Source organism: Marmota monax, unplaced genomic scaffold, assembly GCF_021218885.2.
Source record: "Marmota monax isolate L192 unplaced genomic scaffold, Marmota_monax_Labrador192_F-V1.1 WCK01_AAM20220418_F8-fsc00029, whole genome shotgun sequence".
Lineage (NCBI taxonomy): Eukaryota > Metazoa > Chordata > Mammalia > Rodentia > Sciuridae > Marmota > Marmota monax.
The window spans coordinates 1,576,437-2,729,869 of NW_026693024.1; the positions used below are offsets into that span (position 1 = coordinate 1,576,437).

Sequence of the window (1,153,433 nt, forward strand, 5' to 3'; positions counted from 1 at the left end):
CAAATAAATGATCTCATACTTCATCTCAAAATCCTTGAAAAAGAAGAGCAAAACAACAGCAAAAGAAGTAGAAGGCAAGAAATAATTAAAATCAGAGCTGAAATTAATGAAATCGAAATAAAAGAAACAATTGAAAAAATTGACAAAACTAAAAGTTGGTTCTTTGAAAAAATAAACAAAATCGACAGACCCTTAGCGATGCTAGCGAAGAGAAGAAGAGAGAGAACTCAAATTACTAGCATACGGGATGAAAAAGGCAATATCACAACAGACACTTCAGAAATACAGAAGATAATCAAAAACTATTTTGAATCCCTATACTCCAATAAATTAGAAGATAGTGAAGGCATAGATAAATTTCTTAAGTCATATGATCTGCCCAGATTGAGTCAGGAGGATATAGACAACCTAAACAGACCAATATCAATTGAGGAAATAGAAGAAACCATAAAAAGACTACCAACTAAGAAAAGCCCAGGACCGGATGGGTATACAGCAGAATTTTACAAAACCTTTAAAGAAGAACTAATACCAATACTTTTCAAGCTACTTCAGGAAATAGAAAAAGAGGGAGAACTTCCAAATTCATTCTATGAGGCCAACATCACCCTGATACCTAAACCAGACAAAGACACTTCAAAGAAAGAAAACTACAGACCAATATCTCTAATGAACCTAGATGCAAAAATCCTCAATAAAATTCTGGCAAATCGGATACAAAAACATATCAGAAAAATTGTGCACCATGATCAAGTAGGATTCATCCCTGGGATGCAAGGCTGGTTCAATATATGGAAATCAATAAATGTTATTCACCACATCAATAGACTTAAAAATAAGAACCATATGATCATCTCGATAGATGCGGAAAAAGCATTCGACAAAGTACAGCATCCCTTTATGTTCAAAACTCTAGAAAAACTAGGGATAACAGGAACATACCTCAATATTGTAAAAGCAATCTATGCTAAGCCTCAGGCTAGCATCATTCTGAATGGAGAAAAACTGAAGGCATTCCCTCTAAAATCTGGAACAAGACAGGGATGCCCTCTCTCTCCACTTCTGTTCAACATAGTTCTCGAAACACTGGCCAGAGCAATTAGACAGACAAAAGAAATTAAAAGCATAAAAATAGGAAAAGAAGAACTTAAATTATCACTATTTGCAGATGATATGATTCTATACCTAGCAGACCCAAAAGGCTCTACAAAGAAACTATTAGAGCTAATAAATGAATTCAGCAAAGTGGCAGGATATAAAATCAACACGCATAAATCAAAGGCATTCCTGTATATCAGCGACAAATCCTCTGAAATGGAAATGAGGACAACCACTCCATTCACAATATCTTCAAAAATAAAATAAAATACTTGGGAATCAACCTAACAAAAGAGGTGAAAGACTTATACAATGAAAACTACAGAACCCTAAAGAGAGAAATAGAAGAAGATCTTAGAAGATGGAAAAATATACCCTGTTCATGGATAGGCAGAACTAACATCATCAAAATGGCGATATTACCAAAAGTTCTCTATAGGTTTAATGCAATGCCAATCAAAATCCCAATGGCATTTCTTGTAGAAATAGAGAAAGCAATCATGAAATTCATATGGAAAAACAAAAGACCCAGAATAGCAAAAACAATGCTAAGCAGGAAGTGTGAATCAGGCGGTATAGCGATACCAGACTTCAAACTATACTACAGAGCAATAGTAACAAAAACAGCATGGTACTGGTACCAAAACAGGCGGGTGGACCAATGGTACAGAATAGAGGACACAGAAACCAATCCACAAAACTACAACTATCTTATATTTGATAAAGGGGCTAAAAGCATGCAATGGAGGAAGGATAGCATCTTCAACAAATGGTGCTGGGAAAACTGGAAATCCATATGCAACAAAATGAAACTGAATCCCTTTCTCTCGCCATGCACAAAAGTGAATTCAAAATGGATCAAGGAGCTTGATATCAAATCAGAGACACGCCGTCTGATAGAAGAAAAAGTTGGCTACGATCTACATTCGGTGGGGTCGGGCTCCAAATTCCTCAATAGGACACCCATAGCACAAAAGTTAATAACTAGAATCAACAAATGGGACCTACTCAAACTAAAAAGTTTTTTCTCAGCAAAAGAAACAATAAGAGAGGTAAATAGGGAGCCTACACCCTGGGAACAAATCTTTACTCCTCACACTTCAGATAGAGCCCTAATATCCAGAGTATACAAAGAACTCAAAAAATTAGACAATAAGAGAACAAACAACCCAATCAACAAATGGGCCAAGGACCTGAACAGACACTTCTCAGAGGAGGACATACAGTCAATCAACAAGTACATGAAAAAATGCTCACCATCTCTTGCTGTCAGAGAAATGCAAATCAAAACCACCCTAAGATACCATCTCACTCCAGTAAGATTGGCAGCCATTATGAAGTCAAACAACAACAAGTGCTGGCGAGGATGTGGGGAAAAGGGTACACTTGTACATTGCTGGTGGGACTGCAGATTGGTGCAGCCAATTTGGAAAGCAGTATGGAGATTTCTTGGAAAGCTGGGAATGGAGCCACCATTTGACCCAGCTATTCCCCTTCTTGGTCTATTCCCTAAAGACCTAAAAAGAGCATGCTACAGGGACACTGCTACATCGATGTTCATAGCAGCACAATTCACAATAGCAAGACTGTGGAACCAACCTAGATGCCCTTCAATAGACGAATGGATTAAAAAAATGTGGCATTTATACACAATGGAGTATTACTCTGCATTAAAAAATGACAAAATCATAGAATTTGCAGGGAAATGGATGGCATTAGAGCAGATTATGCTAAGTGAAGCTAGCCAATCCCTAAAAAACAAATGCCAAATGTCTTCTTTGATATAAGGAGAGTAACTAAGATCAGAGTAGGGACGAAGAACAGGAGAAGAAGATTAACATTTAACAGGGATGAGAGGTGGGAGGGAAAGGGAGAGAGAAGGGAAATTGCATGGAAATGGAAGGAGACCCTCAGGGTTATACAGTGGAGGGGGTAGAGAGAGAGGAGGGGAGGGGAGGGGAGAGGTGGGGAGGGGGGAGGGTGGAGGATGGGAAAGGCAGCGGAGCACAACAGACACTAGTATGGCAATATGTAAATCAATGGATGTGTAACTGATGTGACTCTGCAATCTGTGTATGGGGTGAAGGTGGGAGTTCATAACCCACTTGAATCAAAGTGTGGAATATGATATGTCAAGAAATTTGTAATGTTTTGAACAACCAACAATAAAAAATTTAAAAAAAGAAGTAAAAAAAAATGTACTTATTTTAGCAATTGAAAAAAAAAAAAGGGCTCAATCCCTCGTACCAAAACAAAGTAAAACAAAACAAAAAAACCATGGGGCATGATAATTTTCCTATGAAAAATCCCTTGGTTTGGGGGGCTTCAACATCATTATCTTCTGACATTCCCCACAGATATTTTCACTCTCATACCTGTTTTTCTGTGACCAATAAATCTTTATTTACTAAGTATATATGTATAGTTTACATAATATACCTAAAATGTATATATATACCAGTCTATGTTCATTATACTCTGTTCTTTCAGTACTATGTTTGTGAGATTTATTTATCTTGACATGTACATAATTCATTTATTTTACTACTCTGATACTATTAAATGAATACATTACGATTTATTAGAATACAATTGAAATTTTAAATTATTTCCTATTTTATCTTCTAAAAACAATGCTTCTATGGATATTTTTAATAGACCTTTTTTTTTTTTTTGTAGTGTTCTCTTTTCCAGGCCACCGAGTGGGTAGGTGAGCTCTGGTCCCAGCAGGATCAAGAGAGCGGCAGGCTGCGTTTGCAGTTAGTAGGAGTGCCCGCTCAGCCAGTTTCTTTACTTCCACACTGACAGAGCCTCTGGGCTCTCCCAGCTCAGTGGCTGAATCCCTGCTAGCACAACCATCACTGCTGTGGGGCTTTGTCATTGTGGCTTTGGTAGGAACTCTTATTTAGTCAACCATAATTTACCTGGTTAAAGAGCTTTTATACTGCCTTCACCTTTTCAATTCATTGAATCCTGATTGATATCCAGCAAAGTTCAAGTTAAAAGCATAATGCTATACTGTTTTTATTATCTAGTTGACATTTAAAAATTTGAAGATCTGAAGATGTAAGTAGTTGGCAAGAATATGGAGAAAATGGTAACAATCACACATCATCAAGTGGGACAGGAATTTCAACAAAAAATTGGGAAAAGAAATCAGGAATGTACTATAGGAAATGTGGATGTATTTATACCCTGGATCTCATTCATTCCACGCCTGGTTATATTTCTAAAGAAATGCAATGCATCTTAAAGGTTTGAAGTTATGCAGACAATTAAGTTAGAAATTAATAACTACATAGTTAGAAAAATCCCCACATATTTATCATTTTTAAAATTTATAATTAAAAATTTTAAATATATGTATTAACACAGAGTAAAATCCCCCCAAATTTATAAAGTAATCAATACCACTTTTAAATAACTATAGGTCAGTGAGGTCATACACAGGAAATTAGACAATATGCTAAAGTAAATGACAATGGAAACACAAATGACCACAGTTGTGTAGATGCAGTGATTGACTCCTACTCACCAGGCCCTCATGCCCCGACTACACAGGGGTGTAGTTACTTCCCCCACATCTACTACACTGTCTTGCTTGATTTCTCTTATTTTTCAACATATTTGTATTTTTGATCTGGTCAAGAGTTCAGACAAGGGCATGAGACTCCATTTGAGCCAATGAATAGGAAATTCAAAATGATGTCAACAATAAGGAAACTCATTATACCTCACACCACAGATCTTAAGAGTTGTTCAATTCTGCACCCCAGTGAACATTATCAAGAACCCTATTTCCTCTCAACTTTCACTTTTATCATCTTCATCGTGTTCTTACCAAGTTGTAGTGTATCCTATGCAGACGACACCCAAGATAAAGAAAAAAAATCATTTCTTCCTTGGGTGCCTTCTTTTAAGAGTGAAGAACGTTTTCTTTGAACCGCCCCCCACCCCCTGCAGATTCCTGCTGACTCTGCATTGGCCAGGATTGCATGGGAAGCCCATGTTTAATTCATGCCTTGTGCCAATGGTGATTTTCCTTGTGGAACTGATTCTTAGGAGCACATAAATTATGGCAAACTGAGCCAGATCAAAATATTTTAGCAAGGATGAAAAGGGAAATTAATTTCAGGGTAAGAGCAACAATGCCTGCTACTCTGTGTGATGCCATAAAATATAGCTTCAGACTGACATAGGTAAGAAATGGTACCTTCAAATCACTTCATATAATTGCATTGACTACTATGTAATAAAGCTTCCATGAGTTAATGTGTGTATATTATGGTTTAGATATGAGGTGTCCCCCCAAAAGCTCATGTGTGAGACAATGTAAGAACGTTTACAGGTGAAATGATTGGGTTATGAGAGACTTAACCTAATCATCTCATTAATCCTCTGACACAGAGTAACTGGTGGCAACTGTAGGCAAGAAAGGTGTGGCTGAAGGAGGTAGATCATTGGGGGTGTGACTTTGTGGTTTATATTTTGTCCACGGTGAGGGGACGTCTCTCTCTCCTTCCTGATTGTCATTTCCTGTGCCAATTTCCTCCTCCACTCCCTTCTTCCTTGATGTTCTACCTCACCTTGGGCCCATTGCAATGGAGCTGGCCATCTATGGACTGAGACCTTCATTACCATGAGCCCCAAATAAGCATTTTCTCTTTATAAGTTAATTATCTTACATATGATATTATACTAATGGAAAGACAACTATTAACCAAGTCTGTCTTCTCAGGACCCTTGATAGCTTGTCTGCAAAGACAGCAGACAAGATTCCACCTGTCTCTGAATGCATGCCACTGCTCCCACCATGAAGTGGAGTCCATTCCTCTCCTCTGGCATGATGACACCATGACTTGCTATCACCAATACAATCTGCAGAAGTATTCTGTGAGAATTCTGTGGTCAAGACCTTAAGATGCTTTGCAATTTCCACATTAGTTCCTTTGAAGTCCTGAGCTGCCGCAGTCCGGGGGGTGACGAACAACTTGTGTAGATTGATACAGCAGGAGTAGGAGCCGTTTATTGCAGGACAGGAGCAGTATTTATACATTCCACACAGCTTATCTAATTAGCATAAACTAGATACATCAGTCAACCAATAAGGAATATCCACACTTAATGGCTCACTTTTGTTACTTCTCAAACCACTCCCTCTGGCATTTTGCCAGGCACCATCCAAACTTGTTTACGAACTCTAACATTCCCCTGGCAAAATGCCAGGTGTTATTTTGACTTGTTTACAGACTCTAACACTGAGCTATTGTATAAAGAAGTTTGGGAACTCTATGGAGAGATTCTGCTGCAGACATGTCTAGCTGTCATCTGAGGTGCCAGCCACGTAGCCAGGCTAACCTTGATTATTCAGCCTCAGTCAAGCCTCCACATTGAACACTTCCCAACTGTCCCAGGGCCATATTACAAATTTTTAGGCAAATAAATGGTTATTACATTATTTTGGAATGGTTTATTTTGCAGTGATAAATGATAAAAGAAGTAAATAACATTGATTTTAAATGTACTAAAGCTAACATTTTAAGTACTAAATGCAGACCCTGTTACCTTTTCTCTTAAATTAGAAATTGGAAAGAAGGCACAATACCCATTACAACGAATTGGTCCTACTTAGTTGTACTTAGTACCAACTGTATACCAAGCATATTGTCGTCACTCTAGAAAACAAAAAGCATAAGGCATGGAGTTTGCAAGTTAGTGAAGGAGACCATTTTATACCAGAAGGTACACAATATAATAATTTGGAATAGTGAAATCTAGGCAAGTTAATGTGGTATGCACTGCAGGTAGATATTCACATTTAACATGTAAGTAATTTTAGAAAAGACTCTAACCTATCAGAGAGTAAAAAGAGCTTTCTAGGTCCTATTTATTTAAACCACACAGTAAGAGGATCTGGACTCAGTCACCTATTGTAAATGGAACCACAGTGGACACTGATTTCAATAGGTGTGACCAGGATGCAGAACATGGAAAGTCCTTGGCATTTTTCTTTTTTAATTGATTTTTTTAAATTACATGACAGCAGAATGCATTACAATTCTAATTACATATATAGAGCACAATTTTTCATATCTTTGTATATAAAGAATGTTCATGCCAATTCATGTCTTCATACATGTACTTTTTTTGCATTACAATTCTTAATACACATATAGACCACAATTTTTCATATCTCTGTTTGTATATAAAGTATGTTGACACCCAATTCAAGTCTTCATACATGTACTTTGGATAATGATGTCCATCACATTCCACCATCCTTGCTAATCTCCTGCCCCCTCCTTTTCCCTCCCACTCCTCTGCCCTATCTAGAATTCATCTATTCCTCCCATGCTCCTGCTCCCTACCCCACTACGAGTCAGCCTCCTTATATCAGAGAAAACATTCGGCATTTGTTTTGGGGGGATTGACTAACTTCACTTAGCATTATCTTCTCCAACTCCATCCATTTACCTGAAAATGCCATGATTTTATTCTCTTTTATTGCTGAGTAAAATTCCATTGTGTATATATGTCAGGTTTTTTTTTTTAATCCGTTCATCCACTGAAGGACATCTAGGTTGGCTCCACAGTTTCACTATTGTGAATTGTGCTGCTATAAACATTGATGTGGCTGTGTCCCTGTAATATCCTGTTTTTAAGTCCTTTGGGTATAGTTCAAGGAGAGGGTCAGCTAGGTCAAATGGTGGTTCCATTTCAAGTTTTCCAAGGAATCTCCATACTGCTTTCCGTATTGGCTGCACCAATTTGCAGTCCCACCAGCAATTTATGAGTTTACCTTTCCCCCCACATCCTCGCCAACACATGTTTGTCTTCATAATAGCTGCATCCTTGGCATTTTTCCCTGACAAATTTCTTCTTCCACAGGTAAGTTTAAGATTTATGATATCTAGAAAAAAATTTTAAAGTTCAAAGTAAATAGGTTCATCAGTAAAATTGTAGATAGACTCTAAGTTCCAGAAAGGAAGTCAAGGATTATGAACAGATGTGTTTTGTCAAAGAGATTCTACCCGAGTTTAAAATTTACCATAAAGCTACAGTGATCGATACCACATGGAATTGATGTAAAGATCCACGTGGAACAATGTGACAGAACAAGAGGTCAAGAAATAAACCCCTACAGTTTCTACAGTTTTCCCAAAGTCATTCAATGATGAGGGATAGTGTTTTAGCAAATGATGCTGGGACAATTAGATATCCATATTCAAGCAAATAAAAAAAAATCAATAACCTTACACCCTTATAAAATTCAACTCAAAATGGACTGTCAACCTAAATGTACAAGAAAAACGTACAGTCTAAATGTACAGGATGAATGGATAAAGAAAATGTGACACACACACACACACAGAGTTTTATTCACTTACTAAGAAGAACAAAGTTATGTCACTTGTAGAGAAATGGATGAAACTGGAGAGCATCCTGTGGAGCAAAATAAGCCACACTCAGAAATCCAAGGTCATACATTTTGTTTTCTTTCATATGTGGAAGCTACAGAGAAAAAAAAATAGGCGGGGGGATATCATGAAAACAGAAGAAAGATCATATAATAGAGGAAGGGAACTAGAAAGAGGAGGGGAGGGAAAGGGGAGGCACTGGAGAATGTAAGTGATCAAATTATGTGCAGGTACAAATATGTTACAATGATCCCATTATCATGTATAATTAGAATGCACCCATAAAAATTTGTTTAAAGTTAAAACTACAAAATTTCTGCAAGAAAACTAGGAGGAAATCTTTGCTACCTACGCTTAGGGAAATTTAACTTCCATACGACACAAAAACTACAATCAAAAGTTTTCTTGATAAATTGGACTATATAAAAATTAGTATGTCTCACTTTCTAAAAGACTCCATTAAGAAAATAAAATGAGTGTGCCTTTTCCCCCACATCCTCACCAACATTTATTGTTGTCTGTATTTTGATAACTGCCATTCTGACTGGCATGAGATGAATCTTAGAGTAGTTTTGATTTGCATTTCTCTAATTACTAGAAATGTTGAACATTTTTTCATATATTTGTTGATGAAATGTATATCTTCTGAGAAGTATTTGTTCAGCTCCTTAGTCCATTTATTGATTGGGTTCTTTGTATTTTATTTATTTTTTTTTTTTTTTGGTGTTAAGTTTTTTGAGTTCTTTAGATATCCTGGAGATTAGTGTTCTATCTGATGTGTGTGTGGCAAAAATTTGCTCCCAAAATACAGGCACTCTATTCACCTCACTGATGTTTCTTTTGCTGAGAAGATGATTTTTTAGTTTAAATCCATCCATTTATTAATTCTTGATTTTATTTCTTGAACTTTAAGAGTTTTGTTAAGGAAGTTGGGGCTTAATCCAACGTGATAAGATTTGGGCCTACTTTTTTGCTGGTGGGACTGCAAATTGGTGTCACCAATCTGAAAAGCAGTATGGAGATTCCTTAGAAAACTTGGAATGGAACCACCATTTGATCCAGCTACCCCACTCTTCAGTCTATACAAAAAGGACATAAAGTCAGCATACTATAGTTACATAGCCACATCAATGTTTATAGCAGCTTGATTCACAATAGCTCAACTGTGGAAGCAACCTAGATGCCCTTCAATAGATGAATGGATAAAGACACTGTGGTATAATACACAATGGAATATTACTCAGCATTAAAAGAGAATAAAAGTATGGCATTTGCAGGTAAATGGATGGAGTTGAAGAATATCATGCTAAGTAAAGTAAGCCAATTTCAAAAAAACAAAGGCTGAATGTTCTCTCTGATAAGTGTGGATGCCGATCCATAATGAGAGGGACATGGGAAAAATGGTGGAACTTTGATGGGACAAAGGAGAGGGAGGGGTAGGGAGGAGGCATGAGGAGGAAAGATGGTGGAATGAGATGGACATCATTACCCTAGGTACGTGTATGACGGCACATATGGTGCAATGATACATCATGTACAACCATAGGAATGTAAAGTTGTGCTGCAATTGTGTACAACAAATCAAAATGCATTCTGCTGTAATATATACCTAATTAAAATAAGTTTAAAAGAATAAAAAAGAAAAAGATAATGGAATGATAACAAGATGAGCAGAAAAATTTTGCATGTATCTAATAAAGGATTTCTCTCCAGGGTATAGAAAGGACTCTTACAATTCAATAGCAACCAACTTCAAAAAGGGCAAAATTATTTCAATAGATTTTTCATCAATATACACTAATTTTATAAAACTATCAATCAATAGAATAAAGATTAGTAGAGTAAAGGAAAGGGAACAGGAAGAGGGAGGAAGAAATGGAGAGGAGAAAAACTGGGGACTGAATTGGAGCAAATTATGGACCATGCTTATAAAATTATGTCAAAATGAACCCAAATATTAAGTATAACTAAAATAAATTAATAAAATAAAGAAATATAAATGACTATTAATATTAAAAGCAAGGCAAGCCCACTAGAATATTTATAATAGTATTATTGGAGAGAAAAGCCAAATATCATGGTTTCACACTATTATATAGAAAAGTCTCTGAAACATGCTAAATCAAAAAAAGCCAGAAAAGGCCACCTACTGCATGGTCATATGCTATGTTTGTATGTTAAGTGTCCCCCAAAGCCCCATGTGTTAAAATTTCAGTCCCCAGTGTGGCTGTATGAAACTTTAAGAAGTGGGCTTTTGGGGAGACCTTTAAGTCAATGGAGATGCACACTTGAAGAGGATTATAGGGCCATCATCTCCTTCTCTTTCTCTCTTTTTCTTCCTAGTCCTGAGGTAAGCTATCTTGCTCCATCACATGCTCCCACCACCATGTGCTACCTTGCCCAACAAAAATGGATCCAACCAATCATGGACTGGAGCCTCTAAAACTGTAAGCCAAAATAAACCTTTTCTCTCTATAAGCTTATTATCTCAGAAATTTGTTTTAGTAACAGAAAGCTGAATAATGCATTCTATTTAAAGTGTCCAGAAATGGCGATCTATAGTCAGAAAGATTAACACTTGCTTATAGTTTATAGTGTAAAATCAAGAATGAAATGCAAATGGGCACAGGGGAACTTACTGGAGTGATGGAAACATTCTGAAACTGGATTATGGGGATAGTAAGATTATGGGGATTATACGATTCCTAAAATTATCATTAATTGTATATTTACAATGGGTAAATTTTGTGGTATGTACATTATGTCTCAATAAAGTTGCTTTTTAAAATATGAAGAACAGGGCTGGGGTTGTGGCTTAGAGGTAGAGCGTCCACCTAGCTGGCGTGGAGTACTGGGTTCAATCTTCAGCACCATATGAAAATAAAATAAAGATAATATGTCCACCTATAACTAAAAATATTTTTTTTTGAAAAAAAATAGGAAGAATAATAAGTAATAAGAGAAAAGGAAACTGATGAACAGGTACATGAAATTTAGTGAGATAGCTCATGTGAAGAGCACACTGTGAAGTTTTAACCCAGTATGAATTGTAGTGATGCTGCTGCTACTGATATGATGATATGAGATATTGTGTTTGCAGGGGGAAAAAATAAAGAATGTATTAATTTAAGGTGTATTTGGAGGAATTTGAGGTTATACATAAAGGACACAAAGCTTTTTAAAATGTTAACAATTGTTAAGTCCTACAATGTTTTTAAATTCTCCCAATTACTGGGTAGTGAAGTTTAAACTTCCTCATGACTTCCTGGCTTCCAGAGAGGACAGAAGAAGACAGAGTAGACCATATCAGCCACTGATAGCAACTATTCTTTTGCTTTATGGTTTTAGGATTCCCAACTCTCATTAGAAAAATTCTACAAACAAATGGCTTTTGGATATTTATTGATTTCACCACCCAGCATCCAATTTCTTCCTTTTTGTATTTATTTCCATTTCTCAGACTTCTATGTTTCTAGTGATATTTGAAACTTTTTTTCCACATAGAAAAGCTCATCTGGAGCCCAGTTTCAACCCTAGGTCCCTGAGGAGCTTTGCTTAGGACAGTGGGCATTCAGGACAGCAGGAGGGCACCGTACTGGGTGGGGGAAGGGGAGGGATATTCCCAAACCCAACCTTTATCTTTTCATCGTGGGCCTAACCACTGTCCTTTCCCTCAGGGCTCTTGTTTGTTTTCCCAGGACAAATCATTTCTTTTAAGGCCTGATGCCTCCTTCCCTAGGAAATTGACTTTTTTTTTTTTTTTTTTAGCCAAGACTTCCTCCCTCAGTCACAGGACCTGGAGAAACTCAGAGATGAGAGACTGAGGGACCTCAGGTTGAATCCTCCTGCCTTCCTCAAATAGAATAAGCATCTGAGGACATCTCAGTGTTTTATGTGGTGGCATAAAACACTTTTACAAATAAAATAGTAGACTATGTGGCCCCAACTCTGTGACATTCTGCAAAAGGCAAAACCAGTCGTTGGTGGGGATAAGAGGGGAAGCAGGGTGAACAGGCCATAAAACCTTCTGTATGACACGAGAAAGTGGATACTTGTCGTCATACATTTGTCCAAACCCAGAGAAAGTCCAACTCCAAGACCAAACCCTAAGGTAAACTACGAACTTTGGGTGATAATGACATGACATTGATTGCAACAAATGTACCACTCGGGTGGGGAATGTCGATACTAAGGGAGGCTTGCATATGACAGGGAAGGAGGCAATGGGAAATCTCTAACCTCAAACTGCTCTAAAACAAATGAAGCCTACTGAAAATTATAATCATCAGCTGGATGGATATAATCAATGCCCAAATCCTGATGGTGTTGTTCTGTTCCTGATCAAATTATGATCTGAGAGGATGCATGAGATTGTATCAGTTTTTTTGGTATTTGCTAAGACTTGCATTGTGACTTAGAATATGGTCTATTTTGGAGGTTATTGTCACAACAGCAACCTTTGAAGCACCTTTGGATCATTGATTAGAATAGAAAATCATTTTTTTTGAAACCCAGAAAATAGCAAGCGTCAGCAAAGTATGAAAAAAATAGAACTTTCGTGTAGTGCTGCTAGAAATACGAAATGATGCAGCCATTATGAAAAACCACACAGAGGTTCCTCAAAATTAAACATAAAATTACTATAAAATCCAACAATTCCACCCCTGAGTATATTCACAAATTATTCAAAGCAGGAATTCAAATAGATATTTTTCACATCTATGTTCATAGCAGCATTATTTATAATAACCAAATTGTAGAAGCAACTCAAGTGCCCATATATGGACTAGTAGACAAACAAAATGTGGTCCTTATAAGATGGAATATTATTCATCCTTTAAAAGGAAGGAAATTCTGATACAACATGAATGAAACTTGAGGACGCTATGCTAAGTAAAATAGCCTGTTGCAAAAGGTCCAATTATGTGTGGTACCCAGAGAAGTCAAAATTCATAGAGACAGGAAGTGGAATGCCTGTTTCCAGGGATCAGGAGGAGAAAGTAAGGGGGAATTAATGTTTACTGGGTGTAGATTTTCAGTTTTACAAAATACAAAACATTACAAAGATGGATGGTGGTGATGGTCGCACACCATCTTGGATGTATTTAACACCAAACTGCATTTGAAACAAATGGACCTAAGAGACATCTACAGAATATTTCACCCAAAAAGCTGAATTTACTTTCTTCTTAGCAGCTCATGGAAACTTTTCAAAAATAGACCATATTCTACGTCACAATGCAAGTCTTAGCAAATACCAAAAAAATTGATACATCCTCTCAGGTCATAATGAAATGAAACTAGAAATCAACAGCAATAAAAATGATAAATTCCACATAAACATATAGAAATTGAACAATACTCTTCTAAATGATAATTGTCTCAAATAAGAAACTAAAAAAAATTAAAAATTATTAGAAACAAATGAGAATAGAGATACAACCTATCTTTTTTTTTTCAAATTTGGAATCAAATTTATTTATTTATTTATTTATTTATTTATTTATTATTAGTTGCTCATGACAATACAATGATCTTGACATATCATACATTTGAACCAAATGGGGTATGATTTCTCATTTTTCCAAGTGTACAGGTTGCAGAATCACATTGGTTATACGGACAGCATGAAGATAGTTCTAAATCTATATTAACAAACCCAAAGCCAATCATATTAAATGAAGAAAAACTGAAAGCATTTCCTCTAAAATCAGGAAAAGACAAGGATGTCCACTCTCACCACTTCTATTCAATACAGCCCTTGAAATTATAGCCAAAACAATCAGGTAAAAGCAGAAAATTAAAGGGATATAAATAGGGAAGGAAGAAGTCAACTTCTGTGTTTGCTGTGTTTGCTGATAACACCATCCTATATCTAGAAGACCCCAAAAACTCCACCAGAAGACTTATAAAACTGATAAACAAATTCAACAAAGTAGCATAATACAAGATCAACATTCTCAAATCAATAGCTTTCCTATGCTCCAATAATCTTTCCCAATAGAAAGAAATCACAAAACTATCCCATTCACAAAAACATTCAAAAATACTTAGGAATTAATCCAACCCATGAGGTAAATGATCTCTAAAATGAAAACTATAGAACACTGAAGAAAGAAATTGAAGAAGACTTTAGAAGGTGGAAAGACCTCCCATATTCTTAAATACGCAAAATTAATATTGTCAAAATGGCCATACCACCAAAAGTGTTACACACAGATTCAATAAAATCCCCATCAAAACAGAAATGACATCTTTCACAGAACTGAAAAAAACAGTTCTAAAATTCATTCGGAAGAATAAAATACCCAGAATAGTTAAAGCAATCTTGAGAAAGAAGAGTAATATGAGGCATCATAATACCCAATCTTAAATTATGTTATGGAGCTATAGTAATAGAAACAACATGGTAATGGCATCAAAATAGACATGAAGACCAATGGAACAGAATAGAAGACTCAGAGACATACCCACATAGTTCCATCATCTGGTGTTTGGTAAAGGTGCCAAAAATATGCATTGGAGAAAAGATAACCTTTTAAACAAATGGTGCTGGGAAAACAGGATACCCATATGTGGAAGAATGAAACTAGATCCCTGCCTCTCACCCTGCACAAAAGGTAAGTCAAAGTAGATCAAAGACTTAGGAATTAGACCAGAAACTCTGCAACTGCTAGAAGAAAACAGGCTCAAAACTCCAACATTTTGGCACAGGCACTGACTTCCTTACCAACATGCCAAAGACACAAGAAATAAAACCAAGAGTCAATAAGTGGGATTGCATCAAACTAAAAATATTCACAGCAAAGGAAATGATAAAGAATGTGTGAAGAGCAAGCCTACAAAATGGGAGAAAATATTTGCCAGCTACTCCTCTGGTAAGGGATTAATGCCCAGAATATAGAAAGAACCCTGAAAAAACTTAGCACCAAAAAAAAAACACCCCACAAATAACCCAATTAATAAATTGACAAAAGAAATAAAAACAGATATTTTTCAAAAGAAGAAACACCAATGACCAATAATACATGAAAAAAGTTTGAACATCCCTAGCAACGTAGGAAAATGCAAATGAAAACTACACTGAAATTCTAATCTCACTCCAGTCAGGATGATAATTATCAAAAATACAAATAATAATAAACGTTGGCAAAGATGTCGGGGGAAAGTACATTGTGGTGGGACTGCAAATTAGCACAACTACTATGAAAAGCAGTATGGATATTCCTCAAAAATCTAGGAATGGAGCCTCCACATGATCCAGTTATCCCACTCCTTGGTATCTATCCCAAAGATCTAAAATCAGCATGCTATAGTTATACAGCCGAATCAGTATTTATATAGGCAAAACTCACAATAAATCACAAGATATGAAACCAGCCCAGGGGCCTAACAATAGATAAATGAAACAAGAAATTTTATATATATATATATATATATATATATATATATATATATATATATAAAATTTTTTAAAGAGAGAGGAGAGAGAGAATTTTAATATTTATTTTATTTTTAGTTTTCGGCATACACAACATCTTTGTTTGTATGTGGTATCGAACCCGGGCCGCATGCATGCCAGGCGAGTGCGCTACCGCTTGAGCCACATCCCCAGCCCTATATATATAATTTTCAATGGAGTTTTACAGAGCCATAAAGAAGAATGAAACTATGGCATTTGCTGGTAAATGGATGGAACTGGCAAACATCATGCTAAATAAAATAGCCAGATTCACAAAATCAAAGGTCAAATGTTCTGTCCCATATGAGGAAGCTAGAGCAAAGTACAGGGAAAGAGAGGGCAGGTGTTGGATATCACTGAGACAGATGGAAGATCAGTGGAGAAGGACATTGAGAGGGAGGGAGGAGGGACAGGAAAGGGTTGGAAATGTGGAATAAATTTGACAACATTACCCTATGTGCATGTATAAACATACCACAGTGAATTCACCTTTATGTATGTCTATAAAGCACTGATTGAAATATATATATATTTGCAAGGTGGACCAGTGAAGTGGAGGAGGGGAAGTAGGCAGAGGACTGGGGACTGAAATGTAGTAGATTAGATTCCATACATGTGTGATTGTGTCAGGATGAACCTAACTATTATGTACAACTATAATGCACCAAAAAATAAAAAAGCATAAATAAATAAATAATAAAGCTTCATGAGATACCACCTCACACCCATTAGGATAGCTATTATCAAAAAGACAAAAGATAACAAGTATAAATGAGAATATGGAGAAAAGGGAACACTTGAATATTGCTGGTGAGACTATAGATTGGTGAAGCCATTGTGGAAATCAATATGGGGATTCCTCAAAAAATTATACATAGAACTGCCATATGATCCAGCAATTCCTTTTGCGAGTATAGTATATATCCAAAAGAGAAGAAATCATCACCTCCTTAAAACAGCTCTACCGCCATCTTCATTGCAGTTTTATTCACACCAACCAAGTATGGAATCTATCTGGTATCCATTGGATGAAGGAATGAAGAAAATGTAAGATAGATAGACAGAGATAGAGCCAATGGCACATCACTCCACCTTAAAAAGGGAGGAGATCCTGACAATTGCTACAATATGGATGAACCTAAAGAACATTATGTTAAGTGAAATAAGTCAGCACAGAAAGCTGGTCTCACATATGTGAAATAATGTTTTTTTAAAGTCAAAGTCAAATATACAAAGATAGAGAACAGAGGAGTAGTTGTGACAGGATGGACTCTAGGGAGCTGTAGGTCCAAGGATAAAAAGTAGCAGATGTGTAGGATGAACAAGTCTAGAGATCTAACATACAAGTCTAGAGATCTAACGTACAATAGTAAGTGAAGGTGTATTTTTTATTTCTATGATTCTTCCTTGTGTTTCTTTGGTGTGTTGTGGTGTACATAATATTGGGACTCGTTTTGATGGAACAACACATGCATGGGATGCGGTTTGCTCCACTTTGGTTTCTAGTGCTTCCTCTTTCCATCCTCTCCACACCACCCCTGCTCCCTCTTCCCTACTCTACTCTACTTATTTAAAGTTTATTTTCATGGATGCTTTGTGGATATGCATGAAGTTGAAATTCACTAGAAATAAATGGTTAAGACAGTCACTTTTGTGTTATACATATTTTGCTGTAATTGAGCACATTTAACATATATTAAATTTTATACATTAAATTATATATTAAAAGTTTGATCATAGCTCCACTAATGACTGGGATGGATTTCCCACCAGCTCAGCAGGATAATGGCCAAGAGTTAGATTTAATTTGATTTGGGAACAGTAATACAACCTTTCTTTCCAGAGTTTGTATGGTCAGGCTCATATTTATTACAAAGGTAACAAATAGACATGCCTGATCTTGTTCCCCTCTCTACCCACACCCTTACCTCATACCTGAGCCTGCTCTCATCCTTGTTCTCTAGGTGCAGAAGCAGGTGGGGGTGAGAGGCAGTCAGAGAGGAAGAATGTCTTTTTCACTTGCTACATTTTAATAATAATAATAATAATAATAATAATAATACTTATCATCACCATCATCATCATCATCATTTAGTGCTGGGGATGAAACCCACGGCCTCCCATATGCTAAGTACAGACTGTACCCAGCTCCTAATTAATTTTCAAGCTGAAAACTTGGTTTTCTAGACCACTTCAAAATGTCCCCAAGACATTGCTAGAACTGCCTAATAGGGGTCATTCTTCAAGAAAAAGTCTATTAGTCCACCAGGGCTGTTATACAAAATACAACAGACTGGGTGGCTTACCACAGGCATTTATTTTCTCACAGTTCTGGAGGCTGGAAATCCAAGACCAAGGTGTGGGCAGGGTTGGCTTGTCCTGAGGCCTCTCCTTGGCTTTGCAGATGGCATCTTCTCCCTGTGGCCTTACATGGTCTCCCTTCTTTCTATGCCTGTGTCCTCAGATAAGGATACCAGTTAACTTATTAGTTTGATTGGATCAGAGTCCAACATAATGACCTTATTTAACCTTAATTACCTCTTTTAAGGCCGTGTCTCCAAAGTCAGTCACATTCTGAGGCAATGGGGTTTGGTACCCCAAGATAGGAATTTGGAGGGGATACAATTGAGCCCATAACAGAGAGAATAGTAGCTTCACCCAGAACCCTGGAAGTCTGCCCCTCCATTTAATCCAATCTACTAAATCTTTCACATCTTGGGGTTCCAAAGTATGCTTCCTTCTTTAGATATGGAAGAAAATTTGCGAGGTTTGTCTCTTTGAACATTCTCATTGCCTGACAGCCTTACTTGTGTACAATGGCGGAAACTCTTCAACACTTACGGCATATTCAAATCATAACTCTCCCTTGTTTTCCCACTGAAGTTTTCATAGCCACTTCTAAGGCTGATCTTATCAAAAGGCTTTGTCAGCACAAAGCCTCTGGATTTACATAGAGGCCTCTTGAGAAAGCCATGTGGTGTCAAGGAGAAGCTGGACTCTAGCCTCTTTTTTGGTAACCAGATTGATATATAATACCCTTCATAGTCTTGTTTTTCAGCTTAAATTGTATATTCCCCAAGTCCCTGGCTGAATAAATAAATTGAATTAAGCACGGGGGTGTTCCACTTTAAATAATGTTGGCTCTGGTCTGTGAAACTCGAGATGGCTTTGTCTGGGACCTAGACCAGTCTTGTTTGGCAATAATGGTTGGATTCTCACATTTAACTCATTAGTTTGATAAAGGTCCAAGAAATGCAGACCTAAGAATCTGAAGTGACCTATTTCCCAGTGAGGTGCTGGCAAAGCCAACTATCTAGAGGAGATGGGAAAGGGTCCTCGCTTCTATTTTTGCCGTCTCCCCAAGGAGTGATGTTTCTTTCATGTACACTTTGATGTAGAAATAAAAGGGTACTCACATGTCACTGATGCTTTAGCATGAACAGATTACAGGGTGCTCTCTGCCCAGGTACTCCCAAACTTTGATGCCATCACAAGCCAGGGAGAAAAAGATCAGATAAGCAAGCCAAGGAGCACAACTGAGAACACCAAGCCCTGCCTTCCTCCCCAGTCCAATGCCTGGAGACCACTCCACCAACCCCAAGGAGAGCGGCTTGGCAGCCAAATCTCACCCTAGACAAAACTAACTCATTAGGCATCTTCATTGCAGGCCGAGTCTTATGAGGGAGAATTTCCAAGAAAACAGGAAGGAAGTCTTTCCTGTGAGCTGCAGGACCAAGAGTCCCCTCTAATGCTTTTCTGTGAATTAAAGTGGGACCTCAGGGAATCAATAGAAAGACGGCCCCAGCCAAGGGCCAAGATGGAAGACAGACTTTGTGTTTGCAAGCAGAACAGGGCCTGTGTCCAGAGGCACATGAGCAATCCCGAATTTGCTTACTTGACCTGCCCCAAATGAGGGTTGTATTAGCCACTGCAGTCTGGGATCACAGACATTAGCATCCTCAAGGACTGATCATTTACTAGCGATAACATCTTAGACAATACAGTTGTCCCTTGGTATCCACAGGAAAGTGGTTTCAGGATCCCTAAATTTCGCAGGTGCTCTAGTCTCTGATATAAACTATTGTACATTGCCATACAGCTTACACATATCTTCCCATATATTTAAATCATCTCTAGACTATAATTCCTCATACAATGTAAATGCTATGTACATACTTGTTATGCTGCATTTTTTTTAGGGAATAATGACAAGAAAAATAGTTTGTGCTCATTTAGTACAGATCTGACTTTTTAAAAATATTTTCCATTCATGGTTGGTTGAATCCAAAAATATGTGATCCACAGATACAGGAGTCGACTGTATTAACTATAATTCAATTTGTTGATCATTAAATTGGGGCTTGTCACCCCTTCTTTGAGACACTGTGAGAATTGCATAAAGTAACAACAAAGCATGGTAACTAGCATTATTACTGCTATACTTTCTGAGGTTCTGGGTTTTGCTCCTCACATGATGAGCTCATTGGATGAGAACCAAAGTCTTTTATCTGGCTGTCCTTGAATGGCTTCCAAACCATACAGTGTGGGAGCACACCCTGTTGGTCATTCCTCACTGTCACTTCATGCCCAAAGGCTTGTCACCCCCCTCCTTGTCAGAAAAGGAGATATGATGAGGCCATTGGCCTGCATCTGAGCACAAGAGACACCAAATCAGGGGACTATGGCAGAGGGAGAGGAAGCCACCCTCTTCTTGAATTGTGCTTTTTTCCCCTATAATACTGAGGATGAGACTAGAATTCTAAATGCAGTAGTACCAAAATTGGATATTGTCTTAACTCATTTTGTGTTGCTATAACAGAATAAATGAATCCAGGTAACTTATAAAGAGTAGAGATTTATTTCTTAGAGTTCTGCAGAATGAGAAGTCCAAGACTAAGTGGCTAGTCTGGTAATGAGGGTCTTCTCGCTGTGTCACAACTTGGTGGAAGGCATGACGTCGGTCACATGTCCCAACATTGTTGCGTGGGGATGAGGCTTCCAACAAATGAACTCTGGGGAACATATTCAAACCATAGTAGATGTTCTTTATTTTATGGAAACACAGGCAAAGGCAATATACACTAACTTAGCAAAATCCAACTTCCTTGATTCATAAGTGAAGGTCAGCTTTCCCAAGTTAATACTCAGGAAGCCTAAGGGAAAAGCTTAATCTTGAATTTTTTCTTATCCCCCAGACTGTGAGCTCATTGAGGAGTGATACTATGGTCTATAATTAATTTTTTTTATCCATTCAATAGCAATATCTGGCACATACTAATGTTACAATAAATACTAAATGAATAAATGAATGGATGCATGCCTACATAAGTCTCAGCTTTTTGGGTGTCATTTCTCCATGCAATGTTGACAATCTTGATAGCTTTTTACAAACTGATTAAAAGCAAAGCCTTCAACCTGACAAATAAGAAGTTATGCTCCATTATGTATGATGTGTCAAAATGCATTCTACTGTCATGCATAATTAATTGGAATATATATATATATATTTTTTAAATAAGTCAAAGCCTTCATTTTCTGATCCAGAAAACGGTGCTAATGCATCTAAATTTTAGGAATAACTTCAGAATTCAATCTACTCCAGAATTTCAAACTAAGGGTCTCACTCCATTAGTACATCACAAAATTAATTTAGTAGGCTATGACCAATATTTTTAATAATGTGGAAAATAAAGACAGTAATAATTGAAACAATAATTTTCTTAAAAGATAACATGATCTGAAATATCAGAGTAGATCATAAAGAACAAATTATTTTGTGAAACTTTTGATTTGCTTGCATATATGGTTAAGTGTTGACTTAGAATATTAAATGTATTACTTGCAATAAAAAAAGTTTCAGAAGTCACCATATTCCAGTCAGGTGTCACAGCTCTGAGAGAACAGAGTACCATGACACATATTGCATTGTGGGGCCTGGTTGTGCCTTGGGGTGAGATTTTTTTTTTAATTTTTTAAATTTCATTTTATTTATTTATTTATGGTGCTTGGGATTGAACCCAGGGCCTTGTGCATGCAAGGCCAGCACTCTACCAGCTGAACTATATTTCCAGTCCCTGGGGTGAGACTTTTTTCCTAGGTCTGTGGCATGTCCACTGTAGGTTGCAACATCCTCTGGGATACCTGTGCTTTATCACACTGCAAAAGTTTCACTTAAAAAAAAACAAGTTCCTGAGTGAAAAACCCAGACCCAAGCAAGTCTGACATTTATTATTTGAAGGTAAAGAAACCACAATTAGGACTAATTTATTCTCTTCTCAGGGGATGCATAAAAACATACCCCAGAAACTTTTGGAAGAAATTGCAGGCAGGGTCTCTTATTTCCATGTGAAGACCTGGGATCCAAAAGCTTATCTTTGGAGGAGAAAACCTGAAGCTTAGAATTATGGAATCACGGACTCTTGGAGTAAGAAAGAACCAGCCCTATGTACAAGTCCTCTTGGCCAGGTCCCTCCAAGACCCGGGGAATCTTGCTTCCCCTCACAAATGCCCACTCTGTTCTGACCAGCTTTCATTGTTCACATTTTTATTTGAACAATTTTTATATTTTGCATTTTATTCTATATGTACTCCACTTCTGTCACTTTCAATCCTAAAAGTCAAAGAGAAAGAGTTCTGTGCCTATATAAAGTCCCTCCAAATGATCAATTCTAAAGAGTTTCTGATTTTTAAAAGTTCAGTAGCCCTGTGGTTCAACTCTGCTTGAATCATCTTGAGGGACCTGATCATAACTCAGGTTCTCCTTTTAGTCCAGCTTATTTCTGTCATTGGCTGTGGTTTGACAAAAAATCACAATGATGGTGGAATGTGATGATCATTATTATCCAAAGTACATATATGAAGACACAAATTGGTGTGAATATACTTGTATACAGCCAGAGATATGAAAAATTGTGCTCTATATGTGTAATAAGAATTGTAATGCATTCTGCTGTCATACATAAATTTAAAAAAACATAAAAAATAAAATAAACCAGGTGCAGAAATACAAAAAAAAAAGAAATGAATTACAAATTGGAGAGATCTGACATTTGACTGTAAACCAGATACCCACAAAGAGGAACTTCACCCACGTTACCAAGTCTCCCTTATGAAGAACTCAAGTGCCAAGGTCTGAGCAGAGAAGGACTTGGGCAAGTGAACATATCTTCAGGTGGGCAGGGGACCTGGTGAGGTGGCACAAGACTGTGTGTGTGTCCTCCTTCCTTTGGGGGGATCTATGTTGACCTTTTGCTGGTCTCCATTAACGTATCACTCCTCCATTATGATTCCTAAGCATGCTCCATTGATTCCTAAGCATCTCTTTCCTTGGGTTCTCTGAGCACAGCTCAGTACACTGGAATTTGCAGTAAAAAGTTCACCTGTGCAAGGAAGAAAAGGACATGGACTTGAGCATTAGCATTGGCATCATGGAGTGTTCTCAAGCCTGTCTGGAACCCCGCTCCTGGTCTCTCTAACATGTCACCATCAGCTCACGCCCTGTCTGGAGCTCTGGAATTCTCTCCCAGATCCAAGTTTTCCCATCCCAGCCCTGATTTGTCTTCCCTCACTGGGTAGCTGAGTATACTGGTTAGTGGCTACCAACTAGCTGGCTCTACCTTTAACTCTTCCTACCAGCCAGGCAGGATGTGGATCTTTTTCACTTGATCACTGAGCCACATCCAAAGCTCTATTTTGTATTTTATTTAGAGACAGGGTCTCACTGAGTTTCTTAGTGCTTCGCTTTTGCTGAGGCTGGCTTTGAAACTTGTGATCCTCCTGCATCAGCCTCCCGAGCCGCTGGGATTACAGGTATGCACCACCACATCCAGCTAAGATATGTATCTTAGTGCATTGGCAATCATGACATCCCTGTGGATGACCCAACACTGTAATCCCACAGCCTTGTCACTTCACGTCTGTGATCCACTATAGAAAGTGGAAGATTGGGCAGGCGCTTCATGCATGTCTGTAATCACAGCAACTCAAGAAGCTGAAAGGAGAATTGCAAGTTCAAGGCCAGCCTTAGCAACTGAGTGAGGCCCTAAGCAAGAACTTGTCTCAAAATAAAAAAATAAAAAAGATCTGGGGATGTGGCTCAGTGTTAAAGTGTCCTTGGGTTCAATTCCTGGTAATAAAAAAAAAGAAAAAAAGTGGAAGATTGCCTTCTCCAAGTTAAGAAAACTCCCACTCAGAAGGATTGAATCACGAAGCTTGTTGTTACCATAACAAAATACTTGAGACAAGCTACTTTATAAAGAGAACAGATTTATTTAGCTAACTGCTTTTGAGGTCCAAGGGCATAGCACCTTCTTTGGCTCAGTTGTGGTGAGGACCTCATGGCAAAAAGTATGGGTGGAGTTCAGGTTGGGGCAATTGGTCACCTATTAAGCCAGAAAGCAGTGAAGGGGAAGGACAGGAAGGGTCAGGCTTGTTCTTTTATAATAACCCTCTTGTGAGGGCTCAAAGGGTCCCACAAGAGCTACCTCCCAAGGGCATAACCGAGGCACCTGAGAACTTCCCACTAGGCCCCACCTCTTACAGGTTCGACTGCACTTCCCAATATTGCCACTAGGGGACCAAACTTTTGACACCTGGACATTTGGGGGACACTCAAGCCACACCCAAACTGTATCGAGGATCCTAACAGACACTCAGTTATTGTGCAAAGTTGAGCTAAATCAATAAATACAAAGCACAGTTAAGAACCATATCCTTCTTTGCTCAGAGACCACCCGCCTCCACTCAGGTGTCCCAGGGACCACTCCAGAACTTCCCACCTCACCCCACCAGCCTCAAGGTCGTTAGTTCAACACCTTGTTCTGGGTTTCACATTTGCCCCCTGGGCAGTGCCCCAGAGCCCAGACATTCTGGGGTGTCTCTTTTCTACCTAGGACTTCCCTGTCTTCCTCTCAATTATCCCCCAGATCTAGAGAAAACCACCCACAGAACCTGCCACCCATCTCGGAGACCCCACCCAAGACTCCCAGAGATGGTGCACACTTGACATGCCATCCACACAACACTGTCCTAGATGTACACCCCATCCCTGGAATTTTAGTGCTGGAAAGCTCCCTGGGACTGTTCAATCCAGTGCTTTTTTACAGGGTGGGGACTAAGCCTGAGTGCTTTGCCCAACCCCATTCAGCTTGTCACCAAGGTAGAAAGGGCTGGTACACTAACATGCATGAGGTGGTGGGGCAATCTGGCACAGATTCTTTGTCCTTCCTCCTACTGAGAGGTAGTAGTTAACTCCTCATCATTTTTTTTTTTTTTTTGGTAGTGCTAGGGATTGAACCCAGGGCCTTGTGTTTGTGAGGCAAGCACTCTACCATCTGAGCTACATATCCATTCCTGAACTCCTCACTCTTAAAAACCGGGTAGGCTTGTGGCTCCTCTGACCAGTTAAGTATGGTGCACGTGAGTCTCTGGTGGTGCAGAGCAGACTACTCACCAGCTGAATGCCACCAAGTGACCTTAGTCAATTCCACGTGGAATGGAAGGATTGCCCAGCTGAGCCCAGGCTGAATTCCTGACCCACAAAGTCATGGGCAAAAAAAAAAAAAAAAAAAACTGTTATTGCTGTAAGCCAGCAGGGTTTAGAGTCCAGTCACCCGTCAGTGTTAGTGGGGGATTGATTCCAGTCCCTCACCTCTGGTGAGTATCAAAATCCACAGATGCTCAAGAGACCTCCTACATTGATTTGCTAAACCTGGCATTAAAAAGAATCGTAAGTATCACTGGGAAACTTAAACCACAGAGGTTTCTTTTCTCATAGTTCTGGAAGCTGAAGTCCAAGGTCAAGGTGAGAGCAGCGTGGGTTTCTCCTGAGGCTTGCAGATGGCCATGTTTCCCCTGTGTCCTCACGCGACTTCCCTCTGTGTGTGTCTGTGTCCTGATGTCCTCCTCTTATAAGGACACCAGTCACATTAGATTAGGGCCCAGCCTAGTGACCTCATTTTTGTCTAATTACCTCTTTAAAGACCCTAAGGTATAAGGGGTTCAGATTTCAACATAGGAATTGGATTAGGGACATAATTCAACCCTGGCACTTCCTTAAAAGGAAGAATGGCCTGCCCATAATTCACATCCCCAAGTATTAGCTTTCACTGTCCTGTAACAACACCAACTCACTCCATAATCTCACTGAAATCATTCAGTAATAACTCGAAGTAATATACAGGGATCAAAACAAAAGTCAATGGTGATTGTGTGAATTCTTCCCTTGGGTACAATGAGAATACTAATGCCCCTCTCCTGTGGTGTTGAGAATAAGAAAAGCCCCAGGGGTGCCATGGGGCTGGAGTCCTGGAGCTATTTCTGCAGGCACTGTAGGGAGGGGAGCCCCAGCCTGTGGGGCTCTCCTGCTCCAGGGATCAGGCTGTTAGGTTAGGCACAAGTCCCACCTGCTGAACACAGGGACAAACAGGACATTCAGTGTTCCGCTAAGGAGCTCCTATTTCATTCAGCGGCTCTGCAAGCTCTCTCGTCATGAGTCATGTGTGTGACACTGGGCTGGCCGGGGGTGGCAGCAGATTGCCATGCAACTTACCTTCACCTCTCCAGAGCTGCATTCAAGCCTCAGCCCCCAGCTTTGCACGCAACAGTGAGCCTGGCAAGCAGAGCCCATGTCTGGTTAATGTAGAACAAGAAAACACTGGCAAACAGTCTTGGCTAGAGCTGCAGACACAGCCCAGCCCTGCATTGCAGGGGTTGCTGGGATGAGCCACGAGCTTCTTCCACCAGACCTCTATCTGTCCTTGGAGAAGAGTGCAGACCAGTGTTGTTGTCAAGGGAACTGGATTCCTCCGCTGGAACTCAGGCCCCTGCTCTTCTACGTAAAAGCTCTGCTTCTGCTGTCAGGCCACCTTACTGCCTCCTGCATATCCACATGGCTGTTTTCAGTAACCAGCCTTCCCCAGGAGGTCCCGCCACCTCTGCATCTCAGGTTCTCCTTCACCATGCAACCAGATCATTCAAGAAGGGGACTCGCCTGCTCTAACCTCATCTCCACTCTCTATCATATGGGCTTAGGCTTCTGCCCCACCCACCCAAGGGATGCCTCAGATGTCACAGCTGCCCTTGGAACAGCACTTCACTCCCTGACAAGGTCTCCAGGGTTTTGTCTTTCAAGGTAGGAGAGATCTTGGCTAGATGGCTCTGCTCTTTCTCAGCCCCACATCACTCACTGACAGCAATCGGTAAGGCATTCAGCAGGCGTGCTTTGGTGTAACTGTGCAATTGGGGGCATACTGTGACTTAGTGAGGCAATGGCCAAATAGATCTAACTCATTCTGCTTTAGTTAATACATGAGGGGTGTTTTTCCCCACCATAGGCTCTTCCTCAGAAATAAGAAGCCATTAACAAAGGTCACCCTCAAAAGCTAAGTTTACTAGTACAGCCAGCCTTCTGTATCCTCAGACTGAACCAACCATGGCTCGAGAGTATTTGACGGAAAAGAAATGCATCTGTATTGAACACGAACAGACCTTTTTGTTGTAATTATTCCCTAAATAATACAGTGTAACAAATACTTACATAACATTTTCACTATGTTCAATACTTCATCTAGAGGTGATTTAAAGTATATGAGAGAATGTGGGTAGGTTCTAGGCAAATACGACATCAATTTATATAAGGGACTTGAACATACACAGATTTGATATACTAGGTGTAGGGAATATTGGAATCAATTCTTCCCAGGTACCAAGGAACAACTGTGTTACTAGAGACAAAAATCAGGCTAGCATCTCACACCTGCACAGTACTCTTACCCTCTCATTTGGACCTTATGTATCTTGGACTTAGGCAGAATTAAAACTTCTACTCATTTTATAGACATCAACATCTGGCTACCGCAAAGTCATCAAGCTGGGTGCGAAGCAGGCAGGGTGAGGAGAGGGAGAGATGTAGGTCTGGACTCTTTCCCCTGACATCTGCCACCTGAGGATTTTGAGTCACTTGGCACTCAGCCTGCTAAGCCCCCTGGGCAGCTACTTCTGTGTCCCTTCACCATAAGGACATGTGCACCCTCTTGGCCCAAGTGATTTAACAGAGATGCAGGACAAACTCAGAGGCATGACCCGAAGCCACCTGACCATCACCTGCACTCAGTACCAGTTCATCAACAGCTCCAAATTCACCCTTCATGGCCTGTCTGTGAAAATAGAGCTGGACCTGTTAAATAGGTTTCCTTTGCCAGACGGCACAATGTTGAACTCAAGAGAGATGGAGGAAGGGGTTGTCTTCCTTGAGTCCAGTGTGCCCTCTTCTCAAGCTCTGGTAGCTCCCATGGCTAGGAGCCCTTCTGTAGACTCCCACCTTGGGTTTCAGCCCTCGGGAGAGACGCCTTCTTGCAAACAGCTTTCTCTGGCTGCTAGAGGGAAGATTTCCATATAGTTCTACCCATGTAGCACCAGAGCCATTTCTCTGCCACTCAGGAAGCCATAACGGTGATCTTTCCAATCAGGGCAAGACCTCTGGTTGGGGATTAGGGTTCCTTCCTTCAGTACTCCATCTCAGCTCAAAGGGTAATGGCCACTCCTTATGTATCAGTTATCTCATCATTCTTTAGGGTCGTCTTCACTTCTAATTCCCTGTTAGTGGTTATTTCTATTAAACGTTCCCTGTTCAAACTGATTAGATGGTTTCTGTCTCTGGATTGGGTCCGGCCTGATACATTGCCTAAGTGGCTCTCACTCCCCGCTGGGAAAATAGGTTTCCTTGTCCAAATGCAGAGCAGGGGAGACCAGGCCAGTGAAGACTGTAGACAGGGAGCCATGCGGGGTAGAACTGATTAGATTCAAGGGTAAATGAAGGACTTTCCAGCAGATGTGATCTTCTGCCTTTAAACCCCTCATGAACTGGGTGGTGGGAACAGGCTCGTTTTGTCCAATTGGACTGAAAATTTGGATCGAGTGCCAAGAAGCAAAAGCTATGGGGGAGGTGGGATGAATCCAACTCAACATAACCACAGACTTTCTCATTGATAAAGCTATTTTGGGCATGAAATGCATTGGTTTAGCCAAGTATATCCTGGCACGCAGGCCAGACAGGAGAGGTAACAAGCAGGGCTCTTACTGAGGAGAATTTTATGAGGGATTAGAATATGATGAACAAAATTTCTAAGAATCCATTCTTCTGAGAAACAAATACAATACAGGGTAGGCATTGTAAAGTCAAAACTATGAAGAAGCTTATAATAATGTTAGATATCTTTGACCTAAAATCTGGGTCACTACGTCATTGTAATATGATTGCAATTAATACAGTCAATATGAAAAAAAAAAGTTGTCTCTAGCTTTTAAGTTTTTACTCAACTGGCACAAAGCACATTAAAAACATAGTTATGCTAGTGATCTACATATATCAAACCACATGAGAAAGAGACATTTTCAACTAAGGTTAAAAAAAAAAAAAGCATTGCCAGAATTTATATATTCAATTTAATTTTCAATTTGGTCCTGAAATCTCATTTGCTATTTTTTATCTTAGGAGCCCTAGGGCAGCTTAATGTAGACATTTATGACGTACTAAAGTTACTATGAGACAATTTAAATAGTTAGCATTAAGTGCACATGAATTTATGGCTCCATAAATGTCCCCTGGAACTGTGTAAGACAGAGTATTCCTGGAAACCCAGCTGACAAATTCAACCCAGTTTCACACTGACAAATAATTTTTTTTCCGCCAAGAAGCAATGATTTTTGTCTCCACTGATTTAAGTTAATGAACTTGAACATTATACAGAAAAAAGTTTGATCAATATAGTGGTGGGAAAGACAAATATGGCCCCTGCTCTCATAGACCAAAAAAATCAGGTTTCAATGTGTAAGTGATACATAGTACTGTGAAAGTTAGTGGGGGTAAGATGGGGGTAACCCGAGATAAAGCCTGGAGAGGGTGGGAGTGCCAGACAGAAGGGTTACTTAGGATGAATGTTAAAGGTTGAGGTGAAAGAAGTGAGAGGAAAGTTTGGAAGAGAATAGGTATTATTGAGGGTAAAGGAAACACCATATCCCACCATTAAGAATATAGAACATCCAAGGATCTGAAGACACTCCAGACCTGCAGTAAGAAGATGCCAGAGCAGGTGAGGAGGGCAAGAACTGATGAGAAATGAGCTTTAGTTTTTACTTATATATTGGCCTACTTTCTCTTGTGATAACAAACTACCTGAGGCCATCTATTTTACAAAGAAAAGAGGTTTATTTAGCTGACAGTTTGGGAGGCTGAAAGTCCAAAATTGAATTCTTCTGCTTCTGTGAGGAGCCCCACTGGCTGTATCACAATATGCAAATAAATGGAAATGGCTGCAGGTGGATGAAACCAAGAGCCTGATGGCCTTATTTTTTAACAAGGCACTCTTGCAAGAACTTACTCACTCTTAGACCAGCCTTAATCCCAAGGGCACACCCCAGAAATCAAAGCACCTCACACTGTTGAGAGTCACAACCAAGTCAAGATGGCGCCTGGCATTTTGCCAGAAGGAGTGGTTGAGAAGGAACCCCAGTGAGCCATTAAGATGATGATAATTAAGTTAAGCTGTGTATAATTATTAAGATAATGACTGACTGCTGTAACTGGATGATGCTAAATTGAAACAAGCTGTGTATTCAGTTGTGTATATAAACCTCTGCTGTCCGGCAATAAGGCGGCTCCTGCTACCTCCGGTGCCCTCTACTTTTGAGTTCTCGCGGAGTTCCCGTTGGTTCTCGCGGAGTTTCGGGGGAGTTCTAGAGAGTTCCCATTGGGTTCGGGCAATAAAGGAGTTTCTGTTTGAACCTACAAGTGGCTCATGACCGCCCGGTTATTTGTGCCCAGCCAGACCTCTTTAAGGTTCCATCACCTCTTAATACTGCCACACTGGGCCCAAGCCTCCAGTATATGAACCTTTGGGGGAACAGGCTGTATCAAAACCACAATATTGGGCTTATTGATCTTTACCTTACTCATAGTTATTCTTTTTATCTGTGTGGTGCTAGGGAGCAAATTAAGGGCCTACATCCCCAGTTTTCTTCTTAATTCTTTATATTAGTATCATAACTCTTTAAAGTGTGTGTGTGTGTGTGTGTACATGTATGTCCACATCTACTCATATATGGGTGTATTATTGGTCTAGATGAAAGAAGTATCCCTTACCTTTCATCCCAGTCAAAACCAGAAAATATCACTTTATCCTCAGTCAACTTGGGAACACTTAAGGTTTTTAAGTCACAATGATGACCAGATTACATTTTTTAAAATCCCATCTCAGTTTCAGAGCAGATAATGAATGGATTGTGAGGAGTAATTCTAGAAGTAAGAGGCTGTGAAAAGATGGATTGTTTTGCATCTAGGTGGTACTAATGGGAATGGAAAAGATTGGACAAATTTAAGAAATGCTTAGGGAAAAGAACACTAAGATTTGGAAGTAGATTGAATATGTCAAGTGTCTTAGTTTTTTTTCACTGCTGTGACTAAAAGACCCAATAAGAACAATTTAGAGGAGAAAAAGTCTGGCTCACAGTTTCAGAGGTCTCAGTCCATAGACAGCCAAGTCCTTGCTGCAGGTCTGAGATGAGGCAGAACATTGTGGCATAAAGGCATGGTGAAAGAAAGCGGATCAGAACATGAGAAAGAGGAGGGGGGAGAGAGGGAGAGAGAGAGAGAGAGAGAGAGAGAGAGAGAGAGAGAGAGAGAGAGAGAGAGAGAGAGAATGCTCCTCTCATCAGAAATAAAATATACTGGGGGCTGTCATGCCCCCAGTAACCTACCATCTCCAGCCTCACCCTAACTCCCTACAGTTACCACCCAGTTAATCCATTCACGTGGAGTAATGTACTGCTTAGGTGAAGGTTCTCATAACCCAATCATTTCACCTCTGAACATCCTTGCAGTATCTCACACATGAGCTTTTGGGGGATACCTCATATCTAACAATAACATCAAGTGAGGGAGAGTTGAGTCTGCCTTCTAGGATGCTGACTTGAACAACAGCTTATATTGTGGGACATTTTGTTAAAAAGGGAATCATAAGAGGAAGCATGGTGGTCAGGGGAATGAGATGCTCAGAGCGGGAAATGTCAAGTTTAAACGTTCTATGAGACATCAACTTGCAGGCATTGAACAAGCAGCTGGATACATGCGTCTGAAGCTTAGGAAGAAGAGGCAATACTAGAAATGATGATCATGGGGCAGTTATTTTTAAGCTCTTACCTTGCACCAGGCACTGCACATTGTGGATTAGACATACAACAGAAAACAAATGGACGTTGTCACTGCCCCTTTGGGACTTAGAGCAACTGGCATTTGAGTGAAAATTGAATTTATAGGCATGGATACATTTACCTAGGGTAATGAGTTTAGAATTCCTACATCTAAGTTGGAAGTATAAGAGAAGTCAGCAGGAAATCAAGACAGAGGAAAGCTAGGACATACTGCCGCCCAGGAGCCAATGAGACAAAGCTTTGTTCATAGGAGAACTGTTCATAAGAACCAAGATCTGGAGTCAACCCAGGTCCATCCACAGATGAAGGAATTTTTTTAAGTGGGTATATATACACAAGGAAACGTTATTTGTCACTTGTAACAACGTACATGGAACTGCAGGACATTACGTTAAGTGAGAAGAGCCAAAGACAAAAGAGTGCATGCTTTCTCTCATAGGTGGTAGCTAAACAAGTTGATCTCAAGGTGGAAGAAAGTAGAACAGCGACTTGCAGAGACTGGCAAAGGGAAGGAGGACTCAGGGAGGCTGGATAACATACCAAAAGCAGGAGGCTTGAGAGGGAAAAAGCTCCAAAGGGGAGGTGATGGAGTCCATTTGTTTGTTGTTGTGTGTCTAAACCATAATGCGCATGCCTGGTGCAGGGCAGGAGCTAAAAATGTCTGCCCTGCAGGACTTGTTTCCAGTACTGCCTCTGCTTCTTCAGCTTCCGAGGAAAAATCTACTGCTTGAGATAGGGGGAGAAGTTCTAGCGCTGAACAGCACGGTAGGCGACTGTAGCACAACCTAATATTTGTTTCATGAGGAACTCAGAGAGGAGCTCAAAGGTTCCAAACGTGAAGGAAATGACAAGGAGATGGGAATGCTAATTACCCTGGTTTGATCCAGACATGCTATATTACATGCATCTATGTATCACAGTGTGCCCCACAAATATGCATGATTATCATGTGTTTTTCTTCATTAAAAAGAAAATGATAATTGAAAAAGGAACTTGCAAAAAAAAAAAGAGAGAATGTGGTTATCAGAGTCAATGAAAATCAAATTGAAATGAAACAAAGATGTCTCTTCCTCAACAGAGGTGATAACACTTTCTCTTTCCTACTTCCTAGATGTTCTCTTAGGATGAATTTTAAATGATATTAGGATGATTTTAAAACTCTATGAATTTCTTATAAAATATCCATTTTCATCATCCTCAGTATTATCATTATAACAGTAATGCAAAAAGTCAGTGCTAGAAACCACAGTTCCAAAAGTTAAAGTTTCACCTTCCAAGATTACTTTTGTTTCTGAGATTAGACATATACAAAGGGCTATACACACAGATAAAACATAAACGATGGTAAAATTGCAGAAAAAAAAGGAAACAAAAATCAAATTGTACTTCCTGAGCCTCATAGTAAAGTGTAGTTACTTATCTGCTGATGGGTTTACATATTTGTTAATCTCTGTATGAAGATATATAAAATGCGACTAGTGTTATTCTGATATTGAATGGCCTCACAAATTGGAGAACTCGTGTTATCTTATGTTAGAGTCTGTAAACAAGTCAAAATAACACCTGGCATTTTGCCAGGGGAATGTTAGAGTTCGTAAACAAGTCTGGATGGTGCCTGGCAAAATGCCAGAGGGAGTGGTTTGAGAAGTAACAAAAGCGAGCCATTAAGTGTGGAGATTCCTTATTGGTTGACTGATGTATCTAGTTTATGCTAATTAGATAAGCTGTGTGGAATGTATAAATACTGCTCCTGTCCTGCAATAAACGGCTCCTACTCCTGCTGTATCAACGTACACAAGTTATTCGTCACCCCCCCCACCCCCCACCCCCCGGTTATTTTGCTGCAGCCGTACTGCGGCAATCTTACTCCATTTTTCTGTTACTATAACAAAATACCTGACACTGGATAACACATAAAGAAAAGGGGATTATTTAGGTCACAGTTTTGGAGGTCTAAGAGTGTGACACTGGGATCTACTTGGTTCTGGCAAGGACCTTATGGCTACATCACAATATGTCAGATGGCATCATGGTGGGTACACATGTGAAAGAGAACAATTACATGGCTTGCCAGAGTGCTCCTAAGTCCTTTCACTGGAAGTGAAAGGCTGGGGAAGGACTTAGGAGCACTCATTTTATACAACCCATTCTTGTGGAAATCAACTCACTTGTGTGAGACCTAACCTATTTCTTGAGACCAGCATTAATTCATCCTCTGCAGAGGCTTCAAAGATCTAATTATGTTCTTCTAAACCCCACCTCTTAAATGATCCACTACCTCTGCACCACCACACTGGAACCAAGCTTTCAGCACACACAAGCCATACCCAGAACACAGGACCCACTCTTTCCTGGTAGCTGACAAGTCTCATGAACTCAGGGAAGCTATCAGAGGTCTCCAGGCCAAAGAAGCTACCTCCAGAGTTTGGCCACTAAGATGAAGCACGGTGGGATAGAATCCTACATTTCTGGGGGTGACCTTCCAAAGCACAGTGGAAATGTAAAGTGTGATGACTGTCATTGTCATTATGAAGCACCTCTGCAATAATTGCAGAAGATTTGGGATACATGATAACTAACTGCATCGTGGGGACTTGGATTTCATTCTGGGACAGGGAAAAAAGGGGGTATCAAGAGAAGACCATGTAAGTCCTGTGCTTCAGTTAATAGTATGGAACCGATGTTAATTTCCTTGTTTTGGTCACTGTGATACAGACATGTCAGATGTTAACATCAGGATAAGCTGGATGAAGGTGATACAGGAAGTTTCTCCACTTTTTTATTTTTTATTTTTTTGCAACTTTTCTCTAAGACTAAAATTATTTTAAAATGAAGATCTTTGCCCACATTCAAAGAAAGAGCTTTAAAAACTCAATTATAACATAATTAATGGAGACTTGAAATCCTCAAAGCAAGTCTCAGAGTCTGAATTTCTTCAAACTATTTCCTGATGGGTTTTCTTTGTTGGGGTCTCTGAGATCAGGTTCGGTGATAACAATTGCATATCTTTGACATCAGAGTAAGTCTTCAGAATGTTTTGACATCTCAGCTGGCTTTGGCTATTTCTTTAAGCTTTTCTGCCCCTTTGCATAGCAAATCACCTCATTTGAACCCACTGCTTAGAGGAAAGCTGGATTCTACACAATGTTATTTTACCAGTAACAAGTAAAATAGCCTCACTTCCTTCTAAAAAAAATGCTTCTATGCTTTTTATTTTGTTGTCTTAAAATTCACTGCCCTTTACTTCAATACTTACTTTGCTTTATCTACTTCCTACCTGGGTCTCATCTCTGTATTTGGCCACTTTCTTTGTATGAACTGAAAACAGTCTGGTTTAGTGTTTAAATCATCTCAACTCATGAAGAATATGTCCATGCATAGGCCCCCACCCACAAAACACCCATCTCCATATGAAACTGATTCATTCAGTTGAAAACATGTTATTGAAACAATGCATGGTGTGCAAAACATTGGATTGCCTCTTGTGGTGATAGCATCAACAATGAAATCTGACGGTATCATCAGGAAACACTCGCTCTACCATCCCAATTCACTCTATTATTTGCAAATGCACTAAGTGTTAGAAGAAGAAGAGTTTGCCAAAGTCAGCAAAGTCCGTTTTTTTAAAACGTCTCAACATTTGGCTCTGAAAATCTTCTCTGGCCAGATCCTTCAGTCTTTTTCCCATCTTAGGACTTGCATGATAATCACAAGAGGATCCGGGTTGCAGCCTGTGGGCTGGAAATCCCAGAAGCAGCCACAGCAGACTAACAGGGGACCCTTCACAGCAGGGAGGCCCCTTTATCTAATCCCTTTTAATGTAAATGCATTTCATCCTTATATAATGGACTTCATCATCTCATTTAGATACAGAAAAATGAATGCCACAGGAAAAAGTATAATCCAGGATAGCCTTGATCAAACAAGAATGATGTCATGGAACAAGCATTGACCCATCCATTTAAAGGACAATTTGTTCAAATAAACCACCAATAAAAGACTGCTCCAATCAAAACAGGAGCAAAGTAAGAGAGGGGCCTGTATGGTTTGGGATTATGAATGTGTAGAGCACTAAGACCAGGCGGGGGCTCAGGGGAGACCACGCCTTCCATTTGAATCCCCACCGGCAGCGCTGATGGATGTGGCATTGATGGATCAGCAGGTCCAAGCCAGAACTGAAGATGGCCTCCAGGGAGGATCCCAACTGACCTGTAAACTGGAACATGTGGTTTTCTTTACCAGGTCTTCCACTGCTGGATTCTCAGTTTTCTACTTAGCAGAAAGGGTCCATCCTGCACATTTTACAGGGCACACAGGGTGGCCTAATCCCATTCAGTCACCGAAAAGCATGCAATTTGTTTTTCACAGAGACTTACAGGAGAGACTCCCCAGCAAGACTATCTTTAACCATGTGGCATCCCTCCATGGACAGGAAAAGCATTTAAGGATGCATCAATGAAGAAAGTGTTGCAAACCGAAAGCTGGAATTCTGTTTAAGCATGTCATGGAGAAACTATTAGAGCTAATAATTCATGTTTGAATCCCTGAAAGGACTCATTTAGTTCTGCTGGCTCTATAAAGGTGGTCCCTTCAGAGCATAAATGCATAGCATGTGTCAAAAGTATCAATGAAACTAGACTGTCAGGATTTTAAAAAAAAATCAGGGACTGAGTTCATTGTATCCCCTCCCAGACATCCAGCCTCACTGAGTTAGAAAGAATTAAGGTTACCTGTCTTTCAGGGATCAGCCTGGAGCCTCCAAGGGCTGGAAAGGGCCCAGGCAGCACTCGGACAGCAGGGGGCGATGTCAGCACACGCTGGTGGGCTGCCCCAGACACCTGTCCGTGGCTGAGGAGAGCTGTTTGATCCTCAGCCATTCCCATGGCGCAGAAATGAACACAGAGCAGAAGGCAGTGACCAAGTCAGGGGAGACCTTCCCTCTGTTCAGAAACTAGCAGGGCACAAACGGGTCTGGTTCTCCCTGATTTGTTTACACTTGCTCAGATTAAATGAAGAAGAAAGATGGAAGCCACATTTATTCAGAACATAAACAGGTGGCTCAAGAGTCCAAGGTCACAAGAAGAGAGTATTAGAGTAGTCAGCACTGTGACATTTGGGGGCAGATAAGGGCACTGGAGCAGAGCTCCTTCCTCGGCATCCACTCCAAATCTCTCTCCTGCCAGATTTTGTGGCTTGTTCTGACTTCCTTCTTTCTTTCAATGGATCCAAGATCTCCACATTCAGGCATTTTCTGTTCTAGTGTAAATCTCGCTCTCAGCCTCTACTAGCTGAAATTATGTTCAATATAATGCTGCTCAGAATGAGCACCTCAGTGTTCAAGGAAGGTTCCAGTCCTCTCCTTGGCCATGACCCCTGTCTCTTGTATTCCACATTCAATCCCCAAGCATCAATCCAAATGCAGCCACTCACGAGTCCGCCTGCCACCTCCCTGGCCTGGCTACTGCCACCTCCTCTTACCTGGCCTATACACACCTTTCCAGGCGGTGTCCCCAGATCTGTCTTCGCTCCTTTCGGTCTAAGCGCCACACGGCAGCTAAAGCGGTCCTGATAAAATGTGAGTCAAGTCAGGACACTTCACTGCTCAGAACTCCAATGCCTTCTCCCCTTCCCACAGCAAACACCACAGTCTTACAATGAGCAAGAAGACTCTGTATATTCGGACACTGTGGTCTCTCTACCTCCTCTCTTACTGTTGCTCCTCCTACTCTATCCATCCCAGCCCCTCGGTCCTTGCTATCCCCTGAGTTTTCAGGCATGGCCACATCTCAGGGCCCTCCCACATGCTGATCCCTTTGCCTATAATGCTCTCCCCACAGCATTTCCAGGATTCATTCCTCACCTCTTCCAGCTCTTTACTCAAGTACATACCCACAAGCCCCTACCCACCATTTCCTGGCTGTATTTTACTTCATAGCCTGTATCATCATATAACAAGCTAGGTATTTCACTTATTTACCTTGTTTAACATGTTTCCTTTAATGAGAATGTGAGGACCGAGAGCGCAGACATTTGCTTGTTTTATTCCATGATGAATCCCCAGAGCCTAGTATACAGTCAGTGCTCAACAACTTACTGATTGATTCAGTGGTGGGATTAATGACAACTGAATGGACCACATAGATCAGGTAGGGTAACAGGGAATCAAAGGAAGAGATAAGAGATGCTTCGAACCCATAGGGCTGGGCAGAGCAGGGCAGGCTGTCTCTTAATCTATTGCTAAAAGGTGAGCAGAAGTGTTCTCTAGCACAGGGGTTACATCCAGCAAGGTACCCATCAGAAGGGTCATGAGATCACTCCAGTGGACTGTGACCATGAATATAAATGAAATGTGCATTTGATGTGGTGACACACACCTGTAATCCCAGAGGCTCAGGAGACTGAGGCAGGAAGATTGCATGCTCAAAGTTAGCCTCGGCAACTTAGTGAGGCCCTAAGAAACTGAGAGAGCTTCTGACTCAAAGTGAAAAATTAAAAGGGCTGGGGATGTGGCTCAGTGGTTGAGTGCTTCTGGGTTTAACCCCCAGGATGAAGAAAGAAAGAAAGAAAGAAAGAAAGAAAGAAAGAAGAGAAAGAAATAAAGAAAGAAGAAAGAAGGAGGGAGGGAGGGAAATCAAAGTAATAGAATTTTAAAAATCAAAATGTTTGACATAGTAAAAATAAGCATATTTTCATGAAAATCCTGTTTCCAGTGTGCATATACACATGTGCCAGATTATTATAATATAAAATGCATCAATTGTTGTAATTCAAAAGAGTTTGAAAGCCTATTACAGATAAGAACTCCTAGAGTAGCTAAAATAATCTCATTTTAGCTGTTCCATGGAGAAAGATTTTCCACAGCCTTTTTGATACTCTCATGCCAAGTCTGAGAGTGTGCTTTTGTTCAACAGTTCTCTGAGGCTCTTTTTTCATTTTCTTTATTCTTTTTTCCTGTGTGTTCTTCAGGTTGCATAGTCTCCATAAATGTTCAAAGTGGGCTGATTTTTTTTTCTTTCCATCAGCTCATGTCAACTTTGAGCCTCTCTAGTGAATTTTTTATTTTTATCCTTGTGCTTTCCAACTTCAGAATCTCCATCTGTCTTTTAAATTGTTGCTTTATCTCTTGTATTTCTTATTTATGAGTCACTGCTATTATCAAGCTCTCCTTTAATTCTTTCAGCATAGTTTCCTTAGTTCTTTAAATACATTTATAACCCCTAGTTTGAATTATTTGTCTGCTTAGTCTGATATCAGGGGCCCCTCAAAGGCAGTTTCTAGTGCCTGGTTTTTCCCTATGTGTTGGCCACACTTTCCTGGTTTTGTTTGTTGAAAGCTGAACATATTAGATACTAGATTAGAGCAATTCTGGATACTAATCTCCCATTAGGTGGCTTGACCTTCGTATTAACTTGTTGTTGTTTGTTTTTTTTTTTTTTAATTCGGTTAGTGACTTGGTGAGACTAAATCCATGAAGTATTATTTCCCTTGTAGAGGGATGTCCCTCCTCAGATATTTCTCCCCCACATCTCTCTTTTAGCCTGGCTTCTTAGGGATTCACCCTAGGTGTGCATAAACCCCTTATTGGTCAAGGGTCTGCTAACCCTTTAGCTAGAATTTCACCATTTCCCACTGGATCTCTGTGGGTAGCTCAAAGACGGCTTTCATGGTTTGGGGAGTCTATGATTGTGCCTTAACTTTATCACACAGAGGCTGTCTTTCATGAAAAGGGATATCCCTGGGACATGACTGTTCCCAGACAACCAAAAATAAGTGGGATTTTTCTTTTTAGACTTGGCTTCCTAGGAGCTTCCCACGGGTCAGAGTAACTTTCATTTAGCCAATATTTGGTCACAGGTTGTGCTTTAGGCCCCTTGAACATTCTCTGGTCTTTGTTGGGTCTCCATGTGAATGTGTGAATGCTTTCAAGCTTCCCACATACGGGAGTGACACCCTACTCTGTGAGCGTGCACCATGAGGCATGGTGATGACTAGTGTCCCTAGCTTGCCCCTTTCCTGTGTGGAATCTCTGCCCTAAAACACAAACTGGAACAGGGCATTGGGGCCTCAGTATTCTCAATATATGGCCCCTGGGCAGAGGCCCCTCCCTACGAGTGGAGGCTCTGTGGGGAAGGGAACCCCAGTCCTTTAAGCTGTGCATACCTGGAGTAGCACTTCCATAGCACAAGTCTGAGAAGATTGAGAGGCGCAGGTGACCTCCCCCTACTGGGGTAGAGCTGCAGCCCTGGACTGAGAGCTGAAGCAAGACTGAGTCCCATCTTTGCTCCACTAGCCCAGGAAAAGCTCTGATCACTCAGAGCTGGAAGGAAAGAGGTGAGGGCAAGCATTGGCTCGAGTGCCACAGACTCTTGCTATTCTTTCTCAGATTTAATGGATTTTCTTGAATAATGGCTCTGCCATTACTATTGACTTTTGGATTAGAAGACAACTTTTTTTTATTAGAGTATTGTATGTATTATATTTATACACAGTATCTGTGTTCCCTCTTTTTTTTTTAAGTGGCGATTGAGCCCAGGGGTGCTTAATCACTAAACCACATCCCCAGCCCTTTTCTATATTTTATTTAGAGACAGGTTCTCACTAAGTGACTTAGGGTCTTGCTAAGTTGTCGAGGCTGGCTTTGAACTCAGGATCCTCCTTCTTCAGCCTCCTGAGCCACTGGGATTACAGGTGTTCGTCACCATATTCACCTGGGTTCCTTTCAACATAAACAAACCTACAAGGAATTTGATTTCAATCCCCGTTCCTCCTCCCCCGTTTTCTCTCTCCTCTATTGATTTTTACTTTCACACCTTTTAATTTTACTTTTAATTAGTACTTTCTACATATCTTTACAGGGGCTATTCCCTTTGGTACATTTATGTGTGGATAGAACATAATTCTGTTAGATTCCTTCTGTACTTCTTTCCCTATCCCTTTCTTCCTCCCTCTCATCCTCCTACATCCACTCCAGTGATCTTGCCTCTCTGTGATCCGATCCCCTCCCCCACTGCCCTATTTCCGTTATTTTGCTTTAGTGGAGAACTTTTTTAAATGACACTTAATAATTTTACATATTTATGGGATAAAGTATGATGATTCAATGTGTGTAAACAAAGTGGAATGATACAATCAGGGCAATTAGCATTTCCATCTCCTTAAATATTTCTGAGTGTTAGAAGCCTTCTCAAATTCCTTTCATGGAGTTCCTTATAAAATACATAATAAATTCTTGTGAACTACAGTCACCCGACAGTAGAACACTGGAACGTTTTCCTTCTATCTAATTAGATTCTGGTTCCTGTTATCCAGCCTCCCTGTATGCCCCCCTTCTCCTTAGTGACCTCCTTCCCTTCCTAGTCTAGCAATCTTCATTCTACTCTTTCCTGAATAGAGACTTTAAGTGGTTGTCGGTTTGCATTTTTTTTTTCCTTTTTGTTGTCTACATTCCCCAGGCTAACCTCGAACTCACAACCCTCCTGCCTGTCCCCCACCTAATAACTACAGGCATGTACCTCTGCACCCAGTTTTGGATGTTTCCTTTTAAATATTTTCACCAGTTAAATGGTTGTTTCCTGAGGATAGAGTCTGTCTGCCTCCTCCCTCTGCCTTTCTGGAAGTGCTGCCTCCTGGCCTTCTGTGCAATCCACACTAAGGTCTTCTTCCCAGAAGTGACTCAATGGACGGAATTCCAGGCTGATGTTTCTGGGGCCATCTTGGGGCTACTTTTCAGCAGACACCTATGCAAATGGGGTCCTCCCCATCTGAAATCTCTCAGGCCCGACCTAAAGAGGAGCCAGAAGGAGATGAGGATGAATGCAGTAGAGTGCTTCAACTCAGGGATGGTAGGGTCCAGTCATAAACAATTTAGTCTCAAATAAATAATATTGACTGTTGAGTTCTGCTTTGTCTTGATGTATTATCTGTTCCCTTCCACCTTCCTTGAATGTGAGGATTAAGGGGCAGATTTTAGTTGCCCAACACTGGATCCCCAGAGCCAGTGCCTGTTACACAATAGGATGCCCATTAAGTGGGTACAGCTCCTGGCCACTCCCCCTAGCTATCTTCAGTTGGTCACATGATGGTAACAATGCCAGGATTTTTCAAGAAGACCTTAAACATCCTCACACACAACTGTTCAGCTTGCTCTCATTTATAAGAAGCCCTGCTCCAACCAGGAGAGCTCCCACCTGGCTCCCACCTAGCTCATATCTGGCTCCATGGTAAGAGGAACAGGGCACCAGAGTTGTTACCACGTGTATCACCAAAACACCTGCAGAGCTGCTTCTTAGATGGATGTCTCTTGTTTAAGCATGGTGGCGTATGACTGTAATCCCAGCTACTTGGGAGGCTGAGGCAGGAGGATGGCAAGGTTGAGACCAGCCTGGGCAACTTAGTGAGACCCTGTCTCAAAAAAAAAAAAAAATTAAAGGACTAGGGGTAAAAAAAAGATGCTTCTTTCTCTACTATATCTCTCTTTTTTTCATATGCAGGAAGGGGAGATTCAGGTACAAGAAAAGGTTCTACCTCTATCCAAGGAGATGGCATAAAAGAACATAACCATTGTATTCTTTTAAAGTAATCACTGGGAAATATATTTTGTGTCACATGCAATGGATTAATTGAAGAAAAAAATTCTTTATGTGTTAGTTCACTTAAGCCTCACTAAGGTAAGGAAGAGGAGATCATTTTTGAATCAGGAGAGAAGATTTAGAGATGAAGTAATTTTAAGGTCACATGACCATAAATTTAACAGACCCAGGATTAGAATCCAAGTACGGCTTCTTCCAAAGCTCATGTTTGTCCCGCTATATATGCTGTATCTTCCAAAAAAAAGAAAGTATTTAGAGTGTCCTAAAGGTTCTCATAGCTGTAAAGGACCTTCTGGATAATTTAGGCAAAAGTCTCTTTTTTTTTTTTTTTGCATTAAACTCTATAAAGCCTTGATTTAAAATAAACTAAAGCTCAATTGCATGGACTTAAAAAAAAGTTGTCCATTGCAGGACCCAAGATGATCTTGGTGACCCTTATAACTTGTTTGGCTCTGCAGCAGTCTTTTACCAGCCTGTCTCCATCCCAAACCCACCTTCAATCACCACATGTCCCTTTGGTATCCTATGAACTTCATTTTTAACAAACTTTAACCATATAGATCTCTTCCTCTGATTGATGTTCAAAAGTCATCATTGGAAGCCGTTGACATTCATTATAATCATTGAAGACTATTTCTAGAAAAGTTGAAAGCATTTAATGTAGGTGATTGGAGTCTAAATTCCAGAGTGTCCTTTTTTCTGAGGAAGCAAAGGACATGCAGGTTCTTCCTAATCCCCACACCCAAAATTGTAAAGACCCAACACTTTTTGAGCATCAAACTGACGCTCCAAGTGGAAAATTCCACATCATGAAACTTTTCTTTTCATGCGCAACATTATTAAAAACATTATAGAAACTCACCTTCGGGCTATATGCATAAGGTGTACATAAAATATAAATGAATTTCTGTGTTTAAGCTTGAGTCTCATTGCCAATAAATCTCACCATATATATGCAAATATTTCAAAAATCCTCTCCAAAAAAAAAAAAAATCAAAATCCAAAACACTTCCAGTCCCAAGCATTTGGGATAAGGGATACTCAATATGTGTTAAATAGTATTTCCAAATGACTGCTCAACAGGCATGTTCCTGATGACTTTTGTTATTTATTTTCAATCATGTAACATCTATAAAACACAATTTGTCAAAAACAAACACTTCAGAGCCCTCTGAGCCCTGGGTTCTGACTGCACAGGAGGGTCTCTCTAATGATGTTAAACCTTTTCCTTGATTCCAGAGAACTGCCTGTCAGCATGGCAAAGGGATCCTCCCTGTGCAGCAGTGCAAGGGGCCCACCAGTCTGGGGTCACAGACTCAAGGAGAGCACATCGGTGCACTCAGGTCTGGTGCTGTGGCCAGAAGCAGAGGCTGCCAATTGTACTGTGCCGTACTTAATTAAGTAATAGTTTTATGAGGTGAACGGCAATACCCTGGAGGCCAACTCAAGGCCCCAGGATTTATTGAGCTCTAACTGCAAACTGACAGTCCCCAGCATGCACACAACAGAGCCTGTGTTACAAGAAGGTTAATGTTGCAAGAGAATTCTTTCAAGGGAAAGTGAATCATCCATTCTTGAGCTGGGATTTCTGGCCGTGCGACACCAGTATATCCAACAGGAGCACAGGTGACGCCAGCAGGTGACATGAAGAAAGAAGGATGGGGGCAATGACCCAAAAGGATGTCTAAGGTGAAGACAGGAAGTGGCAAGATCCTGAAAGAAACTACCTTGTTCTGGAATGCCAAGAGAAGGGGATTATGGTAGTCAGGAGATGAGGAGCAAGACAGGCCAGGCGGCTGTGTAATAAAGTTTGGTTTCGAGAAAAAGAGGACCAGAGACAATCGTGTCTCTGACCAGAGACGGTCATCTATCTCTGAAGGACATGGCATCTCCACCTCTCTATCAAGCTAGATACATGAAAGGAAGGAAGAATAATGCTGATGAGAGGCAGCTTACCCTGGGCTCCCTGTGTCTAGCTGTAGGGAACATTTTATATTGTGGATTTTGACCCACAAAGTGCTCTGCTGAAAAATCCAAAGAAACACATCTGTAAACAAGTATAGAAGGCCAGGCCCATGCATGGGGCAGAAAGTCCACCAGGATTGGGGCTCTGTCTTTTGTTATTTTCTACTTCATTTCTCACGTATCATACCAGTTTGTTCTCTCAACAAGACCTCAGGAAGGAAAAACAAACTGAAACAAAGTGTTTCTTTCCCAGGAACAAGTAGAAAAATGAAGGCTTTGTGTATTATTTTTTATTAATCTAGAACATTGCAACCTGATTCAAAGCAAATACATAAAAAAACACAAGGCAGATGTTTAAGGTCAGGACTTTGAGATGCTCATGTACTTAAAGTCAACGTATCAAGGATGAAACTCTTGCAGGCCTTTGTAGGAACCAGGGAATGCTGAGGAGAGTCACACCCATCCTGGCTTACTCAAGGCAGTATCATTCTATCCTGTTTTCCCAGGGTCATTATTAATACCTTACACTTTCATTTTGAAGGACATTTCAATTTGGGCAATAAGTTATGCAGTGACCTACAGCTGGGAATCAATCCTATCCATCTGAATGCTCTCCCACCCTTCGGGCCTACTGCTGGCCTAGCAACCTGCAATGGCCATGAATCCAAAGTGGGCAGGGAAGACCCATAACCCAAGATTCTCCTGGGGCCTGAAGTCATGTCAGCCATGATGCTTACTAATGGCCAGAGGCAGCCATATGGCCACTCTGCCATCTGCCCCAGGCTCATCTCTTTGGGTGGATGGCATCATGCTGACAAGAGAAAGCTTTTCCCCAGGTTTATGAGATGGCTCTCTCCCAGCCCAGCTAAGGAGTCCTTTTTAAAATATGCAACATTTCCCAGCCTCTCAATTTGGTTGTCACAGAAACCAAAACCAAAAAAACCCCTTTCTCATCAGGATCCTATAAAAGACATCTTGAAAATACACTTTGGGGCTAGTTTCCGAGAAATTCTGAAGAAGTGAGCCTGGCTCACGTGAAAGATGGAAAAATCTCACTCTCTGTGACCCATAAAGGGCACATATGTATGCAGGCACAAAATAACACACTGCCTTCATGGTTATGAGGAAGACCTCCAAACCCACTGCAATGTTTCTCTGGGGCATGAGCTGCACAAACCATGCCTTAGTCAGTTCTCCATCACTGTGACAAAATACCTGAAAGAATCAACTTATGAGGAGGAAAGATTGATTTTGGCTCATGGTTCAAAGGTTTCAGTCCATAATTGCTTGATCTTATGGCAGCACAGTACATCATGGCAGGACTGTGTGACACAGGAGGCTGGTCACCTCATGGCACCTGGAAAGCAGAGGGAAAGAAGAAACCAGGTTCTCAATATCCCTTTCAAGGACATGCCCCTAACTCCCTCCCATTAAGCCCCGCCTCCTAAGGTTCCACCACCTCCCAACAGCACCACAGCTTGGGGACCAATCCTTCATCACATGAGCTTTTGAGGGACATTCCAGGTTTAAACTACAGCAAACCATGTGTTCTTTGATTATCTTCAACAAATAGCAGGATTTGCTCCTCACCATGTTCAATCTACTACCAGGCTGGCTCAGAATTGGGGTTTATATACTCCCAAGCTCCACATATTCTCAATCTTTGTTAGTCGCACACAACGGATAGGTCAAGGTTTTAAAATGAGATGGACTAATATCTGGAGCCAACTGTATGACCTGGGGTATCTTAACTTCTCCAAACAGTCATACAAGGGTAATACTAGAGATAGCAGAATAAACTGCTGTGACAAAGAGACCAACAAAAATTCAGGAACTTAAAGAACAAAGGAATTTATTGCTTTCTCACATAATAGTCCAAAGTGAGTGTTCCATTTTGGGAGGTGCCTCTGCTCCATGCCGTCATTCAGGGCCCCAGGCTGAGAGCATATCTACCATCCTTGGCCTATGGCTTCCAAGGCAGCTGTGGCCATTGCCATTTTTGTCATTAAGAAATGAGTAGCATGTGTAAATACCACACTCCCATGGTCTTATGGGCCCTGATCTGAAAGTGGCCCATATTATTTCTATTCACACTCATAGGAAGAACTTGGCTCTGTTGGCGCAAGTACTACGTGGAAGCTTGGGATAGGTCATGCCCAGCTGGTATCCAAATTCAAGGTAAAATTTATTTCTATAAATGAAGCAAAGAATGGATTTTGGCTTACAACTAGCATTTTTTTTTATCACAGTGGTAAACCGCATCCCCTTAGTGTGCAAAAATTAAGTTTAATTAAAGGTGACCAGCACATGCTGCCTGAAGGAAATGGGAACTCTTCCTACTTCTAACATGCTCTTGTCTGGTCTTAAGTCTGTAAGTATGATCTATAGTACTGGTTACTTGAACATTTACTCTACCAGCCCCAATGTCTCCCCTCGGCTCCAGATTCAAATATCCAATTGCCCTCTTGTCATAGCCACATGAATATTCAGTAGACATCTCAAATTCAGTGTGTGCATAACATCAAAACTTATCAAATCACACACTTTAAATATATAGTTTATTGTATATCCATTATACCTCAATGAAGTGGTTCTTAAACTGTTAGTATGCACAATAAAAGAACACTGACTTTTCTCCCTGACTATGTTCCTTCCTAGGGTGCCCCCATTTCAATGACTGGTGCCATATGGTTACCATACTGAGGCCTCACCCTTGGCCATTCCTCACATCCACATTCTCTCCTTGGGCAATCTGTCCCCTCTGCGTCTCAAGTCCATGAGCTTCTCTCTTTATCCTCTGTCATCTCCCTGGCTTGGGCCATTGTCATGGTGCACCTCAGTTCCTCCAACCATTGGTCCCCTGTCTCCCCGTCACTACACTTCAATCCCATCTGTGTGTGGGGGGGGTAAGATATGCATACCATAAAATTTACTAACTTAACCTTTCTTAGTTCGTCCCTGGGGATTTAACCCAGGGCCTTGCACATGCTAAGCACACACTCCATTGCTGCGCCACACCCCTATTCTCTATCTTAACCACAGCTCAGTGACATTAAGAGAATTCACATTGTAGTGTGACCATTATCACCATCTATCCCCAGAACTTTTCCATCGTTCCAAACCGAAACTGCGCTCATTAAACAATAACTCCCCATGTCCTCCACCCCCAACTCCAGGTCACCCCATTCTACTTTCTGTCTCTGTAGATTTGTCTCCTCTAAGTACTTCATATAACTAAAATCATATATTTTTTTGTCCTTTGGTGTCTGGGTTATTTCACTTAAGCATAATGTCCTTGAGGGTTCTCCATGTTGTACTAGGTGTCAGAACTCCCTTCCTTTTAAAAGACTGGAGAATGTTCCATGGCATGGATAGACCACATTTTGTTTGTCCATCTGTGAATGGACATTTTTGTATCCACCTTTTTGGCTATTGTGAATAACACCACTATGAACATGAATGTACAAATATTTCTCTGAGTCCCCATTTTCAATTTTGGGGGGGGGGGTGTTTTAGTCAGCTTTTTCGCTGCTGTGATTAAAGGATCTGACCAGAACAACTGTAGAGGAGGAAAAATTTATTTTTCTCACAGTTTCAGAGGTCTTAGTCCATAGAAGGCCAGCTCCATTCCTCAGGGCCCCAGGTGAGGCTGAACATCATGGCGGGAGAGTGTGGCGGAGGAAAGCAGCTCGCATCATGGTGATCAGGAAGCAGAGAGAGAGAGACTCCAGCTCCAGATGCAAAATATATACCCCATAGCCATGCCCCCAATTAGCCACTTCCTATGGCCACACCACCCCCCCACCCCCACCGCCTCTAGTTACCAGGTGATTAATCCCACTAGGGATTAATTCATTGATAGGGTTAAAACTCTCACAATCCAATCACTTCTCCTCTAAAACTTCCTGCACTGTCTCACACGTGAGCTTCTGGGGAGCACCTCATATCCAAACCATAACAGGGGGTATATACTTTCAAATAGAACTGCTGAATCATATGATAATTCTAGGTTCAATTTTTTGATGAGCTCCCATACAGCTTTCCAGAATAGCTGTCTCGTTTTACATTCTCACCAATAATACCCAAGAGTTTCAAAATCTCTACACCCTCACTAATATCTATTATTTTCTGGTTTTTTGATAGTAGCCATCCAAATGGGTGTGGAGTGCTATTTCATTGTAGTTTTGATCTTCATTTCCCTAAGAATTAGTGATGCTGAGCATGTGTTCATATGAGCTTATTTACCATCTGAATATTTTCTTTGGAGAAGTGTCTCTTCGGTCCTTTGCCCATCTTTAAACTGGATCATTTCTCTCTTATTGAGTTTTAGGCTATTTTTTTAAAAGCATAAATTTGATCATGTCCACTTTACCCCTTTATAATGGATTTCCACTGCATTTAAAATATATATGAGCCAAGTGCTTTCTCTGGTTGCTAACTACTTCCAACCCTCCTCTCACCACTTTCCTACTGGCCAGCTAAGCAATCCCCTGGGGCTTCCCTTCTCTTCCTCAGACACATCAACCTCTTTCCCAGATCTTTTCTTGGCAGTCTCCCCCTGCCTTCCCATCACAGTTCAGAGGAGCCTTCTTCAACGGCCTAAGATAAGCTGTTTAGGTAATAACTGGTTTGCTCTCAGTGTATGATCTTGTTCATTACAACCTTACAATCTTGCTGATTCATATAGTTTTGCTTTTTCATACCCTCTCTCTCTTCACATAGCTCTTCAATGCAGGCATCTCACTCATAATATCTTTAAAAGCCAGCCTGGTACCTGACTCACAAGTTGCAATAAACATTTCTTAATGAACAAATGCATTTTCTGTGACTCTGCTGTTACTGTGACCACTATATCTGCCTCTACCATTTCTCTTATTTATTGAGACTCTACTATATGCCAGGTGTTATATTAAGTACTGAAAATATATGGATGCTCTTAGAAATCTGAAAATTAGGTATGAGAATGTCCATTCCCCGGATAAGGAAATCATGTCTCAAGTTATCAAGAAATGTGCTCAAGGTTATCCATTATGAAGTAGTTGAACTGGGAATGAAATCCAGATCTTTCCAGCTTCTTGATACAGGAGTTCAAAGTTAACTTTCTGCTGTTCTATGCAAACTGATCAGTGAGATTTCAGAAAGTTACTTTTCAACTTTGGAAAGGTCTGAGAAACAAACGCTCACCGTCTGCCAGGATAGTCTGTTGCTGACCTCTGCTGCTTTGACCCTGCTGTGTCCTCTGCCCCCTACCAGCTCTTCTCACCCTCTCCCTTTCAGCTCAAGCCTTTCATCCCCCTCTGAGAAGCCCACCTGGCCCATGGGTTCTTTCTCAGCCCAAAGCAGGGAGGCCCTGAAGCCCCAGCAGCCTGTAGAGCTGGTCGGGCAGGTCAGAGCACCCTCTGGTCCTGTTGACTGGCCAGGAGGCTTGGCCCTGCTCCCTCACTAGACTACAGACCTGAGAAGAGGGAAACCCCTTGAAACAAAGCCAAGCACAGAAGGAAAAGCAGAAGGACTGGAGACAAGATTTGCCTGGCTGACTTCTCCCCCAGGCCCACAGAGTGTTAAAGCTTCCGCAGGGGCCGGCGCACTATGGAAAGTCATTGAGACATGAAACTGAAGAAAATCCTATCACGAGCTACAGTGTGGATGAACCTTGAAGACTTTTTGCTAGGAGAGACCCTCTGTCTCAGAAGGACCAATATCGAATGATCGCACCTATGTGAAGTGCCCAGAGTTGTCAAGTTTGGAGCTAGGATGACAGTCATTGCCGGGGGCTGAGGAGAGGAAAGAGTGGGGGTACAGAGTTTAATGGGTACAGAGTTTCAGTTGGGAAAATGAAAAAGTGCTGGAGGTAATAGTGGTGCTCAGTGGAGATGTACTTAATGCTGCTGATCTTCACGCTTTAAAATGGTTAAGATGCATATTTTAACCACACAAACGTATATTTTTCTTATTTCTTTTTAAATCTCCCTCAGTGGTGCAGGGCTGCTGGCTGAGATAACCTGTCTCTCTGCCTGTGACTGCAGGGTCTGAGCCAGCACTAAAATGGCCTCCAGGATTCCTTAGAAAACTTGGAATGGAACCACCATTTGACCCAGCTATTCCACTCCTCTGTCTATACCCAAAGACCTTAAAAATCAAAGGACTTTAAAACAACATACTATAGTAGTGCAGCCACATCAATGTTTATAGCAGCCCAATTCACAATAGCCAAACTGTGGAAGGAAACTAGATGCCCTTCAGTAGATGAATGGATAAAGAAACTGGGGTATATATACACAATGGAATATTACTCAGCATTAAAAAAGAATAAAATATGGCATTTGCAGGTAAATGGATGGAGTTGGAGAATATCATGCTAAACAAAGTAGGCCAATCCCAAAAAACAAAGGCTGAATGTTCTCTCTGATAAGTGGATGCTAACCCATAATGGGGGTGAGGGGGGGCACGGGAAAAATAGAGGAACTGTGATTGGGCAAAGGAGAGGGAGAGAAGGGGAGGGGATATGGGGGCAGGAAAGATGGTGGAATGAGATGGGCATCATTACCCTAGGTACATGTATGACTGCACATGTAGTATGACATTATGTTGGGTATAACCAGAGAAATGAAAAGTTGTGTTGCAATTGTGTACAATGAATCAAAATGCATTCTGCTGCCATATATACTTAATTAGAATAAGTTAATAAATAACTTTAAAAAAAGACCTCCAAGGTCAGGCACACACAACCCCATGCTTGGGTCCTGGCCCACCAAGTTCTCCCCTCCTGCAAGGTAACCCCACACATGCTCTCAGGGGAGGAACCCACCCCAGCAGGAATCTCACAGCCTCGGCTCCACTCTGGGTCTCCAGGGAAGGGCTCTCTCCCAAACACCACGTGCTGTTCCAGTCTTTCCAGCCTCCTCTTTTCCTGGTGGCTTCTGTGCACAAATTCTACCCCCAGAGTCTGGGATGGATGTGGGAAACAAAATCCCAACAACAATCTGGGTCTCTAAGTCTTTCTCGCCCCATTCCCACCCTGACAGAACTCTGCCCTGGTCCTTCTCGGCATCTCCAAGGATGTCTTGTGTGAATCTGAGAGAAGGAATCTCCTAGGCACCAGTCCTGGGTGCCCCAAGGAGGCACCTGCTGGCCTCACAGAGGGGCCCTCCTTCTACAGACAGGCCTCAGGCCTCCAGCTGTTGTTGCATTGGCTCAAAGAAAGTGTCATCGTGGTCCTCAGGGAGGTAGGAATGTCTAACAGACACAAACAGTTCCAAGGTCTGGCATTAAGTCAGTCCTATAAAACCATTTTTCTCTAAAATACTTAATATTGTCTTATGAAAAAAAACCAGAAAATATGTTCAAGCTGCACCAATGTCCTGAATCTTACAAAAGGCTATAGAAATCCCTGCCATCAGTAGCTTTCTCCTGTCACACACCCAGAGTCCAAATTCCTCCTGTGTGAACACAGCAAAAATAAGAAAACCACAGAGGTTTTCCCAAAAGCCACGAAAAGGGAGGGGCCAAGAGCTCCAGAAACCTGAGGCTGTGCCATGGCCTGCCCAGTTCCCCAACGCTGGAGGACAGCAGTACCAAGCCACCCCTCACCCCAGGCCAGCCTGCTACCAGATGGTCCGAACTAAAGGTGGAGGGGAGAAGAGCCTTCAAAACCGACAGAGTTTGAAGTCCAAGGTGGCTGGGCTGCAGTGCAGATGAGCCCTAAGAACACAGACTCAGCCAAAGGAGTCGATCACAAAAGAGCCAGTTATGGTTTGGACGTGAGGTGTCCCCCAAAAGCTCATGTGTGAGACAGTGCAAGAGAGTTCAGATTATGAAAGCCTTAATCCAATAAGTGATGGATCCACATGAATGGACGAACTGGGTGGTGACTGAGGGGAGATAGGCTGTGGCTAGAGGAGATGGGACACTGCGGGCATGGCCTTGGGGCTAATAGTTTGTCCCCGATGAAAAGAGCTTTCTGTACCTCCTGAGTGCAATGTCCTGAGCTGCTTTCCTCCTCCACACCCTTTCACCATGATGTTACCAGATCAGTGGAATTGGCCACGTATGGACTGAGAACTCTGAACCTGTGTGCATCAGATAAACTTCTCCCCACTCTAAAATTGTTCTTGTCGGTTGTTTGGTCATAGCAACTAAAAAGTTGACTAAAATAGCTCGTTTTATAGGATTCTGCTTATAAGAGGTACCTAGCTATCACTCTGTTTCGGGCTGCTATAACAAAAACACCATAGGCTGGATGGCTTATAAACAACAGAAATTTAATTCTCACAGTTCGGGAGGCTGGGAAGTTCCAAACCAGCGGAGTCGATGCCTGGTTCAAAGATGACTAATTTTTCACTGTAATTTACATGGTGAAAAGGACAAAGGAGCTCTCTGGAGTCCCTAAAGTTGCTTTTATAAGGGCACTAGTTCCACGTATGAGGGTTCTGTCCCCATAACCTAATAACCTCCCCAAAGCCTCATCTCTTGGGTGTCAGGACTTCAACATAGATATTTGGGGTGACATGAACCTTTAGACCATTGCACAAACGTAACCAAACTCAGAGCCGCAGAAAGTAGAACTGTGGTCATCCGGGATCAGGGAAGGGAAAGGGGGAGTTGTTTGTTGGGTATGGAGTCTCAGTTTTGCAAAATGAAATAAGTTCTGGAGGTGCACGGTGGTGATGTTTGTGTGATCATGTGAACATAGTGAGTGCTACCTAATAGCACTCTTGAAAATGGTTAAGGGGGTGAATTTTATGTTATCTATACCTTGATACAACAACAAAAAATCAAAGGAGGCTAATTCTCACCTACCCCAATGTTAGAAAAACACAGAGAGAGTCAAAGAGGAGTGGCTGGCTATGCTATCTGGCTCCTGATACATACCAGACCCTAACCCTAACACCTGGTTCTTTTTCTGGCTCCTTCTCCCAGAAGAGAGCATCATTGACCTGCAGAGGGTCCCTCCTGATCCCAACAGGAATGCAATCAGGGTGCTGAGTGTGGAGGGGCTGGCTCTGTGGCAGGCAGTGGGCAGCACACCCCTTCCCCGTTGACCTGCAGCTTATCACCCACTGTTACCAACCCAGAGTGAGCATTTCCATACTTTAATATTGACACATGATAGAGTGCCTCACCAAACTCCTCAGTCTTCAGGACCACCCTGTCCTCAGGACAGGGGTGTGCAAAGTAACAGAGACTGCAAGGCACCTTTTGGGGACACCAGGCCCCTGGGCCTGCTCTTTGGTCCCTGTGTTGCTTTAGGGAGTCCTGCAACTCCTTGGAGCCCCAGGCCCTTCTTTGGTAAAATGAGAGGGTTAGACATAATGACCCTAAGAGCCCTTCAAGTACCACCTTCCTGAGAAACAACCTGGCTTGACTTGGCCCCTAGCACACTCCAAACTAAGAGAGGGAAAGAGGTAGTGTAAGACCAGCCCAGAGTGGCTTCTTAGGTTGGACACCCTCAGAGGCAGGGGTACCCCAAACCCTCAAAGTGCAGGAAGGGCACAGGGTTTTATAATTCCATGTTGCTTCCCCTGCAGAGCATCCTATTCTACCCTGGGAGAAGATTCTACCTACCTCCTTGGCTCCTGTCTGATTCCAGAGGGTCTGCTCATAGCAGATGTGAGGACCTGCCCTAGTTCAGGGGTGGGTACCCCAGCCTGTCCCACCTGCATGTTCTTCAGAGAGATCCCCGGGTCCCCAACCCTACCCTCTTCTCTTCAGCTGGGCAGGGGAACTGAGCACGCACACCCCCCACAGCACCCTCTGTAGGCAGTCCTGCCTGCCCTGGAACTGCACTGACGTTCATTAGGCTGCTTTATGAGAGGGACGAAATCTTTGAGGGGCTGATGTGAAAATGACCAATACATGGATCCATCCCTCTGACCCAGGGCCAACTGGCTTTTCTAGGGGGTGCCCCAGTGGGGCAGATGGGCACCCCACCACGTTTTCCTGCCCAGCTTTATCTCTCTGAGCCCACTCATGTGGGAGGTAATAATCCCCAACTATGGAGGAGGGAACTGTTAGGTTGGGAGAAGACCCTTCACTGGGACTTCCAAACCCCACGACTCCAGAATGTCTCTTTCTCCATTGTGGCTTAGAAGTGGGAAGCCTGAGCTGGGGGGTGTGGCTCAGTGATGGAGCCCTTTCTAGCATGCCCTAGGCCCAGGGTTCTGTTCCCAGTATGGCGAAATAAGAAGAAAAACCAAATTGGAAAGCAGTGAGCTCATTAATTCTGTCATGGAACCCAGAGGACTCTATCTTGGCTAGGCCCATAGCACGGTTTCTAAATGAACAATGGCCGTCTTCATTTACCAACAGGATAAAAAAGAGAATTTGTTTTCTTTGAAGATGCCAGCCTGTCACCCTGCTCAGAACCAGTCTAAGCAGCCGCACCCAATGCAGCCTTCAGCCCACGCCACACTGAGACTAAATGCGGCCTCGGAGCTTTCTGAGCAGAGGACAGAAATCGGGTGGCACTTCTGGCATGCATGCCCTCGTGTTTGGTATGTGGGCATTTATACACACCCCAAGGTGGGCATGCACACACATTTACCTGTGCACCCACGCAAAAAGTTTCGGGAGGTGACTGGTGTTCCATGCGCACATGGAAACCTCGTCACATTTATTGTCTGTCCTTGTGCGGTATTTAAAATACAACTTTGAATGTGTGCAGATTTTTAAATGTTATTGGACCACTTGGGTTTTTTGGAAGCCAGGCTGACTCAGAGACAGACCGCATCTGTCTGTGTTGAAAGGGACCATTCTTTCTCTCCCACTCTAGCCCTGCCCCCTCCACACACACCCTCCTTCCAGTGAAACCTGAGTGTTTCCTTTCCCGTAAGGTTTCTTCTAGAGCCTGTGCAGCAGGGCCAAGCCCTGCGGCTCAGACAGGCCCACGTGACTCTTGAACTGCAGACCCAGGTCCCAAGGTGGGAAACCGTTTGTCAACAGCTCCCATATTTATGACCACAGGGCCCGGCTGGTCGGGGGTGCAAAGCTATTGTTCAAATAGTGCAAGGAGTTCCAGGGAAGCACTCTCCGGTTCTAAAGAAATGCTGCTCTCTCCCCTGGTTTCCTCTGCCCCAATATCATTCTGATTTGGGGGCTCAATTAAGATGCTGACCACAGCACACGTTCTCTCTGCAGAAGACAACCCGACAAGAAGCTCGCTTGTTGATGCCTGGGTTTTTCACAGTTCTTGTCACCATGATCTCAAGCTGAAGAGCTCTCTGGTTGATGGGCCAGTCTCTCCACTCTTTCCATTAGACACCTTGGACTGTATTTCTTGGATATCCTTCCAGTTGTCCCTCAGTATCTGCATGGGCATTGATTCAAGGCACCACCCCACCCCAGATAGACAGAAACTCAAGTTCTGTATGTGACATGGTGCAGTAACTGCATAGAACCTAATGTATCCTTCCGTACACTTCAAATCATCTCTAGAAGACTTATGATACCTCGCACAATGTAAATGCTACACCAGTAGCTGTTAAAACTGTAGCATTTAGGCAATAATGATGAGGAAAACTCTGTACATGTCGAGCACAGATGCAATAGATTTAAATTTTTTTTAATGCACAGTTGGTTTAATCTATAGATGAAAAACCCATAGATGTAGATGGCTGACCATCTATTTATAAATGTTTTCTATTTATTGTAAAATAATCTCACATCTTTAAAGAATTTTTGAAAAAAGGAAATGTGGAATCCACAATACCACTGTGTAACTCCATAATGTTCCTATGTTTAATTGTTCTGATCCTGATAATATGAAAGCATAGTTTTAACTGGAAGTTCAGGATTTTCACATGACTTAATATTATATTAACATAATTTTAATTATACAGCATTAGCATTATTTATCATGTTTAAAGCCACCTCCATTTCCAATGCAGTATGCACTATTATAATTTCTAATGCTCTGTTACTGTTCCAGTCAGAAAAAGTGCCAGGATTTATTTTACCATTCCCTTTTTTGCTGGGTATTTGGGTGCAATGCAACGCAAGCAGACAGGTTGTTTTGTTTCTGTTGAATTATGTCCTTAAGAAGAGTGAGATGATTGGATCAACTGGTGTAATCATTTTCAGGACTTGTATTCCAACTTGCTTTCTAAAAGCTTTTAACCACTTACAATGCCACCAAGAGCTAGCATAATATTTTTTTAACTGCAAACTTGCCAGGAATAAATTAGTTTTTGCTGACTTAGTAGATACAATTTGATAACCTTAAAAGGCTATTTTAATTTTCATTTCTTTGATGAGTAGGGAAGGGTTTGTTTGGTTTTTTTCTTTTTTTCTTTTCTCCTAAACTCCATGCATTTTTAAAATAGCCTGTGGCAACACCTTCATCCTACCTCTCTAGATTCTGGCTTCAAAGCAGAGGATTCAGATGAGGCCTGAAGATCTAAAGGGCACCCAAATCACCACAATAGTCTGTGAACTGACGTTTCTCTATAAATTACATAGCTGGCCCTTCCCAGCTATGAGTAAGGGACAGATTGAGCCAGGAGCTGGAGCAGGAGAGCAAAGAAATAATTTCCAGGGAGAGGGGGCTAGTCTGTGACCAAAATGCCTGACCAGAACAACTTAGAGGCAGAAAGGTTTCTTTTGGCTCACAGTTTTAGAGGTTCATTTCATGGAGGCCACCTCCATTGCTGTGGGTCCTGGGTGAGGTGGAACCTCATGGCGGGAAGGCATGGAAGGGGAAGGCAGCTCAGCTCATGGTGGCTAGGAAGCAGAAGGCCACAGTGAAGATGCACCTTCCTGGGCACACCCCCGGGGACCCCAGCCACGCCCCACCTGCCTACGTTATCACCCTTTAGTGCATTTAAGCTAAGATGGACTGATTGGGTCACAGCTCCCACAATGTAATCATTTCACCTCTGAATATTCTGCATTAACATGGGAGCTTTGGGGGAACACCTCATATCCAAACCATAACAGAGAGCAATGGTTGTGTCCATGTTCCTCCCTTTCCTGGAGAGAAGATGGGACGTTCTGTGCTGACATCTGCTTTGTCCTGAGGCTGAGTCCCTTCTATAAGGGCTCTTGCATGCTGATGGCTTAGTTTTCTCTCTAACTACGTGACTAACACAAGCTCATTCTCTATAGCTTCTTTATATTCAAAAACATTAAGCTTCCCCTCATCTACCTCCAGACTGCAGATGGAACTCAGGGTCTCAGGCTTGCTAAGCAACCACTATACCACTGAGCTATACTCCTAGCCCCAAGGGGTACTTTTTTTTTTTTGGTTGTGGTGCTGGGGATTGAACCCAGAGCTTTACGCATGCAAAGCAAGCAGTCTACCAACTGAGCTATATCCCCAGCTCTTCAAAGAGTACTTCTAACAAAGTCTCCACTTTCTTTTGAGTAAAGGTGACAGATTTGCAAAGGGAGCTTCAGGATGCAGCCACGCTTATATTTGTTCTTTGCTCGAAAAATCCTATGTCTCCCCCAAGCTCGCAGCCCTCATTACTCATTTAAACTAGTAGTACAAGATTATTGACTTACCCAAAATGTCCCTAATCTCTCTCCTCTCCCTTCAAGAGTGATGTAAACCCATAGATTACCAGCTACCAGGTTTCCTCAAATCATTTCCTACTAAATATAAAAAGAGCTTAGAACAGATGTTAAGCTGATCTTTCTGGACTCTTCTCAGTCTTGCTGGCTTACCAAATAAATCTCTTTCCTGCCCCAAGAATTTGTCCTCCATTCAGTGGACCTTTCTTTGCACAGCAAGGAAATGGACTTGAGTTAGGGAACCCCCTCTAGGGATTCTGCTTTGAGAATCTTGCAAAAACCAGAACTCCAGTTGCTCAAAGTTATGACATAGACATACCACATCAGAGGTCCCAGGGCTCCCGTGGCCACCAGGGGCTCTGAGGAACTGGTTCCATCTTGCTCTGGTGAAGATATTGATGCCTAACCATCAGCTCCTCATGGGGCCATCCATGACAGTGTTGTCTTTTGAGGAAGTCAAGGGACAGTGGAGGGTGGTGAGGAAGAGAAACAGGGTAAGAAATGACAGGCGAGGTGTTTACCATGGTCTGGGCATGCAAGATTTCCACTTGGGAGAATCTTGATTCCGATATTCTGGAGTCTTTATTCTGACATTAAACCATTCTCCCAGAAAAGCTTTCCTGGTGTCCTAGGAAGATCTTTCCCCCTGCACATCATCAGACGTGGTCCTGGGGACAATCTCATTCACAGGCTCTTTGAAGCTCCTATGCGATGCCAGGTTTTCCCCTCTGGAGGGCAAGAACCACCCACATCACACAGGTCTGCTCACTGTTGAGTTCCAGGGGCGGGGGAAAAGCAACTCTTACTTCACTTATTCCCAGCACACGGCATGCCATGGCAGGAGTGCTGGATGAATGAAAGCCTTTGAGACGACCCGCCAACCACGGGGCCGTCCCTTGAGTGAGTAAGCACATAACTGCGGATCTGGGACAGCAACCTGGGAACAGAGAGAGCAGCAGCACCGAGACCTTTCATCATCATCCACTCCAAAGAGCTTCCGTGCCTGGCATCCCAAAACTCAGAGGGCTCCCAGGAGCCCCAGACAAGCCCCTGGGGCTAAGACCCTGAACATCAGCGTCTTGAGGACCAGCCTGCCATCTCCAGCAGCCACCTGCAGGGCAGAGAAGCTTTAGCACCAGGAGAGCTTGTGGTTGGCTATCTGTTCACAAAACTCTGGATACTTTTGTGGTTTTTTTTTTTTTTTTGTTTGCAGTGCTGGAGATAAAACCCAGGGCCTCATGCATACTAGACAGTCATGCTACCACTGAGTGTGTACACCCCCCAGCCCTCTTTCTATTCATTTGGAGAAAGGGTCTCACTAACTTGCCCAGGACAGCTTCGAACTTGGGTCCTCCTGCCTCAGTCTCCCATGTAGCTGGGACTACAGTCAGGTTCATCACCACGCCTGACTCCAATAGTTGATGATAGAGACATTTCTATAGCTTCTATTGTTTGTGTATAGTTGCAAGATTACTCATTCTTTTCACTTAGCATTTATGTCTTAGAGTTCACTCAATATCAGTACATTTAGAACTTCCCTCTGCCTTTTCATGGTGGCATAGTATTCCATTGTGTATGTTTACCATAATGTATTTAACATCCCCCACTGATGAAGATGTTTACAATCTTCTGCTATTATACATAATGTTTCATATTCTTGTGAAATTGTGTCTTTAGGAGATATCTAAAGTGTGATTGCAGGATCAAAGTGCATCGGTTAGGAATTGCCCAAATGCTTTCCATGCATGTTATAGCAGATCGCCCTTATGATAGTCAATCGCCTGTTGAATCTTTGTTAATCTGATAAACAGAGAATGTTTTATTGAGTTTTTGGATTGCATTTCTTTCTTAAAAATTTTTTTATTTGTTTTAATTACTTATACATGATCATAGAATGCATTTATGCACTTTGATATATCATACATAGATGGGGTATAATTTCTCATTTTTCTGATTGTACATGTTGCAAAATCACATCAGTCATGCAGTCATAAATATACATAATGTAATAATAATAATGTTTCTTTCTACTATCCTGGAATGCATTTCTTATGAGGTTGAAAGGCTTTCCCTAGTCTTGACAGCTTTTAGCTTCCTTATCTTTGAACTTTCCTGTTCTTTGCCAGAGTTCTTACTGGGTACTACTCGTATGGATATGTATACCAAATCAATATTATTCTTATACATCAAATCAGTCATATTCTTGTGTATCATGGACATTAGGTCTTTATATGGTGTGAGTTCAAGCATTTTTTTTCAACTTATAATTTACCTTTGACTCCTAGATATTTGAGGGAATTTGCTGCTTTGATGGTTTGTTTTCTGCTGTGCCGAAGGGATTTCTTTTTCTTTTACACATTTATTTTAATTTTAGTTTTTCTGGTTTTTGCCCCTACTCAAATATTACTTTTATAACGGTCTTGCATTAATTTTAACATTAAGAATATATAGTTTTATAGTTTTGTTTTTCCTGTTTAAATCTTCAAACTATCTAAAATTGATTTGCATCTTATGTATAATTTGGAGCCTACCTTTACTTTTTCCAGATACCACATTTCCTCCCTAATTTGAAATGCCACTTCCAGCACATGTGCTAAGTCCTTGTGTGTAACCAGATAGTTCTAAACTCTTTAGACTTCCATCGAGCTATCTCTTTAATCATTCATCAGAAAAACTTTTCATTACTATCACTTTATATGTGCTCAATATCTGACACAAATAGCCCACTCCCCATTATTTCTTTTTTCCTAGAATTTTTCGGACTATGAAAAATCGCTCATTCATCCCTCCATATGGGCTTCTGCATGAGTGTTACGTGATAACAAAGTATGTGGGGGTTTTGGTTTTCGGTTTAGGAGTTTTGTTTGGTTGGTTAATTGATTGGTTGGTTGGTTTCTTGTTATTATTGGGTTATGGCTAAGTCCTTCTGTAGTATGTTGATGTGTTGTCTATAGATTTTTTGATTTTGCACATTTCTGATTAGTTTTGTGTGGGTTTTGCTACTGTACCTGGAATGTTTATTTCATTATGTTATAACTAACAGATTTCCATTTGCCCGTATGAAAGTTAATGACTGCTGTATATAACTTTTGAATACAGTAGCCTCACCAAAATATTTCACTTTTTGTAAATCCCAAGAAAAACTAAGAAAATCTGCTGTAAATAAAACTGTCATGGAAGCTGCAAACTAGTAATATATAATATATTATATACATATATATATATAATATATATATAATGCATATATATCCCTATATTTAAATATAGGAAGAAATATGTTTTTCTTGTGTGTTATATAGACCAATTTTTAGAGAAGTTATGTCAGTCAGCGTTCCATTATGGTGACAAAATACCTAACACAAACAACTTAAAGAAAGTTTTATTTTGGCTCATGGTTTCAGAGGTTTCATCCCATGGTTGCTTGCTTGGTCACATTGCTTTGAGCCTGTGGCAGTGCACTATGTCATGGTAAGAGCTTATGGAGGAGGAGGATGCTGCTCACCTCATGCTTGCCAGGAAGCAAAGAGAGAGAGGGGAATGGGCTGGGGTTCCCCTGTTCACAACTAGAGTGCACCCCAAACAACCTAACTTCCTCACATCAGGCTTTACCTCCTAAAGGATCCCCTACCTCCTAATAGTGCCACAGGCTAGAAACCAAGCCTTTAGCCTTTGGGGATATTTAAGGTCCAAACCACAATCTCAGTGTTAAATTTATTTTACTCCTTTTCTTTGAAGTCAATGCTTCAAATGTTTCTTCGTTTTTAAGCATGATACTGTGTTTATGATTAAAATATGCTTTTATATCATGTTAAGGAAGTATCTATCTCTACTGAAAGTGAATTTTATATCCAGAATAAATATTGGTAATGAATTCATGGAGCTAAGTATTTTTAATGCTTAAAAATTACATTGTTAGCCATTAAATTTAATGATTCAAAGAAAGTGTGTATTTTGGCAGTGTGTACTTCCTGATGGAAAAACATACACCACCTATAAAGTAGTTTTGCCTTTAAAAATATCAAAGGTCGATCTGATCACACTTCTTGATAGTTCTACAGGCAGAGGGTCCCTAATCCAAATACACACACAATTTGAAATCCAAAACTTCTTGCGTGTTCACAAGATGTCACAAGTGGAAAGTTCCATACCTGACCTCATCTGATGAGTCACAGTCAAAGCATAAGCACATTAAAGATATTGTGTAAAATTACTTTGGGGCTAAGTATATAAGGTGTGTATGAAATGTAAATGAATTTTGCATCTACTTGGGTCCATACCCAAGATATATCTTCATGCATAAGCAAATATTCCAAAATCCAAAAATATCCCAAATCCAAAACACTTCTAGTCTTAGCATTTTGGATAAAGCAAAATCAATGTGACCAACTTACAGAAATTCAGAGACCAGGAATACCCTATACCAGACCACAGAGAAGCACTTATCAGAACCCAGGCTGTGGGAGACTGCAGAACACACAGCCCAGGTCTTTCAAAAGTTAACTTCCAAGTTAGGGTCGGAGAGAGAAAGAGGGAGGTAGACATCACCAGGTTAAAGACTTAGAACCCATCCACTCAGTGCCATGTGTGGGCTTATTTTGATACTGATTCAAGTAAATAAGATGTCAAAAATTATTCATAACCAGAAATTGGTTATCTCTTGCTGAATATTTGATGACATTAAGGAAGTACACACAATAACTATGGAACCAAACTAGGTGCCCTTCAGCAGATGAATGGATAAAAAAAAATTGTGGTATATGGAATATTACTCAGACATAAAAAATGACTGTGATTTTTGCCAGTAAATGGATGAAACTGAAGACTATCATGCTAAGTGAAATAAGCCAATCACCAAAAAAAGAAAAACAAAGTCCAAATGTTCCCTTTGATATGTGAATGCTGGCACACAATAAAAAATGCCGGTGGGGAATAAAGGGAACTCCACCCCAAGTCAAGTAGCACCCGGGGGCTGGGGGAGTGGCTCAGTGGAAGAGCGCCTGCCTAGCATGTGAGAGGCCCTGGGTTCGATTCTCAGCACCACATACAAAGAAATAAAATAAAGGTCCATCAACAACTATTTATAAAAAAAAATCATTTTATAAAAAGAAGAAGCACCTGTATATTTTTTGGTGTGATATAGCATTGTGGTTGTTTTATAAAATCCTCGTCCTTCAGAGGTGTGTATGGAAATATCAATGGAGAAGATGATGTGATGTCTGGGATTTGGTGCAAGATTGTATACGGGGAAGAATGTGAATGGGGCACAGATGGACGAAGAGTGGTCACAGCTGAACTATGTAGTGGGTGCCTGGGGGGTCATTGTACTAGGCAGGCTTGTCCTTTCTTCTGACTGCTCACCAGGAGATGTTTTCAAGACCCCTACCCAAATAAAAAGCAAAGCTACTTGGGAACTGTGGGAGCAGCCAGGAAGAAAGACCTGTCGCCTTTATCCCTCATCACAGGCGGCCAGCTGCCCAGCCCTCACTGAGACCTCTGGGTTCCCTTAGTCTTCACGTCCCCCTTAGTCCTACATTCCCAGCAGCCATCCCCCACTCTGTGATCTTTCAAGACTCCATTCTTGCAACCCACTGCCCCCCCCCCCCGTTTCCAAAATGCACACTTTAGGCAGAAACTGCAATCACACCCTAGTGCTGCTTGGAAACTCTGGGACAGATGGGCACAGGACACAGCTTTGTCACACTGGTGAACATGAATAATTGATGAAATAGCGCCCCACGTTTGCAGAGAGACCTACTTTCTCTCCACCCTGAACAGACCCAGCACGTATCAACCATAAGGAAGGGCTCCTCGGCTTATTTCCTACATATGCTTTTGTTAAACTTGCAGACTCTTTCCCCCAAAGGCACCTCAAATGGATTGGGTCAGCCATTGTTTCAGCAACAGTGGAGTCGTGTTCAAGGCCCCAAACCACCAGCGGACCCAAAGAGAGCCCACACCTTCAAAACCAGGGGAAGCTGGCCTATATAGACCCACTTACACACCACTTAAAGATAGACAAGCTAAGGGCTGGGGTTGTGGCTCAGGGGTCGAGCACTCACCTAGCACAGGTCAGGCACTGGGTGCGATCCTCAGCACCACATAAAGACAAATAAATAAAGGGATTGTGTCCATCTACAACCAAAAATATTTTTAAAAAAGAAATAGGCAAACCGACCTCTAACCAACACTGCCAATAAATAACCCTCTTTTAAAGAATGACTTTTGGTGGTCTGGAAGAAATGAACATTTGCCTTGAAGAAATGAAATAATTTGGCTCTCCTCTCAGTACCAACTGTGCCATTTGTAAAAATAACAGAGACCTCAAAATTGTTCTAAGTTCCTTCCTCTGCCACAGCTGGCTTCCAGGCACTTGGGTGGTCAACAACACACAAACCAGACCAAGGCAAACTGTGGGAGGAAGTGCTTCCTACAGACCAGGGAGAGTCACGGGGAGTGTTACTAGAATTCTGTGGTGATAATAGGTTACATTTAAGCCAGGTTACGGGAGATCAAGAATCCCCTCCAGAAACTCTCGAGCTTTCTATAGGAAGAATATATTTTTGGACCAATCTTATAGTAGCCGTAGTGCATTTTACTGTTGTCTTCAGAGCACAGAGTAAGGTTGGTGAATATCTGTTTTACTAGATCAGTCCATAGTCAGTTGCAAGACTGTCCACTTGGACCAAATCTATTTTGAAAGCTAATAGATCCAAGCAGGTGATGGATTAGGATCAAAATAACTTGGTAATCAACCACGACCACATTTTGGATGGTTTATTTTGTGATCTTTTTGTTGATGTTGTTGTTTGTTATTTTAATTATGCTCAGTCACCATGCATGGCTTTGGAGATTTGGTTCATTTATGTCTAGTCAGTAATATGCAAGAAATTTTGAGAGAGAGAGAGAGAGAGAGACCCATCCCTTGGTAATAGTCTTAATTTATAAAATCAACAAGAAATAGCCAAAGACCCAAGGCCATCCTGGGGCTGGGTAACCAGGAAGTTACCCTTGTCTTCCTTGTGGGTAGATCTCAACTTCTCATCACACTCTCATGTCTCGGGGGGCAGGGCTGCTGTAGGATAGCATGTGTGGAAGCTTCTGGTATCAGATGAAGCAGCAGCAAAGCTTATGTGACTAATTTCCTAGAGTGAGTTTTATTTTGTTGCTCAAACACTCTCCTTGGAGCCTCCATGGGTCACATCCATGTCACAGCCTTTAATAATCCAGTCTGAACAGTCTATCAAAGGTGCATGGACTTCAAGCATCTTTCTTAAACTTACTGACGCAGGTTCTTTCTGGGATAGGAAGAATGAACCTCCCACTGTTGGTGCTGTGAGGACCACAGGCAGGAACTGCTGTGTTCACAGGCTCCAGCTCTTCCGGGACCCTCCCCATTGCCATCAAGCCTTGCTCAAGGCTCCTTCAGGTCAAAGAGAGTGGAGAGAGTGTTCCTGGATAGACAGAATTAATACTGTCAAGATGGCCATCTCACCCAAAGTGATATACAGTTCCATGCAATCCCTATCAAAATACCAATGATATTCTTCACCAAACTAGAAAAACATTCATAAAATTCATGGAAGAATAAAAAACCCAGAACACCCAAAGCCATCCTGAACAACAAGAATGATGCTGAAGGCATTGCAATACTTGATTTCAAACTATCCTAAAGAGCTATCCCAACAAAAAGAGCATGGTGTTGGCATCAAAACAGACATCAAGACCAATGGAATAGAATTGAAGACAGAGATAATCCACATAGATACATTCATCTGATTTTTGGCAAAGGTACCAAAAATGTATGTGGGAGTAAAGACATCATTATTAATAAATGGTGTTAGAAAAGTGGATATCCATATGTAAAAAAAAAAAAGATGACTAGATCTCTATCTCTTGCCTTCCTCATAAGACATCTCAAAGTGAATCAAAACCTAGGAATTAAGCCAGAAACACTGCAAGTGATAGAAGAAAACACAGGGTCAACACTCCAACATATTAGTATAGGCATCAATTTCCTTGATAAGACATCTAAAGCTCAAGAAATACACCAAGGATCAAAAAAAGTGGGATGGCATCAAGTTAAAAACTTCTGCACAGGCAAGGAAATAAGAGCATGAAGAGAGAGCCTGCAGAATGAGAGAAGATCTTTGCCAGCTAGTGTTCCAACAGGGATTAATATCCAGAATACACAAAGAAATAAAAATTCCTAATACCGGAGAAAACAAAGAGCCCAATTAATAAATGGGCAAATGATCTCAACAGACGTTTGTCAAAAGAAGAAATACAAATGACCAACAAATACATGAAAAAAATGTTCAACACCCTTAGCAATCAGGGAAATGCCAATCAAAACTATACTGAGATTTTATCTCACTTTGATTAGAATGTCAATCATCAGGAATACAAATAATAATAAATGTTGATGAGGATGTGGGGAAAATGTATAATTATACATTGTTGGCGGGATGGCAAATTAGTACACCCACTCTGGAAAGTGGTATGAAGATTTCTCAAAAAACTAGGCATGGAACCTTCACGTGACCCAGCTATCCCACTCTTCGGTATTTATTGGAAGGATCTAGAATCAGCAGAGTCTAGTGATACACACCTACCAATGTTTATAGCAGTGCAATTCACAATAGCCAAGATACGGAACTGGCCTAAGTGTTCATTGACAGATGAATAGGTAGAGAAAATGTGGTATATATGGAGTGTGGTATATAATGGAGTCTTAGCCAGTCATAAAGAAGAACAAAAATGTGTCATTTGCTGGTAAAAGGATGGAACTGGAAAGGTGAAATAAGTCAGACCAGGGCTGGGGCTGGGGCTCAGAGGTAGAGCGCTCACCTAGCATGCGTGAGGCACTGGGTTCGATCCTCGGCACCACATAAAGACATGGTGTCCACCTCTAACTAAAAAATAAATATTTTTTAAAAAAGAAATAAGTCACCAGAAAACCAAGGGTCAGATGTTTTCTCTCCTATGTGAGAGGGAAAGGGGGAAAGAAAGGATTAAAAAAAAATGAATCTCACAAAAACAGAAGGGAGAGCAATTAAACAGAGCAAAGGGACTGAGACTCATCTCTCCTCATTATTCTAGGGTCCTGGAGTAAAATCCCTAGAAGAGCCAGAGTGTGACAACCAGGCAGCCAAAAAGCCTGTGGATCCTCTGCCAGAGCCCCAGGCTGGGCTCCAGCAAGGCCGTCCTAAGCCCAGAACGCTTCTCCTTATGTGAGGCCGAGGGGTCCCAGGCTGCTCCCAGGTCTCAGCTTCCTGGCTGGCGTCCACAAGCCAGAAAGAGCGCCAGAAAAGAGCTCTAATGGGTCAGCAGAGAAAGCAACTTTGCTTTCGATGCCGAAACCATCTGCACTGCACAGTTTCCAGGGCTCCTCTGCAGCCCAGTGAAGGACAGGGCGGCGTCACCGTGCCCTCTCCTCGGCCTGTGCACACAAGGCAGAAGACCTCCCATGGCCTGTCCTCTCCACACCAGGGACCTCAGAGGAGGACAGAGAATGCCCCTGTGTTGTCACACTGGAGCAGACACAGCCATCCAACGTCAGGGCTGTTGTCACGCAGAGCTCTCTTTACTATGTGACCCAAAAGACTTCACTTAACCTCCCCAAGTTGAGCCTGGATAATATGAAACTCTCCAGATGTTCCCAAGTGGAAGGATTCAGAGCAGGTCGACACAAAGTACTCTCCAGATCCAGAGGCTTTGCTGGTTGAAAATAGTGTTGATAATACAACGTACAATGTGTTTCAATTGTTTCAGGTGCCATTGGCTGAGGACCTACTACGTTCTAAGAACTATATTGGGTTCTTAAGTATTATTTCCAATTTTGGGTGGGGGGAAGGGTACGGGAGATTGAACTTGAGACGCATCCCCAGCCCTTTTTATTTTTTGAGATGAAAGTGGCTCGCTAAGTTGCTTAGGGCCTTGCTAAGTTGCTGAGGCTAGCCTCAAACTTGCAATCCTCCTGTCTCAGCCTCCTGAGTCGCTGTGATTACAGGCATGTGCCACCGTGCCCAGTTTGTTTCTAATCTTTACAACAACCTCGCAAGACAAATATGATTACCTCCACTGCATTTGTTATTTTCCTTACCTCAGTCCTGCTGAGGGTGTCTGTCATTTAATGCGGACAAAACTAAAGTCAGGAGGTTCCATGACTGACTCCTGGTCACAGGTCGAGTCATTGACAAGACAGGAATTGGAAAGTGGATCCGCTCAGCTCCACATTCCACTCTGCCTTCTGCCCTCCGAACTTGTGAGTACCATGGGGTTAGTCCCACCTTTGCGTGATTGTTAAGAAAATAAGGTAAGACACATCAACCAGGAGGTCACACACTCAAGAGCTCTCTGGCCAATTGAGCAGGGATGGTTGCTTGGTTCCCCTGTCCGGGTGTGGGTAGCACAGTCCATCAGGGTGGAAATGTACAGAGAAAGAAGTTGTTTCACCTTGTGGCAACTGGAAAGCAAAGAGAGGGACAGAAAGAGTCTAGGGTCCCAATATCCCCTTCAAGAGCACGCCACCAATGACCTAACTTCCTCCCACTAGGCCCCGCCCCCTTGAGGTTCCACCACCTCCCAGTAGCACCATGGGTTGGGGACCAAGCCTTCAACACATGGGCCTTTGGGGAACATCTCATACCCAAGCTATGGCAGGCTCCTTCCCCGAGAATGTGCTAGAGTTTACAACGGCTCTCACCTCCTTTACAAAAGAGAATAATCCTTTTTGTTTATCTTTTTATTGTAATAAAATATGCATCTATAAATATTTACCATCATAACCATCGTTAAGCATAGGGTTCACTGACATTAATTAGATTCACATTATTGTACAGCCGTCACCACAGTCGTCTCCAGAACGTTTCAACCTCCCACACCGAGACTCTGAGCCCGAGAGCCTCTGACTCCCACCCCCCTCCTGGCCCTTGGTGACCACCTTTCTACTCTCTTTCCAAAAGAGTCCCCTTCCTCTCCTTCCCCAAACCAGGAACGCCTTCCTTAGCAATTAAACTGGCCCTGGACTCCCTTCCCACCCTGTCTTGTACTGATTCTGAGGCTGGTTTGACAAACAGAGCTTTGGGGCCCACGTGGGGCTGTTCTGAACTCAGCCGGATGATAGAGTGAGATGAGAGCTTTACTAACTTTACCTATTATAGTCCTTCCCCCCGACAGAGAACACACCAGTCACCCTGGAGGAAGCCCCCCAGGACCGAACAGGAAAGACAGAGGACAACTAAGCCCCAGATGGGAAAGAGAGGGGACCGGTAGCAGAAGACCCTTCTCCATCACGCAGGATCAATCTGTATTTTTGTTTTGTTTTGTTCTGTTTTGGTGCTGGGAATTGAACCCTGGGGTGCTGAGCCACATCCTCAGCACCCCCGCAACACACACTTTTTTTTTTTGCTTAAATTTTTAGATGTTATTTATTATTTTTTAAAATTTGTTCTAGTTAGTTACACGTGACAATGGGATGCTTTTTGACACATTGTACACAAACGGAGCTCAACTTCTCCTTCCTCTGGTTGTACATGGTGCAGTCACACCAGTCACGTAATATGACATGTACACAGGGTAATTATGTCGGTCTCATTCAACTGTCCTTCCCATCCCCACACCCCCTCTCCTCCCCTCACTCCCCTCTGCCAAGTCCAAAGTTCCTTCATTCTTACCTACCCACCCACCCCCATAATGGATTCATAATAGCTAAACTATGGAGCCCTTTTTATTTTTCATTTTGAGACAGGGTCTCACTAAGTTGCTCAGGGCCTCGCTAGTTGCTGAGGCTGGCCTCAAACTTGTGATCCTCCTGCCTCAGCCTCCCAAACTGCTGGGATGACAGGTATATGTCATTGCCCTGGGTGGGATCAAATCTGTCTTTGATCCTGGGGGGAGAATTCTCTTCAGATACCCTGCTAAAGAATCATCATCACCCAGTTAATCAAGCAGCAAATATATTGGGATTGCTTACAACATACTAGAAATATTCTTCAGAAACTTATCATCTCTCCTTCCCTATCCTGTCCTGGAAGGCAAACTTTGAGACTCCCCCACCCCATCCCCAGGGTGTGTAATCAATGCAGTCAGATCCTAAAGTGTGTTCCATACAGTGGTCATACCAGGAAATACTCTAAATACTGTTTCTGGAGAATTTCAAATCATATTAGTGTATTAAAGTCCTGGGGAATATCAGTTTAAATGTATGTGTCACCGGAGTTGTTTTCTTTTTTAATTTTTTAATTTGCATCATTGATGGCTACAGGCAGCCCAAGAAACCAGGCATCATCAGAACCAGCTGCAACCACTGGCCTGTGTTGAACAACTGTGTAAAAACTCGTCCTAGCCAGGCAGGATGGCAATGGCTCAGGAGGCTGAGTCAGGAGGATCACAAGTTCAAAGCCAGCCTCAGAAACTTAGCAAGGCCCTAAGTAACTTAGTGAGACCCTGTCTCTAAATAAAATATTAAAAAGGGCTGGAGATGTGGCTCAGTGGTGAAGTGCCCCGGGGTTCAATCCCCAAAGGAAAAAATAAAACCAGGCCTTATGTATGTTATATAAGAAATTTAAGAATTTGCAACCAATGCACCATTTTGTCTACTGGTAATTTAGTATGCTCTATATTCCTGGAATGTATAATTGAGTTCATTATCCATCATGTGGACAAAAGGTAGGAAAAATAATGTGCCAAAAGCTGTTAGTTACCTCATAATGTCATTTATTCTCTTTTTATCTATTGACAGAACCCTGATTTTATTTGAGACTGGCAACATGCCCAACCAAAAAGTACATTTTCCAATCTCCTTTATGGCTGGCTATTACTGATCTAACCAATCAGGCAGTGCTGGTAGGACTTCTGGAAAGATTTCTTTTAAAAAGCTAATTAATTTGGGTAACGAACCTATTCTTCCCTCTATGGCTCCTTTATTCTGCTGTCTGAGATGCCGATCTGATGGTAGGAGCTCCATCAGCCACTTTGAACCATGAGGTTACCCTGAAATTGGAAGCAATACATTGAGGATGGACAATCAGAAAGCCATCTGGGTCTCTATGACATCATGAGGTTGCCATACCATCCAAGAACTACCTGCATCCAGGCCTGCCAGCAAAAGAAACACTTGTATGTTTAAGTTGCTATTTCTGGGGGTTTTTCTCTTATATGCAGTGGAGACAAAATCTTAACCAAAGAAAAAAGAGTGACTAGTGGAGAGTTCGTTAATGTTTCTGGTACAGGGGATCTGGCCAGCTTTCCAATAAACCTCCATCTTCCCAGCTGTTGCTCCAAGTGAAACATGATCTACTACCTGATAACAAACAGCCAAATTCCCCTACTGTCTGGGGATTCCTCCTCACCCCAGAATCCTAGCCTGTGGCCCTCTGTCCTTCCTTGGGGACAGGAGTTCTGTTTCCTTGCCAGATTCCTTACAGAGCTCCAGCCATGTGTCCCCGCTGCTCTTTGCTTTCACGATGTGAGTTTCCCCTATAAATCTCATCCTGGCCTCCTTGCGGGGCGTCTCCCTTCTGGATGGAGCCCCCCACCACGAGGTTGCCATGTCATGGGGTCGTGATATTTTCTGCAGGTTTCTACAAACTCTCTCCCCATTTGTCAGGAATCGTGTTTCCAGGAAGAGGAAGTTTCTTTCTGATTCAGTAAATTGGCGTAAGAAGAGGAGCAGAATGATCTTGATGAGACTATATCGGCTTCCATACCTTTTCCCACTGTCTGACCCAAATCTGAGAGCTCCTGATTTTGTTCTTTCTGCACGAAACAAAGCAATGGAGCACGCACGGCCCTCTGTCGAAACAAAAGCGTTTTTTCAGAGTGAAAATGTTTGCCGCTGCTTCATCTCGGCAGCAATGTCACCCGAGGAAAAGTGAGTGACAACCTTGTATATAAGCTAACTCCCATTTACAATAGTGAGGGAAACAAAAGGCTGAGTGTTGGGAGATGTTGTGGTTTTACTTAGTCATTTGCTTTGGTCTCTGGAATAAGAGTGGACGGTGTTTCAGTTGACTTTTGCATCACTGTGACCAAAACACCCAACAGGAACGGCTTAGAGGAGGAAGAGTGCATTTAAGGCTCACGGTTTCAGAGGTCTTAGTCCATAAATGGTAACTCCATTGCTCTGCGCCCCAAATAAGTGGCACATCCTGCAGGAAGGACCCAGAGGAGGAAAGCTGCAGAGAGAGAGAAGGAGAGCAGAAGGGGCCACAGCGAATATGCAGCCTTCCAGGGCATGTCCCAGTGACCTCCTCCTCCAGGCAAAGCCCACCTGCCCACAGTTACCACCCGTCAGTCCAGTCCAACTAGGAGGGACTCACTGGGGGACAGCTCTCATAACCCAATCACTTCACCTCTGGATATTTCTGCATTAACAGGAGCTTTGGGGGACACCTCGTATCCAGACCATAACCATAGAGACAGGGGTTAGATGGATTTGGGGGGGCGTTGAACAGGTGGATGGGTGAATGGGTGGATAGGTGGGGGCGCTTGGATGGATGGATGGATAAACCAGGGAGGGTAGAGACAACTGTTAAAATCATAAGACAACAGAGAGAAAACCCAGTTTAATGCCCTTCAACTAATGATGAGAAAACTGAAATCCAGAGAGACCAAGAACCGGTTTCCCTCAATGACACCTAAAATCCTAGACTTCTGAAGCCCATTCCAGAGCTCTATTATTGCTCCCGTGCCTCATTCTCAGTGGAATTAATGAAGTTTAAACTAATTTATTCTGCAATGGGAAGCGACCCCCCAATCTCTATGGCTCAAAATAGTGACAGTTAATTTCTTGCCTGCACTTCAGGTCCAGAGCAGGCGATGGACGCTCCTCCCAGCCACCATCTGAGGTCAGGGCTGCCTCCGCCCCATCTCCACCCCAGTCTTTCATCCACAGCGGCTCTTGGGTGCCTCCACCCAAAAACTCCCTGGGTCACTCTCCTTTGGGCAGAAGCAGGTCTCTGGAGGCTGGGAAAGGCAGTGCTCCCCCACATTCAAGAAACACAGAATGAGCCCGGCACCGTGGTGCACGCCTGTAATCCCTCTGGCTCAGGAGGCTGAGGCAGGAGGATCACCAGCTCAAAGCCAGCCTCAGCAATGGTGAGGCACTAAGCAACTCATGGAGTCCCTGTCTCTAAATAAAATACAAAACAGAGCTGTGGATGTGGCTCAGTGGTCAACTATCCCTGAATTCAATCCCTGGTACTACTACTACTACTACTACTAATAATAATAATAATAATAATAATGATTGCAGAATGGAAACGTAGGGGAGGACCAGAAGTGTCACCCACCCCAGCCTGGTAGGCAGGGTTTACTATCCCTCAGGACAATGTACAGATGTTCTACACCTGCTGTGTTGGGGACCTCAAAGGCAGGAAGGGACAAAGCCTAGATCCCCCTTTCAAACCATTCAACTTCTCTAAAACCCATGTCGAATCCGTCTGATGGAGGCTTGGAAAATTACAACCCAAAGACACGAGGAGCCCTTGGCATCTCTGACCCTAGTTCTTTGTCATGGAATCTGCAAGCGTAGACTTCAGGACCTTAGGCATACGACGTTATGGCCGTGAAGGAGACTATTTAAGAGCGTGCCAAATCACTAAGCCAGACTGTCTTCGGAGAATGTTCTTCCTGAAGGAACTGCTTCTGTCTTTATCTCCTTTAACCATCCCCATACAGCTGACCTGGAGGACAATGCCATCATTTTGCAGATGATAAAATGAAGACTTGGGGGATTAAAGAGAGCTGGCTGAGTGCATCAGTCCAAATCCACTGGGCATTCCACAGTGACCGACACTTAGGCTCCAGGGGCCGAGCACCATGGAGTACGGGGGTTGCTCCTGCTCACACTGTGTCCGACACGGTGGTCAGGGAGTCCTGCTCCACTCTGTCACCTGGGATCCAGGATGATGTCGGATCCCCATCTTGTGGCTGCAGCTCTGGGAGTGCACAATTTTCTCAACAGGAGGAGAGACAGCAAAGTGCTCCCTGCACACACCAGTCATTCCCACCCACTGCCCATTGGGCAGGATTGACCCTGTGGCTCCTCCCACCTGCAGTGGCTGGGAAGGACAGTCCCCCTATGTGCAGGATAGCAAATAGCCTGGTGATGTCCACCAAGCCAGGGCATTCCAGAGCAGAGCAGGGTTCAGAACCCAGATGGTCTGCATTTCCTGTTAGTGCCCCATTCTGTAGTAAGAATAAGAGGCTTAAAGATAAAAAATTCAACTGGGGTCTAGGGCCACTACCTTGGGTTAGTCGTTTTACCAAACTGAGACTCAGATTGCTCATTTACAAGTTGGAGTAATGAGCCCCACCACAGGCCTGTTGTATGGATTACAAGGGATAGTGGACATGAAGTGCTTACCATGGTATGTAGGACACAGTGGGCATTCACGGAATGAACTGGAAGCTCTCTGGGAAGCCTTGCTGTCATGTTCCATATCCATGCACAGAGCGTGGGTTTATGCAGGATGGCGTCACCTCTATGGGCAATAATGGGCCCATGGAGCTGAGTCTCGTGGATTACACCTGTAATCCCAGTGGTTCCGGAGGCCAAGGCAGGAGGATCACGAGTTCAAAGCCTGAGGAAGGTGTACACACTCTTCCTTGGATTTAGCTTTACCCCCTTCTTTGACTCCTTGCTATTTATTGCATTCACTTGATTTGATAAGTCTCAGAGCAGTCTCAAAAGCTTCAGGGAGCCATGCTCCCCACCACCTGCCAGGTGACCCTCCACCTCAGCCTCTCTCATCCCTTTTTTTAGTGTGCCTTTCTTTATACAATGGCCAGAATTATAAACACACACCCCTTGGCTGGTGGCAATGGCAGTACAGTCAGAAGCCACAGCTGCGGGGCAGCTTCCCAAAGGACCAGGCTGTTCAGACCAGAGACAGCCCACCGGGCCCCTCCACGCTGCAGACTCCAGGCCTCACTTGGGGGAGCTCGGGACTGTGTCTGCTTGTTCTCCTTCCCCAGTGATTCCACGAGCCGTTCAATATCCTGTGACAAATCCCTTTCTGCTCAAACTACCCAGGGTGGCCTCTGCTGTGTAACAGAGCCCTGACATGTCCAGGGGCTGGGGTCAGGAGACCTGCAGGGCCAACCTCAGGAGGGGAAATCTAAGATCCTTCAGCTCAGTGGCTTCAAACTCCTGGGTCCCAATGGTACACAGATCATTTTAAAAAGAAATCTATCTCCCCATTCTCACTTACACAGAATCTTGCCTTTCTTTATAAAGAAAGCAGTAGCCCTCCGCTTTCCCCAACTCAACCAGTGGTTGAAGTTTCCAAGTGCCATCAAAACCCTCCTGCGTTTCCATCTTTTCCTGTCCACTGGGACCTTCTGCTATGGAATCAGCCTGGCATTAGTAACAGTCTCTCGACTGTGTTGAGAAGTTCTGAATCCAGATAGAGGATAAGCGAGGTGGTGAGAGTAATGTTATTTAAATCACTTCGTCTCTGACATCCTTTAAGATGCAAAGAACGCATCATTTTGGAGGGGGAGTCATGGGAGAGCTTGGCTAAGAAATGCTTTGTGATTTGGGGAGCAGAACAAGGAAAGAATTGGAAGAATTGACTGATCTTTTCTGTCTCCATTGGTTTAATTTTGTGATCAGGATTTTTCAGGTGTTATAGCTACCAAACACCAAAAAATAGGAAAAGAGTTGACACAGAACTGTGTCCTATTCTGGCAGGGCTTTATTCATCCTGTTACATTTTAAAAATGAGAAAAATTTATCCTATCAGTGATGCATTTCCAATAAAAATTTTACTGCTTGTAAAATTGTGTTTTATCGATATTTACCACAGATTTATGTTGTTTGTGTTCGTTGCGTATGGCAACAACGATCCTAGGGATGATTCAACCTAGAAAATATTTTAAACTCCTAAAATCTTTTTGGTGAGAGTTCAATGAAGAACATTTTAAAATTTCAATGCACATACATGTTGTAGTGATAGGAAAGAGGGACGAATACATTTTTCAAGCATAACCGTGGGGTGAACCTTGAAAATATTATGATAACTGAGGAAAGTCAGTCAAAGGGTCACGTGTTATACAACTCTATTCATATGGAATTTCCAGAATGGGTCACTCTAAATGGACCGGGAGGAAGTAAGTTAGTGGTTGACTATAACTGGAAGAGGGAATTTGGAGGGAATGTAGAGCAATGGCCAAGAGCTGTGATCCTTCTTTTGAAATGGAAACATTCTAGAATGTACTGTGGTTTGGGATACACAACTCCTCTGGGACTACACTAGAAACCATAGAATTGTACATTTTAACTGGGTGAATCGTACTGTAGGAGAATGCTATCTCAATAAAACTGCTAAGAAATACCCCCCAAATATACATTAGGTTATGATAGGGCCGGGGTTTAGGCCAGGGGTAGAATAAGTGCTGAGCACAGGTAAGGAGGCCCTGGGTTCAATCCCCAGCACCAAAACTAAGTAAATAAAAAAATACTGTGATATAATTCAGAGGAGAAGGTAGAATGGAAATATAGGTTCAAAGGGTAAAAAGAAAAGCATAAACATTTTTAAATGTTAAAAAATAGATTGTTCAACTATTTTTAAAGTGAATAATAGTCAATAGCATGTTATTATCATATTTTGGTTCCATAATTTTTTTAAGTTACATAACAATTTTATCATAAGGCCAGTGTTTACAGTTTCTGGCAGATTAATCACGAAATTAATGAAAATTGATTGTCGGAGATTTTCTTTAGCCACTTCTGAAGCCTGGAAATGGTCCTTCTAGGGCATGTATTTTAGTAAAATTTGCAAGAGACCTTTTTACCTGCATTTTTATCTCAGTCCTTTCATATGCAATGGCATCCACAGTGGTCACAGGCACTGTTGAAATTCCACCAATTGAATCAGGATGAATAATTTAGTTTGGGTTTAACAGTATATAATTACTGATGTACAATCACTTCCATATACAGTTATTTCTAGCCACTCTAGTGGACAAAGGATTTTTTAGAACTATTCCTTCTGCCCAAGGTGCTGAAAGGGGGAAGTCATACCCATGAGACTCATTTTCTGGGTTGCCCAACACCATGAATATGTGGACAGCAGAACAGAAACAAGTCTGGACGTGACCAAAATACGAAGCCAGTCTGGACCAAAAAGGAGTATTGAGCTGTGTCTGGCAGAACATGAATAAAAATAAATCTTTCTCGAATTTTGTCATACAAGCTTCTGAAATTTCTGATGTTCTGCGATCCATTTTAACTCTTTAGCCCTATCAGAAGAATGTCTGCTGTTACATTTAAAAGTGTGTAAAAGGTAACTTATTTTCCAAAATTATTTCAAGGAGTAGATGAGGAAAAAAATAACTGAGACCATTAAGTCATCTGCGTTGACTAGGTTTGAAGCACTGAAGGTTCTACTCACAACAGCAGATGGTCGCTGACGCTCCGTGGCATGAAGTGACACAACAGTTCCCTGAACTCGGCTTCAGAAGTGGCATTTCAAGAGTTGAGGGATAAATGGAATCTTGAGCTCCAGACCTTCTCATCATGAACTTTGTGGGTCTATACACTTACCCTGTGGTTCGGAATGCAGGACATTTTTCTATACATTCAGTTTTCTGTGCATAGAGAAATAACTCAACTACCGAACACCCACACTCATCCATGACCCAAGAAGTGAGCACTATTAGGGTAAAAATAACCAGTGGAGGACCCTGTAACTGCTTCCCCCTACTAAAAAAAGTCAAAGACAACATCACATCCCTGGATAAAACACTAAAGATTAGGAATACAGAGACAGTGATACTTCATACAGCCACTTAATTCCCTTGCTCGCTCTGTGTAGAATAAAAACGTTTGTTGGAGCATAACAGTGGTTTTGTTGATTTAATCAATGGATGACTCCAATTACAGCTGTGGCTCTAGATGTACTTTTCGTGACTCCAGCAAATCAGTGCAGCCCCTGCTTCTCATTATGTAGCTAACAATTTGACAAATGCCTTTTCTACTCCCCGATCAGTCTACAAGGAGAAATAATCTTTTACCTGGTAGGGACAGCAATGTCGCTTCCCAGTCTGACTCTGTGTCAGGCTCATCTTCTCTCCCAATTTCATCTGCAGGGGACCATGTTCATGTTGACCTGACACATTGGTGCTCCCACTCTCACTGAACTTAATCACGAGGTACAAGTACATTAGGTGACCAGATGTGCCAAAGAGAGGAATGTTACACTATGAGAATTCAAGTAACTGTTGAGCATAACTGCTGTGCCCAGAGATCTGGAGAGTGATGGGATCTCTCTGCATCTTGTACCTCTTTCTGCTAATAAAGACCCATAGCACTTAATGAGGCTATTTGAATTAGTGAACTAATATATAGCCTGAGTGTTTGTGCAGCTCTGAAACATATTCTGAATCATCCATCAGAGTACCATTTTCTGAAGTATCCATTAGAGCTTTGAGGGGACCCAGGACACACTGTTCAGACCAAATGCAAGCAGCTTGGTCCAAGCGTGGACCTACAACAGGCTTCATCATGCTTGAAGTGACGGTGGCAGACCAGGATAGTGAGGTTTGACTGTAGGAGCTGAGGCTGCATATTCAATCACAGAAGTTAAGACTAGAGCATTTCAATCCAAGAAAGACCATCCAGAAACAGGACTTGCAGGAATTAAGACTTCTACCACACTGCTGGATAGACAGTGTTAACCAGCAGAAGCCCTGAATGAGAGGAAAGGAAACACATCATAAGGAAAAAGGAAGGATTTGCAGTCGGAGGTATAGCCTAGCATGCACAAGGCTCTAGGTTTGATCTCCAGCCCAAAAAAGAAAAAGATGTTGAAGAGTCCAACCTCAGAACACAGAGCATAGACTAGAATGTAGAACCTCTGTGAGAAAATGATGCTCCCATGGTGGGAGCATGTGGCAAAGGAATTTACTCATGGATAGGGCATGAAAAACAGGAAGGGGTGGGGTCCGGCTCTTCCCCTTGAGGGCACACCCCCAATGACCAAAAGACCTCCCATTAGGCCCCACCTCCTAAAGTTTCTACCACCTCCCAATCACACAGAGCTGGAGACTAAATTTTTAACACATGGACATTTTGGGGCCCAAACTCTAGCAAGCATTAATAAAAGATCAGAACAGTGTGTTTCTAATATTCTGCTGGCAGGCACCATAAGGGAGGCATCTGGTTTCTCCATGAAAGCATGAGGAGAGGTCTCAGTGTCCGTTTATTGGCGGTGTAGGGTATTAAAAAGCACTGCCCGGCAAGCCTGTTTTGCTGGTGTGGATCGCATCAGGCAGGACATGGCTTTGGAGCCAGCTGCTGTCTACCCTTGGACGCTTCCTGATGATGCCAATGACCTGTCACGTAGCTTCCTCAGGATGGCAGGTGACAAGATTCTGGAGCTAGAAGTGGTGGCCACCATTTCCTGACGTGGTTGCTGTCTGTGGAACTGGAGAAGAAGTAACAGTTTCTTCAGTTCTTCAGGGTGGCTTCGGGTAGTGTTCTTAAAAGATCAGTCTGGAATCTGATTCTTTAATATCCTGCCATAAATCCCTTTCTGCTTAAACTAAGTAGATTGAATTCTGTTCTGTGCAAGCAAACCTGGGCAACAGACCATGTAACCCTCTTTGTATTTCTGTCCCTGTGTGTCCTTTTCTCCCTCCTAAGCCAAGTTACGACACATGGCTCTAGAATATATTATCCATGCCTCCTGGCCAAACCACAGGCTTTCCCTTAAAAATGTCAGCTTGAGATTGACCCTCCATGAAGACATTTTAGATGGGTTCAAAAAACGCATCCCATTTCCTCTGAAACTGCAACCCAGACACTTAGTAATGGCTCTTCAGGGGCTCTAAGGACATTAATCAGTTTCAGCACCAGAGTCAGCGAGCTTCCCTTGGGAAGCATTTTTCACATAAAGTAAAAAGTACTTTGACCTTCGCCGGGTAGACAAGGGCTTAAAAACTCAAGTTTAAGACTGAGATGACAAAAGGTATGAATACTCATCCCTCTCCTCTTTCAAACTATTTCTTCCCCTTTCCTTCTTTTTCTCTCTCCTTCCCAGAATACTTGGCAGCAAAGCGGGATAGTAGTGTATCACACCCACTGAGAAGATTCACTCAGAAACAAACATCCTCATCTGTCAACAAAGCATCTTCACCTTTCAGGAGACCAGAGCCAGGATCCTTGGGTATGCTGGGTCTTCTCCAACATGCAAGCGCCCAAGTGCTGAATGGTGCCAGAGCCCTGCACCCCTGCAAGTAGCACACACTGCCCCCTATGGGTGGATCCCAGCACTGCTTCCTGCATTCCCACAGGTGTCTGGTTCCATTTCGCAGCTGTAGACCTCTGTTCCTGCCCAGAGCCACTGAAGATAACAACATAGAAACAAACTCACTGACAGTTTTGCAAGAAAAACTTTACAAAGGAACACTAGATGGGGAGTGGTCATTCCAATAAATATCCTTACGATGACTTAAATATGTAAATAATCATTAGGGAAAAAATGTATAAAATGTGCTGGGCATGGTGGCCTATGCCTATAATCAGAGCAACTCTGGAGGCTGAGGCAGGAGGAGCTCAAGTTTGAGGCCATCCTTAGCAACTTACCAAGACCCTTGGCAGCTTAGAGAGACCTTGTCTCAAAATGAAAAACAAAAAGGACTGGGGATGTAGCTCAGTGGTAAAATGCCCCTGGGTTCAATCCTCTGTATCAAAAGGAAAACAAAGAAACAAAAAATGCATAAAATGTATTTCCCTTTACCCAGCATTTTCATTCTTTTTGCCTTAAAAAAAAACCTGTTTCTATCTTATTCAGAAGTGGTGTAATAATGACCCCTTCGATGATGAATGATATCACCTGGCTTTGATAGCAACACCAAGCACTTTAGAAAATTCGAAGAGGTAATACTTGGTAATTAACAACATCATATACATTCTGATATATTTTGCTAAACAAAAGAAAAATGCCAGGCAATCTAGTTGATCAACTTCATGTATCAATGTGTCACTTCTAAAAATGAATGTTCTCTGAATTATAAGACCAACTTTCTCCAGCAACTTGTGTGACATGTCCCTAAATCGGTGTTTAGGATTTGGAAATAAAACATAATTTGAAGAAATTCCTTAATTGGAAAGTTGACTTCCTTGCTAAGGACATAAACCTGTTTCTACTTTAGAAACAGGTTTAATTATTTAATTATTAGATTCTGTTACATAACTTCGTCAGTCAGCTTTCTGACACTGTGATCAGTATACCTGATAACCACCTTATAAGGATGAAAAGAAGAATTGAGGTCACAGCCTCCGAAATTTCAGTCCATGGGTTGCTTGACTCTATGGAGTGGATGGTAGAGGAAACTGCTCAGTTTGTGTCATCAGGGAGGCTAAGAGAGGGAAAGGGCTTGGGTCCCAATATCGTCTTCTAGGGCACAGCCCCAGTGACCTAATGTCCTCCCAATAGGACCCACTACCTACTAACAGCAACACAGACTGGACAGCAGGTGTTTAACACACAGGCCTTTCGGGGCTAACTATCCAAACCATAGCCACCTTTTTGGTTTAATTTTGTGTATAAAATATTTATCTCACCATCAATCAACCAGATATTAAGAGAAGGCAAAATCTTCTGGCCATAGTTACAGAAGTTGTACTGGTAAACATGCAGTCTGCGGCCAACACCCTGGTGTTTAATCATCACATTGTGTCTTTTTCTCCCCCTCTGGTAGAAACTGAACTCAGGGTGCTCTGTTATTGAGCCAATACCCCCAGCCCTTTTTTGAGACAAAGCCTCACTAAGTTGCCGAGTCTGGACCGGCTCTTGCAACCCTGCCCCAGTCTCCCAAGTAGCTGGGATGACAGGTGTACAACACCACGTCCAGCTATTGTTGCCTTTTAACAACTGTCTTTAATTGATTAGTTGGGACATTTTCCTTCTATGAGGCCTCTATGCAGTCAGCATTCAGATTAAAATGATGGTAATAAAATACAACAACGTGGTGAAAGGCAACTGTGTTTTTGCAGTAATAGGGATTAAATCCAAGGCCTCCTGCATACCAAGCAAGAGCCCTACCACTTTGCTACACTGCCAGCCCTTTTTACTATACTTTGAGACAGGTCTTGCTAAATTGCCCAGGCTGGCCTCCACTTGTGCTCCTCCTGTCACAGCCTCCCAAGTAGCTGGGATTATGAGTCTGCACCACTGTGCCCCCCTAAAATAAAAGTGTTTACAATTTAGTTCATACCTCAGGATTTTCTGCAGTGATTTATCTCTAAAGAGCTCTATGATCAACTTTGAAGTTAAGACTATCAAACGAACTTGTAATCAAGATTGCAGCATTTATTTTAAATATCAATGTATTATGAAACAGTCACACTTCTCCTGAAAATGAAAAATGGGACTACGTAATTTTTAACCTTGAAAGATTGAAACTTTACGAAGACATTATAACAAGATTCCCCCTCCCAAGACAATACTATGAAGAAAATTGAATTTCCTTCTCTACTTAATGGTTTAATTTCAAAAAAAAAAATACTAAAATTCAAGGTTTAAAAATAGAAGAAGGAATGAGTTCACATCTTTGTGTAACTGACATTCCATGGAGGGACTTCAAGCATTTGCAAGAGAATGAAACAAGGTAATTTTTATGGCTTCCCCATCTCTCCTGGCTTTTTTATTTTAAAACATTTTAAATATACACACAAAGTAGACAGAATATTATAATAATCCTTCCATACCCTTCATTTAATTCAACATTTATTAGTACATATCTTATTTTTATGTACCCTTACCAAATATCTCTGAAGTAGATACAAGATAAATCATTTCATATAAAATAGTTCAGTAGATATTTCTAAATGTAATGACTCTTTAAAAAAAATCTATCCTAAAATTATTACACCACAAAAAAAGCAGCAGCAATTCCTTAACATCATCCATTATCCAATCATTTCATTTATTTTTAGGATCTATTTAAATCAGATCCAAAGTCCACGTTGTAGCTGGTTGCTAGGTCTCTTGGGTCATTTTTAACAAATTGGTTTTCCCCCAATTCTTTTCCCTTGAAATGCACTTGTTGAGGAAGCTGGGTCATTTTTCCTGTAGTATTTTCCACAATCTGAATCTGCTGATCGTATGCTAGTGGTGTTATTAAAACGTCCCCTGTAGTTTGTGTAAATTGACAGTCAGATCTGGATTCTTGGCGGGATTCACTGTGATCTCTTCTGAGGTTGTTTGGCTTTATGATCTACCCCTCCCCTTGAATAGCTGCCACAGTCTGGCTGGGCACAAATCACAAGCCACTGAAGCAGGAACAAACTTTATTTCTGAACTCCACCAGCACACTCCACACACGCTCCCCGGGAACTCTCCCGAAGGCCACGCAGCTCCTCCAGGAACCAACAACCGGAAATCCCTCCTCCCGCACTTCCCCAACCAATGGGAACTCTCCAGGAATCCCCAAGAGAACTCCAAAGTAGCGTGAGAACTCCAAAGTAGCAGGCCGAGGTGGACAGTAAAGGTCTAATATACAACCGAATCAATCCAGCATCATCTTAATGGCTTGCCTCTCAACCAATACTATTGGCAAAATGCCAGGGGCCATTCCAACTCGGCTGTGGCTCTCAGCAAATAGCTACCTCAGTGCTATGCCATGTATAACTACTATGGATTAGGATGTGTTTTGTGTGTAATTCTTTGGTGGGGCAGATATATAAGGTCTTCACGGTCTAGTGGAAAGAACAGAAAAATTTAAAATCCAGCAAAGCTCAATTCGAGACCCACTGCCTCTGAGCTATAGGACACTGAGCAAGTTATTGAAACCTCAGGTATTTCATTTATAAAATGGGAACATGAATACCTGACTTATGAGGTTGTAGAGATCAATGTGAACAACACGTTCAAAAGCACTGAGCACACCGTGAGTTTTCAACAGTCGTTCTTACCATCCTGATACTCCAGAGTTACCAGTGATGACTCTGCTCTCTCCCGGGAACATTCTGCCCTCACCTGTCCTGCTAACTCCACATTGCTTTCCCGCATCCTAACCAACCTTTCTCTCTTCCTAGAAGTCTTCTTGAACCCTCAGGTGGAGCTATCTGTCTTGTGTGTTAACAGCATTTATCAAACCACTATGAGTTTGCTTGTTTCTCTTCCTTACTAAAATTATCTGTAAGCTAATGCCTCTGTATGTTTTATTTAAGTGTTCTTTTAATTATAAATCATTTCATATGTAACAAAATACTCATAGATATCTAAGTACCCACCACCAAAATTAAGCAAGTTATGAGTATTTTGTCTGATGACTTCATCTTTCTCTTTAAAACAATAAAAGGTTACTGACCTGATAAATCTCTGTTTCTATAGTTCCTTCATTCTTCCCTTCCGAGAGGAACTGCCCATTTTAAAGTATGTTTGTGTACTTTTACTTTGTATATATGAATTGCTGATCAAGACATAGTATCACATATATTGAATCTTCAATGTTTACCTAAATGGTATCAGGCTGTCTCCATCCTTTTGCTATTTTCCTTGCTGATATGTTTTTGGGATCTATGCATGGTATAATACATAAATATCATTTATTTTAATTGTCATAGATAATTATATGAATAAATAAGCTTTTTTCTTAGCCATTTCTTAGAGAAAGGGATAGTTAGGTTGGTTCCCCCTTCTGCCATGCTAGAGAGACTCCAGTGAATAAATGCAAGCATTTGTCCCTGTGAACAAAGGCTTGTGAGTCAATACTTGTTAGTTTTTCTCTGGGGGAGAAGGTATAGATGAGGGTCTTGTCTCCACACCCCAGACTCCCAACACAGAGCCTGAAATATCAAGTTTTCAATCAACACTTGTTGAGAGAAGGAATGTACATATGAAACATTTCATTCATTCAGGAATGAAATACTGATGGGCATAAAAACTAAAACATCACTAGGGCCCAATGATTAAAGATATAAAGCTACCCAGGAGCATTTGTACATGTGAATGGGCTGCTGTGTCTTGGCATAAGCTGCCGAAATTCAAATGAATTATGGGGGAAATGAAGATATAATGCCAGAGAAAAGCAATCACTCCCCCGGGTTGACTTTAGCTACGTACCCAAGTGGCTCCCAAAGACAGAGCTTCATTTGTTACCTTGGATGAAACTGAAGAACCAAGTTAAACACAGGCCTCTAAGGCAGGGCACCAAGTTGCAAAGGGATCTAATACCCCACATCACAATGAGGTCTTATAAACTTTCATGAGAATGACCTCAGTTGGGTCATATATAAACAGATACCCTTTGCCCTAAGAAGCTACCAGGGGCATATTGTATGCCACATGCTAAAAGCCAACTTTGATATCACTGAACTGCTTTTTAGAAAACACTATTCAACTACTGATATTAAATCAGAAACTAAATCAAGAAACCACATAACTTGGCCATTTTCCAACTTTCCCAGCTATGAAACTCCCACATGCAAAGGTGGTATGAAGAATCCAGCCATCTCAAGTCATGGAACCACCTATGATGTCTTCCTTAATCAGATCACTGGCGATAGGGATGACATCTTACTTCGACCAATTAGATCTACTCCCTGGAGCTACACAGGGAATTTGCCTTCCCTAAGGCATATAATTGTACATGGAAAGGTGGGTTCCTGAACAGATTTAAACTCCCGTGAAGAGAAAAGAAACAGGGGATAAATCCTGAATAGACAACCAGCCATGTCTGCTACAGTCCACCCCTTTAACTTCCCAGTGTCTATACAGACTTCTCTTGATGTGCATTAAGGTGACTACATCTTTACGAAATGCACTCGCCCTTTGTGATATGCAATCTTCTTCATCAAGTAGCTCCTCATGTTCACACAACAACACAGGGAGAAAAACCAAGAGAATTGCAACAGAAACAAAAAGCACTTAATATAGGAGGTCAAGACAGGCTAACACTTCTGTTGCAATTTGAAAAACTTAATTGCAATGATCATATTTTTTAAAAGACATTGGAAAGTTCTAAAAGCAACAAGAACTGAATGAACTATTTTTTTTTAGAGGAAAGAAGCCTTTTCAAATTAAGCCAATGATCACTGGCCATTTTCATTCCTGAGAACATTTTTCAACTCTAGATCCAAACAGAGAGACTGAGCTAGATTAAAGAGAAGTCATCAAAGTTTTGGACAGTTGCATAAAACCAACCCAAAGGATTATATATGAAAGAAAAAAAACAAAAACAAGCCTGGATTTATTGACTAGTCATCTACAGAGTGCTGGATGGTATAGAAGATTAAGGTATAGAAAGGCAGAATAAAATCTCCCACAGTCTCATGGTGCTTTGAAAATAAAGTCCTACTAAAGAGAAGGAACCTAAATCAAAGGAGCAAAAGGTCTCCACCTCAGGATATTTATTAGATTTTGAAGGTGCATATAACAGCACAAGAAATGAAACAAAGCTCCAACCTCTGAATAACAAAATTTCCAAGGCTTGAAGAGACAGAGAATCACTGGTTCAATTCAAAGTCTAAAAGGATCGCACCCAAGGAACAGGGTTCAGCCAGAGTTGAACAAAGTTTAGCTGAAATTGCAACTCAGCCCCAACCAAATCTAATCCCTGCCTTCATTAATGTGATCATCCCTTCATCCAGGATGCTAACATAGAAGGAAATAAAGATCTTTGCTGATAAAAGAGAAGTCCTAGGGAGCCACTAGAGTTTTTTGTATTTAGTGCTATGTCTCCAACCCCAGGTCCCATACAGGCTTGGCAAGTGCTCTACCACTCAGCAATGTCCCCAGCCTATGAGAGCCTCTACAGTGTGAATATACACAGTGTTAGTCATAATAAGAACAAAGAGGCAGGAAGGTGTGGCCAGCAACGAGGATGAAAATCAACACTAGAATCAGACTAACCAAATATTCATACTTTGGAATTATAAGGATTTTAAAGTAAGTTGCATTATATTAAAGAAAGTAGAATACCACAGTGAATCTCACCATCATGTACATCCACAAGACAATAATTTAAAATATATATATTATATATATATATATATATGTGTGTGTGTGTGTGTGTGTGTGTGTGTGTGTGTGTAAATAGTAGAAAGATTAGGGATTGGATGGAAGGGATAGGGGTTGGGAGGAAAAGAAGGGAAGAGGAAAAACTAGGGACTGAATTAGAACAAATTATATTCTGTGCTTTTATGATTATGTCAAAATGAAGCCTATTGTCATATATAACTAAAAGGGACCAATTAAAAACAAAAATAAATCAAGGAGTAAAAGGAGAATCAGTAGAGTAGAAAAGACAGAAAAGAAGGAGGGAGGAGGGAAGGAAAGGGGGAGGAAAGGAGGTTGAAATCAAATTTCTTGTATGTATAATAATGTCACAAAATACTATGTATAATGCTCTAATAAAAATGCATTTGAAATCGTGAGAAAAAAGTAAAATAAGAAATAGAGAGAAATTTTAAAAATATACTTAGTTAATCAAATAATAATTGTACAAAATATTCAAGTGTTGGGATGGAAATATAGTACAGGAAGAGAGTGCTTGCTTAACACTCATGAGGCCCTGGGTTTGATCTGCAGCATTACACACACACACACACACACACACACACTCATGGAAATCAGAGTGACAACATTAAAGTGTTGACAGAAAAAAAAAATTCCCATTTTCCATTTTATACCCAGCAAAAATGTTCTTTGAAAATTAAGGTGAAATAAAAAAAAAAGAAAGAAAATTAAGGTGAAATAAAGACTTTACTGACAAGTGAAAACTTCATAACAAGTATAATGTCTCCTATTTTTAAATAATAGTAAATGTGGTTATGGTGGTGCACACTCGTAATCCCAGCAACTCAGGAGGCTGAGGCAAGATTGCCAATTTGAGGCTAGTCTCAACAACTTGTTGAGACCCTGTCTCAAAATAAAATTCAAAAGGGTTAGGGATGTGGCTCCCAATATCACAAAACAATAAATGTAAAAAGAAAAAATCAATCTTTATCTAACCCAAGGTCATTAAGATACACCCCTATGTTTTCTTCTAACAGTTTTATAGTTTTAGATCTTATATTTAGGCCTATGATATATTATGACTTAATTTTTTTGTGAATGTGTAAAGAGAAGGTCCAATTTCATTCTTTTTTCTGTAGCTATCCAATAATCCCAGCATCATGTGTTGAAAGAATTATTCTTTCCCCTCTAAACTGTCTTAACACTCTTACTGAAAAAAAATCAATAAATTAGAACTGTGATGGTTTATTTCTGCTTTCTCAATCTTGCTCTTTGATTTGTTTAGCCTTATGTCAATACCACAACTCTCTCGATTATTGTAGATTTGTAGTAAGGTTTGAAATCATGAAATGTGAATACTCCAACTTAGTTCTTCTTTTTGAAGAACTCTTTGGTTATTCTAGATCCTTTGAATTTCCATTTGAATTTGAGAATCAGTATGTTAATTTCTATAAACAAGTCAGCTTGAGTTTTTAAATGAATTTGCTCTGATAATATAGTTCAATTTGGGAGGTAATGCCATTTTAAAAATTAAATTATCTGATCCATAAAAATTGGATGCCATTCCATTTATTCAGGTCTTCTTTAAATTTTTCACAACATGTTGAGTTTCATTATATAATTTTCATTTCATGTGTAAATTTATTCACAAATATTTTATTCTTTTTAATATTATTTTAAGTAGAACTGTTTTCTTGAATTTACTTTTGAATTGTTCATTCCTAGTGTACAAAAATATTAATTTTGTATATTGATCTTATATTTCTGCAGCCTTGATTAACTGCTTCATTATTTATGATAGTTTTTAGTGGAGCCCTTAGGATTTTCTATATATATAATCCTGTCATCTGTATACTTTCACTTCTTCCTTTACAACATGAGTCTTTTCTTCTTTCTCTTAATCACCCTAGTTAGCACCTCCAGGATAATGCTAACTAGAAGTGGCAATGGTGGACATTTTTGCCTTGTTCTTAAAATTAGGAGGAAAGCATTCAGCCTTTCACCATTAAGTATAATGTTAGATGTGCATTTATCATAGGTGTCCTCTAAAGTTTTTTCTATTCCAATTTTTAGTGCTTTTCTTATGAAGGAGTATTGGATTTTGTCAAGTGCTCCTTGTGTAACTATTGAGATGATCATGCAGTTTTTTTGGATCCTCACTGCATTGACATAGCATATATATTTAATAAAATTTTAAAATGTTGAGCCAATATTCCCAGAAGCAATCTCACTTGGTCATTTTATATCATGTTATTTTTTTGTGAATTCAGAGTATATTCTACTATGCATTTTGCATCTAGATTCATAAACGATATCAGATTATAGTTTTGAATGTCTTCGTCTGCTTTGCTATCAGGATAATGCTGACCTCATAGAATAATTTGTTACTATTAATTATTGACTGATGGATTTTAGAAGAATTTATATTAATCTGTTTTAAATATTTGAAGAATTTTAAGAAGTGAAGCCTCTGAACCTCAGTTTTTAATTTTTGGAAGTTTTTAAATTACTAACTCAACCTTTTTACTTTTTATAGGTCCATGTAAATTGTCTGTTTCTTCTTGAGTCAGTTTCAGCAGTTTGCGCTTCCTAGAAATAACGTCCATTCAAGAAAGTTTGTACCATGTTTTGGCATCCAGTTGTTCATATTAATCCCACATAATCCTTTTTATTTCTCTCATATCAGTAGCATTGCTCCACTTTTCATCCTGATTTTAGCAGTTTGAGTCTTCTTTCTTTTTCTTGGTCAGCCTAGCTATTGTTGGTCAATTTTGTTAAACTTTATGAAGAAAAAACTTTTGGTTTTGCTCAGTTTCCCTATTGTTCTGCTATTTTTCTATTTAAATAATATATGACCTAGCCTGTATTATTTTATTCTTTCTGCTAGCTTTAGGTTTAGTTTATTCTTTTTAACCAGTGTCCTAAGGTGGAATGTGAGGCTATTGATTTGAGATTTGTCTTCTTTGTTAACAGAGTTATAAACAACTATTCAATGACCTCTAAACACTGCTTTAGCTGAATCTCATATATTTTGAAATGCTGTGGCTTTATTCTAATTTACTTCTGTTATTTTGAAGTTTTTCTTGTGACTTCCTCATTGACCTATCGAAGGTCAATTCAATTGGGGCTATTGAAGTTCCCAACTATTATTTTTTAATTGTCTATTTCTCCTTTCCCCTTTCAATTCTCATTTTTAAAAATTTTATTATTTGCCTGATATATATTTTTCAGCTTTTTTCTTTTCAACCTACTTGTGTCTTTGATTCTAAAGTATGCCTCTTGTTCACTGTGCACAAGACTCAACTCAATGTGGATTAAACACTCAGGCATTAGACCAGAGACCCTGCCCCGTCTAGGAAAAAGGGTAGGCCCAACCCTCCATCACGTAGGCACAGGAAACGATTTCTTCAATGAGACTCCTAAAGTGCAAGAAGTAAGCCCAAAGATCGATAAATGGATTGTATCAAACTAAAAAGCTTCTTCACAGCAAAGGAAACAATCAAGAACATGAAGAGAGATCCTACAGAATGGGAGAAATATTTGCCACCTGCAACTCAGATAGAGCATTGATCTCCAGGATATACAAAGAATTCAAAAAACTTAACACCCCCCCCAAAAAAAAAATCCAAATAGCCCTTCAATAAATGGGCAAAGGAATGGAATAGACACTTCACAGAAAAAAATATAATCAGTCAACAAATATATGAAAAAATGTTCAACATCTCTAGCAATTAGAGAAATGCAAATTAAAATTACACTGAAATTCCATCTCATTCCAGTCAGAATGGCAATTATCAAAAATACAAGTATCAATAAATATTGGCGGGGTGTGGGGAAAATGGTACATCCATATATTGCTGGTGGGACTGCAAATTGGTGCAACCACTATGGAAAGCAGTATGGAGATTTCTCAGAAAACTTGGATTGGAACCACCCTCTCCTTGGTTAATACCTACAGGACTTAAAATCCACATACTATAGTGACACAGCCACATCAATGTTTATAGCAGCTCAATTCACAATAGCAAAGTTATGGAACCTATCTAGGTGCCCTTCAACAAATGAATGAATAAAGGAAATGGAATATTACTCAGCCATAAAGAAGAATGAAATTATCAGCATTTGCCAGCAAATAGATGGAACTGGAGATTATTATGCTAAGTGAAATAAATCAATTCCAAAAAACAAAAGGCCAAATGACACGCAGATGCTAGCTCACAATGGGACAGGAGGAATGGAGGTTCACCAATTGGACAGGAGGGAGTGGGGGGGGGAGGGAAGAGGGATGGGAATAGGAAAGACAGTAAAATGAATCAGACATAACTTTCCTTTGCTCATATACAGATACACCACCAGTGTAACTCCACATCATGGGATCTTAATTGGCATGGGTTGTACTGCACACATGTAAAATATGTCAAAATATACTCTACTGTCTAAAAACAACAAAAAGAAAATATTTTGTAAATAAATAAAGTATGCTTCCTGTAGACAGCACTTGGATCTTGTTTTTTAATCCAGTCTGACACACCACACTTCATTAAATTGTTTAATCTATTCATATTTTATGCTATTATTAACATTGGACTTACATATGACATTTTGCTTTTTGTTTTCTATACATCTCATGTCTTTTTTCCTCTATTCCTTTTTTACTTCTCTCTCTTGCATTGAATGAATATTTTCTGTGTAGGATTTTAATTTCTTTAATCATTTATTTCACCATATTTTTTATTATTTTCTTAGAGGTTTCTCTAGGATTTATCATACACAATTTATCAGAATCTACTTTATATCTACATAAGTTTAATTTCAGGGAAATATTAAAATGTTACTTTTACATAGTTCTAATTCTAATTCCTTCCCCCATTTGTATGTAATTGCTGTATATAAATCATAATCTCAATGATATTTTGAATATGTCATTCCATTGCCTTCTGGCCTCTATTGCTTCTAGTGAGAAGTCAACTGTTAATCCGGTGTGGGGGGGTGACATTTTTAATATTGTGTCTGGGTATGCATTTATTCTATCTGGAGTTTGTCAAGATTCTTGAATATGGATATTAATGTTTTTCATCATATTTGGTGAATTTCAGCTATTATTTCTTTTTTATTTTTTTAGTTGTAGTTGGACATAATACCTTTCTTTCTTTCTTTCTTTCTTTCTTTATTTATTTCTATGTGGTGCTGAGCTTCACACAAGCTAGGTAGGCGCTCTACCTCTGAGCCACAACCCCAGTCCCTTATTTGTTTTTATTTTTATGTGTTGCTGGGGGCTGAACCCAGTGCCTCAGGCATGCTAGGCAAGTGCTCTCCCACTGATCCACAATCCCGGCCCCTTCAGCTATTATTTCTTTGTATTTTTTCTACTCCTTTCTCTCCTTGTACAATCACAATGTTTATTGGTGCACCTTATGGGTTCCCACATTTTTTTGAGTCTCTATTCATTTTTTTACTGTTTTTTAGATTATATAATCTTTAGTAATCTGTCTTCAAGTTTGTTGATTCTTTTTTTTTTTTCTTTTTCTGGTAGTTCAAATCTATTGTTGGGACTCTCCAGTGAATTTTTCATTTTAGTTGTTATATTTTTCAGCTCCTAAATTTCCATTTGAATCTTTTTATAGCTCCTAGTTCTTAATTGATATTCTCTGTTTGATGAGACAGCACCTTTCTTTACTTCCTTAAGCATAGTTTCTATTAGTTCCTTATATTTGTATTGTAATGCTGTAATGTATTGTAATTTGTATTGTAATGCTGCTTTGAAGGTTTTATCTATTGGACTCTCAGGTTTGAGCCCGTTAACAGGCAGTTTGTGTTATGAGGTCATCCCACCCTGTATATGGGTCATATTGTCCTGTTTATTTGCATGTCTCATAATTGCTCATTTAAAACTGAACACTTTAGATAATATATTATGGCAACTCAGGATCCTGATTTTTCCCTTCCTTCTAGAGTTGTTGTAATTGTTTCCTTGTTTCTCTGTTCAGTTATTTGGCTGGACTACTTGAGTGAAATCTACCTCCTCTGCAGTATAGAGCCTTTAATGTCAATTCTCAAAAAGTACAGTCTTGAACGTATGCACAGTCAACCTGGCATAAGTGTGGTTTTAGCAAAACTCTCTTTCACTGTTTCTTCACCAAATCTATCTCTAAGCTGTCTCCCTCTTTTGGCATCACACCCAGTTGTTAGGCTCTACAAATTGCCTGCTGATTGCTCTGGAGTTTTTATAATGATATGATGCATAAATTGCTCCACAAACTGAATCAAATTTGGGCCCCATTTGTAGGAACCGTTTTTGAAGCTAGTCTTTGAGATTTGCTTTTATTCCAAGAAAGACCTTAACTATACTTTTCTCTTGTTCTCTCTCATAAACTAGTGGTCTTACAACTTAACTTTTTGCTCTCAAGGTGCTACCAACCCCCTCTTAATTGCAAAATCTCCTTTGTTTTTGAGAGTTCCCTTAAGCATGAGCATCCCAACACTCTATGCTTAATAAAGCCAACTCATTTGAGGAGACCGTCAGAGATCTCTAGAGATGCACTTTCCCATTAGGCAAAATCTCTACCTACTGTTCTGGAGCTTGGAGCAAGAATAGTGGCTTGTTTCTCTCTGGGCAATACCCCATGTTTATGAGCACTGTGCTGAGTAGTAGCCTTTGGCCTTCTCATCTGACCTCTCCCAGCCTGTAACTCCCCAGCATGTGTGAAGCAGGGTAAAAGCAATTGGGGCCCCAGTGTCCTAGCCCACCATACCTGAGGGTTATACTCACCATACTCTCTGAATGGGAGCTGAATGGAAGAAGGAGCCCTTGACCTCAGCCACACTCATCTGGAATTTAGCCTATTCAACACAGCACTGGGGAAGATGAGAAATGCTGACAGTCTGCCCATTTTAGAGAGACACTGTAGCCCTTGATGGAGAGGTGATGATCATACCCACCATCACACTGAGCTCAGAGGGGAGCAGGTTGTGTCTCAAATGCCACAGATTTTTGCTCCTCTTACTAAGATTTAGTATAGTACAGAAATACAGAAGATAATGAGAAATTATTTTGAAACCTTATATTCCAATAAAATAGAAGACATTGAAGGCATCGACAAATTTCTTAAGTCATATGATCTGCCCAGATTGAGTCAGGAGGATACACACAACTTAAACAGACTAATATCGAGTGAGGGAATAGAAGAAGCCATCAAAAGATTATCAACGAAGAAAAGCCCAGGACTGGATGGATACACAGCTGAGTGCTACAAAACCTTTAAAAAATAACTAATATCAATACTCCTCAATTTGTTTCAGGAAATAGAAAAAAAAAGGAGCACTTTCAAACTCATTCTATGAGGCCAATATCACCCTGATTCCAAAACCAGACAAAGATACTTCAAGAAAGAAAACTTCAGACCAATATCTCTAATGAACATAGATGCAAAAATTCTAGCAAATCGAATGCAAAAACACATCAAAAAGGTAGTGCGCCATGATCAAGTGGGATTCATCCCAGGGATGCAAGGTTGGTTCAACATACGGAAATCAATAAATGTAATTCATCACATCAATAGACTTAAAGATAAGAACCATATGATCATCTCAAGAAGTAGAAAAAGCACTTGACAAAATTCAGCACCTCTTTATGCTCAAAACACTAGAAAAACTAGGGATAACAGGAACATACCTCAACATCATAAAGGCTATCTACAGTAAGCTTCAGGCCAACATCATTCTAAACAGAGAAAAACCGAAGGCATTCCCTCTAAAAACTGGAGCAATTCAGGGATGCCCTCTTTTACCACTTCTATTCAACTTAGTTCTTGAAACACTGGCCAGAGAGCAGTTAGACAGACAAAAGAAATTAAAGAGATATGCATAGGAAAAGAAGAACTTAAATTAGCTCTATTTGTTGATGATATCATTCTATACCTAGAAGACCCCACCAGAAAACTTCTAGAACTAGTAAATGAATTCAGCAAAGTATCAGGATATAAAATCAAAACCCATAAATCAAAGGCATTTCTGTATATCAGTGACAAATCATCTGTGAAGGAAATGAGGAAAACTACCCCATTCACAATATCCTCAAAAAAATAATAAGATACTTGGGAATCAACAAAAGAGGTGAAAGATGAAAACTACAGAACCCTAAAGAAAGAAATCAAAGAAGACCTTAGAAGATGGAAAGGTCTACCTTGCTCTTGGATAGGCAGAATTAATATTATCAAAATGACCATACTACCAAAAGCACTATACAGGTTTAATTCAATGCCAATCAAAATCCTAATGGCATTCCTCATAAAAATAGAAAAAGCAATCATGAAATTCATCTGGAAAAATAAGAGACCCAGAATAGCTAAAGCAATCCTAAGCAGGAAGAGTGAAACAGGTGGCATCGCTATACCAGACCTTAAACTATACTTCAGAGCAGTAGTAACAAAAACAGCATGGTATTGGCACCAAAACAGGCTGGTAAACCAATGGTACAGAATAGAGAACACAGAGACTAACCCACAAAATTACAATAGACAAAGTTAACAAAAACATGCACTGGAGACAAGATAGCCTCTTGAACAAATGGTGCTGGGAAAACTTGAAATCCATATGCAACAAAATGAAATTAAACCCCTATCTCTCACCATACACAAAACTTAACTCAAAATGGATCAAGGACCTAGGAATTAAAACAGAGACTCTGCATCTAATAGAAGAAAAAGTAAGCCTTAATCTTCATCATGTGGGATTAGACTTCAGCTTCCTTAATAAGACTCCTATAGCTCAAGAATTAAAACCAAAAATGAGCTTTGTAATGTTTTGAACAACCAATAAAAAAAATCAATAAATGGGATGGAATCAAACTAAAAAGCATCTTCTGAGCAAAAGAAACAATCTGTGAGGTGAACAGAGCCTACATCCTGGGAGCAAATCTTTACTCCTCACACATCAGATAGAGCACTAATCTCTAAGGTATATAAAGAACTCAAAAAGCTAAACACCAAAAAAACAAAAACAAAAACAAATAACCCAACAACAAATGGGCCAAGGACCTGAGCAGGCACTTCTCAGAAGAGGATATACAATCAATCAACAAATATATGAAAAAATGTTCATCATCTCTAGCAATTACAGAAATGCAAATCAAAACCACTCTAAGATATCATCTCACTCCAGTCAGAATGGCAGCTATTATGAAGACAAACAACCATAGTGTTGGCGAGGATATGGGGGAAAAGGCACACTCATACATTGCTGGTGGGACTGCAAACTGGTGCAGCCAATTTGGAAAGCAGTATGGAGATTCCTTGGAAAACTGGGTATGGAACCACCATTTGACACAGCCTATCCCTCTCCTCAGTCTATACACAAAGGACTTAAAAACAGCATACTACAGGGACACAGCCACATCAATATTTATAGCAGCACAATTCACAATAGCTAAACTGTGGAGCCAACCTAGATGCCCTTCAATAGATGAATGGATTAAAAAAATGAGGCATTTATACATAATGGAATTTTATTAATCATTAAAAAAGAACAAAGCCATGGCATTTGCAGGTAAATGGATGGCACTGGAGAAGATAATGCTAAGTGAAGTCAGCCAATCCCCAAAAAGCAAATACTGAATGTTTTCTTTGATATAGGGAGGTTGACTCATAGTGGATTAGGGAGAGAAAGCATGGGAGGAATAGAGGAATTCTAGATAAGGAAGAGGGGTGGGAGGGAAATGGAGGGGGTAGGGGAGTAAAAAAGATGGTGGAATGTGATGGTTGTCATTATACAAAGTACATGTATGAAGATTTGAATTGGGTGTCAACCTACTTTATATACAAACAGAGATATAAAAAGCATAGTATTTATGTGTATTAAGAATTGAAATGCAAAAAAAAAAAATGATGTTACCTTAGATTAGTTAGAGGGAAGTGAAAGGAGGGGAAGGAAGGGGATGTGGGAATAAGAAAAATAGTAGAATGAAACAGACATTATTACTGTATGTATGTGTGTGACTGTATGACCAATGTGATTCTACAATATGTACACTCAGAAAAATGAGAAATTATACCCCATCTTTGTATGATACACTAAAGTTTATAAGTACATTCTACTGTCATGTATAACTAATTAAAACAAATTTTAAAATTTCAACAAAAAAAAGAACACCATGAAAAAAAATTGCCACAGATTCTTGTTCCTCTAAGATTTAGTAGAGTTTCCTGAATAAACACCTAGTAATGTATTATGTGCTCCTAACACAATGTCCACAATTTCCAGAGATTTTAAATGTTTGGGTTTTTAAAAAATAATAATAATAATTTTCGCTAGAGCTGGAAGTGTAGCTTAGTGGTAAAGCACAGGGTTAGCATGTGTGAGGTCCTTAGTTTAATCACAGCACCAAATTTTTTTTGTACCAGGAATTGAACCCAGGGGAGCTGGACCTCTGAGACACATCCCCAGTATATTTCATATATTTTATTTAGAGACAGGATCTCACTAAGTTGCTTAGGACCTAAGTTGCTGAGGCTGGACTTGAACTTGTGATCCTCCTGTATGGTTGTTTTGCTAAAGAGCGAATCCAGGGAGTTCCTCACATGCCACTCCAGAAGCAAACTAATCAATTTGGCACAAAATGATGAAGGGAGAGATAAAATTGATTTAATACCAATATGTATTCAAATATGCTTTTTCTTTTAAAAATAAATAATAAAAATAAACAATGTCAAAACTAGACCTCTCATTCCCTGACAACTTCAGAATTCTAGGAGTCCTCAGCCATATTGTAAGAAGTCTGACTGTCCTGAGGCCGCCAAGCTGTGAGGAAGCCCAAGCTACACAGAGACCCAGCTGACCCCAGTCAGGTGCCAGCCCCAAACCTTCAAATCGTCCCCAGGTGTCCCATCAAGGCACCAGCTGGTTGTACAACAGACACAAGCTGTTCCACTGTGCCCCATCCAGAATCTGACCCACCGAACCTGTCAGCATAATAAAATGGCTGTCTCATGACATGAAGTGCGGGGTGGTTCTTTAAAGAGCAAAAGATAACTGAAACAAGGGGGAAATATTCAAGATATGCTCCAACAATAGTGCTTGTCTTGCTCCATTTTTTTGTTGCTATAACCACTTTCCATTGTGCAGGGGAATCCCCCATCCCAGGGAGCTCCAATGAGTTACAGCAGTTGTTTCAAGTGGCCTTAGGCCAGACCCTTGCATCCCAGAACCGATGCTAGTCCCAACAGCTATAGATGCTGAAAGGAAGGGAACCATGAGTGAGGAGCTGAGGAGTTTTACAAGGTGGCATTTACCTAGTTATATTCATCACAATCCAGAGATCTGGTGCTCAGCCTTGAGGTCCACAAACCTCACCTGGTCATTACTCAGGGAACCCCAGAGACACATGAGTGACCAAGGAGCAGTTTATTGATTAATGATAGTGCTCCCACTGTAGGCCTTCTTCAAGGTGGTGCAGTGTTGAAGCTTGTTCTGTGAGCCTATGTTCAAGCAAACAAGGGAGTATTTTATAAACACGCAGGGCAGGAAGGGTAGCCCAGTGGTGCAGCACTTGCCTAGCATGTGCAAGGCCCTGGGTCCATCCCCAGCACCACAAGGAAACAAAAGCAAATATTTAATGGGGATTTGATTCAAATATGCAGGCAGATCCAGCTCCACACTGAGGTAAAGGTAAGCAGAGCAGGGACAGGCATTTCTGTATCCTGCCATCTCTCACTCACCCTCTGCCTGGCTGACTGTAATCTGCAGATGCCTCTCACGGTGATGCTAGGGGCTTCCCACCACTGACGGTCATGTGCAACACAGGTGCAGCATTGCCAGATCTTCTGACTTTGGGAGCAAAATGTTGAAATCCTAGCTTTAATTTTTAAATCCCTGATTTTTTAAAATAATAGCTCAAATGTTTAGAAATGCTAGATTAATCCAACTAAACCTCAGCAGCATGAATCCAACTTTCAGGCTGCCAGGTTGCAACCTCTGAAATGTCAGCTCTCCTTTCCGGGGAGGGCATGGCCAGGCCTGCTCTTGGAAAGCCCCTAGAAGACTTCAGAGGGAAACTCTCAGGCCCAGATAAAGGGTGGCAGCCCAGCAATGGGCTCTGTGGCTCCATATGCAGAAACTTCAGCAGCCCTTGCAGCAGGCTTAGGAGACATGGCTCACTGAAGAGCAGAAGTGTCGCCTCCTATGGTTGTATCTGCTACTTCTGGTGCTGATGTGGCTAGAAATATAAAAAGCAGTGAGCACAGTTCAGCGCTACTCCACCAACAGACTATCCACACTGTGCAGCCTGCCAACATCAGGGAGCTCTGGCAGGGTGCACCAGGAGTCACAGCCCCCATCGGCACCCCATCTTGTTTATATTTTTTGCACGGAGTCAAGAGCAAGCCAAAGTAAGGCAGCACTGTACCAAGTACCTTAGGCTCTCCCCCTTATCCTCAGGTAGTATAGTCCAAGATCCCACCCAGAGGATTCCTGAAACTGCAGATGTAACTAAAACTTACAGATGCTATGGTTTTTTCTATACACACATACCTATAATAAAGTTTGATCTATAAATTAGGCACAGTAAGACATTAACAATACTAATGAAATAAAAAAATTACGACAACCATACCATAACAAAAATTATGTGACTGCGGTCTCTCTCTCTCTCTCTCTCTCTCTCTCTCTCTCTCTCTCTCTCTCTCAAAATATTTTATTGTACTTTAGCCTTTTCATTTGAAGAACTTGATGACATCTCCTTGGCATATCCAAATTGCCAGCATCACTATTTTTGTGCTTTGGGGTCATTACTAGGTGTCATTTGAATAAGAGCACTATAATAAAGCAACTAATACCCAAGATGATCATTAAGTAGTTAACGTGTGGGTAGTGTACACAACGTGGAAACAGTAGACACAGACAGGAAGATACATGTCCTAGGAGATATGGCGTCCTAGAATGGAATTACATCACAATATTTAGAACATCGATTTAAAGTTTATGAATTGTTTCCTTCTGAAAATTTCCATTTAAATTCTTCGGACCTCAGTTGACCACAGCTAAGTGAAGCCAAGAAAAGGAAAATAGCAGATAAAGTCCCTGGTTTTTTGCCCATTTTCTATCCTGGGTAACTCTGAATAATCCTTACTGAGATATTTCCTTCCCATCTGCCCCCAAGACATCCAATCTCAGCTGGACCTGCTGCAGCCGTTGCACCTTCTATGGTGCCCGCAACCTGACCAGCCACCCTGGCAGATGAAGCAGGCCCTACCTTTTTCCATGGTGGTCCTGATTTTCTCAAACAGTTTCAATAACGAATGGCGTGTTCCTCTGTCAGACTATCATCAGATTTGGGAGTTTAAAATATCTCTTTGATGGCTCCAGAAAGGCAGTTCCCATTAAGAAAAATACAGTGAACTGGAGCCAAGTCCCAATCTTTCCCAAACACTTATCCTGGAACCTGGCTGGAACCCCCCTGAAGCCCAGGTTTCTCACCTGTAAGAAGACACAGGAGCACCTCCCTGAAACATTGTTCTGAGTCGTTAACGTATTTGGAAAATGCAAAGGACAACTTCACATGTGCGCTCACTAGTCCACGGGTCTCTCCTTCCAGTGTTAATCACGGTCCCTGGTCAGCAACTCAATAAACCTCAGCTCCCTTGTTCCTAATCCCCCTCCCAGATCGTGTCTCAACAGGAACCCCAGCCAGCTTCGTAGGGCAGAGCTGTGTTAAGGCCTTGTGCTTCCCCGGGGTTGGAGACATGACCACCCACCTGCACAGGAGCCTGCAGTCCTGCAAGGACCTCTGGGGCTACACACACCCGTCAGGGCCCCTTCTCTTAAGCCCCCTCTGTAGGTGTGGGTAGGTGTGGGGACCCAGGTCTTAACAGCCCCAGAGGGCTTCACTTGATGGAGTCAAGTTGGGACTATAAAACTCACAGCCTCCCAGTTCCCAGGCTCTTTGTCAACCCACCAAGCCATGTCACCTCACAGCTCATGCAGACTGTGGCCCCGTGCTCCCCTGGGAAAGGTTTAAAAGCACAAGTCTGGTTTTTAGAAAACACCAGCCGCTGACAGTTCCCCCGCAGTTCCAAACCGTAAGCAGCAAAGCGAAAGGAAAGAGGAGAAACTCCTGAGTGGGGCTCTCTCAGGAAATATCATTTCTACCTGGGAAACTAGAAGATTCGGGCAATAATTCTGCTCCATCAGGGAGAGAGCCAGAATCCCCACAGCATCCTGGGTGGGGAGCCAGACGCACTCTGGCCAAACCCAGTCAAAACACCGACACCCCCACAGCCCACGGTGGCCACAGTCTGAAGGTTTCTGTCTCCATTTGCTCCTTTGCACAAAGCAACGGATTCCAGAAAGTTCTCTTTCCCAAAACAGTGAGCCTGGATGATCTTTTTTTTTTTTTTCTTCCACACCCAGACCTCAGCTGATGCAGGGAAAGAGGGCACTGTCTCTGCTCACCTCCCTGTTGGGAATGAAAGGCTGCCCTTGTTCCGATGGGAAAACAGGGTTGCGGCTCCCCACAATCCGAGCGCCGTTTTGATGATTAAAGCGAGCATTTCAACGAGCTTTGTGAGAGACCTTCCGGGTGGGCGAGGTCAGAGAAGAGGACGCTGCCTGCCAGTCTTGTTTTCTCTGAACTTCTGGCCCCAGTGGGAAAGGAAATTAAAACTTTGTTTTTAATTTTTAGTATGACCCACGGTGCAGAGGGGTCACCGCATGGGGACTGGAAAACCCAGCCCTGAAAATGATTTGAAATGCTCTACTGGAGGTCAGTTCACCACCGAGGGTCCCTTCTAGCATGAAAGAATCAAAGGCCCAATTAGGGACGGTGAAATCATTGTGTAGAACAGACACCTCGTGTGATTGAATAATAGCATAAACATTCCTAAAGTCACGAATGCAGCAATACTTACATCTGCAATTTAACTAATTTCTTCAGTACAGATCTGGGCGTAGGGGAGTTTCAGTCAACCACAGGCTGCGTATAACAATAGTGGTCCCATGTGATATAGTGAAGCTGAAGCATTCTTATCTCCTGGTATATTTCCTATGTTTAGCTACACAAATACTTAACTCTGTGTTACAGTTGCCCGCAGTATTCAGCACAGAAACATGTTGCACAGGTTTGTAGCCGAGGAGCAATATACCACGAAGCCAAGGTGTGTATTAGGTTGTCCCATTTGAGTTTGTGTAAGCAACTCACACATGTTCACACAATGATGAAATCGATCAGCAACACAGTTCCCAGAACATAGCCTACCATTAAGCCACACACAGGACTGCATAGATACTTACATTGGTAATTTCCATAATGATTTCTAAGTCCTTTTGCACATGGACTTGCTGGACCCTCCACTCTCAGATTCTAATATGCTGTCATTTTAAGAGCAAGTTTGGGGCTTTTAGTGTGTATTTTTTTTAAGCTCGGTTTATGAAATGATTTATGGACCGGTTCAGGCAATAAATGCAAGAGAAGTTGAAGAACGTTAGCCAGACTCAGACCCCATCATGGCTCAGTGGATAACTTAGTGTAATAGGTAACTTAACTCCCAGTAACTTGGACAAGGTGAAGTTCACTAACAGAACACTTGCCTAGCACGTGTGAGGTTTTTGGGTTTTTTTCCAACCTCAGCATCACAAAAAGAAAAGAAAAACTCCTAGTAATTTAAGAAGACAAAGCTCTCAAGAGTGACCAGCCAATAAAGTGCCTGTCATTGGCCCAATGGAAAGATTCTAAGGAAAACTAAGAATGAAGAGATTCTAGGGAAAACTAGTGACCACAAAGAAGATCCCAAATGGTCTCCTTTGGTTCTCAGAGGATTTTTTTTCTTTTTATTTTCATTTTTTCATTTATTTATGCTGGGGATTGAACTCAGACAAATGCTAGACAAATGCTCTACCCTCTAAGCTACATCCCCAGCCCCATTTTCTCTAATTTTTATTTTGAGACAGAGTCTTGCTAGGGTACCCAAGCTGGCCTTGAACTTTTAATCATCCTGCTTCATCTTCCTGAGCAACTGGGATCACAGGTGTAATCATTCCCAGTTTGGTTTTTTATTATTTTTTAGAACTATTAATTAGTTATCACCACTCCAAAGACATCACACCTAAAAATCTCAGTTTCTGGCTCCTCTCCAGCAATTGGAAGATGAGACTATGTAGGACGCAACCATCCCATATGGCAAGACCCTGCTGGAGCCAAGAGCACCTGCCCTCTAGATAAGTTGTCCCCTCACCACTCATCACAACTGCCATGCTATGCCATCAGAAGCTTCTGAGCTTTGGAACTCTGCTCTGGAACAAATGGAGCACATTGTACATACTTGGACCAGAGCGACTGAGATGCAAATCTTTTAAATAGACTACATAGCCCTAGGACAAAATTCTTCAGAAATGCAAAATTCTTGTAGCTATGCTTAGGAAATAAATAGGCAGAGCTGGGGGTGGAGCTCAATGGTAGAGCACTAGCTTACCATTTCCAAGATCCTGGAGAGAGAAAGGAAGGATAAAAGGAAGGAATGAATGAATGAACAAAGAGCAAATGGAAAAGACCACAGTAGTCATCCAAACCTACATTTGGTGGCACCCTTTTGCATCACCACATTGACTTCCTCTGGCTCTGACACTGATCTGACAATGATGCCCAAATCTTGGAAGCACTAGTTCTGGCACTTTCCACTTCTGCCAGTGAACCCTTCTAGAGGGACAAAGGGAACTCATTCTTCTCTCAGGACACTTGCTTTCAGACCTCTGGTGGCCTGCAGCCAGAGCCCTGAATTACGGCAGTGTGAGTACCAGCGTCCACAGGTCTGTTCCAGGCTGCAGGAGTCCCCATCGCCCACTAGTCAAATTTAGGAAAGATTTGTTACGTGAAGCAAAGTGGAGCCCTCTGGCTGGTTGTTTGCCATCCATCATGGGCAGCTATGCAGTCTTGGGCAGTGCCAGCAACCTGAGGCTGCCCGCCCCACCCATGGCAGCTGCACAAGCAATGACCTCTACCCAGTCTGCAGCCCTCCTTCCAGACCTGCACAGGTCAAAATTTCCCCAGTAAGGAAGAAAATCTAGAAATAGGCACCAAGCGGAATACATAGTTAGAAAATTGAGTTTGGCCGTCAGACCATTTGGAAACATGATCTGTAGTCTCAAAGCCCAACACTATTTTTTTTTTCATATCGAGGTCTTTAAAGCATAAGAAAAACTGTACTAAGAAGGACAAAGAGAACCTTAGATACCATTCATGTCAAGATGTCCCTGGAAAGAAGGAACAGTGAGTCCTGAGGACAGAGGCAGGAATAAGCAGAGAGAGACTTGCTGCCCTGAGAAGTCATGCAGCGTTGGACAATGATGCCCAAATCTTGGAAGCAAAGCCCAAGTTTGGGTACAGGTCAAGGTGACTTCAAAAGCCACCGATGGGATTTACTTTTGACATGCGTATTTTATTATTTGTTGTAGAAAATCCTGATTTTAACAACGAAGAAAAAGAAAGGGAACCACAAGACGAAACTGGTGAGACATGGGGAGGGCTGGGAGGAACCAAGGGCAGCATTCAACATTTTCAGGAGGAAGTCTACCATTCTGTTTTCTGCATTTCTTTTCTGGAATTTACTACTCTTCCAAACACAACTGATAATTGAGTGGGGTATTCCACCATCCCTCCAAAAACAATAATGCCACACGGCCAAAATTCCACGGTTGCAAAAACTTTGTATCCAAAAGAGTTGTAAAGAGTCCCTCTATGGTAACCATCTCGTACCAAATAAATCCTGCCGTTGTCACAGACTGGCCATGGTCTTTCCATTTCTGACGTGGGCTTTGAACAGAACATAAATCCATTGATGAATGAGTCAGATTTTGACCACAATCCTTTCCACAAAGACTAGGCTAGGTATGATGAATTTAAGCTCAGTGGCTATCCAGAGGAAAAATCATATGAATTCCCTTTTCATGAATTGTTGATGAGATGTTGGGAAAAGACGTCCAGCGAGTTCTCATATCCAGATTCATTGATCATTTATTAGCTGTTTGGACACATGGCTGGGAAGGCTCATCCTTGATGGATTCTGATCTAGTCTATCAGCAACCAACCATGACTGTGGTCAGCTCACACCTTCACTGGACTCAGCTGCCAGGTCCCTAAAATTAGTCCCTAATGAGCTTCCAGCTCTGAGATTACATGACTTTACTTTGAAATAAGCAAGAGGCAGAAAGAAATGTCATATATACCTTGGAAAAAATAAGCAGAAAGACTGAAGAGAAATTGATGATGGGAATAGCAGACAGTCCTGCCTCTAGTGACTGTAGGGAAGAAAGAGCCTCTGAATTCAGAAATCAGAAGTTGGCCTTCACAGGCTGAGTTTAGCAGCTCCAATAGACAAAAAGATCTTGGCCTGAAAAACAGACCAGTGGTAGACATGTCTTTGCCTGGGACACAGGTACCACCACATCAAAGCCTCAGGAAAAGAGAAAAGTCACATGATTATAGGTTAATTTCTGTGGCTGATACAAGAAACAATGGGAAGAAGATGGGGGACAAGGAACAGTTCCAGGAAAAGTCTAGGTGTCTCAGTAGACAGAAAAGTCCTTGTAAATATATGATGTAATGTAGTCACTAATAGGAACTATTTTTTTTTTTTTAGATATGATACACTGAGCGCACACAGAGAGGTGAAACACTGTGAGCCTGAGAGGCAACAAGGCTTTCTTTATTCGGAAGTTTGCAACCACAGTTCAGCCCCTCAAGCAGACCGCAGACAGTTTGGAGCACCCCAAGTTCAGAGGAACACTGAGACATTGGAAGCCTTCCAGAGGAGAACCGCAAAGTTGAGTTACAGGCTGCGAGGGCTTGAGCAATGAGAGAGGTCATGACGTTAAACACCAAGTGAGGGCAGTGGCTCTAAGTCAACCAGGGCAAGAGTGACCTAAAAATAATCTCCAGGCCTCCCCCGTGAAGAAGGTTCCTATTCTGCCTGGGTTGAGGACCTGGGCAGCCACAGACCACACCCAGGCTCCTGGCCAAAGAGCCAACAATATATTTATAATCTAAAGCTTTCAGAACCCTCTGTGGCTGGCCCACCTGCACTGGGATTAGCAAAGTCAACTGTCAGAGACATGGTGCCACAGAGAGGTGACCAGCACAGACAGACACAGTCCCAAGGGACAGGGGAGAGACCTCAGTAGTGATGGGTGTGCCCATCCCTCTCTTCCTCTCTTTTCCTGTCCTTCCTCTTCCTCTCTACACTGTGGCTACCCTAGTGATCCACTGTTCAATCATCTTCCCTGGTCCAAGAGGACAAAGATGATAAAACAGGTGACCCTGGAGGTGTGGGCAGCTCTGCAGATGAGCCTCCAAGACCGCAGCATCTGTAGACAGGGAGAGCCCAGGAGACTGGGATGGCTGCCGAAGCTGTCACGAAAGTCACTGCAGATCTTCTGGACCCTGATCTCCACTACTCAAGCTCCTCTGCAACCCAGAAGGACTACGGCAGCACAGGTTGGGTACCGAGGACAGCACTCATTGTGGACTTCGCCACACAAGTTCCTCTCTGTGCATCCAACCCTCACCCATCTATTGCTGAAACTCTCAACCCCTGACTAAATTTGAAAAGTAAAACCAAATAAAGCAGAAAGATGAGGAAGAGTCACTTGCCATTTTCTGCCTTTGACATCCATGCTCTGAGTGACCAAAGAGTGTGGCCACTATTTGGAGAAGTTTATGGATGCATGACTCACGATTCGGCTGAGGAAGTCTCTTATGAGTCTCCTTTCTTTTTCTTTCTTTCTTTTTTTTTTAGTTATACAATCATTCCTCCGTATACAGCTTCCTCATCCATGGATTCCACCAACCATGGATTAAAACAACCACAGATCGAAGATACTGGGGAACAAAATTGCATTTGTTTTACACATTTTTCTTGTCATTATTCCCTAAACAATACAGTGTAATGACTACTTACATGACATTTACACTCAGAGATGATTTGAAGTACACAGGAGGATGTGTGTAGGTGATATAAAAATGTCGTCCTTTATGTAAGGGACGGAGTATCTGCAGATATGGGGATCCAGGGGGAAAGGATCTGCAGATTAATCTGTTCTGATTGAAAACAACAAGCTACACTTCTATATCAAATGATAGAACCAACACAGAGAGAACTCCATTAGCCAGCACAGCTGGAGGAAAAGACAAACAGTGATTTAGTGGATAAGTGGGACCCCAGTGTGAAGCGTTGCCCTGTAAACACCCCCGCACAGTTCTGCTGTTAAACTGGGGACCACCAAAGGAGCCTCACACCCTAGGAGCCAGGATTCTATCAGAATCTTCCAAAACGGAATCCACTCCTCTGCCTTTGAAAAGTGTCTTCACAAACTCAAGAATTCGAATTCAGATTTGGTCAGGGATGCAGGTCCCTTGCATTGTGGTCATCTGTGAGGCAAGGACACAAGCAGAACTTCTGCTGGCCCAACACAGGGGGCAGCATGAGTAGAGGAATCAGCAATACAGCCGGAGGCAAAACCTCATTTGGTTGAGCAAGCGTGTCTTAGCCAGCTTGAGCCTGCTCTGATCTTCCTGTCCACAGTGCCCAGGGGCCTTGCTCTCCTTCTGTCACCTGAGCCCTTGTCTTGCCACTGCAGGATGATCATGAGCATCTGCACTGGGGCCTCCTGCTCTCCTTTGCATTACAGGAAGAGTTGAACAATAAAGCCTGAGAAGCTGCAGGGAGGATTCAGGCAGGGGCTGGACTAGTGTCCTGGGAGACAAGGGTAAGGAGGAAAAGGTCCCCAAGGACTTAGGAAGGACCTCATCTCCCTGGGGTTCCCTGGGACACTTTAAAAGGTGAGGCTTGGACAGCTCATAAGGGCTGAACTCCAAGGACCCCAAACAGATGTCTGTGGGCAGAAAACCTCCAAAGCCACTTCTCAGTTGGGGCTGATTCACCACAGGACGGGCGGTTGGCCAGCCACAGTGAGTTCAGCCTGACCCAGGAAATCCTTGAAGACCGTTGTCTCCAGCCCATCACAGCTCTCCACATGTGTCGTCCCCCTCTGTCTTCTCAGGAAGTCCCACTCATGGGCTGTCACCCTTGTTGTGTGGCTGGGTACCTAGGACACCGGCTCATGATGATGGGGCTTTTAGTCTGATAGAAAGCGTGAGGGAGACTAGAACTCCAAACTGGCTGAGGCACTATCCAGAGAGGGGGAAAGAACACAGGAAACAAGCTGCGGACAGCCTCTGAGTCAAGGTGTGTGAGAAAGGAAGTCGGGGCTGCATGGAGCCACCACTGTGGGAGGATGTGGACCATCAGGAGCTCAACTACATTCCTCAGAGTATAAATCATTAGTAATATCTATGACAATGCATACACCCAGGACTCACTAGTTCCACATCACGGTGTACATCTTACACAAATAGATGCACATGTACATCAGGATTCATGTACAAGAGTTTTGTAGAAGACTATTCATAACATCCCCAAGTTGAAAACAACCCAAGTATATAGCAGTGATAAATAATTAGTGCAAAGGGATATTATAAGCACTGAAAATAAAAAACTTCAGCTACATACACAATAGAAGGATCAATCTCACAAGCATAATGTTGGAGAAGACTGTAGTCAATAAGACTCCACTTATATAAAACTATAAAATTCAAAATCAGGCAAAAAAGAATATATGTTGCTTAGGGGTTATATTTAGGTGGTAAAGCTACACACACAACTAAAGTAATAATCTCCAGAGAAGGGGTATAAAGATACCACTGTCAATGATCCATGACACCCCCCCTTCCAGAGGTGGGAGAAGGTATTTCAATATTTGAAAGGGAACCTGGACTCCATCAACCCATGAATGGATAAACAAAATGTGGAATGTACATACAATGGAATATTAATTGGCCTTAAAAGGAAGAAAATTGTGACACATGCTACAACATAGATGAATCTCGGCAACAGTATGCTAAATAAAATTAGCCAATCATGAAGGGAAAAATGCTGTCTTATTCCACTCATGAGGTACCTAGAGTAGTCACATTCATAGAGGCAGGAAGTATTTGAATGGGGGTTTCCAGGAGCTGGGGGAAGGGGCACATGGAGTCAGTGTTTACTGGGTGCAATTTCAACTTGGCAGAATGAAAATTCCTAAAGACAGATGATGATGATGGTGACATGATAATGTGAATGTGTTTCCTGCTGTAGAACTGTGCACCTAAAAATGGCTAGGGTGGCAGGTTTATGTTATGTGTATTTTACCATGATTTTGAAAATAGTTAAGATGATTTTGAAAATTTAAACAGGGGTATTCTTGCTAATGTCAGCAACAAAACAACAATATGCATCATCATTGATACAGCCCTACACTGTAGTGGAGGAGGCAGCCAAAGCAACTAGATACGAAAATGAAATGGGATGTGTCAAAATGAGAGGGAGATGAGGCTGAAGGAAATGGAAGCAGAATAAACATTAGCCTCTACCACATCTTTATTCACTTTGTCAAAGTTTCCCTTGTGGGTAGGTGCTTAGAAAAGTTATCCCATTCTGGGGTTTGGTATTTAGCTCAGTGGCAGAGTGCTTGCCTAGCACATGCAAGGCCCTGAGTTCAGTGCTCAGTCCTGGAGGAAAAAAAAAGACTAAAAAACAAAAAGGATTAGATAAAGCACTAATCTCTAGGGTATATAAAGAACTCAAAAAGCTAAGCACCAAAAAAAAAAACCCAATTAATAAATGGGCCAAGGACCTGAACAGACACTTCTCAGAAGATGATATACAATCAAGAAATATATTTTAAAAAGTTCATCATCACTAGCAATTACAGAAATGCAAATCAAAACTACTCTAAGATTTCATCTCCCTCCAGTCAGAATGGCAGCTATTATGAAGACAAACAACCATAAGTGTTGGTGGGGATATGGAGAAAAAGGCACAGTCATACACTGCCGGTGGGACTGCAAATTGGTACAGCCCATACGGAAAGCAGTACGGAGATTTCTTGGAAAATTGGGAATGGAACCACCATTTGACCAAAGGACTTTAAAACAGCATACTACAGGGACACAGCCACATCAATGTTCATAGCAGCACAATTCACAATAGCTAAATGTGGAACCAACCTAGATGCCCTTCAGTAGATGAATGGATAAAAAAATGTAGCATATATACACAATGGAACATTACTCAAATGATGGCATTTGCAGGTAAATGGATGGAGTTAGAGAAGACAATGCTAAGTGAAGATAGCCAATCCCCAAAAACCAAATGTCCAATGTTTTCTTTGATATAAGGAGGCTGATTCATAGTGGGATAGGGAGAGGGAGCATGGGAGGAATAGACGAACTCTAGATAGGGCAGAGGGGTGAGAGGGAAAAGGAGTGGGCATGGGGTTAGAAATGATGGTGGAATGTGATGATCATTATTATCCTATGTACATGTATGAAGACACGAACTGGTGTGAATATACTTTGTTTACAACCAGAGATATGAAAAATTGTGCTCTATATGTGTAATATGAATTGTAATGCATTCTGCTGTCATATATAAATTTAAAAAATACATGAAAAAAAAGGAGAAAAGGTATCCCTTCCCCCAGCAAGCTGCCCTGGGCAGTGACATAAGTACACAAATGCAGGATCTCAGTAGTAAGAGACAAAATTAACATACAGAAACCAACAACTTCTAATATACTGTGAAAAAGGCAAAAGTTGTCAGAATCAAAATAAATTTGCTTGTGTTAAACAAAAGTTTTAAAAAAGCAATAAATAAGCCAGAAGGTTATAAAAAAGTGTTCTTATCCATGATTTCCTGATTGCATTATTACAAAAGACTCTTCCCAGACCACAATCTTGCATAAAGGCCACCACAGCCTCATACTTCTCTAAGGAATTGTCCATCCACTGTCTGCTCAACCTCAGACTGGTGCCAGTCATTGTAGCTCATGGGCTGGGGCTGGGGCTTAGTGGTAGAGCACTCACCTAGCATGTGTGAGGCCATGGGTTCGATCCTCAGCACCACATAAAAATAAATAAATAAAGATATTGAGTCCAACTACAACTAAAAAATAAATTTTAAAAAAATCATTGTAGCTCAGGATGAATGTTTCAAAATATTTGATGAAATCCTCATCGTTTTTGTTTTTAAAAACTTCCCCGTGACTCAACCTCCTTGAATTTCTTACTCTAGCCTCTTACTCCATTTCTTATTCTGGCCCATTGCAATGCCCTGCTATTCCGATTGCAATGCTATTCCCAAATAAATATCATTATACTTTAAAGACTCTCTCTCTCTCTCTCTCTCTGATTTTTCTCTTCCAATTGCTTATGTAAACGATGCTCCTTTAAATGACCTTTAAAAGGTGGTGGAGGGCTAAGGGCATAGCTCAGTGGTAGAGTACATACTTAGGGTACATAAGGCTCTGGGTTCCACCCTCAGCATCAGACACACACACACACAAAAAGATAGTGACAAATGCTATGAGAGCAATACTTCTTAAAAAATATATTAGGAAAAATGATGGAATGACACGGACATTAAGACCCTAGGTACATGTATGATTGCAAGAATGGTGTGACTCTGCATAGTGTACAACCAGAGAAATGAAAAGTTGTGCTCCATTTGTGTTTCATAAGTTGAAATGCATTCTGCCGTCATGTATAACTAATTAGAACAAATAATTTTAAAAAGCATCTTAGGAAAAACTTAACAGTAAATGTATCACCCTTTAGAATAAAACTTCAAAGAGCTCTTGAAGAACATAAAGGTAGAACTTTTTAAATAGAACCGTATAGTTTCCTAACATTCTTGTTAGAATTTTCGATATTAAAAGATGTCAAGTGTCTCTAGTTTGTTTAGATATGATTATCATCTCAGTTTTAGAGAACAGTTTTTTTTTTTAGTATGTGGCAAATAATCCTTAAGTTTATTAAGCCCCTAAATAAAATATTTTTAAAGGGTTGGGGATATGATTCAGTGGTTTAATCCCCAATATCCACCCCCTGACACACACACACAAAAAAAAGGGCTGGGGTTGTGGCTAGTGGTAGCATGATGCCTCACAGATATGAGGCACTGGATTCAATCCTTAGCACCACATAAAAAAAAATTAAAAATAATGACAAAAAGTGTATATCTTAGTTCTATGGTAATAAAAATAGAGCTTACATCTTTAGTTTTAATTGACACATAATAATTGTATATATTTATGTAGTATAGAATTTTTATTTGATACATGTATACAGTGGGTAATGATCAAATCAGGGTAATTAGTATTCCCCTCTAAGAAGGACTTTGTTTTTTGAGGTAGGGCCTGACTATGTTGCCTATGCTGGCTTTGAACTCCTCAACTCAAGTAATGCCCCAGCCTCATTCTCCCAACTCGCTGGTACTGCAGGCACACATCACCACACCCAGCTTTAAGACGGACTTTTAAATAACAGGTTGTTATAACCAGGAAGCCATTTAGAAAAAAAAAAAAACTGAATCTAACCCTCACAGAATATGCCAGAATCAACACAAAAGTTATCACAGATTTAAATATAAGAAAATGAAAGCATAAAACATCCTAGAAAAAAATCAAGGGCAGATACCTCTGTAACCTTGAATAGGGAGATCTTTCTAATGAGGACTCAAAATTTCAGTAGCCAATTAGGAAAAAAAAAAGACTGAAAGATTGGTTAATCTAAACATAAAAAATTTAAAATAAATATTCATCTGGCAAAAATTAAAAAAGGAATTACTGTGAATTTTCTTGGTGTGATAATAATATGATGATTATATGAGAAAATGTCCTCATTTTTAGAAGATACATGCTGAAGTCCTTGGATTAAAAGAAACTTTATCTTGTGTCTATATATGCACACACCCACAAGTGCACACACAGATAAGGCAAACAGAGTTGTTGAATTTAGGGAGAAGATATAGAACTGATAGTTGCACTGTTCTTTCAATGATTTATTTATTCAAAATAGAAAGCTGAAAAATAACGCCATCGACAAAGTCAGAAGATAAATGACAGACGGCAGAAAATATTTGTAACTCATAATAGACAAAGGTTAATCTTCCTAATACATAAAGAACTTCTACAGGTCCAAAATAAACAGTCCCCATAATTCAATAGAAAAGTGAGACAAGTAAGAAATTATTCACAGAAAAAAAGAAATACAAATATATGAAAAAAATAATAATAATTGCACTCAGAGGAAATCTATATTAAACTATACCTAGATAACTACAACTGCTCAAAAGCCGTCAACATGGTTAGCAAGGCTGCGGGAAACATTCCTGGTAAAATGGTGAAACACCAATGGAAAGGGATTTTATAACTATCCAAATTCATGAATATATCTACCCTTTGACCCCACATTCTGACTTCTGAGAATTTATCTTATGGAAACAGTTGCATTTTTATAAGATGACATATGCCCAGTGAAATTTATTGAATCATGGTTGTATTTTGCCAGTTCGAATAACATAATTTGCAAAAAAAAAAAATCCTCAAGAGTATCATCTAATTTGTAAGTAAAGATTTTTTTAAATGTTGGTGATACTTAAAGTTATTTTATATGTTGCCTGATCAAAATTTTGATTCTGAATGTTCTGTGTAACCCTAGTCCCCTCTTTTAAGTTGTGCAAAATAATGAGCCAATGGTTTTCCTCATGAATTTGGTCCATGTAGAAAACCTAACCTCAGCAATTTAGGGCGAAAAGTCCTTTTCTTCAGTAACTAGGAATAGGGCATTTTTCTCTAAGTTATTCCTTTATCTCTCCCACATGGGTTTGCTTGTAGAGGCAGCTCCCTGATTTCTCCCAGCTGCCTCTGGGTACTCTCTGTCTAAGCTCATATAAACACCATTGCAGATAATTCATAACAAATATGGAGGCGAGAAAAATCAACAGTGCCAGAGTGTTGGTTATTGTTCAATAAGGGAGGGGATAGATATTGCTCCATGGGTCTCGTCCAAAAAAACCAACCCAAACACACCAACACCCTCTCAGCCATCCAGATGCCAGCAGGCCACACATGCTGACTCTATTAATTCTAGTTTTTATCCTCAAGAGAGAAAAGCCAAAGTATCTCGAATGCGTACAAGATGTACAGGGAACTCCAGGACCCATGTGAAACCCAATACCCTCTCCCAGGAGCTCCTTTTGGGCAGGAAAACAGATACTCTACAGAAAGCAGAGATGATGTTTGTGGACTCCTCTACTCCCCAGGGAGTTGAAGTTGTAGAGACAGAACCCAGGCAACTCACTGAGTGCCTTCATACAACCAGATGCCCTACTGTGTGCTTTCATGCAGACAAAATCAGGTTAAAAGACCAGTTTGGGAGAGAAAAAAATTCACTAAATAACACTTGCAGACTGAAGGGAAGAGTCTGTAGGCAGGAGGAGGTGCATTTTTGCAGGGCGCTGTGGGCTATCTATGGGAGAAAGAGTTCTTGATTGCAGCCATGGCAAAGCCAGCACTGTATCCCTGGCAATCCGCCTCGGGCTGCTGCTCAATTCTGGCAGAGCAGGGCCTTCCAAGCCTGAAGTTTGACATTCCCCAGTCAAGTAATTTTCTGCATTGTCCATTACCATCCAGAGCATAGATCAAGTACCAGTCCCTGAAGGGGCAGAGCTATCTCTGAACTCCTGGTGAATGCTGCTGAATCCTGGTGAGCTCCCGCTCTTGTTCCAACCAAGAGCCCCTGGAACAACTAACTTGAAAAAATTGTATTTTCTTCTTCAATTTAACTTCCTAAATTCTTCTGCATTTTCCCTCTCTGAATTTCGTGTTTCTGTTGTCCTTTTGCAAAATAAAAGTGTGCAGGTTAATCAAAGACTTCAATGTAAAAAATTAGAGACTTTTTCCCAAATCAGATACTGTTACTGTTCAGCTATTGTTCAATGCCCTCAAGAAGAGAACTTTGGATTATAAAAATGACTATGAAATAAGAGAAGAAAAGTAAGAAAAGAAAGAGCTGTTAGTTCTGGTGGGAGGTCTCCCAGGACCAAAGCTCTGACTAACTAGAAATTGATTAATTCTCATGGGCCAGTACTTGGTTTTTTTTAGAAAACTGGAAATAACAATCACCACTATTGACCAGTAGCATCCAGCATTCAAGGTGTGGAGGAAGCTGAGGGTGATTCCTAGGCAGCTGTCCCTCACCTTCAAGTCTTTGCTCCAGCTGCAAATGCCTTCCTCCCTCCTCGGGCTCCCAGTATGATTATTTCCTACAAATGTAAAAAATGCAGGTCCTTCACAATGAGACCAGGAGGGACAAAGATTGAGGTAGGTGAGAACTGACTTAGATTCCTCACCACCAGAGTCCAGCCTCTACTTACTCCTGGGTTATGTTAACCCCATGCCCCTTGAGTTCCCTTCCCAATCAGACCTCACACTCTTGATTGTCAAGTTGGGCACACGGGCACATTTATTTGAGCTGAAAAATTATACCAGGCTGAGAAGACTGTGTGCTGCTCAAGTTTCCCTCTTTTTCTGTTACACAGAACCATGCAGGGAGAGACTTTATTCCCCAAGGGAAAAAATGACACTTGAACAAGTGGGTTTGCATGGGGGACTGAGAGTATAGGTCCTAGGAGAGCAGGCGTGTCCACATGCATTTGTGTGACAGTGTGTGTTGGTGTGTCTGTGTGTTTGGTGTGTATGCTGAGTTGCGAGAGTGTGTGTGTATGAAATGAGTTGTGTTAATATGTGCATGCATACTTCTATGTGTGTTTGTATGTGTGTCTGAGTGTGCACATGTGTAAGTTGTGTGAGTGTGTACTGAATGTGTGAGTATGGGTGTGCATATGTGTTCAAGGGTTGGTGTGTGTGTTGGGTATATGTGAGTGTTTATATAAGTTACATGAGTGTGTGCATTGTGTGCATGATAGAATCTGAATATGAGAGTGCATGTTGGGTGTGAGCATATGCTCAAGCATTTGTGTGAATGTTGCTGTGTGCGAGAGAGAACATCCTAGTAACTGAACTAAGGTTTGATCTACTGGCCAACTGAAGCCAACTAATTTAAATAAAGAATTTCTTTTTTTCATTGACTTAAGAAATGCTTCTGAGTTCTGGCAGAAACACTCCAGAAAAATTCACCTTTGGGCAGACATGGCCCAGCACCAGGCAAGAAAGGTTTCAGGACCAGAGAATTTGGCAGAAATCACGAGCAAGTGACTAAAGGAGTTGGGAAATGAGGCTCCATAGATCACTGGAACGAATCGGTTTGTTCCTGCTGACAGCAGGGACTGTTGGCGCAGTCTCCTAGGCAGTGGGACTTGGCTCCCCAGGTGTGGCGACTGCAGGATTATTTCCCAGGAGCTCATGTTAAGTGACCTTTATGAAAACATCATCTACTGTAGATTTCACAGAAAAGCCTGCACACATATCCTAAAGCCATTTCCCAAATAGAGTCTTACCTGCTCAGAATACCATGATCATCTTACCTACAAAACATGAACACAGGATCTGTGTGTTTGTCATGAAGTTTATGGCAAGAGTTTGCAGTGTTCCAGAAGGTGGGCCAATTCACAGTGTGAAATGGAGAAGTGAGGTCATTTTCCAGATAAGACATGACCCCAAGATAATTATGCCAGAATTATCTGGAAAAAGCATGGAAATATATGCTGCTGGCTTGATTGATATGACAAACTGACCCATGTCAATTTGCACAAATCCTTAGTTCCCCAAATGAGCAAGAAGAAAAATCCTCTTAAGAACTAAGAAGACAAACGTGACCTCATATCTACTATTCTGCTGAGTAGACAAATGTTGTTTCTTCTTTAAGTCATCCTTGTTTGTTTAATAAACATTTATTGAGAGTCTGCTCTGGGCCATGTATGAGAAGACACAGGTGGATAAGAAACAGATGTCATCTAATATTATGATTAACAATGGGCATAAAGGCTGTTTTCTGTGCTTCTACCTTAAGGCAGATACTTTCATTTAATCCTCAACAGTTACAGCCAATTCCATTCAAACATCTGCCAGCAATCTCAAAATTACTGTTCAGAGTGATTCTGCAAAGTCCAGGCACAGAGTGGACATTTGAAAAATGGTAGCTGTAATTGTTACCACCTAACTGTAAATCCAAGTCCTTTTATCAATTAGAACAGTAACCAAATTTCATTCATGGCATCTTCTGGTACCTAGTGCAGCATCTGGTACATAACAGATGTTTGATAACAATGTCATCATCTTTTCCTCATGTACAGAGCTGACTGACACCAAATTTCAAATTGCACAAAGTAAAAGAAGGGATAATAAGAATCCTGTGACCAACTGATTGACTGTCTCGCCAAAAGGCCGCTTTGGGACAATTTTAAAACATATTATAATTATGTGTTCTGCAGGTGATGCTGTCTCCATGAGAAATGTGAGAAGAGACAGAAAAGCCACAATATTTCAACAACCATCATTACAACAGTGGCAGTCTCAGTTGGGCTCAATGGGGTTCAAAGAGCAGTGATTTTCTGCCTAGGTGCCTCCTGAAATATTTGTATTTGGTAACTGAGGTTGAGATGATTATCAATGCTCCATGAAAAACAAGATCAAAGGGAAATCACTAGGAGCTTCTTTTTTCTCTTGGCAGCTCAGACTCTCACTCATCTTGGCATTACCCACCCCAAGCACAGCGTCTGTTCATTGTCAGTAGTTAACAAATGTTTCTTGCAAAATCACCTTGGAGAGGGCAGTGTGTCTGTTTTAGAACCTAAAACAACAGGAAGCGATCCTTCAATATGTACTGGAAGAGAAAAAAGGGGGTGTTTAAGTTCATGTACCCAAGACAATGGGAGACGGGGCTTTAATTTCCATTGGGATCTATCTCCCAAATGTTCCCTCCACCCAAGCCCACACCTCAGCCACAGACTCCCAATGCTGTACCTTGGATCTGAAATGTCCACCAAAGTCCCATGTGCTGACTGGTCCCCAGCAAGGTGCTATTGATAGGTGATGGGACCTTTAAGAGGTGGGACCTCATGGAAGGTTTTTAAGTCATGGGGCTTGTCCTTGAAGTTTGTGGAACCCTGGCCCCTTCCTTTTCCTCTTTTGCTTCCTGGTTATGAAGTGAATGGCTTTGCTCCACCACATTCTTCCTGCCATGAGGTGCTGCTCCACTACTGTCCCAAAAGCAGCAAGGTCAACTGACCATGGACTGAAACCTCCAAAACCTCTTTGAGCTAAAGCAAACCTTTCTTCTTTTTTTTTTATTGGTTGTTCAAAACATTACAAAGCTCTTGACATATCATATTTCATACATTTGATTCAAGTGGGTTATGAACTCCCATTTTTACCCCGTATACAGATTGCAGAATCACATCCATTACAATCCACTGTTTTACATATTGCCATACTAGTGACTGTTGTATTCTGCTGCCTTTCCTATCCCCTACTATCCCCCCTCCTCTCCCCTCCCATCTTCTCTCTCTACCCCATCTACTGTAATTCATTTCTCTCCCTTGATTTTTTCCCTTTCCCCTCACATCCTCTTATATGTAATTTTGTATAACAATGAGGGTCTCCTTCCATTTCCATGCAATTTCCCTTCTCTCTCCCTTTTCCTCCCACCTCTCGTCCGTGTTTAATGTTAATCTTTTTCTCATGCTCTTCCTCCCTGCTCTGTTTTTAGTTGCTCTCCTTATATCAAAGAAGACATTTGGCATTTGTTTTTAGGGATTGGCTAGCTTCACTTAGCATAATCTGCTCTAATGCCATCCATTTCCCTGCAAATTCCATGATTTTGTCATTTTTTAGTGCTGAGTAATAAATGCCCACATTTATTACTGTGTATAAATGCCACATTTTTTAATCCATTCATCTATTGAAGGGCATCTAAGTTGGTTCCACAGTCTAGCTATTGTGAATTGTGCTGCTATGAACATCGATGTAGTAGTATCCCTATAGTACGCTCTTTTAAGGTCTTCACAAACCTTTCTTCTTTATATGTTGATTATCTCAGGTGTTGTTATAGGGATGGAAGGCTGATGGACACATCCTATTATGTCCTAGGCACTGGCCATTCCTTATCTGGGGCTTCCTAAAGGGAACACAGAGAACACTGTTCTAGGACATTCCATGGTTAACTCTGTGGGACACACTGGGCACCTCATTGGATTTTAAAATGTATATTAGGGGTTAAAAATCTCTAAGAAAGTCTGCAGTTGAGAAATAAGTTTGACTTTGCTCATAATTTATCAAATTTATCTAGTTGCATAGCCTCCATTAATTGTCCTATAAAATTCACTTTAGGGAATGGTGACATGTAGGGATAGCTCTATAATTCCACTTTTAAAAAATTTAATAAACCTTCTTTGTCATGAAAATGACACCTGAAAGCTGTCTTTCACTTGAACTATTTTTTCCAGTATAGCCCAAAAAAGCAAAAAAACAACATCCCAAAGGGAAATTATTTACTCTTTTTAATATGTTGAACACATATTTAGAGCTCAAATATAATGAAATTCTTATTTTTAAGACAACCCAAAACTATGTCATTGTTGATTGGTTAATGAGGCTTTAAAATCAGGGCCTGTCACACCCAGAAACAGGGAAGGTGTTTGGTGAGTGATTTTTGGATGAGTGTAGAAAGTCAAGCCAGAGAGAGATCACTGACTTCAATGGGAGAAAAAGGTGAAGATCTATTTTAAAAAGGCACATTCACTAGCAAAATACCATATAAAAGCAATTAATTTTTAAAACATTTTGGTATTGGATAAAACCTAAAATTAAAGTACTAGGAGATGAGCATTATCCCAAATCAACAGATCTTAAAACTGCATGTTGGCTTTATCAACATATTGTTCTATATTTGCAAATTCACTTACTCGCTAAAAATCACCCACAAATCAGTGCTTGCACAGTTTTCACAGTCCTTTGTTAACATGTGATAACCAGCAAAATGTTCAAGTTGCCAGGTGAGCGTGACCTGGCTGGACAAGGCCATTCCTGCCTCTTTTTCCAACTTCCAGACGGCAGCAGGTACCTGTTTTGCCGTCTATTCATTTTCACCTTCTTGAGCTTGTCAGTGGTGGTTCCACTGTTTAAAATGCCCCCTGTGCCCAGTGCTGATGTGTGTCTAGGGTTTCGAAGCACATATGATTGCATGCGCATTTGGAGAAAATCAGTGTGTTGGATAAATTCCATTCAAGGGGCTGCAGGCAGAGCTCAGTGCTAGAGCCTGTGCTTAGTACACAAGAAATGGGGATTCAATCCCCAGCTCTACAAACAGGTAACCATTTCAGCATGAGTGACAATGCTTCTAAAGCTGTGAGTTCAGAGTTAATGAGTCAACAACAAATATTAAATAAAGGGCCTCTAAACAAAAACACAAAACAAGGTTATGTATTGATCATTTGAAAATGTGACCAGAGGCTTGAAGAAAACTAATCCTTTCCTTCCTGGGTAACAAGTTCAGCAAAGAAGAAGGGTGGGCTGTGTTCCCAGACGTTCCTGGGTGCCTGAAATCACAGATGATATCAAAACTTACATACAATGGCTCTTCCTAAATATGTAACAATAGTAAAGTTTAATTTATAAATTAGATGCAGTCAGAGATGGACAAGTGTTAATAATAAAATAGAGCAATTATAACAGCATATCATAATGAAAGTAGAAGTTGTTTACTTCTGGAATATTATGCGTGGTATTCTCAGGCAATAAATTGACCCAGGGTAACTGAAAAAGAGGAAAGTAAAGCCCTGCCTAGGAGTGACCACTGTATCCAGTAACTCTGAGTTTGCAGTGACTTTCTAGATCATGAGATAGAATCAAGGGTTATATTTGGATAGCAGTGACCAAAGTTTCCTTTCAAGAAAAGTCTTGCCATGGGGCTGGGTTGTGGCTCAGTGGTAGAGAGCGCTTGCCTAGCACGTGCGAGGCCCTGGTTCGATCCTCAACACCACATAAAAATAAATAAATAAAGGTATTGTGTCCAACTAAAAAATAAATATTAAAAAGAAAAGTCTCGCCATGCTTCATGGTGAACACCTCTAAGGAGGATCAGCAATGAGTGAGACCCTGTCTCAAATTAAAAGTAAAAAGGGTTGGGAATGTTGCTCACGGGTAGAGCATCCTGGGTTCAATCCTTAGCACACACACATACACAAAAAAAAAAAAAAGAAAGAAAAGAACAAAAGAAATCTTAGTGAAGTTGAACAGGACAATTTCTGGAAGGTGAACTATCAGTGAGGATTAGCTTGCAACCTGCGAAACCTCTGGATGTAAACACAGCAGTCCTCCAGGGTTCTTCTGCTTGGTCTTCCGATGCAGCACGTGAGGCAAAGGTACTGTGTGCATTCTGTCTGCAGCCAGTTTCTATCTGGCCCAGCACTACATGTGACTGTCTGCTTTCCTCTCCTACTTCAGCCAAGTTTTACATTCAATTCCTAGTGAGAACAGTCAAAGCATGCTCTGAAAGGTGCGGTTTCATTCACACTGAGGAATCTGGAACTCTAAAATAGGGTTCTTTTCTTGGTTCATATTTTAATTCAAAATCTACTGTGTTTAAATCATCAAGATTGGGCCAGGTATGGTGTCAGGAGGACCAGGACCCAGCCTCTGCAACTTACCTAAGCAACTCAGGGAGACCCTGTCTTTGTTTTTTTAAATTTTTTTTTAATTGTAGATGGACACAATACCTTTATTTTTTTATTTATTTTTATGTGGTGCTGAGGATTGAACCAGTGTCTCACACGTGCTAGGCAAGTGCTATATCACTGAGCCACAAGACCCTGTCTCTAAATAAAAATATTAAAAAGGGCTGTGGATGTGGCTCAGTGGTTAAATATCCCTGGGTTCAATCACTGGTATAAAAATAAAATTTAAAGAAAAAAACAAAAATTAAAAAAATCACTACTGGAGCTTGTGCTTAGCAGGCAGGCCCTGGGTTCAATCCCTAGTACCCCCCAAATAATAATGATAATAAAATACAGTGGTTTCCCCCTACTTATCTATGGATTCACCTTCTGCAGTTTCAGTTACCCATAGTTATGCACAGTTTTAAAATAATAAATAGAAAATTCCAGAAAAAAACAGTTCATACACTTTAAATAAGATTTACATTAAAAGTTATATTAATAGTATATTGTTATAAATGTTCTATTTTAGCTATTATTGTCAATCTCTTACTGAGCCTAATTTATAAATTAAACTTTATATAAGTATGCATGCACAGGAAAAAACAGCCCACACAGGGCTCAGTACTGTCCTTATTTTGAGGCATCCGTGGAATATCTTGGATGATACCCCCACAATATGACTAAAGAGGACTGCAACTTCAAACAACCTTATAAAGGTCTGCCGGCATCATCGGATATTTTCTTCACACTGTAAAGCATCTAGACCATTCTTTAACGAGGCCCACATTAATAAAACATCTGCTCTTTGTCCCCAGCCATATCACCCACAGCTGTGTGCTGGGCCAGGCCACACAGCCCCCACTGACCTCACAGAGGACTTGCTAACACAAAGGAGCCCTTTGGTCCATGAGGACAAGGCTCGAGAACAAGCCACGGCAGTTCAGCCATCTCAGAGTCCCACAGCCACCACAGTGGGCCATGTTCAGTGCTGACGGAATGAAAGTTCAGAATCGATGTTTCTACTTCCTTCTAGCACATTCCCTCTGCCTCTCCCTCCCCTTTCCCCCACCACAAGACAAAAAATCTGCAGCTACGTTGATCTTCTTCTTCAATCTTAAATACACACACACACACACACATACACACACACACACATACACACATATACACACACACGTATGTTTCTAGACATGGCCAAATCAGTGTGATTTTAAAGTGAATTTTGTAAAAAATACACTACAAAAGAAAAAAAAAACTACTTCATGCTCTCGCCCCCACCCCCCAGGTGCAGCATGCATATTACATGACGTGATAATTCTACAGCTATAAAGAGATACGTTCGAAGATTGAAATAGCACATTTTTCCTTTGAACTGATGAAAAGATCCTTGGGCGATTTTGAAGGCTGTGCCGAACGTTTGCGAGGAGTGAAGTAATTCACTGGGGGTTTTGCTTGGCTTGTACAAACACACACCATGGACTCCAGGAAAACAGACACAAAATCAGTTTCCTTGACTTCTTCAGTCTAGGAGGAGCTTTTGCTCCTGTGGCATGTTTTCTGGAAGTCCTGACCAAGTTACTTCTTCCCCAAGAACGCATCTGACACGTCTGTCCTAAGCTGCTGGTTTACATACAGCTTTTTACCAAAGCAAAGGAAGCCAGACCCTGCCATCTTTATCCAGGAGGGCCAGCCTCAGAGGGGACAGAGGAGACTCCACGTCCTGCTTCCCGGGAAGGAAGTCACAGGTAAGTGCCTCATTGAGTCCCCACCTGCCCACCTGCTGGCAAAGGAAATTGCCCTGGACATTTCTCCAAAAATGGGGACCGACTTTCCCTCGTATGGGAAACAAATAAGGAGGTGTACTAGAGGGTTTCTTCCTTCCTTTGGAGTTTTAACAAAAGCAAATTCCTGGGATGGGGTTGTTGGTAAAGAAGGGGCTCCCAACCTTGACTGCTAAGTGATCCTCCTTTCCCTATGCAGGAATCTGCTGGGCAGCTTAAGGTGGCAATGTTTGTGTGACTCCCAGGGGGGACCTAGAGGGGTGTGTGTGTGTGTGTGTGTGTGTGTGTGTGTGTGTGAGAGAGAGAGAGAGAGAGAGAGAGAGAGAGAGAGAGAGAGAGAGAATACTTTTTGAAAAAAGTTATTTTCATTTTGCTATCCTCAGGGAAAAATGCTAGATAGAAGACACTAATCAAGAAGGAAATCACTTGCAAGTGGACATTAGCCCAGTGACCAGCTTTCTTTTGCAACTACTTACCTTAACTCCAGAGCCCTTAGAGTCAAATTTGCTTTCTTTCTGGGGACTCCCTCCCTGTTAAGATGTCGGTGGAGTGAGCTCTGATCTTTCCCTGCAAGTCTCAAGGCTGTCAAGGTAAAAAAAATCAAAAGTTGAGAAAGTACCTGCCTTTCAAGTTTCTATTTGAGTATGACCAAGCCCTTCTGGTTAAAACATAAATGTTCAGGTTGTGTTATGAATTACATGTGATTCGAAATGCAGTGGCGAGCCGGGGGTGTAACTCAGCCTATAGCACTTTCCTGGCTTGTGCAAGGCCCTGGGTTCCATCCCCAGCACCACAAAAAAAAAAAAAAAAAAACACAAACAGACTAGGAAACAGGAATTGGTCTTCAATTAAAATCCCTTTCTAAAGGGCTAGAACTCTGGTGTCTTGAACACAGCCTAAAGGGCTAGAACTCTGGTGTCTTGAACACAGCCTCTTGGAAGCCCGTGGAACATTTGCCTGTGGAAAGGAGACAGGCAGTGAGCATTCATAATAGATTGAGCTGAGAGGAAGCCACAGCCGACGGGAAACAATGAACTTTATGTTCTTCAGAACAGATTACACACTCTCTCCAGCTCATAAAGGCTTTTTATATAATTCCACTCATGCAATACCTGGGCAGCGAGCAGCTACAGGAGGTCTCACATCCTGGGGTGGCAGATGCCCATTGACAGCACCTCCCACAGCCAGAGCCCTCTAGCCTGGCCAGCTGTGCTCTTCATCAGGCCTCCCCAGGCGAGGCCTGCCGTCCCAGCAGATTCATCTCACTGGCTCATGCCCTCATCTGGGATTCAGATTTTTTTTAATTTTAAAATTTATTTATTTATTCTAATTTGTTATACATGACAGCAGACTGCATTTCAATCCATAGTACACAGATAGAGCACAATTTTTCATGTCTCTGGTTGTTCACAAAGTAGAGTCACACCATTCGTGTCTTCATATGTGTACTTAGGGTAATGATGTCCATCTCATTCCACCGTCTTTCCTACCCCCATGCCCCCTCCCTTACCCTCCCGCCCCTTTACCCTATCTAAAGTTCCTCCATTCCTCCCATGCTCCCCGCTCCACCATCCCCATTATGGATCAGCCTCCACATGTCAGAGAAAACTGGGACTCAGACTTTTAATGCTGACTGGAGTCCATGGGGCCACAGGTGAAGGGAGGAAAAAGGGGTGACACCTCCTGAAAAGTTGGCCCCTCAACTTTCAGAGCAAGCAAGATACTTCATGAGATGACAGCTCGGTCCTCATGAGCCCTTTCATGACTGCAAATAATGCAGACCCTGTGCCAATGCCCTGACCAACTACAGACTCTGAAGCAAGCCACCACCCCAGGATGTGAGACCTCCTGTAGCTGCTCCCTGGGGCTTAGCAGCTACAACTCAGAATGGGCACCCTGAAAATCTTCCAACAGAAGTCAGTCCTTCTGGACTGAGGATATAATTCAGTAGTAAAGTGCTTACCTACCATGTGTGAGGACCTGGGTTCTATCCCGAACACTACTGAAAAGGAAAGATGGGGGGGGGGGGAGAAAGAGAGGGGAGGAAGGGGAGGAAAGAAAGAGGGAGGGAAGGCAAGGCCCTGGGTTTAATCCCCAGTGACAAAATTTTTAAAAGGAAGGAAGAAGGAAAAATTAATCCATGCACTCATAGATGAAGGTGGCCTTTCCAGATCTCCCAGGCATTGTTTGGGGCAGTTATGAATGTTTTGTTTTAATGGTCAATGTGGCCACTCATGGCCCCCCATGGGAACCATAGTGGAGGTCTCTCTGTTCGAGCTGCATTTTTAAGTGACACATCCAAATCTAAGACTTCCAGGATGATCAGAAAACCTCAGCCAGCAGGTGGGGGGTTTCCAAGGAGCACCTGTCAGTCGTGGCTCCCTCTCAGGATGACTTTTGGGACAGCCCATGCTGGGGCACAGCCCAGCCAAGGCGAATGTCTCCCTCTGCCCCTGTTTTCCTGAGCCCCAGGCCTACCTGAAGTTGAGAACGGCTCTGTATTTGGTGTGGTGATAACAGCCCTTCCTCTCTCATGTGCTCTCTCTAATCTCTGTACCTTGGGGTCAGCATGCTCCATGAGGATTTCCCAGCAGGTGCCTGGATAAAAACATTTTTACAAAACACAATTCTAACTCCCTAGCATACTCTTCCCCAAGATGCATCTGCCTGGAGGTGCTCCTCAGTGCCTGATTCCCTGCCTCCCTGCCATAGCTGGCCTACACCTTCAAACAGGGGTTCCTCCTTCCCTGCCCTCCACCATATCCTCCTCCTTATTCTTTTCTCCATCCACCACACATTGATGGTCACCATGGAGCACCAAAGGGACAGCTTGCTTTTTTTTTGGTACCAGGGATTGAACTCAAGGGCACGCAATCACTGAGCCACATCCCCAGCCCTATTTTGTATTTTATTGAGAGACAGGGTCTCACTGAATTGCTTAGTGCCTCGCCATAGCTGAGGCTGGCTTTGATCAACCATCCTCCTGTCTCAGTCTCCCGAGCTGCTGAGATTACAGGTGTGAGCCACCCTGCTAACCTGGCGGGGCGGGGGGCTTCATTCAGGAGAGTAACAAGTGTTCAAAGTTAGGTAGGAAATATGGTGTGGGCCCAAGTTATGAAACACACCCTCAAATCTGTTTGCAGAGCCCTGTGACCACATGCACAGTTTGGACATTTCCGGGGCTTGTTGTCTCTCAGGGTACGTTTGGACTTAAAGATGGAGAGGATCAAAGTCCCAAACAGGGAACCCAAGTTCCTTTGGGACTTTTTCCCCCACTGTGGGGAAACTCAGGCCACTGGATAGCATAACATTCAGCTTCACTCTCTCCCTAATGAGGTGGAGTCATTCTAAGAGCCCAGTAGTAAAGCCCACGTGGCATCCTGCCACCAAAACTTAGTGGGAAAGCTCTTGGTTTACAAACAGTCCTAAAGTGCAAGGATTTTTACCTGGCAAACACAATCTCTTCACCTCACTGGTCTGAAACCGCCCGGCCGTCTCAGAAGCTTCCAAGTGCACTTCTCCTTTTGTCACTAGATGGCGCCAGAGCACCATCTTAGTCGCAGTCTCCCCGAAAAGGACCCACAACCTGGATTCCTAAGAGGAAAAAAAAAAAAACTAAAAGAAAAAGAAAAATGAATGGGAGAGGTCGGAAATAACTCTATTAGTACATTCCTAGTCCGTGAACAATTGAGTAACACCGCGGGCTCCAGTCTTCAAAACCAAGGTCCAATTTTTTTTTAAACATTTATGTATTTTTATGCGGTGCTGAGGATCAAACCCAGTGCCTCACACATGCGAGGATGGCACTGTACCACTGAGCTACAGCCCCAGCCCCCAAACCAAGGTCCAATTTATCGAGAATCACAAGAAAAATCACAATACAGAAAACTCCAATTTGTAAGCCCTAATAAAACACCACTAATTGCAAAAGTATGTTTAAAATGAGTTGATTATAGAGGTTTGGGGGGAGAGGGGCTTCTTTTCTGTAAATGATAATTGACACTTGGCTGTGGTTGAACCACGCTTCTTGGTTCTTCGCCGCCTTTCCTAGTCTCAGAACATGTCTTCTGTTTAAAACTGACACCCCTTTAGAACCCAGGCTCTCCCCACCTGGGAACAGCACAGAGCCCAGAGACAAGTCCTCATGAAAATTCTCTCAGTGGGAAGCCAGAGCATTTTTGCCCTGGAGGTGCGCGCGCGCACACACACACACACACACACACACCCACACACACACACCCAGAAAAACCAGAAGAACAGCCCACAGCACTCAGCCCGCTCCCTGCCGGCCCCCTCTCCTTCCGCAGCTCCAGCTGCCCCTGCCCTGCCTCCACTCTTCCTAGTCCACTCCCCAGGAGATAAGATTCCTGCAAAATGATGGGGGAGATCAACACTCCCTGTAGCTTGTGCCCCTGAGCCCCACCCACCGCATCCTCACAGCACCTTCGTTTTGTAAATCAGCAAATGTTATATAAACGATTTATCATTTTCAAGCCCAGATAACATCAGTCCTAGGGGGAGATAAAGGGCTTTGCGTGAAATCTAATGCCTTGGCTATTGGGAGTAACAGGCTTTCCTTCTGGCCTTCCCAGGGGCTAAAGGCCCCTTGTTTATCTCTTCCTCTCACCAAATTACTTCAGGGCCATTCACACCTCTCCTTCCCCCACATCAGCTTCTTTTTCTTCTCATGCCCCCTCCCCACCTTTGTTCATGCAGGACTTTCTGAAAGACTTCTGGATGTTATCTTGTCTCTCAAATGCATTTTTTTTTCCAAATCCCATTGCCTTACCTTGAAATTTAGAAACCTACATTATCAAGCTATAGAGCAGGGCTTTGATGGAAGAAAGCACCAACCTAAAGATCCTTGAGGTTTTTTGTTTTTTTTTTAAGTCTTCATCCAAATGTATACATTTCTGTTCCACGTTTGGCAAAGTGCTCCTCATTCTTTTTTGTGATCCTAGGAAATTGGTATTTTTACTAATGACCTTCTAGTTGACTTCAAATATGTTGCCATTCAAAAATCTCACTCTGAAAATAAATAAATTAATTAAAATCCCACTTTGAGGCTTGAGGGTGTAGCTCAGTGGTAGAGCACTTGCCTAGCATGATCTTGCGAAGGAAGGAAGGAAGGAAGGAAGGAAGGAAGGAAGGAAGGAAGGAAGGAAGGAAGGGAGGAAGGGAGGAAAGAAAAAGAAATCCCAGTTGGCTTCAACCCTAATCCATATCAGGGTAGATTTGGATATTGTGTATATTTGTAGTTACTGCATTCTTACAACTCTAGGAATCTGTTGCAAGATGTAAAGGACTATTTTCCCTACTGTAACACTGTTTCTTCTAAAGCTTGATGGGATGATTTATATACAAAATATTATAAATAAGGAGGTAGGGACAGGTGTTTTTTGGGTTGCTGGCATCTGACCCTTTCTATGCCCCCCTGTTGGCTTTTTTCTTGCAGCTTCATTTCTAAGCAGAATCCTTGAACACACACCTTCTGTCAGTCTGGGCTTGACAAGGTAGTATGTGGCCATTAAATTCCAGGGATGTTAACTAGAACTTCAGAGAACTACTCCCTCATTTACTATTTTATAATCCTCGTTTTTTTAATTTCCTTTATTTACACCGTTTCTCTTTTCAAAGGCATTCCAAAGATTTTCCATTGAGATCATCTCATAAAAGTAACTCTTTTCATGTTTAAGTGAAGTAAGAGACAGATATTAACCTCTCAAAAAAGGTAAACCGAGGCATAGTGAGGCACCTCAGGCTGGGCCCTGTGCTGCCTGGAATGGCAAGGCCCTGCATGCAGCATGGCCACCAGCAAGCCAGCTGGACCCCCCAGTGGTCCCCCTCTGCGGCTAACGCCTTGACCTTAAGTGAGGAAGATTTCATTTCTCTGTCAGATTTTTGCTTGGAGAGCCCAACCATTTTGTTCCATTGAAATAATTGGGAGAAGTTATTTTTTTCCACAGGCATCTTGCCTGCACTTCATCATGTGTATTATTGGATCTGCTTCAAAAAGAAAAATGGCCTTTCATGGTGCGTACTGCATGTGGGCAGAAGTTTGACCAGGCAGACATAGAGTTACACGTGGAGATGGAAACTATTCATGAAGAACACCCACACTCTCCAGTCCTGGGCCCTGTAAATGGGGCCACAAAGTCATGGTGCTAGAAGTGGCCCCGTGCCCCTTACACTTTCCCCACTAGCCCATGGCCCAGCGGAGGGTGAGGTTGCTCTTTCCCAGACTGCCTTCCCCAAATGCTTTAACCCTCCTTCAGTGGGGGAAGCAATAAGAAGGCCCCAGAAGTTTCCCACACATTTACACAAATACCGCTGTCTGCCAGGCACATTTTCCCAGTGTGTTCTGTGACAGGTAGGGAGACAGACCTGCTGTCCCTCTGATTCACCACTGACTGCCAAAGAAAAGGATGTATCTGTTGCCTTAAGAGAAACTTCCCTGCCACTCCACTTGGGACAACACTCAGATTGCACTTGGCCACAGCAGGGCACAGATCTTGCTGGGATTCCCCCAAGCATGGCCAGCTGGTCAACCAACCCTGGGAAAGGTGGGAAGGGGTGGCCACCCCCAAGCTCCAGCCCTTCTCCTCCCCAGGGATAAGTGTGTCTAACGAAGGAGAAGGATGATATAAAAACCATTTGCAGAGAAGTGTCAGAGAGTTCATGTGAAAGAAAGAAAGAAAGAAAGAAAGAGAGAGAGAGAGAAAGAAAGAGAGAGAGAGAAAGAAAGAAAGAGAGAGAAAGAAGGAAGTCTGAAAGTGTGGTTCATTGATAGAGAATAGGCGCTGGGTTTAATCCCTAGCATTACAAATGCACACAAAAAAGAAAGGAAGGAAAGACGAAAGAGAAAAGAAAATGAAAAGAACAAAGGGGAAAAAAGAAGAGGAGACAAGCTTGAACCATAATAATAAGCCCACTCTACCACCAGGAAGAAAAAAATCCAGCAAACAGAGGGACCACCCTGTATCTCCCTGTGAACAGCACTGGGGACTCCCACCAAAGGGGAAGGATTCTAGAAGGACAAGTGAGGATCCCCACCTGCAACACCCCTTTCAGACGTTTTCCCCATATGATCACTAGTAAACCCTTTAAAATAGGAGAGAATTAATAACCACAGCTGTTACGCTTTTTAAGAGAAAGTGCTATCAATAAAAGACCATCACAGGTTTTCTTCAAAATTTTGGACTTCATTTTTAAAAATCCAATTGATTTTGTAACTGATACATAAATTATAAAAATCGTTCATATTAGTAGATATCCCTGTGATAGTCTGACACATTCATACATTGTTTGAACCTTGTTTTATCTCTCCTCAGAGTTCATCTTCCTTCCCTCCACCCATCCCACTAACTTTGAATTTTTTAAATTATATTAAATGGTTATAAACGGGGCAGAGTGCAGGAGGGTAAATTGAATCCATCAAGCCATGTTAGATTGAATGATTCAAAATTCATAAACTTTTCCTAAGAGAAAGAACAAATAATACATCCATCATTTTCATTTTCCACTAAATGTAGACACTTACAATATTTGTTTGCTGATGGATAAAACTGAAAGTTATGCTAATATTAGAAAAGCAGATCTGGGCCTATCAGAGAAATTTGTTTTTAAAGGGTCATTGCCAAGAACTTTTGAGTCCAGCACTTGACCTGTATTTAATATTACTTCGATCTGCTTCAGGACACTTTCAGAGTTCTAAATACCTACTTAGAAAATGTCTGGCACAGTCAGAAAATAAAGTACAATCCTCCTTTTATGAGATTTACAACAGACTGTCAACACCATCTGATAATTGAATCTCTTGGAAATCGGCAGCGCTATATAGATATCATCAGGAAAGCTGATGTACAAACCAGCAAGAAGAGGGGGGGAAAAGTAAGAAAATGTGTTTATTTTACCCCATTTAATGCATCTTTAAGGGAAATTTGAAATTTGCCAAACTCAAGAAATACGAGATACGGATTTTTTTTTTCCAAACTTCACTTAAAAATAAAAGGAAATGTTAGTGCAATGCATTATGTCTCTCTTTTTTCTAATTTCTATTTATTTGTTTTTGCAGTGCTGAGGATGAAACCCACAGACTCCTGCGTACTAGCAAGTGCTCTAACTCTGAGCTGTGCCCTCGGCCCAGTCCTGTCTTTTAAAATATCCAAAGACGAACTGAAAACTGAAATGAATGAAGAGGAGGCAAGGAGCCGGACTGGTTCTGAGCCCAGTCCAGAAAAAACAGTTGGCATCAATGACAGTGATGTTTACTAGAAAACTAACCTGCTTCCAACAGACAGTAGACAATGTGAGTGATATTAAACAAAATATGCGAATGTGTTTGCCCTGATGTTCAGAGGGTGGAGCCCTGTGTGTTTTCCCCTGCCCACTCCTGCCCCAACATTTTCCCAGCGACACGTCTGCCTGCCTTTGGACACGTTCCCTACTAAAACAAATAGGCCTAACAAATAAGCTTTGATAGCAAATATTCATAAAGGCACACAATGAAAACTACTATGGTGTGTTTCTAAAGATGGCACCGGTACTGTATGGAATTACCACACACAAAAGAAAAACAGTCGAGCCTTGCTGGCTGGGCCTAACTCCCGGAAGTCAGCAGCTGTCAGCAACTGGCTCTTTCTTGGACAGTAACTAATTTCCCCAGCTCTGAGTCCTATGTGGTCCTCTCCCAAATAAGTCATAGTATGTCTATTTGGTGTCCATTTGGGAAGTGAGAACTATAGAGAAACAAACTATGATCATAAGTGCACACTGTCCCGAATCAAAGGAGCATGTCTTGTGGGCCATCCTGGCACCTTATAAAAGTGTGATTTAACCTTATCTAATCTAGTGCCTGTTTCATCATAGGAGCTATCCAATAATGTAAACCTTTGTGTCAAAGGAAGAAGGAAAAGCGCACACAGGGCGGGTGTGACCGACTCTGCCTGACCCAGCCGGGACTCTCTTGGACTCTGCAGCCATCCAGGGAATGAATGCTCTGCCGTCCTGAGGGTGATAGGTGAGAAAATGATGGATGGGCTGGGGTACGGTGAAGGCAAAAATGGCTGAGAAAATCGTTTCCTCTTCCCATCTGTTCAGGAAGGACGTCAGTGAGCTAGACTAAACACAGGCCCTGCTCAGGATTACGTGTGCACGCCTGTGTGCACACAGCACTAGGCCTGGAAATGGACCTTCTTCCTTGTGCTGAGGCAGACAAAGGCAGGCCAGACACTCAACCTGGCTGGTCTTGAAGAGAAGCAGGCCAGTCCCAGACTGTGACCGTGGCTGGCAGGGGCCGAGGGGCTCCCTGAGGAGTCTGGCCTGGTAGTGCTCAATGCCTGTGCCCTAGCTCAGGGGATGCAATCCTGCCAGGGCAGAGCACCTAGCTGCTGGCTCACACCTTGCAGGCTTCCACACAGGCCTGGCTGAGGTCTCCTATGGCTCTGTGCTCCAGGGCACCCTCACACCACAAATGTTGGCCCTTGGGTTAATCTTCCAGACCCAGGCCAACTCCTGATTGGGTAGGGGAGGAATTCCCAGGAAAGAAAAAAGGCTCCGCTGCCTTTGGCTCATATTGGCTCCTACAAACCTCTCTCCTCTTCTCTGCCCCTACTCCCCTCCAAATACCTCCCATATCCTCTCCACAGGTCAACCTGACCAAAGGTTTCTATGGGCCTCAGACATATGTGCTGTGGGATTTAAGGTCAAGGAGCCAGAATGATACGCTGGGGGAAGGCTGAACTAGACTTTGCCAGTCCTGCATAGAAGCTCTACCCTACCTTGGGCCAACACTGTCCTGAGAGCCTCAGTTTCCCTTCCTGTGACTCTAGCTGCCTGACTTTGATGACTTCCAGACAGTCTCATTAAGGGTTCCTGGGGTTCGCCACAACTTGAAACCTACCTTCTGCAGCCCTGTTCCTCCTCCAGACTCTTTTGCCCAAATTTTGTGATGGCAACTGAAAGCGATGCCCCTGCCTGCTGACTGGGTCCTGATCTTTCCTAGCCTGCAAGGATCTGGCTGGTTCCTCTGAAAGCAGGAGCTGGAGTGGAGTGTAAAGGCAGGGCCACCAGGGAGGAAAGAGTAGGAAAGATCCTCTCTACTTCATTTGCTATCCTTCCTGTAGAAACTTCCTTGGAAAAACTAAATGGAGGGGAAAACAGGAGAGGAGCCCCCAGGTAGCATCCAGGAAGAGAGAAAATGCAATAAACAGTGGGATCTTTATTCATATTCGTAGAAGGCTCATGCCCAAATATATAGCATATTATGTGCATGTAAATGTCATTTCACACTCATGTGTGTCTCTGGAATCAAATATAAGTGTGCAGATAAACCATCCCAATGCAAGTCCAATGTATTTACACATGTATAATAGATTCAATCATCGGAGTCTATAAACATTCTTCCCATAGTTATTAGCATTGATCTTCACATACACGTCCATCAAAGGGATCCCAGCTGTTATATACCCAGCTATTAGAATAATGCCAGACACAGAGAGGTCCCTGTGTATGTGTTGATTAAATGGATCCGTAAACATATCATTGATCTGAAATGCACTTTCTTGCTTTACATTTTAACATCTGAAATGGAGATGAGAGTTGCCATTGATGTTTAATTGTTTTCCTTTTCCCTCTCTTTGTGATACCTTATTGTAAATGGCATCTTAGATCCAATAAGACACAGTAAAGGAAAATAGTGAGGGGAGCGTAGCCTTGGGCAGGTTATTTATTCCAAGCTTTCTTTTCTTTTTTTTTTTTTTTCAGGAATAAGATGGAGACAGCATCCATGTCAGGGTCCTTGAGAGGATTAATCAGAATGATTATTTATAGCACCCTTGTTATGAAACATGACAATGCTCCAAGCACCTTAAGTATCATTATCATGGTTACTAGCATCTGTGCTTAAGAACAGAGAAGTAGCACATCAAACAAATTCACATTTCATTAGTATTCATACTCTGCCCCAAATCAAGCCTTGAGGAAGAAAAAAAGCTGCTGCTGTTGGTGAATGGAGAGTTTTTCTAATTGAAAAACTTGAAAAAAATTAATTCTGAGGGGTTGGGGTACAGCTCAGTAGTGGCATGCGCTTGGCATGTGTGAGGTGCTGTAAAGAATAACATATACTGGGACTACCACAGCTAAATACTACAGAGCAAATTCCTCCGTTCTTTACATACATTTACTTCTATTTAATATGCTGTGGACCTTTGCCTCTCTATTTGCTGTAGTTTGTCTTTTCTTATAGCTTCAGTTCCAAACTAAATAGCACTAATCCGAATGCATACCTCCTTGGATGCCAGCGTTTAGCCCTGTGTCTGCGACTGCCGTGTATGTAAATACTGGCGCGTCTCTCCGTGGGTAAAGCTGTAGGTGTGCATAGTCTGTTCTCACAGTGTCTTGGGGTGTGTAAATGCATGTGGGGGTGTGAGATCTCACTAGCAGCCACCATCAGTGCCACTCACTGGTCCTGTTCTCTAAACTGGTTCTTTGGAGGTTTGGCTTTTGGTAATTAAGACTGAATGGTTAAAACACAGAAGCACATTTTCCTGGAAACCAGCAGTCTTCATTTGCGACTTTTATTGGCAGACCTGGCTCCCAGTAAATGCATTCCTTGGCATCTCCCAGAATGTAATTCACTTGATGAAGCGGCTTTGCTTTTTCTGTAACGTGTACATCAATTAAAGGGGGCCGCCTAGAAGGAATGTGTAGTTGGTGGCTGAGCGTCCCAATCCCAAGTCCCTCTCCAGAGACAAAACACATCCCTCTGGTCTGTGCCTGGGAGTCTGAGATAGTCTCTAAGATGGACCTAGCCTCACAGGGCCCCAGAGGCTGTGAGAGTTGCAGTGTGTGAAAACAAGGAGCCGGGCCCCAGCGGCGTGTTTTTTCCCCCAAGACCCTCTTCCCTGAGGAAGCTGGGCCTGAATGATAGGCCTGAAGGGGCGGATGAAGTCCTGGCAGCTGCAGAGGCTCCGTGGAGATGAGACCACGGACTGCAGGGGGCGCTCGGAGCACGCGCAGTGCCCAGTGCCGGCCTCTGAGCCGCAGGCTGTGCTTGGCTTCCGAGGCTCGGGGACTAGCCCAGGGATCTACGTCCCCCAGCCGGGGATCCCCAGCCCCGGACGGTCCCACGGCCTAGGGTCTTGCACATTTTCCTTTATTTTTTTTGCCTCCCCTTGCTGGGAAGAGATAGAAAGCCTACAAAGGGAGGATGGGGCTCCGCACCACTATTTCCAGTTCCAGACAGCCCCCAGCGGCGTCGCCCCCAGGCGCTCGCGGGAGGCCTTTTGCACGAACTCAGGTGCTGGCATTGTCCCAGCACTGAGAGGTGCCAACGCACGGCTCCGGCCCAGGGCTCCCTACCGCTCTCCACAGGTGCGGGGTCCGAGGAGGTCTGCTCTTTGAGCACACAGGCCCAGCCACGCAGCGGAACGCGCGGTTATAGGACTAGGGACTTCGGGAGGAAAGTCCCAGAGTTCGGGCGGGCAGAGCACGCGGAGGGGCCGAGGGTCCCGAAGCTCGGGTTCTGGGAAGGAAGGTTCGGGGCAGCTCTGGTGCCTGGGTCCGCCACAGCGCGGGGCTGGTGGCCGGGCAAGAGCTCTCCTTCTACAAAGGTGCAGCTGACTTCAGCCTGCATGGGGTTCCGGAGTCTTTTGTGGGTCTGTTCGGCTGATCAAAGCCTTTCCTCCAACACCCTTTGCCAAGGCGCGACTGTGCAGGAGCGCGCGCTTTCCGCTCCAGCCCGGGAAGGCGCCTTCGCCACGCCATTCTCCGACGGCCGGCTCCCGCCCGCACCCCGCAGGCTCTGAAGCCGGGGACCCGCCAGCACTTCCCACAGAGTTTGGAAGGTGGTGGGGCCTCTCGTGCCCTTTCAGACCCTCAAGTGCGGCAGCCGCTTAAGTTCTGTTGGGGACCTGAATGGGGAAAAACCGAGGCGCGGGCAGACCCACTCACAAGCAACTCGTTTCTGATCATCCTCTCCTTTACAAGTTTTATTCTAATTTCAGATTATGAAAGGTGCCAGTTTGACTCTCCAGCTACCTCTGCCTAGACAAAGAATGCCCTGAACCTTTTGTGGCCAGGCATCAAAGTTAAAGATTCACTTGCCAGAAGCCCTGTGACCCCTGTTTACTGCTCAGCTCAGAGCCCCGAAAACGCTCTCCTCCGAGACTGAGGTTTTCCTACAAAGGAGTGACAAAAGGAACTCATTCCTAATCTCTCTCTCTCTCTCTCTCTCTCTCTCTCTCTCTCTCTCCCTCCCTCTCGTCTTTTTCTCCCTCCCTCCCCCCTTCCTTCCCCCTCTCTCAATAAGGAGGTGGGGACACTTTGGGAAGATGACATTAAATTATCCTATCATACGAACCTCCCCTACTGGGCCGTGTCTAAGACGGCCACTATCCGATTAATTCAATCATGTAGATAGGTAACACAGATCACTTTACCTTGGAAACAATCGAAAAACAAACTCTTTTCGTTTATATTGTAGGAATTTTTTTTTTCAACTAAGGAGAAGCTGAAATAGAGGGACCGAATTAACCAAACCTCTATTCCGCGAACTCTCCGAGAGAGAAGGAGGAAGTCGATCCGTCCCAGTCGCGCGGCCACCCAGACGTTTGGTCCCCTCCTCCTCCCTCGGCCGAAAAGTCACACCGATGACAAACGCAACCTGCCTGATGGTTTGATAACGAATAACGGGTATTGACACCTGGGTCTCCTCCCTTACCCCTGGGCTTCGCAAACGAGGCCAAATGGAGAACTAAGACAATTATCTAAATAGTTCAAAGACACCCCCAAAAGGCCTTGGCTCCAGTTGTTTCTGATGGCAGCCTAGTGGGAAGTTTTCAAGTCGCATTGTCGCGATAATTGCCTTAATCCTCCACGTCTCCCACAGCGAAGTGGGAGATGCTGCGAACGTGCAGCCTTTCTCCAGGGTGTGCAAAGCCCCCAGGAATCCCTGGGGCCTGTTGAGCCGTCCCTTCCCTCATCTCAGCCTGCCTTTCTCAAGTCTGGTAGCTCTTGTCCCTTCGGGGGCCCCGAGGGCCAGCAAGCGGACGTCCTAGCACCTCGACGTTTCCACTTCTAGGGCTAAACTCATCCAAAAGCGTGGGCAAAACTTTTTTAAAAATGGGGTGGAGGCTTGGACACCCCCCGGCGGTCGACACAGCAGCCCAGGGCTGACTGAGGACGCAGGAAGGCTGAGGAGCAAGGGGTCTCCCAGGGTGGGCAATGGAAGCAGCTTGGGCCCAGCTTGCACCCCTTGGTAGTGATTTTCTGCGCTCCGGGGGGTCCCTGCCCAACCCCGATTCTCGCTCTTTTACTCCAAAAAGGAGAGGGATTTCTGGCTCCTGGTGACTCGCGTTAGAACACGGTCCCTTCGCCCCCAACTCTCCATACCACGTCCCCTACCTAACCGGGCATTTCCTGGAATGCGTGCCACCTCCCCCTTCCTGGTGCTTTTGCGTAGGAGGGGCCCAGAGGGATCTAGTTTTAAAGGTTGCTGTGACGTCACGCCCCCTACTCAGAGCAAGAACCCTCAGGTGGGCCCGGAAAATTGCCACCGGGCCTGGAGGGTCAGGGAGGGGAATGAGGTGGGGTGCGCGGAGCGACGCTTCCACTACACATCCATTACTGCTGTCGCCTGCGGGGCCTTCAGGCTGCAAGTACTCGAAGCCGAAAGGGTTCTGCGGGGGCATTTCTGCCAATTAGGTCAGGGTTCTAGGGGAGACGGACGACTGAACTACCCTTGTAGCAACAGAAAAAAGAGTATCAAAAACCTTAGCCTGAAAATAAAAACTTTAACCTGTTTCCCAAAAGACTTCATGTCTGCGTCTTAATGTTCAAACAACCCTAGTAACAATAATAAAATAAGTAAAGTGCTTGAAATACAATCAAACCGTTTACTGGAGGTTTGCTTCCGAATAAGCTTATAAAACACAAATGCAAATATCTTTTCCTGGCGAATATCCAGAGCTAAACCAGTGGAAAGTTGATCTTTATAAAACTGCGCCCCTCCATTCTCCCCTCCACCCCGACCCCGCATGCCAGATACTAATTTCACAACGGCAATTTCTGTACCCAAAGCGGGGAACTGAGAGCGTCGGAGCAGTTCGATTTGCAATTTACATAACAAGCTGTTTACACTTTCCTGGGCTGGAGGGAAGCTGGAGACTGTGGATTGGAGGGAGGGGGGAGGTAGCGGAGTACACTGTCTGTTGCAAAACCCGGCCGGCCTGCTGGTGTTTCCCACGTTCGGAAAACATCTAGATGAGTTGCTAAACTCTGCGTTTCTCTCCAAGTACTAGGAGCAGTGCAAACGCGAAGACTCAATTCACCAAAAGCTAAGGTGTTTAGGGAGTTCACTTTCTTATTGTCCTCCAGGTTGAAGCCAGACCCCCCCAACACACTTAAAGTCTCCTCCAAAGGAGCTGAAACGACCTTCAGGTTCAGGGATAGGGTTAGACACCAAATCATGGGGCTTAACCACACCCCTACCATACCCAAATGTCTTTAGAATCACCAGCTAGATGATTCTGTTAGAAAATTTAGTGTTTCTTCCAACCCAGGACTGCAAATAACCCCAGACAGGGAGCTCAAGTGACCCAAACATACTGCAGGCCAGGAGGCAACTGCCTCTGGATTCCTAACTTCCGGGCAACCCTACCCCTTCACACGCCAAAAAAAAAAAAAAAAAAAGGAATTCTCGAAACAGCAAATCTTTCTCTTCCCTTGAAGTAAATATCCATTTTAGGTGTGTGTGTGCGCGTGCGTGTGTGTTTTCAAGTGACTCAGAGCTGTTCCAGCTACATAAGTTAGCATCCTCAACATTTAACAACCGAAGCTGCAATTAGTATTTTTGGGGAAAAAAAGCGAGGAAGGCAGGATTCAAGCTGGGAAGCCAAAGGGGGCTCCCAACAAGTCCTTGAGTTAAAGAACGTCAGAAATTGGAGAAGCGGAGGTGTAAAATGCACCATGCATACTTCTTCACAGTCTCTTAAACTAGCTATTTCTCCTGGCTTCTAGTAAAGGACCTCTTGTCCAGCCTCGGAAGGGTATTTATTAAAAAGTTGCTGAAAAGTAGAATCGCACCCAAGGCGGAGAAAGGCCGGTCCCTTTCCTGCTCCTTCGTTTCGTTCCCTCTCATTTCTTTTCTTCCTATCCCATTCCAGTCACCCAGAGGCTGCAAGCACCCAGGCGTAAGTAAGCACAGGACGCGGGGGAGGCAGCGGAAGGGGCGTTCTGCGCTCCTACCCCCAGAATCTTTGAGCCGCTGTACAGGTGGGATTCTGAACATCTCCCAAACACATCCTTTATCTCTGGGAGACGTGTGGAGATAGAGATTGGCCTGGGGAAAGCATTGAGCTCTTAGACGTGCTTCTTTGCTTTTTGTCATCACACCTGCTGATGTCACTGAGCGCACAGCTTGACCAGAAACGTGAGGGGTAGGAAGAGACATTAGGTGAGCGGCGAGCTGGTGGGACCCTTCCCGGAGGACGAGTGGGGAAGAACGTGGGGAAGTTGCCGGCTCCTACGGCACGCGCCGCCGGTACCCTCGGGCAGCCAAGGGCCCTGGGGCGCCTAGGAGTAAGGCGACCTGTAGTGAAGAGGGCACAGTCTACGGGGACAAACTAAGGTCCCAAACTCCTAGCAGGGACATGTATCCCCTTTCCTTATTTCGACTAGAAAAAGGGTAATGTAAGGAGTCTAGGTGTGGCGACAACACTTTCCCCACTGAAAACTGTAGGAATGTGACTGAGCCCTCAAAATAGTGCCCTTTGGGACTGAGTTCAGGACCGGAAGAGACCTCCAGGTGTGTGTGTTTGGGGGAGGGGGGATTAGAGACATCAGGGTACCGAGTGAGAGTGGCGATTGGAGGGAGAGGAAAGGGGGTGGTGCGGGGAGAAAAGGTGGGCAGAGAGGCCCGGGAAACCCCGGCGCTGGAGCCAGGTGTATCAGCGAAGGAATGGGAGAGAGCCAGAGCGAGGCGGGGCCCGAGGACTCAGGGGGCATTTGGGAGTGGTGGACCGAAGAGGGTCTGCTTGAGGCCCTAGGAAGGACATAAAGTCTGCGGGAACAATGAGCATTCGTGCGGATGGCCCAGAATGAGAGGTAGTGCCGGGCGACAGAGGTGAGCTGGTGGGTCTCGGGGGGTGAACTGACCACCGTCTCTTGACCCGCGCGGGTAGGGGCACGGGCGCGAGGCCCGGGTGGCCGGCGCGCGTGTGGTCAGCCCCGCGGTCCTCCGGCCGCGGGGCGCGGGCCGGTCGGGCTCGGCCTTCGGCTCATTCAGAGGCGGTTCTCGCCTCCCATTGGCTGCCGCCGCCGTAGCGGGGCGGGGCTCCGCTGCCCGGAAAAAAATGTAACTGCGTAAAAAAGTCCTCGCCTGGGTGACGGATGCTCAAAAGTTCAGAAGTTTTCCCAATGCTTCCTTAAGCGGCCGGCGCGCGAGAGACTGAAAAAAGGTGACGCGGGGCCCGGGAAGGCGGCCGGCGCGCTGCCCCCCCGCCCCTGGTTATTTGGCCGCCTTCGCCGGCAGTTCGGGGCAGTCTCCTGGAAGGCGCAGGCAGTGTGGCGAGAAGGGCGCCTTCTTGTTTTTTATTTTTGGCTCTTTTTTTCCGTTTGTGCCTGGAAGTTGTTCTGCGAGTTCCTCCAAGGCGGTTAGCCGCATCCTCGTGTGGCCCTCTCCCCTCTCAGCGACCCTCCCTCGCGGCTGCTGCGGGTCCCGAGGTGGCCGGAGGCGCCCAAAGAGCCCAAGCGAGCGCAGGGAGAGGCCGCGCAACCGAAGGCGCTGGGAGGCGGCGGCGGCCGAGCCAGACGCAGCGCGCCGGGCCAGCACCAGCTCGGCGGGGCCGGGACTCGGACTCGGACTCAGCGGCCGGCGCGGCGCGGCCGGGCCGGAGCGAGGGTGGGGGGCGGCGGGCGGCGCGGGGCGGCGGCGGCGGCGGCGGCGAGCCGGGGCCATGCAGGCGCGCTACTCCGTGTCCAGCCCCAACTCCCTGGGAGTGGTGCCCTACCTCGGCGGCGAGCAGAGCTACTACCGCGCGGCGGCGGCAGCGGCCGGGGGCGGCTACACAGCCATGCCGGCCCCCATGAGCGTGTACTCGCACCCGGCACACGCCGAGCAATACCCGGGCGGCATGGCGCGCGCCTACGGGCCCTACACGCCCCAGCCACAGCCCAAGGATATGGTGAAGCCGCCCTACAGCTACATCGCGCTCATCACCATGGCCATCCAGAATGCCCCGGACAAGAAGATCACCCTCAACGGCATCTACCAGTTCATCATGGACCGTTTCCCCTTCTACCGGGACAATAAGCAGGGCTGGCAGAACAGCATCCGCCACAACCTCTCGCTCAACGAGTGCTTCGTGAAGGTGCCCCGCGACGACAAGAAGCCGGGCAAGGGCAGCTACTGGACGCTGGACCCGGACTCGTACAACATGTTCGAGAACGGCAGCTTCCTGCGGCGGCGACGGCGCTTCAAGAAGAAGGACGCGGTGAAGGACAAGGAGGAGAAGGACCGGCTGCACCTCAAAGAGCCTCCGCCACCGCCGCCAGGCCGCCAGCCTCCGCCCGCGCCGCCGGAGCAGGCAGACGGCGCCGCGCCCGGACCTCAGCCGCCGCCGGTGCGCATCCAGGACATCAAGACTGAGAACGGTACGTGCCCCTCGCCGCCCCAGCCCCTGTCCCCGGCCGCCGCCCTGGGTAGCGGCAGCGCCGCCACGGTGCCCAAAATTGAGAGCCCCGACAGCAGCAGCAGCAGTCTGTCGAGCGGGAGCAGCCCTCCGGGCAGCCTGCCTTCGGCGCGACCGCTGAGCCTGGACGGTGCGGATCCCGCACCGCCTCCGCAGTCCGCGCAACCTGCGCCGCCGCCACACCACAGCCAGGGCTTCAGCGTGGACAACATCATGACTTCACTCCGGGGGTCGCCTCAGGGCACAGCCGCGGAGCTCAGCTCTGGCCTCCTGGCCTCGGCGGCCGCGTCCTCGCGCGCGGGCATCGCACCCCCGCTGACGCTCGGAGCCTACTCGCCTGGCCAGAGCTCCCTCTACAGCTCCCCCTGCAGCCAGAGCTCCAGCGCCGGCAGCTCCGGCGGGGGCGGCGGCGGCGGCGGCGGGGGTGGCGCTGGGGGCGCTGGGGGCGCCGGGACCTACCACTGCAACCTGCAGGCCATGAGTCTGTATGCCGCCGGCGAACGCGGCGGCCACTTGCAGGGCGCACCCGGGGGCGCGGGCGGCTCAGCAGTGGAAGACTCCCTGCCTGACTACTCTTTGCCTCCAGTCACCAGCAGCAGCTCATCGTCCCTGAGTCACGGCGGGGGCGGCCAGGAGACCGGCCACCACCCTGCAGCCCACCAAGGCCGGCTCACCTCATGGTACCTGAACCAGGCGGGCGGTGACCTGGGCCATTTGGCGAGCGCGGCGGCGGCAGCGGCGGCCGCGGGCTACCCCGGGCAGCAGCAGAACTTCCACTCGGTGCGGGAGATGTTTGAGTCGCAGCGGATCGGCTTGAACAACTCTCCGGTGAATGGGAATAGTAGCTGTCAGATGGCCTTCCCTGCCAGCCAGTCTCTGTATCGCACGTCCGGGGCTTTTGTCTATGACTGTAGCAAGTTTTGACCCCCTTCCTTGTCCTGGCACCGTCAAAGTCGAACTGAATAGAATCCCAAAGCAGGAACAGCCGAAAGAATCCATCAATGCAAAATCGAAACTAAAAAATATGCAATTTAAAATACGAGAGATATTCAGCACACCAGCAAACAGATTCCCTTCCCAAACTCAACTCACCAGCACCAGCTCAAAGAAAACTATTTTCTTAAAAGATTAATCCAGAGCCACGTCCACTTTGCCTTATCTAAATAAACAAAAACGTAAACTATTTTGTACAGAGACAGCAAAATCATGGTTTATTAAAGGACAGTGTTACTCCAGATAACACGTAAGTTTCTTCTTGCTTTTCAGAGACTCGCTTTCCTGCTCCTCTCCTCTCCCTTCCCCTGCCTTCTTCCTTGCCTCTCACCTGTAAGATATTATTTTATCCTATGTTGAAAGGAGGGAGAAAGTCCCCGTATATGAAAATCGCTTTCTTTTTATTCATGGACTTGTTTTAAAATGTAAATTGCAACATAGTAATTTATTTTTAATTTGTAGTTGGATGTCGTGGACCAAACGCCAGAAAGTGTTTCCAAAACCTGACGTTAAATTGTCTGAAACTTTAAATTGTGCTTTTTTTCCTCATTATAAAAAGGGAAACTGTATTAATCTTATTCTATCATCTTTTCTTTCTTTTTTTGTTGAACATATTCATTGTTTGTTTATTAATAAATTGCCATTCAGTTTGAATGAGACCTATGTCTGGATACTTTAATACAGCTTTAATATAAAGAAAGATTTCAGAGATAAAACACACTAGGAGTTATCTGCTCTCCGCCTAAATCTCTGAAAAAGAGAAACTCTCTGAGTAGTCCATGTAAAATTTCACTGAAATTCTTTTTGTTTAGATCTTTTTTTTTTTTCCTGCAGCATCTTCTGCAAAATGTACTGTGCAGTCAACTTGCTTTGTGGCTAGTAAAAAAGATAATTTCCTAAACAGATTTGAATTGGCATATAAACAAATACTTTTTTCTCAGTAATGACAGAACATGATTTGGAAATCTTAAGCCCATGAATCAGCAGCAGTCTTACTACAGTGATACCTGTGTGTAGAGAGATGCAAATGTGCCTGAAGATATACACAGATGGATATTTGGCTCATGTTTCCCATATAAAATTGCATTGCATATTATACATCCCTGTGAGCCAGATGCTGAATAGATTTTTTTCCTATTAATTTCAGTCTTTTGTAAGAGGAAAAATAAACCAGTTTTTAAGTATATGTATATAACTCATCCACATTTACAATCCTTCGTGTGTTATGTAGAAGGGTTGATTTTTTTTTTAAAGATACAAATATACTGCGGGTTGGAAAGGGATAGTTAATCTTTGGGTAACTATTTTAGAAGATATGTTTGTAGAACAATTATTTTCGAAAAAAAGATTTAAAGTAATAACAAGAAGGAAGGCGACAAGGGCAGAACATTTAGTCTGGGGTGGTTTCTTTTCAAACCAATTTTTCTTGTTAATTTACAGTTAAACCTAGGGGGGCAATTCGGATTGCCCCCTCCCCCCCTTTTGTAAATAACCCAGGAAATGTAATAAATTCATTATCTTAGGGTGATCTGCCCTGTCAATCAGACTTTGGGGAGATGGCGATTTGATTACAGACATTCAGGGCCTTTCAGTTTGTTTTCGAGATAATGCAGTTTCCTATCTGCCGCTCCTATCTAGAGACAACACTTAAGCAGTAATTGCAGTTGCTTGTTGTCAAAATTTGATCATTGTTAAAGGATTGCTGCAAATAAATACACTCTAATTTCAGTCAAAAACTTCTCTACGTGGCCTCTGATTCGCTCGGTCCCCTCCCCCAGAGCCGTAACCTAATAGCCGGGGAAGATCGCAGCGGTGCTGGCGCGGTGTCTCTCCGTTCGGGTCAGGCCGGCTCTGGCTGGCGTTTTTAAATCTTCCTTTGGGCTGTCGCAGCCCTAGGACCTAGGACCTAGGGCTGCTTGGAGTTTCTTAGAATGACCCTTTCCTGGGGGATAAGATGGGGAGGGGGGTGAAAGGAAAGAATCCAGCGACCAATCTAGTGGAGTTGGTGCTTTGCTCCACTTTGGGGAACCCAAGGTGGAGCTGGGATCTGCGTGTAAAGGGTCTGGCGGCCGGAGCTGGGTTGTCTAGGCCCGGATGGGGAGCGGCAGCAGGTGACCCTACAGCCCTGTCGGGTTGACAGGCTTCGAGGCTGAGTAGCTGGAGAGCGTACAGTTCTCGGTATACCTGGTGCAACTCTTTGCAGAGGGGAGTGGGGGTGGCTAGTGGAGCCCCGTGGCCCACCGCTGGCTTTCCAGCTGGGGCCCCGAAATCTTGCGAGTAGCGTCGGACCCCGACGCCGGCTTCTGGGACGCCGCTCCCGGATGGGAACGCTCTTCAGCTAATTAGCTGTAATTACCCACTGCGGCTCGGGGCCGGCTTCTGTTTGCGTTTGGAGCTCTTTCCTCCTCCCACGCCCGCCCCCGCCCCGCCGCCTCCCTCCACGGATTCCCGACCTCGCCTCCGCGGCCTCCTCCCGAAATAAGTTGTTTGGGGGAGAAAATAGAGTCAAAGGAGACCTCTGTTAGGTCTGATGGGTTAATCACAGGTTGCGTCGGGATGCCGGGAAGACCGCGCGGAGCGGAAGGTGGCCAGGAGCAGGCGTGTGTGAGTGCAGAGGACCAGGGTCGCCGGCACAGAAGACGCACCTTGGGGCCCTGGCGATCGCGCCTGGGGCAGCCGCCGAGGAGTTCGCTCCCCTCCTCTCCCCGCGACTCTGACCGGCGTTGCCCGGCCCCACAAGTGCTCCCATTTCCTTCTTGCTCGTCACCTTCGTTTTGGAGACACACGTGTGTTTAGGAGCCCAGCCGGGTTGGAAAGGTCAGAGGCACTTCATTGCTCACGGGTGACAGCGCGCCCCACAGCCTCGGCAAGCACAGGGCCCGGGACCACTGGTTTGCACGACCACCTCCCAAGTCCTACAGGGTCTCCAATCGGCCAACCTTGGCCTGGCCGTGCCGGACCTGTCCGGGCTAGCGCTGTGGCCCCAGGCAGCCTCCAACGCAGGGCTGCGTCCTTGTGCAGTGTGTGAGGTCGGTTTACAGACGCCACAAATCACTTGGCAGTGGCCATGCAGGAAGTCGCTGGGCCTAATGAACGCGAGAGGCCTGTGTACGTGAGGCCGGCTCCGCGTGTTTGGGGTCCACGTGCCCGCAGCCCTCGCCATCTCCGTGGGCCTCGGCTTTGAAGCCCTAGGCACGTCGCGGCCTCAGCCGGCCGTGGGCCTCACCCCAGCCTGGCCCCGAAGAGCTAGGTGGGCTTCTTGCTAGGCCGCACTGCTCCGAGGGGTGGCCTGCGGGACAGCTAGGTCTGCGCCCCGCACGCCTCCCGGGAGTGTACTTGGCCTGCCCAGAATCCGGCAGCTGGGGAGAGCTTGGCAAAGCGAAGAGCAGGCAGGTTCCCAGCAGGGCCCTTCCCCAGCACGCCAGAGTGTGGAGTGGGCTCCTTGTAGTCCTTCCTATTTGGACCCTGCAGTTGGTGAGAAACCGGCTGTGCGTTTGGAGTTGTGACTTCTGTGACCAACGGGGCCCCTCACCACAGCTCCTGGGAATGTTTCCCTGCGTGCCAGAGGAGAGTTTCTCAACTATTTTCATCCTCTTCGATTTGAAATTTGAAAAATTAGGCATGGAAGACATATGTGTCTATGAAGGTGTTTGTATTTATTTCTGCACGATTTGCCTACATAATAGTTTAGAAACTAATTGTGAGTGGGAGAAGAGAAGGTCTGCTCCTTATTCTTTTTTAAAATCACAAATGTATAATTTTTCTACCATCAATACGATAACTTTTGAATTTTCATATCCAAATTCAAGAAAAAACAATTTGTGACATTATTTAACCTGGAACTTCTTACTCTGGTGGCTCACATGTTTGAGTTTTACTCTTTTTTTTTTAATTATAAGGATTTTTTTTCTGTAAAATGTTCTGAGAAAAATTTCTTGATATTTTAACTGCTAGTCAGTTCATTTTGAAATTAGTCTGCTGATGGCAGGCAGGGTCCAGTGAAGAATCAACTAATTTTGTAAACCGCCTCTGTAGAAAACTTTAGATAATAAGTATTTTGTCCTTTATGCGCAAGTGGGGTATGTTTATTTTCTTAGCAATATATACTATGAGTGCACGAATGCTAGCATGCTGTATGCCACATAAAATCTTGCATTTGGCATAATGCATGTGTGGTAGGAACACGTGCTGTTTTGTAGGGTTATGTAGTTAGCAGGCCTTTTTCACCAGGCTGCATGCAAACAAGCATGCATTTTACAATCTATCATTCCACACAGTTTGTGTCATTAATAATCGATGTTTGCAGAAGAATAAGGCTCAATTGTACTGGTTGCCTGTAAGCTCTTGGCTGTTTCCTGTCGGGTCAGAAACAAGGGTCAGGAAACAAGAGTGCCTTATAGCCCTTTTGGGCTCTCCCTAACTTTGATAGGTGAAGAAAGTCATGACACTTTTTCTCTTTCACCCTGTTCACTTGGGGGCCGGGGAGTCTTGGGTTTTACGGTGGAAAGCCATTAGTTTTGTTCTTAATGGTGTAAAAGTGGAGAGACCCTGACTATGCATGTTCAGGCAGCCTGGTCTGACAGCCCAGGAGGGACAAGAGGCATCCATACTTTATCCAAGCCTTAGGCAACCAAATCCATTTTCTCCCAGGCTGTTAGTGTTACTAGAAGCAAGCAGGGTTGTAATGACAGTTTTTTTCTACCCGCATCTCACATCTTAGATCTCTAGGAGAGGGGCCCCTTTTGCTTTTGAGTGGACCACTGGGTCCTGCCTGGTGTTTCAGAGCCTTCTTTTTTGACTCTTCTCTACTCATTTCATGGCTGGTTCATGAAACCATTAGCCCTTCCCATCTATTCATAAACAAATGTCGTGTTAGGGGTAAGACTGATGGTGGTCTAGTAATAAAACTGGCCGGCAGGACAGAATATGATTTGATGTGGGCAGGGACACCCCGCCCAGCAGAAAGATTAGGGTGTGGGGAGTAAAGGGACCAAGAGGGGTCCGGGAGCGCAGGAGAACTCCCAACAAGGGATGTTTGATTTATTCAGACAGTGACCACTTGGCAGGAAGGTAAATCCACAGAGATTGGCCAGGGGACCCAAATGCCAGCCTTAGACACCCTACTTCTCTGAAATTTCTTATTTGAATTTATAACCCAGCCAAAAGTTTCCTGGTAAAGAGACTTTATTAATGACATTTTCACTCCCACTTTCCTATTTGGGCCCTACCTATATAGCTGGAAATTTCGTGGGCCTAATTTTCCTTCCTTCTTTATTCCAGCTCCCACTTTCTGAGTGTGTATCCAACATAACCATTAAGTTGTGTGTATCTCTGTTTCTTCTTCTTTCTCTTTTCCCCATCCTTGCCCTGAGGCCCCTGGAGTTTCTCCCGGATGTCCCCCGCTCCCAGTTTGCACTGCCTCTGGTGGCCTCAAGACCCACCCTGTGCGGAGCCTTCTGGGGGATGGGCTGGATGCAGCCTGAGGGAGCTTTCACTGAGGCCTTGAATAGACCTGGGGCCACACAGGAGCAGAACTGTCAGGTTCCAGGTCCAAGTTTGGTTGGGAAAGGAACAATACTTAATTAAATGAGTTCCAGCTCCAAAACCCATTCAGAAGGAGAGTGAAAGCCACTTCTCCACCAACGTTCTCAACGTGATTAGGAGTGGAAAATTGAGCAAAATGTACCATGTCTGCCTTATTGGAAACCAAAATAAGGTACAGAGAGCATAAGGCTCGACAGACCTTTTTTGCCTCCTTTCCCATCTTACCTTGGCTCCTAAGAAACTCTGTTTTATATTAGTTTTTTTTTTTATTGTTTACTTGATTTTTTCCCTCACTGATTTTAAATTTGTAGCATATTGAGCGTATTATAGGAGATGCAGTAGGATCTGGAATTTCCTTGCATGTAGGCCCCAGTCTGTCTTGGAGAAGAACAGAGCTCCCTCTCCAAGGAGAGGCCAGGATTTGAGGATAGGCTGGGTCAGCTGGACCTGAGAAAGGGCCAGGCATTGCTTCCAGCTCAGAATCTCCCAGCCTGGGGTCAGGAGGTAAATTGGAAAGCCTCCATGTCACTTCCCAAGGCCCCTTGCCCTAAGGATGTGTCTCTCCCAAAGAGCATGTTTCTTCCAGTCTACCCACAGGCCCCTTCAAACCTGATGGTTTTGGAAGGCCTTGTTCCACTAGACTTCCTACCCTCTTCTCTCAGCTGCCCCTACAGGTTGCTCTCAGGAAGGGGACTGGGTAGGCTGCCTGTTTGCCCTTAAATCAAAATAGCTTGGTGCTACTTGGGTGGGCATGGGAGAGCAATTTGTGTGTCCAGTGGGAGCAGCAGTAGGGTGGTCAGGGCTGGGCAGCTGAGGTTTCTTTCCTGACCTGGGTGGTAGGACCCCCTGGCAGGGTAGAGAGGTGAGGAAGGCTCAACCCAGGGGCTGGGGAACTAGAATTTGGGGGGAATGAGAGGGTCTGCTGAAAGGCTTTCGGGACGAAATGGAGGGAAAGACAGTGGCGAATGGGGTGGTGGGACAGAAAGGGAGGGAGGAAGGGGGGAGGGGAGAGAGAGAGAGAGAGAGAGAGAGAGAGAGAGAGAATGGGAATGAATATGAATCCCCCCTCCCATACCTTCTCCAGGGAAAAAGCAGGAAAACCAACACATTTAGCGCCATTAACTCTTAAAGGCCTCGGCATTTCCTTCAGTATAAAAGCAGGTCATTGGTCCCGGAGGCTTGTTAATGGCTACAGACGTGCAAACCGGACAGGGCTGAGGAACACATGTTTCAGTCGAGATTGGATTCTTAAAAAATCTGCTGGTAGGGGAAAAACGAAAACTGTTCTCTGAGTCGAGCGAAATCGGCATTTCCGCTGGTGCAGAAAGGAGCCTTTAGTATAGTCCCAGGAGACCGACGTGCGGGAGGGAAGGGGACAGGGAGGTGGCCCAACCGGGTCCGCAGCCTGCGCGGGGTCTGCAGCCAGGGCTCGCCCGCCGGTGGGGTCGGGCCTGAGGCCTTTCCAGAATCTAGGTACCCAGGACAGCCCTGGCTACTGAGCCCGAGGCTTCTTTTCAATTCCAAAGATCAGTTTTGTTACTGTGGCCGGGCACGCTAGTTTGGGCAAGAGACTGTGGGCTAGCCGGGGGCGAGGGGCGCAACCCCCAGAGACACCGGGCTAAGTTGCTGGGGAGAGCTCTGGAGAGGAGGTCCATGTGGCTTCCCCAGTCAAGGGAGGTGTGGGTGTTAGCTATTCCCAGAGAGCGCCCAGGGGTTGGTGTCCCCGATCACCGGTCCCGGGTCTCTGCGGGACTCCGCGGGCACCTTAGCCCCCCCCCCGCCCCCCGCCCCGCTTTACGTCAATAGACTATCCGGGAGGTGCAGGGCAGGACTTACAGTGTGTTTGGTGCCAAAACAATAATGTGACATGTTCCTCCAGCATTTGTCCGCTGGCTCCAGGGAAGGCCTACCCGGCAGCCCCTACCGGGAGTCGTGTCCTCAGAGCCGAGGAGAAAAGGCCATCCTCTCCCTGGTGCAGCCGCGCGCTTCCCGCGCCGGGCGCTGCTGGGCACAGAGGCACAACAGGAAGGCTTCGCCAGAGGGCCCTTCCCAGGCAGTTTCCTCGCCATAAAAAGCCAGACTCCAGCCGAGGGCCTGACCCCTTCCAAATATACATTCTCTCGCCCGCGGCCCGTCACTCCAGCCCGGCCTTCGGGCTGTGCGGCTTCTTCTCAGGCCAGCAGGGACCCAGTGCCGCCCCGAAGCATCGGGAGTCCGAGGAGCCCCATTTTGTTGCCTTCCCTTGTTCACCAGCTCCCTTGCCCTCGTGCTGTTGGCCTGAAGGCTGCCGCGCACCAGTGAGCCCAGGGCCACAGATGTGAGGGTTTTCTTTTTATGAATGACAATGCTTTCTCACCTCAACTCTGCTCTGGGGACCCCCGAGTTGGGAAGCGCGAGGCTACAGGCCACTGTACACGTGCAGGGTCCCAGCCCGCTGGGGCCTGAGTTAAGGGACTCCTGGCCTGCGCATGCGCACGCGCGGCGCCTCCGGGTCCGTAGCGGTCAGCGGGCCCATTTAGCCTCTCCTTCGAGGCCAAAGCTTGGACACCCAGAGATTTAGAGCCTCGCAGAAGGTCGAGGTGCTAGTGAGCTGGCCCAGGCCTCCGCATCGGCCGTCGGGGATCTTTGCAGCCACCTCGGCAGCGCACCCAGGCGGGCACCTTGGCCCCCAAATTCAGAGATCAAAGGGGCAGCATAAACTTGGGCGTCTGCTGTGTGTGACCCTGACCCTGGAGGAAGGGCGGGAACCTGGGAGTGGGCGGTGGGGCCGGAGGTCAGGCCTCGATCCAGGGCCCCCAACAGTCATTCTTGCCCAGGACTCGTTTGAGGATGTGGTGGGGGGCCCTGCCATCATATTCTTTCTTAACTAGGACCTTGGGAAGATCTCTGGCGGTTCTGGTCACTTCCGGTGAGAGTCGCAGGAGAAGCCCACTACATGGAACTCTGCAGATTGCTGGGCAGCCTCGAAGGCCAGGGTCACCGAAACGGTGGTGGTCCAGTAGCAGGCCTTATCCCCAATGGCATGCTACCTGAAAATGTGTTCCACCAACCCCAGGTTATGTGCGGGGACAGGGACACGGTGGAACTAGGGGTGAAGGAGCAAGGGACTGCTGGGCACAGGGCAGCAGTGTCTCACCCTACTTCCAAAAAAGACTCAGGCTCTGTGTTTTCAAAGGATACTGAGAACCATGGGAAGCCAGGACTGTAGGGTGTGAGCCACCTCTCAGAACTGCCTTGTGTCCCAGTTGTCCGCTGCTGTTTGTGAAAATTCTCAGAACCCCCAATTGTGAAATATCCCAGTGTTTGGGGAGGTGCAGATGGCATGCTGGGACTTTCTGATCTGTCTGTAACACACACACACACACACACACACAATCTTTGTGTGACACCCGCATGGGAGCTCCCCTACTCATGACATCCTCTGAGTAATTAAGGCTACAGTGCCAGGATTGATCGGAAAATATTCCATGTATGAATTGGATTCTTTGGGATACTCTTTAAAACAGAATGCCAAATACAAATACCTTTTGCTTTGAGGTGTTTTGGGGGGAGGGCTTAGAAAGTTATTTATAAGTGATGCACTTGTTTGTTTAGTTGCTGGGGATGTATCTGGGGCCTCATGCATTTGCCTAGGTTAGGCAAATGCTCTACCCCTGAGCTACACCACCAACGCCAAGGTTATTATTTTAAAATAAAAACTTTTAAATGTTGCCTCTTGCTCCTAGTTTTAATAGCATAGAAAAAGTAGTATTCACCAGCAGCCCACCAACTTCTTGGCTGCCAGGGATATGAGGTTTGGTGGTTGGTGTTGGCAAGGCCATTAAAAGGGAATAAAAGAAGCCTGAAACGATTTCTATCGGTTCACAGCACTGGATCTGCCCCTTACCTGGCACACAATTCAGACAGGCAATCTAGCTTCCTAAGGAGCCATCTTGTGCAGAACATTATCTGTGGAAGCACTTTAGCACTTTCCTTAAGGTGATGCAGCCCCACAGCCAGCCCTGGGCCCCTACACAGCTGCAGAGGTGTGACAGGTTTATTATGTTGGGGCCTAGCTCACTTGCTGGCTCATAATTCCTTCAAGAGCCGGCAGATAAAGCCCACAACTGGGGCTGGCAGGCAGGTCAGTTGGAAAGTAAGGCCACTGGGCAGCCCAAGTATCTATACTTGTCTTTCCTCTAATGAACAAATATGGGTTTGACTGCTTTGCCATAATAGTTGGGCATACTGAAAGTTTAACACTTAGTTTTTACCCACCCCCCAAAAAATCAAGGTGGGAGATGTTTTATAATATTTAAAATTAACAGCCCAAATTTACAAAGCAGGAAAAAGAGAATGCTTACAGGACAAAAGAAAAAACATTGAAATGAAATTGAGATTTAAGATCAAAGAATCCCTTTAATATGGATTGTCTTGAAGGATGGCCACAGGAAAGAAAAATACAGAAACAAATCTGTTCTTTTTTTTCTGCTTTTAAACATACATCCCATCAGGAGAACAAATGAACCCCCCTCCACCCTGCCATCAACTGAGGGGTCAGGAAGAATGAGAAGGTTGCAATTAACAATAACTTGTTCCTTCAAAAACTGATGCTCCAGTCTATGTTGAGAAGTATAATTTAACAATGGCTGCACTGGAGTTGTATTAAACTCCTGCCTAGAATCTCTCCTACTCCTCCCTGACCAGCTTATGATGGCTTTGGGCTAAAAAGCCACAAAACATTGTATTAAATGGGGTTACTGTCAGCCTGAAGTCGCCTGAAATATTCTCTTCTGGGTGTGAGATGAAGGGCTAAGGTGGTCAGAGAAGAGGTGCCTGTCAGGGTCAAGGCAAAGAGGAGAGTGATTATTTCTGAGATTTGTATGTATATAATTGTGTTTGTGACAGCAGGTTTTTGAGTTGTGTTTGCAAGTGTTTGTGTGATAGTGTGTAAGATGTTATGTTGGTGAGTATATTTGTGAATGGATGTGTTTTGTGTGTGACAGTGTATGCTTTTGTGAGTGTGTATATGTTTGTGTGTGCTTACCAGCCCACCTAGTCCTGGAGGCTGGGTCTCTGAGGGACCATCTGCTTCCAATTAGCAGCATCCAGCTTGGGAGTTGGGAGAAGTCTCCTCCTGGGGCAGCTTCTGAGAACCGGGTGGGCCAGCTCAGGCTGCCCTAGTTCTGCTCCATGGAAGCTGAGGCCGCCCAGGCCAGCATGCTTTCACAGGGACTGGGGCAGCCACACAAAGAGCCCTCTCTCCTACACCAGCCTTGGAGCCCTGATCCTCCCCCAGATCATAAACCTGCCTGAGAAGACATTCAGAAATAGTTCACCCGTACTCACACACGCATGTGCAAAGGCTAGAATTCCATTTGCTGTAAAGTTTTATTTTATTTTGCTTGGAAGAGAAGTGTGTAGGGGGGAAGAGTCCTGACCTAATTTGTTCTAGGGGAAAATACTGTATTTCATGCGGGGGTATACACCTGTACACAACTCTTTGCTTGCTGCCTGGAGGTATTCTGTACATATTTCTGTCAACCTACTTGTAGCTGTACACTGTACATACACAGTTCAGGAGAATTTGCCTGTGGTCACACCCAGGACACCTAAATGATGCACTCAGTGAAACTGGATCCAGTGATCTGAGGCTGGGCCTTAAATGTCTTTATTATAAATTCTAATTAACACTGACGTAGTTCAAGTGTGTAGCACAATGTCTGACACATATTAGGCACAATATAAGTGGGTTGAATGAATAAACCAAAATTCAGTTTAAAAAAGTGATCTAGTACTGATGAGAAGAGGTTGTAAATAAGCATTGTGTGAAAGAGTCTAGACCCCAAAGAAAGGAAGGAGTGAAGACCTCTGGGTAACCCAGGGGCATGGAATGCTGCAACAATATTTACTTACCTTCAAGTTTCTTCTTGTAACCCCATTTCTCAAGCTTTCTTTTGAGATGGTGGAAGCCCAGTGGTTTCTAATTATAGTCAGCAGAGACCAGAGAGGGTGTGAATGCCTCACTTCTACTGGAAATCAGTTTCCAGAGTAACATTGTTACCAAGAAGGGAAAGGAATGTCTCAGGACTCTCTGGAAGCCTACAGGGTCTTGGGAGCCCTGGCTTGAAGGGAGCACAGCCTGGGGGAAACATTTCATTCCAAGGCATGGGTTTTGGCATTTTTGTTTGGGGCCCTTATAACTGTTTTTTATAACTTTGGAAAAACATAGTGACTCTGTTAATGCTAGTTCATAAAAAGATCGTATTTAATAAGAAAAAACAATTTAAAGGCCCCAGAATTTAAGTTGTCTAAGTGACATAATTTCAAGTAAATATGTGAATATGTGATTAAAACATCTTGATTTCACAAAACCATTCAGAGGAGGCTTCGACAAAAGCAAAGCGGCCAAATCCCGGAGTGTCACGTCCCGGTTGCTACAAACCTGGCGGCCCTCGCTCCCGCCAGCGGGGACAAGGCAGTGGCGGCGAGGGTCACAGGGTACCGACTGGATTTGCCTGCCCCTCCCGGGTACATCCCAGCGCGTGTCTCCGCCTGTAACCCCGCACCAGCCGGCGCCAAGCGGGACGACAGGTCGGAGGGCGCCGGGGCTCTGAGGCCGCGCTCAGGCATTGGGGTTGGTCCTCATGAGCTCCACGTCGGCGTGCACCATCTCCCTCACCAGCTCCTGCGACCGGAGACACAGGGTGGGCGGTGAGGGAGGAGCTTCTGCCACTCTCTCTGGGTGACACCCTCACCCCGGGTGGCGGCCCCAGAGAGGCCTCCCGCACCCCGCCCGCTGCCCCGGGCCGCCTCCGCCAGGCCCAGCCCTCCCTCCTCCCCAACCCGGCCCTCCCCGCCTCCCCGCCTTGGGCACCGCAGACGCCGGGCGAGGCCTTACCCAGAGCTGCTGCCCCAAGCCCCGGCCGACCTGCCCCGCAGCCGGCGACTCTGAGGATTCCGCCCGTGAAGGCGACACTTACATCAAAAGCGACCCGAGGCTTCCAGTTCAGCTTCTGTTTCGCTTTGGTGCAGTCTCCTTGCAGAAAGTCCTAGGGGAAGAGATGGATAAAGCGGGCGTGCGTGGGTCGCGCTGCGCGGACACCCAACGTCGCATTGCCGTCGGCCCGCGCGCTCCCTCCCAGCGCACAAGGCTCCCCCTGTCCCTTCTTACAGTCCCCTCCGGGCGCCTTCCGTTGCGGCTCTCGGGAGCGGTAAATCCCAAGAAGGTGCTGCTCAAGCCAGCTAGGTCCGCGACAGCGATCAGTCCCAGCTCGCTCCAGCCACCTCCTCCGGCCCACCCCCTTCGCCCCACCGCGCCCCATTGACTCTTAATGGCTTTTTTTTTTTTTAAACATTAAGTTGTCAGGGATGCTACTGTGAGAACTGTTTCGAATTACTGTACTTTTCAGACAAGAGGAGGAGTAAATCATCCCGAGCCCCCTCCCCGCCCCCTCGGCGATGCTGGGCTCGGGTGGTGGCGCGGGCACTGAGCGCCTGACCTCGGGTGCTCTTATTCCACCCAAAGCCACCAGCCACGCGGGGGCGGGACTCCTCTAGTAGAGGCGCAAGGTCCGGGGACCGGGTTCTGGGCGGCAGAAAGCAGCAGGCTCCTCTTTAATGGACCCGTTGAGTGTCGATTCCCAGCCGGCAGCCTGGAGCAATTCTTCTCAGGCGGCAGCTCGGGATTTTCTGGCCAAGGTAAAGTCAGCTCATGTTGCCTGCAGCACACTCACATGTTTATAAACCGAAACTGAAGTTTTATGAAGCAATATTTACCCTTACCATCCAGGGGCACTAGGTCTACTATTCTACTATTCTGTTTTATTCTACTCCCTAGAAAATGCTGATCTCGATCCACTGCATTTCATACCCACTAACTAGTTGCAACCAGCAGTCTGAAAACATTGCTTTCCGAGGCCCTGAAGCTTCCTTAGCTTCGGTCCTTTCCATCAGCTTCCTTTTTCTCCCAATGCTCCCAAGCAACTCGGTGGAAGATCTAGCTAACTTTTCAAAGAACCTTCAGCTCTACACAAGAGGCGGGGGCTGCCATGTTCTTGATACTAGAGTTTCTCATCCCAGCCAAGAGGACCTTATCAAAATATATTTTAATAGGAGGCCAGTGGCTCTTGATCTGCCTGCTCAGCTTCTACCTTACAGGGAGGGAAACACAAACACGCCAGGATTTCATCGAGAGTTCTAGAGGAACAAGGGAAGTTCATTTCCACCCATTTAAGAGTCTTCCTTGGAAAGAAGACTGGTAAAAGGAAAGGGGTAGAGAAGAAATTAATCCTGCATCTCAGCCCTCTCTTACCAATTTGTTTATTACAAGTCTCTGAAGACTGATTTAGTTGAAGATTATGGACAGAATTTCAAGATGAGGTGCAAGAAGAAGGAAAGGAAAGGAAGGGTGAATGAAGGAAGAAAGGAATAATCAGACAACAAAGACTCTGAGCTACATCATTTTTAGAAGAGATGAACACTGAGCTCTTTCATACTCTTATGTTTTCATCAAATAATACAGAATATATGAATCTTCAAATAGGCAGCAGAACATGCAGGTGGTATGAAAAGAGGCAATTTTTAAGGTGAGCAATACTCAAGATGCACACAGAAAGAAAATGTCTAAAACCAGTTACATCAAGTGAAAGTAACAGATAACCAAGCTGCAGTTGGAAGCCTTTCCTGCTTACTTGCTTCAGATTCCCCTGAACTTGGCAGGCATGGGGACTTTGTTCTAGATTTATGCTGGGGTGGGGCCTGTTGGCACTGCCCACTGGGTGCTCACCTTCTCTGCTCAGCCTTCTCCAATGGAAGCATGTCTGAAACCATGCTCTGGCAGAGGACATTTAGCCATCTCACTCCCAATCATCCATCACTGTGTTTTAGGCTTGAATAAATCAAACTCCCAAAGGCTTTGCATTTCACAATACACTGAAGTACCCATTTCCTCCCGAGAGTGTTAACAAGTTTTTTTTTTTTTCCCCCCTTGCTGGCCTATATACAGATTCCTCAGGAAAGGTAGGATACAAAAATTAGTAATTAGCAATTTAACACAGTGCTACATGAGCTACCAATGTAAGTGGAAAACAAACCAAATAATTTATTTCTCTTTCCTTCCCCTAAATAAATGTGTATATATACTTATACAATGCTTCTCTTTTACTATAAGAGCCACACAAAGATATTCATTCTTTTTCCCCAAAGGAAGCTGTGCAGTGTGCAGTCCTGAAGCAACCAACAGGGCCAGTCCCTCCCCTCCCTCCATCCTATAGCAGCTACACAGCTCAGAGAAACATGCTTATTGTTTAATCACATAACACTGGCTGTAAATCAACCAGCACTGCATAGGATGCAATTCATGGCTGTGAACTTATAGTTAGCAAAACCCTAAAACCCAGTTTGGCTTCAAATGATCTCAGTAGGCTTGGGAAAGGGAGCTTTGTATTGTAATTATGTTTCCTGTATTTTTCTACAAGTAGCTCATAATATAAAAACAACCAGGGAACTACAATTAAGGAAAAAGAAAAATGGTTTTCAAAAGCTTAGAAACAGACATTGCTACCATACACTGTGAAAGTATTTCATTGAAACCAGAGACGAGCCCAGTTAAACTTCCCAATTTAGTTTGAGCACAGCTTTTACACTGCAGGCTAGCTGCTCCCTTCAACCTTCTGCCAAGGCTCTGTCTCCCTGAAATCTAATTAGACCAAGAACCCTTGAGAAAGAAGAGGATGAGGTCCCATCAGAACAAAACAGTGGCCTTCCATGCCAGCACCACTAAGCTGACATCTGCTTGTGCCCAGTCAATATGCTTATCTCCAATCAGCTTTTTTAATCCCAGAGCTAGGATGGAACCCAGAGCCTTGCACATGCTAGACAAATGAGCTGCACCCCTGGATCTCCAACCAACTTATAAAGAAAGATTAAGGACTTCCTATCTTGTTTTGTACTTAACTGTTCCTGAAGAAATTTAAGAAATTTCTTTTTCCTGTGGTATCTTCTATAGTAAAGATCCAGTCATGGTTCATTTTGCAAGGTTTGGGGCACAGGCACAGTGACAGGGTCTAGGTGGTAGAGTGCACAAAGCTCTGGATGAGAGGTAGACACGGAGACATTTCTTTAAACTTGGCTGCCCCTGGCCTGTGGAGAAGTCATGTGGCAGAAACTGTATTTTTACAAGGCATTCAAGTGCTAGATGCTCCTTTTATATTTAACTGTTCTTACAACTTTGGAACTTTTACAGACCCCCTCCACTAGGGCATGACCAACTCCTGAGGACAAGTGAGAGGGATGAGTTTATCTATTTTGCTCTTTTTTTTTTTTTTTTAAATTTCATTTGCTTCTTTAATTACAGGCTTAAAGATGTAGTATGACAACAGGGGCAAAAGCTGAACTAAAGTGATGATTTTATGTATAGTTTCCAGAAAGGACTCTGTGCACTGGGTGGTCTGGAGCTTTTCTGGAAGACAGAGAGAGAGAATGAACAAAGCTCTGAGAAAAATTTAAAGCATTTCTATGTGAATATGACATTTCCTGAACTCTGGCTTCTGGTGTCTTCACTGTTTTCATTGCTATTCCTTAGGTGAACTCTACAGTTTCAATATGTAATTTATTATTGTCAAATTCAATTAGGTTTAACTGAGCATTTTACAGCAGCCAACACGAGCAAAGGGAAACAAAAAAAAAAAAAAAAAAAGCCTCTGTCCAGACACCCCTTCCTTTCCCTCAGACTCCCTGACTGTTTTTTATTCATTTGACCTTTAGGAATTGTCCTCTAGCTACAGCGTGACCCTGAAGGCTCCGCACCCATGGTCAGAGCTGCACACAGCAGCCTGGCAGAAGGGCATGTTTTCTGCAGCAATTTTTCAGGCTTTCCTGGCTCATGTTCTTGTCATAGTGAACTGATAAAGTGCCAGACCAAATCCTGGAAAAGTCATTAAGCCAGTTCCTGAGGCCACAGTAGTTAACGGAAAATCCAGAAAAGGAGTGCCCACACTGCCATTATCTTCTCCCCTAACTATAGGTCCCTTTCCTCAAATATCTAGGGTCATCCCTTCTCATCTCAAGATAACAACACACCTTTAAATTACACTGGTTACTTTTTTTCCTTCCCCTAATCTTATTTTCATCATTCTTTACACGTTAAGTCCGTTTCCCACCACCCTACCTAAAATCACTGTAGGCAATGCTATTATGTAGATAGCACATGTATCCTATGAAGCACATAGGATATATTTTCTTTATTCTTTTCTTGTCTTTTTGAGGTACTGGGGATTGAACTCAGGGGCACTTCATCACTGAATTATATCCCCGAACCTTTTTATTTATTTATTATTTATTAAAATTTGAAAAAGAGTCTCACTAAGTTGCTGAGGTTAAGCCTCAAACTTGGCAATCCTTCTGCTTCAGCCTCCTGAGTAACTGGGATTGCAGGTATGTGCCACCACTCCTGGCAGGATAATGTTTCTAAGCCAGCAATCTCATTTCTTTTTTTCCCTTTTTCACTGACTTTGTTTTGGGAAAATTTATTATTAGTCAAAATTACGTGTTGGATACCACATTTCCTCAATAGGTCTGCTGGTAAGGTTTGCAGAGAACATCTGTTGAGGTGGAGAGAAATTTTAAGAGTGTGAGTTCTCTTGGCAGGATGTTGTTAAATTTCTAATGTACATATTGAAAGAAATTGACTCTTGAGTGCTATAAATAAGAAGAAGGTGTATAGACAGAGGATGTTACTAAGGAAAACCAAGGCTGATGGAAACCAAGGTTAAACATCTTTAGGAATTTAAGACATGGAGCTGTTAGTGGCACAAAAATATATTCATTTTTTCCTCCTATTTTTCTTAGAAAAGCAAAACGAGGAATAGCTCAGGTTCTAAGGGAATAAAAGAATGCCAATGAGGGGCTGGGGTTGTGGCTCAGTGGCAGAGTGCTTGTGAGGCACTGGGTTTGATTCTCAGCACCACATATAAATGAGTAAAACAAAGGTCCATTGACAACTAAGAAAAAAAATTAACAAAAAAGAATGCCAATGAATTAGGCTCTAGATCTAACTTTATGCTAATGTACAATGAGTAAGAAAGTTTTGCTCTTGGAGGTAATGCTTCTTTTGGAAAAGCCAGAACCATTAAAAACAATCCAAAACAACAAAACCCCAGGAAAAAGCTTTGAAATCACACGGCACAGCATATCCTAGTCAAGATTCAAGACAGGCAGCAGAGAGCAAGACGGGAAAAAGTGAAAAATGACGTCTGCACTGTACTTTCTTACTGGGTGCAGATTCAGCTCTTGTATCCCTCGGTTTAATCCTTCCCCTTTAATCCTTCCCAAGGAGAGTGAATCTCACAGCCCTAAGAAAGGCAAAGGCGGTGTTAAGACCGGTAATGAACATTTCCCCTCTCCTCTTGACTGCTGTATATCAGCACAAATTGAAGTTGAAGCCAGGCCTCTCCTTTAATGACAAGGGGTGATAAGAGACAAGAAGAAAACAGCAGGCCATCTCGTCTGCTCAGGAAGCGGGGCTCAGGGGGACTGTCCATCAGAAGGGGCTGACAGAGGGCCGTCAGAACTCCAACAATGCTCAGTCAGCCTCAGGGAAATCGAGTCAGTCAGCACTGGCTCCAGTGAGCCCACCGTGCACTGAGAGTGGAGCTAGAGCCCGGCAGGCAGGCCCTGCACAGAGGCCTGTCCTCAGCCACTGCAAAGAGGCTGCTGTATGGTCATGGCTGGGGGCAGCTCCTGCACAAGTGTCTTGGACTAAAACCACCATTGTGGCTGGGTACTCTCACTGTCACCTCCATTGGTGGGTTTACCTAAGCCCCCTTAAAAATGAGTCAGACATGCTAGAGGATGGTGCCTGGAGATAAAGATCCCAAGCCCCTTTTTTGAAGGAAGGGGTTACTTATTCTCAACTGGTTGAATTTGTCATTTGGGATCAGAAGCTATTCAGAGTCACTAAACAAAGAGAAAAACACATCCATCTACACGTATGCCCCAGACAACTCATGAAAAGATCTAGCTAGTGAGGCGGCAGACCTTTCCTGGAAGGCGAACGAGGACATTTTCTTCATTAGGTGTCTACCTGTCAATATAGCACAGGTGTGGTTAAAAAAAGGTATTCATTTCATAAAAGGAGAACTTAATTAATAGCACTAGTAGTGCAGCTTATATATGGATTCATCTTTTCATTTATATTTAAAAATATGGTTAGCATAAAAAGAAACGTAGATGGGCAAAATGTAAACAGCCCTTTTTTCTTTCCTAAGCAATACAGTATAACAACTTTTGATAGAGCATTTAGATAATATTAGGTATTATAAGTCACCTAGAGATGACTGAATATATACAGAAGGGTGTGTGTAAATTATAGGCCATTTCATATAGGGAGCTTGAGCAGCTGTGGATTTTGGTATTGGTGGAGGTGGTCATAGAACCATTCCACCAGGGATAATGAGGGGTCACTATATTTAGGGGAAACACAGAAGTTAGGCCTATTAGTTTCCTTTTAAAATAGTTTAACAAAACATTCTAGAGAAATCCCTTTCAGGCTGACAGGCTTGAGACATGAGCAGCAGTTCACTCTCCTCTGTGTAGTGGAATATATTCCCCTCACCATTCATGCCAAGTGACTTATAGCCTCTCTCCTTCAGACAGCAGCCTAGAGATTTCCTCACAGACACCGGCTGGCTGTCCAGCCTTTGGGGCAGAGAGGTGGGGACACCCTAGAAAAGCTCCATCTACCCTGTCCATCCCTGTAGGATGATGGTAGTGGGGATTCCTGCTTGCAGCTGAGCAGAAGAAAGCATTTCTCAGAAGCTGTCCCTTTAAGCTTTTGGGAAGCAGCCTACTCATAGGTAGGTGTCTAATAGGTTACTTTAGACAATAAGCACATGAGATTTTGGGAAGTCGTCTTGCATCATACATGTTTATGTGATACTATGTGTCTTTGTTCTACATCTATAAGTTCAACAGCAGAATTAACTTTTTTGTTAACTTGACTTCTTGATTCTGGTACTTACAGTGGCATCAGCCTGGGGAAAGTGAGTTGAATTTCTGTAACTAGAGCCCTCTCTGGATTTCTTCACTGAACTTCATTCAGACCAGCTGATGGGGGTGGTGGCTGACTCACAGTTGTAATGCAGGGACCATTTAATGAACTGGAGATAAGATTGTTAGTGACCTCAGCATTCCAGGCTTCAAAGTCAGCACCATCTTCCTAGGAAATTACTGGTTACTGTTAATAACTGGATCTAGGGTGTAAAGATTTACCATGCTGGTAGGAGGTGGCACAAACCCAGAGGAAAGGAGATAAAGCACTTTTAAGTGGACCGATTAGGGACTGTTGTGACATAATTGGCAAGTGGCATTCTGGACATAAGACGAAGGCTGCTTTTCTTTTGCCACTTAGTACTTTCTGCCCTCAAAGCACTTTAGAGACTTCAGTTAATTAAACTTGAAGACAATCACATTCAAGATGCAACTCAGGAGATCTTGTATCTATTTCAGGTACCTCTTTCCTAGAGATGAAAGTTCTGACAAAGTGTCTTGGAACTAAAAGCCAGATTCATCCAGCTTATCTTTAGCCTGCACCTTCTCATCCAGGAAGGGAGGCTTAGGCCACAGGGCATCCCGAATTGCACAAGACAAAGGGAATGTTCCTTAAGCTTGTTTCCTTCTCATTTGTTAGAAAATCTACCCGACTTCTTAGAAAATACCTCCTCCCCTGTTTTGTACATTAGTACTAAAGCACATTGTAAACAACATGAATTTCTCTACAATATAGATAGGACATTTTCTCCTTTGGGGATTTTCTCAGTTTATATAAGCATACTAAGGTCTTCCAACTGGAGAATTCTTGCTTCAATAATTTATCCATCCACCCATCTGTCCCTCCCTCCTTTTCTTCAAACAGAAATGACACAACAGGGTCCTTTGAATAGTCACATTCCCTCAGTAACTTCTTCACTTCTAGGGCTAATAAGGCAACTGATATCAATGAACTTCTTGCTTTTTGGCTGTTTATTTCTGGGGACTTTTTGAGGAAAAGACCACTATTTTGACATCTGTTAGCAAGCTTCTAGAGAGACACAGAGAAAAGATGAGCAGTAAGATGGATGTATATGTTTCCCATGATGTCATTTATCTTCAGCTTGCTTCCTATTATCCTGGCTATCGGTGAGCTTCAACTGCCTGCCTGGGACCTATACAACATGGTTACCTAGCACTCTCTGTTTCATGTCTTCATAAAAAGAAACTGCATCTGTGGAGATATTTAATCTAAACCAATTAATTAATGTCATGAAGTTATCTAGTGGTGGGGTTTTGGACTATGAAGGCGGGGTTTCTGATTCTTAGACCAGCAGTTAACAATACTCAAAGGACAAAACCTTCTGTAGAAGACAGTGTAAACTATAAACTTTATGTTATGTTAATTTGAGTGGCAAAGAGGTCTCTAGATAATACTGTGCCAGTATATGAGACTGTCTGAACACCCCAATGCTGGCTGAAGGAGCCAATACAGAAGAGCATGAGTCATGGGATTCATTATATGATCTGGAATAGTCAAATTCATCTATGGAGATAGGAATCATATCAGTGGCACAGGGGAGAGTGTAGGCTAGGAAGGTGTGGGAGGAGACTTTGGGGGTAATGGAATGTACTTTATATGGACAGGAGTGTCAGTTACAAAGTACATGCATTTGTCAGAATTAATCAACCGGCATCATTAACATCCATACATTTCACTGTATGCAAATTGCATCTCAATAAAAATACCTTAGTCATCACCAACAACACAGAGACATCACCAGAGAGACCTGGATTCACATCATGGCTCATCTACTTAGCTGTTTCCTAACGTCTCTGCACTTTGCGTTTTAAATCTATAAGTTAGGGGAAACACTGATTACCCTGTAGCAATTTGGTGAGAATTCAAGATTACACATGAAAAATAGTTAGCACCACTTCTTGACGTTCGTCCCTCCCCCTCTTTTTGAGGTGCTGGGGATGGAACCCAGTGCCTCGAGCAAGTGCTCTCCCCCACTGAGCTACATTTCTAATTCATCCTACACAGGTTTTCTGTTAAGGCTAGCTTACTCCTTTAATTACTGAAATATAGGAAAAACTTGTTTTCATGCAGTGACATCATGGATGAAGACATAAATTTTTTAGGTGGATCATCCTTTGGTTTTTCTTTGACAGTCATATGCTACTTCTATCCTGCACTCCAACTGTGTGTGTGTGTGTGTGTGTGTGTGTGTGTGTGGGTGCTGGGGATTGATTGAACCAAGGGCCTTGCACATGCTAGGCAACAGCTCTAAGCTACATCCCCAGTCTCAGTTTTCTTTTTAGATCATTTTCTGAATAGTCATTACCAGAGTATAGAGAATTTTGTATTCTGCTTTTCTGCAATTATTGCACACATTTCACAACTCTTGATTGTCATCAGACACTGACTGCTTCAGGTACTGGGGAAGCACCTGTGGACAAGGCAAGGCCTTGGCTGTCATGGTGCTTATGTTCCACTGGGGAGAGATGGCAAAGGAGGGAACAGAGACATGAGTGAGAGGAGGGAACATGTGGAGAGCTGAAGGGCAACACTGATCAGGTGGGGAAGACATCTGACACAGGTAGCATCTCTGCTCAGAGATCTGAATGATGAGAAGAAGACCATCACATGGAGATTTGGATAAGGAGGTCTCTTAGGAGACATCTCAGGTGGGAAGTCCTTGAGGGAGCAGAGCCCCAGTGGCCATGTCTGCACCTCTGAGTGAGGGAGAGAAGCCCATATGAGGTTGGATAGAGACAAAAAGACAGATCATGGGGGCCTGGTTAGTCCCTGTTATAGGGCCCATGCCTTTCTTTGCAGAGACCTTGTTGTCACAAGACTTTACCCTTTGAGTCACACCGTATTGTCACTTAGAGTATTTGTAGCCTGTGGACCACAGTTAAAAAGCTGGTTGACTCAGTTGGATATAGACAGATGTTTGAGTTTCTGAGAAATGTGATTTTGTGTGTATGTGTGCATGTGTATGTGTGGTACTGGGGATTGAACCCAAGGCCTTGTTCATGCTAGCCAACAGCTCTACCATTGAGCTACCTCCCCAGCCCTTTTAATTTTAAAAATTGAGACAGGGTCTTGCTAAGTTGCCCAGGATAGCCTTGAACTTGTGATCCTCCTATTTCAGCCCCACCACATCTTGCCTAATTTGATTTTCGAAAAGTATGGGATTTACTTCTAGCTGTAAGTATACACTATTTTTTTTTTTGTATTGGGGATTGAACCCAGGGATTCCTAACTACTGAGCCACATCCCCAGCCCTTTTTATATTTTATTTTGAGACAGGGTCTTGGTAAATTACCAAGGGCCTCACTAAGTTGCTGAGGCTGGCTGAACTTGCAATCCTTCTGCTTTAGCCTCCTGAAGACATGTGCCACCACACTGGGTATGTATATATTATTTTGTCCTCATGGCCCACTCTAATACATGACCCTTCTCCATCCTAAAAAATTCTGTTAGTTTTTGATGTGTTTGGGCCACACAGCCTATAAATACCTGGTCACTCCTGTAGGAATTAAATCTGCATTACTGCAGTGGACAATCAGAATGATACACAGCTGCTCTGGAGGACCAGGGACTAAGGACCTGGATGTGCTACTCTGGCACCCACAGTAGTATGTGGTGGAAGGGCTGTCTTTTTTCTGGCCAGATAAGGACACAGTCAGCTTCTGAGGGCTACTGGATGCTGACATACCTTCACTTCCTCCCAGCTGGAATGAAGTTGGAACTCTGAGTTCCCCTGCCTGGCTGAGAAACCTCCTCCTCCTTCCTTACCAGCTCTCAAGAGGATGAGATACAGCACTGAAACTTGAGTTTAATTCTTTTTCTTTTTTTTTTTTTAAACCATGCTCTGTATGTGTATGTGTGTGTGTGTGTGTGTGTGTGTGTGTGTGTGTGTGTGTGTGAAGTTCCACTCATCTACAGAGGAAGAATCTGCTTTTCTTTAAAACTGATCCTTTACATCCTGGCACCGAAAGCATGGAGTCTGGGCTTCCTCTGGGTCACTGGAGAGTTTGAACATAGGCGGCAAATGCTCTGATGGAAGTTTTCAAAGATGGCTACAGATGCTGCACCTGGACTAGAGGGGGCAGGGCAGGAAAGGAGGCTAGATAAGAGACCCTAGATGGTGGTGGCTGGATCAGAGGACTGCTGTGGGGGAATGCGGTTATGGAACGATGTGGGTGAACTCTGGACCTTTTCTAGAGGTACAGCAAAAGATATATGTATAGACTACATGTGGGAGTAAGGGAAAGAGGATTCCCTCTCTCTCTTTTCTTTCAAAGGCACTGTATAAGTGTATAATGCTATAAGCAAAGTAGGAATGTACAGGGTATGAGTGTGACATTTTAGTACAATCATACCAGCATTATTATTATCATCACATTATCTCTTTTTCAAGGAAAACTCTTACTTCCAAGATTATAAAACAGGATTCTTAGCCAGGTATGATGGTGCACGTCTATAATCTGATCCTGGGAAGGCTGAGGCAGGAGGACTTCAAATCCAAGACCAGCTTCAGCAACCTAATAAGACCCTGTCTCAAAATAAAAATAAATAAATAAATAAAAAGGGCTGGGGATGTAGCTCTGTGACAGAGCACCCCAAGTTCAATCCCTAGTACTGCAAAAAAATATAACCAAATAAAAAGAAAACCCTAAACACAACTACAGGGATTCTTTTAAAAGATTACTTCTGTGAAATAACTGAGGACCTCTTATATTGTTCCATGGAACACACTTTCACATTTGGGACCTTGATTTGATGCCAAAGCCTCTCAGCTGAGGAAGTCTGTTTAACTCTGAGAAAGTAGCTCAGTTTCCACATGTCCTGGCTATGTTCATGTGAACGGAAGGTGGAGGGGCCTGGCTCACCTTCTTCCATGACCCCAGCTGACATACAGCTTCACCCAGGTCCCAGGACAAGTGAGGAAAGGGTTAAGTGAAGCTGTGTCCCCTGCACCCTACCAACACGTCCCACTTTTATCCTCCAGCTTGCAGCAGGAGGAAGTCCGAGAGGTGGCCTTTCACATGACATCATAAAAACCTGATTTATCACCAGCCACCAAACATCTAGAAAATCATAACATCCTTTCAGGAAAATGCAGTGGAAAATAATCAGGTTGACTTTGATGAAAGCTTTGGTGGGGACTCCATGTGTGACATTCTGTACAGTAACCCTTGGCAGGTGCTTTGTTTGCCTTCAGCGCCAGCCTCACTGACAAGGCCCAGTGTCCAAGCCACACAGCGGCCCATGATGGAGCATGGCTTTATTGTCCACAGATAAAACAAGTCTGGATCAATCACACTCTGCCAGCTTGCCTAAAACAACACCTCAGTGAATGTGAACACACTCTGAAAGTGATGGTCTGTCCAGATGTGAGAGATTATTGATTATGGGATCATAAAAAGTCATGCCTTGTTATATAACCCTCTGAGATACCATAGGAGCCAGGCCACAGCATCTTCTGTATGAGCTAATGACCTACTTTGAACTAAGCCTGTTTTTATTTACTTATTTGCAGCATGGGGAATTGAACCCAGGGCCTCATGCATGCTAGGTAAGCAGTCTACCACTGAGCTACACCCCTATCCCTAAGCCTGTCTTTAGGACCTACCCCTTGCCTCACGTTTTCTACACAGTATTTCCAGAGTAGTGCACCACTATAGCATTGTTCCAAATAAGAAAAGGGGGCTAAGAGATTACAGGGCAGGGGCACTGTGAAATGTTAGGAAATAAAGGGATGAGTTCCTCATGCCACAAGGAACCTTCCCCAGGAATGTCTGTATCTCCCTATTGCTTCTCTTGCTCAGTAAGTTGGTAAACCACCAAGCAGGAACCTCTTCTTTGATGTACACAATGTGCTCTGCAAATAAACACAGGAAAGAGGGACTGAGTGGCCTGCAGACTAAGATGGCTCTAGAATTCTGGCCAAGTCAATTCTATAAAAGCCTGCTGGCACAGAAAGTAGACCTATCTTTGCAGAGTGAGGTCAGTTTTGAAGGGCTTGGGATTCTTGAGTCTTGGGGAATAAAGATGCTGCAAAGCTTAAGCCATAGCTGAAAACAGACTAATCTGGGTTTTTAGGTTGCCAGAAATGAAACTTGGGCCCAAAGTTACTTTCTCTTCATTTTACAGTTACCCCAACCACTTTGGGGCACAGCACCAAAGGGTTGAGTGAGCAGACATAGTCTCCAGCACTTCCCTGGCCACCCTGAAGATTCCCAGAAGATTGGTGCAGGTGTGGCCCCCAATAGGTATGTGTCTGCCATGGCTGAGTAGCTCAGAGCCTGGCCTGATACCATCAGCCTAGGAGAGGGGACACCCATGGCCACTCAGGCAGTTTTTACTACGATTCCATAAATCCATGCAGGTCTGATTTCTTAACTGCCTTATCTTCCCAAGGAACTGGAACTGCACCTTCTCTGAACTTACTCCCATGCCCAGGACCATCTTCTGGCCTATCACTAGTCCTCTTTCCATAGTGGCTGTGGTGGCCTAACAGCAGGACTCAAGTTCTCCTCTAGATGTGCACAGTCTGGCTTATTCTTAGCACTGAGTATGTCAAGCTGGGTAGCCAGGGGAGCCAGGTGACTTACTATACAGTCTGGTGGTAGAAAGTGGTGACAGGCTTCTCCTGGCCTGACCCCCTGCACCTCAGCCCAGTAAGGCCTTCTCAGGCATCTTATATATCCTGTGGGAAGTTTGGAGTACTAGTTTCCTCAGGGTCTTGTTCAACACACTAATACCAAACCCAGGCCTATTCCACATAGATAGCACCAGGACACAGGCCTGAGTTTGGTATAGTGTGTTGAACAAGGCCTGGAGGGGACTGGTGCTCCACACTCTTCCCATGAAAGCATGCCTGGACAATTTGGGAATTATTCCCTATGACACTTGGAGTGCTTCTGCTAAACTGTGGTTGTAAAATGGATGCTCTTGGAACCTTACTGCCTTGAATGATGCATGTCACTGATATACTCATATAGTAAAAGTAAGTGGCCTGTCCTGCTGGAGACTGTGGCTGTGCCCCTGTCTTTGTTCAGGGGCTTGTGCATGAGGTTTCTTCTACAGCAGGCCAGTACGCCCACCCCCAGATATTCAGAACGGGTTCTCTACTGGTTCAGTGGTGGAACTGGGGATCCTTTAGAGCCAACGATAGGAACACCTTTTTATTGAACTTCTCTTTTGTGTTATGTACAAAATAATTGCACACCCCACAATGTTCAACTGCCAATAGTTCTACATGGCAGATAAGGAAACTGAGGCTCTGATAAATTAGGTGACTTGTCCACTGCCACTCTGTGGTGGAGTGTGGACTCAAACCCAGACTTGTCTTACTCCAAAGACTAGGTTACTAGCCCATTAATCTAGACTGCTTCCCTCAGAGGTCTTCTCTCTTTAAAGTGGGCTAATAGTTGAGAAGAGCAACATGCAAAGCCATGCATTCACCCCAAACAGAAGCTCTGGGGAAGGATGAAGTGTGTTTCCCAGAAAAGAACTTGTTAAAGACAGAGACTGAAAAAGGAAATTCAGTTTTCCTCCACAGAGGTCCAGAAACAAGAAGGCTGATGGTTAGATTACTTGTATAGATTTGATTAGGGTAGATAAGGGTAGGAGCCAAGAATCAAAAAACAAAAAGGGCCCCATCAAGAGATTCTAGCCTGAAATAAGCATAGGACTTCCTCAAAGCAGTGTACTGTGAAAAAGCTTCCTACAGTCCTGTTTTTTTTTTTTTTTTGTTTTTTTGTTTTTTTTTTTTGATACCAGGGATTGAGTTCAGGAGCACTCAATTATTAAGCCACATCCCCAGTCCAATTTTGTATTTTATTTAGAGACAGGTTCTCACTGACTTGCTTAGTGCCTCACTGTTGCTGAAGCTGGTTTTGAACTCGTGATCCTCCTGCCTCAGCCTCCCAAACTGCTGGGATTACAGATTTGCACTACCGTGCCTGGCTAGTGTTGGGTTTTAAGCACAAAAATAACTTCATTGTTTGTTTTCCAACTAGAGATGAATGCTTTTACAGAGGCATTCTTGGTGGAAGAGAAAGCAACTTTGATTGTTTAAAATGGTTAATGTAACTTTGTCAAAAACAATTCTCAAGCTGGGCATGGTGGCACATACTTGTAATCCCAGCAGTTTAGGAGGCTGAGGCAGGAGGATTACAAGTCCAAAGCCAGCCTCAGCAATTTAGTGAAGCCCTAGATAATTTAGCAAGCCCCTGCCTCACAATAAAAAAGTTAAAAGGGCTGGGGATGTAGTTCAGTTGTAAAGCACCCCTGGGTTTAATCCCCAGGATCCAAACAAAAAACAAAACAAAACAACAACAATAAAATGCCCAGGAAAAAAAAAGAACCAAAAAAACAACAATTCTTCAAGTGCCATCAGGAATGATCTTGATCCTGGATTTTGTATTTATGAGTAGAGAGACACCACACCATCTAGCTGTGGAAGGATTTTTTCTATGTGCCCCTGACAGTACAAGGCCATGACTTTCCCAGTGGAGTTAGCTGGCAGAATTAGGTTTTGTGGCAGATTCTTCAAGGAACTGCTGCTTTCCAGGACCACAAGGAATACTAAGAACTGCCTGGCATGGGAGCGCTGGAGCTTGGGAAACTTCCAAAGGGCTTTGCTTGGAATCTGATCCCATCAGAACACCCTTTTCTATGAAAAGACTTCAATGCACAGAACTGAAATGTAGAGTCGGCCACCACCATGACTGCTGCAAACGGAAACCTGCTTCTCCTTCAGGGGAGGAACTCTTCTGTTGTCAGGGTCTGCAGCGTAAAGGATCCATTAGCAGAGCCTGTGCACCTGGATACAAAGGAGTAGGATGAGTCTGAAGACCACGAAGTAGTGAAAGACTCTGTCAAAACCTACTTACTTCTTGAGTTTGAGTAGTCAAAGTTCAGGAAGAAAGGGATCCTCAAATCATCACCGCCACAGTAACAGAAGTAATGATAGTAAAAGTTATCACAAAGGACCTTCCAATCTATTTTCTCATGGAATCCTGGCAACATTCATTCACTCATACACTCAACAGTCATACATACCTGGCCTGCAGGAGCTCAAGGTCAGTGATGGAGACTTAACAAACAGATGGTGACAGCAGACATATGCCATGTGTGGGGTAAGTGACAGAGAGCAGGGGACAGACTTGGAGTGAGTAGAAGGCACAGGGATAGCACTGAGACTTGAAAATGGACACAGGAGGTTGGAGAATAAGCTGCTGTGTTAATTAGCCTCTGAAGCAACTGCAGAAATAAATAATGGGATGACTTGTCTAACACTTCCCCCTGGGAAAAGTGCCAGGACTAAGCTGCCGTCACAGAGCGACAGAGGGGGTGGTTTGCTGCCTAGTGAGGCAAGGGGGTTCAGAAATGCTTCCCAGAATAGATGTCCTCTGAATTGGGCCATGAGGACTGAGCAGGAGGCAGGAAGGCCAAGAGCGAGGGTGAGGCTGCCTGGGTATAGGAACAGGAGTTCTAGGGCCCAGATGGGTTTGAGAGCCTCCCAGGAATTGCCATGAGCTGGGTATGGCATGGGAGTGGAGTGGGCTCTCCTCTTCTGCTGGGTGTAGCCCCAGGTGTACTCAGTCAGCACTAGCTTAATATGAACTTTGGTATCATATCTAGGCTGAATCCCATTTTGCCATGAATACAAACCTCACTTGGCCTCACTTACAACCTGTTACACTACACCTATCAACGATGAAGAGGAGGGACAAGTGGCTGATGTTGAGCAAATACTCAAAAAATAGCAGCTACCGTCAGCATAGAACTTTATGGCTCTGTCAAGGTCTAGGAAATCAAGTTATGTCTCTTGGATGGATACTTGGGTCCTCCACACTAGTTCTGCAAACTTAGTGCCAGTAGTCCCCTATGTGAACCTTCAACCTGAAGTCCCCTTTCCTCATGCAGATAATTCCCGAGAGCCTAAAACATTCTCTGTCCTCATTTATTTAAGCCCATGAAAAAGCACATGGGATTTAGAGTCAGAGACTTAGGTTAAAATTCCAGATCCATCAGCATTTACTGGGTGAGTCTCAGCTCCTCACTTGTGCCACCACCTGTAGAGTGGTACAGATGTGATGTGCCCAGTGCCTGTCACACAGCCTCACACTTGCTCACTCTCCTTCCCTTCACATTCCTCTATCTTCAGCCTCAACCATATCCTCCTACTTCACACTCATTCCTACCTCCTTCTCTGTTGGCCACCCCCGGCATGAGGCACATGTCAGTAGGGCCACCCACGCATAGGTCAGATAAGGCCACAGCTCTGGGTGACAGTTTAGGAGTTAATAACATTTCTTATGAACTGCAGGGTGGGTTGACTCAGGGTGTGGTCTCAGATGACCTTGAATACACGGAGGCATCTGCATAGCACTGCTGCAGGGATGCTGACCCAGCAGCCAACATGACCAACAGATGTCTCATGCTCCATTATGGCAGTGCTGGATATACAAATAAGCAAGGAAAAACCATTGGGAATGGAGTCAGGAATGCTGCCAAGGTGAAGTTCAGGCAGAACACTGATGGGCAGCTATGGGAAACCTGTGGATAGGCATTCCAGGTGGAGGAAGCCTTTTGGGCTGGACCTTAAGTGACTGGGTGGTCAGAGACCCTGAATTTCAGAGTGACTTCTGAGGAAGAGGTGAGGGAAGTTGTTACAGGTGGAGAGAACTTCAGGGTGTGATAATGATCCATGATTTTGTTAAGGAAGAGCCCTGTATAATTTCTTTCTCTAGGCACTTGTCAAACCCTCTGCTTGCAGGCGAATTTGGGGGATCCCCTTGGAGAATGCTGGTAATCAGTCTGGACTCATTTTAGATGTCCTGGATCATCCTGTCTCTGTCAGGAGTTTCAAAGCCTGGAAGGCTTAAGAGGATCCACAGGGCTCACTCAGTCTTCATCTTTTTGTGTGCACCAGAGTTACTGGGGGACATGAGTCAGGGCTGATTGTTTTATGTTCCTCAGGGACAACCTATGTCACTATCACCATGCTAGAAAGAGAAATGGGGGTAAATATCCTCTGCCAATTGATGGCATGCAGAAAGTGCCTAGGGGAGATCCTAACTAGGTCACAGATGGAGTCTGACTTTCAGGAGAAAAGATTTATCTTCTACCAAGGAGAAAAGGTCAGGGTGCAGTACAGCTCAGTAAGTGTCTTCCTGACCCTTGACCCCTCAAAACTGGGCAAGAATAGAGTTTCACAACTGGCACGGAAAAGGCCCATTGCCGTCTGGGCAGGTGCGCAGTTCCGAGCATCATGCTTCAGCAAGCCACTTGCTTGTGGCTCATTTCTCTTGGTTGAAATTTTAGAAGGTGAAATTCATGTTGAGAGTCTGTTGATGTCTCTGAGCATCTCTTGGATGGTACCTGGAGTTGGCCCCTCCTATAGGCTACTTCTTAATCCCCGTGAGCCTTATTTAGGACACCTGGGGTACCACAGGTATGGTGGGGAGGGACTCAGAGGACCTGGAAGGTTTGCTGGTGACCACAGAGCCAGGGCTTGAATAAACCAAAGCACTCTGCTGCCTTGTGCTGCCTCTCTGTGACAGTTTGCTGGGGGCCTGGAAATTACATGTGGCATGGCCACCAGCATAGCCACTACCACTGCCATTTCTGCGCCTGCACCTTGTGCTCTGTGTCCCTCACATCAGCTGTCTTCTTCTAGCTGTCTGCAGCAAAGGCTGTCACCTCCATTGTTGCAGGCGAGGAAGCTGAGGCTTAGGGAATGACTTGTCATAGTCTGTGAGTGGGGATGGGCCGATGACTTTCATTCTACTTTACTCCTCCACCTTTGTTATTAACCCCTGTACTCCTTCTTCCAAAGCCAACAAAAGCTCCCACAGGCAGAGACTGTGTGGTCTTCATTTTTAATGACCACCTCTAGTGCCTGGCTTGGCCTCCCTCGAGTAGCAGCTCTGAAAATCACCTATGGAAGCTGTCTTGATGGCAGAGAGAGAGAGAGAGAGAGAGAGAGAGAGAGAGAGAGAGAGAGAGAGAGAAAGTTTCAACCACTCTGCAAGTGGGTGTCTTTTATTTCCCATGCTGCCTTGTGCATGGTGTCTTAAGTCCCATGTGGCAGGGCCATTCTACCCCTCTCCTCTAGGTCCCTGAGCTCTCTGCCCTCCCCAGATTTCTTTCTAAAGCTTCCTGTGCCTAGTGTTCCCACACTATCCTCACTCATCTCTCTTCCCCTTCCCTTCTCCCCAAGCCATAGTTTCTGCTCCTGGCTTCCTGCAGGTTCTCAGGGGTGGCTCTTTTCTGCCCTTGATTTCAGCTGTCACACTGCACAAGGACACTATGACCATGATCTCCATCTTCAGTGTTCTCTCTCCCATGCCAGTTCTGCACTTTTTCTTCCTTGCTCTACAGCTGCAGTTCAAAGCCCCTGTGTCTCAGACAGCCCTTTTGGTAAGAAGTCTCTCTACACACAACCCTGCTTCACATTCTCACAGTGGCCTCTTCATTTCCTGGAAGGCTTTTCCATAGTCTGTTTTGTCAGTTAACACGATGTCCTGCCTTTGTTCACCCTAGAATGTAAGCCCTGCGAGGCCAGGGCTGTATTTGTCTTATGTCCTCTATCATCAGGGTCTGATCTCTAGGAAACACTCGACTGTATTTGCTGAATGGAAAAAAGGGATGTTTAAAACCGATGTCAAGCGGGGCACAGTGGAACACACTTGTAATCCCAGTGACTCAGGAGGCTGAGAAAGGAGGATCACAAGTTTGAGGATTGCCTCAGCAATTTAGCAAGCTAACCCTTATCCTAAAATAATCAAAAGGGCTGGAAATGTAGCTCAGTGTTAAATCATCACTGGGTTCAACCCTTAGTACCAAGAAAACACAACAAAAAAACCCCAAACACAAACCAACAACAACAACAAAAAATTGATGTCAATATATTTTCCCCCAAGCAAATAATTCGTACTGCATTGTTACCATTCCTGCCCTCTCCCTCACTCAGGCTTAAAACGTTGATCACCTTCAGTCCCTTCTCTTGTATTCTGCCCACGTGTTTCACTCCCGAATTTTTTCCAGCATCACCATGTTGACCCAAGCATCAGTGACCGATATCTGCACAATGACAGCATTTTCTCCCTCACAGACCAGTCCTTCCCCTGTTCTGGGGTCCCCAACTCTCAGTGGGACCCTATCCATGCCTCCTGTAGCTGTTCTGTGACATCCCCCAGTCGAGATAATTACTTGCCAAATAAAATTCCAACTTTTACCTTGGCTTTCAATATCTTTGACAATTGATTCCAACCTCCTTTTCCAGGTTCATTTCCCCTTCCTTTCAAAAGACATCCTGCATTCTGGACAAGTCAGATTAACCAGGAACTCAGCACATGCTGAGGACATCCCCTGTGCCTAGTGGTCCCACACTTTCCTCTGCACTCTGCTGCATATTGAGACACTTGCTGAAGTAGCATCGATGAAATACATGCCACTTTCCAGGTCTGGGTGTGAACAGTCAGCGAACTGTGGTGGGGAAGACACTTTTGAAAGCCAGATCTGAGGAGCTTATCAACCCCAATCAGTTTTTCTCAAGCAGACCACCTTGACAGCTCCCTTGGGCATGGGAGTTTGGGCCACCTGCCCTTCTCTGGCCTTGCTGAGCTGGAGCCAAGGAAGAAAGCTCTGACTGCTTTGCATAAAGGTGACATAAGCTGGTTAGGAAGCTGTGTGGGTGGCAGAGGGAGAGGTCCAATTTTATATAAAATTTCTCTCTCTCTATATATATGTACTTATACACACACACACACACACACACACATATATATATATATATATACATTTTTTAGTTGTTGATAGACATTTATTTAATTAATTTATTTATATGCAGTGCTGAGAATTGAACCTAGTGCTAAGAACTGAACATAGGTTAGGAAAGCACTCTATACCACTGAGCCACAACCCCAGCCCATCAAGTGGTTTTAATGTGGTTTATTAGCTTAGACCTAATCCCTTTACTGCTCTCTGACATGGAAAATGGAAGATGTGGGAGATGGAGAGTGAGGGTTAGGACACCACTGGAACCAGGTAATTCTTAGAGGTCCTGGAAGGACACAGGGTTTCCTGATGTACACAGCACAGGAATTCAAACAGTTTTTCTTAAGCTTTACAAATGGACTGTCCTCAGCAGTCTGAAGGGTCTAAAAGCATCCACGTGTCTGATGCTTTGGTTACTTAAATAAACCATAGACATCACACCTTCAGCTGCTTACAGAGTAGGGGACAAGAACACAGAAGCCAATAACTGCAATTCAGTGTGATGAGACACTGACAGCGACAGTGACTGATACAGTAGGAGGGAAAAAGGAGCGGGACAAGCTATTCCCTCTTGTTGGAACACCTTCTCTCCATCTGGACCTACCAACACTGCGCTCCCCAATGAGGGCCAGCCTAATGCTGGCTCCTCCCAGAGTGTACTGCTCCTAAGTGATCTGGTCTTCAGGAACTCTGGGTGGTTCTCAGCTCATCTCGCCAAAGAGCACAGATCCCGTATCCCTAAGGCTCAAGTATTCTCCCTACTTGCAGGGTCTTCCATGTGGTGGGGGACCTCCATCTTAGGCATTATCCACCCATTAGAGCCCAGGACCTATTCTGGCCACAGTGAGTGCTCCAAGGGCATCTCCCAAAAGAGTGGCCACACTGTTTGCTTAAAGCTCCTTCTCCAGGTTAGGTGAGACAGGCCTGGGGTTCCATAATTTGGGCAATGGCTCATCATATCCTATTTTCTCAGGATATCCCCACTGTTGTTCTGTAGGAGTGACAATATAAGCAGTGTGGTGTTTCCATGTGGCAAAACTTCCCCTGAGCAGTTTTGCTGGATGGAATTCCATGTCTCTGACACATCTAAACATTTCGGCTTCTACCTTGTTTGGAAGGAAACTTCCTTTCTAGTGTTAGGCTACTTGAATTGCCAACTTTTTTGCAGCAGCTGGAGGAGCTGTGTTCAGTAGCACAGAAGGCTCTAAAGATTATTTTTACATCACTGTTTAGGGCCGCTCCATAAGGTATGAATTAATTTCACCACTAGCAACACAATGTTACCGTAATTTATGTGAAGAAAACACAGAGCAAGCATTAGTTCTGCCAAACCCTCATTCTTTGCTATCATAGTAAGGAATGGTTTTGAACACATGTTAAGAATTTGCAGTTCAATTTTTCTGCACACAAGAAAAAGCATGGCTCCTCCCATTGTAATAAACATGCAAAGTGGTTTTGCATAGATAGCTATCAGATCTGTTCAGTTTTGTAATACTTTAGTTCATAGTTCATTTAGCTAATTATCACTCCCAAATAATGAAACATTGTAACTATCAACAATTTTTGATGAAATAGTTTTTGTAAAATGATATTTTTATTGGTCTAAGTGTAAAAATATTGTGGTGATCACAGCCTGCTATGTCTCTGTTTGATTTTGACAATAAGAATCTAAGACATGAACAACTTCCTTGGAGCTCATATTTGAATTTGTTGCTCTAAATTCCTGATATAATGGTTGCAAAGTCAATGTTCCACACAGAATCAGAAATAAAGAAAAGTATAAACTTATTTTTAAGGTGAACTTTAAAAATACACAAATGTAATTATAATTCTTATTTTTTAAAAAGTGTTAACTTATGATACTTACCTCAAAGTATTATTTACAAGTGAGGCTTTGGATTCTGTTGCACATTGATGGCCTTAGAAGCCTAGGGTTCATGATGTCTGTGTGTGTGTGTGTGTGTGTGTGTGTGTGTGTGTGTGTGTGTGAGAGAGAGAGAGAGAGAGAGAGAGAGAGAGAGAGAGAGAGAGAGAGAGATTAACTCTCTAATAAGGTCCTAGCTTTTAGGGTCCTACTTTCGACTAATATTGTGATATACACTCAGGAAATAAACTTGGGTACTAGGAAGAAATAATCCTATTATTCTTTAAGAGTTTTTTTTTAATATTTATTTTTTAGTTTTCAGCGGACACAACATCTTTGTTTATATGTGGTGCTGAGGATTGAACCCGGGCCGCACGCATGCCAGGCAAGCACGCTACTGCTTGAGTTTTATATGGTCTTGCTATGACTTAATCAACCAATGTTTCAAGTACACATCAAAACTCTTCTTAACACATGGGGAAACTCAATCCTGAGAGGTTAGTGACTTGCCTGTTGTTCAAATCCAGGAAGTGAGAATATCTGATAATTTCTTAATCTCTAAATTTAACACATTATACTTATGCCAAGAGCATTAAAAACATTACTACTGTGTATCTAGCCTCTTTCAGAGTATATTAAATTAAACACTTTATTTTTCCTAATAATATACTCATTAAACTAGGATCCTGCAAATTGAGATCTTCTCTTATTGCACCTGGTAACATGAAATCATGTTATACAATATACAAATGCAATAGAGCCAAACGTCTTGCCCTAATTACCACATCTTCTTTATGTGCAGGCCAAAGGGCATTTTCCCTTTTGCTACATTCTTACTCATTCTTAAACACAAGTCAATTAACCCAGATTCTTTCCAACCCATCTTGACTTTATTTCTGAAGAGAAGTTTATTGCACCCTTACCCACTAAAGACATTTTAACTGTGCTTCAGAGATATCCCCTTGATATCACTCCCAGCACTTATTTAAGAAAATAGTGCTAACATTTCTTGTTCCTTTGTCTTGGTGACCATTGCCTGGTGACAGTTTTCCAAACCCATCCGTCAGAGAGTCCAGAAAAATCAGAATGGAACTTTCTAGCAAGTCTCCTGGATAGTGAATCTTTTCCTCGCTTTTGCAAGTAACTTCCTAAGTGACTGCCTAGCTCTCTGACCTGGGATAAATAACAACTTCTGTGGGTCTCAGTTTCTTCAGCAGAAAAGTGGAAAAGTTGGACTAATTGCTGTGCTCTCTCCCAGCAACACAGTTCTCAGACAAGACCCTTTTCCTTTCCTCATCCATCTCTGGAGACTGGGGTCAGCAACGCCAATGACACGCTTTGGGAGCATGGGGAGTCTTAATCGTCCAGGCAGCCAGGAGCCTGGCAGAGACTGAGAGCATTCACTTCTACATGTGGCTCCACCAGCTCTGCTCTGATTCAACTCCATGCCAACAAGAGAACAAGCCAGCAAGTATATTCTGATTTTTAAATTTTAAAACTAAGAGGTTCCCTTATGTACTTCTAAAATATCCCATCAGGTGGCCTGTCATATGGCAGCCATCTAAAGACAATGCATGGACATGTCACAGTCCATTACTAACTGGGCATAACTAGTAACACTCCAAGTATTCTCCCATCAATTCTTATCATTCTGATAAGAATTAACATCACTCTGTTGTTATCATTCTGATTAACAAGCACAGGGGAAAACCCCTTCTAACTCTGACTATTCATTAAATGCTTTAATTGAAAAGCAAATGAACAGATGAATGAAACAGAAAAATACAAGACCCTACTATAACCCCAGGGCCAGCTCTATCATGAAGACATGTGAGTAGTTTTCTTGGTCCTTTCATGGGATAAAAACTGGCTTTGACATTTGGCAGGTGTAACTTCTGCTCTGAGCAGCACATTTGAACAATGGCAGCCATTTGGGATCTCATGGCCACTAAGAGTACAGTGCAGGGCAATGATCTGATCAGATCTAATCGGCTAGTTCCCAGATAGTACCAGCACACACTCTCACTGCTCCTTGTCACTATGTCTTCAGCCTACACCTGTCCCACAAGGTAGGAGCACACAATGAACAGCTAAAATGTCAGTCTGGCATGGCTCATGAGGGCCCAGTGCAGCTTTTCCCACAGGTGTCCTGTGCATATGCTCCTGGGTTGGCAGTTCAGGGCCTTTAAGGCGAGGGACAGAGAGGGAGACGGTTGCTCTCCTGTACTCCTTCTCAGACTCTCCATGAGCCTCAGTTTTTGGTCCTCTATCACCATGCCTTTGACCATGTGGTATGAACACTCCTTGAAGTAGAGCAGCAGTTCTGGGGATCTGTGTAAGGCCTGGGACACACTTGGTGTGGTGTCTAAAGCTATGAATTTAGCCAATGTCAGACTTGCCTTCTTCCATCTATAGCCTGGGAGAAAATAGAGGCAGAGGTGGGTCTATAGTTGGTGTTTAATTTAGTTTAGTTCCTTGTTTGATGTTCTCAGGCATGAGGCAGAGATCAGAAATGTCAGTCTGAGCTTTGTCTTGGTGGAATCAGGAGATCTGAGATCAGTAGAAAGCTTCTAGGAAGACTGTCCTTACTAAATAGGACTCCTGGCCAGCTCTGACATTCTGCTGCATGTCCTTCCTCTGCTGTCAGATATACACAGGTTGCAGCACACATGCTGCAGCCCTGATCTTCTTCTCCCTGGGTTACTGTGTCTGCTGTGTGTATGTCACCTTCCAAACCACCTTCAGTCATCTGTGTCACATCCCCATTACACCTGATTTGTGCCCCTCCTTCAGATTCCCAGGGGTTCCAACACTGGGCAGCCTTATGAAGGGCAGAGACGCACCTCTTGCCTTGGACTCCCATGACATGGCCCCAAGGCACCGGTATCACTTCCCATCCATGCTCTTGACTCATTCCTATGATTTGCCTTATTGTTTAAACTGGGCAGTAGGCTGCTTCAGAAAAAAAATTAAATTTTTACTTTTCCATGACCAGAGATGATGTGATGCTTGCGCCAGGCCTCAAAAACAAGTGCAAAAGACACGAATAAATGGAAAGACATTCCGTGTTCATGGACTGAAAGGCTTACTATTGTTGGGGTAGTGAAGATACCCAGAGTGATCTATAGACTCAAGGCAGCCCTATCCAAATCCCCATAGGTTTAAAACAAACAAACAAACAACAAACAAAAACAAAACCAGAAATACATCCTAAAGTTTATATGGAATATCAAGGGAATCCAAATAGCCAAAACAGTCTTGAAAAAGAAGAACAAAGTTGGAGGTCTCAAAATTCCCAATTTCAAGTTACTACAAAGACAAAGTAATGAAAACAGTGAGGTACTGGCATAAGGATGGTTACATAGATCAATGGAAACAAAACCTCACAAATAGGGTTAATTGATTTTTGACAAAATTGTGCAAGAACAATGGGGGAAAGGTCAATGTTTCTAACAAATGGTGCTGGGAAAACTGGACATCCACATGCAAAAGAATGAACTTGGACCCTCAGTTTGTACCATATACAAACTCAAAATGTATTGAAGGCCTAAACATAGGACCTAAAATTATAAAACTTTTAGAAATAAACATGTGGGAAAATCTTTATGACACTGAATTCAGCAATCATTTCTTGTTTATGATACCAAAAGCACAGGTAGCAGTAGTAAAAACAGTTATACTGAAATACAACAAACTTAAAAACTTCTGTGCATCAAAGGACAAAGAACTACTAAAACTCAATAACAACACACAGTAAACTGATGTTCAAAAATGAGCAAAGGACTGCAGTAAACACATCTCCAGAGAAGATGCATAGATGGCCAAAATGTACAACATTGCTGTTTGTTAGGGAAGTACAGACCAAATCCACAAGAAGACACCATCTCACAATTAATAGGATGGCTACTATTAAAAAAATAACAAGCATTTTCAAAGATGTAGAGAAATTGGAATCCTTGTGTACTGCTGGTAGGAATGCAAAATTGTGCAGCCACTATGGACAACAGTATGGCAGTTCTTCAAAAAACTCAAAGTGGAGTTATCCATGAATCTAGCAATTCTGCTTCTGGATTTATAAACAGAGGAACTGAAAGCAGAGTTTGAACAGATATTTGCATATTCACATTGAGAGCAATATTATTCAATATAGCCAAAATATGGCAGCAACTCAAGTGTCCATCAATGATTGAACACATGTGATACATACCTACAATGGAATACAATTAAGCTTTAAAATGAAAGTAATTCTGACATGCTGCAACATGCATGATCTTTGAGGGCATTATGCTAAATGACATAAATCAGTCACAAATGGATACAATATATGAGACCACTTACAAGGTTTCTAGAGCAAATTCACAGAGACAAAAGGTAGGATGGTGATTATTAGGGGCCATCACAGTTAGTGGGGTGCTCTCTGGCAATCCCAAGAGCCTCTTTGAGGTTTGGGGTAGGGAGGATGGGGATTTATTACTTAATGGGTACAGAGCTTAGTTTTGCAAGATAAAAGAGTTCTGGAGGTGGATTGTGGTAATGGCTGCACAGCAATGTGAATGTAATTAATTCTACCGAACTGAATACTTGAAGATGGTTAAAATAATTAATTTCATGCTATGTGTATTTTACTACAATCATTACATAGCTAGTTACATCATGGGAACTCATAAAATAAAAAAAAATTAAAGTATAGGAATGATTACATGGATTCTGATCATTTCTAAAATTTCTAAGGTTACTCATTAAATTATTTCATGCTGTATTATTTTTTTAAATGAAAAATTTCCTATGTATGTACAATGTTTATATTTTATTTAAAGAAAAAAAGCCTTTAACATTTTTTAATACAAAACTAGGAAGAAGAACATAATAATCTCCTTATATGTCCTCAGAGACAACAACTCAAGGCAGTTTGATATTTTACTGCATTGTGTTAGTCCTCTGTGTCAGGGTCAGATCTTCATGTCATGTGCAACCCTCTGTCCAGTGTACAGATGAGGATGTTGAGATGCAGAAGGTCAATCACTTGACCTGGCTCCCCAAGATAGTAGTGGAGGGGCTGGCTGCTAAACACATTAGGTTGACTCTCTTCTTTTTTTCATTTATTTATTCAAGTTAATTATCTTAACTGATAAAATTAGTTTTCTAGGACAAATTGGTCAACTTCTTAGATAAGGTTAATTAAAATTTTTTATAATAGAAAACACATGGCTTAGTTCATGGTGTCCTGTTATTGGGGCTTGAGCTCTTGAGCTCTGAGCTCTGGTCACTTATGTCTCTAGGAACTCTGTTTTGCTTCTAGAGCCCTGACTTACTGCAGGCATGTACTGAGGCATGCTTCCAGGAGGTCTGATGGCAACAAGGCTGCACAACTCTGCACGCTGGAAGAACTGCTACCTCTACAGTCAGTTACAACTTACGTTGCTAAATTAGACCCAGATTTATCTTTTTTTTCCCTTTGTCAATCAGAAGGCAATTTATTCATTTTGGAAAAATGTTTAGTATCCTACTCTTTTCTTCCATTCTGTTCCCCAGTCAGATTTACCACAACAAATCACAAACTCAGGCTCAAATGAGGTAGCATCTGCAAAGAACTTTGCAAATGGTGAGTCAGTACTGGTGCTGAGGTAGGGCTGAGGTAGGGCTGAGCTGACGGTAGGTTTGCTCCAGACTGAACACCTGCCATAAATCAGATAACACTTGGGCAAAGGACTGAAGGTCCACAACATACACTCTGTTGGAGAAGGGCTGGCATCCTTTTGAGTAACCCCTTGCAGGAAATAATCTTTACAATGACTTACAGGAATCACAAAGAGACTGAAGTCTGGCCTCCCAGAACCCCATGCTGGAGGCTTTGTAAGTGTGTGTGCGCGTGCACACATGCACACATAGCAGGGGTGGGGGTGTCAATAGGCACAGGTGCAGGATCTCCCAGGTTCCTCCACCTTATCCAGTTGCAGAAGGGTCTCTTGGTGAGGGGGACACCTGAGAGGGCTTGCTTTCCAACAGGATGGCCCTGGGAGAGTAGGTCTGGTGTCTGACCAGGAAAACCTCCTCGGAGATCTTTGATGCTGCCAGATGCCTGCAGAGCATGAAGCATGTCATGCTGGGTACCATGGCATTGCACAGTCTCTGCTTCACGGATGTCTTCCCCAAGAGCTGAGAGTGAATTATGAAGGGAGAAGGAGACAGTGCAGGTGGGCGTGTGGGACAGGACTGTGGACAGAGCCTGTTAGCTTCGCCACTTATGCACTTAGGCAGGTGCTGAAATGAGAGAGGCTGAGCTTGAGGACGGCTAGTGGAGGCTCTATATGTCAGCTACCTTGAGGATCATAAAAACCAGATGAGCCAGCAGATAACTGCTGTATGGTAACTCGTGTCACAATAAAAATGTCAGCTTTCTGTATTATTTTACAACATCGACTAGCTGAGGAATGCTTTCAAGCAGGACACTGATACCCTCCATTGTTAAACATAGACTTAGGCATTTATTAACTGGTATTCACACGGCTCTTCACTACCCAGGTTTGTGAAGCGAGACCAGATTTCCTGTCCTTAGTATTCCTTCAGGGGTAGCTACCATGTGGGCGTGGTAAAATGCTTCCATCCAAAATGACAGCCAGGGCAGGCGCCTCACGCTCCCACATTCCTATCCCTCTCCCTCTCTCTCCCTGGAGAGTTAAGCAAAATTGTCTTTATTAATTTTGTTCTTTATTACTAAAACAAAAACAAAACAAAAAAACAAACAATGCTTTGTAACAAAGAACTCCAGAAAAAAAAATCACTAAATTTCCCCTCCTTTTTTAAAAGGTGAGTTCTCTGTGCAGTAGAGTCCTGGCAGGACCTGGAGGTGGGGCCTCTTCTCAGTCCTGCCTTGCATAGCACTGGGGTCATCATTTCTCCTCTGTTCTCATGAAACCACTCAGAGGCTAAAATTGCAAGTGGTGTGCATTAGCAAATAGATTCCTAAATGATTATCCAGAAAACGTGCCTTTGAATTCTAAATGAAAGACATTATTTTTGAGGACTATTTGTCTTCTCTTTGATTTGTAAGGCCCATTATGAACAAGCACCATAAAAATTACTATCCTTCATGGCAAAGGTAAATACGACACTATCTCCTTTTATGGGCATTTAGGTGAAAATACTGATTTTCGTTGGGCAGTTGCCTCTTTCATGATGACCCCTGAACTTGCTCATTGTTTCCAAGATGAAGCCACCATTATCAAGTCTCATTTTACTTCACTTTTCTATCTGGAGTCCACTGAAGAACAAACAGATAGTCCTGCTGACTATTAGCCTTTCAGGCTCCCCAGCAGGATCCAGGGTTACACTATGCAATGGTGAGAACACAGCTGAGGCATCACGGGACAGGGAAGACAAGCTCTCCATTTTTACCTAATGCTCCATCTACTCTACGATACATGTTTTTTTTTTTTTTTTTTTGGTGCTGGGGATTGAATCCAGAGCTTTGTGCATGCGAGGCAAGCACTCTACCAACTAAGCTATATCCCTAGCCCCAGTCCCTCTATGATATACTTAATCACATGAACACTACTGATCTTAAACAATAAAAGTGATTTTTCTGAATTGTGTGTGTGTGTATACATATGAATATACTAGAGATTGATCCCAGGAACATCTTTCCACTGAGCTTTAGCCCCAGTACTTTTTAGTTTTGATTTTGGAGATAGGGTCTTGCTAAGTTGCAGAGGCTGGCCTTGAACTTAAATCCCCCTGCGTTAGCCTCCCACGTAGCTGGGATTCTTAGAGTATACACATACATACACACATATATGTGTATATTCATGCATGTATGTGTATATATCTCTCTATGTGTATGTATATATACATACATGTAAAATACAACATTATATATGTAATAAAAGTTTTTATTACATACAAAATATTGAGAATGTAGCCCAGTGGCAAATCACTTGTCTAGTATCCATGAGGCCCTGGGCTCCTTCTCTAGCACTGCCAAAAAAAAAATGAGTAAAATTTTAATAAATGATTTTAGAGTAAAATAACAAAATCAACATACACTGACAATGCTTTGTCTCAAACCACTAACTCTGGGGACTGGGTGTAGCTCAATGGTAAACAGTATACTCAGCATGCATAAGGGCCTGGGTTCCATCTCCAGCATCACAAAACAAAAACAAAACAAAACACAAAAATAAATAAAAAATACCTGAGAGATTATCTAGTTTAGCTTTCCTCTTGGAGATGAGGAACCAATATACCAGGCTCAGGGAGCCAATGTTACCCTGCTAGGGTGGTGTTGTCAACACCACCAAGCTACTGGCTGAAAACACTCTGGGAGTGGAGAGGGGAATTACAGTTTGCTTGCTGAAGAGTGGCCTAGGTGGGGGACACCTGGGAGCTGTCCTTGAATATCTGAAGGGATCTCACAAGGATGAGGAGATAGGATTTCTTGGGGCAGTTAAATGTAGCAGTTACATGGAGGCAGGTTTTAGTTTAATAGGAAAAAGCAAAATGACTAATATAATAAGCCATCTGAGAGTACAAAGGACCACCTCTGAGTAGAGAGGAACTCCTCATTACTGGGGGCTTCTGCAGGGTGGACCCATCTGCAGGGCACCTCTGATTCCCTGCATCAGTAGAGAGAGGTTGGAGGGAAGAGAGAGTTGGGATAGCCCCCAGCTGGGGTGGCAACACTATGGGAGAACTGATGCTGGGGGTACTTTAGGATAGAAGTTTTTTACGACTTTATTGTTGTATGCTTCACACATCGTATAATGCCTCCACTTCAGCTTGCAATGCCATGGTCTTTAGTAACTTTACCAAGTTGTACAACTATCATCATAATTACTTTTAGAACATTCCACCCCAATAAGACCCTGGGGACAGCCATTTTAACTACTGCTGGTCTCTCAGGCATGGCTATCTTGCAAGGGGCACATCTCACAAGAATCATATTGTGATGATCCTTCCCATCACAGCCTGGGTAACTTGCTCGGGTGTGATTAGGTGTGGTTCCCATGAATGACATTCAGAATGGTTCCCAGACAGGCTAAGGGGCTGGATGGAGAGGAAGAGACTGGTAGAGAGGTAACAGAACCATGTGTGACAGAAGGGCAGGTGCCACTGAGGTAGTGACAAGGTAAGAGTAGATTCCTCTTTCCCTGGTCCTCCCCCAACCCCATACAAGGTTCTAATTATAGTAAGTCCGAATAAGGTAGTGGAAGCTTTTCACTCTGACAGTTTATCACAATAAACTTTAAACAATAAAGACTGAATCACTTGAAAACCCTTAAGTTCATAATAAAACAGATGCTCATAATTGTTATATAACATCCATTCTCTTTAAGCAATAGCGTACATTTTAAACCAATTTATTTCCCTGAAAAGCTAATCTAATACCAAGAAAAATGGATTCCTCTTTAAGTTGGGGTCATCTATGGTATGCCCTGAAAGGAAGACTCAATGGCCCGGACTCAGCCATTTTATAAGGGTTGGCTGGGCTGCAAATGCTAACTGTGTGTCACATCTCTCCCCATGCCAGAGGAACGGCTTGTATGCTCAAAACAGGTGCTTAAGTAGCACCTTGAAGAAAATGACGTGCTTGCTGGTTTATGTACGTGCACACACTACTCGCTGGAGTGTGCCTGGAAAGCCAGGCTCTGCTAATCATATCTAGGTGATAATCACAGGATGGGCAAGGCAAAGCCACCAACCCACGTGCCAATTAAATGTTAAGGGGCCTTAATGGGACTAGAATAACTCTTTTAAGGTAAAGCCTAAGATTCTGGCTATTAAATGATCTGATAATTCTGAGAGTTCATTCTTTGCATGAAGCTTTGAAGAAGTGGGCTCATAGTGTATTTAGGGTAAAAGTGCCAGAAATCCAAAAGCAACAAAACAACATGAAGTTCACAGAAAAACCGAGAAAGACATTTTAGTTTTCTTTTTAAATTTCTTTATTTGTTTCTTTTAAAATTTTTTTATTCTTATTTTTATTTTATTCATTTATTTATATGCAGTGCTGAGAATTGAACCCTGTGCCCTCACATGCCAGGTAGGTGCTCTACCACTGAGCCACAATCCTAGCCTGACATTTTAGTTTTCTATTTAGTTTTTTTTTTTTTTTAGTTAGTGTTGTGGACACAGTCTGATCCAAGTTGCAAAATGTTGGGATGCATTAAATGTTGTTCACCTCCTAGATCAAATGAAAAAGAATGAAAACTCTCACAGGGTTTGTGAATGCGTTCTTTCTATTCTTATGATTCTATTCTGATTCGTACTCAAAAGTAACCCAACTATTTGGCCAGTGAGATGCAGGCAATACAACATGACAGAAGATATTGCTGGCACATCTAAAATCCAAATTCTGCTCTGAAGTCTTTTTAAAATAGACATGGCCACACAAGAGGGGTGGTAGGGAATATTCACTCACAACACCTGGAATCTTTCAGAGAACTGCCCAGAAGACAAGCACATTAGGAACTCTCATTCTTTCCAGCATAGTTCCATGGATTTGTAAATAAATCAGTGTTGGTCACACCATATGGCCTCCATTTTCCCCCATCTTGACCTTGAGATATGGCCCGAGGAGACCACAAGTCCCAGCAAGCAGTTTTCAATCTATATCTGAGTAGCGCCACATAAAAGATGAAAGCAATTACAACGAGCACCATTTGCAGCCAATACCTCGATGCAGTCCTCCTGGCTTCTGGAAAATTGCAAGGGAGCCCTGTAACTGGCCCAGAGTTCGGGCACAGGCTTCACTGACATCTTTTTCAAATTATAAATCCATTTGGGTTAAATTCTCATGGGTAGTGCCTTAGATCCTCGCGTGGATTGCACAGCAGGCACTATTAGATCCTAGCTGTAATCAGTGAGTGATGGTCCAGGAACCTGGGAAGGTTCTAATAACAAGCAACACTATCATCAGAACACTTAAACACTTAGGCAGCTTCGCATCTTCAAAGCACTTTACAAACATTAATTAATTCATATACACTACACCCCTGTGATGTCGTTAAGTATTATTATCTCCATTTGACATATAAGGAAGTAGACAGGTTAAGTAGCTTGCTTGAGGCCACACAACAAGCCCAGAGTAGGTCTGGGAATGTAAATTAGAAGCACCTGATCCAATGCACACACAAGTCTGCTATGGCAGGGTCAGCAGGCTCACCTGTTCTCAGTCCTCCATGCCCCAAACAAGTGGGCCTGGGGCTGCAAGATAGCTGCTGACACCCTGTCAGAGGGAGGAAGCCCCCAGGGTGTTGCCCAGGTTCTGTTACACAACTCCTGGATCATGTTACAACCCAGAATGGTTAGCAGGAGTTTCATGCACCCACTCTAGTGAATCTGCTGCTAGATTCACACTATGGTTTGAATGGTGTCCCTAGGAATTCCTGTTGAAACTTAATCTGGAAGTCATATGTTAATAGTATTTAGAAGTGGGAATCTTCGGGAGGTGATTGGATGTAAAAGAGTCCCAAGAAGGGATTAGTATGCTATGGAGGAAGTGGCTTTGTTATGAAGGTGAGCTCTCTTTGGCATATTTGCTATCTCGCCATGTGATGCCCTGTGCCACCCTTCAGAGTCCCACCAGCAGGAAGTCCTCACCAGATACAGCCTCTCAACCTTGAACTTTCCAATAGTAAGAAACCAATCTCTTTTCTTTATAGATGACTCAGGTATTCTGCTATAGCAGCACAAAACAGAGTGCAACAGTCCAGTTGCAATGACGGGGAGGGGAGGGCCCTTTGCTTTAGCATTCCCTGCTGCCTGGGGAAGCCACCAATGTGGCTGGAAGGGAAGGCCCTGGATGTCAGAAGTCATGGCTACAGGATGTGTGATTGACAGAGGAGAAAATGGAGGACAAGTGGAAACTCGGGCAGGAGGAGTCTATGATCTGTGAGTTATCAAAAAACAAACCTAAACAATAACAAAATACCAGGAACCTATGCTGGGGAAATGGAAGAGGTCACAGAAAACCACATGAGATAAACAGCAGGGGCACTGTGAGATGGAATGAAGACTTGCCCTGGCACTGAAGGTGCTGAAAGGAGGAAGAACAGGGTGGCTGGAAGAGATCAGAAGACAGAAAAAGGGGAGAAGCAAACCAGTACTTCTCAAGTGCCTTCTGCATACTGGGAGTGTAACAATCTACTCCACCAGGTAAATATCACATCTACTCTTGATCTTCATCTTGGGAAGGGGAAACAGATAACAGTGGTCCACGTTCAGGCAGTGTTAGATTCAAACTCAGATCTGGATGGTGATGAACACATGGACACCTGAGACAGGTGAGAGCTCTGGGCGTTGCATAAATGACACAGCCGAAAGGCCTCTGGGAAGAGCAGGAGATGTAGATGTGGGAATGGCCATGAAAATGATAGCAGCACCGTGTATACTAGGGATTTGACTTTGAATACTGGCACCTGTGGCTGTGGGTGACTGGGAACTTGGCATCCAAGGATTAAAGCTCAGTTGATTTGAGGACAGAGCTCCATGGGAGGGAGAAGGGCCATCCAGTCCTGCCTGCATATCTGGCAAGCACATTCTTAGGAACCTAGTCGGACACTCTCAGGGTAATTCACTGTGACATCCAAGGAGAAGCTCCAAATGCATCATAGATGTCACAGCAACTGGTTTATGTTAATGAACATAGGCCTGCGAGCCAAGGGCAGTGGCTTGTTCTTTTTAAAAAAGATGAACTGAGGGGGTTGGGGCTGGGGATATGGCTCAATTGGTAGAGTGTTTGCCTCATGTGCATAGGGCCCTGGGTTCAACCCCCACCACCACCAAAAAAAAAAAAAAGATGAACTGAAAGAAATCACCCCCATACTTCCCAGATTATCTGATAGAAACCCAAGTTTGGGGTTCAGTTCTGCCTAGTGTTTTGCATTCCCTCCTGCTAACATGCTGAGGCAGTTGGCTTAGGTTATGTGTGGAAACGTGTTGAATGAATGGCTGAGGACTCAGAAGCAAAACTTCTATGAATGCTCACCTTAGTACTCTCAGAATGAGGATATAGGTTTACATTGACTAATTTTACTGAAAACTTCCTACTTTCTCCCTTTCTTGATTTTGTTAGAAATGTTTGATTCTTTCCTTTCTCTGATCTGCTTTAGGTAGATTTCAAAGCTAAAATAGAAATTCTTATTTTCAAAGGATTCAATGCTCACATATGATGTTTATGACCACACAGTAGCTTTTCTTAGCATTGGGTAGCTTTTCTAGAGCATGCATTGGGAAAGAAAAGAAAGGGAGAGAAATTCAACTTGGGACCTCTTTGAAGACCTTGTTAGGGAAGGATGCTGTGGGACTCTGGGGAAGGCAGAGGGCATGGGAACATATGCAGGTGGAACACTGGGAAGGAGGCCTGAGCTGCTGGCTTAGAAAAAGCAGCCACCACTTTCCTTTCTGATCTCCGCTCAGCCTAATCGTGGGACCTCCTCCACCAAAGCACACCAAACCTGCCTCTTGTTTTGACCCATTCAACTGAAACCCAAAATTCCCTAGAAGAGATTTTAGGTAGCATCTTATTCCAGAACAGTGGGATACCAAGTTCCTTTCCTTTCTCCCCACTTCCACTGTTGCCCCTGCAGAGCCCTTCCCACAGCACCACAGTGATGCTTTTAGGAATGCAAATCACACTGGTGCTCCTTCTATGACTTGCATTCCTAAAAGCATCACTCTGAGGCTCCTCTGATCACAGACACTGGGACTCCAAACCCTGACATGGGCCCACAATGCCTTATGTGACAGGCCTGTGACTATTCTTTTTCCTTCCCCTCCCTTCCTTGCTCACTCTGTCCAAGGCATACTGATCCCATTGCTGTTCCTTCAAATGGCAAAGAAATCACCCACTTGCTGCAGAGCCTTTGCACTGTGTCCCCTGTGCCTGAAATACCTTCCACTGAAGATCAGGGAGGCCTGCTCCCTTACTCCCCCAGCTCTGCTGTGGTGTCCCATTGCCTTCCCGCATCACTGTTTACCCTGCTCTGTTTTACTTCATAGTGCATGACATGTTACTCATGTATTCATGGTCTGTGCCCTCCCCTGAGACTGTAAGCATCTTAAGGATACACGTCTTTGCACCCCAGGGCCTGCAGCAGTGCTGACACATAGCAAGGCCTTGGTAAAAATGCATTGGATAAATGCTTCAAAAGAATAAATTATATGCACCACTTATTTTAGTTTTTTTAAAACATTAATTGGGCTAAAAGCTGTTTACAAAATAAATAGCATCCTGATCAAATTTCACTTTGATAATTGTTTCTGATCACATTCATGCTGAAAGTTACCCATTCTTACTCCAGAACCTCTTTTATAATTTCTCTTTAAGATGAAAATTGTTCTTTGCTACTTGAATCTTGTATCAGCCTATGGTCAAAACATTAAGGCTGGGCATCCCTCTTCACCCCAAGATTTCGGGTCATCTAGGTGTCACCTTTATCCCTGGGACTTGGGCCTCATCTGCCTGCTCTCCTCTGACCCACTGTCTGTATCACCCACAGGGAGGATGGGGGTGTTTACTCATGTGGGAGACAGAGTTTTCTCCTCACTGGGAGGGACTCGTTTCTCCTCAGGGGAAATGAGGTGAATGAGTGTCCTTTTTTCCACAGTCCTCCATCCTCTGTGCACCATGTGCTTCTCTCTGACCATCTGACCAGTGCCACACTCCATCTACTGTGTCCAGAGGCACTATGTCCCCGAGTGTCAGCAAGATCGAAAAGAAGTTATTTATAGCGTGATTCTGACATTCTGAAGTGTTTGAACTTTATGTAAACTGTTCCCTGATCAGGCTTGGTTCTGACCTCATAATTAGGGGGAAATGCTAATATTTAATATTTAAGCATAATATTTAATTTGGAAAATCCTAGTGATTTTATAGTAGTAAAAAGTCTACACAAACAGGTAGAGATTTTTATAATCTCATTGATATTGGGGGTATAGGGCAGTAAAAACATTTTGAAACCAAAGTTAAAGTCGTCCTAAGTGTAGAATTAACATATTTTACTTCGGTAGTGCTCATCGGGATAACTTATCCATGACACATGTGCTGTGTAAACATATGTATATCCTTTTGCATATACAGTTGGCTTTGCACGTCTCTAACACTCCTGGACAGGGCATGATTCATGGAATTGGCAGCTGGCAGTTTATCTTTGACTGACTGCTGCATTCAAAGTTGGCTTATGCATTTATGGGCACAAAATATAAAACCACTATGACATTAAAAGATTTCAATTCCATGTGGGAGAACAGGTAACAGGCCAGTCTAGGAATTGAAAGTGATAGTGAAATGTGAATGTAACAAGAGAGGGGGAGACAGACCCTTACTAGTGCAACAGAGAATAAAGATCTAGGTTTGTTTTATGCATTACTTTCTCATTTTTCTTCTAAGGCAGAAATGATTATCTGACAAAAATATATTTAGGGCAAGTTTTGCTGTTTTTGTTGGTATCTTGGTTTGCCTCTTTTAGGATCAGAGAGCTCCCTTCTCTCTTTGGTGGCCACATATTCCTGCTGTGACAGAGAAAGATGGGATGGAGGAGGGGGATGCACATGTGCCTTGCTTCATACAATGGTCACAGCCCTAGGAAAACAGAATTTGAGTACATGTGATCATATCTTCAATGTGGTAAGGAGTCTGGCTTTGAAAAAGACCCTGCTGAGCTTAAGTGAGGATGAAACAGCATATTAATAGATCTGTTTAGTATGTTTGGTTTTAGCATAATAAATTGAGTTCCATAATAGACACAATATTTCCTTTTGTGGACTATATTTCTAATTTTATCAACCTCTGACCCATTAGCAGAGTTCAGTCAAGTGAATTGTCAATGGAGGAGACATAATGACATTTCCATCCAGATAGGGCTTGGAGTCTACAGAGGAGCTTTCACATACATCACTTTGGTCTCTCCTTTGTCACAGGATAAGTATGCAGCAGATAGGTAGATTAGGTATCTGCCCCAAGGGTCGAACCGCTGGGGGCTCCTAGAAATGGGATCCAATTCTTAGGTGGAGGTAACTGCCACACAATGCCTGTCTCTCCCCCTTTTCTGCACCTTATATTTTACACTGTGGATCTGGTGAGCCAGGGGTCCTCTTCTATCATCCTGCACCAACACCAAGAACATCCTCATACCTGAGGAGCAAATATGGTAATGAATGAGAGAACCAACACTTCTCTCTCCCAGGAGCGTTGTACAGGGAGGTGAATCCCTGCCCAAGACTTTATCTAACTATCTGCCTATATAACAAAGGAAATTCTTGCAACTTAAAAAGTTATACAAACATTCAAAGATCCAAAGGTAAAGTCAGGAAGATTTTTAAATACTTAAGCAATGTGGAATTCTATGGAATGCAAAGAACCCATGGAATCCTGGTGTAGGATCTGACTTTGCCCCTCACTGGAGGAGTGATACAGTGGGCATTTCCTAGAATGTCTACCATTGACTTATGACAGTTACATTTTTGGTTCTCAAGGTCATAGTGTACTTGTGACCCTGGCACTAAGTAAGCTAACTGGAATAATAGTGGCGATCTGGAGGACACTTTTTAAACTCTCTTTTTTGAACATGAACTCAGCTGGAAACCAGCATTCCATTCACCTTCTGTCTAGCAGCGATATGATCAACTCTCCCAGCTGTTCCACAGATCTTTATGAAGCACTTCCAGGGAAGGGTGCTGTACTTCCTGCAGAACACAAGTACCCTGAGAGTCCTTAGAGAACAAGAATTCTGTCAGAGTTCAGCCACAGGACCAACCCCTTAGGAGGACACCCTGAGTAAGACTAGCAGGAGCCTGGTCACAGCTGTGCCCACACTAGCCCTTGCCATTGACCCAGCAGGGATGGCTGCCTTTGAGGGTGGTGGGAGTAGGGATGAAAGAAGCGAGTCTGCTCAGCAAACTGTGAGACAAACAGACCCAGATGGATCAAAGTCTGCCACTTTGCCTTATCTATCTGGAACCATAATTCAAGAATGAAATTGCCCTAGGTTTCCCCCTCCTCACCATTAAATTCCATTCAATCATGGTAGGCAAAATGCAGTTACGCTCAAGCATCCAGATGTTATCATTACAGACCTCTCTTTATAAACCCATGCTGAAACCTGAGTGGTTGATGAGCCCAGCTAAGCAGTTGTACCTTTGACCTGATTGCATTAAACTTGCCCTATCAATTTGAGCTTAGTATAAACACCATTTCCCAGAGCCCCTCATGAAGTCAGTGGTGAGAAGAAGCTGACTAAGCCTAAACATTTTTTAACAGCAATCTTGTCTTACAACACCAAGGGGATTTGCTGGGCATCTGGGGCTTTATAAAACCATATGAACATGCTGAAAGAATTAAAATCCTTTAAAAATGAAAAATTGATGGTGACAGTCCTTTCTGAAGACTAGTTGGTATAATGGCAACGTAGGAATGGGTAGGAGGTGGTCTAAAACACTTTTGAATTTTTTAAAGTGACATATTTTTATTAGTATTTTTTCTTCTTTCTCAAATGTTTACAGTGGCCATTCCAATAAAAAAAATGAAAGAAAGTGACACTTACCAGTGACCTGGACATTTTAAGGGGAATTGAACATATTTACTATCCTGTTTAAGTTCTTTCTAATGAAGACTGGAACACCCTACCCCACTCAAACATCTTAGATAAAGCTATTATAATTATTTCCACACTGCATGCAGTAATGTATGGTCCATATACACGCCCCAGGATGAATGAAGGTAGTGATCATGACTTGTTATTAATTTGTTAATATTTCAAATACATGAAACTTTGGTGTTTTATAAAATCTAAGATTATATTTAAATTTTATAAGTAAATATACTTCAATGTAAGGCTATTTCAAAAGAGAAAACCAAACTTGGAAGTGTTTGTTTATTTTTTGTATTTGCTTTATATAAAAATATTATTCAGTCACCTTGTGGCTTAGTTTCCAAATATGTAGGATACTGTGTCTGCTAAAATAGGACATTGGTGAGCAAATAAATGTGTGAGTATAAGATTCATAAAATTTTATAGCAACTACTTTAAAAAAAAGTCTTATTAGTAAGAACAAAAAAATCTACAAATTATAAATTATAAACTAAAAAAAATAGCTAAACAAGGTATGATGATGTGATGTGCTCTTATAATCCCAGCTACTTTGGGAGGATGAGGCAGGAAGATTTCTTGAGCTCAGGAGTTCAAGTCCAGCCTTAGTGAGACCCTGACTTAAAGAAAAAAAAAAGAATAAGTCTAGTATATAAATATTTTAAGAGATGGGGGGAAAAGAATCTAAACATTGAAAAAGAACATTCTTCTATTGAGAAGAAAAAATGCCATGAATTTAGAAATAGTTTCTTGGAATACATGTGAAGATGTGTAATTAGATAAGTCAACACATCATCTGATTTTTGCCAAATCAAACAAGCACCAAGATATCAGTTCAGGAAAACAAAGCCAGGGAATTGCCAAAAGAGATTTTATGGCTGAATCTGAAATAGACTGGAATTAGTGAAAGGTTGTAGACTTGAATGGAATATACTTCTAATTTAAATCAGTATTATTTTAACTAGTGAAGAACTCTCTGCACTAAAATCGAATACTGAGGTTCAGGAAAACTCTGTCAAGTGTTTTGCTAATGTAAACTAAAAGAATTATTCTAATCCTTCTCTTTAGCAGGAGGAGCCATTCATTTAAGGGGCAACAGAGAGAAGGCTGAGAAAGTTGCAAGTACCGGGGAGGCTGAGCAGGGCATGCCACATAGTCAAGAGGGGGATTTTTGGCAATCCCATGAACCTTTTGGGGCCTGGGCCTTCTGGCCCCAATGTGAGCTTCAGAGGAAATGGTTTCTCAGGTTCTTCAGGCTCCATGATTCTGATTCTACACCTTAAACACTTGCATTTAACAAACAATAATATTTAAGGTTCCTTCTATCTGAAGGATTCAAAAAGTATCTGAAAAATTTGTTTAGAGAGAAATGCACTCTGAGAATAACACCTTCCTCTGTCACAGAAATAAAACGAACCAACAAGCCTTGTGTATATCATTGTTAACAATGGGATATCGGAAACAAAGTCATCACATTCCACATTACTTGCAGGGGGTTCTGGATCCTGCCTCCAAAGCTGTCAATGCCTGTCCCTGATGGCTGTGATTATAAAGACCGCAGAAACCTCCCAGGCAATGAATATGAGCAAGGGAGTTTGGAGGGCTTCCTAGGAACACACCCTTGCGTCACAAGAGGGAAGAGATCTTGAACAATGATTTTAGACACACCAAGTCTCTGGAGAGGATCAAGGAAGGGCTGTGCAAATGCACGTCACACTCCAGTGTCATTCAACTTTGGACTGGAACAGGGTAGCCTCCCCAGGTGGACGGGACTCCTGCCAGCTGGCCTTTGGGGGATCACAAGGTGACAGGGCACCAGAAGCAAGAAGGGACACTCTGTTTGTAGGTTTTGTCCACACTTTCAGAAGTAACTTCTGAAAAATCCAGTGTTTCTGTTGGTTTCACATAAACTAAAAATGAGAAGAGAAGCTTTTAGAAACTTTTGGTTAATTAGATAATACTTTTTTTTTTTTTTAATGGATGTAGCACCTGCTGAAAGTGTGTTTCTGAGCTGTGGGGACTGGTAACAGAAGCTTAGTCTTTCTTAATTAATGATAAGTTTAGATATGTACATGAAATTGGCTTCTCTACACTGTGATAAGATAGAGAAAAATATGTTAATAAAAAGCTAGAATATTTCCTATGTGGTTTTATAATTAAAAATGACATTTAAAATGAGGAAAAGTTAATAGACTTATCCTGTGAGCAGATTCTTCCTAAGGGTACAGTTCAGTAGTACTCGGGAGATAATCATCTCCTTGTGTCTTTTGTCTTCAGCTATATTTTTAGTTTTCATTCTGCATTCCATGGATCCAAAAGCTGAAGTCATCTGCAGGTCAAACCATGGCCTGGGGTAAGTACCTAGTACATCTTAAAAAAATGCATCTTCATTTTGAAAACATGAAGACTCTTGCTCTGAGGCGGGATGCAACGAGCCACGCCTATTACAAGTTGTTCATCTGTCCCTGCTCACTAGCCTGGGGGGACTTTTGCTCAGAATTTTGCTGTCACCACACAGCTGTAGGGCTTTTCAAATTCTAGACAATGAAGCTCATTTCCATGTTGCTCACCTCTCAGCAACCATGGGGGCCTTCAGGAGGCTCGAGTTTTCAGACTCAGGCATAGATCTGATGGCAGCTCTCCTGTAAATCATAGGAATCTGCAAAGGCCCCAGAACAGCATAACTGCTCCAAGATGTCAATCAACCCCACTGAGCTTACCTTTCCCAACAACCTGTGACCCACAAAGATGCCAGCCTGTCGGAGCCTAGTGGCAGGCTTATCACTGTCAACTTGGGGTTTACAGACGTATGCATGTTGGTGCATGTGTTTAAAAGGCTTCTCAAACTCAGTGCCCTGATCAGACTATGCAAGCAACTGCAGACAACTTTCCTGTGAGCTGTGCTTCTAAGAAGCACCACAATGACCAGGAAGTGAATGGGCCGCCTGTGGAATCAGGCCCAAAACAATACCACCAGCACCCCACACCACCACAAAAGGCTACTCCTAATAAAGGGCATTATTATTTTCTGGGTATATAGTCACACAAGTATATAAATATAAACCGCAAAGTAAACTAAATAAACCAAAGCACTGAATTAATGACAACATTCTGTGATTTGAGAGACATTTTGTACATCCCTAAATATGTATAAAATAAATTTAACATGTGCAAAATTGCAGATCCAACATCACCACACACTTCCTTATTGTATTTCTACAAAAAGAGAATTTTGTTCTGGATTAAACAGTGGCCAGTAGTCCACCAGATTACATATCCTGGTTTTACTATGATGGTTATGGAGTAATCTGATTAGCTAACTTGAAGTCATTGCTGTATTGTTTTCCAAATGATAAAGGTGACCTGGTATCCATGTCATAACGCATAAATGAGAGGCTGGGTAAGATGGCAAAAGAATTGGAGAGAACTGGAGGGCAAGGGATAAAATGGAGTAGAAAAGAAGGGGAGGGAAGAGGGAAGAGGGAAGATAAAGTGGGGTGGCTGTATAATTCTAGGCAGTTCATGAGTATTGGATTTGGTGGCCCATGTGTGGCATACATGCACACAAACAGGCCAGACAGTCTCTCAGAAATTCCCAGTTTCATATCTAACATTCTCTGTACAATTTACATGCTAAAGATTGTGTAGTTCTTGCAGAAAAGTGATAATTATTGGAAACAAAGGTCTCAGAAATTTCCAGTTTCATGTCTGATTGTGTCTTTGTCACAATTTACATCTTAAACATTTGTATTAAGAAAGGCATTTTTAACAATGGCCAATTTCCTTAATAAGTGAAATCTAATACTGGGAGATAATTCTAAGATCACTTATGAGGATCCCAAGAAATGAAAGACTGAAGAGGGTTCCCACCTCTGTGTAGAGAGATGATTGAGATGTGCACTTTCCCAAAGGTGAAACCCCTGCTATTGAAATGGGGCCTGTGGAGAATCTGAACACCTCACAGGCAATGCAGGGAGGGGTGATGATGCATATTTCTGGGGTTCATTTCTTTCTTCCCTTTTTTTTGTTTTTTTTGAAGAGGGGTAGAATTAGGGATTAAACCTGGGGCCTCACACATTCTAGGCAAGCACTTGACCACTGAGTTACATCCCTGGCCCTTTCTATTTTGAGACAGGTCTCACTGAGTTTCCCAGGCTGGCCTTGAATTTACAATCCTCCTCCTCAATCTCCCCATTAGCTGGGATTACAGATGTGTGGCCTTAAATTCTTTTGTTTTCTTTTTGGTTTTTGTGTTCCTATGTCACACTGCAATCTTCTGACCATTTCTTAGGAAACTGCCCAAAGGTGCTTTTTGAGCCCTGATCAGAACTACAGATGTCACAGAGCTGTGTCCTTCTGGATGTGTCAGGAAAGACAACTTACTGCTGGTTCTACACTCCTCAGCACCATTTCAGCAGGGATTTAGAAAGTACCACCCAATTCCTAATTCCATATTTTCAAACACAGCATGAAACGAACCATCGATCAGCCAACAGCAGCTGGCACACGATCAAGCAGGCCCTGCAGTGGCTTGAACTCTGGTGAAAACAGATGAAGCTCGGGATTTCAGAGGCTTCTCCAGTTTCAGGCCATCACTAATACCGACTGTATTTTCTCTCTCCCAGGCTGTTCAGCCAGCTCCCCTTCAGCAGACTGATGGCAGACCTGCACTACAAAGTTCCCAGAAATGATAGGGCCAAGTGATCAGGGCATCACCAGACCTCATTTCCCCTTCCTAATACTTTTTTTTTTTTAAGACTCTTTCTTATTCTGAATTCTCCTCAGATAGGGTATTAAAGGTCTTACTTTTTATTTAATAGACTTCAACTTCTACATTACAACCCTACATCTGTACAGAAAGTACAGAGTTCTTGTGCACCTCTTCCTTTTTGCACCCTACACAATTTCCCCTATTATCAACACCTTGCTTTAGAGTGGTAGGTTTGTTATAATTAGTGAACCAACACTGCATTCTTATTAACTAAAGCCAATAGCGTACATTAGGGTTCACTCTTTGGATTGGATACTTTTGGGTTTTGATATATGACACTATGTATCCACCATCATAGGGTCATACAGAACAGTTTCACTGCTTGAAATTCCCCGTGTTTTGCCTACTCATCTTTCCCTACCTCCCCCTGTATGCTGGGCAACCACTAACAGTTTTACCCTCTCCACAGTTCTGTCTTTCCCAGAATGCCATATAGATGGCATTAAACAGTACACAGCCTTCTCAGATTGACTTATTTCAATTAGTGATGTGCAATTAAGGTTCCTCCATGAGTTTTTTTGTGACTTACCAAAAATCATGTCTTTTTAAAAATCAGTGAATAATATCCCATTGTATGCATGTACCACAGTTTGTACCACAGTTTATCCACTCACTCATTCACAGAAGGATATCTTGCTTGCTTCCAGTATTTGTCAATTATCAATATCTCTGTGTAGATTTTTTAAAAAATATTTTTAGTTGTAGATGGGCATATTATCTTTGTTTATTTTTATGTGGTGCTAAGAATCAAACCCAGTGCCTCACACATGCAAGGCAAGCGCTCTACCACTGATCCACAACCCCAGCTCTGTGCAGATTTAATGTGGGCATTAAGTTTTAACTTGATTAGGCAAACACCCAGCAGACCAAGTGCTGGATCACACGGTAAAACACTTTCAAGAAAGTGGCTGTGCCATTTTCATTTCTCACCCAGTGAGTGAGATTCCTATTGTTCCACATCCTTTTCAGCATTTGGTGGTATCAATGCTCTGGATTTTCCTCATTCTAGGTCTGTAATTGTTTCTCATTGTTGTTTTAACTTGTAATTTTCTAGTGACATATCATGCACAGTACATTTTCATATGATTAGTTGCCATCTGTCCATCTTCTTTGTAGCAGTGTCTGTTAAGAATTTTAGTCCATTTTAAAATTGGTTTGTTCTTTTGTTAAATTTCAAAGTTCCTTGCACATTTTGGATACCAGTCCTTTACTAGATAGGTATTGTGCAAAGACTTTTCTCCCAGTCTGTATTTTCTCTAGTCATTTACTTAATACTGCTTTTCAAGAGAAATTTTAAATTTTACTTACTTTTTTTTTTTTTAGTGGATCATGCTTTTGGTGTTATAAAAACTCAACACCTAGATTTTCTCCTACATTATTTTCCAGAAGTTTCATAGTTTTACATTTAGGGTCTGTGATACATTTTAAATTAATTTTTGTGAATAGTATAAGGACTGTGTGTAGATTAATTTTTTGCATATGGATGGTCAGTTGGTCCGGTACCACTCATTCAAAAGATTGCCCTTTTCAATAGCTTTTGCTAAGTCAAAAACTGTATTTGTGAGTCTATTTCTGGGCCCTCTATTCTGTTCCATTGATTTATTTGTCTATTCTTTTTAAAAAAATATTTACTTTTTAGTTGTAGATGGATACAATATCTTTATTTATTTTTATGTGGTACTGAGGATCAAACCCAGGGTCTCGGACGTGCTAGGTAAGCACTCTACCCCTGAGCCACAACCTCAGCCCCTGTCTATTCTTTTACTAATACCACCATGTCATGATCATTTTTGTTTTATCAGTGTCGGTGTCCTGAGAGACTTTGTTCTTCTTTAGTACTGTGTTGGCTATTCTGGGGCTTTTGCCTTTCTAAATCAACTTTGATATCAGTTTGTTCATATCCACAAATTAGCTTACTGGGCTTCTGCCTGGGATTGCATTAAATCTATAGATCAAGGTGGGAAATACAGATTCATAGCTAAGAACTCACACTTTAACAATAGGGGTTTTCTATCCATTAACATGGGATATCTCTCCATCTATTTAGGTTTTTTAACATTTCTTTCATCAGAGCTTTGTGTTTTTCTTATATAGATATTGTACATATTTTGTTACACTTATACCTAAGTATTGCCCTCCCCTTTTTTTGGGGGGGATTGTTAATATAAATGATATGTTTTTAATTTCAAGTTACACTTGTTCATTGGTGGTATATGTAGAAAAATGTTCAACTTCTACATTATAACCCTACATCCTACAACCTTGATATAACTGGATATTTATTCCAGGAATTTTGTTTTTGTATTTGATTCTTTCATATTTTCCACACAGACCATCAAGGTCATCTGTGAACAAAGACAGTGTTATTTCTTCCTTCCCAATCTATAAACACATTATTCCTTTTCTTATGTTATTGCATGAGCAAGATCTTCTAGTACAAGACTGAATAGTAATGATGAGGAATGACATCCTTGTCTTTTTCCTGACCTTAGGTGCAAAAGTACCTAGGTTTTCACCATTAAGTATGATGTTAGCTGTAGGTTTTTTGTCAATGTTCTTTATCAGTTAAGGAAGATATCCTTTGTTCTTTAAGTTTTTTTTTTTTTCTTGTACTGGGGATTGAACCTAGGGATACTTTACCACTCAGTTACATCCACAGCCCTTTTATTATTTATTATTTAATTTTTAGTTGCAAACGAACATAATACCTTTATTTATTTATTTTTATGTGGTGCCAAGGATCAAACCCATTGCCTCACACATACTAAGCAAGCACTCTACTACTGAGCTACAACCTCAGCCGGATTATTTATTTATTCATTTTGAGAAAGTGTCCTTAAATTTCTGAGGGTCTCACCAAGTTGTTGAGGCTGGCCTTGAATTTGTGATCCTCCTGCCTTAGCCTCCCAAGTCACTGGCATATGCTAGCATACCCAGCTTCTCTGTTCTTAATTTGCTGAGAATTCTTTAAAAAATCATGAGTAGGTGCTTTATTTTTGTCAAATGCTTTTAAAAAATATGTATTACATGCTCATATGTTAGATTTCCTAATAATGAAACAGTTTACGTATCTAGAAAAATAGATTTGGTTTTGGTACTAAGGATAAAATAAGTGAAGAAGTTTCCCCTTTACTTCTATTATTTCCTGAGAGAGATTGTAAAGAATACTATAATATTTCTTAAATATTTGTTAAAGTTCACCAGTGAAATCAGCTAGCTGGTACTTTCTGCTTTGGAAGATGATTGATTCTTCATTTAATTTCTTTGACAGACACAGGCCTATTCAGAGTACCTATTTCAACTTGTGTGAGTTTTGATAGATTGTGTCTGCTGCCTTCCCAGGATTCCTATCCAGGGCTGCTCCAGCAGCAGTTTCTGTTCCTAAGAGCTGATTCTTGGTATTTCTTCAATTTTGGAGGCAACAGGTAGCCCTGTGATCTTGATTCTCTAGTGGATTCAGGAAGAGATGCTGCTCTCCAGTTTGTTCAGCTTTTTTTTTTTTTTTTAATTGTGAGGATAGAGCAATGACTTCTTTTTCCTTACATGTTGGACTGAACTGCAAGTGACTTTGGTTGTCTTTTGATTAAATTTTCTTCTCAATAATTGTAACTTAACCTAAGTATGAAAAGGTAACACATAAGACAGGAACAGAAACAAAAAGTAGACAGGATCCAGGTAGAACATTTTAACTTAAGTCAGAGTTAAAAATTAAATTTTGTAACTACCTTTCTATATGACACATTTGAACCTTCCTATAAGGAGGGATGTCCCTGTGTCAAACTATGTTTTCATACATCTCTTTTGATCATTTAAACATCAAAAATGACTAAATATTTTCATTTATACAGCAGTGGAACATGGCACAGTCAGCTATGTGGCTAAACATGGCAAAGGTATCATTATTTGTTTTTAAAGAAGCACCTGCCACAGCACATTCTTATACATGGAATATGAATCTGATAGCAAAGAAAAATACTGATTAAATAGTGCTAGTTACTCAAACAACCTTAGAAAAAAGTGCTTCTCAAATTTACATGACCTTAATGCACATGCACGCACGCGCACACACACACACACACACCCCACAGTATTCTCTGTCATGCACACACTGTGCTGAAAAAGGAAGATATCATTTCACTTGTGTAACCCATGTTGAGAGCATTTAGATGGTGGTTACCAAATACTTCTGCACAGATGTACTACAGACAGCTATATCTAAGAGGAGCAGTATCATGTGTGAAGCCAAACTTTGGCTCTGCCTCCAAACTTGTGCAAATAGCCCTGTGACGCCCTCTCCTACTGAAGCATATGGATTGTTCCAGGCCATGGGGGTGGGTGGGAAAGAGTTTTAGAATATAAATAGAGACCAGAACAATGACTATATTTATTTAGAGGTGACAACATCATTAAATAATTTAGGTCAGCTGATGCAAGAGCTGAGAATCTGAACCTTTACAACAACTGGCATGGTGCTCTATCTTAATTACCAGGCCAGGCAAGTGTGCCTGGCTAATATCACTGTTAAGATTTGCTCTCTGCTCCCCATACTTAATGGTATCGACTTTGTGAAGAGGTTTAGATCCATGAGTCGCTCATGAAGTAATGACTGAACACAAAATGAATACAGAGAAAAACTCATCTGTGTGTGCTCTGTGCTCTTCTCAGGAAGGGCACTTTCAAGGGGGAGATTGGTCACTGCAAGTTGTTACAGTTCAATGTGCACCATATTTTGATAATACACAGAGAGTGTTTTATTGCAGTCAAATAATATCTTGAGCTCTCACAACAGCAAACTGCAGGAACTTCAAAGGGATTCCAGTCCAACTGGAACCGTCATTACAAAACAAATTTTAGCTTTATTGTTAGCCAGACCACAAAGGGGTAGAGACAGTGCCAAAGTAAATGTTCTTGAAATCTCCTCTATATATTACCTTTGAACAATTAATTGGTCTCCTGGAGACAAGAGAAGAAAAAAAAAAAGAAAACAAAATAAAAGATTGACAATGGAATATATTGTTCTTGGATGTCACAGCATGGACAATCCATAGCTATATTGCACAAATCCCTGCCAAATTGATCATTAATTTCAACTAGTCTATAATTTCACACATTAGACTTGGAGTTGTAAGCTGAAATTATTCTCTCTTTGCAGATTATGTTTTTAATTGGTCACAAAGAGGAGATTCTACTGCCTAGGAGAATATACCGTATTCAACATCCAGATACTCAACAGGTCACCAGGCCTCAAAGATGAATTCAACTTATTAGGCATTTCTCCGTGGCTAGCAGGTCTTGTGCCCTTCATCAACCTGCTTCCTTCTACCATCTTCCAAAGGAACAAGACATGGTTCTGGGTTAATGAACTTAACAGTCAGGAAGATTAGTGAATGAATGTGAGCCTGATTTAAATGCCTGAGTTCTATCCCTGAGTATCAGAACCCCTTTGCCTAATCGTTATTGTCCTCTTACACCTGTTGCCTTCTAAAATATTGTGCAACCTAAGGCTCAGGTCAGACTTTAGTTCTGACTCTGTCCTGTGGTTCTACTTCTCCAGTGGGCATGGTACCACCCTCTGGTCTTCCTCACATGGGAGCTGAACCAGCATAATCAATGTCTCATAGATCAGGCCCTTTGAGAATCTTGTGATGAAGGGGCTTATAATGGCAAAGCATCATTGATTATGAACATTCTAGGGACATTACTGGAGCCACACAATGTTTTCCATGATTACTACTTTGCGCTTGGATATCAGGCAAACTACAGAAGAGTCTGCAGGGATGTCTTCCTTTAACAGGGCCTGGTGCCTGGTGGGTGCTCAGGAGTGCTTGTTGCTTCTGAAACTGATCTGAGTGACACAAGAGGCTGCTTTCCATGACAAATTACTCTGCATGAAGTTTCCTAAACAAAAGTCACATGTGTGGGCCAGAGACAATTTAGATCTTGGTTTTTTCTCTCTGATACTCCACATTTACTGCTGCCTTCTTAGAAGAGCAACAAAGAAGCAACAAACACGCTTACATGCACACACACGTGCAAACACTCATACATACACATGCACATCTATACACATACACACTCACACTCATGTGCATGTACATATTACACACCCACAGAAAAGTACACAGGGTATGTGTCAATGCAGGAGAGGAATGTGTCTATGCCTCTGCCTCTTGGCAGTGTCCTGCTATCTGGCCACCCAGACACGCTGATACTTGTCTGACTGTGGCAAAAGCTTCCGCTTGACTGACATGTGTGACATCACACTGCAAATCCTGTCACATGGTTGGATAAGTCACTTATTTTTCAGCTTGCTGAGTTCTAGCATGCAGGTCCCAGAAAGCACAGGAAGAAAGTAGCTCTACAGTGTTCAGAACTGGAAGTTGTGAGAAATTGGAAAGTTTTGTGTTCAGGATGAAGATGGAAACCAGAGTGTGGCTCCAGGTAAAGAAGTCTACGTGGTAGGCCAGGGCACATATGAGAGAGGCCTACATGTGCCAGAGGGGCTGTCAGCAGACAGCAGGTGGCATTGGGACCCAGGGCAGGTCAGGATATGGATGGGACATCAATCTCACCAGCCCTTCTGATCTGAACCACCACAATAAAGAGCTTGTAGGTGAATGAGAAGAATGCTGTGAATTTTAAAAATCAACAAAAACATTTATTATGTATATGTGGAAATTTCTCTTTTAAAAAATTATGGAAAAATTACTGGACTTAGAAGCTCTGGCTCCAAGTTATGGCCCTTTCACTTCTAAGCCTTTGTATTTTGTATGTCTAGGTTTCTAGAATGTTCTTTTCTTCCAAAACTTTGATGTTTGCTAAAGGTCTATATCTTTCCTTCCCAACCAGATGCAATTCAGAGGAATTTGATGGGATCCATTTATTTTATTCTACAATGTATCCTAAGAAAAATATGAAGAAAGAGAAAAAAAAGTCTGTGTCTCAAAACACTTTCTCACACCTTTGGGGAGAAAAAAGCTGGCAGAGCTGAAGCCCAAATAAGTTCACACCCCTGCCTGCTCTGCCCCAGCCTTCCACCCCACCTAACTGGTGGCCAATGGCAGAAAAGCTGGTGGCATTTCTGGTCAGGCTCACAAAGACTCTCACATTAAAGGGATTCAGGTGTGCAACTTTGACAACTCTGGTATCTTGTCCAATTGTGAGGACCAAGATCACGATATACCCATGAGCCACTCTGGGGGAAAATTCGGCAAGGGAATGTGTCTCCAGTGTTGATGGGCTTCAGTTTTTTTTTTTTCAGTTATACATGGGCACAATATCTTTATTTGGTTTATTTATTTTTAGGTGGTGCTGAGGATTGAACCGTGTGTCTCACATATGCGAGGCAAGCGCTCTGTCACTGAGCCACAACCCCAGGGCTTTAGTTTTTTCAGGAACAAATCTAGTGCATATGTGTGTGCACGGGCATGCAGAATACATGCATGTGTGAAATCTGTGGCTATTTAAGTTCAGTTAAAGGAAGTACCTCTGTTGGCTGAGTAGGTCCTAGAGGCCTCCAATTTGAGAGCTCTCAGGAAGAGCAGGGCAAATCTACACCCGCGTGCAAGTGAGTGCCCACAGTGCCTATGCTGCCGCATCTGCTTCTGGCCTCTTTGAGACTGTGCCCACAGCACACATTTTACCTCACTGGGGCTCTAGTTTTAAAGGTCTTAGGATATCTGTCTTAAGCCTGTCACAAAGAAAAACTTATTTTAACTGAGGAAACTGGCAGGAAGACTGGTGCCAAAAGCCCAGGAGTTCTGGTCTGGTGCTGAATTTTCTCCCCAGTTCAGCACATTGGATTTGACCATTTACCCTCATGTCTTTCAGTGATGGGGTCAACTGTCCCCTAGAAGTGACATGATGTTCAGATTTGAGAAAAAAGCTTTAGACATGAAAACCATTTTCTCTCATTTATGTTTTCTCTAAATTTGTTTTTCAGTTAATTATAAAAAGTTCCTTTGTATATGTTCATCTTTGTATAACTTATGAGACGAAGTGGGTGGTTCTTGGCTTTAGAGATGTAACTATTACATTTTACCTGTTCTAAAATGCTCTAGATTATCAACAAAAGTTTCTCAAAACTTTAAGTACAGTAAGTTTTACAATAGTAAGAGAGGGTTTTTGACATTAATAGGCCTGAATTTGTCATCTATTGGCTAGGTAGTATATACAAGTCACTTATTCTCATTAGGCCTTAGTTTCCTCATCTGTAAAATGAGAATAACAACAATACTGCCTAACTTCATACTCTTTTTGTGAGGATTAATGGAGTAATATGTAAATACCAGGATGTGGGACAACTAGAAGTCTCATGTGTTGCTGGTGGGAATACAAAACAATAGACCAGCTTTGGGAAACAGTTCGGCAGAATTTTACAAAGTTAAAATATATTTTCCATACAAACCAGCAATCCCATTCAAAAGTGTTTACATGAAAGAAATGAAAACACGAGTGTTCACAGTTCACATCATCCCAAAAGGAAACAAGCCTAAGGACTTTCAGGTGTGAAGAGGATGAAGGGTGTTCTACCCCTACAGTGGGCTACAGCTCAGCAGTAAGAAGGAATGGACACTGATACGCCTAAAAATGCGCGTGAATCTCAAAGATATCATGCTCCGTGAAAGTCCAAATACACAAGGCATGAAATGAATGAGTTCATTCATGTGATATTCTAGAAAAGGCAAATTTATAGTGACAAAAAGAAAGGGGGTTGTGACTGCAAAGGGGGAGGAGAGGGCTTTTTGGGGTGCAGGAAATGTTCTACATCTTAGTGGTGGTGATGGTCATGCAACTGTATGTATTGCTAAAACTCATCAATTTGTATGCTGAAAGTGGGTGATTTTTATTTTAAGGGAATCGTATTTCAGCAAAGCTGGGAGTAAAACCAAGCACAGTACCTGTCACCAAGTAAATATACACTGTAGTTGTCAGCGAGATCTATAAGCTGGTGCCTGTCTGTGCTAATGTTACCTGTCACTGAAGCCTCACTGATCTCAGGCCTAAGTGTGGCTTTTCGCCTTCAAGCCCTTCTGACACAAAACTGCCTTTTAAGAAAAATTACTTACCTACTTAAAAAAAAAAAAAAGAGTAATGAGACCTAATTAACGTTTGTAAAGCCCCTTGAGACACTTGGATAAAGAGTGATAGAGGAGTGCCAAGCGCTGTTATTACTCTTTTGTTTTCGACTACACAAATAGTGCAGTTCTTTGTTTGCTCAGTGACTTTAGCAATAAAGAAAAAAAAAAATCCCTGTTTAATCTTAAAATGTAATTAAAAGGCCATGTGACAATATATTCTTAATCTTTCTTTGTGCCGACAGATTACCACACTGATATTTCCAGGCTCAAGCCTCTAACAATCTACTAAATTCCTAAATTTGGAGTCTCAGTCCAGCATCTACCCTCCTTGACCCCCAGTTCTAAGCTCAGCCCCAGCCGTGGGCTGAGCACGATGGGGTAGGTGGGCAGCGGCAGGTATGGGCTGTGTGGACTGAAGGAGATGAAAATGGGTCGGGTAAAACGGCAGGGGTAGAAATTTCAGACTCAAGACGAAGGGAAAGAGTATGGCTGTTTCTCTGAACTTTTCTTGGCTTCACTAATTAGTAATGTTTTTCAGCTTTTAAGAGCTCTCAATTTGCAACACCCTTCTTAAGCTTATCAGCACATTCTTGAATACCACATACTGAAGCCTGCTTTTGGCACAGAGGGGCATACTCAAATTTAAATGTCTCTTCCATTCCTGGTGATTGTACCATGAAGCAGAGGATGTGGACTCATTTTTTGAGACACAAGGTCACTCCATACTGGGGACTGTTTGGCGGGTTCTTGTTGGCCTTGGGTCTTATACGGAGGTGGTGGGGGAAGAGAAGTCTGTAACCCTCATTACAAACCCTTTCCAGGCTGCAGGCACATGGCTGCAAGCGGAGGGAGAACTGAAGCAGTTTCTCATGCCCTGCACTCTGAAACCCGAGATGACGCAGCCTCCTTCCTGCACAACAGTGTGGAGTGTTCAGTTGGTGTTATGACTTGTCTGGTTCCCACAGAGGGAGGAATCCTGCCAAATATTTGTAATCTGTGCTTAAGTATGCAATCAGGGAAGCCACACCCAGAAGCAAGTGCATGGCTGCATAATTACAACAATCATGCTGGAGGACCAGCTGGAACGTTGGTCAGGGGTGGAAGAGGCTGATGAGTGAGCGTCAACGGGATCTCTGACACCTTGGCTCTGGTTTTCGGCAAAACATTCTCCTTAGCCTCTGGAAGGCATGCATCTTTCTCCAGGCCCACAGATGAATCACAACGTTTCTCTCTGTATGTGAAGCCACTTATCTGTGTAAAGGTTCTAGATAAGTAGAATTCTCAGGTTGGTTTGTATTAACATCATAAGACAAATCAGACTGTGTGTATATTCAAATGATGCTCTCTTGTAAGCAAAGCACGGTGGCACCGTTGCCATGACAGCACTGGGTAAAAGTACACCTTATATTCCTGCAGGCTGTGTTGACATTGAGCTGTTCCATTTTTCAGGGTTGGCCCTGCTATGCAAAAGGGTTAAAAGCATTTGCTCTGAGGTACTGGTAAGATGAAGGGATAAACACATAAGTTGATCATCCAAGGACACAAAATAAACATTTTTTGATAGGAAGTTACTGAAATTAGTAGAGCTTAATTTTTTTTAATAGTCAGATAATAGCTATCAGCAGCGCCATCTGTTGAGATATAAAGAAACTTCATTTCCTCCATCCCAAATTATTTTAAATAAAGAAAGACAAAAAACATTTAGAATCAAAGGTGGGACCGGATCTCAATCCCCACCTTGAGGCAACATCATGACAATATTTTCTAGGACAAGAAGGGCTGCACCATCTGCAAAGCCCCAGAGCAGTGACCTTACCTACATCACTCACCTCCCCACTGACAGAAAATTCCTCCCCTAACAGAAACTAAACTGCTCATGCTTCAACTCCTTTCCACTCCCCCAAGCCTCAACCTCGGGAGGGCGGTGCACAGCTGGCTAGCACATGCGACACAGACTCTCCTGTGCTTCACTGGTTTGTTGCATTTCAGTGCTGGAAGTGGCCCAGGCTCCTTGCTCCAGGGAAGGAGAACAAGGCCCACACTCTAGGTCTTGGTTTTGCCCAAGGTCAGGCAGGTGCTAAGTATTCAGGTCAGAACTTGAATTCAGGCCCCAGGTGTTCTGAATTCCAATCTGGGACTCTTTCCACTGCCTCCTAGTCATCTCAGTGGTGTGTAGGGTCAGTGATGATTGGTCCACTAGACAGTCAGAGAGCATAGGTGCTGTCCCAGACACTGGAAACACAGGAGACCGTGAATGGCACAGGTGATACAGGACAGTGGGAATAAGGGGTCACATGGGGGTGCTGTCCCATTGAAGCTTCTGACAGACTGAAGGGATGAAGGAGTGGCCCTGCCTTCCTGCTTTCTGGGGGAGGAACAGGTTTTGGTCCCCGAGGTGAGTGGAAGGGTCAGTGTTGTTGGACAGAGACCAGCTGGGGTGAGAGGGTTGGAGCTGAGCCTGAGCCCAGAGGGGGCAGGGGACAGGCCATGTCAACACTATTGACTGAGGGAAGGACTTCAGATTTCATTCTGAGTGAGATGGAAAGCCAGGTTAGGGTTTTGAGGGAAGGCTAATGTGGTCTCCCTTTGTTTTAAAAGATACTCTGGCTGCGTGATGAGATTGGACTGTAGCAGGCCAGGAGGGCAGCAGAAAATGCTACTGGGAATCTATGGAGAGGGGATGGCGCTGCACTCTAGAAGGGGCTGGAAGAACCCTCAAGACATGGCTAGGTTCTGGATTTATTTCCAAAGAAAGGCAGGCAAAGTTTTCTGATGGACTTGTGGGACGTGAAAGAGAGGAGTCATCAAAGTTGGTTTTGAGGTTCAGCAGAAAATAATCACAATATGTGCTGGCTACCTACTATGAGTCAGATCTCTCTCTAATAGTCTTGGGAACTCTGCAAAGTGGGTATAAATCATTCTCATCACAAAGATGAAGAAAACTCAGTAGCTTGCTGCCCACAAGGTGGAAAGTGCTGAGTGGACTCAAGTGTCTCCAAAGCTCTTGTCCTACTCAGATTGTCTCCAGCAATCAAAAGATTCCTGTTCCCTCTAGAGCCTAAAGTTTGTGTGTGTTTCTGCTTTGTGCCTGTGAATCTTTGCTGAAAACGGCCATTGTTCTTCCAAAGCACATATAGAGCTACTGAGCCACAGACCCACTGCAGGTCTCAGAAGATCTCAATCTTAAATACTAGCCAGAAAAGGAGAACTAGCCTGGGGACTTTATACTCTACACATAGCTTGTTGGCTTTAAAGACTTCACTGTAATAGTCTTATTAGGTACCAAATAAAGTAGAAGTTCTACAAAGTGACAGTAGCATTTCTGAGGTGTGCACAGGTTTCTGATGTGGCATCTTTTGCAAATTTTACCTCTGTTCAAGAAATATGAGTTTAAAGGAAAAAAAAAAAAACCTCAGTTTTCTACATCCACACATAGATATGGAGGGAAATAAAGGATAAGAATTTAAAATAAAGTCATATTCCTTAGAGACCACCTGCAGCTTACATTAGAGGGTGAATATTTGTATAGTTGACGTAACTGTCATTATAATGTTTGGCTGTGAGGGTTGCATTTGTAACTTCTGTGCCTTCATTGGCTTTAGTAGCCCATTACATGGACAGGTATGTATCTGGTCACTTGTCCAACTGAGCTGTCGATGTTTCAGACAATTATTTTTTAACCACTGAAGAGATGCAGGAGGAATGGCCTGTGTGGGATCCCATATTTCATACGTGGTTGGACATAGTCACGGAAGGATTCATCAGCGGCTTTCCTCTTCCTCTTCATTTTACTTTGCCCCACACCCAATACTGCAAACATGAGCCAAGACAGCCCATAAAATTACTTAAGTGTAGGCCTTTAAAACTTCCTCCCAGTGAACACTTGAAAGCTTTCACTAGCTATTATAAAGTAAGTTTTTATTCTCTGAACAACCTGTCTCATGACTAATGGAGCAATCGAGGGACACTCCCCCTGAATCATAACCAGTGTAGAATTGAAATTGAGATATAATGTTAAAAAAGACATCTACTTCTTTGAATCAGACATGTCTGTACCTTCTAATATAAGACCTTGGATATTAGGGTGAATCTGCCTCTGGCCCCCCTGTGCTGACATCCCTGAAACTCCAGCATGAAGCTTTTGCTCATAGACACAAACATCTCCTTCCAACTCTTGTGTCCCAGAATGATGAACTTTCCAGGGTTTTTATCACATGGACTTACTGTTGTGTGTAAGTGTGATTTGAGGGCTTTTTTTGGTCTGCAAGCTCCTACAGCACAAGATCTACCCACTGTATTATCACACACTGGGCACTAAACAACATCTACAGAAAAACCATAAGAGAGAAGAGCCATGATTTCCTTAGGTCAAGTGCCCATGGTTGGCTTAATCCTAAACAAATGTTCAAACTGGCTTTTCACAGCACAGAAACCAGGTTGAAGTACCTGTAGTAATGTATAAAGCTTGACCACAAAGTGGTAAATTCTTTTTTAACAAAATAAAACAGGCTACACATTTACGTATACAAATGAACTAAGAGTCTAACATTTGTTTCCTTTTTGGTACTGGGAATTGAATGCAGGGACTCTTTATCATTGATACATATCCCCAGCCCTTTTCATTTTAATTTATTTTATTTTGAGAAAGGTCTCGGTAAGTTGCTTACAGCTTCACTAAGTTGCTTACACTGGCCTCGAATTTGTGATCTTCCTGCCTCATCCTTCAGAGTTCCTGGGATTGTAGGCATGTGACATTGTGCCTGGCTTCTGTTTCTTATACCAGGTGTGGTTCAAAATACTTCTGAAAATCTCTTTGGGAAATGCCTCAACAGTGAATGAGTCTACACATCACACTGAAAACCAGTTTTAGGGTTGGGGTACACAGTAGCTCAGTGGTTGAGTGTTTGCATTGAATGCATGAGACCCTGGATGTTATTCCTAACCCTGCACAAAAATAAGAAAAAGAAGTTTTAGATGGTATAGTTATTATATTTAAAATTTCTTTTGCTTTAACTGTTTTATTGTGGTATATAATTAAAAAACCATAAAGAGCGATCCTTACTCCAATGTTAAGTACTGTGTCCTTTTTCTCTGGTTGCCTTTAGCATTTTCTCTTTATCACTCATGTTGTTTGATTATGAGGTATCTCAGTGTTGTCTTCTTCATGTTTCTTGGGCTTGGGGTTTGTTGAGCATCTTGGATCTTTGTGTTAATAGTTTTCATAAAATTTATAAAAACTATCATTATTTCTTCAATATATCTTTTCTGTCCTCCTATCTTTTTCAGAGATTCCAATTCCATTTCCAGTAGGGCACCTGGAATTGTCCCCCAAAACTGATTCTCTGTTAATTTTTTTAATATTCTTTTTTTAAAACAATTTGTGATTTACTTGGAATAGTTTCCATTGATGTATCTTCAAATTCACTAATCTTTTCTTTCACAATGTCTAATATGCCATTAATTCCATCCAAAATAATTTTTATGTTATATATCAAGTTCACTTTTATCTTCTAACATATGCAATAGGGTTCTAAAAATTGGTTTAATATTCCTACTGTTAATTCTAACATGTATTAATTCTGGGTTGGGTTCAATCTGTTCTTTTCCCATTCACTAGGAGACATGCTTTCTTTCTTCTTTGCAAGGTTAGTAATTTTTGATTGGATGTCATAAATTGTAGATTTTATCTTATGTGGTGACAGGTATTTTTCCATTCCTCTGAATACTCTTGAACTTTGTTCTAGGACACAGTGCAGTTACTTGGAATTATTGTCCTTTTGGGTCTTCCCTTCAGGATTTGTGCAGTAATATCCAAGATAGGGCTCCTAAGTGTTCATTATGGAGGCAAGACCCTTCTCCACACCTTAACCAATCCCCCATGGACTTTGAACTTTTCCAGTCTGGCTAGTAGGAACAGGCAGCATACCCAGCCCTGTATGAACACTTCGTACCCTTCTCTTTAATCCCTTTGGGTGGTTCTGCCCCAGCCTTAGCTAGTTTCCTTGTACTGATCAGCATGCTCCTGCATAAATGAGGGAGCTTCTGCAGATCTCTGCAAATCCATTTAATGCTCTCGGCCTGTCTCCTGCCTTCTCTTGCCTGTCTAACCTCACTAAGCCCTCACCTCTGAGGAAGTTCCTGGACTCCCTGGCTCTTGTCCCCATGTTTCATCTTGTTAACCATCTCAGTGGTGAGCAGTGGCAAATGAAGGGCTCACCTCGTTTATTTCCCATTTCTCAGATTACTGTCCTCTGCTGCCTGATATGCACTGTACTCAAAATCACTTTCTCATTTATTTTATATTTTTTCTTTTGTGTACTTTTAAGCAGGATATAAATTAAGTCCCTGTCACCCCATCTTGGCTTATAACCTTTTGAACACTCGATGTGGCTATCAACTTGGCTAGGGTTGACTTTGGATCACTTTTGCTTCTTTCAAATTAAATGGCAAAGAATAAAATTTCTGTTATGAGCAAGCAAGCATGCTTACTAGTTTATTTTCTCCTTATCACATACAGAACATGTAAATACCATTCAAGGATACTGTGTTTTATGTACGTTATCTCATTCTAGTCTTTAGAACAACTTTATAAAGTAAATACTTGAGACTCAGAGTTAAGTCATTTGCCAAAGATTACTTAGCTAGCAAGTAACAGGGCTGAGAGTTGAAATCAAGTCTATCAGATTTCAAAATCTGTGTTCTTAATCATTTCATTTCTGAATGCACCAAAGAAAAGATCTTGGGCTACAAAAAAATGTGTTGGAATAATGGCAGCATTATTAAAACATGTAAGTGTACAGCACCTTCTCTCATGATGTGACAGAGCATGATGATAACAATCTATTTCACTGATTCCACATGCCACCAATGGTCAGAGGTACTCTTATTTTATCTACCTCGTAAGAAAAATCCTGCTCCAGTATACTACAACATAGTGTTTAAAATATCATCAGTTTTAGGATGGATCTCAGTTTGAGAGTTGTTAAAACTGAAAAGTTTGCAGGTTGAAGTCAATAAATTTTGGCACAATGCTACTTACTAGATATTGTAATTGTGCTATTATTATAACTGTTACAATGACCCTCCAAGATAGGTATTATTGTCTACTGTGTGTGTGTGTGTGTGTCTGTGTATTAGTAGGGACTGAACCCAGGGTCTTGTGAATGCTTGACAAGCACTCTAGCACTGACACATACCCTTAGCCCTATGGTCTGCATTTTATAGAAGTAGAAACTGAGGCTCAGAGTGAGAGAGGATATGTTTCAGTTCACACAGTTAATAAATGTCAGTTTTAGACATTCCTTATTTCATATATGCTTATTTCAAAAATCAGTCTTATCTTATATTAAAATAAAAATATGTTGCTAATGCCATGTTAATCCTATGCGTATGTATATGCAAATGCATCTGCACATGTGTGCTCCTAAGAGTGCCCTGGGAGTTAGACTTCTTTAGCAGAATAGTGACAGGTGGAAGTGCAACCAGTAAATGTTGGCAGCAGGAAATTTCTCATGTGCCCACAATCTAGTGAATGAACAACTATGCCATAAATGTTCCAAGAACTTAGGAAAAGTTTAAAGACTTTTAAAGCTTAGAGTTACTGCAGAAATAAATCAGTCTTACATTGGGACATATATATATATATATATATATATATATATATATATATATATATATATATTCAAATGCAAAATAGCTATTGTTTTCTGAGATTTTCCTACCTAGTTTGAGTACATCAAGATTCAAGGCAGTTGGGTATGGTGGTGCACGCCTGTAATCCCAGCATTCAGGAGGCTGAGGCAGGAGGATCGAAAGTTCAAAGTCTGCCTCAGCAATTTAGCGAGGCCTTAAGCAACTCAGTAAGATCCTGTCTCAGAATAAAATATAAAAATGGCTAGGGATATGGCTCAGGGGTTAAGTTCCCCTGGGTTCAATACCAGGTACCAAAAAAAAAAAAAAAAAAAAGACTCAAGACTCAAGGAAAACTCTAAAATCTACTTTGAGAGTTTAATTTTTTAAAACATTAATCCTGTAATAAAGAATAATTCTTTACAATACTGTGGAGGAAAATGCTGCTTCAAGTAGAACTTGCTTAGTTATTCTGTTAATTCTGTCTCTTTGTAGAAAAAAAGAGAACAGATTCGTATTTATTTTAAAGAACAAATTTTTACAAAATCAAACCTTCCTGAGGTCAAGTGAGAGGCTCATCTTGTGAGACTGACAATTGCTTGTCATTATGAAACTTCTCAGACAGCTCATCTCCCCAAAATCATCAGTACTGTCAGGGTGCATACTGAAGACTTAAGCTACTGTTTACCATCCTCATTTCTGAAAAGGGTTATAAATTTACACAAAGGGTTAATGTTAGAAATAAATAGATTTCTAAGGCTTCTGTAAAAACTCTGAACCAATGAATAGCTTTGAAATGGTGAAGTGAAATGTAACTCTCTTTGAGGCCTCATGTCAGTAAATACCCTCTATAGAATTATAGGTATCTTAATGTAAAGACTGCTATAATCCTGGTCTAGCAAGGCAATATTTTTAATATGAAGGCTCAATTATATGTCCTCTTTCAGAAGAGTAAGGAGTGACAATGACATATAGGGAACAGATTTTTCAGAGTATTAGAGGATGGTAATTACAGAGGGTTCTGTCATGCAGTAGGCAATGTCTAACATGCCTGTCTTTTCTTGACATAGACTTAGACACACATGGCCATGACAAATGGAGTCTGAAAGCAGCTCTTGGCAGAATCCCCAAGAGACCTTGCCCTGTCACTTGGAGACTGGTACCTCCTCTCCGGAGTCCTGTGTATTCTTCTTCTGGCTCCTATTTAGAGTCTGGAATCCAGTGAATTAGCTCTGAGGACACACAGTACTGAGAGAAAGCCTGTGAGCAGGCTGAACCTGACCAGAAAACAATCACATCAGTATTTTCTTTTTCATACAATATTTCCTTTTTCTTTTCTTGTCTTTTTTTTTTTTTAAATTGGAACTTTGATGAGAAAAAAAATACTGAAGGGAAATGAGAGGGCCTGGTTTAACCCATGTGTAAGAGCTTTAATGATGGAGATGGAGGCAGAGAAAATGGAAGAACAGAAAATCGGCGGGGCAGAAACAGAAACATGTAGAGGGGCGTGATTATAGCTGGTGATCTTGGTCCAGTGGTCTAGGGTTCCTAAGGTTTTCAGCAGGAAGAAAATAACTGTAATGAAATGTAATGAGACCCTTTGACACTGAGGAAGTGACAGCTCAGGCCTGGCCTTTCACCACACACCTGTAATCTGTGTCTTGCAAAAGAATGTTTCTGAAGAGAGCAATCCTCCCTGAGTATGGCTCAGGCCTGATTTGCTGCTCTGGGAAGGGTCACACAAGTTGCTAATCCTTGTAAAACCAGCTGAAGGACCATTTCTCCCCCTGAGAATTTTCTTCTGTTCTTTGCTAATTTTGGCTCTTCTAGTGGCATTGTTTCCCCTCCATTTAAGTAAATATTCCTCAAGTTGATGTGCCAAATCTTTCCTTGGGAATAACAGAAGATTCACTAAGTATGTACACTTTGGACAGCACTTGGCAGGTTACTGACAGTGTCACATGTGTCATTTTTATTCCTCCCCGGGACAAGATAAGGCAGAAGGCAGTGCCCATTTCAGAGATGAGGAAAGTGAGGCTCAGAGGAGTTAAAAGGTGACTTAGGGTGCAGCTCAGTGGTAGAGTGCATGCTTAGTATGTGCCAATCCCTGAGTTCAATCCCTACCACCAAAAAATGTTAATAATCTTAAGTGCCACACCTCATAGACCAAAGTTCAGCAGAACTGAAATCCAGCAGGATTAAAGTCCAGGTTCTGATGCTAAGTCCGCTACCTTCTACTCTATAACAGCTTTCTCTTATTATAGTAAGAAATGAGTGTTTGGAAGGATGAGCACTTAAAAATAAAAGACTCATATTTAACATTTGGCATCTTTAAGCACCCCGTTTTGAAAGGTGGAAATGTTGACGATTACTGGGAGGAGCTGCAGAAACAAATAGTGCTTCTAGTGCACAGAAGATTCAGAGCAGTGTGTCTGCCACACAGCAGGCACTCGACAACACAAGTGTCACACAAGACAGTGGCAGCTGTTAGGCTGTATGAGCCTAAATGCCACAGCTCAGAAAATTAAGGGGATTGTGATGCCTACACACTCCTCAAGGTAGAGACTTAACATCTCCAAAGACTATTCCTGTGCTTAATGGCAGGTGTCACTCAAACTCTTAAGTGTCCCATGAAACCCAAGGGTAGCCCACTCACAACTCTTTCAGTAGGGTCCATTTGGAAAGGACTTGCTGTGTGAGTTCCTGAGCTGAGCCAGACACTTGTAATGAGGGAGGGAAAACATTTTGGGATGCAAGATCAATAATCAAGGAAGCTGCCCTGGTTTGCCAGGACTTTCCTGGCTTTAGCAATGCAAGTCCTGTGTCCTGAGAACCCCTTCAGTCTTTGGCATACAGGGGTGGCTAGTGACCCTATCAATCATAGAGACTGAAGCAGCAATAAAACAAACAAACAAACAAACAAACACCCCAAATCTATTTCTTATGAGGAATTCCTCAATAGAAAACAATGCTAAAGTCTTGGATGGCTGTCACTCCATGTTTTAAACCAGTGGTTCTCATAGTGTGGTCCACAACAGCATCACCTGAGAAGTTATTAGAAAAACAAATTGGGAGACACCATTCCATACTCATGAGTCAGAAGCCATGGGAATATGGCCCAGGAATCTGCATGATTCTGAGGCTAGTTGATGTTTAGAACTGATGACATCAGCAGAAGTCAGACCAGAGGCCAAGTAGAATGGAAACCATGACAATTCATGGGGTAACATTTTCCTTCATCTATTATCTCTGCTTCCGTTTCTGATTGCTCAAACTGAACTGAGGAAATAACCGTAGGTGTACATCCAGCACCCTGTTCTCCAGGAATCCAGTATGACTTGGAGGTTGCAAGGGTAAAGAACCTCCAGAAAGCAACACACTGACAAGAAAGGCATCTTTGGCGCCATTATACATATTAAATAATTTGTGGCCACATGTGAATGCTCTTTATGCATGTGTTCTGAAAAGAAGAGGGGTGACAAAGAGGATCTCCTCCCAGCCTCTCATACCAGAATCTGGTTTCCTCCCCTCAGCTGGGGCTCTCTGGAGCTTGGCTGCAGTAATAACAGCCTCCTGGGGAGATTAAAGCCCTGGCAAACACAGTTTATCTTGGTTAATGTATACTTTAGCTTTGTGTGTGTGTGTGTGTATATATATGTATATATACATACATATACATACACTGCAGTATTTATATAGGATATATATGTGAAATATTACTGGAAATGAGGCCTGGAATGGGCCAGTGATACCTATAGAGCTGGAACTGAGGTCCTTTAAATGCAAACCTGGCCCTGTGCACTACAAACACATGTGTACATATCAGGAAGGATACCCTCTCTTTCTGCCAACAAATTCAGCAGGGTCTTTCTTCTGTTTCCAGAAAGACTAGAGCATTCTGTGGTGGGTTCTCTCTTTCTTTCTTTCTCTCTCTCTCTCTCTCTTTCTTTCTCTCTTTCTTAATCTCTGGGGACTTTGCTTATTAGACAAGACAGCAATCACCAATCTCTTGAATAAGGAAATGAGAAGGTCAGGAGATGAGCTGACTCAGGGCAGCTTCTTTAAGTCAGGTTGACAGAGATGGAAGGGGAAGAGTACTCAGTGTGACAGAGCCTGGCACTGAGGAGGGTGGGGCTGGCACTTCCAGGCTGCAGCAACCCACGTGTGTGACCCAGACACCCAGACAGAGGGCAGGGTTAGCTAGAGGTGCTGCCACTGTGGCACTCTGGGCCTGGTTTCCTTTTTTTTTTTGGTGGGGGTGCATATTTCCTCAGGAAGGAGCAGAGAAGTTCCTCCTTAGAACTGTGAATGCTTTCTTGTCACTTGGCCAAATGGAAATTCCAAAAGTATTCTGAACAGGCAGCACTTGCTCACAACAGTGCAGAACCACAGTGGGATCAAATCTCCCAATCTGCCTTCATGAAAATCTGAATGGGTAGCTCGGACCTTTAGAAAACGCTACAGAGTACAATACTCTATGGGCTCTAGCTCTCTAGACAGACCTACCTGGTCTCCATGTGTGAGTAACAGCACTGCCCAGCCTAGGTTCAACAGAAGGAGCTGAAGTGCAACATTCTGCATCCCAAGTCCCTCAAGGGAGGGGCCGGCCAGGGGAGAAATAGAAGAGAGAAGAGGAAGGTACATGTAGGCTGGAAAGTGAGGCTGGGAGAGGAAAGGGAAGAAGAGACCCAAAGAAAGTGGGGCAGAAGACCTGGCCTTTCCTAGGGCTGCCTGCCCTACCAAATTACTGCAGATTTAGGGGTTTAAACAACACGGTTTATCCTCTTAGAAGCTGTGGGTGTGGGCAGGGCTGGTTCCTGCTGGAGGCTCTAGGAAGAATCTGTTCTCTTGCCTTCTCTGCCTTGGGAGGCTTTCTGGTCACAGCTCCTTCCTCACATCACTCCCACCTCTGCTTCCCCTCTCTCCTCCTCCTCCACTCTCTTGTCCTCCCTGTGATTATAGCAATCACCCCTGATGCATAGCAGTGTGTCTGCCACATAGCAGGCACCCAACAACACATGTGTCACAGAAGACAGTGGCAGCTGTTAGGCTCTGTAAGCCTAAATGCCACAGCTCAGCATGTTAAGACCAAGATCCAAGACTCCGAGTGGATAACACAAACTGAATGGTAGCAAACCCTACGTATATTGTTTTTTATATTCATACATATCTATGACAAAGTTTAATTTATATGTTAAGGACATAGAAATTTTTAAAATAACTAATAATATAACAATATGCTGTAATGAAACTTGTGTGTGGTAGATTTCTGAAATTTTTCACTTAATATTTCTGGACTATGTGTAACTGATACCTTAGAAGGCAAAACTGTGGATAAAAGGGCTACTGGACAACTAAGCCCCACCTGGATAATCCATTATTATCTACCATTTCAGGATCCTTAACTTGATCCTATGTGGGAAGTGTCTTTGCCATGTAAGGTGACATAGTCACAGGTTCTGACATTAGGAAGGAGAGAACCTTAGGGGTGGGAGAACATGGTTATCAGAGTCTCCTTTTCCTGGTGCAGCTAAGGACCACACCCACTTCCTCACTGAGACAGCAGCCTATGGCCACCAGGCTTCGGTCCCTCACCACACTTCTCAGGCCCAGATGAGGGCCTCATAGTGGCTTTGCAAAAAATCCATGACAGTTAGATATTTCTGTATTCAGTTTATATAGGGAGCCCCCCAAATATATGAGCTGGATTTGCCTCCACTTGCCCATGTTGTCCCTGTATTCAAAGACCTTCAGGGGCAGCTACTGTTTAATCTGAAATTCCTGTACTTAAAAATATCAAAGTGTGTAGAAGTATAGGAAAAGAAGCATTTCTTTAAGGAAAAATTTTCATATGCCTTCTAATTTATTAGATATGATAATTTTTAAAGTTACCTTTCAAGAAAACATCTCATTTTTATTCTCAACTACTTTTTGAAAGGTTTTATTTTTGTTCTGAATTTTATTATTGTGCTGGCTGAAAAAATGTCAATCCTTTAATTGTCTTCATATAGTCAATAAAGCATCAGAAGAAAACTGAATTTTAGGTTCAGCTCCAAGGGAACACCTCAATACCACTTAAGCATGAGGGCAGTGGGAGCTGGCAGCAAGCTTCAGGAACTCCAAATTATTAGTTTCTCCCTTGTGGGGGTAAAAGCAGACCTACGGTCTTTTGGCTCCCAGTTGCTCTGAACAGAGTCAGATGCTGCACAAGAAGGATCCACATCTCATTTTAAATTCTTGTGAGGAACTAAAAAAAAAAAGTTAAAGACTACGTGGGTGTCAGGGCCTTTGAGGGGGAAGATGACCACATAGGACGGCACCTAATTTTGGCGTTCTGCAGACTTGAGCGCTGTAGTGTGATGAAGGCACAATAAGATGGACAAAGATAGCAAGGCACAAAGTACTACACAACCCTTCTCTTGCCTGGCACTGTGACATTAGGCTGAGCACTGGTTCACCCAGCAGAGATGCCTGGGGTCAAAACATCCATCCTAGCCCCTGTTCTGGAAATCTGAGACTCCAACTATAGTACACTTTAGAAGTACACTTTACAGTGCCCTTTAGAAGATAACCGATGATGCATCAGAACTCAAGGAGACAGGTCAGTTGTAACTTATCCTATTCATAAATCAGAATGACAAAGTAAAAAACCCTGGCTGAGGCTGGGGACAGGGCCAGGGGGACAAACTCTTGAGAAGTCAGTGCTGAGGAAGCTTCAGGTGATCACGTGTATAATGCCTGGAGCCCCTCCTGCATCTACAGTCCATTTCTCTATTAGCCCATTTTCCCTCCTTCTCACCCTCCCTCCTGCTCCCTCCATCCCTTCTCTTATAATGGAGTACATCATTCTGTTCAAAAGGGTAGATTGAACTTGTGACAAGATCTGATTTATAATTAGCCCAATGACCTTGATTCCTCTATAAACTGTATATTATTTAAAAAATAGGTTACCTTTCTTTCATTGATAATTCTTCTCTATTTATACACAATGTTGTCTTCAAATAGAAAGTGAAATGGACGTGATGGAAGCTCTGTCCTTTAACCCTGTGTCTATCACACTCCCTTTTCCAGCCTGGTCACATACTGCTTGCCAACACACTTCATGAGCAGAAGACTAGCCTATTCTGATAATCTCTCCCATTCATCCATGGAGTTGAACTTAAAGACAGTTCTGCACAATTTTAAAGGATACATTCAAATTTTTGAGAAGTGAATATCTTGGTCTATGAGCATTAAGTTAAAAATAAAATAATTTATTCTATTTTATTTTTATAACTTAGGCCATAAAATCTAAGATCCTTAGGGCAAAGGTCTTAGTTTAAAATTATATGTAAATATTAATTATAAGTAATAAATAATCTTTGCAGTGCTGGAGATGACTACCACCCAGCCCCTAAATAAATTTATTTATAAATAAATTTCATCTTTTCCATACCACTATAAATGTGTCTTCCGTTTCTGTAAGCTTAGAGGAAATCCCTTAGAACTTTTTTTTTTTTTTTTAACGGTGCTGGGGATGATGTAACCCAGGGCCTCATGTGCTCTAGGCAAGTGCTCTACCACTGAGCTACAACCCAGTCCATTTTTATTTTTTATTTAGAGATAGGGTCTTGCTAAGTAGCCCAGGTGGGCCTTGAATTTTCATTCCTCCTGTCTCAGCTCCCTATGTAGCTGATATCAGACCTAATTATTTTTGTTTGCTGATGATAGGTAATACAAATAATTTTATTTGGAGCAAAACATGTTCTGATTGAAAGAAGAACAGATCTTCCAAAGTAGCTAAAAGCTGATTCACGACAGAGGAGGTTGCCTTTTACGGGCAAACTTGATGTTAAGAAAGGTCAGATGTCCACGCTTTCTGAGCTGAGGGTGCAAGAGATTCCTCTGAAGTGACGCGTGTCTCTCTAGGGTATTACTGGACTTGAAGCTGGAATGCCCCCTTGCAGACCAGACAGATTCCGAGGGCACTACAACACCACATGGACAGAGCTGTTTTTGGAGCAGGGCCTGACACAATCTCAGGTTGTTTTTTTTTTTTTTTATTTTCTTCTTTTTTGTGGTACTAGCAATTAAATCTAGGGCCTTGCACATGCTAGGCAAGTACTCAACCACTGAGCTGTATCTCTGGTCCTTTTCATTTTTAAATTTTGAGACAGGGTCTTGCTAAGTTTCCCAGGCTGGCCTTGAACTTGTGCTCCTCCTGCCTCAGCCTTCAAGTAGCTGGGATTACAGGTGTGCCCATTGCACCCTGCCAATCTCAGGTTTTAAAGAGAAGAGCCTCTCTGAATTTCCACAAAGGGGCAGCTCACCTGTAGCCCCACTAGAAAATTAAAGTTGATAGGGACAAGGACTCCCAGATAGTTCCATGTTTTATGTTAGAGCCAGATTAAAGAAACATATATTTCAATTGTGGCAGAGCCAGGACTGAAACATTAAAGTGGATTTACCTAAAATCCAATTGATTTTAAACCCTCTGCTTACTCAGGAATTTATGTGCTGCACCCCTTCTACTACCACTGATGCTCATAATGTTTCATAGTTTCACTGTGTGTAGGGTGGGAGAGATAAGAGGGAGGGGGAGAGAGGGGAGAGAGAGAGAGAGGGAGGGAGGGAAGGGGAGGGGAGGGGAGGGGGAGAGAGAGAGAGAGAGAGAGAGAGAGAGAGAGCCAGCGAGAGCCAGCGAGCGCACTAAATGCTATTGAATTTTGCTCCTTAGGGAAGCAGACAAAGGTGTCTTTGAGGCAAGCCACAACATGCACTGATTCTTTGTGCTCCCCCATGGTGGCATTGACTGTACTATCAATCAGGGTGGTGCCCACCACTGGCAAATGCTGGGTAAGCTTTCTGCAGGTTTGCAGGCTGATGCATTTAAGCCATAGGTACTCAGGGTCTTAGAGTTCCAAAACACTGATTATAGAAAACCAAACAGCCTCACTGCCCTACTAATGACCCTAACCTCAATCTGGGGAAGCGGCTTCCCTATGAAAGATAACTTCATCTTTGTGACAACTCCGCCTCAGTCCATGCTAAGAAGAGACATCAATTGTGTTGACTTATGACTGCAGGTTTTTGTGTTCCAGATTGCTATCCGCAGAGGATTTCCTAATGCAGTTGGACTGAAGCCCATATATGCAAAGATGAACTGAAGTGCTAACCAAAACGCATGCCCAAGTTCCAGCTGCAGCTGTGCATTCCGGTGAAGGGAGCTGAAATCTTTCTTAAGCACAATGAGCCTAGTGCGAGTGCAGTGGTTTCCTCCGGTGGTGGAAACTCTTCTGTGAATGACATCGGTGGCCAAACAGGACACAGTCATAGTGGGGGAAAATGAACTGGTACAGAATCTCCTTCATTTTGTTTCTTCTCTGCCTCTGCCTCACCCCTTCACCCTGGAAAAGCAGATGTTTTAACTGATGATTTGTAAATATTCTTAAGGCAGGCAATTGCTACCTTAGTTCCCCTTTCTTATCTCCAGTTCCACCTGAAAGTGATAACACAACACATCCAAACATGTCTTGTCATTCTAAAGAGGGCTCTGTAGCTCATGTAGACTTTCATTCAAAAAAAAATTTTTTTTTAAGTTGTTTTTGTGAGTAGCCTTTCCTGTGCTGGGTGAAAGTCCATTCAAAATTCTTTTGTGGGCTGGGGTAGAGTGTATGTTTTCATGCACGAGGTTTTGGGTTCAATCCTTACCCCAAAACCTATTTTAGACAAATACAGAAATATATTTATCTTCTTCACCCCCCAATAGTGCTGTGGGGCAACATGCCAGCCATTGTCCTTGACCCCTGACATGACCATGACTGCGGCAACTGGGGAGGAGTTCTGTCCAGTAATCATCAGGTGCACTGCTCCCCTCCTGAGCACCTTGACACCACTAAAGCAGCCTAAGACTGAAGTGAGATGCCAGCATGCATTCTTGGTTTACACTGAGCTTACAGATGGCCACAGTGCCAAGGCTTTTCTCACATGCACTGCTGGGAGGTTGTACCTCTTGCACAATTTGATATTTAGAGCCACCTTCTCTTTTCCTTTTCTTTACCCCTGACACAGGCCTGTTGTAAACATAAATTTAAGAACATGGTCCTTATGTGCCAGATATGTGTTTTTGAAAGTCTGTGCATGCTGAATTTCCTTTTCTCTCTCCCAACATTTTATTTTTCCCCCCAATACTGCCCTACTGGTGACCTAACCTCAGTCTGGGGAAGCGGAGAGAGGAGTTCTGTCCAGGGGATTGAACCTAGGGCCTTGTGCACTAAGCTACACCCCAGTCCTTTTTATTCTAATTTGAGACAGGGTCTCACTAAATTGCTGAGAATGGCCTCAAATTTGTGATCCTCCTGCCTCAGCATTTTGAGTAGCTGAGATTATAGGCATACTCATCATGCCTGGCTTGTTCACCCTAACTTTCTAAAGCTTGTCACTCACCTAATATATAACCTGTCATTTGTCTGCCACAATGACAAGTACTGTGAAAGATACAACAAGACAAGACATGGCTCTTGACTCCTATAAGTTAACATTTTGCTAAGGGGACAAGATTAACACTGATGATACAATTGTCAGTAACACAAGGTAGTCTGCGAGGATAGAACTCAGTGATGCTAGTTGTAAATATAGTAGAGTTATCCAAAGAAGAATGAACATTCCTAGAAGTGGGATCAGCCTGAGTAAGGGCAAAGAAGATCCAAGTGGTGTCAAGGAATAGCCCCTGCCTGGTACAGAGAATGTATATATCAAGAGAGAAACCAGATTCTGGAAAGCTCTGAAGGCTAGCAGAGTAAATACAGGCTCCATGGGACAGACAATAGGGAGCCACAAAAAGGTACTTGGGTAAGAACATGGCTGTGAGGGAGGAGTGTCTGTACTGTCCTACTTGAGATGGTTTATAGGAGGAAGAGGATGAAGGCAGCATGACTAACTAGGAAGAAACTTCAGGAAATCAGAGGCACACTTTAGAAAGGACAGGTGAATGGGGATGACAAAATATCAGCCTTGTGATATCACTGAAAAGAGGAAATGAGAACATACACTTGGAGTGTACTGAGTGCCTAGGATGAAATACGTGCTTCATAAATGGAACCTAGTGGAACTTTTATAGTTGTTGCTACTGTTATTTCCATGTGTGAGAAGAAATGTAAACCAACAAAAAGTAAATAAGCTAAACATAGGGCCTGCCTGCATGGTGTGTGTTTTGTGGACTAATATCAGGGCTACCTAGTTATGACAGCCCTTGTTCTATTGTTTGAGAATGAGGACCGATTACTCTCTTGTTGACCTAAAAAGTGCCTTTTGATCTGGATCATTGAGCAATTTTAGAATTATTAAGGACTTTAATAATACTCATGGTTAAAATGCTGAACAAAGCCCATCCAGAAGCTTCCTACATCCACAACTCTGTGACTGGATCTGCAAGATCTATGAACAGTTACTAATAGTACAACAGTCCTAATAAAGGACAAAGTGATTAGTACTGAAGTTCAGTTTCACCAGGAGGTACTGGTAGGTTACCATAGGCCAGGAGATACACTGGGGACACAAGTGGAACAAAACACACTCTATTCCTACAGAACTTAAAATACATGGTTGACATAGATACATGAATTAGCAATTAGAAAACAGGTGTAGAGTCCCTGAGATGCTGTGGCCTATAGAAAGACCAGGTGGCTGGTGCAGATCATGCAGGTAGATGTCTGCTCTGATCTGTAGGGACAGTCCTGGACCACAGGAATCCTAATGCTGCATCTGTTCAGTGCCTCCTTTTACTTTTGATATTTGGATGATTACTTTGTGGTCAACCTAATTCCATCTGTCTGAACACCCCAGTAACATAAATATTCCTTTGACAAAATGTATTATATTCACAGTCAGTGATAAAATCAGAGCATAAATAGTCTTGCTTCAGTTCAGGCCACATTTTGTAACCAGATGGGTTATAAGAAGTTCTGGCTCTCGCTGACCTCTCTGGATCTTAGTCATGGATAAGGGGCTGCAGATGACATGGGGTGGAAAATGCAGCTGTCACAGGGACAGAAGAAGGACCACCTAATGGATGGAGGTTGGAGGAGTTTCTAGGGGAAGCACCAGTAAACCTGGGCCCCTAGAGAGGAGAGTGTAGGGATAGGCAGGAGGGAATGGCAGTCCAGGGGAAGTCTTGGAGGTGATAGGCACCCAGTCATCCAAGGCTGGAGTCACACAGTGACATGAAGGGCAGGTAATACGGTGGGAAGGCATCATAGAACACGTGTGTTGGGGGGTATTAGGTTGGGAAGAACAGGGTCAGATCTTGGGGTGTTCTGGAGTCATTGGGCTGATGAATCCAAGGAGGAGACTGGTGCAGAGGCCCAAATAGGAGGCTGAGGCAGGAATGCAAGTCAGAAGTGAGGGGGATGCATTTGACAGGTGCTGAGGGGATAGAAGCAGGGCTTGCTGACTGACCAGAGGTAGAGGGAGGGGGAAGGCAAGGGAGGTATCCAGGGTTTTTGCCTTGTTGTTCTAACCTGAGACTTGTGAACAGGACTTGTCTTTCTCCTCACACTTCTTTATTCTGATGAGAATAACACTGAGGCCTTTTCATTTTAAAGTCATATGTACTAATCTGTGAGCACTAGGCAGACACAAACTGTGTGTGTGTGTGTGTGTGTGTGTGTGTGAGCCCCCTCGCAGGCCCATCACCATAACACTGTCAACCCTGAAAGTCCAGTGTGAATAAGGCTCAGAGCCACAGGGATGTCTGAAGAATGTGCCTGATGATGATCTTCTAGCTTTTTCCTTACCTGTGTGTAAGCTTTCTTATATGGTTCTGATCATTCTATTTATACATTTTTTATACTTCTTTTTTTCAGCTCTGGCATTTTCCTCAGTTATCCATACCCTGAATGAAAGGGGTTTTTGATGGCTTTGCTGCTTTATGCCAATTTGAAACATAGTGCTCAATTATCCCCTATGTTTGGACATTATGCTGTCTAACAGATCTCTAAATTCAAAGGAAATTATTTTAAAGGCAAACCTTCATGCCAATACTTCAGGGAAGGCGAGGAAGCATTTGGCATCTCTCACTGGTTCCTAGCTTGTAACTTTCCAAATTCTCTTGCTGTCAACTGAACTGGGCATGGAAACATTTATAACTGGTGGTTTGTGGATAACAGAGTAGTATTTTAGCAGTTAAGTGGATCTCAAGTTTCAGTACCTCTCAAATGTTGTTTACTCAAAATTTCAATATTATTATTGGTTGGGAATAGAAGGAATTAAAATTACATCTCCATCGTGCCCACCAGAACCACGTCTCTGCTGCTAACCATACTTTTTATGTGACTTTAAGAAAGCAAAATCAAGTCATAAGGTTTTGAGGTCAAAACATGGACTGAAAAGATTCGGATTTTTAAAAAATACTTATCTGTCCATCCATCTACCTATATGTTACTTAAAACAACTTCTCAGTCTCCCCGAAGGAGGAGGGAAGGTTTTAATGAGAGACTGAACAGCCACATAGCTGAGAGAAGAAATGAAAGGGCAGCTTTCTCAAAGTCCCTGCTGCAGAGCCCCATTACCCACAGCAGTGTCTGGGGAGGCACAGGAAAGAGAAGGACCACTCCCCTTCATCTCCCCCAGGACAGACCTGGTATAGGCAGACCAGACAAAGGGTAGGAGCAGAAGCTCTGCTGGCCTTTGGTTCTCTTTCAGAGTAATCTTCCCAAGAAACACATTATTAGCACCCAGATTTGGAACTCAGAATGGGTGCCTGTATAGAAAATAATTTTATATATGCTAACAGGTCCAGTTAAAATATTTTTAACAGCATTTTAGATACCTAATTGGGAAATAAATTTTTGTTGGCAGTGCTAGGACCCTAATGCCACTGAAAACATGCTTTCTAAAAGAAGAAAGTTTTCAAGCACCAAATCTGTTACTACACTAAAGACTGTAAAATAAGCTGCACCCTTATTAGCCACATGGAAAATTAAATGTTCTTAAACATTTTCTGGAATCAGGCAAGGCATACATAAGTGAAATAAGAATAAACAAATGCATTTCTCATTTAATTTTAATGGAATAAAGAGGAAATATCCAGAAGTATCAAGTGCGAAAGGAGCCCATCCATACCCTCCTAGGGACCGGAGGATCATAAGGAACAAGCCATTTGTTCACATCCATGGAAAAGTGTGAGAACCAAGACGTGGCATCTTTATATATCTCAAAGGTAGGAAGGGAAACAAGTTTAGGCTATAACTTTTCCGACACTTGAAGCGTCACTTCTCCGCAAAGCAGCATTCCCCACAAGCAGCGAAGCGTGTTCAGGGAAGCTAAAGGGCAGATGAGGGGCACAGGGAGGGACTAGCAGGGTGGGCTTGCGGTCAAAACCCTCCCCGGGGCATTGTCAAGATAGTAACAGCAATGCAGATAAACATGCCACATGGGTGGGTCCAAGCCTGAACTGCACAGGGATAAATAAGTCATTGTGCAATGAAGGAGGATATTAATAATACAGTTTAGTCTGGGAGACAGTGTCAAGAGAAAGCCCTGACATCAGATCACTGGTGAACAACATGGTTTAGATCTTTGGAAAGTACACTTGGGTTTTCTTCAAACCCTGTGTATCACAAACTCATTAGTGGAATGTTTCCCTCCTCCCACCCACTTTTTTTTCCCCCCAGTGCTGGGGATTGAACCCAGGACCTTGAGTAAGTTAGGGAAATGCTCTATTACTGAGCTAAACATTCCAGCCCTAGAATATTCCTTTTTAAATTAAAATCTCACAGTCTATTCTAAGAATTCCAAGGATACGTTAAAGAAATGACAGTAACTTCCAGGAGGGTCTGTGGGCCTGGACCATACTCCCTTGGGCACTATTACCTGAAAAATCAAAGAGCCAGTGGGGGTCACATCTCCATATGCTGCATCTCACACATTGGTCTTTCTTTTAAATGTAAACCAGAAGCAGCAGCTTTGCATAGTAAGGGAATATATACCATTCACACATGGAACTACAAAGAGCCATTGTTGGGCCATGACCCATCCTACTCCCAGAAAATTCTTCAGAGGCTTCACACTTGGTGCCTGAATTGCTGGGGGAGAGGGCACAGCTGTCTGGGTGATGTCCCGATTGCCTGAGAACCTTTCACATTGCCTCAACAATGCAGGTAGGCATGACAGGTTTATGTCCCCTGAATGTAGGAGCAGGTCTCTGAGTACTGGTTTATAGTTTCAGGCCATTAAGTAGGTATAGACATGTCCATTGTGACAAAGACCAGCTGCACTGAGAAAGGCAGGGGAAAATGTGCATAGAATCAGAGTGCCAGCTGCCCACCTGCTTAGTGCTACAGCTAAGACACCTAACTAGAAGTCACCAAGAACAGGTGTCTCTGAAGACCAATGGGCAGAAGGGCCAAGAAAGCGCACATGATCCAGGAGGAAAGGAGGGAGTTTTCACTGTGAAGGACAACCTGCAATCCAGCTGCGCCACAGCATAGCCTTAGGCAAGTCACTTGGCCCCTTAGCAGCCCAGTTTCTTCATCTGAAATGGAGATAGTAAAGATAATGCTCCCTGGGCAGCCAAAGGAAATGACAATGGGGCTCTGTACCATGAAGTCACAGAGAGGAGTGGCAGTAAAATCCCCATAGCTCCAAAATGGCTACATAGTCAATACCTCTGCAGGTTCTTTGCTGCCTGTCCTCAAGGACTAAGGAGATGTCTTTAGCTGGTCATCACAGAAGCACAGAGAGGCAAGCAAGAGATGTGAGTCAAGGCCTTGGCTTCTCTCTCCTTTCCAAGGCAAGAACTTGATTTTCTGGCTGTCCATTCACAGCTAGTGAGATGAGCGCTTGTAACAGAGAAAGGAAAGAAGAGGAATTCATCAAGAATTAATATATATTATATATTATATTATATATAATATATATATTAATTCTAGATAGGGCAGAGAGGTAGGAGGGAAAGGAAGGGGGCAGGGGATTAGCAAGGATGGTGGAATGTGATAGACATCATCATCCAAAGTACATGTATGAAGACACGAATTGGTGTCAACATACTTTATATACAACCAGAGAGATGAAAGAATGTGCTGTATCCATTTAATAAGAATTATAATGCATTCCACTGTCATTTATTTTTTAAAAAAATCAATAAAAAAAGAATAAATATAGTAACTAAGATTTATAGTTGGGGTGCAGAACAATGTTTCAAAATAAGATCTTGAATTTTGGGGAGAAAGAAAATATCTCTTCTCTCAATGAATGGGAACTTTTGGCTGGAAACCTGCCTGGCTCAACTGCAGCAGAGTGCCCAAGAAGGGTGAGTTTGCACCTCATGTAGCAGCTTTGGCTTAACTACAGAATTATTTCTGGAAACAGTCAATAAAAATTACATATGTATATAAAAGGATAACATAAAACCCCAAACCGTACAAATATATTTAATGTAAATGACTTCAGATCTTAAAAAATTGTTTTTATATTGCTGGAGTCCCTGAAGCCAGAGTCCTTGCTACAGCTGGACCCATTCCAAGAATCACTGCTTGTCAACACTGCTCCTGCAGGAGGAGGGCTGTTTACCTCCACTCTGCCTGTCAAGCTGGCTTTGTGTCCAAATGCTCTGCTTTCTATTACCACCCTCCACCAGACCAGGAGGGACATGTGTTTATATGTATATTTCCAGGAAGCTTAAAGACGTGACCACTGAAGACACACTTGGTTAAAAAAAAATCCACTTGGTTAAAAAAAAATCAGTCTCACTTATTGATCAGATGCTTAAAACAGCTGATTCCTGATTTTCTTCTCCATGCATATCTATGGCATTTGTTTAACTTTCAAATACTCAGGGCCCGCTTGCTTTGCACCTGGAGTGGTGTAAACCTAGCTGTGGAGTCAAATCTGATGGAGCTGTGGTTCATCAGAGAACTATGTGGGACCATAAGTGGCTTCACCACAAAGGAGCCAAAACACATATCTACACAGATATGGCCAGGTCACCTCTGAGATTTTCCTTCCATGTGGTCCCCTATGGCCCAGAGCTCCCTGCAGGTGGCAATATGAAAGCCAAGACTGTCCAGGCACAAAAGCTGGATTGCTACATTTATAACACCAATTTAGCCTTAGTTGTAAATGATCCAATGACAGATGCAATGTTGTGAAGGGTCTAACTGGTCATTTGTGAGGGGCTGAGTACACAGGATCAGAAATTTCACAAAGGAAAGCTGGATCACCCCTAAAGGAACATTTTGAAAACAAATAAGCAAATGTTAAACAAATATTAAATAATCATCAAAAAAGTAAAAACGAAGGACTGGAAAAGAAAGGGGCAAGATGTGGTTCTGCAGTTTGTGTTTCTCAGCATAGGTCACTGGAAAGAGATGAGGACTCCCTAAAATTAAGCACAGTGTTGTATCCTGAGCATTTTCCTCTTGGGCACAATCAGCTTTTATCTGATTCTCAGTGACGTTAATGAAACCAAAGGTCAGGAACATCTGAACTGACTGCATCACTCCCTGACTGTGGCCAAGGGCACAGCTCCCCGCAACCAGATAACTCTGCAGGGCTCAAAACTGGCTGCAAAGGGTCCCCACAAGAGTCCCAGAGGCCACTGCTTAATAGGTGTGAAGATGAGTCCTCTAAAACTCTTTTTAACAGTTTCCTGGCTGAGTTGGAGACACCACACCTAAGAACCACAGACCAGGGTGGCCACCATTAACAAAATATGCCCACAATTCTGCTTTAGTGGTATTGCTTGTAAGGAAATGGGTCTATGGCCATTTGCTAAGAACACCTGGGAAAACACCGGGAATGTATCTATAATGACTCTGACTTTTACAGTCAAAATGAAACACATTGGCGGGAAATACATGGAGAAACCCATTTCATCAGTGTTTACATTAAACCTGTTGTGTATGTGGCCTGTGGTTCAGTGGTACTTACTCATCTGCATATTTCACACACATTAAGGTATGTTTTTTGATCCACCTTGCTTATCTCTGTGTTATTAGTCTGTCTTTGCTTCTGAGGCCTCTGGATACCTGCACACCCCTTCCTCACCCTTTAAGTGACTTAGGAAATTTTAGAAAAGCCATCTTTCCAATCCAGATTCTATGCACTGTGGATGAAAGTCCTGGATAGCCATATGGAATGAGTTGCGCTGAAGGATTCTTTTTCTGGCACAGTAAATGCTACCACAAGCATTCTGGGCAGACATACTTACATGTTTGTCAACTGGCGCCTGCTGGAGCTTTGAAGCAGTCACCAGCGGAATGTGCCCTGCAAACCTACTCCAAGCTCTCACCTGAGCTTTAACTAATGCCTTTCACATTTCTCTCTTTATGCATCTATGACTGCAACTTACTCTCTAATCCTCTCCAACAAGACTTGGAAACAGACTTCAGGATCAAGAGAGAAAACTGCAATAGATTATAGGTTTGGGGCTTTCTAGCAGATATAGAAGATGCTGGATAATTCAGTCAGATTATTCCAGAGTCCTTTGAGGAGTTCTTTTCTTTGATAATAATCGCATCAGTTTGCAATAATGTCTTATCTTTAATCATAAGATCTCAACACATTTCACAAATGCTAATTTACCCTCCCACTACTTTTGTGAAGTTTAGCATAATCATCCTTCATTTAGATGATGGGGAAACTGAGATGATGTATAAAGTTGAAGATGTAGATAACTAAATGTGGAACTTTCAAATGCTGCCTTCTATCTTAACCCCTAATTATTCTGACCAAAGTGTTTTCCCTTGTTTCCTTCAAATGAATAAACTAATATTATTGCAATGGCTTACATAAATAACAGTAGATGCAAAAACCACATTCCTAACATATCCCCTCCAGCTAAAGTTGGGGTGCAAAATGTCACTCATCTGGAGAGTAGATGCAGAAGAAATGGTGACTTATCATCAACTCATGGTTTAAACAAATACATGTTTTACTTTGAAGTCTCTGATGTTGACCACAAAAGATGAGGATTTCAGAAATAAAGTTCAACTGTCTGAACAAGTTATAAAGATGGAGAGAGGAAAATAAGAAAAAAAAATTGAATTCTTTAAAAAAAAAAAGCCACCATGACAAAGACAGAAAACGAAAAACTTTTCTAGTAAGCAGCAATGGGTTAAGTTTGGATTTTAGCAAGAGTCTGTAATAGAATAGTATAAATATTATTCATTTTGGGGAAGACTGAAGAGAGAGTGATGTGACATGGCCATCAGTGAACGGTGATGTGAGTAGACTGTAGAGCTGTTTCTGCTGTAGAAAGGTAGAAAGTCAAAGCCATCATTCTATTTTTATCCAAAAGTGGTAATTCCGTAAACATGTACTCCATAGAACCCAGTTACTGATTTGGGACTGATAAGTCAGAAGAACCATGGTGGATCCATGGTGATCACTCTCAATGGACAAGCAACTAACTGTGTTTTATGTTTTTCCAGATAAAGCTGAACAACAGGAGGTAAACACTAGCTTTTTCATAAATAAGTTAAATAGAACCACAATTAAAGCCATCCCCTTAGCCACCATTCTCCCTGTGGGATGGCATGTCCTAATTCTCTAATGGACTCCATTGTGTTATCTTTTTACCTCGTTTCTGGGATCACTTGGTGGTTGCTCAGCACCACTTGTGACGACTGGGCACAAGCCCTGGCCGCTCCCAGCACCCACCACCCGCCCACACTGGGATCCGGTGCTCGGGGTGTTTGTTCAGCGTCTCCTCCCTGTGGCTGCCTCCCACTACCCTCCTTGCCAGCTGAAAGAGGAGACAATGCACTGGCATCAACAGCCATCCCACCTTTAGGACAAGTGGGAGGTGCTGATGCATGAAGATAATTCATCTCACCAATAGAAAAACAGGTTTGGACCAGTGGAATTCCTACCCCCCATACACTCACACATGTATGCTACATTGTACAGGTGGGCCAGTCTCTGAAAATGGCTTCTGTCTCATCTCAATTGGGCAGCACAAAGCATTGGAAACTCAAAGGAACATCAACAACTGTTTTGATCCAGATTCTATCTTTTTCCCCCATACATCTGAGCTGTAGATGGAGATCTTATTTCTTCACATCCTCTTTATAAGTTAACATTTTAAGCAAGAGACCTACACTCAATCAGACTATTTCTCTTCCTGTGGGAAATCTAATACTAAAGAAAACTATACTTTAGACACTTGTTTTAGAAAGTATATTAAAAGCTTATTCCAGTGCATTTGACTGAATTTTTCACCAAAATGGGTGAGGACAGAGGAATCTATCTCAAGTCTTACTAGAAAAAAATCTCTGCCAGCCTAACATTTGTTTCAGAAATTAAAAAAAAAATTCTAAATAATTATCACTTATCTTATACAGCCATATACTGTTATTCTTTGAATTTTTTTAAAGAAGAAAAACACTGAAGACTCTAAGCAAGGAAAGGAAAGGATAACATGCCATTAGGCCTCCAATAGACTTTGGCTCTTCAGTAAAAAATATTAGCCATAATAGCTATTTGCTGATTGATACTTCTCATATTTTTATTCAGAAAGTTTCAGAGACAGAATAGCAGAGGCATGTGTGAAACTGATAAGGCCCAAGGCATGAATAAGGGTCTCTAACACTGCATGATCCTCAGCTCCACAAATATAGTCTATGAATGGAATAAGAAAGATGGTAGCTGCCCACGGACTTTTTCAAGGTTCAGAACTGGAGAAGCCTCCACATGGCAGGTGAACTCTGTTTAGATAGAAGCAACGTAGGATGCCTTCCATATATGCATTGTTATTGGTACAGCCCCGAAGACTTCAAAGATGCCATCAGACTGTTCATAGTGCAGACAGAGCATGATGTGGATGCTAGAGGCACCTTGCTCTGGAGGGTCTGAAGGGTAGAGCTGGCTTCAATATCACCAAAACTAGATCTTCCCATAAAGAGGAACCAGGAATTAGCTCTGGTGCATTAAGCTTGTGTAAGATGATTGGGATAGATGAAAAGGAAAGTTGCACACATAGAAGAGGGGAAACAAACTTATGAAGCCAAAAGTTTAAGAAAAGATGAAAAAAGGAAGGGAACATCAGCAAAATCACAAAGAGATAAGACAGGAGTATAAGATGAAAGAACTAATGAAAAGGGATATGGAGAAAAAGGAAGAGAACTAGAACAAGAATTTTTAAGGGTCGGATGTACTCAGTAAGCTATGAATGAACTTTAACATTCAAGTTGCCATGGAATCTCAAGCAGAAAGAAAAAGAGGAAAATTATTATTTAAAAGATTTCTGCTGCTTAAAATGTAATTACAGTTTAATACACTGGATAGAGTAGTTTTGGTTGCCAGAGCTGGGTGGAAACCAGGAGAATGATTCTTTGGTGATGTGTACACATGCTCATTCATTCACCCCACACTGCCTGTGCCAGGTTCTACCTAAAGTCATCACATGTCATTCCTACCCTCAAGCTCCCAGGTGGGAATGAGACATCACAACACAATGGGGCCAGTGCTTCAAAGAGCTGAGTGCTGACTCTGCCTAGGGAAGCAGGAGTAGGCTTCACAGAGGGGCCGACGTTTGTGCAGTCCCTTGAAACTAGACATTCATTTCTTCATCATGTCCCCTGAGATCAGTAGGAAAACACTCATTGCTATATTCATGTGGGAAAAGCAGAAGTAAAGGCTAGGAGCTTTAAGAAGATTTTAAAAAGTCTGAAAGCAGAGGAAAAAAGGTATTGAGATTTAAATATGTTACATTAATAACGTAAGAAAGTCAGACATATTCAAATTATCACTATATTTTCTGTTAAACAGAAAAATTTTGGTAAGAGAATATAGTATCTTCTAATCTTTCAAAACTAAAATTGATACAGAAACAAATACATCTGATTAACTTGTCTTAGAGATAACTTGGCATATTTCCTGAAGTTCAAAGAACTGGTTTTAGATGATGATGTCACACACACTTTCTCTGCTACCCTGTATTTGAAAACTAATGGAAACACCTGAATTTAAAATACGTAGTGTCTTTCTAATACCACTGAGAAACACTTTCCCATTAGAATTCATTTCATTCTCAACAAAATTCCTGTAAGATAAGGAAACATTTCATTAGAAAGCTGAAGAATATGTACAAGAAATAAAAAGCATCCTTAGTTTGGTCTTCTTGCAAGGACTGTTAGGGAACACCCTTCCTGAATTTGATGCATCAGGGGTTAGATGGCAGATATCAAAACACAGGTTAGAGGCTGGGATATAGCTCAGGGATAGAGCGCTTCTCGAGCATGTGCAGGGCCCTGGCTTTGATCCTCAGCATTGCAACAAACAAGCAAACAGAAGACAGGTTAGTGGTCTCGGAAAGGAGTGGCTTCAGGGATTTTAAGGAGGATACATGACTGGTTTTGATTCATGACAGCGAGAAAAGAGAAGGGAGGAAAAGGGCGGTAAAAATAAAGGGAAGAAAATACAAAAGAGTAAAACTATATGAAGAAAAAAAAGATACAAATGAAAAGGGAGAAGCAGCAAGTGGCTGCAGAGGCAGGCGCAGTGCAGAGAGGGGAGCTTGCCTTGCAGGCATCTGGGCAGAAGGCCGGACTCAGCAAAGGCGTCTCCACCCTTCTCAGGGTTCCTCTACAGAGTCCCAGCCCTAAATCTCTGCACGTGCTGCTGGTTCATTCTCACAGTACCTCCTGCTCAACTGGGAATACCCTCCATCTCCCTGCCTGCCCCCAAACTCTTTTTCCTTAGCACAGTTCCTTCCCAAACTGCTCTGAAACTCCCTTTCATTAGGAAGTCGGTCTCATCCCTCTGCTTGTTATCTCCTTGGACTTCAGCATGGCCAATCGGTGTAATGTGAGTGGTATTTTTGAGTGTGTACATTCTGAAGCTTTCATTGGGCAATGAGCAGGGTCTTCATTTCTTTTCTCTCCTCAAAGTGATTAATAGCAGTCTTCCTGAACAACAGAACACACTGTGGTCCAACGATGGCTCAAAGTAATTAATTTGAAAGTTTCTGCCAATAGAAAACCTTCAGTCCCTTGAGGCTCCAGTAGGAACACAGCTCTGTCAACACCTTAACTTTAGCCCAGTGGAACCCACTTCCAACATCTAATCTTGAGAACTGCAAGATGATACATCTGGGTGGTTTTAAGCTGTTGAAGTTAAAAGTTTGTGATAATTTGTTTGGGGTAATTTGTTATAAGCATTAGGAAACCAACACAGATTTTAGGCTATAGAAGTAACAACCGGCTGGCTTGATGTAATAAACCCAAAGATGGATTTCTGTAGGACGATTTTTTTTTACCCCATAATTATTTTTATTCGTTTTATCTTTGCATCCTCATTGTTAGCAGAGTTCCTGTTGTTTAACAAACATTTGGTTGGATAAAATAAGAGGAAAAAAACTGCCATTTGCTTATCTGAGTCACAATTTCCTGGGACAATCTTGCCTCTGTTTGAACATATGTATCTAAATTAAACCTTGCCTAAATTCTGGCCTACAACAAAGCCAGGAAGAGTATGATTTCATGTAAAGTTGGCCAAAACAGGACTCAGAGGGAGCAAGTTCCACATCAGTGATGAGAGAATCCAACAGGTAATCCCATCGGAAGTTTGGCTTCAGGACTTGGAGTAGAATGGGTACTCCTCCAGCTGAGACTGACTGGTTGACCATGACACAGGTCTTCAATGTCTGTTGAAGCTGAATGTGACTGTCATCTTCTCATCATTCAGTTTGAAGTAAAAAACCTGAAGGTTCTCTACAATGCACACTAGTGTCACAGACTAAGGGATCACCATCACATTCCTCTGGGTATGGAACTGGGCTGGGGTGTGAGTGTGAGTATTTGTGTGTGTGCACATGGAATGCATATCCATGTTATTTGCAGCCATCTCCTTATTCTTGGGATCTTCCAGCAGTGAAGCCTCCTCTAGCTTCTCTGTGACAATGATGCCCTTGGAGGGGCAGCACTAGATCAGTTTCTCTTGGGAGGGTACGGGTGACACTTGACTTGAGTAGTTACTGGTTTATATTTCAGGCCAGTATTATTCAAGACCCTTTCAATCTGGAAGTGGTTGAAGTTGGAGACACCAAGGGCTTTTTACCAACCCCCCATCTACCAGCTCCTCCATGATCTCTGGGCTTCCAGGAATGTTAATTTATTGGCCTTTATTGTCTTTGGGGAATAAGTCCTTCTTAGCCTGAAATCCCTGTGGCCAAAGAATAAGAAAGGTGTTCAGACAGTCCAGTTTCAGACACTGAAGGTCTTCCCACAGACTTCCTTCAGGAACTTCCTCTCAAAGGTTTCCTGTGGGGCTGGGGCTGTGGTTCAGTGGTAAAATTTTTGCCTAGCATGTGTGAGGCCCTGAGTTCAATCCCAGCACTGCCCCCGCACAAAAAAAGAGTATTTTTTTTTTTTTAAAAAAAGGCTTACTGAAACTTACTAACAATAAACAGGTCCTTCTGCTTTACCACCCACTCTTGGATTTTCTCTTGGATGGCTTCTGCACCTCTTTCTCATTCTGATAGACCTAGGCACAGCCTATATGATGATATCCTGCATCAGTGGCTGCCTTCACAGTTTCTTTGACTTTGCCTGGGGGAGAATTCGAGGTGCCCAGTCCCACAGTGCGCATCCTGGTTTTGGTGCCAGGCTCTTCAAAGGTGGCCATGGATGGAGCAGAAATGGTTCTCAGAGAGCAGATAGATGTCTAGACATAGGAAGATTTCTGAGGGAAGAGTAAAAAGGGTGGTTGGCAGATAAATAGTAAAGCAGATGAGTCGGGTGCAAGGGTGCACACCTGTAATCCCAGCAACTCAGGAGGCTGAGGTAGGAGGATTGCAAGTTTGAGGCCAGACTCAGCAATTTAGTGAGGCCCTAAGCAAGTGATTGAGAAGTGGTCTCAAAATAAAAAAACCAAAAAAACAAAAAAGAGAAGGGATGTAGGTCAGTGGTAAAGCACTTCTGGGTTCAATCCCCAGTATAAATAATGAAATTAATTGGTCAATAATAAAATAAAGCAGATAATGGCTAAATGTCTTCTCCTTGGTTACTGCACTCAAGCCTGCTCAGGATTCTGAAGTTCCAGGAGTCGCCACAGATCTCAGGGCCTCTTGCAAAGCCTAGGAATGTATAGTTTAGAAAGAATGAGAAGGGACCATCAATTCAACACATTTTTACTTTCCACCAAAAGCACTGTTTCTAATACTGGATCAAGAAGTACAAGCCTATTTTGTAATTACCAAATAACAAAGAAGTAATAGGGAGTTTTGTAAATTATTATGTAAGTATAACAGGAAGCAATATTGTGAGGACTATTCCTCACCCTGCAAAGAGAATCTTTCCCCAACCAAGACCTCTCTTTGTCAACCAAGGCGATGGAATGTGCTCATACCTTCCGTCACCCAGCCTGTGGCTCTGCCCAAATGCTTACCCTTCTATTCTGTTCAAATCCTGCCATTTTCCAACATCCTAATCAATTTCTACTGAGTCCAGGAAAACAATTCCTGCTCAGTCTAGTTGTCAGTGATTTCTTTTTTCTCTAAATTTATCTAGCACCTATGACAGATGATAAAGAATGTACAAATTAAAAAAAAAGTACAAGGCTGGAAGTTCTAAGGAGCAAATAATTTCCTCCATGAAGTTGTCTAGGTACAAAATGAAACAAATATTTTAATAAAGGAAAACATCAGGAGTGAAAGAGCTCAAAGAAAATGTCTCTTGCTAACTAATGAGTTCACAGGGGTAAATGATGATGATGATAATTAATAATGAAGACAGTAATAAAAATGATAATATGCAGCACAAAGTAGCTTATACTTACATAAGCTCTTTCATCTTTAAGAATTTTAAAATGCTCTGCAACCTGACTTCTAGGACATATCAATTTGCCATTGGGTCTCTGCTTGCCTCTGGTCCTCAGTTTTGCCTAGGATGAGATGTGGTAATCATCTGCCAGTTAATGGAAACACTTTGGTACTAGCCCTTAAATCCCAAAGGAGCCTGAAGGTAGAGAATAATTATCCAGGGTGGGAGACAGTTTAGTCCACCCTATGGCTTTGGGATGCAAGAGCTTAGTGTATGAATTCTGTGAATTCTTAACCCATTTTTTCAACATGTGTTTTTCAGACACGGCTCCTGAAACTCAGATTTGCCTAGCTTCAAGTTTAGCTCCCTGTGCATGCTTTTCTTCTCCACCTAGAGATGTTCTTTGGGGGGAATTCATCTTGCAGCTTCATCTCTTACCCTCTTGCACATGTGACCCTGACTTCTTTCCTCTACCCAGGCTTTCAACTCTCACTGCCTCCTTGATATTGCTGTATTGATGTCCCCAAAGCACTGTGATTGTAACAGGGCTCCTCAACACCTCCCCTGCAAACCCATCCCTCTCCTGATCTCTGATCTGGGTTCAAGCATCATCACTGATCAGCCTTTGATCCTGGTGTCACCCTCAGTTCTGGATTTTCTTCCACATGTGGCTGTCCAGTCTGATTCCTGATTCTGTGGTCTCCACCTCAGCAGTATTCTGGTTTTCTTGTCTTCACCATCTTGTGAAGTTAGGGTCTTGTTCCACCTCTGCTGGAGCTTCACAGCTGCCCCTCCATTTGGCTGAGAATTGCTCATCTCATCCATCTTTATATTTCTTGGTGTTGGGCTGGGACTAACACCATGGTGGAAATTCAATAAAAATCCTTTTTGACCTGAATCTTTAAGACTTCAATCATATGTTTTTTGATTTATATATATTAATATGTGTCTGAGAAATTAAAGGTAAGTCAGGATGATATTTTATTTTTTTATTTTGGTTGTGCTGGAGATTGAACCCAGAGCCTTGAGCACACTAAGCAAGTGTTCTACCACTAAGCTGCATCCCCAACCCTTTTTATTTTTGTAATAGAGTCTCACTCAGTTGGTGAGGCTGACGTTAAACTTGTGATCCTCCCACCTCAGCCTTCAAGAAGCTGAGATTATCATTCCATGAAACGGAAAAGCAGGGAACCCTTCCAAACTCATTCTATGAGGCTAGTATCATCCTGATGCCAAAACCAGACAAAGACACATCCAGAGAAGAAAACTTCAGACCAAAATCCCTATAATGAACATAGATGCAAAAATTCTCAATAAAATTCTGGAAAATCACATACAAAAACATACTAAAAAGATACTACACCACTACAAAGGGGTTGGTTCAACATATGGAAATCAATAAATGTAATACATCATATCAATAGACTTAAAGACAATAATCATGTGATTATCCCAAAAGAAGATCTCAAACTATCACCTTCATGTTCAAAACACTAGAAAAACTAGGGATAGTAGAAATATACCTCAATATTGTAAAGGCTATCTATGCTAAGCCCAAGGCCAACATTCTAAATGGAGAAAAATTGAAAGCATTCCCTCTGAAAACTGGAACAAGACAGGGATGCCCTCTTTCCCCATTTCTATTCAACATAACCAGAATAATCAGAGAGATGAAAGAAATTAAAGGGATAAAAATAGGAAAAGAAGATCTCAAACTATCACTATTTACTGATGACATGATTCTATAATTAGAAGATCCAAAAAAATTCCACTGGAAATCTTCTAGAACTAATAAATGAATTTATCAAAGTTGCAGGCTAAAAATCAATACCCATAAATCAAATGTATTTTTATAAATAAGTGATGAAGCCATTGCAGGAGAAATTAGGAAAACTATCCTTTCATTATAGCTTCAAAAAAAAAAAAAAAAAACTTGGGAATCAAGTTAACAAAAGATGTGAAAGATGTGAAAAACCTCTACAATGAAAACTACAGAGCACTAAAAAAAGAAATTGAAGAAGACCTTAGAAGATGGAAAGATCTCCCATGCTCTTGGAATAGCAGAATTAATACTGTCAAAATGGCCATACTACCAAAACTGTTGTAAGATTTAATGAAATTCCTATTAAAATCCCAATGACATTCTTCACAGAACCAGTTAAAACAATAAAAAATTCATTTGGAAATATAAGAGACCCAGAATAGCCAAAGCAGTCCTTAGTAAGAAGAGTGAAGAGGAAGCACCATAATACCAGACCTTACATACACTACAGAGCTATAGTAACAAAAATGGCATGGTATTGCCACCAAAGTAAAAATGTAAACCAATGGCACAAAACAGAAGACACAGAGACACAACCACATAAATACAGTTATCTCATACTAGTCAAAGGCATAAAAAACATGCACTGGAGAAAAGACAGCATATTCAACAAATGGTGTTGGAAAAACTGGAGATCTATACATAACAAAATAAAATTAAACCTCTATCTCTCACGCTGCACAAAAGTCAACTCAAAGTGGATAAAAGTCTTAGGCACTAGAATAGAGACCATGAAACTAATAGGAAAAAAAAGTAGGCCCAAATCTTCATCATGTTGGCTTAGAGCCTGCTTTAACAAGACTCCTAAAACACAAGAAGTAAAGTCAAAAATTAACAAATGGGATGATTTCAAACTAAGAAGCTTCTTCTCAGAAAAGGAAACAATTAATAATGTGAAGAGAGAATCTACAGAATGGGAGAAAATCTTTACCACACGTACCTTATATAGAGCACTAATCTCCAAGATATATAAAAAACTCAAAAAACCTAACACCAAAAAACAAATAACCCATTCAATAAATGGGCTAAGGAACTGAACAGACACTTCACAAAAGAAGAAATACAATTGATCAATAAACATATGAAAAAATGTTCATCATCTCTAACAATTAGAGAAATGTAAATCAAAACTACTCTAAGATTTCATCTCACACCAGTCAGAATGGCGATTATTAAGAATATAAGCAATAATAAGTATTGGCAAGGATATGGGGGAAAAAGGTTACCCTTATACATTGCTGATGGGATTGCAAATTGGTGCAACAACTATGGAAAGCAGTGTTGAGATTCCTCAGAAAACTTGGAATGGAACCACCATTTGACCCAGCTATCCCACTCCTTGGTTAATACCTAAAGGATTTAAAATCAGCATACTACAGTGACACAGCCACATCAATGTTTATAGCAGCTCAATTCACAATAGCTAAATGGTGGAACCAACCTAGATGCTCTTCAACAGATGAATGGATAAAGATAATGTGGCACATACACATAATGGAATATTACTTAGCCTTAAATAAGAATGAAATTATGGCATTTGCAGGTAAATGGTCGGAGCTGGAGGATATCATGCTAAGTTAAATAAGCCAATCCTAAAAAAACATAGGCTGAATGTTTCTCTGGTAAGTGGATGCTGATCCATAGTGGGGGTGGGGTAGGGAAGAATGAAGGAACTTTGAATTGTGCAGAGGGGAGTGAGGGGAAGGGTGGGGTGGTGGGGATGGGAAAGACAGTAGAATGAGACAGATATTATTACCCTATATACAGGTATATATCCTATACACCCTATATACAGTACTGGTGTGACTCAGCACCAAGTACAGCCAGAGGAATGAGAAGTTATGCTCCATTGTGTACAATGTGTCAAAATGCATTCTACTGGGTCTGGGGCTGTAGCTCAGTGGCAGAGAGCTTGCCTTGCAAGTGTGAGGCACTGGGTTCAATCCTCAGCACCACATAATAAATAAATAAATAAAGAAAGAAAGAAAGAAAGAAAGAAAGAAAGAAAGAAAGAAAGAAAGATATTGTATCCATCTATAACTAAAAAAAATTTAAAAAATGCCTTCAACTCAATGCTAAAAGGGGAAGAACAAGCAAGAGGATAGAAAGCTGTATTGTGGGGTGTGATTCCTCATTGTGGACTGTTGAAATTGTGGAAAAGAAGCATTGGGGCAAAGAATCAAGAAAACAAAATGAAATAGAAAAACGAGCAGAACATGCTGACATGAATTAGAAACTTTCTAAAAAAAACCCACAAAATACTTAAAAGCACAAATCATTTTTAAATTAGCTTCTATTAAAGGTACAAAGTTTGACTTTATTATCTCTCCTCAGTCCATATTATCTAACTCATCTGTCCAGTGCATGTAAACAAAAATAAGGCCCATTGTACTTACCATTAAAATAAAAAAATATGGGTTGGAGATAAAAAAATGCCTTCTACTGTCACATATATCTAATTAGAACAAATAAAAACAATAACAACAACAACAACAAAGGAAGCTGAGATTACAAGTGTTCTCCACCATGTCTGGCTCAGAATGGTATTTTAAATGTACATGGTAAATGTCATAACTAAGGGATTCCTGTAATGAATACTAAAAACTAAAGGATCTTTTAGTTTGTACACATACTTGTTTTTCAGTTACATATTCTCATAGCAGGTGTTTATGAAGCAGGGCATACCTGACTTATCCAGGAAATGAGTGATTTATCCAGTATTACAAAATATCCAAATTGAATTTTGCTATTAAGGACAGTTCCTATCCATGAACAACTGCTGAATGGAACCGGGTATTTACTAGTGGCAAAGTACTTTAAGCATCATTGTTGGAGCTACAATTTCAGGAATACCATTGGCTGCAAATATGTCATCTGGGAAGTTTATGACAAGTAGCCAGATGGATTCTCAACTTTGCTAGTGGATGTAACAGTAAATGAAGAAATCAGTCTGGCATGATCCAAGGGTGTGGGGAGTGAGGCAAGAGGAGGTATTTAGGGTGAGAGAAGAGCACAGAGGAGAAATACCTGCACTACATTTTAGTAGACTAGAATACTTGGTGTCTGGAGAGTAATTGCTTCCAAGGGAAGATTGTGCTAGGGAAAAAAAGTCAAAAGAATAATTAATTTTACTGGGGTCAAAATGTTAGGATAGGGTGCAGGAAGGAAGGCACAGACAGTATTCTTTATGAAATCTCCATGAATATAGAGATTGTTGAGTTATAGTTATTTTAGAAAGTACACATGACTTACTAGAACATGAAGAACATTGTTGCTTTGTAAAACAAGATAAAAATTTAAAATTTAAAAATGGGGATATGCAAAATTTCGGAGTACTGATGAGTATGAAAAGAAAAATGGAACCAGTGATCACATTAATGAATGGATCACTCATATGTAATTCAATACCGTGAGGGAGCTACATCAGAGCTAGCTATGAAAGAAGCTGAACTCAACTACTAATTGTTCTTCCTAAGAAAAGCCATTGTGGATGCTAAAACACATTTCTGAGATGATAAAAAGATTTTGAAGATTATATTTTATAGATATCAAGAGGTCTATACTGTGCTTATAAATAAGGATAGTCAGTACCTGGATAGTTTTTGGGAAAAAAAGGTAAAAATTCTATGAGAAACCTCTACTGGTGCACTCAAAGAACACATCTACATTAAGGATACCAGACAGTCTTAAGGATAAACACAAAAACTATCTTTCAATAAGAGAAGGTACCTAGTTATGCAGATGGATTTTGAGTCTTTAACAACAACACTTAAATCCAAACTTGACCATAAAAAAGGGACCTCCAAGAGAGATAAAGAAAACAAGAGGAAGCTGAGGACATTATAATCAGTACACAACTACTATTTCATTAAGTATGAAATGCTTTTGAGTGGGGACAGTAGCTGAAGAAGGATCACAGGCTTTGGGAGGAAAGTCAAATGCTCCTGGGATCCTGTGAAGTATGGGGAACACACAGTGGAACATTTGAGAAGCAATTGGAGAGACTGAAACCTAAAGCTCTCGCAGTTAAGTCCAAGGAAGGAAAAGGGCAGGAAAGGCCAATGTGATTAAGGAAGGATATAAAGATTAGTATGAGGAGCCTAAGAGGGAGGCTTAAAATATATAAACAGTGATTTAGAGATATAAACTATTTATAAAATACAAGTAGTAAGAAGTCTAGAGAATAATTACAAAAGAGGAAGCATTATGATTGGGCATTATTGACAGCATTCCACACCACTGTGGTCTGAAGGTGCCAGGACATTAAAACTGGAAGGGGCCTTTCAGAAGGAATAGTCTAGCTTCTCCTTTTACAGAGCCAGGAGTGCCGGAAGAGTGGCGCTGGCCCTAATCTGCTCTCTGCATCCTCTGACCCTGGCTTCCACCAGTCAGAGAAAGGAACAAAGAAGAGCAGGAGTGGAGGGGAGAAGGAGAGCCTTCGGAGGTCAGAAGATCAGGACGGAGAGACGGAATGCCTCTATCAGAGCTGCAGCAGATAGAGTGGGGGATCTCATTTCCTGCTTTGGGAGGGCAAGTGTGCAGTAGTGAGAGCAGCTACCGGAGGAAAAGGGGACAAGTTTCAGGACAAAAGTCTACCCTGGTGAACACGTCCAGGGATTTTCACCCCCAAATACAGAGGGAAGCTCTAACTGGTATTTATTCAAGTCCTCTGATGACAGATCAGATTCCTGAGGTCTGGAAAGTGTTACATATCATTATTCCAAACAGGGCTGTGAGATAGAGCAAGCAATTACAGGCCATTTAACTTAACATAGTTTACGGAAAAATATTAGGAAAAGTTTGTGGTGGGGGACAGCGGGAGGGACAACTCGACAAGCATATGGTGATCTGATTAGAAACAGTCCACAGGTTTTCACTGGGGGAGGGAATCACTTGAGCTTGCTGGTCAGACTTCTTTGAAGTAATTGCTTTCCTAGTCCTAGATTTTAACCCATGATTTTTTTTTTTTTTTGCTAATATCATGGGTTAAAATCTAGAACTAGATTTTAAAGATTAGGAATAAATATAAGGTTTCTACGTAAATAAAACAAAAACCAAGCACAACTTAGAACACTGGAAATACAACAGGGAGAAAAGTAAATTTTAAAGACAAATGGTATAGCAATGAAAAACAAGTTAGTAAATATCACCTAGTAGAGTTTTTTTTAAAATATTTATTTTTTAGTTTTCGGCAGACACAACATCTTTGTTTGCATGTGGTGCTGAGGATCGAACCTGGGCCGCACGCATGCCAGGTGAGTGCGCTACCGCTTGAGCCACATCCCCAGCCCACCTAGTAGAGTTTAAACCGAAATATATTTTGAGGAAAATAATTGATTTGGGCCTGTGAATGTATCCATCACCCCAATTCCTACAAGTGCTCTGTAGACAAAAAGGATTTTGTTTATTTCAATGAAAAAGTCTTATTATTTTTTATTTTTTAGTGAACCAACCATATGATGTGGTTAAAAATCTGGCACATGTAAGATGAATATTCCACTAATCCTTCCTTTGAGAATTTTCCAAGTTAAAGTTCTCAAAGAAAAAGAGGATATCTTTGTGGTTATTTTAAACTACACAATAGGTCAGTACCAATTTTCTCATATTTTTATATTTTCATATCACTGAATAGCTACTGAACCTTCAGAAAGATTCCAAAAGAATGAGAACCAAGACAGAACAAGTACATATTAATGTTTGCTAGAAGTCTCCATCAGCCTTTGTTATCCACTTATCACTGGTTAACCTGCACAATTCATTAATGATGTCCTACGTTTCCAAAGGTTCTGGACTCTAGGAACTGATATCATCCTTACCTCTACAAGGGAAGGAGCCACATGTGTCTTGTTCACACTTGTATTCCCAGGGTCTAGCACAGTGTTTATTAAATATTCAGTGAGTGAATAAATAAATAACAACAGAAACAATATTAGGTATTTACTGTGTGCCAGACACTGTATAATGGACTCTGTCAAATCTCCAGCAATTCTTTGAAAGAAGTTTTATTATTAACCTTACTTTTAACAATGAGAAAACAGATGCACTGAGAAGTTAAGTAACTTGCCTAAGGTCACACAGCTAGGCAAAAACAGGTTTTGAATTTAGGTAGTCTGGCTCAAAGTCCTACATTTTTTGAGGGGAGGTGTTCTCAGGACACAATGTTACTACTTCTCCAGAAATGAGTATATTCTGTAATAAATATGTGGGATAAACCTATGTATGTACAAGTAACCATATACAAGGAAGGAATCTTTTTGTTTTGTGTTGCAATGCTGGGGATGGAATCCAGGGCTTCATGCATGCTAAGGCACTCCCAGGCCAAGGCACAAGTCTTAGGTCGTACAGAATTCCAAGTATTAAGATTGCCTTCAGCAAATACTGGAATTCAGAGTCAATGAGAATTTAAAGTCTAATTTCTAAGATTAAGCTATCTGAAGCAGCAAAACTCCTAAACATCTAAAGGAAACCCCAAAGGCTTATAGGTTAAGAACCATTAAATGGGGCTCCATTCAGTTCTAATTGGATGCTGAAGTCCTTGGTCCAGAATAAAAACATTCCAAGTTGGAACAAGAACAAGATTTAATGGTTAGCATTGGATAAATCAATGAGGAAAAAAATTATCAGCACATGCAGAACCATGTTCTACATGGTCTCACTGGTGGCCTCTTTTGGATGAGTAACCGACTTTGCTGAGCAAAGGGACTTACTTAAGACTAGGCTGAGCTTATTAAAAAAAATAACATAAAGCTCTAATTCCTATTAATTTTGCTTTAGGATATTCATGTTATGAGACCTGATGTTCTCATCATATTTTATTGTTTTCAAATTTTCTTCTTGGTAGTTTTTTTCTATCAGTCATTCTGGAATCATTTAACTGTAAGAAAACCTAGTTTATGCTTTTTAAAATTTGTTTTCTATTTTTTGGCCTGGCGATGGAACCAGGGCTTTCAGCATACTGAAACGTGCTCTACCCATGAACCATTCCCCTTGGGCCAAGTTTATGCTTTTAGCTTCGAGTGCCTCTATATACTGAAGATCTTGGGGGATAGATGACCAAAGTTGATCAGGAGAACAACTTTCTATGAAAGGAGAACAAACTTTCATAGAATCAATCCCAGGAAGAATGAAAAGAAATCTCTGGCTTGTGCAGAATAGACTGTTCTAGATGCCTTTGATAGGAAGAATGGTCATCCCAGAGGAAAACTCCACAGAAGACATCATGTTGTTCCAGTTTTAGGGGAATTTCCTTCTGAGGAATTAGGTTAAAATTTGTAATATCACTATACAAGAAAAGTACACCCAGTGGAATACCAAGTTGAAGTGGAGTGAAAGTAATTAATGCAGCCTAGAGGCCTAGAAAGATAAAACATAGTTTAAGATCCAAAATCAGGAGGGAAATGGAATCTCAGAGGAGAGCTAGATGGGTTGTTAAAAAAAAAAAAAAAAACAGGCATATGAAATTAGACACCACTCTTATGTTCAAACAATGCTAGTGTCAACAGAGTTGCAGAACAGGTATGATGATAGTGCTTGAATGAACAAAAGAAATGGAGGAGGGGCATAGTGTTGCTGCAGGAAAGAGGGTCCATGGGGATTCAAGAACAAGTCTTGTTAGTCTTAGGGTCCCTTTCCTGTTCAGCAAATTCTTTTGTTCAGTGTCCTTATCAATCCCACACCTTGCCTAAGTGAGAATGACAGACAAGCCATTCTTAATGACTTCCTAGCTTTTGAAACTATTTTGGGGTCAAGTGAGAGAAAGAGCCACATTTGAGCTCTTGTAAGCACTCGGGTTTCTTTTGGCTTCGTTAATTTTCCACTCTGAGATGACTATTTTTGTTTGTGAGCAGAAAAACGAATTTGCACATATATGTTATCTGTGCAATGTTCCAGAAAAATGATGCCCTTGTGGCACCTCATGGGGACAGGGGAAACAAACAGCAGTGTGGCTTGGGACTCTAGACAGGCAGTCGGTGCTGTGTCAGCAGCAATGTGGCTGGTATCTTCCTCCTCCAGGGACAGGGCACATCCTCTCTAGGCACACCCACTCACCATTAGCACCAGGAACAATTGTTGGCTATGTCAAAGCCTGGGCCACGCCCTGTGCCGGGACAATGCAGGACCACACAGCCCTGCCTCTCCCAAGCACTGGCTGCTTCCTTTGCCTTTTCTCCCCTCCTGTGTGTACCAGAGCACAAACTACAGATTTTTTTTTTCTGTTTGAAACAACAATTTTAAAGGGTATTTAATGACTACATATTCACATTTGATTCTTCTTTTCTCTGGCAGTTTCTTAATCGCTGAAAGGCTGTATAACCAGAAAGAAAATTGGTTCAAAAACAGGAAAGGAATTCAAAAGGATTCTACCTTCACAGTTAATGTGCACTTCATTTGGTGATCATCACATTACAATGCTGCAGTCTCAAGATGCGGCTTCCAGTTATCTTTGTATATTTCTATTATATTTAAGATCTTGTATTTTGTCACCATAGTGAGAATAGACCACATTAAAGTAACAACACTAAGCTACATGTTTTCATAAATTCAGGAAAAGAAGATATTACGCACTAATAATATATACTATTGATACTAATGATCTATGGGTTATTTCTTAATAAAGAAACTTCTGTACTTATAAATTTATTCATCCATCAACCCATCAGTCAGTATTTATTAAACACCTACATTGTTATACTCTTTTTTAAAAAAGTCCCTATCTTTAAGTAATTCAGAGTTTGATAAAGGAAGAAAGACATGAAAACAAGTGATTATAATAAGTACTATAATAGAATCATGCACATCAGACAATGTGGATACATAGGAAAGGGGAGAAATTACAGTGGTAATGGAGTATTGGTCAGAAAAGGCTTCATAGACTGGGTGGTACTTGAGGTGAGTCTTTAGTCTGTTTATCACTTAGGTATGTCTGTGAATATGTCTTGTATGGGTATGCATGAATGTGAGTGTATGTGTGCATATGTGCAAGGGTGCAGAGGCTCAGCTGGAGCATCAAGTGATCCTCCAGATCCCACAGACCCTGAAGGTCCAGAGCACCTGACTTATAAAGTTAGCATTGGAGATCAGCCATCAGAACAGACTAATGTGATGGGATGTGCCCATGCTATCAGCCTCCATTTCTGAGATCAACTATTTCCTTGGGTGTGTTTTACTCTTGTTTTTCTTAATAGAGTCATGGATTTTTGTGGTGATAATGATATCACAAATTTAATTCCCGTGTTCTGGTTTGGGAAATGCCTGCAGAAGGATACCAGAGAGGTGCACAAATGGCTTTGAAAGTTGGCAATAGGCATTCAATGAGAGTATTTTCCCAGTTAGTGGCCAAATGTGACCACACACTGGGCGATGAGGGAGACCTTACCACTTCAGTTGGTCTGTAGTATTTGAGATCCACAGTCACGTGAACTTTGCCGGTCTCTTTACATCTGCCCACTTCGTTTTCATTCTTTCCTTCCCACCTGTAAAGAAGATAAACACTTAATCAGCTCCTAATTGCTTGGGAGCATCTGGCCACAGTGCAGACCTTGAGATGGCTGCTTTCTCCCTGCAGGAGGGGAGAAGCTCATTAACTGTAGGAGGACAGGCCCGTCTAACCCTGTCATTAGAGCAACAGTGCTTTTCAAAGCTTTTCTAGGTCTACTTTGAAAGGGAAGTTTTCCCACTTTTTAAAAAAATGTCATCAATTCAGTAGTGAGGCTATAGAAATGAACAGATTAGTTAATAAAAGGAACTTGGTAACTTTTAGGGATTTCAAACATTTTGCTCTTTTTCAGCCCCCTCTTAATAAAGACAGTTATTTGGAATTAATATCTTTTGTCCTCCTGCCTTTATTTTTCCCTTCCTTTTGTACTTTTTGAGATATTTAGTGTCAACTCAATGTATTCCGTTTGAGGATAAGTTCCATATCCTAAATGATGACTCAATTCATTTCTGTATTATGTACAAGTGCCCCTGCCCTCCTCAGTCAGCAGTGGGCCTTGTTAATAAATCTCAGATGATTAAAACTCTAAAAAGTGCACAACTAATTGTTTGTTTCCTGCTGAGACAGGGTGCATCAGCATCTCCCTACCATGTGCTCCGCTGACTTGACTATTAAGAGTCATATTGTTAAGAGTCCCGTTTCCTTCCCTAAATACCCACAGTTGACAACAGTATAGATCCATCACGATTCCTCAAGTGCACATTTTTCCAGGACACGCTCATTTACTTCAAGACCAGCTTCTCACTGAAATCTACTTTTCTGTTTTCTCATTTTTTAAAAATAAACAATGCCAATGGCTTAATGTTGACCTATGGATTTCTACAATCTGCCATCCCAACAACAGAATATACTTGTTTATGTTTAAAAATGATTTTTTTTTCTGCAAGGAAAGATGTAAAAGTTTACTTTTGATGTCAGTGCTCATCCTTAGAATGAATTTGATTTATCAGCTGGAGATGAATTCTATGAACATAGGACAAGTCTGTGTGTTCCCTGGACCAGTCACAGAGGAATAAAAGAGCATTAAGTTAGCTAATTGACTATGCAAGTCCCAGGTACCATTTAAGATAAGCATTAAAGATTGATGAGGGATACATATATATATTTGTTTTATAATCCAGGCTCAAAAGGTTATAATGAATAATGATAAGACATCAAAATGAAAGTATTCTATAAACTGGAAAGTTCCATGTTAATAATGGATATTAAAGGAGGGTTAAATTTTAAAATAGGTTGTGTACTGGAGCTCTGACCTCACAAAGCTTTATTTTTATTTTTTATGATGATGGAGCTTGAACCCTCTAGCACCTCTAACACTGAGTGAAACTCCCAATCCTTTTTTAAAAATTTGAGACAGGGTCTTGTGAAGTGGTACAGGCTGGCCTTGAACTTGTGATCCTCCTGCCTTAGCTTCCTGGATCACTGGGATTACAGGTGTGCACTATTGTGCCAGGCACAAACATTCTTTTGGATCAATCATCTGAATATGCTATGAAATCACCTATTGATAGCAAAGAGAAATACTTGACGACTGGAGGAATCTTCAGTTTATCAGTGTGCCAACTCTGTCAAGAAAATCAAGGCAAATGTGAAAAAAGTCCCACAACAGTGAGAGAATTATAACACAATATGTAGAATAATATAAACTGTACAACTGTTTACTTTTCAATGACTTTCATATTGATTAATGTGAAAGGGAATGTTTGATAATACACTTATTTGTTTTAACTTCTTAATGTTGAGTGGATCAATCTGACAAGTTATGTAGAGCTGAGAGTTACAAAGCAAGGAATGATAGGATCAGAGCTGTTTTTGGAACATTCACCTAGAAATAGGATGTTCTGGAGTATGGAGAATGGAAATGTTTTATAATGTGATAACCGAGTAATGATAGCCCTCAGAATTTCTTATGGATAAAGACCAAAGGAGGAAAACTGCTTAAGTCATGATTTTTTAAAAAATATCACTTATTTTTTTTAAAGTGAGAGAGAGAGAGAGAGAGAGAGAGAGAGAGAGAGAGAGAGAGAGAGAAAGAGAGAATTTAAAAAAAATATTTATTTATTTTTTTTAGTTTTCGGCGGACACAACATCTTTGTTTGTATGTGGTGCTGAGGATCGAACCTGGGCCGCACGCATGCCAGGCGAGCACGCTACCGCTTGAGCCACATCCCCAGCCCAAATATCACTTATTCTAAAGTTAATTGGTTAATTGAAAACTTTTCTTTGGTTAGGTTTTCAGTAAATGAAAGAATATTTGTATTTCATAGGCAGGCATTAACTTTACTTTTGTCTACATTTCATACTTTACGAAGAGACACAGTTCAGCATGACATGTCATTTTTCATGACAGTCGCTCCACCTAAAGCCAACACTGTTCATAATATTGTGTTTTTTACAATGTGTGGCTAAGGATTTAGTCTACGCTGACCTATGTACACATACATATTCCAATATGTCCTTTGTATTGGTAAATAATCTCAGATATTATGATCTGGAAAATTGGTGATTCAAATCTATTTATAATTATATATTTTTTGAACTTGCACAAACACATATACATATTTAAATTGATAAAGTCACAGTAAAGACTTGGGACAATTTCCCTGATTTGAGAAGGAGCATGTGATTCAGGAAAAGAATGAGGCCAAGGAAGACGGGTCTTTGGACCCTAGGTCTGCAAACCTGTTCATAAAGACCCAGGCAGTATGGATCACATAGTTTCTGTTGGGTATTTCCCATTTCACTCTTCTTTTGCTTCTTTCCCCCTCTCCTCCTTCTCTTTTTCACCTTAATTTTTCATAGTGCCACCCTTTAAAACTGCAAAACCCATTCTTACTTCTAGGATAGTAGCAAGCAGGCCTTAGCAGGGCTTTGGCCTGCGGGTCAGAATTGCCCCCCATGTTACCTCCTCACCTGGACTAAGGGAAAGCATTTATATCAAGAGGCTGCATGGCTGGACCACTTGATTTTTAGTGTCTGCTACTGATCCTCTTTGATTGCTTTGCTAGTCACAGCACATATTTGGGATTTGTTATACTAGTTGAGGTGAGAAAGGCTAAAGGAAGGACACACTCCCTTTTAGAAGCTTATTAAATACAACCTGAAAGTCAGATTTGGGTTTAATATTACTTTGACACCTAGAGGTCAGAGCTCCCAGTAAAGCTTTTTTTGTTGCCATTTGACCACTGTCTGTTGGGCTTCCATCTTGCAAAGTCAAAACAGTCTCTAAGGCTCTTAGAGGGCATTGCTTTCTACAATTAATATAGCTACAATGAATAATCAAATGGAACTAGGAAATGGCTCAAAGCGGAACTGGGTTGGCAAAAACCACTTTCTAATTTGCACCAGGTCTGCATAAGGGCAGTAAGCAAAAGTTTGGGCAAAGAGCCAAAAATCATTGTCACAACAATACACAAAACACTTGTATTAACAAGCAAAAGGTAACAGCTAACTAGTCCTAACAAGTAATATTATGACTCAAAGAAGAGTTGCAGTGTCAATGAAATGATGGTGGCTTTTCAGGGAATAGAGGATTGAGCCAATTAATTGGAATTACTACCCACTAATTTGGATCAGCGATTTACCAGGAAGGGATTCTATATAATCCAACTTTTAAAAGAAACCATTGGCTCCTAATAAGTATTAAATAGCAATAGAATAACAGGATCATGCCCAATAAGGCAAGATGAGATCCTATTAAAATCTACTCAATTGTGGGTCTTTAAAAGAATAACAGACAAAATCAGTCAGGTAAGTTGGACCTGCATGGGAGGGAGCAATGCACTGCTCAGAGTAACTGAAATATTGTAAAATCCTTCAGGAATTATTTTCAAGAAAGGCTATTTTATGAAGGTTGGAGGCTGCAGTGGCTAGGGTTTGGTAACACAAAGCAGTCACAGTCCTGGAAGACTTATTGGTTTCTGAAGAGATGGATGGTTTGTACACACTTCTGCTTCTTCTCCAGTCCACTTTAAAAAAATGGAGTAAATTCATGAAGGCTAAAATAACAGGAAAGAGGTGAGAAGGAGCAAATTCTGGAAGGCAGATAGAACAGTGTTAAAACTTACCAGAAGCCCTAGTCAGAGAGCTGAGAATGAAACAAATTAACACTTGCAGAAGCCTCCACCAGGAACCAAAGTGTGGGTTGATTATCCTCTGCCTGGGAGGCAGGCTGGTGCTCCACCCTTTCCCATTCCTCAGCATTTGGCAACTGCCCCACCCAGCCTGGAGAAGAAGGTCGCTGGACTGAAGGTCATAGGCCCAGTGAAGGGTGGGTCAAGATGCTGCAAACCAAATGTATGCACAATGAACCTGGGGACCCCTGCCCTGCCCTTACTGTGTGGGCAGTCAATCCTGTTTTCTCCCAGTGATGAGAGTGAGGAGTTTCCTCTGTGCATCAGAGATTTTCCAGCTAAAAGGCCTTGTCAGGTCAGCCCATAGTGATACAGGCAACTATGGTTAAGCTCCAACTGTGCTCTCAAAACTCCCACTTTGCTGTTTAGGCCCCCACTTTTAAACAGAAGCAAAACCCAAGAATTATCAGACAGATATGTGAGGAAAATCACATACAGAAAAGGTCAAAATCAGAACAAATAGAAAAAAAAGGCAACTTGAAACAGAACAAGCCAAGATGAAAGAATTTTAAAAACAAAACTGTCAGTAAGATTGGCAGCCATTATGAAGTCAAACAACAACAAGTGCTGGAGAGGATGTGGGGAAAAGGGTACACTTGTACATTGCTGGTGGGACTGCAAACTGGTGCGGCCAATCTGGAAAACAGTATGGAGACTCCTGGGAAAGCTGGGAATGGAACCACCATTTGACCCAGCTATTGCCCTTCTTGGACTTTTCCCTGAAGACCTTAAAAGAGCGTACTACAGGGATACTGCTACATCGATGTTCATAGCAGCACAATTCACAATTGCTAGACTGTGGAACCAACCCAGATGCCCTTCAATAGATGAATGGATAAAAAAAATGTGGCATTTATACACCATGGAGTATTATGCAGCACTAAAAATGACAAAATCATAGAATTTGCAGGGAAATGGATGGCATTAGAGCAGATTATGCTTAGTGAAGCTAGCCAATCCCTAAAAAACAAATACCAAATGTCTTCTTTGATACAATGAGAGCAACTAAGAACAGAGCAGGGAGGAAGAGCAGGAAGAAAAGATTAACATTAAACAGATACATGAGGTGGGATGGAAAGGGAGAGAAAAGGGAAATTGCATGGTAATGGAGGGAGACCCTCATTGTTATACAAAATTACATATAAGAGGTTGTGAGGGGAATGGGAAAATAAACAAGGAGAGATATGAATTACAGTGGATGGGGTAGAGAGAGAAGATGGGAGGGGAGGGAGGGGGGATGGTAGAGGATAGGAAAGGTAGCAGAATACAACAGTTACTAATAGGGCATTATGTAAAAATGTGGATGTGTAACCGATGTGATTCTGCAATCTGTATTTGGGGTAAAATTGGGAGTTCATAACCAACTTGAATCTAATGTATGAAATATGATATGTCAAGAGCTTTATAATGTTTTGAACAACCAATAAAAAAAATTAAAAAAAAAAAAACAAACACTTTCACATATACAAACTTTAATATCCTTAGATACAGAGCTAAGGAATGATACCAAGGAAAAGACAACTGGATACTATATATAAAAAAAAAAGGACACTTTGAAAAATCAAGAGATCATAAAAATGGAAAAAGTAAAATGGCTCAAAATTCAAGAGAAGATTTATTATTATTATTATTATTATTATTATTTCGGGATGGAGTCTTGCTCATTGCCTAGGTTGGTCCTGAGTAGCTGGGATTACAGGTATGTACTACTGTACCCAGCTAAAAGATGATTTTAAGACTGCATTGAAATGTGCATTGAAAGTTGAGAAAAAATATGTAGGCATGCAAACAAAACACAACAAACAAACAAACTAGAAGGCAGTTGAGAAAATGAGAAGACTGCTCAGGAGATCATTATACCAGATTTCCAAAAAAAGAGTACATAGAAAAATGGAGAAGAACAAATAATTACCTTAAAATAAATCAGGAAAATTATCAGAGTAGAAGCAAATGCATTTCCTAACTAGAAGGGTACTCTATATAATGGATCAGTCTAAATCCATTGTGTTACTATGCTTTCCATTGCCATAAAAAAATGCCTGGGAAAATAAACACATATGGAGGAAAGGTTGTTTATTTTAGGTCACAGTTTCAGAGGCTTCTGTCAATGATCACTTGACCTCGTTGCTTTGGACCTTACAGTAGAAGAGGCTGATGACCTCATGGTGGTTGGGAAGCAAAGAGAGACGAAGGGGCCCAATATTCCCTTCAAAGGCATGTCTCCAGTGACACAACTTTCTCCCACCAGACCACACCTCATTAAATTCCCACACCTCCTACCAATAGGTGGGTGTTTTGGAGACACTTATCCAAACTACTGCATCTACCTTACATGTTTCAGACCATTGGGATCAAAGGAAGGCAAGAGCTACTTCCCAGACAGAACAAACACAACTGGAAGTCAGATAAGCTCTTGGTTTCTCATATAACATTGTAAATCTTCAAAATTCCTTGTACGTTTTGTTGTGTGTGTGTGTGTGTGTGTGTGTGTGTGTGTCTATGAATTAAATGAATTGAACCCAGAGTCTTGTGCATGCTGGGCAAGTGATATACCACTGAGCTATATCACCAGCCCACACCTTCAACATACTGAAGGAAAATTATTTCCAATCTAGAAAGATGTATTGGCTACAATATTAAAGACAGACTAAAGATATTTTCAGATATGCTTGGCTACAAAATACTTGTTTCTAGACATCCTTCTCAGGAAACGAACTAAAATTTTGCTTCACCCATCCAGGAGTGGTGGCAAGTACCTGTAGTCCAATTACTCAGGAAGCTGAGGCAGGAGAGAGAATCCCTTGAGCCCAGGAGCTTAAGGCCAACCTGGGCAACATAGGAGGACCCTGTCTCTAAACAAACAAACAAACAAATATTCTGCTTCATCAAACAAAAAGTTTTACAAAAGGTGTCAAAAATGGGATCTAATATAGGAGATTGGCTAAGAGAATCCTCCAAATGAGTGTGAAGGGAGACCTTGGGTGCTGACCCTCCTACTTACCCAGACTAGATCAGGCCAGAAGCTTCTAGAGAGATGCTTTAGTAAGACATGACTGCTTGACTAATTTCGGGGGGGGGGTGGAATGGAGAGGATCTGAAAGCCTTCAGAAGCAATTTAGACAACTGGGGCAGAGTTAAGGGTAAATTTAGTAATAAATACATAGAAAATTAAGCAAAAGGAGAAAGAATGCATTTAATAAGACTACGATCAACAAATGATAATGGTACAGAAAACCAAAAATAATCGTGGTTTAATGGAATGAAAACCAATCAGTCATAAAAATGTAATGCTGAATACTGAGCTAATCAAAAATTAAAATTTAACAATAGAGTATTAAGAGAATAGAGGACTGGGTAGAAAAAGAGAACAAAGTACTCATTTTGAATAAGAGACCAGAGAAAGCTAACAGATAACGTCTAGAAGAGAAATAAAAAATAAAAAAACAATAATCACAACAATTTATTTGGAAACATGAAAGTAAAAGCCAAAATAATCAGCTAAAAGAGTGTAGTAAAGGACAATAGGATTTCTATCTAGAAAGAACAGAGAAAAAATAAGAGTGAAACAAATAATGATCATGAAACAAATCAAGACAATTTACCAGAGAAGAACTATATACCTTTTCAGATGGAAAGGGCCCACAGAATATGCCAAATAACAAGCGGAGCTGGCTGGGGAGATAAGCTTTATATGAAATCAGTCAGGACTGATGAAGCCCTTTCTTTCTTTTCATTTTTATTTTTTGGTACTGGAGAGGATTGTACTCAGGAGCACTCAACCACTGAGCCACATCCCCAGCCCTATTTTATATTTTATTTAGAGACAGGGTCTCACTGAGTTGCTTAGCACCTTGCCATTGCAGAGGCTGGCTTTGAACTTGTGAGCCTCCTGTCTCAGCCTCCTGAGCCACTGGGATTATAGGCCGCTGATGAAGCCCTTTCTAGAGCCCCCTGTGTGTGGCAGAGATTGGGATTCTGGAATGACTGCAGCCAGACTCCACTGGGCTCAGTCAGAGCTCTGCTCTGGGGACAGGCTTTCTGTCCTACCTTTTTCCCTATAAACCCAACACTTCCTTCCAGGTCTCCTCCTGCCATTCTTCCTCTGGGTAAGGGCAGGGGCTGGCATCTTTGGAACCACTAACATGCCAGCTCCTGCACCAAGGACATCTCCTACAAGGTGGTCAGAAGAGTCTGCACAGAAGACGGGAAGAAGCAATTTGGAAGAGGCAGGTCAACTTGGAGGGCTTGGCCTCAGAAACTGAAGGCACAGGGGTGTCTGTCCAGGGCATGATCAATAATGTCAAATGCTAATGATGAGACACAGGAAGATACGGGATTTGAATGGGTCCCCAAAAGTGCTAGAAAATACTGGTATGTTGGAGTGTCAAGAGCAGGAGACTGGTGTTAGCTGGAAAGAGAAGGGGACAGTAAGGAGGGGCAACTCTCAGATTCCTTTTGTCAAAGCAGGGGAAAGGAGAGGAAGGCAGTGGCTGGATCTGAAGGAGGGAGGAATGGCAGGCCTGGAATCCTGAGAAGGCAGGAGGGCATGAGTCAAAGGCCAGGAGGACAGACTGTTTCCAAAGGGCCTAGGGAGGGGGACCTGCTGGTGGAACAGGAGAGATGAGAACTGGTGTTTAAATCACAACCCCTGCCCTAATGATGGAAGATAACACCAGTCTCCTGGGCACCATGCGATCTGAGAACCTCAGCTGCCTACAGCTCTCTAGCATTGCTGTTGAAAAGAAGACTCGTCTGCCTCCATCCCTGCCCAGAATTCTTCCATTTTATTTATATTAATGATGCTAACTGTTCTTAAATGAGGGGTTTCTGGCAGCAAAAAGCCCAGCTGTTATCTCTGTAGTTATTGAACTACAACAAAAAATGTAAAATTTAAATTCATTCTCTAGCTGTTCATGTAGAAGGCACTTCTCAGGATTAACACCTACATTTATTCTGTGCTTTCTATATCAGAGGGCCCTTAGGAATGTTAACTGCTGAATCCTGCCAAGAGTCAGACAGGTAGTGTAATCTGCAGTTTATAAACGGGAAAAAAAGATCAGAGGGCTGAACGATTTACAGAAGGCCATACGGGGAAGAGGATTTGGAGCCAAGATTGCAGAGCTAGGCTTCTTGGCTCCACCATCCTTGGCTCAGGTCATGACTATTTCACATGGCTAGAAAAAGCTGATGGGTGGGGCGGCCTCTTAAGAGGGTACTATCATTTTTATGGGGCGCCCTTCCCAAACATTTTTCCATGACAGTTGTCATCTGTCACCTCACTTTCTTCTTTTTATCAGCATCACTGAGAAGCTTTTCATTAGAGAAGCTCTACTTTCAAATTGTCTTTTCTTACGCTTTATCTCTAGGAAATCAGACTGGCATGATGAATCCAATGGGAAAAGTCTTATGTGGTGGTGCTTACCCGGGGGAGGGAACCCAAGAGATCAAAAATAAATAAATGCATAAGCAAATAAAGAAATAAGTAAAACAGACCAGCAATGCTCCTCCTCAGCTGTCAAAATGGCAGTGGAAGAATTTTCAAATGCACAGCCAGCATTTAAGTGAGTCTTGGTGTTTCCATGCTATCTTTATATGGATTGCTAAACATTATCTGGCTGTCTTATTTATTTTAACTCGGTAGGAACATTACTATCTACCCCCAAAGGATACAGGTGGAAATTTTCCTGTTTTACAAGAGAAAGCAAAAGGATTAGAGGTCTTTTACAGGGCCATGGAGAAGGCTGGTGTTCGGGCTCCATGTGAAATCTCAGTCACAGTTCTGGGCCTGTGCTCACCTCTTCTACCTATACAACCACATCTATCCATCTCCTTTTCTTCCATCCCCGACAAATCTGCACTGAATACCCCTGAGTGCCAGCAGCTATACCAAGTCAGGCGCTAGACCTGTTCTCCATCTTTCAGGAACCTGGAATCTGGTGACTACCATACCACATGGAGACAGACAGGATGTTGTCACAGCCCAGGGGAAGACACCTGGCACAGACCTGGTTGGAGGAGAGTATCAGCCCCAGGGAGGATGTCTGAGCTAAGGCCACAAGGACGCGTGGGAAGTGGTCAGGGGAAGCAGAAGGAATCGTAGGAGCAGGTAGCTCTTGGTATGCCCTGAAGTGGTCAAGCTGGTCCACCCAGCTTATTGGTTTGCCTGGCACCAGCACCCACGTACAATTCACTGCCTTCTGCCTCCATGCCTTTGTCATGCCATCCCACCCACCTGGCCGCTTTCCCTCTTCTTAACTACTCTCTGCATTTCCCACTTGGACAAAGGCTGGCTTCAATCTTTTCTTTAGATATCTCTCAACCTTGATATGGTGCCACTACTTCAGTATTGATGTGATACATTTGTACACTGCCATCATCTTATGTATATATCTTTGTGAATGATGTGTTCTTATTAACTATTGCCCTGGTAGAGTCTATAGTTCTCAAGGGCAGAGAAATATCTTTTGATTCTCTTCAATGAGAGAAAACGAGGTGGGCAGAGGGTACATGTACTATACATCTATGTGCTTAGATACTGTGCTGGATGTTTACTTAGGTTATTATAAAGACCCCAGTTTCAGGATCTACGCGATCCATGGTTAAGAACTATGATTGACCTTCTACCTAATCAACTGCATATGAAATAGAATGAGAGTTGTCTCATGCCACCACATCACATCATACCAGGGTTCAAATTAGCTTTCATCATGCTAATGACTCAACGCCTGTTGCTTTGACAAAAGCACACATCAGTTTAGGCTGTAGCATTTGGGTTTTTATGGGTTAAAAATCCAAGTACCTAAGAAGTTTATAAAAATAAATGATGATAGGGCTTAGATTGCTCAGTGGTTGAAGGGAGGGAGAAAAGGACAAAACAAGAAGACAGAGAGGAAGGATAAAAAGAAATCTCTTTTATTCTTTATGTTTTGTAATGTTGGGGATCAAACCCAGGGCCTCATACATGCTAGACAAGCTTTATACCTACCATTAAGCTATGTCCCCATCTCCACAATTTATTTTTTTTTATTGGTTGTTCAAAACATTACAAAGCTCATGACATATCATCTTCCATACATTTGATTCAAGTGGGTTATGAACTCCCATTTTTTACCCCAAATACAAGTTGCAGAATCACATCGGTTACACATCCACATTTTTACATAATACCATATTAATGACTGTTGTATTCTGCTACCTTTCCTATCCCCTACTATCCCCCCTCCCCTTCCCTCTCAACCCCATCTGCTGTTGTTTAATTCTCTCCCTTGTTTTTTTTCCCCTTTCCCCTCACAAACTCTTATATGTAATTTTGTGTAACAATGAGGGTCTCCTTCCATTTCCATAGTTTCCCTTCTCTCTCCCCCCACTCGTCTCTGTTTAATGTTAACCTTTTCCTCATGCTCTTCTTCCCTGTTCTGATCTTAGTTGCTCTCTTTATATCAAAGAAGACATTTGGCATTTGTTTTTTAAGGATTGGCTAGCTTCACTTAGCATAATCTGCTCTAATGCCATCCATTTCCCTGCAAAATCCATGATTTTGTCATTTTTTAGTGCTGCGTAATACTCCATTGTGTATAAATGCCACAGTTTTTTAATCCATTCATCTATTGAAGGGCATCTAGGTTGATTCCAAAGTCTAGCTATTGTGAATTGTGCTGCTATGATCATTGATGTGGCAGTATCCCTATAGTATGCTCTTTTAAGGTCCTCAGGGAATACACCGAGAAGGGCGATAGCTGGGTCAAATGGTGGTTCCATTCCCAGCTTTCCTAGGAATCTCCATACTGCTTTCCATATTGGCCACACCAATTTGCAGTTCCACCAGCAATGTACAAGTGTACCCTTTTCCCCACATCCTCGCCAGCACTTATTGTTGCTTGACTTCATAATGGCTGCCAATCTTACTGGAGTGCCATCTCCACAATTTAGAGTTCGCATGAAATAATCTATTATGATGAAACAGACTGTGAATATTTTTGAAGGCCCAAGTCCATTTAGAGACTTTCCAGAATTTTTTTTATGATACATGCACTTGAGAGTACATAGTTCTATGAAGGTTTGCTTGCAGTGATCAATTTTTCTAGCTCTAATGGCAAATTCTGAGTGATGACAGATGAGATGAGTTATATTTCTAGAAGTCAGTCTCACAGACTTCACTCAATTCAGCTGGACAGTATGTTTACCAAAGAAAAATTTAGCAAGCTGTTGAGGTAGGAATCAAAACTACCAGGGACTCCAAGATGGCTGGCTTAAAGGCAGTGTATTTAATAGTATGAAGGGAAAGGCAGAGCCATAGTAGTTTTTCTTCTCCTGACTGCCCCCCTGCAGAAAACTCTTAGAAGTGTGTCACCTGAGAATTCTACTCATCAACAACTACAGACTGGATTTGATTTTCCATACAGTAAGCTCTGGAAGAATGCCTCATGGGAACAATATTGGACACAGGGACATTTGATTCATACCCTAGAACCTGTTTCCACTGGCCCTTCTTCTTACCTGTCCTCATCAGGGTCCTCCTTCAAAGCCCAGGGCCCAGGGTCCAGAAGTTCCCCCTACCAGGAAATTAGGGGAGAAATGTGGGCCAGCACAAATGACTTGCCATCCCAGCTGGGAGGATTTTAGACAGGGGTTTCTTTTTAAAAGTATACTAATTTTGCCCTTGTTTTTTACTGAAAATGTAAAGAAAGCACCACAAACTATGATAAATCCTTCCATTGCCTGAAACATCTTTTCCCCAGCAGCAGGTATTGGTTCTCTTGTGGTTGCAGGCCATTCTTACAACTTTCTTCTTGCAATCTAACAAGATTCATCACAGAAAATTAGTCAAGACAGGTATTTGCCTGTTTGGTTTATCCTACCATCATCTTAGTTGTAGGAGAAAGGTGTTTCTTTTTTGTATTACTTAGTATGAAGTGGACAGAAAGTGAAAACCAAAACATAACACTAAAAAGAGCCCTGATAAAGCATCCTCCTGCCCCTCCTCCAAACAAATACCCTATAGAACTGTTCGAAGGAAATAGCTGTTGTCATATGGCTGGCATCCCTTTACGAATGTCTGCATGTCTCATCTTTTATCAGGATGGCCTGTGGTACTGATCTGCTTCCCTAAATATATTCTACTAACCCAAAGTCAAATTAATGTGCTATTTTCTAATAATGCAAAGCTAAATCACTCAAATGATATAAAAATACTCAAGAGGGAATAGCTCTTTCAATTTTAAATGTACAGATGGCAATTCAGGTGTCAAGTCTTTTCAGTGTATATAAACATTTCCCAAAACAGAGGCAGAAATGGGAAGAGAACACAGATTTTAATACAACTAAAGTAAGAATGTTCTGATCAATATGAAGAGGAACTAACATGTATGATGAGGCTGTAGAGAAAGTCTAGAACCAAGGGAAGATATCTCTGACCTTCCTTTAAGCACAGATAATACAGGAGGTAAGAGTTACGAGTGGCAGAATGCTATCTGCATTACTAGTAGTGCCAAAAATGAAGTTAGAAACTTTGGCTTCACCAAATCTTGCTGATTCTGTCTATCATGAATCAATCTCTCCCTCCCTCTTCAGGCCATCAGTTCCTCACAGCCCCTTCCCTGCAAGGCAGCTTCAACAGCCCTCTGGGGGGAAGCATGGCCTGTTGCAGGCAGCTGTTTGTGAGCATTGATACTACCCTGGGAAAGAGACAGATGCTAGTGCTGTCTCAATCACTTAACAGCTGCTGACCTAGAGGGCAGCAGGTACTTATACAACTTGTTGGGAGAGGTGCTGTGGTTTGGGGAGAATTTGCTTCTAGTGATAGAGCTTAAGACCCAAATTGCATGCAGTGAAAATTGTCCTTGAAAACTCCATCATATCTAACTTTATTCAATCAGAATTTGGGCTCTTGAAAGCTCAAAAGCCAAGCCTCATCTTTGTTCTTTTGGCATTTGGTTGGGGCTTCTCTTTCCCAGAGGTTTGCAGGCCTGGATCTCTTTTTCATGCAAATATTACATCACAAAGTTTTTTTTTTTTTTTTTTTTTTGAAAGAATGTCAACAAGAAGGATGCAAAATAAAGGAAAGTGGCAACTCTTTCTTTTTCTTCCTTCTTTATTGTGTCCAACTACAACTAAAATTTTTTTTAAAAAATGTTCAGATCCGACTCTGCCACTCCCTTGCAGGGTGACCTAGGGAGGGTACTGAACCACACTGGGCCTCAGTTTCCTCCTCAGTGAAATAGTACCCAATCCCTGGAATGAAGATGCCTAAGTGTGCAGCTCATGGCATGCTTTCTGACACACACTAGATGCCCACCACACATGATACTGAGCACATGCTGTTTCTCTCTGCCTGTGTCCCCTTTCTCTAGTAATAGCACCCTAATGTTGGGGAAGACCCAGATCCTCTCCTATTCAAACTGTGGACTTCCAGTGGAGCTGCCTATCATGTACTTCTCTCTCATGGACCACAGGAAAAGGCCTGGGATCCAATTCCATTGTGGCTACAATGACTGGTCTTGAGATGATCACAAAGCCCAACTGTCTTTTTCTGTCATCACCTAGTCACTCGTAGCAAATGCTTACACAGAGCTCAGACTCAGGCAGGTGCTGTTCATATACCTAATAACCTGCTCACTCTGCTCTATACCTGTGGGGCTGGGACTCTTACTATCCCTACTTTATAGTTAGGGGAACAGAGACAAATACAAGATAAATAACTGTCCTAGGAACTCACAGAGTTGGGATTCCAGCCCAGGAATGTGATGATGGGTCTTTGCTTTTAATCATATTACACCACACTGGGTGCAGATGAAGATGAATGACTTTGGGATGAAATTGACTAAATCGGTTAGTTCATAACCCACTTGAATCAAATGTATGAAAGACGATATGTCATGAGCTTTGTAATGTTTTGAACAACCAATAAAAAAAAATTAAAAAAATTAAAAAAAAGAAATTGACTAAATCATGAAATAAAATAATTAGGTAGGATTCTTGGAAGAAGCATGTTCATGTATAGTAGTCCTCTGTTATATGCAGGGGATATGTTCCAAGACCAAGGGTAGTACCAATGGAGTGTGTGTGTGTGTATGTGTGCTGTTTTTTCTACATATGTTATTATTATGATGATTTAGTTGTAGTTCTGAAATGTTTCCCAAAGTATCATGCATACAGAGGTGGGGCTTCAGGGCAATGATTGATGAGAGCTCTGACCTATTCAGTGAATTAATCAGTAAGAGTGAACAATTACTAATAAAATAGAACAAGTATACCAATATACTGTAATATAATTGCCAGCATCACCACTCTTGATACTTTGAAGCTATAAATAAGGAAAATAGGCATTATTTGAACACAAAGGCACTGGGATACCATGACAATTGACCTACTAATCAAGATATCTACTAAATGTCTCCTGGGCAGGTGGCATATATGGTGTGGATGTGCTGGACAGACAGACAATTCACAACATGTATGGGAAAGATGGTGTGAGATTTCATCATGCTATTCAGAATGGTGCACAATTTAAAACTTATGAATTGTTTATTTCTGGAAATTTCCATGTAATATTTTGAATTGCTGCTGACTGCCAGTAACTGACACCTCCAAGTGAAGCCACAGATAAGGAGGGATTACTGTACTCTTGAAGTCCTATAAAAGCAGGTTTCCCAAATTGGGCACAACATTGTTCTTAGTCTCTTAAGAATCTTTCAGATCCTATGTGCTGCCTTCATTTCTGTCTGGTTTCTAACTGTGAGGGCTCTGCTCCCAAGAAACCAAGAAAGGCTCAATGGCCCTCTCAGAAGCTCACAGCTGCAGCAGAAGAGAAGCCAGGGCCCAGGCATGGGACACTGCCTGTGGCTTTCCTCTTCCTCTTCCAGCTGAGATTGGTATGCTGACCTGAAGGCTCTAGAAGACCCAAAGAAAGGAGATTGAAAAAAAAAAAAAACAAACTGTAAAACATAAATGGTAGACACATTCACAAAGCTGTCATGATTTTATTATTTGGCCTGGTGAAGTAAGTTGACATTATTAGATAAATTACACTTTAAGTATCACTAGAAGACTTTAGCACCAGAATTTTTATTTTCTTTTCATTTTGGAATATTCACATATGCAAAATAAGATATCTTTGAGATAGAACCAAAATCTAAACTGGAAATTCATCTATATTTCATATATACCTTATACACAGCCCAAAAGTTAAGTTTGCACAATATTATAGTGTGCTTGAGTTCTTTCTTTCTTTTTTTTAAAAAAGACAACAATTTGTGACAGTTCTTATGGTTCCCCAGGTTGACTGGGCTCACTTGAGATGTCTTTACTTGGGGTTTCTCCTGGGGTCAGATACTTGGGACTGCAGACATCTGAAGGCCTGATTGTGTTGACCACTCAGGATGCTTTGCCTGTGTGGCTAGCAGTTTGATGTTGACTAGGGTCTCAGCTGATGCTGTCCAGGTATGAATGTCCTCTGCATGTGGTGTGGCTGTGACCCATCAAAGGAAGTCGGATGTGGAATTTTGTGCTTGTGGTGTTCTATCAGTGCTCAAAGTTTCAGATTCTGGAGTATTTTGAATTTTGGGTTAGGAATATTCAACCTGTATAGAATAAATATGATGAATGTTCTACAAACTCGACTCCACTGATAAGAGGTAGAAAGAACTGAAATAGTTACTGGTACACAAGAGAGTACCATTTTGTCTAGGTGACAAGAAGTGTGATAGCCTGCCACTCAGAAGACTATTATTAAAAGCACGAAGTAAGGTCTTTCATTCATCTAGAATGCTGAACCATCACATCTCTCTTTCTGGGAAGAAGGTGAAAAAAATTTATCGGTAAGGCATTTTGCCTATAATCCCAGCAACTAGAGAGGCTGAGGCAGGAAGATTGCAAGTTCAAAGCCAGCCTCAGCTACTTAGTGAGACCCTGTCTCAAAATAAAAAGGGCAGGGGATGTTTCTCAGTGGTTAGAGTTAACTAGTTGGTACCACCACAACAAACAAACAAAAATACAAAAGCAAACAAACAAACCAAAAACCCCTTATGGTTTCATCAAAATGTTCTGTGTCTACCATTCAAAGACATTTTTGAATAAATCATGAAAAGCATGTGTAATTTTAGTCTGTCATTGGAAACAAAATGAAGATGACAAGATTTTCAGAAGAGGTCACAGCTTGAAATTTCAAATGGACTTTAGCAAAAATGGTGTAGCTATTTAGTAGGGATTTTCTGCTGAGGGAAAAAACAGCAATGAAAAGGCCTATCTTAGGGACAGAAAGGAGTCAGATATACTGTCTGCTGCTCAGTTCTGAATGAGAGAGAAATATTTCCAAGCTAGTGATCCAGAGGATACTGTTGCTGGTGCAGGACTTAAATATAGATCTCAAAATTAAGCTTGGACTGGTGTAGCTCAGTGGTAGAGCATGTGCAAGGCCCCAGCATAAAAAAGTCTAAAAATAAATAAATAAAAATAAGCTTAGAAGCCTGGCATGCTGGCATCTGCCTATAATTCCAGTAGCTTGGGAGGCTGAGGCAGGAGGATCTCAAATTCAAAGCAGCCAGCCTCAGCAAAAATGAGATGCTAAGCAACTCAGTGAGACCCTGTCTCTAAATAAAATATACAATCGGGCTAGGGATGTGGCTCAGTGATTGAGTGCCCCTGAGTTCAATCCCTGGTACTAAAAAAATAAAAAAAAAAAATTAAGCTTAGAAAATGTTGTGTTAAAACTAAGTTAAATAGTTCCTTTACTGTATATAGCTCTTTTAACATGCTATGGTGGTTATTGGTTCTCCAAGAGAAAGTTAAGGTATATAATATTTTCTAAATAGGCTAGGCATGGAATGCCATTTTCAAACAGTATCTCCAGTTTGGGAAAGACTACTCGAGTATGTATAAATAAATAAATAAATAAACAAACAAACAAATAACATTTAGCCCATAGGATTATAGGACCAAAGGACATTGTGATGACTGCATTCAGGACATTATCTCCAAGATGGAAGAAGAACAAGGTCTCATATTCACTTTTCAGAAGAGTGTCTGACATGAGAAATCATTTGTAAGACAATACCAAATGTTTAGAATTGTGTTTAAAGTGAATTTTTTTAAATTGCAAAAGCACCCAAGTTCATTATAGAATTGGGAAATAGAGAAAAGTATAGGATAGAAAACTAAATAATAATACTATACCCCCCGCCCCCACCCCTTCCCCTTTTTTAAATTTTGAGACAGGTTGCCCTGGCTGGCTTTAATTTGCAATCCACTTCCATAGCCTCCCAAGCAACTTGGATTACCACTATACCCAGCTGCTTCGGCAATCACTAACTGGCTTTCTATCCCTACAAATTAATCTTTCTTGGAATTTAATTTAAACAGAATCATACATATATATTCTTCTGTGTGTGATATTTTTTTCACCAAGTATAAGTAAAATTTTAATATTTATCTATGTTGCAATTTATCTATGTTGCCAAAGTTTATGCATTTTTATCACTGAGTAACATTCCATTGTGTGGATATAGTACATTTGATTATATAATCAGGAAGAAATGTTTTATTAGAAATAAAACTGACTTCCTTAACAAGACTCCTAAAACACAAGAAGTAAAATCAAGAATCAATAAATGGGATGGATTCAAACTAAAAAGTTTCTTCTCAGCAAAATAAACAATCAATAATGTGAAGAGAGAGCCTATAGAAGGAGAGAAAATCTTTACCACACGCACATGAGATAGAGCACCAATCTCCAAGATATATAAAGAACTCAAAAAACTTAACACTAGAAAACAAATAACCCAATCAATAAACGGGCTAAGAAACTGAACAGACACTTCACACAAGGAGTTCCAGTTGCTTCACCTCTTCATCAACACTCAGCACTGGGTCATTTTTCATTGTAGCCATTCTAAAGAGAGTGTTACGGCCTCACTTTGTGGCTTCAATGTAGCTTTCTGGGGCGGGGCTGGGGCTCAGCAGTAGAGCACTTGCCTCTCACATGTGAGGCCCTGGGTTTGATCCTCAGCACCACATAAAAGTAAATAAATAATAAAATAAAGGTATTGTGTCCATTCATAACTAAAAAATAAATATTAAAAATATATAGCTTTCTCAGGTAATGAAGCATGTTGAGCATATTTTCATGTGCTCAATGGCTATTTGTATATTTTCTTGTATGAAGTATTCAAATTTTTTTATTGAGTCGTGTTAATGTTGAATTATGTTTTATATTCTACATATAGGAATTGTGTCCATATATACATATTACAATTATTTTGTTCCCAGACTCTGGCTTGACTCATTGTTTTCATAATGGTCACTTTTAAAGAGCAGAGATTTTGAAGTGTTATTCATTTTATCATTTTTTTTTTCTGGTTTTGGGGATTGAACCCAGAGCCTTGCACATGGTAGGCAAAGGCTCTACCACTGTGCTACATTCCTACCCCCCATTAAAAAAAATGTTTCTTGCTTCTGGTGTCCTAAGAAATCCTTGCCTTTTTTTTCAAACTGACCTATATATATATTGAAAACACATACAACACAAGAAACTAAAAAGTCATAAACTATATGATTACAAAGAGATGAACTATATAAAAATTTAAAATATTTGCTATTTGTAAAGCACTGCTAAGAACCTGAAAAGATAAGCCATAGATGAGGAAACTATATTTATGTAAAAATTTAATAACAACAATCTAGAAAATCTTTGACTACCCCAAAGTTGCAAAGCTATTCTAATTTTTATCTAGCAGTATGTTAATTTTAGCCCTTACATTTAAATCTATAATCCATTTTTGTGTGTGCGTGTGCAGTATGAGGTATCTGCTGAATTTTACTCCCCAACCCACATCATTATTTAGTGTGCCAGTATCATTTGTTGAAAAGACTAGTCTTTTCTAACTGAATTATCTTTGTAGAAATTCAGTTGCCCATATAAGTTTGGGTTCATTTCTGAAAAGTTTTATTCTTTTCTATTTATCTTTATGTCTAACCTTATGTCAATACCATGTTTAAACTTTAAAAATGTTAAATGAGGCAGTAAACATTCTCCACCTTTTTTTTCAGAAACTCTAAATCCTCTGCATTTCTGCACAAATTTTGTCAATCTCTATTAAAAAAAAAGTGTGATCTTGATTAGAATTATACTCAATTTATAGATCAGTTTGAAGAAAATCAACATCTTATTAACATATGTCCTTCAGTCCAAGAATATGGTGTATTTCCCCTTTATTTAGGGCTAGGTCAATATCTTCTAGATTTTAGTGTATGAATCTTTCATATATTTTATTAAATTCATCTCTGAGAATTTCATGTTTTTCTGATTCTACAATATGAGGTATTTTTCATTTCTTTTTTTTTAATTTTTTTTATTGGTTGTTCAAAACATTACAAAGCTCATGACATATCATCTTCCATACATTTGATTCAAGTGGGTTATGAACTCCCATTTTTTACCCCAAATACAAGTTGCAGAATCACATTGGTTACACATCCACATTTTTACATAATACCATATTAATGACTGCTGTATTCTGCTACCTTTCCTATCCCCTACTATCCCCCCTCCCCTTCCCTCTCAACCCCATCTGCTGTTGTTTAATTCTCTCCCTTGTTTTTTTTCCCCTTTCCCCTCACAAACTCTTATATGTAATTTTGTGTAACAATGAGGGTCTCCTTCCATTTCCATAGTTTCCCTTCTCTCTCCCTTTCTCTCCCCCCACTCGTCTCTGTTTAATGTTAACCTTTTCCTCATGCTCTTCTTCCCTGTTCTGATCTTAGTTGCTCTCTTTATATCAAAGAAGACATTTGGCATTTGTTTTTTAAGGATTGGCTAGCTTCACTTAGCATAATCTGCTCTAATGCCATCCATTTCCCTGCAAAATCCATGATTTTGTCATTTTTTAGTGCTGCGTAATACTCCATTGTGTATAAATGCCACAGTTTTTAATCCATTCATCTATTGAAGGGCATCTAGGTTGATTCCAAAGTCTAGCTATTGTGAATTGTGCTGCTATGATCATTGATGTGGCAGTATCCCTATAGTATGCTCTTTTAAGGTCCTCAGGGAATAGACCGAGAAGGGCGATAGCTGGGTCAAATGGTGGTTCCATTCCCAGCTTTCCTAGGAATCTCCATACTGCTTTCCATATTGGCCGCACCAATTTGCAGTTCCACCAGCAATGTACAAGTGTACCCTTTTCCCCACATCCTCGCCAGCACTTATTGTTGCTTGACTTCATAATGGCTGCCAATCTTACTGGAGTGAGATGGTATCTTAGGGTGGTTTTGATTTGCATTTCTCTGACTGCTAGAGATGGTGAGCATTTTTTCATGTACTTATTGATTGATTGTATGTCCTCCTCTGAGAAGTGTCTGTTCAGGTCCTTGGCTCATTTGTTGATAGGGTTGTTTGCTATCTTATTGTTTAATTTTTTGAGTTCTTTGTATATTCTGGATATTAGGGCTCTATCTGAAGTGTGAGGAGTAAAAATTTGTTCCCAGGATGTAGGTTCCCTATTTACCTCTCTTATTGTTTCTCTTGCTGAGAAAAAACTTTTTAGAAGATGGAAAAATGCACCCTGTTCATGGATAGGCAGAACCAACATCATCAAAATGGCGATATTACCCAAAGTTCTCTACAGGTTCAACGCAATGCCAATCAAAATCCCAACGGCATTTCTGGTAGAAATAGATAAAGCTATCATGAAATTCATATGGAAAAACAAAAGACCCAGAATAGCAAAAGCAATTCTAAGCAGGAAGTGTGAATCGGGAGGTATAGCGATACCAGATTTCAAACTGTACTACAGAGCAATAGTAACAAAAACAGCATGGTACTGGTACCAAAACAGGCAGGTGGACCAATGGTACAGAATAGAGGACACAGAGACCAATCCACAAAATTACAACTTTCTTATATTTGATAAAGGCGCTAAAAGAATGCAATGGAGAAAGGATAGCATCTTCAACAAATGGTGCTGGGAAAACTGGAAATCCATATGCAACAAAATGAAGCTGAACCCCTTTCTCTCGCCATGCACAAAAGTTAATTCAAAATGGATCAAGGAGCTAGATATCAAATCAGAGACTCTGCACCTGATAGAAGAAAAAGTTGGTTCCGATCTACATATTGTGGGGTCGGGCTCCAAATTCCTTAATAGGACGCCCATAGCCCAAGAGTTAAACACAAGAATAAACAAATGGGACTTACTTAAACTAAAAAGGTATTTTTCATTTCAATTTTCAATTGTTTATTGGTAGTACACAGAACTACAACTGATTTTATGTATAGAGTTTGCACTGATAGATACACTTGCTTAGCTCTAGTTGTTGTTTTTGTAGATTACTTAGGTTTTCTATGTTTGTAATCATGTTACCTGTGAATAAAGGTAAATATTCTTCCTTTAATTTCCTTTTGAATAGGATTTCCAAGACAAAGTTAAAAATGATTTCTAGGGCCAAAGCAACTTTGGCCCTTACTTTAGGAGAAAAGTATTCAGTCTGTCATCATGAAGTATGATAACTGTGTTCTTCTTAGATGCCATTTAACAGCTTAAGGAAATTTCCTTTCAATTTCTACCTTGTTGAATTCTTTTTTATTGTTTATAATAAATAGTCATTGAGTTTTTCAAGTGCTTTTTCTGCATGTGTTTTTTAAAAAAGTCACATTTCTCTCTTTTTTGCCCAGGCTAGCCTTGAACTTGAAAACATATTGCCTCAGCCTTCCAAGTAGGTGGGATTACAGGTGTATGTCACAATATTTGGCTCCTTTGTATACTTAATATGGTGAATTACATTCATTTTCATATGTTAAACCAACCTTGCCTTCTTTGGATAAATTCCACTTTATCACAGTGTGTGAACATTATATATTTGGAGATTCAACTTGCTTATATTTTATTAGTAATTTTTTGTTTCTAAGATTATGTGGAATACTAGTCTATATAGATTTCTTTCTTTACAATGTTTTTATTCTTAGTACCAGGGTAATGCTGTCCCTGTAAAATGAGTTGGAAAGTGTTCATTCTTCAAAATAAATAAAGCAAGATTATTACTTTCTTTCTTAAATTCTTGCTAAAATTCACCAGTGAAAATCAGTTTCTTTAACAGATATAGAATTATTAAGATTTCTATTTGTTCTTGAGTCAGTTTTGGCAACTGGTGTCTTTTATAAAACAACACCATTTCCTTTAATTTGACAAATTGGCAAAAAAATTCTTCATAACATTCCCTTATTAGTCTATTAATGTTTGTAGGAGATGTAGTGATGACTCTTTTATTTCTACTATTTATAATTTTTCTCTTTTCTTTTTCTCCTCATCAATATGGACAGAGATCTATCCAAGTTTTGGATACATTTACTTTTTCTGTAGTGTTTTTGTTTTTCTATTTCATCAATCTCCATTTTTACTTTATAATAGAAATATCCTTCCTTCTGAATGCTTCGGTTTAATTTACTCTTTTTTTCCCTAGCAAGCAGAAAACAAGGCAGCTGTTCAAGGAGCTTTCCTTTTTTTTTCAATATTAATATACAAAGGCATAAACTACTCTTTAAGCATTGTGTTAGCTGTATCCTATAAATTTTAATTTTCTGCTCTTACTTTCATTCAGTTCAAAATATTTTCTAATTTTTCTTGAGATATCCACTTTGACCTGTGAATTAGAAGTTTGTGGATTTTTAAATATTTTTCTGTTTTTTAATTCTAAATTAATTTCATTTTGGTCAGAAAGCATAATTTCAATTCTTTAAAATTTATGGAGACTACTTTCATGGCACAGAATATGGTCTGCTTTGGGTGACTGTTGCAGGTACTCTTAAAAAGAATGTAAATGCTGCTGTTTTGGTTAATGGATGATATATTTTATAACACTAATTAGGTCAAGCAGTTTATTATGTTGTTCATGTCTTCTATGTCCTTTTTTGTCTACTTGTTTGTTAGTTATAGAGAAAGGAATGTAAAAATATGCAAGCACAAAGTTTGTCTGTTTCTCTCAGTTCTATCAGTATTTTAAAGTAGGTATAAATGTGTGTATTTTAAACTGCTGTATCTTCATCATGAATTGATCCCTTAACATTGTGAAATCACTCTTTTTATTCATTGTAAATTGTGAAGTCTAATTTTTCTCATACAATATAACTCTTTCAGATTTCTTATGATTAGTGTTTGTATACTGTAATTTTTTATCTTATTACTTTAAATCTGTGTTTTTATTTAAAAGAGTCTCTTGTAGATAGGACTTTGCTTTTCAAGTCTGACAATATCTCCCTTTTAACTGGAGTATTTAAATAACTTACAATTGACATAATTACCAATATAGTACCATTTCTATTTGTTCAATCTGCTATTTGTTCTCATTTTCTCTTTTCCTGCTCTCTTTTGGTTAAGTATTTAGAATTGCAACTAACTCCATTATTGGCTTGTTGTTGGTCTTTGTTTTGTTTTAGTAAAGCTATAGAATTTATAGTATGAACTTTAACTTACTGTAATCTATCTTCAAACAATTTATACCAGTTCACCTTTAATGTAAAACCCTTATAACAATGTAATATTTAAATATTTCCATCTCCCCCCTGCAACTCTGTGCTACTGTTGTTACACAACACACACACACACACACACACACAGTATTAGAAACCCCATGGTAAATTATTTTGAATTTAAACATCATTTTAAAAGATATTTAGGAACAGGGGGCATTAATATTTTTCCCACATATTTACTATTTATTTTGCTGTTCATTTCTTTATAGATCCAGGTTTCAAATTAGTATCATTTTTCTTTTGCCTCAATGTTTGCTGGCAATGAATCATCTCAACTTCTATTTGAAAAAGGAAATCTTGAATTAATGACTGTTTAAAAAATATTTTACCTAGGCATAGGATTCTAGGTTCTAGGTTTTTGTTAGCAGCTTAAACCTATTGTATTCTGCCTTGCATATTTTTTTGGGGGGAAAAGGGGTCTTTTTTTTTCCTATTTGTTCTTCTGTAAGTAGCGATCTTTCTTCTTTAGCTATCTTAAGATTTTCTCTTTAGTATTTATTTATTTAATTATTTTATATTTTTTAGTTGTCGATTGGTCCTTTATTTTTTATTTGCTTGTGGTTGAGAATCAAACCCAGTGCCTCACACACGCCAAGCAAGCGCTCTACCACTGAGCTACAACCCAGCCCTAGCATTTATTTTTGGTATTTTGATTATGAAGTGTGACTTTCTTTGTGCTTATTCTTCTTGGGGTTTATTATGCCTCTTGGATCTGTGGTTTTATTGTTTTCATGAAATTTCGGGGAATGGTCATTATTTAATTCTTTTTCTGTGGTTCTCCCCCTTTTTCTCCCTTGGACTTCCATGGCATGTCAGGTTGCTTAATAATTGTCCCCAAGTTCCTGAAACTATTCTCTCTCTTTTTTCTCCCACTAGTCTTTTTTTCCTTCTGTGCTTTCTCTTGGATCATTTCTATTATTATGTCTCCATACACACTGTCATTTTCTGTAGTATCTAATATGCTCTTTTTTAAAAAAATTTTTTTAGTTGTAGATGGACACAATACCTTTGTTTTATTTATTTATTTTTATGTGTTACTGAGGATCGAACCCAGTGCCTCATTCTTGCAAGGCAAGTGCTCTGCCACTGAGCCACAATCCCAGCCCTCTAATCTGCTCTTAATGCCAACAATGAATTTTTAAGATTTCAGATATTTAGTTTTTTATCTCTAGAAGTTCCAATGGTTTTTTTTTTTAAAGTTTTGCTATTTACCACTCTGTCTGCAATGTGCTCCTGTCTTTCTTAGAAAACCTGAACATCATTATAATAGTTATTTAAACATCTTTGTGTGTTCATACCAATACCTTTATTAATCCTTAGTCTGTTTTTATTGCTTGATTTTTATCCTGGCTATAGGTCATGTTTTCCTTCTTCTTGACATGACTACTAAGTTTTGATTGAAAGCTGAACATAATGAATTCTGTGTAGTTGAGTGTCAAGATTTACTGTTTTCCTGTAAAGAATGTGGGGCTTTGTAATGGCAGGAAGCTAGGTTATTTGTGTCCAGTTCCATCCTTTTTAGAGCTGTGTTTAAACCTGGTTAGCCTAAGTCTAGAGTAGACTTTGCTCTACGGAACAGCTTATTGCTGAGGCAGAGCCCTTCTGGAATCTGCACTGTACTCTCTGAAGGATCCACAGGTTGCCCCATCATGTATGGCTGAGTCTTCAAAGCCTTCTAGTCTTGGATGAACTGGAAGAAACATTCACCTTCCGCTTCCCAGGTAGTTCTGTGTCTTAATTCTTGTGGCATTTCTTACACACATGGCTCTTATTATTATTAAGTGAAGACGTAAGAGGACCTCTATGTAGATTTCTGGAGCTCTGTTCCATATAGATCCCCTCTCTCTAGAATTCTGTCCTATAAAGTCCAGGTCACTCTGACTATGAATTATGATATCTGCCTCCTCAATTCAGCAGGACAGTTGTTCTAAGCTTGGGGTTCTCCTTGCTTGCTCCTTGTACTCCCAGACAGAAAGCAGGACAGGGTGATTACAGAGCTCCTCTAATTCATTTCTTTTCTATCAGAGATCTCAATCCCATACGGCTTGCCATCCAGTATCTAAAACAATTATTTCATGTATTTTGTCTAGTTTCCTAGGTTTTTAAAGATAAAAGGCTAAATCTAGTTTCTTTTATTCCATTATAGCTAGAAGTGGAAATCCTTTCTTATGGTTCAAAAATGAATCTTAGAAAATAGTTTAGTGGTTCCTCAAAAACTTAAACACAGAATTACCATATGACTCAGAAATTCTACTCCTAAACCCAGATCCAAAAGAATCAAAAGCAGAGACTCAAATAGATATTCATGAACACATATTCACAGCAGCATTTTTCACAGAAGCCAAAAGTATCCACTAACAGATGAATGAACCAATAAAATGGGGTATACACACAAAATAATATTATTCAGTCTTTAAAAAGATGTTAAATGTTACAGTGTGTATGAACTTTGAAGACATTATGCTAAGTGAAATAAGACAGTCATAAAAGGACAACTACTGTTGGTTCCACTCATATGAGGTACCTAGAATAGACAAATTCATAGAGATACAAAGTAGAACAGAGGTTATCAGAACTAGGGAAAGAGGAATTACTATTTAATGGTTATCAAATTTCTCTTTTTAGGATGATGAAATAATTCTGAAAATGGATAGTGGTGATGGTTAAACAACAATGTAAAGGTAATTAATACCACTAAACTGTATATTCAAAAATGATTAAAATGACAGAGATATGAAAAATTGTGGTATATATGTGTATTAAGAATTGTAATGCAAAAAAAGTACATGTATAATGTCATAAATTGACATGAACATACTTTATATACAGAGATACAAAAATTGTGCTCTATATGTGTAATAAGGGTTGTAATGCAACAAAATGATTGAAATGATGAATTCTATGTTACCAATATTTTACCACAATTAAAAAATCATTAAAAATAAAAATTTCATCTGTAATGATTTCCCACACATCTTTAAAATATTCAACTAATAAAATATGACTTAAACATTTGTATAATGTAATATGTAGATGTAGTACATGATTATAAACTGAATTGGTTTGGTATAAAGTAGAGCATCAGCCAAACTGCCAAAACTCAAATGTGATCTGATGATTAGATGGGAGTAATTCATCACTGTGAATTTCCTGAGTTTGATGGTTGTATTGTGTTTATGCAGAAGAATATCTTGTTTTAGGAAATGCACATATCAGTTCAGGATCGTGGGGCACCAGATCACAACTTACCCTCAACGGTTTAGAGAAAAGGAGACTATAATGTATTTGAAGCCTTTCTGTAAGCTTTTGATGGTTTCAAATTTAAAAAGTATATGATGGAAGTAGTAAAATGTGGGGAATTATTAACACATTGGTCTAGAAAGAGTACAATTAGACCCAGTAGAATCATATTAAAAGATGGTATTTACACTGTGATAAAAATTTTAAAATTAAAATTAAAATTAAAAATTAAAAACATTTAAAAATAAGAGAGATAAAAAAAATTAGGAAAAGACTAGGTTTAAATGCTGACAAGCAGCTGACATTCAATGTAAATGGGGTTGCATGCAATGCCCTACATGGAAACCTTCTGTTCTGATTTTATGAGAGTGAAAGGGAAGATAAGAAAACAAAACCACAGTGAAGAGCAGACTTGTGTGCACACCTACCAGAAAATGTCTCTGAACAAGCAGCAATCAACCTCAGGTGTACTTACACAATGGTTTTTCCAATGTGCAAAAATGATTTCTCAACAAATTCACGGACACTATGGACCTCTCCAGTCGCTATGACAAAGTCTTCTGGCTCATCGTTCTGCAACATCAGCCACATAGCCTAGAGAGAGAGAGGCAAGTTCACCTGAAGGTCATACTCAATGGCCACTTTGGGAATACAATGTTGTCAAATGCATATAATCAGATATGGCCTTGTGCAGTTAGAAAAGGAGTGCAAATTTACTACAATAGTCTAACCACTACAATGATTGTTCTTACAATTTAATGCGCATCAGAAATATTTGGGGAACATCTTGGTATGAATGCCTGGGTCTAGTCACAGAGGCATGGACTCAGAAGGAATCTTTAATCTTAAACATTGTAGAAGATTTTCATGTAGCAGTTCTTTGAACTCAACTTAAAGGAACATGATATCTAATAATATCTGTGAAAATAACCTTTTTTATAGTATGTGTATGAAGAAACAGTTCCAAAAGCCTTGTCTAATTTTCTTGCATGTCAGAAAGGGCAGACAAGAAAAAGTATTTAAACCCAGATTATAAACAAAATCCATTAAATCATCAAAAATAGAGACTCATTTCTTAACAATAAATTTTGAAAATTTAGCCATCAAAAAAGCAATATAAACAAGGACCATTAATGAAGAAACAATCAACAATAGAGAATACTACTGTTTTAAAAAGTTGTCTGACAAGCAACAAAAACCAGAATAAGGGGGTTCAGGTTCATAGTCAGGTGCTCAATTTCCACATTGTGATCAATATGAAGGTATTATTGAGGTATAATTTCTTAGAGGAACAAAGAATCTGGTTGGGCAAAAATACAGTAGCATTCTGAGATACTGATTGGTGGCAACTGTCATAGGCCACCACAATGGAATGAAATTAGAAATCAATGTTAGATAAAAAATAGAAAGCTACTGTGACAAATGGAGACTACATAATACACAGTTGAATGATGAATGGGGCTGGGGTTGTAGCTCAGCGGTGGAGCGCTCGTCTAGCATGTGTGAGGCCCTGGGTTCGATCCTCAGCACCACATAAAAATAATAAACAGAATAAAGGTATTGTGCCCAACTAAAGAAAAGAGAATGAAATAAAAAAAAATTCTTAGAGGCAAATAAAAACACTGATAGAAAATATCAAAATCTCTGGGACACAATGAAGGCAGTACTAAGAGGAAAGTTTATTGCATTGAGTGCATTTATTAAAAGAATAAAAAGTCAACAAATAAATGACTTAACACTACATCTCAAAGCCCTAGAAAAAGAAGAACAAATCAACACCAAAAGCAGAAGACAGGAAATAATTAAAATCAGAGCTGAAATCAATGAAATTGAAACACAAGAAAAAACTGGCAAAACAAAAGTTGGTTCTTTGAAAAAATAAAATAAAATAGATAAACCCCTGGCCATGTTAATGAAGAGAAAAAGAAAGAAAACTCAAATTATTAAAATACAAGATGAAGAAGGAAATATCACAATGGACACATCTGAAATACAGAAGATAATTAGAACCTATTTTGAAAATTTATACTCTAATAAAATAGAAAATATTGAAGACATCAACAGATTTCAACAGACATATGATCTGCTTAAACAGAATGAGGAGGTCAGAAATTATTTAAATAGATCAATTTCAGGTAACGAAATAGAAAATACCATCAAAAGCCTACCAACCAAGAAAAGCCCAGGACCAGGTGGATTCTCAGCTTAGTTCTACAAGACTTTCAAAGAAGAATTAACACCAATACTCCTCAAAGTATTCCATGAAATAGAAAAGAAGGGAACCCTTCCAAACTCATCTTATGTATGTAGCAAAATGAAATCAAACCTCTGTCTCTTACCCTGCACAAAAATCAACTCAAAGTGGATCAAAGACTTAGGCACTAGAACAGAGACCCTGTGCCTCATAGAAGAAAAAATAGGCCCAAATCTTCACCACGTTGACCTAGGATCTGACTTCCTTAACAAGACTCCTAAAGTGCAAGAAGTCACATCAAGAATCAATAAATGGGATGGATTCAAATTAAAAAGCTTTTTCTCAGGAAAAGAAACAATTAATAAAGTGAGAAGAGAGCCTACAGATTGGGAGAAAATTTTTACCACATCCACCTCCATTAAAGCATTAATCTCTAGGATATATAAAGAACTTAAAAAACTTAACACCAAAACAACAACAGCAACAACAACAAAAACCCCACCAAAACAAATAACCCAATCAATAAATGGGCTAAGGAACTGAACAGACACTTCACAGAAGAAGAAATACAATTGATCAACAAATATATGAAAAAGTGTTCAACATCTCTAGCAATTAGAAAAAATGCAAATCAAAACTACTCTAAGATTTCATATCACTCCTGTCAGAATGGCAATCATCAAGAATACAGGCAACAATCAATATTGGCGAGGATGTGGTAAAAAAGGTACACTCATACATTGCTGATGGGACTGCAAATTGGTGCAGCCAATATGGAAAGTAGTATGGAGATTCCTCAGAAAACTGGGAATGGAGCCACCATTTGACCCAGCCATCCCACCTTGGTTTATACCCAAAGGGCTTAAAATCAACATACTATAGTGATGCAGCCACATCAATGTTTATAGCAGCTTAATTCAGAATTGCTAGACTATGGAACCAACATAGGTATCCCTCAGTAGATGAATGAATAAAGAGAATGTGGTATATATACTCAATGGAATATTACTCAACTTTAAAGAGTAAAATTATGGCATTTGCCAGTAAATGGTTGGAGTTGGAGAACATCATGCTAAGTGAAATAAGTCAATCCCACAAAACCAAAGGCTGAATGTTTTCTCTAATATGCGGATGCTAATTCACAATAAGTCAGGGGGCACTAGGGAAGAATAGCATTACCTTAGATTAGGTAGAGGGAAGTGATAGGAGGGGAGTGGAAGGGATGTGGGGACAGGAAAGATAGTTGAATAAAACAGACATTATTACTGTATGTATGTATGTGATTGCATGACCAATATGATTCTGCAACATGTACACTCAGAAAAATGAGAAATTATATCCCATCTATATATGATATATCAAAGTGCATAAATGAATTCTACTGTCATGTATAACTAATTAAAACAAATTTTAAAAATTATAAAAAAAGAATATGTGCTTCTTCCAACATAGTCCCCAGTGATATGTGCATTGAACTCTTGTTCTAACATTTAGTGAATACCATTTTGATTGGTGTCTCCCTATCTGGTGTTGGAAAAGCTTAGAAAATAGGTTGCTAAAATAACCCAACCTAATTTCTCTTGGAAAATGCTACCAAAAAAGTCTAATCCTTCTTTATTCATTCATATTTGTAAATTTGTAGCAACCTTCTAAAAATAAAATGAATTTATTTCCCATTTTACTTGAAGTTATTTCTTACGGGTATTTTCATGTTTTTGGAGTATTATCAGATCATTTAAAATGAAACTTCTGTTCTTTGAAGATGAGAGTTTGTGCAATTTTCCATGATATGGAGATGCAGCATGCTTAATGGAACAATATCAATTCCTTTTGAGTGAGTGATCTACTATATAGTAACTAGCAAAAGAAATAATCTTGGTGAATAGACAGATTTGGTCACATTAATGAAATATTTGCAGTTTCATTTTGCATTAAGAGACCATAGTTGATGAACTTAGATACAACACTTTTTGAATGTTAATTAATTAATGTTAATGTTTGATAAGGCTTGATCAGTTTGCAAAGGCACAAAATATAAGCTTTCCTTTTTAAGGGGACAGTTCATGCAACAGATGTAGTCGACATGGCTTGGTGGCCCATGTACACTGTTAAGTGCTGGGGGCTGAGAGGAGGAGAAACAGAGAGGTGCTCTCTGGAATAGGCACCAAGGTCCACAGGCACTGGCAGAGGGCTGGATGCTCCTTGTAGGTCTGTGCCTGCATGTGGAGTCACCACAGCCTGGTATTTGCTCTTTCCTCACATCTGGAAATGCTAATTTGGCCTTCCAGATCCTGGACCAGGGTCCCAAGTCTAGCCACTGGAATAAGTTCCTGTTGCCTCATTGGGTTTCCCTGTGATCAAACTGCACATGGCACAGTGGCTTCCCTGGGCCTTTGGTGCCCTTTGGTCGCCCTTCCCAACAAGGTCAACCTGCCCACCTCTCCCACCCAGGCACAAGCATGTACCTGTGCCCAGGCATACACCTACACACAGGCACGCACATACAAACTTGTTTTGGCTTTCATCAAAATACATTAAGAAAAATTAAATACTTCAGGAAAAATTAAATTATGCTTCTGGGTAGAATTTCTGTTTGAATATTTTTCTGAGGAATTAGATATAAAAGGGTAAATTCATTTAAATGTATTTGACTCAAATTTCCATTCTAAAAATAACATTTCAAATAGGTCTTTCAGGACTACTCAACTGATTTTATTTCCTTAGGAACACTTTGTTGTAGAGTAGTCACAGAAAAATCTTGTTTTTAGTCATGTGAAACAAAAGAAGGGCTTGGTAAAAATGAGAGGAGGAAACACGGGTACCATCAGTGATGGATCACTCTAAATGTGGGACCCAGTCCCTGGCAGGAATCTGAAGATTAGTAGGAGCCTCTGTTGCACAAGAGCAAGAGCCAAGAATCCGCCCTTTTCTTTTCCATCAGACTATCTGTGGCCTCTGACCTATCAATTTCTAGGCATTTCCTCTGGGGTTCATATTGTACCAGACTCCAGTCTGGGAATGGGAAGAGAAAGGATATACAATTCCAGATTTATTTGTTATTACTGAATAGTTTACTGGTTTTAACAGAGGGAAAGGGCTTTGTTTAAATTTCCACTGAGCATAATTAATGGTTATTGACTGGTAAATGAAGAACAGGTGACACTCTGGGTTAGAAGATAAATGATCCTATGTTCTGGTGTGATAATGGGTTAGTAATTTGCCACAGAGCTGAGGGTGAATGTGTCCCCATCATAATGCCAGATCATGTTCAGGAGACAAAGGCCCCTTGTGAGGAGGACTCGGCCACTCGCCTCAGTGTACAGCTGCATACGTTGATCTGCTCCATTTATTCTCTGATGGATGGCACAACTGAGGCAAAAGTTCACCCATTCTCACCTTCCTGTTCACATGCTGGACCACATGACCCATGACATAGCCGGGCCACAGTCTGACCAAATCGCCACCCAGCTTTGGCTTCTGACTGGAGAAGCGGTTTTGTGGTTACATCTTTTAGATGTCAGTCTTCTCTCTTTGTCTCTCAAGGAATCAAGGAGGAAAAGGACGGAGTCTTCCCACATTCTTTTGGTGCCCTTTAAGGATGTGACTGACTTATCCACTTCCTCAGATACTTATTTACTTTTAGTCCTGACCTGATTACCAGTGTGCATGAAAAAAATCCCAGGCCTTTTTATCCATCCCACAGGGAGGGAAGCAAATCAGTTAAGGAATGTACCAGAGCTTCAGATTCTTCAACATAAAAATGTCTCTCAATGGCAAATGAACAATGCAGTTTTCAAATCACATTGTACTTTTAAGACACATGAGGATTAAGGGAAATCTGACTCCATGCGATTGACATTGGATGACCAGGTTGAGATAGATATAAATGTTAGTTAGATTTGTACACATGCTCTCTTGTAACTACATAATTAATCCATTTTGTTCTACAAATCTAATAGAGATCAAAATAGAACTTTAATGTGAGAACTTAAAAATACAAACGCCCTTCTCACATTCTCCTACTCATAGGATTCAAATGATGAATGCGGAAGTGGCTCTGGAGGCCCCTGGTGATAAGTCGCCAGCTCTGGTGGCTGTTCACAGCTGGACCACTGAAGGAGAACACCCAAAGTACATCACCACAGCCGACTGACTACACCTGATTCCATGCATGCCTTTTGGGGTGTGATGTGTGTTTGTCTTAAAAGTCTAGATTCTACAATTGCTTCTACCTTGCCATTAACCTGCAGTTCAGTATCCAAACCACAAACACTTATTAACTGAGCTGGCATCCATGAATAACAAGATTTGTTAATCAAGGTTATGTTTAACTATGTGTATTTGATTGCTGCTTTTTTAGCCTTGTGCTTTCGTGCTTTATATGCTTCTGTCATAAAAACAAATTTTAAAATACAACTATATATACACATATATGTATATGTAAATGTTTTATTTTTCAGAGGGGAAAGTCTATGAAATAATTCTGACAAAAATCATGGGGTCTAGGGTTATAGCTCAGTGGTGGAATGCTTGCCTAGCATGCACAAGGTCCTAGGTACCACAAACAAACAAACAAAAAAGTGAATTTGAACCCATGGAAATGAAAGTTCCAGATAAAGGATGCCAAGTGTGTCCACTCACACACACTGCATTGTTAAACAGTATCCAGTCACTATTTTCATGATGTTGGCCTGCAATATATAGTTTAGGTCAGCACCTCAAAGGGGTATTGTGGAAGGCCAGGCCTTAGACTTGGTGGGACCCATGTAGATGGGTCTCAGGATCAGCCTGAGAGAGTACTTCTACTCTGACATTTTTGGGAAATAAGAATCAAATGATCTTATCAAAACAAATAAAATGACATTGATAAAATCAAACAGCACAGAATCAGAGTCTGGACTTACGGAGCCCTCCATCTGTTTGCTTTCTTCATGGACAAAAACACTGTGACGTGTGGATTCCTTTCATTAAAGGTCTTCCAGACATTTTAAAGATAAAAAGTTACTGAATAGGCAAAGCTGATAGATAAATTAATAAAAGCATCAAAAAAACACAATACAATTTAGAAAGCTATATAGCCCTTGCTGCTTGTATTTTTGCTGTTAGTGTATCATTCCACATTGATATCACACATACTGAAAGAAAGAGGCTACATAAAAACTGACCCTGACCTTTATCCTTATTCTAGCCAGCCATACCAATCCAAAATCCAAAGTTGGGTTTCATTTTTTCTTTCCTGAAAACAATATGAAACCCAAAAGCTCCTAGTTATATGTTAATTATTCTAAACAATTTTTTTTTTCTGGGATATCTGCTCTTTCAGAAGGCAGATCCTAGTTATTTTAGTTAACAGAACAGTTAGTATAATATAATCTAGTTACTTTTTTTTTTAACTCTGAGTATATTTATCTCTTTTATTTGTTCTATTTCTTTTCAGGCACACCAATTATGCATATGTTGTATCTCTGTTGTTGTGTCTTCTATATCTATCATCTCCTATCTAGTCATTTTAATGTTTTTTTCCTCATATTATTTTATGTGAGTTCCTCAAGGCTGTTTTCACACGATTGTTTCAAAAACATTTATTTTAAATTTTGCAGCTAATACAATATCATTTCCTTTTTCTCTTCTGTATCATTCCTGATCAATACCAGATTGCTTTATATCTCTTTACATAATTTTATTTAATCCAGGGAACATCAACATTTTTTCTTGAAGGGTCAGATAGTAAACATTCTGGGCTCATGGGCACATGTTCTCTCCTAAGTATTCAGCTCTGATGATACAGCACAAAGCAGTCATAGACAGGATAGAAACAAATGAATCCAATAAAACACTATTTACAAAGCCCATAGACTGTAATTTCCCCACCTTGGCTCTAGGTAAACTTATCAAAAACATGTTAGCTATAATTTCCTTGAGTCTATATGGAATAATGACCTGAGCTCAGGGACGTAAGTGTTTTGTTGTTACTGTTGTTTTGGTACTAAGGTTTAAACCCAGGGGTTTAAACTACTGAGCACATCCCAGCCCTTTAAATTTTGTTTTTGTTTTTGTACCAGGAATTCAACCCAGGGGAGATTTACCACTGAGACACATCCCCAGCACCACCCCCAACTTTAAAAAAAAAAAAATTTACTTAGAGACAGGGTCTCGCTGAGTTGCTTAGGGCCTTGATGAGTTGCTGAGGTTGGCTTTGAACTTGTGATCCTCCTGTCTCTTCCTCCTGAGCTGCAGTGATTACAGGTATACACCACTTCCTTGGCTATGTATTCCTCTTTGAATAATGCCTCTTGATGGGTGTTGCTCCTCTGCTTCAATGATGTTTCTTCTCTTCTTACAGTTCTCTCTTCACTCCCTCACCCTCTTTGCCATAAGGTATAAATACTTGGGTGGCACCTTCCTAATTATTACTACACTTGAACAAGGCTGGCTGTGCTGAAAATTTTATCAGAAGGAACAGGAAAGTGCACTGAGGCCACTTGTGGCTTCACTGTAGACTGCTCCCAAGACCTCTTACCAAACTCATTCCAACCTTGGCCCAGGACATGGCTGCCAAAGTTTCTCAGCATTTTGCTGGGTAGTGTGGCTTACAGAATGGCCCATAAATCACAGGACTGCTGCAGTAATATCTGGCAATTAGCAATTGCTCCACCTTCACCCAGGACCCATGATCTGCAGTGTCCCTCTGCTAGAAGGTTGTGCCATAGACAATAATACTGGGGTTTAGCAACTCTCTTGCCACTCTGCAGTGCAGCAGCAGGTATTGATAAGGGTATTCCCTGCCTTTTTCTATGTCAGTATTTTGTGGGCAAAATTTAAAGGCTATATGAATAGTTCTTAGCATCTTTCATTATTTTTCTACAAATTTGTAGCATCTGTCTCAAATTCTTAATATCTTAGAATTCAAGTATGGCACATCTTACTGTTATAATGAAAATATAATTTCCTTTTTGCTATTTTATCCTTTTTCTTGATTTCACAGAGTTTCAAGGAAAGAGTGTTGAATGACAATACCCTCGGTTCAATATTTTAAAACCAATATTTCTCTATACATTCACTTTTACAGGACAATATCTTAAAGGATTAAACCTGTATAATTTAGTGAATATAGTGCTTGGCATAATATATTGTGAGGTTTTTAAAATTGATCTTATTAGTGCATTATAATTATACATATAGTGGGGTTCATTGTGATATATTCACATATGCAAAAAACACAATTTCCTTCCCTGCCTCGCTTCCCCTTTCTCCATCCTCTTATTCTTCTAGTCTTCTACTTATTTACACATACGTTTTCATTTCATTGTCTCATTACAATATTACATAAAAGTGGGCTTCACTGTGGTATATTGAGCAAGTACATAAAGAGTTATGCCATCACATGCACCCCCAGGGTACATGTGTGAAAGAGCCTTAATGAAAAATGCACAAAGAAAGGTTGATACTCTTCTCTATTGTGACTTGATAAATCATGTCAAAACATAGTTGTGGCAATCTTTCTGTTGCTCATGATTCTAGAGTCAGGAGTTCAGGAGGGCTCAGGATACATGGCCTATCTTAGCTCCTGGTGGGTACGGATGGGTACTGTGAGACCATGAGGGCCTCTCTATGGCTGTGGGGGTACGGATGGTCTGTGAGACCATGAGGGCCTCTCTCCCAGGCCTGGCTGCCTCAGTTCTCTTCCACATGGCCGTCCTCCCCCAGACCCCACGTGGTGTCTCACCATTCTTTAAATTAGTGCAAGCTTCTTTACATGGTGTCACCTCTCAAGAAGGCAAGCAGAAGCTGCAAGGCCTTACAAACACCTGGTCTAGAAGTCAACCATGGTCACTTCCTCTGCATACTACTGGTCACAGGGTTGAGTCTGAATTCAACAAAGGGGAAATAGAGTCTCCCCCATGACAAGAGGAGCAGTAAAAACACATTGCAAAAGACCTGCAGGATGGGTGGGATTGTTTCAGCCATCTCTAGGAAGAGTCTACCACAAAGGGCTATCTCCTAAAGACTATAATGTCAGTGGAATGATTTAATACAGCAGCAAGATTACTACATTTGTCTTTAATATAAGCATTATTGCTTTGACTTGCAGATTCTATGGAAAGGTCCATCTGTATTTAACAATGCTCAATGATAGGTTTCTATGAGGGTGAAAATAATTCACAGTATGGCACCTAGAATATGGAAGCACGCTTTCAGGTCACTGTAATTTGACAAATATTTTAACTTGGCTCAAACATTACTACTGTCACAACATACTTCCCAGAAGTGGTTGATTGTTTCCTGGAGCGCACCCAGCCACCTACCTCAGCCAGGTGTTTCCAATTACCTGCTCCCACTCGAATACCCAGGTAAGCCATACTAGAATTGGTTCCTGGCTCAACAGGAACAATATAAAAGCCCTGGATATGCTGGAGGAAGTTTCTTTACACTCATGACCACCTGATTGTCCATCTCTGTGCTCTTGGTTCCTGGCAATGCTGCCTAAACCTGTTCCTAGGAGGCCAGCTCTGACCTGGCCATGTTCTTATCCTGCAAGCCTGTCCTGACCACCTGATACTGACTCTGACCTTGGGAATTCAACTTCTGGGATGGTTCTAGGCCCTTGAATAGTGGGTCTCTAGGCCTTGCTGTGGGTCTCTTCTTTCCAGTGTTGGCAATCATTGTTACCAGTAAATTATTATTTTTTATTTATTTTTTAAAATTTTTTATTGTTGGTTGTTCAAAACATTACATAGTTCTTGATATATCATATTTCACACTTTGATTCAAGGGGGTTATGAACTCCCATTTTTACCCCGTATACAAATTGCAGAATCACATCAGTTACACATCCATTGATTTATCTATTGTCATACTAGTGTCTGTCGTGTTCTGCTGCCTTTCCTATCCTCTACTATCCCCCCTCCTCTCCCCTCCCCTCCCCTCTTCTCTCTCTACCCCCTCTACTATCATTCATTTCTCCCCCTTGTATTATTTTCCCCTTTCCCCTCACTTCCTCTTGTATGAAATTTTGTACAACCCTGAGGGTCTCCTTCCATTTCCATGCAATTTCCCTTCTCTCTCCCTTTCCCTCCCACCTCTCATCCCTGTTTAATGTTAATCTTCTTCTCATGCTCTTTGTCCCTACTCTGTTCTTAGTTACTCTCCTTATATCAAAGAAGACATTTAGCATTTGTTTTTTAGGGCTTGGCTAGCTTCACTTAGCATAATCTGCTCTAATGCCATCCATTTCCCTGTAAATTCTATGATTTTGTCATTTTTTAATGCAGAGTAATACTCCATTGTGTATAAATGCCACATTTTTTTTTATCCATTCATCTATTGAAGGGCATCTAGGTTGGTTCCACAGTCTTGCTATTGTGAATTGTGCTGCTATGAACATCAATGTAGCAGTGTCCCTGTAGCATGCTCTTTTTAGGTCTTTAGGGAATAGACCTAGAAGGGAAATAGCTGGGTCAAATGGTGGTTCCATTCCCAGCTTTCCAAGAAATCTCCATACTGCTTTCCAAATTGGCTGCACCAATCTGCAGTCCCACCAGCAATGTACAAGTGTACCCTTTTCCCCACATCCTCGCCAGCACTTGTTGTTTGACTTCATAATGGCTGCCAATCTTACTGGAGTAAGATGGTATCTTAGGGTGGTTTTGATTTGCATTTCTCTGAGTGCTAGAGATGGTGAGCATTTTTTCATGTACTTGTTGATTGATTGTATGTCCCCCTCTGAGAAGTGTCTGTTCAGGTCCTTGGCCCATTTGTTGATTGGGTTATTTGTTATCTTATTGTCTAATTTTTTGAGTTCTTTGTATACTCTAGATATTAGGGCTCTATCTGAAGTGTGAGGAGTAAATATTTGTTCCCAGGATGTAGGCTCCCTATTTACCTCTCTTATTGTTTCTTTAGCTGAGAAAAAACTTTTTAGTTTGAGTAAGTCCCATTTGTTGATTCTAGTTATTAACTTTTGTGCTATGGGTGTCCTATTGAGGAATTTGGAGCCCGACCCCACAGTATGTAGATCGTAGCCAACTTTTTCTTTATCAGACGGCGTGTCTCTGATTTGATATCAAGCTCCTTGATCCATTTTGAATTCACTTTTGTGCATGGCGAGAGAAAGGGATTCAGTTTCATTTTGTTGCATATGGATTTCCAGTTTTCCCAGCACCATTTGTTGAAGATGCTATCCTTCCTCCATTGCATGCTTTTAGCCCCTTTATCAAATATAAGATAGTTGTAGTTTTGTGGATTGGTTTCTGTGTCCTCTATTCTGTACCATTGGTCCACCCGCCTGTTTTGGTACCAGTACCATGCTGTTTTTGTTACTATTGCTCTGTAGTATAGTTTGAAGTCTGGTATCGCTATACCGCCTGATTCACACTTCCTGCTTAGCATTGTTTTTGCTATTCTGGGTCTTTTATTTTTCCATATGAATTTCATGATTGCTTTCTCTATTTCTACAAGAAATGCCGTTGGGATTTTGATTGGGATTGCATTAAACCTATAGAGCACTTTTGGTAATATTGGCATTTTGATGATGTTAGTTCTGCCTATCCATGAACAGGGTATATTTTTCCATCTTCTAAGATCTTCTTCTATTTCTCTCTTTAGGGTTCTGTAGTTTTCATTGTATACGTCTTTCACCTCTTTTGTTAGGTTGATTCCCAAGTATTTTAGTTTTTTTTTTTTGAGGATATTGTGAATGGAGTGGTTATCCTCATTTCCATTTCAGAGGATTTGTCGCTGATATACAGGAATGCCTTTGATTTATGCGTGTTGATTTTATATCCTGCCACTTTGCTGAATTCATTTATTAGCTCTAATAGTTTCTTTGTAGACCCTTTTGGTTACCAGTAAATTAAAACTATATACAAGCTGGGTGTGGTAGCTCACCCAGCCAGTCCCAGCAACTTGGGAGGTTGAGACAGGAGGATCATAAGTTCGAGGTCAGTCTCAGCAATTTAGTGATACCCTGTCTCAAAATAAAAAAATAAAAATGGCTGGGGGTGTAGCTCAGGGATAGAACATACGTGGGTTCAATCCCCAGTGCCGTAATACATATATCATGTACTAACAGATACAACTTCATAAGGTTAGTGTACAATAGCACTGTCCAGTAGAAATATAAAGTGGGCCACATATATGTAATTTAAAATTTTCTATTAGTCACATGAAAAAAGTAAAAAGAATGGTGCAGTGGATTTAAATGGTTTATTTGACCCAATATATTGAGTATGTTATTCTTTCAATATAATACACTATTGAGAAACTTGACACACCTTTACTAAATACTTAGTCTTCGAAGTTCAATGTGTATTTTGCACTCAATAGTACATCTCAGTTCAGAAGAGTGACAGTCTGAGTGTAGCACAGGAGGCTGGTGGCTGCCCCAGTGGACAGTGCAGGGCTAGAGAAGCTGCTTCATTTTAAGGAAGGAGGGGAAACTCAACTATGTGATGTGATACCTAATCCTACCTGCTCAACCTGCCGAGACACTGCCAGGAGATGCCTTCTCACCTTCCCCAGCACACAACTGGAGGAATAAGCCCCTCTCCTCCCTCCTTTGTAACTGTTTCCACCCCCTGGCTCCTATAGCTATTTCACTGGTAACTAGGAAAGAAAGCAAACTTCAAAAGCAGTACAAGTAGCTCCTAGTTCACGGGCACTGGCATTTGAGTACCTGCCTCATTCATCCACAGATGGGCAGTCATATCACACTCCCCCCTCCAGCTGGGGTACCTGGGAGTTAACACCTAAGGAGCATTTATAGGTCTGGTAAAAAGTAGTGTTGAAGAAAGGAAGCAGGAGTACTCAAATTTAACAGGCATTAGGATCATCTGGAAAGTTAAAACACAGATTGCTGGTCCTCTCAAGCCCCAGAGTTTCCGATTCAGGCCTGGGATTGAAACAGAGAGCATACATTTGTAACAGGTTGCAAGGGGAAGCCAGGGCAGCTACTCTAGGAACCACACTGAGAGTTTGGGCAGTGGCAGACTTGGAATCAGACCACTGCTTCAACTCCAGGCTGCTACTTAATGGGCAACTTCTGGGGAGTTACTTAATCTTCCGGTGCTTTGGTAAAATGAGACTCCTACCTCATGGGGTTGATTTTAGGATTAAATTAGCTAACATATGTAAAGTGCCTGGAACTGTGCCGGGGACATAGGAAGTGCTAAAGAACTACTATTTATCACCAGGATGATGATGACAACAATGATTACGTAGTTTGAGGGAGCTATTAGTGCCTGGGAGAATCAAATTCATCTCCATGACCAAATTCTTGCACCCATAAATGGCAAGGGGAGGGAAGGATATAGGGTGGGGTAAATTAAATCCCAAGTCTGTTAGTCAGAGCCACAGAATTTTATAGCTGGAAGGGGCCTCAGAGATGTTCTCATTTAGTTCAACTCATTCTAAAGATGAAGCAACTGAAACCAGAGAGATTAAGTGGCTCGCCTAAAGTCACATACCTACTTGTGCCAGAGCTGGGACTACAGTCTCGACTCACCTTCTATTCTTTCTACTGCATTATGCTCATGTGCATTTTCCTGCAGAGACTCTGATTCAAAAGCTGGCTAGGAACTGCTATACACTAACCTGGGGACCAACCAGGCAGTCAGTAAATATTTATGGAGTGCCTGGCAGGTACCAGGCACTATGCTAGAGTATGGATATACACTAGACAGTGACAGACAAGGCAGATACTGTGCTGGGCCTGAGGACTTCCAATATTTATATAGGAAAAAGATTTTACCATCCAGCATCTTATTTAAGGAAAGACTTGTGGGACACAGGCTCCAGGTAGTACCTGGGAGCCAGCAGGTATAGGTCCTTTCTAAGCCCTCCATCTGATAAGTAAGACTGTCCCTACCCACTGCTCTAGACAAAGGGGTGAACCAGTAATCTGTCCCTGTGCCTCCTGCCCTACCAACCCCCTTATTGTATAGGGGGACTTAGCATATTCTGGGCCAATCAGAGTCTCAGAGACATCTGTAGGAAGAGATACAAAGTCTAAAATAGCAAGACAGCATCAAGCACTGGAGTTGTGTGAGACCTGCCTGGCCCCGAGCTGGTCCTAAAGATTTCCTAGATGCTGGCCTGCAATCAACATGAATGAAAAAGGAAGCCAGTTACATTTAAGAAAATATTGATTGTCACAGTTATATATGAACATATTGCTATGGGAGGAAAGAAATTACACAGTATGTGCATGTATACACAGCCATACGCAGCAAAAATACACATCGATACACAAAGAATAATTTAGGGAAATCCCTTCCTCTCAGTAAGGGCCTGTCTTCATTACTGAAAACTAAACAACAAAAACAACAACAAAATCCCTTTTGTTCCCCATGATTTAAAATAAAGATCAAGAGTGTGTCCACAAATTTGATTAAGAAGTAAACAGATGATCAAGGGAGATTTAAAAAAAAACTTAAGTCTACACAATTCTAGATAAAATCAAGATAAGGTAGAAAAGCAAGTTAATGACAAATTAACATTTGCAAAATATTAAACTTATGAAGTATTTGAAAATTCTGAACTATCCAAAAATATTAAAAAAATCTTTATAGAGAAACTGAAATTATCAAACACTGGCAAGTGAGCTTTTTTTTTTTTTTTTTTTTCAGTAACAAACATTTTCAGTAGTTTGACAAGTATCAATGACTGTTCAAGGCTGTTAACCCAAAGAAACTTCTCTATTACCATACAACACCATAAGCAGCATTTCAGAGGCAAACGCTAAAGGCTAAGCTCTGAGAAGTACCCTTTTCTGTTAATATAACACAACATTTTTCACATTCATTTCATGTGAATGAACAATGTCTTCATTGTTTTCCTGAACACTAATTTAGTGTTGTATTTTTTTTGCTTGTGTCAATGAGTGTCAAAATATTGTTCTTTTAATACATGAAAGTATTTGCATAGAGCTTTATTACTGATCTTCAGATGCTAGCCAGAGGCGAAATAGAACAGAGACGCTCCAGTTGGGAAATCTCACTAGCAATGAAAAGCAAGAGTCTTTAACATATTCTGCTTTCCTGCCAGTTTCCCCCCGCCCCAAGTACACAATAATTTATTTACCTCACAATTGGTAAGATTAAAAGCAACGTCGGAGATGACAAAACTGTACTCCAACTATACGAATTCATTTTCTTAAAAATGAAACAGAAAGTTTGCAATGAGGAATACAAAAACTCCAAGAGGAAGTTCTAAGATCCTGACATGAATTAAAAAATAATATAATATAAACCAATTATAGAAAAGCCAAGAAACACAATATGCTTCAACAGTGAACTGAGAAACACCAGGGCAGTTTTTGTTAAGTTTTGTCTTTCTGCATCAGTTCATCATTAAGCATTCTACTGCTTGTAGTTGTTCACATTTATTCCAATTACTAAGAAAAACAAAGATATCGCATCTGCTGTCTCCTCAAACCTGAAGAGTCCATGACCAGGTATCCATTTTTCAATTTGGATTTTTCCCACCCTAGCACTAATTATATTGTCATTTGGTGTTGCCTGAAAGACAAAATGCCCTTTCACAGAGGCGCGGACTCCAGCTGATGGGTTACTCACGACGAAACTGAAGGGCTGTACCCAGGCTGCGGTCAGGGCAGAGCAGCCCAGAGCTAGTGCCAGGCAGGCTGGCGAAGGCCACGCTCGAATCGCGAGCAGCCAGACCAGCCTTTCAAGTCAAGTGTTGGCTTGTACACACGTAAGTTAATCAGCTATGAAATCACCACCACAATGTTCTTATTGATCACACAGGCCTTATGATGTAACCTCTTGGCCAGGAGAGGATTTGTGCTTCATTCTTTCAGCCTTCAACCTTCAGAGAAAGAGCACTGTGAGAGGGGTTCATGAGAAGGGAGATGTTAGCTTTGGGATCTGAATCTTCCTTGGAAAATGGTCAACCTTCAGGGTCTCTGAAATGAAGTGTACCATGTCCCAGAACATTCACTTTCCATCACATGCTCATTCAAAGAATCTGATGGTGTTTTCACTGTGTTGTATATATAGAGTAAAAGATTATTAATAAAGTATCAAGCTGATAAAATTTCAAAATATAATTGTAACTGTGTTTCCCCAAAAATGTTGTTTTTGCTTTGAGACTCTAGGAAACTTTGATCATTTTATTTATAGCTCAATAGTATCAAAGAGAACTACTGAACATTTGCTCTGAAGAATCATAAATTTATATTTTAAAAAGCTGGTAATTTAAAGTACGACTATGTGTGCAGTCAGAATATTGATTTTACTGCTCTTGCAAATGAGCCAGTAGACATACATGGTATTCATACTTTCTGCTTACTCTTCAGATCTCATTTCAGTTACATTATTTCTGAGATCAGTCATGGAGTTTGGAAAACCTAGGTGAGGGAGGGCAACTTGTGCTGCCGGAGTTTCAGGATGTGCTGAGATGTTGGCAAATGTGGGCCATGGGGTCATTCAGAAACATGCCAGTAAATGAAAGAAACTTTTCCCAGTAGGCCAGCCCTGTTGTTCTGTCCCCTGAAATGTATTCTCTTAGCCAAAATGAAAAACAATGAATTCAGCTCTCAGTCCATACTTCAGTTTTAAGTTCAGCAAGTAGGCTGAAGAATCACTGAATTAAGACTTTTTAAGAGTGATATTCAGTAAATCAACTCTCCAAGGGCACATATATAAAACCCTGTGCCTCCCCTGAGAGTGCAATGTCTGCCAGGTGACAAATGTCCCCTTTCAGTGAGCCACTCTCACTCTTGGGGTAGGCCTACTGATTTTATATGCAGACGTGAGAGACATTCTCAGTGTGAGAATTAATCTATTGACCATAGGACCAGTCACCATCACTCCTTTCTTTTTTCTTTCTTTCCCGTAGATTGTCCTGTGTGTGACTGACTCCAGAAAAAAACAGGAATGGAAAAAAAATTCAAGTATTGTTATTTCCATCAGTAAAATGAACTGCAGGTTTACTTTCAGGGGAACAATGGAACATTCTAGTCCCATGGTGGCCTGAAGCACTTCAAAGCAAAGAGAACCAATTTCTCCATTTGCGCGACGTATTTCTAGCTCTCACTCAGTGTTAGAGTAGTCTAAAACTTTGCTAGGACCACTGAGAAAGGGATGGGTTGCTCTTAAGTGTGCACATTGCCCCCCAGCTGGGTGGGTTCACAGGGAGGAAACAGCGCCATCTGCTGGAATGGCAGTATGTTGGTGCAAAGGCCCCTGTGCCGCCCAACAACCCCCTGCCAACTTGAAGGGCTTATAGCAGAAAATGGACCACAGAAAGGGAGAAGCACCCAGGCCTGCCTGCTTCTTGGCTGGTTCAATTCCTCAGAGTACAACTTGGGCTGGAGGGTTAGGGTGAAGGAAAAAGAAAAGTTGTGTGTGTGTTTGTTTAAAATATCATGCTCCCCCCAGTGACAACAGTGCTGGTATCTTAGGAGGCCTTTCTTCGATACTGCATGTACTTTTACACAAGATGAGAGACAGTTATTTAAAGCTGGGGGTGTGTTGGAAGAAAGAATACAAAATCACACACTCAAAATAAAAGTTTGTATGCAGGATGTAAGAGCTGAGCGATTCACAGGGGCAAAAGGTCTTAAGTGCTTGTTCATCTTTTCAAATTAAGTCTTTTTTGTTTTTTAAATAGAAAAATGGGTAGTGATAAAGGACAGTGTTTATGTTTTGTCATGAAAAGAACTTGGACTGAAGTCCTCAGGCTTTGGGTCCTACCACTAAACAGGCCTGTGACTTTAGACAACTTCCTTAACTTATTTCACCCTTGATTTTCTTCCATAGGTTGTAGGGTTTTAGATATCCCATCAGAAAATATATTGAGAGCCCTTTGTGATCTACCAAGTGTTATTGCTATTATAAATGATAATATTATTGGAGAAAATTCCTGGGTTAATGCCTGAGAGATCACTACTCCAGAGCGATCATGGAGATATGATGTGATAATTCCACGGGCTGTTATCATACCAAACACAAAAACACAGCATTTTTCAGAGCACTAATTCCTTTAAAAAATGTTTTAGAACGGAATCTGGGGTTTCAACATTTCCATCCTTAAGAATTTCTGATTCCCTGCCTGAAAGAGGTCGGTGTGTTCAAGTTTCAAAAGAGCATAAAAATGCTGGCAATTTACAGATATATCCTATGCGTGGGTTTCTTTCACTTCAAGAAAACAGATTCACGTTATAGAATAGATATTCCTGAGGAGCTGTCTTGTCTCTGAATAGTTAGCTGCATTCATTATTGTTAGTTAGTACTCCTTTGTTAACAGTATTCTTAAATAGTGAACAGATGTTGACAAAGTTATTTTTTCCAACATGATTTCTCAATGAAGAAGAAAAACCCATAAGTGTGGCCTGAACTGAGGAGTAGGTAGAAGATTTAAACAAATTAAATCTTTTAAAAGACAGAAACCAAACCAAACAAAAATAAAACAGAAACCCTTTTAAAACAGATCAGTTAACTGGAGACTGTGCTGTTTGGATCCAAATTCTAAGTTCAGCACACTAGCAACTCTAATGCCATCCTTTATTCAACATCGTTTTCCTAATTATCTTGGTCTAAGTGTTTCCAAACTTTATTGTTTATTTTGGCACAAAGTGTTCCTAGCTCCTCCAATGCTCTTCCTAGAGCTGGGATGGTGTTAACAAGGTTAGGTGGGAACACAACCCATTAACAGGCAGTCAGGGCTGTGGTCTGAAAACCCTTCAAACAGATAAGACCTAGGAAGACAGCAAGACTGAGGCCCAGGAAAGGGTTCCTTTGCTACCAGTCGCGGTGCAAATAAATAAGGATTCCCCCAACGTTTCTTACAAACAACATTCATTCATTTCATCATCTAATTTTACAGATGGAGAAACTGAGACATGCTTGGAAGACTGACCTGCAACAGGGTCACAGGGAGGCTGAGCAGGAACAGAAGGCAAATTTCCTGGTCTCTGGGCCAGTTTTCCACCCAATCTACCCCGTTGAAATGAAACGGCAGAAGCTTAGTTTTGATAAGCAGTTCCATGAAAACACATCCTGTGCCAGAGTCTCTCTGGTGCCCAAAGACACTCCCTGGTGGGGTGTTAGAGCTTGGAGTCCTTTAACTCCTTCAGCACACTGGGGATGGGTTAGAAGACAGCTAGAAAGCCAGAAGTTCTGGGGAAGGCACTTTCTGTGACCCCCACATGGGACCCTCTGCCCTGTCCCACGTTGTAGCCCTGACACTGAGGGCCAAGGTGTGGAAGCCTTTTCCCTGGGTCCTATGAAACATGCCTGGTCTCCTGATTAACACCCTACCTCAGCCACATGTCCTTTATCACTGTGGTCAGACTAGCTGTACTTTATGAAAACTGTATGTGAAATGGGGGCGGGTATTTGAAGCAGAGGACGATTCTTATCTTTACAAAGGGATTCTGTTTAAAAGCAATCCTCTCAGTGCATCCGAATTCTTGCTTGATTCTATGATGATTATTGTTATTTTCTATTTTTAATAGAGAAGCTACACTGAATTACTAAACTGAACAGGAGCAAAGATCCTGTGGAAGCTTCCTTTGAGCTTTAGAGATAAGGAATGTGGACTCCCTAGAAGGTGTTCCAGATGGCTGCAGACAGGCCACGTGTCAGAACCCATACCTTCTATCTGCAGGCCAAGTACCTTTCTAGGTCACCATGATGAAGAGAACCTTGAGAATTACAATGGAAGCCAATGAAGAAATGGGTGTTTACATGACTGCTTTTACACAGAAATCAGGAATAACAAACTTTCTAGTACACATAGTACCTTGCTTTGAAAAGGGACTTTTTGAGTTTAAATAGCACCAGAACAAGGGTCTGAGACAGGGCTGGCTACTCCTGCCTCCAGGACTCTGGCTGGGCTCACTCAGGCCGCCAGCAGTCCATGCTCTTTTGCTGGAGTCTGGACAGTCCAGCTGACAGTCCCCACACGAGAAGATGAAGCCAGCCTCACCATATCTTTTGGCTATTTAAGGAGAGTCACATATCTGATATGCTAAAAACCAAGAGTTGCATTAAAAACAAAAATTCAAACTTTAACAGTTGGCTAAACTGTTAAACACAGCCTCCCAATAGGCCAGAGCTGGTCCTCTGCTTCTGCCTAACTCTCCCTCCTTACACAGGACCCTGATGAGAGCGAAGTTTTCTCCCAAGGAACCTAAGTGTCAAGTCAAGCAGGGATCCCCCAAACCTTCCTATGCCATCACTGCAGGGCACGCTGAACTTTATCTAGCTTAGTAGAAAATAAAATTGACAAATTATAAAATGTGGCTTCTTAGATGTATTTACAATATAGATCCCAAATTTAATAATGTTCTTGTTTTCCTACTTTTGTGAAATTCTTCATATAGGAAATGTAAACCACAAAAGGGGATATGATTTTAAAACTAGAAACACATTTTTCAACTCTACTCCCCTATTTCATTAAATGTGCAAGAGAAAACATCCTTCGTAAAATAGCTAATATAATTACAAAATAATTAGTCGCAGAAGTCCTATGTAATGAAAAACAACAACAACCTGTAAACTTCAGTCATCAAAAATCAGGGAGCTCATTATATGAGAAATTAAAAAATATCAGTTTGTTGAAAGTAAAATCTGAGTTTGAGGCACAAAAAATAGCCAGAGAAATCAAGGATTACTTCAACCTTATGTGCACATCCAGATAACAAAAAAACCCGACAAAACAGAACATGCCACAGCGGGACCTCCCTAGAATTCTTCTCTGCACTGCCACCTCTCCCCAGTCCCCAGACTGACCCCTGAGTCAAGCCAGATGGGACTGAGAGACGTCAAGCAAGTGCCGAAAAGGTGACTTGCATCTCTGGCAGCCGAGTCTGGAGCGAGTTTCTCTGCAAATTCTCTGGGGGTTGCTGCTTTCCAATTTCTCAGGAATGTTTAATTCTCCTCATCCCTTCACTGCATCTCTCTGGAGAGGTCAGGGAAGCCTGTGACATCCCTGGAGGGCACTGCCTAACTAAATTAGCATGAGATAACTTTGGACTCTCTCCCAAACACAAAAATACAAGGGAGAGAATTTCATTAAAAGCAGAAGACTAGGTGATCCAAGTTAATCCCAGCTCTGAGCTGCTGTAGAAATGTTCGGTGTTTATATTTTGACTCTCTCTGTGACAGTTCACTGACTGTAATGCCATCCATGTTACGTGTACAACTTGACCTCAGCCAGCCAAATCTTGGTTTCATAATAAAGGTAAAAAGTGGGTTTGATGGTGTTAAAATAAGTATTTAGCCTGTTTATGTGTTAGTATATGAAGCAGAGGATCCAGGGGTCAAAAATAAACATTTCAGTACTTTGGCCTTTAAATATCTTTTAAATCAGGAAACAGGAAACTTTAATAGGTAACATGAGCCATTACCATATGTATGTGTGTAAACATGGGAATATCTAATGTCAATTTAGGAAGGCATATAATGTCATGAAGATATGCTTTCTATTATATCTACAAATGTTTAAAAGAAAACATTGTAAATATTTATAGTGATAGTATAATTAATGAGATATGTTCAAAATGCACAAGGATAACAATTTCATCATTTGTTTCTAAAAATCTTAATTGGAAGGATAGCTCCAGAAAAGGTATCAGTGTAACTGTGTGGTTGACAAAATATGTTAGATAAAATGTCAAAGAATCCAAACTTACATGTATACCTTAGAATTCTTCTGCTTTAACAAAGGAAGTATGATGTCTATGAATTCTTTAATGAATGAATGTTTCTTGTTAGCTACTATCTCATAATTCATATTATAGTTTGCTTTGATTTTTAAAATCTTTTGTTTAATTTGAATATTCATCACTTTTGAAAATTGGAACCTCATAATTATTATTCCTCTATTACATTTTACAGGCTAAATGACAGATGGTTGTATTTTCCATTTTTGTATACATCCAGACATTTTCCATTTTGAATTCATTTTAGTATTCCTTGACTGTTGTAAGAGATAAAAGATAAAGAATAATATGCCCAGGATGAGATATTATGGGTTACTATATCTGATCATATTACATTCTATAGAGAGTAATAAAATTATTTGCTAGTATATTGTACTTTATATTAGGTGAACTACTGACCTAATTAGTTCCTAGAAAAGTCCTCTATTTTGACTTGGTGATTCTGTGCATTGTGAACCTAACAATTTCACTTTTACGTCACAATGACATACACAAACTGAACACATACTATACACCAAGATTGGGTTTACAGAGATAAAGAAGAAATGGACCCTTCTTTCAGAAACATCCAGTGTAAGAAGGTATACAGTTTAACTTGTGAGTAAATAAAATGCCTGAATTTCAATTATTAAGAAACGCTCTCAAAGATGAGAAATAAAGAAAATGATGTTTTAGCCTCTGCTGAGTTACTTCTCACATGAAGTGAAAGTCATACTCACACTGAAGCTATAAAAACAAGTGACACAGGAAATGCAAGGATGGAATTGATTGGCATACTGTAATTTCCTGCCTTTCTTTTCAACCCATCATTGCATTTTCAAGATGGCTGGCGGAACTCAGTGAAATCCTTGGCCGCAGAACTATACTATTAATCAGCCAACAGGAAAAATGAGGCCAAGCTTCAACATTATTAGTTCTAAGCTCTAACAAATCAAAATCAGTTGGCTCAGACACAAAATATTCATATCTCTTAGGTAACACATAGGTTAAATCTAACTCTCTGCCGATTATTATCTTTTGGTAAGAAATGCTAAATAAACCCCTTCAAACTTTTTGTGGCTATTTGATTTTTTTTTTTTTGTAGAAGTGATTATTAACTTTACTTGTGTTTGAACTCCTTTGAGAATGATAAAAAGTAAGAAAGATGAATTTTTCCTTGAAAGAGACACACATGTGAGTCTACACATGATACTTTCCCCTAAGACAGCAGTGGATTCATGATATTTTTAGACCCTAGGTTAGAAAATTTTGAGTTACAGACATAGTTCACAATTTCTACTGATCTTTCACTCATTCGTGAAACCCATCTTGCATACATTTACTGAAGGCCTAGTTTAAGGCACTATACTAAAAGCTGTGTGGGACACAAAGGGAATATCAAAGAGAGTCCCGGCAGTGGAGAGCCTGACCATGGAGCAGGTACAGGATGAAATTGGAGACACTCTCCACACAACTGCTCCAGAGAGCCTCTGGGGTGGCAGCTTCCTCCTTGGTGATTTGGAGTCTGTAACCTGCCAGCACATCGAGTGAGACAATGCAAGGGCACAGTGCTTGCTTTGTCAATGGGAAACCACTGTGCAAATGTTAGCTGTTGGTTTTATGAAGTCACACTTGCTTTCCTGTTTTGAGAGCCAACCATTCAGTGGTAAAGCAGAAATTTATACCAGGAAAGTGAAAGCGAGATGCCATAGAATTAATCAAAAGCATCCTTACAAATTTTCTTCATGAGGATAGAGGATAAATACCAAAAGCTACCAGTCAACTGTTTAGTAAAGGTTATTAAAATGATGATCCAGTAAGAAAATTAAACTGCTAAGGTAATAATTGAATAAGTATTTGCTACAGAATATAGCATGGAGTTTTAGCTGTGATTTTATGTAAACTGTGTCCCCTCCCCCTATCCCCCTCCACATTTTCAAGCAATCCCAGACAGGTTTGATCTATGCAAAATAATGAGTTACTTGCTGGGTGAGTACTGTGGCACATGCCTGTCATCCCAGTGATTCAAAGGCTGAGGCAGGAAGATCACAAGTTTGAGGCCAGCCTCAGCAATTTAGCAAGTCCCTAAGCAAATTAGCAAGACCCTGTCCCCCCCGCCCCCCCAAAAAAGAGCGGGAGATGTAGCTCAGTGGTAAAGCACTCCTTGGGTTCAATCTCCAGTACAAAATAATAACAACAATAAAAATAATAAGCTACTTAAGTATTCTTTGTTGCATAGAATATATAAATAAATCAAAATTAAATAAGTAAATTATTTGTAAAATAGTCATTTAAAAAATCAAGTTACTTGTAATATTCTACATGCTAAAAACAACACTGCCCCTCCATGTTACTCAGACATCATATTCTTTCAGAGTTCAGACATTTAAGTCAAAAAGTATGACTGACCTGGATGGAGCATGTCAGTTGCTAGAAAGTCAAACCAATCCTGCTTGTTTGTCTGTTTGTCTGGTACTAGGGATTAAACCCATGAGCTATTCTCACATTCCTAGTCCTTTTGTTTTTAATTTTTTTTTGAGATAGGATCTTGCTAAGTCATGAGACAGCCCTCAAACTTGCTATCCTCCTGCCTCAGGCTTCAGAGTTGACGGGATTATAGGCATGTGCCACTGAGTCTGGCACAATGTTCGGCTTCCTTGCATCTCAATAAGGATGACAGTGCTGGAGCTTCTTTGGTCATCTCTACCTCCTAATTCAGGATGCAGAGAGAAGTTCTGAGGAAAGCCTATGCCTCAGACAGACTCTGGTCTGAATCCCAGCTGTTATTTAATGCCTGGGATGCTAGGCAAGTCACTTGAGCTGTAAACTAAGGATAATAGTGCTTCTTTTGCAGCCTTTTTATTTTTAATGGAAAAAAAAACATGGATGTAAAGTGCCTATAACAGTAGATGGCATATAGTAGTATATCATAAAATAGTAGCTACCATAATCTGCAGAAATGATTCATCAAAGTAAACTAGATGCAAATTCCCTACAGTTATAGCACTGTTTTGCAAAACATCTCCCAATATGTCATTTGATCCTCATGAAAAAAACTGAAATATGTGAATCTTATTGTTCCTCTTTTACCTGTACAAAAACAAAATAAGAGATATTCACTAATCTCCAAGCATCACACAGTGGTAGAGACAAGAAAGGTCTAGCTGAAAACTCACAGCTATTTAACATCTGATATGTTCAGTGAGGAATTAATCCTATGTTACCAGTAGCTATTGTTATAGTATAATGTCCGAGTCCAGCTCTATGAATATTGTAGAGATTTGTGAAAAAGGGAAAGAGAAGAGTTAACTAGGAAATGTGAATGCATGATAAGGAAGCAATTAGTCTCAGGAGAAATTTTAGAGTGTAGGGAAGAAAAGTAAGAGCCAGTGAAGAGATTTTTGCTGGCTTCCAACAGCCCCAGAAAGAACCACTCTGAGCAGAAACCTGTAGCTTTATTGAGAGCTTACTGGGGCTAGAAAAATGATATTTATGAAAAGAGAACAATATGTATTGAAACACACACTGCCCTTTCGTAATCTCTAGAATCTCAGGCTATTTTCAGTTACTGCTACAAGGAAAATGAGGCAAAAGGAGACAATGAATAGAAGACTACAATCTTTTTTCTTTCTTTCTTTTTATAACCCTGAGGGTGGTTCAAGGAAAGAATATGCTAACAAAAGAGAAAAATATATCCTTATAATTAGGAAGTTCTTGTAGCATGCCTGCAGAAATTTACACATTTTTTTGTGTCCTTCCTTTTCATCCCCAGTGAGAACAAGGCAGAGGATGATTTAAATAGAAAAGACAATCTACAAATGCAGCAGGGGCCCTTGGAGAACCTCAGCAGGTAAGAATCAGGACTGCAATTTGAGAGATGGTTGAACTTACTGCAAGTTATATTTAGCTCTTAAAATGAAAAGAGCTTGAACAGGGATTTAGAAGACAGAGACATCAATCTAGGGTAGTGTAGCATCTATAATCATGTACCAGGTTATCTAGAGTGAACATGAAGGGATCTAGTTTACAAGAATTTCGAACACAAGCTGGCGACAGTGGGAGAAGGCCTGGTAGGAGAACAGTTGGTAGGGTCTATGATACCAATGACAAATCCAAAAATCAACACAGGCTCAAATATTCTTTATTTCCTCTCCACCTACCTGTGGGTGGCAGGTTGTTGGTTTCTGGAAGGAGGGGTTTATTGGAAACATTACCTCAGTGTGCCTGCTTGATATTCCTCATGTTTAAGTGGGGATGCATATTTCAGGGCAAAACAGGAGATAACAAGAACCCACAGGGATGCTTTTGATTGTCAATAGTTGGGACTAATACTGAAAATGCACATTCTTCTTTCTTTTGAATGGCAGCACCTGCTGATCCTGAATTGCAAACATGAAGCTCAAACAGCAGGATGAGAAGCAAAGGCAAGGGCAGAGGAGTCTCTGGCAGGGAGGGTTTAAGCTGCCTCTGTGAATGATGGGAAAATGCTGGGAATTTCAATGGGGAAAACAGAGAACGTGCTCTATTTCTTGAAACTCCTTCATGGGCAGTAAGAGAACTCACAGGGCATCTTCAATTTGAACTTCAAGGGAAGTGTGCTATTTGAGAAGAACAACTAAGTTATTTGGGTAAGCCCAGGTCTTCCTAAATAGTTACAATGTCTCTTGAAAGCATTAGCATCTACTGAAATAATAATGCCTGAAATACAACTCTGTTAACAACATTATTAACAAAAGCTTTGTCCATTGCTTAGAATGTTTAGCACTCAACAACATCAAACTGCCAGGCATGAAGAGTGTATTTGCATTCAACTGTCTCACAAAACATTCCAGTGCCTGAGGACCACAATAAGCAGAGGGGCACAATGGAAAAAGAGGGCTGACCCTTGGACTGGTGGATTTGTTTCTCAGAGTGAAATAGCGAGTGCATGTGGAATGCTAGCTTTGCAGTGTGGGAAAGAGCAGTGAGCAGGCCTCTTATATGGGCCACCTATAAACTGGGAACTTGTGTTGAGCAGTGTGGTCCACTATTGGATGGGCTGGCCCATTCTCCATTAATAATGCCTGAATGTCAATGCTAATGGTTTCATTCCTCTTGAGAGAATGTGGGATGAAACCACCATGGAGATAGTAACACTTTATGACAAAAGGAAAGAGTTCATCAAGACTTCAGTCTCCTCAGGAGGCAGAGAGCTTAACATGAAAGAAGGTAGACTTGTTATGAAATTTTAAGTCCATTAACAGTTTATGAGTATCTTAGACTACAAATATTTATTATTAGATCAAAAAGCTCAAGCCACTTGATATGGTATATATTTTGAAAAACAAGAAGTAAAATAAATTTTGGAGTAGTAGCTTCAATTGAAAGCAACGAAATGACAAAATGATCTGAAAACAATATTAGAATGACATGTTAAAAATCAATTGAAGAAAATCTTGAAAGAATATCACAGCCTGCAAAATTTCCAAAGAGTACTATATATATTTGAGGAAGGGTCTTAATAAAAATTAATCAAAACCATAAGAATTCTACTTCCTTCAACTCTTTGCTTAAATGTTTATATAAATATAGCTGCAGAATAAAGGACAGTATTTTATCTGGTGTGGAGAGATATACTGTCTTCTTAGCCCACTTGGGCCTCATCACTCATGTGTCACAGGGTTTAACCTCCCCCGCTTGTGGAAAAAACATCCTTGTTTTACAGCATCTATCATGCAATCTCTCTGTGTCCGTGGAGGACACACAGAGCCATCAGTTGATATGGGATATGGAGAATATGCCATGAGTAAGAGAAGCAGGCTCTCAGATGAATTATGTGGGTTATTCCTTCACAGCTGCAGATAGTTTTCATATTTTATAAAACAAAACATGATGCAATCTCTCACTATGTTATTAAAGTAGATTAGGGCCCATCACCATCTCCAAATGATGACTGTGTGTAAATGTGAAGACACAGGCACATGTGTGCTCAAGTGCACACACTCTGCCCTTCTGTCTCACCAAATAGCAAAGAGAGATGTTTCAGGCCCGAGCCACATTGAAAACACATGTACAGCAAGTTCTAGTTCAGAAACTCATGCTGTGGCAGAAGCTACTGGACCCAAAGTAAGAAAGGAGCACTTTCTAAAGATCTCCTTTGTGCTTATAAAGAAGCAAAATTTCAGTGGAGGGGGTGCACCTCATGGGATGAGTACTTGCCTAGCATGCACAAGGCCCCCTGGATTCCATCCCCAGCACCACTCACACATAAAACCCCACATACACACACACAAGCAAAATTTCATACTTCATTACTGCCGTTATGTTTACCTGCCACTGATTGAACCAGGAACATATATAATTTTAGAGAATCAGAAGACTTTAAGGGATTTTTAGATTGAAGAAAGGAAACTGAAGTTCAGAGAGTTGAAGGTTGAGCAGCTAGTCAGGAGCAACTAACAAGGAATGTCACTGACAACAAGTGTCTAGGGTGAAGGGAAGGCAATGGGAGTTTCCAGTCTAAGGCCACTCAACATCCTCTTGTCTTTGACTTCTTCTAAAGGACAAGTGTATTAGAAATAACTACTTAATTAAAATCTGTATCATCTAATAAGATTGTTGAAACAAGTAAAGATTGTTAAAAAAAGTAATGTTAAGGGCTGGGGCCATAGCTCAGTGGCAGAGTGCTTGCCTAGCATATTCGAGGCACTGGGTTTTTTTTTTTTAATATTCATTTTTTAGTTATAGGTGGACACAATATCTTTATTTTATTTTTATGTGGTGCTGAGGATCGAACCCGGTGCCTTATGCATTGTAGATGAGCGCTCTACCTCTGAGCCACAACCCCGGCCCGAGGCACTCATTTTGATCCTCAACACCACATACAAATAAAATAAAGGCATGCTGTCCATACACAACTATAAATAAATAAATAAAGTTGCTGATCTTAAAAACAAAAACAAAACACAACAACAACAACAAACTAATGAGAAGACAATCAGGGTCCTAGGAGTGAGGGTCTTCAGGTGTACCCTGTCTTCCAGAGACAAGCTGGTGCATTCTGCTAGCAGTAATGCCCAGCTTCACTGGGGTAGTTTTATGAGTAACCTCAGTGAGATCTTGTGAGTCATTGCTGGGCTTCCATCTTCTTCAGTTGCACTACACTTTCAATGTCTATCAACAGAGGCTGCGGAGATGGCTGAAGAGCCAGTGTTAATTAAGACAACCACCAAGCTGGGTACAAGGACACATGCCTGCAATCCCAGCTACTCAGGAGGCTGAGGCAGGAGGATCACAAGTTTGAGGCTAGTTTTGGAAACTTAGCAAGACTCTGTCTCAAAATAAAAATATTTTTAAAACGGGATGGGGGTGTAGCTCATGGGAAGAGCGATCTTGGGTTTCACCCTCAGTACTGAGAGGGGGAAAAACAATAGACAATCACCTCTAGGGGACTGCTAACTGAAAAGGGTATCTTTGTATGCATTAGGAAAAGGGGCCTTTTCCTTCCACTTTGTTGGAAAATTACATTAATATATTGATTATGATAATAAGTTCATATTTACTGACTGTTGTTGGAAAATTTTTATAAGTATATGAATCAAGGATGTCTATAAGAAAGGTACCCACATTAGACATGATGTCCTTGAACCAACTTTACAGTTTCCTTGACCTCATTCTTTTATCAGGGGTCCAAACACATCCCTTTGAATCCTGCACAGAGAGTGATTCCCAGCTGGCCTGATGCTGTGCTCCAGGGACAGAAAGAGGTTTTCCTTGTCAGTAATCCTCCATGCAGCTATGAAGTGAGATGAAAGGAACCAAGCTCCCTCACTCCACTTTTTTTCTCTAGAAACTTGTGTTGTTTACAGTTCAAATGTTGTTCTTTAAAGTACAGAGATAAACAAACGACAACAAAAAGCCCAAGCAAAAATAAAATACAGAGAAATTACCCTACAATTTTCAAAAGTCTGAGCAATAGATGGCTATCTCTAAGTGATAGGATTTTTTTCCTTCAACCTCTCTAAATTTTATAAAAATAATGTATATTTTATTTCTGTTTTTATAGTAAAAAAGAACTACAAAAGGAGAGCTGGGAGATGATAGGGCTTTATGGTCACAGTCACCTTAGTATGTACAGTAGTACAGCGTGTGTCTCATCACCTCTCTTGCTCTGCTTGCTAGGTCTGTACTTGGCCACTATCTTGAACTAACACTGGCAGTCAAGGATGGAGACTTCCTGGACTCTGAGGTTTAGTCCCTACCTCTATTGGTACAATGAAAACTATGACCATTCAAAATCTTAAGCTGACTACATGCTGGTATCAAGAAGATACCAACTTTTCTTAACGATTTATGGGAGAGCAAAGAATAAATACCCCCTATTTTCTCTGAATTTGGAAAGACATGGGAGAAGTTGTTGCTTTTTCTTAAATTAAGCTAAAATACATATAGAACTATCATATAAATCTAAGGCAATCCTGTTGTCAACAAGACTATGTGCCACACAGAATCTGAGGAATCTTACATTTGGCATCTCCTGAGAATCAAACATCTGTGATCCCAGGTGCTGCTTCAGACTTATGAAATCAAAACTTGCTCTGAACCAAATCCCTAAAGCACTACCTTAGCTCTTGTTAATCTGGCATTTGGAGTGCCTTCCCTGAAAGAGACTGTGAACCCAGGAAACAGCTATTCAGGTGAAGACTGGCACTCTTTCCCATGGGATCTGCAGAGTCCTGGAGGATAAGGCTCAAATCTCAGCTGTGGTGGAAGCAACAGGAACATCTGGGGGTGGTGATCTGGCAATGGGTCATAGGTGATGGATGAGGTGTCAGGAAATCACCAGTGTGAAAACAAATGGCTTTAGATGCAAATTCTAGGCTCCTTTTACCCTGCAGAATTTGGCACACTGATAATAAAGTTCATCATTGATGAACACCTACCATGAACCAGGCCCTTTACAGGCATTTTCCATATAGCCTAATCCCTACACCACCACTGAAACAGGCTGTGTTGCTTTTACTGGATGACAGGAAAAAAAATAGGAGTCAGAAGCATCTCTGTGCTAACATGGTACAACTCCCAATCAGAGGACCCAACTTTTTTCCCACTTCAAAGGTGATGTGCATTCCACTGATCCACAGTGCTTCCTTAAAGTTCAGCTGTTAATGGGGAATGTGTGAAACTTTTTTTTTAATGTGGCAATTCTACAAAGAAAAATATTTTGCTTGTCTTTTTATTTTAAACTATTTTTCTTCTTGGTATATTTCCAAATTTATTGCTGAAGGCTGAAGTCACTTTGTTTTGAGAAATAAAAACGCATACACATACTGGCTCCATCTGGGAGACTCCACTTCAACAGTGGCTATTACACCATCACTCTTATTATTAGACTTTTCCAAGATCATAATGACATTAGTATTTCTAGGAAAAAAGGGGACTGATGTTGAGCAAGTTTCTGCTCCTGTCATGTAATCGTGTCCATTCAGCAGCCATAGGCAGGGGACAGAGCTAAAGTTTAATTAGTTGTTCTCTGGATGAAATTTACATTTGAGGAATAGTTTCTTCTTTGGGGAATGGAGAGGGGACAGTGAGAGGGTATAAAAGGCCTTCCTCATTATAAAACACAAACTGTTCTCTTCAGACTGCTCCCCGTGAATAACGAACTAGGGAATTAAAAGCTTTAAACCTGTTAAAGAAGTAATATTAAGTTTGGTATAAATATAGCTGAAATAATCCAGACAGTTTTATGACCTTACACCCCAAATAAAGGTGAAATGCTGAATTCTTTCCCTAGAAATAGAGGTAAACACAGCTAACAGATGGAAGAGCTGAATGGAAATTTCAATAAAGACGGCCACAAAGAAGCATTTGTAAGCTCAGGGGTGCACGCATTAAAAAAAAGAAGCTGAAAAATGGAACTTTGTTTTATTTTGATAGAGTGCCAAAACAGTACTGCATTCCTTAAAGAGCTGAATAAAGGATCGAGTTAGACTGGCCTTCTCAACACCTCGCGAAAAGCCCCCTTGAGTCTCATTTTGCTGGGATGACTATTTATATGACAGGTAAGGGAATAATTTTGCTGGATTCTGTTACACTAGGGCCTCTGTGACCTCTAGGTCAAAAGAGCAAATGCAAAAGTGACAATGTGGATAATTGCCTGTTTAGGATAATGGAATACTGATTGAAGTCAATTATTATAACACCTGAAAGATAAATGAGCTGATGTTAAAGGTTCAGTGGAGATAGCTGAAGAGTCAAACAGCAGGCACCGCGCGGAGGAGTGGCCAGCGAGGCGCTGTGGAATTCAAGAGGAGGGGCAGGTTTCCTGACCTGGAACTTACTCCAGCCTGGAATATTCAAAGATCTAAAATAGGTTAGTTTGTAAAACATGCCATAAAATAGAAATTTAGCCCAATGCCCCAAACTGCAGGATTAGAGTAACATTAGTTAACGTGGCCTTCCATTAATTTTCACTATAACCTCTGAAGGCCTAGACTTGCCCCAAATCCATTATTTTTGTCTGTCACTGGAGGGAACTTTCCCTTCCTACCAGCCAGGAAAAAGCCTGCTGACGTCTGCAGCTCAGACCTCAAAGCGCTCGACAGCAGAGGCCTGACCAGTGTGGGCCAAAGTTGTACCAGCTCCATAGTCAGAACTCGGCCCCTCGGATTTTCTTGTGTTTTTCTCTTATGGCAGAAAAGCGCCTGAGAATGTTTTTCCAACCCCAACACCCCTGCTGCCCTCCCGGTTCAGGTTTCCTATTGCAGTGCCTGGCCCTTCAAAGGCCTGCCCCTGTCACCTCACAGAGCTGGCGCGGCCTCCCAGGCTGTTCCATGGGCCAGGCCTGGCTGGGGTGGGAGTGAGGAGGACTGAGGAGAGGGGTGTGCATGGGGGCTCTCAAGGGAAAAGAGCTGCACTCTGTTTACAGATGAGACCAAAAGTGGACATCACCATCCATATGGTTCAGGGTGTGGGGACAGCCTTTCTCCAGCAGCTCTCTCCTGAGGCCATGCTAAGTAGCCTCAAGTAGCCACTTGCTGGGAAACTTCAGAGGTTTGTTTCTCACCTCCTTATCCCTCCCCTCAAGCCACTAGACCAGCTCAGTCCTCATAAGGATCCGCACCCTGGTGGGAGTCTGAAGTTTCCTCTGGCTCACAAAAGACTCTAGGGAAGCTTGAGGTCACATATCAGATGAGTCAGCCTGGGTCTCTACCTGGGCTCTCATCTCCAAAAACAGCCAAATATAAAGGTAACTTTTTTTCAGTGAATGGAACAGTGAGTTACCCGAGAAGTTTCTAGAAAGGATGACTCTAGGAAGAAGGTTTTTGACCTAATCTGCAGTATTCCAATAAGAGACAATGCATCTGCTCCCTGAGGAGACATTCCTCATCTTCTCTGTGATGATGTCTGAGTAAAAAGGAATGTCCTCTAACAGGAAATGTCCAGAAAGCACTCCCCACCCCCCGGGAGGGGGAAAAACAGCATATAAGCAGCTGGGCAAGCATACCTCAACAATGTGTGCTAATCTGTCCCTCTAATTGATAGAGGGAAAATAAAAACATCAGTGGTCAAATGCAATTTCTTCTTTAATTTATTGAGGGCCACAGATCTAATTAAACGAAGTATTTGTGTTTTCATTGTGCAGAACCCTGTGGGAGAGCCAGCCCTGTAACTGTAATCTCAGGCATATTTTAGTGATCAACAGATACAAGCAGGCTGGTACCAAAGATGGTGGACAGAATCACATTTCTTTAGAGTCCCTTAGAGTCCCAGCTGTTCAAAGCCACAGTAGGCACAGTTGAACTCCAAATTAGGGTTTATCTTTTGAGGACACTTCTCCCCAAATAGCTTTTACACCTTGGGAGGCATAAAGAGGCACATCTTCAAAAGAGGCAAGGAATGCCAAATACAAAAAGAGAGGCATATTTTAATACAATCCCTCCATTTGCAGCCTATTGTTGGTGTATAAGCAAAGATGTGCTCTCGTATATGCTTTTGGTATATATGAGTAAAAGTTTTGCTTTTTAAATAATGATTTCTAATCCTTAGGAAATGTAACTTTGGGCTAATAGCTTACTTCTTTGTGTGCTAGTCTCCTCATCTTTAAAATTGGAACAATACCATTAATACCACAGAGATTCTTATTAGGATTAAATTATAGTACTTAGCACTGCAGGAAGCACATAGAATGTATCCAGTCAATGGCCGTAACTGCTGTTACAGCTCACAAGGGCAAAGCTGGTCCCAAGGCCTATGAGAGGGTGGGTCAGAACGCTCTTCCTTAACTCAAGGCTGCCCATGATATTCAGCCCCTCTACAGCACCAAGAACCTGTGGTGATCAGTTGCTCCCTAGCCTGTGGCAGTGGAGAGTCTGGGTAGGTGGCCTCTCTTCTGCCTGCCTGACCAGAGTGAGACTACAGCATGCCCTGCTGTGCCCAGTGACTGGCTGCCCTTGACTGCTCTCCCCTCCTCTGATCATTTTCAGTTAGGACTGATGTGGGACAGTTCACTCTCACCTCCCAAGCTTCATGTAGCATTCCTGTCCCAAGAGCAGTTAAAGTGTTCAAGGGGATGTCAGACTTACGAGAAGAACCTGCCATTTTGTTTTGTATTATTATATGCCAAGGTGAAGTCTCCCTTTAACCAGAAAGCCTGGATTGACTTGAGACTGACAAACATAAAGCCCAGGAAAAGAGCAGACACAGTCAACATGCTCTGATGCTGCATGCAGTTTGTTGTTGTCGTGGTCACATATAAATTTAAAAACCATCCTATCAAGAAACCAAAGCAGAACCAGATTTTTTTCTTTTTCCTTTCACATCTCATTCTGAACAGAATTTGAAGAATTATCCACAGGAAGTGAGTTTTTTTCTCTTACTGTTGCAAGTGGACAACCACCAACCTGTGCTGTAAAATCCTCAATTTCATAAGCACTCCCTAAAATGGGAAATCACATGACTTGCAAGATACTAGAATCAGAGGTGCTCAATAAATTTCTAGTTAGAAAAGGCTTCTTGCTGATAACTAATCAGAAGAAAGTGACCTTGTGCCTTGTCCAGTGCCCTGCCTTCCTGGTTTTCCTTCCAGGTACACTGTTGCTGACTCAGGTCCCCAGCAATGTACAGAAGCTCAGACTGGGCTGTGTTCATGCCACTGCTTTGGTGGTCCTCACCTGGTACACTGACCCATGCCCTGCTTCTGGCCTCTTGCTCTCATTCTCCCTCCAGTGGGTTTCTGGTATTGTGTTACTTATTCCTAGCGAGGGCTCCTACCCTTTGCTCTTGGAGCTGATTCTGCCGGGCCTTCTGCCTGTTCCCTTGAGGGTTTCACCCTGCTCAGCCTCTGAAGGGTGTGAGAATCCCTGGGCAGGGGCCAAGCTCTAGGGCTAGTTCCCTCCGCTGCCCCCTGCCTCCCTCACTCCCCTGTCCCCTAGGGTAAATGTGTTGGTGGCTCTTCTGTGTGGACTTGAGCCCTACTGAATTGTCCAGGGGGTGGGGGATAACATCCTGCTGTGACTCTCCTCTGGAATGAACCCTGCTGGTCATAACTTCCTTTCCTTTCAACTTAGAACTGAAAGATGAGTCACCAGATTCCAATACTCTTAATGGTCATGGGGTCTTTTTACAACTTTATAGATTGTAAGAATAATAATTTTGTAAGAACAGCACAATCCTCTCAAATCAATTTCCCCCCAACACAGTTGATATCCAGCTGTCCTGAAATACTGATGAGCAGGGGTGGAATGGGCTAACTTCAAACACGAATCCCAGGCCCTGGGCCTTGCGGCCAAGTTCAACAGACTGCACAGCAACAGGCTGTTGTGCTTGGATCAAGAGGATCTGAGTCTTGAGGCAGGCTTGAAACAAAACGGATTTTATTATAAGTAAAATTAATTCAATGGAATTCTATTGAAACTGCATAATGGGGGAGGGTGGAGGCATTGGCCTGGTTTAGTCCAGACTCACAGAATTTGATCCAATTTTTTCATTTGCTTCCTCACTCTAACTTAGCCCTAAAGAAATTTCTAGCAAACAGATCAGTTACCCATATTGAAAAATTAAGAGGTGGAAAAAAAAACCTTTCAAACCAATACACCCAAACCTGGGTATGTCCTAAGAGTCACACACAAGCAAACATACTAATCTGCAATTCAAAGTTTGTGAACAATCATTTTCTTATCTATATTAAATAAGGACAAATGGATAATTTATTTGTTAACCCAACAGAGGCTAAAAACAGCTCCAAAACCTTAATCTTCTTTCAAGTTCCACGTTTTCATTTTTAGGACGAATTAAAACCTGAATTCAGAGCCAATGGGACCACATCAAATACAAATTTTGCATCACCCACTGGAGGATGAAGTCTTTCCTGGGAGACTTTGGACAGAAATGCCTCACAGCTAAATGACCAACTCTTACTTAGTGATTGATGATTCTCAGTTTTGTCAGGGACAAATATTAGAAATTATTAGAAAGGGACTAGTTAAGGGTGAAATGGCAATATGGATCAAAATGAAATAAAGTACTTATAAAAATAATTTCACTAAATGCATACAGTATGCCTGGCACTATCCATGTCCATGTTCACATTAACTTATCTAATTCTCAAAGCAAACCCTCCCTGTAAAGGAGGCATTATTATTTCTGACAAGAAAAGATCAGAGAAGTTAAGAAACTGGTTAAATTGGGACATTTGGATTCTAAACAAGTTATTAAACATCAAACCTCAAACCAGGACTCCAAGGGTCAATTTGAAACACCCTGATATCACTTCCTTGGGAAAGTCTTGCCCCTGAGGGCTGATGGATTCTGATATTTTAGTGGACGCTGATATCCTAAATGTCTACTAAAATACCTGGGAGGTCCCCACAAAATTCCCCTCAGGGCAGCATGGTGCTTTGATGACCATTGTATCCCCAATGCCTGGTTGAAAATTTCAGATGATCACTAAATATTAAAGTCAGGATCCACATGTTGAAAAGAATCCCAAAGGAGGAGGATGTTACCTTTACTGTTTGGAAACAAAATCTGAATACAGATTGTGAATCAAAATAATATAAATCATATTGCATGAAATAATTTTCCTTGTTTTTTAAGAGCAGCTATGATGTTTTACATAGGTAATGATAACACTGCTGGAATAAATACAACTTTTTCATTTTAAGAGTTATCACTGAAAATACACTGAATAGATAAATCTGTAAATAGGTGCAAGCTCCCCCACAACACAGCTCACTCTTTTACACATAAAAGGCCATCAGCATTTTGGTACTTTATGACAGAAGAGATGTTAAGGTGAGTTTGGGTGCCCTGCCCCTTCTCCCTGGATAGGATAGGGTAGGGTGTTAGAACAAATGGGACAGCCTGAAAAAACACAAAACAAGAAAACAACTCAACTTTAGGGAGTGCCCCAACAACCACAAAATCTGAGGAAGTTAAATCTTCTATAATAAAAGGTACATGTTGCATGTTACAGGTGGGCTATTTAGTATTGTCTTTAAAATTTTTTCTAAGCATACTGATATATGATGGAGACTAGAAAAGTTAATTTGTGCACATTCACAGTCCTCCCTCTACTCACTCTGCTTAACATGTTCAGTGTCTGTCTGTTCCTACCACTGTCTGGTGCAATGGAGAGTAGGGACCACCACCAGAGCAGATAGAGCAACTGGAGGGTCTGGCTGGGATCAGAGCAGAGTTTGGGCAGAAAGGGATTAAAAAAAAAATCAGATGCATTTGGGGAGACACATGAGTGAAGAGGAACTTTTGGACTCATGGTTCTGTGTCTCATGACTGACATCTTTTCATCACTTCTTCTAGAGACTACAGGAGAAGAATAAAAGCACTTCTCAATGCTTCACAAACTGGGTTCAGGCTGCTCTTGGCTGTGACAACAGATGAAAATGAACACTCAGCAGCTGAATTTTCTTTGCATCACATGTGAAGTGGACTGATTTCAGGCTCCGACCTATTACAAAGATACCTTTGCAGATGGGAACAAAAAAACCATTGCAGCATACCAATGCAACTCAAAAGTGTGCAGATCTATTTTGAACATCACCAATCAGAAGGCATGCACAAAGGAAAAGAGAGTTTCCCAGGAAAGTCTTGGTATAATAATAATAATCTGTTATAACATGAATTTCTCTCCTACAAAGCACTACAGATAATTTTTTAGTTCTAATAAGACAAGAATCAACATAAAAATGTGCTGGATCAAGCTGTAGTAATACCTCCAAGTCCCAAGAAGTTGATCTATTATTTTCTATTAGCCCGGCAGGGTTAGGGTATAATTCATGAAGTTCTCTGCCTGGCTCTAACAAACCCAAATGGTTTATAGTTGAAAACATGTTTTTTATTTGTATTCTTAATAAATCTGCAGCATGTAGTATAAAAAACCCCACAAAGCTATAGATAATGAGTTAAGAAAAATCCTAACAACTACAAAGAGAAAATAGTTTTATCAGATGAGTATGATACATACAACTGAAAACAGGTCATAAAACAAGGCTTCATTTCCTTAGGGAAACTTAATCATGTCTGTGACAATGGGATGCCATGAGGGTATTATGCAAAATTTTCTTCTTCCTGAATGATAGCACATAAAAACTATGTTGTAAAATGTTTAGTTTTAAGATAACAATGTGGATAATATTCCATCTGGATAAATCAATTTAAGAAAATGGCATAGTATTGTTCCCAGGGAATGGTCTTTGAGACCGTGAATGGTATACTTTGGAATAGAAACACCGTATATACTCATGTTAGATGTGCTGCAGTGATGTATCAATGCTGAAATTTCAATGGCTTAACATGGCCCTATTCACCAGAAATACACTGCTAGCCATGTAAGTAATTTTAATTTTTCAAATAGCCACATTACAATATAAAAATAAACAAGTGAAATGAATTTTAATAATGTTATTTAACCTAAACTACTCAAAATTATCATTCTAATTTGTAATTCACATAATTATTTGATGAGATATTTTAAATATATCCACATATATTTTGTATATATCCAGTGTGTATTTTACACTGACAACACACCAGCCCAGATCAGGCTAGTCTCATTCAATGCTAGACAGCAGTTTTGATACAATAGAACTCTTTCGGTTCTCACTTTCCTCCATTCAACTGGGTATCTAAAGACAGTCAGTCTTCCATGTGTTAATTAAGGGACCAAGGCCCTTTCAGTCTTTCCATCCCTCGGGGGCTCAGATACCTTCATTTTCAGTAGATAAGCTGGAAAAAAAAGGGGAAAGAAGGCCTAGAAGTGACCAATGTCATTCTGCTCCAAATTAAAACCAAGAAATGCCTCTTTTGACTGAACAACAACTCAAAGAATGGATCGTAGAAAGCTGCTAAGATAAAAACCTGTTATTACCTTCTCCAAGCAGGTAACTCTGTTCACTTTGGTGTCCCTAATGCTCCAATCTTGATTTCTCTCTGATTCTTTATCAGAGAGAAGATGAAGTCACACTGGTTTGGTGTTGACATGGCTCAGGTTTAGCATTGTGGGTGTGTGAGAGTATGGACCCCAACATTTTCACTGGGGGACACTCATGGGTCCACGAGGTGATAACCAAGTGTCAATGGATCTGAACCATAATTGGTGGGGCTAGTCTATAGAAACTAGTGCTTTAGTGAATTTATGATCACTATGGCCAAATATAAAATTTCTCTAAAATTTAGTACCCTAAAACATTTTTCATGCTCTATGAATTCTTCAGGTTGGTAATTTGGACAGAGTTGTTGTCTGGGGCTTGAACATGCTAGGGCTAGTTTTTGGACTCATTGGAAAGATGGCTCACACCTATTTGTGGAAGTCAATATTGACTGCCAGCTGTGAGCCCAAGTTTCTTTCTATGATGCTCTCTATATAGGCTAACTCGGGCTTCCTCATGTTAGGGACTGTGTCACCTCTCATGAATTTACATCAGCACTTGCTCTGCCATATTCTCTTCATCAAGGCAATTGCAAAGTCCCTCCAGTGCCTACTCAAGGGAATGAGCTTCCACATTTTGATAGAGGAGTGGTGAGGTTTTGGAAGAGCAAGTGGGATGACAGATAAAACTGTGGCCATTGTTTGAGCTATAGTCTGCCCCGTGACTGGATGGAGCTGCATCTCTCTGTGGGTTTCAGAAGGGCTTTGATCTCTGCTCACCATCTAGTACCCACTTATTCTCATGAAAGGTTGAAATACCCTGGGTAGAAAACTTTCCTGAAAATGGAACCATTGAAGAAGGAGTTAAGAGGTGGTTCAGCTAGACAAGTGAGATGTTATATAGTATAGTGGTAAAGGAAAAACCCCACATAAAACCAGTGTGCTACAATTTCAGCATGATGCTACAGTGTTGGAGGCTGTGAACATCTTGAAAATCTAGCGATGCTCAAGGACATATGATCCATCTTGCACAGAATGACATAATTTTTAAAATCCTACAAAATGATAATATAATGAAGCAATAGTGCAGTTCAACTCAGTTCACCAAAATTCATAAATTCAACTATGATTGAAAAGGATGGAAATGACAATATTTCAACAAAAAAACATTCAGCTGGTCTGGAGCTGGGACTGAGGGTGAGGAGTACAGGAGGCAGAGTCTGTTGTGGACAGGGAACAGTGACAATCTAAGTCCAGCAGGAGCAGTTCTGTCCATGGAAGTGGAATGTAATGACTCAGGAAAGAGGCCTAGTCACCTGCCCATGGCCAGAATTGTAGAGGCTTTTGCGGGGCAGAAGGGAGATCATCCAGGGCCCATGGGCCATCCACTGGGCTGAATGAACCAAATTCCAGCCTTCAGCTGTCAGCAAGGATGTGACTGCTCAGGTACTCCTGGGGGTGGGAACTGGACATGTTCTTCCAATGGACCCAGCACCGCAGAAGCCAGCAGTCTGTACATCACGGCACTCAGAGCAATGCCATCTGCCTTCCCAGAAAACTGCTTTTGTCATGAAAATAGGACATGTCCCAAATTAGCCAGTTACACAGTAAAATTATTACAATTAAGGAAATTTGTCAATAAGTTGTGGCATTTTTAAAATATTACAATCATTTCAAAATGATAGTTACATCAGAAAATAAAAAAGGATCAAAAGATTGATTACCAATTATTCAAAAGAAAAACAGAAAACTGAAGGAGCTGACCATCATGTTATGACAACTCAGCTCCAGATATAGATAAGTCTCCTGCTATTCTATGCATTCATGCACCCACTGCGATAGGCCTATCAGCAAATACAACTCATGTGTGTCAAAACAAAATGAAAGTTTCCTACTTAAAAAAAAACAAAAGGCTAATAGACTTGAACATTTACGGCATTTTTTTGAGTATACCTTAATCTCCCCCTTGGCTAAGTTGCCATCATATAAATCAGATCCTTAAGTTATCATTGTTATAGTGGCAATAAAAATAATAATAAAAGTACTGTGAGGTCAGAAAATGTCAAGAACAGTCAGAAAAATGAGAGAGACATAAAACAAAGTAGAAAAGACCAGCTAGAGTTGGAAATGTTCAGGTACAGTACCTCCAAGCGTCCTTCGGCAGGAGGTAGCCGCCACTGCTGTTTTATTTAATGAGCCTCCACATAAATCCCAGCTGCTAACCATGTGATAAGTCCATCTCAGAACATGAGGGGCCCCATTCTCTATCGGTGTTCAGTCCTGGTTGCCATTAATGGGAATTCCACTTACAATAAGGAAAAAACAGATCTTGAAATACTAATTTAAGTTGCCTATTTTTAAAATTTTCATACGAACTGGCTGGATTCCTTGTAACAAAATCAACATGTAAAGTATTGCCATACAAATGCATGCAAATGAAAGGAGAACAAACACTGGGTATTTGGAATATGTTTAATGGGGAAAAGGTGTAAAGACGTTTTCTTGGATACCAAAAAGAAAACTTATTCCTTGGAGTAGAAATAATACCTAAATAAATTTCATAAGCTGATTGAAAAGGGTGACTAGAGAAAAGAGGGAATTACACATATTTCTGTAACCCTCTAAATCCCAAGGTTTTGGTGGCTGATACATAGTTTTTCAGAGTGGAGCACATGCAGAGGACTGACATGTACACTTGTACCTGATGATGCAGCTCGGCTGGTGGGAGGCAGTGTGGGAGAGCGAAGAAGGCGGCCTTGAGGTGGATGGGCCGGGAGCCCAGCCCAGCCTCATGCTTACCATGCAACCTTGGCAGGTCACTTACCCTCTGTCTCAGTCGCCCAGATGTCAAGTTGGAATATTAATGCACAGAGGTTAGAACAGGCAATGAGGAAAGGCTTGGCAAGCAAGGCAGGGTTAGGCTCAGAGAGGAAATCATGAGTCACAGTAAGGGAGACAGAGGCAGGGACCAAGAGACAACCAAGGCCACAGTCAGGAGGGCGATCCAGAGTTCAGACTGGGGAGATGGAGAAACCAGGGAGGTGTGTAGGATCCAGAGTGGAACTACACTGATAAGGAATGCCTGCGTGCACTGTGTACTTCAGGGAATTCTTCAGTTTCTTCAAATTAAAGAGCAATGAGTGTGTGGTGAGAGGAGTAACACAAGAATGGCCTCATTTGTGGACTTTTTTTTCTGTGAGGGTTCCTAAGAGTTCCTCAATTCAGAGAAATGGTATGACTATCCTGGGGTTTCCTGGCAGAAATGTCTGAGAAGATCTGGTTGAAAATGGTGGTAGAAAAAAGAAAGAGGTGTTGGGGCTATGGCTCAGAGGTAGAGTGCTCGCCTACCATGCATGAGGTACTGGGTTCAATCCCTAGCACCACACACAAATAAAATAAAGATATTGTGTCTACTTATAACTAAAAAGAAATGTTAAAAAAAAAAGTAAAAAGAAAGAGGTAGTTTCTGATATTTAACCAGCAATGGAGGTGGAACAACAGGCCTGAGTGTGACTTTATTACTTCAGAGAAGGCAATCAGAGCTTCTAACAGAATTTTCCTCTGCAAACCTCTAACTTAAGGCCTACCTTCAACCTTGCTCATTAAGATTACCAAGTTCCTCAAAGTTAGAATTTGGTTCAAATGGTGGTGATGGAACTTAGTACTCTGTATCTTAGGTCAAATTATTTTAACTCTTTGAAAAACTGTATGCTTACATTTTAATTGTCTTAGATTTTTAGATGTAATTTTATTTCTGTAAATGTGTTAGTGGCAATACTGCAACACAATAATGTGAAAGCACTGGGACTTTGAGTCAAGGGCATAGTCCCCAACAAGACAGCCTTCTCTAGGGAAGCCAGTTAGAAGTTTGGGAATCCCCAGCTGCCTAGACTTTTAACTTACTACAAATTCAAGGCACCTCCACAACTCCCCCCAGGTTTGATATTTTATTAGAATGACTTCTGGGACTCAGGAAAGTGCTACAGGTACCATGACAGTTAGGAAATAACTCAGAACCAGCCAAATGAAGGGATGTTGGGCACAAAGTTGAGGTTCCAAAGCAAAGGTTCTATGTGCTTAAGAGGCATTAGTTTCCTACTCAATCAGTGCAATCACTAACAAGGAATTTCCCCTGAGCATCCTGTCCAGAGCTTTTACTGGGACTTCATTTCATAAGCATGACTGATTGGACCATTGGCCAGGACACTGAAGTCAATCTCTAGCCCTCACTGTTCCCTGGAGGACAGGAGGTTGGGCTGACCTCATGTGGTGCAAAGCCTCAATCCTCTAGGCAGAGTTGGTCTTTCCAGCAAGACCAGCACTGATCCTGAAACCATTGAATGGCCCAACAGGAATAATGTTCCTATTAACTGAGAAATTTCAAGGATTTCATCTCCTCACAGGAAGAGGGCAAAGACCAAATTTTTAATTATATAAATTATACAGAACCGGACTAAAAAATATATTGTCTAATTGCATATTCTTGTTGGTAATAGAGCTAAATACTATGCTAACATTTAAAAGAGCATATAATCCCACTTCTGTTTAATTAATATCACACTTAAGTGTATTAGCTCCTGTAATTAAAATTATTTGTGATCTACTCTGGTACATTTATCATTCTCTCCCCATCTTGTATTCATAAAACATCTTTATGTTCTTAAATACATGACTTTTACATTTACTGCTATTCAAATTTATTTTTTACTAAATGGCTCTCTCATTTTCAAGATCATCCAGAAAACCTTCTTCTTTCTGTCAACAATCTTACCAATCCTACTCAGTTGGTGACAAACCCACACATAAGCAGCCTCACTCCAGTATGACAACTGAGGAGTAAACTCTCAGGGCTTAGGGGTTATAGACAAGCCCCCCTTGTCAAGAGGAAGATAAATCAATAATTAGAAGTAATAATAATAATAATAATAATAATAATAAGAAGAAGAAGAAGAGTTTGCATTTATTGAATACCTTCAATATGCTGATGTTTTAGGCACGGTTTTACAATAACCTACGTAGCAGAGACTATTACTTTCTTTCTTTTACATGAGCAAACAGATTCAGAGAGGCTGACAGACTTGTCTAAACTCATGCAGAAAGTGCTAAGTGGACTTCTTAAACTCAGCTTTTTGACTTCAGCACCTAAATTCTACCGTTTCTGGCTTATCTGCCTGTTTTACAGGAGATAATTTCATAAAGTATACTTTGTATGAAGATTCCAAATTTTCCAAAACCCAGGTTTTTAAGAGTAGTTTTAACTAAAATTAAGTTTGAGTTTTCATCTATTTTCAAACATAACAGGGAACACATGGTTTTAAATGAATTTCCATTCATTGATTAAGGGATTAAGTACAAGGAAGTTCTGTTGTTATGTTCTTTTCCCTCTTGTGGGAGGCTGAAAAAGTCATCCCAAACTTGTGGGTAACTTAATTCTCCAACAACTGAATATGTTACCTCACATAGAAAAAAAGATTCTACAGATGTGATTGAGGATCTTGAACTGGGGAGAGGTATGGGTTGTACGGCAGGTTTGATGGCAGCCCAAGATTAGGAGAGGTGGGAGGGTTAAAGGAGATAGAGGAGGCAAAGTGGTGATGGAAGCAGGGGGTGCAGGGTGTGTTTTGTAGATGAAGGGCAGGAGCACAAAATAAGGAACATGGGTGGCTGCTAGAAGCCTGAAAGACAGGAAAACAGATTCTCCCCTAGAGACTTTAGAACTCTGTTGGAGACCTTGACTTCAGCCTGCAAGACTACTGACTTCTAGAAGTGTAAGGTGGTAAATTTGTGTCTCTCTCTTTTTTCACTTTCTTCCTTTTTTTTCTTTTCTGTTTTTGGTGTTAGGGATCAGATTATGGCTCTGTAGAATGCTGGGCAAATGCTATATCCCCAATCATGTGTTTGGCTTCATCTGCTTGACTGCCATAACACGCTACCTTATACTTGGTGGCTTCTATTCAGAAATTTATTTTTCCACTTTTCCTGAGACTGAAATTCCAAAATCATGGTGCCAGAATGGTGACATTCTGGTGAGGACCTTCTTCCTGGTTTGTAGACAAAGACAGACTTTTCATTGTGTCCTCACATAGCAGGAGTTAGGGAAGAACTCTGGTGTCTCTTTTTATTATTATTATTATTTATTCCAATTTGTTATATATGACAGCAGAATGCATTACAATTCACATTATACATATAGAGCACAATTTTTCACATCTCTGGTTGTAAGCAAGTTAGAGTCGCACCATTTATGTCTTCATACATAAATGATGGGGTAATGATGTCCATTTTAGTGAAGCCATTAATCCCATTGTAGGTGCCTCACTCTCATGAACTCATCTAAAGGAAATGATCTTCCTAAGTCCTCATCTCCAAATACACTGAAAGTTAGAGCTTCAACAAAGGAATATTTGGGGAAAAAATTGAGTTCAAAGCATCGATGTCTTAAGCCACTAAGTTTATGGAAATAAGAAACTAATAAATTTCTTTCCTTTCATAAATGAAATACCATCCTACTCCCTTTTCCTAGAATTAAATGTGGATCTTACCTGTTTTCTTAGTAAAGTTAAAAGTTGAAAGTTTTTTTTACCTTTAGTACTGGCTATATCATATAATCAAATCATATGTTTTAAAATTAATTTAGCCTGATCAAACTATCATATGTAAATTAACAACAAGTCAAATAGTACTCAAAGATATAATAAAAAACCAGAAATCACTTGTTCCTGCTCCCACCTTGCCAGACTCTTCAGAGTCCTCTTGCAACACTTATAACAGCTTGCTAGATGATGAATCTATTATCTCCTGGTTAATCTATTAACTAGTTAACTATTGACTTCTTATTACAACTCTAAGGGATTTTCAGTGAATTTATATGCTTTTTTTAAAAAAAAATCCACTTCCCTTCTAGAATTACTTCTTAATTTTTGGTTAATTTTATATTCATAGTAGCCATTTATTTCTAAGTAAATATTATTCACTTTTGAATCAAATGATATATAGTGATTTTATAATGATTTTCATAATGATTTAATAATGATTTTGTTACTTCCTTTAAAAAACCCATCCTCCTTTTTCCCCTCTCTCCACGAGACTGTTTGATTACTTTACCTCTATATCAGTTTTTTTTTCACACCGTCCAACTTTCTATAAAACACATTTCAATATAATTGAATAATTTGAGGATATTTTTATGTCCTTGAACCCATTAGAGAACTGATTCCTTTTTATAATAAAAATTTCCCTGGAGACTTCCTTGTTGAAACCCTCCACCTTCCATACTGCGACCAGAGCTACTCCGGTTATCTTCTTGGGACTTCCTTTACTGTCATTCTTAGAATTCCCTTCTCCTCTATTTCTGAATACCACACCTTCATCTTTCTTAGTTTATTCCCTTGTTTTGGTGGAATATATCCTTCAGTAGCTTTCTCAAAAAGTGCACAGAAGATAACTATTTTTAAAATGATCTGTTTGTGAATATCTGTAATCATTTTGGCTGGGTTTCGAATTTAAGATTAAAAATCATTTCCAAAATTGAGAAGCTTTTACTTTATTGGCTTCTCATTTCAATGTTGATATAGTGCCATATTTATTCTTGATCATTTGTCTGAAATCTGATTCCTGAAAGTTTTTAGGATCTTCTCTTGTTATAACTTCAGTGTTGAATTTCACAATAAGAGTTGTTGGTATGAGTTTCTGTTCATTCACTTGTCTGGACATTTACACAGCCTTTGCAATCTTAAGATTCATATACTTTAGTTCTGGGGAATGTTCTTCAAATATTCATTTCAAAATTTCTTTATATTTTACACCTTTTCTCATGAAATTCTTATTAGATGCTTTCACTCTTCAATATTTCCTCTAGTTTTCATATCTTTAATTTTCATCTCTCTTTTTTTTAAAAAAATTGTTAGTTATAGAGGGACACAATATTTATTTATGTTTATGTGGTGCTGAGAATCGAACCCAGTGCCTCATCCATGCTAGGCGAGTGCTCTACCAATGAGCTACAACCCCAGCCCCCAATTTTTCATCTCTTTATTGATGCCTTTTCTCCATCTCCACTCTAAGAGTGATCCTTTCTTGTCTCAACAAATGACTTCTTGAGGTCTCCTCTGGGAGCACTCTGAGGCATTTTCCTGTGTCTTTACATTTCCAGTTCAATAGTATTCTTGGAACCCTTGATAAAATGATGAATTTGTGATATACATCTCTATTCTCAGATGGCTTTAGAAACTGATAAGGCTGTTCTAGGGATACAGATATGGGTTAAGATGAATTTAACAGTTCCAAATGATTTCAGGACTATTATAAGAAATTTAAATAAACTGATGAATTCCTGTGTCCCTTTGAAGCAGATCTGAACCAGAGTGGGAAACCACAAACAATCTCTTTCTAGAAATTCATGACCTTAAGATGTCCAGGACTTGATGAATCTGCCCTTGTGTAAAGTGAATGACATCAACTTGGAGACACCTGGATGCTTCTGAGCCATCCCAGGAGAAGGCAGGGGTGCCTCATATGCAGAGGTGGTAGAGATAGTTTATTGTAAAGGCAGCTAATTTTCTCACTTTAAAATGGGAAAGAAAGTTTAAAACTCCCTGGAGGATAATTACTATTCCCTTCCCTTCATGCTCTGAAATTTTATGGTCACATGGATTTCTGGGTTTCTTATTTTGCTTCGTATTTCTGAAATCACACAAATTCTCTGCCAATACATCTCAAGTCTCAGAACTTCTCCCAGATACCCTTTATACTCTAAATACACTTAGAGTAGAAAGTTTGATAGTTCAGTGCCCAACATGAAGAGAAGTCTGTACTCATCTTAAAGAATAATGTACCTGGGAAGGGAAGGGAAGGGAAAGATAGGAGGGGAAAAGAAGAGAGAGGAGGGGAGAGGAAGGGAGAAAGAAGGAAGATTGGGGATGTAGCTCAGTGGTAGAGCACACCTGGATTCAATCCCCAGTATCTTGAAAACAAAACAAAACAGAATAAAAACAAAACAAAACAGTATTTAGGTCTGTATGAGAAGTGTATCCTAACCTTTTGAAATGAGTTTACCAGTTATTTAGTACCAGTGCTACACTAGTACACTGTGGCTTCTTTTTTCCTCTAAGATAAATGTACAGAGATTTGGGGCTGGGGATATAGCTCAGTTGGTAGAGTGCCTGCCTAAATACTTACACTGCAAATTCTCCTTCATTATATTTATATCTACTCAAAGAATTTCTCAATCTAAGGTCTATTCATTGAATAAAAAACTCAGAAAACTGCAACACTGTATAAGCTGTTCAACTAGTACAAAAACATTTACATAAACAAAATGCAGGTACATCAGCAAAAATCACAGGGCAAGGAAACTGTGGTATTACACAGGGTGCCAGGTATTTAATGGTTGAAACCATGAAATATGATGGTTTTATGTCTATGGGCAGAATTAGAGGTCCAACCTGATACCAAGAAGACACAGGAAATGCACCAGCCTTGGGAGAATATATCCTCAGTTTGACTTCATGAAAGAGTAGGATGAAAACTGTTGACCTGGCTTGAAGGAATAACTAAGTATTATTTTCAAAACTTCCTGTCAACCCTGAATATTAGCAATAGCATCCAAATCATTGTATGGATTAAATGGTACATGTATTTTGTGAAAAGAATTTTGTTATATAATATCTGGGACATGTCATTCTTGCCCTGAGGATATAAAATTCATTTGAGAACTTTGAAAAGGAGATAGAAATATCCTATTCTGGTGCACATGTATTTTGATGTCAGTAATGTCCTAAATGGTCTAAAATGAATGTATTGTCATACACAAATTTCTGTGTGCTACCAAAGACTGAGATAGACAGCTTGTGTTTTTAAAGAAATTTTCAGTTATAGTTAAAGTCCACAAGGCAATAAAATTACACAAATGCACATAATGTTAGTCTAATGGCTGTTAGTCTAAATGATTGTGTGGAGTTTTGGTTTTCCTTCTGAATATTTCAGTATCTACACACACACACACACACACACACACACACACACACCCCTTTTAAATCAGCTATTAGAAAAAGGATCTATGCATACCCCATAAACTATGTTTTCTTAGTGAAGGATAACTAAAGACTGAATGAAAACTTAAGAGATTTTTAAGACAATATTCATGCAGTGAAAAATGGGCAGATTAGCAGGGACTATGATTTGAAATAGAAAAAGACTTATTTATTTATGGAGCTGGGAATCAAACCCAGGGCCTTAGTACTTGCAAGGCAAAAGCTCTAACAACTCAAGCAACTTAGCCACAAAGCTTAAATATGTCTTTGATTTAAAGATATGCAGAAAACACTTACAACATGACCCTAAAGAGGCAGTGAATGTTAATAATTTCTCATGATCTACTTTTATAGTGATCCAATAGTCAGGGGAATCAGAGCTGGGACAAAGCAGGGCCTGGCCAGATCCTTTCTTCTAGGTACTCCACAAAAATGTCAGAACATCTGTAGTAGAGAAAGTGGCAACTAGAGCTTTAGCTTTAGCAGAACTCTTCTCTGGGGATGAGCAGTTTATGTACTTCTTTTTGCAGGGGTGGGTAGGGTACCAGGGATTGAACTCAGGGACACTTGACCACTGAGCCACATCCCCAGCCCTATTTCGTATAATACTTAGAGAAAGAGTCTCACTGAGTTGCTTAGTGCCTTGCTTTTGCTGAGGCTGAAAATGAACTCATGATCCTCCTGCTTCAGCCTCCTGAGTTGCTGGGATTACAGGTGTGCACCATTGTGTAGAGCTTTTGTGCACTTCTTTAAGAGCCAATCACCAATGGCTGAGTAGGGCTCTGCCACAGTAAACCTCTAAGGAAGAGGCCCTGTCTCTGAAATCTACCCTGTCTCATGGTTCTTCTTCATAGGATTCTGGAACTGGGATCCTCTGTCATTTTATCTTTGCAGAAGATAATGCAGGAAAAAAATTCATGTAGGGGAAAAATGTATGAAGGTTTTTCTTTTTCAGTAAGTTTGTTCTTCAAAGAAAAAGAAAAAAGAATGAAAAATAAAGTTAGTCCAGCTTATATAGTATGTTCTTATCATGCAAATTAAACCCTTTGTGATACCTCAAAAATGCAAAATTTCAGGAATCACTCCTTCAGATTGCAATAGGTAAGTTGGAAAGGGGCCTAGGAACTTGTAATTTTATAAATCTCCCCAAAGGCCCAATTTTTTTCTTCCATGGGGCTTGAACCCAGGGCCTCTTGCATGCTAGGCAAGTCTTCTTCCAATGAGATACACATCCATAGGACCTTCCCAGATGCCCTTATCAATCAAGCCATGGTTGGAATTTCAGATCTAATGCTATTTTGGAAAATTCCTGTGGATAATGTAATATCTCAAATCACCAACCCTCAAATTTTATTTCAGTTGGAAATACTGAACTCCTATACCTATTGGTTCCTTTAATGACATAATAACTTACTGATTAACTACCGCACTTCAATTAAAAATAACACACATAACTACTATTTTGCAAGGTTTTCCATCCAAATGCTTGCTTTGATTTAGCAGCACAGACCTTGAGGAAGCAGAGAACAAGGCTCCCCTTTTTCAGCACCTCCTCAGCTCCTGCACCTTCAAGCTGTATAGATTTTTATTTATTTACTATATTTGTTGCAATTTCTTATAATTTTACTAATAACAAGCCAGGAAAAAAGTCATCTTGCTTCTGATAAGAAGTGTTTACTCAAATGGCTCAAGAAAGTAAAAAGAATGGGTCTACCATACACATAACAAATGATCACTAGGCCATGGCTCTGCTGTGCTGAAGGGTGAATCTTATAGCTAGAACGATAAAAGCACAGGTTCAACACGATAAAAAGGTAAAAAGAATCCTCTCACTTCCCTCTTTAGTTTAAGCAGTGAATACTGTAATAGACTTGTCTCTCTCTAAACCAACTTTCCATGAGATGGAAAGCTCTTCTTGAGGACATTTACGATGGTTTGTCTGATGCAAACATGGTGGCAAGTGTTACCACCATCACTATCTTCACCATCATGGATACTGACACCTTAAATCATTCATAGTTCCAAGCATTTTACACACATTAATGTGTTTAAGTTCCCTGTTGGAGTCCTATGAGATAAAGACATTTATTATCTTCATTTTACAAATGGGGAGATTGAGGCACAATGACCTTAGGAGATTTGCATAGCATCCTACAACTGGGAAGTAATGGAGCCAATATCTAGACCCAGGAAGTCTGGTTCCTGAGTTAAGGATTTGGATTTATACTTCGAGGGACATCACTTACACAGAATACAAGGAAAGGTGTGCAAGTGGGGCCCCCCATGGGCACTGCTGAAACCCCCTGCCCTGGTGTACATCAGGACAGTTTGCTAACATCATAGGACCCCGTGTCAATGTGCTTTTGCTGTGGTGACAGGCAGAGTACTCTAACTTTCTGTTTCAACTTTTCTCTGACTTAGTTTTTGGTTCTAATGCTAAGACTGTCACATAGTTATTTCCTGGTTTTATATGTTCAAAAGTACTCTTGGAAAACACCCTCCTGCAATTCCTGAATAAAACAGTCAAAGGATATAACATTTTCCCATTTTCCTAGCTTTGGTTCCAATCTCAGTTTGCACCAGCTTCAGATAAGCACTCATTCCATAGTCCTAGAAATTTCACTAACTGTAACTGCATACTGAAAGACATTGACCTTGCCTAAATTTTGATTTATGAGTTTACTTCTAATTACACAGCAATCACTCTCCCCCCACCTCTATCTTAAGAGAACTGCCTTAAGGATTAAGAAGCTATCATTATAAAATTCATCTCCATACTGTATGATTTTCAGATAAGTGACCATAAAGGATAATTTTAAAAGAAACCAGTTTTGTTTTTTTTTTTAAACGTCGGAAGAAAATCTGTGCTTAACTCTTCTCAAATAAGTAAGAGCAGAACCTGTAGAACTGCTGGTCTTATGCAAACCCTCTGTGTGGGAGGTGCAGGCTGTCCCACAGCTGGAATGTGAGTGAGAAGCATGTGAAGGTAGCATGGAGTCTCTTTTTGATCTCAAGAGCTTTAGAACCCTCCCACAGTCAGCGACCCATTCAAGAGCAAGTATCCCTTCTCTTGGCGTATTACGAGTTTGGGAGCCCTCCAAGTGAATGTCCCCTAAATGTCAAACAGAACCAAGCACTATAAAGCTCTGTTTTGCTAGCGCCTTCCTTGCAATCAGATCCCATTTTCTGGTTTTGGCACCGGATGCCCTTGGAGAGTACTAGACAGCTATGTTGACACCTACACTGGGGGTGTGAACTGCAGGCTGTGACACATCAGTGGCAACACAAACCTGCATTTTGCTTGCTTCAAAACATACTTCTTCCTTATGGGGTGTAGCCATATGAATTTAGTCAGGCAGGAAGCTGGACACAAATAACTTAGAACCCCCCAATTTACTTCTGTCACACATATGGTGTTCTGGTCAACAATCTGTGAGCCAGCAGAGAGGCGCTTCAGTCACCACGACTTAATTTTTAAATACGGACTTTCAAAACTTTTACTCCTACTAATTCCTGGGATAGCTTGCAGGTCAAAGATGAGCAAGGGACAGGACTGGAGCCAGGCAGCTGGAGCTGGAACTGGAGGAGAAGGTGTGGGGAACCTGTGGTGAGGGGGATGGGGAGGAGGGAAGGCAGTCAGGCCCAGCATTTCTCATGGGCAGGAGTCTCCTGTTCCCTCCACAATAAAACAGTAAAAATCAGGTTCTCTTTAAAATGTCTATTTTTTCATAGATTTAATTCCCAGTGACAAAAGTGAGCGGCCCTGATCATGGAGGAGCAGATGTGCATTGCTGAAGGGGCCTAAGCTTTAGCCACCAGTGTCCTTGAGAAAGGGTGATGTGTCACACCGGATTCACCAAGTGTACCTACGCCACTTACCTAAGGTCTAGTGTCTCTTTCAAAGTTTTATTCCTCTTATGGAAGTAATTTTTAGACAGGAAAACTACAATCAAGATATACTTTCATTTTAACTCTGAAGTTCTTCACTATTTTCAACATAGGCAATGGAAAACAAGAAAATGGAGTTTTGGCTTTTCTTCCTTGCTCTGTCGTATTCTAGAATAGCAGAAACATATGACCCTAACATGGAAAGAAGGCAAAACAGGACAGTCAAAAGCAATTGCCTGGGGTAGGGGGTGTTGGAGGCTGGGGGCTGGGTAGGGAGGACAATTACACCTGGAGGGAGGTGTTTCCTGGACACACATATGCTGTCGACTTAATGCTGTCAGCATTATGACTGACATACAATGGCTGATTTCAGGGTTACATCCTACCAAACAAACCCCATGTACCTTATTCCTAGGTGCATTGATTTGGGGACTCCTTCTTTAAATACACAAGGAACCCTCCCCTACTAGTTCAAATATGTCCTCTTACATTTCTATCAGTTGTAGATTTATTCAGGCTAATAAACACTCCAAGAGTTAAGCAAGATTATTCATTTCTTAGTGTCTTCTCCTTCTTTTTAAAAAATAAACAATCACAATGTGCAGAGAGGGTTTCAGTTATTCTAATATTTGCTGTGGGGAAAAAAGTAGGAGGTCAGGGGACAAGAAGAATGATCACAGTCATCTGCTCAGAGCTGACCTTCATCTGCTCTCTGCCACCTATAAGTGGCTGGCTTCTGAAAACTGTTCCTTCTTAACAACCAAAAGGGTTTCTGAAACAAAATCCACATTTTCAAAGTAAATAAGGTCAAGTTTAATTAATGTAACATCTAGAAATAAAGAGGCTTCCAGTTCTGAGAACTCTGGTTGTAAATCCCAGCATTTCCAAATACAGGTAATACTGATATTGGTAAATTCCTTAAACTCTCCAAGTCTCAATTTACTCATTTCTACAAAGTGAACAGAAACAGCAACCTTTCTCAGGAGGGCTACTTAAGACCTCAAGGAGATGACATCTAAGGGCAGCAGAGTATGGTTCCTACTAACATTCTTTAGAGCACTGCACAATTCTCAGCTCCTTGGGACTTGTAAAGCAGGCAGAGCCATTTCGAAGAGCTACAATAAATGGGTATGATTTTGCATCTGCACAGACATGGGCTTGGGTCTCCAAAGACAAAGTCACATCTAAGATGTCATGGTATTGGTACAAACTTCTGCGAAGAACTGCTGAAGGAGGAGCTCTGGTGATGAGAGAATCTGAAAAGGTAAGTCCTCCTCAGTTTAGGACTGTGGAAATGACAGATCTTAGCAGCAGAGAGCCACCACTCTATCCCTGCCCCTGAAAAGTGACACTCTGACAGCCTGCTTCCAAGGGATCTCTGAAACAGTAGACTTTGACTATGAGAACAAGTGGTAAGAACAGCTTGCCCTGAACTTAGAAAACAGAGTTCTCTCTAAAAATATCCTCATTCTTTGAGACTCATGGTGACATTACCTTTTAGGAATGGAGACACACGCTTTCTATGAGGAAGCTATACAAGGTGGTTTTCCAGGATAATAGTGTACATTTCCAGTTTGTTCCTTTCAGTTTTCAAAAAGCAAGCGATGTTCTTTATAGAAACAGGAATGTTGTCTTACTGGAGAAGGCTAAGTACATGCATTTTTTTGTTGTTGTTGTTTAAGTTGCCAATCCTGGTAGCTATTCAGTAGATAAGTAATTAGTAACAGTTTTGTTGGACCATGAATATCAGAGATTCATACCCTTTGAATAGAACCTTAATGCAGCAGTAAAGGTTTATAGCAGTATAAAGCTGTCCAGCTGGAGTGGAAGCAACCCACAACATGTTCCTTGCAAAACCCACTCACATGATGCATTCCCTGCCCTACTTCGCTCCCATCGGGAGGCAGGGCAAATGAAGCAGATGTTTGCACGGGAATTTTCCCAGGGCTTAATTCAAAAAGCTAAAAGAGGGAGCACACCTAAGCAAATGGGACCTGGTTCTGCAGGCAGCACTGTGCAACAGCCTGTGTTTTTCCAAGACTATGGTTTAAGCACTAAGAGCCACAGAAACTAAGTTAGAAAGGCCTTTTTTACCTTAAAATTGGAATTCTACCCACTTGCTCTAGTGATATTTATCAGGTTCTAGGAGGGGACAAGGGAGAATCGGTGCATTTTAGGTTTGTTTGATTGTGCAGTGTGTTTATGTACATCTTAGAGAAAATACCTCATGTAAAGCTACTCAGTCAGCCCCATATATAAAAAAACACTGGATGCTGAAACAGGCCCTAACCTTAAAAAGCAACATCTCCGACATCACAAGCAAGAAACTTTGGAATTTGGTATTTAAGCAAATCATGTTAAATAAAGGCCATATTTGTTTAAACAGAAAAACTGTGATATACTACCACCTAAGGAAAGCGAAAAAAGAAAATGTTGGAATAGTTTCAGTAGATTACTCCAATGCAAAATAAAATCTGCTTTGTGAAATATCTGACCAAAAGTAGAAGTCTTCACCTGAGAACCTGAACTTCCATTAATTAATATTGCACAAGTGTGCAGGCAACAGGTAGTCCAGGGTCTTGTGTACAGTTGGTACGCAAGAAATGGTACCTGAACTGAAGGACAAGACAGAATTCTGTGAGATCAAAAAGGAACAGGAAAGTTTTTACAAAGCAAGCATTTTCTATAATAGGCATATCTCAAACTAATAGGCAGGAAGTATATTTAAAAAAATGTTTTTGCTTTAGGTCTAAAAGATTTTCCTTTCCAACTATAAAACAGCTGAAATCATGTATCCTCAGCCCAACATAATTTCACGCCTAATTTATGGAAACAGAATACCAAAGGCCTCTGAAAGGGAGAGGGCAGGCAGGAGGGAGAGGATAGTGTGACATTAACACGGAGACCTGCTCGCTGTTGTTTGGCAGGAGAGGCGGGGAGACTGCCCTACAGGGCGGCACAGTGAGATTCCAGCAAAAACATGTGTTGTGCGGGAGGCAGGGTGCCGGCTGAATGAACTTACTGTTACCTTTTTCCCCCCTCTCACATAAGTCTTCTTTTTCCTGATACTGTCTGAATTTGAAACATCTAATTTAATCCGTTGGAGGGCCAGTCTTCCTTTTATTTCCTGTCTGTACTGAAGCAGTCGCCTGTTTCAATTACGACTTTCTCCAGCTCCTACATTTCTCGTGCTCCAGCTGGCTCAAAGTGCACTTCCTTGGAAGGTAAAATGCACTAACTGTGCTGATCGGAGACTGATAGCTGGAGAGCCACAATATTTAATAGCTGAGCTGATAAGGAGGTTTAAAAAAAATCCATTTTTGAGCCTAAACAAAAGGATATTATGTAGCTGTACGTTCAATTAAGATCTAGTTAACTTCTTTTTTCCCATTATGTGGAACTTCATGCAGGCAGTTGACATAATTCATAGTGTTATGGCAAATTTCATCGGCACTGTATGTTTGAGAAATGTTTCCCTCCTGTCTTTCAGTTAGTTACTGCTGATTTGGGACCAGCTTGGTGCAATTATTTCAAAGCACAGAACTGTGGGATTGATACGGCATTCTTGCAAAACCTTGGCTGGCTAAAAATAAGACTGTTTTGTAGTCGAGAAGGCCAAAAAAAAAAAAAGAAAAAGGAAAAAAAAAGTCTCTGTGCTGTAAACACCAGTCAATGTATTTCTTTTCTGCTTTACGAAAACCACGGTTTTTTTTTTTTCCATCCTTCCTTACTCATAGCATAGTTTAATTACAGTTTAATCTCTCTCTGAGAGGAGCCGTAGAGACCTTATTGTTCAACCACGGTATTATCAAGGCTACAACTACAATTTATGGCAAAAAGTAGAAGTTCTCCACAGAAAAGCCAAAATGCTTCCTTAAACCCCCCCTCCAAATAAATAAATAAATAAATAAATAAAATAGTGACTTTATTACTAACTCACATTGCAAATTTTTATTAGGCTCTAGAGATGCCAGGCCAATAATTAAAGAAATACCTGAGAGGTGTTGATCAACACTTACCCTGTTTAACTCTACTGGGTCAATAAATCTGCAGGAACACTTTTAAGTTAACAAGATTGTTTGGGCCTCCAGTTGCTGAAAGTATTTGGTTACACTGAGGGGAAATGAGGTGGGAGAGAGTGGGGGAGAGGTTCAGAAGTAAAAAGCCAACTCTGCACACACTCAAGATGCAGGAAATATACAGTAAAGAGTTTGCTGCAATTGAAGGGGTGAGTAAGGTCAGTAAATTATTTTTGCTGCTTTCAGCTCACAGGTGTAATTTAGTGTCTCAGAGTGTTCATACATATTTTGAAAGAGTTGCCAAAATCCTAGGGGTTTCAATCAAAGGAAGAGTAAAACTTGACTGTTCACCAGAAGAACAGAGATGATAAGCATAGGGTGACACACCAAGTTCGAGACAGAACTTGAACCTTTACTTTGTTGTTTCCTTTACTGTCTTCATTCTATAAATGCTTTATGGTCAATTTGATTCACAAATTCGTTTGCTTTAAAGAAGCAGGAATAATAAAAACCCAGTTGCCGCTTGCCAGTGCTTGCTGGCTGCTTGGAGGGTTTAACCTGTCACACATTTAACTTGGTATTAATAGAGGACTTTCAAATGCCATGCACTTCCCTTCAGTCTTAAATCATGGCTGGTCCATGGGCCCAGGTGCCTGAGGTGCCCCCAGGACCACCTTGGCCCACTTGGAGGCTTGGCCCCCATGTGGAGCTTAGCCTTTGCCACCTCTACCTCCGCTGCCACTCTGCTTTTCTGTTTCTCACTTCTGAGACTGTGTGCAAAAATGCTGGCTTTATGCAAATTTTGCTGGTAAATCAGAACTTTAGAGCATGCTGATCCTCCCAGCTTATGACACCAGGCTGACAGGTTCTCCTGCTGCCACAAAACACTGATAGCTCCTAGTTATCCCTGTATACACATTCACTTAAAATTTCATTACATTAGTATGTAATCTTTATGGGACAAAAAACCCAACAAGCCAAAAATTTTTAAAAACTAGCAACTCACTTTTAATCCTTATCAATGGACTTTTTCACATGGCATAGAGGTGTTTATTCTATTTTGTGTTTTTCTAAAAATCTTTAACATCATGCTCATTTGTTAATAACAGCTGAAATATATTACCCTTAACATTTTTCTAGGCTAAAATCCTCTCAGCCAAACTTGAAGGCACAGGATCTCAATGGAATAATTTTCCAAGTGCTTTAAGAAAATTGAAACTTTCATTTGAGAAAAAACACTGGCTCCAGGCATCCTACAGCCAACCTTCTGGAGAAGATGAGTGGCTTTGTATTTCAAAAAGAAATCAAGACAGGTTTTTTACTGTCTATAATAGATAAAATAGACATCAACGTTGCTCCATTTCTTCTCGTTTCTTGAGCTCAAGGTTCTCTTTTCAGGTGCCTACAACTTACAGCTCCACTTATATGTTAGGTAACTTATTAGTTTAGCTGTGTGAGTTGGTTCAATGTTGATATTATTTAGTAGTAATATAAGAAGGGGTAGAATAATTATGCTTTAAACTTTATTTTTCCTGTTATATTTTATATGCATTTGAATATTGCAAGATGTTTGTTTTCTTAGTAGGAATGTATATCATTAAAAAATTATTTTCGTGTGCCATCAAATTTCTGCACACATGCCATTTTCTAGAATTACGTTATTCTGCTGTACTGCTTCTAATGCAGTTTAAGATTTCAACAGCACAGGGTGGCAGATCTAAAGTATGGTTAAGGGACACTTAGAGGTCCCTGACAACATTTCATTGGTCTACACAGGCAAAAGTATTTGTAGAATAATATTAGGCCCTCACTTCTTTGTCCTTCCAATTCTATCACTAGTGTACAGGAAGGAGTTCCCTAGAACTGACTGGGTCCTTGCAAGAGACTGAATGTTTATTGAAGCAGGTAAGAGATTCCAACCATCTTCTATTAATCCAGACATTAATAAGAGTTTCAAAATCATGAAACACTGTTACTCTTTGGACTTTTTTGTTTTGGAAAATAGTTATTTCCATAAAAATGTTATTTATGTTACCATATTATATTTAAACGAATTAAGTATTTTTAAGTGCCATAGTTTTATTATCTAATAATGATATAATCCACATAAACAAAAATGCTTTGTGATCCTTTATATTTAAGAATGTAAAGGGGGTTCTGAGGCAAAAGCAGTTTAGTAGTTTAAAAACTGTGGAATAGGGTGTTTATGTTGTTTCCAATTGGAGGTAATTTTATTGTGCAGGTTCAGTTAACATTAAAATACACACACACACACACACATATCTGGAGAGGGGGTGGTGTGGGGGAAGGAGGGAGGGAGGGGGAGAGAGAGAGAGAGAGAGAGAGAGAGAGAGAGAGAGAGAGAAATGTAAAATCCCAGGGCCACTGTTTCTAGCCATTACTCATTTATATATACAAATATACCTAGGTAACTAACTTTGTGCCAGGTCCAAAGTAGTCCTTCATAGATTGGGGGATGTATCTAGTAATTAAAAAATCAACTTTAGAGATTTGAAAGAGAGTTGTCTCACTTAACTATTTGGTACTAGTATTTATTTGTCACAGGCTACTTAAAATATTGAATACCACCTAAAGTTCTTATAAGATGAGCACTCAGTTTTAGATTACATTACATTAAGTAATTAAAGTCAGAAAAAGACTGAATTTGGGCACCGGTGCTATATCCATTGTCAAAAGAGACCTGGGGTATATGGGTGCATACACATGTACACATGTGTGTGCATGCACACACATGCTCACACACAAGTTCTTAATTGATACCTGAGTCTGGTATGCCCTTTTGTAACTGAACAAATTAGGGCTTGGAAACATTACTTCCAACTCCATCTGTTTCATTATTTGCCACTAAAGCCTTCTGCTCTTACAACCATTAGTATTTGTCAGTGACTCAAAATGGATTGATTTTGCCTAGGTTAGAATTTAGGATTCTTACATTTCAAAACAGGAAAGAGGCTCTGTTGATATTTTCACACACTGATACCTATCATCACAGGGTAAGGCTTAATTTAAGCAATGATTATCTTTCAAAAATAGAACCATAAATACTACTCAACTTCAAGAATCAGTTAATGGTTCTCCCTTCAAGCTGATAGCCTCTGTTCAGGCTGTATGCATGTTGTCAGGTTTAGAACAAAGATATCTCATTGTTCAAGCACTCCAGCCTTGTGAATTATTGATATGTTCCGACCTGAATATATAAAGACAATCTGATAATACTTGTCTTCCTTTAGATCAGCGAGTCTCAATATGTGGAGCAGGGAACAGAGGAAGTGTGAGTGCTTTGTAAAAGCATTTTCGGTTATTATAACTGTTTTGTTTGAGTCACAGTATTTATTTTTAAAAACTCCAAGAACAGATTAGCATACTAAAGTAATTCAACTGGGAAAAGAAAAGTGTTTTCAATAAGGTTCTAGAGCAACTGGATATCCATATGGAAAGGAATGAATCCCCACCCCTGCCAAACACAGAATTAATCTGATATGGACACAGACATAAATGTGAATGCTAAAACTCTAATGCTTCCCAGAGAAACATGGGATCTTTTCATGACCACGAAGACAGGAGAAGATTTCTTAAAGGTGACACAAAACCCACTAACCATAAAGAAAAAGATGATACCCTGGACTACCTCACAATTAAAACCTGCTCATCAAGAGACCATTAAGAGAATGAAGAAGCAACCCACAGACTCAAGAGAAAAATACTGATATTGCACAGAACTAACAGAAGGTATTATTTCTGGACAATATAAAGAATTAGGAATAAATTAAGAAAAACTAAGATCTCAACAGTTTCTCAATTAAGGACAATCAATTGTCCTGAGAAGCAGGATCCAAACAACCAGCAGGACAATAGACTAACTGTTCACTCATTCAGGCATGTTTCTGATACTGGAACCTGTTTGAGAAACCGTGTGCGCACAGCTGAAAAAGTACTCAGCAATGTTTTGAAGTATTGCATGGTACTACAAAAATACATACAAATTTTATGTATCAGTTAAAGTTCTCAGTTTAATGAGGGGCCCACAAAAGACAATTGGTAATTAGAACAACGTGAAATACGAGTGAGAGCCTAGACCACGCTTGGCTGCATTGAGGGGCAGACCTGAAGTTCACATAACTGGTTCCATTTCCTTCTAATCTTATTTTTCCTATTGCCACTTCTCCCACTTATATGGAGGTCTTACTCTGTTATACATGGAGACACAAGGCAACATAGATGGTGAGGACTGATGGCTTGTAGAAGGGATATCTAGGTGTAATATACAGAATTTTCAAAAGGAAAGAACATTTTTAGAATTTTTTATTGATCAATATTAGGAATTTGAGTTTAGATGAGAGTTTTTGAGAGTGCTTCAATACTGTTAAGAATATATAACAATATATAATATATACTGTTAATAATATATAACTGAAATTTTGTAGTCCTAGATACTGTTAGATATGCATGTACAAAATTATCCCAAGGAGATACATTTTTAGCTTTAGAAAAAATATAAAAAAAATAGTTGCTGCCTAATGTTATCATCTAGAAAAAGATTAACTTACTTTGTTGAGAATTTCAAGATTTTCCTTTTTTCCAAACATATTAAAAGGTAAGGATGGCTGGAATTCCGTCAATTATTAAACCGAAGCCAACATTAAAAATGGTACTGATAGAAGTGAATAACTAAAAAAAATCCTAAGCTTGCTCACTCATACTTGTTTGCACTAGTATATATGTTTGTGTATCTACATACAATGCATATAGATATAGAATTATTTGTGTATATATTGATCTCTCTCCATCAAGTATATTTAATGGAGCTTTAGGTCCTTGTCTTTTTCTTTCTCCATGATGCTTTTACATCAGTATTTTCCATGAACACATCTGGTGTTTCTTTATAGCCTGGATTTACTAAATGTCATATCTAATGAAAGAGGGATTTATGGTTTTTTGACATAAATTCATTTTATTTTCTCCAGGCTCCTCCCTCACTTCTCAGAGCTGATGACTTCTTAAACCAAAATGGTTGGTTAGAATCCAATCAAGAATATAAAGGCAACTGAATAAATAAAACCATGAAGTAAGTGTAAAATATTAGTGTCCAGACATCTGAGATGTATGTGGCTACTATGAAACTTCCACAGCTGTACTGGCCTGGAGCTCACGTGGTTCCCCAGATTTAACAGGACCCATTACCAGTATGAGTTTTATTTGCTTAATAAATTACATTCTAAAGCACAATAGCCTAGGTTCATAGCTGTAAAATTGCCAAATATTGTCAATGGCCACTCTCTGGTCATAAATAACAAAATAATCTATGACTCATTGGATTTTTGATTCCCAGGGCAATTCTTTCTCGCCATTACTTAAAAATGTAAAAAAAGTGCCTCTACGTGGCATTTTATAGGGGTTATAAATTACTCAAAGGAGATGACATAGGACAGATTTGTAGGCCGAGTAACAGGAACCAGCCAACCAAATGTGTAAATTAAAGAACTAGTGAGGAGGAAGAGGACTAGTGAAAGAATTCTGAAATCTTAAGAAGAGATGAGGATTAAGATTGTGAAAAGAGATCTTTTCTCTTTTCAGAGAATTGGGAGGAAAGTGATATGATGACTACTCAAGAAGCATTTATGATAACTGGAAAGCAATGTATTAAAATGGGTGAAGCATCACCTATTGACTTCTAAGGGTAAAACTAGGAGTAACCTTGAAATACACTTCACATTCACAGTCTTAACTGAAAACATTAAAGGGTGAACACTGGTATTTAACATGTGTTCCAGAGATAAACCTCAGAAGGTGATTTTTTAAATAAGTAACATTAATTTTTAAATGAGATCAGTACCTCCTCCATTTATGCAACTAAAACATACTATGCAGCTGCAGCATGCCAGCCCCTGGGCCAGACATAGTCTGGCCCACCCAAAGGAGCTTGCATTCTGAAAAGGAAGCTGATTTTATCAGTTTGTCATATGTGCCCTGTGTGCTGTCAAAGGGCAGGTCCCTCTGGTATGGCATGGGGAATAGAAGAGGCATGTATCTCAGCAGGAGATAGATGGGCAGGGCAAGTGGGAGGAAGGGGACATAGGAGCAGTGTTCCTGTAAGGAGGAACTAGATAGGTAAAAGAAGCAGGAAGAGCCTGAGTAGGGAGCAGGGAGGTACCTGTTCAAGGGGCAGTCTTGAGGGGCTTCCTCAGCCAAAGGAGTGAGATGAATCTTACCTTGTAGACAAACAGGCCAATGACAAGAACAGATTGGCATTTAGACACATTCTTTCAGCTTGGCGACTGAATTCATTATAATACTATTTAATAATCAAGTCTAAATATTTTTAGCTTTTAAGCAGAACACTGATGGAAATTAAAAATGAATCTTTGCAGCAATTATGATGTTAGGTGTGTGGCATTTTACATGTCCTGACTACTCTGTCTTCACTTTGATTACAAAGTTTCTTTTCTTCTCTAGTTTTCTGTAGAATGATCTGTAATAGTTTTGGAAGATTCTGACAACATGAAATTGAATCTTGCCGAGCAGTTTGTTGTGTGTTGAGAGGACAGATTTTAAAATCCTCTTGATTATTTAAAGTGACTACAAATCAATGCTATGCTAAGTAAACTCTCATTTCTCTCTGAGGATAAAATGATGAAATAGTTATTTAAAATCTTTCACGTTCATCAAAGATAAATAGGTCCTCTTTGATGGAAATCATCTGAGAACAGTTTTGAGGTATTTTCTAATATTCAGTATGATGCTATCAAGTTTGAACTGCTGCAAATATAAAATGACAAATATGTCATACCAGCTAAGTTTTACTTATGTTTGTATCACTCGAAACTCTCTATGGTTATCATACACTTTGAATAGATGAAAGAAATGAAAATTGCTTCTAACATATCATTTTAATATACCCTTGATACATAAACTTTTATTTGCAAAACAATCAAGAACATTTTTACTGTCCATTTTTTATTTCTTTTAATGGAAGGCCTCCATAATGTTTTGGGGGGATTGCTGGAAAGTGTCTTGCTGCCTGTTACAATGAACATTCAGATCATTCATAGGTACCACCTCTGTGCCACACTGGAAGATGCAGAGGTGCTAATCCTCCACTGTCAATGTGCACAGTGATGCTTATTTTAATCACAATGATGCAATGGTGTGCTTTTCCTGTTCTGCTGTCTGCTTAGTCTCTGCATAAGTTTGGTGGTCTATTAAAAGAGGGGTTATGTCCATAGAACTTTTGGGATATTAATATATTCCCACTGGAAGTACTTAATTTTAAAATGCTCTTCCATAATTTTAGAATTGGAAGCTCTGATATTCATTTGATTAATGGTTACTGTGTACATACTATGTTTTAGGTACAGTGCTAGATACATAAAAATACTGTTACCTTTTTACTGTGGTGGAAATTAAGAGGGATCTGATAAATGAAAGACACAGATCTGCATACAAGACTCTGGAAGCACAATGAAGAATTTGTTTTCAATGGTATAGAAGGTGAGTTGGAGCAAGGTTCACAAAGACAAAATTTTCATTGAGGATCTTAGGATGATGAGACATTCATAGAGAGAGGCTGCATAGTACAGAGGCAGGGCACATAGGTGACTGATGTGAAGAGCACATGAGAGGAAAGAGCTGGGTCAATAAATCCGAATCAGATGATTACTTACTGAGGGCTCAGACTTTCTGTAGCTAAAGGTGGACTTAGTAAAATAGAGAAAATCAGAGGTTTCCAATGTTGGCAGCTGCAGAATCTTCTAGGAGATTCAGGAAGAGGATAGGAGGGAGAAAAAGAAGAGAGGACAAAGGAAAAGGAGGGAAAAGGGGAACATGAGAGGAAAGAGAACAGAATAAAAGAAGAATATAGTAGATTAGAGGAATGAGAACAGAGGACACTTGGACCTGAGGTCCAACCTCCAGGGACTGAACCAGAATCTACAGCCAAGGGCTGAAGGGCCTGCACTTTCATATGATTTGGGATCAGTTAATATAATTCTCAGATTTCCTGGGAGGGAGGGTGACTCTATTTTTTTAATCTGTTTTTAAAAGAGGAAAAAGTCCCAGTTTGATGTAAAATTCTTAGACTACAGACTAACGACTGCATGCTGGGAACAGAACTTTATTTTTGCTAGAGCTTTCCTGGCTTTATCTTTTTGATAACTCTCCATAACTATGTGCTTCTAAAATGAGATATTAAGAATTAATATATATTTTCAAGAACTTTGAGAAATAATAAAAACTATTTTCTTCTAAAATCTAATAATTTCAGAGTTCTTTAGGTAAATTCAGAAGAAAAATCCAGAATTCAGCAGCCACAGTATGGTTATTTTGGAAACTACTATTCCTGAGCCATTCCTATCTTCATCCAACTTGAGAAAAAGACTGAACTTTTTCAGGCTTCTCTTTTTCATTTGAAAACTTAACATGATGTCCCAGGAGACAAAGAGAATCATAAAATCCCTAAAGCGGTACCTTGGGAGTAATTAGTTCTAGATAGCTAATAATGTATATCTGAGAAAGCAGAGAGCACTAGAGGTTTTAAAAAGAGCATCTTTCCAAGGATTACAACATCCCCAAGAGACACTTAAGATCTTCTAGTAAGAAAAGAAGTAATCCACTGACTTTTCCTGTAGTACTCAAACTTTTACTAATTTGTGCTGTGAAATAAAAACTTTTTTTTTCAGGCTCTTCTTAGCACAAGTCAGCAGACTACAGAAATATTCATTCTATTGTTTTACCACTGGAAAAGCAACTGTTGGGAAAAAAAATCACAGAATAAATTCCATTCATTATATAACACAAAGAGCAATATTTGGTTTCATATAAAAAATGTAAAACCTAAATTATAAATCTAATTGTTTCATGTGAATAAATTTTGAAAATCTGGCATTATATAAGCTGCACTAAAATTTCAAAAACAAAGCTCAGTGCTCTAAGATGAACTGGAGCCTGCTTGTCCTTTTCCCATTTTCTTTCCAGTGGATTATGCATGCTGATAAGAAAATCTTAAGATTGACGACATAATTTTAAGTGAGATTGCAGTTTTGGTTCTAGCCTAAGAGTCTGTTTACATCCACTGTGGCTGCAAGAGAGGCTATAGCTAGCACAAGGAAGTTCTTGTCTTCTGAAGGATGTCCAGTAGCAGAGACAGGCACTTCCTTCACAACAGGAAGGAACATCTCACATTGAAGGTTCATGGTGAGGTGTTATTTTTTTTCTCTCCTCTTTTTTTCTTTGTTTCTGTTCTTTCTTTCTAGGAAAGGTGTACTTTTTGGGATCAGGAAGACATTCTGAGAAGTCATACAACGTTTTCAACATTAATACCCGAGATAAGGGTACCAGAGATAAAAAGAGTGCAGCTGTTTTTGGAACGCTGGGGGACCACCCGGGCTGTATTTTCTAGGTTTTTGGATGTGCCATGTGAGGATAAAGTGCAATTCAAACATGTGTGGGATATTAAAAGGACTTATATAACATAAGAGAATGTGAAAGAGCAACTCTATAGTTTTAAAGAACTCAGAGGTGGATGATGAACAGATTTAATGTAAAGGCACATTATGTTTTTATAAAGGAACATCACATGAATGTGACCTACATATTTAATTAATGATAATTTAAAATGATATCAACACATTAAATTATACAAATTGTTAGTTGTTTTATATATGTAAATATTTTTAAATATTTATTTTTTTCTTAGTTGTAGTTGGACATAATATCTTTATTTATTTATTTTTATGTGGTGCTCAGGATCGGACCCAGGGCCTCGAATGAGCTAGGCGAGTGCTTATCGCTGAGCTACAATCCCAGCCCCATTATGTGTTTATTTTTAAAATTCACTTATATGAAACAATTCAGCTTTATAATTCAATCTCTAAACTACTTTAAATAAAATCAACTCAACAATTGCATTTATTTAATGATTTTATAAAATTTCTTGTGATTTCAGTTTCTAAGAAAAACAGGTAGAATGATGAGCTGGAGATATAGCTCAGTGGTAGAATACTTGCTTAGCATTTGTGAGGTCCTGAGTTCAACCTCAGGACACCCCTCCCCCCCAATGAACTGTTCTATATTTGACTTGTATGAAGAAATGAAAGGTGTTCATTTTTAATTGAATATGGAAAAAAAACAGGTTACATTTGGGTAAAATATATGTATATAGTAGAATATCATAAACTCTAAGACAAAATACATGACCATGTTATACAATATCCCTCTTTAAGATTAAGTAAATTCTGCTGTGGATTAAATCCTCCATGAACATAGTATATATTTTTCACATAGGAAGCTGGGCTCCTAAGTATTTTGTACTTGATTGTTTAGATTTCATCCCCAAGATATTTTCCCCCAATGTATAGATTATCTGCCATTTAAAAAAATAATCTACTGAAAAAAAAATCAGTTAATAGTTTTGAGGCAAGCTTACAGTGTCAGTCAACTTACAATTAACATTTTTATCCCAGCAAGTTATTGTATGCAAACATACACAATAGGTGATATTTTCCACAAAGTAAATATCAGATAACTTTTTTACATCTGGAGGAAAAGTTATGGCAGAAAATTTCAGTGCCCTTATTTTTACTATGAAATTCTAAATGAATTTGCTTGTGGACCCAAACTGATTGATTTTTACTATGAAATTCTAAATGAATTTGCTTGTGAACCCAAACTAGTTGATTCCATATAAATAGGTATCTGAATGTGGGCAATAGCTCTATATGGACTTGAAAGGGAACATTCCATTTCATAAAGAAGACCATGAAATAATCCCATTTATTGGAAAACCAAAAGAAAAATAATCTGAATTTTGCTTGTATTTTTTTTGATGAGTCATATGCCTTCAAACAGCTTTTATCAAAAAGAATAAAGTGTTCAAGTAATATTTTTTAAATAGACTCATTCCCATTCACATGGCAAAGAAATAATCTTCCAATTCCTTTCTTCCTTTTCTGTTTTTAAATTAAAAAAAGAAGCCCACTAGTAGGGATGCAAACATGCATTTTACAGACTGTTTACTCTAATAAATTTGGCTGATTTGATGGCCTATTGCCCATTGTACACCTTACACCAACATCAAGCCTTATTTTCACTCTTCCAGATTTCTTTCCCAAGAAAACAAACTCAGACTTGCAAAATATTACAAAAGGAAAAGAAATAACTTCATATGGACCCCCCCACTCAAAAAAAAAGCTTTCCCCCATGACAACAAATACATTTCCCCCTTCTGACATGCCATGTTTGCTATAGTCTTGGGTGTTTGCTATGAGAAATAGCAATAATAGAATAAAGCTTCACATAAGAGTACATGCCTCAGAATCCTGGGTTTAATCTCCTGAATGGGTTCATAAGAGAGAGGCCCCTCTATGATCCCAGGGACTGGGGAGGCAGAGTTAGGAGGATCACAGGTTTGAGGCCATTGTCAGCAACTTAGCTTGGCACTAAAAAACTTAGTGAGACATTGTCTCAAAATAAAAAAGTGCTGGGGATATAGTTCAATGGTAAAGCATCACCTGGCTTCCATCCCCAGTATGAATAGAATAGAATAGAATAGAATAGAATAGAATAGAATAGAATAGAATAGAATAGAATAGAATAGAATAGAATAGAATAGAATAAGAATGTTCATTGTCCCACCTGCAAAGGAAGGGGTGGGGGGAAGTATGCTCCTGGCATTGATCTGGCTCTGTAGGTGAAGTGACTGGGCAAGGGGAGGGGAGGAGCAATCATTCATTGAACCAACCATCCACCCAGCATTTATGAGAACCTACTATGGTACTTATAGAAGTACCAGGTAGCATTTATGGGAGAATTGCTATGTGTTAGCAGCTGTAACTATCTCCATTACTTTGAACCATCTTATGGAAATGGTATTCTAATGACTTACAAATGAGGAAACCGTGGTTCAAAGAGCTTATTTAGCTATCTCAAATTACATCAAATAAGGATTAAACTGTGATATGACTGGATCTCAATTTTATCTCATTCCAAAGCTCAAGCATCTCTGATGGCTATACAATGGTGACCCCACAAAACACACCAACATTAGATTTATTTATACACAATGACAGTAATGTCTTCTAAAATATTGATATTATAAAGAGAGGAAATATGGCAAGCTATTGTTGGTAATTCAGAATATACTGTAAATTCATTTTGCTATGTTTTCTAACTTGTAGAACTTTAACATAAAGTAACATATCCTCATTGTAATTAATCAAAGATCACAGAAGTACACAAAGAGTTAACAGGCTTTTTCCACATCTTTCAAAAAATGTTGAATTTACTCAATCAAACAATGTCTATTTCTTTTCATCCCTTTTTCTCTGCTCAAGAGTGCAACAAATAAATAGACTTTTTTTTAAGTTGTAGAAGTTTTTATTTTTTGTCTGCTGTTTTGATAGGAATTTCAGTGGAGGCGGCGTGATAATATTTTGGAAGACTAGGGAAATAATCAGGTCTGGGTAGAGTTGTGAGAGTTTAATATTTCATTAAGAATACATATTTTTCCTTTATTCTAAAACTAGAAAATTAGTCCTTAGTAAATTAGCAGTGACCGCATCTAAGAAAAGTAGCACAACTCTATATAAACTGGCATTTATGCATACATAGTTAATGCACTGCTCTACACACACACACACACACACACACACACTCACACACACGATGCTACTGATAGATTGCAATCTAGAACATGCCTTCCTGTTCCAATACAAATGGGTCTGCATTTTCTTTTAACTTGGCAAGGTTAAAAAACAGACTCGTCATAAGTGTGTAATGTCTTGAACCAAAATAGACTTCCTTAATGATTTGTTTTCTCCAATTTCACCACAAAATGTAATGCAGCCAACAAAAGAACTATTCTTCCCCCACGTATAATAACATGTTATTCAACAATCATGTAAGAAAGCCTATACATAAGACTGCCAAGGATCTGAAATTGAGTTTCTAACTGAAACATTTGGGAAGAAATCTTTCTTTTTAAGTTTTACTCCGAGAGTTTGAGTGAAGTGATATAAATATCTAGAAATATACAGTTTTGCTTTACTACTGTAACATGCTTACAGAAGTAGTTATGGTTTACTTTATAACATGGGTCACTGAAAACATTAACCATAAAAACATATAAAAGTACAAACAAGTTCTCAGTAGGCCATTTACTCTGCAGCAGAACAAACAATTTAATTGCTTCTGTCCTTGTGAGGGCAAACAGCACCTGTTAAAGCTGGGACAGGGGCACCCCTTTGCTTTGTGGAGAGCCCCAGATCTGTAATCTGTTCACCCTCTCTCTGTACATCAAAAGGGCTGCAGCTGGGGAAAGAGGTGAAAGCACAGTCAACAGGAGGAAAAGCAACCTGTGCATGTTGTAAATAAGATTCTGACAGAAGGACATGCTATTTTTCTTTCTTTCTTTCTTTCTTTTAAAGGAGAACCGCAAAAGAAAGAAAAACTGTAATGTAAAAAGTTGAAAAAGAAAAAAAAGTGAATCCACTATGTAGTTTTCTGAAATATAGAGTTGGCCTTATGAGTACACATCAAAATCACTAGCCCAGCAGAAAACTACAGAAAATAGAAAAGATTGAAGAATGTAAATACACCAGCTGCACACAATGCATGTTTATGGTATAAATATGACAATGAATATTAATATTTCAAAAATGAAGATATATTGCCTATACCCTTTATGTATCTGGGAAACTTAAATGGGTAAATGAAAATGTGTTCATTAAGACAAGAATTAAAAAAATTAAGATACCAAGGACAGATTGTTCTAACTACTGAAAGTTAGATTTTCTCTGTGTAAAAGTTTTCTTCCATGAGAAAGTTGGGGAAGAAATGCTGACTAATTAGAACAAAAGCACTAGTATAAGAACACACATATGGGTAGATGTATGTATACACATGTGTACATCCACACATCATATATACATACACCAAGTCATTAAAATAAGTGGTACATTTTGCATTTTGGAGTTAGGGGGAGTCCTGGATTTATTATTATTATTATTATTATTTTTTTTAATTTAATTTTATTTTTTTTTTATTGTTGGTTGTTCAAAACATTACATAGTTCTTGATATATCATCTTTCACACTTTGCTTCAAGTGAGTTATGAACTCCCATTTTTAGCCCATATACAGATTGCAGAATCACATCAATTACACATCCATTGATTTACATATTGCCATACTTGTGACTGTCATGTTCTGCTACCTTTCCTATCCTCTACTATCCCCCCTCCCCTCCCCTCCCCACCCTTCTTCTCTCTCTACCCCCCCTATTGACCTTCATTTCTCCCCCTTGTATTATTTTTCCCTTTCCCCTCATTTCCTCTTGTATGTTCTTTTGTATAACCCTGAGGGTCTCCTTCCATTTCCATGCAATTTCCCTTTTCTCTCCCTTTCCCTCCCACCTCTCATCTCTGTTTAATGTTAATCTTCTTCTCATGCTCTTCGTCCCTACTCTGTTCTTAGTTACTCTCCTTATATCAAAGGAGACATTTGGCATTTGCTTTTTAGGGATTGGCTAGCTTCACTTAGCATAATCTGCTCTAGTGCCATCCATTTCCCTGCAAATTCTATGATTTTGTCATTTTCTAATGCAGAGTAATACTCCATTGTGTATAAATGCCACATTTTTTTAATCCATTCGTCTATTGAAGGGCATCTGGGTTGGTTCCAAAGTCTTGCTATTGTGAATTGAGCTGCTATGAACATCGATGTAGCAGTGTCCCTGTAGCATGCTCTTTTTAGGTCTTTAGGGAATAGACCAAGAAGGGGAATAGCTGGGTCAAATGGTGGCTCCATTCCCAGCTTTCCAAGAAATCTCCATACTGCTTTCCAAATTGGCTGCACCAATTTGCAGTCCCACCAGCAATGTACAAGTGTACCCTTTTCCCCACATCCTCGCCAGCACTTGTTGTTGTTTGACTTCATGATGGCTGCCAATCTTACTGGAGTGAGATGGTATCTTAGGGTGGTTTTGATTTGCATTTCTCTGACTGCTAGAGATGGTGAGCATTTTTTCATGTACTTGTTGATTGATTGTATGTCCTCCTCTGAGAAGTGTCTGTTCAGGTCCTTGGCCCATTTGTTGATTGGGTTGTTATCTTATTGTCTAATTTTTGGAGTTCTTTGTATACTCTGGATATTAGGGCTCTGTCTGAAGTGTGAGGAGTAAAGATTTGTTCCCAGGATGTAGGCTCTCTATTTACCTCTCTTATTGTTTCTTTAGCTGAGAAAAAACTTTTTAGTTTGAGTAAGTCCCATTTGTTGATTCTAGTTATTAACTTTTGTGCTATGGGTGTCCTATTGAGGAATTTGGAGCCCGACCCCACAGTATGTAGATCGTAGCCAACTTTTTCTTTATCAGACGGCGTGTCTCTGATTTGATATCAAGCTCCTTGATCCATTTTGAATTCACTTTTGTGCATGGCGAGAGAAAGGGATTCAGTTTCATTTTGTTGCATATGGATTTCCAGTTTTCCCAGCACCATTTGTTGAAGATGCTATCCTTCCTCCATTGCATGCTTTTAGCCCCTTTATCAAATATAAGATAGTTGTAGTTTTGTGGATTGGTTTCTGTGTCCTCTATTCTGTACCATTGGTCCACCCGCCTGTTTTGGTACCAGTACCATGCTGTTTTTGTTACTATTGCTCTGTAGTATAGTTTGAAGTCTGGTATCGCTATACCACCTGATTCACACTTCCTGCTTAGCATTGTTTTTGCTATTCTAGGTCTTTTATTTTTCCATATGAATTTCATGATTGCTTTCTCTATTTCTACAAGAAATGCCTTTGGGATTTTGATTGGCATTGCATTAAACCTATAGAGAACTTTTGGTAATATCGCCATTTTGATGATGTTAGTTCTGCCTATCCATGAACAGGGTATATTTTTCCATCTTCTAAGATCTTCTTCTATTTCTCTCTTTAGGGTTCTGTAGTTTTCATTGTATAAGTCTTTCACCTCTTTTGTTAGGTTGATTCCCAAGTATTTTATTTTTTTTGAAGATATTGTGAATGGAGTGGTTGTCCTCATTTCCATTTCAGAGGATTTGTCGCTGATATACAGGAATGCCTTTGATTTATGCGTGTTGATTTTATATCCTGCCACTTTGCTGAATTCATTTATTAGCTCTAATAGTTTCTTTGTAGAGCCTTTTGGGTCTGCTAGGTATAGAATCATATCATCTGCAAATAGTGATAATTTAAGTTCTTCTTTTCCTATTTTGATGCCTTTAATTTCTTTCGTCTGTCTAATTGCTGTGGCCAGTGTTTCGAGAACTATGTTGAACAGAAGTGGTGAGAGAGGGCATCCCTGTCTTGTTCCAGATTTTAGAGGGAATGCCTTCAATTTTTCTCCATTCAGAATGATGCTAGCCTGAGGCTTAGCATAGATTGCTTTTACAATATTGAGGTATGTTCCTGTTATCCCTAGTTTTTCTAGAGTTTTGAACATAAAGGGATGCTGTACTTTGTCGAATGCTTTTTCCGCATCTATCGAGATGATCATATGGTTTTTATTTTTAAGTCTATTGATGTGGTGAATAACATTTATTGATTTCCGTATATTGAACCAGCCTTGCATCCCAGGGATGAATCCTACTTGATCATGGTGCACAATTTTTTTGATATGTTTTTGTATCCGATTCGCCAGAATTTTATTGAGGATTTTTGCATCTAGGTTCATTAGAGATATTGGTCTGAAGTTTTCTTTCTTTGAAGTGTCTTTGTCTGGTTTAGGTATCAGGGTGATGTTGGCCTCGTAGAATGAATTTGGAAGTTCTCCCTCTTTTTCTATTTCCTGAAGTAGCTTGAAAAGTATTGGTATTAGTTCCTCTTTAAAGGTTTTGTAAAATTCTGCTGTATACCCATCCGGTCCTGGGCTTTTCTTAGTTGGTAGTCTTTTGATGGTTTCTTCTATTTCCTCAATTGATATTGGTCTGTTTAGGTTGTCTATATCCTCCTGACTCAATCTGGGCAGATCACATGACTTCAGAAATTTATCGATGCCTTCACTATCTTCTAATTTATTGGAGTATAAGGATTCAAAATAATTTTTGATTATCTTCTGTATTTCTGAAGTGTCTGTTGTGATATTGCCTTTTTCATCCCGTATGCTAGTAATTTGAGTTCTCTCTCTTCTTCTCTTCGCTAGCATCGCTAAGGGTCTGTCGATTTTGTTTATTTTTTCAAAGAACCAACTTTTAGTTTTGTCAATTTTTTCAATTGTTTCTTTTGTTTCGATTTCATTAATTTCAGCTCTGATTTTAATTATTTCTTGCCTTCTACTTCTTTTGCTGTTGTTTTGCTCTTCTTTTTCTAGGATTTTGAGATGAAGCATGAGATCATTTATTTGTTGGTTTTTTCTTTTTTTAAGGAATGAACTCCAAGCAATGAATTTTCCTCTTAGAACTGCTTTCAATGTGTCCCACAGATTCCGATATGTTGTGTCTGTGTTTTCATTAATCTCTAAGAATTTTTTAATTTCCTCCTTGATGTCTTCTATAACCCATTGATCATTCAGTAACCTATTGTTCATTCTCCAAGTGATGTATGCTTTTTCCTTCCTTCTTTTATCGTTGATTTTCAGTTTCATTCCATTATGGTCAGATAGGATGCATGGTATTATCTCTACTCCTTTATATTGTCTAAGCGTTGCCCTGTGACATAATATATGATCTATTTTTGAGAAGGATCCATGTGCTGCTGAGAAAAAAGTGTAACTGCTTGATGTTGGGTGGTATATTCTATATATGTCAATTAAGTCTAGGTTATTAATTGTGTTATTGAGTTCTATAGTTTCCTTATTCAACTTTTGTTTGGAAGATCTGTCCAGTGGCGAGAGAGGTGTGTTGAAGTCTCCCATGATTATTGTATGGTGGTCTATTAGACTCTTGAACTTGAGAAGAGTTTGTTTGATGAACATAGCTGCGCCATTGTTTGGGGCATATATATTTATGATTGTTATGTCTTGTTGGTGTATGGTTCCCTTAAGCAGTATGTAGTGTCCCTCTTTATCCCTTTTGATTAACTTTGGCTTGAAATCTATTTTATTTGATATGAGTATGGACACTCCTGCTTTTTTCCGAAGTCCATATGAGTGATATGATTTTTCCCAACCTTTCACCTTCAGCCTATGTATGTCTTTTCCTATCAAATGCGTCTCCTGTAGGCAGCATATTGTTGGGTCTTGTTTTGAGATCCATTCTACTAGCCTGTGTCTCTTAATTGGTGAGTTTAAGCCATTAACATTTAGGGTTATTATTGAGATATGGGTTGTTGTTCCAGCCATATTTGTTTATTTATGTTACTAAACATGGTTTGTTTTCCTCTTTGATTATTCCCCCCCCCTTTACTGTCCTACCTCCCACTGTTGGTTTTCATTGTTATTTTCCATTTCCTCTTCCTGTAATGTTTTGCTGAGGATGTTTTGAAGAGATGGTTTTCTAGCTGCATATTCTTTTAACTTTTGTTTGTCGTGGAAGGTTTTAATTTCATCTTCCATCCTGAAGCTTAATTTCGCTGGATACACAATTCTTGGTTGGAACCCATTTTCTTTCAGTGTTTGAAATATGTTATTCCAGGATCTTCTAGCTTTCAGAGTCTGTGTTGAAAGATCAGCTGTTATCCTGATTGGCTTGCCCCTAAATGTAATCTGCTTCCTTTCTCTTGTAGCTTTTAAAATTCTCTCCTTATTCTGTATGTTGGGCATCTTCATTATAATGTGTCTAGGTGTGGATCTCTTATAATTTTGCACATTCGGCGTCCTGTAGGCTTCTAGAATTTGGGATTCTGTCTCATTCTTCAAGTCTGGGAAGTTTTCTCGTATTATTTCATTAAATAAATTGCTCATTCCTTTGGTATGGAGTTCTATACCTTCCTGTATCCCAATGGGAGTCCTGGATTTAAATCTCAGATCCACTATTTATCACTTATGGGGCACTGAGTAGATCAGTTCACCCCCTTTTGTCCAAAACTAGGGAAAACGCCATTCATCCTACAGGGCTACTGAAATAAGAGCCTAACACAGGTAAGGTTCTAGTGTTATGCCCTGCAATTAGGTGTGTATAGTGTTTTTAATTTTTTTTTTTTTTTTTTGAGACAGGGTCTCTGTCACTTTCCCAGTCTAGTCTTGAACTTGTGATCCTCCTGCCTCAGTCTCCCAGGTAGCTGGGATTACAGGCATGTGCCACCATGCCTGACTGTGTTTATTTTTATAGACACAAGATAGATTTATTTAATGAATTTTTTCATTATATGTGAACAGTATCTAGTTTTAATTTATCATATCAGGAAAGTCACACTGACGAGATCTACTCCTTGAAATATAATTCTTTATATTCACTTAAAAAAATTTGTACTTTGGGTTAAGTTTCTCATACAGACAGACTATGACAGATAGACACTGTAGGGGTATTCTCAGTCTTGTTCCATTGTGATAATGATAAGAAATACAATAGTAAGACAAGTTAGGAAGATTTCATGCTAAGTAGAAATTAATATTTATAATTTGGAGTATTTGTTTTTAGCAAACTACACAACAATAAATATTTATATCACATAAAAATTTCTGTCTAGTACAATACAAAAATTCCTTGATAATGTCACCATTATTGATGATATTGCACATTTCTCAATTGGTTTATAGTTGATATAATTTATAAACTATATTTTTGACATGGCATCAATAAAAAGAAACTTCAAATCTTGAAAACATATTTAAAAGAAATTACAAATATGGGAGACTACTTAGTGTAGTTTTCTGCTGTTCACACGTCATTTTAAAGAAGAGACATCAACTTTATTATGAAAATGTAAAGATTAATAAAGCATTCTTTGGTAATAAGAACATATACACATAATAAAAACACACACACAAAAGAAGCACTGGATTCTACAACTGAAATTCAATGAGAATTTTTGCCCTTTGGCAATCAAACAAAAATTCCAGGAAAATAGCTTAAATTCCCTTTACAAAGTTCAAATGTAGCTATTAGACATTAACTTGCAAATGTAAGATATAAATTTTTGGTGCAAATATCTGACCAATGATTGGTTATGTATTCTATACAATTTAGAATATTTTTTCATTTAACATATTTAATGTGTAATTATTGTAATGGTCCAAGATCTCTTTACTTAGTATCTAATTTCCTACAGATATAATTCCATACAAATGTATTATAATCCTAAAATCGATGTATTAGATGTATTAGAATCTTAAAATTATATTTAAAATTTAAGGTAAATAATTCACCTAGAGGGATAAGCAATGTTCTTTTTTTTTTTTTGAGAAAGGGAGGAAAAACTCATTTATGCACTGAATAATGATAAGCACTGTAAGTTACATAATGCTCTGCTAACAGTAAGACACAACATTAAAAAAATAATGCATTTTTCTAAATTCATAATTTATAAGTATGAATTATCAATTAAGATTTCTCTGCCTGTACACCTTAAAAACATGGAAACTTCATGCGTGGTCACTGGGTGGTTCTGTATACTTGGGTGTGGAACTCCAGCTCAGACCCATCTACTATTAATTGGCTTTATAAATTCAGAGAAGTCCCAGAGCCAATACATTTCAAAAAAGAATTGTTTCAAAAAGTTACCAAAAGTGCTTACAAAAAGCTACCTCACTGAGTTTTACATATGTAGACTCTCTATATGAATGCATATTACACCCAATTATGGCTACTCCAGAGTAAAAGGATATCTTTTTTAAGAAAATTTTTAAATTGGTTTTTTAAAAAATAATTGGCAGCAGAATGTATCTTAAGAGAAGCCAATATGACAGCAAACGAGACTGGAAACATTCTTTTTAACTGTGTGAGGAAACAGACATTTGTTTCTTTTCTCCTGGCTAAAGTGGGAAGACACCTAGCTTTTCAGAAGCTAATGGGGTCTCCCCAGAAGTTCTGAGAACAGCCTGTGATAAATAATTCTGGACTGAGAAAACATTTTGGCTCCTTCTGAGCAGGGGGCTCCATTCAACATGAGCCTTCTGTGCTGCCCAGAACCTCTGCTGGGGGTGAGTGGTTGGTGGCTGGGGGCTGAGTTGGCTGCTGCTGGCTTCAGGGAGGGAGTGAGCCTTGCAGGGCCAGGGTGGGCAGGGATGAGGAAGGGGAGACTGACATTTCTTTGGTAATAAAAACGCAGTTTATATAAACTACAGGAGAGTTGGTGAGAAAGTAAAAGAGGTAATTGTTCACATTCCAAACCTTTTAATATATAAACTGTGTAACCATCACTCACGAATAGCGCAGCTGCTAACAATTTCTTTTCCCCCACTTTTTTTCCCCCCAGGATAAAAATCACACTGAAGCCAAGAGATGCTTCTCTAGTGAATGATATTTTGAAATTCTGGTCAAAAACATAACTGTGACATAATAAATTTTTTAAGGAGACAGGAAAGCTTAATAGTCTGAAATTTGAAAGAGGACAGTTTTTTCCCCAATTAGAAAGGAACACATTTCAGGATTCACTACAGTGGTAGGCTCAGTCTTCCGAGGGGAAAAAGAGGCCAATTCTGCATGCACATCTGTTTCCAGTGTGATGCTGGTATGCAAACTATTGTCTATTGGAAGTGTGTTGTGGTAACGTTTGCCAGGGTTAAAGGCTGGGTCAATTTGATCAAGAAGCTAAAATTAGCTTCTGTGTGTTTTCCTGAAAAGAAAAAAAAATACTGTAAAGCTCTTTGTTTTCCTTCAAGTGCTGTTCTCAGATTTCAGTTTCTGGTGTGTAAACTACCAGGAAACAGACGGCTGTGACAACTGACTTCTTGTTCATTGAGCTCTGCATAGTGAAATGGTGCCACACGTCACTGAGCTAGAGGACACGGGAAAAGCAAGCTTTCTACCCAACTCACATTTTCCCATTTTAAAAAATATCAACATTATAAAATTAATGTGAATGCATTTGGAAATTCAAAGCCACAGCTGGAATGTCAAGTGTGTGATGGCTTGGCTCAGCCCAAGCACAACAAGAAACTCATCATTCTGAGAAGTATTGGGGGTAAGGTTTAGGTCACATATTCCAGGTAGCTGACAGTGCTCTAATTATTTTCAAAGGAAGTGAGTTTCTTAAAACAAAAAAAGGGAGAAAAATACATATAAAAACTACAAACCATTAATTAGTTGACAAATTCAAGGAACAGAAAGGAATCATGGAAGCAAAACATACTTGTGAGACAGTTCAAGAAAAATTTCAATATATTTCTAGATCAGCAAAATTATTTAGAAGTGAATGTGTCAATAGACAAAAGAGGAAAAGAGATAAATAGGATTATTTGCCTTATTGATGAGCACACACAAAACAAAACCATGTTTGAAATTTATTTCTATTTACAGAAACTTGCTTTTACTTTCTATTTCCTTTTTCTTTTTTCTTTTTGATGCTGGGGATAGAACCCAGAGCCTAATGTCCACTAGGAAAGTGCTCTATGACTGAGCTACATCCCCACCTCTATAAACTTGCTTTTTCTTACATCAAATGCTAACTTAGATTACAAAGATCTAAAGAACATTTAATATTTTAACCACTTAAATATTGTTAATTTTAATTTGTAAAATGATACATAATTTAAAAAGCACTGTATGTATGCTTTAGTATAAATATTTTCTTGTAAAAAAAGTTTGAGAAAGAAAATAAAATTTTCACCCCCAAAACAAAACGTGATAGGAAAATGACTTCCACCTAGTTACGCCATGGTGAAAATGTATTTTAAAATAAAGCCTATTCATAAAATCTATATAAAAATCACCTAATTTTATATTTATATGTCCTCTAGAACCTTATAATAGGGCACAGTAGGTACCTATTAATTATTTAGTTATTTTTTCCTTGGGCCATAAGTTAGTAGACAAAAATACATTTATCTTTACACCAAATTAATAAAATTCCATACTTTTTTCTTATTTCTCACCACCAAGTCTTCAGTTTAAAATCTGGTCTTTTTCACATAAAAATGTAAAAAGGGAATGATAATGTTAATGGCAATAACTTCGACTTCATCTTCCCAGAGGTATCGCGTGTAAAGCACAGGTGACCACAGCCAAAAACATTATCAACTAAAGATTCTTCCTCTTTCCCCTCCTCCTCTCCTTGGCATGGAAGTTTCAGCATTTCCGAAAGTTGCAACCTTATCTCCCTTCCTTTTCCTTTTACAATACTGCTTTTCATTAAATTCACCCACTAATATGACTTTAAATATCTGTTTCTAATCTAAGAATTTATAATCTGGGTACAGAACGTCCATGAATAGACTTTAGAGGTCCATTAGACTCCTGAAATTATGTCAAAATATATGAATAAATATGTAAATTTTCAGTTGAGAATCAAAAAATTTCATTGAACACTGCCCATGATTTAACAAAACAAAACAAAACTCAATACCCTTGCTCCTTTCAATACCAGGATGGCCACTTCTCACAGCCCAATTGAAAACCTGCATGTGTTTCCAGCTTCATGGGTACCTCAAATGCAAGCCAATCCCATCATATGCCTCCTCCTGAGAACTGGGCCTTACCCATGACTCCTGTTTGATTATGACATTATCATTTTACCATTTCTCACTGTCCTGTCTCCCTCACCCAACAACTTCTATTGCTGCACGTCTGAAGGCTCCTCCACGATGTTCTTATGTTTCCAGGACCTATGAAATATGCTATGTGATGATTTTTCTCCTGTCTCCCAATCCAGAGCAGTCACTGTTGCACAACTGTGATTCATGTCATACTCCCTGAAAATGCAACACCCCTCCATATGATGTGATGACAATTCCAGGTCTGTACTCATAGCAGGGAACTTACGGTGCACATGTCTATACTTTCCACAACAATATTCTCACTTCTCTTTGCTTCTTTATCTTCAACTCTTCACATTCCTTGAATATGCCCAATCTTTATGCCATGATTCCTACTTACTCCTGTGTTTTAAAAAAATATCACCAATTCCCCACCTCTCACAATCCTTGGAAGTACTTCTGTTTGTCTCTCTTATGAGGCTCTCAGCAGAACAGAGTGTCTGCAGACAGGGTGTGGGTATTGGATCAGGATCTGGACCCCAGCTCTAGCATAAACTACCCAAGTAGTCATCTATAAACTACTTAAACTCTCCACACTCATAGCCTCCTTTTAAAGTGCAGATAAAATTTAACAGTTAGGATGTGAGGATTAGATATAATAATGCATGCTCAGTGTCTGGTACATTTCAAGTGCTCAATGCTTTTGAGCTATTACTCTGACATCCTCACTCCCAGCATTGATTTCATTCTCCATTATGCACCCTGGATTCTAGTACTCTACACTTGTTTTTTCCCCTTCTCCCAAGTAAGATTTTAAATGTTGGGATCATGCATTAGCATATTTAAATCACCTCAAGCCTCCAGCACAGTGCCTTACACATAGTAGTAGGTGCTTACTAAATATTTGTTTTTTTTGTTTTTTTTTCTGAAGTCGCTTTTTAACCTGGGTCAGAATTTATTGGAGGGCAAAGGGGTAAAAGGTGGGAGAAAAACCACACAAGGAGTCTTAAAACTTTTTTTAAAAACTCCCCCCGCCCCAAATCTAAATGCTTAAACTGCAAGTAGTACATGTGGGAGTCAGTCACAATTTCAGAATTGTACATGGGACATGCTGCCTGTGTCTTCAGTGTACCAAAGCATCAGCTGAGACTATTCCTGATGAAGTTTAACTTGTATAGATCCTTTAAAACACCCTGAGTCTTGTGAGAACATGTACATAGGAGATACAGAAATCTAAACATTTTATCAAACATATTTTCTTAACTTCACAAATGTATACCACACCAAATGCATTACAAAATATCAGGCTGCAAAATATCAGACAAATAAATTAAAAAGTGGCTTAGTTAAACTGTATTGAAAAAAGAAAGCTACTTTGAGACACTAACTTGAATATCTATAGTAAGAGGGGGAAAGAATGTTTCTAAGTAGAGGGTCTATGAGATGTATATTTATAAAGAGATCTATATTAGCAAATTATCTTAATACAAATGGAAGATCCTAAAATTATTCTAAATGCTTCTAAGTTTGTTGTAGGTATTCATCATTTACACTTTGTTTAAATTATTAATATGATAAGAATTCTTTCTACCAATATTGTTATGAATATGGGTATAGTTATGGACTTCAAATTAATAAGGCAAATTAGCATAAGCTTACTTTAATTCTACCTGATTGTAATATAAAATACCTGGTTACATTTCCAATTCTGAGGACTAATAAAAAATGATTTCCCCATGCCTTCTTTCTCCACTTCTATTCCACACAGTTCTTGAAACTCTAGCCAGATCAATTAGACAGACAAAAGAAATTAAAGTGATACAATTCGGGAAAAAAAGAACTTAAACTATTATTATTTGCTGATGACATGATTTTTTAGAGGATCCAAAAAACTCAACCAGAAAAATTCTAGAATTAATGAATTCAGTAAAGTAGCAGGATATAAAATCAATATCCATAAATCAAATGCATTTCTATACATCAGTGATGAATCCTCTGAAAGGAAAATTAGGAAAACCACCCCATTCACAATAGCCTCAAAAAAACCCAAAAAACAAACAAACAAAAAACTCGAGAATCAATAAAAGAGGTGAAAGACCTCTACAATGAAAACTATAGAACACTAAATAAAGAAATTGAAGAAGAACTTAGAGGATGGAAAGATATCCCATGCTCTTTAATAGGCAAAATTAATATTGTCAAAATGCTCAGAATATCCAAGGCACTACAGATTGAATGTGATTCCAATTAAAATCCCAACATCATTCCTTATAGAAATAGAAAAAGCAATCATGAAATTCATTGGGAAAAATTAGAGACCCAGAATAGCCAAAGCAATCCTTAGCAAGAAGAGTGAAGCAGGAGGCATCACAATACCAGACCTTAAACTATACTATAGAGCAGTAGCAGCATGTGAGTCGTAGACCAATGGTATAGATTAGAAGACACAGAGACAAACCCACATTATACAGTTATACTAGATAAAGGTGCAAAAAACATATAGTAGAGAAAAAGATAGCCTCTTCAACAAATGGTGCTGGGAGAAGTGGAAATCCATATGCAGCAAAATGAAAATAAACCCATATCTCTCACCATGCATAAAACTCAACTCAAAGTGGATCAAGGACCTAGAAATTAGTTCAGAGACCCTGTGCCTAATAGAGGAAAAAGTAAACCCCAAACATCATTATGATAGATTAGGCCCCAACTTCCTTAACAAGACTCCTAAAGCCCAAGAAATAAAATCAAGGATTAATAAGTGGGATTGACTGAAACTAAAAAGCTTCTTCTCAGCAAAAGAAACAATCAATGGGGACTGGGGTTGTGGCTCAGTGGTAGTGCACTTATCTAGCATGCGGGAGGTATTTGGTTCGATTTTCAGCACCACAAACAAATAAATAAAATAAAGGACCATTAACAACTAAAATATATTAAAAAAAGAAAAAACAATCAATGAATTGAACAGAGAGCTTCATTTTGGGAGCAAATTTTTGCCACACACACGTCAGATAGAGCATTAATCTCCAGGATATATAAAGAACTCAAAAAACTTAACACTAAGAAAACAACCCAATCAATAAATGGGCTAAGGAGCTGAACAGACACTTCTCAGAAGAACAAATACATGAAAAAAATGTTCAACATCTCCAGTAATTAGAGAAATGCAAATCAAAGCTACTCTAAGATTTTATTTGACTGCAGTCAGAATGGTAGCTATCAATAAATGTTGGCAAGGATGTGGGTGAAAAGACACAGTCATACAATGCTGGTGGGACTGCAAATTGGTGCAACCAATCTGGAAAGCAGTATGGAGATTCCTTAGAAAACTTGGACTGGAACCACAATTTGACCCAGCTATCCCGCTCCTCGGTCTATACCCATAGGACTTAAAATGAGCATACTGTAGTAATGTAGAAGCAACCTAGGTGCCCTTCAGTGGGTGAATGGATAAAGAAACTGTGGTATATATACACAATGGAATATTACTCAGCATTAAAAGAAAATAAAATTATGGCATTTTCAGAGGTAAATGAAGGGAGTTGGAGAATATCATGCTAAGTGAAGTAAGCCAATCCCCCAAGAAAACAGAGGTTGAATGGTCTCTCTGATAAGTGGATGTTGATCCATAATGGTGAGAGGAGGGGGGAGGCATGAGAAAAATGAAGGAACTTTGACTGACCAAAGGGTAGGGAGGGTGCATGGGGGCAGGAAAGATGGTGGCATGAGATGAACATCATTACCCTAGGTACGTATGCCTACACATATGGTGTGATACTACATCGTGTACAATCATAGAAATGTAAAGTTGTGCTGCAATTGTGTAAAATGAATCAAAATGTATTCTGCTTTCATATATACCTAATTAAAATAAATAAATAAATTTTACAAAATTAAGTAACTGGGCTGGGGATGTGGCTCAAGCAGTAACGTGCTCGCCTGGCATGCGTGGGGTGCTGGGTTCGATCCTCAGCACCACATACAAATAAAATAAAGATGTTGTGTCCACCAAAAACTAAAAAATAAGTATTAAAAAAATTCTCTCTCTCTAAAAAAAATTAAATAACTGTATACTAAAACAGGGAAATTTACTGTACTATATCTCAATAAACTTTAAAAAGAAAACAAACAAAAAGAGTGATTTTCCTAGAAACAAAAAAATAAAAACAAAACAGAACAATAAAAGGCTTTATTTAAGCTTCAATTGCTATCTGAACTCATTTCATTTCAGAAACCTAATGTGTACAAAATAAGGAGTGTGTAAAACTATGTTTAATATAATTAACATATATCAGCTGAATACACACTAGTTTCAAGTCATTATATTATATATTTTGGAAAAGAGTTAAGAATTCCTGGCTTTAACAATATTGTAATTGGTTTTATTTACAATCTTATAAGTTAATTTTATCTAAAGAAAAGGATTTCTTGCAATTGTTTCAAACTCCACTGGTTGAAGCAACTTCCGGGATATTCAGAGGAAATGTATCTGGTTTTTATTGTTGTTGTTTTTTGTTTTTATGTTTGTTTATTTGTTTGGTACTGGGGAGTGAATCCGGGAGAACTCAACCACTGAGCCACATCGCCCAGCCCTATTTTGTATTTATTTAGAGGCAGGGTCTCACTGAGTTGCTTAGCACCTTGCTGATACTTATTGTTGTTTTTGAAATAACCAGGTATGTGAGGAAATTTAGAAAGCCACTGCACATACCCAGCTAAAAACAGGTTCAGAAAAGAATTCAGAATACATTAAGTTTTCACCTCAGGATAATTCCCATCACAGACATACTGGATGACAATAAAAACCCCACCAAATCATGGAGGACGGAGGCAATCTGATTTTCAGAGTTATTACATTAAAAGATTCAAATGTCCAGGTTTCAGCAAAAACCTAAAGAGACCTAAAAAGCAGCAGGTTCACTCAAAGGGAAAAAAAATAACTGACAGAAACTATTTCTGATGAAGCCTGGGCTCTGGACTTACTAGGTTAAACAATTGTCTTAAAGATAATAAAAAATCTAAAGGAATTAATTGACAACCATAGGGAAACTGAATCTGAACAAAATTAGAATATCAATAGGGGAAATTATAAAAAGGAATTCAAGAGAAATTTTAGAGCTAAAATTATAATAACTGAAATGAAAAATATAATAGAGAAATTCAAAAGCAGATTGGAATGAGAAGATAGAACAACTGAAATTATTAAGCCTGAGAAACAGGAAAAAGAGCCTAAAAAAAAAAACCTATGGAGCACCATGAAGCAGACTATCATATGCATTGTGGGTATCCCAGAAGTCATAGTACAGAGAGGAAAGGACCAGAAAATATCTGAAAAAAAATGTCTAAAATACTCCAAATTTTATGAAAGACAGGACTCTACAAATCCAAGACATTCAACAAACAAGTAGGTTAAACTTAAAGAGAACTACCCTGAGACATATAATCAAACTGATGAGAGCCAAAGGACAAAGATAAAATCTTAAAAGCAATAAGTCAGAGGCAATTCATTGCATACAAAGAATCCTCAATAAGACTATCAAGCAGTTCCACATCAGATGACTTGGAGATCAGAAAGCTCACTGGCTGGCTGATACATTCAAAGTACTGAAAAGAAAAACACTTTCCACCAAGAATTCCATAACTAGCAAACTTGTTTTTTTAAAAATGAGGCAGCAGGGGTGGGGTTGTAGCTCAGTTGTAGAGTGCTTGCCTCGCATGTGTGAGGCATGGGGTTCAATACTCAGCACCACATAAAAACAAACAAACAAACAAATAAATAAATATTTTGCCCATCTACAACTAAAAATATTTTTTTTAAAAAAATGAAGGAGCAATAAAGATATTCCAAGACAAAAAAAAAAAAAACTAAAAAAGTTTATTACCACTTTCTTTTGTAGACCTATCCTACAAAAAACTGCTAATAGGAATTCTTTAGCTAGAAATGAAAATAAATTAGGCTATAATTTGTATGTATGAATACATAAATATCTCCAGGAAAAGCAAATATATGAATTATTATAAATGCTAGCATTATTATAATTGTGGTTTGTAATCCTGCTTATCTATGATTTTAAAAACAAGTTAAAAAGCAAATATTAATCAATTCAGGTGACAGTTATATTATTTCCTGCTTTATACATTTTGGCTTTAGGGTTTTCCTTTTTCTTTGTGAGTTATTTGGGTAAAGAACAGGGATGTCTCAAAACTAACTCTGACACTCCCACTAATTGACACTGTGGCTAGATAAGGAAAACTCGATTAAAATAAATTAAATGCTAGATTAAGTACACTTTTATATATTAATACCATTTTATATATGGTTTAATTTAATTTTTCCCCACAATTTTGATGGTATTGCTCAACTTTTTTTCTTCCCATTGTTGCAGTCAGGAAGCCTTACTGCTAGTCTGCTTCTTGTTTTGGTTATGGGTGAGCTGTGTTTATGTCTCTGGTCTTCCCATTGTACTCGGTCTTCTGTAACTTCACAGAGTTTACTGTATGGAAGGACTGCTCACCCACCTTCAGCTTTTTCAGACACTCTATAGGCTGTGAGCCTTAACACAAGGCTTATACCTTCTGAAGGCTCTGGGGGATTTTATTCCTGACTTTCAGTCAGAAATTTAAGCATCCAGAATTTACTTGCTATGCCTTTTATCTTTTCCCCCCATATTGTATTTTGTTGTTTTTTTGCTTCAGGCCCTAACTAAGATTGTTTTTAATCAACCTCCTATCTATGAAAAAAAATTTTTAGCAATTATATTTTATCGAAGCACTCTTCTTGATCTCTGATTTTTGCTCTATTATCGTCTTCAATTCTTTTTAAGGATAGGCAGCATCCTCTCAAATCTCTCTGTGGATACAAATTAGAAATGAAGCACGGAGGAAAACTTGATTAAATATAAATTAAATGCTTGATTAAGTGTAATTTTATATATTAATACTATTTTATATAGGGTTCAATTTAATTTTTCTTCACATTTTGACAGTCTTGCTCAACTTTTTTTCTTCCCATTGTTGCTGTCAGGTATTAACTGATGATGTGCTTTGTTTTAGGGTGACTAGGGAATTAGCTACTATGCTGAGGATCCCCCAAAGACCAGATAATGAATGCTTTGTTTTGGGCATCCAAACCACCTGATACTGTTGAGAAAAGTCTTCTGATTTCGCAGGGCTAAAGGAAACCTGATCAGGGCATTTCATATACAGGCCTTAGTTAACCTGCTGATTGTAGACCTGCAAGTGGTGTCTGCTCTTTTTGGTGCACATCAACTCCTAGGGAAAGTTATTCTGTGTTCTCTGGGCAGACAGGGTCCCTCCCCATGTCTTCGAGGACCTTGATTCAGCAGCCAATATTTGTGTCACATAGGAACCTTGTATAGAATCTCAGCCTCATCCGAACCCCCACTATTCATATGCACATACAAGTTTGAGAAACAGGTTTTAAACCACAACTTCTATTTTTCTTAGTCCACTAAAATTCTCTGACCTGCCCTGTCTTCTAGAAATCAGGTAAAAATTCATGCTTATTCCCATATAATCAATCACAGTGTCAGGTACATCACAGATATTTAATGTATATTTAGGAATAAAGAAAAGGGAGGGGTAGAAGAAAAGCCTAAGAAATTATACTATAACAAAATTACAACTTTTCTCTATACTAAAAAAAGTCAACAATAAATACTCTTTGATATGGCCATTTTTGCCTAGAACATAGTAAACAACAAACTATAACTGCCACATTTTCAGAAATCTATACTTGACAATCCAGCAAGATATTAATGTTATCTGAAATTAATATTAAATTGAGCCCTTTGCACTATACCAAGGCATTTCAAAGATAAGAAACAGAGCCTCTGGGAGAGCATGCCTACTTCTTCTTTTTTCTTTTTTAAAGACAGAGAGAGAGAGAGAGAGAGAGAGAGAGAGAGAGAGAGAGAGAGAGATTTTTTTTAATATTTATTTTTAGTTTTCGGTGGACATAACATCTTTATTTTATTTTTATGTGGTGCTGAGGATCAAACCCAGTGCTGCGCATGCCAGGTGACCATGCTACCGCTTGAGCCTACTTCTTACACTGATAAGTAAAATGTTACCCAAACATCAGAAAAGTTTCCCCCTTTCATGAGCATCTAGAACACTATGTGCCAAAAGCATTACGATTTTTTTCTATTGTTCTTCAAAAGCAATTCCGCAAATATAAATATGGTGTTCCTGTTGGCTTTATTTTGCCAATAAATAAACAGATTTAATGTTTCCAAATTAGAGTAGTCCAGCAGAATTATTCTGTTAAGGCCACAGTAGCCCCCTCATTGGCTACAAAGGCATTACTGCCATTACAGGGTTAGAAGAAATTAATGGCTTTTTTCCCTCTAAATCATTCCTTTGGTCAAACTGGTCTCCTGAACATTGGGTCGAAGCCTTCTCATTCAGGAACCCAAAGAAAATGAGTGTGTCCATTCTGCCATTTGTGATGGGTGATATAAGCAAGAAGGCCTTCAACTATGGATCTGCTGCTTACCAACGTGCCACTTCTCTTTGGTAACATGAGGAATCAAGATATTAAAGTCTTGATATGAAAGTCTCTGAACTGCAAAACTCTAAACAAAGGACAATTTTATTTAAGGATTTTAGGCATGGCTATAAAGTTTTTAGCAAAGGAATTAGGAAACAGCATGCATTGATGAGAATGGTGAATCCCAGAGGCAGCTTTTAGGGGAAGTATGATTTAGTAAGATAAAAACAAACACTACAGAACACCATATCACTCAGGGGCTAGTAAAGAATGGTCTTAATGGTCTTTTATTCCAGCTTTCTGAGGATTCGCCTGAGCAAAGACATCCTACCCTTTTTAGGTTTTTGATGAAATCTTGAAAACTCTATAACCACCTGCAGAGATGATTTGTTCTAGAAGCTGAAAGCTTCTTCTAGGGGGATCTGCCAGGATAAACTATAGTATTAAAAAATCAAATGTCCCACCAATGGCAGCTTGTCTCAACTACACTAACCACCTATGACTGGTTCTCTTCAGAGTCAGGGCACAAGGCCACAGGGCAGTTTCTGAGACTCCTATCCTCTCTATTTCTAACTCCATCAATGGGAATTTCTGTAACAAATAATTCTAAGAAGGAGTTTCTTCATGGTCACAGTTCATCTGCCCTACAATAAGCATAAGGTAGTTTTGAAAATGTCTTCAGAAATTTAATAAATAAACGAAAACTATTTACATGGTTTGGCTAGAACTAAATGAAGGTTAGGGTGCAGAATATAAAAACTCCTTAAAGGTTTGTTTGTGTGTGTAACATTTTGACCCTAGGGCAAAGTGATGACTTCTTTTTGTCTTGAAAGACATGCAGAGGCACTGGTAGCTGGTTATGAAATGGCCACCCACTGCTTTTGCACAGATTAAACAGAAATAATGTGATTGCTTGGGACTCACTGGATGTCCAAGATAGAAAAGTGTAAAAGGAAGGGCGAACATAAGACAGAGCCAAAGACTCTGGCCTTAAGAATTGTCTACCAGTAGTTCAGTGGTAGAACACTTGTCTAGTACATGTGAAGCCCTGGTTCAATCTAATCCCCAGTACCACAAATAATAATGACCACCACTGTCATCATCATTCACCATATGAATTTTTAGCTTAATGAAGTTTTAATAAATATTAAGTAAGAAAAATTTATGAAAAAGAAATCCTAACCAAGTGAGGTCAACCCATTTTAGAAAGTTCATTTGCAAAAAGCTTTTAATGTAAAAGTAGAACTTCCAATTTTCTCTCTTTTGAGTGAAGCTTCGCCTGCTACAGATCTGGTCTGGAGGTGTGAGGTGCACAATGAACTTGATCAGGCTGTGTCTCTGTGGCGACTTTCCAAATCACACATTTCCCCAGCAAAAATGTTGAGGCCACATGAGGAAGGAAGTCTTCAGCTACTGAAGCTCATTAGCAGCGCTGAGTGCAAGCACTGTCAGTTTCTCAGGTTGGCCTCTGATCACTCATACAAAGGATGGAAAATTGCTGGCGCCACTGGCCCTGTGCCCAGCTCACCCGGCAGTGGATCGTATGAAAGCTGCCTTTTTTTTTATAACTAACACACTAGAAGGGGGCAAAGGGTGGCATGGACCCTCAGGCACATTAATCAGCAGGGGAATTGGCCAAATGTCACCTCCTGCTGGGCTTCGCTGCCAAAACTACATATGTCAGTGACTCCCAGAAAAAGGGAGGCCCCAGAATAACACTGGACGTATTAGACGCCCTCCCTTCCTTCGTATGGAAAGCTCATCTTGTAGGTGTCAGAGTAAAACATGAGAACAGCATCTGTCCTCAGAGACCAGGGAGAGTGATTCACTATTTCATGGCACAAAGAGGGGAGGAGGACACTGCAATAAAACTTTATAAGGTGAAATCTAAATCCTGAATGCAGCACACATTTGAAAAAAAAAAAAAAGCCCTTTATTTTCTGGCCTTTTCTTCCTTTCCCTTCTCCTCCCCTTCCTGAGGGAACATAACACAATGTAATTAAACAGTAAATTACTTGAGAGAAAAAATGTTTAGACTCAGGACAAATCTTTGTGCAGAAAACAAAACTTCACACCCCACACATATTTTAGATGACCTAGTTCTCCCAGCAAAGTTGAAAACTATAACCAAGTTTGTTTAAAAAACAGTTTTCAGATGAAAGGGCAGTGGGTTGAAAAATATTCATTATTCAAAAGTAAGGTAATTTATGGAGGAAGAAATTAACACCAAAACCAAGTTGCTCATTAAATGAGCAAAGTAAATTATGAGGCTTTGGGTTAGGTTCTCTCTATTTCTAGTCAGTGTCTAAATGGGAAACATGCTCTCCTTAAAAATCACAATACGTACATTCCACCAAATCCGGAGAACAATCCTCACATTTCTTACTCCTTCAGAAATGAAGATGTGTATATACCAACATAACGAAATCATCAAGACAGAGCTTCAGTCTTGGCTAAAAAATTCTGGAGACATTATTAAGGATTAGTATTTTTAAATCTAGTAGTTAAAATGGAAACCAGGAAAGTTACAGATTTGCAGGTTAAAATGCTTGCCATGCTTTGAAATTAAACCAGCTGATATTAATTTCATCACTTAGCAAGAAAATGAAAGATATTCTACAAAGTTTCATTAAGGGACCATTGGAAGTTAAAAAAAAAACATTTAAATCTAAAAGAAATTCCATTTAAAATGTTCTCAGTGGTCGGGGAAAAATGTTGGGCTATTTTAAGACACTAATTTCCATCTGGTAGAGCAGACCCAGACCTACAATGCAGCATTTCCCTGAGCAATTGCTCAGAGGTCCTGGGGGCGCTGGGGGTTACTGAGTGTCAGAAGCTCCATGATGCATCTTCTGTCTGTTGGCTCCAGTTGGGATCCATCTTTCCTTAGTACTTGACATCTATGTGGAGAGTCAGCAACTCCCTCTTTCATTAAGTAACAAAACACAACAAAACCCTTTATTTACAGTGCTTTTGTAAGATTTGGCTGAAACACCAGCATTTGACTTTTGACACACTTCCAATCGGAATACAGGATTACTTTCTTCTTCCAGAGAGTTGAATGAAGGGCAATTTCTTATTGAACTACATCATATGCAATAATTCCCAAATAACTCATTGTTTTTTAAATCTGATATTGTACTCATATGATTAAAATTTCAAAAATTAACAAGGCATATACTGAATCATCTCCATTAAGTCCCTGCAAAACTCTGTTGAGTTCCCTTTCCTAATATAACCAGCAACCAGAGTTACATTCTTATTCCCCCACCTATCTTTTTGATACTATGCTCTACATACTACTCTGATTTTGTTTTTTCAATTAACATCTGAGAAGACTTTTAGTTTCATGGAGAATGTTCTACTTTTCTACAGCGGCAAGCAAACTACATTATCGATATGTCATAATGTTTTTTTCCATTTAGACATTATTTAGTTCTCTATAGAGGATATAGTTTTCACCTCCCAGTTTCCTAGGAAAACAAAAAAGAAGAAGAAGAAAATAATAAAAATGTTTTTTGGACTTTTATATCTTGTTCTGTGGTTCTGACTCTATACATTTGATCACTTCAGTTTGGTTTTAGTCCTTGAATTTGATCCATTAATTCTATCATCTATTTGTTGTAAGCAATTATGTATTATTTTTAGTTTTCATGTTTTTAAGAAGTATTTATCCAGTGCCTACTCTTGGTACCCTCTAGGTCCAACAAAGTGGAGAATGGGTTAGGGTAGAGAATTTAAAAAATGGCTGGTGTCCACTAGGTACTTTAAAAGCTTGTTAGTGAAAAAAAGCCACATACAAAACTTTTAAAGAGCCCAAAGTAGTATATGACCAAGTGTCCAAACAACAGCTGCCTGGAGTTCAGATGTTGTTAAGTAAGCTGGATATATAAGTTTAAGATAGCAGGAGTTTTATTCAGAAAAAAAATACAAAATTTGCCATCTACTATCTGTATGATAGCAAGTTCTTTTAAACTTTTTTGGGCCTAGGTTTTCTTTGTCTATATGAAGTACACCTCACCCCTACCTCAGAGGACCACCAGGAGGACCAAATGTGATTTAGAAAAGAAAGTTCTCTTGGCATGTAGCTCTTACTGAATGGGAGAGAGAGAGGGGGGATAATGGGAGGGAAAGTCAGGTGAGTGCTAAATGCAATGTAAGTCAACTTCTAACTGGGAGGATAGCAGCATTCTTTGGGAGGAGCTGTCATGTCACATTAGGGGAATTTTCCTTTTTTTAGAAAATAATGTGAAACAGGTGAAATAAAAGATGTGTCCCTGTGAACTAATAATAAACCTAGTAATACATTTAAATTACTAGATTTATATCTTTTCAGGCTGGAAGACTTGAACATTTTTTAAGTTCTTCGACTTCTTTTTGTATTTCTAATTCAAATAAGTGCAGTTTGCAGGGGGGCAGAAATATCATTTGAATAGACATTATTTAGTTCTGATTGTGAAGAACCAGAAATAAAATTTTAATGGATGCCATTTGATTGCATTTTTTAAAGATATCAATTTGGTGACATGGTAAGAAATAACTATTATATCAAGGAAAAAGAGATTACCAATTGAATGTTCAAGCACGCCAGCGAGTTTTACATTTGTATTGTTTAAATTGTTTTTCTTCTTCCCCAGTAGTCTCATCAGGCCCAACATGAGATTCAAATTTCTTTCTCAGTGGTTTTGTAAAATGCCTATGCCTGAATTTTGATTTTGACTTAAGAAAGCCAATGGCATCCAATTAGATGCTCAGAGAGGTAAATATATATATTACCACATCACCATCAACTTAACAATTGCTGTGCTATTTCGTGAAACAAAGAGGCACTGGCATTACAGGTTCTAATCTTTGTTCATAGTTAGGTGTTTGTCACAATAATTTCCCTTATGTTATCAGGTAAAGCCATTTTAGATTTCATGGAATCCACAAAGTATTGGATAGCACTGCTGTGTATTTTATGAGAAAATAGCTCACATCTGTAGTAGAATGACATCTACCTGTTTTAAATTTGCAGAAAAATATGATCACAACAGCCTAAAAAAAAGGAAATTGGGTAAAAGTGACCAACAAACTGGCTACATTAACGTATGCTTCTTCACTGGATTTTGTGGAGCTCCACTTGTAAAATTCTGTGGACTCCTGCAAGGCCCTCCTTCTTCTAAGCCAAGCCCTCCTTCAAATGGAGGACACCTGAATTACATAAATCTCTACAAAGTTACATTTTCTGTGCAGAGCAAGAGCTGTCAGGGAAAAGGTAATGAAGAAGAATCGCTTAGACAGGGGGATTTAATGATATCCAGCTGCTACTCTATGTTCCTCGCTGATAAGACTTTGTTTTAAGTTTACAATAGAGAAAGTTTGGGAAAAGGCTAAAAATTCATATACAGGAAGTGGAAGTCTTTATATTTCATTTGTTCAATTTCCGCTAACTCTTGCAATTATGTTCATAACAGGTTTAACTTTCAGTATGTTCAAATGTCACTGTAAGACTTTAAAACTAAAATTTAAATTGCATTAAAAAGTGTAGAAATATTGCACCTTAGGGAAAAGACATTTAACCTATTTGGGCTCACCACATGTTCAGATGATAAGATAAACCTGGGAAAGCAGGAGACTGCTAAATGTTTACTATAATTGCATGTCATTATTGTGATTTTTCTGCATTTATGAAAAGGGCAGGGGGTAAGGAGAGAAAGAGCCCTTTTCTAATGGGAAGATGGTAGCCATTTCTTCATAACTAGTAAGTTACCATAAAATTTGACAAATGAAGTCTTTGAAGAATGGAAAACCCTAAACAAATTACATTTTATAAAGGATTCAGATTCGAACACAATGTGACCTTTGCACTTCCTAATTTGCTATTTGCATACAAGATGTTTAATGGCATTATTCAAAGTGCTAACCATTAATGCCAGATCCCTGTACTAAAAACTCTGAATTTTCTAAGGGCAGAAATGCTGAATGATTAACCCTTGTGTGGGTAAAGGAAGTACAGGAAAAAATTCACTGTGGGAGCCAAGCAATGAAGGCTCAAGAAAGAACTTCTGCCTTTGAAATGTGAATACTTACCCTGAGGACTGACTGCTAGAGGAGCCAAAGAGTTAAAGTGAAGTTCTTTCAGGCTAATGAAGCCTTCCTGCTGGGAGTTCTTTCCCCAGCGAGTGGGAAAGGCCCAGGGTGCATGGCTGGGGCTCTGTGCACTTTCCCACAGGTCTGGACAGGATCTGCTGCTCAGCATCTACTACTCAGAGAGGAAGGAGAAGCAGGTCCCACAGGGTGTAGACAGGAGGGCTGGAGAGACCCAGATTAGGCGGGCCCCAGGCTCTGCTGCCCAACAAGGTCTCTGAGAGCTTAACAAAGAAAGGCAGTGCTTCTTTTTTGGAAGGGCACAAGGTGCACAATGATCAGTGGCAGGTACCCGGGTGCAAACCTCCCATGAGTTGAACTAAAAGGAACATTCTGCCCGTCCTTGCAGGAAGTCTCCAGACACAGGAAAAGCTAATAAAATAGAAAAGGAGGAGGTTCTGCCCTCCTCCCCCAACTCCTCACATTACAAATTTGCAAACTAATTACTTAGAGCCAGACATATTAAAAAATTTCCCTTTACAGCTAAGTGAATACAGGGAGATCCAAAATAGAGTATTTGGCTCCAGACTTAAAGCTCTGAATTTAAAAGTCTAGTTAAGGTGAATCCTGTTTGCCACGTAGTTCTCTCAAACACTAGCATTATTGAAATTACTCCTAACAACTTAATTGATTTAACCAATACCTCAAGTAAAGATTATGCAGTAATTATTTCAGCCTGTAGAAACCAGAGTATTAGAGATGATGAGGTTTTCTTACAATAGTTTTGGCTATTTTTTCCACATAAATTCATTTCTGTGAAATTCTGGGTTTGATAAATTTTCTTTAAACAGACATAGCAATGGAAACAAAACATCGAATAATTAATAATAATTAGCGAACTGACGCTTGCTAATTTACAGGCGATTTCTTCATTAGCACTGAGATTGGGATGAAGTGTAGAGAGGGAGTCCTTTTCCCTCTTGCCCCTTGGAGTTCTCTCTGGAAAGGGGAAAGGGAAGATGGTAGCATTTTGTGACTCATCCTTTGGAAGAGCATTCCAGATGTGTTTTACTTAATATAGCCCTATAAATCACCTAATGCAGAAATAATCTCAAGATCTGCATGTAAACATAGCTATTAAAATATTACAATTACTCTGTTTGCTTAGTGCTCATAAGGTATATCTCATCTTAAGGTAAACAGCTTTTTCCCTGAGGTGGGGCATCCAAAATAGCGTCCAAATTACATGCCCATCCAAGAACGCTGAACTTACATAAAATATCGTATTACCTAAGTATAAGGACAAGTACTAGGAAAGGGACTATTATACCTTCAGCTGAGATTTTTCTGCTGTAAATTTGATGTACTGGTTTGGAAATTTAATTCATCTAATTTTACAGCTGACTATAGCACTGGTTGGCAATTATTACTCACAGAGAAAATTTTAGCTCAGGAAAAAAAAGGTGAATGTGTTTTGACTACATTTGTTTTAGACATTTGCTCAGTAACAGTCCCAAGGCATTTATTTTTCAACAAAAAGTGTGTGTGTGTGTGTGGGGTGCTGGAGTGAGTGAGTGAGAGAGAGTATATATATATATATATATATATATATATATATATATATATGCCTTTTGGTAATACTTATTTTTGGCTCATCAGACTTAACTTTGTATAGTGTGGTAATCTGTAACTGTAAGCAATCATCCTCACGATTAGTACTGCGTTAAAAACTGTAAACCACCTACAATTACTAGCATGATCCCTAACCTCTGTAAGGTGGTAATCCAGTATTGGTTGTTAGCTGTCAAATTTATTTCCCTTTGGTGAAATATACCCTGGATTTAATTAGGAGCTATTCTTGATACTTTATGGAGCTGAGCCCAAGTGCTGTGGCTTTGACATTTAACCCCTGACCCTTAAATATTTACCAGCTTTTAAACTGGTTGTGTACAATTATCCCTTCAAGTATATCTCAGATCCATCATTCTGACCACTCCAGTCAATTCCAAGTCAGATGTACTATTCCAACTGATGTTGAAATTTTCACCCTGTAACTTAGGGGAAAAAATGTTGTTTCACAATGAGCTCCATCAGGCAAAGCTGAAAACACTTGTCCTAGACACCACCTACTAAAGGAGCAGGGTGGGCTTCCAGGCAGGAGTCACACTGATGAGAGTGACATGCAGGAGTCAAGAGAGAGTGCACACAGCTTCCCTTGCTACTCTGGACAGCCCACGAAGCCTTTGTGGGATGATGCCTTAGAACCAATGTCATCTTTAACTCATAATCATGAAAGGATATTTCAAGCACTGTTTTCTTTGTTCTGTTTGAAATCAACTTTAGGTATGGTTTGGGAAGTGTAGTTTTTTTAAATGTCCCAAGTTTTCCTGGGCAGCAGATACCTCAATGGAAGTGTTGTGAGGAAGGGACTTCATTTTTCCTACCCTGGCATAAAACTTTCACAGCATCTAATACATACAGCAAGTATTCTTTGGATGCTTAAATTTTAGAAATGTATTTTAATCCACAAGATTAGGAAAGAAAAGTCCCTTGTTAGACAATATCCGATTTAAAAAGAAATGAAAGCTGTTCTCCTGACATTTCTCAAGATTCCCACTGGAAGGTGCAACAGGTCTCCACTTGTGTAATGACACCCCCACCCTTCTGCTCTGCTTGCCCCAACTGTTTGCACACAGTAGGTTCTCACCAACTCTTTGAATGGGTGTGAAATAAACATGGCACTCATAAAACAGTGTACAAAGGCAAACACGCCAATCCGAAATGTCAACTAGGTTTGTGCAAGTAGAAAGAAAAATGTTACTGGACGTGAGAGGGAATCAGAGCCAGGAAAACAGAAGCATGCATTACTGATATCCCCCCCAGTCCCAACCCCATCAGAGTGAGAGAGGAAAGAGCAAGAGATGTATTTGCTGCTAGTGGGGAGCCCATAAGCTGAGTCTAAATTAGTGCCAGATGGTAGTTTTTGGCTACTATAAGAAACCCAAGTCTGGGTCAGCTGCACTTCCAAGTAGGACGCAAGTGGAGGCCCTGGGCTCTGGTGGCCAGCTGATCCAGAAGTCTGCTTCCTTGCGGGAGCCAAAACCGGCATGTGAATCAGCTGGATGTAAAAAAATTAAAAGAGAAACCTGTAGAATAGTCATAATGTGTGGTCCTGAGTGTAATCTCAGTAAATGGCATTAGGGTTGGGGAAAATGCCTCAGTGGAAGTTTGGTGCTTCCCTGGATCTGGCAGCCACTTAATTCGTTGTGAGGGCAGACTGTAGCGCTGCTCAGCTATGCTGTATGCATAATGCAAGTAAAAACTAAACAAGGAGGACTAAAATTTATGAGTCAGATTTCTTTCATGTTTCCTTAGGGATGATATGCAGGAAAACAGTATACAGAATTTAAGTATCAGAGATTCCACAAGCTATACATTTTACATTCCCTGGCATTTTTTTTTTTAAGCTTTAGTAACTAATGTTTTAGTGATGGGAAAAGATCCTAAATAGTAAAAGAATAAGACAGATAAGTCATGGGCATTTATCTTTAGAGAGTGCTAAAGTGTTGGAAGTGCTAAAAAGAAAATGGATTCCTTCTCCTATAATCCCTTACTTTTAGAACATCCCAAAATATTTCAAGGCGTTCCTTGTTTTCAGTTTGGTCTTAGTTCAAAGGTGAACTTTCTGCAAGGAGGAGGCTGACTAAGCATATTTTAGTCATTTGTAGGAAACATGATACTAGAAAATAGCACATTTCTTCCCAAACATTAACTGCAAAATGAAACTTGTAAGAAACTCACCAAATTCACATGTAGCTGATAATCAAATGCCAAGGGTTTTGAAATCATTGATTATTATTAAAGATCATTATTAAAGATCAGTGTCATAGCTAAGTACAATGACCAAATCACTGTTGTTTTAAAGAGTTATTTTTTTTGTACCCTTAAATACAGTTGTTCATTTAAAATATTTCTAGAAACTGGGAAGGGGGAAGATGTTAATATTAGAATAGGGGAGAGAAAAAATAACAATATTTTGCATAATAGGGCCCTATTTTTGCTACAATATCACTGCCATGAAATTTCTCCCTGATCATACAGATACAGGGATGTATTCAGGTATATATGACATAGAGAAAGGGAAGGAGGGAAGCCAAGAGAAAGGAAGTTGAGATGGTGCTTACAGTGGCTAGAGGACCCAGGAAGGACTTGTTTGGATGCACCACCTGACTCCTCTCTCCTTCTTCCCTCATCTCTGGCTGGGAAGTCCTTCTATTAGACCTCAGAGCAACTGCTCTAACCACCATTTCCTCTGTTTTCCTTACCACCATCTTAATTAATGACCTTCTCCTTTCTCCTGTCTGGTCTGGATATGCCTATAACTCAAGTGCCTTTCAAACCTGATGGTGATAAACAGACCTCTTCCTTGGGCTCGCCTCCCATTCCACTAACATTCTCCACATTCATGTACTTATGTATGCTGTTCCATCAATGGAAAGCATATTCTTTACCTCCTCCTATTTCTACTTATTCTTCAAGACTCAGCATGAAAAGCCCTTCTTAGAGAAGTCTTCTGTGGTGGCTTTGATGAAGTGGCCCTTCCTAGGCAAACCCAGTACAGTTTGGGTGTTCATCCACATCCTTGTGCCCCATGAGGGCTGCCCACAGCTCTAGCGTAGGACCATCAGAGCAGTTCCACTCCTGACTAGTAAATAGCCCAGACACAATCTAACTCTAGCCAGGGAGATGGGAGAGAAGGCCTCTGGGGGACCTCTGGCAAGGCCAGGGGAAGTCTCACCAGATAGAGAAGAATGTGTCCCCAACTGCTCCTGGCAGCTCACCTAGAGCCACAATAGGGACCACGCTGTGGACAGCAGAGAGAAGAGACAGCTGAGGGCCTGGATAACTATGGATCTGCCAACAGAAAAGCTCAGCACACCTCAAATACCATGTCAAAGGAAACAATATATATCCTATGAATAAGGCTAATGTGACTCAAATTTTTTATTATTTGAAGATTTAAAAATGTTCTAATTTTTTTAAGGAAAAAAATTCCTAATATTTTTTGTCTTCAAAGATGCAATATGATATGGAGGCTCACATTGTGTATTTTCAACAATACAAATATCCAGCCCTCGTGCATGGTTGGGGTTTTGTGTGAGTAGTAAATACTGGGCAGTATAGATAATGAGCCACAGGCCAATGTGCTCATACCCAGGGGTGCCCTTGAAATGGCAGGAGGTGCAAACCACTAGCGGGCAGCTCCATTCATAAATAATAGCAGGCCACACTCATGTGGGCCAAAGGGAGGCATGTGTCCACCCTGCTGGGGTCTGGACTCCTGCTAAAAAAGAAGTGCTATCAAGTTGGGAAAGTAGCAAGACCAGAGATCCAGGGCTCTCTTGGATGTAAGGACTGTACTGCTTAAAGCCCACTCTAGCTGAGCACAGTTCAGCCTTCAACATTGTCATGCCCCACCCTACAGGCCCTTTCAAGAGAGAAAAGGGGAGAGGAATTGAGTCTAAGATAGCTGTGCAATGTGCAAGGTTGGCTTGCTAGTCTCAGACTTCAACTCACCTTAAGCAACTTTTTTCTCACCTTATTTTGCTTTTAGTGTGATTATATAGGCAATCGGGATAGCAAGAACTGTCATTTATGGACTATCTTCCATGTGCTGGGCATCAGATTCAGTTTTACAAATGCCACTGTATTTAATTCTTACACTGACACTACTCACTGAAGCTTATTACCCCCAAAGTACACAACTTTCAAAATTGAAGAGCTGGGGTTTGAATGTAAGTTTGTCTCTAAACCTTGATATTTTTCCTACTATAATGAATTACCTAAATAAAAAGAAGCTGAAAACAAAACAAAATCCCTGAAGTAGAATGATTTTTTTTTTAAATCAAAAGAACTGATGGAAAGAGAATGGCTTATGCATGTGAACTCTATGTTTGATGTTCACATTTGGTCTCAGGATGAGTGGGAGATGGGAAAAGAAGGTCCAACAGGTACAAAATTACAGTTAGGAAAAGTAAGGTCTGATGTTTACTAAGGTAACTATGTTAACAAACTGGATTACACACTTCAAAGTAACTAAAAGATATGGAATGTTCTCACTACAAAGAAAAGATAACCTTTGAGGGGATAGATAAGCTAACTGTGCTAATTTGATTATTGTGCGGTGTATTTATATATCAGAACATCAAACAGTACTCTATAAATATGAACAATTATTATGCATTAATTAAAGACAAAATAGCATTTAAAAAGAAAACCAATGATAAGTTAGCACTACAGAAAACCTACCTTAAATAGTATTAACCTGTGTCAGGATTAAACTTAAAATTCTTGGCAAACCATACTTCTTGCATTTAGCTTGAATTTTCAAACTTAATGCTTGGCATATTTGTTTTTACATGTAGTTTTGAGTTTTCCTAAAATCAATGACAGCCTTCATTATCAGAGAAAATATTTCTAAATTCTGTAACAGGAAATGTAATAATATATACCTTTTTTCTTGAGGGATCTGAAATAAATCTGATATTAGAAATCCTTTTTATTGTTTGAAATATTTGGTCTTCAATTATAGAAAAGAAAATGAATGTACAAACTACCTGTACTATATCGAGCAACTTTCAGTGGCATTAATACATGAAATAACTTGGCTCAAGTTCAAATACATAATTTTATAAATAAGTTAGCTTCTTTCTCAGAGAACTTCCTTTAAGTAGAAGAAATTAACAACAGAGAGTTGCATTAATAATCTTGAGGTAATATTTCTTTATGTGAATGGAAAATGGCTAAATGAAGTGGCCTTCTGCAAATGAAATGGAAATTTGGTCTCAGAAGAAATCTTTAGGTTTTACTATCACTCAGTAAATGTTGCTAAAGCCCAAAGCATTTAAATCATGTATTCTTAATATTTTTCTCACTGATTACAAAATGTGACTCTGGTTACAGAAGAAAAGTAGAAAAATTTGAAATATTGGCAAGACAAATTGTTTTCATGTCACAAAGCATTTCACATCTGAGATTGAAGCAATTTGTCAATGTTATCATCTGACTAATGATTTCTCTACTGTACATTTAAAGAAGTGACATATAAGGTCACAGACTGAGTTAAAGGCAGAGAGTATAATGGATTTCATGGCTGTAGTTTACTGTCCCATATTTAAGAGTTTTTACGCTTTCAGGGAAAGAAAAGATTCACTAGCTTCTCTTTGTACCATACATACACACAAAACATACACACAAAAATATAAACACAGATCTTGTAGAAAGTGCACATATAAGATTATAATACAATATTGCTCTGACCCATATGTGTTCTAGCCAACCACTTCATTGCTTATTAAATGGTTTCCTTCCTTCCTGCCTCCCTCCCTCACTCACTTCCTTCTCCTTTGGTGGAACTAGGGTATCTAACATATTTGAGACCTTCTGATTCTTTATTATCTTATTTCTTTATTTCAGTGCTGGAATTAAATCTGGGACCTTGAACATGCTAACCACAAACTCTACTACTGAGTTACACACCAGACCTTCCTTATTGTTACTATTAATTAATTTTGGGGGGGTACTAGGGACTGAACCCAAAGGTGCTTAACCACTGAGCTACATCCCCATCCCTTTTAATATTTTTATTTAGAGATCAGGTCTTACTAACTTGCTTAAGGCCTCACTAAGTTGCTGAGGCTGGCTTTGAACTCATGATCCTCCTGCCTCAGCCTCCTAAACTGCTGGGATTACAGGCAAGAGCTGTCACTCCTGGCCCTCTTTATTATTTTAATCCATTTGTAGGGAACTCCTTTTCAGAATGCTCTTATTAGGCCCTCACAGCAATGTTCATGCATGATGACAGCATGGAGTAGGTTTGAACCTCAGGCCTACAACGTGGTGAATCCTTGAGAAGCCACTTATTCTATGGTCTCCTTGATAATAGGATATTTCTTTCTAGATAGAGTAAAAAAGGACTTAGGATATAACTCAATTGTAGAGCACTTACTTAGCATGTGTGAGACCCTGGGTTCAATCCCAGCACCACATAAAAAAAATAAATAAAATAAAACAGAGGAAATGGAAAGGAAGGGAAAGAGGAAGAGAGGAGAGGGGAGGGGAGGGGAGGGGAGGGAAAAAATTCTGAATCTGCAAGCTATAGGGAAATGGTTTGGAAAGCATAGGACCACAGAAAGAAGACACTCTACATTCCTGTATATCCAAGATTTCAGACCACTATCTTCTCCACTGAGTCATTATACTTGCAACTTGAACTCTGGAACACTCAAGGCAGAATCAAGGGAAGGACACTCTTGGTGAAGAGTACAAGTTAGAGATGTGGACAGAAGCAAGAATATGATACCAGTATTTTTTAAAACTTAGAGCATTTACAACTCATATCTTTTAGAACCTTACTAAACCAACTAGGCAGAAACTCTGTCAAACAAGTGATGACAACAAGCATTGCAATGAAAAAAATCCTTACTAATAAAGGTATAATAAGATATAGGGGGAAAAAAGCAGAGGAACTCATTCTTGACCCTTCAGATGTATTCAAGAAGATCAAGGGGCTGGGATTGTGGCTCAGTGGTAGAGTGTTTGCCTACCACATGTGAGGCCCTGGGTTCAATCCTCAGCACATATAAATAAATAAACAAATAAATAAACAAATAAATGTGGTGTGTCCAACTACAACTAAAAAAATTGTTGTTTTTTTTTTAAAAGAAGCATCAATATGTATCTTTTATTGGAAAGAGGTAAGTACTCTTGGAGAAGTCTAGAAGGTGAGACAGATGATGAGAGAGATTTATTTTCATTCTTGGCAAAATTCAGAAGATTACTATAGCCGAAACCTATTCATCTGTGGTTTTAAATGCCACCACTTCAGTTGACTTTCACATCTAAGTCTGATCTGGAATTTTCTTTCACACTTTTTGTACTTGCTGCCTCTCCACACTGATGCCAGCCAGCATCTCGACCTCCACATGACCAATTAGAAACCTGACTTCTTTTCTGTGGAACATGTGCCAACCCATTTGTTTCCTAGATATGGAGATTTATAATGCACCACATGTCCCCTGTAAGGAGGGCTTAAAAATCTTAGAGTCTTAATTCATCCTTCTACTCTGCCCCAATATTAATTAGCTGGCAAATTGTATACTGTCTATCTAGGCCACATCTCCGTCAAGTAAGGCTGAAATTCTAGTTCATGCTATTTTGGGTCAACCAGAACACAACATGATAGACATGGTCCCTGACCTGAGAGTATACAGTCCAAGGGGAAGATCAATGCTTCCGGAGGAGGAAAAGAGTGAGGCAAGATTTATGGAAGAGAAAAGTACAAGACACCATGGGAGTTTACAGCAAGGGCATTAAGCCAAGCCTTGTGTTGGGGAAGCTTCTCTTGAGGAAATGACATTGAAATGAGACCTGAAGGATGAAAGGTGGAAGGCAGTGGGTGGTCCAGGCACTGTGGTTAGTTTAATCCTCTTGAAGTCCACTGCAAATCACGTCAGTGTCCATTCTTCATGGCTCCCCACTGCCTATTGAGTAACTTCTCACCTTTGTGCTTAAATTCTCCATGACCAGGCAGCAATGTATCTTTCCATTTCATCATCTACTGCTTCCCTTGAGTATGAGATGCTCCATCAGGTGGTCTCTGCTCACAGTTCTGCCTTCCAGCCTCTATGCCCCTGCTCCTCCATTTCCTCCATGGAGAATGCTGGTGTCTAAATGCTACCTATCCCTCATGCCTGGCTCCAGTAGCACCTTCTTTACAAAATCTCCATGGATCCCTGGACTTCCACAGTTCCCCCATCATCTCACTGCCCTTAAATCGGGAAGCAGTTTATACTTATTCTGCACTCCCAGTACCCCTCTTGGTACTGAGTAATTTCTGCTTTGGATCATTTATGAGATTTGATTTAACAAAGTGCACACACACACATACACACACACACACTTTCTTTCTCCCTTGAGTGCTAACCATGTGTGCAGCAGAGCTTTTTTTTTTTTTTTTGTAAAGCAAATGGTTGGGGAAAGGATGTGAATTCATGTTTGGATGCATGTGCTAGAAACAGCCTTTGAGATACTAGAGTGGGAATGTCAAGAGGCAGGGCTGTATAGAAACTGAACTAAGAAAAGGTCTGGACTGGAAACAAACATTTAGAAGTAAGTAGAAAGTAGCTAGTGGGAGAGGATAGGTAAGTATGTGTTTTCTCTTCTACTAAAGCAGAATTTTTTTAGCAGTGGCATTATTGACATTGTAACCTTGATAATATTTATTGTGAGGCCTGTCTGTGCTCTGAAGGGCATTAGCAGTATCTGTGGCCTTGACCCACTAGATAACCCTTATCTCTCCCCCCAACAACCTATATCCAGTTGTAATAACCAAAACTGTCTCCAGACATTGCCCAATGTCCCCAGAGGGGCCAAACTACCAGATAGAGAACTCTTGGCCTAGATTGGTAAGTATAAGTTCTATACATGTTTCTTTCTTCCTGTGATTTAGTCAGGAGTTGTTAATTGCTAAGCAAATACTCAGTGACCATCTATTATGTTAAGGCACACTGAAGTCCTATGTTAGATGCTTAATAAATATTTTGTAAATAAATTTTAAAAATGCTACATTTCAGGGGGAAAAAAACCCACCCTGGTAATATACACTTGGGGGTAAAGGAAGATGGCCCCTGTAAGAATGTAGATCAGTTTCATGGTGAGGCCACATGTGCCCAATAACACTGGGGAGCAGGACCTTAGTGACTAGATGTCTATAATGCTTTTTTCTTAAGGGAGGTGACACAGGGTAAGTAAGCAAATAACATACTTCTTTTGTTCTCCAGACCCTGGAAAGTTTGCTGACACAAAATATAAAATGTAGTCTGTTGGCACAAACACATGATGACTATTTATTTGTGACTAGCTTGTGAATACCCAGTAAATGTTCTCAAGTTATATGGAATAAAATAATTTTGTCATTGCAAAAACAAATCCTAGAATTTCTGTTGCTATAGCTTTTCCTTGAATTTGAGTTTCCTAAATCTTCATTATAATCTCTTGTTCTGAAGACTATACCTTAAGAATTACCCTATTATATCCAGAGAATCTACAGTTCAGATGGAAGCTTTTTGGCATATTATATAAAGCAGCAACACCATCAGGCTTATTATGACACAGTTTTGCAATCCCTTCCGTCTAACAAAGAACTTTTCAAAACCTTTCGTGGAGCTAGAATTGCTCAGAGAAAGCAGGAGTTCTTTGCAAAATATAAAGTTCATTTTTCACTAGAAGGAAGTTGAATCTTAAAGAGCTTTTGTCCCTGAAGACATTTGCTGCATGTAAAATACCATTTGTTTCTCTGCAAATGATTTTTACATGTCCCAGGGTAGAATGTCAGAGATGTCCTCTTTCTCCTGGTGCCCTTTCTTTCTAAACCTCTTCCTGTAGGCTCCTGGGCCTTCTGCTGACTGCCTCCAAATAAAGGCATAAACTGGCAGCAAACAGACGGCCAAACTTCTGAACAGTTTCTTCCATGTGCCAAGCTGCTATGGGATGTAAATACATTCCCAGACTATGTTGGAAGCTGGCTCTTTCTGGTTTAGCCTCAGTGTCTATTACCCCAGTTATGTGCAACTCATTACTATGGACATAAGTGTCAAAATACATGTGGCAACAAGGTTCTTCTTCCTGGTCTCAGAAAAACTTTTCTCTCTGTCAGTTTTCAATTAATTTACAAGGATGGCTTGTTTATCAGAACTGGAAAAGGGCCAGGTCTTCAGAGTATTTGATGAGCTTTACAATCACCCTGAATGCACCTGTTAATTTTGCCTCTGGGTAAACAGTTGAAAACTCCTCAGCTATTTCCTCAAATTGGGTGGAAACAAAGAAATATGAGATTTAAAAAAAAAGGCTAGATTAGGGAATTGGAGATGCATTAATTTAAAAAGGAACAGGGTCAAATGAGGGCTAGGAGGCTAATAAGCACAGAGCACACAGCAGAAAGCTCCCAGCAGGGTAAGAGTTCACTCAATTTATCCAGCGATCTATTCCAGACGCAGTCAATGATACATTATTGGATCCAGACCTGCAACTGCTTCCTAAGACCAACCTCGCTTAAGTGTCACTGCCCTCCTTTGTAGAAATATTGCTATTACCCAAACCTGTTTGCAGGGCGGGCTTGCTCAGCTGGCAACCCACTGACTTTTGTTCTTTATGATGCTCCCTCTAACTCCCCTTTCTGCTGTGGGAATTAGGCATAACAACCACCATGCAAACCGCAGAACACCCAAGTTGATCCTACTCGACGAGATTTTTAGTACTTTATTACACGGAAAGCCAATCCTAGGGATAACAGACTATAAACAACAGCAAATGCTCTATCGAGCAGGCTGCACAAGGTTAAGGACTTTGAGAGATTTACTGAGGGGTTGTGGATGGGGATGTTCCATCAATCAAATGCTCTTTCTTACACATTAGATAAACTTTTTTTTTTTTTTTAAAGAATGGAAATAAGACATTCTGGTCAAGACTTTTAGAAAGTGTGCTTGTTCCAAACAATGAGGGGAAAGGCCGAGTGATTAACTGTAATTAAGGCTGTCTTCTCACCTTTTAATTATTATTAATTAATTATTATTATTAATGTGGGAAGTCATAAGACTGAAAAAACACATATTTCATCACAAAAGGAAATAAGTTTTAGGTGTTTGCTGGTAATTTAAATATTTAAATGGAGTTGCCAAACAATAATACATTATACTCACATTAAAAGGGTTTACTGGAAACAATATACTTTATTAAAGTTAGGACCTTCAGGGCAGGAATTCACTGCTCGTCTATGCTATCTAATTGTTTGCAAACACATACTGTATAGCAGACCCCACACTAAATGGCAGAACATAGGCATGTAATAAGGGGACTGTGTTTGTAGGGCTATAAATATGGGCCAACAAATGAGAAAGAGATCACTACTGTGCTCATGAGCATTCCCTTATCCTGGATTTCACTTTAAATACCAGCACCCCCCACCCACCCACCCACCCAAACAAAACAAAACAAAACAAAAAAGCTGGGCTGGGGTGTAGCTCAGTGGTAGAGTGTTTGCTTAAATGGGTGAGGTCATGGGTTCAATCCCCAGCACCACCCAAAAACAAAACAGAAAAACTGGAATTGAGAACTATTCACAGAACACAACATGCTTTTAGTGGAACACCTTTTATTTTGAGAGATTCACATTTTCAAGGGATAAAGAAAGAGGTGGTTAGTCAGCAGACCCTGGAACATGTGCACATGTGAATGTCCCATCACCAGGGCTACGTTGGTGGTACCACTCTCTGAAATATATCCCTTCCATTATGGTCATGCCAACCACCATGGCTTCAGAAACAACTGAATTAAAAGTCATGTGTAGACACAGCAGCACATGAGGAACCCCCAGCAGTGTTCTGCACTTCCCTCTAAGCCAAAGTCCTCAGAGACTCACAAAATGCCTTTGGAATGAAGATTGGATACGAGTATATAATGTGCACACTGAGAACTTAAAAATCAAACAATAAATTTAGCAGTGCATTCTTTTTTTTTTTAAGGCATTTAATAAATTTTTTTTTAAATTTTTTATTGTTGGCTGTTCAAAACATTACATAGTTCTTGATATATCATATTTCACAATTTGATTCAAGTGGGTTATGAGCTCCCATTTTTACCCCATATACAGATTGCAGAATCACATCAGTTACACATCCATTGATTTACATATTGCCATACTAGTGTCTGTTGTATTCTGCTGCCTTTCCTATCCTCTACTATCCCCCCTCCCCTCCCCTCCCCTCCCCTCCCCTCTTCTCTCTCTGCCCCCTCTACTGACATTCGTTTGTCCCCCTTATATTATTTTTCCCCTTCCCCTCACTTCCTCTTGTATGTTCTTTTGTATAACCCTGAGGGTCTCCTTCCATTTCCATGCACTTTCCCTTCTCTCTCCCTTTCCCTCCCACCTCTCATCCCTGTTTAATGTTAATCTTCTTCTCATGCTCTTCGACCCTACTCTGTTCTTAGTTACTCTCCTTATATCAAAGAAGACATTTGGCATTTGTTTTTTAGGGATTGGCTAGCTTCACTTAGCATAATCTAGCAGTGCATTCTTTTGGTCAAAATCTTTCAAATGCATTTTCTATAACAGTGAAAGTTGTCTTTGTTTTTTTGTTTTGTTTTGTTTTTTTAAAAGAGAGAGAGAATTTTTTAATATTTATTTTTTTAGTTTTTGGCGGACACAACATCTTTGTTTGTATGTGGTGCTGAGGATCGAACCCGGGCGGCACGCATGCCAGGCGAGCACGCTACCGCTTGAGCCACATCTCCAGCCCTGTCTTTGTTTTATTTGAACCCTTGTATGATTTCTTTCATTTTTCCACAAGCTTTCCCTTCATTAAAAAGATGAGTTTCGACACAATTTTTTTTCTCTCTCCTCTCTCTCCCCATCTTTCTCTTTTTGGCAGTGATGGGGCCTTGGGCATGCGAGGTGAATCCTCAGCCACTGAGCTACATCCCCAGCCTCTTCCTTATACATCTTGCTTTCATAATTGAGCATTTTATTTTATTTTTCTCATGATTTCCCTCTTGACTTTATATTGCACTATTTTTCGTGTCTCTAGAAAGGCGGAAGGATGATGGGAAAAGGTCAGTCATGTAGTCTGTTTTATCACTTGGAGAATATTCTCCTTTCTGCCCTTGTTGAGAGGAAGAGGAAATAAAGTTGGCCTTGCTGGAATTCCTTCTATTTTTTTCCCTTTCCTCTTCACCAAGTGTGCACAGGAAACTCTGGAAAGCATCTGAGACATGCAATACTCTCAATACCAGGCACAAAGCACTGTGCCTCTTTGTAAAGGGCTGGCTCAAGATCACATGAGGAGATAGCTGTATTTGTGTGTGTGTGTAACTCTGTGTGTATGTGCACACACTTGGATAACAGAAAACATTATTTCAAACTGTCTATATCAGCTGTTTATAGCTATACAGCCTACCAAAAAAAATCCAAATATTAAGTAAGACTACAGTGAAGTGATTAGTTTACTAAAGAGAATACTAATAATTGGGCAACCATTCTAGAAGTTCAAGATTCGGTTAAGATAGTTGGAAGATGTGCCCACAAGGCATTATCATCAGTTTGATCTACCCACATGTAGTGAAACACATAAATCATGTGGGTCAAACCCACTTACTCATTTTAGAAAATCCCCTGAGTTGAATGAATGAGTCACTCTTGCAAGGTGTATTTTTCAATTTAAATTATTTCCCCCACTCTGATATCAGTGCCAAATCCTTCTCCACCTCAGTCCTTTAGCACTATTCAGAAGCAGACAATGCCACCACTGTTCTCAGAACATGGACACGGTCAAGTGAGGAATAATATAATGATGCCATTGGAAGCAGCACAGCTAATGTTGTGTCAGCATTTCCATTATAAAAATCTCTTTTCAAGGATATATATCTCAGTTGTAAAAGTTCACACGCAGGCAAACTTTTGTGGCAGAAATTATTTCATTCTGTAAAACTGGAAATGCACTTGTCTTGAAACTAATATTTTTAATATGCACCAACTTCCTACACACCAATATGTGATAACTTAAATAAAGATGTGTGTGTGTGTGTGTGTGTTATGGGGCCATTGGATTGAGGCTACCTTTATGGCATTATTTTATAGAAAACACCATGTACCAACATGCATCAAATTGGGATTGCAAGATTTATATGCTCAGATTTTGTGGCTGTAAACACCAAAACACAATAGTCCAAGGATGTTTGTCTGTTAATGTTATCCTCCAACACTATCTAAACCTAATCCTATTTTCTTGGATGGTGCTTCTCAACTGGGAGAGACTGTGTCCCCTAAGAGATATCTGGCAGTATCTAGAAACATTGTAGTTGCCACCAATGGGGTTGTGTGGTGCTGCTACTGTGTGGCAGCCAGTGGTGCTCTGCTCAATAAAATGTTCCAGGCTCCAGTGCCAGTACCAGTGCCCATTGCCTCCTGATTCAGCACATTGGCACAAGACTGCCCAGCCTCACAATCAAGTAGGACAGGCCACATTCATGAATGACCTCCTCCCCAATGTCCTGAAGTGTGCTTTCATTTGTTTTCTTTCTTCTATTTAAGTTAAGAAGAGAGAGGACACTTCAAAATCTCAGATCAGTTATACTGGAATATTATTTTTAATCATACTTTCTTATAAAGGGTGACTTCATTTAAAGCTGAGAGATAAGTAGATGAAAGAAAAGGAAGATGTGCGATAGTGGGTTTATGCTATGAATGGATGATTATCTGTGGTTTTCCTTAAAGAGGGGAGAAGACTGAGGGGCCAGAGCACAAGTTTGAGAAAGGCTAACAGGCCTCTTTTACAGTAGCACTCACTTGGGATTTAAGACCTTTCTTCCTTCATTTTGTTTATCTTTGACAAACACATAGCTAAATCTCATATTTTCCTAATGTATCAACCAACTACTCTCTCTCTTTTGTGCTCGGAAAGGTATCTGGTGGCACAATGTTTCTCAGTAATCTGTCATAGGACAGCACAGATGAAGACATTAAAAGGAAAACCCCCATTCCAACCTTGGTCATCAGATCAACGTGTCTCCAGGCACCATCCATTCAAATGCTGACTCCAACTTATACTCATTTTTTAAATTGTTTATACTCAATTTATACTTAGTTTTAAAATTTTTTAATTTCTATCATCAAGGAGAACAAAGGTCTCTTTACAAGGAATAAAGAATAAAGAGCCAGAAGCTAGAAGACGGGAAGGATTTATCAGTTAACAAGAAAAAGAATGAGGTTCTACTCATAAATACAGAAAGAATCCAGAATTCCAGGCTCCAAGAGGGTTGGTACCACCCCTCCAAAGTGTCAAGACAGTACATCATCCCTTTATTTGTAACCTATACAGTTGTCACATATTCAACTTGACCAAGCAATAAAAATGTCACTTTTGTTAACCAAAATACAGTCTAACTAGCAAACTAACATGGAAACAATAATTTTTCAGGAAAAAACACACAAATTCACTTTTGTAGCAATGAAAACATTTGAAAGTGGAGTTGACATGTTGACAGTTAGCTTATCAACAACTTTTAGGCACAATATGTACCTTTTTTTTTTTTTTTTTGGTGATTCTGGTGATTGAACCAGGGCCTGTGTGTACTAGGTAAGCACTCTACCACTTAGCTACATCCTCAGTCCTTTTTTATTTTGAGGCAGGGCCTCTCTAAGCTGCTGAAACTGGTCTTGAGATTGTGATCCTCCTGCCTCAGTCTCCAAGTAGCTAGAGTTATAGGATGCACCCCTTTGCCCAGCTACGATCTCTTTTCTTCTATCTTCTTCTTCTACTACTACTACTACTACTACTACTACTACTTCTTCTTTGTCTACTACACATCTACACACAATCATGTGCATGCATAAATTGATTCATGCACATACGTTATGATGAGATTCTCAAGGTAAGAGATTGGATTTATAAACATATTTACATGCAATGTTTGTCTGCATATCTAGTCTCTCAACTCCAAACTCTTCCCACAAACTGAATGCAGTGGTCCACATCTGTAATCCCAGCTACTGGGGAGTTTGAGGCAGGAGGATGATAAGTTTGAGGCCAGCCTCAGAAACTCAGACTATATCAAAAATAAAATATAAAAAAGGGCTGGGATGTAGCTCAGTGGCAAAGTGCCCCTGGGTTCAATCCCCAGTACCACAAAAACAAAACAAAACAAAACAAAACAAAATTTCTCCACAATAGTTTCAAAGTCCTCTAGAATTATTAATGGTGGAACAATGACTACTGAAGGATTTTAGGAAATCTAAAATTTCCTATAAATTCACAGACCATCTTGGGAGTCAGTTTTGTATTTCAGAGTTATGGCTAGTGAGGACCAAATATGGTAGTTGTTGATGGTAATGTTGATAATGATAATTTCGTGTGTTTAAATAACTATTTTCACCTCTGGATTTTGGGACTAAAGCTGCTGAAAAATGAAAGCTTCTTGATAATTCACCTAGGCTACTGCCATGTCACAGAAAAGTGCACTCTAACCTTCCTGTAAGAGGTTGCATACCTCTATCTGGTCCTGACAACTCAGCACTTACGCTCGCTCCCTTTAATTCCATAAATCAGAAAACTCCTCCTGATCCTGAAAACATCATTAGCTACCACACAGTGTGCCAAACTCTGCCACTGATGTAGACATTACCTCTTCAAGTCTTGGAGTACTAGCCTATTTGACCAATTTGCATTTTAATAGTCTGCAGCTGTAGTTGACTGTTCATTTTTTTATGATGGGGATGCCCCAGCTTTGCTCAAGATAGGCTCTCTTGGCTTGTTGCCCAGAGAATGACAGCTGGAGCTCATTTGGACAAAATGCAACAGAGCACAGCCTCTTACTTCCAACAAAGGTCAACATGGAGGGGATTCCATCGTGGGCCCAAGAGCTCGCTTAGACAAGCTTAACACAGAAAAGCTCCTTATTAGCTGCATTGTTTTGACATTTCTTCCTAGATATCTTACCCTTGGACCAACTGACTCACTCCCCACAGAGCCACAGGGACATTCCTTATGCTTATCTTGAAGGTGAGGACATCAGTTCTTACGTGCCATGAAAAGAGAAGGCAAAAATTCCAAAAGCCATTTCTGAGAAGAAGCCTTGTTAGTTCATAACAGTTTAATTATGCTCTTAATCTAAGCAACAAAATAGATGAACTTGGTCCCAGAATGTACAGAGTTGCCCCACGTGCTAAGAGACTTCTTCACTGAACTTTCTGGAGGGACTATACACACAGTAACACCAAGCGCTTACCATTCTAATTTGTTCTACTCTGAGATACCCCAGAGGTTTCTGTCTTAGAAAATACTGACACCATGACCAATTTAAGAAGTATGATAGAAGCAGGGTTTTAGACTTGACACACAGGAAATCATTTGCTTAACATTGCTGTGGTGCATGCAACATCTTGGGGTGGTCTTGCTGTTTTACTTTTCAAGAAATCACCTAACAGTCCACATGCTGAGTTCAGTTCCAGCCACCATAATGGGAAGCACAAGAATACTCAGGCATCAGCTTCCAATGCCCATGAGTAATAAGTAAGGCCTGGGGACATTTGGAGACAGTGGACTCTAGATCTGGGCTGATGGTGGGAGTCTGTTCCAGCATCTGTAGTCTTTACACCTTGGAAATTGTGGTTTAGCTCTGGCTAATAGTTGTTTAATTTTAAGGTCATAATAGGAGCTAATTTGGAAAGAACTCCTAAACATCTTGTCAGGATGCCTTTTATCAGAAGTCGAGATGGCTGTCTCTATTTTTTTTTTTTTTTAGTTACCGGGAATGTAATAAAATGTATTTGTGTTATTCATTACATTTTATAGCAGGACTGAGCTGTGGTCCATGTGCAGACTCTCTGCTTTTATTAATAAAAGCCATAAATATCACTGCAACCGTTTTGACAGTCTAGAAGTTGCCACTGTTGTTAGGACTTGTATCTCTGTGATTACCATCAAAGTACACTAGGTAAGGCAGCCATCTATAATCATCATCTTGGAAAAGTCATCGAACCAATTCTAAGGCAAAGTGATGCTACAGCTGCCACAGACTTGTTCTGTGTTTATGCCATCTGTGCCCCACCAGGTAGGAGTAAAGTACATATATTTATAAAGATCAATGTCCCCCTGACAAGATTAAAGTGTGTACTATGTTTATGAAGATATATGTCACACTACATAAGAGTAGAGTTATAGAGCTGAGAGTTGGGAGTCTTATATCCAATTAGCCTACAACTCCAAGTATCTGAATAAAACATATTAAAACAGACAAAAAGGAGCCATAATGTAAAATCTTAAAAGAATAATAAAACCTAGAGAAAAGTGCTTAGACGTTACCCCTCATTTCTTGCAAAGTAAGCTCATATTTAAGTTCAGATGGACCGGGTTAACAATCACTATTTTTAATGTTAAAATGCCCTAGGGAAGTTATAAACGCACCAAATATGCTGTTAACCTTACTTTATATTGTGTGCAGCTGTATGGCTTTGTACCAGGGACCAAACTTCCTAACTGGGCCAGCAAAGTGAAAGAGGCTTTTTTCCCCCAAAACCTTTCAATAACAATGCTTTGCTTGTCACTACATTTCCATTTCATTTTTTCTACTACTTCACACTGGGTTTAGATTTTACTTATTTCCAATTACTTTCTTTGGTTGTCATTTTCGCTGAGAAGAACACTATATGTTACTAAATAGGGATAACAGGAGGTAAAGAAACATAGGAGAGACAGAAGAGAAAATCCAAATGCTTATTCCTGATGCCCAGAGTTAATGGGTTGGTAACTCCCACAACCATTCTCAAGAGCAAACTGAAGGAGACACTGATATTTCTGCAGACCTTTCTGGGATCAGTAATGATAAGGATGATCAGTTGATCTTATGAGAACAAAGATAACATTTTTCCCTCTGTCTACACAGGGGGAAAAAGTCTATTCAACATTTTAAAAAAGAATTTTAATGGTTTTAGATAATTTATAAGCATTCAAGAAGAACATGTCCACATTTCAGTGTTCTGCTTGCACAGACTGGGAAGAAATAATCTGACTGTGGTCAGATTCTCAGGTCTGCGTCCTACACATTTGCACTTGAGGAACTTTGCACTCAGATTCACGACAGTGGCACTTCAGGCTAGCCTTGGCTCCCGGGCAGTGACTAACTGAACAGCATGCTGTCACATAATTCTTGTTGATATCCAGGCACAGCACTTACCTAGGAGACTGAACATAGGTATCGACACCTCATCAGAAAACAAGATTCCAACCAGGAACCTTGTGATCTTTCCATGCCACTGATAGAAATGGTATTTTCAAATGTCCCTATTTGGATAATGGTTTTCTACAAAGTCTTTACTAAAATGTCTTTTATGATAGAGAACAAAAAACAAAATAACTTCTTAGGAGGTAAAATTAAGCTAGACTGTGGTATGTTGGATGAAAAAGTCCAATATATTAATTCAGTTTGATATAAAGCCGCGACATTTTAGCTTTAATGACCACTGAAGTGCAATGAAACAAACCTCATTACCTTACACAAATCTGTGCCTCATTACAGTGCTGAATGTCAAAATTAGCTCTTTTTGTTTTTGAATTTTTAATTGAAGGAGAAATGGTACCAGGGCCCTTCTTTGTGAATGAGCTGTCCAAAGCCAGAAGCCTTAAAAAAAAAAAAAAGCTGGACAACCTGTGAAGTCACTAAAGAAACCATGGCCTGAAGGCTTGGGGCTGCCCTCCTACCCAGCAAAATCTGGGGACTCACCATGTGATTATACAGCCCTTGTACCAGTCACATTTGAATCGTGAATCAGAACACTTGTCTGTATCCAATGAACAAACATCCTAATTTACTTAAGGAACGCACTTAAACACTGTCCATCCTTATTTTATTCTTTTTGTGATGTTAGGAATTAAACTAAAGGCCTCGTGTATGCTGAGTACATGTTCTACCCTGAGCTATATTCCGAAACTCCATTCAGTCCTTATTTTAAGGCATGAATACTTAAATAAAAACTTAAAAGATTAGAAGATCTTATTTTAATATGACTGGACTGGACTCCTATAATACAGATTGAACTATTCACTGACTGAAGACTCTCCTGACCTCCACTGGCCCTTTAGATTTCAATTTGTAGTAAGGAAGAAAGGCTAAGAAAATAAAAGTAAAAACAAAACAAGACAAAAAGGAAACTTTACATAATGATGGCATTAAAAAGAGGAATACAGGAATTCAAAACTGCTCAGTACATCTTACATATAAATTATATGTATCTCAAAATGTTGGGGAAACACGTTTAATTATAATAAAAATGCTATAATGAAGTTTTTTTGTTTTTTCAGTTAAAAAATGTTAATCCATATGATAGACAACTACTCAGCAATAAAAAAAGAATGAACAACTGATACCAGACCAGAAGGATGCCAGACTCCAAAAGGTACATACTTTATAATTTCATTTGTATGATATTCTGTAAAAGGAAAAACTGCAAGCCCAGAAAACAGATTGGTAATTACAGAGGGAGGGGAAAGGGGAAACGGAAGATCAAGAGGCTGGGGTCAGGGGGTTTATGGGTGATGGAGTTCTCTGTATCTTGATTATGGTGGTGGTAATAAAACTACATGAAATTTTAAAACTCATAGAACTGCATACTAAAAGGGGTGAATTGAACTATATGAGTTACACCACAATAAACATAGCTTTAAAAATAAAACAGCTGATGGATTTTACTAAGTATATATGTCTGATGCCAAAACCAGGGACAAGAAGAGTGATCTCAGGTTGTCAGCTGAGGGTCTGGTCTTCTGGCTTGGATTTTAGGAACTTGATGAGGAAGACAAAATTCAATGGAATTTTTTTTAGAAGGTTAAATAAGTTAGGAAGTTCTCTGACTTTCTGAGTTACACAGCAACCAAACACTGTTAGGAAGGAGATAAGAATCTGAGTGTTCTTGCCTTTATGATTACACCACATGGGCAAGGTGCTTCTTCTCATCCTGCTCTGTTAGTTGCTGGTCAATTAGCAGCACACTTGCAAATACACGTATTGGCTCAGAGCCCACTGACCCAGCAATGAAATACCATGCTTCTCAATTCAAGAACATAATTTACAGAAACAAGATCTGTCTTTTCTCTGCCTTCCAGTTACTGTACTGTTAAACCAAATAAGATTCCTGCTTTTGAACTAGATCACTAGAGAAAAGTTTTATAAGTCACCTGGAGGTCAAAATGCACACAAGGTGAAAGTACCCCCAGGAAGTGAAAGAGCAGGAAGCCAGATACTGCTCTAAAGCTCTGGGTTCACAATCACATGTTGAGCTGGTGTTCATACTAGGAGAACGCACATGCACACAAAGGGAACAGATGATGAAACATATGTGAACACAATAAAACAAAAAAAAAGAGTGCACAATGAACAAATAGGACTGATAACCCAAGGGTCTAGACAATCAGCAAAGCCCTCTGGCATGGCAATCTGGCCAAGGCTGGGGGCTTCATCTGACCACACAGGCAGTGGGGCAAGCATTTTGGGTCCTGCACTTCAGGGGGAAATCAGTAGAGCTGCTCCTGTGGGAATTCCAGCCTACAGGGCTGGCCTGCTAGCACACACCAGGCTGGTCAATTCCCCTAATTTCAGGGCATGAAGCAAAAATGTCAGTGGCTAAAGGTCATCACTGCTCTTTCTCCCCTAAAATAGTGAAAAACACAGGAGGTATTCCACAGACCACAGGAAAATTACCTTATTGGCTAAGAGAGGTCTGGCCTTCCATCAGTCTCCAGACTTGGTGTTTTGCCCTCTTCTATGCATGAGAGAGATAATCTGTACAGGCACAGGTGACTGAGGGTCTCAAGCACCCTGTCCTTTCGACTTCACTTCTGAAAAGACAGTAAAGTCTACAAAGACAAAATACCCACCACTAATACACTAAGAATTATTTTTGGTAACATGCAAAGTGAAAAGTAGGTATTACTGAATAAATTTAGGAACAGAGAACAATGAAATTACACAAACCTTAAAATAATAAAAGAGCTTCAGAGAGAACTTTCATTTCAACCACTTTCCTTAAATCTATGTTTTAGTTACACTTTAAACCTTTGAGTATTTAACTGGGATTTACAGAAAATAACTTGAACAGGAAAAGAGATAATGATGATGAAAGAACAGATACTTCTACACTAGACTTCTCATCCTTCATAAACCAGACCAATAAAAATAATGTTTTATTTGATGACTTAAGCTCATTTGTTTATTTTAGAGGCTGTGGGTGATCCATCAGATTGAAAGAGAAATAAAAATTATTTTGTTTAATCTTTTAAACTAAAATAATGGTTCTCCCTTTACACAAACACACCTTGAACAAGAGGCAATAGGAAAAGACAAAGGATTCTGCTGGCCTGGCTTTGGACTATAGTTGTATGAGCCTCACAACCCATGGCTGCACTAAGTAACAGGTTAGCACATGGCACTATTAAAGAGAATTTGCTGCATATACCAAATGTGTCTGATCTTTATTCTAGCTAATGCTAGAAATTATCATTAAAATCCACCATAAGAGGATTTTGGGATTGATGTATTTCCATAGCTTGCTAGAGTTTGCACTAATTAGTCTCTGCCAAAAAATCTTTCCCAGATGCAAGCAGTGATATCCTGGATTGACAACCCACTCAAATCAACTTGAAAACACCTAACATTTTACTCTTATAGTCTTTCCCTAGGTAAAAATTGTGGATTGAGTATTTGTGCCAACAAGCTATATTCTTCTTTAGGACAAAATAATGGCCATGATGTGAAACCTCCTGGAGGGGAGCTCTAAATCCTATGCATTCACAGTTAAGAGTAAGTTTCTGAGTAATATTTTCTCTTACAAACATAAACCCTGCATATATAACTTACAAAAAACACTAAGAAAACATGCTAAAATTAGAAAAGTTAAATAATGAAAGACCAGATAATTCATTATGAATAATAACTATTTAGAAGCCAAACTATAATTATATTATTATACTTTTTAACATGTTAGAAATAATGCTTGCATTTTTTTGCTCTGCAGAATGGGAAGAAAATTTTTTTAGGAAATTGTATTTTAAACACTATTCAAAAGATTCTGAGTGTTATCTGCTGTTTCAATGGACTATATTATCTGTATGACTGTAAGCTATCAGAGATGTCAATGAACTGACAGTATCCAATAGTCCTTGGGGAGGTGTTATACATAACTTTTAGTTTCTTCTAGTATGTTGAGGAAAATTCACTGTAGGAAAAATTCTAGTAAATAAAAAAGAAAATGTTTTTAGGATTTCACCTTAGAGGGTATATTTTTCCTGCTTAAGTACACTTCTGTATGTAAGGAGAGTGGAGCTGTAAATGGCACCCACAAGCACTTGGCTATAAAACTAAGGTATTATGTAACATGTCCACATAATACTTCCTCATATAGTACTTCCAAATACAGAAAACATTTTTGTGTGTGTTTTCCAATATAAACAGAGAGCAAAAAAAAAAAATTCCTCCTAGTAATTTTATTTAATATTTCTAGATTTACATAAAGCACCTAGCTAGTATTATTTTTAATGGCATGAGAATAGATATTTTATTATTTGTAACTTAAAGATTCTGATACCTCTCAAAAGCTCCTTTAATAAATTCTTCTAATAAATTAAATTCACCTTTAAGTTAAAGGTAAAAGTATAATATATCAAGAAGATCTTAATAGATATGTCTATACAGTGTGGTAGTTCGATAATCTATAAATCACTTTATTTTTGCTTCTACTGCAAAATACATAATTTACCAATAAAATGCAGACATTGCATATACAATTCCTTTACAGCTGTATACGTTAGGAAATCACAGACCACCAAACTTTAAAGTTATCACATTTATCTCAAAATTAAAAAAATAAGTTTGATAGCATATTTTCTAGTGTATGTCCCTTAAGAAGACATTAATCAATTTTAAATGAAATACCTAACTAGCCAGCAGGAAAAAAAGGTAGTCCCTTTAAATTGATAAATTCCTCTAAGAGTAAGGGTCATAACATTTTATTTACAAACATTTTAAGTCACTTTTTATGAAAATAAGAAATGTACTTCTAGTTTGTCATCTATTCAAAAAACAAACAACCCCATGGAAATAAAACATATAAATAAAGAGTTATTTCTATAAGCTTTTGTCATTGTGTATTAATATTACTACATAAGAATAATACTTATAGTAGTCTTTTCAAAGAACAGATTTGGGAAGCTATTATTAACTTTTGTATTAGAAAAAATACAGGATTTTTTATATTATATATTTTGACATAATGAAGTTTCTAACAGTACTTTTCCAAACAGAGCTATACATTTTAAACAAGCATAACAAAAGAAAATTGAATTAATATAGCAGCACTTAACCCTTAATTCCAAGATTAAAATTATTGTTATTTCTTTTTACTATGATAAGAATTGCTAACTAGACATTTTAATTATCAGATACCTAAAACTACGAAGCAAAGGTCACCCTACAATGACATGATTTTTTTCTTCCTAGGTAGTATATGCCAAAACACGTCGGAGAGGGAAACATACCCAGGGTCCCCATTCCTGGTCTTCGTTCACTTAGGAGTGTTAGACTAAATGTGGCAAAAGCAGATTTGCTGGTGATGAACTCAGGATAAAATGGAAAAAAATGTGAACCCTGACCTTTTTAACACCAGTTAAAAATCAGAACCAGACCCATCAGTGCACCACCCCACTGCCTTTAGCCTAACAAATTGGAAACCTGATCTCCTCTTCCCAGTGGAAAGCAGGTTGTCAGAGGCTAAGCTGCCACAGACTCCTGACGCTGTCCTGTTGACTTCTCCCTCCAGACCCAAACCCAGAAAGGCCCCGAGTAAGTCGGCCTTCATACGGCATCCAGAATTCACAGCAAGGTTGAATATAAAGCACACTTTCAAACTGTTTCTTCTGCCTTGCTTTCATACTTCACTGAGAACGTTAATAGAGAAGATATAAACTGTGACTGAACAAAAAAGAATGTGCACGTTTATTGCTAGGGCACAGAAACTCCATCATCCATGCTCACTGGCTCCCTCCCCTCTTCAGTATCTCTCTTTGCAACATTATCATGTTAAACTGACCAAAATATCCTATCTTAATCAGTTGGTGACACAGATATAAGCTACTTTCTGAAAGAAATACTTCCTAATTAAGGGTTCTTTAGAACCTTTTCTTTCCACTTTGTCTTGATTGGAGAAGCTTTTAGTTGATACCTACTTTTCCATTTCTCCAACTTAGAAAATTTGTAACAGCTGAGAAAGGACAAGAAGACAACCACTTGGTATAATATTTAGTACATAACTGAATTTGTGTTTATTCCAAGGAAAAACAAAGGCTCCTGAAAATACTTGTTGTCTTCTATTTTTTCAAAATGGAAAAGCTGAAGTAAAAATCTTACAACAAATTAAGCCAGGGTGATAAAATCCATGGGGGAAGTGGAGGAGAAGGAGATTAAATGACATTAAAAAATATCCAAGTCTTCATTTGATTAACTTTAATCTAATTATAAAAAGTCACTTCTCAGTTTTCTACCAAACAAGGAGACCTCAGAAGGTTTAAGTAAAAAGGGGGGGGGGGAAGAGTTTAGAGAAGCAAAAATAATGCTGAATTAAAGCACTTGGAGGCCAATGGCTTTGAACCTGGGCTCCACCAGTCATTCCACCCAGAAAGGCAGTCTGCAGAGGTTTGGGTTCTTGTTAACAGAGCCCTCATTGTTTTCAAAGGCAGTTAGAAAAATGCTGCTTTATATCTCCTCACACCACAGGCTTCATGCACAGCCCCGAGAAAGGCGGCTAAGAGTGTACAATCCACAGGAAGGAAAAAAAATGCATAGATATATACACAACCCTTACCCCCTCGATACCCCCACCATGACAGAAAAACACATTTTTCTGCTATAAACTACCCCAAACTCAATTCCTGGCTAGCAAACTGTGGTAAAGGATGTTATGGTGGTGCATAATTTATAACTGGAAATTTCTGATTCATGTGGGATTTGGGGCATTTCTTTGCCCTTTACTCTCAGTTTCCACCTCCAGCACAGGGAGGTGAAAGCTGTCAGGCAACGGGCCGATGCCACCAGGCAGTGAGGAGATAAACACTGCATTTTTGAGAGTGCAGTTATTCCACACCTGTTTAAAATGTTTATATAGTAATTAAAGATTAATGCTTATTCCAGACCAGATAAATATTAGACAGTGCATGTGTGTATATACATATATGAATCTGCAATGCTGCAGAGAACAAAGATTTTATTGTATCAGGCTTACTTAGTGAAGAGTATATGCTTTTAAAAGGTCTGAGCTTCACAGAGTTTACATTACGGAGGGAGAAAAAGGCTTAAAAATGTTAAGTGGCTGGAGCTACTGAGTGCCATACGGAAAGCAGGTAGTTAGTAGTATGAGCTAACTCTGCTGCTAATCGTTTGGTTTGCTATAAAGAAAGGTGAAGGTCTCAGTTTGCTCCTGACTAGCAGTCAGTTCAGGAGGTCACTCTGAATTGCTTGCTGAAGTTCAATAATTACGCCTGCTAAAACCAGGACAAAGAAAATACTTGAGCCTTGAAAAAAAGTAGTAATTATAATCTGTAGCTTTTATTGTAATTTTTGAAAAGATAATGCAATGAAATGTTTGTATAAGAGGTCAGGACCCAGATATAGCAGTAGCATCGCAGAACACATAGGAAGCCTGCTTAGTGAGCAGAGGCTGCTGACTGGGGGCCGGGGGAGGGGGGGATACTCACCACAATGCACCAAGAGCACCCCAAAGTATTATGGGCAGCTAAAGCACAGAGTGTGACTTGCTCTTGTTCTCTCTGGGAAGGAAAATCACCCAATACACATCATGCTTATTGAGTAACATAAATATATGTCTTAGTTTATAATATATTGGTAGTTTTATTTACTTTTTAAATCTATGACAACAAAAGTTAGAAGAATCAGTGTTGTCTTTCAGTTTATTAGGAAAAAAAAGAATGCTTCTGACAAATTCAAGGATATATTGAGCCACATTTCCCAATTTTCTTTCAAGAACTCAGAGATTCTTTGTGTTCCTTTTTGATATTAATCCTAGTGAATAATAGATACAACTTGAAATGGTTGAAAACTGTAACAATGTTTAAAGTTGCAAATGTCTACAATTTTCTTAAAGGACATGCTAATTGGGTCAAATAAGGATTTCTTTAAAAAGTGATAAAAATGAGTCCTGCAACTAATTTGCAAATGTTTTCTATACAAAGGGCTTTTGTCCCTAGAAATGTTAACTAAAACACATTTTATAATACTTTCATAGGGTACTTTCACAGCATGGATTTTAAAAAGTACCAATATGATTATATCTGACAAATTTGATAGTCTGCCGGCAAAAATAGACAAATCTAGAACCGTTCATCTGAATTTTACCAGGTTGTGGGCAGAGACCACCCAAACACTTTACATCCTAACACCCACCAAGTTACTGATATACACCCTGCCAAGAGCTGGAACTTGGAAGTCTTCCAAACTCTGCATGAGATGGTCCCTCTATGGGGACTCCCAGAATAAGTGGTAACATGTCTTGGAGAATCAGGAGAAGCGGACAAATTTCCCTCTATTTCTTGAGTTATCTTGAGTTATTCATAAGCATGGGTAGGATGATTAATAAAAATAGTTCAGCAAATCAAAAGCCTGGAAAAACATGGCTGAAAAATGAAATTATGAAGAAAACACACTCAAGAATACAGATAACGAAGGTAGAATTTTTAGGAGTGCTAGATACATACTACCTGCTATCTAAGAAGTGCCTTGTGTCTTTGGATGGGGGATTTCCACCCAAGGAAGGGAAAATCCTATCACCCTTCCCTCTCAACAGCTATTCTGCCATCTGTAGGTGTTTAGGGACTAAGTTCAGTCACCAGTCTATTCTCAATGAATCAGGTAGCCTGGGAAATGTTTACCCACAGTGATGAAGTAGACATGGGGTGACTATAATGGATGACCCAAGAAAGACAGCAGTGTTCAATGCACCCAGTTTGATAAACTGAATACACTCCATCACAAGATTTTCTCCATAGAGCCCCAAAAAGATAGACATTCAAACTATTATTGTTGAAGAGCACTAATGTAGCATTTCTACATTCCTTATTTCATTTAATAATCTTTAAGATTCTTTAAGAATTTTCAGATGAGAATTTTGTCTCAGAAGTCTCTAAAGTGGCAGAGTAGGGATCTGTTCCCAAATCTCTGAATTTGAGTTCAGGATTCTTTCCAGTATATTGTGCTATAAAGGTTGCAAATAAATGCTTACTAGCACTAGAATATGCAAAATATATCATGTATGATTGTGAGTTCAGAGGCTGAATATCAAGGTGAAACAGTTTGGTCACTCAGAATCTTAAAAAGCAAAGTTTATATGTTATTTAAAATCAGGAGTTGCTTGTATTTGCATATTTTAAGATTAAACTATTCATTTTAAATTAATTACTCATACTTTATATTTATATTCATTTTAAAATGATTTAACATCTCTTATAATGCAATTTAGCTGTAACTGAAATGCTAAAGTGCAAAGGAAATATTAAAACAGGGATCTGAAACCACATTTGAAGCCTAAAGGAAAATATATCAGGGCTTTGATTAAGATGGTTAAGGCTTTCGAGCACTGTGCTTCTCTCTTAGTCTGTAAGAAGATGAGGCAACCAAAGCAAGAAGGAAGCCCTGCTAGATTAAGCAATTCACATAGCTTGGACAAAAGGAAAATACTGGTTATTCAGGAATGCTTTCCTCTGGCATGATTCTGTCTGTGGATTTTCACCTCGGACACCGATTGGAAAGGTTTCCAAAGATATGCTCCTAGATTCTAAATTGATCTTTTGTTATCTGTTTTATTTTTGTTTTCAAAATAGCATCCCTAAAACAAGGAGAGAAATGAATTATAGTAGATGGGGTAGAGAGAGAAGATGGGAGGGGAGGGGAGGGGGGATAGTAGAGGATAGGAAAGGTAGCAGAATACAACAATTACTAATATGGCATTATGTAAAAATGTGGATTGTAACCAATGTGATTCTGCAATCTGTATTCGGGGTAAAAATGGGAGTTCATAACCCACTTGAATCTAATGTATGAAATATGATATGTCAAGAGCTCTGTAATGTTTTGAACAACCAATAAAAAAAAATAAAAAAATAAAATGGTTATAATGTAAAAAAAATAGCATCCCTAAATAAAAGGCAAAGGCATAAACTATATTCTGGGAACTTCTAAGAGTGGGGGCTGATGCTTTCATGGTTCAGGTAAGTTTCTCCTTGGAAATCTGACAGAATCAAGTTTTAGAAAGCAGAGTCTGGCATGGTGGTATTCTAGGAGCAATGACTTCAGACTTACTTTTGGCACAAGCTGAAGGACTATTAGATCTTGCTCTTTGGCAAGTGCTTGCTATTGAGAATTACCCATCTATGTGAGTGCCACTGCCCTTAGATGTAAGGCAGTAACAGCCATGGTTAGGGATGATGAACAACTTGTGACCAACAGGGAAGGAAAGCAGGAAGGTAGCAGGAGAGATTATATAGAAATCAACCTTTGATATTAATTTTTTAAAGACTGAAAATCTGCAGAAAAACAAACAGTACATAATACAATCTTAGGGACCACACTACAGGAAAGGAACTCACAATAGGTGATAGCCTCTCTCATATTCTGTGGGGGATCCAAGAAGGACAGGGGGTACTCTGCCCCCACTGCTCCCTGTATGTGCTGCTGTCATAAGCAAAGGGAGACCCGCTGGTACAGGAGCAGGTGTGTGTCCTAAAGAGGGTCCTTCCACCATACGGTGGTCAAGGACTGTGGCACTCTGGCCATGCCCAGCTGTGCCTGGTGCCGCCTCCCCCAAGAAGTGGTGGCTGCTCTCACAGGTCACACCTGGTGCCTGCTTTTCAGGGTAGAAGAGAGAACAAGACCATGACCAACAGCCAGATGGCTGTGATTCTGCCAGGATGCCATGTTTGGTACTTTAGTTGTAAGATGTACATCTTTGTTTTAATTCAGTGGTCACTTTATTGTAGTTTTCTTCAGCAATAAGCAGTGAAATCCATGCTTGTTTCTTTCTATCCCTCTTTGCTCCTCAGTGCTAGATGACATCCCTGTGATTAGTATGGCAGGTTTGTATAGAGAAGTGCACTTTTGCAGTCGTCACTGCTATGTCAATAGACAGGGAATCAGAAAGCTAGTATACAGCTTCCATTAGCAATTCCATGAGAAGAGCTAAGGATGTGTGCTTGAACTTTTAGCAAGGATTATATACTGAACCCTTAGAAGCAAAACACATACCTGCACAATTTGATCTACAATCTCAATCTCCCCCCAAAGCCAGATACATGTACAGTTGCAAAACATTCCAAGCCGAATCATCATCATCATCATCATCATCATCATCAACACGGCTCTTTGCTTGTGATTAAGGAAGCCTCAGGTTGGTTTTATGAGTATAGTCAGCATATTTGTCTTTTAAGGAAAGGAAGTGGTTCAGTGCCAGATACCTTGAGATACCTATCTTCAAATATACTCTTCCTTACACACACTCCTTTTAATAGATAATTATTTTTGTTACACCCAAGATACACCCATTACACTTAAGTCATTTAGGAATAATATTTAAAACAAATGCAAAACACATACTATTAATGAAATTAATCCAAAGTAAGAGAACAGAGCTTTATTTTTTTTACATCCATCTCAGAGAAGGCAGAAATGTACATTTTTCCACCACCAAGAAAACCCCAAAAGCAAAAACAAGCATGAATAGAGCCCAGGGAACTAACAATGTCACCTGTCCCATATGCTGGACAAATATCTGGGTCTACTGAAGACATTTCCTATTTTGCATATGTAACAATTTGGGGTTTGGGTGGCTTCCTTAATTAGAGAGTAAATGCTTCTCCTTTCCAAATGGAATATACCCATCCATACCCTCCCCCCATACACCTAAATTATTTTTACCTACCAGCGAACATCCACAAGGAGAGTTAGAAAGTACCCTGGGTCACCAGAGGGCTGGCGAAGAAAGCAGAGGTGGGGGAGTAGACAAGCTCGGGGACCCTCCAGCTGGGACCTGTTTGTGACTTCTGGGCCTCACTGTTTGAGACTTTCTGGCATTTTTATTGCCTGTTGTCTCAGTGATAATGTGCAAGCATAGAGATATATTAAAACCCTAAGTAAATATATTCAAAGGGAGAAAAAGAATAGGTCATTAGAGAAAATAGCAAGAGAACATTAATTTCAAAGTGACATGTACAGAGAATGCAATATTTTAATTTTCAAAAGTGCCATTAAAAAGTATTAGTGGAGGCTATTATTTCAATTGAGTACTTTGGGGAACACAGCCAAATAAATAATTATAAACGACATTCCCTGAAATGAAAAGCTGAAAGAAACTTTTAGTAAACTGGACTAGTCCTATCCTTCTTTGTTACAGAATTTACTTCTTCATAAAATTTGTAAAAGGATTCATATATCAATTTTACAGGGGGAGAAAAAAACCAAAAGCACAATGATCCTTATTTTAGACATATTTGTTCCATGCTAAATACAATAAAAATGCTGTTCTGTACTGCTGTTGCTAATAATGAGGAAAGCCAATCATGATGTATTCTTGTAATGACTTTTAAAAACAGTTACAAACAGCTCAATTCTTTTCTTATTAGTCACATAATACTTTCTACAAGAACATAGTCCAGATTAAGAATATGGCAAACTATGTGCCCATTCTTTCTCTCTTTTCTGTTTTTTGTTTTGTTTTTTCCCTAAATGGGGACAAATACATCAGTCAGCACAGATGTGCCAGCACTATCCTCTTTCTCTGTGATGCTGTTAGCACCTTTGGGCATCAGGTTATTTATTAGACAAATGAAGTATTTATTTCTAACTGCTAACCAGCAAAGCATCTTCTTTCCCCTAGGACTGGACGATTATCTTCCCAAATCCCCTCTTCAAATTAATCTCGCCCAGTTATCAGCCTCTGTCTTTAACCAGTAGACAGTGATGCCCTTGCATGGCCTACGGCATGAATGCTGGCATGAATGCAGAGCTAAGCTGACCTATGGACATTCACCAGGCTGGATGATGGGGATGGCTTATTTTCACAAAGGGACTAGATAATATTTTAACAGTAATAATTCAGTCCACATTAACTATAATAATTCAATACTTATTATTTACATTCTTTTATGCATGACTTACATGATGTGTGATATATGTGCTTAATATCCAAGAAAAACGATGATTAATGCTTTATGGAAAGGTTGAAGAAGTGAACACATTTGTTTGTAACCAGACTCCTTTTAACAATTGCTGTCAGAACTTAGTCTTTTTGTGGGGATATGATAGTCCTGTGGATAAAATAGCCCACATTTGCTAGCTACATGTGACAACATCCAAAAAGGGTACAATATATCACTGAAACAGCTTGCAAACTGGCTAGTCACATTATTTATTACGAGCCACACATGTGACAAATTATTTAACTCAGTTGATCCTAATAAGTCAAAGAGCAAGCAATTAGCTAACTCAGTCAGAGGGCTGTTTGTGGCAATTTATAGATGCGCTCAAGCTGTCCCAGCACTTCAAAGCCCCATTAAGGGGAAACCTTTTAATGACTCACTTGAGATGACAAGCATTACACAGCACATATGGCAGTCAGGAATTTGGCAGCCTATTCTGTTACACTCGCCTGCCCCCAGCCCCCAACAGCTGTTTACGTGTTTTCGGTCTGTGCTTGGCTGCTGTAAGCCGCTGAACTGTAGGACCAGAAGGCAGTGTATTTTCTAGATCAACAAGTGGCATGAGATTCTTGCATCACACAGGTTTTTGGGAACTGCTGATATCCCCCCTTTTGTGAGCCCACGTGAGTTCAGGGAGAGGAAAGACAGTGACACCAAGACATTGTGGAGTCCCCTCTTCCAACTTGTCTCAGTGTTATGGGCAATGTGAAATTAATAAAAATCTACCACATAGAAGTGTCAGAGAATCAACTACTAAATGTAAGGAAGATGCTTTGAAGATGAAAAGCATTATCTGCGGAAGGCCTATGGGTTATGATTATGCATTGCAACACCAACTGTGCATGTCACTGGGACTTCTGCAGTGGACTTTCCCTAAGAAAATTCTCACTTGGGCTGGATCCACATCCACATCCTTCATTCCATTGCCAAGCTTGTTGCCCCACCTTTGGAAGAAGAGTGCAATGCCACAACTAAAGTGCTCAATAAAGAAATGGAATTCTGAGCAACAACTTCCCACAGGGAAGCCTAAATGGGCCATTTTTTCCCTGGAAACAGTGCACACAACAAGCTTAGAGACACTGAGAAACAAAATCCCATCAGACAAAATTAGAAACTTTTTCATTGCCTTTAGTATTCAGGCAGCACTAAAGAAGATAGTGCCAAGAGAGAAGGATTGAGACACAGAAGATTGGAGATGTCTTTTATATGAAAAACAGGAGATACAAACACTAGAGCAATATAATTACTTTAGTGGTAAAGGTCATGCCTCTTTATCTGTGGTTTTAAGTACCTCAGTAAGGCCTGCCTAGTGAAAGACAAGCTTAATCGATAGAAGTTGGTGACAGCAGGAAAACACAACACCCTACCTTGTTTGGATGGGGCCATGATTTACTGAGAAAAGACAAGTGTCAACCTTTCCCAAAGTTCCAGCAACCCCTGGAACTCATTAAAGCCTCTTAGACCATATACTTGCTTTATTCATATGACACAATCAATGGACTGTACTTTTGAATCCCCCAACAGTCATAGATGTTGTTAGAGCTATGCTGTATTAACTGCTCAAGGAGGCAGAAGGACAGACAGGAGGAAGGGATGCTGGCCACCCTGAGATAGTGAGCTCAGATGTCTACCACCAGACCCAACCAGTGCTTCTAGAAGCCACCCTGTTCTTGATTCTAATTTTAGTTTTTAGCTTTCTGTTGTCGTTGTTGTTCTGAGTTCATACTTTCATAAAACTTTTATGTATTAGTTATTTTAGCTACAATACTCTAGTTTTAGGGATTTTTTTCTGAGTTAATTTTTGGAACTTTTATTTATTGTGCATTATAGCTATACATAGTAGTGGGGTGCTGGGTTTCTGTACGTGACTAAAAGGCTCAGGGGTCACTCCAGGAAAACTGAGCTGACTGGGCTGTGCAAAATAACCACACAAGAGACACAAATACCTTTTTCTTTGGGGTCACTGTGACGACTCCTCTGACCTTAAGGGTCCACAGGAAGAGACAGAGCAAGAGCACGTGCTGACCCCTTTTATTGAGGAGAAGCTATTCAAATGAGGCAAGGGATCAGGTTTCAGGGGGCTGAGTCTAGCTTCATGGTGTCCACTGTCAGCAGGTTGACTGACACCTGGGTAGGCCACACCCAAGGGCACAGTAAGAGAAGGGATACACACAAGGCTCTTCCATGGAATATTCTATCCTAAACAGGGAAAGGGGTTATATTACAAAGGAACAGGTAAGGATAGCTACACCCATGGGGCTGTAGCAAGACACACCCATGCATGAGATGCCATCCCTGGAACCCAAGAAGGGTGGGGAAAGCTCTGCCACATTTCTGTAACTGAGCACCTCAGCACCCAGCCAGGGAGTGTGACTCAGTCACGTGCAAGGTTGGTCTCCCACAGTGGGGTTCATTTTGACATATTAATAAACACAAACAACATAGTTTGCCCATTTCCAGTTTTAGTTTTTCACCTTGGTTTGATAGAATTCCAAGTTTATTTTGATGATATGGAAAAGCTTAACAAAGAAATATGTAAATTGGCCAGGGATACAGAAAGAACAAAGGAGAGCTGGATGTCTCTTTTAAGTTGTGGTTTAAACCTTCAAATCTCTTTATAGTAAAAAAGGGTCCCCTCAAGTACTCACAGAATCCCATGTATAATGGGGCAGTCTCTCAATTATATTATTTTGAATAACCACACACAGTATTGGAGTGGTGGAGGGAGGACATATTAGTTTGAAATATCATCAGTCCATCCTAGTTTCTACACTTCATGGGTCACATGAGAAAATTTGCTGGAAATAATACGGCTAGGGGGACCATGGCCATACATGTCTATAAGATGGGACTGGGATGTAGCTCAGTGGTAGAGCACTTACTCAGCATGCATGAGGGTCTGGGTTCCATCCTCAGCACCACATTGTACACGCACTCATACACATGCACACAAACACACACAAACGCACCATATGATGAATGAAACCAGAGATGTCAAGTTACACACTGAAGACTCATGAAATTGGACAGACTCCTATGGCAACACCAGCAATGAATTCAAAAGTCCTGCCTGAATATGGGTTCTGGAAAACAATTCAAAAAAGTATTACTTGGGCTGGGGTTGTGGCTCAGTGGTAAAGCGCTCACCTAGCATGTGCGGGACCCTAGGTTGGAACCTCAGCACCACATAAAAATAAATAAATAAAATAAGGGTATTGTGTCTAACTATAACTAAAAAATAAAATATTAAAAAATACCTCTTGTAATGGAGATACTGATGTCCAAGATATGTTGGAGGGTACTGAATAAAATTGTTTGATAAAATGTGAGTTAATAAAAACCAATATTTGGAACTATTTTAATGTTATTTAAAATATGTATGTGTAACTAATTTAGTAAATTAAACATTTATAATCATTTTATCACTCTATCCACATTCCTTAATATTTAAATATCCAGTTGCCCTAGAATGTTTTTTATTTCTTCTCATTTGGAGAACATAGGACTAAATTATATTTGAGGTTTCCTATAATGGGGCATATAAAATTCAAAATTAAAAGGATACTCAGGCTGAGGGTGCAGCTCAGTGGGGGAGCTCTTGCTTAATATGCAGCAAGGTCTTGGGTTCAATTCCAGTACCGCAAACAACAACAACAAAACTCAACAGAAAGAAAACTATATCTAACAGAGGTCTATTCAAAGAAGCTTTTAAGTTAACATATCTAAATTTACTTAATAGAAAAATCAAGTTCGACATTTATGACTCAACTTTACAAAACGTATTTGAACACTTGATTAATCTATTTTATATTCCAGTCTTTTTGCTATTTACATACACACAAATCTACACACAGAAAGATGGAATGATATGCAGCAATCTTTGTTAGAATTAAAAAGATTTTTTAAAAGTATATAAATGCCACAAGACACATTATGAAAAAAATTAGTTGCTTAATTAGCACATGAGCACAATAAAACTCAGCATTCTATTAATGTCTCAAAACCTTTAAACACTAGAATCTCAGACGCAGATACAAAACCTTAAGAAACTGTCAGGTTGTAGCGTCATCTTCATTCTTAAAGTCACTGTTATGTCTCAAGATGCTGTCAATGTTGTTTTTCCTCAAAATATTGCCAAAAGTTTCCACAATTTCTTCTTTTCAAATAGTATGCCAAAGTAAAATTTGCTCAAAATAAGAATAGTATATTATTAATGGTATTTTAAATAATGTGAACATAAATGTCTTTATGCAGTCTTCTACTGTATCTTCGTTTTGACTAAAAAAAGTTTGCTATGTTAGCAAGGCTAAAGACACTTTCCAATTGTACCATCTGTTATGTTCAAGGGCTGAAGGTGATGAGAAAGGAGAGGTGTTTCAAGTGAAACATAAAAGAGGCCATTCATCGAGCTATACATTCTTTTAACCTAAGGATGTAATTGATTTGAAGTGATAACCAGTCTTTGAAAATAAATGTGGTGGTTTGTTAAAGGAATAAACCTGTGCCCAGGTTGTTGGAAGGCCATGGTGTTCCATGGCAGAAAGCAGAGGAGCCTGGAGTAGAAGACCCAGATTCATGCCTGGGGCCAACAACTCCTGAGCTGCTGTGAGATTTCTCTCCCTCATTTACAATGTAGCTCATAATACTAAGTAATGCTATTGTGAGGACTCAAAGAAATAGGTTATGCCCAGGGAAGCTTTCTGGAAATGCTGTCACATAATATAAATGTTAGGTATTACTATGGACACTTTTGTTCGTTCAACAAACTTCTATGTGGAATATGCTACAAAATCAAATGTTTTCCTTCTTTTTTTTTATTTCTAGATAAAAGAAGATAAATTGATTGTCTTATATCTTATGTAAAGAGATTCTCTGATTATTCTCCACCTGTTCCCACAATGGGAAAACCATGAGAAAATGATTGTGAAAAAAAGGTGGGCCACGGAGCAGTCATGGCTAAAATGCCCAATGAAAACGTTCTGCTTCTGCTGTTTCAGAACTGTGGTCCTATTCAGAGTCACAGAAGAAACTTGACTCTACCCTGGGCTTCTGACATGCCAGTAAACACAGGGTGGCTTTCCTTTCCCTTCAGTGTCCTTCCCGGGAGTCACCCTGCTGGGGTTGACCATCAACTCTGCCCGTGGAGAAGGACTGAATTCACAGAACTTCTCCTAAGTCTCACAGTCAGAGCCACAGAAATGTGGTCTCAGTTACTGTAGATTCTCAGATGTTAAGCAGAACAACTGATGGAAAATATAAAAAGGTCAAAGAAGCTGAAGGAATGAAGGTGCATCTACTTCTTTCAAGTCTCCTGTTTTCCTCCTTAGGCCCTGAATGCTCTTTATATAAAGTGTACTTTGGAGGGGAGAAAAGCACCAAAATGAGGACACATCCAGTATAAGTCATTTGTAATATTCTGAGATTGATTTAAAGATTAAAAATGTTGGCAGGTACACTGTTTGGTGGGCCACCTGGCATGAAAGATCTTTATCATGTATATCTTAGGTGTGGGGTTTAGGAAAATTTCACATTTCTTGAGGGATGCTTCATTTGGGGGTAAAATTAAATAAACTGTAAAATCTTCAAGCAAAATGCTTTTGCTACTTGGAGCAAACCTTTACCATTTAGAGGTCAGCCACACCTATCTGTCCTTTGGTTCTCCTGTTCATGTGGCAGGCTACATTCTTGTTCCTGGTAGCTGTGACACATAACTATTTGCAGAAATGTCATCTCTGAAAAGTCCTAAACTAGCTAGGCAAACAACCTATGTTAATTTATTCCTCAGGGACATCCTTCCATTTTTACAATCCTGGGTGTTCTCAGGGATTATGTGATGTGTTAACCCTCAGAAAGAGAACTGGAAGCCACGGGGGAATTCTTGGCTCTACAGAGGTGCCCTGAAGAGCACAGAATACAGGCATGTGGTGTTTATTCCTGTGGAGCTAGGTTCTAATATTCTTGCTGGCCACAGGGGTCTCCGCTTATATGAAAAAAGAAGTATGAGATGCAAACTCCAAATGCTCTTAACAGATATTATTTAATCCCTTGAAATAAAAAGTATAAACAAATAGCATGTATAAACAAATAGCATGTATTTCAGAATTCAGTGAAGAACCAGATAAATGGTTAGATATATAAAAAGTAGTACTTAAGAATCAATTTTGAAAGACTCTAAAAAGGTGAAGTTTTCCCCTGGTGGATATATACTCCAGAGAGAAAATGATAGAAAGTAGGGTTGAAACAACTCCGGCTTAAACTTTCTTTCATTCTTTTTTTTTGGGGGGGTGGGGACTGGGGATTGAACTCAGGGGCACTTAACCATCATGCCACATCACCAGTCTAATTTTACAGACAGGGTCTCCCTAAGTTACTTAGGGCCTCCCCAAGTTGCTGAGGTTGGCTTTGAACTCTGGATCCTCCTGACTCAGCCTGCTGAGCTGCTAGGATTGTAGGTGTGAGCCACCACACCTGGATAGCCCTGACTTTTTCTAAATACACCTGGTCCATGAGCTATCACCAGGCTCACCAGCATTTATCATGGCTGGTTTCAGTGAGCATGCTACACAGTTAGACCATGGGCTCTGTGGGGTAAGAGAATCTGTGACGTGTTAGTTGTTTTGTCGTTCATTCACCAGGGGAAAACAATCAAGTCTCAGTAATTCTGTATTTAAGAAATATTTGCTAAATGAATGATTTTTATAAAAAGTCTTTAATGAAGAATAGAAAAAAAAAGAATTCAAGGATCCTTTCTAAAGTTTCACTTGGACACAGAAAACAAATTATTGTCTATTTTCTATTTAAGCAGGATTTGGGTACAAAATATTAAAAATATATTTAGATATAAGGGACAGAACTTCTTGACTATAAGACAAAACACTAAACCAAGAAGGCTGGTGGAATTTCTCAGAATTCTCAGAAACCTTTGAAATGTAAACTGTGGATATGCTGGACACTGGCCTGCTAAGGAAACCGATTCAATTAGTAAACTTCAAGAGATTCCACAGTCAATATAGCAAACACAGGCATTTTTATGCTATATAAAAACTAAATATTTTGAAGACAAATTTATTCTTATTTCCCAACATGTTACTATAGTTTTTTCTTTTTTAAATATTGAGCTATTATAGAGAAATTCTTTCACTATAGATTTGTTCTCATTTTTACTTCTCTATGTTTAACTACCAAAATTTCTACTACCTTTTGATAAATATGCTAATGTACTGATTCCCTGACTCTTACCAGATCAACCACACAACAGGTGGCTTCGGTTTTCAATTCAGAAATCTGTTGTATTTCTAAAACATGTCTACAAATGATCCTCAAGGAATGAGATCTGATCTAGATACCATGCAAGAGCCCTCGGAGAGCGTTCTGAATGGCGGAACGGTACTGCAGGCACTTTCTAGGATGACAACGCTTCTGAATTCTGATACCATATGAGATGTGGAAATAACTTGGTAAACACAAGGGAGACTACTGGATTGATTTTATTTTTCAACATATAATTGAGTTGACACATGGAAAAAGGTGAATGACAAGTGATGGTGCATATTCCTAAACAGTTTATATTACAGAAGTAAAAGGCAGAGCATGGGAACGAAAAGGAGGGATAGGGAAAGTTGACTGTTACAGAAATTTTAAAAACATAACAGGGCAAAGTTGGGGGTTTAACTATTTTTATTTTACCCAATATTGCTTAGTCTTCTTGCTTTACCAACTAAAGTGTACTGGTCTGGATCCTAGCTGTTTTGGTTAGCATTCACACAGCTGCTAGGGTAACCATAAAGTGTGCACTTACATGGTATCTTTCAACACAAAACAGAAGTCAATATAGTTGATCTCAGAATTCTTCCAATTGCAATGAAACATCATTAAGATACTTCAAAAATCTTCAGAAGCAATGTCTGGTATCTAGTTGGAAATCTCAGATCCTGCCCACTCATCTTTACCCAGATGAACATTGAAGTAAAAGAATAAATATGGATCATTATTAGATAGAGACAGGTACTTACTAGAATAGTTAAACTAGAAAGAAGGACATGGATTTTTTATGATATATGGAAGTAGAAAACAAAGAAAAAGAAAAAAAAGAACATTCTGATAACTTGAATGTTAGATTCCACCAAGAGTAAAAACATCACTGAAGTATATTTCAAACACAGAAAAGGAGAAATTTTATAAATGGACATTTTTCTGTTCTGATCAAATTAACTATTAATTTTAAAATCAGGCAGGAGGAAAGTGGAAACATAAAGAAATTAAAAAGGCCAAATAGAAAAGCTGCCTCTTCCAGCAGAAATAGAATCTGTATCACAACCAACTTGGGAGGTTCACCCAGAACATGTAAGAAATGAATAAGCAGATGAAATAAAGAAATTGTAATATTCCATGCTGTATTTTAACCTATTTGTAGCCAAGACCTTGTCTTTAAAATGAACACAGGGGACCAAAACAAATGAGATTAAAAGAGAGAGATTGAAAATTAAAATGACTTACTTTTTAATTTTAAGTTCACTACAGTTATCATACATAATAGTGAGGTTCATTCTGACATACTCATAAATGAATGTAATATAGTTTTCTCTATTTCATCCCCAGTATTAGCTCCTCTCCTCCCCTAATCCCTCCTCCTGATCCCCTTCCTATACTCTAATTATCTTCCTTATATTTATTTATTTAATTGACACATAAAATGAGTTACTTTCTAGGAAAAAAGAAGGCTGAATATAGATCTAAGTAAAGCAACTTCGAACAACTGCCTAGATAAGGGACATCATCCTACATCTCTGCCACGTAGCCTCGCAAGGACAATAGTGATGTAGTCTAAAGAACTGAATCTGAAGACATAAGTTGCTCTAGTAAAACTACAAAAATGTGATTAAAATAAGAACTAAGTAAATAAGACAAATTCAACTACCACGATGCCTGTTCTGCTTTTTAGCAAACCTCTCATCTCTCATCCCAGTTTTTCAGCAGGACTGCTCCAACTCTCATCCCAGAAATCCTACTGAGTTTACTGGAAATAACAGGATTCAGATTACTCAAATGATCAAGAGCATCTGCTTTCCTGCAAGATGCACAGCAGGATGAAGCAAAAGACATCACTCAAGATCTGGCAGGTCGACCAACAGTCAGCAAAAGATCTGGTAAGAATTACCAGTAGAAGGAGGGAGAAAAAAACCTTCCAGAACCACAGCAGCCGTGCAAGCTAAAGTCCTGCAAGCCACAGTAAAAGTTAGTAGAGTTTCTTCCCAGACAAGGTCCCATGCCAAGGAACCTTTGTCCACAAAAGATAATCAAAATGATTATTTTTGAATACGTATATAAGTAGGTTTATTTATGGTGAGTATTTTATTTTTAGAACTCCTTTTCTAAGTCAACCAAGGAAAGCATTGGTTTTAAAACATGGTGTGGCATTTTCAAACTGGAACATACAGTTTATGCTGTCTAAGTTAAGCATTTTGAGCAGGCAGCAGGGGTCTGAGAATTCTTTACAGCTTTTGGTCTGTTAGAACTGAACAAAGAAAAAAATCATGCATAGTATTCTTGGTATAGGATAAAGGAGCCATTTAACTGGCTTTTTAAGATGAAGATATACATATAAAATTGCTGAGAAATAAAAATATTGGTTATAACTTAAATCGTTCACAGTTTTATTGTGTGTATGAGGAATATGCCTAAGTGTAATGAGAGATACTTTCAGGTAGGATGGTAAGTCAAAGATATGTATTTTTCAAACAAAATGATCATGACATAGGATCAATTAAAAACAGGAGAGAGCAATAACAGAATGAAGGACTCTACCTAAGGACTTAGGAGGGGAAAAGAACTAAAAGATTAATTCTTAAGAAATTTAAGACTGTTAGTAATACCTAGCAGAAAGTCAGTAATCGGGAAAATCCCAACAGTTCTTGCTGCTGATTATTTAATAAGCACTAACATAGCTATACATAGGATCTTAAAATTCTTTATCATTCTCCTGAAGTCATTTTCTGATGATATTCACGAATGCATTCATGAGGATAACGTAAAACATGATATAATAGAAAAATCATGAGTTATTCAGGTCAGAATCCACTCCCCCCATCCCCATCTTTATATCTTTGGGGCTTAGTTTCAGTATTTTTCCATTTGTAAAACAGAACTACTAAGATAGATCATAAGGGATTGTTGTGAGGATTAGAAAAAAATATATATAAGTTAGGCTGGTTTCTCAAAGACTTACTAAATAGCTATGCTGGCAGTAACTATATAAGCCATTATCTAGAGGAAAGGTTACTCTTTGTGCACATGTGCAACTTGTGAAATTAAAGATAAATACATATTTAAGACCTTAATTGCTTAAAAATGGAAATCACAACTGTCTAATGATCTAATTTTAATATATTGCTCAACAGGTTGTATAAATTGATAATAAAGAAGAAAAAATTAAATTTATTAAAGACATTCAAACAATAGAAAGAACTTGAATAGCTAGAAAAACTCCCAGGTGTATAACTGATTGCTCTAAGACCCTGTCCTACTGAAAAAATTTAGATGAGTCTTACTTATACACAGACATACACATATCAAGGAGCAAATCTGGAATTACAAGCCAGCTCCTCTGGTATCCAAACATACTGTTCCTCCTACTTAAATGTGTACAAATTATTTTAAAAACTGAGCCAAGTGATAAAAATGTTTCATCATTAAAATGTCAACATTTAAATTTTAATGTTGATTTAAATATCAAATATTGATTCACATGTTTTATATTTCATTATTAACCAAATAAAATTTGTAAGACCCAAATACATTATTATGTTTATTTAATGAAAACAATATTTTCCAATTATTTCAACATTTACTACCTAGTTTTAGGGCCATTTCATTTAGAATTAATGAACGGAACATGGTCACTAAAGTAATATTTAGCATACAATTTTCAAGTAGCAAAGATTTTGATTTAACAAAATTACAATTAGAGAGAATGCCTCAATTTAAAGAAAAAGACCATGATCATGCATACTATTACTTGTATTACATGTAAGAAGAACACTTAATATTACTTGTAGGAACTTGGATACTCAATCATTTTACTGCTTTTCCCTGTACTTGGTACCAGGCACCTAATAAAATATCTATATGAGAAGCAGAGAGATACAACCATTCATTGAACTAACACAGGTGAGAACTTCCTTTGGGATAATTACCCTCAGATCAAAGCATGGTCAACAAAGGGAACTATGATACAGCAGGGCAATTTATATATGACTTAAGTGATCACATTTAATAAGAGCACATAACCCAGAGTTCTGGGGAGGAAGTGATGCAGTGTCAACCAGGGAAAGTCTACAAATAGGACTGGGGGTCAGTTATGTCTTTACCCAAGTGGCATTTTTTGCCAACGAAACTCCTGGCAGCCCTTAAGGGGATAAACTAGTATGATTTACCAAATATGGTGGGGAATGTGAAAACATCACAGATATTAACATTTATTTTTGAGACTAACATAACACAGTCCACAGGCCTGCCACCAGAGCCTGCGGCCATTAAGTGATAACTGAAGCACTGGAATGCAAATAATCCATTGGTTCACATTAGTGTCATGCTCATTTGTAAATGTTCCCAGTCCCCTTCTGGCCCTGAGGGTACCTCACTTTCATTTTAGGGGCATAACCCATGGGTAGTATATTAAAAAAAGAGTTAAGTTATGAGTGCACCAGTGACCAGTGATTTACTCATTAAAAAGTGCATTAGGCAACAGCGCCCTGAGCTGCTGGACCTTGGAGCTGATCACTTCTAAATTACTCAAATAGAAGTAAGTTATTTATTTACTGGCAGGGGCTCAAGATTTATCTGTTTAAGTCACAGAGTTCTATCATTTATCTATCCCTACCGATGTTAAATTTTGAAATCCTGATTTAACTATAGGAGAAAACTACATTGATAACAAATGAGAAATGAGTGTAGAACTCTGATAAAACAGGAACTATTTAAACAATCCAGCACCTTTCCTCTGAGAAGTTAAAAGGATGTTTCAAATAATTTATGAATTTGAAGGGATAAAGCCCTTGTTGTAAAGAAACAGGGTCAGAAGGCTCAGAGCTCTTGACCCTGAGATGCCACATTGGACTTCTGATTCTGAATAAAAGAGTAAAACTCTATAATTTATTAGAAAAGTCTACATGGAAATTAATTTACAGCCTAGTTATCTCTGTGCTATAGAGATAAATATAATTATTTCTCATTTTGAAGTTGAAAAAGAAAAGCTATCTTAGAATAAGTGTATTCTCCCACTCACTCTCTGGTTCTGCTGTTTATCTTCACTATATATCAAATTAATGTGTCTGCAAATCCAAGTAAAGAAGCGAAGTGCTTAATCTAGACTTTATATCACCTTCTCATACCAAAGAAGAGTAGGAGAAATGGGGAAATATATCTAACTGACATTGGTTGGAGACTACAAAGGCAATGAGGTAAAGTGGTATTTTCAGCATTAAAATGCAATACTTTGGTTTGTAAAGATCACAACGGAAAGTGAGAGGCAATGTCACGATTGCCCTTTGGCCTCTGAGGCCACGTAAGTTTCCAAGGGCAAACAGAGTCCATATGGCTTGTCTCTGGACTCCCCCGCCCCCCGCCCGCCTCACAATTTTGTCCTTGCTGTCTTCGTATATTACTATCTACTTGATATCTGTCATACAACATTTCTCCTCTATGGGTCTGGAAAGCCGAGCTAGCACACCTTGTCCCTGTATGGTCAGGGCCTACCTGGAGCACCACGCTGCACCCAGCCTCTCACAGAGAGGCCATTTCTACCATTTCCTCTTGTTTCACATCCCAAAACAAAGGGGCCTCTCAACCCTGGGCTGCACTGACACAGACTGTGAGTGGTTCCCATACTGCTCTGATTACTGCTGTCTGCAGAAATGCCAAGGGCAGGCTGAAACCAAGTGACAGAGCCGAGAATCACAGCATGCTATTCAAAGTGAATGTTTCTGTAATTTATAAAAAATTTCCTACTTGGTCATTTGTCTGAGAAAAGAAGAAAGTTATGATATTCCTCCTCCCTTCCTCCCAAAAGGTAAAAGCAATGCCAAGAATGTCCCCTAAAAATATAACATTAATTTCCAACTTCAAGAACTTTGCATACTGCCATCAAGTTCAATCTCCATCAGAAATCCATTAGGGTATATACTTTTAGGACCTATCAAATCATTCTTTCTCAGCTGTGTAATTCTGTTGGAATTTTACTGTAACAAGCACTAAAATATCAATGGAAAAATGATAATGACCAGAAATGGCACAGATTTTATTCTGTGGTAAATCAAATAACTTCATCACGTATCAGAGATGGAAAGGCAAACATAAATTAGAAACCTTGTTTTTGTGAACAAAAGGAGGTTTTATATTAAGACATTTCATTTTTAGATGCCTATAAATCAGACAGTTACTTCATTAACAGCATCCTAAGCAAGAAAATGTACTATTAGGATTGCTGCTACCAACATTTCACTCAGTTCATGAGTTTTGCCATGATCCATGACCATTTTACTAAATTTCACTTTAATTATTTATACTTTTTTTTAAAAAACAAGAACAAAACTGTATTTACTTTATTATATTAATCAACACCAGCAACTAAGGGGAGAAAAAGACTAAGTCTTCCATGTCAGAGTCAATACTCTTTGGCTATCGTAATAAGAGAAGAGATTTGACTCATAAATGGTAAAGCTTTATCACAGCATCATCGGGCTTTCCTTTGAATCAGTCAGTGGAGCTCATTGGTTAATGCTCATTATCAACTGGCAAAAATTTCTCCAGCTTTTTTTTCCCTGTTTGTTCTTACCATTTTTACTTTGAGTACTAACAAAAGTAGTAGCTGTTGCTACTTTAAATTATTAAGCAAACTTACAATGTGCCAGGCTATGTACTTAATGCATTTTACCATTTATTTTTTTATTTTTTTTTTAATTTTTTTTATTGGTTGTTCAAAACATTATAAAGCTCTTGACATATCATATTTCATACATTAGATTCAAGTTGGTTATGAACTCCCAATTTTACCCCAAATACAGATTGCAGAATCACATCGGTTACACATCCACATTTTTACATAATGCCCTATTAGTAACTGTTGTATTCTGCTACCTTTCCTATCCTCTACCATCCCCCCTCCCTCCCCTCCCATCTTCTCTCTCTACCCCATCCACTGTAATTCATATCTCTCCTTGTTTATTTTCCCATTCCCCTCACAACCTCTTATATGTAATTTTGTATAACAATGAGGGTCTCCCTCCATTACCATGCAATTTCCCTTTTCTCTCCCTTTCCATCCCACCTCATGTATCTGTTTAATGTTAATCTTTTCTTCCTGCTCTTCCTCCCTGCTCTGTTCTTAGTTGCTCTCATTATATCAAAGAAGACATTTGGTATTTGTTTTTTAGGGATTGGCTAGCTTCACTAAGCATAATCTGCTCTAGTGCCATCCATTTCCCTGCAAATTCTATGATTTTGTCATTTTTTAGTGCTGCGTAATACTCCATGGTGTATAAATGCCACATTTTTTTTATCCATTCATCTATTGAAGGGCATCTAGGTTGGTTCCACAGTCTAGCAATTGTGAATTGTGCTGCTATGAACATCGATGTAGCAGTATCCCTGTAGTACGCTCTTTTAAGGTCTTCAGGGAAAAGTCCAAGAAGGGCAGTAGCTGGGTCAAATGGTGGTTCCATTCCCAGCTTTCCCAGGAGTCTCCATACTGTTTTCCAGATTGGCCGCACCAGTTTGCAGTCCCACCAGCAATGTACAAGAGTACCCTTTTCCCCACATCCTCTCCAGCACTTGTTGTTGTTTGACTTCATAATGGCTGCCAATCTTACTGGAGTGAGATGGTATCTTAGGGTGGTTTTGATTTGCATTTCTCTGACTGCTAGAGATGGTGAGCATTTTTTCATGTACTTGTTGATTGATTGTATGTCCTCCTCTGAGAAGTGTCTGTTCAGGTCTTTGGCCCATTTGTTGATTGGGTTATTTGTTTTCTTATTGTTTAATTTTTTGAGTTCTTTGTATACTCTGGATATTAGGGCTCTATCTGAAGTGTGAGGAGTAAAAATTTGTTCCCATGATGTAGGCTCCCTATTTACCTCTTTTATTGTTTCTCTTGCTGAGAGAAAACTTTTCAGTTTAAGTAAGTCCCATTTGTTGATTTTTGTTATCAACTTTTGTGCTATGGGTGTCCTATTAAGGAATTTGGAGCCCGACCCTACAATATGTAGATCGGAGCCAACTTTTTCTTCTATCAGACGCAGAGTCTCTGATTTGATATCTAGCTTCTTGATCCACTTTGAGTTAACTTTTGTGCATGGCGAGAGGAGGGGATTCAGTTTCATTTTGTTGCATATGGATTTCCAGTTTTCCCAGCACCATTTGTTGAAGATGCTATCCTCCCTCCATTGCATGCTTTTAGCTCCTTTATCAAATATAAGATAGTTGTAGCTTTGTGGATTAGTCTCTGTGTCCTCTATTCTGTACCATTGGTCCACCCTCCTGTTTTGGTACCAGTACCATGCTGTTTTTGTTACTATTGCTCTGTAATATAGTTTGAAGTCTGGTATCGCTATACCGCCTGATTCACACTTCCTGCTTAGAATTGCTTTTGCTATTCTGGGTCTTTTATTTTTCCATATGAATTTCATGATTGCTTTATCCATTTCTACAAGAAATGCCGTTGGGATTTTGATTGGCATTGCATTAAACCTATAGAGAACTTTTGGTAATATCGCCATTTTGATGATGTTAGTTCTGCCTATCCATGAACAGGGTATATTTTTCCATCTTCTAAGATCTTCTTCTACTTCTCTTTTTAGGGTTTTGTAGTTTTCATTATATAAATCTTTCACCTCTTTTGTTAGGTTGATTCCCAAGTATTTTATTTTTTTTGAGGATATTGTGAATGGAGTGTTTTTCCTCATTTCCGTTTCAGAAGTTTTGTCGCTGATATACAGAAATGCCTTTGATTTATGCGTGTTGATTTTATATCCTGCCACTTTGCTGAATTCATTTATTAGTTCTAGTAGTTTTTTTGTAGACCCTTTTGGGTCTTCTAGGTATAGAATCATGTCATCTGCAAATAGTGATAATTTAAGTTCTTCCTTTCCTATTTTTATGCCTTTAATTTCTTTCGTCTGTCTAATTGCTCTGGCCAGTGTTTCGAGAACTATATTGAATAGAAGTGGTGATAGAGGGCATCCCTGTCTTGTTCCAGATTTTAGGGGGAATGCCTTCAATTTTTCTCCATTGAGAATGATGCTAGCCTGAGGCTTAGCATAGATAGCTTTTACAATGTCGAGGTAAGTTCCTGTTATCCCTAGTTTTTCTAATGTTTTGAACATAAAGGGATGCTGTACTTTGTCGAATGCTTTTTCTGCGTCTATTGAGATGATCATATGGTTCTTATTTTTAAGTCTATTGATGTGGTGAATAACATTTATTGATTTCCGTATATTGTACCATCCTTGCATCCCAGGGATGAATCCTACTTGATCATGGTGCACAATTTTTTTGATGTGCCTTTGTATCCGGTTCGCCAGAATTTTATTGAGGATTTTTGCATCTATGTTCATCAGAGATATTGGTCTGTAGTTTTCTTTCTTTGAGGTGTCTTTGTCTGGTTTCGGAATCAGGGTGATGTTGGCCTCATAGAATGAATTTGGCAGAGCTCCTTCTTTTTCTATTTCCTGAAATAACTTGAAAAGTATTGGTATTAATTCTTCCTTAAAGGTTTTGTAAAACTCCGCTGTATACCCATCCGGTCCTGGGCTTTTCTTGGTTGGAAGTCTTTTGATTGCTTCTTCTATTTCATCTATTGTTATTGGTCTGTTTAAGTTGTGAGTATCCTCCTGACTCAGTCTGGGCAAATCATATGACTTAAGGAATTTATCAATGTCTTCACTATCTTCTATTTTATTGGAATATAGGTTTTCAAAATAATTTCTAATTGTCTTCTGTATTTCTGTAGTGTCTGTTGTGATATTGCCTTTTTCATCCCATATGTTAGTGATTTGAGTTCTCTCTCTTCTTCTCTTCGTTAGCATGGCTAAGGGTCTGTCGATCTTATTTATTTTTTCAAAGAACCAACTTTTAGTTTTGTTAATTTTTTCAATAGTTTCTTTTGTTTCAATTTCATTGATTTCCGCTCTGATTTTAATTATTTCTTGCCTTCTGCTACATTTGCTGTTGTTTTGCTCTTCCTTTTCTAGGGCTTTGAGATGAAGTGTGAGCTCATTTATTTGTTGGTTTTTCCTTTTTTTGAGGAATGACCTCCAAGCGATGAATTTCCCTCTTAAAACTGCTTTCATTGTGTCCCATAGATTCCGATATGTTGTGTCTGTATTTTCATTTATCTCTAAGAATTTTTTGATTTCTTCCTTTATGTCTTCTGTAACCCATTGATCATTCAGTAACATATTGTTCATTTTCCATGTGATGTAGGATTTTTCCTTCCGTCTTTTATCATTGATTTCCAGTTTCATTCCATTATGATCAGATAAAATGCATGGTATTATCTCCACCCCTGTATATTTACTGAGGGTTGCCCTATGGCATAATATATGGTCTATTTTTGAGGAGGATCCATGTGCTGCTGAGAAAAAAGTATATCCACTTGATGATGGTTGATATATTCTATATATGTCAGTTAAGTCTAGGTTGTTGATTGTGATATTGAGTTCTATAGTTTCTTTATTCAGCTTTTGTTTGGAGGATCTGTCCAATTGTGAGAGAGGTGTGTTGAAGTCACCCATAATTATTGTGTTGTGGTCTATTTGATTCTTGAACTTGAGGAGAATTTGTTTTATGAACGTCGCAGCACCATTATTTGGTGCATAAATATTGATAATTGTTATGTCTTGTTGGTGAATGGTTCCTTTTAACAGTATATAATGTCCTTCCTTATCCCTTTTGATTAATTTAGTCTTGAAGTCAATTTTATTCGATATGAGGCTGGCCACCCTTGCTTGCTTACGAGGACCGTGTGCATGGTATATTTTTTCCCAACCTTTCACCTTCAGCCTGTGTATGTCTTTTCCAATCAGATGTGTCTCCTGGAGGCAGCATATTGTTGGATTTGTTTTTTTAATCCATGTTACCAGCCTATGTCGCTTTATTGCAGAGTTTAAGCCATTAATGTTTAGAGTTACTATTGATATATGGTTTGTACTTCCAGCCATGTTTGATTATTTATCTTCTTTTTTTTTTTTTAATTTAGTTTGTTTCTCCATGGTTAGCTTTCCCCCCGCCCTCTGTCTTTATAGAGGCACTTCCCAGTGATGGTTTTGGTTATTGTTTTTCATTTCTTCCTCATGTAGTGTTTTGCTCAAGATGCTTTGCAATGCTGGTTTTCTGGCTGCAAATTCTTTTAGCTTTTGTTTATCATGAAAGATTTTTATTTCGTTATCGTACCTGAAGCTTAATTTTGCTGGATACAGAATTCTTGGTTGGCATCCATTGTCTTTCAGTGTTTGAAATACGTTGTTCCAGGATCTTCTCGCTTTCAGCGTCTGTGATGAAAAATCCATTGTTAACCTTATTGGTTTACCCCTGAATGTAATCTGCCTCCTTTCTCTTGTAGCTTTTAGTATTTTCTCTTTGTTCTGTATATTGGATATCTTCATAACAATGTGTCTTGGCGTTGGTCTACTGTGATTTTGTGTGCTCGGTGTCCTGTATGCATCTACAATTTGTATATCCGTTTCCTTTTTTATTTCTGGAAAGTTTTCTGTAATTATTTCTTTCAGCAGGTTACTCATTCCCTTGGTTTGAATCTCTGTACCTTCTTCTATCCCGATGACTCGTAGGTTTGGTTTCTTTATGTTATCCCATATCTCTTGGATGTTTTTCTCGTGGTTTTTAACCAGCCTTTCTGAGTTGGCTAGGCTCTTTTCAAGATGATATATTTTATCTTCATTATCTGATGTTCTGGCTTCTACTTGCTCCACTCTGTTAGTGATACTCTCAATTGAGTTTTTAATTTGGTTTATCGTTTCCTTAATTTCTAGAATTATTGTTTGGTTTTTTTTTATAATCTCAATCTCCTGATAAAGATGCTTAACTTCTTCTTTTATCTGTCTATGTAATTCATTTTCAAAGTGTTCTTTCACTGTTTGGATTTGCTGTCTCGTATCTTCTTTAAGGTTCCATTCCATCTGTCTAAGGTATTCCTTGAGTTCTTTATATGACCATTTTTCTGCTGACTCTAGGTCCTCCTGAATATTTAGGCTGTCCTTCATTGTTTGTACTCCTTTTCTTCCTTGCTTTTTTATGCTGCTCATGTTACTTCTTGTTCTGTTTGACTGCTGAGTTACTGTTTACTCTTATAGATTTATTTGATGCTTGAGAGGAAAGATATTAGAAGGGAAGGGAAGAAGTCACTAAAGAGAATGAGAGTAGGCAGGTAGAATTCAAGGAAGGGGGAATAAGAAGACTGAAAAGAAATGAAAAGACAAAAGAAACAAGAATAACAAAGATTAGATAATAAAGAAAGAAAGAAAAGACGGAAAAAAAATTTTAACAAAAATAATAGTGATAATAAAAAATGAAAATTAAAATTAAAAAACAATAATAATAATAAAATAAAAAAAATTAAAAAAAATAGAAACATTGAAAAAAAATTAAAGAACAACAACAAATAAAAATTGAAAATGAAAGAAAAAGAAGAAAGAAAAAAAAAAGAAAAAGAAAAGAAAAAAAAATGATAATAATAATAATAATAAATGCAGTCCTAGAGTTCTATTAACTTCTCTTCCAGTAGGTGGAGCTGTGCCCACTGGGCCAAGCTTCTCCTCTCAATAGGTGGGAACTATTCACTGTGCAGCAGCTCTTTCTCCTAGACTGGGCGGGTCTCCAATCCTGAGTGTCTAGGGCCTTGTCTTGTGTTTCCTCAAGCCAGGCCGTGCTCACCTGTGGCGCTCACCACAATACTGGCTACACGCCAGGTCTGCTGCTCCTGGGAGCCCTGTTTTCATGAACACCTGGGCTCACTCTCCCTGTTTGCCTCCCTCAGACCCTAAGTTTGTAGAGCTTGGGGCTGAGATCCCCCAGCGAATTTGCTTGCCCTCCTGTAGCCACGCCCCCGGTAGCTGGTGCAAGAGACCTCAGTTGTCAGCACTGGTGGGAGCGGTAGCCGGGAGTTCCGCGCCGCGAGTCCCGCGCCACTCCTGATTCCCTCGGTCTGGTTATTGAGTTCACAGGAGAGCTGGGAGTGGCCCTTAAGGTTTCCCCGCTGTGTGGAGAGAGATGGCTAGGGGATTACACACCTGTCGGGCTGGTTTCACTGCAGTTATCTCCTCCGCCCGTGACGCCATTTCTCTGCCATGGTGATATCCCATGCAAATGGTGACCGTTTGTTCCCTTTGCCGGATGACCAATGCAACGGGTGGGTCCTGACTGTCTCTCCCAATCCCCGTTTCAGTCCTGTGGCCACTGCCTATGAAGGCTCGGTTGGCTTTTACCTCTGTAAGTTCCTAAGGGCCGGCCAATTATTTCAGCGGGATCGTTAGTGCTGAGTCACACGAAGCAGGCGAACCGGAGCTTAATTGCCTCCGATTCGGGCTCTGTGTGTGTGTTCTGAGGGGCCCAGCCTGTACACCCCAGATCCACGTCAGCTCAGCATTGCCTAGTGATCCTGAGCAAACAGCATTTAGACAGTTTATGGCTCCCTATGCCCGCGCAGTTGAAGATGTCAGAGACTTGATCTCTCTGCGCCTGCCACCATGTTACATCTCCTCAGTAATATTCATGTTGCCCTTACAGCTTCCTGGTATAAGCAAGTTCTTGGGATTATACAAACTGCTGCTTCTGTTTCCAGTCCAGATTTCTAGAAATGAAACTCTGGGCCGCGCTGACGAGCGTCCGCGCTTGTCTGCGCCCGTAGCAGAGCCGCCCTGGCCTCCGCAGCTCTTCAGCCCGGTGCCAGGCCCCAGGGGCCCAAGCGGCTGCCGCCGTGGCTCTCCGTCCCCCTCCTCCGGAGCACGGGTCCCCTGGCAGGGGGGTGCAGAACGACCCCAGAGCAGGCTCTGCCCGAAGGTGCAGCGGCGAACAGGCCACAGAGACGCTCGAGGCTGCAGTCCAGCCTTCGGAGGACAGGGCTCGGCACGCAGCCCAGCTGCAACCTCTAGGTGCGGCTGCCGGATAGTGTATACAGAGCCATCAAGACAGCAAGCAGAAAGCAAATGGCGGCTCCCGCGGAGTGGATTTTCGGCACAGAAACCGCAGCCCCGCCAGCAATCCCAATCCACAAACTCTCCCTGTATAAAAAATATTCAAAAAAAAAAAAAAAAAAAAAAAAGAGGCGGGGCGCACTGAGCTTTCTTTGCCTCGGGTACTTACAATCCACTGCTGATTACACATTCAGCTTCTCCGCCCGGAGCGAAGTGAAAGAGGAAGCAGATGGGAGCAAAGCGCCCGCGGCTCTGAACAGCCAAGCGTCTCTTTTTCGATTTCTTTGTTCTTCCTGCTCCTTGGCAAAGTGGTCCACTACAGATTAACGGTGAAAGGAGCTTTAACAGACTGTGCGAAATCTCTATTAAAGCCGCTGCTTTGAGCACCACGCTCAGCACTTCAGCAACCCCCGTACGCAGCGGCCATCTTCCTCCCATTTTACCATTTATTAATCTCGGATAAGTATCTTTATCATACCCATTTCACAGATGAGAAAACAGAGGCTTCAAGAGGGAAGCAACATGCCCTGGGTGGGATCCAGGAAAGCCTATTTTAGGGTCTTGCTCTTTACCAGCAACTATTTGGCAGTTATATTGTTCAATAAAACTTTTTTAAGAACATTAACAGAAACCTAGTAAGTAGATATTTTAGAGATGAGAACACCTTCTTGGAGGGGTTTACCAATTTGTGCCAAACCTTGTAAGAGACAGTGTTAGACCCTGAGCTCATTGTAGTATGGGGTATCTCACCAGTAAGAATCCCAGGCATTACCTAGAGCACAATTTAGGGACATTTTGCAAAATATAAGTACACAAGTACGTTTTTCACTAGGTGAGAAACAAAAACAAAACAAAACAACAACAACAAAACCAAATTTATGCTCTCCTTTTTGCCTCTCTTCAAAATGGGATGAAGGGACTCTGGAGTTGGTGTAGGATAGTAAATGTTCCTAATACCCGCATCTGGAGTTTTATTTTGTTTTGAGTTTTCTTTTGTTCTGCTTTTGTTCTCAACTGTCCTCTATTAGATGAGAACACCTTTTTTAAAAATTTTCCTCTGACTTTAAATCTTAAGATCTGCCCTTTCTGTACAAGGTCATTAACATTATCAACAACACCAAAAAACTTTCTTTCAACCTTCAGCATTTTCTTCTTCCTTTTTCCACCCAAATTCCTTGAGAACTACTTGTATGCTACTTTCCTGAAGCCTTCACTCATTCCCCACACACTCATTAAAACTTTGATTCTGGCTTTCACCTCTCCTGCACTTAACTGGAACATTACCACCTCCCAACATCACACTCCACGGCCTGTCCAGTCATCCATGGTGTTTCCCTGGGTGGCTGCCTCTCCTGTCAATCTGCCTGCCTTTGCTTTCACCATTCCCTGAGGTCAAGGTTCCCTCCTTACATCTTAAACCCTTCTCCACCTGACTTCTTTCTGACCTTTAAAAATAGAGCTGGGCTCCCAGGTTATGCATTCAAACAACTTTCCTATTCTCCCATTACCTTCTCTTTTCCTGGACACTTGATTCATTTCCCTGGCCTTACACACGCCTCCAGGTAGCCATCTTCACATGCCTCCCAAAGTCCAAACATCCACCTGACTTTAACGTCATGTGGGCTCCTCACTTCTCAAGATTAATCTCTTTATATATATAATTCATATGCCTTAATATTCATCCATTTAAAGTATACAATTCAACAGATTTTAAAACAGTCACAGTTGTAAGATCATCATCACAATATAAGGTTTCATCAATCCAAAAAAAACTTTACACTCATTAGCAGTCATTCTCCATTCACAGTCCCTCACCTCTGACAGAAATCTACTTTTTGTATACTTGGATTTCCCCACATTGGACATTTCACATAAATGGAATCCTATAATATATTGACTTTGGGGTCACTCTTCTTAGGATGTTTACTTAGGATATTTTTCAGTTACATTGCAGCACTGTCAGAACTTTGCTTTTTATGGTTAAGTAATATGCCTTTGTGTGGCTACACCACATATGTTTATCCGCTCATCAGTTGATAGATATAATTCCATCAAAAGTTTCATACTTTGATTATAGTGAATAATGCTACTATACACATTCCTGTGTAAGCTTTTGTGTGGATATGTGTTTTTATTTCTCTCAGATGTATTACCTATATTGAACATTTGGAGAAATTACCAAACTGTTTTGCAGAGTGAGTGAGCCATTTTACATTACCCATGGATGTTTAGTGTCATTCTGGTGGGTATGAAGTGGTACTTCACTGTGGTTTTGATTCACAATTCCTTAATGGCTAATGATGTCACAATCTCTTCTCGTGTTTATTAGTTATCTGAATATCTTCTTTGGAGGAATGCCCATTCAAATCCCTTGACTGTTTTTCATTAGATTATTTGCCTTTTTATTATTGATTCATAAGAGTTCTTTATATATTGTGGAGAAGTTCCTCATTAGATATGATTTGCAAATATTTTATCCTTTTCTTCAGTGTGTTTTTTCACTTTCATTTTTTTAATTAAAAAAAAATTTTTTGTAGTTGCAGATGGACAGCATGCCTTTATTTCAATTTTTTTTGTATGCGATGCTAAGGATCAAACCCAGTGCCTCACACATGCTAAGCAAGTATTCTGCCACTGAGCCCCAGCCCACGCCCTGTTTTTTCACTTTCTTGAGAGTTTCCTATAAGCTAAGCACAACAGTTTTTAACTACGATGACATCCACAATGTCTACTTTTTTTCTTTTCTTGTATTTGCCTGTATGAGAAGGTCTTATCTATTTAAAGGTCAGGAAGACTCTCTCCCTTGTTTCCTTCTAAGAGTGTTATAGTTTTACATTTTAGAAAGGATGGTACCTGGGATATCATTAATTGTGAGTTCGCTCTGAGTTAATTTCTCCATATGCTGTGAGGTTCTTTCCCCATTGACTTGTCTTGGTATCCTGGTTGAAAAATCAACCAACCACAAATGTATGAGTTAATATTTAAAAAACCATACCTTACATTCTTTCCCAAAGCCAACTCCTAACTTTTTAAAAAATGGCATTGGTATTGACTTTCCTGGTCATATATGTGAAGTCATCTTTGATTCCTCCCTTTTCTTTGCCTCCCATGCACAAGCATTTGTCAGAGCACGTGGTTTCCAATTCTACAAGTTGTTTTCATGTGTCCTTTTCTTTCCATCCTCAATGCCATTGTTCTAAATCAAATCCTCATTAGAGAACTGTCTTCAAAGAGAGTTAAGAAATAACTCCATGTCTAACCTGGCCTACTGTGCTACAACAAGTCCATGCTATCATGCATACCTCCAACAGTGAAGGCAGGGGAGCCACATGTGCTGGGACATGAAATAAACTGATGCTGTGAATGGCTGTGTTAGAGCAAGGGCCTTATTCAAATTTGCAGCCTAATCCCTGAACTTCTAGAAAAGACTAGGCCAATGTAGAGAAGTATTAGGAGTAGTTTTGAATGATTAGAAAACTTCCAAGTTATTTTAAAGAAACTCTCAACTTTCTATAAATATTTAATCCTCTAATTGAGCCAGAGAGGTGAATTCTTGAAACTTGGTTTCTGCTTCCTTACTTTCTTACAGGTCAGAATGAGAGTGAACAGCTAAGACAGTCATTCTCAAAAATGGGAGCAAGGGGCACAGCATTGGGATTACCAAGGAACTTATTAAAAATGTAAATTATTGGGTCCCACTAAGAAATCTTGCAGGTATGGATCAGAATCTGGGTTTTAACAAGGCTTTCAGGGCATTCCTATGCATGCTACAAGTTTGAGAATCACTGGGCTAGGATGGTAGATAGGGATCTGGAGCCTGGGCCAGTGTCTTAGGGTTACTTGACAAGGCCACCACCTCTTCTATGCTGAAATGGCCAGAACAACCAAAGAACTCTGAAAACTCAATCAAATATCAATATTCAGTATTTAAGCCTTAATAATACTGCTGGACATGTACATTGTTTGGTCCACAACTAAATTCTGGAGGCTTTTGAAATTACTCAAAATTTACTGTTCTTTGAAGAAAAAACTATGAATAATAAACTTGCTTGTTTTTACATTACAAATCCAATATAATCCTAATCCTATAAGAAGAAACCCAGAAAAGATATAAGTAGTACTATTACTGAAGTATGCTCACATTTAATTATAATTTTTTTTCTTTTGAGAAGCACTGAAATATATACCCAAAGAACAATCAGTCTTAATAATCCAGAATCTGTATTTCCATATTTTTTGCCAAATCCCATAACAAATCCACTTTTAATTAACCTTTTAGCACCCTTTATGAATCACTTAAAAATAACTTCGGGGGTTAGGGTTGTAGCTCAGTGGTAGAGCGCTTGCCTCGCAAAAGTGAGGTCCTGGGTTTGATCCTCAGCACCACATTAAAAAATAAGTAAAAATAAATATATTGTGTCCATCTATAACTAAAAAATATTTTAAAAATATAACTTTTGGATATAACAGACACAATGTAGCAGGGTGGCTTTAGGCTTGATGGTGTTGTCAAAGAGAAGGGTTATTATGTCAACGTAGGCCTATTTTGATTAGTTACGCATTCTCACTCACAGCTGCAGTTTCCCAGTCCTAGATAAGAGCTTGAGACTTTGCCTCTGAACTAAGCCTCATCCTGGCCACTACAGCTCCTTCCCTTTCAGCTTCCTGGGAGAATTCCATGCTATCCCCTTGTTTTCACATTACAAATCCAATATAAACCTTATAATCCTGTAAGAAGCAACCCAGTAAAGATATAACTAGTACTATTATTAAAGTATGCTCATATTTAATTATGATAATTTCTTTTTCTCTTAGGAAATACTGCTGTATATAGCCAAAGAACAGTGAGTCTTGACTGTTTCATCAGTCATGCGATGAAATCCCGGCCAAAAAAAGAGGTCCCATGGCGGGTGACAAGAATGCAAGGCTAAACACTGATTTTTGGCTTCAGTCCCCCTCCCCCTTCACCTGTCCTCCACCCTACATGATTTGAAGAGAATGCAGAGAGGGCCAGTGGGGGAGAAAAAAGGAGCACTTCCCTGTGCCCATCTCTCCCAACCCAAATGCTCCATCCTTTCTCATGCTTAGCTGCCATTTTGGGCTTTCTTCACATATTGAATCCTGTTTTCCAAATTGGCCAGTGAAAAGTTTTTGCCATGCTGAAGTCATTTCCAGAGCTAAATCGGGAAACCTGAGGCAGCTGGGCAACCTTACAGCTGGCTGGAATGAGGCTGGCAATAAAAGGCAGTGTGAATAAGGTGTATTGAAGCTAAATTGGATTTGTGTGAAGGGCCGCTTATTCAGAGGGGGTGGAGGTGGAAGGAGAGGAATTAATGAACATAAGAAATTAAATTACCCCAACCAAGCCTTTAAAAAATATACTGAAAAATACTTGACCTGCCTTAACCTTTTCACAAAACGGAGACCTTTGGGATTATTCCTAGTCCAAGAGAACCCTCTGGAAGGAGGGGTTCCTGAGTTAGATAAGACAGAGGGCAGGAGGTGGTTCAGGGGAATATGGTTTCTCTTACTGCCTTCAGGATGGAAGGCACAATTGGCAAAGTCAATATGCAGCTGAGAGACAAGAGGTCACCCAAACTGATGAAAATATTTAATTCACTAATCATAGAATACCTGACACAAAAATAAACATGACTTTTCATCTTAGCTAGCAGATTTTTCTTCAATGAAATAAAATCATGACCTATCATGTTGTTGGAAAAATTATTGATCAATTTAGGAGCCTAATACTTTAATTGACTGCAATAATATTTTACTCACACCTCTAATCTGATCTTAATGCCACACTGAGAAAGCCATGGGGAATTCTTTTTTTTTAATATTTATTTTTTAGTTGTAGTTGGGTACAATAGCTTTATTTTATTTATTTATTTTTATGTGGTGCTGAGGATTGAACCCAGGGCCTCACACATGCTAGAGGAGTGCTCTGCCACTGAGCCACAACTCCAGCCAGCCACGGGGAATTCTACTGGAAGAATAATAGTGCATTAACAAACAAAAGGGCTTTTATATTATAGGTATATTTAATATTTCATATTGCAGGTATTTATATTTCATATTTGGTACTTTGTATTACAGTATTGACATATTGTCCTATGAAAATAATCTGGAGAAAATTTTTCCTTCCTCAAGTGACCAATTTTAGTATTAAAAATTTAATAAATTAAAACAATAATAGAACAGAGTGAATAATGATATTAAATATCACGGGCTAGGGTTGTGGCTCAGTGGCAGAATGCTTGCCTAGCATGTGTAAGGTGCTGCATTCGATTCTCAACACCACATAGAAATACATAAATAAAATAAAGGTCCATTGGCAACTAAAAAAATGAAAGAAAAGAAAAGAAAGAAAGAAAGATCTACTGTTTTTGCTTTCTTAGCACTTTCAAAGTGTTGACACACATTTATCTCATTTTTACCTAGTCCTTCTTATGACATGGAAAGCAAGATGTTATACCTATTGTTTTAGTTCCATAATTGAATATCCAGGAAAGGAATAAATGTATATGAATGTCACAAATTATCCTGCCAAAAGCATTAGAGAAAATAATATATAAATACATTTTTTTTTTATTTTAAAAATTATGGCTTATTGAAAATCCTAGTTCCATAGAGTTTGGGGTTATGTACAATACTTCTACTAAATAAGCCTCCAGAGTCCACGATACTAGGCCATAGCATTAGGCATTCAGTAGACAGCTGTTGGGATAGGGTTTTCCTCTCTCCCTCTTTTCTTGCCTCCCTCCTTCCTCCTTTCTTTCCTTCCTTCCTTCCTTCTTTTGTTCATCATTCCTTCCTTCCCTCCTTTCCTTCTTCTCCTTTCTTTCTTTTTGGGCCAGGGATTGAACCCAGGGGCACTTAACCACTGAACCACATCCCTAGACCTTTTTTAAAAAAGATATTCTTGTTTTGAGACAGGTTCTCACTAAGTTGCTTAGGGCCTCACTAAGGTGCTGAGGCTGGCTTTGAACTCAAGATCCTCCTGCCTCAGCTTCCTGAGTTGCTAGGATTACAGGTGTGTGCCCTGGCACTCTCCCTTCCTTCCTCCCCACCTTCCTTCTCAAAAACCTTACTTTAAAAAATCCGTCCCTTCAATGTAAATCGCAGAAAAGATGCTCTTTTCTCTCTATTACATTCCATAATTTATTATTAATAATTTTGATCTTCATAATAAATTAATTAATCAAAATTAATCAATTAATTCTGAAGAAGATAAAATAAAAATATCTGTTTAAAAAAAGGACTAGGGATGTGGCTCATCCAGTGGTTAAGTGCCCTTGGGTTTAATCCCTGGTACAAAAAGAAAGAAAAAAGAAGAAAAGAAAGGAAGGAAGGGACAAATGAAAGAAGGAAGGAAGGAAAGGAGGAAGAGAGGAATGAAGACAAACAACAATAAGTGTTGGCGAGGATGTGGGGAAAAGGGTACACTCATACACTGCTGGTGGGATTGCAAACTGGTGCAGCCAATATGGAAAGCAGTATGGAGAATCCTTGGAAATCTGGGAATGGAATCACCATTTTACCCAGCTATCCCACTTCTTGGTCTATACCCAAAGGACTTAAAAACAGCATAAAACAGGGACACAGCCACATCAATATTTATAGCAGCACAATTCACAATAGCTAAACTGTGGAACCAACCCAGATGTCCCTCAGTAGATGAATGGATTTTAAAAATGTGGCATATATACACAATGGAATATTACTCAGCAATAAAAGAGAATAAAATCATGGCATTTGCAGGTAAATGGATGGCTTTAGAGAAGATTGTGCTAAGTGTAGTTATCCAATCCCTAAAAACCAAATGCCAAATGTTTTCTTTGATATAAGGAGGCTGATTCATAGTGGAGTAGGGAGCAGAGGGGTAGGAGGAGAAGGGAGGGGGCAGGGGGTTAGCAATGATGGTGGAATGTGATGGACATCATTATCCAAAGTACATGTATGAAGACATGAATTGGTGTAACACACTCTATATACAGAGATAAGAAAAATTGTGCTTTATATGCGTAATAAAAATTGTAATGCATTCCACTGTCATGTATTTAAAAAACAAAATCAATATTAAAAAAATAAAGAAAATTATGGAACATGACAAACTTTTAAACCCAAAGGTCACAGGTATTCCAGGAGTCCTTACAGGACTTTGTCTGGCAAGGTTAGATATTTGGAATAATTTTACTGCATGGACCGAGTTTGGGGAATGTCAGAAAGTTGCCTGGCTTGCTTGTTAACATTTTCAGTAACTGCCCAGCAAGGCCTGCCTTCCATCTGCCCCATGTTCATGAATGATTCTGAACATCATCAAGTATCTCTCCAATGCATTGTTTTTCATTTTTTAAAAAAAAAACTGTTTCAAGTATCATTTTTTCTCTTCCCAAAATGAGCCATAATAAAAGTTTAATAAACATTTCCAAAAGCACCATGTATAGTAGATTGCCTAGAAACAGACCTCATATCTGTCTGCACTGTCCATTATGGTAACCACTGACCATATATGACTATTTAAGTTCACAATTGTTAAAATAGATTAAATTAAAAATTAAATTTCTCAGCTGCACTCATTGTTATGTGGCATATGACTATAGTATAGCAATGATATGTGACTATCGCATATAACAATGTTCTAATCAACAGAATGTGAGACAGTGGTCTTATCAATCTGTGTCTGTGCACTCTATGATGTTTGTTAGGTGACACATACCTATTATTTACTGAGCCACTAAAGATACACAGCTGACATCATGGAGTGCAATCTAATAAGGGACATGGAAAAGTAAAGTGAGGATCAGAGAGGAATGTCCAAGAACTGCAACAGAGGCACAACAGAGCTCCGGAAGCAGAGAGCTTGTCTTGGAGGACAATTCCCTTAAGGGATGGAAGCTAAGGCAGGGCTTCTCAAACCTGGCACTATGGTCATTCTGGGCATTTGTTGTCTTGTATATTGTACACTGGAGGATGTTTTAGCAGCCTCCCTGACCTCATCCTCCACATACAGAGTGAACTGTGACAAGCCAAAATGTTTCTAGACATTGCCAAACATCCCTGGAGATAAAAATTGCCTCCTTTAGAGAAGTACTAAGCTAAGGCCTTTGGGACATATTCATATATTTACCCAATAAAATTTTGGGGACAAATACTGAAAACTCAGTGGAAAGAATATACATAGGGTAGGTCCAGGTCCTCATATTAATAAGTTTAATATCTAAAGAAAGTAAGAGTAGCCAGGGCTGGAAGGAAGGAAGGAAGGGGAGCTTGCAAAATGAGAGGACAGCATGTAGGAGAGCACAGGCACTGACAAACCTGGGAAGTTCCAGCATGCTAGGTAGGCTGGTGCTGTAAAGAGAGGCAAAAAGGACCGGAGACAGCAGGAGATAATGGAGGGCAGAGAAGCAGAATTGGATCTTGAAGGTGTGTGTTTGTATGATACACATCATATTAAAGTTAGAATGTACTGCAAGGGAATCTGAATGAAGGAATAAATAGTCAAGATTATATTTTAGCTGGTGGTATGGATTTTGTGCCATCAAAATGTGATCTACAGACATCAGTGCTATCAAATACCTAAACTGCAGAGAGATAGGTAGGAACCTTTTTCCCGATAAAGATAACAAGGTTCTGAATCACAGGTGATGGTCACAGGGATGAATAGAGATTTGATTCTGTCTCTGGAAGTGGAATTAACCAGGGGTTAGGGGACTTCCCAGTTTTGGGTAAGAACAACTCTATATATATGGTGGTCACATGAAAAAAGGTGGTAGATTCAGGAGGAGAAGCAGGTGGCAGGTGGAGAGAAAAGCAAGGTCTGGACTAGCAGGATGGACGCAAGCACTCATCATCCATGCTAGCTGGAGTCAGGAGATGGGTTATGGGAAGGGAAGTACAGGACAGGAAGCTCTGTCAATCTCCTTTGGCTGTGGTAACAATGTACTGTAGATGGGGCAAATTAAATCACAGTAATTTACTTCCTCAGAGTTCTGGGGCCTGCAAGTCCAACCTCAAGGTGCCAGCAGGGTTAGTTTCTCCTGAGACCTCTCTGGATTGTAGATGACCTTCCTTTCCTCTTGCTGTGTCTTCTCATCATATTCTCCCTATAATGTGCCCTAATGTCTTCTTAAAAGGACACCAGGCATGTCACATTAGGGCCCACTTGACTTCATTTTAACAAGTTAATCACCTCTTTAAAGACTTTAATCTCCAAATATGGTCACATTCTGAGATACTTGGTTTTAGGATTTCAACATGGGAATTTGTAGGGGACACTATTCAGCCAAGAACACAATTCAATCTAGAGGTCAAGGATGAAATCCTGCAAATGGAGTTTAGTGTGGGGTTGCAGTTGCTAGATTTAGTTTGAATCCAGGTTTTGCCTTTGCTAGCTTTGAGACTTTGACAAATGGCACATACAACAATGTGCCACATAATGGTGTTTTGGTCAGCAATGGACTTAGGTGTGTTATAGCCTAGGTGTGTCATAGACTATACTATCTAGAAATGGTAAATGTTTGAGGAGATGAATATGTTTAATCTGATTTAAACATTACGCAATATAAATATACTGAAAATTATATCACACTTCATTAATATGTACAGCTTTAATGGTTTTATGTCAATTAAAATAATTCAAAAAATTTTAAATACCATCTAGGTTTGTGGAAGCATACTCTATGATGTTCTCACAATGACAAAATCACCTAATGACATTTCTTAAAAGATATCCCCATTAGTAAGTGATGCATGGCTGTATTGCCATATTTATGGGACAATCAGAGGAACAGAGAATGTAATAAAGATTTAAAGTGAGTGGCCAATGTGTACATGTACAATAGGGAGGAAATTACAGAAATATAGGAGGTTCTTCCAATGCCTGCTTCCAAAATGGAAAACTATTCAATCTTCACTGCCTCAGAACTGGTTTGGTGAAACCAAACCAACTCCTTGTTTAAGCACAAAACTGGCAGACAATTCCCCTCACCCATCACTCCTCATAGAATCTGCCTAGATTTACCTCCAAAGATATCTTTCTCACTCCAACTTCCCTTCATCTTTGAGGTTATCATCTCCTACTCAGCCCAGCTGTAACAACAAGGGGCAGCTTCCCAAGCTGGCCTTCCTCCTTCCATGACTATCCGGTATGCCATAGTCTCCAAGGAAGCAAGAGTAATCTTCCCAAAATATAATAAATCAAATGATCATATCCTGGGCTTAATATCTTTCAAGTGGTTCCTGTCTGCTATGTATGGGTTCATTGGTAAGAGCAAGAAATCTAAAATTTTCAGTTAATTTCTTCACATAGATGATCCCTAAAGGTAGGCATCATAGAGCTGAGTGGACAGCTCACTTCTACCTCACTCTTAGGGACACAGACTCCTTTCTACCTCATTACTCCACCAGTCTCCAAGTAGGGCATTTAGTTTCTCATGAGCCAGCATAGCTGCTGGAGCTCTGGCCATCATAATCCACATTCCACATAGCAAAGAAAGAATGGGCAATAAACATTACTTCAAGAAAATTTCCTAAAAGTTGTCATTCAACTCTTGTGTTACTATTTTTCTGACCAGACATTATCCACAGCCACATCTTTGCAAGGGAGGTGAGGAAATGTGGTCTTGACTCTGGAAGGCTGGCATTTCCTCGAGAAATATGAGGAATGGATATTGTTGTGGGCACCTGTGATCCCACTACAGTTTTCTACTATGTTTGAGATAAAATTGGAACACCTGCAAGGCCCAACCTGCCCTGACTCCTACTCACCTCTCAACCTCATTCTGTAGCATCTTCTTCCTTTACCTTGTCTCTGAAACTATAGCTTGCTTTCTGTTCCTCAAATGAGTCCAGTTCTTATCTACTTCAGGGCCTCTGACCTTGCTGTTCATCTATCTGAAAAGTGCTTGCATTGGCTCTCAGCTGTGCTGCCTCCTTCTCATCATCACCTATACTTTGTGGACCTAGTTTTACATCTTTAAAATTAAAGACATAAAACTGCTTATTTACTAATGCATTTTCATATGCACGTGTATACAATATCTTTATACCTATACATCATGTAATTGGGAAATATACACATTTTGGTTATCAGTGATCATCTCTGATTAATAGGATTATAAACTTTGTTTTAATTTTCCGCTTTATCTGTATTAATTCTTCTATTATGAAAATGAACTACTTAGGTAATAAAGACCATAATTTAAAAAATGCAAAAAAATAAAAGAATTAATATAACATCTTCAGAACTTCAGTGGAAGGGAAATGTCGTAAGGTTGATAGAATGAGGCTACCTTTTCAGCCTTATGATTGTTTTAAAGGGAAAATTCAGCTGAATTTTTTCCTATAGAACCAAGACAGAAAATGTTACAAAAATTTTTTAAAAATGTAGTTAGCTAGTAAAAGGCACAACTCAGGAAAGACAAAGAAAGGTTCAGGAGGCAGCTGAGGTTCTGTAACAGCTATAAACCACCATCCCTTGTTGTGGTGAAGACAACTGTGTTGTCTTGCTCTGAAACCTTCCTATGACTACTCCACATGCATGTGGCAACTTCATGGTGAATAGGGTAAATGAGTACAGGCACAGATGGCTAGACCACAGGTAACCTGGAGCCTTTCAGGGCATTTAAGCTCCTGATAGTCAAAGTGGGACATCTTAGGTCAACTACTGTATTGCAAGACAAGTTAAAAGCAATTCCTATAGCATGAAGCCTTCTTTTCTTAAGCAACTAGATGTTTTTACATCACAATGGGATACTTCGAATTTCAGGAAAAGTCTGATATCACCATATAGGACACAGAGAGAGGCAAGAGATGTATGCTTTAAAAATGTTTATATATCAAAAGGACATTGCTCTATATTTTTACTGTACTAAAAGAGCTCATGATTTCAAAGTACCCTGTGGTGAGTCCTTTCATAAAATGAACTTCCAAGGCCTAAGACATCTTGTTTTGAAGAATACATTTTATAAATCAACTGGTTTCATTTTATATCCTGCCCCCTAGAACTGCCAGGGCACATTTTTAAGTTCAAATGAATTTTCTAACTGCAGGTTCTGTATCTATGTCAAGTATCCATGGATTCAGACAATTCAGATTGAAAATATTCTAAAAGGGATGTAATGTAGTTCAGTGTCAGAGTGCATGCTGAGGGCCTAGGTTCAATCTCTAGCATCACACACAAACATGCGCATAAACACGCACACACACACACAGTTGTGTTTTTACTGAATTTTTTTTTAAAGAAAAGATGCAGACCCTTTTCATAATCTTTATTTTCTAAATAATACAAGATTGTTTGCACAGCATTTACACTGTATTAGGTAGTACAAGTAATCTTGAGATGATGTAAAGCATACTGGAAGATGTGCATAGGTTCTAGGCAAATACCATATCATTCCATACAAGGAACTTGATCACAAGCGGATTTGGGTGTCCAAGTTGGGAATCCTGGAACGAATTCCCTCAGATACTAAAAGAATATATACAAAGATTTCATATATACTAAAGAGAAGGTATTTTGAAGTTTTAATGCAATGTGAATAGATGGTGCTGTTGGAAGACCATCTCAAGCTCCTTTATAATAAAGTGTTGGTTCATGAGGAGCCAAAGTGTACAACTGACAGAGCTGGACAGGGACTCAGCACTGGTTCCATGTGCTCAGGGTCAACGTTCTGATACTGTCCAGTACTGGAGGAAGCCTCGACAGCCTTTTATCAAATAACTTCTGATACATGCCACAAGCCAGCTTAACTCAGCAGCCACCACTGCCCCCTGGATACCTGCCATACATGCTGCTGCCCTTGTTATGCTCAGGGCTTACCACTGGGCAGGAGACCACATCCTATCAGAGATCCTTAAGGTCTTTGTCCTTGCTTCAGTCTATAACAAAACATACTAAAGAAAGAAACCTTGTAAATTTAATCATTTGGGGTTTTATAAGTGAAAGATGCTTTAGAGACTACTTAGTTCATGATTTACTTTAAAATGAAGAAATTTGCTGGATGTGGGGTGCATGCCTGTAATTCCAGCAACTCAGGAGGCTGAGGCAGGAGAATCACAAGTTCAAAGCCAGCCTTAGCAACGGCGAGGTGCTAAGCAACTCAGTGAGACCCTGTCTCTCAATAAAATACAAATTAGGGCTGAGGATGTAGATCAGTGGTTTACTGCACCTGAGTTCAATCCCTGGTTACCCCTGCCCATCCAAAAAAAAGAAGAAATTCACACCTGCAGATATGAAAGTCATTTTTCCTCCTGCTATAGTTTAAGGGTGCCCCCCAAAGTTTATGTGCTTTAACTTTGATTCCCAATGGAGCAGTGTTAAGAGATAGGACATAATGGGAGTTGTTTAGGTCACAAGGGCTATACCATGAACTTTAAAGCTGTTCTGGAGAGTGGGTTAGTTCCCATGAGTGGCTTTGTTATAAAAGCCACCTCTGTGTGCACTCTCTTGCGCTTCTGCTTTTCCAACATGAGGTGATCCATGAAAGTTCTCACCAAGCATTGTCACCATGCCTTTGGACTTCTCATTTCCAAAATCATGAGCCAAATAAATTTCTTTATAAATCACTCAGTTTGTATTATTCTGTTATAGTAATACCAGACAGACTGAGACATTCCAAAATTGCATCATTAAACAGAGAAAGATTATAAGCTTTATCTTTTAATTGCTAGTTAAGGCATCCTTTGACACCCCCCCCCCCTTCCCTGCTCAAAACAAAACAAAACTGAATCCCTTTTTAAGACCTCAGTTCAGGGCCTCTGGGAAGTCTTCTTTGATGTTTCTATAACTACTGAGTTTGTCACTTGTCTCATACTACTCTGATGCTATAGATTTCTATCCCCTTAGATGCTAAGCCACTGAAGGCAGAGATTATTTTTCACAGGGTAGATACTTAATAAGAGTTCCGTGAATGAATAAATGAATGAATGACTACTGCCTGAAGGTTCAAGCAACAGAAGTCACTTATGTAACTTGTTATGTCAACATAAAATTTCTTACTCCCAAGGAAGCACCACTCTGCCCTGTGACTATTTTCAGACCTACTCCCATCAGGTACTCTGCTGAAGAAAGAGTTTTCAAGATGGTTGGACACATGTGCCTGATTAGTACCTCTGTAAACAATAGCTTCATCCCAGATTTTTTAGTTAGCTTTTTCTGTGCCGTGACTTAAAGACCTGACCAGCACAATTGTAGAGAAGGAAAAGTTTATTTGAGGCCTCACAGTTTCAGAAGTCTCTATCCACAGACAGTAGGTTCCATTCCTCAGGGCTTAAGGTGAAGTTGAACATCATGGCAGAAGAGGGTGGCAGAGGGAAGCAACTCACATGACAATCAGAAAGCAGAGAGAGGGAGCTCCACTTGCCAGAATATATATATATATATATATATATTCTTTATAAATTTATATATATATATATATATATATATATATATATATATATATATATCCCAAAGCCATGCCTCTAATTCCCTGCCTCCTCCAGCCACACCCCACCTGCCTTCAGTTAGCACTCAATTAATCCCATCAGATGATTAATTCACTGATTGGGTTAAGGCTCTTTTAACCCAATCACTTCTTCTCTGAACCTTTTTGCATTGTCTCACATGTGAGCTTTTTGCGGGGACACCTCACAGCCAAACCATGACACCAGAGTTCCCCAAAGGAGCACTCCATTGGAGAATTCTCAAAACTCAAGGGTTGGCAAAGTTCTAGGTGAGTGCAGCACATCAGCTTTATCAGGTAAACCGGGAGTTCTTAGGGGACGTTTTTATCTTATTTCTGGAGGACATGTGAGGATATTGGCAATGCTGCTAAACCTTACTTCCAGATCCCCTTGAACTAGGCTAAAGATGTGTCCCTCAGGCCTGGGAACTGCCTTCTTCAGAGCAGTCAGGTGGTACAGTGGAAAAGGAAGGCCACAGCCATGCATTTTTGTCAGGCTGCTCCCTTTCAAGAGTCAACTTACTTTTCTATAAAATGGGCAAAAGAGCAATGTCCTTATCTGGATAGTGTTTGTCCCTATGGGCTATCTGGCCCCATCCTCCTGAACCTTACAGACTAGCACAAAACACAGACTTTGAACAACTCAGTAAATGTTCTATCAATTATAAAATAAATGATAAGATGCAACAAGAGCTCTCAAACAAGGTACCAACTTAGTCTGGGGGATCATAATAACTTCCTGGGGGTGGTTACAGTAAGAGCAGGTTGGGGAGAGGTGAGAATCAGACCCCATCAACCATTAAATGAAGAGGGGGGCCAGGAAGTAAGCAGGTGGTGGCTGGTAATTTTGGATGCACAGGACAGACTCAGCTCCTGCCCTAATGGAGCTCACTATTCAGTTGTGGGAAACATCATGGCAGATTACACAAATAATGAATTAATTACAACTGGAACAAATTTCATGGGGGAGTCAAAGAAAAAGAACTGAGATAATGTACCTACCAGTGCTTTATGAACTTTCCCATCCCTGAAAAATGCTCCTTTCTGCTAAGATACTAGAAGGGACAAGGGATAGATAAAATTACAAAGAAAGCTTCCTTTCTCCTTACTTTCCTCTCTCCCTTTTTCTTCTTTCTTATCCACTTCATCATGAACATGCCAGGCACATGGTAAATAATCAGATGTGGCATCTTTATTCTCCAAACTATTTTTAGTGTTATATTTAAATGTTACCAGTTCTATTTTTTTCCCTGAATGCTTTTATCCAAAAGGTGATGTGTGATTATCTAACTTTATTACTTGGAGAAAATGTAAGGCAAGAGTACCCACACATCCTGGCTACATGGAGAGGAAGTAAAGTGAACAGTGGTTCCAATGCACACATTGCTAAGTAGGACAAAGGTGATCTGTGAGATTTTTAAGGAGAAGCCTTCACTAAGACAAAAGACCTTCCCCAAGAAGCCTGTTGCTAAAGCTGCACTGAACTAAGAGAGAAAACCCTCAGGCCATTTCAGGAAATGATGGAAGAAAGCAGAAGTTTTAATAAGTTTACTATAAAAAATATTAAATTTCAAAGCCAAAAAACAATCTCCTAAGGCTTCAGTAGAACCTTAGCTCAGACTGCTTTGTAAACATGACCTCATCTTTATTAAAGACAGCATCAGCTGGGGTCTGGCAGTGAGGAAGCAGGACAAAAAGAACAGTCACTTCTCCAAGGCCATGCAGAAACCTGTGACAGTCAGCCTATCATCAGTCACAGAAGAAGGAAGGTTCACTTATCTACCCACAGATCTGTAGCTGACACTTCAGGTTTATGGCACTCTATTTTCTAAAAACTGTCCTTTCCCTAGAAAAGAGAGCTTTCAAGATCAGGGAGACCTGTATGTGCCAAAGAAGTTGCTTTAAGGCTTCATCAATTGCCATGGCCTCCAGCTGTATAAAAACAGGAAAGAGCGGAGTTGTGAGGTGGCCCCTCTGGATTCCAAAATGGAGTGGATGGCCACAGAAGACAGGTGGTTCTTCAGCAGACACTATGAACATTTAATAATCTAATACTTTTATCATGCAAAGTCTCCAATAAACACCATCAACTGCATGAAGGAAAAACTAAATAGTTTGATATTTTAGCATAAAACAAAATGGTAATCAAATCCATTCTTTTATAACCACCCCCTCAACATTAAGAAATAGAATTTATTATTATTAAAACTGTACCATAAAGAACCTGTGATGGGGCCTGGGGTTGTGGCTCAGTGGTAGAGCGCTCGCCTAGCATGCATGAGGCACTGGGTTTGGTCCTTAAAACTACAAAAATATAAAATAAAGATATTATGTCCCCCTAAACCCCCCCCATTTTTTTTAAAAGAACCTCTGATGGTAAATACAAGGTCATATATCATAAATCATGAACATTTCAAAATGACATAATAAAGTATAATATAACAATAAAAAGGTATTCATATCATGAGCATATGGCTTGATATATTTTCAGAAACTAAGCCTGAAGTTTTATGGCCAACTTCAACTAATCTTTCAAATAATGTGATAATAAGAGACAGTTTGGAAGAGTGGAAGGGAAAAATCAGAGGCCAAGGAGGCTGATGGGCCTGTTTTTTGTTCTGGCCATAGGACACTGGATAAATCATTGACTTCTTTTGGTCTTTATTGCCATATGTAATCAGATTAAAACATTTCTAAGTGTATCTTTGAGTCTAAAGTGTCATACTCTAAAAATAAAGGCTGCCTTAACTTCAAATCAAGTGCTCTAGATGTATCACCTACAGATTGTTTCAGATGTCTTGGTTAGGCCAACATGTTTTGGTAACTCAAAAGTTACCAAAAGGGAGAAAGTAAAGTTAGGCTGAAACCCCTTTTTGCCTTTCCTTGACCATTTCCTGTACACGTACTATTAAGAAATGTGTATCTTCAGTATCCATCAAAATGAAAGACAGGCCAAATGCCAGCAGCAGAACTGATCTAGATTCCTAATGAGCCAGTGCAGCTGCCTGGTTCTTGGGCCACAGCACCTGGGGACAAGCAGGTCTGGAGTCACCACTGGGACCCAAGATTCTGGGTTGTAGATATTCTATGTTAATGAAGATATGTTTCTCTCCTCAACCGTGGAACTTCTGATTTTTGAATCCTGCAGACTTTTAAAGTCAGTCCTTTAAAAATTTTAACATTGTGTTGCTACTTGGTTTTGGTAATGAGGTGTTCTTGTGGGCATAGGTAGTATTAGCTGAAACGGGCATGTGCTCACATTTACCAAATAAATCCACATGGAGGTGTGTTAAGTCAGGTTTTCACCTCAATGTGGTTAAAACACAAAGAAGGAAAAGCATATAATGAAAAAGATTATTCCAGGAGGTGGGCCACCTATTTTATTTTAGGACATTGCAGTTAACTCCTTTAGATCAGCTGAAGATTAGTTTCCACAGATTAAAAGGCATTCAAATAGAACAATTTAACATATCTTCCCAAAATAATTTACATAGGAGAGTTCTGTTTTCCTCCACTGTGGGCTGGTTTTGAAGGGCTGATAAAGAAATCTGCAGTAACCTCTGATATTCTGTGGAAATGACATGCCAAATTGCCCCTCACTAGTCTAAAAGAACTCAGGCCAGCCTTTGACCATTCCAGCACATTCCTACATGCTCATTACTGAGTTAGACACTGAAGAAACCAAATGAAACATACTATTCTTGCCTTTGAGAAATCAGTAATATATTTGGTTGGGTGCATACATAAACAACTAAAGGATCAATTATTGCTATGGAGGCCATATGATTACAGAAGAGAAACAGGAAGAAGGGTTATTGTGGGTGCTTGGAACGTTTCCGTACAATAGAAAAAGGGTAAAATTGTATTTAAAGGTAAAAATACTTCAAAATTGAAATATCAAATAAAAGAACAACAATCTAATGGATTAGAAAATCTGGAGAGAATACCACATCCTATTCCATTTGCCAAATGCCAACTGGCTCAATGTTCTACAAGCATGAAATTAAAGTTTGCATATTGAGAGTCAAACATCCAGGACTATTTAAAATGGGCAATAAGAAAGGCTTATTTCTCTAGATTTTCTCACTCTTAAAACCTAATCCTCACTCTGGAGACACACTGTCCTAGGCTCCTCACCCCCACGTGTTAGTATTAAATTGAGAATACAGAATAAGAGGCAATGGCAAATGTAAGAGTTATTTATGGACTGAGCAATAAAGCATAAACAGCAATCTTTCTGAAAAAAATCAATTATCTGGACTGATGAAAATTCAAATTTGTAATAAATTATTATTTTTTAGATTATTGACTAAAATAAGTAAAGGGTTCTCGAGGCCAGACTTTAGGGAAAAAAATGCTGATATATCCTTAATAACCAAAATGACCTACCAGTCCTCAGTTGTAACAACAGAAGTACATAGTAGATTATCTGGAAAATCACTGTTTTGAAAAATTGCACATGAATATTAAATTCTATTTAAATGGCTATTTTAGTCACAAGATAAAAGTGCTAATAAGCTATATGGATCACTTATAATGTGGCTATTAAAAAGTCCAACAGATATTTTTTAAAAGTCCTTACGGCTCACTCATATAACAGAAAAACATTCACATTGCTCAAGTTAAATCACAATATACCTCTTAAATCTGCTTAGCCTATAAGCTATTTAAATTTACAAAATCAAAATATTCATATTTACAATTTAAACATCAATATGACACTGTAAAGATATGTGCCATTCTGGGAAAAGCTGAGTTTTCCCCTGATAAAAGTTTAATGTTAAAATAAAGGTATACTTTATAAAACCAGCAGTTTCTCTTGTCACAAACAGCGTTATTTTTCCTATCAAGATATTCCCATTATTGATACCACTTATTTAGTAAGGACTACAGAGCAATCAGATTTGCTTTATTTATAAAGTTTCTAATAGCTGACTTACAGACATTCAGTAAGGAAAGTAAGCACCTTACCATCATAAAACATTGTCGATACATGTATTTTTGATGGTGTTCTTTTTTTTGGGTCCCAACTTGAGATTCAAATTTCTACAGAAAGAGGTAACTTTTAAGTCACACAACAGCATGGCTACTATATATGGTTTTGAATTATAAATTATGTATTGGTTTCTATATCAAATGCCACAGTTCCTACATATGGAGATCAGTTCATTTTCCATATTCATCTTCATGGAGATTTGTTCCAATAGTAATTTAATCAAGTACATTTTTACTTGATAGCGATGTGGAAATCATGTAGAACTGAAAGAAGAATTGGGAGTAAATCTGGAAAATCAGAAAACTATTCTTGTCTAAGTCAATTTTCTGTGAATAAAAACACTTCAAATGTGTTTTATCTACATAGCTTTGTTGGTCTAAAAATTTACAAGCTTAGTGCAAACCAGGCATAAGTTTCATTACATATTTTTAAACAACAAAAGGTCCTTTTCTTGGTCCATTTTCTTCTGTGTCTTCAACTAGAACATGATTTCTGATCTATTATATTCTGCTTCCATTTAAACACTAAGTGCTCATAGGCTGACAGATTTCTTTTCCCCTTCTTGGAAAGCTTGTCCTATTTTCTCCACACCAGATAAAGTCCACCCAGATGCGCTGATGGGCGCCTCCCTCTCTCACTGCCCTCCCAACCCTGGATGCCTTTGCCGTCCTCCTCCGTATTCTTGGGTGGGCAGAAACTCAGGGAGATGCAGCCACCAGGCAGCTTGCTACTCTCTTGCAGCACATCTGGGCTTTATATCAGGCCTTTAATTAATCCTCAGTGAAAGCCAAGCTATGACATTTTGACTGGGCAGGCTCCAGTTCTGGACAGGTCTTGATTTATTGCGACTGAGTCTCAACCAACTTTGATTTATTTCAGCTTTGGGGAGGAGGGCAGGCTCAGAACAGAAAAGCGCTGTTGAATGTCGGGCACGTGATGTCAGGACGAGACCTCCAGACTTCCGAAGGCCGCGGGGCAAGTGGGTCAGAAGAGAATGACCTCTGAGAATGCTGTTTTTAAAACCCCGAGTTTTAAATAAAATGAAATTCTATGAAACAAAAATGCAACCATGGAAGAGAAAATGATTCCTAAAATGCTGGCTGATGGCTATAGAACAGGCAGCCTAGGCTAATCTCTGGGAAAAGGAGGAATCTCAGGGATCTGAGTGACAATCAGGACTCTCATTTGCATTGGGGTGGAGGCTGCACAGGCTCCTCCTTCCTGGGGCTGCTTAGAGAGCAAAGGTGGGGGCTTCCAAAGGACCCCCTCCTCAGCACCAAGAACAGCTTTTGACTCTTTAAATAAAGGCAGATTTCCTTTTCTCAGGCAGAGAGAATAAGTCAAAAGCAGGCAAAGTTATTTGATTAAACAAAAACAAAGTTACTCAACGTAACTAATGAGTTTCTGTCCTGGGCAGGCACTCCTGTCTGTAATACTGACAATGAGCTGAGCTCACTGCATGTCCTTGAGTCCATTAGAATGGTGCCTGCACTTCACAATACTCTGACACTGGCCAAGCTGGGGCCCACAGGATGATGCCCTTGAATGCCTTTCTGCAGCCTTGATCCTTGGCATAAAGCAGGGGCCCCCATCCTAGCATCTTTGCTGACAATGCCCCAACTACCTTCATGGGGGATGGACTACACAGGATGAGCATCCCTGATGTCACTAAAAACATGGCTGACAAAAGACAAGTGTCAACAATTGTTCAAGGCAAAGTTAAGTTTCTTAAAAGCTGTGGGGAAAATGGGCTAAAAAAAAAAAAAAGAGAGAGAGAGAGAGAAGAGAGGAAGTAGAAGAAAAGGAACAGGAACAGAAAAAAGGATAGAGGCAACATGGCCCAAGACGTGGGTAGAGCGTAGGCTTTGGCCTTGGGAACACATAGATTTGAACATCTCATAGCTACTTAATCATATGTGTGAGGAGTCTCCTGTTCTTCAGGGACAAAATGGGAATCGAGCCCTTATTCTGCAGGACTTCCAGGAACACATGAGGAAAGGCCTACAAAGCTCTTACCACAATTAATGCTAGTGCTGAGGACCCAGGGGTAGGACCTCAAAGGCACCCATGTGCCCACATCTAGTGTAATTGTACAGTTGTAGATGCTGGTGTGTGAGCTTCTAACAGGGTGTCTGGGGACCTGTCTTTGGGAAGGAACGCCTAGGTGGCTGTGAGTCCCTGCCACCTGTTGTGCTCCTATGGAAGTGAAAAGTATTCACCATCTTTCCTCACAGATTCACATAGAATGTCTGTTATGAAAGACAATAATTTGTAGCTGAAACTACTGAATGAGTGATACCTGTGACAAGTATTAATGTCATTGTTAGTTTTGTGACTAGACTCAAAGCTTGAGCATGAGGACATGAGAGAAGTGCTATCATATTTTAAACTGGCTTCAAGATGTGTGTGTGTGTGTGTGTGTGTGTACAGACATGCACACATGTGTATGGTGGGTGGTCAATTTCCCATTTCTGCAAATAGTCAAGTGCCAACTTTGAGAGCTGGCATGCCAGGATTCAGTAAGCAAGCTCCAAGCATGGGGCAAGCTGTAAAATCCATAGAGTCACCAGGATTTTTAGGCAGTAATGTAACCCACACCAAAACACTAATTGCTATAAATGAAATAACCAGAGTTGAAGAAAACAATTGTATAATAAAATACAAATGTTTTATCATTGAAGATGGCATATTTTAATTTTTATTGCCAGTTTTTTCAACCTAAGGTCAAAGTTACCTGAATGTATACATTTACTGCTTTTGGAATCAAAACTCTATGGTACCCAAGTTTCTTGGAGATTGTGAACTGGTTAGGAACTGAGAAGCCACAGGTGAGAAGTGCTGGGCATTCACAAGACCTGTGAAGCCCGGAAGCCCTAGGTCTGCACATCAGGGTTCCTCTGGCTCCAAAACTATGTGTATCACAGAACAAGGAGATAAAAAGAGCGAAAGGTCCTGTAGGACCTGTCCTCTAATCAGGATCCAGGCTACCTATAGCCCAGGCTACAAGGTCCTACTCCCCAGCCATTCTGTTGCTCCTGAAGCAGAGACAGGAGAGACAGGACCCACTGTGGGGCCTACCCAAGCCCAGTCCCAGGCTTCAGAGAAGGAGGAGGTGGGAATCCATAGCACCCACTCCTCTATCAGGACTGGTACTGCCAGAATTCCAATATTTTCTGTTAATCTGTGAAAAAGAAGATGGGAGTTGATGGTAATAGGTCCTTATATTTGTACCTGCAAGCATATTCTCTAATATTATATCCTGTTTTTAATGCATATTTTCTCTCTCCATTGGTTGTTGACTTTTGTGAAAGAATAGCATGAGCATACACACGCATGTCTATGTTAATGTGAACCCACATACACACAGATTCAAATCACTTCAAGCTCCCTGGGAACAGAGGGGGAAAGATGAAAAACCAGTGGACAGGTTCTAGAAAAGCAAGTGCCACAACTCCAATGACACCAGTTTTTAAACCTGAATTCAGACAAAATTTAAACAAACAAATCTGATACAAATACGCTGTGGCCTACATAGAGGTAACTTTCTAAAACTATTTTAAAAAAAAGCTTTATTTAAGAAATCCAAAACCAATACCAACTTTGGGCCAGTATGGTAGTAAACAAAAGCGTGATGTGAACCCTCCTGGAGGGTCCCCATAAAGGAACCTTCTAACACATGGGAACACTTTCCTTTGGGACACGGTTGTTGGGGTTCAGAAAGGATACACCCAAATATGCTGCTTTAGATTTCCAACTGAAAATATCTTTAGGGCAGTAAAAAGGGAAGGGATTTTTTCTTTCAGATCTGCCAAAAAGGAACATAAGTGCCTTCAACCTTGTTACTGAAATGTCATTAAGCAAGGAGAATACCGTTTTAACAATAGAGGATGAGACTGAAAATCAAACACCCACCCAGAGCTCAGAGGAACTCATCCTAGGCCACTGTTTTTCACGTCCATTCGTCTCCCCTCAAAATCACTTACTTTTCTTCTAAAAGTGCCTGCAGCCCCCTTCCCTCTCCCTTCTAAAGAGGGTACTTATACCTCAACCATTTGCCTTTGGCTGAGTTTCATCATTTGTGTGGCTCCTATGCATCTGTGCACTTCCATAAGTGCACATATCGTGTACCTTTTTCCCTGTTAATCTATTGTTGGCTTATTTCAGCACACTGAAGCGTGGAAGCTTCAGAGGAAAAGTTTTAATTTCTCTACAGTGTATTTCTTTTTACAGATCAATAGGCCAATGAGTTCATAAAGCAAATGTCACTGACTTATTGAATTTAATAAAGCAAGTATGCCACAGAACAACAACGAAAGACTTCTTCTGGGCCTCTGTGGAGCTGACACGCATTTTACAAAAATACAAATGAATAAAGTTTTAAGAAAATATGTGCTTACAAGTATTAAGGTATACTTATATACTTATGTATTAGAGATAATAATGATCAATAAGCAAGCTATGTTTTAGGCAAGCACTCGACCACTAAGCTATACCCCCAATCCCTGTCATTTTTTAAAATTTTATTATCAGTTTTCAATGGACTTTTATTTTATCTTATTTATATGCAGTGCTGAGAATCAAACCCAGTGACTTGCACATACTAGGCAAGCACTCTACCACTGAGCTATGACACCAGTGCCCCCTGTGTCACTTTTTATAAGTTATTTTTCTCATATTTTTTTCACTTGAAAATTTAAACTCAGGTTTCTCTTTGCCAGGAAGTTTACAAGTATGAACTACCAGTTCTGTTCTAAATTTCTCTATGAAAAAATACCTATTGAATCAAAAACTTTCTTTGAGATGTACACAATCTGAGTTCTGATATAAACTCCAATAAAGATGGTGTCACTTAAGTCTCATCATTCTTATCAGCAAAGGTACAAAGAGGCATGAAAAGTCTGTTGCCCCTTTCAGCCATAGTTACCTCTTCTGATCATCACTCTGATCCTGAGGCAGACAGTTGGCAATTCAAGGCATGAATTGCTGCTTCTTGTCTTAAAGATTCCAAAAGATGTAGAAGTACAGATGTTCCCATGACTCTTGCTTATGAGTAGTTGGCATGTATTAGAAAGATCAGCTATATTCTACTTACTCATATTTTTAAATAACTGAAGATTAGAGTAGAAATTAATAAACTAAGAGCTGTGTATTAAAATCCCAGGTTTTCTGTTGACTCATCACTGGCCCTAAAGGCAAGAGTAATTAACCCCAGAGGAGTTAGAACATTCATATCTCTGCAATGAGGACAACTGTACCAACTGGCTCAGGAAAGTGCCTCAAGATCCTCAGAGAAAAGATGCTATGTAAATGGAAAGGATGATAGGGCTCTGCCCCCAAACAGGACATTCATCACACCAGTAAATTTACACATGCTTAATTCATTTGTGTGGCTGCCATTAGGAACAAAAAGAGCACACCAGACGCCTGCCTTAAGGAAAGTCCCTTCAAACAAAGACTTTTTGTGACTAGTACAGCTTGGTAGTCTTTAAATGGAGTGGGCTAAACTACAGACAAAGCAGCAGCTGAAAAGCTTGGGAACAGAAATGGAACTCTGGGCCTGAAGCTAAAGCACTTAAGTAAAGTGAATGTTTCTAGAACTTCACTTGACAATTGAAGTTCTGCCTACTTTTGAATTACCTATCTGAAAGAATGGATTTAAGAGACTTGACAAAGACCCAAATGTACAGACTCTGTTCTTATGGTTAGTTTTGTGTCAACAACTAGAAGCCTTCTTAGGTCCTTTACTTAAAAACTTTTGGGGGTTCTTTGGACTGCACAAGGCTCTTGCTCTGAGGTGTAAGAGTCTCTGCTTTTGACTGGTGCCCTGGTAGTCATTCAGGGTGAGTACTGATTAGCTGCTTTACCCAAAGGGCAATCTGTATTCAGAAAGCTGATAAAATAGTCTGTGAGTGCTGCTAGCTAAAGCCACTCCAAAACTTCCCTGAAAAACTCTCCATCTGGGAGAAGACTGGGGAAAGTCTTGCACGTGCGAGGGGCGCTATTTGGCCAGGGCCCATCAGCTAATCAATGAAGACAAGGAAAGGGTCACTGAGGCCTCCAGTCACATGCTTACCATGAAGGAAATGACAAAGTGCTTATCAAAAAGAGAGTAACCTACACGCATCCCAGCTTTCTTTTTTCATGGCTTCCTATCTTCAGAATTTGGTAACTGTAGATGGAGAATGCTGGGTTCCGAATGTGCAATTTCATGCATAACAAAGCGAATTTCAAGTCAACAAGTATGCAGAATCCCTCAGTTAAGAAAGGCAGGTGATGGCTGCCATGTGACATGAAGTATGTCTGATTCCACGAGATTTCAAGTGTTAAGTGCTTACTGAATTTTAAACAGTATAAGATGTCTCAATCACTTTTAAATTTCTTTTACATATTTAAATAATACTTGGCGTTTACTAACTAAAATACATATTAAAATTAATGTCACTTGCTTCCTTTACATTTTTCAGTATGGTTAACTAGAAATTGTATTTTAAAATTTTTATTATTTCTTGCTTATTTTACTTTTTGATGCTGGGATTGCATAGGGCCTCAGGCATGACAAGCATGCACTCCACAACTGAGCTATACCTCCAGCCAGAAAATTTATAAATTATAATCAATCATATAGATCACATGAGTAGCCTGAATTACATTTTTAACAGTACTTTCTACAACATCTTTTATCCTGGCATATAAAATTAAATAGAAGTTATCTTAAACTAGTGCAGAATAACTGATGTAAACTTGGAAAAAAAAGATATTAGGCTATATGAATTAGTTATTTTACTTAGTAATTCATAATATTAAAACATAAACTCAAATTCAGAACTAAAGAATACCTTATTCTGTTACCAGATATTTTAAAAACATCATTTTTACACTAAATATTAAATAATGCTTGTATGAAGAATTGTTTATTAAGCTGGAATCATATTCTCAGATTATGAACCTAAAACTACAGATTATGAACCTAAAACTACACAGAACTCTAGTCTCTGGCTCTGAAGATGAGAAAAATCCATATGGCAAGTGATTTTCTAGAGGTACAAGGAGCAGTAGCACAAAACTCAAGACTCAAAATCTAGCAAGAGGGACACTACTCACCATAGAACAAGGTGCTGTGGGTCAAGTCACACAATCAATCCCTCCCACCAGTCCTCAGTCCAAGAAAAGAGGAAGTACGACATGCAGGATCAGTTTTCCAGTTGGAGGTAAATTGTAGAAGAATAATGTACACATTTAAAATTGTGTGTGTGTGGGGGGGTGTAAATAAGAAAAAGTGAAATTAATGCCCTCAATGAACATGATAGCTTTTCTCTAGGTAAGTATTATTAACCCTTAAAAAGGGCTATAGAAAAACTGCTATTCTGCTTTTAAGAAAAAGTTTGGGATGGGGATGTAACTCAGTGGATTATTACACTTACTACAAAAATGTTTTCAAAGTTCACTGCACTTTCCATTCCCTGTAATTGGTCTACAACATTTTTGGCTATTGAACACAGACAGTCTGGTGTTGTCATGCATTCTACAACTGAATTTCCCCTCTTGAGTGATTTGATACAAGAGGTGTTTCCACAGCCTGGACTCTGCAGTCAGGGGTAGGCTGAGATCTGTGACATTTCTAACAACAATGCACAAGTACACTTGATGTAGGTAATAGAAAGGGCATGCAAGTAACATTTCTAAAAGTAATAAGCCTTCCCTACATACTGATTAGCAAAAACAGAGGTAGGGAAACTGTGTCCAGGAGCATGCTAATGTCTCCCAGAGAAGTCCAGGCAGGAACTTCAGCTGTTCTATCTTTGGACCATTAATACTGGATGTTGAGTCAGGCTACCTCCCAAAACACCTACAACTGAAAAGTAATTCTTCTCAAATGAAAACTGGCATATTAAGTGTACCCTCTGGGTTTGGGGAATGTTTCCCATCCCCAAATAAATTTTAAAGCACAAAGAGACAGTTAGAAATGGTCACTTGGCTGATAACTGTGTTTTATTTAGTAATCTGTCAGATATGGCAGAAAAAACTGACCTTTATATTTTAATTTGCTTTGCTTGTTCTTTTTCCCATTTTAAAAAATATGGAATTTGTCAAAAGAATGAACAGAAATCATGAGAGTATGATATGCCTTTCCTTGTCATACTGGCTCATTTTCAAGGGAAAAGAATTATAGCCAGAGAGAGGATGTTGCCACACACGTATAATAATGGCATGAACCATCCTGACTCGCAACATAAATTGAACCATTAAAGGATTTAAGTGTTCCTCATTAACTTTTATTAGCCTCAATTTTTAACTTTTTTCCTTCCTTTTAAAATTAAAACTGAGTATTCCCTTCAACTTTGCACACCTTCCAGGAGCATTCAGACTAAAATGGGTCTTTGTAGGATCACGGACTGGTTGTTTATGAGGGAAAACAACACCTCAAATAATCAAATCCTCTGGTACAGAATTTCTTTCAAGGTCTCTAACCCTTTATTCAAAAAATAATAAGTCTAAGGCTATATTTTTAAAGCTTTTTCTAACTTAGTCCTGGGAAGAATAAGAGATTTCATATTCCTGTCATTTTTCTGTTTATCATTCCTATCATTAAAAAGGATGTAATCTAATCAAAGCCTTGTGGAGAAGGCTCCAACTTTGTAGAAGTCTTCCTATGTGTATGGGGACTAGGTTAAGCACTTTGCCTTTATTATCTTATACAACAAAGCCTGAAAGCTTTAAATAGGTATAAGACACTCTTATTATGAAATGTAGTACCCACTGGTTGATTAATTCAATACCAAAAATAAACAAACAAACCAGAGAAAGAGAGAAGAAACAAACATATTATATACAAAAAAACCCTTTTGATGTTTATTTCTAAAAATAAATGTAGCATTTCATAAAGTGAAAAATAAGTACATACAGGGCAAGAGATTTTTTCAAAATGGGTGGAATGTTATAACATAAAAATACAAAATTACAATCTTGTGCACACACTCCTGTAGAATTATGTCTAATGACCATTTGATTTTTTTCTACCACAGTAAAGGCCCAAATAACTACTACAAAGTACCTTTCAAAATTAGATCTACATTACCTCTGTCACACAAAATATGAATTGAGCAGAGATGTTCAGTTGTATAATTGATGTGTAATCATTATCTGTGGCTAATTTGATCCTTAATTTTTGTCAATTGACTCTTAAAGAAACTCAGACATGGCAATTATGTCCTGATTATATTTCTAGTTACCTCAAGCAAATTCTGTAGCCACTATGTATAAAAAATTTTAGAAGCAAGTTTTCTTCCTTAAAGAATAAAATGGTGCAATTCTTTTAAATTTAAAATACTCTATTCCAGCTATAGGGGGAAAAATAATACTATGTCAAAAAATGACAATACTATGCATTTTTTTTTCACCTTGGAAACTTTAGACTTGAAAGAAAGTTTTCCATCACTCCAGTTGAATTCTAAGACCACCAGTATAACAACACCACTCAGAAAACCACAGGGGTGGCCTTGTTAGAATATACATAGAGTTGCTGAGGAACAGGAAACGAAGCCAGATGGTTCTGCTGAGGGAAGCACTTTTTTTTTTTTTCCTTCATAAAGCAAAAAAACTACTAATAGGTCAAATGCAAAAATGCAGATATGGTAAAATAGAAAGCTAACAGGGAGATTTATGTAAACAAGACACACTTAGTTTTGCATTATGTTCTCATCTACATCAGTAAATGGATGCAGAAAAGGAAAAAGAAAAAAGAAAAAAAGACAGGTAATACAGTAGATTTATCACTTAGATCTGGGGGTTTTCTTGACAGGGAGAAAAGCTACTAATTCTGCTTGAGCACTGTTATAAAATTTTGGAAAGTCAAACACACCGAGCATCTGCGAGTTATTGTGAAAACTTTTTTTGGTGAACCTTTAATACAGACTCTGATATAATCACAGTTTATACTCTGGCTTCTTATACATCTGGTTAAGTGTGGTTGTTCACAATTGCATGAAGTCCAAAAGCAGTACAACAACCTGACAGCAATCTGAGCCTGCTTCTAGAGTAGGAGGACCACATGCTTTGAGCTCCCTCAGTGCACAATTATGCCCTAAAACTTCAGAACTGACCAGGTACTGGGACTTGATTCAGGCATGTGTCTCCCAGAACACCTGGCTTTGTATGACCAATACTCTCTATATAACACCCTTATCTTGTCTTCCTTGATTTGAGTATTTGAAGCTCCACACCTGGCTGCCTAACCTCTCTCTTCAAGGAAGACATGTTTCTGGCTAATGAAATGCTCATTCTGGTGGCCATATTTCTGTGGCCTGCCCTTTCCTGCCTGAGCCTGGGTGGAAGGAACATAGGACAGATGGGCTGAAGTCCCCTTGGGATCATGAGAGGCTCAAAATAATCCCAAAGACTGGTCCTCACATCTGTGAAGCATTCAATGGCTGGTAGTTGCATAGTCCTAGACTTATTGCACCCCTTTACCGATGTATGAAACAACTGAGATGACCAGTGTCCACATCACAAAGGCCACAAGGGGACTTCAGATTCTGAACTCTCTTTGTTAAACCAAGAATATCTCTGAATAATGAAGAGCTTCATCTGTTAGATGATGGGTACTAATCTGTTAGATGATGGGTACAAAAATGTACTAATAGGTCAAACATAAAAATGCAGATATGGTAAAATAGAAAGCTAACAGGGAGATTTATGTAAACAAGACACACTTACTTTTGCATTTTGGAGATGATACACAAAGTTGCTTCAGTTTTATAGGAATTGATGAGGCTGATCTAGTTTGCAGTCTGCCTCTCTGGAGTAGTCATTAATAAATGTGCACTGAGTCCCTGTGTTCAGGGTGCTGTGTGTGGGGCTACCAAAAGGAGTCAGCTGGGGGGCTCTCAGGAATGGGAATAAAGAGAACTGAAGGGCAATATGAGAAGTGGCCAGGAGTACTATAGTGGGGTTAGGGGAGAGGATGGGTCCTGCCCACGGACCAGTGGGGGCCAGACATGGATAAAGAGCCCCATCCAGGAAGGCAGGAAATACAAGGTGGTTGGAACAGAGAGCTCCAGATGAGTACGATGGGCCCTGCCCAGTACTGTCAATGCCATCTTCTATTCTATAGTGGAGACACTGATGGTTCTTAAGGAGACAAGACATGATAGTAAGTGAATCTCAGAAAGGTGGTTCTGGCAGCAATGTGGGAGGCCTCAGGAGCTCAACAAAGTGCAGGGCAGGGAGGACCTAGTGAGTGCCTGCTGAATAAACTACAGGAGGGGAGGCCTGATGGAGCCAAACTCAGTGATTTCATCACTCTATGTCTTCAATTTTGCCTATAGAGAGGATGAAAGATAGCAGGGCATTGTAAATGTGAAGTGGTTTACATACTTGTAGTATTCAATGAGGTTTTAAACTTGAAAATAAAGTCTCATGGTATTTAATGGTATTTCAGATTAAGAAAAGGGTGTTTGTTTGTTTGTTTTTAAACAATAAATGACAATTAGCCCTGTTCGCACATACAGGGTCATTCTGGGTGCTGCATCTCAGGTGGAAGATAAGCTGGGCTAAAGATCTAGGCACTGGGACTCCTGCCTATGTGAAAACTGTCTAGAGGATGTAGCTCAGTGGTGGAGTATCTGCCTAGCACATGCGGGGCACTGGATTCCATCCTCAGCACCACATAAAAATAAATAAATAAAAGAAACCTGAACTTGGTACCTTAAAAAAAAAAAACTATCAAGAAATATTTTTAAAACACACTCTTCTATAATCATGGATTTGTGTAGTTTGTACCATTATTCTCATGATATATTTGCTATTCCATTCCAAATGGAAACATAACTGCAGGACAAGGAAGACCAGTCACCACCTATTCACAGTACAGCACTGTCCCCAGAGTGATTTATCTTGGTAAAGCACAAAGGTACAAAGCAAAAGAGTGCACTCCACAAATAGCCTGCCATGCTTTCAGGGGGCTCTCACTGTGCGAGCCACTGTTAGGCCTATTACTGAGGCCTGCAGGAGGAGTTCTGGATACTAGACACCTACCTCCCACCTGGTAGAGGGAGGTGAGGAAGGAAGGAGAAACAGGGAAGGGAAAAGAGAACGGAAGGAGAGGAAGAGAGAGAGGCAGTGAGGAACAGGAAGTGTCAGGGTACAATGAGTTAGGAAAGATCCTACTGAAATATTTAACTAAGCCAATGTAATTTCTTGGAGGCCCACTAAACTTCTAACATCCCAGAGCCCTATACCATGCGCAATTAAACAAGCAAACCCGTAATTCATTAGGGATAATTTTAATAGATGACTCATTTGGCCCAGCCAGTCAATGATGCTTTGGTTTCCCAAAGGCCCTGGAAGATAGTTAACCACAAGGAAGCTTTCAGCTACCACTGACAAGCAACAATGGAATTTAAACCACCTCTGCCACTTCTTCAAACTTCTTACTGCAGGTTTTGTGAAGATAAAGATCAAATGAAACAATTTCTGTTAAACTTGTATTTCCTGTACAGAGGTGATACCTTCCTTAAATTGTATGATTGTAAAACTATTAAATTAATACTTACTGCAGAGGAAGTCTCCTGTTTAGAATGCAGAACCTGGCCTGGTAACTTTGGGCTCTTCAAATGTTTTACAGTGTGCTTCTCAATTTCTCACATTGGAGCAGCCTCGCAGGATGAGTAGAGAACTTAGAAGACCAGTGATAGAAATGTTAGCTTGTCTGCAACTGCTAGTGAGAGGCATATATTTGTTAGATGGCCAGTGTTTGAAGTCAGTGAAAAATGGGTTTAAAATTTCACAAGGATGTCTAAATGTACTAAAAATCACCCTAGAAACAGCAATGTGTCAGAAGAAGACATCACACTGAACAAACCACTCAGTATGAATGAGGACTTCAGAAAAGGGCTTCTCCTTTCAAAGTCAGCCAATACTTATGACAACTACAAATATAATTCCTGCTGTCTTAACCATGCTTAGATATCTGTTGGGAGAATAGAAGAGGACAACTGTCCCAGGTTTAAGGAGAAATCTGGTGAAAATTCTATTTTATTTTCAAACTTGAAATTTAAGATCAGTGAAAAGCACCAAATAAGTCTTGACCTAAAAGAGATACTATAAAAAATAAAATGAAAGTGTGTAGCCCTTGTAATCCTGATTTTTGCCTTTTCCTGGTGAAAAGAAGGTAGGTAGACTGCTATACCCTAGATGAGTACAGACGTGGTGACAGGATGGCCCAAGAGGGAAGGCCACAGTCACCTCCCTGGAATGCAACCTGTCCCCTCCAGCACAGGCAACCCACACAGCATGACTACACTGAGTCAGAGGCTGCAGGAGGGACCTGGGAACTGTCCTCTGAACATGTAGGTGAAGTACAGCCAGAAGGGAATGAAATCCCACAATGAAGAACCTGACATGATACTGTAGAATGCTTTTCTTCTTCCTACACAGTGTGTGTAGGTTTTCTACAGCTACTGTTAAACACTTCTATATAAGAATCTTTTGGGGGCTAGAAACACTCCTATATAAGAATCTTTTGGCGGTTAGGAGTATAGCTCAGTGGTAGAACACAGGCTCAGTAATGGCAAGACACTGAGTTCAATCCCTAGCAATACACACACACACACACGCGCGCACACTTCTTTAAAAAGTTTCACATATACGTAAAAGCAAAGTTTCATTATTAGAAGGTGACCTGCTTCTACTTTTTGTGTATGTGTTAGAATTGTAAGATAGGAAGAAATAACAGAAGAATCTTAAGATTTTCTGCAACAATAGTATCTGTAATGGAAATTTGGGTCCATTTAGAAGAATCCATTAATAAGAAGACCCTGGAAAACTTAAAGCAAAATACACTGATGAGCATGCAAATAAAAAGGTTTCTGAATGAGATGATGGCATGTTATCAGGCATGCCCAGGAGCATTTGACCATGTAAATAAATGAAGTTTTTGTGATTTTTAAATTTTGTTTTGTAAGTCAGGGCCAGTTTATCATTCATTCTGTTCTTCTATCTGCTCAGAAATCCGTCTTTAAAAATAAGAATAAAGTCTAATAGTAGAAATCTAGATTCTAGTAGAATCTAAAAATAATTAGGAAATGACCACTATATTAGAACATACAGGCACTTCTCAGTATCCCTTATAGCTTACAAGCAATCAGACAGAAACATGCTCAGAAACATTTTGCTGCAATCAAGTAAACATATCACAACTCAACCTGAATGTGGAAAGATATTGCTCAGTGGGAAATGTCTTATACTAAGAAAACATATTTTACTAATACAAGAAATAAAACATATTTCATATAGTGAGGTTTCATTTTAACAAATTTTATAAATAAATAGTAGGGTAGGATTTTATGAAGAAACGATTGAGTATTTACTGGGCAGCTCATATGTACCAGATACACTTTGAGGTGCAATTAAAGAAAAATGGGACTAGGAATCAGGTCCTGCCATCCAGGAGCTTACTAGATGGACTGAAGAGAGATAACAGTCCTAAAGTCACTATCCTCAGAAGTCCTGCTCCTCTCAGATTCTGAAGGAAGAAATGAATGGCAGTGATTTGTGCTCAGTCATTCTCTCTATGACATGAGAAACATAGCAAGCACAACTGGTCCTAAGTATTCTTACATAACCCTGAGAGGTACCTAGAGGAGCTATCCTAAGGAGTGATTTCATTTTTTTTTTTTTTGAGAACTTTTCTAAAAATTTCCATATTTGAATCTTAAGCCAACAATGCAAAGACAATTTCTCAAAGGACTTCTCAATTTTGCCTTTAGGTAATTCTGCTTCTGTAGAATGGTCCTTGTGAATTAAATGGGCTTAGTGGAAGTCCAGTTCTTTTCCTTCAGGAGAACTTCGCTTAACTCTACCCCAAATTCATACATATGGAGCATGTTTAACTTATGTGCATGATATGCCTATAGTTTCTGAAGTAGCTCCAAAAAGCTGGGAACTCTGGAAATTTAACTCCAAGAGGACAATGGCTTTTGAATATTCTCTATAGCAAGGCAGAGTAGGACATTTAACAACTTCACTGGCCTATTTTACAGTGATTTCACTGCAAGTGAAGATGTCAAACACCTATTCCTATACAATTGTGGAAAGCAGGCTGTGCACTGCTGAGTTACTCCATGATGTATGTGGAAAGCAGGCTGTACCTAACCCTGAGTTACTCATTTTACAAAGCAGTTGTTTGCCAGGGCTTTCTTCAGTTTTAGTTTAAGTGCTGAGGTGGAATTACTCTACACCTTATTTGTATAAGTAAAAAATCACATCTACCTGGCACAACCATAGGGGAAAAAAAACTGACGAATAATCATGCTAATAAAAATGATCACCTGTGAACTTAATGATGGATACATAGGCATATCAAAACCCCATATCAGACAAATCAGATCCATGGGCTCATCAAACATACCAGACCACCAAATGAAGTGTCCCTTTTCTGAAGCCCAATAAAAGGAGGTACTTCCTAAGACCGGACACAGTGGCACACTGACTGTATCACCTGATCATTTGTCATGAACCTTGCCCAGGAAAATCACCACAATGACAATCCTCTGATTCTCTGTTTCTGGGCTTTAGCTCAGTGTCATTTCTCCAGCCCATAACAAGGATGCTTGGCCCACTCCAAGCTGATACCTAAATCTGACACTCTGAAGCTGCCACCTGTTCAGACCCTGGTTCTGTGTTTTGACATCTCGGTGCCCTAAACAAGTTCATTTGCTGGTTTCTAATCTCATATGACCACCTGCACTGACTCTTGCATTCATATCTGCTCTGGGCCTTTGCTCTCAGTCCAGCCTCCTGAACCCCTTTACCCTTTCTTAGTCTTTCTGTGACCTGTTTATATCATTGTATAAAGTGTGATGCATGACTTGAGTGTTATAAATATTAGTATCTAAGATTGGTATAAAACAATCTGTGTTTGCCCAGATTAAGACTATTAGGTGACCATTGAGTATTTTGTAAATGGCAATTTCTCAAAGTGGTGTAGCTTATGAATTTATTGTTATTCAATTAATTCTGATATTATGGAATGACATGAATGCATTTGGTCTATGATACTGGTATACCTCCCTCACAACACAATATATATTTGAATTCCTGCAATTTCTGCCCCATGCCACCTGGCCTCACTACTACTGCTGTGGACAATCAGCCATAGATCACCAGGACAGATGACCCCAGCAAATCCAATGATTTTTAGGATCAACTTGCACTGCAAAGCTATGTTATCACAGCTTCACTAAAGTCAACAGGTAAAAAAACAAAACAAAACAAACAAAAAACCCCCCATAATCTATCTTAAAAATTCAAATGATCCAACACTAGCAGAAGGGATCAAACTCTTTTAAACCTAAGAAAAAGGAAGGATTAGGAGAATCTTTGTGAATCATTGCTGTAATTCCCTTACAGAGAATAAGCAGAAGACAAGTTTTTTAGCATGGACTAAATAGAAGCAGAAAATAAAATGTATTTCTTTGCTTTGGGAAACATTCAACTTGATAAAGGTTTCATTTTGTGGCTGTGGATGCAAAGGCATAATGAACTCATTTGTATTAAATGATCCCCTGAATCTGAACCTGGAAACCTGGGACTCCTTGAGGGCACTCCAGTGGTCCACAAAGTGACAAGGCAGAGCCCCAGGGCCTTCCCACCAAGTTCCCTGAGAATAAAACATGTAATTTTGATAAATGATTTCCTGCCATAAAGGTGCTCAATAAATAAGACAAAGACAAATGATATTTTAGAATGAATTTTAAAACAGATTTTTACTTTTGGCTTGGTGTGTGTGTGTGTGTGTGTGTGAGAGAGGGGGGGGGGGAGGGAGAGAGGGAGAGAGAGGGAGGGAGGGAGGGAGGGAGGGAGGGAGAGAGAGAGAGAGAGAGAGAGAGAGAGAATGAATATGAGCATGTGCACATGTGTGCACCAGAGGAAGAAAAATAAATTAATTTGTAGTATTCTTATGCACAGAGCACATGAATATAAGAGAAATACTGCCTTAACTATAAATCATTTTGCTCTCTCCAAAGGGCATTAGTATTAAAGTGAAACACTGAAGATCTATACCTTCTAAGAAATTTATCATTAATCTGTATTTATCACAAAATTATCATTAAATTTATGTGATGTTATTTGAGGTAATTCCATCTATATCCATCTATATCACATTGTTATTAAAATTAAATAATTTTGTTTGTGGGTGGAAGTAGACCTGACCTGGAAGAGAAGCTGGGGGCAAGAGACCTAGGGCAAGGGACACACACACACACACACACACACACACACACACACCACACCTACACACACACACACAGTGCTAGGGAGGAGGGGGAAGGGCAGGCCAACCAGGGCTGAGGGAAGAAGCTTAAGGAATTTTCCCTACACAGGGAATGTGAATGTATCATTGTCTAAGCTTGAAAAGGACCTTTAACACTGTTTTCTTAGGGCTTTCATTCTGAGAGCCTGAACCAAGACTTTCTTAGGAATGAGTGTCACTTTATGATCCACAATGGTATGATGACACTGGGCATCAATGGGAGTGATGGATCAAAGGGTGGAGTATAAGCTTCCTCTAAGTGGTTAATTGCTACCTATTAGAATGTAAATGACATTTAATCAAAGTTTCCTAACTCATGCCAGCAGGCTTCATGCCTATAAAACTTGGAGGTCCATCTATATGCACTTCCATCCTCCCCTCTCCTCTCTCTCTCTAGACACACACACACACACACACACACACACACACACACACACACGAACTGCTTTTCTAATTTAATATCATATGCTAAATTTTATATGTTTAAAATCAAGCTGAAAATGTCCTCCAAAAATGCACCCATTTTTATGTTTCTAAATTATCTGTGCATGAAAACCTGATGGATAAATCAATTGAGAAACACAGATAGGATAGTTATCTTTCATTAAGACAATTAAATAGGGCCTATAGTTTCTGATTGGAAGACATGGCCACTCATGAGCTGTCATTCCCAACAAACTAAGACCTGGCCAGATGAAACAGACAACTATGACCTTCTGAATTTGTCTTGGCTTATTTTAAATACTACACTGAAATTTTAAAGGTTTGCTACATAGGGCTGGGTTGTAGCTCAACTGTTGAATCTTTCTTAGCATGTGTGAGGGCCTGGATTTCATCCCTAGTATCACCAAGAGAAAAAGAAAAGGGAAAAGGAAAATAAGTTTTCTGTACAATGCTTAAACCAAAACCACAGATGACAGAAAAAGAAAAAGGAGAAAAAAACTGTTTTCTTCTTTACTTGGATGTGAATAGTATATTCTTTAGAAACAGGAATAGTTACTCAGAGCAGACACTTTCAATTTCAAAAATATAGGAAACTGTTACATGCCTTCCCTCCCCCATAAGACCATTCTTTCTTTTTTCTTTATAAATTTATTTATTTGTTTATTTATTTAAAGGCAATTCCTTGAGCTACCTTTCTATAAATGTTTGGTTTGTTCAGAAAAAAAAAAAGAAAAGAAAACATCATGTTCCTCTAAATACTGATAAAGGGAATATTGTTTATTTTGTTCTTTTCTTTTGGTACCAGGTATTGAATCCAGGGGTGCTTACCCACTGAGCCACACTCCCAGCCCTTTTTTGAATTTTTTATTTTTGAGATAGGGTCTCACTCAGTTGCTGAGGCTGGCTTTACGCTTGTGATCCTCCTGCCTTAGACTCCTGAGTATATTTCAAATACTATATAAAATAGACCTCTAGAAGGTTAGAAGATTCCCCGTCCAATGGAAAATAGCAGTCAATACCTCACTAGTCAACATAAAATCTCAAAATTAAACACATAGTGAGCATCACAAAGTATTCAATGAGCAGGTCACTGGCATATTTTCTATTCAAGCAAGAACATCTCAGATTCCTAAGTAAGAATATGGGCTCAGACTTTTACAGGTAGTAGAAATCCTATCATTCACCTTATTCCCTATTAATTGACAAAGATTGCGTTAGAATAGATTTTCCAGGAAAATCCCCTGGGAGCGCTCTGCAGATATTCATATACCATCTTCCACTGCACCATAAAAATCTTAATGATTCTGTTCAGTGAGAAGTCTCCACAGTAACTCGGTGTGTGTCACTCGTGGTCACTTTACAAGTAGAGCCTCACTTCTTTATTAAGTGAGGCTTTACTAAAATATGAATTCTGACAATATTAACACTTCATATAACTGAAACACAAAAAAACTACTTTTACATGCTACTCTCCTGAATGTAGACACACACACACAAACACACAAACACACACACAAACACAAACACACTGGTTGCTGGTGATGCTCCAGACAGGAACTTCCTTTAAAAAAGACCTCAGAAAGTTTAAATGGTATGTTTTCCTTTCAGATTAGTGTAACATGGGATGTAAAATGTGGACTGAAGAAAGGATGAAGAAATAGTGGGTCAATTCTCCCCAGCTCTGGTCATAGTTTATGTTTCCTGCAGAAGGGTCTCTGCAGCAGCTGAGAATTAGAAGCTGCAATGAAAATCCACTCATTGAAGGCTCAACGGACAGAAGGGGAGGGAGACCTCAGTATATACCTCCCCAGACATACCCTCTGCATCTTTGCCTGATACAGCTGGAATCACAGGTACATCAAGAGCTCACATATACCCCTATCAGATCTTAACTTCCATATGTCTCTCTTCCCCTTGGACCACTAAAATCAGGAAGAGAAAAGGGAGAAAAGCAGAATTTTCCATCTCTCTGGAAATGGTATATTACACAGACCCTACTTCTAACACCCACACTCCCCTTACCAAAATTAAATGAGTGGTTAGAATAATATGATACTACATGCAGAAGAACTTTAAGCCAATCCCTAATAATCTGAATGTATCCTGGATTTCCTCCAGATGATAGAACTCTCCAGGGCCATCTATGGGGTTAGCTCCTAGGAGGGAAACCGCTCACCAATCCATAAATAGCTTTTGCCAAGTCCTTGAAAGTCTTGGACCTGGTCTCTTAACTATCTGTGTCTCCCAAAGGAATGGGAGCCTCTTGAGAGTGGTAAAAGCTTCAACTTACTCCCAGTGTAGCTCCTACCAATTAGCTTATATCTCAATATTTTATTGGCCAGAGTTATGTTCTAGATACTTTAATCAACAGGGATCACAGTGAAATTTTGTTAATCAAACTCTGGAATAGAATAAATTCTATTCCAGCACATGGCACCATTTGCTAACTCTATATAGTACTGCTATGTATTCATACTTTTTTTTTTCATTCCAAGGATTCCCGGGTCAAATAAGTTTGGGAAATCCCCTACCAATCTGAATTGTCTGTAGTCCACATTAACATATCAGTTTGGGGCAGTCAGTCCTACTATAAATAAATCTGATTAACTTTGTAAAATATAAGATTTTCAGTGTTATCTGGCTTTAGACAAAGCTTGGAAGACTGTTGTCTGCAGCAACTAGAACTACAACCACAGGAGGTACTCAATATATGTGGAATGAATATATATTCTGAAAAGTTAGAGGATTTTTCCTTTGCTCTTTTCACTGCCACCACTGCAGTGTTGACTGGCAGTCAGCTGGAATATGGTATGCATGCCTGCAGTGTGTTCTCAAGAAGGTACGGGAAGGTAGACAGCATAAAACAGGGAGTGAAGGGTTCAGGTAAATAGTTGCTAAGAAAAAAATAATTTAAAAGTTCAAATTGCTGTCTAAGTATATATTACAAGAAATATAAATTTTTGACAACTTGTATTTGTATCTATTAGGTATTTACATCTGTCAGCTATTATTAGCATGACAGTGATTATCTAAATAGTATTTTTATTTTCAAAATGCAGCAGAATTAGATGTTAAATATAGAATCTGGGTGGTAGATAACTGGGTGTTCATAATAAAATTTATTTGATTATTTTGCATGTTTAAAAATGCTTATATTTAAATATTAGAAAGATTTAAGTCCCTATGACTCGTCTATTTTGAAATACAATATAACATTATACAGTTTTTTATGTTCTTTTTTTCAAGTTGAAATAAGTTTTATCCATTTAAGTAATTTTTAAAGCACTTTGATCTAGAAAGCAGGACTACACTTGGATGCTAATGAACCAGAATCAGCCACAGGAAATGACTTTGTACAAATGGTTGCAAAAATGTTGACAAGACAGAGGTAGAGTTTAATCACATATGCCCAGCATGTTAATGCTAACTTTTTACAGGGTTGTTATTATGTCCTTTTCACTGATGGGCAAAGGGGGATATAACAACTTCTCTAAAGCTGAGGGGCAATTCAATGGCACAGCTGGGATCCTGTGCACCCTTCTTAAATCATGAGGGGCAAATGTTCTCTACTCCTCAAGAGGGAAATTCATCTACAAGTAAAAATGGATACATCACTTAAAGATTTTTGTTTAAATGAGAGGGATTATATAATTAAAATGTGTGTAAATGAGATGCTATCATGACTTCTTTGATCTATACTTGCAAACAATTCTTCATCCTAAAGCTGATTACCCTGTCAGGATGCACATATGTTTTAAACAAACAGTGCTTCTCCTTTTTTAATCTTACTGATTGTTGACTTTAATTTTGGCAACAAATTAATTTTAATCATAAGTCTCTGGAATAATGTCATTGTAATACATTTAAAATTGCAAGAAACAGTAATATTCCTTTAAGTAGAGAGTTGCAAACTATGAGTGCTTAGTTATTTACGGTATCTTTTTACAAACTGAGACTTTTTTCAGTACACATAAATGAGAACTATAAAATGCTTCTTACATAATCAACATGTATTACTATTAGAACCCGAGGAGAATCCTTAATGCACAAAATCCACTTGTCTTGTGGAGCAAATCCAGTCTTAGATGTCAAGGAGACTGTCTGAACTGTGCGTCTGTATGTCTGTATGTATATGAGTGCGCCAGCGCGCACTCATGCATGTGTGTGTGTGTGTGTGTGTGCCCGTAGAACGTAACAATTTCACACTTTTAGTAAAAGGTCTGAGTATCTTAATCTTGTCTGGACATTTTGGCCTCTGGGTTTTCCATACTAACACTATCTTGTCTAGCAGTCATAAAAATGACTGAATTTAGGCCACTGTTTTTGAAATATTTGCGACAAAAATGTTTATAAACATTTTTATTTTATATGAATTCACATATGGGTCTTTTGTTTAAGATTTGAGCCAAACCCACTAGTAGTTGTAGACTTGTCCTTGGGGAGTGAGACTCTACTGGAGTCACTAGTTCACAAGATATTTTCTTATTACTTACGTACCTATTCTATAGTCCTTTTTAGAAATTTTTTGGTCTCATTTAAAAATGTCATTTCCATTCCCAATCACAAAGTTTTATATGTGTTCATTTCAAAGATATGGGAAAAATAGAAACCATAAAGAAAAACAATAACCAGTAATAAATACTACCATCAGGCTGGCATGACATTTCCCTCACCATTAAAATCCAATGGATTTCTCAGCTCCAATACAAACTTCTTTTTTTTTTTTTTGGCCCAAGTGCAAATAAAATAGAATAGAATTTAATATATTTGATCCCTAAATAAGGAAAAGTGTTTTCATATACTTCCCATGTATTTCTAAGCATATGCAGATTGCTAGGATGCTACACATCAATATATCACCGAGAAAATATTTATTTTTACAAAATTTCCCTTGTGTTTTTTAGTAGGAAAGGCCATTCGAGTTAGATAAGAATAAGGTTATCTTCTTTTACCCTTATCTCCATTCTCCCACCTTCATAATTTTTAACAGTGTGGACCTATACATTTTTTTATACAGTTCTCTTAAAATATATCAAAGAAGTACTGCTGTAAAATGCTTCTTTGTAATAATAGAAGTTCATATTTAAAGGATCAAAATGTTGCACTCTCTGAAATTTAAATCAGAGCTAATTTTTCCATCCATAATAAAAATTAGTATTAGGTATTCAAGAACATACTTATTTTTAGTTGTTATAAAAAAATAAAAACACAGGTGAAGCGAATCTGTTAGCAAATGAGTTACTTATTCTCTTTCTTTTATAAATGTTCAAGTTTCTTTTTGAATCACATCAATGCACAAGGATGCCATACCTAGTTTCTCAGAAATCCTATAAGACAGAGAGCCACAGAAGCATAGGAGATCTGTGAGCACCTGAATGATGAAGACAGATGACTCTAGGGAAAAGGACAATGTTGCTATCCTGCTCATTCATGTCTGGCCACATGTCTGGAGATTTCAAAGAATACTAATTAGGGCAAAGGAAAAGGTAACCATTTGTTTATAAAACAGAAAAATCATACTACTCATGCACATAACCCTGGTAACCAAAACCCAAATGTAACTTGTGTAGGAATCCCAAGAGTGAACCTGAAGAATTTCCCTTTAAGTATATCTATTATTCAGCAGTAGTATCATTGAGCATCTCTATTTGATGGACAAGGATCATTGGTGGTAACAAGAAGTGTGCAGAGACACAGCCAGACTCCTCAGCAGCAGAAACCAAAGTTCCATAAGACAATTACTCTCACAGGGATTTCAAAGAATAATGTAGATCTAAAGGTCTTGGATTATAAAAATTGAGATTGATTATTATTTTTTAAAAATATGAGAACAAATATTTTATATCCAAAAAATTCTTTCATGGTAGGTTTTGTGTGTATTGGATAGGAAAGACAGAAGGTGAAACAATGTGGGTAGGGATCAAAGCTTTAGAAAGAAGAAAAAACAACACTGTAACATTTTTTCCCATCTGTCTAACCATCCATCATCCAAAGTACTACCAGCTCCTTTGTTTTAACTAATTAAAATAAGAATTTTGAAAGATTTCCTCATTCAAATAGCATTCAGTGTAAGCACTCCTGAACTAACAAGCCTTCAATTGAAAATATGAGTTTAAACATAAATGCATTAGCAAAAGTCTGTATGCCACCACCTAGAGCTCATGCTTTTTCACCACATGCCTTTAAAACATCAACCCATATGGGTCTTTGTAAGAATGTAATGAGTCAGTTCCTACCTCTACATAGTCCTTGGCGTGGCCCCAATCTCGTTTGGCATCCAGATTTCCCAAACTGAAACATTCCAGTTGTCCAAGGTAAATCTTAGCTACTGACCGGCTAATTTTTCGAGTAACAAAATTAGCTCCTAAAAAGAGACAAAAGATGTATTATCAGTGAAGTACATTTGACATGTAACAGTTTAGTGAACCAAACACAGCATCAGCCTTTGGGCATTTCTTTCAATCCCCCACCCCCAACCCCCACCCCACTTAAAATAATAAAAGAAAAAGAAAAAAGATCACTAACTGTCATTTAGACAAGTTAAGAAGGTCTAATTCTAAGTGTCACATCATCTCTACTTTCATAACAAACATTTTTTCTTTAGGGGACGTCTTAACATTCCTAATTTGCTGCTTCAATATGCAAGCCAGGCATTAGGCCAAAGAAAAGCTATTGGAATGCCAGTTTTTAAACAAAAAATTCTAAAGGGTTGTATAAAGGGAAATGCCAGAATGGAAGACAGACATCTAAGACCACCCTGATTTTTTTTTTTAAGAACACAAACATCATATATTCCTATTAATAAGGCTATTTTGGGGCCCATGGGAAGAGGGGGGAAATAACTTAGTTCACAGAGTGTAACTAGTGAAAGGAAACCAAAAAGAAAATTTATTTGGGCTGCCTTTCTCTTAACAAAATAAGTGGTGATCACTCTTATTCAGAAACCTGCAGCCACACAAATATCAAGAATGACATGATTCCAAGTCAAAAATTTCTCTACACCATACTTAGTGCAATGCCATTTTCCAACTTCATGTAAATGTTATCTACAGAAATGGCCTCCTGAGTTTTGTAGAAATGTTTTTAAATGATTGGATGAAAGGTAGTATAAACTGAAGAAAAAAACAAATTATTTTAATGTTCTCTGGTTTTTTAATGAAAATCTCTATTTACTTTTAGTTTGTTTTATTCTTTTTCTCACTTTTTTCTCTTAAGAGATAGGGTCTTACTTTATTCCCTAGGCTGGTCTCCTGCCTCAAACTCCTGAGTAGCAGGAACTACAGACACACCTTCATGCCCGGCTTCTATCTCCTTTTAAGAAATTACAAAGAAGGATAAAATTAAAAGGCTCCACTAAGACAATTTTATCTGCACCTCTGTATTTAGGTAACATTACCAGAGAACACCATTTCATGCCAGATTCTCAAGATAATAATACACATGTGCGCTACTATGGCTTCATATGGTTCAGACACATTGATATCATAACTTATCACATATCAGTAGCTTTACCTTTGTTCTTCTTTGAATGAAGAAGGGAAGCAAATATGATGAAAGGTTTTGGCTTCTATTAAAACTGGCAGAGGAATAAGGGGAATATTTCTAAGTAGGTTTTCTAAATTTTGGCAAGAATGTGGGCTATCACAGGTTCAAACACATACTAAACTCATTCCACCAACTTGATATATATATTTATACAAATATCATTAAAGAAACCAATTGTACTGCTGTGGGAATTCAAATATTCAACTCACAAGGCACGTCAAAAAACTGGAGTTTAAACTGTCCATAGAAAAGTTTGTAAAACATACAGAGGCCCTTCAGGAAAAAGTCTTTCGAAATGAAGATATATTTTGGGATCACAAGTTCAAAGCCAGCCTTAGCAACTTGCAAGGCACTAAGTAACTTAGTGAAACTTTTTTCCAAAAAGGAGGGGGTGGAGGCGATGTAGAATGTAGGGAATAACCTGTGATCAACATCTTGATTGGACATGGGACTGCATGGATATCTTGTGGACACTGGGTGTCTTACCCAGAATTAGGCTAGAGCATAACTTCCTCTTATTAGTGATGTAGATTGGGGATGTAGATTAGTGCCCCTGGGTTCAATTCCCAGTACCCAAAGTGGGTTAAAAAAGGATATATTTATTGGCTACAATTCCTCTAAGTATATTACTAATTAGTAAACTTTCCATTAACTTTTAAAAATTAACTTTATAATTGAATTTACATATTTTGATGTCTGTTTTTACTTTAATGTCAGGACTGAACTATCATTCTAAAGTATGCCAGGTAAACCAGTGATGCCAAATTATTAGACCAGCATAAACAGTTCAGATTTTTCTAGTTAACAGGAAAGCAATGCTTAGGAGTCTAATGGAAACATTTGATCTTGTTTTATTAATTTATTCTTTCAGCCAGTATTACCTGAGTACTACATGGCACAAGCTGAGCATTTGAAAGAGAAAAGGCAGCCCCTGCTATTAGGCAGCACAGAGGAGAAGATGGACCAATAAACCCAGGCTGACCTATTTATAGATTTGTCTATTGGGATACTTCATATAAATGGAATTATATAATACCTGGTCTTCTGGGACTAGAATCTTTCACTTTGTGTGGAGTTTTTCAGGGTTCATCCATGTTATAGCTTCAATTGGTACATCATTCTGAGATCAGGAGGTAGAGAAAAGGCCAGGCAGTCAGAGAAATGGGCACCTGGAGAGGCCTTCCATGATCAGCAGAACACAAACTGTTGCTAAGGAGTTTGTGAATATCTTACCTAAAAAAGGCATGCATGCTATGGAGCCCACAGCCTCTCCAAAAAAGGGAATAACCTGTGATCAACATCTTGATTGGACATGGGACTGCATGGATATCTTGTGGACACTGGGTGTCTTACCCAGAATTAGGCTAGAGCATGACTTCCTCTTATTATAACCAATGAGTATAAAATGTTATCCCTAGCAGACATTTATAAACTCCTCAACAGGACTGGCCCACTAGCAACCCTCTTGGTACCCCTCCCAAGGGGGTTATTTTGTTTTGCTTCAATAAATTCCTAGACTTTGCTTTCACCTTCTGTTGTCCATGAATCTCATTCTTCAGGTTTCTACCAGATGCCATGCTCCATGTTACAATTCCTTTTTTTATAGCAAAATAATATCCTCTTATATGGAAAAACGCATTTTATTTACCAACATATCAGCCGAAGACCTGGTTGTTTTCATCTTTCCACTGATGAAAAATGCTTCTATGAACATTTGAATACAAGTACTTGTGTGGACACATTTTAATTTCTTTGAGGTATATAGGGGTGGAATTACTGGGTCACATAGCGAGTCTCTATTTAACCTACTAAGCAACTGTAAACTATATTCCAAAGTAGATGGAGCACTTCATATTCCCACCAGCAGAGCAATAGGGTAGTGATTTCTCTAATTCCTCTCCAGCATGTAAGGTCTTTTCTATCACATCCACCCTAGTGGGTACTTAGTGGTATTTCATGTGGTTTTGATTCACATTTCTCTGATCACTAATGACATCAAGCAACTATCTTTTCATACGCTTACTGGACATTTGTACATTTTCTTTGGGGAAATGTCTACTCAGATCGTTTGCCTACTTTTTTTTCTAAACAGGGTTGTCTTAAGTCTTTTAAGAGTTTTTACATACGCCAGATCCAAGTCTCTTATCAAACATAATTCCCCAATATTTGCTCTCATTCTGCAGTTGTCTTTTCACTTTCTTAACAATGCCCTTCCGAACACGAAAAGAGTTTTAATTTTGATAAAGCCCAATTGGCCTATTTTGGTTTTGTTACATGTGTTCTTGGTGTCATACTCACAGCTTTGTCTAATCTAAGGTCATGCAGATTTACTCCTGTATTTTCTTATAAAAATTTTATAGCTTTTGTTCTTACATCTGGGTCTTTGATCCATTTTTAGTTAATTTTTGTACACTGTGATGAAAGGGTCCAGCTTATACATTTGCATGTAGAAATCCAGCTGACCTGGGACTATGTGTTGAAAAGGTTACTTTTTCATCACAGAATTTTCTTGGCACTTTTGTGAAGAATCAGTCATAAATGTGAATGCTTATTTCAACTCTAGTTCATTAATCTCTATATTCATCCTTATTCAGAGTCTTTACTATTGTAGTTTTCTGGTAAATTTTAAAATCAGAAAGTATGAATTTTCCAACTTATTTATTTATTTATTTATTTAGGTGCTGGGGATTGAACCCATGGCCTTGTGCGGGCAAGGCATGCACTCTACCAACTGAGCTATATCCCCAGGACCCCAACTTTCAACTTTTTAAAGATTATCTTGGCTATTCTCACTCAATGAATTTCCAAATAAATCTTAGGATCAGCCTTTTGATTTCTGCCAAAATGCCAACTGAGATTTTGATAAGGATTTTAGTAAGTCAATATTTTGGAGAGTGTTTCCATTCTTATGCCATCCAGTCCATGAAGCAGGACTTTGTAAATGTCTCTCAACAATGTTTAATAGTGTCCAAAGAAAAAATTTTGTACTTTTTTTTTTGAGGGGAGATATTAGGGATTGAACTCAAGGGCACTCAACCACTGAGCCACATCTCCAGCCCTATTTTGTATTTTATTTAGAGACACGGTCTCACTGAGTTGCTTATTGCCTCACCTTTGCTGGGGCTGGCTTTGAACTTGTGATCCTATTGTCTCAGCCTCCCTAGCCGCTGGAATTACAGGCATTCACCACCATACCCGGCTGTACTTCTTTTGTTTAATTTGATCCTTAATACTTTATTTGTTTTAATATTATAGCAAATAAAGTAGTTTTCTTAACTTCAGTTTTAGATTAATTTTAAATAATATTTTTGCAATCATATGTTTCACCAATTAATTCTTAGATGAGGCTTAAAAATCTACTCTCCTTAGGGTAGAAGATGGGAACCTGGGAGATAGAGGAGGGAAGGGAAAGGGGAAAGACTTGGTGAATGAAATTGACCAAATTATGTTGTATGCATGTATGAATATCTAACAACAAACCCCACTAATATGTATCATTGTAATGAAGCAATAATTTTTTTTTTAAATCTCCTCGTTTTTTATTACTTATCACACAGGACCGATGTTTTTAGAAGAGAACTATATCAAGTCACAGAACATGAGGGCTGAGACCTCAGAGTTCACTTTTCCCAACCATCCCAAATATGCAAATGAAGACGGAAAGGCAGGACAAGTATCAGCACATGTTCTGAGTCTGTCTCCAGCCCTGTGCTGCTTTCAATGACCCACAGAGAAAAGCAGGATGTACCCCCTTCCTGTGAGATGGCTCCAGTAGTTGTAAATTATCACATATGTGGATAATGAAGCCACTGTACTTATTTTAAGTACATACCTTATTTCTAATAGCCTTAAGTTAGAAATCCCTACCTAGGAAGAATATCAAGAAAACCAACCCAACGGAGCTGAACAAAGGCCAGCTCTTTCAGTTAATAGTTTGTGTCAGCTCACACAAACCATTGAACAGCTCTGAGACTATGGTATGCTTTATAATATTAATATAATAATAATATTTGCCATGTAAAACCTAAGGTACATTAATGCAGATGAAATAGTATCACAGATATAAATTGCTATAAAATGAAAGGAATGTCAGCATGTCATTGTTCATAAAATAAGGATAATAAGAAGTAGGTTTGATGTATAAATGAAAAAAATCAAGCTAACAGGATTTATAAGTACTCATTATTATAATGATCACATTAAATTGGTAATAATATGTACAATTAAGTATCGATGAAAAGTTCAAATTTCTTACTTCTTTTGTGACTGTATATCATAATTCTTTGATTTTGAAAGTCTGAGATTGAGGTCTAAATAAACAGTCATTGCCAAAAGTAGGCATGTAGACTTACATACAGGCAGTGCTAGTAAACATTTCTTGAATCATTTCAGGTTACCCTTTCAACATAAGCTCAATAACCTATATAAACACTTATTCAGAATACAAGATAAATGAAAGAGGGATTTTAGTCTAAACATTAGCTCTAAGATTGGGATCACAAGTTTCACTAGTACTGCTAGAATGAAAAGAATAGAACTTCTGTTCAGTCAATACAACATGCAAAAAAAAAAGTCACTTTACAAACAGAAGTATATGTTGGATAAAATATTATTACTATTTCTTTAAATTCAAAGCTGAGCCTCTAAGAACTAAAGGAAAATCTGCAGGGGAAGGGACTCCAGCATGTAGAACATGGGCATGCACCAAGGAATCTGGTTAGGAGGAAGAATGGAAGGCTACCTCAGGACTAGAAATAGGCTTCAACCTGTCCAAGCCAAGACAAAGGCCAAGTTCTTTGAGGTGGGATGCTAAAACTAAGGCTAACACACTCACTGTGTCAGTCACTTGCAACCATAATTCTGTACTTCTATCACTATTATGATCTTAAGCAGGTGTATTATGTTCTTATCGTCTGATTTATAAGATGGGATCAAAATCTACACTAGGAACCAAATAAGTACTACACATTTCAGAGGCTGCAGAACATGGCATTAATGTAAAGTGCTTCCACTATTATAAATGTTTGCTGTCCTGGATATATTTATTGTGATAAGTCTTTTAAAATAGCAAGTCTTTTATTCTCTCCCCTTTCATTTCTCTTTATCTGACCTCCTCCATAGTAAATCCAAAGTTGGGGAAAGATTAGAAGAGCTACATTAGAAATTTAAAAAGACAGTATGTATCCCCATCATTCAAAATAGGATTCTATAACAAGTTTGAAAGAATGGCTTCATTAGAAAAATAATATTCTAAATAATTTCAGCATAAAAAAGCCAAGCATGGTCACTGTTCAAAGTTCCTCCTCCAGTTTAAGATGGACAGGCTAGTAGCATGTGGCAGTGGTCCTTGAAAGGAGAGATTCCCCACCTATCCCATCAAGGCCAGTGGAGCAGAGTGTGAGTAAAGTTAGAAGAGTTGAACCTTGGTCTTCTCACCCACCTTCTTTGGGCCAACGCATATGGGATAAAATAATCAAATAGACTGAAGGAATCTCCAAGAGGACCCACTTCATGTCTGAGTCCACCAGACAGACTTAGAATAGCTTCATCCACACATGCTAAGCAGTGCAGAGGGACTCTAAAGAGACCCTGAGTTGGGCCAGAGGTGGAGAGGTGAGGGTCCCTGGAAATTGAGGTTTGGAGAAAGACCACCTAGGACTGAATCTGAACTACCCCAGGAACCTTGGAAAAGAGAAGTCTGGGAATTTTACAAACAACAAACTCCAAAAGAGCCAGACCTGGGACTAATCCCACCTGCATGGCTACCAGGCAAGGGCATAGCTCTGCACTGAGACCAGGAGGCATGCAGAGTGTCCCTCATGGACCTGTGCATACCATCTGTCCCTTTGTCAATACAAGGTCAGATAAGCCACAACTGTGTCCTGAGCACCTGTAAACCATCTTGAAGAAAAACAAAGGACACAGAATTCCAAGAAAAAACTAGCATTGGCATTACGTTAAGCGGACACTGAACTACATTTTACAATTTAATTTGTTCTTTTTGAGAAAAAGTATAACTTAACCTTTAAGGACTGTATTAATTTCCTATGGCTGCCATACAAACAACCACAAACGAGGTGGCTTAAAACAACAAAAACCTGTTGTCTCATGGTTCTGAAATGAATATCTGAAGTCCTACAGGGCCATGCTTCTACAGGGATATCTTTGGGAGAAACTCTTTGTCTCTTTTAGTACTTGACAGCTCCTTACATTCCTCAGTGCTAAGGGCACATTCCAATCTCTACCTCCATCTTCACATGGCCTGTTCCTTTCTACACCTGCTCCTCACTGCTTCTATTTCCCATCAGACACTTGAGATTGGATTTAGGGTTCACCTGATAATCCACAATCATCTCTTTATCTGAAGAACCTCAGTTATATCTCCAGAGATTTTTCATCACATGAAGTCACTATCACAGGTTCCAGGAACTAGAAAATGAACATATCTTTTGGGGTCTATCATCCAACCAAAACATGGACCAAGGATTAGAATATTTACAAAATATAAATATAAATATTTATGATAAAATATAAATATCAAATATATTTTGATAAACTATAAATGGGAAATAGTTTCATTACTTAAAATGTCATTTTCCCCCCAATACTGGGAACTGAACCCATTAATATTCTATCTCTGAGTTACATCCCCAGACTCCCCCATTTTTAGAGACAGGCATGCCTCAAACTTGCAATCTCCCTGCCTTAACTTCCCAGGTAGCTGGGATTATAGGCATGTGCCACTGTACCCAACTTAAAATATCATCTTAAGAGTAGTTAGATAACTTTCAGGAGTACAATAATCAAATAGGATCTCCACTTGTAAAAAGATTAACTTAGAGGTAATAAAGTAAGTCCCCCCTCTATTTTAGATCTACAAGTTTCCTTCAGATAATTTGAATAACTCTCTGGCTCTCTATCCTCAGACAATCTATGATTTCATCCATAGCTTCACACTGTAAATGCTGTATGTGTTCATGTATTTATCAATTTCCTTTCTCAGCATTTTATCTTGCGTCTGCCTTCAGGCATAATTTCCCTTCTGAGAATTCATTCTTCTTTTTCTTTTCTCAGTACCAGAGTTTGAACACAGTGCCTTGCATATGCTAGGCACCCCCTCTACCACTGATCTATACCCCAGAATATATTCTTTAAAAATTCCTTTAATGTAAAGAAATGGTCTGGCTTTTTTGCACAAAAATAGTGTACAGTTCCAGACAGCTGAAAACTATTTTCAATTTCCATTGGTGGTATTCTTCCACTGTATTCTCATTTCCAGTTTTTGCTACTAGTCTGTAATTACTTTGCAGGTATCTATCTTTTTCCTCTTGCTAGTGTAAAATATTCATTTGTCTTTGGTGTGCTGGAGTTTCAATCAAATATGTCCAGACACAGTGTTTTCTGTATGTGTGAGTCTTTTATCCAGGTTGGGAAATTTTGCAACAATTATATCTTTAAATATTTCCTCTTCTTCACTCTATTTTCTTTTTTCCCTTGTTTATCTTCTGGGAAAGCAAGTTATACTTTCTCATTTTAACTTCTAATCTCTCAATTTGCTTTGCTATAATTTTCATCTCTTTTCCTTTCTCTGCAACATTCTGGGTAATTTTCTTGGATCCATTTAGGTTTTCTTCAGGAGTCTAATACTTAAGTCAGCCATTTAATTTATTATTATCACTATTATTATTATTATTTCTATGTATGTGTATACATACACACACACACACACACACACACACACACCTGTATTGTGTTCTTTTGGTTCTTTTTCAAATCTGCATGGGCATTTTTATATTTTCTTGCCTCTCCCCTATTGTTGTGATTTATAATTTTATTTAACATGTTTTAGTAATTTTACATTGTGAATTTGATAATTCTCATACTTGGAAGTTATTTTGGGGGATAACTCTTTATGTTCTATTTCTGCCAATTTTGACAGATGGTGGTGGTTTGTTTCCTTGTTCCTTGAGTGAGAGTTCATGTTTAGTAATCTTAATTTGCTGGAGATCAGAGGGCCTTTATGAGGATGATGCTTTCCTCCTATAATGGTTGGTGCTTATTTCTCAATGGAACCAAGAGATGCTAACATCTGGGATCTCATCTCCTTCCAGTATACCCAGGTTATGTGTTTTTGTTCTTACAACTTTGGCTATGTACTGATTAAAGAGGTCAGGCATTTCCTACAGACCTATGCATGCTGCTGCTGCATCTCGCTACATGAATGGGATCAGATACCATGTTGGTGTCTCCAGAGCTTGCCACCTGCTAACAGAAGGTGAATCATCAGGAATATGAAGACAGGCATAGAAAATTTAAAAAACTGCATTTGCCCTGTGCATCTAATATAATGTCAATACTGTGCCACTTGGCACATACTTCTTTTTATCTTCACTTCAGAAAAAAAGAATTGTTTGTTCTGTTTTATTTTACTTTATTAATTTTTTTTTAGTTGTAGATGTACACAATACCTCTATTTATTTATATGTGGTGCTGAGATGGAAGCCAGTGCCTTACGTGTATAAGGCAAGCGCCCTACCACTGAGCCACAACCCCAGCCCCTGTTCTGTTTTATTTTATGCAGAGTATATGTAAATATGTACGTGAAAATGTATTTCAAACCTAAAATCTATCTCACTTTTTTTGATCACACCACTTCTCTGACTCAAATACAACTATTTGTAATGATTTTCTTCCACATTCCAGGCAAACTACACTTTTTTTCCTTGTGAAGTTCTGAGCCAGAAGATCATCTTGACTTTGCAGTTCTCTACCCTTTGCACTGGGCCTCACTTCCTGCAAAGACAGATGACTGAGATGGCTGTGAGGCCCTGCCAGCACCAGCACACCAGGAGATGGCTCAAATACAGAGCCACAGTCAAATTTCTAATTTCCTGGCTTTGTTCTTCTTCTATTCTTGACATAGATGTGTACGTGAGTGCATGTGCATGTGTATGTATATACACAGTTCCTGTTAAACTTTCTACTATAATGTCATCAGTCCCAACAATACAAGATACCTGTTACATAACTTCTAAGAATGGAAGGAAAAGAACAAACTTCATTAGACATACACCTTAAATTACCAGCATTAAACCAGAGACAATGAAAATGGTTTTAAGACAATGAGTAGTATCACATTTACTGAAATTAAAAGAATTCGATCAGCTATTAAATCACAATATTTTTCACAACTTATTATTCCCATAAAGATTTGTTTTTAAGACAAAATACAGCACTGGCATCTTGTGCAAATGTAGTAGAAATAGAGGAGGAAAACAGCCAAAGTTATCCTGCTTGTTGCTTTAAACAAAATCACTTTGTGTTTTTCCTATGGTCCTAAAATTATCCTATTTAAGCCCTAAGAAGCAATATAACTCTCAATGTGTAGGGCCTTTTATTGTTCATATTGCACACATACACATGATTGTGAATGTGCAAACGCACACACGTGTGTAAAACTTATCCCTCAACATCCAAATAGTATTTGAAATAATCACAATTTCTCTAATAAAAATTTTATTCCATTGTCTAGTGCTTCATCTAAAAGCTTTTGATTTAAAGATATTTTTGGAGTTAGATAAAGTACAAAGACAGTTTGGATGATATTCATTGCAAAACAGAAATCATTCCAATTTATCCTGAACCCCACATGAACCTCCGCCATGGGGTCCCGCATTTTTCCCCTGTGGTAATCTCTGGCCACCCCACTGAGATCTGCCTGGGCCGTGGCTCAATGCAGACAGGGTGTAGAAAGGAGAGACACTGAGAAGGTCATGGCTGACTGAGCAGACTGCTGAGATCAGAGAGATCGTACCTCATTTGCTCACCAAGCCCTGCCAAGAGCAACACTATTTAACTGCAGGTACTCAAATCCAGCAGGCATGTTTAAAGGAATCCCAGGCTTGAAAGAGGACAATTCACAATGTGCATTTGTCAGGGATAGCTACCACCTTTTGGCAACTATTTTTAAATATGTGCTTAAAGAGAGACATACAAACACCTTTGCTGTTTACATCAAATGTTCAGTGTATTTTTCACTGACAGACAATTCAAATTCATGAATCATTTCATAAATTGAGAAACTTGTTCCTGAGTTTCTCAACTTTGGCACTATTGATATTTGGGGCTGGATAATTCCCTTTGTAGGGGTTGTCCTGTGTATCTGTAGCTTTTTCCCCACCAGAAGCCAGTAGCACCCTCTCACAATTATGACAACCAAGACCATCTATAGACACTGCCAACATCTTCCTGGGGAGACAAAACTGAGTTGATACCACTGTCTTAGTGAAACAAAACAACCCTGAAGTCAAAATGCCACACAATCAAAACATATTTACACAGAAGAGCTAACCTCACTCACAGACACACTGTGCTATTTTACATATGCCTATTCATTTGGTTCACTAACTACAGCTTCGGGGAACTAATGAACATTAGTGACAAAAGTGAGACCTCATCTGAAGTCAGAGGGTCTCTCTGAGCCTGACCTTCCAAAGAGGGCAAGGTGGGACACACATTTGGGAATCATCCATATGTGAATGGATGATATTTCCAGTCCACAGACTAGCTGAGACCACCAAAAGAGGGAAGTAAGCAGGAAAGCAGAAATGGGGCATGAACCAAATCTACTGACACTGCACCATTTAAGAGGTCAGACAGGGAGGAAACAGCAAAGAGACCAAACAGGAGAAGGCAGTGAGACTACAAGAAAAGCGTGTAGGAACACTGTGAGTCTGAAAAGGGAGGAATCACCTAGACTTCCAGTCACAGCTGAAGACAGAGAAGTGACCATGAGGTAGAGCAGCATGAAGGTGACTAGGGCCTGTCGAGAGCTTAGGCAGAATGTGGGCAAGAGGGCCATGGAGGTAGGGTTCAAGAGAGAATGAAGAGACCTCAGAGACAAACTCACAGACACTTGTAAGGACTTTTGCTGCAAGGTGCAGAAGAGCACGATGAGACTGGGAAGTTTTATTTCACAATGAGAGAGAAAGCAGCATCTTTTCAAGGGAAAGATCCAGTGATGAAGAGGAAGAAACTCATTCCGGAGAGAAGTCGAACCACTGACACAGATCTTTAAGACAGCAGCAAAAGACAAGCAGCTAGTGAATGTGGTGGACTCTCTGGAAAGAGAGCTCATTCCCTGAGCACAGTGGAGTAGGAGAGAGAACAAACACAGGTAGCTTCAGATGTTCTGTCACGGGGCTTCAAGTCCCCCCTCAAATTGAAAACAAATCCCCTGTCCTACTACACAGTTTACTCTGTCCCTCTCCACCATGACTGTTGCCCTGTGTCACCTGTTTTCCAAGTACAAGGTGGCCCCCACTTTGCCTACTCAGGGTCTCTAGCTTTTATTCCCTTCATGATCATATCATGAGCCACTGCTTGGATCATTTTGTGACAAATGCTCTTGATTCATTTGCTCTCCAAACTTCACACTGTGGCAAAACTTCACATCCCCATCTCCCCAGTATGTTTCTTCTCGTGCCTCTGAGTTCTGAGGATGACCGCCACATCCTATTTACCCTCTCCAACTGTAGCTGAGCTCTGGCTGCTTGGTCACTACATGATCAGGCCTGCAATTTATCAGTTTTCCTCCTTCCTATTCACCTCAGTGGATGTAATCTCTAACTCTCACTCACTTCTTTCACCCTTCTTTCTGGATGTCACAGTTTGGTGAATGGCTTCCCCCTACCCAGAGGCCTGGAAGTGCACTTTGACTCCTCTTTCATTCAGTCACTCCCCAGTCAACTCTTCCTCTGACTCTACTTCTGAAACACTCCCAACTCCAGCCTCCAGTAGACCACAACTGAAATGGCTGCCTAAATTACAGATTGCACCAAACAGTATTTTTGCGTTCTTTCTATCTTTGTATGGTCCCAATGAGAACAGCCTGACTCTGCTAATCTGACTGCACCCATCTCTTCAAGAGTTAAGAGCCTAACCCAAGCTGGCCCAAAGAACTACACTCTCCTGGTTAGAGTGATTGAGGGAATGGGCAACTAACTAAGACAGGTCAGCACAGCACTTCCCTGGGTCTTTCCCAAATGGGACTGAGAGAGAAACCCTTTTACCCTCTGCAGTGGTGAGACTGAAGAAGCAGTGACCTGAATTCTGACTTCATAGAAAATAAACTTGTTTGAAAAGACGAAGCCAAAATAGAAAGAAAAATGCACACAATAGAGAAAAGAATCCTGAAGATCTCTGAGTTTCTGGTTCCAGCTGTACTTACAATCAGGCAGACCTGACACTCCCATTCTTAGAAAACATCTATACTATGCTCTATCTTTATTCAATTATTTTGCTTAAGCCTACTGTGAGTTTTTGCCATTTCTAAACCAAGTCCTGAGAGATGCACAAGTCCCAGTTCAGTGAATTGTTCCATCTGGTCTAATCCCTTATCATTTTCTTTTCTGGGTTTCTGCCATTGCTACCAGATGCTCTTCTTATCCTGAGTCTCTTTCCCCCAACATCTGTCCAAAAACTTATGGTTGCTAAATACAAATCCAACCACAACCCTTTCTTGAGTGCCTATAAGCTGCCAATAGATCAGAAGATTCCTTTGTAACCTATTGTCTGCCGTCTCCCTTGTCTCCATACCCTGTAACACTTTTCTCTAGCCATATCCTACTGTGTACAGACACTTCAGCATCCCCTTCTCTTGGTGGGGAATATCTGTGCCACATTTTGCTCTTCAGATGTCTGACCTGCCAAATACCTCCTCCATGTAAGGTTTTCCTGAGACCTATCCTATGTCTTCCGTACCCTCTTAAAGACTCTACCTGCTCTTACCTTGCTTCACTGTTAGTTCTAGTTTACCTACTCCCAAGTGTGAGTTTTTTAAAGACAAGCATTACATTTTGTCTCTTCCAATAGGGTCTAACATGGTACCTATTACAGTTTAAACATTTTCTCAAGAAGGAGGAAGGAAAGCCCAGCTATTTACCAGTTTAAACAGTAAGAATCTTTCATTTATAAAGTTAGTACATAATGAGCCACATTCTTTTATTTCTTTTGCCATAATTCCAGATTCTTGAGAAGGATTTAAACTCTTAAACTGGTATTTTTTTTTTCAAAGACATGCACACCAGAAAGCATTGAGATTAATATCACATATGCCAGTTAATGATAAAGAAATTATCTAGCTATCCTAGGTGATTTGTCTTCCTTCTGACACATCAGACAGTTCCCTCTTAGCCTTCATGATTGTGAATACACTACATTCACCTGTATAGTAAGAGGTGGATAGAGGAAAGATCTAATGGAGAAGCAAAATTCTGTCATTAAAGACACATTCAAAATACATAAGAATGAAAAGCACATTGGGACAATGTGGATACATATACAATCTTTTGAAATCATCTCCTTTTTGTAGGAATGACTTATCAGCATTAAAAGAATGACTTATTCCACATCATTCTATATTATGTTTGGCTTTGTTTCAGAATTGATAGACAGAGCTATCTGAAAGAATGACAGTATTCATACTTGCATTTGACAATGCTCATACTTAAACCTCTTGGATTAAAATTTCTCTTTAGCTTCCTCCCAACTCATAAGTGTTAGTGATATTTAAGAAGAAAAGAAGGGCCACTTCACATAAGTTTCATGTTCAAAGTTAAAGTATCATTATTGGCTGATAGCCATCCCAGCATGTAGACTGCAAAGTAAGAAAATCTTCAAAAGACCTTTGACTCGAATTCTTCATCTGATAGAAAATTAGGACAGGCAATGTCTATTAAAAAAATGAGGCAACTGTGTCTCCTTACACAGTAATGTTTCTTGGCTGTCTTGTAGGGCTTCTGTTATTCTCTCCTGTCACAGTATAGTAAACATATGCAATACCCTGAAAACAAATGAGTGCAAATGATATTTATTCACCCAAGGAAAGCAAGTAGCCTTGCCTCCTCTGTAATAACTGTTGCTGATACTTTATTTGGATTTCAAACAGGTTTTTTGAGAAGGGTCAGACTCCAAGGGCAAGATAATTAGAGATAAAGGCTCACTGCTAAGTATTGCATCCCAGTTAGTAAACACTACCATAATGGTTGATGTGGGAGACACACACATACATACACACAAGGGAGACCATGACTTCCTTCCTCATTACTTAGTCTCTCTCCTTAAATAACATCTATACCTCCTCGAGGCTCTCCATCCCTTTGGGGTTCTCATGCAGAGGCCTATTCAGACAGATGAGCACACAGAAGGAGCACCCTTGTAAGGCTCAAATGGGCACAGAAAGAAGCTGTGCTTGCTCTATAGCAGGAAGTAAAGCATAAGGTTCACTTTCTGGAAATTAGGTAAATAGCAAAAAAATCTCCTGGTTGAACCATAATACACAAGGAGATACACTATTTCACACCACACCCCCCACCCCAGGAGACTTGCCTTGAATTTTAGAGTGTGCATATACAGCTCTTGAGGTCCTTTGATTTGCATGATGCTTATACCTGTGAGTTGTAAAACCCAATATTCTTCAAATTAGCTAAGAACAGATACTATCAACAAAATAAATGGACAACAAATTTAATAATCATATAAACATACAAACCATATAAAGAATTTTGAAAAATGAAAGTATCTTTCACTGTTGATATGGTAACACAGTAATACCATAAAACAGAGCTTGTCAAAGTTAACAGACCCAGTTCAATTACTATGTCAATGTTGTGACAAAAATATAGGTGGGAGATTTGCTTTTATACTTGTGCTTCATAACTTCATTTTTCCATTAATGTTAATTAATTTAAAATGTGCTAGCATTTTTTAGGGTTCAGCAAACCTAAATGGGACTGAAAAAAAAAGTTCATTTTGGGAAATGCAGTGTGACAGATAAGACAGGCCACAATAGGAATGGCATAATTTAATGGACAGCCACACATGTTCAATGTCAAGCCAACCTGGGTACAAATCCTATACCTGACTTATTTTGACAAAGCAGTCTAACCTCTCCAAACTCCTGTCTCCTCACCTGTAGAATGGCTATAACCACACCTGCTACACAGTTTTATCATCAGGACTAAAAGGAATGAGTGAAAACAGAATGCCTGGCACCTGGTCAGGGTTTAATCAATGTTGGTTGCTCTGATATCTTCAACATTATTAGTATTGTTGCCAGTCCTACAAGTTGGAACTTTCAAAAACTGTAAGTTATTAACTCAAGAACATACCCAAGTCCTCAAGAAGGATTTATACTTAAGAATTCCCATCTTAGAAGCAGGCTGAATCCTGCCAAAGAAAAAGAATTATGCCGAAAATATCAAGCAGATGTCTGCAGCTTTGGGAAAAGTGGCTATAGAGCACATTCAACCATCGGATGCAGGAAGAGGGCCCAGTCACTGCAGATACCAACCAGGTAAGCCTTCCATGAGAAGGGTCAGAACCACTCCAGGAATATGTCAATAGCCCTCCTCTGGGCAATGCAGCTCCCCATGCACACTTCACAGGGAGCACTGAACTCATGCAATTTGCATCCCAAAACCAGACCAGAAATGTAATTACATTTCAAAATCATTAGCCCTAATTAAAATAGCAGTAAACAGCAAGTTCTACTGCTTTTATTCACTCAAATTATTTTTACTGTGCTGGAGCTTCAACACAGGGGTGCCACACAAGTTAGGCAAGCATTCTACCAAGGAATTATATTCCCATCACCTCCTACTCATTTCTTAGAGAAAGATATATGTCATTTTCCACATATGGTAACATGTGGAAAATATATGGTATATTAGCTAATATATGGTATATATTAGTTCATTTAAATGGTGGACCAAAAAAAGAGTATCTTCTTTTTTTCATATTTGCAGTTCCATCCTTTGTGTGCGTGTATTTCTGGGGGCTGAACCCAGGGCTTGGACATGCCAGACAAGTGCTTAGTTCCCTGCCTTAAATTTTCCTTGATGTCTAGTATTGCATACTCTGTAGGTACACAGCCTTATGGTTGCCTGCATGGGGAAGGCTAGTCCTAATTTTTTAACAACACACATTTTATCTTCCTCAAATAAAATTTATCAGTGCTTCTTTCAAGGTTGTTCCTTTGATATAAATGAACTGTTAGTGTCCTATGAGGCACCTGGGTGGGGTCTGTGCTGAATCCTGTGTACCTGTGCCTGGCCTGTATTAACACTGGGGGCTTCCCCATGCCACTGATGAAACCATGCGGCAAACCTACCATTCTCACTGCCAGGGAGGGCTTCTTTGTGATCAGGTTGTATATTCACTTCCCTAACTTCATGTTCTCGTGTGCTAACAATCCTCATGTACATCTTGCTTTTAGCTCCTATTAAGAAATAATACTTTGAAACAAATAGAAATAATCTTTTCAAATGCTACAGATGGAATAAATATTCATAGTACATTTTTAAAAAATAAATTGAATGACCATTCTTTGATTTATTGTTTTTAAATTTGTGTCTTAGTATGGTGGTTTACCTAAATTGAAGCATAACCAATTTACATATTGAAAGACCATCTTTACAAAGGTTAGCTAAGTATACTTTTGGTACATCATCGGTTTTAATACTGATTTGATTTGGTTGTCTATAATTTCAATTTTACTTGTCTAAAAGTCAAATAAAACTCTGCTTCCTTTTGAAGAAAAATTTTGGCAGCATCATAATGCATTGTGGTAATTGAGGATCATCCCTAAGTCCTGATTTTAATTACTGTTGTTTTCTTTTTAATAAGGTTCTTTATATTTATTTAAAGAATTGCCTTTGTATCTCTGGCAACCTTCTGCTTCAGAGCTAGCTGTGGTTTGGGGTTAGTTACTGAATCACAACCTGATAGCAGTGAAGAACAAATTGGCCTGTGTTATTTTAGAAGGACTGAATTGGGGATTTGCAGAATAGGTATGTGTTAAAACTATCCCCAGAAATGGAGGATTCTATGTGCCTCAATTTCAGGGAAGCATTTTCTTAAAACAGTAACATTTTACAAGTACTATATACAAGGTCTGCACATTCTCTTTTTTCTTTTTCTTTTTTTTATTGATTGTATTTTTTTTAAATACACCACAGTACAATGCATTACAAATCTTATTATACATATAGAGCACAATTTTTCATATCTTTGTATATAAAGTATGTTCATGCCAATTCATGCCTTTATAGCAGTTGTAGGAGGAGGTAAGGAGTGGATGGGGAACCAATGAAACAAGATCAATCAAGAGTTGAAAACTTCATGTATAACTAAAAAACAAAATTAAAAAAAAGAGTTGATAACTGTTGAAACTGGATGATGGGTACAGGGGTTCATTAAACTACTCTCTCTACTCTTATCTATATTTGAAATATTCCATCATAACAAGTTTTTTAAATCCTGTTTATAACAAATTTATAGCACTATTTTAAATGACCTATCTATGTGTACAAAATAAATCTGTATCCATGTAATAAAGGTTATTTCAAGGGGAAAAAAAGAAGAAATATTAATCATACTGGCAGAAACTTTTTAAAAAGTGGTGGCAGAAATAAACCTTGTTTAACAAGATTTTTCTCACTCTGGGAGTTTTTTCCTCTATCCATCATTGGAATCTGTCCACACCAAAAATGTCTATGTACCAATACCTGGAATTAAGCACCCCATGAACAATAGAAGCACAGACCATTCTTCTAATGCTTCATGTTCAATATCCTGTCAATTACTTTATCAGGTCTGGTCTCCTTTAATTATCAAATTAACAAGCTTTGAGAACTTAACACTTTAGCTCAGACAGGAAAAAAAAGTTGTTTATCTCCTATTCATTTTCTTCTTTATTATTTCAATTTATTATTATTACATTTTAAATTATGAGGAAGCACAAATTAAATCTATTTCTCTAGGTGGGGCACTAGTAGTAGTGCTGATAATAATTACAATGTGCTGATAACTTTACTTACATATTTCCTTTAATGCTCATAACAACTCTAAGTGAAGACTGTTATTATGCCCTTTTACAGATGAGAAAACTGAGGCTCAGAGAGATTGAGAAACTTGCCTAAAGTCACTTGCCTAGTAAATGGGAGATCTTGAACTGAATCCAAGATGTTGAATACTCTATATCTTTATCTGAACCAATTAAAAGGAAAGAAGCTGGGGGTGTAGCTTAGTGGTAGAGCACATGCTTTTAGCATGAATGAGAAAATGGATTTCATTCCCTGCACCCCAAAATGGTAGAGGGAGGTAAAGTTCATAATAAATAGTGGAGAGAGAAATAAAAAAGTGCTAAGACTCAAATTTTTAAAAAAATGGCAGCAGAAGTAAACCTTGTTTAACAAGATGTTATTTTTTTAAAGTAAAAAGCAATATATCTTATAATTTTTAAAATTTAAATTATAATCATGAGGCCAAGGATATAGTCTAATGGTAAAGCACTTGCCTAAAGCATGCTTGAAGCCCTGTTCAATTCCCAGCACTGCAAAAAAAAAATAAAATAAAATAAAATAAATAAATAAGATAATTAAGTAAATAGTAATTGCATCTTCTTGTTTCTTATTAGTATAGCCAAAATAGAGTGAAATTTTTTCTGGTTTGTGATCTTTTTTTTTTTTTTTTACAAAACCATATGTTCTTCACATAAGATTTTCATAGGACCAGTAATAAAAATACATGAATCATTTTCAAAAATACTTGAGGGTTTCATTAAATTTCTCAAGGGTCTTTCAAGGGCCTTTCGTATCTATCCATAATCCTTTCATTCACATCTTTTTTTTTTTTTCCTTTGACTTCCCTAATTAAAATGTTAACTGGTTTACCTGCCAGAATCTCATCTGTAAATGGCTTTTCCTGTGATTCCAGCCATCTTCCAATACTACTTATATTTCATCTTTTTGCAATTCATAAATGTTTCAGTGACTGCCCTAATTCATCTGTAAACATCACTGACATACTCCTGGTTTCTCAGTCCCAAACCATCTCCAGTTGGCAGACCCTGCTACATCCACATTTCTCATGTCCTACTCTTTCACCAGTAGCCACCAGAATCCCACTAACAGAGTGGGCTCCAATAGGGTCTTTCACCTTGGAACAGGTGGTAGAAAGAAACAGATACTCTAGGACATAGTGCTGAAAACACAGGCAGAGGAAGGAAAAAAGGAGAGAAAGGGAAACAGATAAATGTTTACATCTGGCAGGCACAGTATAATCTTGCACATATATGTTCTCCTTTTGCCTATACAATTAACCCATAAGACAAGTGATCTCCACAATGCCTCTGTGAGGTGGGTATGAGAGTATTCTCCAAGTTAGAGGAGGAAACTAGGGTCTGAGGATGTAATTTACCCAAATGCACAGAGCTGATGAGTGGTCAACCTCTCAGTGCACACTGCCTGACTATAGTGCAGGGTGTTGTGCCATGTAGATCAGACAGTCACTGGTTTGGTTTCAAACATAAATCTTGCATAGATTATGAAACATTAAAAAAAGACAAGCCTTAAATTCAGTTTGACAATCCCTGAAGTCTCACATCAGTAGGTGGGAGGGACTTCATTTTGTTTAGTGGTAATAACCACCTCCATTAGACCAGGATTGCTTCAAAAGTCTTTCATGTTTAAACAATTATACCTCATCTCTCCACAGAGAATAACATGGGCCAGACAGCATTGTGATCGCCAAGTGTACATGTCATCTGTGGAGTATCATAGTCTACAAATGCAATGGTAAACCAGATGATGTCACTTGGTGCCCCAACCAGAAAGGCCACCCAGAACCTGGTGGGCCCATGGATAGTGGCCAACAATCTAGCCATTTATGCACAGACAAAATGGTATTGTGCTAAACCTATAATGCTCTGTTGAACAGGAGGATTACTTCATCCCCTGATTTCACAATGGACAGCTATTTTTTTTTTTTTTCAGTAAGCTAAGGCTCTTATGCTCATCTAAAAAAAAAAAAAAGCCACAAAGCACCTTTGATACATAGAAATGCAAATAAAATATTGAGCTGTTTGATATTGGTTTTCTTTTTGTTTTTTTATATGGAGGACTGAACTCAGGAGCAATTAACCACTGAACCATATCCCCAGCCCTATTTGTATTTTATTTAGAGACAGGGTCTCACTGAGTTGCTTAGCACCTTACTTTGCTGAGGCTGGCTTTGAACTCGTGATCCTCCCACCTCAGTCTCCAGAGTAGCTAGGATTACAGGCATGTGCCACCATATCCAGCTTGGTTTTCCTATCTTTGATACGTCTTGATATTTCTAGAGCAACATGATTTGAAGTTTCTAGTTAGACTAATACATACTTTTTAAAAAGATTATTTTATTTACACATATATTATTTATATGGAAAGAAAGGAGCACTTTCTGCCCCTTGTGATTAAATAAAAACAAGTTCCAGTTATTTGATTTCTGTCATACATTCTATCATCCCCTAAAACACTAAACTATCTATGAATTCGAAGAATTTTAAAGGAAAATTCTTATTTATAACAAACCTTTTACACTAATACTGCTCTAATTCCATGCACTGAAAGATAATCTTGAATCTTCGTTTAATAATTGTTTTATACCAAACACAGAATATGTACTCTACAGCTTACTCCCGAAGGAGAGATCTGTTCTTGTTATAATAACAAAGGCACACATGTTCATTGATTTGGGAGGAAAAGGAGGGTCACAGCCCCATCTTGACTAGGTCAGTGGATCAGCTGCTCTTGAGACCTACAGCTCAAACAGCTTCACTTAAAGCTGCCGAAATTAGAATGCTTTTCTGCTGCACTGAGGCAAACATTGGCTAAAGCTTTATGAAAGACTTACTGCAAAGTAAAAGTGATGTATAAAGAAAAACGAGATCCTCTTCTTACAGATGACATTTGTCTAGATTCTGAGACAACAACATTTGGAAGTGAAACCATTAGAGCAGGGTTGCTCAGGCTCATCACTATAGACCTTCTGGAGGGATCAGTCTGTTATGAAGGACTCCCCTGTGCTGTGTGGAGTGTTCAGTAGTGATCTTTGCCTCTATATACTGGATACCAGGAGTATAACCCACTTAAATCATGACAACAAGAACATCTTCACAAACTGCCACATGTCCCTAGAGGGAGCAGTCACTTTCTTCCCAGTCTCCTTCCCACATTCCCAGTAGAGTACCACTACATAAGGGTGTAAATCTTGCCCTTAAAGCAGTAGATAAAGAATAATCTTTAGAAAAAAACAAAGGAGAAAATTTCTTAAAATTTTACTGACTTAAGTAGTTAATTTCATACATAAATTAGTTTTAAAAATTCTGAAGATAAATTTATGATACTAAATATGGTTAGACATTTCAGAAAACATTCTACAACTAAAAAAATAATTCAAGACTATAACTCAAAACCACAAGTTCATGAACCTTAAAATGTCAGATTCTCTCAGTGAGGTGAATACTGTATTTAGACTGATATATATGATTTCTTATGAAGCCCATATTTAGAGGAATGTGCTATATCATCTAAAAATGGCTCAATATCTAAACAGAGGCAGCACACCATCCATTTGTGGTAGTCTCAAACTGCTAATTATGAGTCTATTTAAAGTACTTTATAACTTCTTATTGCCTAAGGACTTTTAATGTATTTTATAAAAATACATTATTTCCATTATTTCTATTTCTTCTCATTGTCAGCTTGTTGTTGATATTCATGATAGATTATATACTTTAATTTTTAATATTAAAATATAAATGGGATATAATGTTTTATTATTATTTCTCTGAAATATCTGAGAAGAATATTTCCTTTAGCCAAATTAATATCTTTTGCAAAAAACAAGAGCAAATGAAATGTTAAATTATCAGCTTCTTCACTTATTTCATTGGAAGGTCCAAGTACCCACCCTGCCTCACAGCAGTTAAGCTATTCCAGTTACAAGTCTAAAATTCAAACATATGTGATTTCCTCACATAGAACAATGTATATATCACTCCAAATTTTCAATATTATTTTTAGTCTCAGCTAACATCTGTGGGTTCTTAACCTTGGACAACTCAAGCTCATGCTGCATTAGTTTCTTCACCGACAGAAAAAAAAAAGTGGGGGGCGAATGATCTTTAAATTTCTTTTTCTCTCAAAAATCCTGAGGACATTTTAGCAGAGTTGGTTGTTCTTTAGAAATCTTTTCAAAGGAAGAATAATATCTAATGGCTTATTATACCTGTTTAGTATAATATTTAGAAAATGTAAGTACATATGAAGTCTTATATACACATAATGAAATTTGTAAGTTCAACAAGGTAATCAAAATATCTCTAAAAGTACCTTAAAAGTGTCAAACCATTATGTCAAATGAACCTAAAAACAGCTAATAGATATATATTTTTCACTGTTTTGACACTCCAAGGATGATGATGATGATGATGATGACAACGACAATGACCAAACTACCCTGACTCCTCAACTTGGAAAAAATTTTAAAAAGTCATACAAATCAAAATGAGTACAGGCACCAGACTTTAAGTAGTATTTATTACACTCTCATGGAAATCTGGAGACAAAGGCTATTCAGCAGCTGAAGAGCTCCTGGAAGAAGACAGTGGTGATGATGTCTTTAAAGGCCCCATAATCACAGAAAAGGTAGTGCAGTTACATGTGACAAGTGGAAGAGAAAGTTGGTTAGGGGTCAGACCACATAGCAGGAGAAACAAAAGAAAAAAAATACTGAAAACAGAGAATACTTTACCTAGAGCTCATTAAATTACCCATTCTTTTTTTATTTTATTATTTTGAGATTTTTGGTGATGGGTATTGAACCCAGAGCCTCATATATGTAAGGCATGTAAGTCCTCTACCACTGAGCTACATCCCCAATCCCAAATACCCCATTCTAAACACTTAAAGATAGAGAAAAAAAAAGAGTGGGAGAATGTAAGAAATATACTGTCAGCTTAGAGTGTGACTTCTTACTCAGGCTAGAGGTATTCAGATATGAAACCAATCACTATGTGGCTCACTGATCGTAAATTAATGGCCTATTAGGTAGGTTCACTTAGCCAAACTTTACCTCCTCAAGACTATATAGTCAGCATTTTCAGAGTGGGAACACAGCCTGCCCACATGGGGCAGCACTGAATTTCATTGGGCACACTCTAGGCCTGCGCTTTCTTCACCAGAACATGGACCTTGGGAAATCTTGCAGAAATCTCAGTCACAGAAACCCAAGCCACTAATTCCATAATCACATTTAAAACTGAAAAATCACATTCAAAGAATAAGAATGCTCGATATTACACCTATTTACCCTTTAATCATGATGGCTTCAGTCATCAAAGTTAGGAAATTAAGTTTAACTTAATCATTTAAAAGATAGGTTATATCTATTTTTTCACTTCCCCTTTAATTATCATGTAAATTATTTTATTTATTTGGAAAAACTTTATTAATATGAGAACTTCATAAAGTTCACCAAAATCACATTCATTAAGCTAAAATATGCTAAGAATGGAGACACAATGAGCAAGTTGGTGACATTTATCTAAGTGACAAATAGTAGGTTTTTCTTTATCGGTACCCAGGACACTCAACCACTGAGCCATATCCCCAACCCTTTTTATCTTTTTTTAAATTTTGAGACAGGGTCTCACTAAGTTCTGGAAACTTACTAAGATACCAAGGCTGGCTTTGAATTGGCAATCCTCCTACCTCAGCCTCCAAGATGCTGGGATTATAGACATGCACTACACCTGGCTTTACTTTCTAATGTAATAAACAATCAAAACCATAAGTATTATTATTAGGTTCAGTAAATATTTTTATTTGTTTTTAATGTTTTAATTTGCAGAATAATTTTAAGAGTCTATTTTATTACCATAAAAAATATATTTCAAAAGTAATTCAAATATACTGTGAGCTATTTCAGAATAATTAAAAATCTTTTCATATTTTTCCCATGGCTTAACTTACATAATTGACACGATATCACAGTCTCAACTATTTAGCATTTTGGAGAAATTTAACCACAAAGACAAAACAGTTTTGGAATGTCAATTTCCTTACAGAAATTAGTTCACAATAAGAAACATGATCTTTTTTCCTACGTAGAGGGTATATAAATCTGTATTTCCACTAGGATGGAACATCCACATCTGTGGCCAATAGAACACTTGCTTTATATAAATGTAAATAGATGTGTGTATCTCCATACCTAGGTGATACAGAATTCCAACTTTGAAGAGACAATATGATAGAAAGAAGTCTTTCAGATATAGAATCAGTTTTGCATAATTTTTTCATGAAAAATCCTTTGAATTAATAAATAGTATATTCTTTATTTTAAAAAAAACTTAATGCTTATGAATAAGAGAACCTTGTTAATATCTATAAAGGTCAGTATGTAATACATAGTAATATTTACTCACAAAGCATACATTTGCAAGCCTTACAGAATATAGTTTTAAAATAATTTTAAGTATTATTCAGTTCCCTGTAGACTCTATTACTAATGTGTCTGCATCTTATGCAGAGTAAGCCTAAAGAGTGAATAGGCAGCTGACTTAGGGATACAGAGGTCAGTTCACTGGATCACTGGCTTTCTTACCTAGATCAATGATTCCAACTGTTCATTCCACACAAGTGCAAGGTGATCGCAATCATTTACAGATGCATTATAAAGTTCTCATAACACTGTAAATACACTTTAAAAGAATGTCTACATAAATAAAGTTTTTTAAAAAGAAAGAAAATACAGAAGGATGGGAATGGATAAAAGACATTAATTCTAAATAAAGTCTTAAATAAAAAGAAGAAAAAAGAAATAGAACCCCCAAAAGATTGGAATGGACAAGAGACTAAGAGAAAACGAGAAAATGTCAAAGCTAAGGACCTGGGGTTGCTGTGAAGAGCTAAGCTGCAGAACTCTAGTCAGGACTAGCTCCTTTGGCTCCATAACTCCCTGACAATTAGCTTTCCTTTAGAGCACGTGGCCACTCAAGTACAGCAGTGAAGGATATCAGAACCCCAACTGACCAAAATACTTCTGAAATTCAGCTGAAGGCTGTCCTTATTAACTCTTTGACTTTAACATTTGTTGGAAATCTATATAAAAGTCTACCTTACTTCTTTGGGAGAAACCCACAATAAACTTAACTGAAAGTTTCTTGGATGTTGAAGATCTATCTATGGCTGGGACAAGCAAATGTTTTCTTAAACACCCAGACAGTAAATATTTCAGGCTTTGCAGACTACAGGCATTGATGACATGTAAACGAATGAGCCTGTGTTCCAATAAAATTTTATCTACCAAAAAATAACTCAGTGGATTTAATTTGGCCTATAAGCCATAATTTGCCAATCTCTGGTCTAGAATATTTTATATTAAAAATACTTCCTGGGCTGGAATTGTGTCTCAGTGGTAGAGTGCTCCTGTACCATGTATGAGGCAATGGGTTAGATCCTCAGCACCACATAAGTGAAAAATAAAGATATTGTGTCCACCTAAAATTAAAAAATATATATATTAAAAAACACTTCCATGCTTTTTAAAGTCAGAAATTCTCAATGACCTTGTCAATTATTTTTCATTAGAGAAAATGTGTATGTGCCCCCCAAACAACATTAACTTGAGCTCTACTAATTGGGCATTTGTGATTCTACCTTTGAACAGACTGAGGTTTACCACCACTCTATCTTGCAAAAGCAGTGCTTATTCTCTGTGATAACAGAGCCTGAGAGGACTTGTGTATAAAAGCTCAAGAAAACAAACTCACTCACAAATCTCAAAGCAAGTTGTAGGTATACAAACTAAGATGATTAAAAACAAATTGTATCTGTTTATAAAGTGTTCAAACTTAATCATTATTTCAAAATAGTTTTTAGCTTTAACTAGTATATATCTCAAATCAGTACAATAATATTTCTTTAAAACTATCCTATAAATTTCTATTGTTCTCTCATTCGAACCACCTAGCTTTCAAGTCAGTGAAGTTTTAATGAAGCATAAGATACTCATTCATTTAAAAAGTTTCACTGAATGTTTATTAGCAGACAGACACTGCTTTAGAAGTTGGAGATTTAAGAATACAACACAGTCCTGCCACTAAGAGGTTCTCAGTCTGGCAAAGAAATCTCCTCAGAAAATAACAATGAATCTTCAAGAACAATCTTATTGTCAGGCTAATTGTTATTTTATTTTTATTTACTTATTTATTTTTGTGGTATTGGGAATGAATTCAGGAGTTCTGTACCACCGAACTTCATTCTGAGCCCTGCCTCCCTTTCATTAAATTTTGATAAAGAGCCACTGAGTTGTTGAGGTTCTCCCTAAGCTGCTGAGGCTGGCCTTCAAATTATGGTCTTCTTGCCTCAGCCTCTTTAAGTCCCTGGGACTAGGGTCCTGTGTTGGCCATTAGGTTAACTTTTCTTTTCTTTCTTTTTGGTACAAGGGATTGAATGCAGAAGTTCTTAACCACTGAGTCACCTCCCCAGCCCTTTTTATTTTCTGTTTTAAGTCAGGGTCTCACTAAGTTGCTTAGGATCTCACTAAGTTACTTAGGGTCTCCCTAAGCTGCTGAAGCTGGCCTTGAACTTGCAATCCTCTTGCCTTAGCCTTCAGAGTCATTAGGATTATAGGCAATTACCACTCCACCTAGCTTCCGATTAACTTTTAATATGAAAATTAATTTTTAAGTTCCAAGAAATGTTATAAGAAAGTAGATTAGCTGTTGCCTAGCACTGGGAGTTTGTGGAACACTGAAATAATTGTGAGTGGGTACCAGGCTTCTTTTAGAAGGCATGAAAATGTCCTAAATTTGAATGTAGTGGTGTTTGTAGTACTATCTGAATATAATAAAATTCATTTAAGTATAAAAAAAAGAAATGGTGTAAATATCAGGAATTAGATATTTTATCAAATTAAGCATTAACATCAGTTTCACATATAGCTTTATATTTCTGCATTATTTACTTATATAAATGGAGTAAAAACATGGAAAACACTGATTTCTAGATATGTAATAAAACAAATGGTGTGTGCTACAAAGTCAAGTTTTTAACAAACATTTAAGAGAAGCCCAAGTTGCAGAACAATACCTACAGGATAACTCCTCTTGGAAAGGACCGAAGAAACATGGAACATCTCTGAAGGACTGCTCACAGAGGTACTGGGGATGGTTATTCTTCTGCTCTCCTGACACCCTCACATGCTAAGCAAGAACTTTACCATCAAGTTACACTCCCAGCCCAAATGTACAAGTATTAGGCTTTCCTTATGAGATGCAAACAAAGAATAGGGGTGGGAGGTTATCTTCAAATTCATCTTTCTACTCTAAAACCTAAGAATGCTTTTTCCTCCCCTATCCTGATTTACAATTAGTCCCCCATCCACCTAGAAGGAAAAGTTAAAAAGGAGAATACAGAAACCCAAACAATGTGTATAAACATGATTGTGAGAAAAGAGGCAGAGATTATCATTCACTACACAGATTCCTTGAGCACCCCACATACCAGATGCTGTAGGTAAGAACAGCTAAGATCTCCCTTTTCCTTTTCCCCTTACTCACAACATCCAAAACCACAAATTAATTAAAGAAATGCTTCTGGCTGCTTAGGCAACACAAATGACAGGCTAGCATATTATGCTTTAACAGTCCATCATGGGGATTTTTAACTTAAGCAACTGTAAAATAAAAGTGTACTGACGCTAAAGATACTTTATAAACCTGTCACTTTAATCTTTCTTCATGACTTGATGGTTTAATTAGGTGGCTATACAATGCCATAAAGTTTCACTAAAAAAAATTATAAGCATTACTAGTTGCTGGATATGAAACAAATCATAACACTGGGCTTTTATTCTCAGACTATCAGACTAAATGATAGTGAAATTGAATAAAACTTCTTAGAAGTTTTATTAGATTAGATAGATATTTTTACTTTGTAAAGAGTGTCTTTGCTTGATTAGGATTTCTTGTGTTTCACTATATCAAGAAGTAAGATGGGAGTGCACAGCTTATTTAAAACCTAATGCTGGGAACAGAGAGCTTCCACAAAAACTATGACAAAAGGAAACAAGGTGATACAAACAAACAAGGTTTTCTGAAAGAAGAAACTGATGATGCTTCTAACTACAAGAACTGATTTCAAATTTCTTTAAAAATTTACTCTGACAGCATAGCCATTTCTGGGTGTCTATTTCATGAAATGTAAAAAACAAACCAAACCAAACCACTAAGTATCCAATTGTTTGAGTCTACTTGTGAACAGGAGTGACATCCAGAAAGAACCATTAGTTTACTCCTTTTTCCTTTGCATTCACATGGAAATTTTAGTTGGAAAACAAGCTTGATAAGACCTATTAATGAAAATGGTAAAACTGGAACCCTGCCCAGTTTTTAATGTTGAATTAAAAAAAGAAGACCCATAAACCTGATAAGAAAACAAGGTCAGATTTATACTTCTTCATTTATTACTTCTGACATTTCTTTTTTTTTTTTTAATATTTTTTTTTTAATTTTTAATATTTATTTTTTAGTTATCGGCGGATACAACATCTTCGTTTTGTATGTGGTGCTGAGGATCGAACCCGGGCCGCACGCATGCCAGGCGAGCCCGCTACCGCTTGAGCCACATCCCCAGCCCCTACTTCTGACATTTCTAATGGTTAAGTGTAAAATTTTTCACAGGGTACAGAACATATGAAAAGGTAATTGCTGCTAAAGTCTAAAATTCTCTTTTCAATTATTATTTACTGACCTCTTCTGGGACTCTCATGATTGAAGAGAATGCCATTCACTGCAAAGAGATTATATGCCTCCCGGAAGTTCACCACAATCCAATAAGCATACAATTTTGCTGCCCCTGTTGAATTAATTTTTTAAAAACAAATTAATATAAAAGACAAGGATTTTCACTTATCTTAAAGAACAAAAATTACAGTTTGTTTCAAAGTAGCAAAAAATGTGACTCAAAAGCCAAAAGAAAAAAAAATTCCTATGCCAGTTAATCAGGTTCACCAGGAAATATTTAATAATTTCCTACTTTTGTAATAGCCACAGTTTGTTCTTTCACCATCTAATTGTTTCAACTGTACTGTGTGCAACTGCGATATATCAAATTCTCCTTTCTAGGTAGTTTTTGTTTATTTGGTTTTAGGTTTAAAGAATTAGAAAGGAAAAAAATTGGGGATCTTAACATTTAGATGTTTTGAAATTTTATCACTAAAGTCTTTCATGAATAGTCTCTTTACAAATATATTAAATGTGATAGTAATATTTTTTCCCTAAGGGTTTGGGTTCAGGGGAAAACTTTTATGAGAGACATAAAAAACATGAAATCTTATCACTTCAGCACAATTTCAGAAGTTTAGAAAAAGAATAATGTTGGGTCTAATTTTTCTTTTAAAGTGATCTGTATAGAAGGGTTGAATGAACACAGATTGGTGAAGTGAGGTGGTAATTTTACCCCGAAGGCAATTGCAGCAAATACTTGTAGTTAGCAATGTATAAAGGTATGCTTCTCAACAAGTCTAGTCACTGTAGTCTATCTTAATGTTAATCTCACACCCAAATGACTTCAGCTGTGAGACATGAACAGAATGAAAGCAGAGCAGAAACACGCCCCCCACACCCACAGAGCTCGCCTTGCAGGCAGACAGCAGTGCACACATGGGTTCTCACCATAGGGCGACCGAGGATAGAATGGGGTAGTTTCCTTCTGGGGTATTTCTTGCACTTTCCCATAAAGCTCACTTGTTGAGGCCTGATAGAACTTCACAGAGTTGATAAGGCCACAGGTCTTAATTGCATCCAAAAGCCGCAAAGTGCCAATCCCATCAACATCTGCAGTATACTCAGCTAAGTCAAAAGAAATCTGGAAAGAGAGGGCAGAGATGTGGCCAAATCAGTGGGGTGAGGAAGACTACAGTTTCATACACTGTGAAGCATCATGTGCGTGAGGAAACACCATCGTTTTCAAACAGCATAGCAATAAGAGTGTGGATGTCCTCTACTTCTAATATCAAATGGCTGGAAAAATATTTTAATACCCACTCATTACCTATGGTAATGTGAAGAACAGTTTAACCACCCTTATATTAACATCCCATTCTAGGTTGAAGCCCTGGGGCACTACTTATCACAAGGCAAAGCTCTGCTCCTAGAAGATATTCCTTTAAAATTCAGTTTGGACTAATTTCTTGAGCATGGCTCATATTTTTCACATTTCTAATGAGTTCCAATTGATTATTTTGCACTGAGAAGATTGAGAACATGTGCTTTAGAATACAGTTGATTTTTAAATGGACTGTTTTGTTTTCTCTAAACTAAGAAGCAAGAATGACTTTGTAGTATTTTGCAAGCATATGTAATTTTTTTAACATTTCACTTCTTTTTTTAAAATTGCTTTTATTTTTTAAATACATGAAGCGGAATACACCACAATTCTTATTACACATATAGAACATAATTTTTCATATCTGTTTGTATATAAAGTATGTTCACACCAATTCATGTCTTCATACATGTACTTTGGATAATGATGTCCATCACATTCCATCATCATTGCTAACCCTCTGCACCCTCCCTTTCCCTCCTACCCCTCTGCCCTATCTAGAGTTCGTCTATTCCTCCCACGCTCCCTCTCCCTACCCCACTATGAGTCACCTTATATCAGAGAAAACATTTGGCATTTGTTTTGGGGGGACTGGCTAACTTCACTTAGCATTATCTTCTCCAACAGCATCCATTTACCTGCAAATGCCATGATTTTATTCTCTTTTATTGATTAGTAATATTCATTATGTATATATGTCACATTTATTTTTATTTTATTTTGTATCCATTAATCTACTGAAGGGCATCTAGGTTGATTCCACAGGTTAGCTATTGTGTGTGAATTGTGCTGCTATAAACATTGATGTGGCTGTGTCCCTGTAGTACGCTGTTTTTAAGTCCTCTGGAAATAGACAGAGGAGTGAGATAGCTGGGTCAAATGGTGGTTCCATTCCCAGTTTTCCAAGGAATCTCTATACTGCTTCCCATATTGGCTGCACCAATTTGCAATGCGTCCAGCAATGTATGAGTGTGCCTTTTTCCCCACATCCTTGCCAACACTTATTTTTGTTTGTCTTCATAATAGCTGCCATTCTGATTGGAGTGAGATGAAATCTTAGAGTGATTTTGATTTGCAATTCTCTAATATCTAGTGATGATGAACATTTTTCATATATTTGTTGATTGATTGTATATGTTTTTATTATAAGGCACAGTGCATTCAGCAATATACTAATATACATATGAATTGACTTCTTAGAGAATCTTGAGAATCTTTCAGTTCTTTACGTTTTTTAAAAATACATTTGATGGGCCAAGGACCTGAACAGACACTTCTCAGAGGAGGACATACAATCAATCAACAAGTACATGAAAAAATGCTCACCATCTCTAGCACTCAGAGAAATGCAAATCAAAACCACCCTAAGATACCATCTCACTCCAGTAAGATTGGCAGCCATTATGAAGTCAAACAACAACAAGTGCTGGCGAGGATGTGGGGAAAAAGGTACACTTGTACATTGCTGGTGGGACTGCAAATTGGTGCAGCCAATTTGGAAAGCAGTATGGAGATTTCTTGGAAAGCTGGGAATGGAGCCACCATTTGACCCAGCTATTCCCCTTCAAGGTCTATTCCCTAAAGACCTAAAAAGAGCATGCTACAGGGACACTGCTACATCGATGTTCATAGCAGCACAATTCACAATAGCAAGACTGTGGAACCAACCTAGATGCCCTTCAATAGACGAATGGATAAAAAAATGTGGCATTTATACACAATGGAGTATTACTCTGCATTAAAAAATGACAAAATCATAGAATTTGCAGGGAAATGGATGGCATTAGAGCAGATTATGCTAAGTGAAGCTAGCCAATCCCTAAAAAACAAATGCCAAATGTCTTCTTTGATATAAGGAGAGTAACTAAGAACAGAGTAGGGTCGAAGAGCATGAGAAGAAGATTAACATTAAACAGGGATGAGAGTTGGGAGGGAAAGGGAGAGAGAAGGGAAATTGCATGGAAATGGAAGGAGACCCTCAGGGTTATACAAAAGTACATACAAGAGGAAGTGAGGGGAAAGGGAAAAATAATACAAGGGGGACAAATGAATGACAGTAGAGGGGGCAGAGAGAGAAGAGGGGAGGGGAGGGGAGGGGAGGGGGGATAGTAGAGGATAGGAAAGGCAGCAGAACACAACAGACACTAGTATGGCAATATGTAAATCAATGGATGTGTAACTGATGTGATTCTGCAATCTGTATATGGGGTAAAAATGGGAGTTCATAACCCGCTTGAATCAAAGTGTGAAATATGATATATCAAGAACTATGTAATGTTTTGAACAACCAGCAATAAAAAATTTAAAAAAAAAAACAAATTAACCATTACAATAGTCAACACCATATTACTAACTGCACCATCACAAAAATAAAACTTTCTTCATTTGAAAAAAAAAAAATACATTTGACTGATACACTTTCTTAAGTCATCTCTACACTTAATAAACAAGTTAACCTAATATTAAATGTTCTAAAATAATAAGTCTTTGTCACTATTCACTGCTTTGTGAATGCCCTCAATCTTCACACTACGAAACTTCTCACTGAGGCCAATAGCACTTTTGTTTCTTGGTCCTGAGTGGCCCCTGAGCAGAAGCTGTGGCCTGAACACAGGATTACTTGGGCAACTGGGAAATTGCTCACTAGGGACTCAACCAAGTCTACTAAATTCATGTCATCTAGGCTTGTGAGCAAACCTCAGGTTGAAGCAAGAAAGAAAAGATATGTCTCACCCTAATCTTTCAAAGCCACAAAGGCAAATTGAAGGCCATTTTATTTTTTTTAAATAATAGTTTATTGAGACATAATTTACATACCATAAAACTCACCATTTTAAAGTTTATGGTTCAGTGGTTTTAGTATAATCGCAACATTATGCAATCATCATTACCATCTAATTCCAGAACATTTTCATCACACCAGAAAAGAAACTCTGTACCCAATAGCAATCACTACCCAGCCCTTAATTCCCACTCCAACCCAGACAGCCACTAATCTATTTTCTGTCTTTATAAAATGTCTCTAGCTACTGGGGACATTTCCTAAAAATGGAACCATACAATATGTGGGCTTTTGTGACTGGCTTCTTTAATGTAATGCTTTCATTTCTTTTGGAGATTCATTACACACACACACACACACACACACACACACGAATGAATGGAGTTGCCAGGCTGTTTTCCAAAGTGCCCACACCATTTCATTCTCACCAGTAGTGACTAAGGGTTCTAATTTCTCCACATCCTAACCAAAACTTGTTGTGGTTTGTCTTTTTGATTATAGTCATGCTAGTGGTTTAAAGTGGTATCTAATTGTGGTTTTGATATGCATTTTCCTGATGACTAATGATATTGAGCATCTTTTCATATGTTTATTGGCCATCTATATGCATTCTTTAAAAATGTGTATTTGAATCCTTTGCCCATTTTTAAATTGGGCCATTTGTCTTTTCATTATTGAGTGGATACAGGTCCCTTATCAGATATATAACTTGCAATCTTTTCCTCCCACTGTGAAGGTTGTCTATCCATTTTCTTAATGGTGGCCAGTGAAGCAAAAAAAAATATACTTTGTATTTCATCATTTATATTTTTGGTGTCATATTTACAAACACTTTGCTTAACTCAAGATCATGAAGATTTTACCTCTGTGTTTTATTCTCAATGTTTTATATTTCTGTCTCTCATATTTATTTCTACAATCTATTTGAGTGAAGTTTTGTATATGGTTTGGGGGTCCAATTCACTGTTTCTAGATGGATACCCAGTTGTCCCAGCACCATTTGTTGGAAAGGCTATTATTTCATGGTTGAATGGTCTAGATGATGGGCTGTTTTGTTCTCAGGAAAAGCAATGGCCCTATGTTGAAAGAACAGAGAACTGAGAAGACCTCAAGACTGGAGATATCAATAGCTACAAGAAAACAAGCCAGTTTTACTTAGGTCCATATGGGGCAGACATAACACACAATAGTTTCTGTGAATAGATTATTTAATCCTAAAAACAGATAAGCACTTGGGGCTGGGGATGTGGCTCAAGCGGTAGCGCGCTCGCCTGGCATGCGTGCAGCCCGGGTTCGACCCTCAGCACCACATACAAACAAAGATGTTGTGTCCGCCGAAAAAAAACTAAAAAAAAAAAAAGAATATTAAAAAAAAAAAAAAACAGATAAGCACTTAAAGTGGGACAAAGAAGTTATAGTAAGAGGTAGAGTAGCATATTTTACTCATGGTGAATGTGATCTATGTTGTATATATTACATATCTGCATGATATTCAGGGTAAAAAACATGTCCCATTAATCTTAGGAACTTAAGAAATTCATTATTCAGAGGACATACTCATAGCAAAGGATTTAAAGCAGTTAGGCTGAAGCTAGCAGATGAGGCAGAAGGTGGTATGGTGGGGGTAGCAGTCTGTCTACAAATTTTGACTACATCAAGAATACAGCATACATTACATAATCAAAATTTTGGAGGATAAGACTGACAAAAATCTAATAGTTTACAAAGTTTTTTTTAAAACATAAAGTATCAAATTGAGTAATTTCCTTTTTTAAAAAAAAATCAAAACAGTACTTTATAGTTTTATCAACTCCTAAAGGTTATGATCCTTAAAACTTTGAGAGCTCATGGAGTTACAGCCCACTGGCTGAATATGGCCAGCTGCCTATTGGGGAATTAAAAGTTTCATGAGATACAGCCACATTCAGTCCTTTACACATTTTCCATGGCTGTTTTGGTGGTATGACCACAGAGTTAAATAGCTGTTACCTAAAATTTGTATTTCTCACAAAACTGAAAATATTTATTATCTGGTCCTTAACATAAAGTGCTCTCCAATGCCTAAACTAAGTCAGTAATATCTGAGAGCCAAGTGGATTATTTAAAAATTTTATTATTAGTTTCTGTGTCCTCTCAGTGTAGATGCTCCCGACTTATGATGGGATTACATCCCAGTACACCATCTTAAGTTAAAAACACATTTAATACACTGAACACTCTGGCTGAGCTACACAGGACACTGTGGAGTGTGGGTTGTTTCCCCTGGTGACCATGTGGGGCTGACTGAGAGCTGTAGCCGATGCCACTGCCCAGCATGGAGAGAGGATGGGACCACATATCACTAGCCAGAGAAGAGATCCAAATTCAAAATTCAAAGTATCATTTCTACTGAATGTATAATGCTTTTGCACCACTAAAAAGTTGAAAAATCCTAAACTGGGGACCATCTGAGCCACAGGGTAATTATGGAGTATGTTTCTAGTTACAAAAAAAGAGCTGCATTTTTAGAGACATGAAAATTTAGTTAATAAAAAATATTTTAAAACATTGAGTATACATAAATTAATTAATGAAATATATTATTTAAATAAGTGCATTTAATAAATTGCTAATAAATTTATTTTTTAATGTTCACTGATGAAGAAATCAAGACTGATTTTAAAAAACAAACAAACAAAAAAAACCCATCAAAACCATTTTGGTTTTGGGTTTTTACCCCAGCCTACAAAATAATGCCTAATTCCCTTTCTAGAAATATCTTCTTCCCTTGGCTGCTGGGTCTTCACATTCTTCCAGGTGTCTTCCCCCTTCCTTGGAAGCAACTCTTCAGGCTCTGGTGCTGTCCCCATGGTACCCAACATCTCTGCTCCAGCAACAGGATTCAGTGTAGAGCCTTTTCTCTTTCTACCCACCTTCTCTATATGTGTCATAAAACCAAATTGCCATCTCAATATTGTTGTGCAGTTGGCTCCAAGGGCTCAACTCCCAGCCAACTCCCTGATCATTTGCCTTGTATATTCACAGAAAAAATTAGCTTTTCTCATCACTTCCAGACAAGCTCCCTCATGTAGATCACCATCACATTTAACAGCAACTAATACAACAACCTCCACCATTTCAATTACACCCCTCTACCTGGTCCCTCAAGTACTATTCTCTTTTCTCACTAGTGACCCAGCCTCTCTGGCTACCCAGTGTCCTCACAGTTGTGCCAGCTTTTTCCTGCCTTGAGCCCTTATCCTGGCTATCCCTGCACTGTACGCATGAGCTCTTCATTACCTCTTTTCCCCTCCTTCATGTCTGTTACTCCCTCTAGAACAACTCAATGCTTGTCACCTCTATCTGTCCAGGCCATTATCCTGCATAATTTCTTCATTGAACTCTTTTATTGTGGCAGAAATAGGGACCTCAAGAAGTACAACTGTGCTAAATTTTCATGTGGGACTCCACTTTGGAATCTAGTGTGAGGGAAATAGCTCCAGCCAAGAGGTGCCCAGTGAAAGTGGTTTACCAGATCTTCCTAAAGTTCCCTTGTACTTTCTCTTCACACAGAATACTTTTACTTCTAAACACCCATAAGAATATATATTTTTAAAATTCTGAAATCTACTAAAAGCAAAAGCTAAGGCAAACTAAAAGAAACACACACACACCAACTTCCAGGACCCTTATGCTCTCGACTGTAAATTTACTGGGGCAGGGGCCTTCACTATTATCTGTCAGGGATATTTCCTAGGATTGCACCAAGTCAAAAAGCATCTAAAATTTTTAAATGAAAAGACATTTGAAAAAAAGTTCTGTTTACATATAAATTAAATATGGTATACATTCATTCCACAAATGCTAATAAAATCATTGCCTTCTAAAGTATAAATGAATTGGGGAAATATATGAATAATAATTAAGTAACAAAAGAAATTCAAGCACAGTAAGAGAGAACTGCCTCACAAAGTGATGAATTGTTTGCAGGCTTTCAGCTGAAACAACACACAGAATGAAGGGAGGAATTTAAAGAAGGGAAAAATTACTTATAGCATACTTTGTTTGCCTCTCCAAACCCTTAAGGTTCCTTGGTACAGCCCCCTGGGGATTTGGCCTCCAGGCCTGATTTCCAACCTACCTCCATTCACACCAGCACTGCCTGAGGGCTTGGGCCTTTTGCTCCTCAGTCTGTTTGGGATATTTTGCCTACACTTCTCTTTCTTTCTCCAGAGTCCTTTCTGAAGCTGGCCACCTAGAACAAGTGCTTTCATCCCATTCTCCCCAGGCCAGTGCCACCTCACAGCACTCCCCACATTCCAGTACCCCTATCCTCCTGTGTCAGGCCAGCCTGTAAGCTCATTGCAGATAGGAGCTTTGCTTATTTCTTTCTTTTTCTTGTTTTTCCTACAACAAAGAAGAGTGTCTGTTGCAGAGAGAAGGTACTAGCGAATTTTATTTGAATGAAGCACTGAAGTACCTCATTACACAATAAGACAACAAATTTTACATATGGAGCAAATTACAATTTAAAATCTCAATGAATAAGCCATGTTTTCTGACTACAAATGTCATATCAGAAAAAGACTTGTCTGCAAAAGAACTAAATGTGGTAAAAGATAACCAGAGACCAGAAAAAGGCTTCCTCTAACATTTGATCTGAAGACACATGAGGAGGCTCAAGATACCCAGGAGCTGGAAATGCCTAAGACCACACAAGCAGCAGCACTGTTTACTGCTCCTCTGTGGGTGAAAGTTATTAATCAAAGAGAGCAACAATAAAACATTGCTTTCCATCCTGAATTAGTCTTTCCCTGTTAGCAGGAGTCCAGCAGAGCTGACAATTTACTTAGCAGCCGGGGCCAGATGCAATCTGTTTTTCCAATGCTGGGCAGAGTCAGGCAGGTGAGAGTCTAGCTTGGCAAGAAAGGAGGGCATCTAAAAAGGTGCTGCCTTACCACACGTGGGCAACAGGGCCTGAGTATAGAAAACACAAAGGTGAAAAGAAACAGAACCTCATCCTCCCTGCTGCCCTGCCTCTGCCTTCTGGGTACAGATGAGAAAGAGCTATCAAGAAGCTACAAAAAGATGTTACAGCAACTGACAGAGGCAGGGTGAGAGGGCTGCAGAGTGTGTGCACCCAGACAGACTTAAAGGAGAGTCAGATGACAAGGACAGATCAAAGATGGGCTCATGGAGGAGATGGCCACATGAGGAAGTAGAGATGTAGGGATGTGAGCTATTTTAATAGAGGGTGGGGGATCAACACGAGCAAAATGGGAAAAAATGCACTGGCCACTGTTCAGAAATAAAAAGTCCTGTATTTACATACATGAAAGCAGAGGCTATTCTGAAATAGTCTATCTCTGCAAATCCATAGTTTGTTCAGGGGCCTCTGTACCCAACATTGCCTCTGAAACAGAGGGTAGTGTCATTACTCTGAGTCTCATCTTTCAGTAGAGATTTCAAGCCTCCACTCCAGTGGCCCCCAGCCCAGCCCAAGTCTATTTAGTTCAGAAAGTATTATTCCTCACTCTATAAACCCAACTTTATAGGATTTTTTCATTACCTATTGCAATTATATTTTCGTTCAAAAACATTTATAATTACAGTTTGGAACATCAACCAATCATAAGGTTGTTACTCTACCAAAGTGATGAATTCCAGCCAGACTAAACACATGTGATATCTTCTTTGTCTTTATATGCTCAAAGGTAAATTAAGATGTACTTCCCATTAAGTATTTTGAAATACCCAAAGTAGAATAAGGGTTCTCATAGGGAAACAGAACTTCCATTATATAAGACAAGGTAACAACCCCAGAAGACACCATGCTTCAAGGACTCAAAGTCACACTGCAGTTGTCTGTTGGCCTGCTCCCCACACTGTGAGGCCAGAGTTTTACATCTTTTGTGCCTACTGCTCAGGATACAGGAGGACAAAAAATATTTGTTCAATGTTGAGTATTTATATGAGTTTCCATTCTTAGCCATAAAAGGGAATTGAAATTTTTAAGGACATAGGGTACTCTACTCTAAAACATTCCATAGATTTTTTTGTTTTGTTTTGTTTTTAAATAAGGGCTTAATTCCTGCTCCAGAAGGCCAACCTCACTGTAATACCTTACTTAAACTGTTGGCTTCTCTTATTTACTGATACCACAAAGAAGATTAGTGGCTCAAGAGCATTCATTGAGTTTATGACTCTTTATTTCTAAGATGCTGGGACTAGGTTTTTTTCTCCAATTCAGTGATAACTCTTTGGTCACAATTTCTTGCTACTTTTACATTTTCCAAGACTCTCTAGTCCCATTCCTTTAAATCTTTCCTAAAGTGTTTTCTCAAAACAAATATTAAGTTTGAAACAGATATTTAAAATTAAAAAATTATTTTCATTAATTTAAAACAAATATTAAACTAAATTCTCAGTTTTATAAAAAAAACTTAATGATACCTTGTGACTCCAATGGTCAGACATCTATTCTCTGTTCATTTCACATAGGTTCATCAGTTGGTGATAAATACAGGGAAATCTATCATGAATTCTATATAAGGACATGGCTCCAAGTTTCATTTGTGTCCCTCACTGCTTTGAAGTGCCAGTGGTGATGAGGACCATACAGACTCTATAACTTATTGCAGCACATTACTGCATCACAAACCAGTCTTTTAAATATGCAATATTAACACAATAAGAGAGTTAGTTTCCTCTGTAATGCTAAGTGCTTTGCTTTATACTTTAAAAACATAATTCTAAGAATAGACATGGGTCTTGCCAGGTTGTTGAAGGAACCCAGGGCAAAGAAAGGAAAGAAAGAAAAGGTTAAGCCTATCTGTTCTACAATGAGCAGTAGTAACAACGTTTCAGTAATTTTGGAATGTGATTAAAAAAGAAAACCTCCTAAGTCTCTTAAAACGCACATCCAACCATATTCAAAAGCTTTCATCAGCCATTTTTAGTTCTGGATGTATATAGCACGAACACATTATTTTTACATTTCTATTGCTCTAGAGTTGGAATTATGAGATTCTGGACCTCAATGACAAAGTATCATAAGTAGCCAGTACTTACAATGAAAGTACAAAAGTAGCCAGGCATGGTGTTGTGTGCCTATAAACCAACTACTCCAGGAACTGAGGGAGGAGGTGATCAATCTCTAGGCCAGGTTGGGCAATGTCATAAGACCCCACATCAAAAAAAAAAAAAAAGCACACAAGTACCCTAAGACATTAATCTAAATCAGAAAGTGAACAATCAAACTGGCTTTGAAATACCTTATGTGATTTAACAACTTTATTCTTCTGAAGGATCCTGATCATACATACCAAGATAGGCTAATGTTCCCAAGTTCTCTGCTGGCACAGGGTAATTGCACAAGTGGGACTGGAGGGTTCACTGTGTCGGGGATATTAAGCCAAAGGCCTTGAAATATCAAACCAAAGGGTTAAAAATATTCATTGAAGACAATCTTACAGATGACTACAGAATATTATCATTCAGATTATGGTAATTTGGGGTGCTCTCCATACAAACTAATGAAAAGTCACTTCAGTTGGGCATAAGGGAAGTGAAACACAACAATTACCTTATATTCCTCACTGTTATTATGAAGTTCTACTTTCCTTTTATGACTCCTAAAAGTACAATTGTAATGACCAGTACTGTAACATTAAAGTGGGAATAGAACAATAAACTTAGTACCTCAGTAGTTTGTCATTCTTTATTCAGTAGACAAAAAAGAACAAAAATGAGAAATTGCTAAAAGGTTGAATGAGTCTAAGAAGCCAAAACATGGCCTGATGTTGTAAGAGTGGAGGTTTCAACAATTCACATGGAAGGATTCTCTAAGACAGAAGTACAGCTAACACCCCTAGGCAGAAAAAGTAACTTGCTTTAGGGTGCTTTTGACCTTTGAAGAAACTTATGCCAATGATTATAGGTCACAGTATGAGAGAGACCAAGTAATAGTAAATTATGTAGGTAACAGGCATTCTCTCTCCTTTCTTGCTTCCACTTCTCTTGACCTTGCTCTTTCTAAAACAGTATATAGATAATCAGAAGAAATATAAAGAGGGAGAAATGTACAAAAGTCCTTTTATAATAAATAACTCCCACATGAGAGACCAAGAAGTTTTTTTAGAAAATATTTTATTGAAAATGTATTAGTCTGCTTTAATCACTGTGACCAAAATACCTGACAAGAACAACTTAGAGGAGGAAACATTTATTTTGGGTTCACAGATTCAGAGATTCAGTCCATGGTCAGCTGGTTCCATTGCTCTGGGTCCAAGATGAGGCAGAACATCCTGGCAATGGGCATGGCTAAGGGAAGTTGTTCAGGTCATGGCATTCAGAAAACAAAGAGAAGGAGGATCCATGGATAACATATATAATCCCCAAGGCACACCCATAGTGACCCACTTCCTGCAGTTCCACCTTGTCTGCCTACAGGCACCACCCAGTGATCCATTCAAATTATTAATCCATCAAATGGATTAATCCACTGATTAGATTACAGCTCTCATAATCTGATCATTTTACCTCTGAATGATTCTTCCTGCATTAACACAGAAGCATTGGTAGGGAAGAGGGGTGGGTGCCTCATATCCACACCATCACAAAAGTCCTGAAAAGAAAAACTAGGAGTTCAAAAGAAACAAGAACAGTGGGACAAAATGGCAAGCAAATGAGAGGAAATAACAAAAAAGACCTTCATCAAAATGGAATAAAATTAAAATTGTATTCAAGAAAGAACAGGGTAGGATTCAAGGGCAGGAATTCTAGGTCAATAAAAGAGCAACCAGATATAGAGAGAAATGTGGGAAATGTGGGTACAGGAGGGATGCAGAAGCCCAAAAAAGAGAAAGCTAGAATTCTGTCTCTACTTGCAGCAGAAGACAAAAGCAGGTTCCAATTTTCAAACTCCCTTTAGAAACAGGCAGGAAAAGCAGTAAATTTAGAGCTATTCTAGATCTAAGACAAACTGGAAATCAGACGAATCACCAGTCTGATTGGCATTCAAGAAGTCATGAGTGATACAGGAGAACTCAATGTACTATGACAAAAATATCAACAGGTTATTAATGTGATTTTGGTCCATAAAAAGCTAGTTCACAGTCACACTGTGAGTAAACTCAAATCCCTAGGCCATTGCTGGCTGTCTTGTCCATAGCGAAAAATCTAGGAAAGTCTATGGCTATGAAAAGAATCAATGAATAGAGATAACACCATGGCAGAAAGTCAAATGGCTCAGTGGGAATCAAAGAGTGCATGCTATTTTTGCAAATATCTTTAGGGATTAAAACAGCATAAGGGCAGGAGAGAGTGAGGGGGAAAACTGTGGATATAATCACCAACATTATCACAGGCCTTGACAAATACCACAACAATGTACAGTTAAGAAATAAATCAGAGTGCCCCCAAGTTCCATCCCCAGCATCAGAAAATTAAAAAACAAAAGAAAGAAAGAAAGAAGAAAAGAAAAGAAAAGAAAAAGAAAGGAAGAAATCAAAGTCATTCTGAAATAGGAGAAAATCCTGTCTCCTAATCATCAATAACAGGTTCCCACATCATCCTTAGCAGTCCCCAACCCCACCAAAAGTAGAAATTCACAGAAAACTAAAAGCAGGAATAAAAATATGCAAGCTAAAAGGGCAAAATATAAAAAACAGATCCTGTCAGTGACTAGTTTAAAGATGGTCTTTATTCCATGTTTTGGAAACAATATGGGAAAGGGAGTAAACAATGAAAATTTCCAAAGTTCCACTGTTTTTCCAGAAACGTGTGAAGTCAAATCAGAAATTATATACTGCAAGGTCTCATAGTGTGATACAACGTGTTTGAAAAATGGCAGGACACTTCAAATTGGAGAATTTGAAGAGAATGGGTTGGAATTAAAACAAGAGAGCACCCCCACCGGCAGACACCTGCCAGAGCTCCAGCACAGAGCTCTGGCACAGGACCTCCTCTTCCTACCAGCAGACTACAGTGGGAGCTCAGGCCCAGCCCAGATCTGCCAACACTGACTTCCACAGGACCCAGGCCCAGGGTAGGTTCCAGTTCGCCATGCCCCACCCCCCAACCTGGGAGCCCAAGACTAATCCACTTCCATCTTGGGACACTGCCAACATTGCCATAGCCTTCCCCCACAGAGTAGTCCCTACCTTGTTGACAACAGACCAGGCCTAGAAGTAGCTGCATCTCAGAGCAGGCATCACAAAGAGAGTGTGAGGCCCACCATTTCAGCCCCATCTCTGTAAGACACTGCATTTATCTTGGGCAGCTCCACTATTATCTCAAGTTATCTCAGCTATTGCCACCACCACCTTTAGTTGCAGTAGCATACATTGTCGGACACACCAACAGGGTCTGGAAATCCAACATCAAGGTGAGGAACAGACAATCTGCACAGGTACTACAAGAATATAGGGAAGAAACTATAATATCAGACCCACACTGCAAGAAAGGAAAACACATAGACAACATGAAAAAACAAGGGAGGAAAGTACCCAAAACAAACCAGGATACTACAATGTGGAAAGCAAAGTTGCTGAAATGTCAGAGAAGGAGTTCAGAATGTTCATAATTAAAATAATCTGCAAAATAAAGAATGACCTAAAATGAGCAAATACAGGCAAAATTTGATCACTGCAACAAAGAGATAAGAGCAAATACAGGTAGCAAAAGATTATTTCAAGAAAAAGATTGAGACTCTGAAAAAAAAGGTCAGAAATTCTTGAAATGAAGGAAACAATAAACCAAATAAAAAACTCAATAGAAGGCATAACCAACAGACTAGAAAGAAAGAATGTCAGATAATGAAGACAAAGTATACAATGTGCAAAATAAAGTTGACCACACAATGAAGATAGTAAGAAACCATGAACTGAACATCCAAGAATTATGGGACAACATCAAAAGACAAAATCTAAGAGTTATTGAGATAGAGGGAGGCACAGAGTTTCAAACTAAAGGAATGCACAATCTCTTTAATGAGATAATATCAGAAAATTTCCCAAGCACAAAGAATGAATTGGAAAACCAAATACAAGAGGCTTACAGGACACCAAATGTACAAAATTACAACAGATCTACACCAAGTTACATTATAATAAAAATGCCTAGCATACAGAATAAGGATAGAATCTTAAAAGCAGCAAGAGAGAGGAATCAGATCACATATAGGGGCAGACCAATCAGTAACTCAGATTTTTCAACTCAGAACCTCAAAGCCAGGAGATCATGGAATAATATATACCAAGCTCTAAAAGAAAAGGATGCTAACTAAGAACCTTACATCCAGCAAAATTAAGCTTTAGATTTGAAGATGAAATAAAAACCTTCCATGAGAAACAAAAGATAAAAGAATTTACAACTAGAAAGCCTGCCAGAACAACCTTGGCAAAATATTCCATAAAGAGGAAAAGAAAAACAATGATGAAAATCAGCAGACGGAGGTATTACTCTAAAGGAAAATAAGAGGAGAAACCAAGTCAAGTTAAATACCAAAAATAAACAAAAATGGCTAGGAATACAAATCATGTCTCAAAAGAAAGACCCAACAATATAAAAATATACTGCCTCCAAGAGACTCATCTCATAGGAAAAGACATCTACAGATTGAAGGTAAAGGTTGGGAAAAATCACACCACTCACATGGACTGTGGAAGTAAGCAGAGGTTTCCATCTCATATCAAATAAATAGACTTCAGGCCAAAGTTAATCAAAAGGGATAAAGAAGAACACTACATACTGCTCAAGGGAACCATACACCAACAAGACATAACAATTATAAATATATATGCCCCAAACAATTGAGCATTTACGTTCATCAAACAAAATATTCTCAAGTTCAAAAGTCAAACAGACCACAACACAATAATTTTGGGTAACTTTATCATATCTCTTTCATGACTGAATAGCTCTTCCAAACAAAAGCTGAACAACAAAACTATAAAACTCAATAATACAATCAATAACTTAGATTTAACTGACATATACAGAATATTTCATCCTTCAACGAGAGAATACACTTTCTTCTCAGAGACACATGGATTCTTTTCTAAAGTAGATCATATCTTATTCCACAAAGCAAATCTTAGCAAATATTAAAATGTAGAGATACTACCCTGCATTCTATCAGATCATAATGGAATGAAATTAGAAATCAATGATTAAAAAAAGCTACTCCAACACCTGGAGATTAAATAATATGCTATTGAATGAACAATGGGTTACAGAAGACATCAAGGAGGAGATTAAAAAATTTTAAGAGGTGAATGAGAACACAGACACAACATATTGAAATCTCTGGGACACTATGAAAGCAGTTCTAAGAGGAAAGTTCACTGAATGGAGTTCATTCCTTAAAAGAAGAAAAAGTCAACAAATAAATGACTTAACATCACATCAAAAAGCCCTAGAAAAAGAAGAATAAATCTACACCAAAAGCAGAAGACAGGATATAATTAAAATCAAAGCTGAAATCAATGAAATTGAAACAAGAGAAACAACTGAAAAAATTAACAAAACAAAAAGTTGGCTCTTTGAAAAATAAATAAAATTGACAGACCCTTAGCCATGCTAACAAAGAGAAGGAAACAGAAAACTCAAATTACTAACATACATATGAAAAAGGAAATATCACAACAGACACTACAGACATACAGAAGATAATTAGAAATTATTTTGAAAACTTGTACTCCAATAAAATAGAAAATGTTGAAGGCATCCACAAATTTCTAGAGTCATGTGATTTGCCCAGATTAAATCAGGATGATATATACAATTTAAACAGATCAATTTCCTTTTTAAAAATTTTTTTTAGTTATATATGAACCCAATATCTTTATTTTGTTAATTTACTTTTATGTGGTCTGAGGATTGAACCCAACACCTCACATGTAAGAGGCAAACACTCTGCCACTGAGGCACAACCCCAGACTAAACAGATCAATTTCAAAAGACAATAGAAGATGCCATCAGAAGCCTACCAACCAAGAAAAACCCAGGACTGGATGGATACATAGCCGAGTTCAACAAGATCTTTAAAGAAGAACTAATACCAATACTCTTCAATTTGTTTCAGGAAATAGAAAAAGAGGGAGCATTTCCAAACTCATTCTATGGGGCCAATATCACCCTGATTCCAAAACCAGGCAAAGACACATAAAAAAAAAAAAAAAAAAAAAAAAAAAAACCTTCAGACCAATATCTCTAATGAACATAGATGCAAAAATTCTCAATAAAATTCTGGCAAATCAAATAAAAGCATATCAAAAAGATAGCACACCATGATCAAGTGGGGTTCACTCCGGGATGCAAGGTTGGTTCAACATACGGAAATCAATAAATGCAATTCATCACATCAATAAACTTAAAGATAAGAACCATATGATCATGTCAATTGATGCAGAAAAAGCATTCAACAAAATATAGCATCCCTTCATGTTCAAAACACTAGAAAAATTAGGGAGAGCATGAACATATCTCAACATCATAAAAGCTATCTATGCTAAGCCCCAGGCCAACATCATTCTAAATGGAGAAAAATTCAGAGCATTCCCTCTAAAAACTGGAACAAGACAGGGATGCCCTCTCTAACTAATTCTATTTAACATAGTTGTTGAAACACTTGCCAATGCAATTAGACAGATGAAAGAAATTAAATGGATATGGATAGGTAAAGAAAAACTCAAATTAACACTATTTGCTGATGATATGATTCTATTCCTATAAGACCCAAAAAAATTCCATCAGAAAACTTCTAGAATTAGTAAACTAATGAAAGAAATTAAAGAACACCTTAGAAGATGAAAAGATCTAGCTTGTTCTTGGATAGGTAGAATTAATATTGTCAAAATGACCATACCTCCAAAAGCACTATAGAGATTTAATGCAATTCCAATCACAATGACATTCCTCATAGAAACAGAAAAAGCAGTCAAGAAATTCATCTGGAAAAATAAGAGACTAGAATAGGTAAAGCAATCCTTAACAAGAAGAGTGAAGCAGGTGGCATCACTATACCAGACTTTGAACTATACTACAGAGCAACAGTAGCAAAACCAGCTTGGTATTGACACAAAAATAGACTTGTAGAACAATGGTACAGAATAGAGGACACAGAGACTAACCCATATAATTGCAGTTATTTTCTATTTGACAAAGGCGCCAAAAATATAAAGATAGCCTCTTTAAGAAATGGTGCAGGAAAAGTTGGAAATCCACATGCAACAAAATGAAATTAAACCTCTGTCTCTTACCATGCACAAAACTCAACTCAAAATGGATAAAGGACCTAGGAATTAAACCAGAGACACTGCATCTAGTAGAAGAAAAAGTAGGCCCAAATCTCCATAATAGAGACTGCATCTATTAGAAGAAAAAATAGGCCCCAACTTCCTTTATAAGACTCCTATAGCGCTAGAATTAACATCAAGAATCAATAAATGGGATGGATTCAAACTAAAAAGCTTCTTCTTAGCAAAAGAAACAATCAGTGTGGCAAATAGAGAGCCTACTAATTGGGAACAAATTCTTACCATAAGCACGTCAGATAGAGCACTAATCTCTAGAATATATAAAGAACTCAAAAACCTTAACAACAACAACAAAAAAAAACCACAAATAACCCAATCAATAAATGGGGCCAAGGAACTGAACAGAGACTTCTCAGAATATACAACCAATCAAGAAATATATTTTTAAAATGTTCAACAGCTCTAGGAATTAGAGAAACGCAAATCAAAACTACTCTAAGATTCCATCTCACTCCAGTCAGAATGGCAGCTATTATGAATACAAACAACAATAAGTGTTGGCGAAGATGTGGGGGAAAAGGCACACTCATACATTGCTGGTGGGACTGCAAATTGGTACAGCCAATATGGAAAGCCGTATGGAGAATCTTTGGAAAACTGGGAATGGAACCACCATTTGACCCTGCTATCCCACTCCTTGGTCTATACCCAAAGGACTTAAAAACAACATAGTATAGAGACACGCCACATCAATGTTTATAGCAGCACAATTCACACACAATAGCTAAACTGTGGAACCAAGATGTCCTTCAGTAGATGAACTGATAAAGAAAATGTGGTAATATATACACAATGGAATATTATTCAGCATTAAAAGAGAATAAAATCATGGCATTTGCAGGTAAATGGATGGAGCTGGAAAATATAACGCTGAGTAAAATTAGCCAATCTCAAAAAACCAAATGCCAAATGATTTCCCTGATTTAAGGATCCTGATCCATAATATGCTGTGGGTTGGGGTGGTTTAAATGAACTCTAGCTAGGGCAAAGGGGCAAAGGGAAGGGAGGGGGCATAGGGGTAGGAAAGACAGTGGAATGCGATGGTCATCATTACCTTAAGTACATGTATGAAGACAAAAAGGATGTGACTCCCTACTTTGTATACAACCAGAGATATGAAAAATTGTGCCCTATATGTGTAATATGAATTATAATGCATCCTGTTGTCATATATAAAAAATTAAAATTAAAAAAAAACTCAAAAAATATAAAACAAGAGAGCAAGGAAAAAAATTCACTGGACTCATATCCTCAAAATTCTAAATATCCTCAGGGTTTCCTAAAGACTTTGGTTTGATGATGAAAGCCAAGAAAATGTAGTCTTGCCAAGAAGAACAGAGCAAAAAGAGCACAAGGCAGTGTCCTGCTGCAGAAGCCAGAGGCTCTTACCCCTGGGAAACCATAGGATCCTGGAGACTGCACTTTAAGAAAGTCAACTGGAACTTGAAGAATAAAATATGTTTATATCTAGGATGTAAGGAAAAAGTTCAAGGAAAAAAACAGCTATCATATGGAGAGAGGGTTAAATTTCACAAACCAGAGAATGTGAAGAGAAAGAACATAGACCAGTTCTTTTTTTTTTTTTCCACAGACCAGTTCTTTAGAGTCCAGAAGATTCGACCAAAGGCAAACCCTTCCTTTAAGACTGATTAAATACTAAGTTAGCAAGAGATCCGTCATCAACTGAGTGATACTTGAAGAACAATTTACTTAATCTGCTCCACTAGGCAGAAATCAGTCTATGTAGAAACAAATAATGTATAAAAGAAACCATAAACTTTAGACGATAAGTTACTAACAGGGTGTTATTTCCTAACTTGTTCATCTTCATGTACGTGTCTCACCCAGTGCCTAGCACATGGTCGGCATTCAGCAATATTTCTTGAGGAAATGAATAAATAGGAGAAGAATATTTTGATATCCTCAGGGAAAACAGTGATTTCAAAATTGCTCCTTCCTCTCTAGATTTCTTTTTCTAAATTCCATATTTGATTTTTCAGGAATCATTTCCACAGCAGTGATGTAGCAAACCCAATGCAAGTACAACAAAGAGAAAAACAATATTGTAAATGATTATTAATGCTTTTAGTATCAACGTTTAGTAACATTCAACATTGATTTTAAAGATCTATAACAACAAAAAGTATATGAAAAGGTATTGATCACACAATTGCAAAATGGAAAAAAAATAAATTGTGTTTTCAAGTTCGTTTTTACACTGAAATTGCTGTATAATTCAAATATTTAAATCTTATAGAAAAACACAGGTCACATGGAACAGGTTATATATCTTACTTTCTTTTGCACATTTCTTGTAATTACACTGCTGCAATATAGGCCAGTATCTACTTCTTTAGAATCTGTAAATTGATATGAGGCAAGCAGGCCCTGAGGACCAGAGGTTGAAAGTGAAAGACACATGTACCTACTGCACTGTAGGCAAACAGAGGAAATGAGGAAAAGAAATTAATTGCAAAGTAAAAGGGGAAAATAATCACTATCCAAGTTGAAGTAGCAAGGATGGTGGAATGTTATAGACATCATTATCCAAAGTACATGTATGAAGACATGAATTGGTGTCAACATACTTTATATACAACCAGAGATATAAAAAAATGTGCTGTATATGTGTAATAAGAATTGTAATGCATTCTGCTATCATTTTTTTAAAAAAATCAATTAAAAAGAGAGAAGAAAACCAAACCAAACAAAAACCCACCAAAAATTAGAACCTTAAGCCAAAAAAATAATAATTCTCTATGACAGTAATTCCATCAGATAGGAAAAAGATGTTAGCATTATATGTAACTGATGAATGAGAAACAAGAAAAAACTGACACAGGAAGTTATTTATGCCAATTTTAACTAAAATTCTATGGCTCTTACCTTTATTTTCCCCATTAGCCAACAGGCAAAGGAATGACCCTCACTAAGTATCAAGTTCCTCCTCCTAAATATGAAAGTTCTTTCCAGGCCTAATTTTTCTACATGCAAGTACACTAATTTGAGGATCAAGAGAGGTAAGAAAACTAAAATTCAATATTCAAAACAGCTAGAGAGTAACATAATAAGAAGCACAATCACCAGCACTGAAGATGGGAAGACCTCCAGGCATCAACAAACACCCTGCTCAGTACACGGCACTGCATTACTCCTAGGGACTCTAATATCCTTTATACACCCCCCTCTTAACACCATGGGTCACTCATGACCCTTTGCCCTACAGGGAGCAGTTCTCCTGGCATCAACCTGGCTTTTTCTACAATCTATCCTCTGTGCTACCTAAATTAAATTTCTAAAATGTACAGCCCAGTGGGTTCCAACTCTTTTTAAAGTGCCATGGCTCTCCAGAGCTTTCGGAGGAGTTCAAACATCTCATTTTCTATAACTGAAGTCAACATGGTAACTATGTTGTCATATTTTAAGTCCACAACCCCCATCACAGCCACTCTAAGCACAACAACTATGTAATTCAAAAGAGAAAACTAAAAAAGATATGGTTGTGTAGGCCTAGGAAAAACAACAGAAGATACTGAATCAGAAAACTTAGAAAGTGGAGCTCAAGCTGCAAACCCGTTGGCATTACAGGCTGGAGTTGGCAGAGGTGGGTAAAGGATAATAGGGCTCAAAGTGCTTTGTGAGGTGGATGTTTTGAGCCAGGCTTGCTGCTTCAAACTAAGGGCTAAGGCAGACCATCCCAAAGCATGAAAGGAAGAAGAAAAGATGAAGCTGCTTCTGACAGCTTGAAACCATGACTTTTAAAAAGGGTATTTATTTATTTACTTACTTATTTTTGAGATGGAGTCTCACTATGTTGCGTAGCCTGGCCCCAGAGTCCTAGGCTCAAGCAACCTTCCCACCTAGCTTTCCAAGTAGTTGAGACAACAGGTGAATACCACTGTGCCTAGCTCTTCATGTTTGAATATAAAGCCAAGTGTTTAAAAACAGAGGCAAGTGTCCTCAATCAAGCATTCAAATGAGGATCTGCTCTAAGATGCCTGGTAGTTTGGCAATTGGACAGACCTGTTAAGATTTCCAGTCTCAGAGATGTATAGAAACTCTAAGCCCCCAGGATAGAACTGGTTCTGAACCAGACTACCCTAGAGACTCAGTGGTGATAACCACAGAACCATTAACAATACAGGAAAGGGAGGGGGCAAGTTAGGGCTCCTGCTTAATATAGATTTGTAAATAATTTTTTTTTTCTTCTTGGTCTGGGAATTGGACCCAGGGCCTTATACATGCTAGGCAAGTGCTCTACATCTGAACTATCCCCCCAATCCACAAATCAAATTTTATAAAAGCAAATATTTATGTTAAGAACAAGAGCCAATAAGATCTACAATTAAGGAAGATTCTACCCAGAAGAAATGAAAATAAGATAGCATTTAGATAATTACTTTATAATATACCTCTTGAACACTGGATCTCAAAGGGACCCAGGAGAAAAAGAACATAAGCTAAAACCAATAAATCATTTTTAAAAATAGGCCAAAATGAAAGAAGAACAGGTTTGAAAAAGAATTAAATATAATTCTGGTAATAGGATGTCCAGTCAGCAAAACCCCAACTACAAGGGTGAAGAAAAGCACTAGTCTTTGTAAAAGGCAATTAGAAGACTCACATCAGGAACAGATGCCAAAAGAATGAGTGCATTTTGTGACAACAGGTGTCCCCTTCAACTCCAGCCATCTAATACAGCTCTAGGAATGCAGCTGAGAAACACACAAGTTCAGTGAAGAGGGTATGGGGCAGGGAAGAAAGAGGTGACTATGAAAACTGGGGTCTTCCAAAACTGAAAGCAGGTAGAAGTTCACTTGTCTTGAAATCTACCTTGGAGGAAGATGGGCAAGTCAGAATTTGCACCTGGGCATGGGTGGATTTGGGGAAATGGCACCTTTCCACATTATAAGTGGAACAACTTTGTTCCTCCATGACTTCATGATGCACAAAGTTCAGCTTCATACAGTGGCATGTTTATGACAGTTTGAAAAATGGTCCTAGTGAGGGCCTATAATTTCAAGTTTCAACGTTACTTTTATTTAAAAGAACACTGCTTTCCTTTAAGATTTATTACAATACGACAAGGTCTTGAATCACAGGTAATCTATAAATGATGTTGTCTGTGATTGAGAAAATGACCTTCCCTGGGAATCTACTTATGTCAAATGAGAGGTTGTTAACTGCTTTCTCTACCTAAAAACAAATACTCATAGTTCTTTCCAGATTAACTACCCAGGGCAGCACCACTGCAGTTTGGACTGGTATAATATGCATAAAGTATAACCCCACCATTGACACTGTGTAGCAACACAGACAACTCATGAGGCTTCTAAACTTACTTTCCCTGTGAAATTTAGACTTTCACTTGTTTGATGAGAGCATAAAACATATATTAAGAGTTAAATAGCTAAGAAAAATGCCTTAAGCTCCTACGAATGGGGTGCTTCATAGTCACAAACTTGCATTAATAGCTTATATGCAAACTTCTACATGAAGATAGTTGTTACATAAATGAACACTATAAGTATAAAAATAAAATGTGGGAAGCCGGAATGATCTTCTGAGACTTCAGAATCATGATGACTCTAAACCTCTGTCACAAAACTTAAACTTTGCCATTAGTTTTGCTTATCTCTCCATTCATTGCTATTAATTTAATAGTTTGGGATCTTTCAGGATAATCTCCAACTCAGTACCAAAAGGTTTTTAAATTTAAAACTATGCCAGTTTGAGAGTAAGGGGGCTGAATGAAGGGCAAAGCAAGGAGATGGTGAATAAGCAATGCAGCAGTAATAGACAATGTATTTTTCAAAGGATATTTTTTATTTGTTTTAATTAGTTATACATAACAGTAGAAAGCATTATGCACTTTGACATTTCATACATAATTTCTCAATGGGGCATAATTTCTCATTGTTTTGATTGTACATGTTGTGGAATCACATTGGTCATACAGTCATATATATATGTATATGTGTGTGTGTGGTATATATATATATATATATATATATATATATATATATATATATATATATATATATATATATACACCACACACACACATATATATAAAATAATATCTCTTTTTTCTACTATCCTTCCTATCCCCATATCCCCTCCCCTTCACCTCATATAAGATAACTCTATTCTTCTCTAGTGCCCCTGCCTTATTATGAATTAGCATCTGCATATTAGAGAAAACATTAACCCTGCCATTAGTTTTGCTTATCTCTTTTGACCTTTGGTTTGGGAGGATTGGCTTATTTCACTTAGCTTGATATTCTCCAACTTCAAAGGAGATGTTTTAAGCATTATTCTCTTTATTTTGTACTGCAAAAGCACAACAAACCAGAAGATAATGCAGAAAAGGTTTTACTGTTTGTGGCTATTTTGCACTTTCCATGGTGAGAGATGTAGCCTCTCCTGTGTTGGCTTACCACACCAGGCCAAGCTATGCTAAAATTTGCACTACCGCTCAGAAGTTGAGAGACAGAGAAAGCACGTGAGAAGTGCCCAGAGAATATTAGTATGAAGATGTTAAGAGAGAGCCCATTCATTTTTCTTTATTTGTGTTAACGGAAACTCAAAGACAAAGGCTAAGTGTAGGAAAGGAATTTTTCAAACCTTTTCTCTTTTTTTTTTGTGTATACACACACACACATATATACATATGCATATTTTATATATAAAACAAAAAAGATATATATCTTTATATATATGCATATATATTTTTTTAATTATATGTATACACACACACACACACAATATACTGAAAACTTAAAGCCCATTAAAAGCTGCAGTTTCTCTTTGATTGGTATAGAATGTTCTCTCATTTTATTTTACTTACTGCTCCAGATAAACTGAGTGAAAATATTTGTAAAATCACCCCTTTACAGTCTTAACTCTTTTTTTGGTACAAGGGAATGAACCCAAGTGTGCTTAACCACTGAGCCACATCTCCATCCTTTTTTATTTTTTATTTTGAGACAGGCTCTCACTAAGTTACCTAGGGCCTCGCTAAATTGCTGAGGCTGGTTTTGAACTTGGGATACTCCTGCCTGCTTCAGCCTTCCAAGCTGCTGGAATCACAGGTGTGCACCATCGCACCTAATATGTATTCTTTTTTGTATACTGAATAAACATGTACAGAGCAATCCAAGGCCCTGACATTGTCCTAGGCACCAGGATACAGCAGGGAAGGCAACAAGGAGAAATCCCTGCCCTATGAAGCTTCCATTCTAATAGGAAAAAGAAAATGGACAATTAAAAAAAAAAAAAAAAAAAACCAGAATACAGAGTGAATTCAATGGCCATAAGTAGAATGGAGTTAAATGAAGCAAGGAATAGAGTGGGGAACATTGGGTTACACTTTAAAACAAATTGCATGAAAGAATTAAACACAGTAATAAAAATGCAGTAGGCACAAAAGAAGTGTAGTTGTAGAGGTTATAGTCATCGTAAGTGTTTGAAATGCGCCATGTGCCAGGCACTGGGCCAAGTGCTTTACAAGCACTCTGCCATTCAAATACCATGACAAACCTGTGAGTCAGGGACTACTATTATACGTATTTTACATCTTGAAAATAGAAGCTCAGAGCAATTAAGGAGCTTATCCATGGTCACAGTTATTAAGTAGTGGAGCTGGAATTAACACTAGGGGAAAATTAATAAAATAAGGGAAACAACCAAATCACCACCAGTATCCCCCAATATGCATCCTTTACATTAATATTTCCTATAACCATAACCTGGTCCAACTTTTCTGTACAATTTATTTCCAAAATGATGCCTAACTTTTTTTCTAAAATGAGAGGCTGGAATTCAGAATCAAGATGCTTGTAATGATATATTTTTTAATTTTTTTTCATAATTCATAGTATAATTTATCATAGATACAATACTGTAAATAGTGGCTTAGCTTTCATATAGGTCTGTTTAATTCAGAATGAAGATACATAAATACACATAAATACACAACTATAATTTAAAAGAAGATAGTGCAATAATACATCCTTACTGGCTCCCCTTCCTTTTCCAGCCCAGTCTTACCCTCATCTCCTTTCTTTGGTAGAAAAGTGCTCCCAGCACTCCCCCTCAGGGGACTCTAAACCCAGGATCCAGAGCATGCTCCAATTTCGGTTTTGTTCAACAACCCCCAAATGCACACTCTTTTGTGGGAAAACACCCCTTCGTAGGAAGTTTGAGAACACGTGTGCCATATGCAATAATGACATGTCCGACAAAGAATTACTGAGTGCTACAATACACAATCCTAGCTTAGTTACTTTACTGATTAAAGGTTGTTAGTGTTTAAAAACAACATACAGTAAATCAGTATTTTTTTTAGTTATACTTGGACACAATATCTTTATTTTGTTTATTTATTTTTTTATGTGGTACTGAGGTTTGAAGCCAGTGCGAGGCAAGCACTCTACCACTGAGTCACAACCCCAGTCCGTAAATCAGTATTTTAAATGAGAATTACACTTTAAGATAGTTTAAATGTGACGTACCCTTGAAGGAGGAATGGGATATAGATAAATGTCATGAAAGTGAAAAATAATACAGGTAAGGAGCACATACAGGCACAAAAAATAACTTAGGAAAATTCCCAAGCAGACCTGTGCAAGCTGCTCTTGTACACTGTGATGCTGAGAGTAGTGGGCAATGAGGACAGATAGGGTGGCCCTCCTAGGCTATGAAAGAGTTCTAAGGTCAAAAGGGATTCAGGTACAGTGGTACACACCTATAGTCCCAGCAACTCAGGAGGCAGAGACAGAAGAAACGTAAATTCAAAGACAGCCTCAGCAACTAAGTGAGGCCCTATCTCAAAATAAAAAAAGTTAAGGATGACGCTTAGTGATAACTTGCCCTTGGGTTCAATCCCCAGTAAAGAAGGTGAAGAAGATGATAAAGAAGATGGAGAGAAGGCAGAAGAGGAGAGGGAGGAGAGGGAGGAAGAGAAGAATTATTATTCACAGAAATACATAAGGTCTAAATTTTCTTACAATAATATTCCTGAAAATAGAAGTGGAGAAAGTTTAAGAAAGCTTATTTCACCTGAAAGAATGGCACAGTAGAAGATCAAGGGGATATGGGAACTTGGGGAAATCCTACCAATTATAAACTAGTGGTTAAGCAATATGTTTTACAGAAATTTAACATAACTGAAAAGGGCAAGAAAGGAAATAAATAGAATTGAATAATTAGAACCCCAGAGCTAAAAAACTAGCATACTCCTGTGTGAAGAAAAGGGCCAGAGAGTTGGTAAAGAGGCTGAGATGGAAGAGGAAGTGACATGTGCAAATTTCCACATCAGTACGGCCAGGTTGACCTGTGATCAAGGCCAGAGGCGGAAAAAGAGAGAGATCAAGGGTTTGCTTTGGGGGTGAGGAAAGAATCCAGAGAGTCCCAAAGAATAAAGCTTACACATTAACACTTTCATTAAGAATGACACTGTACATTTAAATTAAAGAGAAAGAAAATTCCATCTGAAAACATTAGGGTTCAAGAGACTTTGTCTAGCCTTTGAAAAAGTACATGCTTGGAGTGCTTAGAACACTCTGGGCATCTCTCTTCTCTCCGGGGCCTGCCACAACAAACAGGAGAAAGAGGGTAGGGTGATAGCTGTGGAGGGTGCTGGTTTGTAAGGTGAAGAGCAAAGGTGACTGTGCTAGGTGGCATGGGTAAAGGTAGCTGGCCATCTCAGGGTTCATATCCCTGTAGATATGATATTCACCGCTGCTAGTTCAACTCCCTCACAATCTGAGACATTTATTTCAGAGGAAGGTCCTTGGTGAGGAAGTGAGTTGATTTTCTAGGTATCTGAAGATCGTATTATAGGCATCTTTAATTTTTACATTTCTGAAATGTTCTTCTACCATTTAAATAGGGAAGAAATAACAAACTCCAATGAGGCTTATGATACGAAAAATATGACTATAAACATCAGTAACTAACTCTTGGGGGCCTACAGAAGGATTTACTAGTGTCTTCTCCCATACCACATATGTTCCATGGTGTGTGCTGAACCACAATAAAGGATAAACAGAAGTAGTGACTCCTTGAGTACTCATGCCCATCAATGGTGAGTGTGCCCTGCTGCTGCCACCTGTCCTTACAGCCACAACAGGCCACGCCCAGGCCTCAAAGAACCCCCACAGCCTCCTCAACCAGGGCAGCAGGTTAAATACACAGTACAAGTTTACTGAATGAAAAAAGGAAAAAAGTTGTTTGTGATAGAAAAAGTACCACAAAAGAAAGTTAAAAAAGAATTGACTAACTTTCAAAGAACTAAAAGGAACTAAGAAAAAAATCTGTGGAAGCCATCACAGGATGCTATGAAGAAAAATATCCACAGGTATCCCAAGTTCTGATGATTAAAACAGAAGTAGAGGTGCTTAAGATAACCCAGGAAAACAAAACAAGCATCCCTATCTAGGAAAATAAGTGCAAAATACTATCTCAAACATTTTAGTGTATTGGAAGCTAACTGTTTTCTCAATATTTATGCTACAGAGGATGACAAAATTAGAAACTTTAAAAAACTACTACGTAGAGTTATAGTTGTTACCTTCCTTATTTGTTTTGTTTTTGTGGTACTGGGAACTGAACTCAGGGGTAGTCTACCACTGATTTACATCTCTAACCCCTTTTTCAAAATTTTATTTTGAGACAGGGTTTCAGTAAGTTGCAGAAGCTGTCCTTGAACTTGTGATTCTTTTGCCTCAGTTTTCAGAGTAGCTGGGACTATTGGCATGTGTTACCATGCCTGGCTCCTTTCTGTTTTTAACAAAACTACAGACCAGATATGAATTAAAATGTCACATACATTATGTATGTGTTTCCATTCTGTCTTTCTTAATAGTTATCTTCAGATTTTTATCTTTATTTACAAACTTTTTCCTTTGATGTTATTCTAATGCATATAAATTAACTTTTAAAAATATATCTTATAGCTCAAAATTTTGAAATTTTGCCCTTTAGAAAGAATGCCTGAGTTCTAAAAGTTAAGGAAGGCTTTAAAGTTGAATCTAGATGGTGTGCATGAAACTAAGGTACATACAGCAGGGTCAACAGAGAAGAGATTCTTTAGTTAAAAAATATGGAACTTGAGCTTTACAAGTACAGTAGAGAGGCAAAGCTTAAATTCACTGCATTTATGGTTCTTTATCAGTGGGGAAAAGGGTGTTCAGCCTAGACACATCTGCAGAGGAAGTGAACCTGTGTAGTCACATGACTATGCTCACTGTCCTACCTCTGACAACAGTAATTCTCCACTGATTTGTACTATGATTACTAATGTGACACACTATAACACTTTAAGTTATTAAACAGATAAATGAATGCAAAATTTAAACTAAGAAACAAATTAGGAAAAAGGGAGCTGAACATAGTGGCTCAACACTGGAGCTGGGGCCACATACAACAGAGCAGTTTCTCTCAAATCCATACCTAGATGTCTGCTTTTCCTGCCGTAAAATGGGGGCAAACAGCTTTTTTTCCTGTCCTATGTCAGGGTTTAACTACTTTTAAATGTCTTCAAGATTCTTTTATATGATATAAATAAAAAGAAAGCCTTTTTTATGCACACTTTATCTCAAAGAATACAAGGTGAGAGTTAGCTAGGAAGAGCAAATCTTCCTGTTAAATACGGCCATCATAGAACTCATCACATTAGGGCTAATTTATATAAACACCTCCTAAATTTCTTAAGTCCCCCACTCGTTTCCTCCCATGGCACTGTACCCAAAAATGGTTGCTAAGAGACTTTTTTTTTTTCAGTCCAGAAGCTGCTGGTACTTTTATATAGATTTCAAGGTAAGTTTTAAATTGCTCACTCTTATGTTAGAGTCTTCCCTTATCTAACTCCACCCCACCTGTCCACAAGCACCTGTTAAGTGCTGGGAGCAGGCTCCCTGAGAAGAGGTCAAGGGCTCCTCTAGTACCAACTGAGGTGGTGACAGTGCACACATAAGCCAGTCTTACTCGCTATCTGGAAATGTGGAGAGAGGTGGTGCTTGTTCCTGGTCTCTTGTCAAACTCAGTACAAAGAAAAGCAAGCTTCCAACACATGTTCGTGACTCATGAGAAATACCCCCCCCCACTTTCTTAAACTGGGATATACAGAAACTATTTCAAAAGTGTGACGAGGTAGGACACTACCAGGTTGGGGCTGCTTCTCCTCACACAAACTGAAACAAAGCCTGGCTTACTCCTATCTAATCCTTCTCTAATTGCATCTTCTTCAGTGCTATTAGGAGGTCCCCCATCACTTCCTAGGGGCATACATTCTGGCCTGTTGCCCTCTCTCTCTGTCCAAACCCACTCAGCCCTCCATGGTCTAAGGAGTATCAGATACAATATGGAGCCAGACCCAGAACTCCTTCTGAGCAATAGTGCCATTTTGGATATGTTCCTGAGCCTTCCTCTGCCTAAGTTGCATCATCTATAAAAAGGGAACATTTGTCTTATTTACCCTATAAGGTAACTATAAATATTTTCCCCACATCAGTACTTAAGGAACTATGCTGCTAACTCCTGGCCCTAGTTGACTTTCCAATGTGACCTCTGTAAGCCACATTCTGGAGTGAAGAAAATCCCCCACTGATTGAACTTTTGCTCAGATGTTGTCTCTATTCCCCTCTGGTAATTTGGCTAGTTCTCTGCTGCTCTAGTCATTAACTACCACTGGATCATAACCCTGATAAATCTCAGCCCCTCACCCATTGATATTTTTTTTTTCCTCTACTCTAACTCCTAGGCTGACTAGGAATGAGCCTAAGTGGGCATTGTAAACTTAAGTATAGCAACAGTAGTAAAGTAGTCAATGTGATATTTATTCATTTCTTTTAAAAATTATTATTATTATTATTATTATTATTATTATTATTATTATTATTTTGCAGTAGTTGGGATGGAACATAGAGCTTTGGGTAAGCTAAGCAAGTGACTAAGTCACATTCCTAGTCCTTGTTCCCTTTGTTAACTAGCACTCTCTTGGGTCCCCGTCTCTGCTCACTGCTCCTATCCTTTCCTCTTATTCTCTAGCAGATTATCCCTCTATCTCACCCATAGAACAGAGGACACAAGATCCATTTCCTCTACATATAAAACTCTACCAGTCTTCCAGCATTTTCTGCTGCTTTAACTGAGAGATGCCATTATTCCTTAGCAGGTCTAATTTTTCCCTATATCTCTTTCTAGCCTCTTCTTGTCCTCCTACCTTAACCCTCTTCCTCTGGTCTCATAAATTAAATGTGCTTAAAGGCACATTTCCCTCCAACCAGCCTATTCATCACACTCTAGCATTATCAAATACCTTAGAGAAGAACAATCTAGATTTCAATTTCCCTTCTTTACCACCAAATTGCTGGTCTCCTGTAATCAATTCTTTAGAAGGTTGCCAATGATGTCCTAACTGTAAAACCCTGGATTTCCCTGGGTATCAACCTCACTCTTCCCATGACTTCTATGACTTTATTCTGTCCAAACTCTTTCCTGACCTCTCTGATTGTTCTTTCTCCATTCTCAGAAGGGCACAGTGGTAAAAGTCTGTAATTCCAGCTACTCAGGAGGTTAAAGGTGTGGGTGTCATTTGAGCCCACAAGTTCAAGACCAACCTGGCCAAAATAGTGAGAACCCCCATCTCAAAACTAAGAAACACACACACACACACACACACACACACACCCCACTCTCTTCATTAACACTTCATTATCTTCCAGTTCTTTTTCATTGCCTTGTTTTTGGGGCTGAACAATTTCCCCAGAAAGATATACCAATGTCCAAATCCCTAGTACCACAGAGCATGATCATATTTGTAATTAGGATATTTGCAGATGGAATTAAGTCTAAGTCATAGCAGTGCCCTTACCAGAAGGGAGAGATACAGACAGTGGAAGAACATCACATGGTGATAAAAGAGTTTCAGAGATTGGAGTTACACAGCTGTAGGGCAAGAGGCAATGAAGACTGCTGGCTGGGCCCCAGAAGCTCAGGCGAGACTCCTTTATAGATTCCCAGGGAGTGTGGCCCTGCTGATGCCTTGATTTCAGATACTAAATTTCTTTTTTTTGAGCCACCCAGTTCATGACACTCTGTCATGGCAGCCCTAGGAAACTGGTGCAGTTGAGTGTGCACTTGCAAACTCTTCTCCTTACAGCCACTCAGATGACTGAACCCATACCTAAGTTCTGAGTATTCCCCAAGACTACCACCCTCCCCGGGAACATAGTCTAGCCCTTATCAAGCTGCCCTGCAAGCCCATCAACCTCAACTTGTCTAAAATCTCATCCAACTGACCTGACAACCATTCCTGCCTTTGCTCTCCACCAGATTGCTGGTCCACCTCACCTGAAGAAAAAAGAATCATCACCACCTCACTTCCCTTCTTTGGCCTCATGTCTCCTTGTTCCCACTGCCATCCTCCCAGGCCCAGTCCCTTCATCATCCATCCACACTGGCTTCCATGTTGCCCCACAGTATGCCAGGCACATTGTGGCCTAAGGGCTTTGCCACTCAGTTCATGCTGCCTGAAACACTTCCCCCTAGAAATGTACCCCGTCAAAACCTTCTGTTTTTGTTGACTTTGTGTTCAACTGTTGCCTTTTGAATGAGATTCTGTCACCCATGCTCCTTCTACATCCACCCAGCACTCTTGACCTCATGGTCCATATAATTGACTGCCACCTAAAGAACATAAAACCTGCATGCCCGCTAGCATCTAAACTTGGTATTACCATCCATGTACCCTCATGAACAGACAGACTCCTCACCAGAGATCACTCAGAACAGCATTTGGCACAAAGAAAGTCCTAAGAATCATATGCCGAGTACATTAATCCACAGGAGACTAACAGCCTTCTTGAAGGCACTGCATTTTCCAGTTCTGTCCAACACATAGATCTCCCACCTACCCACAGATTCCATGTGTTCCTATTTGAAATATTTCACAAATAAAAAGAAAAAACTGTTAGAAGAAAAATGGTCTGGCACCACAGATGTGAGCAGATCACCCTGCTGCTTTTCCTACAGAGTAAAGGTCACACTCTTCCACGGGATGCTCACAGCCCTTTGTAACCTGAACACAGCCTATCTCCTCTGTCACCATCACATCCCTTGCCTTGCCTCTCCCTAGACCCCTACTTCTACTGTTCATTCAAACTGCCAAACCACTCTTCCTTCTCCAACCAAGTCATGGATCTTCTCCCTTCAAAAACGGCTTATACTTTTTGTTTGTTTTCTTGCTGTCTGATTCATGGGGTGAATTCTTGACCCACTTGTCCCTCTCTTGGTAATGATTAAATTCCTGGAACTACATTAGGTAATTCCTTCTGTCACTTTTGATATTACCCATTCTGCTGTGGGCATGAAGGCAGGGTTTATAGCCTTTCTACCTCAGTGTGGCTGGCCTTGGCAGAGGGCCTGGCATGGTGCAGATGCTTAACATGCTTCTGTTGTGGGTAGTTGCTGAAGTAAAAAACAAGATCTTACCACAAAAGGTACAGGATTTTCATCAAGCAAGACACAAAAGTGTATGATGGAGGCTTTTGTATCTATCCCTTTGGAACTGACCATATTTTATTATTATTTCTTTTTTGTTCTTCATTTTCAGAAGTTATCATAAAACGGTATTTTATAAATGTTTAAGTTAGAGCTAATGTTAGACTATTTTTAAAAATTTTCTCTCCAGACCTCAATTTTTAATAGCTCCTTCTCTAGTCAAGAGATTTAACCTAGTAGTTTCTGGAATTTGAGCATATTCTTTCCTAATTAGCTAGCTCTAGCTATCAATTTCATATATTCTCCCAGTGCTAATGTGACAGTGATGAGAAAAGTCATAACTCCAGGAAGTTCTTTGATCACCCACCACCTCCCACCACTGTCCTCATACCTGTCACAATAACCCTGAATTCTTGACTTAAAAATATTTTTTTAGGGCTTCAAAGAACTGAAGATAGTAACCTCTGACATGTTCTACCACAGTAACTGCTTTGCTGCAGTGATTATGGGAAACTTACATAAAAGGAATTTAAGAGCTTATTTTATAGGAGTGTAGTATACTTAAGAATCTGAATAATTTTCTTGTTCCTTCAATTTATACTCAGATTCTTTGGCTCCCAAGACATATAAACCCACATTGTCTATTTTCTTGTTCTTTTCACACTAAAAGACATTTGGATTATAATGTTCCCAAACAGAGAGACACACACATACATGTACCTTTCCAACTATCTCTCCTCAACCAAAACAAATATGGATACAATTACAATACAAAGTCAGTTTGTGAAAGTAGAAGACTACACTCTTAGGTGATGTTAATGTCATTTCTGAAAATAATTCTTGGTGTTTCAGTTCTCCCATGAGGGTAATCATATACTATATTCCATAATTTGTAAGCTTATAATTTTCACAAAGCATCAAGAAGGCAAGCCATAAATAATTCCTCAACAGACATTTAGGGAACATTTAACCAGGTCAGACACTGTGCAGAGTTTGGGAAAAGAAGAATGAACAAAGAACAAACTTTGTCATTAAGGAACCCATGATACATCTGGGACACATATATTCAAAGAAGTAAAAATTAATTAAAGTCTATTTAATGCACAATAAGAACTACAGACAAGTGTTATACACACAGAAAAGGGAGCTAAATAAGTAAATACATCCTAGAGAGCCTGGGGCTTCAAGAAGGGGGAGATATTTAGCTGAGCTATAGCAGATAAATGGGGGCAAAGGACACACAGAGGAAATAACACTCAGAGGCACCATGGGCTTCTGCTTTCAAGAAGCAAAGTGATCATGTTCACTGGTCTCTCCTACTTTACAGGATCATGTTGAAATCACTAAAGACATATAAAATTGACAAAGAAATCAACAGTAACCCTAAAAATCAGAGAAGGGCACATGCAACACAAGTAAACTAAAGAATTTTTGAACAATATAAAACATATGTTATCATACTGATTAAGCAAAAATAATCAGTGCTGAGTTGGCACCAACACAGCACAGACCAAGGCATATGTCTTATAAGAAGTGATAGGTACCTCATAAGAACTATCAACAAGTCCATAAAAGCAGCCACTTGGCTATAACCAGCAGAAACCAAGCGGCCACTATTGTGGTGCCTGGAAAGGACAGCTCACTGATTAATGTGGCTGCACCAGAGATGGCCATGATGGAGGACATAGGACCACATGGTGTAGGGGGAATGGGGAGACCCTGTTCACCCCACCTCTATGTATTTCTCAGCCTTCTTCCCTGATGGCTATAGGTCAGACTGCACTCAGGTAGCCTGTGACTAAGCACTACCAATCACAGACCCTACCACCACAATTAGGGACTCCATTAGAACTCCCCAAATCAGAGTGGCTGAATCAATATTCTCTTCCCATCTTGTCTGAGAAGATACAACAAAAAACTCAACCCCATCCTGTGTAAATGGTTCAATGATAATTATGCACTTGGAGAAATGAGATATTAAATTACGTTTCCACCACTGCATCCAACTATATGATGTCAAATGTTTCTCGTGCTAAGAGGACCTTCAACCACATGTGCACAAGTCTCAAAACTTTCTGTTTATTCTCAGATATCATCACTCCAATTCTCTAACTCCTCCTCCAGTAGAGGCCAGCTTGGTGGTTCTGAGCATTGGTTTGGCAAGAGCCAGGCTCTACACAGATTCTTCTCCCAATCCAGCACCTGTGACTAGAAACGGAAGCACTGCCTAGTTCGAGGAACACCTCTTCCCAGTTTTGCTTATCTGCATGGCATGCCATTTCCTTTTTTTGGTGATCCCTGCTTCTATACCTAACAATAACCAGCTAGGTCACTGAACAGCAAGTGAACACATGCTAACTCAGGCATGGTTTGTTAGAGTTAGCTCTGCAAAAAGAGTGAGGCAGAAAAAGAGCTACCACTGCAAAGGGAGAAATCTGGCTTTAGAACAGCCTATTCTAATAGGCTCCACAACCCCAACTACTATTTCCAGTAGCAGCTGCTCTTCTTCATCATTGGAATTTCCTCATCTAGAGGCCACTCTTGCCAGGCACAGTGGTACACTCCTGTAATCCCAGTGGCTCTGGAGGCGAAGGCAGGAAGATTGTAAGTTCAAAGCCTGCCTCAGCAACAGCGAGGTGCTAAGCAACTCAGTGAGACTCTGTCTCTAAATAAAGTACAAAAAAATAAAAATAAAAATAATAGGGATGTGTCTCAGTGGTTGAGTGCCCCAGAGTTCAATCACCTATACCAAAAAAAAAAAAAAAAAAAAGCCATTCTTTCCAAGTATTGTAACAGCAAGAAGGTAGCTATTCCATTGCAATCCTTTCTCCCTGCCATGACATTTCTGTCCAGGTCTTGTCTTGTCTTCTCAATTAGTTAGGACTGGGCTCATGTACAAGTGATAGAAAAGCCAGATAAGAGAAACTTAAACAAGATAAAAGTTTATCTTGCACTCATTTGAGCCAACTGATAGACAGAAAGGGCTAGTATGACGTCCCCAAAATTATTAGGGAACTTTTTCTTTATTCTATATATTGTTTTACTGTCTACATTGTATGGCTTCCAACCCTTGATGTAAAATGGCTGCTGGAATTCTTACCATCACATTCATCTTCCCATCAATAGGATTCTTTTTCACCCCCTTTACAGATGTTTTTTCAAGCAGCTGGCACATATCATTTCTGCTCAAAAGCAGACCATATTTCAGAATATGGTCACTTGTCTACACCTAGCTATAGGAGGAGCATGAAAATGTAATTTTGCAAGAATATACTCAAATAAAAATTAATAATTCCATTATGTAGAAGAGGAGAACAGAAACTAAAGAATCAATAGCTTCTGACATACTACTTAAACAGATTTCCATTTAGAAATAAGATGCCAGGTCCTGCCCTCCCCCACCCCAGGCCCTCTTGGAATACCACCAATTTTTCCAGGCAAGTCTTCTGCTGTGCACCCCGACTCAGTTTGGTGAGAAGGGAACAGCCATAGCACTGCCCAGTGGGCCAGTGACTCATGCCTAATAATTCTATCCCCTCTTCCTGATCAATCTGTTCTGATGGACGGAGAGAAAAAGGTACTAGGAGGAAAGAGAAAGTGCTAGGAGAAGCAAAGAAAGTTCTGATGATGTTTCTTAGACCCTGAGGAAGGGATGAGGTCCCAGTTTGAGGTAGTTTTTGTTGTTGTTGTTGTTTTAATGTAAAGGCCTCAATGGGTCTAGGATTTCTGCTTAGGATACAAATCACCAGTATTCAGGAAGAGTGAATATTCCACTCAATATCTTGTAATAGTCTTATAGGAATAGTGACCTTATAGGGACTAAAAGACACATTGAAGGGAAAGCCACCTTTTGGCCTGTGGTCCCCTGGAGAGTTCAACATCACAGGCCAACTGGTGTGCAGAGCCTCCAAAGGGAGAGAGCAAAAAGAGATTTTCACCTCTGCTGAGGACAGGGGTGCTTCCTTACTACCAACACCAACCAGCTGACACCTCCCTTCATAAAGATGTGCATACTGTGAAGAGTTTCTAAACCTGGAGGAAAGTCAGTACCAAAAAATGGGAGAGAAGCCAGGCTGAGTAAGTACAGGAAAGGTCCCTCTGCAGCATGCTCAGGGTGATCTCAAGATCTCAGGCCTCAAGACCAGAAGAAGGCTGCTGTGAAACACAAAGAACAACTAAGGCCCAAGAAAAGCTCCAGGAAACTAAAGCCCATTAAACAAACAAACATGGAGGAAAATTAAGATTTTTGATGTAGAAGACTGACTGAAGGAAGGTAATCTTCTAGAACATGGAGGAAAAACAGTGAGTGAACAGATGAGAAACAAATGCCATTCCCAGGAGGTACCACATCTGTGCTATCTAACAGAGAAAAGAAAAGGAATAATCAACTGGAAAACACCCCTGAGAATAAAGTGCCAGAGGAGAACACTGTTAGCCCACATGTACCTAACTTCCTGATAAAATACACAGGTGTAAAACTATAGAAAAATCACAATGAGCTCCCTAGTAATAAGTTAAGGATGAAAAGGTAGGAGGATAAGAGAAGGCAGGAAGGCAGGTGACAGGGAGGAGGGAGGGTATACGCAATGCTAAATGCTAGAAGAGCCATAATGACACAAATATGAAGGCAAGGATTATGACATAAAATAGGCAAGGATTATGACATAAAATATAACACTAAGTGAGAAAAACATTTTTTTTAAAACAAGGAGATTAGACATTATCACCAGGAACAAAATATTTTGTGGGAAGTGCTACAGCCCCCGCAAAAAAAAAAAAAAAGATCCAAGTAAGTTGTGCAATGTTATAAACAATGAAGATGATAAAAACTATAATTAGATAGACCATGTTCAATAAAGTAGCTGTAGAATTAATGGCAATTATTCAAAAAGATATTAAACGAAAAAATGAGACTGATTTAGTAATTAACATGTAAATTATTTCTGTAAAACCTAAGTCTGAATAGAGTTGGCAGACAAGCAAAGGCAAGTACAGGATTTCCTTCCCTCCTTGGCAAGGACTCAATGTGATGAAGAAACTTAAAGGTCTGAGATAGAAAGATTCAAATATTCTTATGAGAAATAGTCAACAAAATAAAGTTAAAACAGAACTCCAGAATGAGTTCTCTAAAGAAACCAATATTAAGAAGAAACATCAAAAATAATCCAAAAGAAATCAAAGAGAACACAAATTAAAAAAAAAAACCCAGAACACAAATTATTATTTATTTTTGTGGTACTGAGGATCAAATCTAGACCCTTGTGCCAGCCCTAGAACATTTTTTTTAAGAAAAGGCAAGAATTAGAGCAAGGAGATCAATATTTTCATAGATAACAGCCTTGATTTCTTTTATGATTATAAGAAAGTTCTTTGAGTATTAACAAAAATTAATTATATGTTATTTTCAAGACAGCTGCATGAAATTACATGAAGCAGAAAAAAAATGAACAAAGATAAACAAATAATAATAAAAATGCAGACTTTGGGCTGGGGTGTAGCTCAGTGGTAGAGCACTTGCCTAGCATGCACAAGGCCCTGGGTTCAATCCCCAGCACTGGAGAGGGGAAAAAACTGTAAAAAAGCTAAAATATGAACATAAAGGAACACAGCTTTCAAATGTATAAAGTGCAAATAATTGAAAATTAAAGCAGAATTAGACAATTCAATTTTATTTAGAGGATTTCTAGATAAACCTTTGAATCTGAAAGACTAAGAAGTCAAAAATAAACAAAGGAAGATAGAGGTGTGAGGGGTGGGGGAGCTGGAGGAGGTACAGGTATGGTGACTATAGAGTCCCTAAGACTCAGCTCTGGCTTCCTGACTTTCTAGACGGGGTGGATTGTCTCCCTGCATGGACAGGACAACAAAGGAGAATATGAAAGCCCAGCAATAGCAAGTCCTGGGACAGCAGGCAGTTAGGGAAAAACAGGACACAAAGAAAGTCATGAGCAGAGAATCTGCTCAGAGGAGTGAAAGATAAGGAGCATGACAGGTGAGCTGGGGCCTTAGACATCAGGACAGATTTTTCCAAGAAAATTCTTTTTCCAAGGATTTTTTTCCAAGGGCATACCTAGACGTCTCTAAGATACACACCTATGAAGGCTCTGCAGAAAATGGAGGCATGCAGGAAAGGAGAACAGTAGCAGGGAAGTAGATGGACCATACAAAGCCCTGCAAAACCACAACCTAATTCCAGGTAAGGAAAAAGGTAAGGAAAGTCATGCTAAGTCTGCATCGGCCTGCATTCATCTCTGCTTGCAAACAAAGTGTAAAATCTGAAGTCTTTTAGGGAAATGAAGATGCTAGAGCACAGAGCCAGCAGTCAATAAATGCCTGCTCAAGGAGGAACAGGAAAGCACACACCATTAATCCTTAACTTACCTCAAGACCACAACACAAAGGAATACAATTTTAGTTGAAGGACAATACAATGTTAGAAGAAAAAACCTATTGTGTTTTTTGCATACATGCATAAAATTTAAAACTTTAAGATCTGCACTAATAGTATCTTTACAGTTTATATGTATATATTATGTATATTACATGCAGAAAAGGACACAGAAACTGGAAGCTGAGTGAGTCATACAAAGCTCATATATACATTATACAATATTAGATATTGTGTAATTATATATACTCCATAATATATAATATATATTTTATATTATATAGATCATACTATGTATTATATATTACATATGCAAAATATTGTATACATAATATATAAACTGTTTCATATTCTTATGAGAAACAATCAGCAAAACAAAGTTAGAATGCAACTCATGAATATATATGTATAATAAATTATATAATATATATACATTATGAACAGAAAAATATCTGTAAGTACCCAAATCTGTTAGAAAATTTCTGTAATAAGTTATTTGATCTCTCCTTAAGATCTACTTACTAGTGTACTGACAGATTTTGAAGGCTATCACCATAGTCAATTCTAGAACACTTTAATTATCTCAAAGGAAGCTCTGTATCCATTCATTAGCTGCCACTCCTCTAAACTCCATGGTTCCATACCTCTGCCCACCTTACCAACCACTAATACACTTTATTTATCTTTTACCTATTGTGGATATAATGTATAAACATGAACTTTATTTACTGTCTTCTTTCACTTTGTATATTTTTAAGTTTCATCCATACTGTAATGTGTAAAGAATGTGTGCCACCCTTTTTTATGGCAAAACAGTATCCCACTACATAACAATGTATAAAATATTTCATCCATTCAACAGCTGATGGATATTTGTACCATTTCATTTTCAGATACTATGAATAATACTGCTGTAAACATTGTTGCACAAGTTCCTATGTGGACCTCTACTTCCATTTCTCTTGGATAGATACCTAAGAGTAGAATTGCAAGACCTTAAGGTAGCTCTATGTTTGATCATTTGGGGATATACAGACTATTTTTCCAAAATTTTCAAAAATTTTACATTCCCACCAAATGCATATAAAGATTCTAATTCTCCCATTTCTTCACAAACATAGTCATTGTCTGACTTCTACATTCTAACCATCTTAATGGAGATGAAATACTATTCTACTGTGCTTTATTTGCACTTCCCTGATGACTAATGATGCTGAGTATATTATTCAAGGTTTCTGTCACTTTAGTAAAATATCTCAGACAATTAATTATAGAGAAAAGGTTTATTTTGGCTCACTGTTTGAGAAGTTCAGTATACAATCAGTTGGCCCTGTTGCTTCTGGGCCTCTGGTGGGTTGCTTGATGGCACTGGTAGAGTACCCAGCTGAGGAAAACTGTTCATTTCTAGGCCAGGAAGCAAAAGAGAATAAGGGACCAGGGTTCCACAATTCAACTCAAAAGGCACACACCTCTAATGACCTAAAGACCACCTGCTATGTCTTGTCTCTTACAAAGCTCTTCTGCCTCCCTAGGAACCAAACCTCTAACACAAAAGCCCTATGGGACATTTAAGATCAAACTATATCATTGAGCATATTTTCATGTGCTTACTGGCTATTGTGCATCTTTTTCATCTGAGAAATATCTTCTTCTTTTTTACTTTTAATTGGGTTGTTTATCATATTATTATTGGGTTGTACAAGTTTTCCTGTATTCTAGTTACTTTTAATTTAATCTTTTCTACTTTTAATTGGGTTGTTTATCATATTATTATTATGTTGTACAAGTTTTCCTGTATTCTAGTTATACACCCTTTATCAGATAGATGATTTCCAAATAGTTTCCTCCATTCTATGTGTTGCCTTTCACTTTCTTCATGATATTTCTTGAAGCACAAATGTCTTAACTTCATGAGGTTCAATTTTTTCTTTTTTTTATTTGGGCTTTTAGTATCATAATTAAAAACCCCTTGACAAATCCATGATCATGAAGATCCTTCCTGTGTTTTCTTCCAAGAGTTTAACGTTTTCTTTGTTTTACTTATTGTCTTCAGTGAGTTACATTCTGAAATGAATTCCAAGAGGAAGCACACAGTTGCTGAATAACCAGAGCTATATTTAAAATTTGTTTTAAAGAGTTTGTTTAAAGATGGTCCTGAAGGGAAAACTGAGCTTATATCAAGTCTCAGGGTTGCATGTTCTTTGCTCTATCACCTTCCAGAATCAAGGGTATGTTAATTCTTTAACAAATATTGTTGAGTGCCTACCCATGTTAAAGAGTAGCAGGGTGGGCAAACACAGTATTCTTGCCCTCATGGCTCTTCTATTCTAGTAGAAGAAAATGAACAATCAACAAAAACTATATACAAGTTGGTGACAAGCATTGCAGATATAAGGCAGGAGGAATGAGGGATGGAGTTAGAAACTAAAGTGAAAGTGGAAACATTGCCAAAAGATGCTCTGACTTCAATGTTTCCCATCATCTTTTCTTTCTTTTACTGTTTGGGATCTTATACAAACTAATGTTGAATACAATAAAAAGTCTTTAATATGAAATTGAAAAATTTTTCCAGTGTCACATATTGGACATCTTATTATGATACCTACCCTTTACTAATTTCAGGAACTTAAATGGTGAAGAAAGCTCTAGGTCATGTAGCTATATTTTATAATAATTTTGAATTATATCTAAGGCAAACAACACAGACTTCTGAGCCCCAAATCCATAAAGAAGAGAGCCTTTTTTAATGCTATAACAGAAATCACAAATATCATACTTAGAGAACAAAATTAAATTCACCATCTACTTGTTGAACAAAATTTAATTCACCATCTACTTGTTGAGTGGCTAGAAACTTCAAAACATTACACTGAAAATGGATCCTAAGCTCAATGCAAATCAAAATACTTACCAGAAAATCTACCACTTTTACTTTGGTGCAAAAAACTTCTTGGTTGAACACTTGAATTTTTTTTCCCAAATTATTTTCCAAATACCACAAGTCAGGGAAAAAAAAATAAGAATACATTTAACATGAAGAGTTCATGTCTGAACATGAAGCACCTTGGCTACCACCAGACCATATTCTACAACAGAACATGTGATAATGAACTACATGTTTCCTAAGCTACCATACCTGTAAAGGAATGTCAGAGTGAAAATCAGAGTCCAACTATGGGATAATTTTCTGCTTAGTCATAACTAATCTAGGTATACAGAAAGCCATGATGACAATATTGCTGATGAATGATGATGATGAGGTGTTAGATGTTATCTTATTAGTATCCTTTATATCCCTATAACATAATGACAGAGTACATGTTATTTCAATTTTGTAAATTGGGAAATCATAAACAATATAATTTACTTAAAATTACAATGAGTCAAAATGCTGCCAGACTCAATGACCAATGAGAGCACTCTGTGTACTAAATCATAAATTTAAAAAGCATATGTCATTTATAACTGTCTCAAAAGAACCTAACAAAAATGAATGCATAAATTTCCAAGGAGCAGTAGCAATTAGTTTTAAAGGCACTCAGGAGAGGAAGACTTGCTAAGAGTGACCGATCATTCACCTTAATCATAAAAAATTTGCCTGATAATCTCAAAATACTCAAATTGGAATACAATAAAATTTAACAAATTCTTTTTTTGAAATCTGCCTTGCAGTGGGGAAGGATAAAATGATCTCAGGAATCAATCAACACCTTTCAAAGGTCTGGGAAATCACTAACTTGAGCTTAAGCCAGGACCCATTATTTTAAATTGGTATTGAATCAAAATCTTCTACTGTGACTTCTTTTCCAATGCTACATCTTACACAGCAAGAAAAAAAAAAAGATAACCTGATGAGATGTTCACATAACATCCTACTCTGTAATATATCACACAGTTTAAAACAGCAAAGTTTTCAGAGCACTTTTTCTGGTTATAGGGCACAGTTAAATAGAAGCCATTAACAGGTTGCTGTTGGTATTGGGGAGATAGCACACAGGTGGAAAATGTTCTAATTAGCATGTGCAACCCTGAGTTCAGTCCCCAGCATAGATGAAAGGACACCATTTTTTATTATACCTTATCATAAAATAATCACCATTACTACTTCACAACAAATCAAAAATTGAGAATAGAATTTAGTCATTTTAAAAATTCTACAATTCATTATGATAACTAATTTTTTAAAAATTAAAGTTTTTCACAAATTCTTCTCTTAAGTCCTTCCAGACTATATCAAATATGATATACCAAGGAGCTTTGACAACCTACGAGCTAGCTGATAGAGGGGACATGACACAAAAGATTCCATCTGTTAGGGTTGGTTCAGTTTTCCTACTGACTGGATTGTTCTGAACTATCACTGGGTCTTGTGGGTAATACTAAAATTCTAGACTTGGCACTGTCATGAAACAGGAAAGAAATCCTGAACACTAGATCCCCTGACATTTCTGAAATTATGTGAGGAGAACAAACGTGACAGAAATAAGGACTAAAGGGGAAAAAAAAGATAACCTGATAAGATGTTCACATAACATCCTACTCTGTAATATGTCACACAGTTTAAAACAGCAAAGTTTTCAGAGCACTTTTTCTGGTTAAAGAAAAAGTCACAAGCTATAGAAGCCATTAAAAAGTAAAACAACTGGGAGTCAAGACAGGGCCTTATTTTAAGCAGACTTTAAGTGAGTTTCTGATGTTTATATTCAATACTGCTCTTTAAATTTTTTTTTTTAGTTGTTGATAGACATTTTTTAAATTTATTTATTTTTATGTGGTGCTCAGGATCAAACCCAGTGCCTCACACGTGCTAGAAAGCACTCTACCACTGAGCCACAACCCCAGCCCCAATACTGCTCTTTAGAAAATAATTTGAGCTAATGTTTGATATTAGCTGCTGAAAACCTATCTATAAAATATAGCAGCTAGAAAAAAGCTTGATAAAGTTCCATAGATTTAATAACTAGATAAGGGTGACCTACCATGGTGCATAGATTATAAGTGAGAGCTGTTCAAGTACTTAAGAAATACTTATGGGTACTAATAAACAAAATCCTGTTTTAAGTAGTTTCAACATTCTTGCTAAAATTGTGTTTGTACTATTAGTTTGCTTAGTGGAACTTTTTTCTGAGACAGTTATGGTGAGTTTTAATAAGGCTGTGTCTGGAATAGCTCAAATCTTGACTCAATGGGGCCTAGATTAATAAGGTTTTAAATCACCTCAAAATACAAGGCCTCATACAAGATGTTGAGTATCACTAGGATTCAGGGAATTCAACTATATGGTCCAAGCTAAAGGTAAAAAAATTTTAGTCAGAGCCAATCTATCATGGCCATCTACCCCTCAGAATACAATTGCCCCTTTATGATTTCAACTCTTGAAGGGAAAAAGTAGAAATGAATTTGTGTGTCCTGAAAAGAACACAGACTGGAGTTTCATCCTAATCAACTGGAATTTTGACATACAAAATCCGGTTTAACAGTTTTGGTTTTTGTTAGATTATTTTCCATCAAAAATCTAGTTAAAACAAAAGCCTAAATCCCATGGTCTACTACTTCACTGGCTCTATCAGAAATACAACTTCATCTTCTTGATCTCCCATTAACCAAATTTAAGCCCAGGCATCTATCTTTTCCATACTTAAATCCAGTGTGTTCAACCTCACAGAGAAAACGGTTTTTGACGCACACTGAATGTATGGCTTCCAAACGCAGCTGGGTCCTCCACACCACCCAGTACTCCTTTTGATTGCATTTGACTCATGGCTCTTGAAATTCACTCTTTCCTTTGGCTTCTACACACCACCAATGCTAATTATCTTCCCACTTCCCTGATGCCTTGCTTTTTTGTTTTTTGGAGGGCAAGGGCATTAGGGATGGAACCCAGGCCTCTCATGTATGCTAGGCAAGTACTCTACCCACTAAGCACTCTATCACTCTCAAGCAAACTCTTTTCAACCAGTACAATCTTAACTCTGAGTGTTCCCAAAGGCCAGTTTTCTCCCATAGAACTCACTCTGTGTACCGATTTCTTCACATTCAGTTAGCACTTAATACACTAATGACCTTTAAGTCCTCATTTCTAAGTCAACCATCATTTGAGCTCCAGAGACCTCACGCCTGAATGTCTCTCACCTACATTCACCTAGCTGAACTGACAGAAATGTAGAAACCATCAAATTCACTGGTTTCTGGGGTGAAGAGAAGTTGTGTTCTATACTCTGCTCTTAATAACACATTTCTTAGCTACTGCCACAAAATGGATTTATTGATAGGTAAACCTAAAAAATGAGTATTTTATATGTTATATGCATTCTGCTTTATTTATGTACATGTTGTGTTAACTGAAAAATCACTATCTACATCATTCTACCAAGTCTTCCTTCCCATCAATGATTTCTACCACCTTTTCTATTCTACCACCAAAAAGTAGTGTTTTAAGCAATATGCATAGATGGTCTATGTAGGAAGAAAATTCTAATCTGTTATATGACTTCTTGTCTTACAGTTTTCCCTAGGGGTAAAAAGACAAAGGTAAAGATTGCATACTCATACTTTTTGTACTCTTATAAACACAACAGAAAATAATAAACTCCTCTAGAACACACAGACTAAGGTGAGCAGGATTTGATGGGATGGAGTAACTACAATAGTTACTCAGCCTTCAATAGTTCTAAGGCGTGAAATGCAGGGAAGTGTCTCAGACTCCCTTACGCATGCCAATATGCCATAAAACCGCTCCCTTAAGAGCTCAATCTCAAGCCCTTGCTGCTCGCTCTCGCTCTCTCTCTCTCTCTTTCTCTCTCTCTCTCTGTCTCTCTCTCTTAGAGGGGGAGGGGTTGCTGGTGGTGAGAAATACAAAGTGTGCTGCTGAGTAAACCAACCATCAAAGGCAAATAATACTATTATAACATACCATAAATGTCTAAAAAATGACATTCTTATTCAATTCTAAGAACACTATCTTTCCAGTTATTTATAATAAAAAATTCTATAAAAACTGAAGTCTTTAAGTTCACTAATTTCCTCTTACTATTCTGTGTGTGTGTGTGTTTTTTTCCTTTCACATTTAAGAATATTTAGTAGCTTGGACTGGGGATGTAGCTCAGTTGGTAGAGTGCTTGCCCAGCATGCCCAATGCCATGGGTTCTATTCCCAATACCACAAAAAGAATATTTAATAACTTGATATTTTCTAATACTTGTGTTCTGAAATTCACTTGGTTTTCTCATATAAGGATCTGATTTTTTTTTTCCTCTTGAGGTTTAAAGTCAACTGCACTTCAGAAACATTCACTTTCTGGTCCTGAGTTTTGGCTTCTACTTTGCTTCTTATCTACTCCACTAATTCTGTATAAAGCAAGTTGCTGGATTTATAATCAAGTTTGCTAAAATAAAAATAGGATGCCAGATGTCAGTGCAAACTCTATTATCATTATTTTATATCCAGTATTTCATTTAATATTTATTACAATCCAGTGTACTTGCATTATTATTCTAATTTAAAGAAAGAAAATGGTTAAGTTTGTATTTATTTCTGATTGATTGGCCAGTCACACTGGTAATATATTTCAGACCTTTTGTCCCCCCATTTGTGCATTCACATATCCTGAGGATGCTACACTGTCATTTCCTCATTGACACTCAAGGAAATCATGGCGAAAATGTGATAGGACAACTCTCAATAGTGAGAGGGTGCTACTTAGGTGACTTATATGTCTATAGCTTCCCAAGACCCACATTAAACCTCTGAGGGCTGGGGTTGTGGCTTAGCAAAGAACACTTACCTAACATGTGCGAGGCCCTGAGTTCAATCCTCAGCACCATATAAAAATAAATAAAATAAAGGTATTGTGTCCAACTGCAAAATAAAATTTTTAATAAAACCTCTGAAATCAGACTCTGGGGATGGTGGCATTATCTCTAGATGTGTGGCCATATTTGTGAACCAATGGCTTTCAAAATTACACTTCAGACTTAGACTTCATTGTTGGCAAAGGCAGACTAAATTCCAAGACTCGCAATTTGAAGTCCTGAGAGATCTTCACAGTACCAAAAAGATACGCTGTTTAAAAGGCAGGAGGAATCGGTGTCACAAATGTTAGATCTGAGAAAAGAGAACTTTCAAACCTGTCTGCCTAATCCATTTTAAACAGTATTCTAGTAACTCACTATGTAGATAACTAAGAGAGCTCATTAATCATCTGAAAGCGAGGGCTGTATAAATACATAAAGTTGATAATGAATAGCACTTCCCATTCCCAGTTGAATGAATTTCCAAATTTCATCTTTTTCTTTTTTTAAAATTAAAAAAGTTACTCCATTCTATTGTCCATGATGACTTAAAAATCACTATGACAAAATCATAGAATTTGCAGGGAAATGGATGGCATTAGAGCAGATTATGCTAAGTGAAGCTAGCCAATCCCTAAAAAACAAATGCCAAATGTCTTCTTTGATATAAGGAGAGTAACTAAGAACAGAGTAGGGATGAAGAGCAGGAGAAGAAGATTAACATTAAACAGGGATGAGAGGTGGGAGGGAAAGGGAGAGAGAAGGGAAATTGTATGGAAATGGAAGGAGACCCTCAGGGTTATACAAAAGTACATACAAGAGGAAGTGAGGGGAAAGGGAAAAATAATACAAGGGGGAGAAATGAATGACAGTAGAGGGGGTAGAGAGAGAAGAGGGGAGGGGAGGGGAGGGGAGGGGAGGGGAGAGGGGATAGTAGAGGATAGGAAAGGCAGCAGAACACAACAGACACTAGTATGGCAATATGTAAACCAATGGATGTGTAACTGATGTAATTCTGCAATCTTTATATGGGGTAAAAATGGGAGTTCATAACCCACTTGAATCAAAGTGTGAAATATGATATATCAAGAAATTTGTAATGTTTTGAACAACCAACAATAAAAAATTAAAAAAAAAATCACCTCTACTGCAAAACCAGCAGCTTTTCATGACTCACAGATATACATACACACAGAACATCACAATTTAAGACAGGAAGATAATCACCAGACTCCCAAGATACAGAAAAGCAGACTACATCACTTCAGTGAATTCTTCAAAATGTTCTGAATGATTTTGATAAACACATTAATTAAATTTTCATCATAATAAGAGATGAGACAAAGGTAAACATACATATTAATTAGGGTCTATAATAGAATAAAATCATGCACAGGGCATTTTAAATCAGAGTAATTACCGGCTCATTTACAAGTAAGTGACATCACGTGGACACTCAACTAGAAAGCAGGATCTCTGAACCTGAGTATGGAAAGTTTTATCTCTTGAATCAAGTAACAGTATTAAAGAAGTTATTTATTGATATATTTCACATTTCAAGAAAAGAACAAATAGTTCACGACTATAGAGGACTAAGATGATTTTATGGCTACAATATTCTAAAAAAAATCTAATTTTTGTACTCTTGAACAAAGAACTCATGGAGTCGACTCAGTGATGAGCTCTCTAAAGGCTGAATGGAAACTGTGAGAAACCTCTCCAGTTCTAATAGCAGCATCAGGTACTAGCCAAGCAAGAACCCTATGGAGGGAAGGATTTTAAGAGAACTTCAAGTGAAACCCAGAAACCCAGAACAATTAAGTTCTTGTAAAAGCCACTGATACATTCAAAGCAGCATAGAGGGCTGAGGTGGGATAAGGTGGGTCTAAGAAAAGGATAAATCCAATGCAGATTTTTTTTAAATTTTCTAACTTATTCTTTTTTTTAATATTTGCTTTTTAGTTGTAGTTGAACACAATACCTTTATTTTATTTATTTTAACGTGGTGCTGAGGATTGAACCCAGGGCCTCGCACATGCTAGGCAAGAGCTCTACCGCTGAGCCACAAACCCAGCCCCCAAAGTAGATATTTAATCTGAACCCCCAAAGTCAGAAATAAAGGAGATACAAATTGGTAACAGGATAAAACTAAAGCTGGAAAGGAAAAATGACTATCAGAATGTGATAAAAGCAGCTCATGTTAATTAAAATAGAAAATTAAAACTATGGTCTTCATCTCTACCAGCAGAATTCTACAAAGTATAAAAAATGTTATTGTATTTTCTAGGACAATTGCTTATATTTATTTTGAATAGAGCTTCAATAACCAATGGGAAAATAGTAAATGACCTAAATGTTACTAAAATACAAGAAAAGTATTTCAAGATATAATAGCTGAAAATTGTCACAATTTGGTGAAGACTATAATCTTTAGAGCCAAGAAACCTGATGAACTCTGAGCAGGATAAACATAAAGAAAAAAGCAAAGCATATCATAATCAAATCACTATAAGCTAGTGATACATACAGAAAACATTAAAAACAGAGGGAAACTAAGATGAAAATGAGATTACTTCTGAGAAAATGATATAAAACAGAATATAATAGAAGAAACATTTTTTAAAATGCTAAAATCACTAGCATTCTATGTCCACTGAAAACAACCTTCAAAAAAGCAGATGAAATAAAGACTTTGGTGCAGATGAATAAAAGCTGACAAAATTCATTAAGAGCAGACAGATTACATGAAAAGTAAAACATACATGAAATGAAAATTTGTATTCTATTCAAAGAAATGAACAACAGAAGTGATAAAGATGTGGGTAAATAAGACTTTTTCCATATAGAAAATGTTCTTTAAACAAATGTTAAAAGCAAAAGTAATATAAATGTATTGTAGGGTCAAGTAAAAATAAAATCTATGAAAATAATAGAACAAAGATCAAATGAAGAAATATAAATGTCCCACTTTCAGCTTCTTGCTTTACATGGGATATGGTATAAATTGCCTACAAATAGAGAGTGATAAGATGAATGTGCATGTTACAAAATCTAGAACAATCATTTTAAAAATTAAAAAGTAAATATAGGGGCTGAGGCTGTGGCTCAGCGGTAGAGCACTCGCCTAGCATGTGCAAGGCGCTGGGTTCGATCCTCAGCACCACATATAAATAAAAGTATTTAAAAAATCACATCAATCTTTAAAAAAAAGTAGATATAGAAAAATGAAAGGACATCAAAAAGAATGCTGTAAAATATCTAATTTACCCCAAATAAGGCAAGAAAAGATTAAAAGAATCCAAGAAAAAAATAATAAATACAAAAGACTAAAGGCTTCCTGTAATGGGCAATTATATCAAATGAAAAGATCTAAACACTCCCATTAAAAGAAAGATTGTCTGACTAGATAAAATTACATGACTCAGTTATATATTTTTATGTGAAACACATCTTCAGTATAAAGACAGAAAAAACTATAGGTAAAAAGACAGATGGAGTTTTATCAAGTCAACACCAATCTCAAGGACTTCAGCTCCAACATGTAAAGAGCTGGGAAGTCATTCTTCATATCCTCAAAGCAAGAAAAAAATCAGGAACAAATGGGAAACCAATAACTTTTCTTATATCCATGAGAAAATTGAAGTCACAGGACAAACAACCATCCTAAAATCTGACGAGACAGGTGAATTCAGACAATCACAGTGGAGACTGGTTTACCTGAAGCTGGCATAAGAGAGCCATAAACTCATAGGAAAATTTAAATGGTATCTTCAGTGAATTGTTAAAGGGTAAGTGGGGACTATCTTGGGAGTTAAAAAGTTCTGGGTGTCCTGTCTTAGAAGGGTCCCAACAGTTTCCAGGATTTTACCTACAGGAACTTCACTAGATTCTCATGGGAAAGCTCAGAGAAAACCTTCCTACTATTTCAGTGAGGAAAAGGAAAACAGAAACCATTTTGAAATACAGATGCTCCTAGATTTATGATGGGGTTATGTCCCAATAAACCCAATGTAAATTGAAAATAAATCTAACATATCCAGTCTGCTATACATCCTGGCTTAGCAGCACAGCACACAGGAGAGTGGAGGTTGTACCCTGCCCATTATCACAGGCTGACTAGGAGCCATGGCTGGCTGCCACTGCCTACCATATCACCAGAAAATTTGGACTATATATTGCTAGCCCAGGAAAAGATCCAAATTCAAAATTCGAAGAATAAAGTATGATTTCTGCTTGTTGCATATGGTTTTCATACCATCATAAAGTGAAAAAAAAATCATAAGTCGAATTTTTGAAATTCAGATATTCAAGAGCATAAGCTGGGCTGTGCTCTGGGACAAAGTACTTTAATACAGCCTTAGCTGACCTAGAGAAAGAGTAAACACTCAACCCTAGGCCCATCTATCTTTCCAGCATCGTCTGTAAGAGAAGGGAAAAAATGCTAAGAAACACTTTTTAAGGTCATAAGCCAGGAACTCAGCCCCATCTTTAAAAATGAAATATAATCACAAGATTATAAAATGTTTCCCTTCCAGAATGCCTTACCAACACAGCAGTGTTAGTATAACAGGGGATTGATTAGAAGTGAGAAAGCAACAAGCCACAGAAACTATTTAGGAAGGAGTTCTCAGATGATCCCAGACTCAGGAGGGGAAGAAAGAAAAAAACTAGGGGCAAACTAGAGGGAATGCAAGCCCCTGAGACCTATAGCTACAGCAAATACTAAACACTGCCCAGTTCGTGGTCAGATAAATGTCATACCTCATACTAAAAAGCCTACATCTCAGTTCCTATTACCTGATATATCATGCCAAGCTTTCAAGAAGAAAAGGAAAATGTTATGAAAACAAAAAAGCAAAGAAAACTAAAACCAAAAACACAATCTGAAGATGTAAAACAAGGACTAGAAGCAGATTCCCATATGACACAAATTTTAACATTATTAGAGAAGGAAGTTATTATAACTATTATTAATACATTAAGGCCCTAAGGGAAAAAATGGATAATATATGAGAAAGATGGGCAAGGGAAGCAGAGCTAGAAGAAGAAATCAAAACACTATAACAAAGATGAGAAATGCCCTTGACACAGCAAGGAATCAGTGAGGTCCTAGATATGTCAATAGAAATACTGCAAACTGAAATGCAAAGAAAAAAAAATAAAAAGAAAACAGAACAGAATATCTAAGAACTGTGAAATAATTTAGAAGGTGTAACATCCATGTAACAGAAATACCAAAAGAAGAAATAAGAAAGAAAAACAAACAATGAATAATGGCTGAGACTTTTCCAAACAGAATGACAAATACCATATCAAAAAATTAAGGAAGAACAAAAAACCCTAGGGAGAATGAATACCAATAAAATCTATAGCCATGCCTACCACATTCCAGCTGCAGCAAACCAAAGCAAAGAGAAAATCCTGAAAGAAGTTTCTTGTCATAAACCACAAAAGTAAGAAGAGAATTAAGTGAACCATTTAAATTGTTGGGAAAAAACCCCAACAACCTTAAATGTTATAAGCAGCAAAATCATCCTTCAAAAAAGAAAAATAAAGTCTTTATAAAATGAACAAAAAGGAGTGTATTTGTTGCCAGCAGACCTACTTGGCAAAAAAATGTTCCAGTGTTTTCAGAGACAAGGAAAATTATTTACATCAGAAATGTGGATCCAGCTCAGCAAAAAAGAAAACTGTCATAAAAGAAATAAATGAAGGTAAAATAATTTTTTTCTTATTATTAATTGACCTAATAGACAACCATTTAATATAAAACTAGCAACAATATATCCGGTGATTAAAGCAGATGAATAAATGAAATGAATGATAGGAAATGGATGAGAACTAGAAATACGAGGTTATAAGATACTTGAACCACCTGTGAAGTAGTATGTTATTTAAAAGTGGGTTTACATTAGTTGTAAATGTATACTGGGAACTTCAGCACAATGACTGAAAAAAATTGAAAAACATATTTGGTACAGTAAGAGGAAAGAAAATGAAATCATATAAAATACTTAATAAAAACATGAGAACATGAAATAGGGTAAGATGAAAAACAAGAAACAAAATTTAGTTGAGAGAAATAGAACACAGCTTACATAGCTGTTTAACATAGTAGATATTAATCCAACTGAAATGATCAATATCATTTTAAATGTGATTTGCCTAAACATCACAATTAAAAGAATGACAGAATAGATAAGGAAAAAATTACTTAACTATATGTTGGAATATAAGAAACTCACTTTAAATATAAAGAAAGGAAGCCCAAAGAAAAAAGATGGAGAAAATGTATCATGGTAACTCTAATCAAAAGAAAGTTTTATAAAGTATATTACTCTCTGAAAGATTAAGAAAATTATCAGGGATAAAGAGGTCTAATGGTAATGAAAAAGAGGTCAGCTCTCCAAGAAGACCCCTTTATCACTCTTATTATATGTTAGAGATTAATAAGGTAATAATCTTTAACAAGTATGCACCTGTTATGGTTTAGATACTAGGTATCCCCCAAAAGTCACTTGTGAGACAACACAAAAACATTCTAAGGTGAAATGATTGGGTTATAAGAGCCTTAACCAATCAGTGAATTAATCCCCTGACAGGGATTAACTGAGTGGTAACTGTGGACTGATAGGGTGTGGGTGGAAGAAGTGGGGGCGTCACGAATGCCTTTGGGGTGTTTATTTGGTGAGCTGGGCTTATTCTCTCTGTTTCCCCTCATCATGTTTGCCATTTCCCTCTGCCACAGTCTTCTGCCATGATGTTCTTCCTCACCTTGAGTCCCAAGGAATGGAGTCCGCTGTCTGAGTGAGACCTCTAAAACCATAAGCCCCAGATAACTTCTCCTCTAGTCACAGCAGTGAAAAGGCTGACTAAAACAGCACCCAACAGGAGAGCAACAAAACTCATCAGGAATGAACTGACACTTCAAAGAGAAACAGAAAAATCTACCATTAGACATAATGATTAGTCACAGCCCTCTTATCAGTAATTTACAAATCTGGCAGGCAGAACCTAAGTAAGGATACAGTTGAAGTCAACAGCGTCAATGATCGATCAACTAATGAGATCTGACAGTTACAAAATATGTCATCCAAGAAGCAGAATACACATTACCTTCAATCTCACGTAAAACATCTACCAAGACAAACCACATTTGGGGCCACAAAACACACCTTAACAAATTTAAAAGAACAGAAATAGAAGTGTGCTCTCAGATCACAATGGAATTACATTTATAAACTATTAAGATATTAAACAGTATATTTCTCAATAATAAATGAGTCAAAAAAGAAGTATCAAGAAAAATTTTAAATATTCTGAACTACAGAAAATGAAAATACTATTGATCAAAATTTGTGGGATTCAGATAAAGCATTAGAGGAAGTTTTATAGCATTCAATGTAATATTAAGAAAGAAAAGATCTAAAATTAACAAACTAATCTTCAACCTTAGAAAACTAAAGAGAGAATGGCTATATAAACCTACACCAAGGAAAAGAAATACTTTTAAAAATATAACAAAAACAAATAATATTGAAAAGAGAAAAATCAATGAAAACAGGAGCTGATTCTTTGAAAAGATCAATAAAACCGATAAACCTCTGGGACGGGGCTTGGACTCAGTGGTAAAGCACTTGCCTAGCACATGTGAGGCACTGGGTTTGATCATAAGCACCACATAAAAAATAAAATAAAGGTATTGTGTACATCTACAACTAAAACTATGTATTAAAAAAACTGATAAACCTATAATCAGGCTAACAAAGAGAGAACATAAATTACTACTATAATAAATGAAAGAAGGGTCAACGCTACTGGATTCCACGGACTTTTAAAAAGTAATAAGAGACTATTATGAACAAGTCTGTGCTCATAAACTTGATAACTTAGATAAGTGGACCGATTCATATGACTTTAAAAAACACAAGCTACCAAAACTCACACAAGGAGAAACAGATATCTGAATAGAACTATATCTATTAAAGAAATTGAATCAAAAACCACTAACATTCAAACCAGAGAACACAGGACCCAAGTGGCTTCACAGGCAAGTTTGACCAAATTTCAAGGAGGAAATGATGTCTAAACCCTACAATTGCTTCCAGAAAAGCAAAGTAGAGGAAGCACTTCCTAAATCGTTCTAAGAAGCCAGCATTATCCTAATATCAAGACCCTACTACTAATATCACAATAGGGAATGACTGGCAGAGTCTCCCAGAGCTAAACATTCTTCTGAAACAATCCAGCAGTTATGCTCCTAGGTCCTTACCAACTGAGATAAAAACAGATCCACTCAAAAATATGTGCATGTATACTGACAACAACTTTATTCATAGTTAACAAAAACTGAAGCAACAAAGATGTCCTTCTCTAGGTGAATGAATAAACACTGGTAATACACACACAATAGATTAATATTCAGCAATAAAAATAAGAGTTGTCAAGCCATGAAAAGATATGGAGAAAATCTTAAGTGCATATTGTTTGGTGAAATAAGCCAGGCTGAAAGGCAATAGACTACATGATTGCTTCTTTACAAAATTCTGGAAAAGACAAAACTATAGAGGCAGTAAAAAGTGTGTTTGCCAAAGAACGAAGGAAAGGTAAATAAATGAAGCACAAGACAATTTTAGTTTAGTCAAACTATTCTGTATAATACTTGATGAGTACAGGCCTTACATTAAGCATTTAATATACCAGTATTGGTTCCTTATTAGTTAATAATAAGGTAACAATATCAGTTCCTTAATTTTAACAAGTATTCAACACTAATATAAAATAAATAGTAGAGGCAACTGCTGCAGAGAGGAGGTAAACATGAGAACTCTTCATTGCCTGTTCAATTTTTCTATAAATCTAAAACTGGTATGAAAGATTAAAAAAAAGAAGAACAGTGGGTATCTATATTAATAGCAAGTAATGAAAAACAGACAATAAGCCAGAAAAGAAATTAACAACAAATAATAACCAAGGAATATCACCAAGAATAAAGAGTGACATGTCACAACAAAAGTGCTGTCAAGTAATGATGAAGGTGTACGGATCTAAATATGCATGCACCTACTCAAAGAGCTGGAAAATATGATGCAAGAACTGTCACAAGTAAGAAATAATCATGCTCAGAACTATTACTGGATATTTCAACATGGTTTTCTCAGTAATTGCTGAAACACTGAGAAATGAAGAACACAATGTAATGAGCATTATGCTGAAGAACAGAAGACTAACTGTACATTCTTTTCAAAATGTTCATGAAACATGATAGGTAGGAAGGGGCCAAAGCTGAGTTTCCATTAACTTAAAAAAAAACACACAAAATATTCTCTAGCCACAATCAAAATACAAATCAATAAATAACTATTTCTAAAAGATTCTAAAAGATGTATAAATATTTGGAAGTTAAAGAAGACATTTCTAAATAAACATTTATCCAAAAAAAAGAAATCACAAAGAGAAATTAGAATATATTTTAAACTCATAAAACTAAACAAAATTCACCAAAATTTTGAGTCAGCTAAAGTAGTATTGAGAGGTTGTAATTTTCAATGCTATATAGAAAAAAAAGAAAAACCTAAAATATATAATCTAAGTTTTCACCCTTAAGAAGCTATAAAAATGAACAACAGAGAAAAAAGTCAATGAAGCCAAAGTTAATTCATTGAAAAGATTGATAAAATTAACAACATTTACCAAGAGTAACCAAGGAAAAAAGAGAAGAGATAAAATTATTGAGATTAGGACTGAAAGATGGTAAATTATTTGCAGACATTACAAATATTAAAGATAATAAATATTATAATTATATTACAGTAAATTTAACACTTTAGATAAGATGAAACAAGATCTGAAAGCCAAAAAGTACCAAGAAAAATGTTGTAATTATTTTACTGGCAAATTCTATAAACCCTATATGCAAGGGATAATATCAATCTTATACATATTTTTCAGAAAAAAGAAGAGAGAACATCCCAGGTCATAGTATGAAATTAGCATAACCAAAATGAGACAGAGAGATTATAAGAAAACAAGTGACTAAAATCATTCATGAGTATATTCTCCAGAAATCTTAAACCTTACCTTACTGAATTCATAATAGATAATAAGGATATTATTCAAGTACCAGTTAGAATTTATTCCAGGGATCTAAAACTTGTTTAACATCAATCAATTTAATTCATATACAAGAATAAAGGAAAAAATGATAATAGGTATAGAGAAGAAATTAAAGGAAATATAATATTGATTCATGATTTATATAAAAAATTTTAAACAAACTAGAAATAGGAAATTTCTCAGCTTGGTAGTGAGGAACAATGAAAAGCCTGATAACATCAAAATGATGAAATATTGAACAATTTTACCCTATGTTCAGAAATGAAGCAAAGACACACTTAACTTCTTTAATAATTTTGATTCAATAGTGTAATGAAGGTGCTAACCAATAATATAATTAATAAGTAAATGTCTCACATATTTGAAAATAAGAAGTAAAACTATTTATTTAAAATGAGACCACCACATGCACTGCTACTGCCATTGCTGCCTCTGATTCTGCAGCTGCCAACCTGAGGTCACCTGGAGGTCTTCTATCTGAGTTGCCCAAAAGCCACTGCTGTGCCCAGAGGTATCTTCTCTGGGCATGGCTTCTGCTACCTCCAAGGCAATTCCGTTGCTACCTCTGTGGTAGCTGCCACTGAGAAGTCTTCTGTCCAGCAACTGCCTCCTGCACAGTTGCCACCATTGCTGCTGCCAATGGTTCCACTGTTGCCAGCCTGAGATTGCCCTGAGATTCTTTCTGGGTGCTACTCTCACAGAAGAAACTGCTGCCCTGTATGCAAATAAAGCGACACTGTTGCTGACTCCCTAGATCACCTGGAGACTATGCCCCTACAGCTGCAATTATAGCTGACACTGTAGCCACCACTACTGCTGACCTGCTACCTATTGCCAACAATCACGGCCACTACCACTGCTACCTTGGCCTAGAGGACTGCTTCAGGGGAGACTCCAGGTTTGGTTGCAAGTGGCTGCACCCATTTTGGGAAACCAACCAGGGCTGGGGGCCTGGGTGTCAGCAGGTTTACCACCATAAGAGCCTTTGTCTGGGGACTCCAGATGGGACCTGCAGATCCAGTGTGGGGATGCCTGCAAGTTTGGAGGAGCCTGAGGTCTTCCTGCTGAGAGTGCTGGTGGCCTTTGTCTTTCTGCTGCATCTCAGTGTTCTCCTTTGCATAAGTGTATCCCTGGTGGTCTCTCTGCAAATAGGCTCAGGACTGAGATCTTGGGACTGCATTGTGGCCGATCCTGAGGTATCTGAAGCCCAGATCCGTGGGAGAGACTGGGTTTGCCAGGGCTGATCTGGGTTTGGTGATCGCAAGAGATGTCAGAGACAATGCTGACAAACTGTTGAACACTGACATAGTTCACTTTCCAGCAAGAGTTATTTTATTTTATTTTTTGATTCAGAAATCTCTCTACCATATTTTGAACAGAATGTTTTTTATGCATTAGTGTGTGAAGGACAATGATATATGATTGGTGTTTAGTATTTTTGTTGTATTCTTATGTCTTTAATTTTTCTCTTTGTTCATTTTCTTCCTCTCTTTTGTCTATTTTCTTGGATTTTCTTTCCAACTTTTCTCCAACCAACAGTCAATCTCTGTCAGGTACTCTTGATTTTTCCTGTGAATTTTTACTTCTAGATTCGTTCTTCCTCCCTCACGAATATTGCATACTACATTATCTCTGTTCTCTCATCCACCATTTGAAATTGTAAATTGTTTTAACAAATTTTCTGTTTATACTATAGATAGTTATTGAACTCATCATTTTGGTTCAGTGTGAGAAAGAAGTAGATGCCCTAGTGGGAGCTATTAGGTTTAAGGCTATATACTATGTTCATTTGGTGCTGTTGATATTGCTCTTACCAGTAAAGGCGAAGCGCTGGAAACCTTCAAGAACACTATGGGTCTACAGGGTAGAATTTATCTTGACTTAGATCCACACTTTTAGATGGGCAAACAAACACTACTAACACAAAAAAACAAGGGAATAAAGTACCCCCAAAACAAACCAAGGTGCTTCAATAACAAGAAGACACTGATAACACAGTAGAAGAAATGTCCAAGAAGGAGTTCAGACTGTATATAGATAAACTGATTTGTGAAGTAAAGGACAGTATAAGGAATTAAATTTAAAAAAGAACTACAGGTAGTGAAAGAGCACTTCAATAAAGAGTTAGAGGTTGTGGAAAAAAACAAGCAGAAGGGCTGGGTCTGGGGCTTAGAGGCAGAGCACTCTCCTGGCAGGCGTGAGGCACTGGTTTCGATCCTCAGCACCATATAAAATAAAATAAAGTTATTAAGAAAAAAACAAGCAGAAATCCTCAAAATGAAGGAATCAGTAAACCAAATTATAAATTCAACAGAAAGCATTACCAACAGACTAGACCACTTGGAAGACAGAACCTCAGACAATTCAGATAAAATATATAACCTTGAAAGTAGAGTTGAACATGCAGAGAAGATGACAAGAAACTATGAACAAAACATCCAAGAATCCAAATTTAAGAGTGATCAGAATAGATGAAAGAGCAGAGATACAACCCAAAGGAATGCAAATCTTTTAAATGCCATAATGGAAGAAAATTTCCCAAACCTAAAGAATGGAATGGAAAATCAAATACAAGAGGCTTCCAGGACCTCAAAAGTACAAAATTAGAGCAGACCCACACCAAGACACATTATAATGAGAATGACTAACACAAAGAATACAGATAAAATCTTAAACGCTGTGAGAGAAAAAAATCAAATTACATATGGGGGAAAGCAATTCGGATCTCAACTGATTTCTCAGCCCAGACTCTCAAAGCTAGGAGGTCCTAGAATAATATATTTCAAGCTTTGAAAGAAAATGAATGCCAACCAAAAATTTTATATCCAGCAAAATTAAGTTTCAGATTTGAAGATGAAATTAAAACATTCCATGATAAACAAAAATTTAAAAAATTCACAACTACAAAGGCCACTACAGAGCATTCTCAACAAAATATTCCATGAGGATGAAGTAAAAAAAAAAAAAAGTGAAAACCAGCAAAGGGAGGATCTACACCAAAGTGACATTCAACCAAATGAGAAACTAAGACAAATAAAAAATCAGAAATAAACCCAAATGACAGGAAATACAAATCATATCTCAAAAATAACCTTGAATGTTAACAGCCCAAACTCATCAATCAAAAGACATAGACTGGTAGACTGGTAGATTGGATTAAAAAGCAAGACCTAACAATATACTGTCTTTAAGAGACTCACCTCATGGCCAAAGACATCCACAAGCTGAAGGTGAAAGGATAGGAAAAAACTTATCACTTATATAGACTGCAAAAACAAGCAGGGTTTCCATTCTCATTTCAGGTAACGTAGACTTCAAACCAAAGTTACTCAAAAGAGACAAAGAAGGACATTTCAAACTTCTTAAGGGAAGTATATAAAAGCAGGACATAACAATTATAAATATTTATGCCCCAAACAATGGAGCATCTATGTAACATCAAGCAAATATACTTTCTTCTCAGCAGCACATAGCTCCTTCTCTAAAATAGACCATATCTTATGCCACAAAGCAACTCTTAGTAAATACAAAAACAACAGAGATAATAGAAATCAACACTATAATAAAAAATAGAAGCTACTGTAACAAATGGAGACTAAATAATACATAATTGAATGATGAAAGGGTAGTAGAAGAAATCAAGGATAAAATAAAAAATTCTTAAAGGTAAATGAGAACACTGATACAACATATCAAAATCTCTGGGATACTATGGAGGCAGTACTTAAGAAGAAAGTTTATTACATTGAGTGCATTCATTAAAAATATTTTAAAAATCAACAAATAAATGACCTAACACTACATCTCAAAGCCCTAGAAAAATAAGAAAAAATCAACACCAAAAGTAGAAGAAGACAGGAAATAAATAAAATCAAAGCTGAAATTAATGAAATTGAAACAAAAGAAACAATTGAAAAAACTGACAAAACAAAAAGTTGGTTCTTTGAAAAAAATAAATAAAGTAGATAAATCCCTGGCCATGCTAATGAAGAGGAAAAAGAGAGAAAACTCAAATTACTAAACAACAAGATGAAGAAGGAAGTATCACAACAGACATATAGGAAATACAGAAGATAATGAGAAACTACTTTGAAAATTTATACTCTAATAAAATAGAAAATATCGAAGACATCAACAAATTTCTAGAGACATATGACCTATCCAAACTGAATGAGGAGGTCAGATATGATTTAAATAGATCAATTTCAAGTAATGAAATAGAAAATACCACCAAAAGCCTACCAACCAAGAATAGCCCAGGACCAGATGGATTCTCAGCAGAATTCTATAAGAGTTTCAAAGAAGAATTAACTCCAATACTCCCCAAAGTATACCATGAAATAGAAGAGGAGGGAACCCTTCCAAACTCATTCTACAGGCTAATATCACCCTGATAACAAAACCAGACAAAGACACTTCAAGGAAAGAAAACTTCAGACCAATATCCCTATAATGAACATAGATGCAAAAATTCTCAATAAAATTCTGGCAAATTGCATACAAAACATATTTAAAAAGATAGTGCACCACAATCAAGTGGGATTCATTCCAGGGATGCAGGGTTGGTTCAACATACAGAAATCAATAAATGTAATACATCATATTAATAGACTTAAAAACAAGAATCATATGATTATCTCAATAGATGCAGAAAAAGCATTTGACAAAATACAGCATACCTTCATGTTCAAAACACTAGAAAAACTAGGTATAGTAGGAACATACCTCAACATTGTAAAAGCTATTTATGCTAAACCAACATCATTCTAAATGGAGAACATCATTCTAAATGGAGAAAAATCCTTATGTCCTCTTTCACCACTTCTATTCAACATCATCCTTGAAACTCTAGCTAGGGCAATTAGACAGAAGAAAGAAATAAAGGGATACAAATAGGTAAAGAACAACTCAGACTATCACTTTTGCTGATGACATGGTTCTATATCTAGAAAATCCAAAAAATTCTACCAGAAAACTAATAAATGAATTCATCAAAGTAGCAGGATATAAAAGCAACAGCCATAAATCAAAGGCATTCTGTATATCAGTGACAAATCCTCTGAAAGAGAAAGAAGAAAAACTATCCCATTTACATTAGCATCAAAAATATAAAATACCTGGGAATCAATCTGACAAAAGAGGTAAAAGACCTCTACAATGAAAACTACAGAACACTAAAGAATAAAATTCAAGAAACCTCAGAAGATGGAATCCCATACTCCTGGATAGGCAGAATTAATATTGTCAAAATGGCAATACTACCAAAAGTGTTACACAGATTTAATACAATCTCTATTAAAATTCCAATGAAATTCTTCTTCATAGAAATAGAAAAAGCAATCATGAAATTTATTTGGAAAAATAAGACACCCAGAATAACTAAAGCAATACTTAGTAAGAAAAGTGAAGCAGGAGGCATCGCAATACCAGACCTTAAACTATACTACAAAGCTATTGTAATAAAAACAGCATGGTATTGGCATCAAAATAGACCTGTAGACCAATGGCACAGAATAGAGGACATAGAGACAAACCCACATAAATATGGTTATGTCATAATGGACAAAGGTGCCAAACACATTCACTGGAGAAAAGATAGCCTATTCAACAAATGATGCTGGCAAAACTGGAAATCCATATGTAGCAAAATGAAATTAAACCTCTATCTCTCACCCTGCACAAAAATCAACTCAAAGTGAATCAAAGACTTAGGCACTAGAACAGAAACCCTGTGCCTAAAGAAGAAAAAAAAAAAAAAAAAGGCCCAAATCTTCACCACGCTGGCCTAGGATCTGACTTCCTTAACAAGACTCCTAAAGTGCAAGAACGAAAATCAAGAATTAATAAATGGGATGGATTCAAATTAAAAACCTTTTTCTCAGGAAAGAAAACAATAAAGTGAAGAGTAAGCATACCGAAGAAGAAATACAATTGATCAACAAATATATGAAAAAGTATTCAATATCTCTAGCAATTAGAGAAATGCAAATCAAAACTACTCTAAGATTTCATCTCACTCCTGTCAGAATGGCAATCATCAAGAATACAGGCAACAATAAATGTTGTTGTATAACCATAAATAAATGTTGTTGTATAAATAAATGTTGTCGTATAACCATAAATATTAAATGTATGGAAAGCAGTATGGAGATTCCTCAGAAAATTGGGAATGGAACCACCATTTGACCCAGCTATCCCACTACTTGGTTTATACCCAAAGGACTTAAAATCAGCATACTATAGTGACGCAGCAACATCAATGTTTATAGCAGCTCAATTCACAAATGCTAGACTATGGAACAACCAACGTAGGTGTCCCTCAGTAGATGAGTGAATAAAGAAAAAATGTGGTACATATACTCAATGGAATATTACTCAGTTTTTCAAGAAGAGTAAAATTATGGAATTTTCTAGTAAATGGTTGGAGTTGGAGAATATCATGCTAAGCGAAATAAGCCAATCCCACGAAACCAAAGGCTGAATGTTTTCTCTAATATGTGGATACTAATTCACAATAAGGTGGGGGGCACTAGGAAAGAACAGCATTACCTTAGAGACAGAGGTAGAGGGAAGTGATAGGAGGAAAGGGCAAGGCATGTGGGGAATAGGAAAGATAGTAGAATGAAACAGATATTATTACTGTATGTATATATGTGACTGCATGAACCATATGATTTTGTAACATGTACATTCAGAAAAATGTGAAATTACATCCCATCTATGTATGATATATCAAAGTGCACAAATGCATTGTACTGTCATGTATACCTAATTACAACAAATAAAAAGTTTTAAAAAAGTAAAATAAAATAATATGATTGTATATGCAAAAATCTTAAGTGCTGTGTGCAGTGGTGCACACCTATAATCCCAGTAACTTGGAAGGTTGAGGCAGGAGGATCTTAAGTCAAAGACCAGTATCAGCAACTTAGCAAGACCCTGTCTCCAAAAAAGAAAAAGAAAAAAGAACATCCCTGGGGGGTCCAATCCCAAGTATATTAAAAAAAAAAATCCTAAGCAATTTCCAAAATATTGTTGTAATTAAATTAACACCTGAATATAATATAGTAACAGTAAACAAGATCAAATATACAAAAATAATCTATTTTATTTCTAATTACAAGACAGGAGCAATTGGAAATTTTACTTAAAATAAAAAAATAAACAAAGTCATAAAATGCAGTCCTGTAGCAACTGCCTAAAAATACAGTGTTCCAAAGTACATAAGCAGTTGATTGTAGATGGATTTTAAAAAGCTATAATTTTGTTTAAACTTGTTCAAAATCAACAAGGATTTGTTCAATATCAAATTCAAACATTATTTCAAGTCAAACTCTGTAATCATTTTATATGATGTTAAGTGGACACCAGTTCCTACATGGAAATACAGTCCAAAATTCTTCATCTGCAATGCAAAATCTAAAACATTATTTCCACATAGCTAGTTCACAATCAAGTTTTACTTGATTTGAATTCAGTGCTGGCCAGAATATCATATAAATCAAATAAGTCTATCTATAATTAACTATATAATTTATATACAGATATTAATAAATTTGACTTTCGCTAATCTTGCATACTGACTCTTTGGTGAACTAAGTTATTAGTTGTGATAACTTTTAGTACATGCCTCAAAATCATCTATATCTAATATGGTATGGTTGATCTAGTGTTGAGAGCCACATTTGCTGGGGCCCCTTCTGGCTGTGGCTCTCAACAATCTAGACTCCCACTTAGGGTGTTAAATAAATAAATACTAATACGGATCAGTCTTGCTGATAAAGTGTTTGTAATAAAGGAACTTGGAAATCTTGTTTCCACAGTTAGCAATGACCACATATGCATTTGTTACCATTTTAAAATAATGTCTTTCAACCTTAGTCATGCTGTTTTTAAGTTATCTATAATCTAGAATTGTTAATCTAATACTAAGTATAGTCTAGGACAGTCAAGAAAGCAATTTGTAATTCCTTTTCTAAAATGTCAGGAAAGAAACATGAAAATACTGAAATGAATGAACTAAAAAGATGCAAAAGAAGTATATTACATCTTTGGCTAATGATTGTAATGACTCATTCATTCATTCTGCAAATATCTGTTGAGCACAACTTTGTAAAAGACAACAGGACTGTAATGAGGCATTCCATTAAAAAAAGCAATACAGTGGCTTTAAAACAAGTAGGAAAGTTATTTTTAAAAAATTAAAAGATACAAATAAAATATAATTTGGATAGCCTATTCTGAACATTTCATATAAATGGAGTCATACTAACTGGCTTTTAAACTCAACACAGTGGTTTCAAGATTCATTCCAGTTATAGCATAAATAAGTTCTACAACCCCTTGCCCCTCCTTCCTCATTTTTGTTCCCTATCAATAGGATTTTTTGTATGGAATAATACATGATTTTTTTTCAATTAATTTATCAGTAGATGGAAATTATATTGTTTCTGCTTTCTGGTTATTGTGAATGAATACGTAAGTTTTTGTGTGGACATGCATTTTAATTTAATTTCTCTCTATATAATATGAGGTATATATCTAGAGATGGAATTGCTGGGTACCATGGTAACTCTGTATTTAACCTTTTGAGAAACTGCCAGGCTGCTTCTAGATTGGCTACACCACTTTACATTGCCCAGCAATGTATAAGGGGTCCAATTTCTCCACATCCTCATCCTGTTGTCATACTGTCTTTTTAATTACAACCATCTGAGTAGGTGTGAAGTAGCATCTCATTGTGGTTTAGATTTGCATTGATGGTCAATGATGGTTTCATGTCCTTATTGGCAATTGACAACATATAAAAATAAAAATGATTTTTATACTAATCTTGCATCCTGAATCTTTAGTTACTTAGCTGTGTTAACTTAGTATATTCCTCAAGATTGTCTACATGTAATTTAAGACCTTTTCATGTCCAAATAGAGATAGTTCTACTTCTAATGTGAATGTCTCTTACTACTTTTTCTTGCCTCACTGTCTGGACAAGAACCTCCATACCATGTTGAAGAGAAGTGAAGAGAGCACAAAATCTTCTCTTGAGCCTCATCTCAAAGGGAAAACATCCAGTCTATTTCACTATTAAGGATAATGTCAGCTGTGAGGTTTTTATAGGTAAACTTTTTCAGATTTTCTCTTCAATTCCTAGTGTAATTAGTATTATCATGACAGGATATTAGTGTTTTTTGAAATGCCAAAAATTTTTTTCTGTGTCTACCAAGATTATGTAGTTTTTGTCTTTTATTATACTGACAGGCTGTCTGAATAGTGTTAGTCACATTTTGTACATGAAACCAACCTTGCATTCCTGAGATAAATCCCACTTCATCATGGTATATACTCCTTTTGATATGTTTCTGGATTGAGACTCTTAGTATTTTTGTTTAGGAAATTTTCCTCTATTCAAAAATTATATTGGTATGTAGTTTACTTTTCTTTAAATAAGGTCTTATCTGGTTTTTGATATTAAAATTCCATGTTAAACCTAAAATCTTAAACTGGCAGAAGTCCAAAAACTGTTATGAGTCTTAGAAGTTTGTTTATATGACTAATTCTGTATACATTTACAATATCTATCCCAAGAAAATGATTCCTGGAGAAAGTTATTCTTGGATATAATATAAGTTTACGTGAAAACTGTGAGGATTTATAGAAAATATTTCTATATCAATGTGCAATGGGCAATACATATGCCCAATGTTATAATTTAGGAGTAAATACTATATAGGTAAACATATGAATATGTGTATCAATTATCAAATATGATATACAAAATACTATAAAAAGCAAGATTTAGAAACTAAAATAATATTTAAAAAGTCTTAAATATTTTAACACTTTGTTTGATCTATAAGTTAGGAGAGGTACAATGCTTCCATTGTTTTAAAACTTTAAAGTTTTAGAGAAGGAATATTTTAGCTTAACTTTGTAAAATTATTAACATAAAAATCAATAATACTTTTTCCGATGGTTTAATCCAGCATGAAAAAAATGTTGTAATGAATTCAGGTGTATATATTTTTTAAATATCAAAACTGAAAATTAAAAGTGCTTAATAAAATACAAGTTCAATGGGAAAATCATTACTTTTTAATATAAGTGAAGAGAGAGATTGCTTTAAAAGTTATGATAAATGCCTAGAGAAAATTTGGCAAAATTGTGATAATACAGATTATCTGAAAATAAAGAAGAGGGTAGAAATTTTGCCTAAATCATTCTTCAACAGATTTATTGTTTTCCTTAAATACTACTGGAGAGTTGCTTTAAAAAAACTTAAAAAACCTGAGACTGAGTATGTGCTTATCTACTAAGCATATCTGGAAAATAAAACAAATGTGGAAGGCTTTTTCAAAAAATCATTTTCCTTTAAATTTCTTTAGCTGTTCTACCCCCAGCTGAGATGGTCTTGAGCTTCCTCCTTCTCCAGGCTGCTCCTCTTGCATTTGGCTTTAATCAGGTGCAGAACAGGAACTCAACATCCTGTTGCCTTACTCTGATTAGGAGGAGTCAAATTCTACAAATTGGCAGGTTTCTGCTTGTAGTGATTCTATTTGATGAATCATTTGCTTTTAAGTATTTGAAAAAGGGCCATTAGTGGAGCAGCAGCCCAGCTTGTTGCTATTTTCCGGTCTATTTATAACCAGCCACTCCAAGGAGCCAAATGTTGATCCTCTTTATCAACTGAGCCTAAAATTTAGGAATGCAACAGAGAAGAATGGATAGCCACTTAATTCTGAAATAAAAAACAGTAGTCACCAACAGTTGACACACTAGTTGTATCGGTCTCATGACCTCTATATAGTAAATTAACGAATTAAGAAATCTAGGTGGCTTTTCCCTAATAATTGAGAGGCTTCAAATGAATATTTAAAGGGTTAGTCCCCCCGGCAAAAAAGTGAGGATTCAATCATTGTTAACAATAAATACAGAATTCAAGATACAAGGTGAAAAGAGTCTAAAATTAACAACATCACTAAGAGAGTAATGGCTTTCTTAGTCTCCATGTCTTATCTTAACCCCATTTCCTAAAACTCTAATCCTAGATATAAGGTACTGAAGCTACTTGGACAGGTATAACATAACCCCACTAATGATGATGTTCTAAGTTCCCATCTTCACCCATAGAAATGTCTTCCCACCAACCACACCATATGGTCTGCACCCAAGCTCCAGTCACTCCTGTAAGGTGATACAACAACGCATATACCACCCAGCTGGTAGGATGGCAAGAAGCCAGACTTCCTCAGCTGGATGGTCTTGATTTAGAGGTTACGAAATGGCAGTCTCATTAAGACCTGGCCACTGTCTCTTTCTCAACATCATTAAATTGCTAACACAGCAGGCCCAACATCAAATGTCCTTTGTGTAATCCTATTAAGCCAAAGGATGAGAAAGGCTTGACTTGGGGATAAGGGAATGCTTTTCATTGAAACCTGAGTTTTATAGCCTGACAGACTCCCTTAGCAAGGGAAGATGGCAGAGACAGCATGAGTAAGCTACACCAAACGCAGGCAGAAGCAACATCACAAGTACTGAGAACAGGAACCCAAGTAGAGCAAAATTTAAAGAAAATCTCATGGCTGGGGACACCAAAAGCTAACAACCCCAAATCTTCAAGGCACTAAATTAAAATGGTTGAATATGGGACACATACTTAGAAACTGCATGTCTTAATTGCTTACTGGCATCAACTCATGCCCCAAAACCAAGTGATAATTTTGTGGCATTTTTTGTTATTCTTTTCCATTCGTAAAATTCATAAGGTAAAAAATGGCATAATGTACTACACAATTAGGTTCAATAACTTTTCAAATTTAAATTTTAGAAGAAAAATCACAAATGAGATCACTTATTAAATCTGCTAGCAATAACACACATGCAAAATAAAAATCACTGCCTCCTTGAACAAAGCACAAAATCAAACATCTTAGCTACACAAATGCATGTTTTAGGGACACCACAGGTGCTGTACAGAAAGTGTCCAGACTAAAACATGTATTTTTAAAATTTCATTCAATTGACTGTATTGGGAAGAACAGGAAAACAAAAAGAGGTAAAATTCTACTTTATATGTAAAAATTTTTAAAAATGGCAATTCCAGCCAAATAATATTAAAGCTTTAGACCACAGATAAACCCCAAACTCTTAAGATTTTTTGACAGAGGAATAATAAAAGTATTCAGGTACTTATCCTTTAAGAACTTAATCTAAATTCACATAGAGGCTTTAAATATTATTTATAATTAATTTCTGTAATTGATTTCCTTAAGTACATAGTTCCTGGGTCTCCTTGGCCAACAATATCAGGTAATATTGATGCTGGTCCTTGAATCTCAGTACATGGTCATCACACTGTATTCCCAGAAGTTTTATGGACGCTTTTGAATAGCTGCTGACTTTAATTTCATTTTACACAATACTGAAAACTGCATGTACATGCAAATTATACAGACATTAGTAGTATCTACTTCAATATGTATTTATACTATCAGATTAAACTCAATTTTAATTTTATTTAGACTGGAGAAAAAGGTTTCTCCTTTCATTTTTACATACACTTGAACCTTTTAGATGTGTCATTAATAAGGACAATCACAAACTACAAGAGGTAGGATGTCTGTCTTCTTCCTCACAATAGTTATTTGTTGGCTAAACATTGCTACAATTTTCAAAATTCAAAACATATAAAGCTTGTTGAAACTGCTGAAACCTGTGCCACTCTGGCAGATGCAAAGGTGTAGCCTCTCTTACAGGGGCCCTATTGAAACCCAGGTTAGACAGGCATTCAACAGAGGGCAGTAATGCAACCCACAGCAATATGTGCATTCTCAGAACTAACAGTGGGAAAACAAAAAGGACAATCTAAAATAAGCATACTTAAAATATTCAGAGATAAAAGAAGGATGCAAAGCTACAAGTTAGAAAAGATAGATCTGAAGGGAGCACTGAACAGAAAGTTCATATTGTTACTAAAATGTTAGCAAAAGTCGTCAACGGAGAGGGTAAACAATAGAAAAGACATAGCTCAACAGTCAGCTATACTGAATGATGAACGATCTGAATGAGAAAAATGAGAGCAGCACCCAAAATAAAGCACAAAACTAAAAAAGCTAAAAATAGATAAAATGGAGTCTTAAACATATGGAAGAGAAGCTGGGAGGCTCCAAACTGTGCCTAACAGAAGTTGCACAGGAAAGAAATAGACAAAACCTGATGGGAGACAATGGTCATGGAATTGATTGCCAAAATTTTTTCAGAACCAAAGAAAACCACAGATGCTCAGAGTAAAGGAATATATTGTGTTCCACCCAAGAGTCATCCAGTTACACTACAATGAAACTGATTAACATAAAAATCAAAGAGACATAAGTCTTAAAAGCAAAGTACTCACAAAGGAATACAAATTATGCCAATTTAAAAAAAGAAGAGCAAGAGATATCAGGATATTTTCATATTGCTAAGAGAAAATTTCTGCCAATTTAGAATTTTGCGACTAACCAAACTACCATTTCAAGTATAGAGACAAAATAAAGATATTTTCATACAAAGGTAGAGTGTCTATAACTCACATACTTTCAAAAACTATATCACTAAAGTACATATTTTAACTAGAAGGAAGTTGAACCCCAAAAGCAAAAACTAGATGGAAGTAGTAATGGCAAATAAAGAAACTGGTAATCATACAATCAAATCTAAACAGTTATTAGTTATCTTTAAAATACAACAAAAACAACTGCTTAATTTGGAAAACAAGCAAATGGCAGAGTTAACACATTAGAAAGCAATAAATAGAAACATAGGTGGCAGCAGATCAAAGTTCAAATGTTCGGAGCACAACACTATTAATTAGATTTAGACTTCATAATGTAAGCATGCTAAAATTAAGCAAAATAACAAAAAGGAACAGAAAGGGCAAATTCTGCACCAGTAGCTGAGAAAAAAGAAATAAAGAAAATTCAAACCAGCAAAAGGCAAGAAAGAAAGGCTTACAAAGAAAAAGTAAAAAACACAAATTAAAATAGAAATGAGTACCTATATATAAAAAGAAATTACAATGAATACAAAAAAAAAAAAGTGAAAGGAAGCTGGGCACAGTGACACACACCTATAATCCTAGCAGGTAGGGAGGCTGAGACAGGAGGATTATGATTTCAAAGCCAGGTTCAGCAATGCTGAGGTGCTAAGCAACTCAGTGAGACCCTGTCTCTAAATAAAATACAAAATAGGCCTGGGGATGTGGCTCAGTGGTCAGGAAATCAAGTTCAATCCCTAGCATCCCACACACACAAAAAACAAAAATGAAAGGAAGGCAGGAGTGGTGGCACTTGCTTATAATCCCAAAGGCTTGGGAGGCTGAGGCAGAAGGATTGCAAATTCAAAGCCAGCCTCAGGAACTTAGTGAGACCCTAAGCAATTTATTGAGACCCTGTTTCAAAATAAGAAATACCAAACAGAGGGGGGTTGGGATATTGTTCAGTGGTTAAGCATCCCTGGGTTTAATCCCTGACATAAATTAAGCAAACAAACAAACAAATAAGCAAACAAATGAAAGGAAATAAGACTGAAATTTTAAAAAAGAAATACCTAGTTATTGCTTATAAATATATACTGAAAGCAAAAGAACACTGAATGGCTGAAAATATTGTAGGTAAAATGTTTTTTAAAACAGTTCATTTAACAATACCAATCCTTTTTTGCTTTAAATTCAAGGCCTGGCAAAAATAAAAATTATATTACATACTGGTAAAACCACCCATGGAGAAAAGACATTGCAATCCTACAACAAGAAGAAACAATTGGGTGCAGTGTTACATGCCTATAATTCCAGCATCTCAGGAGGCTGAGAGGATCACAAGGTCCAGGCCAGCATCAACAAATTGGTGAGGCCCTAAGCAACTTAATGAGACCCTATCTCAAGATAAAAAATTAAAAGGGTGGGGGATATATCTCAGTGGTACAGCAACCCTGAGTTCAATTCCCAGTACCCATACCCAGAGCCCTCCCCCCCACACAAAAAAAGGAGAAGGAGAAGAGAAAAAGAAAAGGAGGAGGAGGAAGAGGAGGAGGAGGAAAGGAAGAAACAAATTAATAGTGATAGTGAGAAATTCAAATATTCTGTGGCCATATTAAAATTGTCAATGTAATTATTTAGAAAATGACACTAAAATAAATGAGCTTAGCATTCAATGTATAAAGAAACAGAACAAAATAACCCAAAGAAAGTATAAGATACACAAATTGACTTTCATTTTTACTTTGAAAAGAAATCTAATTTGTTTCCATTTTTATTCACATGTTATTAATATCATAAGTTAAGGTCTGACATAAAAGTATACTGAAGAACTAAAAATACCTAAACTATGAGTTTAATTTTCATATCTGATAATGATGATGAGTAACCATTAAATATCCAGGATAAAATGGTCATGTGAAGAAAGCTTAGAGATTATTGGAAAAAAATATTTAAAAGTCTTCGTGTCACACACACACAATGAATTTAAAAAAAAAAAAAAAATTGTAGTTAAAAAAGTTTCAAATCCAGCATTCACTTATCTTCACGGATGTCATTATTAGCCAAGCAACTGAAACCACATGGTGCATAAATATTAAAAAGAAAGTACTCTTCTACTGTTTGTATCTTAGCCTTTATATTTTCAGACAGATGAATGAAAGTGTACACCATGTGGTCTGTTACTAAGTCAAGACGTTCTCTAGCAATATGAATATGTTCCAAGCTGAAGGCAGGTTTTGGAGAACACAAAATTTTAAAAAATTAAGTTTAAAATAGACAGTTCTTTGTTAATCCTAAAAAACCTGTATAGGAAATGATGTTTGCTAGAGAAAATAATGAACTCTGCAAATTTTATAATGTTTACCAGTCCACATTAAATTATCAAGATTCCCATACTCTTAAGGTGTTACATTCCTTAAAAGAAGAAAAAAAGAAAGAAAAAGAAAAGGTTTAACACTGCTATGTGGTCATTAAAATTTTTGACATGACAAGATAACTCTTTAAATTACTCTTAATACCACTTAGCACATTTTACTCAAATGCTCAAGTTTTACAAGCTTTCCTCTTTTTTTAATGTAGAAGGTTTAACTCTCAGAGCAATCACTACAGTTCAATAACTGCCCACTAAAAACAGTGTGCAAAGGCAAAGGAAGGTCAAAGGGCCACCACCTGGTCCTGGGTCAGAGACCCCCTGGGCTCTGGACATGTGGCTCTCTCTTTATCTCATGGTGAGGAAAGCCTCTCTCACTTTGAGCTCAAAAGGATCCATTCAGCCTTGGTTCCCAAGCACACACCTCCACTCCCAGGTTACTAGCTCCATTTGTCCTGCTTTCCCAGCCCTTGTACAAATATCTTCAGTATGAATCATGGACTTAATGAAGTGGAAAATAAGGATACTAAGATCTTTTTTCAAACACAAAGTCATGCAAAAAGACCTTTGCAATTTATAAACAAGACATTTAAAAAAAAAGGTTAAATTTATAGACCATTTTTCATAGCAAATGAGAAGATGGCATTCAAAACTACCAGCATCTGAGGTGTCATTTTTATTTCTACATCATTATCCACTTACGGAAGCCTGTTGTGAATCTCAGTTTTGTAGTTTGTATGATTTGTACATGTTAACAGCAAAATGTTTAATTTCAGCATTAACATTTCCTAAACTACTCATAGCTACTCTCAATACTTCCTAGGACTTTCTTCCAGTAACTGGTACGGAAAATGCCTGTGAAAACAGCAAAACAAGTTTCAGATGACCGTGTCTGTGGATGAGTCAGTAAGCTGCCTGGCCAAGGTAAATGGATGTCAGTGTATATCCAACAAGTCTAAATTAGTTATTTTGTAACACAAATGTCACATCTTCATCAGTCCACTGAATATGGCCTACATGAAGAGCTTTTTACTAATTCTGAGATGTTATCCAGAAATAGGAAATAAGCTCAGTATACTTTTCCAAGGAAGGATATAGATCACATAAGAAATAAGATAATGTCAATGAAAATGTGACAAAAAATATAATGCTTAATTAAGAACTGGAACCAGAGAATATAGTAGAAATCATAACAGGAGAATTTAGTTTAAAATGGCCTCAGGAAGAAGGTGGCCTATGACAGTTCTTTGAAGGTTGAAGCATTCTGACCAAAGAATAGAAGAAAGGCATTCCTACAGGGACACCTGGGCACATGGACAGGGACAGAGATAAGAGCAGGCAAATCCTCAGCAAGCAGCTTATCTAGGTAGTTCAGCTGTATAAGGAGAGGAAGAGAAGGTACTGGAAGAGAAATAGGAGGTCAAATATGCAGAAGTCTCAGAATAGGTAGAAAGCTCTGAAACTCAGGCTCTAATTGCTGTTTTGTTTTTCTTTTCCTTTGATATTTAGTATGTTCAAGAGGGCACCGAAGTTTTATTTATATATTTTTATATATATATATATATATATATATATATATATATATATATATATATGATGGGAAAAGATTATTTTGATTTGAATATATAATAAGATATTCAGAAAAGGGAGGGAAAAATTCTTACCAGACCACTCAAATCCAGGAGGAAAGTAGTAGGGTCTGAAATAGGAAGAGGCATGAACAACATAATAGGCATATTTGGTGTACTGGGACTTACTGATCTCTGAACATGGCAACTAAAAGGCAAGGAGGATCTTCCTGAAACAAAACTAAGGAAATAGAAAGACAGAGCAAAGCACATGACAGGTACTGGAAAATAGTGAGACTGGCATATCATAATACAGATTTTAAAAGGAGCTATAAATGTATGCTTCGTGCAGCTTATGAAAAACAGTTTTTTATTAAAGATGGATTCATAAGGAAAAGTGAAAATTTCAGAAAGTTATCTGCATAATCTAAACATAAAGTAGATGAAAATAGGTCTTGTCATCTTATTCAAACTGGCTTTCTATCATAATATAGTATATGAACTTATTATCACTGTAGGTTCCTTTGCTACTATATCTTTAGACTCAAAAATATTGTTTTTGCATGAACATTTTTAAAAGCTTTAAATCTCTGAAGAAAAACAAATAATTTTTGGCAAAAGAATAACCTTACAGGCAGCTAATATAAAGGGCTTAGTTGAAAAAGTCTAATTTGTAAGTATTTCAATCATATTTGATTCATAGTTAGATCTCACTTCTAAGCAAACTGTTAGCATAATTTGTAAGGATAAGGCTGCTTAGATCATGACATAGATGTAAAAACACCTTTACAAGAGCAAAAGCAGCACAGACAAGATCACTTAAGTGAAGTTAAATGTGTTTCAAGTTTCTCTGAGTGGAGAAAAGGTGAATATATTTTTAAATCCTAAATCATTTACCCTCTGCAATTATCTCACCTACCAGAACTCCAAATTCAATTTGACTGGACTTTCATTTATGCTTTATAATAGGAAAAAATGACACATTTCCAAATTTAATTAACCAAAACAAAAATTCCTAGGACACCCCATGTAATTCTGAGTGGACTGAACAATACATCTTAGCTGCTCAGGACAAAAGGTCATTTGGAAGGGATGTGCCTTTAAGGATTTACAAAGACTTGGTCTCCAGTCCTGTAATAAAAGAGGAAGCACATCTCAGTAGAGGAAGGATGCCCACTTTAAATAAGGAAATGGGTTTGCAGGATGCACACATGCTGCTTTCTATTAATGATAAGCACAGTCTACAAAAAGAACCCAGACTGTTTTAACTTTCATGTAGAATACCTGCAAAGAATGCCTAACATAAACAAAATGACAAGCAATGTGTCCACTTGCCGTTTTAGTAAATGATTTATGTGTTCATAACAGAGGCTAGTAAATACTGAGGACTGTATTCCAGTTAAGAGCTGTAATTAGTGGTGTGATGATTGTATGCTAGGATCAACGCCAATAATGTTTTGAGAGAGAGGCATATTTTAGGAGTTTATGAGGATAATTATACAAGATAAATGGCTTTGCTGGCTCTGTGATTTTTTTTTTTAACCAAAAGGAATGAGAAGGCAGAGATTTCTTAAAACCTTTACCCTAACTTAAAAGATATTTTATTGTCTATGTTTATGCATTCTGTTAACATTTGATCTCCTCCAAGACAGAAAATAAATTCAGTAATCTAATAAATATTAATTTAATTTTGGCCATCACCCTTTGATTTCTTCTACCTCTCTCTGTCTCTGTGTGTCTCCTTATCTCACATATGCACAATCACACCTCCTCATCAGGTATTTTTCAACTACAATAAACCCTAACCTTTATTTAATTATTCAGCAGATGACCATCCAATCTATCATGACTCCCCTCTTTCCTTCTCACCAACTACATACTTAGCACCTCAACAAAAGCAGGTAAATTATCCACCCAGTAAAATTTCACTACAAACTGAGCACCTATCAATAATTCCCAGGATTTGCCTCCATGATGAAGGGGGACAGTTTATAAATTATGCCTACAGTACAACCTTTCTCTTTGCAGTGCCATGATGAACTTTATAATTTTTGGCAAAAGAATAACCTTACAGGCAGCTAATATAAAGGGCTTAGTTGAAAAAGTCTAATTTGTAAGTAAGACTTCTGCAAGACTTTGTTAACTCAACAAAACTGGTGTCAAGCATCTCCTTTATTATGAAAAAATTCTGAATTGTGTTCTGTATGGATCTGGGACTTATCCCATTACAGAATCACCAAAGATGCTAAGTTCTTTGTGTTACTCCAAGAGAGAAAAAGTTCATTTTTATTGCATCTATGTAGAATTTTGATAACAAAATATTTCAAAGAACCTACTTTAATTTAAATATGAATATGAATTTTGTGATATTTTGAATTACATATTGGGATGTGGGAGATTGCATGGAATACTACTTTAATGTGGGGGTCCTTATAAGGATTTACTCCTATCCAAGTCAAATCTCTACTATAAAACAGATGATATGTATTCTATCAAACCACTGCAATTTCGTTCTCTTTGTGAAAGGATGTGAATAATGGCTGTGGTGAAAATGCAAACATGTGTCAGGCTGTATGGGACAAGAGGTGCCCATACAGAGTTGCAGACACACCCATGTCATCCCACAGTGCCCTCTGTACACTGGCCAGAGACCTGTCAGCATGGGTTCTTGTCTGTTTCCTCCACCAGAGTCTGCACTTTGGTCTGGACTTCTTTAAAAGATCATGTCAAAATAGAAAGCAAACAAGAATAATTATATGTTCACCTTTTCTTAAAAGTATGTTGAGGGTGGTACGGAGTAATACTTGTGTTAAATCTATGAAGTCTAGAAAAAGATGACTGAGACAAACTCGAATTTGATTAAAGAAAACACAAACAACTTGAATTTGGTGCTTATAAAGCACCTGAAGGATATTTTGCTGTTCTTATTTCAGCATCTGAGAATTTGTAGGGAGAGGTTAAGAGGGGGCACACAGCTTCAAATGTTGCTCCCATTTCTATCTTAAATGGACTTTGCTTCACATATAAAATGTATATGGAATGCTTTCTTATCAAAAGTTTCCCAAGGATTTGCAGCAGCAGTCTGTGCAACTGACCTGACCACAATAAGTCTTAGGCTCTAACTTTTCTCTGGGGATCAATGACATGTGTGCAAAGAAGAATTTATAAGACTCACTAAGGTTCCTCTGGAACTATTACTTTCTGATGGTGAAGGTAATAGATATTTTTAAAAAATAGTATATGTGCCAAAATTCATACTGGCTCCAAACAAGGCAGTGTGCATTAGACAAACGTAGTAAAATTGTTATAAAGTGGTTCACTAAAATGTGAACATACTGCTGGGAGACTTAGTGATACACAGTCCATGTTTCACTAAAATGAGAAGTCTAGAACATGACTTAATACCAATACAATAACAAAGATATTTTTCCAATTGCTTAATTATAAACAAAATCAATTATTACTGTGTCAACTCTCTCACACGTAAAAATGATCATATTACTCTCTATACAAGGGTCACAAATTCAAATGCCTACAGGGGCAAGCATGTAATGTAAATAAAGGAAGCAAACCAGGTGCAGGCTGGTAAAATCAACAGTGTTTCCTTAACTGTAATGTACATAAAGGAATCTTTCTATTAAAATGTATCTCCTGATATAGTAGTTCTGGGGCAGCACTCAAGATTTTGTATTTCTAACAACTACTCAGAGAAGCAAAGAACTAGAGAGCTCCTCCTTTCAGTAGATGGCCTCTCCATAGGAAAGCCACTAGACTCAGGGCTCTAATTTCACAAAAGCAGAAAATTCATTCACTCAACAAATTTCCTTACCTACTGTGTGTTTTAGGAATCCCAGGGACTGAATATATAGTGGTGAACCACACAGATAAAAATGTACATCCTAAAGAGCTAACTTGATAATTAGAGAGTGAGCCACTCAACAAGATAAATAAGCAAAATGCACAGGCCAGTAGTAAGTGCCTGGGGGAAATGTCCAGTGAAAAAGAGATCATGTGCACTGGATTGGTTGTTTAGGAGTTGGTACAATTTTATATAGGATATTCAGAGACAGTCTCACTGAGACTATGACACGTGAATCCCTTGAAGAAGGAGACAAAGAAAGCAATGAGGATATCTGGGGAAAGAATTTTAAAAAGATTAAAAAATCAGGGTGAGAGCATTCCTGGTATATTACACTGTCCAGGAAGCCAGGTGGCCAAGGAGTAGAGTGAGTGGGAAAGACTGGAAGGATGGCCTAAGATCTAAAGGCATTATGTGTTCTCTTCTAATTTCTAAATGCTAAAAACCTCTTTTAAAAAGTTTAAAGTTTTTTAAAAAAAATCCTAACATTATAAAGAATCAGATCATGATCACTCTTTATTGGTCTCTATAGTTTTAAGATTTTTAAAATATAATTAGCATTTTAGTCAAATGTTTTATGGAAAAATTATTAGTTATTTTTTCACTGCCTAATTTCTTCTTTTAAACTACATTGAAAAATATATAATTGTGGGGTTGGAGTTGGAGCTCATAAGTAGAGTACATGAATTCCCAGCACCAAAAAAGAAAAAAAAATACAATCAGAACTTATTATTGAAAATGTACAACACAAAGATCTACTTAAAAAAAAAAAAAAAAAAAAAAAAAACAAGTGCAGATGTCACAGCTTCACAATGATCAAAAGTGGAATAAAATCCCAGCAAAGATAGCATTCAATTGTCATTCATCTCTGACTCGGCTGCCATTCATTCATCATCTGGAAGACAGATACAGTGCCCTGTTTTGCTGGTGATAGTTTTGTATTTGTACTGGAGACATATAGTGCTTCATCAGTCTCTTTGTGAACAATGTCAAGCATCTGAGAGTGGCCCAGTCAAGGATGCCTTAAGAGACAGTAAATCTAATTTGCCTTTTATCCTCCTGATACACAATCCTGTACAGCTGGATATCTCCCTGCAACCTTTCTCAGGGAGTTTCTAGGATTTCATGGGTATCATCTGGGTATGAATCTCATTCTTATAACTACCTTACTCTGTTGCTTGTACTTTCCCACTGTCTCATTTCCTTCCTTACTGATATTAAACTCATTTCCTCTTGATATAATATACCCTTATAATCATTAAGTGTCCTTAAATCTCTTCAAAATAAGGTCTGGAATCCCTTCATTCATTAAACATTATTGAGTGCCTACTGTGGAGTAGTATTATTTTAATTGCTGAGTGTATGTCAGAAAATAAAGATCGCTGCCCTTAGAAAGCTTACAAAAATAAAAACATATGTACCAGCGAACAAGAAAAAGGTAACTTGCTCACAAGGAATCTGACTTAACCAACAACAAAATTAGTAGTAGTACTCTATTTGTTATTGTAAAACTGCTAATGCATAGTTAGTTGAACTGAGAGAGCACTTGGAATATAACCCTTGTTGATAGACACAATACAGTTCCTCTTACTGATCTGCAATACAACTCACTGATTCCTATAAGAAGGACCAAAGAAAATTTTTAACATCAATTTGAATATTAATTTCAGTTTTGAAAATTCTAAACTAAAAGTCATAAAAATACTTGAATAAAATAAAACCAAAATAACATGCTAAAACCACGTTACAGGCAATTATTTAAAAGTAAAATTATATTAAATCATGCAAACAGTTAAATAAATTATCATACAGGAAAAGAAAAAAATTGACGTCATTATAATTTAAGTTAATTCCCATTCCTGGATTATTTTAATTGATGTTTCCTTCATTTGTAGTTTGATTCACACCATATGACCAATGGAATGATGATTACATAATCACTGAATCAACAATTCAATGATTCATTAATCAATGAATAATAATTGCTGAAAGGTACTATAAATCCAATCATTGAGTAAAGAACTCATCAAGAGGTTCCCAAAGTATCAGGTTGTACTGCTATCAAATTGATAGTCTATAGCAATATTCCCCTCAAAAAATAATGTTTTATTTGACTGAGGGGGTGCCTCAATTATTTTTATTCCAGGGCCCAAGAAAACTCTTTCTGGCTTTCTGGGAAAGATGTATAATTAAACTGGTGAGGTGTGAAACAAATCCTTCATTTTATCACCAAACCAAATGGTCTTCTCTGTTCTTAAGCCTTTGTACTTACTAAGGAAAAAGTGGCAATGTTTGGCTCATAAGAATAAATTTACACCTGAAACAATGCTCTCAAGAGACGAGAAGACTTCTGGAAAGTAGGTTTTTAAGGGGTTAAACTATCCCAAGTACACTGCCAAAGCTTTTTTTTTTTTTTAATTGTACTACTTGCCCCTTACTGTGCAGGTACTTATATCAGATGCTAAAAGTACCAAAGGTGGTTCCCAAACCATGTTGCACACCAGAATCTCTAGATGTACTTACTTAGTGTTTTAACACAAATTTTGGAGTTCAATTTCTAGCAAGTCTGTTTTGGTAGACCTGAAGTGAAAGCCTAAAAACTATTGTTGACAAACACCAAGATGTTTCTAGTACAGCCTATTCTAAATAAGTATTTTAGAATCACTGATCTGAAGCAGACTGTACAGTCCTTAAGAAGCACATATGGTGGTTCAGAGATATGGAAAAATATTGAAACTTTTGTATTGAGTTTTCTTCTATCCACTTTAATTTTTAAGATGAATAATTAATAGCATACAAAATATACTGAGAGAAATAAAGGTATACAATTTATAAATTTATGATATATGTGGGTGAATATAGGGGATACATGTTCAAAAATATATTTCCAACCAAAAATATTCACTGATTTTTTATAACAGAGGTCAGCAAACTTTTCCTGTTAGAGGTCAGACAGTAAATATTTTAAGTTTTTCAGGCCAAATATCATCTCTGATTGAATATAATTTTTTATTGGTTTTATTACAAACCTTTAAAAATGTGACAGCTGTGCAATCACAAAACATTACATATTATATGATTCCATTTATATGAAATGTCTGGACATAAGCAAATCTAGAGAGAAACAATGTATCAATGGTTGCCAGGAGCTGGTGGGCAGAAGGGAAATGGAGAAGAAGTGTGCTGATGGAAATGGGTTTTCTTTTGGAGCTAATTTATAATGTATGATAATCCACTGCAATGATGCTTATACAATTCTCTTAATATACTAAAGATCACTGAACGTAACACTTTAAATAGGTGAATTGTGTGATAGGTAAATTATATGTCAATAAAGCTGTTGTAAAAATTGCAATTATCATTCTTATTTCAGGGTTGCATTGGCCCCATGGGCTCAGAGCAACAGTTTTCCAAGTGTGGCTAGGAAATCCTGAGGGCACCCAAGACACTTCTAGGGGGACCACAAAATCAAAGCTATTATCACAAAATACTTAAACATAATTTGTCTTTGGCAAAGGGTGTTGGGGATTGAAACCAGGACCTCCATGAAGCTATACAACTAACCCCATTATCTGTCTTCATCTTTACATCCTCACATTTAGATAGTGGAATTTTCCAGAGCCCACATAATATATGGTATGGAAAGAGACCAAATGTAGAAACAGGTATAAGAATCCAGCCTATCATCTTTTCTGATTGAAGTTGCACATGATGCCCAAAGCAAAATGACCACCTTGAAAGCAGAAAGGAAAGAGTTCAGGCCAAAGATGGCTAAGCAGAAAAACAGGAGAAGATGTCATTCCTGATGGCATGGTGGAACCTCCAGACCATCCCCTACTTACATCTCCAGACTTCCTATTCCATGAGAGAATTAAGCAGTTTTTTAGGACTCCGATTTTGAGCTAAATAAAATCCTTTACACATACAGCACCACATCACTCACAGTCCATATGCAGAACACTCCCCTTGACCATTGTCTCTGTAAGCCTCAGACAGGTTACAAGATGTGGGTAGCCGGCCTCCTGGAGAAGCACTACTGGTCAAAGGCAACATACTGTTTGTCCTCCCCTCACATATCAAGCCTTCTCTCCTGGGTGCTACTGAAAGCTTTGGCTTCCCAGATGCCCTTCTCCCATCTACCAAAGTTCAAAGTTTATTCCTTTTTCAAGATCAACCCAAGAACAAGTGACCTCCTCAGAATATGTTCCTTTATTTCCCCAGGAATCACCTACTCATCTTACTACCCACATCGGTGCCTTGAAAGGCTCTTGCATTCTACTTCACATTCATTGATTTCTTTGTCTTATGAATCCACTCAACTATTGTATTCACTTCTGTATTCCCCAACACACCTACCATAGCACCAAACAATAAATAAAAGCTCACTATTTTTTTCATTGATATCCATAAATAGAAAACACCATAGAAGACATAGCACAAGCATATTTAAAACTCTTCTATCCATATTTAAAACTCTTCTCTCCAATAATCTGTTGTGGGTCAGGCTGGCCTACAGGCCTGTCTCAGGCTTCAGGTCCTTGTGCCAGGAAGAGTAAATGACAGTGTTCTCCTTTCACTGACTTTAATTTAATGTAAGAAATTGTGTGCCTAATGAAAATCAACTCAACCCTGAACTCCCTTTTAAAGTCAATGAAGGAAATCAGGGAGACTTAATTAACTGGCGAAATAAAGCCCTTTTAAGGAGGATTTATGACCCTTCTGTGTAAAGTAGTTAAGATAACAAGGTGCTGATAAATTAGGCCTTGGTTGGATAAAGATCTAAATACATCAGCATAACAGATTACGAAGTTGTTCATAAAAGCACATCCCAGGAATAAACTGGTTTATTGATTCTTTAATTGCTCACTGGAAACAAAATCATTGCTTTTCAGATCTCACTGCTTATTGGTACCTAGAAACCTAAGCTCTGCTCCATAGGTGACCCTTTACGGTTTAGGGACCCTGTAGGACACCAACTGCTCCTGTCCATAGGGAGCTGCCCTGGAGTATTTGTCTCTTCTACATTAGGAGCACTCCAGGCAAAAGGCCAAGAGCACTGAACTACAGTACCAAAGACCCTGATTAAGACACTTCTCTTCCTATAAATGTCAGGAAGTAAATACAGGGTACACTGAAGGTAAGCAGTTATCCATGTGAACAGTATTCTCTGGGAAAAATAAGCCATGAACAAAGTTTACTAAAAGACTTCAGAGTCTTTAGTATGCTAATACAATACTGTGAAACCTGCAAGGTAAGCAGTACTCCCCAAAAATCAATGTGGCCCATCCCACCATGTCATCTTGACCATAAAATATACTTTCATAAGTAAGTTTTAAATAAGTATTCACTAGACACCTCAGTTTATACTTCTGTTCTACTTATAATTACTTTCTGGAGACAAGATATTGAACTGGCTGGGCATGATGGTGCTTGCCTGTAACTAAAGCTACTCTGGAGGTTGAGGCAGGAGGATTCCAAGGTCAAGGCTAGCCAGGGTAATTTAGCAAGACTCTATCTTAAAATAACAACTCTTTTAAAAGGTCTGGGGCTGTGGTTTAGTGGTAGAATGCTTGCTAGAGTATGGGATGCCCTGAGTTCCATCCCCAACATCACACATACACACACAAACACACACACACAACATACTGAGATAAGAACAACATGAACTCACAAGATAAAAGGACAGAACCCTCACCAACAGTACCATCATTATAAATAATGTGTGTCTAACAAAGGTGTCTGGACTTTCAAAGCCAATATCAGTCAATAGCTCCACATTTTCAGGTGGACAGCTGTGACTTCACTTCACCCTCATTTGGTTCATGTGGCATAAGCCTTCTAAGCACTGCTTTTTGTAAAAAACAAAGATGGTAAGAAACATGAAAATCCTAACAGAAAATTACAAATAGTCCAGAAGAGAGGGACACCAGATTCCTCCCTTCCACAGAAAGTTATGCTATACTATAGTAACAAGTTTTCAAATAAAACATTCCCTCTGAAACAACTTGGCTCACTCTGCATGTCCCTAACAAGTCAGCTAGGCATGAGGATTCTGATCACCCCAGACTACAGGAACAGACAGGCTGCATTCTGATAAGTGCTTCCAACCAATAAGTAAAGCCAGAAAAGAAGCTCTAGCTTCATGTCTGAGTTCTTTGACAGTATAGTAGAAATGAGCTATCCTACCTTGAACCCAGAATGAGACACTGACACCTGCAAGACACTGATAACCTGTGTATATCGTATATATAACTATGGTTATATATACCATAGTTTTTTATATATATATGTTCATATATATATAGTTATATACTATTATAGTATACATAGTATATATTTAACTAGTTTATATATATATATATATATATATATATATATATATATATATATATATATACTATATGTGTGTAGTTATTATTTTGTTTTGTTTTTGAAAAATTCTACAAATAAAGTAGGAATGTAACATAAAGTGCCTGGATTTTGTGAATCAGTGAGACTGATTGATTGGTATTTGGTTCTGCTGCACTCTAGTGTTTACAAACACTAAATTTGGGCTTTCCTTAACCAATGATATCTAGAAGTTGTGGGTAACTTGCACATCATTTCTGAAGTTTCCTGAAAGGAAGACAGAAAGATAACAACAAATGAAGGCAAGAGAGCAGAGGAATGAAATAAAAAGGAAGAAGTGGAAGAAAAGAAACTATCATAGGCAGTACAATAATGGCTTACAAAAATAAATATTTGAGTAACTCCTTGCCACAAAATATCTGTAGTGTACCTACCTTGGTAAGCCACACTTTTAAAGTTAACCTTGAACCTTGAAATAAAAGGAAGGGGGGGAACTAGCTCACCAAAGAACCCATATAAATTAAAGCTTGAAGTTGGGCTGGGCCACTTTCCATTGAAGATCGGGCCCCCTCCTGCCCCCTTCCTGACACAAAGCTGGCTTTGTCCCCAGCACGGCATCAGCTGCACGGGACAGGGCGTACATGTTGAAAAGCAGCTGTTTGCTGACAGATTGTGAGCTGGGAAGCTAAAGCTAAGTGAAGTGGTTAACCCACATCCCTTCCCCACCGATAAAGTGCTTTGATAAGCAAGCTGTACTGGCAAAAGCTGGAAAGGCTGACAAGAGGCCAGCTCTCAGGAATGAATGCAGGCCTGTCTGGAGGAGCCTGAGTTTTCACATATTCCTTGTTGGCATTCACTTCAGGTCCCCAATCTCTGCTGGGCCTGCATGTTTCAGTGTTCTTTCAACTAGCAGTAATACCAATTCTTTGATATGCCAAAGCTATATCCTGTTCATACAGAAAAACAAATATTTTTTTTAATCTTCAAGAAACCACCTCTTCAAGAAATTTTTCTCTAAAGTATTTTTTTTCCCAATTCAAACTCCTACTAGAAATAGAGCATTAAAGAAAACACTTCCTGAAAAATGCTCATCCAACCAGTGACTGCTGAGTCACGTGGGCATAAATTTTTCTCCCATGTTTACTAACAGAATGAAACTTTAAGTTTAAAAACACAGACATAATTTGGGGTTTCAACTAGTATGAACCTCTAGATACACTGTTGCTAATATAAAGCCAGAGGGTCCAGGCAATCTGATTCTGCACTAGCCCTCACAGATGCTTTCCTTCAAAAATGTGGTCCTCGGGCTGGGGATATGGCTCAAGTGGTAGCGCGCTCACCTGGCATGCGTGCAGCCCGGGTTCGATCCTCAGCACCACATACAAACAAAGATGTTGTGTCCGCCGAAAAACTAAAAATAAATATTAAAAACTCTCTCTCTCTCTCTCTCTTAAAAAAAAAAAAAAAAAAAGAAACAAACAAAAATGTGGTCCTCATTCAAATTTGTGACAAAAGAGCTTGGATTCTATTAATATACTTTCTCTGAGCCCAGGGGCTCCTGCTAGGTATGGTTTGAATATCCCCTCTAAAACTCATGTTGAAATTTGGCATTGTGATGGCATTGTGAGGTGAAACATTTAAGGGGTGATCAGATCATGAGTGCCTCACCCTCAGAATGGCTTAATGGAACAGATTAATAGATTCATGTCCTTGTCACAGGAGTGGGTTAGTCATGGAGGAAGTGGCTTTGTTACGAAATCAAGCACTCTCTCAACCAAATGATACCCATTGCCTTGAAACAATGCAGCAAGAAGGCCCTCCAGATGCAGCCGCTAGATCTTGGACTTCCAAGCCTCCAGAAATATGAGCTGGATACACATCTACTATCTATAATTTACCCAGTCTGTGGTTTTCTGTTATAGCAGCATGAAACAGACTGAGACAGCTCCTTAGTACCTGTCAGAGCAAACTCAACCACACTACCGCTCTGCAAAGGTGGGATGTAGATGAGGACAGGTATGCCACCACATTCACTGTCTGAAGGACTGAAGACATGCCTCAATATCAAGATTGGGCCAACATGAACATTTATTAGCATTGATCACTATACGCTGGCTGAAATTCTGTTTAAGGAAATATAATTTTATAAGCATGCTATTTAAAGACAAAATCAATGAATGTGTAAAATTAGAGGTGGTTTCCTGGTTACACATATGAGGAAAGAGTTGTATGATCTACCTGGCTTACTTGCTATCAGAAATGATTGCTCTTTTTAGCAAACATCAATATTATCTTCATATGCACTATTTATATGTTCTTTTCTAGCAGAGATATGCATTAACTTTTAAAACAAAATATATCAGCTTGTAAGAGCTGTAGAGAACTCTGTTTGAGTTGAACTAAGGGCAGTAGGAATTGATGGGGTTGAGTATATGCTACACCAAAATGCCACCTTGGCATTTTTTTTTAAAATTTTTTATTGTTGGCTCTTCAAAACATTACATAGTTCTTGATATATCATATTTCACAATTTGATTCAAGTGGGTTATGAGCTCTCATTTTTACCCCATATACAGATTGCAGAATCACATCAGTTACACATCCATTGATTTACATATTGCCATACTAGTGTCTGTTGTATTCTGCTGCCTTTCCTATCCTCTACTATCCCCCCTCCCCTCCCCTCTTCTCTCTCTGCTCCCTCTACTGACATTCGTTTGTCCCCCTTATATTATTTTTTCCCTTCCCCTCACTTCCTCTTGTATGTACTTTTGTATAACTCTGAGGGTCTCCTTCCATTTCCATGCAATTTCCCTTCTCTCTCCCTTTCCCTCCCAACTCTCATCCCTGTTTAATGTTAATCTTCTTCTCATACTCTTCGACCCTACTCTGTTCTTAGTTACTCTCCTTATATCAAAGAAGACATTTGGCATTTGTTTTTTAGGGATTGGCTAGCTTCACTTAGCATAATCTGCTCTAATGCCATCCATTTCCCTGCAAATTCTATGATTTTGTCATTTTTTAATTCAGAGTAATACTCCATTGTGTATAAATGCCACATTTTTTTATCCATTCGTCTATTGAAGGGCATCTAGGTTGGTTCCACAGTCTTGCTATTGTGAATTGTGCTGCTATGAACATCGATGTAGCAGTGTCCCTGTAGCATGCTCTTTTTAGGTCTTTAGGGAATAGACCTTGAAGGGGAATAGCTGGGTCAAATGGTGGCTCCATTCCCAGCTTTCCAAGAAATCTCCATACTGCTTTCCAAATTGGCTGCACCAATTTGCAGTCCCACCAGCAATGTACAAGTGTACCTTTTTCCCCACATCCTCGCCAGCACTTGTTGTTGTTTGACTTCATAATGGCTACCAATCTTACTGGAGTGAGATGGTATCTTAGGGTGGTTTTGATTTGCATTTCTCTGAGTGCTAGAGATGGTGAGCATTTTTTCATGTACTTGTTGATTGATTGTATGGCCCCCTCTGAGAAGTGTCTGTTCAGGTCCTTGGCCCATTTGTTGATTGGGTTATTTGTTTTCTTATTGTTTAATTTTTTGAGTTCTTTGTATACTCTGGATATTAGGGCTCTATCTGAAGTGTGAGGAGTAAAAATTTGTTCCCAGGATGTAGGCTTCCTATTTACCTCTCTTATTGTTTCTCTTGCTGAGAAAAAACTTTTTAGTTTAAGTAAGTCCCATTTGTTGATTCCTGTTATTAACTCTTGTTCTATGGGTGTCCTATTAAGGAGTTTGGAGCCTTACCCCACAATATGTAGATCGGAGCCAACTTTTTCTTCTATCAGACGCAGAGTCTCTGATTTGATATCAAGCTCCTTGATCCATTTTGAGTTAACTTTTGTGCATGGCGAGAGAAAGGGATTCAGTTTCATTTTGTTGCATATGGATTTCCAGTTTTCCCAGCACCATTTGTTGAAGATGCTATCCTTCCTCCATTGCATGCTTTTAGCCCCTTTATCAAATATAAGGTAGTTGTAGTTTTGTGGATTGGTTTCTGTGTCCTCTATTCTGTACCATTGGTCCACCCGCCTGTTTTGGTACCAGTACCATGCTGTTTTTGTTACTATTGCTCTGTAGTATAGTTTGAAGTCTGGTATCGCTATACCGCCTGATTCACACTTCCTGCTTAGCATTGTTTTTGCTATTCTGGGTCTTTTGTTTTTCCATATGAATTTCATGATTGCTTTCTCTATTTCTACAAGAAATGCCGTTGGGATTTTGATTGGCATTGCATTAAACCTATAGAGAACTTTTGGTAATATCGCCATTTTGATGATGTTAGTTATGCCTATCCATGAACAGGGTATACTTTCCATCTTCAAGCTACTTCGGGAAATAGAAAAAGAGGGAGAACTTCCAAATTCATTCTACGAGGCCAACATCACCCTGATACCTAAACCAGACAAAGACACTTCAAAGAAAGAAAACTACAGACCAATATCTCTAATGAACCTAGACGCAAAAATCCTCAATAAAATTCTGGCCACTCGGATACAAAAACTTATCAAAAAAATTGTGCACCATGATCAAGTAGGATTCATCCCTGGGATGCAAGGCTGGTTCAATATACGGAAATCAATAAATGTTATTCACCACATCAATAGACTTAAAAATAAGAATCATATGATCATCTCGATAGATGCGGAAAAAGCATTCGACAAAGTACAGCATCCCTTTATGTTCAAAACTCTAGAAAAACTAGGGATAACAGGAACATACCTCAATATTGTAAAAGCAATCTATGCTAAGCCTCAGGCTAGCATCATTCTGAATGGAGAAAAATTGAAGGCATTCCCTCTAAAATCTGGAACAAGACAGGGATGCCCTCTCTCACCACTTCTGTTCAACATAGTTCTCGAAACACTGGCCAGAGCAATTAGACAGACGAAAGAAATTAAAGGCATCAAAATAGGAAAAGAAGAACTTAAATTATCACTATTTTTAGATGACATGATTCTATACCTAGCAGACCCAAAAGGCTCTACAAAGAAACTATTAGAGCTAATAAATGAATTCAGCAAAGTGGCAGGATATAAAATCAACACGCATAAATCAAAGGCATTCCTGTATATCAGCGACAAATCCTCTGAAATGGAAATGAGGACAACCACTCCATTCACAATATCTTCAAAAAAATAAAATACTTGGGAATCAACCTAACAAAAGAGGTGAAAGACTTATACAATGAAAACTACAGAACCCTAAAGAGAGAAATAGAAGAAGATCTTAGAAGATGGAAAAATATACCACCTTGGCATTTGAGAAAACAGCAGAAACACGAAGGTCCCTCTCCCCTTATTCCCTGAAACAGGTCATAAAACTCTCTTTCCAGAAGTGCTGTTCCCATATCCAGAGGACAGTAATGACCTTATGTCTGATGACACAACAACACAAAGAAGAATCTGTTCAGGACTTGCTGAGCTCTGCATCATAGCTTACTACCAAACTACAATCAAATGATAATAGCTGTTGTCCTCCAATCACATTTCTCCATCATCATACTGCTCCATAATCCTTTCCTTCTTCATAAAACAGAGCATATGAATACAAAGGCTTCCCTCTTTCTTTAAGTCTCCATTTCCTAAGGCACCCATATCACATAAAACTTTTATAAAAAAAAGTTTTTCTTTTTAATCTGTCTTTTGTTATAGGGGCTATAGTCATGAACTTTGAAATGAATGACAAGTCTTATTACTTTGTCTTCCCCTTGGAGGCAAATTTACTTGCAGAATTCTTGCTCTGTGATTTTCAAGACAAATGCTCAAAAGGGTATTATACCATGAAGAAATGCATGCACTCATTTATAAAAAATGTATATATGTTTATGTGCCTGTATACAAAAACAGTTCTGACAACTGCAAAACCTGATGCAAAAGGTGAAAAAATATTAGAGAAATGAATGTTTAAAATACTGCTACAGGATGTAGGGAAAACAAAACAAAAACATAATGAAGAAAATGATATGCAAGTGAATGTGACTATTTCAGTTGCCCGGAGAAAGGTATGTTAACTAATGGACTACAAGTAACAATAACCGTACCAATTACATTTATCTCATCTCAGACCATTTAATTAAACTATTTTTCCTGAGACATTTTTACAGAGCCATATTGACACCAAGGCCATTTTGACTGTGCTTAAAGAAAACAAACCATTGAAGTGTTTCAACCATTAAAATATACTACTGACACTTGATCCAGTCCCTGGTCCTTACTCTCCCACTCTTGGGCCTGAAGGACAAACGGGGAGCCGGGAGAGGCAGGGACTGGGGTCAGAAGTACAGCAGTTCTGAAGCGAATCTGTTAAACATACTGTGATATATTTTTAAAACATCAATTTGTTTTAAACACCTTAATGTGACTTTGTAAAAATAGACAAATTTTTTGGAAATTATTAGAGAAGTTTCAGGTAAGAGTGGTAGAAAGCATGCTACAATTAGCAGTGTGGCAGAAATGAAGAAAAGAATACCTTTTAAAGAGGTCCAAAAGCACAGGCAATGATATCTTCCATAAATATAGTCATTTTCCCACATGGCACATACACATGTACTGTCTAAGGCCCACCCCTCTCAAGGAAAGCATATTAATGGAATTTGGGTCAAACATCCTGAGAGACTTTTTTTCCCCCTAAAGGAGATAACCGAACAGTGGAAAGTCACAATAGAAGGTCTTATAATTTTAGAAAAGGTAGTAAAGGAAGTTAACTTTTTGAATGCTACATGAACTTATGTTTGTGAGTTCCTATCTATTAAAACTAACTTAAAAAATCATTGCCTTGAAAGGTAAATATTTTAAAATATTTCATACTTACCGAAAAGGAAAAAATGTAACAAATTATCCATAACGGGTAAGAAAATATCTCAGATTTCTTTCTTCCTTTTTATGCCCAAAAGCTGACCAACACATCATTGGGTTCTATCTGTTCTACCCTTACCCAATTTTTAATCCACTTCTTCCTACTACTCTACCTGCACTGCATTCTTGATCCCCCTACACTATCTATTCTCCAACTCTAGCCAGAGTTGCTTTATAATTTGTACTCTACAGCTTATAGCATTAATTACATGAGAAAATTATTCCAAAACAGATTTATAGGCCTCATCAATTGACAGAAAATTCTAAGTTCAAAAGTTTTGCCAAGACCACAGGAACATAACTTTGAATATGGACCCCAGATGATTCTGATGTAGGTCATCTTCAGATCATAATTTGAGAAGGACTAGGCTATGAGATTCAAATCCCTCATCATTTTCAAAACAAATAATAAACATTAGGAATTTAGTATTTGTAATACAGCCAATGGTAACTAAAAAGCCTAGTGACAAAAGTCATTACTTATTTCACTTGCTTTCTTTGCCTTACATTATAACACTGTACAAAGTATGGTTTTACTCACAAAGACCTCCCAAAACTTAGCCTTTCTCTTGTTAAATCAAACACCAATGTGACACTTTGTGCACCTTTCCTTGGTTCACTAAAGTAGTAGTAAACACAGGATTACAGCTATAGTTGAGTTTTTTAGCATTTTGTGGGGATTTGATAAATGCCATGAGTCAAGTGACCTAGAAGACTTAAACAGCAACAAGCTCAAGTTTACTGCTGGCACTCAATATGTTAGTCCAAGGAAGCTGCCCCAGGAACCGCCACCCTCCTTGGAACTCGCTTACCTGGCTTCACGATTTGGACATTCTCACCGTTAAATGAAAGGCTGCTCTTACATGTAATTTTATATAACGATGAGGGTCTCCTTCCATTTACATGCAATTTCCCTTCTCTCTCCCTTTCCCTCCCAACTCTCATCCCTGTTTAATGTTAATCTTCTTCTCCTGCTCTTCCTCCCTGCTCTGTTCTTAGTTGCTCTCCTTATATCAAAGATGACATTTGGCATTTATTTTTTAGGGATGGGCTAGCTTCACTTAGCATAATCTGCTCTAGTGCCATCCATTTCCCTGCAAATGCCATGATTTTGTCATTTTTTTAGTGCTGAGTAGTACTCCATTGTGTATAAATGCCACATTTTTTTTTATCCATTCATCTATTGAAGGGCATCTAGGTTGGTTCCACAGTCTTGCTATTGTGAATTGTGCTGCTATGAACATCGATGTAGCAGTGTCCCTATAGTACGCTCTTTTAAGGTCTTTAGGGAATAGTCCAAGAAGGGGAATAGCTGGGTCAAATGGTGGTTCCATTCCCAGCTTTCCAAGGAATCTCCATACTGCTTTCCAAATTGGCTGCACCAATTTGCAGTCCCACCAGCAATGAACAAGTGTACCCTTTTCCCCACATCCTTGCCAGCACTTGTTGTTGTTTGACTTCATAATGGCTGCCAATCTTACTGGGGTGAGATGGTATCTTAGGGTGGTTTTGATTTGCATTTCTCTGAGTGCTAGAGATGGTGAGCATTTTTTCATGTACTTGTTGATTGATTGTATGGCCCCCTCTGAGAAGTGTCTGTTCAGGTCCTTGGCCCATTTGTTGATTGGGTTATTTGTTTTCTTATTGTTTAATTTTTTGAGTTCTTTGTATACTCTGGATATTAGGGCTCTATCTGAAGTGTGAGGAGTAAAAATTTGTTCCCAGGATGTAGGCTTCCTATTTACCTCTCTTATTGTTTCTCTTGCTGAGAAAAAACTTTTTAGTTTAAGTAAGTCCCATTTGTTGATTCCTGTTATTAACTCTTGTTCTATGGGTGTCCTATTAAGGAGTTTGGAGCCTGACCCCACAATATGTAGATCGGAGCCAACTTTTTCTTCTATCAGACGCAGAGTCTCTGATTTGATATCAAGCTCCTTGATCCATTTTGAGTTAACTTTTGTGCATGGCGAGAGAAAGGGATTCAGTTTCATTTTGTTGCATATGGATTTCCAGTTTTCCCAGCACCATCTGTTGAAGATGCTATCCTTCCTCCATTGCATGCTTTTAGCCCCTTTATCAAATATAAGAAAGTTGTAATTTTGTGGATTGGCCTCTGTGTCCTCTATTCTGTACCACTGGTCCACCCGCCTATTTTGGTACCAGTATATAAGAGGAGGTGAAGGGAAAGGGGGGAAAAAAAACAAGGGAGAGAAATGAAGTACAGTAGATGGGGTAGAGAGAGAAGATGGGAGGGGAGGGGAGGGGAGGGGAGGGGGGATAGTAGAGGATAGGAAAGACAGCAGAATACAACCGACAATAGTATGGCAGTATGTAAAAACGTGGATGTATAACCAATGTGATTCTGCAATCTGTATACAGGGGGGGGGGGGAAATGGGAGTTAATAACCCACTTGAATCAAATGTATGAAATATGATATGTCAAGAGCTATGTAATGTTTTGAACAACTAATAAAAAAGATTTGATACTAGTGTTTTTTATTTTAATCATTGTTCAGCCACAGTTATAATAATGAGATTTGTATTCTATGTGTAATGTCATCATTTAATGACTTCTATATAGATTCACTATAACTTTATGCCCCAGTGGAAAAAAATTCCATATTTGATGTATTATATTTCCATAGCAAGGCTTATTTGTTAACTAGTATTTAATAAATCATAAACCAATTGCAAACAAAAAGAAAGGCTGCACTACTGTCCAAAATATCTGTTCTATGCCATATAAATCTTCATTTGATCCAAGCAATTGCATAGAAAAAGCAGCCAAGTATACCTCATCAAACCTTAGTTCCTTTTGTCAGTTTATGTCAGTAGTCTTGGCACCTTGGTAAGCTGGATGGAGCTATAAAAAATACATGCCAGGGCACTGGGAGCCCCAGAGAGATGTAGAAAGAATGGATGGTGAAGCATCATATCCAAAACCTAGCACTTGGGCAGTCTAAAATAGCAGTGGCCCATCATAGGTACCAAAGAATATTTGTAATGTGGCTATTACATATGTAAAATAATATTTTGGATTTTGGGGAATAAACAAATACACCATTAAGCTTAATCTTACTTGCTTTCTAATAAACGTTTTTAACATGGCTATTAGAAAACTTTAGGGTATTTTCCAGTACTGGGTATTGAACCCTGAGTCTAAAAGTATGCTGGGTAAGCATTCTGCCACTGAGCTATATCCTCACCCCTGGGAAGGCCATTTTTAATGGGAACATGTCAAGTGTTCTATGTTTAAATATGATTTCTGACAGAATTTTAAAAATATTTGACTTTGGAAATTTTTTTCTTGTTTATGCTTTTTTCCTCCCCAGACTTTGCTAACAGCACAACTTCATTCGAAACCATCCATTCATTAAAAGCTTATAAAATCATCTAGAAAAGGAGTCTTCCAGGAGGTCCCTCCACACATACACAATTATTACTTCTGTAGTCACTAGTGTATTTAGATCTTCTTGAATCAATTTTAATAATTTATATTTTCCTGTAAAATTCATTTCAGTAATTCTTCCATAGTCTAACAATTAAAATTCTTACAATTAAATAAGATCCCATTCTAAAAGATAAATTCTCTCTGAAATTTATTTCATTTCTCATTTCTGATATTTTTGGGTATTCAATTGTTCTCTTTTTCTTGATGATATTGCCAATCAATAATCATTTTTTACATTCATTAATTCTATTGTTTATATATTTCTATGCAAATGCTTAAGCTGTCAAATATGAAACTTGAAAATTAACTTGGCCTCTAAAAATTGATGTGCAAATTAAAAAAAAATGTAGATGAGGGATTTGCCAATGATAATTAAGACAGTAATTTGTAAATGTATTATATTTCAGGTTTTGATTAATGACTATTTGCATGATGATCTGTTCATATGAAGATCAAAATAAAAATTATACTTAAACAAATTTGGCAGCTTAAGCATTTGAATCACATACATTTATTACTTTGTCTAGTTTTTATGGGCTCATGATTTTTAAAAAGAAAACTTAATCAAAGAGGATTTATATGTTATTTGAATAAAACAACAGTAGCCTGCTTATTTTCCAACACATTTTTCATACTTGTTGGGAGAAGAGTGATAAGGAAATATGGGTAGTGATCACAAGACTAAAAATATCCCTCAAATCCATCATAATCCTTGCATTAAATGGTGGTTTGAGGAATTAGTTTTAATATTCAAGTAAAAATATTTTTCTACTTACATATACTCACGAATGTGTGCTGCATGCAAGCACGCTCTCACACACAAAGGAATCACTAAAAATTCTGACTATATTGAACACAAATTTCACTATTTTGTTTGGAAAAATTCCAGATACTAAAAAATCAGAAGCAGCCTGAATATACACTAAACCAATACCCAATTCACACCCTAGATTATAGTCTTATTGCAAGTGACATTTGATATAACCCATTAAAACACAAATTTTCTGGCAATTCTCTTTAGATGGTCTTGCACAGTCCAAGTTATATTAAGAGTTTTGAGTACATAAAATAGTTTGGCACTATTCTTGAAAACTGGATTCACCAATATAACATTACCAAATAATGAACTGGAGGAGTGAGAAGAGGTGTGATTACTGTGGTCACAGAGGGACATGGTCTTATAGTAAATTTGTGTAAACCAAATTTATCGTGGAGTTTCTCTAAAATAGCCAGTCATGGGACATGATTTTTTAAAACTGAAATATATTCAAATCATTCACAGATTTTTTAAAGAATAAATTTGCTTGAGATTATACATATTAAATTTTTTCACATGCTCTGTCATCCTACCAAGAAAATTCCATTGACAAACTACATTTAGTGTTAGAAAATCGGGGTATCAAGGTAGGATAACTTTCATTTCGGACACTTTTTAGAGAAGAAATATCAATGCTTCCTCACTGCTTATACCCTGAGCTCACACTGACCAACAGTACTAGTGTATGGCACAAACACCCTTAAAAACAGTATCCAAGAAGAAAGCGATCATCCTTCAGTTTACACACTCTCATCTGCTAATAGTCTCCGCTGGCCAACAGCAGAGAACTCATTCAAACATCAGATCTGGTTAAGCTATGGATGTCCCCCATTAGAAACCTTTCCCTACTTTGGAGATAAGAAAACACTCTGCTAAACCGTGTTCTAGAAGATTGACTATTTTCCCTTTGACATTTACATCTATAACCCATGTAGAACTGCTATGTATGATGTGCGACAGATTTCCCTAGAGCCAGGCAATTGTCAGCACCAATTGGAGAAGATGAGTTCCCCAAGGCACTACACAAAGTCCTTCACACTTTGTTCCACTGGTCTGTTTGTCACTCTCAGGCCAAAGGCTCACTGTTTTAATTAGCATGATTTAAAATAAATGTTAATAATCAATTCCTCCCACCATGCCACATTTTCCTTCAAGAGTTTATTGGCAATTATTATTCCTTTGCATATTCATATAAATTTTGTAATCAGTTTACATACCCACACATAAATCTGCTGGAGAATGCTTACAAAGCTATAATGAATAGGGAAGAGTCTACATTCTAATGTTAGTGAATCTTCCTACCACTTCCATTTCATTACTCCTTTTGTTTAGGCCTTTTTTAGTTCCTCTCAATCATATTTTTTCCTGGTGTGATCTTGTTTTTCAGTACATTTATTTGACATTTTACTGCTGCTGTAAACAATATCCTTTTTAAATTTTGTTTTCTGCTTGTTGCTGCTAAATAGAAATACAACTGATTTTATTCACCTACCATGATCTTGCAATTTCTAACCCCCACAATTGTATGACATTAAATTTCTCGTTTATGTCTCTCAGTTTATGGTATTTTTTTAAATGGGAGCCTAGACTAATTCCTAAAGTTACTTATTAGTTATAGTAACTTACCTTTGATTTCTTTTGGAATTTTCTTTGTTTGCAAACGTGTTTATCTGCAAATAAGAAGATATTCCTGCCTTTCCAATATTACAATTTATTTGTTCATTTGTTTAACGATTTGTCTAACTGCACTGGTTATGTCCTCCTGACAATACCAATAAGGTGCTAGTGAGCAACCTTGCCTCATTCCCAAGAATTTTCACCAGTATGCATAAGGTTCTTTGTAAACCCTTTTAGCTGCACTGTGATACAGATTAATGGCTCTCCAAATATGTCCATGTCCTAATCCTCCAGAACTGTGCATTTGTTATACTTTAAAAATAACAAAAAATACTTTGGGGTGGGAGATTAAGTTAAGAATTTTTGAGCTACTAACATTGTCCTGGATTATCTGGGTGGCCCCATGGTAACTAGTAGGGTCCTTTAACAGAAAATGATGAAAGATAATCATAGTCAGAAAGATGCTATATTGACAGAAGCAGAGGTTGGAAAGGTGGGACGCAGGCAGCCTCCTAAAGCTGTAAAAGGCAAGGAAATGAATTCTGCCATAGAACCTCCGGAAGGAACATAGCCATGAACAGACCTCAGTTTTAGCCCATGGAGACCCCTTTTTTTTTTTTTTTTTGGACTTCTGGTGTCCAGAACCATAGGACAATATATTTCCTTTTTAAGTCACAAAGTTTGTGATAATTTGTGACAGCAGCAGTAAGAAACTACCTTTTGGAAGTTTCCTTATTACTAAATAATTTTCTGCTTCAGGTAAGAGAATCATCATTTTCTCCATGATTTAAATAATACTGTGAAATATACTAACAAATTTGAAGGCACCCTTGTATTCTTGGAATAACCTCACTTGGCTTGGGATTACAAGTTTGTTTGTTTACAAAAGTTTAACCCTATAATATCCTTTCTCTTAATATTCTTGTCAATTTGTACTATCAAAGTTATACTTCTTTAAAAATAAGTTGAGGTGTGTTCCTTATTTTCATGTTCTCTGGAAGAGTAAGTATAAGCCTAAGGCTATAAGGCCATGCTGAGCCCAATGATGGATTTGCTCACCTGAGTTGGTCAGGTTACTCAATTCTTCCATATCTTCTATTTTTTTCTTCTGTGACTAGCAGTTAGTAAGAAAAATGGGCTAAAATCTCTGACTGGTTGTAGTTTGTCAACTTCGCCTTCTAGTTCAGCCAACTTCTACTGCATTATAGTTTGAGGCTAGCCTGTTAAGAAATATTTAGAATTGTTCCCTCCCTGCAAACCTTTACCATTAATTACAAAGTATCTTCTACCTATGGCAGTATGTTTTTTTTAATATTTATTTATTTTTAGTTGTACTTGGACACAATACCTTTATTTCACTTATTTATTTTTATGTGGTGCTGAGGATTGAACCCAGGGTCTCGCACATGTGAGGTGAGCGCTCTACTGCTAAGCCACAACCCAGCCCTGGCAGTACGTTTTTACTACCATTTTCTTCTTATATTTAGGAAGGCTTTACAAAAGCAGTTGTATCTAAACTAAAAATTAAAGGGTAAGGAGATAACAACTGTGTAAAGAGGGGTCCTGCCTCTACACAGCAAAGACAAGGTCTTAGAAGCAAAAGAAAATATGGTTCCTCCAAGAAACTGAAAAATCTTCATAGTCTAACATCTGAGTGTAAGAACCACAGTCTATTGTCTTCATTCCTTTCTCAATAGCAGTAAGAATCCTAATTTTGTTCTGGTATTCAGTCTCCCAGGTGGTCAGGAACCACATGGTCTACACAGACGAAAAGGTAAATAATTACTGCTGCAAGCTAAATATGATACTTCTAATTTTCTGGTGAAAAGAAGAGAAAACTTCAGGAAAAGGCTATCACCTTGAGTAAAGTGATGTTCATGAAAGAAAACCTGGATGTCTGAAGTTGTTGCAACCATTCTGTGACAATGAGGGGAATAGCCCCTGAAAAAAGCCAATACAGTTTTTCAAGCTGAAATGATAGAAGGAGCTCTGTCTACACTAACACTGTTAACCTGTTCCTGTGTCCAGGCTTTCTGCTAAACAAGCCTATGTATTTTTATTGTTTAGGGCACTTTAGGTTGAGTTTTCTGCTCTGAGTAGCTGATAAATTCTTTTATAACATTTCTTGATTTTTTTAAAATCCCTTGCTTTAACTGAGAAGAGATTGAAGAATAGTTTATTTCCAAAACTGAATTATCTTTATAAGAGAAAAGATATTTACCTTTTTCCAAAACATTGCTATACATCCATATTACATGATAATCTAAAATATTAAGAAATTTAAATTTTAAATGTTATAAAAATATGTAACCATTCTATTATACTTAAAAATGATCATTTTACAAAGATTCTATTCAAAAATATAGTTTCTATGTCTGGTCATGACAAAGCACAAGTACAAAGAATTAAGAAACAATACATGGAAATAAGTATAATTAGACATGAGGAAAGCAAAAATGCACACACACACAATGCAGGCCAGCTGGAGTCATTTCACAAGAAACTGCTAGGCTTCTCTGAGTTTTTAAACACATTCATAAGTATGAAAATATTAAAAATTCAAATTATCTTCACATCCTCACTAATTACGTTTTCATAGTTAGCCTACCAAATATTTGTAATCAAAATATTTCAAATTTCAGGAAATAATAGAAGAATAAAATACTATATTTCACCACATAATTGTGCCACTGCAGTAATGTATATTTACAATATTCTGTGCAATCTCATCTTGCATCAAAACCAGTTTAGTAACAAATGATTTTTAAGTCATACCCACACAACTTAAAAAAGGAAAAAAAAAAGCTTCACATAATGATTGCATCCCACTTTTTTGCAGGAAAAAAGGGCATAAAATCTGCAAGTATTATACAGTAAAATTCAGTACACATTCCTAATGAATTTATTCAATAGATTAAAATTTCACAGCATATAATTTTAAGAAATGTGAAATTAAACACATTGAGAAAAATATTTTCAGGTTCAATTCATCAAACAAAAACTTAATATTAGAACTATAAATAATCACAGAATATCTCAAGATAAAATATTTCTATTAATGAATATGCATTGGTAACTGGGTTAGCATTATCAAGTAAATAAATCAAGTAAACATTGGGAAATTAAACTGTAGGTGAGTTTCCTATTTTTATGAATTTGCAGCCTCCCACATGTACCACAGTCTCCAGTAGAAAACCTACAGGCTTATTGGCTGAAAGAACTAATGGACAAAGTATAGGGCATGTACAGATGGTACAGCGTGATGTCAATTACAAAAATTCCCAGTGAAAGGAAAGAGGGAAGATGCAGCCTAAGTTCTGTATATGAACTCCAATCAAATCTCTGGCTGATCTATAAACCAGGCTAAGGTGAAAGAACTGAATGATGATGTAAGTGTCCAGGAGGATGAATTTGTAGTTTAAGTCATCCAAACTAACTTTTGCAAAAACAAAAGCAAATCCATCAACACTTTTGGGAAGAATTTAACAAAATCTAGAAGACAAGATTCAGTCTCAAAAAATACGACAATCAACAAGACTAACTCTGACATGGTCCAGATGTTGAAATTATCAAAGATTTTCTTTTCCTTTTTAAAAGTTTTATTTCAGAAAACTTTTTGCATATTGTTCTGTTTACAATGCCAACATTTAAAGGGTCAGTAAAATTAACTAAACAATAAAATAGCCAGAAATCTCTACAAGCAGAGGGAAAACATAAAATGCTACTTTGTAGAGAACACACAGTCTGGTTTTTATTCAGAACAAAAAAAAAGAAAAAAGAAAAAAGAAAAAAAAAAAGAAACTTTAATCAAACTAGCAGAAAGTCAGCCTAGGTTTGGAATCTGCATGGACAGATTATACTACACACACAGTGATGACAGCATTATGTTAAAAGAATTGATTTGCTGCTGCATTTGTCTACTGCTTGTCTAATAATATCAACAAGGATAAACAGCACCATCAACTAGTATTTATAGCAGTCCTTACATTGCTAAAGCATCAGCACAGCATTTCATATCTCTCACACTCTGGATTCCTTTGTTCACCTGAGCTTCCTCCTCTGCAGCAAAGTCCTTTTTTATATTGAAGGTCTTATGAACCTCCTCAGGAGTTTTCCCCTTCCTTGATCATACTGTCAACAGGCTTGCCTATAACATCAAGGAAACCTTTGATATCTAAGTAGCTTACAGTCAGAATAAGTACAAAAAGCATTTCTTGGTCAACTTTCAGGAATGCTTGGTCCCAAACAGGGACACTGTCTGTTCATTTTTCTTTGTTCTCATTATCCTTAGGAGGAGGAGGAGGTTCATCCCTGTGGTGGGTGCCCTGCTGAATGGTCTCTTTAATATTGCTCTGTTACCATTTGGTAGAAGAACTGCATCATTGTCTCCTTCACCATCCATTTCCAAATCTTCCAGCAGGGTCTTCACTGTCAAATGGTTTGGCAATTTCTACATTAATTTCAAATATCTCTCCATCTGAACACATATCTCAATTGAAGACATGGTGTTGGGTCTCAAGAGATGGGAGATGGGAGGCAGAGGCTGCTGGAAGTGAGGTGGCATCTACACAAGAAAAGAAAGTTGGAGGATAAAGCCACTACCCACAGAAGGATTTTCAAGCAGTGACTGAAACTTGGATCAGGGAAATATGCTCATGATGAGTGAAAGGAAATATTATAATAGAAATAACACATCATAAGAAATAACCAGATAAAAATTCTAGAACTTGAAAAACATCATATTGAAATAAAATGGGTTTTGTGCAGCAGCAAGAGAGCTTAGTAGCAGATCGCTGATGACAGAGAAAATGTCAAGAAAATCAAAGATAGAGTAATAGAAATGAAAGGATCTGAGGAATGGAGAAAAAAAATACTGATCAAAATGGTGAAATCTTAGCTACTTGATGAATAATATTAAAGCATTCCTTTAACTGTGTTCTAGGAGAAAAGAAAAAAAAGAATGGGAAGAAGAAATTAATTTTCTCAGTAAATTAAAATTACTAATTTATCATATTCATAGAGGTCAGCAAATCCCAAAGAGATAAATAACAAAGAAAACCCCACCTCTGCATGTCCAATGATAAAGTTGATCACCTGTCACGTGGCCCACTGTTTATAGTATAACAGTCACAGCCTTCCCGTGTGCTGTCACCTCTGGGTGTGATGTCTCTGGCATTTGCACTGTCCAGATCTCACCTTGAGATGTCAAATTATTTTCTCTCTTTCTCAACCATTCTTCCCTCAACTTAGAGGCAGTATCACATGGTAACATGTTGATAGAGTTATTGATGGAGTGGCAACATTAATTGGTATTTCCCTCTGTTTATATGTTCCTTGCTATTTTATTTTAAAAGAATAAGCCCACTCTGTGCATTTTATGTATATCTGTGGGTTAAATATCAGAATATTCAGTATAAAATAGTGGTTAACAACCTGGATTTTGAAATCAAATGTATTTGAATCTTAGTTTGAGATTTTTCTAGATTCCTCAGAACCATCTAAAAAAATACCCATTATTATTCCATTATGAAAATTAAATGCTTTTATCTGCACACTGCCTAACACACAGAAAACACCCAATAGTTGTTTTAAACTTAATCATTATCATAAGTATTATATTTAAAGAGGCAACTAAGGCATTTTACTTTACTAAAACAAATCAAAATTAAGCATTTGGAATTCATGCAATAAATAAATTTAATGACAGTACTAATTATAAGATAAACCCTTATTTCATGTATCACACAGAAAGAAAAAGCCTTGCCAAGTGAAAGAGAATACTCTATTACTTGTATGTCACCTTCTGATTATAAAGCAAGTAATATGTACATTTTTAAATCAAGTAAATAAGGTATGTAAACAGTAATTCCCCCTTGTCTGCAGTTTCACTTACCAATGGTCAACTAAGGTCCAAAAATATTATATCCAAAATTTCAACAAGAAACAATTCATAAGTTTGAAATTGCACACTGCTCTGAGTAACATGATAAAATCTCATGCCATTCCTCTCTGTCCATCCTGGGGATGTGAATCATCCCTTTGTCTAGTGTATCTGCACTATATCGGCTACGAACTCTTCAGTCACTTAGTAGCCAGCCATCTCAGTTATCAGATCTATCCACAGGGTGTAATAGTACTTGTGTTTTGGGAGCATTTACGTAGTAGCTTATTGCTACATGACAAGGCCTATGTCATTCATCTCATTTCTCATCATGAAGCCACTGTATCATTTCACATCATCACAAGAAGAAGGGTGAATACAGTATGATATTTATAGAAATATTCACATATCTTTTATTCTAGTATATTGTTCTATTTATTCTACTTTCTTATTAGTTATTATCATTAATCACAACCTGTACCTACCTAATTTATAAATTAAACTTTATCATCGGTATGTATGCATAAGAATAAACATAGCATATATGGAGTTTGATACTATGTGCCATTTCAGAAATTTGCTGGGAGTCTTGCAATGAATGTATGCTACTCCTTGGATAAAGGGAGACTACTGTATTAACTCATTTAGTTCTCACAAAGTCCTACAAAATAGATACACATGTTTTCCATAAATCAGATGAAGAAATTGTAGTCCACAAAGGTTAAAAAAAAATTGCTCAAACTTGATTTCAGAGTTCTTTCTACTAGCTATTGTACATTATGCTTTTCTTGGATTCTGTCATTTCATTACTTGAAATGTTCCTATAACAAAGGTCTTAACTCTTTATTATATCAGACTCAGATTGGTGAAAAAAAAGGGAACATTCCATGTCAGAGGTGACAAAATAAGTCACCTATTATTTATTATGAAATTCTACACAGAGGACTAGTGAATTTCAACCCTGACTGCCCATTAGAAACAGTTCAGGTGCTTACAAAACCACAAATAAAGGGAAATAACTCCAGATGTTAAATGATCTTTATCAAACTTCTACTTCAGAGATAAACAACTAAAATTACTCACTGGATACCTTCCCAGATCAGTGACCTTGTTTCCTACAGACATCATCACTATCCCTATCTCAACCATAGCACACAAATTGCAGTGAGGTCCTTCTGTGTCTCCCCAACTGATTGCTCAGCCCTTCCAAGGAAAGATGCCATGAGGGTATATTCTATACACAGTTCAGTGCCAGGACAGAGCAGAAGCCCAATAAGTAAGTGCTGAATGAATGGATAAACTTTCTCTTCCTCCAATTCATACTTACAATCAGTTACATTCATTTTTTAAAATAAAACGTAATCACATCTCCAATTTTCTTTTCCAGATATAAATCTAACTATTAAACCTCACACATCTTAATCCCTGGGAATACTGAACTACTCATATCTTTTTTTTTTTTTTGCAATTATTTAATTTATTTATTATACACTAATGTACCTCACTATTTATTCATATTTTTTCATTTTTATTGGCACATTAAAATTATACATAACAGTAGGATTGGTTATAATATATTCATACATGCACAAAATAAAATAGTATAATTTGATCAGTTTCATTCCTCAGTACCTCCCCTATCCTTCCCCTCCCTCCCCTAATCCCCCCTTCTTCTATTCTACCAGTCTCCCTCCTATTTTCTTTTAATTTGTTACAAATTGTTATACATGACAGTAGAGTGAATTTTGACACATTGCACACAAATGGAATACAACATATTATTCTTCTGGCTGAACATGGTGTAAATCACACCAGTAGTGTAATCATACTTACATATAGGGTAATCATGTGTGTCATTCTATGGTTCTTCCCCTCACTCCCCTTTATACAATCTAAAGTTCCTTCATTCTTCCCTATCACCAACACCACTCCCACTATGGATCAGTATGTGCTTACCAAATATTCAGCTTTTGGGGTTTTGGGTACTGGCTGATTTCACTTAGCATGGTATTCTCTAGTTCCACCCATTTACCTATAAATGCGATAATTTCATTTTTCTTTAAGGCTGAGTAAGATTCCCTTGTGTATATGTATCACTTTTTTTTTATCCATTCATCTGTTGAAGAGCATCCAGGTTGGTTCCATAGTTGAGCTATTGTGAATTGAACTGCTAGAAAATATTGATGTGGCTACATCACTGTGGTATGCTGATTTTAAGTCCTTTGGGTATAAACCAAGGAGTGGGATACTGGGTCAAATGGTGGTTTCATTCCAAGTTTTCTAAGGAATCGCCATACTGCTTTCCATAGTGGTTGTACCAATTTGAAGTCCCACCAGCAATATATGACTGTACTTTTTTCCCCAACACTTATTATTGCTTATATTCTTGAGAGTTGCCATTCTGACTGTAGTGAGATGAAATCATAGAGTAGTATTTATTTGCATTTCTCTAATTACTAGAGATGTTGAACATTTTTCCATGATGTTGACTGACTGTATTTCTTCTTCTGTGAAGTCTCTGTTTCAGTTTCTTAGCCCATTTATTGATTGTATTATTTGGTTTTGTGGTGTTAAGTTTTTTGAGTTCTTTATATATCCTGAAGATTAGTGCTCTATCTGAGGTGCTTGTAGTAATGATTTTTTCCCATTCTGTAGGCTCTCTCTTCACATTACTGATTGCTTACTTTGCTGAGAAGAGACTTTTTGGTTTCCATTCCACTCATTGATTCTTAATTTTACTTCTTGTGCTTTAAGAGTCTTGTTAAGAAACTCAGGTCCTAAACCAATATGATGAATATTTGGGCCTACTTTTTCTTCTATTAGGCTTAGGGTCTCTGTTCTAGTGCCAAAGTCTTTGATCCACTTTGAGTTGATTTTTTTGCAGGGTAAGAGAGAGAGGTTTAATTTCATTTTGCTACATATGGATTTCCAGTTTTCCTAGCACTATTGGTTAAAGAGGCTATCTTTTCTCTAATGTATGTTTTTGGCACTTTTGTCTAATAGATAACTCTATTTATATGGGTTTGTCTTTGTATCTTCTAATTTGTACCATTGGTCTACATGTCTGTTTTGGTGCCAATACCATGTTTAATGTTGTTGTTGTTGTTACTATAGCTTTGTAGTATAATTTAAGGTCTGGTATTATGATGCCTCCTGATTTACTCTTTTTGCTAAGGATTGCTTTGGCTATTCTGGGTCTCTTATTTTTCCAGATGAATTTTATGATTGCTTTTTCTAGTTCTATAAGGAATGATGTTGGGATTCTAATTGGAATTGCATTAAATCTGCATAATAGTTTTAGTAGTATGTCTTTCTGTATTATCACATTTTCCCAAGAAATTGACAATTCCACCAATTTAAAAATCATAGTCATTCTTCAAAAAATAAATTAAATTCTATCTTTTTTATTAAAATCTGCCTGGTACCCTCAAATAAAATGTCTCTTTAATAATCTGTAGTCAAATTAAAGGAATAAAAATGGAGAAATACAGAAAGTTATTTCTTTTATGTTTCAGAGTGCTAAGAAATCAATATCAGATAAAATCAATATAACACTATAAATTAGAATTTGCTGCTGTCCAAAAACCACATGTAGCTGGTGGGTATTTAAAATGTGACTAGTGCAGCTAAGAAACTAGATTTTAATTTCCTTTGAATTCAACTAATTAAAATATAAGTGTGAATAGTCACATGTTCACAGCTGCCATATCAGACAACACAGGTCTGGCAGCACATTGAGCTACACCTTGGAGCACTATCTTAAGCCTCATCCTACACAATATTTTATTAATATCTTAGGTATTTCAATGATAAAAAGCTACAATAAGTGATTAGTAATTTGGAAGGAGAAATAATGCCCCTGAAGCAGATATTAACTATTGGTACCAAGGTCCACATCTAGTACATATAATGAAATCAAATATAGTGTTGAAGGCAACAATGGACCTGTGAGATCTTAACATCTAAGGATATGGTAGCCATCTTCATATTTGTGAGCACTAATATTCACACAAGGAAACTGCTGCACAACACATTCCTCACTATATGTCCCATTGTTAATTAGCAATAATATATAATTATAATAATATATAAATATAATAATATATAATTACTATATAAACTGAATAAAACACCAAACCCCCAAAACAAACACAAAAAATGTCACGGATTATGATGGTGTAGGTGCATTGGTATACAAGCAAGGAAAGGAAAATAAAACAGACTTTAATTAACTGAGGCTCAAAATGACACTAACTACTCAATGAAGCTGATGGCATCATGGCTATACATAGATGGAAACTGTCTCCAAAGTGAAGGAGGATAGCCACTCTACCCTCTTAAGGTTGTGCCTGACTTGTGAACTGTCAGCATATCACACCAAAAGCAAAGCTTTATCTATCTGGAACAGTATTCATTAATAGGGACCAGGATAGTATGGAGAGCTGAAAATCACATCTGTGGAAGATTGGAGAAAAGCCCAAGAAGATTTAACTTGGAATAACAGGTCATAATAATTCTTATCATGTTGTAACTCTCCTGATATATCTGGGAAAAAGTAAAATAGAAGAGAGATCTAACTCTTTTTCCTTATTCTGGAGGTAAAAGTTAAAGGCAGAAAGATCTATTGTGAACATGGGAAGAACTTTCAAATAAAGTCTTCTGAAGGTGGTAACAAAGATGTTCAAGAACATTGCTATCCACCACACTGAGGATCACTGTGAAGGGTGTGGAGGACAGAAGCAGGGAATGGAGAAGAAACCATCAAAGCCTATACTTGGAAGTTCAAGCAGAGATCAAAAGAAAATAATTTAGTGTTCATAACTGCCATATAAATATAAGTTGCACCCGGGAGGCAGAGCTAGATCTTCTAATCCTCAATATAGACTGTCCACTAGAATAGAGTAATTCACAGGTGTTCAAGTTGTTTTAATAGGCTTCAGTTGCAGCTGCTGGAGTGACGTCCATTATACATGCCATCATGTACAGAGTTTCTTTATGAACGCAATACAGAGTTATACATATCTGAAAATACATCATTTATCAGAACTAGAATTTTCTTTAAATTTAAAAAGGGAGAATTTGGTCATTAGAATAATTATAAGCTATTTTATTTATAGTGTTTATAATTACCCCTTTCATAATTGATGCTAATAGAAAATGATTTATTATTGAGACATAAAATTTGTACATCCTTATGGAGTAATTCAATACATATATACAATGTGTCATAATCAAATTAGGATAATAAGTATTTCTAACTCTTCAACCATTAATCACTTTTGTGTGTTGGAAATTTCGTGCTCTTGTTAATTTTAAACATATCACAGAAATTAAGCGTTTTTTCATGCACTTGTTGGCTGTTGTGTGTCTTCTTTTGAGAAACTTCTGATTATTTCTTTAGTCCATTTTTTAAATTGGATTATTCAGGTTTTTGTTTTCATGACTGTTTTTAGCTCCTTGTGTATTCTGGATATTAACCCTTTACTGAATGAATGGTTTGCAAATATTTTCTCCCAGTCTGTGGGTTGCCTCTCAGTTTTGTTCATTATTTTCTTTGCTGCACAGGAGATTCTCAGCTTGATACAATCAAATTATTTTATTTTCACTTTTGTTGCCTGTACTTTTGTGGTCCTAACTGAAAAATCATTGCCTACACCATTGCCTATGTTTTCATGTAGTATATATGTCTTCAAATGTATCATAGATTAAACAAAAGTTACCCTACTATGCACTAAAGAAGAACCAGAATATATCCTCCACTACATGTTTTAGAGCTCCTTACTTAACTACCGTCCATTCCCCTCCCAGCTTCCCACCTGGGGTTTAACATTTAGATATTTGATCTATTTTGAATTGATTTTTGTGTTCAGGGAGAGGAAGGGGGAGAAGTTTCAGTCTTTCATTTATGTATATTCATTTTTTCCAGCATCATTGCATGTTCTTAGCACCTCAATAAAATCTCAGTTGGCTATATGAATGCAGATTAATTTCTGGGTTCTGTTCCATTTGTTTATGTATCTGTTTGTATGCCAGTACCAAGCTGTTTTAGCTTTGCAGTATGTTTCAAAGTCAAGTATTAGGATACTTCCAACATAACCCTCTATCCCACTCAGGATCCCTTTGGCTACTCTGGGTTTTTCTGTGGTTCCATATGAATTTAGGATTGTTTTGTCTGTTTGTATAACTTCACTGAACCTATAGAACATTTGGGAGAGTATGGTTATTTTAACAACATTGATATTTTTTCCTATCCATGAACACAGGATATTTTTCCAGTTCTCTGTGTCCTGAATATATCATCAGTGTTTTTTTTTTAAAGAGAGAGAGAGAGAGAGAGAATTTTGTAATAGTTATTTTTTTAGTTTTCGCTGGACACAACATCTTTATTTTATTTTTATGTGGTGCTGAGGATCGAACCTAGCAACCGTGCATGCCAGGCAAGCGTGCTACTGCTTAAGCCACATCCCCAGCCCCTCATCAGTGTTTTTTAATTTTCATTATAGAGATTTGTTGCTCTCATTTAGATTTACTCCTAAATAATTTTTTGAGTTTATTTTTTGTAGCTGTTTTATTAATTTGCTTAGAAAGATTCTAAAAGTGTTGTTCAAGTGCTAAGGGGGAAAAATTTCAGATGTTCAGAGAGGGCATTGGCCTAAAAAGAATCTACAAGTAATAAACAGGAACGTCTTTAAAAATTAAGATAGGAAGTGCCATTTTCAGTACTGGCATTAAAGCCCAGTTTTTGAACTTTTTGAATTTTACAATATAAGTTTTATAGCTGAAATAACCAAAAATAATACAACCATACTTTTTAAATAACAAGAGAATGTACAGGTAAATATAAGCATGCCTCATTCTTTCACATACTATTTATTTTTTCTCTTGAACTATTCTCTTCAGTCTATAAACCACACAAGCAATGCTAGCGATATAAACACCCACATTGTACAGGTGAAAAATCAACTTAGTTTACACACCAGCTTCCCCAAGTGATGATGGCACCTGGTGTCCTCCCCCTAGACTTCTCTGCCTGTCTCTGTTCCTTGGTTGTGCACAGCAATCGCCTCACTACTTAAACTATCTATGACAGCCATGAGAGCCAGGGAGGGGCCTCCATAATGGTGGGCTTTTTTTCCTTAAATACACAATAGGAAGCAAATTTTATTTTCAGGTCTTGGATAAACACAGCTTAAAACAGAAAAACAAAATGAAGCTAGTTTCTAAGTTCTGTAATTATATGAAAACTATTCATCCACTCATTCAAACAATATAGTTGAGTACCTATTATGAGCCATCACCATTCTAGACCCCATTGCATGATATCCATTCCAGGAGGTACAGCAAAAACAAAATTTCTGCCTTTGTGGATCTCATGATTCAGGCAGGGGAAGAAGGCCACTAAACAACATGAATAAGTACAATGTATGGGGTATGGTAGAAGAAACTGCTATGGAGTAAGGAGCTGGGTACAGACAGAATGCAAGTCACAGAGAGTAAGGGAGCCGCTTACTAAGAAGGTGACCTGTGAAAAAACTCAAAGAAAGAAGCAAGCCATTGAAGGCCTCCAAGTGCAGAAGGCCCTGAGGCAGAAGCATGGCTGACCTGTCCCAGTGTCAGCAAGAAAGTCTATGTGACTAACACCTGGGGTAGAGGGAGAAATGTGCAGACAGGCCCTGGAGACCTCTACAGAACTGACCAATTGCTTGTTCACTGCCTTTCCCATCCACCTCATTCACTCACACTCTGCATTCCTGAACCTCACAGCCTCTGAGAACAGAGGCCATTAAATAAGAAGTCTTAATGGTAAAAATGTGGATGTGTAACCGATGTGATTCTGCAATCTGTATTTGGGGTAAAATTGGGAGTTCATAACCAACTTGAATCTAATGTATGAAATATGATATGTCAAGAACTTTATAATGTTTTGAACAACCAATAAAAAAAAAAGAAAAAGAAAATTACTGGCAAAAAAAAAAAGAAAGAAAAGAAAGGAAAACATTTTTCTATAGATTGATTGTTTACCCCAAATCTACCCTCAAGTATGGTGTGCTTTCACTTTCACTGAAGAGTAAAAGTGATATTATATATATTGATCATACTAAAGATCTTAAATGGTTACCAATTCACATTATTTAAAACTACCTACTTCTGTAGAGATGATTGTTATAAATGTTTATCCAAGACCCAAATTTAATAATAGGAGACAAGAGGACAGAGGAAAAAATGTGTGTACTGATTTAAATTCTATCTCATAAGTCATTCTTTATTCATACAATACATTAAAAGCTTTCAACTGTTTTTATAGCTATGAGTTTTGACTTTAAAACCTAAAATCCTAAGCCACTGCAAGGTAGTTGGCTTGGGTTATTTCCTAGTGCTAAAAATTTGGCAGCTAAATAAAACTGAGAACTATATGTTAATCATTCACTCAATATTTTCTAGACCACAATTATGCATAGATCAGCATAAGAAACCAAAGAAACACCACCAGCAATATTCCCTGCACTAGCCCAGAAACAATTTCCCATCTGTGGTCTCAAGAGGGGAAGCTTCCCAGGGACTCAAGAGACACATCCCCCTCATGCCCTGGAAGGGGCACTCCCAGTGACCTGCATGTCATGTGCAGCAGCCCTCTTCCAGGTCACTTTCTCCCTTGAATAAATGTATAGTCATTCCTCGGTATCCACAGGAGATTGGTTTTAGGACTCCTGCTCCATACAAAAACTCCTGGATGCTCAAGTCCCTTATTTAAAATCATCCTCCTGTCCACTTTAAATCATCTTTAGATGACTTATAATACCTAATACAATGCAAATGTGTTAGTAAGTAGTGCTTATACATCTGTACAGATAGGACAGATATTTTTTTCAAATATTTTCCAACCTCAGGTGCAGAATCTGCAAATATGGAAGGCCAACTAAATATTAGGAAATTTCACATAACTATACAAGTACATATAATTCAAAAACAAAAGTATAAATATCCTGGGTGCTGATTTTAAATTGCTGACCTAGAATATTTGCTGCTTACGATGAAAACTGGGAAGAAGGATGCTATATACTTAGGATCATTTGGACTAACACAGATATTTGTGAAGATTGCAAAGAACTGCGACAATGAAGATGGTGGCGAGGGGAGTGCATTGCCCCCGTGTGCCGCGTCACTGTGTGGGAAAATGACGAGTCAGGACGACTAAAGGCTACCTTGTTAGGAATTTCCAGCAAAAGTGGGGTGCTCCGGAACCTGGAGGAAGGATTTCCATCGCACGAGGATTGGCTACAGGGGCTCAAACACAAGAGATTTGTCCGCAAGGAGGGTCACACTGCTTGTTCGGCAAATCGCCCCACGGCTACAGTCTGCGGTGCGCGCTGGGAAACGAGGAGATAGCGACGCAGGGATACAGCGCTGCAGTTTCTGCGGGCTTCTGCCAGCTGTGCAAGCACCATACTCAGTGCTGAATTCTAGGTTTGAGATGGGGGAAGGAAGCGGTCCAATTCGGTTCTCCACACCGGTCAGACCACAGAGGAGGCCAGCGGCCACCATCTTGGAGAGCTGACGTCACCATCCCTATTTTCGAATGATCGCAGCTCATTCAGCCACAGAACAGATAATTTCAGGCTGCCATTCGCCTGCGGCTTGCAGACAAATTACTCAGGCTCAGTGCTAAATAACCAGCAGAAAGTGCTTCTTGGAGCCTGCTCTTATCAGAGCATGCACCAAGCACGGAAGAGCCGAGTTCCGGCTCCCGGAACTGCTCTGACCCAGGGCTAAGGAGCCCGCGGAAACTGCTTCTCAGTCCGGGTCCTGCTGAGTACTGTGGAGGTAAATACCAACCGAGCCTTCGTGGGCAGTGGCAACAGGACTGAGACGGGGCCTGTGAGGGCCGGTCAGGACTCACCCGTTGCTTTGGTTGCCCGGCAAAGGGAACGAAATGCTGCCATTCGCATAGGATACCAACATGGCAGAGATCTGATGTCATCAGAAAGTGGCGGAGGAGAGAACTTCATCAATACCAGCGGCGACAGAAACAGTTGGTCTCCTGGTAGGGAGGGTGAGTCACAGACACCCGAGTCTCTCTCGCTTTGTCGTCGAGCCAGAGGGGAGGAGCGGGGCCGCCGCCCGTGCGCGGAGCAGGCCCAGAGGCTCGCTGGCGTGGTGGTCGCGTGACCCCAATTGGAGTGGGGGCGGAGCGGAGCCGCCACCCACACCCGCAAGGTGGGCAGACCTGCGACCGACCGGCGGATCAGGCCCAGTGGCCTGCTGGCGTGGTACACACGTCACCCCAATTGGAGTAGGGGCAGAGTAGAGCCGCCGCCCGGGCCCGGAACAGGCCCAGTGGCCTGCTGGCGTGGTAGTCACGACACCCCAATTGGAGTAGGGGCAGAGCAGAGCCGCCACCCGTGCCCGAAAGGTGGGCAGACCTGCGACCGACCAGCGGAACAGGCCCAGTGGCCTGCCGGCGCGACAGACACGTCACCCCATTTGGAGAAGGGGCAGAGCAGAGCCGCCGCCCGTGCCTGCAAGGTAGGCAGACCTGCGACTGACAGGTGGAACGGGCCCAGCGGCCGGCCAGGGTGGTAGGCACGTCACCCCAATTGGAGTAGGAGCAGAGCAGAGCCTTCGCCCGTGCCTGGAACAGGCCCAGCGGTCCGCGGGTGTGGTAGACAAGTCACACCAATTGGAGGGGGGGCAGAGCAGAGCCGCCGCCCGCGCCTGCAGGGTAGGCAGACCTGAAACCGACCGGCGGATCAGGCCCGGTGGCCTGCCGGTGTGGTACACAAGTCACCCCAATTGGAGTAGGGGCAGAGCAGAGCCGCCGCCCGTGCCCGCAAGGTAGGCAGACCTGCGACCAACCGGTGGAACAGGCCCAGCGGCCGGCCGGGGTGGTAGGCACGTCACCCCAGTTGGAGTAGGAGCAGAGCAGAGCAAAGTAGCAGGATATAAAATCAACACGCATAAATCAAAGGCATTCCTGTATATGAGCGACAAATCCTCTGAAATGGAAATGAGGACAACCACTCCATTCACAATATCTTCAAAAAAAATAAAATACTTGGGAATCAACCTAACAAAAGAGGTGAAAGACTTATAAAATGAAAACTACAGAACCATAAAGAGAGAAATAGAAGAAGATCTTAGAAGATGGAAAAATATACCCTGTTCATGGATAGGCAGAACTAACATCATCAAAATGGCGATATTACCAAAAGTTCTCTATAGGTTTAATGCAATGCCAATCAAAATCCCAACGGCATTTCTTGTAGAAATAGAGAAAGCAATCATGAAATTCATATGGAAAAATAAAAGACCCAGAATAGCAAAAACAATGCTAAGCAGGAAGTGTGAATCAGGCGGTATAGCGATACCAGACTTCAAACTATACTACAGAGCAATAGTAACAAAAACAGCATGGTACTGGTACCAAAACAGGCGGGTGGACCAATGGTACAGAATAGAGGACACAGAAACCAATCCACAAAACTACAACTACCTTATATTTGATAAAGGGGCTAAAAGCATGCAATGGAGGAAGGATAGCATCTTCAACAAATGGTGCTGGGAAAACTGGAAATCCATATGCAACAAAATGAAACTGAATCCCTTTCTCTCGCCATGCACAAAAGTTAATTCAAAATGGATCAAGGAGCTTGATATCAAATCAGAGACACGCCGTCTGATAGAAGAAAAAGTTGGCTACGATCTATATACTGTGGGGTCGGGCTCCAAATTCCTCAATAGGACACCCATAGCACAAAAGTTAATAACTAGAATCAACAAATGGGACTTACTCAAACTAAAAAGTTTTTTCTCAGCAAAAGAAACAATAAGAGAGGTAAATAGGAAGCCTACATCCTGGGAACAAATCTTTACTCCTCACACTTCAGATAGAGCCCTAATATCCAGAGTATACAAAGAACTCCAAAAATTAGACAATAAGAGAACAAACAACCCAATCAACAAATGGGCCAAGGACCTGAACAGACACTTCTCAGAGGAGGACATACAATCAATCAACAAGTACATGAAAAAATGCTCACCATCTCTAGCACTCAGAGAAATGCAAATCAAAACCACCCTAAGATACCATCTCACTCCAGTAAGATTGGCAGCCATTATGAAGTCAAACAACAACAAGTGCTGGCGAGGATGTGGGGAAAAGGGTACACTTGTACATTGCTGGTGGGACTGCACATTGGTGCAGCCAATTTGGAAAACAGTATGGAGATTTCTTGGAAAGCTGGGAATGGAACCACCATTTGAACCAGCTATTCCCCTTCAAGGTCTATTCCCTAAAGACCTAAAAAGAGCATGCTACAGGGACACTGCTACATCGATGTTCATAGCAGCACAATTCACAATAGCAAGACTGTGGAACCAACCTAGATGCCCTTCAATAGACGAATGGATAAAAAAAAAATGTGGCATTTATACACAATGGAGTATTACTCTGCATTAAAAAATGACAAAATCATAGAATTTGCAGGGAAATGGATGGCATTAGAGCAGATTATGCTAAGTGAAGCTAGCCAATCCCTAAAAAACAAATGCCAAATGTCTTCTTTGATATAAGGAGAGTAACTAAGAACAGAGTAGGGACGAAGAGCATGAGAAGAAGATTAACATTAAACAGGGATGAGAGTTGGGAGGGAAAGGAAGAGAGAAGGGAAATTGCATGGAAATGAAAGGAGACCCTCAGGGTTATACAAAAGTACATACAAGAGGAAGTGAGGGGAAAGGGAAAAATAATACAAGGGGGACAAATGAATGACAGTAGAGGGGGTAGAGAGAGAAGAGGGGAGGGGAGGGGAGGGGAGGGGAGGGGAGGGGAGGGGGGATAGTAGAGGATAGGAAAGGCAGCAGAACACAACAGACACTAGTATGGCAATATGTAAATCAATGGATGTGTAACTGATGTGATTCTGCAATCTGTATATGGGGTAAAAATGGGAGTTCATAACCCGCTTGAATCAAAGTGTGAAATATGATATATCAAGAACTATGTAATGTTTTGAACAACCAACAATAAAAAATTAAAAAAAAAAGAACTGCGACAAATAAATATATTATCACTTTTCACTAAAATAAGAAAAAATCCTTTTTCTTTAGTAAATATATGCATAAACTGAATTCAAAATATGATTGGTATAATTTTCAAGGCTAGACACTCTTCACTGATATTTTTGAAACTTGCTGTTTGCTCTATTTATTTAGTTAGTTAGTTGTAGATAGACACAGTACCTTTATTTTTATTTATTTTCATGTAGTGTTGAGGATCAAACCCAGTGTTTCACACATGCTCGGCAAACACTTTATCACTAAGCAACAAACACAGCACTTTTTGCTTTTAATTAAAAATAACTGATAATAATTCAAATCACCAAGTTTTCAATTATAGTGCTTTGATTTCACCTTAAAAACATGGTAAACAGCAATAGTCTAAAACTTATATTGAGGGCTGGGGACACAGTTCAATTGATAGAGTGCTTGCCTTATATGCACAAAGCCCTGGATTCAATCCCCAGCACCACAGGGGAGAGTGGGGGGAACCTATATTGAAAGATGAGTCATAATAGAAAGGATCAACTGGCAACAAATAGTCTGGAGTTTCAAAATTCCCAGGAGAAGTTCTGTAATTTGAGGCAAATTAATCAATCTCTTTGAGCCTAATTCACTTACCTATAAAACAAAGATATTCATAGTTCCTTCTCATTTGTGAAGGTTAAGAGATATCATGAACAAAGCATTTAACTTTTAATAAATTGCAGCTATTATTAATACCAGTTTTTTGTTTGTTTAGAATTTGTATGGTCAGATCTATAAACATAGCATTTGCCCTAACAAGCCATGGATACAAAGTAGCAGCACCCAAGCCAAGGACAGGAATTCCATTTGTGAGCATCACAGCTACGTCCCTTGGGCATAACATACCTAGAATTTAAAGAATATCAAATAAATATCCTTTTTTTTAGAGAGAGAGAGAGAGAGAATTTTTTAATATTATTATTTTTCAGTTTTCGGTGGACACAACCGCTTGAGTCACATCCCCAGCCGAAATAAATATCTTTTTATCAAAAAGAAGAAAAATAATAACTATCCCTGCAGAATGCTTTAATATACTTCACAGTTGGGATTGGCCCGAAAGTTTTGCATCACTTCCTGCTGTAAAAGATACTTTGATACTTCTGCTTCCTGCTGCAAAAGATACTTTGATATTTCTGATATTGAATATATTCAGTAAGCAAAAGGAAGGTCTTCAATTTCTTAAGAAGTTCACTTACATGACAAGGTGGTGGTTAGTTGTACTTTTTTAAATTTGCAGGTAAATACAGGCCAAAACATATATTCCATTCTTAAGATCTAAAACCCCAAGGAATCAAAAAGCACAAATATTCACTACAACAAACAAAGTGGTTGTACTTTTCATAATGGAAGACAATGTGAAAACAAACAAAACCAAACCATAATAAATGTGAAGTATAACACTATTACTAAAATCAAACTTTAATAAATATTATATAAAATGTTTAAGAAACTGCTAACACTATAGTTAAAATCTTTATAAGGCCAACTCTTGCAGGCATGCTCAAAACTCAATAAAGAAGTTGGATGCCACAATGGTTGTGTGAAACATGCACAATCTAGAGGGAACAAAGCACTTGTGGAACCCAATGTCTCAACAGCACTAAATAATATTCCACCTGTCATTTATCAAACAATTTGGCCTAACTCCCTAACAAGACAAAAGTCACTATTGTTGCATGTCAAATGTGCTAAGAGAACAGATTGGGAAAAGTTGTTTGAAGGTTAGAAATACTCCAAGTATTTCAAAAGAAAAGTAATAAATAAAACGTGTTAATGCCCAATATTACTGGTCAAAAATAGTCAAGAATTAACAAATGTTACTATTAAAGCTACATACCCAGGTGATGGACAAACTGAGTTATATAAATAGGTGCTCTGCAAATAAAGATTCAAGAATGGATAATGAATTACACACCATGTGGAAAAGATATTGCACAAATGTAAAACATCAACAAGTAGAACCTAATGGAATATTTTCAAAATACAAAGAGCAGATCTCACGTTTTCCATTTCCTGGAAAGCAGACCTGTCGTAAATTGTGCTTTCATACACTAAATTGATACTAAAAGGCAATTCAGGTTTGAGGAACTACTCCTTCAAATTCTAGATTTGTAAAAATTAAATGTATCAGTAATCATAATTGTATGTATGTAATTCCTATAATTTTCAGTATGTCAAAATTTATCAAAGTATATTGGAAATAAGGATGAGAAATAACAAAGCCAAGAAAAGGTTTTAAAAGACACTTTAAGGAGGGAAAAAAAAAAGAAGAAAGAACAGGGGGAGAGAAAGAAAATATACATTTTAACCAACCACATTTTCACAGTAAAAGCAAATACATTCTTGCTGAATATTTCCCATTATTTTCTTCCCTAGGACTGATTGACATTTTGTGTGTGTGTGTATGTGTGTGTGTGTGTGTGTGTGAGAGAGAGAGAGAGAGAGAGAGAGAGAGCACTACCGCTTGAACCACATCACCAGCCCCTTGATTGACATTTTTGTCTGTGTGAAGAGAAAGACTGTTTCTCCCTATACCTAGGATGCAGGACACCTCCTCCTTTTCTTCCCTCTCCACAACTCCCTATAATTTCTTCCCACTTTTTTAATTACCCCCTTGTTAATCCCTCTGTCAAGTCACTTGGTTTAACTTTCTGACACAAGCCCTGATACTGAGGTGGGGGCAGCTAGGCTGGTATGGGGAATAAGAGGTAGCTCTGCCAGTTTCAGAGTAGCTAGGCTGACTTCATGCCAGCCAATTCTTTAGCAAGGCCATACTATTTACATACTATTAAAAAAGCATTCCATTTATATTTCTATAAACTTTCCAATAACTCCATCAGGTAGGTATTATTATTATCTCTGTGTTATGTATAATAAAACTGGAGCACAGAAAGTTAAATGGCCTGTCCAAGGTTACAGAAGCCAGCAAGTGGCAAATGAAGATCAGGGCCCAGAACATCTAGCTCTAGAGCCCATAGTCTGAACCACTAATATACTATTTATTGCCCTAGAGGTCTCTTCTCTGAAATTCTATTTAGAGCCCAGAAATAGCAAACCGAGTAAGAAACTTTAGCATATAAAATATGAGTGTTGGTAGTGGGGGAGCCTGGGATAGAAGGTCCGTAGGAATTCTCTGTATGTTCTTCTCAATTTTACTGGGGACCAAAAACTGCTCAAAAAATAAAGTTTTTTAATTTGTTTTATTTTTAAAAATAAATAAAATGTAGGTGAAAACACTATTAAAACTTATCTTTATTACAGACTGATATAAATCTCATAATAAATAGATATGGAGGAAAACAAATCAAAATACATTTACAAATTAATGAAAAGTGAGGTTCTTGAAGAGAAGACAGAAGTGATATTTTACCTCTCTGGGTTTCAGAAAAGGCAGGGAAACTATTCAATCCATCAATCAAATAATAAGTGGATTTGAATCAAACCAAAGAAAGGAAAGTATAATGTGAGACATTCATAGTTACATATATGTCCAGGTCTAAGGAAAGGGGAGCTGTCTGTGTGTTAAAAACTAGACAGCTTCCAGTGCCCACAAGCCTAAGGTGCATTGTTTCAGGGGAAGGAAGTGAGAGAGAAAGCTAAAAAGATCTTAGGCCACTTGGGCCTAGGAGTACTTGAGTCCTGGCTGAGCAGAAGCACAGGAGAATGGAAAGTACTGAGAGAAGTGGCTCTCGTGTGATGGCTTCTGAGAAAATGATGAAAAGGGTGTTTACATATGAAAAGTTTGGCAAGATTTCAAATATGCTTTTCAAATGTTTTCAACAGAGGAAAATTATTCAATTTTACTCCAGAATTAGGATTACAAGTCAGTAACTCAGACACAACCAAAGTGAACACATATAAAACTGCTCCAAAATTAAGAAATATCTGACAATATCAAAGAATGCATGCAAACTAGAAAGCCTGGAACTGGAACCATTCTACCACATTAAAGACAAAAATAATTCACTCAAAAATCACTAAATACCCACCAATTTCAGGTACCACAGGAATCTTTGGGGATAAAATTTATCTACGTAATTTATTTGTAAAAAAAAATTTTGCAGTTTTTTTTTTTTGATAAATACACACATAGTAAAATTGTTACTATAGGCAAACCAGTTAACATATCCATCATTTCACTGTTACCCCTTGACTTTGTATGGCAGAAGCATCTAAAGTTTACTCTTCAAGCAAAAATCTCAAATACAACTCTAAATATACTGAATAGCAATCTCATGTTGTATATTAGATACGTAACTTATTCATCTTCCACATCAGCATCACAATCAATTTTTTAAAATAATATATAATTTGCAAGAAATAGTAACATTAAAGCATATAATTGCTATCATTGCCATGGTTCCTCAAAGTGTTACAGGTGGTCAAAAATATACTTTTTTTTTTTGACAGAGGGATTGAAACCAGGGTTACTTAACCATTGAGCCACATCCCCAGCCATTTTTATATTTTATTTTTAGACAGGATCTCAGAAATTTGCTGAGGTTGACCTTGAACTTGTGATCCTCCTGCCTCAGTCTCTCAAGCTGCTGGGATTACAGGTGTGAGCCACTGGGCCGAGATGAAAGGAATACTTTCTATACAGGCAGTGATATGCTAAAATAGATCTTAAACTAGATGAATAAAATTATATGCCAGTTTCTTCTCAATTATATAATCCCTAAAGATTATTATCAAAGTACACCTGTGTTCCAATGGTGGTAGGTAACTTTCTCCAAGTTAAATTCACACTTCCTCAAAATAAACTATTTAGCAAGTTAATTCATGAAAAAAAATGGCTTTAACTCCATTATCAGTAATTAAGCAAAAGGCAGTCTTTTATATATGAAATATATGTTAAATGTGATAAAACAAAGATATACTTTCTAGGGAAGGGGGAAGTACAGAATAATATGAATATATATATCCAAGCATCTTATTTAATTTTATTTATTATTTCACAAGCATAGACCATGATCACAAACAGTCTATAATGTTTCTATCCTTTTCTATTACTATCATATCTACAGAAAAGAAAACTATAAATATAAAATGATAAATACCTTGTCCAAGCACACTCATCTAGGAAATAAGAGAGTTTGGCCTTAAATCCAGACTTAAGAGCCATGCTTTAAAAGCCTTCCCTACACTGCCTCTTGCTAAAAGAAGCCTAGCTAGGGGGATGATACAAACTCTAGCTCAAACTGTCTGGTGATTGCTAAAATATGATCGTAACTCAGAGAGTAGAAACTTGGTTTATTGTATCATGCCTTTCCTAGTGGGAGGATGGGGAGGCTCTATGAGGTTTTCCATACCTCATTCCTTAGTCAGTCATCTGTATCTACCCAGTACCTACATGCCGCCACTATGTTAGGGACTCAGAAATGCAGTCTCCAGGACAGAATCTGGCACCCCTTTTGTACCATGGACCACTGGCCATCTAGCCTATGGATGCTTTCTCACAATAGTGTTTTTAAATGAAATTAAGTTATATAACATTATAATGGAAGTAAATTATACTGAAAAGCAATTATCAAAATATTTTGAAAAACAAGTTCATGATATAGTAATATAGGTCCTCTAAGATCTTGCAGTTCAATGGAAAATGTCACAGGAGCAGAGCTGGAAAGGTAATGGAATATACTACCTAGAAATACTCCTTTATATAAGTTCATACACATTATCAACACTAAGACCACCAGAGGACAAAAGTCACATGATCTCAAAAAAAGTCTCTGAATTTCCCTGTGGCTCTCTAATCCAGAGGATTATTCAGGGTCAATGCTTTTGACCTCCTCAGCACTACTAGGACTTCCTTGACCTTGGCATCTAAGACTCCACATTTACCTGTACCAGTTCTTCCCATCCCCACTATTTCTACTATGTTCCTTCCAGAATTGTTCTTCCAACTTCTTTTTTTCTTTGTCCACATGTTGAACATGTTGTCCAAGCTGGTCTCAAACTCCTAGATTCAAGGGATCCTTCCCCCTCAGCCTCCTGAGTAGTTGGGACTATAGGTACACACCTATCTCATCCTCTGATTTCTGAACACAGACATATCCAAGAGTTTCCTATCAGAGTGTGCACCACAGAACCGATACCTGATGGAACAGTGCCTGGTAAATTCTTGACTGGCCTTCAGATACCATCTCCCATGAGCAAACACTGCAGTTACTTTTTTTTTTTTAGTTGTTGTTGAACACAATACCTTTTATCTATCTATCTATCTATCCATCCATCCATCCATTTATTTATTTGTGGTGCTGAGGATTGAACCCAGCACCTCACAAGTGCTAGGCGAGCACTCTACCACTCAGCTACAATGCCAGTCCTGCAGTCACTCTTTATGTATTATTTTTTAAATGTAAAATATCTCATATGTCCTTGTTTTTCCTCACTTATGCTTATCCACAGAAGCTATATCCTTGCTCCAGAAATGACTTTCTTGTCCCAAAACACAACAGATTCCTCCCAAGCAGAGACAAAGATCTCTATCTTTCTAGTGCCTTCCTCTGCCCATTGTTCACATAAACATAGATGTTCTGAAGAATCTTTTTCCTGGCAAGCATACTCTACCAATCCCATTCTAGATGTTCACTGGGTCAAAACCAAATCTATATACCTCAAATCCTAAATTCCTCATTCAAGGGCCTATAATAGCCAAATTGGGTATTTCTAGGACATAGCAACTAGTGAATATGAGTGTTTCTATACAGATTTTTAGGGTTCTTATCTTAAGAAATCCTTTATTCCATCAGCATAATGGCAATGAGGGTCAGGCCTGAGTGAGGCACTCCATAATTCCTTTTCCTGAATCCATCTTCCCTAATGGATAATTAATTTCTTGTATATATTTGTATTAACCACATAGCTACTTCACACATAACATGAACTCAATAAATGTTGAATGAGTGAAAGAAAAACAAAGTAAATACACAATACTGATAATATGTCAAAGACTGCATCTCTAGCTAAGAAGAAACGTTACATTTTCTTCAACTATTAAAATGATTCTGAAAAAGCTATGAAAAACAAGAACACATGAGATACTTTACACTTAAAAAATAATAAACCCCAAACTTCTTTCGGCCACCTGCATAGGCATATTTGAAATTTCTAAGGGAGTAAAATGGCAAGTGATGGTGAAGAATGAATATCAACTGAAGGTGATCAGTCACAACCTGTTTATTCCTGTTTCTTATTTTGATTGTGAGGCACAGAATACACCCAGCCTCACTGTCTTCATCTCTAAAATGCTGACACTACCATCAGGGCCACAAAAGAGAGAGAAGGGGCGGGGGGATGATGGTAAAGTCTGCTGTCAATCTGCAGAGCAACTCTTTGTTAAGGAAGAAATCCACATGAGTTGGAAGGTCCATGCCAGGTAGGAAGATACATGTGCCTGGTTCTCCATGTGTTTGCTGTGCTTGTTCAGCCATGAATACACTTTACTTTTCAGACATTTAACTTCTCTTTCACACAACAGGAAGCATAATGCTATAGGAATAACCACTGTCAATATCATTTTTAATTATCAATAATTTATGAACTATTTAAAAAGCAAAAATTTTTTTCTTACAATTTAGATCCTCTAAAATGTTCAAAATCTTTACAATATGAACCTTTCTTTACCCCAACTCTCAATATTATAGTTCTTCAAAGTTCTAATTGTTTCTTTATAACCATTTTTGCCATTTTTTTTAAAGAGAACTGATCAAATGTGGAAATAATACTGCTCCAAAATATGCTGAAAGTTCCAATTCTCTCCAAGATATTAGGAGCATGACCTGCAAGCTCTGGTTTCAGACCAGCAGGGAGTGGATTTTGAGAGTTATGGTTTTGTTTTCCAGTGACCAATCTCCGCAAACTGAAGTTTAAGGAAAGATACTGGAAGTCATCCAAAATCAATCTTCTTTCAATTTCATCATTTTAGGACAAGGAGTAGATCCTTCACACTGCATGGAACAAAATCAATAAACGCCAAAAACAACAGGCATGGCTCTTTCAAATCATTTCATCAGAACTTAGCAGAGGCAAACACAATGAAGTATCTGTAAGCTACTAGAATAACATTTTCAGTCTGTTATTCACTGTGCTATAATCTGAACTCCATCTTCCTGATCCAAATGCCATTTCAATATTTGAAATTGCTATAGCTGGTAAAATCACAAACACATCTGTGAATTTCTATCTGCTTAAATCAGATGAGTATGTGACCTTTTTCCATCTCAGACTCAGATATTCTGCATTAATATACTGTTTTATTTTTGCATGTATTCTTTTATGCATCTGAGACTCAGTGACCCTTCCTTAGAAATACCAACTAACAGTTTTGCTTTCAACACTGGAATGTTTAGATTAGACAGTCAGTGCACAGGGGAAATTAATACAGCCCCCACCTGCCACAACTCACGGTAACTTGTGCAGTGTCACTCTTGTGCAAAAGACACCAGAGTACCTCGGGGACAGTGCTGGATTAAGGAGGCACCTTTTCTAAACATGTCTAGTTACTCTTCATCACTGACAAATCCAGGAGCATCAACCTCCAGCTAAATCACTCAGCAGATGCATGGGAAAGTAAAGTATTTAGTGTTCAAAAAGTTGTAGTTTGCTTAAAAGGTTGATTTTTAACTTATGTTTATAAAATGGTACCTCAGATTCTGATCCTAAAATATTTCAGTAAGTAAAATTTGCAAAACAATATCTTCAGTTTCTTGATGTGTGGAATGGGCTGCTGAGGCAGCAGCAGCACTGGTGCTCAGGGTGCTATCCAGGTGTGTCAGCTGCCCAGAAGGCAGCAGTAGCTCTGTGAACATGGTGCACAGAATAAACAAGTGCCAAAGTCGCTGCAAATGAATTTTATAGATTTGATTGTCTTATTCTGGATATCAGGAAAATAATACAGGAAGTATACTTAATTTTCCATTTCTCCAATTAATTATGACTACGAAAAAAGGAAACTTTTTAAACGACAGTGAAATTCATTTTGATTCCTTTTATGAAACTCCTGATTTTGTTTTTAATTTTGCTAAACATATAAATAAGCAGCTTATCTTGTTGAGCAAATGCACATTGATAAGAATGTCTAAAAGAGGGGCTGGGGTTGTGGCTCAGTGGTAGAGCACTTGCCTAGCATATATGAGGCACTGGGTTAGACACCCCCCCACACACCACATTAAAAAAAAAAGAAAAAGAAATACTAAATAAAGATATTGTATCTATCTACAACTTTAAAAAATATTTTTTTAAAAAAAGAAGAAGAAGAAGGGTGTCTAAAACAGGACTGATCTTCATACCTGGACCCACTGACGACTGTTGGGACTCACTTTGCTCTGCAGTTTGGTATTATTTATGTATATCTTTTGTTATGTGCCACTAAGACTAATGGAAATGAATCTCTACCTGGTGTTTTTTGGGGAAAATTAAGGTAAAGAGTATTATTAAACCCTCACAGGGAGCAAGAACAACATCATAACAAAAAGGAAACCAGTTTGAAACATCAAAACAAGAATTACAAGAAATGAGTGAGAAGATGACATCATTGCAAGAGAGAGAATATGGGGGTCAATGGCATAGGTTCTCAAGGCAACGAAGAGCAAGCACATAGTAGTGTTTTAAGATGTCTCCATTCCAAGATTGACAAAATTAAAGTTAGCATAGGAGCCAAAGTATCCAGTGAGTATGGGGTCATTCGCTTTAAATGTTCTACCTTATGAAAGTACTTCAATAAATACTCAGTTGGAAATGTCTCTTTCACAATCCTCAAGAAAAGTCAGTTAGGATTTTTTAAAAAAATTAATTGATAGAAGTTACTGAAGCTGGCTTGGAGATCATTGATAATCTTGATGATGAAGATGATGAGTCCCCTTAGAGAGAAACTTATATTTAATGAAAATTTCTTCATAGAAGCTTATGATTGCACCTACAGAGAGAAGGAAACACAGTATGAATTCTTCTTAAGAAAGCAGACCTTATGAAATAGACAAGCAACCCTCTTCTGCCCTTTTTGATGTCTCCTGAAAGTGAAGAGTGAGATGACTGACATTAATCAATTATTAATATCAATTATTAATTATTAATATCACTGCATCACTTGCCAAAAGAACTGATGCATTTGAATGGTTTATGTAGAACTTCAGGGATATTTGTATTCATCAGGACAAGATGATTCATCTTATAGTGGTGAGTTTTGGATAGTGGTCTATCTAAAGTCAAGTCTATCCTAGAATCTTTCACAAGTGAATATAATTTCCACAATTACACTTTGGTCTCACTGAATATAGAATATAATCATGAATAAGAACTAAATGTGGGTGTCTGAGCTTGGGACAAGAGAGATGTCTTGATGTTTTTCTGTAAAGTTGACATATATTTCTCAGCCAAATTCCTTAACATTTGCCAGTTAAATGTTGAGCAAGGTAAAAAGGTGTTTTACCCTGCGGCATTCAGTCTTTACAATCCTGATGTGGTTTATGCCAACCAGGATATGCTACCACCTGTGGAGCAACAGCAGTCAAACTTTTACCCTGTCATTATGAAAGGCTCTTCTTTATGTTTGTTGTCCAAGGAGAAAACAAAGTTTCATTTTTAAAGTTATTTTTTAAAACTTTCGAAAAATACACTATAGAAATAATTATACTGAAAACACCAAAATCACCCTTCCCTTGAAAATTCTTTCTAGCCCTCCCCCTACATAAATATATACATACCTATTTATTTACATGAATGAACAAATGTCCATTTTGATCTTTGCTGTTCCATTTGGTGCCAATTTAGAATGTGCACTCATGTTGGGGCACTATCTTTTAGCTATTATATACTATCAACATCATAAGCAACTAAATTTCACACAGGAAATATTAAATAATGGGAAAAGGCAAAGATGGGCTTTAGGTCAATAATAGCTGGATTAGAAGGTCACTTCTCTCTCACTCATTGGATATTTGATCTTAGGTTTTCAAGGTTGAAGAATTTAAACTGCTAATATTCAACTTTTGGAGGGCTATAAAATAGTAATTTATATGCCTCGACCAAATAATAGCAGCCTCAATGTTCCATAAAAATTGAAATAATATCCTCCTAGTTAACACAGTCATGCAGAAGTCTCACAAAAACTATTTCATTATCTTTATTAAAACTTTATTTATAGCCAGACATAGTGATACACACTTGTAATCCCAGGTACTCAGGAGGCTAAGGCAGGAGGATCTCAATTTCAAGGTCAACCTAGGCAACTTAACAAGATTTCTCAAAATAAAAATCAAAAGGCCTGGGAATGTAGCTCAGTGGTAGAGTGCCCCTGTTTCAATCCCCAGTACTTGGGAGGAGGGGGGCTTTGTTTATCAAGTGTCAATGTAGGATGTCAGATTCTCAGTAAGATACCCTTGTTCTATTTTTTTAACTTAAGAAAAAGATAATGGTAAAATGAGGATTTCTACAGAAAAAAAATAAAATTTACAACAGAGAAATGTGCCATAAGAACTCTACAAATGTTAGCTCTGGTCATAGGAAAACAAGTCTTCATACTGCTAAGGTCCCAGTCCTGTGAGTTACAAGATATCCTCTCTGGACAGCTCAGCAGGATGGCCTATCCTTTTTCCCAAATGGTCAGACAACAAAGGAGGGACCACAAGAGAGCCACTGCAGGCAATAGCACCTCTGCTCTGGATCCCTCAGACCACCTCCTGCTTGTCTGTTCTGGAGACCTCCCCTCAAGTAATGGTTTGGAATCAACTCTGCAGCTTTCTCTCTGGCAGCCCAGAGGGCCAAAACTGCTAGTGTTTCAATTTTAGCAAAAAGATCAATTACACTCCCCCAGTCCACAGTCCAGGCCATAATGTACCCACTCACTTTTGCAGGACTAACAGTCTGCATCTGAACAGGGCCCTCTTCTCTCTTCTTACCGGCATTCACTATGAGAAATTCCCATTATTTCTATTGCTTTCAATGAAGTCAAAGTCCAGAACTGATGATAAGCTTGTTCCTGAGGCCTCCCCACTCCCTCCCTGGAGCAAAATGATTTCTGCATGTTCATTCACAAAAGTGGGCTCTTACATATCACTCACTTCAAAATGATCTGAGTTCCAGAAGCAGTGATAGCAAGTAGGACATGGTGTAACTAACCCAATGTCCAGCTCAACCTCACCACTGTCACACTTTTAGGAGATTTAGCCACAAAGGGGCATAACATCCTACCTATGAAGAAAATTATGCCCAGAAATAACATACAAAATAAAGAAAACAAAAAACACTTGATAAAACATGTGTTCCCTACCTTACACACACACACACACACACACACAGAAAATCTGTGTACTTTACATGAATGCTTCACTTGATTAGCATTAACCATAGGTTTCATCTCTGGCCACTTCCTTTGATGAACCTCGAATATTCTTCACAATTATAGAAAGTCACACATGCTAATGCTACATACTCCTACTCTTTCCTTACCAAACTGCTGCTCTAATCTTGCTTTCTGAGTTCTGATGACTTTGGCTCCAAGGAACAAGAGGCTACAACAGGAAGGTACACTCAGCAGAAGAAACTGAAAGGTGAGTGTCACTGCTGGCCAGGTCATTGCCCTGCTCTGGCAGGACAGACACCACAGCAGCCCCTCTGTCAGTTCTCCCTACAGAATCTCAGGGTGCAAGCTCCCATCACCACACCTGCACATTACAATAAGGATAATAGTTTGTCATTGCTTAAAATCTCAACTTGAACTTTTGGAGTAAAAACAATAAAGTTGAATCCTAGTTCACCATTTTAAATCTTAAAATTGAAAAGGCTGTCTGAAAGCATCTAATTCAGTGTTTTTTAAACTGAAAGTGACAGCTATGGGTTGTGAAAGTAATCTGGTAAATGACACTTAAAAAAAAAAAGAAAATACTGCACATTTTAAGGGTGTGTTATTTTGCCAAACTTTTGTTTTTAATGCACACATGTGTGTGCTGCAATGGTTTATGAAATATATTTCTTACTGTGGATTACAGGGAAAAAAATGTTTGAAAACGTTAATCTCACTCAATATCTTCATTAGACAGATAATAAAATTGAGCCCCAATATGGTTAAAAGACTTTGTAACAAATTACAAAATTTGTTATTGGCAAGAACTCATAGCTAATTAATTATTCTTTATACCAAGATATCTCCTTAAAAATGTAAATTTTTTTAAAAAAATCCCAACTAAACATCATCATTCATAAACAAAGAAGGGAGATGTGTGCAAATTTTTCAGAGAATTTACTGTAAATAACGTAAATAATTTCTTAAAATCACTTGGCAAATCTGGGCTTTAAGGATAAAATCAGACAGTGTAGTTAGAAACCAGGGATTGTAACTTTAAATCAGTATAAATTAGATACCTTTAACACACAAAGACTACCAATGTCAGACATTTAATGCTAATATCCTCTTTCATCATACCTACCTTACAGGTTCATCCACACAACTTGAGCCTAAAACAAGCCCATATCATCCAAATTAATAGAGAATCTTCCAGCTAAGGAAGATCCTACTGTGCAAAAGTGGGATCTCTAATTATGAAGTAACCCATAATTTTTCAAGTATCATAGTAGCCTAAAGAAAACACAAAAACCATAGATACATCTTGAGTTATTCTAATGAATTAAATAAAATGGGCAGTAAGCTTAAGACCCAAAAACAACTATTTAGGAAGAAAAAAATCAAATCAAACTCATGACAACTGAAATGCCCCTTCAGAGTATTAACCACACAACTTTTCTGACACTAGCTAATTCTAACTGCTTTGAAATATTGGCCTAAACACCTTCCAGACGGGTAGGAGTTGAAGGCCATGTCTATACCTCAGAAAGCTAATTTTGTCTTGATTTTATAATAAAGTCTCTGATTTCTCACAGGTCTTCATGTCACTTGAGTATTCTTAAAGTAACTATAGTTTATTGGGCAAGTCCATCATCAAGTAATTTTAAAATTACAGTATATTTATCATTTGCTATTGATTCCTGACAGATACATTGAAGTGGAGGTCTATTTTTACCAAAACATTCTAGGTAATTGGGGGAGTACACATTCCAATGTCCCACATTACCAGAAATTATCGTAGCTTGAAAGGAAAGAAAGACCAAAGTTAAAATAAACAATATTCAAGATATAAAGAGTCATGAGTCGGGCATAATTGTGTATTTCAAGGACAGTTCTGGGTATAGAAAACCAAATTAACAAATATTTTACCAAAAGCTCTCTATATGCAAAAATACAAATGTGGTAAACTTTATATTTTAGGCAAATGCAGGTAACTTTCCTGGCTAAAGTCTCAAGTCTGATTATAAAAGTTACACTTGATCATGTGTGGCTTAACCTTTCCCTCCACCCTTCTAGATACTGTTCATATTGATTTACATACTTCCAAATACCTATTATATCATATAGAGACACTATGTTTCTGGGTTTTCGTGCTTTGGTTGAAGGGTTCGATCATGTAAGCTATGATAAACTAGTGAGCACAAGGCAGGCTCATAAACAATGCCTTTTACATCAATGACTTGGGCTCACATGTGAGGAGCTGCTTATTTGTTCAAGTGGCAGATGCAGATTCAATTTTCCAATCTCTAAAATAGCTCCCAGATTAGTCAATTACCCTTCATTTCACAGCAAATAGCTATAATAAAATAATCCAAATAAAATTCTTGAATTAAACTTTCCAAAAGTCAGAAGGCTGGTTTACATATAATTTGAGCAAACCAAAGAGGGCCATCCCCTGCATCAGAGACTTTCTAACACTATTAAAACACAAAGAACTAGCCTTGCAATTAGTCACATAAAACCATAATCAAATTCAGCAGACGGCTCCCATTTTGCTTTTTGTCTCTTTCCAAGTATCTGTAACATGGATCTTACTATTTTCATTATTCGTTTTTGTTTTTTTCTTTTTTGCCTCCTGAACCACCTACAGATTTTTAGCTTAGCATCATCAAACTTGTTTTCTAAGTCAAGTAATTCTAACATTTCATCTTGAATTATGAAAATTGCTCTTCAATTATCTGCCTATGCACCTTATCTAACAACTTTTTAGCAGTCATATGTTCTTTCTCCTAACTTATCTTACTTTTGCATATGTCCGTCTCGTCAGAACAGAAAAATTTACCATGAAATTTCAACGTTTGTGAAGTCAGACAAAGCTGTACTCAAATCTAAGATCTCTCACCTTCACTTATTAATTCTGTGGTCTGAAGACACTTACAAAACCTCTCCGAGTTTGTCTTCTAGCCAACAAAATGAGGACTATAATACAGATTAAATGAAATTATTAAATAACATGTGCATGCTACTCTTAGCATGGAGTGGCCCACAGTGAGGGATCAGTGGTCATGCTGGTGCTATTCTTACTTCACAGGCTTTGTTTCATCCAATCACATGAAAATGACATTGTCCCAAAGACATGATCCTCTTCTTCCACAGATGAAACCTGGAAGAATGGTGTATTAACAGAGAGTCCAAAGCAATTTCTGCAGTCCCATTCATCCAGCAATTGTGCATCATAAGGCAATATCACTTTCTGTCTATACCCTGGTCTACCCACAATCTGTCAGAATCTACAAAACTTCTACCTGAGTCCCCTTTCCATTCTCCATCTCTCCACTAACAGCAACACTTCTTTAGCTCTAAGATACAACAAGAAGCATATAGTCTCACAACAAAAAAAAATCATGGCCCAGTATCTTTGATTCCCATCATTCTAATATGATACAGAAACTTTACTATGATCCAAGCCTTTCAAGGCAAACTGCAAGGCAGTGCCCCTAATATTAGTCAGGAGAGAATAAACAACCAAGAGCAAGCAGCACTCTGTTGTTCTTCCCAGAGCTGCTGTTTCTGTGGCTGCCTCACAGACTCCAAAACCTCCTTAGTAGTAGAGAGGCTGCTTCCCAGCATTTACATTCTTTTCAATTCATAGAATAGACATTTTACAAAAAGTTGTTGATAGACTTTATTCTGGCTGTGCACATCAGTTAAATGTGTTTTATTTCCCTTTTGGGTTGTGTGCTGGCAGAGAATAATACAATGAAGAGGTGGCAGTGTACATTTCCAGGCCCTTTATGGCCATGATTATGAAAGAACTGCTTTGACAAAGAATGTCCAGGCTGACTATAATGGTTTTCCTTTTTACTACATTATTGTTGCCATGTGTTTGCTGCTGTCTGGAGTAAAAAAAAAAAAAAAAAAAAAAAAAAAACTCTGAAATATTTGTCTGTCCTTCATAGACTCAAGAGTTTCCATAAGAGAAATCACTTGGAAAATCACACTATTTCTCCAAATAAAATATTAACATAAAAAACTTGTTGAAATGTTGAGCTAAAATACTAAAGAATTATTACCACAGATGTAATTTATGAGGATCTGAGTGCCTGAGCCTCATAAGGGCTTTTTCCATTCCCACTATAGGCACATGTTTGGTGTTGTTCTTCACACAACTCTGACACTGCTAGCCAGAATGAACTTATTTGGGGGATCCTGAGAAGTTCTGGCAAGATAGATTAGAACAAGGAGAGGTGTTGTGATTCAATCTTTGAGTAAAAGGACATTTAGTAAGACAATAGCCAGCCCTTATTAATCTGTTTTAATAAATTAAAATTTCTTTTCTCATGAAAAATGTAAACAGTTCTTTCTTCCTGGTATCCTAATTGTTGATTTATTGCTTTGAGCTTAAGAAGTGGGCCTTGAAATGTAACAAGTGACCAGTGGTGATAATACTCTCTAGTATAGGAGGGCTGGTCCAACTTTAGGAAAATAAATAATCTTTGGATATCCCTGAATTCTCTCTAAATTCAATCTTAGTGGAAACATTCTCATTAAGAACATCTCTAACTGAAGATGAGGCTGAATTTGCATTTGGGTTCATCTTCACTTTTCAAAGGACAAACAGCTGTGTTTATCCTCACTGCCTAAAAACAGTAGGTACTTAATAATGGTATGCTAATTGAAATACATATGGGTTAGCACTTAGCCGTAACCAATATTAGGATACCCTGAGTCCCACTGTTTCTTTTATGAAAGCGCAAAATAAATATTGAACTTTTAATTATCCCAATATAACCCTCTCTGCCTATTCATTATTATATATTATCAACATCAAAAAAGTTTTTATTTTTGCCAAAATTTGAGAGTGAGTGAAATATTTATAATCGAGGTCAGAGTTTTATGACCCCAGGTTCTTAATGGAATTATTGTATAGACTCCACTAACATATTTTATTTATACAAGTAATATTATGGGTTGGACTATAACATCCCCCAAAGGCTCAAGTGTTGAAGGCTTGTTCCCCAATACAGCAATGTTCAGAGGTGGGTCTTTTAGGGAAGTGATTCATTCAAGAGGGCTTTCATTTCATCCATGGATAGATGGGTTCATATTTGGTGGCATTATGGGGAGGCAGTGAAACATATAGCAGATGGGGCTTAGTTAAAGGAAGTAGATTCCCAAGGGAAGGGTGTTTCTTATCCCAAGCAACTTCCCCACACCCACAACCCTCCCTCCTTGTCTCTACACACACACACACACACACCTACCTCTCTCTCTCTGTCTATCTCCCCCCCCCCTTCTTCCCTCTCCTCGGGGCCAACATGAAGGGAATAGCTTTCTTCTGCCACAGCTTTCTGATGATGATGTTTCCATATTGCCACAGGTCTAAAAGCAATGGAGCCAGCTGCCCCTGACCTGAAACCTCTGAAACCAAATAAGAAATTAACTTCCTCTAAGTTAATTTCTCAGTTATTTTGTCACAGCAATGAAAAGTTCACTAATATACAAGTGAGGTTTTCATTTTTCCTAACCCTACCAGAGCATAAAAAAGCTCTGGACGGGGTTGGAGTTGTAGCTCAGCGGTAGCCCGCTTGCCTAGCATGTGTGAGGCACTGGGTTCGATTCTCAGCACCACATACAAATAAGTGAAAATAAAAGTCCATCAACAATTTTTAAAAAATATTTTTAAAAAAGCTCTGAACTTGAGAGTTAATTACTAGCTCATCTATTTTACTTGTCTGCAAAGTATTATAACCTTACTTAGATTAGAACAGACAGAAGACAGATGGGTTAGAAAGAAAATTAAAATGAGAAGTAGATGGACATAATAAAATGCTGTACTTGGAGTATGAACCTTAAAATGAGAATGTCTTAGAAACAACAACAACAAAAATGCAGTAAAGATCAGAGTATGGGGTATATGGAAGGTATTCAATTAATGCTTCTAGAAATGACCTATATGATTCATTTGTAAAAGCAAAGACTGACTAATCCCTACCTTACCTATAAAATGGCAATAATAATAATAATCTGCTTTGCCTGCATTACAGGATTGGTATTAAAAGAGATAGAAAACCAAATAGCAAACCATAGAGCACCAGTCCTTCCTATCAGTCATATCCTGCCTGAAAATCCTTCCAGGCTCACACATTCTTCCAGCCTTCAAATTTCTTAAGTTAAAAGCTTTGGGTTATAATAAACAAATAATACCTGCTTTCCAATTTTTGCAAGACTAAAATTTTCTTTTATTTCCTTAAAATTAAATACATTGCTATTGATTCTGGAAACAGCACATAAAGAAGACTGGTCATTTCTGATGATAACCTGATTCTAGAGATGGAAAATTTCACCTAGGAGCAGAAGAAAATTCAGGCCTTGTGCCACTACTAAGTATAGCTTATGTTGGCATATTCTTTTTCTTTATCCCATTCCCAAGAGAGCTGAAACTAAGAATGTGATAAGCTGGTATAAGGTGCTGGTAGCACATGAGAAATGGAAAGGCCAAAGGAGAGTCTAAACTGTGAAAACAAGCATGTCAGTCTAGGACCTTCTTCCTTTAAGCTTCATAGAGGGAATGTGTGCCAAGGGAGGCAACTGATTGAAAAGTCATTATTTGATTTCTCTTAATCATTAAGTCACTTGATGAACATTCACTGAATAGATATTGTGTATAAACCACCATATAAAAGGCCAAAGATAATACTGACACCAAATAAAAACACTCTTATTCCTCTATTAACTTTTTAGGTAAGTTTATAATAAATTGATGAGGCATGATAATGAATCACATGAATATATGGTTCTCAAACATTTTCCCAGTCTCTAACTTTAGGCCACTTGGCTGGGGCCAGATCTCAAGGAAATCAAATGTCATACTTAGGTATTTTCACAGAGAAACTACTGAAGGATTGTGAGTAGCAACATAATTAGCCTAAACCTAATTTTCTACTAAATTTGGGGAAAAAAATAAAAGTCAACTAGGACACTATAACAATAGCTCAATTTGTGAGATGAGGAAGCAATAGCACCAGGAATCAGAACAATAGCATAGGGAATGAAAAATGAATGCTTTAGATTCTCAAAGCAGAGGAGAATTTCCAGCGACATAAAAAAGCTACAAAAGAAAAAGGGAGATTATGTAGCAAGAAAACGAGAGGGAAAGTGGATGGGAGGAGCATAATGCCAAAGCAGAAGTAAAACAGAAAAGATGTGAAAAGAGAGCTCTCATTAGAATATACTTTTTCCCTGAGTACCTGGTTATTTTCTACTATGTGCTGCTCATTGCCCTTGAAAAATTACAGTTGGGTCTTACTTGTGATAATTCTCTCCAGAGAATAATTTTGGTAGCTCCTGCAGGAACTTAAGGGTTCTACAAGTTCCTAAATTCCTAAAACAAATCCTGTTTTAAAGGTTTGTGAACCACTCATGCAATATTTATTGGAATTAAAATATGTTTGAGGGCTTACATGTGGTTACACCTTCTCAGGAATTCCTCTCCATCTCTGCTCTGCTTAATACCAAAGAAATTTTCCTGAAAACTCTGGAGTTGGAAAGAGAATTTATAACTAATGCAACCTGAAGATGAAGCCCTTTGGTATTTTTTTTGTCCTTTTCATCACATAGGATTCTCAGAAATGAAGTTCCAGATGCCAAATGGAAAAATGCCCTCAGGATGAAAACAGCCTGAATATGTGCCTGGCCTTCCTTCTTCTCCGTATTTGCCTGATAATGGCTCATTACCTTATTAATTCTTTAATTATTTTGAAGATTTTTATAGCCTGCATTTTTTAGTTATTTACAAGAGATAATTTGATTCAAATAATCTAGCCTGCAATATTTCTGGATGTGGGACAAAACACTTGAATTCAAATCTCTAAGCACAATAAGTATTGTGGTCAACTAAAGAAATAACCAATCCCAAATATTTTGGCAATAAGTAGGGAACAAGTATAAGAAATTCCTATACTTGGAAAAAAATAAATATTTGCAAAACTGAGATTAACATATTCATTTGATAGTCATAAGCAAAGTTATTTACCACTTAGAACTGTTATATGAGGCCAGTAATTAAAACAGAAAATACTCCTAATAATATACCTTCTAAACATCAACAAATCTCTTAAATTTTCAAAGTAATATTCAATCTGAATAAACAGGAGTAGATTTTAAAAACTCACAAGCATATAAAATTACCTACTGTACATTGCTTTCTAGAATTCCAATCTTAAGCTAGAACAACAAAAACAAACAAAAAAATCCTTGTTTCTCAGTTTTAAGTATGGCAATATATAAAACCAAAGGTTTTGGAATGATACGTTGATTTATACTAATATAGGTTCAAATTAAAACAAATATTTTAGAATATCTGAACTCTTACTGTTTATAATGTCAAAAATATAATTTTAACAATCCCCTAAATCAAAAGTAGAATATGTTCAGAATATCAAAGAAGGATCTAGCTGAAGTTTCAAGGTCTCATCACTTATTAGTTCAAACTATCAGCCTAACAGAACTAAAAGGAAAAATGACACTATATTCATTATGTAATTTAAGTATAAAACACTGCCATGATAAATATTTGGAAATTCCAAGCTTTTATAAAAGCACACTTTATGTACAATATCAGCATTCATCCCTTAGGCTGTACAATGTAGACTGCCTCTGGGGGGAATTTATCTCATTTCATTTTCATTCTACATTCCACTTTTGAGTTGCCAACTAAATTGCTTCTTGGTTTATAGTATAGAAGACTTCATAATGTTTAGTTGGAATTGCTTACTTTTAAAGTATGCTGATAGAAAACCCAATGTGGTCTAAAATATCCTCACCAGATGTTTGGATAGATGTGAAACCAACATGTATCAAAAAGAGATCCAAAATACCACTAGCTATATAAAACACTGGCTCATATATTTAACAAGTTCAGCCGATCAAAACACATTAAAACTCTTCAGGAAAAATGAATTTAGCTCTTGCATTTTCCATTATTAGTACTCAAATTCTATCCAGTTTTTTAAAAACTATCAGAATTTCAATAAATGTCAAATAATAATAAGCTACAAATACAGTTTAAGTATATTTAATGCTACTGGACAGTGGGATAATTTGATATAGTCATCAAAACAGGTTTTCAAAAATCTAGGTCAGAAAAACAATAATTTAATTTTAACTTAACTTAGTTAAATTAGTTTAACTTAGCTAGCTTAGAACAAATAAAATGATAGACTTATTTCTTTCCACACCAGTTAAGCAACACCTAATATAAGATGTTTAATTCTGAGCATTACACCTTAAGAAGGATAAAGATAAATGGGACGTATTGAGCAGACAAGAATCAGGAGACTTATAGAACTTGAATCCACACAATGGGAAGAGCAAGAACAGGAAACTGGTGTATGACTTTGACCAAAAATGTCGGGGCCAGGTTTCAGGGAGAGGTTGTCTACTTGGGAATAATAACCCTTTCCAAATATTTGGAGAATAGAAATATAACAAAATAATTAAATTTACTTCACGTGTGGATTCTCTTCCCCGCCCCCCAAAAAAATAGGAACAATGGATATAAAATAAACTACAGGGAGATTTTCAGCTAGAGTTGTTGGAGGAAAAGAAGTGGATTAGTTAAAGTATTCTCTCAGGGTGCACTTGTTAATCCTTTTTAAGTATATATGCACCATCATACAATCATGCTTCAGCTGTGCTATTCTGTCTGAAACATTCTCCTTTTCTGACCACCTGGCAAAACACAACTTTAATCATTCTAGCTTAAACAGAGCACTTTTCCGATTTCCCTGATATTATCCTTTTCCCCCAGTCCCTTCCCATCCTTAGAATTAATCATTCCCTCATCCCAAATCATGTAGTATTTTTATTACAGTATTTACCTTTATATGCTAATAGAAGAGAGAGACTGTCATAGTTGTCTTTCTATTCCTGGAACCTATGTAAAGTCTGGTATAGCTTTGGTGTTTGTCATGTTGTAGGCAACAGATATATTTTGAAATGCACATGATATTCAAATATCAGATGCAGAGTCAGGCTATATAATTTTTTAAGACACTGAGATTCTACAGTACGAGCAAACATAGAGAAATGTTTAAAGTCTCCTAGAGTGAAACAGATCATGTCTATCCCTGGTTTTCCTAAAGCAGTATTATAAATGTACTCGTAGACAGAAGCTGAAAGTCTGAGGATCCAGTGTATTTTCCCCCATAGTAAAAACCAAAAGCTCATCCACAGACTCTGTAGGTATAAGTTGAGTACTTCCGGTATCCAGAAAAAAAGAAAGGTGGTAGGGGGAAACAACCTTTAACTAATAGCAATATAAATAATATTCTAAACAAAACAGAATGTTTCATGGATAAAGAAAGATAACTGAAAATTATCAGGAAATATGGAGAGACATATTTATGAAGCCAATAGTTATCAGATTAAAAATTTACAAATGTAAAATTATCCATTGTCCAATTTTCCAGGGCTATATTTTGAACTTGCTCATTGAAATATGCTAAAACTATAAAAGTAAGGCAAAGTAGGAAACCTATAGTTTCACCACCAAGTTAAATATTTCCAGTGTTGCCAGTCTTTCCAGATGTAACTAAGTGGACAGAGAATTAAGTTCAAATATATTTAGTCTATGCTATTCTTGTTGGGTTTTTAAAAATCTCCATTTTAAAAGAAAAATACATAAACACAATACACAAAACATCCTTTCTCATATTAAGAAGAAGAAAGAGAAAACACCTGGAAAAAAAATGTCAAAAATTTCTTTTTTCATTATATATTCTCTTTTTTAATAAGAAAGGAAAAAAGGGAAGAAAACAAAAACATGGATTTGTCTTTAAAAGAAACATACAGGGCATTTCATATGGTTTTCACAGATTCAATCTAATTCCCTAAAACCAGTGGTAGTAGATAATGACTATAATTGTATTTATTATAAAGAATTGAGGAGAGGATCTAAACAAATAAGAAAAATGCATAAGAAAGCATTGCAATTATAATGTTTGATATAAATGTAAAAAGTTAAAATACATTTTTCTGCATGATTCTTTAAAGTAAAAGACTAATATATGATTATGCAATCTCTGAAACATGACTTACAGCAAAGAAAGAATTATTTAATTGTAAAAATGTACATAATTGAATGTATATTATAATTTCACATACCTCAAAAATACTTGAAAACAGACTAGGAAGAAAACCAGCAAAAAAAAAAAAAAAAAAAAAAACACAGGCTCTAGTGTCTTAACGTAGTTTTTCTCCATTTTCCCAAATTTGTTCTAATGTTATTATGTTACTTTTTAATTGAGAAACAATATTTCACTTAAAATGTTTAGAAAGAGCTGATACAATGTGGGGGGGGATGTTAAGCGTGGGAAATAGATTTCTCAAGAACAATTCTGTGAGAATTTCCCCACATTCTTGAAGTCATGATAAAGCTCCTCATGGTTTTCTTGTAGACAGGTTAATGAAATGCAGACCCTTATGAGGAAACAGGTTTCTAACAGGCTAAAAGACTACTTCCAGAGGGAGCTAAAGGCCAATGTCAACATGCACCTATGGGGAAGTGTCAACATGCACCTATGGCTGCCACAGGGTTCTCTTCACTAGTCGATCCCATACAACACATGTGCCAGCAAGAGGAACACACTTGCAGAAAGCATGCTGCACAGAGTTGGAAATGATAATGCTAGAAATGGCTATAGCATGTCTGACACAGAATTAACAGACTAAGGCTTTTTATTTGTTCACCCTCCACAGTAGGGAAGTCTAAATATTAAACTATAAAATTAAGTCAAAAGGAAATACAGCCAATGGGCCAAATATCTGAGAGAAACTTAGGCATCTTAACGATCACCCAAGAGCATAGCATGATGGCCAGTAAAGCCAACATGACTCAAGACTGTATGAAAGGAGAAGAGAGCAGGTAGGCCCTAGAATGCCACATGCTATACTAAGAACTACATTCTCCACACGGCATTCATAAACTGCTTAGAGAAAAAGAAGCAGATCCAAGAATACATTCAAACTTTTAAATTGTCATTATTACAAAAGGGGGTAGACATGTTCAGTACAGTTTGTGGGTCAGGGAAAGCCAAAATCAATGGCATAGAGATTACAAAGAAGCAGAATTGGTTTCAATATAAACAGACCTTTCAGACAAGAAAGCATCCCAAACACAGGGCAGATTGCTAGCAAAGATAGTCAACTTCATTACTCTGATTAGGTGACTGTCAGACACAAGTGTACTCTCACCTGTAGACAAGAAAGCTACAGGAAAGATTCCTATACCATGTAAAAGATGAAAACAGACTACCTAAAAAAATCTCTTCAAGCTGCTAGATGCTGTGTTTGTTAGCCTAACCAAGGTATACGGGAGGTACAACTACGCCAACAAGAAAAAGAAAACAGGATTCTATGTGGAATTTTCTTATTAAGAATCAGACAAATTGCTGTATTTTTCTGGTAAATTGGAAACCCTGGACCAGACGACACACTCCCCAGGCATCAAACACACACACCTAGCTTAGCAAGACAGCACAGAGTGGCATGAGTTCTACAGAAAGCCTTGTCTCAAATCCAATAGATCTGAAGTAAGGATGTACTTTAATAATCGTGTTCGAGCAGGTGACAGCCATGTTGTAATTGTCATCGCTTGACCAAGTGCAGACCTGAATCACTGCTGTTCAGACTGTTTTTAGGTTAAATGGTGTACATTCTATGTATGCACATCTTAAGTTTAAAGCAATATAGTATATAAACAGGAACAAAAATGCACAATAGGGTACAAATTTGGTATTAATAAGCAAATACTTATCACTGATGGAATGTCCACAATTCCATATTTTCTTTCAAAGAAACCAATTCATTTTGCTTATATTTTGTTTTCAGACATACACAAGAGTAGTCTGAATTAAATCTTTCCTAACAATACATAAAATAATGATGCATCTGAAAGTCATAGAAACAGTAAAACAGTGGGTTTCTTGCAAATGCAGAGTGTATTTTAAACTACAAAGCACTTCATCTTGGAAGGAACCTTGGAGGTCATTAGAACTAACTCAATCTAGCATATGAATCCTTTCACTAATATACTAAATGTGGTGGATGACAACTTTTTAAGATGCTTGAAGATTCCCAGCAATTATGGAAAACAAGCTTTCCAAGAGGATTTCTTGGACATGTCACATACAGTTCCATAAAGGGGCGGGGGAGGTCACTTCCACAAAATTTAAGATTTATGTTCTGTGAAAGGTACCACAAACAAAACCAGCATAGAAGTAGCAAACTGAAAGAATGTATTTACAGCACATATAACTGATAAAAGATTAGTAGGAATTCCTACAAATCAGCAATTTTTAAAAATTGAAGAACTGTATGGACAGAGAATAGAAAAATGCATTTCACAGAAAGGTACAACAGAATATCCAATGACTTATAAAATGGTTTCAGCCAAAGAATAAATCTTAATTTTACCAAAGTGACACAGAAAGTTTATTAAAAATAATTCTGAAGTAAATAAACATTCATTTTACAGTTAAAAATGATCTTCCTGATTTGTTTTCTAAATTAAATCCTAATTTTTTCCTAAGGTTTTTATACATCTAGTTGTCTTAAAATAGGGTTAAGACCAATACCAAAAAATAAAGCATATTTTATGATTTCCAAATAAATACAAATATTTAATTATTTTCTGTTTTATTACTAGACTTTGGTTTTGTTTAAGAAAATACATTTACAAACTTGATCACTTTTTAAACATAACTCAGTGAGGGAACCATTCACTGTGTCTATGTCAGAAATAAAAAACTTAAGAGTTAACTGATATAGTGGAAATGTCTACAGCAATGGTTTGCCATTTTAAGGAAAATGACAAGTTGAGTAACAGCTCTTAGGAGGTCAAATGCAACTCAAAATCATTAAGAACAATGCATAGTGAGTTCTAAAAAATATTTCAATGTTCTCGATAGCTACAAAATTCACATATTACTTGAAAATTCTAAAGCTAATCAAAAGCAAGGGGGATAAAAACAATTCTCACTTCCCTGAGAACAGTGAAAACCTATTTGACCTGTGCCAATCGGGAGGTTCCCAGTTCAAACAGAGGGCTAGCAGTTGTAAAGTACAGCTGTCTCACTAAAATCCCAAACAAGTCACAATGGACAAGTCATCAAAAGCCAATATCAACTTTATATCTTAGTTGTGTGTGTGTGTGTGTGTGTGTGTACATCTAGAGACTATACTTAAGTTATTGATTGTAAATTTTATATCAAGAAATGCCTATATGTTTAAGAGTCAAAGAATAAGTTGTCTTTTTTTAAAAAAAAAGTCACTACAGACATATATAATGTATAGAAATATTAAAAGACAATGTGAATTTAACAGGTATCACCTTAATAATACCATGCTATACAAAAGTAAATAAAATAATGCTATTTGAAAGGAAAGGGAAAATAAACCATACTGGTTTGTGAGTTACAGGTAACAAATGAATAAAAGAATTGCAAGAATACCCAGAAGTCCAAAAAAGGTTGTTACAGATCATTGGATTTTGGGAATCTGAAAACTCGGTGTTTTTATATTTTATTATAGTGAATAACTATGTACATCAGCCCCCATGGAGCAGTGCCTGGTCTATTGTTCTTGAGGGAAAGCAAAACAGATGTTTCTAGTCAAAGCCCTTTAACAACTCCAGTTGCCACCTATCTACCAAAGGAGGTGGCCCTTGGGGGGCAGCTAGGAGCAGGAGGAATGCTTCTGGGAAGAGAAAGGAGGCAGGAGCTTAAATCAAAAATAGACAGGTAAAGCGGTGAAGGGTAAAACTAGATGTAAATTATGTTTGGCTTTAAATATAAGGGTTTTAATGTTTTATTAGTAATAAATTCACCTTTTTTACCCTTAAACTGCTGTCACAACATGTATTAGTGGCCCCTGACAAATGCTTGAAATCTCTGCCATCATTATTAACACAGGAAAGGCTTTGAAAGAATTCCAAGCAATCCATCCATGTCATACTTTGACAAAGCAAGTGAGAGGCAATGTGTAGAGAAGATTTTTCTCTGAGTGAAGAGTTAAAAAGTAAGCCTTCACGCTAACCCCATTCTGCCCCACACAGCCTAGCTGACTGACCTAGAGCAACCCGAGGTGAGGAATTTAATTTCTTTGAGATTCAGTTATCTAACACACAAAATGAAGGGATTAGGCTAGAATCTTCCACTTGTAACAAAGTAGTCACCACTCTACATGATTAGGATAATGATGACAAAAGAAATGCATCACATAAACAAATTGTAGCATTAATTACAATGCATAATTAATTTTCAGGTACTTTTGAATTTGGTACCACAGCTCTAAAAAAAAAAAAAAAAAAACTTTAATGTGATACCAAAAACAAACACAATAAAAAGCTGATTAAGTACTTCTTATATTAGAGGGAAAAAAGTAGGACATAAAGAAAATTATATATGTTATTTTATAACTGCTCTTCAAATAATGAAACTTTAAGTACAAAGAAAGTGATCTACTATAGGTTGTTTTGGATTTTATTGTGATTAGCAAAGGATAAACACCAATATAAGAATTTGCATATAATTCATAACTTGAATTTAAAACATTCTTAACATCTCGTGGTAATTTCAGAGAAGAAAAGGTGGAGAAAATATAACTTTTACATAATTATTTGAGTTAACTTTATAGCAATCCTTGCACAAAATTTTTAAAATTTCCACAAGACATATAAAGAGACCTATAAAAAGCTCAGAGTAAACAGCTTAGAAATGCCTTAACTAGAGTTAAAATAAGACTGATAATAAGCTTAAAAACGTAACTTATGAATATTTGTCACCTTGACTGCATGAAATGGCACAAAATTGGAAATGGGATCTGAATGACTTAAAAATAATTGAATCTATGATAGTTTTAATGTTGAAATCTTTTACTTGGGAATATAAGGTTTAAATACAATGATAGTTAATAGGAAAAATTCCTATATAACTATTTTTCTTTGAATTTTTATAAGTCCTAGGAGTAAACAGCAATTCCTTTTTCAAATAAAAAATTAAGGGGCTGGGGATGTAGCTCAGTGAAAGAGTGCTTTCCTCCTGTACACAAGGCCCCAGGTTCCATTCTCATTACCATAAAAAAAAAAAGAAAGAAAGAAAGAAAAGAAAAGAAACCGCATTGGAAATCAAAACTTTTAACATCTTTTTTTTTTCCCAGATGATGTATTTGTAACATACTAGATTAAAGCACAATCTTTAAAAATAAATTTCTAATAATTTCACTTTTTGTTCTCCAAAATTACCTACATTCAACCACTATATTATGTGTTATAAACTTTCATTTAGAATACATTCAGTAGAACCAATAATGACTTACTGCCCTACACATTAAATATATACTTTTAATAACGAAGTCTCCAAACTAACTGCTTTTCTCCTCAGGGTACAGGGAACAAGAACAATTCATTAAATGGAAACTTTTGGAAAGTTGTACTTGAATGAAATTACTTAACAATGTTTAGAAGCTTAAGTTTCTAAAATCACAACCCGCATTGTCAGTATATTCAGAGCACAAAAACAGGTTTATTTATTTGCTTGTTTCTCCCTAATGAGCAAATCTGGGGCACAAAAGGATTTATTGCAATTGTCTATAATTTCTAAGAAATTTACCTATTAAAGGTAAATATAGAAACAAATTTACACTGGCACCTAAATTTATTTATATGACTCAGAATTAATTTGCACAAAAATTTGTGTACCTATTAAAAAATCAGCAAATATTATTTAGCAAACCAACCTATTCATTCAAATTTCTATTTTATAGATAATATTCACAAACTAATTTTCTCTATGCAAGATATTTCCATGGTAACTATGTTAGCAAAGGCTTATGCAGTACTCAGTTTTAATCTGTACTTTTTGACAACATGAAGCATAATGTTTTTTCCATTCTGGAGTTTCCACTCTTCTGTATTAAGTTTTTAAAATGTATAAGCCTATTTTATAAAAGAATTTTAAATTATTTCTTGAGAAAACCATTATATACTTAACTACTGATTCTCAATTATTTGAACCTTTCATCTTTGGGTTTTATTAACACTTAATGTTGACATTAGACAGAATGCATAATTTATATTGATAAGCATAATACCACTTCAAACAAAATCATAGAATTTCATGGTAAAAAGAGACCTTGGAGTACATGTAACCTAACCCCTCTCCACATTCTAAAGCCTCACGCTCCATTTTACAGATGAGGAAACTGAGGCCCAGAAAGGCTATGTGTTTTGTTCAGAAGTTCTCTAATGAGATAAAGACTTTGAAAAAGTCTAATTCCTTTATTTCTCATCACATACAGACAAAAACTACCTTGTGCTAGTATTTAGAAGGTGTTATATTTCCATGTATCAATCACAGATGTAAGTCAATGAGGTTTGAATCACACAATTACATAATTGAAACTGGGCTAAACAAATGTATATAAATTGTCAATATAGTGAAACTCTTATTTCATATGTTAACTTTGCAGTAATCATTTCGATTTATTACAAATTCCTAGGAGATAGATAACTTGTGAATTTTTAGAAATTACCCAGGTTTGTGTCTTTCTAATCTCCTAGATGTTGTAGCAATCAATATTTTATCATTATACTGATATTTCATTAAGAAATCTGTATATGCAATGAATTACTTTATTTTATGAAGCACTATTTGTAAAGGTCTAAAGTCATAGTACAATTTAAATAAACTATAGATTATCCAGTGAGGGATTTGATATGTGGCAGCAAACATATGTCTTCAGTTTGACTAATGCAGATGGAGGACCAAGAATAAAAAGTACATGACAGCAACAAAATCTGGATCAACGAGAAATCGAGATACTACCTAGAGCATGAGATCACAGAGCTAATATTTTTAAAAAATCAAACACCTCACAGGAGCTCGACATATAATGTCATGCACTAACATCTGGAAGTTAGATAACCAGAGTATGGAAAATCAAATGCCCTTGAAAAGTAAAAGAAGGCATTCAATTACAGTACATTATATTTGTTTTACACATAGAAATATAATTCTTATCTAGTGAATTGATTTCAGTAAAAATTTTTATTGTACTTTTTCTGTAAGAACACAAGTTTATGAGTAAGATGAGATAAAACCTTTTGTCAATTTCAATTTTTTCTATAAAAGAGAAAAAAATTAACCTGCATTTTTTTTAACTATCTCATAAGCATAAGAGCTGACATTATTGAGATTTCTTGTTTAAAAGTGACAGTGTTTAAGTGTCAAAATTTTACTAAAAGGTTTTTACTACAAGTTTTCACTAGAATGTAATTTATAGTATAATATAAAGAAAAAAATTTTACTGGTTTGTGATTTAAAATCTCTAACCAGGTAAATGTTTAATCAGAATGTTTATGTTGTCAGTTAAAATACTTTTTTTTCCCAAATGACGCATCTATAAATTCATTCAGAATTAGCCTGGTAAAATACACTCTAAAGAAAAAGAAAATTTAGTCACACCTATACAAAGAGAAAAGAAAGAAAGGACAAGCTGATATATCACACTTTGGAGACTTTTGTAACTTTTTTATGGATTAGTTTCTGGATCCTATGCCAATAAGCTGTATGACCAAGACTCATCATCATACAAGATGCTTCAATTTAACAAGTAAAATCCTCAGTAAGAACCGAGAGAACAAGAGGGAGAGACAGAAAACACATGCCAAAGATATAACATAAAAGCGCACATGAAATTTGTGTGAAATTAAAGAGTACAAACACAGGCAATAAATTTATGAACCTAGGCATTCATTCCTAAAATAAAGATGCATCCTGTTGTTGTTGTTGTTGTTGTTTTAAGGCAATTAAGTTTCAGACCAAAACTGAATTTTAGTGCACTAATGTTAATTACTTTTTCCACTATCATTTTAATATTTCTTGAAAAATAACAGCCACAGAGAAAATATTCTTTGTTGATTATGGTATCTCTCATCTATCAATTTAAATAATTTTTAAATGTCTAGACATTTTTAAATATTCTATATCAAATAAAAGAGAATAAAATTGGGGCATAATAAGAAAGCTAAAAATTAGACACACAAATATTTTATAGCATAATTCCCAATAGTAGTGTTCTCTATCTTAGAACTGGAATGCCAGTCGATCAATAAGATAAAAAATTTAATTAATTTAATTATAAATTAAAGCATAATAAAGCATATTATTTCTTTAAGCATAATAAAGAAAATTAAATAAGACAAATATTACATAAGCTATTATTATATTATAATGAAAAATTTCACATAAATTCAAAGCCATCATAAAGTAAAACTAATTTTAAAATGCCAATAAGATACTAAAGTCTTTCATAATGCTCCCAAAATCTGTTTGTATACTTTAAAAAGTACATACAACATCATTTATAAAGTATATCCTTTTTGAAAAAGTCCATTTAAAAGGTCATAAGCAAACTGAAAAATATAACAATTATTCAACAATTAATCATTCATACAAAACATTTACATAATATTGTCCAGGTTAATTAATATGCCAGTGCTAATATTCAGAAAATTAACATACTGGTGTTTTCTAAAAAAGCTTTAAAATAATGTTCTTCTGTTTAGTAAGGAACACAAATCACTTAGATGTAAGTACGTGAGACATAATTCTTTTGAAACCAAGCAGTTGGAGGAAGTGGTGTTTCGATCCCGTCCTTTTTCGGAAAACTGTGGCAATGGAAAGGTCAAATAAATAATCTGTATGATACTGTGCTGCTAAGAAAAGACAGAGACTACACCTATCATCTGCTAAAGAGGGCAAAAGCATAAAATAAAATGTAAGCAGTCACCTGCAAAACATTACATTCAGTTAAAAATTGTTTTCAAATAGCATGTTAATCTACAACCACTTAACAAATATATTAGATATTTCATTAATGACTTATAAAGAAATTTATATGTAATTTTAACTAATTGAAACAGTGTAGACTTTGGTTTTAGGAAATAATATGATGGTGGAAGTTCATCTTATAAAATTCTATCAAATTAATTTAATTGAAGACCCACAAAATTATAAAATAATTAAATCTTTGGAGGTCATATCTTTCTTAGGTTTTATGTTTATTAAGCCCACACTACTAGAAACATTGAAGTAATATAGAACTCTCTATGCAATCAAATGAAAGTTAACACAACGTAGTTAAAAACAGAAAAAAATGCATATGTATGTATCTTTTCCTACTGATATATGACAGAGGATAATCAGTTAATCATTAATAAGTAACAAGCAGAAGCCAGAATATGTTTTATGCTTCATTAAAACACCATTGAGGCCCATTACAGTACACAGTAAATGATGCTGGAAACCACCTTCACCCTTGCAAACCACATTCCCTTCTAACCTCATTTGGTTGAAGCAACTAGAGGGTGAACGGCAATATACTCTCAAGTAAGCCTTTATTAAGTATGAGAAATAAATTATATTAAGTGTTATTTTTTGAACTCAGAAATGAGGGAAGGGGTTGTTAAGATATCAAATTTACTAAGAAAATAATTATGTGAGAAATAAGTTGCTGTCACAAGAGAAACTTGCCAGATATTGCATTTAAGCAAGTTGTTATACACACCTTTAGAATCAATTTTGTGACACAGAGATTAGTCTGTGGTACTAAATCACCTAAGAGGAGATCAGAAAAAAACTGAAGGGTAGGGGAAATGTTTTCCTGAACAACATTACCATTACTTTAGACGTACCAAGAAACCCTTATTATGTTTGCAAGCAGTAAAGAGAGTGAGGTGATTCAATTGTTCAGGACGTTTTACAAATTGCTTTTTTATAACTCACTTCCAGATTTCAGTTTCTAATACACAGGCTTCTATTCTGTCTGATCCTCCTGTCTGTGATTTTACCAAATGCAGTTCTAAAACTTGAAAATCACCTGGAAATTTCTGAGAAGCCACCAAAAGGTCCTCAGAAGCAGACACATATTAAATATTAATTACAATGATGACCAACATCTTTTATAGTGCTTATGTCATTATACAGGAATGCTAATTAAAACATAAAATGACTTGTTAATTGCAAATGCGTTGTAAAGAAACACATTTGTACTTGTGCATTTAATAGCAAATCCAGTCTGGGGACTGGGCCATAATAGACTGCAGTTCTATTTTCTAAAATGCTGACATTTGAGCAAATGTTCCCATGGAATGTTTGCCTGATTCGTGGACTGACATTTCCTCTTTGTAACTTGCTTAACTAAAAAGGAGACATGCAGGCCAAACTCTACAGTACCCGCAGGCAGCAGGCCTTACTTGCCGATGCAGCTTGTGATGGTTTCTCTTTTACTTCCCTCTTGCCTTACCCATCTTCAGTCCTTCACTGTCTTTTAAATTTGACATGCACATTTTCTTAGCTGATTCCAATCATCTGACAGTAGTGGATGACATACCTTAAAAGATTAAGCTTTCCCACCTGGGATTTGTCCAGAAATTCAGTGTATTATAGCTTCCCATAGCCTTCTTCATTCTCTTATATTCTTGTGTTATCAATAGTAGCTTTCTTTCTTATTTTACGTTTAACTGCAGGACATGGGCAGCTACGCTGATGGAAGTCAGTTTGTACTGTCACTCATTCTTTATTCCCACTACAAAGTTGGCCTCCATGGTCTGTAACACTTTGCTGCCATCTATATGTATAAAAGAGCACAACACTATGCACTGAAAACTTTTGTCTCTAAAGAGACAAAAAAGGAGCTCAGAAATAATTTGCTTGGCCTGCTCAAGTGCAGAAGCTTGTCAGAAACTTCTATTACTGTCTCTGTGAAGCAACTTCATAGAAGTAAAGGATTATTGGAGATCCATTATTTAACAATATTACTTAATATAACCAATGCTTTTTTCCAGTATTGTTACTGATAAATTTTAGTTAATGTGGCAACTTTTGTGGAGTTGTGATTGAAAAGAAAATGGTTAAAAAGTTGAGATTTTGATTCACTTAAGTAAATAACTTCAATAAAATAATTTTTGCAAAATAGCAATCTAAATATCTTTCCAAACAATAGGATGAAATGATCTTTAAGCCAAAACTTCCATAGTATTTAATATACAGTAAACAGATAAAAATATAATTTACTCATGTTATTTAATTTCAACAAACAATAACTCAAATATTGTGATGTAAGAACTAAGCAATTTCTATGAAACACTAAAAACACTTCTTCCTGAGGAAAATGGACAAATCCATCAGAACACACCAGAGAGACTTTCAGCCTGGTTTTGAATTGTCCTGATAAAATATCAGTGTCAAAAAAACAAACAAAACCCCTCCAGTGTGAGCCTTATAGAACACTAAAACAAACAAACAAAAGCTGTCCCCTGTACCATTTAACAATTAATTCACACAGTAGAAGCAAAGAATGATTATTTACAATCAGGACTAATGATATGTGTTAATAGCCTTGAAGAATGTCCTTTAGAGGTTTATTTTGTCAATATTTCCAATTTCTAAGACTGTATGGAGATGGGAGTGAAAAGGAGACAGGAAAAAGTTGACCCTGAAACACCAAACAAAATGAGCTCACACTGTGCCTCCTCTCTGCCTATCTGTCCTTTATAACAACTGCCACTATTACCATAAACACGATGTTCTTCCTCTCTGAAAACATTTTATTTTAAAACTCACTATAACTACACAGAAGTTGAGCTGATCTTTTAAAAAAGCAACATTTTCTAAGAAATTCACAAACTATTCTAATAATGAACTTAACAGTTTAATATGCTGATGCTGGTCCAATATTTCATGCAATTTCTTGTAAATAAATTGAAATTCACTTCAGATTATCAAAAATAAAATCTCCAAACTATACTGTCACATAGTATGTAAGTATTATAAAAAATAACAGGAACAATAATACCTATTGATCTTTGATGTTAGCTGTTTTTCAAAAAATGGAAATCTACTACATTAAAACAATTTTCTCATAATTATTTTTTCTTGCCGGCACTGGCAAATCCAATTCATAAGCTTTAGTAGAAATTAATAGAAAAGAGTCTGGTGCATTCAATTTCTTTGAATTAGAAAAGGTCTCATTTTATCTCACTGTTTCAACTTTAACAAAATAAGTTGTATAAACTTCACTTCTTCTACAAAGTAGAAATTATATTGGAAACCAAGCTTTATTAGGTATTTTGAAAAGAGTAGTTAGTTTGTTTCTTAAACTAACACACAACGTTGGGGGGGGGGGAGAAATGTCTAACTATGATATTAAATAAGGTATTGTCTATAACTTTATACAAATTAGGAAATTGATTTATCCAATTAGGAATCCTAAAAACTATCTCTATTCATCATTAAAAGTCTAAAACAAAAAGTTTCATTCATAATACATTTACTGACTTACTATTTGTCCCATTTGTGTTTGTAAATACATACAGAAATTGATATTAAAATATGCATGCACATTGGCTATATGCCTTAATTTCAGTTTAATATATATGAAAGAACTTAAAATATTAAAATACTGCTACTTTTATTTAGTAAACAAGCTAGTACTAGGTGAAGGGTGCAAGATCCAACAAACATACCACTGTGTGGTCCACTAATTATAAGCAAAATTCCAAACATTATTAGCTGTTATCAAAATTACAATACCACCTAGATCTAATAAAATACAACAATCTGTTTGAACAGGGAGAGGAGAACTTTCATGGAGTGTTCTCTCCCATATAAATTCTTAATGGACTATAAAAGACTTTTTAAGTCGTTTTAGATTTGAATTCAATTGCTCAAATCTACAACAGGCTTTCAATAAGAATTTGAGCCAAATGACAAGTGGGGACCCACCAACAGTGTACAATCCCCCCATTCTCATAAATATAACGTAAAAAATGTCCAACTTCTTCCTAGTAGACATGGGAAATAACTAGTCATATTTATATTAGTAGTGTTTATGCATTGTAAACATAAATATTAAATTATAAAATGGGGAAAGTTTATAATGCAATTTATACCTTATTGTAATGCAAATAATAGCTTATTTAATATCACAGTTAGACATAACAAACTAAAGTGACTATCATCTGTATTAAATATCATGGGGACTGTGCCTACATAGATGAGAGGGCAATATGACTAATCAGAAATAAACAGGGGCCTGTAGAACAAAAACAGAAACACATCTTTATTTGAATGTAGAGATTTGTTCCACCCATGCTATCTATCTATGAAATTAAAACATATGATTTGCTCTAGTCACCTACCTATTTACTGCCCTTGTAAGGGAGCTAAATTTTCCAGAAATACACACTATAGTATGCATGGATATTAGGTACAAATGCAAATCCACCATATAAATCCTCAGTTCTCTAAGTTGTACTCACTGATCTTTACTAAAGTAAACTCTTCTGCTCACAGGCATCTTTATTATTTCAACATTCACAATTTGCTAATAAACTAGAGGCTTTATGCTGCTCTGAGCACATCCAAGAATTATGTTGACAATGTAACAATTTTAAACCTCATATGAAATATAAGACTATATCAATTCCTCTATAAGTTATTTTCAGAGACCAATATAGACTTATAATTTTTATAAACTAATAAGTGGACAAAAATGTATCTGTGGTATTAAAACAGAAATATTTATTTTTAAACCTTAGAAAATACATTAATTAATATTATAGTTACATTACTGCCTTGGCAATTTCTTTAAAACATAATTATAGGAATAAGCTGTTCATTCTAATTATTAAGCTAACAACTTTTCTGATTCCATGAGTAGCAAACGCTATTACATACCTGACTTTTAGGGACACTTAATATATACCAGCAATGGTATAAACACTCAGTACATAAAAAATTACAATGAATTGAATTATCCTAACCAAAAAGATTGTAATCATTCCTGATGAGTCAGTGTTGTAAATTTCTCTTTTTCCTATTTATTAATTTTATTTTAGCATCACTAATGTACTTGTTCATTTGTACCTTGCATTGTTGTATTTGGGGATTTTCCTAGCTATGCAAACACTACTCATATGGTATTAATTATAACCAATTCCCTCCAGCAAGGAAAAAAATTGCACCGGAACTTCATTTCACTGTACTAAATGATGGGAATGACAAGAGAGGTAAAACTTCTCTCAGTTCAATAACACCTTCTTCCCCACCCCCATCCTCAGTCTTCTCAGTTTAGGAGCAGAACAAGAAAATGAGTGGCATCAGTCCTGGGTTCCAGGCTAGACAGAGCTGGCTGTTCATCAATTGGCAGACCCAGGCAGGCACTTGTGAAATTTGAACTGGATAACTGCCAAGAGCTCTGCCACCTCAGAATTCTATGGCCCATGTAATAAAATACAAAGGGCCCAGAACATCATTTCCCCCTTTAGAATGTGTCATGCAAGTTAACATTGCAGTGGCAGGAACTACAGGCATTTCATTGAAGAAAACACTCTTGCCTATGCCTGAAGCTAAGGCAGAGAGCAGGCCCCGTCTCTGGCAGAAGCCCATCCACTTCCCTAGATAATCAGCCTCATGTTAGCCTACACGAAGAAAGGGCACACTGATTATTGGGATTCCCAAGACCCCTTAAGACTTTGGTATGGAGGTGAGGAGGCAGAGTGCCAGTTTGCATTTCCTTCCTCCCTGGCCTACTGCATTCACCACTGCCTACACCCTCAGGACTGGGCTGCCACCCTTCCTAGGAGTGTTCCTACTGCACATAGTCAGGAGGGCCTCGCCAGCTGCTGACCTCTGAGTAAAGGTTGAGCACAGTCAATGAACAAGATGGGCAGATACCTGAGGAAAGAGTATTACAGTCAAGTTCCAGTGCACAGGCCCACGGGCAGAATCATGTCCTAAGGGTGAAAAAATGTAGATTTAGAAAGGCTGAGTAGCCTATCAAAATCCTATAGTCTGCATGTGATACAACCAGGATTTGAAAACAGAAAAAATCCCAAGTTGCAGAATCCCAGCAGGGCAGTGGGAGGGGGGGGTATGTTCTGGACATAAAGTTTTAGAATGTGTCCCAGGAATGCTGATGTGCACCCCTGGTTCAAGAGCCCCTGCCTATATAAAGAGCATCTCGTAGCATAGTTGTCAATACTTATCCCAATACTAGTTGCAATGTGACCCCAGTGCATTCTGCAGGCACAGAGCCAGGTAAAAGGCAGCCACAACAGTAGAGAAGCAGATGGCTGTATGGCTGTGTTCACACATGGTGACATAAGAAACTCTACCACATAATAATGTAGACCATGAGGCCAGGACCTGACCTACCTATAAGGATGTTCCTAAAAGCAAGAGGTATGTTCCTGACTACTCCTCATTTTCCTGCTCCACTCACACCTCCTGCCAGGTTCCCCAGGGTCCAAAATAAATAAATAAGAACACAGAAGAACAGTCCCTTTCTCTTGTTTGCACTGGGTTTTTAACAGGCCACCCTCTACTCTTGCTATAATTACACAGTAAAGGGTCACGTTGTTGCAATTTTGTTTTTTTCTATAATTGAGTCAGTCAGGCCCCTAACCAGATGTTCAGCCATAGGCACCTGCCCTTCCCTACCATAATGCAATTCTCCCACTGCATTTAGTCACTTGCCCCCTTCCCTCAATTAGAGGTCCCAAGAGGTTCAGGCTTCCTGGGAATGAATACCGAGGCTGACTATCAAACTATAAATTTCAGCTCAGAACCTCCAGGAAAAGTCACTGAAGATGACAATTCTTTAACTCAGGTAATTAAATTGTTCAGGCCCTTTCCCAGGACCCACCAGGTTAATTCCCATCCCTGTTTTTAATTCCCAACTTCATTCCCTGGACTGGATTTTCTGTCTTATCTCTCCTTGATTCTACATTGGTGTCCAGCCACAACTACATCAGCTACTTGGTCCATAATCAACTCTTTGTGGCCAGCTTCTTGAGCCTGAGGATCCCCCAAGGAGGACTGCCTAGACTCCTTCTCTTTGGGTTCCCAAGATCCCTTAAGACTAGATGAGGAAACCTCAGTCTCCCCTCACTAGGTCCTGCTCAAGCTCTTATCCCAGGCATTCAGCCCTCCCCCAGCTGTCATGAAACAAAACAGAGAACTGAAAGGGAAAGTAATAAAGAAAATTAAAGAGTTAGAAGTCTAAGAGTGGAAAATATGGAGCTAGTTATGTTGAATAAAAGAAAGTTAAGGAAAGACATAATAATGGTCTTTAGCACTGAAAAGGGATTTGAAAATCTCTAAACAAAAAAAAAAGAGAAGAGTAAGTGTATTTCTATTAAAGACACAAAGAAGAAAAATGAACTTAAGAAGAAACATACTGTGAGGAATTAAGAGGAGGACTAATTTCTATCAAAATTATAACTAATACAGAATCATTTTCTTCATTGATTTTATAAAATAAATTCTAGAATTTAAAGACCCGAGTTCCAATCCTGAACTGGCAGTAACTAAACATATGACTGAGCAAGCAATTTCATTTGTTAAAATGGAAATCATATTAAATTATTTCTAAAGTTACTTCTAGCTCTAACATTCCATGTTTTCATTTCTTGAAAAAAGAAAAAGGCAATTCTAACATGATATTGTGAGACGAAAGGAAATAATACTGGACTAGGTTCACCGGAGCTCGTCCAACACTATGACTTCAAAAGTGACGTGAGGTTATCAAAGAAGCTGCAAGAAACAGTGGACAAATCCAAAGGCATGACAGCAAGGAATGCTGAACACAGCCTAGAAACACTATTATTTACACAGGAAAAATACCCTATTAATCTCAAAAAAGCAGGTTCCTAAAACTTTTTTTTCCATCAAAATGGGCAGGTCCACATATTGGATAATTTGTTCCTACTTGGATGATGTCATCATGCTAGGTTTAACTACTTTTAATAACTAGTACATTTCAGTCATCCCTCACTTTCTCCCACATAAGATCAAATCAGCCTTTCAATGACCTACTTCATGAGTCATAATTTTTCTGTTTATGATTCAGAAAAATGTCTTCAGTCAGTATTTCCCAGACTGCTGTGGGCTTATTCCAAGAACCAATTTCATCTTCACTGGTTTCCTACAGGAAACCAGACCAACTTCCTATTATTTTATTTTCCTTACTTTTAGTATATCATAGCCCACATCAAATTAACTGGAAGTGAGAGTGATAGAAGACTTTATTCCACACAAAGAGAAGCCAAAACAAACACTCTAAAAGTCATAGATTCAGAATTAAATACAAAATGTGCTAATATTAGAAACCTCTTTCAAAAGAGCACCAAACAATAAGACATTTATTTTATTTAATCTATTGCAAGCATTCCACGGTCAGAAAGAACTTATTCATTTAAAAAAAAAAGTATATCATCTGGAAGTACAATAAATTCTGCAAAGGTGAGTAATACTGAAATTAATTGAAAAAAAATAAAATATGTAGTTTCCAATAGAATCCCAAAACAAGCTACTATGAAAACAGACAGAGCCTAGAGTGGTCTAGTGACAGAGCAGCATGCCCCAGCTGCCTGGCAGGTGAGCAAAGTCAGCACCCAAGGGCCTTCATCAGGATCCCAATTCTCTATGCCCACTCTCCCTGTGACTAAGAATCAACCTATCTTAGATCACAGCAGAAACAGAGGTATGAAGCATGAGATTTTGTAGGACATGCCTACCATGGTTTGTACTCATACTATTTCTTTAAAATGTTAGAAGTAACTGAGAAGTATTTATTCTCATGGACTGTCTATACTATTTTGAAAAAGGAAGATTTATGAATGTGAAGATCTTTAGCATAAAGGTATATCAGATTCTCTTCAGTCTCTTTCCAGTCTCACCATGCCTAATTGCAGATAGTGTTTGGGGTTTTAAAAGTCCATAGCATTAACTGATGAGTAACAGAACTATGTTTTATCAAACTCAAAAACTCATACATTAAAGAAGAAAGTCAAAGAAGAATGCATTTGAGACACATTCTCTACATGGATAAACCAAGAAACCTGAAACACCAGAGTAACAGCTCTCAAAGTATTGTCCTCAGATGAGGGTTAGGCATCACCTGGACATCTCCTAGAAATGCAAGTTCTCAAACCTCACTACAGACTTAAGATTCTGGGAAGGGACTTGGAAACCTGCGGGGATGCTGATACATCTGTCATCTAGTATATTCTCTTGTCTTTCTACCAAGAAATCTGAGAAAAGAATCCACTCAGTTTGCATTTCCCTCATAAACTGTCAACTTCTAAACCTCCTCTGTTCTCACTAACTTATTCCATCCTATCACCAAAATGCTTTTTTTTAAAGTCATAAGTCAGGCATTAGATATGTAGCTTAGTGGTAGAATGCATGTCTTGCATGTGTGATGCCTTGAGTTCCATCCCCAGAAAAACACACACACACTCACTCACACAAAAATAAAAGTCCAAAGTCATCTCCAGCCTTACTGACAAGGCCAGTGACCTTTTTCTGGCCCTCTCTCCCCTAGATTTATCCTTTCCTGCTTGAAATGATCTGACTTCCCAACTTCCAGGAAAATTCCACCCACTGCCTCTCATCTCTTGTTCCTGCCATCAGCCCAATTCTCCTTTCTCCTCTAACTACAGTAAAGTCCTAGAGGTTCAATCTTAACTCTTTGCCCTCTTTCTCCAGCTGCTACCTGGCATCTCAAGGACTCTGAATACTGAATGTATACTTGCACCCCCAAACTCTCCCAAACCTCAAAACTTTTTAAAACTATCTCATGACTTGCTTCCTTTGCATGGTCTTCACGTATTACCAGTAGAACACCTGACAGTGAGTTGTCCCATCAACTGTCTGATCCCCTAAGCACTGGGGGATCTCTTCCCTGGTGACTATATTTAGTAAGAAGAAGAATCAGTGTTGCTGGACATCCTGTTCCTTCCTCCTGCCCCCATTTCTGATGCTGCCATCCACATCCAACACGTTTCTGTGTCTTCTGCATCTTACTTCTAGATTTTGATCCCTAAGATTCATATCTATTTCTCCCCTGTTCGTCCTTAGCCTGGCCCCACAATACTCCTCCATATTCTTTCTGCTCAACTGATCATTTGAATGCTCATCATGCTCCAAACGTGGCTTGAGGTTTTTTTGACTTCTAACTCTTGACTTTATGTTATAACCTCCATTTCAACTGCCCATTTCCCACTGTATATGTAAATACCCTCCTATACTTTAAGATTAGCGCCAGCACCAGCTCCTCCTTGACACTACCCATATCCCCTCAGATGAAAGTTATTTCTCACCTTCCTCTAAAGACTGGAAGACTCAGTGCCAGCCTGTGGTCCTTGCTGCAAATCACCTATACTAAAGTTGAAACCTCTACAGTAGAAGTAGAATTTATACATCTCTTGTCCTTAGTATAGCATGTAAGTTACCTTATATTAGGTATACATTAACAAATCTTTGTTAAAGGATTAAATAACCTCACAAACCAAAACTCTCAACTGAGGACCATTGATCTATCAGGAAGGTAGTCAAAGGAAGGTAAAACAGAAAATTTCACATACATGGCAACTTAGAAGGAATCAACTCAATCTCCTTTTCTCTATATTACTTAAGTATAACTATTCTGGAATGATAACTAAAAACTATTATGCACACTACAACTAAGGAAATAAAACATTTTTTGAACTACAAATACATTTTGGAGAAGGAAAGGATCAGGTCATTTAATACACTAAAATGACAGAGGGAAAGACTTCTATAAATAAACCTTTATAGAATGTCCTACGTCCTTCTGCCATGCCAGTTCATGTCTTCCAGAGGTGATAACCTATCTACAATCACAAAGCAAACTTCTTAATCTTCCCTAAGTTGAATAACAGAGTGCTCGTTCCAAAACATTCTGTTTTGTCTGGAAGATACTCTCATGGCTGGTCAGGAAGGTCAAAAACAGTCAGATGAATTATAATGTGGAAGACAGACTGACTGCCTCAATTAAGGAAAATAAGATCGTCATTTCTGGAATGATTAAGAGTTACTGCTTCTTTTTAGCAAAGAGGTAGATTAATCTCTCAAGAATAATATACCTAAAATACCATTCCTTTCCAGACCAAATTTTAAACCTGGATATCAAACAGAATCATTACATATTAAGAAAGGGAAAAGCAGCTGGAGGTGGAGCATGCAGGCAGAGTGTGGGCTAGCACTAGGGATAAAAAAGGAAAGGGAAAATTTTTTTTCCTAGATAGCACAGATCAGAAGTTAAAAGATATCTTTATGATGGATATGTGGTCATTTTTCAATTTTTCTTACAGAAAAATTATTATGAAGATTGACAACCAAATTTTTAATCTCTTATCAATTGCAATGTTTTGAGATTCAGTTCATAACTTCATCTCAAACTAGAAGAGCTATAGGAAATAGGCATATAGCCTTCTTTCTTTGAAAAGCTGGGGACATGGAGAAACTTCAAAAGATGTTAAATACTTCCCAAAATAAAATTGCTGAATTTGTTCATTAAATAGCAAAAAATGCTGGTAGATTTTTCTGGACCTTCTTTTTTTTTTGGCAGGGAGTGAGGTTTAAAATTAAAAGTCATTTGCTTTTATTTTTAAACTTCACTAACTATGCTCATTAAATAAGTTTCATTAAATAGAACCCACATCATCCTGGGTTCAAATTTCACTCACCAAAGGAATAGTAGGACACAAATACAACACCCTAAGTGAAGCAGATGGTGAGAAGTCTGGGGGGGGCGCTTCACTGGTTTACAGTGATTGGCTCCAGAAAGAACAAAAAAGAAGAAGGTAGAACAACAAAGAATTTGAGTAGACATTAGCTGTGTCACACTGAGGAAGAAGAGGCTAAAAGGCTTTCTTCCAATGATTTTTACCACCTACCATAAAAAAGTTAACTCAGCTAATTTTAACATACAATTGAGATTCAAAAAATATTCTTAACTAGTTATAGTAGTCACTAATAAAAATTAAAGTTAAGGTTTTACTGAGTTAAATCTTCCAAAATTTTAACAAAATTTTATTCATAATGTGATCTGAAATGGCAGTTAACAAACCCTGCTGGGGTCATGACTACTGGGAAAAACAAAATAAATGAATATTGTTATTTGAATGTTAGCAGTAAGATTATATTATGCTGTTCAGTAATGGAAAACATACCTTCGAAAACCTCTATTTCCCTTAGGGTCAATAACCAAATTAACATGGATGGTTAAATTTGAAGACTAGGACAGGTGGATTATTAAGTTAAGAAGCAACAGACAGGGGCTGCAGTTGTAGCTCAGTGGTAGGTAGGGTGCTCACCTAGGACATATGATGCACTGGGTTTGATCCTCAGCGAAAGAAAGAAAAAGAAAGAGGAAGGAAAGAAGGAAGGGAGGGAGGGAGGAAGGAAGGAAGGAAGGAAGGAAGGAAGGAAGGAAGGAAGGAAGGAAGAAAGGGAGGGAGGGAGGGATAGATGAATGAATTAGGGAAAAAGAAAAATAAAGTAGAAGCAACAGACAAATGTAAAACATGGACCACCACAGGAACACAGCTAAAGAGAAAATGATTATGAAAATGGCTTACTTTGACATGGCTCTGGGCTCCCAGGTTGTAAATCTCTGTAGGCTTTACTTCATTGATAATCTTCACGAGGCAGGTACTATCAGTAAGATCTCCATAGTGCAACTTCATGTCTTTAGAATTCAAAAACCGACCATTAGATAAAAGAAAACAATAAAAGCTCAACTTTTGAAAATATCAGACTTGAAATGCATACACTTACAATGTCTGTAAACCAGGGTAAGAATGGAAATGTTGTCCTGGAGCAGCAGAATATAGCTATCATCTTTAAAGAACTTATGGGGTAAGAATGTAGCTCAGTGATAGAGTACTTGCCTAGCATTCACAGTACTGGGTTTTGTCCCCAGCATCATAAAAATAAACAAAGAATGAACCTACACAGTAGAAAGATATTTACATATATTTCCTATATCTATGAAGGATTTATAGGGATAAAATCAGATGAACTTTTTAAAACATTACCATACAATAACAGATGTTAAACAATTAATACATTTTAGAACTCCAAGCAGTTGGAAGATGTGTTATGTAAGAGTGATTTTTCAGGCAAATAAAATTTTGTAAGAATGCATATACATTCTAAGCACATCTATAACATACTGATGATAGTAACAATAGCTCATATTTGTTACGTTTATTCATATACTTTCATCTACTGATTTATAAATACATTATAAACATCAGACCTTAAGCTATCTATGAAAAGTCTGACACTGTAACATAACTGTGATTAGGACAACTAGCCTATTCCAATTCCTACATCTAAGTTGATCCTTATACTGACTTCATTAGTGTAAGAATTTAAAATGTATAGATGGGTAATTTGATCATTTCATTATTTTTTTAAAATATTGATCTTATCATTATCTCTCTACCTGTGTTCCTGTGGTGGTCCATGTTTAACATTTGTCTATTGCTGCTTCTTTCCCCCCCCACCGTAATACCTTTATTTGTTTGTTTGTTTGTTTGTTTGTTAATTTTGGTGCTGAGGATCAAACCTACTGCATTCCTAATCAGAAAACTCAAAATTTGAAATGCTCCAAATCTGAAATGATTTTAAGTGCTGACAGGATGCCACAAGTATAAAATTCCACATCATGAAACTTGGTTTAATACACAAAATTATTTAAAATATTGTATAAAATTACCTTTGGTCTGTGTTTAGAAGAAATATGTGAAACAAATAAATTCTGTTTTAAGACTTGGGTCTTATCCTCAAGCTATATCATTATGTATATGCAAGTATTCCAAAAACTGAAAAAATTCAAAACCCAAATCTTCTGGTCCCAAGCATTTGGGAAAAGGGATATTCAATATACCTGTAATAATTTTCAAGAAGAACGTACTCTGCAATAAGGTGAAAAGTCTTTTCTGTGGACAAACTGGATCACCTTCTTGATGATTACTACCTGAAAAAATAACCCAATCTTCCAAATATTCAGGACTTGGAGGTGAATACAAAATCATTGATCATTTATAAATTGACTATATCACCCTTGCTAGCTATAAAAACTGGCTGAATACTGCAGGCTGAATTTGGAGTTAGAGCTCTGTGTTCTAGTCCCACTCTGCCTTCTTGGTGGTGTTTGACGTTGATAAAATCACCTCTGTCTCCATTTCCTCATGTACAAAATAGTCTCTCTAACAACTTGTGGAGTTGCTATAAAGAACAAGTAAGAAAACACTGTAATTGTACTGTGTAAACCATGCAGCTACAACACAGGCGAATTTACTAACAATGACAACAAAAAAAGCTATAAATCTTAACAATAATCGGTAAAGCAATTTAAATATAGTTTTAATTGCCACAAGGTTTTGAATCTATCTTCACAAATTATTTTAAAAATTAATTAAAATGTCTACACATTGTTTAACTTGAGTAAACTGATCACATATAAAAAGCAAAAGAGTGTTCTTTCTATGTAGAACTACTCTTTATTTGCGGGGACAGGGACACCTGGAGAGGGGTGATCACCTGGATAGGTCTCTCTGAGCCACCTATCCAATTTCCCTCTAACGGTCAAACCCAGATGATACAATGGCCTAAGTAAGCAACCAGGAAGGTTTTCAGCACATGCTGGTCATATTCAATACAGTAATACATGGGCAAATAATTATGACTAGATGCACTCTGAGAAAAATGACATTTGACAACATCTTCTCTGAAGATAGGAAGTTTATAGACAAAGGTTTTAGAAAAGAAAATGACTTACTTCCTTCAATATGAGCCTGGGGGTTCTTATATAGATGTTCAATTCTACCTGTATTAAATGAACTGGATCGCCGTACAATTCCATGGACCTGAATTTTTAAGTATTAAAAAAAAAAAGTAAATTACAAGTGTGTAATGAGAATTAATAAACAACTCAGAAGTTCTTTTGCTAATATTTGGCTTTATGAAAAATATAAGTATTTCTTATAAACATTATTTTTAAACTATTAAAAACAGTTATGGTGCTTATTTTCTCTCCAACTGCTACCCAACAGCTACTAGCACCCTACCTCCACCTTTCTCCAGTGTTTTTACTGCCAATCTCAACAAAAGTAATTAGATAATTATGTGACTTCATGCTTAGTTATAGATACTCAAATTTCTCCTTTTCTAAACACATACATTTGCTGCCCTACTGCTGAAAAAAAAAAAATATCTCTTCGATTTGAAACTGAAGACAGACCACATGAGGCTACATCTGTAAAACAGCTTTGTGGCCTATTTAACAGGGCATGGGGACTTCACATCTTTCCAATGTCCTCAGAGCTATTGCATGCTGCATCTATTTTGAGTGTGTGTGCGCAAATATGTGTGTATATAAATAAAGTTTTTTTCTGTGGAAAAGTCAGAAAGCTAAATTGGACAGGTTATGAATAAGATTCACACACTACAGGATTTAAATAAGATATGAAGAAAACCCAAATGAAGCAAGGAATTTTAAACAATTATCTTGATTTATCCATGATCAGCATGAGGGGATAAAGTTGCTGGAATAGGAATGCATACCTGTCTGATACTGAAGAAAAGACTATTTGTGTCTAATACATAACAGAAATTGTTCCAGACCTGGTCCCACTTCCTTCTTGTGTCAGGACTGCTCCCTTTGTGCTGCCAATGCTAACACTAGTTTATGTCACCGGCTGCCCAAGTTCCAGTTCCACTGGTGGCAGTTTTAATCCTTGACTTATTTTAGAAGTGTTCCTTCTAAGGTTGGGTAGGTTCATTGCAGCTGAATACACTTCTATATTTTTAACTCAATCGTTTTCTGTCTATTTCAAACCAAAATTAATCCTTGGCATGACTCAAGTATTCCAAATGCAAGGAGGAAATTATAAGCACATAAGACTTTCTTTCAAATAGAAAGAAATGTCATCGTCATTTTACATGGCATACATGAGAAATGACTTCTGCAAAGGATGCAACACACCCACAATTAATAATTATGTTAGTTAGCTGTATTACCCAAGAGGAAAGCACTCATCAACACTATTTTTCAAAAGAATAAAACCCAAGAAAAGTTGGTAAATATGTAAATATTTTAGTAGGGGTATACTGCATTCTTGGTTGACTTTTTAGGAGACAAACATTAAAATCTTAGAAATGGTGAGATTTGGTTATGCATAGCCATGTCTTAATTTAGAAGTATAAGAATATATAAATATTAAGTTTAGAATTTATTCTACTTTCATGAGCTCCAATTGTTCAGGTTGTTACTTAATTGTTTTTTTTTAATTTTTTTTTAATTTATTTTTTTATTGGTTGTTCAAAACAATATAAAGCTCTTGACATATCATATTTCATACATTAGATTCAAGTTGGTTATGAACTCCCAGTTTTACCCCAAATACAGATTGCAGAATCACATCGGTTACACATCCACATTTTTACATAATGCCCTATTAGTAACTGTTGTATTCTGCTACCTTTCCTATCCTCTACTATCCCCCCTCCCTCCCTTCCCATCTTCTCTCTCTACCCCATCCACTGTAATTCATTTCTCTCCTTGTTTATTTTCCCATTCCCCTCACAACCTCTTATATGTAATTTTGTATAACAATGAGGGACTCCCTCCATTACCATGCAATTTCCCTTTTCTCTCCCTTTCCCTCCCACCTCATGTATCTGTTTAATATTAATCTTTTCTTCCTGCTCTTCCTCCCTGCTCTGTTGTTAGTTGCTCTCATTATATCAAAGAAGACATTTAGTATTTGTTTTTTAGGGATTGGCTAGCTTCACTAAGTATAATCTGCTCTAGTGCCATCCATTTCCCTGCAAATTCTATGATTTTGTCATTTTTTAGTGCTGCGTAATACTCCATGGTGCATATAGGACACCCATAGAACAAAAGTTGATAACAAGAATCAACAAATGGGACTTACTTAAACTGAAAAGTTTTCTCTCAGCAAGAGAAACAATAAAAGAGGTAAATAGGGAGCCTACATCATGGGAACAAATTTTTACTCCTCACACTTCAGATAGAGCCCTAATATCCAGAGTATACAAAGAACTCAAAAAATTAAACAATAAGAAAACAAATAACCCAATCAACAAATGGGCCAAAGACCTGAACAGACACTTCTCAGAGGAGGACATACAATCAATCAACAAGTACATGAAAAAATGCTCACCATCTCTAGCACTCAGAGAAATGCAAATCAAAACCACCCTAAGATACCATCTCACTCCAGTAAGATTGGCAGCCATTATGAAGTCAAACAACAACAAGTGCTGGAGAGGATGTGGGGGAAAAGGGTACTCTTGTACATTGCTGGTGGGACTGCAAACTGGTGCGGCAAATCTGGAAAGCAGTATGGAGATTCCTGGGAAAGCTGGGAATGGAACCACCATTTGACCCAGTTATTGCCCTTCTTGGACTATTCCCTGAAGACCTTAAAAGAGCGTACTACAGGGATACTGCTACATCGATGTTCATAGCAGCACAATTCACAATTGCTAGACTGTGGAACCAACCCAGATGCCCTTCAATAGATGAATGGATAAAAAAATGTTACTTAATTGTTAAATTGAGCTTCTCTACAAAATTAATAAATTTGTTTAACAAAAAGCAATTTCACATACTTATACATAAGAAATCTGATGTTTAACACCAAAGTTATTTCTGAAATATACCAATACAGATGTCAGTGCTTTGTTTTATTTGATGGAGAGGAATGTATACATTCTAAAAATACATAATTTAACTTTTATAATAATGATAATAATAATATAGGGTATCTTGATTGATGAATTCTGAGGAAGTCACATATTTATCATGTGTAAGCATAAAAGACTTTGAAAAAATATTAAACAATATTTACGGATTCAATGTGAAAAGCAAACAACTATACAAAGTCATAGCAAATCAGTAACACAGGACCTTAATGTCACACTTACAATGAAAAGCATTAAGCACTATTTCTTTTTTTTCCTCCAATGGAAAAAAAAAGTGTTTTAATTTCCCCTCACTCCCAACTGTCGGTATGTATATACAGAGAAAGAGACTTGCCAAATGCTTAATCCATGACAGCAGGTATTATTCTAAGAACTAGTGAAAGCTGAGTCTGTCTGCTTCTAAGACAGGTGAAATACAAACACTAAGACAAGCCAAAATGTGTGCAAACTGCGTAATCTAGTTAAGAATTTGAGATTAACGGCTTCTCTTTATAGAAAGGATGTAGGGCTTTTTGTTTGTTTTTGTAAGGGTTTGGAAAGAGATGAGGGTTATGAAATCAAACTGAAAAGATAAATGAATTAAGTGACTTTATATGAACTTAACCAGAATTATTATTAAATTATAGTAGTTCAAAACTAAATTCTGAAAAACTAAAGTCTTAAAATAAATGGATTTAGGTATTGTGGCAAACAAATATGTCATAGTTAACTAGGTGATGAAAGGGGAAATTTTAAGTTTTCTTCATATCAGAACAAAGTTATTTTGACTTCAAAATCTAGAGTCAGATTAGGCACTATGACAGAGAAATGTGTCATTATTTATTCATTATGATCAGGAACGTGAGAAATAGTTATCACTAAATGCCAATTCTTTATTGTCTATATTTCTCTTGGAGGCATGGAATACCTTGCAGGGATGATTAATGTCACTCAGCCTTTGAAAAGTATGTATTTCTTAGGTAATATAAACAGTTAACATTTACATGACAGTGACCATGGGTCAGACACTGTCTTTTATAGATGGAAAAAAACAATCACTCAATACTGAAATAACCAAGCTAATATTATTTCCATTTCTCAGATGAGGACACTGCCTGAGATCACACTGCTAGTAAATAGTGACAGTTAAAGGGTTAACTGGGCCAATCTTGAAGATGCGCAAGGTAGTTTTAAATAAAGTTGGTAAAAAGCTTGACTTCTTTCAAATAATGTATAAAGGCTTCTGGGATAAACAATAAGCCAGGGGAAAAAATATTTCAAGAATTCTCACTGATCAAGAAAGGAAGTATAGGAGATCCACACTCGAACATATAATCTCCCCAAAGAAAACAATTGGATAATTCTTGTATCCCATGTCTTTTCTATTTTTATACTCTACCTCAGAGGAGGTGGTTATAGTTACTTTCCTGGGAATGAAACCCATAATGTACCTATTTTTTTATTTTAAATTCTGAGGTGCTGTGTTGTTATTGTTGTTGTTGTTGCCAAGTTATTTAATATAGATTTTTCTTATATTCCTGGGTAAATGTTAGCTTTTATAAAGTTCAACTTAGTCTTTTATTTCTCTGATTCTTCTCTGTGCAAACCAGGCAAAAGCATATGTTGTTGGCAGTTTGTTGTCAGCTTATCTGCTAACAATAGTGCTGAGAAGGTATTTGAAACTAGAATGAACTTCCATAAAACATTTCACTTCTGTCAATTTCCCCCCGCCCCTCACTGATGATGGAGAGGAATGCATACAACTCTGGCATCCAAGGCAAGAGAACATGCCTGCCTTTCATTAATGCTAATTTGTGAAGTAGACTAAAGGAGCCCACTATACCATCTGTGTCCACTGGCTTGTCAGCATCAGACACTATCTTTCATTCCTGTCACAATGAGCCCCTTGCATCTCACAGAGTTCCAAGGGCTAAGTGTTGTTCAAATGCTCTTATACCTAATCTTCACAACCATGTCAGGAGATAGGTATACTCATCATTCCCATTTACAGACAAGGAAACAAAGTCTTAGAGGGGCTGTTTGACTTGCTCAAGGCAACAGAGCCAACAAGTGGCAGAAGAGGGATTAAGACACAAGACATACAGTTCCAAGCCATGATGGGCTGGGCTGCTTGTTCAGCTTCCTCGCTCTATGCTGGTCCACAGGGTAAAAGAAGAATGACCCCCTGAACTTCAGCAAGGCACAGAATAAAGTCCATAATGAATTCACAGGACAATTTTCCACAAAATCTTGACAATTCTTTATTTTTCTCATCATGGGAGAACATCTCCACATATTAGCAAAGAATTAACAAGTGTTAGATCATTCTCTTTAAGTCTCCTTACTGTTTAATTCTTAGTAAAATTCAAGAAACAAACAGCAATAAAAAGTGTAATTCTCACTGTCTTTTCTCAGTGAGAAATGACTGTAATTAAAGCAGTACACCCAGCCTTCCATATCCATAGGCTCTGCATTCATGAATTCAATCAATTACAGACAGAAAATTATTTTTTTTAATTGTGTCTATATTGAACATGTCCAGACATCTTTCCTTATCAGTATTCCCTACACAATACAGTATATAACAATTTTTTACACAGCATTTATATTGTGTTAGGTAATCTCCAGATGATTTAAAATATTAATATTTAAAAATACTAATATTTAAAAATATTAATATTTTAAAATACTAATATTTAAAATATTAGAGAGGAGATATACAGGTTCTCTGCATATCTATGCCATTTTCTAGAAGGAACTTGAGCATCTTCAGATTTTGGTATGGGGAGGGTGTCTGGAACAAATCTCCTATAGATACCAAGGGATAACTATACTTTACTTTTTCACTTTTAACAGTTCTCTCAGAACATGATCAGATTTATAGATTTCAGTGACCACATTAAGCTTGTATGATCGTACAAGGAATTAACCACTACTAATCAATATGTTAATCTAATCCATTCCTTTTCAAGTCATCCACAGATGTCTGGTTTTACTTTAAGATTAGCTAAGCTTTTTGTACTTAAAAAAAATAAAGGAAAGAATGAATGAAAGAAAATAGGGAAAAAGTAAAGGAGCATAGTTAACTGTGCTGTGCTAGTTCTGCATACCCTGTCTATGCCACCCCGTCATTACTACCCCACAGACCTGATTGCTCCTCTACCAACCACCTTCATAATACCATGTTGACCTTCTACTGCTAGCCAGTCAGTATGCCTCGTGTTTTCTAAGAACAACTCAATCTCAGCATCAAGCCTCTTCACACTGTTTATTTGTTTCTGGCTTGTACTTTGCTACCCCAAACTAGGCTGTTTCCAGTTCTAAGTTTAGTGATATTCCTGATACAAAGAACAGATTTGAAATAGCTCAGAGAAGAAAATCCCCACAAAGCTGGAATATGTTAAGGCACCTATGATTAAACAGTCACCATATCTCATTTGAACCTTTACTCACAGTAGGTCCTCCACGTGTAGTTCACGGTTGCCACAACTGGGGACAAGATAGAAAGGACAATTTCCAAACTTTTGAACCAGGCTTTGGTATCTTAATGGGACCTCTGGCTGAGAACCCACTGAGAAAGTTTGGGAACCCATGGAGTTAAAAGTCTGTACTCATCTAAAATTGCCAGAGTTGACTCTCAAGGGTTCAGATGTGAACAAATGTGTCCCCCTCTCATCATACTGCACACAATCTACTAATTCTATTTCTGCTCGTGGTCAAGAACTACAGCTGATAATTCTCAAAATTTTCCAATGTAGCCAATGTGAAAAATCACTCTAACATTCACTTTGATCTACACACAAAAAGATAAAGCCTACGACACCATCTGATTCTTCTCAATAGCTTATTCTCCAAGTATATCAATCTCTGAAAGTTCTCAACAGCAGCCTATTGAAACAGAATACAATGCAGATAAACACCCTTTACTCCAACCATCCTTACAGAGTTCACATACCCCCTATACTATGTGGAGAACTTGTTTCTACTTTGTGGCTCAATACCTTCCCCCTATATTGTCAATCATGTTTTCTTCTATCAATTATGGATCTCACTCCTAAGTGTCTCCTTTCTGGTCAATTATTATTTCTGTGATAAATTCCTCCCAGGTAACCATGAATTGCCAAATGGGCTTTCTATCATCTCTATAAGAATCTAATCTGCACTTATAATTTCATTGCCAATGAAAAAAAATATATTTGCACTCACCAGGCAGCCCCAGGTTCTCTGAGTGTTTCCAAACCTCTCATCCTAGTTAACTTCTGAAATCGGCTGGTTCCTTAACAAGTCACCTGAATGGAGCTTTGCCTCTGCATGCCACTCTCCTTCATAGTCTTCTGCAGTAGCACTAACTGCACCACCATGCACCGGTCCTTCAGCCTGAGAATGGGACCTGCCACTAATCAACAATTATCACAGCACACAGCCATACTCCCTTGTCCTCAGGACTGGATATGGACACTGCCTATAGCCAACTACTTCATTTCTAGTCCCAGTCCTCACGACAACTTTAACAAAGACCTTAATACCCATGAAGCTACAGAATCTCTCCTGGCATACCACCTCCTTCTGCAATAATGCAATAACTACTTCTCTGCTAGCTCCTTCCCCTATTTCACTTGTGCCTCAACCACAATACTGGCCATCAAACACCTCCCAGTAGGTCTTCCATATCTGAAACACAGTACTATGGCTATCTCTCCTTTTAATGTTTATTAAAGCATAGATTAATCTGAATAGATAATATAGTCCTTTCCTAGAAACAACTCTTTTGAACTATGAATGATCTATTCTAAAACTCTGCTCAGTAGAACATATATTTATACTCTCAATTATTATAGCAATCTATTCGTATGGGTATATACATACACATGTATTTTCATAATTACACTTGCCTTATTTTGATGTTGCAAGATGTAGAACTATTAGGCAAGAATACAGAAGGTAGTCAACACACCTGCTATGAATTCTTAAGGTCTAGAAGTCACGGCTCTCAAAAAAGTTTCTGAGTTATATAGTAAGAAAATTAATTTTCTTTTCTTTAAACCCTATTGGCATTTAGATGCTCGATTCCATGCTGTTGTTTTTTTCCATTGTCTCCAACTACACATTTTTATACAATGTCCTTACAACTGGAATAAAAATACAATACAAAGCCATCAATACAAACGCTCCCAAAGCAGGTTAGAGCATATGGGCAATAGTGTGGGTGTTTATTCTCTGCATAGCATAAACTTACACATACATATATATCTGAAAAAAAGTATTTGAAAAGTAAGATATACACACTGAATCACATCAAATTTCATACAAAAACCTAGGTTTCTTTTAAGGAAAGAATAAAATGTCGAAGGCAAAGAAGAAAAAAACAATGATGAAGCAGCAATGGCAGCAGCAAACCTGAAAGTTTCAGCTTCCATAAAATATACGGCTGCCTACTAAGAAAGCAAAAACCTTCAGGTGTAAATTTCTCATTCAAGCTTGCCAAAGATCAGCTTGGCTTTTATTGCTCCGTGTAATTTCCGATTTAGGTGATTTCACTGTGAGTGGGACTTTTTATACAACACATTACATCATAAATTAGTGCTCATAATGTTACAGCTTGGGCTTAAGAAGGCTGAAGCTTTATCAGAGATGTGTGGAGCGGCTGAGCCACCAGTGCTCACCAGCAGATAAAGAGCACAATGAGCTGGCAAGATCACAGGCCAGCAGCACAGTCTTCCCCAGATTCTGATTTGTTATCAGTTTCCGTGGAAAATCAGGAGGATGCAGCAGAGGAAACGTGAGGCCCCTGTGTCTGAGCAAACCCACCATCCGCTAGCCCACTGAGTCACTCACCTCATAGCCTTTCTCCAGCAAGAACTCAGCCAAATATGAACCATCCTGGAAAGAGAAGAAAAAATGAGAAATGTCAGGCCTATGGTAGCTGGAATTAAAAAAAAAAATGGCCTACACTAAAATTAAAAAATAAAAATGGCCTACACTAAGAGAAAAGCATTTAAGAGGCTTCTTGAACTAAAATAGAGGATCATGGCAACCAAAATAAAACAATACCAATAAAGACAATAAACACCATACAGCATTCCACTATTCCTAGGGAATTTTCCCAGACAGTAATCGATTTGCACTCCATAAAAGACAAAGGAAGAAACTGAAACCCAGAGAAGTAGTTAACATGAAGAGAGAAAATGCAGACCTTTAGAATCACATGGATTTGGGTTTACATTTTGCTACTCACAAGCCATATGAAATACGCAAATGTGTGCAATGTAAAATGCCTTGTGATAAACTCCTTCCAGATAACTGTGATTTGCCTTGGTGCTATGGGAACATAAAGCAGGCATATGACAAATCGAAGGGAGGTACCAAAAAGGAATCACTGGAGAAGGGATCAGATGGAGACAAAGGAGGCTTGAAGAGGAAAGGGCAGGGAAGAGGAGGCAGAGAACATGCAGTGCAGGCATTACTGAAAAAGAGACTACTCAGTAGAGTGGAAAAGCCAGCAGGGCAGTGGAGGGAAGTTAGCACCTTTAGGGAAGCCTTCCAGGCCCTGGAGGGAAGTTGGCTCTGGGAAGTCATTGAGGAGTTTAAGGGATTTTAGGGGTGTGTGTGTGTGTGTGTGTGTGTGTGTATGTTGTGGGGGGGTGTAGATGTGACCAGATCTGTATTACCACAGCACATGTACGCTCCCACACACATATGAACTTTCAAAAAGGGGAGGATATTAGCTTTTCACAAATAAGTGCTTCATTTGCATTAATTTTCAGTCATGTAGTTAATCCCTACCTCAATCCCTATCTCATGAAAGTGTTTGACTAAATACTGAGATTCTCAATTGGATTCTAATAATTCTTTCAAAAATTTCTAAGCAGGGTCTCTGTTTAAAATATTTCGTGTACCACTTTCAGGGAAAGAAAGTATAAAAGATAACTAATTAAACTAATAAGAGGTCAAAAGCTGGGAAATCGTCATTCAAGAGACACTTTAAAAGTCACATTTTGAATAGGGATCTTCTAACACTCCAGTCAGAATGGCAGCTATTATGAAGACAAACAACAATAATTGTTGGCGGGGAAGTGGGGAAAAGGCACCCTCATACATTTCTGGTGGGACTGCAAATTGGTGCAGCCAATATGGGAAGCAGTATGGAGATTCCTTGGAAAACTGGGAATGGAACCACCATTTGACCGAGCCATCCCTCTCCTTGGTCTATACCCAAAGGACTTAAAAACAACATACTATAGGGACACAGCCACATCAATGTTTATAGCAGCACAATTCACAATAGCTAAACTGTGAAACCAACCTAGATGCCCTTCAGTAGTTGAATGGATTAAAAAATGTGGCATATATACACAATGGAATATTACTCAGCAATAAAAGAGAATACAATCATTACATTTGCAGATAAATGGATGGAGCTGGAGAAGATAATGCTAAGTAAAGATAGCCAATCCCCAAAAAAACAAATGCCGAATGTTTTCTCTGATATAAGGAGTCTGACTTATAGTGGGGTAGGGAGGGAGAGCATGGGAGAAATAGACGAACTCTAGATATGTCAGAGAGGTGGGAGAGGAAGGCAGGGGGCAGGGGGTTAGCAATGATGGTGGAATGTGATGGACATCATTATCCAAAGTACATGTATGAAGACATGAATTGGTATGAACATACTTTATACACAGAGATATGAAAAATTGTGCTCTATATGTGTAATAAGAATTGTAATGCATTCTGCTGCCATGTATTTAAAAAGTAAAATCAATTTTAAAAAGTCACATTTTGTAATCAATCCTGTAATTGCTCTTCTTTCTTTAGTCCCAGCATGGAGTCCCATCTTCCCACCCAGACTTAACAAAAATGGGACACCATAACTACTGGGAATTTGTGACCTCTAAAGTAGTTGGGGATGTTTGAAGTTTCTTGGGTATCTTCAGTTTTAAAAAGCTTAAAATATCCCTTTCAGCTTCAAAAGTTCCTACCAGATATCCAGGAAAAATAAAAATAAAGCAAACCTTATGATTATCATGACTTGACCTAAAGCTGGAACTGGAGCTACCCTATGGATCCTGGAAATGACAGGGCTGCCAAGGAAGTGTATACAACATTAATGTAGAAGTCCTACATAAATTCAGGCAGAATGACAAGGCAAGGCATACAAGGGACACATTTTGTGGTTCACTAAAACCTCCAGCAGATATTTTTCAGACTTCTTGACATAAATATTCTGGTTTACGGACTCACATGGAGAAGAAAAGAAAGGGTTTGTGCTTTTCATCCCAATATTACCATGTGCATGGTTTTTACATGCTCAATACGTTAACTAAATCAGTCCATAACCTGACCAATTCAGGCCAGGACAAGCCAGGTTGGCCTACACTACCATCACAAATGTTAAATCAATCAATGACAAAATACAGTAGTAGAAAAATATTTGCAAGAAGAATTAACAATATGGCAATAGGATAAAAAGGCCTAGGAGTATAAAGCTTTGTTGTTGTTGTGTTGTTTTGAAGACAACACTTTCCATGTATCAAAATTCTCTTGAAATAACAAGTGAAAATGCTATGTGTCCTACCATAGTTGCATAGGATGTTTAAAAAAAAAAAAAAAGGCAGAGGTATAGGGGATAGGGGTAGGGGGAAGCTGTGATTATTTAGAAAGCTGATGTGAAACAGACCTGACCAGCACTGAACCCTGTCAATAAGGTCTTGTTCTTCTCACCCAGGCCGCTTCTCAAACTTTCCAACCACACTGGAACATTCTGAACCAGCAGTGGCACTAGCTTCCTCCTCATTTCCTTGCCAGGCCTTTCCAGCGATAGGACCCAGGCTACACAATGAGTGGGAAACAAGCCGAGCGTGGGCTCCTGGTCTCCTGCCCAGGGAGCCCAGCTGGCCTCCCCTGGGGGCCTCCAAGGGAGACAGGGTATCTGAGCAGGCAGACGTCCTCTGAGCTATCAGGATGGTTGTTTCTACCTTCTCTTGAAGCACAGGCTGATAGAGAATGCTCCAATCAGTCTAATGGCTGAAATGTCATACCAATGGAGAACCTGCAACTCACATTAAGTTCTGACACTTGACTCCTCTGAGACAAAGGCACGAGCCAGCTAAATCTCTAACTTGTTCATTATAAACACAATTACTCTGGTATAAATCCCAAATTGGCTTCAAACCCTGTTGCAACCCTGTGACCCTTTCAAATTTAATTTTGCATATGGTTATTAAGGGCATCTATTTCATATAAAATGCTATACTATTTTAGGCAATCACCATTGCTTTAATGTTTTCAAGACACAGAATTTTTCTGGTCTTATTCTCAGAAGAACTCGGCTAGGAAGGTAAGCAGCCATTTGGAAACAGGCAACTGAGGCGAAGGAGGTTAGTAAACTTACCTAACAGTATACCACTAGTTACAGACAAAACCAGAACTAGAATCCAAGTCCTTCATTATTTTAAACTGGAAAATAATCTCCTTACTTATTCTGCTCCACCTGGAAACTACCAAAACAATGTCAAGACCCAACAAAATAATAAGAGACCATAAAGGAATCGTTTTTCAAACCAGCTTGATTTAGTCATTTTCCATTACAGGGTGTTTTATGAATTAAACAAGGCTTCCAGTTTTAATCAAGTGACCCAAACCCAGAAAAGTCATGTAATTTTAGAACACTCAGAGCTCAGAAGAGAGAGAAAGGATACAGTGCCTGAGATTTCCCAGGTCTCAGTTATGGGCATGTATGCGCCTGTGGGGCAGTGCAGTATCATGTGGGGGTAGAACTGACTTGGTGGTGGACATATGTCAGAGGGAGGGATGGGGCCCCTGCCAAGAGCCAAAGGATCAGATTTCAGTGTGCTTGACACCTACCATATTTCTTTGAAGGGTGAACCCTCACTTCCATGGAGTACTCAGAAATGTCCAATAGGAGTCACATAAAAATTAAGCATAATCCTAAAAATTAATAGTCATATTTTGACTATTATATAAAAAATGACTTAAAACTCCACATCTATTTTAAAAAAAATAAAGGAAACAGAGAAAGTTTCCCCCTTCTCCTAGTGGTCAGAGATGGCTAGAAAAAGCACTCAACTGATCTTCACACCCACCCATAAATGTTTCTTTTCTCTCTTCCAAAGTGAATGAACCTATAGCCCAGGTGGACAAATGAAAAAGAATGTTCTCATGTGCAACCTGAGAGCAAGGCCCCTCTGAACTGCAGGCTAAATCACATTGTATGTTTCTGTTTATGCACCGTTTAGCTGCTTTTTTGAACAGGATAAGATAAGTAGTACTAAGCTGGAGAAATTGCACCAGTAATAAAATGAATCTCTTTGTTTAGGTCATCAAGCATCAGGAAACAGAACACCCTGTCTGCATCACGAGAACGCACTCATTTACTCAGCCTTTCATGCTTTTACTCTGGGTATTCTAGTTATTCTAAAAAGACCAACTTCACAGCAAATCTCCAAGAATCAAGAAAATCATCCCTCTACTAAAAGAACTACAAACACCTCCATAATTAACAGAGGATGCTGTTTTGAATCAGAACAAAAACTTCCAGTGATTTAACCACTAGAGTGTGAAGCATCTAGGGGCAGAATATATTGGAAAAGTATTTACACCTGGTTCATGTTTGTCAAATCACTGGATAAAATCTCTGTCAATCTCACTGAATTCAAAAGACCATGGGGATTAATTAATCCAACCCTTTCATTTTACAGATCAGGAAATTGAGACTCAAAACCGTTAAATGTTTAGTGTATAGTCATACACTGAGGAATGCATACACACAAAAAATGGCTCTGGATCCCAGACCTCAGAATTGTGTACCAAAAATGCTTAACACCTACAATGAGTGTGGACAGGTTACTATACCTGTAAAATACTCTATGACATTACCAGAATATTTTACTATATAGTAAAATATAGTAAAAAACTATATAGTAAAATACTCTATGACATTACCAGAATGAAGAACAAGAATGAAGTCAATAACAATCAATAGTGATTTAACCGATTTGACTGATAGAAAGAAAATGAGGGCACCATCAATATTTAAAGACCCCCATTCCCTATTGTCTTCAAAGATAAAAATTATTTCCCTCATAAAACCACTGTCACCAAAGAACCAACCTTTCCTCCCTTTGATTTGCCTCTTGATATGATGGGCATACCTCTGAATAATGAAGAACTGACTATGCCCAACAGTTAGGACATTCTTTACCTGTGACTGCCTCTTCCCTCATTGCCAGGGAAAAAGCCATCTGAGCAGATGCTCAGTGGCTACACATGCACCACTTGGAAAAGAGAGTAGCTCTATGGCCAAACACCACACCTCCAAGTGAGCAGTGAATGAGAGGCCAGACCTCCAGTCATCCTGCACATTGGCCTACCAGAGTTCTCTCCCTCAAAACATTCTGTTTCAAAAGGTTATAGATGTTAGCTTTTGTGTCCATTGTCAGTTACGATACATTTTTAGTTATCAAAAATATGAAAGAAAAAAAGATATGCCATAAAAAAATTTCCAAATTTGATTTTCCCAATTTAATTTATTTTAAAAATTACATAATGGGGTTTTCCGATTCATGTTTCAGCCAGTATGAAGACTGAAGTTTTTTGTTTGTGATATTATAGATTAGTCCTTCTGGGAATTGTTCATGTTTAGATCCTCTACCCATTTTATATCCCCACCCATTTTCTAATAGGCTATATTTTGCCAATTGGTTTATTTGTTTCTAAATATCTAGAAAACGTATAAAATTACCTCATTTCATTTCCAAAAAAAAGCTTCTCAAAAACTGATACTTGAAATGGATTACTAGATTTTCAGTAGTAGAATTTCCATAACAACATAGTTTGAAATACACATTCCTTGCAAATTGCAAATGTTTATTGTAAACCCTTAATTTAATGAAGTGGGAAGAAAACAAATACCAATTGAACTCCAGGTATACTTGCACAACCCAGCATTTGTAATAATATTAGTGTAAACAAACTAAAATAACTATTTATTTTGGGCAAATGCTATAAGGAAAATGGAGTTAAAGTTTTTAAAACAAGCAGATAGAGGGCAAGCTGTTATTGATGAGGTATAGAAAGATAACTTTAAATGCTTAGGAGAAAGGCAACAAAGAGAAACCCCAATACACACAGTACCAAAAATGGCTGAAAAATCTCAAAGGTAAATCCAAAGGCACTTGTTAACAGCCCGCATGCATGCAGGGTGGTACAAGACCTTAAGAAACACAAAGGGCAAGCCCACAAGCTCATCTCCATAGGAATAAAAAGGTATGCCCAAGAAATACAGTACCCACTGGTTTTCTTTAATGTAAGCTCCTAGAGTTGGAACCCTTTTGTTTTTCTCTCCCTCCCACATTCTTGACATTCATGTTGAGTTTTGAATCTCAACAAAGAAAAAAAAAAAAAAACATCCTGTGACCTACTATTGCTCCAAATAGCGAGCACTTGCACAGTTCTTTACATAGATGCCACATATGCCCTAAAGGTCAACATTCATCCATCCTCATGAGAACCCTATGGAGTTGTACTACTATTACCTCCATTTTATAGAGGAGGAAATGGAGGCAAATTGAAACTAAAGTAACCTACCCAAAGTCTAACAGACCTAGAGCAAGAATTAATCTAGGTATATTTCTAATTATTTATATGGTAATTTACTTCATTAATAGACTCAAGCACTCTATACTGATGGGTCTGCAGATATTTTAACATAAAATTTGGTTTCTGCAGATTCTATTAACAATAGAAAGCAAGCTGGACTGGTGAATATCAAACACTCACTTAGGCCATAGGTGTTATGGAATGGATAACAGGAAGGAAATAAGAGATTCAGTCCCTGCCCTATTGCTCTGAGAAGTATCTGGGCAGCCAGGCATTTCCTGGCCTAGATAGAATTATGCTTCAACACTGGCCGGGATCTCTAGATTTCACATGCATCAGCACACCCACACGTGGACAGGATGAGAATAATAAGCAGGTAACTGCTAATCAAACATTCTGCTATCAGAGAATGCCATTAGATGCATGAGTCATAGACAGAAGGTGGCAAGGCTTTGTGGATGAAAGAAAAGCTATGAAATACTACCACACTGACCTCTTCTATACTGAATGGCACAGTGCCCTGGATAAATAAATCACCACACTTGAGCATGAAATCAACGATGGGAAAAAACAGAGGAAATACAAGAAGCACATCCTATCAAAATCCTTTCAAAGATCTGACTAACTAGCCAATTCTGTGCTGGTGTGAATAAGTCCTTTCAAGTTTAGAACAATATACTAGCTCAAAGTTTTTATAAATCAGGGATCCAAATACATTAATAAGGATTTTATAAATTTGCAGGGAAGTTAATAATAAATTAATCAACAACTTCATGCTTACATAATAATCTCTTTAAAGTAAATAATTATTAACTATATAAAAATTTAAATTGTACTTATTTTGAAAACCAAGTTTCTTTTCCCCTTATTCTCCCCTTCCTATCTTTCACAGTGACATTCTATACAATTAAAGGCTGTTCTTTGCAAAGTGCATTATTATGTAGTTCTAATCATTTAAGTGATTTATAGAAGAAATTATTTTTTGAAGGTACGATAACTAAAACAGTGCTGCACTTTGTCCAGTGAATTTGGAAGAAAAAAAACTTTGTACTGAAAAGAAAAGACTTATAAAATTTTTATAGTTACCTGATTTATTGATATTTCCTTATATATTTCTTTTTATTATTTGTGTCCTGGCTAAGGCAGAAAGAACAAAGTAAATGCTGTTTATGATTTTAAAAAGATCATATACAAATAAACAAATATTGATGACAATACCTTTCTTCTGTCACTGCACATTCAACAGGTTGCTGCTAAAATATTGCTGTTGATTATATGATTTTTATTTACAAATATTCTTTCTCATTTAAACCAATTTCTTTCAGGGATACAATTAATTAACATAATTCAGTTAAGTTTGATCTTAAAATATGTACATGTCATGACAGAAATGTCTTTTATTGGATCCCTGATCTATTTCTGATCTGCTCTGCAACTATGGAGTCCCTGCCATGCGGAAAACACTGCATCCCACTAAAGAAAAATGCAAGTTAAAAACTGTGCTTTATAAGGCTTAGGATAGGTAGTTCAGTGGTGGAGTACTTGCCTAATATGTGTAAGGCCCTGCTCAATACACAGGACCAAAAGTAGTTTAAAATCCACTGAAAGACAGATGAAATTCAAGTGTATGTGCATAAGCGTAAACACAGAACTCTGTAAGCGTACACCCAGAAAGTTGCAGATGATAAAGCTAATAATGCTAATCAATATTCATAGATCAGGGACAGGTGGAGTGTTATAAGAACAACTGTTAAGTCATGGACATAAACAGCTCTTAGTGAGAACAATTTTTATTCTCCTGGAATGTGGCATTTGGAGGTAGTAGGTTCAGCTAGTAAAACTCAAAAAGTTTTTGGGTGAGTGTGTTCTCCATATTGTATGCTACATTGTACATTAGGGTTCTACCACACAGAGAAAGCATTCCAAACCATTGGAGGGCAGGGCGCAGAGAGAATCACAATTTTTAAAGTATCATACTTGCTCTCTGTATCCCAGGGTTACTACATGAAGGCTGTACAATCCAGGTGTTTCTAGATAGTTCACCTCCAATACAGAAGTAGATGGGGAGAAACAAACTCCTGGTGAAGAAACCAAGATTATAGTTCAAATTTCCACAATGCCAAAGCTTTAAGCTTTGTTTTGTTTGTTGTTTTGTTTTCTTTCACCAACAGCAGTGGGGGTTTAGCTCTTATTCAACCATAATTTTTTAAAATCTGTACTCAATAAGACTGACAATATTTCAAGTTTCCACTAAAAAAGAACAGCATTGAAGGAGGGGTAGGGGTTTCTAGGTAAAAAATAGTACTACTAAAAATGCCCTACCCTAGAGATTAGACACCACCCCTATCTTGGTCTGCACAGCACCAAGTTCCCCACCTGGCCAAAGCCTCAAGCTGAAGCAGAGATGAGTGTTAATTAAGTTTAATGTAGAAGGCAAAAAGCAAGAGCCTCTGACCAGACTATCCGGACCACATACACCTTTAGGTCTAATCCTAGGATACTGAAATATCTAACCACTGCTTCAGCTTTCCCACTATTCTTTCTCATGATAAACATATTAAGGATATTTAACCACATTTTAAAGATTTGGGTCACATATTTAAGACATCACCTTTTTATAGTATGACATCATCTTTATATTGCAGCATATAGGTTCTTCAAAGTATTATTACTTCTACCAAATTAACATCATCAATATTACTATAATTCCTTCTAGTTGCTAATTATACTAAGAGAATTTCCTCACTTACATTTCACAATATCATAGTTCAAAAAGTTTAAATCCCTTGTTCAAAGTCATAGAGCTAGAGGACTTGGCAAAATATAATCACTATCTAATCCTAGCTACAATGTTATTTCCACAATACTTCTGATTCAATGTAACTCAAAATATTTCAGACAAAATAACCCTCCTAAAATAATAAATTTATTGAAGAGGCTATCTTTTCTCCAATGCATGTTCTTGGCACCTTTGTCTAATATAATTGTAATTTTGTGGGTTAGTCTCTGTGTCCTCTATTCTGTACCATTGGTCTACCAATCTGTTTTGGTGCCAATACCCTGCTGTTTTTGTTACCATTGCTCTGTAGTATAGTTTAAGGTCTGGTATAGCGATGCCACCTGCTTCACTCTTCCTGCTAAGGATTGCTTTAGCTATTCTGTGTCTCTTATTTTTCCAGATGAATTTCATGATTGCTTTTTCTATTTCTATGAGGAATGTCATTGGAATTTTGATCGGAATTGGATTAAATCTGTATAGTGCTTTTGTTAGTATGGTCATTTTGATAATATTAATTCTGCCTATCCAAGAGCAAGGTAGATCTTTCCATCTTCTAAGGCCTTCTTTGATTTCTTTCTTTAGGTTTCTGTAGTTTTCATTGTATAGATCTTTCACCTCTTTAGTTAAGTTGATTCCCAAGTATTTTAATTTTTTTTCTTTTTGAGGCTATTGAGAAGGGTAGTTTTCCTCGTTTCCCTTTCTGAGGATTTGTCACTGATATACAGAAATGCCTTTGATTTATGGGTGTTGATTTTATATCCTGCTACTTTGCTGAATTCATTTACTAGTTCTAGAAGTTTTCTGGTGGAACTTTTAGGGTCTTCCAGGTATAGAATCATATCATCAGCAAATAGTGCCAACCTGAGTTCTTCTTTTCCTATGTGTATCCCTTTAATTTCTTTCAACTAACTGCTCTGACCAGTGTTTCAAGAACTATGTAGCAAACTACAGGGACACATCTTCATCTATATTTATAGCAGCACAATTCACATTAGCTAAACTGTGGAACCAACCTAGATGCCCTTCAGTAGATGAATGGATTAAACAATGTGGCATATATACACAATGGAATATTACTCAGCAATAAAAGAGAATAAAATCATGGCATTTGCAGGTAAATGGATGGCATTAAGATAAGATTAACTTGATTGGCTAAGTGAAGTTAGCCAATCCCCCAAAAAACAAATGCTGAATGTTTTCTTTAATATAAGGAGGCTGATTCATAGTAGGATAGGGAGCTGGAGCATGGGAGGAATAGGCAAACTCCAAATAGGGCAGAGGGGTTAGAGGGGAAGCAAGTGGGAAGGAGTTTATTAATGATGGTGGAATGTGATAATCATTATTATCCAAAGTACAGGTATGAAGACACGAATTGGTGTGAATTTACTATGTATACAAGCAGAGATATGAAAAATTGTGCTCTATGTGTAATAAAAATTGTAAAGCATTCCTCTGTCATATATAAATAAAAAATAAACTAATTAATTTCTATAAAAACTCATGTAAAGTTTAACATAAAAAGAACTCTTAAATTTAAGTACTATCAGGTATACCCTGACAATACACTAATAAAAACCACTGCTTAAATAAATCCCTCCACCAAGTACACTTAATAAGTGTGTGTGTGTGTGTGCACGCGCGCGCAAATTCACTCAAAGGAACTTCTACACCTCAGGTTTAAAAAAAAAAGTGAGTGTATACTTTGAATTGTTAAAAGCAGATTTGGGGCAATCAATCAACTGACAAACAACTATTAATATCTAAAGCACTATATGATAAGATATACTAAATTTTCAAAAAAGATAAAATGCATTTCCAATCCTCAGGAGTTTATAACCTAGTGAGAGAAGAACAAGGAACAATACATCACTACCACCATCATCATTTTAGCAATAACATTAACGTTAATATTAATTCACTGTGTATTTATAATGGTTTAAGACAACCCTGACCAGCAGAAATATAATGTGCAACACAGATGTAATTCAACATTTTCACTTGTCATATTTTAAAAAGGTAAAAGTTTAACAATATATTATTTAACTCAACATATCTAGAATATTATCATGTCAATGTTAATAAACAATTGAGATATTTTGCATTCTTTTGTCTTAAAGTCTTCAAAACCCAGTGTTTTATACTTTAGCAAATCTCAATTCAAATTTAAATTTCCATCATAAATATCTGATGTATATTTAGATTTCATAAAGTTTATGATTAAAAAAAGTAGATTAACATGCCCATATCCAAATTGTACTAAAAATACTTAAAAGTTTTCCAAAAACTGTATCGGTTTTTCAAAAGATTCATTTTGCTTTAATCTTCTCATAAGTTGACAAAACCAGTTCACTTTTTCCTAATAACCAATTTGACTTTGAGGCAAAAGTATATACTTTCAAAACTACATCTGTTAAAATTAAGTAAACTTAATATCTTGTGTCAAATTAGTATTAACATCAAATTCAAAGGTGCATTTGTATTAACTGGAAAGCAAATTCTAATTTATCAGTATCAACAAAGCATTCTTTAAATTTTTTCAAGTTTTTGTAGCCAATATACTTAATAGTATTTATACATAACTTTGCTAGATATGTCTAAATCATATTATTGATTTCAACTATTAAAACTGACAACTTTAACATAAATTTTCATACTTACCTAGCAATGTCACATATTAGTTTTTCTTTCCTTCAAGTTTTGAATTTAGTTCATACAAATTAGTGTTACATGAGTGAGAGAATGTAAACCACATTGCCATGTTTTCTTGTTAAGCACTAAATATTTGGCAACTGTTCCTTTTGTTTCAAGAAACAAAAGAAGATCTTATATTGGAGTAAATATTACAAGTTGTAATACTCATGCATGGCTCTATTAGTAAGTATCGGCAAAAATCACAAGATCATTCTCTTCACTGTCTCCTATTTCTTTCAACAAGTCCATAAACCAGTAGTAGATTTGCACACAGAGACTGGACAATTTTCCCTACTGTATCTATGATACGTTTTACAGAGATTGCTTCAGAATATGATGGAAAGCAATTAGGGAAATATTTTAAAATTCCAATAAATTCAAATATTTGATCTGGAAAACTGACATGAATAAAATTAATTTTTCATCATCTGAAAATCTTTGACATGTAAAACATCCAAAAATATCTAGGCTATGACGCTAATATTCTGAGTAACAAATTTATAACATTTTTTTTCTGCAAAATAATTTTATTTATTTATTTATTTAGTTGTGATTGAACACAATACCTTTACTTATTTATTTATTATTTTTTAAATATAAATGACAGTGGAATACATTATAATTCTTATTACACGTATACAGCACAATTTTTCATATCTCTGTTTATATATAAAGTATGTTGCCCCAATTCTTATCTTCATACATGTATTTTGGATAATGATGTCTATCACATTCCACCATTCTTGCTAATCCCCTGCCCCTCCATTTCCCTCCCACCCCTCTGCCCTATCTAGAATTCATCTATTCCTCCTATGTTCCCCCTCCCTACCCCACTATGAATCAGCCTCCTTAGATCAGAGAAAACATTCAGCATTTGTCTTTTTGGGATTCGCTAACTTCACTTAGCATTATCTTCTCCAACACCATCCATTTACCTTCAAATGCCATGATTTTATTCTCTTTTATTATTGAGTAAAATTCCATTGTGTATATATGCCACATTTTTAATCCATTCATCTACTGAAGGGCATCTAGGTTGGTTCCACAGTTTAACTATTGTGAATTGTGCTGCTATAAATATTGATGTGGCTGTGTCCCTGTAGTATGCTGTTTTTAAATCCTTTGGGTATAGTCCAAGGAGAGGGATAACTGGGTCAAATGGTGGTTCCATTCCCAGATTTCCAAGAATCTCCATACTGCTTTCCATATTGGGTGCACCAATTTGCAATCCTTCCAGCAGTGTATGAGTGTACCTTTTTCCCCACATCCTTGCCAACACTTATGGTTGTTAGTCTTCATAATAGCTGCCATTCTGACTGGAGTGAGATGATATCTTAGAGTAGTTTTGATTTGCATTTCTCTAATTGCTAGAGATGATGAACATTTTTTCATATATTTGTTGATTGATTGAATATCATCTTCTGAGAAGTGTGTCTGTTCAGGTCCTTATCCCATTTATTGATTGGGTTATGTGTTTTTGGTGCTTAGCTTTTTGAGTTCTTTATATACCCTAGAGATTACTGCTCTATCTGATGTGTGAAGGGTAAAAATTTGCTCCCAGGATGTAGGCTCTGTTCACCTCATAGATTGTTTCTTTTGCTGAGAAGAAACTTTTTAGTTTGAGCGCATCCCATTTATTGATTCTTGGTTTTAATTCTTGCACTATAGGTATCTTATTAAGGAAGTTGGGGCCTAATCCCACATGATGAAGATTAGGGCCTACTTTCTCTTCTATTAGAGAGTTTCTGGTTTAATTCCTAGGTCCTTGATTCACTTTGAGTTAAGTCTTGTGTATGGTGAGAAATAGGGGTTTAATTTCATTTTCTTGCATATGAATTTCCAGTTTTCCCAGCACCATTTATTGAAGATGCTATTTTTTTTTTTTGAAAATGCATGTTTTTGGCACCTTTGTCTAATATAAGATAATTGTAATTTTGTGAGTTAGTCTCTGTGTCCTCTATTCTGTACCACTGGTCTACTAGTCTATTTTGGTGCCAATACCATGCTGTTTTTTATTACTATTGTTCTGTAGTATAGTCTAAGGTCTAGTATAGAGATGCCACCTGCTTCACTCATCCTGCTAAGGATTGCTTTAACTATTCTGGGTCTCTTATTTTTCAGAGTGAATTTCATGATTCTAACATTCTGAGCCACAAATTTATAACATTTCTTTATAAGGTGATTCTTTGTTGTTTGTTTTGGGGGTTTTGTTTTGTTTGTACCAAGGATTGAACCCAAGGACTCTTTAACCACTGAGCCACATCCCCAGTTCTTTTTATATTTTATTTTGAGACAGAGTCTTGCTACATGCTTAGGGCCTCCCTAAGTTGCTAACACTGACTTTGAACTCCTTAGTGATCCTCCTGCCTCAGCCTCCTGAGCTCCTGGAATTATAGGTACATACAACATAACCAACTTTTTGATAGTTTTTAAGTCTTTGAAATAAAGGGTATCTAAAGTATTAACTAGACAGTGATTCATGTATCATACAACTTATCTAAATCTTTTTTAAAAAAGTACTTGAAATTTTTTTCATTTCAAATAAACTGATGGTTTATATGGTTAGAAAGGTCTCACAGTCTACAGCCAATGAAAGATTTAATTAAAGATAGTTAAGAAGTTTTTCTTTATTGTACTTTTGTCTTTTCTCATAATGTTCCACTAAAATTTTAGTAATCTATATATGTTTTTTTTTGGGGGGGCATCTCTGCACCTAAAAATGGTCCCTTATTTAGTACATGAATTCAAGCCATTTTCTAGGTAGCCAAAATAACAAGTTTTGTTTAAAATTTGTTGAGCATTAAATGCTAATTTCAAGCAAATTTCCTTTTTGATCTTTGAGAGGAAACTTCTAATCAAATTCACTATGAATTTATTGAAATTCTTAATATTTCCCACCTTATTTTCTTTCAATTATTTTTTCACATAGGTTTTCTCTTTTGCTCCAGCATGGCAAACTATAAATGCTATGAAATCCATAGTCTCTCTCTGTTCTCACTGCTCTCATCACAGTGCCAGTTTCTGCATTTAACACTCAATTCTTCAGCTAAAGTAGTACAACTGAGTTTTAAATTTAAAAATTTGTTCATAATTATTTTAACTAAAATAAATAAACATTTCAATTTAATTGCCAATGATAATGTTCATGTTCATTATAACTTACGTTATATGCATAAAATGTCCAAATAAACACACCACAATGTTAGAATATGGAAAAATATGTACTCAGATTAGTTAATACCAACAAGAATAACTCATTTAACATAAAAAAGATCAGTACAGTGTTTATGTATGAAATATACTAAAGGCTAATATAGTCTTCCAAAACAAGAAAGTTACGATTTTAATAGAAATATATTTTTTCATTGCTTCTGTTTTAAAAATTCAGTACCTCACCTGTGGCAGCCACATTTTAATTATTTGAAAACCACATGTGGCTCATGGCTACCATGTTTAGACAACGTAGTGGTAGGCTCTGATCTCAAATGTTTATGTGAACCACCTATACAATTCTTACAACTTTAAATGGTCTCCAAATATTTACTATAATTATCCCCATGTCACAGACAATGAAACTGAGGCAAAAGGAATATGTGACTTGTCCAAAGTCATTCAATCCTTAACTGTGAAACCAAGATTTATGCCCAGTGTGACCTAAGAGACTCCTCCTCATTATTTCAAACTGTCAAAACTTCAACAAGGACAAAAAGTTTAATGACAGATGGGACAAGAGGTGCACAGTGTGTTTAAAAACATGAATTAAATGACTTGGTAATTAAAAGAAGGCCAGGCCCCTTAGGAAAACATGGTAGAAAAGGAGAAAAGACATGAATTGAATAGTCAGAGATAAATATCACAGAGGACCAGGATAAGCAGCTGAGGGCAGGCAGGAGCACGTATGTGAACTGTGAGCAGAGAGTCAGTCAGTCATAAACAGATTATGGTGATCAGCTTTTTAGTGACTACAGCAAACTAAATGGTCCCCTGAGATATGGTCAAGTCCCAATCACTGGAAACTGTGACTGTTAGCACATATGGAAAAATAGTCTTGGCAGATGTGATTAAATTAAGAAAAGATTTCCTGAGTTAAATTCAAGAAAGATTATCCAGAATACCTGGATAATGTCATCTCAAACATTCTTATAAGAGAGAGGTGGTGGGATTCCACAGACAGAGGGAAGCAGAGATTGCAATGAGGCCACAAATCAAAGGATCCTTTGGAAAAGGAGCTGAAAGAAAGAAGGAACAGAGATAGCCCTAGAGTCTCTGAGGAAGTTTGGGCCTGCTGACCTACACCTTGACTTTAGACTTCCAGGCTGTGAGATGATAAATCCATTCCATTTCCAATGATTTGTTACAGCAGTCACAGGAAACTAATACCGTTACTATGAACTTTTCAAATCCTATATTTAAGCTGGGTACAAGGATGTATACCTATAATCCCAGCTACTTGGGAGGCTGAGGCAGGAAGATTGTAAATTTGAGACCCATCGGACAACACAGTGAGATCTTGTTTCAAATAAAATTTTAAAAATACAATTTTATACAAAGGTGCCTAGCAAATCAGTAAGTGGAGAATATAGTGGAGTGATTTCCATTTTTTTTAAGGGGGCAGTTGCTGGGGATTGAACCAAGGGCCTCACTAAGTGCTAAGCAAGCTCTATGGTATATGAAGCAAGCTCCATGGTATATAAGCTATATTCCTAGTCCCTTCTAAATTTATTTAATGACAGAATTCCCAAGCTAGCACCTGTTAGCATCTGGCAGACCTAGTCCCTAGTATTCCTCTAACAAAGTGTGGGAAATCCTAACCCAATGTACATTCCAGAAAGCATGTAATTCAGGTTAATAAGTTTGAACTCTATTCACAACAATGCAGACCCATTAAAGAAGGTTTTTAAGAAATGTTGCAGAAGGTTCACCATCCAAGACAAAGCCCTGTGACCCTGGATTTGGGATGCCTTCAAAGGGGCAGAAGGTACTGCTGTGGGATATGCAACATGAGCATCTGACCTAGCCACCTCAGCCAACAGTGCTGCTCCCAAGCCCAGTGTAACCACTGCCTCGAGGAAGTTCTACAAGTCTGAAGGACTCTGACAAACTGAAGAGGCTTCAGGGTGACAAGTGAGAAATGACAGGAAAGAAGTGTTGCTCCTAGAGAATAATATTCAAAGGGGAAACAAAATAGCAATATCTCTAAATAAGTGAAGGGCTGAAATGTAACAGAAAAAAAGAAAGAGGAAGGTTCGACAAAAGCCAAAAGTGAAGAGTCAAGGGGAGCATGATGGGTCAACAAGGAGCTGTCCACAGGCTTGGCAGAGCAGCCCTTGTGTATCTGGATATTCTGTGGAGTGTGGAAGACAAGTCACTAGTGACATAGGAAAAGAAAACCCACCCTAAGTAGAGAGGTGGTCCTGACAACTGATAAACTTCCTCCAACTCCAAGATTCCATTACCTGAACTAACTGGCACCTGTTTGTAATACCCACAAGCAAAACCAGAATAATAACTGAATTAAAAAAAAAAAAAAAAAAACGGTGTTAAACTAAGAGTGAACTTCAAAATATTGAAAAATCTGTGTACCATAGGAACTACCCACTAGAATGCCTGGTAGCCTACAAAGGGTACCCACAAGCTCAATCTCAGCCTTTCATACAACTGCTAACACTGCCCTGTAGCAGAATGTGGATTCTGAGTAGGGAGCAGTACAGAGGGAGGGGGAAATAACCCCATGCAAAAACTGTTTATTTACATTGACAATAAGTCCCCTGACTTGGGAAGCCACAGGATGGAAAGGAAGAATGACCAGTTAGGCTGGAAGCCACTTTCTAAATACTGGGCTTCTGACCACAAAGGGCCAGCAGCCACACACTGTGGTACCATAGTCTCCAAGGCTGCTGGCTCTGCACCTTCTGCAAACACTAATGACATGCCAGGAAGTCTGGGTTTCGTTGTGGTTGTGTGTGCTCCCTCATTCACATTCTGTCTCTCACTTCTTTCTCTCTTTCTTTTTCCCACCCCTAGAGTCTTATCTTCTTCTCCCTCACCAATTCCCCTCCTGCAGCATAAGTTTGAGTCCCACTCGTTTCAGGCTACTAATATCCATTTGGCAGCAACTGTCTAATAGGTTAATGCCCAACAATAGGCATTTGTATTTGCTTATAAGGTGGAGGTAAAGTATGGCACTTGAACAAAGAACTTATTATCTAAATTTTACTGCACGTTTACTACAAGCCAGTTTCAATTTTATGTTTTCAACCGTAGGCCTTAAGACAAAGGAGAGTAGGTCCACCCTCATATTAGAAGGGGATATTTTAAAAAGAGAGAGAGAAAGAGAGAGGGGGGGAGATAGAAAGAGAAAGAGAGAGAGAAAAAAAGAGAGAGGAGAGAGAAGAGAGACAGAACGAACCTCTTTAAGTTGAATTTTTCTAAGTTTATATGCTGAGATCCTAACCCCCTAGTACCTAATTCAGGACATGACCTTATTTGGAAATAGGGTTGTTGCAGATAAAATTAGTTAAGATGAGATCATGCTGGAGTGAGGTGGGCCTCTAATCCAATATGACTGGTATACTTATAAAAAGGGAAAATTTGGACACTGAGAATGCAAGTGAAGATGAAGGCAGAAATTGGGAGCATGTTTCAAAAGCCAAGGAATCCCAGATTGCCAGCAAACCTCCAGAAGCTATGAGAAAGGACTGAAATAGACTCTCCCTCACTGCCTCAGACCAAATCTGCCCAACCTTGATCTCAGATTTCCAGGCTCCAGTTATTCCCTGCCATTGTATATTTTTCATTCACTTGTTCACTTACGTGTCACACCCAGTCAGCTGATGTTCTAGGTGCCGTGCAGGATGAGAGGCATGTCCACCAACAGACATACTAACAGCAGCAGTAACATCAAATGAACAGGTGATATTTATCCCAGGCAGCATTGGCTAAAATGTCCTATAAGCATTAATCTTCAGATGACCTCACAGGTAGCATCTCATAATTATTCTAGTTCTAAGGATGAGGAACAGGAGTCTTCAGGAGGTAAAGTCAGCTACAAAGAGGCAAAGTGAGGCTGTGAAACCAGATGCTTTGTGTTCTTATAGGTAATGGTCAGTCAAGTGTGGCCACAAGAGGAGATGCAGGAGAGGCCCAGAAAAACAAGGTTTATTATCTTCCCAGGTCCTAAAGAAGAGGAGGCTGCAGGTGACCAGAGGCAAAAGGGAGAGCAGAGAGTGGACAGTCCAGAACAGAGCCTTAACTGGGGTTTCCAGAAGGGATAAGTAGGCATGGTGAACAGCTTAGGACCAGCGAGTATGAATACCTGTGGTGAGCTCAGAGCCCTTAGGGTAGTTATCTATTGATACAGAGTAGTATCTACAGATCAAGGCAGAGGAATATGGCCTCATGGGGTGAAAAAAGCAGACAAAAGAGCATGGCTTTGAACTGGTTAATTTCATACCAAAGATATACTCCAGCTGAGCCCTTCTAAGTGGCTTGTTTTAGGCAAGACAGTCTCTTCTCAGGCAGAAAAGTTTTTAAAATACCAGAGTATAAAGAAAAACACACAGAGAACATACACAACACACCAAACTATTTGAATTCAAGCATTAAACAACTGTGCCTGCTGGGTTCCCAGAACACAGATGGTATGACATTAGAGTAGGCACAAAGTTCAGTCAAGTGGGGCCACAGTGAACACAAGAAAGAACAGAAAAGGATCCATAAAGAAGTTGGCATTTGAATGGAGTACTAAAGCAAAAGTGGGAGGCAGAAGGTCTTTCCAAGAAAAGGGAATGGCCTATGGAAAGGCACCCTGGCAAGCCAACTTAGCTCAAGTGTCTTGATGTTATGGAGCAAGGGTCCTGGGAGAGAGAACACAGCAAACAGAGAGAAAGATGAGGGCAAGCACCAGGACTCAAAGGGGGAGGGCAAGAATTATCAACTTTCAGTTAGCTGTATAATGATAATTAGTATGAACAGGTCTGCATTTCAGCTCAATTTCTCAAGGATTTACTGAGTATAGTCTAAGTACATACACAACAGAGACATTTAGTACCCATAACAGTTATGGAAGTCCCAAATATCATTTTTAAAAACAAATCCATTTCATTCCACCATTTCTCCTTTTCCCCATCCCTCTTCCCTCTTCCTCTATTTCCTCACTCTACTCCACTGATCTCTGTTCTATTTTCATGTGATTTCCCCTGCTGCCCTCTTTTACTATGTACATATATGAATATACCACAGTGAATTTCACATTTATGTAATATATAAAGCACCCATTTAAAAAAAAAACTATAAATAAATAGAAGAAAGACCAGTGAAGTAGAGGGAGAAGAAAGGGGGGGAAGAAGAGGAGGAAAGAGGAAGTACTGGGAACTGAAATGGAGCAAATTATATTCCATGCATCTACGAGTACATCAAAATGAACCACAATATTTATGACTATAATGAATAAAAACATTTTAAAAACAGCCCAAAAGAAATACTTATACGTACATAGCAGGTATGTTTTAGAAGATGAAACACAAACTGCCAGTAGTCATAAGAAAGATATTCTGAACCAGGGGTGCAACTCAGTGGTAGAGTGCTTCCCTAGCATGCATGATATTCTGAGTTCAATCCACATTTAAAGAGAAAAAGAAAACAAAGATGTTCAGTGCTTTGGTTTGGATATTAGTGTGACTCCCAAGGATTCACAAACCAGAAACTTGGTCCTTAGTGTGACTACGTTGAGAAGTGGCTGACCTTTAAGAGTGAGGGGGACTGGTGGAAAGGGGTTAAGTTATTGGGAGTGCTGCCTTTGGAAGGGATTAACACTGGTTGCACAGAGTGACTTAACACAACCTTCAAGCACAGGTTGTTATGCAGCAAGACTATCCCACATGCTTGGCCTCTTCCACATGCATCCAGTTCTCTTTCTATTTTTCCTTCATGTTGTGACAAAGTCAAGGGAGTCTTCATCTGAGGCCAAACAAATAAGGCTATATGTCCTGAACTTTCAGCCTCCAAAACTATGAGCTAAATAAACTTTCTTTGCTTATAAATATCAAGCTTCTTGTATTTTGTTATAGCAAGAGAAACTGAATTAATATACTCATTTTTGTTAGCAATCACAGAAATGCAAATTACAACCACCATAAGAAAACATTTTACACCCACTAGATTAGCCAAAGTTTAAACATCTACCAAAATAAAAAATGTGCAAGCAAGATATTTGATTGTATATTGCTGGTGGGACTATAAATTAGTAAAATCACTCTGCAAGATACTAGTCAACTATTTTCCAGCATTGACATAAGATGTAGGATACAGCCTCAAGAAACATAAAGGTAAAGCTCCTCAAGGAGGGTGATGACAATATATAAAAGATGGACAACATCATCAGTTATGAGACAAGAAGAAGAAAACATGATACCTACTATTGAGCAGTTTGAGTTTCTGAAAATAACAGAATATTCATACGAACAAATCCAGTAAACAACCTCTGGTTATGTAAGACTGGAATTTAAATTACATAATCTCTAATGGCAGCTGAAGCGCTAAAGCTCTGCATTTTTATAATAATATCTAAGAAGATCAAACTTCATGGCTCCTTTACATATCTACTATAATTTACTTCTTTCCTTGTTCGACATTCCTACACAATCAAACACAGTTTTGACAAATCCTCCACCTCAAGTGCCTTTATAATATGGATGCTGGATTTCTTGGTTCTTCAACTAAACCACAGGCTCCTGCAAGAGTCTGATAAACGGTCTGCGTTCCTCAAAATGCCTTCCACTATTGTGCTGTGTATAAAGTAGTTCTTTTATCCCAATGTGGAACTCAGAAATAGAGTTAACTCTCAGGTAAAATCTGCCAAGAAAGCATTCTGAAAGATGAATTCTAAGCCAGCCTTTTGAAGATGTAAAGGAACTTAGTTACTAGAGAAGAGAAAAGACAGCTTCTTGGTAAAGGTTATAATGTCTGAGTATGAAGACTCCAAGTGCAAGTTGCTGACCCAGCATACCATTAACTGACACTGGAACTAAAGGCAAAAGAAAATGAGAGTCCCACTTGACCTACACTTATCCAGTTTCTTCTTAACCTTAAGATGACTACTTTCTTAATGATATTTTAGAGCCAAAGGCAGTATTTTGGAATGAAGATAAAAATAGCTCTATTCAGAAAACTGGTTTTGATGAAATCTAACAAAAAAGTTACCAGTTGGCCAAAGTGATGGTCTGAAATGAATCATAAAGATAATCAAAATGGTAATCATTTAAACCTCTAACACGGCAGACTCTGCCAAGAGGAGAAAACCAATACCAGCTTCCCCTCACTCACATACACATGTTCAGAGTCCCTAATTTTAGTGGTACGTGACATTGGTTGCTAGCCCAGAAGAGATGCTTGAGACTCTGAACTTAAGTTTCCAGTGACTTGGTCCAAAAGTATATTTTGATAATATTCCAAATGGGGAAGAAAGACCTAGACATCAGACTGCTATAATTTTAAAACCTTGGCATTAATTATCTCTAGCCTGGTGTTAAGACATTAGAAACCACTGCATCATTCCCAGATCATTATTCTGGATTCCCTACGTTTATCAATTTGTCCCTCCCCTCCCAGCTCATACACCATTACTATTCATCAAGTGACAACAGCAACAATCATACTTTTGTTAGGGTTCTGTTTCTCCATGAGATCCTTACAAAGCAGATCATGCTACAAAACATAGGACTTTTCTCTAAGATTCTCCAAAAGAATATTAAAATGTATCCAAGTCTAATAAATGCTTTAAACTTAGGACAATTCCCCTGAGCATATTAGATAATTCAGCAACTTAGAAATCAAAAGTAGTTACATTTTATGCATAATGAAATAGATGTGTTGCTGACAAGTTGTCTTAACAAAATATTTACATATTGACTCACAGTTGAAATATGTTAGGAGTATTCCTTACTTAAAAGAATCCTGTGTAAAGTCCTCTATAAAGGCTGTTGTATTCCAGACATTCTCAAAGTAGGGCACCCCTACCATAGAACTGAACTCTCTGTTTCAGTCCAGTGTTTGGAAACACACTTTTACTATTCCTGGAAGCACTTTCACATTTTTGTCAGATGTTGAGTGAGCAAGAGGGTAAATAACTTTTCAAAAGCATTTTTAGAGTAGTAAAACCTTAAGTTCCTTGCTAGAGGGGCTGATCCAAAATAAATTAAATGCTAGTGTGACTAAGCCGAATGTGGTAAATTCAGATTTGTAGTGTGAAAACCTCCAGTTAATGGATCTATTCAGTAATTCAACATGTACTTCGAAGTCCTAAGTAGGGAGGCAAAGTATAAATATAAGACTTAAAAGAATCCTCCCTAACTGGATTTCTGTTCTCAGCTAAGCTACTAGTGTTGACAGCAGGGGTTGTCCAAAACCTGTTATCACACCCTGGTGGGTTGCATCAGCTGTATGAAAGAGGTGGAGTTTAGGGAGCTAAAACACCAAATCTGAGTTAATCCATATGAGTAGCATTGATAGACATGCAAGCATACAGTAGAAACAGAGGAGAGAATGCTCTCTTGGCCTATACTGAAACACAAGCAGCTCCACACTCAAGATGTCACCCCTGAGGTCCATGAATACGCTGGGCTCCTGGGCACTATCATCCATCACTATGAGTTAGACTTGGAGAGGGCCCTCGAGATCAATAAGATCTAATTACATCATCAATGAGGAAACCAAAATCTTGGTAATATGAAATACAGAAGAAAAGGGAAAAAAATGAAGCTATCCTTTTGCTTGCCCAAAGTCACCTCAGACAGTTTAAGGTGGTTAATGGCTTTATCTTAGAATAATTAACTATGAAAGAAAAGGTAAATTATTATTTTCTTCTTTACTGAGGAAAAAAATCATTGACAAGCCAGTTGTTTGGTTTGAAAGGATAATCAGTTTAGTTGATTTTATCAAAACAGAGGAAAAGGTACTGAAATTGTAGCTCAGCAACAGATCATGTGCTTAGCATGCATGAAGCCCTGGCTTCAATCCCCAGCACTACAAAATAATTAAAATTGTTAAATTTTAAAATGGAGGTAAGAGGAACAAGATGTTATCTTTTTATTTTTTTTAGCCAAACTGCTGGCAAATATTGGGTTATTTATATGGGTTTCCTTTTGTTTGGAAACCTAATAGGTGGATAATTTAACCACAACACTCCAATGAACAGGCACACATAATAAATGTGCACATGAGGATTATGTAAAATTCTACCACAGCATGGCATTTTTAGCCACCTGAATTTAGGACCATTAAAAGAAACCCAGCAATGTAGAGCAGAGCAGCTGTCCCAACACAAGCAGTGAGGGAGCTGAAAATATTCCCACGCCAGTTCTCTTGAATCCAGTCTATTTTATGCTCTTGCGTGGATTCAAGGAAACAGAACTACTATTTAAAAGTGCATTTACAATGAAGCCTTTAAAAAGCGTCAAAATAAATTACTTTGAAGTATATTTCTCCAACACGCCTCCAGCTTTCCCTGCTTTTCCTATTTGCTGGTCCACAGAACCCAACTGTGACTATATTTAACTGCCTTTACAAGCTGTGGGGAGACTGAGCACACACAGCAGATCTCAACCAGAACTGTGTGCACTAACCAAGTCACAAGGTTGGGAGGCGTAGGAGTTTTCTTTTTCTTCCTCCTTCTTTTTTTTTTTTTTTTTTAACTGTCTCTAAATTACCTTATACTCTGAAAATGAACAGAAACTATTTAGAAGATCCTCTGCTTTGCTTTGCTATGCAGGTTGAATATTGAAGTTGTATTTTTATTATATTCATACAACATGCTCAAGCAAACACTATCAGATGTCACAGTATTCTAATCCATATTTTATTATTTCTCTCTTTAAAAAAAACACTCAATCTACCTAGTATATATTATGAAAAAAGATCAAGTATTTGTCAAACGGTATTCATTTAAGAACAGGTATAGAGAGATCAACAGTATTAGGAACTAAAATGACAAGAAAATGAACAATCTCTGATCAAATTTAAAATGAATGAAATATTTCACAGAGTGGGATATGCCTGGTTTTAAAGCCTACATCCCGCATCACCTCAAAACTGTCTCCACAGAGTTCTCAGGATACGTATTCTAGCATCAAATTGGCCTTACCATTTATTACACTATCCTCTGGGAAAATCACTTACTCTTTTCGGTATCAGTTTTCATCTATAAAATTAGGGATGGAAATTCTAAAATGCTTTCTTGAATTATTTCCATCTATCAGAAGCAATTATTTCCATCTATAAAGAATCCACAAAACTGAAACTAAAGAATATTCAAAAGACTGGATGTTTTGCAAAATTTGTAGATACTGGCTAAAAACTGAGTTGAATAACAGTAAATTTTAAAATGCTTTGGTTGACTAATATTTCTAAGTGTTATCAATACCTCTATCTTTATGTGATATTTAACGTAATCTTTTTCTATTCCACAAAATTTATACAGACCGCATTTAAAATACATAGATTATAATTAGTTTAACAATTTGGAAACTCTGAATATGAATATGATTGTACTGCATTTGCACTGGCAAATTTCTGGCGGAGATGCCTGAACTATTAGAATATATCAAAGTGTATTTTCATGTATTTTTCTAGATACAGCTGTCTTTAAAATATGTATTTTCATTGAAGATTCCCAAGGCAAGTGGAGCTTTCAAAAATAATGCTGTCATATAAACATGAACACATAAGAGTGAATTCTAAGTAAACAAAGTTTACAATAAGTTTGTAAGATAGCCACTTGCTAGTTACATAATTCGGTGCAAGTAACTGCACTTTTTTTTAGATTAAAACGGAAAGATGAATCTTATAATCAATTAACTAAGATAATATATGGACACTATTAGCCTAACTTCTTATTCATAATGATCTTCAGTATTATCAGTAATGTTTCCAAAGCACTGCTACTAAAGAAATACACAGAAAACTGTTCTTTATCTCTGAAAATTTATTTCCAAGTTTTCCATTCTGCAAATATTTCAAAGAAACTGATGCAGGTACATTAAAATAGGCTGGAAATCATAACCCAAGTTTATATAAACTGTTAGTTAGTGTTAATGTCATTATATTACATTTTTATTGTTATTACATAATTATTTATTACATAGTTACATATATATTATGTACTACATTTAAGATTTTATAGGTTTTCCACATATGAAACAACAGAACAAGATGACCTGTCTAAACAAATATCAATTAGGAAAAAAACAGTTTAGAAATGGAGTATGCAATTTTTTCCTAAGGTAAACATTTATATAACATTAATTTTAAATTAGAAAGCCAACCATAATTGAAGACCAGATACAAGGTGACAAATCAACATGATAAACAGATAATGCTCTAATATGAAAATATCAATGTAGTAAACAAATACTTAAATTCCTTTTTTTTTTAATTTTCTTATCATTTGGCTTTATTTCTTGAAGAATAGTGTTTAATAGTCCCCTTACTTGCAGGAAAACTAAATTCAGGATTAGCTTTCTAAAAAGTCTATTTAAAATAAAATTTAATTCAGTTAAGGCAATTTACTGGCCAATTTGGAAGATATTCAAAAGACTCAGAATTGGTTACTGTTATTAGCCAATGCAATTAAGTTAAGAAAGAAGGTGACAACAGAAATCATTATTTTTCAAATAATATAATTGTATGACTACAAAATCCAAGAATTTATTAAATTAAGTAATTAAAAAATTATTGTTCAAAAGCTAGAGTTCCCATTTAAAAATACTAACATTTAAGAAAATTATAATAAAGAAATATCTCAATTATATCTTCAGTAAAATCTGAATACCTAAAAATAGTTAACAACATATTAGTAGAAATCATACAAAGAAAACCTTAAGCTCTTCAAAAATGTAAACAGAAAAAAATTTAAAATATTGAAAGACAATCCTTGCTCTTGGATTAAAAGATTCAACATCATGAAGACATTCACTGTACCCTAATTAACCTTAAATTTGATTCAATGACAGTTACAGGGTTTTGGATAGAATGTGACAAAATTCTACGCTAGAGCTGTAGAAGTAGGCAAGACCAGAAAAAAATGAACAGAAAAGATGGAATCATGTTAGTTGTGAAAATTCAATATTATGAATTTACAGTAATTATAGCAGAGAGACAAAAATAATGCATTCAAAATCTGGATTGATTCCCTAATATACACAGGAATGTAGTATAAGATAAAGGTAGCCTCTTTCAACTAATAGAAAAGAAATGGATTATTCAACAAATGTTGCTGAGAAATAGCATTTTAGAAAAAAATATACCTACAGTCCTACTTCACTCTTTATCTCAAAATAAATTTCTGATACAACAAAGGTTAAAAATGAAATAATAGAAATACTTAGAAAAGCATGGATAAAGGCATTTATAATCTTAGAGCAGAGAATTTAAGTAGGACATAAAATTCAGAGATCATAAAGGAAGACTTACAATTTGACTAAAGGAAAATTAAAAACCTCTATAGGGTCAAGATTAATAATAATAATAATAATAATAATAATGTGACAAAAAAGAGGGGGAAAGTATCTTTAATACTACATAAAGAACAAACATCCATATACATAAAGAATGTGTCAGGCTGGAGTTGTGGCTCAGTGGTAGAGCACTTGCCTAGCATGTGTGAGGCACTGGGTTCAAGTCTCAGCACCATATATAAATAAATGAACAAAATAAAGGTCTATCAACATCTAAAAAATATTTTTAAAAAAAAGAATGTGTCTAAGAAGAAAAATAAGCAAATTAGCCAACAATCCAGTAGGAAAAAAAGGTAGCTGATAAACACGTAATTAACAGAAAACTTTTATAAAAGTTTTATATAAACCCTATTATGACAGGCACTCTTATAGGATGTTATTACACATAACGTTTAGAAAACAATTTGGAAGTTTACATGCTCTCTGGTGCAGCATTTCCCCTAGGAATTTTGTACTCCAAACATGCTAAAAAACATGACAAGCTGCATACATGTACATGAATGAGAATGTTTATTTCAGCAAAGGTTAGAATTGCACATAGAATGTAACATTAAATAAATTTTAAAGGCTATACATTAGTGTGAGCATAAAAATATTTCTGAAAAAGCTGAAAAACTATGCTCTGAAGGGAACATGGAGCACTTTTCACAGAGTTTGATCTTTACCTTGTCCAGATAATACTTTTATATAAAAAGAAGCAGCTAGGTGTGATAGGGGCAGATGCCTATAATTACAGCTATTTGGAAAGCTGAGGAAGGAAGATCACAAGTTCAAGAACAGCCAGGCAACTTACAAAGACCTTTCTGATAGATAGATAGATAGATAGACAGACAGACAGACACACACACACACACACACACAACTGAAGACCTAGCTTAGTGGTAGAGTAGCCCTGGTTCAATTCACAGTACCACCAAAAATAAAAAATAAAAACAAGAAAATAATAAAGAATTATTAAAGCTGTTTTTTATATTTTTATATGTAAACTTTCCCTATTTTTCCAAGTGATGCATACAACTCCAACACAATCACATTTATTGAAGACTTAAGTAAAAAGGTTTTGATATTTTATGGTAGATTTTAGACACAAAAGTGGAAAAAACTGTGAAGTATATTTAGTCTTCCTTCTTGAGCTGTTGGCCCAGTCCATATTTTTCTGGATTTAAAAGAAAAATGGTCTGTGAACACACAACAATCCTATTTAGGAAATCTCTTGCTTCTACTTCAAATTCTATTCAATAACAAAATAATACATTAAATAAATTTTCTTTTCCATCTATTTTTTTTTAATTTTTTATTGTTGGCTGTTCAAAACATTACATAGTTCTTCATATATCATATTTCACAATTTGATTCAAGTGGGTTATGAGCTCCCTTTTTTACCCCATATACAGATTGCAGAATCACATCAGTTACACATCCATTGATTTACATATTGCCATACTAGTGTCTGTTGTATTCTGCTGCCTTTCCTATCCTCTACTATCCCCCCTCCCCTACCCTCCCCTCCCCTCCCCTCCCCTCTTCTCTCTCTGCTCCCTCTACTGACATTAGTTTGTCCCCCTTATATTATTTTTCCCCTTCCCCTCACTTCCTCTTGTATATACTTTTGTATAACTCTGAGGGTCTCCTTCCATTTCCATGCATTTTCCCTTCTCTCTCCCTTTCCCTCCCACCTCTCATCCCTGTTTAATGTTAATCTTCTTCTCATGCTCTTCGACCCTACTCTGTTCTTAGTTACTCTCCTTATATCAAAGAAGACATTTGGCATTTGTTTTTTAGGGATTGGCTAGCTTCACTTAGCATAATCTGCTCTAATGCCATCCATTTCCCTGCAAATTCTATGATTTTGTCATTTTTTTAATGCAGAGTAATACTCCATTGTGTATAAATGCCACATTTTTTTTATCCATTCATCCATTGAAGGGCATCTAGGTTGGTTCCACAGTCTAGCTATTGTGAATTGTGCTGCTATGAACATCGATGTAGCAGTGTCCTTGTAGCATGCTCTTTTTAGGTCTTTAGGGAATAGACCTAGAAGGGGAATAGCTGGGTCAAATGGTGGCTCCATTCCCAGCTTTCCAAGAAATCTCCATACTGCTTTCCAAATTGGCTGCACCAATTTGCAGTCCCACCAGCAATGTACAAGTGTACCCTTTTCCCCACATCCTCGCCAGCACTTGTTGTTGTTTGACTTCATAATGGCTGCCAATCTAACTGGAGTGAGATGGTATCTTAGGGTGGTTTTGATTTGCATTTCTCTGACTGCTAGAGATGGTGAGCATTTTTTCATGTACTTGTTGATTGATTGTATGTCCTCCTCTGAGAAGTGTCTGTTCATGTCCTTGGCCCATTTGTTGATTGGGTTGTTTGTTCTCTTATTGTCTAATTTTTGGAGTTCTTTGTATACTCTGGATATTAGGACTCTATCTGAAGTGTGAGGAGTAAAGATTTGTTCCCAGGATGTAGGCTCTCTATTTACCTCTCTTATTGTATCTTTTGCTGAGAAAAAACTTTTTAGTTTGAGTAAGTCCCATTTGTTGATTCTAGTTATTAACTTTTGTGCTATGGGTGTCCTATTGAGGAATCTGGAGCCCGACCCCACAGTATGTAGATCGTAGCCAACTTTTTCTTCTATCAGACGGCGTGTCTCTGATTTGATATCAAGCTCCTTGATCCATTTTGAATTCACTTTTGTGCATGGCGAGAGAAAGGGATTCAGTTTCATTTTGTTGCATATGGATTTCCAGTTTTCCCAGCACCATTTGTTGAAGATGCTATCCTTCCTCCATTGCATGCTTTTAGCCCCTTTATCAAATATAAGGTAGTGCGTGGTCACAGTTCCCTCTACCTTGCCAGTGCAGGGGGAGGGGGCGGCTCTGCCTCTCAGCAGGTCGCTGCTCCTCTTCTGCAGGTGGGTTGCAGGCCCGCCTACCTTGCAGGAGTGATTGGAAGCTCTGTCCCACCGCGGGCCACTGGGCCTTTTCTGTAGGTGGTCACCTGGCAGGCGCGGGGGGTGGGGGGTGGCTCTGCCCCTCAGCAGGCCGCTGGGCCTGCTCTGTGCGTGGTCACAGTTCCCTCTACCTTGCCGGTGCAGGGGGAGGGGGCGGCTCTGCCTCTCAGCAGGTCGCTGCTCCTCTTCTGCAGGTGGGTCGCAGGCCCGCCTACCTTGCAGGAGTGATTGGAAGCTCTGTCCTGCCGCGGGCCACTGGGCCTTTTCTGTCCGTGGTCACAGTTCCCCTACCTGGCAGGCGCGGGGGGTGGGGGGCGGCTCTGCCCCTCAGCAGGCCGCTGGGCCTGCTCTGTGCGTGGTCACAGTTCCCTCTACCTTGCCGGTGCAGGGGGAGGGGGCCTCTTTTCCATCTAGACTACTTAAATCATTTACATTAACCAATACATAAAAATGTTGAAAAAAATACTCATATTCAAAATTAAATTAAGATACTGGGAAGTGGTTATGATCTATAATTCAAATGTTGGCATATAAAATAGGAAAGAAAGGCAATGACCACAAGTATGAACCAACTCTTTTCCAACTCATATTCAGTAAAAGATTTTCCACCTAAATTATGCCACTTGCTTCCAGACATTCATTGTCTGGTGCCACCCAAAACCTGTTCTCTTGACTAATTCTAAGGTTCATGATTACAACATATCAATAAACACATGAACAAGATGCAGTTATTTAAATGATCAGGGTTAAAGCTGGATTTTTTCAAACTACTTACCATTAAGTACCTGGAATTCTGGCTAGACCCAAACCCATTGTGAATTTTATCTGGTTAAAGGCAAGTTTGATAAAAAGCCTCTTACTGAAAATATACAAAAGAAAAAAACAAGTTTAGCTTAGACCAAACTGGTTTATTCCAAAGTTGAACCATAGGAAATTGCTAATATTCAATGGTTAAACTACAGTTTTTTACCTATTTCTTAAGGTTTAACCTAATACTTAACCATAAAAAGGCTGACTAATCAACTATTTCATAACAGTCTTTTTCAACTGATAATATATGAAATCATACTTATTTTTAAAATAAAATTTCCCAAACCAGAGCTGACACAAATGCTTGACAAATACTGACAACTTTAAAAAAGTAAACAAGCCAGTTTAAGTGAGACTTTATATGCCCAATGCAATACAACGCGGACACTACCAAATCACAAGGATGTGTCTGTTTTACTCTTTACAGCTAAAGATTATCTACAACCAAGTTTATCTTCACTATCTTTACTCTTTCACAGGGACTCATCTTTAACACAAAACACAAAAGGAGTCCAACTACAAAATGGACAATGATCTTTTCCCCTAACTTGACAATTAAGAAAGAAACCAGAAAATTGAACACTTGGTAGATTTTCAGTCTGACATGAAAGGTAATAACCATTTAAGTGGATGTCCTTTTTATTTTTTTTTTAATTCTAGATGGAAACAATATCTTTATTTTATTTATTTATTTTTTAATGTGGTGCCGAGGATCAAACCCAGTGCCTCACGTGTGCTAGGCAAGCACCCTGCCACTGAGCCACAACCCCAGCCTGAGTCGATGTCTTTTGTTGTTGAACTTTGTGACCAAATGCCCAAAATTTATTGTGAATCACTCTCATAAATGGTCCCCTAATTAAAAGGAAGCATTTTACTTCCTTACCACCAATATATGACAACTCAACAACTGCAATGTGATTGCTTCTGACTGACAAGAGATCAGTGTGTCCCAAGTAGTTGATAATAAGAACATAACCATTTTAAATGTTTCAAATTCAGGTCCCTTGTTCATAAGAGTTCCATATTAATGGAACACATTAGAATATCACATCTTTAGGAAAAATGAAGTGCCAGGATACCACAAAGCTATTTCCCTCTTAAGCAACAGCGTCACCAAATTGTTTGCTCATTCTTATCATGAAGAGTAAGAATCAATATCTTTGCTAAAAGTTACTTTTTAACCAGGTGTGGAGATTTCACAAATATGAGTCTAAAATTATGAAACCAAATAAAATGGCCATAATTGAAAAGGTATTTTAAACAAACATACTGAGGTATAAAGGTAACAACTGAGGTATAAAGAAATAAACAAATGACAAAGAAGATTTAAATTGCCCATTGTTATTTTTGGCATTTGGTAGATGTATTAGGATTACTCCCTTTATTTTTTTTTAACGATTCAAGAAATGTAGAATATGTAAAAGCTCTGCTGTCAAGAAAAATCTAAAAAGATGACAAATGTTTTCTTGTTCTGAATCTTTTTTGTTGATACCACTTTCTCATTCAGGATATAAAAAATGAAATATTTAGTACCATAAAAGTTCCCCCATGTGTAAGTTGTGTGTTGTAATTATGAGGCAAAAATGTGAAGGAGAAAAACTAGGGACAGAGACATTGGCAATCGTTCAAAAATATATTTTCAGGTGGTGATAAAATTATCTATACATCACTCATACTAAAAACTTGGGAAAAAAAACACTAACAAAAAAAATTCAGTCTAATGAACACTCATCTTGCACAGCCACAGCATAAGCTCACGCCATATACTCAATAAATGGTGAGATGAATGAGCAAACAGATTAGAATTAGGCATACAACCAAATACTATCTTTCATAACACATGAAAAAGTCACTGGTTTTTAAAAATAGAGTCTTAGAACATTTATTTGATAATTACTGAAGCAAGATCATATTGATATTTTCATTTTGCTTAATAATCCAAAACCTTTAACTTTCATAATATGACCAATAACATAAATTACTTTCTTTTTATTCTAAAGTCAAGTAGAAACCAAGTCTATGATTCAAAAACATCACCACTAAAAAAATGTATTCTGTGCATGTGAACTTTTCAATTTTGACTCCGAATGTGCTTCTATTTTCTATATAGCCTGTTAAAATGAAAAGAAAGCAAAAGCACCTAAGATTTTAAAGAAGAAAGCCAAATGCCACGGGTTTTCTCTGCAAAAGTCGTAGAAGAGAACAAAAAATGATCACCAAATTACTATAAAGAAAAATATGCAACGACTAACTCACTTTCTTCTAATTATGCATATAATGAATTTTTATTCCTCATATTCCAGAGGAATTTAGCTTTGTGGAAAGTACCACAACAATTGATAAACACTAAAAACTCCATTTGCAATTGCAGTATACCACAATCTGAATTGTTTCTATAAACTCAGTGTGTTCTAGAGCAAAGCTTCTCAAACTTGACTGAACATCAAAATTACCTGACATCTTTTTAAAATTCAAGTTCTAATTCACAGTGACTGGGCTGGGGTCAGAGATTCTCTGTCTCACAGGCTCTCAGGGGACACTGTCCATCTGTGAACCAAACTTTGAGCAACAAGGTTCTAGAAAGATCTCCCCTAAGACAGTCGCTCAAGTGCATTCAAATTATTTGTCTTCTTTCTAAGTGTGGGCATTATATTTCTGTGGTGGATGTGAGCTTTCCAGTCTCAGATGCATTTTAAGTGAGCCTAAAAACAAGCAAGTGGTAAGAATCTCTCTCTTAGCCCCATCACCAAGAACAGCTAGACTGCTAACCTGAATACAAAAAAATCATCCATCCTATGGCTAATCTCAACATCCAGATGTTGCTTCGACCAGATCAGAGATGCCAGCATTAACCTTGTCACATGAGTAAACTATCTCCATGCCAAAAGGAAATCTAGAGACAAAGAAGAGATTTGCCAAAGAAATTAGGGATTCGGTAATTAGGAAACCACAAGACACTAGCCTTCTTGCATCAGTCAGAGATGAATGGGAACATTTGCAGAAGTATTTCACAATTAGTCTGATTTGTGAAAGAGAACCAAAGGAAAAAACAGAAATTTTTAAATTCCTTTATTACCCAATACAATTATGTATTTCAGCCTAAACTAATGCTGGCACTGTTAGACAGGATTCTTTCATTCCTCAAGGGTAAAATGAGAAACAGAATAAATATAGGTAGCCTATGTTTTAGCCTCTCCCTGTGTATCGAAGAGAGACATCTCTGTTTGGAAATGGGCATTAAAACCTGCCTGATATAGTTCTGATTCACTATTGTCTCTAAGATGGTAGCTGAAACAAAAACAAACCTCAGCCCCCAAAACCACATCAATACCTCCCTCCTCATGAAAGCACCATTCTTTCATGTTCAACTCCCACAGTGGCCTTTTCATCACCTTGCTGGTTCCAACTTTTATTTTCCTTTTATAGTACTAGTAATGTTTTTAAAAAAAATTCATATATATACATAATGGAAACAGAAACCGAAAGTCTACCTCAGTTGACATTCAAATAACTCCCCTGGGAGGGATTCCTTAATTTGTAGTAAGAAAATACCTTCTAGAGTATGGTTAGAATAGGCAACCAAAGTAAAGCATAAATATGCCCTGAGATAATTAGGATTTTTTTTTCTGACAAACAAAAAAGAATTGTAAAGCAAAATTTCCCATCAATCTCAAACAGATGCCATATAGTTGTCAAAATAAAGTGGTGTTGTCCATCAGTTGGATGGATGTGATAATGCTTCAGAGGACCTCAACATAGAAACCTCTAACCTAGGTAAGAATCGCAGATCAAAACTGTTCACTTTGATTATAAGCTGCTTTGGATATCTGCTGGCCATCTGATTGCTACTAAGACTGCTGCTCTAACCTCCCTTCAGTATTGGAGGATGAAATGGGAAAAGGCCAGATGAGGGCACAGGAAATCCCTTCTGACTACTCCCTCTAAATTCTCTCAAACAAGTATACCCAGATATAGTCAGTGAAACAATAAAAAATATGAGTGTGGAGGTAAGAGGAGAATCAGTAATTATGTGCCCTGAGTAAGCAATACCAAATAAAATCTATCTAAAAAAGTAGATCGCATTTTTCCTCAATTTTTTAAAGCTCTTACTTATTAAATTTCATGCCAGTTTCATTCTTTTGGTGACAGCAACTGACACATATGGAGAGTGTACAGACATTATCCTAAAACACTTAACATGACTTCTTTCATTTAATCTTCTCACCTGATGAGTGAGCACTACTGTAACTCCATTTTGTAGGTGGAGATTTTCTCAGCTTAAAAGAACTAAGCTTTAACAAAGGTCTGACGTCAACTCCTACTGTATTAATTCTTTTTTAAATTAATTATTGTCACATCACAGAAAGTCACTCATTTGTCACTACTGGTTTAAGTCTATGAAAATTCTGATGTATGATTGGCCAAATTCTACTTACTAAACCAACAAAGATTACAAAAATTCCAATAATTTTGACTTCTCTGTACTTTTAGTTATTCTTGCAATGTGAATAAACAACATTACCTTGAAGCTCTCTGAAACATTTTTAATAAACATTATCAAAAGTATTACACAAGATAATTTTAAAAGATCATTAATCTTTAATTCCATGTATACACTGGTATTACTCATAGAGGAAACAAGCTATTTAAATAGTAATAAGTGCCAGGGGCAGTGGCACATACTTGTAATCAAAGCAGCTCAGGAGGCTAAGACAGGATGATCACGAGTTCAAAGCCATCTAAGGCAAAAGTGAGGCACTAAGCAAGTCAGAGCGACCCTGTCTCTAAATAAAATACAAAACAGGGCTGGGGATGTGGCTCAGTGGATGAGTGCCCCTGAATCCATGATACCAAAAAAAAAAGAAAATAGTAACAACTGACATTGAGTGATCACAGGTATTAACAGAACCCTGATTATATGCCCCACCCTGCACACTATGAGTGCTAGCACAAGATTTATGAATTAGGCAGAGGATAAACAGCTTCCCTCAGGAAGCTTCAAGAATTTCTTTCAAATTTTTGTTTCTATTTGGGTCTACTTTAGGATCTGGAAATTCATTTCAGTATTATAAGAAATCTAGGTTGTGAAACACTGACCCAGAGATGGCTGAGGAGCCTCCAGCTCCTCATTATGATCCTTGAAACAACTTTCCTGGTACAGAATAAGAATGCACATGAGCAGGGTGAAAAGATAAAGGACCCAACAGAGATACCAAAACACCTTCTTTTCAGGCACAATTACCATTTCCCTAACTGTCCCTGAAACACAAATAAGGGGTAAGAGTTTGGTTTCAAAGGATTTCCTGGCTGTGACTGGGGCTGCTAAAAAGTCAGAATAAGTGAGGAGAAAGCCAAGACCTCATCCAAGCAAGTCACTAATGACAGAAGTTGCTGTCAATAAACTCAAAAGCAAGATCTGCCACAGATAAACTACAATACAGCTAATTCACTCAGGAAAAACAGAGCTGTCTCTCTGTGCATGTTTTATACCATAGGATATTCACCAAGAAAAATAATATTCTGCCAAGGAACATCTTAATGACACAGGAAATTGTCTATGCCTGATAAGGTCACTTGCTTTCACAGGCAAAATCTCTTGAGACTGAATTGGCCCCAGAGCCACACTAGGATATACATTCCAGTGCCTATTTTATTTAAAAATAATAATAAAAGCAGTCCATTTCCCACAGAGCAGAAAGAACACCTGACCAACAGTGGAGGCAGCTGGGTCCCAGTCATCCTTCTGCCCGCAGCTGGGTATCCCTGGAAACTTAAATGGGCCACAGTGTCAGAGGCTGGTTTTTGCGCTGATAAAAAGGAACTGAATAGACAAGTTCAGAGATTCTCAAACTCTCCTCCCATGAACACCAGAGTTCCACAAATGAAGTCTACAGTTTTCTGTAGGTAAAATCAAATAATAGGCATCTGTTCTCAAAGTTCTTTTGCATATTTTTTAAATACCTTGGTCTTGAAACTACTTGTCTGCTAAGAGAAAGCAGAAATTGATTACTAACAGAATAGATTTTGTTTTTTACTCTTCCACTCTCATGTGCTCAGGGTTGAAATTTTAAACTGTATACCTAAAATAGTCATTCTTACTGCTAGTAAAACTAGTCCTGGCTGACAGAATCAAGCTTACCAAGTTTTCATAAAATTGCTACGAATATACCCCACATAACTTCTGGTACCTTGCTACATGACCAGATTTGAGACCCATAAGATTGGTGACCTTTAAGATGTGGCCTTGGGTTGAAAGGAGAAAGCAACAGTAATACATATATACTTCAACCCTCCTGCTCTTCAAGTTCTAGGGCCACTGTAATTCTCTTCATTTCCATCATCCTGTGTCCCTACTGCCACCCTCTATGCTATCACCTTATATGCTCTATGATCACATATAAAAATAAAAATTTAGAGGAGCAATAGTCCATTAATTTGAATAGGTCTCTAATTTTCTCATTGAGCCTCGCATTGCAATGCTGGTATGAAACTATCTTATGAAAAATATCAATAAGCTCTTGAAATGTCCAATCAAGACTAATGACGTGTATCTTAGAGGCTAGTATATTACACTGAATGATGGTGTTTAGGTCTTTCCTAACAATGAACAGGCACTATAAAAATTGCCAGCAGCCAGATGACATGCATGACATCATGTGATCTGCCTTGACTCTCACGTGGAAAAAAAATCACCAATGAAAGTCAGATTTCCAAGATGTCTATGTCATGTGGGATTCTCAAGCTGATCCACAAAGTTCAAGAGAGACAAACAGTAAATGTACTGGTCAGGGTTCAACAAAAAAACAGAACAAGGGAGCCTGTGTGCATATGTATGAGACTTATTAAAAGCAATTGGGGATTGGTTCCAGAGAAGATGGAAATTCCAAAATCTGCAGTCAGAAGTTTTACATGCAGGGGAGCTGATGGTGTAGTTCCAGTCCTAGTCTGAGGGCTTAAGAGCCTAGAGAGCCAATGTTGTAGGTTCCAGGCTAAAAGCCAACAAGTTCAAAACCCAAGAACAGATGTTTCAGACTGAATCCAAAGGAAGGAAAAGACCCATGTCCCAGGAGGATGTCCCTCTTACTATTAACAGAGACTGCCTCTTTGTTCTATTCAGGCCTTCAACTGATTGGATGGGGCTCACTCACATTAGAGAGGGCAATCTGCTATAGTTATTCTAATAATTCAAGTATTAATCTCACCTAAAAACAACGTCACAGACATACCCAGAATGTTCAACTAAATGTCAAAATGACACAAAATAACATCACATATGTTTACTGCATCCCCTACACTTGTATAGAAGACAAATCCATATTTTAAAACACCAAGGATGCCTAGTTATCCAAATGCATAAAAGAATGTCAGCTCCTGCAACAAATAATAGACATGGAAACATTTTCCATGGAACTTTAAAATAAATTTAGCTAAGAGATAAAGAATCAGATTCATGATGCAATGTTAGAAGATATGAAATAAAACAAGCAGTTCTGGAAAAAAGGCAGAAAATTCCACATATGAAAATATATAGTCATTAAAATTAAAAACGAGGATAAATTCAACAGCAGACTTGTTTAAAAAAAAAAACAAAAAAAAAAAAACAACCAAAGCAAATGTTAGGGGGAAAAGTCACCAAAAATGACTCCAAAATATATACAAAGACAGAAAATACAAAAGAAAAGAAACCTGGATGATAGAGCAACTTGCATAAGCATTCAATAGGAGTAGTAGTGATAAAAGAGAAAATGTGATTCACATAGACACTGGCAGAACACTATTCAGAAGTGAAAATAGACCTTATATTTAAAAAACATAACAAGTACTAAGCAGAATAAATAAAAGCAAGTCGATTTCTATTCATATCTAACAGAACTTCCATAAAGTAACTGACACAAATTCTTCAGGAAAAAAAGGTGCAACTATTCCCAATGACTAACAGTAAAAGTAAAAACAACATGACAAACAGCTGCCAGTTCCTCTGCCTGTGTCAGGCCCTTTACTAAGAAAACATTACAATAACAATTATCTCTGTAACACAAGTAAACTAATCAAGTTCCCACATCTGAAATTCAAATTCAGATCTGACTCTAAATCCAAGAACCTTATTCATACTGACAGCACCTCTTACAAATAACTAGAATAGTCTTTCCATCTGGAATGGCAGGATAAGATTTATGTAGGCAAAGATTCTAAAAGCACCTTCCTAGGTCATAGAATCAATAAGCAGCAAATCTAGGTCACCTCACTCCAAAAGCAGTGCTCTTTCTGCTGTGATAACTCATTTATCAACAGGCCTCAGTTTCTCCATCTGTACAAACATGGCCAAAGTTGACTCTTCTCTTTACTCCTCCAAAACCCTGCCTCCTTGCCAGCTTGTCACACCTACTGGGCAAAACCTCAATTCTACCATCTCACTCTTTCCTCCTCAGTCTCTTGTTTCCTTTCTCTGTTCCTAATCCCAAGCAGCTGAAATAGAACAAGGAAAATCCCAATGCAGACTGTTACCTCTACAAATAAATATGATTTGATTTCAACTGCATCATCACAACTGCCTGGTAATCTTATGGCATGTGCCGCGTCACTGTTCCTAAGCAATTTTAAATTTTGATTCAACCACTAAGTTGTCCTCTTTCAGTGAATTCACCAATGACTTCCTAGATGCCTAATCCTGTGGACATTTTTTTCAGATCTTATCATCCTCAGTTCTTTTGCAGCATTTTATTTGGTTAACCACATAATTGTTGGCATTAACACCCCATTCAGGGGCTCAAGGGAAAAATGGGAGGGTCATTTCAGAAGACTGTTATGCCCTCCAGTCAAAAGTTCTATCCATTCAGTCTCCATACACATCATACTCATTTCCTTTATTTCCTCCATACTGCCTCATCTAGTTCCTCATAATCCCTAATATAAACAACTATTCTAGTGTCCTTATTGAACTTTATACCCATAGTCTCATTCCCCATTCTAACTCATTGTCCAGCACTCCATCTACCTAAGTGATCTACTAAAAGCCACTAGAATTACCTTTGAAAATTCAAATCTGATCAGAATCAGTCTTTCTTCAACTTTATAGGTCCTCCCATCCAAAAGAAAACCTGAATTCTATAGGAAGATGTACAAGGTCCTTACAATTCTGCTTAATCTCTCATCATGTGCCTTTCCCCAATCCCCACACATAATTTGGTCTTTCATGTGGTTACATGCAGCCTTGACCTGGGATGCTTGCCCCTAGCTAGCCTGCCTGGAGGACTCCATCCCAGCATTTCTCCTCTGAGAATCCTCTGGCTGCTCTTATTTCCTTGCTCTGTCACAAGTTACAGATACTTCTACTTCTGTTAACATTCCACTGTAGTAAGCTACATGAACTGGTCTCTTCATCAATCTATTATTTCCTTGGGAACAAAATTTCTACCTTTATTTTGCATCTCCAATGCTTGTTTCACACTGCAGGCAGTCAACAAGCACTTCATAATTGTGCAAACACATGACTGGATGGCTTAGGAGCCTTGTTTATTAGAGCACTTATAAATTCCCACCAAGTTCAAAAACTTCTTTAAGTTGAATGTTAACCAAAGCTCAGGCACGAAGCAATACCATACCATGATTCTACTTCATGGGTGTCACCTCATGTCTCTGAACTGAGTATAGATGCCAACTTTTCTACAGTGCCTACTCTTTGTTTTCTCTACATTTGTCTGTTCTTTTCCTTCCTTCCTCAAAAGGCAAAAATCAGCAATAGTCATGTGCCAGTCTTCTCACATTTCCCTTCTTTAGCTCTCCAAGTTTCAGCAAAGTGCAAGGAGAGGGGAGTATGTAGCTCGCTATTTACCGCAATAGTATTCAAGACCAAAACTATCTTTACACTTGACAGTTTGACTTGTTCCATTTCAAGGCCTGAGATCCACAGGTACTAAGAACTCAAAGAGTGAAGCAAGAAGTCACCTTACTACAAACAAAATTTGAGCCTCAGAGTGTGGAGCCATAAAATTGTACATAATTTGAATATCAGATGTCAGATGAAATTACAAATATTAAATAACTAACACATTATTGATATATCATTTTGACAGAGGATATTTTAGAAAAGGTCCTAACTAGGTTTTCATCACATAAACCACAAAATTAGACTTCTACTATGCTTTTTCATTTCTTTGCTGTACTTTCTTAGGTTGAATGAATCAGTTGCATTCTTGAAATACTAGCCAGAACACATCAACTTCTTCTTTTAAAGAAATTCCCAAAATGGTAAAGTAGATGCCAAATAAGAACTCAGCTTCTAAATATAAACTTAATACAAGTATTGTAAGCAAAGTCAAAATTGTTAAAAGGAAATCTACTCCTGAATAGTTACAGAAAAAAAGTTCACTATTTATTTATTTCTATGTATTCCTTGTCAACAAAAAACAAACATATTAACTGAAATTTCTAATTCTATGTGATAAGATATATAGTGAGGACTATCTCATCTAAATGCTGAAATTTTTAAGTCATATAATTAGAAAAAAATATTTTTAAAAAGATGCTGACATTCAGAGAGATTTATTGATTTTCTTTTAGACTTCACAATCACCTTTCTAGGGAGGGAGAAACTGAAATTCACTCAGTTTCTTAATCTTTAGGATAATCTGAAACAAAGTGTTAATCTTATCCACCATAAACGAGGGACAAGTTCAGAACTAGAAGGTACTTCAAGGAACTAAATGGTGAAACAGAAGTTACCATCACTATAAAAATAGTTAACCAAAAGTCTAGTTGATACAAAAAATATTGAAAAATCTTTGTAATAGCTCATGCAACAAATTCACACACAACAGTTTAAAGCAACCAGGCAAGAAAAATAAAGGCAATATAATTTTAAATCTTCTAGGAAAACAGTATTAAGAATTAACTCCTCCCCTTTACTTTCATAAAAGATTTGCCAAGATCTGAGATTTTTTAACTTAAACTACTCCTCCAGCAGAATACCATCCTCAGATCTAGATTTAAGAGAAAAGATTCAGACAGATTTCAGCCATGTATGCAGTTGGCAATACTTGACTCCCAATTACTACTTCAAGAGTCCTGGTAATGTTAATAAAATGTTATTACTTTTAATAACTTTTAATAATAATGTTATGGGCTGGGGTTGTGGCTCAGTGGTAGAGTGCTTGCCTAGCATATCTGAGGCACTGGGTTAGATCCTTAGCACCATATATAAATAAAGGACCATCAACAACTAGTAAAATATTTTAAAATAATAATAATAAAAATGTTATTACCATTAATAACTTTAATGAAATTATTAATTTCTCCCAGTAACATTAAGAAATGTTATTACTTTAAGATTGTCTTAGGGCTGGGGATGTGGCTCAAGCGGTGGCGCGCTCGCCTGGCATGCGTGCGGCCGGGTTCAATCCTCAGCACCACATACAAACAAAGATGTTGTGTCTGCCGATAACTAAAAGATAAAATATTAAAATTCTCTCTCTCTCTCTCTCTCCCTCTCTCTTTAAAAAAAAGAAAAAGAAAAAAAAGATTGTTTTAAGTCTTATATCCCTGTTATTGATTATTATTAATTCTGTTTTTGGAATGAGGGATTGAACCCAGGAGTGCTTAATCACTGAACCACATCCCCAGCCCTTTGCATGTTTTAATTTGAGACGGGGTCTCTCTAAGTAGCTTAGGGCCTAGTTTGCTGAGGCTGGCTTTGAACTTGCAATCCTCCCACCTTGAGCTCCCAAGCCACAGGGATTACAGGCATGTGCCATTGCACCCAGTCTGTTACTGTATTTCCAAACTGTAAAAGGATAATTATGTTAAAAAATCACTCATCTGCTGGGAACGGTGGCTCAAGCCAATCCCAGCTGCTCAGGAGACTGAGACAGGAAGATCACGAGTTCAAAGCCAGCCTCAGCAAAAGCAAGGCACTAAGCAACTCAGTGAGACCCTGTCTCTAAGTAAAATACAAAAATTGCTGGGGATGTGGCTCAGTGGATGACTGCCCCTGAGTTCAATCCCTGGTACCACCCATCCACCCCCACAAAAAAAGAATCACCCATCTGTCCAATTATCTTTTTTGGAAGCCAAAACTCTAAAAATGAATTTATATCAGACTGGTAAACACCAATAAAAATGTATATCAGACTATTATATACTTGTCAATCAAAACCCAAGTACTAAAAACTACAAATACACATTGGTAAATGAATTCAGGAATTCATGAACTTGAACTCAGTAGTCTGTTTTTATTGTGAGGAGTAAAGATGAAACTGTCACACAAGCTTCAAGGGTCTCAGGTATGTAATCAAATGGGGTAATGAATTCTTACACATATTCAAAAGATAAAAAGAATAATAACAAAAGCAAAAAAAAAGAGGACAGAGAAGAAATTTAAAATGCAATTTTCTTAACATTGTTTTAGTCCATTCAAGCTGCAATACAAAATACCAAGATTATATATATATATGTCATAAACAGAAATTCTCTCAGTTCTTGAGACTAGAAAGCCCCAAATCAAGGAACTGGCAGTTTATTATCTGATGAGGGCCCACTTTCTGGTTCATAGAAGGGCATGTCCAGCTGTGTACTTAGCTGATGGAATGGGCAAGTCAATTTTCTAGGGCCTCTTTTACAAGGGCACTAATTCCATTATGAAATTAGGCTCTACTCTTAGGAACTAATTACCTCTCAAAAGCCCAATCTCATAACACTATCACATTAATGATTAGTTCTCAATCTGTGAATTAGTTCTCAAATGTTTGGGGGACCACAAACATACAGACCATAGCAAATATGGAGCTCTTTTGGCAAAATAAAATGGCATGCCAAACACAATCTATCATAAGGATTAATGTTTTTTTCTTTTCTTTTTTTTTCTTCTCAAAATTGATCCCACATACCTAACATCATTTCAGGGTCTCCCATCCCATCACACCATCTTCCTATGTAACTTCAACATAAATGTAGCCCCAAGACACATTTAAGAAAACAGTCTAATTTATCTGTCTCCAGGAAACAATAAATACTTTTGAATTAAATGAAAATAAAACAAGCAAACAAAAAGTGAGTCATAATCCTAAAGACTCAAAAACATGTAATCTAAAACAATCTACCAAAGGAACTAAAAGAAAAAGTATCAGAAAACTCGTTAACATCTGCTTTGAAAATACAAAGATTTCTGTGAGAAAGGTACAAACATAACGAAAGAAGAATTTAAGGTCAAAATAGGTTAATGAAAAAAGAAATGAATGAAATAGAAATTAAAATTTCAAAAACATAATTTAAATTCACACTGAGAACAGTGAGGGACAAAATCAGTGCAATAAAAGACAGAGAATAACCTGCATGGCAAACAAATTTGAGATGCTTTCACATATTATAGAATTAAAATAGGCACCTTCCAAATACCACAGAAAACATCAAAGAAATAAAAGTGCATACAATAAAAAATAGACCTTCCAAACCCCATGCAAGGCAAAAATACATTAAAAGCAAAAATAAAGCTGCAGATGTATGTCTAAACTTACTTATGACAATCATTTGTTAAAGACTAAAGTTTCTCATAATGAGGAGAAAAAAAATAAGATACCATCTCACAAAATAATGGGATCAGGAGTATGTCAAGCATATAAAAACAAAAAGAATGGCAATATTAATGCAAGACAAAAAAAGAATTAAAAGCAAAAATAGGAAGTAGAATAATTAAAAGGTAATAAGCATGAATTTCTATAAAAATATCATTATACTAAAAGAATAAAAAGAATTAAAAGGCCAGGCATGGTGGCACACTCTTAAAATCCCTACAACTTGAAGGCTGACCCAGGAGGATCCCAAGTTCAAAGCTAGCCACAACAATTTACCAAAGAAGCCCTAAGCATTTTGTGACATCCTGTCTCATAATAAAAAATAAAAAGGGCTTGGGATTTAGCTCAGTGGTAAAGAGCCACTGGGTTCAATCCTCAGTACCAAAGGAAAAACAACATAGAAGAACTAAAAGAAGAAGGAAATGTCATTAGAAATGCATGAAAATCTCCCAAATCTTCTAGATTTGAAGAGAACACAGCACTATCAGACCTAATATGTAGGAAAAATTTACAGAGCATAGAGAATTGAAATTATATAATTGATAAAAAGTCCATGGATTTGTATCAGGGTTTATACTCACATATTAAAAAATAGATCTTCCTGAGCTGGGTCATAACTTTGCTGATAAAGTGCTTGCCTAGTGTGCACAAGGCCCTGAGTTGCATCTCCAAAAGTGTAATAAATAAATATTTTCCACAGAGCAGTTACAAAAATTGATAATAACCCCAGAAACTTACAAACTGCAAAAATTCATATTCTCAATTCCCAAAGAAGTAAAATTCATAACAAGGTTTAAATAAAATACAAATATTAAAACATTCATCAAAATGGAAATCTGCAACTGCAGGTTATTTTTAAAAAGAACAGGACTGCTACTTGTCAATACTTAGGAAATAAAATCAGATAAACACAGAAAAAAATATATGGCCTTAAAGCCTTCTGTTACTAAAAAAGCAAAAATATTCCTGCACTGGGGCTGGGGATGTGGCTCAAGTGGTAGCGCGCTCGCATGGTATGCATGCGGCCCGGGTTCCATCCTCAGCACCACATACAAACAAAACAAGACAAAGATGTTGTGTCCACAGATAACTAAAAATAAAATATTAAAATATATATATATATTCCTGCATACTTGCTGATACCTAAAATTTATCCAGAGTGGGGATGGGATCTGTCACTAAGAAACGAAAAAAAAAAAAAAAATTAAAGAGTTTATTAAAGTACAAATGCATAGTTCATAATAACATGTTTCAACTAAGGAAAAAAATCAATTTTAAAAACATAATGTGCTTCAGAATAAACCAGTTTTAGATCACCTGAACCCAGCATTACTGATTCCAGATGTTTCCAAGGTTTATAGGGCATGGAGGGGAAGAGGGCAGCAAGGACAGAAAATCAAGAGTTTAGAAGGGTTCAATAGGTAAACACTGAGGACATGCAAGACAATTTAAGAGTATCCTCTTTTTAGTGTAATTACTTTAATTCTAACTGAAAGAGAATAACTGAAGTGATAGCGGGAGGAAGTTATACAGAGAAGAACTTCTATTCAACATAGGGCCATGTAAGGAAGATTAATTCTTGATTGCCTATAAGGTTGTGACAGCTAGTAGCTCTGACAACCAAGATTAAAGCAAACATTTACTTTTGAGATCTGTCTCCTGCATGACAGTTTTCTTTCTTTTTTCTTTATTAAATTATTTATTTTAATTTGTTTATACATGATGGCAGAATGCAATTCATTTCATATTTCACATATAGAGCACAATTTTTCAAGTCACTGGTTGTAAGGCAGTTTTCTTAAGAGAAATAAGTCCTGTATGTAGAGATCATAAAATAGATGTTTTCCACACAGAGTCTTGACTAACATTTCATTGGATTATTTTCATGAATAACTACCATCCTCAAGCACTTGATTATATCAGGAACTGGGTAATATTCTCTCTCATACCAAGGGCCAGGTTGGCTTTTTTTTTTTATTTTAGGTATAGATGGACACAACACAATGCCTTTATTTTTACGTTGCGCTGAGAATCAAACCCAGGTCCTGCCCGTGCTAGGCAAGCAGCGCTCTACCACTGAGCCACAATCCCAGCCCCTAGGCCAGCTTTATCAACTTCCCCTAGGAGTATATGAGCTACAGAATGGGATCACAGGGCATACAAGCAAAGGTACAAATAAGGATTCCCACCCCAGATCCCCATACATTATAATATTAAATAAAACTATGAGATTAGTATCAACTTACATAGTGGAAGAATTTTAGATTCCTGCTGTGTGCAAGTTTATGTGCTTAGATGCTAGAAGCTCTGAGTTCTCAAATTTCAAAAAAATATAAACAAATATGCCATCATCTTTGGGTTGGGGTTGAAATGCTTGCAAATGTACTTTTGAGGAAACAAAGAATTTACCTGAAAACCATTCTTTCTCATTAAAAAATCTTCAGGCCTTATATTAAAAAAGTTTAGAACTCCATGCTAAAACTCATCTATTTTATTTTTTTTTTCAAACTATGCCTGCAAAGTTGTATATATTTGCAGGATAAAGAACAGTCTTCCAAAGACTGGGGGTGTAGCTCCGTGGTAAAACACCTGTCTAGACCCATAGGGCCCTAGGTTGCATCTCCAATAACACACATATTAAAAAATATTCTTCTGTTTTAAGGGAAGAACCATCTTAAAATTTTTAAATTTTGTTTTTCCTCTTAAGTATTGTTCAGATAGTAAATGAACAAAATAACATACGGGAGTAGAATTTAAAGGTTTTATCTGAAGGCACAAAAACCTATACAAAATATAGGAAAGGAAAAAAGAAACATGTTTGGAAGGGAAGGAGTATCAAGGACTTGGGGGCTAGGTCTCCAATCATCACTGGCAGTGGGGAATTTGCACAATCCTCACTTGAGGAACAAAGAAGGCTGTCATTCAACCAGACCACACCAGAGAACCTGGCTCATCACTGGAGTCACAGAGGGAGCTAGCAGTTCCAAACACAGCACAGAGCAATCATCTTTCTCCCAGAGGGTTCTAAAGGCTGGATACATTTGGGAACTCATGAAATACAATTTCACTTCTTGAAAAAGGAGATTATTAACATAAGGAGAAGAATACGAACTCAAAGAGAAAACAGCACATGTTAGTAGCATAAGGATAGTGAATTTAAGGGAAGTAAAGTATTATTAACCTTTGAAAGGCTCGGCAAATTTAAGCAGTTTAAGAATAACAAAAACATGGTTTCTGGGCTTGGCAGAACTAGACCAAAAGTATTATTAAATTCAAAAAGGAGACTTTTTCCCAAGGAAACATGCCACCAAAGCCTTTGGCAGCTAAGTTTCCATGTAAAAAATGTTAAGCAAAAGAGAAAACAGACCCACCTCTCTGTAGATATTCCAGAGAATTCATGCAGATAGAAAAAAAGAGAAGTGTTACTTCACTTGAGCTCTATGAAGAACCAGAATAGCCAATGCATCATTTCACTCAAATCATCTCAAATTCAACTTTCTTCGCTTCACACTGTAATTATCCAAGCCCCAAAGAACACAGCTCCTGAGAAAAAGGACTGTTTTTGTTTCTGTGCTTTTAGTTTTCACACACATATACACAATGCCCCTCTCAATTTGCCATAAATAAAATGTCCAGTAATAATCTGTTCACTGTAATATTAATGATCATTTTTATGGTTAACACTTATATATTAAAACATTCTACATATTTTATATATGAATCCACATAAACAACCCTACAAGGATTGAAGAACTCTAATCTGGGAGCACAGATGTGTGAGTTGTCTGTCCTCCAGAGGCCATTATAGGCAGATGCACACTAGCAACCTCAAGTGTCACCAGCATCCCCATGTCAGTCACCAAGGATGCAAATCATATTTCTGCTAATTGACAAACTGGACCAAAACAGGATAAATTCTTTTTTTTTCTTTTTTTGATGTTTAATCTTTTGTTGTTGTTGTTGTTCCATATTATTGGTGCATTATAGTTATACATAATGGTGGGATTTGTTGTTACATATTCATACAAATACACAATATAACAATATAATCTGGCAAATGTACTTCCCTGATACACATACACACCATGTTTTCTTTATTCATTCTTTGACAGACACCTAAGCTGGTTCCACAGTTTGGCTATTGTGAGCTGTGCTACTATGAACATGGGTATGTACATATTGCTAAAGGATATGACTTTAATTCTTTAGAATAAATACCAAGGATGGTACAGCTGGTTCATATGTTTGTTCCATCCCTCAAAAGAAATACTCCATACTGATTTCTATACTGGTTGTTCTAATTTATAATCCCACCAAAGTTTAAAAGTATTCTCTTTTTCTCCATATCCTCTCCAAAATTTATTATTATTTGTATTTTTGATGACTGCCATTCTAACTGGAATAAAATAAAATGTCAGTATGGTTTTGATTTGATTTCCATTATAACTAAGGATGTTGAACATTTTTTTTCATATATTTGTTGGCCATTTGTATTTCTTCTTTTGAGAAATGTTTAGTTCATTTGCCCTTTTGCTAATTGGGTTATTTCATTTTTTTAGTGGTAAGTTTTCTGAGTTCTTTGTATATTCTAGATATTAATCCTCTGTCAGAAGAGTAGCTAGAAAAAATTCTCTCCCATTCAAAACCGGATAAATTCTGAGTCTATTACTTGATGAGTTACATACTGGCAGTTCTCCTAAAATGTTATCCAAATTTCTGTTTTTCACTGTCAACAGAATTTCAAGCACCTAATGCAATACAACAATGGTTAAAAACAGGTTTTAAAGTCAGAGGTTTACGCTCTTGTTAGCTATGTTATTTCAACTAAGTGATTTCCCTTTTCTACAATTCATCTGTGAAGTGGACACATTCATAAAGTGAGACAAAGATTAAAGAATCAAGTTCTAAACAGAATGTCTGGTAAAACAACTGAGACTACACTAGGAAGAAACCACATAATGGCTTAACCCAGAATCAGATGAAAAGACAACCTGATCTGCTGGGCAGAGTAGGGGAGAGGACACTTTTTAGTTTGAGTCCATCCCGTTTATTGATTCTTGATTTTAATTCTTGTGCCAAAGGAGTCTTATTAAGGAAGTTGGGGCCTAATCCCACATGATGAAGATTAGGGCCTACTTTTTCTTCTATTAGACACAGGGTCTCTGGTTTTATTCCTAGGTCCTTGATCCATTTTGAGTTGTGCTGTGTGCATGGTGAGAGATAGGATTTAATTTCATTTTGTTGCATATAGATTTCCAGTTTTCCCAGCACCATTTGTTGAAGAGGCTATCTTTTCTCCAATGCATGTTTTGGCACCATTGTCTAATATAAGATAATTGTAATTTTGAGGGTTATTCTTTGTGTCTGCTGTTCTGTACCATTGGTCTACCAGTCTGTTTTGGTGCCAATACCCTGCTATTTTTGTTACTATTGTTCTGTAGTATAGTTTAAGGTTTGGTAATAGCAATGCCACCTGCTTCACTCTTCCTGCTAAGGATTGCTTTAGCTATTCTGGATCTCTTCTTTCTCCAGATGAATTTCATGATTGACTTTTCTATTTCTATGAGGAATGCCATTGGGATTTTGATTGGAATTATATTAAATCTGTATAGTGCTTTTGGTAATATGGTCATTTTGATAATATTAATTCTACCTATCTAAGAGCAAGGTAGCTCTTTCCATCTTCTAAGGTCTTCTTTGATTTCTCTCTTTATGGTTCTGTAGTTTTCATTGTATAGATCTTTCACCTCTTTGGTTAGGTTGATTCCCACATATTAATTTTTTTTTTTGAGGCTATTGAAAATGGGGTCGTTTTCCTCATTTCCCTTTCTGAGGATTTGTCATTGATATACAGAAATGCATTTGATTTATGTTGAAATTTAAGGTGATTCACCCATATGATTATACTTAAAGCTAAAAAAAAAAAAAAAAAAAGATACATTATAGCAGCACAATTTCTGACAAGAGCCAACTGTGAAGCACAGGCTAACTTCAGGTGGATTGACCAGGCAGTTCTTCTGGGTCTGTCTAAGTGAGAGCAAGTTGGGTACTAAGGTAGGACTGCTGAGGGTTGCAGGAGAGAATCTAAGAGGATTGATAAAACTGGTTACCAGCACAAGCAGAGATACCAGGGGCTGTTCAAGGCAAGGCATACTTCAAAATATCAAAGGAGTTGAACAACTTGGCAACAGGTACAGAGACTCTTGGCCTCATATAGCAAGGGACTGCTGCATCCTTTAAGCACTACCATTCAAGAACTGCTGGTGATGACTTCAGCTCTGAGGACCCTCCTGATGAGCTTGGGCCCCATCTTGCCAAATGATCCTTAAAGGTAAAACTTGTAAAACTGGAAGAGAAAGTCCAGGATTGAACAATGAGATACGTACCAGAGAGCTACAGTTGACTGTGAAAACATAAGGAGATGAACCCAGAGATATGTAAAAGACACCAAAGTATTTGGAATCCAGAGTTTCTGGAAAGACTTGGTCACAGAGATGGCAGACATTTTGGAGAATTCTACTAAATGCATTTCTGAAAAAGAGAGAACCCGAGGACCAAAAGCTCACTCTGGAGAATGTGTTCTGAGGGTTGTTACTTTCAGAAGCAAAGCTGAAAAGCGTGTTTGCCAAGCATAGCCAAGAGAAGATGACTCCCATGGGTGATAAATAGGACCTTTATGAGAATGAACTCATCTGTCATGTGGCAGCTGGTGTTGAGGTCTAACTTGGCATGATGGCTACAAACTTCATGGCTGTACCATTAGACTTACTCAGGTGACTGAACTCTGGGAGAACATTCAGTTCTCCAAGAGAACTGATGGCCTGTTCATAGAGATCTGAATGTTCTCTCAAAGTTTAGTCACCTATTTTCTTTATTTATTAAAATAGGTTTGTATTGAACCATGAGATACTTCATGTGCTCTGTTCAGGATTTAGTCATATTGGCTTTATTTCTATGATACTCTATCGATTTTATGTGACTAGTTGGACCTCATCAGAAGTCTTGCAACTGTTTCTATGGCTTTTATCAAAAGGTTTATGAAAATTATTCTAAATTGGTACTCTGATGACTTTGAACCTGAAATCCTCTTAACTGTGTATTTTTAACTAATTGTTAAAATTAATACAGTGTATCATCTGATATTTTATGTTGTGGGAAAAGGAGATGGGGATTGGCTTGACATTTGGGTACTTAAATGATAAAGATTTATACCTGTATAATACATTTGTTAAAAATATAAAAGGACCTCTTCTCAGGGAAATAAAGAAAAAAATAAAAGAAGACCACACCAAATTAAAAATACCTTGCTCTTTCTAATCTGTTTTCTCAGTTATTTTCCTGACCAGGAGCTTAGTCCACTTGGTAATTCCATGTTTGATGATAAATCTTCATCTTTTCATCTTTTAAATTTACAAAAAAAAAAGATATTGACAAAGATAAAAATAATTTGGAAAATAAAGTACTTAAAGGTAATGTCAAAAGTCAAACATTTCCCTTTTCCTCTCATTAGGTTAAAAAAAGGACAATTTGTCATAATGCTATACATAGCCCACAGTATCTATCTAGAATTCACTATTTAGCTTATTCTTTTGTGGAATGAGTTATGAAATAAATGATTCCTAAATAAATACAGAGCAGGGTGTCGCTTTGGAATAAATAACAGCTAATACGAACAAATCCTCACATTAATTCCAAGAATGTTTCTAAGAGTTTCCAAAATACCTGATAAATGAGATTTCTTTCTCCAATTTAACCCATAAGAACCCATTAGAGACCCCACGATGCCTTTTTCATTAGGTATTTCCTTTCCAAGTCATCTGTACCAATAGAATATAAGACAGATCTATGAAATTTCATGTTTAAAAGGATTCCTTTAAAAAGGCACATAAGAACAAGGAACATAACTACTAGCTTCTCAATTCTTTTCATTCTTCCCCATCTCTTTCCCCCAACAAATGGTATCTCTATTCACGCAAATGACCAAGGACAAACACCTAGGACAAACACTTAATAGTTATCCTTTTTTTCACTCCTGAAATCAGCCCATCAGCAAATTATATTAGTTCAATTTCAAAATGTACAAATTTGTCTATTTTCTCCATCTGTTCTGCCCCACCATCTCTTGCCTAAACAAATAAAATTGCCTCCTAATTTTCAATCACTCTTGACACCCTATTAGCAAAAGTGTGCAACAATGACCACTCAGAACAAAACCCTAACTCATGTCAAAGTCAAGGAGCGCCTGGAGGATCTGGCTTTTGCCAACCTGCCTCCCTAGCACCTTTCCCATCACTGTTATTACTCCTTATGATCCTGGCTTCTTTCTGTTCCTTGAACACACTAACCAGGTTTTCTACTGCCTTGATGCCTTGGCACTTTCATTTGTTCTGCCTTAAAAAGTTTTTCTCCAATGTCAAATCTCATCTTCAGAGGTGTCCCTGACCCAGCTACCATCCATTTCATTCCCAGCATGTTACTCAATAGCACAGTGCCTCTTCAACTAGCTGTGACAAAGGACCCTTTTTATTTATTTTTAATTATTTTTTTTTCATTTTCAATCTATCATAGAACTATTATTTTATAAAAACTATAGGAAAAATAATTTTCTTTTAAAATGATATTTTTGGGGTACCAGGGATTGAACTCAGAAGCAATCAACCACTGAGCTACACCCCCAGCCCCATTTTGTATTTTACTTAGAGACAGAGTCTCCCTGAGTTGCTTAACACCTTGCCATTGCTGAGGCTGGCTTTGAACTCACGATCCTCCTGCCTCAGCCTCCCAAGCTGCTGAAAAATATGAAAAATACAAGCCCAAAATGTAAATGATCAGCATCAATGGTCAAAAAATTTCTCTATCACATGACAATAAGAGTCTCTCACTTCTGTGTTTGTCAGTGCCATACACTATGAAGTAGTGCAACTACCAGATCACACTATTATACTGCTCCAGTTTGCCACCTAGAGTATTCCCTTTAGAGCATTTGCATACTCTATAATTACCATTGGTTTATATACTGATCTACACCAGACCCTGTTTTGGGCACTGGAGCTTCATAATGAATAAAACAGACAAACTATGGATATGATTCAGCACAGAACTTCTTAAGTTCATGTATACCATCATTTGTTCCTCAAAAGTATTGCAACATTTCACTGTACATTCTTTATATAATAGTATAATATTTTGATGAAATAATCCTTTCTAAATCAATGTCCATATCCAGATACCAACCTTAAGAATTCAACAATGTGAAAGAATTAAACATCTTCACCCAATGCCTATAGTCAATAATGATATCACAATAGCCACAACTAATTTTCCACAACTAACCAGCCAAGTTGTATACTAAGTCTGTCCTGCTGGTTTTATCCAATCCAGTGTGCAAGTTCCCTCAACTACATCCCAATCAATAGTTTAAAAATGCTCAGAATTTCTTCTAAGGTATAATCAATACTCAGCTTTGCCAACCCAGGGCCAAGATGATGTTATACCTATTAAGTACATATCCCAAATTTCCTTGGGCCTCATTAGCTGTCATTAAAAATGATGTTCCCATTCAAAACACATTGGTCCCCACATATATATATGCCAGGTCTTGGACCATAGCCAAAGTATCTAGGACATGCTGACATTCCTTCCACTCCCATTCATCCAGCTCACCACCTCCCCAAAACTCTATATTGTTATTATTCCCACTTTACAAACAGTGATGTCTACTAATTATTTTTAAAAATTAATATTTGTTAGAATTTTATTCTATTAAATATAGTGTTATATTCTTACCAGTGAGTCCACCTTGGTCAGGTTTTAAGTCACCAAAGCTGCCAGGTGGATCTAATGAAGCCAAAGTGACATTAGGAACCAATGAACTTTGCCAGATAAAAACTAAGTATGTATACTGGAAATGCAAAAGGACAGTAGGGAAATGAAAGCTGCTCATTTTCAAAATGGTTTAATGCTTTAATGCGCATGTTATTAGAATACTGCTTGCATAGAGATTCAAAAATCACTAAAGATATTTGTGTTTTTTCAATCAAGAAGCAGGCCTATCCCTTATAAACAGCAAAAGTGCCAATGAATGGAATCTGACATAAGACTACCTATTCAATTTATCCAATTCCCAAAATAAGACCAAGGGCATTATTAAGGGATTTCCATTAAAACTCTAAAATATCTGAAGCAACCTGGGGGGAGAGGAAATCTTTAACAAGCCCTACAATTACTTCTATATAAACAATGTGCTAGTTAGTCTTCCCATCATAAATTAAACATGGTAGAAAGAACTTCATCTCTAAATTTGGTATCCCTTCCAGCTGACTTCAAGGATTTGCTCTAATACACACCGAAGACCATTGTTTAGCTTTGTTTTTAATTTAAAGTAAAACTCCATTCTGTCAAACAAGGACTAAAAACCACACAACCACCTACATAGTTTGACTTGTAGATCTGACTGAGCAAGACGAGGGACTGAAATTACTGAGTGGGTATATATTAAAACTCTCTCATTGACATTTATAGCCAAATGGGAAGCTAAAAGACTCTTTATTTGGGTGTTTGCCACCTTTCATTAATAAGTGTATGTATGTGTATACACATACACACACACACACACACAAACACACACATATATATATTCATATATATAATTATATATGTGATCAATTTGATACTTTCAACTAAGAGTGAAGTCTATCATTAAATATTAGTAATTCTGTATGTTTAAAAACAAATGCTTTAAACACTTTGCCAGATCATTAAAACATCTTAAGCAACTGCTGTTCTCTAGGCAATCATACTTTGTTTTCTTCTATATCATTTCTGCTTATAGCCTTTACAATGACATCACTGGAACCAGAAATACTCATCATTCATGAACCAAGGTCACAAAAGAAATAAATAAACAAGTTTATTTCAGCTGGTCCTTTTTGCAGCAGGAGAGAAAAAAGGAACCTTCAGTCAACTAGTGAAGTATCCCTGTCTCCAGTCAATGAGGGGCCTCTCCATATCTTCAGATTTTGCTTCATCTCCACCTTAGTGGTCTAGAAGGAAGTCATGGTGACTAGCAACACCTGTGACATGGTTGGGGCATGAATTCTATTCTTTTGTTTGACAATCATTCATAGTTCTGTGGATTTGATTTACCTGTGACCCCGTTAGTCATGGTCACAAGCTTAAATCTCATCCAAGTAGGCTAAGCTGCTCCTTGGAGAGGTACCAACCTGTTAAACAAAATATAAAATAGGAAAAGCACAAAATGTGCGTCATGGTGCTCTGTGTAGAAAATACTTGTATCATGAGAGATACCATGCTTGCTATGCAAGGCTTCATTTAATAAGCCATGAGATCCTATCCTATGAGGGTGGTACCATCACAATGTCCGTTTCCAGAAGACAATGCTTAGGTTTCCAATGAATAAAGTATTGCCTAGGATACCAGGTCAAACAAGTAAAACTTAAACCCTGAGTTGTGATTCTTATCTGCCTTTATTTTTAGTAGCCCATATAAAATAATGCCCACATTAGAAGGGAATGAACAATGGTTTTCAAGCTGACGTTGTTTTATTCAAAGGGATCATTATTAATAAGAGTTCTCAATAAAGTCAATTACTGAAGAACAGAAAACTAGATGCAAACTAGCACTCTCATTTCAGAATCACTATTTCATTCTTGCCTCTAAGGCTCCAGAAATCAAAACCCAGAATAAATTTGCCCAAGAATGCAGAAAAGTAAAAGCAGTCTCCTTGAAAAGCTTTCGGCTTATGATAGAAATGATTAGAACCAGTATGATCAGTCAACAAATACATGAAAAAAATGTTCAACATCTCTAGCAATTAGGGAAATTCAAGTCAAAACTACACTGAGATTTCATCTCACTCCAGTCAGAATGGCAATAAATGTTGGTGAGGATGTGGGGGAAAAGTTATACTCATATATTGCTGGTGGGACTGCAAATTGGTGCAACCACTCTGGAAAGCAGTATTGTGATTCCTCAGAAAACTTGGAATAAAACCACCATTTGACTCAGCTATCCCACTCCTCAGCATATACCTAAAGGACTTAAAATCAGCATACTATCATCATGAAGCCACCTCAATGTTTATAACAGCTCAATTCACAAGAGTTAAGCCATGGAACCAACCTAAGTGACTTTCAAAAGATGAGTAGATAAAGAAAATATGGCATATATACACAAAGGAATATTACTCGGACTTAAAGAGGAATGAAATTATGGCATTTGCAGGTAAATGGATGGAACTGGCAATTATCATGCTATGTGAAATAAGCCAATCCTAAAACTCCAAAGGCTGAATGTTCTCTCTGATATGTGGATACTAACATACAAAGGGGACGGGGGTAGAAGTTCACTGGATTAAACAAAGGGGACTGAAGGAAAGGGAGCATGGATGGGAAAGAGATGACTATGTTGAGAACTCTGTCTTTCCTAAGACAGTGAAATGAATCCGACAAAGCTTTCTTATGTTCATATATGAATACATGACCAGTGTTAACTCCACCTCATATACAAACACAAGAATGGGAACTTTTACTCTATGTATGTATAATATGTCAAAATATACTCTACTGGCATGTATACTAAAAAGAACAAATAAAAAATTTTAAAAAGAAAAATAAATAATAGAAGAGTTGATTCCCTACCCACTCCAGGTGTTTCTCTCTTTGGGCTGACAGCATTCTTGGATGCAAAAGCTCCCTTTCCAAAGAAGGAGGCCTTAAAATGTGTGAGTAACAGGAGTGACAAAGGCTCCTGCACCAGAGACAACTAAAGTAGAGAACTGATTATTCTACCTGAATGTTCAGAATTCTCTCCTCAGACACAGTCCAATCTAGCTAACTCATCAATGATCAAACAAATCATTTTAGCCTTTTTATTTAACCTCCTGCTTCCAAATCCAAAGGTAATTTAAAGTTTCCTATAAAAATAATATTGAGAACTCTCTTTTAATCTCACTGGTTGCCTCATCTGAGATATCTAAAACTACTCTATGCTAGTCACATAAGCAACCTCCCCTTGAGACCAAAAAAAAAAAGTGCTGAGGCAGGAAAAAGTAGTTAACATTTTAACTCTTATTCTTTGCAGCAACTGAATATTTTCCAGGAAATTTTAATGCTAAAGAATAGAGGAACTCTAGATAGGGCAGAGGGCTTGGAGGGGAAGGGAATGGGGCATGGGGTTATAAATGATGGTGGAATGTGATGGACATTATTATCCAAAGTGCATGTATGAAGACACAAATTGGTGTGAATATACTTTGTATATAATCAGAGATATGAAAAATTGTTCTGTATATGTGTAGTAAGAATTGTAATGCATTCCGCTGTCATATATAAATTTTTAAAAAAGAATAAAACAGTTATTGCTTTATCACAAGTGCTTCTGGAATATGAAGATGATAAGTCCTAATTCTCAAGGAGTTTAACATCTAATTATATTGTTTTATTCAAAGGGATCATTATTAAAAGAGTTCTCAACATAGTCAATTACTAAAGAGCAGAAAACTAAATCTAATCATCTAATCATAAGGATACATCACTACTCAATTAACTGCAACCTGTGGTAGAAGACTGAGAGGTGGCCAAGTGTACATCTGAACATGAATTAGAGCTGCATTAGAAGGAATGGTAAGAGAGAAACAGGCAAAGCTTAACTGGGAGAATCCCACACAGAGATGCAACAACATGGGCACTGGAGAAAGCTGAAGCAGGGTAAGAGTTCAGTCTATGGTCCATTACTACCAAAGCTTGCAATACATAGAAAAGACAGAACTGGGATGATGGTGTGGTAGGGTCAGACTGCTGGGTTAGAGAATTTAACTCACAATACCAGTCTGAGCTCTATCAAAATAAATCTCACAATTATATGAACTGATTGGGGAAGACTAAATCCAGTAACATCAATAAGCCTGAAAAAGCCAAGAGGAGTTAATGAAAATAACAGAAAGGAAGAGACAGTGTACGTGAGAAAAATACAGAAACAGAACATGGTGATTTGTCTGAGAGAGAAAAAGAGGCAGAAAGACATTCAAAGGACATTCAAAAGACATTCTTGGGGCCAGAACTAGGAGTGTAGTAAGGGAAGAGGATGGTCAGGGATACAGAGTTTCAGTTTACCTGTTTTTATCATTTTACTTTGAGATTCAGGGAGAGCATCCAGGTAGACATCAAATGGACAACCAGAAAGGCAATGAAACCTTATATTTTTGAGCATTAATTTTCTAATCCATAATGGTGATTCCCAAATCCATATGATTATCAGAATCAACTGGGAAACCTGATCAAAGCACAGACCCCCCTCAAGCCCCAACCTAAGAAATCCTGACTAAGTAGATCTGGGACAGAGCCCAGGAATACATAGACTTAGAAGCCAAGAGTGGGAGCCACTGCTCTTTGGCACTCTGCTCACTTTGCAGTTCATAATCTCCTCCCTTTACAGTCTGAATATACTTTCAGAGCATATTCACTTTGATGGCATTTGCAGAATGAGAAACTATACCTCTCTGGAGGATTGGAAACATACTTTCACATCTGAAAATAATTACTTCTCAGTCTGTATTCCACTGGTTATGGGGAATGGCTTTGATATTCTACTATATAACTGATGGCTGAGGTCTGCAAGTACCAACTACTACAACACAGAGATCAATTCTGCTGAAGCTTTTTGTGGCCAAGACAACACAACCACTAGGACTGATGACAATGTGCATTCAGAAATTGCTTTGTTTTAAATGATAGAGCTCAGTGAGTTTGTGAGATAACTGTGTAATCAAATATGAACCTTTTATGTACCTCAATAACTTCATCACATATTTCAATGGATTTCTGGCTCCAAGTCCTCCCACAACTCTATCTCCTTTTCCACCTCACAGAGGTGATGGCATAAAGCTCAGGAAGGCAACGGAAAAGATTCAATCTGCAACTTTGATTAAAAGCACAATATTTTATGTCTGAAGAAAATTTCCGAAGATTGGGGGAAAAGAGTGTGAAATATAAAACTATGGGAATTTTGTGTTTTATGTTTATAATTGAGCAATGATAGTTTAGTATTAGAATACCCTTAACCCCATCTATTCATTGTCTGTTTTTCTCTCTTTTTTTATTTTTTTTTAAATAAATGACAGCAGAATGCATTACAATTCTTATTACACATATACAGTACAACACACTAGCTACATATGACACTGCTCTCTCTTTACACGGAATTTCTCATTTAATTTTTGGTTATCCTATCATGTGGGTAATTTCATGATCCCCACTTCTAGCAATCAAGTTTCTGCTCAAAGCTTAAAGGCTTTGTCAAAGAGCAGAACTACAATTCCCACCCCGTGCTTCCTGTGGGCAGCATGCTCTTAGCCAGAACTCCAAGGGATGGCCGAGATACAGGACAGGATGTAAAGAGAGCTGGGAAACAGGTCACCTTTGCAATGACTCAAAAATGATTTTTTTTCCCTGAATCCCACATGTGGCCAAATCACCTTGCACTCCCTGAGGTGGCCCCTGTGTTTTTTCATCAGACACAAGACTCATCTCTTGGGGAAGGAAACAAGTGCCGCTCGCCTTCTACTCTCCAACATCCAACAGAACTGGTCTCAAGAAAAGTTCTTAATGGTGACATTGAATGAGCACAGCTGAATAATTTGTGAGAACCTAACCAATGACTCTCACAGTCCCCATTCTCAGAGCCTAAGGAGGGTTTGGGGAGTTTGGGGAGGCATCTGGGTTATCAGGATCACTGGGGCTGCTAGTGGAATAACTTCAGCACATATTTGGATTTCTGGCTCCAAGTCCTTCCACAACTCTATCTCCTTTTCCACTGTGTGGGTGGAGATCAGGAAAGCTACAGGTCCCATGATGGAGTTCTTTTTGAGTTCCAAACTTTACTTCTAAATTCACAATAATCTCTGAAACAACATACTAAAACTCACTGAAAAGAACTTTAAAACAAGAAGAAATGCATTAAAATATTTGCAATGAAGAAATAAGAAAAAATATGGGGAACTATATTTCATTATCCTTAAAGAACAAGGTCGATTCCTCATGGAATATATTTTTTTTTTATTTATTTAATTTATTTATTTATTTATTTATTTATTTATTTTTTGCAGTGCTGAAAATCAATGCATGCTTGATGTGCTAGACAAGAGCTCTACCACTGAGCTACACTCCTAGCCTAAACATATTTTAAAGAAACCAACACACCCATATATAGTTTAAACCCAAGAAACAAACATTACAGCTAAAAGTACTATAACATTAAATTGCATGTTTAAGCATTTTCTACCAATTTTACATCTTTTTGCGGGGAGGTGGGTACTGGGGAACTGAACTTGGAGGTGCTTTACCACTGCTCCACATCCCCAGTCCTTATTATTTTTTGAGTCAGGGTCTCATTAAACTGTTTAGAACCTTGCTTAGTTGCTAAGGCTGGTCTCAAATTTGCAATCCTCCTGTCTAGCTTCCCAAGTCACTGGGATCACAGGTATATACCACCATGCCCAGCTAATTCCTTCATAAACCAACATGTTTCACATCTCTAATCTCTTTATCATTATAACAAAAAAGATTCCAGTTTTATACCAAGCCACACACAAGTAAAAGGTAACTAGGATTAGAAAGTGGGATACACTTATCCTAATTACAGAGGAGAGAGGGAGATACAAACAGCTGTACCTACAAAGTTCACCTCAGTAAAAGTTCTTTAAAATCACATGAATTTCCTTGACAAAAATTAAGACCTTAACAAAGATCCATTGTTTAGAATTCTTGGTTACCACTTGGCTAACTACACATAATGGGGGAAATTAGCATAGTCAAGTAAACATATATCAAGAATTTCAGACACAGTCACTGTTCCTGCCAAGTATACAGTAGCAAGGTTCAATAAATGCTATTCCATTAGCCACAATCATTCCTGTGGAATTATCAGCCTTTACTTTGCTAAAAAGAAAAACATTATTTTTAATAATATCAATAAAGACTTTGGTTTTCCTTCCGGTGGTAATTATACTTACATAGAAATAACAAGAGTAAATAAAATCAAGATAATTTTAAAACATGCTTTTTAAAAACATCTTATTTTTGGTCCAGCAATATCTTGAACTAGAATTAATACAAAAAAATTGATTCAAATTTCAATTTCTTTTCCTTTTTTCTTCTAACAGAAGTGATAATGTCTTTATCTGAAAATTCTGCAGCAAAAAGACATTAAATTTCTAAATAAGTATTTATTTTCCATTATGCATTAAGCGTGTCAGGGAAAAAATGTCTAAGTCTTGGGGTTCTACGATTGAAAGACAAAAAAGTATGAGAACAAAAATTACAATGCTGTATCTTGGTCAGCTAATGGGAACAGGGGTGATTCACCTGAACTTCACTGCAAACATATTCTAAAACAAAGTAAATACTCTGGCATTTTAGTCTTTTTCATGTAAGTTTGTATGAAGCTATAAAGCAATTTCCTTTTCATGGAATAAAATAAAAAGGGTTTTAAATTATTTCAGGGGAATAGTAGGTCCATATAAATTACATGTTGATTTCTACTGATTATGCATCTTCTCTATTTTCTAAACAATAGAGATATAAAAATAAGAATAAACCAGGTTGACAATTAGGCATCTATTAATTTATTTGCAACTGTAGGAAGTATATGTCAAAATAAATACATAAATATTAAGTAAAATATACAACATTCCAAGATGACAATTGTCAAAAAAAGAAATAATGTCCAAGCTTTTTATACTACTCTAAGAAAAGCAGTGTCCAAAAACTTAAATGTTATTCAGTGGTGATTAAGAACAATCAACCTTCTACTTAGCATTTACTCAAAAATTGTATGAAAAAAATAAATTCTTACAATGACATATACTAAATGGTCTCTCTGAAGTACACAGCAATGGCAAAACTCAAGTGTAATTAAGGACTAAAAAAATGCAGCTGTTATATACTTGAGCCATCTGGTGGTTTATTTCCCTCACTGCACCGATAAACACCTTATGCTAAGCACCCAACCTTGTATTGGATTCAACCTTGTATTGGACTCAGTGTCAAGAACAGGAGGAATTTACATTTACCAAAATATAGTTAACAGTGTAGGTCACAAGGCACAAATCACTCAAGATCACTTTAAAAACTACACAGTTTCTAAGTATGGAAGGCACACCTCAAAAATCTACCACAGCTAGTCTTCAGAGCTGTTTTTTATGTTTTTCAACAATATTTGACACCTACACTAAACAGTGAATCCAAAATAAATAAAAAGAAACAGTAGATCAAACCTTCAGCTTGCCCATGGTTTACCTACCGCTTGCCCAGTTCTGGGCAGTTCAGGACACAGCAAATTTAACTTCTAAAGGGTGTTGCCTTAACTGTCAACAAGGTGGTAATATGTAGTTAGAGACATCAGTTTGAAAACAGGCACACTTTGTCACTAAGAGGAAAGGTGCAGAACACGAACCTTTTTGACCTTCTTGATATAAAATTATGATCCCCAGTGCAGCTGAGGGCACACATTTTGTAGTCTCAACTACTTGGGAGTCTGAGACAGATGAACTGCTTGAACCCAGGAGTTTAAGACCAGCTTGGGCAACACAGAGAGACCCCATCTTAAATAAATAGATAGATAACTAAATAAATATTATGATCCCCAAAAGAATTCCCAAGAGGAATAAAGGAATCCTGGGGTGACCAAAGTTTTATGAAAACTTTATTTTCAAACTTACTAACCTAAGAACTAGGGTGCATTAGACAAGAAGCATAACAATTCTAATGATAATGGTAATGATGATTACATAAAACTTGATTCTAAATGCATACTTGCAAAAAAGCCAGGAACAAGTTAAGCCTTTTAATTAGTAAATGGGTTGGGGAGGTGAACCTTGGAGTCCAGCAGCAGTCCACACCCTCTCTAGAAGAGGAAACTTCCTCTCTCTTAATCTCTTCCATTAAGAACCAATACGCTCTGCATTAAAGAAATGGGATTAGCAAACTCAAACATCCATTGTAATGACTGCTCCCATCACTGCATGTACTGGGAGGTGTACCAGGCATGGATGCCAGAGGCTCCTCTCCACCCTCATGTGAAAGTACTCCATGTTACTGACTCATCCCAGAGATTCGAGGCCACACAGCTCACCAAGTGGAAACACTGAGCGGAAAGGAGGATTCAAAGGATGTCTCTATTCATCTTCTGGCCCAGGTTCTTGGTGGAGGGTAGATGCTATTAAAAGACTAGTTTCCTCAGGAAGGTAGATGGTTTTAGGGAAAAGACCATTTGGCTAGAAGGAGGAAGCTTTGTTGCCAGCTGTTCCTGCAGCTCCGCTCCCTGTGTGGTCTCAAGTAAGCTGCTAAACCTGACCACGTCAAGGGCCAGGTCTATAAAAATGATGACATTTCCCATAAAAAGGCCTGCCTGGCTCTATGCTATTTGCCTTCACAGGGTAGCACTATGGCTAGAGAAGCACTGGCTTTGGAGCTTTGCCATGAACAAATCAAAAAGTGAGACATAGTCTTGACATTTTTCCTAGTGAATTTGGTCCCATTTCCTTGAAACACTCCAACAAGACAGCATGGCTTTAGTTTGTCACACTTTCTAATTCAAGGGGCTCTATGACACAGCTAGTGTTGTGAGAAAAAATGGGAGATTTGTCACAAGGGCCTTAGCACAGTATAAGTGACAAAGGATGACTCCCCTCATAGAGGCCATCCTTCTCTCAGAGGGCCACTGTACAGGCCATGAGGCAGATCCTACCATCAGTCTCATTTCTTGAAGAAGCTGTGATTGAGAAACAACCCGAGTATCAGTAAAAGATGACACACATCAGAAGAGGAAGGCCTGGGTTTTAAATTGCAGCTGTGTCATTTACCATCAGGTAGATGCTGTGCAAAGTAACCTTTCTGATCATTCTCATCCCTATCTGTAACATGGAAATAATACACATCACTCTAAAATCTCACCATGAGTGAATGATAAGAAGGTGTGTGGAATTCACTAAATTAAGCAGCCACTGGAGGCAAATGCCAAGACCAGGGCTGGCCAGTGACAGAAGTAACAGGAATGCAGAACTTGCATCAGGAGCTAAATGGTTAATTTCCTGTCCATGAAGAGAGATCTGGATATATATATACTTATGGACACTCAGGTAAGCATATACAAATATATGTGATTCTGAAGAAAAGACTGTCTTGTTAACAGATGTATCATGTACCATCACTGTCTAAAAGCAGGAAAAATATACCTGTTAGAAAATGAAGCAGACCTAAAATATTGAGAGGCTTGAGGACCTTGCTATAAACTAACATACTTTGTGCTCTCTCCAATGACACCACTTTCACTCTATTATTTTTTATTCTAAAACATAAAATCATACTAGGATTCTCCATTCACATTCTAGACCTCACTGGATTAGAAACAAAAAACAAAACAAAATCAATAAATAAAAGCAGAATTGCAGATAAGAACTGAGTAAGGAAACTTGCATTTTACTGCTATAAAGTACTTCACAAAAAATTATGGTTATGTGAAGCTGGAAAATATTAGAACTGCTATAACTTCTACACCACATGAGACTCTTCAAGATCAAGAAAAACTAAGCATTTTAAACTTTATGGTATCTGGAATAGAAAGGGTAGAGATTATGGATCCTAAGCCACTGGAATTATACTACCTCATATACCAGGTGTCTCAGGCCCATCTCTAAGATCACTCTTGGTTAGAATGGGAAGGGCAGGAAAGGGACAATTTACAAAGTCAGTATTTCAGGCTTGGAAATGGCTTTGCTTTACCTACAAGGATCCTTACACCAAGAGTTTGCCATTTCTACCCTAGAGAGAGAATACAATATCCTTATTCATAAAGTTGAATCTCTAATGTCTAACCAGCTACTCATTTCCCTACCCTATAATATTTGAAAATGCAATTTCCTACTTCATAAAAAAGATGTTATAATCCAACAATGTTCATTTCTTATAGGTTATAATGGTAAAAATATTCAGACTAATTCACTCTGTGTTTTTAACTTTCACATCCACAGCACATGCTGTTGTTTATTCAATAATTGAGATTTTCCTAAAAACCATTTAATGAAAGATTCTAGTTTTATGAATGGCAATAAAAATTAAGTATTATACTAAAAACTCTGTTAGACCTTAACAGGAACCCAAAATAAATTTACTCTCTGACACAACAACTCCCAGGCAGCCAGGATCTTTATAAAATGTAAATCAGATGTTGCTCCATTGGCTTCTCATTTCAACTGAAATAAAAAGTGAACTTGATACTGCAGTCTATAAACTCCACAATAATTCCTCTGCTTACTTTCTGCACTTCAAATGGTTCCACTCTCTCTTTCTACTCTCCCCATTCACTGGCCCTCACCTGTGTGTATATGCAGCCACTTAAGCCCTCTTGTCCTAGAGTACAGGCCACTCACCACCTTTTCCACTGCCTCAAACACCTCCTCTATGCTGCTGGCTCCTTCTTTCCACTTTCAGCTCCTATAATACCTCCTCAAAAAGCCTTCTTATCAGCAACACTGGCCCCAAACCAATTCAAACTCTATTCATAAAATTATTTTTTCATGGTGCTTGTCATTTATTGAAATAATTTTCATTTATTTCAATCTTCTTCATTCAAATATAAACACTTTAACAGCAGGATTTTTATTTGTTAACCACTTTTTAGCAGTATCTAGACATAGCACCCAGTAAAGAGCAGATACAAGAAATACTTGTCAAAAAAATAAGTATATAGTTGGAGAACTAAGGATTTGCAAAGGGTAAAGGATAAAAATACCAAGCCATAGAGTAAATGCTATTCAAGACCACAGCAGATTAGAAATGTTAAGGGATTCTGTGTGATACGTATGGATATTGTCATCTAGAAACCTTAGCCCAGGTACGATAACTCTAGATTACATTCACTCATTTATTATGCAAATTTTATTGCATATCTACTGTGTGTCATATACTATTTTAGGCATTAGATATTCTAGCAGTAAACACTTCAAAGTCTCTCCAATTAGGAAGTTTACACTCCACATGAAAGAGATGAACAAGAAACACAAACCAAGTGCTAAAAAGTGCTATGGAGAAAACTAAGGCAGGGTAAAAAAAAAAAAATGGGGAGGAAGAAGACTAAAATCCTAAGAGCAAACTGAGAAGATGATATCTTAGCAGAGACTTGAGGGGAGAAAGTTCTGCAGCGGACACCTGCATAGAATGATCTGGGCAGTGCAAAGGCCCTGAGCCAAAAAGAAAGCTTGATGAATTCAAAGAATGGTTAGGGGATCAGTGGAGCTGAGGCCAGCCAATGAAAGAGGAAGACAGTGAGGACAATGACATGGCAAGAGCAACAGGCTCTAAGAAGGACTTGGCTTTTCCTGGGTAAGATGAGATGCCACTATACAGTCTCCGGAAGAAAATCAAATGACCTGGTTTAACACTTAAAAAGTCACTCTGGTCATTCCATTGAAGAGGTAAGGGTAGGGTCAAGAAGGCCAGTTAGGAATCCCTGCAGTAGAAGGGCAAGGGGCATCTACAACTGATATTAATCACTAGAAGGCTTTGTTTTTTTTTTTTTTCTTATGAGTTAGTAAAGTAAAAATAACTAAGTAAGGGCTGGGTTGTGACTCAGTGATAGAGTGCTCACCTAGCCGGGTGAGGCACTCTAAGTTCGATCCTCAGCACCACATAAAAATAAATAAATAAAAATAAAGGCATTGTGTTCAGCTACAACTAAAAATATTTTTTAAAATAAGTAAAATATTAGTAAAAATAACTAAGATATTCAGGAGTCTAACATCTAAATAAACAGACTATGCAATCTGTGTCCTGTTGCAATCAACAACAAACATTCTTAGATATTCAATGTAAACACTTAAGAAAACTGAGTGCTAATTAATATCTAAGTTGACTTCAAAATAAAGAACACTACCAACATAAAAAGAAACATTTCAAATTGGTGAGTGAATTCATCAAAAGATAAAACAACCTTTCTTTCAGGGGGATTGCACATAATGGCAGATGTTCAAATACGTCAAGCAAAAAATGATGCATGGACTCAGTGGCATCCAGGTTTTCCTTGGTGGTGGCCCTGGTCCCAGCATGGTGGGGCTGGAGGCCATCCTAGGTAGGTTTATCTCAGTACTCCCATGGAGGCTGCAGCTTTCAGCTGGCTTGGGCAAGGTCGCTGGTCCTTCCTTTGAGGCAATGCCAAAAGGGTTGACTTAAGGGGCTGACTTGAGGGCCAACATGTGGGTCTTGGGTCCAGGAATAGCTCCTCAGGGTTGACTTTCTTTTAGGCATGTTCATTACGGCTCTCCTAGTAATCCGCAGTGAGGAAGTCCACCTCGAATCAGATTGCCATTCAAGCCCACGGAAATCTGGCTCTTTGGCCTCATTGGTGGCGCATGTGCAATAATTTTTTTCGAGTAGTTTTGTCTTGGCTGGAACTACTCTGCCAGTAAAGTTTAAAACTTTAAATGGGAATAAAGGGTAGTATATACAAGGAAATGAGACTGAATAAGTCATCCCTGGTTTAAAGAGACACCATATTAAACTTACTTATGTGAAGACTGCATCCCCCTGCCTTCAGTACCAGCAGTTTCTCTGTTCTGGGATCACTGTGATACATAGGAGCTTCTTAAGTGACAAACTAAATGAGCCTAGGGCATGGAAAAATATGATTTCTACATTGGTTTGAAAAGGCTCCATGAGAACAGGTCAAAGTGGCCATGCATATCTTAAAGAATGGCTGTGGTGGGCTGGACTACCAATGCGAGCAGGTGAGGTGGCCACCTTCATTGGGTTTGCCTTTGTACCAGCCATGCTAGTGATTCCACTGGGAGTTCTCAGCATTGTCATAAGTGCCATTCTTTCTTCATACTTTCTAAATGAAAGACTTGATCTTCATTGGAAAATCAGATGTTTACTAAAAATTTTAGAATCTACAGTTGCAGTCATCCATGCTCCAAAGGAAGAGGAGATTGAGACCTTAAATGAAATGTCAGAAAAGTTGGGTGATCCAGGTTTTGTGGTATTTGCAACACTTGTGGCATTGTGTCCTTGATATTAATCTTTGCAGTGGGACCTCGCCACAAATATTCTTGTGTACATAACAATCTGCTTGATGATTGGAGTGATTTTGGTCTCCTATGTGAAGGGCTCGGGCATCACCATCAAACTGTTGGCTGGAAAGCCTGTGCTGCGGCATCCCCTGGCCTGGATTCTGCTGCTGAGCCTCATCCTTTGTGTGAGCTCACAGATAAATTACCTAAACCGGGCCCTGGACATATTCAACTCTTCCATCATAATGCCAACATGTTACGTTTTCTTTACAACTTGTTCAGCAATTCTTCTTAAGGAGTGGCAAGATATGACTGCTGATGATATCACTGGCTTCTTCCCAATCATTGTGGGGATATTCTTGTTGCATGAGTTTAAAGACGTCAGATGTCAGCTCTAGTGTAACAAGTGTGCTTGTATCTTTTGAAAAGATGATAAAGCAATGAATGATAATCTCTCTACTATGTATAAAATTCTTAAAAATAATGAAAAAAGCTTATCCTGTGGAATTGAACAACTCACTGAGAATATCACCCGGAGAAATGGAAATCTGATAGCTTTTTAAGAAAGATGTGATTTAAAAGTTAATCTATAATTATGTTATAAAGTTATTTTGAATAACAAAATCTGTCTGAAAAAGCATTGTCCTCAAATAATGTTCTCTAAAGAGAATCTTTTTTAAGTTTTCACTAATATGGACCAAGAAGTTACTTTTCCTTATATATAAACAATGTATAAGAAAATTCACTCACTAAAATGGCCTCAGTACATGGCCAATTTCTATTAACATTGTATTATTGTAGAGGTATTTTACATTTTGATTCTTTCTTCAAAATCTAAATGCACCAATGACAAGTTTTAAGTCTATAAGAATGCTTTATTTCTTCATTGGTGATGAAAGTCCGAAATGTACATTTATCATTCCCACTCCCATCAATCCCTGATCATGCAAGGCTTTTTGGATTATAAACAAGAACTATTCCAATACATTATCCTCTGATTTACCTTATTTTATTTATAAAAAAATAAAATGAAGCATGGATTCATGGAATAGATTCATGTATCCAGGAGGGAGTAGGGACAGCTCCTCAGTGTCTCCCAGAGACACCCTTGAGTTTGCCAGTCAGTATAGCCTACATTCAACAAGAACTCCAAACACAGAAGAACCTAGAGCCACAGGCTCTCTTATATTCCAACCTGGGGAGATGCCCCTTCAGGGCTTGAGTCCACTATCATAAAAAAATTCCATCAGACTCCACAGTTCTGTAATCCTACATTCTATGCCTTAAGCTTGACCTCAGGCCAGCAGCAGACTGGGCCATGGCCCACCACAACATATTGAATTAAAGCTGGGCAAATTCTTAACTGAGTGAACAGAATAGCAACCACCTGAAATCTTAAAAATTAAGTTTTATATGATATTGTCATTTTTATGAATCTAAAATTGTTGGATATGGTAAGTTCATATGGTTTAACCTTTTATATGTTATAAAGAATAAAATATAAATCAACTCAGTGGTAATTTCATTTTTTAAAAAAAAATTAGGATTGTTTTTATTTATTTTTTTTAAAGAGAGAGAGAGCGGAGAGAGAGAGAGAGAGAGAGAGAGAGAGAGAGAGAGAGAGAATTTTAGTATTTATTTTTTAGTTATCAGCAGATACAACATCTTTGTTTTGTATGTGGTGCTGAGGATCGAACCCAGGCCTCATGCATGCCAGGCAAGCACGCTACCGCTTGAGCCACATCCCCAGCCCAAAGTAGGATTATTTTTAAAGCAGTTTTAGGTTCACAGCAAAATTCAGCAAGAGATAGAAATTTCCTATATCTTCCCCATCCCCACACATGAACTTGCCTACCCTGTTTTCAACATTAATTTAATTTTAACTATAAACAAGTATTCTGCCTAACTTTTTGTGTGACAATTTAGCAATCCTGACCTCACATAACTATTCCGAGGAGATGTCCACATTTATTTACATTACCCCTGCATGAGAACCAATCTTTTTCCATGTGTCCTTTAACCACTCAACTCACTCTATTCAATATGGTAACAATACTAATATGGGACTAGAACAACACAAAAGATAGTTAAGTATTTTAAGAATAGAAGATAAAATTTTTTAAAACCCTATTAACTAAACTTTATGGAAAGTAGTTTTAGGGGAACAATCTTTAGAAGTAGTAATATTTGTTTGTACTCAGTGTCTATAACAGGGTACTTTCCAATGATATCACAGTCTGCCCTAATTATCATTATAAGTAGATATAACAACCTTATAATAAATAATTACATTATAAATGAGAGTTGCTCTCTGTTGGCTGGCTTTGGGTGACTTAAATGTGTATTTAGCACTGTCATACAATACTATTGCCAAGTTCTCAGCCTTTAACTCGTAATTACTCTCTTCTCAATAGATAACAATTTTCTCTGACATCACTGTGCTTAAATGTTTAGTTACAACTCAAACATCTGCACAACTATCAATTCTCTCTGTTTACCCTACTCTGGGAGGAGGGGAATGGATTGAACTGATGGAAACCAGGTGAGCCAGGAAAAGTCATGGCAGCTACATTCTTAAGAGTCTAGACTTGTGTCCTATATATCCTGACACAGGAAGGGAAGAGCTACTGAATCTGACATAGCACCAAGTTTATTGTAGTTTACCTGATCAGAGTACACTGTTTCTGCTCTGAAATCCCTCCTCCTCTAATAATGATTATCTGTGCCCTTGTTTCCAGAACATAGTAGACAGAAAGGCTGGAGCCCAGGTAGAAGCAAATAAGGTCTCCAAATGGTGAACATGGTGGGGGTGAAGCAATTCTGGCCTCTTATATTTGACAAGGTCTGCAGAAAGTCACCTTGAGTCAAGTAATTTGGCGCCTGGATGGGGGCTGTGCACCCCCTTTACCATCAGTATTCTGTTCTATTTTCATTTGAAAGGTTTCTAAGAACATTTCTTGGTGTGTCTTGAATGGTTCATACTTGTTAACTTTATAGGAATGTGTGTTCATAGGAAGCCTGTTAATCAAATTGCCAACATAAATTACTTTTCCTCATTTTTGAAGGCTTGTCCAATTAATAAAAGGCTGATGCTTAGGTACTGGAGTTATTTTAGGCCACTGGGGGGGGAGGGGTAGGGGAAGTTACCATTTATTGATTCAACATAGTTTTTCCTGTCACATTGAAGACATTTATTCAATTTTGAAATGAAAAGTGATGGTAAAATTGGAAAAGAATATGTAAGAAAAGAAATTCATGAAAAACAATTCCACAATTTAAAAATAATACTGCCTTCCCTGTCAGGCTTTGCTGCCAGCTGTTATTTAAACTTTGCCTAGTACAAGTCGGCAGCTCAGAGTCCTGTATTAGCAGGAAACCAGGGCATTTATGATTGAGTTCCTGTTATTGACTTATTCTTAGACAAAATGCCAAGTTTCTTTAGACATAGTACAGTAGGCCCACTGTGAAAGTCCAGTGTGAATACTGTTGTGACATTTAGTCCACGATTTTTGTTTTATGTGTGAAGATTTTTTTAAATGATTTTTAAAAGAATATATTCTGTAATGATTTGAAGAAAGTGATTAACTTTAAAATGAACTGTTTTCAAGATAGCTTCTAACTTGTATTTCACATAACTATAAGTGGTTTAGGTTGGTCCCAACAGTCTTGCCATGTTTTCCTGATAACGGGATATATTTCAAGAGAAAATCCTGTGCTAATGTAGAGGCTTAAGGACTAGTGGGGAAAACACCTTCACAATAACATAAGGAAAAAAAAATTTACATGATCATATACCTTCTTAAAAAGGTAAATGCTTTGGTAACAATAAAAATTATCATTAAGATAAAATTATTCAGAATCAACATATACCTGCATTTAACCTTTTCTTAAAGGGCAGGGAAGGGGAGAGGTATAATTTCCCTTGAGGTTATCCTCAGCAACTTGACTTTCAAAACTTCCTTAAACTGAGTGACTTACATTCCTGGTTTTTGCTTATTTGTGGTGCTAAGAATCAAACCCAGGGCCTTCCATACTAGGTGAGCTCTCTACTACTGAGCTGAGTTCCAAGTCCCGGTGACTTAAGGAAATTTATTTGAGACAGTTACAAAACTCGTAACCTAGATTGTCTTTGTTTACATAGGCTTGTTCTTCAGAGAATTTTCTCTAAGCACTAAGATACTTCATGTATTAAGTTCCCATCACCAGAGCTGTGAACACCCCTAACAGAGGTCAGTTTCCTGGCCATCTTTATGTTGGTCTTTCTGCAGGTAAAGGTAATATCAGTATCAAGAAGTACCCTTGCTCTCCTCTGTGGGTCCCTTACCTCCCCCCAAATCTTGGTCGGTGCTATCTCATCTCTCTGCTACTGTAATGGATCAATAAAATAAAAATTACTTACAACTGCTGCTTCCTGCATATATTCCTATATTTATTTATTTTTCCTTTTAGCTGTAATGGGAATTGAACCCAGGACCTCACACATGCTAGGCAAGTACTCTACTATGGAGCTGCCTCCCCAGCCCTTATTCCTTATGTTTAAATGACATCCTTTATTCATTCAACAAATCTCCATCAAGTATTACTTATATGCTAAGTGCTATTTTAGGTATCTCGGTTCAGTAATAGGAGACAAAAGTCTCCATTTAAAGAGCTTAGTTTCTGGAGGAATGTCATCTAATACAGAAGCCACTAGACACCTGTGGCTTCTCAAATTAAAATTAATTCAAATTAAAAATTTGGTTATTCCATCAAATCAGTCACATTTCAAGTGTTTAATAATACATGTAGCTGGCACCTGCTATTTTAGGCACGGAACAGAACATTCTCATCATCACTAAAGTTTCATTGGACAGAACTACCCTAGTAGACAGGTCACCTTTACCACTGATGGTTTTGGATCAGGTGAGAAAACTAGGATCACCATATAATCTCTCCTATTGCCAAAAGGCAATACTTAGCTGGCTCTACAACTGAACTATAGCATTCTTTTCTTAGCCTTGCTTGTTGTTGGGAGGGCCAGCTATAAAAAGTCACCTATAAAAGTTACTACAGGAGCTAAAGATATGCTATTTGCTTCCATAACAAAAAATTAATCAACAGTATTTTGACAAAAAACTTTATTTAATATTCAAGAAAAAAAAATTTTTTGTGGGGGGGGAGGAGTTGCTAAGGATTAAATTTAAGGTCTCACAAATGCTAATAAGCCCTCAACTACTGAGCTATACCCCAGATCCTTAAAACTTTTTTTAAAATATTTATTTTTTAGTTGTAGTTGGACACAATACTTTATTTTATTTATTTATTTTTATGTGGTTCTAAGGATTGAACCCAGGGCCTTGCACATGCCAGGCTGGAACACTCTACCACTGAGCTACAACCCTAGCCCCCTTAAAACTTTTTGTGTAAAGTTTTACAAAGGAAAATTTTAATGACTCACATTTATTGAGCATTTACTATAATAATTTAATATACTTTTATTATTTAATTCTCCCAGCAATTCCCAAATGGGATGTTAATATCACCATTTTACAAATGAAGAAGTTGATGATACAGCATAACTGGCTACAGCCACTCAGAGAATAAATGGTAGAGCTGAAGCAATCAACTCACAGTTGTCTGGTGGTTGGTTTTAAATACTATCATTATTCTTCCTCTTCTTAAATCACTATTAGTTGCATCTGAAACTCCCTCAATGAAAAGTTCACCTCATCAAGGCCAATCCTTTAGCTAACTCCATATATTCTGTCTCCAAAATGTATGACAGATCTGCCCTCTTCTTGCCATGTCCTCTAATCCAAGTTACCAAAAATTATTCTAGTAGCATCCTGTCTGCATCCCTTCTTTCACGGTTGTCCTCAAGAGTCTATCACCCACACAGCAGCCACATGTGTTTGTTAAATCATAAAGATCACAATTCTCTTCTAAGTAAATACCTTCCATTTGTCTCCAATTCCAATTAATGTAACACCCAAGTTAACTTAGAGTTCTTTTTTTTTCATATTATTTTTTTTTATTGGTTGTTCAAAACATTACAAAGCTCTTGACATATCATATTTCATACATTTGATTCAAGTGGGTTTTGAACTCCCAATTTTACCCCAAATACAGATTGCAGAATCACATCAGTTACACATCCACATTTTTACATAATGCCCTATTAGTAACTGTTGTATTCTGCTACCTTTCCTATCCTCTACTATCTCCCCTCCCCTCCCCTCCCCTCCCATCTTCTCTCTCTACCCCATCTACTTTAATTCATTTCTCTCCTTGTTTATTTTCCCATTCCCCTCACAACCTCTTATATGTAATTTTGTATAACCATGCGGGTCTCCATCCATTACCATGCAATTTCCCTTTTCTCTCCCTTTCCCTCCCACCTCATGTATCTGTTTAATGTTAATCTTTTCTTCCTGCTCTTCCTCCCTGACACCGTCTTAGCACACAGAAACCTAACCAAGCTATTTCTTCTGCTAGTGCCTCTACAACTACTGTTCTCAACAACTACCATCTGTCCCCCCTGCAGTGCTACACAGCAGACTTCTTTTCATTGTTCAGTGTAAGTCTTCAGATGTTGATCTGTTTGCTTATTTGTGAGTTTGTTTCATGGGTTTTTATGTGTGAGAGAGGTTTTTGATAATGATATCAATTTCTTTAAAAGATTCACATGTTCTTTTTCATCATGAGTCAGTTTGAGCAGGCTTTAAGCAAAAATATGTTCATTTTTTCATTACAATAGTGGCAACAGTACAGAGAACATAAAAAGCACAGATATCCAAATCTGAAATCAATTTTCCAATTCAAGCAAAGCATTGCTTCCTTTTATACTGCATGGCTCTGGGTTCTTACCCTGAATGGCTACAGCTGACTGACAAATTTCAGTAATACCTCTGGGAGGCACTAGGAGGCACTGAGGAGCTGTTCCTACTCCCTGAAAGGTATACTTTTCTCCTATGTGAATTTATGCATATTCTGATGTACTCATTTGTCTGTTCAGTGGTACATAACAGAAGACAATGTGAATAGAGTTAGAGTGGTCATTTTCAATAACTTCAATCCCAACATGCTCACTGTCACCTGGCCAACCTCATATGCATACACCATTTTGTTTGGCAAGATGTAGAAGGTCATATCACAGTGGTTCTGTGTGTGTGTATGTGTGTGTGTACGTACTGGGGGTGGAACCAAGGGCCTCACACTCTACAATGAGTTTCAGCCCCAGTCCCACAGCAATGGGTCTTAAACTTTGGCCTGCAACCAAGTTGCTCATTTAAACACAGATTGTTGGGCTCTATCCAACCCCTATCCTCTCAAGAGTTCTGATTTAGTAGGTCTGGGGAAGATTACCAAAAAAGTTCCATGCTGATGCCATTGCTGCTGATCTGGGAAGTACATTTTGAGAACCACTGTTTTAAAGTATTTTGAAGTATATTCATTTAGGAAATATAGGTGGTGCTCCTTAATCTGAGGACGTCCTTACCTGAAATCTGGAATGACTCCACTAGACCACCAGGGACATACAAGGATAGGCACATTTAAAAATCACATTTGCAAAAGTCTGCTTAGTGATGGCATCTACAATCATGCTGCAGGGTTAGAGATGGCCATGAAAACACAGGTATACTAAGCAGCCTACCAGTGGGCTGTTCAGGACTGTTGACCACTGGGCCAACAATAATCAGCAACCCAAGTTGCTTCTATCCTCAAGGCTCCTTCATCCCAGGTAGCAATAAAGAGGAAGGTAAAGGAAAAGGTGCCAAGTCCCCCAACTTCCTTTAAGCAGATTTTCCAAAAGTCTCATGAAACACTTCCTCTTATATTTACTGTGTAGAACTCAGTCATAGTAACTACTAAAGAGGTTGGAAAATGTCATCTTTTAACTAAGCTATGAGCCAGCTCCAAATAATACAGGGACTCTATTTGTAAGGAAGAGAAGAATGGTATGCAACTAACTGGTTGTCAATGCCACAATGAGAACAAAATACTCAGTTTATGATGAATGATAAGGTTTAGAGTTGTAATTAAACTTACAAAACTTGTATCAGATTTGAATTGTCCCATGGCTTGTTTTCATCCTTCCTGAACCATTTTGTTTCTAGCATCTACTAGATGCTCAATAAATATTTGTTGAAAGAGTATTTGTACTTGTTTGAATACTACCCCAAGGATCAATTAACATATCATCATTATGTAAAAATAAAAGTAGGCCTCACATTAAGCTTCCTCCTTGCCCCCTGAAGATCACAGTGCTGCCCATTTAGAGGTACTCCTGGTAAGACTGCAGCTGAACATTTCATCTTAAGGATGAAGGGGGTTACATAGATAAATTCCTAGCCTAGTTCTCTAACATAGGCTCTCCAGAACCAGGAAGTTAAGCATATGTTGTGCTTGCCAATTTAGTAGCTTTTCCAGGCACATGGAAGACCTGAGAGAGGGAGGGAAGGTGGAAAGGGAAGACAGATATTTCCTTTCCCAGTTCAGAAAAGTCTTCATCCACCATTCTGGGAAACATGTTCTGTCTCTCTCAGTGCAAGTGTATTTAGCTTACCTGCATTCAATAGACGAGTTCTAGCAGTCACAAGAGAACTGTACAGTGTTACATGCAAGATGTCCACACAATTCCTCCACAACCTTACTGGGCCACAAAGAGGTGGTACTGATGGCAGCCCATTGATCTTAGATGCTTAGAAGGAACTGTTTTTATGATTAATCAAAATATTCTTCCATAGATTTATAGCAGTCAGACTGTGGAAGAGCTCAGAGCAGTTGAAATACCCAAAGGGAAATAAAAGTCCTTCAGAACAAAGCATGCCTGAAATGTGATAATTTGAGAAGCTGCAATTCTAGAAAGAACATTTTTTTACTCTTCAAGTAAAATCTGCATATTGTTGTTAAAAAAAACTAGCACTGAATCTAAAGCCTGTTCAGTGAAAACTATAAAACACCTCTCTGAAAACTCTCTGTTGGGGCTAGGATTGTGGCTCAGCGGTAGAGCATGTGAGGTTGGATCCTCAGCACCATATAAAAGTAAATAAACAAAATAAAGATATTGTGTCCATCTACAACCAAAAGAAAAAAGAAAAGCTCACTGTCACCATTCTTAGTTACAGAAAAGTGAGGGTATATTGGGTTTAGGTGCTCTAATGTTCTCAATAACACAGGTAATAACCATGTGACTGACTGCTGGCACCAAAGCTGACCTGAGCTGGTCACAGGGATGAGAGTAGGGATCTTACTATACTAAACTGCATCTTAAGCTCAGTTCAGAAACCTCTTCATAGCTCCAAGGTCACCTTTTAAGACTTTCACCTCCCTAACTGTTATCAAAGCAGGTCCATAATTAAGGATTCACCAGGCATTGCAAAACAAAAACTGAAATCAAGATAATGTTAGATAAACTCATAACTCAATACTCAGACTTCCTGTAAGATCATCTACTCTTGACTTGCTTCCTAACTTCCTATTGTTAAAACAAATGTTCTTTAGTTTAAATGATGGCCATATTTAAAGCTATATATGTCACGGAGGTTTTAAGTTTGTTTTTATTTTAAATATCCTTAGGTGACAAAATAGGAGCATTGGTAGTTTCACAGTGAATTAGTCTGTATTGGGGTAGATGCTGCTGGTTAAGGAAATCAAAGATCTGCATTATATGAGGGTCCCTTCCAGATTTGAAGGCTTATGTTTCCTCAGCTCTGACTTCTCCCTGAATTGGCCAACTTGCTCAATCTTCCCCGGCTAGGGGCAGCGGTCCTGCACAGCAGATGGCACTCTGTTACCCAAGACCACATATAACACTTTCAATCACTCTTTCTCTTACAGTTCCCTAATATGCATTTTAAACTTTAGAGAAGACCAATTCAATAGTGATATCTGTCCAACATATTTTGTAAACAGGGCTTGTGTCTAAAATGCTCAAATAAAGCTCCCTCCCCTGAAAAACAAATTTTTTTAAACTCCCAAGAGATATGAAAGAAAAAAAAATTTTAATGTTACTATTCCTAAAATAATCTAGGCTATAGAGTCAGAAAGCAGACACCAAAAAAATTAAATCCAGAAAATTACTACAGAATTCTAAATTCCCAGGAAATATTTATTCCATTGGAAAACAAGATTAGCAAGTTTACCACTTCTATTTTAGGTGAGGCAAAGTAGGAACTGCAATAAGTACTTCTATAAGACATAATACAGAAGCATTTCAAAAATATAACTTTCCTATTGCTTTTCCTAGTGTAATCATCTAAAATTTAACTAAACTTTCAACAATTGGTAATAATATAACCCGTCCCTTTTGAATTACAGTTCATTCAATTAAGTAAATATAGTAGGGTTGTATGGGGAGGTTTAATATAATAGTGCCTACTTATTTTTTCATTAAGAACCTGTGTAACATTTCTTTGTAATTCAATTGACTAAAAAGCCAACTAAATATGATATTTTGTGATGTGATATACAAAAGTTCTACTAACTCAGGCAGTGGCTTTTAAAAACATAAGGATTCAATTATAAAATAGCAATACCTCAACTAATTCCTTAAGTGGCTTTTGTGTTAGTTATTTTCTAGTTTGGAAAGTTGGAGTTCAAGAAGGTCTTCCTCCAGGACTTAAGCAGGCAAGCTTAAAAACATGCTGACAATTTAACATCCTTCCAAACTCAGACACCATATTGCTTTAGTAGCAAGCATTGGCAAGATGACCATCTCAAAAAAAAAAAAAAAATGCCTAATAAGTAACAAAAATCAAAGGGACAAAAATTTGAAACATTATACTTTGCTGGTGAGACTTCAAATTGGTTTAACCACTTTGGAAAGCAGTATGGAGATTCCTCAGAAAACTTGGAATAGAACCACCATTTGACCCAGTTATCCTCACTCCTAGGACACTAGATGAAAGAAATTAAAGGATATGTGTAAGAAAAGAACTTAAATTAGCACTATTTGCTGACGATATGATTCTATACCTAGAAGACCCAAAAAGTTCCACCAGAAAGACCCAAAGGGCTTAACATCAGCATACTACAGTACACAGCCACATCAATGTTTATAGCAGCTCAATTCACAATAGTTAAACTATGGGATCAGCCTAAGAGACCCTCAATAGATAAATGGATAAAGAAAATGTAGTACATTTACAAAGGCTGGAATACTACTCAGCCTTAAAGAAAAAAATGAAATTACAGCATTTGCTGGTAAAGGGATGGAACTGGAGACTATTGTGCTAAGTGAAATAAGCCAATCCCAAAGATCCAAAGGCCAAATATTTTCTCTGATATGCAGATGCTAAATCATCATGGGGCAGGGCAGTCAGGGAAGATTAGAAGTACTTTGGATTAACCAAAGGGGAATGAAGGGGAGGGAGGGAAAGGGGAATGGGAAAGAAAGCAGAATCAATTGTACATTACTTTCCTATGTGCATATAGGAATACACAAGCAATGTAATTCCACATCGTGTATGACCAGAAGAATGGAAAGTTATGATCCTTATATTTATAATGTCAAAATATCCTCTATTTTCATGTATAACTAATAAAAAATTATAACTGAAAACACTGGAGAACATTATAATGTTTGGATAATGAGTTACAGGATACTGATAACACTGAAATTGTATGCTTCAACAACACATATTCTCTGAAAATTGTATGGACCCAATTTGGCAAGGAAATAAAAAACAAAAATTACTATGAATAATATAATTGCTGGGGATAGGAACATGGCACAGTAGCCCTGTGTAACAAGGCCCTGGGTTCAATCCCCAGCACATTCACACAAAAAGATGAAAAATGTAATTGCTGGAGAAAATAATCAGAAAGGCCTGGACACTCTTTTTCTTTCAGTTATCACCCTTCTTGGTTCTACCAATATTATATTAACTTTTGGGGGTGGGGGCAGGAGCTGGAGATAAAACCCAGGGCCTGGAAGCCAGGTAACTTAAGAACCTCAGGAATAGGAAAATCAAAACTAACCCCCTAGATAAATATTTTCATTACAATGTAATTAAAACACAGTAAAAGTCACTAATTTTAAATGTATAATGCAATGAGCTTTGACAAATGTATATATTTCATGAGTCAAAACCTCTGAGATAAAATTTTGCCAATTCCAAAAATTTCTTACAAGCCTCTTTTCAGGTAATTCCCTCCTCCCACCACTGTCTCCTTTTTTATTTAGTCAGATCTCACTCATCTTAGAGCACAAATATTCAGTGTTAACTATGAGTATCTTGGTGGATCCTCTATTTGCACTTGAAGGAATGTTCTTTTGGTTTAGCATTCTATAAGTGTCAATTAAGATAAAGTAGTTTAGACTGCTGCATATGTTTTTTTGTTCTCCTTGTTCTGTCAACCAGAACAAAGACACTTGTTAAAGTATCCTGTGGAATTGTTTTCTTATCTATTACTTTCAAGTAATTTGTTCACACGTTTTTGATTATGTTATTAAGCATAAATACTTTTAAAATTGTAATTTGTTCCTTAAAATAAAGGAAAACAACTACCCTTCTTTTTTTATTTCTCGATTTTTTTCTTTATTTTTATTTCCCAATATTATAGAACTCAATAAAAGGAACATGCACTCTCACTGACAATCTCTGTTCACAGTATTAGAAATCATAAAACAGTAATCCACAGCAAGAGCTCACCATCAGGCAAATATCACTCAGGAAAATGCTTTGAGACTGTCTTGACTCCGGAGTGCCTCAAAATATGATGCAAGGGGGACCCCCTTGATTTATGGTAGTCAGTGAAGCCCCGTGAAAATACTCTGTGGCTCTAAATTATAATTACAGCTTCTCGTTAATCTGTCATTTACTAATCGTGGGACCTTAGTTCTGTTAAGCTCTTTGGGCTTCAATTTTCTTCATTAGTGAAATGAAAATAACAATACAGACCCAATGCTTTTGACAAAGCAGTAGTATATATTAAACAAGATATTTGATGTGAACTCCTCTTGAAAAAGTACAGCAAATAAAATACACATTGATTTTTGCCATAAAGGTACATAAGACTGCTATGCTACAGGGTGGGAGAGAGAAAGGGGTACTTTCTAAAGGGGAAAAAAAAAAATACAATGGACCTAAAACTGACTGCTGGGCCATGCTTCTGTGTGGCAGCATCTAGAAAGAGTACCATTTAGGAACTAGACTTGCCAGGAGTCTACTGGCTACAGAGCATTCAAGAACACAGTAGGATTAAATGAAACTACAGTAGAGTCATTACTGAGAATCAGGATGAGGGAGACTAGAACTCAAACTTATAGGGAGAGAAGGCCTGAACTCTCACATTCATAGAGGTTTGGGTCAAATAAAAAGGTAGCAACATTCTAGGAGGCAATAACCAAAATTAGTACTTTAGCAGAGACATAATAAAGGGCAGTGCTAATATTTTATTTAAAGATTTTCAAAATTTAAAAAAGTCTGCCTTAGGATTCTAGAAAAAGAGCTGATTATAGATTTGAAGAAGGAAAACTGCATGGATCACCTTGTCCTACCAGAAAGCAATGAAGTAAAGACTAGCAAGGCTGCAAAAAAGGACATATAGGCCAAGTGGAAAGGACCCCCTGCCATAGATTATGACAAGTGGAGCATCAAGGAACAATGGATATCAATGCACAACAAAAATACTTAATTCCATAAATTCAACTGATACTTTTTAAAGAAAAGGTGAACATTAGAGGACAGATGAAACCAAGTCATTAAATAAGTTAGTAAATATGAAGAACTGATCATTTATATACCTTTCTTTTCCCACAGGATAATCAAATACAGTATTTAAAAGCTTATCTTTCTAAAAATATTTTGGCTATTCTTGAAGAAGTAATTACAAAATTAGATTATCACCTACTTTCACTTCTAAAGAAATAATAGATCTTGAGAATGATTTTCAATGGTTGCTGATATTACATGAAAACAAGACAATGCATGCTTTTCAAGGGAAGTACACACAACCAACTATGAAGCACTCTGGGGATCAAGACTGAACCTGATCAAGTCTACAAATCTAAATACCCATTTACAGAAAATAAAGGGATGAAAGAACACCATAATAATGCAATCAGTCAAATTCTGACTTTGGAAGAAATATGAGATAATAAATGGCCCAATGTCTTCAACAACTGGAGGAGAGTAGGGGTGGGACACACACAGGTGGGAAACACATAAGGAGTGAAAGAGAAGGGTTAGAGGGACAGGAGACAGAAGAGAGGAAGGCAGAAATGGCAAGGGAACTGAGGGAAGTTGGCAAAAGGGGACTAAGAACTTAGGAGACATCACCCAAGTGTAATATTTATTTTCAAAAAAATTATTAAAAATAATTATGAGACAACTGTGAAAATCTTAACACTTACAGATACCTGATTATATTACTGAATTATTAGCTTATTAAGTATAATAATAGTAGTGGTTATTTTTAAGAGAACCAATTATGCGTATGTATATACATACACACACATATATATACATACACTTATATATACACACTATAATAAATATAGCTGAAATAATATGATGTCCAGAATTCACTATTTTAAAAATTGGGGAAGGGGTTATAAAAACAGTTATATATGACATAAATTTGGTTATGAGTTAATTATAATTAAGGGAAGGGCACATGAAGGCTCATTATACTGTGATGTCTACTCCAATACATTTGAAAACTTTCCTCAATAAAAAGTTTAAGCTAATAAGATTACCTTGAATTATTTTTTGGAATAAAATAGAATATAAATAAAAATATAAAAGATTGAGGATTATTAAAATGTTTTTAAAAGGTATAATATATGCTACTTAAAGACTCATTTCATGAAATAATTTGAATTTCTAATGATATGGTGTTTAAGATTCTGAAATAAAGTGCATGTTGGGCTGGGGGTGTGTCTCAGTGGCAAGGAGATTACCTAGCATGTATGAGATGCTGGGTTCCATTCCAAGAAACTTGAAGAAGGAAAGAGGAAATATGTGAATGTTTTTAAATCCATAAGAAAAATAACAACCAACTTCATTTCATAATTCCTAGATTATAAATTATTTTGAATATTTTAACATAACATAATGTCCATTGGCTCAAGTTAGTGTGAAAGATTACACCTTAACCAGAGGAGCACTGCTTTGCTAAATCTGTGAACCTCAGAGTGGGGTTGTGGCTCAGTGTTAGAGCGCTTGCCTAACACACATGAGGCCCTGGGTTTGATCCCCAGCACCACATAAAAAAACTAAATAAACAAAACAAAGGTTACTATGTCCATTTACAACTAAAAATATTAAAAACAAAACAAAAAACCTGTGAACCTCTAATATGGTATGGAGATATGTGAGCCTGTGCATGTATATGTGCTTAGGCAAAAATGGCTCCCATGCAAGTGAGCACATTTGTACATGTGTGTTTTGCATTCATGCTTTTTTGTGGAGAAAGAATCAGGCTTTAATTACAACAGTCTGTGACCCAAGAAGAATTTTTAGAAAAACTGGTTTGCTTAGATCTGCTTAATTATCAATTTTCATATACACAAATTCAGTTTCCAAGGATCCAGCACATCTGCAGCCGTAGTCATCAAGACTCTCATGCTCCTCCATGGGAAGCCCTTGCACACTCATTTCCCTGGAGCTCCAAATACACCAAACTGCTGTAAGTCAAATAAAGGAACCCTGGTTGTTTCTGACCTGCTTTCCTTGTACCACTCCTACCCCATCCCTTCCTTGACAGCTAATTCATGCTCTTTTCCAAAAAAAGGGAACTCAGCTGTCACCTGCTCTGGGGTGCCTCCCTATCTGTGTCACTAGGGCCCACGCAGCACTGCTCCACTTTAGCATGCATAAGGGCCTCCCCTACCAGGCTGCTAATCTGCAGTTGTGCACTGGGTCTGAGGTCTGGAAATGTGGATTACAGCTATCCCTGTGTCCCACAAGGAGGATACTTCTGGGCTGTAAACAGTATGTAATTGGCTCAAAAGTGGTCCTTAGAGGGACAGAGATCACTAGATGCCAGTTTCTCTGAAGCCCTTCCTGAGACACCTAGTATCTGCTTAAAGTCATTATTCTGGCTATGTCTGAAGGACAAATGACTAAAAAATTTCTCAGGTTCCAAAGGAACTGAATAGTCTATAAAGTCTGAATTCATCTGTGCCAGTGGGGTTGCCTCTAAGCCCCTTAGTGGCATCAAAGACTCCTCACCACCTTTTCCCCTGAATTCCCTACCATACCACCCCAATTCTGTTATATCATTTTCTCACCCACCACCCTTGACATTTTTTTCCAGTTCTGGGAATCAGTACTAGGCTCTCAGGCATGCCAGCCAAACACTCTATCAATGAGCTACATGTCCCACCTTTATACTAAAACCTCAGGGAAAAGGGGGAAAAGAAAGTTGAGAATTATAATGATTTAATCTGAAAACCACAACCATAAGACCCATCCTCTGGAGAGGCACAAATTAAAGGAAAATAAAGCTGTAAACAACAAAAACAAATCCCATCTTTCTGTGCCTCAAATCCTCAGAAATTCCCTTAGTTTTATTGATGAAAAACGGAACATGGAAATATGTTTGCCTACAGGAAGTGAAAGATTAGAACAAACCAGTTATATCAGATCATTCAAGAATTATAAAATATTTGATCTTACACTGTTTCTTGAATTAAGAGCCTGGCTTTGCCAGAAATCAATGATTCACTTTTGAAAGCACACTATGATTCCATACTTTCACATCTAGGAATGGAAAATTAGCTCTTTTTTTAAAATCCATTTCAGAGTACAGGATTTTAATTTGTCAATATTTTACAGGGTTATTAAAAGCTATGCTACATGCCAAGAACTGTGCAATTAAGTGTTAATTATTCTCATTCTATAGATTAAAAAGCTGAGGCTCAAAGAGGATAAAGTTTATTCAAAATCACAAGGTCTTAAAATATGACCAAAAGGTTGTGCTCTTTGTATCACACCACATTGTTCTCCATTCCACTTCCACATTTCTATACATTCTAGCTTTATTTTTCCTGTTAACCTCTAACTCAATCATTAGAAGGGAATATATAAAAATGTTGTCTAGCATTTATGACATAATTGTTGAAAGATAATGCCTAACTCCTTATAAAGCCATTATTAAAGTCATTATTCTGGCCGTGTCTGGCTGTGTCTTCTTGGCTACACTTTGGGATGTACCTCAGGAGACAGACAAAAACTTAAATTGCTCAGAATTAAATACTCTATGGGTGTTTGCTGAGATTATTTCACAACCAAGATTACATAGTGCCCAAATGAAAAATCTTCTAGGCTAAAATTACCAAAGCTTGGGACTATGGATGTAACTTAATGATATTGCACTCGCCTAGCATGCATGAAGCCCTGGGATCAATCCTCAGCGCCACAAAAAGAAAAGAGAAAAATAAAAAATAAATAAAATTAGAGCAACTATATTTTATGAGGCAAAATTTGGGACCCTTAAAATCCATTTTACTACTTGGTACAGTGGAGAATTACTGAGAACCTGAGACCTTTCCTTCAATCTGATTCATGAAGAGAGGAGTGCCCTTTACTTTGCAATGTCAACCTCATCAATTTTCAGTCTACCACTCCCACTCCATGATAAGCCAGGAAACATAAAAGACTATTTTTTTCTTCTCAAAGTTTACTTAAAAGAAAGTGCTGCCAAATATGCCTAAGGCCCTGGGTTCAATCTCCAATACAACAAAAAGAAATGGAAAAAAGAAAAAGAAGAGAGGACTAGGAGGACCACTGTTGTCTGAACAAAAGAAAATGTTCCATTCCCAATTAGCAAAATAAAAAACTCTGACTCCAGGCCTATCCCACTGCCCATATTATCCTAAGCCCAAAAAGTTATCACAGAAGATGATCTGAAGTATACGGGATATATCTACTCTCAAATACTGAAATACAGTAACAGGAGAAATGGTTAGCTCCTCTGAGAAGAAAAAGCAGGAAAGTGGGACAGAAGCTGGCAAGGATAGAAGGAAAACTCACTCTTTTGCATCTTTTTTTTTTTTTTTTCAACTTTTTTTTTTTTTTGTAGTTGTAGATGGACAGCATGCCTTTATTTTATTTATTTTTATGTGGTACTGAGGATCATACGCAGTGCCTCACATGTACTAGGCAAGCGCTCTGCCACTGAGCTACAGCCCCTGCCCCTGCATCTTTGTATTTTTAATTAGGTAAATATATTACCTATTCTGAAAATAAAGCACAATCTAAGTAAAAGCCAGATTATCCAAGAACTGCAAACCTGCATTCCAACAGGATTCTTAAACTGAAGAACACCTGACACTGTGTCATCAGCCAATAGTGCAGTATGTAAATGAGAAGACAATGTGGAATTTACCATATGGATGTCATTAAGTAATCACCTTACACAGAATACTCTAAACCACTGCTTTTCAAACCATCTGCAGGGAAGAACCAGTTGTCATCGTCCTCAATTCAAATTTCTAATCCATCATGAACTGGCTCTTTTACGAAATATAATTAAAAGTGAATTACTAGAAATGTGATCAGATGTTGAGTGTCACAGGAGGGTCAATTTGTTATAAAAGCTTCTAAACTTACTCTCATTTTCTGTACTTACCTTGTCATAGACCAGTAACAGAGTGGGACCACACCCATAAAACAGACCACACCTTTGCACACCAACTTAAACAGAGAACTTTAGTGAAAAATTAACTCTGATTTCAGTATTATGAATAATGCTCCTGAGCAGCATGGTTATTTTTGTTTTCTTGAAATACCATAAATTATGCCAGTAATTATATCATCCTCTGTTGTGGCATTCCAGCTTAAAAATATAATTGTGGCTACCTGAAAAAGGATGTATGTATGGAATTATGGCACTAAATTCACCTCCCAGCTTTATTCCTGACTTCACCTAGAATTCCAATTTCTCATTTTCAATGTCACAAATTATCCATTCATATGACTTCAAATGCACTTTACCTTGTTTTTTCATCAAGCTGTATTTATACAATACTGTACTATTAAAAATAGTGTCATATATCCAGGCATGGAACACAAACCTGCATCCCAGCTACTCAGGAGGCTGAGGCAGGAGGATCCCAAGTGTAAGATCAGCCTGGTCAACTTAAAGTAAAAATTAAAAAAAAAAAAAAAAAGAAATAAAGAAAGAAAGAAAGGCTGGGATGTAGCTCAGTGGTGCAGCACTTGTTTATCACCCTACATGAGGCAGGCCCAAGGTTCCATCCCTAGTCTGCAAAAAGAAGGAAAAAAAAGTCATCTAAAATGTTACTTTAACAAAGTGATCATAGTAAATTTATGAGTAAAAAAAGTAAAAACTCATATTCACATTATCATAATCCCAAACCAAAAGAAAAGAAAACTGCTTTCAAAATGTACCATGCAGTATAAAAGAATGAAAAGAAACCACCATCTGTGGCCACTACCAATGGGCCATCAGGAAACTCAGAGCTACCCCCTTTAAGGCTGAAGGACCATAAAGAAATAGGCTTTCTTAAATTTAAAAAAAAAAAATACAAAAATTATACAGTAATTACATGTTATTCTCCAAAGTAATGAAAAACAACACAGACAACTGGTTTCTGACATGGAGTTGATTAGCGGGAAGTACTCAATATGTTGAAGTCTGAAAAATGACAACTTTTGCTATATTGTCACTGAATTATGGTATTAGAACTGCAAGTTCTCTGGAAATCAGATCAACACTTGCTCTAGGAAGTATGCTATAGACTGAATTTGGAGCTTCTTGGGAATTTGTTCTCTCATTACACAACCATTAGGCACCCATTATCTGTGAAAGTCCTGGTGAATGTGCACAGAATAGACACTTGGTCCTTGAGGCATTTGTAGTCATTAGGGAAGCAGGCAAACACAAAATACTCACAGCATGGGAATAACACTGTAATCGAAGTAATTACTCAATTAGGAACAAAAAGAGGAAATACCGTTTTGCCTGGGAATGACAGGGAGGACTAAGGGGTAAATATAGGATGAGTGGTAGGAAGGTTTCCAGGTGGCCAAGGGACACCATAGTAGGTGTGGGGACAATCTGAACAGAGATAAGAAAATAAGTTGAGAAAGATACTACAATGTTACTTTTGTATATCAAATTAGTTAGGCTAGGCTATGGAACCCAGATATTTGGTCAAATACTAGTCCAGATGTTGCTGTGAAGGTTATTTTTTAGATGTGATTAACACTAAAATCAGCAGACTCTGAGCAAGTGGATAACCCTCCACAATGCAGGTGGGCTTCATCCACTCAGCAGAAAGCCTTACCCTGGAGGCCAGAGAACCTGGCCTTCAGACTAGAGATGCCACATCAACTCTTCCCTGGGTTTCCTGTCTACTGGCCTGCCCCTACAACTGCATGAGTACATTTCTTAAAATAAGTATTTTTATGTATCTATCTATACAGTCTACTTGTTGTATTTCACTGAGAATCCTGACTAATACTGTCATGTTGAGTTCAAGAAAACTATGAGTAGTACAAAATGACTGAATTATAAAGGGCACACACAGAAGTTGAGGGACACGATGCAAAGGCAGGAAAGTCTTAGCCACAAGGTCTGGACACTGGGAGTTTATACCTACCCTGGGGCAAGAGATAGCCACCTAAGCAAAGGAGGGGCATGATCAGAAGGTCATTTCAACTACAACTCACTTGCAGCAAATGAATAGAAGACAGTGTTGGGCTGGGGATACAGTTAAATTGGTAGAGTGCTTGCCTCATAGGCACAAGGCCCTGGGTTCAATCCCCAATACCAAAAAAGAAAAAAAGAAAAGAGTGGGCAGAAAGACCAGGTAGGTAGTGATTGCAATAGCCAGGGTAGGACAAGGTGATTAATTTGGGTGGTGAGAGGATCAGAGCTGCAGCAGAGTCCAAAGCTATGTCAGTAGGGTAAAATCAACAAGACTTTAAAGGTTAAAGAAGAAAAGAACTTCATGACTCTGAGATTTCTGACTCTAGCTCCTGGATGAATGGATGGTGGTACTACTATATTAGGGTAGGGAGATGACAGGAGGGAGGAGGAAAATGAATTCATCTTTGGATACGTAAAACAGGACACATCTATGAAATATCTATGTGGACACATTGAGACATCTGAAATTGAAGATCTGGAACAAATCTGGGCTGGAGACAGTAATATGGGAGCAGATAAGCTATAGCTATGGATACAGAAATTGGGTAAAGTAGAAAAAAGAGCCAGCAATGGAATATTAAAATGTACCAACCTTCAAAATGACAGTGAGATAGAAGAAAGAGAGTGGAAGGTCAAGAAAAAGAGCCTAGCAATGACCATAAGTGCCAAAAAGCAAACAGGACAAAGACCTAAGTATGATAGGACTGTGGAACAAAATATTCAAAAAAAATAGTGACCTAGAGAGTTGCTAAGCAAGTAGACAGTGACTACAGACACTAGAATGTAAAACAAAGACTGGGAAACAATCCTTTGTGGAATTCTAGAACTGTCCATCCCTACTGACACAGACACTGGATGTATTGCACTGTAGTGGTCTCTAAAAAGGAAGGTTGACCATGGGCAACAAAAACCACTGGGCATCAGTCTCAGATGACCTGGCATTTCATTTGGGTTATGATATTGGGAATGTTGGTCATATGTCAAAAAGTTGGGAACTATTCACAATTGACAGCCTAATTGATTTCCAAATAAAAGGTCTCAATGAATATTCTATAGGAGAAAAAGTTATTCTAAAAATAATGTATTGATAGTTTAAAGTATAATTTATAATTATAGGGATCAATGGTCAGGAATATTCTGTGTACAATTAGTATTGTGTCCCAGAATGGATGCTGAAAAAGAAAAAAATCTTATATATTTGCCAAAATAGAGCACCTTCATAAAAGCATGTTTAATTGAGCATGCAAAGAAGTAGTAGTTGATTACTGCACTCAAATTGTAGCATGTCTTCAGGAAAAAGAATTCTGTATCAAAGCAGACTAACATTCATAATGGTTGATAGTAAAACATTACTGAGTACTTATTATGTATAAGGCACTATGCCCTTTAACCCCCACCTATAAAATAAGTAATACTATTATCCTCACTTTACAAAAGAGAAAACTGAGGCAGAAAGATTAAATAATTCCCTCAAGGCCACAGAACTCAGAAGGCAGAAAGGAAATTTGAACTCAAGACACTTTGCTAACGAGGACACTTTACAGTCGCATAGAGCAAACTGCTCTCCAACTTGTACTTTCTCCTGCTCCTACACCACAGCTCTTTCTGAGGTTTATTCTGGTGGGTCCTATGCCACTGTATACAAATGATGAATTGTTTGCTAACCCTTAAATTTTGCAGTGTGCATTTGGATTAGAGTGTTTGCTATAGACCAACACTATCAATATCACAGTAGCAAAAAAGTAGAAAAGAACCTGTTATTTGCTAGGAAACTAAGAATCAGAAGGGAATAAATGCAAAATCTAAAACAGAGTAGAAAAAATAAAATTTTCAAGGGCGAAAGACAAATGAGTCAGAAAAGTATTAGCTTTCACTTGGTCCATAACCAACATATATTAATATGGCTCTTTCCATAACTATTGAAATAAGATTCCATTGTTTGTTCCAAGAAATCTCCTGAGACATGATGACCACCCACAAGCAATCATCAGGGAGTACAAGGGCTGCCATTACAGCTCTCCTGCCACCGAAGGCATATGAACTCCATCCCAGGATGATAAACTGCTTCCACTCCAACCCCTGAAGTCCTCACCTAAAGAAGGGGAAAGAGGGTGGGGGAAGAAAAGTAAAAAATAGTGGAGAGGGATAAGACAAATAGGAGGAGGAGAAAACAAAACAATTGTGTAAGAGATATGATGTTTCTAAGATAAAGACCAACACCAAGTCAGGTTAGCAGTGAAGATCTGATCCTATGCTTTTTTTACTAGAGTTTTTCAACACGTCACCATGACTACATAATATAAGACTTTCAGGAGCAGAAAATCAACACAGAAATCCAAATAAACGCATCCTGAATCCAGGTGAGAAGGCTCCCTCTCTCCAAGCCATCTATGGACCATCATTTCACCCTGACCTGAGTACTATGTATCTCATTACCTATAGGTGACTGGTTCCTGGACCCTCCACAATACCAAAATCTGTGGATGCTCAAGTCCTTTATATAAAATGGCATAGTATTCACATAGAACTTACACATGTCCACTTGTATACTTTAAATCATCTCTAGATTACTTATGATACCTAACACAAGGTAAATGTTATGTCAATAGCTGTTATACTATTTGGAGTAAGGAAAAAAGTCTGCATGTGTTCAGAACAGATACAATATTTTTCTATTTCTTTTTCTTTTTGTGGGGCGTGGGGGGGAACGTTGCTGGGGATTGACCCCAGGGCCTCACATATGCTAGGCAAGCCCTCTACCACTGAGCTACATCCTCAGTGAAATTTTTTAATTTATTAATATTTTTGTTCCACAGTTGGCTAAATCTAGATGTAAGATTAATAGAGAAGGCAAACTGTATTTGATTTTGTTCAGAACTGGCCTTGGATGTAGAATCCTGATTCTTGGGCAAAATAAGATAAATTATTATTCTAAATATAAATAAAATTATTTCTAGAAATAATATAAAATTATTTCTTGGGTAGAAATGATATAAAATTCATAAAGTTGGAAGTCTCCTCTATAGTAGAATTACAGAATACAGTTCACAAATTTTGAAAGAATTTGTCAGATCTGCAGATTTGTGAAATCATGATTGAATTTAAGAGTCATATTTAGCTTATGGTAAGTATTCATAAAAATAAAATCACAACTAAATTTTGTCATATAATTAAATTTAATCAATCAAAAACATAATCAATCTAGATAATACAGTGCTTTCACAGAGTATATCATTTAGAAAACTTAAATGAGAAATATACCACAGTGATATTCCCAACAACAAAGGCATCATAACCTCCCTATCAGGCTAAGCAGAAATGAAATATGAATAAATGGAAATGCAATAATTAAGCAACATCACAGAAAAATTGTTAGAGTCTGTAAACAAGTCAGGATGGCGCCTGGCAAATGTTAGAGTCTGTAAACAAGTCAGGATGGCGCCTGGCAAATGTTAGAGTCTGTAAACAAGTCTGGATGGCGCCTGGCATTTTGCCAGAGGGAGTGGTTTGTGAAGTAACACCAGCGAGCCATTAAGTGTGGAGATTCCTTATTGGTTGACTACTGTATCGAGTTTATGTTAATTAGATAAGCTATGTGGAATGTATAAATACCTCTGTTGTCCTACAATAAACGGCTCCCATTCCTGCTGTATCAATCTACACAAGTTGTTCGTCACCCCACCCCACCCCACCCCCCACCCCCCCCACCCCCGCTATTTTGCTGCAGCTGGACTGCGGCAAAAAATGTTTAGAAGTGTTTGCATATGTCAAAGACTAATGAACTGTGATTCTATTTGTGTTTATTGCCCTGAATTACATCATCTTAAAATAATATAAGATTAAAATAACTAACATTTCCACTAAAATATAGGAGCAAATGTCTCTGATAATTTTAATAAGAGGTCAAGCAGGTTACCTGACAAAAAATCTCCAGGTGGGGAATATTCCTCACCCCTGAAACCCCAAATGCATTCAGTACACTATAATCCCTGTTATACTTCTGTACCTCCCAACTTCCAAAGAAAGATCCCAGACCCACTATACAAGATACATATCCAATTCTAGGACAGTGGTTGTTCCTTCTTTAGCTGCAAAAGGTGACTTTTCTTTGAAAAGAATTGAAATTGAAGGTAAAATACCCCCCCCTCACACACACACACACACACCTTTGGGATGAGCTCCAAATCTAGAAAACCAGTTGGTACTGGTAAGAATTTCAGCAATTATTAGGTAGTAAATGGGAGAAATGCCAGCTCAATAGGACATACCCAAGATGGAACTGGACACAGCAGATGAAATCAGCACTTAAAGACTGAAGCTGAAGGACAGGGCTGGGCAGCACAGGGTTTCCTTGAGGCTCCAGAATGAAAGGCTGTACCCCTTGGGCCACATAGGCAGCTGAATCTAAGAGACCACACAAGTGAGAAGAAAACAGGGTCACACCCGGCATGATGGCCCATGCTTGTAGTCCCAGAAACTCAAGAGGCTAACGCAGAAGGATGGCAAATTCAAAGACAGCTTCAGCAACTTAGCAAGGCCTTCATAAACTTAGTGAGGTCCTGAGCAATTTAGCAAGATCTTGTCTCAAAATACAAAAAAAAAGAAAAAGAAAATTTAAAAGACTGGGGATGTTGTAGCTTAATAGTAGAGTGACACTGGGTTTAATCTTCTCCAGTATAAAAAAAAAAAAAAAAAAAAAAAAGGAAAAAAGGGAGGAAGAGAGGATAGGAAGGAAGGAAGGAAGGAAAGAAGCAAGCAAGCAAGCAAGGCCAAATCCCTCCTGGAACACACATATGCCCAGAACTTGGGACTGCCATCCAAATACAGGCTCTCCCACCTGCTTCTACCTTCACAGTTTGTGCAGCATTCCCAGGCAACATGGGAAACAGACACACGCCTGTACTCAGTGAAACTAAGACATAGCTGTGCAAACCCCTTTCAGCTCACAGCCCAGACCCGTGTATGACCCAGAGTGTGAAGTATATGGTAAAGGGAAAGCAAGCAGTTGCTTACACCTCCCTTTTGGTGCTAAACCAGGACAAAATGTACCGTTCTTCAAAACAAAGGTACAATTCACCTTTAGCAACTTTTCCTAAAGAAACAAGAATGCCAGATACCTGCCTGGGCCTGCTTGGCTTTACTTGGAAATAATCAGCACGGCTGTGTCAATGCAACTGTCACTCAGGATTAAATGTTTACGACATCCCATCACTGATCTAAAAGGACTCATTCACAGAGGCAAATGAAAACTAAAAACCCAATATGACCTTTCTGTGCTTCTCAGCACTTCTGGAGCCTTTGACCTATCTTTCTTCCCTCCTCTCCCTTTTTAACCCCTCCCTTTTCCTTCACTGTCACTCTAACCCTTCTACATACACCTCCACCTTTTAAATGTCCTGCCTTGCGATTAACTCATTTTTTTAAACAGGTAAAACAGCTTTTAAGAGAAAGAAACCATATTACTGGAGAGTAAATCAAGAAAGCAGCCCTTCCCAATCACCATGGTGCTCATGCTTCAACCTAAGTTGAGTGGGATTTTGAACTGGTGGTACTAACTGATCAAAGGAGGGTGCTTTAACAAATCCTTCCAAAAATACACTTGAAATGGGTTTTTTAAACTTCACAGGAAGAACATTCAGTTGAACACAAACTTAGTTTCTGAAGCACATATTTAGAGTAACACTTACAATGGTTTTGCTGCATGGAATGCTTTTTCGGTTCCAACAGGGCTGTGAAGCTCCCTTTTAGCCCTCTAGAATTAGAATTAGCCCCCAACACCCTCTGTTAATTACTTCATCACATGGGTTCCAGGTCAGATATCAGAGGAACAAGGTGAAACAAGGTACCAGTAAACAAAGCGAGAATGGAAAGGGAAGGCCTGGCTGTGGGCAGCAACAGAACCAGAGGCTTCAAATGGGAGATAAGGGGAAGGAGGAGAGACACAGCAAGAGTCCATGAGGCAGATTTCCAATGGGGAGAGTAAGTTCAGAGACTACCTCCTCACTACCTCCTCCCACCAACCCTTGCAGGGCTCCACTGCAGGAGAAGAGTCAACAGCCAATCGGGTGTCTGAAGGTAGGGCATAGCCAACATCCAGTCTGGTGCACTGGAAAAACCAAAGTGGTAAGATAATGGTATTCCCTTTTCCTAAATGCCATCGTGCAAGTCCCTTTCTTACTTCCTGGTAAGATAAGGTTTTATCATTTCCTGGTACAGACAAGGGGGGTACAGGGAGATTTAAAAGTTTGCTCACAGCACCCAGTAAGTACTGAGGTCAGGAATCAAACTCGTGTTCATCTGGCTCTCCTCTGCCCTTGTTTCTTTTGGGAACAGATTTCTCTCAATTCTAAGATAAGGATTCAGATACCAGAAATGGATCCTTTACACTCATCATTCCTCACACAAAAAAAGATCTGCCTATTAAAACAATCCTACTACAATTAAACAGAAAACAAAAACCGTCAAGTTAAATAGATAACCTTTCAAAGCATGGCCTGGTTGTTCGGCCTGAGGAGGACTAACGTGCAATCCAGTTGTTCTGCAGGTCCTTCTACCTCATAAACCTCAAGGCGCATTCATTCCTAGAGCAGCCTTGGCCCAATATATTCCAGAAACAATGTGCTACCTCTTCCATGACAGTCATCAGACACTTTGAAGACCCTTCTGCAGAACCAACAGTTGGCTTCCTCTTCAGAGTTCCACAAGTGGATTAACTCCTGAAATCTCACTCAAATCCAAACATTAAATGTTATCCACATTCAACAGTGTCCTACTAAATTCTAGGTTCTATTGTAAATGCCATAAGTTTTAACTTGAAAAAACTAAAGAAAAAAATAGATGCCTTTATCTTCTTATATGTGTTTATATCCATTTGCTGAAATGTATACTTAAAGAGAAAAAAAAAACCAGAGTCCATAAAAGTTAAATGATCTGTACCCTTCAGACAGCTTAACAGTAATTTCAGGTTTCCTGGACCCAACCCTAAGTTGTGCACTATACAATGAACCTTCTATTTCTAGGTGGGCTCCCAATCATTTGCCTGAACTAGATAAAAGAAGTTTTTAAAGATATTCCCTTGTTTTTCGCAAACTTTCCATAACAGTCTGGCAATAGTATAAACTTTTGATTATGCCTACATGTTCAACACCTGTAAAGATTAAAAAACAACACAATACAAAGAAAATACTGCATATTTTGAAATAATTCAAAACTTCCTAAACTAGTCTGAATAGCAAAATGGATAAGAGGTAAAATTTCAAAATCATTATAATTTATGAAACAGTAGAAAGATAAAAATAGAAGGATTTCAATACATTCAATACTTATTCCATTCCTATTTCAAAATTTATATTTAAAGATAGAAAAGTAAGCCAGATATGGTGACACATATCTGTAATCCCAGGTTGGGAGCTAAGATAAGAGGATTGCAAGTTTGAGGCCAGCCTCCATAACTTAGCAAGACCCAGTCTCAAAATAAAAGTTAAAGATTGGGGAGTGGAAGAGCATCTGAGGTATAGGTCAGTGGAAAAGTGCTTAAAAAATAAAAAGATAACTTGGTCACTGTTCTTTACTCTGAGATCATGTCCTTAGATTTTAGTGTGTAAAATGATTTTTTTAATGAAATGACTGTGATAGCAGATAATAATTTGTTCTACTTAAGGATTTTACTTTCATATCAAGGCCCTGGGTTTCAATACTTAGTAACACACACACACACACACACACACACACACGGCATATAGCAGACAAACATTGCAAAAAAAAGTGCAATATCACTTTACCTCAAAACAACCCCCAAAACCCCAAATCCTTTCCATCCATCTTGAGAAATTCACCCAATACATTTAACACTGTCCCCCTACAAATCCCTGCTCCACTACCATATACCAGGGTTGATCAACTCAGAAAACTAACTGGATGTCCGAGTCAACATCATAAAAGCAAATATGAAAGAGTACCTAGTCAAAACCATGAGATCTCTCACCACCCAAAAGAAGCCAAAAATTTGGTTTCAGTTTCAAGGTAAAACTGGAACAACACAACAATGATTTGAATATTCCTTCCAAGCACACTAGAGACTGGGGACAGCTGCAGAAACAGAGCTGGAAGGACTCAAAGGGCATTTTTTACTTTACCAGCTTGGATGGAATGATATGTGAGGCATGAAAAATGCCTAAGGAGTCTGTCCAACATAGTAAAGAAAGTCAAAAATGAAATCTCAACCAACCAATATTTCCCAAGTACCTTTTATGGTGCTCAATATCAAATGGGTACCAGGAAGGGCAGCACTCTTTCAGACAGCCCTGCTATTCAACACTTAGTCCCCACTCTAGATCATGTATATATATGAGGGCATGTGTTCTATCTTGGAATCCAAAAAAAAAAGTCACCACAAATTTAAGACAAGATGCCTATTCCCAAGAAATTCATTTTGAGTTCTGAGAATCAGCCAAGTGAATTTTTTTAAATAGTACTCAATGGTGGTTCTCAAATATAATCTATGGACTAATGCCAATACATGACACATTTTTAAAACATTCTTTAGAAAAATGAGAAAAAAAAAAAAAAACGAGAGACTAAAGTAGTTCACATAGTTAAGATAACTTGGTCACTGTTCTTTATTCTGAGATCATGTCCTTCTTAGATTTTAGTGTGTAAAATGATTTTTTTAATGAAATGACTGTGATAGCAAATAATAATTTGTTCTACTTAAGGATTTTACTTTCATATCAAATCTCTGTAATCCAATCGCTGTTCCTTTCTTTGTTCTATTGAAGACCACCAAATAACTTCTTGGTGGCCAAAATCAAAAGGCCTTTTTCCAGTCCTAAATTTTTCCTGAACTCCCTTGATATATTCACAATACTAAGACTTCTTACTCAAAATTCTGTCCTAATTCTACTATGGGGTATATATACCAAAAATAAAAATAAAAACGGGTATTCAAACAGATCTTTGTATATGAGTGTTCACTGTAGCATTTTTCACATAAGTTCAAAGATAGAAACAATCCAAATTTTTATCAACAGATAACTGAATGAACAAAATGTAACATATCCATATAATGGAATATTATTCAGTCATAGAAAAGAAGGAAGTTTTATTGCATGCTACAATATAGATGAACCTTGAAAATATTATTTCTATGATTTGAATATGGCATGTTCCCACCAGAACTCATGCTGAGGCTTGATTCCACAATGTGGCGGGGTTAGGAGGTAGGGCCTAGTGAATAGTGTTGATGATGGTGACAGAGCCCTCATTAATAGATCAATGCCATCTTGTGGGAAGCGAGTTCTCCCTTTTATGGGACTAAATTAATTAACATAAGAACATGCTATTATAACAGGAGTTTAGGGTTGGGAGTAACTCAGTGATAAAGTATTTGCCCCAGCATGTTCAAGGCTAGGATTCAATCCCCAGCACTGCAAAACCTAATACAGAATATAGCCGGACATGGTAGCACATGCCTGTAATCCCAGCAACTCAGGAGGCTGAGACAGGAGGATATCAAGTTCAAAGCCAGCCTCAGCACCTTAAAGAGATCCTAAGCAACTTAGTAAGACCTTGGGATGTTGCTCAGTGGTTAAGCACCTCTGATTCAATGCATGGTACCAAAGAAAAAGAATTACAGAATGTAAAAGGAGCTGAGTTTCTTCATCGATCTGTTGCTTCCTTCCTCACTGGCCACATGATCTCTCATATGACTGCACCAACTTCCCTTCCACTTTCCACCATGAGTTGAATCAGTAGTACAGGGCCCTGAACAGATTTCAGTCAACTGATCCAGGACTTTCCAGACTCCAAAACTAGAAGCCAAAATAAAGCTTTTTTATCTATAAATTACCCAGCCTAAGGTGTTCTGTCACTGCAAGAGAAAACTGAAAATTATGCTAGTTGAAAGGAGTCAGGCACAAAAGGTCATATATTGTATGATCCACTTATATGAAATATCCAGAATAGGGAAATTCATGTAGACTGAATACAGATTGTTGGTTGCCAGGGGTTAGAGAGTAATTGCTTAATAAGTACGGGGTTGCATTTTAGGATGATAAAAAATACTCTGGAACTAGATAGAGGTAATGGTTGCACAACATCATGAAGACACTAAATGTCACTAATAGTTAATTTTGTTATGTGTATTTTGCCACCAAAACAACAAAATTGTTATGTGTATTTTGCCACCAAAACATCCCTCAGATTCCATGATATTACTCAGTACTCTGTTCTCTCTCTCACACAACTCCTCACTAACTTCCTTCTTTTTTAACCTGAAATGAAAACATCTCCAAATCACCTGTATTCCTTCCAGCCCCAGATTCTCCCATTTGGAGATAGTGTCTACTTCTGTTGAAACCCAAGTACCCATTCTGGGAAGACAGCTCTACAGCAAGGTTTGGCGAACTATTTCAGTAGCAGGTCAGGTGATAAATACTTCAGGCTTTGCAAGACATACAACATCCCTATTGCGGCTATTCAACACTATATGAAAGCAGTCAGAAATAAAATAATAATTAAACAAACAGGTGTAGTCATGCTCCAATACAACTTAATTTACAAAATCAGGCGACAGCTAGATTTGGCACATGGATTATAGTTTGTCAATCCTGTTCCAAAGTATGATATGTTGCACACTTATATTCCAAGTTCTTTTTATGTGCAGTATATTTCCTCTGTAATTTTTATAGCGGAGATATTAACACTAGATGTCATTCAACAAATATGTATTGAGAGCCTGCCATATTCCGAGCACTGTACTAGGAACATGGAATAAAATATAGTCCTTGTGGACACTGACAAACTCAATATAACCAACAACAGCCATGGAAACAAATACAAAAACAAAGCAAAAACCCTCCTTTTCCCTTTGTTTCCCTAATTCCAGAATCCAGTCATTTTGATTCTCCTCTTTTGATTCTCCTCTTTTGATTCTACTCTCACAATCTTTCTTATTCCTTCCTATCTATTATGTGAGGCCCCAATTATCTAGATAAAGAATTCATTCGCTGGGGATATAGCTCAATGGTACAGTACTTGCCTAAATGTGTGAAGTCCTGGGTTCAATCGCCAGTGTCTGTCTGTCTCTCTCTCTCTCTCTCTCTCTCTCTCTCTCTCTCTCTCTGTCTCTCTCACACACACACACACACACACACACACACACACGCGCACAAAGTAAAATGGGCCAATGCATTCCATTAGTTCAAAAAGCAGACTCTCTCTATAAGATTCGCATATTTTCAAGTTATAGTCCCAATGATAACATCAAAACTCATGATAATCAAAACAAGACCTTAAAATTTAAGAAAACCTGAAAAAGCCCAAGTTTCTTTTTTTTTAACTTTGAGTTCAGGGCCTGTTAGCATGCAGTAGACACTACAAACATTCTCAAAAATGATATCAGTTATCTCAAAATGAAGCTAGGATGGTTTAGGTATGATTCTAAAAGAAAACAAGAGAAACCTCTTAAAATAATGAAAGAAACTTATGGTCACTCAGTGAATAAATTAAAAACAAATAACAGCTTGTGTTTATACATGGGTCACATGAGGAAGGGAAAGTTCCTACTGGGATGGAATCATCCAACAAGGGTCACATTCCTGGAAGCACGGAAGAGCACTCTTCTGTAATGGGGTTCTTCATACCAGCTGAGACTAATATATCAGATTAAAATTAATGAATATTCCATCAAGGGCAGGCCTACCAAACTACCCATTCTCATACATACAGCTAACTACAGCAATTCCCTTTTATCCATTCCACATGAAGCAGTTACCTAACATGCACAAAGCCCTGGGATCAATGCCTGGCACCACAGAAGGGGGACTACACTAAGCATCTGAGTACAGATCTTACCATTCTGTTCTTCAAGCAAAAAGAAAATGAAGATACAAAGTGAAGCTCAAACACTCCACAGAGATACACAGAGAAATATGAGAGAAACTATTCTGGGTTGTCAAACTAGTGAATTTCAGTAACAGAGCAAACAGTGTGGGGAGGCAACAGCTCTCTCCAGATTTTATATAACTTGTAAACAAATATACTGACAGGTTTTTCAGGACTATTTTTTCAAGAACATCCATAATGTTGTCAAGCTTTAAGATAGAGACATGTCTCTTTCTGGAGAAGAGAGAACATTTGTATCCTATCCAGAATAATAAAGATATTAAGTCTTTATCAAGGCAAAGGCTGGGCAGGTTTACTAGCAGACTCTAAAAGAGCGGCCTTTCCCAGCCAGGCTTTGTGGTGCATGTTTCTACAGCTACATCAGGTGGAAGTATCACTTGGGCCCAGAAATTCAAAACCAGCCTGAGCAATGTAGTAAGGCCCCATCTCTCTCTCTCTCTCTCTCTCTCTCTCTCTCTCTCTCTCTCTCTCTCTCACACACACACACACACACACACACACACACACACTGGTGTTTCCTAACCTCACATTTCCTCAACTGTTGTGCACGCCTACAGCACAGGCAATATCCACCTCAGGCCACCACCGAGTTACCCCTGGGCCTTGGATGGTGGAACAAGGGGCAATCAAGAGAATGCTATGCAAACAGAACTGCTGCAAACATTAAGTTAATGCTACTTACTGTGTTGTGACTGATAAAATCTTGTGTCTCTGACCCCACAAGCTTGTGTCTTCTGCCATCATTCATGAAACTGATGGGGGTTAACTTGTTAGACTGCAAATAGTGGGAACCGAAGGATGACCACAATCATTGGCCAACAGGGTCCCCCCCGTCTTTCTCCTTGAGTAGGTATACTCAAACACAAACATATTTCAGATTTGCATTTTAACCTATGAATGTCTCACAACCCCAATTATGTTTTGAGAGATTCCACTCGAAGCTACAATAAGTATGCTTATTTTTATCAACAATGATTGCTGAAGTATGAAGATTCCTCAGAAAACTTGGAATGGAACCACCATTTGACCCAGTTATCCCACTCCTCAGTATATAACCAAAGGACTTAAAATCAACACACTACAGTGACACAGCCACGTCAATGTTTAGAGCAGCTCAACTCACAACAGCTAAGCTATGGAACCAGCCATAGTGCCCTTCAACAGATGAAGGTATAAAGAAAATGTGGTATATGTACACAATAGAATACTATTCAGCCACAAAGAAGAATGAAATTCTAGCATTGGCCAGTAAATGAATGGACCTGGAGAATATCATGCTAAGTGACATAAGCCAATCCCAAAGAACCAAAGGCCAAATATTCTCTCTGATGTGCAGATGCTAACAAAACAATAAAGCAGGGTGGGAGGATAGAAGTTCACTGGATTAGACAAAGGGGAGTAAAGGGAAGAGAGGCGGGATGGAAATAAAAAAGACAATATAAAGAATCAGAAATAACTTTCCTTTGTTTATCTATGAATATACAACCAGTGAAACTCCACATCATGTACAACCACAAGAATGGGATCCAAATTAGAATAAATTATATCCATGTATTCTGACATATTATCCATGTATGTATAATATGTCAGAATACACTCTACTGTCATGTATATCTAAAAAGAATAAAATAAACTATTTTTTAAAAATTGACCACTGAAAAGTACTACCAGTGCCTACATATTTCTGTAAAATTCCAACTCATCAGTTTTAAAGAACCCATACAAATACAGTTTAAAAAAGGAATATAAAAAACCTAATTTCTGTTGTGAATGATTATATAAACAGAGTGCCCTTCTAAGAAACATAGAAAACTATGTTTTAATTTCAAAAGGCTACTAATAGGGCAAACAAGAGGCTTCTTCACTCCTCATTTAGTAACATGTTTCTGTTAAACACAACCAGGTAATTCATTTCACATGATAATCAAGCCCAATGCTCAATCATAATATATATACAATATTACAAAGTTTTGGTACTACATTTCCCAAATGTAATTGTGAGTATAAAAAAAATACTCAGGGGCTGGGGATGTGGCTCAAGTGGTAGCGCACTTGCCTGGCATGCATGCGGCCCGGGTTCGATCCTCAGCACCACATACAAACAAAGATGTTGTGTCCGCAAAGATGTTGTGATAACTGAAAAATAAATATTAAAAAAAAAAAATGGAAACTAACCTTAAAAAAAAAAAAAAAAAAAAAAAATACTCAGTATAAATGCCTTTATTTTTCATTTTGATGAAGTTTAAAAAAAATATATGAAGGTCTAAGAAAGGATTCCCCTAAAATTTACATTTTAAATTTTTTAAAAGGCAAAATATGAACAGCCTGAAAATAAAAATGGAGGTAAACACCTTTCAGTGAAGAAAGTAACTCTCCATAAAATCATCTAACCTTAATTCTACATAATTCAGTTGATATAACTGAGCACCAAAACAAAACCCCAGAAAGCAGAGTCATTTCAGTGAGTGGATTTATAAAAACAGGTGGGTTAGTACTTAAGGCCAGGACTAGGTTTGACACACTGGTGCCCCAATGCCATGAACGTTACTGATAATGGGCTCCCTGTCCTACAGAACTGTCTTCCAAGTATGCTTCCCTCACTCTCATGTATGTATTAAGGACATAAAGGAATGGTTAGTGCAACTGAGCACCTTGCTTCCTTTTCATCAGGGAATGGGAAATTCCCAAAATTTCTCAAGAAAAGAAAAAGATGACAAGCTAAAAGTTGGAGGGATCTTGGACATGGATGCAGCATTACAATAAAAATAAATGAGAGTGGAGCATGTCTATAATCCTAGCAGCTCTGGAGGCTAAAGCATGAGAATCATGAGTTCAAAGCTAACTGCAGCAACTTAGCAAGGCTCTATGCAACTCAGTGAGACCCTGTCTAAATAAAACACAAAAAAAGGGCTGGGGATGTGGCTCAGTGGTTAAGTGCCCCCTGGGTTCAATCTCAAGTACCAAAAAAGAAGGGAGGGAGGGAAGGAGGCAGGCAAGCAGGCAGGCTGAAATTCCTGAAAGTAACCTGGTTAACTTTAATCATAAAACTAAAGGGAAATTGTTACTTTTGATATCAGATAAGTGGAGTCACAGAAAATTTTGGGGAAAGGGGAAGAAGACTGGTTACAGCAGAACAGCAGGGATACGTTTAGGACATTTCCACTCCACAGCAGTCATCTCTGACTTTTGACACTGTCCAGGTTCTGTGTTCTCTCACCTACATTCCAAGCACATATTTTAAACAGTTTATAGATTATTTGAAATTGGATGTCATGCTCTCACCTCAAACTCAAGAGGAACAAATTATTTCACTATCATTCCCAGAAAATTGGTTTATCTTCCCAGTGGCTGCATTTCAAGCCATGGTAATACCATCTAGCCAGCCTCTAACTTGGGATCTCCAACTCTTCCCTGTCTCACATTTCCTATATTTAACAATTCTCTTTCCTTCACAACCACTTCCACCTCATGTCCTTGTAATTATGAGAGCTGGTCTTACTCCTCCATTCTTTTACTACTCAAGTTCATTCTACATACCTGTACCCTAAAACCCATTCCCAAACACATCTCCATCCTTCTGTCATTCCTCCCCATTCTGAGAACTTATTATACATAATAAATAATGACATCTATCATTTCATAAGCAGTATTCTACTGGGCACTGTGAGAGATATCATCATAACCACCATCAATTTGTGAGTAGAGCTAACCCCATTTTAAAGCAGAGGATGTAAAGGCTCAAGGAGACTAAATAGCTTGTCTAAGAACACTCAGTAAGTAGCAGACTGTCTTTAATACATTCATTTTATTTATTTTTAATTTTTGGTAACAGGGATTGAACCCAGGGGTGCTTAACAACCAACCCACATCTTCAGCCCTTTCTTATATTTTATTAGAGACAGGGTCTTGCTTAATTGCTTAAGGTCTCACTAAGTTGCTGAGGTTGGATGTGAACTTATATCCTCTTGCCTCAGCCCCCCGAGTCGCTGGGATTACAGGCATGCATCACTGTGCCTGACTAACAAACTCATTTTTGAAAGCAGGATTTGAGCTCAGTTTCAGCCTAAGCCAAAGCTAAGTTCTGTTTATCACAAATGTCTCTGATACCACACTGCTATATCATCATGTCCAAGCCTCAATCTGGTTTTCATGATTCACTGGGAAAAAAAAAAATCTATCAGTAGACCTGCCCTCTAAATTATGTCATCACAAGAAGATGCTTCAACAAATCATCAATGCTTCTTTACTTCTTCAAATGCTTGGTCTATGTCTCACCTGTGTATTCATAAATGTATCTGATTAAATAATTGGAAAGGCCTCCAACTGTAATAAATGCTCATGACAGAAAATATAGCCTGTAAGACAGGAAAATAAGATTAAAAACATCTTTAACCAACCTTCATTTAATACAAGACTAAGCAAAAGATTTCAATGTCTAATAGAAGAATAAAGCAGCACACAGGTAGTTCCTAAGCAGCTCAACTTCCCACTCAAAAAAAAAAAGCTTCACAGCCAGTGCGATGGCACAGGCTTTAGTCCCAGCTTCTCTGTTTTGGAGACTGAGACTGGGAGGATCACTTGAGCTCAAGACCAGCATAAAAGGCTAAACACAGTGATATGCCATCTCCTTGAAAAAAAAAAAAAAAACTTTAAAAACCAACTTTATGACATGATGAAGATTTAGGCCTACATTTTCCTCTATTAGGCACAAGATCTCTGATCCTAGGTTCTTGATTCACTTTGAGTTTTGTGCATGGTGAGAGATAAGAGTTTATTTCATTTCACTACATATGGATTTCCAGTTCTCCCAGCACCATTTGTTAAAGAGGCTATCTTTGTCCACTGTATGGTTTTGGTGTCTTTGTCTAGTATGAGATATTTATGTGGTTTTTATCTCTGCGTCTTCTATTCTGTACCATTGATCTACATGTTTATTTTGGTGTCAATACCATGCCATTTTTGTTACTTTATCTTTGTAGTATACTTTAAAGTCTGGTAGAATGAGATAGACATCATTACCCTAGGTACATGTATGACTGCACATATGGTGTGATGCTGCATAGTGTACAACCAGAGAAATGAAAAGTTGTGCTGCAATTGTGTACAATGAATCAAAATGCATTCTGCTGTCATATATACCTAATTATAATTAATTAATTAAAAAAACTTCACAACCAACTCTTTTAACTACATGACATTTTTAACCAGAAAATTATACAGTAAGAGATGCTCAATTAGTTTGTTGAACTAACAATATTTTAGAACATTTATAATGCTTTAATTCATGAATTATCATCATAGTAATATAATTACCTACTAATTGCTTATCCCCCACCAGATAATCATGTCTTTGAAGACAGAAATCATGTCTGTCTTGTTCACTCACTGCTACATCTCTAGCACCTAACCAGCACACAACACAAATATTTGCTGAATGAATAAAACTCTACTATATAAATCCTAAGTTCAAAATATAAATGTTTATATATCTTCAATATTTCTACCAAAAATAATAACAACAGAAATTTTTAAAATCCAGTGTCAAAAAAAAAAAAAAAAAGCAAAAAAATCCCCACCTCATTCATCTGGTATGTCCTATGAAGGTAAACAGCTCAGATTTTTCACTCTAACCTTATTAATAAATTCTTATGTGAATTCTTAGTTGACACACTTAATAGTCTAAATTCTGAGTTGACACACTTAAAAGTCTAAATTCTAAACAATTCACTGGTTTAACTTTTTGGTGGGGGTGCGGGGTAGGGGTGGTACCAGGGATTGAACTCAGGGCACTCGACCACTGAGCCAAATCCCAGCCCTATTTTGTATTTAATTTAGAGACAGGGTCTCACTGAGCTGCTTAGTGCCTCACTTTTGATGAGGCTGGCTTTGAACTTGAGATCCTCCTGCCTTAACCTCCCAAGCCATGAGGATTATAGGCATGCACCACCACGCCCGACTAGTTTAATTTTTTTTAATTCTCTCATTGGCCATTATCTTTTAAACTGATATTAAACGACTGAACTGCTTAAATGTAAAGATACGTATCTAAATTTTTATTTTACACATAGTGATGGTTCGGCATGCAAGCCTTTAGACTAGGAACAGACCTTAGAAATCTCAGGTAACCTTTCCTGTTAAAGAGTTACAAAACCTATTCATAAAAAGGTTAAAGCTATTCTCTCTCTCTTTTTTTGGGGGGGCGGGGGGCAGGAAGTGGGAGTTACTGGGGATTGAGCCCATGGATTCTCTACAACTGAGCCATTTCTCTGGCCCTTTTAATTTTTTTTATTTTGAGACAGGGTCCTGCTGAGTTGTTTAGGGCCTCACTAAGTTGGGGAGGTTGGCCTTGAATTTGTGCTCCTCCTGCCTCAGCCAACCAAGTCATTGAAATTTCAAGCATGCATCACAGTGCCCAGCAACACTATACAATTAATTGGGAGTAAAACCCAGCCTCTGAGTCCCAGGACAGAAATTTTTCTCAGGACAGAGAACTCTCGATTAATTCATTTGATGTAAAGACCTGAAAGCCTTCCCACCACATAACAGTCCTTGATCAAAGCAGGACTGTACTCAAGACATCTCTCTCATCTCCAATTATGCCAAACCTTTCATCTTAGCACAGCAAATCCAAGAAAGGAAGATTTAGAGTGGAAGTCACTGCCCACAATCCTCTTATATGAAAAGATAAGACCTGATCTACTTTGCAAATTCATTCTGTAAGACACACTGGACAGCAAATCTTCTGGCCTCCCAGTACTTCATAGCCTTATGGTTGATTCCAAATACTGTGGAACTTTCCCCTCCTAGCTAATGAATGTGCCATGCAAAGCAACACTTCATAGTAATACCTCCCACATTCAACTTCCTTTTCTAAAATTCAATAATTTTTATATTATTTTATGAACACTTACTGTAAAGGAAGGACCATTCTAATAACAGGGCAAAGGTTCCTACTATGTAGCAAACTTACTTCCTGTTTGGCATGAATTACTCTTCCAAGCTGGCAAAAAAATATAAGTAACTTACCAAAAGCCATAAGCCTGAAAGTTGTTAAGCAGTTATTCAAACCCAAGTTGGTCTAGAAACCCAACTCATTCTCCTCCACTCCACTCCATGACAGAGTTCTGATCTTCAGGGAGTCAGCAAAATTAATAGTCTTCAACATGTACCCTCCAAAAAATTAGTAACTAAAGATATAACCCAAATAGCTTTGTAATAAGTAACCAGACTTATTCCAATAAAACAAAATGGGGAGGGCATATAACTTAGAATACATACAGTCTTATTTCATTACCATAATCCACCTTTGTACAACTGCAAAAAGACTCTTGAAATGCTTTGTTTCTTAAATTTGAGGTAACATTTAGTTACTTCTCCTTAGAATTTAATTGTTGGTATGAATTCCAGACCTAATAGGAAATAAAATTACTGAGATTTATATTTGAAATCTGACTCTGCAAATGACAACTCAGACACCTCAAGTGCCCTCTAGGCCATAGCCTTAACCTCTCTATTCCTTGAAGATGGTAAGAAAACCACCTGACACGAGAGTTCTGTTACTTCAACAAGTAATAGACTTTGAACCAAATGGAAAGTCTCTAAACAATGCCTGGCACAAAGTAAATGCTCAATACATGTTAATTATCATAATCGTATCTATCCTCATCACCACCACCACTAGTACATCAATGTAATTGATGTAATTTTATACTCTGTTCACTGTTGTACCCCAGTGCTTGAAACATAATTTGCACTCACACATTTGTTGAATGAATTAATTGTAATTATTAATACTACTATTATTAAGCACAGGATAATCTGCCCCAATTATGACATCCTCTAGAGGAAAAGATAAATTAAGCAGAGAGGAGGGAGGTGGGGAGAATAAAAAGCCCTAAATTGATGCTCAGAAATTTAAGAGAGGAAATAAATAAAGAACCATAGCTCAAGTGCAATGCTTAATAGAAGAGATAAAAGAGGAGGCTATCCTCAAGTCAAGGGAGCATCTCTTCAGACAAATTAAGCACGGGGGTGGGGGTGGGGTTGTTAGATAAAAAAGCTCTTAGCTTTTTTCAGGACAAAAGTGTTTCAGGTTGCAGCCACAATGGTTGGCACATGCCTATAATCCCAGACTAAGGCAGGAGGACCACAAATTTGAGGCCAGCCTCAGCCTCAAACTAATTCCTGTTGATATGAATTAGTAAGACCCTGTCTCAAAATTAAAAAAAAAAAAAAGCTGGGGACATGGCCCTGGGTCCAGTTCCCAGCATATGAGAGAGAGAGAGAGAGAGAGAGAGAGAGAGAGAGAGAGAGAGAGAGAGAGCACGCGTGAGAGCGCACACATGTAAGCGAGCATGTTTCAGGCTTAGATAAGATTCTCTGTTCAAGATAAGGTACAAAATTCTAAAAAGAGGGAATCTTGCATTTCACAAGGAAAATCCAATCAGGAGCTTGAAATCACAAGTCCCACTCCACAGAAAGAGAAAGCACCCACAGAGAGGGAGTAGCTTACCTCAGGGCACAGGCAAGCACCATATGTGGGGATTATAACACTCACATCAGTATGTAGGTGGGAACAGGGTCACTGAGAACACTCTGCAGTAGCCTCATGACCAAGCACCTACTTCTCTCACCACACTGCATACTTGTACCTTCCACATGCTCTCAGGACTCACAGGCAGGCTCTCTATGTACAACACTCATCAAGATGGTCCACCCATAAGGTACAGCCCAAAGCACACAACTTCCACTGAGGAGCACCTGAATTTGGCTTCTGGCTCTTGACCCATTCGCCAGAAGAAGCAGAGGTTTATGGACAGGGAAAAGCACTTTACTATTACCATTTTCATCTCTTTACCTGTAAGAACACTCAAAGTACTGAAAAAAATTCCTGATGCTTCATCAGACCTCCATAAACTAGCCCTCAACCTCCCTGGTTCACCCTTATTCCAGACTTCTAGGACATACCAGCCAATCATGTTAACATCACTCAATGAGATGGTAGAGCACTTCTCAAATATATAGTTGCATTTAAAAACAACATATTTCTGGAGAAAGCAAATTTCTACAGTTTGTTCACAAACCGGCCAACAGAGCTAGTCTGACTTGACACTTGAGATCCTGAGGAAAAGCTAACATATGTAGGTCCTCGGGCAAAATAAAAGCTCACCAAGCCCTGGTTTCCTCAAGACAATGTAACATGGACAGTAAAAACAAGCACCACCTGAAGTGACCTGAGACAATTTATGCAAAGTATGTGGCACCCAGTTATCATTACATAAACATCAGTAACATTTTTTCTTCACCCACCTTTAAGTTACCCATAAAAAATTTTTTTAAAAATTTTTCTTTCTTTTTTCTTTCTTTCCTTTTTTTTTTTTTTTTTTTTTGCCAAGTACTAGGATTGAATCCAGGGACAGCCAGAAATCTAGCTAACTGTAAACATTTTGCCTCATCTCTTATGCCTGGTTCTTTCCATGGAATTACAGCCAAATAATACAGTTTGGCTAAACATGAAGTGATCATTTTTGTCTAATAAACTTTCAAGGAAAATCTGTTCAAAAATTAAGCAAGAGCTGGGGATATGGCTTAGTGGTACAGCATTTGCCTAGCATACACAAGGCCCTGGGTTCAATCCTAGAACCCCCAAAAAATGATAAAAAGCAAAGGACAGGCAAATTGAAGATTCTTTAACTCAAAGAAAGCCCCTCAGCATCACAAGGACAAATAAGAGTCTTTTTAGACCATCAAAATATCATGTTAGGAACTAATAAAACACACTCTCAATTTCAGCCTTAGAATCCTGAGGCCAAACATGGAGATATATAGCACTGGGTCTTCCCAGGTTATGAGTTGACAAGCTAGCACTCAAATAATTTTTGAGGCATGGAGGCAAACTACCAGGTAAAATTATACATGACCTTGAATATACAGAAAAAAAAAAAAAAAAGTTATTTTTGTTTTTGTTTTCCAGTTCTGGGGGGGGGGGGGCTAAATACTAGGATTGAGTCCAAAGACACTACACCACTGAGCTCTATCCCCAGGCCATATTTTTATTTTGAGACACCGTCTCACTAAGTTGCTGAAGCTGGCCTTGAACTTGGCAATCCTCCCTCAGTCTCCCCAGGATCTGGGGCCTAGCCCTGTGGTGAAGAGTAAATCTTAAGTGTTCTAAAGAAGGTTGTCTATAGTTAACCTCTTTCTTTAGTCCCAATAGTTTTATTAATCTTCCTATGTAGATTAAATACTAAAGATTTATAATTAAATACTATTAAGTATCTCAATCCTTTCAAACTATATTTTGTTAATATAAAATTTTAAATGTTAAAGTTAACATAAAGTTAGTTTTCCCTTGAATATTGAAATAGATTCTAAAATATTTATTCAGATGTTCATTTGTTATTAAACTTTACAGAACACTGTAATATCTATTTTACTAATGCATCCAGTCTTTCATTCCAATTTATGTGGCATGTTGTTCTGAGCCTTCTGAGTAAAAGTTAAATCCCTGTGAGATATGTACTAATAGTACTAATAGGCTACCTATCCACTTTGACTGGATGACCAGAAAGCTCAAAGCTGAATTTTATGTTCAACTGTCTACAGCTATCCTTGGCCCTCGATTTTGATACAATACTTCTTCCATCTTTCTATTTTCTTTATCACAGGCTCCTAGTTTTCATTTTGGAGGGTTTTGTCTTTGAGGTGCTGGGATTGAACCCAGAATCTCATGCACACTAAGTATGTGCTCTACAACTGAGCTTCAACCCCAGACCCTCAATTCATTTTTAAGGATGAGTCCCATGATATGTGTTTTATTGAAACCACCTCAAAATCTTTTGTGGAAGCGGAGGCTGGGGGTATAGCTTAGTGGTAGAGCATGTGCTTATGTACAAGGTCATGGGTTTGATCCCCAGCACCAAAAAGAAGAAAAAATATTTCAGAAAGTGATATAAACAATTCTTCTATATTACTGTTCCTCTTGTTATTACTAACAAGGATGGAAGCAGCAATGGAAAACTGTCTCCAAAACTCTCTTCTCTATACACTGCATGTGCAATTTACCCAGAACAGTCTCTTTAGTTTCTAGTATTCAAAAACTCCTAAAGTTGGATGAAATATTCATTTGGGTCCTAACATTGGGTGAAATACTCATTTGGGTCCTAACATTTTTGTGCAATATTAATTTTTTTGTGTTCACTGTTTTCATGTAGGTTGTCTTAAGCTCTTCAAAGACTATGAGATGCTGGTGGGAAGAGAATTTATCTTACACATCTTTTTATTCTAAGCAGCATCAAAACAAGCCTTTCACACTGCAGATGCGCATTAAAGATATAACCTATTTATGGAAAAAGTAAGTCAATTTTCTTAAAAATCCACTAGGTAAAGCCATGTGGGAGGCAACAGGCTGAAAGTGAAATTTCTATTTTAACACAGTTTACAAACTCAAAGAATGAAGATATGTAAATTACCTATACAATCAATAGGGATTGCATATATGTAAATACAAAGAAAGTTCCTGGAGTGGCTGCATTTGGCAGGATTAGTCTGAGAACACTGAGGCTTTTACTCAAGCTAAAAGGAATAAGATCTGTCCATTCAGCCACAAATAATGACTCCAAAGAGGTACAAGGCAAATAGTACTCAAAGAACAGCAAGAACATTTCTATGCACAGTAAGTAAAGAACAGCAAACATCATTAGACAATGAAGGTGAGCTTTGGGGATGGCTAGCAGAGAGCCTGGAGGCAGCAATGGAAAACTAGAGCCTGGGTTTATTTAAAGATGATTTAATAAGGTACACTTTTTGGAAAAGGATTCACTACTGTGACAAGAATAGATCAGAGTGGAAAACCAGAATAAAAAACCTGAGCATACATGCTAGAGGTATATAGCAGATAAGACAATGGGACAACCCATTTAAGCTCAGTGGTACATTCCAGTGACCAAGTGTCAGAGTAGAAGCACTTAAATCTGAGCCTTTTCAGAAAATCTTTCAATCAATCAATCAACACACTCTCTCTCTCTCTCTCTCTCTCTCTCTCTCTCTCTCTCTCTCTCTCTCTCTATTAATGTGTCTGAGACAGTATAACAAAATCGGAGAAACTGCCCTGGAGTCTGACTCCTAGGTTAAGACCTCAGCTCTGACACTCATTAGGTGTGTGACCTCAAGCAATCTTACTTAGCCAGGTGTAAAACAGGGAGACAAGTTATACCTGCCTCTTAGAGATATATAAAATGCCTAGCAGAGTGAGTAGCACAAGAAGTTCTCAGCCAATACTATTAAGAAAATGTTCAATAAGGTATGAACCCCTTGCATTCATGACACAGTCCTCCAGCGACGCTTGATGCTCAGGTTGGAAGTCATTTTCCTAGAAAATAAGTAAAAAGCATAGAAGAGCAGTAAATTCCATCAGCAAGTATTCATGTGGCAGCTCCAGGACTCAGCACTGCGCTAAGTGCAACAACAGGAAGTCAATGTAACACTAAGCAAGCAAGAAGGCAATGCTGAGGGCAGTCATTGGAGGGAACTGAGGAAAGGACACTGGGGCAGAGAACAGGAGACTGACAGAGAAGCAGGGTTTTTTCTTGTTTTGTTTTGTTTTGTTTGTTACTGGGGATTGAACTCAGGAGAGCTTTACCACTAAGTCACATCCCCAGCTTCTTATTTTTTAATTTTCAGACAGTGTCTCAGTAAATTGCTTAAAGTCTTTCTAAATTATTGAGGCTATCCTCAAACTTATAAGCCTCCTGCCTCAACCACCTGAGTGGCTGGGATTACAGGTATGTGCCACAGAGCCTGGCAAGTGTCTAAAGCTGGAAATGAGTCAAAAAATTCTAGTTAGGGTATGTTGAGCATGGTGCTTCAGGAGACACTCCTCCACACACACATACCTCTGGTGGCAGCCTGCAGGACAAAGTAGAGTGATGGGCCACTTTCAAGTCTTCCTAGCCACTCAGTACCAGTCAAGTGACCACTCTCAAATGTTTAAACAAGGTTCCATTTCTAACCTGCACTGGTTGACTACTAGTCACTTAAATTGGTATAAGCAATACACATAGCACATTAATATCTTTACCAATTTCTCAACAATTCTAAAAAGATTGCTACTTTCAAGAGATCATGTAAATTTAGCTAACAGTTGAGCTTTGGAGCTAGTCTGAGTTTTTGGAAAAAAGGAATCATCTGTAGAAAGGTCTCCAGTATTACAAGAGAGAGGACAGGGCTGCAGGGATAGATCAGGGGTAGAACGTGCATACAAAGTCCTTGGTTTCATAACCAAAATATAGAGAATGAGACAGTAAGTAGGCCCTGACCTGTCTTACTGCCTGATTTTATGGGATTTCTTCCTCAACTTCAGATCCTTCTCCTAAGCACCCCTCTTAACAGTTTTGAAACACCTGTTTTAATTACTTTACACAAAACAAGATGCACAAATAACTAGAAATTAACCAGGATACAGAAGTTGAAATTGTCCAATATTCTGAGGCTGTGTATCTGACCAGTTTCAATTTCTCCTTCTCTAATGCTAGGGAGCTTTAAAAGTAGCTTCACTCCAAATAGACGTTTTCCAACTGGCTGACCTCAGGCAAATCAAACTCCTAAACCCCAATTTCCACATCTACAAGGTGGGAATAATAGGGAGTTTATTGTGAGAACCAGTGAGTTATTATTAGTCATGTAACTGGAATATAAAGAGCACAATATGTATAAGCTATTATTATCATCTTTTACATCTTCCTTATTTAAGCATGATATTAGTCACCCCCCCTACCGGAAGCTATCGAGGGACCCACAATATCCCATTTTTTCTATAGGAATACATGGATATGACTATTTCATCACCCTTGAAGCTTGATAAGACACAGTAGTCTGCCCCACCTGTTGTAATACTTCTAGGAAATGACTGTCACAAACTAGGCACTCTCAGACTGTAACATAAGGTCCCAACATTCAGGACAGCTCCACCTGATTACCCCACTGAAGGAATTCATTTCTTTGGAAATAAACACTAGCATTACTTTGGGACTTGTCTGTGAGAAACCTGCAAAATGTGATCATGAATCTCAGAAGTTCGATTGATTTTAAAAGTTTTTTGAGTTCTCCCCTTACCCAGATATTTCCTAGTTATGTGACTCTACAGCACTACTTTCTTTTCTATCTAGAAATCTGGTCAGGGGGTACCAAGAAAGCAAGGCACCCCCTTCTCTGCTTCCCAGGCATTAGAGTTAAGTAGGATCGGTTCTTTCCCCTCCTTGGGCACTAAGATCTGCCAAGAACGAAATTCCAATTGCACCCTCAGGCTTGGAGATACAAGCGCTGCGGTCACCAGGTGGGCGAAGGTAATCCTGCCCAGGAACACAAGCTCATAACCCCCAGAGGAAGACCAGAAGTCTAGGAGACCTTTCGTACGCTCCACATGCAACACACTCCCCGCGGCGCATTGCTGTCCCACCTCCCGGCAGCAGACACCTTCCGGGACGCCCAGAGGGCTGTTCCTGGAGACGCAGACAGCCCCGAGCAGAGGGAGCGCACGCACACGTGCCTGGCAGCCGCAGGCCCGCTCGCCCCCGCCTCCGCACTCACCTGGCCGGTGATGCCAGTGATGAGCGCCACCTTCCTGAACTTGCCCATCTCGCCGTCCCCGGAACCCCGGGGACTAGGGCAGCGTGCCGGCGCGTGTGCCATGTCGCCGCAGACAGGCGGGCGTGCGGCCCAGGGCTGGGCAGGACGGAGCAGAGCGGAGCTCGGGCAGCAGCGCAGGCTAGGATGTTGGGGGTGTGCCGTGCGCAAGCTGCCTCGTCGGGCTGCAGGCAGAGGGAGAGCGCACCGCGCTGCCGGCCGCCACAGTCTGACAGGGGCGCGCGGGAGGCTGGGCGGGGAGGGACAGGGGCGGGCCGAGGCGGGCCCCGCTGCCGGGCGGCGGGGCTGCGGCCTGGCGGGCGCCGCGTCATCCGCGTCAGCCCGCTACGCTGCCGCGGCGCCCGCGGCAAGCCACGCCTCTCGCCGGCGGCCGCGCGGGAGGGGCGGGGCTTGTCGCCGCCTCTAAGGGTAAGAGGAAGGCCGCGGGTTGTCGCACCCGCCTAGCCAGCGGCGGGGCAGCGGGAGGCGGGGCTAGCCACCGGCGGCCTGGGCTCTGTCCATGCGTGCTCTCTTCCCCTCCCGAATCTCCCAGGAATCCTGATGTCACCCGAGGATGCTGGGAGGAACTACGAGCTGACCTTTCCGTTAGGAAAAAAGCCCTCAATTCCACATCCAGGCGTCCCAGGTTCGGGGTTGTCGACTTTGGTAAATTATTCCTGGAAAACTGTAGCATTGGCCTTTTTAGTCAGTGATTTTCTTTTACTTGAAGGACACTAGCGTTAGAGGGCCCTAAATGGGGTCACAGATATAGGGAAAGACTAACTTCACCCCTAGCCTGGCTTTCTGACTTTGGGCTTTTATGAGGCATGGAAGTATGTACAAGGTTCCAAGTAGCTATAGCTGGGGCTATAACTCAGTGGTAGAGTGCTTGCCTTGTACATGTGAGGCCCTGGGTTTGATCCTCAACACCACATAAAATAAATAAATAAGGATATTGTGTCCATCTACAACAAAAATGAAACAAAAGATAAAGGTTCCATTAAAAAAAAAAAAAAGTACAGTATTCAAGTTTGCAGGACTTGCTGTACAAGACCAGAAAGTCACTGGCCCCACCCACGTGCAGCATAAAGACAAATGACAAAAAGACTGCATGGGTCAATAAACCTGCAAGTGGTAAATGTCGAAGAGTAATTCAGACATAAGGCAGAGTCCCAGCTTGGCGTCTGTGGGATTTAGCTTGTATTTGGCAGATACATATTGGGCAAGACAAGGAGTGTGTGTGACTCAAAAGGAGGATAGCAAGTGTGAAGGGAAGAGACAAACTTCCCTCCCCCACTTTGCTTTTTATCTGTACATACTTTTCTCCCCCAGATAACCTCAGATAATTGCTTTATATCAAAAACTGATTTCCTGAGACAGTGCCTAACATAACATGCAGGATGTGGTGCAGACCTGGATTCCCCAAAACAGGAAAACTCAAAATTAAATTAACCCCTCCCCCAACCCCTCAGGAACATTCCTTAGTTTTATAGATAGATTGTCTGATTTCATACCTTGATTCTGCTTTGGGTATTCTGTAGCAAGAATGAGACCCTTAAGTAGAGAAAACACATTCATTTAGAGGAATTCAGTATATGTCTTTGAAATATACTAGATTATCTTAAAAACTTATATTTGTTTTCATGTGAATTGACCCTTTCCAAAAAAATTGCTGAGCAAAATCTATACTCAAAGGAGATATTCCCCATTTCTCCCATAGCTTTGCAAACTATCACACCAGCAAACACCAAAAATTCACCTATCCTAGTAAAAAATGTGACAGTAGAGATGTTATCTTTGGGGGGTGTCCACTTGGAGTCTAGGTCCAAAACAAAGAGTTGAGCAAGACACACGGAAGTACCAGAAAAAGTACAGATTCATTGAAGGTGAAGGTGAGAGTAGCACTCCATAAGGTAGAGCAAAGTAGGTGAGCAAGAAAGAGAAGCTTACAGCCCTGATATCTGGAAATTAGTGACTTATATGCTGAGGTGTGAGATGTTCTCTTCCCTATAGGAACCTGATGGAAGACCTTACCCCATTTGCTCCCACTGGTTATTTTAGAACACCAAACTTGTGGCAGGAGTTATCAGGGGCAATTAGTCTTCAGTGGTGGGAGTTGTCATGGTAATGGGATATCATAAACACAGATATGATGACTCATCTCCTGTCTTGTCCTCCAGTGGCATTTTTCTTGTACCCTGCCTCAGCCATCTTGGCATCCCTGAACTCCTAACAGAAATCACCAAAATAAAACCAATATTGTTAAGGCCTGAAAATAAAATATTTATAAGATATCAAGAGAACATAGTTAAAAAATATTGAAGATCAGAGATGAAAACTGAAGTATATTTTTCTCGAAAATTTCTAAGACAGGTGGTAAGGCAGTTTATTAACCTGCCAGGGCTTTCATAACACAGAACCACAGAGTAGGTGACTTAAACAACAGAAATTTATTTCCTCACAGTTCTGGAGGTTGGAAGTACAAGATCAAGGGTTGATTTCTTCTGAGGCCTCTCTCCTTTGCTTGTGGAGTCATCTGTCTTCATATCCAGGTGATGTTCTTCCCACATATGTGTTTGTGTCCAAACTTGCTATTCTTATAAGGACACCAGTTATGTCTGATTAGAACCCTAACAACCTCTTTTTTAACTTAATTACTTCTTTTAAGACCCTATTTCCAAATACATCCACATTTTGAGCTACTGAAGTTTAAGACTTTAACATATGAATTAAGGGAGGAACAAAATTCAGTCCATAACAAAGAGAGACAGGAAAAGAGGTTTTTCTTGTTCCTTTGGTTTAGAGGTAGGAAAGGAAATTTGTGATGGGAGTGGATGTTGTAATTTTCCCTGTGGCATTAGGGGAGCATGAACAGTCCTCACAGGGGTTAGGTAGCATGAGAAGGTTGATTACATTAGCTAGAAGGAAAGTTACAGGATATATAATAGTGGAAAGCTCTAGGGGCAATGGTCCTAATTGTGTTTTACTCTAACATATTAATTCTCAACCATAAGCGATTTTGCCCCCCAGGGGACATTGGACAATGTCTGGAGACATAGTTTGGTTGTCCTAACTGAAGTTGTGCTGTTGGTATTTATTAAGTAGAGGCCAGGTATGTTTCTCAACATCTGACAATGCACAGAATAGCCTTTCTCAACAAAGAATTATCTGGCTGAAAATTTCAATATATTTGGTCCCCTATATCCATGTGTTCTGCACCTACAGATTCAACCACCCTCTATTATATACTATGTAGTTAGTTCTACAATATTTGTGTCTATACTGAACGTCTATAGACATTTTTTTTCTCATCATTCGGTAAAAGATACACCATAACAACAGCATAACATAGCATTTAGGTATTATAAGTCATCTAAAGATGATTTAGGGGTGGGGTTTTATCTCAGTGGCAGAGTACTTGCCTAGTATGTTTGAGGCCCAAGTTTGCTCCCCAGCACTGCAAAAAAAAAAAAAAAAAAAAAAAAAAGAAAGAAAGAAAGAAAATTTAAAGACTATGGGATAATTGTATAGGTATATGCAAATGCTACCCCATGTTGTACAAAAGACTTGAGAATCTGCAGATATTGATACCTATGGAGAGGTGGAAGGCCTATCCTGGAATCAGTCCGCTTTGTATTTTGAACTCGGATTTCAACTCTATAGGAGTTCTAGAATGGAGGCCCAACTCTCAGGGGTCCAAGCAAGTTGGGTCTAGTCATTCACTCCAAAAACCAAATGGTGAAACCAAATGGTAAAGGGCAGGAAATGAATATTAATCAGTAGAGCTAACAAGGAAGTTGAACGAGATCAACATTTCCAGTGCTGTCTTCAGTGGTACTGGCATGATCTCCTAGGTTATACAGAAAAGGGGCAGGAAAAGCATGCACAGTCATGCACAATCAAGCCTAGTTGATCATTTTCTTAAATTGGTCATGGGGAGATTTGTTGCTATTACATGGTGGGTAATTTGGACACACTACAAGACTTTATCCATCAGATACATTGTTCCTGGAATCCAAGATGACTGACTCAGCAAAAGAGTCAGATGTAAAATGGAGGCAAAGATGCCATTTTCTTTTATATGTGCAGGTCCAAGTAAAGAGTTAGTATTTTTAGCAAAAGCAACCTTGAAATCCTTGTGTACAGTCATGCATCCACTACCACCATCAAGATACTGAACAGTTCCAATACCACAAGGATGCCTCATGTTTCTCTTTTATAATCACTCCACTCCCTCTTGCCCATCTCTAGTCTCTGAAACTACCAATCTGCTCTCTATTTCTAAGATTTTTCCACTGGGCTAGTATACAAAAGAAAATATATAGTTCATAATCTCTTGGAATTGACTTTTCCACTCAAGCTTCCTGGAGATTCACCCAATTTCTATGTATTGACATTTGGTTCACTTTTACTATTGAGTATATTCCATGGTATGGATGTCAATTTTTTTTTTTTAACCACTCACATGTTGAAGAATTTCTGGGCTGTTTCCAGTTTGGAACTGCCATAAATAAAGCTGCCATAAGCATTCATGTACAGATTTTTGTATGAATGAAAGTTTCATTTTGAAGCATGATACCCACTATGACTTCAGTCACACAAAATGGGATGTTGTATAGGTATACACTCGATCTAGAGGTGACACATCCTGCTTGGGATTGGATGACTTTGTTCTTTGCTTGTGTTTGTTTGTTTCCTGTAATGTACATATTAATGTTAAAAAATAGATCCTATTTTAAAAGCCTGGGGGAAAAAAAAGAAAGATGCATTTTGCCCCAGAGTAGAATCACATAGAAATTTTTTTAAAAACTGCTAAAGTATTCCTTTGCAAGGATTTTGTAAATATAAAATTCCCTGAATTAAATTCCATTCTGCTTGAAATACCTATAGCAGTCTCTGTGTCCAGCACTAAATCCTGACTGACATGGTGGTATAGGTAAGACCAGACTGCAGATTCAGTGCCCATAATTAAGGCTGAAAGATTAATGAAATGGTCACAGCATGTGAGTGTGATTGAGAAAGAAGGGTTGGAGCAAGAGAAATTATACAGGGGGAAAGTATAGACCATTTCCTTTTTACTTTCCTTCCACTTCAGGATTTACACCAGTTTTCCAGTTTAGGAAATAAGTGGGATTGAAGCACTGGATTTTTAAATGAACTCTTACAAAATCTAATTTTATTGGACATGAAACAGTGTGGAAAACTGATTTTTCACTGGAAAAAAATTACTTTGCATGGATCTTCTTTCTAAGAATACATAGCAGAAGCAACAGGGTTTTACACACAGAATTGGAAGGCAACAAGATATTCGTAGGGTCTGAAATTCATAGGGTCTTCTGAAATCTGTCAACACAGCTTTGGAACATACCATTCTACTACTGCAATCACACCATTACAACACATTTTTTGGATGATGTGTTCTTTTTTTTTTTATTAATTTTACTTTTTATTTGGGAAATGAGGATTGGTCTCAAACCCCTAGGCTAAAGTGATCCTTTTGCCTCAGCTTCCTGAGTAGCAGGAACTTTAGGCACTCACCACAGTGCTCTTACCACAGTGTATTTAGAAAAGGAAAATAAAAGTATTTAAATTAATTGGAGACACTTATTTCTCTTATGTCCTCGTTCATTTAATTTTTCACAAGATAGATCTCTGTCTTCAGGTAAATGAACATTACAAGTTTCAAGTTCTAGACTTGTGTGTATGTGTGTGTGTGTGTGTGTGTATATATATATATATATATATGGATGTGTGTATATATATATATATATATATATATATATATATATATATATATGGATGTCTATGCACAGCAGGGCATATATGTGTACCTAAAGTCACTTTGTCTCTCTCTTCATTTTTTTTTAAGTTTTCAAAAGTTGAACCAATGGTTTTCAAGGTAGCAAAACTATTTACTGGGGAAGTTTCATTGGGAAAGTTTTTCATTCTTATCATCTTAACTTCTCAATGCACAAATTCCCTGGGAGCAGCCTTGGAATCATTGCTGCCACTGTCTAATGCAAATCTCCTCTCAGGAAGCACAGCATTGTTTTTCCATTAGTGGCATCAAACCCAGAAGGGAAAAACATATGAAGCTTTAAGTCTTTTCTGGTCTCAATTTTCAGCATTCTCCTCTCAGGATTTAAGAACATATATGTGCCCACTCCTCCCTCTGTGACATTTCTTAAAGCCATGCTCAATAAAAGTGGATCTCCAATAACATAAAACACTAGAGATGAAGTAATACATTGTTTTTTAAATTAGATGAGGTAATAAAATACTCTTGCCTGCATGGGGAAACTTTCCAGTACCTGGCTACTAGTCTGATCCTTCTAATATGTCAAAATTGCCTCAAGGTTAAGATATTGGTCTCATTTTTAACTTCAAGTACTTTACTGCCAGCAAACTCTTACCATTTTGTACTAACATGTTCAAGATGCTGTCATAAACCTCAAATGCTCCAGGCTGAGTCCACTACAGCTAGTAATGACTTCTAATCTTCCTTCTAGTACTTTGATGCTCAGGAAAGGTCTTGACTAGGGAACTATTCTGTAGCTAGGATTATAAAAGTAAGCACCTTGAATCCCATGCATCACAGATTTGCTAGACCTCCTGAAAGAAAAAGTAAAGAGAACTTTTATCCTAGTGAATTTTTTTAGCATTTTTTTCTCATTTTGTTTCATTTTTGTGGTGCTGGGGACGGAACCCAGGACCTGCATGCACTGTACCATTGAGCTACAACCCCAAATTCTAATGAAATTTTTAAGTGGTCTCCTCCTTCCCATCTAGAGAGCTTCCATCACCCTCTGGAAGACAGTTCTTAGGGAATTCACCTGAGAACACAAGAGTGCTAAAGAGTGTCTGGGCTCTGTCCTGGACTGTATCCTAATCCTTAGTGAGTAGATTCAAGATGCAAGGGACCTCTAGATAATCCTCAAATGCAGCTCTGGGGAAACTTGTCCCAAATTCTCAAGTCAAACTATAAGTCAAAACTAAAAAAGCAAGGGGATCCTCTGGGAACCTTACCAAAGAGCAATAAACATGGGTGGGGATACAATCTTCAGCAACCTGCAAGCAGTGGAAATAATCATAGCCAAATTAATATCAGTTGTGGTCCTGGCAAGGTGATTGTGAGAAACAGGCTCACCTGTCCAAACATGAATGGGCTGAGAGGTACCGAGAAGAGGTACAGAGAAACTGAGACTTTCAAATAACTGTCTTGCAAGATTGGGTATCAGGGGTGCCTGCATAATCAACATTTTATCTCCAAGAGTGCAAGGTCTTCTCCTGGTTCCTCATTGGCTGAGTACCATGGGGTGTACAAATCTTCCAAATGTCACCTAGGTTTTACTGCCTACTCTTAGGTAAATTAAAGAAATATACTTTTAACTGTTCCCATTTTCCTCTGTTCTCTTGTGGTGGGAAAGCTTTTCTGAGATTAACTACATTTTGGCACATATGAAGTTTGTCTTTGTTGATCTGACTGGGCCCCTTCCCCATCACCTCCTGTTTGTCAAGGGGCTGTGAATCTCTCACTGAGGTGTTAACTTGTAGTAACCATCACATCATTCCTCTTCAGCTGATTTTCTTATATCCTCAGTAATTTTATAATTAAGGCTAAATGCTGTATTCTGAAAACAAACCACTGGACTTTGTATGTCTCACAATGACCATGGCAATAAAAAGAAACTTTGAATTAACTCCAAAGACGAGTATTTGACAAGTATTTAAGGAAAGGAGCACAAGTAGGTAATTGAAGGTTAGTCTAAAGCCATCAGGATAATTCCATTCCCCTCATCAGTGAAGGTTTTGGGCATAAACATGTGAACATGTAAACGTGATAGGCAGCCCTAGCCACTAAGACGTGATGGGTGAGATAATTCTGCTCATGAGTCCTTCCCACCCAACTGCAAAGGGGGGATATCCTAAGCTCAGTGTGATGTCACTCAGCTTTTTCTGGGTGAGATCCAACCAGATCCTTCCTGATTGCTATGGAACAAACTACTCACAAGTCTGTGAATCACTAATTCAGGCAGGGCTCCTCTGGACAGTTCTTCTGCTCCTGTGATATCAACTGGGGTCACAGAACGGTATTCAGAAGATGGCTAGTATAGTCTAAAGCATGCATAACGTGTTCCTTCACAGTCTAGTATCTTGATACGGAAGGCTGGTTCATCTGGGATCTAAGATGGCCAGGCCTCTCTCTCTCTCCATCAGAGATGGCCTTCCTTTGTGTTCTCTCTGCCTGGTCCCTTTGACATGCTAGAAACTTACACAGGGGGTCAGGACTATCAAGAATAAGGATTCTATAAAACCTAGGAAGAAACAGCATCACTCCTTATGACTTAATCTTGATGACTCAGGAAAACATTTCCATCACATTCTATTGTTCAAAGCAAAATAGTAAGACTAGTCCAAAGTCAAAGGGAAGGAATTAGATCCTATCTCTTGATATGAGGAACAGCATAAATAGAGAAGGAAGGAGTTGATAGCAGCCCTCTCTGGAAACTCTCTCAGACCATCTCTGGACCACTTCAATCCACATCCCTTCCTCACGCAAAATATACTCACAGCTTGTGTTCTTTTATATGCTGCATACAAAAATCACCACAAAGGTAGCAGTTGTTAACAGTACACATTTATTGTCTCACAATTTCTATAGGTCAGGAGTCTGAGCATGGCTTAGCTGGCCCCTCCACTCAAGGTCTCACATATCTGTGAGAGAGGTGTCAGCTGGGCTGTGTTTTCATTTGGAGATGTACCAGGGAAGAACCTGCTTCCCTGGTCATTGGGTTGGTTACAGATTTCATTATATCGTGGACGTAAGACTGAGGGCCGTTGTCTTTTGGAAGCTAGCAAAGAAGCCAGCTTTGAGTCCTAGAGTCCACTTGCAGTTCTGTACTCTGAGGGTTTCCTCAACATGGCTACTCACTTCATTGAGCCAGTGAGGGAACTCTCCCAATCCAGTTTGCTAAGATGGAGACTTATATGACATAACCTAATCAAGAAAATGGAGTGAAATCTCATCACCTTTGCCATAGTCTGTTAATTAGAAGCAAAAATCACAGATCCCACCCTTACTCAAGGGGACAGGATCTTAAGAGCCATAAACACTTGGATGTGAGAATTATTGTTCCTAGGGTTAGCCCATTACACTCAACCCTCGGAAGCTCCCAACTTTGGTGGAATAAACTAAAACTTTTATCACTCATAGTTCTATGTGTTGACTGACCTCCGGTGGGAAGCTGCTACTTGGATTATACTTCTGGTTGCAGACAGATGGCACCTGGGACTGGAAATCTAAGATGGCTTCTTCACACCTGAGTTGGGATGACTAGGTACTGGGGCCTGTGTAGGCATCCTTTTCTCTGTGTGAAGCCTCTCTATGTGGCTAGCCTGGGCTTTCCCACAGTGTGGGAGACTCAGAGTAGCCAGCTTAGCTGGCTTCCAAAGAGTAAATGTTCTGGTAGTCCCAGTTGGAGCCTGCAAGGATTTTTATGATCTAGGCTCAACAGTCACACAGTGTGATCTCAGTCACTGCTATGGGTTGGACAAGGTTTGAGTGAGTCTCCAAGGTTTGTATGTTGACCTTAACCTCCGTGGGGAAGTATTAAGAGGGTGGAAACTTAATTCAACAATAGTGTTTAGAGGTGGGGCCTTTACCAAGTAATTAGGGTCAAAAAAGGTCATCAAGTAGAGCCTCCAATACTGAATGATGCTGGCTTTATAAGAGGAGGGAGAGAGAGCTGGGGATGTGTAGCTCAGTGGTACAGTGCTTACCTAGCATGTGCAAGGCCCTGGGTTTAATTCTCAGTACCAAAACCATTTTTTTTTTTCAAAACGAAGGGGAGAAACCTGATATACATATGTGCTCTTTCTCTTTCACCATATGACACCCCGTATCATCTAGGAACTCTGCCAGCAAGAAAGCCATCACCACATGTGACTCCTCGAGCTTAGACCAGAACCATGAACCAAAATAAACTTCTTTTCTTTATAGATTAGCCTGACTCAGGTATTTTGTTATAGTAATGGAAAACTCATATTTTGTTGGTCAAGAGCAAGTCACAAGGTCATATTCAAGAGATGGGGACTATTCTGGAACAATAAATTCTAGGAAGGGCTGGGGATGTGGCTCAAGTGGTAGCACACTCGCCTGGCATGCGCACGGCACTGGGTTCAATCCTCAGCACCACATACAAATAAAGATGTTGTGTCTGCTAAAAACTAAAAAATAAATATTAAAAAATTCTCTCTCTCTCTCTCTCTCTCTCTCTCTCTCTCTCCTCTCTTTGAAAAAAATAATACTGCTTACTGGAGGAACCATTTTTGGGGACTAATTGTAAAAGCAGAATATATCAACTTACAAAAGCAGTATAATTACTATATACAGTTTAAAAAACTAATTGCCACATATTTATCACCTGGATCAATATCCAGATTCCACATGCGATTTTTTGACTCAGCAACCAATGCCATGTTGGTGTATTAGCCACTGGCTATTTAGTAAAGCCAGATATCAAACATACATAATCACATTGAAACCATGTAACCATGGCAAGCCATGGGCATGCATCATTCATTATCTCTAATAGCTCAAGACCTAAGAAATCAGGGTCAATCACAAAAGAGCATCTTCTCGATGCTTCTGGAAAGGGCTTCCCTCTTCAGAAGAGATAGACAAGGACAAACTTATCTTCCTGGTTATTGGTGTAGTTTTATGAGGATAAGATCTCTGGAGTTGTAGTAGACATCCTATGACCATGAAAGAAAAGCAAAAAAATTGTAAAGAAGCAATTCAGAACCGTGATATAGAACTACAGATGTAGCTCAGTGGTAGAGCACTTGCCCAGCATCTGTGAGACTCTGGGTTCTATATCCCCAGCACCACCACCACCACAACAGAACAGCCCTTACATAATTGAACTACTAAAGTAAACACCTCTAAAGCTCCTTACTTCCTGACTTCTATGTACTTGGGATTGAACCCAGGCCTTTTGTATGCTGGGGAAACACTCTACCACTGAACTACATCCCAACCCCTTGCTTGTTTTTTAAACCACTTTAACTAGTTATTCTGTTCCTAGCAATACAATGCATTCTTATTGAGACATCTCTCCAGGCCACCAACTGGCGGAGAAGAAAGAATCCTGGAAGTTGGTAGTAAAATAACTTTAATGGCCACAGATAACATAACCATCTGGTATCAGCCAGGGAAATTAGGGGCCTCTGGAGCTTACTTCACCCCTTCAAGTATCCTCCCTGAGACCAGATGGCCTGAGAGAACAAGCTTTGGTTCTGTTTCCTTTTTTTTGAACCCATTTAATCTTTAAGCATAGTTCCACCTTGTTCTTTCCACACTTGATGTGTTGGAAGCTTAACCTCCAATTCAGCTATATTGGGAGATGAAGCTGAGTGAGAAGTGTTGAAAAGTGCTCATGGGAGCGGTCCTCTCTTCTGCCATGTGAAGGCACATGTTTGCCCTCTTTGGAGAGAGTAGCACCTAGATGCCATCTTAGAACTTGCAGGGTTTGGGTGTGGTTTGTCCCCCAGAGGCTCATATTTTGGAAACTCATTTTCCTTATGGCAGTATTGAGGGGGAACACTTTTAAGAGGTGGCTTTTAGTGGGAGGTATTTATATAATGGTAGCACTGATCTTGAAATGAATTAATGTAGTTCTCATCACCCCCTGAAAGAGCAGTTTTTACAAAAGTCAGTTTGTCCCCTCCCTGGCCTTTTGCTTCTTGTCTCACCATGAGTGTTCTTGTGCATGCTTACATACCAAGTGCTGTCATCCACCAGGAAGTCCTCACTAGAGCTGAACAGATGTCAACATCATGCTCTTGTACCCCCAGAACTGTAATTTAATTATTTTCTTTATAAAGTATAAAGTACTTTTAATCTTTTCTTTATAAAGTACTAAGCTTCAGGTATTTCGTGATAGCAACACAGACTAAGGCAGAGCTAAAGAACAAATCCATCAGTGCCTTCTTCAGTGGAATTTTAACCTCCACAAGTAAGAGAAATAAATTTCTATAATTTATAAGTTCCCCAGTCTATAGTATTCTGTTTTATCAGCACAAAGCGAACTAAGACAAACATTCTTCCCTTCTCTGAGCATGATTTCATAAAGGAAAACCAAGTTTATATTTTCAGTGATTCATTCATAATTATCCAAAAACATGGTGCTATCTTTATTTTACAAATTATTATCAAATCCAGAAGGAGAGTCAAATGACCCTGTGTAGGGCAGGACATTTGTTTCCTCACACAATTATAATAAATTATCTCAAACATGGTGAGTTAAAACAGAAATTTATTCTCTCACAGTTCTGAAGACTAGAAATCTGAAATCAAGATGTCAACAGGGACATACTTTCTGAGGGAGTATCTTTCCTTATTGAGAAACCAGCCTCTACCTCAGAGCAAAGCCTGTCCAAGGAAGTGGGAGTTATCCTTGTTCTGGGAAAAACCCACAGAGCACTCCTAGGCACATACCCACCCTGCTGAGTTGTTTGTCTACAAATAACAGGAGAGATCTGCCAGGTGTCCCTGACTCAGTCAGGCTAGGTGAGGACCCATAGCACACCCCCAGCAACCTCCAATCAGCATGAGACAGGGAAAATACTTGGAATGCCAGATAACCCCCCAGCAGTTTATGGTGGTTGATAACATGTTGGGAAACCATGTAGTTTAGCACATACACCCCTCGTGGCCTAAACCAATCAGTTCAAATGAATCCCCCTCTTGTACTAACCAATCACCCCTACCCAATTTGTTCCCGCCAGTGAATGTGCTAATCAATGTTAAGAGTTGTTATTTGACTTTCCCGTGGTATGGAATGATTTGCTGTATGATGTTGTGACACACAGAGTATCCCCCCAAAACCTATAAAATCTCACTGGACAAAGGACCAGGACTCACTCCCTGGGACCGCTGCATCGGGAACGGTTGTGAGTCCAGGCTCGAGCTTGCAATAAAGACTCTTGTGTGATTGCATCGGATTTGGCTCCTGGAGGTCTACTGGGGTCCCATGAATCTGGCATAACACTTATTTCTTCCCATCTTCCAGTAGTTGCCAGCATTTCTTGGTATTCCTTGGCTTGCAGACATATTACCCCAATCTCTGCCTCTGTTTCACATGGTTCTCTGTTTGTGTGTCTGTGTGTGTGTATGTCCAAATTCCCTCTTTTTATAAGAACATCAGTGATTTTGGATGTGGGGCTCACCCTATTCTGGTATGAGCTTATCTTGTCTTGATTGCAATTCTAAGGACCAAATTTCAAACTAAGGTCACATTTACAGGTACCAGAGATTATGATTAGACATTTTGTTTTGGGAGACTTAATTCAACCCAGTAAAAGCAAGTCTATTTAAGGACTGATGTAATAGTTAATGCCACTTTCATTTGGAAGATTCTTTCTTTCCTTATTTTTGGAAATAAGGGGGTAGGGGGCTGTTGGTTGTGGTGGGATTGAACCCAGGGCCTTGAACATACTAAGCAAGTGTTCTATCACTGAGCTAAAACCCCCAGCCCTTTTTATTTTCTTTTGAAATAGGGTCTAAGTTGCCCAGGCTGTTTTTGAACTTGTGATCCTCCAGTCTCAGCCTCTTGAATGACTGGGATTAGAGGCCTGCTCAACTAGAAGATTCTAATGAACTATATTGGCAACACAAAACAGCCTAAAAGCATACCTGAGAAGGCTGAATTTAAATATGGAGGTGTTCAGAAGAGGAAGAAAGAGAAGTAAAAAGAACCTTGGTAAAATTTTCTGAAGAAATGAATTTCCCTTGCCAGGGAAACCATGTGCAAGAGAATAAAGACTTCTACGTGGAGCACTTATGACTTGGCAGCTCATTAGATGAAACACTGCATATATTGTTTCAGTATTTCTCATAGTTTCACAAGGTAGGAAATACCTCCATTTTCTAGATAAGGAAGTTGGAACATAGGGAAGTTAAATCAATTGTTTAAAGGTTACTTAGTAAATAAAGGGCAGAGGCAGGGGAAAAAAAAAAAAACATCTCTATCTGACCACAAAGTCTGTGCTCTTTCCATTTGCAAAAGTAATCCTTCATAAAGTCAACAAATAATTACAGTGTGCTTACCATATGCCAGGCATCTACTCAGGCTAAATGCTGAGGACTGCTTTCAACAAGGTAATTGTGGCTTACGTTTGCACTCACAGCATGTAAATGTGCCTGATGGCCCAGAACATTCCCAATGCTGAATATCCAATTTGGAATTCTTCAAACTCAAAAGGTTGAGCATGGTATCTTGTTTTAATTTGTGTGTTTTTGACTACAGGCGAGGTTGAGCATCTCTTCATCTTTATTTCCTTTTCTCTGAATTGCTTTGTCCATTTTGTCCAATCTTCTGATGGGTGGTTTATCTGCTTATAGATTAGTTAAAGCTTTTTATGTGTAATAGGTTTTAACAGTGTAAGAGATTTCTACATTATAAATATTTCCTCCCATTAAGTTGTTTTTAGCTTTGTTTTGTTTCTAGTAACTTATCTAAAAAGATCTTCCTCGTAGCAAGACTATACATCTGCCCATCTGTTTTTCCTGTATTTGTATTTTTATATAAAATATTATTTAAACATTTCTCAAATGGACAGATTTCAAAGCCATCTATTGATTAGTTCATTCTTTCCACACTAATTTGAGCCTTTATTGTATCTTGAATTGCAATTCTATATGACTCTTACTAGAGCCTCAGTTTTTTCATTAACTTAATTACCTATTCATTATTATTATTATTATTATTATTATTATTATTCTGTTTTGCAGTGCTGGAGATTGAATCCACTTGCATAGCATGCATGAAGCCTTGGGTCTGATCCCCAAGATCACACACACACACAAACACAAAATCAAATCAGAGGCATCTTGTCAAACTCATTCCAATTGGACAAGTTCTTCTTCTAATAAATATATATATTAGTTGTAGATGGACACAATACCTTTTATTTTATTTACTTATTTTTATGTTGTGCTGAGGATTGAACCCAGGGTCTCACTAGGGAAGTGCTCTACCACTGAGCTATGACCCCCAGATGATGATGATGATGATGATGATGATTCTTCTTCTTCTTCTTCTTTCTTTGAGGGAGAATAACAATAAGTTTAAAGAATTTATGTTTAAAATCAATATTTATAGAACTGTTTCCTACCTATTATGATTTGGATACAGAGTGTCCCCCAAAACTCATGTGTTGAAAGCATAACCCCCAGGGTAGCAAGATCCGGAGGTAGGGCTTTTAGGAAATGATTCAATAATTAGAATTCTGACCTCACCAGCGAATTAATGATGGATTAATCCATTGACATCAGTGGATTAATCCCTCTGATGGATTAATCCATTGGTAGCTGGATGGACTTCTAGGAGGTAGGACCTAGTTGGAGGAAGTAGGTCACTGGAAGGGTTTACATTCTCCCAGACCTGTTCCTCCCTCTCTCTTGGTCCTCTCTTCTTCTTTCCTCTCTTCTTCTCCTTTTCCTCCTTCTTATTATCCTCTTTCTCTGCTTCCCAGCTGTTTTCCCCGACCTTACCTTCCACCATCATGTTCTGCCTCACCTCAGGCTCAGTACAACAGAGTTAGCAGCATGGACTTACTTCTCTGAAATTATGAGCCAAAATAAACCTTTTTTCCCTCTAAGTTGTTCTGATCAGATATCTAAGTGACAGCAACAAGAAGATGACTAACACACCACCCATTTATATAGGTCTTTAAAGTTTTTATCATATAGCTCTTATATTTTTCTTGTTACATTTATGCCAAGGTTTTATAATTTGTGTTGTTATTGTAAGTGGGAAATTATTTTTTTAATATTTCCTATTGATTATTGCTAGGAAAGAAAGAAACCAAGATATCACACTGTTGGTTCCTATATCTTGATTTTTTTCTTTGTACCACTGGGTTTTACCAAAATACATTCTAGTGCTGTTATGGATTTATTTACTTATTTTGGTGCTGGGTATTAAACACAGGGCCTGGTGCATGTAAGGTCACCTTCTGCCACAGAGCTACACCAATATCCCCTTTGACCTCCACTAATGAGGTCAGAGCCCTCACTAGTCAATAATTTCCCAAACTCCATCTCTGAATCTGCTGCATTGGTGACCTTGCTTTCATGTCGTGTGTGTGTGTGTGTGCATGTGTGTGTGCGTGTGTGTGTACATACACATGACTTTATTTATTAGATCAGTTTTTCATTCACAGTAAAACAGCAGAAAATAGAGTTCCCACATACCCTCTGCTCCCACACATGCATAGCCCTCCCCAGTATCAACATCCCCCACTGTTTTTTCCAATCAGTGACCCTACATTTGTTACTGTCTAGAAGTGCTGGGTTTCTTGTCTCCGTTCAACAAAAATTGAAGAACCACACACAGAGATAACAAGCACAAGAAGAAGGTTTATTGAAAAGGTGACAGAGATACAGAGATAGACTTTTCTAAAGAGAAGAAGCCCTAGAGTTGGTCATCTGGTGAAGAATTTTGGCCTGTTCATTTTATGGTCTCTGGAATTTCCTCCTCTCCTAGCTCCTCCCCTGTCCACACATTCCTCACTGTTATTGATTGGTGCCCCTCTGTCCATGCATCTGTTTTAATTTTTCTGTTGGATCCCTAGCTTAGGGACAGGAGTATGGAAGTATCTGTCTGATTGGATCCCCTGCTGGTGTCCATGAGCACTTTCATCAAGCTTGAAGTTGACCTCATCGGAAGAACCTCTCCATGCTCCTTTGTTCTGGCCCTGTCCCAACCTCCTCACTCACTAGTTGCCCTGACTGCCTCCTAGATCTCCCTCACATTGACAGATCATTATCACACAAAGTCCATAGTTTATATTAAGCCATGTAATCTGGGCATATAAAGCTTATCTCTGCCTTACTGTACCAGCTGCTGTGTCTCTACTGAGGGAAAGAAGTGTTGAGAGCCACAGCCAAAGGGGCCCCAGCAAACTTCCAGCTGCCGGCTGATGATTGGCTCACAGCGGCCCCAGCAACATCTAGCTGATTGGCTCCTCGGCCCCAGCAACATCTAGCTGATTGGCTCCTCTGCGGTGATGCTCATTGGGCTGTTTCCCTGCCCTTTCAGACCATGGAGCTGCTCATTGGGGGACTTTTTTGGCTCCGCCCACGTGACCCAGCCAATCGGCCTCAAGAGCAGGAGGATTGTGGGAGGTGGAGAGAAGCTTGTGTGGGAGAGAGAGGCTTGTGGAAAGCCGGTGGTGGCAGTTGAGGCTCTGAGGGTTTTTCCTGAGAGGCTGTTTTGTTTGGCGTGTGTGGTTCTAAAAATAAAGTTAGTTTCTTTTGACAAGTGGCTCCTCATTGTGCCCAGCCAGACTGCGGCATTTGGTGGCCCGTACGGGGAGCGACTGAGGGTAAGTGAAACTGCTCGCCCCTGAGGGCAGGGCGAGAGGATGGGTAGCCATTTTAAGATTCCTCTTTTATTTTGCTTCACTTTTGTTTTAAGTTGCCTGTCCCTGGAGATGAGTGAGACGGAAGAAAAACCGCTCACATCTGGGGAAAAACTATTTACGTCTGAGGAACAGATAGGGAGAAAGGACGGATGCACATGTCAGGAGGATAGAAAGGCTATAATGACTTTTTGTTGTTCCCTTTTTATTTCATTCTGTCTCGGTTTTGTTTGGCGTCATCTTGTTGGGTTGTATTATAGTAGAAATATGGGATCAGAAATTAGTAAAAAACAAACTGAAAGAGTGTTAAGTAAATTGTTAGAGGAAGGAGGCATCTCAGTAAAATCAAGAACAATCAGGGCATACATTGATACAATACAAAAATGTAGCCCATGGCTTTTTAAGGAGGAGTTGTTAAATATATCACAATGGAACCATCATGGTGAAGATTTAAAAAGAATAGAAAAGAAAAGCCCAGGGACTCTGCCAGTTGGCACATTGCCATTGTGGACATTCATATCTTGTTTGCTTAGTCCAAAGCCTTCAGTTCAGACAATGGTAGAGGAAGAAGAAGACATAATGATTCAAGTAAAAGAGAAGGTCTCTCAAGTTAGTCAGACAGAGGAAAAGATTCAAGTAAAAGAGAAGGCCTCTCAAGCTAGTCAGACAGAGAAAGTGTAAAACAGAAAAAGCCATCAGGGGGAAAGTTACAACGGGAGACTGCTACTAACACCTTTCTATCACCAGAGGATGTAAGTGTCCAACTAACAAGGCCACCTCCATATGCTGGGAGGTCCCCAACCCCCGCAGTTGATAGTTGGGATCCTGAGACAAGATCTCAAATATTAACATGCCCTGTATTTGAGGCAGGAGGGCAGCGATTTTACCAAGTTTTAAATTTCAAAACAGTGAAGCAGCTAAAAGAGGCTGTAACAACCTATGGTCCTCAAGCACCCTTCACTGTAAGCATGGTCGAATCCATTAACAACTTGAACATGACGCCAGCAGATTGGGCTAATATGTGTAAAGCTGTGCTAAATGGAGGACAATACCTGTTATGGAAGGTTGCCAATGAGGAATTTTGCAAGGAGACGGCTAGGCGAAATGCAGCAGCTGGTTATCCTCAGAGAAATCTAGATATGTTGTTAGGAAAGGGACCTTATGAGGATCAGCAGCAACAAATTGCATATGATCCTGGTGTATATGCACAAATTGCTGTAGATGCAATTAAGGCATGGAAGACTTTACAAGGACATGGAGGTTTACAAGGTCAATTATCTAAGGTAATACAAGGAGCTAATGAACCTTATGCTGAATTTGTAGATAGGCTTATTCAAACAGCTACCAGAGTTTTTGGGAATACAGAACAAGCAATGCCATTACTAAAACACCTGGCTTATGAGCAAGCGAATCGTTGGTGCAGAGATATCATTAGACCATGGAAACATGAAGATTTAAACACATATATTAAATTATGTAGAGACATTAATGAACAAGAGCAAGTCGTGGCAGCTGCAGTCAAACAGGCTTTAGATGCCAGAGACATTAATGAACAAGGGCAAATTGTGGCAGCTGCAGTAAAACAGGCTTTAGATGCCAGGCCAAGAACATGCTACAATTGTGAACAAACAGGACATTTTAAAAGGAATTGCCCCATTGGAGGAGGGTTTAACAAAACTAGGTATCAAAGGAGTAGAATACCAGGTATTTGCCCACGATGCTGTAGAGGGAGACATTGGGCTAATGAATGCCGTTCTCAAACCACCATAGAGGGTACTCCATTATCAAAAAACGAACAAGGACCAGGTGTTTATCCACGATATCATGGAGAAAGGCATCGGGCTCCATTGCCAAAAAATGGACAGGGGGGCCCAATGCTCTGGGGCCCAAAACCACAAATATACGGAGCACTGGAGGAACCCAGCAACCCCACCAGGGTAGTGCCCAGGACACATTGTCCATCAGATCCCTCATCAGACAAACCAGAGGGAGCGCAGGGTTGGACATCTGCGCCTCCACCAGAGCAGTACTAACTCCAGAGATGGGAGTTCAAATCATTCCCACAGGGGTGAAAGGACCTCTTCCCAAAGGAACAGTAGGCTTATTATTGGGACGCAGCTCTTCTACTCTAAAAGGACTTATGATAAGTCCTGGGGTAATTGATCCCGATTATGAAGGTGAAATAAAAATTATAGCCAGTTCTCCAAAGGGTATATCAGTAATTTCACCAGGAGATAGAATAGCACAGTTACTAATAATACCCAGCCTACATGATAAATTTTCCAGTCGTACTGTAGAAAGAGGTTCCAAGGGATTAGGCTCCACAGGTGTAGATTGGGCTATGCTTTCTTTAAATTTAGATTCTCGCCCCATGCTAAAACTAAATATTCAAGGACATGAATTTAATGGGCTACTGGATACAGGTGCAGACCTTAGCATCATCTCTCATCAAGAATGGCCAAAACATTGGCCATTACAACAAGCCACTCAAACGCTTCAAAGCCTAGGAGTGGCAACTAATCCCCATAGAAGTGCAATGGTATTAGATTGGAAGGATCCTGAAGGATGTGAAGGAACTATACAGCCATATGTATTGGATCATCTTCCCGTAAATTTATGGGGACGAGATGTCCTAGATCAATTAGGTTTGACATTAACAAATAACATCAACCAAAATGCACCCACTATTATGACTAGACAAGGTTTTAGGAAAGGAAAAAGATTAGAAAAACAAGAACAAGGTATAGCAGCACCAATACAAATAGATCAAGGAACAGAGAGACATGGGTTGGATTTTCAGAAAGGGCCACTGAGACAATAAAAATTACTTGGAAATCAGAAAGACCAGGGTTCCTCAGTGGCCCCTGACTAAAGAAAAGATACAAGCAGCCCATGACCTGGTCAAACAACAATTAGCAGAAGGACATATACAACCTTCTGTATCTCCCCATAATACTCCCATTTTTGTCATCAAAAAGAAATCTGGTAAATGGAGATTATTGCAAGATTTAAGAGCCATTAATAATGAGATGGTTATTATGGGACCTGCTCAATCAGGGATTCCTCAGTTGTCTGCTTTGCCAAAAACCTGGTATGTTTTAGTTATAGATATTAAAGATTGTTTTTTTTCAATTCCAATTCATCCTGAGGATAGTCCACATTTTGCATTTACTATCCCTGCACTGAATCATGAAGGTCCTGATCAGAGATATGAATGGAAAGTACTCCCTCAAGGGATGGCTAACAGCCCAACTATGTGTCAAATTTATGTTAACAAAGTAATCCAGCCACTTAGAAATCAAAATCCTGAACTACAAATATTTCACTATATGGATGATGTATTATTAGCACACAAAGATAAAAACACATTGCTAGAATGTTATGCCACACTTACAAACTTATTAAAAAATTATAATCTAGAGATAGCAATAGATAAAGTACAATTAAATTTTCCAATTAATTATTTAGGAGTTCTATTATCCTCAACCATGGTCCGTCCACCAAAAATTCAAATACGAGTAGATCAACTCAAATTACTTAATGACTTTCAAAAGTTATTAGGAGACATAATTTGAATAAGGCCTTATTTAGGTATACCACAGGAGAGTTGGGACCTTTATTTGATATCCTAAAAGGTCCATCAGATCCAAATTCACCCCGAATGTTAACGCCTGAAGCAAGAAAGGCATTAAAAATCATTGAAACATATATGGAAAATATGCATTTGGATAGAATTGATATAAGTTTTCCTTTATTATTTATTGTACTACCAACAAAAAATATTCCTACAGGAGTATTTTGGCAAGAAGGTCCATTATTATGGATACATTTATCTTATTCTCCTAACACTATTCTTACTAGGTATCCTGAGGCTGTAGGACAATTAATACTCAAAGGAATAAAAGCAGCAAAGGGAGTGTTTGGAATTTCTCCCAATAAAATTATTACTCCATATACTATGAATCAAATTGATGAGTTAGCTAATGAGTTAAATACTTGGGCAATAATCATGTGCAAATCTAATGTTTCATTTGATAACCACTTACCATCTAATCCTTTATTGCCTTTTTGGTCATTGCATCCTGTAATTTTTCCAAAAATGACAAGAAAAACACCTATCATGAATGCTCCAAATATATTCACTGATGGGTCAAATAATGGTACAGCAGCAGTAGTTACCCCTGATCAAACTTTTACATTTTTAGTACCCAAACAATCCGCTCAAAAGGTAGAGCTTAATGCAGTTTTACAAGCTTTTGTGATGTTTAAAGATTCTGTATTTAATTTATTTTCTGATAGTCAGTATGTAGTTAATGCTATAGTATCTCTTGAAGATGCTGGTAGGATTTCCCCTTCTTCTACTGTTTTCTCTTTGCTTTCCACTATACAAAGTCTAATCTGGGACAGAAAAGATCCATTCTTTATAGGACATATCAGGGCACATACAGGATTGCCTGGAGCCCTTAGTTTGGGCAATGATTTAGCAGATAAAACTACACATGACATACATATTTTCTCTACACTAGAAGAAGCTATAAATTTTCATAAAAAGTTCCATGTCAATGCTAATACTTTACAAAAGCGCTTTAAAATAACTAAGGAACAAGCTAGACAAATAATAAAACAATGTCAAAATTGTGTGACCTTTTTACCACAAGTTAATCTTGGAGTCAATCCTAGAGGATTGATACCTAACCATATTTGGCAGATGGACGTCACACACTTCCCAGAATTTGGAAAATTAAAATATTTGCATGTTACAGTTGATACTTCTTCTGGATTTTTGATGGGCTCCCTTCATGCCGGAGAAACAACTAAAGATGTTATAGCTCATTGCTTACAAAATTTTGCCACTGTGGGTGTTCCAAAACAGTTAAAAACAGATAATGCCCCTGGTTATACTTCTACCTCTTTTAAACAATTTTGCTCAACATTTGGCATTACTCATATAACAGGAATCCCATACAATCCACAGGGACAAGGCATAGTTGAAAGAGCTCATCAAACTATTAAAATGTACTTATTAAAGCAAAAAGAAGGAATTGGGAAGGGGTATATATTCCCCAAAGATAAACTTAAAATAACCCTTTTTACTCTAAACTTTTTAAATTTGGATTCATCAGGACTTAGTGCTGTGGAAAGGCATATGTGTCCAAAAAATGTGCATAAGCCCAAGGTACTTTGGAAGGATATTCTAACAGGACAATGGAAAGGTCCTGACCCAGTAATTGTCTGGAGTCGGGGGTCTGTTTGTGTGTTTCCACAGGGAGAACAGCAGCCGATTTGGATTCCAGAGAGATTAACCAAGGTCCTGACCCAGTGATTGTCTGGAGTCGGGGGTCTGTTTATGTGTTTCCACAGGGAGAACAGCAGCCGATTTGGATTCCAGAAAGATTAACTAAAGCGATTTCTACAGACCAAAAAGAAGATGATTTGGCTCAAATCCATAACAACTGATATCCAAAACTCCAGTTTGGCTGTTCTTACATCTGCAACAGAACCAGGATGCTTTTTTCAATATCTATTTTATTATTGCCCTTTGCCATATCATGAAGTTCTATTTTGTTTTTTGAGCTCATACAGACCTAGGTTAATGTTTTGCTGATCAGTTCTATTTTTTTTGACTATAGAGTTTTTAAACATTGCAATGGAGATTTCACCTGTAAAAAGTTATAAGGCCTTTACTATAATGTTATGTGTTGTATGTATTATATTATGTGTGCACACTTGTGTTTTGTGTTATATGTTTGAATGTACGTATGTCCATATATCATATATGATGAGCGCTCATGATAAAATGGATCCAAATATTTTTTTTTCACGTGATTTATATGGTTTAATTTAAATTGGGTAAACAACTGTTGAGGATTGTTTTAATATGTAAACAAAAAAGAAGGTTAACAGATCTGTTTGTTTACTTTCACCTTTGCTTTTCATTATATTTAATAATTCTCTTAAAGATAATGTAAATTGTTAAGAAAATTGTTTTCTTTTAGTGCCTTCTGTAATGTTACATAATTTTTTCTTTAGCCATTATTGCCAGAATTCCTATCTTCATCCCAGTGCTGGTGAAGTCAAAGATAAAACCAATCTACAGCTTCTACAATAGCCATCACTGAACTGCTTGCAGAACTTGCCTGGACACATTGTGAGCTCACCTGTATGCATTGTGAACTATCTGTTGGTGCAGCGACTTGTGGTAGTGTTGGGGTATTTTTGCTGATGATGTCATTGGTGGTACAATTTTTCCAAAAGGAGCCGTCAATTGGCTTGGTGTATCTTCCTCCCTTCTGCTTGTCATGATTGTCCAGCTAAAATTTGGGGGCCAACAGAGGTGAGGCAAAGAACCTCACCCCCCCGCTGGTACAAAGACCTCTCCACAGGTGTGGCTGTATACTGGACCGGTAATCAATGACGGGTAAGATCCAATTGCAATGGTACCAACCTAAGGACCATATGTACTATTGGACAACCTAAGGCAGGCACGGTCCCTAAGCCACATGCTTGTTGTTTAAACAGAGAGGGGGAGATGTTGAGAGCCACAGCCAAAGGGGCCCCAGCAAACTTCCAGCTGCCAGCAAACTTCCAGCTGCCGGCTGATGATTGGCTCACAGCGGCCCCATCAACATCTAGCTGATTGGCTCCTCGGCCCCAGCAACATCTAGCTGATTGGCTCCTCTGCGGTGATGCTCATTGGGCTGTTTCCCTGCCCTTTCAGACCATGGAGCTGCTCATTGGGGGACTTTTTTGGCTCCGCCCACGTGACCCAGCCAATCGGCCTCAAGAGCAGGAGGATTGTGGGAGGTGGAGAGAAGCTTGTGTGGGAGAGAGAGGCTTGTGGAAAGCCGGTGGTGGCAGTTGAGGCTCTGAGGGTTTTTCCTGAGAGGCTGTTTTGTTTGGCGTGTGTGGTTCTAAAAATAAAGTTAGTTTCTTTTGACAAGTGGCTCCTGATTGTGCCCAGCCAGACTGCGGCAAAGAAGTGCCACCTCCAGGATGGCACACTCATATGGTTAGCAAGTTGGTACTCAGTGGAATGTAAACTCAACCACATCTCAGAGCTAGGATCCTCACAGCACAGTGGGTGATTCCCAAGGCCCAGTGCCCTGAGAGGGAGCCAGGAGAAAGTTGTATTTTCTTTGATGGCCCAACTTTGTAAGGCATATACAGTGTCACGTCAGCGGTCCTCTGTTGATCAAAGCACTCACACAGGCCAATGCAGGCTCAAGGAAGGGACATAGACCTCACCTTTTTGTGGGGAGTTATGTTTCTGAAAGAGCATATGAGGTGAGAATGCTGTCACAGGCATCTTTGAAAAATATATATTGACAAAAACAATTAATAGAGCTATCTTCCTTGAAATAGTTTGGAAGAAGCTCATACTCCTAAGATAGCTGGTAGATGACTGATAGATTATGGATAGATAGATAGACAGACAGACTTAAAATAGGAAGAGTAAAGGTAAATGTCAAGGGGTCATGATGAAGGACATTCACCATGTTTGGATGTTTGTTTATTACCCTGCTATGGATTGAAGGTGTTACTCCAAAATCCACACATCAAAGCCCTAACCCCCAAATCTCTAAGGTTAAATGTGGTCTTACTGGTGGAGCCATATCCACTAGGACTGGGTGTCCTTTTAAGGAGAGAGAGGAAGAGAAAGAGAATGAAAATGAGAGAGACACAGAGCTCTCTCCATCTCTCTGCACATTGAGGAAATGTCCTGTGGGTGCACAGTTAGAAGGCAGCTGTCTAGAAGCCAGGAAGAAAACCTCACCAGAAACTAAATTCTCTGGTACCTTGATCTTGGACTTCTTGCCTCCAGAAGTGTGAGAAAATTAATTCTGTTGTTTAAGCTACCCAATGGGTAGTATTTTGTTATGGCAGCCCAAGCAAATTAAGCTAAACTCTATTAAGCTTTGAATGCTAATGCTAGGCAAATACCTACCATATTAAGACAGTTTTGTTTTTTAGAGAGAGATTGCTGGCTGTCACAAGCGTAAATGGAGCATGCCAACCATGAACAGAAGCCCATAGGGTAGAAAACTCTGTTGTTTTATTACTCTTAAGCCAATCTGACTATATGCAGGCAGAACCAAGGGACAAATTCTCCATTAGCAAATAAGGAACCAGTGTATCTTGGGGAGGCATGAGGGCAATGAAGGAGAGGAGCCCCTTCAAATGTGTAGGCTTGGATTCCATAAATTCCTTATGTTAATGTAGAGCATTGTAATTTGAATATGAGGTATCCCGAAAAGCTCCTGTGTCAATGAAAGAATATTCAGAAGTCAAATGATTAGATTATGAGAGCTGTGACCTAATCGTCCATCCTAGTTTGAGTGGAGTAACTAGGTGGAAACTGTAGGCAGTGCATCATGGTTTGAAGAGGTGGGTCACTGGGGGCATTCCCTGGACGGATTAATCTTCCCTGTGCCCTTTTCTCCTTTCTCTCTTCTTCCCACCTGCCATGTCCTGAGGAAATTCCCTCTACATGCCCTTTGGCCATGACATTCTGCCTCACCTTGGGCCCAGAGCAATGGACTCAGCTAGTCATGGATTAAACGTCTGAGACCATAAACCAAAATAAATTTTTCCTCCTCTAAGATGTTCTTGTCAGATATTTTAGTCACAAGGATGCAAGATAACACAGGGCCCAAATGGCCAATGTCTCCACTCAGTGCATAGGAGAATAAAATTATAGTCTCACTTTACTACTAGGGCCTGACTCTTACCTCTGTGTGAATCTGAGTAGAACTTAGAAAAGACCATCCTATGAAGGTTCAGGGAGTCATCTGTTCCTGTGAATGGAAACTAGGGTAGAAGGAAACCATCAATCAGTGAACCGTATTTAGTAAACACTTGCTGAGTGCAAAGCTAATGATGAACAAACCACATCTGTGAAAAAAAAAGGTTCAGCAAATACTTGGACTATCCTTTCTTTCTTTCAGTAGCATCTGTGCTGTCAGAGAGGACTTTAGCAAGACTCAATACCCTGAGGAAAAAGAATCTCAAGATTGCAAAAAGAGGTAAATGGTGGTGGAAAGACGATGCAGAGATGTCACACTAGGCTAGTTTTCCTCTACTGAGCTACACCCCCAGCCCACTTGATAGTTTTAAGTAAGTTACATTATGTGGTCATGACTGATTAAATTATTCTGGCCACTGGTAATTAATTCACTTGGCAGCAGCTCTTCCCTTTTTGGAGGTTGGAAGTCCCAGCCTTCTGATCATACTTTAGTCATCTCCCTCCCTTCTGATCATGCTTTAGTTTCTCCGTCTCATCCTAAAGCTATCTAAGGGTCCTAGCTCCTAGTCATCTGATTAGCTTACACAGAGCACTTGGGAGATTCCAAGGATCTTAGAAGTTCTTGTGTCAGGAACTGGGAACTAAGACCAAATATAACAAAACAATGCTCCTATCACCCTTATCACTCAGTTACAAGGTTTTTAAGAACCTGTTGTCAGGAACCAAGGGCAGAGACCAAATGGATATTTCTTGCCATGACATACACATGGATGCAGAAAATCTGAGATTGTAACCTTTGTTGGTTACAAAGTCTCAGGAAGCATCCCTGTTCTCAATAGTCTCAAAATTAAAGGAGGGAGGATAATATTTCCTCTGTACCTCTATCCTTCCCTATTTACTGAGCATACATGCCAGAAACAGTAGAGACTGAAACAGCCCTGACTCTCAGGAGCTAAGGTTTTTGGGTGCTGGAGAAAAATAACCATTTTTGTTCCCTTCTAATACTAAAATCTATGACCATGAAAAGTGTGGTGTTTAAGACAAGGTTCTTTCAGGTGTTTGTGTGTATAGTGCTGGGGATTAAAGCCAGGGACTTGCACATGATAAGGCAAGTGCTCAATCACTAAGATACATCCCCAGACCCTATTTCAGTTTTAATTAGCATGAATTTAAATAAAACCAAGGCATAAAGTAAACAAAGCATCACTACTATTCCTTGAAATCCTAAACCAAGAGTGTTACTGAAATTTACCCTTAAAACTTATTATCTATCTTCCAAGTCAATTCTAAGAAAATCCATAAAACTTATCTTCAGGGGAAGACTCAGGCATTTAAGCAACCTGATTTCAAATAAACAATGCTGCTGAGTTAATAATATTAGCTAAAAATAAACCTCATCTAAAATATGAAAAAATTGATGCTTTAAAATATATTTTTTAAAAAATTTGTGAGTGTTTCTGGCTAAATGTGCCATCTAATAATAGTTTTTGCAACTTGTAAAAAACTGCCGCCTGTCATTTTTACATTTCGGAAAAAAAAATCACATAAAGGGAGAATTCATGGAGTGTAAAGGGCAATGAGAATATGTGAAAGGAAAAAAGTTATAAAGCGTTTGCTCACAATAGCATGCATTCCTCTCCACTAGGCTGGGAATTCCATTTATATTTGCAAAGTTTATATGAACTTTGGAATCCAGTATAAACCCTTGATAGCTTTTAGGGGGAAAAAAGGAAAAAAAAAACATGAAATAGCAAAATGGAGAGAGAATTAAAAGTGAACGGAAATTCTTGGTCAGTTAAAAAATTTCACACTTCCTAGCAGTTTTTTTTCTGCCCTTAACTCAAAGCTCTAAGACAAGTAAACATTATAAATTAGTGCTTCCCGCAACAGTCTTCTTGGATTATGCTAAGTCAAAACAGAGATCTTGATTCACACTGTGGAGAGTATAGAGAACTTCCTAAATATCCAGCTCCTCAGAAGGGCTGTGCATTATACGTCTTCAAACACACCCAGAACACATTGCAAAGATATTCAGTAAATGCTTGTAGAATTGAATCTTGATGAGAAACAGATAATGCTGTTCTTCTAACTATTAGTTCTATTTTATGAGGGTAGCTTAAAAATTAATCCACTTAGATTATGACATTCAAGGTCAGGAATGTCCTTTCTTCCTCACTTTATATTCCTGGAGTCCTTTTCTACTTGTTGTATTCAGTTTTCCTCCTTGGGCAAAATACAGAGAGTGGTCACGAGAATTACTGTAAAAAAAAAAAAAAGAATCAAGTGCTCCTATTAAAAAAATTTTAAAGTCCTTGTGTAAAGAGTTTAGACTTATTTAATGTTCTCTTTGAGTCCAGTCAAGGTCTTTATGGAAAATAATGAGCAGTTTCATTCTTGCTGAAGTTCAGGGAAGACAAAGGAGAATTTAAGTTTCGATTGGACATTTTATTTATTCAATGTTCACTTGACAAACATTTATGTGTGCCTAAGGCATAACAGGTACTATTATAACTGGTTGTTAATGCTAGCTTTGGAGTTCAGGACACACCATCACAAAACATGACTACAGGAGACCAGAATATGACACTCTAAAATATATCTCTTTATCCTACGAATTATGTCAAACTTATTAGAGAAACTTCAGACATAGAAGTAGCTCTGAAAAGTTGCAAAAAGAAATTTCCATCTACAAGAGTTTTAATTAGTAAAGATATATAGCAGGAAGAGAGCTGCTCCCAGATAACTTTTATCACCCAAGAGACTGTTTTTGTTGTTGTTCCTTTTGTTTTAAATTTTTGTTATTTCAGTGCTGAGAATTGAACATAGGGACTCCTGCATGCTAAGCAGTGCTCTACCACTGAGCTATATCCCCACCTCTGTAAGAGACTTTCATCTGCCTAGCAAGACAATATTTATTCATGAGACATTTTCTTTATTCATCACTCTCCCATAATCTGGCTGCACCCACAGAAGTCCCACCCCCTATTCCTTTCTGAAGTCTAGGATGCTAGATAAACTCCAATCACCCAGGCCCTTCTTTGAGTTTCCTATTATTGTAGGAATCCTTAATTAAACATTTTTTTTCTCTCCAGTTATGTCAATGTAATTCATAGCCTAAGCCATTTTTTTCCCTCCTCTATACTGAGTTAGCTGCTAGAGTGAGCTACTAAAGGAAGTGGTATTGTATAGACCACTACAGGAGCTTGATGAGGAGTCTACTCTCACCTAGAGGGACTAAAGAAAAACAGGGAACAGAGGTAGGTAAAACTCAAGATGCTTTCTACCTCTAACTCTATGCTTATCACAAGCTTAAGATTGAAAAATATCAAGGCATTCTGACTTAGATGATGCTAAAAGATTATAAAGTTTGATAAGGGAAAGTAAAGCCATGAGTACCATTCTGTCACCTAACTTTCCAGTAATGAAATAAAGGAATGAATTAGTGAAGAATACTATAATGTACTTTAGTGAATTAGCAGTTAGCTATAGCTCCAGAGTTCTGATGAACCCAACAGTGAAACTACCCCCATGAGAACCTATAAGGCACAAAACTAGATCAGGGACAATCCCATTGTATAGCAACTGTGTTATTCAGCTTTCCATTTCTATAGCATAGACCTGAGATATCAACTTATAAAGAGAAAAGATTTATTTGGGCTCACAGTTTTAGAGTTTTCAGTCCGTTGTTGATCAGTCCTGTTGCTTTTGGTCCTATGATGAGGCAGCAAATTATGGCAGGGAGTGTCTGGAAATGCAAAGTCACTCACCTCATGTCCAGGGGAAAAAAGAAATAAAAGAGAGAGAGAAGAAGAAGAGGGGTTGGTATCTCTGTGGTAGAGTAATTGCCAAGAACGCCTGGGGCCCTGGGTTGTATCCCCAGCACCTCAAAAGAGATAGAAAGGAAAGAGAAAAGGTCTGGTGTTCCATTATCTGCTTCAAGGGCACAACCCCAATGATCAGAAGACCTCTCATTAGACCTCACCTCTTTAAATTTCCACTACCTATAATAGCACCAAGATAGTAAAATACACGTTTTAATGTATGAGCCTTTGGGAGACATTTAAGATCCAAAACAATAGTAGCCACCATGAAAATGTAATTGAGAAACACTGCCTGACTCATGGCTTCTTTAAGGATCTCTAGATCTTTAAATTCTTTCAAAGAACCCCATGTGGATCACTACTGTTAAGTTTGACCTAAAGATGCCTCCATACACATTATGAGTTTGGTTTAAATATATTCATCTATAGTTATCTACAACCTAATTTGATATGTTAATAGACCACAATTGACTCTTGTAGTAAGTAAATGACTCTTAGCCAATCAGAGGTGGCCAACTGTTAAAACCATATTCAAATAAGACAGGTGTGAGCTGTAACCATTTAGAGTGTTTCTATATATCAATTCCAGTTTTCTGTAGTCACTTTCTTTTCTCTGGCTATAAATGTAACTTGCATAAGTGGTAGGACAAAGTTTTTCTGAACCATTTTTGGTCCAGACTGCTGGCCTATTCTAGAATTGCAAATAAAACCATTTAAGATTTAAAAACTGTATTTGTTGTTATTTTGTCTTTTTAACACCAGAGTTATTCTGAACCATTCTCAGGAATAGATCTAGTAATTATAGTAGGTAGATGTAGATGATACTTTACCACTTTTACTATTCTGTATTTAATCTGGAATGATAGAATTTGGATCTGAAACAAAGCAAACCAAAACAATATAAAATGTTATCCAAAGCTAAAATCAAGGATTGAATCTAATTAGGCAAGTTAGAACCAAAACCACAGAGGAAAACCGAAAATAGATAGTGATGGATCTTATTTACAATAACAACAAGCCAGAAAGTATTACTGTCAGTTTGGGTGGGGCAATTCATCCTTGGGTTGAACTGTTCCATGTGCTTCAGGACAAGTCACATACTTTCCCCCTGGTCTCCAGTTGTGTGACTTTCCCCATGTACCCTATTTTGGTTAGGATTCTCTCATAAGGACATACTGAGACAGGATTGAGTTCAAGAAGTTTACTTGGGAGACACAGGAAACAACACTATTGGAATGAGAAAGTGATACAAAGAATGGAGGGAAACCATTCTTTGTATAGTCTGTTGTCAGTTCAGCTACTGCTATGGGATACTGAGCTAAATTGTATTGAAAATTTGGAAATTGTATAGAACAGAATCCCATAGTTATCTCACCATGGAGAGAGGGATATTATATATATATATATATATATATATATATATATATATATATATATATATATATATATAAATATTATATTTTTATTGAGACAGGGTCTTGCTTAGGGACCTTGCTAAGTTAACAAGGTTGGCTTTGAACTTGTGATTTTCCTGTCTTAGCCTCCAGGGCCTCTGAGATTACAGGTATGTGCCACCATGCCCAGCCAGGATATTTATTTAAAAAAATAAATAGAGTTGGATGGACTGAAGCCTTCTGAAGTGTTAAGTCTCAAGGGATATAAGCAGAAAACCTAACCAATCTTTTCTGCTACATAGCCCATTATTTTTCTAAATGTCCTCTTAGGAAACAGCATCAATGTCAGCTTGTTCTTGTCCCACAGAAGACTACTGCTTTAGGCAATCAAGGATCACTGAGGACTTTTAGGATGCATGTCAACTACTGTCTGATTTGTCTTTTAAATATCACACTCAGTTATGAAAGAAATTTGAGATTGAAGCCACAAAAGCTGGTCAAGAGGACATTACTATAGTGGAGTTACAGAATAAACAAAATGAATAAAAGAATTAATATAATATGTTAGATAACTATAAGTACTGTTGAAAAGAAAACAGAACATAGAAGGGGATAGAGGGTGTCAGGATATTGGGTAGAAGGTTGTAGTTTTAAATTGGATGGTCAGTGAAGTCTCACTGTGAAGGTGACATTTCAACATAAGTCTATATAAGGGAAAGAGTAATCAGATAGGTGAGGTTGCATGGGGGAAATGCTCAAAGTAGAGGGAAAGCAAAGGCAGAAGTTTTGTGCGGAGCATGTGCTTGGCTTCCACAGAGAACAGAAAGAAGCCAGAGAGACTGTAGAACTATGAGCTGGGGGGAGGGGTGTGTGCAATGTGAAATTTATAGTGACAAACCACCTCCATGATGGCCCTGTTACCAGCAGGAGTCAGGATCGGACTCATGGTCCACAGAGTCTAAGAATGAGCACCACAAACTTGGAGGTAAGCAAGGAAGAAGCAGGAATGTTATTTAAAAGGAGAGTAAAAGATTCAGAACTTCTGGCACAGTGCACCTGGGAGGGGCGAGAGTGCCATTTAAGTCTTGCAGCACTCCTTCTTTTAAAGGCACATAAAGAGAAGTTGATAAGCTTCTCTTGATCAGTTTTTGATATTTCGTTTGTCACACACATGGGAGTGGGCTGGATCATGGATTATGCAGTTGCTGTCCACAAGATGGAAACTTCTACCCTGTCTGAGAAAAAGGAACTGTCTTATCATAACATGTTGGGACATTTTAAAGTGACTGTCCTCATGCTTACCCTCTTGTCAATCTTTATTGTCCCTTCCCTATTCTCCACTGCCTCACCTTTTCTATCTCAGTCTTGAAGATCTCAACTCCTGAGAGTCCCTCTTTTGTGTGATTTCCTTCTTTTGAATGTGGTCACATTAATTAATTCTCTTCTAACAAATGGATATGGTATAAGTGATGGACTGTGAATTATGAAACTGTGGCCTCCACCCGGTATCTTTCATTTTCTACCAAGTTCTCCCCTGTTCCCTACTGTCCCTGCTTTCTCTTGTATTCCATGCATTGTGGAAAACTTGCTCCTGGATTAGTGACATAGGAGAGAGAAAGAAGGTCTGCTGGAGTGGTATCCTTGATAAGACAAAGGGAGTAAACAGAGGCATAGGCCAACCTATGCTAAAATATCAACTAATCTATAGTAGCAAGGCATAGTATGTGAGCACAGAACAAGTGATTTGTGGTAGCAGGAGCTTGTGAATGTTCTTTTTCTATTGCTTCCATTTTGTCAGTTAAATAAAAAGTAAGGTCGTTAGATGTACTTCTCAGGTTCTTCAAACAAACAGAGTCAATAAGATTCACATAGATATGTAGAAATATATTTATAATGAAGGGAGACATGATTATGGAGGCTGGGAAGTTCCACAATCTGTTATCTACAAGCTGGAGGCCCAGGGAAGTGGTGGTGTAATTATAGTCCAAACTCACAGGACTGAAAACTGGAGAAGCTGATGTGTGAGGGCAGGAGAAGATGGACATCTCAGCTCAAGAAGAGAACAAATTCACCTCTTTCTTCACCCTCTTGGTTGTATTGGGTTCTCAATAGATTGGATGATACCTATTTGTGTTGGTGATGGAGATCTTCTTTATTCAGTCTACCGTTTCAAATGCTAATCTCTTCTGGAAATTCCCTCATAGACACATCAAAAAATAATGTTATACCAACTATCTGAGCATTATCCCAGTCAAGTTGACATGTAAAATTAACCATTACTCTAACCAAGAGTGAGAATAGGGAAGAGGTCTTGAAAGTTGAAGAAGAAGTGTGAGACAGTCATGTAAGAGAGCAGAAGGGAGAATAGACTAAGGAAATTGTTGGGCAACACTAAGAGATCACTTGGTTAATCAAGTATATAAAGTTACACTAGCCAGAATAGCTATGTGTTTTTCTCAGATTGTTTTCAACTGTCTGGTGTAGGCAGAGTTAGATTTAAACAAGACTGTGTTTTTTCCAAGAGGGTAATAACCAAAAGAAATGGGAGGTGTATGGAAGAGTGTGCTTATAATGGTGAACTTTCAAGATATATGGGATAACATGAAAAGACCAAAATTAAGGTTTATTGGAATAGATGAAGGCTTGGAGATATACATCAAAGGAATGCACAATTTTTTCAATGAAATAATATTAGGACATTTTCCAAGCCTTAAGAATGAAATGGAAAATCAAATACAGGAGGCATACAGGACTCTGAACATACAAAATTACAACAGACCCAAACCAAGGCACATGCTTATGAAAATGCCTAGCACACAGAAGGTCTCTTAGAGTGGTATCCTTGATAAGACAGGGAGTAAACAAAGGCCTAGGCCAACCTATGCTAAAGTCTCAACTAATCTATAGTAGCGAGGCATAGTATGTGAGCACAGAATGATATTTGTGGAAAACTTGCTCCTGGATTGGTGACATAGGAGAGAGAAAGAATAAGAATAGAATTTTAAAGAGAAAAATGACAGGTTACATTTAGAGGGAAACCAATCAGATCTCAGCTGATTTTTCAACCAAAACATTAAAGCTAGGAGGTCTTGAAATAATATATACCAAGCTCTGAAAGGAAATGCATGCTGAACAAGAATATTATTCCCAGAAAAATTAAGCTTTAGATTTGAAGATGAAATAAAACCTTTTATGGCGAACGAAAGTTAAAAAAAAATTTGCAACTACAAAATCTGCACTAAAAACATACTTAACAAAAATTTTATGAAGAAGAAATGAAAAATAACACCTAAAACTAGGAAAGGAAGGAACTACAGTATCCTTATCAAAGGATAAACTAATACAAATTAAAAATTAGAAATAATTTAAAAAGGGAGGAAAAATTATTTTACAATAATAACATTGAATGTAAATAGCCTGAACTCATCAATCAAAAGATGTAGACTGGCATATTGGATTAAAAAAGACCACAAAATATGCTGTCTCCAAAAGATTCACACCATAGGCAAATACAATCATAGACTGAAAAGTAAAAGGATGGGAAAAACTTATTATTCATGTAGATCTCATATACAAGCACTCTCCTTATATCAGATAAAGCAGTCTTCAGGCCAAAGCAAATTAGAAGGAGCTAAGAAGGTCATTTCATACTGCTTCAGGGAATTATACAAGAAATAGAAATAAGAATCATAAATATTTATGCCCCAAACAATGCAGCATCTACTTATGTCAAACAACTTTTCTCAATTTCAGTTGAATAGACAACCACTCAATAATACTGAGTAACTTAAACATGCCTCTTTTATTACCAGATAGAGCCTCCAAATAAAAACTAAATAAAGAAGCTACAGAACTAAAAAATACAAGTGATAACTTAGACTTAACAGACATATAGAGAATATTTCATTCATCAATGATCGAACATACTTTCTTCTCAACAGTACATGAATCCTTTTCTAAGGATTTTCTAATATCGTAGTCCACAAAGCAACTCTCAACAAATAAAAAAAGCTTGCATTCTATCAGATTATAATGGAATTAAATTATAAATTAATGATAAAATTAAAAATTTAAGCTACTCTAACATCTGGACATCAATTTAAGCTACTCTAACATCTAACATCAGTACTAAATAATATGCTATTGAATGATTAATGGATAACAGAAGCTATCAGGGGTGAAATAAAAAATACTTAAGAGATAAATGAGAATAGTGATATGACATATCAAAATCTCTGGGACACTCTGAAGGTTATAGCACTGAGCTCATTCATTAAAAGAATAGAAAGTTGGGCTGGGGCTGTAGCTTAGTGGCAGAGCACTTGCCTAGCATGTGTGAAGCACTGGGTTTGATCCTTAGCACCACATAAAAAATAAATAAATAAAATAAAGGCATGTTGTCCATCTACAACTATATTAAAAAAAGGAATAGAAAGTCACCAAATAATACTCTAACATTACATCTCCAGGCCCTAGAAAAAGAATAAATAAATACCAAAAGCAGTAGAAGACAGGAAATAATTAAAAATTAGAGCCTAAATCAATAAAAATGAAAAAAATAATTAAAAATCAACAAAACAAAAAGTTGGTTCTTTTAAAAAAATAAAATTCGCAAACCCTTAGCCAAACTAATAAAGAGATTGAGGGGGAAAACTCAAATTATTAAAATTCATGATGAAAAGGAAATACCAGACAGATGCTACTGAAAGACAGAGGATAATAAGAAACTATTTTGAAAATTTATACTCCAATAAAACAGAAAATCCTGAAGACATTGACAAATTTCTAGAGATACATGACCTATCCAAATTAAACCAGGAGGACATAGAAAATTTAACAGATCAATTTCAAGTAATGATATTAAAGAGCCCATTAAAAGCTTTCCAACAAAGTAAAGCCTAGGACCGGATGGAATCTCAGCTGACCTTTAAAGTTGAGCTAACACTAATCCTTCTGAAATTATTCCATGAAATAGAAAAGGAGGGAACCCTTTCAAACTTATTCTATGAAGCTAGTATCACCCTGATACCAAAACCAGACAAAGACACATCTGAAGGAAAGAAAACTTCAGGCTAATATCCCTGATAGACATAGATGCAAAAATTCTTAATAAAATACTGGCAAATTGCATACAAAACACATTAAAAAGATAATATACCATGATTAAGTGGGGTTAATTCCAGGAATGCAAAGTTTGCTCAACATACAGAAATCAATAAATGTAACTCACCACATCAATAGACTTAAAGGCAAGAATCACATGATTATCTCAATAGATGCAAAAAAAAATTCAACAAAATGAAATATCCATTAATGTTCAAAACACCAGAAAAACTAGGGGTAGTAGGATCATACCTCAACATTGTAATAGCTGTATGTACTAAACCCAAGGCCAACATCATTCTACATGGAGAAAAACTGAAACCATTCCCTCTAAAAACTGGAACAAGACAGGGATACCCTCTTTCAACACTTCTATTCAACATAGACCTTGACACCCTAGCCAGAATAATTAGACAAAAGAAAGAAATTAAATAAATAGGAATAGGAAAAGAAGAACTCAAACTATCTCTATTTACTGATGACATGATCCTATATTTAGAAGACCCAAAAAACTCCACCAGAAAACTCCTAGAATTCATAAACAAATTCAGCAAAGTAGCAGGATATAAAATTAACACCCATAAATCAATTGTGTTTCTATATATCAATGATGAATCAGCTGAAAGAGAAATTAAGAAAACTATCCCATTCACAATAGCCTCAAAAATAAAATACTTGGGAATCAATCTAACAAAAAAAGGTGAAAGACTTCTACAATAAAAACTACAGAACACTAAATAAAGACATTGTAGAAGACCTTGGGAAATGGAAAGATCTCCCATATCCTTGGATAGACAGAATGTCAAAATAGCCATACTACCATATACAGATTTAGTGCAATTCCAATTAAGATTCAAATGACCTTCTTCATAGAAACAGAATAAGCAGTCATGAGATTCATTTGGAAAAATAAGAGGTCCAGAGTAGCCAAAGAAATCCTTAGCAAAAAAAGTGAAGCAGGAGGCATCACAATACCAGACATTAAATTATACTACAGAGCTATAGTAACAAAAACAACATGATATTGGCACAAAAAACTGACAAGAAGACCAGTGGAATAGAATAGAAGACACAGAGACATACCCACATAAATACAGTTATCTTATACTAGACAAAGGCTCCAAAAACATACACTGGAGAAAAGATAGCCTCTTCAACAGTTCTGGGAAAACTGGAAATCCATATGTAGTAGGATGAAATTAGACCCCTATCTCTTACCCTTCACAAAACTCTACTCAACGACCTGTTTTAGACCAGAAATCCTATACCTACTAGAAGAAAATGAAGGCCCGACTTTCTATCATGTGCACTTAAGAACTGAATGGATCAGCTTTTGGAGAACCTGTGGCTGTTGGCCCTCCTGATGCACACGTGCCATACTCTGCCAGAAAACAAACTAATTCTCATTGTTGGCTAGAAATCTTTCTGACATTCTCTGGAAGGAGGAACAGTAAGTTTGCTTGTATATTTATCACAGACTATGAGGCTGGGTCTGTGTAAAGAATCATTCATCTGGCTGTGATGACGACACATTAGAATCATCTGGGAACTTTAAAAACATACCTGTGCCTGAACTAAACCCCAGACAAATGGAACCAGAATCATTGGCGTTGGGGTACCAGGAGGTTGTTAAAGTTCCCTGGATACATTTAATATGCAGCCAAGGTTGAGATCTGCTCTAAGCGTACATTAACAAGTAGATAATTTACTCTTTATTTCAGCAATACAAGAATGAATTTAAAAAAAAATTAAAAATTCAATCTCCTTATTAGTGGCATAAAATTACACACTAGAATCCTAATAAAATTTAAGTTTCCTGTTCTTACTCATTGACTCATTTTTTTTTCTGATTCTAAATCTTATAGAGTCCCTTGAAGAACAGCTGCTCAGTTACCTCATCGCGTTCTTATTAGAAAGACATGGTAAATGTGATAAATCATGTCTATGCCAGGGCAGTGCCAGAGAGTTAAAGACTCATTCCTTCCTTTTTTTAACATTTATCATCACTTCATTCTATGACTATTGATTAGCTGCCAAAGTGTGCAAGGAAAGATTCTTATGTATTGTGGGGGATAAAAAGATACTTAGGACAAGAAAGCAGTACATAATGCCTTAAGAGAAGTTCAAGGTTTTGTACTTCAGGAGTGGTGGAGGTGAAGCTAAAAGTAGCTGGGGCCATGTTGGGCAAGGTCTTAAGGCTAGGGATGTGGTTCACTGTTAGAGTACTTGCAAATGTGCAAGGGTCTGGGTTCTATCTCCAGCACCTCCCTCCATCCCTGCAAAAAACAGGAAAAGCTTAAGAGGGGTGTCATGGTGGAATGGCAAAGTGGTACTCTGGGATATTATTTAGAATCTGGATGAAAGGTGAAATATGATAAATAAGAATAATTCTGGTCAAGATAGGTAAACCTGTGAGAAGACTGAGAGGCTAAATAACCATCTAGGTTGGTATGAATGAATAAGGGCCTGACAAATTAATCTTGGTGGAAAAAATTCAGAACAATGGTTGCTTTAGGGAGGAAAGCTAGAGACTGAATGGAAAGCGATGTTGAGAAACTGTTTCAGGGTAGTGATTCTGTGGTGTGTGTGTGTGTGTGTGTGTATGCGCTGGGTTGGGCTCATGGCTAAACATGTGCTCTACCACTGAGCCACACCTCTAGTCCCATATATCTTGATAGGAGTTTGGATTCAAAGGGCTTACTCATTTGAAAAAAAATCAGTGAATAATATTTGTGCATTATATTATATATAAGTTTTATCACAAAAGAAAAACTATAACAAATATGGACCTCTAGTTAAAGATATGTTATGAAGTATTTAGAGGGAAGTCTGTTGACGCTAAAATCTACTTTGAAATGTACCAAAAACTACTGTGGATCAAGAGATGAGAGGTAAAGCCAGCAGAGTTGGCATGGTCATCCTAGAAAGTAGATGGTGAGCATACAGATGTTTCCTATAAAATTCTTCCAACTTTGCTCTAGGTTTAAAAGTTGTCATAGTAAAACATGGAAGACTGAAAATAGCTTAAATTTGAAATTTCCTCCTAAACTTCATCTGTTGAAACCTTGGTCCTGTGGGTAGTGGTGTTCAGAGGTAGGGCCTTTGGAAAGTGATTGGGTTCTAAGGGCTCTGACCTCATCTGTTGATTAGCCCATTAATGGATTCATAATTTCATGGACTATTGAGAGGTGGTGAAACTTAGGATGTGGGGCTTAACTGGAAGAACTAGGTCCTTTGAGATATGCACTTGAAGTCTATATCTTGTCCCTGGACCCCTTTTCCCTCTTTGTTTCCTGGCCACCATGAGGTGAGCAGCTTTCTTCCACCACACACTTCTGCCATTCCTGAAGGTCTAGAAGCAACCAGGCCAAGTGGCTAGGGACTGAAACCTTTGAAACCATGAGCCAAAATAAATATTTCCTCTGTTAAGTTGATTGTCTCAGGTATCTTGTCACAGCAATGAAAAGGTAAAACAGAAACAGAAGGGTCTGAAGCCAAGTCATTTTACAATTTGAATTGATAATTGAATGGCAAAACGAATTCTGGAACAACGTAATGTAGGAAATGAGGGTCAAAGAGAAGCAGGCATTACCGTGAACTTCAATGACCAGAACACCATGAAATAAATGTGTTAGTCTTATCAATCAACAGGAACTTGTTTGAGACCCAAGTATGTGTCAGGTATTGTAATAGACATTTCATATAGCTTATTTCTCATCTTTACATTAACACTATATAGGAAATATCGTATCTGTTTTACATATGAGAAAACAGAAGGCCAGTCTGGTTAAGTAGTAAAAGGGACAGGGAAGGCAGAAGTCTGAGAAGAAAATGAGTCTGATTTTGAGGGGCTAATTTAAAAATTGTATATATTTGAGATATGCAAACTTTTTTGGGGGGAGGGAGAGATAGAGCCTCACCTATCTCTGTTGTTGACCAGGCTAGTCTTGACTCTGGTGCTCACATGATCCTCCCACCTCAACTCCTCAGTAGCTGGGACTACAGGTGCATGCCATTGAACCTGACTTGAGCATAGTAGTTGGTATATATTTATGTAAGAAACTTAAAATTACAATCGAGAAAATGAGTGCATCCTTATCCCAAACTTTTTGGTTGAGTAAGCACCCAACATCTACTATTCTCTTAGCAAAATTTCAGTATACAATTCAATACTATTAACTATTGTCACAATGTAGTACATTAGACCTATTCATTCTATGTAAGTGCAACTTTGTACCCTTTGACCAACATCTTCCCATTTCCCTCAGCTTTATGACCTTGGTATGGACCATTCTATCCTCTATTTATTTATATTCAACTTTTTAAATTCTTTGATTTAATTTTATTAAATACTATAAAGGAAACACTATATAGGTAATATACACATGCTAGGCAAACATCACTGAGCTGTACCCCAGGCCCTACTGGGGACTATCCACTTATAAGTGAGATTGGACACTAGTTTTCTTTACGTGCCCAGATATTTTAGCTTAGCATAATATTCTCTGGGTTCACTTATGTTGTCAAAAATGACAGGAGTTACTTCTTTTTAAAGGCTGAACAATATTCCATTGTATAAGAACACCACATTTCTTTTATGTATTCATCCCCTGAAGGACAGAAGTTGTTTCCATGTCTTGGTTACTGTGAATAATGCTGCCATGAACATGGGAGGACAGCTATCTTTTTAAAGTATTGATTTCCTTTCCTTTGGGTACATTCCCATTTGGAAAGGAAGCTCTAGCATTTTCTACAATAGGGCTGTTCCAGGTTACATTCCCAACAACAGTGTTTCCCTTTTCTCCTCACCTTCATCAACACTTGCTATTTTGTATCTTTATAATAACAGCCATTCTAACAGGTATGTGCTGTCTCACTGTGGTTTTGATTTGCATTTTTTTATGATTAGTGATATTGATCATCTTTTTGCAGATGTGTTGCCTATTTGTATGTTTTTTTAAAAATATACCTCTTGAAGTTCTTAACCTGTTTTTTAGTCAGGTTATCTGCCTGTTTTCCCCCCCTACTAAATATTAACTTCCTATCAGACACATTGATTGTTTACTGTCCTAAGCAGAAGTTTTTATTGATGTAGTCCCACTTATTTTTTTTGTGCTTCTGTTGCCTGAGCTTTTGATGTCATATCCAAAAAGTAATTGCCAAGGAGACTTTACCCTAAGTTATCTCCTAGGATTTTCACAGTTTCACACCTTGCATCTAAAAAGTCTTTAATCCATTTTGAGTTAATTTTTTTATATAAGGTAAAGAAGCAAAGAGTCTAATTTCATTCTTTTGCATGCGAATACCTAGTTTTTGCACCACCATTTATTAAGAGACTGCCCTTTTCCATGGTTTTCTTGGTGGCCCTTATCAAAGGCCAGTTGACTTCATGTGCACAGATTTAAATAAATATTATTTATTTTCTATTCCATTTGTGTCTGTGTCTACTTTCACACTACTGCCATACTGTTTTGATTGCAATATCTTTATAATATAATTCAAAATCAGAAAGTGTGAGGCCTTCATTCCTCTTTTCAAGATTACTTTGACTATTTGGAGTTTTTTTGTGGTTCCGTACAAATTTTAGAATTGCTTTTTTCTATTTCTGTGAAAAATACCACTGGAATTTTGATGGAGATTGGGTTGAATCTCTAGATTGCTTTGGGCATTATGAACATTTTAACAATATTAATTCTTTCAATCCATGAATATGGAATATTTTCCAACTCATTTGTATCTTCTTTTATCAATGCCTTATCATTTTTTGTGTATCAATTCTTTTTTATTTATTTCTATGTATTTTATTATTTTTGATGCTATCATAAAAGAAATTATTTTCTTAACTTTCTTTTGGATAGTTTGTATTGTTGTGAAGAAATCCAAACAATGTTTATATGTTGATTCTGTACCCTGCAACTTTACTAAATTTGCTTATGAATTCTAATAGGTATTTTTGTGCATGTGATCTTTATAGTCTCTTACAGATAGAACAACGTCATCTGTAAACAAGAATAATTTTGCCTCTTCCTTCCTTTTGGACACCTTTTACTTTCCTCTCCCTCTCTCCCTCTCTCTCTCTTTTTTTTATTTGATAGCTCTTGCTAGTATTTCCAATGCCATGCTCAATAGAAATAGCAAGAGTAAGCATCTTTTGTTTTGCACTAGATCTCAGAGGAAAAAAGTTCTCAGATTTTCTCTTATTATTTATGATGATGACTGGGGGCTTTTCACAAATGACCTTCTTTATATCGAGGAAATTTCCTTTTATTTCTAATTTAAAATTTCCTTTTATTTCTAATGTTTATCATGGTTGAATATTAAATTTATCAAATGTCTTTCTACATTTATTGAGATAATCATGAGGCTTGTCTTTTGTTCACTGATGGATTTGTATGTGGAATCAACCTCTCATTCCAGGGATAAATCACTCTTGGGCATGGTCACATCTTTTCAATTTCAGTGTGTTGTTGAATTCAGTTTTCTAGTTTTTCTTTGAGGATGTCGTGAGGTGTTGTGAGATGTTCCTACTTTTAGTAGGAGGCTGGGAATATGTGATTCTAGTGCAAGGATAAGGCTAGAGATATAGATGTGTTGATCACATTGACCCAAAGACTCTAGAAGCAGCAAATCAGAGAAATTTGCAGAGGGATGATAACTGAACCCAGTCCTGGGAAACTCTAAAGAGAGGAAGTAGAAAGAGAAGAGGATAAAAATAAAGAATGTAGGAGAGTAGCCATAGCTAAATAGGAGGAAGAAGAGGAGCTAGAGAAGTTTACATGGACCAGAACCTACTCTGGTACCCATCCAGGCGTGGACATAAAATGCATAGGACTAGAAGCTCTGGTTACAATTTCATGCTTAGGCCCTGCAAGATCAGACAGTTCTGAACTCCTTCTGACTTACTGCTGATTCTTGTGACTGGTGTTTGACTTATAGTTGTGAATGGTTTTACCTTTTATCTCATTGCCAAGTGCAGCTTGTCTCCACTCTTTTTCTTGCTTTTTTAATTCTCTAGTCCTATCTCCCAGTATTTTGGGTCCCACTTCTTGTGTTTGCCAGTTAGATGCACAAGATGAATCTTCATTCAGCAACTTGAGACACTCAAGTCATCTTAAGTCATCAAACTCTTCTTTGTGACTGTGAACATTGGAAAGGTTGGAGGTGCCTGTGACCTTTACTCTGCTGAGAACCTTTGTGATTCTGATGAAATTGCTGTCACTCTCCCATGGTCCAAACCTTTGTGGTATTTGTCATTAACATATTTAAGAAAGTATTAAAGTAACAGCATCTATCTGCATATATAAATGCAGAAACGTCTAACTTTTCCTTGGAGCTCTGGAAAAATCTTCATAGAGGAAGCAGTGGTTAAGAAGTTAAGACTAGCCTTAGTGAATAGTGGTAGTAACTTGGGAAGAGGAAAAAGGGAAAGAGAATTTATAATAGGAGTAACAGCATGTGTAAATGCTTAAAAACAAGGAAGTACATAGAGTGTGCACTTGAGGACTGATGAGCAGTTCAATATGACTAAGTTAAGGGTCAATAAAAAGAAACAGCATGATAAGAGGCTAGAGAGATATGCCAGCATCCAGTGGTAAAAAGGAACTTGTCTGACTTGGTAAGGAGTTGACACTTTATTCTGCAGGCCATAAGGAACTCAAACTAAGCAGAATACAATAAAATTTTTGTTTAAAAAAGATAATCAGCTTCCAGTTATGATGGAGTAGTCTGAGCTGAACAATACTTCATCCAAGAATAGCAAATATCCCCCCCCACACACACAACACACACACACACACACACAATTCTTGTAGGGAATGGGGATTAAGTCAGTGGATGAGCTCTTGCTGAGCTAGTATAAAGCCCTGGATTCAATTCCCAGGACTAAAGAAAGAAAGAAAGAAAGGAAGGAAGGAAGGAAGAAAGAATTTAAAAATCTGTTTGAAGGCATCAAAGAGCTGCTGAGTCAAATAGGAACTAAAGGGATAGACCCTAGAGAAAGGAGAGCCATAAAGAGAATTAAGCTGATATTATGCAGCCAATTTTTTTCTCAGGGTATTTTAAAATTCTGGGTATAGAGAAAGAGACCAAGAATTCAGGTAAAGGAGCTGGGGAGGGGAATTACTACAACAAGGTAGAAAAACTTGCAGGGTTTTCCATAGTTTTATGCTAGATAGATAAAATTATAGAATTAGAGACTAGTTGTTAAGAAAAGAGAGGTGGGAAATTGACTCCAGTACTCTTGTATTTTTCTTTAGACATTTGCTGAATTCTCAGGTGATGCTGGGATGGCAAATAAAGACCAAATAAAAACCTCTGGAGAGTAGAGCAAATGTTTTGATGATCACTCAATGCCAAGAAGTATCAGAGATAAGGCTCCCTTAAGTCCTCAGATAGAATTCCTAAATGACAAATCTAAAATGTAAGGGTTGGTCTAGAAATATGCTGAGCTTATGGTCACCTCAGTCCCTAACTAGAATAAAGTGTTTATTGACAGTTTTATTATTTATCTGCAAGCTAAGAAAGGAGTAAATCAGCTCTAAAGGAAGATAAAATCATCCACCCCCACCCCCCAAAATCTGCGTGCACAATAAAAAATGACTAGGCATGACATGCCTTATAATTGAAAAATAACAATAGAAAAAATGGACAATAGAAACAGTCCCAAGGATGGTCTGATATTGAAATTATTTAAAAATGAAATTAAAATAGCTATGATAAATATGTCAACATAATAGTGAAAAATAAGGAATCTTACTGGAGATTTTGAATTCATGGAAAAGTAGTGAATAGAAATATTAGAAGTAAAAAAAATACAGTTCCTGAAATTAAGAACTCAATAATCAAGCTTGATAGAGTATTAGCCATGCAAGGCCAACATTTTAGTGAACTTGAAGAAAAGTCAGTACAAAATATGCTGATTGAGGAATAATGAGTTAAAAGGGTGAATGATACAAAAAAGAGTATGTTAGGTTGTTTTTATATTATTATCAAGACAGGATCTTGTTATGTTACCCAGGCTAGACTCTAATTTGTCATCCTCCTGCCTTAGTCTCCTGAGTACATAGGATTATAGGCATGCCACTGCATCTGGCCTCTTATGTACTCTTGAAAATTGAAGTCTTCAAAAAAAGTGTAAGTGAGAATCAATATTTTAATAAATTAGGACTGAAAATTATCTGAAACTATTGAAAAACAGTAAGCCTTGGATTCAAGTCTACAAACCCAAAGCAGGATATATTTTGGAAAAAAAAAACTACATAAGAACACTATAGTCAAACTGTTATCACTCAAAATAAATGAAAACTTTTAAAGCAGCTCAATAAAAAAAAGGAATTATTTGTTGTTAAAACAACAAAAGACTGTATCATCTTTGAGCCATCAACTGAGATGATGGAAATGAAAGAAAATGGAATCATATTTTTAAAGAGCTGAAAAAAAAATAACTGCCAATCTAGAACTTTACATTAGGAAAAAAAATATTCTTCGAACATAAATGCAAGTTGAAACCAGTTTTAGACAAACAAAGCTGGAAATATTCATCACTGGCAGATGTGAACTGAAGAAATGCTAAAAAGACAGAAGGAAAATGGTCCCACATAGATGCATGGGAACAGGCCAATAATAAAGGGAAACAAAAAGGGATGACATGAGGGAAATGTAAATAAATATTGACCACATACAGCAATAATTTAATATTTTATAGGGATTAAAATGGGTGCAGGGCTGGGGTTGTAGCTCAGTGGTTAAGCACTTGCCTTATATGCATGAGGCACAGGGTTCGATTTGGATTTTTCCACATAAAAAATAAATAAATAAAACAAAGATATTGTGTCTATCAACAACTCAAAAAAATAAAAAACGAATGTGTGTAAAATTTGAGGCTGGTTATGTAGCTGAATGGTAGAGTATTTGCTTACTACGCATGGGGTTCTGGCTTTGAACAGAAGCACTAAAAAAAAAAAAGTTAAAAATTTGCAGAATTAGAAGGATAGAAATAATACATAGAACAGTGAAAATTTATAAAACTTATGTCCAATCAGGAAAATAAATAAGGCTAAAAGTTTTATTAGAAAGAAATAATAAAACTTTAAATTCTTTAGTATTTCAACATTAATGGAAGATAAAGATAACAAATTGCCAGTATGGGAGGTGGTAAACTGCCTCATCCCTTAAGCTCTACAATTAATGAAAAGATAATAAGAAATCTAATACATAAATAAATGTTATTAAAATTTTGGAAAAATTCAAAAGTTCCTAGGAAAACAGCTGACCAAAATGAACCAAAGGAGAAATAAAAATTCTTATATCTTTTTTTTCTTCTGTACCAGGGATTGAACCCAGGGGCATTTAACCACTGAGCCACATCTCCAGCCCTTTTTAAAGTTTAAATTTTTTTAAAATTTTATTTGTTCTAATTAGGCACATATGACAGTAGAATGCATTTTGACATATTGTACACAAATGGAGCACAATTTCTCCTTTCTCTGGCTGAACATGGTGCAGAGTCACACAGTAGTGTAATTATACATGTATACAGGATAATTATGTCTGTCCCATTCACTGTCCTTCCCATCCCCACATGCCCTCCCCTCCCCTCATTCCCTTCTGCACAATCCAAAGTTCCTTCATTCTTCCCCACTAATCCCCTCATTTATGGATCAGAGAAAACATTCAGCCTTTGGTTTTGGAGGTTTGGCTCATTTTGCTTAGAATGATATTCTCCAACTCCATCCATTTACCAGCAAATGCCATAATTTCATTATTGTTTAAGGTTGAGTAATATTCCATTGTGTATATGTACCTCATTTTCTTTATCCATTCATCTGTTGAAGAGCATCTAGGTTGGTTCCATAGTTTAACTCTTGTGAATTGAGCTGCTATAAATATTGACGTGGCTGTGTCACTGTAGTATGCTGATTTTTAAGTCCTTTGGTTATAAACCAAGGAGTGAGTCAAATGATGGTTCCATTCCAAGTTTTCTGAGGAATTGCAATACTGCTTTCCATAGTGGTTGCACCAATTTGCAGTCCTACCACTAAGTATGTGTTTTTCTTTTTCACCACATCCCCATCAGCACTTATTATTGCTTTATTCTTGACAATTGCCATTCTGGCTGGAGTGAGATAAAATCTTAGAATAGTTTTGATTTGCATTTCTCTAATCTCTTGAGACAATGAACATTTTTTCATATGTTTGTTGATCAATTGTATTTTTTCTGTGAAGTGTCTGTTCAGTTCCTTGGCCGATTTATTGATTGGGTTGTTGTTGTTATTATTATTATTATTATTATTAGGGTTTTTTTGGTATTAAGTTTTTTGAGTTCTATATATATCCTGGAGATTAGTGCTCTATCTGAGGTATGTGTGGTAAAGATGTTCTCACATTCTGTAGGATCTTTCTTCACGTTTCCTCTGCTGACAAGGAGTTTTTTTGTTTTGTTTTGTTTTTTTGAGACAGGGTCTTGCTTAAGTTGCCTAGGTCCTTGTTAAATTTCTTAGGCTGGGGCTGGGGATGTGGCTCAAGTGGTAGCACGCTCGTCTGGCATGCGTGCGGCCTGGGTTCGATCCTCAGCACCACATACCAACAAAGATGTTGTGTCTGCCAATAACTAAAAAAATAAATAAATAAATAAATATGTTTTAAAAAAAAAAGAAAAAAAAATTTCTTAGGCTGGCCTTGAACTTGCAATCCTCCTGCTTCAGTCTTCCAAGTTACTGGGATTACAGGTATGTGCTACTATGCCTGGCTCTTAAATCTATTTTTAAAACTGAATTTAGAATTCAAAACCCCCACAAAGCACTCAAATTCAGTAGTTTCACTAATGAAACCTTCTGTGTCAGTCAATTTTCAATTACTGTAGCAAATGCCTGTGATAAATAAACTTATAAAGAGAAAAGTTTTATGTGACCTTATAGTTTTGGAGGTTCCAGTATGGAACAGTTGACCCCATTGCTTTTGGTCCTATGTAAGCATGCTAGAATAAAGCTGTTCACCTTATGGCCAGGAGGCAAAAAAGAGAGGAGGAGGAGGTCAAGATTCCTTTGAATGACACACCTGCAATGATGTGAAGACCTCTTATTAGGCCCTTAAAGTTTCCTCCAGCTCCTACATATACCAAGCCAGGGACTAAGCTTTTAAGGCATGGGTCTTTGGAGGATATTTAACTCCTGAACCATAGAATCTTCTAAACGTTTATTAAATGAAGAAACAACAGACATCTTATATAAACTCTTTCAGAGAATAGGAGAAAATACTTTACAACTCATTTCGAGGCCAGTATGATCTTAATTTAACAACTAATGAGAAAGGCAAATTATAGATCAATTTCTAGAAAAATTATCTGAAAATATTAGCAAATAGAAGACTATATCACAAACAAGTGAGATTGATTTCAAGAGTAAGAGGTTAGTTTACCACTTAATTTGTCACATAAACCAAAAAAGAGGGGAAATAGATTTTTAGTTAACAAGATGTTGACTTAGAAAGTCCCAAAGACTACAGGAAAACCATTCGAATTAATACTATATCAAACAAGTTGTGAAATGAAGTCAACATTTAAAAAACAATTATGTGGGGCTGGGGCTGTAGCTCAGTAATAGAGCACTTGCCTAGCATGTGTGAGGCACTGGGTTTGATCCTTAGCACCACATAAAAATAAATAAAATAAAAAATAATAAAATTATGTTTCTTTAACAACAAACAGAAAAATGACATAAAAAGATGACACTATTTATAAAAATAACTCAAGTCACAGAAGATTTATATGGAAATAATCATGCTGACTCCAAATATCTATACTATAAATTTAGACACACACATAGACCAGGTATTGCAAAGAAACTTTTTTTTTTTTTTTTTTGGTACTGGAAATTGAACTCAGGATTGCTTAACCACTGAGCCACTTCTCGAACACTTTAAAAAATATTTTATTTAGAGACAGGGTATTTCTAAGTTGCTTTAGGGCCTCAATAAAGCTTGCTTAGTCTGGCTTTGAACTTGTGATCCTCCTGTCTCAGCCTCCTGAGCTGCTGGGATTACAGGTATGTGCCATCACACCCAGTGCAAAGGCATTTTTGAATAGGAATAAAGTTTGTGAATATTATTACAAGATAGGAAGAATTTAAATGATAGTAATTAAGACAGTGTGGTATTGGTGCAAGGACAGACAAATTTATCAATAGAACAGAAAAGAAAATCCAGAAACACACTTCTGGTACTCCAGAAATTTATTGAAAAGGTAATACTGAAGGAGATTTAGAAGGGCTTAGGCAGCCAGGGAAGCTGGTGAGTGAGGAAGTCAGAGGCAGATCCAGATGGAAGGAGTATGGAGAGGGTCTTCCAATGAGGTCAGCTTCCTGGTTGATCAAAGTGCTCTCGTGCACACAAGTGGGGGGCTCAATCAGATACTTCTGTACTTGTGCTTCTAATAATGGGCTATCCAATAGAAAAACTAAAATAGACACGTGAACAGAGGAGATACCAATGAACAATAGTGAGGAGAGTGTGAAGAGGGGAGGAGATAAGAAAAGAAGGTAATTCCAGTGACCATTAAGAGAGCAAACCAAACCAAACCTCCCCACCAAACCCTTGGCTCCAGGCCCCTTCTCTTCTGAGAGGTCTGAGACTGTCACTTTTGCAATAAACCTGCTGCCTGCTTGCTATCTCTATGTCCTATTCTTCAATTCGTTGCTGAATGGAGACAATGAACCCAAGACCCCTAGATAGTAACAATACCATGGTGCAAGCATGGTATTGTGGTTTGGATATGAAGTGTCCCCCAGGGCTTGTGCTAGTGAAGAAATGTTCAGTTTTAAAATCATTCAATTATGAGAGCTGACACCTAATCAGTCCATGCCAGTTTGAATGGATTGGGTGATAACTATAGGCAGGTGGGGTATGGTGGAGGAGGCGGATCATTGGAGGCATGTCTGGGAAGGGTGTGTATTCCCTGCCATCCCTTCCTCTCTCCTCTCTCTCTCTGCTTCCTGATCCCTCCATGAGATGTACAGCTTTCCTCTGTTGGGGCTCTTCCTCCATGATGTGTGGCCTCACCTTGGACCCACAGCAATGGAACTGGTCATATGAGGACTGGAGCTTCTAAAACTGGGAGCCCCCAATAAACGCTTCCCTCCAAGTCGTTCTTATTGGGATATTTTGGTCACAGAAATACAAAAGGTGGCTAAAACAGATAGCCTTTTAAGTGGTTATATGTCATTGAATATCCAAAAGTAAAATAAATGTGTCCAAGACTCAGACTCTTCTTCATGTCCCATACAAAAATAAGTTCAAGAATTGTGTAGATGTGAATGTAAAAAAATAGGCTTACAAATTATAGCATAGCTTTCAGAATAAAGTCAGTTTAGCAAAGATACCCTACCCTTGGTACCCATCAACCTTTAGTTTCTTTTCACCCTGGCCTACCTTCAGCAATAATCCTATTGAATTAGTTCAGCCTTAGACTCCCTTAACTTTGATGCTTCCTCTTAGTAATTTTCCATCCATCGATTCCCACCTCACTTCATGGTTTTATTTTTTTGAGACAGGATCTCACTATGTTGTCTGTATGGCCCAGGTTGACCTTAAACTTATAATTATCCTGCTTTAGCCTCCCAAGCAGCAGATTGCTTCTTGGTTTTAAATCCCCACTGGTTCTTGTTGAATTCAGAATTGAATCTAATTTCTCTCTCCCACTGTGAAACCCAGTTACATTGGCCCCTATTCCTATCACCATCGTCTCCATCCATCTTTCTGTTCTACCATCTTTGTGTGTGTGTGTGTGTGTGTGTGTGTGTGTTTTGCTGGGAATAGAACCCAGGGCCTCACATATGCTAGGCAAGTGCCCTACCTTTGGGCTACCCAACCAGTCTCTGCTCTACCATCTTTAACAACTATTTGGATTTTGGATGATTTTGTTTTTATTGTTTAATAGCCCTACCACAAGTTTCTGGGATGGTAGTGGCGTTCACATATGTGGACAGGGCAGAAGGCAGGGGGAGAATGACTTAGGATTGAGTGGAATGTTACATAGAAGATACCTTCTGAGAGGCTGAATGAGGGAAAGTGCCACAATCGCAGCCACTGCCCAGAATGCTACAGAGGCCGTCCTTCAGGAAGGGAGCCACCAACCAGGGAAGAAAGTCAACCATACTTGGACAGTTCTTCCACACAGGTGATTGGTTCTTCCCTTAACCTAGGATGCTGACTAATTAAGGATGTTTCTTGTCCCCTCTCTCCCTCCTCCCACTTTTCCTCTGGGAGCTCTCCTTCTGTTTGTGACTATTAAAGAGCCTGTCTTCCCCACCTACCTGTCAAGTCACCAAAGAGGGGGCAATTCCATGGAGATGTCAGAATACTGGCCAAATTCTATATCCAGGCACCAAAGTCTGTGACCTTGATTGAAAACTGTCCTTCCATCCATGTAGGAAAGTTGTAGATGGTGGTAATGACTGCTAGCAATACATGGGTTGTAGGTCAATGTCCTCATGTGGGTGTTTCTTGTATTAAAGTATATCTTATAATAATATAAGTCCTCATTAGGTTTCTCCTAACATATGTGATGTAGAGCTTCCTTTGTGGTAAACCCTTTTTTTGGTTTCACCTCCCTCTAATCCATTCTTCATAACTTTGTAAACCATCTTCCCAAATGGTACACCTGATGATGTTGCTCCTTTTCTTTCTGGTTCATTAGCTTTCTTTTTGTCTTCAAGATGAAAATCCAACTCCTTAGCATGGCATGAAAGGTTGTCTGGAGTTTTGCTTTAATTGACGTAATTGAGTGTCAACTTCTTTCTTCCTCTTTCCATTCCCTAAAATTCTAGCTATACTGAGATACTTGCTATTTCCTAAAAGTGTTATTTTCCCATTTCTTTATTTTTGTTTGTTGACTGAGAATAAAATCAACCTATTTGAGAACAAAACTTTGATTTGGGACGAATTAGGATCACAATCAGGCAAAACACAGATTCATACCTTCTAATGGTGGCTGTATTTATAGCTTTAAATCACAAGGGGGTTGGAAATCATGTCACTTGTTAGGAATTGTGATTGGTGCTGACAAAAGCTAAGGTGCTTATAAGAATGGGATTGGGCACAGTCTCTGTCTCTGAGTAGTTGGGAGGAAGGGGTCCACTGTACAAAAGGTCAGTAGCAGTTAACAACATTTCAAAGGGCAACCGATCTGGGCGTGGGCCTGTCTGCCTCCCTTTTCAAAGGTTCAGGTGTGGCTGTGTCTGAGATCTGATTAGCTGTGACCTCCTGGACTATTCTGAAGTTCTCTGAACCATTGCTATGCCATTTAGACTTTTTTTTCCTTGACATCTTTGTGCTGCTTTCTCTGTCAAGAATACTTTCCTCCTTCCCTTTTGACCTTCCATTCCAGATAGCTTACCACTGAATGCTGTTATTTAATGGGCACATATCCACCGTAATAGTTACATTTCTGAATTCTAATTTTTCATTTTACTTGCCAGTACCGACGCCCAAAGCTATAATCCTTAAAGTCAGAAATTGTCTTTTACTCTTTGAATTTCTAGTTTCCTATCTCAAGACCCGCACAAAGTAGGTGCTCATTAAATAATGGGTGAATTCAACAGATGCATCTGAACACAAACTGTGCTTTATAATCCTCCCGTGTACAAACTATGGGAATTGTTTGTCAGCACCAATCACAATTCCTAACAAGTGACATGATTTCCAACCCCCTTGTGGTTCAAAACTATAAATATATCCACCATTAGAAGGTCTGAATCTGTTTTCCTTGATTGCAATCCTAATTAGTCCCGAACCAAATCTAGTTTGAGAACAAGAGCACAGGGGAAAAGGCAAAAAAATATTTTTGATGTTGGGTTGAAATTATTAGCTAGATATGTAACTTGGTCTGTTTCAGCCTGAATGAGAGGATCTTATACCATCAAGTAGACATTTGTTGTTATTGCTTATCCCTCCCAATTTATATTTTTGTAAGCAGAGTAATCTTAGAGGCTTAGATAGTTTTGGGAGGAAACCTTTAGGTCTGAAAGGTTGGGGGTCAATGAATTTTGTGATAATATACAGATTAATGGGACAAAGGACAAGTCTATTTACATGGGCAGATGGGAGCTAGCTCAGTAATAAGCAACTCACTGAATAGCCAGAGATAAATGTTTATCTACTAACTTAATAAAGAGTTCAAGGGTCAGGATTTCTACAGAGAAGTATGGAAAGAGCTCCTGGGCTTTCCGAGGCTAATGGTACAAACAGCCTGTCTCCATGGCAGCCGAATTAGCAGGAAACTCTCTCAGAGTGGGGTTATTGGTAGCAGTATTTTCCGGAAAGTTCTGCTGTAGTCAGAAAATTCAGATAAGATTCATTCTGCATCTCCACAGTTTCAAATATTTTCACTTTAAAATAATCTTTTGCCAACTTTGAGTGTCCAAATGGGTCTCCACAGTAGTAAGTATGACTCACTCCTCAGAGACTTAAGATTTTAAGGAAAAGTGATTTTACTTAATCTCTTTCTTAAAAAAATCAAACAAAGCCAGGCATGGTGGCACCTGCCTGCAGTCTCAGCTACTCAGGAGGCTAATGTAGGAAAATCATGTGAACCCATGATTTTGTGATCTGCCTGGGCAACATAAGGAGACCTCATCTCAAAAAAAAAAAGTGCAAAATAAAATGTTCTACGCAAATAAGGGTATAAAACTTCATTTCTTTTCTTCTAAGCATACATTTTATTACCCATCTGAAATTCAGATAAAAATTTTTAACAGCTGGATATCTCATCTTTGCTCAGAATAATGAGGTATGCCTCACCAGAAGGGATTGGAATGTGTTTTTTCTTTCTTTATGATTCCTATAGCCTACCCATCATCAAGTTGTTGATGATAGAGAATCATTCCTGGATCAAGGATCAGATTATCCATAATAACCTAATCATCAGCCTGTTCAGAAAGTTTGGCTTTACTTACTAGGGAGTGAACTCTTGGAAATCTCTAGACAGCTCAGTATATGTTCTACAAAAAATTCTCTCAAGTACTAATCCTAAAGCTTGTGAGCAGGATATTGTTCTAGGGCATTTAAAAAATGTTGCCTTCAATTTTACTATTTTTAAAGATTTATTAAGTGCCATTGAACCAGAGACCTTTGGAAAGGTTTTATTTCAAAAAGAATCAGGGTTGAGTACATCTTTTCCAGGAACAAGAAAGTTAAAGATGATGAGAATCCAGGAAAAAAGCATGCATGAATATACATGTAAACAACTTGGTTTTATTTCAGTCTCAAGATGGTACCACAAAGCATCCTTATGGACCTCTAGGTAAAAATGTCAGATATCTTTGGTTCTTGAAATTTAAATTTTAACATTAATGTTTTCCATCTTTTTTTCATGATGCAGGCATTCTTTAAGAATTCTTCTACCAGTTTTAGATCAATTTTGAGGTTTTATGGAATAAGGCTTGCCATTTTCCACACTAGAAGTCACTTTATTTGAATACCAGGGTGTGTTTCTGCTTGCATACTGGCAAAGACCACTGGAAAAATAAAAGTGTGAAATTTGATTTTATTGCTACCAGAAAATATTAGCCATAAGGTGGAAATGTGAGAAACCTCCCACTTTGCAAGAGGAAGCCAGCATATCAAGCCTCTAGGCTTTGTTTAAAGTGGGAATGGATTCTTAGAACATTTTACCTAATGCAGGGAATCACTTTGCTAGTTACTATCATTAAAAGAAAGAGGCATGCCATTCTTCATTGTTTCCTAGAAGTGGATATTATGGTGAAAAATCATGTGCTGAGAATGGCAGAGAAACAAGGAAGAAATCTGGTTCTCTGATGGTCATGGAGCTGCCATCCCAGCTCAGGACTATATGAAGGAGAAAGAAACTTCTAGTTGAAGCAAGGTGGCTCTTATTGAGAGTAAGACATCTAGATAACCAAAACACATGAATGAATTTTCTTCCTGGGGAGCAACGATAGCTAATCTTTCTATTCTGTTTATAGCAATGTAAGTTGCTATAAACAATGCATGGACTGAATTATATTCAGTCCATACAGAGAGAGAGAGAGAGAGAGAGAGAGAGAGAGAGAGAGAGAGAGAGGGAAAGAGATGTTATCAGTGATTGAGTGATTGATTCTTTTGGGGGGGAACCAGGGATTGAACTCACAGGCACTTGCCTACTGAGCCACATCCCCAGCCCTATTTTGTATGTTATTTAGAGACAGGGTCTCACTGAGTTGCTTAGCACCTCATGATTGCTGAGGCTGGCTTTGAACTCGTGATCCTCCTGTCTCAGCCTCCTGAGCTGCTGGGATTACAGGCATGTGCCTCCACACCTGGCAGTGATTGATTCTTGATACTGACATGTATGACTTCATTTGGTGTTGCAAAATGGTTACACTTAAATTTTATGATTCCTTTTAATTATGAGTATTTTGAATATCTTTATGATATTCAAACACAGCGCTTGTTGTTTTATTCATTGCAGTTCTTATTTTTGTTACTTTTATTATTGTTTGCAGTGTTGGGACTTAGATGCAGGGCCTTGTGCATGCTAGACAAGTGCTCTACCACTGAGCTACATCCTAAGCTTGCAATTATTCTTTTACTAGTAATCAAATCATCCCATCTTTAACTCCTTTATGTTGGCTCCTGAGTACTTCCAATATAATCCAAACAGCATTTGGTGAATTTCCATGTCCAGACACATCTTTAAAATTTCCTGCTCAAACCTGAAATCAGCCATTTTTTCCCAAGGAATCACTGTTCCCTCTATTGGGAAAAGACACACTGAGACCACAGTCACGATTCTAGGAGAACTTATTAGTATTGCCATTGTTTCTAGGACTTTTGAGTTGATGATTAGTCTTCTAATGCCAATTTAGGTCTCCAGGGTTTTACTCAGCCTTTCCGAGTTTACATTTGTACCTCTTTTTCCCACATGAAAATCGTGGTTCTTGAGGATACTGGGAAACATAATTAGAATATCACATAATTACCCATTTCCTTTAACCCACACAACACACAAAATAGCTTCAGAATAACTGTGCTGTCACTAACAATTTAATTACTGAAAGCATTTAAAATTGTGTTCTAGTTCTTTTTCTTTTTTGGATAAGTCCCTTTGAGAGGAAATGATATTACCATGTTCTAAAGTCATTTGAGTAATTAGCATTTATATTTCTAAACGGAACCACACTGAATTTCATTTGTTATATTTTATTTTCAGTGTGTAGAGGTTTTAAAAAATTTATCTCTTTTTGCATAATGATTTTAAAAAATCCATAGTTCCAAAGTTGAATAGAGCAAGTAGTTTGTAGTGAGCAAAACAATAGCTCTTCAATCTATGTTCTGATTCCTGGAACTCATTGAATATATAAGGTTATGTAGCAAAGGGGAGCTCAGGTTGTAGAAAGGACTAGGATTACCAATTAGTTTACCATAAAATAGGAGGATTCTCCTGGATTATTCAGGTGGTCCCAAGATTACTACAAGGTTCCTAATAAGTAGAACTGGGTATCAGAAGAGAAAGAACCAGAGACACGGCAGAGAAGGCTTGACCAGTATTGCTGGCTGTAAAGATGAGGAAAGGGCCATGAGTCAGGAAATGTGGGCAGTCTACAGAAGCTAAGAAGGGCAAGATCTATTCCATATCCCTACTTCACCTTGATTTTAGGCCAATAAAGTTCACTGGACTTCTGACCTCAAGAACTATAAGATAACACATTTGTATTGTTTAACCACTACACTTGTAGGAATTTGTTAGAGCAGAAAACTAATATACAGATATAGCAAACACTTTTAAAAAACTTCTATTCCTAGTTCTCCATCTGCATTATTTTTCTTGTTTCAAAATTATATATATATATATATATATATATATATATATATATATATATACACATACACATATACATACATACATACACATACACACACATACATGCACACACACATATATATCTAATTTAAATGATAATGTACAATTCCTACTATAGGAGTTATGGTTCTTTAAAGGAACAAAACCAATAGAATGTGTGTATATGAGGGAATTCATTAGGGGATTAGTTCACATAATGACAGAGCCTGAGAAGTTCCACAATATGTGGACTGCAAGTTGGAGAGTCAGGGAAATCAGAAATGTGGTACAAGCTAAGAAGTTGGAAACCTCAGAACCAGGAAAGCCAATGATTTAGCCTCAGTCTGAGGGTAAAGGTTGAAAACCCTTGAAGGACCCCTAGTGTAAGCCCCAAGGTCCAAAGGCTACAGAACATGGAGCATGGAGTCCACTGTCAAGAGTAGCAACAGGGAAATGTGTACTGCTCTGTAGGAGATTTCTGTGTGTGTGTGCACCTGTACAAGAGGGGTAGGGGTAGGAGGAGGGGGAGGGGAGGGGAGGAGGAGGGGGAGGGGGAGGAGGAGAATTATCTCTCTCTTCTTTTGCTTTCCTGTTCTCTTTGGATGTCCAGATAATTGGATAGTACCTGCCCACATCATTGAGGGCATGTTTTAGTCAGCTTTTTCACCACTGCAACTAAAAGATCCTAACAGAACAATTGTAGAGGAGAAAGAGTTTATTTGAGGGCTCACAGGTTTCAGAGGTCTCGGTGCATAGACAGCTGTCTCCATTTCTTGGGTCTCAAGGTGAGGCGGAACAACATGGTGGAAAACTGTGGCAGAGGGAAGCAGCTCACATGATGATCAGAAGCAGAGAGAGAGAGAGAATGAGAGAGCAAGCCACTTGACCAATACATATGTATAACCCAAAGCCACACCCCCAATGCCCAACCTCCTCCAACCACACCCCACATGCCTTTAATTACCAATTAATCCCATTAGGTGATCAATCCACTGATTGAGTCACTCAATCATTTCCCCTCTAAACCTTCTTGCATTGTCTCACAGATGAGCTTTTGGGCAACACCTCACATCCAAACTATAACAGGTGAGGTCTTCCCAATTCATTTTGCTTACCCACATTCCAATCTTCTCTAGGATCTCTGTCACAGACACACTTGGCAATAATGCTTTACCAGTTCTTTAAGTGTCCCTCCAGTCAGTTCAATTGATACCAAAATTAACCATTCCATAGTAGTATATAGTTGACAGGTTGAGCTGCTATAACAAAATACTATACACTTGATGTGTTACAACAAACATTTGTTTCTCACAGTGCTATGTGCTGGAAGTCCAAGATCAAGTTTTTGGCAAGGGTCTGCTTCCTGGCTTTCAGAAATTTTTATTAGGTATCTTCTGGCCCTATCTTCACATAGTGGAGGTGGAGAAGGAGAGGGAGAGAGAAGAGAAGAGAGGACGAACTCTGGTCATTCTTCCTCTTCTTGTAAGAATAGCAATTCCATCTCCTCATCCTTATGACCTCATATAAGTCTTATTAACTCTCAAAGGCTCCACATTCAAATACCATCACGTTGTGAGAATGTTAACTGCTGAGAGCCATAGCTAAGTAGGTACGACACATGGCAATTTCCTTGTCAGCCTACCCCATGTTGCTTAACTCTCCATTGTGGACCCAGGTCATTTGCAGTGACTTTGCATGAAAGGTGACCTTGCTCAAGGACCAGGGCGGATCCTGGTTTAGGGTGGATCGGGGTTTAGGGCGATCCGGGTTTAGGGTGGTTCCAGGTTTAAGGTGATTCCTGCTGGGAATAGGGCGTATCCTGCTACCTCAGGTGCCTTGAGTTCCCGTTGAGTTCTCACGGGATTCAGAGAGTATTTGGGATTCAGAGCCCGGTGGAGAGTGTAAATTTTGCCCAGAACATGCTTGTAGAGTGCCGGTGTGAGTTCGGGAATAAAGAATTGCTGTTTGAATCTACAAGGCTGTGAGTGGCTCGTGATATTGTGCCCAGCCAGACTGCGGCAGTTAACATTGGAATTTGGAGGAAACATTCATCTATAACAAACATTCAGTCTTCAACTATTGAGAAGTTCCTTGTTCCTTTTGAATGCCACACAGTACTTCTTTGTTTTGCTTTTGGTGTTAGGAATATTCTTGAGCCAAATTGCTTTGTTCATATGTTGTTTAACATCCTTGCTGGCGCATCAATAGTATAGATTCTGGAAGTAGGATTGCTGGGACAAAGGCTGTATAGAGGAAATGTGCATAAAATATTTCCAAATATCCATAAAAAAGTACTTTGCTTTCCTATCAATATATGCAAATGTCTGTTTCCTCATCGCATTGTCAATAATTGTTAAACTTTTGGAAGACTGACAAAACACGATAATAGTTAAATTATTTTATTGCGGTAAGGACACATGACATGAGATTTGCCATCTTGGCAAACTTGTATGTGCCTAAGGTGAGGCACAACAGTACAGTACAGTACTGTCAACTATGTTTACATTGTTGTAGAGTAGATATGTAGAACTTTTCATATGTGTGATTGGGACTCCATACCCACTGAACAGCAACTCCCTGTTTTCTACTCTTTCCATTCCCTGAAAACCACCCTTCTACTTTCTACTTCCTGAGTTTCACTCTAGATACATTATGTGAAAAAATCATACAGTGTTTTTCCTTTTGTAACTGGCTTTATTTAATTTGCCATGATGACCTCAAGCTTCATCCATATTGTAGCTTAAGACAGGGCTACTCAGGGCTGAGTCATATTCTATTGTCTCTGTGTCTTATGTCACATTTTCATCATCCATTTATCCATCAATGGACATTAAAGTTGTTTCCATGTTTTGACTATTGTGAATACTGCTGCAATGAACATGAGACTGCAAATATTTCTTCAAGGTCTTGTTTTCAATTCTTTTGGAAATTGGGATTACTGGATCATATGGTAACTCTGTTTTTAATTTTGGGGGGGAAATTCCATAGTGCTTTCCAGAGCAACTGCATCCTTTTATAGTCTCACAAACAGTGTACAAGTATTCCAATTTCTTAACATCCTGGCCAACACTTGTACATTTCTGGAATTTTTGCTTTTATAATGTCCATTCTAATGAATGTGAGGTGATAGCTTGTTGTGGTTTTGATTTAAATTTCCCTAATTATTATTGATATTGAGTATCTTTACATTTACATGTTGGCTATTTGTATTTTCTTTGGACAAATGTCTATCTTTGCCTATTTTTTAAATTGGTTATCTTATTGTCCTGCTGAGTAACAGTAGTTCCTTATAAGTTGTGGATATTAACCCTTCCTCAAATATGTGGATCCAGATATTTTATTGAAATTTGTAGGTTACCTTTTTGTTCTGTTGATTATTTCCTAAGTGATATAGAAGCTTTTTGGTTTAATACAATCCCACTTGCCTATTTTTGCTTTTGGACACCATTGTCAAAAACCAATGTCATAAAACTTTTCCATGGTATTTTCTTTGAGAAATTTTATAGCTTCAGGCCTTATATTTAATTCTTTATTTATTTACTTAGAGTTGATATTTGTGTACAGTGTAAGGGTCTGATTTTATTCTTTTACTTATGGATATCTTATTTTCTGATCATTATTGTTTGAAGAGATTTTCCATTCCCCATTGTTTTAATCAGCTTTTCATCACTGTGACCAAAAGACCTAATGAGAACAACTTAGAGGAGGAAAAGTTTATTTTGGCTCACAGTTTCAGACCATAGTTGGCTGACCCCATAGCTCTAGGCACAACATTATGGCAGAAGGGTGTGGTGGAGGAAAGCTACTTAGTCCTTGACAGCCAGGAAGCAGAAAGAGAGCTCTACTCACTAGGTACAAAACTATAAAGTTATGTCCCCAGTGGTCTCCTTCCTCCGGCCATACCCTACCTGCTCACAATAACATAATCACTCAGTTAATCCATTCAAGTAAATCAATCCACAGATTAGGTTATAGCTCCCATAGTCTAATCATTTCAGCTTGGACCGTTCTTAAATTGTCTCACAAATGAGCCTTTGCGGGACATGTCACATCTAAACCATTGAATGGGAAATGCATCTCTCCACCTTCCATTTTCACATGATGCTCTTCCTCTGTGTCTTTGTCTCTATTTTGTTTTCTAATAATGATACCAGTCATATTGAATTAAGTGCCCACCCTACCCCAGTATGGCATTAACTTAATTATATCTGCAAGGACTCTTAGCGAATAAGGCCACATGCTGAGATGTGCGGCTTTGGAACTTAAACATAACTTATTTGGGGAAACAAATCAATCCATAAAAACTCATTCAGTCTTGTGCATGCTGGGTATCTGACCCCTACCCTCACCCCACCTCTAATTTCAAGACCCAAAGCCTGTATTTTTAAAGGAACTAGAGAAAATACTTCTCATGGTTTCTCATGATGAGCCTGTAGGAAATTAAGGCACAGGTTAATTTTTTAAAAAATTTAAAGATAACCACTACTAAGGTTTTTTAAACATTTGAAAATGTCTTTATTATTTTTGCAGATTATAAGTGGAATGCATACCCACTGTAAAAATTCAAACAGAAACATTAGTAGACTATAAAGCAGTTCTGTCTGCTGATATAACAAAGGAGGTAAAAGAAAAGAACAAATTGTTGATACAGATTAAATTATCAGAACCAGTCTTCCTTCTGAAAACATCTAAAATGTTGGATAATATATAAAAGATATTTTTCTTAAAGCCACCCAAAAGCCAAGATGTGAGGCACTGTCTGTCCAAATCTAAGGAAAATGGCATCCCAGGGAGGTAAGCAGAACACAGAACCCTGTTAGCTTCCAAGGACATTTCCTTCTGTGGTAAGCTTGATCTTTTGTTTTGATGGCCTCGGGAGGTGACAAGAAGAAAACCCCAGGATTTACCAAGAAGGAGGGACCTTCTCCACACGGAGATGGGGTATAGACAGCTTGCCGTTAGGGATAAAGTCAATCAGAAATGAACTCTCCCAGTGCATCTGTGTGAAAAGTCTGAGCTGAACAGAGGTGGAGTGGAGGGAAAGGAAACACAACCTTGGGTAACTCCTCTCATGGATCTACAGCATAAACTCCTATCTCCTACATGAACACCATTTTTCTAAGACTCGAGTTTATTTAAAAGTGACTTTAGTGCTTCTCAAGATGGCTGCAAAGATCTAGGCAGCAACCTTTGACTCCTCCATAGCCCAGAAAGAAAGCCGTGAAAGAACAGCTGACCAGAGACGTGGGTGAGAGAGTGGACACTCTAAAACTCAATGTTAGACAGTAGGAGACTTGGAATGACTTGGATTTTGGTTACCAGAGCAGAAAATGAGGTAAGAATTCCTTGACTCCCCCAACCCTTACCAACGTTGTATTAAGGGGAAGGTTAACAAAGAGAGAAAGAGGGAGAGGAAAGGTACATGAGCTTACTTCCTTAACAGTCAGAAATAAAGGCTGACCAAGTTAAAAGGGGGCAGGAGCAGCAAAAACAATAAAGGATATTACATAATTTAGCCCAAATTGTCGGGGGGAAAAAAACTGTGTTGAGCAGGATAGTCACTTTGTAGAGTCCACAAATAGGCATCCTCTCTAGAAGAAATGAAATCAATATAAAATCTTTTCACTTATGAAGAGTAGTAAGTAAAACCATCAGGAACATCTCTGAAATGGGTTGTCTCAGTAATCTGTCTGGAAGGAACTTGTAGAGGGACCACTGCTAGTTGAGGGAGACCAAAACCCCTCCTGATCACTGAGTACAAGGGGGTGGGGTAGAGCTGACCTGAGAGCAGGCCACTCCCAGGGAATGCTAACCCCAACCCAGAACTCACCATACTAGCTCAAATGTGGGTCAGTTGACAACCTACCCCTATCACAGTGATGGATAAAGCCCTGGTGATCTGTGCCATGGACCACCCACGGAGAGCCTGCATTCACAAGCCCCACAGTTACAGACAGCCACCAAGCACTTAGATAAGACCACTACAAATGAGCCCCAGCAGTGGGGAGCAGGTACTTAGTGTGCCACCAGCAGCCAGTGATGGCCTTCTGTGTCCCCACATCCAACACAGAAGGTCCGGCACCCCCAACATGTGGATTTGGACCTTTGGATTGATTGACCAAAAGCACCAGTTAGTGAGAGATCCACAGTAACCATGGAAGCTGCTCCTATGCCCCATGCCCCTCAGAGGGTCCATAGCTGCAAGTCCCAGAGATGCCAGTTAACACAATTCTTATTCAGGCACATGGACCCACAGAAAGCATTTCCTGAGGATGACCCCCAAGCAGCCAATGGAGAACCTCACATAAACAAAATGGAGTACATTCCACAAATGGGCTTATAGAGGAGCACCACATAGACACCAGCCATCACCAAGCATGCCCCGTTACAAGCCCACTGACCTATGACCTGGGCCAATACCCTGGGAGCTTCACTTGCAGAAACTCATCTCACAGAACTCAGCAGCAAGTATACCCAGCCCACACTGGATTTGGCAGCACTAGATACATGGAGATTTTCTTCAGGAGGGTACACAAGACTGCACCTCTGAGTGGGGAGTAACCTGGCTACTAAGTCAAAGACAACTAGGGACCATCTTTTCTGGATCCCCAGAAAGCTAGTAGGTACCTGGACACACCATATATAAAAGGGGAGCTCCTAAAATTATATCAGAGTGAGCTGGTATGATCACTACCTCCACCCAGTGACAATTAAAAGTAAAGCTAAGGAATAGTGGGCATCTTCTAAAGGTCCCAAATCCCAATAGAATTCCAATCAGGAAAACTCGATAAGAAATCACTCCACCTCAAATAACTTGGCATGGAATATTATATATAGCTCTAATGTCAATTTTGATCTTAGAGATATTACTTTTGTATTGAATTAATAGATATTCCCTTATTACATGATATTGCTGTCTTCGACCCAATAGATATTATTTCTTCTACTGTTTAAAAGCACCAACTGGAAGCATACTTTCTATTTTTGCTTTCCTATTTCAAGTTTACACTTGTTCATTTTATTCTCTTTTCCCTCTTACATTACCTGCTCCTGTCTCAAGATCTCCTATTTTTTCCTTCAGATCCAAAATTAATGAAATTGAGAATAATAATTTAAAAAAAAACACAAAGGATCAATGCAATAAAGAATTGGTTCTTTAAGAAGATTAACAAAATTTCTAAATTCTGAGGCAAACTAACCACAAGAGAGAAAAATCTAAGTCAATGAAATTAGAGATGAGAAAGGAGATATCACCACAAACATTTCTGAAACCCAGAGGATCGTTAGCAACTACTTTGAAAATTTATACTCCAATCAACTAAAAAATCTAGACAAATCTAGACAAATTTCTAGACACATGTGACCTACCTAAATTGAACAAAGGATATAGAAAAACTAAACAGATCAACTTCAAGTAATGAGATTGAAGCAACAATTAAAAATCTTCCAACAAAGAAAAGCCCAGGATCAGATGGATTCTGAGCTGAGTTCTTCCAGATCTTTAAATAAGAACTAATGCCAACTTTTCCCAAATTATTTTATGAAATAGAGAAGGAGGAACACTCCTAAATTTGTTCTCTAAAGCCAGTATCACCATAATACAAACCAAACAAAGATATTTCAAGGAAAGAAAACTACAGACCAATATCCTTGATGATCAGAGACACAAAAATAATAGAATATTAGCAAACCACATTCAAAAACACAAGATTGTACACCATAATCAAGGGGGTTTCATCCCAAGGATGCAAAGGTACAATATATACAATTAAATAGATGTAATTCATCACAATAAATATAATTAAGGACAAAAAACAAAATATAATCTCGAAGCCAGTGGCTGAGTGGGAAGTGGCTTTTCTCAGACTCTAATAGTAAGAAAACTGCTTCTCTGTGAGGTGAGTGGAAAAACAACACTCCTCTGATACTCAATATTGGACAGAGAGCCTTGGAGATTAGGAAATTTGGGGTGCATCAGAAAAAGACAAGGAACAGAATTGGAGCTAATCTCCTGGCAAGAGCAGGCAAAATTAATACACAAGGTCCAAAAAGACTGAAGAATCCTGGGAAAGTCCTGGAGTGGAGAATCCCAGAATCAGGGGAGCAGCCTGCTCTGGGCCGACCAGAGGCTATTCATCGGGTTAAACTGGTGCACAAAAGTCACAGTCTGTCTGCCATGGACAGGGAGTTCGAGCTAGAGACATTTTAGTTACCTCCATGAGACAGGGGTGCAAACTCAGACTGGGAACTTAGATTTGTGAGTTCAGGGAGGAAACCAATACATGAATCTGGTAGATGCCAACCTCAAGATCTAAACTGAGCCTAGCAAATCAGAAGAATCTCTTGCATAGAGAGATTTCTGGCACAGAGACCATTTTGCCTGGGCGTAAGACAGATCAGAGAGGCCAGAAAAAGCCCGCCCCCTTCTGAACCAGCAGTGTGCAGGGTGGAGTGACTGAGCTCAGTGCTCAGAAACAGTCTTTGAGAGGCCAAGAAAAAAAAAAAAGGCAATATCCCAGAACAACAGAACCAGCAAAGACTGACTGCCTTTTCCCACCAGTGGTGTCCTGGGAGAGAAGTGGGGTACTGTCTTAGAAGTGCGTTTATTTAGAAGTGCGTTGATTTGCCCGAAAACTCCCCACCCAATAAAACACCTGGGCCAATACCCTGGGAGCTTCACTTGCAGAAACTCATCTCACAGAACCCAGCAGCAAGTATACCCAGGAAATAAAGCCCAGAGAAACTTCCATGCATGCATATACTCTCATTGACTATTCTTATTTTGTTTTTGAATGTGTACTGATTGATACACGATGGACATTTATACAATTGTAGCCGTACATATTTGTTTCTGCTTTTTCATTTTTAGCATTTCTTGAAGGCAGCTATTTTCCATGCTCTGTTTTTTTGAGGGTTAGTGTTTTTGATTAGTATATTTTGGATTGATTTTCTATTTTCTCTTTCACAACTCTGTTTCTATTCTCTCTTTTTTCTTGCTAACAGCCAAACTCTGTTGTTTTCTCTCTTCCTTTAATTCTTTTACTTCTATTTTTCTTCTCCCCCTCATAAACACATCCTACATCACATCTACATTTGCCCTATTCACTTTTTGAATCTAATAACTCTTTTCTACCCCCATCTCTTAATGTACTCTATCTTTAACTAAATACTTCTATGTATTCATATAGTTTATTTTTTCTCATTTCTAGCATTATTTGAAGGCAGTTATTTTTCCTGCATCAATATTTTGAGGACTAAGATAATTGATTAGTGTATATTAATTTTATCTTATAATCTTTTATATTTTTATTTTTTTAAATTTTATTTCATACATTTTTTTCTTTCACTTACTGTTTTTACTCAACTCCTTTTCTCTCTTTTCCTCCACTAACAGCCAATCTCTATTGTTCTCTTTCAGTCTTCCTTTAATATTTTTACTTCTGTTTTCTTTCCTCCTCCCTCATACTCATCACATCCTACATCATTTCTGTTCTATCCCTGTTCACCACTTGAATTTGTAAACCCTTTTTTAAACTTACTGTTTTTACCATGGGCAATTACTGACCATATCATTTCTGATTATTTTGAAAATCAACATTGTAGATTTCATAGCAAGAGCTATTTGGTTTAATGCTATAAATTGTTTGCATTGGTTGTTGTTATCTTCTGTCTCCCTCTAACCTGTGAGATACTGGAAACATTCAGGGACATGGAAGTCCACAGGGTAGAAACTCTACTGCCTCAAAACCTACTGTTAGATGGGCAGACACAGAAACAACATAAAAGAGCAAAGGAACAATTTACCCCACACAAACCAAAAGACTTCAATGACAGAGAAGTTTAGGATCTTCATAATTAAATTAATCTGAAAGGTAAAGACAATGTAAGAGAGAAAATACAGGAAATAAGAGATCACTGCAATAAAGAGAGATTTAGGAAAAAAAAATTCTCAAAACGAAGAAATCAATAAACCAATTTAAAACTTCATTGGTCAGTATCACCAGCAGACTAGGCCACTTGGAAGACAGAGTTTCAGGAAGTGAAGACATGTAATCTTGAATGTAAAGTTGACCATGGGGAAAAGATATTAAGAGACCATGAACAGAATGTTCAACAAATATGGGATAACATGAAAAAATCAAATTTAAGATTTATTGGGATAGATGAAGGCCTGGAGATACAAACCAAAGGAATGTACAATATTTTCAATGAAATAATATCAGAAAATTTCCCAAACCTTAAGAATGAAATGGAAAATCAAATACAGGAAGCCTACAGTATCCCCAAAACACAAAATTACAACAGACCCACAGCAAAGCACATTATTATGAAAATGCCTAGCATACAGTATAACTATAGAATTTTAAAGGCTGTGAGAGAAAAAGGAGTGGTTATATTTAGAGGGAAACCAATCCAGATCTCAACTGATTTCCCAACCAGAACATTAAAGCTAGGAGGTCTTGAAATACCATATAGCAAGCTCTGAAAGGAAATGGATGCCAACCAAGAATACAATACCCTGAAAAATTAAGCTTCAGAATTGATGATGAAATAAAAACTTTCCATGATAAACAAAAGTTAAAAGAATTCACAACTACAAAGCCTGAACTACAAAAAGCAAACAAAATATTTCATGATGAAAAACTGAAAAATAAAACTGAAAACCAGCAGAGGGAAGAAGTACACTAGAAGAATAGTCGATTAAAGGAGAAACTAAAACTAACTTAAAAATTAGAAATAAATCAAAACGACAGGGAATAAAAATCATCTCTCAACAATAACATTGAATGTGAATGGCCTAAACTCATCAATCAAAAGACATAGACTGACAGATTGGATCAAAAAACAAGACCCAACAATATGCTTTTTCCAAGAGACTCATCTTATAGGCAAAGACATCAACAGACTAAAGGTAAAAGGATAGGGAGAAAAATTGTTATTCACATAGATCTCATAAACAAGCAGGGGTTTCTCTCCTCATATCTGATAAACTGGACTTTAAGTAAAAATTCATGAGAAGGAACAAAGAAGGTCATTTTATACTGCTTAAGGGAAATATACATCAACAAGACATAACAATCTTAAATATTTATGTCCAAACAATAGAGCATCTACATACATCAAACAAACCCTTCTCAATTTCAATAATAAAATAGACAACAACACAATAATACTCAGCGACTTTAACATGCCTCTTTCATCACTGGACAGATCCTCCAAATAAAACTAAATAAAAAACTATAGAACTAAAAAATATAATTGATAATTTAGACTTAATAGACATATATAGAATATTTTATCCATGAATGACCGAATACACTTTCTTCTCAGTAGTGCATGGATTCATCTCTAAAATAGACCATTATCTTAGTCCACAAAGAAATTCTTACCAAATGCAAAAAATATAGATAATACCTTGCATTGTATCAGATTATAATGGAATGAAATTAGAAATTAATGACAAAATAAAAAATAGAAGCTACTCTAACACTTGAAGACTAAATAATACACTATTGAATGACCAATGGATAGGTAAAGAAATCAGGAATGAAATAAAAAATACTTAATAAAAAAGACTTAATGAGAATAGCAACACAACATATCAAAATCTCTGGGACACTATAAAAATGGTTCTAACAGGAAAGTTCATTTCATTGAGCTCATTTATTGAAAGAACAGAAAATCACCAAATAAATAACATAACTTATATCTCAAAGCCCTAGAAAGAAGAGAACAAATCAACACCAAAAGCAGTAGAAGATAGGAAATAATTAAAATCAGAGCTGAAATTAATGAAATTGAAATAAAAAAATTAAATCAATGAAACAAAAAGTTGGTTCATTGAAAAACTAAATAAAATCTAAATAAAATTGATGAATCCTTAGCCAAGCTAATGAAGTAAAAGAGAAAACTCAAATTACTAAAATTTGTGATGAAAAAAGGAAATATCATGATGGACACCACTGAACTACAGATGATAATCAGAAACTACTTTGAAAATCTATACTTCAATAAAACAAAAAATCATGAAGACATTAACAAATTTCCAGAGACATGTGATCTACTGAAATTGAATCAAGAGGACATAGAAAGTTTAAATGGATCAATTTCAAGTAACAAAATTGAAGACACCATCAAAATCCTACCAACAAAGAAAAACCCAGGGCCAGATGGACTCTCAGCCAATTTCTACCAGACCTTCAAAGAATAACTTACATCAATACTCCTCAAATTATCCCATAAAATAAAAAGACCTCCTTCTAAACTCAGTTTATGAAGCTGGTATCACCCTAATACCCAAACCATAAAAAGACACATCAAGGAAAGAAAACTTCAGACCAATATCCCTGATGAACATAGATGCAAACATTCTGAATAAAATACTGGCAAAAAGCTCCTGTGTGACACAAGAAGGTTAAGAGGAGAAATAATTGGGTTATGAATTAATCACCTGATGGGCTTCACTGAGTAGTAACTGAAGGCAGGTAGGATGCAGCTGGAGGAGGTGGGTCATTGCGGGGGTGCCTTTCGGGTATCTGGCAAGTGGAGTCTGTCTGTCTGTCTCTCTTTCTCTCTCTCCACTTTCTGATCATTATATGAGCTGCTTCTCTCCACTGCACTCTTCAGCCATGATGTCCTACCTCAGCTTGAGCCCCAAGGAATGGAGCTGGTCTTCTGTGCACTGTGACCTATGAAATGTTAAGCCCCTAAGTAAACTTTTCCTCCCCTGAAATTGTTCTTGTCAGGTCATTTAGTCACAGCAGTGAAAAAGCTGAGTAAAACAAGGATTTAAAAAATAAAAACAAACAACAACAACAAAAAATGCCAGGGGGATTCCATGAAAATAGAAGGGAAATCAGGGGAGCAGAGGAAGGGGATTGATGGGAAAGGATGAGGGAATGGGAAAAAGAAGTAATGGTGGAATGAAATTAATCAAATTGTGCTGTGTTCATGATTGAACATACCACAGTGAATTCCACTTTTTTGTGTATCTATAAATCATCAATTGAAAAAACAATAAATAAATAGAAGAAAGACCAGTAGAGTAGAGGAAGGGGGACAGGGTGAGAAGAGGGGAATTATCTAGGAATTAAAATGGAGCAAATTATATTTTATGCATGTATTAAATATGTCAAAATGAACCACACTATTATAACTACTTGGGATTCTGAAGTAGGAGGATCACATGAGCCTAGGAGTTCTTGGTCAGCCTAGGCAACATACAGAGACCCTATCTCCCTCTGACTTTTTAGAAAAAGCCATCTTGGTATAATTACTTTGGAAGGCATTTTGGTATGTTCTTGAAAAGACAATCCTTTACCCACCACCTCATTCAGCAATTTTATCCCTGAAAGAAACAAAAACACATCTGGGGGTGTAGCTCAACAGTACAGCACTTAAAGATCTGGGTTCAATCCTAGTACCATGATGAAAGAAAAAAAAGAAGGAAGGAAGAAAGAGAGAACAAAACCATGTTTATGAAACATATTTGTCCATTTATACAAAATTGTCCATTTATATGAATGAAATTATTCATAAATAGCAGTCATTATATATGAATTAGAAACAATTCAGATATCAAGGAAATGATAAATGGGTTTATAAAGTGTGGTGCATTTATATCATAAATCACTTTTTAGAAATTATCTTTAAAAATGAAAACAAATTACTCATACACTCCACAACGTGGACGAATCTCAGAAATATTATGCTAAATAGGAGTGGGCAGACACAAAAGGGTACATATTGTGTGATGCCATTTATATGAAATTCTGGAGCAGTCTAAACTAATCTGTAGTGTCAGAACGAAGACTAGTGTTTACTGTGACTGCTGGTGCAGGAGATGGAGTGCCAATGGACACAAGGTAAATTTCTGAGAGAACAATGCTCTGTATCTTGACCTTGGTGGTGGTCACACAGTTTTAAACATTTGCCAAAAGTCACTGATTGTGTGTATGTGTATGTATATATATACACATATGTATTTGTGTATGTATATATATTTATATATGTGTATGTGTGTGTATAAAATGAAAGTATGTACTTTCCATTTTAGGTAATATACCTCTCAATAACATTGTTTCCAAAAAGTCTTGGACTTGTAAAGCAATTAGGCACTTGGTACTGGGTAATGATTTATCTTAGGACTCAAAAAAATCTTCATAAATAATTTTTCATTGACAGTACTAGTGCACACACATGCATACACACACACACAATCAGCCAGGCATGGGAGTGTATGCTTGTGGTCCTAGCTACTTGGGAGGCTGAGGCAGTAGATGGCTTGAGCTTAGGTCTTTAAGGCCAACCTCGCCTACAGTAAAAATCCTATCTCAAAAGAAAGAAAAAAAAGTAAAAAAAAATGTATAGGTACAGTAAACACTAGTCTGCATCTATATAGTAGAAATATCAGTTTGTAGAAACAAACTTGTAAATAATTTAGGTGGTGAAATTATCAGATATAGATTGTAGAATAATCATGTTCACCATTTTGTAAGAAGAATACACATGCAGAGAATAGGTCTGTAACAAAAGAAATCTAATAAATCTAAAAAAGTTCCAAATAAAACAAGAAATGAAAAATATAAAACAACTTTAAAAATATATTGGATGTGTTAACAGAAGGTTCGAGTCTACTGCAGAGAAAATTAGTCAACGGAATGAAGGATCAGAATAAACATCCAGGAAGTAGTACAGAGACACAAAGTTGCAAAATATGAAAGAAGGGTAAAAGGATATGGAGAGTAAAATGAGCTCTAAAAAGACTACTTGCAGTTCCCAAAAAGCAGAGAAAGAGAATGACAGAGGAAACATTTGAGATGATATCTGCGAATTTTCTAGAATTAATGAGAGACCACCAGTTTATAAATAGAAGAAACCCGTTAAGTAAAAGTTTATCATCCTGTCTCAAATAAATATCACAATGAAATAATAAACAGTAAAAATGATGGCAGCCAAAGACAAAGAATATTGAACAAGCTATTACAAAATACCATCAGTTAATGAGAAAAGCAGACTTCTCAACAGCAACATGTTAAGTAAAAAGATAATGTGCTGAAATGAGAGTAATTGCCAATCTTAAACTCTGTAACCAGAAAAAAAAATCTTTTTGAAAACTGAAAGAATTTACTGTTAGCTGGCCCTCACTAAAGGAAATTTTAATAGATATGCCTCAGGCAAAAGAAAATCATCCCAGTGAAAGATCTGATGTGTAAGAAGAATAAAGAACAATGAAAGCAGTAAATATCTAGATGAAATAAAATGGAAAATAATAATAATTACATTTAGTGGGATTGAAAAAACAAGACAGAGTTAATACAACAATAATGTAATTTCCTTCTTCCATAAATCAGGGAGAAGATAAATGGAATTACATTTATTTAAGGTCCATGTATTATTCTGGAGGAGGATTATTTTAGACTGCATTAACTATTTGTATATTTATTTGTAGGACAACTATTAAAAGAATAGGATCAGCTTAGTTAATTTTGAAACCAGTAGAGGGGGGAAGTGGATTGATTCAAAAATTCTAAAAGAGGGCTGGGGCTGTAGCACAGAGGTAGAACTCTTGCCTTGAACATGTGAGGCACTAGGTTTGGTCCTCAGCACCACATAAAAATAAATAAAGATATTGTGTCTATCTAAAACTAAAAAAAATTAAAAAAAATCTAAAAAAGCAAAAGATAAAAGAAACATTGACTATATAAAACAAATAGCCCCAAATATAGTAAATTAAACCCAAATATTAAACAATCACATTCATGTAAATGCATTAAATAGTCCAGATAAAAGACAAAGATTATCAGGTTAGATTATAAGCACAACAAACAAAAAAGAATCTAATGACATGGTATCTATAATAACCAAAACAAACGGTACAGAAAGATTAAAAATGAAAATAAGAAAAAAGTTATATCCATGTACATTATTCTCAAAAGAAGCTGGCATTGCTATCTTAATAAGTTAATTGTTGGTATATTCATAAAATGGAATGGTGTGCAGCATTAAAAGTGGATTAACTGCAATTATACACAACACAAATTAATCGCACACACACCATATTAGATGGAAGAAGCAAGATACAAAAGACAGTGCGATTCTATTTGTATAATTTCAAAAACAGGCAAACTAGGTATGGCCAGCACCTAGCCACAGAATTTTTACCTGCTCAAAAGGATAAGCCTCCTGAGAAATTAAAGTCTAGAATAATTAGTGAAGAATAGAAGACAATTAGAAAATGGTTCCTGTGGTTTATTTATGGAAATAGACGGGGGTAAGCTTTCAAGGGTGGAGTCTCGATTGCTGATGTCTTGAGGTCAGCAGGTTGATTGGCATCTTTGTAGGTCACACCCATCTTAGAGGGGCTGTGCGGCTGCAGCAGGTCACCCCATCTCTGGTGCTTCGTGGGACCTGGCAGAGCTTGAATAGGGCTCACAATGTCTCTGGGCAGCCAGCCAGAGGAAATGTCCAATGAAAGTTCCCGGACACCAGATTTCCCTATTCAATTAGACTGTGATGCACGAGGATCCACACACAGCCCATGGATGGCTCAGGACAAACTACATTTTATCATTTAGAGATGCATACACAAGTGATAACTGCAAGCAAGAAATAGCTTATTACAAAACTATGATTGAGTTACTGCTGGATGGGGAGGGAGAGGACCAGTATTTGAAGCGACACCTTGGATTGGGAGTGAAGCTTAGAGAAAGAGCTCTTACCTAGCACTTTGGAGGCCTTGGGTCATAGCTAGTACTGGAAGTAAGCAAAAAGTGACACACTGGAGGCTTCCACTGTGGTAGAAATATTTTCTTTGTTAAATGGTGTGTGTTTGTGTGAGTAGTGTGTATATGTATATGTATAAATCCATACATCAATGTGTCTATATATTTACTTTTCTGTATATTTCACAATAAAAATGTTTTTTTAAAAATTCAAACTATTGGGACTGAGGGTGTAGCTATGTGACAGAGCAAGTGCTTCTCATTTGTCAGACCCTGGATTCCATCCCCAGCCGCAAAATAACAATAATTAAGCAAAAGAAAAACTCAAAATATTGCTTACAACAAACAGAATAGTTTTTAAAAATGATGTCAGAATGAAACTAAGTATATCTGTTATTGCCACAAACATAAATTCATTAAAACTCTGATTAAAAAGGTAGAATCTAGGAATAGAAATCAAAATCCAAGCTGTTAAAAAGTACACTTTGGCTGGGTGTGGTGGTACATACTTGTAATCCCAGCTACTTGGGGGACTGAGGTAGAAGGATCACAAATTGGAGGCAAGCATTGGCAATTTAGCAACATCATGTCTCAAAATTTAAAAAAAGGGGGTTGGTGTGTGAGGATGTAGCTCAGTGGTAGAGCACTCCTGGGTTCAATCCCTAGAATGGAGAAAAAATATCCAAGTGTATGTTCTTCGTAAGGAACATGATTACATCAAGCAAAGGTTCACTCTCAACGTTCATAGACACTAATACTGCAAAAAGAAAGAGCTTTTTATTTATGGGCTTTACCAGCAAGGAGAACAAGAGCAAAAAGCTCCAATCTACCTCTCTGATTGGTTGGAAACAAGGTAATTAATAGGAAGGGAGAGGAGAGGAGCTGAGCTCCTTATTTATGGGATGTTGGGCGGGGAAGGGCAGGATTCTTTGAGCAAGAGTAGTCAGTCATCACTCTCTTCGAAGGTCACATGTTTCTTTTCAGGTGATCATTATGTTCTACATGGGGGAGTTTTGAGTTTATGACATCTAAAGATCATTGACTGTGTATGTCTATTCTCAAAAAGCCATTTTTAAACCTTTCTTGAGTGGCTTCTGCAGGCCCCTCCTGAAAGACAAATTGAGTACTTTGTTATTTAAGGAATTTATGTCTGGGTATGTCCAGGCCTTCACAGGTTTCAGTGATGAGAAAATTTTAAAATGAAAATAATGGGAGATGTAAGTCACATTGACATTAAAAAGAAAGAAAGAAAGAAAGCAGGGATTTCACTTATAAGTAAAAGTAGAATTCAAGGCAAATACTATTATATAGGGAATTGAGATAACTGATAAGAGTTATGCACACATATGGGACAGCTTTCATGAATCTTTATGAACTTAATATCACTGTACTAAATATAAATAAACACTTATTAATACCAGGAGATATGGAGAGAGATACTGTAGTAGCAAGACTTTAACAATGTTTCATATATTTTGATAGATTAAGTAGGCTAAAATAAGGATATAGAGAAGATAATATTATACAGCATGAAGTTAACTGTATGTTTTGTAACCCTCGTTCTCTGGATGTATGTGAAGAGTTATTATGAGAACGTTTTACTCAGGGCTACTGCTTATTTTGTTCCCAAAGTTATTGTAAACAAAACACATTTTGCCATTAAAGGGCTCATTTCCTTTTCTAACATAGTTTGATTATGTAGGAGAAATCCATTTGCATCCCTTGTGAAATGGAAGAGGTTCTTCTCTTTTCTGGGAGGTAATCACCTGACTTTATATTACTCAGAGACCATTTCCTCTTTCCTCATAGTCAAGGTGCCAGAGAAGAAGAGGTCCTCATCTGAACTCCAGTGGTCGTCCTCATCTGTGAATCCCACTTTGCCTTTTCATAGATGGATTTGAATTTTCTATCCTATAGTGGATGTAGCCATCCTTCTTAATTATTATTGTTGTGGTAAAATATACTAATGCAAAATTATTTTAAGTGTTTAATTCAGCAGTATTTACAATGTTAAGCAACCATCACCAGAACTATCCAGAACTTGTTTTCATTGTCCCAGACAGCTCTGCATTCCCCCATTCTAAGTTCTTTCTTCTTTTGCGAGGGGTGCTAGGGATTGAACCAGGGATACTCTACTACCAAGTTATATCCCCAGCCCTTTCCATTTTTTATGTTGAGACGGGGTCTCACTATGTTGCTCAGGCTGACCTTTGACCTTGCAATCTTCCTGCCTGAGCCGGCTGAGGAGCTGGGATTACAGGTATGGACCACCATTGATTCCTTTAAGTAATAATGTCTTAATATTAAGTCTTTTTATCCCTAAACAGGGGTTATCTTTCTATTTATTTGTCTCATCTAATTTCTTTTTACAATGTTTTGTGAATTTCTGTGTACTAGTCTTTTGCTTCTTTCTTTAAATCTTAAGTATTCTATTCTATTTTTTTTTTTTTTTTTGTAACAAGGATTTGAACCCAGAGGTGCTTAACTACTGATCCACATCCTCAGCCCTTTTAAAATATTTTATTTTGACACAGGGTCTCTCTAAGTTGCTTCGGGCCTTGCTAAGTTGCTGAGGCTGACCTCGAACTTTCAATCATCCTGCCTTAGCCTCCTGAGATGCTGGGATTACAGGCATGTGCCACTGCTCCAGACTTACAGTTGGTGTGTATATGTGTGTGCAATCTATAGTCAATCTTTCAAAATGTTCATGTAACATTTATAAAAACTGATTATTTAACAGAAAACAAAGGAAATATCAATATAATTTTATTTTAGAAATTGTACAGGCCACATTTTATAACATCAGTTAAATAATGTTGCAAATTAAGAACAAAGCAAAAAGAACCAGAGAGAGAGAGCAAATGAGCAAGAGTGCTTTGTTAAGTAACTTTTGGGTTTAGGGATAAATTTAAAACCATAATAAATATAAAAAGACTGAGTAGTGGATTAGCTGGGTCAAATGATGGTTCCATTCCAAGTTTTCTAAGGAATCTCCATACTGCTTTCCATGGTGGTTGCACCAATTTGCAGTACCAGCAGCAATGTATGAGTAGTGTACCTTTTCCTCCCCATCCTTATCAGCACTTTTTATTGCTTGTATTATTGATAACTGCCATTCTGACTGGAGTGAGATAAAATCTTAAAATAATTTTTATTTGCATTTCTCTGATTACTAGAGAAATTGAACATTTTTTTTCATATATGTGTTGACTGATTGTATATCTTCTTCTGAGAAGTGTCTGTTCAGTTCCTTATCTTATTTATTTATTTATTTATTTTTAATATTTATTTTTTTTGGTGTAGATGGACACAACACAATGCATTTTATTTTTATGCAGTTCTGAGGATCGAACCCGGGTCCTGCCTATGCTAGGCGAGTGCTCTACCGCTGAGCCACAATCCCAGCACCCCTTATCCCATTTATTGATTGCGTTTTTTTTTTTTTTTTGGTGTTAAGTTTTTTGAGTTCTTTACCCCAAAACCCAAAGGCCGAATATTTTCTCTGATAAGTGGATTCTGATCCATAATGGGGAGGGGGTTGTGGGGAAAATGGAGGAACTTTGATTGGGCAAAGGGCAGGGAGAGAGGGGAGGGTGTATGAGGGCAGGAATGAATGGTGGAATGAGATGAACATCATGACCCTAGTTACATGTATGACTGCACATGTGGTGCGACTCTACATGGTGTACAGCCAGAGAAATGAAAAGTTGTGCTCCACTTGTGTAAAATGAATCAAAATGCATTCTTCTATCATGTATCACTAATTAGAACAAATAAAAAAGAAAGAAGAATATAAAAAGAAACAAACTTTCGGTATCAAAGTTTATGAGATAAAGCTAAAAATATGCTAAGTAAAATGATGTAGCCTTAAATAATTTTATCATTAAACAAGAAAATTGAAAATAAAATTAAAGCCATCAATGTGAGGATTCTAAAAGAAAGATAAATTTGTGTAAAAAGGGGGCTGGGGTCGTGGCTCAGTGGAAGAGCACTTGCCTGGCATGTGTGAAGCATAGGGTTCAATTCTCAGCACCGCATATAAAGAAATAAAGATCCATTGACAACTAAAAAAATGCTCAAAACAAAATTTGTGTAAAAAAAGGAAATTACTAAAAGGAAAAGCAGATATTAACAAATTAGAAAACATAAAAATATAAAATTGATACACAAATCTAAGAGGTGGTTCTTTGCAAAGATGAAAAAAAAAACAAAACCATTTGATCCAGAATCTGACATCATTTTTTTAAAAAAAATGTGAAAATACCTACAATAAATGAAAAGAATTCAAATGCAGATATTTTAAAACTATCAAATGAGAACTAAATGAATATTAATTTGGAAACTAAAGGAAACAATGCTTTTTCTGGGCAATTATAAATAAGAAAATAGACTCAAGAAGGACTAGAGGAACACAGTGGGCCTTGTATCCTTTAAGATTATGTTCAGCTGCAGGTAACAGAACCAAAAAGTGATTTATTTGTGTCAATAACTTAAATCTTGAGGTGGGCAATACAGGCAGTCCTGGAGGCAGACAACTTGCTCAAAGATAAGATTAAAGGTCCAATTAGATTTATCTTAATACTCTACCATTCTTAGCATGTGGCCTCTTTCTTCAGGGACTTATGAAGGCTGCTTATCCTCCAGCCATTGCACCAATTTTCTAAGTAGGAAGAATAGAGGAAAGTAAAGTGCAAAAAGCAGTAGGTACATGCTAAATGATTCTGCCCCCTACCCTTTAATAAGATCAGAGAAGCAAAAACTTTCTTTGAACTTCTGTTCCAGAGACTTCTGCTTAGATTTCTGTGCCAAATGGTCCATTCTAGCTCTCAGGGAGACTGCACAGGTGCTTCTTTTTAGTGGACAAATTACCATCCTATTGTAGTCACTCCACAGAGGCACAAGGACTCTATTCAAGATTTGGTTTGGATGTTGACTGATCACACACCACCTGTGCACCATAAAGACATAAAGCTGAGTTAGTCCCCAAGCAGGACCAAAAATGGCTAGATAGAGTGGGAAAGGTGACAAGCTCTGCGGTCTTGAGGCAGGTAGTGTGGGTTGTGTGGTTTGAACCTTCCATTGGTAGCCAACTTGGGAGCACTTGGGCTTCCTCATCAGCTTTCCCCGACATGAGGCAGAAGGGAAAGAGGCAGAGGTGGCCTCTAAAGATTCAGGAACCAAACATTAAAAAAGAAAAGAAAAAAAGACCAGTCACACTCTTCATTGAAATTCATTTCCAACCTTTGGTGACCCAGATGTGCCATGTTTCATTTCATTGAATTTGAACTTGTGTGCATGAGCCAGAGCCCTACTCTACCAGGCCTGTAACCTGAGACCAGCTAGGGAGATGACGGTTCTGATGAATGCCCTGCTCCAGAGTCTGCCTCTGTAGTTCTTTTTTTTAGAAGTGACATGAGTGCCCTGTTCACTATCAGTAGTGTCTGGAACTCTAAGGGAATGAGAGTCTCCATGAGGCTGTGCAGAATGACTTCAGCATATTCAGAGATGTGCATGACCTTGGTTTATATTTTAGGAGTCTGTGCATTATATTCCCAGAGTCTGTTCTACCCCAAGAAGGGGCAAACTTGGCAAAGGAATTATTGTTGCTGCCATGGGCCGGGATAGAGAGCAGACCATTGGCAATGGCCCAAGGGTCTGTAAAAATGAACAGATGGGGCCAACTTTTGGCCAGGGGGTCTAGAACTAAGTTGATTGACTGCCTGAACTTCAGCCAATTGTCAACATGAGTCATGTTCATTATCACAAACATCCCACTTAAAAGGTGAAGAGCAGTAACTCTGAAAGAGGAGCCATACTTTGTGATGGTGATGATTTCATTCAAAAAGTGTACAAACTCCCTTCACCATCACTCATTTGATTCCAGATAGCCAAAGGATCCGGAATGACCTTCTGAAGCTCGTGGCCTTTGGCAAAGACTTAGGACAGGGGAGGCCTCCCCTTCCAGCAGGTAAGATATGCCCCAGGGTTCTGGTTTAAGTCTATCCTGTAGGGACAATTTCCATTTTAGGAAGAAGACCCTGGTGACCATGCTGATTCTAGGGGTGCTATTTCCATGACGAAAGGCATAAATGGGCAGATAGGTTTAGAAGTTCATGGGCTCGGGGCCTGTGAGAACCTTGATATCCATGAGAGCCCAGTATGTGACCAACAATCCCATTTTAATGGCATATGGGATGGAGCTAAGGAGGTCGGTTTTTTCCACTGGAAGTCCATGTGCAACTAGTAGCCAGAGCTCCATATTTTGCCAATAACCCTGATCTGGTCATTACACATTGTATATATGTATTGAAATGTGAAACTATAACCCATAAATATGTAAAATTACTATGTGTTGATTAAAAATAAAAATATATTTAAGAAGACTCATCGTCTGGTTACTCTTGGTGGAGCGTTCTAGTACTTTACAAGTAAAAACTGACAGTGATTAAAAACTTATGGTACTTATGCCAGTATGTTGTTTGTTTATTATTCAAATATGTTATTTATTTGAGTTAACAGTTCATTATTTAGGTCCAATCTCTCCGTCCTGAGTAGCGATACATAGCCCAGACGGACCCAACTTATGTGTTGGATCACCACTCAGGTACACAGGGAGGGAACATAGCCTAGAATACTATACTACTATTGAGCTGGTACTTCAAAGAGCCTATTTTTGATTAAATGTGCCGCCCTATATATACACTATTGGTCTGTTGGAATCCCTAAGGAAATGAAATTTGCCTCAGCTCTTTGATGGTAGGAATTCCATCTGCTTGCTTTTGCAGTTCTGAAGAGTGCTCCTGGACACGTTCTGTTGGCAAGCTCCATTTCTTTCATTCAGATTGGCTGTAGGTATTGGGAGACTTTTATATATGCAAGTCCCATGTCGTACAAATGGCTGACAACCAGCATCTACTGTGGTTCTACATCTCACCCATTTCCTATCCTGTTTTCTCCTCTTATAACTGATGATGGACCCTCCTTTTATTTTTGTTTTTTTGAACTTTCTTGCTGAGCAGATATATATTGTCTTGCTGCCAACTCCCTCTATGCATCTCTGTCTGAAAATAACTGAAATGGTCACTATTTGTTGTTCTACATGCCTTTTAAAAAAAGTATTTGCTTCTTCCCACCCACTCCACCCTCTTCCCCTCCAGGCTATTTAAACTGGGAACTCTACCCACAATCCAGGGAAATCAGAACATAAACACAACACTGCACAGGCTTCCTGTGCCTGTGCTCCTGGGCAAACCCTAAAGGGGTACCCTTTCCTTGATCGTGAGTTGCTTACCTGTCTTTACTTGCCAGCCAGCACTCATTGGCTGTGACAGAACCTTGAGTGATTGATAGGACCAGACCCTCCAGAGGTGGATCCTCTTCTAAAGTCAGCCACTTAGATTCTGTGTTATCCAAATTACTATTGTCTCCAAGGACAATGGGTGAAGTTCACAAATTTTTGTAGGAGGGGATCATAACCGTGAGTCATACTATTTGCTATGGTTTGGTTAAGTGCCCCCCCCCCCCAACAGGCCCATGTGTCCAAGGCCTGGTCCCCAGCCTGTGGAATTATTGGGAGGTGGTGGAATCTTGAAGTGGGGCCTAGTGGGAGGAAGTTAGGTCACTGGGGACATGACCTTTAACGGTGTAGGGGGACCCCAGCCCCTTCTCTCTCAGTGCTTCACACGACAGGCTCCCACCATGATGTGCTGCTTTGTCACAGGCCCCAAAGCAACAGGGTCAACTGACTGTGGACCCAAAACTCTGAATCTATGAATTATTAAAAATTACACCTAGTCCTGTGCTAGGTGCTGTGAATAACAATAGCAATCACTTGGATTTTTATAGTGGAAGTTACATACCAGGTTTTAAGAGCTTAACAGGTACCATCTCAACAAAAACAAATAAGCTGGCCTTTGACCCCAAGGGAGATGCATACATATGGTGTGGTTGAGAATAATGATAAAAAACTGAAAGATAGAAAGATCAGTAAACCAAGTGAGCACCTGAATCCTCCAAAAGAGAATGTGCACATCAGGCCAACTTGGAGCCTGTTGCAGGTGAAGATTAGCTGAACTGATTCTGCAGGCTGTCACTCCACTACATTCTGATTCATTCCTGTCAGCAGACTCAGCACTGGTGCTGACTTCAGGGTGGGGGACCCAAGTCTCAGTTCAGAAGGGATCACATTCCTGCAGGAGCTCTGCATTCTTGTTCCAGGGCTGTTCCCCAGGGGATGCTACTGGTTGGTCAACATGCCTTCCTTTTGTCCCGGGTTGGGTGGGATGTGAAGTTTCAGTGTAACACCTCTGCAGCCTCTAATACACTGGTGTTGCGGAGGGAAGTAAGCCTAGGGCCTTTGTTCCCCAGGATGAAAAGTCTGAATAATACAGTCAAGAAAAGACTGTGCCCCAAATAAGGATCACAGAGGCTTCTATCCCCTGTAGCAGCTGTTCTCAAAATGAGTTCCTGGACAAGATACAATAGTGTCACTTGGGTCCCTCAGCATTCTGAATTTTAACAAGTCTTCTGGATGATCCTGATTTTGAATAGTTTTTTTTATTTTTTTTGCCCCTACCAAAGCCTATTTTATATGTATAATATATAGATATTCATTCTTAGGTACTTCTCCAAAAAAGTACCTTTTTTCTTGGTAGAAAAAAGTCAATGATCTTTGGCTCTTAGCAGGGTTCCATATCCAGTGTGTGCATTGTTTCTAAACAGCCTTTGAACTAAGGAAGGCTTTACAATTTTAAAAGTTAGTTAAATGTGTAAGGTCCAGGGTTTAATCCCCAGCCAGAAACAAACAAAACAAAACAAAAAGAAAGAAAAAAAGAAAAAAAGTTTATTAAAAAAAAAACAATAGCAAAGAATAAATGACAGAATACAACCCTCAAATTCTAAACTATTTTCTGTCTGATCTTTTACAGAAAATTCCGCTGACTTATTCTTTTAGATAATGTCTCAAAAACCTTATTTAATATAAATTAATCAATCATATTACTTTTGTGACTGTGGTCTAGCATTCAAAAATCATGATAGAATAGAATTTTCCTTAAAAAAATACTTCATTTTACTGAATGATATTTTTCTCTCAGTGAAATTTAAACCCTCTACTGTTTTTAATGACTGTCTGGTTGGAGAGGAATAGATATTCTGTCTTTCACTCCCAACTGACAAATATTTATTGAGTGAACACAAAGATGACTAAAGTTAAATTTGGCTCTGAGTTCTTAAGATTGTGGTAGATACTACAATGATGCAGTCACATCAATGTTTACAGCAGCTCAATTCACAAGAGCTAAGCTATGGAACCAACCTACGTGTCCTTTAACAGATGAATGGATAAAGAAAATGTGGTATATATGCACAATGGAATATTGCTCAGCCATAAAAAAGAATGACTTTATGACATTTGCTGGAAAATGGATGAATCTGGAGACTGCTAAGCAAAATAAGCCATCCCCCCCCCTCCAAAACCAAAGGTCAAATGTGGATGCTCTGCTATGTGGATGCTCACACACATCAAGGGGGGAAGGGGAAGAATAGAAGTTCAGAGATTAGACAAGGGGGAATGAATAGGAATAGAAAAGACAGTGGAATAAACCTGACTTAACTGTCATATGTACATATATAAATACACTATAGTTGATGTCCACATCATGTACAACCAAACACTGGGATTCTTATTAGAAAAAGATGTACTACTCCATGTTTGTATAAATATGTCAAAATTCACTCTACAGTCATGTAAAACTAAAAAGAACAAATTTAAAAAAAGAGTGTGGTACAATTGTTGGACATGTAAACAGGTAACTATGTGAGCGCTAGAAATACAGAAGAGAGGATGCTTGTGTAGTGTTTCACTGGAGGGGTGCACCTCACTCATTTATCCTGTGCCCTGATGATGGACATTTGGGTTGTTTTCAATCTGTCCAGTTGTTTCCCGGATCAAAATAATGTTGTCACATATACCCTTGGACACAACTGCTGGGTTGAAGGTGATGTGCAGAGACTGAACATTCCAATGGGCCGAGCCCGAACTCAATGGGCCGCCATGGATTAAAAGTCCTTAGAATAAAATTATGTCTATACTGATCATGTACAAACTCCCTTTCCTTGTCATCAGTCACTGAACAATATAGCATAATAGCTATTTTACATTGTATTTGGTATAAAAATCTAGAAGTGATTTAAAATACACATGAGGATATGTGGATATTTTTATGCAAACGCTGCATGATTTTATATAAAGGATGTGAGCATCCATGGATTTTGGTATCTCTGGAGGCTCCTGGGACCAATCCCCTGAGGATAATGAGGAATGACTGTACATATAAAAATAGAATTCTGATGGATGGGGGATGTAGCTCAGTGGTAGAATGCCTGCCATGCATAAGAGCCTGAGTTCTATCCCTAGCACCACAGACAAACAAACAAACAAAACCAAAAATAGAACTCTGACCCACAACTACAGCAACCAGACCAGGAAGCCAAATAATAATCTCTGTAACAATTGGCCCCAAATGGCCAGGATATGATTAATGTCTGACTGCCTCCTTAATTTTTATTCATGCTTCTAATTAAGGACAAAAGAAGAAAGTCACAAATGCACCCCTAACCAATCACATAGGATTCCTTGCCTCTAGTCAGCCACCTCTAGCTTGCCCACATCAACAGCCTCCAATCAGAGCACATCTGACACCTTCCCTTCCCCCCTAAATCTTTACCACCTCTTTGCTTGACTTTGAGTCTTTGCCAAATCACACGAGATGTGTGATTCTCCTTGCTATGGTACATTCTGAATAAATAGATTTTCCTATTATGATAAGATTGGTCTTTATTTCCACAGTTAAAGTAAAAGCCTCTCTGAAATAAATTATGCACTCACGATTGCCTTGGGCTGGATGTGATACCCACAAACTCCACCCCTTTCTTTGCTGTTCACAGTGTGAATGCACTAAGTCAGCACTAGTCCAAACTCCAGTCTCTGTGTTGAATTCCTAGATTTGTTATATTTAGTTTGGTACTCAGGTAAAGTTTGGCATGCTGGGTAGAATCAGACTATTATCTATCTTTTTGCAAGTCATTTTTTTTTTTTTGTATTGCACTGTCTATAAGTGCTGTTAGTTGCAAGAAGGAGAATCAAAGGGCAGAAGGCATGGGTACGGGTCCTATAGGCCTATTGTTCAGCTGGCTTCTCAGTGTTCGTGGTTCTCACTGGATAAGCATCCACTTGGACAGACTTTGCTGTGGGTCACTGATAAAACCAGCTGAGGTGCTGTGTTCATCCTGATTTTTTATATTGAGGGATTGGCTTTGATCAAGTGCTCTCTCTGATTTTCTTTCTGCCAGTGTTTTAGATTGTCAGGGCTGCTTTTGGAGGTGGCCAATCATCAGAAGGGGAGGGGTCTGCTGTGGTTTAGATGTAAGACAATGTGTAAGACAGTGTGTAAGACAATGCAAGAATTTTCAGAGGTGAGATAATTAGATTATGAGAGGCGTAATCTGATCAGTGGATTAATCCACTGATATGGATCAACTGGACAGTAACGGTAGGTGGGTAGTATGTGGCTGGAGGAAGTAGGTCACTGGGGGTGTGCCTTGGGGTTTATCTTTTGTCCCTGGAGAACTTCCTGGTAGTTGTGTTCTGAGCTGACTTTCTCTGCTATGCCCTTCTACCACCATGTTCTGCTCCACCTTGGGCCCAAAATTATGGGGTTGACTGACTGTGGACTGATCTCCTGAAACTGTGCACCAAAATAAACTTTTCCGCCTCTATGTTGTTCTTGATAGGTCTTTTGTTCACAGTTATGAAAAAGCTAATTAAAACAAGGCACAGTGCTCAAGATTTCACCCCTACCAACCATTGCCAGCTCTCATGGGGTCATTTTAATCTAAATCTTCTCCTTTACCTTAAAATACTCCCATTCTTACCATGTATTCAGATTATAATCCCAATTCCTGTGCTTATTTTTGTTTATTTATTTTTTTGGTGCTGGGGACTGAACCCCAGGGCCTCACACATACTAAGCAAGTGTTCTGACACTGAGATACAATGCCAGCCCTGCCTGTCTTTTTAAGTGGCATAGTTTTACTGAGGATAATTTGAGCTTTCAGTAGCCACGCTTAAGAACATTTGATTTGAAAAGAATTGTTCATTTGAGAAGAAGAGGGGACAACATTTCTCAGGCTACGTGGGCAGCATTTTTGGGGCATTTTGCAGAGGTCTCTGAACAAAATTCTAAATCAAGAACTCCTTCACTGAAAGATTCTCTGATGAAGGCTAATGAACAAATGCTCCTTGTTCTCCTGATGTCTATATTCAACTTTTCCTCTTCCCTCTTATCCTTCTCATCTCTTTCCTTCCACACCTCCTCTCTTATCTTTCCCTGATCCACTCTCTGCCTCTTCCAAATAGTCGATCTACCTTCCCTTAAAACCTCAAAATGCTAGCTGCCTCTAACCATCCATGCCCTAAACCTTGGACCTGGGTAGGGGGTGTAGGTTATTGGAAGAGTTTTTGTCTAGCAGGCACAAGGCTCTGGGTTGGATCCCCAGCACTACAAAAACAAAAACCTTGGGCCTGAGTTGAATTAAGAGCTATAAAGATTCCCCTAAACCCAAAGAAGACCAGCAAATATTCATAGAAGAATTTAGAATTCTTTTGGGGGCATATGACCCAGTGTGACCTGAACTTTATCAACTCATGTACACATGTTGGTTGGAATCTCAGGTGCTAAATCCTGGATGTTATGTAAAAGCTAATTGGATGAATCCCAGAAAGATTCCCAGAGGATCCATTTTTTTCCCAATAAACCTGAAGGTCAAGAAAAGGTCAATAGTGTAGGCCAAACCCTCCTAAAAGTCATATTCAAAAGGTTTATAATAAAAATCTGTTGGGTCATGATTCAATCATGCAAACAGGATGAAACTACAGGAGACTTTTGGTGTAAACTGGAATATCTTTGCACAGCATTTCATGTCAAAAATGATACTGCTGTGAATGCAGACCTTTCATCTCATTTTGTCAGTGGAGATGAACCTGAAATTGGAGACCCAATTCAAAAACAGAAAATAGAATGGGAAATAGCCCTTTAAACTGAACTGTAGCACCTGGCAGAGGTAAGCATGTTGACCCGGCTTTAAAACAAAAACAAGATCAGATTCAAAGTAAACTGGCCTCACAGATCACATAGCTAGGTGGCCCAATCCCCAACCAACTGCCTGAAGACAAAAACATTTGTAGGTATTTTACAGTGGCAAAAAGATCGTACCATCTTGTACACACACACACACACACACACACAGAACAGTATAAAACAAAACAAAAATGAAGACAAAGAAGACTTCCACCAATCAGGTCAATGAAGGTTCTCCAAAGATGGAAAATTGGCCCAATATACTGCCCAACCCTTAAACACTGTTAGCATTCCATCACTATAACAAATTACCTGAGAAAATCAACTTAAAGGAGGACAAATTTATTTGGGCACATAGTTTCAGAGGTTTCAATCTATGACCAGTTGGCTCCATTGTTTCTAGGCAAAACATCATGGTGGGGAGCCAGGAGTGGAGCAAAGCCATGTACCTCATGGCAACCAGGAAGCAGAAAGACAGAAAGAGGAAAGGGACAGGGACAAAACAGACTCCTCAGGGGCATTCCTCCAATGACCCACCTCTTCCAACTGAGTTCCATCTCCTAAAATTTCCACCACCTTCCAATAGCCCATTAAGTTACAAATCCATACATGGATTAATCCATTTATGAGATTGGAGCTTTTGTGATCCAATTACCTTCCCAAGGTCCCATCTCTGAACACTGGTGCATTGAGGACCAAGCCTTCAACACATGAACTTTTGGGGGGACTCCTCAGGTACAAATCATAATGACACTCAAGGTAAATTAATATAAATGTGGATGTCCATCCTCATTAGTTGCTGGTGGATACTCTTCCTACATTAAACCCCCACCACCATTGGTCAACCTCTTCTTTGGATTAAACATAACACACAAGTAGGTAGTTGGTATTTTACATAACCTCCAGTTTTTTTCCCTCTCTGCCAGTCATTAAGCATAACCCTGGGGCCCTTTCTGCCTTTTCTTATGCCTGAAAATTTAGGAGGGAGAGACCTACTCTTCAAGTGGAATTGTTATATTAAATGCATATTGGAAGATCTATTTCTTCACATTCTGGAGGACACCTCTGTTCATTGTCAAGTTCTATCTGCTCTGTCTATCTCTAAACCCCCGCATCCTCCATTCACCCTTAGGGTTCACAGAGGATTGATTTCAAGACTCCTCTCTAGATGCCAAAATCCATGGATGCTCATATTCCTTATATAAAATGGTATGCCATTTGCAGAGAACCTATGCACATCCTCTCATATATACTGAATTGTCTTCATATAAATTGTAATTCCTAATAAAGTGTAAATGCTGTAGAAACTGTTCTTATACCATGTAGTTTAGGAATAATGACAAGAAAAAAGTCTGTATATATTCAGTACATTTTATTTTTGGAATATTTTCAATCCATGGTTGATTGAATGTGCAGATCCAGAGACTGACTGTATTTGATGCAGACCCCAGATTAAAATCACAGAGAAATGTAGGGTTGGGGGGAAATTTGCTTTAGAATTTTGTCTTGCTTTTATGGTGCTGTGGGGCAGGGTGGCCAATGCTAACAGGGAGACTCAGGCGAGGGGTGAGCCTGGCTGGTCCCGAGGTCTCAGCATGGGTTCCTCTGTCCTGCTTTAGACAGGTTTCATCACACAGCCAGGGCAACCTAGGAGATCCAAGATTCCTTTTTAAAGACCCTGTGGGAAAAAAAGAAAGAGTTTGTCCTGGCTGGTGCAGCATAAGAAATTCTGGGATGGACTGTGATGGGCCCAGCTAATGGCTAGGCCACGTGGCTTAGAGGCACATTTTTCAGAAGCTGGGCAGTGCTGATCTGGGCATGCAGAAAAAAATGGGAGTGAATTCTAGGGCCGCTATATGTGGAAGTAGCCATGAATGTTCCCTTCCAAGAGGACCAATGGCAGGGGGAGGGAAGTGTTCTTTGCTTTCTAGAAGTCAACTTGCACACAGCTTGTGGTGCTATTTTGGCCTTTGCTTTCATATGGTAGAAGAATCTAAGTAATATAAACATTTTAAAAATCATCCTATTTCTTTCTGGAATAGACGCATCAATGTGCGGAGCAGTTGGAAGGCAATGAGGTTGCAGGTTATAAAGTGAGATGACTTAGTAGAATAAAACTATTCTACTTGCCTGAAATCCAGACATTTGGACCATCCTGATAAGGGACCCAAGGGTAATCCATTTGAGCAGCCTGGAGTCCCCTGAGCAAATACCATTTTGTGATAAAAATTTTATTTTATGGGTCACAGAATGTCCTGTAAAGCAGAAGCCCTAAATCTTAAAACAACACTGACTGCTGGAAGGTGGTGGTGTGCAGCAGTTTGATATTTATATGTAAAGTGTGAATGTGTTGGGGCTTTGTCTGTTTAAGGGGTTGGTCTGTTTTGGGTATTTAGAGAGAACCCAGCCTAGAAATGCCTCATCTCTTGATGCTTCCATTTTATTTTATTTTATATTTCTTTCTTTTTTATTTTTCCTGTGGTGCTAGGGATGGAACGAACTCAGGAGCAGAAACTCTACCACTGAGGCATGCACCCAGCCCCATGCTTCCTTTTGATTCTCCAAAAAGGGAGGGACCAGTGGCTGGCTCCATCTGACAGCCCAAAGCAAGGAGATGTGCTGCTGGTCTGCGCCATCATCAGAGACGCTTGGACACAGTGTGGCTGGTCTCCATCTGGCAGGATTCAGGGTTCTGGGCACCTGCCAGTTCTCTGCATTTTGCACTATATTGTGTCTGGAATTAAGAGAGTTGTATTCCTTAATTGCAAATTTTACTGGCTCTCTGGACAATGCTAGAAGGCACTTGCATTAACTTGTATCCCCCCCTTTATTGGTGAGCCAAAGTAAAGAACCATTCACTGAAAGAAAAATTGCTTGCTTTTAGCCCTCCTCTTAGAACTAGAAAGTGTGCTCTTGATCAGACTGATTATGTACACAGCCCCGATTGCCAGTCCTTGCTGTGTGACTTTGGGCAATTGTTCAGTCATGTGTGAAATAAGAGGGTTAGACTGAATGATATTGTTATTTTGTCATTCTTTTCCTACTAGCTAATCTACATTGTAAAACACCCTATGCTGGCGGTGAAAGGAAAGAAGAAGGAATTGTGGACCCTCAACTCACCTGCATTCTAACTCAGTTCTACTAATGTGTTCCTTACTCCCTCCAATCTCCAGGGAGTAGGGGGAAACACCACAGACCATCCCTAGCACTCCTCTGTCCTGGCCTCAGGAGAGTCTGGGGTATTCACAGTATAAAAGTCTACAAGAAGGGGGGTATCTTCTGGAAAACCCAAAGTGCTATTGATTCCAAAAAGTTATAGAGTTTAAATTGAAATGAAAAGTGTTGGGTCATTAACACTCTTTTAAAAGATGTTCCTAGGCATCCTGAAAAGTATCTGCTGTGACTAGGATTGAAGTTATTTATTTGTGGGTGTTTCTGGTTGTCTTTTCTGTAAATCTCCTGTTCCTCTCCTACCACATTCAGCCCATTGTGCAGCATCATGAGTGTATAGGACTGGAATTTTCTGATTTGGGGTCTAGAAATTTTATTTCTTTTTAATTTTTAAATTTTTAACTGATACACAAAAAATGAACATATGTATGGGGTACCATGTGATATTTCCATATACATATACACGGTGTAATGTTGAAATAAGAGTAAATGTAACTATTTGTTCAGGCAATTACCATTTCTTTAGGGTGACAACATCCAAACTCCTTTTAGTTTTTTAAAAAAATTATAGTACATTATCTATGGTCATCCTACAGTACAATAGCATGGAACAATTAATTTCTCCCATCTAACTACAGCTTAGTGCCCATGGACCAATCTCTTCTACCCTTCCATCCTCCTTCCCTCCCCATCTTGTGGTGACCACCATGGCATGGTGGGATGTACCTTTAGTCCCAGCTACTCCAGAGGCTGAGGCAGGAGGATTGCTTGAGCTCAGGAGTCCAGGGCCAGTCTTTCTTCTATGAGATCAACTCTTTTAGACTCCACATATAAAAGAGATCATGTAGAACTTGTCTTTCTAGGCCTGGCTTATTTCATGTTTCTTAATAATATATTGTAAACATTTAAGATTAGAGCTGGGCACATGCATGAAGCCCTGCGTTTGACCCCCAGTTTGTATGTGTGTGTGTGTGTGTGTGTGTGTGATTTGTGCTAAATTCTGCTCTGTAGCCATAAATAAGAAACTTATTAAGGAGAAAAAAATGTAACTTACAGGACTAGAGTCAAGCTTTCTGATAGTTTCTATTGACTTTGCTGGAAAAATCTACATACAAATACTCCTTAACTTATGGTCTGGTTGGGTCCTGGCAAACCCATGGTTAAATCGAAAATATTTTTTGATTGAAAATGCATTTACTACACTTACCAAACATCATAGCTCAACCTAAACTACCCTCAATGTGCTCAGAATACTTAGCCTATGAATGGACAAAAAGATTTTTTTTTAACATAAGGCCTAGTTGATAATAAAATGTGGAATATCTCATGAAGTTTTTGAATACTGGACTGAAAATGAAAAGCAAAGTATGCTTTTGCACCAAACTAAAATTGAAATATTGTTTCAGTTGAGCACCATCTATATGTCTCGTGGTAGTTTATTCTCTTACAATTTAATGGACAAGCTTCTGCCTGTGGAAAAAAATTTGGGCTGCCACTGGGTGTGATATTATTTTTGGTTAAGAATGATTTTTTAGATTTTTAGGTCAGTAAGTAACCATTCTTTACCTCTTGGTTTCCAACCCCTAAAATATTTACTTTTTGATGCTTAAGAAACCTTTGCTACTGTTAGAGCAAACTTTTGGAGTGAAAAATAATGAGAAAATTTTATTTAGATGACATAGCAGTGCTTATGTTTATAAACGTGTCTATGACAATATGACTGATTTTGCTTTATCTTGTTGGCAAGATTCAATGTCCTGATGTCAGAGATTGTTTTGAAACAAAAAACCAACCAACCAACCCCCCCAAACCCACAGATAAGGCTACATCAAATAAAAACACAATAAAGAATACAATTAAAGAGACGCTGTGGGAAGACCTGATCTGAGCTACTTTTGTGGTTATGTACTGTATATAAATCCCAGAGCAGCCTGGACTATTTCAGTGTTTGTAACTCCAAATAGAATTGTGTTTCTCATGCATGTGCTGCTCTATATACTGCTTATAGGAAAATTCCCATGATGTTCCAAAGCTCTGTCCTGGGCAAGGTAAACATGGGTGCTTTGCTGGCTATGGACCTGACAAAAGTGTATATCCACCGGTTAACTAGCACTTGGAAACAACATAACCCAGCAGTTCAGTGCCACACCAGGAGCCAAAAGAAACAGATGGATCATCGGGCTTTACAAAGGGAGTTCACAGTAGTCTCTGATAGGATAGAATAATATCTTTGAAAGTTTCAAAACATAGATAAGACAAACTCATTTGTATTTCTTGGGAATTACTCTTTTGAAACAATGAGAAATTCCAGCCAGGTTTAGGCTGTCTTGGCACGCAGACAATACTGCCACCTGCTGGCCCAGTTGAGATGGGCTGTTTGTGTCAATGCTTCTTTTCTAGAAACTGATAAAACTAAATCATTTGGCAGGATGGTGTAAAACTCTATCATTTCAAAATTTAATCTCTTTCTTGTTCTTTGCCAACAGCTTTCAAAGAATTCTGCCTTTCTTTGTGACTGCTATTTTTCTTTATCTGTGGCTGTGAATTGGCATCACATACAGCTACAAATCATTTCCACTATATTTATGTTTAAAGTTGTGGGCATTCTGAATCTTTGTGGTGCTAATAATTATGTTTGCAAATACTCCTCATTCCCACTGTTTAATGTTTTCTTTTCTTTGTTTTTGAAAATAAATAGAGTTCCACTATGTTGCCCAGACTGGCCCTGGACTCCTGAGCTCAAGCAATCCTCCTGCCTCAGCCTCTGGAGTAGCTGGAAATAAAGGTGCATCCCACCATGCCAAGGCTCTTCATTTAAAAAACATACATGTAGCTGAGACAGATTAAGGAAAAGAGAGTGAAACCTATATCAACCAATTTTTTTTCATATGCAAACAGCATTCATTAAATATTTGGTGGAAGGTTATTTTTAAAATAACTGATTACAGTAAGGGTCTGTGGTTACCAATTTATTCTACTTTATATCCATTCTTCATTGATATAGAGCTCTAGTTTAACGTTATTAATTAATTTAATCATAAAGGCTCTGGATGTTCATATCTGCATATACTCCTTTTTTAAAGTAATTTTTTTTAGTTGTAGATGGACACAATACCTCTATTTACTTATTTATTTTTTTTATGTGGTGCTGAGGATTGAACCCAGTGCCTCACATGTGCCTGGAACGTGCTTTACCACTGAGCCACAACCCCAGCCCCTACACATACTGTTTTACTGCAAATATTTATTTCCCAGCAAATATGTTTGAACCACATATTTGATTTGGGGTAGTTAGCTTAACTAAATGTTTTTGTTATTCTCTCCAACATGTTTGCATATATCTTTACTTTTAAATTAGTATGTGAATATAGTTGCTTGAAACAATGGGAGCTGCATGGAAAAAATAAGTAACATTTGTGTGGCTGAAATGAGACAAATCCTTTCAAAAAAGGGCTGGGGTGTAACTCACTGGGAGACTGCTTGCTTAATTCTCTTAAGGCCCTGGGTTCCATCCCCAGTGCTTCAAAAATAAAAAAAAATAATAATAAAGAATAAAAAAACAAACAAAAGGCAGTGGTGTTGGATAGAGGGTTGATTTAAGGAAATCTCCTGTAAGGATGTATATTAGCTAAAATATATAAATCACCTAAAATATCTAAACCTGCACAAATTATAATCCTAACTGTAAATTTCCCAAGGCATGTAACTTGAAGTGAAGTGTAGTATATGTGTCAAAGACAGGGAAAGCATTATTCTTAATTTCAAATTAAGAAACAAAACAATTCCCACCCCCAACCACAGGACGATGCAAACCTAAAAGCAACATAACATTAAAACCTATTAATTTGGGCTGGGGTTGTAGCTTAGTGGTGGAGCATTTGCTTAGCACATATGGGGAACTGGGTTCGATCCTCAGCACCACATAAAAATAAATACATAGATGAATAAATAAAATGAAGGTATTATGTCCATGTACAGCTAAAAATATTTTTAAAAGATCTATTAATTTTAGTTTGAGATTCTAAAGACACAATATCAAAAGTTGGGTGCTCATAACATAAAGTGTGCCTGTAGGTGAACAGAAATTGAATATTTTGGTTAAAAACACATTTTGGTTTCTATCCATAAAGCAACACAACTTATTTTCAGCAATTGCATCGCCCTGGACTGTAAGTTTTAAGGTTTTTGGAGAATAGCCCAGGTTTTCTTACTTAGTGGTTAAAATCTAGTCTGAGTGCTTGGCATTTGTACTACTTTACCCATTAGTTCAAACTACTACTCACTAGATTATGGTGTAGAGTTTTTGAACTGGGAGAGGCTGTAACAATTACCTGATCCAGCTCTCTTTTGTCGGGAAAGCAGAGGTCCCGCCTGGTTAAGAAAGTCAGTTTTAGTATCAAAATTTCTTCCTTCCTTCCTTCTTCTCTCTCTCTCTTTCTCCCCTGCCTCCCCCTCAAGGAATGAACCCAGGGGCACTTAACCACTGAGCCACACCCCCAACCCTTTTTATGTTTTATTTTGAAACAGAATCTTGCTATGTTGCATAGGGTCTCACTAAATTTCAGAGGCTGGCTTTGAATTTGCCATCCTCCTAACTCAGCCTCCCACACTGCTGGGATTATAAGCATTTGCCACTGTGCCTGACTCAAAATGTGTTTCTCAGGCAGTATTAGGATGTTGGTTTAAATAAATACTGGGTACTTGGACTTGAACAATTGCGTTGGACTAATTGAACCTTCCCCCCCCCCCCCATGACTGTTCCCACGATATCTCACTTTTGAGAAAGGATCTTGCTATACTGGCTAGGCTGTCCTCAAACTCCTGGGCTCAAGAGCTACCACCTCAGCTACCCAAATAGTTGGTTCACATCACTGGTCTGGCTGCTCCACCATATTTTAAAACAATCCTTCAGAATTTTATATTGTGTGTTGATATGTAAAAAAATCAATCAATCAATCAAAGGAGTCCATGTGATTTCGAAATGAGGGTGTTCACATAAAGATGACTTTACAATTAGACCCCATGCAACTATTAGATCTAGTTAAGGACAGTGACAATGTGTGGCTGCTGATGAGTAGGGAAGGGGGTGGTAAATTATTAAAAGCTGTTAAGTTCATGAATAATACCTCAGCTTGTCTACTTATTTATTTTTTGTTGATGCTAGGGATTGAACCCAGGGCTTCATGCATGCTAAGCACACACTCTACCACTTAGCTACACCCCTAGTCTCAATACCTCATATTTATTTTTTACTACCCTTTGTAGAAATGATCTCAAATGATGAGTTCTATTTAATCATTTGCTTTTAATTCCTTCCTTCATTTGATCATTTATTCATTCTGTATCTGCTGTGTTTGCTGAGAGCCCATTGTGGTAAAACTTGCATTAAATAATATGTGCAAAGAGCAAAGTAGAGTCAAGAAAAAGGTGTGCTGGCATTTTTTCTAATTCTTATTTTGTTTCTTGTGGGTATTTTTAATCCCCTTTTGAGCAGAACAGATGGTGAATTTTCTCAGTTACTCTCCCCAGGACTCCTTTCCACATAGAGAAGCAGCATGCTTTATTAATTTTTTTTGATGGTGCTAGGGATTTAAATCTGGGGCCTTGTGCATGTGAGGCAAGCACTCTATCAACTGAGCTATACCCCCAGCCCAAGCATGCTTTATTAAGAAGGACTTATACCAGACAGAACATTCAGCCTTTGGTTTTTTGGGGACCAGCTTATTTCACTTAGCATGATATTCTCCAGTTCCATCCATTTACTGGCAAATGCCATCATTTCACTCTTCCTTATGGCAGAGTAATATTCCATTGTGTACATGTACCACATTTTCTTTATGCATTCATCGTTGAAAGGCACCTAGGCTGGTTCCATAGCTTAGCTACTCTGAATTGAGCTGGTCTACATAGATGTGGCTGCATCCCTATAGTATGCAAAGGGGAAGTATAGAAGTTCATTGGATTAGACAAAGGGGAATGAAAGGAAGGAAAGGGGAGTAGGAACAGCAAAGACAATAGAATGAATTGGACATAACTTTTCTATGCTTATATATGAATACATGACCAGTGTAACTCCACATCATGTACAACCACAAGAATGGGAATCAAATTGGAATGGATTGCACTCCATGTATAGATAATACATCAAAATACACTCTACTGTCGTATATCTAAAAACAATAAACTTAAAATAAGAAGGACTTCTAGACATCTAGTTGTTCTAGAGCAAATTTAGAGACTTTTTTCATATTAATTGAATGTGGATTAGTTGATGCATGGCCAGCTGGATTTTTGCCTCAGCCGTTAAAATGTATTCAGGAAGGGACTGGGGTTGTAGCTCAGTGGTAGAGCACTTGCATCTCCAGCACTGCATAAAAATAAATAAAGGTTTGTGTCCACCTACAACTAAAAATGTTTTTTAAAAATGTATTCAGGAAGATCCCCAGCACTGGAAGATAAATAAATAAACACACACACACACACACACACTCTCTCTCAGGAAATCTTTCTTCCTTTTCAAAAATGTGCTTTAATATTAAAAAATAATTTTAAGTGCTTCAAAGTAGTGATTGAAATTTAGTGGATTGTCCATAGACAAGTGTTTTTTTAACCCCTTGTTTATCAGGCTCTGGGCTGTAACTCATCAGAATTTTTAGTCTGGTGCTTTGGAGTTCATATGTGTGAATTTAGAATAAGAAGTTTCAAAGGGGTCAAATTATATACAGTCATCCCCCATGGGGAAGCCTTCTAAAATCACCATTGCATGCCAGGAACTTGATAGAGCCCAATCCTGTATGTATTATGTTTTCTTCCTATATCTGCATACCTATGGTGAAGTTCAATTTATAAATTAAGCACAGTAAAAGATTAACAATAAAACACATAACATATAATTAGAATACATAGAATAATTGTAACAATATACTGTAATAAAGTTATGCAAATGTGGTGTCTTTCAGAATATCTTATTGAACTAAACTTACCTTTCTTGTGCTGGTGTGAGGTGATACTTACAGGAATCACTTTGTGTTTTCTCTTTGGAATATCTGAACTGCTAGCATTGCCACTCGTGTGCTTTGAACCTTTATTAAGTAAAATAAGGGTTACTTGAACACAAGCATTGTGACATTCTAACAGTTGATGTGATGACCAAGATAACTACTAAGTAACTAATGAGTGGGTAGTATATACAGTGTGGATACGCTGGACAAAGGGATTATTTGAATCCCTGGCAAAATAGAGCAAGATGGCAAGAGATTTCATCATGCTACTCAGAGCAGTGGGCAATTTAAAACTTATGAATTATTTATTTCTGGAATTTTCCATTTAATATTTTCAGACCACAATTAATAACAAGTAACTGAAACCACAGAAAACAAAACTGTGGATGAGAGGGGACTTCTGTAGCATGAATTCATTGATAATATCCATTGGAAAACTATAAACTAAAATATTTGCATTTTTGGCTTAAACAATTTGGGAATTCATTATTTCATATAATAAGAAATCCAGAGGTAAGAGATTCCAGTTTCTATATTGCAGGACCATCATGAAGAACCTGTGTTCTTTCCATTGTCCCACACTGACATCTTCAACATTGTGGTGGACGCAACAATAACCGCCAAAGATGTCTATGCTGTAATCCCCAGAACCTGTGAATATGGCAAATTTATGACAGGAAATAGCCTTGCTTAACAGCCTTATTGATTGGTTTATCTAGCTCCTTTCTTTCTTCTTTCTTAATCTATATTTGTTTTGCTAGGGATTGAACCCAGGGCCTTGTCCATGCTAAGCATGTGCTATACCCTAAATTCAAGTCTTATTGTAAAATTTTGTCTGTATTTTTGGCTAACAAATGAATTCATTACTGCATGTTATTTATCATGGTTCATTGTTAGGAAATGCTTGTGCTATAGCATATGAATAATACTTCACATTGCACATTTTTTTCATCCATTCATCTATTGATGAACACTCCGTTGCTTCTGACTTTTGGTTGTTGTGACTAATGTTCTCGTGAATGTGGGAGCATACCTGTCTGTTTAAGTTTCTGCTTCTAATTATTTGGAGCATATATCCAGAAGTGGAATTGCTGGATCCTGTGGTAATTCTGTGTGCAACTATTTGAGAAGTCACCATATTGTATCCCACAAGAGCTGCAGCGTTTTACATTCCTGCCAGCAGTATTCAAGTGTTCCAATTTCTCCACATCCTTGCTATTTTCCTCTTCCTTTTTTTCTTTCCCCCTTCCTTGTCCTGAGGATCAAACCCAGGGCCATGGGCATGCTAAACATATCTCCAGATACCATCCCATTTTTGATAACAGCTATATCCTAGTGGCTGTGAGCTGGCCTCACATCAAGATTGTGACTGGAATTTCCCTAAAGACTAATGAGGTTGAAAAATCTCTTTGTGCAATTATTGGTTATTTGTGCATCTTTGGAAAAATGTTTACTCAAGTCCTTGCCATTTCTAAATTCAGATTTTTTTTTTGTTGTTGGTGGTGGTGAGTTGTAGGAGATAAACACTTTTTTTTTCTGATTTGCACTGTAAGATTGAAAGAAAATACCAAGATTTATTTCTTGTGCATCATGATCTTGATAGTGCCGAAAAGAGTTTTTTTATATAGTTAATATTTACTTTAAAAATACCATTTTCTGCAGGGCGCAGTGGTGCATGCTTATAATTCCAGCAGCCTGGGAAACTGAGGCAGGAGGATCCCAAGTTCAAAGCCAGCCTCAGCAACTTAGCAAGGCCCTAAGAAAATTAATGAGACACTGTCTCTAAATAAAATATATAAAAGGTGGGCTGGGTTGTGGCTTAGCGGTGGAGCGCTCGTCTAGCACTGCAAGGCCCTAGGTTGATCCTCAGCACCACATAAAAATAAATAGATAAATAAATAAATAAAGGTATTGCATTCAACTACAACTGAAAAGCAAATATTTTAAAAATAATAAACACAATTAAAATATTTGTGTGTGTGTGTGTGTGTGTTTGTATGTAAAGGGCTGGGGATGTGGCTCAGTATTTAAGTGCCCTCTGGTTCAATTCCTATTACAAAAAAGAAAAAAAAAATCCAAAACAAAGAGACAAACAGAAAAACCATTTTGTTCTAGTTTTTTTTTTTCATTTTCATAAAAATTTTAGGAACATCTTGTAAATTTATGTAGAAATAGTCTTCAGATATTTATATATCTTGACTAAAATTAGTGAAGATTGCATAGAATCAATAGGTCAATTTGAAAAAAATTATTGTCATATTAAATATTCTAAATGATGATGGTTTAAATTTTCATTCTTAAAATTTACTTTAAAATTTTTTATCAAAATTTTGTGGTTTGGATGGACAAGACTTGACATGTTTGAAAAATATTTTCCTCATTATTTTATTGTATTTTAATGTAATATTATAACACATTTTAAGTTAAGTCTTTAATTTTGTACCTAGCGTATAGAAAGAGAAAGGATATTGGCCGTCTATCCTCAGATCTGCCAACTTACTAACTAGTTCTTGTAGATTTATCAGGATTTTCTATATAAATGATCATGTACTCTCTGAATAACTGTTTTATGATTTCCTTTTCTTTAAAAAAATAATTACCAGCTAAGGGTAGACAGAGAGACAGAGAAAGCACTCTCCAGTCTATTCTTATAAGGGCACTAATTCTATCATGAGGTCTCCACCCTTGTGACTAAACACCTCCAAATTACCCTCTTAAGACCATCATATTGGAAGATTACTATTTCAATATAGGAGTTTTGTGGGGACCCAAATATTCAGGCCAGACCAGTTCATGACCAAGACAGACTATAAACGACAAAAGTTCAGTGTCACCAATAGTTCAGCTATAGAATTCATGGTGGTGAAAACCACTTCTTACCCATCTGCATGGCAGCAATTAGAAGGATGGATGACTCAAACCTTGACAAGGATGTGGGAAGACAGGGCATTGCTCATGGGACATCAAATTGGAACAGTCATTCTGGAAACCCGTCAGTTTCTTTGTGAAATTAAGTGTGCCTCCGACCTCTGGTCCAGCAATCCCAATCCTGAAGTTGTGCAACACAGGGCTTTCACAACAGCAAGTGGTGGCCCTGATTCAAGACCACAAAATGAGCTGCTGGAACATCTGGGAAGAAGACCTTTTGCTTGCCAGGTAGTTCACAGACCTAGGTTTGTTGTGGCAACAGTGCATGGAAAATTAAAAAAAAATAAAGTCTTTGTATATCAGAGATTGAAAAGGAAGCAGTCATGCCATTGAGAGAATCTTCAGGTGTGGGCAGAGGATGGCTCATTGTGGATTCTAGGGTTCTGAAGTGATGCTCCTGGTGGTAGTGAAACCTTGAAAGAAATTGCAGGAAGGGAGTCTGGAGGGACTGAAGCCTTTAGAGCCACAGCCTTACAAAAGGGGGTGGAAAACCTCAGAGCATCTCTCATTTGATGTTTCCCTTGCATGTTGCAGCACGGATAAGCATCTCTGACAAGGTGACTGGCAGTGCTGGGTCCAGTGAGAACCAGCTGAGCAATCCCATCAGCCACAGCCACCTGGGGGACCACAGGGCTTTCTCCTCCCTGGAAAGACAGCTCCAAGACCCTGATGATTCAGGAGGACAAGAAAGTGGAAGTTTGTGATCTGGAATTCCTGCCAAACTGCAGGTGGAGGCTGGAGCCTGTTCTGCTTTCATGTGGAAAACCTAATATGTTTCTGTCTTCTGTCTTTGTCTCCATAGCCATTTTTCATTCTGCAGGGTGATGTTCTCAAAAGTAAGGTAAAAGTGTGATTCTGCTTTGTATCCTCGTGACCTGGAACAGGATCTGGTGTGCAGTACTTCTCAGTAAATGTGAGATGAAGAAGCAAAAGAGGAGATGGCCAATACAGAGTGCGGGCACAGGTAAATCTGTTGGCGGTCAGGAAAAGGCAGAATGGAGCAAGGTGTCCAGAGGTTCAGGGGAAACCCTCGCCTCCCCACCCCTTTTTCTCTCTACAGAGAGGCTTACAAAGAACAGCTTGTCCCAGATCATTTGCTCCAGCACCTGGTGGAGGGAGAGGAACTATTTCCAAATGTTCCTATTGAAGAAACAAAATTTGGGAGAGGGATGTTGATTGAGAGGTGATAAGTGTTCTGTAAGCTGCATTCCATGCTACTTTTTATCTCAAATTGCAATTTTAATTCAGGTGTCATGTCGACCTATTCTGACCTACCCAAAAACCATTAAGGTCTGGTTAGAAATATAAATATAATTGAGGTGAAAAAACAAACAAATTACCCACCTTCTGAGAACCGTTGCACACAGTAGGGACTTAATTCATATTTCTTCATGGATTGATTTCCCTATAATATTTATATTTTCTTGTAATACTTTGTACCTGATAATTCATAAAGAAAAAAACAAAGGTAATTTTATTCTAAAATTTGAGAGAGAAGGCTGCTGAACATATAATCATTGAAAAGACTTTTTTTTGTATTTAATTTCTACAAATCTTGATCTTTGTTAATGGAGAGTTTAGTTTTGGCCTCTCTATGGTATTTAATGAAGTCCAGTTGAAATAAAAACTTCAGTCTCAGTAAATTTTGATTCCTGGCATTCAGACCTGTGAAATGGTTTAATTGTATTTAAGTTCTTATTTCTAGCCTTACCAATAGACAAATAGCAGATATTCTCTTTCTGGACAGGCTCTGTTGTTTAGTGGCTGATGGCAGTGACACAGAACCCTGAGCAGACCAGGTGTTACAGATCATAGCAATATCTTAAATCTTTATCCTATTCTTGGGGGTGAGATGTATGCTAGTGTTTTCCAATTATACTAATACAAATGTATTAGATGTGAGGTAGTGTTTAGAACACAGATTTTTGGCTTCATACACACTGAGTGGGGTAAATACTTCCACAATTAAATGAGATCTGGTTTATGACTATCTCCAAACACACAGGAGAATTGCATTTTTTTTTGTCTGCTGGTGGCTAGTCAGTGCTGTGTGACTTGCTTTGGTCAGTGCAATGTGGTGTCTGATTTGCTAGTCTTTTGCTCATCTGCTGTATTGGACTGTTTTGCCTTGCTGTGACAAAATACCTGAGACTAGGTAATATATTAAATAAAAACTTTATTTGGCTCATGATTCTGGTAGGTAGAAGATCTATATAACATAGTGCTGGCATCCTGGGGAGGGCTACCAGCTGTGTCATAACATAGCAGAGCAGCAGACAGGGAACTGGAAGTGTGCAAAAGGGAGAGATCACATGGTAAGACAGGAAACGAGTGAGCAAGCCATGAAAACCAGAGTCACTTTATAACCACCTCTTCTCTCAGTAACTAATCTACTCCAAGAAACCATAATAATTCCTTCTGAGGGAAGCGCCTCCAAGATCTTATCACATTCTACTAGTTCTTACCTCCCAAAGGCTCCATCATATCTCAACACTGCCTCACTGAGGACCAAGCTTCCTGCACATTTACCTTTAGGGAAAAAACACATTCACATATGGCACCTGCCATGACTATCATGGAAGTATCAGATGGTCCCTCCATCAATCCCTGATTGACCAGGAGAAGCAGAGCTGCTCTTCTGCATTGGGTATATAGGATCATTAGAGAGGAACAAGCTGAGATATTCAAGTTGTTTGTTACTACAGCATAACCTAACCTGTCCCAACTGATGCAGTCAACTACATATTATACATGTAAGAATGCACATATAGGTGATCACATACATAGGTAACAAGAAAATAATAAGAATAATGGAACAGCGATGCATTCAATGAACACTCTTTCTTTTCCTTCCTGGACACAAAGATAGGTGACACTGCTTTCCTTCTCTTGCAGGTATAGTTCTAAATGAAATGTGGAAAGAAGGGTACCGGCTATTTATAGGTGTGGGCCATAGAATATCTCCCATACAACCCCTGCACGTTCTCTCTCCTTTTCCCTAGGGAGAGAGGTCTCTGAGGCTCTGGGAATTGTAGTATTCATAGACAGAGGGAGAATGGGTCCCTGAGTGACTGTATGGAGGAAAGTTCTTATAAGCCCTTCATAGTCCTTAGTAGACAGTTATTTGAGGGATTAAAACAACAACAGCAACAATAACAACCCTTATTAAGTCATTGAAATTTGGGGATTGTTTCAGAGATTGGCAACAGTTGGACACATCCTTAAAAGAAAAGATTTCTATTTCAATCTCAAACCAGTAAATATAAAGTTATGATCACAACATTAGAAACAGGGATGGCCACTTGCTATTACTGTTTGGCATTGTTCTGGTGGTACTAGCCCATTTAATGAGATAACAACAGGAAGTCATGACTTTTATCTATCCCAGATAAACTGTGTGAGGCACTGACCCCATGGATAGGACTTAATACCTCCAGAGATTCAGTATATGATAAAAGGATATGAAATCAATAAAGAATAGATGGATCAGGCCCCTGCCTGTACCCATCATCCAACTCCAACATTTTCAACTCATGACCAGTCTTGCTTTATCTCTTACTCTCCCTCCCACCACCACATGCATGCTTTCCCCACCTATCAGAGACAAAGATTTTAAAAATCAGCATACTTTCTTGGAGAAAATGTGTTTTAAAAAGAACATCTTATACATTGTTGGAAAAAATATAAATCAGTTACAATGTTTTTATAAAATTATTTATTTATTCTAATTTATTACACATGATAGAATGCATTTTAATTCATAGTACACATATAGAGCACAATTTTTCATGTCTCTCGTTGTTCACAAAGTAGAGTCACACCATTCGTGTTTTCATACATGTTCTTAGGGTAATGATGTCCATCTCAATCCACCGTCTTTCCTACTCCCATGACCCCTCTCTTCTCCCCCATCCCCTTTGCCCTATCTAAAGTTCCGCCATTCCTCCCATTCTCCTTATCTATCAAAACTATAAACACTTTGATCCAGAAATTTCATCTCAAGGATTTTGTAATGTGATATACTTTTACATGTGCAAACACCTAGAAAGTTAACTATGAAGTTATTAGTTGGACAAGCCAATGATTGGAAATATCTTATATGCTAATACTTTGTAGTTACACACAAAAAATGAGGTAACTATATTGATATGCAGTGTCCTCCAAGCTGGATTGGGAAAAGAAAGTGCAAGGCACAGAGCAGTGTAATAGTGCACTCCCATTTGAATAAAATAAGGGGAAAGATGCTGGTAGCAGAAAGTACCCAAGGCTTCTATAGGAGCAACAGGTGGCTAGGTGTTTTACTCCATTTTTTTTAATATTTATTTTTTAGTTTTTGGTGGCTACAACATCTTTATTTTTATGTGGTGCTGAGGATTGAACCCAGCGCTCTGCGCATGCCAGGCGAGCGCATTACCCCTTGAGCCACATCCCCAGCCCGTTTTACTTCATTTTAGGTTGCTATAACAAAATATTTGAGTCTGGTAGCTGGTAGCTGGAAAAGTTCAAACATGTTGGCACTGGTATCCTGGTGAGGGTCCCCCCTGACTCTGTTCAACGTGACAAAAATATAGGGAATTGGCCACATGCAGAAGGGGCAAGTGTGACCTTGTTTTATAACAACCTGCTCTCTCAGGTGCTAATCCTGTTTCAAGAGACCTGATCCATTCTCATGAGACAGCATTTAGCCATGCATGAGGGTGGAGTCCCTCACCCTTGTCACCTCCCACTAGGACACCTGTTAAAGATTCTGTCATCTCAATACCACTACACTGGGGACCAAGCTTCCAGCACAAGAACTGTTAAGGGATAAACTACATCCAAACCAAGCACTAGGGGTTAGGGTTAGGAGGAAAGGGTGGAAATTCAGTTTTTTTTCTACATATACTCTTGAGTTGTATATCATATTCAAGCACTAACTATTCAAACACAAAATAAAGTTAAAATTTAAAATCAAATCAAGTTGGCAACCACCAACATTATATGTTTAAGCAAAGTAAACTTGTGTCCTGTCAACCAAAGAATATCTGAATAATAACTTCTCTTTGAAAATTAAAAAAGTGACTCATTTGAAAAAAAAATCTTTTGAATTAAAGAAAAATTAGTGACACCTGATCTTGTTTTGTAATTGTAGAGAATCATTATAAGAAAGTGTATTCAACTTAAGAAAAACAATTTTTAAAAAATGAAAAAAAATTGACTTACATTCTCAGAAATAAATGTATAGTGTGATACACTGTGTGCCATCATCCATACATATACATAGATGCATGGATATGTATGCATTACATACATGAATTTCCTTTGCATTCCTGTACACATACATGTAGCACACACATGGACTGCCCTTGTGTTCCTGTATACATACAATAGCACACAGAAACACACATGTGCATGTGCCCATGCACAAGCACTCACAATCCTATCTCGTCAATTCAGTTCTCTTTTTAAGTAGCATAAGACAACTCACGGTTTGCAAACTGTATAGGGGCCAACGCAGGCCTAAAACATGTGTTCTGGATCCCTCAGCTATCTTGGCACTTGAGAGGATGCTCTGTTTGTTCAAACACCATCTGCTGTGAATAGCATTTCATTTTATAGCTTTCCAAAAAGCTTTCCAGGGTGCTCCTCACCACTTATCCATAGAGAAGCCCAGCCACCTCAGTGTGCTTTTCTCACTCTGCTGACTGAGCTGTGAGGCTATGAGTGGTGCCCAGAGGCCCCTTGCCTCTCAGGGAAAGATGCTGAGGGAAAGTGTGTTTTCCTTGTAAGAACCAGAAGAGGAAGTGAATAACAAATCCTGAGGAGTTTCAGAGGCATCTTCTCCACACTAGTGCTAGGCTATTTATAAGAACCAGAAGATGCCTCTGAAAGTGGTTAGCTCTAGACCATTTAAACAATTTGAACAATTTCCTAATGCTTGTAAGAAACCATGAATCTATGCTATTTAGTAGAGGAAAGTTTCCTCTAGAAAACCCAACTGAGGACCTCAGAGTGACACAGAAACTGACTGACTATAATGCATACATTAGCACTTGTGAAATGATAACTGCTTGTCTCAGGATTATTGCTCAGCAAATATTTATTGATCAATAAATACCATGGGCCAGGCCTTGTTCTAGGTACGAAGGATACAATGGTAAATAAGAAAGGCCAGTCCCCTGCCCTTCTTAAGTTGATAAACTAGTGATGTAAGATTTACACTTAGTGATCAATGTGTATCTCCACAGAATAGATGCTGTACAGGTTCTCCTGCCTTCACTGCAAAGTGTATTGACAGCTGACAGCTGTTGGCTGAGCCCTTCTCTGGGTATTGTCCCCAGAGGAGGAAATAGGTCTAAGGTCTCATTCCTCCCCAGGTGGTACCCACATACCCATGACCACATGTTCTGGAGGGTCAAATGCAAAGATATAGCCTGGGGTTGTACCTGGGGCTGATTATTTTCTGATCCTTGTTCTGCAAATGACCTAATTCTCTACTAAGAGAGCAGAGATGGTGACCTTGGTCATTTCTAAAAAAAATACAGAACATAGTGACTCCAGTCATTTCTTAATATTATTCTTTTTTATGTATGAACTAATTATTTCCCTGAAATCTGGGCCTTAATTACAAATAAACTTTATTATTTTTTAATGTTTCAAATGTATAAATAAACTTTAGAATAATCTTTCAAAACTTGGTGTCTCCAACCATATTTGATACTTAAACCAGATCAGCATTTCAAATACGGTCTTCCAAACCAGAACCTTTTCTTTCTTTTAGAACCATATACATAAGAGTTATGTTTATTTTATTTTATTTTTTGGAGTTTGAACCTGGGGGCAATTTAACACTGAGTTGCATTCTCAGTTCTTTTTATTTTTTATTCTGAGACAAGGACTCACTAAATTGCTTAGGGCCTCACTAAGTTGCTGAGGCTGGCCTTGAACCTGAGACCCTCAGGTCTTAGCCTCCAAAGCTGCTGGGATTACAGGCATGTGCCACCACAACCAGTGCTTTTAATTTATTTTTGATGTTTAAAAAACAAGCATACTTGAGTTTAAAATGAGACTTGCTGGTAGAAGCTGAATTTCTAGTATCCCACTTTACAATCTTCCTAAGACACCATAAAAAAGAATTGATCAATATTTGAGGAGATAGATATGCTTAACCTGATTTAAAAATTACAGAATGTATACATGTATTAAAACATCATACAGTACCCCATGCACAGTTTTAATGCTTTTCATTTGTCATTTTAAAAATTCAAGTTAAAACTTTTTCAAAAAGACAGTTAGAAAATGTCATTTGCATGTGCCTGTTACAGGCTTCTCTAGTTGCTAGAGAAGACTCTCTAGTTGCTAATGAGAGAAGTCTGCGGGAACTGGCTTGAAGTTTAAAGTAGATTCTCAACTGGGCCTGCTTAATCCTCCCTTCCCCCACCATGGGCAACGTTTGGAGCTGTTTTGATTGTGACTACTGAAGATGGGGATGCTACTGGCTTGTCCTGGGAAGTGGCAGGTAGTGGCCTTGTGCTGCTCAGCACCCCACAGTACACAGGACCGTCCACATAACAAAGGGTGATCCACATATCAATAGAGCTGAGGAGAAGAACTCTGGTGGTAGCCACCAGCCAGCCTCCCTACCTCATAGAATATTCTCTGGGAGAGAGGAATTCCTTTCCACAGCCCCCTTCAAGGGGAGATATCTTTTTTTTTCCCTCTGAAGTCCCACTAAACAGCTGCCCAGCTGCATTGTCAGATGGTATCATCAGTTTATGACTCCTCTGATGAGCAGCCTGACTGTCAGGGGTGTCTGAGGCCTAAATCTTGGGCCCAGACAATACTTCCTATTGGAAATAAGACAGATACAAGAACATATATGTTTTCTGAAAAATCCTTCCATAGGTCCCAAACTCTCTGTATATGTATGTTCATGGCCGTGTGTGTCTGTGTGTGCTTGTGCATCTGTTTGTGCTAGGTTAGTGTTGATGGGAGGTGCTTTCATTTCACCTAAAACCCCCAAACCTTTAGAATAGTGATTAACAATCTGTTCTTTCTCTCTTTTCTTTTCTACCCTCCTGATCCCCAATGGAACACTTGCACACAATGATAAATAATAATAATAACTAACATTGTTATGTACTTACTTACGTGCTAGTTCCTTAAGTGCAAATTGCCACAAGCCCCTATGGGGAACATATTTTAATTCCCTTAGAAGCTGAGAACACTGAGGCCTGGTGAGGTGAAGCAGGTTGTCTAGGACCAGTGAGAGGCTCAGGGGAACTGTGTGGAAGTGGGAAAGACAGTGAGAACTATTGCATTAAATCAGATGGGAGTGTGGTTCACAGACACATCCGCCCACTGTTGAATTTCTGCTTGGATGTGTCCTGTGGAAGTGGCACCTGCCACTTCTGGGCAGAAGCTCTGTGAGCCAGCACCTGGTCTCTTTGCTCCCTCTCCCTTTGCCCTGGGACAACTGACTTCCAGGGGGAGGCTGCCCCATCAGTGTGCCTCCCAGGGGGCTTCAGGAGTAAGCTGGCATGGACCTGAATGGATATGAACTGTAGGCAAGGGAAAAATCTGAGGAAATCCTTGAGATCTTGTGATCGGTTGTTATCCCAACAGAATGTGGTTGTTTTGACAGATTTAGGGGCCCTTGAAACTTTTAGCTTTATGGGATTTGGCTCCCTAGAGCGTAAGGGAAGCTGAGAGGGAAGCTGGCCAAACAGAGTGTTTTGGTAAATCCTTCCACTGGCCTATGGCGACTCATGTGCTGGGGAATTTACAGTGAAGCTGTGGTAGGATGGGGTCCCGCCCCCTTCCCACACTCAGGGGTTCTCTGATGGGAAGAGAGCCACGTGGAGGTTCTCAGCGGTGCAGATTTTGTCTTTTAGTGAAATAGTAAGGATTTCTAGAATCGTTTATTATGATGAAGTCAGGCCCCAATGGTTTCTTTGGTCAATTCTAAACATTTAAGGAATAAACAATAACAACGCAATACAAATTTTTCCAGAATATAGAAAAAAAGGAAAAACTTTCTTTAGGAGACATCTACCCTGAATTTTCAAAGCTGACAAGGACGTTAAGTCAGGAAAATGACAAGATGCTGAACTCCCTAACAAAATTATTAGCAAACTAAGTTCAGCAATATGAAAAGTGGTGGCTTATCCCAGGAATTCAGAATGGTTTAACTTTTGAGGCTCAATCAATGTAGTTCATTAGAGTATTAGGAAAAAAAGGAAAATTATATGATCATATTGATGGATACAGGGAAAAAAATGGACAAAATTTAACACCCTTCACGATAAAAACCTCCAGCAAACTAGGATTAGAGGGAAACTTTCCTGGGCTTGGGGTGCAGCGCAGTGGTGGAGTGCTTTGTCTAGCATGCATAAGGTCCTGAGTTTGATACCCAGAACTGCAACCCTCCCCTCAGAGTCCCTACAAAATTCCAAAACAACAGGCTAGTGGTATATATCTCTAACCCTCACTACTCTGGAGTTTGAGGCAAGGAGGATCCTAAATTTAAGGTTGGCCTAATGAGATCCTGTGTCAAACAAAATTTAAAAAAGAGCTGGGGACGTAGCTCAGTGGTAGAGCACTTGCCTAGCATGTGTGAGGCTCTGGCTTTAATCCCAAATACTGCAAAACAAAACAAAACAAAAAACAAAACAAACCTCAAAACTTTAATTTGACAAAGATTATTTACAAAAATACACAGTAACAAACATCAGATTTAATGGTGAAACACTGAAAACTCTGGGGAAAGCCGGAAAGCTGAGGTCTTAAACAAGCAGACTCCACACGTGTGTCAGTGTCCCCACAAAAGCTCATCTACTAGTTGCACGTGCGTGTGTGTGCACACATGTATACACACAGACACAATGCTGGCCTCGGAAACCCCCTAGTAATACTTTTCTCTCTAAAAACACTCTTCAGACTGTTTGCTCACTTCTGTGTTGACTGAAATGCTGTTTGAAAATGTTGAAACCTAAGGAAACTTTGGCTAACAGCAAGAAACCAAAAGCAAAGAGGCCCCAAAGAAATTAGACACCCGGTGAGCACTCTCTTCATATTGCAAAGCTGTTTTTGTGGTCACACCAATGGTTCACTTCAAGAACCTCTTAGCTGAGATCTGGTTTTTCAAACTGCAGTGGTGATTGTGGCTCTTGAGCACTCTTAGATATTGAAGAGTGTCCATAGGATGTCAGTCTATATTTCATCTGGGCTAGTGGTGGTTCTCAAGGCTAAGATAGTTGTGGACTAACCTCTTTTATGGGAAAAAGTGTTTTTTATTCCCTCCACTGTTTATATAAATTATCTTTTTTTGTTTGTTTTTTCTTATTTTGTATTTAAATTTTAAAACTATACATATTTAGTATACTAAGTGATACTAAATAAATTATTTTTGTTGTGATACTTAAGTATGGACAGGTATAAAGCTATGCATAAACCAACTTCTTTTATCAATTCTCTAAGTATATAGATTCTCTACCAAATCACCAAAGTGAATATGGTATTAACCTTTAAAATTTAGTGGTTTTCCCCCATTTTAAATTCATATTATCAATTTATCATCTTCCATAAATGATTCAGACCTGTTTTTCTCTATTCAAACTACCAGGATGTTTTTCTATAACACTTTGCTGTGCCATCTGGCTCTATGCATCATTTAAATCAGAGGCAGATAAGCGATGGCCCATGGGCCAATTGTACTTGTCCAACTATTTTTGTAAATAAAAAATTTTATTGGAAGATAGTCACAACCACTAATTGACATATATTCTATGATGGCTTTCACAATACATTGGCTAAGTTGTCTATTCTATCAGTATTAGCTCATTGCAATTAAGGTAGTACTTTTTGGTCCTAATGGCCTAATGAGGCCCAAGGCAGAAATGGGTATCTGTATCTAAAGGTGGTGCTTGGTTACAGGGGGCAGGCACTCAAGTAATTCAGAATTGATTTATTAATTATGGATTATGTTTCTGGAATGATTTTGGCCTCTTCATACTACCAAATGCTAAATGTTTAGCAGTGACATAAAATTAGAGGTGTTATGGTTTGAATGTGCAGCCCCTCCAAAATTCAGGCATTGTCAATGTGATAGAATAAGTAAGTAGTGCCCAACAGTTAATTAGACCAGGAGGATTCCTCCCTTGAGAATTGGATTTCCATAAGAAGGCTTGATGGAGGGAATTTGTCCCTTTTTGGCTGTGCCATGTGAGGGCACAGCAGGTAATCTCTCACCAGATGCCCTTGCCTCAATCTTGGACTTACCAGCAGCCTTCAGTCTGTAAGACATAAATTTATGTTCTTCAGACATTACCCAATTTCAGGTGTTGTGTTGTAGCTGCACAAAATGGACTAAGATAAGGAAAAACAATTTGGGCTGGGATTGTGGCTCAGTGGTACAGCTCTTGCCTAGCGTGCATGAGGCAGTGGGTTCAATTCTCAGCACCACATACAAATAAGTAAAATAAAAAAAAATTTCACCATAACTAATAAAAATATTTTTAAAAAAGAACAATTTATTGGGGAAAGCAAGCTAATTTATGATTTCTCAGATTTACAGGTTGATGTTATATAAAGGTGTTTCTTTGGTTTATGAGAAAAAGGCAATATTCAACAAAATTTTATTGAAAACCTACTAGGAATATAAAAATAAATCAGACACACTTTCTGACACAGCATTTTGTAGAGCTAGAATTTGCGGGATTCATTTTCTTTTAAGACTTGGATTCATGGTAATACAACATGTTTCCAAACCCTGTGTTTCAGCTGTTTTATGGACTTTTGGGTCAGTGCCATTCTCAGCCTGCTTGCCTTATCTTTCACACTCCTGTGTTTCTTTTGGAAATGACTTCAGTGGAGGAAAGTGGACAAGAAAAGAAGGTCTTTTTTTTTTTTTAAAGATGCTTTCCTTCTGTAATTTGGAAAGAGGAACAAATTGAGTGTCCCTAGTTTAAAAAATCTGAAATACCAATGCTCTGAAATTTGAAACGTCTTGAGTTCCAACATGAAGCTCCAAAAGTTTTGGATTTTGAAATTTTGGATTATGGATTCTGAATCCCTAATCCCCTGGGAAATCTATGCAAATATTACATCACCCACCCCACCACCCAAATCTCCCAAATTTGAAATGCTTCTGTTTCCACATTTTGAGTAAAGAATATTCAACCTGAAGTTTGGATATAGCCCCTGTCACTAGAAAGGGTATGCATCCTTCTATTCATATAACATATATTTTCCAAGCATTTCCCATGTGCCAAGTGGTCTGCCAGGGACTGGGGGGTCAGCTATGACCAGGACAATTATACTTCCTATCCTATGTGATTCTAGTGGGGCAAATGACCTCACACATGTGTGGTGAGATATAATGAATGGTAGAGGGAACCTAGGGTAAATCTGCAGCAGGAAAAGCATCTTGGAAGAAATCGTATTTGAGTAAGACCTTCAGTGTGTGTAGGAGTTAGATAAGTCAAGAAGATAGGAGGAAACTTCCATGCAGAAGACAGAGCATGTGCCCCCAAGTACATCATAAAAACTTTTGAGGAATGCAAAAATGAAGATGTCTATGGATATGCTGGTCGTATGCATCTGCATGATTTGCAAACTCTGTCTTTTAGTTATTTGCTTTTTGGCACGAGATCCATGTTAAAATGTCTGGATGTCATCTCTGGGATGGTTCATTGCATGTGGTATTCTGACATTCAATTCTACACCATCCTTTCACCATAGTTTTTTGAGAGAGCACAGGAAGAAGTTACACTTTCCCACCCACCTTGTTCCTACATAATCTCAAAAGTAATAAAGCAGACAGAGCAGTCTGTATTTGCCAAAGTCTCTTATGCTCAGAGCTTGTGATATATTGGTCTGTTTCTTCTTTCCCCCAAAGAAGGAAACTTTGCTCTCATATTCCTTTTTATGGGTGAGGAAACTCATATACACATATTTCATAGGAGTTTCAAAATGCCTAATTTCACGTTCCAGGATGTTCCTGAATGGTACTTTTCTCCCCTTTTCTCATCTAGGTCAATTAGATGCAGATGGCCTCAAATGAGAGTGGAAAGGGTACTTTATTCTGCAAAGGGTTTATTTTAGAGGCAATGTATGTGAATGAGCTCTGTTTGAGCAAACCCTGCTTAATGACCATGTGCACCTTTACTTAGGACAGGTCAAGCGGTCTCTTTCCTGGAACTGGCACAAGGAGGCGTTGAAGCTGGGTGTTTGCAAACTGCTCCATTTAAAAGTACCTCATTAAATGAAGTCTGTGTTAACCACCTCCCCAGGGATGAGGCAGTCCTGGGCCAGCTCACTCTTTGTCCCTTGTGCATTCATATCTTTGATGGGTGCCGTGGAAGCTGGGTGCAGAGAGCATGATTTCAGTTCCCAAGCAGTTCTCTACAATAACTAAAACCCTCCTGAAAAATCATTTCATACATTTGGGCTTGAGGGGTTTGCAGCAGATGATCAGTAATGTCACTTCTAGCTGTAACACATTCTGTGAATGAATCTATTGAACACGTTCAAAATCCCTAGACAGATGGACATGGAGGTTGGAAGTTTATTTAGCACAGCACTTTATAAGGAAACTCACATAATTTCAATATCTTCAAGTTGCTTACTACGGTCATTTATGCCAGTTGAGTGTTTGGTGATGATAATAATTTGATTTGTCTCATCTCAAGGAAAATTAGGATTGAGGGAAGGTTGTGAATTTGCGTGCAGTGTCTGATGGAATCCATCTCACAGTGGTGTCCCTTCCCCCCTCAAAACTCTTATCTGAGAGACCACTGTTCCAGAACACCTGGGGCTTCCTTACATGAATATCATGTTATTCTCATTAAGCACAAGAACATGCAACAATTATGTAAAAGTGCGCATGTGGGGAAAATCCAACACATTTCACAAGGGAATGGGTATACAAAGCCGGCTTTGAACCTGCAAACCTAAGCCAGCCAACATGTCACAGGTGAGAACGTGTTAGTGAGGGGGTGACGACAGTTCTGAAGCTATTAATTCACTTATCCTCAGATACACTCAGGCAATTGTTCTGAGTTTCCGGGTGGCTGGAGGGCGTTGCTGCTCCATGGCACGTGCGGGCCACGCCAGCTGCCAAGCACTGTGTTCGCGTCTCCTGGCTCTGTCTTCACGTTTCTCTGTTCCCCTTTCCATCGGATTGCAGTGGCTTGCCTACTTTCCCATTCTTCTGGACTTCTTCCTCCTTTGTTCTGAGGGGATGACTGTGAACCATTTAGAAAGAAGTAGTAAAAAAATAAAGATGTACTGTTTTAATATGTGCAGGCATCGACACAGCTGGCATAATAGAAAATACAGGAAAACCAGTTAGCAACTCTGATTGATTTGTAGGCTGTATCACCCTCCGAGTGGAGGCTGGGTGGAGAGCTTTCCCTGAGTTGTGGAGTAAGTGTGAAGCTTTGACCCAGGCAGTGACAATAGATGGTGACATGAAAATGATTGACTGTCTTTTTGTTTGTTTGGGGTTGAAATCCTCTTTATTTGTGCTAGCAGCATTTGTCCTTTGTTATACATATACCACACATACACACAAACCTCCCACTACATACTCAGCACACATAGCACAACACACACAAACTCAACACACCAGACACAGTCACACACACACACACACATACACTATATATATATGTGTGTGTGTGTGTGTGTGTGTATACATATATATGTATATATATATGTATATATATATATAACCAGACACATCCAACATATACCTAACATCCACACCACTGCACATACCCAACAGAAACATCATACATCACACACACAAATTCCACAACACACAAAATGCACATGCCACACATATTCAACACAGACTCAACAAACACCACAGTGCACAAACACACACACACCATGCATATCCAACACATATTCAACACACACATACGACAACACACACATGCACACACCACACCACAATACCCAACAGACACCCAACACACACATACCACAACACACACATGCACACCACACATACCCCACACACATATACCACAACACACACAGTGCACACACCATACCATATATACCCAACACACACCCAAAAGACATATGTATATATACACACTGTATACACTTGTGAACACCCCTCTTCTGCAGTGGGATGGGGGACAATCAGGCACTTTGGAGAAACACAGCCATGGGATTGGAAGCTGAGAAAACTCAAGGTGAAGGAGCCCCATGGATGGACTTGGGTGTAATTAGAGGGGCCTCTTCACATAAGTCATCTGCCAAACCATCTTTTCCATACTGTAGGGCTTTACTGCGAAGAGAAGAGGGCGTAGTTTCCTGCATTTTTTTTTTTTTTGGTAACTATTTGCTTGGTTCAATGCCTGATGATTATCAAACGAATTACCATTCCCCCTTCCCTGCCCAATCCACACACCCTCAATGCTGCTGTCCTGTGCGGGCTAATGTTCCAGGGTTTGTAGCCATGGAGGGAGGAATCCGTTCTCCCTATAGAGCTAAGGGAGAAGCTAAGCTTCTTCTTTTTTTTTTTTTTCAGTACCAACTTGTCTTCTGGCCCCACCAATAAAGAAGTGAGAAGCCATTGTGAAAAAAACAACATTCTCCACTCTGGCCAATAAAGTGTTCATGGAAATGCCCTCCTCGGCCCTCCCCCCATGGGCCAATGTGTGTGAGGAATTTCCATGGTAATGGTATTTTACGAGCATGAGTCACTCTTCTGTTTTCCAGGGAGCGCTTCGCTCTGCCCATCTCTTTTAGTACATTTCCATTTGGTGTGGTTTGGCTGCCGAGTGCAGTGTGGCGGCAAGTTGCTTGAAAACATTTCACGGAAAGCCAGCTGCCCCAGCCCTGGCATACCTGCGGACCACATATAGGGCTGTAATTGCAAGCAGCTGCCCACCCACCCACGTAACAGTAAGAGAAGCCATTTTTTAAAATGTTAAAAATAGCATGCCCCAGGGGCAGCCAGCTCGGTTGTTGATTCAAAAAATATTTGCCACCAAGAAGAGCTAGTTTGGTATCTATCCCCCTGTTAGTGTTTCAGGAGGGTCACTCAGTACCAGCCCCATAGTTAAGCTGAGTTCTTCATGATAATGAAAACGGTAGCCCAATGACAACAGCACGCATTTATTGAGCACTTACTCTGTGTGTCCTACTCTGTGTTTTAAGCCCTGTCCTGACTCAGTCCATCTTCGGATGCCTGCCCCAAGGTAAGACTGTCCATGGAGAAAGCAGATACCAGTATGGGGACCCCTGACATGCTGGGAAAGCTTTACCACACCAAGATGTTCCCTTTGTCTGACAAGTTGAGTCCAGGGAAGAGTTTCCCTCAACTAGTCTCAAGATGCCCTGAAAAACAGGAAGAAAGAGGGAGAGAAGGAGGGAGGGAGGAGAAGAAAAAAGGCGGAAAGGGAGGGAAGGTTCTCCACCACTTTCCTTCAATTCCATTTTTTTTTCCACATTAGGATCTGTCGTGCCAAAGCTTGGGCTCTTTCTTTATTTTTTCTGAGATGGGGTTTTGCTATAATGCCCAGGATGGCCTTCAAATCCTGGATTTAAGCAATTCTCCTGCCTCAGGCTCTTGAGTAGCTGTGACTGAAGGTGCCTGGTTCTTTTTCTTTTTCTTTTTTTTTTCCCTTATTAACGACCCAATCATGTTTAAGGGGCACAGAGTGATGTTTTGTTACGTTTATATTACATAATGACCCAGATCAGGGTATTTAGCATATTATCACCTCAAACATCTCTCATTTCTTTGTGATGAGAAACTTCAAAATCTTCTCTTCTAGCTATTTTGAAATTCTCAGTATAACATTGTTAATCACGTTCACCCTATGGTGCAATGAATAGCTCAGCACATCTCATTTCTCCTACCTAACTCAATTTTGTGCCCTTTGACCACTCTCACCCCAACCCCCCTCCAGCCCAACCTTCCCCAGCCCCTGGTAACCACTATTCGACTCTGCACTTTAATGAGATGACCTTTTTTAAGTTCTACAAGTGAGTGAGATCATGTGGTATTAGTCTTTCTGTGCCTGGCATATTTCACCTTAACATAGTGTCCTCCAGGTTCATCCAGTTCCCTGCAGATGACCGGATCTATTCTTTTTTTTAAATGACTGAACAGGATGTCACTGTGTGCGTACACCACATCCCCTTATCCATTCACCCATTAATGGACATTTGGGTTGACTCCACATCTTGGCTATGGGAAATAGTGCTATGTTGGACACAGGAGTACAAATGTCTTTTTGACATGCTGATTTCATTTGCTTTGGGTATATACCCAGTAGTTGGGTTGCTAGATCACATGGAAAGTCTATTTTTATTTTTTGACGAGCCTCCATACTATTTCTTTTTTTCTTTTTTTTTTACAATGGATGTGTTAATTTAAATTCCTAGCAACCATGTTTAAGGGTTACTATCCCTCCATGTTTATGTCAGCATTTGTTAACAAAGATTTCCCCAGTCATCCTCTAAGGTAGGACAGGTGGTGATTAAATAGTGGGCAAAAGACCTGAAAAAATATTTCTCAAAAGAAAATATCCAAATGGCCAAAATGTGTGTGTGTGGGGGGTGGGGGTGGGAGTGGAGGAAGCTCAGCATTCCTAATCATTAGAGGAGTACAAATCAGAACCACTAAGGTATTACTTCACCCCAATAGAGTGGTTATCATCAAAAAGACAAAAAGTAGCAATTCCATTTGTAAGGACTATTTACAGGTGTTAGTGCGAGGCATTTCAGAGCCTTTAATTTGTGTCAGAGAAGTCAGTTTAGGGAGCACTTCCCAAACTTGACCTTGAATCTGTGATTTCCAGAGCTGGTCTTGATAACCTGGAATTACAATTGTCCCTGTGGATTTTACATGATGATCCCATGAAGAATGTGTCCTTTAAATTCATATGATCTAGAGAATTCTCAACACGCCTGAACCAATTCTTTCCTTAAGTTTTCCTCCTCCTCCTCCAACTCCTCCTCTTCCTCCTCCTCTTTTTCACAGCAGAAGGAAAATGAGACCCTTACTTGAGATTACCCATTCCTTCTTGCAGTGCTAGGAGATTTGGAGAAGATAAACCTTAATGAGGTTATTGGATGTATGAAAGTGCTAGAAAATGTGCAAAGTTATGATAAAGGCATAAAAGGCATTCCTGGATTTTAGTGGATCATTACAAACATTCTGAAACCAACCAGCAATTTAATAAGCCATAGATCTTTGCCAAACTATAAAGGGTTTTCACCATAAGATGTGCAAAAGTTCAAACAAAGCATTTTAGACTGGTCAATATGAAAAGTGTCACTGAAGAAGTTATCTGACCTGTTGTAAGTGGATGTTGATAATGATGTTGATGATAAATGAAAGCAAATAAATGGTAATGTAAATATGCAATTTTATTTAATTTCCCCAGTTATCCTCTAAGGTAGGACAGGTGGTGAATTCATTTCAGTGACCTGTCACAAACGTATCTGCAACGGAAACCACTTGGGATAGAACCTAGATGTTAAAGAAGCATTAGGAAATCAGCTTACACAGTTTGTGTGTGTGTGTGTGTGAGATTTATAGCTTTTCTTAGCACGTTTTTTTCAGTGTCAAACAGTATCTTATAATTTATAGTGTGATATCTATGTAAATAAACCCACAAGGAGCTCAAGGCTCGTTGGCCAGGCCCATTTTATTCTTCTTTATTCTACTCACATTAAGGACCATAGCTTTATCAGAGCCCTTAGTTTCACAATAACTGTGTTAGATCTTAATCTAATTTTCTGGCTCAGTCCATGTGTTTGGAACTTATGGAACTTATGAAAAACATCCAGATAGCAAGATGTCACAGTGACTCAGGTACATGCCTCACAGTATTGTCCATCACAAACCAAAGAGCAGCTTCATGCCATGAACTTCGGACTAAATCATTATAAGTGGTGGGGGCAAGTGGATGGGTGTGAACTCACTTAGGATGTTAAAGATACAACAACTGTAGGTGTCTCTGGAGTGGATGGGAGGTTTACTTCCCTTCCTTTCAGGTGATGTAAAAAGTGAAATTTATGTTTAAATGCTTATACTTTAACTTGATTTTTAGTCTTTTCTTGACCAACCTTATTAAATAAGGGCAGAAAATGTGGTACCTACGTACAATGGAATACATTTCAGTTATACATCCGTTTGTTGTAACACAGTTGGAACTGGAGATCATCATGTTAAGCGAAATAAACCAGGCACAGAAAGACAAGTAGGGAAATCCAAAAAGTGGATCTCACAGAAGTTGAGAGTAGAACGGTGGTTATCGGAATCTGGGGATAGTAAGTGAAGGGAGGGTGGGGAAAGGTTGATGGATGGGTGCTAAGTCACAGTTGGAGAAGAGAAATGGGTCTAGGGTTCCACTGTACATTAGGGTGACTGTAGATATCAAAGATGTACTGGATATTTCAAAAAAGGCTAGAAGAAAGGAATTTGAATGTTCTTACCACACATTTGATAAATATTTTAAAGATTGTTATGTTTACCTTGATTTGAACATTTCACAATGTCTATATATACTGAAACATCACATGGAACCCCATGAATATGTACAATTTGCATGTGTCAATTTAAAAAAAGCAGAAAACTGGCCAAGTTATGAAAACATTTTGTCCCTCTAATAAATAATACAAACAGAATCTTGGTAGGGAGGGAAGACATCTTGCTCCGCTTTTTAGCTATATTGACTTACCTTGCCTTGAAATTTCCATTTCCTTACCTAGAGAACAATCCAGGCCTGTCTATCTCACGGGATAGCTGTGAAGATCAAATGGATAATCAGTTAACTAGTTAGTTAATATCCTGCTCTGTTCTAAAAAGCAAGCAAACAAACACCCTTGCCCCCCCTCCAAAGGATGTAAAGCAACTGCCTCAGTAAATGGTCATGCTTTTGAAATCTAAATGGACTGTAGATATGCAAACCATTATTACTAATCAAGTCAGTGAAAGGACCGAATTCTGAACCAGATCAGAATTTAACACCTAGAACTATAAATACTTTAATACAATTATAAGCTGACCTCATTTTTGTTGAATTTCTTATTACTTTCTCTAGTACTACAGTAACTTAATAGTAAATACTTTGCATCTTGGGTGCCAGGGAGGTTGTAGGATTTAGTGTCAGAGAAGAGCCAAGGGAAACACAATATGTTGTTCTGTTAGTGCTCTGTGCTTATTACAATGCTAGCTTGTCTGTTAACTGATGGGTATATATATATACCAAAAAAGTATGTGTGTGTGTATGTATGTGTGTGTGTGTGTGTGTGTGTGTGTGTATATAGGTATATACTTTTTTTTTTTTTTTTTTAGTGGCTGTCTCTTTTGTTGAACAGTGGGGGTCACACAAAGCCAGGGCCATGTCTATTTTGCTTTCTGAGGTATCTTTACAGCCCACTCTGTCTGCCAAATAGTAGGCCCTCCATAATGCTATTTGAATAAATGACAGAGTGATGAGCAAATCCGCCTTTTCTGCTTCTTAGTTAGCTGCGCTGTAGTAAGGCAGCCCAGCTCCACCAAGGAAAAGCTAACTATGGTACAAGGTGGGAGGGTGAGGCCTAGAAAAGTGCCCAGGCAAGTTAGAAAAAGCTCCCTGTCTTTGTGCATTTGCTTCCTCTGGCCAAGTGCCCTCCCTGCACTCTGGGTAATGTACATCTGTTCTGGCCATGCTCTGTTGAACTGGAATTATAGTATCTTGTTCCCCACTCCAAACACAGAGCCAGTGTGAATGGCTTTCCCAATAACTTTAGTCACTGGAAAGACTGAGCAAATGTAGCTTGTGGCTGGTGAACCTTAAGTACAAGAAAATCAAGTAGATAAAGCCCAGATTTTGTCTATATGGTAAAACTACATGGAGACATGTATGGATGTACCCATGTACGTCTACATATAGAAATGGTTGAACTGTGTTAAGGAATCAGTTAAGTTAGGGACAAAGCTGATGGAGTAAAGGAGTTCTAACACACACACACACACACAGTAAGAAAAGTGGCAACTGGATCTCCCAGATGTAAGGTGATGGACACATTGTCTCTGATTTAGGAAATAAGGAATATGGAATGGAAAGGAGATGAGTGGTGGAGGAAAACAAATATGAAACCATTTGGGGTCAGAATTTCATCATCCTAAATTTCACTAAAATTTTCAGTGTCAACAATATCCAATAATTATGCATAAGTAGATGTCTATCTAATATGGGTAAGGGAAGTCTCCCTGAATTGAAGCAAAAGTTATTTAGGAAAAAAATTTTTGAATGAGGACTCTCCATAGTTTTCAAAACCAGGATGAAAATGTCACTAAGTAAAGTAACCCAACTGGTTGAATAAATCAGTCACTACCAAGTTATTATTGATCTGTTCAGAAGGAACATTTAATCTTTAGATGATTATTATAAATTTGACAGCCAAGTCTTTGCTGAAGTCCTAGTCTCATGGCTTGCTCCTGTTTCGTTATTTTTTTTTTCAGAAACCAAACTACTAATTCTCTGAAAGACATCAAAATTAAGTAGGCAAAAAGAATATAACAGTTACTATCTTTGATAGAACATTGCTTCATGTTAAAATAAGTAAATTAATATGTCTTTACTTACATGAATTAAGACACAAGGGCTGGGGTGAATATCATAATATAAATAAAAGACATTCTTGATCATATCATCTTAGAAATGCTTTGTTGCAGGCAAATGTCAACTACCAGAAAAATGAAGATAGATTGAATGATCCAGGAAGTGAGCCAGCACTGAGCTGGTGAAGGACAAAGCTGGCCACTATAATTTGGTCCTGGTAAGCAAACCTAACATGTTCCCATTGCTCCTTGACCCTGGTGCCTTAAATTCGAGATACACTTTAACATGTGGATAGTCTCCTACTTAGTTCCTGGCTTCTTGACTTTTGCCCACCCATCAAAACTCATTATCCCAATCATTTCTGTCTTTCATCACTAGTCAAGAATAGATAATTGAGGTTGTATGCAAACACGTTCCTCTTGCATGCTACTCAAACATCCATTAACACCGCCGGGCAGCATCATCACATTACACAGATCTGAGTGTTGGGAAACCAGGTATTGGTCATCAAGGCAGCCTTGTCTAGGAAGTGACTAGCAGTCCAAGTCTGAATTACTGTTGGCAAACTTTGCAAGACTGTTCTGTTCCAGGAATAAGGGAGATGATGACCATGAAACTTGGAAAATTGGTTTGGGGCAAATGATATGATACATGATACATTTTCCGCTATGGAGAATGGTATGAACAGAAGAGGGTAAGGTAATCCAAATGGTCTTTGGTTACGAATGCTTTACTTAGTCTCTGAATGTCTGCTAAGGTATGTGTTCAGGGTCTGAAATCCACATGCATGTGGCAGATGTTTTAATTTCTATATTTATTTCAGGAATGTGAGATTGAAAGCAAAACTGCTCAGAAATTATTTTTGAGATCTTATGGTAGGAATATTTACTATGCTGTGATATTTCCTGGGAAAAACAGTTTAAAAAATAAATAAATGTAAAGCATAGAGAAAAAGAATTCTTAATTGCTTTGTCCAAAGGAAGGATTTCTTTCTGACCAAGTTTGTTTTTATCATTATTATAATTTTCTTTTTGTGTTGACAACTGGCATTGTGAACTCTTGGATAAAGAAGTTTTTGTTTAAATTATGAAACTTTTGAAAGCACTAATTTCACACCTGTCTGCCTTATACTTGAGTTCACATCTGATATTTCCAGCCAGGATACTTCTTTGGGCCAAATTTTTCTGGTCAGTTTTTCCTATAGTATGTTAGTTATTTTGTCTAGAGTTTTCCAAAATACTTTTCAAATATGTTCAGTTATTGAATGATATTAAATTTGGGCTCATACCATTCTCTAATTGACATGAAATATAATTTACATGTCCTTGAATAAATAAATAAGTTATTTACTTATGTTGGGGCTCAAACCCAGGACATTGTGCAAATGTTCTACCACTGAGCTATATCCTCACCCCACATTTTTTGTTTACTAATCTCTGTTTTCTTTTTTTTCTAAATAACGGGCTTATCTTTCACATTCATTCATGTTCCTTCATTATATTTACTGTTTGTTATAAAATGTTCAGCATGTTTTTTTTTTCTCATTTCTGATTCTCAAAGAACCCACCGGACAATACTAGCTCATGGATACATTGGCTGGGTGACTATGTGCTAATCTTTGTATTATCTGAAAAGAGCAAATACAAATGACCTCTCCTGAAATATGTAGGTCATAGAGACAATGTGATCAAAACAGATCCAGGGCTGAGGGTGTAGCTCAGGGTTACAGCAACTGCTTAGCCTGTGTGAGACCCTGGGTTTTGTCCCCAGCCCTGGAAAAAAATTCCAGATTGAAAGACAATATACATATTCTTAATATTCTCTCTGTGTAGATTTGATATTTTTCATGATAAAATTTGAAAACATTCATGTACATATACAGTCGATCCTTGTTATTTGTTATTCCATATTTGCAAATTGGCTCATTCTATAAAATTTATTTGTAACCCCAAATCTGTACTTACAGTACTTTTGTGGTCATTCATGGACATGTGGCATAGCGGAAAAACATTTGAGTCAACTGAGGTTGGATATCACTCTTTCTTCTTGTCTCAGCTGACACAAATATCCTTTTTGTGGTCTACTTAATGCATTTTTGTACTTTTTGTTGATTTTGCTGTTTGAAATGGCCTCCAAACATAATGTCGAAGTGCTATCTATTATCTGTAAGAGCAAAAAGCCATGGTGTGCCTTATGGAGGAACTCTGTGTTAGAGAAGATTTGTTCAGGCATGAGTTATAATGCTGTTGGTTGTGAGTTCAATGTTATGGAATCAATGAAAATATTAAAGAAGGTATCTTTAAATGGAAACACACATAAAACAAGACTATCTGTTAATCAGCTGACAAAAGTGCTATGGCCAGTGGTTTGTAGGAACCTAACCCTGTATCTACGTTTTCTACAACAATGTAGAAAACTATGGAAAATACTTTGGGGAAAAGACTGTATCTGTACTGAAAGTGTAGAGACTTTCCCCGTTGTCATCATCCTCTAAACAGTGCGGTATAACAATGATTTACATACCATTTCTATTGTATTAGATATTATAAGTCATCTTATAATACTAGAGGTGATTTAAGCAGACAGGAGGATGTGTGTAGGTTCTAGTCAAACACTACACGATTTTATCTAAGGGACTTAAGCATTTGCAGATTTTGGCATCTGCAGCGGGTCCTGAAACCAAGTCTCCTTTGTGTATGGAGGGATGCTGCATTTCACCATGAAGGATGGCTTGGTACTCACTAAATCAGAGTACCTTGAATGAGAATCAACTGTATTTCATATAATTGTACCTCATTAGCATCTGACCAGCACCTAGGAAGTGCTGATGATGTTATCATCTACTTCTGTATGTATGTCAGACTAGTTCAGCTGCTAATGGTCTGGTTTCCTATTCAGTTAGTTCACTGTAGAAAACAAAAACAAAAACCCAATTCTATTATCTAGATTGTATTCGTGTCTATAATGTTCTACAAATATTATTATTCTCTTTGAATTTTGGCTGTTGACATTTGTGATAAAGAGATTTTATTTAAAATGAGTGTTAGAATAAAAGCTGGCAGTTATGTCTCAGTACAAGACAAAATTACATCAAATCTTATTTTGCAGATCTTGATTGGCCTTATTATTGATTCTTGAATCTGTCACAATCTGGACCAAAAATGGTTCTGAAAGCTCCCTCCTACCCTATAGACAGGATATATTTGTAGCCAGAAAAAGGAAGTGACATAAAGAAATTGGAGGTGGGGTACACAGAGAGCCCCAATTGGTTACAGCTGGAGTCTACCTTATTTGAACATAATTTGAACAGTTGGCCACATGTGATTGGCTAAGACTCAGTGACTTGTTACAAAGTAGGTTACAATCTGCTTGTACATCAAGTTAGGTTGCAGTTCACTGTATAAGAAGGTAACTTTAAACCCAACTTGATTTAACTCACCTCATTATCCCCTCTTGGAATTTCAGTATCTGATACTCTGAACAATTTTTTACAAGATCAGGAAGCATGAGTCTTCCTTAACAGGGAAGAACTTTTTTATCCTCTAGACTGAACATAGCACCTGGCACCTAGTAGGTACTGAATAGGATGGCTATGTAGAATATTAATTAAAGGTACAGCCATAAAACTTATTAAAAATCTTACAAAATAAGTAGTGACTAATGTTTAATGTAACAGCTGGGAAATGGAGCCCTAAGGGCAGAAGCTGTCTTAGATGTTTAGAGACTTAGTGTTGGTTACAAAACCTATAAAATGCACAGAAAAATTACCATATATGTCTATAAAACCACACAGAAATATTGTGATAAATAATAGAGTTTATATATTTTATTGGTTTGGCAACTGACAGTAATAACTGTAAATAAACAACTGAGGTAACCTTTATTAGTTTGACATAGTATCATAAAATATTGCCCAGGGGACAGACAAGCAAAATTTAAATACTGATATCTTGGCTTGGGAGTTATTTCATAATTAAGGTAACTCCTATCAAGAGGGCAATATTTTCCAGCTGTTCTCTGCAAATGTTACCATTAACATTATGCTTTATATTTTGTTGAGTAATAGATGCAATTAATTCTAAGCATTATAGTTTGTCCCGTATTTGACCATCAAAATTTTAAGAAATGATCTTTTTTATCTAGGCAGTTAAACAGAATATAAATGTCACTTTAAAAATAGGAACTGAAAATTTAATAATATGCTATTAAGCTGTAAGTATAAGTGAATAATACTAGTCCTAGCTCACTTTATTTCCTACACAATTCTGGCCTATATGGAATTTTTATTCAAAGGAATGTTGTAGTGCAAAAAGAACTTTTTTGTCGAGTATAGAAGCTTTCAATAGGAACACAAAGGGAAAAAATGAAAAATAAATGTTGAGATATTTATAGAGATTCATAGAATAAATCATAGAATAAAAATATTCAGAAAAAATATTCATAAAATATTTTTATTCATAGATTCATAGAATAAAAATATTCAGAAAAAAACTCCAGCAGTAAAGGTAGTTTTCACTTGGAGTTTTTCCTCAAGTCTTCATGTAGTTGGGTATGTCAGTGTATGAGAAAATACGGAACTACCCAAGGACACAAACATATATAAAAAAAACCCCAACAATACATTTATAAAAATCAAAAAGTATTTGCATAAAGTGAAAAATAAAATGAAACAGAAACTTTTTCAAACAAATAGACGGAAGCCAGATGTCAGAAAGTCTCACGAACCAGAGTGGCCACTGAAGGTTTGCCTTGGTAGCTGTGCCAAGTGTATTCCAGTTATCGTGGCTAAACAGATGTCATACAATGGCTGAATGAATTCCTTTTAAAAATAAAAATGATGGGGCTGGGGTTGTGGTTCAGCGGTAGAGCTCTCGCCTCGCATGCGCAAGGCCCTGGGTTCCATCCTCAGCACCTCATACAAATAATAAATAAATAAATGAATAAATAAATTTTAAAAATAAATAAAAATGACAATTTCTCTCTGCTGTATGTTGGCCCACGGATGGAAATATGGCTGGCTAATGGTAGTAAGATAACAATTAATAATGATTACCTATTTTATTGCCTGAGTCACAGAATTTGCACTGAAAGGAAGAAAAATTGAAAAGTTACAAATGAAGAGAAATGTTTGATCCATCAAAATTAAAAACATATTATGTCTGACTACTGTATATTTAAACATTTTTTCCTGCTACGTACTTATTTTTTTTTTCTTTCCCCCTCCTCTGTCTCTGTTTCTCTATCATTTTCCAGTGCTTTCTATATTCTTCCCTCTTCTAGGCAACGTGCCTTACACCAACTAGGGCATTATTCAATCTGCTTTCACTGAAACAAACATCCGCCCTGACTAATCTGGGAATCAAAGAGACTCAAAAGTTTTCTTCTGGTTCTTTGGGTTTTGGAAATTAAACAGAAACAAATAAACAAGCAAGCAATGAAGCGAGCAAACAAACAAACAAGCAAACAAAAATGTAAAACTTTCAGTCTTTCTCATCAGTCCAAACAATTAATTTCTTTTCTCTTTTTTCTTTTCTTTTCCTGGAGACTTTTAGCAATGAGGAATGGAAGATTAAAGAAACAGGATACTCTTTAAAAAAAAAATCTCTTTTCCATAGAAATGCCTTATGTGACACCGGCTGTGTCCCTGGAACTGTATACTCTTGGGGGCTCTGGGGATGGTAACTATTTCTTGGTAGAAAAACAGATTTCAGGCAAATACTCATTGTGTGTCCACTCAAACAGGTTCTAGAATGTTGCCTGCTCACAGGTGATGGGGCCTTCGTGCACCTAAGCTTGTGGAAGGCCAAAGGGAACCACACACAATATTTTATTCTAGGACTGTCCTTCTTAAAATATAGCCTGAGGGGCTCTTGGTTTGAATTATAGTGTGTCTCCTGCAAAGTTCTGGCATCTGGTTTGACAATCATCTTTTCAGAAATGCAGTCTTTTGTGAGCTTGTGACCCAAAATGATATGGTAAAATGAATGCTAGTGAGTCACAGGTGCTTAAGTTGCAATACTAACAAAACTAAGAGGAGGGAAAAATAAAGTTGGGTGCAATTTAATAAAATATAACACATAAATAGAAGGCCTATCTATTGGTTATCTACCTATTCTGGGCTGAATGGTGTCCACCCCCCAACTTCTCAAAACATTTATGTTCTGATCCCTGGAATCTATAAATGTGCCTTATTTGGATAAAGGATCTTTGCAGATGTAATCAACCTAAGGGTGTGGAAATGAGATCATACTGGATTAGATGGGTGGACCCTAAACCAATGACAAGTGTCCTTGTAAGAGACACATAGGAGGGACAGAAAAGTAGGAGGGTACAGGACAATGGAGGCAGAGATTAGAGCATGTGGCTGCAAGCCAAGGAACACCTGGAGCCACCAAACACCAAAGTGACAAGGAGTGGATTCTCTCCTAGGGCTTCTGGAGGCAGCGAGTCCTTGTAGACACTATGGTTTCTGACTCTGAACTCTGAAAGTACAAATTTCTATTGTTTGAATCAACCCAATTTGTTCTGGAAGCTATAGAGAGTGAGTTTTTCCTATCTTTCTCTAGAGCTATCCATCTGTGTCTATCATCTATTATTTTCAATATGACCCTCTCACTATATCCCTATTTTTTGCCAACCCATTCTTATTTCTTTGATGATACATATTCATTTCATGTATTCTATTTTTTCACCTATTAGTTGAAAAAATAATAAATTCTAACCATTCTCAATTTTGAGGCAATATTTTATTTCTGTACTCCATTTTATTTCCTACATGAATATATACCCATATATTAAAATATGTGCCCATATTAAAAATAAACCACATTGCATGCCTATGCTATCTCAGGATATTCTTCAATGCCATGTTAGTTCTGAAGCCTCAAAGAGGAGGAAACAGTATGAATTAGAGTCCTTTACAACAGCTCTGACAACAGTGCCCTTATTAATCATGATTTTTAGGCATATTCTTTTGACTTAAAAGTAAAATCAGAATATGTGTTAAAGGAGAGCAAAGCCAAAGCCATCCAACCAAACCTGCTTCTATTTCATTGCTGCTTCTTTCAGTCAGGGCTACGAAGGCCCCTCAAGTTCCCAGTCCAGCTCCTGGGAGTTTGTGGGCCATTTCCACATCTCACCTGTCAATAGGTTCTCCATGCCCTCTGTCCACCTCTCCTGTCACCACTGTCCTCACGTAGAGTTGGGTCAGGGTTAGTTATTTCATCTATCAGTTACTCTGACCCTCTCCTGCCAATGTACACTCTACTGTCTCTTCTGCCTACCAGACAGTCTCCTTGCACATAGCTCTGCTCAGGTCACTGACCAGGACCCAAGACTTTACAAACCCAGCTCACTCTGCCTCTTTTCTCTTTGGAAGCTATCTCCTTCTCCCTATCCACTGCCACATACCACATACATGCGCACGCACACACACAGAGTCACAGTCACACATTCACACATACCTACACAAAGTCCACATATACTTCCACACACACACTCAGCCTGCACACACATCCCTATGCCCCCGCATGTGTATACACATGACCATACAGGCATATCCCTACACATACTCCCTGTACACACACTCCATGCATGAACACACCTGTATGCATAAGCACATACAATTATACTTGCACATTCCCACATCCATGTCAACATATGCACACACACTATACACAGTCTTTATGCACACCTCTATATTCTTCACACCCCACACAATAAACTCATGCATGCAACACACCTGTGTATACATACACAACCCTCACACACATAAAAGCATGTGTGCACATTCATAGGCACCCATGCTTGTACACGTTTATTCTCATGTACACATACATTCCCTGAACACAATACACACACATATCCAGTCTTACACTCACACACACACACTTGCATGTATGCATGTGCACATGTGCTATGCATGCACACGTAGTTGCACAGATATTCCACATGCACACCTCCCCCAACACCATATTCCATGTAATTCCAGGGAAGCCCTCAATTGCATCAGCCTCAGTGGGATATATAGCATCCCTGTGGCTCAGTAAGGATAGGACTCAGATCTAGTTGAGGTTCATCAAAGACCTTTAGAGAGATTCTCCTGGGTGTGGGAGACAAAGCAAGGCTGTGACTTTTCTGAGTATACTGGCTGAAAGCATTAATATCCTAGAAGTTCCATTGGCCATTTTACAACTGCAAGGAGAGAGCTCAAGTAAGAATAAAGTTAATTCAGGAAAGTGAGCCAAAAGACAGGTGGAACGGGGAGAAGGGACACAGGCAGAGAGGAAGAGAGAGAGAGGGAGAAAGAGAGAGGGATGAATCATCTTAACTTCTGGATCATTTAGTGGGTGAAGCAACCCCTTATCTTGGACTTTAAGCCAGTAGAATTGCTTTTTGCTTAGGCTAATTTGAGCTAGCATGCATAATTTGCAATTTATATTGTTCCCATGGATTAGTTGCTCCCCTGAATGCAATCTTTCCCTTCGTCCGTAGCCTATGGCCCACCTCCATGGCAATTCCCTGATTTCTTGCCTGTCAAACGTCAACATCCACCTTTAAGCCTTTTACATTACAGTGTATAATTTAGCCATTCAGATAACTTGCAGCTTCCTGAATGCAAAGTGGTGTTTTGCCCTCAGTCTCCGCATACTTTTTCCGTCACTTATTCCAGAAATATTTTCTAAACACCTATTTTCTAAGTACTGGAGATATGGTAGCAAGCAAAATAGACAAGAATCATTTCCCTGGTGAGGCTTGTATTCTAGCAAAGGTGAGGGAGGAGGACAGAGTATAAGTAAGATTAATAAGTAAATATAAAATATGTGCAAACGCTTAATTGTAGAGGTACCATGAGATCCAGCAACTTCAACCTTTGTTATATATTCAACTGGAATGAGAACATGCATCAAAATAAAACTTGTGCATGAGGGTTCATAGCAGTATTATTTGTTATGGCAAAAACCAAGCCAAAACAAAACAACCAGTAGTCTGCCAATAGATTATATGTAAATTATGAGTCAGAGTAGAGGATGCACTCCTTTCATCTGAATGCTCACCCTGGCCACAACATCACCTGTTGCCCTGTCTGTCTACTGAATACCTCATAAAGCACATGCAAAGGCTTTTTCTTCACCATTTTACTGGTGCTCAGTACAGTATTTGGACAAAGTAGACTTTCTAAAACTTGATTGCGAAACAATCCTTAGCACTACAGAAAGATAAACAGAATGGTTCTGAGGCCATTGCTGGCACGGGATAATAGTTTAGAGAAGCACCCATAGACTTGTAAAAGCATAGGAGAGTCATGTTAGGCTTTGGCTTAAGGTCTCTTTTTTGTTCAACATCCAGCAAGAATCCTGCAAAAATCTCCCTTACCCATTGTTATGATTTAGATATGAGGTGTCCCCAAAGGCTCATGTGTGAGACAGTGCAGGAAAGTTTAGAGGTGAAATGATTGGATTGTGAGAACCTTAGCCTAATCAGTGCATTAATCCCCTGATAAGAATTAATTGGATGTTAACTGTAGGCAGGTAGGGTGTGGCTGGAGGAGGCAGGTCATTAGGGGCATGCCTTTGGGTTATATATATTTTGTTCTTGGGAAATGGAGCTGTTTCTCTGCTTTCTGGTGGCCACAACCTGAGCCACTTACCTTCCCCACACTCTTCTGCCATGATGTTCTGCCTCACTTGGGTACAGAGCAATGGAGTTGGATGTCTGTGGACGGAGACCTCTAAAACTGTGAGACCCAAATGAACTTTTCCTCCTCTAAAATTGTTCTTGTTAGGTCTTTTGGTCACAGTGGCACAAAAGCTGACTAAAACACCGTGTATGCTTTAGAGTCTCTCCGGCTACTTCCCACTTTCTTGGTAGACCCTGCTCTCTCTCTTGCCTCCCCTTTCTACACTCTCTTCTATCTTCCCATCTCACTTTTCCTGTAGGCCTGAATTAGACCTGAATTCCTTATCTTTCTCCTCTCCATCTATTAATTCAGCCAAGGAGACAAAATTTGGAAATCTCACCTTGCTGAGTTAAAGATCCTTTCTACTGGAGCCTGGGCAGGTGGCCTCCAGCTAAGAGTGACCTCCTGCACTACCTCAGTATGAAATGGGACTATTTTCCTTTTCCAGATGAACAGCAATGTGAAGAAGATTGGGAAGCACTGAGGGAAGGTGTGTAAAGTACCTGGCATGTGGGAGATGCTCTTCTTTCTTTTTCCCTCCCACTCCTTTTTTTAATAATTTTTTTTGTAGTCGTAGATAGACAGCATGCCTTTATTTTATTTGTTTATCTTTCTGTCGTGCTAAGGATCGAACTCAGTGCCTCACACGTGCTAGGCAAGTGCTCTGAACTACAGCCCCAGCCCTCCCTTCCACTTCTGAGCACAGCTTTATTATAGCACATATGATAACTTCATCTATTACATGTTTGTCCCCACCTCTAGACTCTAAGTTCTTTAAGTGCAGGAACCATGTTACACTCATGTCTCTTGCTGGGGGCTAGCACAATGCCTCCTACAAGGGAGGTACTTAGTAAGCATTTGCCGAATGAATGGATCAATGGATGACGATTTCATGGAAGAATCACGCCTTAAAATTTCCAGCCACAGACTGAGGAAAGCCAGGATGAAAGCATCGTGTCTCTTGCCCAATCCTCACCACACTCTAGCGGTGGTCACTGCACTGCAGGGTTTCTCCAGGAAGGATGACCTCATGCCAAGGACGAGGGAGGGCATCGGGTCTGTGCCCGGCACTTCCCAATTCTGTGCCCTGGGTGTGGGGAAGAGAAAGGATGTCTACAAGGGAGGGAGGGAGCCAAATGTAGCAAAGGAAGCCAGGAGGAGCCCAAATTGCTTCTGGCCAGGCCCAGGCATGTTGCTGTCCTGTTAGTTGTGTTAGAGGATGTTTCTGCAGTGTCCCTCCATGTCCATCACCCCCATGATGCTCTCAGTGAAAAGAAACTCATCTTCTATGAAGTGTCCACAAAAAACTCCATGGGGAAAGAAATGCCATTGGGAAGTAGGCCCTTCCTCCAAGTGAGAGCCAAGAGCTAAAAGGCCTATTTCAGGCTGTCTTGGATTAGTTGGAATGGTTACAGAGCTGGACCTTCTAGAAAACTGTTGAGACAGTGCAAAGATCCCTCTTCAAACCCTGATTCTTGCAATTAAGTCATAAAGATTTCAGACATGTTGCTGAAACGTATGAGTTTATTAGAAGGGTGGGGAAAGGGAGAGACCAGGTCCTCAGAGAAGCATGGAATGGTATGCCTCTCCTGTCTTCTGGTTTTATTGAGGATCCCAGAGAAGTTTTTAGAAAGTCCTGCCTAGGTCCATCTCTTGACTTTTGAACTGACAGCAGGATGACATTAGACTTTCAAGTCCCCACTACTGATGACAACTCTAGATCACTTTAGCCCATGCTGACCAGTTCGAATTGGATTTTATGGTTTTGGGAAATTATCCTTATCTCCTTGAGTTCTGGGATCTGTCTGTGCAAGGGTCACAAAAGTCCCTCCTTGCTCCCCAGGGTAACTTGTGTTCATTTTATAGGTATTTCAGGCCTGCTTTTCTCTTGCAGATAACAGGTAGCTTGTTGAGGAATGTAACATATCCTGTCAACTTAAGCCAGGAAGGGCTGTAGGTAAATTGCTTTTTGAAAGTGAAAGCATGTGGGGTCAGCACAGTGTGCCCTGTTTATAAAATTATTCCCTTAACTTCATGTTCCCACCACTCATGTCTGTCTGTTCCCTATCAGAATGACCTTGGGATGTACTTAAGGGGAGGCAGCTTTCCCTCTTCCATGGTGTGTGTGGCAGAACACACACAAGATTTCAGGCTCACTTAGTCACGACTATTACTGTAACCTTAAATCTCATCTTTGGGAAGGGAGGTTGGCCAGTTCTTACTATGGAGCTAGTTTCTTTAAATGCAAAATTGTTTCAATTCATCAATGTCCAAGTGTCCAACAAAGATACAACATAGACACTCAGAGCCTGAATTGATTTTCTAGTTAAAAAATTTCATGGAAGAAAGTTATTAACTTGGCGGATTTTTAAAATTGTCATATTTACCTTAGGGGAGAGGATAATATTTCATGGGAGGAAAGCTGGCTCTTTTCTGGTTCCTCCTTTATGTGCATCCCTCCCTCTGTCACTTGTGGGGACTCATGTACATACATGAAGAAGTACAGTCTGCCTTCTGTATCTGTGGGTTCTACACCACCAGTTTCAATCAACTGCAGATCAAAGATACAGTTAGGCTTATTGTGGTTATAAACACATACATATTTTTAAAATTATTTTCTCCTCAACAATTAGCATAACAACTAATTACATCCTATTTATATTGGAATAGGTATTTTAAGTAATCTAGAGATGATATAAAGCATGATGAAAGATATATATATATATATATATATATATATATATATATATATATATATATATATATATAATTTTCAAATATATATTGGATATTTGATATAAAGGACTTGAGCAACTCCAGATTTTGGTAACTTTGGAAACCCTGTAACAAATCTCCCAATAATATTAAAGGATGATTATATTACATAATGTTTTGTTTTTTAAAGTGTACATCCCCTGGAAGCTTTGAATTTCAGGCCTCACCCCAGAACTACCAACCATATTCTTCATTTTGATGAGAGTCCCCAGATAATTCGAATGTATATTAAAGTTTGAGAGGCATTGGAATAGTGTTTAAGATAGGTCCTCTGATTCTGGACCTAAATCCACCAATGTATTTATATAGTAGAACTGGGACAAGTCACTCTAAAGTTCTTTGAGGCTCAGAATTCTCATTTGTATTATGTACACATAATGGCCTATTTTGTAGTCATTGATGGGATTAAATGAATGAACAGATATAATAAAGCTCTTAGCATCCAGTGTTGGAAATGATAGCTATGGAGATGACCATCATTCCCCTGTGCCCTCCTTCCAAGTCCTGGTGCCCAGGACCCAGGCTGGTGCTCAGAGCAGGAACAATATAATAGCTTTGGGCTGATCATTTGAAAACCAGCACAGGTAGCACCAAATAGGACTCCTGATTGACATTGTTTTTTGAATGCCTCACTCACGGATATTGATAGAAATGGGTACAGTTGAGTAACAGCCTACTTTTATGATTTTATTAGTTTTTTTTTTATTAATGCTATTATTCCTATACTATTGGAGGAATTAATGAGTTTTCAACTTGTAAATGCAGCAGCTTTTAAAATTGCAGTCTTTAAAATTTATGATTGCAAGTTTTAGGCCCTCTGAATTAATATCCTCTGGAGGAAAATCCTGCCTTAGGCACCTGGGTGTGAGGCCACAAATATCACAGCTATTCTTCATGCTGGGGTGGAGTAGACATGGTGGGACTGCAGGGCTTACCTGGAAGTGTCCCCTGGGGCAAAGCAGGTGTTGGAAAGATCCTGGTCTGGCAGCAGAACCAGGCACCTACAGTGTAAGGCAGTACACGACAGGGGCAGTTGGAGCACCTGTGGCCCAGGGACATGCTTGGCACATCTGTGAATCCCTTTCAGTTGATTTTTACAGTTTGCAGTCTGTTTTAATGGGTCTCTTTGCCTTGAAGAGAATTTTCCATTTTTTCTGCTAAGGTCCTCAAAGTTTTTGGCACATGACTTGGACCTCATGGTAAACGAATTGCTTTGTCACTAAGTGCTTGAAGCTTATCAGCACTGATGTGTTTCTCCACTGTTCAGTCTTACCCTAGTCCCCTGCTTCCCACTCATTGCTCTTCTACTGTGGAAACTGTTTTGAGTTGACACTTGCAACATCACTATTCGTTTAATGGTCAGGGATGCTGCAAGGAAGAGAACAATGACCAGAAATGTGAACATGTTGAGGATATTTAATGAAGGAGGTAGGAAGTCAAGGAACATAGATGAAATGGACAGAGGTATTTTTTTTCTTTTTTTCTCTCTCTCTTCTTTTAAATTCCATAAGACTTCATGTTTGGCTTGGAAATGAAGAATTCTAAAGTTACTCCATGAATTCTCATCGTAGTAGCTACTCAATTATTCTTGGACAAATAACCATCCCAAATCTTGGATAACAGTCAGATATACTGTCTGAAAAGTTGAAATGAGATCTTTCTATGCTTTCAAACACTGCACTTGGCTGTAATCCGGGCAGCCATGCTATACTGATGTGGTAGCCAGTGTATCACCACTTGGCCAGTTGATGGCCTCTTGCTCTAGTGAACCCTGTGTGCTGATAACTGTCATTTGTCATTCTCCTAGCTTCATCTCAGTTCAGTCAATTATCTACTGGTTAATATTGCATCTGTGGGCTGCCATATGGAATGTGTGCTCTTGGGAAATCACTTTACTGTTTACAGATGCTCTGGGAGTATGATGCAATTTTTCAGATAATTAAATCCATAAAAAGCTTTTGCTTTTCCTTCAATGATTGGCCCATTTTAAGTGAATGTGTTTCCTTTGGCTAAAACTGTATTGCAATTGCCTCCGTTTTACATTTCTCTGGTCATATATCAAAAAAAACCCTTTCTGTTTTGTATACATGGGGCTGATCATCCATACTATACAATTCGTCAGAGACTCTCTGCAGAGTTGACCTTGGTTTCTGTGTGTGCTAATAAAAGATTGCTACTGGTCTAAGTTAGAAAAAAATCATCCACAATTGGAGCTCACAGAAATGTCCAATTTTATATCTATAAATGAGAGAGGTCTCCCGTGGAGTTAGGGAGGATTTGGAAAAATGGCTGTCAGAGAATAGTAACAATAGCTAAAGACATGTATTGAATATGTACTGTGGGTTAAGTTTGTGAAGTAGCTTTCCTTTAAACCTTTTGGCAATCTAAAGTTGATAGCATGGAAACTTTGAGAATTTGACTTCCTTGCCCAGGGTTTTATAACCAGGAAGTAGCAGAGTCTTGATTCCAATCTACAGTCGGAGCATGCTAGAGTGTTCATTTTGTGTCTTTCCAGTGAGTGATGGTCCATACTTATTGGAGACATGATTGTTATTGGAACATGCTTGCCATTATGATGCTGAAAGCAATAACAGCAGAAAGAGTGTGCATCCTTTGTATGCATTCCATTTCATATTGCAAAGAAAGATGGCAAGAAGTTGGCATGTCTTCTACACAATTCCAGCCCATCATCTGGCCTCCAAAATTCCCACCCCTACTTGGCTCCCCTCTTTTCTTTGTCTCATTCTAGAAGAACACAAACTCCTTGAGGACCTTTGTTGAAAATTCACAAACTTTTCACAAATTTTAATAAACTAGCTGTGGCTTCTTTTAAAAATGTGCCTGGGCAGCTGAGTCCAGGAGAGCTTTAAAAAATCCCTAATTTTGCCAGCAGACTGAAGAGAGGAAATTCAAGTCACTGGAGACAAAGGGGCAAAGTCGCGGGTTTGGCGCTGGCTGTGGATGACAGTGTGCTCCTGCTCCAAGGACCTTAATTGGCTGATAGAATGATTGCTTTGGCCAAGGGTCCAATTAATACCCAAGATTTGAGGATTGGTTTTCCAACCTCGGTTGGATGAGTTTCCTGGCAAGAAAAGTTTTACTTACCACTGTAAATTCAATTCGCTTCCTTAACTCTGCACCCACTCTATAATGTAAGAAGATCACTGTCTGGTTAATTCTCCAGACAAGGCTCTGTGAGCAGATGGGGAATTTGGATTTTCAAATTTGAAACAAAAAAAAAAAAAGAAGCATAAGTGAGTGTGAGTTTTATATAGTCACCTTGGTGCTCCACCTTGTGGAAAATGCACTAAATCCCAATACAGAAGGAAGGAGGTTGGCAAATGGAAATACAGTGCTTAGCCTGGAGGTTTATGTCTGCTGAGAACGCTCTGATTGAGAGCCTGCTGTGATTGGCTATAGATGCAGGGAAATCACTGTTGAACTACAAAACAAAGTCATCCAGCCCTGTGTGGAATGTAGCATGGGATGACAACACAGTGGTTGGACAGCAGGCACTATGGCGTTCTACAGAATAACAGTAGAAGCCATAGGTGTGCATCATGGCTCTGAAATTTACTAGTTGTATGCTCTTAAGTCGCTTAATCTCATGTACAAAGCAGAGATGATAATACCTTCTTAAACCTCATCACAAGGATCTCCTTAAAGACCATATGTAAAAGCATAATGGCATTAATTTACATTAGGTCCTTTCCATTAAACCAGGGATGCATCCAGTCTGACACTGATATGCTTTTGTAATAATGCTGTCTTGGAGAGGCACATACAGCCTTGTGTTTGGCTTCCAAATAGTAGCCACATAATAGTAAATTCCTAGTAAAACAAGTTTGCAACCATGTAGTCGCTTCCCTCCCTGCTGTTTAGCATTCTGGCAGACAAGCTGTCTCAGAGCCTTGGTTTCGTCTGTTTTTACTCACCCCGAATGGACTGAAGCTTTGCTCCTGTTTTTAAGTCTTCATTACTCTTTTCCTTTTCCTCTTGTTTACCAGATGGAATGAAGCGTATTTGTTAAAACATCCTTCCCCTCTACTTACTTTGACCTGATTTTGAAAGTAGCAAGTCAATTTACTTGAGCTTCTGGAAAGAGCATGCAAGCAGATGTTGAGGTGAGTAGGATTTCTGGAAGACATTCCCCGTGTCTCCCCTCAGACACGTGATGCATGAGGTAGGAGCCCCTGGCCGTGAGCCACAAGCCCCTGTTGCAGCACGCATACTCACTCATGCCTCCCATCACTGTCCAGAAGGCCAGCTGCTTCAGCATCTGCCTGCTAATTAGTCTCTGGTGTGTTACCCAGAATACCCACTACCCTAATGGAGTCTGAGGGTGGGGGAACGCAGTAGCTGGAGGGCAGAAGTTCTCTGTTATGGAGAATCCACGAGACTGGAATTTGTCAAAGAGTCCAGTCCAGGTCTGTGACATATTGTTTTCAAAATAAAGAAAGCTCATTCAAGACTCCTTGCTTTTATCCTCGACTTCTTAAACCAGTGTAGACAGAGAGTAGGGTGTCATTTAGGAGTTCTTACAATACCTGACCTCACTCTAGAAGAGACATGCCCAAGGCTACAGTGCAGACTGTCAGTCATCATGCCTTTCTGGGTGTCCTGCACAGGGATGAGCTCTGGAGTACTTGCTTCCTTTTTCCCTTCATTGATTCATTTCTGAGCAACCTGTGCCTCCCCAGAGAGACAAAAAGAACATTTTTCTCTGCTTCCCAGATTGGCAGTCTTTGGAAAATTGAGTGAGGTAGAAGGAAAGGCATTTATTTGTGCATGTATTCATTTCTCCAACAGTTATTTATTGAACATCTGTTATGTGACAGGCACTGTGGAGAACAGGTGAGCAAGAACAGTCCTGAGCTGAAGCAGATTGCTGGCTGCTGCTGGTGGGACAGACAATCAAAGAGGAAACTGATAGTTTGGGGTACTACTAAGACAAGCACTGAGTGCTGTAAGAAGTTCCCTGGGAGCGGTTGTACTAAGAGGGAGCAAAGCCATAATGTAGAGCTGAAGGATGAGAAGGGGTTAGTTGTTTGTGTGGTGAAGGGATAGAGATGGAAAAAGAACTAGCAGGTAGAGGTGAGACCCCCTGAGGCAGACAGACCCAAGGCAGGGTTAATCCCATGAGGTGGTGGATTCTTAGGAACCCAGGACATACTTGGGGTTTCCATAGAGGCCCAGTGAGGGCTGGTCGATGACCCACCTAGTGAGGGTCTCTGAAATCCGGTTAGAATAGCCACTTAGCATTGGCAGAGTTGTATTTCTGATCTAGCACTTCCCAATCCTTGAGTATCATCTGAAGAGATGTTCTAGATGGGTCTTGTTTCTTGATAAGTCTCTGTTCCATTCTTCAGGAAGAACGGTCATAGGGATACCTCCATTGTGAGGCCAGTGTGGTAGAAGAGTATAGCTCCCTAGCACACCAGGGGTTCCTGGGGGGCACTGCAGGACATCTGAGAAGCAAAACCACCACTTGGGAATCTGGATCTTGCAGACATGGCAATGCAATCCTATAGCCCACGTCTTTCTTAATGCTCAGGTAAGTAGGGTGTAGGGTAAGTCTACCTAGTGCTTCCAGACTTTCTTACTTTCCTATTTGTGACTAACTACTTTTCATCTTCATCCAATTTTCAACAAATATGAGGGTGACCAACTGTTTCAGTTTGCCTGGGATTGAGGGGGTTCCCTGGATGCTTGACCTTCAACACTAAAATCAAAAAGTTTTAGGCAAACTAGAATGAATTAGTAATCCAAGGAATGCTGACTCTCGACTAAACAATGTAAAATATTTTTTAAAAAAATATTTTTTAGTTTCCAGTGGATTTTTTAAACTTTGTTTATTTATATGTGGTGCTGAGGATCGAACCCAGGTCCTCACATATGTTAGGTAAGTAGTCTACCACTGAGCCACAACCCCAGCCCCCAACAATGTAAAATATTTACATTATTGGATCCTATTTACTCTTTGAAGCAATGTTTTGCAGTGGATAATATTTGTATTGTAAGGAGTTCATAAACAAGAGTTGAAGTGTGCTTCCCAAGGCTACTTATCCAGTAAGTGATAGATCTTGGATTTAAGTTTGGTTGTCTGGTTTCAAGCTGGTATGTCAGTTGTCTGCTGGTGCTAATATGTCACTTCAAAGCTAGGTGACTTAAACCTATAATAAACATTTATTAACCCATAGTTTCTGTCACTCAGGAACCAGGAGCCATTTAGCTGGGTGGTTCTGGCTCAGAGTCTCTCATGAGGTTGTGGTTAAGAGGTCAGCTGGGGCTGTGGACATCTGAAGGCTTGAATGGGCTGGGGTAGCCATATCTAACATGGTGCATTCACATGGCTCTTGGCAAGAGGCCTCAGCTTCCCTCCAGGTAGCCTTGTCTTGAGGATTGCTCAAATATTTTCAATAAAGGGCATCTGGTTTCCCTGAGTGAGTGATCCAAAAGAAAATCAAGAGGACGCCATGTGTCTTTTATTACTTAGCTTTAAGAATCATGTATCACTGTTTCTGGAATATCCCATATGGCAGAGCGATATGGTAGAGGACTACCAATAGATGCCATCTTAGACACTGACTACCACAGTCACTGTGTATTCTACAATTCCACAGCTACCTCTTTGGACTCTACCTAAAGTAGGAATCGAGGGTAGTCTGTAGGTTGAGATCAATTGAAAATAAGTACATATAAGTATACATATGCATAAATATTTATTATATTTGAAAATACCATTGTTTATACTCAAGTGAATATTCTTTCAAAATAATCACTACATTGGCAGCATGTGCATTTACCCTACTCGTGTTTCTATTACACCAAATATTTTTGTTTGGATATTAATTATGAAGGATAATTGTCGTGACCCCTTGCCCGCAAGGAAGACGCAACTCGAGAATCTTCTTTCAACAGTTTATTCAGGCCCCTGGATATTTCTTCTTCCTCTTCTCGGGTGCCCCTCCCAGCCTTAATAAAGCATCCCAAGCCCCAATGTAAAGCTGCCGCGTGGAACTTTCTCACAGGGTGGTGAAAAATCATGTGCCAACTTTCCCAGATAAGAAATTGTTTGTCACAGACCACAGCGGAGCCAGCGCCATCTTGTAATGGCGACCATAATCTGCAGAAACAGCAGAAGCGGCTCACCACAGATAATGTATTTCTGAACATGTTATTTTTTATAAGCAGAAGAAAGTAATTTTTCCAAACTTTATAATATGAATCTATCTATTATTTTATTAGTAGAAGACAATAATATTTGAAAACATTTTTATGGGTCTATGTGAACTCACATTTGATAGATATACGATTTGGAATTCTACTTAGGAATTTTTAGAAAACAGCTTACCTGTTCAGATGTTTCAGCAGGCAAAATATATATTGCTACCAATAAACAAAGTTATATATAGAATTACATATTCCATTATATGTGCAAATATATAGACCATTTCCTGGAATTCAAACTGGCAAAAGAGTAGAGAGGGCAGGGAGTTTAGGAAACCAGAGATGCCAACAGTAAGATGTTGGAGAGAAGAAAGATGGAAAATACTTGTGTGAATTTTATCCTAGCAGTGTTGCTGGGTGGTCCTTGTTAATTTAAAGGGGCTGGAATGGTACAGTCACAACTGTATTTTCTGAACCTTCGTTACTTCATTTTTAATCGGGGGGAAATAGTGACACTTGTGCTCTCGACTCCATAGACGTGTTGTAAAAAACAAATGAGAAACTGTATGTGAAAATGCCTGGAAAAGTGTAAAGTCCTAAACCAGAGGAAGGTGCTCCTATCCATCATTGCAGCTGTTGTCTCTGGAAGGGTACCAACACCTCCTAGGGGCAGTGCTGCTGCTCTCAGAACCATGCATAACTGCTGCTCTGCAGCCCCTGGGAGCCCTTCCCCACCAGCACTAGCCACACGTCTTGCTCCAGTTGTCAGACACCTTAGCCACTGTGTTTTCCTAAGTTCCACTTCCATGTGCTGCCTGGAAGTGCATGGTTCTGTGGGTGGAATGAGGCTGCTGGCAGGGATCTTTGCTCGTGTCTGCTTGCTTATGCCTGGATGTAAGGTCAGGTGGGGCTAGGTGTGCACGAGGCTTGCCACCTGGTGCTGGTGGGTATGCAGGGTTGGCATCAGGCCACAAGCTCCCAAGGAAGCAAGTATAAATGGTCCCAAAGGCAGAAAGTGGAACATGCATATAAACCTGTAACACTCTTTTCACATTCTTTGCCATACCACCGAGGCCCCAAACAGGAGAATTGAGTTTCTTTGACAAACATTTCTTTTTCACCCCTTTTCTTATAAAATTTTCCCAACCTGTCTGAAGAGTCTGGCGGCCATTCACATGTCAATAAGAGGCAGTTTTATGGTGATGGCATGAGCAAATTCCCTGCTAAGACTTTGAGCTCTGTGTGGAAAATGAGTTGCTGCTTAATGAAGCACAGCTGAGAACCTCCAGCTTCCCTTCACCCCACGACTCCCAAATTCCCTATCTCTATATCATACGTCTCTCTGATCTGAAGAGTGTCGTGCTGGTCAATGTTTAGTAAACCATTTTCCAAAGGGGAGAAAAATCATACCCTGAATTGTCACATTTGCCAATTTCCATGGTGTAAATATTCTCACCATGGCTGATACTAAGCTACTGACCTGATGAAATGCAGAGATGGGAAAAGACCACTGACAGTTACGAACCAATATGAGCTGGTTCCAGAACACCACCGGATCCAAACTTGTACATCAAATGCATCCTTACACTTAGAGGAAAATTAAGCATCTCAAAATCTCAAAATCAACTTGGGCCAAATTGAACTCTTTCTCTGACACACACACAACCCTGTCCTCTTGTAGACTGGTTTTGCACCCCAAACCCTGGACACAAGTTGTAATTGTTAACAGCTTCCTTCTTCCTCATTACCATAAACAAATTATTGATTTTTTACTTCTTAAATATTTCACAACCTGTCCACTTCCCTCTAGACTTATTACTATTAAATACCTGGATTATTGCAAAAGACTTCTAAATAAATGATTTCACTGTATCCACTTTTTCAGACACAACACACACACATACACACACATTATGCAAGGTTGTCAACATTTTTTGAAGTTTAATAATCTTAAATTTTGTCAGGGATGTGAAGCAACTGGGACTCTCATACACTTCTGTTGGAAATGTAAACCAAGATTAGGCTGTTATAGAAGATAAGAATAAGGGATCTTTTCAGATTGGGAGGTTTGAGATAGCCTTTCCAAAAAAAAAGAAAACCTTTGCTGAGATTGAAGAATGAGTCAGAGTTGTTCAGATCAAGTAAATTTAGGCAAAGAAAAATTTGTGAAAAAGCCCACATAGTAAATAGTAAATAGCAACAGCTTGGCATGTTGGAGAAACTGAAAGATAGCCAGTGTGGTTAGGGCAGAAGGAGCAAGAAGCATGAGGTCAGAACAGCATGAGAATGGGCTAAAAAGAGACAGGCAGGTATCAACCATGTTTGTTTAGATTACTTTCAGGGTTTTTATTATTATCCTAAGATCCATGGAAAATGATGAAAGACTTAAAAAGCAAGGGAGTGGCATTATGATATTTGCATTTTTCCAAGATTACTCTGGCCAATGTCATTGTGATTTTAACTTTTATTTCCTGGAGTGCACATGAATTTGGGTATCTAAAATGTTTATTGCCCGTATGAATTTTCTAAGTGTGAAATGCCTGTTCAAGTTGGTTACCCATTTTTCTATTGGATTATCTTGTTCTTATTAACTATCGGTAGGAGCACTTTACCCATAATGGAGGCTAAACATTGTGAGTTAAACATGTTGCAAATATCTTTTTCCACTCTTTCCCTTGTTTTTCTAACTCTCTTCAATATGTCTTTTGATAAAAAAAATAAGTTTTTAATTTTAGGGTTATCAAATATTTTGTTTGTTTTCAGCTGCAAATTGAAACCCGCCCCTAATCTCTCAGCTTTGCTTATTGCTAATAAGAAGTTAACATTTAATATAATTTCTTCCATTTAAAGGTTTTTGTCTTTTATCTCTCATTTGCATTTTAAATCTTCTCTTTTTCTTTGATGTTATTCAGTTTTATTATGCTGTATCTGACTTTGGATTTATTTTTATTTATCCAACAAGAAATTTTTCTGGCTTCTTTAACTTGAAGGTTTGAGTCTTTCAAAGATTTAAATTTCTCAGTGACTATCTACAATCTCTCTCATATATTCCACTGAACTTTGCATATATTGCATCTTTTCATTCTCTCTTCCAACTCTTTGTTCTTCTAGGTTGCATTTTGAATGATTCAAAATGTCTATTTTCCAGTTTAGTAATTCTTTGGTTTGTGCTTAGTCTTCTTTTTTTAAAAAACTTTCTTTATTTATTTTAAATATTTTTAGTTGTAGATGGACACAAAACCTTTTCATTTATTTTTATGTGGTGCTGAGGATAGAACCCAGTGCCTCACACTTGCGGAGGCAAACGCTCTACCACTGAGCCACAACCCCATCCCCTTGATCATCTGTTTAATATGTTTAGAGAAGCTTTAACTCAAATGTAATTTTCATTTCTAGAGGTTCTATTTCAGAAACTGGTTCTCTTTACAAATTTTCTTTTTCATCTTCAAATTGCTAAAATGACAAAATAACTTATTAAAGCACTAAAATCCTTATTTTATATTCTGATAATTTCTGTTTCTCAAATCATTACCTGAACTATTCTGATATCTATCTCACTCTCATCTAAGTATCTGATGAGATGTGTCATCTACATTCCTCTTCAAAGACAGGCTCGATGCTCAATTGTTCCTGCCTCGCTGTGGGGAGGAATGAGGGTCAGTAGGCAGCTGCCATCAGCAGAGAACTGCCTCATCCATAGCCATGCCCTCTTCAACTCAGCCTGCCTCTGGGGACAGAGTGGAGATACCATTTTGGCCTGGTGTAGGACACTTCTGATGGACACATCCCTATAAGTGCTCTCTACTGCTGGGTTGCATAAAGTTTTGTCAGAGTTTCATTTTGGTTGAATTTCTCCTTTTGACTTCTTCCTTTTTCTTTTAGAATTGCCAATCCTAGTAAACATCTAGTTTTCTAAGTTCTAGTCCTGTGGCCGCTTCCAGAGGACCCAATCTGCAATTTACACTTATGTGTTTTTTCTGCTGCTTCTTGCTTATTGTATTGGTAAAATGAAATTTTAGACCAATTAAATTGAAAGGAATGTAATCAAATAAAAAAATTGGTGAATCCAACAGTAGTAGTAGTTCTGACAGAAAATGGTTCAGAATGGTTCAGAAGACTTCACCTTGCTAAAAGTACAGGCTCTATTTATAGCCAGAGAAAAGGTGGTGCCATACAGAAACAACCTGATTGGCTAGAGTTGGCATTTTTCATATACAGTCATGTTTTGGCAGCTTTCAGCCCCTGATTGACTGGCAGTTCAATGGCTCTGATTGGCTGAGACTCAGCAACTTGTTATAAGAGTATACTTCCAGGTTAGATTACGGTCTGTTTACAGGTTACAGTTTACTATGCACAGAGAAACTTTTAGGCCAAATTTAAAATATATGGAGAGGTGACTTTGGGCCAAACGTGATTCAATTTATCAGTAACTTGTTTCCTTCTGTGTTTATATTTCTTGCAACTTTGTCTATGGGGATGCTTTGAGACTTGTATTGAGGTTGGATTCCTTTTGAGAATACTTGAGATTTCTTCTACCAGTTGCCTGGGGGCATGGCCAACATGGGACTAGGTTGAGTTAAAATTGTCTTTTTTTTTTTTTTTTTCAAAATATCAATGCAGTGTGTATTGACTGAAAATCCATATGAATGGGGATGATAGTTAAGACTTCTCAGACATGTTTCTTACTTTCTGTTTCTTTGCTGGGTTTGTTTCCCATTTACCCTTATACTATGGCTGTGACATTATAGGCCTCACTTTGTGTGGGAGCCTCTTCACCTTGGGTGGGCTCAAGGCTTAATTTCCTGTTTCTCATGCCACTGTGTAGCTCTCGGATGGAAACTAAAGGTCATCAGAGTTCAGCACATAGTTTCGGGTGAAGGCTGGTTTGGATCTTGCTTACTTTCCATGGTTCCCAGGCTCAGTGTCTTACTTTGAAACTGGAAACTCATGGATGGTTCCAAGTTTCAAAGAAAGATAGATTCCTCACTTTATTGGCAGCATGTTGATTCATTAAAATGTTATTTTCTTTTGTTTTATATTTATCCAGACTTCATTTATTTTCCTTTTCTGAAGTGGCAGCTGGGTCACTTAGGGTTTCGAGTCTACCATGCTGATGGAGATAAATGTCGGGAGTCATTTAAGTGAACTTTACACAAGTAAGATGCCTGCAGGGCCAGAGACCCCAACAGAGAGAATGTGTGTTGAGTGGATCATCTGAAATAGTGTCAATGGGGAGTTGAAAGTGGCTCAACAGAGGAAGCAGGGGGCTGTTTATGAGAGATCTACAGTCACAGGAACATCTTTGAAGAACCCACTAAAAAACACCAAGAAAAATAGTCAGTTTTTAATGTCCTAAAGACCAAAGAGTATGACAGTAGTTTCCCCTTATTCATGATTTCATGCTCCATGGCTTCAGTTACCCATGGTCATGGTCCAAAATATTAATATTTGTCTGAACTCCTGAGAGAGAGAGATGGACCACATTCACATAATGTTTATTGTAGTATATTGCTATAATTGTTCTATAGTGTTGTTAATTTCTTACTGTGCTTACTTTATGAGTTAAACTTTATCATAGGTATGTATGTATAGAAAAAATCATCTCTCACACACACACACACACACACATTTCAGCACTATCTGTGGTTCTAGGCATTCATTAGGAGGCTTGGAATATATATACTCCCTGTGGATGAGTTGGGACTATTGCTTGTGTGGTACTAGGCCTGAACACAAGGCCTCATGCATATGGGCATGCCTTCTACTGCTGAGCAGTAGCTCCATTCCTGAGATGACAATTTTAGGAGGTGAAGGCACTTCCTGCCAAATAAGAGCTTCCCTGGCCATCAGTCTCCTCCTTCCCTTCTATCTCATGCTGGAAGGAGTCAGAGGAAGATTTGTGAGGAAGGAAGAGCAACAGAAGCATGATGCTTGGAAACAGAGAAGAAAGACCCCTGACCACTCCAGGGTTGAGAGAGGGGAGAAGCTTTAAAATTCATAATTTTGATTATGACAGAGGAACAAACAGACCAATGGCTAAAATATTGTTCTTGTATATTCTTACAACCAAATGAGAGCAGAAGAGCTGTACGTTTTCTCAGTCCTTCTTCCAGGTAAGGACAAGGAAAAAACTCCATATGACAGGTTGGAGTGAAGTGGCAGAGAGAATAAAGATATTTCCTGAGAGAGACTTATGAATCTGCTTTTTTTTTTGTGGTGCTGGGGATCGAACCCAGGGCCTTGTGAATGTAAGGCAAGCACTCTACCAACTGAGCTATATCCCCAGCCCATGAATCTGTCTTTAATATACAAACTACCTAGGATTCATACTGGAGTAACAGTTGGAAGGACAGAAGTAGTTGGGGGAAACATGTGGCAAGAAGGATCTGAGTTCAACGGTTGAAAATGAGTCTATATAGAAAGAGATAGTGAAGAGAAATGAGGAAGGGGATAATCATGAGAGGGAAATGCCTTTGGGTATACAAGTGGTGGCTTTTCTGCACAAGTGAAGGTGTTAACCTCAGACTATGAGGGGGTCATCATCTGTTTCATTTTAACACAGAGGAAGAAGAAAGGGTGAATGAGCTTGTAGACATTTGATGGATTTCTGATCTGATGACTTCTTTTCTCTTTGAAGTGGGTGTAGGGTCACTTTTAGAGAGCGAAGGGCAATATGATGGGGTGACATGTTTTAGACAAATCAAGTTAACATGAAAGAGTTTTTGGAAGGATGGAGGAGCGCCAGACTCAGAACAAGCAGGGGGATGGCAGAATTCACTCTTGACCTAAATAAACAAAGCTTAAAATCAAGACTTCATAGTGGAACTCATCTGTACCATTTTATGATTTCCTTCAGCAGCTTAACGATCCTGGATAGAGGACAGGAAGGGGACAGTTGGATGGTCCTGTGCAAGATAGACTCTACCTTGGCAGTAGAGGAATTCCTTTTTAGAGAAATTCCGTTTTCTTCCTACATGCTGGGGATTGAACTGTGGGCCTCACACATGATGTTCAGAGTTTAGTCTTTTGCATAGAATCTCTTTTTCTGCCTTTTCTTTCTTCCTACAGGATTCCCTCTTTTGTGACTCATTCTTCTTGATAAAGTTGCAATTTCATTGGTTAGAGTGTTGTTTTTCCTCTGTTACATTCCAGGCTTGTGACTTGATTGAAGAAACACATCTAGTCTTTATCTCTAATCTGTGTACACAACAGTCTTCTTGGAATAGAGCATGACAAAATTGTTCCAGTCAGCATTGATTCCCGCTGATATTGTCTTCAAAGATGAGTCATCTTCAAATTTGGGGAACCTCTTTACAACCAAGGAAGTTATGATTAAAGTTCTTGATGGGGATGTCCATCAAATTTCAGTACATGCCAGAGTCATGTGGTATGCCCATGGACTTGTAAGAACAAGGGTTGCTGGACTCTGCTCTTAAGAGTTTCTTCTTCAATTGGTCTGGGACAGGGCCAGATAATTTTCATTTCTTCCAAGTTCCCAGGTGATGCTGCCAATCTGGGGGCCATACTAGAGAACCACTGTGCTGAAATAATGAGACAAGTGATAACAAATCTTCATCATAATAATCAGGTGGTACCTATCTTTAATCCAAGCAGCTCAAAATCAAGTTTAAAAGAAGTGTCTCCTATGTAGTTCATCTTCCTGGGTTTCTCAATTTCTTTCATAAGTGTTTTGCTCATTCATTTCTGTGTTGCACTTGTTAAATCAAGCCTACCTGAAAAGAGGAAGATGGAGAAAATAAGCATATCTAGGGCCTTAAAGGTATGAATGATCCCACTGAAGCTGGGTCATCTCAGCTTTCTATACAGAAAAGTAGATGAAGTATGACCATTGGGTTTTTGCAGGCATCTTTAAGTAAATATTATGGATCCTAATAGTTGATAGGAAAGAAATGTTTCAAGGATCCCAAACAACCCAAGGTCGTATATAGAACAAGAGTCAGAAAAGGAGTGTATTGGTCAGCTTTCCATCACTATAACAAAATAATTGAGGCACTTAACTTATAAAGAGGAAATATTTATTTTGGCTTGTGGTTTTGGAGGTTTTAATCCATGATGAAGTAGCTCTTTTGCTTTGGGCCTCTGGCAAGGGAACACATTGAGGCAGCAGCATGCAACAGAGCAAACGCTCACCTCATGAGCCAGGAAACAAAGAGGAAGAGATAAGGGATCCCTAATTCCCTCAAAGGGCAACCCCCCAAGTAGTTAATGACCTCTCATTAGGCCCCACATGCTAAAGGTACACAGGGCTTCTCAATAGCTCCACCCACGGGACCAAATCTTTAACATATGGACCTTTGGGGTATACTATCCATATTCAAGACATAGCAGAACTTTACTGGATATTCAGTAAAGATAAAACTGGTAAGAGATCATTGTTTTGATATTGATAAAAGGATGAATAAGGTCATAAAAGGTCAAAAAAATCACATTTTTCCAAAGCCAATGATTGGGAAAATTTTTGTGGTAATATATCAAATACAATTATGTGAAGAAATTTCTATAATAACGGATCTAGTACAATTGTATAAAACATTAATAAGACCTAAGCACATTAAGTATTTGGTAGAGTATGATTAATTTTTAAATATTAGTCAATATTTAAGTGTTTTGAGAAGTCAAATTTATTAATCTTTTTTCTATTCGTGTCTTTATTTTTTTCAGTGCTAGGATTGAACCCAGGGCCTTGCACATAGTAGACAAGTGCTCTACCACTGAGGTAGAGTGCCCAGTCTTTCTAGCTTTTTATTTAATAATTAATTAATAATTTAGCTTTGGGGTCTGTCAGCTTTCTGTTGTTGTGTCAAAATACCCGAGAAAATCAATTTAAAAGGAAGGAAGATTATGGGGTGAGGCAGAAAGGGGCTGGGTTTCCAGTATCTCCTTCAAGGGCATGGCCCCAATGACCTACTTCTTCCACCTCCTAAAGGTTCTACCACCTCTCAATAGCACCATAGGTTGGGGACCAAGCCTTCAACGTAGCCATGGAGGTACACTGAGATGCAAACCACAACAGCTTTTTATTCACTAGTTAAGCTTGTGAAAACTGTGTAAATATTTAGAGAAGTGTTAAAGTGCTTAAAAAATAATCAGCAGACAATAAAAAGTGGAAATAATGGTGAACCTATTTTTAGCTCTCCAAACGAAATCTGCTCCAATGTTGAAGAATTTGGGGCATTAAACTGATTGACCAGTTGAGGAGTCAACTAATCTCTTCTAGAGAAAAAAAGGGGAAAATAAACAAGGAGAGAAATGAATTACAGTAGATGGGGTAGAGGGAGAAGATGGGAGGGGAGGGGAGGGGAGATAGTAGAGGATAGGAAAGGTAGCAGAATACAACAGTTACTAATAGGGCATTATGTAAAAATGTGGATGTGTAACCGATGTGATTCTGCAATCTGTATTTGGGGTAAAAATGGGAGTTCATAACCCACTTGAATCTAATGTATGAAATATGATATGTCAAGAGCTTTGTAATGTTTTGAACAACCAATAAAAAAGGGGTAATATTTATTGAGTACAGAATATAGGATGCTATTTGTCTAGAGATTCTTTTCTCTATCAATAACTCTCTGTTCATGTCATTACCGAGCAAGTTCTGCCAGTCTATGCTTTTCACGTAGCTCACTGCTGATGCTGTCATTCTTTTGTTTGCAAAAGAGTGTTTTTGCTTATTATCTATGGCCATTTTTCCGTTATAGAAGAGAACAAATGAACTGTGTAGTCCCCATAATCTTGCAAAGGTATTTGGCCTGGAAGATGCTTCTTGGCTGTGTGCCAATAATGACGGCTACAGGGAGAACATTTGGTTAGTCCATAATAAGCAACTCGAACTTGTACTGTTTAATATCTGTTCAATTTTTCAGAATCGCCATGATTTTAGTCACAGGAAGAAGTTTATAAAACGGAATGCCCAGGTTCAAGGAAGAAGCCAAGATCGCTGAGAGGTATGAATAATGAAGAGGAAAAAAACCCAACACCTATCTCAAACATTTTACTGTCAATAATTATTTAAAAATACTTAGCATAGTAACTTCTCCCTGATCAACTTGCATCAAGCCACTGAATTCACAGAGTCATTTTTAGAAGCCACTTGGCAGGCAGAAATGGAAATTGCTGGCTCATAGCTTGGTGAGAAAACCAACAGGTACATGGTAATTCTTGCCTGTGTTTCATTTTCCTCTTTCTCCTCTCCCTCTTTTTCTTCCCTCCTGCCTTTCCCTCCCTTTTCCCATTTTCTTTTTTGGCCATTGAAGATTTATTGCCTTTCAGTACTTACAGATGATGTTTTCATAGGCTCTAATGAGGTCCCAGCAGTTTTTAACAATAACAGGACATTACTGTTCCTAAGATATATTATGTGTTTTCCCTCATCTTTCTCCCTTGAATGAAATGCTTAGAAGTATGCTAACCCCCAATTCCCTTTCCTTTACTATGATAAATGGTTCAGTTATTTAATAAGGCTAACTGCTTTGCTGTGATTTTTATATTACTCATTTAAATAAAATCTTAAGAAGGAAGGGCATTTGTGTGCTCTCCATGTGTTTTCTAGTAGAGTACCTGAGCCCATGTGAATGCATTTATCAGTGGCCTTCGAAGTCCTAATGCCATCATTGCTAGTCACACACCCCAAGGATGCTTTTTTTTTTTTTTTGGAAGATCTTCTTTGAGAGCTGGTGTTGAGAATGCCCTGGTCTTAGTCCATTTGGTGTTGCTATCATAAAGTATCTGAGATTGGTCATTTTATAAGGGGAAAAAAGTTTTTTTGGCTCATGATTCTGGTGGCTAGAAAGTCCAAAAAGCATCTGGTGAGGAGGTCCCAGCTGTGTTACAACATGGTGGATAAGCAGGTGCAAGCAGAAGGAGCATGTGTGCAAGACAGCAGATTCAAGAGAGGAAAATTAAACTTGATTTATAACAACCCACTCTTGAGGGAACTAATCCAGTCCCATGAGACCTGATCTATTCTCTTGAAAGCATTAATTCTTTCCCAGGGCAGCTCCCCGCCCCCACCCCACCCTGCCACCTACCAGTAGACCTCACCTCTTAAAGATCTACCGCCTATCATCATTGACACACTGGGACCCAACATTCTAGAAGCATATGCAGCCTTGAGGGATAAACCACAGCACTCAGTATCCCTTCTCCAACCCCACAGGGCAGGTACTGATCCATTCTCTGAGGACAGCCATCTGAGCTGTCCGGGAAGGTCAGACCTACTTTGGTTACTGCAGTGAGACCTATGACCAAAGAGGTCTTCTTTAAACGGGGGAAAAAACATTTCTATGAGCAAGTGTCTTGGCATTGTGTGACCTAGCTTGGGCGCTCCCAGGACTTGTTCTTCTGTGGGGATCTGTTAGACGCCAAGGCTAGAGGTACTTATTTTCTTCTTCTTCTTCTTAAAGGTCAGACAGATTAAGCTTAAACAAAAGAGAAAGGAACCAAGCTGGGTCCCATGATGTCACATACAGATTTCAATAACATGGGGCATTTTCCTTTGAGGAATTCCAAGCGGTAGGGAAAGCTTTATAGCCAGAAGGGACTTTTGAGCATGAAAGCTCACCACCATCCTGTATTAGTGTGTTCTATTTTGGTTCTGGGCTCGCTTTGGATCCGTGGCTTTCGCTCTGCCCTGAAATTAACATGTTATAAATGGACGGGTTGGGTCTCCCATCCAGAAAGAACCCAGCTTGAAAAATCATTCTGGGAAATGCACTGAATCATTTGTTCCAGGCACAGAAAGTCACTTTGTCTTGAGAAAGGGGCCATCAGCAAAGCCCCCCAGTCAAGCGCCCTCCTATTAGCCGTCTAATAGGTGCCAACTCTCTTCTTCCTATAGCTTTCTGTTACTTCGCTTCTCATGTTATTTAGGATTGGATTTCTGCTAAAAGGTTCTCTTTGGAGACTATCAGGAGATAGCTTTTGAAAGATCCTTCCTTTTCCGGATTCCTTTGGGATAGAAACCACAGAGCTATTTAATGCCGTCTGTGAAAACCCCTTTTTTTCCACCCTCTGTTTTCTGGGCAACCGCTTTTGCTCTTGGTGCGTGCGCGGGCGCGGGTACACACACACTCTAACGACTGCAAATGAGTTCCAGGCAGAGCAGAAATCCATGTGGCATGTGCTGCCAGCTCTGGGCAGGTCTGAACGCTGGTTCTGCACCTCAGCCACTCTTTACGCGCCTTCGGAGTTTGGCTCCTTCAAATCCCACCCTTCCACAGGAGGGCGATGCTGAGGGTGTTTACAGCTTCAGGTCCCCGATGATCCTTTTTTTTTTTTTTTATTCAGTTACTGTTCTCCAATTTTTCCAAACAAGCAGTGTGTCCAAAAAAGGATCAAATGGAAAACTTTATAAATACTCCAAATGGTGGAAACAGGAAGTGGAATAAAAATGATGTAGCTATTCACAGAAAACATGCTGTAATTTTTCCTCCGTAAATATATACTATTCATTTTCAGAAAAAGGTTGTGCAACAAGGAGAAGAAGGAGAAAGGAGGAGGAGAAAGAAGAGAAGAAGGAGGTGGAGGAGGAGGAACACTCACAGTGACGTGGCTGAATTTGAAGACTGTTCAGAGAAGCTGTATTGGGATGTATGGGGTTTCCGTAGTGAGGGTATGCATGGGTGGATCATGGCTAGGGAAGCCTCTGAAATATAGATATGGTTTCTACTGCAGAAATGCAAAGTGATGCCTTGTGGAATACTGTCTTTGTCTGTTTTCTGTTGCTATAATGAAATACCTGTGACCAGATAATTTATAAAGAAAATAATTTTATGTAGCTCATGATTCTGGAAGCTGAAAATCCAATATCATGTGGCCACATATGGTGAGGATCTCATGCTGCATCATAATATGACAGCAAAGTGGAAGGGCAAGCAGGTACATGTGGAAAGACAAAACACACAGGGTGTTCTCACTTTAAAATAACCTGATCTTGAAGTAACTAATCAGTCTTGAGGAATTAACTCACTCCCATTTGAAAGGAACTAATTTTTCTTAGCGACCTAATTACCAGTTAAAGGCCTCACTTTCTGACATGGCCAAAAGGGCAGTCAAATTTCAGCAGGTGTTTTGGAGGGGACCAACCACACTCACACTGTAGCAGGTACTCAGGTCCTAGCGAGTCTTGACTTATTTAACAGCTAAAGAGCTTCAACCATGTCAACTCTATCAATGGTATCAGTCCCATTTCCATTGATCAAATCACCCAGCCATTCCCAATTTCTCTTTGGTAACCTTGTCCATGTACTAGTACTAACAACTAATATTTATATGATGTCCGGTGCAGGGGCTATTACAAGTACTTTGCAAGGATGGACTTATATACTCCTCATGATAGTTCTAACTGGTAGGCACTAGTACTATTATCCCCATTTTATGGAGAAGAAGATGAAGCACAAAGGAACAGCTGACTTCTTGAATAGATAAATTAGAAATGGTGGAGTTGTTGGGGAATAAGACTGATCAAAGTATGTTATGTGTATATATGAATATGGCATAATGAATCCCACTGTTATGCATAATCATAATGCACCAATTAAAAAAAATAAAGAAATCACCATCATCCCCAAGAACAAAAATGAAATGGTGGAGTTGAACTTCAAATCTTGGTAAGAGAAGTCCAGATCTGTTGTTCTCCAGTATTCCTTCATTGTGGATTACGGAAAGATTGGAAAAATAATCAGGAAGCACATTGTGCACAAATGAAACATTTGTTATTGACAGCATTCGAACTTCAGGAAAGGATTCAAAATATAATTCATATAAACATAATCAAACTCCAATGTAAAAAAATGGTATCCAATTTCATGTGACCTTTCAAAAGAAAGGTGGAGGGGGTTTTCACACAAAGAGGAAAAGGTCGTGTGAAGATGCAGACAGAGATGGGAGGGATGGGTCCCAAGCCAAGCAGTGCTGGAAGCCACCAGAACATGGAGGAGCAAGAGATTATCCTTGACAGGAGGGCAGCCCCCAGCACCTTGATTACAGCCCAGTGGTTGAACGGATTTCAGATCTGAGATCCCCAGATTGGGATTGTCTAAATTTGTTCTATTAATTAAAACTATAATCCTTCAAGGGCAGGGTAGTCCAAAGAGGGACATTGAATGCTTCATCCTCTATAACACATTAGTCAGAATCAGTAGTCCTCAAACTTTCTGTTTTCAGTACCCCCTTGTCATTCCTCAGGACTCCAAAGAGCTTATCTGAGGGTGGAGTATACCTGTAGATATTTACCAATTAGCAAATTAAAGCTGAGCACATTTTAAAATATTTAATTTATATAAAAATAAAATTCACCAAGTCATAACAAAACAAGCCCATTACATGTTGACAGAGATGACATATTTTAATTTAAAAAATGACTGTATGTTCCAAAACAAGACTTGTAAATAGAATGGCATTGTTTTACATTGAAAAAAAATTAAATAATGCCTGGCTTAATAGAGGACAGTTGGACTCTCATAACAGCTTTTCATTCAATATGTTGCAAAATGTTTTTGTTGAAGTATAAGAGGATGATCTGGCCTCACCTAGATAAGTAGTTGCAAACGAAGGAGTATTGAAGTGCCCTTTGGGATAATTTTAAGTACTCCAGGCACAGGGAAGCACACTTGTAATCCTCAGGAGGCTGAGGCAAGAGGATAAGTTCAAGGTCAGCCTGGGCAACTTAGTGAGACCCTGTCTCAAAATAAAAAGATAAAAAGGGCTGGGGGTGTAGCTCGTGATAGAGTACCCCTGGGTTTATCCCCAGTACTGAAAAAAAAATAAAAGGATCATTTTTGAAGGCTAACTAATGTAGGATCTGAAATAATATCAACAAATTTGGGTACTTTGTTATATTAAAAATCTATTGGCATATTTTGTACTTTGGATCTTTTACCCATGAATCATTTTTATGTATTTATGTATTAATTTATTTTTAATTTTAGTGAAAAATATGTAACTATCATTCACTTAAGTTTTTATCATTTTATTTTATTTTATTTTATGGTGCTGGAAATCGAACCCAGGTCCTCACACATGCTAGGCAGGTGCTCTACCACTGAGACAGACTCATGCCCCAATCACACATAACATAAACATACCATTTAGACCATGTGTAAGTGTTCAGTTCAGTGGCATCAAGTACTCTCACTCTGTTGTGCAAGCATCCTCACCATCATCTCTAGAACTTTTCATCATGCAGAATGGAAACTATGTGTCCATTAATAATGATTTCCCATTTCCCTTCGCCCCTGGCCACCACCATTCTGCTTTTTTGTCTCTGTGAATTTGACTACTCTAGGTAACTCATATAAGTGGAATCATATGGTATTGTCCTTTTGTGATTGGCATATTTCACCATAATGTCCTAAAGGTTTGCCCATGTTGTAGCATGTCTGAATTTACTTCCTTTTGAAGGCTGAATAGTATTCCATTGTATGTGTATACCACATTTTCTTTATCCCTTTGTCTTTGGTGGACCCTAAGTTGTTTCCCCCTTTTGGTTATTGTGAATAATGCTGTTATAAATACAGGTGTTCTAGTCCTTGGTTTCTTTTTTCTTATGTTGACAGAATTTACAATATCAAACAAAATCACATTAATCAATATCAGTACCAAACTCTTTTTTAAAATAATTTTTTTTCAGTTGTAGGTGGACATAACACCTTTATTTTGTTTATTTATTTTTAATGTGGTGCTGGGGATTGAAACCAGTGCCTCACATGTGCTAGGCAAGTGCTCTATGACTGGGCTACAACCCCAGCCCCCCAAATTCTTTTTAAAAATTCTTTAATTTTTGATAAACTGTCAGTCTCATAGTGGTAGATTTGAATTTTCCAAAATTCTAACTTTTGCTAGAAAACTCAAATTTCATTACTGCTACAAGACTTACAGTTGTTCTCATTGAAGTGACAGGCCCACTGCACTCATTTCAAGGCAATTTCTGCCAAATATCCAAGTCTGAATAACTACAGTTAAATAATTACACAACTGGGTGCTATTAACCATTCTTCATTTTGAAACTTTGAAAAAAATCACTTGCTACAAAAGTTTTCTTACTTTTTCTTTCTTTCTTCTTCTTTTCTTTTTTTTTTAACTGACCACTCATTTGAAGCTTTTTTTGGCTTGTCATTCTTGGGTTGTGATCCCGAGTCCTTTATATTTCTAGATTGACACTCTACCTACGTGATCTCATTTGGTTTTGTGGTTTTAGATGCCATCTACAGGCCATTTTTTTCTATTATCTATCATCTCTATCTATTTCTCTGCTTTTCTCTATCATCTTCCTGTCTGTCTATCTATCTATCTATCTATCTATCTATCTATCTATCTATCTATCTATCTATCCATCTATCTAAATCTTTTCAATGTGCTCCAAATGCCTAGGGGACAGCGAGCTCCATTTGGAAATCAGAGAGAGATCTCTAACTAATGTGACCGCAACTGAATTCTTGATTTCATTTCCCAGTCTGTTCCTCCCTTATCTCAGTAAAATGAAGCCCAAAATTTAAAGTCATTTTTTTACGTCCTCTCCCATCCACGCACATTGTGCATCCAATGCACCGGAAACACCAGTGGATTTGCTTTTAAAATTCACTGTGAATCCAGTCACTGCTCGTAACATCCACAGCCCCCACTCTTGATGAAGCCATCATCAGAGAAGCAAACTTATTGAAAGCCTAGTATTGACCTTTTTGAATAGGCATCCAAAAATACATTCCCAGATTTATTTTACTGCATGGTCTTTGATGTGATACCATCAGTGTATAGGAGGGTTTTTATAAAAAGTCCATGAGTTTGTGGCTGTCTGTGGTTAGGATATGGTTATTTCACATGATACATTCTCCTGGAAGAATCCAAGGAGAAATTTCTGTTCAATCTAGAGGAAGGAGTGGTTTGTTTATTGGTTGGAATGCTTTGGTGAAAGTAGGATAATCATATAATTCATCATATGAAGCTAAGATGCTTTAGGGATTAAAAGGGGATGGTCTCAATCAAGGGGGCATATGTTCATTATACCTATAGTAAGAGAAACGAACTCTAGCTGGATTAATTGAAAAGAGAGGTCTTTTCTGTGAGGACCAGGGTATCATATAGACATTGAGAGCAAGAGCGCAAAAGGCGGGCACCAGAACCAGCAGCCTCTGTCCCCTCCTTCTCTGTTGAGCCCAATTCTTTCTCTACAGATTGGAGATTGGGATTTTCCTTTTACATAGTGGATGATAGCCATGGCTTGGTTCCATTCAAGAGGTTACATCAGGCTAAACCAGAATTCCATAATTCCCTCCTCACTCATTTTATTAGCATTTTTAAAAAAATTTTATAAGTCCACAAAATATTCAGAACCATGATATTCAGAACCAGTAGCTATTTGGATGATACACATCAGAAATCTGGGGTTAGAGGTGACAGTTGCAATGTCATCTACCTCAGCATCCAATTTTGCCTTTGTTTTTTTTTTTAAATTTAATTGATTTATTTTTTTAAATACACAACAGCGGAATGCATTACAATTCTTATTACACATATAGAGCACAATTTTTCATATCTTTGTATATAAAGTGTGTTCACGCCAATTCATGTCTTTATTGCCTTTTGTTTAATTGCACAGAAATAATAAAATTATGATTAACAGAGAAGATATTTAATATCTTAGCCATTGTTCATGATCTTCATCATCAACATAAAGCAAAACACACTGAAACCTTGATAGGATGCAGCATTATCACATCTGACATGCTACATTTCCACCGCAGCCACCGCAGCCACATAACCTTCTGTCTGAAGTGGGATCCACTGGTCCACATATGTGCCTGAGCCTTGCTTGTACTCTCAGAATACCACACATGTGGTGATAGAGCCTTTTGTACAACTTCACATAATACAAAATTTGCAGGTGTGAATTTATACAAATCATAGTGCAGGACTTCATCCAGTCTTGTCAATGACATGTTTAGCTGAGGTCAAGTAGGCACAGAAACGGTGAAGTGTTTATACTGAGAATTATACAAAAATGAATTACCTGGCAGCTCAAAATAAGGAAGTGGTTAAGATCTATTACTGGAGTATTTCAAATCCCCAGGAGAGAATCCTAGGTCCAGCTTGGGGCCCTTTATCAATCCATGGTCAAAGGCAGTGATTACATAGAACTTCCGTGGATGCTTTGGAGAGAAGTGGTCAATAGCTATCAATAATTCAGAGAAGTAGGAAGAGGATCCAGAGAATAGTAAGTGGGGAAAGTTTCAAGGATGCAATCAACAAGATTTGGGTAGGTCCATAGAATAATTTTTCCACTATTTTAACAAACACCACCATCACTTAGGGCAAGATATTGTCCCAGGCACTGTCCCCAAGGAGATGACAATGAATAGGAGGTTGACAATGAATTTTAAAAATCCATAACAGTCCTCTCAGGTATTGATGAAAGCTGGGTTGGGAGCCCCGGACAGGGGAGGAGTTCATGAAGAGCTGACGTTTGAGTGAAGGGAAGGAAGATTCATGAGGGGATCTGGAGGTGGAGAGTTCCAGGCAGAGGAAACCATGTGCAAAGGCCCCAACGCAGGAGTTGATGTAGGTATTTGAGGAACAGCATGAAGACCAGTACAGTGTGTCTGCAGTGGAACGAGATGGGGCAAACCAAAACCAAGGAGTCTGGAGAGGTGTAGCAATCAGATTATGTAGAGTTTACGGACCATGGTAAAAATGTCATATTTTATTCTAAATGTGGTGGAGGCCATTGTAGAGTTTAAGCCTAGGAGTGGTAAGGTCTGGTTTATCATTTTTCTATTACTGCATGCAAATGTAGTAGCTTAAAGTAACACGCATCTATTATCTCACAGTTTCTGTGTTTGGGAGTCTGGGCATGGCTTGGCTGGATCTTCTGCTCAGGGTCTTGCTTGATTATGATCAATTTAAAAAGACCTGTCAAGCTAATGTGTGGAAATTTGTACTATAGGGTGGCTGGGGGACAAAGCTTGGTGACAAAAGGCAGTTATAATTTGAAATTAGGAAATCATTGGCCATGGCTTTTTCAACAGATATTTATCCGGCCATAATAGTGAGAGGCACTGGGCTGGGTGTTGGGGATTCAGTAGAATTTTTTCACTTTTGAGAAAGCATTTTTTTTTGAAAGACAAGGGGGAAATGGTAGTTGACATTGGTTGAGGGGTAAACATGAGGTGAGAATATTCTCATAAAGTTTGAAGGTGAAGAGAAGGAGAGAGAGATGAGACAGAAGTAGCTTGAGGGAGCTCAGAATCAGTAGGGTGCCTACTATGTACTCATGTTTTTAAACTTCTTTTTCCTGGTTGAAGGTTAGGAACAGTGGAGAGAAGGAGGTAGAAGGTACAATAAAAGGAACATTCCAGAGGAGGATTTAGACTTTAGAATTTAGACTCCAGAGGAGAAGGGAGGAGGTGGAATGAGCATTGTGGGAGAAAAATACCTTAAAAGGAGGTGAGGACCTCTTTTGTAAAAACAGCAACTGTAAAGACATGAATAAGATCAATAGAAGAGTAGAGGGGAATTGATGGAGCATGTTCCACATTCCAACAACCACTCCACAGACCCTGAATATGTCTAATAAGCAATTCAACTTCATCATCGTGTCTTGATCTTCCTCGCCAACCACAGCCTTCCCCATCTCATTGATAGTGATCAGCCTTAAATGTTTCCTTCTCTCACATTGCTCACTACCCAGCTGGAACTTCTACCTTCTGCAGCCACATCCTACCTGCCTACAGTTACCACCTGGTTCATCCTTATCCATGGTAGGATGAACCACACGGATTAGGTTAATCCTCTCATGATTTAATCATTTTATGTCTAAATGTTCTTGCATTGTCTTACATATGAGCTTTTGGGGACACCTTATATCTCAACCAATATAATCACTCTCTAATAGACCATATAATCCATTTATTTATTATCTTTTCATCTGCCTCCCTTCATTGGAATATGAGCTCCATAGAGCAGGGTCTTTTTTTATAACATTTATTTATTTATTTTTAGGTGTAGATGGACACAACACAATGCCTTTATTTTTATATGGTGCTGAGAATCAAACCCGGGTCCTGCTCGTGTTAGGCGAGCACTCTGAGCCACAGTTCCAGCCCGGAGCAGGGTCTTTATCTTTTTTTGTTCCCTCATGTTCTCCAAATACCTAAAATTATTTCTGTATGCCATAGGTGCTAAATAATCTTGAATGAACATATTCATTGAATCAGCTTTCTTTGGACCCATTTAGCCTACTTTTCCTAAAGTTGTATTTGTATACTTGTGAAATGTAGATTAAGTCTCACCAGAATTATGGAATCGGACTCTCTGAAAGTGGAGATGGGAAGGAAAGTCTGCACTTTTAATAAACTCTCTAGGTAACCACTCATCCACAAGAACCATATGTCAAGTCTGTTAGACTTTAGGATAGTAATTTTCAAATTTCTTTGTAGCTTTTGAACTCTTTCTTCAAATGTCAGTCTTCAAGGTCTTAATAGATAAACTTTAAAAAACTGATTTAAGCAGACAATGTGGAATGGTAGAGGTTCAGAAACCCTGTCTCCTTGTAGTGGTTTCTGAAAAAACAGGGCCACCTTCCCTATAGCCTATGGTATTAAGAATAGATGACCTATTTCTTTTAGGAAATTATTTTTTATTAATGTGAACCTTTTATTAATTCCATTCTGTGTATTAGATTCTGCTAAAATTCAAAATGTCTCCTCCTTAAAGATTCTAAAGTCTAAATTCTCCTCTGCAAACACATCTGACCTCTCTCCCCTGCCCCTACTCTCACTCCTACCCACTCCGGGCATGATGCCAGTCCCATCTTCCCCCTCTGCAGAGGCTACTGCATTCTGACCATTCTGGCAGCTTTGGAGAGCTACACAGCCTATGAGGTCAGGGAGAAGAGAAGAACAAGCAGAAGAGGCTGGAAGGGAAGAGCCAGTGAAGGGAGAGAGGATGAGCATGCTGAAATCCAAGGGAAAAGACTGAGTCAAGGAGAAGTGAGTGATCAGCCATGTCTGAAGCTGCCGATGAGTCTAAGATGAGAACCAAGAACTGGCCACCACATTTAACAACTTGAAGGCCAATGGTGACCTTGAACAAAGCAGTTCTAGCATAGTAATTGGGGACAAATCTGGCTGGAGTAGGCTCAAAAGAAAAGGGGAGGAAAGAAAGTGGAAAGATGACAATAGATGACTCTTCCAGGGAATTTTGCTATGAAGAAGATCAAGGAAGTGGGGTCTTCTTGGGGAGTGTTGCTGAGTCAGTTGAAAAAAAAAATTTTTTTTAATGGGAGAAGTGCAGTGTGATTGTTTACATAATTGAGATTGTGTTTTTGTTAAACAAACCAGAAAGGAGCAAGGCTGTTAAGGATATGTGCAAAGAATTCATTACACTGATTCACAATTGAATTTAAACTGGGTTCTTAGTGAAACAATGATGATTTCTTTAAGCATATTTTAAAGTCAGACTAAGTTTAAAGGGCATTATGTGAGTGTGGCCCATAGGAAGCCTGGGTTGGTGACTGAATGCACCAATGAGAGGGGAGCAGCACTGTGCTTGGAATGGGGGGTAGAGCGAGAAAGAGGAGGAGGTGGTCAGGGACCAGTGTTTTCAGTGCTGCTAGAAACTGTGCCTTCCTTACGTTAAGGTTCATTCTTCATAAAGTAGACATTGAGGGTATGTGACTGGATAAGAAATGGAAAAGAGGGGCACTGTAGAGTGAAAAATTATTTACTCGTTATCTATTTCTTGTCCTGTTGTGTGCTTGCCTCTTGGGGGATTCTGCATTTCGTTAAATCTACATTTTCTAAGAATTTCCAGTGAAGAATTAAACCATAGCATATCAACCCAACCATTTGGAATTCCAGGTACATAGAGAAGGGAGGCTGCTGCTGGCAACACTCTGTATTAGTGGGGATTATTAGTTTATCCTTTGGTGGGTGAGCTTCCTTCCAGCATAGAGTTGGTTCTCCTAGCTTCCAAAATATATTCAAACCCCAAAACACAGGAGTAGTAATCCTGACACTTTTGAATAAATTTACCAAGACAAGGGAATAAGCAATTTAAAAACCCAACAGTGTCCTGGATGTTTCAGTGTCCAATAAGGAAATACAATCACAGTGACAGTGTTCATTCCTGTTCTGTTCTCCAGGGCACCCAGTATAAATGGTGTCCCTAGAGCTGTGAAATCAATGGCCCTTGGCATCCTTGGAAATAAGTACTGGGATTTCTGAGCCGTCCAGATGCAGACCTTAGACAAAGATGCCCCCCAATTCCAGCGAGCTATCCATTCACTCATTCCTCATCTGCCTAGTGTCACTGAGATTCTTATACAACAGGTGAAAACAATGTCATTATTTCCCCCAAAGTTGTTTCTTTTTTTTATCCAGGCTGTTTTCCACTGAAACCCCCGTATTTTATTTACGTGAGTGAGATCGCAGAGCTGATGAGTGTGTCATGTGCTTAAACTGATGACTGAATGTGAGGAGCTGGATACTGAGGGGGAGACACCTTTGGGGACGATCTACCCTGAAGAGGGCCTTTCCTCTCTGGGTTCTTTCTTTTTCACATTGCCTTCTATTTGTTTTCCCTATCTGCTGGCCACAGGATGAATGAACTTGCATTCACCCTCACCAGCACCCCTTGCCCAAATTCATTCTCTGATCATTTTGGATCAACATTTCAAGCTAGATGTGCAGGGGGTCCCTTCTCCCATCTTGGAAAGTTTTCCAAGGGAACTGAGGGAGACTTAGAAAAACACCAACAAATCCTACTGGCTTCAGGTTTGGATTTGAGCCGTGCCTTAGGGCGAGGGGTTGGGCAGGGGCTGGAAGAAGGAATGAGATGGAATGAAGAAAAGGCTCCTGTCCAAACCCAGAAGTCACATTGTCACACAGTTCCTTTCATCCAGGTAAGGTTTCGCCTCTTTTCTCACAAAGTCAGGCCAAGCTTGTGGTCAGCTTCTATCCATGAAGGGAGAGGAGGAAGAGAAGGATGTGGCAGCAACTTCAAACCCTGGCATTGGCCAGGCTTAGTTCTCCATGTAACCAAAGTCGATTCCTCCTGCTTCCTTGGCTTCCCAATACTATTTATCCTCTTCTAACCAGTGAAAACTGAAGCAGGTAATTATAAGAAAAACAGAACTGTGGTATCCTGATTGGTGAGCTTACCTTCTTGTCACATCATTCCTGGGGCATTTGTCAAGGACCCTGCCTGAACATATTTCTTTTCTTTTCTATTTTTTTTTTGGTGTGTGTAAAATAGTCACATCAATTCAGATCTCTTTCCAACGTACAGTGGAATGTGTGTCTCATTCCTCCCACTGAGAAAACCACAGATCTTTCTGACTCCCCTTTGAAACCAAATTCTTCATATTATTATTCATTACAAAGGCTATTTAAGATATTTATTGAAATTGGATGTATACATACGTATACATCTATATATATCTATACATACACATACGCACACAGAGAATCTCAACCAATTTGACTTTTCACTATGATTTCTTTAAAGAGAGGGGCTTATGCCTTCTGCTAACTGAACTTTTGACCTTCCTTTAGATTTTGATACCTTATTCAGGAATGGATCCAAAAATGATTGTTGATGATACCACAAAGACCTTATTATTTTTTAAAAAAATATTTATTTTTTTTTAGTTTTGGTGGATAAAATATCTTTATTTTATTTTATTATGTGGTACTGAGGATCAAACCCTGTGCCTCACACATGCTATGTGAGCACTGTACCTCTGAGCCACAACCCCAAGACCTTATTTTTAAATGGCATTAACATAACTTCCTATAAGATATTTGTTGAACGATTGCTTATGATTTCAAGGGCAATTTGCACTCATTAGTTAACTACTCTATTAGCCCTATGGATAGGTTGAAGGGGGAGCTGCTGAGAATGAAGGATCAAAGACAGATCCAGGACTTGCGTTACTGATAAATAAGTTCTGTGTCCTTTAAAAAGTATGAACCAGGCTATCCATTACAGCATAGTTCTCCACAGCAACAATCTGGAAACAACTCAAATGTCCAGCTATAGAAGAAAGGATATATAAACAGCAAAGTATTTATTCAATACACAGCAGTGTAAAGGAATACATTCTGTTACACACAACATCACGGATGACAAAATGTTGAATGCAAGTAGGCATCTCAAAGGAATACAGATGACATGATCCCACTTATACTGATTTCAAAACTAGCTTGCTCCCCGCCCACCTGCTGCCTAAATATCATTTATTCCAAATATGTGTTACCTCTAACTTGCATCTCCCTCCGTACCTGGAGAATTTCATAGGCTCATGCTAACCAGACACCACAATTGGATGTCTTGAGAGAGCTCAAAATTGGACATTTCGAATAATGTTGACAGGGCAGGATCAAGGGTAGGAGTCTGGGATCCTAGAAATGTGTTTACCTGGATCTAGGTGTGGGTTACACAGGCAGACACATATGTAAAAATAAATTGAACTGTATCCTTATGATGTATGCTTTTTCTAGATGTAAGGAATACTTAAATTCAATAGCTTAAATGAAAAAAAAGATGAACAATACACAGTCCCTGGGCTGGAGGAGACAATAGTCTAGTAGAAAAAATTTAAGAATCAATCATTTTCCTGCAGTGTGCCGAGAGCTGCCGCTGAGGTGTGTGCCAAGAGGAGAGACAGAGACACACATGGGCATGGGCAAGGGAGAGGAGAGGGACGTACTCGGTACCCTTGGAAAGGCAGAAGGCCATTCTTGGAAGGGGACAGCTCAGTGTGTCCAGTGTGATTTATGTCACTGTCATACTGAAGACAGAAGCTCTCGAGAATGTCACCAAATCCAGGGGATAGTTCATAGCTTTTCTGCTTTTTGATCTCTCTGTGGCATTTGGTTGTGCCAGTGACTTTCTTGCCTTTTCTTTCTTTCTTTTTGTTTTTTCTTTTTTTCCTTGGGATTGAATCCAGGGGTGGTTTACCATGGAGCTATATTCAGTCCTTTTTTCACTTTTTATTTTGAGACAGGATCTCACTAAGTTGCTGAGTCTGGTCTCAAACTTGTGATCCTCCTGCCTCAGCCTCCCCAGTCACTGGGATCATGGGGGTACCCGCTGGGCCCAGCTCTATGGCTTTCACTTTTGGAAATGCTCTCTTGCTTAACTTCAGTGACATTTTCTACTGGTTCCTCTCCTCTTTCTTTTTTATTTTTCTTCTTTTGCTTCCTGGTTCCCCTTCCCTGGTCCTGCCCTTTCAATGACCCTGTTCTGCAAGGACTGACTGTGTCATTCTTCTCTCTCTTCCTCATCCCTGGCTAACTTCATCCACCTGAGCCTGTGGTTTTAGTGAACCCTCTGTCCTCCCATCCCCATGGCCCAGATATCCTTGAATCCACATTTTCTATCTCTGACTTACATTCCCATCCTTTCCTGAGGAACCACATGCCAAGGGGATGTCACCATTCAGGTGTCCTGCAGACAGTTCAAAATGAATATTTCTGAACTTGAACTCTTCATCTCTCTTTCGTCCCCAACTCCTTCTTCTCGTATTCCTCTCCCTCATCCAGTAAACATCCTGTGAGTGCTGCCTTTTCCCCAAGTCTGTTAGATGGTCCCTCTTTCTCTCTCCTTCTGTTGAACTTTGTGCATACCTGCAATCATAGCGGGCCTCACTCTTGATTCAGAACAATGAACTAATTGAAGGCAACTGATGTTGTGTGTGTTCAACTCTCAGAGTGGACTTCCTGAGTGAGAGGCTTCAGGTGGACTTTGGAAGAAACCTGTCCGTGTTGATGCTTGCTGGAGTTAGGCTCAATATTCCTTACTATCAAAAGAGTAAAGAACTTGCAATTTCTTCAGAATTCTTCCATCCTTTCCCAAAGCTCTGGTATTATAAACCCTGTCTTAGTTTGATCAAGTGACGGAAATATAACTAGTGACTTAAGCGAAACAGGAATATACCAAATAACCTTAGATTTGGACGTGGATACAATTGAATCCAGGGTTTCTTTCTTTTTTTTTTTTTAGTCTGTTTTCTATTGCTATAACAAAACATCTGAGATCAGGAAATTAATAAAGAATAGAAGTTTATTTGAATTATTTAAATTAATAAGGAATAAAAGTCCAAGGGTATTGCACTGTCATCTGGAGAATGCCTTCTTGACGTGGCAGAGGGCATCACCTGGTGATGCAGAGCAAGTTTGCTAGCTTAGGGATCTGTTCTTAAAAAGCTACTAATATCATCATGGGAGTCACACCTTTATGACGTTTCAGAGTCCAATCACCTCACAAAGGCCCCAATTCCAAATACGAATTTGGAATTAAGTTGGGGGTTAAGTTTCCAACACAAGACATTTTGAGGGACACATTCAAACCATGGCAGGCCTTGTGATGTCATTTAGATTTGGCTTCTCTGTTGTTATGTCTCAGATCTGTTTTCTTAACTGTTGACCACTCTCAGGAAGAGAGCGCTGGGCTCTATTGCCTTTTCTGGTTGGCAAATCTAGCAGAAAGAGAAAGCTTCTCTCCATTTCTCTCCAACAGACTTTCCCCGTAGAGTCTCTTTGGCTTTACTTGGCTCATGAACTCACACTCCTGAGTCCACCACTAAAGCCAGGCAGATGCAAAGCTTTAATGGTTTCAGCCTGGTCCTGTATCCCTCTCAGGAGTTGGGTGTCCATCAGAAGGCCTGCACGGGCCCCCACTCAGGAAAAAGTGAGGTGATGTTTGTAGAAGAAGAAGGAAGGAAGGTTGGCCAGGCAAAATAACACCTGTCCATCAGAAGCCCTGGGAGAAGGAGAGTCGGTGACACCACAGGCTTCGGGCGATGCTCAATGTTGGCACCACACCACGCTCCTCGGGCCCCAGTCCTGGCTTCTTGATTGTGGTTTAGCCTCTGATTCACTCCGTCTGTCATCTTGTCTCTCCTGTCAGCCTCATAACTTCCTAGTCAGTGGGTCACTGTCAGGGGAACAGGAACCAAAGAAAGGGAGCCATTGAACCTGTGCTTTCAATTTGCCCTCTGTCTTTGCCTGTCATGCCTCGTCTTGTGTCATGGGAATGAGGAAGAATGGTGCAGCCAGCCAGTTTGGGCTGGCCTGCGTGAATAACCTGTAAGTCATGCAGAACGATGCTACAGAGGACTCGGATTTCCAGGAGCCTCAGCCCAAGCATCCTTCTTGTTCCCCATGGATCTGGCACGGGGCTCTGGCCCCCACTCTCTGCCGGACTGAAGCCCAGATGAGACGTGACCATGGGAAAAGCACTGGGGTGGTAGGAACACCCCCAGGCCTCTGTGTTCACAGGTGTTCTGTCTGGTGGGTACCTGGTGTTGCTGATCACTAGCCATATTTCTAGTCCCGGCTCTTTGGCCACATTAACTTGAGTGCTCACGTGTTGTTCATCAGCCCTGTCTAGGCCTTGGTTTTTTAAATTAATTGAATGAGAAAAATGGGACACAGACACTCCTTTTAGTTCAAAGAGCTGCTATGATTCTGAGATATCTCATTATGAAGGAATCCCCTGCCACCACCACCCCACTCCACCCCAAGCACAAAATGAAAACCCTATATTCCGTGGGTAGGTTGATCAAACATCCTGATTTGAGCATTCAGGTATTTCCTAGTCATGTATTTCCTGAGGAGGGGATGGAAGGTGACGGTTTTTCTCTCCTACTGACTCAGTATGTGCTATTCCCTAAAATAAAGATCAACTTCATCTAAAGCTGCTGAAAGTTTTACGCCGTCTTAGCACACACCACACCTAAACTCAGCAGGACGTTGTTTCCTTGTCAGAGGATACCTAGCAGAGCGCTCCAAATAATAGCTCAGTTGTCCAACGTCTACTTAATGGATTAGCAAAGTTAACAAATGATATCTTATTCCTGGCTCCTTCTGCTGAAATGCGATACTTCCAAAGGCCTATAAACCGTTCCCACTCGGTGACCTTCCTCCTTCCAGGGAATGAACATATTTACTTCTCTCAACCTAGGCTTTCCCCCCCTCCCCATAGGATAACCCAAAACATCTGGAGATACTGTGGGGTCTCTCTCAAAAGATTACATGTTCTTTGTGGCTTTTTTCCTTTTCTGGGAGATGAATCCTGACAACTGGAAATTAGAAGCTGGAGTTATGGCGACATGTGAGGGCCAAGGGAGATCTCCGTACCCCTCCTTCATGCTGGCTTGCCCCTTCTTGCTTCACTCTTTTCTCCTTTCTTTCCGTCCTTGAGCCATTTCACTGAACCTGGAGAATGTGAGGCACACAGAGGCATCCACTGCCCCCTCCCATTCCCAACATGGGAAGAGGCCACCTGGAACAGGAATTCAGCATTACTGATGTCCCAGCACATTTCCTCTGGGCTCAGCTTGAGGGCTGGGCTTAAAGGGGGCAGGTTTCACCTCCTTCCTAGAGACACCTGAAGGCCACCAAGCCCCTGTCTCTGAGTAGTATAAATTACAGCTGAAGACCTCGCCGGCATTTGGAACTGATTCCTCTGTCTCTTTTCTAATTAGGAGCTTTGCAAGGCTGGTGTGTGCCATCTCTAATCACTCATTATTTCCCTTCATGCTGATCTTCCTCTCTTCAATGAAGGGACCTAGCTGAGTGTCTGCTATGTGACAGGCAGGGGTCTCTTTGCCACCCAAGCTCCAGGGCCATTTTCCAGCTGAGATAAAAGGAAAGTCCAGTCAATCATTTGTCGGAAATCACAGAAAGGGGATAGGTTACTGCTCAGGCTGCCTGAGAAAGAAACATCTCTGAGTCCTTCATCTTTAGCTCCCAGGTGAAATCTGGTAGCTGGGTTCTTGATGGCCGACTTCCACTAATGTTTGGTTAGAGAAGAGAAAAATGAATAGAACCCTCCTTGGAGTACTGATGGGTCACAAGTATTCCAGGGGCTTTGTTGAGCCCAGAGGTCCAGTAGAAAAAGTCATTGAGTCATAGGACATTATAAGAATGACATACTTTAATGAAAGACATTTTCCCTGGAGATATGGACAGTGGTATGTGTGTGGTGTGTGTGTGTGTGTGTGTTAGAAAAACATTGTGATGGAGGAAGAAGGAGAGAAGTGGGAAGACACAAATAATTGAGGTGGGGAAAGGTCTAAAGAGCCTTCCTTGTCTGCTTAGGCGGATTTTGCTACAGGTGGAATGTGAAATATGAACTGTTTACACAGTTCACATTTCCATGTAATAAGAAAAACAGAGGAAAGCTGGGCACAGAGCTCGGACTGAGCTCCCTTCTTCTGAGCTCCAAACCACTTCTTTAAAATGGACTGTTAGATCTTAGAGGAAGCTGTTTTCCACTAGCCCTAGTGGTCCTGGAGCAGAGAATGTACCACCAGCTGAGAAAACAAACCCGAGAAAGAGAAAGTATACTCAGGTTAACAGGCCCTAGGCAAGAAGGCCTCCTTCCCGCCTGCCCTGCCCCACTGGCCTCCCTCCCCTGGGGCTGGAATAGTGGCTTTGGCAGTGAGGTGCTTAGGCAGGGATGAGGACCGGCTGCCCTGAGCCGCAGAGAACATAAAGAGATTTACAGTCTTCTACTCCCGAGTTTTATTTAATGAAAACCAGAGGTATAAAAATGAGGCAAGCAAATAACACCATAACAGGAAATAAAAGGGGAGAAGGAGGAGGGAAAAGACCACACTTTGAATACAGAGTGCACATTCGGAGCACAGGTATTTGCAAATACAATTTTTATTGGTCACACGTCTGAAAGCGACATGACGGTTCATGAGTGACATTGGGTGCACAGCTGTCTGATCTGGGTCCACTGGATCTAGAATTCGTTGAGAAAGGTGTAAGCTGGGTGAAATCCTAACTGGGACCTGTCAAGGCATTCCCTCTTTTGCTTGGAGATCCTAATACAGCCTAACTAACTTTTTTTGTACTATATTTATTTCTGGTTTGTTTCCTACTTCTTAGTTGAGCTGAAAACTACCCAATGGTGAGAAATTCTTTGTGGACAAGTGTGTGTGCATGTGTCTTTGTGGATGTGAAAGAGAAAATGCTCATACTTTTTCTTTCAAGCAGCTAGCAATTTGAGCTAAATCTGACATTCCAAACCCTTATCCATAGTTTCCGAGTGGGTGTTTTTTTGGGCAACCCGGGAAACTTCCAAATGACAGAATGCTCCGTTGACGGGAAATTCCTTCTACTGAAGAGTAAATTCTGTCTTGGAAGGCACAAGTATTTCTTCTCCTTTTTTTTTTTTTTTTTGATATTCATACCTGGACTCTGCTTCATCAGCTAAATTCAGGTGGAAGATATCAAATGCTTATAAAAATATTCTAAAGTTATGCCTAACCTTTAAGGGGGAAGGTCTAGAGGTTTCATTAAACATTTATCACTTTTTTGGAGGCAAAGAGACTTTATTTTCCTCTCTTGGGGAATTACCCAGAAGCAATAAAATGCTGTTTTATAACTGAATATCCCAGTTTACATCTCGTGGAACGAAGCAAAATAAACACAAACTCTAAAAATATGGTCATGGCCCATATATTTTAAAAAGTGTTGTCACCATGGCCCAACGCAGCTCAAATATGTTTCTTTCATGTTTAACTGTATGGGCTGGGGAGATTTCCCCCAATATCAGTCTCATTTCCCTATAAAGACTGTAATTTATGCTGTAGTGTTTCTTGAGTAAAAATGGAGTGGTAATGAAACCCCCCACATTATTTAAAAAGTAAAATGCTACCAGTATCTGAGAATAATTTCCAGGAATGAATTCTCCCTGACTCCTACCTCACAACTGACTTTTCAAATTTTTCTTCTGTGTTTTTACTTTTGCTTTTTTTTTTTTTCAAGTTTTACTTTTATTTGGAGTTTATTCTGCAGCCTTTCTGAATAGAATTATCTCTCTATATGTTCAAATGTTATGAAACAAATGGTTCTAGTTCTGAGATTTGCCTTGAAACAGTCTGGTAGTGTGAGGCAGCAGAGGTATCCTGGAGAAGGTCTACGTGGAACTGGTTTGGTCACAAACTCATTATTTTTGAAGCTGTCCACGAGGCACATGGAGTTTTTTATATTATTATGTTTTAGTATATGTTTGAAGTTTTCCTTAAAAAAAAATTCTCCTCAATCCTCTCCAGGATTCATTTTTTTCTCTTTTATGGGACTTTAGTTTGTTGATGTGTCATCCTCTCCTCTAGATTCCCGGTGCTTTTCTGGAAAGAACACCATTTTGCTTTTCTGGAAAGGTCATTATCTCTGACAATGGTATTTCTGGAGTTCTTTCCAAAAAAATCTCAATACAGTTTTGATCACTCTATGCTTGGGTGTTATTCCAGCTCTTCAGGTGATGGTAATATATGTGGGCCTCACCAAGAGCCCAGATTAATGGGAAAAGAACTGGGTTCTGCTGGATTACAAACTGCTTCCCTTCTGGATATGTTTTTCCTCCTTTTCTCTCCACTATTCTTCTTCCCAGCCCATCTCTTCCCTCTTTTCTCTCAGTACTAGTCCAACTTTCTTTCTCATGTCTTGTGTGGGCAAGCTGTCCTGTAGCCACTTTTTCAGATTCAAAGTACTCTAGAGTCGTGGCCAACTGCTGTCAGGTAGCCATCTGTCCTACTCTAAAAAAATCTAACACATTGACACAGGTGTCTACACAGAGATCTTGCTTAACATGGGGCAGAGGGAAAGAACTTGAACTCGGTATGAATCTGGGAATTATAGATGTTCAGGCATAGCTTCGGGGATGTATTATGGGGAAGGTATTATTGACTAAATTCAGAATGCAGAAAGTGTTTCCACTCCATCAGTCTCCCTAGAACATAATAAAACTTACTATTATTCTCTCTACATAAGGCTAAGATGGATAACAAATAAAATAGATAATAGTATCAGAACTCCAAATGATTATTTCAATAGGTAAGACTGATGAACTAGAGCTAATAATTATAACATTAACAGTTCCAAATTTCCGCATTTGGGTGAGAATTACCAATTGCAGTCGTGTGACAAAGACCTGGCATTATTCATATGCAGAAGACCTGGAATTTCCAAAAATTTAGCCTGAGCCAATAATGAAATTCAACTACTCACAAAGCTAATACACTTTCCATCATGCCAATAGATTTCCACTAACCTGGTTGAAAAAGATAATAGTCCCATATTGTGGGCACCACACTTTAAGAAAAATACTAATATTTGGGAAGTTCCAGAGGGAAGTAAATGAGATGAAGAGGAGTCTGGAAATGGTAACTTACAAGGATTCATGAAAGAAATGGGTATACCTCCTGGAGAGGAATAGAGAATAGATGGAGGCTTCTCTCAGAGGGCCAAGAGTGCAAGGAGAGCCTGATGAGATGCAAAAACTCACTTCTCCCTGTCTATCCCACCAAAAGCAGGAGAAAAGACATGGGCAGCTATTCAAAAAGTCTCAAGAATAAGTCATGGAAGGTGGATGAGAAGACCAGAGCACAAAGTGCTGCTAAGCTGGCAATGAATTTCCAGTGTTCTTTCTTTCCAGTTCTCTCACTCCTCGGTCCGGTCCAGCTAGTGGGTGGAGCTGTGGAAGGGATCATCAGAGTGAGTGACTAAAGATCCAGCTTCCCAGATGGAGGATCAAAAAGGGAAGCCCTAGGAAACAGGAAAGTACTCACAAGAGCACAAAGACAGAAGAGTTTGAGAAAGTAACCCTACCTGTCAAGTTGTTTTTTTGAATAAATTCTGGGCTTACCCCTGAGCTGCACAAAAATGAATCTGATTCTAATCAGCACAAAAAGGACTTTGAGAATTAAAAATAACAGACTATTGTTCAGGTCTCGGAGTAGCTGCAGCATTGTACCTACGCAGGGCACATCCAAATAACACTGGAATAAGCCTTGGAAATTGAATTGACCTCAAAATCACCGACCAAAGATTGAAATGTAAGCCTGAAACTACCTAGGTTTTGATTGGCTCCCAAAACAAAAATGTCAACATTTTCCATAGGATTAAATAAGACCAAGGATCTCATAATAGTCAAAATGTCTATGACCCAACCCAAAATTACTGGACACAAGAATAACTAGACAAGTTGGGTTATGGAGGTGTATGCCTGTAATCCCAGTGACTTGGAAGACTGGGGCAGGAGAATTGTAAGTTTAAAACCAGCCTCAGCAACTTAGTGAGGCTCTTAACCATTTGGCAAGAGCCTGTCTCGAAATAAAAAACTTTAAAAAAGGGCTGGGGTTGTGGCTCAACTCAGAAGGCAAAAGGCAATCAATAGATGCTAGCAAAAGGATACAGATTCTGGAACTATATGACAAAGATATTTTCCAAAAGGCAATTGTGAACATGCTTGAAAAAAAAAAACACCCAAAAGCAGAAATACAGAAATGAAAAATACAATAACTAAAGTAAAAACTCACTACCTTTTAAATATGATTTATTTTTATTTATTTTATTTAATTTATTTTTAATTAATTAATTAAATTTTAATTTAGGTTTATATGATTTAATTTTAATTTAAGTTTACATGATTTATTTTTTCAACAACTGTTTTTTAAAGATCTGTTTACAAATTCCTTAATATTTAACAATCAGAGTCAGTCAAAAGGATGCTCACTTATAATCCCAATGATTTAGGAGATTGAGGCAGGAGGACTGCAAGTGTGAGGCCAGCGTAGGTGACTTAGCAAGTCTCTGCTTCAAAATAAAAAAGGGGGTTGGGGATGTAAATCAGAGGTAAAGTGCCCCAGCACTAAAATAAATAAATAAGCATATTTAACAATCAGCTCCCATGAACTGGCATGGGTTAGCTTTTCAACACAACCAACATTTACCACGATGCAGTCTGTTGTAATGAATAGCAAAAATATTCCTTACTGTAAGACCTAGAGAATTTATATTGAAAAGAGCATTATGGTATATCAACAGAGAGGTGAACATGCATTCTAAACAGCTAACTTAAGGTTGGGAAATGTTTGATGGAAACAAACAATTTAGCACCAAGATACTCTGTTTCTTTTGACTACATTTAAATTTCTCTCTTGCTCCATAGCCATCTATAATTTTACACTCACTGTAACTCCAGCCCTTTAATTGTTTCTCCTGTCTTGTCTTCTTTCTATGCCTTTCCCCTATAACTCATTTTTGGGGCACAAAGCAAATCCTTGTTATCAATTTTTTCGTAGACAGTAGCCAAGTTTCAAATCTGGACTTACTAATAAAATTTTTGGAAAAGGCTCCATTTTCTTTCTTTGTTAGCTGAAAGGGAGTTCTGCCATTGCTTTTTCCCATACCTCTTACAATGCATACACTTACACCCTCAAAACTGTCTCTCACAACATCCATACACTTTGCAGCTATTAAATCATCAAGATGATGGAGACTGTCTTACACGTTTGGCAGGACCAGCCTCTGGGATAACGTTAGCTATCAGCCCCCTTTGCAATGGTCATATGCATATAATTTGTCCTCATATCTCCATCTGTGTTGACCTTCCTCCCACTACTTAATTGCTAGAGCCCTATACCTTTGTTCAAAAGAGTAGGAACAGCCAAATAGTTAGAGATGATGTGATTTCCCCTCCTTTGTCCTCAGATGGACAATAGATCACACATATGCTATCATCGGGATCCCTGGATCTCATTTGGGAAATGCTACTTTTTATTACTTTAGAATATAGTCTGTTTATGTCCATGAAAAACCATCACTGAACTACAAGAACTTAACTCAATAGCTAATTTCTCTTAATTTGCACACAGCTGTTTTACCTGTGCTGACAATTTTCCTGAAGAAAAATGTTGCCCCTTGAGGAGTTAAAGCCTCTTTCAACTTTGCCAGCATTTCAGAAATAAATGGTGTGCTAGCATGAAGTTGCTTTTCAGTGAACCATGGGCTTGCCAAGGCTCAAGTCCTCCCCAACATCATGGATGCTAAAGTGAACTTATACAAGTGGTGCCTGAGGCTGCAGAGGAAAACAAACAGAGGAGGCAACTGGTTTGAAAAACTACAACCATGTCTTTCCCCATTTGGGAATCCACATTTTTAACTTAAAATGGTTGAAATTATTCATTAAGTTCAAAGTCGAAGCTGACCGCCCTGAGACGTCATCTCACCATTCCTTTATGGGCACTTTGAACTTGTAATTTGAACTGTGGCAAATTGGTTTTAAGGCACATTTGTTAACCCGCTTACTGATGGCTGAAGTTAGCCTGTTGGTTTGCTTATGCAAGATGTGAACTGCCTGTATACACCAACAGTGTAATGGGGGCATGATTCACAATCACTGTCACTTGATATTATGCTGCTTCTTCATTCTATAAATAGTAACACAGATGATCCCCAACATATGATGATCCAACTTTTTTTACCCCACTTTCCAATGATGCAATAGTGATAGTATTCAGTAGAAACCATACTTTGAATTTTGAACTTGGATCAGTTTCTTGCACTAAAGATGGGTTGTCTGATTCTCTGTAGTGCCAGTAAGTCACAGCTCCCAGTCACACAGTCGTAAGGGGAAAGAACTAATGCTCTATGGTGTACAGTGTTGCCAAGTTAGGATTTTGGGTAAGTTAGGAGTGTTCAATGTATTTTCCTTTTTTTTTCCCTCCACATTTTTTAAATTAGTGCTTTATAGCCGTACATAATGATGATTTGTTTTTACCTATTTATACATGCACACAGTGTAACAATATAATCTTGTGTTTTCAACTTATATTTTCACCTGAAGATATGCTTTTCAGGATGTAATACCTTGTAGGTCAAGGAACATACACCGTCTTCCTTTGTATTCTAGAATTTTTGGAATAGAATTATTAAAATAATTAGTAGACTTATTTACCTTTTTTTATACCAATTCTAAATTTGTGGTCTTATTAGTAGGATGAATACATTCAAGTTGAGTATTAGTCACCTTTGCATCTTTAACTACTTTGCATCTTTAACTCCAACAGAGCTTATGGGGAAAACAGGTCAGCTAATCAGTGTTAATGAATGAATGGGTGAGGGGTGCTGATGGGGAGCTATAGGAACTACAAGGTCAACATTTTCTTCCCGTCAGTCACAGGCTCATTGCTATTAGGTTACAACTAATATTTTCAGGGGAAAACTAATCAGCTTAGAATTGAAATTTCTCTTTCCCCACCCAACCCCAGAAAATGATTTGAGGTTTATTCTAATTTAGACCCATTCTTTTGGCTCTGATGCAAGAAAAGTAGAATTAGCTTTCCAAGTGGGAGTTTGGGGGCTGCTATCTTTCTCTACATTTTAAAATCCTCAAAATCAACCTGGGTAATAAGATATCCAAAAGAGTAAAAATTGGTTTTGGAGGGGGTGGTGAAAAAATATCTTCCTTTTTAAATATATGTCACAGATACATATACACTGTGTTCACAGTTTTAGAAATTCAAGGTGAATTAATAAGAAAAAAATGTCTAAGCAGGGCTCCTGAAGAGTGATAATGGATAAACACTGAGAAACACTCTAGGTTTGATATGGTAGAAATAAAAGATATATCAATTATTCTTATTATTTGCCAGTCTTAATGGATAAAATGTAGCTACTTTAGCTTCAGTGTTGTTCATAATTTATATTTTCATATCACACCTATGTTACATTGTAATATTATCTGTGTAAATATACTCCTAGTACAATAAACAAAATCAATATAACCTTTTTTAAAAAGAAAGAATGGTTTAGAAATGAGGTGTCCCCCAGATTTCATCTATTGGACAATGCAAGAAAGTTTAGAGATGAATCAGTGCACTAATCCCCTTGAATGGATTAACTGGGAGGTAACCCTACGCAGGTAGGGTGTAGCTGGAGGAGGCAGGTTACTGTGGGCATGCCTTTGGGGTCTAAATTTTGTACCTAATGATCAGAGTCTCTGTGTTTCCTGATTGTTATGTCCTGAATTGCTTCTCTCCACCACACTCTTTTGCCCCTGAGGTTCTGCCTCACCTCAGGCTGAGAGCAACAAAGTTGGCCATTTATGAACTAAGACCCTGAAATTGTGAGCCCCCAAATCAACTTTTCCTCCTAAAATTATTCCTGTCAGGTCTTTTTGGTCACAGCAGTGAAAAAGATGACTAAAACCAAAGGCAAATCCTAGGCCATTTTATTTTAGGCAATATTGGACCAACACAATGATACCTATCTCAGTTGGGCTCAGTTAGAAACTAAGTTATCTTTATCATACAAATATCATGCAGAAATATATTATTAAAACTTCAGTATGCATTCAATTTCTGCTATTTTGTTGAATAAAAAGCAACAGAAAATGGCTTTCATGCATAAAGAATTATACCCCTTTTTAATCTGTAATACCAGCATTGATCCATAAGTAGTTTTATTTTTCATGAAGAATTGTCTGGGCTAGGCCTAAGAAAAATAGAAAATTCTATTAAAAAGAAAACATAAATCTGAGCTGTATATTTAAAACAAAGAAGATAGCATGTTCCAAAGTAAATGAAAGAGAGTTTATCTTACTCTTCTCAGTGAGGGAAGATTTGAAGCTAGCTCATTTATGATTTCAAAGTCAGGAACAGATTGGTGAAATAGTGATAGATTCACTGTATATTTTATAGTAGCATGGAATTTAAAAAATAGGAACGCCTACAATATTATTTCATCCAAAGCATAATAAACACAGAGAATAAGGTCACTGGAGTCGATGATTTAAACAAATTCCATAGTTCAAGAGGCACCTAACATTGAGAGGAAAATGGTATCCATCTGCCTAGCGTTTTAAACACACTCTTCCTTCACGATTAACATGAAGATAAACCAAATAAGGCCAGCTTTGCATTTTTCTTCTGGGTCAAAGGAAGTCACTGAGATATAATTTCATGTCCTACTTTGAAACTTGGGGACTTGGTGTTATCATGACTTAGGCCATGTTTTTAATGGATTATGCTGGGAAAGAAAAGTGGCTGTAGTGCTCAGCCCACTTAATGCCTTCGGAAAGTAACGTGATAGCTTCTCAAGCCTCAGGTGAAGTCCAAAGGGCAGAGTTCTGACCACAGAGTTGGGGCTGGAGTGCGCGGTTTCAGGGTGTCCTTCACATCCAACATCCAGGTAGGTAGAGCAGACACTGAATCAGGTTAAGTGAATAGATCAGATTGTGAGCATCTCTTATGCAAGAACTGTGATCTTTTTCACCAGAAGGGACATCCAAAAGGAGAGAAAGATTCTAAATTGGTGTGTAGGGACTAACTTCACATTCTTCAACATTATACCAGAGTCATTCAAGAGGGCCTCAGACTTTGGTGAACACCTTTAACTTGCTTCAGATTCTATTTTTCAGAAAAAAAGTGTTTCTGTGCTGTCTTTTCCCCTTCCAGATGATTCTCCCAACAGGATTTTGCAGACTATAGTATTTGGCGGCAGGGTGGCGGGGTACTGAGGATTGAAATCAGGGGCACTCACCCACTGAGACACATCCCCAGCCTTATTTTGTATTTTATTTAGGGACAGAGTCTCACTGAGTTGCTTAGGGTCTTGCTTTCACTGAGGCTGGATTTGAACTCACAAATCTCCTGTCTCAGCCTCCTGAGCCGCTGTGATTACATGCATGTACTACCGTGCCCGGTTATGCCACTGTGCTCTGCTATAGTATCTTTTAGACTTATTTCCTTGTCAATCAACAGGATACAGAGGTAGCCTTCATATAGGAAAAAGTAAAAAAGGGCTTGGTACACAGTAGGTGCTCAATAACTAGTAATGTTTAGGCTCCACTGAAACCAAAGGTGGGTATGTAAAGATAGACCTGAGTCAACATGATTTGGTTGATTGTTCCAGAAAAACTTTGCCCAAGGAAAATAAGGCTATAAGTCAAAGTTTTACTCTTTGCCTAAGGAAATTCCTACAATCAACTTATTAGAGCAAATAGTCTACTCACCTGGGCAAACAACTAGCTTATTAGAACAACAGTATACTTACCAAGACTCTCTTCAAGCAGTCATTTTGCTAAATCTACCGATGCTAAATGGCCAATTCCTACCAGTTTCTTGCCTTGAAAGACCTGCCTAACCTCAGCCCACCTCTTACTTTGCCCTTCTAAGACTTTGCTGAGATTCTGTCATGGTGGTATTTACTTATTTACTTGCTGTAAGCTCAAATATGCTTAATTTTGCCTGTTTAACATTAATTGACCCATATATTTTGGAGCATTCAACAGTCATCATATGATGGGTTTTAATTCCTTTGATTTTTACTTTATTTGTGTGGGGGTATAACAACAGTCTTTCCACTGCTCAGGCCTTGGGATACTCTGGTATTAAGTTGGGTTTCTTTCTTTCTTTATTCCTTTCTGTCTTTCTAAAGGAAGGAGTGGGGATATAGCTTAGTGGTAGAACACTTGCCTTGCATGTGCAAGGCCCTGTGTTCAATCTCTAGACTCCTCTCTCCCCAAAGAGGAAAGTCTACAATTTCATCTTTTTTATTAATATTTTTTTCCTTGCATCTAGAATAAATTTCATTTTTCTTTTGGTTTGAAATGTTTGTCCCTTTTATTCAGTTTTGGAAAACAGCTTTTTAGCTGGGGATATAGTTCAGTGGTAGAATTCTTACCTAGCATGTTTGAGGCCTTAAGTTCAAGTACCAGAACTGGAAAATTTTTTTTTAATCTTTTATTTTAATTTTAATTTTTAGCAGTGCTGGGGAATCAAACCCTGGGAATTGTGCATGCTAGGCAGGCACCCTACCACTGAGCTATATCCCTAGCACTATTTTTTCAATTGATAAATTATAATTGTCTATATTTTTGAGGTAGAGATGATGCTATACATATATGTGTACATATATACACACAAATGCAACATTAATGAGTAAATCAAGCCAATTAACATATCCTTCACCCGTTTGACATATATTCTTAGCAATTTTGAAATATATAATGCATTATTATCAACTATAACGATCATGCAATGCAATAGATCTCAAAAAAACTTATTCCTCCTTCCTAACTGAAATTTTGTATGCTTTGACTAATAACTCTCCAATCCCCTCACCCTCTCCCACTCCTGGTCAACACCATTCTGCTCTCCACATCTATGAGTTTGACTTTTTGGGATTCCATTCATAAGCAAGACCATGTAGTATTTCTCCTTCTTTTTTTAAATTTTTTTTATTAGTTGCTCAAAACATTACAATGATCTTGACATATCATACATTTGATTCAAGTGGGGTATGAATTCTTTTTTTTTCCACGTGTACATATTGCAGTATCACATTGGTTTTACAGCCACGTTTATACATACAGCCATATTAGTGTGTGTCTGGCTTATTTCACTTAGCTTAATGTCCCTGGGGTTCAATCATGTTGTTGAAAATGACGGAATTTCTTTTTTTTTAAATTTTTCAGAGAATGAATAGTATTTCAGCATGGACATATGCCACATTTTCTTCATCTTTTCACTCATCAATGGACTATTAGTTTGATTCCTTCTCTTGGCTACTGTGACTAGAGCTGCTGTGAAATTGAGGGTAAGATATCCTTTCAATATATTGATTTCAGATCCCTTGGATGCACACCCAGAAGGGACATTGCTGAACCATTTGGGAGTTCTAGCTTTAGGTTTTTGAGAAACCTCTAAACTGTTCTCCATAATAGCTATCCTACTGTACGTCCTCACCAATAATGTATGTGATCCCTTTTTCCCACTTCCTCACCAGGTAAGTTGGGTTTCTGACAGAGCAGCATAACCAATGACATTACATTACCCATTACATGACCCGGAGAGAATGCATTTTGGTATTTTCTAAAAGCCTTAGGGAACATCTCTAAATGCCTTTTTTGAGTTCTGGGGACAACCTAGTTTAAAATCAGGAAGCAGTTAGAGCTGGATATTCTTCTCAGATGACCAAGATGGAGGCAGAGTTCACAAGTGACAGACTCCATGGCATGGATTACGTTGAGGTGGGCCACTTGCTTTACCCCTAGGGTCTACCTGGGTTGGTTAGAAGGGCAGCTAATTCTTTGACTCCTTTGTTGGACTTGGGCTGAATCTTCCTGTTAGCTGTCAGCCTGCTTTCATACAAACATGATTCCCCAAGCTGAGTTTTCCATTAAACAGAATATTAAATCAGCCAAATTATCTCCATCTGGATTTTGGCAACAGCATACTCTTTAGGTTAGGAGAGGAAAGCAAACCTGTCTCTTATCTTTCCCCAAAACCTGTAAAGCAGGCATTTTTAAAAAATATATGTAAATTCATAGGTTGTTGTTTCTATTTTCATACAACATAGTCAAGTAGGATTTTAAATTGAAGTTCTGTAGAGATTGTAGTGTAAGTACAGTCCTTCTTAATGTGGGTGTCTGGTATCTACGGGTTAGGATGGCCAGATTTAGCAAATCAAATTAGAGGAAGCATAGGTAAATTTTGAATTTTAGGTTTTAAGTATAAGTATGGCCCAAATATTACATGGGGCATACTTACACTAAAAAGCTATTTGTTGTTTATCTGAAATTCAAATTTAACTGCTTGTTCCATATTTTATCTGGCAATACTCCTAGGGGTTCAGAAAATTGTGCTTGATCTAAAGCCAGGTTTCCTAGCTTGTAGTTCTAGAGTCTTTTGAGCATGCAAAAAGCTTGCTTATGCCTCTTAAATTGATTTATTAAGTTACCTGTGTGGTATGGAGCAATATCTAATTAGTGAGAAATGACAAAAAAGGTATTGTCACGCAGAAGCAGAAGTTTACTGTGGGAACAAAAAAAACCTGTCAAGGATTAAATTGGGTCTTTGGCATTTAGGCTGCAGGGAGGGAATGGAGAAGTGCCTAGCACAGATCTTCAGTGTAGTGGTTGAAAATAATATTGAGCTGTCACAACTTGGTTTAGAAGTGTGTCTTTCTGTCATTCTTGCCAGGCTCAAGCCCTGTGAAATGCAGTCAGGGAGTCTAGTTCATGACACCATGCTGATGGTGGCCAGATGTTAATCTTGCTGTTTGCTGTATTTTATTGCTGTTATATTATCTCTAAACTGCTGAACAATGACATGTAATGAAACTCCTAATATACAGTAGTCACAGTCCTCAAGTTACAAGGTCTGGGAAGCCCATGTTCACCTTGAAGTTATTTTTCAATACTTTCCACACTTCCCTGAAATCCACTCATTTGCCTTGCTATCTTATAACTAAGAGCCCTGCATTCACACCCTGAGCAAGTGGGGAAAGAACCTTCTGAAGAAAATATGTTGATGTAGTTATTGTATTCATTATCGTACATCATGTTCCTATTACTATGGGAAAGAGCCCCTTTCCCTTAGAAAAGAGAAATTTCCTGAGGCTGGTATGTGGAAACTCACCAAATACAACAGCGCCCTCCACTGTCCATTAGAGGGAATGTAATATTTTGTGCGTGGAGAGGAAGGGATTCTCCATGGGTCTAAGGAGGTCGTTTTCATTAAAGGCAGATTCCCTTGCTGTTGGAACCACAGGTGTTAGGTTATCAGAACATAAGTGATTGAAATTGAGCCATTAATTTTCTTTTAGTTATAGATAGACACATGCCTTTATTTTATTTATTTATTTTTATGCAGTGCTGAGGATGAAACCCAGTGCCTCACACATGCTAGGCAAGCGCTCTGCCACTGAGCTACAACCCCAGCCCCTGGAGCCATTTTTTTAAATTAGCAAAACTGATATAAAGAAGTGTCCATTGATTCTGAATGGGATCTAATAAGGAACCATAAATCTCCAGTGAGTTGCACTATGACGTCGTTGCAAAGGCTGGAAGGCCCTTTACCTTGATCATATTTTCCTTCTCCTTTATGTTGGACTAGATTCTGACACTCAAAAGTTCATTAAAATCAGACACAGTTCTCGAGAGTTGAGAGGGGAAGCTGGATTTGTGTGCTGACCCTGGAACCACAGGCTTTGCGAATTTCAGTTTGGTTCAGAGCTTGATCCAGCAGCACCAGAGTGTCAGTTGCTTCTATGGGCAGCCCACCTAAAAGGGCGAAAGTGGCTTTAGAGTGAAAGCAGTCCGTGAGCAGTGCCTTCTATCCAGGCTGACCACTGGTTGGTCCCATCTCTCATCTTATTCTAGAATTTTCCTTGGAGCACAGAACCAAGGAATGCCTGCTATTACAGGTACAAGGATATTGAAAAACCTTCTAGTCCTGTCTCTTCATTTTACACTTCATGAGTCCTGAGTGACTTCCCTAAAGTCACTGAGTCATCACTCTCTTCCTTCTTTATTTCTTTCTTTATTTTTTTCTTGTGATCTGGGAGACTGAACCCATGGCCTGGTACATGCTAGGGAAGCGCTCTACCACTGAGCTGCACCTCCAGCCCAAAGTCACTGAGTCATCTCTATATAAATATTTTCTTTCAACTAGCTGCAATGCTGCTAATAACTTATTCTGTTTTTAAACTTCTCAATGTTGGTGGCAAAATGAATTTTCAAGGAGATTTTCCATAAAGGACCCATTATCATGGAGGAACTTGGGATGTGGGGTACTCAGCCCCCTGGTGAAGGTGATTGAAACACTTTGTTTTATTGCTTTTGAGTCTGTTTTATTCATGGAAATCTATGAAGTCACACCCCAAAGAGATGAGCAGTTAGTTTTGGTCTGTTGATAAATTATTCTTCCATAACACCGGTATGTGAAGCAGAGGGTAAAGCATTATCCACAAGGCAGGTCTAGCACAAGACAGGAATTCTTTACAGGCTAATATCGACACTCTCGAATCAGCTTGACGTCATGGATAAATTCACATGTTTAACAACATGGAACAACATTTTAGTATGATTGAGAAAAAAAGAGAAGCTAATAGTATCTCACTTTATTTTTCTTTCATAAACCAAATCTCTAAATTTAATTCTTCGAAGTCATCTTAGATTTATAACATTGAAAAGCAACAGGAATTAAAAGCAAACTTAAGTCGACTCTTCTTTTAAACATTCTTTAAACTTCTTACTAACTTGGACCACACCGTCAAACATTTCTTATAAATAAATTGTGGTAAACAGACTTAAAGAAACCAATTGTTTGTAGATGGTAGGCTCTTAGAAATCTATTTCGGAAATCTCTTGAGAAAACAGTTGCCAAACCATCCTCCTTCACCCACACCATCAGGTTTACTTTGTCACTACTGTTAGTGTGAAAGGTAGCCGAGGGGCAATTTAGCCTCTGGTTTTCTAAAAGGTGCCGCATAGACTTCTTCTGTGACCAATTTCCATAAAGTTCATTTTAGCAGTTCAAACTTTATTAAGACTCTTGACAAAAACAGCTGCTAGAATTGCAAAGGAATGTAATAAAAAACATAGAGTCAGAAACAACCAGAGTCTATAAAAGCAATATCCACAGTGGCCAAGCCCCCTTGGGGGCGCAAACTGATCCCAGAATCTGTCCATACCACACAGATCCCCAAAAGGGCAGACAGCGGGACACCAGCCTGGCCCAAGCTCTGTGCTTGAGGCTGCCTCCCATCACCGGCTGATAACTGAGTTAAGGTCCAGGCACAAAGCCAAATAAAGACGAGCAGGGAAGGCATGCTGGTTTGAAAGAGTGAGGAAGCACTGAAGCTAGTTCATTTTATGCTGGTTTTATTATGTAGTAAAAAATAAAAAAAAAAAAATCTCCAACACATACTCATTTACTAAAAGAAAACAATAAATGTTCAGTTGATCGTAGTTTCCATATTAGCACACAGGGGCACAAACTGAAGTGAGCCAAAGACTCTGAGATGCATTTGGAAATCTTGGTGGAAAATTTCAGGTTTGAATATGAAGATGCAGTAGGGATTAGATTAGTGTTGGCAATCCATTATTATTACTCTTCTCTGATTTTTTTAGGGGGGCTCTTTGATATATATATTTCATATCCTATTGAAAGGACCTCTGGGCATTTCAGGGAAAAAGCAGGAACACAATCACCGTTGTTGCTTTCCACATACAAATGTAATATTTGGAAAAATGGAAACTGAGAAAATATGGTTTGTTTTTGTGGTTTTTGACTGAAAACACAAATGAGGCAGTTTGCAGAGACTGGTGTGATAACAGAGGCAATGAAATCCAAAGTCAGTTCTCTCCCTTCCCACTTCTGCCCACTTATCACACACACAGGCAGAGTGAAGGAGAGGGCCCTTTTTTGGGAGACCATCCCAATAGAGTCCAATTCCCAAGGCAGGATGAAGGGAGGCACACTGATCTGTGGTTAATCATGGTGAATATATATATATAGGTATCTCAGAGGAGAGATCTGAAAGTCATGGGAAGCACATCCCATGTATTATCTTGAAAGTGTGTGAACACACTAGGAATACCGAGTGGTGCTCTTTCTCCCTGTCATTCTTCAGTGTGAGCATTGTCCTCTAGGTAAACCAGTACTGTGGTCCTTTCACTCACTCACTCATTCACTCATTCATTCAACAAACATGGCTGGATTTTGAGCAGGAAGAGAAGTGAAGGGAAAGGGAGGCCCCCCCCTTGGCTCAAGATTAGAAGGCAGACTCCTTCTTGGGGGCTTCTGGCTTCTCCCCACTCAGCTTCCCCTACTCAAGAAAAACCAAATTATCCATTGGCAGAAGTGTCTGCTGTCCCCCTAGTTGCTCATTTTGTTCGAGGACAATTGAATGACTCATTTGTCCATATTCATCAAGGAGAAAGGTTGGCCACAAACTGGGTCTTATACATGTAACACTCTTAGCAGAGGGAATGAGTAGACAGAAAGAGCCCTTCTCCCCACTTCCACAGATATTGGGAGACATAAAGACACAAGCTGAATGAAAAATCTACTGTGTTGCCATCTGTAGGATGGAGCACAGGTCAACTTTGGCTGACTCAGCAGGTGGGGGAGTGGCCATGTAGCTTTGGTGGTGACTAGAAATAGCGCTGTTGGGGCCAAGGCCACATGACTAACCCTGGACACTGGTGGTTTCTACACCTAAGCAGTCACATCCTTGGTGGACATCAGCCTGGATGGTGTGTTTGAGTTATATATTAAAAACTTTTTTCGGCTTTATTGAGATATAATTCACATTCCATTCAATTAATCTATTTCAAGTGTATAATTATATGCATATTAACATAATGTATTATTAATTTAAATTGTGGTAAAAATATGTGTAACAAAATGCCATTTTATTCATTTTTAAGTGTACAATCTGATTACATTAGTTTCATTCACAGTACTGTACAATCATCTATTTCTAATACTTTTTCATCAGCCTAAATAGAAACTCTGCTTAATGGTTACTAAGCAGTATTTAATATTTCCTCTTTCCTAGCTTGCTGGTAAGCGCTAATCTACTTCCCTTATCTATGAATTTTGTTAATTCTAGAATATTTCATGTAAGTAGAATATACAATATCTGTATATATATATATATATATATATATATATATATATATATATACCTCATTTTATGTGCTTAGTGGACATTTGTATATCTGCTCTGTATGTGTACATATGTGTGTGTGTATGACTAATTTTACTTAGCATAATGTTTTCAAGATTCAGCCATGTTGAAGCATGGGTCAAGATTGAATTCCTCTTAATGACTGAGTAGTATTCAGTTATACACATGTATCATATTTTGTTTACCCATTTATTTTTTTGTTGATGGAGAATTTGGTTGTTTCTAATTTTAGGCATTTGCAATTAATGCTTCTATGAACATTGGTATATAAATATCTGTTGTAATCCTTGCTTTCGTAATCCTTGCTTTCGATTCTTTTGAGCAAATACCTAAGAGTGGAATTACTAGGTTATATGATAATTTAGTTTAGCTTTTTTTTTTTTTTTTGTACTGAGCATTGAGTCCAGGGGTGCTTAACCACAGACCCACATCTCCAGCCCTTTTTAATATTTTATTTTTTGAGACAGAGTCTCACTAAGTTGCTTTAGGGCCTCAATGAGTTGCTGAGGCTGACTTTGAACTTGCAATCTTCCTGCCTCAGCCTCCTGAGCTGCTGGGATTATAGGTGTGTGCCACTGTGCCTGGCTGGTAATTTAGTCTTTTGAGGCACTGCCGCCCTGTTTTCCATGGTGGATGTACCATTTACATTCTCATCAGCAAGGTGTGAGAGTTCTAATCTCTCCACATCCTCACCGATGCATATTTTCCATGTTTTTTTTCTTTCAAATTGTCATTATAGCCATTTTAATGAGTGTCAAGCTTCTTGCAGTTTTGATTTGAATTTCCCTAGTGACCATTGCTGATGGGCATCATTTCATGTGCTAAGTGGACATTTGTATACCTGCTCTGGAGAAATATCTATTCAAATTCTTTGCTCACTTTAAAATTAGATTGTCTTTTTGTTGTTGAGTTATAGCAGTTCTTTGGATATTCTGGACATTAAACATTTATAAAATTTAGAAATATTTGCTTTCATCCTCTGGGTGATCTTTTTTATTTCCTGAAAATGTCATTTGATGATTCTCAACTTTTTCAAAGCAGGTAAATGTTTTTTCTCTGCGCCCCCCCCCCCTCCCCAGCTCCCTGCTTTCTTGGTGTCTTTCTTCTCTATGGAGACACAATCTCATGGCTATGGGAGGGAAGGGACTTTAATGTTCCTGGACACCAAGGGGGACCTTCTCAATCTGTTTTTCTCAGAGGCCCTTCTTTCCTGAGGGCATCACCCTGTAGAATATAAAATTCCTCATGGTGAATTAATCATTTCCCATCTACAGAGGCTACTTTTCAAAGTAAATATTCCAGTCATCTCCTCACTCCTGGGCAAAGTCCTAAGCCCGGCGCGGCCACATCTGCTCCTTGTATCCCATGTGTCAGGGTGCCTGCATTCCAGGGCAGAGACGCCACCGTGCAGTCACAGAGCTACACTGCTTCTCAGGCCCACATTTCTCTACTTCTTCATCGTGGGGAAGAGATGTGCATGAATGTTTCAAATTAAGTCAGGGTGTGGGAACCTGGTCCTGCAATAAAATGACAGGAACCTCAAAGCTGGGGTCATTGCAAAGGATGCCGCTCATGTTTTCCATCTGAGTCCAAGGCTGAACTTGGCGTTCTGCAGAGAGTAGTCAAGTTTCATTAAAAGGGTCAGGGCCACTCAACTCCCTGAGTCCCTTCTCAGCTTCATTTGTGCCCACACCTGCCACCAGCCCTCCCTCTCCACCAGTCATCCCCAATTGATAGGTCCTAAGGACAGCAAGAATGAATTCATTTTCTTAAGACTATGCCAGTGAAACTCAGCCAAACTTACTGTTTTTTTTTTTTTTATTTTTATTATGGAAAATTCTAAGCACATGCAAAAGAAAACCTCTAAGTACCCATCAGCCAACTTTGACAATTATCCATGCATGGCCAATCTTGTTTCCATGCTTACCCTCCACCCCTACTCTCTCCTGACCAGTTACCATTTTGAAGCAAATCCCAGGCTTCATATAATTTTATTTATAAAGGATTCAGATTATATCTCTAAATAAGGACTCATAAAGATGTGGATCCAATATCACATGTCGATAGTATTAGCAGTGATTCCTTATTATCATCCCCATATCCAGTCATAACTCATATTTACAACTGCATCAATGTCTTTAATTATTACACCGTTGGTTTGTTGGAATCATGGAATCATGGAGGTATTCATGTTGTGCTCGGTCAATATGTTTCTTTTAATCTACAACTATATTGGGTTTTAAATTAACCAAATTTGGTTCTCGGGAGAGGGAGTGGCTGTACTAATATTCAAAGAGGTGGACCTTATAGCAATGGAGGCCTCTCAAGATGGTCTTTGGGAAATGTCTGCAGATCATGGTTCTCAGAGGACATGAAGATTGGGGGAGTTGGGGAAAGGTTGAATGAGACTCACTTTGCGGCATTTGCAATTTTTACAATGTGAACATATCCGTACATTATTTGTGAAATACAAAGATAAATTTTAAAATAAAGAAAAGAAACTGGGTGTGGTGGTACAGGCCTGTCATTCCAGCTACTTGGGAGGCTGAGATAGGAGGTTTGCAAGTTTGAAGCCAGACCCTGTCTCAAAATAAATGAAAAACATAAACAAAATGAAAAATTTTTAAAAAAGAAAGAAAATAAAGATAGTGAATGATAGTTTGACATGCATTAGATACATGCGTGGGTTGGAAAAAAGGGATGTAAGTGCAATACAGTAAGAAAAAGCAAGAGTCCCTAAGCAAGGAAAGGAGCAGAGGTTCCCTCCATGAGCCTTTTCCTCTCTTCTTTGGGATAGGGGAACAGCAGTGGGGAGGACCTAGACATTCCTTTGTCCTTGAGCATGAAACCCTCTCCTCTTTTGCCACACATGTGGATGTACCATTTCCTGCTTCTAGCTTTTGATCCTCTTTTTACCTTGCCATGTATCTAGGATCTGTCCACCTGTTGCTCATCAGAGCTTGGACACAGTTGAGTCCATTACAGGCTCGAAGGTGGGTCATGTTGAACTTCCCTATTTTTCTTGAGTGAATATTTATTTCCCTGAAGGTCTTTCTACTTAGTTAGTTGTCTATTTATCTTCACTCCTCATCTTAACCTTTTTAATTCTATGGGCGGCATTCTTATATTTACTTAACCAGTTGCCTTTTTCTTATACTTGATATTTATTGAATAAATGCATGAAGTAGTGAATGACATACAGTTTTGTTTTGCTGAATAGAATTTTTGTATTGTACAGATGATCTCTAATCTTCTATTTAAATTTGTGCTTATTTCTTTTTTTTCCCCTGTTTTTGGGTTATTTTATGTCAGGAGGAGTAATTTTAGATTTTTAAGAAATATAAACTATGTTAAGAGCAGTTTTAGGTTCATGGCAAAATTGAGCAGAAAGTACAGAGAGTTTCCTTGACCTATGCATGGCGGTTGGCATCCAGACCAGAGCAGTTCATTTGTTACTGTTGATGAATCTGTATTGACACATAGTTACCACCCAGGGTTCAAGGTTTACATTAGGGGTTGACAGTCTGTGGATTTGGGCAATGTATAAGGGCATGTATTCTCCATCATAGTAGCGCAGAGTGATTTTATTACCCCCCAAATACCCCCTACTGTGCCTATTCCTCCTTCCCATCCATTTAACCTCTGCCATTGGCTCCTCAGGTTTTGGCTTTTAATTCTCGTTCTAGTTTTTGGCATTTTTCATATTTTTTAGACCACTGGGGGGCCTGTGAGTTTCCAATTTTAGACCCTTGAGAATTTCTGGTCCTGAGGTCCGGTTGTCCTTTATGTAGCCTCCCTCCAAGTGTACCCCCTTTTCTTTGCCTCATTGACCACTGTGGTAAGCTAATTTATTCATGGAAATGAAGGACTCACAAAGTAAAACACGCCAACTGAGTTGGGGCAGAGAAGAGAAATGCAGAAGTGCATGGTAATATTATGATAAAGGCATTTTAATTGTTCAAAGAGATTATTTTCCCCCGAGATTATGAACAAAGGTTGTAGACTTTAAATTGATGGGTAGTACTCTGTTGCAACTTCTCTAGTTAAGTCACCTCATAGGCACAAGTACAGAGGAATAATAATTAGTTAATTGAAATATGTGCATATATAAAATTACCAGTCTAAAAAATTAGTAAAACATGAAGATCTCTCTTTCTCATACAAATGAAGACTGAAAGGTTGTGTTGTCTTGGCGAAGGACCCAGTTGCAAAAGTCAAGGGTAATTCAACCTCTTATAATTCCCAGTTTCAAGCTGTGATGATGGATGTCTATGACACTTTTTTTATTTTGGCATAGATGGTTAAACTAAGCACAAATGTTTGATTATAACAGTGTATACAGCAGGCCTAGAAGTGTGAGGCACATTCACTATTCAGACTTAATGTTTGTAGTGATTCCAGCCAGGGAGGGACGGAGAGAAGAAGGAGGAGAGACAGAAGGAGAAGGGGGAGAAGAAAAGGAAAAATTTCCTGGCATAAATTGTTCATGGACAGGCGATTTTCATTAAAGCACAGCTTGGATCAACTTGGGAAAGCTTGATAAATCCCTGATAAGGTGCCAGATGTTCTAATGAACTTTCTCGGGGGTTTTGCCATTTCAAGTCGATTGTGTTTTGCCCAAGGGCCAAAGATTGGGATGGTCCCAGCATCTGATATTGATTCTTCAAAGAATCTCCCCCCACCCCCACTGCCCCTGGACACTGAGTGCCCGCTGGAGAGGCTGCAAATTGGATCAGCCTGATAGAAACTGTAGTCAAGCCTGGAAGCAATATTCTGGCTCACTTTTCCAGGAACAGTGTCCCAAAAAAGGATTTTCGGGGTCTTTTTACCGCTTCCCAGTGATGGGTATGTTTTTTATACAGTGTGCAGATTGCCTTCTAAAATCCCCAGATATTTTCAAGTCTGCTTCTTGGAGACTTGAGCAATGAGAAGAGTCACTGAGAAACTATTTATCAACAATTAGCTGATTGATCTCCCAGGCTCTAGGGATTTAGAGATGGATAAAGCAAGGCGTCTCTCCTTGAAGAGTTTACCAGTCTATGGGGTGAGACATATGTAAACTGGCAAAGCCCAAGACATGCCAGAAACAGGAGGAGCACAACACCTTCCCGAGGTGCTGAGACCCTCAGCCTGAGGCTCCTACCATCAGGTCTCATGTTTTTTGACACCTAGCCTTCCTTTTTCTTTTCATTTTGAGTGCATGGGCTACTAGATCTGCTTAACTCATTTCACCAAAGAAAGATTTGACATTGTTTGTCCTTCTCTGATTGCCTGATATTTTGTGGAATTGACAACAGGGAAGAAGGAAAAGGACTTGGATAAGATAACTGGATTCCAGCCATTTAAGCAATGAAAGGATTTTTTAGACGAGGGACCTGTGTGCCTCCACTGGAAGGTACCCATACGGCAGGTTCTGTTGTCCTCTTGTCTGGCATATCTCATTTGGGAAAGGTGCAAAGTATATGACCAAAGAAATGCTATGGTTTTACCCAAAGAGTCTCAATTTTCATCACTGAGTTTAAAGATATTTTACTTCAAATAAAGGCATGTGCTGAGTTTAAAAAATTAAATCAGCCTTCATTCAATGTTAACTATAGAAAGACAGATATACATCAAGATCAGTTGGTCTATCACACTGGTTTCTCCTCCTCCTCCTCCTCCTCCTCCTCCTCCTCCTTCTCCTCTTCTTCTTCCTCTTCCTCTTCCCCGTCTCCTTCTCCTTCTCCTTCTCCTTCTTCTTCTTCTTCTTCTTCTTCACAGGGATTGAACCCAGGAATACTCAATCACTGAGCCACATCCTCAGCCTATTTTTATTTCTTATTTTGAAATAGGCTCTCACTAAGTTGTTCAGGGCATCACTAAGTTGCTGAGGCTGGGTTTGAACTTCTGATCCTCCTGCCTCAGCCTCTGGAGCCACTGGGATTACAGGTGTGTGCCACAGCACCTGGCTACCACACTGCTCTTAATGCTACATTGTCATTGCATTCTATTTATGCATAATAAACCATCAGATCTGGAAGGAAGTTTAGCTCCGGGGTTGCAAATCATTTTTATTAAAAAAGTCAACAACAGTTGCCTGGTAGTTGCCACCTGGAGCCTGGGTTGAGGATTCTGAATTCGTGTTGGATCTCAGGGACACAATTAATTAGTAAGTCTGCTATGAAAGGATGACATACCTCCTATTTGCCAACTTCCTTTTCTTATTGATAAGAAAACAGATCATTGAAATTCAATGTCTTCCAGAAAGTCCCTGTGAGAGCCAGATGAGCAGAGGAGCAGATGCTAGAAATGGGTAGCTGAGTCAACCCAAGGGAGCAGCTGTCAGCACAGGTACACACTCTGATCACCCTGACTATGCAGTGGCATGCTGTGGGCCTGAAGAGAGGTGGCACGGCTCTGACTATATTGTCCACTGGGAGCATTTTCTTGGAGGTGGGTGGGTAGGGGAGAGCAGGACGTGACTGAGCAGAGAGCAAGGGGGGAGGGATGTGCTCTGGCACACGGGAGGAGCATTCCTTGCACCAGTGGCCGGTGATTAGTCACACTTGGTTCCAACCCCGGTTCCAAACCTGGCTTATCTTTAACACCCAGTCTACCTCAAGACAAACAATGTAAGGCAGAGAAAAACATCTTGGGGTCATTTGGAAATATTTGCGTCACAGCTCAAATGAAAAGGCAGCACTGGAGCCATGGAGCAGGGAGAGGAAGCAGGAGGCCCGGTCTCCCTGCTCTGAGCCTCCAGTGCCCTCTTCCTGTGCAGAGAGCACTTTTGGTAGACATTCCTTGTCAGGATCTAGGAATTGGCGTTTTGTTCCAGAGGTTCTTTATCCTGCAACATGTACAAACCAGGTAGCTTGTCCCCAAATGTCAAGAAACTTTTGGAATTCAGCACCTGAAATGAGCTGAAAAGAACTGCATATTTGGGAAGAAGAAGATGAAGAAAGAATTTCGTTGTGGGGATTTTCACACTAACTAAGTAGCAAAATTTGAGGACTACAATAATTTTTTTTCCCTGTTGGATTCCAATTGAACAAAAGATCAAACTGTATGAGAACAGTAGTGTAGACACCAACTCATGTTCACTCGGTGTGAATCACTGGTACTATAATTTAACTGATCAAAATGACATTTCTGAATCCTGTCCTGAAATCTTAATAGGAAATGATTCCAGGTATTTTGGTTAACCTTGATCTAAGTCCAGGGCACTTCAGGTGTTAATAGCTACCTGTGTTTGGATCTGATGCTTGCTCCCAACTCCTTCCTGTTCTCTACCATCTTGTTTCATATTTACAACTTGGTTTGTAATGCCCTGGCCTACCATGCTACACTACCAAATCTTACCTTATCTTTTAGAGCCTGACCATATCTCCCTTTTATGAAGACTTGCCTCATAATCTCACCTGCTGAAGCTCTCTTTTCAGTTTTTGAGGAGCCATTACATTTACATCTGAGGCTATTTTTAACACCAACTATCATTTTGTATAATGCAGTTATTTTGGCTGCACATCTGTTATGGTTTAGATGTCAGGTGTTCCCTAAGAGCTCATACGTGAGACAATGCAAAAAGTTTAGAGGAGAAATGATTGGGTTATGAGAGCCTAACCCGATCAGTGAATTAATCACCCTGAAGAGATTAACTGAGTGGTAACTGAAGGTGGGTAGAGGTGGCTGAAGGAAGTGGACACTGGGCCCTGCCTTTGAGGTCTATATTTTGTATCTTGCAAGTGAAGTCTCTCTCTGCTTCTTGATCATCATGTGAGTTTCTTCCCTCCACCACACTCTCTGGCCATGATGTTCTGCCTCACCTCAAGTCCCGAGGAATGGAGCTGGCTATCTATGGACTGAGACCTCTGAAACCATGAGTCCCCAAATAAACTTTTCCTTCTCTCCAATTGTTCTGGTCAGGTCTTTTGGTGACAACAGTAAAAAAAAAGCTGACTAAAACAACATCTTTGGTGCAACAAAAAGATTTGCCTCAAGGTGCTCATGTGGCTGACTCTGCATTGTCTGGTTGGTATAATCTCTGGTACTAGGGAGCCTCTATTTTTCCAGCAGAAGGAGCTACCCAAATCTTTGCCTCCCTTTGGACTGGGGATTCCTCCTACTACAGAGGAGATGGCAGTTTACCCTAAGTGCCTAAAGTCTTCAGGTTCAGGGTGACTGATGTTGTGTAACAGGCATTTAATCCTATAAATAGATGATGCCCTGTTTTATTTTGGATTTTACATGTCCCCCAGAGGGCCATGTATTAAATGCTTGGTCCCCAGTCCATGGTGCTATTGGGACGTGGTAGAACCTTTAAGAAGTGGGGCCTAGTGGGAGGAGGTTACATTATTGGGGGACATGCCCTTGGAGGGAATATTTGGATCATAGACATTTCCTCTCTCTTTTTGTTTCTGGGCCAGCAAGAGGCCAGCAGCTTCCTCTGCTCTGCAGTCCTACCATGATGTGCTGCCTTGCCACAGGCCCCAAACAATGGACTGATTGACCACAGACTGAAACTTCCAAAACGGAGAGTCAAAGTAAATCTTATCCTCTTTTTAAGTTGATTATCTCAGATCTTTGTCACAGTAACAGAGAGCTGACTGACACACCCCAAACCCAGACTGTCTGGCACTGAGAAGCCTGCTTAGTCTCCCGTTGACAGGATTATTTTACCACAAGGACCCTATGAACAGGGAGACCCTCATCCTTCTGTTGTAACACAGACCCATACTGCAGGTTCCACTGGGCTCTGGTGTGGCTCTAAACTTTGTTGGTGGTGGGGGGGTGCTGAGAAATTCAGGGGAACATGTTCCTTTTCTTTTCTGGTTGTCGCTGGGCCAAATAAGTTTTTTGGAGAAGCTTTCTCAGCTCCAAGTGTGTAGCAGCTGGACTATTTCCCCCATCAGCGCCAGGAAGGTGGAGGCTCAGAGAGAATTGTGCTGAACGTGAAGAGACTCACTTTGTGTGATTCTGTCTTATCTCCCCTAATGGAATAAAAAAAAATTATTTAGCTGGATGGAGACTAATAGCACCTCTTCCATGGTGAGAAAGATGAGGAGAGAGATGTGAGGGGACCACAGAAGATAAAAGAGTTGCCATGAAGATCACAGTAATGAAGGAAGGAAGGGGAAAGAGTGGGCAAAGGAATGCATAGTTGGCAAATGCACAAAATGAGCCCCAGAACTGGGTCCTCGTTCTGTCTCTACTTGCACTGAAGCAAAGATAGTCTCCCAGTCTCATCAATGTTGTGGAAATACTGTGTTCCCCTGCCTACAACTCAGGGTTCTGGGATTCTCTTTATCTGTCTGCCAATTGGCCTTTTCCCCAATACCCTCTTCTCCTTTGAATTATATGAACAAGCTCAGGTCTAATTTTTTCCCCTATACTCTGATAACTTCCCCTTTTTCTTCTCCATCTGCCTCTTTTACGACTACTTCTCTCAGTCTTCCTCCCTCCCTTAGGTGGCCTTGTGTGCCTCTCAGGTCTCCCTCAGCCCTGCTCCAGGACAGTCAGTGCATTTTGTGCCCTTTGCCCCCCGCCCAGCGCAGTGCCTCCTGTCTACTTGTATTTGCTGAATTTAGTCAAGGAGAAAGCAAAAGCATGTATTAAAAAATATGAAGCAAAGCTGGGGTTGTGGCTCAGTGGTAGAGCACTCGCCTAGTATGTGTGAGGCCTTGGGTTTGATCCTCAGCACCCCATAAAAATAAAGAGATAAAATAAAGATATTGTGTCCAACTACAACTAAAAGATAAATATATTTTTAAAAAAGTATGAAGTGCCACAGGAAATAAATATTCAAATCTCATGGTAGCCATGGATACTCTAGCAATGTGGAAAGGTGAATTTACAATGTGTAAATGCTTAGAGAATGATTAAGCTTCCCTCAGTGCAGATATGGTGCCTAGGAGAGTGTGTCTCCAACTACAGAGGCAGAATGGGCCACAGGGCCAGGCTGCTAGCTCTGAAATCCATTCCTGTGCTTCTACCTATCTTTGGAGTCATGCTTCTTCTGTAGGTCATTCCTGGACACTGAGAAGCAGGGATACTGAGGCAGGCCTTTTCCAGGAAGATTTCTCTGATGGGCAACATTGCTTTAAGGACTGCCTGATAACCTTCTAGATGCATTTAGACTGTGGTCTGGTCCAACTTTGATTCCCTCTCCTTCACTTAGGGCCAGACTTGCATCGTGTTCTGATGGCTTCCCCAGACTTACCTGGCTCTCCTTATACTTACAGATTCCCCCCATTTAATCCTTGCGTGTTTCACCTTGCCTTGACACCTTCTTCTCTAGGACCTTGCTATAGCTTGGATAAATGTCCCTGCGTCCCTGCAAAGGCTCATGTGTTAAAGGCTTGGTCCTCAGCCCATGGTGCTATTGGGAAGTGGTGGAACTTTGAAGAGGTAGACTGAGAGGTCCTCCAGTCATTGAGGGTGTGCCCTTGAAGGGAAATACTTGAACTGCAGCCCTTCCTGTCATTTCTTTCTCATCCCAGCCATGAGATGAACAGTTTTGCCATGCTCTCCTGCCATGGTGTACTTCTTTGCCACAAGCCCCAAATCAATGGGCCAATTGACCTTGAACTGAAACTCCAAAACTGTGAGCCAAAATAAACCCTTTCTCTTTGTTAAGTGATTAGCTCAGGTATTGGTTACAGTAATAGAAAGCTGACTAGCACAGACCTGGACTAACACAATCGGCCTTGCATCTGGACTAAGCATCAGGAGACACAATGGAGAAGCCTCAGAGCCAAACCCAAGTTTGCAGTGGATCTTGGACTCTGTTAAGTCAAGTATCTGTAGTTTCTCACTCCTACAAGGTAACTAAATAAATCTACAAGAAGAATCAGGTTTGCAAGGCAATAAAAGTTTTCTTAAATATGCACAAGAAAAATGTCATAGATAATTATAAATGTGAAAAGTACTAATCTCATGCTGCAAGAAGAAAAGGATTAATACAGACTTGTTCTGCCTATTATCCACAGCTATATTTTTTTTAAGCTGTGAAGACCCAACCAATTTGTTAACACATATGACAATCACGTCACAGTCTTTCCTTTCACCTAGCTTAAATACTTCTAGAAACCCACACAATAAAATGAAGATTGATTGAAATCTATACAAATACTTCATGTTCAATGTCCTCTAGGCATTCTTGGAACTGTTGTTGGTTGAAGTAATGATTCCAAGTTATGTGGTGAGAATTCTGGGGAGCAGGGTTGGAGTGCTCCCGCAGGTGCTAGTCATTTGTTCACAGTTCTCAGAAATGGGGTGATGCAGGCCTGCTAAGCCATCTCATAGATGTGGTTCTCCCAGCATCTCTGGAATATTTATTAGTATCCCCATTTAGCAGATATGGAAACTAAGGCTGGGGCTGATTAAATTTTTTTAGACAGTCAGTGGAATCTAACACCATGTCTGTATACTTTCAAAGGCCTCTGTGATTTCTGCCCCACCAGGTGAGAAGATGCTGAATTGTCCACACTGGACAGGTGGAGTCTGTGTCCCATTCACTTCTCTGTTCTCAAAATCTAGCCTCTGTCGGGCACAGATAAGATCCTCCAAAATGGTGCTGAGCTGAAAATAATTTTGACAGTTTAATAAAAGATATATATATATATATATATATATATATATATATATATATATTTATTTATTATTTAGCCATGATATTGACTTGCTTGTTTTTGTTTCAGTTTGGTTTTCCTTTCAGCCTCCAGCTGTAGATATCTGCTATTGTAAAAGACTAGACAAGTTCAAAAATGACATGCTGCCCCACTCTGGGATGGTCATACATCCAAAGAGCAGGTACATCTGACAAACTCTGGGCCCTGTTCTTTAGCCCAGCAAACAGTCATTCTCTTTTATCTGCGGTTTTGCTTTCCTTGGTTCCAGGTACTATGGGTCAATAGAAGTCTGAAAATATTAAATGGAAAATTCCAGAAATGAACAGTTCATAAATTTTCAATTGCATGACATTTTCAGGAGTATGATAAAATCTCACCACATTTCATTCAGTTCAGGATGTGAATCATCCCTTTTCTAATGTATCCATGCTGTATATGCTACCCATCTCTTAGTCGCTTGGTAGTCATTTTGATTATCAGATTGACTGTTGTGGTGTCAGTGCTTGTGTTCAGGTAAAGCTTATTTTACTTAACAATGTCCCCAAAGCACAAGAGTGGTAATGCTGGCAATTCAGATATTGCAAAGAGAAGCTATGAGTTGCTTCCTTTCATCAAAAACTTGGAAATTTATCATAGGCATGCATGCATAAGAAGAAAATGTAGTATATAGATTTGGTACTGTCTGTGTTAGGCATCTACTGTGTGTCTGGAATGTGTCCCTTGTGGGGATGACTGTATAGTCCTCAGCAAAGCACGTAGTCAGCCCCATGGTCTGAATTATAACCAGCTGTTACGAAGGTATCCTCATAGTCCTAAAGATGGAATGATTAATTTATCTTGTCTGATTAAGAGGTGAGGGATTTCAATACCTCTTTCTAGTTGACTCTTCTTTCCATGCTTTATGAAAATATTTTATGAATGTATTTTTTCTTAATGTAGGAGAGATATGTTCATTATAGAAACTTTAGGTATACAAATACACAAAATGGACAAAATCTTAAAATACCTATAGTTTCATCATACAAAAATAACTACAATTTATGCCTCAGCACAACCCTTTCCAGACCTTTGTATGTCTGTCCCTAGTGTCCCTGACAGCCTTTGGAGACCCCTGGGTGCTGATGTCCCCCTCCACATGTGTTGGTGCTAGAAGTGGGGGATTTGTGGTTTTAACACATTTGGAGCAGATATTGGTGGGTATGTTTTTCCACTTGTCAGATACCTGGTGATAAATTCTTCAGTCTCTTTAATTTGGGATACTCTGTATTTAGACATCGTTATTTTCTTTGATTCCATCAGTTTATACAGGCTGCTCTGTAACACATTTTTAAACTTAGATTTATACTGTGAACATTTTTCTAGGTTAACACTTGTTAGTGGAAGGCTGGCACCCCACTTTCTGTCTGTACCATTATTTACTTAACCAGTTACTCACTATTGGATGTTTCATTGTTGATCTTTCCTCCCACTTTTTTTCAATTAAAAACAACTCTTTCAGGAAAATCACTTTACTAATCTTTGAGAAAGATTTTCTGGATTCAAGGGTGTTCACATTTATAAGGCTTTAAATACTTTGGCCAAACATCCTTCCAGAAGAGTTGTGCTTACTAACATTCCCACAACAGCCTGTGGGACTGCCCATTTTCCTACAACATGCTCTTGCCATCTGTATATTTTGCCAATGTGATACATGGAAAATATTTCATTCTTTGAAATTTGGAATGTTATTGTTTTGCTTTACTTTTTTTTCACCCTGGGTTGATTTGCTGGAAAATGAACCTATTCTTCCTACAAAATAAATTGGGCTTTTGATGTCTCTGGTTGGAAATACCTGTGTTTTCAAGTATAGGCTTCATTATTATTATTCAGGGATGGTGAGGACAACAGATCAGGAAGTTACTGCCATTGAAAACACAGAATACTGCTCACAGTTCTCAAGAGGAGGGGCCAAGTCATGTCATGGGGGAGGCATAAAGAGAAGCACCTAGTTGGTCAGGAGGCAGAGGGAACCAGGGAATATATACAAGAGACTTTATGGTGGTTTCTTTGGGAAGGAACAGGCAAGGCAGGGTAAACAGTTTTGGGGTGAGCGATTTTGAACAATTTCAGGGCTCTGGGACGTAAGCCTGCTCCTAGTTGTGTGGTATCTGATCCTCAAGTGAGTAGACTAGGTGGATGGTGGCCCAGAGTATGAGAGCCCAATAAAGGAGGTGGTTAAGTTTACAGCTCTGGATTGACTGATTTGCATGTGAAATGTGCATTTGCAAGTGAGTTGCTTGCTATCTTTAGGAAGTAGCTGACTCTGGGAAGTGGGTGCAGTCCCTCTCTGTGAAGTGAGCCCCAGATATTGAAGGATTACAGTATAGAAAGTGGTTTTTTAGCCAGTATTTGGATTGCTGTGGCCAAAATACCTGATAAAAACAACTTGGAGGAGGGTATGTTTATTTGAAGCTCAAGGTTTCAGAGGTCTCAGTTCATAGAGAACTAACACCATTGCTCTGGGCCCAGTGCATCCCGGCAAAAGGGCATGGCGGAGGAGTTCTGCTGTTTCTAGCATCCAGGAAGCATAGAGAAGGAAAGAAGAAGAGCCTCAGGGAATTGCACCTTTCCAGTGCACACCCAACCCTGGGGACCCACCTCTTCCATTTACCATCAGTTAGTCCATTCAAACTAGGATAAATGGATTAGGTTATAGCTCTCATAATTAAATCATTTTATATCTGAATATTCCTGCATTAATAGGAGCTTTGGAGGGGACACCTCATATCCAAACCACAGCACATTGCTGATACTGCATGCCACTAGCTCCTAGATGGTGCTTTTTGAGAACCTGTGACTCTGTGAAATGATCTAGCATCGAGTGGGATGGCCCAGGCTGTACCCTCTTCCTTCATCATAGTCACTGTCCTTTCAGACCAACTTGTGGGAATCCCCTGTGTACCCCTGCATACCTGGGTGGTGACCAAGGGCACACCCCACCTCCTTACCATCAACATCAATTAGCCATAACAAATGGAGCCTCAGAATACATTTTAAAATTGTGGATAATTTTATAAAACTCCTAATTACCATTTGCCACAAGAGTGCTTGAAATCTCTTAAAATGGGAGGGTGAAGTCTTGCTATTTAGAGTTCCCTTTTTCCTCACCACATATTCTATTTTTGAGGCCTTTCTTATATATTTTATTCAGCCAAGGCTCTTTGCCAAGGAGTTTCCATTCACCCCCCTGCCATTTGAGGCCATGCTCGCTGGGAGTTTAGTTTTTGCAATTTCTCTCCCGGCTTCATCCACTCCCTCTGAAAAACACAGCTAATTGATGGTGAATTTGGCCACAGAAGCCTATTATTGGAAGTGATGGAATACAGGAGGATTTATGGACTAGATTTTTTTTTCTTCTTCTTCAAGAATTACAAGCTAACCCCAAATTATAGCAAAAATTCTTAAGGTTCAATAATTAAAGCAAAAGGCAGTCCCCATGGAAAAAAAAAAACCAGTGTGGTCTGGAAGCTGTCTTTCAAATTGAAGCAGACTGTGTAACTCCCAAATATTATGGATACAAATTAGCTATATTTGATCACTGGATCTTATTTACCCTAATTGTCTTCGTTTCTGTGGTTTCCTTATACATTTTATTTTGAGTGCATTTGGTTAAGCAATGCAGTGCTGGGGTCTGGCTGCAGCTGGTGAGGAGGGCGGGTTTTAGATTTGATGAGGGGGAAAGGAAGAGGGAGAGGAGACAGAGATAAGAGACAGAGACGCACAGAGTAAGCAGAGCAAAAGAGAGAAGGGAGAGAGAAAGGGAATAAGAGAGGGAATGAGATAGGGAGAGAAGAGGAGGCCATGAGAAGAAAGGGGGGAGGGAGAGAAGGGGGCAGAGAGAGAGAGAGAGATCGCACAGTCAGTATGTTGGAAGAGAAGAAAGAAGGGAGAGAGAGAGGGGAGAGAGACAAAGAGAAGAGGGGAGATAGGAGAGAGAGACATGAAGAGGATGAGAGATGTAGGGAGAAAAGAGAAGGAGGAGAGAAGGGAGAGAGAGAGAGAGAGAGAGAGAGACAAAAGGCAGTTTTTATTCTTATTTTTATTTTTCTTGAGATATATGTTTTCCCTCAAAGACACAGAAGTCTTGTATATTCAGACCAAAAATATATTTAAAAAACCAACCTCTTATGTTATGTGAAATGCTTTGTCTCTGGGAATGATTGATATGCACCTGAGAAGAACTTGAAACTTGATCAGCCAAGCAACCAGGAATTATGACCTTATCTAAAAATTTAGGCAAAACAGAAAACTGCAGACCACTGTCATTAGGACATGGGGTTAGAAACCTCCTAAGCAGTGACTTTCCCACAAGATTGCTGATGCCTCCTAGTTCCAAAATGAATGAGAAATATGGCAAGAATGTACCATTGCTTTTAGTATCTTTTGTCCCTTTCCCTGGTTTGGGGTAAAAGAAGGAAACCAAGGGATACAAATGAATGGATAAACAAATGTCCCTCAAGGGAGCCATTTTGGAATTTGGGGGCCACACTGGCGGGGGTTTCGGGGAATGTTAAGCCTGGCTCTGTTCTCTGAGTTTGCTTCTCTGTTCCCAGAACCTCTGTCTACAGTGGATGTGTCACTTATTATTACAGAGGACATGAATGGCTTGGCACATGCACCTCTCTGGAGACCTGAATTCAGATTCTGGCTGGTTCAGAGAGGAAAACAAGATTGGTGGTGGTGACCCAGTCCTCACGGGTAATGAGCTTCTGTCACATAACACGTACACGCGCGCGCGCACACACACACACACACATGCACACGACCCACTGAGATGATGAACATCTCAGGAATGTCCCAGGGAAGAGACAGAAGTGCTGTGTAAGGGGGGGTGGGTGAGCAGTAGCCTTGCTTTCTTTACATTTACTTGTAGCTAGAATTTAGTCCTTGGTATTTGATGAGCAACTTGCTTCATACACAGTGCTGCTTCTGCTTTCCAGCGTGTGTGTGTGCTCATACATGCGTGTGCACGCACTGTGGTATGGTTATGGTGACCTAGAGCATGACTGACTTCAGGATGGATCATGATCAGAGATATGTATAAAAGCCAACCAACCAACCAACCAAACTAAGCCTGTTGTATAATGTGAAATGCTTGTTGTCTGGTCACATCTCTTGACAAGCTCAGAAAGTCTGCATCAGCCTGTGGCTGTGACAAATCTGATTTCCTTCCATATGTTCGATTGCTGGGGAAACACATTTCATTTCTTGTCTTTGGATAAAGTCAACACAGCTCTTCATGCATGGAGCCTCAAGGATGGGCCCCAGCCCAGGTGTCCAGACCTGGCTCCTCTCTGGCTCTGGCTGGTGGACCTACCTTTGGATGAGAGGCTGGAAGACCTGGGGGACCTACTCAACTTCAGTCACTCCCTTAGGACCAGAGGCCTCTGAGAGGAGGCAGGTGGGGCAAAGTTTTGGTAGTTGGTAACTTTTTTTTTCTCTCCCTGGAATAAAACTTCTTCTTGAAAAAGAAGGAGTTTTTCTATCTGATACAGTCAGATGGATTTCACAGGCTTTTTTAATGGCCTCTTGAAGCAAATCCCATCAATTGTAATGAGAATAACATTGTTGTCTCCTCCAAGAGAGAAAAGGGTGAAGGGAGGGTAAAAAGAATTGCTGAAACAATTAAGAAAATGTTCTCCCATAGTTTTGGAGGGAGCAGAGAATTCTAAAAAAGATCTTGAAACTTGCCAAAGTCTCCATCTGTTTCCATGAGGAATTTGTTTAAAATCATTCCTAATTTAATAATGTTTTACTTTAAGATAGCAACATTTTAAAGTAAATGACCTTGCAATTATCACCAAGCCTTCTATTCTTTTAATTTTTGTTTTTATTTGCTAAAAAAGTTTGCTGGACTTCCTCCATTCGTTTTAATTTATTATTTATTTGATGTATGAAAATAATCTGTTAAAAATTGTATTTGAGTTTATTTTATAGCCCATTATCTGGTAACATCATCAACAACAAAATATTTATCTTCAGTACTTGATTAGTTCCATTATTTCAAGCTGATACCACTTATTTGCTTGGTTCTTTCATGTTCTCAACTTGAGATAATATAATTTTTCAAAAAACCTAGCTCTCTCTCTCTCTGTGTTTGTGTGTGTGTTATCATGCTGGAAATTAAACCCAGGGCTTTGTGCATGTTAGGCAAGTGCTCTACCATTATGCCATATCCTCAGCCATAAAATATATCTTAAGCTGGGCATGGTGGCTCACACCTGTAATCCCAAATACCTGGGAGGCTGAGGCAGGAGAATTGCAAGTGTGAGGCCAGCCTGGGCAACTTAGAGAGACCTTGTCTGAAAATAAAATAAAAAGAACTGGGGATGTAGCTCAATGGTAGAGCACTTGCCTAGCATGTGAGAGGCCTTGAGTTCAATCTCTAGCACTGGCGGAAAAAAAAATCAAACAAAACGTACCTTAAAATATTTATCCCTGAAAGCCTATAGATTTAAAGCTGTCACAAAATCAATGATTTATTTAAGCTCATTAGTTTTAATTCTAGATGTATTTCTGCCACTCAGAAGCTTTTAAAATCCATAATCCTTAAAAGCATCTATTCACTCTTTTTCCATGAAATACATAGATCCTATACATGTAACTGCATTAACTAAGAAACTATTAATTAATTATGTAGTAACTATGCAAATATGGAAATGTGTACACATCCTTATTCATCCCTATGTCTGTTTGAAATAGAGTGAAGTTGCATCAAAATGACATTTCACTTCTACAATTTCAATTTTGTGAATTTAGCGAAACAAAAACAAAAACAACCCCCCCCCAAAACAAAACAAAACAAAAAACAAAACAAAAAAATTAAACACTGTGGTCAGTTACATCTGCTCATGAACATCAATCCCAGAGTGGACCCAGGTGGGTGGTTCTAGATGCCCCCAGCCTACGTGAGCCCACGTGTGTCTCATGCTATAAACATCCTTCGAGCAGAGTGTGATCCAGGCCTGAGAGGGTAAAGACCTTTAAACCCACATCCACGTCTTCATTTGTGTTCACCTGAAGGAAACACCAAGGCTTCCAACAAGGATGGAGCCCCCTGGAGATCTGTCTATTGTGAGGTTTCTTTTATTTTTTTTTAATTGATTTTATTTTTTAAATACACGACAGCGGAATGCATTACAATTCTTATTACACATATAGAGCACAATTTTTCTTATCTCTGTATAGAGAGTGTGTTACACCAATTCATGTCTTCATACATGTACTTTGGATAATGATGTCCATCACATTCCACCATCATTGCTAACCCCCTGCCCCCTCCCTTCCCTTCCCACCCCTCTGCCCTATCTAGGGTTTGTCTATTCCTTTCACGCTCCCTCTCCCTACCCCACTATGAGTCAATCACCTTAGAGAGAACATTTGGCATTTGTTTTGGGGGGACTGGCTAACTTCACTTAGCATTATCTTCTCCAACGCCATCCATTTACCTGCAAATGCCATGATTGGCATCCACAGCAGAAGAAATGACAGAGAAGGAGTTCAGGATGTACATGGTTAAAAAGTTCTGTGAACCCAAGGAAGATATAAGAGAGCAAATACAGGCAGTGAAAGATCACTTCGACGAGGAGCTACATTGTGGGGTTTCTGAGGATCGTTCAACATGATGCCCCTTTCCTGCTCTACGAGGAGCTGCCCTGTGGGTGAGCTGAAGCTTCACCACGAAATTAATGACAGATGGGCTGTATTTTCAGCACAATCTGAATTTCCTGGCTTCTTTCTCACGTTGACTTCCCCGATGTTTCTGTGATCCTGTCCTGAACTTCAGCCTGCACTCAGCATGTCCCATCGCCAGCTGAGAAAACCCAGGGGCAAGAGACGAGTGTGTGAGTCAGAACGGAAGAGTCAGCAAGCTTGTGGGGTTGAGCATGGTTGAGGGCAGCACCTCACTTGGCAAGAGCTGTTTTTGAAACAGAATGTAATTATGTTCTGTTCTATGTGGAGTTCTTATAGAAACAGCCCTCAAAAGAACCTCGGAGGGCTGGGGTTGTAGCTCAGGGGTAGAGCGCTTGCCTGGCATGTGCGAGGCACTGGGTTCGATTCTCAGCACCACAAATAAATAAAATAAAGGTCCATTGACTGAAAAAAAAAGGGACCTCTGAGATCCCCTTTTAGAGTTTCTAAGGAGGCAACTGTGCATTAGGAGGCAGCTTAGGCATTAGGCCTATGCTAATTTTCATCTTTTGCCTTTAAAAGTACCTTTTTCTGAAAACATAACTTGCTTTGAATTGAGCTGGGAGTGCGGAATTTTATCATTTGCTGTCACTGTTATGTTGCAACATTGATTGTCTTTAAAATTTAGTCATTAACCAAATATTAAAATAAATCAAAAATCCAAAGGGGGGCTGGGGATGTGGCTCAAGCGGTAGCGCGCTCGCCTGGCATGCGTGCGGCCCGGGTTCGATCCTCAGCACCACATACAAAACGAAGATGTTGTATCCGCCGATAACTAAAAAATAAATATTAAAATTTAAAAAAAAAATCCAAAGGGATGGAGTGAATTTGGATACTTCTGATCACAAATAATATAATGTATCTTCTTTGAATTGAATAACAAAGTTGCCTTTTAGTGGAATAAAAATGTGCATGATAAATTGAGATACTCCAATTTTCTCCTTATTGAACCCAACAGTTAATCTGTACCTAAAGTCCAATTTTTGGTACCATGAACCCAAAGAGTTGCATGGATGCCACCTGGCCTTGCAGTTCTTGTATAATGGCTCAGAGTGACTTGGAGATCTGAGGCTGAGAGATGGTAGTGTCCACAACATGAACTTTTCTCCACGTCTCTAGGACCAAGTTTCCAGATGTCCTACAATTGTGTTGTGTGAGACCCTAACAAAAGAGAAACTTCCAGAGAAAACACATGACAAACATACAATCTTCATCACAGGCTAAAAATCGAACAGAGTTTCTAGTGACATGATTCTGTGTCTTCATGAATGCTCTATTCTCCTGGGACTTGGTTACTCTGGGATGTCTGGAACTAGGCTATGGGCAAGTGATAATGAGCTTCTAAAATGCAGGGTAACCTTATTTTTTCTTGGATATGAATAGATTGCATTTTCCCTTCTTGGACACTCCCCCCTGCAGGTTTATGAGTTAGTTCATTGTGCTAAAGGACTGTGGTCAATGTTACCAGAAGCTGTCCTCTGAGCTTCCTCCCCCAGTTCCCCTGTGTCCTAATTTATGACAACAAGGCTACATGTACCAAAGGAGGGTCAAGAGCCTCTTCTCTTCTCCCAGCTTATATTTTGTTCCAGCTCAATGTTCATCTGTGTTCCATTCACAATAGCAAGAACTATGCTCCTGAGCATCTACATGGGAAGAAAGTTCATATTATCCTTAAAGTTACGAAGAAAAACCATGTAGGGGGTCCACTGGGTTGAAAACTCTCTTTCCAAAATTTACATCCACCTGGAATCTGTGAATGGGACCTTGTCTGGAAATAGGGCCTTTGCAGATACAATCAAGTTAAGATGAAATCATAGAGGAGTAGGTGGGCCCCAAATCCAATATGACTGATGTCCTAATAAGAAGAGGGGTATTTGGCCACAGACACACACAGGGAGAAACCATGTGGAGATGAAGGTGAGATTGGTGTGGTAGATCTAAAAGCCGAGGGATAGCAAGGATTGCTGGAAGGTCTCCAGAAGCTAGGGGGACAGGCAAGCAACAGACCACCTCTCAGAGCATCCGGAAGGAACCAAGCCAGCCACCACCTGGAATTCAGACTTCTGGCCTCCAGAACTCTGAGAGAAGAAATTATTATTGTTTGAGGCCACCCAGTTTGAGGTAATCTGATACTGCAGCCCTGGGAAATTAGTACAGAGCATTGGAACTGTGAATACATGTGAATAGTCCTTATTAAATTATCTATACTATAAAATGAAACAACGGAGAGTAAGCACTAGTTAGAGAGATTCCAGTAGCATTTCATTCATCTTCAAGGGTTAGACATGGGAACTACACAATCAAAAATTTTTCATTTATCATCCCTTAATTGATAGTTTTCAGGTTTTTCTGCTCCATCCCTTTTAATAAGAACAGATGTGCCTTTATTTTCCTTGTGGCAGATAATGCAATGAAGAGTCATGTTTTTCTGGGTGTGCAAGAAATGGCAACACCTCCTCCCCTGCCCCTCCCCCTGCAGCTGGACCCTTTGAGGAGCAAGACTTAAGATATGAGCAAACTTTCCTCTTGATTCTTTGATTGTTCTCAAATTCACTCTAAGTTCAACACCACAGCTTTGCCGTACACCTTACTTCTATTTCTCTCCCTAGACTCCAATTTTCTCCTTTTCTACTCACCCAGAACAGAACTGATGGGTGGGGAACATTGGGTTTAAAGAAGCAGAAGTGGAGAGTAGTTGGTGGAAGTTGTGGGGTCAAGACTGTGATGATTAATGCTAAGTGAAGTTAGCCAATTAGCAAGGATGGTGGAATGTGATGGACATCATTATCCAAAGTACATGTATGAAGACATGAATTGGTGTGAACATACTTTGTATACAACCAGAGATATAAAAAATTGTGCTCTATATGTGTAATAAGAATTGTAATGCATTCCACTGTCATGTATTTAAAAAATAAAAGCAATTTTTTTTAAAAAAAAGATAGTGATGATTGACAGACACATTGATATTGATTCTGTGAAAGAGTTTTCACTAGTCTGCCTGAGGGCCTGAAATAATCTTTTCATTAGAGCCTTAAACCAGGGTCTTTGGTTGGTCCAGAATCCCAAGAGGAGAGAGTCAACATATGCATATACTTAGGAAATTACTAAAATGATTGGGCTACCTAGAGTGAAAATTAATACATTCACTATAGAAAATTGTTTGGCAGTGTCTCCTTAAGCTGAATAGTAGCATTACCTACCTGACAACAATGCATGTATATGAAACAGAAATGCATACATTATGTTCAACAAATGACATTTATAATTTTTCATAACCCCCAACGTAGAAACAACCCGAATGTTCTGTAGGAGGACTGCAAGTTTGAGGCCAACCTCAGTAACTTAGCGAGGTCCTATTTTTATTTAGTATGGGATATAGCTTAGTAGTTAAGTGTCCCTGGGTTTAATCCCTGATACAAAAAAGAAAAGAAAAGGAATGAACAGAAAGAATGGATAAATACAAGAGTTCGTGAGATGTAAAACTACACAACAGTGATAAGGAACCTATGTACCACCAATGAATGCCACAAATGTCATTAATGTAAAGCCAGTGGACATGCAAAAAAAGTGCAATTCTACTTATATAAAGCTTAAAAGCAGGAAAACAGAACTATGGTTTTAAAAGTAAATGTAAAGGTTACTGTTAGAAGTCGGATGACTGGTTCTATGAAGAACTTGGATGGTGCTGGTAATGTCTGTTTCTTGTTCTGGGTGCTGTTGATAGAGGGGTGTTTCCTTTTAAAAAATCATGCAGCTATTCACTTGAGTTGTGAATAGTCAGCATCATTGATCTGGGACAAACTATGCACTAGTTTCCCGTCTTTCTGTCTTCCAGTTGGGCCAGAATTGTTCAGTGGTACAATAAAGGCCAACCAAGAACAAGATGGACTGCCAAGGACTTTGACAAGAACATTTAATAAAAACCTCTTAGATATGTGGAATTCCAATGGATTGCATGTAGGGAAAAAAGATCCTTTCTTTATATTTATTTGTTTTATTAAATTTATTTTTGAGTACTGGGGAAGGAACCCAGTACCTCACACAAGCTAGGCAAGTGTTCTACCAGTGAGCTACATCCCCAGCCTTATTTTTTTTTTAATTTTGATTCAGGGTATCCTTAAATTGCCCTTGCTGACATCAAACTTGCAATCTCCCTGTGTTAGCCACCCAAGAAACTGGGATTACAAGTGTATGCCACTATACTCAGCCTCTCCTTTATTTTTGTATCCTCCTGAGCCTCAGAAAAATTAAATATATGGTATATGCCTCCATTCTGTTCTTGACCTGACCTGCCCTTCAAATCCCATATCAAGTCAGAGTCACCACAAGAAATAGATGGTATTTAAAAGTTACAATAAATCAAGGGGGCTATTGATAAAGTCAAAAGCAGGGCACAGGAAAATAACAAATGATACTTAGAAACAGCTGGGGCTATTATACTCCTATGGCTAACGGGATAAGTGTGGCTATTGGTTATAGGAATCTAGGAAGAGAGAGGTTACCTTGAGAAAAACTGTCACCTTAGTTCAAGGGACATAGCCCATGTATTAGTCCATTTTTTGTTACTATAATGAAATACCTGAGGCAGGTTATTTTTTCCAGAAAAGGAAGCTGAAAATCCAAGATCAAGAGGCCCCTTTGGTTTGGACTCTGGTGAGTGCCTAATGGTGAGTGGCATCATGGTGGGAGTATGTGTGACAGGGAGACGTTCTTCTACCAAACAGGAAGCCAGAGAGCAATTTAGGGGTTGGGATCATTCTTAGAACAACTTGCTTAATCCCTTCGGACGGCAGCTCCTCCAATGACCTTAAGACCTTCCATGAGGTCCCCTCAAAGGTTCTACACCATCAACCAACACCACCACCTTGGGGGACTAAGTTTCTGATGCATGAACTCTTGGGGGAGAAACCATATCCAGGGCACAGAAGCCCATCAGAATCAATTCCACAGGAAGGGAGTGGGGCTGGGGCAGGGGGACAATAGCCTGATCTCATTCTGCATGGCCAAACTCAACTGGAGACAAGAGGATAAAGAACCCAGTGATGAGGCCCCCACAGGGAGGTCTTTCAAGGACAGGGCAATATGGTGAAGGCTACAGAATGAATCAGTAGGGACTAGAACAGAAAGCATTTGGTGGAGACTCAGTGTGCTGTGCTGAGACCACCCAGAGCCTGAGGATCCTACAATCACCGGCCAGGCCCTCTGCATCCCAGCTCTGGATGCCCACTGCTTTGGCTGGAGAACAAAATGGGTTTGTGTTGGCCTAATCCATTAGCTTTAAATACAGCCTTAGAAATGTTTAGATTACTGACATGGTCAGAAAGGATGCTTAGATAAGGAGTTGAATGAATGCCTTGCAGAGGCTCACCCTGCAAGACAAACAGCAATGAAATTTCTTTCTTTTGTTTTTGTTTTACTTCTCTGAAACCTCCTTTCTTGAAGTTTTCAAAGCACAAATGTGACAAAATCTGAATCAGGCAAAAAAAAAAAAAGTGGAAGTTGTTGAACACAAGCCAGGGAGAGGCTTCTTCAAGATGGAGAGAGGAACTGACAATGGGAAATTGAGGGGCAGGAGATGGAATTCTAGTCTGTCTCCTCCCTCCATCCTACACACTCCTTTCTCTCAAATGAAGCACCTGGAAACTCCAGAATTTGAGCACACTTCGGAGGACTTTCCATTTCTTTGCTTTATATTTATCTTTGACTTAATAACGGAGGGAGACAGGAAGCACGTGTCTAATGGTTATGGCTTATGTATGTTTAAAACATGAATTATTTTGTTGGGGTGTGAAATGCACTCAGAAATGTGCCCACATAAGCAAACAGCTCAATGAATTCCCTCACTCTGGACATGCCTGAAGAGACATTAGGCTTTGACATTGTCGGGAGCCTTGTGTGTACTCGGCCGACAAGTTAGGCCCAGAGCCGTGGGGGGTGGTGCATGGCAGCCACCATGTGGGTGAATGGCCCATAAATCAGACCAGCCTTCTTGTTTCTGGTGCACTTGGAAAATGATGGGTTTTCCTGGGGAGAAAAATTATCACAGAAACATGCTTGCTTTAGAGTTCTGGAAAAGAAAGGAAAACAAGACAGTTGAGTGGGCTGGAATGAATTGAAGATTATACAAGATGCATTGTGCCATATTTTATAGAAATAGCGGCACATCAGTCACTGGGTCTGGTCTCCTTTACTTATCTGGAAGAGGCAAGAAGCATTAAAAATGTCACATGTAAATGTAGTTAGTCTTAAGGCACACTGAGCACAAGTGTTAACACTGGGGAGGGTATTAGTGTTAAAAAAAAAAGGATGTGTTTACAGAAACTGAATTGAAATCTTTAGGCTGACAGTGGGCTCAATAAAAATGTCTGGCTTGATGTTTGCTACTTTATCACCTGAAATTCAGTGGAATGAGTCTGAAGAAAAGTAATCTAATACATATTACCACTCCATCAAATTCACTGTCACAATGGGCTGTGGATTTAATGATACTGACCAGACTTTACAAGTATTGGGCTGTCCTGGCCCATTAATAATATTTAGGGTGTGTAGTAACCACAAATGAAGTTACGGTGGTGAGACCTATAATAATGAGCCCTCAAGTCTTGAGGCTTATCCTTCTTTCTGGTTATGTTTTCCATATAGGATTACATAATTGGCCAGCAAAGGCATAATGGTTTGGATGTAATAATGGCATAGTCTGACTTCCTAGCAGTCCCTCACTGTCTGCAAACCAGATTCATCCAAAAACTTTAAAAACCAAATAAATATTCCTTCAAGTGATTACCGCATTCCAGTTGTCATCTGGCCTGTAATGACCGCTTTTCAGTGTTCGGCCATGGCCCAAGCATAAAATAAATCTTGTTCCGATCCTCCGTGTCAGCACAGGCATTAAGGACCATAAACCATCCTCTGCTTTGCCTGTCAGTTGCTACGATGTCTTCAGAGTAGAAGGGCTAATATAAACCTGCCTTGCCAGCCCCAGAGGTCACCAGACAGACATTTTATGGTTGAGTTTCCTAGGCCAGATGAAAGCGATTATAAACTACAAGGGTTCTTTTGATATGACCTATTAATAGTCATGTTACTATTCGATGGGAGTGGTGGGGAACATTGGCACAAGATGGGCAAGAAGGGAGCACTGCCCCTGACCCCTGCAGGGTGAAGTCTGGGGTCATCTCCCCTCCTCAGCCCCTGCCCAAGTCTCCCACACTTCAGTGTGCTGCCCTCCCTCTGTCCTTCTACTGGGAAAGAATGTTTGACATCCAAGCTATTCCAAACATCATCCTTGATGTCTCGTTTTGTGGGTCCACTTCACACCGTGGTGATCGCTTGCTGTTAACGCTCATACCTCGGCTGTTTGTCTTGGCAGCTCCCCCTGTTTTGCTAACTGAACAGAATCAGGTCAAGACAGCCTCCCCTGCGCACAGGGAAGGGGCGCCATCTGTCATCCTTCAGCCAGCGGGATGCCCGGCTGAGGTCTCTGGGCAGGGCCAGAGGATAAATGTCCTTCATCTTCCTCTTTCTCTGAGCTGCAAGAAAAATGCTGAAGCAAAGATTTTTACACACAACCTTTTGGAAAAAATTTGAGACAAAACGTAGGAGGCATTGGTTGGAGGGGAGTCATTGGCGGATGCCTGGGTGTCAGTGGGAAGGGGAGGAGACCCAGGATTGCGTCCTGCTCCCTGGTCCTCTCTTTCATGAGGAAGCTCTTTGCACACTCTCTATAATATGGAAAAAATGTCTGCATAGGCGGTGGCGTGATTTCCACTCATCCATTTGGCACAGCCCCCAGGCACACAGAGGTCAGGAGCGTTGGTTCAGTTGAACTTTCTCATAATTTCAGATCTGGAGACACATCAAAACAGACAAATGTTACTACCTGATACCTAAGGGAAGAAAAATGGGCTTAGGGGATGTTCAGCTTTAATGTACAATGTTTTCTGAGTTAGTGATAAAATTGAGCATTAGATTTTAGAGTTTGAAAGACAGAACAGAAGGTATAGGAAGCTGATGAAGAATTTGGAAAATAAGTTTGAATCCTATTTCAGACAAGATTCTCTCATTATCAGCTTCTGCTATGGGAAGCAAGAGAGAGAAGCTGGAATGCTCACCCAACATGGGCCGCCATGTTTCTGTGGCTTATGGCCTGTGTACGGCACTTCAAGAAATGTTTGTCAGTTGGTCCTAGTTTGGTTCCTTCATTGACCACATTTTCAAACATCCTCCAAGGTAAAGAAAGAGGCTTTGGACAACTGTAAAAGAAATCAAACCAAGAAGATATTCAGTGGATACCACCTGCTGTGACCTCTCATCTTTGTTGGATCTAGATGGTGCCAGGGAAGACTCAGCTTGAACTTGGCCGAAGTAGGAAGGAGTCAAAGCAGACTTTGAGGGAAAACTGAGACGGGGCTGAGTCAAAGAGGAAGAGAAGAAAAATAATGTGTTAGATGGAGCATTTGTCTCTGAGGATTGTTCTGGAATGATCAATCTTTGGGACTCAAATGAAATGGTTAGAGATTTCAATCCATGGGGGAAAAATGTCACCAAGGATCTTAAGTGATAACTGAAAGACCAGGGAGGCATTGTTTGGAAAGCTTGTACACTAAAGGAAATTTACAAAAAGCCACAAAGAACTGTCACTTAAAATGGCGGAGCTTTTTGGCTTCCCTTTCTTTGAGGGTACCCTCTTTAGGAAACCCTCTTTTCTCATCCCCCCCCAATTGTTTTGGATCTGGGTCTCACAGCTCAGATTTATTTGCCAAATGAGCTATTAGCTTTGCTCCTCCACTTCCTGGTTATGGGACCTTGGGAGAAATTAGTCAACCTTATGGAGCCTCTGTTGATTTTTCTGTGGATGGGAAGACTTATTAATTACCTCTTGGAGTGCCTAAGATCCATGAGTGAGATAATATGTAGATGAAATGTGCACACTTGAGTTTTGCATTTTGTATCATATTTTAACTTTATTTAGGGAGTCAGAATGACCACTTTGTTTCTCTCTTGCCTCTTATATCAAAAAACACTTCATTTCTAGAGGCAAACACTTCACATTTCCCCTTTTAACATCATTTAACGTCCTATATCACAGACAGCCAGAGAGGGTTGTTTCATACTTAAAGTCAGGGTTTCCCTATTTGGTGGCATTGAGTGTGGGTGTTTCATTACCACCCAAAGAACTGAGCTGCAGGCAGTTGATTAGCCTGAGGCTTTGGAGCAAGGGAAAAGCTTGCATTTTGACATGTGAGGGTGAGGGATGTTCCAGAGTATGTGGAGCATGTTCCCCAGGCTCTGGAAAGACTCTACCATAGAAAGGCATCCCTCAGAACACAATGCCAGGGTCCCAGGGTCCCACTCAGGAGCAGTTACTGTGTCTTCCATCTCCCTGGGAGGCAGTGCTGGCTCCATGTCTGAACCATTGTGTCTGACTGAGGCTCCCTCAGTCTGTCTCCACTCATGCTGCCTGGTCTTCCCTCACAGCTGTGCCATTTAGGGATGGCGAGTGGACTTCTCTGCGTGGGAAACTCTACACTCCTGTTCCTGTCACAGTCATAGGCCTTGTTCTCTCTCTGATAGGCACCACACCCAACTGTGATTTCAAATATTGCTTTTGCCTTGTTCCAGGCTGATCTGTAGATAGAGGGCTGCCTGATGCTGTCAAGTGTTAAACTGGAACAACATAGTGTCACTGAGGACACACCGGAAAGCCAGAGCAGAAGAAGGAGAGAACCACTGAGAAATAGAGCTCACCTCTGTCATCTAACAATGCTTCCCTGGTCTTTCAGTTATCACTTAAGATCCTTGGTGACATTTTTTTCCCATGGATTGAAATCTCTAACCATTTCATTTGAGTCCTCTGTCATCTAACTCCTGACTGTTTTTGTATGGCTTGGGGTTCTCGACTCTAAGAGAAAGAGCAGTGATACTGACTTTCCCTCTGCTAGTTTGGAAGCTGCATGTCCCCAACAGCCCATATGTTGAAGGTTCGGTCCCCCGGGTGGTGCTATTGGAAACTGGGGGAATTTTTGAGGGGTGGAGCCCTGTGGGGGGTCTTTGGGTCACTGGGCATGTGCTCTTGAACAGGACTGTGGGACACCAGCCCCCTCCATTTTCTCTTGCCTTTGGTAAGTAATGAGGCCGGTTTGCTCCACCACCCACTCCTGCCCTGATGTGCTCCCTCTTCACAAGCCCAAAACAATGGCTTCAACTGATCATGCATTATAACCTCCAAAATTGTGAGTCCAAATACATCTTTTCTCTTTTTAAGTTGATTATATTAGGCATTTTGTTATAGTTATAGGAGGCTAACATACCACCCCACGTTGGAGGGTATTGGGGTAAATGAAAATAAGATGTCTCCTCAAATGGACATCTGACAATAAGAGGTAAATTATGCCCAGACATGAAAATAACAAAGCCGTCTGCCTAAGGTTGTGCTAAAAGTGTTTGTTGTTAATGTTAACAGTGTCCCTATAGGACAGATGACTAGCATGGCCCCATTTTATATTTGAGGACACTGAGGCACACAGACCAAGTGGCTGGCCCAAGTTAGGGGACATCCAGAATTCCAGTTGAGTCTAAACTCTACAGAAGAAGTGATCAAACTGTACCCTGCAGGTCAATCTGCCTGCCTGCCTGTTTTTTTATGGTTTGGGAATAAAGAATGGTTTTTTACACTTTTGAAAAGGAGATTTCATGACACAGAAAATGATATGGAATTCAAATTGCAGTGTCTGCAAATACTGTTTTATGGGAACACAGTTGCACTAGCTCTTTTGTGTGCTCTCCAGGGTCTCCACTCAGGCCAATTTCATTGGTGGCACTAAATTAAAATAAGCATCGAGGCCATGGACCATCAGCAGCATATTCCCATGTTTCTTTGAAGTAACCGTTCAAAATGAAATGAAAAGTAGATCTTTAAGAGCTGCAACTTGAGAGCTCAAATACACTTTTTATTTATTTGTTTGTTTGTTTATTTGGTGGCAAGCAATATTTACCTATCCTCTCTTAAAGAGAAGGAGAGGAGAGGTCAGGAGAAGCAGTTGCAGTGACGCCTTGAAGGAGTTTTCTCTTGAGCTGTCATTGCAAGAGGACTCAGGCCTAGCCTCCACCTTGGATCTAGTAAATCTTTGGGATTCATGGACAATTCTTGGAAGCAGGTACTTAGGAGAGTGATATTTAAAATTTTGTTTTCAGTACTGAGAGTTAAATCCAGGATCCAGGCAAATACTGTACCACTGAGCTACATCCCCAGCCTTGTGACATTCAGATTTTATGTTTTGATAAATTATATGAGAAAATAAAAGATTTGACTGGATTATACTTCAGTTTGTAGTTTTTAATCAATTTAAATAGTTTTGAAATACTGATAGGGCCATCATGATTTTTTTTTCTGGTTGCTGAAAAATCAAAACAATCCCTCAATCAGTGTTTAATTTATGGTTCCCAGATGCAGGTCTATAACACTTTTTACCTGTCTATGAGGAAACGTGATTATGAGGCAAACATTCATAAAGTTAAAGTTATTACCTTTCAAGTACTGTGTTTTGTTTTGGTAATATATTGTTATGTCTTTTCATACTTTTTTGGTATAAAATTTTTCTTCCTCTTGTGAATGTTAGTGATTTTAGATGGTGGGATATAAAAATATGTTTTCACTTGGCAAAATTAAGATTTGGAAACCAAATACCTACCTTTCAAAATGTTTCTAAATTTTACTTATCTGTGAAATCTATTTAATATGGAACCCACTGATCTGGTGAATGGTATCTCCAATGTAATACAGATCAAAATTTGTAAAGCCCTGTATAGCTTACATAACATTCCTGTCTCCAGAGTCCTTAAAACATTAAGAGTGGAACTTACTGGCAAACATACAGCACTTTTATGCTTTTTCATGACTGCTGCTGCAAACCAGCTCTACTGGCTTTTTAACCCTGGATAAAATCCTTACCACGTATAAATCCTGTGACTTCTATGATCACACTATATTTAAATAAGCAAAACAAACAAACAACAACAGCAAAAAAAAAATCAAAACCCAGAAACTTCCTCTGGTCACTCTAGTCCCCCAGTTTGACTTTAATAACAAAAAGACCTACTTTGTGCAAATGTACTAATGCCAAACTTCTCAGGTGGGGAAGAAAACATTATGACACTATAAAAACTTTGTCTAAAGAAGTTCTCTCTTCAATTTTTTTTTTCAGTGTTAACCATTTTATACTCTTGAGACATGGTGGGTTGAGAGCTGTAAAGCCATCGTTGGCCACCTTCCCTGAGGGTCTGCCCAGCCAGGTGTCCTCCCGACTTACAAGGATGTGGCCAAATTGGTCCCCTGCTATTTTGTTTCCACCCCTCCTGTTTCAGTGTCAGATGACTTTTTTTTTCAGTTCTGCAGTTACCATGTACCCCCACCCCCCATTCTAGGGCATCTTTTTCTCATCTGTAATTTTATGAGGTTACGCAGTGAGTCAAGTCACCCTAAATCTTGCCTGTCCAATTTGCAGCACCACAGGGCCACTGCCCCTAAAGCCGAAACAGACCTTAGAAGTTTTAGGCTAATTTACAGAGGACTAACATGAAATCCAGTGTTTCAGTGGCCTGATGAGAGCCAGGGAATCCCTTCTCAAATATCTAAGGAAAAACGCCTCTATATACGACACATTCAGCTCCCAAGCTGAGAGGAGTTGACACAATTTGGGAGCGCTCTTTCAAAAAAGAACTCATGCTAAATCAGGTATGAAACTGTTATCATTTGGAAAAGAATCACAAATTTTCAAAGGCTGTCAGAGACTACAGACAGCATACATTCAAGGGAAACGATGTTTTTATTACTTAACTATTCAACGCACCTCTGGACATGTCACCCTTTATTTTTTGGCCTCATATTTTTGGATTGCCTTTCCTTGTGATCACAGTTTTTGTAATCATTTCTGTAACAAAAATAGTGAAGTAATTCAGTCTTTCCTCTAGCAAACTGATCAGAATCTGTTTTTTATTGACTGGGAAAATGTCCTTCAGTTTTGTGACATTATTGATAGTGTCATGTAAATATTAATGTTGCTATCAAACTTTGTGTAATTACTATCAACTTTCTTTCCTAAGAGTGAATTCTGACTCCATTATTTTCTCCTTTTTTTTAAAGAATATACATAATTTGTATTCCATTCCTGATTAATTACAAACATAATTCCGCTAAATTTGAAGTATACAGATACTTTAACATAATCATTGACATGCATATTAAATAAAAAGGCATAATTATATTTAAATGACAAATAATAAAACAATAGAGACATTCCCATTAAAATCTAGGACAGATTAAATATATTTGCTACCAACATTATCATTTAATAGTATTCTGAGAGTTCCAGAAGTACTGCAAGAAAATGTAAATCTTAAATATTGGAAAAGGAAAAGAAAACAATTTATGTAATTCACAGATTACATGCTTTTTTATTTTTATTTATTGGTTATTTTTAGTTATGCAAGACAGTAGAATCCATTTTGACATAATTATAAAAGCATGGAATATATCTTGTTCTAATTCAGTCCCCAGTACCTCCCCTTCCTCTCCTCTCTCCATCTCCCTTTCCTGTCCTCTTCTGCCATTTACCCATAGTTATTGTTTTTTTTAAAAAAAATATTTACAGAGTTACATTTATTTTTTTAAAATTTTTTATTAGTTGCTTGAAACATTACAATGATCTTGACATATCATTCATTTGATTCAAATGGGGTACGTAATCTTAGTTATTGTTTTAAAATTAATTTCTTGTGGATGTTCACAAGGGTGAGATTCACTGTGGTATACTCATATATGTACATAGGAAAGTTATGTCAGATTAATTCCACTGCCTTTCCTTTTCCCATCCCCCCTTCATTCCCCTTTGTCTAATCCACTGAAATTCTATTCTTTTTTTTTTACACCCTGTCTCCCACACACATATAGTGGATTAGCTTCCACATATCAGAGAAAACATTTGAATTTTGGTTTTGGGGATTGGCCTATTTCACTTAGCATGATGGTCTCCAGATCCATCCATTTACTAAGTCATAAAGTCATTCTTCTTTATGACTCCATCATTTTTGACCCTTGTTTCTCTTCCTCTCTCCACATTACTTCACATATCCAGGACCTGGTACCATGGTGCATGTCTAGACAGTGAGATGACCCATGACCCTGAACTTTGGGGTCACCATGCTGGGTGCACCCGCAGAAGGGGTTTTGTGAGCATTCCTGGAAGCTGTGCCTATGGTAGCAAAAATTTAGCTGTACCTGGAAGTAGTGGTGAACTACACAGTTAGAACCCAAGCTGATGTATCCCTATCCTTCATTTGCTGTGACTTGAGACACTGGCGGGCTGTGTGCTAGATGCTTGCACACAGAGGCATATGCACGTATGCACACACACACACACACACACAGACACCTTCACAGTTCTGGATGCCAAGTCTGTCCCCAGCCCCAGGAGGCAGTCAGAGGCTGTACTCAGCTTGTCAGCTTTTTTTCTGGAAAATGGGCAAATGCCTTCAGGGAAAAGGGACCTTAAAGACTGAGCTCAATGCCCTCTTTCAGAACCTGGCTGGCTCACTAATTCTTCACTATCTTATTAGCATCTGAGCCTCAAATTCTCACTACAAACAATTTTGGGGTACAGTATCCGGCATACAATTAAAAATCAGAATTGTTCACAAATGAGATAACAGGTATAAATATCAGCTGGAATTAAGAGTAGCAAGATTCAATAAGGCTCTGGAAAGTGGAATTGCAAAATTTTATAGAGATAGAAAACAAGTTAATAGAGACAGAAATAGAAAAAAAATCAATGAAAAATTGGAATACACACTTTCATATAACATTGTCTCCAATTATGTTTAAGGAGATAAAGAAGTGTTCAGAATTTTGGTAGACATGGGAGGCAAATTCCCAAACTGAAAATAATCAAAATTAAGAACTCAGCAGATGGATTTAATAGCAGATTGGTCACCATTGAGGAGAAATTTAGTAGGCTAGAGCTTAGATTATAAGAAAACAAGGAAATATAGGAAGACAAAGAGTAGAAAAATATAAGAGAATTACTAAGAGACAGAGAATATAGTAATAAGGCTTAACATTGGGGAAAAAAAAGAAGCCAAATGCAAAATAAACTGTGGACCTGTCAGTGAAACAGAGCCCCAAATTCTTTAAGTTTCTGAATTTCCTCATAATGAGAACAGAGGCTACAGGAAAGACCCCAAGGAAACAGACTGTGAGCCTCTGAGTAGCTCAGCCTAGATACATCTACCTATGCATACGTCCTGCCATTTGTCCCAATTGGCTTCCTCTCCTCTTATAAAAAGCTTTTGGGACCCTGAGTCCCTGAAAATGGAGATTTGAGAATAAATGTCCTCCATCTTCTTCAAAGATGCTTGTCACCAACCTGCCTCCTGAGCTTTAGTGAAATGCCATGAATGGTAAAGTGTTTCTGGGTTTTAAAAGGAGAAAACAAACTACTTCTCTACTCCCCAAACAGAATGATTCTGTGATTCCAGATGTGTTTGGGGTTTTTTTTTTCCCCCACATCAAGCAATTCTTCAGCTGATTCTACAGCAGATACCAGCTGGATGTCCTCTAATTCAATTCAATTCTGATTTTATCCACCTGGAGATAGCATCGGATCCCACAGGTGGAGGTCTCAATTTCAGAAGACAGCCTGCGACTTCAGATGCCAATCGCAAGCTTCTGACTGGCCAGCTGTAACTGAGGTCCCCAGGAGTCCTCTCTTGGATCTGATTACTTTGCTAAAGGGGCTTACAAAACTCCAGGAAATATTCTATTTATGTTTGCCCATTTGTCATAAAGAATGATTACAAAGGATACGGAGGAATAGTCAGGTGGGAGAGATGCATAGGGCCAGGTCTGGGAGAAGACACAGAGCTTCCAGGCACTCTCTGGGTGTGTCACCCTCAGGATCATCTGCTGTTCAGTCGCCTGGAAGCTTCCACAACTCAGTCCTTTTGGAGTTTTGTGGAAGTTTCATTACATAGGCGTGATCAATGACGGCATTGGCCATTGATTTAGCGACTCAACGTTTAGCCCTTCTCTCCTCCCTGGAAGTTGAGGAGGAGGGTCTGGGCTAAGGGATAGAGTGGGGGGACTGGGAGTTCCCATCCTCTAGCCACGTGGTTGGTTCCCCTGGTAACCAGCCCTCACCATTTCCCTAGTAGGGTCACCTCATTTGCTGACAAAAGACACTCTTACCACTCCAAGTATTTTAGGAGGTGTATGTCAGGAAATGGCGATGAAAACCAAATATATATATATATATTTTAAATATTTTTTTTAGTTGTAGTTGGACACAATATCTATTTATTTCTATGTGGTGCTGAGGATTGAACCCAGTGCCTCACACGTGTGAGGCTGGCGTATTACCACTGAGCTACAGCCCCAGCCCCCAAATATATGTTTTATAACAGCACAGGAAATGATATGATTAAGAACTTTCCATATAGATTTCACATGTAAAAGATCTGAAACAAACCTAAACATCACTAAATCTGAAAAAAAAAAATTATTAACTTCCTGATACACCACTAAAATGCTTTTTTCTACCTATTTTGGCCATGACCTCTTTGATCACCTCCTCAACACATCATGGTTTTTTAGTAGCTCCATTTTATACAAAGAAAATAGAAAATAGGAAGATAATTCAGGCTTTCTTTTAATGTGGTTGAAGATTTAGAAAAAAAAATCTCACTTTCAGGCTTTGACTCTATATTGGTTGTATCATGGAAAGATTAGGATTGTTGTCAAAACTTGGGAAAGATTTTTATGATATATCTATTTTAAGGTTTTATGACTTTTCAGTTTTTCTTGTATACTGACTAGGCATAAATGTTCCTGGAGTCCTAGGCCAGAGGGGGTCCGACAGACCAGGTCAGGCTACTAGTTCCCAAAATCAAATAGAAAGGGTATTGGTGAAAAGCTGGAAAAGAACTTAAATCAATATGACCATATTGGGAAGGCAAGGCAAGACACAGCATCTCAGTCCAGTCTTGGAGTGCTAGCATGAGCTGTGGGTGTAAATGGAATAGGGATAGGTGTGAGAGTCTGCGTAATTAAGCACTGTTGGTCAAACTGTGGTGGATCATTATTTCAGTTCTGGTTCTGGGAAGTGGCTCTGGACAATCCTTAACACTTGAGGAGGCTTCACAGGATGCAAGATGTTCATCAGTCAGACCTGTGACCCTGGAAGGAGGCAATTCTGTTCCAACAGATGATTGCTCCTGCTCTTCCTGGAAGGTGTAGAACAAGGACTTCTAGGTGCCACTGCAGGGGTCGGTAGCAGTATGCTGCAAATCTTGCCTCAGTCTTGAAGGGGGAACAAGGTATTTTACTTGGCCACGATTAAAGTTTAAAACCTGCTTTTAGTTGCCCATTAGGCATCTGCAGGGTTAAATAAAGTCAATGCTTTTAGCAAAGGAAACTTCTCTAAGTCCCTATTGTATATGTACTCTGAATTGGTGACACATGCATTCACTTAGTTTTGCCAATAAGTGGCTTCTTAGAGAAAATATTGTGAATTTTGTCAAAGTGTTACTGACAGCCTACCCCAGGGAGTCTGCATGAATCCTTACTGGCTGGAGTTGGCCACCTTCCCACAAAAGAAATAGGCAAAAAATAAGAGCAAACTCTATGCTGTTTGATCAAACTGGGGAGAGGAGGCTAGACTGTCAGGGTTGGGGCTCACAGCCTCCCTGGCCTCCACTGTCAGCATAAGGAAGCCATTCTCAATTTCAGATGCGGGTTGGGGTCAAATTAATTCTGTTTCCAAAGGACAAAAGTTTAAACAATTTAGTTTTGAGATCTTTTTTTATTAACTTTTTAAATTTATAGATGAGAGCAGAATACATTACAATTCTTATTACACATATAGAGCACAATTTTTCATATCTCTGGTTGTATACAAAGTATATTCACACCAATTCATGTCTTCATACATGTACTTTGGATAATAATGCCCATCACATTCCACCACCATTTCTAACTCCTTGCCCCCTCCTCAATGCTCCTAGTTCTCTGCTCTATCTAGACTTCATCTATTCCTCCCAGGCTCCCACTCCCTACCCCACTATGAATCAGCTTCCTTATATCAGAGAAAACATTTGGCATTTGTTTTTTTGGGATTGGCTAACTTTACTTAGCATTATCTTCTCTAACACCACCCATTTACCTGCAAATGCCACGATTTTATTCTCTTTTATTGCTGAGTAATATTCCATTGTGTATATATGCCACATTTTTTATCCATTCATCTATTGAAGGGCATCTAGGTTGGTTCCACAGTTTAGCTATTGTGAATTGTGCTGCTATAAACATTGATGTGGCTGTGTCCCTGTAGTACGCTGATTTTAAGTCCTTTGGGTATAGATGGAGGAGAGGGATAGCTGGGTCAAATGGTGGTTCCATTTCCAATTTTCCGAGAAATCTTATGTTAGACAAAGGCACCAAAAACATGCATTGGAGAAAAGATAGCATCTTTAACAAATGGTCCTGGGAAAACTGGAAATCCATATGCAACAAAATGAAATTAAACTCCTATCTCTCACCATGCAGAAAACTCAACTCAAATTGATCAAGGACCTAGGAATAAAACCAGAGACCCTGTGTCTAATAGAAGAAAAAGTAGGCTCTAATCTCCATCATGTGGGATTAGGCCCCAACTTCCTTAATAAGACTCCTTTGGAACAAGAATTAAAATCAAGAACCAATAAATGGGATGCACTCAAACTAAAAAGTTTCTTCTCAGCAAAAGAAACAATCTGTGAGGTGAATAGAGACTTCTATCTTGGGAGCAAATCTTTATCCTTCACACATCAGATAGAGCACTAATCTCAAGGGTAAATAAAGCTAAGCACCAAAACAAACAAACAAACAAACAAAAAAACCCTGAATAACCCAATCAATAAATGGGCCAAGGACCTGAACAGATACTTCTCAGAAGAGGATATACAATCAATCAACAAATGAATGAAAAAATGTTCATCATCGCTAGCAATAAGAGAAATGCAAATCAAAACTACTTTAAAATTTCATTTCACTCCAGTCAGAATGGCAGCTATTATGAATACAAACAACAATAATTGTTGTCGAGGATGAGGGGAAAAAGGTACACTCCTACACTGCTGGTGGGACTGCAAATTGGTGCAGCCAATATGGAAAGCAGTAGTTTTAAGATCTTAATGGGCTTTCTTTCCTTTTCTTTTTTTTTTTTTAGTTAGGTAATTATTTATTTACTTAGGCATACGTTTAGGTAAATTTCTTAAATTCTGAATTTCTTTTTTTTAAATTTTTTATTGTTGGCTGTTCAAAACATTACATAGTTCTTGATATATCATATTTCACACTTTGATTCAAGTGGGTTATGAGCTCCCATTTTTACCCCATATACAGATTGCAGAATTACATCAGTTACTCATCCATTGATTTACATATTGCCATACTAGTGTCTGTTGTGTTCTGCTGCCTTTCCTATCCTCTACTATCCCCCCTCCCCTCCCCTCCCCTCTTCTCTCTCTGCCCCCTCTACTGGCATGCATTTGTCCCCCTTGTATTATTTTTCCCTTTCCCCTCACTTCCTCTTGTATGTACTTTTGTATAACTCTGAGGGTCTCCTTCCATTACCATGCAATTTCCCTTCTCTCTCCCTTTCCCTCCCACCTCTCATCCCTGTTTAATGTTAATCTTCTTCTCATGCTCTTCGACCCTACTCTGTTCTTAGTTACTGTCCTTATATCAAAGAAGACATTTGGCATTTGTTTTTTAGAGATTGGCTAGCTTCACTTAGCATAATCTGCTCTAATGTCATCCATTTCCCTGTAAATTCTATGATTTTGTCATTTTTTAATGCAGAGTAATACTCCATTGTGTATAAATGCCACATTTTTTTTATCCATTCATCTATTGAAGGTCTTGCTATTGTGAGTTGTGCTGCTATGAACATCGATGTAGCAGTGTCCCTGTAGCATGCTCTTTTTAGGTCTTTAGGGAATAGACCAAGAAGGGGAATAGCTGGGTCAAATGGTGGCTCCATTCCCAGCTTTCCAAGAAATCTCCATACTGCTTTCCAAATTGGCTGCACCAATTTGCAGTCCCACCAGCAATGTACAAGTATACCCTTTTCCCCACATCCTCACCAGCACTTGTTGTTGTTTGACTTCATAATGGCTGCCAATCTAACTGGAGTGAGATGGTATCTTAGGGTGGTTTTGATTTGCATTTCTCTGAGTGCTAGAGATGGTGAGCATTTTTTCATGTACTTGTTGATTGATTGTATGTCCTCCTCTGAGAAGTGTCTGTTCAGGTCCTTGGCCCATTTGTTGATTGGGTTGTTTGTTCTCTTATTGTCTAATTTTTTGAGTTCTTTGTATACTCTGGATATTAGGGCTCTATCTGAAGTGTGAGGAGTAAAGATTTGTTCCCAGGATGTAGGCTCTCTATTTACCTCTCTTATTGTTTCTTTTGCTGAGAAAAAACTTTTTAGTTTGAGTAAGTCCCATTTGTTGATTCTAGTTATTAACTTTTGTGCTATGGGTGTCCTATTGAGGAATTTGGAGCCTGACCCCACAGTATGTAGATCGTAGCCAACTTTTTCTTCTATCAGACGGCGTGTCTCTGATTTGATATCAAGCTCCTTGATCCATTTTGAATTCACTTTTGTGCATGGCGAGAGAAAGGGATTCAGTTTCATTTTGTTGCATATGGATTTCCAGTTTTCCCAGCACCATTTGTTGAAGACGCTATCCTTCCTCCATTGCATGCTTTTAGCCCCTTTATCAAATATAAGGTAGTTGTAGTTTTGTGGATTGGTTTCTGTGTCCTCTATTCTGTACCATTGGTCCACCCGCCTGTTTTGGTACCAGTACCATGCTGTTTTTGTTACTATTGCTCTGTAGTATAGTTTGAAGTCTGGTATCGCTATACCGCCTGATTCACACTTCCTGCTTAGCATTGTTTTTGCTATTCTGGGTCGTTTATTTTTCCATATGAATTTCATGATTGCTTTCTCTATTTCTACAAGAAATGCCGTTGGGATTTTGATTGGCATTGCATTAAACCTATAGAGAACTTTTGGTAATATTGGCATTTTGATGATGTTAGTTCTGCCTATCCATGAACAGGGTATATTTTTCCATCTTCTAAGATCTTCTTCTATTTCTCTCTTTAGGGTTCTGTAGTTTTCATTGTATAAGTCTTTCACCTCTTTTGCTAGGTTGATTCCCAAGTATTTTATTTTTTTTGAAGATATTGTGAATGGAGTGGTTGTCCTCATTTCCATTTCAGAGGATTTGTCGCTGATATACAGGAATGCCTTTGATTTATGCGTGTTGATTTTATATCCTGCCACTTTGCTGAATTCATTTATTAGCTCTAATAGTTTCTTTGTAGACCCTTTTGGGTCTGTTAGGTATAGAATCATGTCATCTGCAAATAGTGATAATTTAAGTTCTTCTTTTCATATTTTTATGCCTTTAATTTCTTTCATCTGTCTAATTGCTCTGGCCAGTGTTTCGAGAACTATGTTGAACAGAAGTGGAGAGAGAGGGCATCCCTGTCTTGTTCCAGATTTTAGAGGGAATGCCTTCAGTTTTTCTCCATTCAGAATGATGCTAGCCTGAGGCTTAGCTTAGATTGCTTTTACAATATTGAGGTATGTTCCTGTTATCCCTAGTTTTTCTAGAGTTTTGAACATAAAGGCATGCTGTACTTTGTCGAATGCTTTTTCCGCATCTATCGAGATGATCATATGGTTCTTATTTTTAAGTCTATTGATGTGGTGAATAACATTCATTGATTTCCGTATATTGAACCAGCCTTGCATCCCAGGGATGAATCCTACTTGATCATGGTGCACAATTTTTTTGATATGTTTTTGTATCCGATTCGCCAGAATTTTATTGAGGATTTTTGCATCTAGGTTCATTAGAGATATTGGTCTGTAGTTTTCTTTCTTTGAAGTGTCTTTGTCTGGTTTAGGTATCAGGGTGATGTTGGCCTCGTAGAATGAATTTGGAAGTTCTCCCTCTTTTTCTATTTCCTGAAGTAGCTTGAAAAGTATTGGTATTAGTTCCTCTTTAAAGGTTTTGTAAAACTCTGCTGTATACCCATCCGGTCCTGGGCTTTTCTTAGTTGGTAGTCTTTTGATGGTTTCTTCTATTTCCTCAATTGATATTGGTCTGTTTAGGTTGTCTATATCCTCCTGACTCAATCTGGGCAGATCATATGACTTAAGAAATTTATCGATGCCTTCACTATCTTCTAATTTATTGGAGTATAAGGATTCAAAATAATTTTTGATTATCTTCTGTATATCTGAGGTGTCTGTTGTGATATTGCCTTTTTCATCCCGTATGCTAGTAATTTGAGTTCTCTCTCTTCTTCTCTTCGATAGCATGGCTAAGGGTCTGTCGATTTTGTTTATTTTTTCAAAGAACCAACTTTTAGTTTTGTCAATTTTTTCAATTGTTTCTTTTGTTTCGATTTCATTAATTTCAGCTCTGATTTTAATTATTTCTTGCCTTCTACTTCTTTTGCTGTTGTTTTGCTCTTCTTTTTCTAGGATTTTGAGATGAAGTATGAGATCATTTATTTGTTGGTTTTTTCTTTTTTTAAGGAATGAACTCCAAGCAATGAATTTTCCTCTTAGAACTGCTTTCAATGTGTCCCATAGATTCCGATATGTTGTGTCAGTGTTTTCATTTATCTCTAAGAATTTTTTAATTTCCTCCTTGATGTCTTCTATAACCCATTGATCATTCAGTAACCTATTGTTCATTCTCCAAGTGATGTATGCTTTTTCCTTCCTTCTTTTATTGTTGATTTTCAGTTCCATTCCATTATGATCAGATAGGATGCATGGTATTATCTCTACTCCTTTATATTGTCTAAGAGTTTCCCTGTGACATAATATATGATCTATTTTTGAGAAGGATCCATGTGCTGCTGAGAAAAAAGTGTAACTGCTTGATGTTGGGTGGTATATTCTATATATGTCAATTAAGTCTAGGTTATAAATTGTGTTATTGAGTTCTATAGTTTCCTTATTCAACTTTTGTTTGGAAGATCTGTCCAGTGGCGAGAGAGGTGTGTTGAAGTCTCCCATGATTATTGTATGGTGGTCTATTAGACTTTTGAACTTGAGAAGAGTTTGTTTGATGAACATAGCTGCACCATTGTTTGGGGCATATATATTTATGATTGTTATGTCTTGTTGGTGTATGGTTCCCTTAAGCAGTATGTAGTGTCCCTCTTTATCCCTTTTGATTAACTTGGGCTTGAAATCTATTTTATTTGATATGAGTATGGACACTCCTGCTTGTTTCCGAAGTCCATATGAGTGATATGATTTTTCCCAACCTTTCACCTTCAGCCTATGTATGTCTTTTCCTATCAAATGCGTCTCCTGTAGGCAGCATATTGTTGGGTCTTGTTTTGTGATCCATTCTACTAGCCTGTGTCTCTTGATGGGTGAGTTTAAGCCATTAACATTTAGGGTTATTATTGAGATATGGGTTGTTCTTCCAGCCATATTTGTTTATTTATGTTACTAAACATGGTTTGTTTTCCTCTTTGATTATTTTCCCCCCCTTTACTGTCCTACCTCCCACTGTTGGTTTTCATTGTTATTTTCCATTTCCTCTTCCTGTAATGTTTTGCCAAGGATGTTTAGAAGAGATGGTTTTCTAGCTGCAAATTCTTTTAACTTTTGTTTATCGTGGAAGGTTTTAATTTCATCTTCCATCCTGAAGCTTAATTTCGCTGGAAACACAATTCTTGGTTGGAATCCATTTTCTTTCAGTGTTTGAAATATGTTATTCCAGGATCTTCTAGCTTTCAGAGTCTGTGTTGAAAGATCAGCTGTTATCCTGATTGGCTTACCCCTAAATGTGATCTGCTTCCTTTCTCTTGTAGCTTTTAAAATTCTCTCCTTATTCTGTATGTTGGGCATCTTCATTATAATGTGTCTAGGTGTGGGTCTCTTATGATTTTGCACATTCGGCGTCCTGTAGGCTTCTAGGATTTGGGATTATGTCTCATTCTTCAAGTCTGGGAAGTTTTCTCGTATTATTTCATTGAATAGATTGCTCATTCCTTTGGTTTGAAACTCTGTCCCTTCCTGTATCCCAATGACTCTTAAATTTGGTCTCTTGATGTTATCCCATATTTCTTGGATGTTCTGCTCATGGTTTCTTAACAGTCTTGCTGAGCTGTCTATGTTCTTTTCAAGTTGAAATACTTTATCTTCATTGTCTGATGTTCTATCTTCTAAGTGTTCTACTCTGCTGGTAGTATTCTCAATTGAGTTTTTAAGTTGGTTTATTGCTTCCTGCATTTCTAGGATTTCTGTTTGTTTGTTTTTTATAACCTCTATCTCCCTGTATAGTTGATCTTTTGCTTCTTGGATTTGTTTATGTAATTCATTGTTGAAGTGATCTTTCATTGTCTGATTTTGCTGTCTGATGTCTTCCTTGAGACTCCAGATCATCTGAAGCATGTATATCCTGAATTCTTTATCTGACATTCCATCTGCTGCAGCTATTACCTCTTCTAACGTTGAGTTGACCTGCATTGCTTGTGGTCCTTTCTTTCCTTGTCTCTTCATACTGTTCGCGTTACTTTCTACTTGGTGAAACTGTTGTGCTATTGAATTTTCCCCCTATATATTTATATTGGTCTTGTATAGTTGCAAAGTCTCCCTCGCAGGCGCGGGCGGCGGCTCTGCCCCTCCTCCAATTGGGGCAATGTGCCTACCACCCCGGAAAGCCACTGGGCCTGCTCTGCCGGTCGGTAGCAGGTCCGCCTACCTTGCAGGCGCGGGCGGCGGCTCTGTCCCTCTGCGGGCCACTAGGCTTGTTCTGTCGGTGGTCGCAGTTCTGCCTATTTTGCAAGCGCAGGCAGCGGCAGTGCCCCTCTGCAGGCCTCTGGGGCTGTTCTGCCAGTGGGTCGCAGGTCCGCCTACCTTGCAGGCGCGGGGGGCGGGGCGGCTCTACCCTTCCTCAGGCCACTGGGCCTGTTCTGTCTGTCGGTTTCAGGTCTGGTCTGTTCTGATGGTGGTCACAGTTCCGTCTACCTTGTAGGCACGGGGGGAGGGGGTGGCTCTGCCTCTCAGTAGGCCGCTGCTCCTCTTCTGCCGGTGGGTTTCAGGCCCGCCTACCTTGCAGGAGTGATTGGAAGCTCTGCCCCTCCGCGGGCCACTGGGCCTTTTCTGTCGGTGGTCACAGTTCCGCCTACCTGGCAGGCGCGGGGGGTGGGGGGCGGCTCTGCCCCTCAGCAGGCCGCTGGGCCTGCTCTGTGGGTGGTCACAGTTCCGTCTACCTTGCCGGCACAGGGGGAGGGGGGCGACACTGCCTCTCAGCAGGCCACTGCTCCTCTTCTGCCGGTGGGTTGCAGGCCCGCCTACCTTGCAGGAGTGATTGGAAGCTCTGTCCCGCTGCGGGCCACTGGGCCTTTTCTGTCGGTGGTCACAGTTCCGCCTACCTGGCAGGCGCGGGGGGTGGGGGACGGCTCTGCCTCTCAGCAGGCCGGTGCTCCTCTTCTTCCAGTGGGTTGCAGGCCCGCCTACCTTGCAGGAGTGATTGGAAGCTCTCTATTTTCAATTTTAGAATCAGGCAACACTCCATTCCATAACATACACATCCCCGTGGTGTAAGTGAAGGAGTTTAGTTTTATAAATAGAGAAAAGCTGTAGAAAGCAAAACCAAAAACAAAAAGCAGATTGGTCATTTCAAAGTTACTTCCCTTGTACAGAGGGACAGGCAGACAGATCAGTAGGAAAATAACTGATTAATTAACATTAGGTTATTTCAGGTTACTTCTTTTATGTAAGGATTAAAGCAGAGAAACTTCATTATTATGCTGATTGAAACTGGTCTATTTGGGAAATTTGTTTTCTTTCTAATCCTGATTTTTCAGGTAAGATAAACAATTTAGTTTCAGTTTGGTGAAGTGGAACTTTAGCATGAATGACTCCATGACTCCATTTTGTTTTTTTTTTTAGCTTGAACTATTGGGGCCAATGAAGGAGATTAGTCAAAACAATGACCTCTTCTAATTTACTTGACATTTTTGTATTATTTTAATTGGTGTAACTCATTTTTATCAAATCAATGAAACCTTTACTTTTACCCCCAATATGTTCATGAGATTGTTGCATCCTCATTGATTAGATTTTCCAATATTCCAGTGGCCCATACATGATTTTGACTCATATTTGTCTGTTCAATGGATTATTTTTTGAATGATCTGAATGTTCTTTGGTGAAACTTCAGTTCTCTTGATCAGAATAATTCCTACTCATTCTATCACATACCTTTTCCATGTTGGTTCGTATTCTGTTGAATTTAAGTTTGACGGAAGACACCCTTCCTATACATTCAACTCAAGTCTTCATTTGTTGTATTCAAATGTTTCTTCTTTTTAAATTGCAAAAATGTGTTTGCATTTTATCAAATATGAAAAGAAAAAAGAAAGCCAGTAAACTTCAGTTGTGACAACATGCTGATGAGCCTGTGTGCACAAATTTTATATAGCTGATGATCAGAGGAAATTTCCTCAGGCCAACATTTGGATCTGTTCCTGCTAGAACTGACTTCTCCTCCACTAAGCACAGATGGGTGCTGCAGGACTTAGTCTCATCTCTGATTCTGCATCTGCAAGTCTTTATGCTGGATGAATAGACAGAGTGTGCAATAGGGACATCTCTAGATGCATACCTATATATAGACAAGTAGCAAGGACTTAGCACAGAACAACACTGGAAATCATATAACTTATTTCATCCAATTCAGACTAATTCTATCCTCAACTCAACTGTCCTCTAACTGGATTACAAATGGCCTGCAGTTACCACCCCCAAATATCTTAATGTATTGCTGAGCAAGGTGTCCAGGGCTCTTTCAAGAGATAAGATCCTGTGGACACTTTCTTGTGGTATCTTGCCAGGCCCTTGGAAGAGGTGCATGCAACAAAGGGCCCTGAAGGTTGGGCTTGGTTTGTTTCATAGTAAATCTACTCTTGGCAGCTATTTATTCTCTTTTGTTGTTAATTTAAAAAAAAATCCTCTTATGTGTCAGGCACAGGGAGATATCAAGAAATCTCTGAGTAATGTCAGTTCCATCCTCCCTCCACACACTACACTGGGGCCCTTCTGCCATTCTACAGAAGGAAGATGGGCCTCTTCCTCATAGTATGAAGCATTGCTCTAGGGTATAAATGTCTATAGGCACCAATTGAACAAGTCTATATGTCGTTGTTGAGAAAATACACGACTGGAATGATGGTAACAAGTCCGATTGCTTCCAATTCCTTGTTTTAAATAAAGAGTAAAGGAAGATCTAATTAGGTTGGCAGAAATTAAAAGTAATTTTGATGATGGACCCTGATGTGATTTTTTGGCATATAACCCAGAAGAATGTCAAAGAATTGAGTGACATTGCTTCAACTATCTCTGGTTTATGTGAACAAGATTTTATTATATTTACATGTATAAAACCAAAATTAGTTAAAGAATTATTGCTAGGGTTTTTTTTTGTCCCCAAATAAGCAATTTTTGTTCAGGAATTCACAAATCCAATTAAAATCACACACACACACACACACACCACCACCACCACCACCACCAGAAAATTTTTGTTAAGTTTGCAATGGACACAAAGATTACTAGGTATCCTTTGTAGAACACCCTTCCAGATTATCTTTGCAGTTCCTTGTCTTTGAACTATTGTAGATCTCTGTCAATTGAAGAAGTTGTATAGTAATGCAAATAATTCTTTTTGTTAGTGGGCATTGAACCCAGGGGAACTTTACTACTGAGCTACATCTCCAGTCCTTTTTTTTTTTTTAATTTTTGAGACAATTGTTGAGGGGCTTGCTAAGTTGCTACAGTTGGCTTTGAACTTGAGATCCTCCTTCCTTCCCCTCCTGAATCACTGGACCTATAGATGTGTACCGTCATACCCAATCAATGCAAAAAATTCTTGATCAAAGAAATGCAGAATTGTGTCTAGTGGTGATGCAATGGAATATTGTCCCTGTGGATAGTGACAGATTTTGCATCTATTTGTAAATTCATTTCAATGTACCTAACTGGATAGTTGTCTGTTTTCTGAGTGGTTAGGATTGACTACAAGGATCAGGGAGGCTGTTGGGAGTGTGTCTTACTTAAAAGACATTATATATCCTAATCCCTTTCTATTTTCCTCTATTAAATTCTGTTTTGAATTCAGTTGCATTAATATCTATGTGTTCTCTTATTGATTAATGATATAAATTAAACCTCTGATGTGTTTATTTTATAAAAGTCATAAGAATTTTAAAAATTTCTGATGTGTGCACATATATACTAACATATACCAATATATATATATATATAATTATCAAAGAAAACAAACTGGACCCGTATGATTTTTATTTTTGGAATTTTTGAGATTTTATTTTTGCCTCACAAATTACCAGTTTGTGTGATGCCTTTCCCACCACCATGTTATATGTGTAAGGTACAGAGCATTATATGTGCCAACAAATGAAAACAAAACAATCCTGATTAAACAACTTCAAGCAAATCTTGAGGGCTTTATGGATGAAACCAAAGTTTCTAAAAGGCACCAGCGTGGCGGTGTGTAGGGAAGTGGCAGAGCTCCTACTCGGAACCTCTAGTTGTCAACATCATCACTATCTTGGCCTGACTGCCATTGCAAGGGACTCAGTCAGTAGATCTACCCACTACCTCCCTGAGTCATTGTATAATGTCCTCACAAGCAAGAGGTCTGAAGGGATGGCTCTGAGGTGCTATTCCTAAGAGACTTTTTCTCTGAGCAGAAATAGTCTGAATCCTATTTGTTGGTCTTACTCTTTCTTTTATATGTCCTCTATCTTCTGAGTGAAACATACTCCCTGACAGCCTCCCTCCTCCTTGCTACCAATCCTGACTACTAAAGAAAAAAAAAAACCCACAGACTCATCATTTACAGAAATCAGACTCAGAGGAGTTCTTGATTTTGTCTGGAGCCAATCCATTGTATCCACAAAGCAACCAGAAAATTCCTCCCAGCATGTCAATTCCGCAGCCAGGCAGAGGAAATAAAACTCAATCGGGCTGATGCGTGGTGATCCTTGCCCTCCCAGCACGTGAGTAACACTCTGCATTTCAGGCCTAGGCAGCACAGCGTGTTAGATGGGCATCTTCTCTGATCAGATACGACTGGGCTGGAGAGGCACAAGGAAGAAATGGCTGGCGTTAGATCCCCTCTGGGAGCCGGTTTCACTGTGGAGTGGCAAGAGAGCAGGAGGACAAGGGTGTGCTTGGCAGGAATATCCCTACTGCAGAAATGTGTGCCTGACGGGAGGCGAGGAAACAGCAAGTATGGGGAGAGTTCCTGGGACTCAGGGCACGTCATATCCCAGATGCCTGGAAAATTCTTGTGCCATCTCTGGGGACTGGGAGGATCTACGGGTAGAGGGGTAAAGAGTGTCTGTTGTCAGTGTAGTTGATGCCCCAAGGCACACTCATCTGTTGCAGGACATGGGTTTTCTTCATCTCACAGGGCTGCTCTCAGACTCTCTGTTCCCGAGCTCAGCACCCAGCCCCTTCCCATGTTTTCCCCAACCTGAATCTTTTCATCTGCTTTCTACTAAGTACAGGGGACTTCCAAGTGTTAATTGAACTGGCTGTGTAGGCTTCAGGTTCAGGTGTAGCATGCCGATTATAATCTGGTTGGCTAAAACACGTGTTGGCAGATTCTTTCTTGACTCCCTCATGCCAGTGGAAAACAAGCCCTCTGCCAAGCCCCCTTCAATAAGAGAGCGCTAATGAACTTTCAGCAATCACACCATTTATGTCGGGCCTGGTAGTTGGAGCCAAAGTTTGTTAACTTTGATTTCTAGCCAGCTTTCACACACTCACTCACACACACACACACACACACACACACATTTGGCAACATGTTCACTTCCCTTCTCCCTGCCTATTTGTGAACCCACCTTTCCACCAACCCCCTAGAGATCTTTTACCTACTCCTAGCAAAGATCAAGGTTCAGGAAATCTCTACAGTATTCTGATGACAGAGAAGCAAATTCTAATCTTCAAAACAATGCCACAATTTATGTGAGGTTTTCAGGACAAGAGCCTGCCACCCTAGATGCCTCCTGCAAAGTCCAGGCACATCTAAGAGAAGAGGATATCTTCTTATATCTGTACAGTGGCATCTGGTAAATGTTTAACAACCAGCTCTCCAGGAGTGAAAAGCCCGGGTCTATAGCATATGCCCATTTCTGTGGTGTAAATATTCCCTCCTAGACTGATTTCAAGCTACCAACATAAGTCCACTCAATGTGGACCTGTAAAGAGAAGCACAGAATTATCTCTCCAAAGCTTGTGGGAGTTGGCTCTGTCATATCATTGGTTCTAGACCTACTAAGTGCCAATCTCTAAGCAAAGTCAACTAAATAGAAGAGAGGCAGAGTTGATGAAGTAATTGACATTGGACTTGTGGGTGGGATGGAGAGGATCTGTAGGTGGATTTCACATTCAGATTTCCTAAAAATTATCTTTGGCAAGAGGACCATATGGTAGCTCCAGCTCCACATCAGAATGGTAAATGTCTTGCATTGAACAGTATTTACCATATGCCTTCTTACGCAGCACTGGAATAAAAGTTCAAACTGGAAGAGGCCAACTTATGTTTTCTATGGGTATATAAAAGCCTGGAAATTTTTCTGTTTATAGGTTCTGCCCCCAAATTCTTCAGCCAATAGTAATTTGTTTCAGTGAAATTTTAGGATTTGGAGAAAACCTCATGGATTATTTTATCTATTGCCTTTCAACTTTGTCAGACCCAAGATTCCTCTCTTCCACAATTTTAGGGAGTCCACTCCTAAATTTAGGAATCTTGGGTCTAACAGAATTGAAAGGCAATAGATAAAATAATCCACTACCATCTCCTTTTGAAAATATTCTTTAACACTGCAAGGAAGAAATTAATGGATAATAGAACCCTGCAAACATATTTTAAAAATCAATATGATGATCAGTTACAAATACTTATGTGGTTTGGTATCAGGAGACATTGGGAAGTCAGATGGGTGTATTTATATGGGGAATCATCAGGAAGGTGAATATCAATGAGAACAATCGCATGTGGGCCTCTCTTGGGCTCACATACAATAAATAGCTGTGCAAATCTACAAGATGACTTTCCAAAACAGTAGATGCTTGAAACAGCAGATAGTACTGAACACTGAAATACTGTCTTTTTCATATACATTCCTATGATCAAGTTTAACTTATAACTTAGACACAGTAAGAAATTAACATTAACTAATAATAATATACAACAATTATAACTGTGTATTCTAATATAATCATTTGAAACTTAAAACTTATGAGTTGCTTATTTCTAGAATTTTCTGTTTAATATTTTTCCAACTGCAATTGACCGTGTGTAACTGTGGAAAGTGAAACCTTGGATAAGGGACTAACTACTGTTGGAGTTAAACTCTGGGCTATATGATATTACAAGCAGGCTTCTGACCTACATGACTATACTATAGAACATTCTAGAATCTTAAAGAATGTGAAATTTTTTTTTAGTCCTATACATGTCAAGACATCTCCCCACCAATTAGTGTGACAATCCAAAAATGTTCCTACTGCTCATGGTAAAGCACTGATATAATTTAATATCTATTTTATAGAAATAGCCTTTGTACTATGAGCATATTAGTTAAGTCACTTTTAGTCATAAATAACATAAAGCTCTGACTGAAACTGGCTTGAACAACCCAATAATTTATGATCTTGTGAAACAGCAACTCGACAATGTCACTGGGGACTAGGCTCCCCTCCTGTTCATCCTGCCATTTGCCAGCTAGCTGCAGGATGGTTGCATGGTCCAGTACCTGGCAGACACAGATATGCTCTTAAAAGGGAGTAGCATCTTAATAAAGATGTCCCTTCTGTGGGCTAGTGCCATTTACCAATCTCACTCAGGGGGAAAATGGAGCATTCATGTTGGGCTAAAATGAATCAGGACTTTCCCTGGGAGGTCTTAGACAGCTTCCATAATAAAATATCACAGCAGAATTTTTTTTTCTCACAGTTGTGGAAACTAGAAGTCCAGATTAAGGTTGCAGTGGATTTAGTGTATGGAGGGGCTCTGCTTCCTTTAGAGAAGGACATTTTTTAAAACCATGTCCTCACATGGCTGAAGGCAGGAGGGATCCTTCTTTGACTTCTTTGGTAAGGGCACTGATCTCTTTCATGAGGCACCACCCTCATGAAACTCATCACCTCCCAAAGGTCTCACCTCTTAAGACCATTTCCTTGGGGAGTGGTTTCAACATGTGAATTTTAGGGGGACACAAACATTCAGACTATAGTGCTGGGACAAGATGTGACATCTCTGTGGGTGGAGTGGGTGTCTAAATGAAATGGAGGTTCAGCAAGGAAAAAAGTGGCGAGCTCTTGGGGATATAGCTCAGGCAATCAACAGTGAGAACCTGGTAATCTATTGACTGTTAGTTTGCTGCTGGGACCTGATAGAAAACAAAGGTGACAGAGATAATGAGGATGCTACCCTGGGGTCTCTGCTTGCCTTTGTGTTCCCTTCAATGGCAGCAGTTTGGGACTTTCCTATGTTTGTCACATACTCAGCACTTGTTAACTATTTTATGAACCAGTTGAAGTGGGGTTTTGTCTCAGTCTGGCCTGGCCATCTACCATTTGAGCTACTAGAGGTCTGCAGCCTGACTCCCAGACACATCTCATGCTATATCCACCCCACCCCTTACTCTCACATCTTCCTCCCTCCCTATATCAGGGCTGTTGGTGAAGGCTGGGTGGACTGTTATCTTAGGGACTGACCCCAGAATTCCTCTTAGGAATATGTCCACATGGGCACGCTTGTTCACAGGGATGAGGGCATGGCCCACCAAGGCTGGGGTATGATCAAGAGATGGAGAAACTGCCTGGTAGGAGAAAAGAACAGGATGCTGTTGTTGGCTAGCAATAACACCACCACAAAGGAGAGTATTTCCTCCTTGGGAAGAGACTAGGGATGGTAGGGGAGCAATCCAGGCAATGAGACATTCACAGGAGCAGGCACTGAAGAGGGCATGGTGTGTACCATTCCTATCTTCCTTTACCTTGAGTCATGGTCTCTTATATACCCCCTGACTTGTGTGAGTGCAGTTGGGTGAAGTCAAGGAAAGATTTTGGTCAGGTTAGGGTGACCTAGGACAGAGAGAAGAAAACAGTGGTAGGAGGCACTGAGAGGAGAGGTCAGCAGGACAGGAAATTAGAACCAGAGGTGACCATGGGAATGTCAGCCCCAGGGAGTTTTCAGAAATCTTGGGTAGGGCCCCGGGTTTCCCACAGGATGTGGGAAGGAGGCTTTGCCAATTTCATGTGAATCCTCGAGGACCGGGCAACCCCAGTTGACTCCTGTGTTACACAATCTTCACCCATCACCCTTCTGGCCAAAAGTTGACATGGGGGTTAAAGAAACTCAGGATCTTGATGCCTCAAAGTTTTGTGTCACGGTAGATGCAAATGACTGTAATGGCAACTAGAAACCCTGTCCACATTTTACTGTGTGTTCATCCATCCCTGAAATTTCTGGTGCTAGAGACAGTGCCAGGCACCAGGATATGAAGGCACATAGATTTCACTCTCCTCCTCTGAGGGATTTCCCACAGTGGACCAGCTACCCTGCAGATCTCTAACCTTCTCAGGCATTTCCTCCACTATCTTGGTTATAAACAATCTGCTCTTCTTCTCCTGTGACTGGTGGGGCTGACCTGGCCTCAGAAATCTAGAATCTTAACCAGAGGAAGGAATATTTGGGTTGAGACTTGACTCATGAGTTGGTGTTACTCAAGCAGAGAAAGGAGACCCTGGACACTAACTTGAAGAGTAACAAGCACACCCGAAGCACCTGCCCCCCAGCTCTGCAGTAAGTAGTTCAGAGTTGAGATTACAGATTACATCATGTCCTACAAAACAGTAATCTGAAAATGATGTGGATGCCAGGCCTTCAAGCTTTACCTCCTTAAGAAGACCCATCTGCACACGGTGCAAACACATTCTCAAATGCACATGGCATTTTGTCCATATCCTCCAAGGCGTGGACACCCTCAAGTGTGTGTCCTTATTTCATTTCTTTGATACACAAAGAATGAAGATATGGTGGAGCGGATGAAGGTGATTTTATAATTACCTTTGTGGGAGGTTTTGATTGCTTATGAAACAGAAGTCTTAATAGGGACAGAGTCCAACAGTGGTTAAGAATACAGATGGTCCACAATTTATCATTTTTCTACTTTACAGTGGTACAAAGGCAAACTCAGGCAACTATTCTGTTTTTAATTTTCAGTACACTATTCAACAAATTACATGAGATACTCACACTTTATTAAAAGTAGGCTTTGTGTTAGATGATTTTTGCCCAACTGTAGGCTAACATAAGAGTGCATTTAAGGTAGTATGGGTTAAGCTGTGATGTTCGGTGTGTTAGGTGTGTTCAATGCATTTTTGACTTAGGATATAAACTTACCATAGGTTTAGCTTTGTAAGTCAATGAGCATCTGTCCCTGCTCTGAACCACATCATTTGTGTTTGAAATCTGACTTTGCTAAATTCAAGTTATGCAAAGTGCTTTTAGCCTCTCTGCGCTTCAGAACAGAACATCTGGTAATATCCAATTCATGGGAAGGACATCAGGATAAAATGAGATAATGCAGGTGAAGTACTCCGAACAGTGCTTGGCACATACCAAGTGCTCCCTAAATATTAATACTTGTCAAAATTACTTCTCCACTCATGGAGGATTAAGAAGCACTAAGCATTTGTCTCTGGATCTAAGAGAAAAGTTCTCTTCCTTCTCCTCCTTCCTATCCCTGTATGTAGTGCCTAAATCTTAACTGTTTTTTTTTTTTGGATCAATCAAATGTTTCCCAGTACAACTTGAAATGTGCCTGAGAAATCGCAGGTTAGTCTAGTCCCAAGGGCACATTTAAATGCATGTCTGAGCAAGCATTGGTTCAGAGATGAAGACTTTGGCTAGAATCCTTATTACCATGCCCTTAGTTTATTCACTTCTCAAATAGGTACAATTTGTTCTGCTTTGGTGATTTGGGCAACACAGATGGGAATGTGTAAACAAAAATACAACTCATTCCATAGGTAAAAACGGTACCTGTTTATGGAACTGTTCTGTTCAAAAGCAAGCTCTCATTTCTTCAAGGAGTTCTCAAGCCAAATGAGGGAAAGTGACTGAAATAATTTTTCTATGATTGCCAAGTGTTTGGCAGATGAAAGGTGTTTTTTAGATGTAATATACCACTGTTTTTGTCTGTGGTGATTGACAGTCTTTAGCTGCCACTTTTCAAAAGCGAGACAGCTAGTCCTGGGCGAGTCATTAGGATTTCTGAAGCAGAGGGAAAATGGAGATCGCTCCCTTTCACTCCTGTAACTTTCTTTCCCAAAGGTCCCCAGGGCAATCCCTTTTGGGTGATTGAGAGGGGCACTTAACGAAGGCAGGGCCCAGGTCTAGTTTCTCCATAAAATGTCCCTGGTGTAAAGTTAGCTGTACGTCTCTTAAACTAGCCACTTTCAATGGCTCTGTCATTAGGAAAGAATTTAGTGGCCTTGCACTAATATAAGCTAATGGTTTCTGGAGGATTTCTGAGCAGCAAATAATAAGTTTAAGCAGCCTCCTGAGAAGTTTGAATGACGTACAAACTCAAAAGCACCAGAGAGCAGCATATCTGCCATCTCCAAGAGTAAAATGTTTGTTCTTGAGCTTAGTTAATTACATTTCTCTGAAAAAATGCTAGTTCTATACCTTGTGTGTGTATTTATCCTCTTTTTCTCCTGTCTCCACAGATGAGTCTTTCCTTCTTACGGTGTCCACTGTAGAAAAGCCCTGTGCCTGTTTCTACATGTAAGAAAGAAGATAGAGTTAAATTTATAGGATGATTTTGGTAGATGTAACCATAGTAGAGAAAAAACAGTTGACATCCATCCTGTCAGAATAACTGGGCCCTGAAATGTGGCAGGAATTTTTCATGGGGATCTGAAAGTTTAATTAAAAATTTTCTGATACTAAAATGCTTAGTATTCTGCACACAATACTATGACCTGACATGTTAATACATATAAATTTACTATTTTAACCATTTTTAAGTTAATCATTTTTAATTTCTGAGACACTCAGCATATTTAACAGTGTTGTGCAACCATTACCATCATCATCTCCAGAGCTATTGCAAAGCAAACTGTTGAGAGTGACAGATCATAATAACACACTGAAATGCATAGTCCTCTTGGAGGAACATCACTGTGTGTGTCTTGTCTACAAGGGAAGTCATCCAAACAGTCCATCTGGGGACCTAGACAGAATAATGGAGCTCAGATGAGTTAGACCCATCAGAAGAGGCTGTGCTAATTCTTCACATTCCCTGCTAAAATAATGTAAAGGGGCAACTCAGTGTCCCTCGAGTGCTAGCAACTTCCTTTGGTTTCCTCAAAGTTGGCTATGTTAGTGTTTTCTCTTGCTATAATAAGATACCTGAGAACAGGTAATTTGAAAATAATAGAAGTTCATTGACTCATGATTCTGGAGATTGGAAGGTCCAAGATCATGCTGCTGGAAATTGCTCAGCATCTCATAAGGGCCTTCCTGCTGTGCCATGACATGATGGATATCACATGGTAGGACAAAGCAAATGTATTAGAGAGAACTCACTTTTATAACAAAGCTCACCCTTCGGTAATCCCTCTAAAGCATTAATCCATAGATAGATTAATCATGACCCAATCATCCCTCAAAGGTCCTACGTACAGATGAATTTTAACTGAGTTTCCAATGCAAGAAACTTGAAGGACACAGTCACACCATAGCACTGACCCCCTTAGCAATCCTTCCTGGGAGAATGGGAACACCATTCCCAAATATGGTTCACATGCTGTCTCTTGATGAAAAGTCATTGAAAAATTTGAATATTACCAATTGCTCCAAACAAATGATATTTTAGCAAAGGGAAAAGTATTTGTCACTCCTAGCCTGGAGAATTTTCTCCAAAGCAGAAGAAGTGCCCTTCCAAAGAATTATCCTGCCAATTGGGTCAAACTGTTTTATATTCAATCAGAGTCAAAAAGAGCTAGGATTTAAGCCAGCAGCAATGCTATGGAGAGGGCAGCTCATCGCTGAGTTTCTTGGGAAAGGTTTTCAGGAGAAGGGCTAGCGCTTCCCAGAGAGGAGGAAGGAAGAAAGAGACAGAGCCCAGAGCAGGTTCCATGCAGGAGCCAGGCGCCAAGGTCTTTGGCTCAGTCCCTTCACCCTGCTGTAGGCCTGACGCTGGGTGGCTTGGGAGGGCAGCCCCCAGCTGCTGTGGGTCTGCTGGCACTGCAGGGGAGGAGGGCATGCAGCCAGGGTGCGGTATTTCTGGGGAGTTAAAGACATTTAGAAATTACTTTCTGAAACATAAGTCTAGTATTTCATGTTTTTGTGATCTGGAATTGCCTTGGGAGCCTCGGAGGGCTAGTGAACTCCCAGAGGGTGCTCAGCAGCCCTCTGTGTGGAAATTGTGGTTAGCAGTCAGAAAGCTCACAACATCAGCAGTCCCCCCAGGGCTGCTGCCCTCCTGCATGGCCCCCAGAATTGTGAAACATCTTGGGGGCGGGGTGCCTCACCCAGTGAGAAAAGATTGGGGGGGGTGGAGAAGGAGAGGAAGAAGAGACGGAGATGGGGGAAGGATTACTGGATAACTAATGGAGAGCCTAGTCTACAGGATGCACTCTACTATATGGTAAGGTCTGCTGAGATTAGGTTCCTCTAAGGAAAGTGTGGAGGTTAAATGCCATGTTCAAGGACACACAGTTTTCAAGAGGGTCTAACTGCCCATCTCCTTAACTCCACAGACTACAATCTTCCAATCTCACAGTGCAGCAACAAATTCTGAAAATGATGTGACTGAAAATATTTCAGATCATTTCAAAAAGAAATGGAAATGAAGAAAGCTACAGGGAATGGTTGGTTTTTTTTTAAGTTGTGGCAATAATAATGGCTTACATTTATATAATAATAATAATAATAATAATAATAATAGATCTTATGTATAAATCTAACAGAGTTTATATAAATATGCAATTTAAAAAATTGTCCTATGAAGCCAAGTACTAATATTCCCACTTTATAGATGCAGACATTGAGGTTCAAAGAGCTTAAGTAAAACGGGTGTAGTGACATGTGCCTGTAGTCCCAGCTACTTGGGAGGCTGAGGTGAGACAATCCCCTGAGCCCAGAAGTTTAGGGCCAGCCTGGGCAACACTGTGAATCTCTGTCTCAAAAAAAAAAATTGAATTAAAAAAAGATTGAGTAACTTTCTTATGTTCATAAATGAAAGAGAAATAATTAACTCTACAACTAGATGAGGTCTTTCTACAACAATCCATCGTTTTTGAGTAAATCAGTGGAATGTATTTAAAAGTATCCATTGATCAAAAGGTGACTATCAGTAGTTAAAATATGGTTTAGTTTGTTTGCCTGAAAATCTTTTTGTGAAAAGATTTTCTCAAAACTTTAAAAACAATTTGTACTTGGAAAAGTTAGATTTCAGATGGCCAAACTCTTTCCAGAGTCAAGCCTGTGAGAATAGTGAAACCTTCTGAGTAATTTTTGTTTTGCAATTTAAGTGTATATCATATGGATCACTGATTTAAGCTATTGATCATTGGGGAGGGAAAGATGGTTAAGAAAAGTTGGAAGATGTAGACAAGAGCATACAGAACTGTCATTTTATTAAAAAAAAAGAAACTAGGTTTTTTGCTATTCAATAAATACTGTGTTCTTCTTTGTCATTTTTTTCTCTTGAGCACTCAGTGCTGAGGACTCAGCAGGAACAGAAGTTCTCTGAATGGAGAGTTGATCCAGGTCTTGTGGGAATTTAGCAACATTCTGTGGAAGATGATCAACATAGTGTGACTTGGGGAACTGAAGAATCTTAATTTCTGGTTCCCAACCAGTAAGGAAGAAAATGATTTGTATGTGTGAAATCCGGAGTCAAATAGATTTCTCAGAAGATTGTCAAGGCCAGTGGGAGTTAAAAGGAAGAGCCGAGCCTGGAGGGAGGAACGGTGTTAAAGAGTGATGGATAACACTTAAGAGGTGTCCAGATGTTTTCGTTATCTTGAATTTTGCTCTCAGCATTGTCACTGCAAATGGAGAGGTTAGGATTCCGGGTTTTGCTTGTGCTTAACCTCTAACAGGTTGTGTGGCTCAGGCGTGCCTACCTCTGGTCTAGACCTCCCCTCTGAGGCTCAGGCCTCTGATCCCCCAACCCATGTGACATTTCCTTGGAGATATTACAGAGCAGCTCAATTTCCATCTGTCCAAACCCCACTCAATTCTCCCTGGAAACTGGAGGCTTGTTGATCTCATTAATCTTGAAAAAGGGCATGACCACTCCCAGCTATACAGGGAGCAAGTGAGCATACCTCATCACCCCTCCTCACCCCAAATCCACTGCATCACCATCCCCAGCTCCTCACTGGCCAGGTTTTTTTTTTCTGGTTCACTGCGCAGACTTTACTCTTTTCATCCAAGCCCTCTGTCGTTTATTCCAAATGAGTTCCCGCTTTGCAACCAGAGTGATCCTGGTAAAAAACAAACAAACAAACAAACAAACAAAAAAACTACACTTAAAACACATCAATAGATTTTTGTCTTAATCATTTTGCAATGCCTACATATACTCAAATAATACGTTGTACCCCCCATGTACTTAAAAAATATCTGTTTGTTGCTGGGCACGATGGTGCACATCTGTAATCCCAGCAGCTCCTGAGGCTGAGGCAGGAGGATTGCAAATTCAAAGCCAGCCTCAGCAGAAGTGAGATGCTAAGCAACTCAAGGAGACCCTATCTCTAAATAAAATACAAAATAGGGCTAGGGATGTGGTTCAGTGGCTGAGTGACCCCGGGTTCCATCCCCAGTACCCCCCCAAATTCTGTTTGTTAATTATATCTTAATAAAATGTGGACACACATACCACACACCATCAGTGACTTTCTTCTGTCCTTAGGAAACATATTCATATGGCTCAGACCCTGGCATGGCTTGGTCCTGCCATCTCTAGAGTCACCGCACACTATGCTTCTACCCAGCCACTCAGGAGGCTCCCAGTAGCATGGCAGGTCCACCTGGCTCAGCTTCTCACTGGGCCCCTATCATATATCAGCCTTTTTGCCTGGACAGCTATTTCCTCCTGACTTTGCCTAGTTAATTCCTGCCTCTCCTCATCCTGCAGACCTCAGTGGGGTGGAGTCCTTTCCTGACTTTTGCACTGGGTCAGGCTCCATGTTGGAAGACCTTGGTCCTTCTGTACATTTCCTTTGAAGCCCCTTTCACAGTTGTAGTTCAACTTCCATTCTTCTCCTATGGTATGACCATCTCTGTCCCCAGTTTTGTTCACTATATTTTTAGATTGGAAAGAATAAATACCAAGTGGAATCGTAACTGATTAGGAAATTGCTAATAGCATTTTTGTGGCCACCATCATGCCTATGAAGATTTGATTGTTCAGTCCCGAGTATTTCAAAGTCCCTCTTGCTCACCCTTTGCAGTTTGTCAGAATTTAGATAAGAAACAGGGAAATAGTTGTGCTAAGAATATCCTTGGTAGTGCAAACCTAAAAGATTATGTTAAAATGTCATTTTGGCAAATAGATCATTTGATAAAATTTGATAGTCATTGAGAAAATTTGATTCTGCAGAAATTCATATTGAAAATACTCATCCAGATGTTAAGGTTGGGAATCTGAAATGTCCCCCCAAAAGCTTATGTGTTGAAGGCTTGGTCCCTAATGCAGCAGTGTTTAAAGGTGGGGCCCTTGGGAGGTGACTGGAGGATGAAGGCTCCAACCTCATAAATGCATTAATCCATTAATGGGTTCTGCCGCAGTCCGGCTACAGCAAACCAACCGGGGGGTGACGAGCAACTTGTGTACATTGATACAGCAGGAGTGGGAGCCGTTTATTGTAGGACAGGAGGGGTATATATACATTCCACACAGCTTATCTTAATTAACGTAAACTAGATACAGCAGTCAACCAATAAGGAATCTCCACACTTAATGGCTCGCTGGTGTTACTTCACAAACCACTCCCTCTGGCAAAATGCCAGGCACCATCTTGACTTGTTTACAGACTCTAACAGGGTACATAGCTTAATGGGCTATTATTTTGAGAAGTGGTAGAAACTTTAAGATGTCTGGACCAGTTGGGAAAAGTAGGTCACTTGGGAGCATGTCCTTGAATGATATATTTTGTCTCTGGTTCCATTTGATCCCCTCTTTGTATTTCCTAGTGGAACTTTGTCGACCATATACCATTATCTGCCCTCCTGCATGATATTCTCCCTACCACAGGCCTAGAAACAACAGGGCCAGTTCACCATGTATGAAACTATCTGAGACTATGAGCCAAAATGAATCCCTCCTTCTTTACATTGATTTTCACAGCAATGGGAATCTAACACACAAGCCTTCTTAATGTCCCCCTTTTCATCATTTTAAGGATGAGGCAAAGGCAGAAATGCATTCTGAGAATGGTAATTTCCTAGTGATATAGCCTCTGTCTTACTTTTTCTGTTATCCTGGATTTCTGGCTATCTCTGTTTAGTTAGACCTTAACTTGGAGCTGTCTGAGAGAAAGAATTCTTACAAATTTTGGGAATGCCAGGCTTGAGAGACCTTTGAACAATACCCAGCTCTGACATACCTTGAAATCCAAGGTAATTTAGCTCATGACATTTCAGCAGGTTCTTGGAGATTTCTGTTGATTTTCATTGAAGTCATTCACATTATACACCTGAAATTTTGTGAAGAAATTTAGCAAATTAAACTGATGAGAAAGCCTATTGTTTCCCCAACTTGCTAGAGATGGAAATTAATCTCTATTCTGAGACTCTGATTAGTGGAAGTTTGGGTTTTGGGCAAAGCTCCTTGATCTCTGAGTGTCTGCTGGTGCTGGGGACTCTGTATCTGTGTTAACATTCTTGAGTTACACAAAATTTACAAAGGCAGTGGAGACAAGAAGTCATTACACATCCGTGGGGATTTTGGTGATATTGTAAATCAGCCTCTCTGGCTCCGAGGGCTGACCTGACATCTTGGCCTTTGGATTTTCAGAACATAATTCAGTTTCAGCCCTGGGTTCATCTATATGTCTTCTTCCCAGAAGAGCATGAAGAACATCCTGAGAGTTTTCAGAGTACAGTTTATTAAAATTCCTAAATCATCTCAAAAAGGGAAATATGACCTGAGTAGAATAAGTAATTTTTTTTAATGCCCATTAGAACAAATCCTGATGTTTCCTGCTAAACAATTAATTGTGAATTGGGCTGAAAAAAAAAATAAAAGCCATCATCTCAGGCTTCCATTGAATTTAAGCCACATACACATCACTATATAATAAGAAGTATATTATGCTTAATAAACCTGTGTGTTCACATGTAATGTAATAGTATGAAACCCGATGCCAACTATCAACAGCTGAAGCACAAGTTTCAACAGTTTTCCTGTGAATTAGGATCATTGTGAATTAGCAGCTTGGTTAGACAGCCAATTTGGACATTTCAGACCCCAAAGTGGTGTCTTAGGTCTGATTTATTTGCTTTAGCTGTCTAGATAGTTCCAAGTCACTAGACAATAGCTCATGAAGCAAACGGCAAGTGCCCTTCTTGTGCGGATGTCTCTTCCTGGGCAGGGATGTATGTGGGAGGGGAAGACTTTGCTTTTCCTGTGATTGAATGGATGCCTTCAGAAGGTCTAGCATTTTCCTCTTCATTCTTGAAATCCAGACAGCAGTGGGAACCTCATGAGCCCTGGAAAGCCCCTGGTGACAATTGTGGGATAAAATGTTTTAATTGACAAAAGAGCCCCTTGGCTAAATTCTTGTCTTTGTAGAACTTGTCAAAAGTGTTCAGTTCAAGCCAAAAAGCTGCCAGAATGAAGGCCAATCGCTAATGACAGAAAGATTAGGAGCGCAGAGAGCAGCTGGCTGCTCAACAGCAAATAATGAGACAAAGTGCTGGGGAGTCAGCTAAGGGCAGTTGACCCGTGGCCAGCACGTAATAGAAGGGGACCTGGTACAGAACGCCCACCACCGCGCACTGGCATTTCCAATGTGCAGAGCATCCATTTGCCTATCTCTTATGAAAATAAAAATATGATACTCCAGTGTATTTCTATTCAACTGTTTTTTCTTTATTGTGCATATACATTATTTTAGACACTGGGTAAGATGAAAGATTAAAAGAAAAAGCATATGACTACTCAAATTATTTACCAAGTAAATCCTATAGAGTACATGCTATGTTTTCCAGTAGCACACACACACAATCACACACACACACACACAGTAGGCATTGTGGATTTTCTTCAGGCTGTGGATTATATCCAAGAAAAGTCCTGGCATCTCTGAGTTATACATGAAATTAGAACTAAGCTATTTTAGTTTAGCAGATGGAAAGTTTCACAAAATGGCAGAGTTGAGACAGCTGTGAATGGACCTTATGCTAACTCTGTCCTGCCCTGGTCAGTGGTGCTACTGCCTTGTTTTTGGTACTGAGGATGATTGTGCAGCTTTGTGTTAGACATAGATGGAGCAAGGAACATGTCCCCATCTGCATCCCCACAGCCACCTCTTCTGTAGGACCATGTCAGAAGATGAAGCTGGATGAAGGCACTGGACCCCAGTCTATCTATCTTGGGATTTACTATTGATTCTGTTTACATAGAAAAAAATTGGAATTTGGTTAAAAAAAAAACCTTTTGAATACATACCATCATGTGCCATATAATATTTCAGTCAATAACAGATGGTATATACCACAGAGCCTGTGTGTGTAGCAGGTGGTATCATCTAGTTTGGTGTAAGGATGAGAATTCCACAGTAATGAGATTGCCTAACAATACATTTATCTGAATGTGTTTCTGCCATTAAGCAATGCATAGCTGTATTCCCCTTCCCTTATCTATGGAATCTTTAACCTCATCAATATCAGCATGAGGGGATTTGTACTTTATCCCTAACTCATGCTCAACAAAAGGGGATTTTTTCCTTAACCTACTTCATGTCTGAGCCCTTATTGGGTGAAGATAAAATAATGGGAATGTAGTGAAGGAGGAGAACCCAGGAAGCAAAGCATTGATTGATTTCCACAGTCACAGGGAAAGGGAAGGGAATGACTGGGTGGGTGAAGAAGAGAAGGACAGGGCAGGAGTGAAAGCAAACATCAGTTTACCTTGACTTGAAGGAATATTTTGGAGAAGTATTAGGAGAAGTTGACATGTGATTAGAGAAGTTTTAGGGGAAGTTGACATGTGATTGGGACATAAATGAAAGAGAACAATGGGAATAACCCTTTCTTGAGTCTTTTATGTGTCATTATTTTGCTTTTTTAATTCATAGAACCTTCTTTTGTATTTTTAAAGCATTCTGATAAGGCACATTTTGATTGTTTTTCTAAATAAAATTGTGTCAGACAGTGTTTCTTGTTATTTAAACCTTTCTAAAAATGGGTGGCAAAGTGACAGTTTATGGGATGACATAGGTAACTAAAGCCATGTCCAGAGGATGCTGACCACTAATGTTAAGAGGGGCAGCTCTAAGACCCATATGCCCAGAAGTTTGCATCATGCTGAGCTTAGCTTCTCACACTTGAGCTTGGTGTGCTGGTTCTATAGATATCCAAGAATCTCAGCTTTGTACCCACTAAGTTACGAGAGTCAGCTCCAATAATAGCTGGAATGATTCAATGGAGACATAAATGCACTTATGTGTGGCTTAACAATAGGATATGCCCTGAGAAATTTGTTATTAGGAGATTTCACTATTTTATTGCATCTGTCGTCGCCTGAAACATCAAGATGCCAGGCACAGTGTACTAGCATGCTCCCTGTGTCTGTTTCAAATAGTCACATTCCTTGAAATAAAAGAGCTCGTGTGCAAAAGGCAAGGCAAGAACTTTAAAGCTAAAAAATACAATTTTCTGTTTTTAAAAAAGCTGCTATTTCCCAAAACAAAAGAGGGCAAAATAATGATGACAAAGCAAAACAGTCGGTGTTTGATAGTTTTCCATCTGTGCCATAGCGATTTTCACTAGCAATTAAGAAAAAAAAAATCCTGTCCTAAGCAGAAAACAGGTTTGGCCATGAAAGTAAGTTTCCTTCCTGCATGTGATCAAATGTGACTTCCAGATTTATAAACTCACAGGCCACTCACATTGCATTAGTCATTGAAGTGGGGCAAGGTTTGGCTTTGAAAGATGTTTACAATATTTTTTAGGTTCTGTAATAAGCAAGTGTCCAGTGAAATTCACCAGGTGGACACCAGAATGCTGCCCACCACCTTACAATTGTCTGGCTGTGTTAATGGCTGAGGGTTGCCACCTCACTAGATGACAGAGCCTTAAACAGTATCAAAATGACGTGAAGCTTAATCACAAGATGTTGAAAGACCTTTATCTACAGTGTCCTACATACCGATGCTAAGTGAAATCATCCTTTTTCAAAAGTCTGGCAGACTTGAGTTTTACATATGCTGTGGGCAGGAAGCCAGTAGTTTCTGGGAACATAGGAAAGGTACAGATCTGTATCTCTTCTGTTGTCATGTAGTGAGAATTCATATTGCTCAAAATATTGTATTTAAATGTGGTTTAAGAACATGATGTTGGAAAGTAGCGGCCGTGACTGCAGAACCACTTGGCTGCAGGTGCCTAGTCTGCTTCATCTGAGTGACTGGATTTGCCATCACTGTCACGGAGGTGTTCCTGGGATCAGCATTTCCTGTCATCATCTTCAGATCCCAGGCATTCAGAGACCCATATGTCTTTACCTACTGAGTGGAGTCCTCAACTGGGAATGGAGGGAGGAAGTTAGAGGCTGAATTAAGAATCGCCTGAGGTCCTCAAATGTACTCATACACCATATCAATGCAGCCCTGGGATAAGCTGTTTGCTAATAATTTCCCCTGTTTTTTCTATAACCCATACCAGTCTGCTGTACATACTCTTTGGTTCAGCTTCTCTTTGTTTCAAGTCTGCCTTCGTGTTTTTAACCAGAGTCAGCACAAAATTGCTCAGGAGGAAAGACAAGGGGATGGCAGATATATACATATTTGCTTTTAACCACTCCGCACACCTGACATCCGTGACTCTCTGTTTATTTAGTTGTGTGGTATTCCACTTTTTCCCAGTCAAATTTCCAACATAATTAATTGCTTGAGTTAATGTGCTTTAAAATTAAAAAAAGTTTTTTGAGAGTTGATCTAAGATAACTTGCTTATCAATTAGCCATATGTATGACTGCATGTAATAGAAAACCTGATGTGTTTGGTATTAAGGGATTTATTTGCATCTAAATCTGAGCTGAGTTAATGTGCTTTAAAATTAAAAAAAGTTTTTTGAGAGTTGATCTAAGATAACTTGCTTATCAATTAGCCATATGTATGACTGCATGTAATAGAAAACCTGATGTGTTTGGTATTAAGGGATTTATTTGCATCTAAATCTGAGCTAATATTACTTCTTGTATCCTCATGGTTGCAAGATGGCTGCTGCACCGTGTATACCTATTCTAGGCAGGAAGAGGATAGATAGAGGAAAAAGAAGGAGCAAAAGGGGTATGGGGCAGGCCTACTGATTTTACTCTTTAATAAGCTTTCCGGGACACTCAGCTCTAGGGCATTTTCTCTCATATCATTGCCCAGAGCTGGCACTCATATCTACTCTTTGATACACAAACTCTCCAGCTTTTGTATCACAGGCAGAGGGGATGCATGGCTTTGGAGTAACTTTGTGAAGACTTTGAACACTAAAATAATCCAGAGGAAATACATATCTTAGTTCCGTGAAAGTGGTTTTGAGGAATGTTGAAATGAAGATGCACCATTACTTATACCTGAGGTCGCACTGTGTTCAAGTTTGTCTGAGACATTCCCAACTAAAGCCCATGCCCCTGGCCTAATTGCTAAGAGCACCACCTTTAGCTTTGGCCCCCCTCTTGTTTCTCATTATGAGAAATTTCATGTTATCATGACAAAGTTGGGCAGATTTTCTGAGAATATTTTTGTGTTCGCTAACTGGATCTACCATTAACAATTTACTACGCTGGATTAGCTTATTTCTCTCCACCCATCAAACCATCTTGGTTATCTTTTGGTAGCATTTGGGTACCATTTCAGAGTAAATCATAGACATCAGTACTCTTCTCTTTAGTAACATCATTAACAGGAGTTCTATTTTTATTCATAGGATTTTTTCTTTTGAGATAAAATTAACATAAAATTAAACACACACCCTGAACGTATATTTGCTAAATGTTGACAGGTGTGTCATTCAGGGATCATCCCAGAATACTTCCTCTTGGCACCTTGGAGTCAATCTCTCTTCCGTCTGCCTAGCTGACCTGTTGTTCTGATATTTGCCCAATTTGGATGAAGTTCCCTATTCTAGAACGTCAGATAAATGAAGTCATACAATAGACATTCTTGTGGTAAGGTTTATTTTATTGAACATAATATTTTGAAAAATTACTCATACTGCTGCATGTATCACTGCAGCAGGAAGAGGAAACTTTTTTTTTACCCTTTCTATAAAAATCCAAAGACTTTGGATCCCATTGGATCAGAATCACCTATTTTCAAGATGATTTGAAAAATCTCTTCGAGGAGCAAAACCTTTAAAATTACCAAAGAAATGCTGCTCCCATCAATGGCAAAGAATAAAAACTCCTAGAAACAAAGATATGTTTGGTTCTTTATTTCACAAAAAGGAATTGGAGCTTCTAAATGGCCTGATTTTAAATTTAATGCCTCTCTAAGAGATATAAATTAACAGCAGCAAAATATTATGGCCCTTCGAATGTTTCAGGCCACGAATTGTAAATTCAAGTTTGTGTAGCCATTTGGTGGGACTTAACCATACTAGAAAGAGCCGTTAAATGTTTTATGTATCTAAATGGACTTGGGATCACGGGCACCATTCCTGCCCTCTGACATATTTTTGTTCAAGTGTTCTAGGGAAAAGACCGAGAGAACGCACATAAAAATATTCCCAGTTAACAGAAGTTGAAATGAATTAAGGACATAAAGAACACACATGTTTGCATTTAGACATGGTATATGGCCAATTTTTTCATGAAGAGAGCCTTATTACTTTTGCTCTAAGCGGTATTCTGAATGTTCGACATTTGACAAGGGGAATTTGCCTTCCCTTCTCTCCTTTCCCTACAGTATATATTAAACTAATTGCTTTATTTTAACAAGAGGGACCCTGTTTCCCTAACCATCCTCTCAACCCCCAACTTGACCTTCAACTCCTCGAATCTTTGCTCGGGAGATAATTGCACTACCAATATGATTTAATGCGCTTTGGCTTTTGTGCATCAAGTCTTCCCTGTCTTAGCAGCATTTGTAACTCTCAAAGGGTCAGGTTCCCATCCTATATAATTCTTGGAGAGTCACATAAAACTTAAATTTGGCCCAGAGTTTCCTTATCATTTATAATTTCTATAATACTCTCAGAGTCACTAAACTGTCTCGTGTTTCAGGGATGAACGATTTGCTGAATTTCGTGAACAAAAATTCTCTGCAGAGTAAGGTAAGGAATGCTAACAGGATTAAAACTGTCGCGGGAAATTGTAAATGAGGCTCATAACCTCCTGTGCCCTTTATTAGACCTACCTTTGCAAGCACTCATTTCTTCACCCGCTTCTCAAAAACTCTTCATGATTTAAGTAAATACACATGAAAAATTGGCGATGAGAAGACAGATTGGCCTTCCTGTCATGATGGATGGAGAGGTGAAGCCAGATACCACACAGCATCCTCATCCTTCTGGGCTTAGGATTCCTCTTCCCTGAACAGTTTTTCCCTGACAAAGCTCTTCCCAATTCCACAGAATTCCACAAGGACAGTGTGACTTGTGCAGGTCATTCCCACTTTTACCTTTCGGGTTTTGGGTAGGTTGCTTTGTCTCTGCATGTCTGTTGTACACCTTAAGTGTGGGGACCGTGTGCCATTCTTTACAATTTTTAAAATCATTATATTATGTTTAAATTCATCACAATGTATCTTATGGGCTTTCACTGTTTTCTGAGTCTGAGGGTTTTGCACAATGCAGAGAGGAAATAGATTACATGATCCTTGAGGGATCTCCAGTTCCCTAAATTCCTCCTATAACTTTAACATTACTTATGAGAAATTTTGAAATGTATTCACAATTTCCATAACAACTCTCACTTGGGTTCAATGGGTTGATATCAGCATTAACTCTTCTCCTCCCCCAATAGGGTGTCCTCATGTTTTTCATTTATCTGGAAATACTACCATCAGGTTAGCAAAGCTTGTTCACCTCATCTTGGAATGTTAAAATGGAATAAAATCATGGACTATCTGGGCTCAAATTTCTGTTCCACCACCTCCTTCCACGTTGGGAAAGTTACCTGCTCCTATTTGTGCTTCAGTTTCTTCTTCTTCTTTAAATGGGAATAATAATGCCTACCGTTTAGGATTTATATGAAAAGCAAATGAATGGATATATAAAGTGCTTATAGCTGAGTCTGGTACGTGATGAACTCTGCATTTGTTAATATGTAACTCAGAGCTGCTTCCAGTAGGCAAGGAGTCATTTTTACTCCTCACTTTGGGTGTTTAGGGGAGAGAGTCAGGGATGGAGAGGACTCTGCAAATGGAGAGTGCATCTGTGTGGGTGCTGTATAGTGCTATGACTTTTGGACCTTCCTGCCTTTCAAAACATTTTCCCCTTGGTTCACTGAGGACTGAAATTCGACAGTCATATCCTCCTGTGCCTTTGATGTCTGCCAGAGGAGAGCTTTATCCTTCCCTGGAATATGAGAGACATGACATATTAACTTCTTCAAGACATTTTTGTTCCTTCCATAAGTCTATCAGAACCTTACTAAGAGGGGATTTCTTTGGGTAGATTTGGAAAAGACAAAAACATAGGAGATAAGAAGGAAAAGGGGAGACTGGGAGCCTTGCCTGGGAACGGCCACACCGTGGGAGCAGGTGCAATAGAGAGTCAACATTTCTTCTAGAAGCATCAGTGCCAGGTAGGACAGCTTGAATCTCAGCTTAGCCACTCGCTGGTTGGGTACACTCCATCAAGTCTCTTTAAGGTTATACTCCAAAACTCGTTTCCCATCTGCAAAGATGGAGGCAGTCATCTTGCCTCACGAGGTTTTAGCCCAAATTTAACGTATGCAGGTATTTAAAATGTTTTGTGGTGTCTTGACCCAGAACACACCTAGTAAATGGTGTCATTGCTCACTTGAGGCTTTTAAATAGAATAATCTTCAACTTGAGGTTGATCTTTGACTCTCAGAAGGTATGTGGCATCTAAAAAGCAAGGAAACTTTAAGATAGTCACTGACTTCAGAATCTAGAGTTCCCAGTAGAATTTCTTAAACGAAAAAATATCGATGAATCATTCACTGCAGATATTACCAAAGAAAATTGTTAATATCTCGCAATTTTGCTTTAGATCTCTTGCTAACCAACACAATATTGAAATTCATACTAGTTACCCACTCAGACCACTGTGATTCTCTAATTTTCAGATATTAGAGGACCCTATTGAGGAAATAGAGGGGCAACTTTCTTCATCCAGTGACATTGAACAATATTAAGATATCATGAGTGAAAAATAAACCAATATAAAGAAATAGATGGGAAATGTATAAATTGAGAGCTTTAAAATGAGCAGAATTATATTGAATTTACTTACATTTTATCAAGTCTTTACTACTTAAAGGAAAATCTTGCTCTTTGGGACTAGGCTTATGCAAATATAGTAATCTTCCCTTATCTATGGGGGATGCACTTTAAGACCCCCACTGGATGCCTGAAACTGCCTTATTCAGCAGCCTACTGATGGATTCTATGTCTTTCCTCTACATGTACACCTATGATAAAGTTTAACTTATAAATTAGGCACAGTAAAAGATTAACAGCATTAGCTAATAACAAAAGAGGATAATTACAATACATAATAATAGAAGTTATTTAAAAGTTGTGAAATGTTTATTTCTGGAATTTTGCATTTAGTATTTTTGGACCATGGTTGATGGTTGGTGATTGACAGTGCAGAAAGCCAAACCATGGATCTGGGGATATAGCTCAGTGGCAGAATGCTCCCCTAGCATGTGTGAGGCCCTGGGTTTGGTCCCCAGCACTACAAAACAACAGCAAAACAAATGTGGAAAAACCATGACTTCTAATATTAACTCTATCAGAATGCATTCGGTTCAGTCAGTGATTCTGTACCTAGTGTATCTTTGGACAGTCTTGGATAATGGCACACTGAGGACTTTGCTTCTGCATATCCAGGCTCTGCCCTAGCTCCTGTGTTTATAAGCTGAAGGATTTGAGACAAGTTACTTTGTTGTCTTGTCTGTGAAGTGGGAACAAAATGATCCTCCCAGAGCATTCTTGTGAAGCTGTATAAGATGTAAGACTTTGCACCTGTACAACACTATTGGTATAGTTATCATTGCTAATAATTTGCTCTCCTTTTTTAGGCAAGGACTAAGTCTGAGTAAGTTTCCTTTATAATCCTTAGGAAAGTACCATGGGGCCTGAATAAAATAGCACACAGTTATCAGGAGGGAATGAAACATAGCTTTTGGAAAACAGAAACGAAATAGTCCTGCGCAGTGATTCTTTTGTTTGTTTTCTATAAGGGTCATTGGAAAGATGAACAAGAACCCCCTTGGTAGGAGACACGAGGAGCAGGGTAGGAGACATAACGGAGCAGGCTCCGTTATTGCTGGCCAGCTGCAAAAACGAGATGTCATCTCTCTGCCAGGTAAAAAATGGCTGTGCGGGGCTGCCCTTTGGAGCTTGGATAGAAGATAGAGGCTTCCAAACACCTAGTGTCTCTTCTGACTGAACCTGTGACAGATGTGGGAAGCTGCCATTCCCAGATTCCTGGGAGTTACTGTGAATACTTTCTGTCTGCCAAATCTCCCCTTTCCTTCTGATCTTCTTTGGGAATCCTTTCCACATTCCTCCAAGAGATTGTCCTGTCTCCATTGACTGTGGCAAGCCAGAGAGCATGGCTAACATGTGGAAGCAAGTCGGAGGAAAAGAAGTGCTGTCAGCCAACCCTAAACCCTCTCATAAAATAATCTGTCAGAACGATTAGCCCATTTCAAACCGTCAGTGGCATGGCCCTCTTGCCCCTGTCAGGTAGCAACAGTTCATTTCATGATTGGAATGGGGGAGAGGAAATGAATTTCCGGTATCCAGGCTGCCCAAGGAGGCTGGGTGTTGGATGTGTTGTTTTTCGGATGTACCCCCTTTGCAGCTTGCTCTCTTCAACATGCTATTTGCTGGGTCCCATTGTTCTTGACCATCTTTAATCACGGGTTGGTCTCAGTCCTTCAGTGAGTAGGAGATGACTTTTTTAAATGGTCGTGGAGTTACCCCTCCAGTTATGGGCCACGATTTTTACCCCAATTCTTTTGGTTAGTCTTCATCTTTAAGTAATTTCCAATCACAGGCTCCCTGTTTCTATCTGTGGTTAAAGTGTAGCTGACAGCAGAGGCAATAAGTGCCTGGGTTGTGTGGTTACAATGTCTGAATGACTCAGTCACATCATGGCCAGATATGGTGTCTCAAAAACATCCAGCCATCTGTTCATACAGCAATCTAGCAAGTGCTGGGTACTGGACACCCAGGGAAAAGAAGGAATATGTGGTGGGATCTGTATAAACCCATCATGAGCATTAGGAAAAAGAACTTTCTAGAAGTCTTGCTGATGTGTGCATTCGTCAATATTGCGAGGACAGTGCCAACTTGCCCTTTCCTTTTTTCAAGCTGAGGTCCTATTATGATGTCCAGGCTGTCCTTCAACTTGTGATCCTTCTGCCTCAGTTTCCCAAGTAGCTGGAACTATATAGGTGTGTGCCACACACCCAGCTCCCATCTGCTCTTAAAGGGGGAGCTGCACTTCCCGGCTCCCTTGCTCTGCCCACCACCCTCCTGTAGCCAGCTCTAATCTTTTCCTACTTTTTACCCTAACTTGTCTGAATAAACTTGACTCATACTAGCTGGATATGTTTGTTTATAGATCTGGCTTCTTCCACCAGACCAAGGGGTCAGCAATGCTTTTCTGTAAAGGGCCAGATAATCACTGTTTTAGACCCTGTGAGCCAAACAGTCTGTCTTAACTGCTCAACTCTGTGGTTACAGCTTCAGACCACAAGAATCAATATGTAAACAAACGGGCATGGCCATATTCCAATAAAACTTTATTTAAGGACACTAAAATTTGCATTTTGTATAATTTTTACATCTCCTCAAATATTATTCTTTCCTGGATTAAAATTGGATTTAAAAAAAGAGATTTGGCCCATGGACCACAGTTTGCCGACTCCTCTAGTAGAGTATAAATTCTAAGGGCTGAGACTTTTCATGTTTATATAATTGGAACCCTTGGACCATGATAGGTTCTTATTAAATTTTTTTTGAGAAAAAATGTGAATAAAATAATTTCATTTGGAATTTATTTTGGAATCTATAAGCAGATAACATGAACTTATATATGCCTAGTTCTATGCAGTTGAACAAATACCTTTACAAACATCATTTTATTTCATCCCTTTGCCTGTGATGCCTGCAGGGAATACAGCAATCTTATTTTATGGATGACAGACTTTCTCCAAAGAGTTCATTTTGGTTTTTGTGAACTCATCTACCAAGAGTGATTTTTCAGTGCTGTTAAAACAAAATCCCCATAGAAAATGCCCTTCTAGTTTTTTTTTTTTAATTTTAATTTTTGAATTTTTATTTACATTTGGAGATGCTTTGGGCAACTTTGCTGACCTAATGATGCACTGGGTTCTCCATAACACACTTCAGTTACCCACTGAGTGGTTCATACCTGGTAACAGAGTAAACTCCACTAGTCCTCATGTATGCGGAGTAGCAGTGAAGTCTGGAAATTCTGCCCTTGAAGCAATCTCTGAAGGATAGACACTCTCTTTGGGGGCTCAGAGGAGCCTCAGGTGCAGATGGAGGATGTGCTGCATGCCCTTTATTAATCGTCTGCCCAGATTTATCTTTCCCCCCTTCTCAGCCTGTTCTGTGTCCTGGGAGACTGGTGTCCAGTTGTTTTTGAAAAAGGAGCAACACCAAGCGTGGGAGAGAACAGAAAGAGATTGATGCTCATTTTTATCCTGGGTGTGCAGTGGCCATGTCTTCCATGGGGTGTACTCACTTGCTTGTCCTCACTGTGTGGTGTCTGTGTCCTCCACAGAGAGTATTCCCCTGCAGGTCCTGGGTCTTCTGTAACCTCTACGACAGGCATTCCCCTGCCTGTTCAGTCTACATTCCCCCTGGAGAACACTCCATAATAGAGTCCCAGGACATGTTCTCGAGGTGGGGCCTCACTAAGACCCTGTGCTCCAAAGCCTAGGGGTGCCCTCCATTAGACGGCTGCTCCACCACACACTGTAGGCGCTCTCCCTCAGCACCTCAGGGTACCAAGACTGAGCTGGTCTCTGGATCTGGGGAATGAATCCACACCACCTTAGCTAGGCTTGTCACCAGGCTTCAGGGGCCATGCAACTGGTACACAGAATGTCCTGGTGTCCATCTCCAAGGGGTTAACAGATTACAGGCAATGGCCATTTGTCTCATTACATGCATCTTCCTTGTGTCTCTTTCCTAGGCTTCTGCCTGGGCATAGAAACCTGTGGAAGGAGAGGCGGGCTTGGCTAGCAGCAGACACCACCAGATCTCTTCTGGGATGGTGCAGACCCTGCTGTTTGTGAAAGCATTCTGAATAACAAACTCACAGGGTTGAGGGGCAGCTAAATGATATATATGTATATGTGTGTGTGTGTGTATGTGTGTGTGTATATATATATATATATATATATATATATATATATATATAAAATCTACAAATAATATATCTATTATAGATATAATATACATATAATATTATATATGTATAATATAATATACATATAATATATAGATGTATATTATATCTATTTTATATATGTATCTCACAAACACACTATTTGGTAAATTGTAAAGACTGAATAAATACATAGGAAGTAGGATGAGACTTGGGTAAATTAATGACTGGGTTTCCTGTTACCTATGGCATCTCTCTCCACACCTCCTTCTAAAGCATTTGACCTTATTAACATATTAAAATACAAAGAACAAAAAGGCAGCTGCCTAGGCTTTTTTTTTCCCTTAAGAAACACCTTGTAACAATTTGTTAAATACTCAGACACTACAGAAGCATTTAGAAAAAACTGAAAAAACTTTACACCAATAAATAAATAACACAATCAATAACTGGGCAAATGGCACCATCTCTCCCAAGGCTGTCCTCCATCTGTTCAGCTCTACATGCAGAAGCTCTGCTGCAGTCTGTTGACATCTCGAGTGCATGTGGTGCACTTTCTTTTTTTTTTTTTTTCGTTGAAATATTGGCAGGTTACACATATATCTTTGCCTCCTGTTATTTTTTTAACCTAAAAATTTGTAATATTGTTGTTATCAGTTCAAAAAGATGCGCTTAAAAAAATGGTACCACCAGGAACCACAATTAATGTAGCAACTCTTTGATTGAGCTAGTTGCATTACTTTGCTACTGCAAATAATCAATGACTAATATCTTGGTAATGCATAATTCTCTATGTGCATTACTCCATAGTGAGGGTGAATATTTGGTATGGAATTGCTGAGTCAAAATACTGTGCATTTTATATTTTAGTGAATATGTCAAATAATCCACTCCAAAAGGTTTGTCTGTATGAGCTGATAACTACAAGCAGCTGAATATGGGTCCTTGTTCCCTCACATTTTCACCAATGTGATGAGCTATCTGCATTAAAAAAAAAAGCTTTGCCCATTTCTTAAATGAAATGCTGAATTTCAGTAGTTTTAATTTCTCTTGTTTTGAGTGTGAAGTTGGGCCTCTTTTCATATGTTACTCTTTTGATAATTTTTTTGTTAGTTATTGATGATTTTTAAACTTTTTTTTTTTTGGTACCAGGGATTGAACCGTGTACTCTCCCACTGAGCCACATACCCAGCATTATTTTATTTTATTTTACTTTTAATTTTGAGACAAATTCTTGCTAAATTGCTGAGGCTGGCTTTGAACTTGCTTTTGAACTTGCTATCTTCCTGCCCCAGCTTCCTGAACTGTTGGAATTACAGGCTTGTACCACCATGCCTAGCTAAGCATTTTTTATTGTGCATTATAATTACACATAACAGTGGAGTTCATGGTTACATACTCATATATGCACATAAATGTTCCATGTCATTCCCCATTATTTTTCCTTTTCCTCTCCTCCACATTCCCCCATCCTCCTTCTCTGCTCTACTAATCTTCCTTCTATTTATTTATTCTGTTAGTTAGTGGATGACCCTCATACATAAAAGTGGGATTCAATGTGATACATTTTTATGTGCATTTAGCATAGTTTGGTTCCTTTTATTTCACTGATCCTCCTCTCCTCCTTCCCCCTCGATCCCTTTATCTACTCTACTGTTCTCCCTTCTGTTTTCATTAGATCCCTTTTTTGAAAATTGCTTGTTTCTCTCCAGCTTTTGTATGTGAGAGTAAACATTTGACCCTTGACTCTCTGCATCTGGTTTATTTCACCTTAGTATGACTAATTCCATCCATTTACCAGTAAATGACATAACTTCATTCGTCTTAATGACTGAGTAGAACTCCATTGTGTCTATATACCACATTTTCATTATCCGTTCATCTGTTGATGGGCTGGTCTCATAACTTGGCTATTGTCAACCATGCTGCTATAAACATTAGAATGCAGGTATCACTATAGTACACTGATTTCAGTTCTTTTGGATAATTACCAAGGAGTGGTATACCTGGGTGATAGGCTAGTTTCAATCCTAGACTTTTGAGGAATCTCCATTCTGATTTTCATAGTGGTTGAACTAATTTGAAAAACCACAAATAATATATAAGTGTTCCTTTCTTTCCACATCCTTGCCAGAATTTATTATTATTTGTATTTTTGGTGATTGTCATTGCCACTGAGGGGAAAAAAAAACCAAACCTCAGTGTAGTTTTGACTTGAATTTCTCAGATTCCTAAGGATGATGAACATTTTCCCACATATTTGTTGGCCATTTGCATTTATTCTTCTATGCAAGGTCTGTTTAGTTCATTTGCCTATTTGTTCATTGTGTTATTTATTTATTTATTTATTGTTATGAAGTTTTTTCAGTTCTTTATATAGTCTGGATATTAATCCTCTGACAGATTAATAAGATTTTCTCCCATTCTCGAAATTTTCTTTTCACATCTTTGTTTCCTTTGCTGTACGGAAGCTTTTTAATTTCATACCATACCACTTATTGATTCTTGGTTTAATTTATTAAGATTTAAAGGTCTTATTAAGGAACTTGATGGATTCTTATTCACAGTCCTTGACCATTTGTCCTCTGGTGGCTCGGTCTTTTTATTATTGCTTTATGGCAACTCTTTCTATATTGGGGAAATTACAGAAATGACTGTTTTGTAAACTGTAAATGCTTTCCCTAGATTGTTGGGCAGCATTTTAATATAGTTTTTGGAATTTTTTTTACCTAGGCATAATTTCAAATTTGCAGTATGGTAAAATTCATTATTTTTTTCATATGGCTTCTGGGTTTGTGTGATATTAAAAGAATGTCCTTCCTTTGAGATAATTATTATTTTAAAATTACTATGTACCTTCTTCTACTAGTTTTGGTTTTTACTTTTTTGTGCTATAATCCTTAATATACCTGAAAATTATTTTGATGTGATTCATAAGAGAGCAATCCAACATTTTGTTTCAATAATGATTTAATTGTCTTGTTAGTGAATAATCTCTTTTCTCCATTATTCAAGATGCTATATTTTTCAAACCTATATTCCTATATTAATTTTGGTTTATTTCTGGAATGTATTCAGTTAATCTACATGTTCATACCCTATATAATAATCACATAATGTATTTCAATGTCAAGGGTGCTAGTTACCTATGACAAATTACTGGTTATTTTGATTTTTTTCATATTAACTTTAAAAAACAACTTATTTAGTAAAATTTATTCTTTTTTATTGGGATCATGGTAAACTTAGAGATTGATTTAAGGAAAGGTCTGTTTTGTTTGTTTAAGTCTTTATTTCCAACCAGTAGCATTTACATCTTACACATTACTTACTAATTATATTCTTGGTATGTTTTATTACTTTCATAATTGGGTATTTTTTGTCATATTTTTAAAACTTGCTTATTATAGAATTTTTCTACTTAGCCCTTGGGTTCAACATTGTTTGCAATAGTTTTAAATTGAGCCCATTAGTTTTTCTAGTAAAACAATATCTTTTGCCAATAATAATAATTTTACTTTCTATTTTTTGTGTCTTTATTTCCTTCTCTTGTCTAATTGAAATTTTACAACCTCCAGAACAATTTTAATTAATGGCAATGATAAAGGAGATTCTTTATTTGTTTCTGAATTTAAAGGGAATCTTCTTATCAAACAGTACATCTCTTAAATTATTACTTTTTAAATCATGGAGTTTGTATGTTGGACTTTACCATTTTTTTCATGATTTATGGAGATTATATCTCTTTGTATTAACATTCTAACATGGAAAATGATATTAATGGAGTTCCCAATATTCAGTCATCCTTGAATTTGTGGCACAAGCCCACTTGGTGTGGTACACTATTCTTTTATTCATTGATGCATACTTATTATACAGAATGGTGGCATATTTTACATATGTAACAACACAGTTTGCTCAGTTTATTCCCTAGTATCTACTGCACCCTTCACTCCTCCTTCTCTTGGTCTGCTTCCTCTACCTCAGTAGTCTTCCTTCTGCTGTCATAGTACTCCACCTCTCTCTTTTCCCCCTGTTTTCTATTACTAGAGAAAATATATGATAACTTTCTTTTGGAGGGGGGCGGATACCAGGGATGCTACTCAGGAGCACTCAGCCACTGAGCCACATCTCCAGCCCTATTCTGTATTTTATTTAGAGACAAGGTCTCACTGAGTTGCTTAGCACCTTGTCATTGCTGAGGCTGGCTTTGAACTCAAAATCCTTCTGCCTCAGCCTCCCCAGCTGCTGGGATTACAGGCGTGCGCCACTGTGCCCAGCAAAAACATGATAGCTTTCTAAGTCTGACTTATTTCACTCAACATCATAATATCCAGTTCCATTCCTTTTTTTCCAAATTATATAATTTGTTCTTCATTATGGTTGAGTAGAACTCCAGTTGTATATATCTCCCCTTTTTCTTTTCAACTTATCTGGTTAAAGACACCTAGGCTGAGTCCTAGGATGAACCAATTAAGTTACAACTCTCACAGTCCAATCATTTCACTTTATTCCTGCATAACACAGGAGCTTTGAGCAGGGGACACCTCATATCCAAACCAAAACAGGGTCCTATTCAGGAGGTCTTTTCCTCTATATGTTGAAGTGTTTTTCCTACTTTTAATTCTAACACTGGCAAAGTTTCTGCTCTTATGTTTAGGTCTTCAATCCCTTTTGAGTTGACTTTTTTACAGGGTGAGAAATAGGAAATCTACTTTATTGTTGTACATATGGACATTCACATCTTCCAGCATCTCTTTCAATCTTTTTCTTCTGTTTTCTATAATTTTCATTGTAGAGGCCTTGCACTTCCTTAGTTAGATTCATTCCTAAGTATTTTATTAGAAGCCATTGTGAATGAAATTATTTTCCTGATTTCTTTCTCAGTAGTTTCCTTGTTGGTATGTAAGACAGATATTTATTTTTGTATGATCATTTTGCATCCTACCACTTCAATGAATTTGTTACTCTAGAAGTCTTCTGGTAGAACATTTAGGGTCTTCTAAGTGTAGGATTGTGTCATCTTCAAATAGGAATAATTTGACTTAACCTTTCAATTCGTATCCCTTTTATTTCTTTCTCTTGCCTAATTGCTCTAACTAAAATTTCAAGTACTATATTTAATAGGAGTGGTGGGAGTGGAATTCTTGTTGCTGATTTTAGGGGAAATGTTTTCAGTTTTTTTTTTATTCAGTATGATACTGACATTGGGTTTGCCATATATGGTCTTTATTGTGTGGAGGTAAGTTCATTCTATTGAAGCCAGAATTAAAGAGAGGCAGTTAGTGGACATAGGTGATCAGGTTGGATCAAGAAAATGGAGGCCAATTTGGGTCCTGGAAGTTGGAGATTGCCCCTGGAAGACTGGAATGTTCTCCAGAGCCCTTTGATTACCAAGATTACCTGCCCATAATACCTCTCCCAAAAAGGTGTTAATGAAGCAATCCCTGAACAGGTGCTTCTAATTAATGCCCTTTGGACTGCTGCTCCCTTCCAGCCCACCTGCTCCTCACCTTCTGGGCCCCACCAGTATCTCCCAGTCACGTATGCAGGATGGGGGGAAATGAACAAGATAAGGGAGAAGAATACAGGAGTCTAAAGGAAACTTTTGATGTATAAAATGGACGAGACTTGCTCATCCCAGGGATTCCACCTTTGGGTCCCTTCTTCCTCCCGGGAGAAGTCTGTTTTACTATCCTTTAAATAAAATTTCTTACTTTCTACTCTATGCTTGCCTTGGCACTTCTCTGGTGTTATACGTCAACATTTGAGGGAGCAGGCAGTATCATGATCCCTAAGTTTCCTCAAGACTTTTATCACAAAGTCAAGTTGAATTTTGTCAAAGGCTTTTTTGGCATCTATTGAGACAATCATATGGTCTTTGTCCTGGGCCCTATTTATGTGGATTTTCATATGTCAAAACATCCTTGTCTCCCTAGTGTGAACTCAATTTGATTATGGTATACAAGCTTTTTAATATGTTGAATTTTATTTGCTAGTATTTTATTAAGAATTTTTGCATCTATATTCATCAATAATATTGGTCTGTAGTTTTCTTTCCTTTATATGTCCCTGTCCAGGTGGTATCAGGGTGATATAGGATTCATAGACTGAGTTTAGAAGCACTCCCTCTTCCAATTTCATGGAATAATTTGAGGAATATTAATATTAATTATACTTGAAAGTTGAGGTAAAATTCAGTTGTTAATCCATCTGGTCTTGCATTTTTCTTGGTTGGGAGGCTTCTGATTACTGAGTCAATCTCATTGTTTGTTATTGGTCTACTTAGGTTTTATGTGTCCTCTTGGTTCAGGTTTGGTAGGTGATATGTGTCCAAAAATTTATTCATTTCTTTTAGATTTTCTACTTCTGGGAATATAAGTTTTTTTTCAATTTTTATTATTGGTTGTTCAAAACATTACATAGTTCTTGAGATATCATATTTCATACATTAGATTCAAGTGGGTTATGAACTCCAATTTTTACCCCGTATACAGATTGCAGAATCACATCGGTTACACATCCACTGTTTTACATATTGCCATACTAGTGTCTGATGTGTTCTGCTGCCTTTCCTATCCTCTACTATCACCCCTCCCCTCCCCTCCCATCTACTCTCTCTACCCCCTCTACTGTAATTCATTTCTCCCCCTTGTTTCATTCCCTTTCCCCTCACTTCCTCTTATATGTAATTTTGTATAACGATGAGGGTCTCCTTTCATTTCCATGCAATTTCCCTTCTCTCTCCCTTTCCCTCCCACCTCTCGTCCCTGTTTAATGTTAATCTTCTTCTCATGCTCTTCCTCCCTGCTCTGTTCTTAGTTGCTCTCCCTATATCAAAGAAGACATTTGGCATTTGTTTTTTAGGGATTGGCTAGCTTCATTTAGCATAATCTGCTGAAATGCCATCCATTTCCCGGCAAATTCCATGATTTTGTCATTTTTTAATGCAGAGTAATACTCCATTGTATATAAATGCCACATTTTTTTTAAACCATTCATCTATTGAAGGGCATCTAGGTTGGTTCCACAGTCTAGCTATTGTGAATTGTGCTGCTATGAACATCGATGTAGCAGTATCCCTATAGTACGCTCTTTTTAGGTCTTTAGGGAATAGACCAAGAAGGGGAATATCTGGGTCAAATGATGGTTCCATTCCCAGCTTTCCAAGGAATCTCCATACTGCTTTCCAAATTGGCCGCACCAATTTGCAGTCCCACCAGCAATGTACAAGTGTACCCTTTTCCCCACATCCTCGCCAGCACTTGTTGTTTGACTTCATAATGGCTGCCAATCTTACTGGAGTGAGATGGTATCTTAGGGTGGTTTTGATTTGCATTTCTCTGACTGCTAGAGATGGTGAGCATTTTTTCATGTACTTGTTGATTGATTGTATGTCCTCCTCTGAGAAGTGTCTGTTCAGGTCCTTGGTCCATTTGTTGATTGGGTTATTTGTTTTCTTATTGTTTAATTTTTTGAGTTCTTTGTATACTCTGGATATTAGGGCTCTATCTGAAGTGTGAGGAGTAAAAATTTGTTCCCAGGATGTAGGCTCCCTATTTACCTCTCTTATTGTTTCTCTTGCTGAGAAAAAACTTTTTAGTTTGGAGTAAGTCCCATTTGTTGATTCTTGTTTTTAACTCTTGTGCTATGGGTGTCCTATTAAGGAATTTGGAGCCCGACCCCACAGTATGTAGATCGGAGCCATCTTTTTCTTCTATCAGACGCAGAGTCTCTGATTTGATATCAAGCTCTTTGATCCATTTTGAGTTAACTTTTGTGCGTGGTGAGAGAAAGGGATTCAGTTTCATTTTGTTGCATATGGATTTCCAGTTTTCCCAGCACCATTTGTTGAAGATGCTATCCTTCCTCCATTGCATGCTTTTAGCAGCTTTATCAAATATAAGATAGTTGTAATTTTGTGGATTGGTCTCTCTGTCCTCTATTCTGTACCATTGGTCCACCCTCCTGTTTTGGTACCAGTACCATGCTGTTTTTGTTACTATTGCTCTGTAGTATAGTTTGAAGTCTGGTATCGCTATACTGCCTGATTCACATTTCCTGCTTAGAATTGTTTTTGCTATTCTGGGTCTTTTATTTTTCCATATGAATTTCATGATTGCTTTATCTATTTCTATAAGAAATGCCATTGGGATTTTGATTGGCATTGCATTAAACCTATAGAGAACTTTTGGTAATATTGGCATTTTGATGATGTTAGTTCTGCCTATCCATGAACAGGGTATATTTTTCCATCTTCTAAGATCTTCTTCTATTTCTCTCTTTAGGGTTCTGTAGTTTTCATTGTATAAATCTTTCACCTCTTTTGTTAGGTTGATTCCCAAGTATTTTTTTTTTGAGGATATTGTGAATGGGGTGGTTGTCCTCATTTCCATTTCAGAAGATTTGTCGCTGATATACAGGAATGCCTTTGATTTATGCGTGTTGATTTTATATCCTGCCACTTTGCTGAATTCATTTATTAGTTCTAGTAGTTTCTTTGTAGACCCTTTTGGGTCTGCTAGGTATAGAATCATATCATCCACAAATAGTGATAATTTAAGTTCTTCTTTTCCTATTTTGATGCCTTTAATTTCTTTCGTCTGTCTAATTGCTCTGGCCAGTGTTTCGAGAACTATGTTGAACAGAAGTAGTGAGAGAGGGCATCCCTGTCTTGTTCCAGATTTTAGAGGGAATGCTTTAATTTTTTTCCATTCAGAATGATGCTAGCCTGAGGCTTAGCATAGATAGCTTTTACAATATTGAGGTATGTTCCTGTTACCCCTAGTTTTTCTAGAGTTTTGAACATAAAGGGATGCTGTACTTTGTCAAATGCTTTTTCTGCATCTATCGAGATGATCATATGGTTCTTTAAGTCTATTGACGTGGTGAATAACATTTATTGATTTCCGTATATTGAACCAGCCTTGCATCCCAGGGATGAATCCTACTTGATCATGATGCACGATATTTTTGATATGTTTCTGTATCCGATTTGCCAGAATTTTATTGAGGATTTTTGCATCTATGTTCATTAGAGATATTAGTCTGTAGTTTTCTTTCTTTGAAGTGTCTTTGTCTGGTTTAGGAATCAGGGTGATGTTGGCCTCGTAGAATGAAATTTGGAAGTTCTCCCTCTTTTTCTATTTCCTGAAATAGCTTGAAAAGTATTGGTATTAGTTCTTCTTTAAAGGTTTTGTAAAACTCTGCTGTATACCCATCCCGTCCTGGGCTTTTCTTAGTTGGTAGTCTTTTGATGGCTTCTTCTATTTCCTCAATTGATATTGGTCTGTTTAGGTTGTGTATATCCTCCTGACTCAATCTGGGCAGATCATATGACTTAAGAAATTTATTGATGCCCTCACTATCTTCTATTTTATTGGAGTATAAGGATTCAAAATAATTTCTAATTATCTTCTGTATTTCTGAAGTGTCTGTTGTGATATTGCCTTTTTCATCCTGTATGATAGTAATTTGAGTTCTCTCTCTTCTTCTCTTTGTTAGCATGGCTAAGGGTCTGTTGATCTTATTTATTTTTTGAAAGAACCAAATTTTAGTTTTGTCAATTTTTTCAATTGTTTCTTTTGTTTCAATTTCATTGATTTCAGCTCTGATTTTAATTATTTCTTGCCTTCTACTACATTTGCTGTTGTTTTGCTCTTCTTTTTCTAGGGTTTTGAGATGAAGTGTGAGATCATTTATTTGTTGTTTTTTTTTTCTTTTTTTAAGGAATGAACTCCAAGCAATGAATTTTCCTCTTAGAACTGCTTTCATTGTGTCCCATAGATTCTGATATGTTGTGTCTGTGTTTTCATTTATCTCTAAGAATTTTTTTATTTCCTCCTTGATGTCTTCTGTAACCCATTGATCATTCAGTAACCTATTGTTCATTCTCCAAGTGATGCATGATTTTTCCTTCCTTCTTTTATCGTTGATTTCCAGTTTCATTCCATTATGATCAGATAGGATGCATGGTATTATCTCTACTCCTTTATAATTTCTAAGAGTTGCCCTGTGACATAATATATGATCTATTTTTGAGAAGGATCCATGTGCTGCTGAGAAAAAAGTGTAACTGCTTGATGTTGGGTGGTATATTCTATATATGTCAATTAAGTCTAGGTTATTAATTGTATTATTGAGTTCTATAGTTTCTTTATTCAACTTTTGTTTGGAAGATCTGTCCAGTGGTGAGAGAGGTGTGTTGAAGTCTCCCATAATTATTGTAATGGTGGTCTATTAGACTCTTGAACTTGAGAAGAGTTTGTTTGATGAACATAGCTGCACAATTGTTTGGGGCATATATATTTATGATTGTTATGTCTTGTTGGTGTATGGTTCCCTTGAGCAGTATGTTGTGTCCTTCTTTATCCCTTTTGATTAACTTTGGCTTGAAGTGTATTTTATTTGATATGAGTATGGACATTCCTGCTTGTTTCCGAGGTCCATATGAGTGATATGATTTTTCTCAACCTTTCACCTTCAGTCTATGTATGTCTTTTCCTATCAAATGTGTCTCCTGTAGGCAGCATATTATTGGATCTTTTTTTTTTATCCATTCTACTAGTCTGTGTCTCTTGATTGGTGAATTTAAGCCATTAACATTTAGGGTTACTATTGAGATATGGTTTGTATTTCCAGCCATATTTGTTTATTTTTGTTACTTAACATGGTTTGTTTTTCCTCTTTGATTATTTTTCCCTTTTACTGTCCTACCTCCTGCTGTTGGTTTTCATTGTTATTTTCCATTTCCTCTTCCTGTAATGTTTTGCCGAGGATGTTTTGAAGAGCTGGTTTTCTAGCTGTAAATTCTTTTAACTTTTGTTTATCATGGAAGGTTTTAAATTCATCTTCCATCCTGAAGCTTGATTTCACTGGATACACAATTCTTGGTTGGAACCCATTTTCTTTCAGCGTTTGAAATATGTTGTTCCAGGATCTTCTAGTTTTCAGAGTCTGTGTTGAAAGATCAGCTGTTATCCTGATTGATTTACCCCTAAATGTAATCTGCTTCCTTTCTCTTGTAGCTTTTAAAATTCTCTCCTTATTCTGTATGTTGGGCATCTTCATTATAATGTGTCTAGGTGTGGATCTCTTATGATTTTGCACACTCGGCGTCCAGTAGGCTTCTAGGGTTTGGGATTCTGTTTCATTCTTCAAGTCTGGGAAGTTTTCTTGTATTATTTCATTGAACAGTTGCTCATTCCTTTGGTTTGGACCTCTATACCTTCCTGTATCCCAATGACTCTTAAGTTTGGTCTCTTTATGTTATCCCATATTTCTTGGATGTTCTGCTCATGGTTTCTTAACAGTCTCGCTGAGCTGTCTATGTTCTTTTCATGTTGAAATACTTTGTCTTCATTGTCTGATGTTCTATCTTCTAAGTGTTCTACTCTGCTGGTAGTACTCTCATTTGAGTTTTTAATTTGGTTTATTGCTTCCTGCATTTCTAGGATTTCTGTTTGTTTTTTATAACCTCTATCTTCCTGTATAGTTGATCTTTTGCTTCTTGGATTTGTTTATGTAATTCATTGTCAAAGTGATCTTTAATTGTCTGATTTTGCTGTCTAATGTCTTCCTTGAGACTCCAGATCATCTGAAGCATGTATATCCTGAATTCTTTATCTGACATTCCATCTGCTGCAGATATTACCTCTTCTAAAGTTGAGTTGACCTGCATTGCTTGCGGTCCTTTCTTTCCTTTTCTTTTCATACTGCTCAGGTTTCTTTCTGCTTTGTGAAACTGTTGTGTTATTGAATTTTCCCCCTATATATTTATATTGCTCTTGAATAGTTGCAAAGTCTCCCTTTTGTGGAGAAAGACAATGTTAACAGTTCTCAATATCAATAGTACATCATCTAAGCACACATTTTCCTTATTACTACATTTATAGCTAGACTATGTATACAAATATTGGTTTTGATTATCTTTTACAAATATAGTCATTAGTTTCATGAAAGGCATACCATTTCTGGTAGCTTGAAGAAAACTGAATTTCAGGTATACGATATTATGTTTAGGGGGAAAGGAGTGAGGGTATGGGGTTAATCTAACTTAGTAACTCTGGAAAGCTCTAACCAATAGATGGGTAATTTATGGAAGAATGTATAGATTCAAATTCCTATCTGTATTTGTAAGATTATCCTACTTATGAATATTAAAATTTAGGGGGTTGCATGTGGGATAGAGGGAGTAAGAGGGTGGAAAACAAATAACAAGGAAAGGAAGAGAAAAAAGAGAGCGGGAAAAAGAAAATAAGAAAAAAAGAAAAGAAATAAAAAGGGGGGAGGGAGGTGGGGCATATGCAATTCATCTATAGTATATTATTCTGGTGATTCAGTTGTTAAAGACCTTTTTCATGCACAATTTTTGGTTTCACATATGTTGAAGTTGCGAGGACCAGAGGGGGAAGGGTAAAGGAGACTGGATGAATGGATGAAAAGAGAGAGAGAAGAGAAAAAGAAAGAAAAAAAATGTCTCTCAGAACTCTGTTTTCATTGCTTCCAGTTGGTGGCGTTGTCTATTCCTAGCTTGAGTCTCTGGGTTCAGGGTGGTGGTGGTAGTCAGTGTGAGAGGACTTGAGCTTCCACCTGTGGCCTCTCTACTCTTATTCTCTGAGATGTAAACCAGGTGCCTGATCCGCTGCAGAACTAGGCTGGTAGCCACGCCTAGTTCTGGTGGGTTTTAAGGTTGGTGGGTTTTAAGGGTTGGTGGGTTTTAAGGGTTGGTGGGATTTTCCAAGATGAGTTCCATCAGTTTTTCTCATAAGGTGTTTGATGAGGTGGGGGTGTTGGAGAAACCTTATGTTTGTCAAGAGCTCCGTCAGGTGACCGCACGGGCGGGCAACAGGGCCCCTCCTTCAGTTGGGGTGGTCTGTCTACCACGCCGGTGGGCCGCTGAGCCCCTTCTCCAGGTCGTGTGGTCTGCCCACCACGCAGGCGGGAAGCTGGGCTCCTCCTCAAGCTGGGGTGGTCTGTCTACCGCCCCGGCGGGCCGCTGGGCCGGGTCGCACAGCCCGCCCACCGCGCAGGCGGGAGCGGTAATATAAGTTTTAAAAATCACCCCTAATGATCCTCTGGATTTCAGTTGTGCCTCTTTTCATCTCTACTTTTATTAATGTGGATCTTATCTTTCTTCTTGTTAGTTTGGCAAGTGGTTTACCAATCTTGCTTATTTTTTTTCAAGAACCAACCCTGTTTCACTGATTCTTCATATTGTTCTTTCAGCTTCTATTTCATTAATTTCAACTCTAATGTTTTGTCAGTGACTTGGTGCTTCTCTCTTGCAGCTTTTAAAACTCTTTCTTTGAAACTTTTCACCTGAGAAGGGTCTGAAGCTTCCTGTCCAAGTTCATAAGCCCTAGATTGGCAGAGAAGAGCTGAGAACAAGGTTCCATTGCACCATATTTGTATTTTATCTCGACCTTTGTTACACCAAGGAAGAGCTGGCTCTTCTTTAGTAGTATGGTACTACTAGAGCACTTCAGAGGGTGGGGATTACAAAGGACTGCACGTTTACCCATATTCTGTCTCTAATCAGTGTCCCCAGCTCACTCTGCTCCAGCTGGACATTTGCCCTTATTGGCATGGCATGGTGTATGTTTTCTCCATAGGTATTCACAAATTAAATTTGACCATGTTTTTTTTTAAATGTGATAATTTTAGGGAAGTTTTGTTATCAATGTTATGCTGCTTGCATAAAAATAATATGAATGCTCCAAATTGGTGCGGCCAATATGGAAAGCAGTATGGAGATTCCTTGGAAAGCTGAAAATAAAACCACCATTTGACCCAGCTATCCCACTCCTTAGTCTATACCCAAAGGACTTAAAAACAGCATACTACAGGAACACAGCCACATTAATGTTTATAGAAGCACAATTTACAATAGCTAAACTGTGGAACCAACCTAGATGCCCCTTCAGTAGATGAATGGATAAAGAAACCATGGTATATGTACACAATGGAATATTACTCAGCAATAAAAGAGGATAAGATCATGGCATTTGCAGATAAATGAATGGAGTTGGAGAAGATAATGCTAAGTGAAGTTAACCAATCCCCAAAACCCAAATGCTGAATGTTTCCTCTGATATAAAGAGGCTGATTCACAGTGGGGTTGGGAGGCAGAGCATGGGAGGATTAGAGGAACTCTAGGTGGGGCAAAGGGATAGGAGGGAAAGGGAGGGGGAATGGGGGTAAAAAAGATGGTGAAATGAGACGGACATCATTACCCTAAGTACATGTATGAAGACATGAATGGTGTGAATATATAAAATATATTTTATATAAAACCAGAGATATGATAAATTGTGCTCTATAAATGTAATATGAATTGTAATGCAGTCTGCTGTCATATATAACAAATTAGAATAAAAAATAAATTTAAAAAAAGAATATGAATGCTCTAAAACAAAATAAATTGCAACAGTTTCCCATTTCTTATAATCTTGCAGTTTCTTATAATCTGGTAGAAATCAATGAAACTGTCCCAAATTGAGGTTTTCTAAAGAATAGACTCTTAATAATTTTAATTCTTCTATGTTAATCAGTCTTAACTAGATTTTTCTTTTGGGGGGTCAATTTTGACAAATAACATACAGTTATTTATATGAAGTTTTAAAATTGGTCTCAATTTAAAAATTCTACTCTATGTTTGCATTATAATTTCTAATTTTTTGTTGATATTTATTCCCTCACTCACTCTAACGTTTTTATATGAGTTTTGCTAAAGTTAATTCTTGGATTTATGCATTGATATTATTAGTTTTCTATTTTTTAACCTAGTCATTTGTTTTACCTATAGAAATGACTTCTTTCTACTTCCCTTAGGTTCATTGTGTTATTTTTTTTCAGTTCTTAAACTTACTCATCTTCCAAACTCTATTTTTAATGATATAAATTTCTAAAGCTGGCCAGGTATGGTAGTGCATGCCTGTAATCAAGCAACTTGGGAGACCGAGGCAGAAAGATTGCAAGTTTGAGGCCACCCTGGGGAATTTAGGGAGACCGTGTCTCAAAACATAAATATAGAAAAGACTGTAGCCCAGTAGTAGTGCACCCCATGGGTTCGGTCCCGTATGAAAAAAGAAATCTAAAGTTACTATTTTTCTCTGAACACTGCTTCAGTTGTACCCCTTAGGTTTGGGCCTGCATTGTTTTCATTATCATTATTCTCTAACTATTCTGCAATTTTGATTTTGATTTTTCAGTGACTGAAGAATTAAGGAAATATAATAAAATATTTCTAAATGGCAAGTTTATTTGCTTTCTAGTTTCTAACATTGTTTCATGATGATCAGAAAACACTGTTTTCCTTTTGAATTTAAAATAAGTCCATGAAGGCTTTCTTTATGCCTGACTATATGCAATTTACATGACTTTTACTAAATCCGTTTGGAAAAAAAGATTCATTCTCTGATTTCAGGGTGTAAAGTTCGATACATAGTAATTAGATCTACCTCATTATCTATTGTTTAGGTCTTCTATTTTTTTTTTTAAAAAAATTTTTAGAAGTTGAGAACCTTTATTTTATTCATTTATTTATATGCAGTGCTGAGAATTGAACCCAGTGCCTCACACATGCTGGGCAAGTGCTCTACCACTGAGCCACAACACCAGCCCAGGTCTTCTATTTTATATTGTATAGGGTATGTGTGTGTGTATGTGTGCACGTGAATGCTAGATTTAAGAACTTAGTGTCCTTACTCTTAATAAATTTCTGCATATTTCTTATGTTTCCTGTGGGTTTTACTCTATGAATGTTGGTGTTGTGCTATATGATATATATTCATAACCATTATGTTTACATCAGGAACTGAAAACTCCATATTTTCTTTGTAAATTCTATAAACCCAACCACTGAAAGCACTTATGTTTCATGGCATATTTTTAGTACACAGCTGTTCTGCAAACGCAAACCAACCAAGGAAAAGGAAGGACAAGACTGATTATTTTAAATTTATAATAGAACTAAAATTCCTCTTAGATGGATTCCGTTTACATAGCAACATCTTTAAATTTTTTTGTATCTACTGCATATATTTGAATCTCCAAAAGCAAAACAAATCAAAGCAAAATAAAAACATATATAGAGTACATCATCCAGGACTGATCATCTGCCACTCACAGAAGCAACCCTCCGTCCTCCCCACCACCCATCACTTCTTCTTTTCTTCCTCATCTCATCTACCACCTGTCTCCTGACATATATCCCTTGAAGAAATAATGTTTTCTAAGAAGATACTTCCCGCCTTGCTGTGTCACAGCTCCTCGCCCTTTTTAGTTGGGAATAGTAGATACACTGGTGAATAGGTATGGGTTCCCAGAACAGGGAAGAGACCAATATTGACCATATGGTCATATTCAACTTTTCATCCTTGAGAATCTGTCACTTAGTTTTCTCTTTCTTTCTTTCTTTCTTTCTTTCTTTCTTTCTTTCTTTCTTTCTTTCTTTCTTTCTTTCTTTCTTTCTTTCTTTTCCGCTTTCACCCTATGCCACTCATTGTCATATACTTGTTTTCCAAAAGCAGCAAATCCAATATTTCCAGATTAGATGAACTCAGAGCAACTTCTTTGTCCTGATATGTGCAGAGAGGCACAAGCCCCACCTTTGAAAGCACAAATAGGGGGAATCTAGAAAAGAAAAAGAAACAGGGTTGTCTAAAAATTGTTACTATAACTGACATATCTTTGGTTGGACCCTAGGGGTTGGATTTTTTACATGGTGGGCTGTGGACCACCGAACTGCACTGAGCACACAGTGATCATGAAGGGCCACTGATTGATATTAGCCTTAACTCTGTTTTACTGCTTTCTAGAAGATTCTGAGGACTCATCAGTTTAGGAGATGCTTTATTCTGAGGCATGTAAATACTAGGGCAAGAGCACAGGATAGCTGCAGGTGTTTCAGACCAGAGTGGGTCACCAAAGATTTTGACCAAAATTAGTACCTTGCAGTTTGTGATGACTTGATTTCAAATACACCTATCAGGAAAATGACCTAATTTTAAAAATACAGATGCAACTGAGAATTATAGGTGTTGTAATACTTTAATGAGAGTATTAATTATTATAATTTTTATTTTGGAAACTTTAGCAAGATATTAAATTAAGGTGGATGTAAAAGGAGATTATTGAAAATATTTGGTGGATATAATTTCAGAGTCACTTTGTTACATTAACTTGTAGACCATCATAGTAGTAATACCAGAAATTAACTGAGAAATGTCCTATTTACTTGTTTAAGTGTGGTTAAGCACCACATAATAACACATCAGTCAATAAAGAACTACATATATGATGGTGGACCCATGAGTGGGGTTGTGTCTATCTTAGTTTGTGTAAGTACACTCTATGAGTACACACAATGAATAATTGCATAATGACAGATTTCTCAGAATGTGTCCTTGTTGTTAAACAAGTACTATATAATGGTTGAAGTTTTTAATTTATGAACTAGTAAACTTGAAATCAAGTCACAGTGACATCCTAGAAAGATCACTAAGTTAATATTTGACAGTAAAGATCCTACATGAAAAGATTAGACACCATCATTTCTTTTTCTAATGGGGTTGCTACAAAAAACAGATGGGGACAAAAAGTGGGCACATCTCATCAGAATTTCAGTAAGACATTGAAGCTCTCTTTTGATAGCTATCAAAGCCCAACTTGAATGAGGATATCAATAGATGATTTCAAAGTTTATTCAACATCTTTACCTAAATAATATTGGTAATGGCTTTTGTCAACTGGAGGAAACAGCCTAACCTACCACTTTCCTGTCTCCTGCAATTAGAAGCAGCAGAGCAAAGAGATCAAAAGTTGGGGTTCTAGAATCCAATAACCTGGATTCTGAACCACTGGCTTTCTGCTGTGGTTTGGAAAGGTTGTTAAGAGTATTTCACTCCTGTGCCTGCAGTGCCCTCTGCTGACAGGACTGAGCATTGTGCCAAGAGATTATCAACAGGGATCTGCTCCAGGATCACACAACAGGCAGAGAAGGGTGTATTTGGAGCAAAAAGTGACACCTGGCCCAAGGGATGCTGGGGAATTGTTTTCATAGGACCATTGCCACGACTTTTACCAAGAGAAGAATTGAAAACCAATAGAAGATTTTGGGCAGAAGAGTGATACAATCTTATTCATACTTTAATCAGTGTGATTTTGATTGCCGGGCTGAGATAGACTGCAGAAAAGCAAATAGAAGCTGGATAGTAAGTTATTTGTTATAATATTACAGTAAGAATTTAGCATACTGTTTAACATTAATTAAGATATTTTATGTGACTATTGTTATACCTTTGCTATCAGTACTAGCTCTAGGTCTAAGTAAGGAATTAAAAGCATTTTTAAAAGAACTTTAAGAAAACAATCATCATGAGATGCATGCTGATTTTTTGAAGTAGGTGGTAGTAATTATGTTGCAATATAAATTCAAATTAAAACCAAATCAAATACATATGCAGAGTTTTTATTTTGGGAGCAGAGTGATTCCTTATTTTTTTTAAAGAGAGAGAGGGGAGAGAGAGAGAGAGAGAGAGAGAGAATTTTTTAATATTCATTTTTTAGTTTTCGGCAGACACAACATCTTTGTTTATATGTGGTGCTGAGGATCCAACCCGGGCCACACGCATGCCAGGTGAGCGCAGTACCGCTTGAGCCACATCCCCAGCCCAGAGTGATTCCTCATTAACTTTATTTTTTAAAAGTTCATCATTTTGATTAGTAACAAATTCACATGCTTTTCAAAACAGAATAAATATATAAAAAGCTATCCAGTAAAAAGCTTTCCTCCTACCTTTTTCAGTCATTTTCATGTTCCCATAAAACTTTTATTTCTTTTGAATCTTTCTAGAGTTTTTAAATATAAATATCAGAAAGCACAAATATATATTCCTACATCTCCTTTTAGTTTTACATAAAAGGAATTTACTGTGCACACAGAGTTTTCACCTTCTTTTTCACAAAATTATGTATCTGAAGCTATTTCCATATCAGTATATAGGGAGCCTGTTATGGTTTGTATCACAAATGTCCCTCAAAGGCTTATGTGTTGAAGATTTGGTCCCCAGTTGATGGTGCCATTGGGAGGTGGTAGAAATTTCAGGAAATGGGGGCCTCAGGAAGGAAGTTAGGTCATTGGGCACCTGGGACCCTGGTCCTTCCCTCTCTCTCTCTTTGTTTCCAAGATAATGTTCTACCTCACCATAGGCTGAGAAGCAGAGGAGCCATCTGAGCATGAACTAAAACCTCTGAATTTGTGAACCAAAATAGTCTATACTCCTTATAAGTTAGCTAACTCGGGTATTTTGTCTCAGTGATGGAAGCCAACTAACTAAGAGTCTCTTCATTAAAACATAAATAACTGCATGTTGCACACTGTATTTAAGTAGTCCCCACTAAGGGAGATTTGGGATGTTATTACAAACAATACTACAGTAGATTATTTTCTGTATATGTCATTTTTGCGTGTGTGCAAGTATATCTGTAGGCTAAAGGTTCATAAGGTAATTGCTAGGATAAGGGATGATGTGCATTTGTCATTTCAATAGCTATTGTCAAATAGACCTTCACTGGGGCTGCAGCAATTGACACTCCTGTCTAACATGTATGTGAATACCTGTTTCCCCACAGTCTCACCAACACAAAGTGTTAACAGCTGTTTGATTTTTGCCAATCTGATTTATGAAAAAATGACATCTCAGGATATCTTCCATTTGCATTTCTCCTATAGTATGTACAGTGAACATTTTTTTTCTTTTGTTTAAGATAGTAGTATTTGTTCTTTTCTGTGAATTGTCTGTTCATAGTCTTTGCTCATTTTTTTTTCTCTTGGACATTGGTCTTGGCTCTGTGTTTTTAACCTGAGAAATTTTAAACACTATAAATTATTTGGGACCTAAAAAAAATCCAACTGCATTTTAATGTTATAAAATTCACAATAAATCTGCCATTTTAATACTAGTAAATATGTCTTATTATACTACAAAATAGTCTTTGTTCAGAGGCTGCAATTAGAAATTTCAAACATGGATCAGATGTGTGTGCAAGTGCATATAATGATGTCCTTCTTATAAAGTCATATGAGGCTATAAAACTTTACTCCAAAAAGGGAAACCAAACTCAAATGAGGTCTCTAGAATATGGCTATTCTGAGGCTTAAAAGTAAGGTCCCAGATTAGCCTAAGCATTGCTCACTTGAAGGGGATAACATTTCTAATTATTTTAAACCCATTTGTTGAACAGTTTCCAGTCTAAATCATTAATATCAAGCCAGATTTCTGTGTTGGCTGTTTGAATGGTGTACAGTGCGTTATATTTATATTAAGCTCCATTTTATTAATAATTTGCAAGAGCATAATAGACATCATGAAACAGAATGTCAGAGCTTGAAGGACCTTTGCCATCTTGTCTGATCCCCTTGTTTTTCATAAGCCATTAATATGGGCTTTGGTTTTTTACTTTTTCTCCCTTAATTTTTTTCTTCATCTTTTTACATCATAATATCTGGTTATACCCCCATCTTCCATGTTGCATACTCAAAGTCTTCTTTGCTTGGTTCTGATCTACTAACTTTAGTGGCATCTACACATTCTCTAGAGCAGTTCTAGTTTGTTTTTGTTTTGTTATGTTTTGTTGCTTTAGTTAATAGGCTTCAGCTTCCACTTGGATCAAGTATGGATTTTTGAGTAGAAATCCTCTAAAGTTCCCAAAGATCCAGTCATCTGTAGGTTTATGAGAGAATAGGAAGGTGGGGTGATGGATTCTTCCACTTTCCCCAAGGAAAGGTCTGCCCTGATTTGGGGCAAAGTTAATATTTTTGCATAGTTCTGTTACATTCTATTTCCTGAGGTCATAACAGTCTGGGTTCCAATTACATTCCTAAAATAATGAGCCTGTTACAGTAAATGAACATTTTCGAGTGCAACTGAATAACCATCTATTGAATGTGCCGACACCTAATAATTTTCCCCTTGGCAGAGGAATGATGTAGGCATTTCGATAATGGGAGGTAGTTCGTGAAACATGATAAAGAAAAGGAGGATGAGAATATGAGGTGGCTCTCTGGTCTCTCGGGGCCTCTGTGTAATCAAGGCAGCTAGGAGATAAAGGTGATGGGTCCTTTCTGCAAATGGGAGGCCCCTGACTCTGAACCGCCTCAGGGTTGGTTCTAACCTGACCTCACAAGTCGTCTGTTCTAAGTTTGTCTCCTTTCCCCCTTTTAATGTTGTGACTGATATCAAATGTCACATCAGTATCCTGACTTTGTTGGATCAGAGCTATCACAAGGGACAGAGTTGCATTGGGTAGCCTGGGTTGAGCGGATAAGCCTTAGGAAGAGCTATTTTTTAAAATGTTAAGGCTGTGGTTTTCAACAAAGCATGCTCTATGTAACAATATTGCCCTTTGGCTTTCTGCTATTTTTCATATGGTTTTTATTAAGGCAACTTTGTGACCAGACATACACAAGCCAAGTGTTCCTGTTAAAAAACCAAAGAGAAAACTGGTTGGTGAGAGTCAGAGTAGCAAGTCCTAGTGGAGAAATGCCCTCAATCGGAAATAAAGCAGAACCCCGACCAGGATGGAGGGGTATGTCAAGGCATTATCCTCTACAAGTATCTACACATGATTTTTCTTACCAAACAGCTGTTAATCTTGTAACTTCCACATCACACTGTAAAGAACAATGTGTCTATTTATGGTCCCACAATTTTCTATGAGAACTTGTACAAGTTTCCTGTCTTTCCTGGATCCACGTAGACTCCCCAAGTTCAACCAAGTAGTTGCTTTATTTGCAAGCAGTATGCTAGAGGTTGCATGTGGTGTTTCTACCACAGTAGATTCATAAGGCCTTGGGTATATGGTACCAAGTTTGGATGTGCTTTCTGTTACATTAGAAACCATTTGTATTCACCTGCCAGAGACAAACCATTTGTGTTTATAATTTTCCCCCAGAACTTTGTTAGCTTTCCTGCCCTGTGTGTCAGACCAAGGAAATACTGACCACTGGACATCCTGTATCAGGTCATATTGATTCATTAAATTATTATACTGATTTTCTAGGACAGCGAGAGTGTTATGGTTTGGATGTGAGGTGTCCCCCAAAAGCTCATGTGTGAGATGATTCAAGGAGGTCCAGATGAGAAATGATTGGGTTAAGAAAGCCTTAACACAATCAGTGGATCCATCCCCTGATGGGATTACCTGAGTGGTAACTGAAGGTGGGTAGGGTGTGACTGGAGGAAGTAGGTCATTTGGGGCATGGCCTTGGGGTATATATTTGGTGAACTGAGCTTAATTTCTCTCTGCTGCCTGATCATCATGTTCTGAGCCTTTGCTCTGCCACACTCTTCTGCCATGATATTCTGCCTCACCTCTAACCTTAAGGAATGGAGACTGCTGTCTATGGACTGAGACCTCTGAAACTGTGAGCCCCCCAATAAACTTTTCCTCCTCTAAAATTGTCTTGCCATACCTATTAGTCGCAGCAGCAAGAAAGTTGACTAAAGCAAAGAGGTTGCCAATATGTTAGAGATCTTGGTATATATGCTCTAAAGGAGGGGATGAATCACATAAAAATTCAGGGGAATGACAGATGAGTAGAGTTTTTAGGAATCCAAGGGTCAGAGGGGTGCCCAGACATCTTCTTCAAAATAGCAGATAAACTACTGCATCTTACATCCTGACCACAAAGAAGGAAAATTTTCAGGTGGGGCCCTCTTTGAGTTCTGCAAGCTATGCTGCAGACTCAGGATACACTGTGGCCCACATATTGTATGCCATGGAAAGCTGCCAGCTTTAAGTGGGGGCCTGAAATGGGTAGGAGAATTCAATCCTTCCACTGGGGTCATTCAGTCTGGAAGACCCAATAGCATGTCAGAGATGTCAGTGGACCCAGATGCTATGGGAGTTTGTGTGAAACCCTAGTGAGGATAATTGCATTTGTACTATAGCATTGCATATCCTGGCAAGTTACTGGGATCTGGTAGAGATAGGACACTTGATGATGTGGTAACTGCCCACCATAAGCTAGTTCATCAGACCCACTAAGTCATAGTGTTGGATGGGCTCTGCATCTGGGATCCAAATCTAAGCAGAATCAGACAGCAAGATGCATGAACAGGAAGGCAGACCTACAGTCACCTAAATACTCCTAGCTCAAATCTGCAGCCAGTGTTAATCCTCTGTGACCAGCTAAGGGAGTAGCTAAGTTACTGATGGTTCAACTTGGTATGTGTGTCCAGCCAAAAAGAAACAGGGGCTGTATTGGAGTTACTTTCAGGGATGGCTATGAAGCCAGTACAGAGAGGACAAACTTCCAGTGGGCAAATTCGAAGTGGTACATTTCGTCATCATTTTACATGGAAGAAGGAGTGGCCTGAAGTGGGACCATACAGATTTCAAGCCAATGACAAATGGCTTCACCAGCTGGTCAAGGGCATGGGAGGAGAAGAAAGACAAGATCAGAGACATGGAGGTTTGGAGTCAACTATACAGCTGGGTATCAGACACAAGCATGAAGATTTTGTAGCCCATGTTGGTGTCCATAGTAAACTACACACTTCAGAAGTAGACCAAAGACTCAGCCAGATCAGACTGACCAGCTTTCTCATGGGCTTTCTTTAAGTGCATGAATGGAGTGGCCATAGTGGGCTTAAATTTTCCCTTAACAGGGCTGCTCTAACTACTGCTACCTCTGAATGGCCAATTGGTCAGCAACAGAGAACTATGCTAAGCCCTCAAGGTGATACTGTCTCTCAAGAAGATCACTCAGTCTCTGGGTGGCAAGATCCACATTGGATCCCTTCTATCCTGGAAGAGCCTGCACTTTTCCCGAATTCACATAGATACCTTTCCCAGGTATGGGTTACCTCTCCTGCTTTTAGGGCCTCAGCCAGCACCACTATCCATGTGCTTGCAGCATACCTGATCCACACGTATGGAGCCCCACGCAATACAGCATTTAACTAGAGGATGTACTTCAGACAAATGAGGTACAGACAGGATCCATGGGTTGTATCACTACCATCCCCTGCAGAAGCAGCCAGCCCTGTAAAGTATTATACTAGTCTTCTAACTGAAGCATCAGCTCAGAGGAAAACTGAAGGGATGGGGTGCCATCCTTCAGGACACATGGTAAGTATTAAGTCAGTGACACTTAATCATGCTGCTTTTCCAGCAAGAGGAGGAAGGGCTGCTGTTACACATTGGATGTCACAGGAATGTGTGCAGAGCTCAAGTGATCCACTCAGGTAGCCAATTATGACTGATAATGGAACCATACAACAAGCATGACCTGAAAGAGAATATGATAACTAAAGTCTCAGATACCTTGGAAATGAAGGTTGGAATCACAGCACCAGTCCACCAAGGCCATCACACCAACATGGAGACAAGAATGGATAGAGGAGATGATTTGATGGATATCAATTGTGGTAGCCTGTAATCAACTGAAAGGAGGGGGAGGGGGAAGGGGAAAGGGGGGAAGTGGGAGGGGTAGGGGGAGACAGAAAAGAAGAAGAGGAGGAGGAAGAGAGGAGGGGAGTGGAGGAGGGAGGAGGTGGGTAGGGTAGAGGGGAAAGAGACAGGAGGTGAGACAGAGAGGTTTCAGAATTCTTTCTCTGGGGACTGTCCTTGGAACAAACAAAGCAGTTTCTACTCCCTCCTTGAAATGAAAAAAGTAGTAGTCCTGTCCAGCCAGGGGGGCAGACACACCGTCTTTCTCTAGCTATGTTAATTACACTTTAACTTCAGCAACCATCCCACTGAATGTGCTGTTACTTAAAGTCTAGATTTTAAAGTGACTTTACATAAAAACTTGTATAAAGATAATATTATTTGTATAAATATATAGAAAAATGCATAGCTATGTGGTCAGCTTTCTACAATAGAGAACTGAGACAAACAAACTTAAAAAAAGGAAAGGTCTATTCTGGCCCACAGTTTTGGAGCTTCAGCCCATGACCAATTGACCTCATTGCTTTGAACCTTTGTGACACAGCACATCATGGCAGCAGCATGTGGCAGAAAAAATTCATTGACTTCATGACTAGGAACGAAAAAGAGAGAGGAAGAGACCAGCATCCCACAGTTCTGTCAAGGGCATGCCCTTGATGACCTAAAACCTCCCACTAGGCCCCGCCTCTTAAAGGTTCCACTGCTTCCCAGTAGTGCCAAGCTGGGGACCAAGTCTAAAGGCTTGGATAAACCATGTGGGCCTTTGGGGGTCATTCCAGATCTAAACTACATCAAGTTGCTGCCATCCCTATATCTGTAACAGATCACAAGACCATAATTGGTATGTTTTTAAACATTTCATTGGCATATAGTTCACATACCATAAAATTCATCCATTCAAAGTGTACAATTCAAGGGCTTTTAATATATTCAGAGTTGTGCAAACATCACCACAAATATTTTAATCTCCTCTAAAAGAAGCCCTGTACACACTAGTGTTCATTCTGCATTCCACCCACCCCTCTGGAAACCACTTATTTATCTTCTGTCTCTATAGATTTGCCAAATCAAGACATTTCATATTTCATATAAATGGAATCATGCAATATGTAGTTTTTTAAAAAAGTTTTCTTTATAGGTACATTATAGTTATACATAATAGTGGGGTTTCGTTTTGACATAATCATACATGCATGGAATATAATTTGCTCCATTCCAGTCTCCAGTACTTTCTCTTTCCCTCCCCTCTTCCCTCCCCTTTTTTTCCCTTCCTCTACTTTACTGGTCTTCTTTGTACTTATTTATTCTTTTTTAAATTGGTGCTTTATGAATGTACTCAAAGGTGAAATTCACTGTGATATATTCAATACGTGATATTTTTGTGACTGGCTTCTTTCACTTAGCTTAACAGTTACAAAGTTTTTGATTCTTTTCAGTTGTTGATGTTTACAATGGCTTAATAATTGACACAATGTGTAATAATACTCATTCCATAGATTGCAGAGGATTAAATGAGTTAATACCTGTGAATTCTGAGAACAATGCCTTTTAGTTAGTACTTAATAAATGAACTATATTGGTTGTTTAAATTGGGGTAGAAATATTTATGGTGATAAACAACACTGAATATCTATTTTCTGGCCATACTGAAAAGTCAGTAGATTTTTTAAATAAACATGAGCATTTTCAAGAGACAAATATTGATTACCAAGATACTTGATGTGAATTGAAATTTCTCTCTTGTTTCTTCCTGTGCAGATCCAAAGTTTCATTATATTTTGTCCATAACAGCTTCAGGGTAAGGTCAAAAGCTATTACCTTCACTATAAAGGTAGAAATGTAGAAAAACACTTCAAGTTATTGTATTCTTATATTTCACTTCAAAACTCAGGACTACCAAATGTGTTCCATATATGGGAACTAAAACATATATTATATTTGTGCTTCTCTTTTTCTATGTTTTTTTATTCCCAAATTAGCTTGTTGCAGTTCAAGACTTTGTATTATTGATAGTAGAGGGTTGAGGATGTAACACATCAACTGTTCTCATGGAGAGGTTAATTAAGAAATCTGGTTCTCCATAATCTTTTTTTTTTCTTTTTTATTTTTTTTTAATTTTTTTTTTTTGTTGTTGTTATATATGATAGTAGAATGTATTTTGCATTGCAGCTCAATTCACAATATCTAAGCTATGGAACCAACCTAGGTGCCTTTAATAGATGAATGGGCAAAGAAAATGTGGTACATATACACAACAGAATATTACCTGTCCATAAACAATAATGTAACTATGGCATTTGCTGGTAAGTGGATGGAACTGGAGGCTATCATGCTAAGTGAAATAAGCCAATTCCAAAAAACCAAAGGTTGATTGTTCTCTCCATACTCTTAATGATTCTAACTCAGGTTCTCTAGGATGATTCCTTACTTCCTATGCACAAATTCCCAACCCCTTATAGATGGTCTCTGAAGAAGCAGTCAGGTGGATCTTTGAAAGGCAGCTTGACCTTCTTAGGTAGGATCAAGTTAAGCCCCTGAGGTGAATAGGCTGAGGTGAAACCAAGACCATTCTGGAGCTCGTGGCCCCTCTCAAACTCTTTGAGGGTGAGTGGCACTGTGGCTGTCCAGGTGGGACTGACCAAAAAGCAATGAGAGACAGATAAGTAACATCTCATATAAAGATAATAAAATTCTTCAAAAAAAAAAAACAGGTAAGTATTTTTGGCTTAAATCAAAAATTGATACAATGAAAGTTTGTAAAAGCAAAGTAAGTTATTGCAGGGGTACAGAGAGAAGTTCAAGCAGAGAGTGTGCACAGAAAAAGTGGGTACTCCCCATCAGAACTGGATGCATCTTACTTATATAAACAGAAAACTAATTCTATCAACTTTGCTAGATAAAATTCATAGCATTCCATTCCATTTTAATTTTGGATAAAGAATGAATAATTTTATCTAAAATCCAAATTTACTTCATATCCTGTTTTCACTTTTGCTTTTTTTTTTTTTTTGGTCATTATTATTGCTTTTGCTAAGTTGTACAGGCCTGTTTTGAACATGTGAGAATGAAACAGTCATAGAATGTGAGCATGCCTAACCAGAGTATGCATGCAGCAACTTGAAGGTCAGTGTTAAGAAGTGACTGGGCTTTCCCCTGCCCACCACGACCCCATTCTTGTCTCTCTGTTTTTCCTTGCTAGAGAGTCTGTCTTTTCTATTTCATTTGCTCCTTTTGATCAGGTTCCCCAGTAGCTAAATTTTAGCATCTTTCAGAATTTTTCTTTTGTACTACATGATGACTTTTTGGGTCTTGAGTATTCATGTACTTTGTAAAGCAGTAGGTAACCGTAAGATCCTAGGGATGAGTTCCTAGATTTATTCGTCTTACTAAACTCTATGGCCTCAGGGTCTAGCACAGTGCCTGGGCCAGAGCTGGTAAATTGTACATTGTCATTCTAGTTATGTCGGAGGTAAAGAGGGAGAGAATTGTCACTAATGTGACCCTGTGTAATTCATCTTTTTAATTTCCATTGTTTTCCCCAGTATCTCAAACATAAGACCATCTCAATAAATCTTTTGAACTGGTCTCAACTGAGAGAAGGCCATGAGATTCCTTTTTATTAGGGTAGATGTATCTTGAGAAAACTTTTTATTATTTAGCAAATCATGGAAATTTGGATTTGCTAAACATCTCACAACCACGATTATTATTTTATTACTTTTTTTAAAAATCTTTTTGGCTTTTTGTTCACGGTACACAATGCTCTGTAGTGTGACAGATCTTGGCATTAGTAATTCTAAACCTCAGCGTCCTCTCAACAGTTAGCCCAGTGCAATTACATGAGGACTTGGGATTCTGGCTGAGTCAGGAAAGTGGATGTAAGTGAAGCAGACAAGGTAGAAATGAACTGAACAACAGCTGGAGAGGACCCCAGCCAGGACTCATGTCTAGCCTGGCTCCAGCTGACCTCCTCATTCCTCAATCACTGCCTCCTCCAAAGCAGCAGATAGTGGGTTATAGGACTAGTCACGTGGGCTGTGCTGATATCTCCACTCAACCCTCTGCCCCTCCAGGTGAGCAGCACCAAGACATATTCATGGTCATTTTTCCAAGCCCTTGGCTAAACTTGGGTCTGGCCTCTATTCCCTGAAAATGATCCTGTGTGTAAACTCTTAAATAATCTTTAAAAGTCTCGAATTTCTTTGAATTTCCTACACAAAGTTCACATACAAGAATTCCAGCTTGGCTATGGCTGCTATAATTTAATTAAGGGTAGAAAGAAAATGAGAATACTAGTTGTCCAGGTGGTAGAATGTTTGGGTTTAAGGTATGCACACTTTTTCCTGGATCTCTTAAGATAGATTTTATGGTTTTAATCAAAAGTATAAACTTTCAGAATAATGCTAAGAGATGGTCCGTTGAACTGCATTCTTAAACTATGAAAGACATCCAATCACCCTACAATCCCTATATTGTAAAATTTTATGTCTCAACTATATTTAATTTTCCATCACCCAATCTCTTGGCTGAACTTCCATGTTTTCTCAATAATGGCTCCTCTTACTTGGCTAGTCATGTTTAGTTTAGCAAAAGCTGGGATGTTGATCACCTCTGCCCCAATCTCCCCTCAATGGGGTCATTTGTGATGTGGCCCTGGGCTTCCTTCATCATGAACATAGTGGGTCTCTCCATCACTGTGATCCATGTGCATAAAAAACTGCTATTTAGAAATCCACCCAAGCAGCTGCATAAGATCTTACATGTCTACTTACTTGCAATCCAAACTGTGGGCTGTAGAAGGGAGGCCTAGGGTTCTTGCTACACCACAGGGAAGTGGGATGTGGTGTCTATTAAAACATTTGTTCAGATGCCTCCTGGTGCTGGGATGTTTTATAAATTGGAAGCAGAAAGAAAATATTGTTCACAAAGAGCTTATGGCTTCAGTAGAGAGAGAAGTCAGCTCTCTGTCTCACAACCTATCACAATTAGGTCTTTTTGTGTCTTGCATAATGATTACACAAAACAAGAAGTTGGGTGGAGATAAAGTTAGAGGATTTTCAGGTTCTACCAGGGAACAAACCACAGAAGACTTCTCTAGGAATTGCTATTCTAGCTCTAGGTGCATAACATGGCAGGAGTGTGGGGTGGAGCTTCTAGCTCATCCTTGGGTCTGGGAGGTATGATCTCGATGCTCACAGATCCTCCTGCCCTACACTTTGAGTTATGTTCATTGTTAAAATAGTCTACTTGGGCCTCTGATGCTCCTTTCCCTGTGACTAAACACCGTAATTTCTCTGACACATTGCCTTGCAGCATTTCTATTCATCTTTCAAGTCTCAGTTTAGGTGTCACTCTGCCAAGGAACCTTCTTTTAACTTCCGAGACTGGATCAGGTGTGCCTCCAACATCTATCTGCTCACTGCTGTGGTCTGACATATGCTCAGTGCTCTGGTCTTGACCTCTGTTCTTTGATGTATTTTGAGAAAGTCTGCATGTCTGTCTACACTGTGAGCACTCCCACTGTACACACACATACACTTAGACACACCCATCAGGACAGGCATGACTATATAGCACACACACATGCACACCCACTGGCAAGCACACACACACAGACTGGGAGCCCAAAGGCCAAGACATTGTCTGTTTCACCACTATAATCAAGTTCCTTGCTCATAGTAGGTGGTCAATAAATAACTATTGAATAGATACTAAACAACAAATGGCATACTAGAATATGTACTTCTTATGGTCAACTGACTATAAGAAATTTTCTCTTCATTTTGATTCTAGCCAACTCCACTGATAAAGCTTTTAATTTGAAGCCCAATTTCCTTCTTACAGCTCACAGAGTATATCCAATCAGATAAAAATTCAAGGTACCATTCAAGAGTAAGTAATTCCATCCTCTGAAGAGTTTCCATCAGAGACTCAAACAGATAAAAAAAATAAACAGTTCCCACTCTTGAGCAAAAATTGTTTATATTGATAGTAAGTCAACAAGCCCATAGATCAGCATATACCAACAAATGAAAAGTCATATCAGTGCTAACTGTCCCATATCAACCCACAGTACAGATAAAAGCAACAAAATAAAACAATGTTATGAACCACATGTTGCAACAAAAACTGAAAAATTTCAACCTCATGAAAAATGTAACTGCAAAAAAATGTACATTTATGCATTCATAGATATATATACATACACATGTAAATTAATGATAAAAAATGACCAGGCAGATCCACAGGTGAAAGGGGAAAAAATCTAAAATATAATGGAGAAATCCAGTGTCAGTCTGTTTTATTTTTTTGAAGACTGATAATGAGATGAAAAAATTGTTTTATGTATTTGCTCCCTGGTGAGTATGGCATTAGCATCATTGGGTGAGGTTAGATGAAAGCAGAAAAGAGAAGTAATTTCAGAGAAGCTCATTCCAACTCCTTTGGGCAGACTCACTCTGCTGGGGCAAGGTTGTGAGGGTCATGGGTAGGAAGAGGGATGCAGGCAGAGGCTGGAGTAAGAGGAGGAATGAGTTGATGCGAAGTTGGAAGAGCTGGAATTGGCACAAACCAAGTTCACCCTTCTTCCTTTCCTACACCAGTCAAACCCTATTCCTCATAAAAACTTCAGTGAAGATCTTCAGTGCCATCCAGTGCTTTCTAGAATAGGAACTGTGTTTCGTTTATTTTCCACACCCATTAAGACTGTGCCTCAGGACCCAGTGCATTGTACAAAATAATGATGATGATAATATCACTTGACATTTATATTGTAATTTGCAAAGGATTTTCACACTCCATATCTCACTTGGCTTGTGTGTTTGAAGACGTGTTGCTTCCACACCCCACCTGCAAGCCTTTGGGCTGCCAAGCCATCCCTACTCACGGCAACTCCCATCCCTGAAGGCCCTTGTAATGTGCTAGACTCACACAGGCTGTAACAGTGACTCAGCCATGCATGGCCTTCTAAAGACAATGTCTCAGTGCACATCTCAAAGAATTCCCCAAGGCATATTAACTTGCTCCACAACAAAATTTTCTTGTTTGTGATACCTAGGATTTTCCTCCAATGTTCATATTTCTCTTTGCAAGATAAATCTAAAGATCCTTTGCTATTCAAAATATGGTCCATAGAACAGCAGCATTAGCATCCCCTGAGGTCTCATTAAAAAAGTTTTTTTTCAGCCCCCGGCCCCACACCTAGGTGGGGGGGGATCTCAGGGATTTGTGGGCACATGAAAGGTTGAGATGCTCTCTTACATACATTGTATATGCATTGAACATAATGCATGCACTGATCATTCACTTCACACATTGCTACAGAATTTATAGCCACAAAGACTTCCAGAGATCATGTGCTTCAACACCCTCCTTTTACCAATAAGGACAGAGCCCAGAGAGATGAAGGCAGTTATAGCCCTGTTTATAGACATGGAACTAGAGGGCAGCCCTTGGCATTTCCCATCCCACTGTCCTCTTATCGTCTCCCAGGAGTTCATCTTTAACATTGTTTCAACATTAAATCACTTTCAGTAGGCATGCCTGCAGGCAGTCTAACACAATAGCCTATTACAGCACAGCTAAGAAATATTGTCCACTATCCTCTTAGATGTTTCTAAAGCAATTTTTATTAAAAGCAAATAAAATGAAGCAGAAATAAATAGCCAGAAAAAGTGTTCAATTCATAGGTTTTACTTGTTAGTTTTGCTAGGTTACTAGATATTGATATTCTTAAGCTTGTAATGAGTTGAGAATAGTATTTTGTTATTGACTGTAAAAAAAAAAAAAAACAACTAAAAACTGCTTTTGTTTTTTTGCAGTTCTTGTGCATGCCAGGGAAACACTCTTCCATTAGGCTACATCCCAACCCCAATTGACCATCCTACATTTCTAATACTATAAAGGACATTGATTCTAAACCCCATGCTAGTTTTGCATGTTGTTTGGAATAAATACAGCGCTTTAATTCCTGAGTGACCTTGATTAATCTAATGTTAACGTTTCTAGAATAATCATATGCACTAAATGAATGCAGCTTTATTTACAACAGCTAGTAGGCGAGAGATCTCCAGCCCACATAGGTTTCATGTAATTTATAAAGAGAAGGGGAAAGTCACCGTTTTTATTTATTATGATATATGCAAAGTTTACCAGAAGAATTAGGAAGAGTACTGGAATATCAAGTAACTGCTAGAGTGGAAATTCATAATGGCCAGGTTGGAATCATCCAATGGAAGAATAGAATGATATTACCTTTCCCTATCCACACAATTATTTATGATGACCAATTGTATGGTCCAAGCAATAGGAAAACACTGCTATCTTGCTTGAAGGTGGGGATATCCATTACACTTCTTTTCCATATCCAAGATTCCTAATGTAATGTTTAACACAGAGAACGTGCTCATTAAATACGTTTTGAATTTTGGAACTCAAATTCATCTTTCAGAGAGTTTGGCTAATCTGTCCAGAGTGAGAGCTGACAGACTGGAGAAATGTCTAGCTGGAGACAGCTTTAAAAGAAGAAGGAAGGTTCAAACTGTGGCCATAATATATTTTTTTATGCTCCCCATGTTGAGCTCCTGAAATATCCAGCAGAGCAGCAGATCCAGAAGTTTTTGCTGGACCAGTGGACAAGTGAGTTTATCGTTTAAAGTCTATTTACTTGCCTCCCTTGTGAAGTTGAGTCTTGCTGATATGGCTGCTGAGCTATTTGCAGACACAAGGCACAATCCAGCAGAAGTAGCTCAGAGGGCACAAGGCCCTGGGTTCAAGCCCCAGTACTACAAAAAGAAAAGAAAAGAAACGGTTATCCAAAGATCACTAAATGTTGAGAAAATAAGTTTCTTCTGCTATACAGATTTATTGCTGAGTCACAACAAAACTCACATCCTTGGAAAAGACTTCCTTGATAAAAACAATACTTTTCTCCTGATTATAACATATGATTTTTTTCAAAAAATGTATAAAATACGGCAAAGCGTAAGAGGAAATCAAATTTCCTCGCACCCATCCCTGGAAGATATTATTTGAGTATACCTTCTTTCAGTCTTTTTTCTCCTGTACATAGAGACATTTATAAAATCAAAATCATCATGCTCCTGATTTTATATTTCATCCTTCTTATCTAATATTGTAGCATGACCTACTTTTCCAATGTTAATAAGCCTTCTGAGAAAATCCCATATCGATGACCACACATTTTCATACAAAAATATATTTAAAGATTCTTCTATTATTGCTACTTTAAACACTCTGATAACTCTCCTTGTATGTAAATCTTGTCCACATTCTGATTATTTTCTTAGGGTGGTTTCCTACAAAGTTGAAATAATTTTAAAAAAACCAAACAGCACTGCCCTTGTGATTTCAAGTGAAGCCATGGTTGGGCATCCTATGAGCCCACCTTTGAGGACATTATCGTCTGATCAGGAACTCAGACCTTACAGGGACCTGGAGGCCTTGGCTATAGGCCCATGAAATCCCTGAGCTTCACTTCTTATAGAGTTTCTTAAATTTCCTGGTTTCTAAAGGAGAGAGAATGTCTCCAATATTTATTCCTAAGCTACAGGGGAAAAAAAAGGAAAAGGTATATTTTTCCTTGAAAGAAAAAGCAGTATATTTTTCAGCAATGTGATCTCATCTTAAAACCTTTGAAGGAGCAGTATTAATGTGAAGCCTATTTAGGTTCATAAAATGTACTTTTTCCTTATAGTGACCTTTTGTTGAAGGTATTTGAGGTTTTTTTTTTTTTCAGAGACAATTTTCACTTAAATTAGAATCTCTTCATAAATGTCTTCTTTAAAATAAATACCGTTATATTGTATTAAGGGACCTAGAGTTAAATCTTGCTTCTTTTTTAAAGCCAAAGTTAGAGAAGGCATCTGATCCTTATGAGATGAATAGCTGCAATCTCAATTTCAGGAAGAATGCTTTGCATAGGTATATATGCATTTACTGTAATACATATGCCAAGGAATATGGAATAATGCATAATAATATGCACAAATGATAGCAATTTGAAGTTTACAAAACATATTCCAACCATCATCTCTCTGGACAGTCATAACAGAACATTAGGCATTGCCGACATTATTTCAGTTTTGTTGTTGAAAATCATGAGGCTTAAAGTTAACTAAGCAAATTAATATATCCATCAACTTTCTTAGTTCTCTCTTTTCTCCTTTTTTGTAGCAAGAGCACCTAATGTCTACTTTCTACAGCTTTATTCTTTCTTTTCTTTTTAAACTTATTTTGGTACTCTGGATTGAACACAGGGACACTATCATTGAACTACATTCCCAGTCCCTTTTAAAAATCTCTTTATTTTTTTTTTTAGAGAGAGAGAGAGAGAGAGAGAATTTTAATATTTATTTTTTAGTTTTCGGCAGACACAACATCTTTGTTTGTACGTGGTGCTGAGGATCGAACCCGGGCCGCAAGGTCACCTTTGTCTTTTATTGGTTAATACTTTTCTCCTGATTATAATATATGATTCTTCCCTGGAGCTATATGGCTTCCCTAAGATCATTTTTGAACTTGGTTAATGATTAACCAAGTTGGCTTCAGTTGCATCTTGCAGAACATAAAGGTATCTCCCCTTCTCATCACAGAGATATTATGAAGACGAATCTGTATGAAAATTGAGTATACACACATGCACGGACATGTCCTATTTACAAAAAGGACTGAGGTCCTTTTGTAAATAGTCACATTAGGAATGCTCACAACTTCAAATTTATATTTAAAAATTATAATTACAAATATTTAGTATTCAATAAATTTTGCATGATCAAACTATGGCCTGATATCAAAATGGGAATTTTTCTTCTTATCAATGGCGCTTCCACTCATTAAAAAATATAAAGTGGGCACCGGGCCTATAATCCCAGCAGCTTGGGAGGCTGAGGCAGGAGGATCATGAGTTCAAAGCCAACCTCAGCAAAAAGCAAGGCACTAAGCAACTCAGTAAAACCCTGTCTCTAAGTAAAAAATAGGGCTGGGATGTGGCTCAGTGGTTGGGTGTCCCTGAGTTCAATCCCTGGTACACCCCCCAAACAATGTAAAGTCACTTACATTTATAAAAATGTAAAATAAGTAGGTTAAAAAAATACCCTGAAATTTGCTGTGCATGAAGAAAATGGTTCTGTGGGTAAAAAGGTAAAGTGCAAACTTGGGCTCCGAAGTTTCCATGTCCAGTTCAGAAAATACATGTAATTGCTACTGAAAGCTTGAATTTCCCTGGACCTCAATTTTATCTGTTGCAAAAAAAAAAACAAACATATTTCATGGATTGTTATTGCACATGTGGACAATTTATATGAGAATGTTCAATCTTTTTTCTGTAATTCTGCCCACCAAAATATTTAAAATAGTAAACGTTGGAGAAAACAATTGCAATGTGAATATGCTGCAAATACAAGGTGCAGCGTAAATGCTTTCTGAGGGGGCGATTAAAACATGTATTACATGTAAAACATGTTCTCCCTTGGACTCAGTCACTGTGCAGTGAGTTTGGCAACTTTAATCTTGCAACGTTCTGATCTTTTTTTTAAACAACTGAACACAGAACCTGTTCTGACAGATGTTATCTCTCCAAACAACAGCTGATAGAAGAGTCTCAAAAATGTGAACAAATTTGGCTTCTTGGTGTCAAGATCACTCTCAGCCTTGAAGGTGGCTGGGGTCCCTGCTCTCTGCTGCACATCCTAAGCCCACCTGGCTGAAGGCGTGACCTGAAGCAGTTTCCTTTACTTTTTCAGATATATATTTTTTGTTGAATGTATTTAAGGTGTATCACATAATATTTTGATATACAAATACATACTGAAATAATTACTATAGGTAAGCAAATTAACATATCCATCACCTTTCTTAGTTCTCTCTTTTCTCCTTTTTTGTAGCAAGAGCACCTAATGTCTACTTTCTATAGCTTTATTCTTTCTTTTCTTTTTAAACTTATTTTGGTACTCTGGATTGAACCCAGGGACACTTTAACATTGAACTACATTCATAGTCCCTTTTTAAAATCTCTTTATTTATTTTTTTTAGAGAGAGAGAAAGAGAGAGAGAGAATTTTAATATGTATTTTTTAGTTTTCAGCGGACAAAACATCTTTGTATGTGGTGCTGAGGATCAAACCCGGGCCGCACGCAAGCCAGGCGAGCGCACTACCGCTTGAGCCACATCCCCAGCCCAAAAAAATCTCTTTATTTTTTATATGGCCTTGCTAAGTTGCTGAGACTGGCCTCAAACTTGAGATCCTCCTGTCTCAGCCTCCCAGGTTGCTGGGGTTATAGTTGTGCACCACTGTACCCAGCTCTGCAGCTTTCTTAAAGGCTTCCAGACATGCCTACTTCAAAAGTTCTCTAGGGAAAGACACATGCTTCTGACATCTGGGCTGACATTGTCACTATGCTTATAACTTTCTAGCTATGCTTTAGTTTCAGTGTCTCAAAGAGAATTATTTCTCCCTACCTTCTTTCCTCTGTTTCTTTCTTTCAAAAACCAAGAAGAACAGGTTGTGGGAGTGATCATTGTGTCCTTGTTGCTTGCTGTAGGATTGCTGGTGTCCTCTGTAGCTTTAGTTATCAATATGGCTAATGCCTCCTACTTGTAGTTACACAGGGAAACATTTTAATTAGTGCATATAATTTTAAGCAAATTAACATATCCCCCAAATTAACTAATTCCCCCTCAACATAACATAACACTCTCTCTCTCTCTCTCTCTCTCTTTCTCTCACACACACACACACACACACACACATACTCAACAAATCATGTCTTCTGATTCCTCAGAACCAGATTTTTCCACTAATTTCTAAAATTCATTATTTCAATCTTTTCTTCATCCTAATGGTCAGGTTTACCTAGTTCTTTGCTGCCTGACATACAGTTCACAGGACCTCCACAGTCCCCAGGTTGTCAGTGAGTTTTAACCTAGTGGCATAATGGAATCACATGTGGTGGGGACTTTACACAATTGCTCAATGCTGGGCCCCCTAACAAGAGATCCCCAACTTGATGATCTGAGCAGAGCCTCTCCTTCTGTAACATTTCTCTCCCGGTTTGCTAGCAACCAGGGCTAGTAACCACTGGCTATCTGTAACCTTCTATTTCTTTTCTCACCTCACATTTCAGCTCCTTATGCACCCCAATAACTATACGGACAAGTTACAGAGAGATTTTAAACTAAGAACTCAAACGGAGTCTATCCTAGCAGTGGGATTTTAGACATTTGAGCTGAGGGGCCCTTTAGGATTGTGCTCAGCACGTACTGTGACCCCTGTCGTAGTGTGCCTTGGACGTGGCTCATTTTAAAAGTCCAGGTGTACATCAGGCCTGGTAGCATTGCCAACACTGTCTTCCTCTCAGCGATTTCTCCCTACCAAGCCCACGAAGGCCTTGGGAAGCTCACAGGCTTGGGAAGCCCATCTTGGGAGCCACCAGAAGCCACAAACACATGTGCTTCCTTTTTGACAGGGTCCAGCCCATCTGCAAGCACTGTCACCTTCCTCACTCTATTTTTTATTTAAATCACCACTCTTCCAAGAACATGAACAAGAACATTTCAAGCCCTCCATCCATTCTCAATACGCTCCAGTCTTTTCCCTCACTCCAGTTAGAAGCTCAAGATGTGAAATAAAGAAGGGGAAGAAAATAGATAAAAGATCATTGTTTCAACAGCTATCTCCTCCGCTTCCTTCCTAATCCCTCAGGCTGGTAAAGTGATCCTGTTGGGTTGTCTCTGTGCGAATATCCCTTTGCATGTTCATGTGTGTGGTGTGCATGTATACACACAGGCAGAATGTGCATACATGTATTCTGCACACATGTGTACATACAATCTTGTGCACACTTGTATGCATGCACATTTGTGACTGCTCCCATGTTCTCACTCTGGGACTCCCTATTGTCCTTCATATGGGCTGTTCCTAGGTTTTTCCTGGATCAGCATCTTGGGTTTCTCCTCACCCCACACCAACCTTACTACATTATAAAGAAATACAGGCCAGCAAATCTAGCCACCCAAGATGTTGCTATCTGTTATGGATGAACACCTGAGTGAAGTGGTTGTGGAGAAAAGTGAGGTCTCTGGCAACTCCATTGCCTGCACAAATGAGTTCCCCCACCTTAGGCAAGTCACTTTCTTTAAGTCTCAGTGATTCCTCTGTGAGTGGATATAATAAAAGCTGCTCTAGGAATCAAAATAATGTATGTAAAATATTAGCAGAGCATCTGGCATATAGTAAACACTAAATACATATTGTGAGCCATACAGCAATCCAGAAAGCCCTTAATAAGGAACTATTCACCTTCTCACCAGGACTAGCCTTCATGCACCCCCCTCTACTTCTTATTACCTTTCCCCACTTCCTTGGTCATTCCACATGTAATGGGTTTGCTAGCTCCTGTGCTGATTTTAAAGTGTTCTGTGCAAGGAAAGCTCTATCAATAACAGTCGGAGGAAAAAGAACTTCAATTCTAATCAAACCCTAACCCTTGGGCACAACCCTCTAGGAGCCTTACCTGGGGGCAAGACCCACATGCCATCCTCCCCCACCAAATGCTGGAGGCCTGAGGGCACACACTTCCTGCTCAGGTGGGCAAGGTGCTGTATTTCCTGTATTTCTTTCTTACAATGTGGTAAAAGTACAGAAGGAGCACAGAGTCCCAATCCAACTGTGCCCTCCTTCCTGGGTGGAGCAAACAGCAGGTGGCCAGGCCAGGCAAGAGGTTCAGGCTTCCAGGGGTCTTGCACCTGCACCTGGTCCACAGACCAGCACTTGCTTACTCTGTGTCAGCAGGAGCTTCATGATATTTTCCAGAGCTGGGATCAAGGTCAGAGCTAAGGCAACTATATGGAAACAGATGCGCGTCAATTCAGAGAATTTAATTCCATAATCTCAACGGGGAGTCTTGTGCCTTGAGGATAGAAAGGGAAAGCAAGCCCCCATGCGCCCTGTGGTCTTCTCTAGCTTTGTTTTCAAGGCAGTGGACATGGCTGCTTGGTGACTTCGGGGCTCCTCTCCTGGGCCTCCTGTACAATTCACAAGAATTTAATGATAAAACAGAAAGGAAAAGGTCCACTCTGGTGATGCTCTTGTGATTGGGGTCCCCAAATAAACACAGCCTCTGAAAAAAAAAAAGTTGATCCTTTTTCTCTCTTCAAAGGCCATTTTAGAAGAAACTTCTAGACATCTAAGTCATCATTTGTTTACAAGGCCCCATTTCAATGGTCAGTTGGAAGCTAATGTTTCACAGAGCTCTTGCTTAAATGTTCACCTCCCTTACTGTTTATGAAAAAGCAGAGATCTCCAAGCTGCCCCAGCTCTTCCATGGGCCAGGCTGTGGGGGGTGGGGGCAGGGGAGGTCGGCACTCCCTCCTTCAGGAATCTCTGAGCTCAGAATCTTCCAGTGTGTGGGTGGCAGATAGATCAGCGGCTGGGGAAGCGCGAGTGTGAAGGCGGCCACCCAAGACTTCAGGTCACCGCTGACTCTGATGGAGCTCAGATCTCAGCACTGGGAGGGCACCTGCTCACTCTGCCAAAACAAACCAGCCCCTGCGAGGGGCTCCGCGGGCAGGGAGATCCGGGCTTCACTTGAACCATCTCAAATAACCAGTTTACAAAGATGCGATGTTCTTAGGTGTTGGGGGTAGTGAGGAGGGCTGAGGTCCACTCCAGCTCTGGTGAGCATTAATATGCATCACAACCGAGGTCTAGAAACCAGCCAGCTGCCTTGCTGGCTGGCCCTTCCTCTGGTGGTCCTCTGTCGTCGGGATTCTGAACTGCTATTTGTTGTCTTTAGGCCTGAGAATCCATCTGGTTTTGATTCAGGTGGCCTCAGGCTTGCCTCAGAGGTGAAAAGGGTGCGCACTCAAATTGAATTTCTCACAAATTTCAACTCAGAAGAATCCTAGTCTTCCCACACAAAGCCCAGCTCTGCTTGGGCAGCCCCTGGCCCTTTGCAGCCTGGCACAAATCAGTTTCACCTGTTTGGCTAAATGTGTGCATGTTAACCTAATGAAAGCAACTGTGCAATCAGATAGTTTTTGCACGTGTTCTGATGTGGATAGAAGGGAGGGCTGACCTCTCATTGACCTCCTCTGGTTTCCCTTCCTTTGGGGGCAGCCGTTCTGGGCCCTGGTGGGTCTGGTAGGAGTCCTTGGACCAGGTTTAGATTGGGTAGTTCTGCATATGAAATATTCAGCCCGGTGTCCCAACTGAACTTGATCAGGGAAAAGGAAGTTTTATATCTAATTGGGGCCAGGAGGGGAGGTATAGTAGGCATGCCAAAGTGTGAGCCACTCAAATTAAAATTTCCTGAGGTTTCAGATGAAAACTGTTTACACTTTTGATCTTTATTTTCAAGGACACATCTTGAGAGGAGCTTGTGCCATCAAGTGAGGCGATGATGAGCTGAGGGTCCCTCTGTAGGATGGGCTGAGCTGAAACACCTGCTTGTTAAGAATAATCCCTTATGAACATTAAATATGCAAACCTTTGATCTAAAACAGGAAACCTATTTGTACATCTTGGTGCTTCATGGGCATCCTTGGGAAACTTAACTTTTCACCACAGTTATCTTTTCTTATTAAAAACTATCAGTCAAATGAACAAACAGAAGTTGAATCTAGGACTAGGGGTGTAGCTCAGGGGTAGAGCACCTGCTTAGCATGTGCCAGGCTCTGGATTTGACCCCCAGAACCACACACACGCACACACAAAATGAATCGAAAATATGGATAGGCAAAGTATGCTGGTGGGCCAAATTCTACTCACAGCCTAATCTTTATGAATCAAATCTTTATTGTAAGATGTCCACACCTTTTGTTAATATATTACCTACAGCTGCATTCTCAATGGTAGCAGTTAATGGTCATGACAGAGACTTCATAGCTGAAAATATTTACTGTGTGGTCCTTCACCAAAGATGTTTGCCAACCATGCTCTGAAATGTTGTGTGATTCTGTTTTCTTTGCTAACATTATCCTCTTTGCTACATCTCCTTCCCCCTGAGAGCAAAAAACAGAGAGAGAAGGGGTTGGGAGCTGAAGGTAGAGCCCGTGGGATGGGCAGCGGTCATTTCATGGATTATTCTGGCACTCAGTAATTATTTTCCTAGTCAGAAAAACAGCGATCCATCCTCCAGGAAACTCAATAACGTCTGGAAAGGACTCGGAACTAGGTAGAAATCTTGGAATCACTTAGTTTTCAAACACACTGAACTTTTCTTTTTTCCTTTTTTTGCCAACTTCATCTGTCAGTATTTTGGGAGGGTATAGAGGTGTCACCAAGGGCTTTTAAATGTGACCCATGTGCAAAAGCAGCTTGAAATGATCCCATCTCCGCAGGAAAAGTGGAGCTGTGCAGGGGTCGCCCATTTGAAGTTCTGATTTCAAGAGGGAAGTGGAAGGAAGGGTGGAAAATAAAGACGGAATCCACATTTGGATGGATACTAAAGCCTCCTGTGACTTGGCTTCTTGTGTTTCCCTTTAGCAGGCAGAGCACAGCCCAGTTCTGAGTTCACTCTGTGACAGAGGGACCACACAAAACAAAGAAGGGCAGTGCCGTGAACTAACACTGTCGCCCTCGATAAGCTCCCCGGGTACAATTTCAAGGAGTAAGTTAATGGCCTAACTACAAAAGAGTCCCAGGGGTCCCTGAAGCTTGACCCCCAAACTTGAACTCTACCTGAACTGAATTTTTTTTCATCCCCCACCCCCCCTTTTTTTTTTGAGGTTTAAAAACATTTAATCAACTCCCCTCCCAGGACATTTGATTTCTGTGCTCTCCTGCACTTCTGGGCTCCATCTGGGGGGAAAAGTGCCAAAACCACCATTCGAAAGGCTGCCCTGGAGGTATTTTCAGTCCGACTAGAAGCAGCAGGTAACGGAAATCTTATGAGACAGCTTGTTCTCAGGAGGTTTTCCTGTCCAGTTTTGCTGACCAAATGTTCTCTGGGTTTGGATAAACTTTGGCTTTGCAAGTCGTACTTTGATGCTCAGTCTCTGGGTTCTAATTGCAATTAAAGTTCTTGGAAGCCCTGCCCACTATTCATGCAGTGGGCCATCCCTGGTTTTGTCCCATGGTATAAAAGCTTCCTGGACTCTTGAAAGCTTTTAGCTTCCTAGGCGGGGATTCTGGAATATGGTTGCATCAATCATTCACATGCCTTCGATTCAGTCAGTGAGCATCTATGGAGCATAAACAATGTTCTTGCCATATGCTTGGAGCTGGGGATGCGGTCTGACATCCCTGAATTCAAGGGATTCAACCTAGCAGAAAAGGCAGACGCGTTTCCATATGAGGTTATAAGTCATATTAACAGCTCAAATTAAGTACAGGGAGCACACTGAAATGGTAGAGATGTAAAAGCACTTAATAATTGTTTGGTTTTTTTAAAAAATGGATTACACAGTTATTTTAAAAAATGGCTTTTTTCCAAAATATCAGTTGTTTTAGGAAGAAACATGTTTTATTTTGCTTAAATAATGTAAATAGCCTGGAAAGTGGTAGGTAGATTTCAATACTGAGCTCATTTAAAAGATTGCTGTTACCTCTCTGGAGCCCTGGGTTGAGAAATATTCTGAGGTTGTATTTGGTCTCAACAGGGAATGGTACTGTGATGGCTGTTACTGTTAGTGCCTGTGTGAAGAGGAAATAGCATGCCTGCCTTGAATATGCCAGTCCTGAAGAAGTTATAGACCAAGTATGAATCTAGGCAGGGTTAAAACGAAGCTCAAAACAGACTCCCTCGGCCACAACTGTGAATACAGCAGAATCCCTGTAGAACGGGATTCTTCTTACACTGATTCATATGTACTGCGGATCAAATGCTAGTTCCCGGGGCTGGGGTGGGTGGGTGGATAAAAGACTTTTCCAAAGTGTTTCCACTGTGTTTAGATACTCTATCCCAAAGAACAACGAAAACAAAGCCTTCTCACACCTTTGCTGTATGACTTTGAAAGAGCTGTGGCCTGTCAGTCGGGATAGCCAGGGGATTATCCTCAAATGTCAGATTTACCAAACAAGAAGTGGGGATTTCTGAATAGAAACCATAGTATCCGCCTAGAGATGTGGCATAAGCGTGCTTGTTGAGAAATGAAATTCCCAATGAATTCTGGAAGATTGAAGGCCCAGCCAGGGCCATCCTGACAGCTGGTTACCAGGCAGCTGTTCCCTGTGATGTACAAGAACATATTTATCATCCTCAGGGCTCCAAAGGGAAAGTGGGATACTATGACTGGAGCGCTATAAAACTGTCTGGGTATTTTGGGTATTATTCTTATTAAATTAAAGCTCTGTTAGAGTGAAACATGTTACTATTTAGATTTCTGTCTGCTTGGCAGCATTTGCTTCATAAATCTTGCAGGAGAAAATTGGCCCACTGGAATTAGATGTTGGATAGAGCATTTCTTCAACATCAAGAAAATGGCCACACTTTTTTTTTAAATTGTTTCCCTTGCAAATAATTTTTATACAGCCTTACAAAAATGTTTTCCTTGCTTCACTCCCCAGCGAGTTAAAAATGCATACCTGTGTCTGCCAATTGGCAGATACTCTTATGATTCCAGCAGATGGCAAGGGGAATGTATGGAGTGATTGCTGGGGTGGAGAGGGGACCACTCTTCCCTGCAGCATGCAAAATGATCCTTTTTACCTTTAACTAATTCCTTAAAGCAAAAGTTCTCCCCACCCACAAGGGTTGCCTAATTGGGGGACATGGAAAATGAATGAAGGAACAAGCCTCAAAGAGAATTGGGTGCTCCCATCTTAGTGCTAATTAATTATTGTTGTCACTAAGCTGAAAGTGTACATGGGATTACATTTTCCAGAGTCTTTGCCTGGGCTTAAAGGCGGATGTGGGGTGTGTTGCTTCAGGCTTCAAATGGCAGTAGGGGCTCAGTGGCAGCCCGCAGGAGCTCCTGCCCTGTGCTCCGTGCGTCAGTGTTGGTTTGTGGCTCTAAAATGAGATGCTTTTCAACCCCAATTATATTGTGGTGGGTCAAACATTACAAGATAGGCCTCAAATAGGAGTGTAGTCTCACCAGAAAGAAAGCATGTGTTCAAGTCTCCAGAAACAATGGCCGTATGTTGACACCTTGAATTACACAGGCTGTACCATGTGTGGGTCTTGATACAGGCACAAACAGAAAAGAAGGCCGAAAATTGATAGCACACTCCCAACTCTCTTGCATGCCTTTTTAAAAACAGGCCCTGGGTCTTTGCTTTTCTACCCAATCAGAACCATCTTTGCATGCTAATCCCCCCTCCTTCCCTGCCTCCCCAACACATCTTTAAGCTCTTTGTGTTCCAACCCACCAGGGTGTGATTCAGCAGTGGAAATATCACTGGGCAGGGAACACTTTTATTCATTGATTTATTGAACAAATATTTGACTACCTGTTGGGTGCTGGGCTCTCCGCTAGGGTTTAACTTATGCAATGCTAAGCAAATCAAACATGGTCCCTGCTCCAAAGCTGTATAGGGTGAGGGGGAGACCTTAATCAAATAATTACAAGAATGAATTATAGCTTTAACTATAAAAGGTTAAATATATATAAAATATATATATAATATATTAAAATATATATATATACAAAATATATAAAAATATATAAAAGGTTAAATATCATGAAATAAAGCTGTTGTCAAAGCCTGTGACACAGGTGGGTTAACCTTGTCTGGGTGAGAGAAATGGGCAAAGTCAAGGAAGACACCTCTGCTGAGATTATTTGAGTCAAGGTCAGATAACTTAAATGAGCTGAGGAAGGAAGAGTGTTTCCACATGAGTAGGGTCTTCTAGTGCTAAAAGAGACTTTGAAAAAGATCCCAGCTGGAAAGCTGGGCCCATTTCTGGCAAACCCATACAAAAGGATAAACAGCTTGCAGAAATCCCATCACAGGCATCATAATGCATTTAAGAAATGGAAAGAAGGGTAGGATTGCTAGAAAAGTTACCAGAACCCAATCAGTTATGGTTTGAATGTCTACCATATTCTCACCATTGTGATGTGCTGTGCTGCCACAGACCCAAACCAACAGGGCCAAGTGACCATAGACTGAAAACTCTGAATCCATGAACCAAAGTAAACCTTTCCTCCTTTTGATTTTCTCAGGTATTTTGTCACAGAGATGGAAAGCTGACCAACACATCATCCTAGAGAGGATCCAATGAGAAAGACAAATAGGGAGGTCAAACCATTTGGGTTCACAAAAACATGTCTTTACAACCATCCTAAGAGCATTGGAAAGTGTTCCAAGCAAGTTAATAACAGGATCTGATTTACCTTTCAGAATGTTCACCCTAGAAGATGGAGGTCATTACCATGCAAAGTTCAGAGATCCTTTCCGTAAATCTAGCTGAGGACCCTTGGCAATGTTATGCTGGTAAATGTTTAATGACTGGCTTTCTCAAGAGTAGGGGCATGAAGAAACAGTGATTGACCATATTTGCTCAATTCTGTGGTGCAAAGCTCCCACCATGGTTTTCAATTTCAAGCTACCAACATGATGTTACTGAGGACAGAGTTGGGAAGAGATGCCATTATGGGCTTTCAAGAGTCATGCTAGTCAAGTCCCTGAGATTCAATTCCCTTCCTGAAAAAGAAACTGTTCAAACAAAATCTTACTTAAATGAGCAATAATTTAAGCCTTTCCCTGAACCCTGGAGGAGTCTGACATGGGAGAGGGATTTGAAACCCTTCTGTTACATGATGTGAAAATGTGATAGGCATGAGCAGGCTTGTTGCCCTGAGTCTTGAAAGTCCCAAGAATATGAAAGAAATACAACACTGATAGAAATGTGAGACCCACATTAATTTAATATGTGGTTCTTTAGAAACCATTGCAATTTTTCTACAGCCTTTTGGGATGCAGAATGTTGATGATACCTTGATATCACTAAGGTTTTAGCTACTGATTGAAACATTTCGAAATCCCAACCAATATATTAAAAGTGAAACAAAAACCATGAAACTTAATTTTCAGAATACTGCAGGTGTCCACATGCCAATGGCCTTGCAGAAAAGAGAACCATGCAATATTTTAACCCTACAGAATGTACAGAATTCTGGAAACTCAGACCCAAGGTCAAGGACATTGGCGTTTATTGAAGGTAGGAATCATTTTTTATTCATTATAGTACCTGAACCCAGGATTAGGCTCAAAGCAGAAATTTTGTAAAAATTGGCCTATGGCTAATGTACTAACTTGCATAAAATATGTGTCTATGATTAACTTTGTAATATGTTCATTAAAAGCTATCTCATTTGCTGAAGTTTATTATAAATAAGTATTAGAATTTTCAGAAAAGGGATAGCTTATGTTAAAACATACCTTCATTTGGGGCTGGGGATGTGGCTCAAGCGGTAGCACACTTGCCTGGCATGCATGGGGCACTGGGTTCTATCCTCAGCACCACATAAAAATAAAAAATAAAGATGTTGTGTCCACCGAAAACTAAATAAATGAATATTAAAAAATTCTCTCTCTCTCTCTTACAAAAAAAACACATACCTTCATGGAAACAATTTTATCTTAGGAAGAAAGCATTATGTCTTTCACCATTAAGTACACTGTTATAGGATTTCTCTAGATGTTCTGTATGAAGTTGAAGTTCTCCTCTATTGATATATTCCTGAGAAGTTTTGTTTTTCCAAATCAGGAATGAGTTTTAGAGGTTTTCAAGAGCCTTTTCTTTACCAACTGTTTTAATCAGGTAGTGTGTGTGTGTATGCGTGTGTGTATGTGCTAATATGATGAATTATTTTGGTTGATTTTTGGAATCTTTAACCAGCTTTGCATCGTTGAAGTAAACCTTACTTGATCATAGTATATATATATATATATATATATATATATATATATATATATATATTTATATATTACTAAATTTGGTTTGCTAATATTTTGTTAATAAGTTTTGTATCTAGACCAGTCTATACTTTTCTCTTTTGTGCTCTTTTTTCTGGTTTTTGACATCAGAATAATATTAGCTTTGTAAAATGAGTTAGAAAGTGTTTCCTCTTTCTCTGTTTTTCTGGATGAGATTGCAGTGCTAATCCCTTAAAAATTCTTTAAGAATTCTGGAATTTCCCAATAAAACAATTTGGGCCTTGAAATTTAAAAAAAAAAATTTTTTTTTTAGTTGTAGATGGACACAATACCTTTATTTTATTTATTTATTTTTATGTGGTGCTGAGGATTGAACCCAGTGCCTCACACATGCTAGGCAAATGCTATGCCACTGAGCCACAACCCCAGCCCCCTTTTATTTTTTTAATTATGAATTTTGAATCTAATTCTGTAGTAGTAATTTGACTATTTAAATGATCTATTTTATTTTGGGTGAGATGTGCTTTTTTTTAGTGCTTTTCAGTGAGTTAGTTTGTTTTATCTAAATTAGCAAATTTATGTATTTTAATATAAACTAATTGTCCTTTTGGTATCTCTAGAGTCTCTAGTGACAATGTTATTTCGGGTATTTATAATCTGTGTCTTCTCTTTTCTACGCTGTCAGTCTTCAGAGAGATTTGTCAATTTTATTGATTTCTCAAAAAAAAAAAAACACTTTTCTGTTTCATTGATTTTCTCTATTTTTCAATGATATTTATTGATGCTGTTGTCTTATTTTTTTCTCTACACATTTTGTGTTTGTTTTCTTCTCACTCCTTCATGTGAAAAATTAGACTACTGAGACTTTACTTTTTTCTAATTTAAGTTCTTAATTATAGAAGTTTCCTATCTTCACTGTTTCTCCTATCTCCCATACATTTTTTTATGTTGTGTTTTCATTTTCATTCAATATTTTAAATTTCCCTTGAGATTTCTACTTTCACCTTAAAAGCAGAAATCTAGATGAAATGAACCAACTTACTGAAAAGCACTAATGGCCTACTTTTATCTTAAAATGTGTTGTTTTTTTCCCAAGTGCTTGGAGAGTTTTCTTTTACCTTTCTGTCACTGATTTATAGTTTGATTTTTTCTGTAGTCAGAAATGAACTTTGTATCATTTAATTAAAATTTTTTTAGGTTTATCTTAAGCCCAGGTTACAGCTTATTTTGGTATATTTCTGTGGATGCTTGAGAAGAATGTGTACCCTGCTGTTGTTGGACAGTGTTCTGTTAATGTCAATTAGATCCTGTTGATAATGTTATTGAAGTTTTCTGTATCCTTGATAACATTTTGTCTAGTTGCTCCATTTATTGTTGAAAGAAGCATTTTTGAAGTCTTCTACTGTAATTCTAGATTTTTCTGTGTAACTTTCCTATTCCATTTTCCTTGGCATATTTTATAGTCTATTGTTTGGTGCATACAATAGGATTGCTATGTCTTCTTGATGAATTGATATTTGTATTCTATGTAATGTCTGTTTCTGGTAATTTTTCACTATAAAATTTACTTCATCTGACATTAACATATCTATGATTGATTTTCTTTAGTTAATCTTTGCATGCTATATTTTTCATTAATTTTACTTTTAGTCTGCCTCTATTGTTATATTGGAAGTGAGTTTCTTTTATACGGTATATAATCACTTATAAAATTCAGTCAGCCAATCTGTATCTTAATTGGCATATTTAGATCATTTAACCTAGTGCAATTTTTTTTTAATGTGTTAAGGCTTAAGTCTACCACATTATTTGTTGTTTTCTGTTCCTTTGCTCAATTTTTTTCATTTGTTTGTTTTCTTTTTCCCTGTTTCCTGTGAGGTTACTTGAACATTTTTTTAAAGTCCATTTGTATTTATCTATAATGTTTTTGAGTATATTGCTTTGCATAGCTTTTTGTTAGTTACTCTGGGAATGTATTATATTTACCCATATTTTACTCATCTTACTGCTTTTATATTTTTTTCTTTGTCCTTCATTTTTAGAAGTTCCAACATGATATGAATTGATTAATTTTTTTACTCAGTTTGGAATTCATTTAGCTTTTTGAGTCTGTAGTTTTATGTCTTTTGCCGAATTTGGGGGATTCTAACCCTTCATTCCTCAAGTACTGTTTCAGCACTGAATTCTGTGTCCTTCCTTTTGACACTGATGACTTTGATGTTACATCTTTTATTAACAGTCCCCCAGGTCTGCTAGCCTCTGTTGTTTTTCAGCCTATTTTCATTCTGCTGTTTAGATTGGAAAATTTCTACTATTCCATCTTCAACTTCACTGATTTTTCCCCTCCATTTTTTTGTTCCCTCCATTCTACTTGAGCCCACCTACTGAATTTAAAATTTTTTCTTACTGTAGTATTTCAATTTTAAAATTTCTGTTTTGATTCTTTATGACTTTTTAAATGACTTTCCTGGGACTTTTAAAATATTGTTTCAAGGGTGTTTGCAATTGCTATTGAAGCATTTAAAGCTTCTTTAAAATCTTTGTCAGATAATTCTAACATCTCTGTAATCTCAGTGTGGGCATGTATTGATCGCCTTTTTTTTTTAATTCAAATTTTGGTTTTTCTGGTTCCTTAGTATGATGAGTGATTTTCAGTGGAAGCCTAGATGTTTGGGGCATTTACAGTATGAGACTCTGGCTCTTATTGTGTTAGCTGGCTTTCTGTGACACTGCTTCAACAAGGAAAAGGAGAGGAGTACTATCTCATTACTGATTAGTAGGGGTAGAAGTTCAAGTTTCTCATATAATGTTCACTAATACTGGAAAGTGGGGGATGGAAGAAAAGCATTACCCTTTTCAAAAAATTATTGGTTCTTTTTAGTTATATATGATATATATATATATATATATATATATATATATATATATATATATATATCTTGATATAATTATACAAGCATGGAGTATATCTTTGAATTAGAACCCCGGTCTTGTGGATGTACAGGATGGTGAGATTCACTGTGGTGTATTTACATATGCACCCAGGAGCACTACCCTTTGGCATGGATGCAAGAGCCAGCTCCCTGTTTGGTCTTCTCTGACATCACTCCTGTGAGGGGTTGGAGCTCATTATATCTTCAAAAGAGCTGAGTCTGGGCTTCTCCTTTGGACTTTGTTAGTGTGGGTGGTGCCCAAAGTGTTGTTTGTTTGTTTGTTTTGTTTTGTGTTTTTTGGCAGAAGTAGAGTGGTTATTGTCTAAATTCTGTCTTGCTCATCTGCTCTTTTCCTGGTCCTTTGGCTGGAGAGTAGGCTTTTGTTGAGACTTCTTTTTTTCTGTGCTTTGATGTTGCTGGATTATTCCCTCCTTCAGCTTCAAGACTGGGATATATGAGACCAAAGAATCCGGGGAACTCATCCCTCTGCTGTTCCTTAGATCTTAATATCCCCAAATGATCTACCACCTTCTTTCAGTATTCCATCATCTTTCAGTGTTCATTTTGTTTTCTATATTATGTCCAGGAATATTAATTGTATTAGGCTGGGAGGAGACTAGGGAAAGACACATTACCGAAGTCCTATTGTCTCATTTCGTCCTATTATTTATTTTTGAATATAAAAGTATGTATGTTCATTAGAGAAAAAAAACTAAATTATAAAGAATTTTTAAAGAGTCAACTGTGATTCCTGATCTGTCTACTATTAGTATTTTCTTTATTTCCAGTTTTTAAAAGTTTACATATAGACATATGAATAGATATTTAAAATATAAATTATAGATATTGTTCTAGAAATAAGTGCTCCTATAAATTTACTTTTATATAATATATTTAATATATAACACATGATGAGTATTTTTCTTACAAATATTCTCTAAAAACATAGTTTTTAGTATGCTTGCCAGTATGGCTAGATTTAACCACTACCCCCATCTTGAATATGAAATTTTTTCTAATTCTATGCTTCTCTAAATAATGTTATAATAAATATAGATGTAGCCTGTTTGCTTCTCGGATTATTTTCCCAGGATAGAATCTTAGAAGGTAAAAACACATGTTTTTACCTTCTAAGGTAAATACACATGCCATTTGTATTTTTCCTTCCTTTCTTTCCTTTTTCCCCCTTTCTGTTTTTCTTTTATGTGGTATTGGGTGTCAAACCCAAGGCCTCAAACATGCCTGGAAAATGCTCTGTCACCAAGCTATATCCTCAGATATTTTTAAGACAGGTTCTTACTAAGTCGCCCAGACTGGCGAGTTGATCCTCTTACCTTGGTTTCCTGAAGAGCTGGGATTGCAGGTGTGCACCACCACATCTAGCGTTTTTTATTTCTTTATACATGTTGCCAGGCTGATTTCTAGAAGATTCAGTACATGTACAGTTCAGTAGAGTTCAAGAGCCCCCACACCACTGCCCTTTATGAGCATGACCACAGGCAAATTCTACCGTGAATAATGACTTCCCAAGGAGACTAAGGGCCCATTTTAATCACATGGATTAATGCAATCTGAAAGCTTGGGAGAGCTTTCGAGGCCACCTAGTCTAACACTCTGGTTTTATAGACAAGAAGAGTTGTAACTAGAGAGGTCCATGTGAACAAGATATTTCTTTCAACCTGGAAACACAGATATGCCTTGAAGAGGGAAAATACCAACTGCTCTTGGACCACTTCCTAAAATCTTGCTTCACATGCTTTTAGAAAAAAAGAGAAAAGACAGTATCTACTATTTTTAAATAACTTGGCAGAGAGGAGCATTACACCGGTAGAAAGGGAGACGGGCATGGCCTTTGTACCACCAAGAAACCTAAAGTTCTATTTTACTGAGCAATTTTGACCTCTCCCAAATTGTTAATCTACTTCCTGATTACTATAGTTTGGATCTGGAATGTCCCTCAAAGCCCCATGTGTTGAAGGCTTGGTTCCCAGCCTGTGGTGCCTTTGGGAGGTAGTAGAACCATTAAGAGTTGGGACCTAGTGGAAGACGGTCATTGGGGAATGTGACCTTGAAGGTGTGACTGGGACCCCTTTCTCTTTGCTTCCTGACCACCATGATATGAACCTACCTCTTCTCCCACACACTTTGCCATAATGTGCTGCCTTGCCACAGGCCCAAAGCAATAGGGTGACACAACAATGGACAGAGCCGCTCTTCAGCCAAAATAAACATTTCTTCCTTATAAGTTGATTATCTCAGGTATTTTCTCCCAGGGTTGGAAAACTAACAAACACACTAAGTTTTTTAAAATAATGTGAAAATGTATTTGAGACTTTGTCAAAATTCTGTCTTCTACTCCTGCTAGGACAAGATGCAAAGCCTCCCTGAGCTTCAGAGTTTGACCCTGATGATGCAGGGCTGGGTGAGATGAGCTCCCGGGCTGCTTCCAGTTTCAAAGGTCTGTTGTCTTATGGTGGTTGGAAGAACCCAGTAGCCAGGGCAGCTACCCATGTTGCTTTGAGAAGCCACATGACTTCCACCTTGCCCTGATGGCAAAGCTTCATAGAGGCCACCCATATCCTCACCTCTAACCCCAGGCCACCTCATAAAACCTACCTGTTGTTAAGACAAAATTTCAACAAAGTTAGTTATATATCTAATTGGCCTTTATTTGAGGTACATGAATCAGGGAAGCCTCCGTTCTACAAAATAGGATGAGAACTACCACCCTGGGCTTTGGCAGAACAGTGGGTCATCATGGGAATGAGGAGACAGAATGTAGGAAAAATACTGATTGTCTAACATTGGGTTACTTCAGGTCACTTTTTAAAATAAAGATAAGCAGAGAGGGGGCATCCTTATTATGCTGACCTAGGTGGACTGTTATGCCCTCTTTTTTAGGAAAAACTGGTCTATTTGGAGATTTATTTGCTTCCTTAAAATTTCAGTTTGAGCATGTGGCATTTAGCATGGGAGACTCCATTTTGGTTTGGTTTGGTTTGGTCTGTTGCGGCCTAGTGCAGGGGCCTGGTTCAAAACAATGGCCTCCCATAATTCCTGTTTAACACCATTTTCTCTAATCCATCTTCAGAGTGGAATCCCAGCCTTTAGAGGGCTGGAGGACACGGGGTGACCCTGGAATGAAGGAAGTATATTCATAACGTCTCAGGACTGAGACTTTCACGGAGTCCTCCAGGCCTCACGGGACTGTGGGCTGAATGGATGAAGTGCTTCTGACAGGGTCCACATTTCAGTCAGTGTGTTCACAGCTCCCACCACCACAGGGCTTGGGTCCCGGCCTCTGGCCAGCGCGGGCCTGTGCAGTCACACATTGCGGCCGTGTTTTCCGAGTGAGTTCAGTGGTCCTGACAGGATCCACATTTCCAGTCAGCAGCCAGCCACACACATGATATTGTCTGTGAAGGGAAATTGTCACCATATATTTCTGCTTGAATTTTGGCAGCCGACCCTGCTGGGAGAGTGCATCATCCCCAGATCTAACTGAAGTCAGAGTCCCCTCTGTGCAGATAGCAGGGTTCACACAGACCATCTGTAATGAGCCGCGTTCCCAGAGCACCCAGGGAGTCTGTGGCTGCTGAGGAGAGACATTCTGGCGGGGATGCAGCGCTGCTTTCCCAGGAGGGGCAGTTTACCAGACTCGTGATGGAGACGGGGCTGTGGAGGCAGGACGAGGAATGTGTTGGGACTGTGGAAGTGTTCAGAGGCGCTAGAAAAATATGGTAGCCTTATTTAACAGAAAGATTTTTTTTTAAGGGAGATGTGGTAGTGATGATATGGAACTTCTTGGAAATAAGGAAAATAACACATCTGTGACCTTGACCTTGACCTTTCAGTCTACCCCTACTGCTAGCTGGACTGTTCCCTTTGGCTTTTCTGATGTCACTCAGATTGAAATTATTCCAAACTGAGGTCATCCTCCCTGAAATTGGCTCTTCTTCCAAATTCTTTCAGCAAGACCACACCTCTAGACCTCCAGAGCAGGGCCTTTGGGGATACTTTTGATTTTTTTTCCTTTCTCCCTCGATATCAAATCTGTCTCTTGCCAGGTTGCCGATCAGTCATTAGTCTCTGGCTGTCTTTTTCCCTGTGTTTTCTGAGTCATGATTCCAAAGTCATTGCTCACAAAAGTGAACAAAATTAAACTTACTGCAAAAGAAAAGAAATCTCAAAAGAGGAGAACTAAACAGAAAACTGTAATTAACTGGGTGATTTCCCATTTTCATCTAAAGGCATCAAACCCACCCAAGATGGTGCTTAACTTGGCACCAGAGGCCTCCTGGGCCATCACCAAGCCAAAGTCCAGGGTCAATGTCATCTGTCTGACTCTGAGTCTGTCATCTGCCATGTTGAGTCCCACATCCTTTTCTTTTTTAAAAGTTTGCCCCACATTTCATATTCTTTTATTACAACATAGTAACAAAATAGGTAAGTCCTATATGTATCTATATAAAGAGCCAAAAGTTGAATGTTTTCTCTGATATGTGAAAACTAATCTACAATGGCGGGGGAGGAATGAGGAGAAGACCAGAAATGCAGTAGATTAGACAATGGGGAATAGAGAGAGGGGAGGGAGAATGGGAAAAGGAAAGGCAGTGGAATGGATCTGACATAATTTTCCCATGTGCGTATATGAAAACAACACAGTGAATCCCACCTCTTATGCCTGCCTTCTGTGCTCAACTCCTGACTGGAGCCTTCCTTGCATTTGGTGTTCCTCTTCATACACACGCACTCCATCCTGCTGCCTTCCTCCCGAATCGCCCTGCCTCCATCCCTGTGAGCTCAAGGCCCAGCTCAGTTCACGTGGGTGCTCTGAGATTCTGTTATACCTACTACATTCTACTTAACATTTCAGATTCTTTGTTGTGTTGCCTGTAAAATCAGACTGATCATAGTGCCTAACTTATAAAGTTGTAGAAAATATTTAACAAGATATAGTACACAATGTGCTTATTATAGTGCCTGGTAGTTATTAATGATCGTTAAATAAATTCTTGTTGCTGTTGCTATATTTTTCCTTATTATCCCATTTTCTGTTTTCTGCATTTGTTTGTTTTAACATGGCCATCTTGTGTCCCCCCCACAGACATATACAGCTAGTATTAAAAAAGTAAAAAAGGATAAAATTAAAAATAGTATTAATTATAAGTTAAAAAGTAGTATTAAATTATAAGTCTTTACATGGCAAAAATGATGATCTTTCCATTGTGTTCTGCCCTGCCCGAGATCTGTCCTAGATGCCACCTCCCCATCTCCCCCCATCACACATGTGTACACACACTCCTGGGCAGACTCTGGGGGCTGAGCGTGGACAGGTGAATTTCTGGTCTGTCTGTGTATGGAAAGGAGGGAGGGAGGGAGCTTTAAATATCTCTAATAATGAAACATGAGCCCTGAGAAAAAGAAGACAAGCCACCAATCAGGAGAGGGAATGAGCAGCCTTTCTAGGCGGCACAGTTATTTCATCAAATGGTACTTCAAGGAAAGATAAGATAAATGTGATGTGATTTCAGGAGATTTATAAAATAGGTGTCAGAAAAACTAATAGGGAGATGATGGCTACTAGACTCATGATTTTGAAACCCACATAAGAAGGAATTAGAAGAAAGGAGAAGAGTGGAAGAAGAATCCCAAACTGAAATACCTACTGACAGTCACTCAAAGATTTTATGTGATCCAGGAACAAAACCCATAGAGAATCCCTCTGTTTGAGCTTGAATTCCAAAACCACTTCTCATCACACAAAATCAACCTTTAAATGTTAAAAAGTTGAAGGAGAAACCAATAAAAGAAAATTAAGGACAGGAAAAGTGAACTGTAATATTGAAAGATTCTTTTATCATGCTATGCCTTCAAACCAAATTAAAAGACAAGCAAAAACAGCCCTCAAATCCTTAACTGGTTTCCCAGTTTGAGACTTTGGAGAATTCCTTCTTGTCCTATTGTTGTTTTAATCAAGCCCCAAGGCACTGATATTATCTCTTCTGATTTATTCATTTCTTCCTTAGTTACTTTCCTATCTCTAAAGTGCACCATTGTATAGAATCTTGGCACAGCTACAAAGATTACTCCACAATTCAACAATTATTTACACCCAATCCTGGAGTCTCCTTCCCTTCTAGTCTCCAATCTAGTGGCAACAAGCAAGACTGAGACCCAGGGAGCATCACACCCTCCTCCAGCCCCTTTCACGTTGGTCATAGGGGCAGGACCACAGTGGGGTAGAAACCAAGTAGAAAGGCCCACTCCAGGTAGAGAGACCAGTGGTTTGGTCTTCCATCAGAGAAACAGAGGAAAGTTTCCTTGAATAAGAAGTTCTGCCACTAAAATGTAAAAATAGAGCAATGATGAAAACAAAATAAAGCCAAGCAAGATTGGTAGAATAATTGACCACTCTGTAGAAGTGTCCTTTTTGGGTCTTTTTTTGTTTTGTTTTTTTGTTTTTATTTAAGCTAAACTCAGTGCTTTGGTTTCAGTACTCAATAGGAGATGGAAGTTGGTGGGAGATGAAAGGGGACAGGTTTGCATTCCGACCTGTATTATCCATGCAAATTTTGGGTCAGATTGAGCCCATGAACAGTGAAAGAAATATAAATGACAGGGCCAATTACAGTTCACAATGACCTATTATATACTTTATGAATAACTAGAAGAGAGGAGTTGGAAGTTTCAAAACATGAAGTAATGATAAGGAGATGGTCTGTCTGTGTATGGAAAGGAGGGAAGGAGGGAGCTTTAAATATCTCTAATAATGAAACAATATAATATACATTAATATAATAATAATATATTATTATATTATTATATCATATGTATTATATATTATTATATATAATATATTATTAATATGTATATTTATATATTATTAATATATACTATATAATGATAAAGACTCAGTAAATGGGCATGTTAGAGTTCTTCTACTAGACAAGGTCAAAGAAACCCACCAGACAGCCATGATCTGCAGAGAGACTTGGCATTGAGGAAGGCACCAGCATCCCTGAGAAACTAGGTGGCAGCCCACCTCTGCAGGAGATGGAAATGCTAATGGCCATGATTTTATCATTACATATATGTATCAATTTATCACACCATACCCCATGAATATGTATGATTAAAATAACAACAATCAGCGACTTAAGTTGTAGCTCAGTGGTAGAGAGCCTGCCTCGCATGTGTAAGGCACTGGGTTCTATCCTTAGCACCACATAAAAAATAAAATAAAATAAATATATTAAAAAAAAGAAAGCATGACCTTTCTAAAAAAATAACAATAATCAAATTTAAAAATTTTTTATATATATACTTACATATATATATATATATATATAAACTTTTATATATATATGATTGTCCCAGGATAGGCTGCTGGGTCTGACATGCCTTTAAAGATATCAGTTTCCAAAATAATATTTGCTGTCTCTCAGCTGCAGGCAGGGTACACTGCCACATGCAACTGTGAAGCTCAGGGTGAAGTGCTGAGGCCTGCCCTGGAGGGACCTGGTGCCATTGTTGGTGCTGTGTATAGTCCTAGCCTCTGCTCCAGTGGTAAAGTTGTACGAGTTTTACTGGTTGGCAAAGCTGCAAAACTTGCATTTGATAGGCTGGAGACCTAAGCACATCTGTGGGCTAAAAATAAAAGTCTTTCCCTTGTCGCAGAGAGCTAAGTCCAGAAGTGAAAGAGCAAAGTCTAGGTTATCAGCAGCGATATTATCTGGTCTTTATCTGACTTTTATTCTGGGCTCACTTCTGCTCACTCTTTCCATCTCTCAGCACAGAGGGAACAAAGCCCAACTTTACAACTCGTCTAAGCAAAATATAAATGAGATGGCAAACCTGAAAAAGACAAAAATTAAAACAACTCGAAACAGAAATCCATCTCCCACCCCAATGCATGGCGCCTCCTCGTAGAATCAATACCAGTGCCTCGTGGATAATGTGCTTCACTCCCGTGTGCAGTGAGAGACAGCTGCACAGTGTCTCACCAGATTGAACTGGTGACCATGAAGTCCTGCTTTCCTTCAGGTCTGAGGGAAGCACATGTAAGTAGCTTGCCAGATTTTTATTGCCACAGCCCAGCCATGTGCTGCCAAAGCTGGAGCCAACAAAGGTGTCTGAAAAATGTGCAAAATGTGTTCTCGCTGACTGCCTGGCACAGGGTTTGCACAAGGGAGGGGAGCAAGACGTTTTCCTGCCAGATTCCAGTCCCCAAATTCATGGCAACTGAGGGAGCAATTTCTGGCGCTCCTTTTGACCCTGCAGGGTTAAAGGCAGATCCTGGGCACTTGACCTCCAACTCAAGTATGGTCATGTACAGCATAATGATGTCTTGGTCAGTGACGGGCCACACATACAACAGTGATCCCATAGCATTATGTGGCTCGTGACACTGTAGCCATCTTAGTCTGTGTGAGTACAGTATACCAGGTTCACCCCGTGACAAAATCACCCAAGGAAACAGCTCTCAAAATGTGCCCCATCATTAAGCAATGCATAACTGTACATCCTTGACCCTAAAAGTCAGAAAGCTTTGGTTCTGAATAATTAAATATGTATTAATAAAACTCAAGATATTTTATATCCCATTGTGATAGATAATTTAAAAATATATAATAAAATTTTGGAGTATATAAAATATACTACATAATTATATAATTTATACAGCTTCTACTACTTCTACTTATGTCAATTTTCACAAACACAACATTATATTATATAATAATATATTGTATATTATTATTATATATGCCCTATTACATACTATATAATATATGGTTATGTATTATATAATATACACATCAATATATAATGCATAATTATATTTGTGATAATAAATAATAATAAAGACTCAGTAAATGGGCCTGTTAGAGTGCCTCTACTAGACAAGGTCAAAGAAACCCACCAGGCAGCCATGATCTGCAGAAGGACTTGGTATTGAGGAAGGCACCAGCATCCCTGAGAAGCTTGGTGGCAGCCCTTTTTTGCAGGCCTGAGCTGACCCTAGGTCAGGTGGCACAGAACTGGACTCCCTGACAACACCGGAGAAGAGACCCGTGGAATGACAGAGACCAGGTGAGAATGCTTCAGCACCCATTTTTGTTAAGGAGTGGTGAGAGCGTGGAGCAACCAGAAGGACCATCCTGCATGGAACTGGAGCATAACATCCTGGAAGCAGGAATGGGAGGTAGACAACAAAAGGACTGATTTATCAATGCATAAAAAGGATAGACACCAAAGACGGGTGAGTAGTCTAAGGACAACTGTCCTCATGAAAAGTCAAGGCCTTGTGACCCAGTTTGCATAGCTCACTGATTAAAGAAGGGCTATGCAACAGAACAAAGATAAATAACACTGTGACAAGCACAGATGATAGATTCACTGACCTTGTCCAAAAGGACCTATGGTCATTTACTTGGATAACTGAACACTGGAATTGGGAATGCCCAAATGTTTGGAAGACAGTTGGACACAAGCTCCAAGTTGATATTAATTCCCAGGATAGGATGGGACATATAGAGTTTGGGTAATGATCAGATTCCTGGCCCAGGTATGGGTCACATAAGTCCAATAGCCATTTTCTCCATCCCTGAAATGTAAAATTAGAATGGACATATTTGGCCCAACCCCTGCATTGATTCATTGGCCTGTGGAGGAAGAGATACTGGAGGGGAGAAAGCCATATCGAAGCCTCAGAAACTGCTCCTCAGAAGAGAGTAAGTCAGAGCATAATGCACTCCGAAGAAAAGGCAGAGATATAGACCACCCTTAAAAATCTAAGGGACAAAAGGTTTAAGGCCACCCTTAAAAATAAAGGGACACAAGGCCCAATCCTAACCTGACAATTGCTGCTTTTCAGGAGAACAAGGATCTTAAAAGATGGCAGTGGACTACTGCAGTTCAGCGAACTCATCACCCCAATCACAGTTGATGTGCCAGATGTACTATTCTTGCAAAAGCAGATGAACAATATAACCATTGATATTCTTTTCCAACCTTAAGGGAAAATCAGAAACAATCCACATTCACAGACAACAGTATACATGTACAGTTCTGCTCCAGAGCTGGGGCAACTCATCTATCCTCTGGAATAACATAGTCCTGGGAATGCTGACCATTTGGATACCTGTGGGACACCACATCAGCCCACCACATGGGAGACTCCTTACTAATTCAATCAGATAAGCACAATATGACAAGTCCTTAGGAGGATTTGGTCAGACACACACTCTATGAGGTGGGATATAAACTCCATAATTTAGACTTCACCGCATCAAAACAAGTTTTAGGGATCCAGGGATCTGAGGATGCCAGGGCATTCTTCCAAAGTTAAAGACATATTATTGATTCTTACATCTCCCACCACAGAGAAAAGGCACAATGCCTGAAAAAATTGTAGAGATAGAATATTCCATCTAAGGGACGTAAGGTTTAAGGCCACCCTTAAACAGATGCTCCTTGCCTTACGGTGGGGTTAGGTCCTGATCGACCTATCATGAGTTGAAAATATTTTAGGTAAAAAGTGCGTTTAGTAACCTAACCTACCAATCATCATAGCTCAGCAACAGTATGATTTAGGGTATCATGTATCCCCTCCTTGTTATCATGTGACTGATTGGGAGCTGTGGCTTGAGGCTGCTGCCCAGCATCATGAGAGAATCTGACCACATCATTAGCAGGAGAAGACGCACATTTTAAGTTTGAAGTTCAGTGTCTCTGAAATGTTTATCACCTTGGCACTGTCATAAAGTTGAAAAATCACTTGTCAAGCCATTGATAGTTGGGGACCACCTGTATGGCATTTCCTAGAGCTGCAAATTTCAACCAGCAACCGTGTATCTTAAAACCACAGACATCTGTCCTCTCACAGTCACGGAGGTCACACTCCCCCAAGGATCCTCTAGGGAAAGTCACTTCCTTCCAGCATCTGTGCATCCTTGGCCTGTGGTGGCATCACTTCCATCACTTTATCTTCATATCACCTCTTTCCCTCTGGTTTTCAGTGTGTCTCCTCCTTTCCTTAAGAACATTTGTCATTGACTGTAGAGCCCAACCTTTGTCCCAAACAGTTTCATCTTGAGATTCTTAATTACCTCTGCAAAAAAACTCTATTTCCAAGTAAAGTCACATTTATGGGTTCTTGGGAGGTAGGACTTGAACACATATTTGGGGGGAGCACTATTCAATCCACAACATTGGGTGATATAAAAGGCTGTCAGCTTTGAGCGGGGGGGGGGGGGCTGCAGAGCAGGCTATGTGTAACGCACTGGTTGTAAAAACTAGCAGACTCTATTATAGGAGGCATCTGTGTGGGAAAACATGCCATGTGGAATGCATGACAGGCCCCAGTCGGAGAGTTACAACACAGTCCTCAAGGGCTTTGGATCAGGGCCATGCCATCTGAAGAGGAGAATTATACACTCCATGGAAAACAGCTCCTGTTACTAGTTAGTCCTTGTAGAGCCAAAATATCAAAGTAGTGTTACCAAGTGACCACAAGTCAGAACTACCCATCGGATCTGAGTTCTATCTGATCCTCCAAGTTCTAAGGCTGGACGGACCCTCCCATGTCATTCATAAAAACATGAAACAACACTGTAGGAGTTAGATGTGAACCACGCTAGAGGGCACAGGTGAGCCTCATGAGCAAGTATCCTCTCCCCTGCTACCTCCTGAGATACAGCAACCTCATGGGGTCTGGGTATCCTTTTGGCTAAGCAGTAAAGGAGGGACAATACTAAGAATTTTTCACAAAGGGTCAGGTCAGCATGCGGGTAGGAGCTCAAAATGGACCACTAAGGCATTAAGAGAGACTGCTACCAGGTAAGCCACCAAGACCAGCAGAGGTGCCCACTGAGCATGAGGAAAATCTAGAATGGTAGTATTTATTTTCCTCTTCTGAGTCTTTGCAGCAGCTGGGGATGTATTTTTCCCTACTATCTTCCTCCTCTAAGCTCCCCACTTAAAGACTTCTTTGTGAGGATGTAAATGTTAGCTTTCTGCTACTATAACCAAACACTAGACATAATTATCTCATTAAAAACAGAGTTTTTTTGGCTCACAGTTGAAAGTTTTAGTCCACGATGATTGGCCCTGTTGCTTGGGGCCTGTGGTGAGACACCACATTGTGGCAGGAATACATGGCACAGAAAAACTGCTCAACACATCACCAGGAAGCAAAAGAAAGAAATAGGAAGAGTCTGAGATCCCAGCATTGCCTCTAAGGGCACCTGCCCTATGACCTAACTAGGCCTCACCTCTTTTAGGCTCCACCACCTCCAAATAGCAACACCCTGGTGAAGGAGCCTTTTAACACATGGGCTTTGGGGGGACTTTCAAGTTCCATACCATTGCAGTACATTTCCCACTTCTGGCATGTGGTTGGTCCAGAACCATATTCCACATACACTGTCTGTAGACAGCCCAGACCTCAGCATCTCCAGGATTTGCATGAGGCCAGGGCCTCTCTACTTCACACTATTGACATTTGGGGACACTTGTGTGTTGTGGGAGGTGGCTCTATGTACTGTAAGATGTTTAGCAACATCTCCAGCCTCTACCTTCTGGATGTCCTTACCTGAGTCATTACAAACAAAAACCACACATAGACATTTCCAAATGTCCCTTGGAAGCAAAATCAACCTCATTGAGAATGACTGCACCAGGCTGAAGAAAGTCATCTCGCCAGGGATCACACCTTCTCTAGGTAGCTCGCTTCTAGTAACCAAGCCCATGGTCTGCCATGGCCAAGTGGCAACCCAAGGAATGTGCCAGTCTCAGAGCACACTATGGGTGACTGAGGGTCTTCTGTTGTGCCAGCTGCATAGCCCAACCTCTCCTGCACAATCTTGCTTCCTTCTCTGGTGGGTGCCAACCCCAGAGGACTCCTCCCATCTCAGACTCAGTTTCCTGAGAAATGCAGTCTGAAGCAGTGATCATCATCTTTTACAGAATCCACTTTCATTCAGTAACTCACTTTGCAGCATGTGTCTGCTGTGCCAACAGCACACAGAGTCATGAGGTTGGTCCAGAACCACATTCTACAACGATGACAAGTTTGCCATCTACAAGGTGTTGAGTTTGGGACATATCAAAGAACTTATTTCACACTCAGGTTCAAGGTTGGCCGCATCACTGGCAGGTTCCTTTGGTAAAAGGTTATTAAGAATTTCAAGTCAGTGTCAGTACAGCATGATACCCAATATGGGTCCCTTCTGAGCTGGGAGCCCCATGCCCTGCAAAGATCATCAACCTGTGAAGCTGGCAGCTATGGTTTGAAGGTTTGGGACCTCCAAAACTCATGTTGAAATATAATTATGACAGAACAAAGAGGTGGGACATTTGACAGGTGATAAGTTCACCTGAAAATAAATCTCTGTTTATGATAAATTACCCAGTCTTGTATATTCTGTTATAGCAGCATAACGTAGTCTGAAACACTCATTCTGACCGGGTCCGACTTTCATGAGATGATGCTCTAGCTATGGGAATAGTGTTAAACCACTAACTAAGCATAAGTTATTTTATTGCAGTTGTGAGAAGTGTCACATTGGAGAAATGCAAGTTTCTATGCAGGTTGTAATAAGGGACCCCGATGCTTCTGGTTACGAATTTTAGGGGGAGAGAGGGATTACAGGCCCCTGAGACCACAACCCCTCACTCCAATTTCTCACAGCAGGAACTACTTGCCTATTGATGGGCCAGCAGAAGTCTGTTATTTGAAACTCTTCTCGGAAAGAAAATGGGTCACAGACATATGGCTTCCTCCAAATGCTACACCACACTTCCTTCACGTAGAAATAGCTCCAGAAGAAAAAAAAATTCATTAAAAGAAAAAAAATGCTGTTAAAATAAAGTGAATGGAAACATAAGGAGGTCCTTTACTGACTTAAGAAAATAAAGCAAAATCCAAAATATTCAGAGACACACATTAGAGAATTAGAGGGGATCAAAAAGTCCCCAAAAGGGCCAGTTATATGTCAGGTTCGGAAACTCATTTAATTCCACACTAACAGCAAAGAGACCTCTGTGCTTTCCCAGCACTCTGATTCAGAGAAAGTCACATCAGCCTTCTGGTCTTTGTCGGAATAATGGAAAAAAGAAAATGTTGGCCTGTCATTTTGGATTTCCTGAGAGATTCTTTTAGGATGCTTTGAGCTGACTCTTTTAGAAACACAAACACTACTTATTCTAGAGGAGGCGACCTAAGGTTGGTGAACACCAACTAGCCACACACAGCCTGGTGCACCAAAGCCCCGACCCTGACAGACAAGAGTGGCAGCGGTTAACCTGACCTTCCTAAGTACCCAGGACCCCTTTTTGGCAGGGATTATTTTTTAGCCAGGTGGTGAGGAGAAGGCTACTTTGGGTGTCCGCTATAGTTGACCATACCCTGAAGCCCCCACCCATAGCTTGGTCTGTTACAGATATTTATTTTCCTCTTTTATTAAATAGAATTATTTTAATCCATTCTTTTGTCTTGGTGATTGTTCATGCCTGTCGGATACATGACAAATCATTACTACTTTTTCACAGGTATGTATCTACACAGGCAAGTAGCACCGAGAGTCATGTGGGTGAAGTGTCCATGAGCAGACATGGTGGTTGTCCATGTCCCCAAAGCAGGCACCTCGTCCCCTGAGGCTGCTCTATTGCTGCTGCTGCTGCGCCACATCCAACACCACCAACTTCAACCTCGTCAGATTTATGGTCACGCCCTTCTCTTCTGTGTGTAGCATGTGGTACGGTGAGATCATGACAGGCTGGGGGTAAATTACCAAGAGCAAGATTCTTCATCAGTACAAAAATGACTTTCTCAGAGCTCTGGGATTGGAAGGATCATCATTCAGGGACACTCGGAGTGAGGGAAAATATGCTTCAGGGAGACTGTGAATCACCAAAATTATAAGCAAAATTGGGTGTGAATTTTATATGTGTATAGAGATGCAGTTTCAAATGTTAGCCCGGAAGAGGCTCAGACTAAACATTGCTTCTATAGTATCTCTACTGAGTGGTCCTACAGATGGGAAATGCCTCCAAGAAACCAACCGTGTGTGGTGTGTGTGTGTGTGTGTGTGTGTGTGTGTGTGAGAGAGAGAGAGAGAGAGAGAGAGAGAGAGAGAGAGAGAGAATTGATTGTGGGATCTTGCAAGTCTTCAATCTGCAGGAGAGGTGGCAGGCCACAGATTTAGTTAGGGAAGCTGATGTTGCAAACTTGAGACTGAATTCCTCTTGCAGAAACCTCAGCCTTTGCACTTAGGGTCTTATCTGGCTAGAGGAGGCCCATCACATCACGGGAGAAGATCTGCTCTATTCAACATCCACCGATTTCAATGTTAATCACATCTAAGGGATACCCTTACAGCAATATCTAGACAAGTGTTTCACCAGACAACTGGGCCAAGTCAAGTCGACACATAAAAATAACCACTACGTTTCCCCATCTTAGAAATGTTCCACAGGTTCTCATCTCAGTGAATCATACCTATTGTGATGTCAGCGATTAAGACTTTGAAAGTCTTCTTTGATAAACTTGCAGCTCTCAGGCTTCCCTACCATCCTGGTTTCCTTTCTCCTAGGGCCACTTCTCAGCACAGCCAATTGTCACTTCTAATGTATGGTTAGAAGGTCCTAAAAAGGCAACTTCACACAAAATATTTTTCTTTTTCCCTTCCAGGACCCTAACATCCTACATTACTCACGGATGTGGGGAATAATCTTGAACCACAGACATCAGAGATGGTGGCCACTGCCCAGGGAAGATGGTGGAGTAGGTAAAGCTGATTTTCAGAACTCATTGGTGCTGTTTCACTCATTCGCAGCTTGTGGTAGGTCTGTGTCTCATCCTCTCTGAGTCAACTATGACCATAGGCCTTTTCTTTGGCTGATGGATGTGAGTGGATGTTGTATGTGTTATTTCTGGTAAGAAGCTGTAAGCATCAAGCCACGTCCCTCTTCACATCTCTCCATGGCGATGGTGATCTGGATGACTGTCTGCCTGGGAGCCGACCTGGAGGGACCTAAATAAGTACAGTGTCTCTCTATCCTAGGTCAGATATGGAGCATGAGAGAAACTGCATTTGTTACTGCAGCATACCTTGGGCCTCCCTGGCTACAGCAAGCTTTGTGTGACTTTTATAGCACAAACCTCCTCCACCTTCATAGTCAGCAATCAAGGCACAGGATGAGGCTACCAGAACTGCCTGGATCCTCAGGTTTCTTGAAACCATGGATTGTGTCCCAATGGGGGGGTCCCACTTTCTCTTGTTCTTGTTTCTATCAAGTCAACCATGTTCATAAAAGGGACCCCAGAATCATCTCATCTTTCTGCCATAGGAGAGCACAATGAGAAAAAGGCTATCTGAAATCCAGAAAGTGGTCTCTTGACAGACACTGGATCTTCTGGCACCTTGAACTTGGTCTCCAGTACTATGTGAAATAAGTTTTTGTAGTTTATAAGCCACCGAGTCTATGGTAATTTGTTATAGCAGCCAGAACTGATGAAGACATCTGTAATCACATATGTGGAGGAGAACTTTCACATTTTGAAAACGATCTTCCAAAATAGAATCCTGTATTATATAACTATGCAACAAAATGAAAAATTGCAACGTGATTGAGTCAAGAAGAAAGAGCTATATAGAGTTAGGGCAGACCAAAACCATGGAAGACATTCAGAAGAGCAGTCAAAAAGTCCAATCAAAAAGGAGTGAGACATGGTGGTATGGGCCTGTGGTCCTAGCACTTGGGAAGCTGTGGCAGGAGGATCACTTGAGCTCAGGAGTTTGAGACCAGCCCAGGCAATTTAGCAAGACCCCATCTCAAATACATTAATAAATAAATAAATAAATAAAATTAATAGACTTAAAAGGAGATGTAGAATGCATATATTTTGGTGGGGAGGGGGCAGGGTTTATAGAGTAGATCCAAAAAAATGGTGAATAAATAAAAAGGACTCTTGAGCAGGAAATATAGTGATTCATGTAATAATCCTCAAATGAATGTAAAATGTTGATGCAGTCTCAATTACAAACCCAGTGAATTTCAACATAAGTGATCATCGGTTCCATATAGAAGAATAACTAGAGAAAGGTAATAGAGAAAGATTAGAAATATTAGAAAGTAGTATCTCAAAATAGTTTCTATTTGTTATTATATATTAATATATATTATGCTGCATAGTTAAAACAGGCATCTATTGATGCAAAAAGAAGCAGACAAGATATGAGAAGAGCATACAGAATCCAGAGACTGGCACAAGTATATATAATTATTTAACAGATGATAAATGTGGCATTTATACGAACAGGGAAAGGAAAGATTATTAAATGTACCAAGAAAATTACTTACCTATCTGGAAAAAAATAAGATTTTTACCTCAATCCAAATATCAAAATAAATTCCAGATGGATTAAAGAGTTAAAGTGTTTAAAATGAAAACTTAAAAGTAGTAGAAGATATTAGGTAAATACTTATACAATTTTGATATTTAAGAGATCCTATTTAGAATGAAATCTACCAAATTATGCTATATATATGTATGCAATTGCCACATGAATTCCACAAATATATATGATTATGATGTAATAATTAAGATAATAATTATAGAAGAGATATTAATAGAGTAGGGGGCTGGGGTTGTGGCTCAGTGGTAGAGCACTCACCTAGCACATGTGAGGCCCTGGGTTTGATCCTTGGCACCACATAAAAATAAATAAATAAAATAAAGGTATTGTGTCCAAATACAACTAAAAATAAATATTTTTAAAAAATAGAGTAGGGACTGGGGGAGGGAGAAGAGCAGAGAAAAGGTATTAGGGGAAAAAGATCAAATTATGTGCATATACAAATATGACATAATGAGTCCCACTATTATGTATAATTAAAATGTACCAATTAAAAAGACCCTTTCTAAAAATATATGATAAATTCCATAAATATCATGAACAGAAGGAAATATTACTTCACATATTAGAAAAATCTTTAACAATGTATATTCTAGGAATAGATATAGGACCAGTGTCCTTCATATATAAAGAACTCTTACAAGTCAATATGTGAAAGATAAATTCTTTGACCAATGTTTCCACCCCCTAAATTTCATTCTAAAGAAATAAGCATTGCCATGGTTACCATAGTACTTGTTTTTTTTTTTTTTTTTTGAGGCCAGTTAGGATATTTTGCAGTATTTTTTTTATTAGTTACACATGACAGTACAATGATCTTGACAATTCATACATTTGAATTAAATGGGGTATAAATTTCTCATTTTTCTGATTGTACAGGTTGCAGAATCACATTGCTTTTTTAAACTCTTTATCCAATTAGTTGAGGAATCAACCTTTTCTAAAGAAAGTAGGAGCTTTATGCAAGTCTAGTGGCCCTGATGAGGATCAATGGGGAGGGAGACTTATGGGGTAACAGTATGTGCATCATAAGTTACTAGAGAAAGAGGGCTCTAAGTAACTAAAAGAAGACATCAGATATTGAGTGTATCACACCAGGAGGGGTACCAGAATCTGTGAACAAAGATCCTCACATTGGAGGTCAATTAAAAAACTGCAACACTTACTTGAAATGGAATAAAGAGCTGAAAATCCTCAAAATGATTCCATGACTCCATGTAATCAGTATCAGCATCACCCCTTTTTAAAGCTCAGGAAAATAACTGGGAAACATTTTGTTACCTAAGTTTTCAATCTTAAAAGGGAGGAAACTAACCCAACCCCTGTCTTCTGTCTTCAAATTCTTTGCTCTTTTACTCTGTATTTTTTTTTTCTTGGCTACCTTAACAAACAGTCCTGATCCTTTTTCTGTAGGGTACCAGGGTAAGAGAAGGAATTTTGGAGGGAAGCATTGATGTGATAACCTGTAAACAAGCTCAGAGTGAGGGTGGGATTAGTATGGGAGGCACCTCCCGGATCCCCAGGCTTCTGGACTATGTTCCTTAACCATTTCCATAAACGAACCCGAGAGGCCCGGAGAGTTTGAAGGGAGAGTTCTGTGTGCCAGGGTCGGATTTCACGTCGCAGTTTTGCAGCTAAATTACGGGTCCTGCCACGAAGCTGTGAATAGAGGCCAGTAGTTAGTGATTTAGAGGTGCACAGAGGCCTCTCAAATTCTTTAAAAACCAGTTTCTTTTTGTTTGTTAGTTTTTACCAGGTAGTGGAAAGTCAGCCTTTGGAAATGTTAGGTGCGTCTGCAGACTTTAATGAAAGACCAGTTGTGTGAGCCCATGTCAGGGTTATTGAAAAATTAAACACACACGTACATACACCTCTCACACAGACTTGTAAAGACCACAAAAGTGGAGGTTAAATTTTGCCCCCCTACACCAGCTCTTTATTTCCTCTCTGTTTCATGTGATTTGTTGAGGTCCGTGACTCACTTTTAGATCACAGTAAACATGAATATTCTATGCTCCCTCCTGCTAGGCCAGGGGTCAACAGATTTTTTCCTCTACAGGGCCAGAGAGTAAATATTTTGGGCTCTGTGAGGCTAGATGGCCTATCACACTATTTAACTCTGCCATTTGAAAATAGCCACAGGCAATCCACAAACAAATGGGAGTGGCTGTGTTCCAATAAAACTTTATTTACAAAAACAGGTTGTGGGCCATAGTTTGCTGATCCCAGTTCTAGTTAAAACTCCTGAAGTTCATGTCTTGTTTTCCACTTATTCAATCTCCTTTTCTTGCTTCTTCCAAGTTTTTGTGTAACATCTGTAATGCAATAAGCCTTCCAACAAGCAATAATAGGAAAGTTGGGTTTTGAACAGTTTAGAACCTGGTATAAATGAAAACACCCCTCCCTCTGGGTTCCTTTTCCTGAAATGGGTGTTTGTAGTTGTTTATCTAAATGTCTCTTTTGCATTTCTGAGTCTGGTTTGAAGTGACTGATGCTGTTGAGACAGGGCCCAGGAACCCCTGGTCCTAATTTTGTAGGTGGTGTTATTTGGAGTTGAATTCTCCTTGTGGCCAATTGTTAAAGGCATTTACATGCACTACTTTTAGATTTCATTTGTAATATTTAAACTTTATATACAGAAAGAAAACTTTGGAATTCCTGAAATCCCCTGGATGGCTGTAACCCTTGGTGCTTATGTACACTGCCTTAACCCTCAGGTAACACTTTATCTCTGGCACTGGATTAGAAATCGCTCCTTCTCTTGAGACCCTACTAAGTGCAGAATACCTTTCAAGCCACTCTGCCCTTATCATATCACATGATCGTCCCAACATCTCAGCTCTCCCACTTTCCAGAAGAGACGAAAGACTCTGAGAGGTTGACCAAATTCCTCTATGGTATAGTCAGAATATAGCCCTAAGTTTGGCTTACTATATAATCATCACTATATTTATCATTAATCATCATTGATCATCACTCATTTATCTACCAGTCCTTATACTTGTCCAATAAATTTTTGTGAAGTTTTTTCTATTTCCCAGGCATTAGATCAGGCACTGGAGATGCAGCTGTGAATGAGTGAGCACAGTCCTGATCTCCAGGAACTCTTGGGTTTTTACCAACAATCACCCCAATAACCATATAATAAGCTCAGAGAGCAGCACATAGCAGATTGACTTATGTGAATTAGTTTACTTCTCACTGGGGTTTATTAATTTATTTAGAGAAAAGAATTGCCCTTGGGTTAGCTGCCATTTATATAGGTATGTCTACTTGGAAGTATAATTCTGACCTCTCCATCTTATTTTTGGTATCAGGGATTGTACCAGGAGTACTTAACCATTGAGACACATCTCCAGCCCTTTTTATATTTTTATTTTGAGACAGGGTCTCACTAAGTTGCCTACGGCCTCACAGAGTTTCTGAGGCTGGGCTTGAAATTGCAATCCTTCTGCCTCAGCCTCCCAAGCCACTGCACCTAGCTCTCTCCATCTTCTTTCTCTGGAAGGTCATCTCTTTCCACTGCCAATGGTGTGCACAGCTAAGAAGTGGCAAAGACCAACATAGCACTGTTACAATTTAGGTAGCTGCCAGAAAAAAATGAAATATATGCATAGCAATTTGGATTAGCCCTAAAAGCATGGTTCCTATGGGAAAAGTTAAAAAAAAAAAGAAAGAAAGAGGGCAATTTATACCACAATGCAATTTGTGTGTGTTAAAGTGTGTATATGTACAAAACAATCCAATATATTTTGTATATATGTAATATATGATTATTTGAATATATGATTATTTGACTACTTAAAAACCTACATAAAAAATGCTTTTATTGGTTCTAGAGGCAGGTGGGAGGTAGGATAGCTAGAAAATCAGAGATAAAACAGAAAAGATAAGGCAAGGGAAGAGCCTTATACAGACTATACTAAGAACTATTATTGATTAAATCTCTGCCTATGAGGTATCCAACATATAAACAAGGGCAAAAAAAAAAAAATCACTTGACAGAGCAAGCAGACTCATACTAGACAGAGAAGATGATCTTCAGATGCTGACCTAAGCTTCAGGCAAGAAGTTTCATGATGGAAATGGTGTATATTAGTTACTTTCCATCACTATAATGAAATACCTGAGATTATTACCTTATAAAGAAGAAAGGTTTATTTTGGCTTAAATTTTGGAGATTCCAGACCACAATTGGTTGACCCCATTGCTTTGGGCCTGTGGTGAGATAGCACATCATGGCAGAAGCACATGGCAGAGGAAGCTGATCATCTCATGATAATCAGAGTGCTCTATTGATCTCCCATTAGGCTCCACCTATTAAAGGTTCCTCTACCTCCCAAGATTGACACCTGCGGACCAAGTAAAGGAAGGAAGAAAGGAGGGGGGGATAGAGGGCTAAAAGGAAGACTCATAGACAAGTTTAAATCTAACTGAGTTTATTTGAGCACTAAAAACCAAAACAAGCAAAGCTAGAATCTGGGAGCTCTCAGAATCAGAACAGGCTCAAGGAGCTACAGCCCCTTTTGTGGTCAGGCAGCATTTACAGAAAATGGAGGTGGAACAACAAGACAGCTTAACTGGTTTCAGTACTATAATCTTCATTTGAATCAGTTGGTTGCCTGCAATTGACTAAAACTCAGCTGCTATCACTGACCCAAACCAAAACTTAGCCATTGGCTGCACAAGTAGACTCCTAAGTGAATTAGCTTCACTTAGCACAAATGACTCCACATTGGTTTGTTCTGCTGGGTCCAGTAGGAAAGCCTATCTGAATCAATGGCCTCCTGAAATTTTTATTTACAGAAGGAGAGGCAAAAGAACAAAACCCCGGGGGTCTGGGGCTGTAGCTCAGTGGCAAAGCACTTGCCTAGCATGAGTGAGGCACTGGGTGTGATCCTCAATACCACAAAAAATCGAAACAAATAAAATAAAGGTATGCTGTCCATCTACAACTACAAAAAAAAAAAAATTAAAAATGGTGAATGTTCCTGTGTTTTCTTAAACACTTTCCTTTGAAGTATTTTACTCCTTACAGATAAGGGCCATAGCTTCAGTCCTTCCTACAAACACTCTTTGCAGTACCCAGCAAAGCATGAGGCATGATGTGTTCCCAAAGTATCTAAGAGATGGCAGCTGTCACTCTGGCAGGATTCTCGTTTCCAGAGTCCATTCTGCATTGCAGAACAGTAGCTCCTGTCCAGCGTTGGTAGTCTCGGTCAGCTACAGTTTCTATTTGACAAACCCAAAGTCAAAAAGAACTAACTGCCGTCGTCTCGGAGTTGGAAACATTGACCCTCCACTTCCTGAACAGGCTGTTCCAAAAACGGCGCTGTCATTTCGGTTATTTGCAGTAACAAAACCACTGCATTTGTTTGGAGACACCATATACATCTTTCCACATTCCCCCACCTCCCACCCGACCCAAGGTAATGAATATCGAAACTTGGAAAGGAAAAGAATGAAAGCCGTCTCCCCCAGCCGTCAAGGGCCAAGAAAATTAGGTTAAGTCGTTTCTCTTTGCCTTCACTTGAAATCTTGGACAAGATGGCAATTGCATTTAAGAAAGATCACACACACACACACACACACACACACAAACCTGTTTTTATTTGCCAGAATTCCATTTGGAGAGCTGATTAGTAGGTTAAAAATATGCAGTGTATGAGAGGGACTCATTTATTTCTTTCCTCTCTTAACCGACCTTGGGCCTTGATTTATCTCAAAACCAAGAGAATTTTCCTTTTGGTAAAGGAGGCTAATTCTTTCAGTAAGCCCTTGATAGCTCCTGCCATCAAAAACAATCCATAGGCTGAATGCAGGAAAGTGCTCTGAAATTAAGAGAGGTGAGGTGGAGAACAAGGAGCCAGGATGTGAGGTGAAACAGAAGCCTAGAAAGTGGGGGAGGGGTGACGTTTAACTAATCAGTACATTTAAAAAAGGCAGAGCATTTGGGGATAGATAGACGTCCCTTGCCACCTTGGGGAGAGAGCCTTCTTTTATTAACTGACTGGCTACTGTCATGCAGTCCCTGTGTGGGGCTGGCCTCAGCTCTCTGGCTGACCTTCCCCTGACTCCAAGAGGGAAAGAATAGTGAGGCTCTGTGTCCTCCAAGCCGGGCCTTCCTGTGACCTGCACAAACGTCTCAGCCCCTCTCCCACAACCCTCCAGCAAAGCCTCTCCGGAGCTCTTGGTTTATTTTTTCAGGTGAGTAAACTCTGGATCGAATACTAGTTTCTCAGTTGCTTTTAATTAGGCTTCTGGGTTCCACTCTTTCATCTCGCTGAAATCTGCGTCACTTTTCTCCAGCTATTTTGGGTTCTAAAGCCATAGGTTTGCTTTCATTCAGCTAATTGAAGGCACACAGGAAAGGAGGAAGGGGATAATCCCAATCATTGAACATTTTTTTTTTCCAGGTTGTGATAAACCACACATTTTTTAGCAACAGAAAACCACTTTCAAAACGTTAACCCTGCATCCTCTTCTCCAAGGGGACAGAGTGCTGACCTATTAAGGATCCAAGGTTAATGTCGTGTGGGTTTCCCCTGTGTCTCCTAGATCCAGGTAGACAGTGGGAGGACAGGTGAGATGCCCTGCTGTGACCAAGTAGCCTCTCCATGGCTTTCCCTTTTTGGTGTCAAGCTTCAGGGGGTGTTGCTGTTAAATGACATGTTTGCAAAGCTCTGTTGTGGAGGCGCAGCCGGACACTGCTTACTAAGAAATATGAAGAGCAGAGCTGATGGAGATGGACCAAGAAGTGTCAGCCAGCATCCAAGCATTTCTTTGATCCCAGAAATGGCCATACAAGAAGCTCCTCGACTTATCATGGGGTTACATCCGATAAACCCATCATAAGTTGAAAATATCATAACAAAAATGCATTTATGCGTCTAAACTATTGAGCATCCTAGATCAGCGGCACAGCGCACCCTCTCACGTCTGGTTTCACCTCTTGGTTGCAGGGCTGACTGAGAACGTGGCTTGCAGCTTCTGCCCAGTACTGCACGAAAAGATTGAACCACTTCTCAATAGCCTGGGGAAAGATCCCAATTCAAACTTCATTGCACGATTTGTACTGTGGATGTCTTGCTTTAGTGCATTGTAAAGTTGAAAATTTCTAAATCAAATCGTCTTAAATCTGAAACCATCTGTATATGTTTTATTTATTTTTTTGGTTATTAAATCCTAACACAAGCTCATTTGTTTTTTAACCTTTTAGACCAAAAAATTGTATGAAAACTATATTCATGAGATATCTGTGACTTTTTGTTTGCACTAAGGTTCTTTAAGAAACCAAACACAAACTTTGGATCTTGCCAGAATAATAAAGTAGGTTTATGTAAACAGTAAAACTTATCATTGTTGTTCTGTTTGTATAACTTATGGCTAAGATTTCAGGTGTTCCATACCACTTCAACAAAAGTGAGGGGGAAAAAATTCTACATATTCATTACCAAAAGAATCAAAACTAGGGATGCATGCGAATGCACACACACATACACACATACACACAACACACATATTGCAGTTCTGAAGATTGAACCTAGGGCCTTGTACATGTTAGGAAAGTGCTCTACCACTAAGCTACACTTCCAGAGCACCCCACATTTATATGTCTCAATATACTGTTGTCCCCCAAGTCATTCTAGGGAATGAAATAGTATAAATTACCAACTACTTTTCCTCTAAAAATCAAAGTACATATGTGGATCCAAGATAGGGTCAGTAGAGAATAAGTTCAAATTCCATGTTAAGTAGACTTCATAACACAACAAATGGGAAAAGTACTTGTAATTCATACATAGTCAAAGGGATATTATACCTAATTGCTAAATAGGTCATACAGGTCAATAAGAAAAATACCAATTGCCCAATTGCAAATTGGGAAAATTATGATTACTTTAGTCAGCTTTTCATCACCGTAACAAACCTCTGAGATAAACCAATTTGAAAAAAGGAAACCTTCATTTTGGCTCATAGTTTCCATGGTTTTTGGTCTATGATTACTTGGCCTCATTGCCTTTGGGCCTGTGGCAGAGCAGAGCATTATGGTAGGGAGCGTGTGATGGAGCAAGATGGCAGGCTCATGGCATCCAGAAAGTAGAGAAGAGGAGGAAAGGGTCAGGGCCCCAATATCAAGTGCATGATTCTAATGACCTAACTTCCTCCCTCGATGCCCCACCCCCTATTGGTTCCACCACTTCCCAAAAGCAGCACTGCTGGCGACCAAGCCTTTAAGACATGGACCTCTGGAGGATATTTCCAATCCAAACTGTAACAAAATAGACATTTAATAGATGAGCTCAACCTCCCTCATTACAATTAAAATGCAAATTAAACTACACTGAGTTTCCATTTTCCAACTCCCATACTGTTTATTTTTTTTTAAAGGATAATATATTTTGGTGGTAATGGAAAAGGTATAGCAGAAAGTAATGTATAAAAAGCTGATGGAAATATACGTTGGTTTCAATTTCTTGGGGAAAATCAGCACTATTAAAATTATAAATGCATATACCCTTTGCCCCACAGTTCTGTTTTAAGAATTTATGCTACAAATACATTCACTCAGAAGAAAAGTTATTCTATTTTCCCCTTTTCATACTGTATTTTTGGAGGAAAATCACTGTACAGCCCACATGTAGGGGGTGGGGAGATATGCTTCTCCTCCTTGAGGGCAGAATATCTACAAAAATTATTTGAAATTTTCTGCAGAAAAGATTTGTCTCTTTGTCCCATTTATTTATTTATTCAATCATTTGCTTATATCAGTATGGGTTCATGGATATTTATTTTATCCTTTGGATTATAATCCAATGCTACTTTATTTACTTAGTTGAGTTTTGATGAAATAGAATGATTGTTTTGGCATCATGTACATATTTAGAACTCAAAGTTCATCACACAGCTATGTGCCCTAGTCACCTCTTTGTATGTGCTTGCACAGTAACCATTATTTTTGCTCATTCATTGATTCAGCAGGAGTGTCCCACAAACCTGTCACTGTGCTAGGTACTAGATGCAAGGTGCACAGTGATGAGTTTACACACCGTGTGTCTGCCCACAGGAATAGTCAATCTAAAGTTTGACCTATTTGCTGTGTACCTAGCACAATACTAGAAACTCTAGGGCAACAAGAAGCAGTATCACTCCTCTCCTGAGAAACTCTAATGCACAGCTGGGCCAGCAAGAGGCACTTCAAGCTCATATAAGACCAGAAGGAAAAGTAAATACAGTATTCCCCGCTTATTCATGGGAGATATGTTCCAAGACCTCCTCTTGGACACCTGAAAATTCAGATAGCACCAAACCCTATGTATACAATGTTTTCTTTTTCTTATATACACATACTTATGATAAAATTTTACCTTTTAATTCAAAGGAAGCACTGTATTACAGCGTCTCTTTGGCATATCCAAATTACCATTATCATTACTCTTGCACTTTAAGGCCATTAATAAGTAAATTAAAGGGTATTTGAAAATAAACAGTGTGACAATTTATTTGATAACTGAGATAACTACTAAGTGACTGGCAGGTGGGTAGAGTATACAATATAGATATACTAAGCAAAAGGATGATTCATGTTCTAAGCAGGGATGAGTGATGGAACAAGATTTCACATTATGCAGAATGGTATGCAATTTAAAACTTATGAATTTTTTATTTCTGGATTTTCCATTTAATCTTTTTTAAAAATATATTAATTTTTTATTTATATATGACATTGAATGCATATGCATTACAATTCTTATTACACATGTAGAGCACAATTTTTCATATCTCTGGTTGTATACCAGGTATATTCACACCAATTCGTGTCTTTATACTGTACTTTGGATAATAATGTCCATCACATTCCACCTCATTTCTAACCCCATACTCCCTTCCCTTCCCCTCCCCCTCCACCCTATATAGAGTTTGTCTATCCCTCTCACACTCCCCCTCCCTACCCCACTATGAATCAGCCTCCTTATATCAGAGAAAACATTCGGCATTTGGTTTTTTGGCTAACTTCACTTAGCATTATGTTTTCCAACTTCATCCATTTACCTGCAAATACCATGATTTTATTCTCTCTATTGCTGAGTAATATTCCATTGTGTATATATGCCACATTTTTCAATCCATTCATCTACTGAAGGGCATCTGGTTCCACAGTTTAGCTATTGTGAATTGTGCTGCTATAAACATTGATGGGCTATGTGTATAATGAAAATTACAGAATCCTAAAGAAATAAATCAAAGAAGATCTTAGGAGATGGAAAGATCTACCTTGCTCTTGGATAGGCAGAATTAATATTATCAAAATGACCATACTACCAAAAACACTATACAGATTTAATGCAATTCTGATGAAGATCCCAATGACATTTCTCATAGAAATAGAAAAAGCAATCATGAAATTCATCTGGAAAAATAAGAGACCCAGAATAGCTAAAGCAATCCTAAGCAGGAAGAGTGAAGCAGGTGACATTGCTATACCAGACCTTAAACTATACTACAGAGCAATAGTAACAAAAACAGCATGGTATTGGCACCAAAACAGACTGGTAGTCCAAAGGTACAGAATAGAGGACACAGAGATTAACCCACAAAACTACAATTATCTTATATTAGACAAAGGTGCCAAGAACATGCATTGGAGAAAAGATAGCCTCTTCAATAAATGGTGCTGGGAAAACTGGAAATTCAAATGCAACAAAGTGAAATTAAACCCCTATCTCTCACCATGCACAAAACTCAACTCAAAATGGATAGAGGACCTAGGAATAAAACCAGATACCCTGCATCTAATAGAAGAAAAAGTAGGTCCAAATCTCCATCATGTGGGATTAGGCCCCAACTTCCTTAATAAGATTGCATTTAATCTTGATGGTGGAAAACTAAAATCACGGAAGTAAAACTGCAGATAAGAATATAATGATTATAGATGAACGTCTATCCATTATGCTAAAGGACAAGATTAATTAGGATAATTTTCTTGCGGTGGTGCAGGAATAGATTACCTTAGAAAAGTTTTGTTTAAAATAAAAAAGGAACTGGGGATATGAGACAATGGCTAGGGAAACAATGAGGTCATATATAGATTTTTCAGTGATAGTATTTTTAAAGACAGAATACACAAAACATACATAAAACAGAGAAGGAGAATATGGTAAGACTGAAGACTGTAGATGAGAGGTTTCCCACACAACAGATACCTTCCAGCCATAGATGGGGCAGAGGGGTAAATTTTGGAAAGGTGATAGATGTAGATAAAACTAAGATGCTGACATTTAATCTGCAAGGGAAAATATTGTTATTATCCCTGTAGAAAGTGTGTACAAGAATGTGTACCTTATCTGAGAGGTGAAACAGGCTGTGAGTTCTTTTATTTAAAAAAAACCCTTTATTGAACTATAATTCATTTGTCATAAAATTCACTCATATCAAGTGTACCACAGGGGGCCCTGTGGTAGAGTACTTGCCTAGTACACATAAGGCCCTGGGTTTAATTCCCAGCACCGCACATGAATGAATAAAGTGTACAATATAATACAATGGTTTTTAGTATGTTCACAGTCATGCAACCATCATCACAGCCAATTTTATTTTATTTTTTATTTTTATTTAGTCATTATTTATTTATTTTTGGTACCAGGGATTGAATCCAAGGATACTTAACCACTGTGCTACATTCCCAGACCGTTGTTTTATTTTTATCTTGAGACAGGGTCTCCCTAAGATGCTGAGGTCTTTGCTAAGTTGCTGAGGTCCTTGCTAAGTTGCTGAGGCTGGCTTTGAATTCGGGATCCTTCTGCCTCGGCCTCCCCAGCTACTGAGACTACAGGTGTGTGCCACTATACTCAGCTTATCACTGTCAATTTTAAAATGTATTTATTGCCCAAGAAAGAACGTCCATAACCATTGGTAGTCATTCCCAATCTGCCCCTCTTCCTTTCCACCTGTCCTCTCCCCATCACCCCCGGACCCAGGCTATCCTTTATCTATTTTGATCTCTATATACTCCTGTTTTGGAGTCCTCCCTTCTTACCAAACTATGATAATAAGTCTTGAGGAATATCTCCTCTTACCCCACTACCCCTTAGCCACCAGAGCTACTGGTAACTACAGTTCTACTCTGTTCTTCTATGAGATCAGTCTTTTTCAACTCCACATGAATTCTTAAGGACTCTCTATTGGAAATAGCTCTTTATTAAATTTTGGAGAAAAGCAGGTAGAACAGTTCCATAAGCCCAAACTTTTGAGCTGCTGTGATGGTTCTTGAATTGTGAAAAATGCATGTGAATCTTTTAGTTAACCAAATTTTGCTACCTGTTGTCCTATCATTGCTCTCAAGAGATCTGATATGTGGAATTCTTAATATGAATAAATCATATCTGCAGGTGAAAATGACAAAAATATTAGAATAGGGCTGGGGATGTGGCTCAGTGGTAGAGTGCTTGCCTAGCATGCACAAAACCCTGGTTTGGATCCCCAGCACCACACACACACACACACACACACACACAATCAGTGTGATTTAAATGTTCTCCAAGTGTTATAGTTCCTAATGGCTTCTTGCTTGTAATACACTACTTTCTATAAAAAAATACATTTATTGGGATTTTTTTTTAAATTAGTTGAACATGATGGCCTATGATTCCACCTACTCAGGAGGCTGAGACAGGAGGATCTCAAGTTCAAGTCCAGTCCAGGCAGCTTATCAAGATCCTGTCTCAAAAGAAAATAAACTGAAAAACATTAAAAGCAAGGAGGAAGATGAATATTTTAGTTTTAAGACTGAGCTTTTAAAGTTAATTTAGTTCTAGATCATTTTATTATTTTATTCAAGTATGACATTCATTTCTGTTGGTCCAGATCAAAGTTTCTTGGACTTTCATTTTCTCCAAGATTATCCGTACTTGTTCTTTCCTTCCTACTGGCTCCACCAAACAGAAATTGACTTTTAAATTACAAAGGAATAGTCTTTTTAAAAAGACTTTGTTTTTAGAGCAGTTTTAGTTCCACAGCAAAATCAAGAGGAAGGTACACATATGCATTGTGTATCCCTTTGCCCCCACATATGCATTGATTCCCCCATTACCAACACCCCTGATCAGAGTGGTACCTTTGTTGTAATCAATTAACCTGCATTTACACATCATTAACACCCAGAGTCCATTAAATCTCCCAAAGTGGCTGTACTATTTTGCATTCACACCAGAAGTGAATGAGACTTCCTGTTGCTCCATATCCTCACAAACAATTAATGTTGTCAGTGTTCTGGATTTTGGCCATTCTCATAGGTGTGCAGTGGTATCTTATTTTAAATTGCATTTCCTTGACGATTACAAAGTGGAATATCTTTCCCTATGCTTAGCTGCATCTGCCTGTGTTCTTTAGTTGAAGGTCAGTTAACTCATCTGGTTCAGCTTTTAATCAGGTCATTTTCTTATTGTTGTGTTTTAAGGGTTCTTCATATATTTTGGATCCCAGCCCTTTATTTGACATGTCTTCTGCAGATATATTCCTCCAGTCTGTGGCTTGCCTGCTCATTCTCTTGACAGCCTTTTCACTTAGAGCTTTGTAAATTACCACCACAGGGCTTCTGGAGCAACTCGGCCAACTTCACCCATGCTGCTTTATGAGGCAATGGGTTGTTCTGAATCTCAGCATTCACGCTGCAGCCTCTGGTCCCCGAGGGCGTGATCACTGTCAATGTTTTCATTGACATCACATCCTCCTGGGAGAGTGTCAGACCTCCTGATGTTCTGTAAGTGGTTCCAGGACATCCCTGTCCCAGTTCAGCCTGCTTGTCCTGGGCCAGACATGTGGCAATAGAAAACTGGGGAAACAGGCTCTATCCCAACTGGTACTGTTTCTAAAGTCTTGGTGACAAACAGGAATCTACTCCAGAAAAACCAATCTCCCACATGAAGCTTATCAATCAGCACTCTCCTCTCCTCTGAGTGACATAAGTACATTTTTAGTTTCAGTTATGAATTTTGTAAATTGCACTTTTTTGATCATAAGATCAAGTTCCTGTGCCACTTACTGTGTGAAATAACAATAATGGTTAATGTTGATAGTGACACTTGTGTTTCCATTGGATTTTAGAATATAAAAAGTGACCCACAGGTTTTCTCATGTTTTGTCTGCAAGACTTTCCTTGCAAAGGTTTTATTTGTAATAATCGCAGTTAACATTTACGAATCCCTCATAGTGTCTTATTTCTGTTCTATGACTTTAATTTGTACCAGCTCATTTAACCCTTTTAAAAACCTCTGACCGGTACTGTTACCCATTTTACAGATGAGAAGAATGAGGCACACCATGTTGAATAAACCTGTGGACCTTCTGATTCCAGTGCCTGCACTCATACCTATTCTGTAGCCCCGCCTGGTTCGAATCTTCACTTACCCACTTACTTATTATGAATTTGGGCATCATGGCCCTCTCATCTTCCAATGAGGCTAATAATAACAACTATCACATAGGGATTTGTCAGGATTAAATGACAGAATTTATGTGAGGTTCTTGCTATGTTCAAAGTAAGTGCTAGGTATCACATTCTTTTGGTAAACATTGAGCATGTACAGTTGGCTTCCATATCTGTGGGTTTTGCATCCAAGGATTCAACCTCTCTCAGTGTAAAAAATATTTGGGAAAAAAAATGCATCTGTACTTAACATGTACAGATTCTTTTTCTTGTCATTTCCCCCTAAACAATACAGTAAAACTACTATTTACATAATATCAGGTATTATACATCATCTAGAGATGGTTTGCAGCACACAGGAGGATGTGTGTAGTTCTATGAAAATACTACACCATTTTATATAAGAGACTTGAGCATTCATAGGTTTTGGTATCGCCGTGGGTCCTGGAACAAACCCCTCACAGATACCAAGGGACAAGCATATTCTATACCCAGCACTGAGCCTATTAGTTTCCTATTATTGCTATAGTAAATTCTCACAAGCTTGGTGGCTTAAAACAATGCAGGTCTGTTGTGTTGTACCTCTGGAGGTCACAAGTCTAAAATGAGTGTCCCTGGGCTAAAATCAAGGTGTCAGCAGAAGTGTGTTCCTCTGAGGGCTCTTAGGAGGAAATGCATTTAAATACTAGAAAATAGTTAAAGTCACCTGTAATATTCACCCATGGTTCACTCCCTCCATACTCCAGGTCCCTAATGGCAGATGGAATCCTCACGTTCTATCATCTGGCCTCTGCTTCTGTCATCACTTCCCCTTCTCTGACCCTGACTCTCCTGCTTCTGTCTTAAAAGGACCCTTTTGCAATAGTGGTCCACTTCAAGCTTTGAATATAACCCTTGCTGCTCTGCCACAGCAACTTGTTTTTAAAATGGACCTGTTTGTTTCTCTTCCTCTCTCCCTGTTCCTCCCTAATCTCAGGGGAAATGGGATTACCTTTCTTCCCCATCCCAGGCAGAGTTTTCTGTCCCTGAATATATATACACACATACCATAGGAACCAAGTAATCCAGACTTTGAGGATGGCACCAGCAGTTCTCAGAAATGACTATCTCCCAAATGAACAAGTGAGTTACAGCTCCAACAGAGAACACGTGGAATGTAGCCTTTGAATCGCCTCTTTACAAGCCCTCTGTTCCTGATGATGGGCAGAATCAGAGCCTTTGGGACAGGATTACTCTGTTTCTCCTTTGCTAGCAAAGCAATAAACCTTCTTTTTCCTTTTTCTCAAAACCATGTTCTCATTATTGTATTGGCATCGGGGACAAGAACTGAGCTTTCGTCAACATAAGGACCCTGGATTATAAGAATACAGGATAATCTCCCATCTCAAGAACCTTAAGTACACCTGCAACATCCCTTTTGCCATGTCAGGGACATATTCACAGGGTTTCCTAACATAAGAACTAGGACGTGGACATCTTCAGGTCATTACTCTGCCTACCACATGTGGTAAGCCAGACACAGCCCCTGGCTTAGTGAAGTTTATTTATGATCCCATTTCCAATGGAGAAAGGTTAGAAATAAAAGATAAAATGGCTTCTAGAGGCCACTGAAAGAGACAGTGGTGCTGCGTACTGTCAGAGCATACTACTTAAAGATTTGGGGAAATTAGCCTTTTATAAAACACTTGAGGGTCCTCTCCCTCTAAAAATTCAATAATACATTGGATTAAGAAGAAAGGAAGAAAACCAAGTTAAATTAGAAATCAGTGCTTCAAAAATGTCTGTGGTAATATTCTAGTTAGAATCAATATGTTCCTGACACATTTGGACATGTTAATCCAGGAATATCTTGAAAATATAACTGAAATTCTTCATTTGAAGAGAGACTTTTGGAGCTATTTTAGTTTATGTATAGAAATATAATTAATCAAATTCACTCTCATAAGATAATTATTCTACTTGAGAAAAGTGAAAGTCAAATCCAATCCCTTGGCTTTAACATTTTAAAAAAATCTCTCTTATTAAATGAAGATTCTAACTCTCCCCTTATCCCATGACCTCCCCATTAACCTCCATCCTGCCATAAGCCAGAGGGTTGTGGAAAACTATTGTTCTACCTTTGGTGAGTAGTGTGAAAGAATTTGGGCATCAGAGCCTTGAGGTTTCAGGGTATCTATAAGAAATAATATTTCACAGATTGTTAATAATGCCTATTTATGGAGCTTATTAAAACAAATGTTTGAAAGTGAAAGTCCATCAGTGTTTTGGTCAGCTTTTTTATTGTTGTGACAAAAAGACCTGATAAGAACAATTTTATGGAGGAAAAGTTTATTTTGGGGTTCACCATTTCAGAGCTCTCAGTCCATAGACAGCTGACTGAATCTCGCAGGGCCTGAGAGGTGGCAGAACATCATGGCAGAAGAGTGTGACAGAGGAAATCAGCTGGAAACGTGGCCCCAAGAAGGAGAGAGAGCTCGAGAGAGCTCAGTTCAAGGACATATCCCTAAAGGCACCCCTCCAGGGACCCACCCCCTCCAGCCATGCCCTACCTGCCTACACTCACCACCCAGTTAATCCTCACGGGAAAAATGTACTGATTGAGTTAAAACTCTCCTAACCCTATCATTCCACTTCTAAACTTTCTTGCATTGTCTTACACATGAACCTTTGGGGGACACTTCATATTTAAACCATAACAATCAGCCATGCTGTATTTTATAATTTCTAGGATACCTTCCTTTCTTGTTGTTTAAAATCTTCTCTGCCAAGCCAGATCATTCCACACTGCTTGCAGGTACTGTGTGTCAGTTAACATGATATTTTGACAGGCACAAACAAGAAGCATGCCTGTTAAAGAGAAGACAGAAGCACATGACTGAAAGGAAACCCAGTAGCTGGGAGAAGGGCGAGCAAGAAATGGAAGACTGAGACCAGGCAGAGATACACACAAGAGTTTAGTTGTCAGAGCTGAAAAATTGAGGCCATCTCTCCATAGATGGAGAGAGGCAATACGGGCTTGGGTTCCAGGACTTTTATGGGGCAGGCTCAGGGATTAGAGCCAGAGGCTCCTAATGCAGGTGGTAAAGGGTTGGGTTGGTATGAGGGAGTGGTGAGCCTTTCTCAGAAATGCCCTTGGGCAGGAAAGTGAAAATTTTTCTTAAGATGACGGTTGTCACATAAGATGGCTGTCCAGATGCTAAGCAAGGACCCTAGAATGACTTTTGTGCTCCACGCACTCAGTGAAAGTGAACAGCCTTCATGAATCAGGCCTGCCACTGAATGCCACAGATTTAACCAGTCTGGTGTGGTTTCTCAGTGCCTGGGACATGGGAATTGGCTTTATCCTAACAGGCTCCAATTGAGTTTGGCAGAGGGCTATAACATAGAAAATCCTGTCCACAGGTCCAAATGGCAGTTGATTCTCAAGGGCATTTAGTGCATAGGTCAAAAAATGAGGTGAAATTGCCATTCAGTAAAAGATCTGGAAAAGATCTGGATGACTGACCCCAAATCATTATTTTCTGAATGGAGTAACTGGGGCCCAGAAGGCTCAAGTGACTGGTCAGGGCCATCCTCAGGTTAGTGGCAGAGCCAGGATATGCCTGGGACCAGCAACAACAAACCTTCCTGGGCTCTGAATTTGGTGGAGGAAATACTTTGTTTTCAAAGTTAAATTTTTCTGTTTTGGAACGGAACTTCCTGTGTGTGCAGGAAAAATAACACTTACGTGTATATGGCCAGGAAAAAGTTGTAGTGTGATACTACAGCATGTGAGAGTTTGATGATGCCATCAAGGGCAAGAACCGGAGTTGAGAAACATATTTTTGTTAATTTTGAAAACATTCTGGATAGACATAAAGGTTTAAATATGCAAATATTATGCTTCCTCAAGTTCATATCTTACATATCCATGAACTCCAACTTCCCATCCTGTTTCTTAGCCACTACTCTCCAATCCCGTATGCTCTTTCTTCCTTCAAATTGGAGGCTGCAAATAGTGTAGTGCTCACCAAATGGACCACCTATAGCAGCCCCCAGGACTCTGTATATGCTGCCAACCCTCCATGTCATTCCAGGACACGAAATCTGTGGATGTGCAAGTCTCTTACTTAAAACTGAATAGTATTTTCCATAGAACCTGTGCACAACCTCCTGTACTTTCAATCACCTCTAGATGACTAATGATACCTAATATAAGGTTAATGCTATATAAATTATTATTCTATTATAAATTATTTAGGGAATAATAACAGGAAGAAAATCTGTACATGTTCAGTACAAATGCAATTTTTTTCCTATTATTTTCAGGCCAATCTTGGACGCAGAACCTGTAAAATATGGAGGACCAACTGTACTGCCTCCCTCTGCACTAATGCATCTCTCTATTTGTTGAATTTCAGTTCCAATATCGCCTCCTTAGTACATCCTTCCCTGACCCTTGGCACCGTCCCTCCCTTGTACCACCACTACCCCCACTGTAACCCTCAGGGCTTTTATTAAGGTTGTTTACTTGTACATCCTTCAGTGTCTGATACAAGGAGTGGTTCAAGGTATGTTTGATGTATAATGAATATATAAGGTCTTCACATTTAACTTTGGGCAGGAAATCATGAAAAAGATAATCTTAGTTGAACAAGTAATTCTTGCAATGGACATAATTAATTTTGAGTTCAGTTTGACTTTGAAGAGCCTCGTGCTGTGCTTTTAATCCCTGGGAGTGTGGACATCCAGGGAGACTGAAGTTAAGCCATGGGTAGGTACCATCACCCCCAGGTGTTTCTGAATAGAATCAACATCTGGAGGAAGTGAGTCTGTTTGGAGACTTTGTCATGCTTTTTTTCTCTTTGCAGTTTTTTTAACACTATTGTGTACTCATCCAGCAAAAATTCACCAGATAGGAAAAACTGGAAGCAAACTGACCTACCAAGGAGTAGAAATGTCTTTTAGACCTCCTCAAGGTAACTTTATGTACTAAAAACATACTTAGGGAGTTCCTCAGCTCTACTCGTGTATGCAAAATTACATTCTCTCTATATATGTGTCAGTCAGCTTTTTTATTGCTGTGACACAAAGACCAGACAAGAACAATTTTAGAGGACAAAAAGTATATTTGGCACTCATGATTTCAGAAGTCTCAATCCATAGGTGGCTGGCTCCATTGCTTTGGGTTAGAGGTGAGGCAAAGCATCAGAGCAGACATGCACAGCACAGGGAAGCATCTCAGGACATGGCAGGAATCAGAGAGAGTGCTCTACTCACCAGGGACAAAGTATATACCCCAAAGGAATGTCCCCAGTGACCCTCCTCTTCCAGTTACACCATAACTACCTTTAATTACCACCCAGTTAATCCTGTCAGTGGATTAATGGGCTGATTATATTAAGGCTCTCATAACCCAATCATTTAACTTTGAAAGTTTATTGCATTGTCTCACATATGAGCTTTTGAGGGACACATCATATCTAAACCATAACAATATATTCAAGAAGAAGCTAAGTGATTAATCTCATAAACTCTAGAGGCAGACCTGCCTGGGTTCCAATCCTAATTCTGACACCTGCTAAATACGTAACTTTTGATAAACCTCCATGTTTTTTCTCTTTGAAATGGATGATTACTGTATTGAGAAAGCAGGTAAGATATTAAGCCCAGTGACTGGCACCTAGCAAGTGACCAAAACATTAAAAGCTGGTGAGAGCACATTCTGGTGATGGTGGGGAAATTGAATTACTATTTCCAAGCAAGTGGCTGGCTTGAGACATGTCTAGACAAATGCACCATGCTGTATGTGGCACACATAACGAATATCGCTTCATAAAATGACTAAAGGCACATTAAGAAGACTCCTGCACAATATACAAGTGGAGAATGATCAATATGTTCAGAAAAGAAAGAAAAACTATGGATCATAGTTCAAAGAATTCTAACAAATACTTTGACATGAGATAGAATATGAATCAAAGCTTCATCAAAGAAGATCCTACTTTTCCAAGGTTATAGGGGCCAGAAATGCATGTTGCCAAACCAGGCATTTTTGCCCACCATGTAAGTATGCCAATCACTAAAATGATGATTTTGCAAAAGAGAAAGTGCTTATACATGACATCACCAGGTATATGGAGAGAGAACAAGTCTGAAATCCTCTTCCCTAAGAATAAGATTTGGGGATATTTTGGGGCTGAGGCATGGGGAATGGTGATTGGATCCAGCTTCATCAACTGCTACCTTCACAACTTACACCTCAGAGGTTTTGTCTGTAGTCAACTAAAAGTGAGTGACTAAGAGCAGGTAGTCTATAGAGAGTTTATTCAGAAACTAAGGGCAAGTGGTTTACTCAAGTTTTCCCTTAGTTTCATGTAGAGACCCATGAAGCAAGGTCTGGGACTCCAGTGTTTTGGGACAATGGAAAAGTTGAGCAGAAGATGAGTCAGAGTTGGGTAAGGGACATGCATGTACCCTTGCTGATTAAATGACATGAGACCAGCAAAGCCCAAGTAGTCCACACCAAAGAATAAGATTTGCTTTGCCAGTGTTCTGGCCCTTATAGCAATGGGCTCAATTTAGGCAATTGCTAGTAACTAATTTCCATTAGAAAGGAGAGAAGAGAAAGAACCCCTGCCCCCCAGAGCCTGGTTTGGGAAAGGAAATCTTTCCTTATCATTTTTTTCTGGATGGTTGTTATGATTTGGATCTAAAAATGTCCCCCAGAGAGCTCATGTGGTAGGCAGTGTAGCAAGATTCAGAAGTGATAAGATTGGATTATGACAACTGTGATCTCATCATTTAATGGATTAATAATTAAAACGAACTATTGAGTGAAAACCCCTTGGCAGGTGGTGTGTGACTAGAGGAAAAAAGCCACTGGGGGTATGCCTTTAGGGACTATACCTATGAGCCCCAAATCAACTTTTCCTCCTCTAAGTTGTTCTTATCAGGTATTTTGGTCAGAGCAACAAAAAAACTAAAATAAATTTTATCCAAAATAAACTGTTCAGGAATTAAGTGGAATAAACCCTCTTATTGGCACCTAAGCAATGTGAACCTTATTCAATAAGTAAAAAGTTTATATTTAGCAAGTGAATTGCTTTAGAAATGGTTTTCAATTCTTTAGAGCATTTTATTACTGTAATAGGTAGAATATTCTGTCAGCTGCACTATTAACATAGCTTTTTTCCTTGGAGAGAACAAAAGCAAACTTTAGTTAATGCTCCCGACCCAAATTGCAAATTTGGTAATCTACACATTTTGTTTTTAATTTATATATATATATATATCCATTAGAAAGACATACCCCTAGGACCTGTATCAGATGCAGGTCATTTAATTATCAATGTCACTTAGATACACTAGGTGCTTTGAGAATAGGAGAGAATTGATGCCAAATGGCATTTGTAACTAGCTAGTAAGAGCTTGCCTCTAGAGCGTAGTTACTCAAGTTCTCAAAATCATTTCCATCTGAGGAAGGTTTGGGAGCCTAGTGTGACAGGAGGGGATAGGGTCAGCCAGTAATCTGATCTCAAAGAAAATTGTCACAATTATCACCTATGCTGGTGGTCTTGGCCGAGGTTCACACTGACCAGGAGGAACAGAAAAGGAACCCACTGCTCTCCTTCTCTCTCTTCAAGGCATAGTTATTGTATCCCCAGGGCTCTCTGTGGTCAGCAAAATGTGGAAGGCAAACACGCCATCCATGTCTGTAGAGCAAGCAGGGGACTTGAAGACCCAAAAGGCACCAATGTGATATATTCAAAGGCTACCATAAGAGGCTGAATCCTGAGACTGCCTCAAGATTTCAGTGCCCGGCTAAACACATAGCTCCCGGTCATTCAGTTCATTCTAGGTACTGCTTTGAGGGGTTTATAGATGTTATTTAGGTTGCAGATCAGTTGACCTTTAAGTAGGGAGATTGCCTGACCTAATCACACACCCTTTTTAAATCTGGATATAGATTTAAAGATTTATAGATTTACAGAGGGCATCTGTAAATCTATAACTTTCCATCTTGGAGGAAATCTGAGAGGTCCCTTGCTAACTTAAGATAGGCGGCCACAGGGGAAGAATACAGTTGATAACCAGGCGGGAGAAAGGATCTTCAATCCTTCAACCACAGGAACTGGACAGGCGTTTTCCAAACTTAGAAGCAGACCCCAGCACCAGCTGATGAAAACACAGCCCAGCCAGCACCATAACCAGCCCCTACCCTGGGCTCTCTATCCAACTGGGACATGGTGCGGACTTCTGAGCTCCAGAGACTGGGAGTCATAGGCATGTGTTGCTCTGAGCCACCAGGTCTGGGTTCATTGATTATTCCACAGTGAGAAATATTAGTTAGTCCATCTTTCTATATAGTCGGCCCTCTGAATTCCTTGGGTTTACAGATTAAGATCATTTTTTTAAAAAACTGAATGTGTACCAAACACATATGGCTTTTTTTTGTATCATCGTTTCCTAAATAAACTGTATAACAACTATTTATGTAGCATTTGTATTGAATCTGATTCAATACAAAAAAAGTATTTTACATGATTTTAGAAAGTCATCTAAAGACGATTTGAAGTATGTAGAAGGATATGAATGGGTTTTACAAAAATACTATACCAATTTTATACAGGGATTTTAAATTTGCATTTGTAGATTTGGGTATCCATGGGGGATCCTGAAACCAACCCCCCAGGATACAGGGGATGATCTTATTTGTTGTTCTTCTTCTATCCCACTTTTATTCTCTATCTCTGATGCACTCAGAATTAAAAGGAAGCTGGACATATGAGATAATTTTATTTATTTAATAGTTTTATTTATTTAGATCTCTTATATGTATTTTCAGGTGGAAGTAATATTCTAAAACAAGAGTTTGGCCCCTAAGGCATTGTGTCTTTAGAAAAACAAAGGAGCTTTGTTGACTGCATAAAACAAGTGATCCTCATGATGTGCCTAGCTCTCCACCACAACACCCAACAGCCTTGGCTTCTCATAGTCAGGAAAGCAGGACCAGGATCAGGGAGGCAGGCAAGGCACTGGCCTTGGGCACAATCATACAGAACTCAGTCTTCAAGGTTAAGAATATTATTTAATTACAGGAAAACATATGCAACATAAAATTTACCATCATAACCATTTCTAAGTATACAGTTCAGTGGCATTGAACATGCTCACAATGTTGCTCACAGTGTTCACCACTGTCCATCTCCAGAACTCTTTTCATCTTGCAAAATTATAGCTCTGTATCTACAAAAACTAACTCCCCAAATAATGTTTTCATGCAACATTTTAAATTAGATTTTAAACCAGTGTGCAGCATGCCTGTAATCCCAGGAGCTGTGGAGGCTGAGGCAAGAGGATTGAAAGTTCAAAGCCAGACTCAGCAACTTAGAGACCCTGTCTCTAAATAAAAAAAAAAGGGCTAAGGATGTGGCTTAGTGGTTAAGCACCCCTGGGTTCAATGCCTGGTGTCCAAAAAAAAATTTTTAGAACTGCTTTATGTTTGCAGTGATGTTGAGCAGAAGGTACAGAGAGTTCCTGAATACCGGCTCCTGCCACATGCATAGCCTACCTCATCAGCATCCTCATTGTATGGTACATTTGGTACAACTGATGAACCTACATAGACATATTATATTACCCAGAATCCATAGTTTACATTAGGATTCAGTCTTGGTGTTAGACATTCCATGGGTTTAACAAATGAGATGATATATATATGTATCATTATAGTATCATACTGAGTAAGGTCACTACCCTAAAAATCTTGTTTATTCATTCTTCCACTTATTTGCTCCTCTCTCACCCCTTTTTACTTTTTACTCACCTTTTTTATTGTCTACTTAGTTTTGCTTTTTCTAGAACGACATGTAATTAGAACCATACACAGTATGTAGCCTCTTCAGACTGGATTCTTTTGCTTAGTAACATGCATTTAAATTTCCTAATGCAATTTTTTATTCCCTAGGGATTGAACCCAGGATATTTGTAAGGCAAAAGCATATGCCACTGAGATAATACCTGTAACCATGGTATTTAAAAAAAAAATTAAAATGAATGCAAAACCATTTAAAGATGAACAAATTATCAGAATGTAAAGACTGGATCACTGAGTGACCACTTACTCCATCCTCACAATTTTCACTCACTCGGATAAAGTAGCAGATTCTGATAAAATTGGAGTGTTGTCATTTGGCCATTTTTTGACAAGCTAAGTGTTGGCCTTGACCGTCTTGAAATAGTCTGGCAGCTGCGTGCTGCATAGACACTGCCTGACAGTAGGGTACATTCTTTCGCATTCCCGCCCCTCCCCTGCTGGACGTTTCTGGGAAGTTCCTAGGCTGTGGGTGGTGTACATTACAGCTGAGAAATTAGTTCACATCAGGCAAATAAATAAGAGGAATGGAGAATCAGCATGGAGCTCTGTCTTCGGCTTCCAGCACAAGCTCCCATCCCTGTTTCCAGAGCTTTTACTGGCATGACTTCAAAATACCTTCTTTCTGAGTCTCAGCAGTAAAGTGCTTTCAGGGATGAGAGAATTACTTAGTGACGGGGAAAGAGGCAAAGTCTGGCGCCTTCACCAGCTGGTTCCTCTTTCTCGCCCTGTCCCCACCCAAAGGGTGCTGTGAGGTTGGGATCAAGTAGCTGCAGGCCCTGGCAGGTGCTCATCCCCTCCTGTGATGAGGAGGGGCTCAGAGCGGTGACGCCTCTGGGAGGCAGCCTTGGAACTGCCACAGGGCTCTTCTGATTGTGAGGTCTTGCATCCTGAGTATCAGAGTCACTGAGGTCTTGCATCCTGAGTATCAGAGTTTGTGACAGGAAGAAAGGATGAAATTCCTTTGGAGTCTGGTGCAAGGAGAGATGTCAGAAAGCATCATTTCTAATATCCCTCTGTTGGAACATGGTCTCTAGGCTTCTTGAACATCATGGAGTGGCCTGGTCACTGTTGTCTATGGAGGGTGTTAGATCTATGAGCAAGGGAGGAAATGCTCCCTGTCTGACAGCCATCACAGTAGGCAGATGCAGGAGAAACTAAGGGGACCGGAGTGGGGCTGGCCAGGGACCAGAGAAAGGAGAGAGAAACCCGAAAGTTACCTGAAGGCACTAGAGGTTACAGACCCTCCAGAGGGTGGCCTGGTCACAGGCACAGTGGCTAGATGCCATCACAAGCCCTTTGGCCCTTAAGAGATAAGAACACACCCATCCTGGGTTGATTCTTCCATATCTAAAAGGGAAAGCATCCTTTTCATGGTTGATGTCCTGGAAATGCTGCTCAGCTTCTAGAGCAGAGGCAACTTTCATTTTTAAGGATCTTATTAAAGAAATGCAGCTCTTCCTAACTTCTGTCAGCCTCGACCCAGGGACAACAAAATTCATGTGCTTCACTCAAGTTCTTAAGCCA

General features: G+C 38.9%; 2 protein-coding genes, 1 non-coding gene and 2 pseudogenes across 4 annotated transcripts; 4 read left to right on the forward strand and 1 right to left on the reverse strand.

The window, feature by feature from the left end:
* Positions 1-141,457: 141,457 nt before the first annotated feature.
* On the forward strand, positions 141,458-143,877 carry Foxc1 (forkhead box C1). Its single transcript, XM_046453596.2, has one exon. It carries the CDS (start codon positions 141,491-141,493, stop codon positions 143,147-143,149), a length of 1,659 nt encoding a protein of 552 aa, XP_046309552.1. The 5' UTR covers positions 141,458-141,490; the 3' UTR covers positions 143,150-143,877.
* An 11,108-nt stretch (positions 143,878-154,985) lies between these two features.
* On the reverse strand, positions 154,986-798,144 carry Gmds (GDP-mannose 4,6-dehydratase). 2 transcript variants are annotated; one of them, XM_046453468.2, is made up of 11 exons: positions 797,836-798,144; positions 681,573-681,617; positions 672,808-672,895; positions 670,598-670,707; positions 509,109-509,301; positions 508,186-508,290; positions 478,234-478,361; positions 282,932-283,050; positions 254,446-254,542; positions 155,725-155,793; positions 154,986-155,429 (listed from the first exon to the last, which is right to left on the reverse strand). In XM_046453468.2, exons 1-11 carry the CDS (start codon positions 797,935-797,937, stop codon positions 155,367-155,369), a joined length of 1,119 nt encoding a protein of 372 aa, XP_046309424.1. In that variant the 5' UTR covers positions 797,938-798,144; the 3' UTR covers positions 154,986-155,366. The 2 variants fall into 2 exon arrangements, with proteins under 2 accessions (XP_046309424.1, XP_058438328.1); XM_058582345.1 differs by lacking the exons at positions 672,808-672,895; positions 681,573-681,617; positions 797,836-798,144 and adding an exon at positions 671,914-672,357.
* On the forward strand, positions 547,619-547,690 carry Trnaa-agc (transfer RNA alanine (anticodon AGC)). The gene has a single exon. It is a non-coding gene; the product is annotated as a tRNA-Ala (tRNA).
* LOC124098647 (chondroitin sulfate N-acetylgalactosaminyltransferase 2-like) lies at positions 631,398-636,390 on the forward strand (annotated as a pseudogene).
* Positions 750,381-751,301, forward strand: LOC124098595 (magnesium transporter NIPA2-like; annotated as a pseudogene).
* Positions 798,145-1,153,433: the final 355,289 nt, after the last annotated feature.

Bases quoted from the DNA above. Each gene is read 5' to 3' on its own strand.
- Foxc1 (XM_046453596.2), top strand. From the start codon at position 141,491: ATGCAGGCGCGCTACTCCGTGTCCAGCCCCAACTCCCTGGGAGTGGTG.
- Gmds (XM_046453468.2), bottom strand. From the start codon at position 797,937: ATGGCACACGCGCCGGCACGCTGCCCTAGTCCCCGGGGTTCCGGGGAC. The intron at 254,543-282,931 runs GTAAGTACACCT...TCTTCTTTACAG, and splicing joins CACATTGGAAAAACCATTGT to GTGGGAAGGAAAGAATGAAA. The intron at 155,794-254,445 runs GTAAGGTCTCCC...CTCTTCCCCTAG, and splicing joins ACTACAGACCAACTGAAGTG to GACTTTCTGCAAGGAGACTG.